Genomic DNA, 1,153,433 nt, shown 5'->3' on the forward strand with positions numbered 1-1,153,433 from the left:
AATTATGTACCATAATTCATTTAATCCCTTCCTGCTGTACATTTAGATTGATTTCAAATTTTACAACTGTAAACAATGCTATGATGGGCCTCTTTGCATAGTCTTCTTCATGGACTTGGTTTCTAGAGGTGTCTATGGTAATCCCCAGTGAATGTTCTGACACATTAACCAATGTCCTCATCTCTATTTATTCACACTCTTATCCACAATACCTAAGGCTGGCTGTTTCAGACAGGTGTAATTCTGAGATTGAAGGGAGGGATGGGGGCTGAGAAAGGGTGCTTCAGGAACAAAGCCCAATATTAATAAAGGCTTCTTAGGCCACACAGAAGTGAGGAAGGAAGGAGCATATGTGGAATCCGTTTCCATGAGGTATGCGTACTGTTGTGAAGGACTAGGAGATAAACAGGAAAAGGCGAGCTGGGGTCCTCTCACAGAAGGCTGTGAAGGCCAGGTGGCAGAGCCTACAACTGGAGATCACTCAACAGTTATCTATTGATATTTGGCACCTATTTTAAGCCCAGATCTTTTCAGGGGCCATGGGGTGATAAAGATGTTCCACTTCGGAGAGTTTATTGTCTAATTTTTTTTATGCCTTAAATTGCTTTTTGTGCTTCAGTCACCTGCCTCCTCTCAACCTATCTCTTGTAGCAGTTGAGCTCCTATTGATACTCTAAGGCCCAAATCAAATATTACAGAATTTTTATTGTTTGGCAGAGAGAGCCAACATTAAACCACACAAGTGGTATCACAAGACATTGGCAGATGTCACACCAACCCCGGAGCCAGAAGACAGGGATAAGCTGTTCTAGTGCATTTCTAACTCTGAGCTCAGGCCTGCCTCTTCCCCAGTGTGGAGCTGAGAATCTTAGCCAGTGACTCTGAAGACAGGGTGTCCGGTTCAGTCATGTGGCAACTGCAGCAAAGGTGTGTCCTTCCTTGCTGCAGGAGGGATCACCATTCTCTTCCCCTTCCCCTCCTCCCAACCCCCAGGCTGCTGGAACTGGTGGGGAAAATCCCACCACCTTATGGCTTGCTGTCCCTCAGAATCCATGGTCTTCAATCCCATGTGGGCCCTAAGCACGCTCAGCAAAGGACACTCCTTCCATCACCATGTTCCCTCCTCAACCAGTTCCTGGCCCCATCTTTAGATTTCCATTATCTTCTCATGCTTTTAAGAATTTGAGCTGCACAGGCATTCTTTATTTTCTTTAGCGTTCTCAGCTACAGGTGCATTCACAATGAAAAGCATCTGGAAAGAGCTTAATGTTACAAATATCTACGTGTGACGCTTCCGATCATTTCTACTTCTTGCATTTGTTCTGTCACTGACTACTCATCCTCGTTGGGGTCCCTCCAGCTCTAAGCCCTCACCTTCAGGACTCCAGAGCCCAGAGATTCATGGGGGAAATAACCCAAGGGGAAGCAGGAGAAGTAAGACTCATCTCCACACCTCTTCTCTAAACCACTTGACTCAAAATAGGTAAAGTAGATATTCCTACCTGAGAACATTTTAATTCTTCCCCAGCCACACCCAGCAGCGAGGCCCCCTGCTCTGTGCATTTTTGCATTTACTCCCAGACAGGGCTGATGGCTAGTCCCTTTATCTCCTCTGAATTTTATTAACATGCTAGGTCTGACCCACCTTTCAATAAAACAAAGCCAGCTTTCACTCTGGATCTCCTGCACCTCTCAGCTCAGTCCTCCCTTCCCATTTAGAGGAGCCTCTGACACGGTCAGCACTTGCTGTCCCCACTGCTTTCCTGCCCATCTGCTCCAAACCCATTTGGCCTCCTGTATTACCTATGTCATGAAAGGCTTCACCGTCTACCCTGAAATCCAAGCCAGAAGCTGGCGGGTCATGCCAGCTACCACACTCTTCCTCGGGCCTCTCATCAGATCAGTGACCAGACCACAGTGGTTCTTCGCCACCTCCTCCACCTCTCTCTGAGCTCCAGCACCATTACTACGGCCCTCCTCAGCACTCTGGCAGGCTCTCCTTGCCTCCAGTCTCATACCTTCTGATATGTCTACATCACAAATGTGACCATGTTATTTCCTGCTTAAGTCCCTCCAGGAGCTCCCCACATTTGCAGGATAATGTTCAAAGTGCCCCACAGGTCACAGGTACTGTGTGATCCGGCTCTTGCTCGTCACTCTCCATGGGCCATCCACTAACTTAACTCTGCCCACATCGAACCACTTGCATTTCCCTACATGTGCCCACCTCCCACTACACGACACAGGGAGGCAGAATGGTCCCAGCAGAAGAAGCAAACACCTCTTCACCTTTAAGACAGCTCAAGCATCCCCTTCTCCAGTTTCTCTCTCCTGAGTCCCCAGGTGGAATGACTCCATCTTTGTGGCACTATCCCCCCCACTGCAATACAGCCCAGTACACTTAACCTGCTATTGGCCTTCTTAATTTCCATGTCTGCAAGCTCTGCACAGAAATGCACAGGCCCCAAAGACAGCTGGCCCTATCAGCCTCGGGATAGGAGGCCAAGGAGGAAGTTCTGAAACCACAAGGGAGCCCATCCCAAGGAAATAATAAAAACAGACTTAAATCAAGATGATCACTGGATGGAACATAACAAAGCAAGGAGAAAGTTTTAAAATTTAGTTTGGAGAAAGAGTTACAAATATGGAAAGGGAGAAGATAAGAATAAACTTTATGGGGCTAGACTGAAAAAATCAGTGTGGATTCATGATTTTTAATATCTAATTCTTTATATCATCTATCTCCATCTCTCTCAATATTTCCATATATTTTTATCTATAGCTATTTCCTTGCTCTGTCTGCCAAGAGCCTAGAAGCAATGACATTCCAGTAGCAATGGGCATACTCAGCACCCAGATCTTGGTTTCTAAATATCATTCTCCATTAAAAGGAATCAAGATTCCCTGGAGAAATGGCTGATTCCAGGGTTGGGGCAGGAAAGATACAAGATAAGCCTGAAACATCTTGTTAAGCCAGAAAGTAAGAGAGTGTTAAAAAAAAAAAAAAAATGAAGGGGATATGTTAAAAAGAAACAGGAGCCTGCTAGAAATCTGGGACAGTTTGAGAATCAAAACAAATTAAAGCAATGGCTTGCAACTTTGAGTAAACAGGAATCCATTGATCCGTACTTATAAACAAGTACATTAATAAATAGGGAGGAAAAATGCTGTTCTTTAGAAGTAGAATGCCAAACAATAAATGTAGAAGAAGCTATGGAGTTAGAAAATCACACTGGATGAGGAACAAAATATTTACATGATATCAAAGTATCTCCCCACAAATAACTTGTTAATTACAAAGGGGAAAAGAGTAAATTTAAAAAAGGAAACCTGGCTGACATCAGTTTAACCAAGCGATCAGAGTTAATGTCAGCATTAATGGGACCAACTAACATCACATGCCAACTTAAGATGCACTGAGGACATGTCACTTCTGTGATGTTCTTGCCCAACATACAAAAACCTAATCTAGTCATGTGGAACCATGAGACCAATCCAAGTTGAGGAACATTCTACAAAATACGTGACTGTATTCTTCAAAAATGCCAAGGTAATAAAAGGCAAGGAAAGGCTCAAGAAGTCTGGATTAAGAGAGACACATGTAATCATGTGTCACAACTAAATGTAACACATGATCCTGCACCAGGAATCACTATGAAGGACATTACTGGGACAGCTGACACAATTTAAATAGAGAGCATGTGTTAGATAACAGTATTTTATCAGTGTTATACTTCCCGTTTTTGATAAGTGGTTATGGTTACAAATTATGAGAGGACGTCCTTATTCTTAAGGAAAGGCATACTGAAGTTCTGGGGTAAAGGGGTACAATGCCTGCAACTTACTCTCAAATGATTCAGAAAATACAACATGTAAATGCAGATAAGGCAAATCATAAGTCATAAAGCAAATGGGGTAAGAATGTAAACACTTGGTAAATGTGAGTAAAGGATATATGGGAGTTCTTTGTGATATTCCTGTAACTTTTCTGTAAGTTTAAAACCATATTAAAATTTTAAAGGTTACCGAACCAACCAGGAATCCAACAGCAAGGGATGAGTCAGAATTATGGTACAGTCACTCTATGGAAGCCTTAAAATTACACAGCCTTACAAATAAAGTCTGTGAAGATAGATAACAAAATAGAAAAAATGCTTATAACTTATACAGTGTTGAATGATAAAACCAGGATACAAAATATTTTATGTGTATATTATTACAACTAAGCAGAGCAAGCACATAAGTAACACGGGAAGGATAAAAATCAAAGGTGGTAATAAGGATATTAGGGGAAGCTGATTCACTCTGTTATACAGCAGAAACACACACACCATCGTAAAGCAGTTATACTCCCCAATAAAGATGTTAAAAAAAAAAAAAAAGGATATTAGCAGGGAGAGAGAGATTGAGTGACTTTTTCTAAAAAAAAAAAAAAAAAAATCCACGTATTGAAAACGTACTTGCCGGCACTGGCACTCCCCGTCAGGCTGGAGGACTGGAGATGAGCGCTGCTTGCTGTTTACTGCCGGCTCCTGCCTCACGCTGCCCTCCCCTAAGGCTGACATTGCCCCCACAAGAACTGACAGAGCCGGGCATCTCTGCAGCTGGAAGGGCGGGAGTGGGGAGGTTCCCGCGTGCAGGCAGCCTGCCAGCCTGTCCCACAGGGCAGCTTCACAGTCTGCTCTGACCAGCAAGCTTAGCGGCTGCGGACAGCTGAGGGGAAGCCCGGCAAGGGTGCATCCAAGACCGGGCCTCCCTGGCCAGACCAGCACAGAGACCCCTTTGAACGCCCTCGGCTTGTGCTGACCACACTCGGGCCTCTTGCCGGCATGCTCCCTCCTGGGCACAGACAGTGAAGCTTCTCGGAACTCAGAAGGTGTAGGAACTCTGGGATGACTTTGTCTAGAGGCAGAGTGCCTGGTTCTGTTGTCAGTGGGATAAAGTGCTAAGTCCTTATCAGTCCTTCACATTTTTAACATGGACCAGTCTACTGAGGACATGCTTTGATGGGCGGCAAAAAGATGTTCAGAACGCAAGGCTTTGCGATCAGAAAGCAAGACTCTCAGAGAACCCTGGGCAGCTGAGGGAAACAGGGCAGGAATAAAAGTGAAAGCTGGCCTCCTCTGCAGGAGAACTGCTTTTGTCCCTCTTATTATAAGAGATGTGTTTAAAACTCCTTCCCTAAAGAAGTAGGAGTAAGAGTTAAATAGATTAAGAGACCCTCAGAACAGGTAGCTGAGGTAGACAGAGAAAAGGAAATTCCAGTTCCATAGGGAAGCAGGAGCAGAAGCTCGTGAACTCCTGCGGAGAGGAAGTAACTATACCTGGCTATACCTGGGCACTTCTTGGTTAGGAGTATTCCAGACCTGCTTCCCAACTGCTCCCCGGCCTAAAGCAAAAAGCACCACCATTCTGAGTCATGTGACCCGATTTTAAAGTATTTTATTACATAATCTTTTCATGGTACCATCAGGAGTAACAGAAAATGTTATTCCCAGTTCCTAACCACATCCTGAAAAATATACATTTGTATTTATATATTTATATCAATACTCCACCCCTATCCCATAATTCCACCACCTAGTATAGGTTTTTTGCTTAAAGCAAGAAACTATTCTCTCAGGTAAGAAAATATATACGGAAGCTAAATGAAGGACCGGTTAGAGTGACTGGGGACAGCTTGGCCATGGGGGCAGGGAGGAAGGGGTGAAGTCCAGGCTAGGCAGGATGCATCACTGGGGTCCAGCAGAGGTGGAGGAGGACAGTGTATAAAAAGGCAGCGTCAGGCAGGTGGGCTCTGGTGTCCTTGGTCCATTAGGAGATGGCCTTTGCCTCAGGAAGAAAGGCTTCCCAGTACTTTGCCAGCTGCAAAGAAGTGGGGTCAGTAAGCAAGTGCCCCCATTTAGTGGCAGAGCCTGAGCCTGGAAGGGGAACAAGCACAGTGCCAGGGCACTCTCCCAAGTGCCTCAGCCACCCACAGGGAGGCCTGGGCTAAGGCCAAACTGAGGAAATGGCTTCGCTGACAGTGGACCTTGGGACAGATTGGCCAGCCAGCCACACTGCCCTTACCTCTCTAGACTGAGGGAAGCATCAAGTGCAAGGGCAATATCTGAAGACAGTCCTGGTTCTACCCTGGAGGAAGTACCCCCTGGGGGCCACAGCTTGGCTCAGCTCAGTCAGCTCCTCACAGGGGGCCACTGTTTCACATATTGATCGGGGCCTCAGCCTCAAGAGGGTTAGGGGGTATCACGGGGTTACAGGGAGAGGAGAGTTGGGGTTTGTTCTTAAAAACTAACTCATTGTAGGATTAGGGCAATCCTGCCTAGCAAGAGACCCTACTGGATGCGCCACGTTAGAGAACCAGGACCTACTTTCAAGTATTGATTAAGCAGGGCCCAGCCCCTCTGAAGCAGGGCCAGATCATCCTGTCACCAAAGCCACAAGTAGGCAGCTGGCCTTCAGAGCAAGCAGGAGAGGATGAAAGCCATGCATAAGTTACATACCTGCTGCTGTGAATACAGGAGTGTCTCAAGGTACTTGATCACGTGGTTTTTGAAGTCCTTGGATTTCTCTTTCTAAAGGAGACAGGATTCTACACTGACCATCCAGACAGTTGCTCCTTCCCCTCTTGATAGGGTGCTGATGTTTTTTGCTGACCAAGGCTGAGCACAGCCTCAGAAAGTAGAGGCAGCAGCTGGATTGGCTATAATTTCCAGCCAAATAGCCTCTTGCAAGGTTTTCTTGAATGGTGGCAGGGTGGGGAAGGGGAGTAGAGGGTTTATGACAGCTGCAAGCTTTGTTTTGTGTCTAACTGCTCTGGTCCAGCAACAAGTGTTGGACAGCCACTTTGCCTCAGGAACAAACACACGAACATGAACACACACACACACACACACACACACACACACACACACACACAGAAGGCCACGCCTGTTCACAATAGCTGCCAAGTCACTGGCACCGCCATCTGTCTCCCTACCTAATAGAGACTTGGATAAAACCAACAATGTTACTAAACCAGGCACTGCACACTTGTGAGAAGTAGGATCTTCTATCTCACCTCAAACCGTATCACTTCTTTTCGGACCACAGTTGAAATCCTTTCAAAGTCCCTTTCGTACTGAGTCACCCGAGACTCCCACTGGGAAGAAAAGGAAAGAAAGGATCACTTAATACATTACGGTATTACTATTAAGTCTTTACCTTTGAATAGAAATTCCATATCTGAGACCTCAATTGGCATTTGTCTGTCCCTCTGGGTAAGATTAGATATGGAGATTCAGCACGTAAGCCAGAGTCCAGTAGAAGGCCATCTTTCGGGCTGGCTGGGAAAGAGATGCCGTGTGCCTCAGGCCAAGCCTGGTTCCTAAGAAACCTCTGGTACCCCAGAGGCTCTGGTTTAGGTACTCGCCAGCAAAGCTGGGAGCCCCAGAGAACTGAATTTAGTTCTCACCGGGGGGGCACATCTGAATCATCTTGGAGCTTTTCAAAGACCCAGCCAGGACTGCTCCTGCAGAGAGTCTAATTTGGCAAGTTTGAGTGGAACAGGAAAGGAGAAGGAGGGCCAGGTCTCAGGGTAAGCCTGGGTCATTCTCAGAGGCTTCCCCAGCAGCTGTCCTTTAGACTCAATCAGTTCTCTTGCCTGCTGTGGGGTTCTAAGCATCTGGGTGGGATGGGACCCAGGCTCATGCAGGAGCCAGCAGAACACCCCTGCTGGGCTGCCTCGGGGGCCTCACCTCTACGATCTCATCCTTGGCCTGTTGCAGCTTGTCAGGCTTGTTGGCCCACAGCAGCCGAGCCTCAGCCTCCCGCTTCTTCTGCAGTGTGGCTTGAGCATCCTGCCAGCGCTGCCACATCTTCATGCGCTGGTCAAAGGCGGCCTGTGAAGGTGGAGGTTGGGGAAGAGCACAACCAGCCCTTCAGGAGCTCTGCTGGCTCTGCCTCGGGGGGCTCTCCCAGCAGCTGTGCTAGGGAAGGACCGAGCAAGGGCAGGTTCTGCAGCCACGTGTTAGTGCCCAGCTGGAAGTTTAACATCCAAAAGCACAAGCTTGGGTAAGACTCCTCTGCAAGGATCCAGTGGGCCAGCGCCATGCTGCTTCATGCTACTCCCAAGGCTGGATGGCTGGGAGCACAGTAGGTGGCCTGATGCCGGTGCCCAGTCCTATGGCTTTTGAACTGCCTCTCTCAGATCAGTCAGTTCATGAGTCTACACACTTTCCCTGAGTGTCTGCCATGTGCCAGGAGCTAAGAGTACAATGGGGAATGAAACACAGGGGCCTGCTTTCATGGAGCTTGTAATCTAACAGGAAAGGCTGACACTGTATTACTAATTGCCAATAAGTAATTATAAGTATGCAGAGTACAGAGAAAACAAGCACAGTACTGTAATAAAACTGGGGACCTAGCTTAGCCTGGGAGATACATTAGGGAAGGCCAACCTAAGGAAGCAACCTTTAAACGATACCCAACCAATATACAGGGTTAGCTTAACAGATCTCCCCACCCCTGCCCAGCTTAACAGATCTTTAAATAAACACTTAAACCTACCACAGGGACACACTGCTTTCATCTCATCCATACATTCAACTGTTCTAGGCTATCAAGGCCCCCAAGAAGCTCTCCAAAGTCCACTTGCTGGTTTTCCATGTTTCTAGTTCCTTGACCACAATCAGCATTTCCAAAGGACAGCTGTTTGGCCTAACAAAACTATCCTGCACCACCACTGGCTTTGTAGGCTTCAAGAGGCCTGGACGAAAGACCTGTGTCTGGGGCAGCCTCCCAGCCCTGCTCCTTTTGCTCCCCTTCCCTACGAGTTCCCTGGATGTTTTCTAGGCCTCCTTAGTGCAGGCCTTTGCCAAGACTTGAGCCTTAGGGAGTGAAATGACACCAAAGTTACCTTCCCCTGCATTGTCACTGCTGCTCACCTCAATTTCTAAACAGCTGAATGTCAAAGGATTAGGTAAAGGGTGACCTCAAATCCAACCTAACCCCCTGGGCTAACTGTGGTACAGCTGCAGGTTCAGCAGAAAAGAAACATCTGTTCATCTCTCCAATCCCACGGCTAGCTCATGATTACGAGGAGGGCAGGTGAGGGGTCTCTGAAAAAAGACCAGCTTGCAGTTCTGTGCTCTAAGGCGAGCTGCCCCAGCTAGGCCTCCCTCACCCCTGTCCATACAGGCTCACCTGGCTTGAAGGTCATATCCAAGTGCTGAGCTCTCCAGAGACCCCAAACAATACTGCTCTCTGAAAGCTTCCCCAGAGAGAACCCTTCCCTGGGACGGCTCTCCAGTCTAAGTAGTCTGACCAGTTCCAAGAATTCCCAAGCAGGTTATTTTTTCAGCCTCTTATCACTCTGGAGTTAGCAGCAAACCAAAGAGCAAGGGGAGAGGACAATGAGCAATCTCACAGGCTATACTAAGCACCTCTACCGCGGAGGAAATGAGAGCCCTGGGTGCAGCCTGGCTCTTGACAATACAGGAGCTCCCTGGCGAGGGCGAGGTTGGGGACGGGGAGTGCGGGTGGCTCTGTTCCAACTCAGAGGCTCATACATTCTGGTCCCAACCTGGATCGGGCAGACTCAGGCCCTTTTAGGGCAGGCGCCAGGCTCCCTCTTGGCTCTTTCCTCTGTCTCAGGGAGGCCATGTGAGAGCAAATATCACTGCCCGGTGAAGCTTCCTTGGCCACTCTGAAAGGTCAGGGGAAACCAGAGTGCCCTGGTCACCAGAAGAGAAGGTGAGGTGCTCGACCTGAGGGGCAGGCTGCAGTGTTGCTACCGGTGTGGTCAGCAAAGCTCACAGAGGGCTCTGGTGACAAGCTCTCTCGGCGCCCTGGCCACACTCCTCCAGGCAGCGCCAAGCCAGTTCTGTGTAGTTACCTGACTGCCCACACTGGGGGGACAAGTGGAAGCCAGCAAGAGCTCTTACCGGGGCAAAGCCACCGCTCACTGTTAAGGAGGCCAAGACCACAGGACTGAGGAAGTCACTGCTCCAGGGGCCAAGACCACAGGTCTGCAATAAGCCTTGCTTGAAGAAAGGAGCACAGAGGATACTGTCCAGCTTCCACAATAAGGAGGGCCCTACTTGGAAATTCAAGAGTGGTCTTTTCTCCAAATTCATTTAAGAAACTGGCTGTGGGCCTCAACGTGACTCAGTGATAACTAAGAGTTTAATGGACTTTTTGGTTCACGAGACACCTTCTCTTTTGAGAGTAGAAAAAATTATTTCGAGCTATAATGGATGAAACCATCTTGGGCACGGGAAGAGCAAAGGAAAAGACAAATTAAATCAAGTGGAGGAGAAAGAGGAAAGGAATGAGAAGCTTACGCGGACGATGGCCAGGAGGCGAATATAGTCACTCAGGAGCTCAGCAAGGAGGAAGAAGTCATTGTTGGCCTGTTCCTGGTGGAGCTGCTCGATCTTTTCTTCCACCTCAGCCAGCTGGGAGAGTGCCCGTGACAATGCTGTGTTGTCTTCAGAGCTCCCGAGCATGGCGAGACTCTTTGCAAACTGCGATGTGTTCAGCGCTAGCTCTGGAAGGAGGAAGACAGCAGAGGCCTCTGATCTCCCAAGGAAAAGGGACAAGTCGGCCGGCACTGCAATGGATGCCTTGGCAATGCTGGCCCCCGCATGTCTGGCAACTGTGGGCTCTGCAACCTAGTCACTTACACCACAGCCAACTGTATTCAGAAAGTGAGGGCAATGCAGCTCGGTCATGTGAGCAGGGAGAGGTAACTGTTGTCCTTAGTTTCCCTAGGTTAGGCTTACTTGGAAGAAGCAGCTCCAATATTCCTGGAGAACCAGGGGCCAGTTAATAAAAACAGGCCAATGGCATGATTCTGATTTTTACGTTAGCGCTTGTGGTAAGCAGCCTTCTGCAAGAGTGAGTGTATGCACACTGCATAGTTTTGCATGCCCCAGAGCAGGACAACTTTCTGTTGTATTTTAAGCTTTGGTTCACTCTCCCCGCCCCCCTCCCCATCTCTTTAAAAATGTAAAAACCATTCCCAGCCCAGAGCAATAGGCCCATGGCCAGATACGGCCCATGGGCTGGGTCATATTCTGCCAACCCTTACATTGCCCTCATTCTAATGGTTTTCTGCCTGTTTAGAGTTCTGATTATCAGCATGTTTAAGGCAGAAAAGGAAAGCATTCAAACTTGGCAAATTTCACTAGCTCTTAAGTAAATCTCACCAAAGAAAGGTGAAGAAGGGTCAAGAGACATATATGGTTTCCCGCATTTACACATTGCTCGTTGGACCATGTAGCTAAGGCACGTAACATCATTTTGGATATAAGCCACCAACTCAAATGCCACCAACAGAAGCCTACATCCCAGGTCAAGCTGTAACTGGGACGGCTTCCCTGTACCTCTCCCAGGTAAAGAGTACAATGTCCTCAGTGGTGGAGTCATGTTTCTTGCCAGGAGATGCAGGGCATATCTTTTCGATAAGAACATCAAGGACCAGGTGGCCTGAGAATTTCAACTTGAATGGCTGAGAGGCTTGGGAACAGCATACCCTCCCATCTCCAGCTCACTGGAGACATCAGTTTCCCCCAGTTCCAAGTGCATTTCGGAGGTTTGTTACCTTTCCTGTGGTTGACTAGAGTTTCTACAACGGCATGCAGTTTCCGTAAGCGCTGTTCCTCACACTCTACCTCCTGGAGCTTCTCCTCAAACCACTGAAACACACAGGCCCAGAGCTTTAAAGGAGGCTACTCATACAGGTGTAGAGCAGTCTTTCCTTAGCAGTTTTTTGTTCGTTTGTTTTTTAAAGGGACTGAATTATCATAAAAAGAAAGTCTCTAATCTCAGAAATTTCAGGACTCCTCAAGGCTTCTGACCCATAAGCCTGAGGGGGTAGGGAAAGCTGAGAGGCACAGGGCTACTCACAATGTCTGATTCATTCATCTTGATGGTCATTTTGCTGACTGCATCTGTGGCTTTGTTGAACATCTTGAGGAGACCAGCACCACTGAATGTCTGGGTACCCACGGCACGTGGCAGCTACAAGACCAAGAAGGCAGGGTGGCAAGTTATCTGCTGCCCCTATTTTAGGTTCAGAAGAATTAGTATCCATCAGATGGCATGCCCAAAACTTGCCAAACAAATTATTTGAACTGTAGCTTGTTATTTTCAAAGGCAGTTAGACAAATCCATAACTAGCATGTAGAGAGAAAAAAAAAATCAAAGGACCACATTAAATAGAATCAGCAAAATTTTCAGCTTCTGATATTGTGTGTGGAAAGAAAGCAGAGTGTGTTACATGGCCAGGTGACCTCACGTCGAGACTGTCTGCCCACCTAGGCATGAACTGCTTAAATACCAAACACGCTTTTGTTAAAAGTCAGAAGTTCTTTTGGATGCATACTCTGCACACAGCTAGACTTAAAATCTTGAGACACTTTGAAGTCGTGCTGCAATTCCATTTGGATTTTCCTCAGTGAACAAAAGGTCCAAGGACAAGAACATAATTTATTCAGATTGAGGCTACTTTTAGGGACAATCTAGTTAAGTCAAGCATGTCGAATACTTAGAAACAATTTGACTAGTTCAGTCTTCCCACTCCTTTCCGAAGGCATGAAAGGGATGAAGAATCCATAGTGTATATAGTATACCACGCTGAACAATTAGATTTTAGTGCCCAGGACTCTTGAGGCACTGGTTCTCAACTCAGGGCCATTTTGCCCCCTAAGGGACATTTGGCCATGTCTGGGGATAATTTTGCTTATTAAAACTGGGGGCAGGGGGGACTTCCCTGGCAGCACAGTGGTTAAGAATCCACCTGCCAATGCAGGGGACACGGGTTCGATCCCTGGTCCGGGAAGATCCCAGATGCCGCGGAGCAACTGGGCCCGTGAGCCACAACTACTGAGCCTGTGCTCTAGAGCCCGCGCACCACAAGTACTGAGCCCGCGTGCCTAGAGCCCGCGCTCCGCAACGAGAGAAGCCACCGCAATGAGAAGTCCAGGCACCACAATGAAGAGTAGCCCCCGCTCGCTGCAACTGGAAAAAGTCAGCATGCAACAACGAAGACCCAACGCAGCCAAAAATAAATAAATAAAATAAATAAATAAAACTGGGGACAGGGAGGTGGAGGAGGGTACGGGCATCTAGTGGGTGAGGCCAGGGATGCTGCTAACCCTACAATGCGCAGGACAGCCTCCACAACAAAGGGTGATCCAGCCCAGACGTCAGCAGGGCCACTGGAGAGAAACCCTGCTCCAGGGCTGCCAAGCAGGGGTGAGGGCGTGAAAAGGAAAAGTGGATTTAGGAATCCCAGAGGAGACAAAAGACTTAGCGCATTAGACAGAGAATTTTTAATTAAAAAAGTTCATTTTGGGGGGGGGGGACCCATATACTTAGTACCATTTTCTTAATTAGAGTAATACATGTGATATGCAAATTAAAGAATAATGTAAAAATAAAAACAAAATGAAAAAAATAAATACAACAGTCCTACCCTGTCACTTATTTCCTTCTAGTTTTCTTTCCTATGAGATATAACATTTTTCTTTAACATCTTTATTGGAGTATAATTGCTTTACAATGGTGTGTTAGTTTCTGCTTTATAACAAAGTGAATCAGTCATACATATACATATATTCCCATATCTCTTTCCTCTTGCATCTCCCTCCCTATCCCACCCCTCTAGGTGGTCACAAAGCACGGAGCTGATCTCCCTGTGCTATGCGGTTGCTTCCCACTAGCTATCTATTTTACGTTTATAACATTGTTTTATTCCAGTGTTTCTTTTGATGCTTAATGACTAACATAACATATTTCTTCAGCTGTATTTATATGCTGTTTCATGTTTCACTTTTTATAATTCTTTTTTTAAATTGAAGTACAGTTGATTTACAGTATTGTGTTAGTTTCAGGTGTACAGCAAAGTGATTCAGTTATATTTTTTTTCCAGATTCTTTTCCATGATAGGTTATTACAAGATACTGAATATAGTTCCCTGTGTTATACAGTAAATCCTGTTGTTTATCTATTTTATATATAGTAGTGTATATCTGTTAATCTCATACACCTAATTTATTCCTCTCCCTCATAATTCTTTAAATGTATGCTTCCAATGAATTTCTGTATATTCTGTTTATGATGAGAATTAAGTATTTGTTGTATTGATATAGTTCACTTAATTCTCCAATTATTAGCAACTGAGCTGTCTCTAGTTTTTCACAATCATGAATAGCCTAAGCATAGCCTGTTAAAAAAGACTGTCCACTTGAATCAACACTTTTGCTATATGCTGGCAGTTCTGTGCTCTGTGGTAACTGGTTTTGAACTAAAACCCCTCAGCTCCTGGCACAAAATAAGCATCCAATTTGAGCCAAGTAGTAACCTATGAAAGACATTCCAAGGACCTGCCCAACAGATCACTGTGTTGATCTAATAAGACAAAGACAAAACTAGATTGCAGTTTGACCTCTACAACCAGTTACTTTTGACTGCAGGCAGAGCTTCTTTTATTTCAGAGGCTGAAGAATACTTGTCACTTTTGGGCGCTTACAAACTAGGATGTAGTCTGAGACTAGGCTATACATGGGTGCTCAAATATTTGTTGAATGAACTAGTTTCTTTTCACAGGGGCACATATGAATTGTGAAATTCAGTTTGTACAATACTAACCTCTTCTTTTTCCAAGAACTCCCTGACATCAGGGTCCTGTAACATGGTAGGATGATTCACAATCCTCTGAAGGTACCTACGGGGTAAGGAGTTATCTGGTTAGCTGACCTGGCCTCACAAGGTTTGGGGTATCATACAGTGCTGGCAGGGGTACAATGTCTCTCATTACTTTAAAATGTCCTCAGATAAGGCACTTAAGTACAAGCACATTCAAGTTCATATTCTTCACGTTTCCAAAAAGGGAAGAAAAATAACTGCTCAGAAAGAGACCTCAGAGCCATTCATGTTTGACTGTTGAAGAAGGAGAATTTGATTGCTCACTCAAGGTCAGGAAAGAAAAGAAGATGTTCTGTTCCTGAGGTGGGAAGGAAAGAGACTTAGGAAAGGTTAGAGATAATATGGAGGTGGGAATCTTTAATTCACTCAAGTTTCACCACTACTAACTCCAGCAAATATCTCATCGTAATTAAGTCTCAGTTTCAGCTTCTCATTTGTTCTCATGGTATTCAAGAAAATAGTTTTATGGTACTTACCTTTCTAGAGCAGCCCTCCGTTTTTCAAGAAATTCTGCAGAAGAAGAATCTTCCTTCCCAACTTTTACTTTTGTCATTCCTGGAACAGAATTTAAAAAGCAAAAAAAAACCCCATATATCATCATGAAAAGCATAAGGCTGTAAAAAAAAGCCCACAGGAGGAAGACAATGAGGACAGCTCTACAAAATACAACCAAAGTCCACGTCTATGTCACGAGCAGGCATAAACAAAAGGTTCTTTACATGACAGTCAATTTTTAAACTAGTCTTAAAGTGTTGAAGGTTCTACACTCTGGGATTTCCAGAGCATGTTTTCTAAAAGGGGGCCATGGGACTCTGAGTAAAGATTAACAGACATCAATTGATGGTAATGGGAAGATTCCTTGCCCCATCCCCTCACTCAGTTAGTACATTTCAATCTGGAAGGAACAGCAGTCATTGAAGACTCCAGGATACCAACACAAACACACACACACACAACTGTAGAAGCTAAAACCAGAGCCTCCTATTGCACTCAAAGACAGAGACCATGTCAAAACATGCTATTTCTCTAGACCACGTGTAATTTACAGGAAAATGCTGGAAGTACTTTTTATTTTAATTAATTAATTTTTGGCTGCATTGGGTCTTCATTGCTGCGCGCAGGCTTTCTCTAGTTGTGGTGAGCGGGGGCTACTCTTCGTTGCACTGCATGGGCTTCTCATTGTGGTGGTTTCTCTTGTTGCAGAGCACAGGCTCTAGGGCGTGTGGGCTTTAGTATTGTGGCTCGCGGGCTCTAGAGCGCAGGCTCAGTAGTTGTGGCACACAGGCTTAGCTGCTCCACGGCATGTGGGATCTTCCCAGACCAGGGATTGAACCAGTGTCCCCTGCATTGGCAGGCGGATTTTTAACCACTGTGCCACCAGGGAAGTCCCAGAAATACTTCTTTTCTAACTGCAAGAGTCTACACTGTTATTAAAAGTAGTCTCATATACTAAGTAGAAAGTATATTGCAGAAAGAATGCAAAGGAAAGAATCTAAGTAGAATTAAAGACTACAGGCTTACCTATTAGGCTCTTCTCCGGGGGAGGAGGGACGATAAAGCCATTCTGGGAGTGTTTCTCTGAAAGCTTCTCATAAAGACCCAGAAAGTCACTAAATCTTCTTTTCACTGCAAACTGTTTACTTCTGAACATTGGTAAGCTCGTCTTGGGGACAGAAAAAATACAAGGCGATCTCATTTTAAATAGGGTATGAATGAGTATCTTGAAAGTCATCCAGCTGACATCAAGGGACTCTTCTTCCCAGATCCCTGTCCTTTAGCCACTTGGTAAATAACTTTCTCTGAGATTCTTACTCTTGTTTGTTTGTTTGTTTTTTGAGCTATAATCCCCTCTGGCTGTCTGGGAATCTATGGAGCCCTTCTCAGAATAATGATTTTAAGTGCATAAAATAACATACATTGGATTACAAAGGCAACTAATTAAGTTCAAATGCGGTTTTATTTGCAGGTTAAGGGCTCTTGCTCTAAGGAAAGAGATGTTGCAATCTAGTTTAAAGCTAGAATTCTATGGTCATCTATTAACCCAGTCATCCTGCACTGACTTATTAAGGGTATTACCTGCTGGAATTAAAGCAGCCAAACGGAAGAAAAGACAGAGTAACCAATGCCCCTAAGGGGGAGGATCAGACAAAATGTCTACACTGTAGACACTTTAACCTCTAAAGTGTCACAGGATCTAGAACACAGGGGCAGGTCAACAAGTAGTAGAGAGATAATATAAAGAAAACTTCTAGTAAAAAAGACTAGGCCTACATCATATTGAGAGATCATTTAATACTCACCAGACAGGCAAAATTTAAGGAGGTGGGGCCTTGCCAACTGCTGGCAGAGAAGTGTGTCAATGGGAACTTTTACATATTGCTGATGGAAGTATAAACTGATACAAGGACTTTAAAAAGCAGTTTGTATTCCTTTTCTTCAACATTTGCATTACCTATGACCCAGGGGAACTATTCCTGAGTATATACCCAAAAGAAACTCTTCTTATGTGTACACCAGGAGACATGTGCAAGTATGTTCACAGCTCATAATTACAAAAACTGGAAACATGCCAAATATTCACAACAGGAACATGAATGTATTATGCTATAATCACAAAATGGACTAATTAACTACAGCTACACACAACATGGATGGGTCTGAGGAACAATGGTAGTAAAGAAAGCACTATTTTCAGCATGATACCATTTTAATGAAACTCAAAAAAAAAAAGCAAAACAGTACATTGTTTAGAGATACATATGGGAAGACTTTTAAATAAAGGAAATGAGAGACAACTCAGGAGAGTGGTCGCCTCTAAGGTGTGAGGCAGGGGATAGGAGAGGGAGAAACACGCAGGTAGATTCAATGGTACTCATCTTAAGACTGGTGGTAGGTTCGGGGCTTCATTTTTTATGCTTCATAACCTGCATACAACAACGTGTAAGTTTTGTATGCATTAATATTATATAAAAAAGGAAGACCAGACCCGAGGGGCAAAAGGTTAGGGAAAGCATTAAAAGAAGTTCCACATAGGAAACCTCAGAAGAACTGATGATTTTTAAACAGGTGATACAGTTTGCGGTGATCCGCCAAACTAGCTCTAAGCCACATAGCTCTTAAGAGGGATGGTACTATATCAGATACACCACATGTCTTAATAAAACTTACAAAGTTTCACACTGAAGTGTTAGCTCTCTGGAAGAAAAGTGGAAAGGCTCAGATGAGATTACCAAGGGGATGCAGACTTGTTCCATCTTGAGTAAACTTGAAGGAAGATGTTGACAAAGAAACTAAAGAAATACCCAGAAATAATCTGAATGATGACCTTTTGGGTATGAGCACCCAAGTCTATTAAGGTGGTCATCAGCAGGGTCACTTGGACTCACCTGTGTTGTAACTTTGTAGGCCACATAGGCATTCATACCGTCCCCTGTGGGGAGAACAAGAAAGCAGGAGAGGATTATTCTGTAAACCAAAGCAGAACTAATCTTGCTAACATTTAACCAGGAATCATAAGCCAGCCACAGGAGCTGTGTACAAGAAGGGATATCTGTTTCATCTCTAAGCTTTATATACTATCCTATAATCCAGTTCCTACTTTGTCTCAGGGCCTCTGTGGCGCATATCATGCCCCCATGGATGCTGGCTGGGCCCCAGTTTAAGTCAGACAAGAGAGTCAGCCTCCTGTTCCAAAGCCAGGCTCTATTTATACCCTCCACAAAGCAGCACTGGATACTGACAATCCATCGCTTGTTACCATGCCAATATTTGGGCTAGTTACACACATCTGTCTAAATCCAAACAATTCTCTTGCTGTATAAAGCAGGAGGAGGAGAAGGAAGCAAATGATGTAAAAGGAAACAAGAAGTTCTACCCTAAGCTAGCTCTGGGCTCCATTTGCTCTTTCAGAAGTACTGCGCCGGTCCCTCCACTGGTGCTGGGGGACACTGACCCCTCTCATCTAGCATGTTCACCCAGAGCAAAGGGCCTGGCAGGAAGACACTTCGACTGCCTGATGTCACACAAATCTCTCTTTCCTGGAGGAATTATTTTTCTGAAAAAGGCTTTGACTGTTAAATAATTTGGGATTCAAGCAATTGTTTTTCTCTGTGGTAGTGTCCTGACCTCAACCACTTGGGGACATAAAGGCACCATTGACTCCCTGAGCAGTGAAAAGACACACATTGGACTCGAGACAGACATAACTCCAGTGCTGGGCTCTGGCACGTTAGGCTGGTTTCATTCCCTTCCTCCCCACCCCCTGATTCTTCCCCACACCAACCAGGAAAACGTAGGTCAACAATTACTAGCTGCCAAAGCCTCTGAACTGGTCCTGGGGTAAGGGCCCAGGGTAGGAACGTGCAGTTCTAGACCCGCAGGGTCACGTATTACAACTTGGGTTCACTGAGATGGCTGGGAATAACTGCTTTTATAAATTACACAGAGAAGTTGGAGACTGTACAGGAAGAGAGGGCTTGCTTTCTCCATCTATCCAAGTCCTACCAAAAGAGCAATGTGACACAGACCTACTAGAGAATGGACATGAGAATATGGGGAGGGGGAAGGGTAAGCTGTGACAAAGTGAGAGAGTGGCATGGACACATATACACTACCAAATGTAAAATAGATAGCTAGTGGGAAGCAGCCGCATAGCACAGGGAGATCAGCTCGGTGCTCTGTGACCACCTAGAGGGGTGGGATAGGGAGGGTGGGAGGGAGGGAGACGCAAGAGGGAAGAGATATGGGAACATATGTATATATATAACTGATTCACTTTGTTATAAAGCAGAAACTAACACACCATTGTAAAGCAATTATACTGCAATAAAGATGTTAAAAAACAAACAAAAAAAACCAGAAACTATAAGTTAAGTTTTAGAAATTACTTTATATTGATTACCACTGTTACTTCTCTTCTAAACCACTTAAACTATATTGCCTAATACTACTAAGGATGCTTACCACTGATAAAAGGAGAAAAATCTAAATTTACTTTATAAACTTTCAAATTTTCATTCACAGTTGCATAGTCATGGTCAAATGTCCAAAAGGTCAATTCCATAATTTAGTGCCTGCAATTAGGAATGACTAAGTGCAAACATACATAAAAACACAGTAGCGAAGTAGGATCTTCAGACACTCTGCCTGCTTATCAGCTGTTTTTATTGAGGCAATGTGTAAGAAAAGAGACATACTTTCATGTCCAGAGCTTATTAAGATATGGAAATGTCCCAGAAATGCAGCAGTTTTAAATTTGTTAATTTCCTAAATAATTTCAGGAAGTTGAAAATGACATATGCAAATTACCAAGGCTCTAAAAAGCAATATCCTGGTAGTGAGATTCTAATTTATTTAGATGTGTGTGGGAATGAGAAGCTCATGTTGAGTAAACAGCCCACACAAACAGAAGGTGCTGTTATAAAGATCAATATGAATCTTGAAGCATGAAAATGCTTTAAGTAGCTGGTTTCTTGGCATCGACATGACTAAGAATCTACTATGGTGCAAGGGGATGAAGGTTTATCACCAAAAGTGATTTGTGTTTAAATAAATCTGATCCACGGGATGTTTAAATTACTGTTACGCGTTGAAATGTGTCCCCCTAAAAAAGATATGTTGAAAATCCTAACCCATGGTACCTCAGAATGTGACCTGATTTGAAAACAGGGTCTTTATAGAAGAAATCAAGTGAAAATGGGGTCAGTAGGGTGGGCCTTAATTCAATATGACTGGTGTCTACATAAAAAAGGGACCTTTGGACAGAGACAGACACACATAAAGGGAAGATGATGTGAAGACACCAGGGAGAATGCCATGCGACAATGAAGGCAGAGATTGGAGTGATTCATCTATAAGTCAAGGAATGCCTGAGGCTCCAAATGCTAGAGGAGAGGCACGGAACAGTCCTGCTCTAGTGCCTTCAGAGGAAACATGGCCTCACCAACACCATGACTTAAGACTTCTGGCCTTCAGAACTCTGAGAGAATAAATTTCTGTTGTTTTAAGCCACCCGTTTGTGGTACTTTGTTACAGAAGTCCTAGGAAACTAACACACTCCCTCCCTTCTCCTGGTACAAACATCATGACTTTTAAATGTTAAAACAATTAGTTTTATTTACTTATAATTTATTTTATTCTACCAAGGATTTAAAGGAGCTAATAACTAGCCTAAAATCAATGTGCATATAGAATATTCATAAATATTAGAGAGGCAAGAGAGAATCCTAAACATGTGATCCAAAGTTCTGGTCCAGGTTCTACCACAGGCCATACATTATGACCTGACAGGAAAGCTACATTTCATTTATTGGTTCTCAATTTCCTCTACTGGTGGATGAGGGAATTGTATAAGATGCTCATAAACATCCTACCAGTGCACCAGTCTGGGAAAAGTAAAACTCTACAGTTTAACGATAAACCATTTTGGCATAAAGTCTAATTAGATTTTAAAAATCCTTGTTCCTAGTTCAGAATAGACAAAGGATTGGAAATCACATTTTTCCTCTTAACCATACAAATATCACCCCTACTTAATAGGAGGAAAAAGCTCTGTGCAGCCTCTTCTCTTAGGGACTATACCTGGAACAAGGAAAGTCGAGGCCTGTTGCTCTCCGCTCACTAAAAGGTCTCACAAGCTTGGGACACAGGAAGGCTATCCTAAAAATCCACATTCTGGTCAAAGTTAAGTATTGTGCTTTTTGAAAATCTAATTTCAATTTGATCAAAATTCAACCTGGGTTCTTTAATCTTTACCTATGAAAGAGAGATGCAGATTTCCCCACTTTATTAGAATATCAAGAGTACATAGTAAAAAGATATGTAATAAGAAATCCAAATTTCTTGAGGGAAAAATAAATCCAGCATCCCAAGATTTTAAAACATGTGTTTTTAGGGTGCTTAAATGGAATTTATGATCTCAAGAGGGAATAAAATGGTGTCAACAACTCTGTGGGAGAAGCCAATTTTGGGTTTTTAAAAAGGGATTCGAATAATATTTGATTTTCTGATTTTTCTTTCTTAAGCCAGAAAAGGCCTAAATAAGTACTGGTAACTACTGTTTCTGGCCTTGGAAGCATAGCAAGGGGCATAGTTTCATAGGAAAGATAATGATGAAGTACTTCACACTAGCTAGTTCAGCTCTGGAGGTAACCATTAAGAAATTAGCTAACTGTGCTTTCCACAGCCATATCCTAACATCACAGGGAGTCCCAAGTACACTTACCTATCTTCTCAGGATCAGTTATACCAACTGTCAAGTCAAATTGGTCTTCCTGTTCTTCTTCCTCTAGCTTTTAAAGAGAAGACAAATCGTGAGATACCCCAAAAAAGGCTCTATTAATTTTACTCTGCATTAACATTACATCAATATAATAACATATATTAGATATAGATATATCCTTCTACACATCAATGTTCAGCTCTGTCCATTCCCAACAATCCTGATGAAGCAACTTCCACTACTTTAAGCTGGAGCTTGCGCGAAGGTCTTTGTTACATCTATTCTCTTAAAACATTATTTTGATCATAACGAATAATTACTAGGTTTTGGAAGACTTGCCTCTGTCAGGCTAAGGAGGGAATGAGGAGACACTATACTCTTGAATATGGGAGCTTCGGACACTAAATATCATTAATGACCATTGAAAGCCTCTGTGCCATCTTCTGGGTAACAGATACTCTGCCCAGGAAAGAGTCCTTTATTGGATTTTGGCTGTCCATTAACCATGAGTCTTCTTCAAGAGTCATAAATGTTATCTCAAGGTTCAAACTCAACTGAACTTCAGACTGGCAGCACAGTCCTAAACATCCAAAAGAAGACGAACAGCACAAATTCTCACCTCCTCATAGCTTGGCTGGGCCTTAGAAGAATTTGTGGCCTCCTGCGGAGGAAGAGAAATGAGTGTTTTGGCTGGCACCTTCTTCTGATTATTTTGTGTGCTGTCCAGGGATAGCTCCACTGTGGCATCTAAAAATAGTTGATATTTTATAATGAAAGAAGAGTCAGAAAAACTGTAAGCTAGAAAAAATGGACCTAAGATACAAATGCAGTAACACTGGGGAAAAAGTACTGTTTGCCACATCTGAGGATGACACTGTTGTTTTATCAGTTTAAGAATGTTCACAATTACAGTTTTCGATCATCTTGCAAAGATTAAGTTATGTTTAATATACGCTGTCCAAGGGGGATAAAAAGATATTGCAATATCTGAAAATCTTTCTAATCAAAAGTTAAAAAAAAAAGTGCTAAAGAGCTGTCTTTGTCTAGGAAAATCTCAGTTGAACAGAACAACTCATTCCCTAAGTGTTCTAGGGAGGGGACTTTTAAAAGAGCATTATGTACCATTTTTAGGCATTAAAATTTCTTAGGCAAATAATAAGAATGCACTCTCAACTTGGAGCAATGGAGCTAGAAGTTCAAAACATAATTAACTGAGATTTTTTTTTCTTTTTAATAAAGAAAAATATAAATATCCATTAGGGTTTGGCCTGATCAGTAAGTATTCAATTCTAGCCTTAGGGAATTCAAAGAGAACTGTTTCTTTTTCTTTTCTAGACTTTCATTTGGAGCTAAAATGAAACCAGAGAGAGGGGTCTATAAGGCATAACCAGGTCCTAGATCAATGTTATTATCATTAAAAGTTAATCATGTCTATAAACAAGGTTGCCAGACTGTCAGAATCCTATCAGGATTCTTTTCCTCATCAGGAAGAGAGAGGTGGTAATATAATCCAGCCCTACTGTAGGAGTACAAACCACACAAAAAGTATGCATAATGAACATGCTAGGGTGATAGGATTCTTTGAAGCAAGCAACCAGCTAAAGTATGTTTAAGATATTCATATCATGCAGGCACCACATAAATAATTAAGTTATCCGATCCAGTAAATGTGATTGAAAACAAAACAGGAATTTAGCTAACTGTTTAGCTAAACAGGAATTTAGCTAAACATTTAAAACCTTTGGCTTATTAGAGTGCTACTAAAAGCCTTTTGAAGAGCTGTGCAGTTTTTATTGAGAGTCCTGTGACAAATGTGACAAAACTTACATCAAAAATGCTTTTTTCTTTGTACTCTTGATAAGAGTAATGGAAGAGCCACTGGACTCCATCACAGAGATTCTGACCATCACTAAACTAATCATGTAGAAAGTATCAGAACATTTAAATGTCCACAGTCAATAACTGAAATATCTGAGAAACTACTCGAGTTCTAAACTAAATGTACCACTGTAGGCATTCCTTTCTATAGATATCTTATGTTCCTTTCTTAGTAATGAGGCAGGCATTGGCTGCTTATGAAAACAGTTGGGGAACGAAGTAAATCAGAACCTTCATCAGCAATAAATATGTCCCTAATAAAGATCTTCTACATGTTCATACGTAAAACCCAACCATGGGCGTAACTCAGTCACACCAAGATTTCAGGTCTTCTTAAAGGGCAAATCATATAAATGTTAAGTTCCCAAAGATAGAAAAAGCTTCTTTGCAGTCTGCCATATAACTAGATGATTCATTATTTGCATTTCTCCTCCAGAAATTTTACCCAAAATGTAAACATTAGCAGAATGAACAGTGGGCACTTAAGTTTCACAGAGGAAAGGAATTGGAAAATATTTGAAATCTTTATATTCCTTCTTCTAACCTCTTCTTCCCTTGTCATGTCTTAATTTTGCACTGAGTTCAAATGTGAGAGTCCTCCCAAGATCTTCCCTTCCCAAGTCCACCCTCTCATCTCTTCCCTTCCTTATCATTCTCTCCTTTGAGGGTCTCATTCACATGGCAGTTTCAATTACCATCTCTAGGAAGCTGATCCCCACATTTAAAATTTAAAATATCTAAAACCCAAACTCACTCTCCCCACCCTCCAACTCAAAGCTAGTTTCTTCTGTAGTATGTAGTTCTCAAAATGGTACCACTTTCTTCCTAATCCTTGGGCTTGAAACTTTTGACTGTCTTCTATCCTTATTTTTGGACACCTGTTATATCCAATCACCAACACCAGATTTTGTTGATTTCAGTTTTTGAAAAGTTTTCACCTTTCTTTTCCTATTTCCATTACCTGATTTTTGGTCTTTACCATTTCATTCTTGAACTAATTGTGATTGCCTTCTGACATCTCCAGTCTTTGTCCACTGCAATCCGTTTTATATAATAATTCTACCAGGTCAGTCTTTCCTCACTTTGCCCATATCACTTTCCTTACTCAGAAATACCAACGGCTCTTAATTGGCACTAGGATGAAAATTCAAATTCTAATTATTACTGATATCTAAAATCCTCCTAAACAACATTTCCAGACTTATCTTCCATGGCATCTCTAAGAAGCCCCTGTTTTGGCCCACTGAGTTTACTGACTGTCCCTCAAACACACCATATACTTCCTGCCTAACCATCTGCACCCTTTCTCTTTTTCCTACATAAATCCTGCTTCTTCCAAGAAGTCTTACAAGATCACTCTAGAGCAGAGCTTATCCATGAGGGCACTACTGACATTTTGGGCTGGATAATTCTTTTTGGTGAGGGGCTGTCTGTGTACTGTGGGGTGTTTAGCAGCATCCATGGCCTCTACTCAGTAGATACCGGCAGCACTGCCAGGTGTGACACACAAAAATGTCTCCAACCATTGCCAAATGTCTTTGAATGTCTTTGGGGGTGGTGCGGGGGAAGGACCACCTTTTGTTGAGTACAGAGCAGTCCCTCTCAACAAAAAATTATTGGGCCTAAAATGTTAATAGTGCCAAGACTGACAAACTCTGTTCTATACTAGTGTTTTTCAAACAGCAGGTTGTTGTTCACTGGGGAATTGTGACAGTGATTCAGTGTGTTACAAACAGCATTTTAAAAAAAGAGAAACAATAGAAAATTTCAGATTGTATGCAGGGTAGTAAGGGCAAGTCACTTAATAAAACTTTTAGTTTTATACAAGTACATAAATATTTTGCATTATGACACAAAATGTATTTCTTACTATGAGTCTTGGTCATAAAAGTCTAAAACCACTGCTTTAGTCTCACCTCAGACCCCTCTGAGCTCCTGTGACCTAATATTTCTATCAGTCCTCTGGCCACATTTATATTATTGTTTAACAATTTGTCTAACTCACATTCTTTTATTTATTTATTTATTTATTTATTTATTATTTTTATTTTTGGCTGTGTTGGGTCTTCGTTTCTGTGCGTGGGCTTTCTCAAGTTGTGGCAAGTGGGGGCCACTCTTCATCGCGGTGTGCGGGCCTCTCACTGTCATGGCCTCTCTTGCTGCGGAGCACAAGCTCCAGACGCGCAGGCTCAGTAGTTGTGGCTCACGGGCCTAGTTGCTCCGCGGCATGTGGGATCTTCCCAAACCAGGGCTCGAACCTGTGTCCCTGCATTGGCAGGCAGATTCTCAACCACTGCGCCACCAGGGAAGCCCTAACTCACATTCTTAAATAACTGTATATTTATGTCTTACTCCCTAAACCTGTAAGAATCGTGATGGCAGGTACTGCCTTTTATTATGTTTTGGAATCCTCCACAATAGTATCTTACGTAGAGTTGTGTTTCTCATATACATATAGCTTTTTACTTTAACTCAGCAACTTAGAAGATTCCTAGCTTAAGTTTTGAGTCCGTACTTGCCTGCAAAGAGATCCTGTGGCTCTTGGTCTTGTTCCTCATGGATCCCATTTTCTTTGGAGCCACTGTTGATGGGAAGAAGGGAAGCAATTCTCTTTGGAGACTGTGGCTTACTCTGAAAACAAAGAAATACTCTGAATACTCTGAATAAAATTGTACCATTAAAAACAAACCTAGAGGACTTCCCTGGCAGCCCAGTGGTTAAGACCCTGCACTTCCACTGCAGGGGACACGGGTTCGATCCCTGGTTAGGGAACTAAGATCCCCCATGCTGCTCCACACGGCCAAAAAAAATCACCAAAAAACAAACCAACCTAGAAAGTGACTTTGATGCACCCCTCAGTTGCTCCCCCAGGTGTTTAGGGGAAGACAGGATCACTAGTCAGCCAGTTTAATAAGCAGCAAATCATTATTAGTGATGTAAGTGTGGCCTGAGTGATCATGGAGCTAAAATAAACTCACCCATTTTAGGGTTAATTTCTAACACTATAACCCTGCTGAAATGCCCTACCCCAAAGCACATGATGCCAACATGGGTATGTGTATACAAAGATAATTTTCAAAAGAACCTGTCCAAATGCATTTCTCCTCAGTTAATGACCTTTATTCTTTCAAATGCTGACAGGGCACATTCTTGTGTCCAGGACACCACACTGGAGACCATAATTCAAGCTCTGATCCTGACTTATTTTGTGGCCTTGGCTGAACCATTCACTGAAGCCCAGTTGTGTGGATATTACCGACCCTCCTGATGGGCAAAGGAAGGTATGACACTTTAATGTTGTTTGTAAATATAACTTATCTTTTCATCCTTAACTTATAGAGACACAATTTTCAACCAGACTCGTGTCAGGCTAGCAGAAGAAAAAACAGCCATGCTTAGCCTATGGGCACATGGTGAAAATACAGTCAGTCCATGGCCTTTATCAAAAGAGCTCAGTGATCCTCCGCAAGCAAGGGTGGGGTGAGGCCCCAGACCGGTACCAGAGTGAACAAAGCTGAATTGTGTAGAAAACGAACAGAAAGCTGAGAATCTGGCTTCAAAAGCCATGGTGTCATATTAAAGGGTTTTGAAGTCAGACCCCAAGGCCAAATCAGTTAAAAGACCTGACTTAAGGAATCTTTTATGAAACATTTCCTTAACAAATCTGAGGGTGTTTGCTCTTTGGAAACAGGCCCTTTCTGACCCAACAGAACAAAGTGAAATGACAGATTTATTGGGTACTTTGAATCTGTCATGCAAACAGCTCCATCCAAGTACTGGTGCCACCCTCAGGGAAAGAAACTGTTACCAATATGTAGATTTATACTAGCAAACAACGAAATTTTCTATGCTAATAAAATTTAATGAGCTGCCCCCAAAAAAAAACAAAAATATAATGAGCTTTTAGTTGTATATGCTTAAATGTTACCAATTCTGTTAGAGACAGTGATCCTGTCTTCTAGTTGCTTCCACAATCTTAAAAAACAACCAAAAAAAAAAAAACCACTGCCGAGACACAGACGACAAATAATAGGGCAAAACCAAACCCTACACTTCCCTTTTGCCTCTTAAATTGCCAACTACTTTCTTACATACACACGTCCATCCTATACATGCTCTTGTGCTCTTGTACAGTATAGGGGATCTCATAAAAAGCCATCTGATGTCTTTTAATTCAGTTCCCACTAATATCAGTCGCCTCTAGATGGAGATCTAAGAGAGATTAAAACTCAGATACATTAAGAATATATGTATATAAATGTAATTTACTAGTAGCTCACCAGAGAGACTAAAGCAACAGGAAAAGAACAGGTTAGAATTTACCCATTTTTAACAACACCGGGAAGAACCCATTCTTGTGATACGAAGATGAATAAAGCCACTTTTCCATTTCTGTTTTATCACCTAAACTTGGAAGTTTAAAGATTAAGAAAATTTTCTGGAGCAATGCTAGAATAGCAGTCTGTCTGGGAGAAAATATTTGCAAACGATGAGACCGACAAGGGCTTAATTTCCAAAATATACAAACAGTTCATACAACTCAATAACAAAAAACCAAACAACCCAATCAAAGAATGGGCAGAAGACCTAAATAAACATTTCTCCAAAGAAGACATACAGATGATCAACAGGCACACGAAAAGATGCTCAACATCGCTAATTATTAGAGAAATGCAAGTCAAAACTACCATGAGGTATTGCCTCACACAGGTCAGAAGGGCCGTCATTAAAAAGCCTACAAATAACAAATGCTGTAGAGGCTGTGGAGAAAAGGGAACCCTCTTACACTGTTGGTGGGAATGTAAACTGGTGCAGCCACTATGGAAAACAGTATTGAGGTTCATTAAAAAACTGAAAGTAGAGTTGCCATATGATCCAGCAATCCCACTCCTGGGCATATACCCAGAGAAAACTCTAATTCGAAAAGATACACACACCCCAATGTTCACAGCAGCACTATTTACAATAGCCAAGACATGGAAGCAACCTAAATGTCCACTGATAGATGAATGGATAAAGCAGATGCGGTATATATATACAATGAATACTAAGCCATATTGCATGGACCTAGAGATTATCATACTAAGTGAAGCTAGACATAAAAAGACAAATATAATATCACTTATATGTGGAATCTAAAATATGATACAAATGAACTTATTTACAAAACAGAAACAGATTCACAGACACAGAAAACAAACTTAAGGTTACCAAAGGAGAAAGGGGATGGGGAAGGGATAAATTAGGAGTTTGGGATTAGCAGATACAAACTACTATATAAAATAGATAAACAACAAGGTCCTACTATATAGCACAGGGAACTATATTCAATATCTTGTAATAAACCATAATGGAAAAGAACATGAAAAAGAATATATACACATATATAACCAAACACACACACACACACACACATATAACTGAATCAAGTTGCTATACATGAGAAACGAACACAACATTGTAAATCAACTATACTTCAATCAAAAAAAAAAAAGAATAGCAGTCTGTCTTTCCCTATACTAATCAGAAAAGACAGACCCAGATGGATGGGATACTGTGGTGACAACTAGAGCACAACTACTTGTCATTCTTCCTCTACCAGATCCCCTTCAAGCCCAAACCATACGTTGCTTGACTAGAACTGTGATGAAAACAAAAGCTTGTGCACCCTTAGTAAGCTAGGTAACAACTACCTTTGAGAATAGAAAACTGCTCCTCAAATATACTCTGGGACTCCATTCCAAAAACCACTCAAGGCTGAGTTCTAGGAAAGCTGAACATAGTTAGACTGATTACTGTATTTACTATTCTAATTTTTCCTCAGTAGTTCTTTTATAAAATTAATCTATGTACATAAAACTTTGTATTCTGTTTTTGCCCCCTTTGCCATCTGAGCAGGTTTTTCATGTCATTAAGGTTGTACAAAAATCCCACTTTTAGTGACTTAACTCTCTATCATATGGGTATACTACAACATAGTCATTTCCCTAATGATGGGCATTTAGACAGTTTCCAGGTTTTTATTTTTATCATCACAAAAAATATGGTGATGTCTATCCCTATATATAAGTCTACATCTGATTATTTCCTTGGGATAGATTCTTAAGCAGAATTAGTCAACGAAATTTTCAAAGGCTCTACTAAGCTCCCTTCCAGAAAGATCACAATTTGCATCCACCCCCAGGTCCCCACCCCACACTCCCATAGCAACATTCAGCATTCTCTCTCTCTCTAAAAAATCTTTGTAGGTTAACTAGTTATAAGTTGTCTTGTTCCCACATGTTTACTGGCCATCTGAATCCCTGTGATGTGTTTTGATGTCCTTTGCCCATTTTTCTATGCTAAGTTAGCATTACTTAGATGTACACTTCTCTTACATAAGTATTTTAACTCTCTCTCTGGCATATTGTATAGTACCCACGCCCCCAATTTTATCTCTTTTCTCTTTGTTTTATTTTTGATCTTAGCAAATTTATTTTCAATTGACTGATTTGGATTGGCACTGGCCTATTTCTTTAGGCTGAAGAATACCCAGCACACAGTTGTCCTTTGAGGCATATTCTCAAGTTTTACTTAAAATCAAATGCAAGAGAAGCTGAGCAGAACTATTTTTAAGGATAAGAAGAAATGAACCCCTGTTCATGGTATCCAACATTTATACAGGACTGTTAATAGAAAACAAGTCTTTCATGAGACTAGAGTTTATAATAATAGCTTACTTCTCATCAAAATAAATAGCCACCTGGCATTAAAACATGACATATTTCATATGCCATGCCCAAGGTTAAAAGACTAATTTTCATCAATATTAAAGAATGATTTATATTAAAAAGCTAATTTTGAAGCAACAGTTTAAATTTTAGGAAGGACTCATTTTTGGGGGCAGAGGCACACTGATTACAGAGTGACAAAATCAATACTAAAAATAAGGCTTGCTTTATAATCCATATTTTAAAAATCTCTTAATAGTAAGTCACAAAACTCTGAAGGGGGCTAAATTTCTAGGCAATAGATAAAACTATTTTCTGTGATGAAATTTTTTAAATTTATTTTTTATTGAAGTATAGTTAATGTACAATATTGTATAAGTTATAGGTGTACAGAACAGTGATTAACAATTTTTAAAGGTTATACTCCATTTATAGTTATTATAAAATATTGGCTATATTCCCTGTGTTATACAATATATCCTTGTAATTTATTTTATACATAGTACTTTGTACCTCTTAATTCCCTATCCCTATATTACCCCTCTCCCTTCCCTCTCCCTACTGGTAACCACTAGTTTGTTCTCTATATCTGTGAGTCTGCTTCTTTTTTTGTTATATTCACTAGTTTGCTGTATTTTTCAGATTCCACATATAAGTGATATCATACAGTATTTGTCTTTCATCTTTCTCTGTCTGACATATTTCACTTAGTATAATACCCTCCAAGTCCATTCCTATTGTTGCAAATGACAAAATTTCATTTTTTTTATGACTGAGTAGTATTCCATTGTGTGTGTGTGTGTGTGTGTGTGTGTGTGTGTGTGTGTGTGTGTGTGTGTGTATTTTTTTTTTCACCACATCTTAATCCCTTCATCTGCTGATGGACACTTAGGGTGTTTGCATATCTTGGCAATGGTAAATAATGCTGCTACGAACATTGGGGTGCATTATCTTTTCAAATTAGTGTTTTATGGGTATACACCCAGGTAGAATTGCTGGGTCATATGGTAGTTCCATTTTTAGTTTCTTAAGAAACTTCCATACTGTTTTACAATTCATATATATTTTGTGTTGCAATTCATGGTCGTTATTATCATTACTTAAGCTCAAATCATTCCATCTTTGGCCAGTGGGAACCTCTTCAAGTTGGCTCTGAGTATTTTTGACGTGACCCTGTAGTCTTTGACAGCTTCCTTGTTACCTGTAATGACAAGATTGTCCAGGCTCTTTTTGTACGTTTCCTACCTCACACCTGAAATCAGCCTGTTCTACGAGAACAAGAAGCCCTGGTTTCTTGAAGTAGTATTTCAAGACCACGATCTGAGCACTAGGGGTATTCAGAGGTACCTGGGTTCATCAGTGTTTCTAGAGCTTTTCAGTAGATAGATACAGACACACACATTTGTTTTCTAAATGTTTCATGTGTTCATACTGACATTTTCCATTCAAATATCCAGACTACAAATCTCAAGTCTCCTTTCTTTCATATAAGAATTCTGATTCTCAAGAACACAGCGGATGATAGGATTAGACTGTCTCATAAGTATTCACTTGATTTATCCCACATTACAGTCTCAGGATAACAATGCTGATACTATCTCCAACTACTATGATTACTGAAAAGAGTTAAACATTTTTTTGCAAATGTTATCCCCATTCCCTTTCCTTTTTAAAAAATATAGTTGTTTTATATCTGTAGTGTCAGAGCGTACGACCATGACATATGATGCTCTCTCCTTCTTATTCCTCCTTAAGTCTGAATTCTATAGGCAACTGCATCTTCAGTGCTCACCACCGGTCCATATGTCGATGTGTCTTCAATCATTTTGGCTGTCTAAGGAAGGGCTCAGAGGAACAGTATTCTCTGGGTTCTTGTGCTTCTGTTTATAATTACAAGAGCACTCAGACAGCCTAATCCTAATTCTCAGAGAGTCACTAGAAAGATATGCCAGCAAGACAGCAATTGTGTTAAGAGCAAACAGGTATTCCTTGCCAATTACTGGCTTCAAACCATGAGGCTCAGGCTACTAATGACATTTTCTTAGCTCAGGGAAGGACAGATGTGGGCTTCCTGTCCCCCAGAGCTGACACAGCCATTCAGTACTGAAAAGTACTGCTGTGATTCTGGGTATCTTCCGTTTAGGTTAACCAGTTGTGATTCTTCCTCATGTTGCTCAATTGCTCTTTGCTCCAGACAGAATCTTTGCATTATGTTCAAGGGACCTCAGAAGGGTAGTACAATTGAAATTCTCAACTGCATTTAGAGGATGAATCCAAATAAAAAGCTCAAGTAACAGTGCTTCTGGAAAACTGGGTACATACTCATTTTCCGATGGGAAATTAGGATAATTTAGTTAAGGCAAGATGGAGCTACGGAATTGTGGGACAAGGAAAGGACAATTAGGAATAAGTCAACCCCAGAAGTTATACCCAGATGATAAAACGGCAGTCACGAAGTCTTTAAAAATTACCCTGGTAGGGCTTCCCTGGTGGCGCAGTGGTTAAGAATCTGCCTGCCAATGCAGGGGACACGAGTTTGAGCCCTGGTCTGGGAAGATCTCACATGCCGTGGAGCAACTAAGCCCGCGTGCCACAACTACTGAAGCCTGCGCGCCTAGAGCCCGTGCTCCACAACAAGAGAAGCCACCGCAATGAGAAGCCCACGCACCGCAACGGAGTAGCCCCTGCTCGCCGCAACTAGAGAAAGCCCGCGCACAGCAACAAAGACCCAACGCAGCCAAAAAAAAAAAAAAGAAAATAAAATTCACACTGGAAGGCCCTGGCATGAAATACTGCTCCTTTTGCCACCTTTACTTCTGGGGAGAAATGAGCTAAGTGGGGCAGTGTATTAGTTTTCTATCATGGCTGTGACAAATTATCACAAATTTAACAGATTAAACAATGGAAATTTATTAACTTATAGTTCTGTAGAAGTCAATACAGGTCTCACTGAGCTAAAATCGAGGTATCATCAGGGCTGCACTCCTTTCTGGAGGTTCTAGGGGAAAATCTGTTTCCTTGCTCTTTCTAGCTTCTAGAAGCTGCCTACATTCCTTGGCTCATGGCCCACTTCCTCCATCTTCAAAGCCAACAATGTTACATCTCTCTGTGCCTTTCTTCTGAAGGTAGTGACTCTCTGTCTCTTCCATTTTTAAAGGATCCTTGCGGTTACACTGGGCCTACTCAGATCATCCAGGATAATTTCCCTACTTTAAGGTCAGCTGATTAGCAACCTTAATCCCAACTTCAAGTTTACCCTTCGCTGTGTAACCTGAGACCTTCACAGGTTCCGGGAATAGGAGTGGATATGCTGGAGGGGAAGTCATTCTGCCTACCGCAGGCAGGGACTCCTCTCCCACACCATGTTTCAAAAACGGCACAGATGCACTAAAAGTTTCTGTGCTTAGGAGAATGGACATTAAGTGTCCACTGGATTTGGTACATCTTACTCTACAAACTGGGTGAATATCTAACTAACCCAAATGATTTCACAATATTACCCCCTCTCATAACTTAAGGAGTTAAAGTAGGGATTCTTATGTGGGGTCCATGAACCACAGAATTGAGAATTGGGCTTATGAATTTAAATGGGAATAAAATTACAATTTACTTTTCACTAACCTCTAACTGAAATTCAGCATTTTCTTCAATTATAAAGACAGGCAACAAACCATGAGTAGCAGCAGTACCTGAGACATAGCTAATAAAAATTAGATATTTTTATTTGATATTACAGTTATTACAGACCTTAAAATATCATTTATGCTCATCTCAATTTAAAAATCACGGTAGTTATTAGACCTATCCCTAGATATTATTTAAAGCATTTTTTTAAAAAGCATATAACATAAAATTGTTTTAATGTTTTGATAATTACATTTCAGAAATTGGTTTCCTTTTTAATATTATGTATTTTATACATTTAAGAATATTATTCTGAGAATGGGTCCACAGACTTCCCTGGACTGCTAATGGGTCCATGACACAAAAAAGGTAGAGAACCTCTGAGCTAGTTCCTCTAGGACTAATGAAAATGGAAAAGGGGGAGCTAGAAGGGTGGGGAAAATGAGCCTGAAACTGACCACTGAGCTAGTAAAGGAAAACCATGAGCAAGTGCAGTAGAGACCTCAAAGTGAAAGGTCATCCATGATCTACCAAAATTTAGCTACAGACATTCTACTGAATCCTCTGGTGTAACTTCCATACCAAATTTTTGGGGTCTCAAACTAATATAACTTGGAAGGGCCTGGAACTGAAGAAGGATCAGAGTACTAATGGTGCATTAGCTTCTAAATTGAAAAAGCAAAACAAACCCAGTTCAAATCTGCTCTGAAAGCAAAATGAAGCCCCAGCTGTCCATCTGACTAAGCAAAAGAATAAGCCAGACGAAGTTGAGCAACAGGCTTTTCCTGGAGATGAGATACTTATGGCTACTTGCTCTAGTAACTATCAACTACTCATGATTTATTTATGACAGCAGTTATTGAAGAGTGCTGAGAAGATCTGAGGACCGAGGGAGAGAAATTAGAGTGTTCTTTTTCCTCTGCCTTCTCCCAGCCAAACGAATCGCAAGTGGCCAAGTCATCAGAGTTACCCTGACATCTGAGTAAGTAAAGGGGCAGCAACTCCCTACAGAACCTAGAGGTCGGATCACAACCTTAGTTGCTTCTCTCATAAGCCCCAAACTCTAATTTTATTTCATTTTTATTTATTTATTATTTTGGCTGCGTTGGGTCTTCGTTGCTGCGTGCGGGTTTTCTCTAGTTGCGGTGAGCGGGGGCTACTCTTCATTGCGGTGCATGGGCTCTAGGCAAGCGGGTTTCAGTAGTTGTGGCGCGTGGGCTCAATAGTTGTGGCTTGAGGGCTCTAAAGCACAGGCTCAGTAGTTGTGGCGCACGGGCTTAGTTGCGCCGCAGCACGTGGGATCTTCCCAGACCAGGGCTCGAACCCGTGTCCCCTGCATTGGCAGGCAGATTCTTAACCACTGTGCCACAGGGAAGCCCCCCCAACTCTTTTTTTTTTTTTAATTTATTTTTTTTTATTTATGGCTGTGTTGGGTCTTCGTTTCTGTGCGAGGGCTTTTTGCTCTAGTTGCGGCAAGCGGGGGCCACTCTTCATTGCGGTGCGCGGGCCTCTCACTATCGTGGCCTCTCTTGTTGCGGAGCACAGGCTCCAGACGTGCAGGCTCAGTAATTGTGGCTCACGGGCCTAGCTGCTATGCGGCATGTGGGATCTTCCCAGACCAGGGCTTGAACCCGTGTCCCTGCACTGGCAGGCAGATTCTCAACCACTGCGCCACCAGGGAAGCCCCCCCAACTCTTATTTTAAATACATTTTAAGTTGGGTTCTTATGAGTCATCTTTTTTTTTTTTTAAATCAACTTTTCACTTTTTTTTTTTTAACGTGATGATCCGTTTGTATGTATGTATGTATGTATGTATGTATGTATGTATGTATGTATGTATGTATGTATGTATGTATTTATTTATTTATTTATTTATTTATTTATTTATTTATTTATTTATTTATTTATTTATTTATTTATTTATTTATTTATTTATTTATTTATTTATTTATTTATTTATTTATTTATTTATTTATTTATTGCTGTGTTGGGTCTTCGTTTCTGTGCGTGGGCTTTCTCCAGTTACGGCAAGTGGGGGCCACTCTTCATCGCGGCGCGCGGGCCTCTCACTATCGCGGCCTCTCTTGTTGTGAACACAAGCTCCAGACGCGCAGGCTTAGTAACTGCGGCTCACGGGCCTAGTTGCTCCGTGGCATGTGGGATCTTCCCGGACCAGGGCTCGAACCCGTGTCCCCTGCATCGGCAGGCAGACTCTCAACCACTGCGCCACCAGGGAAGCCCCTTATTAGTCATCTTTAAAAGTCTTCTCTCATGCCCCTTTCTCCAAAAGTGTTTTGTAACTACTTTTGTTAGCTCCTCCTTCATAACCTTGAAAGCTAGGTTAACTGCTAGTAAAAGTCTATGATCAAGAAACCAATGAGTCTATGTACTTCAGGAAAATCTAAACTTATTAGAAGTTTACAATTTGAGCTGAGCATTAAAATGAATCTTTAGACAAAACACCAGTTAATGACTTTTCCAAGAACATCTGTATCTGACCTGTGTGAAAAATGTGTAATTTCAACTTCTGATCTTTTGATCAGATCTGACCACCTGATGTGATGTTAGCTCCAAAAACAAGTGTTTGAGACAATATGCCTATAGAAAATACTACAAACTAGACAGACAGTTACCCATGACTATTTACTAATATTAGTTGTAAATGACTATACCATTAACTAAAGAAACTAAGTATTAAATCTGTTTAAAAATACTGTTGTATAGATTAACTTTAAGAAGTCTGATTAGGGGACTTCCCTGGTGGTGCAGTGGTTAAGAATCTGCCTGCCAATTCAGGGGACACGGGTTCAAGCCCTGGTCCAGGAAGATCCCACATGCCGCGGAGCAGCTAAGCCCGTGAGCCACAACTACTGAGCCCGTGCGCTTAGAGCCCGTGCTCCACTACAAGAGAAGCCACCGCAATGAAAAGCCTGCACACTGCAACAAAGGGTAGCCCCCGCTCGCCGCAACTAGAGAAAGCCCATGCGCAGCAACGAAGACCCAACACAGCCATAAATAAATAAATAAATAAATTTATTTTAAAAAAAAAAAGAAGTCTGATTAGGAACAGAGAAAGGACAGTATCAAGAAACTTACTGAGGACATGTTGTTATACCTTTGGGAATAGCAACCACACATTTTGCAGAACAGAGAATTAAAATCTTAGCCAGTTAAACTATCAATTTCCTTAGAGCTTTTAATGAAATTACCAACTAATATCCAGATATAAAAAAGTTATCCTACAAGCACTCAAAAGGAAATAAACTGGTCTTAAAAAAGAGCTGAGATAACATTGTAAAATGGTGCAACTGCTATGGAAAACAGTATGGAGGTTCCTCAAAAACTTAAAAATAGAACTACCTTATGATCCAGCAATCCCACTTCCGAGTATATATCCAAAAGAATTGAAAGCAGGGTCTCAAAGAGATATTTGCATACCCATAGCAGCACTACTCATAGAGCCAAAAGGTAGAAGTAACCCAAATGTCCACTGAAGGATGTATGGATAAACGAAATGTGGTATATACATCTGATGGAATATTATTCAGCCTTAAAAAGGAAGGAAATTATGATACATGCTACAACATGGCTGAATCTTGAGGATACTGTGCTAAGTGAAATAAACCAGTCACAAAAAAGACAAATACTGTATGAGTCCACTTTATGAGGTTATCTAAAGCAGTCAAATTCACAGAAAGAGAAAGTAGAACGGTGGTTACCAGGGGCCCAGGGGAGGGGGATAAGGGGAGTTGTTATTTAATGCAGGAGATCTGTTTCACACAAATGTGAGTATACTTACCACTACTGAACTGTACAATTTAAAATGGTTATGATGATAAATTTTGTTGTGTGTTTTATACCACAATTTAAAAAAAGCTGATTTGTTTCCCCCTCAGGATACATGTTATATTGATCATAGATGTAGGACTGGATTCTAAAAATACCATGTCCTTTTCTGTCTAAATGTTAATATATAACTTATGTTTATATAATTCCCTATAGTCCATAAAACATTGTCAATCAGAAGCCAATTGCTATCCTTGACTTTTGACTACCAATAAAGGCTAGTGATATTGTTCTTTAACACCAGTGGAAATATGTAAATAAGTCTTGATTAGCCAAAGACAATTTTTTCAACATATGACTGTTCATTTTCAAGTCCCCTGCTATTTTGTCTTTATCCTATTCTTTTTTTCTGGCCATTTCTCTAATTACGAGGGTTTCAATTTAAGAATAAGAGTGATGAGAAAAAAAAAATCTAATTGGTATAATATATCATCAAATGAAGAAGTTACCAAGTTTGGCCAAAACCTGAACCAAGATATCATTAGTCTATGTTTCCCTCCTTTTTCTCAGCATGAGAAAGGCCACCACAGTTCTCCTTTTATTCAGAGGGCAAATCTAACGGTGGTCCTGGCATACTGCTAAAAAGAGATGGGCATATAAGAGCTTCTGGGAAGGCAGATAAAGAACTTGCTTCAATTTTATCTTTCCGGTTTAGAAGTATGCAAATAAGACCAGTGAGCTCAAATGAGATGTAAAAACATGTATGCTATTTAGTCTTCTTAACATAACAATTTTAAGAATTAGAAGAACCAAAAAGGGGCTCCAATTTAGTCTCTCTTTTTACTAAGGGAAAAATTAATCCTATCCTAGAACTAAGAAAGTTTTAACTAAATAGATACATATCTGGATTCAGGTCCAGTCAAAGATTCAGATAATATATTTAAAATTTTAGACCTTTTTATTCATAGGTCCACAAAGTAAGAGGCATAAAGAAGATAAGGTCTTGAGTATTCTTAAGAACCAGACCTTCCACAAGCTGGTTTTCAGGCTTAAGGCAATGATTTCAGATTTGTTTTAATAATTCTTTTAACTCCAGTCTATCCCATTCAAATAATTGGTTTGTAGATCCTAAAATGCATATCAGGGGCTGCTCCTTCCATTAGAAATCAAATTATATTTTTATTACCATATTAACAAAGCCTCTTGGGCTCTAAAAGAGAGCAGATGGGATGATTAACAGCAGCAGCTGTTACATCAATGTCCAGGAAATTACATGCATACCAAAAATGAGTTTTAAACTTTATATGCCTCAGCTTCTCAATTCTTTAATGCTCCTCTCTTTGCCTCCAACATGCAACAAAACCCAGTATGAAGATAAACTTAAATCAGTAGGATGCTACTGAAGTCATTAAGTGCCTACTTTGATGGCTTTTAATCAAATCAATCTTATTACCAGTTTGATTTTGATAAATTATATTAACCATTTTTAGGATTAATTAAACTTTTCTAATTCATTATTAGATTGTGTGGGTTTTTTGATTCTTTGAGTAATTCTAGTTTACAAAATGCTCAACTGTTCTAAGTGTTTTACAGGTATTCTAATTTAATCCTCACAATAATGGTGGAGGTAAATACTACTACTATTCACATTTTACAGGTGAGGAAACTGTACAGAGTAAATAAGTACCCTGCCCAAGGTTAAGCCAGCAAGTAACAGAGCCTGGATTTAAACCAGGTTTCAAAGCCCACTTTCTTAATTACTTTATTCTTCAATCTTGTTCCTTAACATACAGAAGCACTGCAATCCATCTTCTCACACTGGCTCACAACTAAAGCATTTATTGTAATATAATTTGTATTAATGACTATTTAACAAAAAATTCACAGCCTAACTAGTGAGGAATGTTGGGGTCTTGGCTTTCTGAAGATTAACATCAGGACAGGCTGCTAAAAAATGGCTTACAGGTGGCATTTTAGTTCCCTCAGCAACTCAATTTTCCTGGATCAAATCTAAATAAAAATAATTTGGCTTTCTGTGGTAGAACAAGTTCATTCTGACCCCCTCCTCCTCCCTTTAGATGGAAATTAGGCAAAGTATTTTCACTATTTTAGGAGACAAGTATGGATGCCTCTGGGAAGTAATCTGGTGAGACCAATCAAATCACAGCCTCTTGAACTTACTTAGAGAACTTTAGAAAATAACAATTATCCTTCCAGGGTCCTTATTGAAAAATAAATCATCATTTACCTATGTGACCAATTGCTTTCAGAGCCAGAGTCTCTGTTTTCAGATGTTCAGTCTGACTATCTACCATCTCAGCAGTTATCAACAGTCGCTGTTCTGCATGGCTTATGAGGGAATTACTAAAGGAATAGACAAAATATTTGTTTTAAATGGGATACAGAACTAAATTAGCAGCAAGAGTTATTTCTCAGAATAACAGAGACTTCATTTGACAGTCTGAGCTGTTATATTAGCATCAGCAAATACTTTTTGAGCTGGGATTATGGACTTAATTCCTAAATACAGTACACGGAAAAATCTAATGATTATCACAGAAGACATTGCCAAGAAACTTAACCTTTTTCTGACTTAAATGAGAGAAGCCTCAAACTTTTTCAGACACATGCTTGCATAAAGAATTTAAAGCTGTTTTATTTAGTCACTCATATACTGAGTAGCTACTATGAAGCTAAGCATTAACCAAGATAGAAAAATACATAAATTCACTGCTAGCACTGAAGAAGTTTTCAACCTGGAACTAACTGTACCAAATGGTATGAGTCAGTATTCTTATAAAACAGCCCAAAACATCTCCATTGGTTCCAGAACTGATTATTGATTTCCACATTCCACATATAAAGATGAGTTTTTTTCAATACCTAACTCTTATAAGAAACCCGGATATTACTATGGGAAACACCATTTCCTCCTCTCATTTACAGATTTGCTCCCACTGAGGTACTTAGGCACAAAAAAAAGGGACAAAGCTTTCGATCTACGTAGTGGTTTATCTGGCAGGATTTTCCTAGAGATCAAAGGAGTCAACTTAACTCTCCTAGACTAAGATCCATAAAGGGCCTTTAGTAATCACCGGTAAGGATGGAGCTAACGAAAGGATTTGTGGGCAGGTCACTATCCTGAGCAACTCCAGATAACGTTATTCATCCTTGGAACAGTAAGGCGAGGTAAAGGAAAGTCTGCATCCCACCCCCTTATCTTGATCTATTAAATCAGCCCGGCAGGAAACCACCAGCAAACCTGCCCCGTGGGGCCGTGGGGCCGCAAGGCAGGGCCAAATGCCCGCCTCGGCGGCTCTTCGCTGTCAGGGATCTCAGCTGAGAAGCCACCACATCCCTCACTCCTCACCGTCCGCCCAGGGGCGGAGAAGCCGGGCCCTACGTCTCGGTGCTCATCTAGAACCCAAGCCACGACTACTGTCACCAACGTAAGGTCTCGCCGGGCCCACTCTGCCCAGCCTCCCCAACCCTCGCTTAGCCTCGCTTTCCTTTGGGGGCGCCCGCCCGCCTGCCCCGAAGGGTGCGAACTCACGGCCTCCGCGGCGCCGGTGAAAATATCCTCGCCCTCGGTGTCGCTGTCCCCGGCCTCTGGTTCTGACCCCCCGACCGCTCCCTCGGACTCCGGCTCCAGGACGGGGAAGGGCGGAGGAAGTCTTCCCGAAGCGCTACAGCCACCACCCCCCGACGCCATCTTCCTCCACCCACGGCGGAAGCCGCAACAACAACTTTATAAAGAGGTAGTGCCGCGAGCAAAGCGCTCCAGCGGCTCGGAGATGGATGGCCGCTACCAGTCCCGCGGGGCGTGCGGGGCGGGGCCTACGCGCTGGGGGCGGCGCGGGACGACCAGGGGCTCCTGCGCAGCCAATCCAAACCCTGGGTCTCGGGGCTGAGCTCTTAACTTACGGGGCAGAGGGACAGAAAAGGAGGCGCTAGGGGACGTGCATGTTGTTAACGGCTCTTTGTGCTCTAGATAGCTTTATCTACCGGGCTTCTTAAGGAGATGAAGAAGCGAGTCTGAAAACCTCTTCGTGCCACCAACCCATGCCAAGCACAGTGCTACATAGAGATTCAATAAATATTTTCAAAAAATTATTTATATATATATTTTTAATTTTATTTATTTATTTATTTATGGCTGTGTTGGGTCTTCGTTTCTGTGCGAGGGCTTTCTCTAGTTGCGGCGAGCGGGGGCCACTCTTCATCGCAGTGCGCGGGCCTCTCACTGTCGCGGCCTCTCTTGTTGAGCACAGGCTCCAGACGTGCAGGCTCAGCAATTGTGGCTCACGGGCCTAGTCGCTCCGTGGCATGTGGGATCTTCCCAGACCAGGGCTCGAACCCGTGTCCCCTGCATTGGCAGGCAGATTCTCAACCACTGCGCCACCAGGGAAACCCTATTTATATTTTTAATTGTTGGTTTCATTGGGTCTTCGTCGCTGTGCGCAGGCTTTCTCTAGTTGCCGCGAGCGAGGGGCTACCCTTTGTTGTGGTGCGTGGGCTTCTCAATGAGGTGGCTTCTCTTGAGGAGCACGGGCTCCAGGTGCATGGGCTTCAGTAGTTGTGGCGCGCGGTCTCAGTAGTTGTGGCTCGTGGGCTCTAGAGCGCAGGCTCAGTAGTTGTGGTGCACAGGATTAGTTCCTCCGCAGCATGTGGGATCTGAATGGGCCAGGGCTCAAAACCAAGTCCCCTGCATTGGCAGGCGGATTCTTAACCACTGCGCCACCAGGGAAGTCCTCAATAAATATTTTTGATTGAGGTCTCTGAACAGATACAGTAAAGTTTTGCTATTCATTCTTTCAACAACATTTAGTTAATTCATTCAAGAAATATATATTGAGCATCTACTGCGTGCCTGGCACCCTGCTATGCGTTTGAGATATAGAAATAAAGACGCTTCTGGCCCACTAAGCACTTGAGGGAGATGGGCATGTAAGTGAACAGTGCTATAATGTGCTGTGGGAGCATAGCAAAAGAGATCATCAATTCTGTTTGGAGAATTCGGGAGGCCTCAAAGAGGAGGTGAGACTTCAGTGTCCTAAATTTGATCACAAGGAAGTTAGAATTATCCTCTCAATTGCTGTGGAGTAAGTGGAGTGGAACAGATGGCAGGGGAATTATTAAACTCTGAACGAAATTTTCCTGGGACCTAAATTATTCACTGGTTGTCTGGTGGGCCTAAAATCTAAATCACCTAGACAAGAGTTTAAAGATAAATGGGAGGAATATTACTCAGCCATAAAAAGAAACAAAATTGAGTTATTTGTAGTGAGGTGGATGGACCTAGAGTCTGTCATACAGAGTGATGTAAGTCAGAAAGAGAAAAACAAATACCGTATGCTAACACATATATATGGAATCTAAAAAAAAAAAAAAAAAGGTACTGATGAACCTAGTTGCAGGGCAGGAATAAAGAGGTAGACATAGAGAATGGACTTGATGACATGGGGTGGGAGGGCGAAGCTGGGGCGAAGTGAGAGTAGCATTGACATATACACTACCGAATGTAAAACAGTTGGTTGCTGGGAAGCAGCAGCATAGCACCGGGAGATCGGCTTGGTGCTTTGCGATGACCTAGAGGGGTGGGATAAGAAGGATGGGAGGGAGGCTCAAGAGGGAGGGGATATGGGGACATGTGTATGCATATGGCTGATTCGCTTTGTTGTGCAACAGAAACTAACATGGTATTGTGAAGCGATTATACTCCAATAAAGATCTATTTAAAAAAAAGATAGGGCTTCCCTGGTGGCGCAGTGGTTGAGAGTCTGCCTGCCAATGCAGGGGACACGGGTTCGAGCCCTGGCCTGGGAAGATCCCACATGCCACGGAGCAACTGGGCCCGTGAGCCACAATTACTGAGCCTGCGCATATGGAGCCTGTGCTCCGCAACAAGAGAGGCTGCGATAGTGAGAGGCCCGCGCACCGCGATGAAGAGTGGTCCCCTCTTGCCACAACTAGAGAAAGCCCTCGCACAGCAACGAAGACCCAACACAGCCATAAATAAATAAATTAATTAATTAAAAAAAATAAAAAATAAATGGGATATATTATTATGGGATAATTCAGCAAGATAATCCTTACTTTCCTCTCAATAGACATGGTATGAGAGCTTCCCTGGTGGCACAGTGATTATGAATCCGCCTGCCAATGCAGGGTACACGGGTTCGAGCCCTGGTCCGGGAAGATCCCACATGCTGCAGAGTAACTAAGCCTGTGCACCACAACTACTGAGCCTGTGCTCTAGAGCCCGCGAGCCGCAACTACTCAGCCCGCATGCTACAACTACTGAAGCCCGCTGTGCCTAGAGCCCGTGCTCCGCAGGAAGAGAAGCCACCACGATGAGAAGCCTGTGCACCGCGACGAAGAGTAGCCTCCGCTCACCGCAACTAGAGAAAGCCTGCGCAGCAACAAAGACCCAATGCAGCCAAACACAAATAAAATTAATAAATTTATAAAAAAATAAAATAGAGATGGTACGAAACTTGTCATCAACTTTGACAAAAGGTTTCGTTTGTTTGTAACTGCAAATTCCTCAACATCAGGGGTTGGCTCCCTCACAGGTCTGTGAGCTGCTTGAGGGTAAGGGCCGTGTCCTATCTTCGTATCCTTGGCGTCTATAGACCAAGTCTGGCAAATTAAGTATCGAATAAAGGTTTGAGATTTGACTGTAGGGATGGATGGATAAAATTAAAATTAACATCATCAACCTTGTTACTGGCATCCATCACAGCCACCAAACCTTAGGGCTTAAGACATTCGTTTTAGGATGGCGATCTCCAATGTCACTATTGGACACACTGGACATACGGAAAGCTCTCTCGTTCTAAGTTATCTTGAAGGCGATTGGCAGAAATACTCAGCCCGTAGTGGGGAGCTGTGCTAGCCTGAGTCTCTATGAGATGAGAAAACAAAAAGGAACCCTCCTCCCGCCACGCCTAACCATCCTTACTAGGCTCCAAAGACATCCCGTTTAACCGCAACGGAAACTCACTTCCGGCCTGACTAGGACCTAAGAAAACTTTGGCTGGAAGCGGCCCCCTCGGAGGCATAATAGTAGGGAGTCACCGTGCAGACGCTCCTCCAGCACTATAAATCAAGATCTCCTTTCCCCTACCTCTTCAGGGTTTCATCTTTAGCTTATCCAGACGCTGAGTGAGGCAATTAACGGCGGTTAACAGACCGTTACCTGCCCCCGCCCACCATTGGAGACTACATGTCCCATATTGCAGCTCGCCGTCGTCCAAAGAAAACGCGCATACGTCCCAGCACGCAACGCTCCTCATGGGCCTCTAGGAATTTTTTTTCTCTTGTTCTGCCGAAACCGAGCAAAGCATGCTGGGGCTTGTAGTTCTCGCGGCTCCCTTAGCTAGGTCCTTCGCGATACTCCGTCCGGTCCCGCCTATTCTCTGCTGCCCTGGACCTTTAGGCTTGTCTTGGCCCGTTTGAAGACCAGGAAGTTGATAAGTCGCGAGGCTCGCTGCTGAGAGACGGTGGCTCGGGTGGGACAGTCGCCAGGGATGGCGGAGTGTAAGGATGGAGCGGGTGTCCGGACTGCTCTCCTGGACGCTGAGCAGAGTCCTGTGGCTGTCGGGCCTCTTTGAGCGGGGAGCTGCCCGGCAGCCCCGGATCATGGAAGAGAAAGCGCTAGAAGTTTATGGTAATTAATTTTACCCAGGGCAACATTTGGTGATATACGTGGAGGCGGGGGTAACGAGGGCCTCACCTGAGGGGTAGGAGTGGAGACTCGGGTTTCTGCCAGATCTCGTCCAGGAGCGTAGGAAGCTTTTTCTCCGGAGTCCTAAGTCCCGCGGGCTTGTGGGTCTTTCTAGGACCCAGGCTCTTGCTAAACCCGGGGCAAGCCGAGCCTGGAGGTCTCAAACGCTTCATTTCCCTTGTCTGCCCCCACGTTCTAGTGGCCATCTCAAGACTTATTGGCAGAGCAAGCGTCTAGGGTGCTTGGTTAGGAAGCAAAGCTGGCCTGATTGCCCTACTTGAGCCTCCTTCCTTCCTAGCCCCTGGACACACACTCCTTCCGCCGCCGAGGGTACTGCTGGGTGACTGCCGAGTTGGGGACTAGCCCAAGGTCACAGCCACCCTCTTCTGCTGCAGAGGCCATAGGCAGAGGTCCCCGAGAGCCCGGCCTTGAACTTATTGTTCTTTAACACACCCAAAGCCTGGAGTGCAAAAAAGAATACACACACATTGAGTTATATATATGTATAATGTATATTATATATATGCACACACACACACATATTCTCTATTCAACCCCTGGAACCATCTTCATTGTACAGATGAGGAAATGAAGGTTTAGAGTGGTTAAACAACTACCTGGAGGCCACTCTGCCAGTAAAGAAACAGCAAAAACCAAAACTGTTGTCTTCTGATTCCAAACTTAGTGCGCTTTTCATCACTTCATAATTGCTTTATGATTTGCCTTTTTTGGACTTATTAGTATTGTTTTTGAAAACTAAAACGACTGGATCTAACGAGCGTTCAAAGATTCCTGCTGACGGAGGGTAAAAGTATAACCACAAGAATACAGATAATGCAGGTAAGGATTATAGACCCGTAGAAAGAAGCCAGGGATGTTAAAGACCTTCAGAGTTAATCTGGTTTACCTCTTGCTAGGGGCAGGACTTAAACCCAGTCAGGTGACAAGTGTGAGTAGAATGATCTCCACAAAGCAGTAGGCAGAGGTCCCCAAGAGCCCGGCCTTGAACTTATAGTTCTTTAACACACCCAAGCCTGGAGTGCAAAAAAAAATACACACACAGTGAGTTATATATGTATAATATATATTATACATATATGCACACACACGTATATTCTCTATTCAACCCCTGGAACCATCTTCATTGTACAGGTAGGGTTTGTGGTTAAAGGTGGAGGGAGGTGTGGTCAAAAATTGTTTTACATACCAGGTTGGAATTGGATCCTGAAGGTTTAAATATAAATGAAGAATTTAATATCAGTGCAGAACCAGTAGAAGAATTTTAGTCAAGGGAGCAATGTGAGGAGAGCAACATTGCTTTCTTTCTAAAGAAATAAATGCAAATCACTAGAAAAGTAGAGAAGTCGAATAAGGCGTGAGATTTAATTTCAGAGTTATTTAACATATAAACAATATAATGCAGCTTGTATATATGAGCCTTACAGGGAAAAGGCCTAGGATGAAGGGGAAAAAATTCCTTTTCAAAAAAACCTGTTTCCCTGAGCCCCGTGTTTCACAGCTTTGTGAAGCCTCTTTTTCCTGCCTCCCTTTTCTAATCAAGTGATAAGCTCAGGAGTTGCTGGGGAGAAGATAGAGTTTGATTGATTTGTTTTTCCCAGCTGGATTTCTGATTACAGGGGTGCTGTGAGTAATAGAACAAAACCTCAGGCTTGAGAACATCAAGCCCATCCCATGTGAACTCCCTCTGCTTTTTTCTACCTCACTATTTCTCTTATCATTCTCCTTTTCCATCTTTTTCTACAACCTCAGGGTAAGAAGGAAATCTTTTCCTCTCCACTGCCAACCCAGCCTCCCACATCTTTGGTCTTATTCCTTTCTGCTTATTTTACCAGCCTCCTCCCCTCCCCTCCTTGAAATTTCAGTGTCTCTTCCTCTATTTTTTTTTTCCTTCCTCTATTTGATCCTTCCCCTTGGGCTACAAAACATACTCGTTTCCCTTATCCTTGGCATTGTTCTAGATTTTTCTAAACGCACTGTCCTCCTTTTGCTCTTCCCTCCTTCCCTGTCAAAGCCCTAGGATTACATTTGCAGTTCCTTCTCACTTCCCCTTTTGCAAGCTGGCCTCTGCCTTTACCTCTCTGCTGAAAGTGCTTTCTTACAGGTGACCTTCTGAGACCTGCTTTAGCTTTCGTTAACCTGCATTTTTCTGCAGCTTTTTTTTTTTTTAATTTATTTTTGGCTGTGTTGGGTCTTCGTTGCTGCACGCGGGCATTCTCTAGTTGTGGCGAGTGGGGGCAACTCTTCGTTGTGGTGCGCGGGCTTCTCACTGCGGTGGCTTCTCTTGTTGCGGAGCATAGGCTCTAGGTGAACGGGCTTCAGTAGTTGTGGCACATGGGCTGAGTAGTTGCGGCTCGTGGGCTCTAGAGCGCAGGCTCAATAGTTGTGGTTCACGGGCTTAGTTACTCCGCAGCATGTGGGATCTTCCCAGACTAGGGATCGAACCTGTGTCCCCTGCATCGGCAGGTGGATTCTTAACCACTGTGCCACCAGGGAAGGCCCTTTTCTGCAGCATTTGATTTTGTTAACCATCCCCTCTTCCCTTTTATGCTGCGTTTTGCTTTTCTTCCTCCTACTGATCCCCAAGTTAGGTGCTTCCTACAGATCTATACTTGGTTCTCTTTCCCTTTACATTTGTGATTCTCCAACTGGACTGTACATAAGAATAGCCTGAAGAATAAAGCAGAAACTAACACACCATTGTAAAGCAGTTATACTCCAATAAAGATGTTAAAAAAAAAAAAAAGAATAGCCTGAAGAATTTTTCTAAGTCTCAATGCCCAGGTCATACTGTGAATCAATTAAATCAGAATCCCTGGTAGGGCTCAGACACCAGCTTTTGTTTTTGTTTTGAAACATTCCTAGTGATTCCACTGTTCAGCCAAGGTTGAAAACTACGGTTCTACTCATTGTTCTTTGTGAATCCCATGAGTTCAACAGCCACTCTAGCCTTGGTTCTCTTAAACCTTATGCCACAGTTCAGTGTTTGCTGAAATGTTCCATTGGTTTGCCCCTTAAGCACCTCAGAATGATTATATATAAGATTTAACCTGTTTATCTCAGCCCCCACCCAAATTTCTTCCGTTGTTCTCTCTTCTTTTTTTTTTTCATTCTATCTTTGTTCTCACAGGCTCTTAGATTTACAATCTTAGTCATCTTCCTTTTCTTCCTTTCCTTGTCTTCTACATCCAAATAGTTGTCAGATTCTGTTGATTCTGCCTCTGAAATTACATCTTCGTCTTTCCCCTCCTCTCTATTGCTATGGTCATGTCCCTGTTTTAGGCCCAGATTTTTCAGCTGGTATCCCTGACTCTGCTCTTTAGTTCTGAGTCTACCAGCTGCCAGTGTAATGCTGTCCATGTCACTCCCTTGTTCAGAACCTCTTGAGGACGTCCTATTGCCTGTAGCTGACTCTAAAAGACCCTTAATGGGCTGGCCTAAACTTTAATAACTTCTTCCCTTATGCTGAGTTCCATGCAAACTAAACTTGTTCTTTACTTTCCTTCAGCTTAAATGGCAAATATTGAAATGTTACCCATTTTTTTGTTTTTGTTTTTTGTTTGTTGTGGGTTTTTTTTGGCCGCGCAGTGCGGCTTGCCGGATCTTAGTTCCCTGATCAAGGATCAAACCTGGGCCCCTGCAAAGGAAGCGTGGAGTCCTAACCACTGGACCGCCAGGAAATTCCCCAAAATGTTACCTATTTTTAAAGGCTTGATTCAGATTCCATTTCCATAAATCCCGATACTGCATTCTCCCAAACTAAGTTATTTTTTCCCTTGAACTTCTATGACACTTTCCCCATTCATGTATTCTATCTGCAAGGTTGGATCCAAGAAACTGGACATGAGGTAGTAATAATCCAAGAAAATGGTTTTCTCAAAAGGACTCTAGTAGTGGAAATTTCTGTCAGAAACCTGGGGAGTGGCTATAGTATTTGCTCAAACAAAAAGAAGTCAGTGTTTGGATTAGGACTGGCAAAATTGTTTGTATTTAGAATATTCATGTTTTAACATAAAACCTTTTCTCTGTTGTTTCTTTAGATTTGATTCGAACTATCCGGGACCCAGAGAAACCCAATACTTTAGAAGAACTGGAAGTGGTAACGGAAAGTTGTGTGGAGGTTCAGGAGATAAATGAAGAAGACTATTTGGTTATTATCAGGTTCACGCCAACAGTACCTCATTGCTCTTTGGCGACTCTTATTGGTAAGGTTTTAGATGAAGATATTTATATATTAATTCTGAATTATTCTAGCTGATACTGACCCACAGTAACAATTAGCATCATGTATCATACTTTATGGTTTACAGAATATTTTCTGTAGTTCTCACAATTAGCGTATGAGAGAGTCATTACTATCTTCATTTTACAGATGAGGAACCTGAGGCTCAGAGAGTTTAAGGGACTTGCTCAGCATCATGTAGGCAGGAAATGATGAAGCTGAGGCTCAATTCCAGGTCTCCTGACTTTAAGTGTGTTTCTCCTTTAGCTATACCATGCTGCTCCTCTACAATTAATGGAGCCTGAGTGTGGGCCAGCTCCTCTCCTCAGTTCTGGAGATCGGAATGGGTGTTGTCAGACTAGCACTGCTGCCCTCACCATCTTCTCCTTTTAGCTGCTCTCTTGGCTTCTATGTAGCATGGGCAGAAGTCCTGGTGGAAGGGTATTTTTTTCAGGTAGTTTTCTTTTTGAGAGGTTGCATTCCCAATATTTTAGATTAGTTAGCAGTGAGATATACAATAGATATCTTTGAATATATACTTTGTTAAAAAGAAGGCAAAGAAAGTTTATTTCAAACCAAATCTTGATCAGTAGGGAACCAATTAAATAATCAGTGATGGTGTATATTAACAATGGAATACTATGCAGCTATAAAAAAAGAATGAAGAAGCTCTCCATATACTAATATGGAAAGATCTCTATGACATACTGTTAGGAAATAAAAGCAAGTATAATATTGCTACATTTGTGTAAAGAAAAGCAAAAATATACATTTATATTTGATTGCATATCTATAAAGAAAATATAAGAAGTGAATAGCTAAGATGGGGGTGGGCATTAGTGATGGTGGGAACCGGTCAGGTGGGGGATAGGGTGGCAGGGAGACCTTATACCTTTTTATATTTTTAAGCTTTTGAACGTTGAGAATATATTACCTATTTAAAAATAGACAAATTTATAAAAAGGATTGGAAAGGTAAATATTTTATTATTGTTTCTACTATTGTTGTGAGTTGTCTTTCTCTTCTCGCTTGTTGGACCTAGGATCCCTCAAGTAGTGGTTTCCAGCATATGGAGCACATCTTGAGGGACTAGACCGTCTGTGAATCCATAGATACTATTGTGGTTATAAAATTCCAATACTAGAAAAAGCATTCTTGAATGCATATTTATTTTTCATCATTGGACAGTTTCTGAATCAACAGATATCAAAAACAGGTTTCAAAAAGTAATATTTATATTGTGTTTCTTAAATTATAAAAGTAACATGTTTGTTCGCAATAATTTTGAAATTCCACAAAAGTATAAAGAAGAAAATAAAAAAAAGTTGTCATTAGAATATGTGCTCTAGGCTAAAATTCCAGCTCTGTCAGCTCTGTCACTTTGTGGTCTTGGGCAAGTTACTTAACCTTTCTGAGCCTATTTCCTTATCTGTAAAATAGTGATAATAATGGTAACTACTGAGTTGTAAGGGTTAAGTATTAGAAAGCATGAAGTAGATGAGAAATGTTTTTTAGTTCTCCTTAAATATTATTCTTTAATTATATGGTCATATAATTATATGGTCATCATTTTTGTAACCATTTAGCCTACTTCTAGCCTCCTACAATTATAAATAATACTATGATGAACAACTTTATACATAAATATTTTTATTTATCTCTAGTTATTGCTTCAGGATAAATTTCTGTAAGTGGAATTATTGGGTCATATGGTAGAAATATTTTTAAGTCTCTGGGTAAATATTAGCAAGTCACTGGGAATTCCCTGGTGGTCCAGTGATTAGGACTCTGCACTTTCACTGCCAAGGGCACGGGTTCAATCCCTGGTCAGGGAACTAAGATCCTGCAAGCCGTGTGGTATAGCCAAAAAAAAAAAAAAAAGTAGCCCTCCCCCCCCCCCAAAAAAAAGTTCATACTCTTTGACCCAGGAATTAAGGAAATAATACCCTAGGAGAAAATAGTAGCATGTACAAAACATATATAGTAAATTTATGATAATAAATCCTGGAAGAAACTATAGTATCGATTAATACTGAAATGATATAAAAATAATGGCATTTCTTATTTCTATTGAAAATGATGAATATAATCAAGGAATCAAAGTATCTGTGTGAAAGTGGATGAAAAAGCTTGAATGATAAATTGAATTTGCATTATGATTGCACTTATTTTAAAAAATTGTGTTTACGTGGACAAAGATTGAGAGAGCACATGAAATAAAAATAACTGTAAAGGTGTCAAGATTAGATTATGGTTGATATTTCAGATCTGTACACCTCTTGACAGAGGTTTTGTCACTTTTTTGGCCCTTTTGATATGGGTTTCATTTAAGACCATTGGCTTTTTTTTAAATTAATTAATTTATTACTTATTTTTGGTTGCATTGGGTCTTTTTGTTGCTGTGCGCGGGCTTTCTCTAGTTGTGGTGAGCGGGGGCTACTCTTTGTTGCGGTGCATGGGCTTCTCATTGTGATGGCTTCTCTTGTTGTGGAGCACGGGCTCTAGGTGCGTGGGCTTCAGTAGTTGTGGCACGTGGGATCAGTAGTTGTGGCTTGTGGGTTCTAGAGCGCAGGCTCAGTAGTTGTGGCGCACGGGCTTAGTTGCTCCGTGGCGTGTGGAATCTTCCCGGACCAGGGCTCGAACCCATGTCCCCTGCATTGGCAGGTGAGTTCTTAACCACTGCGCCACCAGGGAAGCCCAAGACCATTGGCTTTTGAGAAGGTTGTATGGTAGTGTATCATAGTAATCGTGTTCAAGCAACATGACTGGAAAACTCGATGAAGGGAGTCCTCTTTCTGGCTGATGCATTAGGAGGCATTTCCTATGAGCAGGTAGTACTAAGCAGAGAAAGGCACCTGAGTCAGAGTTCCACCCTGACTGCTTAGGTTGTCACCTACTCACTTACCCTGGTATATAATTCCAAAGACAAGGAAGACTCAAAGCAGGTGAGTGGGTAGGGCAGAAGAACCACTTGATAATCTTTTCTGTTGACTTAAACAAGAATGGCTGAAGGCAGGATATGAAGGGCATAGGATTTGGAGTCTAGATTTAGCTTCTAGCTCTGCCACATGTTAGCTATGTGATGTGGAACAAATCACTTATCTTGGTTCCTGGCTGTAAACTGAAAATGATAAAATAGTAATAGCTAACATTTACTGGATACTTATTATGCGTCAACTACTGTTTTAAGCATAACTATGTTTACTCCTCATGCATAACAACCTTATATATAGTGGTACTCTTATAATACTTGTATAACAGATAAGGAAACTGAAGTTCAGAGAGGTTAAGTAACTTGCCTGGGGTCACACAGCTAGTGTGTAGTGGAGCCACTTTTGAACCCAAATTACCTATCTCAGTTATGCTATACTGCCTATCTTGAGGATACTGATATTCAAGAAAGTGCTTGTGAATTGTAAAACAATTATTATTATTTTTGTTAATAACAAAAACAATTATTGTTTTTATTTATGGGTAAAATACCTACCAACAGTGACTAGAACACATGAGGATGCTCAAGAAACAAATTAAGGAGACAGTGTGGGAGCAGAGGAAGCACAACCCTCCAGATAAGCTTTAAGGCAGTTAGATACTCTAAAGGGAGACCCTTCTTCTTTTTTTTTTTTTAAGGGAGACCCTTCTTAAGGAAATTATATATTTTCTTTAGAATTCCCTAATATTTATTATGGAATTACTGTGTTGTAGACTCTAAGGTAGGCCCAATCTCATTGTAGCTCATCTAATTCTTTTTCCTTCTCTGCAATTTTTCAGATGATTCTGTTAGAAAACCTAGTGGTACTTTAGAAAACCACAAGCAAATTAATTTCATACCTCCCCGAAAGATAGGTAGTCTAACAATTATGTTTTGCTGTGTTATGTTTGGGGTTTTGTTATTGTTGTTTATTTTTAATCAAACCAAAATACTAAGAAGATGTTCCTTATAACATAACAAGCCCTTATGTATTGATATTAGTTGGGAGAGGAAATAAATTGCTCTAAATAAAAACCTGCAAAGCCAGGAAACTAGAGATTCATTCTGACCCTATTTTTCAAAAACTCATTACTGAAACACTTTCTCTTCGTAATAAGAGCAGTTTGGTTTATCTTCTCTGTCTAGAGGTGTAGACTTAGTTAAAATTGTATGCCTTATTTTATGGTGGGGGAGAAGTGAAACATTGGCACTGAGGCTCTGTTCCAAGCTGACTTTTAATTTCTCTTGGAAGTCTCAACTGGAAAAAAAAATTATTGAACTGTGACTTGGTATTGGGGTGATAAACTGAACTTCAGAGGAGCTTGTTTTAGGGAAACAACTCTATTTGTACCCTACAGGCACAGAGGATTCCAAATTTGAGAGATTGCTTGTGGTCCTTTTTAAGTGGCTCTTACTTGGTTTTAAGTTTTTGTGTGGCCTGACCTGTTGCAGGCATTCAATAAAGTTTAATGAGTGAATTGGCCTTTGATGGAAGGCAAATTGATACAGCAGAAAGGACCTGCATTTTGCAGTGGTTTCGGGTTCCAGTCCCAACTCTGTCATTTTACTAGCTCTTTGATCTTGGGTAAGTTACATTGTGACCTTGGTTTCATAATTTGTAGAATGGGATTGACAATACCTAGCTCACTGGATTATCATGAGGAATTCGTAAGATGTATCAATATTAAAGTTGCTAGCTAAAGGTGCCAGGCTCAAAGGAGGCCTACAATGGATTGAGCCTAAGCTCTTTTCAGCTGCTGTTTTGTATAGAGACACCTAGACACAGCTGTATGCTTTTTCAAGAACCAATAAGAAGAGATAATTGGGGCTTTTTTTTTCCTCCACAGGGCTGTGCTTAAGAGTTAAACTTCAGCGGTGTTTACCGTTTAAACATAAGGTAAGGAATGTGTTTTTTGTTGTTGTTTTATAATAGCTTTGTTGAGATTTGATTCACATATCATACAACCACCTATTTAAAGTATAGAATTTAATAGTTTTTGGTATATTCACAAAATTGTGCAGCCATCACTACTATCAATTTTGGAACATTTGCATCATCCCAGTAAAAAACCCATACCATGTTTAAAAAAATAAAACAAACAAACAAACAAACAAAAAAAACAAAAAAAACAAACAAAAAAAACCCCATACCAATTAGCAGTCATTCCCCATTTCTCCTAAACCCTCTCCCATCCCTAGGCAACCACTAATGTACTTTTGTCTCTATAGATTTGCCTATTCTGGGTGTTTCATTTAAATGGAATCGTATAATTTGTGGTCTTTTAAGACTGGCTTCTTTCACTTAGAATAATATTTTCAGAATTCATTCATGTCGTAACATGTATCAGTATTTCATTCTTTGCCTTGCCTTGTACTGTTCTTTTGTGTAGATATCACATTGTATTTATTTGTTTTATAATTTGGTAGACATTTGGGTTGTTTCCATTTTTTGTCTTTGATGAATAATGCTGCTATAAACCTTTGTGTGCAAGTGTTTGTGTGGGCATGTGTTTTCATTTCTTTTCCACCGAGGGCATATGTTTTCCATTTCTTTTCTTCCTGGATTCTATGGTAACTCGATGTTTAACCTTTTGAGGAACTTCCAGACTGTTTTCCATAGCCACTTCACCCTTTTACATTCCCACCAGCAGCATATGGGGGTTCTGATTTCTCCACATCCTTGCCAACACTTATTATGATAATCTCTTTTTTTCATTATAGCCATCACTAGAATGTGTGAAGTGATATCTAACTGTGGTTTTGATTTGCATTTCCCTGATGGGTGACAATATTCATCCAAAAATTTAAAACCAATTAAGAACCCCCTAAAAAGGGCCACAAGAAACCTCTCAAATTTAGAATCTTCTGTGGACCAAACCAACTGTTTGGTTACCCTGAGGTATAGTTCGCATAGGAATAGCAGGGTAAATGCTTGACTCTTCCCCTTTATTTACCATTTTTCAGAATAATGAGTCGTGCATAATTTTAAGCCAAAGTAGATGAGTATAGAGTGATTTTATACCACTTCCTTTGTTGTTTAGAATAAGAGTTAGTGTTATGCCACTGGGGGAATGTATATGGTATTTTGTCTTTTAAAGAAGACTGGACTAAATGGTCTCTAGGGTCTCTTATAGCCATAATAGGTGATGATTTTTCCCCCTCATGAAAACATTTATCTCAGTAGTAAATAAGTATATGCGAATTAGATCACATGCTCCAATGTTCCCTGAAAAATAGACATATCTTTATCATATAGCATGATTTATTTACCACAAGATTTGCAATAATTTTGTGGGTTTGCCTCAAAAGCTCTGGTTCTTGGAGGTTAGCTAGTTTAAGGGAGTGAGTGCAGCAGGACCAGGAGAGATAGCTTAACCAGTATTGTACTTGAGAATAAATTTATCAAGATAATAGTAGATGAGAAAAGGAGGATACTGAAAACTATATTTTGTGATCCCATTTTTGTAAAGTACACAATAAAAAGAAACTTCCAGCCTTGGGGTGTGTGTGTGTGTGTGTGTGTGTGTGAAATCTGTTAAATTATGTGGGTATAGAGAAAAATATGGAAGAAAGTACACTAGATTATTAATGTGACTTTCTTGTAGGGTGGGGCAGGGAGAAAGTTTAGATACTGATTTGGGAGGAAGAGGTAGAGTGCAGGGGATAGATATTGTTGAGTAAAACATGTATGAGATCTCACTTGTATAAAATTGTAGGTTTGTATTCATAAAAAAATAATGAATGGGAATACCCACTGCGGGCCTTCCCCATATGACCAAAATAAAAAATCCTACTAACTTCAGCCTTCATTTTAGAGAAGAATGTGAAGATTTGTCCCAAGTCTTTGATGTTGGAAACAGGATTTGGGCTTTCATCCCTAGACTCTTGAGTCCATTGTACATTCCACCTCACTTATCTTAGAATGCTCTAAATGTTTTGCTTTTAATGTATTTTTTTCCTAGTTGGAAATCTACATTTCTGAAGGAACCCACTCAACAGAGGAAGATAGTAAGTGAATTTTGAACCATTATTAGAAAACAGCTTCATGTAGTACTTTATCTTGGGTATTATGTTATTCTGCCAGCCAAGTATCTATTGGGTCATTTTCAAAAAAGAACAAAATCAGCTCTTAGCTTTTCCTTGAGAAGAAAATAATTTTTTAGTGGGACTCTGGGTGAACTAGAGTGAAGCCCTGTGGATATTGACTGGTTTAGGCCAATGGCCACACATCTGTGAAGAATATCCAGCTCTAGGAACTTTGAATTATAAGCTCTAAAGAGAGCTTGATTCTTTTCTTTGGTGGCAGGATAGAGAGCTGTGTACTTGAAATTGAAATCAAAGGTCCAGCAAGTAAAGCTTTAGGGAATCTTGGGGTAGGTGTTGTCTTCCTGGGTTAATGTATTAAAATGGGAGTAGAGAAGCTTTTTTGTATAAAGGATCTCTAGCCTACAGAGAGAAATAAAGTGGCAGCCACTTAAAAATAACGGAGGTGGGATTTAGGAAAAGCAAAAGTGGGATTACAGGGGATTTTTTTCTCTTTAAGTCTCCCTTTCGAAACTTATGAATAATTAGCCAAAACCTGCGTTAAGTTCTCAAGGAGTTAAATTCTATTTTAACAAGCTAATAAAAATACTGTCTGTTGCTGTGTATTGACGTAGTCCTGCTAACTTTTGCCTGTGTGTCTTGCAGTCAACAAGCAGATAAATGACAAAGAGCGAGTGGCAGCTGCGATGGAGAACCCCAACTTACGGGAAATCGTGGAACAGTGTGTCCTTGAACCTGACTAATAGCTGTTTTAAGAGCCACTGAACTGGAATCATTTGATATATTTGTTTAAACTCTTTGTAAAATGTAAAAGACTCATGTTTAATACGTAGGTGATTTGTACCTCAGTGCATTTTTTTAAAGGATGATTTCCAAGCAAGATTTAATTATAAGGTAGTACCTAGTTTGTTCAGTGTTTAACATTCTCAGGATTTGTAACACTTAAATGATCAGACAGAAAAATATTTTCTAGTAATTATGTGTCAGATGAGTTGCTATTTTTCTGATGCCCATTCTGATACAACTGCTTTTCACATCAAATACTTACTGTGCCCAAATATATTCAGTTTAAATCATTACTCTGTAAATAAATAAAACAGAGGTGATTCTTGTACACACCTTAGAATGTTTTTATTTAATTGTAAATTTTAGTGTAAATGTTAACACTAAAAGATATTTCCAAAGCTTTATTTTCTGATTATCATGTAGAATCAGAGATAGGAGAACCAAAAAGAACCCTTAATATCAGGCCTGGGCCCCGACTTCCTTCAAGAAGAGTCCTGGACCCATTTATAGATAAGGAACAAATGTGAAGAGGGCCAGGTGACATATATAGTTTTGAAGATCAAGAAGTCCCCAAAGAAATTTTGATTAAACCATCTAAATTAATGGGTTCTTCTTTACTTGTACTTTGTTCAGTTTGTTTTAGGGGACAGTGGTCATTTGAAGTGTAACAGGGTATGTTAGGAAGCTTCCGAGGTGCCCCCCCCCCAATGATCCTGGATTCCTGATATTCGTGCCCTTGTAGTTTCCTTCCATATCGAACCAGAACTAGTTGCCATGACTAAAAAAGAATCAGAGGTGACAGTGTGTGATTTCTGAGGCTAGATCGTAAGAGTTGTTACTGCTTTCACCTTGTGATCACTTGAGTTGCTCGTTCTGCAGGAATCCAGCTGCCATGTCCTAAGAACACTCAGACAGCCCTGTGGACAATTCCACATGGAGAGGAATTGAGGCCTTCCACCAACAATGAGCACCAACTTGCATACCATGTGAGGGAACCACGTTGGAAGCCATTCTGCAGCCTCAGTCAGGCTGACATCTTGACTGGAACCTCACTAGACCCTGAGCCAGAAGCCACTCCCTAATTCCTGACGCAGAGAAGCTGTGAGTGATAATAAATGTTTATTGTTTACACCACTAAGTTTTGATGTAATTTGCCATGTAGCAGTAAGTAACTAATACACAAGTTGTTAGAATAGCACTCTTCTGCCTCAAATTTAATTGAGGATTCTAGGGGGAAAACATGAGAACTTGTTCCATGGCTCTTGAACCCCTTTATCCACTTCAAGAATATGAGTTTTGAGAGAACAGAGAGGATTTGGTAAGAAGATTGATGAAGAGATCTCTTTGGTTAAAACTGTTGCTATGCTGAGTTCCAACCCCCATCTTGGTGAAAGGGTGAGGAAATGACACCTCCTACCACTATCTGCTGAGGGGAATTTCAAGGGGACAACTCAGAGAGTTTGGAAATGTGTCCTCTGCAGTTGGGAGACCCAGAAAAGTGGTGCCTGACTCAGGCCTGAGAAAGCAAGCAGAAGTGGGCTGAAGGCTGGGGCCTGACTCCTGTCCAGGAAGTCTAGAGGGTGAGAGAAAGGCAAGGCTAACTACCTTGATGACAGAGCCCTGGGATGCACAAATGTTTCTCGTGGACCATGCTGTGGGATCATATTTGACATTGTTCAACAAACCATCAGCAGGGCCAAGGAGACCTCAGAGAAAGGGTCTGGAGGTGTACTGCCTGGTACCCAGGGACTGAGCAGAGAAGACAGCAAGTGAGCAGCCAGGATGGAGATGCTTCTCCCAGGGTCAAGGGGCACAGCGGGAACGCCTGGTAAGCGTAAGAAAGTGCCAACCTAAGAGAAAGAGCCAGCTCTAATCGTCAGGCAGAGAGAGCACAAAGCCAAGCAGCTAAGTAAGAACTGTCCCATCTCTGGTGCTCCTCCCTCCCTCAGCTCCCACAGTGGCGAAGTTGAAGAGGGGGAAAGAAGAGAGAGCAGAGGACCCCATCCCATGGCTCCGCTGGAGGTTTCAAGCCTGAAGCAAGCTCAAGTTAGGAAAGAGTTGATGCCAAGTTTGTAGTTCTAACTATTAGATGTGACTAGATAATTCAGTGCAATGAGATTGTATGGTTAAAAGTGACAAGATGACTTAATCTGACAGAAATCATGTGTCTGCCCAAGTCTTCACCCATGGGCAGAGGAAGATCATGCCTTCCCAACAAAGTTTCGAAGGATTAGTGGGGGACAAAAATAAAATCAATTCTTACACAACATGCTGGTTATAGAAGTCCTATTAAAACCATCTTGGGGGCTTCCCTGGTGGCGCAGTGGTTAAGAATCCTCCTGCCAATGCAGGGAACATGGGTTCAAGCCCTGGTCCAGGAAGATCCCACATGCCGCGGAGCAGCTGAGCCCGGGTGCCACAACTACTGAGCCTGCCCTCTAGAGCCCGCGTACCACAACTACTAAGCCGACGTGCCACAACTACTGAAGCCCACGCACCCAGAGCCCGTGCTCCACAACAAGAGAAGCCACCACAATGAGAAGCCTGCGCACCACAACGAAGAGAAGCCCCCGCTTGCTGCAACTAGAGAAAGCCCACGCGCAGCAACGAAGACCCAACACAGCCAAAAATAAATAAATTTAAAAAAACCCAAAACCATCTTGGCTTCTGCTGAGGCTCTGCACTGTGGGAATATCCCAGCAGAGCTTCATCCCCATGATCTTCCTCTCTTGAGAAAAACCACTAACATTGTGGCATCGGAGCATCAGCTTTGTGGCAGTGTCACTGTCGATTCTTAATCTTTTGCTGTGAAAGTTCTCATTGGCTCCTCTCTTTCTTCCCAGATCTTTAAAAATTGGTTATCTAGCATACATAAATAGATCCAGAAGTAATAAAATATTGCCGATTTTTAGTCATCATTGTAATCACTTCTTTCTAAATTACAAATCCACTGGAAAGGTCCTTAGGACCAGCCCTAAGTTTCCTGCTTCATGGAAGTCTGCCATCCAGGGCAAGAGCTAATAGTACCTGGTGAACACTCTGTCCCATATTCTCCCACCCAGTGCACACGTGCACACGCAAATGCTTTTTGACCAGCTGTCTGCCTCTAAAAGATATGACAAGCATCATCTGAGTGGGCTCTGAGGCTCACAGACCAGGGTCAAATACACATTGATCCCCAAGTACTGACCGTTTCTCATCCCTGGAGCCTTATCTAGGGCTTAAAGAGTAGGGCTGTCTTTATATCTTCTAATGAGACCCTGATACATGAAACTCTCATTGCCAGTTTCAGGTGGCTGGAGTTGACTGAAGTCAGAGGTCCCTAGTGTATGCTCTTACCAACTCAAGCACTTACTCACTGGCGCTCTCACCAACAGATATTTAGTGGGCACTTTTTTGTTTGTTTTGTTTTGTTTATTTATTTATTTATGGCTGTGTTGGGTCTTTGTTGCTGCACACGGGCTTCCTCTAGTTGCGGCGAGCAGGGGCTATTCTTCATTGTGGTGCACGGGCTTCTCATTGTGGTGGCTTCTCTTGTTGCAGGGCACGGGCTCTAGGCACACGGGCTTCAGTAGTTGCGGCACATGGGCTCAATAGTTGTGGCTCGTGGGCTCTAGAGAGCAGGCTCAGGAGTTGAAGCGCACGGGCTTAGTTGCTCCGTGGCATGTGGGATCTTTCCAGACCAGGGACTGAACCCGTGTCCCCTGCATTGGCAGGCGGATTCTTAACCACTGCACCAGGGAAGTCCTAGTGAGCACTTTTTAAGTATCAGGCACTTAGGTGCTAAGGATACAAAGATGGATCAGCCACTGTCTGTCCTCCTTCAGTTCACGCTTACCAGCCTCTGCCTTCAGCCCCCTCGTCCCTGCAGGCAGTGAGTGATGCAGGCTGTCCCATCTAGTGTCTGAGCTCGTCCTAGCCAGGCAGACGTGGAGGCTGGTCAACCAGAACCAAAGACAAAATCGTCCCTCAAGGGACTGTCTGGTGAGGAAAGCAGTGATGGTACAACCAGAAATGGGTCACTGCTGCAGGCACCCCCATCCTGCTGGCCCTGCTGCTCTTCGAAGTTAGCTGTAACTGCTGTACTCTCTGCTGCTGTCAGAATGATATCTCTTCTATCCCTGCTATTTTGTGTGACTCACTCCAGCTGCAGAGTCCTAGATGGGGTCTCTAATGGACTGATCCCAAGTCCCATGTCCATGTCCTGGCTGCCAGGGAGGCAGGAGAAAGGAGTATCTGGCCTGTATGAGGAGTCCGTCTATCTCCCAGCAAGACTTACATGGTAGGAATTGCTCAAATACATCAAGAGGGTTAATGTAGTCTGATGACTAATGTCCACTACATTAATATTATATTTAAATGAATTTGTACTTTATCAACCACAACAGCATCTACATACAAGTGAAAACTAGAGATCCATAAATTCACAAAATGTGTTTGCTGGCAGGGTCAGCAAATTTTTTCAGAGAAGGGCCAGATAGTAAAATTTCAAGCGTTGCATCTCTGTTGCAACTATTCAACCCTGCTTTTGTAGCACAAAAAGCAGCCATGACAATATGTAAATGAGTATAGCTGTGTTCCAATAAAACTTTATTTATGGACACAGAGTTGAATTTCTTATTATTTTTACGTCGTGAAATATTCTTCTTTTGATTTTTTTCAATCACTTAAAAATATAAAAACCTTCCTTAGCTTGTGGGTTGTACAAAAGCAAGCATTGGGCTGAATTTGGCCTGTGGGTCATTTGCCAGCTCCTGATCTGTAGGGATGATTCTTAACCTTTTTGGAAGGTCTCAGACCTCTTTAAAAATTTTATAAAAGACATGGAATGGACCCTTTCGCTAGAGGAAAAAGGCACTCACATGAAACTTTGCAAGTGATTCCAGCACTTTCATGGATTTGCTAAGGAGTAAGTAATCCTGGTCTCTAAATCATGCTAGCTGAACCCTTGGGCTCCCATTCCTTTAAGAACTCCTCAGAGCCCAGGGGTTCACAGCCTTGGTTGGGAGTCACTATGTACTTAAGCAATCAGAAGCTTTCTCAGCTCCACTGTGGAGCAACTGCTGTGTGACACAAACCGCAGATGTCTCCAGCAGGATACAGTTAACTGTAATTAGGGGAGGACTATCTATTAGGAAGGGGAAGGATTGGTGTAATAGTGGCCTTGCATTCATAGCCCAGTTGGTGTCTCTCATGTGTTGATACAACGACAGAAAACAAGCCAGTGAACCGTGAGGGATGAACCTCATCACTGACACAGCACTACTAGAAACACTATTTTTTAAGCTGCAGGTGGGTGCTGAATATCTGTTATTTTTTACATCTTTTTTAATATATAAAATATTTTATAATTAAAATGTTAAAAAACCCACTGGATCTCGCCTGGGCCAGTGGTTGTCTTTGACTCAGGTTAGGCTGCCTATAGGGCAGAGGTGAACTCAGTCCCTGTGTGAACTTGTTTGGGAGAGATGAGCTAGGGGAAGGGGGAGGATAGCAGTTGCTGTGTGGGCTATAAAGTTCTCTCTAAGGGCTATTAGTATCACACAGAGCTTTGACCCTCACAATGGAGGTGGTTCAGAGCACAGGCCCTGCTGCCAACATGCCACCTTGTTCTAATCGTGAACTTAGCCACTGTGTGACCTTGGCCCAGTTACCTAACCTCTCTGTACCTTAGTTACCTCATCTGTAAAATGAGGATGATATTTCATAGGACTGGTATGAGGATTAAGAGGGAATGCTTGTAAGTGCTGAGCACAATGCCTGGAACACAGTAAATGCTTTATTAGTGTTTGTTAAATAAAAATAGAGGAGAGAGAGAATTCCCTGGTGGTCCAGTGGTTAGGACTCGACACTTTCACTACTGTGGCCCGGGTTCAATTCCTGGTTGGGGAGCTAAGATCCCGCAGGCCACAGAAAAAGAAGAGAAAGCCCCTTGGTGCTAAGTTACTTGATGGAGGTGACAATTTTCCTCCCTGGCTGGGTACAGTTACTTGGGAAGCACTAGATGGCAGCAAAGCATGGGCTTCCAGGTTTCCAGTTGGTCGTTGAAGAGCAAGAATTCTTGAAGAGCCCTGATGTCAGCTGTCCTGGGTGTTCTCTGCCCCCACCAGGGATCTGCCTAGGGGCGCCCTCAGGGCACACTCACCACCACTGTGACTGAGCTGCATCACACTGGGGACATTGCAGTCTGCGCCTTTGTTCTGACAGGGGTGATTATCACAGAAGCCTTTCTCGGATGTGGAATTACTATGCCAAAGGTTATGGTAATTTTGACACTTTTGACACATATTGGTTGCTGAATTGCCTTCTGAAGAAATTGTACCAATTAATATCTCACCAAGAACGGGGGTTTGTGTCCTTGTCCTGCACTAATTAATATTGGGTATTATTATTATTATTTTTTGACCTATTATTTCAGCTTTATTGAGGTATAATTGACATAAAATTACAAGACGTTTAAAACATACATTGTGGTGATTTGATGTATGTGTACATTGTGAAAGGATCCCACCCATCTCGTTAATTAACACATCCATCACCTCACGTATTTATCCTTTTTGGGGGGAGGTAAGAACGTTTAAGTTCTACTCTTTCAGCAAATTTCAATTATACAATACAGTGTTATCACTACAGTCGCCATGTTTTTCGTTAGATCCTCAGATCTTATTCATCTTATAACTGAAACTTTGTACCCTGTTACCAACCTCTCCTTATTTCCCCCACCCCCTGCCCTGGCAACCACTTTTCTGCTCTGTTTCTAGCCTTCGACTTTTTTTTCTTTTTTCAGATTTCACGTATAAGTGATTCTATGCAGTATTTGTCTTCCTCTGCCTGGCTTATTTTAGATTAATTACATTTAAAAAGTATTCCAACCCATGTCCTCAAAAGCTGTATAATCTTCCTTTACAAATCAGAGTTTTTATTTAAATTGTATAAAAACCATATATGGTTTGCGTTTTTTTTTCATTAGTCATCCATTTTATACACATCAGTGAATACATGTCAATCCCAATCTCCCAATTCATCACACCACCATCCCCACCCCCCGCCACTTTCCCCCCTTGGTGTCCATACGTTTGTTCTCTACATCTGTGTCTCAGTTTCTGCCTAGTTGCTCCGCAGCATGTGGGATCTTCCCGGACCAGGGCTCGAACCCATGTCTCCTGCATTGGCAGGTGGATTCTTAACCACTGCGCACCAGGGAAGTCTGAAAAAATATATATATACATTAAGGTGGGAGATAAATAAAATAAAAATGTATTTTCCCCTTTGGGGAAGTTTCCTTTGATTTTATCCAAACTCCTGGGGGCTAGTTCTGTAGCACACTGTTCATATTCTTGGTTGTCATGAATGTGTTTTCTAATATTTTGTATCTTCTTTAGATGCTCCCTTTATCTCCCACAGTGTTTTCTTGTTGAATTATTTCAGGCTCACCTTGGTCATAATGAGGGGATTCAGCTTTACCAAGGGCCTCGGTCTTTGGCATTTCCTATGAGGAATGCCCACTGGCCTAGGGGTCAGGAGGCCTGAACTTTAATCCTGGCCCCGCCCCGAACAAGTGTAAACTTGGGTAAAAGTCACTTCCCCTCTTTTGGCCTCCTTCTTCCTTCTATTAAATGAGGTGTTAGATAATCTCTAAGGTACCTTCTGGTTTTAAATTTCCACCTACCACAATGGATGCTGGCTTTCTGGAGCTTCCAAGGATTCAGTTACATCATTAACGACCACAGGAGTGATTAATATTGAGCTTGGTCCACAGTCGCTAATCCGTTGATTCATGCAGAATTAAAAAATGATTATGACCCTTTAGGAAAGCTTATTAGTTGTTCTCTTTTTTTAAAGGAATGTTATGGTTCTTAGGTCTTTGTCATTGTTGTTCTGATTAAGCTAATTGAACTAAACTGCGTCACATCAGCTGAGTTTCCTTGTTGCTGGATTCCTGAAGCTGTCACATTGTGTTCCTTGGCTACATTAAGGTGAGGTCTGTTCAGATGAGTCAGAATATAAAATGAATACGTGTGCCAAGCTCAAGGTTGCCTCAAAGGGTGAATCTTACCAAGTTGCAGAGCTTTGCTGGACCTTCATTTCTCCAAGTGGAATACATGGCTACTATCAGGGATCATGGGGGCCAATTCCGTGTTAATCTAATCCTACTATACGATTTTATAGGTAAGAAAATGGAGGCCAGGAGATGTTGAGTGACCTGTCCACACTCACATAGCATGGGAGAATCAGAATCAAGACTATGTGGTTAGGATATATGAAAAGTGGCCTGGTTTCCAATTAAGGTTGACCAATAGTCAGCGTTTGATTCAGCCAAGTCATTTCTCCACACTGATTTAAATGAATTGAAAGATAGAATAGAATGTGAAACTTCCTAGGTTCCTTAAATATTTTGTAGACTAAAATAGGGGCTGGGTAGATTGACAAAGAACTGGTAAAAAAAAAAAATAGGACATAAAAATCAAGATATGATTCTATTCATTTTGTCATTTTCATCCTTTTCTGAAGGATATTTACATCTTCATATGTCTCCACATTAGTGATGTTTACTCTTAGCAAAATTTTTTCTTTTGTAAAATGTAGTTATTTTATTTTATATTGGAGTATAGTTGATTTACAATGTTGTGTTAGTTTCAGGTGTACGGCAAAGTGGTTCAGTTATACATACACATATATCCATTCTTTTTCAGATTCTTTTCCCATATAGGTTATTGCAGAATATTGAGTGGAGTTCCCTGTACTATACAGTTGGTCCTTGTTGATTACATATTTTATACATAGTAGTGTGTATATGTTAATCCTAAACTCCTAATTTATCCCTCCCCCTAACATTTCCCCTTTGGTAACCATAAGTTTGTTTTCAAAGTCTGTTTCTGTTTTGTAAATAAGTTCATTTGTATCGTTTTTTTTAAGGGTCCACATATAAGTGATATCATGTAATATTTGTCTTTCTCTGCCTGACTTACTTCACTTAGTATGATAATCTCTAAGTCCATCAATGTTGCTGCAAATGGTATTATTTCATTCTCTTTTATGGCTGAATAATATTCCATTGTATATATGTACCACATCTTTTTTTTTAATTAATTAATTTATTTATTTTTAAAATTAATTAATTAATTTATTTTTGGCTGTGTCGGGTCTTTGTTTCTGTGCGAGGGCTTTCTCTAGTTGCGGCAAGCGGGGGCCACTCTTCATCACGGTGCGCGGGCCTTTCACTATCGTGGCCTCTCTTGTTGCGGAGCACAAGTTCCAGACGCGCAGGCTCAGTAGTTGTGGCTCACGGGCCTAGTTGCTCTGCGGCATGTGGGATCTTCCCAGACCAGGGCTCAAACCCGCATCCCCTGCATTAGCAGGCAGATTCTCAACCACTGTGCCACCAGGGAAGCCCCCTGTACCACATCTTCTTTATCCATTCCTCTGTTGATGGACATTTAGGTTGCTTCCATGTCTTGGCTATTGTAAATAGTGCTGCAATGAACATTGGGGTGCATGCAACTTTTCGAATTATGGTTTTCTCTGGGTATATGCCCAGGAGTGGGATTGCTGGATCATACGGTAGTTCTATTTTAGGTTTCTGAGGATATTCCATATGGTTTTCCATAGTGGCTGCACCAACTTACTTTCCCACCAACAGTGTAAGAGGGTTCCCTTTTCTCCACACCCTCTCCAGCATTTGTTATTTGTAGACTTTTTAACAATGGCCATTCTGACCGGTGTGAGGTGGTACCTCATTGTAGTTTTGATTTGCATTTTCCTAATAATTAGCGATGTTGAGCATCTTGTCATGTGCTTTTTAGCCATCTGTATGTCTTCTTTGGAGAAATATCTATTTAGATCTTCTGCCCCTTTTTAAAAAAATTATTTATTTATTTATTTATTTATTTATTTATTTATTATTTATTTATTTATTTATTTAGGTTGCACCAGGTCTTAGTTACGGCATGCATTTGGGATCTAGTTCCCTGACCAGGGATCGAACCCGGGCCCCCTGCATTGGAAGCATGGAGTCTTACCCACTGGACCACCAGGGAAGTTCCCTGCCCATTTTTTGATTGGGTTGTTTGTTTTTTTGATATACAGCTGGATGAGTTGTTTGTATATTTTGGAGATTAATCTCTTGTTGGTCGCTTCATTTGCAAATATTTTCTCCCATTCTGTGGGTTGTCTTTCAATATTTTTTTCTTTTAGCAAGATTTAAGAAAAGAATACAATGCCCTTTAATAAATGCTATTGCTGAGTAGAAATGAGGCTGAGGAAGACTGACTGAGTTCTAAGAACCTCAGCACTCATTAGTAGGTCTAAAGGCTTAATGAGCATTAATGGGTACTAAACACAATATTTATTAATTCTTCTCTGGAATGAAGAGACCTCCACTGATACAAGCATGCTATTCTCAGAGCAACCTCTGTTGTACATATTTTATCGATTAACCTAGTTTTCTTTGATCATAGAAGCAATATAGAAACAGCAAAACCAAAAAAGAGTTCAAAAAATATAAAATGAAAACTAGAAGTCTCCCTTTCCACCCACTCCAGAGTTACTCCCCAATGACAACCACTCTGAACAATTTTTAGTTTTAGTTTTTCTGCTAATTACCATAATAAATATTATGTTTTACTTTCCCAAACTTTTGATTTTGAAAAATTTCAAACTTACAGAGAAGTTGCAAGAAGAATTCACCTAGATTTATCAACTGTTCAGCTTTCCCCCACTCTACACATATACATACTCTTTTTGCTGAACCATTTGAAGAACAGTTACAAACATAATGCTATTTCTCCCCAAAACACCTCAACATGCATGACCCAAGAGGAAGGACATTCTCCTGCATAACCACCATATAATCCTCCCACTCAGAAAACGTAACGCTGATATGATTATGTAATAAAACATCCATATTCAGATTTCCACAATTGTCCAATCATGTCCCTTTTAACGTTTTTAAAATCCAGGATCCAATCACTCATCACACATTGCCCTGAGTTGCTATGTCTCTTCAGCCCTCTTTAATGTAGAACAGTCCTGTTTTTCTTTCACGGCGCTGATATTTTTAAAGAGTCCAGGTGAGTTGTTTTGCAGAATGTCTCTCAGTCTGGATTTGTCTGATTGTTTCCTCATGATTAGTTTCAGCCTCTGCATTTTTGGCAGGAGTACCACATAGATGATGTTATATCTTTCTTGTTCCATTTTTACTGATGTTAAATGTGGACTTTTTATTAAGGTGCTATCTGCCAGATTCCTCTGTTGTCGAAGTACCCTTTCCTCTTTGTCATTAATGAATAAGTCTGTGAGGAGATACTTAGAGAACCTGTGAGCATCCTGTTCTCCAACAATGTTTCAATCAGTGCTTTTGTTTTCCTTTTTGTTTTTATTTTTGTTTTTGTTTTTTGGGGGGGTTTTGTTTGTTTGGTTTTTTTTTTTTGGCCATGCCATGTGGCTTTTGGGATTTTAGTTCCCTGACCAGGGGTCAAACCTGTGCCCCCTGCAGTGGAAGCACAGAGTCTTAACCACCGGGCCACCAGGGAAGTCCCACTCAATGGTTTTAATATCCAATGACGTGCCGCGGAGTAGGAAGGCCAGCTACACGGAGGTCAGGGATCCGCCAGACGTGTGGAAGGAGACACCCGCGACTGACCAGGTCTGGCTCTGAAGTTCCTCTTCAGAGGAAGGTGGGGAAGAAATGCTTTCCTCCCATTCTTCCCTCATGGATCTACCACAGGCCTCTGATGGGTCCGACCACATTACCAGCAAAGAGAAGGATGACAGGAGAAGGCTGTGGAGAAGGAGGGCAGGGCTTGTTAACAAACACGGGAAGTGAAATCCTAGCTTCAGCTCAGCTGATGTGACTGTGCCATCTAGGAAGAGTTCTTTCCTTAGAGATGCCTTTCTACCCTGCCCCCCAGGCACTCAGGCACTTCTGGGCTCCCTTGGGGCTCTGTCTGGCTTGCCCCAGAACATGGGATTCTGGCATTTATTCCCAGGCTATCTCCTCTGCTTGGCTTTGAGGCCCCTGGAGGGCAGGGCCTGTGCCTCATTTCTCTCAGGGCCTGGCCCAGGATGTGCACCAGGAAATGTTTGAAAAATGAATGATAGGGCACAGGTGACAGACTGTCTTAAGAGAGGGAACCATCTGTTTTGTTTTGTTTTGGCCACACTGCGCAGCATGTGGGATCTTAGTTTCCTGACCAGGGATAGAACCTGCGCCCCCTGCAGTGGAAGCGCGGAGTCTTAACCACTGGACCGCCAGGGAAGTCCTGGCAACCATCTGTTTTGGGAGGGAAGCTGCCATTTGTGCCAGTGCTTTCTCAAGTATTTTGTCTGGTCCTGAGAGAAAGGTGTAATTATTCCCATTTTACAGATGAGGCAACTGAGGCTCAGAGGGGGAAGTGACTTGCCCAGAAAGTGGCTGAACAGGAATATAAATAGGCCTGTCTTATTCCTGAGCCTAGAGAAGGAGATGGTGGAATTCATAGCCCTAAAGGTGGGCATTGTTTGGGGTCCCTGGCCAAGCACCCAGTGCCCGTGTCACCAACCTCTGCCTAAACAGAAGGAGACAGCATGTGCCTGGATCATGATCCCACCACGTGACCCCTGTGCTGGCTCAGGTGGGAGTTAAGGCAATAAATGGCAGGTGGTTTCATACCTTCAGCCCTTTGTACACACAGCTACTCCCACCTAATGTGCCGTCCTTCCCTCACCCCACCTCCTACTCTCCTGGTCCTCTTCTTTCACTTTTGAGTCAAGGCTCTCCTTCCCTTAGGCGCCTCATGATGCCTGCTGGAGTAGACCTGACACTTGACCAGTCATTAAGCCTATTCTCCCTCTACCAGCATCTAGCCCCAGGGGGTGCCCTTGAATGTTTGCAGAATCAATGGGTGCGCTTGTGCCCAGGAAATCCCCATTGTCCAGGGCTTCCAGGGAAAGGCAAGGCCTCCCATGCCGCAGCCCATTTCAATCTCTCCTCCCCTCCCCTGCCTTATCCTTATGGTGGGGTCAAGGCCTTGCTGAGTCCAGCCAGGCTAGAGGTGGAAGCAGCCACCTCTGTTTGCAAGAGCCAGCGGGCCTCCTGAGGGAGGAAGCAGGAAGGGCGGCCAAGTCTGCCCCACACCCTGACCCTGCCTGGCTGGGCGTGGGAGAGCAGAGGGCACAGGGCAGGGTGCATAGGGCTGGGAAGGACTGAGGAACCAGGCCACTGGCCACCATTGGGAGGAGGAGGCTTCCTGCCTGCCTTCTACCCAGGGGGCTAGCCAGCTGGGGAGGAACCGGCTGTGTCCTCTCCTGGTCTGTCCTGATAGCATAAGAAAGCTGTCAGCACTGGACCCACTGTCAAGCAGCCGGCAGTCCAGTCTTCATTCGACTTGTTTTGGACCTGCTCAGGGCCAGGCTGGGGATGGGTGGGGTGTAAAGACGAGTAAGATCCATTTCCTTCTCTAGGGGAGCTCACACCAGACATTTAAGGAACAATAAACATAGCAATACTCATTGAGCACTTATGGGCCAGACACTGATCCAAGTGCACACATATCCGTAACTAATGGAATGGTCACAACAACCCATGAGGATAATGAGGCACAGAGAGGTCAAGATGGTTCCCTGGGGGACTTCCCCGGCAGTCCAGTGGTTAAGACTCCGCACTTCCACTGCAGGGGGTGCCAGTTCAATCCCTGGTCAGGGAACTAAGATCCCACATGCCGCGTGGCGCTGCCATAAAAACCCAAAAACCGAAAAACAAAACAACGAAAACCCGAGAAGGTTGCCCGGGATCACACAGTAGGTTGCTCGTTGGGATCTACCGTAGGCATCCGGCATCGGAGTCCCTGCATTTAGTCCTTGCACCGTGCATCCGCTATGCCAACCCCAGTGGCGGTTGCCCCAGCCCACACAGGCAGCATCTCAGTCCTGGCCCTGTCTCCTCATCAGCAGGTTGGTAGGCTCTGTAAACTTGCCAGGCACCAAAGTGTGCCTTAGGATATCATCACTTTCATTGCCCTTTAGTGCCCCCCATGGTTACATCTTCCCCGTGGGCTTGTCTTCTCATCCCGTGGAAGCTTCAGGCTCCTGTGACTCACCAGTCTCACAGGCCGGGGGAGTGTCTTGCACAAAGCAGGTGCTCAGATGTATCTGTGGTTTGGTGGGTTGATGGAGGAGGCTTTCGTTTCCCCAGGTCTCTGGGACATGAACAAAGTGGTTCTCAGCCTATACATTGGAACCACCTGGGGAGTTTTAACCACTGCTGAAGCCCAGCTCCCACTCCCAGAGGCTCTGATGTAATTGGTGTGGGGTGCAGTCTGAGCATTAGGATTTTAAAACACTCCCAGTGTGATTCTGATGTGCATTCAGGGCTGAGAACTCCTGGAATGTAATATGTGGCAGTTATTAACTTTAATTATACATCTCTCCATCCGACATATGATTAAGTGCCAGGGACTTGGGTGCCCTTGGGGGACAATAGGAAACAAGACAGTTATGGTCCCTTACCTTGTGACACTTACATTCTAGTAATTCAATTTAACAGGCTTTACTGGGTTGGGGATGTCAGGCATTGTATGGGCACAAAGATGAACAAAGCGTTGTCCTTGCCCTTGAGGAAAAGAGAACTGGACACTAATTACAACTAAAATAGAGGAAGGGGAATGCCAATTAGGTACAAACCAAGAGTGGTAGGGTTCAGGGGAGAAAGGCATCCAGAGGGCAGATCGGGGAAATTTCCATGGAAGATATGTCACCTGAGAGGGCCCCTGAGGGATGGTTTGGATTTTGTAGGATGGGATGAGGGGGTGGTGATGGAATGGCTTAAACAAAAGTATGGAGGCAGGAACAGCCAATAATCCAAGCTGGCAAGAGAGCTGGATGTGCACACACAAGAGGGAAGAGGATGTGCGTACACAGCGGGGAAATGCAGGTCGGAGCCTTAAATGCCAGGTGAGGCATTTGGAACCACGCAGGAACTGAGGCTGAGATAATTCTTAGCTCTTAATACCTGGACCTCCTCCTGACTTCATTCTGGAGTAGGTGTCCTTGCTGCCACCACCCTCAGTGTTTTCCCTTCCCTGCCCACTGCCACCTTGGTCCCATGTTCAGTGCTCAGTAGCCTGTTACTACTCTCAGGTGAGGTTCTGATGAACTCACTCCACCCCAAGCATAAAATGCATTTCCAGATGGTACCTCCCTAGGCATTGCATTTGGCAAGTAGAGTGGAAAGAGCACCAAACTGCAAATGGGGAGGGGGCCTGGCTCTAATCCTAGCTCTGCCCCTCACCAGATGTGTGACCTTGAGCAAGTCACTTCTCTTCTTTGAGCCTCAGTTTCCTTATCTGAAAAATAACCAGGCTGGATGGGATGACTGACAGTACAACTTCCAGCTGAGACATTCTCTGACTAGTTTGCCATGTGTCAAATTCAAGAACGTCCTTTTTGCCTTGGGCAAGGGGACATTGCTGCTGCAAATTAGGTACTAAGCATGAGACTCAGAGGGGGAAGGGATGGAGAGGCTACATGTAGGTGCTCCGCAGTCTCGCCTGAGCCCAGCCTTGGATTCATCATAGCACAGGCACCGGCCGTGTGAAGGAAGAAGGCTTCAGATGATTCCAGCCCCCAGCCATTCAAGTCACTCCCACCCACTGAAGTCTCCCCATTTGAAGCCCCAGACATCGTGGAGCAGAGATAAGCCATACGCGCCGTGCACTGTCTGTGTTTCTGACCCTCAAGGCATGAGCCTAACAAAATTGTTTCATGCCGCAAGGCTGGGGTGGTTTGTTACACAGCAATAGATAACTAGAAATGGGGGAGGAGGTTTGAGGATGGTCTGAGGATGAAGGGCCTCCTTATGCTGGTGAAACCTCACCAGTGGTTGTCCTCCTGTGGCCACTGACTTGGAGAGCCACCTCTGGTCTTGGATATTACTCTACTCAAGGTAGCCTGGTGCTCTTGGGAGAGGTGGCTCAAAGCCTGCACTGCCCTGGAATGTTGTCAAGTTTATGAACAAGGAAGCACCGGGATCTTTCTAGAGGCTGTCACAGACTCTGAAGCACCAGTCAGCTGGGGAGTGGGAGAGGGCTGGTTGATCTGTACATCTCAGTACCCCAGTGTCGGGAAAGGCTAAAGAGGGGACGGGGGGTTGCTCACACAGGTAGAGGTCCTCCAGGTGCATCTTACACATTCTGTCTCATTTTAGTCCCACAATAGCTCCATTAGATGCTGTAAGGAGTGTTTACCTACTTTACTGATGAAGAATAAGGTCAGATGCCATGCGCAAGACTATACCCACACCGGGAACGGCAGAGCAGAGCTTTGAACCAAATGTAGGACTCTGAACCTATCACCCTTTCCTCTCGGACTGTCTTGAGGAGTGCCCTGGATGAATTAGGGATGGAGGCTCTGGGAAGGGGCCTTCATTTCTTCTCCCTAAACAGCCTCTTGTCTTGAAATAAGACCACTGAACTTGACTTACATTCTGTTTCCATGTCCTTCCACCACCCCCTCCACTCTCATTCCTTTTTCCTCCCGGGATTTTTGGCAGAAGGAAGAGAGGAGCGCTCCACTCCCAAGTCTTTCATTAGGGAAGCCTTGATGGTGATGTGAGGCTTCACCAACGTGCCAGGCAGGGCTGGGTGCACGCAAGCCAGGCTGCTCCCAAGTGCGGGTGGGGATATGGAGATGGGGTGGGGTGGTGAGGAGGGGAGTGTCCCTACCCCTCACAACAACCCATGGGGATAATGAGGCACAGAGAGATCAGGATGGTTCCCTGGGGGACTTCCCCGGAAGTCCAGTGGTTAAGACTCCGCACTTCCACTGCAGGGGGTGCCAATTCAATCCCTGGTCAGGGAACTAAGATCCCACATGCCGCGTGGCGCTGCCAAAAAAACCAAAAACCGAAAAACAAAACTGTGAACCGTGGATGGTGAAGTTTCCAGAAGAATCTGTCCGTTGTCGGAGCACTCTGACTGGGAGGGAGGAAGGGGCATATTCCCTGGTGGGACTTCCTCTTTCACGGTGGAAGCGGGGGACAAGGAGATACCACTTTCTGAGTGATCATGCCAGGCTATATCAAGCGTATCAGCTCATTTAAATCAGTTTCCAGATTAGGCTTGGAGAGGTTAGCTGACTTGTCCAAGGCCCCACATCATGTAAGCGGCAGAGCCCGTGAAGACGCCAGGTCTTGCCACTGGCTCTCGCCCCCTCTTCTGGGAACCTCAAGGCCCAGGAGGTGCCCGCTCCGACCTGGCAGTCTCGGCCCTCACCCGGGGGCTGTCCTGAGGGGACTCCCGGTAGGGGGCGCTCCGAGCGCCGTCTCGGGCCTCCGGGTGCGCCTCCAGCCGGCGCCTGGGACGGGACCGGCCGCCCCGCCCTCTCGGCTCCTCCGCGGCTCTGCGGGCAGGCGGGCGCCCACCGCGCAGGGAGCCGAGCCGAGCAGACAGCAGCGCGGCCGGCCGCGCTCCCCGTGCCTACCGCGCCTCCACGCCCGGCGCCGCGCAGCCTCCCGCCGTGAGTAGCGCCCGTCTGCGGGCTCGACGGGCGGGACAGGGCGCGCGGCTCGGGGCTGGGGCTAGCGGGGGCAAATTGCTCCGGGGCAAGTCAGCGGCCCGGTCCCTGACGCCGCCCCCGGGTATGGCCGGCCTTCGCCTTGGGTGCTCTGGCCGGCCCTGGACCTCAGGGACTGCCCGCTGGGCCCCTAGGGCTCGCTCCGAAGTCTGGCACTTTGACCCGAGGAACCGGCTGGGAGCGGCGGGCAGACCTGGCGCCTAGGGAGTATGGGAGACAGACTTCCCTCAAGTTAGGACCCCTTGACGCGGGGGAGGGCCCCAGATTTACGGGAGGAGAGGGCCCAGATCTTTTCAGCATCATCTGCTTCGCATACCTCCTTCTCGCCCTCGTGCGAAGAGGTGATGCGAGGAGAGGAGGCTGCTGCGTACCGAGTCAGCTTTCTCTGTGGCAGAATGAAGCTGTGGTCCCGGTCGCGAGCCTGGGCTGGGGCAGAGTTAGGGTGGGCAGCGGGGCAGCCAGTTGCTCTGCGGCAGGCTGGGGTTTCGACCCCAGCATAGGAGGGTGTTGTCAACGGTTTACCCGACTATGGTTCAGGCATTGTGGATGTTTCATGGCATGTGTGGGTCTGCCTGAGCCTCACTGTAACTCTGCAAGGTGGAAATTAGTCTTCTCACTTTGGGAGGGAGAGGAGGCCCAGAGCCGTAAGCGCTGAGGCCAGGCAGGTGGTAGGTTAGGAGTGTACACTGGAAGAGAGGACGCATAGCTGCTGCCTCACTGGCAGGTGGAAAGGTTGCTGGGGGCGGGTGGCCCCCGACACCTTGTACTCAAGAATCCGGTGGGGGGCAGCTGGGGGCCGCTGCTGTGGTTTCTGACATTGTATTTCTCAGCTGCCTCTGGGTAAGGTATTCCTGGGAGAGCCCTGGTGACTGAGGGGTACTGGTACGTTGGCCTCTTCACGATTTCCTCCGGAGTCCTGTTCTTCCCCAAACCACCCATCTCCCAAGATGTGTTTTTAGCACCTGAAGTGGCCCCATTCGGCAGCTTTGGGAGAGGCTTGGGCAGGGGTTGCAGGGGTGTGTGGATTTGAGTGGGTGTGTGCTGGCCTGGGACGAGTTTCCCACTGGCAGGAAGAAGACCTGAACTGACCCTGACCCTCTCCCTAGGGCCTCCCTAGTTGTTTGTTAGATGTGGGGGGTGACCAAGCAGGCTGCCCAGGGGAGCTGGTCCTTTACCAGGAAGACAGTTTTCTCATGTCAGCTTAGGCAGGTGGCTGATCTTCTCTGAGCCCCAGCTTCCTCATCAGAGATCAGGGTGGGTCAAAGCCTCCAATGCATGGAGGGACACTGTAATGCTGGATGTCCCTCCCTTCTGTTGGCAGCCTCCTCCTGAATGTGATGGGGGGGGTGGTGTAAGGGGGCAATCATGGTCCCATTTCACAGACTTGCACTGGGTGAGGATCTCTGAGAGTTCAGCAGGGTGAGCTGGGGCCCATGGGGGAGGGGCTTAGTAGGGTTGAAAGTTCCTTATGGGATGATCCTCCAGCCCTGGAGGCCTCCTCCCAGGTTGTCCCTCAGGAGGCCACCGACTTCGTAACCCTCGTGCCACCATTGGAGGGTTGAGGGTACTGTCAACAGAAGCTGGGGGAAGAGCAGCTGGAGTGGGCTAGCTGTGTGACTTTTAGCAAGTCCTTTCCCCCATCTGGACCTCAGTTTCCTCCTCTTGTAAAACAAGTGGGTTTGACCAGACAGCAGTGGTTTTCAAACTCCTCCCACCCATGAATTCTTACACAGAACCCCAACATATAGCATAGATAAAGTGGAACTTCTCTGGCTCCCCTTCCTCATGCTGGCGGCTCCTGAGCAGAGTCTAAAAATCCCCTAGATGTTCTTAGAGATCTCTTTTTGTGAGGTTTTAGGAAGTCTGTGTTAACCTTTCAGAAGTGTTGCCTAGTATTAGGGTTGGGGGCAGGAATGTGAATTCTAGAGATTCCATTAAGAGAAATGTACGCATTAAGATGGGCCTCAACCATGGAATGTCTGGAGCCGATGGCCTGTGCCCCTGGCCAAAAGTTGTAGCTGTGCCCTCCGCCATGTGGTTTCATCTTTTCAGGGCCAGAAAGGTGCCTGTATCTCTGGGTCCTTCTCTGGGTCCTAGTTGGTGACTGTAATTCCACCTCAGAATGTCTTCCCTTTAGTTTCATGTTTCTAAACTGGTAAAATGCAAATTCATCTTGGGGAGAGATGTTATGAAGGGGCTTTGAGTTGTTATCAGCTGCTTTTACCTGATGAGCTTTCTGAGCAGCAGCCTTGAGAAAGACAGCTGGGGCGCTAAATTTAAATCAGCCAACATTCATGGAGTGCCTGCTGTGTACCAGCTACCACAAGGGGACAGAGGTGAGAATGTCACAGCTCCTGCCCTCGTGAGGCTCCAAGACAATAGGCAGGAGGGAAGGAACTCACATTTGTTGGAACCATCCAAGGACTATTAAAAACACTTTACATATGTTATCTCATTTGTCCAGTAGATATTAGACTCATGGTTTAATTATGTAAAATTTTGATTGCATACAAAATAAGTGTACATACCATCAAGAAACAGCATTGCCAGCACCCAGAAACCTCCTTGTGTCCCCTTCCAGGTACAACCCCTGACCCAGGCGTAACCACTATTATGACTTCTAGCACCACAGATTTGTTTTACCTAAAGGGAATCACACAGTCTGTAGTCTTTTGTGTCTGGTTTTTTTCATTCAACATTATGTTTGTGAGTTTCATCCACATTGTTGCAGGGAGCAGTAGTTCACTTTTTCTCGTTGTATAATAATTTCATTGTATGGGTATAACTCAGTGTATTTATCCATTCTTCTGTTGATGGCCATTTGGTTGTTTCCAATTTTTAGTTATTACTGATAGTGCTGCTGTGAACGTTCTAACGTGGACCATTTTGGAAAACATCTGCATGCGTTTCTCTTAGGTATGTCCATAGAAACTGCCCAATAGTTTTCCAAAGTAGTCCCAGTGAATACTCTCCCTAGCAGTTTTGAGAGTTCTCCAAATATTCACTAACACTAGGCATTGTCTAGACTCATTTTCTATGTAAGTAATTTGAAGCTCAGAAAAGTTGTCTTGTGCTGTTTGCTAGTAAGTAGCAGAGCTGGGATATGAACCCAGGCCTGTGTGCCTGTGGAACCTGTACTCTCTCCCTCTGGGTTACACATTGACATAGATTATGAAATAAGGCAGAACGTGATAAGCTCTAACCCTAAAAATGTGTGAAGAGCCCTCTTTGGGAATTTAAAGAGGTAGAGAGTTTTAATCTGTTTTGGCAAGAAAAAGGATCATGGAGGCTCATAGAGATGGTAGCATTTGAGCCTGGCTTTGTGGGAAGGGAACAGTTTTGCTAGGAGGGCTCTCCACGTGCCCCCCTAACCCCCTGAAGAGGGCCCAACTTGAGCTGGGGTGTGGCAGGGGTGAAAGTTTTGGGGGAATGGGAAAGGTCTACTTTCGCCTGTAATATAGGATTTATGGGGGAGGGGGCTATGCTGAAATGGTGAGTTGGGGCCAAACTGGTGGGCCTAGTTTGAGCTTAGGGGGCTCCCCTGGCCCCCAAGTTCTGGTCACTCAGGATGTGGAGCACAAGGCAGGGGCTCATTGTTTTCTGGGGAGGTGGGGCTTCTTCAAATCCAGCTCAGCTCCTGATAGCGAATGCAGCTGGCCTCTTCCCGAGTGGAGGATCATAGCTGTTCCTGGGACCATTCTCAGGGTATCTGCCAACAGAATTTTTTTGGAGTTTTCTGCTTCCATCTAGCTGTGGGAAATTAGTAACTACTCCCACCTCCACCCCCAGAATCTGACCCAAATGGTTTATTTGGAAGTATTTTTTCAGCAAAAAGAAGATGATAGATAGCAGTCCTGCCCCCCTCAGTGCTAGTCTCGGGAGGTTTGCCAGGAATGGGGGGGTGGGGGCGAAGGGGGCCAAACTTCTGATTCTGATCAAGGCAAACTTGCCAGGAGGATCCCAGTACCTTTTCCTCAGAAGGGAACAGAATTGGTGTCTCAATGGCTGTGGGAAGCAGAAACACAAACAATGGCCTGGAATGAGTCAAATAACAATAATAATCATCGTTCTTATTTGCCCAGCAGTCTATGTCCTTATCACAATGGGTCCTCACATGGATGTGTGAAGTATGTGATATAGACGTGATCACCCCAGTTTACAGAGGAGGGGGATTGAATCCCAGAGAGGGTGCCAATGTGCTATGGGTCACATGGCTAATATACACCCAGATTAGCCTAGAACCGGGGACCCTGGAGCCTGCTTTTCTCAGGATTCCATGCTTGCCAGGCCCTGGCTGAGCATGGAGTGAAGACCAAGCAGGGAGGAGGATGTGTGTGATGCACAGGCAGGAGGTGGGCAAGTGGCCCTGAGAGTAAGGCCTGTGAGCCAGTCAGGCCAGCTCTGCCTGGAGGTCTTCAGGGATGTGTGTGACTCGATGGAAGGGAGGGAGGCAGGTAGCATGTTGCTACCAGAGCTCTGGTTTGTAGGGGGCAGAGGTGGAGGAAAGAGGGTGAAATGTATACATCACCTGAGAGTTAGAACAGCTTCAGCCACTTGGCACTGATGAGACGTGCCCTTATGTAATGGTGCCTCCACCCAGCCTGGTGAAAACAGTCTTTTGGGGCTCATGGGGCCCGGCCGTGGTTGGTATCTGATTGCCAGGCAGAAGAAAAGCTGCCAGCACTAGCCAAAATGAGCTCTGAGAGGCCTTTGCTAATGACTCTTGAAAGATGCATCCACAGGTAGCTGGTTTTATCTTTGTGATGTGCAGGCTGTGTCCTGGGCCCTGCCTTCGGGGTGCTGTCCAGGGTGGCATGTGGCTGTCCCAGGAATGGGTGAGCTCCTTAGGGCAGGAGGATCCCAAGGGAGGATGCAGACAGTCTCTTCTGGTGGAGTGGTGAGTGCTCTGCGTGGTTCAGAATAGTCCTGTGGTTCTCACTAAGGTGCCCTGGGTAGGCAGAGTTAGCTCCAGTTTACAGATGAGGAAACAGCCTCCTTCCTCTGACAAGAGATGAGGCCATAGAGCTAGTTGTGGGCAAAATTGCAACTAGAAGCTCAGGCTCCTAGCTCCTGGTGCCTACTGTAATTTGTCACACCACTCCCAGCCATCTTTCCCTTAGGGTGATGAGTGAGAGAGTTTGAAATCAGTTCAGACTCCAAATTGGGTGGCACAGCGCCTGTAGGAGCTGAGGTCATGCACATCCCTTACCTCTCTACTGCATTTTGTAGTTTATAAAATTAATATCCTGATTTGCAGTGGTGTTTACAGTACTAATCCCTTTTACAGATGAGGAAGTTAAGACTCTGCAGTTTAAATGACGTAGGCAACTGTGGGACTTGAACCTGGAACTTCTGACTCAAAAACGAGTTCTGTTTTTCCTGCATCACAGCTCCCTCTTTTCTCAGTAGACCTGAATTTCATGAGAACAAATTGCCGAAGTTGCCCATGGCCCTGTTTCTCTGAACTTGTTCAGAGCAGATCTGAAGAAGTGAGGAGGGCTATTTTTCTGTCTCCTTAACAAACGTGATTAATATAAATCAAATAAGAATCGTACATCATTGGTCACAGGTGAGGAAAGGCTTGATCAAGGCTGTTCTTGAGGAACGAGGGCTGTGGGTTATCCTTAAGTTATTAGCTCCCACGCAGCCAATTACTTTTGGGCCTAGATTCAGGCTGCTACCAATTGACACGTCTGTCCTAAGCTCAGGTTTTTTCATGTTTCAGGGCTGTATGCTCCAGGCCTCAATGAGGAGCCCAAACATGGAGACATTCAAGCAGCAGAAGGTGGAGGACTTCTATGACATCGGGGAGGAGCTGGGGAGGTAAGTGGCTGTGAGAGGTGTGCTGGTCAGTAGATCTTGTAGGTCATGGGCTTGTCACAGCACTCGTGGGAAGCTTTAAAAACAGTCCTGAGGTTTATTCATCTTCACGGGTGCCTCTGCAAGTAATCATCTCTCTGGAAATGAAGACTTGCCAGCAGAAGGGACTAGAATTGCTGAGTTCCGTGTTTTCAGTATAACCTGGCTGACAGTTAACGGCGAATCTCAATGATTCTTGTCGTATCTGTTCCTTTGCTCCCAAAATCCTCCCCAGGCTCTGGACTGAGATATGACCTGTTGGTTTTCTTCTCCGAATCCCACTTGGGATTCTCCGCGGCTCCCAGGTTTTTTTTTTTAATGTTTATTTATTTATTTAACTGTGCCAGGTCTTAGTTGCGGCACGTGGGCTCTTAGTTGCAGCATGTGGGATCTAGTTCCCTGACCAGGGATGGAACCCGGGCCCCCTGCATTGGGAGCATGGAGTCTTAACTACTGGACCACCAGGGAAGTCCCTCCACAGCTCTCAGGATTTTGTTCTGTAAGCTCAGAGCCTGAGTGGGAGGTGAAATCATCCTCCTGAAAATGGCTTTAGATTGAGTGACAAGCCACACGAGCCTAGTTGTGAAGGTTCCTCCGATCTGAGTTATTGGGTGCATTTTCAGGTTTGCTAAACCCACAACACAGACAGGAGTAAACTCAGATCTGAAAATAAGTTACTGTCTGGAGAGAAATGAAGATTTTCTGAAGCTCTCTTCTTGCTTCTCATTTGTAACAACTGCTAGTATCTAGGTGGTATTTTAATGATTACGGAACACCAGTCTTGGAGTTTGAGTCTCACAGCAATTCATGAAATGGGAATTATTTTTAGTCTTATTTTTCTTGAGGAAACTGTGGTCCAGAGAGTTTAAGCAAGTTGCCCCAAGTTGCTCAGCCAGCAAGTGACATGGCCAACGTCTGGCCAGTCCAGTCTGTACCTGCACACCTGTCATGCTCTCTCCGGTGCACACGGTTCTTGCACACTCACACATACTTGCAGTACACCCAGCCCAACCCCTCCACACACCCAGCAGAGTAAAAATCTGGGGGTTCAGGGCCTTCACTGTATCCATGATGCACAATGGGAGCCTTTCCCTTTAAAGAGCTCCTGTGTCCAGGACTAATTCTCTTACTTTCTTTTCTTCTCTTTTGTTTATTTTTTGCAAATATATGTATATATTTATTTCCTTTTATTTTAAGCACACTGAATTTATAGGTTAGTGTTTTAATACAGTTTTAAATATTACATCTTAATGTATCATACAGGTTTGCTCATGTCATTAAATATTTTAAATGCAATTTTATATTCCCTTGTATATGCATGCCTCAATTATTCAGCCATTTCCCCTACTGTTAAAAATATGCAGTTTCCATTTATTTTTTAAAATTTTCATTGCTAAAGCTATAGTGAACATCCCTTAACAGAAATTTCTGATCCTGTTTTTGATTGTTTCCTTAAGATAGATAACTAGAAGTTGGGTCACTGGGTACTTTTATTTTTAAAGAAAAACTAGAAAGAACTTCAAAGCCAGAGGAGCCTTACTCAGAGAAGAATGGCAAGTGCAGTTATGGGAATTCCCTGGTGGTCCAGTGGTTAGGACTCGGTGCTTTCACTGCTGGGCCGGGTTCAATCCCTGGTCAGGGAACTAAGAACTAAGATCCTGCAAGCCACGTGGTGAGGCCAGAAAAAAGAAAGTGCAGTTTCTTCAAGTTTGGGGAGTGCTTGTCCTGCTTGACTGGGTGGGTCAAGAAGCAAGTGTCTGCAGAGTCCCAGAGTGTCCCAGAGGGGGAGATTCCTCAGCCTTCTGTCTGGGCCATTGCCACTGGCAGTCCGGGGCCTGTGAAGGGCTGGGGAGAGGCTGGAGGGTGGTCGGCTGGACTCTGCCTCTGAGTGAGAAGCGAGGTTCTCTTCGCCTCCGGTGCTTCTCCTGAACTTGGTGATGCCGGGGGCAAAGTGGCACCCTTAGCCACAGACCCTGGCAGGCCCTGCCAGTGACTTTTAATTCGATGGGCCCATGTTGGCCATGTCCTGTGTGTAAGGGTCTGTGCTAAGTGCTCTGGGTACAGAGGTGAGCATGACACGGGGAGTCTTTGCCCTCCTGGAGCTCCAGCCTGGCTGTAGGGGCAGCTGTGCACATAACGAGGGCAGCGTTGGATGGGACTGTGTCGGGTGGGCTGAGAGCTGAGAAGTCAGGAATGGGGGGGGTTGGGCTCTGAAGAAGGACGTAGTCGTTTCCCGTGGAATTCATCTGTTATTCCTTCTTAGTCCTGTCTCTCCCCCATTCCATACCTCAGAGCTATTAGAACTGGCAGAGACCTCATGCTCTGGGGTCCTCCATCTACAACAGGGTGTGAAGGCCCCAGGTACCTCACAGCCTGGGGAGCCTTGGAGGAACCTCCCGCCCGCCCCCCGGCACCTGCAACTTTTCTAAGGTTCTAAGGTGCTGGCTGGACATAGGGTGAGTAAGAAGCAGCAAAGGCCTGAGGCCTTGGGAATGGCTTGTCGTCCTAGGATTTGTGGTCTAGAGCAGGGGTCCCCAACCCCTGGTACTGGTCCACAGCCTGTTAGGAACCGGGCCGCACAGCAGGAGGTGAGCAGCAGGCAAGTGAGCAAAGCTTCGTCTGCTGCCCCCCATCGCTCTCATTACCGCCTGAGCCATACCCCCTCCCCGTCCGTGGAAAAATCATCTTCCACGAAAACGGTCCCTGGTGCCAAAAAGGTTGGGGACCGCTGGTCTAGAGGTCTGGTGAGCTGGAAGGCCTTTAGAGGTCTTTCTTCCAAGACCCTCGTCGGACAGTTGAGGAAACTGAGGCTCAGAGAGGGGAAGGGTCTTGCCGGGGGCCATAAACAGGCTGGAACTAGAGCTGCCTTCAGATGACTGCTGGGGTTCAGAAGGGGCAGTGATATCTGTCTCTCCTCCTCTCTTCTTCACATAACACACTATTGCGGGTGTACCTCGTGCCAGGCGTTGTCCGAGGCAGCGACGAACAAAATCGACGTTCCTGTCCTCTTGCAGCTTGTGTTCCATTGGTGGAGAAAGACACAGAACAAGTGATTGAGCGATCACAAAAGGACAAGTCACTATAGAGTGCGTGATGGGCTGTGAAAGGAGAGAGCGGGATGCTCTGAGAGAGAATAGGGGATGTAGTTTGCCCTGGGTGGCTGGGGAGGGTGCTCCGAGGAAGAGGCTGAGGGTAAATGCGCAGGCAGGGGAAGCAGCATGGATGCGGGCCCCAAGGTGGGGAGAGCCTGGGACCTGAGCTGCTGGCAGGAGGCCAGTGTGGCCGTGGAACGTGAGCTGGGGGCAAGCAGTGCTAGATGAGGTGGGATATATAGCTAGAGGCCAGACCCAGCCTGCGAGATCTCTGCCAACACAGACTGGTGGAGAGATTTGGCCTTTGGGGACACACAGTTTGAGGTCTGGGTCCCTTTCCTAGCTGTGCAACCTTAGGACAACTTACTTGACCTCTCTGAGCCTGAGTTTTTTTTTTTTTACCTGTAAGATAGGAATAATAACAGTAGCTACCTCGTGGTTGTGGGGATTAAATGGGATGCTGAGTCTGCGGTGTCCCTCACAGAGCTGGGCGCAGGGCAAGTGTTCAGTGAACAAGAGCTTCTGGCCTTTGAAGTAAGTTTGGGTGTCAAGGCCCCGTCTCCCACTTCTAGAGCCTCCCAGGAGGACAGTGTGGGTCTCTGCAGGAGGAACAGCAGGAGGGGTTGTTCTTATGTCTGGGAGGAGCTTTACGTAAACCCGCTTCCTCGGCTCTCTGTGAGCACCCTCACCTAGACTCAGGGCTGTCTCATTGACTTTAGCTCCTCATTAAGTCCTTACTATGCAAAAATGAAAATGAGTGAGAGTCACTTTTCATTTTTTTACCTGTAATGACAGATGGAGCTCACGCAAACATCATGCTGAACGAAGGAAGCCAGATTCAAAAGAGCCCATACGGTATAATTCCATTTGTGTCAAATTCAAGACAGGCAAAATGAATCCCTGGTGCTAGAAATCAGAATAGTGGTTATTCTTGAGGGACTAGTGACTGAAAGGGGGCATGAGAGGGATTTCTGGGGGACAGGTATTGTTCTGTTTCTTGATCTGGGTGCCTGTTTCACTGATGTGTTCATTTCCTGAAAATACATTAAGCCATACTTGTATATGTACATTTTCTTGCAGGTATATTGTATCTGAACTAAAACTATACATTAACAAACAAGGAATCTTTAAGTCTACTCCCTGCCCTGGTCTGGTCCCTGAAGGGCATGTTCCTGATGCCTTTGGAGGCCTTGTATGTCCTTATCCTACAAATAAGAGAACATCTGTGAGAAAAGCTGCAGAATCCAGCTTTGCATGTGGACATCATGCCCTGGCCTGAGAGTCTTGGGCACGGCTGGGGCCCACCTGGGGCCCACCTGGCCCTGCGCATCTCACCTGATTTTCTGGCTCACATTTCGGCACCAGCCTGCTGGGGATGCTGGAGGTTGTCGGCTGTTTCTGGGAACAGTTGGAGAAATGCTGGCCTGCCGCTTCTGGCCTCTCCCAGCCTGGGTAGCCACTGTAGGGCAGAGCAAGGCTCATAAAGAGAAACCCATCTAACCCCTCATTTTATAGATGAGGCTAAGACCAGAGAGGGGAAGTGGCTTGTCCAAGGTCACACGGTGAACAGGTGCTAGACCAGGGTGGGCACTGGTGGTCTGACTCCTACTCTAGGGCTCTGGCCGCCACACCATAAGGACCCACAAAGCACAAACTTATTTTTCTCTTTAATTTGACTGCTTTTGGGGAGTGGGAGAGAATATACGGTAGGGTAGTCTTTTTTCTTTTGACCTTGAGGGTAGGGTAGCAGGGTCAGAGTCAGAAAGGTGAGCATTTGGGAAGGATTAATGTTCCCTGGGGAAGGGTGTTGGTGGATAGGCCCAATGATGACTACTGTGTGTCTAAGGGTACAAGGTAATTTAATGTAAGCAGCGTATAATGATCAGTGGTTTCTTCTTTCCTATGCTTATATTACTTCACTTAGATTTTTAAATTATTAGATGAACATAAAATCATAAAATGTTACTGTTGAACTGGATCTCAACAAGAATTTAGTCCAGATCTCCATTTTATAGACAAGAAAAGTGAGGCCCAGAGAGGGGAGGTGATTTGTCCAAAGTCACAGAGGCAGCAATACAGGAGCTGAAACTTAAAGAAGCTTTTCAACTACACTGTGCTGGTTTAAACAAACAGAGGAAAACCTCTCTATATGTAAATTCAACTTTTATCCACAGCCCTCACCTCTCTCAGGGAGCCTATCTCACCATTCATTACCCCACACATCCCATCATAACCTCCCCAGCTCCCCTGGTGAAGACAGCGGCCAGAAGCCCTGCTACGTACAGGAGGCTCTCATGTGCAAGGCACACTGCTAGGCACTTAACCTGCAGAATCCCCTTTTATAGGGACAGGAGCCTTGGGCCGTGGAAGGAGCCACTGCTCTCAAGCCTCACCCTTCCTAAACAGGCTGAGGAATTCCTTGGGACAGCTGCCTGCCAGACCTGAGCCTCCCAATGGGGTCCTCTGTGGTTAAGATCACCCACCACACATGCAGCTTAGCCAGGGCAACTTCTTTTGGGAGATAAACAAAAACCTCCAGGAAATGTGTAGAACTCAGGTATACCCAGGCTGGGTTCTATAGCCCAGTCTAGCCACAAAGCTCTATAGAAAACAATAATAATAGGTGTTTGGATTTACCTGTCTCTGTCCTTGGGAAAAAGCGTTTCCAAGATGAACTCGGAGGCGAAAGGGGTTTTATTATTTCTTTTTAAATTAAAAAAATTTTTTTTATTGTGGAAGTAATGCATGGCATATATCATAAACTTATGAAAAGTTAGAGTAGAACTCCCTCTGTCCTCCCTCTAAGTCTCACATCCACAGGTAGACTTTGATGATAATTGTCTTCTGTTGCCTTTCAGAACTTAGTCTAAGTAAAGCAAGTGTGAATGTAGACCCAGATGGGATCATATGACCAGAACAATCTACAACTTGATTTTCTCACTTAATGAAATACATTGAATATCTTTTTACAGTATATAGATCTATGAGACTTACTTTGGATGAAAGTTTTTTGTTTTTTTTTTTTTAAATAAAACATTTAAGAAGACAGTTTAAGCCAACAAAAGATTAACAGGGTTAACCCAGCAACTGTTTTTATTTCTGAGCCTTACCTTCTAATCTGTCCATGGCTGTTTCTCACGCCCACACATCCTCTCCTCTTTTGTGTCTGCTTGAGGCCTGCATGTGCTCAGAGTTAACATTCCCCCAAGTGCTAAGCTCCTGGGGGCAGGTTGCATAGACCAAGGGGAGCAGGAGCAATGCCCAGGCCCTGGGATGACCGGTGATGAGATTAGGCCTATCTCACATTGGTTTGTGCTGGGCTGTCAACTCTTTGAAGGCAGGTCCGCAACTGCTCTCCTATTTTGAGCATCACGGCAGCACTGGGACAGAGGCCAGAGGTCTCCAAATCTTCTGTGACTTCTCTTTGCTCTCTCTCTTCTCTCACTCTTGGAAAAATTAAACTTTTCCCTCAAGGTCAGGATCAAATGCCGTCTCTCCTGGCAAAGCCTGCCATGATCCACTCCTTCTACACCTACCCCCTCTACCACACCCCCTCTATGGACTGTATTACCTCTTATTCTGGACCCACACCTCTGTTAAGTGCTAATGTCATCATACCTCATGTTACACAGAAGGTTAACCTGGTCATCTTCCCTGCTGGACCCAGGGTCCTCCATGCTGGGCTCCTGCATACTTTATCTTTTATCCATTCATTTTCTGCCCCTATCCGCCTCCCCCCCACACCCTCCACCCTGCCACAACCCCTATAGCGTCCAGCCCAGGCCTTTTACGCTTGATAAGCGCTCAACTCCCACAGACACCACAGTTAACTGCAGAGCTGTTTGGAACCTGCCTTGGTTCCAAAAGCTCAGCCAAGCCCCCAGCTCCCATAGGCCTTGGAATGCACAAAGGTCCAGGATTCCCCAAACACAAAGTGAGAAACAAAACACACTCCATTTCCTGGACACACATTATTTTTTTCTTTTTACTCTTTTTTTTTTTTCTTTTTGGCTGCTCCATGCAGCATGCAGGATCTTAGTTCCCCAACCAGGGATCGAACCCAGGCTCCCTGCAGTGGAAGTGCGGAGTCTTAACCACTGGACCGCCAGGGAAGTCCCCATTACTCTTTTTTTTTTTTTTTTTTAATTGAAGTATAGTTGATTTATAATGTTGTGTTAGTTTCAGGTATACAGGAAAGTGATTTTAGTTATATATATATGTATATACTTTTTCAGATTCTTTTCCATTATAGGTTATTATAAGATATTGAATATAGTTCCCTGTGCTATACAGTAGGTCCTTGTTGTTTATTTTATATATAATAGTGGACACACATTATTGTATTTAATCCTGGTAGCACCTTGTGAAGCAGCTGCTATTCCCATTTTACACATGAAGAAATTCAGTCTCCAAAATGTTAGGTAACTGGCTCAAGAAATACAGACCACCTACCTTATCAAGGAGAAGGCAAGTGGGAAATTCCACTTCATGCAACACAGCAAATCTCAGAGAAAGTCAGAAATAAAAGCCAGAAACTTCTCTAGCCAGAGCCCTGTTTGCCTCCCTGGGCTGGGATTCTTGTGCTTGTCTGATCACACACATGCCTTATATTTCCTGCTGCTGGGAAAGTGAAAGTGACCGACCTAAGTTAAGAATCTTCCGCCCTCATGTCAGTATCTGTGCCGAGGACTTCCCATCTTCCAGAACAATATGAGCTGGATCACATTCCCACTTCACAGTTGTGAAAACTGAGGCTCAGAGAAGTTCTACAGTGGCGGCTGGTCACTCATGCCAAAAAAGCTTTCTTACCGCTAACACCGAGCTTGTCTGTGCCAGGCCCAGGAAGCCCTCAGCTTGGTGTTAGTGGCAAGGAAGTCTTTTGGGCCACAGCTGCGCCCCAGACAAGCCAGTGGTTTCCAAAATGTGAGTGAGCACGTGTGGATGTGTAAGTGCACATCTGTACTCATTGTCACATTCCAGAGACTCTTCCCAGGCACCCACTGTGTGCTGGGCACTGTGATGGATAGAGGAGACTTAGGGCTCAGGCCTTACCCTAGAAGAGATTAGGGCTCAGTTGTGGCACAGGGGTACTCTCCTCGAAAGCTAATGAAATGAGATGTTGGAACAGGCCACAAGCTAATAGGGGGACCCCCAAACATGTGCCAGTCGTTCAGCAGAGGAAGCTGTGTGGGGCAGCTCCTTGCGGTCTAATCCTGGAGATGGCACATTCCCACCTCAAGGTCAGGGCTCTGCCAAAGACTGAGAAGCAGCAGGCCCGGGCTCGGGCAAGAGGGAGTGTGGAGGGGGTTGAAGGGAGGGGGCTGCCAGCAGGACAGGCGACTGCAGGGGCCCTGGATGACAGAGGCCCTGGAGGAAGGAGGGAGGCGCCTTTATCACCCATTGTCAGGCAAACAAAGCACAAAGCCACTCAAACAAAGTGGCTTCATTGCACGTGCTTCAGTCAGAAGCTGGCACATGGTGCAAACCGCTTGCCCCGAGGTAGCGGTCTCATTGAGCTCAGTTTGCATTATGAAAATTGTAAGAGCGAGAGGGAGGTCCTATGTGAGGATAACTGAAACCGTTATATACCTGTATCTACGGGACACACTTTCCTTTCTACTTATATATCGCCAGCGTGTACATTTTGCGTTGTGTTGTTTTTTGACTCAACATTGTTTTATGTATACCTTTCCATGTATCCAGAGTCCGTATAACCTAAAAATATTTTTGTTTCAAAATAATTTCAAATTTAATAGAAACATTTTCAGAATAACAGAATTCCTGTATATCCTTTATCCACATACCAGGTTTTAACATTTTGTCACCTCCTCTCTTGCTCTCTCCCTCCTTCCCCGCTGTCTCCTTCTCCTCCTGCCTTTCTTCCCTCTTTTTCCTTCCTTCAGTTTCTCTTTTCCTTCCCTTCTTTCTTTTAGTCTGTCTATCTACCTATCTACCTACCTACTTGCCTATTATTGTTTCCGAGCCATTTGGGAGTTGGTTGCGGACATTATGGCTCTTTATCCTCAATGCTTCATTATGCATCTCCTAGGGACACGGGCGTTCTCTTTCATAACCACAGTACAACTTTCAAATTCAGGACGTTTCACTCTGATACAATATTTTTTTTTAAACATCTTTATTGAAGTATAATTGCTTTACAATGGTGTGTCAGTTTCTGCTCTATGACGAAGTGAATCAGTTATACATATGCATATGTTCCCATATCTCTTCCCTCTTGCATCTCCCTCCCTCCCACCCTCCCTATCCCACCCCTCTAGGTGGTCACAAAGCACCGAGCTGATCTCCCTGTGCTATGCGGCTGCTTCCCACTAGCTGTCTATTTTACATTTGGTAGTGTATATATGTCCATGACACTCTCTCACCCTGTCACATCTCACCCCTCCCCCTCCCCATATCCTCAAGTCCATTCTCTAGTAGGTCTGTGTCTTTATTCCTGTCTTGCCACTAGGTTCTTCATGACCTTTTTTTTTTTTTCCTTAGATTCCACATATATGTGTTAGCATACTGTATTTGTTTTTCTCTTTCTGACTTACTTCACTCTGTATGACAGACTCTAACTCCATCCACCTCATTACAAATACCTCCATTTCATTTCTTTTTATGGCTGAGTAGTATTCCATTGTATATATGTGCCACATCTTCTTTATCCATTCATCCGATGATGGACACTTAGGTTGCTTCCATGTCCTGGCTATTGTAAATAGAGCTGCAATGAACATTGTGGTACATGACTCTTTTTGTATTATGGTTTTCTCAGGGTATATGCCCAGTAGTGGGATTGCTGGGTCATATGGTAGTTCTATTTTTAGTTTTTTAAGGAACCTCTATACTGTTCTCCATAGTGGCTGTATCAATTTACATTCCCACCAACAGTGCAAGAGTGTTCCCTTTTCTCCACACCCTCTCCAGCATTTATTGTTTCTAGATTTTTTGATGATGGCCATTCTGACCGGTGTGAGATGATACCTCATTGTAATTTTGATTTGCATTGCTCTAATGATTAATGATGTTGAGCATTCTTTCATGTGTCTGTTGGCAATCTGTGATACAATATTTTTATCTAAGCTATCATTCTTGTTCCAATTTTGTCAATTTTCCCATTAGTGTTCTTTAAAAAAAATTTTTTTTAAATTTTATACAATTTTAAAAGGTTAAACTCCATTTACAGTTATTACAAAATATTGGATATGTTCCCCGTGTTGTATAATACATCGTTGTAGCCTATCTTACACCCAACTGTTTGTACCTCCCACTCCCCAGCTAGTGTTTTTTATTTATATATTTATTTAAAATATTTTATTTATTTATTTAGTTGTGCCGGGTCTTAGTTGCAGCAGGCAGGCTCCTTAGTTGCAGCACACGAACTCTTAGTTGCAGCATGCATGTGGGATCTACTTCCCTGACCAGGGATTGAACCTGGGCCCCCTGCATTGGGAGCTTGGAGTCTTAACCACTGTGCCACCAGGGAAGTCCCCCAACTAGCAGTTTTTCTCCCTGCTAAACAGGATCCAGTGAAGATCATATATTGCATCTCCTTGTCATATATCTTTAGTCTCCTTTAATCTGAAACAGTTCCTCAGCCTTTCTTTGACTTTCATGACAAGATATTTTTGAAGAATACTGGCCTTTTAAAACAAATAGATACACTCCGTATGTTTTCATTAACTTCATAATAATCTGCTATATAAACATCCCCAATTTACTAAACTTTCCCTATTGTTTCTCACTACTAAAAATAAGTGTTTCTGTGAACGTATTTGTTAATTTCCTCTCTCTGCATTATTTCTGCCAGTGTATTCCCAGAGGTGGAATACGAGGTCAGAGGTTATGGCTGATTTGTGTCATGGTTGAAACTGGAAATACTGAACCAGTTTACCAGGTCACCAGCATGTGCTTACTTCCTTATGGCTTTGCCAATACCCTTTCGTTATTTTTGTGTATTTTTGTGTAGTTTAAGAGTTTTGTAAAGATACCTTAATGTTTTCACTGTGGAGAAATTTAAAGTGGTTGAAGTCTTCTGTGCTTCTCCCTTAATTCCAAATCTTGTTCTCTGTGCTACTTTACCTTTTTTCATGGTGTTTCTATTTCATTTTCATAGATATTTTGAAGTTCTGATAGCAACACAAGGCAGGTAAGGCAAGTATAATCATTCCCATTTTATAAGTGATGAAAATGAGGCCCCGTCAGGACTAGAGGCAGAGGTCTTCCTGTAGACTGATGGTGTTGCCTTCCTCCCCCGAGAGGTAGAGGGGATTCAAGGTCTTTGGGGGACGCCAGAATTCCAGCAAAGGGTTCCACTTCTTTGTCTCTACTTTTAGAAGCTGGCTGGATTTTTTTTTTTTTTTTTTTTTTGGCCACACCACACGTGCTTGTGGGATTTTAGTTCCCAGACCAGGGATTGAACCTGGGCCCTCAGCAGTGAAAGCCCAGAGTCCTAACCACTGGACCACCAGGGAATTCCCTGGAATGGTTCTATAAGAAAGTTTTCTGTGAGGTGCTATTGGGAGAGGGGGTGCTTGGGGAGAAGTGTGTTTTGAGGGCGAAGGAGAGAGCTTGGTTTCCCTGTATTCTCCCTTGCTGGGGAGACCAAGGTGAGGGGTAAGAGCTGTGGCCAGTGGGAGGAGTTAGGGCCTTAGGTGCCCATCAGCTCAGCTGCAGTAAAGCACCAGGGCTGTGGCGGTGCAGGTGGGAGGTCATGTGAGGCCCTCCAGAGCCTCCCACAGAGCAGTTGCTGCAGCCTTCAGAGTCTCTCTCCTGGAGATTGCTCTAGCCCCCAGAGCAGCCTCCAACAGGCTTTAAAGCCCAAGAACTTTAACCTGCAAGGGCTCCGACGTTGTCTGGTCCAGGGGATGGGAAACTATAGCCCTACAGTCAAATCCAGCCTGCCACCTACTTTCAATGGCCCTGGAGCTAAGAATTTTTTTTTTTTTAACAAAGTGTGTGTGTGTGTGTGTGTGTGTGTGTGTGTGTTTTAACTTCATTGGAGTATAATTGCTTTACAATGTTGTGTTAGTTTCTGCTGTATAACAAAGTGAATCAGCTATACGTATACATATATCCCCATATCCCCTCCCTCTTGAGCCTCCCTCCCACCCTCCTTTTCCCACCCCTCTAGGTGGTCACAAACACCAAGAGAATGGGTTTTATAGATGACCAGTTGCAATAGATTTGATGGTTGGAACACTAACTTTGGACCCCAATTAAGCAAACTGTTACCTGTCCCTGCAATTTCATTCTTCTCATGGCAGACCTGTATCACAAAAAACAAACAAAACAGAATAAGACAAATGCAATTCTTATTATATTTTGAGCTTCATCAGTTAAAATTTTGTGGAAATTTAGTTTTCTCCTTTGTTATGTAAGTACCTACTCTGCGCTTCCGGTGCAGGAGGTTCGGGTTCGATCCTGGGTCGGGGAACTGGGATTCCACATGGTGCAGGGCCAAAAATAATAATAATAATAATAATAAATAATAATATCCTGGATTTTACTTCTTGGCTCTCAATGCCTAAAATATTTACCATCTGACTCTTTGTGGAAAAAGTGTGTCTACTCCTGATCTACTCCAGTATGGTTTACTAGTTAAGCAGCAAAACTTTAAAAAAGTGACTTATTCTGGGGTGGGGGATAGGATAGAAACAGATCAAAGTGAGGTGCAGTTATGGAAAAGGAGGAAGAAGAGGTGAGCAGCGGTCCAGCTGCGCTCCTTCCCTGCCCTCTGTCTCACAGCCTGTGAGGAACCTCCGAGAAGCCCAGTTTCAGAACCACTGTCCATGTCAGTCTGTCCTGTCCTGCAGGGAGTGCTGGGGTGGAAGACGGGAAGGGAGGTCTGGGTATTAGGGATTGTGCATCCTCTCTAAACCTGGCCCTGCATTGGTCATGGGCTGTTACCTAGTTTAGTCCTCTTGCAGCCCTACGGGGTGGCCGGTGTTTCTCCCACTTTGCAGATAAGGAAGCTGAAGCTTGGAGAACTTAACTAACTTGCCGAGGGAAGTGTCAGAGCCGGGATTTAAACCCATGACTTCTGACCCCTGGTCCAGTGCTCTTTGTGGGGGGTGGGGGGTACCAAGCTGCCCAAGATTTTTCTTTCTGCCTGTGACCCTGGGCTCCCCTCCAGAGAACAGGGGAGGAGATGGATACTATTGTTTAGTGGTTTATTGGGGAATCTGCTGAGAGCCGGCTTGTCCTTGTCTAATCCATTTCCACGGCTGACACTGCTCCCCTGCCCACGCCCACCCCCTGGCTGCCTGCATCTAAGCCTGAGACCTCAGAACCCTAATCTTGAATCCTGAGCTGCTGGTCTTTGGTGGCCTGGCCACAGGGCCTGGAGGGTGATGAATTATCTTTCCCTCCTGGGGGTGAGGTTTATTTGGCACCCTGGGCCCAGGGCCTACCAGCTAAAGAGGAGAACTTGGCTGCTCAGGGGCTGCAGTACGGTCCTGGGAGGCAAACGCTCCTACTGGTGTTTTGGAGGAGACAGGGAGACAGGGCAGAGGGGGAAAGGCAGCCGAGGGCCAGCTGAGGGCCCCAGCAGGAGGACGGGCTCGGGGCAGCAGGCTGATGAGCCCTAGCCTGGTGGTGACTGCTCTGGGTGCTGCAGCCACCAGGCCCAGGTGTGATCCTGGCTCTGCTACTGTGAGCCGCTGGACCTGGGGCAGCTTCACGCTCACAGGCTCTGTTTCTTTGTGCTAAGATGGTCCCATTTCTCACAGGGTTGTTTTCCAGCCTTCTGGGGTCCCCTCCTTTAATGTCCGAATAAGAATAATGTGCATTCCATTCCAGGGCAACAGGAAGTCCTGTTCCTGACTGAGCATTTCTGGGTCTCCCCAGGGAGTGCTCACATCCTCCTTGATGTCTTAGGTCCTTGGACTCAAGGACCTCTTTCTCCTTCGAGACAAGGCAGCACTCCCTCTTGTGACCCTGTCTCAGGCACGGACTCAGGCCCGTTTCTGAGTGCCTCCCTTGCCACTGAGGCTGCTTGCAGGATAAACTGAGTTTCGGGTAGTGAGAGGAATTTCTGCACAGAGAAGGAAACAACTTAAAGTGGGGTAATAGATACCTCCACTCCTCTGACTCCTGCCATCTGCCATGATGCTGGGGCCTTCCAGGACCCCTCCCCAGGCCCGAGATCTGCTACCATCCTTACACTTACCTCCCCAAAGAGACGTCCTATTCTTTCACATATAGGAAGTTTAGGTCCTTGTTACAGCCTCTCCCTGAAAGGACCCTGGGCCTCTCTTTTCCAGAACCAAAGGTCCTTTAAAGTTTTTCCCATGCAAAAAGCCGTCTCTGACCATTCCCCCACCCCACCTCCACCCCATTTCGGAGTCTTTTGCCTTCCTTATTACCAGTAACAGTTCTGAGCAGCTTTCAAAGTGATTCTTTTCCCATTCCTAGCACAGATGTAAGGGGCGTAGCCTGGCATGTGGGAAGTACCCAGCAAACGGTTGCAGATATGGACAAGGTGATGCTAAAAGCCCAGCGATCAGTTGTTTTGAAGAGCTCATAAGGAGGAGCTGGTTTGGGCTGCTTCTCCTCTGTTACCTCATTTGATCATGAGCCTCCACATTGGGGTAGGTGGGCAGGTAGGAAGTCACCGTCCCCATTTTACAGATACGGAAACAGAGGCACAATGACCCAGCCCTACTCTTGAGAGCAGGGCGGCCAGATGGAGTGGAGATAAGGCTGTGTGTCCACAGGGGTTTGTAAACACAGGTCCAAGTAGCAATCTTGAAAAGATTTCTTAGAGAAAGAGATTGTATAAGACACCTTTGGACCCAGCTAAGTCAGCAGTGTTTCCAGAGTTTGGAAATGTGAAATTCTTTCTGATGTTTCAGCTGAGCCCTGATGTAAGAGCCTTCCTGGGGTCCACACATGCCTCTGAGATTTCAGCTTTCTGCTGGCCAGGAAGCGCTGCCAGGCCCTGGCTAAGCCGGTTTGGCTCCACCAACCGCCACCCCAATTCCCCTGGTTCCCAGTGTTGTTACCATCCAGGAAGTTCTGCGGCTGGACCATCTCTGGGGCAGCTGATTCACCCCTCTCCAATACACAGTCAAGAATTTGTCTCTCAGGCTCAGGTATTAAACCTAGGTACGAATCCCAGTTTTACTACTCACTGCCTGTGTTACCTTGGGTAAGTTACTTCGCCTCTCTGAGCCTTGGTTTTCTCATCTGTGAAATTGAGAACATACCACCTACCTTATCAGGCCAAGATTTGAACCTCCATCTCTCCTGACTCTAGAGGATTGAGTGAGATTATGACCGAAACATGTAGCACAGTGATTGTCATCTTGGGTAGTACATATGAATCACAGAGGAGGTTTAAAACAAACACACATGTATACATGCCAGGGATTCAGATTTACAAGGTCTGGGGTGGGGCTCTGGCATCCATATTTTTTAAAGTGTCCCAGTTTGTGTAGACTGTACACCTGGATCCAAGATCACTTCTTCAAAATGGTACTTGAGACACAAAGTAAGCTCCCAGAGCTGTTGGTTTACTCCTTCCTTCCCTGATTGAGCAAATCTCTTTATTATCCTCTATCGCAGTGGGCCATGTTAATTTTACCTCTTTGTCTTCGCTCACAAAGACCCCTGCCGGAATTCCCACCTACCCCTCCACTTGTGCATGGTGTCTGTCATACCCAGTATTCCTTTCTTGCTAAAACTACCCTCTTTCCTCTTCCGCCCTGAGCCCCTCACAGCCCCCTGCCCCATAGAGTGGAGCTGGGCTGGCTCTTGTGCAGGGGTGGCCCCTGATTGGAACAGGGATGGTCACTTGACCCAAGAGTGACCCATTCATTGGCTATTTGGTATCCTATGAGATGGCTGGGCTGAAAAAGCTCTGCCCACTAGGACCAGTGATATATTAGCTAAAAGCCAATTAGATGGCCTCTCTCTGAGACTTGATGCACAGTGAGGAGGGAATGGGGCTGCCACAGAAGATGCAGTGATTCCACGAGCTAATTCCTTTGCGGCTTTCTCTTCCTGTGTGTATCCTTCCAGTGATCGCCTTTTCCCCAAAGAGCCTAGGTAGCATGCCTTCCCTGTGTTATCTGTGTCTCACCCATGCCTGGAGCCCTGCTCCAGTTCTACCCATGCCCAAGTTCTGCTTCCTTACAGAGGCCTGTCCTGACTACTGCAGGCATGTTGACTGCAGGCAGGGTTGGGTGCACCTGTTCTACATTCCTACAGCATGTTGTGGATTCCCTAGTCATCATTATTTGCCTTTGAGTCTGTTCCCGCCGTCTCTGGCATCGCCCCTGAACAAAAAGCTACCCTAAAGCAGCTTGCAGTCCAGTGAGCTTTCCGATCATAGGATCTGGAGGTCATTCTCTTTTATCTCCCAGTGCCTTACCCAGTGATAGGCACATAGTAGGTACACAATAAATGCTCGAATGAGTTCTGGTTTCAGTTGGCTCCCAGGGTCTCTATTCTGGCTTTGCACTGTGACCTTAATCAAGTTTCTCTTCCTCTCTGGTTCTCAGTCCCATTTCCCCCCTCAGCTCTAAAATGTCATGATTCTATGAAATACCCATCAAACATCTATTGGGTAGGAGATGCTTTGATGGGCATAGGGAGGGGTGGAGAGGGGAGTGAGTGCAGAGATATAGTTTATACCTTCTAGGAGCTTATAGAGAAGTTGCAGGGGCACATAAACAAACAAACAAATAACCAAAACAGCCCATTGAGAGTATCATGCTCGGCAGCAATTCAAGAGCTGTCAGAACATAGTGCAGCCAAAAGAACATTCCAGACAATCTATGTGATACTGGTTCAGAACGTGGCTACCGCCATGGACTGGCACAGTCAGAAAAGGTTTTGGGAGGTGAGAGCTAAGTGAGGCACTGAAGGATGGGTGGGATTTGAATAGGCTGAGCAGTGAGTGTGGGCATTCTAGGAATAGATGGACTTGAGCCTCCCAAATAGACAGGAAAATGGAAGGTGTGTTTGTGAGGGTGGGTCCCCCAGAAACTGGATGACGTGTTCTGATAGGGAAGCAGTGCGTGAGCCTGGAGTAGCAAGGAGGGGATGGACAAAAGTCTAAGCTGCCATTAAAGTTTTACTAGTGTTGGTATTGATCACAGTGAGGGGAGGTGGGAAGGATGAGGGGAAGTTAGGACTATGGTTGATTTAATTGTCTTTTACTTATACTCTCTGTATTTTCTAAAAAAAAACTTTAAACATGTATTTCTTATGTCATATAGAACAAATTGCTTTTTAAGTATTTCATGCTCAGGAGTTTGGACTTCATACTGGTTTTAAGCTGGAAGAAAGGTTAATGGGATTGAATGGGGAAAAGCTCATGGGGGACTTCCCTGGTGGCACAGTGGTTAAGAATCCGCCTGCCAATGCAGGGGACATGGGTTCGATCCCTGGTCCGGGAAGATCCCACATGCCATGGAGCAACTAAGCCTGTGTGCCACAACTACTGAGCCTGCGCTCTAGAGCCCACAAGCCACAACTACCGAGCCCACATGCCACAACTACTGAAGCCCGCATGCCTAGAGCCTATGCTCCGCAACAAGGGAAGCCACCGCAATGAGAAGCCCGTGCACCACAACGAAGAGTAGCCCCCGCTTGCCGCAACTAGAGAAAGCCCACGTGCAGCAACAAAAACCCAATGCAGCCAAAAAATAATTAATTAATTAATTTTTTAAAAAAAGGAAAGGGTCATGGGAGGTGGCCCAGTGAGGAGTGAATCGCTGTAAAGAATGTGAGGGGATGAGGACCTGGAAGCTTCTCAAGGGAGGGATGGAGGCTTCACTGACTTGTATCCCTCACACAGAAAGAAAGGTCTCAGTAAACCCCTGTAGAAAGATTAGCAAGTCAGGATGGCAGCCCCTAAGAGGGAAGGTAAACTGATGGTGAGGATTCACACTGGTTCCTGCAGTGAGTCTTCCATCTCTTTGCCAGAAAAATTCTGGCAGATACCCTGGGGGGTTTGGAAAGAGTCATTTGTCATGGTCATTGTCCTCACTGGGCCACCTCCCATGACCCTTTTCTTTTTTTTTAGATTACATTTATTAATTTATTGTTAATTAATTAATTTATTCATTTTTGGCTGCGTTGGGTCTTCGTTGCTTTCTCTAGTTGCAGCGAACGGGGGCTACTCTTCGGTGCGCGGGCTTCTCAAAACTTAAAACTATTCAAATGTTAATAACTGCAGGTGCTCATTTAACAATAACAGTGTTGTACATTTCTTTTCTCTCTGCGAGATTGCCCAAAAGCCTATAGCATTGCCAAGATTAGCTGACCCTTGCTGATGTTAACCAGCATTTGGATGGTGTACTCTAGGCCCATAGGAGTATGTCTCTAATGTGTTTACCTTCCCTTTTTGTTGCCACCTTAGTTTCCTCTTTGCAGGGTAGATGCTTCAAGGCTACTGTCTAAGCCACATCTTCCCTATAGTTTGTCTGATACAGAGTCAGGAATAAGTGGCTGGCAGATTAAACTGAAGAATGTGGCTAACTTAGCCCATTACTTTGCCCACTCTACCTGTCCAAACTTACCTCTCTATACTTCCTAACCTTTCTCACTCCAGCTGCACTGTCCAAGCCTTTTTAAAAAAATTTTTTATTGGAATATAGTTGATTTACAATGTTGTGTTAGTTTCAGGTGTACAGAAAAGTGAATCAGTTATACATATACATATATCCACTCTTTTTTAGATTCTTTTCCCATATAGGTCATTGCAGAGTATTGAGTAGAGTTCCCTGTGCTATACCACAGGTCCTTATTAGTTATCTCTTTTATGTTTAGTAGTGTGTTTATGTTAATCCCAACCTCCACCTTTCCCCTTTGGTAACCATAAGTTTGTTTTCTAAGTCTGTGAGTCTGTTTCTGTTTTGTAAATAAGTTCATTTGTGTCATTTTTTAGATTCCACATCCAAGCCTTTTAATGACATGTTCTTTTCTTCCTTCTGAGCACCTTCTCTCTCATCTTCCTTCCTTTCTTCTACTAGTTGTACTCAGCCCTCAAGTCCAGTGAAAATCCCTCCTATCCTCTGAAGCCTTCCCGTGGGTATTTCCCCCAGCTTCAGCCATCCAGCTTCCAGCATCCATAGCCCTTACAATCTCTGCCTCATACATAATTGTTCTGAAGCAGAAGGTTTCCTGGAGGTTCATTCTGTATTCTGAGTCAAACTGTGAGCCCCTTGTAGGCAGAGGCCAAGGTTTACCTTCTTAGTGTTCCCACCACCTCTAGCATAGAGCTGGATCCATAGTAGGTGCTCAACAAACACAGGGGCTGGTGTAACCATAAATTGTACTCAGCCAGCACTGAGCCCCTGAGGGCTTGAGTTTGTGTTTCTAAGACCAGGAGAAGGTAGAAATGCAGTGGCATTATTTTCATCACAGCCCTGTTCACACAACCTTCTTTGTTTTCTTGCCTGGAGGGGGTGGAGCAGGGGAACAGGCCAAGTGTGCAGAGCTGTTTGACATCCCAGCAGCTGTACAGAATGCTCACTTGTTCTCCCCTTCCATGTGCCAGAATTGCCGCACATCACAGCTTCTTCCTGCACTGGTGTTAGCCTAGTGGCCTCTGTCCTGCTCCTGCTTCTCCAGGAATTGGCTGAGCCTGGTTCTGCGAACCCCAACGGGGTATCTAGTCCCAGATAGAGAAGATGCCAGAGCTTCCCCTTGTGGGCAACGACCAATCTCAACTGAGGAGATGCCGTGGAAGTTCCAGGTCATGATTTTGGCTTTCTTGGGGCTGTCTGAGGATAAGAGAAATGCAAAGATTCATCTGTGGCATCTGAGCCATCAGCCATGGACTTAAAGAACTTGATTCAAGTCCCACTTTAGCTGTCAATATGCTTTGTGACTTTGGGCAAGACACTTTCCCTTTCTGGGTCATGGAGCATTTTGGTGGTGCAAGTGGAACCTGATTGCAGGTCTCCTCGCTCCTGGTGCTTCCTCTTTCTACTACTCCACAGAAACACTACAGGTATTTGATATCACACCAAGTCACCTACCCTTTCGCTTTTGACTTGTTCCTGTTAGTACCTGAGGTACTCTTAAGAGTAGCGACTTTCTTCAGAGGCCTGCTGTCAGAGATCTACCCCCAAAACGTGATTCTCCTACATTTCACTCCTTTAAGCCTCAGACTTCCTTGGGGCTATGTGATGGGTCTGTCTGTTTCTCTTCTTTTAAATTAAAGTATAGTTGATTTATAATGTTGTGTTAGTTTCTGATGTACAGGAAACTGATTCAGTTATACATATATATATAACATATTCTTTTTCTTATTCTTTTGCATTATGGTTTATTACAGGATATTGAATATAGTTCCCTATGCTATACAATAGGACCTGACCTTGTTATTTAGTGTCTGTCTCTTTTGACAGCTGCAGAGAGATCCTTCCAGAAAAGGTGGGCCAAGTGACACTGCTTTGTTGAAGCAAGTAAGGCCGTCCCATGACTGGGCTCCATAAAGCTTTGTCATACGAACAGATGAACGAGTGAATGAATGAATGAATTCTAGCAAGAGGCAAGAGAATCGATGAGGCCATGGGATCACCTGAATCATCACTGTAAGAGACCAGGGCAGTCTTGGGAAGACCCCTCCGTGAAACTGACCATCTTAGAGCAGCACTTGCCCAGTTTCCAGTCCTGATGAAATGGGTTCTGTCCCCCACTGCCACCCCAGCTCTTTCTCCATGTCGAAGCATTCAGCAAGACCGTGCAGCGAGAGCTGGTGTGGGAGTAAAGGCGTCCTGGCTTTGGTTCTGCAGCTGCATGTGCTTAGGCAAATCCTTTCCCTCCCCAGGGGATCTCGGTTTCCCATCTCTAATGTTTAAGTGGCTTCCAGCACTAGCCTCCTGTGACTTTATGATCATGTGAAGCATCCTTGCTGGGTCAGAGGCCACCTACTCCCCAGGGCAGGAGTCACCAAGGGCCGTGGCACAGTAAAGCCTCCGGTGCCACTGAGACTGCTGTTGCTGAGATTAGACAGGGATGCTTGGCATCGAGGCTGTGCCCAGGGCCTGTTTTAGCAACACGGCTAGTAAATATTGACTCCGTGGCACGAAAATGGAAAGCAGAGATGACTGTGTTAACTCACTCAAGGGGCAGAAGTTCACCAAGCCCTGATAAGACAAGACGTAGTTACGCAATCTGTGGGCGTATCATTGACAAATACGTTGTTTAGGGCTGGGGAGAGCTGAAAATAGGACAGGGGAACCTTCACGGCTGATCCACAGCTGCTGTCCCGTTGGCATAGGCTGGCCTGCTGGTTCATCGTTCATTTTTAAATGAATGGATACTTACATTCTTGAAGGATAGAGAAAAAAGACTGTAAGGAAATACACCAAAACATTCACTGTGACATTCTCTAGAGATGGTGAAATTGCCCGTAATTAAAACCTATTTTTCACACTGTCTGCAACAATCACATTACTTATAATCAGAAAAAGGTAATGTATTAGGAATAAAATACCCTTCTTTGAAGAGTCTGAAGGAACTTTTAGAATCTTCTAAGTACCTCAGATCTTTGCGTTTTGCCTACTGGACATTGTATGGTAACGTAGCTCTCAAAAAACGAGAAAAGTCCGTATGAGAGAAGGTACTCTTCAGAATAAACCCTGATCTAAGCGTGTTTATGTATTGATTTGTACCCATGAAAGCAGAATGTGGTGGGAAAAAATTCCAATCACTTGAGATAGCAGGATTTTTTTTTTTTTTCTATGTAAACAAACACTGCTTTGAGTGCTTTCTGTTTGCCAGCCCTGTATTGTACAATGACCAAGCCTGGCTTGGCCCAGAACTGGGCAGGTCTGAGCACAGGGCACTGTGGTAAGTGGTTCCAGTGGTTCTGGTAAGGTAGCAGGAGCCAGGTATGGAGGAGGGACTAGGCCTTAGAATTTGGAGGGCAGGGGTGGAAGTGCCATTATATTAATAATAATAATTATCACTGATTAAGCACCAACCATATGCCAGGAACCTTCCACATATTACTAATCCTTACAAAACTTTGTGTGATAGGCATTAGCTACCTTTTAGGGATGAAGAAAGCAAGGCTAGGAGAGTCACCTCCCAAAACTTCAGAGCCCATCAGCGGCAGGCTCTGGATTCAAACCCACATCTGCCTGACTGCAAAGCATTTGCTCGTCCCACCCTGCCAGGCTGCCTCTCGAGCAATTTAGGGTTTTACAGGAGAGCACAGACACCTGCAAAGGGAGCCTGAGCTAACAAGATGCATGCAGTCTCCATCCAGGACTGAGGGTCTTTGGAGGAAGACGCAGCCCCAAGCGTAAATCATCGGTGAGTAGCTACAGGTAGCATCCTTGTGTGCCAGCCCTGACCCCAGGACTGGGTCCATCTGCCCTCCTCGGCCCTGGGGCCACCCAGTGGGGCCGTTGGGGCCACAAGAACCATGGGACAGGTGAGCCTTCTTTGAGGTTCCTTCTGGCCAGTCCAAAGGGCCCTTCATCCTCATCATCGCTTGTGTGATGGGGGAGGTCATTTGTTGGGGGGCAGTTGGAGTTTGGGGCTGCACAGTCAGGGCCTGTGGAGGAGGAGAAATTGGTCTGTAGGCCTACTTTGTACTTGGTTAATTAAAACAACCAGTAAAAGAGTCTCATGGTGGTTTAGCTTTTTAGCTGGCTTGCTAGAGCTAATTTCTGAGTCTGACCAATCGCCTCTTTGGGCCCAAAGATCCTGTCCTCACAGCCCTTGGGACTGGCCAAGAGCCTCACTTCCTCGCCCAGCTCCTCTGGAAATCTTGCTACTGTAACCTACCTGGAGAATGCTTCGTCTGCCCCCTTCACCCGGGAAGGCTTGCCTTCTGAGAATGAATGCCTCAGAGTTGGAGTTCATGGGTTAAAGTTGGAGTTCATGGGTTAAAGTTGGTTTCCACTTATTTTGTTTTCTTAGGAGAAAGGATGTGAGTTTTGGGGGAGGGGCTGAATTGTGGTATGTGGTGTTTTTAAAAAACTATGTTTTTGGCCCAAGCAGCTGAGTTGATTGAAGCCCAGCAGCACCCGTTATGGAAATGGCTTATCTTGTGGTTCTCCAGAGTTGTGGCTAGAACATATTTGGTTTCCTGGCAAAACCATATAGGATTTTGAAATTTGATGGAGAAGGCTTCAAAGTTACCAAAATTGAAAAGAGCAGTGGCATCTGTATTCTCCTTCTGGCCCAGGAGTCTGGGTTTCTCTGAGGCTCACACCAATGTGAGTATCTGTTTTTTGACATAATAATGATAATTGTAATAATCACCTACATTTGTATAGAACTTTACAGTTTATGAAGAACATTCACATACATTATCTCATTCAATTCTTGTGGCTACATTTCTAGATAGGCAGGGACAATTAACTCTATTTTACAGAAGAGAAAATGAGGGCTCAGAGACGTTAAGTGACCTGGTCACACAGCTAGGAAGAGGCAGCATCAGAAGTTGAACCAAGGTTTTCTGACTCCAGACCAGGAAAGGCAGGGAGGTTTGCATCCAGTTTATGATGTGGACCTGCCATTGTGCTGGAATGCAGGCTCCCTGGGCACAGGGAGATGCAAGCAACCCAAGACTGTCCCGGGCCCAGCAGAGCCAGACTCTGTAGAAGATGAGACAACCTTCAAGGTGCAATTTGGGGCTTTGTGTAGGCTTTGCCCCTGTGGCCTTCTATGGCTGCTGTTTCTATTTGGTCTGTACAATTGCCCTGTGAGGCAGCAGGGTGCGTAGCTGCTGTTAGCCCCATTTTACAGATGAGAAAACTGACATTTCAAGAGGTTGGGTGACTCACTCAACACCATTTATTCTTTATTCACAAAACAAATATGTATTGCATCCCTATGGGAGGTACATAGGGGACTGAGGTCACAGCTAGTGACTGGTGAAGGAAGGATATGAAGGCGAGTAAGAAGAGGGAACACAGCAGGTACTCAGCAACTCTCTGCTGAGTGAGGGCCCTGGAGGACAGCCCCCAGGTTGTAGATCTCTTTGTATCCACCACAGCAATGAGGACAAGGCAGGCTCAGGCCAATGTTCCAGAAAAACTCTGTTAGTCGTGTAAATAATGGTGATGACAATTGCTATCATTTATTGTGCTCCTGTTGTGTAGCAGATCATAGGCATTTTACCTGCACTATTTCTAATTGTCCTAGTTACCCCACTTTACAGATGGGAAAACTGAGACTCAGAGAGGTCAATGACTTTATCCCAAGTCACCCTGGGATTAAAAGTCAGGTCTGTTTGACTCCAAAGCCAGCACACTTTCCCCTGAACTACTCTGCCTCTCTATGAAAATGAGCTGTGAGAAACTTGCTGGAGAAGGATGGTGCCTGTTACTTTTGGGAAACTCATGGATAAAGAGGGTAAGGTGTGGAGGGGCCTTGGGTGGGCAGACAGGACCACAGCCCTGGGTAGAGAATCTTTAAGAGGCTGTGAGCCCCGCTGGTGGCAGCTGTGCCTGATGGGAGAGCGGGACGGGGCAAGGTGGGGTAGGCATCCTCCTCATGGCTCCTCCATCCAGCTGGCTTGAAGTCCTCAGAAGCCAGAGGTTGTTTTGTCCCCCTCGGATACCCTGCTGGGAAGGTCCCACTGCCACAGGTCTTACGACCCTGTTACGCAAAGATGAGTGACATCTTTTCCCAGAACTCCTGAAACCCCCAGCCTGCTTCCCCATCCCTCTTCCCTACTGTATTAATTTCCTGGGGCTGCCATAATAAATTACCTCCAACCAGGTGATTTAAAACAACAGACATATATTCCCTCACAGATGTGGAGGCCAAAAGTCTGAAATCAAGGTGTTGATAGCGTCGGTTCCTTCTGGAGGCTGTGAGGGAGGATGGCTTCCTTGCCTTTCTCCTAGATTCTGGTGGCTTCTGCTCATCCTTGGCATTCCTCGGCTTGTAGATGCATCGCTCCAATCTCTCCCTCTGTCTTCACATCCCCTTCTCCCCCGTGTGCCTCTGTGCGTCCTCCTCTTCTGTCTGATCTCCCCCTGCCTCATTCTTTTTTTTTTTAATTTATTTAATTAATTTATTTATTTACTTTTGGCTGTGTTGGGTCTTCGTTGCTACACGCAGGCTTCTCATTGCAGTGGCTTCTCTTGTTGCAGAGCAAGGGCTCTAGGCGCATGGGCTTCGGTAGTTGTGGCTCACGGGCTCTAGAGCGCAGGCTCAGTCGTTGTGGCGCACGGGCCCAGCTGCTCCGCGGCATGTGGGATCTTCCCAGACCAGGGCTTGAACCCGTGTCCCCTGCATTGGCAGGCGGATTCTTAACCACTGCGCCACCAGGGAAGCCCCCTTTGCCTCATTCTTATAAGGACACCTGTTATTGGATTTAGGGCCCTCTCAGGTAATCCAGGGTGATCTCATCTCAAGATCCTAAGTACATGACATCCCCAAAGACCCCTTTTCCACAGAAGGTCACATTCACAGGTTCTGGGGATTAGGACATGGACATATCTTTTTTGAGGGGCCACTCTTTGACCTGTGACACCTGCCACCCCTTTTTCCTCCTGGAGCTGCCTGAGACCTCTGGGGTCAGTGCCATCACTGAAGGCTGGGCCCTGTGCCAATGCAGCTGCCATTCCTCCTCAAGCAGCCCCCTGAGCCTTATGGTCAAGTGGGTCTTGGTCCCCCGTGGACCAGCAGTGGGAGGACCCCGTATTAAGAGCTCATAGAGCCTTTCTGCCCATGGACGCCACTGAGTAAGCATTATTGACGTCTTCCTGCCTCCACTGCCGTCATGTCTAAGTCAGAGTCACCCAAAGAGCCCGAACAGCTGCGGAAGCTCTTCCTCGGAGGTTTGAGCTTTGAAACAACCGATGAGAGTCTGAGGAGCCATTCTGAGCAGTGGGGAGCGCTCACAGATTGTGTGGTAACGAGGGATCCGAACACCAAGCGCTCCAGAGGCTTCGGGTTTGTCACGTATGCCACTGTGGAGGAGGTGGATGTGGCCATGAATGCAGGGCCACACAAGGCGGATGGGAGAGTTGTAGAACCAAAGAGGGCCGTCTCAAGAGAAGATTCTCAAAGACCTGGTGCCCACTTAACTGTGAAAAAGATTTTTGTTGGTGGCATTAAAGGAGACACTGAAGAACATCACCTAAGAGATTATTTTGAACAGTACGGGAAAATTGAAGTGATTGAAATCATGACTGACCGAGGCAGTGGCAAAAAGAGAGGCTTTGCTTTTGTAACCTTTGATGACCATGACTCTGTAGACAAGATTGTCATTCCGAAATACCACACTGTGAATGGCCACAACTGTGAAGTAAGGAAAGCCCTATGGAAGCAAGAGATGGCTGGTGCTTCATCCAGCCAAAGAGGTCGAAGTGGTTCTGGAAACTTTGGTGGTGGTCACGGAGGTGGTTTTGGTGGGAGTGACAGCTTTGGTCGTGGAGGAGACTTCAGTGGTCGAGGTGGCTTTGGTGGCAGCCACGGTGGTGGTGGCTATGGTGGCAGTGGGGACGGCTATAATGGATTTGGTAATGATGGAAGCAATTTTGGAAGTGGTGGAAGCTACACTTGAAGTGGTGGCAGTTACAACAATCAATCTTCAAATTTTGGACCCATGAAAGGAGGAAACTTTGGAGGCAGAAGTTCTGGCCCCTATGGTGGTGGAGGCCCATACTTTGCCAAACCCCGAAACCAAGGTAGCGATGGTGGTTCCAGCAGCAGCAGTAGCTATGGCAGTGGCAGAAGGTTTTGATTACTGCCAGGGAGTAGTGTGCTACTACAGGCTTATCAACTCTTAAAAAACAAAATTCCAGTTCAAGCTCATGGCTAAAAGGAGCATCCTTATGAGGACCTTTATCTGAGCTACCATGCACTTCATTTTCACTGCCATGCAGTAGTCATTAGCTGCTGTGCAGCTTGAATTAATCATTCAATTTTGTGAATGGACTTTTTAAAGATAAAATGCATTTAACTTGGAAAAAAAAAAAAAAAAAAAGAGCTCATAGAGCCCTGGGGTTAGCTGCTTTTGAACTTCGGAGCGGTAATTCCCACCTGGGACGTGCTGTCCTTGTCCTGCGTGGCATAGGCAGGCGAGAGGGTGTCCTTGGCAGGGCAGGGCCCCATGGGTCAGCCAGGCTGTGGTCTCCTGCCAGACCGCAGCTGGCACAGGTCCCTGACCATGTGGTGCCCCCTCCTGCCGCCTCACCACCCTGCAGGGACCTGCTCTGCTCTTCTGCCCACATCGCCTCATCCTTTCCTGCCCACCTCCTCTTAGGACGCTTCCTTTCTCCATGCCTTTGCTTGTCTGGTAATTTCTCTCTCCTTCCTCAAAGGTGGCACATCTTGTTTTTATTTAATGGTATTGACTTTCTGAGGGATCAGATCTGTTTTTTCAGTTAGACGTCAGCTCCCCCGTGGTACCTTGCCTGTGGTCTTTGGTAAATATTCAGTACCTATTGGTAAATACCATTGGCTGCTCACCTGGCGTAGGAAAGTGTTTTGGGCTCCTGGCCTCGCCCAGGACCTGAAATCTCCTTCAGAGACCTGAGAGCTATTGGGACAATCACACAGTGTTCAACCTGAAAGGGACCTTCGAGAGTATTTAATAATCCAACACGGGTTTTCCAGAAGAAGAAATGAAAACCCAGGAGGGGATGATTTGTTCCTAAATTATCTGGTGGCTTTGAACAAGTCACTCACTTCCTGTGTTTTCATTTCTTCCTCTGGAAACCAGAGTGTTGGACTGTTAAGTACTCTCAAAGCTCCCTTTTAGGTTGAACATTGGATGATTGTCCCAACAGCCCTCAGGTCTCTGAAGGATGGTGTGTGATACGGCAGGAAGTTTTTCCCCATGCCTGAGGGAGGGTCGGAGATACTCACTCCTCCACCTCTGCCCGCAGCACGGCTGTCTCCTCAGGTAGTACTAGAACACCAGACTGCAGGATGGATCACACTTTTCTCTGTAAGCAGTCTTGGAGATAACCCCACTTCCCAAGGGTCAGGTGCTCTGGGATGCGGGAAGGCCATCTTGGAGCCCTTGGTTAGAGGAAAATGAAGTAAATGAACACGTGACCGGAGTCACTGCACCTCCAGGGAGGACTCAGGCAGCCAAGCCTCCGGCTCAGAACCCTGGCTGGAAGGTCTTTCTTTCTGGCAAAGCTGCCAGTCACACCCAAAGAAGGCTGGGATTTGTTAAGTGCAATGACTAATTAGTCCTGAGGCGGGAGATCTCTACCCGCTCACGATGGTATCATGATTTATTCATGTGAGGTTGGAACACTTACAGGGACTGGACCTTTGTTTCCTGTGGCTTCCATGTCATGTGCAGCCAACTGTATTTTTCCAGAATGGATTATTTCTCAAACCTAGCTTGCTTTCCCAGTTGCCGCCAGGAAACTTATAACTCTGGTCACTCAACAGCGCCCCCCTTCCTGGGTCTGCAGTCGTTTTGGAAGGAATGCATCCTTATCTGGGCCTCAGTTCCTTTCCTAGCAATGCAGGCGCTGGGCTAGCTGCTGTCTCAAGGCCTTCCAGCCCTTAGGTTCTTTACTTTTTCTTGCCCCTTTTCCCAGCGGACACTTCTGTTTTCGTAAGGGATATGCTTCCATAGAGCTGCTGCAAGGAAATCAGAGACATCTCAGCTGCTGGGAAGCCCTATGCCTGGTTTCACGTTTCTTCCCAATTACTAAGTCTTAAAGGCACCTAGTGTCCTTTAAGCTGCCAGTTTCTGCCTTTCAAGATCACACAGACTCACTTAATGGCTAAAATCTCAGTAAGGAAGAACAAGGAAGAACAAGGTCTCAGCCCTGAGGCAGAGTTAAGGCGGGCTCACTCCACTCTGTATTCCCTCAGAATGAAGGGTAGGACCTGTCTCACTCCGCAGGACGTTTGCAGTGTCACTGTGACTGCTTCCTGCACTCTGGCCGTGGAAGTGATTTGGCTCCTCAGTGATTTGGTTGCCACCTTGTGGATCGTCTGGGGGTAGGGGTGGCAGGGGCCTCAGGCCTTATAGGGTCTAAAAATGGTTTTGCTTCCGTGCTTTCTTTTTGTCTGTTTGCCATTATGATGACACCGGAGATATAATTTATATCCTGTTTTCCCCAATTACACTGCACTGTAAACACTGCCCTCTCATTTCCTTGGGGAATATATTTATCGGCCAGGTGACATGATCAGGTTAACTTTAATAGTTGAAAAAGAAAACTAGTGGATAAAAAAAAAAATCAAATAGTGCACTGAAAAGTTTCCTCCCCCATCCTCCTGAATCTTTCTAGCCCCAGGCCTCAGAAGGGACCATTATTAAGTTTCCATATATCCTTCCAGAAACTGTCTGTGCATACACAGCCATACATATGCACGCTCTGTATTTTTTTAAATGTAGATTGGATCAGACTGTACATGTAGATGGGATCAGGATGTTGTTCTGCAATTTGATTTTTTAATCTTGTGCATTTTCCCAGATCCGTGTGTGTGTGTGTGAGATGTTCCTTTTAACAGCTGCATAGACCAACTGTGGATGGACCATAATGAATTTAACCGGTGACACTGAGGTTGTTACTACAATGCGCATCCTTGTATATACATCTGCATACCTCATTTACTCACCTTCTATCTGCCAAGTATGGTTCTAGACACTGAGGATTCTGCAGTAAAAAAGACAAACTCCAGTGCCACACTCATACCAGTATAATTGTTAGATAAATTCTGGAAAGTGGAATTCACATTTAATGAATGCACGTAAGCCATGTAGAATATTTTGTCGAATGTTTGATGAGTGTTTGAATTTTTGGCTGCCTGAAACTTTCTCCCTTACACTTGCCCCCGACCACGGTATCAGTACCCTCTCCTCAGCCTCCCAGTGGTTAAAGGGCCATTTACTGAGGCTTCAGGAAGGTCACTACAGCAGTGCTGGGTGATGACAGTAACATGTGTTTGCTGACACTTTTCTTTCTTAACTGACGTATAGTTGATTTATAGTACTATATTAGTTTCAGGTGTATAACATAGTGATTCAATATTTTTTAGATTATACTCAATTTAAAGTTATTATAAATATTGGCTATATTCCCTGTGCTGTACAATATATTCTTGTAGCTTATTTCTTTTATACATAGTAGTTTGTACCTCTTAATCCCCTATTCCTATTTTATCCCTTCTCCCTTCCCTCTCCTCAGTGGTGACCACTAGTTTGTTCTCTATGTCTGTGAGTCTCTTTCTGTTTCGTTATATTCACTTGTTTGTTTTATTTTTTAGATTCCATATATAAGTGATAGCATACAATATTTGTCTTTCTCTGTCTGACTTATTTCACTAAGCATTAATACCCTCCAAGTCCATCCATGTTTTTGCAAATGGCAAAATTCCATTTTTTTTTGTATTTTATTTTATTTTATTGAAGTATAGTTGACTTACAATGTTGTGTTAGTTTCTGGTGTGCAGCAAAATGATTCAGTTATATATATGTGTGTGTGTATATATATATTCTTTTTCAAATTCTTTTCCATTATAGTTTATTACAGGATATTGAATATAGTTCCTTGTGCTATGCAGTAGAACCTTCTTGTTTATCTATTTTATATATAGTAGTTTGTATATCTGTTAATTCCAAACTCCTAATTTATCCCTCCCCACCTTCCCCTTTGGTAACCATAAATTTGTTTTCTATGTCTGTAAGTTTGTTTCTGTTTTGTAAATAAGTTCCTTTGTATCATTTTTTTAGATTCCACATATAAGTGATATCATATGATATTTGTATTTCTCTGTCTGACTTCAATTAATATGATAATCTCTAGGTCCATCCATGTTGCTGCAAATGGTATTATTTCATTCTTTTTTATGGCTGAGTAATATTCCATTGTATATATATACCACATCTTCTTTATCTGTTCATCTGTCAACGGACACATAGGTTGCTTCTATGTATTGGCTATTATAAATAACGCTGCTATGAACTTTGGGGTGCATGTAACTTTTCGAATTAGTGTTTCTGTTTTCATTGTATATATACCTAGGAGTAGAATTGCTGGATCTGTAGTTCTGTTTTTAGTTTTTTGAAGACCCTCCATACTGTTCTCCATAGTGGCCGCACCAGTTTACATTCCCACCAACAGTATATGAGCGTTCCCTTTTCTCCACATCCTCACCAACATTTGTTATTTATAGACTTTTTGATGCTAGTCATTCTGACAGGTGTGAGGTGATATCTCACTGTGGCTTTGATTTGCATTTCTTTGGTGATTAGCAGTGTTGAGCATCTTTTCATTTACCTGTTGGCCAACTGAAAAATGTCTATTCAGGCCTTTTGCCAATTTTTAATAGGTGTATATATATATATATAGAGAGAGAGAGAGAGAGAGAGTTGTATGAGCTTTTTATGTATTTTGGATGTTAACTCCTTATCAGTCAAATCATTTGCAAGTATTTTCTCCCATTCCGTAGGCTGTCTTTTTGTTTTGTTGATGGTTACCTTTGCTGTGAAAAAGGCTGGCACTTTTAAGTTCCTTGAGGTACAGCTTTGCCATGTGTCCTCACAATTGCGTGAGGAAGTCAGAGTGGCTGGTTTGCACTTTACAGAAGGAACTGGGGCACAGAGAGGTAAGACTGAGCTAAGGTTGATGAAGGGAGTCCTAGCTCCCAACAAAGCTGGCTGGTAGCAAGGCTGGGATGAGGACTCAGGAAGAGGGACTCTGCTTCCTGGGACTACTTCAAGGAGTGCTCAGAGTTCCTGCCATTTAAATGAAAGCATTTTACAAACAACCCAATCAAAAAATGGGCAGAAGACCTAAATAGACATTTCTCTAAGGAAGACATACAAATGACCAAGAGGCACATGAAAAGATGCTCAACATCACTAATTATTAGAGAAATGCAAATCAAGACTACAATGAGGTATCACCTGACACCAGTCAGAATATCCATCATCAAAAAATCTACAGACAACAAATGCTGGAGATGGTGTGGAGAAAAGGGAACCCTCTTGCACTGTTGGTGGGAATGTAAATTGATACAGCCACTATGGAGAACAGTATGGAGATGCTTTAAAAAACTAAAGATAGAATTACCATGTGACCCAGCAATCCCACTCCTGGGCATATACCCAGAGAAAACCATAATTCAAAGAGACACATGCACCCCAATGTTCATTGCAGCACTGTTTACAATAGCCAGGACATGGAAGCAACCTAAATGTCCATTGACAGACGAATGGATAAAGAAGATGTGGTACATATATACAATGGAATATTACTCAGCCATAAAAAGGAACGAAATTGGGTCATTTCTAGAGACGTGGATGGACCTAGAGATTGTCATACAACGTGAAGTAAGTCAGAAAGAGAAAAACAAATATCGTATATTAATGCATATATGTGGAATCTAGAAAAATGGTACAGATGAACCTGTTTGCAAGGTAGAAATAGAGACACAGATGTAGAGAACAAACGTATGGACACCAAGGGGGTAAAGCCGGGGGGTGGTGGGATGAATTGGGAGATTGGGATTGACATATATGCACTAATATGTATAAAATAGATAAATAATAAGAACCTGCTGTATTTAAAAAAATTAAATTTTAAAAAAATGCAAGCGTTTTAAAGCTGGAAGATGAAGTTAGTGTTTTTCTTTTCACTTCGTTCTAAAGGGCTTGCATTTCATGAATTCACTTAGAGCTGCTCTGTGCAATGCAGTAGCCAGCGGCCACGTGGGACTACTTAAGTTTAAATGTAAAGTAATTAAAATTAAATAAAGTTACAATAGGTTGCTCAGTCATGGTAGCCACCTTTCAAGTGCTCAGGATTCACATGTGGCTAGTGGCTACTGCATTGGACAGTGCTCACTGGATATTTCCATCATCCACAGCCCTGACTTCAAGTGTCCATAAGGCTGTAATGTTATTTTTCTCCTAAACACTTGAATGTTTGTAGGTGGAATTTTTGAGATCATCTTCACTCTCTAACTTTACAGGTAGGGAAAAGGGGGTGCACAGATGGGAGGTGACTAGCTGCCCATGGTCACACAGCTGAGGGTGCAAAGCTATAATTAGAACCAGACCTCCTCCTATGTTTCTTCCACTTCAACCTGCCTCATTTATCCTGAGGACACTTTCTTTTCTTTTTTTTTTTAACTGGGGTATAGTTGTTTTACAATGTTGTGTTAGTTTCTACGGTACAGCGAAATGGAGTTCCCTGTGCTATACAGCAGGTTTTCACTAGTTATCTATTTTATACATATTAGAGACCTCCTGTAGGAGATTAGAATGATTAAAGTACAAACTGAAAATAAAGATGATTGAGAAGGCAGGCAGGCGGAGCCTCTGCCTGAAGGTGGCCTCTGTGGTTAGGAGTGATGAGAAACCACTGGTTTAAGACTGAGAGCCAAGTGGGGAACATTGTCATACTGAAAGGGTCAAGAATGCCTGTACCCCATGACTCATAGATTTTATCCTCCACTCAACCTCTGGCTCCTGAAAACTGTAGTTAGGAAGATGAGCAGAGAGTACTAAGCAGTTGATAACTGTTGTTAGTACTAGTAGTAATACTAATAACACAACAGTTGTCAACTGCTTAGTACTCTGCCAATTTTCCTAACTACACTTTTTAATTTTGGTGGTGGTGGTAGTAGTAGTAGTAGTAGTAGTAGTAGTAGTAGTAGTAGTAGTAGTAGTAGTAGTAGTAGTAGTAGTAGTAGTAGTAGTAGTAGTAGTAGTAGTAAACAGGAAGACACGAGTTAAAAATTATGTCCATAGGCAGTCCTTAAAGGTGGAGGGAACTTTCTGGTATACCAAGATAATACTCTTGTGTGTTTATGCTAGTGATTCTCAAATGTTAGTGGATATTGGAGTTCCCCTAGAGGGCTTGTTAAACCATAGATGTTGGACCCCATCCCCAGCGTTTTGATTCAGGAAATCTGGGGTAGGGCCTGAGAATTTGCATTTCTAACAAGTTCCCAGATGATGCTTATGCTGCTGGTTTGGGGGGCATACTTTGAAAAGCACTGGTCTATACCTTTAGGTGCTAAAGAGAACTCAGCTTAATTTTCAGTGGCACAGATGTACATTTCTAACCCCCTTTTACAGACCCTCCTACCTATGCCCCAACCGTGCCCCACCTAGAACCAGCCTCTGTACCACTCGGAAAACAGTTTTGTCATTACTAACCATGTCTGTGTTTCAGATTTTCAGACCTAACCACCAGTAAGTCTTGAGCTTCTACAATGTGCCGGTTTTACAGTGGGTGTGGTGGGTCACACTGATGAAGTGTAAGATATTGCCCTGCCCTTAAGAAGATTAATCTAGTTTGAGGGTGAGAAAAGCACAAACACTGGAAAGAAAAGGGTACAAAGAGATAACTGTCTTTTTGTGTACTCAACTTTGTAAGCTGACACATTCAGAGGCGAGGATCCCTGGGGGTTGGCATGGTCAGGGAAGCTTCCAGGAGGAGTTAGAACTTGAACTTAAGCAGAGGTAGGATTTGAGTAGGCAGAAGGTATCTCAGAATAGGCAAACGGGCAAACAGGAGAAGCCCCGAGGTGGGAATGTGTGTGTTGGGTTGTCCCTGCTGGGAAGCCAGAGTACAAGGGCCCTGGGACCTGGCCAAGGCGCCCAGCCTTGACGGGAAGGGAAGACAGGTCTTGAGCAGAAGAGAATGTGATGATATAAGTGTTTCAGGAAGATGGACTCGGGGATGTGTGGGGTCGACTGGGAATGTAGGTGGAGGACTGTGGGTACGAATGCTGACCAGGAGGTTGTGCTAAGTGTGTTCATCTGTAAAAGCCTAGCTCTAGAGGGGGGGTGGGTATGAAGAGAGTCTAGTCAATTTCATTCACAAAATATGTACTGCAGCCCTACAGGGGGTCCAGCATTGTATTAGGTACCTGGGGGTACAAGGATGGGTGATTACAGGCTCTGCTGGAGGATCTCACAGTTTAGTGAGGAAGAGGAATATACAAAGAGAGAATTTCAGTAAAATGTGCTGAATGCTATGATGGAGGTGTGCACCAGAGGTGGAAACAGAGGAAAGCCTCATGTCCAGGACACAAAGAACATTTCTTTTTTTTTTTTGAATTTTATTTTACTTATTTTTATACAGCAGGTTCCTTTTTTAAAATTTTTTGTAATGTTTCATTTTATTTTATTCTATTTATTTATTTTTGGCTGCGTTGAGTTTTTGTTGCTGCGCACGGGCTTTCTTCTAGTTGCGGTGAGCAGGGGCTGCTCTTTGTTGTGGTGCGTGGACTTCTCACTGCGGTGGCTTCTCTTGTTGCGGAGCATGGGCTCTAGGTGTGCAGGCTTCAGTAGTTGTGGCACTTGGGCTCAGTAGTTGTGGCTCGCAGGCTTAGTTGCTCCGCGGCATGTGGGATCTTCCCGGACCAGGGCTCGAACCCATGTCCCCTGCATTGGCAGGTGGATTCTTAACCACTGTGCCACCAGGGATGCCCCAGCAGGTTCTCATTAGTTATCTATTTTATACATATTAGTGTATATATGTCAATTCCAATCTCCCAATTCATCCCACCACCACCACCTCTCACTGCTTTCCCCCCTTGGTGTCCATACGTTTGAAGAACATTTCTAAGGAAAGATCAGGAGTGACAATAAATTCTGGCCGACTTTCCTGTGCTCCTTTTGACAAAGAGGAGGTCTTACGTTTGCAGACTAAGAAGAGGTTCCTGCCCTTTCCTCGCCGTTGCCTGTCATGTTCTTGGTGACCCTGTAGCCCAGTGACGTGTGGTAGAAACTGCTGACCAACCCCCCTCCCAGTTCACCCCTGATTGGATAATTACAGTTGTTGATGAAAAAGTAATCAGTGGATCTAAGAAAGAAATGGAAAATTTTATTTGAGCCAGATTGAGGATTATAACCTGGGAAGAGCATCTCAGAAAGCTCTAAGAACTCTTGCACCCATTAGAAATCAAAATACAGTTACATAAGTTTTTTGAGACAGAGAGCTGTACATCAGTGACGTATTATTGACAGTTCACACAATCCAGATCTAAGTGTCAGTGTGGCCCCTTATAAGATCAAGAAGGAATGTTATCTTTTAAGGAGTTGTCTTGTTGCTGGGAGAATGTTGCTCTTTATGGTTGAGCAGGTATTCCTGTTGATGGGGGAGGTTTGGTCAATGCATAATGCGGATACACACTGCACACTAGAGGGGAGAGAGGGGCCAAAGGGCAGAGAAAATTTTTTATGCTTAAAGTTTTCTTGTCTTGCCATAAAATATGAATTTTATTTCACACAGTGTTCTGCTGCGCTGGTTGGGGGTGTCCATTCGAGTGTTTATTTTCTCTCTCTCTCTCTTCTACTGTTAAACAACACAGGAAGTTTTGAAAGGGAGGTTTTCACTTAACTATTCATCATCCTAGCACATTTTTGCCTCTGTGTTCTCTATTATTTTTTGGCCACACAAGTGTGTTTAAACAAAATGAAAACTGTAATCAAACTGTACGTATACCATCTGCGTATGTTCCCGTATCATTATTTTATAAACATGTCCCACCTGATTCTCCTGTTTATCATCTTAATGTTTGTGTCATCTTCCATTGCAACCGGAACAGCTAATTACCACCCAGTTCCTTAGTGGAAGATTTTTAGCTTGTTTCCAGCTTTTCCTTGTCTATGGAGCTGTGCTCTCTCTTTTGAAGTCTCTCCATTGGCTACATTCCCAAAGAACCCTGCACTTGGACTCAGAATAATCTGATTTTAAGTTCCAGATCTGTGGCTAGTTAGCTGTGTGGCTTCAACTCCCTGAGGCTCAACTTTCTGCTCTGTGATAATACTGACTGTGCAGGGTGTTGAGATATGACTCAGGGCCCATAAAGGACCTTTCATAAAGGAGCTACACAGTTAGGCACAGTTGATATGACCCAGTAGAAGCACGTGAGTGAGTATGTTTATGGTTCTCTTTTTACCTCTCTACGTAGAGATATAATTCACTGACCATGCAATTCATCCATTTATAGTGTACAATTCAATGGCTTTTACTCTGTTCCCAGAGTTGTTCATCATCACCACCGTCAATTTAAGAACATTTCATTACCGCCAAGAAGAAACCCCATGCCCACTAACAGTCATTCCCCGTTTCCCCCAACACCCCCCAACCCTAGGTAACCACTAGTTTGTGAATTTTGTCTCTATGGGTTTGCCTATTCTGGTCATTTTATATGAATGGAATTATATTTATGTGGTGTTTTACAACTGGCTTCTTTCATTTAGCATAATGTTTTCAAGGCTCTGTGTTGTAACATGTATCTACTTCATTCCTTTGAGTCGCCAAATAATATTCCATTGTATGGATATAGCACCTTTTATTTATCCATGTATCAGTTGATGGACATTTAGGTTGTGTGGTTCTTTAAACATTTTAAAAATTAATTTACTTATTTATTTATTTATTTTTGGCTGCGTTGAGTCTTCGTTGCTGTGCGCAGGCTTTCTCTAGTTGCGGCGAGCGGGGGATACTCTTCGTTGCGGTGCGTGGGATTCTCATTGCGGTGGCTTCTCTTGTTGCGGAGCATGGGCTCTAGGTGCGCAGGCTTCAGTAGTTGTGGTGCGCAGTCTCAGTAGTTGTGGTGCGCCGGCTCTAGAGCGCAGGCTCAGTAGTTGTGGCACACGGGCTTAGTTGCTCCATGGCATGTGGGATCTTCCCAGAGCAGGGATCGAACCCATGTCCCCTGCATTGGCAGGTGGATTCTTAACCACTGCGCCATCAGGGAAATCCCTTACGTTGTGTGGTTCTTGATATGCAGTGCTAACTGACATCTATCAAACACTGTTGCATGCCCCAAGTTGTTTGATGTGCCAAAATATAGGACTCTTGGTCCCTTTTTCATCGTAGCAGTCAAACCACAGAAATTAGGTAACTGCTGGGAGAACTGTCGGAGAGCTGCCCCCCTGAGTTATGAAGAAACCCCGTGCTGAGTAAGCCCACACCCTTTAGGAAGGTACCTTTGCCTTCCTTCCTGATGCTGACTTACTCCAGGGCTGGGAGATCAGAGGAGGCAGCCCCTTCAGGAGGCAGAGAAGGCTTCCTGGAGGAGGGGGCCTTCAAGGATGGAAAGCCTGGCTGGAGTAGGAGGAGATGGACATCTTGGGCAGGGGACAGGTTGCCGTGATAGGAGAGTGGAGGGAAGATTTAGGGGCACTGGAAACTGAGGGGGCCAGATTACAGGCTGAGAGGATCTTATACAGAAAGGGTTGTGTGGGGGCGAGCATGGTGAAGTGAGGTTGGGCCCACTACTGTCTTGTAACTTTCCCCCTTCTCTGTAGCTGGTGGAGGTTTTTCTGAGTGAGGTTCAAGCCTCCCTGCATATTCAGTGGCTTTCTGGAGCTGGGCTACCTGTGGGCGGGAGGGAAGAATAGTCGCCACTTCCTTCTTGGCTCCCTGCGAGATTGATGTAATCTGGACTTGGCTCTCTCCTCTCCCAGCTGCCATGTAGGCGCCAAGGCTGAGCTGTCTGAAACATGAGGTGGGGTGGAGGGGAGGGGAGAGAGAATAGGGATGCCTGTCAGGAAACCTGTCTGGCCCTGGCTCTGTCACTGCCCGGGAGAGTAGAGGACTCAGGCAGGTCCATTCCCTTGGCTGGACCTCGCCTTCCCCATCTGTAAAGTGAGGGTGATGGTGAGAAGTTCCCTTTATTTCCACAGTTCCACGAGCTTTGCCGAGTTTTATTGTGTGCTGGGGATCTCAGACAACTTTCTGTGGTTGGCTCTGTCATGCTCTGGGGGGCTTGTGGCTTCTCTTGAGGGTCCTGATACAGGTGCTGGAACTGTGCATCTTTAGTTGGGCGGGGGGGAGACAGGGGCTGACAGATATTGTAAAGTCCAGGATATAATAGGAGGAGAGATTATTTTGGTGTCTCCTGCTGCCTGACCAGTCAGCCTGGAGGGCTGTGTCCTCTGATGGCAAGGGCTGATTCTCTGACTCTGGCCTATTTTTTGGTAAACAGGCAAAAGCTACGTGTGTCAGATTCAAGTGGGGACAGACCTTGGTGGCAGGTGCCACTGTGGCAGCAGAGGGGTCAGGGCTGGCCTGGGGAAGCTGGGAGACCGGTGTGCTGGGGTGGGACCACTCGGTGCAGGTTGGTCCTGAAGCCCTCGTGGGCATGATGGGGTGCCAGGAGACGGCATGAGCAGAGCAGTGCTGGGCAGCCTGGTTCTGCCCGTGCGGCTGAGATTTACGTGTGTTGGGTCTTGTTCTACTCCTGCACCCAGTGCTTGTGTTCATTTCCCTCTTTTGTGGATTAGATGGTTTCTTATTTTTTTCCCCTCCCTCCCCCACCTTGGCCACCTGTCTCCCAGTGTTTTCTTTTGGCCTCGAGCATGAGATACTCTGGGCACGTTGGTTCACGCACGTTCCCATCTTGGGAGGGCACACGGCAGTCCTCCCACCTTCTGGGTTGTTCCAGGCTTCCCTTTCTCCATCTTCTCCAGCACCTGCACATCTTCCCTGAGCTGCACTTGTATTCCTGGGCCGGCAGCTGGGATTTAGGTCAAGGGAGGATAATGTTTCTGTTCTTGTTTCCAATATCTGTGGTGACTGTATTTACAAACCCCATGATCAAAACATACGGCCTCGGGCTTCCCTGGTGGCGCAGTGGTTGAGAATCTGCCTGCTAATGCAGGGGACACGGGTTCGAGCCCTGGTCTGGGAAGATCCCACATGCCGCGGAGCAACTAGGCCCGTGAGCCACAACTACTGAGCCTGCGCATCTGGAGCTTGTGCTCCGCAACAAGAGAGGCCGCGATAGTGAGAGGTCCGCGCACCGCGATGAAGAGTGGCCCCCGCTTGCCGCAACTAGAGAAAGCCCTCGCACAGAAACGAAGACCCAATAAAGCCAAAAATAAATTAATTAATTAATTAATTTAAAAAAACCAAACATATGGCCTCATACACTATAGCCTGAGAACAGAACAAAATGTTTGCAATTGCTGCTAAAATCTAGGCAGGATGATTTGCTATGATCTGGCTGGATACCTGCCTTGTTCAGAGCCTCCTGGCTTCTCTTGCACCACAGGTAGGAAGATCCCTCAGGGGTGGGTATTGGACTTAGAAGATGTGTCTGTCCCATGAAAGGCAAGATCTTGCACCCTTAAGTGCAGGCTTTGGGCCAGAGCAGGACAGCAGGTAGACCAGCCAAGCTCTCTGGGCTCAGTTTCCCAGCCTGGAGGGCAGGGCTCTGCTAGTCTCTCTCCTTACTCACCTAAGTGCTAGAGGATTAGGTAAGAGGGTTTTGAAGAGCTCATCTAAAAGGAGCTATGGGAGGAGATGGACTTAATGTTTCAAATGAGGAAGGAAAGAGAAGTCATCACTGATTTGGGCCCTGAAGCCAGGAATGTGAGGCTGAATAACAACCTGTGGCTGCTTGGAGGGTGGGAGGGAGGGTGCGGCTCTCAGAGTCAGGGATCCTTGGGTCATGTCCCTGGCTGACTCAGGAGGCGGTTCTGCACATGCTCAGTGCACTTGCGTGTGGGTCCCAGGGCCTGTGAGAAAGCCCACTGCCAAACCAGGCAGCAGATTCTAGTGAGGCCTAGCAGAGACCCCCCACCCCCCCACCCCATGCACATGCAGCAGTAACAGCTTGGAAAGTCTGTTTCCCACTAAGGAGATCAAAATCCTCAACACTCTACTGGTCTAAACAAAGCTGTCCCATCCAGGCAAAGGTATCAGCATGAGGCAAGTCATGTTTGATGATGATAATTTAAAAAAAAAAAAAGAACCCCCTATTGAATTAATGAATCTAGGCATTGATCATTAGAAGCTGCTAATATCACCAAGAGAGAGGCAGCCAGAGTGCGTGTACCTCCTGATGGAAGCACCACCTGCGGAGTTTTGCCAGAAACTCAAACTTGAATCTGATTAAGCCTCTCCATCCAACTATATATTTACAGGATATACAGGGCACAACAGAACATGTTAAACAACACTATGGGGGACGCAATCAGCAAACTCCACTCTGTGGGAAACTCTAGGTCAAAAGATCTCTTTATTATTTTCAATAAATGAATTGTGAGAAAAAGAGAGAGAGAGAGGGAGAGAAGGAGAGGAACCTATAGATTAAAACAGACTTAAGAAACATCATCAATCAATTGCAATTGGGCCTTATTTGGATTTTGATTTGGTGAAACAAACTGTAAACAACCTTTATGACACAATAGGGGAAATATTAGCACCAACTAGATGATGATATTAAAGAATTATTTTTATTTTTTTAAAGCACAATAAATACTATGGCTATAGTTTTTAAAAAAGAGTCCTTGTCTTTTATTTTTTTTAATTTAATATAATTTATTTTTTTTTTAATTTATTTTTGGCTGCATTGGGTGTTCGTTGCTGCATGTGGGCTTTCTCTAGTTGCAGAGAGCGGGGGCTACTCTTCGTTGTGGTGCGTGGGCTTCTCATTGCGGTGGCTTCTCTTGTTGCGGAGCACGGACTCTAGGCGCACGGGCTTCAGTAGTTGTGCCTTGTGGGCTCCAGAGCACAGGCTCGCTCAGTAGTTGTGGCGCGTGGGCTTAGTTGCTCCGCGGCATGTGGGATCTTCCTGGACCAGGGCTCGAACTGTGTCCCCTGCCTTGGCAGGCGGATTCTTAACCACTGCGCCACCAGGGAAACCCTTTAATTTTTTTTTTTAATTTATTTTTGACTGTGTTGGATCTTCGTTGCTGCACACGGGCTTTCTCTAGTTGTGGCCAGCAGGGGCTACTCTTCGTTGCGGTGCACGGGCTTCTCATTGCGGTGGCTTCTCTTGTTCCGGAGCACGGGCTCTAGGCGCATGGGCTTCAGTAGTTGTGGCATGTGGGTGCAGTAGTTGTGGGTCGCGGGCTCTAGAGCGCAGGCTCGGTAGTTGTGGCTCATGGGCTTAGTTGCTCCGTGGCATGTGGGGTCTTCCCGGAGCAGGGATCGAACCCATGTCCCCTGCATTGGCAGGTGGATTTTTAACCACTGTGCCAGCCGGGAAGTCCCAGGAATGACACTTTAGAGATATGACGTGGGAAGGGGCAAAGGTCCCCTCAACTCTTACTAAATAGCTGCCTCCTATGTATATGTGTGCGACCGATGGAGCTCATACCTAGTCCCTGTGTTTGTGTGGCTTTTTGCAGTTTACAAAGTGTGTTCACTTTCATCATCAACTTTGGGCCTCACAGTAGCCTCACATAGGCAGGGATTACCCTCATTTAACAGAGAGGAAGCTGAGGCTGGGAGAGTTTATGACTTATCCAAACATGACAGCTATTTTGAGGGAGTTGGTACTGATCCCAGGTCATCTGACTCCTGAGATCACACATCCTAGCAGTAGATGAGTGACTCCAGGGGCCCAGGATGGGGGCCCTGCCTGTGCAGGCCTATCTTAAAAGTCAACAACCACCTGTGACTGAGGGAGGAAGGAGCATCCAGGGGTCAGCTGATGACCTTGCTTTGGATGGAACAAATAGTAAGTAGAAACTCAGGTTGATTTCTCTCTCATGGCCAAGTTCCCAGCAAACTCTGGTGATGTTCAACGATGGGTCAAACTTGACCCTGCTTGACTTTATAAGTAAACAAGATCCTGACTTTCTATCTCATCATCTCTCCCCAGGCCCCTGAATCAGTCTCCCACCAGTTTCACTCCACTCTTGATGAGGCGGTCAAGGTTAAGAGTAAAGCTCTGGAGCCAGTCCCCTTGGGTTCAAATTCCAGCTTTGCCCCTTTCTGGCTGTGTGATTGGAAAATTGCTTCTCCTCTCTGTGTTCCAGTAGCTTCATCTGTAAACAGGGGGCAGTAATAATACCTCCCTTATAGGGTTGGTTAAGAGTACTGAGCACATTAATGCATCTTAGAATTGTGCCTAGAATATAGAAAGAAATTATTATTTTTTAAAATAGTGAAAAGTCTTAAAAAAATAAGAATAGAGTTACCATATGATCCTGCAATCCCACTCCTGGGTATATACCTGGAGAAAACTCTAATTTGAAAAGATACATGCACCCAAGTGTTCATAGCAGCACTATTTACAACAGCCAAGACATGGAAGCAACCTAAATGTCCATCGACAGATGAATGGATAAAGAAGATGTGGTACATATATATACAGTGGAATATTACTCAGCCATCAAAAAGAATGAAATAATGCCATTTGCAGCAACATGGATGGACCTAGAGATTATCATGCTAAGTGAAGTAAGCCAGACAGAGAAAGACAAATACCATATGATATCACTTCTATGTGGAATCTAAAAAATGATACAAATGAACTTATTTACAAAACAGAAATAGACTCACAGACATAGAAAACAAACTTATGGTTACCGAAGAGGATAGCGGAAGGGGGGGTTATAAATTAATAGTTTGGGATTAATATATATACACACTACTATATATAAAATAGGTAGGAAATTCCCTGGTGGTCCAGTGGTAAAGAATCCGCCTTACAATGCAGGGGATGCGGGTTTGATCCCTGGTCAGGGAACTAAGACCCCACGTGCCGCAGGGCAACTAAGCCCGTGCGCCACAACTACTGAGCTCACGTGCCTCAACTAGAGCCCGCGTGCTGCAAACCTACAGAGCCCACGCACCCTGGAGCCTGCGTGCCACAACTAGAGAAGAGAAAACCCACACGCTACAACTAGTGAGAAGCCTGCACACCACAACGAAGAGCCCACGTGCCGCAACGAAATATCCCGCATGCCTCAACGAAGATCCTACGTGCCGCAACTAAGACCCGACGCGGCCAAAAATAAATAAATAATATAATAAATTTTTTAAAACCCCAAAAAACATACTTTATAAAGAAATAAAAAATGAATAGGTAGGGACTTCCCTGGTGGTCCAGTGGGTAAGCCTCTGCACTGCCAATGCAGGGGGCCGGGGTTCGATCCCTGGTCGGGGAACTAGATCCCGCATGCATGCTGCAACTAAGACCTGGCTCGGCCAAAATAAATAAAATAATAAATAAATATTAAAAAAAAAAAATGAATAGGTAAACAACAAGGACCTACTATATAGCACAGGGAACTATACTCAATATCTTATAAAAGCCTATAATGGAAAAGAATCTGAAAAAGAGTATATATGTATATATATGTATAACTGAATCACTTTGCTGTACACTTGAAACTAACACAGCATTGTAAATTAATTATACTTTGATTAAAAAAATAGTGAAAACTCTTTGTAAGTAGACCAAGATATGACTACAAAATAATGAGTGATTTGTTGCTGTTCTTTTTAAATAACTTGGAGAATCTTCCAAGGATCCTGTCAATTCTGGAAAGAGCTCTGAAACTCCTTCCTTGGAATTGCCTTCTTTGCCAGACTGCGAACCATGTGAGACAATCACACAGATTGTGGTCTCACTCTATGAAACTTCGGTTAACTCTAATCCTCTGTTGAATGGAATTGTGTATGTGTGTATGTGTGACCTTTTCAGTAGGCAGATTAAAAGAAAACAAGATGACATCAGGAGTCTAGTTTGTATTTTAGATGTAGAACCCCAATTTCTCATACCCACAGCTCAGTTTCCAGGCCTCTCCAGTGAGAGAGAAGAAGATGTGTTCTGATAAATCTGCCAGTTGGTCATCTATCAGTTCATTCATTCAAAAACATTTGTTGACAGTTATGAACAAATTACTGTGGTAGATGCTCTGGAAGACACAGTGATAAATAAGAGAACTTTAAGACCTTTAAAGATCTGTTAATCTTCAAAAACATATTTGATCAAAGCACATATACAGGATATTGTTCACTTTTAGGGGAGGTAAAGCTGATTCATGTTTCCAATGAGAAGGCCCAAATCAAAAAGGGATTTCTGATGAACTCTGTTATTAAACATTTAAAAAATCAGATTATCCTTTTCTCCAAACACTGTGGTTAATCCATGTCGAGCTGCAACATGTCCCCCAGATGTGGACCCTAAGTGCCACGTTGGAGGCTGTTTGTGCCACTCTCTCCGAGGCCCCTGAGCTTGGCTTCTCCTCTGTAACAGGAGGTCAGTAATACCTGTCCCCAAGGGCCTCCTGGGGATTTGGTGAGCATGAAATAAGAGAACTCACATAAAACCACTTTGTAAGTCATAATGCTACTTCAAGCGTAACTTATTATTCACGGAAGGAGTCGTTCAACATATTTTTATTCATTTGTGTCTGCTCCTTATACTGCCTTTTCCAAGGTATGAAAACAGTCCCATAGGTCCAGACTTCCAGCAAGAAGGACCAGGACCAAAGAGGATTTGGAGGGAATTTTGGGGTACCCAGCGTTCCATTAAGTAGTGGTTTGCTGTAGTATTTTCTTAAACAGCACTTCTCAAACTAATGTGTACATGAATCACCAGGGAGTCATGTTCACAGGTAGATTCTGAATCAGTAGTGCTGGGGTGGGATCTGAGCTTCTGCTTTTCTGCCAAACTCCCAGGTGAAATCAATGCTGCTGGTCCAAGGCCCACACTTGGAGGGGCAATGTTCTCGGGGGTACAAGGTCCAGAGATGAAGAGAGGAGAGGAGGTGCAGCCCTGGGCCCCAGGAGGGAGAGTTCCAGGAAGGTTGTGTTGGGAGCTGTGGTTGCAACTCAGTGCCCCCACTTCCTTCCCATCCCCACCTGGAAGAGGCTATTATTTTCCTGGGCTGTGCATTTGCTCTGAATTTTGGAGGGAGGAAACGTGCATTGTGAGCGCTTGCAGGGAGGAAGAGGAAGGAAGGAGATTGCCCCATCATGTATAGTAACTGTCCTTTCTTGGTGGCAAGCTGCATTTCCCCGTGATCTAGAGACAGCAGAATGAGCCAGTTCCCACCTCCAGTGTCTGATGGGACAGCACAGCAGAATCCAGTGCAGACCAGAACTTTTTTTTTTTGCCAGTAGTGGAGGTGGTTGAAGAGTGTTGACTTAAGTGTTTCGAAGAAGGGAAGGACTGAGGAGTAAGCAGTCAGAGGGTGCTCCCACCCCCTTTTTTGCCAGCTTGCCAATGCTGGGTGCCCTCCTGCTGCCCTCTAGGACCCCAAAGACCTCCCCTGCAGGGCCCGTCTTGTTCTGCATCTAAGTACCTCAGTTCTCCTCACCCCAACATTATCTCTTCTTCTATTACATCAAAATTTTCTTTTTCCCCCCAGCATAGTTTTTTTGTTGGTTTATTTTTTGTTTTGGCTGTGCTGGGTCTTCGTTGCTGTGTGCAGGCTTTAGTTGCAACGTGTGGGCTGTCTAGTTGTGGCGCGCGGGCTTAGTTGCCCCGTGGCATGTGGGATCTTAGTTCCCCAGTCAGGGATCAAACCCATCTCCCCGGCATTGGAACGTGGATTCTTAACCACTGGGCCACCAGGGAAATCCCCCCACCACCCAGGCATAGTTGAATTCTGCCACTTGGTAGGAAAGCAGTCTAATCCGACTAATTCCTATTAAGGTATACATGACTGCTAATCCAACAATCCATAAGTTTTTTGAGTTTTTGTGAGCTGTGACACACATGGATTTCTCCCCACTTCTCCCTCTCCAGGCAGACAGAGCCTAAGCCCTAGGGAGACCTGAGGCTTTGTAGAGGTCTCTTTTGCTGTAGGTGGTGATACCTCAGGAATCTGGGTGTGGGAAGAGCTATGGGGACAAAATCTAGGTGTACCGGGTATAGGTGTGTCCGTTCAGGGGGAAAGCTTCCCTCTACCTCCACAGCAGGCTGCCAGTAAAAGCAGGAGGCTGTGACGTAAGGGGAAGTTTGTAGTGGTGTGGTTTTCACATCGAGTCCTGTGGTGCAGACTTAGGGGCTGTCACGCATGTCTGTGTATGTATATAGTAATCAAGCAGTGCTTTGCGTTGTTCCCCTTTGATCTGTTTTGTACTTTAAACTTCTGTGTAAGATTTATTTGAAAAACAGTGATCTTAAACATGAGAAGGCTTAAAAGCGATTGCCTCGGGTGAGCAGAGCTGGGGCACGAGAGGAATGGGGCAGGGGGCTCTTGATTCCACTCTACGGCCTTCTGTGCAACTTCATTTTTATTTATCCATGTTTGTGTGTAGTCCTTTGCTGAAGATTTTTAAAAATAAATAATGAGGGCTTCCCTGGTGGCGTGGTGGTTAAGAATCCACCTGCCAATTCAGGGGACACGGGTTCGAGCCCTGGTCCGGGGAAGATCCCATATGCCGCGGAGCAACTAAGCCCGTGGGCCACAACTACTGAAGCCTGCGCTCTACAGCCCGTGTGCCACAACTACTGAGCCTGAGTGCCACAACCACTGAAGCCCGTGCGCCTAGAGCCTGTGCTCCGCAACAAAGAGAAGCCACCGCAATGAGAAGCCCACGCACCACAACGAAGAGTAGCCCACGCTCGCCGCAACTAGAGAAAGCCTGCACGCAGCAACCAGGACCCAACGCAGCCAAAAATAAAATTAATTAATTAATTAATTAATTAATTAAAATAAATAAATAAATAATGAAAAGAAAAAGAGTTTTACTGCTAGAAAAAGTTTGGAACTCCTTGCCGTAGTAGAAAGACACAGAATAGGTGTTGAGAGACCTGGGGTCTCTGGCTGCTGTGCTGTAAGCTGCTCTGTGACCCTGGGCAAGCTCTGCGTGTTTCCTCAACTGTGAAAAGCGTCCTTCCTCTCCCCTGCGGTTTGACCCCACTGTTCTGTGAGAAGCAGCTGGTGGCAGCTGTGGGGCAGGACTGTCCCTCCCAGTCCCCGCTGTGCCCTAGAAAAGCTTGGGTCTGACACCCAGCCTGTGGGTTGTCCTAACTCCCAGCCCCAGCTTGGGCAGGTAATTTCTGGGCTCTAGGGGAAGGGGAACTGTGACCAAGTTACTCTGTGCCTTACTCGCCTCTGGGATCCAAGGGAAAATTCCTTACAGAACAGAGAGTGACTGGGCAGGTTTCCAGCAGAGTGGACGGGCAGCGCTCCCGAGCTGAGTTTAGTCTGTGTCAAAGTGCCTACTGTGTACTCTGTGACAGCTTGGGTGTCCTACGGGTAAAGAGAGGTTCCACAAAGCAGCTCTGCCTTCAAAGAGCACGGGAGAGAAGATATACCGAATGTTTAGTTTAGAAAAGAGGTTTCTGGGGGTGCCTTCTGCAAATACTTGCTGGTTCTTATGTGAATGAGGAACTGCATCTTGTTCGTCTTTGTGTTCCCAGCGCCTACACGCAAGACTCCTGTATTCAGCTCATACTGAGCGCTTCTAGGTGCCAAAAGCACAGCAGTGGGCAAGACAGAGCCATCCCTGCCTCTCAGGTGTTTACAGCCCTGGGGCGCTGAGGGTGGAGCGTGGGATTCAGGCGAGTAGACAGAATATCCCGGGCAGTAAGGGCTGTGACGGACACCGAGTCGTGCACATGGAGGACACCTTTTACAGTCAAGGCAACCTCAGTTGACACGGCTGGGCTTCCTCACACTTCCGCTGGGTCCGCTCCAGCAGTGGCCCACCCAGAAGAGACCCAGGGACCCAGGCAGAGAGCTCAGCGTATGTGGGGACCCTTCTCTGTGTGTATATGAGCCTTGCCATCCAGAGCCAGCCTCTGGCAGGGGACCCTGCAGTGTCCCTGCCCTGGAGGGCACGGTGGGGTGACGGGAGGGCCGAGGGACACAGTCCGTCCCCTGGCTGTCCTGGGCCCTGATGTGTTGAGACACTCTGCTCTGGAGGGAAGGCCGGGACCTGCCAGCTCTCGAGATGAGGCAGGAGTGTGCCTCTCTGGCCAGTCTGGGCCCCGGGTGGCCCCTGTTTTGTTGAGGGCGGAGGTGATTTCTGGGATACTGAAGGGCAAGAAGGGGCAGCCTGCAAGCCAGGGTGAAAACATCTGCTCTGAACCGTGATATTCACCATCTGATTTATTCCTCCTCCACCTTTCAGAAACCATTCAATGAGCACCAAGGATATCCTGGGCTTTGTGCTGTGTTCTCACCTTTCTCTAATTAAAATTTCTCAACAGTCCTGCAAGTTAAGTGTATTATTTTCATTTTACAGGTGAGGAAACTGAAGCCCGGGGAGCTAAAACTAAAATCATGTTTATCAGTGCAGTTAATGTGCATCACAACCTATGAGGTGGTTGTCATCCCCATGTGCTGATGAAGGAACAGAGGCACAGAAAAGTTAAGAAACTCACCCAAGTGTCCAGAGCCTGCTAGTAACAGAACTGGGTTGGTGTTATCCTGGCGTCTCTCCCAGATCCGAGCCCCCTGCACCTTCAGAGCTCTGCTGGTTAACCTCTGCCCCTCTGTGACTCCAGCATGGGCCATGTGGGCGAGGTCAAGGCCACCCTGAGGCAGCTGGTGAGGGAGGCCTGGCAGGTGGGCTTCTAGAGGGAAGAGGCCATGTTAGAGGCCGGGCTGTATTCTAGACTTGCAGTTTGGGTAGACAGAGGAAAAACAGATCATGTTGGATGTGACACATAACCTTCCCGGTGTCCTGACAGTTAGGCTTGAAAGAAACATGTCAGATCCTGTAATGACTTAGGGCAGAGTTAGAGGAACCTGGAAGGAGTGGCAGCCCCGAGGGCGCCTGGTAACTGCTAATTGGGGCTGGTGATGACAGCGGAGATGGCACGGCTGCAACTCAGAGCCGCCTGCCCAGCAGAGGCTCTGGCTTCTGCTGGGGAGACAGGGCTGGGTGGGGGGAGATTTTGAACAGAAAGCTGCTTCTAAGAGGACTTGGACCTGTTCCCTCTACCTTGCCCCACCCTCTAGGGTTGTGGGCATAGGGAGGATGGATGTGGATCTAAAGTCAGATCCCTTTTTTTTTTTTTTTAAATTTTTATTTATTTATTTATTTTTATTTTTGGCTGTGTTGGGTCTTCATTTCTGTGCGAGGGCTTTCTCCAGTCGTGGCAAGTGGGGGCCACTCTTCATCGCGGTGCATGGGCCTCTCACTATCACGGCCTCTCTTGTTGCGGAGCACAGGCTCCAGACGCGCAGGCTCAGTAGTTGTGGCTCACGGGCCCAGTTGCTCCGTGGCACGTGGGATCTTCCCAGACCAGGGCTCGAACCCGTGTCCCCTGCATTAGCAGGCAGATTCTCAACCACTGCGCCACCAGGGAAGCCCTAAAGTCAGATCCCTTTGAGGGTGGGGATGAGGGAATGGGCCGCCTGTGAGCATGGGGCCCGTGGGGGATGGGAGTGGCACCATTTTATTCCTATGGGAAATGCCTTCTGCTCTGCAGTCGATCAACTTGTCCATTGGGATGGACTGTAAATGGCTATGTGGGTGGTCCCGCCTTGGCCCTTTAACCGTTTGGGGCCTCCACTAGCCATCTGTGAAATGGACCAGGTTCTGCCTTTGCAGGCATGCTCTGCAGCTCCCTATCTTTCTCCATGCCACAGTGACGGCAACACAGAACAACTTACAGTTATTTCCTCCTGCCCGTGTATGGTAAGAACCTGAGGCAACGTACAGCGTGAGGCACACAGAATTTGAAAATAAAGGTGGAACATCAAAAGACACTTGACTTCCGAAAGATTGTGATTTATCAATTCTGTGGTAAGGCCTGAGTGCCTGCATTTTTTTTTTTTTTAAAAGCCATGTGCTTTTTTTTTTTTTTTTAATTAATTAATTAATTAATTAATTTATGGCTGTGTTGGGTCTTCGTTTCTGTGCGAGGGCTTTCTCCAGTTGCGGCAAGCGGGGGCCACTCTTCATCGCGGTGCGCGGGCCTCTCACTATCGCGTGAGTGCCTGCATTTTTACCAATCTCCCCAGCTGATTCTGTTACACCCTCAAATTTGAGAACCACTGGTGCGAAGGAAGGAGGAAGGAAATACACCCGAGATCTGGGCCACTATCGCTATTGTCACTGACCACCAAGACGACGAAAGGGAAATAAGATAGATTACATCATTTTCATTATCTGAAATGAACAAGGGTATCAGTTTTTCAGGGTAGACAGACATCTTCATGGTACTAATTTCTGAAAGAAAGCCATTTCCTGCTGCAGCCTGTTACAAAGGACACTAAACAACGTCATGAATAATTTGGGGGCAGGGGACATGTTCTGCATCCCTAAAGGGGGTTTGTTGTGCCAGTCACCCCAGCAGCTGTGGCCCACCTTGGGGACACCAGGCCCACTCTGTAGCAGGACCTGCTCACCCTCTGATGCCATCCTCTTCTGCAATCAACCAGTAGGAGGGGCATCGCCAGGAGGAAGAGTGGGCTAACTCTGAGGAAAGAGCCAGGTGTGGGGGATGAGAGGTTGCCTGTGCGGTGAGTTTGAAGGTATCGCTTGGATTGAGTGCCTAGGTGACCAACAAGGTTACAAGGCATAAGGCACTTCCCTTCAGTGTGCCCCGAAGTCACAGCTTAGTGACAGGCAGAAGGAGAGAGAGGTAAGAAAAAAACTGGTGAACACCATCGGATGCTACAGAAGACCTAAAGCTCCTTTGTGGACGATACAATTAGGGCAAATATTTGCAACATACACGGCAAAGGGTTCATGTCACAAATATGTAAAGAGCTTTTACAAGCAATAAGAAAAAGGCAAACATCCCAGTGGAAAAATAAGCGAGGCATATATAAGGCAGTTCAGCTTACCAACAAACACGGGAAAAGATGTTCATTATTACTTGTAATCGACTACAAGTTAATAAATTTAATTCAAGTGAAAACAATGAGATATCATCTTTCAAGTAGGAAAATGGTAAAGCTGAAAAACACAGTGAGCCAGTATTTGGTGAAATGTGTGTGGGGTGAGGAGCAGGGGATTTTGATATTTAGGGCTGTTGGGAGTATTACTGGGACAGTCTTTCCGGAAGATAATTTGTCAAGTATCAAAAACCTTAAAAATGTACATAACTTTTGACTAAGGGTTCTACTCCCTGGAATTTACCTTCAGAAAAGATAATCAGGGATGTACACAAAGATTTATATATAAGGGTATCTAAAACAGTCTTATTAATTATATTAACAATTAGAAGTAATATAAATGTCCAAAATTAAGGGTTTGCTCTAAAAACCATGCTTTATTTGTATGGTGGCACATGATTTAAAATCAGGTAGTAAAATAGTTTTTAATGATGTGAGCAAATGTTCATGATCTATTATTAAGTAGAAAGAAATTTTAAAGCAGTTTCCAAAATAGTACATATGGTATCATCCCAGTTCCATTAAAAAAATGAACAGTCTTTTTTAAAAAAGACCATAATATGTGCTGAAAAAAAGTCCAAGAGAGCAGCCACCAAAATGATAACAATGGTTATCTCAGGAAGCTTCCTCTTTGTGTTTTTTAAAAATAATGAACATGCTCCTTTTGTAATAAACAAATATCAAGAACGTGTTCTTTTCCCAGAGAGTCTGCCAGTGACGTGCTCCAGCTGCATGGAGAGCTGGCTGTGAGTGGCAGGTCCTGCACCTCACTTCCTGCTGCCTCAGTTTATTTTATTTTATTTATTTATTTTGGCTGCATTGGTTCTCTTAGTTGCGGCATGTGGGACCTTTCGTTGCGGTGCAGGCTCTTCGTTGTGGCGCATGGGCTTCTTTCTAGTTGTGGCGCTCGGGCACCAGAGCGCGTGGGCTCTGTAGTTTGCGGCACGTGGGCTTTCTCACTGAGGCGCACGAGCTCAGTAGTTGTGGCGTGTGGGCTTAGTTGCCCCGCGGCATGTGGGATCTTAGTTCCTGACCAGGGATCGAAACCGCATCCCCTGCACTGGAAGGCAGATTCTTTACCACTGGACCACCAGGGAAGTCCCCCTGCTGCCTCAGTTTAGCTCTTCCTTTCTACACTGACGGAATACCTGCTTTGTTCTCAGTGTTCAGCGGGCCCTGTGAGATGAGTAGGACAGTCCTTTCTCCCCAGGCTCTTACGGGCTGGTTGCTGGTTAAGGTGAATGCCTCGGTCATTTGTCATGGAGGTATCTCTGCCATTTGGTGTGTTCAGCATTTTGCTGGATGTGAAGATGGTACAGGGGTATCTTTCTGAGAGTGCCTGAGATCTTTTCTTCTTGCCCAAAGCCCTGATCCCACTCTCTCTTTGGAAATTTAGTTGGTTAAAATGGGACTGACAAATCTCAGTAGCTTGAACCTGTGGCTGGACCCTGTGCGGCGGGAAACCCAGAAATCACCCTGTGTCTCAGACTGATAGATGCATGTGACACACTGACCTGCATCAGGGAAGCCTAAGAGGGTGAGCTGGGATGGGGGTGGGGACCTGAGAGAGACATCTTGGTCCAACTCACCATTTTTCTGATGAGTAAACTGAGGCCATGAGAGAGAAGGAGACTTGGAAATTGGTGATAGAGCCGGGAGTCCAAACCCTGTGCTCTGCCCACAACGTGGTTTTCCCCATCCCCAGCCCTGAGTTTGGGAGAGGTTATCTGAGGCATTGTCAAGTAATGGTGAGGAAGCAAACCTGGGATCAAAAACTCACAGAAATCCCGAGGAACAGAGAGCATCCACCCTAGATGGCTAAGAGTTGTGTATATCAGTGAAGATGTTGCAGCAAGAATCCCTTGAACATTAAGATCCAGGTGGACAGAAGAGAATTGACAAGAAATAATTGGTTGCGATTTTTGCACATCCACATTCACATATGCAGATACCTGTAGTCAGTCCTCTTCAGGGCCACCATTCTGGCATGAATTTTAGGAAAGACTTTTTTTTTTTTAATAAATTTATTTATTTTGTTTATTTATTTTTGGCTGTGTTGGATCTTCGTTGCTGCGTGCGGGCTTTCTCTAGTTGCGATGAGCAGGGGCTACTCTTTGTTGCAGTGCGCAGGCTTCTCACTGGGGTGGCTCCTCTTGTTGCGGAGCATGGGCTCTAGGCGCGTGAGCTTCAGTAGTTGTGGCACACGGACTTCAGTAGTTGTGGTACGCAGGCTCAGTAGTTGTGGCTTGCGGGCTGTAGAGCACACAGGCTCAGTAGTTGGGGTGCACAGGCTCAGTTGCTCTGCGGCATGTGGGATCTTCCCGGACCAGGGCTTGAACCCGTGTCCCCTGCATTGGCAGGCAGATTCTTAACCACTGCGCCACCAGGGAAGCCCAGGAAAGACTTTTTTTAAAAAAAATTTATTTATTTATTTATTTATGGCTGTGTTGGGTCTTCGCTTCTGTGCGAGGGCTTTCTCCAGCTGCGGCAAGCGGGGACCACTCCTCACCGCGGTGCGCGGGCCTCCCACCATCACGGCCTCTCCCGTTGCGGAGCACAGGCTCCAGACGCGCAGGCTCAGCAATTGTGGCTCACGGGCCCAGCCGCTCCGCGGCACGCGGGATCCTCCCAGACCAGGGCTCGAACCCGTGTCCCCTGCACCAGCAGGCAGACCCTCAACCACTGCGCCACCAGGGAAGCCCCGGAAAGACCTTTTTATCTCCAGTTAGTTCCTTCACTTGCCCAACGTGTGCCTAAACATGCCACTGTTAAAGCCCCTCTTGGTCAAGGATGCTGCTAAAATGTGAATGTGTTACTTTGCACTGAGGGCAGGTTAACCCTTTGCATCCCATATCACTCAGTGTGAATTATGGGTAAATTATGGAAAGGATCCCAGGGGATGTGGACCATGGGGAGGTCCAGAGTTCACAGGAGAGAGGCTGGGTACAGAACTCTTGGCACTAGAGTGGTCTGGCAAGTTGGGAGGGAGGTTTTATAGAAGATAAACTGTTGACTTCACCATTTTATGAGGGAGGACTCTGTCCCCACACAGTAATAACAGAACCTCGACCAGCCTGGATTTTTCTGTCTTCCTGTTGTAGTCCCTTTCTTGCTCTGTAGCATGAGCTCATGCAAAAGGTCACATCTGTTATGGTCCAGCCTCCTGGGCTCCACCCAGGCTGTGAAGGCCAACTGGCTGGCATTTCTGGGATCAAGCAAGTTGACCTGTTCTGCTGAAGTTCTTTCATTAGTCAAAGGTACATCTGATTGTCAGGAGCTTGGGTGGTGAGAAGGGAGCCCTACAGGCGAACATCATTGGCTGCCGGCCACTTGTCTTCCTTTCCCTCCACCCGCACAAAGAGGAGAGGAAAGGGCAAGTTCAGCTTCTTGATGTACTTCCTCAAGAAAGTGGCCACTTGACGGGGAGGAAGTGAGGTAGAGAGGTGGTGAGTTGGGGCCTGCCCAGAATAAAGCATCTGTGTATCACTCCCTGCTTCTCCAGCTGTGGCTAGCTGACTCCCCTTTGCCTGTCTGCATCCAGCTTTTTCTGCCTGTTGGGCTATACCCCGCAGGCCTGCAGGCCCTGTACTTGCCCAGCCTCCAGACCGAAGAAAGAGCCCGGAGTCAGCAACAGAGACATCAGTGGTTTAATGGTTGGGGGGATCTTACGTGTCTGAAGCAAGGTCCTGGAGCGACACTTCACCATGTGCAGCAGATGGCGGGCAGGACAGGGCAGCAAGTCTTCACTCCTGGGTGGAGAGTGAGGTTACAGTTATAGAGGGAATTGACGTCAGGTTGGCTCATCGGTTACCAGGGAAACCAAGAGAGGCGCATGCCCCTCATTGCCCCTTTCATAAGCTATCTTGGTCAAGATGTTCTGATCTAAAGATTAGAACAATCACCAGCTGGGGCCGGGGGCAAGTATGTAGGCATTGATTGATTAGGCTCTATGATTAAGAGGGAAGGTCAGTTATGTGAGTAGGTGCAGTGAGGCAGGGACTGGTTGAGCAGGGGATGTCCAGAGAACAAGAGAACAGCCATCTTGAATGGCCTGATAGTACACTGTTGCACCTGGTTCAAATCCCACCTGCTCCTTAAGGCTTCCCCTGACTCCCCTTGGCTGATACTTTCTCCCTCTGTTGAACTGCTGCAGCACTTACTGTTTCCCATGCAGTTGACTCTGAGACAGCTATTTCTACACATCCATGTCATATTTCTTTTTCCATGAGTGTTTGATCTCCCCAGTTGACTGTGAGCCCTTCAAGTTGTGGGGTGCGTCTTGTTTGTAGCACTTAGGACACTGATCCATACATGAGGGATGGAGGAGTACATTAGTGAATGGATGGATTGGTGAATGGACAGTTAGGTGGATGGGTGGGTGGGTAGTTAGGGGACGAGATGACAGGTGGGTGGATGGTGAGTGGTGGCTAGTACCCTCCAAGGCTAACACTTCAAACCATAGTAACCTACCTCATGTCAGTGTTTAGAATCTAGACTCTAAACAAAGGGAAATACCAGAGGACACTGAGCTGTATTTTCAGTGAAAACCTTTTCTGAATAGTCAAGTCCAGCTTAAACTGAGCCTAATTTATTTCAGGCCTTGGACTTGTGGGCTCATGTTCATTTGACAACAACATCAAAGTGTGCTTAGACTTAAAAATAGATTCCAAAAGGTAATCATAGCTCAGCCTGACTTGGCTCTGCTCAACGAGTCCTCCCTTTTTGTGCTTTAGGAATTTTTTCTGCCCCCCCCCAAAAAAAGTGTCAGAGGAAGGAAGTTAGTCTGAGGGACAGGGAACTGAATGAGCTAAGATGTGAAAGCAGCTGCCACTGGCCAGCACAGGCAGACACCTGTGACTGCTTGGACAGGGGCCATTTGTAGGTCAGGGTTCAGCTCCCTGGAAACTTCTGGTTCCTGATGCTTATCCTACATGTATTGCTTACTGGTGACCCTGAGTTTGCCTTGGTCAGAGTAACTTCTTAAAAGACTAGATAATAATTTTGAGAATTATTTCATCAGTGTTTTCTATTTCTCCTTTTCTTTTTCTTTTTTCTTACAGTTTGAAATTGCTTTGGGATTATCAGTGAGCATGCTTCCATGCTGTAGAGTGTACTTCTCAAGTTGTGTTCCCTGGAGCCCTAGGGGTTCCATGAAGCCCCTTTAGGCATCATGTGGGTGGGCTCTGAGTAGGTGACCTCTGAGTGCCTCTCCCCCAAAAAGAAGTACTCCTTTTTTTTTTTTAAATTAATTAATTAATTAATTAATTAATTTATGGTTGTGTTGGATCTTCGTTTCTGTGCGAGGGCTTTCTCTAGTTGTGGCAAGTGGGGGCCACTCTTCATCGCGGTGCGCTGGCCTCTCATTATCGCGGCCTCTCTTGTTGCGGAGCACAGGCTCCAGACGCGCAGGCTCAGTAATTGTGGCTCACGGGCCTAGTTGCTCCGCGGCATGTGGGATCTTCCCAGACCAGGGCTCGAACCTGTGTCCTCTGCATTGGCGGGCAGATTCTCAACAACTGCGCCACCAGGGAAGCCCCCATTTTTTTAAAAAATAAACTTATTTATTTATTTTTTATATCTATTTTTGGCTGCGTTGGGTCTTTGTTGCTGTGTGCTGGCTTTACTCTAGTTGCGGTAAGCAGGAGCTACTCTTCATTGCGGTGCGTGGGCTTCTCATTGAGGTGGCTTCTCTTGTTGTGGAGCACGGGCTGTAGTCACGTGGGCTTCAGTAGTTGTGGCACACGGACTCAGTAGTTGTGGCTCATGGGCTCTAGGGAGCAGGCTCAGTAGTTGTGGCGCATGGCCTTAGTTGCTCCGCGGCATGTGGGATCTTCCCGGACCAGGGCTCAAACTCATGTCTCCTGCATTGGCAGGTGGATTCTTAACCACTGCACCACCAGGGAAGTCCCAGAAGTACTGCTTTTTATCTGTTTTGCATATTGGGCTTCTGTGCAAGATTTATTGGAGAGAAGGTTCCATACCTCAAATAAATTTTAAAATCATCATCAGGAGACTAGAAAGGTATGGGCAACACGGTCAGAGAGGAGAAGTGGGTTCGTTAGACAGTGGGTTTGGCTCACTAGCTGGGAGAAAAGGCCATGTGAACAGCTCTGGGCGCTCTTGTGTTTGCAGGTCTTGTGCTGATGTTTCTGTCTGCTCCAGTCTCCACGTGCCACCTGCTGATCCCACGTGCCTCTCACTCCTCGCTTGCCCACCTAGCTCCTGACGTACTGCCCACCTGGCTTTTGGTAAATTTTTGCTCCTTACCCTCATCTCTCTGGCCTGGAATCTTGACTTGCTACTTCCCACTTCTGGCACCCTTGTATTTCTTCACCCTTTTTTGGCTTCCTGGATGTCTGGTCCCTTGTTTGCCCTGACCTTGGGTGACTGCGTCCTGAAGTGTTTTCTGTCTTCCTGGATCCTGGCACCACCTGGGGACCCTGCCTTTCAGCGGCCCCAGTTCTCTCCAGCACTATCTGTTTTTAAGCTGGGATCTGTGGATGGGGTTCACAGGGGCTGAATCAGGTTCAAGGCTGGGACTGGAAAACGGAGACCAGGATCCAGATATGGCGATCCAGTGGATGGAAAGAAAGAATAATTCACATTCACAGAGAATTATAGTTTACTTAGTGCTTTTACGTACTTGTCTCATTTCTTTCTCATTATAACCTGGTAAGATTGGGATATTCTTATGTCTGTGTTACACACAAGGAAACTGAGGCTCAGAGTCACAGTGGCAGAGCTGGAGATAGAACCTGGGTCTTTTGACTCTAAATCCTGGACTTGGGTATAGGAGACCAGAAGCAAGTTGGTTACTAAGGCAGTGGGAGAAAGATCTTGTTCATGGGAATCAGGAGTGGCTGGCTAGATATGGGATGTGTTGGAAGGGGGAGGGGGTTAAGAGGCAGGGTCAGTCAAGCCTGACCAGGCAGAGGAGTGGGGAGGGGGCCAGTGACACCATCCTCAGACAGGCTATTGCCCTAGGATTGGGGTGTGGGTCCTCTGGGATCAGGCTGATGTGGTTCCTGCGGACTGTAGATTTGAGCTCCTCTTGCCCACACATTTGACACATGTTGGCTGAATGTCCCATTCCCCCGCCTGCTGGGCTGCACCTGGGGTGGCCATGACTGGAAGCGTTTAAGCATCGTCCCCGCCCAGTGGTCCTGCAAACTTGCAGGCTAATTCCAGAGGAATCGTGGCTCATTGTTCTGGAGTGTGGGAAGAGGAACTGCAGTGATTGCTTGGGGGAAGCGGGAGGAGGACCCTGGTCCCCACATCCCTCTGACTTGGAGCACTTCCCTTTTGTTACCTTTTCCCTCCCGTGGCATCTCCTCCCTGGGGGGATCTGCGTTCTGTACAGCTCTGCCTCATCTCAGCCTTGACCAGCTGGGGACTTTGGGGCAAGTTACTAAGTTCATGGACACCTCAGAGTTGACTGAGAATGAGAATGAGTTAGACCCACTCTATCCGTAACCCTTACAAAACACCTTTGGCAGTCAGCCCCTGGGAGTTGCCAGAACAAGTCTAGTTGGCCATAGCCAAGCTGGTGGGAGTGGGTGGGCAGTGGGAGTGGTCTTGCCTCAATGCCGGCCATGAGGGGTGCATTGTCTTTGGAGAATTCAAAACCAATGATAAAATTGAATAAAAATTAGTCTACTTTTTATTATCATCATGCACTGGCAATTCTCAATGCTGTCAGTGATAAAATGCTCCGCCATTCTGGGGTGGGCCCCCTCCTCACTGTTGGGTACATCACTGCTGGCTAGTTACCTTGAGAGTCTCACTGAAGCTAGAGTCAGCTGACCTGACTCTATGTTCTAACCCTGCTATCAGGGCCTGCTACCTGGCCCAACTACCTAGTCACTTAACCTCCCTAAGCCTCCATTTTCTGATCTGTAAAATGGAGCTAAGAATGGTACCTGCAAATATTAAAAGAGAGAATAAAAATACAGTTAGCTTGCAGAGAGAAAAGCTGGATGTAAATGCTGGGATGTCCACATTGCTATACCAAATCTATCTCAGGGTGTGAGATTTGGGTCACGCCCAGATTATTCTTCTTTGGCGGTGAAGAATTCAATGGTAATTGAGCCAGGCTCTTCCATGAAGCTTAGGAGCTGGTGTTGGAGACAGCAACACTATTTTTGAGTTCTGAGAAGCCGGTCTAGGTTTACTGCTCATCTGATTCCTGGGCAGACGACAGGAGACCCTCATGGGGTGCCACCCTGGGCCCTGCCGAGTTCTGTCTGTGACTGTGACGCTGATCTTCATGCAGCCTGCTCTGTTCTCCCGGGGCACTGAGTGAGTGAGGGGCTGGGCCCTCTGCCTGGGAAGAGGGGCGTGTTCCTGACATACTTGAAGGAGAGCAGCTGGCAGGATCAGGGAAGGTAGTTTCTGTGTCTTGCGGATTCACTGTCCTTCTTGGAAACTCTCCTACGTGACTTTTGCAAGCCAGCCTCGGGCACAGCATTCCACCCACCCCCGCCTCCTGCTTTTCTACTGTGCTGGATAGTTAAGTCCTTTGTCAGGTGTTATCTCATGATTTCCCCAACAGCCCTGTGAGGTGGACAGGCGGGGTTTTCTCATCCACATTTGACAAGGGAGGACCCTGAGGCCCAGGGAGTTGAACAGGCTGCCCAGGGTTATGACCAGTTAGTGGACGGGCCCTGACCAAAACCCAAGTCTCCAGACATCAGCCCAGAGATGGAACTTGGAGAGTGAAGGGAAAGCTTCATTTCTGTTCGGAGTTGTCATGGGCTCTTAGGAGCTTTCTGACAGGAAGCTTTCTGAGGTGAGACCTCCGGTGGCAGCTGGAGGGAAACAACTGAGAAGGCAGCTCCTTGTCCAAGCCCACGAAGCTTTGGTGGCAGGTCACGGGGACCAGGAATTGGACCTCCGGACTACCCTCCCTTTGCTGCATTCAGGTTAGGAACTGACTCTTGCTAGGGAGGCGGGAATAGGAACACGCGTGCTCTGCCTATGTACATCAGTGTTTCGGCATTCCCATAATTTTTGAATTAGTGTTGGCAGTCGCTTCCCTTATGGTCGGATGGCCCCTCTCTGCTCCCTCCCGGGATATACCCTGGTGGCTCCGTCCTAACCTAGAGGGGCTCTTGCTGTCCACCCCTTGCCCCGTAGCCTAGCTGAGCGACTTCTGCATCCCAGGGCCTGAATTTCTGGCTTCAGAGCCTTCCTGATGGGCAGACAAGGGCTCATCACCATCACCGCTTCCACCTGCCCTTGGGTCTTCTGGGGGGCGTGCCGAAGCCACCTCAGGTCTGGCTTTGGTGCATCTGCTGTGGGTACAGTGACCAGGGGGTGCCCAACTGCAAACTTCCATTCCTGTTATTTCCCAGAGCCCGGGGTGGTCTTCTGCCTTGATTTGCAAATCAAGCAAAAACTGTCCTGGTGGAAGAGATGATACTCCCCCCCCCGCTTACTTTTCTCCCCTCCCATCCTTTTCTCCCCTCCCATCCTCCTTCTAATGGTCAGATCAAAGAACTAAGGGAGAGGGTAATATATCAATACTGAAGAGGGCAAGGAATAATATGAGTAACAGTGGTGTACTTTTTTCATCTAGAAAATGGAGATAATCAGAAGACTGTTGTAAGTTGGTGTTTCTCAGCTTGGACTGCACATCACGGTCACCCGGAAAGCTTTTAAATATCTTGATTCCCAGGCTGCAACCCAGACCCTGGAGATCAGAATCTCTGGAGGTAGGACCCAGGCAGCAGTAATTTTAAAGTTCCCCGGGACTTCCCTGGTGGCCCAGTGGTTAAGACTCTGCGCTTCCACTTCCGGGGGCACGGGTTCGATCTCTGGTTGGGGAACTGAGATCCCGCATGCCGTGCAGTGTGGCCAAAAAAAAAAAATCCCCTGGTGATTCCAGTGTGCAACCAGGGTTGAGAACCACTGCTCTAAGGATGAAACGAGTTGGTTAATTGCTTAGAACAAAGATATCCCCATATCTGGTTGTGCACTGGAATCGTCAGGGGGTGGGGTGGGGATGTGTTAAAATCGCACTGATGCCCTGGCCACACATTGCAGACCATGTAGATCAGTGACTTCTGCCTTCATATGAGCAACTAACTAATAAGACGTAATAGTCACTGTTTACTGGAGCTGCCTGTGGGTCGGCATGACATATTTCCAGTCTTCACAATTCCCTGGTAGGGAATCACAGTTCCCATTTTACAGATGAGGAAACTGCTGCTCAGAGCAGATAGCCAGGCAGCGTAAGTTTCCTGAGGCCAGGCCTGTCTGACCCGGAAGGCTGCTCTCCCTGCCCAAGGCCTCCCTGCCCCAGGGCTGGCCTCGTGGAGCATATTCTGCACACTTCCCAGTACCAGCTCAAGGAGAGGGGAAAACCAGCAAGTGGCCTTGGCTCTCCTTGAGGCTCCCCAGGGCAGGTTGAGTAGAGGACCGCTGTCCCGTGAAGAGAGGGAAGATGAGTGACGTTACTTGGTGTTTGGCTCTGTGTTAGTCATGCACTCTCAGAATACTTCCTTTTGGCTGGAGGAAGACGCCTGCTTGTGTTAGGCCTGACCCCCCAGTCACCTCTCATCGCCGCAGCTGCTCTCACAGAGAGAACACTCAACCAGGAAGAGCAAACACTCATTTGCTTTTTGAGAGTTTGAGGAATTTTTCAGGCATGTGATGCAGAAAAATGCCTCCGTTTCCCTCACAGGAAAAGGGAAAGCTTTGTCAAGGTAACCTGAAATATTTAGCTCTGCCTTATATAAAATCCCTGTGCCTCCACCTCTGTGCTCTGTAAACTTAAACAAATCGCTTAAAATCCTTAAGCTTTGGTTTTCCCATCCCTCAGGGCTGCCAGTGCCAGGCCCCTTGAGGTGTCAGAGAGAGAAGAAAGGAGTGTGGCCATCCTGAACCAGAGACAGCTGCCTGGGACTGGAGGCTTTGTCCAGTGTTTGGTGGCACCCACTAAGCAACCTGATGTCCCAAGGCCCAAAGCAGCTCCCAGTGACCAGAGATCTCACTGAATGTGTTCCCTCTGACTTTGGGAGGCTTGGCTTCACTCCACCTGTGTCAACCCCTAGTGTGTAGACAGCCCAGAGCCAATATTTGGGGCATAAATAGCTGAGTTAACTCTAATAGTTTTGAGTTAGCAGACAGTGTGATAGACATTTGGCTCCACAAAGGCTTCCCAGCCCAGCCCAGCAGCCAGGGCCCTCTCCCTCCCCAGAGCTCCATCTGTATCTGATGTCTGTGCCTTTGGTCCCTGCCCCTTATTGTGCAGCTCAGAGCCTGGCACAGAGTAGATGCTCAGGTAGCACTGGGTGATTGGGGGATGAGGGGATGGAGAGATGCATGAACATGTGTTTGGCGACATCTCTAAGGTGGTTGCCATAGAATGCTATTTAAGTGTTGGCATATCTATTCCTTACTTGCTCTACTTGACTTTTTTTTTTTTAATCACTTGGGTTTATTTTGAAGGCTGTCTCACTAAGGATTATTCTAGTAATGGAGTGGTTCAGATGTGATGCTGTTTTCTGAGGTTGAGGCAAATATCCAGAGCACTTGTGTGTAACTTTTACCCCAGAGCCACTAAGAGAGTACCTCCCAAGTGTGGAGTCTCATGGCCCCTTGTTTAGCCATTAAGCTGAACCTTAAAATTTTCTGAGTTCTGTCTCAAGCAGTGGGTATTGTGGTTGGCAAGAAAACATGGGGCACTGGTGGAAGGGGAGTGGGAAGGCCCACAGGAGGGTGGCCACTGGGCAGTCACCAGGGACTTCGAGTGGCCCCCACCGATTGCCTGGACTGAGATGGTGAAACGGGAGGCCGCTGCCCTTCCCTGTGTGTGTGTGTGTGTGTGTGTGTGTGTGTGTGTGTGTGTGGTGGGGGGACTGCCCCTGGAGCACTCAGGGAGGCTGGCCTAGGGCCACCTGCCACTCTGGCAAGGACAGCATTTCATGATTGCTGTCTGGGTCCCTGGAGTGAAGGATTTTCAGGCCCAGCCCTGAAGGGCACTAAGCATCATCTTGACTCCTTTAACTATCTTAGCGGCTTTGTGAACAGTGGGCTGGGCACTCGGCCCTGGGGCCTGGCTTTGCCATTAACTGTGTGATGACCTCAGGTGAGTCACTTGATGTCTCCTGTGCCTCAGTTTCCTAACGTTTTACGATTCTGTGGTCCTATCAGTCTTCTCACCGTGACGAACACCCACTGTGCTTACTAACAACGTTAGGCTGCCTCCGCCCCACCCTCACCTCCACCAGGATCCCCCCGAACTTGGCTGGCATAGCCTCTGGCCTCGTCTTTAAGTGCATCGTCCTCATATTAGCTCTGTCCCCTGATTGTCTGACTACCTGGCTCATGTCAGGTAATTGAGATTTTTATTTGTCGGGAGGGGTTGGAAACAAAGGTACAAACATGAGACTATAGAGGTGCTTTGTCCCCTCGCAATTCCAAATAGATGAATTTGTACTTGCTTCCAGATAAGGGAGGCCCAAACAGATGATTGTTACTGTTAGTATTTTGACCATGCTGACCATTTTTGCTTTTTATTTTATTTATTATTTATTTATTTATGCCACACCTCACAGCATGTGGGATCTTAGTTCCCCGGCCAAACCTGTGCCCCCTGCAGTGGGAGCATGGAGTCTTAACCACTGGACCGCCAGGGAAGTCCTGCTTTTCCTTAAAAATCTTTTCATTAAGTAGTATAAACCTCTGGACACTGTGATTTCATCTGGTAGATACAAGACAGGGGTTCTAGCTGAGGCTTTGGAACGATGAGGCTGTGTCATCCAGATCAAACCAATAGCCTTTCAGGGCCTCAGTGTTCCCATCTGTACACTGGGAGTGACGATACCAACATTCCTTCCTAGTAAAAGGTAGAGGGTTCATATGAGCAGAAGGGAAGCCCAGTACTTACTCGTCTCAGTCACTGGTTGATGGCCAGGTGGGGATGCTGGCTGGTGGCATGATTTGTCCTGCCCTGGAAGAATGACTCTGAGTTACTGTGGCCTAGGGGTGACAAGCAGGTCACTTCCCCAGTAACCACAGTGATGCCCTCCTTGTGTGGGTCTGTGTCCCCACAGCGGCCAGTTCGCCATCGTGAAGAAGTGCCGAGAGAAGAGCACGGGGCTGGAGTACGCAGCCAAGTTCATCAAGAAGCGGCAGAGACAAGCCAGCCGGCGGGGTGTGTGCAGGGAGGAGATCGAGCGGGAGGTGAGCATCCTGCGGCAGGTGCTGCATCCCAACGTCATCACGCTGCACGACGTCTTCGAGAACCGCACCGACGTGGTGCTCATCCTCGAGCTGTGAGTGGGTGCCTGGGACTGGGGGGGGGCGGGGCAGCAGGGCGGGGGTGTGGGGCGGAGCTCCAGCCGCAGGCCCCAGAGGGAGCAACAACCTGACAGAAGACCGACCTGGAGGAGATGAAGTCAGTGGGAAGTGGTTTCCCTCATTTACCTCATCCACCTCCTGAACCCGGGCTTGCTGTGCAGCAGGGACTGAGGGCGAGGGTCTAGGTCTGACTTTCACTGGACCCTGGGGATCAGAGGGAAGAAGTGGGGAGCGCTGGGGTCCCTTCCTGGCTGGTGAGCACGTGAGAGGATGAGGGGGGCAGAGGATGGAAGGGGGAGCAGGGGGCTGTCAGGGAGAGTCTTTTCGACGAGGAAGGGAAGAACAAACATCCTCCAGGCTCTGCAAAGCCCTTCTCAGCCCTTTCCTGGGACAACCCCCCTGCCTTTGTGCTGTGTTTGATGCCTTTATTATTATCATAGTACCTATTACTTAGAGAGCTCTGCTGTAAGCCAAGCGTTTGCTAGGTCCTTCGTGTTTTCTTGTTCAGTCTTCACAGAAGCTGTGTTGAGGGTAGTGTCCCACTTCCGCCAAGAGGACTTTGTATTCACTTTGCTGAGAATGTCTGTTACCTCATTTAATCCTCTTAACAATCCTATCCCATGGAGACTCTTATTACCTCCATGTTACAGACAAGAACACTGAGAGGCCGGGTCATTTACAAGATCCTACAACCAGGAAGTGGCGGGGCCAGGACTGGGTCCACGCTGCTTGTGCAGATAGCTATGAGCTTGAGGTGGGATGGCCTTGGACTGGCCCTGCAGGGGAATCCTTCACAGTCTGGTGGAATTTGGATGGGTGACACCACGACTCCAGGGGTTGGTTGGCCAACTGGTGTCCCTCCTGGAGATGCCCCCCATGGATTGGGGAGGTGGAGGTGGGCCTCCGGCGGTTAGTAGAGTTTGAGTTGGGCTGTGGCACAAGTTGAAATGGCTGTGTCTAGTCAAGCAGCAAGACCGGGTGTCAAGAATGTTCTGAGCCTCAGAGGCGTGAGGCATCTGCCAGTTAGCAGAGGAGTGGCAGCATTTGTCTCAGCAATCCCTGACTTTGTGACTTGGGGCAAGTCACCTCACCCCTCTGAGCTTCAGCTCTCATCTACAAAGCAGGCAGCCATCCTTAACCTGCCTGTGGGTTGGGTGGACCACCTGACATTTGAGACCATTCTAATTTGAGAACTATGCTCTGGTGTTGTCAGCCTATAGATTTATGTAGCAGATGGGCATTTGCATACTTTTGCATTGGATTCTTAAATTATCCATCTCAATGTTTAAGTGCATAGAATTACCCATGCTCTCCCCTCCTCTAACTCCCTGTGTCCTCTGTGTTTCTCCCAGGGACTTCTTAGCCAGTTGGACCAGTCAGTGTATACACCTGCCTCACTCAGACAAGCCTGGTGGGTTCCCACAGATGTAGCCAGCCATGTGGATGGCCCGAGGTGTGGCAAGCCCCAAGGCTAAGGGTTAGCACTGGTTTCCAGCAGAGAGTGACAAGCCCACCTTTGCTGGGAAAGCCAGGCCAGCTCTTTAAAAGTCTGTTATCAAAACTTTACAGCAACTGAAAAGAAATTACATTCATATGCCTACCACCCAAACACAGCTATTTGTTTCCCTGTGGTTCCTCTCAGTCTTTATCTATTTGCATACAATCATTGTACTTGTACAATTTCCTGCTCTACTTTTCCCCCAGTTAACATAATGCCATGAATAGCTCTTTCCCTTTTAACTGACTATATCATGTTTCATTAAATTACATACCCGTATCTCCCTGTTGTTGGACATTTGGTGTTTTAATTTCCAGCTTTTAACCATTACATATTTTACTGCCATAAAACAACTTTCTTCCTGTGTTTTCCCCTTTTCTTTTGGATTAATTTTTTTAGACAGATCCTCAGGAATGGGGCAATCGGGCTGACATTTTTAGGGCTCTTGGTATCCTCACTTTCATAGGACAGGTTAACCAGTACCACCTGTAACATGGGAGCGTTTCTTTCTGCCTGCAGCCTTGCCAGCCCTGGGTCATTTGTTTTAAAGCAGGGTTCATTATTGTCTTTTACCGTTATGATACTTTTTTGTCATTTTAACTGGCATTTCTGTCATTGCTGGGGAAGTTGTCTGTTACTCCCTGTTTGTAGAACCCCAGGGGTTGGGGTCTGGGATGCTCTTGAGATGTTCCTGTTTCTCCCTGCAGGCTTCATGACTAACCAAGAGTTACATGCCCTCTTCTTGTGAGCTGTCACCGCCCGTGACATCAGTTGTCACACTGGTGCTCCTGTGAGCTGCTGTGTTTGTGAAGTTCTGTCTGTTCGTAGTTTCTCTGTCTCCTCCTTTACTTTCAAGCTGCCTCATTGTCTCAGGGTGCCTGGCTATGGAGCTAGGGGTTGCTAAGACAGTGCCTCAGTCTTGTGTGACCAGGGTCTGAGAGGAGGACCTTCCAGGAGAGAAGGGCTTTTCATGGGCTTTTATGTTTGGACTTGGTGACCTCTGTTGGGCTGCTTAGGAGCCTTTGGCCTCCTGGTCCTCACTGTGCCCTGCTAGGCTAGTGGGTTTGCCTGGTACTTAAACACGGGTGTCAGAGCCCACCTGCTCAGTTGATATTTGCAGGGTTTGTGGATGGATCTACCTCTCAGCACTGTTGTCTAGGGCAGGGCTTCCTCCTGCTTCAGCTGAAGTGGCCAGTGCTCAGAGGACATTCCCAACCCTGATTTAAGTCCCCTTCAGCTGTTACTACCCTGTCCATGATCGCCTATGCAGCAGCTGCCTCTCGTCAGGACTGGTGATGGCAGGGTTGGGAAGGATTGAGTTGTCCATGTAGTAAGTTGACTTCTGTAGGGGGTAAAGAATATTTTCAAACTCTCAATGGATTAACTCATGCCACATGTGGAGCTGGCTCTGAAAAATGTAGGTCTGCCCTGGGAGGGTTGGGCAGCCCTCCCATCCCAGGCCCCTGACCTCTCTGGGACCTCCCTGACTCCAAGCTGTGGAAAGCAATAAAGCGGCGGGAGCATACCAGAGCAGGGCCTGACAGAGCGCTCCAAGGTGGCGGCAGTGCTTCCCAGGCCTTGAATTGAGTCCAGCTTTCTGGGCCCCAACAGCTCTGGCAGCATCCTTCCCGAATCACTGCCTACACAGGTCATTTGAGCACTCAACTCCCAAAAATGGTTGGTTGCTTTTGAAAGAGTTCTGAAAAGCGTTTCTAGCAGCCAGATCAAACTGCCGGGAGGAAGGAGGCAAGGGTCAGATTAGCAGGAGGGCGACTGGTCCTGGGGACACTGGAGGAGAGCAGAGGCTGGCTGTTAGGTGTTGCTTTTCCTCTTTAAGTCAAATTGTTTAGGGGTGTGAGAGGAGAGAAGCTTGGGTGGAGTGGGGATGACTCCATGGCAGAGATCTTGGGGCTGAGAAGCCCTTGGGAGAAACTAGGTTTGGGGGTAGAAACAAAACCCAGGCTCCTTGATGGCCTTGAGAACAGGTGCCTGAGGATTGATGTGAGTGTCCCTGGCCTGAGTGTCCAGGGCTGGGACAGATACCCGGCAGGCTCATCAGCCTCCCACCTTTCCAAGTCTCTGGGGACGATTCTAAGGGTCACCATGGCTGTTCCCCTCTCCGTCCAAAGGAGATCATGTCTCACTCCGTCTCCTGCCCAGATCACACCTTCAAACAGAACAGCTGATTACTGTCTCCCAAAGTCCTCACCCTGCCTGGGCCTTTACATCAGTAATTTTGGGTGACAGAACACATCCACATTATCATGAAGTTCTTTTACATTTACTCAGCGTTCTGTTTAAGGTAGGAAGGGCAGGATATGCCCGAGGTCACAGCCTTGCACGACCCAGCAAGCCTGGAAGTATAAAAACAAGGACTGGGCTAGATCCTTGTGTTCCTGAGCGACACTGTGGATTTGAAAATTTGCAGAAGGCTCCCGACAGGTCTCTTGCAAATGCCAAGACTTCACTTCTGTATGATACAGAATATTCTGTGCCATGCTGATATTTTAAATGTCTTACTTCTTTCCTTTGTTTTTTTTTATTTGCCCACCTTCTCTTGAATGTCTTGCACAAGGTGCTGTGGAAGCAAAGGTAATCTAGCTGGGGAGAGAGCCAGCCAGACAGTGACAGCCCAGTGTGTGAGGGCACGGATGCAGCTGGACAGGGATGGCAGATGACAGCCTAGGGCTTGGGGTAGCTTTGGGTTTTCTTTTTTGCATCAGCAACTCGAGCTTTATAGTATGAGTAGAGTGTGGTGAGAGGAACACGTGGTGCACCGGGATTGAGAAGATCTGGATCTAAATCCTGGTTCTGCCACTTACTAGCTGTGTCACCTTGGGCAAGTCACTGCTCTCTTGGGGCCCCAGTTTCCTTGTTTGGGAAACCAGGACGGAAGTTCCATCTACCCCTCAGGGCGGATGTGAGTCTCAAGTGAGAGAATGCTTGGGGAAGCACATCACACAGGTGGCGAACTCTAAATAAACTCAAAACCAAGCCCTCTTCCAACACTACCACCCCCAACAGTGATATGGTGCATGGTATTGGACTGGGGTCTGGGACTTGGACATGGTCTTGACCATGCATTCTCTTGCTAGGAGACCTTGCATGGCCACTTCCCCTCCTGTGGGCTTGGTTTCCTCATCTGTTAGGGAAGAACTTCCAAGTGATGATGGTTTCTGTGCAGGGGTCACTGAGGGAGAGCGAGGAGTTTGCTTCCCTAGAAGTTTACTGTTAGCCTCTTATTATGGAGGATTTCAAACATATACAGAAGTAGAGAGAAGGATGTAAGAACCCTCATAGGCACATCCCCCAGCTTCACATTATCACCATTTTGCCAGTCTTGTTTTACATCAAATCCTACTTCCCCCACTCCATCTGTTTGTTTGCTGCAGTACTTTAAAGCAAACCTCAGACATCATGTCATTTTACATACAAACACTTTAGTATGCATCTCTCATTGACTGCAGTTTTTAAAATGCAGCCACCATGGATTTATCACACCTGACAGAATTATCCAGCCAGCCAGGCCCCAGACCACCGAGGCTGTCTACACTCCAGTCCATAGTGATATTCCTGATGGACCCAAAGATACCTTTTTACGGTTGTTTTATTTGAATTAGCATCCAAATGAGGGAAGTCCACATGCTGTGTCTGGTTCTTTTGTCTCCCATGTATCTTATTCTATGGCAGTTCTCCTTCCCTCCCTTTTAAAATTATTTATTTATTTATTTATTTATTTATTTATTTATTTATTTATTTTTGGCTGAGTTGTGTCTTTGTTGCTGCGCACGGGCTTTCTCTAGTTGTGGCGAGCGGGGGCTACTCTTCGTTACAGTGCACAGGCTTCTTATTGCGGTGGCTTCTCTTGTTGCGGAGCACGGGCTCTAGGCTTGCGGGTTTCAGTAGTTGTGGCTCGCGGGCTCTAGAGTGCAGGCTCAGTAGTTGTGGCGCATGGGCTTAGTTGCTCCGTGGCGTGTAGGATCTTCCCGGATCAGGGATCGAACCCATGTCCCCTGCATTGGCAGGCGGATTCTTAACCACTGTGCCACCAGGGAAGCCCTCCCTCCCTTTTTTGATGCCATTGATTTGTTGAGAGGACTAGGTCATTTGTCCTGTTGATTGTCTCATAGTCTGGTTTCTGTTGATTGTCTCACAGTCTGGTTATCCCTTCCTCACGGTGTTGGTTAACTTGTTCCTCTATGTCCTGTATTTCCTGAAACCTATAGTTAGACCTAAACAAGATACCCTTCCTATTGGTGATGTTCAGTAGAAATATAGTGCAAACCACATATGTAATGGAAATGCCAGATTTTCCAGCAGCCGTATTGAATAAGAAGTAAAAAGAACTAGGTAAATTAGTTTTAATAATATTTTTTATTTAACTCAATATATACGAAATATTATCATTTGAACATGTGATCACTGTAAAACTCATTAATGAGATAGTTTACATTCTTTTTCTCATCCTATGTCTTCAAAACCCAGTGTGTATCTTACACTTACAGCACATTTCAGTTCATTTGCAATGCAATGGTTAGAGTGCAGTCCTGCCAAAAAAATAAAGTTGTATTTAAAGGAGAATATTTTACACCACTTCAGTTTTTGAATTAAAATGAATTAAAATTTAAAAGTCAGTTCCTCAGTTGCACTAGCCGTATTTCAAATCCTCACTAACCATATGTGACTAGTGGCTGCTATATTGGACAGCATATAGAGAGAATATTTCCATCACTGCAGAGTTCTGTCAATAGCACTGAACAAGAGGCTTAAGCAGATTTAGATTCAGTTTTTTAAGTTGCAATACTTTGTAGGTGTTGCTGTGTACTTCCTATTGTATGACATTGTGTTCAGTTGTTCTGTTTTTCATGATGCTAAGATTGATGAGTGGGTCCATGTATGCTTCTGGACACTTTTAAAGAAAGGAAAAAAGATTTTGAGGCTCTTTATTTAGGATGGATTAGGTGGCAGGGAGTGAATGAGTCCCAAAACTGGGACAGAAGCCATTCTGGCCATATGAAAATCATCTGAGGACACTCTGTGATATAGTGGTTGAGAGTCATTCTGCCTGGGTTTGAATCCTGATTCTACCACTTACAGGCTGTTTGACCTTGGGCAAGTGACTTAACCTCTCTGAGCCTCTGTCTCTTCAACTGTGAAATAGGAAACTAATAGTATTGTACTTTAGCTCATAGGGTATTGTGATGATTAAATGAGATAATGTACAAAAAGTATACATTATGCACAGAGTAAGTATTCAGTGAATATTAATTACCATTACTATGTTGCTGTTATTACAAAAATACAGGTTCTGAGGCCTTGCTGCTAGAGAATCTAATTTGGTAGGGTCTGTGGTAGGACCCGGAAATCTGCATTTTAAACAAGTTTTCTGGGTGGTCCTGAGTTCCTGGACTCTCTGGCCCAGATCCCTTCCTGAGATCTTTTCCTGGGATGACCCTTGGCTATGTTGCAGCTCCAGAGAAGCACGTGTCGGCTGGATACTCCAGCATCTGTCAGAGGCCAAACAAGCCCAGTAGGACTGCCAGATTTAGCAGACAAAAATCTCCCATTTTATCTGGCAACCATAAATCCCCAATTCAGATAAAACTGGAAACTAGTCTTTTTGCTCCATGGGTCTCTCTATTCCTGCCACATCAACCGTAGGGTGCAGGAGCGTAGAATGTGAGGACAAAAGCAGTATTTTAGAGTTTTTAGAGATGAATGTAATTAATGGGTCTTGATGTTTAAGTTAGGGACATGTCTTTGAGAGGTCATCTTTTATAAGATGAAAGAAAGGGGCTTTGGGAGCCATCTTGATCAGTCTGCTCATTTTGCAGATGAGGAAACTGAGGCCTGCCTGGAGGGGGCAGGGGAGTGAGCTGTCCAAAGCCAGTAGCAGGGCCGGACTGGAACCTAAGTCTCCAGCTTCTGGCCCAGCATATGTTCCTCTTTGTCATCCCACAGCACTTGTTTCTGTCCTCTGTCACTTGAGTCATGTGTTGGGGAGGGGTAGCACCTAGGGTAACAAGGGACCTGGGCCTAGAGTGTGAGCAGAGACCCTTCTGGTGACACCCTAAGGGTGGTTCCTGCCCTTGTGATCCAAAGGGAGGAACACAGCAAGTAGAAATAAAAGGAAAGTCAGTCCCTGTGCTGGCTGGATAGAGCCCCAGAGATGAGTGAGGGGATTCTGCTAAGCACGGTGCCTGGGGACAGGGTCAGGGGTTGCACGCATGGGCTTGGGCTCAGGACACACAGGGCTGACTGGGCCTGGGCCCTCCTTACCGGTGTCTTGCAGAGTGTCCGGAGGAGAGCTCTTCGACTTCCTGGCCCAGAAGGAGTCCCTGAGTGAGGAGGAGGCCACCAGCTTCATTAAGCAGATCCTGGAAGGGGTGAACTACCTTCATGCCAAGAAAATTGCTCACTTTGATCTCAAGGTCAGTGGGGTGGGGGGGAAAGGGAAAAGAATCAGGTTAGGAAGAATGGGCCCAGTCTCTCCCAATGTCATTGCCAGGAGGGGTCAGCGCCCACTAGGCCTTCCTCCCTCATCTTACAGTTGAAAACTCTGAGCTCCTGGGAAGGAAATGATGCCACGGGAGTGTCCCCCTCCTGAGTTTCATTTCTCAGATAAGGTTTTCTTCACATAGGGGCTGATGGCAAGAAGCTTCTGAATCAGACCACTGACACCTTACCTCTTTCAGGGAATACATAGGGTGTAGTTTTTAAATAAGTAAGCCAATGACAGGAAACTTGAAACCAAACCCATTTCACAAGACTGAACTTTTCAGTAACCAAGAGCTAACTCCTGAGCGGGCAGAGCTAGACGCATTCAGATGAATACTGCTGAGGTTGCCTGGCTCTCTGGACCCAGCACAGCGTCCAGCATCCTTTGACCAGAGGTTATAAATCTTAGAGCCCAGTGACCACTGGCTGCACTCCCCCACCCCGCCCCTTACTGTGGCCATAAAACTGATTCCAGGGGCCATTGATCGTTTGTGGTAACTGGTATTCAGGGTCGAGAAAGTTCACTGTGACCACACAGGACTGCACACAGGAAGAGTGTGGTCAGAGTAGAAGGATCAGTTCCCATAGTAGCTGAGCTCAGCTGCGTAGGCTGATGAGCCTTTACAGTCACCTGAAGCATCAAGATCCCCCAACCTGTAATCAGAGGGACCCGTTTATTGAGGAGGAGACCCACTGATTTTTTTTTTTCTTTCTTTTTTTGGCTGCATTGGGTCTTTGTTGCTGCTTGTGGGCTTTCTCTAGTCGCAGTGAGCGGGGGCTACTCTTCGTTGTGGTGCGCGGGCTTCTCATTGCGGTGGCTTTTCTTGTTGCAGAGCACAGGCTCTAGGTGCGCAGGCTTCAGTAGTTGTGGCTCGCGGGCTCTAGAGCGCAGGCTCAGTAGTTGTGGCGCACGGGCTTAGTTGCTCCGCGGCATGTGGGATCTTCCCAGAACAGGGATCGAACCCGTGTCCCCTGCATTGGCAGGCGCATTCCTAACCACTGCGCCACCAGGGAAGTCCGACCCACTGATTTTTCTATCCAGAAATTTCTGTTGTGTTTCAAGCATTGTGCTGGGTGCCTGCGTGTTGCTACAGGTACAAAATCAACTGAGGCCTTGTTTGAGCTTAGTTCCTCTTTTCCAGGAACTTGTGCAGGAATCATAAAAGAGAGATCAACAACTCTAAGTGCTGTGATAGAGGGAAGTACTGCGGGGCTGGGAGTCTAAATGAGAAGCCATCTAAGCCAGACTGGGGTATCCGAGAGGGGGCTTCCTGGAAGAGGTGGTATTTGGATTGAGTTTTGAAGGACTGCCAGGAGTTATCAGAGGGGAAGGGCCTTCTAAGGAAGTGAGGCCAGCAGGTACATGGTCCTGAAATAGCACAGTGCGTTCAGGATAGTACAGGCAAAGGGTGAATGTGCTGAATGGAGAAGCCAGGAGGAGAGAAGGAGGCAGACACAGGCCATGGGAGCTAAGCCAAGGCGGTTGAACTTTACACTGAGAGATATGGGCCAGATGAGCAGGGAGGTGAGGCGAGCAGATGTGTCTTTCAGAAAGAGCCCTCCGGCTGGGAGCACGGATAGCATGGGGACGGTAATCTGGGTGGGATGTGGCAAGTGCCAAACTAATTTGAGGAGGGGGTGGAGTCAAGACCTTCTATAGAGGTTGCTCTGAGGATTGATCAGGTGCCTAATTAGATGGGGGAGATGGGGGGAGGGCAGAGTCCAGGACGATACCCAAGCTCTGGCTGGCAGGGCTGGCCCAGAGAGGGTATGGTGTCTTGTGGTCTCAGAGGCTGCATCAGGGTGTGGGCTCACGTCCCGTACAGGGATCCCACCCCAGCTCTTACTGTGCCCCGTGGGGCGACCTGCTGTGAGCCTCCCCTCCTTAGGCCAGATTGTCACAGTATTTTGAATTCCTCCAATAGGAGACATCTTGCAGAGTCTCGCTCAGGTGTCACGGGGTGAAAGTCAGGGTCACTGAGGAGTGTGTGGCCTGGGCAGGGCTTTGGACCTCAGGGTATTAATACACCAAGCAGGAAACGGGCTACCTGGATCGCACGTGTGTCTCCTTCCTGATAATGCTCTGGGTAGTTGACTTATTTTCCATGTCTTTGCTGGCTCCAGGAGGCTGGCCTCAGAATGGCCTCCTTTGTCTTTTCTCTCATGGGGCTGGTAGAGGCAGGCGTGTGGCGTCCACAGGCCCCGATGACTAGAGCACGTTCATGCTGTACGGTTGGCTTCTCCGGCAGCTTGCTGAGGTGGGAGGAGTTATAGCCCGGTCAGGGTTTCACCCTCACTCTACCGTGTACCAGGAAACAACTGAACCTCCATTTTTGAGCTTTAACACAAATGGTAATGCTTACCTGTCAGAGTTGTAAAAATGAGAGAGAAGCAGCATTAAGTTCTGGGTACCAGATAGGTCCTCTGTAATAGTAGCTGGTATTGTTATTTCCCTTCCCAGAACAGAGGAAAAGAAAACACACCTCCTGTTACAGTGTTTTGGGCCCTGATAGACTAGGAAAACGAAGCCTGCTAGTGCAATTCTAAATTGCCCAGCAGAGAACTGAGATTGGTTGCTAGGTGGGGCTGCTGGTGGGCGATCTTGTCTGGCTCCTGGGCTCAATCTGGACATTTTGCACAACCTGGAGACAGTCTGGGTTTCCCCTGGATGCAGGTAGGTTGAGGATACTGCTGACCCCTGCCCTGCCTTGTATCCTTAGAGGGGCATGGGCAAGAAGCCTGCTGACTCCCCTACCCGTGGGTCCCTTGGCCCAGGCCCAGCTGGGCAACTTCAGAAGTGATGAGTAGCTGGAACTCAGTTGGATTACCTCATGATTGACTAGACGCTTCCTGGAGCCAGAATGTGGGTATGTGTTCCCCTTGGCTGGAACTTCCTGCCAGCTGGAGGGATCATGCAGAAGGTCCAGCTGGTAGCTTAGAGGGGACTTCTTGGTTCCATGTTGTTTCCCACCATATAAAATTCATTTTATATGAATACATTACTCTTCCTGCCAGCTGGAGGGATCATGCAGAAGGTCCAGCTGGTAGCTTAGAGGGGACTTCTTGGTTCCATGTTGTTTCCCACCATATAAAATTCATTTTATATGAATACATTTCTCTTCCTGATTTTCCTTCTCCACAAGGGACCTCTGCTTTCCCCTCCTCTTGTATTCTGTTACTCCTTGCCAAGTGAGTCAGGCTCGCTTGGCTGCCCCATGAGCACAGCCACCATTGTTATCTCCACGCCCCTGCTCATGACCTGTTCTCCACGCTCACCTTCCAGCTGGAAGGAGCAGGTGTTGGAGGAGGATCAGCTCTCTGGCCTGCCTTTGGAATAGGAATGACCTCTCCTCCTGTGTCAGCCATTGTGCTGGAATGGTAAGGCTCTATCCCTGCTTATGACACACTCCCAACCTTGTGGCAGAGAGCAGATGAATGGAAAAATTAATGTACAATAAGCAGCCTTGGTTAAAACAGATCACGGCATGCTGTTGCCCAGAAATCTGTGACAGATCCTTGTCACCCATAGGATAAAAGAACCCCATCTCAGCATGGCATTCAGGTCTTTCTTAAACTGCCTGAGCCCTGATTCTGGCCTCATCTACCTTTCCCCACTCCAAAACACTAGCCCCAGGCACCAGGATGAGAGATACATGTCCTGGCCCCTCTTCTCTGTTCATGCTGTTCAAATCCAGGAAGCTGCTAGTCTTCCTTTTCTCTGCCTATGGACTTCCTGCTCATCCTCCAGGCCCAGCAGAAATGCTATTTCCTCGGGTAAGCAAGCCTCTCCCATGCCTGCCAAAGCATAACTGAGAACCAACCTGCTTCCCTGCTTATCTTGCCCCTTGTATAGACTTCCACTGACAGCATTTATCACCGGGCATCACTTTCTGCTCTTGTCTCTAGCGCAGTGCCTGACACATGAGTTACTCGTTGTTGAATGAATGAGTGAAGGAAGGAATGAATGGTTTAGTAAGACAAATGCATGCATGGATATCATCTGGAAAATGCAAAAGAGGTAGCAGGCAGATTTCAATTCAGTGATGTGGCATTTACTGAGGGACTATTGTACACCAGGGGGTAGAGTGACAAGCATCAATAAGGTATGGTACCTGCCTTCCAAGGGTCCACCATCTATGGGGAGATGGCTGCAGTGAGACTGGTGCCGAGGCCATCTAAAATAAAATCTACCCATGACTCTCACTAAGAAACACTCACTTCCAAGGGGTAACCTCTCTGCTTCAGCAGAATGAATACCATCCTAGTGTGTGGTGTAAATTCACCACAGACAGGCCCGCTGGTGTGGGTAGGTAGAGGGGGTGCAGGTAGATGATGTTGCCCTGTGTTTACATAAATGGACGTGACACTGCGACTGACTGCCCCTCATCCTGGGTATCATTCAGTGTGCCATCTGGAGGATGGATACCAGGAAATGGGGCTCAGCACCACCCAGGGACCTCACCCTAGTGCGTGATCCCACACAAAGGCCTTGTAGAGGGTGTTTTTTTGTGGTTTTCCGTTTGTTTTGGATTTGGGAATTTCCCCTCTGAGTATGGGTGTGTCTCCCCTACCTTCCCCAAATCCAACCTGAGAATTCAGAAATGGAAGGTGACCCTCAGGTCTGACTGGTATTTTAAGCAAAAAGAACACACCATGAGAATTGAATGAAATTGTATGCAAGCCAGGAACCCGGAACTCTGAAGGGACTTTTTGATTTATGTAAACAGTGTTAAGAAGAGTGAATTCCTGAGCAAGATACTCCAAAACTCCAAATTCCTCTGTGTCCTGATCATCCTTTGAGTTGTTTGTACGTTCATGATGCGATGGGGTCTGCTCATCAAGCTTTCATAAGAATGATACTAATAATACTTTAAATGTACATTGTACTTTCTAGAATACAGCATGCTTATACATCTCTTCTCTCATTTGATCCTCACAGCCACCCACTGAGGTACAAGGTATTGTCACTTTTTTACACATAAAGCAATTGAGATTCAGAGAGGTTAAATTACTTGTCCAAGACCACACAGGTACTAAATGATAGGGCTGGTACTTGAACTTAGCCAGTGAGGAGACACTAAGCACAGCTGAGTATCACCAGCTTTTATTTCACCAGATTCTAACAGTATGGATTTCTTACTTGCTTGCATCATGCCTTTTAGGCATAGTTAATCCGAAGGTTTATACTGTGCCATAAATTTATCCTTTGCACAGTTAATTTCTCATCTGGTTACCTTAGTTTTTCTTTCTAATAGGTTATTCCTCATACTTAAAAAATTAATTTGTATTCTATTAATTGCTATAAAATGTGCATGCATTTGAAAGTAGATCTTACAAGAATGAGATGATTTCCATACTAAAACCTTGGAGCATGTAATAGAGGTGAGACTTGGTAGTTTTGACTGTCAAGATAGGTTCGGGTGAGATTGTAAAAGTTTAGGGCAGAAGTTTGTATAGGCAGTCACAGCCATAGAAGACTTTTACCCCTCAACATTTTTTATTATGAAAACATTTCAAAATGTCTGAAAAAATTAGGAGAACAATACAATGAACACCATTATGCCCTCCTCCTGCATTCAACATTTGGCCACATTTTCTTTACCTCTTTCTGTCTTTAAAAAAGAAAAAAAAAATTTACATTTATATAAAAAGCATTTTATATATATATATACACACACACACACATACATGTGCATATGTGTGATTTTTAAAATTAAAAATAGTATCTAATAAAAATTTAAAAATAAGTATTAAAGTGTATGTATTTATTAAAATTATGGTATAATTGGAAAGAAAATTGTAGCTATCGTGACACTTCACTCTAAACACTTCAATAAGCATCTCTCAAGATTAAGTTCAGTCTCCTACCAACCCACAGTACCATTATCACACTTAAGAAAATTAACAGTAATTTGTGGAAGACCTTTAACTGGTAGAGAAACATTATTCTATTTCTTATTTAGAAAGAAAATTCTCCTGGCAGTGGAGAGAGAATGGATGGGAGAGAGTAGGCCAGTTGGAGGTAATGATAAGACTGTGGGAAAGAGATGAACCGAAGGTACCCCTTAAACTTTTCTTAAAAAATGAAGTCAATGGTCTTTTATGCTATTATAAAAAGTAACAAAATACAGAAACATACAAAGAAGTTATGTACAGACTCTCTACTGCAAAATAATCATTATTAACATTTGTTATATTTTCTCCAGCTTTTTATAAACAGGGTGTGTGTGTATGTGTGCGCATGCGTGCGTGTGTGTGTGTTAAGGTGTTATAACTATACTACTTCTACAGTTTTCTTTCCTGCTTTTTTCACTCTACATTCTAACCCAAGCAGGCCACATGGGCTCTGTAGTGATTTACTTTGCTGTTGAGGCTTTTATACAAGTCTTTCTGATTTCCTTACCCTCTTGGCATGTTCTGAGGGTGGACCCTGTTTCCTGTTCCTCATACCCAAAGCTTAGCTTGTGCCCCAGCCTCAGTATGTGCCCCGTGGGCTCTTCATCTCAGCCCCGTGCATCAGCGTGGGGGCCCAGAGCCCTAGGGATGCATCCTGGCTGCTTCATCAACTACTGCAGGGCCACCCTAGGGTGACCCGAGGAGAAGTGAAATGAGGACACAGAGCTCCTAAATGGTTGAGGGAAGGAACAAAATGTGGCAAAAATTAAACTATGGAGAGCCATAATTGAAAGAGTTGAAATATAACAGTAAATGTGTAAATGGGGAGCATTAAACCAACAAGCTGCTTTTTATGAGATACAGCAGGAGGCCACATGGGAAGTGGAAAGAGGAGAAGATTGTGGGTCAAGCCTGCATTGAAGTCTCACCTCTGCTAGGTAAGGTTGGGGAGGTCATGGCTCTGACCTTTCCTGGCCTTGAAAGTGGAGATAATATTGCTCCTCACTTCCTCACCCAGGAATGGAGTGAGGGGCCAGGGAGAGATCAGTGTTTCTGAAAGGTCCCTGTAAACTCTAAGACTCCTTACAAGTGCTGGCTGTGAATTTTAACTAGCCTCCCTATGAGGCCATATTTCTCCCTATTCCTCTCTTTCCTCCAAAGGGATTCAGAAAGGTAGGTGGGCATGGAAGCACCCAAAGGGGTAATGAATAAGGTGGTGCTTTCCTACCAGCAGGCTGGGCAGATTCCCAACGTGGCAGGACGCTGTGTGAGGTTGATATGGCTTGGAGTAAATATCATGATCCCTATTTTACAGATGAGGAAACACAGACAAAAAAGCAGTGCCCTCCTCCTCTTTTGTCCTTATTACCTTTGCCATCACCATTAGGTGCTCAGAGTCTCTTTGCTACTTCCAGCTGCCCACGGTCCTCCTCTCTGGACCCCTGCCCAGGCCTGGCCTCCACTGAAGTATCATGTGTTCAAATAGTACCTTTTAGGTTCCATTCACATCTCTACCATTAGCCCTCCCCATGCAGCTGATCTCAGTAGAAGTGAAAGAACCTGATTCTGGAAGTGGTAAAGGGTGGTGGAAAGGTATCTTGGCATGAAAAAACCTGGGTGAAAACCTAGCTGCACCACTTCTTAGTCATGTGGCCTTGAATAAGTTACTTAACTTCTCTGATCCTCAGTTTCCTCATCTGGGAAGCACAGACAGTAACTTAGTCTACTCAGATTCTGTGCAGTGGTGTTCTGGTAGTAGCTGGATCTCCAATAAACAAATATATGTACACACACACTAAATTATTATAAAGCCTACTGATATTAAGGTTTATAATGTAATTTACAAGTAATAAAATATATAATACTTTTATTTTGTAAATTTCACAAAATAAATTGATTCTCGTAGAACACTTTCCTTGGTTTTTGCTGACCTCTTGTATCAATAGCCAACCTATGGATGCAATAGACAAATGAGTGTAGTTCCAATAGGATTGTTCGTTGATATTTTTGTTTATGTTAACAAGTAAGGTGAAAATGAAGCAATGAAGATGTGTGTTGGAACTTTACTTGTTTGCCAATGACATGAGTGACTTCTTTGCTGAACTGGATAATGGTTTCTGAATATTGAAAAATATTTCTTCAATTTTCTCTGCTAGCACAAAATAATGCCTGTAGACACGACACCCTTATAAGTTTAATCTCTGTTATTAAGTGATTTTCTGTAGAACTTCCTAAGTCTAGGATCAAGAAATCAAGTCCTGATTTGTAGTGTCTGCCGATTTCTGTGGTGTAAATACACCCACTGTGGCCAATTTCAAGGCACCAACTTGATGACACTGACTAGAGCTAGGAAGAGGGGTGCAGTAACATACCATGATGAAGTATTTCCCCCATTCAGAGATAAAAGGCATTAAGTAACCTCAAGAACATAGAAGATAATAAAATATAATAGAAATAAAGAAATAAAATATAATAGAAATAAAAATTTATACTTCCTAATAAAAATTAGGAAGTAATAAGTTTTTTAAAAATTATTTATTTATTTGGTTGCGTGGGGTCTTAGTTGCGGCAGGCGGGCTCCTTAGTTGTGGCGTACATGTGGGATCTAGTTCCCTGACCAGGGATCGAACCCCAGGCCTCCTGCATTGGGAGCGTGGAGTCTTATCCACTGTGCCACCAAGGAAGTCCTGGAAGTAGTAAGTTTTAAGTATTTTAAATATAATTTAATTGAATATAAGTTTCTATAATTTAATTTTTAATATTAAAATAATATTCTTACATAGCTCAGTTTAACAACTGGCTTACAACATTCCTGCAAGTTTAACAGCAGGCTCTCATGAGCCGGTAGACATCAACGTTAGCCCACCCCCGGCTCTCTGAGACTCTGTTGGTGAAAGCATTTCAGGACAGTGCTACCTGCAGGCCGGCTGTGGTGGTGGCAGCAGTGGTGTAACAATAATAATGGCAGCCAACATTTATTGAGGGCTGTAGTAAATGTGCAGGCTCTTCTCTGAGTGCTCTGCATGTGTTTACTCCTTTTATCCACATGACGACCCTATGAGGGAGGTTCCATGGTCATGGCCATTTTATAGAAAGGGGAGGTTGCTCAAAGGCTCCTAGGTTTTCTTGTGCCTCCTCAGACCCTTTGCCATGTTAACATTCCCGTTTTGTAGATGAGGGGCCAAGGATCAGAGAGGTGAATGACTTGCCGAGGTCACACAGCTAGCCTGGGGCAGAAGTAGGGTTCAACCCAAGTCTGGGGACTTCCCTGGTGGCGCAGTGGTTAAGAATCCACCTGCCAATGCAGGGAACACAGGTTCGAGCCCTGGTCCAGGAAGATCCCACATGCTGCGGAGCAACTAATCCCGTGTGCCACAACTACTGAGCCCACATGCCACAACTACTGAGCCCACACGCCACAACTACTGAATCCCGCACGCCTAGAGCCCGTGCTCCACAACAAGAGAAGCCACCGCAATGAGAAGCCTGAGCACCACAACGAAGAGTAGCCCCCGCTCACTGCAACTAGAGAAAGCCTGCACGCAGCAAGGAAGACCCAACTCAGCCAAAAGTAAATAAATAAACAAATAAATAAGTTAATTAATTTATTAAAAAACTCAAGTCTGTCCAATGAGAGGGCCCTCTTTAGTGCTGGTTCCCCAAACACTGGGCACTGTATGATTTTGACTTTCTTGCAGAGCTTGCTTTAGAAAACCAATTCTGGAGCCTCACTCCTGGTGGGTTGATTTAATTGCTTTGGTATTTTTAACACAGTCCCCAGGGGATTCCAATGGGTAACTAGCTCCGATGGGCCCCAAAGCGCAGCTTGGGGCTCAGAATGCCTGGATTCAGGCCCAGGTTCCTCACTGGTTAAATGGAGGCTCCGGCCATCCACAGCTTGGCGGCTGTGAAGAATAAGGTGATGTGTGGGGAGAGCGCAAGGCAAATGCTGGTTGTCGTGTGGCACAGACCAGAGAGCCAGCATTGCTGATTGGCCCAAGGCTGAAATCCAGTGGTCCTAGAATGGCCTTGTAAGTGAATTTTTATTTCCCTCCCTCTACCCAATAAGAGCACAGAGACAGTAGGTAGTGGTTTTCTCTGACTTTACCAGGCAGGGCTTCTAGAACCATGCAGCAGCCTCCCATAGAGGAGCAGGCCGTGAGTGAATGTCCAGAAGCTGTGGTTTAACAAATTCAGCGCAACTGGGTTGGGGCCCTTCCCTAAGATGTGCGTTTTCTAGGAAAAACATGGAGCTGGAGGGACTTCCCTGGTGGTCCAGTGGTTAAGAATCCACCTTCCAATGCAGGTTACAAGGGTTCGATCCCTGGTCGGGGAACTAAGATCCCACATGCCGCGGGGCAACTGAGCCTGCGCGCCTCAACTAGAGAGCCTGCATGCCGCAAACTACAGAGCCCACGTGCTGTGGAGCTGGTGCGCCACAACTACAGAGCACTGAAACTAGAGAGAAACCCACGCCGCAACGAAGAGCCCAAGCATTCTGGAGCTTGCGCACTGCAATGAAGATCCCATGTGCCACAACTAAGACCTGATGCGGCCAAAAAAAAAAAAAAGAGGAACGCATCAGTTAAAAAAAGAAAGAAAAACATGGAGCTGGACCAGCAAGCTGGTGAGTTACCAGAGCCGAGATGGAAATGCCAACTTTGCCAGCCGGCAGGGGTGATCTAAGTGGGCACCCTTACATCAGCTGGAGGAAGCGAGGCAACATGGGAGAGGGGAGAGCACACAGGCATCTTGGGCAAGCGTTTAGGCATCTTGGGCAAGCGTTTAACCTCTCTGAGCCTCGACTTCTTCATCTGTAAAATGGGGTGATGACGGTACCTGCCTCAGAGCGTGAGAATCAAGTAAGAGGTGTGTAAACGCTTCGTAAACTAAGTGCCGTAGGTTTTGCTATGCGTGAAACTTCAGATTGGGTGCCTTTGGGAACACAGGAAGAGCAGGCCCTGCCCTCAGCAAGTGTGCAGTCTAGTGGGGGAGGCAAGACTAACACATAAAGGTCTTGGCAGTGCTTGGTGCTGCAGGTCAAGATTGCTGCACGAGTGTGGAGCTGGGAGAAGGAAGGAGGGCTGGGCTGGGTATTCAGATGATGCTTCCTGGAGAAGATAGCATTTTGACTGGGCCTGGAAAGATGGGTAAGAGTTCAATACACAGATGATAAAGACCTCTGGAAAGGAGCGGCAAGATCAGGAAAATAAGCACGGAGATGATGACAACGGCTACAGGCCACTTTATATGCCTTGTTTGATCCTCTTAGTAACGCTCTTGAGGTAGGTTTTATTGTTACTCCTAATTTACAAGTGAGAAGCCTGTGGCTGAGAGAGGTTAAGTAACTTGCCTGGTGTCAGACTGCTGGTAAATGGCAAAACTGGGATTCGAACCCAGGTTCTAAGGCTCTTAGTCATTATCTATGTTGACTCCCTAAAAGCAGGTTGTGCAAGAGACGCACATATGACTGCGCCGATTCTTTCATTCCTTTACCTGGTAAACCATTCCTGAGCACCTACTACATTGCAGCCCCTCTTGGGTGCGAGGGATGGAAAAGAGAGGCAAAGCCCCTGTCCTCCTCTGGGGCCTCAGCTTAGTGGGGAGAGGACATGTAAGGGAGTAGTTGTAGTGCAGCTGATTCTCTGCCAGAGGTATGTCCGTGTACCTTGCAGGCCCTTGGGTAGAAACAACTAGCTGTGTGTATTGGCAGGGAGGGGGTCACAGAAGATGTTCCAGTGGGGAAGTGTTGGAGCTGGGTGGTGAGAGGGGAGGAAGCTTGTCAGGAAGGCATTCCAGCAGAGTGAACTGCAGGTTGGGGTGGGGGTGATGAAGGTCCGCTGGCATGTAGCAGAGGGTGTGCTGTCCAGAGGTGGGAGGGCCTTGAATGTCGATGAAGCTGGATGTTGGGCCCGGGCCACACTGGAGCCTGGTGGGGAAGGGCTGCCTGTGGTCTCATCTACAGTGTGCTGGGGGGTGGCGGGGGGGAATTTGCTGCAGCACCATGGAAACCTGCCCACAGAGGCCTGGCAGCATGCGGCCCTGCTTTCTCAGGTTGCCCAGCACTTGCTGAATAACCTGGGACTGTGCTTGACATTTCCAGGGAAGGTTCTTAGACAGCTTCCTTGTCCCCATAGCACAGACCTGGCTGGGCACCAGCTCTGCTGAGCTGAGCAGCCTCACCCGGTGATGGGCAGGCCATGCAGGCACCTGGAGAGGGCACTGGGCCGAGGGTCAGCAGACTTGGGCTCTGCTCTTTGCTTGGTATCCTTGGCAGTTTCTTGAGTTCTCTGGGCAGCTCTGCAGCATGAAGGGACTAAACGGTCTCTGAGGTCCCTTGCAGCCCCAACATTGTCAGTCTGAGGGTGAAACGGGATGGGGGGAGGGAAGCAGAAGATGAGTGGGGGAGGAGGCAGGTCTGCGAAGGGCATGTTCTTCAGATTCAGCAGGGATTCAGTAAAGTTCCCAGGGGTGACTGTTGTCACTGCTGCATCCCTGAAAGGAGAGAGCAAACATAGCCACCCTGCTCTGAAATCTCCTTGGGCACCGCTCCTTACATGGACCATCTCCCTGAATTCTCAGAACACTGTATGCCTTGGTAGGTGTTCCCATTTTGCAGATGGGGAAACCAAGCCTCCAAGAGGTCCAATGACTTTGCTCAGGTTTCACTGTGAGAGGTAGAGGTAGAATTTGAACCCAGGCCTGACTCTAAGCTCTGGTCTTTGGCACCTTACTTGATAGATCCCCTGAGGCTGCTTTCATCCTGCAGGGACTCTTAGACATGCTGTACCAGGCCAGTAGGGATCACCCGACAAGGGTCCCCCCTGGAGGATCAGCTTCCAGATGGCACCATAGTACGTGCCTCAGGCCAGATCCACTGGGCTGCTAAAGGGCACATTGGCCCACAGCTGTCTGCCTGATGGGCTGAGCTGGTGGCTTTATTTTAACAGGTGGGGAAAATTTCACCTCCTGGTGGCTACGCCCTGGGCCCTGGGCTCGGCAGTGGCAGCATCTATGGAAACGTGATCCCCTCCTCCAGCCGTGCTTTGGAGGTGACGTCAGGTGTGTGGGTGAAGTATTTGGTTGAAGTAAGTAAAGCTGGAGGAGAATGACAGGAGTGAGGGAGTGTGGATGGGCTTGCACTATCCCAAGGGCAGTCTGGCTTGGCAGTCTGCTTTTCCTTCCTGCCCTGGAACCAGGAGACCTGAGGCTTTGCGGGTCCTGCCTTGGGGCCCAGAGGAGAGGGACTTGGCCCAGCCAGCTTGGAGGATGTGCCACCTGGCAGCTACAGGGCCTAGAGCTTGAAGAGGCTTTGGCTATCATCCAGGGTCTATTTTGGAGTTGGGAGACAGAGGCCCAGAGAGAGGAAGTAGCCTACTTAAGCTCACACAGCCTTGGGTGGTGGAGTTGAAATTGGAATCTCCCAATACCCAGGCCTGGGCTCTTTTCCACCACCCTACCCTGTCTGGGGAGCGGGAAAGCAAAGAAGCTTAGACCAGACCCCTGGGGGAACTGCCTCTTTGCTGCCCTCAGACCACCCTTCAGACCCTCCCTGAGTCCCTTTTCCCTCCTGATGCAGCCTTATACCAGCGCTGTGGGGAGGCGTGCTCTCGGGCGCCCCTAGTGGTCGAGGGCCTCCATGGTGCAGAAACGGAAGAGCCACTAGCCCCCAATTCCTTCAGTTCACATCAGCAAATTGTTATGAAACATGCAGGATGCAAGATACCATAGGGGATGCCAGGAACCTTAAAACTGATTGAAATTTTCCCAAGGAGGCTACCACCCCGGAAAGCTGCATCACGATACGAGAGACAGCCTGCAACTAGGGCCACTCGCTCGTAAGCATGTTCGGTGCTGAGGGGGTTAGAGCACAAGGTCAGGGGCTGCTTCATTGAAAAGCAAGGGAATAAAAGGAGGCAGAGATAGGGGATAGGCTCTGAAAGTGTGAGAAAGAGTAGGAAGGGCGTTCTAGGCAAGAGGAAGAGCCAGAGTAAAGGATGGAATAGAGATGTCGTCCTGGGCCTGGTAATGCTCACCCTGAGGTGATATAGGACAGGTGCAGGCAAGTGATGGGCAGTGAGGCTGGAAAGTGCAGAGGCTCAAATGCCTCAAATATCAGGCAGGGCATTTGGACTTTCTCTGGTGGTCAGTAGGACCACTGAAGATATTTAACCAAATAGGGTGCTGTGGTGGAGAGGGCAGGAGCTGGACTTCCCGGGAAGCTCATCCTGACTCTGCCATTATGAGCCATTGGACCTTGGGTACATGCTTTATCATTCTAGGCCTCTGTTTTCTCATCTGTGGAATGGGGTTGATAATAGTACCTACCACTCAGGGTGGCTGCAAGGATGACGTAGAGCACTAGCGCAATGCCTGCCTTGGTAGATGTACAGTAAATGTCAGTCCCTGCCTTGCTTCCTTGCCTCATCAGATTATTACTGGAGGTTGGGATAGCAAGAAGGAAGCCTTGCTGAAAGTCGGAGAAGCTGCAGATATGGGGTCCAGATCCCCTGGCCAGCCTAGAATCTCCTTGGTAGCCTGGGCAGGGAGTAGGAAGCATTGGTGGCAGGGAGCCTGTGACCTCTGTGTACTCCCAGTCAGGGCTGGTCTGAGCTGAAGGTGCATCTGGTCCAAATGATCCAACTTGCGAGTAGTGAGTGAGGTGGGGACAAGGACCCAGGTCTCCGCCACCTAGCAGAGCATTCCTGCTGTACTGGGGCCACCTCCCAGCCTGAAACCCCTAGACCCCCATCACCTTATGCAGACCTATCTTGGGACTCTCTTTGACAGGACCTCTGTTTCCTCACTGAAAGGAGGTTCAGCCCAGGAGGTCCTGACGCTTCTTTCTGAGTCTCTGGACACAGCACAAGGGCCAGGCCAAGGGCGGGGCTTGGGCTGCTCACCAGGGTGAAAGCATCACAGGAAGAAAGGCATCCTGGGATGGGAAACAGGTGTCGGGGCAAGAAAATAGCTGTGCCTGAGCCAGGGTGCGAATTTGCCCCAGGCTGCTAGGCCCAAGCTGCATTCCCACTTCTTCCTGGGATAGATTCCCAGGACCCTTGAGAAGCAGGGAAGGGGGACCATTTAGTCTAGTGGTTAGGAGCACAGGCTTTGGAGTCGGACAAGTAGAGGTTAAACTCCCTGGTCCATGAGTCAGTATTTTCTCAGTTTTGGTTTCTTTTCCTAAGAAAGAGGAATGATAAACACCCACCGTATAAAGTAGTGAGAGGGTCAGTGAGGTATAAAGTATGTCATGTGCCTGGTTAGCACTGGACCTGCACATTGTAGGGATTTACTAAATGGCGCCTGCCTTCACTCGGGGAACATTTACTGAGCACCTGGTGGATGTCAGGCTCTATGCTAACCTTTGGGTAGTTGATAGGAGTTAAACCCTCGGGAAGCTCTTAGCCCAGTGGGGCAGACAGGTCAGTAAACTGACAAGCTCGAGGCAGTGGGAAAAGCACTGAAACAGGGGAAGTGCAGGGTTTGATGGGAACTGGGGAAGTGGCGGGTGTGGGGAGCAGGGGTGGCTTTCTGGAGGAGGTACTATTTTTGCTGAAATGTGAATAGGAATTAGCCAGGTTGGGGGTAGGGACAGTGCAGGGAGAGTGGCCCACGCAGGGGAGCAGTCACCTGCTGTGTGATAGGTTCTTGGGGTGGGGCAGGGGACAGATGGGACTCAGGTGAGAAAACGTGGCCTTGCACGGAGGTTCTCACAAGCCAGTGGAGAGGCTGTTTCCCCTGGACTGCGGGCCACCGAGGTGAGAGGATGCGAGGCAAGGACGCTTCTCACTTCTTAGGGAGAATCTCCTGGGATTCTCCCAGGGATTCTCCAGGAATGCCTGGGAGAATCCTGCCTCCAATTGTTCCTCCTTCCTTCCTGTGGGGTCCCTGCCCCCCGTCCCTACTGCTCCCCAGTCCTGGGGCCCACCAGGGCTAGTGTGTCTGCCTCTGTCCACTGCGGCTCCCAGCCCTGTTCAGCAGGTTTTGGGTGGTGGTCAGGAGGACCCGGGCCGGGCCCCTCAGCCCCAGGGAGAAGCCTCAGGGCCGTTCCCAGGAAGAGAGAAGTTCCCAAAAGGTGGCTGAGGAACGTGGTGGAATGGAGGGAGGAGAAGCCCCCTGCTCAGGAGATGGTGGGCAGCGGGGAGGGTGCAGCTCACCACATGGGGTGCCAGCATGCTTGGGGTCCCTGGGCAGCCACCGGAGGGCCGGGTCAGGGCACTGGAGGGGGCCCCCAGCCTGCATCCTGTGTCCTGACCTCCCCCTGCCCTCACTCTCCTTTCTGCAGAGTGTAAGGAGTTGCCCTGCCTTGGGAAAGGACTTTGACACATTTTCAAAATAAGCTGAGAGAAATCTCCAGAGGGGGAAAAGAATAAACACACTTTTAAAATGCAAAAGGAAACATATTATATTGTTTTTTTAAAAAAGGAAAAAAAAAGGAGGGATTCCTCATCCAACTCACTTGAGTGAAAGTTTCCAGCCACTGTGAAGTGAGGTCACAGAGACCAGGGAGCCGGGAAGTTCAGGATGGGGACACCTGGGGTGTCTTCAACGCAGATTCAGAATCAGTTCAGCCAACTTTTAGGGCCACCCTCCACCTGCCCGCCTCTGAGCTCTGCGCTGCGGGGGCGGAGATGCAAAGACCCGAATCCTCCCTCCAGCTGAGGGTCCAGTAGGGCATCGAGGACAGACATCGAGGACTGTCGGACAAGAGAGAGTGTGACAACTGTCATAGCAGAAAGGTTCCAATGAGCATGAAGGGGCCCCGGGGGAGGGAGGGTTCACGTCTGTGGGTGGGGGGAGAAGACTCAGTGCTGCTGAGGAAAGGTTTCAAGGAAGAGGTGGACTGAGTTAGCCTTTGAAGCCTGGCTAGGATTTCAGTGGGCAGAGATTGAGCAGAGGCTTTCCAGGTAGAGCAGATGATGAGAGCAAAAGTGCAAGGTGGGAAATTCTCCAGTACTTTGAGAAACAGGGACATTCAGTTTTCTTAAACACTTATTTATTTACTTATCTATTGATTTAAAACCGCTTTATTGAGATTTATATGTCACCTAGCATGTAATTCACCCATTTAAAGTCTACAATTTACAAAGTTGTACAACTAACACTGCAATCAATTTTAAAACATTTTCATCACCCCCAAAAGAAACCCCGTACCTATTAGCAGTCACTCCCCAATCCCCTAGTCCTACGCAACTCCTTATCTACTCTGTTTCTGTGGATTTGCCTATTCTGAATATCTTATATAAATGCAATCGTATAATCTGCGGTTTTTGGTGACTGATCTTTCACTTAGCACCATGTTTTCAAGGTTCATCCACGGTGTAGCATGTATCAGTACGTCATTCCTTTTTATTTTTTTCTCCGCCTTCATTCCTTCTTATGGCTGAATAGTATTCCACTGTATGGATGTACCACGTTTTGTTTACCTACTCATCAGTTGATGGATATTTACGTTGCTTCCACTTTGGGACTATTATGAATATGCTGCTGTGAACATTTGTGTACCAGTTTTTGTGTAGATGTGTGTTTTCAAGGCATTCCATTTCGAATGGGATCTAGGATGGTCCTGGTGAGGAGCAAGAGGAAAGAAGATGAATCAGAGGGACTGCTCACCCACTGAGTGCCCTGAGTGGTTGGGTGGGAGTGAGAAGGCTGGGCTCAGGATCCTGTTCTAGCCTCACTGGGAGCCTGGGCTGAGTGAGGCCAGGGCAGGGCTGTCCCCCCACCTACACACACCCCCATTATTGTGTTAGATCTGGCAGCTGTTTTACTGGGCTGGGAATAGTCTGGGCAGCTGGTATTTTCCCTGGAAATTAGGTGTTTTTTTCCTGTGTCCCACCGAGGGCCAATGTTAGTTAAACGTAGAGAAGTGTGAGCCACACCGTTAGTCTAGAGGAGGGGGGTGTTGTCCACAGGAAGCTGACCGGCCGGGGGAAAGAGGTGGTCAGGAAGATGGAGGTCAGTAAGCCATATGTAAAGTGAGGCTACGTTGCAGTGCCCCTCCCCACCCACATACACCCAGAGAGGCAGTGGTTTTGTTTACAGGAAACACTGCAAGTATCTCCCTGGCCCCATTTGACAGATGGGGAAACAGAGGCACTGCATTAAAGGGATCTGCCGTTCAGAGACAGAAACAGGATTAAAGCCAGAGTCTGGTTCTGCTGTCAGCAGCAGGTTTGGTAAAACCCAGGCCTTGCCCTTGGCGTTGTGGCTGTTTTTGAGTTCACAGGAGAAGACTGAGGACACAAAAACAAGAAAGTGTTTATGCAGTTTTGGTGTCCCAAAAAAGAACACCAAACCCCACCCCAAAACCAAAGCAAAAACATAAAATAGGGCTTTAATTACCATCTTTTCTTTTATCCCTTTTCTTCTCTTTTTTTGTTCTCCAGCCAGAAAACATTATGTTGTTGGACAAGAATATTCCCATTCCACACATCAAGCTGATTGACTTTGGCCTGGCTCATGAAATAGAAGATGGAGTTGAATTTAAGAACATTTTTGGGACGCCAGAATTTGTTGGTGAGTTTTAGGCCTGTTTCTCTCCCAACTGAGAATCTGGGATCAAGAGGTAGAGAAATCCCAGTAGCAAACCCTGCGTCTGGGGCTGTGGCCTGTGGGCTGAGAGATGATGCCTTGGAGACCCCCTAGAAATCTAATGGGTGGGGAAGGAAATGTCTCATTGGCCTCTGGATGAGGGTCCAGGCGCTGGCTTTGAGCGCCCAGTGGGGCAGTGAGAGGCCAGGTGGGGCTAGAGGCCTTTGCAGAGTTAAATCCTCCCAGAGCTGGCTCCACTGCCTGCTCTTAGAAGAGATTATGAACATTTAAAATTACCTCGCCCTCTTGCATTCCCACAAACTCAACCTTTTCTGGAGTAGCTTTTGATTTCCTGAAAAAGAGAAGGGAAATCATCTGCCAGATGCCAGATTCACCTGCTTGCCTCTCCTGTGTGCCTGGCCTTCATTCACGCACAGGAGGCCCAGCTCCAGCAGAGCCCTGGCGGCTCTGTCTTCCCTCTGTGGCTCTCAGCCTTGGCCCAGGCCTGGTGGGACTTGCACCACAGGTTGGGGGGAGGGGGGATGGTCATAAAGAAACAGCTTTGCAGAGGGGAAAGGAATGAGAGTTCAGAACCAACATCTCTCTGCTTTGGGAGTTGGAGTGGTCTTAGAGATGGAGGGAGGGAATGGTCTCCTCAAAGCCTGGGGGCTCAAACTTCTGACCACAGTCTAATCAAAAAGGAAGACGGGATGCATCAGAACATCAACCCTGATAGATTTTCAGGCCACACATACCAGCTCTGCAGCCACTGTGGAATGAAACTGCAGAGGCCCCACAGACCCCCTGACAGGGAAACCTTGCTGTGTGCCAGGCACTATGCCTGGTGCTCTACAGACATTGTCTAAATTAATCCTTATAGGATCTAATGAATCAGACTTAAAATGTCTTCTCCATCAAGTGCCTTGTTTAAGGCAAAACAACTGGTAGGTGGTAGAGCAGAGATTCAAAAACAGATACATCCAACATCAAAGCCTGTGCTCTTTCCATTAGACCACGTTGTCTCTATAAGAAGACCTTGCCCTCAAGGAGCGTACAATTTAGTTTTGGAAACAAGACATCAAACCATCAAATAAGAGTGCTGAAAGGATGTTTTCAGATCACCTGATCTAGTTTAAATGTGGACTCGGAGAGCTAGGGGATTTGACTTAAGGTCAACCAATGGTTATTCTCCACTTACTAAATGACAGATATTAGGTACTGGGGACACAGTGACGGTAAGAAGCCACACTCAGACTGGCACACCCAGTGAGTTGGTGGCAGGGCCAACTTGAACCTGGGGTGCAGGTGTCTAGTCTCAAACTTCATCCAAGATAGCAGTTGCTGCCCGCCATTCACATATGTGGTAAAAATGCATGTTTATTTAAGTTCATAGCAAGTGTTGAATGATAATAAATGGTTCAACTAGAAATTCAGGGCAGTCCTGGAAAAGGTGACACGAGACAGGATGTGGTTAAGTGTAAAGGGAGTGATATAGACAGCTCTGAAAGACTGTTCAGACAAGATATCCACTCTCACAAGGTCAGTGGGATCAGTCCTGGCCTTGAGTCAGTGAGGGACAAAGTGCTGGCGCTGTGGGTGTGGGAGGATCTAAGGGGGGTCGGGAAGGAGCCAGGGTAGAGGAGGTGCACGTCCTGGGTTCAGAGGTACCACAGCAGGGGTGAAGGGCCAGAATGAGTGCATTTATCAGGGACCATTCACTGCCCACTCTAGATGGATCAGAGGGTTTACACGGGCTGGCAGTGTCAGTGGGATATTGATGGGCGGAGCCAGACTGTGGAGGGTTTTTCCCAGTGGTATACTGGTAAATGTCTAACAACCAGGTCTCAACACAAAACAGAATACAACTCTAATTAGGTTGAATAGCATCTGCCAATTTCAACCTACCAACATGTTGTCACTGAATTCAGAGTTGGGCAAAGATGCACACAGTTGACTCTTGTGAGCCAGTGTGATACAGCTCCAGCCCAGAACTGGTCTTATTTGCACCTTACAGATATATAGGGTGGTTTCTCTAAGCCCCTGACCAAATTATGATGACTTCCTTTTCCCAAGATCTCTGAACACAGGTTACAACCACTCTTCCCTATTCCCACCATTCTTTGAAATTTTAACCTGAGACCAGGGTTAAGAAGTGTCAGCTTCTGGGAGTGTGGTGGACCAGGTCTTCCAAAAGGTCCTCTCACTACAAAACTGGATGCTTGAGAAAAATATTATTTTTCATGCAATTCTGGACTCATAGGAAGTAAGATAAATCTTTAAATGTAGTAAGTCCTTCAGCATCACTTGTCCTACCTTGAAAATCGAGTGAAATGAACATAGAACTGGAGCTGTGAGCAACAAGAATATTCAATAGGAGGACCTCTCCTAAAGGCAAGTATACATATCAGCATTTATCAGAGACTAGCAAGATTTAGATGTTCAAGGATGTAGGATATTAAAATTATCAGATGTTGACTATAAAATAAATGGAATGTATATAGAAATAACAGGTAGACTCATAAGAATGAGCAGGCAACAAGAGACTCAAAAATGACCAGGCAAATTTTTAAAAGAACCAGATAGAACTTTAAGAAATTCAGTATATACTCATTGAAATTTAAAACTCAGTGGATGGGGCAAACAGCAGATTATACACAGCTGAGGAGAGAATTAAAGAATTGGAAGACTGAGCTGGAAAAAATCAGCTAGAATACCACAGAGTGACAAAGATATAGAAATATTAAAGAGAGGATAAGTGAAATAAGTTTAAAACAAGAAGCCTAACATAGGTCTATTTGGATTCCTGGGTGAGGGAATAAAGACAATACAGGAGCAATATCTGAATAGAACGGCTGAGAATTTTCAGAACTAATGTAAAAACATGCATCCCCAGATACAGAAAGGACGATGTATATCAATCAGAAAAAAACTCTATACCTAGACACATTATAGTTAAAGTACAGGGCACCAGATACAAAGAGACGATCTTAAAAATCAGCCAGAGAGAAAAGACAGGTTACCTACAAAAAACAAAAATAAACAAACAAAAACCAATAACTGGACTGACAGCATACTTCTCAAAACAACAATGGAAACCAATGTCCAATAGAATATAATCTCCAAAGAGCTGAGGAAAAATAAAAACCCCATAACTGTGGAGAAACTATATTTCAAGAATGAAGGTAAGAGATTCAGAAAAAAAGCAAAAACAAAAAAGAACAACAACAAAAAAGACAAAACAATAAAAACAGTTAACCTCCAGTAGACCTTCATTAGTGGAACTGCTAAAAGATGTATTTCTGAATTAAGGAAAATGACTCTGAAGGGAGTTCTCAATGCAAGCAGTAATAGGAGCAAAGAAATCAGTAAAACATTAGGCAAATATAATTATTTTCTTTCCTAAATAATGATAACGATGATGGTGATGATGAAGCTTTAATTGTAGGATTGAAAAAAAGAACTAGAAACTGAAGAAAATAATGTTAGCTAGGACAGAGTACTTGTAATTAGTGTTCTAAGTTTCTTGTATTGTTAGAGGAGGGTCAAAATATTGATTTATGCTAGAATTTATTTGATATTCATAGTAAAGTCTCAGGGGTAGCCATTACAAAAATAGAAGTTGGGGAAAAAAACAATAAGAAAACTAACAAAAAGCGATTTAAAAAAAAAAGACAAGAAAAGATGAAAAACACAGATGAAAATGGACAAACAAAAGCACTTGAAGGACAGAAATGAGTGTGTATGTATATCGAGCAGATGAGCACTAGAAAGTGAGTTGTGGGCTTCCCTGGTGACGCAGTGGTTGAGAATCTGCCTGCCAATGCAGGAGACACGGGTTCGAGCCCTGGTCTGGGAAGATCCCACATGCTGCGGAGCAACTGGGCCCGTGAGCCACAATTACTGAGCCTGCGCATCTGGAGCTTGTGCTCCACAACAAGAGAGGCTGCGATAGTGAGAGGCCCGCGCACCTTGATGAAGAGTGGCCCCCACTTGCTGCAACTAGAGAAAGCCCTCGCACAGAAACGAAGACCCAACACAGCCATAAATAAATAAATAAATAAATAAAATTAAAAAAAAAAAAAGAAAGAAATCTCAAGCACAAAACTTCACAAACCATTAAAAAAAAAAAAAAAAAAAAAAAAAAGAAAGTGAGTTGTGCTCCTCAAACTCTCTATGGTGAACCACTTGAAAAAAAAAGTCTATCCTGGACTGCTTGTTCAGTAAGATACAATAAAAATAAATTCCTAGAAAAGTGATCACAGTTTGAGTGTCCCAGCAATGTCAAATTGCTATGCAAGTCTCTAAATGCTTACTGTCAATTTCTGTACATATCTTGTCAGGACCAGTGACAGTCTGCAGACTGTTTGCCTGCAGACTGCACTTTGAATATCACTGTCCTAGAGAAAGTCTTTCATGTGGGTCTCAGGAGACAGGTACAAAAAATTTCATAGCAATGTTTTTCCAATAAAAGATAATAATATAATAAAAGAATAAAAGAAGTGGAAACCATCCAAATGATCACCAAGAGAATGACTAGAAGATGATCTATAGTCACACAATGGACTATTATATAGCAGTGAAGATGAAAAACCATGGATGAACATTCAGTGAATGCTAGAAGCATCATGTTGAGTGGGGAAAAAAAGTCAAGTGACAGTAGATCACATGCAGTATGGCATCATTTTTAGGAAGCTGAAAAGTAAGCCAGGAGAGTGGTTCCCTGAATCTGGGAGGGTGGGATGGGGGGCACATCCTATAGATGCAGAGGTTTTGATATTATTCTAGATGAACAAACTTAGCCTTTCCCACTCCCCACCTTTTTCTTTCTTTCTTTTTTTAAAATTATTATTTATTTATTTTTGGCTGTGTTGGGTCTTCGTTTCTGTGCAAGGGCTTTCTCCAGTTGCAGCAAGCGGGGGCCACTCTTCATCACGGTGCGCGGACCTCTCACTATCGCGGCCTCTCCCGTTGTGGAGCACAGGCTCCAGACACGCAGGCTCAGTAGTTGTGGCTCACGGGCCCAGTTGCTCCGCAGCATGTGGGATCCTCCCAGACCAGGGCTCGAACCCGTGTCCCCCGCATTAGCGGGCAGACTCTCAACCACTGCGCCACCAGGGAAGCCCCTCCCCACCTTTTTCCAAGGTGGAAAAAGGTGGGGAGGGGCTAAAAAGTCTCAATCCCTCTCCCTTCTCTAGTTATCATCCTCTCTTTCTTCTCTATTTCATCACCAAGCTTTTTTAAAGAGACGTCTGCACCCTTATCTCCAGTGCCCACACTCAGCACTCTCTGGGCACTGCAGTGAGTGTGAAATTCAACACTTGCTTTCCGGGGCTTATGGACTTGATCACCAGGCACCATTTGGTCCTCTTCTGTCCCGGGTAGAGTCTTCTTTCCTAGACTCTGCACCTTCCCCTGGTCATGGCAGCATTCGCACGGCTCCTGTTTCCGCCTATGTGATGGCTCTGGTCCACCCCACCCCCACCTGCAATTCCCAGCCTGTTCCTGGACATCTTCCTCTGGATGCCCCTTGGGCACCCCAGGCTCATCACCTCAGTGGCCACCAGAATGTCCTCCTGCTCCTCAGGTGGGAGTTGCCCTCTTTCAGACAGACTCAGAGGAGTGTGGATTCCCTCTCTGCCTCCTTTTCTCCTCCATCACCTTCCAGCGCTGACCTGACTGGTTTCCAGCAGAGAGTTCTAAAGCAGGCTTTGTTCTAGGCCCCATTGTCCCCTCCCGCATCTTCCTCTCCCCACCCTCCTCTTCCTTTTCCAGGAGTCCCTTTGTCCCGTCTTCCTCACTATCAGGATAAAAGGCAACTCCCTTCCTCAAAATCCTTAGACCCAGATTAACCCCATCTGCCTCTCTGATTTTCCTTAGTGAGGATTCAGGATGGAGACATTTGGCACCCAATTCCCTAAAATGCCTTACGATCATCTCTTCTCATTTTCATACCCCTGCTGACTCTTCAACATGGTTTCTTTCAGCTCCAGAAATTGTGAACTATGAGCCCCTGGGCCTGGAGGCTGACATGTGGTAAGTTGTACAGGCCGCCCAGGTGGCCCAGACCCCGGCTCTGGCTGACATCCCCCTTGACCGTGAAAACCTCTTCCTTCACACTGACCTTTCAGAGCCTCTGGCTGCTCTGGGTGTGCTGGACCTGCGGCCAGTTAGCACACGGCCGAGGCAGAGAACAAGGGGAGAGGCGAGGCTGGAGGTGCAGGCTCACCCGAGGCCTGCTGCAGCCACGATAAAGATGGTAGTGACAGTAGCTCATTCCATCAGTCAAGCAAGTGATCACCGGGAGCCTCTTATGTTCTAGGTGCTGTGCTGGGCCGGGGGGATAACTGCCGTGATGGATTCTCTGCACAGATGGGGCTCATTTCATGTGAACCATGCTTTACAGTTGGCTAAGCAGCTTGATCACGTGGTTTCCTAAAATCCTCCCAGTGGTCCTGTGAGGTAGTTACCATTATCCTCATTTTAAGAGGAGAAAGAGGCTCAGAGGTGATCATCGCAGCCTGCATGTGCAGGGGTCTGATCTTGAACCTGGGTCCTTGGGCTCAACGTCCAGAGCTTGATGACTCCAAACAAGGCCCAGGCTGCTGCTGAAGAGCGGAGTGGGGAGGGGCGTGGGACTTGAGACGGCATCCGGGGGCTCCCTGCAAGGGCCCTCAGAACCGTGCGGGGAGTCCCTCGCTGGTCTGGGCCGACAGCCACGCAGCCCTGACCTGACTGTTCTTTGTTTTACAGGAGCATCGGCGTCATCACCTACATCCTGTGAGTATTACTGATCCCAGGGCTCTGACCCGGCTCAGATCCAGGGGGAGCGGGAGGGATGAGAGGGGGCAGGCAGACAGACAGACTGACATTTCCTGAGTGCCCACCGTGACCAGATGTGTTAGAGCCACACAGCAAACCTGAGGCTAAGTGCTCTCAGCTCCATTTCATACAGTTGACCCTGGGCTTGGGGTTGGGCAGGAACCCAGGAGAGCAGCCTGCAGCCCTCCATCCTGTGTCTGCATCCCTCCTGTGGTCGGGGATCCACCGCTCAGCCTCTCCCAGACCCAGGTTTCCTGTGAAAATGTCAGTTTTCACTCCGAAGCCTTGGGGACAGCCCTCAAGCTGCCATGCCCTTCCCGACCCTGCCTCTTCTTTCTCTGCCTTTTCCCCTGCCTCTCTCGAGATCCCTTTTGCTCTCACATTCTCTCTCTTCCCTTTTCCCCAGAGTCTCTCTTTCCTGTCTCTGAAGTATTAAGTGCTTCAGCAGAGATTTCCTGCATCCGGTAGTGGACCTGTCACTTTCCATCTCTGTGGCCTGGGGCAGAGACTTAATCTCTGGGCCTGTTTTTCTCATCAGAAAAGTAGGAATCACAAACTTCCTGCCACGGGTGTGCTGTGAGGGTTAAATAAGCCGACGTGCAAACTTCCCGGCACTGCTCAGACACAGACACGGCTGATCAGTTGGTGTTCATTTCATCAGTACTTCCCAACTGTTTCCTCTCACAGCACTCCTGGCAAATGGTATTTTTATGGCACTCTGGGTAAGAGGCAGCCCACAGCCAGAGGGGATGAAGGATGGGGCACCAGCACTCAACTCTCTCAACATCCCTGTAAAGCATCCCTCTGACTCCCCTTGGACTGGGAGCTCTGTGCGATGTGGTAGACAACCCGCCCCCCGCCCCGCCCATCCTGTCCCCCGAGCTGCAGCAGAGGGTCTCAACCCTGGCTGCACATCAGACCTTTCAATATCTACTGTGGCCCAGGCCCCCCTCCAGATCTATGAAATCAGAATCGCTAGGAGTGGGGTCTGGGCATCAGTATTTTTTAAAAGCCCTGGAGGAATCTGAAGGAGGAATTTGCAGAGAGAGAGAATTTGCTGCATTGCTGTATGGTTCCAGATTAGAGCCAGAATATTCAGATGTTGACTCTTGACACCTTGATATCTTCAGAACTCTGGTTTCCATATTAAAAGAGTATGGAATTCCAGTGTCTCCAGGGCACACAATCTTCTTGTAGCTCATTGAATTCCGTACAGGTTATTGACTGCCTGCTCCATGGCGGGCACTGTGCCAGGCACTCAGGATACTACGTGAAGGAGAATCTGTCCCACTTGCCTGGAGCTCCCTGTGTGTGTGGGAGACACCGGATGGCGAACTCTTACCCAGTGGGACCAAGGTTATCCTTTAGGTATGAACATGGCTTTGTGAGACACAGATGGAAGAGCCACTGGTTTGCTGGGCCTGCAGAAGGTTTAATGGGAGAGGGGGAGGGGGAGACAGAGAAGTGAGAGAGATTGATTTGAACTGGGCTAGAAGGAATGAGGTGAATTCTCCTGGTGGAAAGGGAAGGAAGGGCTGTCCCAGCCGAGGAAGGGAGCAGTGAGCTTGGTAAGTGTGGTGAAATATATGGAGCGTGTGGACCAACTTCTGATGCCTTGCTCAGCAGTTTAGATGTGATTCTATAGAAAACAGGGAGTCATAGAGGGTTCTTTGTGTGCTAACAATGACAATAATAATGGCCATCAATTCCAGAGTTCTTAGTATGGGCCAGGATTGCACGGAACAGTCTATATATATTTATTCTTCAACATTTTATATATATTTATTCACAACAGTCATGTGAGGTGGAGACTTTTATTTTCTTCAGTTTACAGATGAGGAAACTGCAGCTCAGAGAGGTTGAGTAACTTTCCTAGGTTCATACATGAGTGGCAGAGCTGGGATTCAAATCCAGGATTGAAATATCAGATTTTTTTCCAGGGTACCTTGCTTTCACTATCCCAAGGAAGTGTCAGTGGAGGTAGGGATGACCTTTAAGAGGTATTTAGGAAATGGAACCAATAGAAATGGTGAGGGAATGGGAGGAAGAGTCAAAGATGACTGCTGTGTTTCTAGCTTGGGTACGTTCATGAAGTGACATCATTAATCAAGGCAGGGAGCGCGTGGAGGGTTAGGGTAGGGCACAGGGACCTCTGGGACAATGGCACATCTGGAATATGAGTCAGGAGACAGTAGATTCAGGAGTCACTATTTGAACAACACATTCCCCACAAACCCTGCAGGGGAACATCACTCACCCTTCCGGTCCCTAACGGCCCATCTATTGCCACACCTCTCAGGCTTTGCTCAAGCTGCTCCCTTAGCCTAGAAGACCCTCCAACTCCTTCTGTGACTGCTGACAAACTCTTCATTCTTCAGGACACAACTGATGCAAATGTCAGCTCTCCCATGAAGCCTGCTCTGGACCTCCCCTCTGTCCTGTGCTCCCCCAGCCCTTTGTCTGGCCTTCTATTTTATTCTGTGCTCTGCTGGGGATTATGAAGAGCCAGGGCTCTCTGTTTGTCTCCCCTCCTCTTTCGAGTCCCTTGAAGACACGGTTTCTCTGTATCACAGGTACTTCCCTCTGTCACAGGGGCTCCATAAAGTGTATTGAACTGGACTCATTTGAAAAGTTGCTGACTGGCCCCCCCAGAGGGGGCAGCAGGGTTGCGGGGAGCCTCCCATGCCCACGCAGCAGTACGAGTCAGGGTTCCCTGAGTCCGTCACCCCCGCTTTCATCTACTTTCCCACAGTCACGTGTTTCCTCTCTGTGCGCCCAGCCTCAGTGGAGCATCCCCTTTTCTGGGAGACACGAAGCAGGACACACTGGCAAATATCACAGCAGTGAGTTACAACTTTGATGAGGAGTTCTTCAGCCAGACCAGCGAGCTGGCCAAGGACTTCATTCGGAAGCTTCTGGTTAAAGAGACCCGGTAAGAGGACAGAGAAGGGCACTGGCTTCTCAGGTACTGACCCTCTCCTGCCACCTCTCCCAAAGACATGTCCGTCTGTCCCTGCTTTGCCATGGGCTATCATTGACCGTTGTGGTCTAATCTGGGCAGGTGCTGAGGAGTGTGGACTGGTCAAGACTTGGCATTCATCTTGTTTCCTCAAGTCGTTCTGGTTTCTTCTCCTGCTGAAATGCAAATAACTCTGTGTATGTGTGTGTGTGTGTGTGTGTGTGTGTGTGTGTGTATAAGTCAGCCTGGGTTTCTCGAGGGCTCATTATCTTTTGCAGTCTGTCCCAAAGGCACCTGGAACTAGGATTCAAAAAGGAAAGTGGCAGGGTTTTCAAGTCAGTTCAGGGTGGGAGTGGGTAGAAGTGGGCCCAGAGGGGTCAGAACAGTGGGAGAATAGGAGACCTGCTAATCCCACACCTTCTGCAGGGCCCAGCGTGAGCCCCGTGGCTGTGCGATCAAAGAAGGAGATGGGCAAGGACTTGTAGGGTGCTGGGTGCCCAGAGCACGGCCTAGATGAGGCAGGGGTAAGGTCCACAGACTTTAGAAGACCACGTCCTCTTGGTCCCACAGATTTTAGAGAGAGGCAGAGCGGGGTCCTCTAAAGTGCAGGGGCCCGATTTCCCTATTGAAGATCAGTGCTAGGTGGGATCACCCTACGTGGGTACAGAGCAGGGAAGGGCAGAGAGTGGATCTGGGAGGCAAACAGAAAAACAGAGACCAAAGGTTTTGCAGTGGAGAGCATTTGTGACTCTTCCATTGTGTGGTGTTGGCCCCTTCAACTCTGGGACCAAAGATGAGGGTTTATGTGATGTCATTTTATTGAGGTGTCTTCCTGGACCACTTGCTCTGGAATGCAGAGAATGCAGCCACCTCTGCATCCCTTATTATTCTAGTTTGATGGCAGTGGTTGAAGAATGCCAAAAAGGAGGTCTAGGAAGAGTGAGAATGGAGACTGTTGCCCTCAGCTTCTCATGAATCGTCACTGTTTTCTGATCCTCGTTGCAGGAAACGGCTCACGATCCAAGAGGCTCTCAGACACCCCTGGATCACGGTAAGGGCACAGTGATGAGTTCCAGTGAGCAGGTCCCTGCTCTGTCGCCAGGGCTGCCTGGGGCGGCCGGATGCAGGGGACCTATGGAAAGGCCTTTGCTTGAAACACTGACCCTCAAGCACGGACGAAAGCTAGTTGGGGGCTTCCAAGGGTCTGGGCTTGTTCAAATAGGTCTACAAGTTTAAGTTTCTATTTCACGTGTTCAGGTGACTTATGAAATGAAACCTTCACAAATGTCAGTTGAACTCCTTGTTCTTTGGACCCATCTTATGAAGGGTTCTTTGTCAGAGGACATGTCACTGTCATTCTCAAAGCAGAAATCAGGACTCCTCAGTTGTAGAGAGAGATCAATGACAGTTAAAAAACCTCAACTTTGTAACCAGGGGTCCTTGTTTCTGACTTTTGAAGTTCTGAGTAAAGGGTGACACTCAGACAGGTCACTGGCTTCCGCAGGCCCCTGGAGACTTCAGGGAGTGGGGCTCTGAGGGGGAGGCCTGCTGGGAGAGAGAGGTAGCCACTCCTCAGGGCGGTTCCATTCTCTCTGGGGAGGGTGGGGACACAAAGGTGACTCCCTGCCTAACCCGCCTTGTAACTGGGCTTCCAGCTGCTGGGCTTTCAGAGGGCCTTGCAGTCTAGGCACAGTAAAGTGCCAGTGAAAAGCACTTTGGCAGGATAGGAATCAGGAGAGTGGGATTCTGGCCCTAGTTCTGCTGACTGATGAGATGTGTGCTCCCAGGGATGTCACCAGACTTCCCATTCACTGAAATTGTTAAATGGGAGAGCTGGCGAGGATGATCTGAGGGTGCAGATGAGAAGGGGCAGAGGCTCACGGGAGATGGAGGGCAGGGAGGGCTGGAGTGCTCTGGAGAAGGCCAGGTTCATCTGCTTGTTGAAGGATGGGGAAGGCCAGGGGCCCTCCAGGTTTGGGCCCAGACCACAGAGCTAGGGAGTCTGGTGGGCTGCCTCCTAGCTCAGCTTGCCGAGTGTTGCCAAGGCCCAGGGAGCCCACTGGCCATGAGGGAGAGAAGCCCCCAGCTTCCCCCCATCAGCCATGGCCTCGTATGCTTCCGCCCTTGAGTGGATGCCTGCAGGATCCTGGCTCTAGCCTGCTTGTCTGTGCGAGCACCCTTAAATGCTATGCGTGTGGAGACCCTCTCTAATGGCCGTGGACCACCCTGCCCTGAAATGAGCGTGCAGGCAGCACCCGTCCTCCTCGACCTGACCTTTCTTATGGTCTGTGTGGGTGATTGTTCCGCCCTGGTCCGCCCGTAGCCTGGCGCATGCAGTGAATGCAAAGAGGCTGCTCGTGTGCCGTCTGCCTGCGCCTTGGACTGCCCTTGGAGCAGACGTCCAAGTAACTCTGGCCCTTCTGTCTAAACACCCCCTAGTCCAAAGGAGTGATCAGAACCCCTGAACAGCGCAAGGCAGAGCCCGCCCAGCTGAAGACTGAGCGCCTGAGAGAGTACACCCTCAAATGCCACTCAAGCATGCCCCCCGACAACACCTATGTCAACTTCGAGCGTTTTGCCTGTGTGGTTGAGGACGTGGCTCGGATGGACCAGGGATGCCGGGCCCTGGCGGGGGCCCGTGACACCATCCAGGACGATGTGGAGACCTTGGTCTCCATCTACAATGAGAAGGAGGCTTGGTACCGGGAGGAGAGTGAGAGAGCCCAGCACGACCTGTCCCAGCTCAGGTACGAGTTCCGCAAAGTACAGTCCTCGAAGAAGCTCCTGCGAGAGGACATCCGGGCCACGGGGTCCCGCCTCAGGAGCACAGCCAGGAAACTGGACCATCTGCAAGCACAGTTTGAAGCCCTGGGGCAGGAGCTCTTGGCAGACTTACAGTGGCTCCAGGAACTGGTGGGCGGCTTCCAGCTGGAGAGTGGGAGCGTGGACAGCCCCAGCTCCGTGTGTTGCCAGGACTCCAGTGAGTGCCTAGGGGAGCTGCTCAACAGATCATGCAGTGAGGAAGTCTAGGCCAGCTTGAAGCTCTGAGCACCAGAATCGAGTCAGTAATGCATCCTGGATGGTTTGCTGAAGCCTGTTCCCAACTGCCCTGCCGGGGCATCGACTAGAATTCTCCTGCAGGGGTGTGTGTCTGTAGCATAGCCTTCCACCCCCTTCCCACAATCCAGAATCACGGAGGGGCTAGCTAGTTATCCGTTCTGTACCTCCTCTCACCAGCCTGGTTTTCTGGGATGGTGGCTGGCAGGGCAGCTAAGCTGTTAAAACGATTGAGGATGAACACCCCTCAGTGTACCCTCCTACAGAGGGAGGACGGCTGGCCCTGGAGAGATACTTGATAACTGATTCGTGATAATGGATTTGTTCACATCTCACTTCCCGCCTTATAGATTGCAGGTCTTGGGCAATATTCTAGTTAACTAGGGATAACAGTCAGTTGGCTTGGTGCTTTCCTGCTGCTGAAGGAGGGATTCTGAATGCACAGAGAAAAGATTACTTTTCATTTATACTGACTTTTCACTTACCAAGCATTTATGGCTTTGATCCTTAAAGGAACCTGTGAGACAGGAAGGTAGGTGGTATTATGATTGTTGTTACTGTCATTTCCATGTAACTGAAGAGGAAATTGACCTCGAGAGGGAAAATGACTTAGGTTCATTCATAGCTAGTTGGTACAGATGAAACAGAAACCCAGGATGCCCGACTCTAAGATGAAGTATATGGGAAGAAATAGGCTTTACTGTAAAAATCCACGTTAATATTAAAGTTCAGATCCCAGCGGTAAAGTAAGCATTTTCATGTATTTTGCCAAGTCAGGTGGAAGCCTTATACCTTCAGGCAATTGTCCTAAGAAGTGTGTCCTAGAAGGCGCGCAGTTTATCGTTCCCATCCAGCTGTGTCCCTGTCTGAAGATCACCTGTAGAATAGGAGGGAAGGGGCAGCATCTCGCCCTTCTCCACTTCCCGCCTCTGGCTAAGGGCTCCAATCTCGTGTTGGGAATGAAGGCCAGAAAGGACTCAACAAGCAGGTTCCTTTTCTCATGTCCCTAAGGTCTGAAGATGGTGGACATTAAGATTGGGGAGCCCAAGGCTCAGTGCTCCCTTCCTGACCTCAAGCCATGCGCACCCCTCCCTGAGGACTGGATCATCTTGTCTCCCTTTTCCCGGAGGAGGGGCCAGCCAACTAGTCACAGAGAAAGAGTGTGGAGTGTGGGCCCAGTGCTGTGCTAGAAGCTTGGGGGTGAGGGAACAGATCGTATCATTTCAAAGTGCCTTCACAGACTCACAAAACCCTCCTGTCAGATAGGTGGGGTAGGTGTTATTCCCAATTTGGAGCTGAGGAAACAGAGAGGATGTGATTTGCCCAAGGTCACAATAGTGGCCAAAGTGGAGACCTTCTGATGATGTCTGTTGCTCCTTCTGCTTCCCCTAACTGCCCTAGTCTCCAAGAGTTTACTCTCTGCTGTGGGGCAGGTTACACCTAGACGCTTCCATCTATGCACTCACAAAGAATTTTTAAGCACCTATCTACTGCCAGGCATTCAGCCTGGCCCCAGGGATACAATGTTGAGTGAAAACAGGCATGTTTCCTGCCTTCACGAAGTTTGCAGTCCAGTAACGGATTCGAACATTCATCAAGAACATTCTACAAAGGTAGAGCTGCAGCTGGGACCTATGCAATGAAAGAGAAGGATGGAGCACTGCAGGAGCCTGCAGTGGGGGATGATCTAGGCAGGGAAGGCATCCCTGAGGTGGTGATGCTGGAGCTGAGATCAGCTAAGCAAACCAGGGAGAAGGTAGTGCTCCCACAGAGCTGTCATGCCAGGGCTCTGTGCTGGGAGGGGGCCTGGGAGCTGAAATTGCTCAGACAGAAAGAAAGCTGGAGGGGAGAGAACAGAGTATGGTGTGGATGTGGCTGGAACTAAGACAGGACCAGCAGGGCTTTGCCGTATTAAAGAGCTCTCTGCCTTCATCCCAAGAGTCATGGGGAGCCATGATGGGTGCCAGGCAATCAACGGCCCGACGTGCTGGCGGGGGCAGGGATGCCCAGTGAGCAGCACAGATGGGGAGTGGTTTAGGATGAGGCATGAGACTGTGATCCCATTTCTTTAAAATCCTACCTCTAATTCTATTTGCATGCTGGATCACTTCAAATATCATATATAATATTTGTAACAGAAACTTTTTTCATCAACTATAAGAAAGCATATTTTCATCAAATGTAAATGCATCATTATTTTATGACCCCAAAATAAAGAAAAAAAAAAGCCCAAGATGGGAAGTCCAATAGGAGACTCCACATACAAAGCTGGGACACCCTCACTGAAAGGGTAGATGGGAAATAAAGCCACCAGGCAGGAAGGGGAGGCAAGGGAACGTGTGTGTCTCAACCTTGACACTGGGTAGAGGGATGGAAAAATCCTCCACTGAGAATAGGAGTCCCAGGTCCGTGGTACTCGTGCAGGTTTGCTTTCTGCATTTGCACAATCAGTGGGATCCAAAAGAACCTCAAAACAGGTGAATTAACAAAACAACAACAACAACAAAGAAAAAGAACCTCGAGCAGAGAATCTAACGTCAAACGGTTTGAGGCTGGGTGGCCCCAATGGCTGGCAGAATCAGTGTGGTCATCTTCCGGAACACCTGCCTTCACTTCAGACCGACAGTAAGGATATGATGCCATTGTTTGGGAGTTAAGTCCTGATTTCAGAGATCCAAAAATGTGCATCTTGGAATCCATGGAAGATGGCAAAGCCCTGTTCCCTAAACCCTGTCTGGAAGAACTGATACAAAAGACCCATCTACGAGCTCTCCAAGAACTTTCCTGCCCTGTTACAGGACATGATGTACCCATTTGGCATAAGGCACTGCAAAGATTAAAGGTCCCTTTGGCCAAGTCAACAGGTTTCCTAAGGAAAGGAAGCCCCTGGTTGAGCAACTCAGGGCAAACTTTCTTGTGAAGGTCGAAATAAAATGCAATAAAGTAGTAAGATGTGGATGATGATTTGAATTAGGGAGACTGGGAAAAGGGAGAGAGAAGTGGTTATTTTAGAATCCTGGCATCAGCTTCACACCGTCCATACTGGGGGGCCCTCAGACGTGAGCTACCTGACACCCTCTTTTTACAGGATTTTACAGGACAGGATTTGTCTAGAGTCCCCCAGCTAGTCAGCCCCAGAGCTGGGGTCAAAACCCTAAGTGGTTTTCCTCACAGTAGTGGAATCGTCTTCTCTGTGTTCATGTCCAGTCGTGGGTAACAACTTGTCATTTAGATGTTTTATGAACAGACTCTTTTATGTACTGAGTTTCCAAAGACGAAGTGAAGTGAAGTGAAAAATGCCCCCCAAGTCTTTCAGGGAAATCAGAGGAGATTGTGACCTTCCTCTGTCACCTGGCTGGTCCAACTCCCATCACCCGTTGGCAGCAGAACCTGATGCGAAGGGGAGCCCAAGGAAGCCTGTGGAATGCCCAGCCAGAGGACCTGCTGGATTCCTCCCCACACGCCCACAGCTGGCATTTTAACAGAGACATCAAGGACAGGGCAGGGCAGGGCCGATGGTGACGGGATGGGGTGTTTCGTTGGTACCTAGACGGACGAAGACCTGGGGGGCGCCGCTCTGTGGGCCGGCCCATCTGCCGTCACAGAGGATCCTTTCATTCACCAGGCTGTGAATGAAAGGTCAGCCTCTGTGCTCTGGGCAAATGCCATCCTGGGGAGGGCAGGGTGAGCGTGTGACATCTTCCTGAATAGCGATTCCCAAGGAGGCTGGAGAGTCGGCGCCTGGAGAAGGCAGCAGTCTGTCCCTGCTCTGAGGCAGAGGCATGCTGCACACGATTACCCTTTTGCGTGGGGAAGGATGGAGATGGCGTGATAACGTGGTAACCGGTGATTCTGCAGATGCAGGATGCTGGCAGTCAAGGGATGGAGCAGAGTAATAATGGTAGGAGAAGCTGGAGTCTCCTCTGTGAACCCCTTCCCCGTACCACCCACCCACCTCTCCAGGTGATCTTGAAGGTGGCGACTTCCCACCTCACTCCATCAGGCGGTGCTGTGGGCCCTGGTGGGAGGGGGCTGGGTGCTCAGCTCCCACCCCCACAGGCAGCCTCTGTACATGTCTGTGGAACTGAATGGCCTTTTCTGCTTTGTCTGTGAAACTCTTGGCCGGTGGAGAAGATTCTTTGCCCTGGAGAGGAGACCCAGCAGAGGGCATATTCGAGGGGCAGAAGAGGCCAGTTCATTGAACAAACGTTGACTGTGCTCTGGCTCTGGAGGGAGGTGACAGATAAGGACAAGACAACCCCTGAATAAAAGACTCAGTGTCTGGGACAGATGGGGCCCCAACCAACTGGGAGGCGAGGAAGGCCATGGTGAGTGAGAAAACAGGGGTACCTAATATTCCAGAAAACAGGAGGGAGACGAACTCTGACTGAGGAAGGGTAAGAGGGGTGGCAGAAGGCAGAAACATTCTCGGGGGGCAGGGGTCTTGCCCCCAACACTCCCCTCCAAGCTGTAGCCTTGTGGGGAAGGTACCAGGCAGAATTTGGAGGGCTGGGGATGAGCCCAGCTTGGTGTCAGGAACCTGGAGCTGTCAAATGGAGATTAAAGGGAAGGAGATTACAGAGATTTAAAAGAGGGAGACTTTCTGTTTTTAACTTTTTGTTATAGGGGATTTTCAAAACTTGCACAAAAGTATTGAGAATGGCGGAGTGAATTCCACGTACCTATTACCCAGCTTTGAAGTAATTTAAAGCAAACTTCAGACTGACTTACCTCATAAATTCTTCAGCAGGAATCTCTGATAGGGAGTTTCTTTTTACTATGACCACTGTGCCATTATCACACCTGACAAAATCAAGAATAATTACTTATTATCATCTGGATACACATTCTGGAGTCACATGCCCCTGCTTTTCTTAAGGGTGTCCTGTTATACTCGGTTTGTTCAAATCAGGATCCAAACGCAGACCGCACGTGGCAGTGGGATGTTATGTCTCTCAAGTCTCTTCAGTACAGGAGGGAGAGCTTTTGAAGCTTTTCCTGGGGATGAAAACTTGCTCAGAAAACTGAAGGTCCCGGAGAGAAGATTAAAAGTGAGAGTGTATCCATGCTGAGACCTAACTCAGAAAAGTAAGGCCAGGTCAGGCAAGGAAAGGGACATTCTTACCTCTTTCCATTGGCTTGTTCAATGTAGGGACAACCTGCAGGAACACAGCCTCTCTGCAGCTCTCCCCACCCATGCATAAGGAGGTGGAGACTCAGGCCCCTATAAGCCTCATGTGCTCCTTTCCTGGTTAAACAGGGAGGTAAGGCCAGCAGGGCCCAGGCTCTAGCCAGCAAAACAGCCAGCAAAAGGAAGAGGTGGAGATGCCACCTACAGAGAGATGCCACTAAGGGAGATGAAGGAGCGAGGCTCAGAGAGACACTCCTGGGCAGGAGAGGAAAGTGGGTGCTCAGGTGTCCATGGCGTTCAGTGGAGGATGGGGCTGGAGTAGTGACTCAGATGGAGGTTCGAAAAGTTGCAAACTGTTGGCAGTTTGTAGAGGAGGCCTGGTATTTATTTATTTATGATTTTATTTTATTTTTTTAAATAGATCTTTATTGGAGTATAGTTGCTTCACAATACTGTGTTAGTTTCTGTTGCACAACAAAGTGAATCAGCCGTATGCATACACATGTCCCCATACCCCCTCCCTCTTGCGTCTCCCTCCCATCCTCCCTATCCCACCCCTCTGGGTCACCGCATAGCACCGAGCCCATCTCCCTGTGCTGTGCTGCTGCTTCCCACCAGCCAACTATTTTACATTCGGTAGTGTATATATGTCGATGCTACTCTCACTTCACCCCAGCTTCGCCCTCCCACCCCATGTCCTCAAGTCCATTCTCTATGTCTGCCTCTTTATTCCTGCCCTGCAACTAGGTTCATCAGTACCTTTTTCTTTTTTTAGATTCCATATATATGCGTTAGCCTACGGTATTTGTTTCTCTCTTTCTGACTGACTTCGCTCTGTATGACAGACTCTAGGTCCATCCACCTCACTACAAACAACTCAATTTCGTTTCTTGTTATGGAGGCCTGGTGTCTAGACAAAGTCTTTGGAGTGCCTCTTCTGGAAAGCCAGGGTCTGTCTTTATGCCTGGGAGAATGGCTGCTGCCTCATCTCCCTGCTCTGTGGGTGTCGGTGCTGCCTAGCTCTCCCCGATGGACTTTTTCAGAGACACTTGCATCTGCGTGAACAAAACCTGACTTGAGCCACAGCGTTCTGTCTTCTTTTCTCCCTTCCCAACATTTTTCTGAGACACCAAACATGCTCCTAGGAGCCTGGTCAAAATCGCCCACAGTCTCTGGTATCGCTGAAGGACCACAAGGCTGGAAGGTGGGCATTGTTTGTTTGCAGAAAGGGGAGGGTCAGGAGAAGGCGGAACAAACTCTGTTGCCCCTCACACCCTGAATTTAATCCAAAGTGTTGGTGCCACATTCCTTCTGGGAACTGATTTCACTGCAGAATTTATGTCTCTCTGCCTTCATGCCTAGATGACAGTGTCAGCGCTTGGTGAGCCTCTTAGCAACCAACAAGGCCCATTGATTGGGAAAGGCCAGCCTGACAGGTTTATGGCCTCTTCCTCAGAGTCCATGCTGTTTTGTGTAGCATATAGACAGGGCCCTAGAAGTGACTGCATCACCTCCCATGAACGGCCTCTGGGAATGGTCCGATGTGATATTTTAGTTGGGCATCTCTGCTCAGTGGCTGGCACTGCTGGACCAGTTGGAAGATGGGATTCTCACAGGATTCCCCTAGCCTGCCTGTCAACCTTCCATACGTGGGGTTTAGCCATCTCTCTCCTCTCAAGGGTGCCAATCAGTAAGTAGACAAAAAGAGGTCCCTTCACTCCCAGAGTCTACTAATTCCAGCTCATCAAACTCTCCAAGTGAAGTGCAAGAGTGTCCCTTGCAAGGGTTCGACTCGAAGGTGAATAGCAGACATTTGTGAAGTTAGAGATAGAAATGTTCTGTGGGCTGGGAAGGCAGGATGCCAGTCACCTTGGGAAGGAGAAACTAGTTGCTGAGAGGTATGGGGAAGTGGAATTAACAACAAATGAATAAATATGGAATAAAATGTCAGGTAGTGACAGGTGCTATGAAGAACTGGGGCAGAGGCACAGTGAGTTGCATGGGGCAGCTGGGTGCTATTTTATATAGGGTGGTCAAGGAAGGCCTCCTGAGGAGGTGACATTTGAGCGAAGACCTGAACAAAATGGCAAAGTAAATACAGTAAGACCCAGAGACCTTGGGTTCCTGGAGCAGCAAGCAGACCCATGCAATGAAAGCCACAGGGACAGGAAGGAGATGGGGAGAAAGTCAGGTTACAGAAGGACCCAGGTGATACAGGCCTTGGGGTTCTTGGTGAGCTTGTTGGGTTCTATTGAGAGTGCCCAGAAGCTGCTGGAAGGTTTTATTTTTTTATTTTATTTTTTTTTCTAAATTACATTATATTTTATCAAATCCTGCTTTTCAATTTATTTATTTATTTATTTATTTATTTTTGGCTGTGTTGGGTCTTCGTTTCTGTGCGAGGGCTTTCTCTGGTTGAGGCGAGCAGGGGCCACTCTTCATCGCGGTGCACGGGCCTCTCACTATCGTGGCCTCTCTTGTTGCGGAGCACAGGCTCCAGACGCGCAGGCTCAGTAATTGTGGCGCACGGGCCCAGTTGCTCCGTGGCATGCGGGATCCTCCCAGACCAGGGCTCGAACCTGTGTCCCCTGCATTAGCAGGCAGATTCTCAACCACTGCGCCACCAGGGAAGCCCTGCTGGAAGGTTTTGATGCCAGGAAAAGGCTGGCTCAGCACAGATCAGTTGCCCTCTGCCCTCTTTGGCATCTCTCTTCCAGGTGGGACCTAAACCCAGGGCTGGGCTTGCGGAGGAGATGAGTGGTGGTTAAGGAAAGAGCTGGGAGAGCAGGGCATGGCCTGATGGTCCCCTCAGAGCCCCCATCCTTTTCTCTTCTCTCTCCTCTGTGCCTTCCTCCTTTTCCTCCTCTCTCCCCTCCTGCACTCTTTGGCCCAAACCACCGTGTCCCATTTTGGGGGAGTGAATAACCCCTGGCTCTCTCGTCTCCCCTCTGTGTCAAGGTTGCGTGCACTCTCCTCCCTGCTCCCTGACCTCCCCAGGACTCTGCCTCTCACCTTGCTGATTCCCAGGCAGAGCTGTGGGGAGTCATGGGGTCATGACACCCTTCCGTGGTCTCATGGCTGGGCTGATCCTGGTGCCTGGGCCTCTCACCGGTGGGAATGAGTAGGTCCTGGGACTTCGTTCTGGTTTGATTCTGCAGCAGCTCAGGGGAACAGTTTATCCATACAGCTCTTCAGCGCCCACTGTCTTGTGCTCTGGATCAGGAGTGGGTAGTGAGGAAACATTGACAAAAACATGAAGGAAATTCTTCCTGTTGTTGTTCACTAGTGGGCTGACTCCACTGCAGAGCTGACCGAGAGAGGTGCTAAGTGTAATAAAGGAGCACACATGTTTTGGTCATGTTGGGAGGGAGAGACAGTGTTTCTTGGAAGTTATCTTGGAAGAGGTCATGTTTGAATTGGGCTTTGAAACACACAGAGGCTGTCCTGGAGGAGGGAGTTTGGGTAAACAGGGAAGGGGCCTCCTGCCAGAAGATGTCAGGTCCAGAGCAGTGTGGGCTGGCCATATGCACTGGCTTCCACTGGCACCTGGCGCCATGATGAAAAATAAACAGGCATGGATGGAGGTGTGCTTGCAGTGTGGTTAGGAGACAGGGCCAGCATCAGGAATCAATGAGTGACCTCACTCAGCAGTCACTGAGGTGCCAGAGGAAGCACTGCTGTGAGGAGGCTGTCAGAGCAGAGAGAAAAATAGAGCTGGGTGGGGATCGCCCCGGGCAGTTCATTTCCTTGAGGTCACGGAGTCCTTTAAGAATCGTTGGAAGCTATTGACTCTTCTCAGAGGAAATGTATGTACCTATACACTAAGTTTTTTTTTTTATTGAGCTATAATTCACATACTATAAAATTCACCATTTGAAAATGTACAATTCAGTGCTTTTCAGTATATTCACAAGGTTATACAACCATCATTACTATCTAATTCCAGGACATTTTCATCACCCCAGAAAGAAACTTCACACCTTTTCATAGATAGTCATTCCCCATTCTCCCCTCTTTCCAGCCCTGGCAACTACTAATCTTTCTGTCTCTGTGGATTTGCCTATTCTGGACATTTTATGTAATTAGAATCATACAATATGTGGCCTCTTGTGTCTGGCATCTTTCACTTATTATACTGTTTTCAAGGTTTATCCATGTTGTACTATGTATCAGTACTTCATTCTTTCCGTGAATGGATTTTCCATTCAGTTCTTCCATTGAATGGATATACCACATTTTGTTTGTCCATTCATCAGTTGATGCGCATTTAGGTCCTGTCCACTTTTTGTCTATTATGAATAATGCTGCTATGAACATTCATGTACAAGTTTATGCACTAAAATTTGCAGACCATTTCAGGAGGTTCACAGAACCCCTGAAACCCATCTCTTGATTTCTCAATCTAGGAAAACCTTGTTTTATGAAGAGGCAGGAATTCATGAGGGAATGGACTCCTCACATTGGAGTCCATTAAATACGTCCAGTTTTTTTTGTATATCAATTACATCACAATAAAGCTATTATAAAAATAAAATAATTTATAAAAAGATGGAATGGAGAAGACAGGAAGGCTATCAATAATATATTACTATTTATTGAGCAGCTCTAAGCTAAGCACTTTACATCCCACATTTACTTAATCCTAAACAACCCTGTGACACAATGTTATTTATTATCCCCATATTACAGATGAGAAAACTGAGGCTCAGAGAAGCCATGCCAGGTTTCTTGGAGAAGTTAGGGTTTAAGCTAAGCCTTGACTGCCAAGCAGTGAAAGGCAACTACACATCCCATCTCCTCTCGACCCCCATCAAAGCCCCTATTTCCTTACATTTATTTTTGAATGGAGTACTAATGCCCCGTCTGAGGCATCCATTTTGCTAGGCCCAGAACTGGCCCAGTGCACAGTGGGCATCCTGGGCTGCTGTATGATAACCCTTCCCCAGAGTGACCCATGGTTGAAGGACCTGCCTCCTGCTCTTCCCCTTCGGAGAGGTAGGGGCTGAGCCTCCAGCCCAGCCAGCGTGCACATCTGCCTGTGGTAATAATAGGGCAGGGGTGCCGGGGGCATCTCCGGAACAGCTGAGGCTTCTGGAGCCGTTGCCCTCAGCGTGAGGTTCCTCTGCATGCCCTGCCCAGCAGGGAGGTCCCGGGGTCAGGCTAAGGATGGCGTGTGGTCAGGGGTCCTGCTGCCGTCCGAAGCCCAGCGTCAGCCGCCATGCTCTGCTTTGTCTCCCAGCCTGTGGACAACCAGCAAGCCCTGGTGCGCAGGGAGTCCCTGGTCAACCTGGAGAACTTCAAGAAGCAGTATGTCCGCAGGCGGTGGAAGGTGGGTCAGGGCTTAGGGGTGGGGGCGGGGGGCCCAGGTGGGCTCCTGGTTCCCTCCAGGGTCTCGGTGCACATTCTCACCTGGCGGTTCCTCTCCTCTCCCTCCCTCAGCTCTCCTTCAGCATCGTCTCCTTCTGTAACCACCTCACCCGCTCCCTGATGAAGAAGGTGCAGATGAGGCAGAATGAGGACCTGGTGGGTAAATGCAGTGCCCTGATTGGGTGGAATTCTGGGTGTGGCCTGGAGCTGGGGGGAGGGGGGCGGGGAGAGGAGGTGGGGCTTAACTGTTTCTGGCAGGCTCTGCACTGTGATCTGTGTTAGGGGGGACCACTGGGGTAGTGCTGGGAGGGGGCGCTCCAAGGGGGCAGCATGAGCCTCTGGAGGACCTCGAATCCTTTCCTGGTGGGCTTTCAAAGGGACTACTGTTGCCACTCCACAGCCCCAGCCTTCCCCTGAGGACCTGTAGCCTGCCAGGGACCGTGGGAACACTGGACAATGAGACTACCGGGGGCAATCCAAAATCAATTCCTGACAACCCAAGGATCTGCTTTAGAATGAAAGCTTTACATTCATTCGCCGATTTTTCCGTTTCTGTTTTGCTTTAGATTGCCAATAATAATAAAAACAATAATATTTAGATGATATCTTATATTTGATTAGCTTGTTGCAGTTTTACGTACATCTAAAATGAGAGACTTACAATGTAATATAGTAGTCAAGAGCATGGCCTCTGGAGGCAGACTGCTAGGATTCAAATCTTCCACTTACTGTGTGACCTTGAGGAAATTACTTAACCTCTCTGTGCCAAAATGTCATCATTTGTAAAATGGGGTTAACAATAGTTCCTACCTCACAAGGTAGTCATGAGGATTAAATGATGACATATTCTTAGAGCCTGGCATTTTAAGTGCTCAATATTTATTAGCAGCTATTATTGTTGTTTAAAATCCTCTTGTAGACTGTAAAATGCAGTGCTGGTGCTACGAAATGCAGTGTTAGTATTGCAGCTGGTCGAGGTTCCCTGACAGACCCTCCGCACTGCTCACTGAGTGTGGTGAGGGCCCCAGGAGTGTCTAGGATGGCACAGGTCAGGACAGAAGGTGACTGCCTGCTCAGGAAGAGGCTGGAAGGTGGCAGCCTGAGGTGAATGGGCTGTCAGCCCTGGGCAGCCTCGGGGCGCACAGCACTTAGGCTGCATCGCAGGACCTGGCACAGCCCCTGTGCTCCCTCCACCAGCCTGAGTTCTTCTTGATTCTCACTCTTGTCCGGAACTTGAGGATTTATGGCTCCAGAGACCCAAAACAACTGTGTGGCTTTGGCCAAGCCATGTCCCTTCTCTGGCTGCCTTCCTCATCTGCTGTAAAAGGGGACTGGACTTGCTCCCTCTGAAAATCCCTGTTAATCACAAGCAGACTGTTCTCCAGCTTTGTTTTGTATTGTATGGCTCTGACTCATGCTAAAAAGTTTCTATTCAGCAGAGCTTGAGTTATTTTTATTGTTATAGCTGGGCTTGGTCCAGGATGTATTTGGCTAAAGTTGATCTTGACCTTGGATTTCCAGCTGGGTCAGGCCAGAGGAAGGACAGAGGGCCCTGGATAGGCACATGGCTGACAGCGGGCATGCCTTTCAGGCCGAGTTGCCCTGATACAGTGCTGGCCATTGGGAAAGAGGAACAGAGAGTAATTAAAAAGCGTATAAAACTCTTTCCTAATTTTTGTCCTTGTGCAAACATTTAAAATAGTCCTCTTTTTACTCAAACAGTCAGCACCTGATATCAGCTCAATGGCTCACCCTACATGTGGAAAAGGAATGAGTCCCAGGGGACTTCCCTGGTGGTCCCGTGGTTAGGACTCTGCGCTTCCACTGCAGGGGGCCCGGGTTCGATCCCTGGTCAGGGAATTAAGATCCCTGCATGCCCCATGGCGTGGCCAAAGAATTAAAAAAAAAAAAAAAGGAATGGGTTCCAGACATCTATTATTCAGTTTTCCAAAAGGCATTTTCCTTAAAAAAAAAAAAGAAAAGAAAAGAAAAGGAAAGAAGATACGTCCTTTTGTTTAGGAAGCATTAAAATTGAACATCTGACAATAGATTTTTTTTTTATGACTTGCATTAAGTCTTTCTGAATTAGGACTTTGTTTAATAGTTTTAATAATTTAATTAGATGCATGTGGCGTGAATGAAAAAGGCACGGTGACCACCAGGGTAGCTGCTCCACTCTGGCTTAACCATGTAGGAGCTGATGGACTGCACTTTACTCTTTTTCTCTTTCATAAAAATAGAGCACGGAAGCCATTTCCCTGGAAAGACTACATGGCAGGGCTGGCTAAAGGTGCAGCTTAAGCCAGTCAAAGAAGAGGGGGTGAAGTGGCCGTCAGAGTTTGGGGAGATCCCTGTGGCTATCCCTCCCCCATTCTCTCTAGGCTGAGTTCAGGAGACCCACCAGCCCACAGACCAGCTATCCAAGTTGTCTTGACTATGTGGCGGCCACAAAGGACACCAGATACAATTTTCATTATTATTATAATTTGGCCTCTTCTGGTACCCGATTTTCCCTAGATGCTCTGCTCTGCCTGTATTCCTTCCTCCTGGGAAGGCGGCCTCAAGGCAGTTGGTCTGGCCCCATTTCAGGTCCCTCCCCACCCCCATCCCACCCACCCCTGGTCTCCGGACAGAGCAACAGGCTTCCCCTCAATGTCCGTCTCCCTGGTTTACAGGCCCGTGACCCAGGTGTATCAGCTCAGGTTGCCCAGCACGACCCCATTCCTGGCACCTTCTGACCCTCTTGCCCTGGGTCTCTCTTTTTTTCTCTCTTCCAGAGGAATTGTGAGAGTGACACAGAGGAGGACATCGCCAAAAGGAAAGCCCTCCACCCCCGGAGGAGGAGCAGTACCTCCTAACCGGCCAGGCTCAAGGTGGCCACCAGGGAGGCCTGGGCCCCGCAGGGCTCCTTTCTGTGCAGACTCTTGGACCCCGCTTGTCGCCAGCACCCAGGCATTCTGCATCCCTGAGCACTTTGCAAGAGAGATGGGCATGCAGGATTCAGAAGCATTTGCGGCGGAGCCAAGAGACCCTGGGAGCTGTGGCTGTCACCTCCTGGGCATGCAGGGGACGCCAGCATTCCCAAAGCTCTTAATCCTCCACAAAATGGGCTTTCACCTGCTGCCAACCTCAGAACCTGGGACGGGGATGTGGACCTAAGAAAATGATGCAGATGACCATCATCATCATGGGTGAAGATCAGATTCAGGCAGCTTTCCTCACAGGACGAGGGAGTTCAGAACCAGCCTGGTCAAAACTTACACCAGGAAGACAGAGGCCTCGCCCGTGGGAACAAGATAAGGAGTGAAGTGAATCTTGGGGTGTGAGGGACCAATCCTGTGACCTCCCAGAACCCACATGGAGTCCACGTGTCATGCTGGCCAACATATCAAACCTTCCAAAGCAGCCCATTTTCAGCCCACTGTGTTGTAATTTTTTTCACTTTTATTAAACTTCTGGTTTACCTGATGCTAGGCTTCTTTTAGGACTCTCCCGATCTGATTTTCTTTAGCTCAGGTGCCTGTGACTGTCGGGGAGCACCTGGGGTGCTGAGTGGATAGCACCTCCGAGGGTCATACTGAACCACCCCCTCTGGACTGCAGGGTGCCTACCTTCCACATCCTTCCCTAAAGGAGTGCAGCCCAAGAAAATCAGCCCAGATACCAGCATATAATGCCTGTGCTCCCTCCGCTACGACGACAGTCACCCCTGCTGGTGTGGACTGAGTTGTGTCTCCCAACCTCTGGTACCACTGAGTACTTGGAGACAGGTCTTTAAAGAGGTAATTAAGGTAAAATGAGGTCACTGAGGTGGACCCTAATCCAGTATGACTGGTGTCCTTATAAGAAGAGAGATCGGGACACACAGGACCATATGAAGAGACAGTGAGAAAGCGACCATCTACAAGCTAAAGAGAGAGGCCTCAGAAGAAGCCAACCCTGCCAAGACTCAATCTCAGACTTCTGGCCTCCAGAACTATGAGAAAATAAGTCTCTGTTGTTTAAGCCACCCAGACTGTGCTTCTTTGTTGAGGCAGCTCTAGAGAACTAATACACCTGCCAACGATGGCCAAGATAGGGGCAGGGGGCTTTATGAAAATGTGGTTGGAGAAGGTCAAAGAGGGACCTACAGGGAGAAAGGAGAGGAAAAAAAAGATGGATTACCTGGACCCTTGAGTGAAGATGGCAAGAGAACTTTGACAACATAGAAATCTGGGCCCTGCTTTCCAGGCCAAAAGAATGGTGGTGCTGATCAGAAACCCAAGAGAAGACCCTTGGAAGCCAGAAGTAAAAAGGGTCAGGGTGAGGCACCAAGGCTGAGAAAGTACATGGGAAGAGGTGGGAAGAAAGGGAGAGCAGTTTTGGAAGGTGAGTGAGGGAAAGTGTGCCAGGAAGGAGAGAGGGGAAGAAAGTAAGGGTGGAAAGGAAAGGGTACGGGGAGAAGGGGAGGCATTCTTTCCCTTTGTCAGCAGCAAGTTTTAAGCACATTGTGTGAGCGAGTGGGCCCAGCGGCCCTCATCCAGTGAATGATCCAGGGCAAAATGGCCCCACAGAAACAGAAAGACAGTCCAGTGTCAGAAAAGCTTCCAGCCAGAAATGGAGCGGCCTGCAAGCTTGTTGAAGAAAGCTCTGCCGTTGCCTTGTAGTTCTTGGACGTCCCAGTTCTCAGGAGGATCCAGCTCCGTGCCACCCTCCAGCCTCTGGAGGATAGCCGAGGCTGAGAACTGCTAACTGCGTTCAGGGCCCCTGGGTCATGGCTGTGGCTGGTCACATAGATCAGCAGGGAATGTTCTAGAACAAGGGCTCCTGGGCGCTCCTAGGAAGTAAAATGTGGTAGCGAGTAAGCGGCTGCCCTCCTGCTAGGAAAGAGGGCAGTGAATGGCTTTGACAAACCCAGTCTTGCGTTTCCAATCATGACCAAAGGGTAAGCCTTTTGGAACTTGTCTGGCCCAACCACTGCATTGTACTGAAGAGGAAATTGAAGCCGAGAGAGAGGAAGTGACTAGTTCTGCTTCACACAGCAAATTTGCGAAAATGTCTGATGAAAGCCCAGACTTCCTGACTCCTAGTACTGTGCTCATTTCTTCAGCTTGATAACTGTGGGAGACCTTTCAGGAAATGGATGGACACTTTGCTTTGCGTCATTTTAAACATGCTCTCATCTGTCCTGTACTGTTGCCTGCCTTGTCCTTCATTTCTGGAAATGTAAGAAATGGTCACACTTGCTTCTTTCCATCTTTGCAAAGGGCACTGCCCCTGAGTGGGGATAGCTCGGCAGCCAACCTCCATGGGCTGCAAGTCGGTCAGTGAACCGATATTTATTGGGCTCCCACTATATGCCTAGGACTGTTCTAGATGCCAGGGTTAGAACAATGAACAGGACAGACATGATACTTCCCCTACAGGGGTCTACGTTCTGTAAAGTCCTGGGAATCCAGGACTCCATCCTACTTATAGGCTGCTCCTCCCCCCTCCTTCTCATCCAGATTATATAAAGCCCTGTTGACTGGGTCCCCCTTCAGCCCATCTCTCTGGGGTTTGAAGGCACCTGCTGGGGTTCCCAGATCCCTCAGGAAGCACAGGGCCAGGCAGTGGGCAGAGAGGAGCCTTTGAATATGTTCATCCTTTGAGGATGACTTTGACATCTAGCAGCCCGAAGCCAAGCATCTGTGCCAATCCCATACAGGGCCCCAGTCCCTGTGGCCTCTCGGCTGGCAGATGGCTGGTGCCCTCCAGGTGTGAGGAGGGGTGGAACAGCTGGCCCAGGGGAACTAGGTGTTCTGGGTTAGTTCTGAAGAAGGCTGTGTTGACCAGCTGACACTTCAAGAGACCACAGTGTGCCCTGAGGCGAATGGAACATTTCCAGTGACTGAAAGCTGTGCTCAGTTAAAAGGCAGTCTTCAGGGCTTCCCTGGTGGCGCAGTGGTTGAGAATCTGCCTGCCAATGCAGGGGACACGGGTTCGAGCCCTGGTCTGGGAAGATCCCACATGCCGCGGAGCAACTGGGCCCGTGAGCCACAACTACTGAGCCTGCGCGTCTGGAGCCTGTGCTCGGCAACGAGAGGCCGCGATGGTGAGAGGCCCGCGCACCGCGATGAAGAGTGGCCCCCGCTTGCCACAACTAGAGAAAGCCCTCGCACAGAAACGAAGACCCAACACAGCCATACATACATACATAAATAAAAAGAATGTAAGCAGACAAGAATAGCATTAAAAATAATAATTAAAAACAAAAAAAATTAAAAAAAAAAAAAAAAAAAAAAAAAAAAGGCAGTCTTCAAAGAGTCTGAGGGTGCCCTGCCCCCGAGTGTTTGCCTGTATGTTTGCAGGATGCTGCATTAATATTTCACAAAGGCACATATAAATATTTCAGTGCTCTGCATTTTAATGTCAATCTCACTGGTTTTCCTGACTCCAGATCTTAGATTTCATTTGCCTTTTCCACTAGCCTATTTATTTGCCGAAAACCTTATTTTGGAAGCAGACGAAGGCCATACCATAAGAGGTGAACCACAAAATCTATATGAAAGGAAAGTAGGTACGTGTGAAAAGAGCTTAATTGAGGACTGGGATATCAAGGAATTTCATCTGGCACAGGCTTATCGAACTTTATATCTGGTTCACAGCTTGATGTCATCCTGACATTGTTCTGTTCACCGTTGCTGCACCCCAAAGAATAATTGTTCCTCGGTGGGCTGCTGAGAGAATCCCATTCTAAGCAGACCTTAATAGGCTTAGGGATTGGAGCCATTGAAGAGCTGTAAACAATGGTTAATTCACATTTCAAAAAGCAGAAACACAGTTGCTGACCTCTCATTAATAGTTTCTATTTTTCCCTTTCTCCCACTAGTTCCTTTTCTCTCCCCCGCTATCCATTAGCAAGTCATAATATACAGCTGAAGTACATATTTTAGTAATGTCTTTACTTATTGAATAAAATTTGTGTTCCCAGTTCTTAATCAAAAAATAGTTGGTTATATTATCTAGAGAGGAATAATTCTGTAAGTATTTCCCCCCTGTGGATCAGTGATCCTCCCCCCTTGAGCTAGAAAAAAATGAAAGAAAAAAAAAAATAAGCTCGCAATACTTTTTTTAAAAACCTGTTCTGCAATAGGACCATTTATATACGCTTTATTTAATCCTCTTTGTAACCTTGTAGGGGAAAGGAGAGCCCCATTTCTATAGATGAAGAAGCTGTGACTCAATGGAGTTAAAAAATTTGCATGCAGGGACTTCCCTGGTGGCGCAGTGGTTAAGAATCCACCTGCCAATGCAGAGGACAGGGGTTTGAGCCCTGGTCCGGGAAGATCCCACATTCCGCGGAGCAACTAAGCCCGTGCACCACAACTACTGAGCCTGCACGCTAGAGCCCGCGAGCCGCAAATACTGAGCCCGCGTGCCACAACTACTGAAGCCTGCGTGCCTGGAGCCCGTGCTCCCCAACAAGAGAAGCCACCGCAATGAGAAGCCCGTGCACTGCAACGAAGAGTAGCCCCCTCTCGCCGCAACTAGAGAAAGCCCACGCACAGCAACAAAGACCCAACGCAGCCAAAAATAAAATTAATTAATTAATTAATTTAAAAAATTTTGCATGCAATCACACAGCTGGAGTATTTAGAATCTGGATTCCAGCCCAGTTTTGCCCACCCTGAAATCCACATTCTTCTCTACTTTTCCTGGAGAAACAATGTTGCGTGAACAAAGCATCCCAGAGAACTAGAGAGAGCATGATACTGTTTTTATAAAGCTCAAAAACTATACTATGCTTTGTTTGGAAATGCATGTCAATGTGATAAAACAGTGTTTTAAAAGCAAGGCAATAATTATGCTCAAAATTCAGGGTGACATTTACCTCTGGTGGCTGAGATGGGGAAGAGGACAAGCGTGGGCACCAGGCTGTTGGCAGTGTTCTGGACAACACTAAGTTCATGATGGGCTCACAGGAGTTCATTTTATTATTATGCTTTCTCACTTACATATGAGTTATCTATGGTTGTCATCTATCAAATATTAAAATAATACAGGGAGAAAGTGAGGTGAAAAAAATCAACCCTAATGGTCATGAGATGCCACAGTGGACAGGACTTGGAGGCTGTGGTGACGATCCCTGAGTGTGCCTTTCCCCTCATGAGTTGAGGCTGGCTTTGCTCTGTGTTTTTTTACCTTAATCAGAGGTCATCATGCCACTCAGTGAGAATGCCTCTGCTGGATTATTATTCCCATTTTAAAGAGAAGGGGTAGAAAATCCCCCCTGCTTTGCAGCTCACCTCCCCAGTCACCACCTCCCCTTGGAATTTGCCTAAGGATGCTGGTCTGAGGACATCTTCCGAGTCCAACTACGCTGAGTTTGCCAACTCCCTCTCTGGTGCCTTCCTGTCTCTCTGAGCTTAATCCCAGAGGCTGGACAGGGTTTGAAAAGCCATTTGGGGACTTCCTTGGTGGTCCAGTGGTTAAGGTTCCAGCTTCACCGCAGGGGGCATGGGTTCAATTCCTGGTCGGGGAAGTTCCACATGCCGCATGATGCGACCAAAAAAAAAAAAAAAAGCCATCTGGGCCATTCCCCTGCTCATTCTGAGTGGAGAGGGGGCGGTCCTGTGTCTTCCCTCAATTCCCTTTTCTAGTTCTTAGCAGTCCTTGATATATTTCACTACTTCACCAAAAGGCCTGGGCTAATTCCTGGCACTTTTCAGCTGTTGAATCTTGGCCTTGTCATTCATCCTTTCTGGGCCTCGATTTTCTCATCTGTGCAATGGTGATAATAACATCAGTGTTACCTGTCATGAGTGCCTCGTTGAGACCCATTTTGTAAGGGAGGTTTGTCAACTTTGAAGAACTTGGCAAACATAAGGGATCTGTTATTTACATACCTTAGTTGTACTCTGAGACCACAGGCATAAAGAGCAACTCTGAGAAACGTAAAAGGAGAACAACCATGGCGACAGTGGCACTCAACGCTGGTGCCCTGAACTCTGGGTAGAGGGCCCCTGGGGCCCGGGCACACCTCCTACTCACCATTTCTGCCCCAACACACCTCTGTGATGCCTGATTCTGCACAGAGCCTCAGCAATGGTTTACTAAACAGAAGAGAAAGCAGGAAGGGCCTTCTTCCCACATGGGTGCCAGAGGCTCTCACTTGGCCATCTCCTTCCCACCCCTCCAGAGGGTGCTTGCGGGGGAGGCCGGAACAGAGCCCTGCTGGGGGCAGGGTGCTGAGACGGAGGCTTACTGCTGCTTTGCCTTTTCGTTCAGAGCTTGTGTAGCTCACCTCAAGAGGCGTAACAACTCTCTAAACAAGTAGATGCAGGGACCTCCCTGGTGGTCCAATGGCTAAGACTCCACGCTCCCAACGCAGGGGGCCCGGGTCCGATCCCCGGTCGGGGAACTAGAGCCCACATGCCGCAACTAAAAAGATCTTGCATGCCGCAACTAAAGCCCGGTGCAGCCAAATAAATAGATAAATATTAAAAAAAAAAAAAAAAGAAGTAAATGCAGGACTCAGACTATTTGGCCCCTACCTTGTTTCCTTGTTTTGTTGTTTTTGATGCTGTTTTAGTTTGCTAGGATGGCCATAACAAAATACCACAGACTGGGTGGCTTAAACAACAGAAATTAATTTTCTCACAGCTCTAGAGGCTGGAGGTCCAAGATCAAGGTGCCAGTAGGGTTGGTTTCCTCTGGGACCTCCCTCCTCGGCTTGCAGACAGACACCCTCTTGCTGCCTCTTCACGTGGTTGTTCCTCTGGTCACAAGCATCCCTGGTATCTCTTTGTGTGTCTGCATTTCCTCTTCTTATAAGGACACCAGTCATACTGGATTAGGGCCCACCCTCCTGGCCTCCTGTTAACTTAATCACCTCTTTAAAGGCCATATCTCCTAATAGTCCCATTCTGAGGTACTGAGGGTTAGGACTTAAACATATGAGTTTGCAGGGGAGGTACAAGATGCAGTTCAGCCCATAACAAATATTTCCTTTAAGAATTATGAGTTTTTCATGTCTGCCTCCTCTTGTGGGCCATAAGCTCTGTGAGAGCGGGACTGGGTCTGTTTGCTGTTTTGTGTGCAGTGTCTGTGGGTGTTCAGTAAGTATTTATGGACTGAATTAATGAATGGCGTATTTTTCCTTGTGGATCCAAAACGGCAAGGAAAGCTGCAGACCTCACACTGGCAAGAGGCCAAAACAGAGCCTTCAGAATCAGGCGACCACCCTCTCCCAGCATTCCTGTCCTGCAGGGCGCACTCAGTTTAATACACGCTGGTACCGAATAGGCCTACCGTGGGTCAGACTTTCTTCTGGCCTTAAAGGATGAATGAGTAAACTTCTGGTAAGAGAAGGGGAAAGAAAATATGGGTTAGTGTTCTGTTTGCTTGTCCTTATGCCTTCCCATGGCTGAACTTTGGAAAGTCGCCAAATGAAAGAGTAAAACGTCTCCTCTGGGTGTTGAAGTAGTAGTGTGATGAATTAAGGACTTTACCGTTTTTCCCCACCTGTAGCCATTGTGACCCTGATTCTAGGTCAGAGACCCAGAGGGCCCTGCCAGAGAGCCAGCGGCCACCTGTTGGGCTTGGAAGAGGTGTCCAAGGTCAGGCATAGATGACAGGTCAGGCTCTGGCTGAGTCCTTTGGAGGAGTGTACGTGTGTGTGTGTGTGTGTGTGTGTGTGTGTGTGTGTGTGTGTGTTTCAAGGTACCTGCATGTGTGCATCTGTCTCTGTGGGTATATTTGGGTGTCTGTGTGTGTGCATCCCTGGGTGTATCTGAGTTTTCTCTCTGTTTCTGTGTATGTGCATCTGACTGTGTGTCTGGGGGTTCTGGGTGTGTGCATCTGTCTCTGTGGGTGTATCTGGGTGTCTGGGTGTTGTCCAAAAGGACTCATGGGGAAAGTGCCTCTACCCCAGGCTCTGTAGCATCTGTTCTAACGCTGTCAGACCTCTGAGGCCAGTCAGGGGACAGAGTCTAGGAGAGCCACATCTGCTGAGTCATAAGGATGTGGGCTCTGTGTGTTCACAGTTGGACATATCTCCTTTCACACACCCGGAGGGGAAATTTCAGACGGGCTGGCTGAGCCTGCATTCTTTCAGAAGGTTATGACCTCTGCCAGCCCCAGGAAGGAGCAGCAATGAGAATGCTCAGGAGACCTGGAGGTTGGCGGGAGGCGAGCTGAGACATCGGTGTTCCCCAGCTGGGGACCGGGGGTCAGGGCTTTCTCAGGCCGTTCCAATAACCAAGCTGCTGGCTTTGAAACTGATTGATGGACGCTCCCTGGTGGAGGAGGGAGCCAGGGCAGATGGTCTCGAGTGATACGAAGTGCAGACCTCACCAAACTCTTAGTGCTGACCCTAAGAGGCCCTACCAGGCCATGAGTCTGGACTCTGGAAAATCCTTCTCTTCCCTCCCCAATTCAACCAACCAACAAGTAAAAAAAAACCACCTCAATAGTGTGCCTAGCCACAATGCAGTCAAGTGAGTCTCTCAAGTTTGTCTGATACAAACAGTAAAAATTTCCCCAGGGTTAGCGGGGGCAGGAAGCCTCAGTCATGGGCTCCTTGATTGGAACGGATTTCATAGGTTCTTTTCCAAGAGCAGATAAAGAAGGGCAAGAGGGCATTTGTGGTGTGTACCTGGCAGGGCATGGGAAGGAAACGCCCCTTCTGAGAACTTACATGTGCCTGGCGTGGAAATGGGCACTGTTCCCAAGGAGCCCAGGCTGGGGGCGAACCCACAGATACTCAGCTTACCCAGAGATGAACTGCTTCCTGTAGCCCATGAGGCTGGGGGCACAGGCGTGGATGAGGTGAGGGAAGGGGGTAGGGGTGCATCCAGGAGGGGTTGGTCCTTCTGAGAAGGCAGCATTCAAAGGAGGGAGGGGGCTGGCCCGGAGCAGGGGCCTCACCACTGGTCACTTCTTGCATTCAGGCAGTGAAGGCCACTGACAAAAATTCATGCCGCTCTACCATCACTCGCCTTTGGCAAGGTCCAGCCAGCCCGTGGGGCTCTGTGGGTCTGGACAGAAGGGCAGTGGGTTTGGTGGGGATCAGGTTCTCCTGGGGAGAGAGGGGCCTGAGAAGGAGGTTGGGTGGTCGGTGCCTGCCTAACCAGGGGCTTCAGCGACTTTGTAGATGCCCACCCAACCCCACTGGAGATACCCAGAGGTGACAGGGAGTTCATGATCTCCTGGCAGGACCCTCAAGAGTTGGTGTCAAACTGTTCACGTTGTTGCCAGTTTTTCTCAGGTTGAGTTCAAATCTGCCTCCCTGAAGATCCAGCTGTTGTCCTGGTTCTGTCTTCTGGGGTCACATCCATTTAACAAATATGTAGACAAAGATGAAAAAGACAGTGTCCTCAAGGAATCCACAGACTAGTGACAAGGACAGCTGTTACACAGGGCAGGATGAAGTAGGGGCTAAGCTGCGAGCTGAGGGAGGGGTTCTTCATCCTGACTGATGGGGGCCCCAGGAAGCATCCAGAGGAGGTGCCATTTGAAACAGGCTTAAAGGATAAGGGGATTGGTGTATGTGGAGGAGCTGTGGAGTCCAGGCCAGGAAAAGCTTGAGCGAAGACACAGAGGCAGGAGAGAGCAGAGCAGTTCCTGAGGATGCGGAGTTGCCTGGCAGGGTGGGGACCTGGTGTGGAGGGGGGCCGTGGGGGGAGCTGGGGCCTGAATCACAGAGGAGCTTGAACCCAGGCCTGGGCCTTTATTCAGTGGGCCATAGGGAGGCTCAGGGTTTCGTGAGACTTTATCAGAGCTGTGGTTTACATCACACAAAGTGTGTTCCCCGGCCACCAGTGTCAGCGTCCCCTAGGACCTGTTAGCAATGCAGCTTCTCAAGCCCCACCCGAGACCTGCTGATTCAGAAACTCTGGGGGAGGGGCCTAACTAACTGCTCGAACAAGGCCTCCAGGTGATTCCGATGCACTGCTTTAGAAAAACAACCCTGACAGCCTAGGGAGAGACAGGTGAGGTGGGCGGAGTCTGGAGGTGGGAGAGCAATTTGGGGCTATTAGTATCACCTGGGGGAGGCAGGAAGCCGCCCGCCCTGGGGAGGGGGCAGGAAGAGTTAGACAGATTTGGGTTCCAGTGCCAGCCCCTCACCTTCTAGCTTCGTGAACCTGGGCAAGGGACTTCCCTTTCCTGGGCCTCAGTTTCTGCATCTTCAGAGAGGAGTCACGGCTGGAGAAGGTAGGAGATGGTCGACGACCATTTCAGCTTGCCCAGGACTGAGGGGTTTCACGGGACTCAGGATTTTCAGTGCTAAAACTGGAGCGACCAGGACAAACGGGGATGGTTGGTCACTCGAGCCCCCGAATGGTACCCAGAAAGAAGCACTGCTCAGGATGTCTACAGAGTGAACGCTGAGAGTAGGGCTGCTGAGGGGCCCAAAGCCCATTCTTGAGCACTTTTGGTGACAGCTAAAGTTGCCAGTCCCTCTTGCTGCTGTTTCTGGTGCCCGTTTGGCAGGAGCCCGTCCCCCAGGCCTCTGCTCCTCTCTGGCTCTGAAGACCAGCAGAAAGGGAGACGGGGCCCAGGCCAGGCAAGGGCACGAGGCCGGCACCCCCATGGCCGTGTTGCTGGCCTGGTGCCGGGGTCACATGGAATACAATACGGCTGAGCCCTCCCAGCCCCTGCTGATGCTGCTGGAGGCTGAAAATACCCAGTGTCCTGGCCTGGGCGCCTGGCTGACTCTTCTGGGTCAGGAGTCAGGGGAGCGACTGTGGTGTCTGTTACTCCACTAGTCTGGCCTCAGCTGGGTTCTCACCTCTTCGGCCAGGGGCCTCTGGGTAGGGGTGGGGACTTGCAAGCCCTGTGGCCTTCTAACTTTCCTACAGTTGGGTTTTTTTTTTAATTGAAGAATAGTTGATTTACAATGTTGTGTTCATTTCTCTTGTACAGCAAAGTGATTCAGTTATACATATATACGTTCTTTTTTAATATTCTTTTCCATTATGGCTTATCATAGGATATTGAATATAGTTCCCTGTGCTATACAGTAGGACCTGTTGTTTATCCATTCTCTATATAATAGTTTGCATCTGCTAATCCCAAACTCTCGCAATCCTTCCCTCCCCCATTCCCCCTTCCCCTTGGCAATCACAAGTTTGTTCTCTATGTCTGTGAGTCTGTTTCTGTTTTATAGATAAGCTCATTTGTGTCATATTTTAGATTCCACACATAAGTGATATCATATGGTATTTGTCTTTCCCTTTCTGACTTACTGCACTTAGTTTAATAATCTCTAAGGCCATCCATGTTGCTGCAAATGGCATTATTTCATTCTTTTTTATGGCTGAGTAATATTCCATTGTATATATGTACCACATTCATTATCCATTCCTCTGTCGATGCACATTGAAGTTGCTTCTACGTCTTGGCTATTGTAAGTAGTGCTGCAATGAATATTGGGGTGCATGCATCTTTTTGAATTATGGTTTTCTCCGGATATATGCCCAGGAGTGGGATTGCTGGATCATATGGTAGTTCTTTTTTTTTTTTTTTTAAGTTTTTAAAAAAATATTTTAATTTTATTGGAGTATAGTTGATGTACAATGTTGTGTTAGTTTCAGGTGTACAGCAAAGTGACTCAGTTATACATATACATATATTCATTCTTTTTTTAGATTCTTTTCTCATATAGGTTATCACAGAATATTGGGTAGAGTTCCCTGTGCTATACAGTAGGTTCCTGTTGGTCATCTATCTTATATATAGTAGTGTGTGTGTGTTCATCCCAAGCTCCTGATTTATCCCTCCCCCCAGTGTTTCCCCTTTGGTACCCATAAGTTTGTTTTTGATAGCTATAAGTCTGCTTCTGTTTTGTAAATAAGTTCTTTTGTATCTTTGTTATACATTTATTTATTTATTTATGGCTGCATTGGGTCTTCGTTGCTGCATGTGGGCTTTCTCTAGTTGCGGCGAGCAGGGGCTACTCTTCATTGCGGTGCGTGGGCTTCTCATTGCGGTAGTTCTATTTTTAGTTTTCTGAGGATACTCCATACTGTTTCCCATAGTGGCTTCACCAATTTACATTCCCACCAACAGTGCAAGAGAGTTCCCTTTTCTCCACACCCTCTCCAGCATTTGTTATTTGTAGACTTTTTAATGATGGCTATTCCGAACAGTGTGAGGCAGTACTTCACTGTAGTTTTGATTTGCATTTCCCTAATAATTAGTGATGTTGAGCATCTTTTCATGTGTCTCTTGGCCATCTGTATGCCTTTCTTTGAAGAAATGTCTGTTTGGGTCTTCTGCCCATTTTTTAATTGGGTTGTTTGTTTTTTTGTTGTTGAGTTGTATGAGCTGTTTGCATTTTTTGAAAATTAAGCCCTTGTCAGTGGCATCATTTGCAAATATTTTCTCCCAGCCCATAGGTTGGCTTTTCGTTTTGTTTATGGTTTCCTTTGCTATGCAAAAGCTTGTAAATTTGATTAGGTTCCATTTGTTTATTTTTGCTTTTATTTCTATTGCCTTGGGAGATTGACCTAAGAAAAACTTTGTATGATTTATGTCAGAGAATGTTTTACCTATGTTCTCTTCTAGGAGTTTTATGGTGTCACATCTTATTTTTAAGTCTTTAAGCCATTTTGAGTTTATTTTTGTGTATGGTATGAGGATGTGTTCCAACTTCACTGATTTACATGCAGCTGTCCAGCTTTCCCAACATCACTTGCTGAAGAGACTTTTTCCCATTGTATATTCTTCCCTCCTTTGTCGAAGGTTAATTGATGGTAGGTGTGTGGGTTTATTTCTGGGCTCTCTATTCTGTTCCATTGATCCATATGTTCGTTTTTGTGCCAATACAATGCTGTTTTGATTACTATAGCTTTGTTGTATTGTCCGAAGTCTAGGAGGGTTATGCCTCCTGCTTTGTTCTTTTTCCTCAGGATTGCTTTGGCAATTCTGGGTCTTTTATGGCTCCATATAAATTTTAGCATTATTTCCTCTATTTCTCTGAAAAATGTGATGGGTAATTTGATAAGGGATTGCATTAAATCCCTACAGTTGAGTTTTTAAAAACAGGGACCTGAGGTGGAAACACCAGATAAAAAGGTTACCCATGGAAGCTTGCTCAGAAAAGTGGGGCAGTTTCTTTCTAAAGATCCCAAGGAATCTCTCCAAATGTCTTGCTGGTCCATGTGCTTATCCATGGACCAATAATGGGGACTGGGAAGGATTAGGGGATTTGTTTAGGCCTGAGAACCAGGGCCTCAAAGCTTGGGGCAGAGACAGCTTCCTTCAAAACTGGTTGGGGGAACTGAGGCCAAGAGAAGGAAAACAGATATTGGGAGGGACCAAATGTCTCCCTCATTCTCTTCCCCTTTGCTGCTGGGTGGTGCTCTTCACCTGGTTCTGCTGCCGGGATGCCCTCTGTGAATTCAGGGTTGCCTCATGAGCAAGCTCTCTGGGGTTTGAATGGGGCTTCCACTCCCAACATGCACCCACACCTGCCCAGGAGCCAGGCCTGCTGCAGCCTCCAAAATCTGCAGGCCCTACTCATATCTACCCCTCTTGCTTGGAAAGAACTTCAAGCCCAGGCAGGAGGTACTAGTCTCAGGTGTGGAGATACTGGATTTGAAGTCAGGCAAGGTCTCTGGGTTTGAATCCCTGTTCTGGCACCTTCTTGGCCAAGTGACTTCCAGCAAGAAATTGAGCCTCAGTTTTGCCTCTTGTAAAACGGGGATAACGTCATGTTCCATGCAGCGCTGTTATGAGGATGAAATTGAATGAACTATGCATTTAAGCTAATAGGATAGAGCCCAGGACATCACGCTCAGAAAGTGTTGTTGACGTCATACAATAAAAGAATAAGAACAAATACATAAATGAGGAAACTGGAGCAAAAGGGAGAGAAAGAGAGAGACTTTTTGTAGTATATCTGTCCAAGGTGCCTGCTCTGGTGACTGCAAAGCACGTGGCTGGCAGGTGCCTTAATGTGAATGAGGGACCACACCTCTTATTACTAAGAGGCCATGCCTCCTGGGCCTCTCTCCACGCTGTGAGCTAGGGGTGGCCCCCGGGGCCTGCACCCTCCGCAAGCCAGGGTTAGTTAGAAAACCTCTCTGCCCCGCCACGGGGCACGTTCTACTTTCCATGCATCTGGCCCCACCAACGGGAACTTAACGCCCTCATATAACCATCACCAAGCACAGAGAAATCTTCTGCTGCAGCCAGCCCTCTTCCTACCTGTCCGTGCCAGGGGCAGTTTGGGTGGGAGAAGTAATGACAGTGGTGGTCCTGATTGTCATATGCCTGCTATGTGCCAGGTGATTTGCATATATTATCTTCGGTTTTCACAACAATCCTGAAAAAGGGCTATTGTCTCCATTTTACAGATGAGGAAAACCGAGGCTCAGAGAGGCGAATGACTTTTCTAAGCCCACATAGCTAGCCATAAACTAAAGGGAGAGTTTAGGTTCAAATCAAGTTCTATCTGGCTCCAAAGTCCGAGGGCTTTCCACCACACAGTGGAGAAGAAGACGGCTCAAGCTCCAGGTCATTAACTCCCGTGGGATGGGGCCAACCCCCTCCCCTTGCTGGTCCTCAGTTTCCTCACCTGTGAATCAGGTGATTCCTAAGGTCAGGATTCTGTTCTCCTGGCATCTGACTCCTTGGAGGCCCTCTGCTGCCATGTACAGAGCACAGCCTGGGCAGAACTGTGACACAGGTGACCTCAGTATTTCCCCGTTTCCCTTGTGAGGCTCTTCCTCTGGCCAGGCTAGTGTTTTTCCACTGCCAGACAGCTCTGAACCCAGGAGTCACCCCTCCAGACTTCTTTGCCCTGTTCTCTGGACATTGCTGCCCACAGCCTCAAACAGGACATTTTCAGTCTAGTGTCTCCTCTCCGCTGGGTTCTGCCATCTTTGAGAAGACAAGCAGGGAAGCTAAGATGCGTATCTGAATTACAGGGTGAGGGGTTAATGGGCTCTTCAGTTGCCTTTTACCAGGAGCTACTGGAAAGTGTCATAACCCAAAAGAGCAAGTGGCCAACTTACTAACTTCATCAGTGCCTGCCTGAGTCCCCTCAACGCCCTGCACATTCACTGTGGCTTTTGCTGTGTTTAGCTCTCCTCCTAGCCTATGCACTCCCTGAGGGCAGGGGCTGGGCCTTGCTCCCTGGCTAGAGGAAGTGCTTGATGGAGCACCCAGGCCAACATACCCCCGGGGGTGACTGGACCTGGATCTGACCCTGCCTGTGGAAACAGTAGCCACTTCCTGAGCTCCCTCCCCACCTCAGCCAGGCCTGGAATTTATTCCTTAGTAGCTAAAGAAGAAGCAAGAAGGTCAAAGGAGGGAGGGAGAATGTTTAGAAATACTAGAAGCACACAGATTTCTCAGTCATTCCAGTGCTGCGCCCTCCTAGCCCTGTGGCCACAGAAAGTTCCCAGGAGCCAGGCTACTCTCTTTTGGGCAGGGGAGTAAAGTTATCAAGAAGTAACTGAAGGGGGACTTCCCTGGTGGCACAGTGGTTAAGAATCCGCCTGCCAATGCAGGGGACACGGGTTCGAGCCCTGGTCCGGGAAGATCCCACATGCCGCGGAGCAACTAAGCCTGTGCACTACAACTACTGAGCCTGTGCTCTAGAGCCCATGAGCCACAACTACTGAGCCCACGTGCCACAACTACTGAAGCCTGTGCGCCTAGACCCCATGGTCCGCAACAAGAGAAGCCACCGCAATGAGAAGACCATGCACCGCAACGAAGGGTAACCCCACTCGCTGCAACTAGAGAAAGTCCGTGTGCAACAACGAAGACCCAACACAGCCAAAAATAAATAATAAATAAATTAATTAATTAAAAAAAAAGTAACTGAGGGGAAGAGAATTAACATTTATCAAGTTCCTGCTATGCACAGGCATTGTTCTAGATTTATGTGCAGACTTTATCTGACTTCTGCCTGTACCCATTTGGTAGATGAGAACACTGAGGACCTGAGAGGTTAAGCCATATGAGATAACAAGGCTAGTGGAACTCCCTGGCGGTCCAGTGGTTATGACTCTGTGCTTCCACTGCAGGGGGCATGGGTTCCATCCCTGTTCAGGAAACTGAGATCCTGCATACCACACTTCATGACTAAAAGAAAAAAAAGAGAGAGAGAGATAACAAGGCTAGTAGATGGTGGAGCCAGCGTTTGAACCCAGGTCTAACTTTAAAGTCCATGTGCTCTGTGCTCCTGCAGGCTGCCTCTGGGTGGCTCCCTGGGAACCGGAGGCTGTGGAGCTCTGGAAGCTGTGCCTCGTTCCAGTCAGGACCCAGACAAGCAGCCCTGGAGGCAGACTGTGTGCCCACTGGGGCCACCCCCACCCAGCCTGTGGGCACAGGGCCCTGTTACCCTGCATCCTCCTCTGCTATCTGCTGGGCATCCCCACAGATTTTTCCGAGGGATGCTCGGAATCGTGTCTGACTAAGACCACCAGGTGGCGCAGTGTAGGCCATGGGACCTTGACTCCTGGATCTAAAGCTCAGTCGGTTCTTGGGGATCTCCTGTAACAGACCAGAGTTTCCCTAAGAGGTTCCTAGGGAACTCTAAAAATACAGGCCCAATCCCTGAGAGTATGGTTTGGTATTCTGGATTGGGTTTCTGGAATCTGCCATTACTTTAAAATTGTGTTTTTTTGATTTTCTGAATTGGTAAATTTGAATTCTCATGGTTCAAAAATTTTTTTAAGTATAAAAAGATGTACAGAGAAAAATTCTCTACTCCCCAGCAAGTATTCACTATTATTAGTTACCTGTGAATCCATCTAGAGAGTATACATTTGTATATAATATTATGTATGTAATCATCTATATATAAGATTATATGTGAGAGCACACATAGATCATAAGAAATAAGGATATACATTCTTTCCTCTTTTTACACAGTGGTTGTATATCTTTTTACTAAATGATTTTTATTTTGTCATATTCAATTTCAGAATTATATGTGTAATTATAAATTTTGTAAAAAAAAAGATATATTGTGGTCTTCTTTAAATAAGACTAGTTGCCATTTAAAGCAATAAAGTGACTGATCTGAGCCATATTTTATTTGATCACCTACAGATAATGTATACAGATGCCATATATACATCAACAAAAGAAGCAGAATGAATAGATTTTAATTACAGTAACAAACTAAACCATATATTCTTTTGCTGTCTAGCAAAACATAGTAACCACATAGTAACAATATTAACAAGCAATAGCTGTTGATTTGATCAGAATATGAGTATTTCAACCATGAGCCTTATTGTAAAAATTCACTTGATTTTTGATCGCCAATCTCCAATTGTGTTTTCATGACTGTTTCGTAGTCTGGGTCAGCGGGTTTGTGAGCGTTACTTATTTTGTCTTTCTTTAGTGTTAATGAAGGATGCATGGCATCCTTAGTTCTTGTTTGCACAAGTCTGTTGAAAAACTTTGGGTCGTTATTGCCAGTCTCACTCAACTTTCAAGTGATTTTGCTCATTTGACTTAACGGAAGCTAAAATAACATGATGCTTCTGACGGCTGTGTTGGATTCCTTCCAGATGTTGCTCAGCCTCTTGGCTTTGGGGAGCCTCATAATCTCTGTTTTGGGAGTTGGGTCCTTAACCTCCCGCCGTATGATGGTGCCAAACCACTGGCTGTACATTTTCAAGTACCCTTGGGGTGGGGTGGCACGTGCCCAGTTGCCCAGCCACAGCAACCTGTGGGATACGCTTCCGTCACGTGGAGCTTTGGTTGCCTCTTGGGGTGAGAGTGTTGCTTATTACATATGCTGTCCTGCACCTTGCTTTTCTCACATAACAGTATAGAGATGTTTTCCCATATCAGTTCATAAAAAGCTTTCGTATTCTTTGTTGCAGGTGTATAGTAGTCTACTGTATGAATGAAATATATTTTTATCAGTTCCCTAATGATGGATATTTAGGTTGTTCCTTTGCTGTTGCAAACAAGGCTATAATGAATAATCTTGTGCGTATGTCATTTCATACATGTGTAATATCTGAGGGTAAAATTCTAGAAGTAGAATCGTGAGATCAAATGGTATGCACATTTAAAATTTTCACAAATACTGCAAAATTGCCCTCGATAAGGATTGTACCAAGTTATACTTCTCCCAGGAAAGTAAAAGAGTACTTTTTCCTCATCAGCTTCCCTAATGCAATGTGTTATCAAGCTTTAGGATTTTCGCTAATCTGATAATGTAAAAAATGGCATCTCAGCATTTCTTTTATTCTGAGAGAATTTGTGGGATTTTTTTCCTATTTTAAGATCTATTCATATTTCCTTTTCTGTGATTTGTCTGGGGAATCTGTCATTTATGAAATGTTTCTCGCTTATAACCTTAGGCAAAACCCCAAATCACAAAACCTTAGAGGAAAAGATGGACATATTTAACTACATTCAAATTACAAACTTCTATATAATAAACAAGATCATAAAAAAGTTAGAAGATATAAGAGGTAAAAAATATTTGCAACATGTATTCCCAATATAACTTGCAGAGGAAAACCACGACTCTTCAAAAAAAAAAAAAAAAAACAAACAAACCCACCGAAGTGGGTATTATCATTTCAGAGATGAAGACTCTAGGCTCAGAGAGGTTAAGTGACCCGCCCAAGGTCACTCAGCTGGTGAGGAGATGAGGTATTGTTTCTCTACCACTCACAGCTGCCTGGACCACAAGGACACCTGAGCTCTGCTTTGGCTTGGCCACTATACCTAGGCGACCCCGAGCAGGTCTCTCTTCTCTCCACCTTAGTCTTCCTGTCTGTAAAATGGCTGGATTTTTAAGGTCCTTGCTAGCTCTAGACTTGTGTGTGTGGTGGGGATGGTGGAGGAGGGTAGGAGTAAGTGTGGGGATGCACCGTGGAAGTGGGGGAGGAGAGAGAGAAAGAGAGGGAGGAAGCAGGAGTGGGGGAGGGAGGAAAAGGGAGAGAGAGAGGAAGAGAAGGAAAACAGCAATGGCTTAACAGACTTTCGAAGTGAAAATCTAAAACAAACATGATAACAAATTCAGATGATGTCTATAAATACAACATAACATTCCAGAGTTTTAAGCAGGCTTAGAAGGTCTCTGCTGTTGGCATCAGTCCCGGGTTCTGTGCGTGTATGTGTGTTGGGGGAGGGCTCTATCTCCTGGGGCCTCATGTGGACCGGGGAAGGGTCAGAGCAAGGCCTGCGGAGACCTGCCCCAGATTCGGATTCATTTCTGGATGACAAGAGCTGACCCTAGAACAGGACCTGACACTGCATCTGCCCGGAGGCCTTATCCCCTCAACCCTGTGCTCAAACCACCCTCAAAGCGGAACGCACAGGCTGGCCCCAGAGTCATGGAAAACAGCTGGGGGCAGCTTTCCCAGGCCCCCTGCCCAGGGCCTGGCCCTCAGAGGAGGTGCTCACAGAGGGTCAACAAGGCCTGGCCCGAAGGGGAGTAAGTCCTCCAAAGGAAGGCAGTGGAGCAGGGGTCAAAAAGAGAGAGCAAAGCGGGAATGCATCCTTTGGGAAACCACAGTGGCTGGGGTAGGTGGGATAGGGGCTGCCATACCATTGAATAAAGACTTGTTTTTCTCAGCATGGGGTTGGGGCCCAGAAAAAATCACCGACCATCTTGGACCTCCTGCCTTCTCTGTCCACCTAATCTTAGGAGTGGCACTGAGAATGAAAAGGGAATTAAGGTTCCCCCCCTGCCTCTGGGAGCCCACAGGACAGACTGTGTCACACATCAAACAGAGGCTTAGAAACGTGTTCTGGGAGCTGGAGATGGGGGAGGCTCCTGAAAAGTGAGGGTAACTTGGTGTAAGAGCACATTTCTGTAAAGCAGACAAACCTCATCTGTGGTGTCAGGACAGAGGAAAGGGAGGAGGTGGTGGTGACCGGAAGGAACATGAGGGGACTTTGGGGGCTTGATCTGGGGCTGGTTACACAGATGTGTTCTGGTTTTGAAAATGAAGTCAAACCATATACTTATGATTTGGGTGCCTTTATGCATGTAAATTTCAATAAAAGGATTTTTTTTTTTTAAATAAGGGCAGCTTAGATGTGTGCTCAGAGAAGCTCACATTTGACAGGGGAAGAAGTGAAACCACTGAATACCTACCAGTCTGAGCACTTTGCATATGTCAGCTCCAATGCTTTGTGCAACCCCTGTGAAGTAGCTACTGGTAGCTCCACTTAACAGATGAGGCTGCTGAGATGCAGAGAAAACTTGAAAACTTAAAAACTTCTCTGAGGTTTCAGCCACGAAACGACCGAGTCAGGAATCAGACCTAGGCCTTCACACTTTCTGCTGGGCCAAGCTTCCTCCCCGTCTGGTAGGTCTCCAATAAGCCACAGGGAGAGAGAGGGAAGGGCACTTCAGGCAGAGGAGCAGTCTGAGAAAAGGCTCCTTGAACAAAGGGGAAAAGCTCCCGTGACTGAAAGGTGGTGTTAGCCCTGATACAAAGCTAGGACTGACTGAGGACTCCCTCCCTCCCGGAAAGTTTTAAAGGCAGGCCAAGAATTGGAGGTCAATCCTGCAGTCAACAATGAGCCATTAAAGGTCGTGGGGCAGGAGGTGACTAGCATCTTGGACACTGAAGACCCTATTCCTGTCAAATCCTGTGCGGATTTGAACTGTCCCCCTGCCCGTTCGCTGTCATGGCCCACAGAGGACAACAAAAGCGAATCTCTATAGCAATTCCCCCAAAGTCCCAGAGGAGAAACAATGCGGGTTTGAGGCTTAGCACTGTCCTGGGCACCTGGCTGGGGGCGGGAGAAAAGCAACACGCAAGGTGGCCCTGACCTCAAGGTGTTGATAGCACAGCCGGAGAAAGAAGACACGTTCACATGCATAAAAGAGATTCTCACAACACGGGTGAACTTGGAAACAAGATGCTAAGTGAAAAAAGCCAGACACAAAAGACCACATACTATATGATTCCATTTACGTGAAATGTCCAGAATATATAAATCTATAGAGACAGAAAAGTGATTGCTTAGGGTCTGTGGGGAGTGGGGGGATGGGGGAGTGATAGCTAAAGTGTGCAGTGTTTCTCTTTGTGGTGGCAAAAATGTTGTAAAATTGACTGTGGTGATGGTTACATATATCACTAAATATACTAAAACCCATTGAATTGCGCACGTTAAATGAATGAGTTGTGGGGTATGTAAATTGCATTTCATAAAGCTGTTATAGAAAGGGAGATTTCTGTGGAGAGTAAGGGTCATCAGGAGCAGCTGGTACAAGGCCTATCGGGGGGATGGGGGAGAGGTAGAGAAAGTCTAGCAGGGGCAGGGAAGGCTGAAGAAAGGAAGGGGACTCGAATTGGGTCTAGAGGAGGGCAGGATGTCCAATGCCTTCCCAAGAGGAAGCAGAAGCCTCATTCTTTCCCCTACTCCCCCCAGGCAATGGGTACACTGCCAGAAGAGCCATAAATTCAGATCTTAGAGAAGAGTCCAGGAGCCCATGTCAGAGGATGACTCTGGCAAGGGAGGGAATCTGGATGTGATTGGCAGCTCTCTAGCTGGTGGCTCATAGGCACGTCCTCATGAGCCCAAGTGGTTGACAACAGACTCTCATCCAATGTTCACATGTAACACTTCTGCAAGTATTGGGAGTTTGCCACCATCCTCTGCCTGTGAGACACGAGATACAGGAAGACACAGGCCATAGCCACAAGGAACTTCAATGTCGCGAGGCCCAAAATTTACCGCAAAGCACTTCTTTTTGGAGAGGTCAAGGCTGCTGATAGAATCATAGAATCTTAGGTGTCGAGTACAATCTCTACTTTTTTATATATATATAAATTTATTTATTTTATTTATTTATTTTTGGCTGCGTTGGGTCTTCGTTGCTGTGCGCTGGCTTTACCCTAGTTGCAGTGAGCAGGGGCTACTCTTCGTTGTGGTGCGCGGGCTTCTCATCGCGGTGGCTTCTTGTTGTGGAGCACGGGCTCTAGGCACGTGGGCTTCTGTAGTTGTGGCTTGCGGGCTCTAGAGCGCAGGCTCCGTAGTTGTGGCACATGGGCTTAGTTGCTCTGCGGCATGTGGGATCTTCCCGGACCAGGGCTCGAACCCGTGTCCCCTGCACTGGCAGGGGGATTCCGGGAAGTCCCTAGCCTCTATTATTATTATTATTTTTTAAAATATTTATTTATTTATTTTTGGCTGTGTTGGGTCTTCGTTTCTGTGCTAGGGCCTTCTCTAGTTGCGGTGAGCGGGGGCCACTCTTCATCGCGGTGTGCGGGCCTCTCACTATCACGGCCTCTCTTGTTGCGGAGCACAGGCTCCAGACGCGCAGGCTCAGTAGTTGTGGCTCACGGGCCCAGTTGCTCCATGGCATGTGGGATCTTCCCAGATGAGGGCTCGAACCCGTGTCCCCTGCATTGGCAGGCAGATTCTCAACCACTGCGCCACCAGGGAAGCCCCAATTTTTTTTTTTTTAAACTATGAAACTCTTTTTTTTTTTTTTTTAATTTTTATTTATTTATTTATTTAATTTATTTATGGCTGTGTTGGGTCTTCGTTTCTGTGCCAGGGCTCTCTCCAGTTGCGGCAAGCGGGGGCCACTCTTCATCGCGGTGCGCGGGCCTCTCACTATCGCGGCCTCTCTTGTTGCGGAGCACAGGCTCCAGACGCGCAGGCTCAGCAATTGTGGCTCACGGGCCTAGTTGCTCCACGGCATGTGGGATCTTCCCAGACCAGGGCTCGAACCCGTGTCCCCTGCATTGGCAGGCAGATTCTCAACCACTGCGCCACCAGGGAAGCCCCCCAATTTTTATATGAGAATTAAATTCAAGTTCTACCAGCTGACTGTGAGCCAGTCATGTGACCTGTCTGACCCTCAGTAAAATGTGATGAGGAAATCTACTCTGCCTTCATCAAATTATCTCATGTAAGTAAATATGCTTTGTAAATTGGAAAGTGCTATGCACACATTGGTTATAAAACTAATGACTACACAGCCTTATTCACAATAGCCAAAGTGTGGAACAGCCCAAATGTCTATCAACGAATGAATGGATAAACAAAATGTGATATATACATACAATGGAATATGATTCAGCCTAAAAATGGAATGGAATTCTGATGCATGAATGAACCTTGAAGATGTTATGCTAATAAGTGAAATAAGCCAGACACCAAAAGACAAATGTATGAGTCCACCTATTTGAGGTTCCTAGAATAGTCAATTCATAGAGACAAAGTGAAATAGTGGTTACCAGGGGGAATGGGAGTACTGTTTAACGGGTACAGAGTTTCAGACAGGGGACCTTGGCACTGCTTGACCATTCCACCCCCCTCCGCCGACCACTGGGGGCAAAACAGCAGCCTAGTAGCCCTTCGTTTCCATTTTCCATTTCAATTAGGAAAAGTCGTGGAGATGGATAGTGGTGATGGTTGCACAACAATATGAATGTACTTAATGCCACTGAACTGTACACTCAAAAATGGTTAAAATGGTACATTTTATGTATATTTTACCACAATTTAAAAAAGATAATGAGCTAAGACCTCAAAGAGATTAGGATGATATATCCTAGTTTGTGGCCTGGGTAGGATCAGAGGAATAATAGCAAATGTTTATTTATCCCTACTGTGTGCTACGCATTTTGCATTATGTTATTTCATTTAATCCCAACAAACCTACAAAGTAGGCTTCATTATTATTTCCACTTTACAAATGATCAAACTGAGGCTCAATGAGTTTAGATGTCTATATCCTTTAGGCCTTGCTTTGGGCAGCAAGTAAGAGAAGATTTAATTCAAAAGATCTGAAACAATAAGAGGACTTGTTATCTGTCTTAAGAAGTTAAGTTAAAATGGGGCATGGAATTCCCTGGTGGTCCAGGGGTTAGGACTCGGGGCTTTCACTGCCGAGGGCCCGGGTTCAGTCTCTGGTCAGGGAACTAAGATCCCGCAAGCTGTGTGGCACAGTTCATGGTGGGTTAATTCTGCATCTCTCAATGAGGACTCAGTTTCTTCCTTTTTATAAATTAAATTAATTTTTTTATTATTAAATATGCTTAATACTCACATAAGAAAGGGAAATAGAACAGAGTTATATACTCACCACCCGATTCAATCACATCTTAATATTATCGTATTTGCTCCAGATGCTTTCCTTCTCCATTAAAAAAAAAAATTACAGGGAATTCCCTGGCAGTCCAGTGATTCAGATTCCACGCTTTCACTGCCAAGGGCCCAGGTTCAATCCCTGGTCGGGGAACTAAGATCCCACAAGCCATGCAGCACGGCCAAAAAATGAATGAATGAATGAATGAATAATTACAGATACAGTAAGGCCTCCTGTGGACCCTACCACAAACCCCTCCTCACCCTCCCACCTTCCCCGTAGGAACCACTGTCATGAATATAGTGTATATCAACCCATACATAGTTGTATGCTTTTGCCAACATATTTATGTATCCATAAAGGTTATATAATATTGTTTTGCGGATTTCTAAACTTTTCAGTCACTATCATATTGTACATTTCCTTTTGCAATTTTTTTTTTAAATTCAATCTTATATTTGGGGTTAATTCCTTTGGATATATGTGGCTCTAGTTCATTGATACTAATTGCTATATAGTGTTCCATTACCTGAACTTAACCACAATTCGGCCCTTCTCCTGTTGATGGATGTTTTTTATTATTACAAACACTGTCACACTGTACGTTCTGGGCCATGTCTCCCTGTGCCCATGTATGAATATGTCTCTAGTGTGTATTCTCAGACGTGGAATTTGTAGGCCCAAGGATATGAACATCTTCAACTTCCTAGACATTGCTACATTGCTCTCCCAACCAGTTCTGTCACTGTAAGCTCGTAGCCAGCAGTCCTGAACATGTCATTAACATCCTAGTGTGAATTAGTGCATCCAATCACTCTCCTTCGGTCGGTCAGCTGGGAGCTGAGCAATTTTATTTGCCTCTAAAATACTTTTCTCCTGTAGCATTTTGTGGGACCAAAGTTCTGAGCAATGCACTGGGGACCTTGGCACTGCTCCCTATCACATCAAGAGCAAAACAGCAGCACAGTAGCCCTTCATTCCCAGTTTCCATTTTTTTTTTTTTAAAGTGTTGAGCTTTTTTTTTTTTAAATTAATTAATTTATTTTTTTATTTTTTTATTTTTGGCTGTGTTGGGTCTTCGTTTCTGTGCGAGGGCTTTCTCTAGTTGCGGCAAGCGGGGGCCACTCTTCATCGTGGTGCGCGGGCCTCTCACTCACTATCGCGGCCTCTCTCGTTGCGGAGCACAGGCTCCAGACGCGCAGGCTCAGTAGTTGTGGCTCACGGGCCGAGCTGCTCCGCGGCGTGTGGGATCTTCCCAGACCAGGGCTCGAACCCGTGTCCCCTGCATCGGCAGGCAGACTCTCAACCACTGCACCACCAGGGAAGCCCCCAGTTTCCATTTTAATTCAACAAACATTTACTGCTGTTTATTACACCTGCTGTGAGCAAGCACTGGGAAAACTCAATGCCAAACAAGACTCACTTCTGATTCTCTAGTGAGCAAGAGGGATCCAAGTATGTAAACCATTATCCAAACCACATGCAATTGACCACGGGTTACACACAAGGCTCTGTGGGTGCTTCACAGCAGAAGTGAGTACTTTCTTGTAAATGAAAATTTTTGTTTTGATCCTAAAAGTAAAGAGTCTTTTGAAAATAGAGAAAACTGGCCATCTTAACACCCAGAGGCAATAGATACATTTGGTGTCAATGCTGGTGTGACTTGTCGTAAAGGAGGTGGCACACGGCTGTGAGGAGGAGAAAGGCTGGGCCCCATCGCCTAAATCTGGGATAACAGATTCCATTCCATTCCTGGAGTGGAAACTACAGTGCATGGCGTGCGGAGACACCTGTGGTTAAGCCCTGGTCCAGCAAGTCGAGTCAGTCCTGCCACCTCTGCGGGCCTCAGTTTCTCCATCTTTAGGATGAGAACCTCAAGGGTTTATTTTTATTTTTTATTTTTTTAAATTAATGAATTTATTTATTTATTTATTTATTTATTTTTGGCTGTGTTGGTTCTTCGTTTCTGTGTGAGGGCTTTCTCTAGTTGCGGCAAGCGGGGGCCACTCTTCATCGCGGTGCGTGGGCCTCTCACTGTCGCGGCCTCTCTTGTTGCAGAGCACAGGCTCCAGACGCGCAGGCTCAGTAGTTGTGGCTCACAGGCCTAGTTGCTCCGCGGCATGTGGGATCTTCCCAGACCAGGGCTCAAACCCGTGTCCCCTGCATTAGCAGGCAGATTCTCAACCACTGCACCACCAGGGAAGCCCAAGGGTTTATTTTTGATTCCCCATTTGGACGGTCTGGCCTACAGCTGGCACACTGCATTTGTTTGTTCAAAGTCAGATTATTCTGTGATGTTTTCTTTAATAACAAATGGAGGGAAACAAAACCCAACCCCCATCTCTCTCTGACAACAACCCCTATTCTCCCCACCCTCAGGCTCTGGGGCCGCTCTGAGTGGTGGGGAGTTCCGCCCTGAAATTTTCTCCCACAATCCTGGTCCTGATGACTCTGAAACCGGAGGTGCATCTGCCTCTGGGGACCCACAGAACATGCTGGGAAGTGGGAAGTGCTGAGCAAGGCTGGCACACAATAGGGTTCAGTAGAGGGTAGGAGTTATTGTGATCGCCCTACCAACCCTCCTGGTCCTGGTGGGAAATTCCTGAATGCCAGGCTGCCTTCTGGAGGCCTGGCGGCTCTGGTCACTACTGTCCTTTTCTCATTCCCAGGGACCCCAGAAGGGTATGTAGTAGCCCCAGAGGAGAGTAACTTATCCAAGGGCAGCAAAGCTGGAGCAGAATCCCCAGATCTCTAGATCCCTGGCTGTCCCTTCAGCCCACCCTGCCCTGCCTTCTCCTCTCCTTGGCCAGAGTACAGGCCTCACACCTCAGGATTCACTCCATGGTCAAGACCGTTGTCTTGACCCCTCAGGGCTGAGTGCTGTGAGGAAGTCTGTGCAGGGTGATTTCAGGGGTACCTCTGTACTCTAACCAGCCCCTGGCCTGCTTATGGACACCCACCATCCAGACTTAGAAATTCTTCTCTTTGATACTTCCCTGTACGGAAAAACTTTGTTTTCTCAGTCACAGGGGCTAAGATGGGAATGAATTCAGGAAGGCCCTTTCCCAAGAGCAAGCTTCTGGTGGGGGGAAAGGAAGAAGGGCCTGTACTGGGAAGTGCCTAGAGCAGGTAGGCAGGGGGCTTGGAGGGAACAAAAGGCACAGGAAGGGCTTCCCAGGCCCCTTCTGCCTCACAGAGTGTGCTCTTTAGATTTCGAGAGAGAAAGATAGCTTACACTTTGATGTTTCTCCTTTGTCAATTGAAAGAATGAACAGCGTGCCACAGGAAGATGCCTCAGCATGGACTTTGTGATGAGACAGACTTGTGTCTGACCCTAGTTCTGTCACCAACTCAATATGTGACTCTGGGCAAGTGACTTCCTCTAAGCCTCAGTTTCCCCCTCTGTTAGAATGGGCCTGATAACACCCACCTTCAAAGGCTGTCATCAGAGTAAAATGAAAGAATGTGTCGGAGCCCAGTGCCTGCACATAGTAGGCCTGCACTAAAAGCAGACTTCCGTTCTTCCTTCCCTCTTCCCTCTTCCCCAATCTGTTTGGATGGTAAACCAGATGGTTCTCTGGCTGAAAGCAACAGAAGCTGACTGGGGATAACTTAAAGGGGAAAATGCATTGGGAGTTTATTGGGTAATTAACTAAAGTAAAAGAAAATGATGAAATCAGGGACTTCCCTGGTGGCGCAGTGGTTAAGAATCCACCTGCCCATGCAGGGGACACGGGTTTGAGCCCTGGTCTGGGAAGATCCCACATGCCACGGAGCAACTAAGCCCTTGCGCCACAACTACTGAGCCTGCGCTCTAGAGCCTGCAAGCCACAACTACTGAAGCCCACATGCCTAGAGCCCGTGCTCCACAACAAGAGAAGCCACCACAATGAGAAGCCCGTGCACCGCAATGAAGAGTAGCCCCCGCTCGCCGCAACTAGAGAAAGCCTGCGCGCAGCAACGAAGACCCAAGGCAGCCAAAAAATTAATTAATTAATTAATTAGTCAAAAAAGAAAAGAAAAAAGAAAATGATGAAATCAGCCTCAAGAAGGATAGGAACCAGAGAGCCCGGGGATGAGTCTGAAGCTTAGTGGTTTGGGGTGCTGCCATTGAAATGGTCATCGGCTTCCCATTAGTTGGTCACTCTGCACAAGATTCCCAGGAGAGAGCATGTGATTGGCCAAGCTTGGGTCAGACGCCCATCCTTGGCCGTGAGGCACTGAGATAGACAGTTTCTCCTGGATGCGTGGAATGGGGAAGAAACAGTTCCCCAAAGGAAAGCAGAGAGAAGAGAGGCTGGCTGGGAAAATAGCAGGTATAACACTCTATAGATGGAATTTCTGACACAGATGAAGACCAACTGTAGAATGTTCTTTGAATTTAAAGCGGAGGCAGGACTTCAACATTGGAAAGGCCAAGAGAAAGTCAGAGCTTACATTTGCTATAGTTGTGTATCCCAAGGCATGGGTGGAGTAGGGAGAGAGCAAAGCAACTAGAGGGGTGCTGAATGTGGAGTCAGGAAGTTTAGGTTCAAATCCCAGCTCTGTTACTTACTAAATGAGGATTGGGCAGGTCAGTTTACCTCTTTGGACCTCACTTTTTTCATCTGTAAAATGGGACTGGTCCTCACCGGGATGAGGCTTAAATGAAAATGTGTGTAAAGTGTGCTTTTGAAAATGTATCCAGCACAATAGGTGTAGTGGTAAAGGTTTATTATATGTTAAAAAAAAAACAAAAACAAAAACTCTGACTATGAAACCTGGAACCTGACCTGCATTTGCAGCCTCTTGAATTACATCCTTATTGCTGACTTTACTTGCTGGTGAGAATCTGGGAAGTAGGGATACTCACCTTCAGTCTGGGCTATTTGGGAAAGTATTTTATTAGGGGTTCAAGAAGAATCAGTAGCAGATCACAGTGTTCTTTTGGAACTATTAGAAGCCCGGCTGCCCTTGTGAGACAGTGCGGGGAGCAGGAAGAATCAGTCTAACTAAAAAAGTCTCCCTTCCCTCTGTCTCAAAGCCCTGGGCTTATAGCAGGGGTTCCTCACGTTTTTTGTGGCATGGCCCCTTTGGGAGTCTAGTGAAGATTATGGTCCCTTCTCAGAATGATGTTTTTAAATAGGTAAAACAGAGGATCATAAAGGAAATCAATTATACCAAGATTTGGTTGTAAAAATATTTTTTAATGAGTGTGTAATATAATCAATGTGTTTCCTTATTCACATTTTCAGTAACAAAGTCTAGCATATTAACTGCCAGAATTTTGAAATGATGATGAGTATAAATCATATTTTGAGATACTTTCAAGGAATTGTGATGTGCTAAGAAAATATCTATGATCTGTGTTAATGACCAAGTCACAGATACTGCTAATATTGCTGAGGTTTATTGCCTGAGCTCATAATCAAAGGAAATGCTAGATTTCACACAGAGGTTAGTGATAATAAAGATGTAATTTTTAAAAACCTCATTCAAATTCAAACCCTAATTTCCACCCACACATCCAGTTAAAGAACTCCTGGGCTTAGAGAGACTTGAGATGAGTCAGAAACTAGCCCCTCACCTGCCAGCAGGTTCTGGTCACGGGGCTGGTTCTTATTCAGGGTGTACAGTGGGGCGGGTGCCTGCTCTTCCCGAAGGCTTGTCTTCTCCAGCTCTCCAAGCTCTTGCTTTGTCCCCAAGAGCCTGGGCTCTGAAGACCGTCTGGGATGAGGAGGGCCTTGACCAGTCTTGGGCTGACCCCAGTTTCCAGCCCAGGACTCTGACCACTGTTGAGTAACATGTGCTAATTCATCCTGAAGGGTATGAGTATGAGAGGCTGGCAAGAGGACTTTTTCTTAAAATTGTTCTTTTAATTTTTTTGGCTGCATTGGGACTTCATTGCTGCGCACGGGCTTTCTCTAGCTGCGGCAAGCGGGGGCTACTCTTCGTTGCGGTGCACGGGCTTCTCATTGCAGTGGCTTCTCTTGTTGCGGAGCATGGCCTCTAGGCCACACGGACTTCAGTAGTTGCAGCACGCAGGCTCAGTAGTTGTGGCTCGCAGGCTCTAGAGCGCAGGCTCCGTAGTTGTGGCACATGGGCTTAGTTGCTCCGCGGCATGTGGGATCTTCCGGGACCAGGGCTCGAACCCCTGTCCCCTGCACTGGCAGGCGGATTCTTAACCACTGTGCCACCAGGGAAGTCCCTAATTATTTTTTATTTGGAGGATTTTTCTCATTTTAAAAGCCAGAATACTAAATTTAAAAAATTTTGGAAAACAGAAAAACAAAAAAAATCCCCCCAAGTCCTCATAATAACTCTACTCAGATCTAGGAATATTTTAGAATTTTCAAAAAATACAAAAATGAGCTCATACTGTCATAATGTTTTATTATCTTTTTTAAATTATCTTTTTCTTAATTCAATAATATACATGTTTTTCCACGTCAACAAATACTCTTTGCTCACATAACTTTTAATGCCTGTAAAACACTTCATTGTTTGGAAGTACCATAATGTTATTTATCATACTCTATTCAACATTTAGTGTTAAATTAAAATTAAAACGTCCAAGATTTTACAATGATAAGTGGCACCATTGTGAAAATTCTTAGACATCTTGGATTTCTTTTTCAATTGCTTCCCAGGATAAATTCTTGAATAGAATTTCTGAGTCCAAGTGTAGAAAGAATTTTGCAATAAACTGCCCAACTGCTCTTCTAAAGTTTATTCCAATTTATATTCCCATCCAGGAGTGTTTACATGTCATTTCTGCACATCCACACCCACCCTGGGCATTTAAAAACTATTTCATCTTAGCCAATATGAGAATTTTAAAAAGAGTATCTCACCTTAGTTTTAATTGTTTTGATTGTTAGTGAAATTGAGTATATGCATATGTTTATTGGTAATTTGTAACTTCTTGTGTGAATTGCCTATTCAAACTTTGTCTCTTATCTACTTGGATATTTACCTTCTAATTGGTTTGAAAAAACTTTCTCATTAAAAAGGCTATTACTTCCTCATCTGTTACATGCACTGCAAATACCTTTCCCTAATATCTCAATTGCCTTTTAGTTTGGTTGTGGTGCATTTTTCCCCCAGTATGAATAGCTTGAGGTTTGTGTAGTCGGATGTGTTGATCTGTAACGTGGATGGGTAGCCCTGCCCACTTTGCCTTGGTGCCTGACAAGTTTGCATTTGTATAATATGAACCTCTCGTATTTTTTCCCAGTACCAGTTGAGATCTCTCTGCCTCCCCTGGGTAGGGGGTGTTCCCAGAGCTACTGGGCAGGGCCCAGAGTATAGTCTGACTGTCCATCCCTGGTGCATAGCCAGGTGCAGAACTCTTTCCCAACCCCACCTCAGGTTCACCAACCTCAAGTTCAAACCCCACTGGGTGAAGATAATTCTGCTGACGATGTCAATGTTCAAGTCAGCCCCAGGTGTTCAGAGCATGTCCACACACAGGTCACTCTGCAGCAAGTGTGGTCAAGGCCAGTCCCAGATAACCCACTTGGAGCCCAGCTCCAGGCCCTGCCTTTAGTATTAGCCAGGACACTCAGAACTTTGCCTGAGGCTCTCAGTGCACTGGCTTTGCCCTGGAGCAGCTATGTTATGGGCAGCCTTCCCCTGCCTGAGGCCCTATGAGCAAGGCAAGCAGGCAGGTAAACACAATGACTGAGCATCTACTGCATGCCAGGCATCGCCACTCAGGTGTCTCTACCCGTGGTCTCAACAACCTTGGATTTATTAACCCTCCCCCACACCCAGTTTTGGGATGAGGAAACTGAGACTCTGAGAGATGGGTTATTATCCCCAATTTATTCAGCTTAGCAAGTTGAAGAACCTGGATTTAAACCTACATTCTGTTTGAGTCTCCCAGATTGGTACCAACTCACCCTAAGACCTTAAGGCTTAAGCTCTCTCCTTAGCTTCTCGGGAAATGAATAGGGGGGACTCATTTATACCAGAGTGTAAAGGACTAATACAGGTTAGCAATATCCTCTTTCCCAGTGGGCTCCAAGATCTGGGTCTAAGTCTGATCACTCTTTGTCTCACACATAGCTGGTCATGGCCTGGGATGGCCTGGGCCAGAGAAGGTTGGGTTTAGTTGAACTCTTTCTTTGGGAAATTCCCCCTAAAGCTGAGGCATTTCCCTCTAGGTATCACTGGAAAGTTCCCGAGAGCCTCCTTCCCTACCCTCTCTGCCTAACTGGCCCCAGGCCAGGCAAGAGTGCAAGATAAAGATATGGCAGCTCTGGGGCTAGGTCTGCCCCTCCCATCCCCAGCTTGTCTGTGGTCCCTGCACAGCTTCCTGATCCTTCAGGGTAAGGGAAGGGCGGACGGTGGGGGTGGGCGCTGGGGGGACTCCTCGGCAGCCTCACTGTGAGGAGCATGACTTAAAGGTGCCTGACTCCCCAGGGTCAGGCCTGGTGTTAATTGAGGGATATAGGAATGGAAAGAAGGGGGTCTTGCCAAAGCACCATGGAGATCCCAGGGGTCGCTGCAATGGAAATTGTCCCTCTGGACGTCTCCAGGCTCAAGGGGACATGGGGGGGATTCCAGCTTGGATTCTGACAGACTGGATTTGAATCTTGGCTCTGCACTTTTACCACTGAGTGCTTCGGGGGAAGTGACTTAATCACTCTGAGCCTTGATTTCCTCATGGTAAAATGGGAACACCACTTTATTTATTTGTTTTTAAAATACATTTATTTATTTTTGGCTGCATTAGGTCTTCGTTGCTGCGCACGGGCTTTCTCTAGTTGCAGTGAGCGGGCTTCTCATTGTGGTGGCTTCTCTTGTTGCGGAGCACGGGCTCTAGGCATGCGGGCTTCAGTAGTTGTGGTGCATGGGCTCAGTAGTTGTGGCTTGAGGGCTCTAGAGCGCAGGCTCAGTAGTTGTGGCGCACGGGCTTAGTTGCTCTGCAGCATGTGGGATCTTCCCGGACCAGCTCGAACCCGTGTCCCCTGCATTGGCAGGCAGATTCTTAATCACTGCGCCACCAGGGAAGTCCCTGGAGCACCACTGTAATAATGGGCTGTTGTGAGCACTGAAAGAGGCAATACATTGAAAAAGTCTAGCAACTGAGGTGGCAACTTCAATAGCTGGCAGTGTCTGATCAGAGCGTTGTGTTGACAGCGTCAGTTAGAAAGAGTGCTGGGACCAACCAGTCGCGTCTGCATAAGGTGAGATGAGAGGGACGGGCATGGCTGGGGGTGAGGTTCGTTCATGGTCGGTGTTAAATAAATAACTAGGAACTCTCTTTCCCCCTTTCTGGGAGGTCACCTTCCCCACGTGTCGCTCCCTTACCTATAAGTGCCGGGATGTCCCCCGTCTTTCTCTGCCCCCAGCCACAAACCCATGGAGCCGCGATAAGTCTGAGGTTCACATCCCAAAGGAGGCTGGATTCCTAACTGCAGAAACCTCCCTCCTGTTTGTGCCTCAGAAGGCACATCACTAAGAGCCTCCGGTGGCTGACAGAGAACTGGCTTCAGATTGGGGAATGTGTCTAAATGTATAGATTTGGAAAAAAAAAACCAAAACACCAAACTCTCTAATGACTGCAAGTCTACATGCTGAAATATTAACAGTGGCATTGTATGCATATTATGCCTAAATAAAAGTTGTCTCCATACATTATATACATACTATATATATGTAGAACTTCATTTCCTTTTTATACACTAATATATTTTCCATTGAACATGTATTATATTTATAATGAGAAACAAAATCCTGTTGAACAATACATTTTCCCTTGAATAATTGTATCAATGTTGCTTTTTCTTTGAAGTACTGAAATCTATATTGGCAGGTGGATCAAAGTACAGATTGAACAGCTCAAATGTCTCGCAAACTCTCCTTACTCATTTTGGTCCTTACACATTTGGGCGCCTTTGAGAACCGCCAAAGAATCCAACTCAGTATCTCTCCCCTCAACTCAATACCCATTTTCTGAACTCCATGCATCCCAGCTCTGTGCCAGGAGCTGGGGATTATGCTGAAGACGGGTGATCTCCATCCTCAAGAGGTTGGGCAAATGAAGGAAGGAAATAAATATCTTTCAGTGGCTGGCGTTTAGAGATGAAAGAATTAAATACAGGAGGCAGAGGTAGAAGGAAGCTTCCCAGCTGGGCAGTGGGTCACCCCAGCTGTAACCTGGGCCCCCCAGTGTCCTCTCAAGCTTTGCTGAGGCTTGGGGTCCCCAGGTGTGCTGCAGAGCGCTCTGAAAAGGGCCCCTCTTCCCTGCTGATTCTGAGGGCAGAGCCGTGGAGAGCCGGGTCCCTGGGGCGGGTGCTGTGAGGAGCAGCCACTAGGCCAGGCTTCTGTTGGCATATTGCCCACAGCTTTCCTGGGGCCAAGTGGGAGTGCTGCCCCCGGGAGCCCTCCCCTGCCTGTAGAGAGCTGCTACTGGCCCAGAGGAAGAGTGAAGCCACTGTCTTCAGGTCTCAGAGAGAGACAGGCTTGGTGACCTGACTCCCGAGGGTGGGACAGTGTGCCTGGCAGTTCCCCTGTGGACTCAAGCTGCTGCTGTCCTCGCTGCCAGGGCCGAGGGCACCAGCTGCTCCCGGCTACCGCCGAGAAGATCAGAGAAGCAAGGCCAAGGCGCGGAGTGGGTTCAGAGACCTGGGCCCTAGTCCTGACTCTGCCACCGATTCTCTGGGCAAGCCTGGTACTACTTGTTACCTAGTACATGCCAGACACGGTGTGAGATATTGTACACATTTTTAAAAAAAAAGTATTTTCTTTCTTTTACTGGTGAGGAAACTGAGGCCCGGAGAGGCTCCATAAATTGCACAGAGTCACACAGCTGGAATTTCGATCCAGTTCTCTTTGGTTCCAAAGCTGGTGCTCTTTTCCCTGCCCTGCCTCTGTCTCTGGACCCCCCATCTCTTCCTCATCCTATAAAGAGGCTGGACTTGATGAAAGGAAGGGGCAGGAAGGAAGCCCTTCGCTAAACAAACCTATCTGTGCCCCTCACCTACCTGGGGCTTACTGTCATTGCCATCAGAGCCACTGGGCCCGAGGGTTCCCCACCATGGTTGGGTTTGCACCAAGGCTTCTGATCCCTGGGGGTTGGGTCCAGAGTAGTGCCATCTGGTGACCTCAGACACCCCCTCCCACCCCCCCGCAGTGGCCCCAGTGCCCCCAGTGAGGGCTGTTTTTCTTCTTTTTTCTTTTCGTTTCCTTTCCTTCTTTCTTTCTCTTTGGCCAGCTGGGGCCAGAAAATCAACTGAAGAAAGAAAATACAAATAGTCAGGAGAAGCTGTGACTGGGGCCTACTTTCTGCAAACTTTCAGGGACTCTGTAGGGTCTACCTTTCTCTATCTGAAGCTCCAAAAATCCAGTCTCCTTCTCTCCCTGCCACCCTTTGCAGAGTGAAGACCCACGTGCCCTATCACCTCTGCTTGGCTGGAGGACACTGCCCCTTAGGATTCTGAGCACTAACTCCCATCTGCGGTTCCACAGCCCTTTCCCATTCGTTACTTCACCCACAGCCCTGCTTCGTTGGGGGCAGGAGAAAGGGGTCAGTAGGCATATAGTTCCAGGGCCATTTGACAGATGAGAAAACTGAGGCCATACAAGTAGTAGGAGGTAGGCCCTTCCATCTCTAAGTCCTGGCTCTTCGCTTAGTTGAGTGACTGTGGCTTCTGACCTGGTCATTCTGCATTCCTTTCTCCACCCTCTATGGAGTTTTCTTGCTGAAGCTGCCCAGAGTCTGGAATGCAGCCTCTCTCCCTGAGTTTCCTAGGTTTGTGCCAGCAGCTTCCAGCCTGGCTCTTCTACAGGAATTGAGCTACCCTTTGCTCCATTCCTGCTGACAGGAACATCCGAGAGCTTTGTCTCTCCCCCAGAAGAAATTGGAAACCTGATGGCCTGCTGAGAGCTCCATCAGAAAATACTTCCCGACCACCTGCCCTGGTCTCCCTTCACCCCAAAGCGGAAACGACAACCCCCCAGGATTAGTGCAACGGGAGGTTGGCAGCAGGGCTCTGCGGCAGCCCTGGGGATCATGTGAATCAGGGGAACCGAACACTTATGTTCTCCTTCCAGATAAGATAAAGGTTTCCTTTTGTTCTTATTGGGAAAGGAGCTGACCCTGCCAGGTGCCAAAAATGCTAATGAGGCCCCAAGAGAGAACCTGCCTGGTGGAAAGAGCACTGAACTTGGAGTCACACAGGGCTCTGCTGATTCCCAGAGGTGTGACTTTGGGCAAATCAGGTTGCCTCTCTGAGCTTGCCATAGAGGGTTGTTTGGAAGGAGTGATGGGGCACACTGCAGCACTTATGGCCTTATAAAGATGCTCATGACATATCGGTATGAAAAAGCAGGTTACGAAAAGATGTGTACAATAGGCCCCCATTACTGTGAAATACAGAAAAATAGCTAAGAGCCATATACCGCAGTGCTATTAGTGTTTGTTCTGAGTGATGGGATCATGGATGTCTTATGTTTTTCCCTTATGTATATTTTCTAAGTCTTTTTCTAGAGTGGGCATGTGTTATACATTTATCAGCTATTGCCACAATAATGCTGCATAACAGACCAGCCCCCAAACTCAGTGACTTATATCACAAGGATTCATTCTCATGCTCACGGGTCTGCGGGTCAACTGCAAGTTGATTGATGGAGGTTGGGCTTGGCAAGGCTGCTCTGTCTCAGGCTGCAGGTCACCTGGGCCTGCTTCTCACTGCAGGTTGGGCTCAGGGCTGCTCCACCTGTCCTTACTTTGGGACTCTGGCTCAAGGGACAGCAGTTATCCAGGACTTGCGTCTCCTTCCGGATCACCAGAGCCTAAGACACAAGCCAAACCATAAAAACATATAAAGCCTCTGCTTACATAATTTCAACAACATATTGGCTAAAGGAAGTCATGTGGCCAAGCCCAACATCAGTGGAGCAGGAAAGTATATGCCACCACAGTAGAAATGGGAGGGGAGTGAACATATGCTGAATAATAACCCAGATGTATTACTTACTACTTATATAATAAAACAAGAAAGATGTGCTTTGTGAAGTGTATTCATATTATCCACTAGAGAAAATCCTAAAGGGCTCTTCAAGAATAAGACAAGGGAGCCATTTTATAATCTTATTGTTAGAGGATAGAACAAATGTTAGAGGAAAAGGCTGACTTTCTCTACCTTTATCCTCTCTGTTCTTTTAAGATAAGTGGCCACTACCATTTCTGGCTCCTACAGTGCCCCACAGGGAGGTGGCAAGTACCAACACAGATTCATGGGCAATTATAGCCAAAGGCCAGATCTTCCTTCGAGAGTTCCCACCCAGATCTGTCTGAATTCACTTCCTATTGACTTCCTTTCTTTTGGCTTCTCTCAGTTCATTTAGCCATTCATTCAGAATATATTTATTAAGCACCTACTATGTGTTGGCATTCTTCTAGCCATGGGGTTATGTTGGTGAACAAGGCAACATTGTTTCCTTTCGATAAACAAGGAAATCTCTCTAGGGTTTACTTTCTAGTGGGGAGGTGGAATGGGTACCAGGCGTGGAGGGAGAGGCTAGTGACATTGATAATGCCAAGTAGTGTGAATGCTAAGAAGTAAATAAAATAGGATAGTGCACCAGAGATGGATAGGGCAGGGGATGGCTGTTTTGGATGGTGAGGTCAGGGAAGGCTTCCTTGAGGAGGTGTTGTTGGGAATTATTGGAAGGTGACTCTTGGGACCTGACCTTTTTATCTGGGCTCTTCAGTCCTTGACTCTAAGTCTCACCTGGCTTGGCTTCTTCCTCGCTTTGGCCTACCTTGAGGAGTTCTCTTGTCGTAGCTGAATTTCAAAACTCAGCCCAGCTTCCCACTGCCTGGCTGGTGCCCCAGTCAGCTTAACTAGTCCTCAACAAAGAGGAGACCCACAAAATCCTATTAGAGCAAGCAAACCACTATTAAACTCCTATTGTATACCAAACTAGTAGTGCATTTATTGGCATCTTCTGTAAACCAAACCAATAGGCATTAATGGAGCACCTGTTGTATGCCAAATCAACAGTCATTTACTGAGTGCTTATTGCATATCCAAGCCAACAAGTATTTATTTACTGTGTGCCTGGAACTGAGGAGAACACAAAAGTTCTAGCTATTACTAAGAACTTGCAATTGAGTTGTAGAGGCAAACGTTACACGAATGTAGCTATAACAGGCAGGGCTTAATAGAATAAGTACTATGTTGCACAGAACATGCTGTAAGTACTTTGAGATTCTAGAGGTGAGCCTAGAGATCAGCATGGAATGGGGTAGTCACCGAAGGCTTCATGGAGGAGGTGGGCTTTAAAGAACAGATAGGACTGAGATAGCAAAGAAAGACAGGGACTGGGGAAGCATGGCTGGTCCTAGGGAGTACGTGCTTGGGAACCCTGGGATATGATTCTGGGCATTCGTTATGTGGGCCTGGTGCCCTCTCCTTTCTGGTTTGTTGGCATTCTCATAACAGCCAACTCCCCCATGACCTCTGTTTCTTCTGGGCCACAGCTGGATTCCTTGGCATCTATAATAATTTGCCTGGGTGATCAAAGGCTGATGTCATCTGGCTAATGTCAGAATGGGAAGCGCTGCAAAAAAGTGTTTGTGATATTTTCAGTAGATAAGAGCATAAGCCCATAAAGTTTGGGCTCAGGATGTCCAAGTACAGTGTATTTCTAGTCCAGATGTCCTCCCACCTCCTAACACAGACATCTTTAAAAATGATCATGTTTCTCTCCTCGACCTGGAGCCTTGAGACAGCAGCCAGGGCTATCTAGAATTGATTAGATTTGAGGGATGGGCTCAACGGTCTTTTACCAGATTTTTGGAAGCAGGAAGAATGACCTACTATCTTTTTATTACTCTGATGGCTAATAATATAGTCTACTTTCCAGAAACCAGTCAGGAGAAAATCTGAAGTTATAAAACGACTCCATTAAGGATAATCATTATTTTCACACTAAAAATATTTTCCTGGCACCCACTCCGAATAGACTGGGATTGGGTAAAAAGAGAGAATAAGCCACAGGTTCCGGATCCCTGTGGATAAGGAGCCCCTCCACCCCTTGAATATAAGACTTAACTCAATTTATAGAAAGAGTCTGTTTATACAGCTTCTCAGGAGACTTGCTCTTTTTCGTACGTAGTGGTGATTACTCCATCTGTAGAATTACTTTATTTCATTTATTTGCAGGTTACAATGACTGTGGAAAGCTCAAGAGCCTTTGAATATTGTCATTGTAGAGGGAAATGTTTAGACCTTGGGCAAAATAAAAACTGAAACTGAGAGGCAGGTGTAAAACAGGCTGCAAGATTCATTCTGAGGAGGAAATAAACCCACACAGGCTTTCTTCCCCACTGGAGTCCCTGGGAAAACTGAGAAGCAGCAGGCAGGCTCTCCGAGTTCCCTGCAATCGCAGAGGCATCCACTGTGGAAGGAAGTGAGCTGCAGAGGGAGCAGGGCTAAGGAGCCCTGTCACGTACGTGTTTCAAGAACACCAGGCAGCCGGCTCCAGGTTCATCCCGGACACTTGTAAGTGTGTCATAGCAGGTGGCAGAGGAACGAGTATGAGTTGACCTAAATCCATCCAGCCACTCACCAGCTCACCAGCTGTGGGGCTGTGTGGCTATGTCAGCCCAGCTCCTTTGAGGCTTTTTTATATGTGTAGAGGTTTATTAAGCAAATGCCTGTGTGCAAAATGGGGAGCAGCTAGGGAGGCTGGGGGAGCCATCAGACCTCAAGGCGGATCTGACCCCTGAGGGAAGGAAGGCAGGCCTGGTGGGAGAGTTGAGACTGCGGTGCAGGTCTAAAGAAGGTCAGCAAGGCTGATGGGGGTCCTCGAGTCAAAGCCCCCCTTCAGAGGAGTCCCCTGATTTCCAGGTCTGCCTTGGTATCCCCACAGAGAGTGGCTTGTGGGAAGCATGGCCTCAGAGCAAACGCCTTGAGCAGTTGCCTTACCTCTCCGAACCTCGGATTCCTCAACTGCAAAAAGAAAGTTGCTGAGAGATTTAAATAAAACAGCATATTTAAAGTGTTTGGGGGACTTCCCTGGTGGTGCAGTGGTTAAGAATCCGCCTGCCAATGCAGGGGACACAGGTTCGAGCCCTGGTCTGGGAAGATCCCACATGCCGCGGAGCAACGAAGCCCGTGTGCCACAACTACTGAGCCTGTGCTCTAGAGCCCATGAGCCACAACTACTGAGCATGCATGTCACAACTACTGAAGCCCATGTGCCTAGAGCCCGTGCTCTGCAACAAGAGAAGCCACCTCAATGAGAAGCCCGCGCACCGCAACCAAGAGTAGCCCCCGCTCGCCGCAACTAGAGAAAGCCCGCGCAGCAATGGAGACCCAACGCAGCGCCCCCAAAAATTAAAAAACTTAATAAAAAATAAAATAAAATAAAGTGTTTGGGATGGAATCAGGTGCCCAGTAAATGTTCAGTGGACATCAACTCCCTCCATTCCCTTGTCTTACCCCCCCCCAGAGGCAAGTTCAGCACAGCAACAAGACCTCTCTCCCTGCATGAGCCGTGCTTCCCCCACCTCCCCCCAGCCGTACACACAAGAAGACAGGTGTGTGTGCCCCAAGGCCGGGCCTGAGGGCTTGTGTTTGAGCAGCCAGGCCCTCGAGCCTTTATCATAGCTGACATGGGGCTACAGCCCTGATCAGGCCCTGGGGTGGGGAGGAGGGAGACCCCAACGTACAGATGGCACTCTTACTTAGGGGAACTCACATCGGAGTCGGAGCCATGAGCCACACCGCCTCAGGAACGTCCTCAGGGAAGACTCCCAGGCAAGCTCTGCTACCAAGAAGGCTGCGCTGAGGTCCACACCATCTGCTGCCCCAGGACTACTGGGTATCTTCCCTCAGAGGGAGACTTTGGGGATGGCTGTAAGGCAGTCCCTGACCCCCGCCTTGCTCGCAGCTGCGACGTCACCCCTATGATCCTGCTGTGTTAGTCTCTGTTTCTGTCTCTGTCTGCCTCCCCAACACCCTGCCGTGAAAAAAGCTAGGCCTTTGTTCCTGCTGGTCCCTCTACCTACGGGGTCCTTCCCCTTGCCTCACCCTCCTAGAGAAAGCCTTCTCCCAGTTCAGCTCAGCTGTCTCCTCTCCTGGGCAGCCTTTCCTGACCCACTCCTCTCGCTACCGACTCCAGTCCGCTTGGCATGTCTCTGTGCCTCGGTTTCTGTATCTGGAAAATAGGGGTGATGATGATGGCAACACTATAGCGAATTACAGCGTGGCAGTAAAAATTAAATGAGGTAATGATAAACACACCTTATAAAGGCCCGTATAAGTGAGCCTCATTGCTAACGGTAGGTGCGTGTCCAACAGACACTGGTCTGTGAACCTATAATACGGGAGAGTGGGGGTGGGGTGAGAGCCCACAGTGCGGCAACGTGGAGGGAGCGCTGGACTCAGAGGCGAAAGGCCTGCTTCTGTCTTTGCCGCTGGGCTACATGTCCCTGAGCCAACCCTTGTCCCCTCTGAGTCTCAATTTCCTCCTTTGTACGTGGGTGTGGCCTCCAAGGGTGCCCTCCTGGCTCCCCTAGCTTGGCTCAGAATCTCCTGTGCTCTTCAGGTGTAGCCTGAGCTCTGAGATGCTGTCCGGCTCCCAGGCTGGACAGCTCCCATGGTATTTTGGGAGGCAGCAGAGGCTCCCAACTCTCAGCATCTGGACAGCACCTCAGGCTGGGAAGATGAAGGCCCTGGCGGACCTCAGGCCCTGGCCCAAGGGGTGCGGTGTGGGAGAACGGGAGCCCCCTTCCAGGAGGGGAGGGTAGGCACCCGCAGAAGGGAGGAGCTCCAAGGCCTTAGAGGACAGGTGGGAGGGGTCTGCACAGACTCTAGCCCCTTGGTGCAGGAACTAAGAGACTGAAGATCTGGGGGATTTGCCTACAATCTTTAAGGTCCAAGATCACCAAAATCAGAGTGTCATGTCTTGATTGGCCCTAATCCAGATATAAGATATAAGAATCTCATTTGATGCTATGGAAAAGAACATTTTTTCCACTCTGATTGTTCAGAATCTAATTAGCAATCAAGGGCTCTGTACCACACACAGCAACTCTGGCATATCCTAAATGATGGGAATTTTTTTTAAAGTCCTTTGGTGTGTCTTTGATGCTAGATCCAATAATTGGCTGTTAGGTTTTAAAGGCTTGCCATTTCCATTGTGAGTCATAATTGCTCACTGACATACCTCATTTATTGCTTAATGTCATTTATAAACCCAAAAGATAAAAGGCATTGCATGCAATTTTTTAAAACTGCACTCCTTTAAACAGATTCTATAGTGTATACTTTCCCCCAGGTCTTTCAGCCATTTGTTTTTCAAACGTTCATCTAGTGTCTCCTGCATGCTGGCTGGTGCTCTCTCTTTCACGCCCATGGATTTACTTAATCCTCACGATCACCTCATGAGGCAGGGATTGCTATTCTTTTTCCACAAATGAGGAAAATGCAACTCAGAGAGGTTAAGTGATTTGCCCAAGGCCACAGAGTAAGTGACTGAACGAGGATTTCAACTTAGACTTTGAACTTCTAATTATATCTTATTGGCCTCCTCTTACTCCTTAGCTCCTTCCCTGCCAAGAGTCCCCATTCCCTGCCCCCCACTATTTTGAAGTAGAGAACAATGAGGAGAGTTATGGTTTGGTAGAGGAGACACAGAAGGATATTGTCCAGTGTCAACATTATTTTCCATGCATCTATTCATTCTTTCAACACAGATCAGTGAGAACTAGCTAAAAAGGGACACTTGATCTTAGCCCAGAATCCTAAAGTTCTTGGTCGCCTATTACATGCCAGGACATGTTCAATAGCAGGGGTTCAATAGCACCCCATTCCTACCCTGAATAAGAAGGGGGAATACGCTCACCACAACTAGAGAGAAAGCCCGCGCACAGCAACGATGACCCAGTGCAGCTAAAAATAAATAAAATTTTTAAAAAAATGTTAAAAAAAAAAAAAAAAAAAAAAGAAGGGGGAATAAAAATGGGCACAAATAACCAGGATTCAGACAGGGGTGGCTGGTCCTGTAGAAGAGGGCCTAAGGGAATGAGAAGGAGAAAATTCTACCAGTTAGAAATCAAGTCTGAACTTGAGGCAGGAAAAGAGAAAAAAAAGTCATTAATTTAAAAAACCCTCTGTTTCCACTAATCTCATGAACTTTAGATTAAGATGTTTTATATAATGACAAGATAGGGTATAAAACTACATCCTTGGGAAGGAGGTGGGTGGGTGGGGAAACAGAGGCACTGGTGTTGGCACCCATCAAGTCCTGGGCATTCTCTCAGGCAAATAGCTTGATGTCTTCTGGCCTTTGTTTCCTTATCTGGAAAAGGGAAATGTTTCCCATCTCTCAGGATATTATAAGTAGAGGACATGAGATAGTATGTGCAAAGCCCTCAGGGCAGTTCCTGGCATATGGCAGCTGCTTGAAAATTGTTATTTCAATTCCATGAGTTATGTTGGAGCAGTTGGTCCAGAATAGAGGGGGCCCAAAATTTGGATCAGAAGAGGGCCCCCTGGGACTTGAGGGTTAATATAGCATAGACATGAATCTTTGCAAAGACACACTCTTTTTTCTAATGTGCTGATGAGACGCCCACCTCCCATCATAAAGTTGGTGTAAATGGAAGTGAGGTGAGCTCTAATTTGAGAACGGTAATAGACCGTTCATGTGCCAATGGCAAATGCTAATGATGATTGCAAAAAGAGAGTGTCAGCCTGCATAAATGAAGGGTCTTCTACATGTTCTGGAGGAAAACAAACATTTATATGAGACTCCTGGTTGGGTGTTTTAGGCTGAGGAAGGCCAATACCATATGGGAGACAGTATGGTGGAGAGAAGCCTAGACTTAGGGCAAGAGGACCCAGGTTCAAATCCCAGTTCTACCCTCCAACAAGCTTTGAGACCTGGGCAAGTCACGAAGTGTCCTGTCTTGTTTATGGGGACAGTTGTCTTAGTACCTGCTCTTTTCATAGAATTGTTATCAGAACAAAGAGGTAGGCTCTTCAGAAAATTAAACAGAGAATTACCATATGATCCAGCGATTCCACTTCTAGGTATATACCCAGAAGAACTGAAAGCAGGGACTTGAACAGACATTTGTACACCCATGTTCATAGCATCATTATTCACAATAGCCCAAAGGTGGAAACAACCCAAATGTCTATCGACAGATGAATGGTTAAGCAAATTTTGTACATACATACAATGGAATATTATCCAGCCTAAAAAATGAATGGAATTCTGGTACATGCTATAACATTGATGAGCCTTGAAAACAGTATGCTAAGTGAAATAAGCCAGGCACAAAAGGACAAATATTGTATGATTCCACTTATATGAGGTCAAATTCATAAAGAAAAAAAGTAGAATAGTGGTTACCAGGGGCTGGGGGGAGGGGAATTGGGAATTATTGTTTAATGGGTACAGAGTTTCAGTGTAGGATGAAGGAAAAGTTTTGGAGAAGGATGGCGGTGATGGTTGTACAACAACATGAATGTCCTTAATGCCACTGAACTGTACACTCAGAAGTGGCTAAGATGATAAATTTTATGTTATATATATTTTACCACAATTTAAAAAAAGGACTTTTTAATTTTTTTTTTAAAGAAAGAGGCAGTATAATGTCGAGGAAAGTGCTATGCAGTCTGTAGAGCAGTATGAACCAATGAGCTGTGGTGAGGTGGTTAGGTTGCAGTATTTTCACTTGTGTTAGAGCAAGCATCAAAATTGGGTCCTCCACCTAGGACTTCTCCATCTGTTTTCTAAACTGTAAACTCTCAGGAAGAGGAAGATACAAAGAAGAAATGGCATCCACTAAAAGAGTTGAAAGTGGTACCTCTGGGAAGTGAAAAACAGGAAAGGTGGGGACTGCTGTATTTCCTGACACGCTTTGTAGAACAATGGAACTCTTTAAATGATGCGCATATACATGTTTCACAAAAACAAACATAACTTTGGCCTTATCAGAGGTCAAATTAGAGAAAAGAAAAACTATCAAGTGTTTCCAATTCATTATTTTCATGTTGCTCATTTACTGTCTGTGCTGAGCCATTGACTCTCACTCCATAATAAAATGAACCAGGCCAAGGAAGGAGGCGGGTGTTATTGTCAGGAGGAGGGAGCTGCAGAACACTGAGCCCCCTGTGATCTTCCTCTCTGCTGGCCAGGCCCCCAGCGAGGGAGGGCCCTGCCCCAGAATTCTTGGTGGGTCCCCAGTAAACGAATCAATTGGCCTTCCTGTTTATTAATCAGTCTCTCAAGAGTCTGGAGCCAGGGCCTGGATTCTCCAGAGCTTGGTTCCCACAAGTGAGCTTTGCAGATGGAGTTTGACAACCTCTAAAACTAGGACCAGACCCAGGATCCAAGGGTCCCCAAAAGGTGTTCTTTGAAGCTCTTCCTAAAGCAGCCCAGAGGTATCGGCCCCTTTAATTACAATGCTTAGCGTGAAAATTAAATGATAAACTGTGTGCATAGAGGTTCATATATACCAGCAAGGAAAATTTCACTTTAGCACCAAGTTGGCACAATTTCTAAACCACATTTCACAGGCAATAACTCAATATGCCATTAATTTTTTAAACAGCCTTATTGAGATGTAATTCACATACCACACAATACAGCCATTTAAAGTGTACAGGGACTTCCCTGGTGGCGCAGTGGTTAAGAATCCGCCTGCCAATGCAGGGGACATGGATTTGAGCGCTGGTCCAGATCCCACATGCCACAGAGCTGCTAAGCCTGTGCGCCACAACTACTGAGCTTGCATGCCACAACTACTGAAGCCTGCACGCCTAGAGCCCATGCTCTGCAACAAGAGAAGCCACCACAATGAGAAGCCCGTGCACTGCAACAAAGAGTAGCCCCTGCTTGCCGCAACTAGAGAAAGCCCGCGTGCAGCAACAAAGACCCAACACAGCCAAAAATAAATATATTAATTAATTAATTAAAATAAATAAATAAGCTCCCGCCCTAGCGACAACCCTTGGCAGAGGACCATTTTCCCACCAGTCGGAACTACGACTGCCCCAGCTACAAAGTCTCATCATCTACCTTTGAAATTGCCATACAGGTCTGTTTACTAGCCAAAGGAAGACAGCAAGGAAAGGATCTCTGAGTGGCAAGTAGGTATGTGACTGCATCCTTGTCAGCATCCCAAAAGTGCACTGCAGTCTAAGCCAGCTCCCTGGGCACTTGCTGTGTGGCTGACAGGGTCTTGGTGCTCCGGCCAGGTGTTGGGCCTGAGCCTCTGAGGTGGGAGAGCCGAGTACAGGACACTGGACCACCAGAGACCTCCTGGCCCCACGTAATATCAATCAGCGAGAGCTCTCCCAAAGATCTCTGTCTCAGTGCTAAGACCCAGCTCACTCAACGACCAGCAAGCTCCAGTGCTGGACACCTCATGCCAAACAACTAGCAAGACAGGAACACAACCCCACCCATTAGCAGAGAGGCTGCCTAAAATCATACTAAGTTCACAGACACCCCAAAACACACCAACAGACGTAGTTATGCCCACCAGAAAGACAAGAACCAGCCTCATCCACCAGAACACAGGCACCAGTCCCCTCCACCAGGAAGCCTAGACAATCCACTGAACCAACCTTACCCACTGGGGGCAGACACCGAAAACAATGGGAACTATGAACATGCAGCCTGCGAAAAGGAGACCTCAAACACAGCAAGTTAAGCAAAATGAGAAGACAGAGAAATATGCAGCAGATGAAGGAGCAAGGTAAAAACCCACCAGACCAAAGAAATGAAGAGGAAATAGGCAGTCTACCTGAAAAAGAATTCAGAGTAATGATAGTAAAGATGATCCCAAATCTTGGAAATAGAATGGAGAAAATACAAGAAACGTTTAACAAGAACCTAGAAGAACTAAAAAGCAAGCAAACAATGATGAACAACACAATAAATGGAATTAAAAATTCTCTGGAAGGAATCAATAGCAGAATAACTGAGGCAGAAGAAGGGATAAGTGACCTGGAAGATAAAATAGTGGAAATAACTACCGCAGAGCAGAATAAAGAAAAAAGAATGGAAAGAATTGAGGACAGTCTCAGAGACCTCTGGGACAACATTAAACGCACCAACATTCGAATTCTAGGGGTCCCAGAAGAAGAAGAGAAAAAGAAAGGGTCTGAGAAAAAATTTGAAGAGATTATAGTTGAAAACTTCCCTAGAAAGGAAATAGTCATTCAAGTCCAGGAAGCTCAGAGAGTCCCATACAGGATAAATCCAAGGAGAAACATGCCGAGACACATATTAATCAAACTATCAAAAATTAAATACAAAGAAAAAATATTAAAAGCAGCAAGTGAAAAGCAACAAATAACATACAAGGGAATCCCCATAAGGTTAACAGCTGAACTTTCAGCAGAAACTCTGCAAGCCAGAAGGGAGTGGCAGGACATATTTAAAGTGAGGAAAGGGGAAAACCTACAACCAAGATTACTCTACCCAGCAAGGATCTCTTTCAGATTTGACGGACAAATTAAAACCGTTATAGACAAGCAAAAGCTAAGAGAATTCAGCACCACCAAACCAGCTTTACAACAAATGCTAAAAGAACTTCTCTAGGAAGGAAACACAAGAGAAGGAAAAGACCTACAATAACAAACCCAAAACAATTAAGAAAATGATAACAGGAACATACATATCAATAATTACCTTGAATGTAAATGGATTAAATGCTCCAACCAAAAGACATAGACTGGCTGAATGGATACAAAAACAAGACCCGTATATATGCTGTCTACAAGAGACCCACTTCAGACCTAGGGACACATACAGACTGAAAGGGAGGGGATGGAAAAAGATATTCCATGCAAATGGAAATCAAAAGAAAGCTGGAGTAGCTATACTCATATCAGACAAAATAGATTTTAAAATGAAGGCTATTGAAAGAGATAAAGAAGGACACTACATAATGATCAAGGGATCAATCCAAGAAGAAGATATAACAATTGTAAATATTTATGCACCCAACATAGGAGCACCTCAATACATAAGGCATATGCTAACAGCCATAAAAGGAGAAATCAACAGTAGCACAATAATAGTAGGGGACTTTAACACCCCATTTTCACCAATGGACAGATCAAAATGAAAATAAATAAGGAAACACAGCTTTAAATGGTACATTAAACAAGATGGACTTAATTGATATTTATAGGACATTCCAGCCAAAAAAAATAGAATACACTTTCTTCTCAAGTGCTCATGGAACACTCTCCAGGATAGATCATATCTTGGGTCACAAACCAAGCCTTGGTAAATTTAAGAAAATTGAAACCATATCAAGTATCTTTTCCAACCACAATATGAGACTAGATATCAATTATAGGAAAAAAAACTGTAAAAAATACAAACACATGGAGGCTAAACAACACACTACTAAATAACCAAGAGATCACTGAAGAAATCAAAGAGGAAATCAAAGAATATCTAGAAACAAATGACAATGAAAACACGACGACCCAAAACCTATGGGATGCAGCAAAAGCAGTTCTAAGAGGTAAGTTTATAGCAATACAATCCTCCCTCAAAAAACAAGAAAAATCTCAAATAAACAACCTAACCTTACACCTAAAGCAATTAGAGTAAGAAGAACAAAAAAACCCCAAAGTTAGCAGAAGGAAAGAAATCATAAAGATCAGATCAGAAATAAATGAAAAAGAAATGAAGGAAAGGATAGCAAAGATCAATAAAACTAAAAGCTGGTTCTTTGAGAAGATAAACAAAATTGATAAACCTTTAGCCAGACTCATCAAGAAAAAAAGGGAGAAGACTCAAATCAACAGAATTAGAAATGAAAAAGGAGACGTAACAACTGACACTGCAGAAATACAAAGGATCATGAGAGATTACTACAAGCAACTCTATGCCAATAAAATGGACAACCTGGAAGAAATGGACAATTTCTTAGAAAAGCACAACCTTCTGAGGCTGAACCAGGAAGAAATAGAAAATATAAACAGACCAATCACAAGCACTGAAATTGAAACTGTGATTAAAAATCTTCCAACAAACAAAAGCTCAGGACCAGATGGCTTCACAGGCGAAATCTATCAGACATTTAGAGAAGAGCTAACACCTACCCTTCTCAAACTCTTCCAGAATATAGCAGAGGGAGGAACACTCCCAAACTCTGCTGTGAGGCCACTATCACCTTGATACCAAAACCAGACAAAGATGTTACAGAAAGAGAAAACTACAGTCCAATATCACTGATGAACATAGATGCAAAAATCCTCAACAGAATGCTAGCAAACAGAATCCAATAGCACATTAAAAGGATCATACACCATGATCAAGTGGGGTTTATCCTAAGAATGCAAGAATTCTTCAATATATGCAAATCAATCAATGTGTTACACCATATTAACAAATTGAAGGATAAAAACCATATGATCATCTCAATAGATGCAGAAAAAGCTTTTGACAAAATTTAACACCCATTTATAATAAAAACTCTCCAGAACGTAGGCATAGAGGGAACTTACCTCAACATAATAAAGGCCATATATGACAAACCCATAGCCAACATTGTTCTCAATGGTGAAAAACTGAAACCATTTCCACTAAGATCAGGAACAAGACAAGGTTGCCCACTCTCACCACTATTATTCAACATAGTTTTAGAAGTTTTAGCCACAGCAATCAGAGACAAAAAAGAAATAAAAGGAATCCAAATCGGAAAAGAAGAAGTAAAACTGTCACTGTTTGCAGATGACATGATACTATACATAGAGAATCCTAAAGATGCCACCAGAAAACTCCTAGAGCTAATCAATGAATTTGGTAAAGTAGCAGGATACAAAATTAATGCACAGAAATCTCTTGCATTCCTATACACTAATGATGAAAAATCAGAACAAAAATTAAGGAAACACTCCCATTTACCACTGCAACAAAAAGAATAAAATACCTAGGAATAAACCTACCTAAGGAGACAAAAATCTGTATACAGAAAACTATAAGATACTGATGAAAGAAATTAAAGATGATACAAACAGATGGAGAGATATACCATGTTCTTGGATTGGAAGAATCAACATTGTGAAAATGACTATACTACCCAAAGCAATCTACAGATTCAGTGCAATCCCTATCAAACTACCAATGGCATTTTTCACAGAACTAGAATAGAAAATTTCACAATTTGTATGGAAACACAAAAGACCCTAAATAGCCAAAGCAATCTTGAGAAAGAAAAACGGAGCTGGAGGAATCAGGCTCTGTGACTTCAGACTATACTACAAAGCTACAGTAATCAAGACAGTATGGTACTGGCACAAAAACAGAAATATAGATCAATGGAACAGGATAGAAAACCCAGAGATAAATCCAGGCATATATGGTCACCTTATCTTTGATAAAGGAGGCAAGCATATACAGTGGAGAAAAGACAACCTCTTCAATAAGTGGTGCTGGGAAAACTGGACATGTAAAAGAATGAAATTAGAACACTCCCTAACACCATATACAAACATAAAGTCAAAATGGATTAAAGACCTAAATGTAAGGCCAGACACTATAAAACTCTTAGAGGAAAACATAGGCAGAACACTCTATGACATAAATCACAGCAAGATCCTTTTTGACCCACCTCCTACAGAAATGGAAATAAAAACAAAATAAACAAATGGGACCTAATGAAACTTAAAAGCTTTTGCCCAGCAAAGGAAACCACAAACAAGACGAAAAGACAACCCTCAGAATGGGAGAAAATATTTGCCAACAAAGCAACTGACAAAGGATTAATCTCCCAAATGTACAAGCAGCTCATGCAGCTCAATAACAAAAAAACAAACAACCCAATCCAAAAATGGGCAGAAGACCTAAGTAGACATTTCTCCAACGAAGCTATACCAATTGCCAACAAACACATGAAAGGATGCTCAACATCACTAATCATTAGAGAAATGCAAATCAAAACTACAATGAGGTATCACCTCATACCGGTCAGAATGGCCATCATCAAAAAATCTACAAACAACAAATGCTGGAGAGGGTGTGGAGAAAAGGGAACCCTCTTGGACTGTTGGTGGGAATGTAAATTGATACAGCCACTATGGAGAACAGTATGGAGTTTCCTTAAAAAACTAAAAATAGAACTTCCATAAGACCCAGCAATCCCACTACTGGGCACATACTGTGAGAAAACCATAATTCAAAAAGAGTCATGTACCACAATGTTCATTGCAGCACTCTTTACAATAGCTGGGACATGGAAGCAACCTAAGTGTCCATCGACAGATGAATGGATAAAGAAGATGTGGCACATATATACAATGGAATATTACTCAGCCATAAAAACAAACGAAACTGAGTTATTTGTAGTGAGGTGGATGGACCTAGAGTCTGTCATACAGAGTGAAGTAAGTCAGAAAAAGAAAAACAAATACCGTATGCTAACACATATATATGGAATCTAAAAAAACCGAAAAAGTTTATGAAGAACCTAGGGGCAGGACAGTAATAAAGATGCAGACGTAAAGAATGGACTTGAGGACATGGGGAGGGGGAAGGGTAAGCTGAGACGAAGTGAGAGAGTGGCATTGACATATATACACTACCAAATGTAAAATAGATAGCTAGTGGGAAGCAGCCGCATAGCACAGGGAGATCAGCTTGTGCTTTGTGACCACCTAGAGGGGTGGGATAGGGAGGGTAGGAGGGAGACGCAAGAGGGAGGGGATATGAGGATATATGTATACGTATAGCTGATTTACTCTGTTATACAGCAGCAACTAACACAACAATGTAAAACAATTATACTCCAATAAAGATGTTAAATAAATAAATAAAGTACGATTTCATGGTTTTTGATATATTCCATTATTAATCTTTAAAGATTGTTGTAAAATGTATATAACACACAATTTAACCGTTTTTATTTATTTATCTTTATTTTTTATTTTTTGCTGCATCAGATCTTAGTTGCGGCATGCAGTATCTTCGTTGAGGCATGCAGGATCTTTCATTGCGGTGTGGGCTCTTGGTTGTGGCATGCACTTCTCTCTAGTTGTGGTGTGCGGGTTTTCTCTTCTCCAGTTGTGGCACGCAGGCTCCGGGTGCATGGGCTCAGTAGTTGTGGCACGCGGGCTTAGTTGCCTCACGGCATGTGGGATCTTAGTTCCCTGACCAGGGATCGAACCCGCGTCCCCTGCATTGGAAGGCGGATTCTTTACCACTGGACCACCAGGGTAGTCCCGACTTTAACCATTTTTAAATGTACAGTTCAGTGCATTAATTACATTCACAGTGTTGTTTCATTTAATCCCTGCAAGGACACCATTTTATAGGTGAGAAAACTGAGGCTGAGCAAGGTTAACATGTTTACCCAGTTGCTCGGTGAGGAAGTGGCCAGGTAGAGCTTCAAACCTAAAGCTGCCAACTCTAAAAGCTGAGGGTTTCCCAGCTTGTCGTGTCGCCTTCTACTGAGGCAGAGACGTTCCTCGAAGGTAAACAGCCCAGAGCAGCTGGAAGGTGGGCTTGTCTGTATCTAAACAAGACAGGGGAAACTACAGAAACGACCCCTTGTGGCTCCTCGTTTGTCCTCCCTACTCGACTTTGGAACATGGTTGGTTGCTTGTGCTCTCCTTGGTGCCCTGTCATTGCTTTCTTTTGAGGACAAATAGGCCACTGTCCTAGCCAAACTTTGTGAAAGGACCCACAGCTCTCTCTCTGCTTCCTCAGAGAGGCAGCCCTGTCACTCCTCTGATACTACCCCTTCCCCCATCGGTGTCACTAGGTGGTCTCTGTGACCAGATCCAGTGGCTCCCTCTCTTGCGTCTGTGCTGGCTTTCACTGTGACTCCCATGGCATCCCACTCTCGTGGTTCTCCCAAGTCTGACCACTCCTCTACCTCCCTCACTCTGCCCTTCCCTTAAACGCTGGCTTTCCTCAGAGGTCAGTCCCAAGCCCTCTTCCACTGCTCCTGCTTGCCCTGGACAGCCTCATGTGCGACCACGTCCTGGGAGTAGGACACAGAGGAATCCAGGCTGCAAGAAACTTCTTCTGGAATGCTTTGAACTCAGGCTGAAGGAACCCTTGAGAAATGCTCAGAACCCAGGCTCTGAGGACATCCTAGTGAAGTAACTGAACTGAGGCTGTGGGACATTTGGAAAAATGCACTAGATTCAGGCTGCAAAGGCTCCTCAGGGACTCACAAATTCAGGCCGGGGACTTCTTAGGAGATGTACTGAGTCTGACTGTGAGGATGTCCAGGGGAGGCTACTAGACTCAGGTCTAAGAGGACGTTCTTGAACTCAAGTTATGGGGCCTTCTTGGAGGAGTTCTTGCTTCTTGTGGAGTTCACTGAACTCACGCTGCAAACCTGGAATTCTGCCTGCAGATTCCAAGTCCATGTGGCTTCCCTCTGCCACACAAACCCACAGTTATAGGATCTTCAGACAGGCATGGGCACAGACTGCAGTTGCCCACAAGGTCATGGTCATTCTCTCTCTCTCATTCTTTTTCTCTCTCTCTGTCTCTCTCTCTCTGTCTCTCTCTGTCTCTCTCTCACGCACACACACACACACAGACACACACACACACACACACACTGCCTTCTCAGCCCCCTCACCTGGCTCTTCCACACTTTCCTGACCTCCTGACCTCTAAATGAGGGATTGCATAGGGCTCAGTCCTCAGATCTCTCCTCCTCTTGTTTGCATTGACTTGCTAGGTGATCCCATCCAGTCTGATGACATTAAATACCATCTGTTCTCTGACAACTCTCAACTTCACATCTTCAACTCAGAACTTTCCCATCAATTCCAGACTCACTCATATCCAGTCGCCTACTTGACATATCCACCTGGTTGGCTGACAGGCATCTCATGTCCAAAACCAGACTTCTGATCTTCCCTCCCAAACTCCTTCCTCCCACTTTCTTCCCTATCTTAACAAATGACAACTGCATTCTCTGTTTCCCATGTCAAAAAATAGTCATCTGTGATCCCTTCTTTTACATTGTATATCAGCAAGTCCTGTTGACTCTACCTGTAAGATATATACAGAATCTAACTTTATATGACCATGTCCACCACTTCCACCCTGGGCCAAGCCATCATCAACTCTCCCTTGGTTATTGTTCTAGGCTCTTGGTTAACTAAATAGTCACCTTGCTTCAGTTCTTGCCCACCCCTAGTCTAGTCACAATGCTGCAGCCAGAGTGGTTTTTCAAAAACTGTAAGTCAGATCAGGGCACTCATTTGTTCAAAACCCACCAGCATAAAAGCAAAGTTCTTACCTTGACTTCCAGTGCTCCAGGTGATTCTTTCTCTCCACTCCTTTCTCTCTTTCTTCACTTCCTGTCGCCCTCTCCCATGTTCACTCCACTCCAACCATCCTTGTCTCCTTGCTGTTATTTGAACATGTTATGGCCACTCCATCTTGGGATCTACTTATGTATTTGCTCTTTCCTTTACCTGTGATACACCTCCTACCTGTCAGATATCCACCAGCCTCACCCCCTCAATGCAGCCAGATCTCTGCTCAAATGTTACCCCACCACAGTAAGGGACCCTCCTATTCCCCTATATAAAAGGGCAATGTCCTCCTAGGCACCCCCACTACTTTACCCAGGTTTGTATTTTCTCTGTAGCTCTTCTCACCATCTGACATACTATAGATTTATTTGCTTATTTGTTCACTGTTTCTCCACCACTAGAATGCAGATTCCACAAGGGCAAAGACTTTGTCTTGTTCACTGCAACATACCCAGGTCCTACAACAGTTCCTGGAAAATAATGGGTGCTTAATGGCTATTTGGTGAATGAATGAATGAATGTTGGGAACTGAAGAAAAATTTGTTGAATTGAGTGGCACTGGATCCCACTCTTGCCCACTGTGGACCTCATGGACCTATATCTTCCTTTTCAGAGATTTTAGGAAGCAAAAAGGAATTTTCTAACTCAGTTTTCAAGGCTTTTAGATGGGAATATCAATACTTAGTCTGAGGGAGAGAGTTTAGGACTTCTAGAACAGTATAGGATGCTTGAAACATGACAGCTGAAAGGGTAACAGGACTTTAATTGGTTATGTCTGGTCTGGAAACAAATACTTTTGAGTAGTTAAAACAGAGAGTTATTAACAAGGAGAACTGGCTACAAAAGTAAAGGAGGAACCGAGAAACCACTGGGGAATGTGATGCAACTCAGAAATTAGCAAAAGCAGGAAGTCATTTCTACCCCTAGGTCAGAAGGTCAGTGGGAGGAGCTTGCCAGGGCACAGGCAACAGGGACACAGAAGCTGGAACCACAGAGAGAAAGCAGAGATGCAGTCAGAGGTGTTTGTGTGCGTGTTGGGGAGAAGTAGCCTGAGTTTTTCCATCCCCCTCCAGTGCCTCCCATTGGCTGAATATGCCAGAAGCCAGCTGACCCAGGAGCCTGGGAAAAGCAGTCTCCAGGGGTCACCTATAATACAGACCAGAGCAGGGGAAAAAAGAAGGAATGGTATGGAGGGCAAACAGCACAGGGCCAGGACAGGCACTGAAGCCCTCAGTGGCTTCCACAGTTAGAAGATGAGGAGAGACCTAGGGGAGCGGCAGAGGCAGCAGCGGAGCCTACGAATCTGAGCAGGAAGAAAAAAATCAGACCCAAATTGTACTTTCAGTTCGGGCTAAAGCTGGAGGAGGAGCCTCCCACCCCCTATAGGATTGTTGTCACTTGTTTCCAGTCTCTCAATTCTGGCAGCTACTTTAAAGGGAGGAGCCTAGGGCTCATGGCTGGGCTTCCAAAGCTGCTTCTGCTCTTCTCTTTCAAGGTGGAACCAGCTCTGCTGTTTGACACCAGTACAGGGCACTGCCTTTAGAGACCTTTATTATGTGGCAGACACCAGACTGGTATTATCCATGGGCACATGGGACTCTGACGGCACCCAGAGTAGCCACTGATATTGTAAAGACGCCACAGGTGCCACTGGTGCCTTTGATGTAGCAGAAGCACCCTTCAAAGTCTTCACTGCACTTGAAGTCCTCACCTCTAGAAGAGGAAGAGGGCTTGTTCAGCCTCAGTAGAGCCAGGGCCAATGGGGACATTTCTGAGGAGGAAGGCTTAAGTTAAGGAAGAAGTTTTAATAACTAGAGCTGCCAGCAGTGGAACTGGCTGTCTTGTAAAGGTGTGAGGTTTCTGTTCCAGGGAGGTATTCTAGCAAGGGTCCGTCGTAAGTGTTGTGGAGCGGAAGCCTGCAATGGCAAAATGGGTTGAATGCCTTCTTTTTTGCCTCTAACTCTGCCCAACTCTGTATTATTCTGAGGGTGACCGACTAGCTTCTTTATTCTGACCTCTGTTCTGGACACATCCTTTTGCAGACCAGGCCCCCAGCCAAGTTCCCTGACCCTGGCAAGGGAGCATCTGAGGGGAGGTTAGGCATGTGCCACCCACTCAATGGGCTATTCTCTTCTTGCCTGGATTTGAGTTGAGGAAATTGGCTCTTGGTGGGTGTGGTAGACAGAATAATGGTGCCCTAAAGACGTTCATGTCCTAATCTCTAAACCTATGAATTTGTTACCTTACATGGCAAGAGGCACCTTATAGATATAATTAAGTTAAGGATCCTGAAATGGGAAAATAATCCTGGATTATCCAGGTGAGCACAAAGTAATCAAGGGTCAGAGGAAAAGGAGATGTGACAGCAAAAGCAGAGATTAGAGTGATGTGCTTTGAATATGGAGGAGGGTGCCATGAGCCAAAGAATGCAGCTTCTAGGGGCCTCTAGAAGCTGGAAAGGCAAGGAAATGGATTCTCCCCAAAGCCTCCAGAAAGAATGCAGCCCTGCTGACACCCTTAATTTTAGCTCCATAAGACCCGTTTCAGGCTCCTGACGTCTAGAACTTTAAGATAATAAATTGCTGTTTTAAGCCACCAAATTGTGGTAATTAGTTATCAAAGTAGGAAACTAATACTGAGGACTTAGGACCAAGTCCAAAGACAACTAGCACAGTCTGGTAGTCAGGAGAAAAACCATATCCCATAAGGAGGGAGTGAACGAGGCAGTTAAGAGCGTGGACCTTGCAGACAAACAGACCTGGATTCAAAGTCCAGCTCTGCTACATTTCACAATATCTCAGAGGCTCATTTCCTTATCCATAAAATGGGAGTATTAATACCCACCTTGCCCAAGGTGATTGTGAAGATGAAATAAGATAATGTGGGAGCACAGCAGAATGCCTGGAACATAGCAAGGGCTCAATAAATAGTAGCAGTAGTTATTCTTATTCCATCCACCATCACTTCTATTACTACTACTACCACTGCCGTTACGGCTACTGCTGCCACTGCTACTAATACTGCCAACAACAACAAGAGCACTCTCTATGGCTGAAGAGCAGAGCAGGTGCTGCAGAAGAATTAATAGAGACAGCAGCTGCAAGGAGGGAGGATGGGATTAGAAAGGGTCAGAGAGTGGAAGTCACAACTTCAAACGGCTGTTTGAGATTGATTTCGGAATCTGAAGCCTGGCCTGAGGGCTCTGGAGGCGGAAGAGGTTAACATCTGCCTCTGCCCATCCCAGAATTGTGCTGGATTATCTGTGCCTGGGCTCAGAGACCTGGACTCAGAATCATCAGCCAAGGCCTCCCCTCTGAGCTTCTGTCTGGCATGGTGCCCCCAGCCCAGACCTTGAGCTAGGGAAATGCTGGAGGAATGCCAAGACATGACAGAGTCCGGAATTTCAGGCACTGGTCCTCTGCTCTGGGAGACAAACCAGGACCCTGAACCCAAGTACACATCCATTTCTTCTTGTTATTTTCCAGTTGAGAAAAGTCAGACAGCAAATGAATGTGTGAGCAAGGTACAAATGCCTCCTCATTTTCTCTGTGATTGTCTCCCAAGGCCCTGCTATTGTTCAGGGGCTCTCCCTGCTTCTTCTCTTTGATTACAGAAAGGCACCAGGTGGCTTTTCCCTAAGACACTGGGTTTTGATGAGTAACACACTAAGACAATGTATTGTGGATATTTTTAGGACGTAACACCACCTAATAGGGTGGTTGAGAATCTTCCTCTGGAGTCTGATAAAATCTGGCTTCACACCCTGGCTTTGTCACTTTATAGCTGTGTGGCCTGGGACAAGTTCCTTAACTTCTCTGAGCCTCAGTTGAGGTTGTAGGGAATTCCCTGGCGGTCCAGTGGTTAGGAGTCCGAGCTTTCACTGCCGAGGGAGCATGTTCAATCCCTGGTCAGGGAACTAAGATCCTGCAAGCTGTGCGGCTTGGCCAAATAAAATAAAATGGCTGTAATAGCAGATACCTTTTAGGGTTCTTGTAAGGAGAAATGAGATGATCCATATACGGTACTCAGCACACTGCCTGGACTTCAGCAATTACTGAGGAGATACTGATTACTGTTGTTAGTATCATTGCCATGTTAATATCATTTTCAGAAAAAGCTTTAACTTGGGACCAGAAGCAGCCACAAGCCCAGGTACCAATTTGGCTTTCCCTCTCTGCATTTTCGCAGCCGCCTGAGACTGCATGCTTGGCAGGGTCTGGGAGGTCAGGCCCCTTTGTCCTGCAGGGTTCAGGAGGGTAGGCAGCCTGAGACTCTCCCAGGTGGGTTCAGCCAGGCACAGCTATAAGAGACAAGGAAGAGATGTTGACGTGTTCCAGATGTGCTCCACAGCTGTTGTGTTGGGGATTGGTGCTGTCTCTCCTATCAAAACTTTTTTAAAAATTTGTTACTGAGAAGCTGGTTTCTAACTTCATGTGTCTTCAGACAAAAGGGGTGAATTAGTTGACAGGCTGATTTGGTTATAACTGATGAAAACATACCTGAGAAATCATGACACTTCAGGTTTATCTCAAACATGGTGACTTGGAGCAGATTTCCCCAGAGGGCAAACTGGATATAGAGATTGAGTCAAATGACATTTGTCAGCGGCTTGGAATTCAAGCCCCTGGAGCAATAGCAATTGATAGGATGCAGTGGAACAAGCATTCGCCTTCACTGCTGGTGGCGGTGAAATCACTATAACCTTTGGGAATGTAATTTTGTTGTCAAACCCAGGTTCATGTGCCCGATGCACAGTGAGGCCAAACAATCCAAAATGTTGGAGTTTGGAACGGAGAAAAGTTTGTTGCAGGGCATCAAGCAAGGAGAACAGGCAGCTCATGCTCAAAAGACCCAAACTCCTTGATGGTTTTGGGGGAAGAGATTTTTTGTTTGTTTTGATTTTTTTGATGTGGACCATTTTTAAAGCTTTTATTGAATTTGCTACAATACTGCTTCTGTTTTATGTTTTGGTTTATTGGCTGCGAGGCATGTGGGATCTTAGCTCCCTGATCAGAGGTTGGACACGCACCCCCTGCATTGGAAGGCGAAGTCTTAACCACTGGACCACCAGGGAAGTCCCCTGGGGTAAGAGTTTTTAAATGCAAAATTTGGGGTGAGGACTGCAGAGTGTGACTTTTTTCTGATTGGTTGGGGATGATGTGACACAGTGATATCTTGGGAATCTCAACCTTCTGGTTCCAACCAGTCTGGGGTCTGTGTGCTTCTGATCAGGTTGTAGTCACCATCCTCCACCTGGGTGCAGGTCTTAGTTTCTGTATAAGAACTAAGGGATATGTATCAGATTGTTATCTATATCCTTTCAAGAGGAACTAGGAGGGCTGTGACTCTACTGTCCTATTAGCTGCTTGAACCTGCTCTTTGGAATTTGGGGAAGGCCTAGGAGATTAAAGCCTTTTCTTTTTCTTTTTTTTCCTACAAACAAAAAACAGGGGACACGGAGGGGCTTTTGTACCCAGGAGGGCTGTTCAGGGTCCTACTCAGTTTCAGTCCCCCCTTTTCTCTGATACTCCTCAATCTTGAGAGGAACAGGTTCAGCACAAGAAAGGAAATAAAGTTTTGGATAGACATATTAATCGTAAACTCAGGAGAGGAACTCAGTTTTACAGGGACTTGGTTTCAATTTGGCTGTTGGTGTCAAAGTGTGTATTTCCTTAAGCTTGGTAATTCCGTCTCTGAGAGTCTATCCAAAAGAAATAATTCACAAATTTAGAAAGAGCTGTACGCATATGTTTGTTCATCACCTCATTGTGTATAAGAGTGAAAAGATGGAAACATTCTAAATGTCAAACTAAGGGTCTAACAATAGGGGGTTGGTTAAGTAAACAGCAGCATGTCCATTTGGTAGAATGTTATGCAGCCATTGTTAATGGGTATCACAAAGACCACACAGCAGCCCAGGAAAAGGCTTGTGGTATATATCAAGTGAAAAAGGCAAACACAACATGGTATAATTATAACTATGTGAAAGACCAGATAGAATAATAGCTTGGAAAGAGTTACAGAAAAATATTATTAGGGATTGTGTCAGGATAATGGAGGAATTGTGGGTAACTTTTTTGGAACATGGTCCAAGTTTTTAATTTTGTAGTTATATAAATTTGTGGTGGGCAGAATAATGACGCCTTCAAAGATCTCCACGTCCTAACCCCTGGGACCTGGGCATATGTTATCTTACATGGCAAAAGTGAATTTGCAAATATGAATGTAAAATGAAGGATTTTGAAATGGGGAGGGTATCCTGAATTATCCAGATGGGCCCACTGTAACCACAGAGGTCCTTAAAAAAGGGAGGCAGGAATATCAGGGTCAGAGAAATATTAGAACATGCTACACTGCTGGCTTTGAAGAGGGAGGAAGGCGCCATGAGCTAAGAAATTCATGTGACCTCTGGAAACTGGAAAAGGCAAAGGAACAGATTGTTTCCCAGAGCCTCCAGAAGGAGCACAGCCCTGCCAACACCTTGATTTTAGCCCAGAGAGACCCATTTCAGACTTCTGACCTCCAGGATTATGAAATAATAAGTGTGGGGTTTTTAAAAATTTTTTTATTGAGGTATAGTTTATTTACAATGTTATATAAGTTTTAGGGGTACAATACAGTGATTCACAATTTTTAAAGATCATACTCCATTTATAGTTATAATAAAATATTGGCTATATTCCCTGTGCTGTATAATGCATCCTTGTAGCTTATTTATTTTATATATAGTAGTTTGTAACTCTTAATTCCCTACCTCAATCTTGCCCCTCTCCTCTTTCCTCTCCCCACTGATAACCACTAGTTTGTTTTCTATGTCTGTGAGTCTGTTTCTTTTTTGTTCTATTCATTAGTCTTTTATTTTTTAGATTCCACATATAAGTGATAACATACAGGATTTGTCTTTCTCTGTCAATAAGTGTGTTGTTTCAAGGAGGCAGACTAGGAGGGTGTGGAATTCGTGTCTCTGCAGAACTAGGGCACCTACCATTCACTGGTGGGGGACCACGGACACCTAAAGGGATGGGAGGAAGCCCCAGTGACCAATACTGCTCCTTTTTCTCTTTTCTTTTTTTTTTTTGTCATGCCATGCGGCTTGTGGGATCCAGCAGGTTCCCAGGCCGGAGGTTGGGCCCGAGCTCCTGTGGTGGGAGTGCCAAGTCCAAACTGCTGGACTAACAGAGAACCTCAGACTCCAGGGAATATTAAGTGGAGTGAGGCCTCCCGGCAGTCCTCATCTCAGCACCAAGACCTGGCTCTACCTAACTGCCTGCAAACTCCAGTGCTGGACGCCTCAGGCCAAACAACCAGTAAGACAGGAATACAGCCCCATCCATCAAAAAAAAAAAAAAAAAAAAAAGAAACGACAAAAAAAGGTGTTACAGATGAAGGAGCAAGGTAAAAACTTACAAGACCAAATAAATAAAGACGAAATAGGCAACGTACCTGAAAAAGAATTCAGAGTAATGATAGTAAAGATGATCCAAAATCTTGGAAACAGAATGGAGAAAATATAAGAAACGTTTAACAAGGATCTAGAAGAATGAAAGACCAAACAAACAGTGATGAACACACAATAACTGAAATTAAAAATACTCTAAAAGGAATCAATAGCAGAATAACTGAGGCAGAAGAACGGATAAGTGAGCTGGAAAATAAAATGGTTTAAATAACTGCCAGGGAGCAGAATAAAGAAAAAAGAATGAAAAGAATTGAGGACAGTCTCAGAAACCTCTGGGACAACATTAAATGCAGCAACATTCAAATTATAGGGGTCCCAGATGAAGAAGAGAAAAAGAAAGTGTCTGGGAAAATATTTGAAGAGATTATAGTCGAAAATTTCCCTAACTTGGGAAAGGAAATAGTCAATCAAGTCCAGGAAGCACAGAGAGTCCCATACAGGGTAAACCCAAAGAGAAACACACTGAGACACATATTAATCAAACTATCAGAAATTAAATAAAAAGAAAAAATATTAAAAGCAGCAAGGGAAAAGCAACAAATAACATACAAGGGAATCCCCATAAGGTTAACAGCTGATCTTTCAGCAGAAACTCTACAAGCCAGAAGGAAGTGGCAGGACATATTTAAAGTGAGGAAAGAGAAAAACCTACAACCAAGATTACTCTACCCAGCAAGGATCTCATTCAGATTTGAAGGAGAAATCAAAAGGTTTACAGACAAGCAAAAGCTAAGAGAATTCAGCACCACCAAACCAGCTTTACAACAAATGCTAAAGGAACTTCTCTAAGCAGGAAACACAAGAGAAGAAAAAGACCCACAAAAACAAACCCAAATCAATTAAGAAAATGGCAATAAGAACATACATATCGATAATCACTTTGAATGTAAATGGATTAAATGCTCCAACCAAAACACACAGACTGGCTGAATGGAAACAAAAACAAGACCCTTATATACACTGTCTACAAGAAACCCACTTCAGGCCTAGGGACACATACAGACTGAAAGGGAGGGGATGGAAAAAGATATTCCATGCAAATGGAAATCACAAGAAAGCTGGAGCAGCAATACTCATATCAGATAAAATAGACTTTAAAATAAAGACTATTACAAGAGATAAGGAAGGACACTAATAATGATCAAGGGATCAATCCAAGAAGAAAACTTAACAATTATAAATGTTTATGCACCCAACATAGGAGCACCTCAATACATGAGGCAAATGCTAACAGCCATAAAAGGAGAAATCGACAGTAACACAATAATAGTGGGGGACTTTAACACCCCACTTACACCAATAGACAGATCATCCAGACAGAAAATAAATAAGGAAACACAAGCTTTAAGTGACACGATAGACCAAATAGACTTAACTGATATTTTTAGGACATTCCACCCAAAAGTGGAAGAATACACTTTCTTCTTAAGTGCACACAGAACATTCTCCAGAATAGATCACATCTTGGGTCACAAATCAAGCCTCGGTAAATTTAAGAAAATTGAAATTGTATCAAGCATCTTTTCCAACCACAATGCTATGAGACTAGATATCAATTACAGGAAAAAAACTGTAAAAAATACAAACACATGGAGGCTAAACAGTGCACTGCTAAATAACCAAGAGATCACTAAAGAAATCAAAGAAGAAATTAAAAATTTACTAGAAACAAATGACAACGAAAACACAATGATCCAAAACCTATGGGATGCAGCAGAGGCAGTTCTAAGAAGGAAGTTCATAGCAATTCAAGCTCACCTCAAGAAACAAGAAAAATCTCAAATAAGCAATCCAAACTTACACCTAAAGCAACTAGGAAAAGAGGAACAAAAGAAAACTCAAAGTTAGTAGAAGGAAAGAAATCATAAAGATGAGGGCAGAGATAAATGAAATAGAAATGAAGAAAACAATAGCAAAGATCAATAAAACTAAACATTGGTTCTTTGAGAAGATAAAAAAAATTGATAATCCTTTAGCCAGACTCATCAAGAAAAAAAGGGAGAGGACTCAAATCAATAAAATTAGAAATGAAAAACAAGAAGTTACAATGGACACCACAGAAATACAAAAGATCGTAGGAGACTACTACAAGCAACTGTATGCCAATAAATGGACAACCTAGAAGAAATGGACAAATTCTTGGAAAAGTACAAGATTGAACCAGGAAGAATTAGAAAATATAAACAGACCAATCACAGGTAATGAAATTGGAACTGTAATTAAAAATCTTCCAACAAACAAAAGTCCAGGACCAGATGGCTTCACAGGCAAATTCTATCAAACATTTAGAGAAGAATTAACACCTATCCTTCTCAAATCTTCCAAAAAATTGCAGAGGGAGGAATACTCTCAAACTTGTTCTACGAGGCCACCATCACCCTGATACCAAAACCAGACAAAGATACTACAAAAAAAGAAAATTACAGACCAATATCACTGATGAATATAGATGCAAAAATCCTCAACAAAACTCTAGCAAACAGAATCCAACAACACATTAAAAGGATCATACACCATGATCAAGTGGGATTTATCCCAGGGATGCAATGATTCTTCAATATACGCAAATTAATCAATGTGATACACCATATTAACAAACTGAAGAAGAAAAACCATATGATCATCTCAATAGATGCAGAATAAGCTTTTGACAAAATTCAACACCCATTTATGATAAAAAGTCTCCAGAAAGTGGGCCTAGAGAGAACCAACCTCAACATAATAAAAGCCATATATGACAAACCCACAGGAAACATCATTCTCAATGCTGAAAAACTGAAAGCATTTCCTCTAAAATCAGGAACGAGACAAAGATGTCCACTCTCACCACTATTATTCAACATAGTATTGGCAGTCCTAGCCATAGCAAGCAGAGAAGAAAAAGAAATAAAAGGAATACGAACTGGAAAAGAAGCAGTAACACTGTCACTGTTTGCCAATGACATGATACTATACAGAGAAAATCCTAAAGATGCCACCAGAAAACTATTAGAACTAATCAATGAATTTGGTAAGTTTGCAGGATACAAAATTAATGCACAGAAATCTCTTGCTTTCCTATACACTAACAGTGAAAGATCAGAAAGAGAAATTAAGTAAACAATCCCATTTACCATCACAACAAAAAGAATAAAATACCTAGGAACAAACCTACCTAAGGAGGCAAAAGACCTCTACTCAGAAAACTATAAAACACTAACTAATGAAAGAAATCAAAGATAACATAAACAGATGGAGAGATATACCATGCTCCTGGATTGGAAGAATCAATATTGTAAAAATGACTGTACTACCCAAAGCAATCTGCAGATTCAGTGCAATCCCTATCAATTTACCAATGGAATTTTTCACAGACTAGAGCAAGAAATTTTACAATTTGTATGGAAACACAAAAGACACCAAATAGCCAAAGTAATCTTGAGAAAGAAAAACGGAGCTGGAGGAATCAGGCTCCATGACTTCAGACTATACTGCAAAGCTACAGTAATCAAGACAGTATGGTACTGGCACAAAAACAGAAATATAGATCAATGGAACAGGATAGAAAGCCCAGAGATGAACCCACGCACATATGTTCACCTTATCTTTGATAAAGGAGGCAAGAATATACAATGGAGAAAAGACAGCCTCTTCAATAAGTGGTGCTGTGAAACACGCATAGATACATGTAAAAGAATGACATTAGAACATACCCTAACACCATACACAAAAATAAAGTCAAGATGGATTAAAGACCTAAATGTAAGGCCAGACACTATAAAACTCTTAGAGGAAAACATAGGCAGAAAACTCTATGACATAAATCACAGCAAGATCCTTTTTGACCCATCTCCTACAGAAATGGAAATAAAAACAAAATAAACAAATGGGACCTAATGAAACTTAAAAGCTTTTGCCCAGCAAAGGAAACCACAAACAAGACGAAAAGACAACCCTCAGAATGGGAGAAAATATTTGCCAACAAAGCAACTGACAAAGGATTAATCTCCCAAATGTACAAGCAGCTCATGCAGCTCAATATCAAAAAAACAAACAACCCAATCCAAAAATGGGCAGAAGACCTAAATAGACATTTTTCCAACGAAGATATACAGATTGCCAACAAACACATGAAAGGATGCTCAACATCACTAATCATTAGAGAAATGCAAATCAAAACTACAATGAGGTATCACCTGACATGACTCAGAATGACCATCATGAAAAAGTCTACAAACAATAAATGCTGGAGAGGGTGTGGAGAAAAGGGAACCCTCTTGCACTGTTGGTGGGAATGTAAATTGATACAGCCACTATGGAGAACAGTATGGAGTTTCCTTAAAAAACTAAAAATAGAACTTCCATATGACCCAGCAATCCCACTACTGGGCATATACTGTGAGAAAACCATAATTCAAAAAGAGTCATGTACCACAATGTTCATTGCAGCTCTATTTACAATATCCAGGACATGGAAGCAACCTAAGTGTCCATTGACAGATGAATAGATAAAGAAGATGTGGCACATATATACAATAGAATATTACTTAGCCATAAAAACAAACGAAATTGAGTTATTTGTAGTGAGGTGGATGGACCTAAAGTCTGTCATACAGAGCGAAGTAAGTCAGAAAGAGAAAAACAAATCCCATATGCTAACACATATATATGGAATCTCAAAAAAAAAAAAAAAGGTTATGAAGAACGTAGTGGCAGGACAGGAATAAAGATGCAGATGTAGAGAATGGACTTGAGGACACGAGGAGGGGGAACGGTAAGCTGGGACGAAGTGAGAGAGTGGCATGGACATATATACACTACCAAATGTAAAATAGATAGCTGGTGGGAAGCAGCCACATAGCACAGGGAGATCAGCTCGGTGTTTTGTGACCACCTGGATGGGTGGCATAGGGAGGGTGGGAGGGAGATGCAAGAGGGAGGAGATATGGGGATATGTGTATACGTATAGCTGATCCACTTTGTTATAAAGCAGAAACTAACACACCATTGTAAAGCATTTATACTCCAATAAAGCTGTTAAAAAAAAATCTAGAAACAATAAATGCCGGAGGTGGTGTGGAGAAAAGGGAACCCTCCTGCACTTTTGGTGGGAACGTAAATTGATACAGCCTCTATAGAGAACAGTACCGAGGTTCCTTAAAAATCTAAAAATGAACTACCATATGACCCAGCAATCCCACTACTGGGCATATACCCTGAGAAAACCATAATTCAAAAAGATACATGTTCCACAGTGTTCATTGCAGCACTATTTACAATAGCCAGGACATGGAAGCAACCTAAGTGTCCATCGACAGATGAATGGATAAAGAAGATGTGGCACATATATACAATAGGATATTACTCAGCCATTAAAAGGAACAAAATTGAGTTATTTGTAGTGAGGTGAATGGACCTGAAGTCTGTCATACAGAGTGAAGTAAGTCAGAAAGAGAAAAACAAATACCATATGCTAACTCATATATATGGAATTACATAAACAATAATAAAAAATAAATATAAATATAAAAAAGCGGTACTGATGAATCTAGGGGCAGGACAGGAGTAAAGACTCAGATGTGGAGAACGGACTTGAGGGCACGGGGCGGGAAGGGGAAGCTGGGCTGAAGTGAGAGAGTAATGTTGACGTATATACACCACCAAATGTAAAATGGATGACTAGTGGGAAGCTACTGCATAGCACAAGGAGACCAGCTCGATGCTTTGTGATGTCCTAGAGGGATGGGATAGGGCGGGTGGGAGGGGGGAGGCGCAAGAGGGAGGGCATACGGGGATATATGTATACATATAGCTGATTCACTTTGTTGTACAACAGAAACTAACACAACTTTGTAAAGCATTTATACTCCAATAAAGATGTGGAAAAAAAAAGTGTGTTGTTTCAAGCCACTAAATTTGTGGTAATTTGTTATAGCAGCAATAGGAAATGAATATAATATGATAAAACTGAAATGAATACTATATAATAAAAATTAATTTTCTAAAGTGTCAGCTATTACAAGAGTGTTACCAAATACAGTGGAATAATTATATATTTTCTTTACACTTATGCCCATGACATTTTCCCTTTGAATAAGGAAGAGGTTTGATTTTTAGCATTGGCTTTGGAGGAGGCAGATCTGAGTTTGCATCTCAGCCCCTCAGCTGTGTGACCTTGGGCAAGTTTGTAAAAAGACTTCTCTGATCTCCTAATCTACATATATGTGGACCATGAAATATGATCATTTTCAGCTGCAGTGGGCCCCAAGAAGGTAGACTGCTTTTTTTTTTCTTAAATAATTTTTTTGAAATTTTAAAAATAATGTAACATTACAAACAGTATAGAAAGTGTAGAGGAAAACTCCCATAATTCCTTCACCCTAACACAATAATTCTTTTGTGCATTTCCTTCCAGTCTTTTTTTCATATACCCATTTTGTTAGTCAAGATTCTTGGTTGGAAGTAACCAAAACCCAACTCAAAGTAGCTTAGGTTAAAAAAAAAAAGGAAATTTGTTGGTTCAGTAACTGGGAAGGGTACTGGCTATTGGAATAGCTAGATTCATGTGTTCAAGTGATGTTGTTAGGGTCCTGTGTATCTCCATGCCCTTGCTCTGCTTTCTTCTGTGTGGCTTCAATATCCAGGGAGCTCTCTTTATGTTGTGGGAAGAATGGCCAACAGCATGGTGACGCTTCTGTGGTCCTTAACAGCTCTTGATCGGAGAGGAAGACAAAGTATCCATGTACCAAATGTCATGCTGAGACTCTGATTGGCCTTCCATGGGCCACATGCATTTCCCCTGGACAAACCATGGTGGGTAGGGGAAAGGGGTATCATGATTGTCTGGGCTGGTGTCACTTGCCCACTCCTACAGGAAGGGATTGGAAGAAACAGTGTGATTGCTATACAACCAGAGGGAGGGGCAGTTCCTTTAACAAACATGAGGTGTTGGGCATGCAAAATCAGGAACCATCCTCTATCCATACCTTATATCATGAGTAATTTGTACATCATTTCATAGTCTTCATAATGATCATTTAAATAGATTTAGGATTTCAGCATACTATGGTTTGCCTAACCCTTGTCAACTACTGTTGGCTACTTAGATTGCTATTAAAATTCCTCATTATAAATAATGCTGAAATGAACATTTTTTTGTGCAAATAGTGTTCTCTATAGGTTAGATTATTTCTATAAGACAGATTCCCAGAAGAGGGGTTGCTGGGTTAAAGGTGAGAACAACTCATTTTGGCAAATTGTTTTCCAGGAGGGCTGCACAAATGTACAGGGAGCAGTGCAGCTGCTGAGCCTGAGAGGTAGAATTGCGCTCAGTCTCAGGCCTTGCAAACTGAGGTGGGTTAAAAGGACTCCACAAACCGCTGTGCTTTGAGGTCATGGCCAAAGCAACAAACAGGAAATATACTTACCCTGCCTCAAACTGAGATGAAATGCAAACCCACTTCTAGTTAGGGAGATGTGTATTAGAACAGTGAGATACCGTCTTTCATCCATTTGATTGGTAAAACTTGAAAACACTGATCACATGCAGTGCTTGTTAGATGGGGGAACGAGGCACCCTCATAATCAGCTGATAGAAATGGGAATTATTACGACATTTTGGGAAAATAATCTAGCAATATGGATTAAAATTGATCTGAGAACACCTTCATTGCATCACATAATTACCATTTCTTTTGTGGCGGGAACGTTTTTAAAAATTGAAATGTAGTTGATTTACTATATGTGTTAGTTTGTGTTAGTTTCTAGTGTGCAGCAAAGTGATTCAGTTATATATGTATATTATGTATACATGTATATATATACATATATATATTCTTTTTCTTTTTTTTTTTTTGGCTGCGCTGGGTCTTTGTTGCTGTGCTTGGGCTTTTCTCTAGTTGCAGCGAGCGGGGGCTACTCTTCGTTGCGGTGTGTGGGCTTCTCATTGAGGTGGCTTCTCTTGTTGCGGAGCATGGGCTCTAGGTGCATGGGCTTCAGTAGTTGTGGCACTTGGGCTCAGTAGTTGTGGCTCACGGGCTCTAGAGCGCAGGCTCAGTAGTTGTGGCACACGGGCTTAGTTGCTCCGCGGCATGTGGGATCTTCCCAGACCAGGGCTCGAACCCATGTCCCCTGCATTGGCAGGCAGATTCTTAACTACTGCGCCACCAAAGCCCCAATATTCTTTTTCATTGTGGTTTATCACAGGATATTGAATATAGTTCCCTGTGCTATACAGTAGGACCTTGTTGTTTATCTATTTTATAAAAAGTAATTTGTATCTGCTAATCCCAAACTCCTAATTTATCACTCCCCTACACAATTTCCCCTTTGATAACCGTAAGTTTGTTTTCTGTCTGTAAGTCTGTTTCTGTTTCATAAATAAGTTCATTTGTGTCATGTTTTAGATTCCATATAGAAGTGATATCATATGGTATTTGTCTTTCTCTTTCTGACTTACTTCACTTAGTATGATAATCTCTTGGTCCATCCATGTTGCTGCAAATGGCATTATTTCATTCTTTTTTATGGCTGAGTACTATTCCATTGTATATATGTACCACATCTTCTTTATCCATTCATCTGTCAATGGACATTTAGGTTGTTTTGGTATCTTGGCTATTGTGAATAGTGCAGCTATGAATATAGAGGTGCATGTATCTTTTTGAATTATAGTTTTGTTTGGATATATGCCCAGGAGTGGGATTGCTGGATCATATGGTAACTCTAGTTTTACTTTTCTAAGGAACCTTCATACTGTTCTCCATAGTGGCTCCACCAATTTACATTCCCACCAACAGTGTAGGAAGGTTCCTTTTTCTCCACATTCTCTCCTGCATTTGTTATTTGCAGGCTTTTTTTTTTTTTTAATAGATTGAGAAACTGATTGGAAATTGAATGCAAACTAAGACCACTTGACTGTTACTGAAATGAATAGCCCAGTTTGCTTTTTTTTTTTTTTTTAAAGAAATTCACGTTCTTTTATTTATTTATTTATCTATTTATGACTGTGTTGAGCCTTCGTTTCTGTGTGAGGGCCTTCTCTAGTTGCGGCAAGTGGGGACCACTCTTCATCGCGGTGCGCGGGCCTCTCACCATCGCGGCCTCTCTTGTTGCGGAGCACAGGCTCCAGACGCGCAGGCTCAGTAATTGTGGCTCACGGGCCCAGTTGCTCTGTGGCATGTGGGATCTTCCCAGACCAGGGCTCGAACCCGTGTCCCCTGCATTGGCAGGCAGATTCTCAACCACTGTGCCACCAGGGAAGCCCTGCAGGCTTTTTAATGATGGCCATTCTGACCAATGTGAGGTGGTACTTTCTTGTAGCTTTGATTTACATTTCTCTAATAATTAGCGATGTTGAGCATGTTTTCATGTGCCTGTTGCCCATCTGTATGTCTTCTTTGGAGAAATGTCTATTTAGGTCTTCTGCCCATTTTTTGATTTTTGTTGTTGTTGTTATCAAGTATATGAGCTGTTTGTATATTTTGGAAATTAAGCCCTTGTTGGTCGCATCATTTGCAAATATCTTCTCCTAATCTTTTAGTTTTGTTTATGGTTTCCTTTGCTGTACAAAAGCTTAAGTTTGATTAGGTCCCATTTGTTTATGTTTTTAAAATTTCTATTGCCTTGGGAGACTGACATAAGAAAACACTGGTACAATTTATGTCAGAGAATATTTTGCCTATGTTCTCTTCTAGGAGTTTTATGGTATCATGTCTTATATTTAAGTCTTTAAGCCATTTTGAGTTTATTTTTGTTTATGGTGTGAGGGTGTGTTCTAACTTCATTGATTTACATGTGGCCGTACAGCTTTCCCAACACCACTTGCTGAAGAGACTGCCTTTTCTCCATTTTACATTCTTGCCTCCTTTGTTGAAGATTAATTGACAGTAGGTGTGTGGGTTTATTTCTGGGCTCTCTATTCTGTTCCATTGATCCATTAAAATACCATGCTGTTTTAATTACTGTAGCTTTGCAGTATTTCCTGAAGCCTGGAAGCGTTATGCCTCTGCTTTGTTCTTTTTCCTCAGGATTGCTTTGGCAATTCTGCATCCCCAGAATTTATTCATCTTCTAACTGGAAGTTTGTACCCTTTGACAGACATCACCGCTTTCCCCTCACCCTCCCACCCCCATCCCCTGGTAGACAACATTCTATGCTCTGTTTCTGTAAGTTAGGCTTTTTTAGATTCTTTCCAATCTAAAATCTAATGTGAAAAAAAAGCACATCCTAATAGTTGAGAATTATGTTTTATTTGGGGCTTTACTGAGGACTATAGCCCAGGAAACAGCCTCTCAGATAGCTCTGAGGAACTGTTCTAAAGAGGTAAGGGAGAAGCCAGGATATATAGGAGTTTTCACTGGAAAAAACAAAAAAGTCAAAAAAACCCAAAAAATAAAACATGTAGTTGAACATTAAAAGATTACTGCTAGTAACAAAAACTGACATCTCAAGTTAAAGATTTTAGTGCTTTTCTTTGTATGGGAAGATGAAAGAGTCTGGACTTATTGAAATTATTCCTTTGATATGCACCTTAACTATCTAGAGCCAGTATCCTGTTTTTCTCCATCCTGAATTCCCCTCAGAGTGCACCAACAGGGGCGAATGCAGCGGGCTGATGGCTTTATGGTTGCAACATCCTTTGTTTACTGAAACAGCAGGTGACATTCTTTGTCCACAGTTCCACATAGGAGATCACACAGTATTTGTCTTTCTTTGTCTGATTAATTTCACTTAGTATAACATCCTCAAGGTCCATCCATGTGTTGCAAATGGCAGGATTTCCTTCTTTCTTATGGCTGAATAATATTGTAGTATATGAGTGTATCAAATCAATACATTGTACACCTTAAACTTACACAATGTTATATGTCAATTATATCTCAATAAAGCTGTTTAAAAAATTGATGTGAGAATCCCATTTTTGTGAATCTGTCCTACAAAAAGAAGGTATCAGGTCTGTTTCCTGTTGGCATCAGTTTCTCTTTCTTTACAGGTTATAGCTCCCTGCATGGGCTAGATCTATCATTTTCTTTGGCCTTATCTCCAGGAGGTGCCACACCCATCTTTGACTTAAACAGCTAAGCATTTGATATGGACTATGTGGCAGAGGCAGCTAACTATCTCTAGTAGCTATTTTTCCCTTCTTCCTTTTAGTAATAGATCCCACAGAGCCTATGACCACTCAGTTAGAGACCACATAACCCAGCCTCCCTTACAGCTAGGTGTGGTCATGTGAATAAGTTTTGGCCAATAGGAGATAAGTGGAAGGAATGTCTGCAAACTCCAGAGGTGAAGCCAGCGGATTTGTTCATCTAGAAATTTTGGCCTTTGAGAGATACAAATGAATATCTGCTGGCCTCTTGAACTGAGAAGAGATAGAATTGGGAGCCACAGGATGCTGCTTTCTGCCATGGGGACAAGAAACAAGAAGAGGTGGTTTGCAAAGAAAGGAGAACGGAGCAAATGCAAAACAAGAGGCAGGGTGGGGATACTGTGAGGTCTGACAGGTGCTCAGAGCAGCTGTCCCAGTCGTGGCTCTCATTCCGCATGAGCGGGGCCATGCTACTCCTGCCCTTGGGTCCTTTTAATAGAGTCCCCATTTTCTCGGCAAATTTGAATGATTTTTCCATTATTTGCAAGAAAAGGGGATTCATAAAGATATGGAATAACCAGATAACCCTTTCTTTTGTATATAGTAGCAAAGAAGTTATGGCAGGAAAATTTATTGAGTTGTTGTATTTTGCTTTGGCTGTTGTGGAAGAATTAGAAAGAATAACAGCCATTTGTTTGTTTATTCTTGGGACTCTCCCTCCCTCTTCTAAGCAGGTAGACAGGCTTTGGGTTTCCTGCCTCAGAGCAAGTTTGAGCTATGGGGCTGCAAGAAGTTACCTAAGACAGCCTGCTGTCCTAGGTTTGAAGACATCTATTTTTTGTTTTGTTTTGTTTTGTTTTAAATATTTATTTATTTATTTATTTGGTTGTGCTGGGTTTTAGTTGCAGCAGGTGGGCTCCTCAGTTGTGGCTTGCAGGCTCCTTAGTTGTGGCATGTGAACTCTTAGTTGCAGCATGCATGTGGGATCTAGTTCCCTGACCAGGGATTGAACCCGGGCCCCCTGCATTGGGAGCACAGAGTCTTATCCACTGCGCCACTAGGGAAGTCCCTGTCCTAGGTTTGGTTTCCAAAAGTTTGAGTTCCTTGGAGGGGATTCTAGAAGAAGGGAGAGAGGCTAAGTATTCTAGTGTGGGATAGCTGGAAGCAGAGAGAGTGAAGGGAGAGTCCTTGATATCTCAAGGAGAAGGATGAAAGTCTGTATATTCTGTGACTTTTGGCAACCTGTACCCTAATCTGGTCCCAGGGAGATTCCAGGACCTCAGAGGGGACTGCAAGTCTGCTTCATACAAAGAGATGGAATTTGGCTTTCCAGGCCTGACTGTCACTTCCTGACAATAAAACTTTATTTATAAAAACATGGGAAGTTTGACAGATTTGTCCTATAGGCCATAGTTTGGTAATTCTTGGATTAGAACATCATCATTTAGCAACCCTCAGTGAATTAGTAGATATGGACATTAGGAATCAGTAGATGTTAAGATCTTAAAAAGGCATTGTGTGCTTCCTGTGGTCTTGCCAAAGGGACCAAACTTGAGTCTAATCCAGTCTCTGGATGCAGCTACATATTTGCAGGAAATTTAAGGGACAGAGAAACATGTCGAACTGCACCAAGAATATGCAATCAGTAAAATCTAGACTGGGCAGTTGTACAAGTCAAAAGCATTCTTCAACAGATTGGGTAAAGTAAAGGGATAGAGGGAGAGATATGGGTTGAAAGAGATTGGGAATGTATTAACTTGGAGAATGGGCAAGACTAAAGTCCAGGTTAGGGATGTACATTTGGGTGATTATTATAAAAATCAGGATCTGGGGAGGGTTGTGATTGGGAAGGGGACCATGGATGGGGCTTCTGGAGTAGATGGCAAGACTCTATCTCTTGATCTGATGGTGGTGACATGAATGTTCACCTTAGTTTGTGCTTTGCATTTTTGGGTTTCATTTGTTTGTTTTTGTTTTTTAATTTGGTGTTTTATTTTGCAGTTTTTGTTTGTTTGTTTTGTTTTAAACAGTTCTAAGAACAACATATAAGTCTGGAGCTGCTAGGTGCCATGATTCTTTCTATGTGCAGAGAGCTACTTTGGGAATGAAGCCATCCCAGAAGAATGCAGGGTCTAGAGACAGAATGTGAGACATAATGTCCAAGATGATCTTGTTTGACTACCTGAATCTAGCCATTTCTGAAGATTGGTATATCCATGAAATTTTCAGTTATATGAACCAATAAAGTACCTTTTTATTTCTACTGCTTTGGTTTGTAACCAGGAGTCCATCCACATATCTGTAGATCCCAAAAGTATCTTGACTACTCTTTGTTGAATATTTCTCGAGAAACTGATGGTTTTGTTGGATTTTTGGTGATTGCTTCGACTGTCTGCAGTAACTCACATTCACTGCCACACACAGGCAAACCTGTTCTTCATTCTCTCCGTGCTCTCAAAAGCTTTATTCCATATTTCATAACGGTGGGGTCCATTGTCATCCACTAAGACACGGTCCATTGTGACCTTGTTTGAGGGTTGGCAGAGCTCATCGAGGGAGGGTTTGGGAAGGAATGTTCTGCCAAGGGAGGATAAAGATCCTGTCACCTGGAACAGCTGGCACATTCGATGGGTTGGTCTGAAGTAAGGGGCAGTCATGTGTTTCAGGGATCTTTCATTTATTCATTCATTATGTATTTATTGATTTCCAGGCACTGCACATGACAGCCCCAGGCTCAGCTTTCAGGGAACTCACAGCTGGGGTGTGGGGTGGGATGAAGAGCTATGTGGTACAACCTGGGGAGCTCTCAGAGGCCTACTTGTCTCTGGTCTGACCCATCCCCCTCTTCATGGTTCTGAAATTTCTGTCATTCGATGTATTTCTTGATATTGGTGCGATACTCCCAGGAAGTCCAATTTAGAATGCAAATGTGTTAACTAGAGGGATGAGCTCACTTGAGGACACAATATCGATATGGTAAAGAGTAGGAGAAGACAACACAATACATTTTGAGAAGAGAGTCTTTGGGAAGAGCTTGCAGCCTGCAGTCTGGAGCCCAGGTGTTGTCAAAGGTAAGCGAGAGGGATGGCCATGGGAGAAAGGGTAGAGGAAAGAGAAGTTGAGAAGTGCCTATTATTTCACCAGTTTTCTCAGGTTTCGGTAGTACCCATGCCTTGAGTATCTCTCCCTGGTAAGGAAGTGGGACTTACTATTTTGTATTCTTGGCTTTGAAGTCAGACAGAACAGTGTCTGAATTCGAGCCTTGCTACTTACTAGCTGGTGACCTGTACCAGGTCACTTCCAAACTCTCAGCCTCAGTTTTCTTATCTGTATAATGCAGAGAAAATATTCACCTTACTGGATGGCAGTGGAAGTAAAAGATATTAATGTTATCTAAAGAGCTCAGCAGAGGGCCCAAGCACATTGGGTTTTCTCAGTGAATGTTATTTCCTTCCCTTGGTTGAATAATCCCAGTCGTTTGATAGCATTCAGGTCATTCAGATGAAACTTTGGGGGGTAGTTTTATCCTTTTAAAAAGAAAGAAAGGGAAACTTAGCCCAATCTCATTCAGTTGGCATTCCGCAACCACATTTCTCAATATCCTACTTTCTAGTATTTTGTAGTATTTCTCTTCCTGGCCTATTTTAGTCCCTATTAAGTCAAGCCTAACTAACCCCCTCTATGTCAGAGACAAGGGGTCATAGAGTTCTTCCCTTCCATTTGTTTTTGTTTTCTCAAAGTATCAGCTTTTGGTGCCCAAGGCAATCAGGAAATGAGGGGAGTTTCCTTTTCTGGGAAACAGATAATTAAAAATAACGATGTATTGAGTGCTGGCTGTGCACCAGGCAAATGGGCTCTGCATCTTACGTGGTTTCTTTAATCTTTACAATAATCCTGTGAGTGGGGATTACTATCGCAGATTTATAGAGCCCTGTAGGGTTGATTTGAAGATTAAATGAAATCGTGTTTGAAATGTGCTTAGAACATCTAGATTCAATAGATGTTAGCTGTCATTATACTATTATTTTTCAGTGAAGAAATTCAGGCTCAGTTGGGTTAAGATATCCACCTAAAGTCACCCAGCTAGAAGGCTGAAGAAGGATTCTAGGTCTTGCTGTGCAATGTCAATGTGAGAGACCCGCTATGTTTTACATCTTGATTGAAATGACAAAACACTAATCACTTTGAACAATGACAAAAGTTTCAACCCTGTTTTAACCTGATAATCCAGTGAATGTTCACCATAATTTTGGGCCAAAACATTTCCTCCCCTTCCTGATCACCTGATCTGCCCCTTGTACAGATGCCAACTTCAGTCCTTCCAACTCCCAGAGCACAGCCTTACAAGACTCAACTGCTTTTCCAGACCCATCTCCCACTTCTTCTCAAACCATCAGCAAATACAGTGGTGCACATTTATGGTGTGCCCTTGGGCCCCTGGGATTGTTCTAGGGATGAGCACTGATCCCAGCCTGGCCAATTAGCACTTTTTTTCCCCTTAATTTCAAGCTTGAATTAAAAGTGGTAGCCCCTTTCTAATGGTGGAAATAGTAAGATGTAAAACTTGGGGGTGCTGTATTTCCTAATATATAAAGAAAGCCAGTCTTGAAAGAAACTGAAGCCAATGCAACAAGGGAAGCAAAGACGAAGCAAGAGAATTCTGGTGGTGCTGAAGTTCCTGGTTCTACAAGTTCCTGAAGCCTCTGTTTACTGCCCTCACCACTTTACGTTGACTGTTCAACAATTTTTTGGATTCCTTAAGCTAATTCTTCTCCTTTACTTTGCCAGGCAAGTTCAGGTGGGAAGTTTCTGTCACTTGCAACCAGGAGTTCTGGATAACATAAATGCCACATGGCCACAACTAAACTGGACTGACTGCCTGCTCATTTTGAGCACACTTTTGCTTATGTTGTTCTTTGTGCCTAGAATGTTCCCCATTCCCACATGTCCAAAAGTAACCACTCAGTCTTCAAGGCCCCGTTTCTCATGAACTTTCCCTGGTCCAACATGTTGCAATTCAAGTATCCCTCTTCTAAGCTCCCCAGTCCTTTAAAAAGGGGAAAAAAGTTCTTTTCGATACAGAGAAGATTAGCATGGCCCCTGTGGAAGGATGACACGCACATTTGTGAAGCGTTCCATATTTTTCGAATCTGTCTCAAGAGAATTATAATGTGTCTATGTTCTTTAGGCCCAGAGCCAATTAAATAAATTCTAACATTCCTTTAAAAAAAAAAAGTTCTTTTATGGTACTTAGAACTTCCTAACTTGTGTTACAATTATTTGTATATACACCTCCTCTACTAGTTTCCTTCCAGAACAAAGATTTGCCTTGTTCATCTTGTTCCCACTGTGCTACCACAGTATCTGGCATGGACAGCACTACATACATGTTAGTTCCCTTCTTCTTCCCTCCTCCTCACTGGAGGCACACTTTTTCCCCTACAGTTTCGTTTTCTTTCCTCAGTATCAATGTTCCATTCCTTGCTGCTGAGTGAGAAAATGTTCATATGTGTGTGCCTCAGGCAGTTGTGTTTTAATGAAACAGCACTCACAAACTGTTGTAAAAAGAAGCTAATTTACCTAAAAATGGTAATTGCATTGCAGCCTTAAGGAACTACGAGGGAAATGAATACTGGTGAGATAGTGGGTTGTCCTGGTATGTGTGATATTTCATTTAGAATATGGATTTCAAGTGCGAACTCTATAAGGTTTGCATTCAGCAAGAACGGACTGCATTTCCGAAAGAACTATCTGTCAATCTTGTGGTCCTATTTTTAGTATCCCTGCTTCATTTCAAACCTCTTTGGCAGATCAATTATATGTTAGGGAGAAAAGCGGTACCAAGTGTGTTCTCATATGTAGATACCCTTAAAAATTCTAGGCAACTTTTGTGGCCTGGAGGTTGGTGTTTTGAGAATACATTATTACCAGAATATGTAACTTTTTCTATTTAGCTGTCAGCTCCCCTCTCAAATTCTACCACCTGGGTGAAGTTCTCTCTGTCTAGAAATCGTTTCTCTTTTCTGAGTTCTGAGAATATTTATTTTCTGTACCATCTTTTAGCTCATATCATACTGCTTTTTATTGCTGGCTGGTTTTGTTTGTTTTGTGCAAGTCTTTGTCTTCCAGAATAATTTTAATTGGTCCTTGGGTTTGGTCAGTTTCAAATTTTACTGGTACTCAGAGAAAACTGCAATAGTTACACTCTGTTTAAAGGATGTATTCCAGAGGACCTACTAAAATACCTATCATACATCTATAAATATCAAGTTACAATAAACATCTTGCCCTTCCTTTGTATCCTCCTTCTCTGGTGGAGCAGTAGGGTAAACACGTTTCAGAAGTTGGGTGCCTAACTTTACAATTTTGCTCATTCAACCAACAAAAGAATACAGGGCAATGGAATCCACATTGTTGGTTATTTAGCTATCTTTTCATGGACATTTATCCCCACCTTCTGTTTTCAGGACCCGAGAGGGCATGGACCTACTTTGTACAGCCTACAGTTCCAGCATGATGTCTTACACAGAGTAGGCACCAATGAATGTGAGAAATAATTGAATAATATATACACTCTCTTGGAGTTTCTTTGTGGGGAACATGATTAAGAATAAAGTGCTAATATCTATCTCAAAGTCTTTTTGTAAAAAAGTGGAGTATAAAGAAACACATAAAAATACGGTATTGTTTTCACATTTTGGAAAAGCTTCTTGGCCTCTGATAGGCAGTGTTACCTGTATCGGAAGGACTGGCTGAAGGGAACTCCTGGAGACCAAGTATGTGAGGGGGAATGCATTCTCTCTTTCTACGGTGTTTAAACAGAAGCTGTAAGAACAAAATGTTTCTAATTAAAGATACCACTGATCTTTCCCTCCATTAATTCCATCGTTCTTCAAAGCTAATGGGTATATACAATGACTTCACATCAAAGACTCTTGTCTAAGGGTTTAGGAGAGGTGCGTTTTATTAGAACAAAGCAGAACTCACAACCCACAACAGAGCAATTTGTTGAAGTTATTTTGGAGTTGATTTATGGATCACTCTTTAGGAAAGGGACTGGATCCTCATTATGTGTGCTATCCTTCTAAACCTCCTTCTCCAAGAAGTGTTTCAGCTGTCCTTCCTCTCACTCAATCCTTCCCCCATACACTTATCACTTGCAGTCTCCTCACACGGCATTATACTTACCTATTTTCTTCCCTTCCTCCTCCCATTACACCATAAGCTCCTTGAAGGCAGGTATTAAAGCTTGCTCAACTTAGTATATTCAGTGTCTTGCACAAGTGCCTGGTTTATGATAGGCATTCAACAAAGATCTGTTAAATGAATGGATGAATGAAAATAATGTGTCACATTTATAGAGAGTTTTAGGCTTGCAAGTACTTTCCTATGTTGACTCCCATGATACTCCGAGACAGGCAAGATACCCATAATTAGCCCTATTTATGGGTGTTAGAAAGGCTGTGTAACCTGAGGGCAAATAAGCTGCAATTTCAGGAGACACCAGGACTCCTGACTGTGGATTCCTGCTCTGGAGCCCTTTTCTGAATATTGAAAGCTGTTTGTTTCCTGAGCCAAGTGCCAAAGGCAAAACAAACTTACCCCCTGAATCCTTTTAACTTTCTCCCTGTTCTGCCTCCAACACTTCACTCCTCTGTTGGTTCCTTTCACCTGTGACTTAGCCCCACTTTTTATTTAGGAGCCACATATTCCCTATATGCAGATGAAAGATGAAAAAAATGTATTTTTCTGTTGATTTTCCACTTCCTCTGCCTGGGACCTCCTGGCTGAGCTGTAGGATTGTGGAATATGTGGTATCCGATGGGGATGATGTGTATGTGTGCGCGAAGATGTAGCTGACTGGTGTGGCCAGAGAGTGTAGCTCAGAGGACTATCAGGGCCAGAGCCTTCAATGATGAGGCCTTGGCCTTGAGTTCCCCTTATTCCCCCCCACGCCGCCCTCCCCCATCTCAAACATTTTTCCCCAGGGGAAATCTGAATAAAATGAACTGGTAGAGTTTGGAGAAAGATGTTGATAATGAACTCCAGCAGATGGTGATTTAAATATTAAAGAGCGGTCAGGGAAGGGGTGAAGTGGTGAAGGTGAGGATGCAAAGTATTCAGGGCTTACTTGCTGACATTATTTGTATTTGATAATTGTATGCAATTGGACTCAACAGTATTCATTCCTCCTTTCCACACCGCCCTGAGGGTGGAAGCTAAGGAGAGGGCAAAGGAGGGAATGTCTCAGTTGGCCTCTAAAATAAGCAGAGTCCTAGTAAAGTTTTAGAAATCCAAGAAAAATGGAATGTCATGGGATGCTTTGAGTGACACAGATGCCTACATCATCAACAAGTTAAAATGAGGACGGCAAGGGAGCTTGTTAACCTTGTCTCAGCTTCACACACAATAACCAGATGATAAAGCACTGGCAACAATGACATCACTTCACATATACCCACCCCCTCACATCTAGTTTACCAGAAATAGACACACATTTCACATGTAGAAACTTAAAAGTTACACATATAATAAGGCCTAGCATTTAATGAGTAATTAATATGTGTCAGGAGCTTTACATATATTTTACTCCTCACAGGAGCCCTGTGATAATAAGAACTAACATTATGAGTTGACAGATAAGGACCTGAGGTTCGGAGAGGTCAAGCAACTTGTCCAAAGTCACACACCTGGTAAGTGGGACTCCAGAATTCTCACCTATGTGACAGTGAAACAAATTATTTGACAGTGAGTCAAAAAACTCTTAGGCTAAACTGCCTCGCATATATCCAACTTATCTCCGCATATATCCATGGGGCAAGCACTCCCTCTTCTGCCTATATCACAATTTTTTACATTAGTGACACGTACATGGCCTGTATGCTGCATATTCCTCGTATGTCCCCAATTAGATTGTGAACTTCTGGAGGGAAGCGATCGGCTCCATGACCTCAGTCAGTTACACATAACTGCTGCTCGTTAGAAAATTTTCAACGAAGGATATCAGGATGGTGGCTATAAATGCGGAGTCTTGGAGTAAGAACAGGTACAGAAGGAAGACGGGGACAGGTGTATTCATTCGACAATTTAATGAGCACCTGGGCTGGTGTTAGGTGCTGGAGACACAGTGATGACTAGGCCAGTCAGGGTCCCTCCACTCATGAGACTTCACTGTAGAGGTCGAGGTCAAGGTCAAGATCAAAGTCATAATTTACCTCTGCGTTCCTCAGCAGAAAAAACAGAGGAGTCGCAGGCCCCAGCATCTGCAGGGTTTTGGCAGTCCTGCTGCACAAATTCATGAATAATAAGCTAGAAGTAACTCAAGTGAACCGCTTTCATGTGATTGAACTTGACCGGCCAGAAGTCTTGGGCTGGCTGGTGTGGGAGATAAAGAGCGCAGAGCGCGTGGCGAGAGTCAGAGATAAAGGGGTGTGGCCGCCTAGCCTCGGCAGCCAGTTTTTCCACGCGTCGCTCCATCAGGCAGCAACAGGACGCGGGGCAGTAGGGTCTTCCACGCCCACCACGAGGAAAAGGGGGCGCGCTGGCTGGCCCCCGTACTCCTCACCGCCGTTTATGAAACGCCCCCCAATTGTGCCTCATGCGGAGTCCGGTCCTCGCGGACGCACCGAGCTGCCTGGACTCTGCGAGGGCTGAAAGGTGAGGGCTGCGCGGTAACTGGGTGTTCCTAGAATCTAGGCTTCCCACCCCCATCCATTATTAAATCCTAGTCTCTTTTCCCGTTCTCATGCCGCCTGGCCCGAGCACTCCTCCCCCAGAGGCTCTCGCCTCCCGCGCTAGGCCTGGGGGGCGGGGCGAGGACTCCAGGCTGCGCGAGAGTTCCGCCCAAGTCCTGCGAGACTCGCCTGCCGCCGCTGCTGCCGCCGCCGCCTCCTACGTCTTTCCCTTTGACAAGTCGCCGCTGCTGCAGCAAAAATAAAGGACGCGGCCACCGCAGCCGCTGCCGAGCCGGGCTCGGGTCGCCGGAGCCGCGCCCCACCCCCGCCAGCTCTGGAGCCGCGTATGGTAACGCCTTCTCTTCTGTCCTCCTGGCCGCCTGTGCGTGCGCCCCGCTGGCCCGGCAAGGCCGGCCGGAGCCGTTCGGGGGCCGCCGCCGAAGGGGGCCGCCGGGGTCCCGGGTGGGAGGCAGGCAGAGGCCTGAGGAAGCCCTCCCGGCGCGGTGCGGCTCCCCGGCCCCTGAGGCCTCTCGCTGCCCGGGCGGCTACAGAGCCGCGTTAGAAGCCGAGCCGCTGGCCCGAGAGGGCGAAGGAACCCGCCCCTCTGGCGGCTTGCTGTACCAGTCCACGGGCCTCGGGGGTCGCGTCTCTGACTTCCCCACTTCTTTATCCGCTAACGAGAGTCCCGCCCCCGGCCGGGGCTCGGACCGGGGGGTGGGGTGGCGGCCCGACCCTATTTCGGGATCCGAGGAGAGCCGCGACCCGGGTGCCCCCCGTCACCCTCCACCTTTTGAGGGGTGGAGGTTGGGACGACGTGTCTTTCCCTTTTGCTCTGCTTTTTGGGTGGGGGCAGCTCATGATCTGGTAAACCTTTCTTCAAATCTTATGCCTCTATAAAATAACAATTTATAAAGCTTTTGCTGCTGGGAGGGGAGACGAGATGCATTGTGAAGTCTCTGGGGTGAGATGAGGATGATGATGACGGGAGCTGTCTCAGGGAACATAGTGAATGAAACCTTTCCTGTGATGGGTGGCAGGTTCACGGGAGACACAGGAGGACCGGAGCTGGTACCATCTCTCCCAGGAGGTTATGTAAAAGACATGCTGTGTATCCTAGAGAGCTGTGAAACACAGGGACAGAATTTTGCTTTAATTTAACAATGATTTCTATAATGCAGTAGAAAATATGGATACTCAGAATAATAGGAATACCAAATCTGAACACACTGACCCATCCTCGTAATTCCATTTCCAGAGGTAGCATTTCATGGTTAACATTTTGGTGTATTTCCTAACAGACACTTAATTTTTTCAAATAGTTTTTGGCTCATCCTTGACTGGGACTTCCCCATTCTATACATGTTGGAAAAATGATTTGTTTTATTTGAGTCACTTCTTTGACCTGCTTGATTAAAACTGGCTACTTGTTCATTAGCACTGACTGTACTGTCATCACTATCTCTTTCTTTGGGCCCTCTTCCAAAATGATTATTAGCTAAATGCTTTTAAAAAAAGAAAACATTAAAAATTATTATTTACTTGGATCTAGGACATATGTGTTTTTACAGTTCTGCCTGTGGTGGGTGCTGTAAAGGAGTAGTATTTGTGGAAAGCAAACTTTGATTATTATGGTGGGAAGAAACCTGTTTACTTCAAGGCTTTATAAAATTGGCTCCCATTGGTTATTTTTAGACCCGAATCATTATGTGACATTGTTTGTTTCATAGTGCTTTTGTGATTGGGATGGGATGGACATGTGCCTTTGATTATGTAGATTTCTATAGTGTGTGTTTATACAAGCAAAATTGAGTGTCCTTGGTACCTGTGTGCATATATGTGCATATATATGTACACACGTGTATTAAGCACCTGTGCGCATTCGTAAATCTTGGAAGTGAGTTAAAATGTATTATTATATTATTTGAAGAAAGAAAGCATTAGGTAGGGCAAAGAATAGTCTTGCAATATTTCCCCCAAATCACATGACAGTTTTATATGGCAGAATGAGACATCTAGGGAGGTTGAAAATCTGGAGGCTTTTAAAAATAGGATAGATTGTCATCTGTCTGGGGTTGTCATTGGAATGGCCTATTAAGGCCTCTTGTAATTCTAAACTTTTATGAATTTTGCTTTCCCTAAGGTTCTTATCACTTTGCTTCTTAAATTTCTAGTCATGCTGTTTGCTCGTGACACTTACCCATTCATTTGCTGGTCATGTATTCCACTCCCAATGCAGGCATCGTGGTGGTTCGTGGAGGAGAAAGCAAATGTAAACATGTCACTTAATCTGTTTATTAATATAAACATCTGAAAATCCTATTTGATAAAAGGAATTTCAGAAGACTTGTTGATTAGGCTGGGTTGGTTAGTAGAGGATGCAAATAATAAATAAAGTACAATTCTAATGTCCCAAGCATTTTTCCCCAAAAAAGACTAAATTACTCAATATTTGAAATTTAAAAAAAAAGACTGCATACATTGAACAGCTGATTTTTTAAAATTCAGATTTTCAGAACTTAAAATAACAATGATGATGACTTTGTAGTTTAGGGTGTGGAGAGAAGTTTGTATTAGGATAAAAGCAAATTGACTTGAGAAAAAACCTTGAATTTTGTGGTTGGACGACTATGTGATAATAAGTAACAAACACTATAATCTATTGACAGTTTTTTATGTAAATAAAACTTTGGCGTAACAGACAAATGAAATATGTTATTTTGGGCACATACTACGGATTATCACGATATTGAAAACATAAAAAAAAATTGGTCGTTTTAAAAGAAGTTTGCAAAGCCAGTAAAGTTGCAACAGCAGCAAATTTTTTTTTGACTAAAAAAGGCAGAAGGTATAAAAAACATAAAGTAGGTAATTTACTTTTTAGATGCCCGATCTGGTTTTTATGATTTCAGTTTGTTCTGCTGTCACTTACTAGACCCTCTAAATTAATGGGAATATTAAATTCCAGATGAGATCCCTGAGCAAGGGAATAAGACATTCGCATAAGATGATCGATTGATGGATTTTATTTATTTTTAACTTTATTTTGAAATAATGTTAGACTTACAGAAGCGTTGCAAAGATAGTACAGAGAGTTCCTATATACCCTTCACATAGCATCCTCTACTGTTGAAGACTTACATAACAATGATCAAACACAGGAAATTCGCATTGGTGAAATATTATCAACTAAACTACAGACTTTATATGAATGTCACCAGTTTTTCCCCAATGTATTTTTTTTTTCTCCCAGGATCTAATCCAGGATCCCACATTGCATTTAGTTGTTATATCTTCCTAGTCTTGTCTACAATCTGTGACAGTTCCTCTGTTTTTCCTTGTCTTTCATGAGCTTGACACTTTTGATGAGTACTAGTTAGTTATTTTGTATAATATTTCTCATTTTGGGTTTGTCTGATGTTTTTCTCATGATTAGATTGAGGTTCTGTATGTTTGCAAGAAAACTACAAAAGGGATGTGTCCGCAGTGCATCATACTAGAGGTACATGGTGTTGATATGTCTTATTGTTAGTGATATTTTAACTTCGATTGCTTTATTAAGGTGAACTTTGCTGTATTCTCCACTATAAAGTTACTATTTTTCTTTTTGTAATTGATACATATCTTAAGGGAGATACTTTGAGACTATGCAGATACACTGTTTCTCCTCAAACTTTCTCCCACTGATTTTAGCAACCATTGGTGGATCTTGTCTGCAGCAGTTATTACTGTGGTATTTGCCTACTGGTGATTTTGTTATTTCCCTCGTTCCTTTTACATTTATTATTGGAATTCTTCTGTAAGAAAGAGGTTTCCCTTCCTCATTTATTTGTTAAATTATTTATTTTTATAAGTATGACTTCATGGATATTTATTTTATTCTACAGATTCTACTTCAATAGTATCATTATCTTATTGCTCAGATTCTTCCAGTTTTGGCCATTAGGAGCTCTTTCGGGTTGTCCTCCACCCTTTTTTGAGCAGTTCCTTATATTCTGGCACCACAGGCTATTTTCCATGCTGATCTTGTATTTTTCCTTGTACCTGTCCTAAAATCAACTACTTCTCTAAGGAGATCTAGTTCCTTTTATTGGAGAACAGAATTTAAATCAAGATCTGAATGCTAGGTATGCTCACTGGGGTGTCATTGCTCCTAGGCCCTCAGAGGACAGAGCTAGGAAATATATGTATATATACTAACCTGCTCACGCATGCAAGCAGACACACACACACGCACACACACTTATTTCTGTATTTGTCTTTCTCTATATTTTAAAAACCATATTTGAGTTCATATTAATATCTTGTATTCCAGTCCAACACCACAAGGTTCATTCCAACCTTTTTTTAAAATTTATTTATTTAATTAATTTCTATTGGCGTATAGTTGCTTTACAATGTTGTGTGTTGTGTAGTTTCTGCTGTACCGACCGTTTCTTATTTGTGACTTTTTTTTCTGACAGTGAGAAACCTGCCTCTCCTTATCTATAATACTGTATACTAATTTATTTGTTCAATTTTAGAATGCACATCAAGTAGTGACCTGTTGCTAACCCTTATGAGAAACATATTTACCAATGAGTGCAGTATTTGTATACATGTTTTTTTTCTTGTCTTTAGCCTTACAGTATCTAGTCAACATACTGTTTTTCAAAGTTACTTAGGTTAATTCTTTTGTTCCTCACTTCCTTTAGTGTGGTTATATTATTCATCTGTAATGCAGTTAGGTCTCATTCTTTGTATCCTATTTTGGGTTCCTCCAATTCTGGTTGATTTTATTTATTTTGGTATATGAAACATTACTGCTACTAAACATTACATTAAAAAAAATATACTCAGATAATTGTCACTCCTTATTCCTACTACCCTATTCCCATTCCCTCCCCTCCCCCTTTTCCCCACCTGTTTTCCATGCCCTTAGGTAACCAGCTTCTTTAGTTTCTGGTTTATCCTTCCATTATCTCTTTTACACGGATGAACAGATTGTGTTTTTTTTGTATTCCTTTTTTTCTTGCATACAGTTTTTTAAATTGAGGTACAATTCACAAAACACAAAGCTCACCCTTTTGAAGTGTACAAATCATTGTTTTTTAGTCTATTCATAAGGTTGTGCAGCCATCACCACTACCTAATTTTAGAACATTTTCATTATCTGGAAATGAAACCCTGTATTCATTAGTAGTACTAAGTATACTTAGTACTAAGTATAGGAAGTATTCACTTCCTATTCCCCCTTCTCCAGCCACTAGTAACCATACTTTCTGTTTGTATGAATTTGTCTATTCTGGACATTTCGTGTAAATGGAATCATATGATATGTGAACTATTGTGCCTGGCTTCTTTCACTTAACGTAATCTTTTCTAGGTTCATCTATGTTATAGCATGTGTCAGTACTTCATTCTTATTATGGCTGAATAATATTCCATTGTATGAATATACCACACTTTGTTCATCCATGTATCAGTTGATGGACATTTGGTTTTTCTTTTCTTTTCTTTTTCTTTTTTTTGGCTATTATGAACATTCAGGTACAAGTTTTTATGTGGACGTATGTTTTCAATTCCCTTGGGTATATACCTAGGCGTGGAATTACTGGGTCATATGATAACTTTTTGCGGAACTGCCAAACTGGTTTTCCCATTCCCTTCTTTCTTATATGAAGAGTGGCATGTTATAGATACTTTTTTGCACCTTTTTTTCAACTTAATAGTGTGTCCTGGAAATCACCCCAACAGTTCATTCTTTTGAAGAGATAGTCTTTTGATATTCTCCGTTTTTTTTTTTTAATTTTTAAATTTTTGATTTATTTATTTTTTGGCAGCGCCATGTGGCTTATGGGATTTTAGTTCCCTGGCCAGGGATCTAATCTGGGGTCCCAGCAGTTAGAGTGCTGAGTCCTAACCACTGGATCACCAGGGAATTCCCAGATATTCTCCATTCTTTTTTACAGCTGTATAGTACTCTACTGTGTAGATGTATCCTAAGTTATTCAGTCATTCTTCTATATGTGAGCACTTAGGTTGTTTCCTGTATTTTGCAGTTATAAACAATTTTGCAGTAAGTGACCTGTGAATATATATTTTTGTAGTGTAAGAGATGTATCTTCAGGGTAGATTCCTGTAAGTGAGATTGCTGGGTCAAAAGTTCTGTGCATATGTAGTTTTGTTAGGTATTGCCAAATTTTCCTCCAGAAGTGTTGTACTAATTTGCGTTCCCACCAGTAATATATGAGAGCACCTGTTTTCACCACAGCCTTACCAACAGAATGTGTTGTTGTGCTTTTTAATATATATATTTTTTTTTGCCAGAGATGACTGATTTTAAAAAATGCCCTGCAGTCATTTCAGTGACCGGAACCCATCGTGGAAGGGCACTTAATGCCTGCCGTTGGCAGGTTCTTTTTTTTTTTTTTTTTTGGCTGCGTTGGGTCTTCATTGCTGCGTGCGGGGGCTACTCTTCGTTGTGGAGCACGGGCTCTAGGCGTGCGGGCTTCAGTAGTTGTGGCTCTAGAGCGCAGGCTTAGTAGTTGTGGCTCACAGGCTTAGTTGCTTCGCGGCATGTGGGATCTTCCTGGACCAGGGCTCGAACCTGTGTCCTCTGCATTGGCAGGCGGATTCTTAACCACTGCGCCACCAGGGAAGTCCTGTTGGCAGGTTCTTATAGCTTGAAAATGAAATATATTGTCCACTAATACTGTACTGATAACATGTAGGTTATTTTGTGCAGGGGAAATTGACTAGAAGGCAATTTCCGATCTACCCAGGATTGCTCATTTGAAACTTTTTGCATTTAATGGAGTTGCTGCATTGATTCATAATACCCGTGCTCTGAAATACTTGTGGAGTTTAACAAAGGATAACTGAAATTGTAAGGAGAATATTTTTTCCTGTAGAGTATGTATGAGATAGTAATCATTGGTTCACATTGTATGCTAGTTATTTTGAACAGGAGATACAGTACATATTGGCACTATGGTATGGTAGTTATTTGAACAGGAATGGCTTTATCTGGAATCTGTTTTATTTCCATAAGAAAGAAGGCCAATCTTAAGGAAGAAGAAATCGAGAGTTTAAAGTTCTGGATTAGGATAATCCTATCAGATTTTAGTGGTGCCAAGAAACTAAGACAACATGAAAAACATCTGCATCTTACAAGGTAACAAGTTCTGCTCAGGGGGACTGGAAATTTAGGTTCTTTCACCAAAAAGGACATTGTTCCAGGTGCTTGGAACACATTAATGAAAAAACAAGTATTCTTGCACCAGAGGAGCTTACATTCTAGTGGTTTTCTGATGCATTGATGTTTTCAGGAAGACAGATGATGAGTGCTGATTGTGAGTAGAATCAGTAGAGGTTTGGTGTATTCTTACAATCACCTTTGGTGGTATAAAAACCTCAAATAACACTTTATTTTACTGGTTACAAAGCAAAGCCATGAAAAGGTTTCCACAGGATGGTAACTTATGTTGTTCACCAATCTTTTTTTCTCTCATTTTAAGTGATTCCTACCACTAGTAGTAGTAGTAGTAGTAGTAGAATAATAGTTACAATAGAATAATAGTATAGTATAGTTTTTTTCTCATCTGGGGTTCCATGAGAGAACTAAACCCTAATGTTCTAGGACATTTGAGCATTAATTGTATGTGAAGAATTAACTTCTCTCCAGTGCACCTAGAATAGCACTAGTTATCTACTGTCCTTGGGAGAGTTGAGAAAAGATTCACTGCAATATTCATTTCAAGTTCTATGGTTCAGATGATGAACCCGGTTGAGAAAGGTCATAGTCATCATAGTTAATTAGATATTTTGTTTGTGTGTTTTTCTAACTTATTACCACTTATTAGTAGAGTGATGTTGGATAAATTTTTATCTCTTAGCCTATTTTCTGATCTATAAAATGGGAATGATGATAGTTACTACCTCATAGGGCTCATGTGAAGATTAAACAAAAAAGTTTTTCCCATCTACATTTATCCATTTCTGCGGCTTTAAGAACTATCTAAATGTTGATTGACTTCCACATTTATATCTTCAGCCCTGACCCCTTTCCTGAGGTACAGTGTCATAGTTCGTCTGCTTATTCCACATCTCATTTGGCTGTCTAAAAGGCTTCTCAAACTAAGTTTGCACAGCACAGAAGTTGTGATTCCTGTCCTCACCATTTCCTCTCAATGTGCCCTTAGTAAATGGCAGGACCATTTACCTAGTCACTCAGGCCAAAAGCCTAAGTGTCACGTGTGATTCTTTTCTTTTCTTTATACCCTATAATCAGCCCATCAGCAAATCTTCTTGGTTCTATCTTTTGAATATATTTCTAATCTGATCAGATATCATCATCTCTACCTTATTACTCTGGTCTAAACCACCATCATGTCCTGGTAGATAATTACAAGAGTCTCTTAACTGTTTTTCCCTGTTTTCTCACTTGACCTCCTACAGTCTATTCTGCGTTTCACAGCTAGAATGATCTTTTTAAACTGTTCATCAGATAAGGCCAACTCCTCTATTAATACTTTATAATGACTTCCTTTTATAATTAAAATAACAGCCAGATTCCTGGCCATGGCCTGTGAAGTCCTCCATGATGTAGTCCCTGTCTCCTTCTCTCTTTTCACTCCACTTCTGCTACACTGAACTTCGCTATGTTCTTTGATCATGCCAGGTGCATTCCCAGGGCTTAATACTTGTTCTTGCTCTGTTCCTCCCTCAGGTCTTTGTAGTGCTTGCTCCCTCACGTCATTCAAGTGTCTGCTTAAAAAGGGTTCAGAGAGTCTACCTCTTTAGAAATCTCCATGAGCACACTATACAAACTAGTGATCACCTGGACCCTAATTTCTCCTTGTCTCTCTGCTTTATTTTTTTATAGTACGCTTTCTGAATTTAATGATTTATTTGTCTGCTCGTTTATTACTGTCTTCCTCACTGGAATGTAAACTCTGTGAGAGCAGGAACTTTATAACCTGTTCATTCCAGTGCCTAGAAAAGTCCCTGACACATAGTAAGCCAGAGATGCAGCTCTCGGTAGTTGTCTGTGGAGTGAAATTAACTCTAAATTAGATTAAGTGATTCTGCCTTTTTAAGATTTTAAGCCAAAGAAGAACTATTAAATCAGTTAAGCAATGCTGTGAATTTTTTGAATTAGATACTCATATGTGAAATGTTAAGATTTAGAATTTATAACATTATCAGGAGCATATAATTGTTCAAATATGTGCTAAGTAATATTTAAAAAATAAGCTTGGAGTGTAGCTCTTGTGTTTGTTGCAGTGTTTAACATACTTTGGTTGTCCTCTAATTATAATGTTATTGATGTTAATGTAATAATAATATTTCCTCTTGCTCTGGCAAGCTGTTTTTCCTCACTCTAAACTCTTGATTTAAAGTCTCTGTTGATATTGATTTTTTGGGGGGGGGGAATACGTTATTATCCAAGCTTTTTTTTTTTTAAACTTAATATAGTAGCATTTATAGAAGCCCTTTTAAATTTTGCCATTTTAGAAGACCTTTCCTGTTAGTCACTATACAAAACTGTTCATGGGAAGTTTTATGTGATACAATTCAAATAAGCAGCTTTGCTAACTGATAGTATTAGAAATCTAGGATAACCTAGGGATATTATATTATCTATGTGTTAATATAATTTAAAAGCATGTGGGGGCCAGTATCTTTTATATAACGTATCATTGAACTTTCTTATACAACTGAACATCCAGTGATGTATTGATACATTGAAATTTTATCAGTAATATGGTCATAGTTTGACTTCTTAAACTTGCTCATTCTTTTGAAAAGAAGGAATGACGACGAATGATGGAGAGATTTATGTAATTTAGTGACGGTGGTGTGGTGGAGTAGCCAGATGCACAAATAAAGTAACAATACTGGGTGACACTTACTGAGCATTTATTGTGCACCAGGCACTATTCTAAGAACTTTGTTGTATAAATAATATTAAATCTGGTTGAACTGTTTATTATTTAAGCCACGTTTATTTTGTAGATAGGAAATCGAAGTACAGAAAGGTTAAGTAACTTGCCCAGGATCACATAGCTAGTAAGTGGTGGAGCCTGGATTAGAATTCAGAAACAAAGGCAGGTGTTGGTGGAAACTGTGGGAGGCAGAGCATGGAAACGGCCAGCCTCAGTGTGATGGTTTTGTCTGATCTAAAATCCCATCCAAATAATGTCGTTTGGGCAGGACCATTCTACATAAGTGTTCAGAAACTCAGGTTGACAATGAGACAGACTTTTAGGTGTCGCATGTTGCTTTGACTTCTTAAAGAATGTTTCTAGTTTTCTTCTGCCAAAGAAGGGTAATAGATGTTAGAAGAGAACAACAATTGGAATAAGGATTGAACTTTGCTATAGAAAGGTGAATATTAGTGAATCTTTATACCCTGAAATAAGTTTTTCTTGGTAGACCTTGAAACAATGATATTAAGTAGCAAGTTTAGTCTGCAAACTGTCTAGAGTGCAAACAAGTAATGAAATAATAATGCCTTACATTTGTATATAGCTTTTCAGTTTTCAAAGTAGTTTGGTAAACATTTTCTCAATTTATCTTCATAACACCTCTGTGGGATAGACACGGTAGATATTCTGCCATTTGATAAGCTTCCACAGAGGAGAGAGGTAGCTGCCTAAGAAACAAGCCCTTGAATAACCTCTAGTTGCTAGACCCTCTCTTATGAAGGTTCTATTCATAAAGGAAGTTGCTATTCCTTTGCAAAACTGCCAGAGTTTAAGTGGTGGACTTCTGCATTGTATGGTGTTATGGGCTTGATCTCTTAAATTAATGATTGGAAAGTTGCTTAATCTGGAGGCAGAAGGTACTTGGCATGATGAAAGGGCAAAGATGGCCTGTTGTAATTGGCATGTTCTTAGTGTTTGTTATTCTTAAAGCCTAGGCATTTTTGAGAAATATAATTTAGATTAAAAATATAAAATTTAGGATTAAAATATAAATTAACAATATAATTACAATACTGTTGTGATCTTTTTTAAACCAATATTTTTCACTAAGACCTTTTACAGTTAGGCTGTAGTAATATTGATGCTGTTTTGATTGCATTGTAGATTAGCATAGGGGTGGGGCACTTTGCTTTTTTAAAGTCAAAAAGAGAGTTTGGTAGCTTCTGAAAAGACTCATGTAATGTGTGGCAGTAGGGAAATGCTGATAAAAGTTTAGTATGTCACCTGTTTCCCCTGTTCATTTTGAAACTATTCTGAATTGCTTTGGTTAATTTAAATTAGTCTGAGATATGAAGAGGAATTTTTCAAAACTCTTTAAAGATATGCTGTATAAGGAAATAAAGTCAGATGCAAATTTACAGAATCATTTCACTTTAAAGTAATTGATGATTGACAAAATGTGACATTGTTTTGCAAAAATCTAAAGAATTGCTGAATGTTTTGTATTTTTAAGTTGTAGCTTTCAGTTCTCAGTGATATTCTCCCTTTCCATGGTGCTCTCTTGTAACTGCCTCCTTATAACCACCCCCTCCCTCTTGGTCTGCCTTCTGTTGGTTTGGCTCTTTATTTCAGAGTAGGAAGGCAGGAAAGAGTTCTTGTACACAAGATAAAAACTAGTCCTGTTTGGAGCTCAGTGAGCTGGAGCACTTACGCAATATGTCTGCTGACGATAAACTCCAGAAGTACCATAAGCCCACAGGAGTAGAAAGATAGCGATGACTCTGCAATATTGTCTGCAACTTAAATAGAAATTTAAAAAAATCATAATTAAACTATATTTTTTAATGGAAAGCCATAAATTGGCTAGATATTGTTAACAGACTTGTAAATAAGAGTTAATTACATAGGAGAGTTTAGCATGTTGAGTGTTAGTGAAATTCTTGTCAAATGATTTCTTTTAGTACTTTATAAACATGATTTGTTCATAGTAAACTTAAATTCACTTATGCTTGACTGTGCATTAATCTATTATGGGAATATGTAGAGGCTATTTGCAGTCCTAGGTAGGTAATTCAATTCCCAGTGTTTTTTAAAAAATCTTTTTATTACAAAGTATTTTAAACATATATTAATATAAAAGTAGAAAGAATAGTTTAAACAGCTCCTATGTACCCATCATTGAGCCTCCAGAATTATTATAGACAGTATTATTTTCTCTATATTTCTGTCCACCACTACCCCACTCCCAACTCTGGACTTTTGAACCACATCCCAGACATATTTAATTTGTAAATTTCAGATATTTAATTTGTAAATTTCAGGTATTTCAGTATGGATCTTTAAAAGATAGAGTCGCTCTCTCTTTTTTATAAAATAAGCATAATACCATTATCTTACCAAAAAAATTTACAGCAAGTTCTTAATATCAAATATGTAATCAGGTTTCATATTTTTCTGATTGTTTTATACACACACAGTTTGCTTGAAGTGGGATCCAAATAAGGTCCATACTTTACAATTGTTTGTCTTGTATATTAAATCATTTTTAATCTTTAGACTCTCCTTCCATCTTTCTTTTTTTTTCTTTCTTAAAATTTTTTGCTGAAAGAAACCAGGTTTTTGAGAAGTTTCCCATAGTCTCATTTTGCTGATTGCATCTCTGTACTGTAATGTCATTTAACATGTTCTGTCTCCTGAATTTCCTGTAGTAAATTGATAGATTCGTCAGATTTTTTTTTTTTTCTTTTGGTAAGAGTACTTCAGAGGAGGAATTTTTGTTTCCATAAGGAGGTATGTAAGGTCTTGTCATCTCTCTTTGTGATGTTTGCAGCTATTGATGATCATTGCTTTGATTTACTAATTCATCAGGGATTGCAAAATAGTGAAATCCTATTGTTCATGTATTAGATGGTGTTTTTTAGGATAGTTCTTCAACAGTGTAAATTGTATATTTAGGGCCTTGTATTTATATCAGAACTGGTTCTGGGATGATTTGACAATATTCTGTAGTGAATTCCTTTAAAAAGGGAAGAGCACAAGTTTTTATTATTGAAAATTCAGAAAAAACTTGGGAATATTGAATAACTAGAGTTTGTTTAAAGGACATTTGGCCAATAAATAGCTGAACATCTCATCATGAGATAACAGCTTGTCACCTAGCATGTGTAGCTGGTCATTGGTGTTTGTTCTTTTACGGTCAGTGTTCATATTAAGAAATTTCAAAAAGTAATTTGTGCAAGGCAGCAGTTATTAGTTTTTTGAGTCGGATTTCTCAGCGTGAATTTGAGAACAGGCTTTGTGTGTGAATCAGATTTAAGAAATATTAATTTATGTAACATAGCATATTTTGTATTAAAAGTTGTCAAAGAACTAGAGCAGCAGCATTTCCCAATGTAGCGCCTTGACAAAAGCGTTTTAGGATCAAATAAACTTGGTAAACAATGTGCACTTTTTTCTCTCTTGGAACGTAATATAGTACATATTAGCATGTAAAAGACCTACAGTAAAGGAACCTGTTTAACATTAACTCAGCATTTTCCAAATTTATTTGATCACTGAACCTTCGTCCTCTTCCCCCATAACATCTTGAAGAACTAGTGGAACAAATTTTCTAGGGAAACACAGTTTGGGAAATGTTGGATAAGAGGGTTTGAACAGAGAATAAAGGAGAATGTCCAATGATGGTGAGTGTGTATGACTTCACTACAATGATGTGGAGAAATTTTTGATAAGCAAATAATAAGAAGACATTTTTTTCACTGAGAAAAAAAGTAAGAGGCAAATGTTGGTTGTTTGTTTTATCTTAGCCTGTAAGCATTATACTTTTAGAGAAGCAATGTTAGAAAAAGACTTCAGTCACATATAACATTAACTGTATGCCAGGCACTGTTTTCAGTCCTTTATATATAATTTGTAATTTGTTTAATCTTTACAACAAACTTATCCAGTAGGTGCACTGTTGTTATCCCAATTTTGCAGATAAGGAAATTGAGGCACAGAGAGATTAAGTAAATAGTTCAAGGTTACACTGCAGTGTTGGTGATACAGCAGAGCCAGAATCTGGACTTAGGCACCTGGCTCGAGTCCTGTGCATAGCTACTACTCTACACTGCAAGATGTGGCAGATGGAGATCATGAAATATAAATTAGATTAAGAGGGGATATAAAGTCTGTTTGGAAGGACCATACATATTTTCTTTAACTTTCAGGCAGTCAGGGCCTACAAGAAGAATGTGGAGAGCTGACTGTATCCCAGTGAAGATAGAAAACATGGAGACATGGGAAGTGTTATCAGTAAAAAAGGTATACCTCTCGAAGACATAACTTAGATGTGAGTAGAAGGCTGAGTTAAGAGGACACTGTTAATACTAGAATTTCAGATGTAGAAGGGAATTGGAGCTTACTTTATAAGACCCCCTCATTTTATATATGAGATCTGAGGTTACATAGTTTGTTCATGTGCTTGTAGTAGTAATCATAGCTCACATGAGTATATTTCATTAAAGCACTTTCATGTAGATTCTTGTTTGATCCTCTAAACAATCCTGGAAGGTAGGTAGGTTCTGTATTTTCCACAACAAAGCTGGTTCTTGAATTTAGATATTCTGCATCCTAAAGGCTAAAATTTCCTATACTATTTCACATTGCCTCAGTTCTTAATGAATAACATATATTAAAGAAAACTAGTGCATGCTTTTCAAATGAGATGAGGACTTGGGTCAGAAAGAAAAGCTGCATTTTAACAAATGGAAATGACTCCCTCCTAAGTGTAAAAAGTAATATATGCTGTTGTAAAATGTAATTTTTAGATGGTATAGGGAAATATAAAGAAAAAAGTGAAAACTATCTCACCACACAGAGTAACTGCCGTTAATTCTCATGTGTAGTTCTCCACATTTTTTCTAGATCTTTTATATATTCAGAGAATTGTTTCAAAATTATATATGTATTGTTTTATAACCTAAAATACTGTATTCTTAGAATATTCATAGACATTTGGTCTTTTGCCTCTACCATAGTAAAAAGGTACATGTGGGGACAACAGGCATAAAATGGTAACATCCTGGGCCAACTGAGGTGTATAGTCCCCTCCCCAGTACACACACTTTAATAGCTGACCTGTTAGTAAGAGTTAGGGTGAATAGATTAAAAAAACCTGTTTGGGGTTAGGTTAATTTAAGGAGGCAGTGAGTACAGTAGTCACCTCTTATCCATGGTTTCGCTTTTTTTTTTTTAAATGGGGTATAGTTGTTTTACAATGTTGTGCTAGTTTCTACCATACAACGAAGTGAATCAGCCATATGTATACCTATATCCCCTCTTTTTTGGATTTCCTTCCCATTTAGGTCACCACAGAGCAGTAAGTAGAGTTTCCTGTGCTATACAGCAGGTTCTCATTAGTTATCTATTTTATACATATTAGTGTATATATGTCAATCCCAATCGCCCAATTCATCCCACTCCCCCTTTCCCCCTTGGTGTCCATATGTTTGTTCTCTACATCTGTGTCTCTATTTCTGCCTTTCAAACAGGTTCATCTGTACCATTTTTTCTAGATTCCACATATATGCATTAAAATACGATATTTATTTTTCTCTTTCTGACTTGCTTCACTCTGTATGACAGTCTCTAGGTCCATCCAAATCTACCCACTGTCAACCATGGTCTGAAAATATTAAATGGAAAATTCCAGCAATAAACAATTCATAATTTTAAAATTGCTCGCCATTCTGAATAACCTGATTAAATTTCCTGTGGTGCTGCTCCATCCCGTCTGGGATGTGAATCATCCCTTTGTACAGTGCTTGTGTTCAAGTAACCCTTGTTTTTACTCAGTAATGACCCCAAAGTGCAAGAGTAGTGATGCTGGCAATTTGGATATGCCAAAGAAGCAGTTAAGTGCTTCCTTTAAGTGAAAAAGTTAAAGTTCTCAACTTCATAAGGAAAGACAAAAATCTATGCTGAGGTTCCTAAACTCTATGATAAGAGTGAATCTTCTATCTGTGAAATTGTGAAGAAGGAAATAGGAGTTTGTACTAGTTTTGCTGATGCACTTCAGACTGCAAAAGTTATGGCCATAGTGCAGAAGTGCTTAGTTAAGATGGGAAAGGCATTAAACTTGTACTGTAAGATATTTTGAGAGAGAGAAGGACCATATTCACATAACTTTTATTACAGTATATTGTTATGTATACTGTTTTATTACAGTGTATTGTTACATTGTTCTATTTTATTATTATTGTTAATCTTTTACTATGCCTAATTTATACATTAAACTTTATAATAGGTATGTATGTATAGGAAAAAACATAATATATTTGTATTTGGTACTATCCCCAGTTTCAGGTATCCACTGGGGGTCTTGGAGCATATTCCCTGTGGATAAGGGGGGACTACTGTAGTGTAAAGCTTTATTTTATTGTTTTTTTCTGTAGAATTTGGGATTGTTGATTGTTTTGTAGTTTGATAGGGGAAAAAACTCTTTTCACACTATACTGGATTAAAAGATAAGTAACTCAGATCTCTTTAAGTAAACATTAAGAAGAATAAAGTATGGGACTTCCCTGGTGGCACAGTGGTTAAGAATCCGCCTGCCAGTGCAGGGGACACGAGTTCGAGCCCTGGTCCGGGAGGATCCCATATGCCATGGAGCAACTAAGCTCACGCGCCACAACTACTGAGCCTGCGCTCTAGAGCCCGCAAGCCACAACTGCTGAGCCCGTGTGCCACAACCACTGAAGCCCGCGTGCCTACAGCCCGTGCTCCACAACAAGAGAAGCCACTGCGACGAGAAGCCCGCATACCACAAGGAAGAGTAGCCTCCGCTCGCTGCAACTAGAGAAGCCTGCGTGCAGCCACACAGCCAAAAATAAATAAATAAATAAAATAAATTAAAAAAAAAAGAATAAAGTGTGGTTCTTTTGAACAGTCTATGTATGGGCTTTTTTAGTGAGTTTGTGTGCGTGCATGCGTGTGTCTGTATGTAACCATCTCTGATTATCAATACAGTTGCAGTGGTGGGAGGGGAAAGGAGCCTGTTGTGTTGGGTTGTGGAAGGGCTTTTTGTACTTGAAGTTGGTTCTTTAGCTAATCTTGCTTTCTCTTTTCTTGACTACATCTAGTAATTTGCTTTGTTAATCATTCTCTTTGCCCAAGCAGATTTTTGGCATGGTCTTATTTTCAAAATGTTTTTCTTTTTGAGGATTGGATTATATTTTATTTATGTCTCTCAATATTTCCTTGTTGGTTTTAAATTGATGGTAAGGCTTATGATTTTAGCTATGCTAGTTTGTTTGCTTTTCCATATAAATTTTAAAGTAAGTTCATCTGTAGCTGCAAAAAATCTTGCTGTGATTTTGATAGTTATTGTATTAAATCTGTAGATCATTTTGGGGGAGAAATGACAATTTTATATTTAGTCTTCCAATCTAGGAACATGGCATATCTCTTATTTAGAGCTCCTTTGATTTCTTTCGTCTGTGATTTGCAATTTTTAGCATATAGATCCTGTACATGTTTTGTTAGTCTTGTATCTATGTATTTTATTTAAAAAATGTTTAAAAACCTTTTAATCAAAGTATCATATATCTTCATAGAAGTGTACATATAGTAAATGTAGAGATGAAATTATTTTCAAATTCTGCTGTTTTCTGTTAAGAGATATTCAGAGGGAGGTAGGATTCAAGATGAGGGAATAAGAAAAGCTTTCCATTTCCTCCTTTGTCAGGTCTTCGTAGTGTGACTTCACTATTTTGTTTAAAGGTGAATTCTCAAAGAACATAGTCAAAGATAGTTAAGCTCATTTCCAAATCAGTTTTGCCATTTAGGTTTTTTCTGCTATAATTTACCTCCAGTCATGTTACAATAGAGATTAGCTTAGATATTTTCTTATATTTTCTGATATAGAAATTCATAACTATTTTGAAACAATGAAGAATGTGGGTTGAAGATTTAAGAGATGAAGGGGTCTGCCTTCTCATTTTTGTTGAACTCAGCTATTCTCTGCCCATTAGCTTCCTTCTGTGTAGTTTGTACAGAGCACAAGCTTAAGTAAACTTGTCATCCTGCTGTCTGGGTTTTATCTTCCTTCTAAGAAGGGTAGGCAGCTTAGGGTCTTTGTTTACGGGAGCAATAATCCATCCCCTGCCCTGGTCCTTTTTGAGTAAGATTCATAATTCTAACTCTGAGTTTATAGAGATGATATCACTATAATTACTTAAAATAATTATGTTGCAAGGAAATTAAAAGTGATATTTGATTAACACAGATACTGCTAGGAATAAATGAACCTATTACATATGCTCCATCAGGAAGGACGTGGTTAATAATAGAAAAACCATACTTACCATTTAACGCCTCTGTATATTTTTATTGTAAAAGATAATCTTTTTTTCTTTCCTCATTTTTACCACTGGAGCTCAGCTGTGCCTGATTCAGCTGTTTCTGCACACTTCTCCACACTTTTATTTTGAAAATTTCTCAAATCTATAGAAAAGTTGAAGAACAGTACAATAAGCACCCATGTACTTTTCACTTAGTTTCACAGATTGTAACATTTTGCTGCAGTTGCTTTTTTTTCTTTTCTCTAAACACACATGCATACACGTTTTAAGTGAGAGTAAGTTGTAGTCACCAAGGTACTCCCTCACCCCCTCAAAAAAAAAAAATTTCAGGTGTGCATCTCCTATAAATGACATTCTCCAATGTAACCACAATACCTGTATCAGAGCTAAGGAAGATAACTTGAATTCATTATCTAGTATGCGGTGTCTGTATTTAAATTGTTCTGTTTGTCTCCCACATATCTTTTATAACTTTTTTGTTTTTTTCTGATCCACAATCCAGTCATATTCACATATTGCTTTTGGCTTTTAAGTCACTTTAGTCTCTTTTAATCTAGAACAATCCCCTGCCTACATCCCCTCTTTTTCAATGATACTAATTTTGTTGAAGAATCTAGGCTGTTTGTCTTACATAATGTACTACAATCTGAATTTGCTGATTGTTTCTTTAAGATTATATATTCAAGTTAAACATGAATTGGATGAACACTGTTTAGGTGGTGTGTGCTTTTTTTTTTAATAAATTTATTTATTTATTTATTTTTGGCTGTGTTGGGTCTTCGTTTCTGTGTGAGGGCTTTCTCCAGTTCTGGCGAGCAGGGGCCACTCTTCATCGCGGTGCGCGGGCCTCTCACTGCCGCGGCCTCTCCCATTGCGGAGCACAGGCTCCAGACGCGCAGGCTCAGTGGTTGTGGCTCACGGGCCCAGCCGCTCTGCGGCATGTGGGATCTTCCCAGACGAGGGCTCGAACCCATGTCCCCGGCATTGGCAGGCAGATTCTCAACCACTGCGCCACTAGGGAAGACCCCTGGTGTGTGCTTTTTGCATCACCTCATGAGGCACCTAATGCCATTTTTTTCCATTATAGGTAATGCTAAGTTTGATCACTGATTTAAAGTGGTGGCTGTTACCAGATCACTTTATAAATGCACATTTTTCCCCCTTTGTAACTAATAATTAATCTAGGGAGTGTGATATTTTGAGATTGTGTGAAAATCCTCTCTCCCACAACCTTTTCGCAATGGTTTTAGCATCCATGGGAAGATTATCCTTGCCGGGATAATTCTTTTCCTTTCTTTAATAAAAAAATATTCTTAAGCAATATATGCACATGGATAGAAACCCACATGGTATAAAAGGGGGTTACAGCAAAATGTATATCTCCCTTTCATTCTATTCTCTCCACTTTCCTAGTTTTTCCCCAGAGTTAACAGTTTCTTGTGTATCCTTTCCAAGATTCTAAACCTCTCTAATCATGCATTCATATATATTCTCTCTCTTTTTCCTTTTTATGCAAATGTTAGCATACTGCAGACTTTTCTGCATCTAATTTTTTTTATTGTGGTAAAATATAGATAGCATATTTAACATTTAAATCATTTGTAAAGTGTACAATTCAGTGACATTGAATGCATTCACAATGTTGTATAACCATCATTACTGTCGATATCCAAAGCTTTTCCGTCATCCCCAACAAAAACTCTGTACCCATTCAAGAATAATTCCCTCTTCCCCTCTTCCTCCAGTTCCTGGTAATCTCTAGTCTACTTTCTCTATGAATTTGCCTATTTTTGGTTCCTCATATAAGGGGAATCGTACAATATTTGTCCTTCCTTGTCTCGCTTATTTCGCTAAATTTAATACTTTCAAGGTCCATCCAAGTTGGAACATATACCAAAATTTCATTCCCTTTTATGGCTGAGTAATATTCGATTGTATGTATGTACCACATTTTGTTTACCTATTCATCTCTTGATAGACACGAGTTGTTTCTGCCTTTGGGCTATTGTGAATAATGATGCTATGAACATCGATGTGTACAAGTATCTGTTCGAGTTCCTGCTTTCAATTCCTTTGGATGTATAACCAGGAGTAGAATTGCTTGGTCTATATCTTAATGTATTATTAACTTAATAAATCATGGTTATCATTTCAGTTCAACACATTCCAGATAGTTATAGATCTTCCTTGTTCATTTTAATGATTGCCTTGAATCTCAGTGTATGTGTATTATTTATTTAACCAGTTTCTTATTGGTGAATTTCAGATTGTTTCCCCTTTTTGTTTTTTCTTTTTGCTATTCTAAAAAAGGCTGCGATGAATAAGATATTTCTTAGTTTAAGCAGTACCTTATTCTTGATTAAAATTGCAATGTGAAAATGTTGATTGAGCCTAGTCTCACTGAGCATATCTTCTGAATATCCTTAAAATTCATCTCCTCACAAACCCAGTACATTATAGCTTTTATTTTAGGTCCTCATATCTTAACTTTTGGGGTATTTCTTGTGTCCTGGGCATTCTGTTCTTCTCTTCATTCCCTTAGTATTATCCATAGCTCCTGCTGGGTAACTTTGTTATGCAGTGTTATCATACTGTATTGCAATTGCTTACACATCCTTCTCCTCATCTGGGTTCTGAGTCCTTTAGGCACACTGTGCTTTGTGTGTGATAGACTTTCCTACTATGGATACATTTTGCACATTCTTGTCAAGTTTCTAGTAGTAATAAATTAGAATACCTTTATTAAAATTAACATATAGTTACAGAAGAAAAATTTTTTTAAATGTGCAAATAAGACTGACCTTAGTTCATTAGTGAATGTGCTAGGGGTACAGCCCTTTGTTTTTTGGTTTTGTTTGTGTTTTGGGGTTTTTGTTTTGTTTTGTTTTGTTTTAATCAGTCATCAATTTTATACACATCAGTGTATACATGTCAATCCCAATCGCCCAATTCAGCACACCACCATCCCCACCCCACTGTGGTTTTCCCCCCTTGGTGTCCATACATTTGTTCTCTATATCTGTGTCTCAACTTCTGCCCTGCAAACCGGTTTATCTGTACCATTTTTCTAGGTACCACATACATGCGTTAATATATGATATTTGTTTTTCTTTTTCTGACTTACTTCACTCTGTATGACAGTCTCTAGATCCATCCACGTCTCAACAAATGATTCAATTTCGTTCCTTTTTATGGCTGAGTAATATTCCATTGTATATATGTACCACAACTTCTTTATCCATTCGTCTGTCGATGGGCATTTAGGTGGCTTCCATGACCTGGCTATTGTAAATAGTGCTGCAATGAACATTGGGGTGCATGTGTCTTTTTGAATTACAGTTTCCTCTGGGTATATGCCCAGTAGTGGGATTGCTGGATCATATGGTAATTCTATTTTTAGTTTTTTAAGGAACCTCCGTATTGTTCTCCATAGTGACTGTATCAATTTCCATTCCCACCAACAGTGCAAGAGGGTTCCCTTTTCTCCACACCCTCTCCAGCATTTGTTGTTTGTAGATTTTCTGATGATGCCCATTCTAACTGGTATGAGGTGATACCTCATTGTAGTTTTGATTTGCATTTCTCTAATAATTAGTGATGTTGAGCATCTTTTCATGTGCTTCTTGGCCATCTGTAAGTCTTCTTTGGAGAAATGTCTATTTAGGTCTTCTGCCCATTTTTGGATTGGGTTTGTTTCTTTAATATTGAGCTTCACGAGCTGTTTATATATTTTGGAGATTAATCCTTTGTCCATTGATTCGTTTGCAAATATTCTCTCCCATTCTGAGGGTTGTCTTTTCGTCTTGTTTATGGTTTCCTTTGCTGTGCAAAAGCTTTGAAGTTTCATTAGGTCCCATTTGTTTATTTTTGTTTTTATTTCCATTACTCTAGGAGGTGGATCAAAAAAGATCTTGCTGTGATTTATGTCAAAGAGTGTTCTTCCTATGTTTTCCTCTAAGAGTTTTATAGTGTCCAGTCTTACATTTAGGTCTCGAATCCATTTTGAGTTTATTTTTGTGTATGGTGTTAGGGAGTATTCTAATTTCATTCTTTTACGTGTAGCTGTCCAGTTTTCCCAGCACCACTTATTGAAGAGACTGTCTTTTCTCCATTGTATATCTTTGCCTCCTTTGTCATAGATTAGTTGACCATAGGTGCGTGGGTTTATCTCTGGGCTTTCTATCTTGTTCCATTGATCTATGTTTCTGTTTTTGTGCCAGTACCATATTGTCTTGATTACTGTAGCTTTGTAGTATAGTCTGAAGTCAGGGAATCTGATTCCTCCAGCTCCGTTTTTTTCCCTCAAGACTGCTTTGGCTATTCGGGGTCTTTTGTGTCTCCATACAAATTTTAAGATGATTTGTTCTAGTTCCGTAAAAAATGCCATTGGTAATTTGATAGGGATTGCCTTGAATCTGTAGATTGCTTTGGGTAGTATAGTCATTTTCACAATATTGTTTCTTCCAATCCAAGAACATGGTATATCTCTCCATCTGTTGGTATCATCTTTAATTTCTTTCATCAGTGTCTTATAGTTTTCTGCATACAGGTCTTTTGTCTCCCTAGGTAGGTTTATTCCTAGGTATTTTATTCTTTTCGTTGCAATGGTAAATGGGAGTGTTTCCATAATTTCTCTTTCAGATTTTTCATCATTAGCGTATAGGAATGCAAGAGATTTCTGTGCATTAATTTTGTATCCTGCAACTTTACCAAATTCATTGATTAGCTCTAGTAGTTTTCTGGTGGCATTTTTAGGATTCTCTGTGTATAGTATCATGTCATCTGCAAACAGTGACAGTTTTACTTCTTCTTTTCCAATTTGTATTCCTTTTATTTCTTTTTCTTCTCTGATTGCCGTGGCTAGGACTTCCAAAACTATGTTGAATAATAGTGGTGAGAGTGGACATCCTTGTCTCGTTCCTGATCTTAGAGGAAATGCTTTCAGTTTTTCACCATTGAGAATGATGTTTGCTGTGGGTTTGTCGTATATGGTCTTTATTATGTTGAGGTAGGTTCCCTCTATGCCCACTTTCTGGAGAGTTTTTATCATGAATGGGTGTTGAATTTTGTCAAAAGCTTTTTCTGCATCTATTGAGATGATCATATGGTTTTTATTCTTCAATTTGTTAATATGGTGTATCACATTGATTGATTTGCGTATATTGAAGAATCCTTGCATCCCTGGGATAAATCCCACTTGATCGTGGTGTATGATCCTTTTAATGTGTTGTTGGATTCTGTTTGCTAGTATTTTGTTGAGGTTTTTTGCATCTATATTCATCAGTGATATTGGTCTGTGATTTTCTTTTTTTGTAGTATCTTTGTCTGGTTTTGGTATCAGGGTGATGGTGGCCTCATAGAATGAGTTTGGGAGTGTTCCTTCCTCTGCAATTTTCTGGCAGAGTTTGAGAAGGATGGGTGTTAGCTCTTCTCTTAATGTTTGATAGAATTCACCTGTGAAGCCATCTGGTCCTGGACTTTTGTTTGTTGGAAGATTTTTAATCACAGTTTCAATTTCATTACTTGTGATTGGTCTGTTCATATTTTCTGTTTCTTCCTGGTTCAGTCTTGGAAGGTTATACCTTTCTAAGAATTTGTCCATTTCTTCCAGGTTGTCCATTTTATTGGCATAGAGTTGCTTGTGGTAGTCTCTTAGGATGCTTTGTATTTCTGCAGTGTCTGTTTTAACTTCTCCTTTTGCATTTCTAACTTTATTGATTTGAGTCCTCTCCCTCTTTTTCTTAATGAGTCTGGCTAATGGCTTATCAATTTTGTTTATCTTCTCAAAGAACCAGATTTTAGTTTTATTGATCTTTGCTATTGTTTTCTTTGTTTCTTTGTTTCTATTTCATTTATTTCCGCTCTGATCTTTATGATTTCTTTCCTTCTGCTAACTTTGGGTTTTGTTTGTTCTTCTTTCTCTAGTTCCTTTAGGTGTAAGGTTAGATTGTTTACTGAGATTTTTATTGTTTCTTTAGGTAGACTTGTATAGCTATAAACTTCCCTCTTAGAACTGCTTTTGCTGCATCCCATACGTTTTGGATCGTCGTGTTTTCACTGTCATTTGTCTCTAGGTATTTTTTGATTTCCTCTTTGATTTCTTCAGTGATCTCTTGGTTATTTAGTAATGTATTGTTTAGCCTCCATGTGTTTATGCTTTTCACGTTTTTTCTCTTGTAATTCATTTCTAATCTCATAGCGTTGTGGTCAGAAAAGATGCTTGATATGATTTCAATTTTCTTAAATTTACTGAGGCTTGATTTGTGACCCAAGATGTGATCTATCCTGGAGAATGTTCTGTGCACACTTGAGAAGAGAGTGTAATCTGCTGTTTTTGGATGGAATGTCCTATAAATATCAATTAAATCTATCTGGTGTGTTGTGTCATTTAATTCTTCTGTTTCCTTATTTATTTTCATTTTGGATGATCTGTCCATTGGTGTAAGTGAGGTGTTAAAGTCTCCCACTATTATTGTGTTACTGTCAATTTCCTCTTTTATAGCTGTTAGCAGTTGCCTTATGTATTGAGGTGCTCCTATGTTGGGTGCATATATATTTGTAATTGTTATATCTTCTTCTTGGATTGATCCCTTGATCATTATGTAGTGTCCTTCCTTGTCTCTTGTAACATTCTTTATTTTAAAGTCTGTTTTATCTGATATGAGTATAGCTACTCCAGCTTCCTTTTGATTTCCATTCGCATGGAATATCTTTTACCATCCCCTCACTTTCAGTCTGTATGTGTCCCTAGGTCTGAAGTGGGTCTCTTGTAGACAGCATATATATGGGTCTTGTTTTTGTATCCATTCAGCAAGCCTGTGTCTTTTGGTTGGAGCATTTAATCCATTCACGTGTAAGGTAATTATCGATATGTATGTTCCTATGACCATTTTCTTAATTGTTTTGGGTTTGTTTTTGTAGGTCCTTTTCTTCTCTTGTGTTTCCCACTTAGAGAAGTTCCTTTAGCATTTGTTGTAGAGCTGGTTTGGTGGTGCTGAATTGTCTTAGCTTTTGCTTGTCTGTAAAGCTTTTGATTTCTCCATCAAATCTAAATGAGATCCTTGCAGGGTAGAGTAATCTTGGTTGTAGTTTCTTCCCTTTCATCACTTTAAGTATATCATGCCAGTCCCTTCTGGCTTGTAGAGTTTCTGCTGAGAAATCAGCTGTTAACCTTATGGGAGTTCCCTTGTGTGTTATTTGTCGTTTTTCCCTTGCTGCTTTCAATAATTTTTCTTTGTCTTTAATTTTTGCCAATTTGATTACTATGTGTCTCGGCGTGTTTCTCCTTGGGTTTATCCTGTATGGGACTCTCTGCGCTTCCTGGACTTCGGTGGCTATTTCCTTTCCCATGTTGGGGAAGTTTTCAACTATAATCTCTTCAAATATTTTCTCTGGTTCTTTCTCTCTCTCTTCTCCTTCTGGGACCCCTATAATGCGAATGTTGTTGCGTTTAATGTTGTCCCAGATGTCTCTTAAGCTGTCTTCATTTCTTTTCATTCTTTTTTCTTTAGTCTGTTCCGCAGCTGTGAATTCCACCATTCTGTCTTCCAGGTCACCTATCCGTTCTTCTGCCTCAGTTATTCTGCTATTGATTCCTTCTAGTGTAGTTTTCATTTCAGTTATCGTATTGTTCATCTCTGTTTGTTTGTTCTTTAATTCTTCTAGGTCTTTGTTAAACATTTCTTGCATCTTCTCGATCTTTGCCTCCATTCTTATTCCGAGGTCTTGGATCATCTTCACTATCATTATTCTGAATTCTTTTTCTGGAAGGTTGCCTATCTCCACTTCATTTAGTTGTTTTTCTGGGGTTTTACCTTGTTCCTTCATCTGGTATATAGCCCTCTGCCTTTTCATCTTGCCTGTTTTTCTGTGAATGTGGTTTTTGTTCCACAGGCTGCAGGACTGTAGTTTTTCTTGCTTCTGCTGTCTGCCCTCTGGTGTTTGAGGCTCTCTAAGAGGCTTGATGGGAGGCTCTGGTGGTGGGTAGAGCTCTTGTTTTGTTTTATTAATGAAAAGATAAAAAGGTTACTTTGAAGCCAGTTAGTATTTGGTACTGTTATGTCTCTCCCTGCCTGCCCCCTGTTTCATTTGACACCATTAGATCTTTCTAATAGTTGCTTAAGTTTTATTTTTTTCTCCTCAAAATCATATTCACGTACTGATATTCTGAGATTGTGTGAGGAGCTAGCCATAGTACCTGCTTCCTACATTTTTGCTATTTCTCCATTCTTTATTTTAGGGAGCCTCATAAGAATGAGTTCTTGAAGTGTAAATTGGATGTATCATTGGGAGTTCAGTGAGGATAATTTTACCAAAAATGTTATGATTGCCATGACTTAGGCTTTAGAGGCTAGTAAATAGGTGGTTCTAAAGGGGGAGGAGATTTTCTCTACAAACAATATATGATGAGGGCCACTGGCCTCTTCATGCCTCTAGAAAATCTACTTTTGTTGAAGTCTATTGTCTGGTTCACGGCCACTGGTCAGCTACAAATTAAGGTATCCTGCATGTGCTGACATTACTGTTTGCATTTCTGGAATAATTGCATCTATTTGCATAACAGGTTGGTGAACTTGACAAATTGATAATTTGTTTTACTCTTTTGTTCCCAAGGGTTCTTTCATTAAAAAGTGTGTTTATGTTCTAAAAACCCCAAGGTTGATAGCAGCCATTGTTACACCTATTACACTGGAAACAGTGATTAAAAGCGTAGTAAATTTGCTCATAGCTAGTTATTATAAACTTTTTTGTACTAGAACATTGTATTGGTGTATTTTTATCACTCTTTGTCAACAAGAATGACTGTATTTCTAATGTTAGTGTATATTCTTAACAGAATGTAAAAGAAGGAACTTAAAATAGTTCAAATTACTTCCCTTTAGGAGATATGTGGTGAACAATTAGAGACCATACAATGCAATACCTAACATTTAGTTTCATAGTTTTCAAAGTACTTCTGTGTAAGAGAAATGGAAGTTCCAAGATAAGAAATGTAATTGTGGGTTAAGGTTATTAGAACAGGTTTAATGGAGTGGGGGGGGGCAGGATGTAGGATCTGAATTTGTTCTGAAGGAAGTATAGGATTTGTTAGGTAGAGAGGAAGGGGTGGGCATTCTGGGGGGGCAGCAGCATGAGTAAAGGTGCAGAGTAGGAGTGAACACATCCCAGCTGAGTGATGCTAAGGATTGGTAGGGATGCCTGCCTGACCAAAGCAGAGGGCTGCTGAGGAGCATGGAGTGGTTAAGATTTGATGGGTTAGAGGGAACAGGTGGTTGTGAGCCTTGGGAAGCAGAGTGAGGAATTCTAAGCCTAGGGAGCTGTATTACTGAGGGTCCTGGCAGGAAATAAGTGAACTAGTTATAGAGATTTGGGTAGGGTTAAGGAAAGCAACAAGGGGTTGTGAAGTTCCCAAGGCCTAGCAGTGTCTGGAAGCCATTGGTACTTTTTAGCCATGGGACAAGAAGAGGATTACTGAAGCCTGATGAGAGTGGGAGCGGTGGAAACCAAGGACCTGTGGCCATAGGGGAAAGGGTTCCAGGTGGGGAAAGAGCCAGGGGAATAAGGACCCTGATTTCTTTTTCTTCTCATCCTCTGATTTCCTGCTAGTGCCTCTCATTGGCATGACCCAAATGGAAACTAGGGGAGTATGGACAGTGTAGTCCTCAAGGTCAGCCTTAAAGGGCACTAAACAGAGCATAGAGAGGTAGAGATTAAGTTTGTTTGGGAGACGGGAGTCAAATAGAGAATGCCTAGCCCAGGACCCATTTTAAATGATTGTAAATTTATAAGCAGAGGAATATTATACTGAAAATGCGCTTGTAGGAAGATTTGGTTTAGTGGATTTTGAGGGTTGTTTTAAGAAGACTCTCTCTTCAGGCAGAATTCCAACTTGTAACACAAAAGTCAGAATGCAATCTATTATCTGATTTATCCTTATAGACCCCATGGGCAATATAACTTTTTAAATTTCTCTTGTCAACTTCTTAGACCAGAATTAATTCATCTACTGCAGCGAGTTCCTGAGCCCCTGCAGCAAAAAAGGTAGGATGCCAGTGACTTAAAGGGGCAAAAGAGGGAGCAGTACAGAGCACCAGCATTGAAAAGCTTGCCTGGTTGTAGAGTACATGGGGCAGTGGTGATGAAGACAAGTACCCAAATAATAACAAATCAGGCAGAGTATGACAGATGTTACAATATGTGTAAACAAAAGTGTTATCAGAGTTTAGAGGAGGAAGTGATCAAATATGTATTGGTGAGTGTAGAGTGATTAAAACCTGAAAGGCTTCATGGAGGAAATGACCTTTGAGATAGGCCTTTGAAGGAGAAATACCGATTTTGACAGGTAAAGATTAGATAGGTGAGGGCCATCAGTTATAGGGACTAGCATGAACAAAGACACCGAGGTCAGAGTGTTTGGTTTGTTAAAATTAGGATGCATTTAGGGGGATTTTGGAAGATGAAATTGGAAGGCAAACTTGGCTCCCTCTGAATGGATTTAAACCCACAACAATGTCTTGTTTTCTGTTTCATAGGAAGTGGAGAGCCATTGACTTCTTTATGAATGGGTAATGAAATAATTGGTTAGAACTGAGCTTTCAGAAGATTAATCTAGCAGAAGTAGGTAGAATGCAGGGGAATGGGGAGACTCTTTGGGAGCCCGTTGCAGTTTCCCAGGGTAGGTTATAATGGTTGAAACAGGATGGAGCCAGTGGAAATGTTAAAAGAGGCTGGGGTGTAAAGGAAAGGCCTGAGTCAAAGACCGTTCTATGGTTTTGATTCAGGGTACTTGAGTGATGTATCAGAAGGAGCTGGTTTTATAAGAATGTAGGAGGGGAGGGTAGGAGAACATTAGGAGGTAGGGAAGCTGGAAGAGATTGAAGTTAATTTTGGACGTGGTGAATTGAGAGTAGGCAGCACTGACATGGTGATATCCATGAGGCTTTTGGAAACAAGACCAGTGTTCTGCAGGGGTGCTGTCCAGAGATGTGGATTTGGGAGGTATCTATGTAGTGATGGGTTGAGCTTTAGCAATGAAGATATACAGTTGATGTAAAAACAAAGGAAAATATTGAGAAGAAGAAAAGGAGGTCCCAGAACCTTTGGGCATTAAGTGGACAAGAGGAGGCAAGAGGTCTCCGAGTTATTGGGTTTTTTATTTGTTTTTGTTCAGCTTTAATGAAGTATAATTAACATACAACAAAATTTACCATTTCAAATGAGCAATTTGACAAATTTTGACCAATATGTGATCATGAAGCTACCACCACAATCATGATGTAGTCCATTTTCATCATCCCCAGAAAGTTCTGCTATACCTCTTTGCAGCAGTTAATCCACTCTACCTATTCCCTAGCCACTGGGAACCACTGATCTGCTTTCTGTCATTATAGTGTTGCTTCCTCTAGAATTGTATAGATATGGAAGCATAGTTGTATACTTTTTTGTGTCTGGCTTCTTTAATTTAGTGTAATTCTTTTGAGATTCATTTGCGTTGTTGCTTGTACCAGTAATTCATTCCTTTTTATTACTGAGTGGTATGCCATTGTATTAATATACTATAATTTGTCAGTCCATTCATCAGTTGATGGACATTTGAGATTCCAATTTTAAGCTATTATGAATAAAGCTGCTATGAACATTCACGTACAGGTTTTTATGTGGTCATGTGTTTTCCTTTTTCTGGATAAATACCTAAGGAGTGGAATTGCTGCATATATAGTAAATACAGTATATGTTTAGTTTTATAATAAACTGCCACTTTCCACTTTACATTCCCACTAGCAGTTTATGAGAGTTTTAGTTGCTCCACATCCTCACGAATACTTTGTATTGTCTGTTTCTTTGAATTTAGCCATTTTAGTGGGTTTGTAATAGTATTTCATTTGTAGTTTTAATTTGCATTTCTCTAATGACTAATGTCGTTGGGCATCATTTTATACGCTTGTTTGGCCATTTATATATCTTTGGTGAAATGTCTGTTCAAATATTTTGTCCATTTAAAAAAATTGTGTTTTCTTACTACTGAGTTGAAAGGGTTCTTCTTACATATTTTTGATACTAGTCCTTTGTTGGATATGTATTTTGCAAATAGTTTAAATTTGAGGCTTGCCTTTTCATTTCCTTAGCAGTGCTTTTTGAACAGCAGAAGTTTTTAATTTTGATGAAGTCTAATGTGTCAATTTTTTGAGTCCTATTTAAGAAGTCTTTGCTTAATCCAGGGTTGCTAAGATTTTTTCCTATGTTTTCTTCTAGAGATTTTTGTAGTTTTAGCTCTTACATTTAGGTCTGTGAGCCAATTTGAGTTGATTTTTGTATATGGTATGAAATTAGGGTTGAGGTTCATTTTTTTCCATGTGCATATTCAGTTGTTCCAGCACCCTTTGTTGAAGATTATCCTTTCCCCATTAAACTTTCTTGGCACCTTAGTTAAAAATCAATTGCCCATGTATCTGTGGGCGTATTTCTGGACTTTCAGTTCTGTTCTGCTTATCTTTATGCTAGTAGATGTCTTGATTACTGTAGCCTTATAATAAGCCTAAAAGTCAGATAATGGAAATTCTATGACTTTTTTTCTCTATCAAAATTATTTTGCTCTTCTCAGTCCTTTGCATTTCTGTCCTGCACATTTATGATGAGGACTATGAAAAGTATCTTGTTGTTGTAACCTGTTTCGGATCATTTAAGGATCTTGAGAGAGTGGCTAGGAGAAACAGATTTTATCTTAGCAATAAAGAAATAACTGAATTGGCAATTGATTCATTGAAATCTTTTGAGATTTTTATTTTTAGAAATTTAGTGATACAGAACATGTGAAACCATCATGATAGTGATAAGCAGCACGATTTAGTGGTTGAGGCTGGATGTCAGAATGCTCTGGTTTGAATCCTTACTCTATCAATTACTGGCAGTGTGACCTTGGGTAACTACTTAGCCTCACTGTGCCTCCATTTCCTTTCCTTGCAAATGGGAATAATAAGAGTACCTATTTCTTCTTAGAGTTGTTCTGAGATTATATAAGATAATACATTGAAAGGGTTTAGCACAGTGCCTGCTACATAGAACATGCTCATTGAATGTTAGAGGCTATTATTGTTCTGTTCACCTAGAGAATGTTAGAAAGCTTCAGAATTTGATAAATTCACTTGTAGGCACCATTAAGTCTACCTCTGTGCTCAAAACCGTCAGCTTCCCTCACTTATTTATGTTTTAGAAAGATAGGTAGTGCTATTTGGTTTCTTTTTCAGTCCTTTGGTAGTTTTTCGAACTCCACTTTTCATTGGTGACTTTAGTAGTTTGTGTATATAATTAAATTTGGATTTGTTCGTTGGACCATGAGTGGAAAAAAGAACAGTTGGCCTTTTTTTTTGAACAAAGTATTTTATTTAAAAAAATTTTTTATTACCTATTTTATACATATTAGTGTATATATGTCAATCCCACTCTCCCAATTCATCCCACACCCGCTACCCCTGCTTCCCCCCCTTGGTGTACCTACGTTTGTTCTCTACATCTGTGTCTCTATTTTTGCCTTGCAAACCAGTTCATCTGTACCATTTTTCTGGATTCCACATATATGTGTTAACATACAATATTTGTTTTACTCTTTCTGACTTACTTCACTCTGTATGACAGTCTCTAGGTCCATCCGTGACTCTACAAATAACCCAATTTTGTTCCTTTTTATGGCTGAGTAATATTCTATTGTATATATGTAGCACATCTTTATCCACTCGTCTGTTAATGGACACTTAGGTTGCTTCCATGGCCTGGCTATTGTAAATAGTGCTGCAGTGAACGTTAGGATGCATGTATCTTTTTGAATTATGGTTTTCTCAGGGTATATGCCCAGTAGTGGGATTGCTGGGTCATATAGTAATTCTATTTTTAGTTTTTTCAGGAACCTCTATACTGTTCTCCATAGTGGCTGTATCAATTACATTCCCACCAAAGGTGCAAGACAGTTCCATTTTCTCCACACCCTCTCCAGCATTTATTGTTTGCAGATTTTCTGCTCATGCCCATTCTAATCGGTGTGAGGTGATATCTCATTGTAGTTTTGATTTGCATTTCTCTAATAATTAGTGAGGTTGAGCAGCTTTTCATGTGCCTCTTGGCCATCTGTATGTCTTCTTTGGAGAAATGTGTATTTAGGTCTTATGCCCATTTTTTGATTGAGTTGTTTGGTTTTTTGGTATTGAGCTGCATGAGCTGTTTATATATTTTGGAGATTAATCCTTTGTCCGTTGATTCGTTTGCAAATATTTTCTCCCATTCTGAGGGTTGTCTTTTCATCTTGTTTATGGTTTCCTTTGCCATGCAAAAACTTTTAAGTTTCATTGGGTCCCATTTGTTTATTTTTGTTTTTATTTCCATTACTCTAGGAGGTGGGTCAAAAAAGATCTTGCTGTGATTTATGTCAAAGAGTGTTCTTCCTATGTTTTCCTCTAAGAGTTTTATAGTGTCAGGTCTTACATTTAGGTCTTTAATCCATTTTGAGTTGATTTTTGTGTATGGTGTTACGGAGTTTTATAATTTCATTCTTTTACATGCAGCTGTCCAGTTTTCCCAGCACCACTTATGGAAGAGACTATCTTTTCTCCAGTGTATATCCTTGCCTCCTTTGTCATAGATTAGTTGACCATAGGTGCATGGGTTTATCTCTGGGCTTTCTGTCCTCTTCCATTGATCTATATTTCTGTTTTTGTGCCAGTACCATATTGTCTTGATGACTGTAGCTTTGTAGTATAGTCTGAAGTCATGGAGTCTGATTCCTCCAGCTCCGTTTTTTTTTTTTCCTCAGGATGGCTTTGGCTGTTCGGAGTCTTTTGTGTCTGCATACAAATTTTAAGATTTTTTTGTTCTAGTTCCGTAAAAAATGCCATTGGTAATTTGATAGGGATTGCCTTGACTCTGTAGATTGCTTTGGGTAGTATAGTCATTTTCGCAATATTGATTCTTGCAATCCAAGAACATGGTATATTTCTCCATCTGTTTGTGTCATCTTTGATTTCTTTCATCAGTGCCTTATAGTTTTCTGAGTACAGGTCTTTTACCCCCTTAGGTAGGTTTATTCCTAGGTATTTTATTCTTTTTGTTGCAGTGGTGAATGGGATTGTTTCCTTAATTTCTCTTTCTAATCTTTCGTTGTTTGTGTATAGGAAAGCAAGAGATTTCTGTGCATTAATTTTGTATCCTGCAACTTTACCAAATTCACTGATTAGCTCTAGTAGTTTTCTGGTAGTATCTTTAGGATTTTCTGTGTATAGTATCATGTCATTTGCAAACAGTGACAGTTTTACTTCTTCTTTTCCAATTTGTATTCCTTTTATTTCTTTTTTTTCTCTGATTGCCGTGACTAGGACTTCCAAAACTATGTTGAATAATAGTGGCGAGAGTGGACACATCCTTGTCTTGTTCCTGATCTTAGAGGAAATGGTTTCAGTTTTTCACCACTGAGAATGATGTTTGCTGTGGGTTTGTCATATATGGCCTTTATTATGTTGAGGTAGGTTCCCTCTATGCCCACTTTCTGGAGACTTTTTATCATAAATGGGTGTTGAATTTTGTCAGAAGCTTATTCTGCATTTATTGAGATGATCATATGGTTTTTATTCTTCAGTTTGTTAATATGGTGTATCAAATTGATTGATTTGCATATATTTGCAAATATATTGGGATAAATCTCACTTGATCATGGTGTATAACCCTTTTAACGTGTTGTTAGATTCTGTTTGCTAGTGTTTTGTTGAGGATTTTTGCATCTATATTCATCAGTGATATTGGTCTGTAATTTTCTTTTTTTGTAGTATCTTTGTCTGGTTTTGGTATCAGGGTGATGGTGGCCTTGTAGAATGAATCTGGGAGTGTTCCTTCCTCTGCAATTTTTTGGAAGAGTTTGAGAAGGATGGGTGTTAGCTCTTCTCTAAATGTTTGATAGAATTCACCTGTGAAGCCATCTGGTCCTGGACTTTTGTTTGTTGGAAGATTTTTAATCACAGTTTCAATTTCATTACTTGTGATTGGTCTGTTCATATTTTCTATTTTTTCCTGGTTCAGTCTTGGAAGTTTATACCTTTCTAAGAATTTGTCTATTCTTCCAGGTTGTCCATTTTATTGGCATATAGTTGCTTGTAGTAGTCTCTTATGATGCTTTGTATTTCTTTGGTGTCCATTGTAAATTCTCCTTTTTCATTTCTGTTTATATTGATTTGAGTCCTCTCCCTCCTTTTTTCTTGATGAGTCTGGCTAAAGGTTTGTCACTTTTGTTTATCTTCTCAAAGAACCAGATTTTAGTTTTATTGATCTTTGCTGTTGTTTTCTTTGTTTTTGTTTCATTTATTTCTGCTCTGATCTTTATGATCTCTTTCCTTCTACTGACTTTGGGTTTTGTTTGTTCTTCTTTCTCTAGTTCCTTTAGGTGTAAGGTTAGATTGTTTATTTGAGGTTTTTTCTGTTTCTTGAGGTAGGATTGTATTGCTATAAACTTCCCTCTTAGAACTACTTTTGCTGCATCCCATAGGTTTTGGATTGTCATGTTTTTGTTGTCATTTTTCTCTAGGTATTTTTTGATTTCTTCTTTGATTTCTTCAGTGATCTCTTGGTTATTTAGTAGCATATTGTTTAGCCTCCATGTGTTTGTGGTTTTTACGGTTTTTTTCCTGTAATTTATTTCTAATCTCATAACGTTGTGGTCGGAAAAGACGCTTGATATGATTTCAATTTTCTTATATTTACTGAGGCTTGATTTGTGACCCAAGATGTGATCTATCCTGGAGAATGTTCCGTGTGCACTTCAGAAGAAATGTAATATGTTGTTTTCGAATGGAATGTCCTATAAATATCAATTAAATCTATCTGGTCTATTGTGTCATTTAAAGCTTGTGTTTCCTTATTAATTTTCTGTTTGGATGATCTGTCCATTGGCGTAAGTGAGGAGTTAAAATCCCCCACTCTTATTGTGTTACTGTCAATTTCCTCTTTTATAGCTGTTAGCAGTTGCCTTATGTATTGTGGTGCTCCTATGTTGGGTGCATATATATTTATAATTGTTATATCTTCTTCTTGGGTTGATCCCTTGATCATTATGTAGTGTCCTTCTTTGTCTCTTGTAACATTCTTTATTTTAAAGTCTATTTTATCTGATATGAGTATTGCTACTCCAGCTTTCTTCTGATTTCCATTTGTATGGAATATCTTTTTCCATCCCCTCACTTTCAGTCTGTATGTGTCCCTAGGTCTGAAGTGGGTCTCTTGTAGACAGCATATATATGGGTCTTGTTTTTGTATCCATTCAGCCAGTCTGTGTCTTTTGGTTGGAGTGTTTAATCCATTCACATTTAAGGTAATTATTGATATGTATGTTCTTATTGCCATTTTCTTAATTATTTTGGGTTTGTTTTTGGAGGTCCTTTTCTTCTCTTGTGTTTCCCACTTAGAGAAGTTCCTTTAGCATTTGTTGTAGAGCTGGTTTGGTGGTGCTGAATTGTCTTAGCTTTTGCTTGTTTGTAAAGCCTTTGATTTCTCCATCGTATCCGAATGAGATCCTTGCTGGGTAGAGTATTCTTGGTTGTAGGTTCTTCCCTTTTATCAGTTTAAATATATTGTGCCACTCCCTTATGGCTTGCAGAGTTTCTGCTGAGAAATCAGCTGTTAACCTTATGGGAGTTCCCTTGTATGTTGTCATTTTTCTTTTGTTGCTTTTAATAATTTTTCTTTGTTTTTAATTTTTGTCAGTTTGATTACTGTGTGTCTTGGTGTGTTTCTCCTTGGGTTTATCCTGCATGGTACTCTCTGTGCTTCCTGGACTTGGGTGGCTATCTCCTTTCCCATGTTAGGGAAGTTTTCCACTATAATCTCTTCAGATATTTTCTTGGGTCCTTTCTCTGTCTTTTCTCCTTCTAGGAACCCTATAATGCAAATGTTGGTGTGTTTAATGGTGTCCCAGAGGTCTCTTAGGCTGTCTTCGTTTCTTTTCATTCTTTTCTTTTTATTCTGTTCCACGGCAGTGATTTCCACCATTCTATCTTCCAGGTCACTTATCCGTTCTTCTGCCTCAGTTATTCTGCTATTGATTCCGTCTAGTGTATTTTTCATTTCAGTGATTGTATTGTTCATCTCTGTTTGTTTGTTCTTTAATTCTTCTAGGTCTTTGATAAACATTTCTTGCATCTTTTTAATCTTTGCCTTCATTCTTTTTCCGAGGTCCTGGATCATCTTCACTATCGTTATTCTGAATTCTTTTTCTGGAAGGTTGTGTATCTCCACTTCATTTAGTTGTTTTTCTGGGGTTTTATCTTGTTCCTTCATCTGGGACATAGCCTTTTCATTTTGTCTGTCTTTCTATGATTGTGGTTTTCATTCCGCAGGCTGCAGGATTGTAGTTCTTCTTGCTTCTGCTATCTGCCCTCTGGTGGATGAGGCTATCTAAGAGGCTTGTGCAAGGTTCTTGATGGGAGGAAGTGGTGTTGGGTAGAGCTGGGTGTTGCTCTGGTGGGCAGAGCTCAGTAAAACTTTAATCTGCTTGTCTGCTGAGGGGTGGGGTGAGTTCCCTCCCTGTTAGTTGTTTGGCCTGAGGCAACCCAGCACTGGAGTCTGCGGGCTCTTTGGTGGGGCTCATGGTGGTCTCTGGGAGGGCTCATGCCAATGATTACTTCTGAGAACTTCTGCTGCCAGTCTCCTTGTGCCTGCAGTGAGCCACAGCCGCCCCCGCCCACCTCTGCAGGAGACCCTCCAACACTAGCAGGTAGGTCTGGTTCAGTCTCCTATGGGGTCACTGCTCCTTCCTCCTGGGTCCTGGTGTGCACACTACTTTGTGTGTGCCCTCCAGGAGTGCAGTCTCTGGTTCCCCCAGTTCTGTTGAAGTCCTGCAATCAAATCCCGCTGGCCTTCAGAGTCTGATTCCCTGGGGATTCCTCCTCCTGTTGCTGGACCCCCCATGTTGGGAAGCCTGAAGTGGGGCTCAGAACCTTCATTCCAGTGGGTGGACTTCTGTGGTATAATTGTTCTCCTGTGGTATAATTGTTCTCCATTTATGAGTCACCTACCCAGCTGTTATGGGACTTGATTTTATCGTGATTGCGCCCCTCCTACCATCCATTGCAGCTTCTCCTTTGTCTTTGAATGTGGGGTATCTTTTTTGGTGAGTTCCAGTGTCTTCCTTTCGATGATTGTTCAGCAGTTAGTTGTGATTAACAATTGGCTTTTAGTGGTGTAAATCATCACTGTAAATTAAAACAAAACAAAACAAGACGACAGCAGTTTTTTTTTTTTCCTTCTGTGCCAGTGTTTAGCTGGTTCATCAGGATTGTGAATTGGTTGTTCTTGAATACAAGTAAAAACCCATTAGTTTGATTCAGTTTTGTCTATAGTTCTTTACTTGCTTAATAAGCATGTCTGCTTCCTGGTTTATTTGACTAGTTCTGATTATTGATGTAGTAAAACAATTTGTCAGCAAACTCAGCAAGTCCTTTCGTTTTCTAAGTGTACTTACTTTCTAAATAGGGATAATAACAAAAAAAGCTTTTTCCTTTTTAATCAGCTGTTTATTTTTGTGCAGCTAATAAACATTGATAATTTGTGTGGTTTAATGAGTTAGAGTGGGAAAATCAGTGTCAGTGTAATGAAGCCCTGGAGAAAGGAAGTACTTGGGGCAGGGGTGGGGAGAGCTGGATCACAGTGTGTGCACTTCATTTTCAGTTGCAGAACTTTGCAAATGGGCTGTCCCTCCTGCATTTCCGGAAATGCTCTTGATAAGTATCTTTATTGATGTCTTTCTTACGTGAATCTCTAAATTCATAAATTTAGAGCTTCATAAATTTATTTTTAGCTGTGCATGTGGCAGAGGGGTGGTGGGGAACAACAAGTTCAGTTTTATTTATTTATTTATTTATTTAGGCTGCGCCACGCGGCTTGTGGGATCTTAGTTCCTGGACCAGGGATCAAACCCAGGCCCTCAGCAGTGAAAGTGTGGAGTCCTAAACAGTGGACCACCAGGGAGTTCCTGACAAGTTCAGTTTTAAACATACTGAGTTTAAGATTCCTTCCTTTAAAATTCCTTTCAATTTAAGATTTAAGATCTGAATGGTTATATCATTTTAGCAGTGGATGTTCAGGTCTGGAGTTCAGGAGGGAGACATTTGGACTGAATCATTAGTATATGAGAGGTAGGTGAAAGCCTTGGGAGTAGCTGGAACTACTCCAGAAATGTATGTACGGTGAGAGGAGGAGACAGAAATGGATGGAAGACAGAATCCATGGTGTCTGTCCCCTGTGGTTCCACCCCACTTGGAATCAGTTCTTTTAAAGTGCTTCCATTATATCAGTTCAGAGTAAGATAATATCTGGGTTTAAATTAGATTCTTTGTAAATAATGAACCACAGACCCAGATTGCTTAGCTCAATTCAGCAAATGTTTCTTGAGATCCCTTTATGTGCTTTACCTTTATGTGCTAAACATTAGGAATATAAGCAAAATCGACACTGTCTTTGCCTTCATGGACCTTATAGACTAATATGAGAGGACACTAAGCAAATTATCACATAAATAGTACATAATTGCAAACTGTGCAGAATACTGTGAAGGTAAGGTACTGGGTGTTGTGTGAGCATTTTAAAAGAGGGACCTGATCTCATATGGGTACATTCAGGGATAGCTTCCCTTGGAAGTGACATTTAATTCAGTTAGCAATTATTGAGTACCTAATGTGTCCCTGATACTGGGCTGTTTAAATTGAGATTTTTGTGACTAGACGTTAACTGGGTGAAAGAGGGTGGGATGGAGAAGGCAGGCTCTAAGTAGAGGGAGCTGCATATGCAAAGGTCTTGCAATAGAAAGAAGCATGATACCTTCCAGGAATTGAACAGCTCTGGTGTGGCTAGAGAAGGGAGAGCAAAGGTGAGAGGTCAATTCAAATTGCTTCTGAAAAAATTTTAACTTTAAAAATAGACTTTATTGGGACTTCCCTGGTGGTCCAGTGGTTAAGACTCCATACTTCCACTCTAGGGGGCGTGAGTTCCATCCCTAGTCGGGGAACTAAATTCCTACATGCCACACAGCGTGGCCAAAAAATTAAAAAAAAATAAAAAAGAAGACTTTATTAACTTTTTACTATAGAAAAATATTAAACACATACATAAATAGAGAGAATATTTCCCAACGTTCATTTCAACTGTTATCAGTTCGTGGCCACTTTATTTCATTTCTACCCTCTGACTGTTTTCACTCATTAACACTTCTGACACCAGATGTGTGGATTTTTTCCTCACACTAACCAATCCTCTAACTCTCTAGACACTGCATGTCCTCCAATTTAACTCAATTCTGATACTAACTATCTGGAATTAGCACAGACCCCATAGATTAAGGGCTCAGTCCCACAGATCTGTCCCCGCTTCAGATGCCTGTTGCAAGTCCCAGGTTGCCAGCTGTACTTCTGATCAACTGGCTATAAATTGGGTGTTCCCAATACCTCCTCGTCAGGTTTGATAATTTGCTAGAATGGCTCACAAAACTCAAGAAAACACTTTACTTGCGTTTACTGACTTATAAAGGATACAACTCAGGAGCAACCAAATGGAAGAGATGATTAGGGCAAGGTATTTGTAGGGGGCAGGGGGTGGAGGTGGCTGGAGGGTGGTGTGAAGAGCTTCCATGCCTTCCTTGAGCATGTTGGAAGCTCTCCAAACTCTGTCATTCAAGGGTTTTTTATGGAGGTTTCATTAATTCAGCATCATTGATTAAAGCATTGGCCCATTGTTGATTTAACTCAATCTCCACCCCCTCTCCCCTCCTGGGAGGTGGGGGTTGGGGGCTGAAAGTTCCAACTCTAATGATGGCTTTGATTTCTGAGGACCTGCCCCGATCCTGAAACTATCTAGGGGCCCCCAGTCACCAGTCATCTAGTAAGTATGCAAAAGATACTTATCACTCCAGTGATTCCAAGGGTTTTAGGAGCTATGTGCCTGAACTGGACAAAGATCAAATATCTGTTTCCTATCATACTACATGCTCCGATCCACTTTCCTTGCCTCTTGTATTATTTTGAAGCAAATCTCAGATGACATATTCCAAAGGATTTTAAAGCAGGGGAGGGACACAATCAGGTTTGTTTTTTAAAGCACTACTCTGGCTAGGGAGGCAAGGGAGGATTAAGAGATTGTTTTGGTGGTCCAGATGAGAGATGATTGTAACTTAGATGAGGGTTGTGGCAGTGAAAATGGAGATATCTGGATAGATTTGAGAGCTTTTAAGGGGGTGATACACAAGTGCAAAAGTATGCATGCTAGGATATGTGAAAATTCCAAGATAAAAAAGGGTAAATCTTGCCTACAATAGGAGAAACAAACCAACCATGAAATAGCATGAATTAGCTGGTGTTGTGGGAAAAGGTAGGGCATTCTTAATGTTTTTCTTTGATGAGTTTTGTTCAACCCAACACACACTTTATTGGCTGTAGTACTGCATTACTAGTTATCCTTGATACATTCTGGTTTCCTAAACTGTGGATGGCCAATTCCTCCTGGAACCTCCTGCTTCTTTGTATTACTTGCATAGCTTTACTCTGAAGGTCTACTCCCAGACCAAGGATGACCAATTTCCTTGTTTTCTTAATTACGGTGAAGCAGACTTTTTACCTTTCTGAGCTATTGGTCTGGGCCTTGGTTTCACAGCATCCTTCCCCCCACCCACCTACCATGCAATGTGCCTTTTACTTTTTTCAAAAAAAAAAAAAAATTGTGTATTTGGTAAGATACATATAACATCATATTTACCATCTTAACCATTTTTAAGTGTACAGTTCAGTGGTATTAAATACATTCATGATGTACAGCTATCATTGTTGTCCATCTCCATAACTATTCTTATCTTGTAAAAACTGAAACTATTCTCATTAAGCAATAACTAATTATCCCCCTTCCTCCAAGCCCCTGGCAACCACCATTCTATTTTCTGTCTCTATGATTTTGGCTATATACTCTTAAGTACATCATATGAGTGGAATCATGTAGTATTTGTCATTTTGTGACTGGATTATTTCACTTAGCCTAACATCTTCAAGGTTCATTCATGTTGTAGTATGTGTCAGAATTTCCTTCCTTTTTAAGGCTGAATAATATCCCATTGTATGGTTAATACCATGTTTTATTTATCCATTCATCTGTCGATGGACACTTGGGTTGCTTCTGTCTTTTAGCTTTTGTGAATAATGATGCTATGAACATGTGTTTACAAGTATCTCTTAAGACCCTGCTTTCAATTCTTTTGGGTATAAACCCAGAAATGGAATTGCTGAATCATATGGTAATTTTATTTGTAATTTTTTGAGGAATGACATACTGTTTTCCACAGCCCCTGTACCATTTTACACTCCTGCCAACAGTGCACAAGGGTGCCAGTTTCCTCCACATCTTTGCCAACATTTTTTTTCTGGTTTTTTTTCTGGGTTTTTTTTTTTTTTTTTGGTAAGCTATCCTAATGGATGTGAGGGGTGGTATCTCATTGTAGTTTTGATTTGCCTTTCTCTAATGATTAGTGATGTTGACCTTCTTTTCATTTGCTTATTGTCCGTTTGTATATCTTCTTTGGAGGAATGTCTATTCAAGTCCTTTGCCCATTTTGAATTGGGTTGGTTTTTTTGTTTTGTTTTGTTTTTGCTTTTAAGAAGTTCTCTGTATATCTTGGCTGTTAATCCCTTATCAGATATATGATTTGCAGATATTTTCTTCTATTCTGTGGGTTGCCTTTTTACTCCATTACTCTGTCTTTTGATGCACAAAATTTAAAAATTTTCATGAAATCAACTTTGTCTATTTTTTTGTTGTTGTTGCCTGTGCTTCTGGTGTCATATCTAAGAAATCAGTGCTAAATCCAATGTCCTGAAGCTTTGCCCTATGTTTTCTTCTAAGAGTTTTCAGTCTTATATTAGGTCTTTGATCCATTTTGATTTAATTTTTATATATGGTGTGAGGAAAGGGTTCAATTTCATTCTTTTGCATGTGGATATTCAGTTTTCTGAGCACCATTTGTTGAAAAGACTGTCCTTTTCCCATTGAATGTCTTGGAGCCCTTGTCAAAAATCATTTGACCATGTATGTGAGGGTTTATTTCTGGGCTCCCTATTCCATTGTTCTATATGCCAGTACCACACTGTTTTGATTATTGTAGCTTTGTAGCAGTTTTTTAAAAAAAATTATTTATTTATTTATTTATTTTTGGCTGTGTTGGGTCTTCATTGCTGCGTGCGGGCTTTCTCTAGTTGCAGCGAGTGGGGGCTACTTTTTGTTGTGGTGCGCGGGCTTCTCACTGCAGTGGCTTCTTTTGTTGTGGAGCACAGGCTCTAGGCGCGCGGGCTTCAGTAGTTGTGGCTCGTGGGCTCTAGAGTGCAGGCTCAGTAGTTGCGTTGCACGGGCTTAGTTGCTCCGCGGCATGTGGGATCTTCCCAGAACAGGGATCGAACCTGTGTCCCCTGCATTGGCAGGTGGATTCCCAACCACTGCGCCACCAGGGAAGCCCTGTCTTTGGTTTTAATAGATGAGTTTTGCTGATAGTGATGAGTAGATATGCTTAGTCTTATTGCTGACCTTTTTTTCTGTTTTATCTTTAATACTTCTTTGCTTTCTTCATTTTCTGACCCTTTGTTATATGGTTTATGTTTCTTTGATTCATCTCTATCCTTGCATAATTTGGAAAAGTGTACGAATGTACCCAGATGGCTGGACAGCAGTAATTATCCAGGAAAGGAAATTGGGAAATTCCATTCATAGTAGCCACAAAATCAAAAATACTCAAGAAACAGTTTATCAAGAAAGGCATAGGACTTATATGAAGAAGATCTAAAATAAGATTGGATCAAAATAGAAAGGCATACTGTGTTCTTAGGTGGACAAATTATCATAAAAATATCTATTTTCTGAAAATTAATACATATATTTAATGAAGTTCAAATTAGAACATGCTACCTTGGGAGAGGTAGCATGTAATTGAATGAAATAATCTTAAAGGTTAGGGACTTGCCTTACCAGCCATCAGAATATTTATAAAGCCACTGTAATCAAGTCACTGTTGGCATATGAATGGACAAGTGGGCCAAAATAGAGAATTCAGAAATAGATCCTGGTAATGGAAAAAGAGTAAATTATTTTGTTGTTTAGGTCTTCTGTTTCCTTACATATTTTTGTCCTCTTGATCTGTCTTGTACTGGGAATGGTATATTAAAGCCTCCCATTATTTGTGTGTTTCTGTCTATGTTTCCTTGCACCCCCTGTATTTTTTTGCTTTATAAAAGCTGTTGCTGTGTTATTTATTTGATTGGTTTTAAAATGTCCAATGCCAGTCTAATTCTTTTACCTTTTTAAGTTATTTGATCTTTTTGCCTGGAGGTCTTGAGGGTTTTATCTAAATCCTTGAATTTACAAGGCCAATGTCTTAGAGTTGGTTGTTCTTGCTTAATTTCCCAGGTACCTTGTGAACCCTTATTGTATTGATTCAATTTTTTTTTTTCTATTTCTGGCAAGTTTTCTTGGCTGGTAGCTCTAAAATCAGCTCTTTGTTGCTTTTTTGTTTTACTTTTTCAGGTAATCCAGTAGTACAAATACTTGCCCTTCTTCACTTGTCTTCTCTTTCTACTACTTTCACTGATTAGTGTGTGTGTGTGTGTGTGTGATTTTAATTCTCATAGTTGTTTCCCTGCTCCAGCCTTTAATTGCCCTTTGCTAACTTTTTATTTGAGTCTACCCTTCCTTGGACAGTTTATAATTCATTCTTCATTTCTGAGAATTTTGTCTTTTTCTTCCATTTCTTTCTTGAGTTCAGTCAACTCTTTTCCTTTTTTTCCCCTTTCTTCCTTCCCTGTCTCTTCCCTTTTCAAAAACTTTAAAAACTTTATTCATTTAATTATTTATGTGGTCTTTTTCTGCTTTTAGTTTTTGAATTTCTGATTCAAGGTTTTTTTTATATCCTCAAATGTTTGTGTGTTTAATTTTGCTTGGATTGTTAACTTTTATTTTCTTATGCTTTCTTGTTATCAGGAAGATTTCCATCAGTTGATGTATGTGAACTTTACTGATTTTCTGCAGTAGTTCTCTGTGGACTATTTTCTTGTTCATTTTTATGGTATTGGGTTTTTTAAAAATAATATTCCTAATTTAATGGCACCCTCTTCTGTCTATATAGCGAAGTCCAAGTACTTCAAAGGATTTTTGTTGTTGTTGTTGCTTTGTTTCTTTTGCTTGAGAGAAGCTTTGTTATATCTCCAATTTTATGGTTTTCTTTTGTCTTGCAGAACCCTAAGCATTCCCCCCCTCCTTTTTTTCTTTTACCCTTTGCCACTCAGTTGCCAAAGAATGCTTCTCTCTTCTATTTCGTCTTTTTTCTCCTCTCTGCATTTCAAGGAATGCTCATATAAATCATACCTATCTTTTTAAATTATATCTGCTTCTTTAAATCATGCCTGACTCTTTAAATTAAATGTACTTTGAAATCTCTTCCTTGTAGTCTGTGCTCTGACCTGCCTGGACATTTGTTCAGTATTTAGATTTAGTGTGGATTTAATCTTTCTGGCAGTCATTCCAAATCACCTTTAGGCTCCTTCACTATCCTTCCTCTTCTCTCTTTTCTACAGATTTTCTTAGTCTGCTTCTGCTTGCACAAAACCTTGTGGCTCTTGGAGGTGAGAATGTGTGCACTGGGATTGATTATATTTCTTTTTTTATAGTTAACTTGCAGTTTTGTCATTCTATATCTTCAAATTATGCTGTGAGTGTGGTTTTATGTAGAATTTATTTTTCCTTACTGTTTGGGAAGAAATTTGGGGAGATAATTATGCAGCTGCCATTGTCCTCAGCTGTCTTGGAAGTCTTGGATCACTTAATAAATGGTGGTGGCATAATTAGCCATCCACCTGGAAACAATAAAATTGGAATCCAATTTTACACCATGCAGAACTTAATTAAAATTTCAGATGAATATAAAATTCATTTAAAGACTCATGTGTAAAAAAATCAAAAATACCTCAAGAAAATCTAGGTGAATACCTACCTATATAATCTAGAGTTCATGTGTAAGGGCATGGGGATGTTGGGGTCCTCTTTTAACCAAGAATGGAAAGCAGGAGCCATAAAGAAAGGATGTGTATGTATGCAAAAGATAGATTTAGAAGAAATATTTGCAGTGCTGAGGACAACGATGAAATACAAAAACTTTTTACAAATTGACAAGAAAAATAACCCAGTAGAAAAATATGTGACTAGAAGGACATGAATAAGCATTTCCCAGAAGAGTGCATCCAAATGACCAATATCCATGTGCTGTTCTGGTGTTAGTAATCAGGGAGATTCAAATTAGAATAACAACATATTCCTTTATAGCAATCAAACTAGCAAAAATAAAAAGAGCAGAATTACTTCTGGCTTGCAGGGATGGAGGTAAATAAGGTACTTTTATATCCTCTGCACAGTGTTTAGTAAATACTTAGCCGAATGAAGTGGGAGGAGGCTTGTGGTTTTATTTTCCCTCTCCCAAGTACATACTTTCCAAGTATCTAGTGAAGTTAAATTAAGCATAGTAATCATAAGCTTGAAAAGGGAAGAAGTGCCATTAGATTTTATATTTAGAATTTAACAGGGCATGTTTAGAAGTAGGAAACTCCTTTTAATTAGCCTGCAGTCTCTATCACTGGAGCTCTTTTTTTAAGAGCTACCTATATCATGAAAATAAAATGCCCTTCATTATGTGAGGATCTTTCTCTACCACCAACTGCTATGACTACCATTTTGGGGACTTGCTTGAAAAGCAGGAGTTAGTCCCAACTCCCCTGCAATATTTTATGATGAAAATTTTCAAACATACAGCAAAGTTGAAAGATTTAAAAATGAACAGGCATATATACTCACCACTGAGATTCTGCCATTAATATTTTATTATACTTGTTTTATCACATCTCTATCCATATGTATGTGTGTATGTATATGCATATATATATCTTTACACACACACACATCAATGCATCTTATTATTTGATGTATTTCAAAGTAAATTACAAATGTCAGTATACTTCCCCCTGAATATACTTCAATATATGTATGAACTGGAATTCAGTATTTATTTAGGTAAAATTTACATGCAGTGACATGTAAAAATCTTAAATGTATATTCACTGAGTTTTGACAAATGTATAAGGCTTGGTTATCCAGCATTACCATCACCTCAGGAAGTTCCCTCATGCCCTTCCCAGTCTATTCATGCCCTCACCTTCTAAAGGCAACTACTATTTAGCGTTAAGTCTTTCTGTGGAGATATGTTTTCTTCTGGGCGAATCTGTAGGAGAGGAATTGTTGGGTCATTGAGTAGGTATATATTTAGTTTTATAAGAAGCTACCAGATGTCTTTCTAAGGTGGCTGTTCAATTTTACATTTCCACAAATGGTTTGTGAGAGTTCTGGTTGCCCTGCATCCTTGCTTAACATTTGGTATTGTCAGCCTTACTAATTTTAATCCTTCTGGGTGTGTATTAGTATCTCTTTGTGTTTTTAATTGGCATTTTTCTGATGAATAATGATGTTGAGAACTTTTCTTGTGCTTATTGGCCATTCACATATCTTTGGTAAAGTTTTGTTTGCAACTTCTTTGACCATTTAAAAAATTAGGTTGTCTTTTTATTATTGAGTTGTAGGAGTTCTTAATGTATCTTGGATGATAGTCCTTTGCACGGTATATGTCCTGTGAATATTTTATCCCAGCAAACTTAGTTTTTAAGTACTTTTTGTCAACAAATACTTACTGAGCACTTACTGTGTGCCAGAATACAGCAGTAAACAAAATATACAAAAACATCCCTGCCCTTTTGGAGTCACTGCAGCTCCTCAGTACAGTCAGGGAGACCAGTAAGAAAGCTTCTTCAGTGATCCAAGAGATGATGGCTTAGACCATGGTTTCAGCAATGGAGGGGTGTGAGAACTGTTTGGATTCTGGCTATATTTTGAGAGTAAAGTTGACTAATTGAATTTGGAGTGTAAGAGAGGGAGGAGTCAATGATGACTCCCAAGGTTTTTAGCCAAAGGAAGTAGAAGGATACAGTTGCCATTTATTGAAATGAGGAGTTCTGCAGGAGGAACAGGTTTGGGTGGGTGTGGTGGAAATGTTGGATTAGGAATTCAATTTTGAATATAAGCTTGAGATGCCTATGAGGTGTCTATATATGGAGACGTCAAGTGGACAATTACATATATGAGTTTGGAATTCAGAGGAGAAGCCTGGAGATACAAATTTGGGGTCCATCATTATGTAGAACCCACTGTTAATACTGACAGTGGGACCAGAACCTGAAGAGAAAAGTTACACAAATCACTAATTTTTAAAATAAACTTTTTATTTTGGGATAATTTTAGACTCATGTAAAAGTTGCAAAGATAGTACAGAGTTCCCGTATGCCCCGCACCCGTTGCTCCCTAATATTAACGTCTTAAATAACCATGGTACATTTATTGAAGCTAAAATACTAACATTGGTACGTTACTGTTAACTAAAGTCCAGACTTTGTGTTTCACCAGTTTGAAATCACTAATTGTAATCTATGATGGAAGTTCAGAAACTTGACTCCTTTTTCTTTTCCTTTTATAGAACTAATGGCTGAAGAGTAAATCAAAATGGCAACTATGGTTCCACCAGTGAAACTGAAATGGCTTGAACACCTCAACAGCTCCTGGATTACAGAGGACAGTGAATCTATTGCTACAAGAGAGGGGGTTGCTGTTCTGTATTCTAAACTGGTCAGCAATAAGGAAGTAGTACCTTTGCCCCAACAAGTTTTGTGCCTCAAAGGACCACAGTTGCCAGACTTTGAACGTGAGTCTCTTTCAAGTGATGAACAGGACCACTATTTGGATGCCCTTCTTAGCAGTCAGCTAGCACTAGCGAAGATGGTATGTTCAGATTCCCCATTTGCTGGGGCACTTCGAAAAAGATTGCTTGTACTCCAGCGTGTCTTCTATGCACTTTCTAATAAATACCATGATAAAGGCAAAGTGAAACAGCAGCAGCATTCTCCGGAGAGCAGCTCTGGTTCGGCAGATGTCCATTCTGTTAGTGAACGTCCCCGGTCAAGCACTGATGCACTTATAGAAATGGGTGTTCGAACTGGTCTAAGTTTATTATTTGCACTTCTGAGACAAAGTTGGATGATGCCTGTGTCGGGACCTGGTCTCAGTCTTTGCAATGACGTTATTCATACTGCAATTGAAGTTGTGAGCTCTTTGCCACCATTATCTTTAGCAAATGAAAGCAAGATTCCACCTATGGGCTTGGATTGCTTATCACAAGTAACAACATTTCTTAAAGGAGTAACTATTCCCAATTCTGGAGCAGACACTTTAGGTCGTAGATTAGCTTCTGAGTTGCTGCTTGGTTTAGCAGCTCAGCGAGGTTCTTTGCGGTATCTCCTTGAATGGATAGAAATGGCCTTAGGGGCTTCAGCAGTTGTAAATTCCATGGAGAAAAGCAAACTACTATCAAGCCAGGAAGGGATGATCAGCTTTGACTGCTTTATGACTATATTAATGCAGATGAGACGTTCTTTGGTACGTATGATAAATCTCAACTTTAAAATTCTTATCTAACAATTTTGGGAAATGTCAACCCAGCTTTTAATGAATTGATGGTAATAGCAAATGATTTGAGAATTCTACTGGTGATTGTTAGGTTAGTTAAATATTGTATATACTTTGAGTAAAGAAACTTTTATACGTGTTGATGTGAATATGTAATTCAAGGACAGGCTAGTTGTATAGTGTTAAGACCACTGGATCAGGAGTTAGGATTGTAGTTTAAGTTTTATGGCTTCCTGTGTGAATTTGGGAAATTCCTCTAACTTCTCTGTGTTTTAGTAAACTCATATGTAAAATGAGGGGCCTTGGCTAGTAAGTGTGGAGATCTTTTGAAAAAAATCTCTAATTTCGTCCTTCTCAATTTTTATTAAACATTTACTCTGTACTAAGTATTATTCTAGGCCCTAAGGATACAGCAGAGAAAAACAGAGTTTCTTGGAGCTAACAACCTAGTAGGGGAAGCAGACAATAAATATAAATTTTAGGTAGTGTTAAGTTCTAAGAATTAAAATAAGGGAGGGAAAGGGAATACAAAATGATGGGTTCAAGCAGAGACTGGGGAGGGAAAAGGTATGGTATTTTAGTTAATGTGGTCAGGGGAGTCTCTGAATTGGGACATTTGAGCAGAGACCTGAATGGAGGGGAGTAATGAACTGATGTACTAGATCTGTAATGAATGTCTTGTTCATGAAGGAACTTAATTGCTTGACTATCATAAAGGAACTAACTTTAGATACCATATTAAAGAATAAACAGTAAAATATAGTGCAGTATGATCAATTTCAAGAATTTCTGAGATTGAAATTTAATGCTTTTGTGAAAACCAAGAATAAAAGTTTGAAATAAGAGATGAACCAGTTTGCAGGGCAGAAATAGAGACACAGATGTAGAGAACAAACGTATGGACACCAAGGGGGGAAAGTGGGGGGTTGGTGGTGGTTCGATGAACTGGGAGATTGGGATTGACATATGTATAAAATGGATAACTTATAAGAACCTACTGTATAAAAAAATAAATTAAATTAAATTAAAAATAAAACAAATTTGGAATATAAAGATTGAAACACTTATAAGTTGATTTAATTTCAATTGAGTTACATTGATCAGCGTTTTTGGTATCCTTTATTACCAAATATCAATTAACAAATTTATTAAATTTAAATAATTAAAAATGCCACTTGTAAATTATGTATGTATGTTTCACGACCCCCCCCCCCAAAAAAAAAGTGGATAGCTCTTGGATTGACAGGAATGTTTCATAAAAAACAATTATGTTAAATTCATTTTCAAACCAGGGCATTTAAATTTTCACCTGGCTTACATTTTGTACTTGTGAACTGAATGGTAAATATTGGGTCATTTTATTACAAATAATTTTATTGTAAGCAAGTACTTGGAGATTTTAGATCATGAGATCTATGAAAATTTGAATTCCTTAATGTTAAATAAAATTTAGACTAGAAAAGCATGTGGTGCTTTGTTCAGAATCTGGAATGTTGACAAGGGCCCTCCAAGAAGTAGAAATCTAGAGCCAGAGATGCAATGATCTAAGTAAGAAAGGTTTGAGGTAACAGCTATGAAAGGCAATTAGGCCTCTTGTGGTTTCTTATTCAATATTTAAACTTATTCACTTGCATATCTGTTTTTCTCATTTTATTTTCCAATTCTTAATACTTTCTGGTAACATTCTCTAAATTTATACCGTTTTCAAATATGCGATGCCATTTGATGACCTAAAATAGTGTATCTATTCATGGTCACATGTTAATATTTCTTTGAGGAGTATACTTAATTCTTCATTTTACAGTCTATTTATTTTGCATTGCCTTTGTTACAAAGAAAAGATGTTAATTATTATGCAGTTTACTTATATGATCGTACGCTTGCCCATGGTATGTTTCCTTTTAACCAAAATGCTAAATACCCTGAGTCAGAGACCCCTTCCCCACCTTACCCTCAAAGGCCTTATCCTGCAATATTGCTCCTTAGTGGGAAGAGGGTACCCCAAGGAACTAAATTACTTTTCTCAGTATCTGTTTAGCCCATTGTCTTTTAGCATGTTGGAAATTGGTTTGTATGCATATTTGGCTGTAAGTTTAAAGTGGCTCTATAACCTTGAGAAATCTTTACAGTAAATATATTTACTACCTATATAATGTGTTTTAATATTCACTTAATTAACCTATAGTAAACCATCCCATTCATTTTTTGGATTCTACTTACTGCTTCCCAGTACCTGGAATAAGGGAGGAAGAGCTCTAACCTTCATTGAGTGCCTACTACCTACCAGGTGCTTTTTATAAGCAGTGTCTTATTCAATTATCATGTTAATCTGTAAGGTAGATATTATTTATCCTTAAAGATGAAGAAACTGTGGCAATTATCCTAAATTTACACATCTATTTGGCAAAAAAACTGAAAGTATTATGTATACTCCTGATTAAGCACTGATGGGCCAGGCACTGTGTTAACGAATTCTTACAACCCATAGTCTGTCTGCAAAGCCCACATTTTTTCTGACAGCTATATGCAGCTTTTACCCTGTTTATGTTAAATTGACTTATTTTTTTTTCCCATGAAGGCCTACCTTAAAGTAGATATAAAATATAATAAACTTATTTTATTGCTGGATTTCCAGTTTTCTCTCCACTTGGCCTCTTTCATTTCTGGACAAAATGTCAAATACACCTAGGCAGAAGGGCCCTCCGTCTCCCTCCTTACCCTCCTAGGCTATACCCTACATTGTAACTTTCTGTTGGGATGAGGGTACCCCGGATAGCTTTCCTCAGAATTCTGGATATATTCTGGGGAAGAATCCCGTCCTGACCTGATCTTCCCTGTCTTAAGATTCTCTACTCATGAACAGCTGGGACAAAACGTATCCCCAAGCTAGAAGTTAGAGGGAGAGACGCATAACCATCAATTGAGTACCTGGTAGAAGGCCTAACAAAAATGAGTTCAATCCTTAAATTGTATTTACATGTGTGATTCTGAACCTCCTCTACCCATGCACATAGTAATTCTGTTTGAGTGCAAGCATGCAAGGTACTCATTAACTTACATTTAAATAAAGAGTAGGGAAATACTGTCACTGTACATCCCTGAATTCTAAAAAAATAAACACCAATAAAAACACCTTTGGCCTTTGATGCCACTAGGTGTTTACTGTGTGCCAGATACTGTTAGACTATGGGTTAAAATGATAAATGAGCTTTGTAGCGTGCATGCCGTTAGCCAGCTCACAGTTTAAGGAAAGAGAGGTGCACAGACATTTCATATTAATGATGCTGGGCTGTAGTAGAGGTCTGCACAGGGAGGTGGTGATGAGATAGAAGAGGAGGGCTAGAAGGGAAGGGGCAGAAAATGAAGGATGCCTAAGCTTAGTTGAAGAGTAAGAAGAGTTTGCTTGCAAACATGAGGTGTGTGAGTGAGGGAGCTGAAGAAGTTTTCAGGTGAGAGGATTGGTATTCTCAAAGTGACTGAGGTGTTTGAGAGCAGGCTCCTGGGTGCTGGGGCTGGAATGGGATGAGCTGAGGCTGCCAAGCTGGGCGGGGCCAGGTATCCCATATGCTATGGGGTTTTGAGCTTGATTCTGTAGGCAGTGGGGAGTCACTGAAGCAATTTTAAGCAGAGTAAAATCAGATAGCAAGAATGTAAGGAAATGTACACCATCAAGTCTTAATGTTCTTGTCTGATTTTCTTAAAAAGACAGATGTGAAAAAAACAAAAAGGTATTACATTATTTTCGGTGGTAGGTAAATAAGAGAAAGGTAATTCAATGAAGACCTGTGAAACCACACATTTATGTTATTTTAATTTCCCTTTTATCTTTGGACCTTTGAACTTCCTGTGGTATGTTAGCAGTGTATGAAGTTACACATTTCTAAAATGTAATTTCTTTAAAAATGCCTAGGTATAGCCCTCTTTTTCTATTGTGCAGTATATTTACAAAACACATTAAGAATTCTATACAGAATGGGTTTTTAAGATAGGTTTAATCCTGATTTACTGGGGCTGGATTAGTCTCACCCTTAACTATTGACTTTTTGGGGAGAACAGAAGTCAGTGACAGTCACTGCAGACAGTGTTTGAAGGATTTTTTAAAAAATTGGTTTGGTATTTTTAAATTTAGCAGGAGTTTATTAAAGACTCCCTGTGTTTTCTCTACTTTCTCCACGTACATCATACAAAATAATAATTACTAATGCCACTTTTGAGTTCTTACTATGTATTAAGAACTATGCTAAGCATGTTCTATGCATAATTTCAGTTATTCTTCCCAACAGCCCTAAATAATAGAGGAATTATTCCTGTCTAAGGATAAGCAAACTTACCCTTAAGTCACATTGCCAGTAAGTGATGGAACATGGAATTAAACTCAGGTCTGTCACTGAAAACCTTATGCTATTTTCAGCATTTTCCTTCATACTGTAGAAAGGCATAAAAAAGGAATTATTACCAGCCTGGTGCCAGCTCCTAGAAAGGTATGGCAAGCTGCTGTTGTTTCTCATCTGCTTTTGGTTTGGTGATCAGTAGAGGTGGCCTTTAAATAACGGAGCCACAGATTACAATTGTGTTTTTCCCAGAAGTGCTATGCAGCTAATTACGGAATTTGGATAGGCTGTGCCTCAAAGTATTTGCTGGTATAGCCACACCTTGTGTGTCTAGGAACTAGATAATTTTGAGCACTCAGCTTCTGATATGACTCCAAGACCTGCAAGTGGCTCTCGAAAGCCTTACTGCTTGAAGTGTGAGCCTCAGACAGCAGCATTGCCATCACCTGGGAACTTATTAGAAATGCAGAATCTCAGGCCCCCACCTATATTTACTGAATTGGAATCTGCATTTTAACAAAATTTCCAGATAACTTAATGTCCACATTAAAATTCGAGAAGCACCACCTAAGCAATAAAAAAGAAAAATTGATTTGGTAGCAGTAGCTTAGCACCTGATGACCCAGCAATAAATTAAATAGCCAACATACTCATTTCTTTCATTACTTAGGAATCACGTTAATTAAAATAGTCTGAATTGATAAAATCATATAATCTTAGAGTTGGATGGGATCTTACAGAGCATCTAGGCCAAGCTCCGTTCCACAGTAGAGGATATACTTTTCTATGGTATGTTTGCCTGGTGATCATCTAGAATCTAAATATTTTTACAATATAATAGTCATTGAAATAAAGCCACAGATGAAAATTTTACAATTAGACGATGGATAAATCGGAGAAAGAACTTGACATTTGTGATGTAAAGATTTAAGGATATGGGAATTTGAGGGAACAGTGGAGGTCAAGTTCACTCTTTGATTTATCAGTTTTCAATGAAAGAATGATTTCTGGTCATAGCCATTGGGCCCTATTGTGGAGAGTAGGCAGTTAGTCACAGAGAGGAGCTATGATTCCTCAGTTGTGCTAGGAAAAAGATATTTTGTTGCTAATATAGTCAGGTAGCTACATGAACTGACTTGTGGGACCTTTGTTGTGCTGAAACTAAGAAGGGAGGAACAGACTTACTGCTGCTCTGGTCAGGATCATCACTTAAGCTGGCTGCATTCTACTGTATTCTTGGAGCAAGTGGACAAGGCAGCCCCAGGGGAGTAGAATATTTGCTGGGACCCCATTTATTAGATATTGGCCCCCCAAAGAGTGTGTAGTTGGCAAAGTTCTGCCTCCTTGAGGGTTTTTAGGTCAAACCTTGTGACACTTAGAACAAATCACTAATAAGGTAATAAGTGAGGGATTGGTACTTAATTTACTGCTTCACTCTATAGCCATGTCTTTTATAACACTTACACATAAAATTGGTTTCATGACCTAATGTTAGGATTTGATCTTAATGCACATAATTATGTAAACAGTTTCTCAGATGTTTTTGTGGACTATTTAAGCGATTTTAATACATGTCTCTCTCCTTCGCTAACTGTATCCCACAATGTCTTAATTATAGAGTTCATCTGCTGATCGGAGTCAGTGGAGGGAACCACCCAGAACATCTGATGGCTTGTGCTCACTCTATGAGGCAGCTTTATGTCTCTTTGAAGAGGTACGTAATAATCATGGCTTTTATGTGAAAAATTACTTTGTCAAGGGATAAACTGGAAGATTGTGATTGACATATACATACTACTAGATATAAAATAGATAACTAATAAGGATGTACTGTATAGCAAAAGGAACTCTACTCAGTACTCTGTAATGGCCTATATGGGAAAAGAATCTCAAAATGAGTGGATATATGTATATGTATGACAGATTCACTTTGCTGTACACCTGAAACTAACACAACATTGTAAATCAACTATATTCCAATAAAAATTTAAAAATCCGTCAATAAATAAAAATTACTTTGTCTTAAAATGCTATAGCATGTATTTATCCCTTAAAAATAATCCATTCAATCTCTGGAAAGGATGCAAAAGAAAGTGGCATCCGTGATTGGTTGCCTCTAGAAAGTGGAGCCGGGGTGTCTCGCATCAGGTGTGGGAAGGAGACATAGTTTTCAATGCATACCCTTTTATTCATTTTAGACTTTGTATCATGTGCATTTTTTTTTAACATCTTTATTGGAGTATAATTGCTTTACATTGTTGTGTTAGTTTCTGCTGTAAAACAAAGTGAATCAGCTATATGTATACATATATTCCCATATCCCCTCCCTCTTGTGTCTCCCTCCCACGCACCCTCCCTATCCCACCCCTCTAGGTGGTCACAAAGCACCGAGCTGATCTCCCTGTGCTATGTGGCTGCTTCCCACTAGCTATCTATTTTACATTTGGTAGTGTATATATGTCCATGCTACTCTCTGACTTTGTCCCCGCTTACCCTTCCCCCTCCCCCATGTGCATTTTTTAATTTAAAAATTTATTATTAAAACAGATACAGAAAGACATACAAATGTGTGCCTTAATGAATTATTATAAAACAAATGTCCTTTTAATCTGTGCCCAGGAAAGAAATAAAACTTTGCTAGCAACCCGAGAAACCCATTCATGTCCTGGTTATTATCCCTTTCCTCCTTCCGTGAGTAACCACTATCCTGACTTCAAGAGTAGTCACTTTGTTGCATTTCTTTATAGTTGTGTGCATCCCTAGACACTATAGTTCAGTCTTCCCTATTAAAACAATCTATATATCTATATATATCTTTTTAGTATATATATATTTTTAATTAAAACATTTTTTTTTTGGCTGCGTTGGGTCTTCGTTGTGGCGTGCATGCTTTCTCTAGTTGCGGTGAGCGGGGGCTACTCTTTGTTGTGGTGCGCGGGCTCTCATTGTGGTGGCTTCTCTTGTTGTGGAGCACGGGCTCTAGGCGCATGGGCTTCAGTACTTGTGGCACATGGGCTCAATAGTTGTGGCTTGCAGGCTCTAGAGTGCAGGCTCAGTAGTTGCAGCGCCCGGGCTTAGTTGCTCTGCGGCATGTGGGATCTTCCCGGACCAGGGCTTGAACCCGTGTCCCCTGCATTGACTGGCGGATTCTTAACCACTGCGCCACCAGGGAAATCCTATATATATCTTTTATATCTCTTAATCCATAAGTTCCCCCTCCATTGTTTTTCTTTTCCTTTAGTGTATTTGTTCAGGAACTTGGACTTTTTAGGCTGTATAATTTCCTACCATCTGGATTTTCCTGATTGATTACTCATAACGCAGTTCCTATATATCTCCTGCATATTGACAGGTGAATCTAGAGACTTGATCAGTTTCAGGTTTGATCCCTTTGGCAAGGCTAAACATGGTGTTGTGATCTTCCATGTGGTTGTCTGTCTTTCTGTAGTATTAGCAGCCCTTGATTCTTAATGATCAGATCTATTAATTCATTGGTGCTTGGTTGCAAAATGGTGATATTCTAATTATATCATTCCTCTTTCATTTATTAATTGGAATGTTTTCATAAAGGAGATGATTCCCTTATTGACAATTTGGTTACCCTGCCACAGTTCAGACAGGAAAAGCAGAATAATGCTTGATTCTCTCCACTTGATTTAAAAAAAAATTTTTAACACCGATTTTTATTTACTAGTTTTCAGTTTAATGAATTGATCTCCTGTCATGTTCCAAACTTGACCAATTGGTTTCACTTGAAAAGTATTGTTATGAACTTGTAGATTTAAACCGATTCAAATTTTACTTCGTTGAATTATTATCTGTAGTGAAGCTCATGTTGTTTTATCTTTGGCCAACAGTCTTTCAGGGTAGTAGTCTCTTTCAGGGTGGTTCCCAAGTTCTTTTGACATAGGCCTAATAATCTTTGATAGCTTCCTTGCTATCTGACCCGTCAAATTGTTTCTGGACTCATATATTTCTTGATATGGATCTGCAACCAGCTAGCTCTTTCTCCATAAACCCTGTTTTTTTTTAAGTGGAAAATAGTATTTCAGGACCACAATCAGGGTGCTCATCACTACTAAGTCGGTATTATTTTTCTAGGCTCTTACAGTAGCCAGAGCTAGGAAATGTGTGTGTGTGCACGCACGCATGCGTATTTAAAGCTAATATACCTCATGAGTTGATACTGATACTTTCAAAATCAGGGCTATAGAATTTCTGCTTTTCTGTATTACATTTATATATCCTTTCTTCCAACTAAGAATGCTGATTCTGAAGGATACAGGGATATAGAATTAGAATATCCCATAATTATTTACTTTAATCACACAGTACACACACACACACAAAAACAACAATCCTAAAATAAGACAAACACTGCCACTGTATGATTGCTAAAAATATTAACTTTTTACATATGCTTTCCCCATTTTTTGTAGTTGTATTATATCTACATACTCAGAACATATATACTCTCTGCCTTTTAACCCTCGTTTAGTATGAGTTGTACAAGTAACTACATATTTAATGCTCACTGCCAGTTTCTGTCAGTGGCTCTATATTCTTTTTGGTTGTCTGAAGCTTATTCTCTAGTAGAGTCCTCAATAAATACTCATGAAAAAGATTCTCTTAGTTCTTACATTTTAATTGCTGTGCACTTTATACTTGAAAGTCAGTTTTGAGAAGATAAAATCTTTGGCTCACATTTTCTTCTACTTCTTAAGTATATTCATCCATTTTCTTCTGGCAGTAATTTTACTAGAATACATCTTGATGTTACCTATTCTGAGTTGATGTTCTCAGAGATGTGAGGATTTCAATATGTAGTTTCAAATCTTTTTTATTTCAGGGAAGTTTCCCTAAATTATTGTTTTTAGTATCATTTTTACTCTTTGTATTTGGTTCTCATCTAGGACCCCTATTGTTTTTATGTTGGATTTTTTTTTTAAACATCTTTATTGGAGTATAATTGCTTTACAATGGTATGTTAGTTTCTGCTTTATAACAAAGTGAATCAGCTATACATATACATATATCCCCATATCTCCTCCCTCTTGCATCTCCCTCCCACCCTCCCTATCCCACCCCTCTAGGTGGTCACAAAGCACTGAGCTGATCTCCCTGTGCTATGCGGCTGCTTCCCATTAGCTATCTATTTTATATTTGGTAGGATATATAAGTCCATGCCACTCTCTCACTTCGTCCCAGCTTACCCTTTCCCCTCCCTGTGTCCTCAAGTCCATCCTCTACGTCTGCGTCTTTATTCCTGTCCTGCCCCTAGGTTCTTCAAAACAATTTTTTTTTTTAGATTCCATATATGTAAGCATATGGGATTTGTTTTTCTCTTTCTGACTTACTTCACTCTGTATGACAGACTCTAGGTCCATCCACCCCACTACAGATAACTCAATTTTGTTTGTTTTTATGGCTGAGTAATATTCCATTGTATATATGTGCCACATCTTCTTTATCCATTCATCTGTCGATGGACACTTAGGTTGCTTCCATGTCCCAGCTATTGTGAAGAGTGCTGCAATGAACATTGTGGTACATGACTCTTTTTGAATTATGGTTTTCTCAGGGTATATGCCCAGTAGTGGGATTGCTGGGGTGTATGGTAGTTCTATTTTTAGTTTTTTAAGGAACCTCCATACTGTTCTCCATAGTGGCTGTATCAATTTACATTCCCACCAACAGTGCAAGAGGGTTCCCTTTTCTCCACACCCTCTCCAGCATTTATTTTTTGTAGACTTTTTCATGATGGCCATTCTGAGTGGTGCGAGGTGATACCTCATTGTAGTTTTGATTTGCATTTCTCTAATGATTAGTGATGTTGAGCATCCTTTCATGTGTTTGTTGGCAATCTGTATATCTTCTTTGGAGAAATGTCTATTTAGGTCTTCTGCCCATTTTTGGATTGGGTTGTTTGTTTTTTTGATATTGAGCTGCTTGTAAATTTTGGAGATTAATCCTTTGTCAGTTGCTTCATTTGCAAATGTTTTCTCCCATTCTGAGGGTTGTCTTTTCATCTTGTTTATGGTTTCCTTTGCTGTGCAAAAGCTTTGAAGTTTCATTAGGTCCCATTTGTTTAGTTTTGTTTTTATTTCCATTTCTTTAGGAGGTGGGTCAAAAAAGATCTTGCTGTGATTTATGTCATAGAGTGTTCTGCCTATGTTTTCCTCTAAGAGTTTTGTAGTGTCTGACCTTACATTTAGGTCTTTAATCCATTTTGAGTTTATTTTTATTTTCTAATTTCATTCTTTTACATGTAGCTGTCCAGTTTTCCCAGCACCACTTACTGAAGAGGCTGTCTTTTCTCCATTGTATATTCTTGCCTCCTTTATCAAAGATAAGGTGACCATATGTGCGTGGATTTATCTCTAGGCTTTCTATCCTGTTCCATTGATCTATATTTCTCTTTTTGTGCCAGTACCATACTGTTTTGATTACTGTAGCTTTGTAGTATAGTCTGAAGTCACAGAGCCTGATTCCTCCAACTCCGTTTTTCTTTCTCAAGATTGCTTTGGCTATTCGGGGTCTTTTGTGTTTCCATACAAATTGTGCAATTTTTTGTTCTAGTTCTGAGAAAAATGTCATTGGTAGTTTGATAGGCATTGCATTGAATCTGTAGATTGCTTTGGGTAGTATAGTCATTTTCACAATGTTGATTCTTCCAATCCAAGAACATGGTATATCTCTCCATCTGTTTGTATCATCTTTTTTTTTTTAAAATTTATTTATTTATTTATTTATGGCTGTGTTGGGTCTTCGTTTCTGTGCAACGGCTCTCTCTAGTTGTGGCAAGCGGGGGCCACTCTTCATCGCGGTGCGCGGGCCTCTCACTATCGCGGCCTCTCTTGTTGCAGAGCACAGGCTCCAGACGCGCAGGCTCAGTAATTGTGGCTCACGGGCCCAGTTGCTCCGCGGCATGTGGGATCTTCCCAGACCAGGGCTCGAACCCGTGTCCCCTGCATTGGCAGGCAGACTCTCAACCACTGCGCCACCAGGGAAGCCCTGTATCATCTTTAATTTCTTTCATCAGTGTCTTATAGGTCTTTTGTCTCCTTAGGTAGGTTTTATTCCTAGGTATTTTATTCTTTTTGTTGCAGTGGTAAATGGGAGTGTTTCCTTAATTTCACTTTCAGATTTTTCATCATTAGTGTATAGGAATGCAAGAGATTTCTGTGTATTACTTTTGTATCCTGCTACTTTACCAAATTCATTGATTACCTCTAGTATTTTTCTGGTAGCATCTTTAGGATTCTCTATGTATAGTATCATGTCATCTGCAAACAGTGACAGCTTTACTTCTTTTCCGATTTGGATTCCTTTTGTTTCTTTTTTTCTCTGACTGCTGTGGCTAAAAATTCCAAAACTATGTTGAATAATAGTGGTGAGAGTGGGCAGCCTTGTCTTTTTCCTGATTTTAGTAGAAATGGTTTCAGTTTTTCACCATTGAGAACGATGTTGGCTGTGGGTTTGTCATATATGGCCTTTATTATGTTGAGGGAAATTCCCTCTATGCCTACTTTCTGGAGGGTTTTTGTCATAAATGGGTGTTGAATTTTGTCTAAAGCTTTTTCTGCATCTATTGAGATGATCATATGGTTTTTCTCCTTCAGTTTGTTAATATGGTGTATCACTTTGATTGATTTCCATATATTGAAGAAACCTTGCATTCCTGGGATAAACCTTACTTGATCATGGTGTATGATCCTTTTCACGTGCTGTTGGATTCTGTTTGCTAGTATTTTGTTGAGGATTTTTGCATCTATGTTCATCAGTGATATTGGCCTGTAGTTTTCTTTCTTTGTGGCATCTTTGTCTGTTTTTGGTATCAGGGTGATGGTGGCCTCATAGAATGAGTTTGGGAGTGTTCCTCCCTCTGCTGTATTTTGGAAGAGTTTGGGAAGGATAAGTGTTAGCTCTTCTCTAAATGTTTGATAGAATTCGCCTGTGAAGCCATCTGGTCCTGGGCTTTTATTTGTCGGAAGATTTTTAGTCACAGTTTCAATTTCAGTGCTTGTGATCGGTCTCTTTATATTTTCTATTTCTTCCTGGTTCAGTCTTGGATGTATGTTGGATTTTTAACAATTAACAATTAACTTAGTAATTGTCACTTTTTCTTGAATACTTTTTATATCATTTTCATTTCTTTTTTTATTTCTAAACAGTTTTTTCCTTTTTATCTTTTGTTGCTCATAAGGTATTATCTTTTGTATTTATTTACTCTTGGATTTCTTATAGTTTACTCCTCATTTCTGAAATGATTTTTTCTCTTATTTCTAATTCTTTTTTTGAGTCTGTCACCTCATTTTTGAACGCTTCTCTTTCAGTTTTGTGTTTTTCTTTCAAGTCTTGTTTCATTTTCTTAATCCCTTTACCTTGCTTTGAAATAGGTTACAGTTTGATCTGTTTTGTGGGTAGTTCCTGTCTGTCATGCTTTTATTGTACAGATGTTATTCTGCCTCTTTTCCTTTTTTTCCCCTAATAACAAGTTCATATGGAATTTGATCTTCATACTTTTCTGTTGCTTATTTTTATGAAAAACTTGTTTTCCTGAATTTTTAGAATGGGATGGGATTCAAGATAGCTTTTCTAAATCCATAGACTCCCTTTCTCTACTGTTTTGTGTAACGTTAGAAAAAATAAGGTGGTTTCAAGCATATTCCCCTCCCCACCTTTTATCTTAACTTTTTCTCTTTCCTTTCTGTTGTCCTCATTCTGCTCAACTTTTATTCCGCTCCCAGTAGTTTCTGCTCAGTATGAGGGCTCTGTCCTGGAAGGGAGTACTGCTTTTCAGTTTCAAGAATTCACAAGAGCTAGACGGCTCTAGCTTTTTTCAAACTTCTCATCATGGAACCTTTGTACTTACCTGCTATCAGAGAGGGCAAACTCTTCCCAGTTGCAGCTGCTGTTCTTAGATTGGCTCACTGTTCTTTCTGGTGAGTACCTGATTGGTTGTTTTGGGTTTTTCTTATTCTGAGGTCTGTCAGACACTCTTTGGCTTCCTCCTGCACAGATATTATTCCCATGCAGATTCTGTGTTTGGTAGTGGTTTGTCTGCACCTGCTTATATTTTGGAGTTACTGGAGCTATGTTTGTCTAGTTTTATTATGAATATTAAGCACAAATTTGGAGTTTAGCCTTCTATTTGTTCTGTGTAGTGATCCCATGTTTAGAAAACTACATTGCTGCTGCTATTGTCATCTTTTCCAGAATTCTACGCGCCCCCCCAGTTGTTTTTTGTTGTTGTTTGTTTGTTTTGTTTAGTTTGTTTATTTGGTTTTTTTTGGCTGCATTGGGTCTCTGTTGCTGCACATGGGCTTTCTTTAGTTGCGGCGAGCGTGGGCTACTCTTTGTTGTGGTGCGCGTGCTTCTCATTACGATGGCTTCTCTTGTTGTGGAGCACGGGCTATAGGTGTGCGGGCTTCAGTAGTTGTGGCATGCGGGCTCTAGAGCACAGGCTCAGTAGTTGTGACATGTGGGCTTAGTTGCTCCACAGCATGTGGAATCTTCCTGGACCAGGGCTTGAACCTGTGTCCCCTGCATTGGTAGGCGGATTCTTAACTACTGCACCATCAGGGAAGCCCCTCCCCCAGTTGTTTTTAAAAAACACATTTCTAAGTCTTGTGAACAGATTTTTTTTACCCCTCCCCTCCCCCTCCCCTTTGCTTCCCCCTCCCCCTCCCCTTTGCTTCCCCCTCTCCTTTCCTCCCCTCCTCTCCCCTTCCCCTTCCCTTCCCCTCCCCTTCTCCTCTCTTCTCCTCTCTTCTCTCTTTTTCATGGGGGTCAGGGAAGGAGGGCTATGATTTTTTTTAAGCCTTATTATAGAACAGTAGTCCCTTCTTATATATGGGGAATACATTCCAAGACCCCCAGTGGATGCCTGAAACCATGAATAGTACCAAACCCTATATATACCATGTTATTTCCTATACATACATACCTATGATAAAACTTAATTTATAAATTAGGTACAGTAAGAGAATATCCAAATTGCCAGCATCACAACTCTTGCACTTAGGGGCCATGTTTAAGTAAAATAAGGATTACTTGAACACGAGCACTGAGATACTGTGGCAGATGAGCTGATAACCAGATGGCTACTAAGTGACTTAACGGGTGGCTAGCTTATATAGTGTGGCTATGCTGGACAAAGGGATGATACTCAGAACAGTATGCAGTTTAAAACTTATGAATTGTTTATTTCTGGAATTTTCCATTTAATATTTTCCGATAACGGTTGACTGCCAGTAACTGAAACCACAGAAAGTGAAACCGTGAATAAAGGGGGACTACTGTAATAGATCTTTAGATAAAAAATTCTAACCTACTTGGGCCCATCATCCTCCTTTTGTCAGCAGCAGAATTTCAGATCTCTTATTAGGGACTGTCAGCCTTTACTTATGCATATTTTGTATGTCCTCAAAACTCTTCTCATGTTCACTGAAAATTATTCGTCTGACACACATATTCTGTTGTTTTGTGTACTATTTAAAGATTCTGACTGAAATTACTCTATCCCTTCCCATTTCATGGTCTGGCAATATAATATATTGACTTTTGAAGATTCTTCTTTTATTGTTTTACTTGATTCAGAGAAAAACAAAAACAAAACCAAAAAAACCCCTAAAAGGCAGACAACAAATTGACAACAGCTGTAGTCAGAGATAATATCTTTATTGTATGGGATTCATACAAAGTGAGTAAAAAATCCATTAAACCCTAATGAATAAATGGGCAGAAGTTAGTTGTAAGCAAATACATGGAAAAACTTTAGTTCTGTTGATAATAAGGAAGTGTGAAGTTAAAAGAATACATCCTCTTTTTTCTCACTTTACTTTTCAAAAAAAATTTAAAGCATAATACTTATTGGTGTGGGTGCAGTGAGACTGGTGCTCTCACATACACGTATTCATTGGTTAGGGCAACTGTGATGACAACCCTGGGTCCTGTGCTTTTGGCAGGGTTTTGAGGAGAGGGGAGGCGGAGAGGAGAAGCCTGGATTTTTATAAAGCATTATGCATGGCAATAGGCTTTACCATCATATTCAACACAAATGATAAATAAGCCATGATTTTTTATATAGCTATAGCTATATCTATATACATATACAGATATGTATAGATATGTGTGTGAGTGTTGAATTGCTCTGGACCTTTATCGTTTTTAGGACCGCCCTCATTTTATACATTGCTGGTGATGAAATAATATTGTAACACCAGTTTTGAAAGCAATTTGGTATAGTATGCTTCAGGAATCAGAAGATTGTTGTCATTTCTTGCATATAGTAGTCCCATGTCCGAGGTTCTCTACTAAGTGAAGTAATTAAAAATGTAGCAACAGGAGGAGGAGGAGGAGGAGGCCGCCTAGGCGGCAGGGAGTGAGCCAGTGCCCAGGGTGAATCAATGGAAACCCCCCGACGAAGCCAGCCGGGAACACACTTCAGTGCAGCCAAATAGCATTGATTATTTTCCTTCCAAAAAAACAAAACAAAACAATGAAGTAGCCACAACTATATTCTTAAAAATGGCTCATATAACAAATAAGTAGAAAGAATCTCAAGTGTCCTCTTAAAGGAAAATGCTTAAGTAAATTGTGATTTTTACATTAGATGGAATATTATTGGTTCAATTACGAAGATTAAGTAGACATAGAGAAAATTCTGCATGGCCCTTTTGTATCGTCACGTATATATCCACTGTGATAACTATGTTAAAGAGCGTGTATATGCAAAACTCTGGAAGGACATATATAAAAAAAGATAGCATATATTGTATTAAGGTGATGGGATTATCAAAGGTAGGTTTTTTTCTACTTTGTTCTTCTATAATGCTATTATATGCATTAATAAAATATTTAGTTAATAAAGGCTTGATTGTGTGTCTCCCCCTTCCCATTTTTGCCACCTTTGTTGGTATCTTTTAGTGCTTTATTCTGCAGGAGTAAATAGTCTAGCCATCTGTGTTTAAGATTGGATGTGTTATTTGAGCAGTTTAGATAGTTTTCGAAGAAGGAAAGTCAACAATAATTTCAGAGAATATTTATAAAAATATCTGCACTAAGAATGTCTTGACTATTTATTGCATGTTTCTTATTTTACTAGGTTTGCAGAATGGCGTCTGATTACTCAAGAACGTGTGCTAGCCCAGATAGCATTCAGACTGGTGATGCTCCCATTGTTTCAGAAACCTGTGAGGTTTATGTTTGGGGGAGCAATAGCAGCCATCAGTTGGTAGAAGGCACACAGGAGAAAATATTACAGCCCAAACTGGCTCCTAGTTTCTCTGACGCGCAGACTGTGAGTTCTCTGCATACCTTACAAATTGGTACATGACAGGGTTTGCTTTAAATAATGTTAAGAGTGTTTTTTTTTGTTTTTTGTTTTAATGAGTGAATGTTCTTGCTTGTTTCTTATCTATATTGTTTCTATACTATACTGCATCAGCTTTTTCATTTTCATAGAAAAAATATTTTAAGTTCCTCATTTCCCTAATAGTGTTTCCAAGTTTTAAAAAGTTAAATTTGCATCTGGAGTTTTAAAAAGAATTATGAATGGCAGCATACTTACCCTTATATTCAACACAAATGGTAAATAAGACTAAGTAAAAGTTAGAATTTTCCCTTTGCAATATTGGCATTTCATTTTCTTATTATGATCACTTCTTTTTACATTTGTAGCTAACTTTTAGGCAAAATGGAACTTTCTGTTTTATTATTTTTATTAAAACATATGTTTTTCTCAAATGAATTTAGAATATATATTACATGGTTCTTGTTATAATGGACCCTAAGGAATTACAGGAAAATTTTCCTTCTTGCCCTTCACCAATTATATAAGAGGAGGCTAAACATTTTTCTTTGTTGTTTCATTGAACCATGACTGGATAGATAACCTGAAAAGATAAAATACACATTAATTTGAGTTCAACAATAAAGTCAACATGAATAGGCCATTAATAGTTTTCTTAATTTTCTGTTTACTTCTTAATCTCTATGGAGATTCATATTCTGCTTTAAAAGATATCCTTTGAGCCTCTTTGGTAAAATCAACTTAAATATTATACTTTGATTCTCACAGAAGCATTTTATGTCTATGATTCTGTTTGTTTGCTTATAGATTGAAGCTGGACAATACTGCACTTTTGTCATTTCTACGGATGGCTCTGTCAGAGCTTGTGGTAAAGGCAGCTATGGGAGACTGGGCCTTGGAGATTCTAATAATCAGTCTACTTTAAAAAAGTTAACATTTGAGCCTCACAGGTCCATTAAAAAGGTCTCATCTTCTAAAGGATCTGATGGTCATACTTTAGCTTTCACTACAGAAGGAGAAGTCTTCAGCTGGGGAGATGGTGATTATGGGAAGCTGGGACATGGAAATAGTTCAACACAGAAATATCCCAAGCTTATTCAGGGCCCTCTGCAGGGAAAGGTATGTGCCTTCTTTTTGGATTTAAGAATAATTAGATGCACTGGTACTGTGATTGCTATAATTGACGATGTCTTTCAGATTTTGATGTATTCTTTCTGAAGTAGACCACCCTCCCAACCCTTTGGCTTATCTTTTGTATATCTGCTTGATGGTTTGCAACACACTTTCACATACATTATTTAATTTTAATTCTTATAACAGCCTTGTTAAAGTAGTTATTATTTTCATTTCACAGATAGGAAACTGAGAATCATCCATTTAACAAATATTTATTTAGTACCTTCCAAATGCCAGGCAGTGTTTTAGGCATTAGACATATAACAGTGAACAAAACAGACAAGATTCTTACTCTCATGGAGCTTTAATCTGTGGGCTAGAGATGATAAATAAGTAAGCAAACACATAAAATAATTTCAAATAATAGTAAAGAAAAAATTGAGTAATGCAATAGATACTAACTTTGGCTGGGTGTGATGTTAGATAATGAGGTCAGAGGGTTCTCTTGGAGTAGGTGGCATTTTAACAAAAACTTAAATAAGACATTTAAAGTGGTTAAGTAACTTGGCCAAGGTCACACACAAATAAATGGCACCATTAGAAACTGAACCTAGGTCTCCTCTTTTTATTTCTATTTTACCTTTTCTTAAATGAAGCCATTTTCCTAACTTAAAATTATATGCAATTTTGTGAGTTCCTCCATTTTAAGATTACTTTCTTTCTATGAATGTTTTCTTATATAAAAGTCTTTAAAGTTAAAATTTTATTTTATACCAAAATTAAAAGTGGGACACTTCTTTCATGGGAGTTTGTCTGACAAAGTTGGCTCTCAAATGAATTTTAGTTTATTATAACTTTCAATGTTTAACTTAGACATCAGCCTCAAAGCAGTGAGCCTTGGAACATTCCACTTAACATCAGGGGGTCCTTGATAAGATGTTGAATATGGGATTCATATTCTGCTTTAAAAGATATCCTTCAGATAAATACTCTTTAAAGTTATATTTTTTAAGTTTTTCTAGCACCTTTTTTCTTAATTCCCATTGTTTTAAATTTTCTTTACATATATATATATATATATATACACACATATATACGTGTGTGTGTGTGTATGTGTGTATATATATATATACATATGTATATATATATATATTTTTTTTTTTTTTTGGCCGCACCGCACAGCTTGCACGATCATAGCAGTGGCCCAGTGAACTCGGGCCACCGCTATGAAAGCGCTGAGTCCTAACCGCTGAACCTCCAGGGAATTCCTTATTTATATTCTTTTAATGTTCCATTTTATAATGGAAACATTGCCAGTTAAAAATAACTTAGTATGAATATCATGAAGGAAAAATTCCCAAAAAGTAAAATAATTTACAGATAAAAATTTCAGAGGTTCTTAGCATATTATCTAAAATGTAGTAGGTGCTCAGTATTTTTAATTGAATCTAAATTTTGAATTTTCTAAAGTGAGTTCTAATTTTTGGAGATTAAAAAATGTGGAGTTATTAGTATGGATATTTTTTCTGTTTATCTTTTTTTCAGCAGTTAGTGATTTTTTTTTTTAAAGGAATTCCTTTATTTTTATTATTTATTTATTTTTAGCCGTGTTGGGTCTTCGTTTCTATGCAAGGGCTTTCTCTAGTTGCAGCAAGCGGGGGCCGCTCTTCATCGCGGTGCGCGGGCCTCTCTCTATCGCGGCCTCTGTTGTTGCGGAGCACAGGCTCCAGACGCGCAGAGCTCAGTAGTTGTGGCTCACAGATCTAGTTGCTCCGCGGCATGTGGGATCTTCCCAGAGCAGGGCTCGAACCCGCGTGCCCTGCATTGGCAAGCTGACGCTCAACCACTGCACCACCAGGGAAGCCCGCAGTTAGTGATTTTGATCAGTGTTAAAAAGGTATAAGTGATCCCCAAATTATGCTGCCATATACCCTTATTTCCCTGATTCTGCCCATAAACTGTGTAGCTATTTGAGGGTAAAGAGATACTATTAGGAGTTTAATTGATATAAGCTTATATCTTAGATCTTTCTTCATTGGTAATAGCCAATGTGTTTTTGAGAGTTAATCCTATTATGTAATGAATTTTTCTTGATTAGCCAGGACTGGAGGTTTTGTGTTAATGTTATATTTAAAATTTTTTCATTGTTCCATGAGTGTTCAGACCCATCCAACTCTTTGAGTAAAGAGTTGATTGGTGATACAGTATTGTTGCAGGTGATTAGATTGATGTATTTGGGGCAGGGAGGAGTGGGCGGGAGAGTGCTGCTAGCCTTTCCAGTCTCTCTGTGTGAATTAAGAAAAGTCATCCTCTCTAGGTAGAAGTCAGAGTTTGTGGCTTGGCCAACAGAGCTTAGGCTGTATTTCAGCAATTTCTTGATCCTTTATGCAGGCAGCCTTGTCCTGGGCAAAACCTCCACAACTGTACATGGCACTTCTGGATGAGTTGTGAATATCAGTATCTCTGAAGTCTCTGTGTATAGGATCAAATGTGAACTCTATGTTTTAGTATCTGGTGTTCATCAAATTCACTTTGTGTACAATACAGGTAGTTGTTTGTGTGTCAGCTGGATACAGACATAGTGCTGCTGTCACAGAGGATGGTGAATTATACACATGGGGTGAAGGAGACTTTGGAAGATTAGGTAAGATTTTTTAAAAATTGAAGTTAGTCCCACAGAAAAATAGAAGTGATGATGGTTACTGAGAAGTGGTGAGACTAAATTTAATAGGCCAAAGACTGTCATTTATTTTTGTTAGCTTTAAGCTCAGAGGAAGATAATTTTATATAGAGAGTACCTAGATTCTGGTGCTGAAATTTAAGATGTAATTAAATCTAGTAAGTATTTACTACTTTGTGCAGGCACTATAGGATTTCAGGGATAAGAAAGATATCATCCTAAAGTGATCCTGAAATGTGTTATCTAGGAGGTAGTGAAAACAAGTCATCGTTAACGATACTAGACAGCATTAGATAAGTGCTGTGAGAGGAGCATAATAGAATGTTCTACTGATTCAGTGAAGGGACTGGGTATCTCATGTTGGGAGCAGCCTAGAAGATTAGATGAGAAGATATTAGAAATGATTCTGTTTTTCATATTTAATTGCACTTTAAAAATTCCTCATTTCTGTTAATAACTTGTAATGTTTATTCTACCTGTGAAGTAATGGCCTAAAGAAAAAGAGCTAACATTATTTCTTTGTTGTTTTGTGTGTTTTATCCAAGGTCACGGTGACAGTAATAGCCGTAACATTCCAACGTTAGTAAAAGACATTAGCAATGTAGGAGAGGTTTCTTGTGGCAGTTCACATACTATTGCTTTATCTAAAGATGGGAGAACTGTATGGTCTTTTGGAGGAGGAGACAATGGTATGTAAAAAATTATTTATTGATAGCTTTGGCCTTTTTTCCGTGACTTTTAAAAAAATTTTTCAGTTATACAAGGCTATTGTAGAAAAACTCAAATGTATATAGGTGAGCAGAAATTTTTTAAATTTAAATAAATTTTTCTTAAAAAAATTTAAGAAAAATTTGCTCTAAGCATTGTTAAAATTTTGGGAGATAAATATATATGCATTTATATAAATATGTACCTATATTTCTACATAGATGTTTTAAAAAACCAAAGCAGACCTATATATACCATAGTTACTGTCTTACAACTTGTTTGTTTTTAATCTAACAGTATCTTATGAATATCTTTCTATGTCAAAAAACATGACTCTACATTTTTCTTTTCAGTGGCACAAAGTATTCTTTCATATGATTGTAGCAAAACTTACAAAACAATTTATTATTGTTGAATATCTAGATGGTTTCCAATTTTTTTCAATATTAAAAACAATACAGTGAATGACTAAATCTTTTTCTACTTTAGTCACTCCTACCAGTGATACGAGAATGCTCATTTCCCCATATCCCTCAACAACACTGGCTATTAAAATTAAGATAATTAAAAAAATAGTTTCATTAGTGAAAATGGTATTTAATCTGTATTTCGTCCTTAGTGAGGTTGTTGGCCATTTGTTTTTCTTCTTTGGTGATTTGCCAAGTTCTCTATTTGGTGAATTATTGAGTCTTTTAAAAAAAATTTAAAATAATTATATGCATACACATTCTTGTATAAGGACCTGTTTATTATATCAGCAAATTTGAAGTTAGAAGTATGACCATTAAAGGGGAGAAAGACAGCAAATTAATTTTCCATATCTCTCTTAAAGTGGTTTTAATTGCTTGAAATTAAAATTCAGGAAACTATTGTTTATTGGTTTCTTTCTTGTAATAAAACCATTCATTTGTTAACATCCTCTGCTATCAGAAACTTAGAGCTTTCTAAAATGTGGACAATCTGTCAGGTTAGTGATGGAAAGATTAGTGATATTTATCAACATTAATACTAAGAAAAAGAATAGCGTTTCTTTGAAACAAGTAAATTGTTTAACTTGAATGTGTTTGTTTTTATAGGCAAACTTGGCCATGGTGATACCAACAGAGTGTATAAACCTAAAGTTATTGAAGCTTTACAAGGAATGTTCATTCGCAAAGTTTGTGCTGGAAGTCAGTCTTCACTTGCTTTGACATCAACAGGGCAGGTAGGACTAAGGGATGAGCATAAAAGGTTTAGAGTATTTCAGAGGACCAGATGACTAAAAAGTGATAATTGTATTTAAATTTTGAAGTTAAAAAATACATTTTAAAGTTAATCTACTGAAATGAAATATTTTCTCCTGTTTGAAGAAGTTGAATATCTGAGAAGGAGCCAGGTTTTCTGACCTGGCCTGTGTGAGCCAGATAAACTTACTGTTAACCCCATGTTCTTTGTATTAAGATGGTTTGAAAAAAGCTTTTAGCACTAAACACCCCTTAAACCTTTTCCTAAAAATCATGAATAGTGGGGGAAAGTGAGAATAGATCTTGCTGGAACCAGTGATATGAACTAAGAAGGCAAGAAGGTGATCAAAAGAGAGAGCAAGGAGAACATTTCCAGATGGAAAATAATTTGAGAGGGTTAGGTGGTTAGGTGTTTCTGAAAGAGGGTTACTCAGGCTTAGGATACTTAGAATTGTATAATCCCTTTATAAACTTGTGATTTTCTACATGCATATTTTGACTTCCCTCTGTTTGTTTGTTGGTGATGGAGAGGGTCCAGGTATGGTGATAGACTGACAATAATTTTGCTCCTTACATCCATCAGCAATGACAGTGAAAAAGTGAGCTGATCACTCATTGTTTCACATGTAGCAATCTATTATGTGCCAGGCAGTGGTATAAAAATGTTTCTGACATTCACATGGCAGATGAGGAGCAAAGCTGAAATTACCATATTATTTAATTATTTTTGAAAGACTGGAATGCCTTGCTGTAAAAGATCTAACGCAAAACTATTTATCATTTTGTATTTAATTATGTTAGTCATTTGTTACAATGCTGGTTGCTGTCTTAAAATTTAAAACTTCTCTTTTACATTTTTCTCACTGTGAGTTTTGTGGCAGGAATCCATGAATTGAAGCCAAAAGATGCTCACTTATTTGATGTATAGCCACTGGCAAATCACAAACCTTCCTTGAAAATCACGTGCTTCTTTTTTATGAGAGGGGTAATAACTTCTGGTTTGAATGATTATATAAGATAGATTCAACTTTGAATGATTATATAAGATAGATTCAAAGATTTCAACTTTGAATTGTAAGTTTCTATAACAACAAAAAGTTATTATTTAGTATCAAACCACACTCTTATTTAATAGATTATATTTATTTCTAAACAATGTAAGTTGTTAACCTACCATCTCAGGATATTATGTGTAGTGTATTTCTCTTTGTTTCAGGTCTATGCTTGGGGCTGTGGCGCTTGTCTAGGTTGTGGTTCTTCAGAAGCTACTGCACTGAGACCCAAGCTTATTGAAGAACTGGCTGCCACAAGAGTAGTTGATATTTCTATTGGAGACAGTCATTGTTTGGCTCTTTCTCATGGTAAGATCATTTGTTTTTAAAGAAATAGTATTAGGTTTTAAAGGCACTTTCAAGTTCATACCATCCTTTTTCTCCCCCCATCTTTAACATACCAAGTTGGCTATGATTTAAAAATTTTTTAATTTATATTGGACGGTGGTTGACTTGCAGTGTTGTGTTAGTTTCAGGTATACAGCAAAGTGATTCAGTTATACATATACATGTATCTATTCCTTTTCAAGTTCTTTCAAAACAACACAGTGAAGTAGGCAGAGGAGTACTTACCAACCAGTGGAAAGACCTAAGGTGTTCTGGGCTGGGTGGAACTGGGGAAGGAGATGGGAAAGGAGTGCATATCATAAAGGATACCATAGTGTTGCTCTTCTGGGGAAACCAGGAATCAAATTTGGTGGTTGTCATCATGGTAGGGCACAGAGCACAGTCCTTGAGAGGAGGGGGAGTGAGAGATTATGCGATGGGTGGGTCAACTCACAGAAGCATGTCCTCCCTTGTCATTCATCCACAGAGTGTGTTTGCTTCCTCCTGCTCAGTCATTCTCAGCCTTCCAAGTTCAGTTCAAATAGAATTACCACATGATCTGGCAATTCCACTCTGGGTATATACCGAAAAGAACCGAAAACAGAGGCTCAAACAGATAATTGTACCCCAATGTTCATAGCAGTGTTATTCACCAGAGGGTGGAAACAACTTAAGTTTCCACCAAAAGACGAATGGATAAATAAAATGGGGGTATATCCATAGAGTGGAATATTATTCAGCCTTATAAAGGAATGAAATACTGATCTACGCTACAACGTGCGTGAATCTTGAAGACATTGCGCTGAGTGAAATGAAACAACAAATATCATGTGATTCCACTTATATGAGGTATCTAGAGTAGGCAAGTTCATAGAGACAGAGCAGAGTAGAGGTTAACAGGCACTGGGAGGAAGGGGGGATGGGGAGATATTGCTTAATGGGCACAGGGTTTCTGTTTGGGATGATGAGAGGTTTCTGGAGATGGATAGTAGTGATGCTTGCACAGCACTGAATGGATTTAATGTCTCTGAATTGTGCACTTAAAAATGATTAAAATGTGAGTTTTATGTTATACGTATTTTACTGCAATTAAAAATAAGTGAATGAATGATTGGATGGATGGATGAGCAGATGGATGGATGAATAAATGAATGAATAAGAAAACTAATTCAGTTCAGGGCTCATGGCCTACAGAAAGCTTTCCTGGATCCAGCCTGATTGGAACAGCCTGGGATGTACTGTACTCTGATTATTAGTGCACTTGACTGTCTCCACACTAAGCTGTGAGCTCCTGGAGAATATGGACCATGCCCTGTTCCACTTCATATCCCTGACTCTAACCAAAGGCCTAGCACATTGTGACAATTTGATAATTCTGTTTTAAATTAATGGATCTGAAAACATGGCATGTTTGAAACGCTTATTTTAGGTTTTAAATAAATGAAACAGGTGTCACCTACAAAAAAAAAATAGTATTAAATATTACCTTCCATAAATATTTTACATTGAAATTTGGCTTTTCTTTTGTTCTTTATGTTTTGTTTTTAGATAATGAAGTTTATGCCTGGGGCAATAACTCAATGGGGCAGTGTGGGCAAGGAAATTCCACGGGTCCTATTACTAAACCAAAGAAAGTGAGTGGCTTAGATGGCATAGCTATTCAACAGATCTCCGCTGGAACATCACATAGTCTGGCATGGACTGCTCTTCCTAGGGACAGGTAAATGTGCTCACGTTTAAAATTTCTTGTGTTTTAGGGCTTCCCTGGTGGCGCAGTGGTTAAGAATCCGCCTGCCAATGCAGGGGACACGGGTTCAAGCCCTGGTCCGGGAAGATCCCACATGCCGCGGAGCAACTAAGCCCGTGCGCCACAACTACTGAGCCTGGGCTCTAGAGCCCACGTGCCACAACTACTGAAGCCCGCGTGCCTAGAGCCCGTGCTCCGCAACAAGAGAAGCCACTGCAATGAGAAGCCCGTGCGCTGCAACTAGAGAAAGCCTGCGTGCAGCAACGAAGACCCAAAGCAGCCAAAAATAAATAAATAAAATAAATAAATTTATTTAAAAAAATTTCCTGTGTTTTATTAACAGCAGAAACACTAATAAAAGCAGAAATAATTGTACTTTGTTCATAAAATACCCTTCTATTTCTAGTATTGATTTTTTTACTGTCCTAGACATGCCATCTCGATTTCTTTCATTTTAATTGTTGAGGTTAGATATGTTTCATAAGCAAGAAGTTATACCGTACATTAAGATATTGTCTTAATTCAAGTGTCTTGTAAACATTTTGAATTCCTTCCCTGTCTCCAGATACTGATCTTAAATATTGTGGCCACATATCAAGAGGAAGTTAAATTAAAATAATCAAAATCAGAACTAGGTTTTATTGCTTTTTAACAGTTAATTAGCTTCCATGCCCTTTATCTGGTTGTTTTTTTGAAAAGAAGCAGTGGCCATACTTTTAAATAAAGGAAGTTAGTTTTTGCAGAAATTTAGCTTTTTCCTAATGTGATAACCATATCTTTTTTAGATAATCAGGTAGGTAATTTTTAGCCAATATTTGAAGATTGAATTTTAAGAAATTTTGAGGTTATTTCAGCTATTTTCAGATGTATATGGGCTAATTAATAACTTAGAATGTATTATATTTGTATTCTAGACCTTCGGTTCAGATGGGGTTTATTATATCATTCTAACCAATTTAAAACATTTATAGGTAATTACCTTCCAAAACAAAACCGAAAATATAATAAATTGAATACAAATAATTTGCTGTTAGTATTAAATCTGCAACTTCTCACCTTATATGTAGAAAATTGGTTTCCAAGATCTTGAAAATTTTCACAAGAGTTTTCAAGAGGTTTTCTTTTAGTAGATTTCAGTATATCACTTTACAGAGTCAGACTATTTTTCTTAATATGAACTATACATCTTATAGGCCCTAAGAACCAGAAGGGTCTATAGTAGATCATGTGGCTCAGCCCTCTGACTTCAGGTGAATGAATAGCCAGACCTTGCAAAATAAGTAGTGGTTATGTATTTTCTTCTTGAAGAATTCTAGAGATAGCCAATTCTTGGTTTTCCTCAGTTGCTAAAATGAAGGGTTTTATCACCTTTATAATCAGAAAGGTCTTCTGTATATCTTGTTAACATCTTTCAACTTTAATAATGGTTTAATTTTTGCTTTTGATCGTGTGAAAGTTTCATGTTAAGGCTTTTTCATGATTTTCTTATGCTTCCTTCTAGACAAGTTGTTGCCTGGCACCGACCTTATTGTGTAGACCTTGAAGAGAGTACCTTCTCACACCTTCGTTCATTTCTTGAGAGATACTGTGATAAAATAAACAGTGAGATTCCCCCGCTCCCTTTCCCTTCATCAAGGTATGTTATATATTTGTGTATTTGTGTGTGTGCGCACATGTGCACACACATCTATTACTCATTTTGAATTTTGAGTTATTCTTTCTTATTCAATTTATCCCTCAATTATATGAAACTTCTTTATAATCTAAAAAATGAGCTAAACTTAGGTACTTACTGATAATAACCTTTAGAAAAATTTATCCATAATGTCATGAATCATGTTTTTAAAATTACTGTTAGTCATAATTTGAGAAAAATTTTAAAGAGAAAAAAATGTTATCCAAACTGGATAGCATGTGCTCTTTTATATTCCAGAAGTTCATAGCAGTTTATTTGGTTTCAGGGAACACCACAATTTCCTCAAGCTGTGCCTGAAGCTGCTTTCAAATCACCTTGCTCTTGCGCTTGCGGGAGGGGTAGCTACCAGCATTCTTGGGAGACAGGCAGGTCCGCTTCGAAATTTACTCTTCAGACTGATGGACTCAACTGTCCCAGATGAAATCCAAGAGGTAAGAGTATAGGACTTGTAAATCTGTAGCTCAGCCACATCTCTCCCTGAGGTTGTAGCTCACAAATTCAGCTATGTATTGGAAAACTTCAATTGGATGTTCTTTCCATTACTCCTGTTTTCTTGGTGGGAGTAAATTTTTTGGTGAACTTGTCCTTTAAGACAAAGGTCAGACGTTGCCTCTGAGAAACCTTTCATTCCCTGCTGTCCTGCCAGGTTTGGTTTCTCTCATGTATGTTCCCATCACATCACATTGTTTTATAATTGTCTACTTACAACTATGTCTGTCTTTTCTACCAGAAGATGAATTTCTGAGCACAAAGACCCAATTTTATTTTTAATTTTATTTTTATTGTGGTAAAATTTGCATAACATAAGATTTGCCATCTTAACCATTTTTAAGTGTGTAGTTCAGTGGTATTAAATACATTTATACTGTTGTACAACCATTACCACCATTTATCTCCATAACTCTTTTCATCATACAAAATTGAAATTCTGTACCCATTAAATAATAACTCCCTATTCTCCCCTCCCTTCAGCCCCTAGCAACAGCCATTCTTTCTTTCTCTATGATTTTGATACTCTAAGTATGTCGTAAAAGTGGAATCATACACTGTCTTTTTGTCACTGGCTTATTTCACTTAGCATAATGTTGTCAACGTTTATCCATGTTAAGTAGCATATGTCAGAATTTCCTTCCTTTTTAAGGCTGAATAATCTTTTGATATCGTATATATTAAATTTTTCCTCATCTGTCATTTTTATGACCTTGGATTAAGCAATGATTTCTTAGATATGGTACCCAAAGCACAAGCAACCAAAGAAAAAAGAGATAAATTAGACTTCATCAAAATTAAAAACATTTTTATGGTGGTGCTGGAGAGGGGGTGCTGAGCTGTTGGGTATGAAGAGTAACAGAACAGACTGTATTTGCACTTGAAACTGCTTCTCAAGTTCAGATCAGGCAAGGAACAAACCTTGAAACAACCAACAAGACCAAAGAAGAGTACACTTAAGTTGAAGACACAACACTTGATCTGAAACAAGAAGTTTGTGCCTACTTAGCAGCTTTGAAAGAGCACTTCCCAATGCTGCTAGTAGTCTTTGTTTAAAAAAAAAAATTAAAAACATTTTTGCTTCAAAGGACATTATCAAGAAAATGAAAATACAGCTCACAGAATGGGAGAAATATTTATAAATCATATGTCTCATAAGATTCTAGTTTACAGAATATATAAAGGATCCTTACAACTCAACAATAAAAAAGACAAATAATCAGAAAATGAGTCAAGAATCTGAGTAGACATGTCTCCAAAGAAGATAGACATAGGCCACTAAGCACATGAAAAAATGTTCATCGTTGGGCATAAAGGAAATGCAAATTAAAATCACAGTGAGATACTGCTTCACGCCCACTAAATGGCTATAATCAAAAAGACTGGTAATAGCAAGCATTGGTGAAGATGTAGAGAAATTGGAACCCTCATACATTGCTAATGGGAATGTAAAATTGTACAGCCACTTTGGAAAACAGGTAGTTCTGTAAATAGTTAAACATAGAGTTACCACATACTGCAGCAATTCCACACCTAGGTCTATATCCAAGAGAATATAAAACATGTCCACACAAAAACTTATACATGAATGTTCATAACAGTATTATTCATTGTAGCCAAAAAGTGGAAACAAACAAATGTCTGTCAACTGGTGAAGGGATGAACAAAATGTGGTATGTCCATGCAATCTAATATTATTCAGCCCTAAGAGGGAATGAAGTACTGTTGTACAAGCTACAACATGAGTGAACCTTGTAAACATGCTAAGTGAAAGAAGCCAGGCACAAAAGGTCACATACTGTATGATTCCATATATATGAAATGTGCAGAGTAGGTAAATCCATAGAGACACAAAGTAGATTAATTGGCTGTCAGGGGTTTTGGGGGAGGGAGAGATGGGAAATGACTGCTAATGGGCACAGGTTTCTTTTTGGGGTGATGAAAATGTCCCAAAATTAGATAGTGGTGATGGTTGCACAACTCTGTGAATATACTAAAACCCACTGAATTTTATACTTTCAAAAGGTAAATTTTATGATGTGAATTATATGTCAATTAAAAAAAAAAACCAAAAAAGATACAGTGATTTTCCAACTAGAGGGACATATCCCTGGGATGTAGGTAGAAGGAATATTAACCTGGTGGTGAATGGGAACTTTGAGGATTAAATTTTACCAGGAACGAGGTAGTACAATATTTTTAAAAGGTTGAAAAGTATTGGAATAAAATCACGAAAGTAAACTTAAAAAAATCTATTTTTATAATTGTTTATTCATTCCTTGAGTCTTCTTTGTAGCTACTCCTTAGGAGAATCCTTTGGAGGTGGATTCTCTCAGGATGTGTACAGGGCTGTTTCTGTTCCTCTTTCTTTATCCCTGAAACTTCCGGTAATTTATCTGTTTGCAGCAGTCAGTGCTGCTGCTGTTTTTTTGTGTTTCTTCCTCTTTTGACACTTTATTTTGGAGCAGTTGTAGACTTAAGGAAAAGTTGCATAAGTAATAGAGTTTTCACGTATGTCTCAACCAGCTTCCCCTAATGCTAATGTCTTGTATAACTACAGTACAATTATCAAAACCAAGAAATCAACATTGGTTTAATACTATCAATTAAACTAAACACCTTATTAGAAATTTTATCAGTTTTTTGCTAATGTCCTTGTTCTTTTGCAAGATCCTATTCAGGATCCCATATAACGTTTAATTGGACACTTTATGAATACTGGTCAGTTATTTTATTGAATATCTCTCTGTTATTTTTCATGATTGGACTGAGGTTATGTGCTTTTGGCAAGAATACCACAGAAATGATGTGCCCTCAGTACATCATATCATGTGGTTCATGATATTGATGTGTCTTATTACTGGAGATTTTGACCTTGATCACTTGGTTAAGGTGGTGTCTGCTGGATTTCTACATACATCAGTAACTTCTGAGAGAGGGCAGGTAGAAAATATATTCTTTGAGAATATACTCACACTTATATAGTTTGCGAATTGAATATCTTCATGAATAGTTGAGGCATAGTATTCTAAATTGTAAATCATTTTCTCATAAGAATTGTGAAGTCATCTTCTAGCTTTCAGGTTGTTACTCAGAAAATCAACACTATTCAAATTTTTGATCCTTTTATGGAAATCTTTTTCTCTCTGGATTCTGTAGCAAGTTCTACTTGTCCTCTCTGTTTTCATATTTTAAAATGATATGAACTGATGTGGGTCTGATTTTATCCATTTTTGTGTATATTTGGGTAGACTCTTAATTTGGAAACTCAGAGCCTTCAGTGTTAAGAGATTAGCTTGAAGTGTATTGTTGATTTTCTCTTTATTGTCTTCTGTGTTTTCTCTCTGTCTCTGGAACTCATTATTGGGATAATAGACCTGGACCAGTCCTCTGTGTCTGATTTTTTTTAATGTCTAATTTTTTTTAAATTAATTAATTTATTTTTGGCTGCGTTGGGTCTTCGTTGCTGCGTGTGGGCTTTCTCTAGTTGCGGCGAGTGGGGGCTACTCTTCGTTGCGGTGCGCAGGCTTCTCATCGCAGTGGGTTCTCTTGTTGCGAAGCACTGGGCTGTAGGCACGCGGGCTTCAGTAGCTGTGGCTCGCAGTCTCTAGAGTGCAGGCTTCAGTAGTTGTTGCTCATGGGCTTCGTTGCTCCGCGGCATGTGGGATCTTCCTGGACCAGGGCTTGAACCCATGTCCCCTGCATTGACAGGCGGATTCTTAAGCACTGCGCCATCAGAAAAGCCCCAGTCCTCTTACTTTTCTTATGTTTTCTTTCCTGTTTTCCATCTTTTCTCCCCTCTACTTTATGAGAAATTCAATTTTTATATTCTAACCCTCCTATTGAGGTTTTTATTTTTTATGTCATATTTTTAATTTATAAGAGCTCTTTTCTTAATCATTGAGTGTTTCTTTTTTTCTAATTCAGCATCCTTATTTTAGTGGTAAAGAAGCTATGATCCAGAGAAGTTTTAGGGCCTAAGATAATACAGCTATTTTTTATGCTGTTCCTGATACCTGGACCTTTGTTTGGCCAAGGCGTGCTCATTTTTCAATTTTTAACCTAAATGCCCAATCCTCAGGGAGACCCTCCATGATGAACCCATAGACCATGTTAATTGCCTTTATGTATGGGTGCTCACTCAGGTTTGCATTTCTTTTTACTTTGTCCATATGACTCCTTTCACACTTAAAATTACTTACTCAGAATCTCTTTTTCCTACTAGACTGTATGCTTATGAAAGCAGGGCTTTTATCTGTCTTGTTCATTTCTACAGCCCCAGCACTTTGTAAAGCGCTTTACCAGGCTCAGCACTATAGACTCAACGGTAAATATTTATTGCATAATGACTAGTTACTTAGTGGGAAATCCAAAATATATATTCTTTTTTATTTTTTTAAGTCTTTATTGAATTTGTTGCAGTATTGCTTCTGTTTTATGTTTTGGTTTTTTGGCTTCGAGGCATTGGGATCTTAGCTCCCCGACCAGGGATCAAACCCGCACCCCCTGCATTGGAAGGCAAAGTCTTAACCACTGGACCGCCAGGGAAATCCCCAAGATATATATTCTAAGTCTTCTTTTTAAAAAATTTTTTTTATGCATAAATTCTTTTTTAAACATTTATTATTTATTTATTTATTTATTTATTTTATTTATTTTTGTCTGTGTCGGGTCTTAGTTGTGGCACGCAGAATCTTTGTTGAGGTATGCGGGATCTTTCACTGTGGCGCATGGGCTCCTCGTTGCAGCACACAGGCTTCTCCCTAGTTGTGGTGTGCAGGCTTCAGGGCACATGGGCTCTGTAGTTGTGGCGTGCGGGTTCCAGAGCGTGTAGGCTCTGTAGTTTGCAGCACACAGGCTCTCTAGTTGAGGCACGTGAGCTCAGTAGTTGTGGCACGTGGGCTTAGTTGCCCTGCGGCATGTGGGATCTTAGTTCCCCGACCAGGGATCAAACCACGTCCCCTGCATTGTAAGGCAGATTCTTTACAACTTAGAAGGGAAGTCCTTCTAAGTCTTCTTAAAGACATCTAAAGAAGGACTTGGCATGCTTTCTTTTATTCACATGCCTCCTTCTTTAGACTTCCATGATCCACCTTCTTTAGACTTCTTTGCTCTTAATAGTCAGTGGATTTATTTTTTATGTTTTTCTGTTAAAAAGATAAGAACCAGGCCAAATAAATCTGCTTTTCTTTTTTATATTAGGTGGTAATTGAAACTCTGTCAGTGGGAGCAACCATGCTGTTACCTCCATTACGAGAACGTATGGAATTACTTCATTCTCTTTTACCCCAAGGACCTGATAGATGGGAAAGCTTATCTAAAGGACAGGTGAGCCTTTACATGGTATCTAAGTAAACCAGTACTATATTACAAAAAAAAAAAAAAAATAGACTGAGAGGGAAATAAAGCTAATCGATTGCCATGTGTTCAGGGAGTAATACTTAACTTGATGAGTCTGGTAAATCCTAGTATTTAATGTTTTCTGCTGGAAGAGTTCCCAGATTTCTAATGAAAGTGAAGCAAGTGATAACTTATTAAATGATTTGGGGCTAATTATTAAAATTATGTCTAATTTTTCCAATGTTGCTCACACTGTCAAACCAGAGGTCTTTTAGTTTATTTGTAGTATTCTGAGTTGAAATCAAGGGCATGTGCTGCTGTTGGTTCCATGCCCAGAACTTTGAAATAGCTTACATAAAAAGTAAAAGAAGATGACTGTTGTGAAAAAGTACTTGATGATATGAGTATGCTTCTTCTTTCCATTTTTATTATCTTATGTACGTTAAAATAAGTCCATTTTGCTCAACCAAGTAGAACAATCAGTTGTCGAGTTACAGATTTGAGGGAGAAAGTGGTATACTGGCAGTATAATAGCCACAGATGCTTTCCAATGAGTATTTTGTATTAGTTTAGATTTCAAATGATTTATTTTAAACATTAGAATAAATAGTTTCATTGGTAATTCTGTAGAAGAATGTATAGTGTAATTTATCTGTTGACATTGCCTACTCCTCTTACTTATAGTGCTAAAATCATTATGTAGAGTGTGCCATTTTAGCTTAAGAGTTTCAGGTAGTAAAGGATGTAATAAAACACTGTAAATTGCAGTTTCTCAAAAGGTATTAGTGGAATAGCTTTTTAAAAAATTACAGACTTCCTAAAAGATTATTGTTCATTAGGATATTAAGTGGATTAGTTAGCATCATTAGTATATATTTCCCCCCCCCTCCCCGGGATCCTTTTTTTACTTTTCTAGTGCATTTTAAGCTAATTATTATTTGTTCCTATTTCATCGGTGGAAATATTTTTCTTTAGAGAATGCAACTGGATATTATTCTAACAAGTTTGCAAGATCATACCCATGTAGCCTCCTTACTTGGCTATAGCTCACCCTCCGATGCTGCTGACCTCTCTTCTGTATGTACTGGCTATGGAAACCTGTCGGATCAACCTTATGGCACGCAGAGCTGCCATCCAGACACCCATCTGGCTGAAATTTTAATGAAGACTCTCTTAAGAAATTTAGGATTTTATACAGTAAGTTGCTCTTATTTTGTAGTTAAAAGAAAAAAAAAAAGAATAAAGCTTGGGTTGGTTTTTTTTTTTTTTTTTTGGAGGGGGTAGGGATCACTTCAGGTCAAGGTATTTTGACATTTAAACGCTTATGAAATAAGTAAAACTAAACTCCACTCCCCGAAACGGGGGAAATATGTCAGATCTTCTGAAATATTGTGGGTGCCAAATGACTTGTAGTTGAGAGTTCCAAAGAGATTTGTTTTGGAATTTTACCAATTTTTTTCTGATATTAATGTACAAGAATAAACAGATAAAAATACTCAACAACATTTTGCAAGAGAAGAAGAATGAGGAAAGGATTAACCTTACCAGATATAATCTTATAATTAAATAATGTGGTTTAAATTGTTTAAAAATAGGCTGGTCAATTAATTAAAATTATTATTTTATTAAATTATTAAAAATAGGCTGGTCAATAGGAGAGAAGACAATGGACAGTATAGCTTTCTCTGTATTAGGATGCCCTTAGTTCTTACTCCCTGGTGTTTCTTAGATCCGTCACTTTTTTTCTTTCCATTTCTGTGGGTTCTAATCCATGCCATCACAACCTAATGGTAATAGCAATGTTATAGCTGTTGTCACTGTTGGTGGTCTCCTCTCAGCATCCTACTGCTAGAATAACCTTGTTGTATTCAATAACCTCATTTTATTAAATCAGAACTTTTTCAGACCCTTCATCATTTGGCTTACACACCACACTCATCTGAACTCAATGCGTGGCACACCTATTTCCTCTTTTCTCTTCTTATCTACCAATCTATGACTTCTTTAACACTTGACTGTTCTTGGAAGCCTTGCTCAAATAACCTTTTCTAACCATGTAATTATAACTGCATACCTCTCATCAGTTTTTAGAGTCAAAGTGTACTATGTGACTTAACTTTGAATAGTTTGTGTATCATTTCATATTGTCTCCTACTCCTATTCAGGGTCAGGTCTGTATATTCTTTTTCTTCTGTACAAGTCTTAGTGTTCTGTTCTGCCCAACTTAAAAGGTTGTTGACTAAGTCAGAGTGACAGTTGTTCCTGTAGAATTATTTTCTTTCAGATTTAAGGATGTAAATTTGAGCTGATGTTTGGCTGCAAATGGAATGGGAACAATGTTACAGTGTATCCATTTGGTATTAACTGAAACTTTTCCCCAAAGTTGTATTAAAGTAGTGCCTTTTTTATGCCAATAAGGCTGAGGTAGATGTGTATATTATATGGAAATGGAAATAAAATACTAACTGCTTTTAGGCTGAAAATCATAAATTTTTGTTTCTTTCTGATGTAATTTAACCAAATTTGTCATGTTCTAAGATTTTAAAATAATGGTGCTGGTCTTAGTCTGTTTGGGCTGCTGTAATAGAATACCACAGAGTGGGCCGGCTTATCTACAACACAAATTTATTTCTCACAGTTATGGAGACGGAAAGTCCAAGATCAAGGAAACAGCAGATTTGGTGGTGCCTGCTTCTTGATTCATAGGCAGCTGTCTTCTTGCTGTGTCCTCACACAAGGGGTCTCTTTTGTAAGGTCACTAATCCCATTCACGAGGGTTCTGCCCTCATGACTTAATCACCTCCCAGAGGCCCCACCTCCAAATACCACCACATTGGGGATTAGGTTCAACATAAGAATTTTGAAGGGACATAAACATTCATTCAGTCTCTAGCAGTGCTAATTTGGCTGCTTATAATAAGGTGCTTATATAGGAAGGGCCTTAAAATGTTCTGTGACTCTCTCTTGCATATTTATAAACAAAGACCATACTTTATGCATAAAGATGTTCATCACATCATTATTATAAGAAAGAAAAGTTGGAAACAACTGAAATATCTAAAAGTTGGGGAATGGTTTAAGTACATTATGATATATATACTCAGTGGAATAGTATGTCTCAAATTTTATGTACATATGGCTTATGAAAACATGTAAAATATTTGTGGATCTGTTAGAAAAGAGAAGACTAAAAATAGAATATGCAGTATTATGAAAAAAATGAAAAGTCACAAAAAAATCAGGAAAGAAATACACACAAAATATTAGATATGGTGGTTGACTAAATGGTGATTTAAAGTTTTTTAAAATACAGTTTTGGTATTTTCTAAATTTGTTACACTATTTCTGTTTAAAAAAAATATTTTTAACTTGAAATAACTTAAAACTCCCACAAGAATTACAAGAAACTTTCAAAGAACTCTCCTGTACGCTTCAGCCAAATTTGCCTTTCCTTGTTTCCTTTCTTCCATCCATCATTTGAGAGTAAACTGCAGATGTCATGCTGGCTATTCCTAAGCACTTATATTTTTTAAGAATAAGGACATTCTCTTACATAACAACAGAACAATTATTGAATTCAGGAAATTTAACATTGACACAGAACTGTTGTATAATACATAGTCCATACTCAAATTTCTAGAGTTATCCCAGTAATGTCCTTTATGGCACCCTCCCTCTGCCCCCCAAATCCAGGATCATACATTGTATTTAGTTGTCATGTTTCTTTAGGCCACTTACTTCTTTTATAATCAGAAATAAATTTAATTTCTAAGAATTGTGTTCTTAGAAATTCAAATATGTGAAAACAAAACCTTTACATAGGAGGTCAGGAAAGCAATAGCATTAAAATGTTGAAATGTGTTGTCTTTGGGTATTGTTTTCCTTTTTCTTGTTTTCTGCATTTTCAAAGTTTTTGTGGTGAAACCACAGAAGGTTTTGTGGTGAAACTTTTTTTAATGGAAAAACAAATGGAAATGGCTTGATAAATCTTACCACCTTATAGCTAATGACAACATAGCAAAGATTTAAAGATTAATAATGGGAGAAAGGAGACAATGGCTTCTTAAATCAGAATCATTTATGGTAGGACATTAATTTCACTTTCAAACACTTCAAATATAATCTTAATTTATGTATCATTTTAGGATCAAGCATTTGGGGAGCTAGAAAAGAATAGTGATAAATTTCTACTTGGAACATCGTCTTCAGAGAACAGTCAGCCTGCTCATCTTCATGAACTGCTGTGTTCACTGCAGAAACAGCTGCTGGCATTTTGCCATATCAATAACATTAGTGAGGTACGTGATTCTTTGCCTTTTATGGTCTTTTCTCAGGGACCTTGAAACTCAGATATTTGGGTAAGCCACGATATTTTTCTACCTTGAATCTTCCAAAGTAGTAATTTAGGAACTTTTTTCCTCAGAACTCAAGCAGTGTGGCATTGCTTCATAAACATCTTCAGCTCTTGTTGCCTCATGCCACAGATATTTATTCACGTTCTGCAAATTTGCTCAAAGAAAGTCCTTGGAATGGCAGCGTTGGAGAAAAATTAAGAGGTGTGTTTGGTACTGGGTTTCATATTTAATCAGTGGTTGTAAAGCAAGAGTTCTGGCCTCTCCAGAGCTTTAAGAGGGCCGGAAACCTCTGAGTGGAATAGGAATGACGTTGAATCTCCTTTGTTATCGAAGATCCCTTTGATCTTGGTTTTGGGGTGATGGCAACAGTGATTGATCTGATTAATCTTAAAAGATGCTAATTGGTGTGACAGAGGTCTAATTTAAAGGAATTAGATGATATATACTTAAAAAGATTAATATTAAATGGCATAAAGTGAGATTTTCATCTCTTTCTTTACCTTTCTTTAGCATTTACCATCTCTTTCTGTCTTGAAATGCTTTCTTTTCTCTGGTCTTCTGTGTAGTCACAATCCTGTATTTACACATATCTCTTTGACCACTCTTTTTGAGTCTGTTCCTGTAAGCTCCTCTTTTTTGGGCATGCCCTTTAATGTTTAGGATCTTCTGAATTTTGCCCTCAACCCTCTTTTCTCTGAGAATGATCTTATCTGGTCCTGTTGTCTTTAACCGCCATGTGTATGTTGACTCCCATATATGCATCTAGCTGAGAACTCCTTTTTTACACAAGAGCCTTTCTCTAGTTACCTACTAGGTGCCTTTTCTTGATTATCCCAAAGATAGGTAAAATTTGGTAAGTCTGTCCAAAAGCAACTTATTTCTGAAGTTTCCTCGCTGAACAAAGAAATAAATAAACTGAGAAACTAAAACCATTGTTTACTAGACACTTGCATTTTGTTGTTCCACAGGCGTCTAAAATTTAATTTGTTCAAATTGAGTTCATCTCTGAATGGTCTTCTTGCCCCCAAATACAATAAAATATTGACACAGAATTGATTAAAAACCAATACAGATAATTTTAAAAAAACAGATGTTTTGAGGTGATTTTAATTTTAAAAAAAGTGAATTTGGTTTAAAAAACATAAAAGACTTCCTACAGTAGAATGTAAGCACCATGAGGGCAGGAATTTTTAGTTCTTTGTTCACAGCTGTACACCTTTCACCTATAATAGTGCCTGATATGTTGTATGTGTTCAATAAATATTTCTTGAGTAAATCTGAAAATGAGAATAAATTTGTGAATGAGAAATTCATAATGCATTTTAAGGGAAGCAGCTATAATCCTTTGAATTTGTTGGCATAAGGATATTTGTGCTTTCCCATAAAGTGTCTGTTGGTGACACTTTCTGAAAGTGAGTAAATACTAACCCAACCCTAGCTACCAGGGAGTTATATAATAATTCAACAAAGAGTTCTAGGCAGAAATAGTATTTATTAGTTTTTTTGTTTTAAGTTTGTTTGAAACAATTGATGCCTGTTAAATTTCTTACCCTTCATAGATGTGATATACGTCTCAGCTGCAGGCAGTATGCTCTGCCAGATTGTTAACTCCCTACTGTTACTCCCAGTGTCGGTGGCTCGGCCTTTATTGAGTTACCTCCTCGACTTGTTGCCACCTCTTGACTGCCTTAATAGACTCCTGCCAGCGGCCACTCTTTTAGAAGACCAGGAGTTACAGTGGCCTCTTCATGGTAAGTAAAGATAATAAAGGAGCAAATAATGCTGTTGAGAAAAGTTGTTTCTCTTGCATGCATCAGGTAAATCATATCTGACACTTGGTTATTTAATGTAATCAAAAGATAAAGTTGTTACTGTCTAAAAGCTTATAGTGTGAAGTGGGCAGCTGAGATGGGAAAATTTAAGAAAGTTGCTTATATATAAGTGTCACAAATAGAGTCTTTATCTGATCATCAGGCTTGAATAGTATATTTCATTGATTCCAAGACATGCTTTTCTTCAAATTTTGACATGGCTTAATTTGGATACATCTTACAGTGGATGATAGGAGGCATTGTTTCATAAATCAGTCAACAGCATAATGACACATTTTACAATCAATGAATTGATTTGTTTTATTTCTTAAATGCAAACGTTTTTAGTTTTAAATCTCTATTCGACAGTAAAATATTTTGTATTTTGGTTGGATATGTAGATAACTGATTGAATGTAAAAGATGGAAATTGGAAACCTATCTTTCTGTGTTTTTCTTTTTAGGTACTTTATAGGAAATAGCATTTTGATTTTAGATGTAATATGTGAATTCACTCTTAATTTATAAAATGTTGATGATTTTATTCCATTGAATATAGCTTAAAATATCATGTCTAGAAAACATCAATGTATTTTTCCATTGAAGTCTGTCTATCCTAAGGCTGTCAAAGGAGTTTCATTACTGAAATCTTAAAAACCTTTCAAGTTTAAATGAGGTCACATGTTTTATGGAAAGAATCCTGGTCTAAGGCATAAAAAGATTTAGATTTTAGTATTGGCTCTGTTTGAACTTGGCTGTATGATCTTGGGCAAGTCACTTATAACTTCTTGAAGCCTTGGTTTCTTCTCCTGGAGAGATTGGGATTGGACAGAATAGTTTGAGGGCCCGTCTTATATCCCATTGTTCTGTGACAACTGGGTTTAGATGAAGTCAAGTGTTAAGGTTACAGCTGTATCAGGATATTGATTAGGCTTTATATGGAGCCATTCCAGGTTTGCTCTTGTTTTTCTAAAGCATCTCAGAATTTGCTAAGACTTACTCTATTTGTATTAGGCGAGGAAGGTGTCATTTTATTTTGGATTTTTGCATCTGTGTTCATAACTGATTTCTTCCCATGATCTTCCTTTTTCATGCTATCCTTGTGTCATTTTTATGACCACAATTATACTAACCTCATAACATCAGTTTGGAATCTTCCTTTTTTTCCCTTTTCTCTGAAATAATTTGTGTAATTTAGGAGTTATCTCTTCTTGAAGGTTTAAAAGAGTTTATAAAAACTATCTGGCCCTAGTGTTTTTTTATAGGTAGGTTTTTGGCTATTAATTTTCCTTTTTTAGTGGTTATTGTTCTCTTACAGCTTTTTGTTTCTTCTCAAATCCATTTCAGAAATTGATATTTTTTCAGAAAACGTCATTTTGTTGGTTTTCAAATTTATTGACACAGAGTTGTTCATAATATTCACACATAGTTTTTAAAAATCTCTAGTGTATCTGTGGTTATATCCTCTTTTTGTATTTTTAATTTTAAAATTTATGCCATCTTTTTTTTCTGGATTAATTTTATTAGAGGTTTGTCCATTTTATTAGTGTTTTCAAATACCCAGTTTTTGAATTTGTTGATTTCTTGTGTTTTTCTTTTATGATTTCATTGATGTCTCTTCTTATCTTTATGGCTAACTGTAGTATTTTTTTTTTTTAAGTGAAGAACTTTTAAAAACAAATGTACAATAAGAAAGCATGGGTCTTGATCTTAGTATAGGACAGATCTGAATTCAGGCCTTAAAAGCATTGAACAATACTAAGTGTCATTTTACTAGATCAGCTCTTGTTTTATTTTGGAGGGATGAGCTACCTCAGTTACTTACTCTTAAGGTTGAAATTTGATGTGGACAGCGAAAAGTAGGAATAGAGTCAGTGGGGGGGTAATTCTGCCATGTACTGTTTCAATGTTTATCTCAAAATCAGTAACTTTACAGAGCAGATTTTTATTTGATGGCAAACTTATCTGAATATATTTTAAATTAGCCTACTAAAGAGAGTATATACAGAAAGTGTTGTAATCTGTGTTTTCATTATAAAATTATTTTGCTTCAGTGTCTTGTTGCAGTGCAATATAAATGAAAAAGCTTGAGAATCTTCAACACCAGATAAATTACTAATGATTTTGTTTTCAGGAGGGCCAGAACTGATTGATCCTGCTGGTGTGCCATTACCTCAGCCAGCCCAGTCCTGGGTGTGGCTTGTTGATCTGGAAAGAACAATTGCTCTTCTTATTGGACGATGTCTTGGTGGCATGCTTCAGGGTTCGCCTGTGTCTCCAGAGGAACAGGACACTGCATATTGGATGAAAACACCACTTTTTAGTGATGGTGTAGAAATGGATACCCCTCAGTTAGGTAATGTGTTTCTCTGCAGCATTTAGAATACATGCTTCTGTTTGTACCTCCTTTGGAGACTTCTCTTATTCTGGGTTTGCTGAATAGAGAACTGATAGAAAACAAATGCAACATTTGCAGGATAGGGGATCCAAGACTGTAACTTGGAGCCCTCAGAAAAGTTAAGTCCTGCAGCATCGTATAGTGAAAAGAGCCCCTGAACTAGGGAAATGTAGGTCTGGTTCTGCTCTGTTTTTATTTATCACTCATTTTGAGCAAGTCATCTAACTCATAAAAATGGGAAAATGCTTAATTACTTGTGTTCTGGGGCTTGGAGGTTATGAAACTGCTTCATAGAAGGTTACTGACCATGACTTACCAGGGCTCAGGTCATAAACACCTCTCAGTTGTGAGGGCCAGTCCCTTCTCCTCCCAGCCTGTCCTACTTTCAAGCTGATGTTACCTTGTGTGATTCCTTATTTTTTTCCTCCCCATTTATGGTACCTTTGGTGTTTCCTTTCCTGCCTCATCTTCCATTTGTCTACTTTGATGGTAGGCTAGCTCTCAGACTGTCTGAACATGTGGATTTCTCCAGTTCCTGAAAGATGATGTAGTTGTTTTGTCTAGGATTGGTCCTTTAATCTCTCTGAACCTCTAATTTCAATCCTTAAAATAATGAGTTAGATTAGATAGCCCATATGGTCTTACTAGATTTTATTTTATTTATTTATTTTTAAGAAATGTTTATTTATTTTGGCTGTGCCAGGTTTTAGTTGCAGCACGTGGGATCTTTGTTGTGGCATGTGGACTTCTTAGTTGCGGCACGTGGGATCTAGTTCCCTGACCAGGGATCGAACCCGGGCCCCCTGCATTGGGAGCGCAGAGTCTTACCCACTGGACCACCAGGGAAGTCCCTAGATTTTAAATTTATTATTTCTCTGATAAGAGAAAGAGACTCAGAGAGTGTCCAAGAAGCAAAATCTAAGAAAAATCTCAATCTAAGAGAATCTCAAGAGGAGAAACAAAAAGTAGAAACCATGACAAAAATCATGGAGATTTCTGCTTTGGGGTTGGAGGGTTGGAGGGTGGGAGTGAGAGATGTTGAAGATTTTCTTCCTTTTCCAAATAAGAGTGTATATTCATTGTTTCATTTATGAACCAGAAAGTGGTTCCAGCCATGGCTGATGAATGCTAGACTGGTACTTAGGAACGTTTGTATCAAAAAAAGTAAAATCATGTTTTTTTTCAAGGCGTATTTAACATCATAAAGATAGTTCCAGTGCTATCAGTGTTTAACTCTGTGATAGTCCCAAATGTCCTCCTGAGGACAAAAGTATCTTTATCTCTACCTTCCTCATATTTCTGTTATGTGTACTTTACTCAACTGGCCTTTGGTATGAATATAATCAATTTCAGTTTTAATGTTATTTTTCACGTTTTAAATTATAAAATTATGAAACTATTAAAATGTTACGTTTTATGTTTAAATACTTGGCATATATTGGACTTCCCACAGTGGTTAAGAATCTGCCTGCCAATGCAGGGGACACGGGTTTGAGCCCTGGTCCAGGAAGATCCCACATGCCACGGAGCAACTAAGCCCGTGTGCCACAACTACTGAGCCTGCGCTCTAGAGCCCGTGAGCCACAACTACTGGGCCTGCATGCCACAACTACTGAAGCCCACGCATCTAGAGCCCATGCTCTGCAACAAGCCACCACAACGAGAAGCCTGTGCACCGCAACGAAGAGTAGCCCCCGCTCACTGCAACTAGAGAAAGCCTGTGCGCAGCATCGAAGACCCAACACAGCTAAAAATAAATAATAATAATAAAAAACAAAGATAAGCAGTAGCTTCTAAAAAAAATACTTGCATATATTAGGAAGAGGCTCTTGTCTGTAAAATTGTAAATAAATGATAATTTAGTTATATTGTGGGTTAAATTGACTTTGGGTATTAGCCCAGGAACCTGTCATTTAGAGGAGTGTTTTGTTTTTTAAATGGAAAATGAATTCTTAATGCCAAATGTCCCATTGGAAAGTTAGGAACCACCTGAACAAATGTAAATATCAGTTGAGAAATTGTTCAAGTATCAATATCTTTGATCTTCCTTAAATCATACTGAAGTGATTATTTTCCCTTAAGTCTACAAAAAGAAAAGAAAAATCTTGGCTAGTCTCTTTCCCAGTGGTCCCATGTTTCTCAACAAGGATATCAATCTGTTTTGAGCAAGAAAGTTCTTTGTTACACAAGACTGTGCTGCACATGTAGGGCCCTGCCTACCAAAATGCCAGCACTCCTCCCTGGAATGTTACATTTAGTCACATAAAGAAAGGGGTGATACTATGCCCAATTGAGAAGCATTAAAGGACTTTACCTTTGTAGCATCTACTTAAAATGGTTTGAAATGTATCATTTCATATGCATTAAGTAAATATGGTAAGATTTTATTTGTAGCATCAAAATTTACAAAGCTTGAAATCGATAACTTGTGTAATTTTTTTTTTAGATAAATGTATGAGTTGCCTATTAGAAGTAGCTCTTTCGGGAAATGAAGAACAGAAGCCTTTTGATTACAAATTGCGGCCTGAAATTGCTGTCTATGTAGACTTGGCATTGGGTTGTTCAAAAGAGCCTGCTCGAAGCCTTTGGATCAGCATGCAGGATTATGCTATTAGTAAAGGTAAGATGAAGAGGCTAAAGGGGGTAAATATGTAGATAGCTCATAATACCAACTAATACAAGTATAGTATAATATATGTAAATAGAAAATCACAGGGATTACCCTATTACTTTTTATAGAAAAAAGGATTTTACAATTAACATTTTTTTAAAATAAATTTATTTGTTTTATTTATTTTTATTTTTGGCTGTGTTGGGTCTTTGTTGCTGCGCACGGGCTTTCTCTAGTTGCGGCAAGTGGGGGCCACTCCTCGTTGTGGTGTGCGGGCCTCTCACCACGGTGGCTTCTCTTGTCATAGAGCGTGGGCTTCAGCAGTTGTGGCATGCCGGCTCAGTAGCTGTGGCTCGCGGGCTCCAGAGCACAGGCTCAGCAGTGGTGTCACACGGGCCCAGTTGTTCCACGGCATGTGGGATCTTCCCGGACCAGGGTTCGAACCCATGTTGCCTTCATTGTCCGGTGGATTCTCAACCACTGCACCACCAGGGAAGTCCCTACAATTAACATTTTAAAAACAGTTTCTTATTCCTGTTTGTGGAACATTTTGAAGTGCTTGGTAAACCCCGTGTATTCTTTTATATACATATATCCCACTTGAAGAAAATCCACTGTGGGAAAATTGAGATTTGTGTGAAAAATAAATCCAGAGGCAGCATTTTACTGAAGGATTCCATGCAGCATAAATGGATCTAGTATAAGAGTTGTTTAATGAATCTCTTCCCTTTGTGAGCCCTGGTGAAGAACTGAAATGATGTGTATGTAGAAGTCTGAGCTCTGGGCCTTGGTCATTTTCCTCCTGTGTAAAACACTTGCCCATTTTAGAGTGCTAGTGAAGATACCAGTTTGAAATGAGGTATATTATTAAGTACAGCAGTAAAGTACTATGCAAGTGTGTAGTGGTATTTCAGTTTCTAATATTACTTGATTAATAAAATTAATTTTATGTACAAGTTTTCAAAGGTTATACCTGATTTCTTTTTAGCTCCCATCCCCTTTTAACAATGACTTGGATTGTTCAGAATCATATACTCCTAGTTGTCTTTCTCCACGTTGCTCTTTCTTTAGTCCCTGCTCCCCTGTGTCTTTGGATTTTCTTCCTTCTGTGATAAAAATGGTAAAAGTAAATACATTTTCACCTTTACTTCATATAATAAAAATGAGATACATATCATTCAGATCTTTAAAACACCAGTGAGATGATACCTTTGAAAGTTTAATCTCATCCAGTTTGTCATTCATTTATTCATTCTATTGTGTTGACTTTCACCAGTGGTAGAAAAGTATGATAGTGGAGGAGAAAAAAAGCTTACTTTCTAAGTTGTATTTTCTGATATCCTCTTATCTGCATCATTTTCTTGGAATGTGCGGTTAGGTTTTTTTTTTTATAAATTTATTTTTATTTATTTTTGGCTGCGTTGGGTCTTTGTTGCTGCACGTGGGCTTTCTCTAGTTGCAGCGAGCGGGGGCTACTCTTCATTGCGCGGGCTTCTCATTGCGGTGGCTTCTCTTGTTGCAGAGCACGGGCTCTAGGCACGCGGGCTTCAGTAGTTGTGGCACGTGGGCTCAGTAGTTGTGGCTCGTGGGCTCTAGAGTGCAGGCTCAGTAGTTGTGGCACACAGGCTTAGTTGCTCCGCGGCATGTAGGATCTTCCTGGACCAGGGCACGAACCTGTGTCCCCTGCATTGGCAGGTGGATTCTTAACCACTGCGGCACCAGGGAAGCCCAGGTTTTCTTTTATAACACATTATCACTTGTTACTTTTCAGTGAGCACTTTAAAAAACTGGATATAAACATAAAGTGAATAAAAACTCGTATGGCTCCATTTGTTCAATTGCTTGTACGCTATAGCCTAGACTTTATACCTGAGTAGTGGAAACATTTTGTAGTGCTTGGTATGAAATGACTATAACTTTAGCGAAGGTGTTTTAAAAGAACCTATTACTATAAACATTGCACAGGAGGATAATCCCTGATAAATTTGACATACTGCAAAGGATGTTACTTCAGTTTGCTTTTAAATTGAATATTAGCCTTCTTGAAATGGGGTCGTTTTATTTTAAGTCATAGCAGTTTTCAGAATAGCAAGCGATCCCTTGGAACAGATGATCTCTCAAGAACCTAGTGTGGAAAATTCTGTGTGTAATACAGACTATCATTTTAAGATTCTCTATTGGCTGTAAGATTTTCTTAAAATCTTACATGCTTATATTCACTTTTTCACCTGTAAAATAGGTAAGTCTGAACTTAATTTTTTACCTAAGCATCCAGAAATGATGAAAACCAAGCTGTAAAATTTTTGTCTTAAGATAGGAGTTTTAAAAAGGAATTAAGAACAAATAAAGTTAACTTGGGGCTTAATATTTTCCAAGGGTGCTTTTTGTTTGTTTGGTTTTGTTTTTAAGTAGCATGGTAAATCTGTCAAATTAACGGAGTCTAGCAGACATTCTGGGAGTAGACAGTAAATCTCCCATCCCCATTTGGAATCTACTGAATATTTCATTTTTAAAGTATAGAACTGGTGTGCTAACATGGAATTAAAGAAAGCAGCTGACTAGTGTTCATCATCTAATGCTGTGATTTGGGTTTTCGATTGCACATACTCATCTCTGTCCAAATGTTGTTTCATTTCTTACCCACCTAAATGTACATGTATTCACAGTATCTAATGGCTTCAAATACCACATATATACATACTTGACTAGTTTACTCAGTATCTCTACTAGGATGTCTAATACATAGTATTCAGAACCAGACTCCTGATTACAGATACCTATCCTCCCAAAGGGCTGTCCTTGTGATCTTCTCTCAGTAAAAGCCAACTACATTGTAAATACATTATAGTCATCCTTGTCTGCTCTCATGTTCACATCTGATCCATCAACAAATTTCCTCAACTCTTCCTTCAGAATACATCTGGAGTCTGACCACTTCTTACTAACCCCACTGCTACTACTTTGGTCTGAGCCACCATCATTTCTTACCTGAATTACTGTAATAATTACTTCTGCTGTTGCTGTTCCTATAGTAAATTCTGCACTCAGCAGTTAGAGTGAGCCTTTTAAAACACAGATCACATCATCCCATATCTCTGTTCACAGTTTCTAATGGTCCTTCTCATTTCCCTCAGTGTAAAACCTAGAGGACTTGCAATGGCCTGCAAGGCCCTATGTGATCTGGACCCCAGACAGCTTTCTGATGTCTCCTACCACTCTCGTGCGTGCACATTTTGCTCTAGCTGCACTGGCCTCCTTGAACTCAGGCAGGGCCTCTACATAGTTTTTTTGAAAGGACACTGTTTGTGTGGCTTCTTCCCCTACGTCATCTAGATCTCTCTGCTCGATTGTAGCCTTACCAGTGACCTTCCCAAACCAGGCTGTAAAAAATAGTAAACCCACACAGTTCGGTATTCCCTGGTCTCCTCACCCTGCTTTATTTTTCTCCATAGCACTTATCTGTCATATTAATGTTTTTATTTATTGTCTCCTCATACCCCTCCCCCACCGCAACTAGAATATAAGCTCTGTGAGATCTGGGCCTTAGTTTTGTTCACTGCTGTATTCCTAGTATGCGGGATCTAGTAGGTGCATTTGTTAAATAACTGCTTAGGAAAATGATAAAATTCAGGTGTTAGATTACTAAAGCCGTTAAAATTACCTCTGAACTGTTTTCTGTGAAATGTCAGTGTATCATTTTTATTTTCAGATTGGGACAGTGCAACTTTAAGTAATGAGTCACTCTTGGACACTGTGTCTAGATTTGTTCTTGCAGCTCTTCTGAAACACACAAATTTACTCAGTCAAGCATGTGGAGAAAGCCGGCAAGTAACTTAAAACTATCCTCAGACAAATATTTGCTCTCATGATGTTTGAAATTAGGTAACTTTTCTATTTTGGTTCTTTATTTAGATATCAACCTGGTAAAAGCTTATCAGAAGTGTACCGTTGTGTGTACAAAGTTCGAAGTCGTTTACTTGCTTGCAAGAACCTTGAACTTATTCAGACCAGGTCATCATCAAGAGACAGATGGGTAAAGTTGGAAATCAGTTACTCTGTGTTTTTCTGCAAGCTATGAGAGATAGCTCCATATTGGTGTATGTGAGGGGAAAAAAAATGTGGCTTAATTATTGCAGATGTTCAATAAATATTGAGTAGTTCTTTTTCTAGTGAAAAAAATTGGATGAGTAGAAGATTGGGGGTTTATTTAACCACCCATTTATCAAGTGTGATATGGCTGCTAAGGAAGTTTATATATTCTTAGGCCATATAGGTAATAACAACAAATTGAATTGTCCAAATCATATGAAATATTATTCCTTTGTTTTACGCTCATCAGACCATGTTTGAATTATCCTATTTGATTTGGGGTGCCATAACTTAATGAGGGATATTAGCAAACTTAGATTGGTTAAAGGTCTGAAAATCATCTTATACAAGAACTGGAAAGTGTCAAACATGTTTAGCTTAGAGAATGAAAGCAAAGAGGAGTCACATGATAGGTGCCTTAAAGATATTTAAAGGGCTTCCATGTAGGAGAGGAAGTAAACGTGTTCCCTGTTGTTCCAGAGGGCACAGGTAGGACCAAAGGGTAACAACTGAGTGGAGAATCATTGTTAGCTGAATGTAAGGAAAAAAGCCTTCTAATTATTAGAGTTGCCCACCGCTGGAGGTAAAGATTGAAAACTTTTATTAAGGATGTTCCAGAGGTAATTCTTGCAACAAAAATGAGATGATTTCTAAAGTGCTTGGTAATCCTGATAGCACGATCCTATAATTATGAGTATAGCCTGATACCTCACCTTCAAAAGTGCTTACTTTGAAACGTCATATGTTAGATGCTTTGCACTCCATTATTTAGATCTTAGATTTTAAAAACCAAACTTTATCTCTACATTTGTATTATAGTATTCTTTTGGCATACACTGATTTAATATTTGTGGATCCGACTATTTGTTAGTGACCTTGAAAGCCCATGAAATGTACTAATTAGCCATTTTGTTGAGTCTCAAATTTGAAACTTACATATTGTGGAGATACATGACTTATGTATTTTGTGAGTCTAACTGACTGCTCAGTATCCCCATCCAATCATGAATCACAAAATAACTTTTATTGTACATGTGAGGATATCATTAAAAATTTTTACTTGTGCTTTATACTGAAATATATGGGGTTTTTGTGACTCTCTTCACCCCTGTTGTAAGGACTCTTCAGATGACTGCTAGGGAGCATAACCACCATGGGAAATAAAATTAACATTGTCCTTATCAGATTTCTAATTTTCGGTTTCCTCAGGGACAAACAAAGTAAAGAAAATAATTAAAAACAATACTGTTTATACAATTGAAATTTGCTAAGAGAGTAGAACTTAAAGTTTTTCACCAAAAAAAGGTTAAAAAATACTGTTTTGTTTTAAATTAGCATTATTAAACATTTATACAGAGTAACAATAACATACACAGCTTGAGGGAGACTGAATGGAATCACATTTCATGTTCTTTACCTTTTATGCTTGGTGTCATACTTGACTCATGTTAAGTTAGCAGTTTACAGCAGAACAGCAATATATATGAGTCAATTTACAGCATGACATTTTAATCAAAATATTGAGGAAGAGAGCATAGTTAGATGTTTCTGTATATTTTGCGTACATACATTTTTTTCTAATCTTTTCAGATTTATCCAGTATATCTTTTGTTTTTGTGGTAAAATTCATGTGTTATTACTGCTATTAGCATTATTTCCCATGATAAAAAAGTCAAGGTTTTAATGATATTTTTCAAAATTAAAAAAGTATATATTCAGTGTAGCTCTGATCATTTCTTTAAGATCTCAGAAAACCAAGACTCTGCAGATGTTGATCCTCAGGAGCATTCATTCACCCGGACCATTGATGAAGAAGCTGAAATGGAAGAACAGGCTGAGCGAGACAGGGAAGAGGGGCATCCAGAGCCGGAGGATGAGGAGGAAGAACGGGAACACGAAGTGATGACAGCTGGCAGTGAGTATATCCGTCTTGCTTGTGTTACAGATACACACTGTGGCATTCTTTTTGGTAGGGAAACTGACTGTAGAAGAGAGAGGCAAAAACATTTCCTTACTGTTTTTCTGAAGAGATGTGATATTCTCCTGATGATCTGATTAGCTACATTTCAGTTCTTACAACTGCTAGTTCCGTTCTGAAACTGTTGGATTGCATGTTTTGGGCTGAAAAGCTCTGGAAGCAGGCTTTTGGAAACACTACCTGTTCCACTGAGTCTCATTCATGAAGTGATGCCCATGAGTCATTGGATAGGGACATTCAAAGCATGTTCTCTGGAGGGTACCAAGTTGTCCATTCGCCTGGCTGGCCTCTGGGTGGTGAGGAAGAGAGCCCTTTTCTAAGCCTATTAGGAGAGCCCAATTATTTTCCATATGTAGAACTTTTTAAATTATAAACTTCACCCACTGACTGCACTGCAGTTTTCAATAGAGAGTAAGAATATACATGAGAATATTATTGGCTGGTGAATGACATTTTTCATACTTTTTTATTACAAGGCTACAGATAGTTTTAAAATGTAATCATTTAGATGTTTAAAGAGAAATATCGAAGCTTTGAAACATTTGTTATCTTTTGAGTGATTTGGCTGTTTCAAGTTAAAGTGTATATTTACTTTTGTAGCCTAAAACATTTTGGCCATCTATGCATTTGGTATTGAGATTGTATATATATTTCAATCAATTTGACACTACTTTATTATCAATTTATCTGTGTTGTGCATACTTCTAAAAATGATTTTGAGGTGACTCAAAACAAGGCCAAAACCCCTTAAAACAAGAGGAGAAATATAAGGTCCAAATGGAGAAGAGGGGATTGGAGATGAGGAGGTGGAGAATAATTTTATATATATATTAAAAAAAAATATATATATATATATATGTAACGTGTGTGTGTGTGTGTGTGTGTGTGTGTGTGTGCTGCGTGGCTTGCAGGATCTTAGCTCCCCAACCAGGGATTGAAGCTGGGCTCTGGCAGTGAGAGCGCTGAGTCCTAACCATGGGACCGCCAGGGAATTCCCAGAGAATAATTATATTTTAAAACCTAGGCTGAGGGAACATTTACAGATGAACTTAAGACTTAGTTTAGAAATTCCTAAAAGCAAAGACCAAAGGGGAAAACACAGTAACAAAAGATAACCCTCAATTATATTAAAAGAAAGCATAATAGTTACCCAGGGAGTAATAATTTTTAAACTAGCTGCCATTTTTGAGCATCAGTTATATGCTGGGCACTGGGTCAAATGCTTCACATAGATTAACTCATAATCCTCTCTGTCTTAGATGATTTCTAATATTACCCTGTTCTAAAGATGGACAAACTGAGGTTTAAGGAGGCAAAATTATGTGCCTAGGGCCACTGTTCGTAGCAGCTGGAATTAGAACCAGGTCTGCCCCAAATTCCAGTAACCATTCTCTTAATTACTTTAACTGATTTCCGGCTCTAGACTGTTAGTTTGTTGCTTTGATTTTCTTAGAAATAAGGGACTTTCAACAACATAATTAATATATTGTCATAATAATACTTTGAAATATACAAATGCATTTTTAAAGTTTGTACTTCAATATTAACAGACAAATCTAGTATTTTACTAACTTTTTTGCCTGGGTTCCCCATTAAAAATACCATCTTCACTCAAATTTGAGTAAAATATTCTTTTCCTATTGTGAAATACCTACCACTGCATCAGAACCTTGTTAAACCCACTTGTTACACTTGTGAATTGGGAAGAGCTGGCATAAGATGGACATTCCTGGTGATACTATTTGACTCTGGGGGCAGTCTTGGCCATATTATTATAACCAGATTCTATTTCAGCGAAGACCTTTAATGGCTGTGCTTATTTAATATGTTTAAAATACAACAAAGTGTAGGTATTAGGAATTATATGGACTTTGGAAGGGGAAAGGGGGCTCTTCATTATAACTAATGCAACTTAACTTTTGTCTGTTTCTTTTGTAACCTGACAATTTCAAACCAAGGTTGTGAACATTTCAGAAATAGGCAGTTATTTTTATCTAACCCAGTGATTCTCAAACTTTAATGGCCTTCAAAATCAGCTTGAGGGCTTGTTAAAACTACATTGCTGGCTCCATGCCTAGAGCTTCTGATTAGAAAGTCTGGGATGGGCCCAGTATTTTTCATTTCTAAGGAGTGCCAGATGATGTTGATGCTGCTCTTCTGGAACCACACTTTGCAAACCACTGATCAAACTCATAAGAGTAGAAATAGAATCAACCAAATCTAAATTCTGTAAAGGCATAAGTATTTCCTATTGTAATTTTTATAAAAAGTTTAATATTATACATGTATTTTTGATAAAATTTAACTTAGTTACTTAGTATTTAATGTCTAAAAAATGATTTTCCCTCTTTCAGTAAGTTTTTGGTCCAAACTTTTTGACTGTTTTTATTGTTATTTTCTTTGCTCTTCTCTCCCCATGTGTTAAGACCTTGTTTTTGTGTTACATGTTCCAGAAATCTTTCAGTGTTTCCTCTCAGCCCGTGAAGTAGCTCGTAGCCGAGATCGAGATAGAATGAACAGTGGGGCAGGGTCTGGGGCTCGAGCTGATGATCCACCTCCTCAGTCTCAGCAAGAGCGAAGGGTCAGCACAGACCTTCCTGAGGGTCAGGATGTGTACACTGCTGCCTGCAACTCCGTGATCCATCGATGTGCCCTGTTAATATTAGGAGTCAGTCCTGTGATTGATGAGCTTCAGAAGCGAAGGGAAGAAGGACAGTTGCAGCAGCCTTCCACAAGTGCCTCTGAAGTGGGTGGACTTATGACCAGGTGGGACTGACTAGAAACTTAAAACATTTCTCTCCTCTCTTTGTTTCTTTATGCATTGAAATGGTTTATTCTCACTTATTGTATTCTGAAATTAACACAGACATGGAGGAGGAAATAGCAATTGACAAGGATGAATTTAATGTAAAGAGTGATACTAATTCAGCCTGGAGTATAAATTTCTGATTAAATGAGGAGGCACAATTTTTCACACATATAAACAACAGTAGTTGATTGGCATAATTCTGTAATTTAGTGGCATGGAAGTTATTCTGATGTAATTGAGAAGGACTTTGTGCTTAGACCTGACTGAGAGCCAGGGTTTTCCATTGACAGACATAATTACTCCTCACTGTGTGTGTGTTTTATCTCTATGCTGCTAGTTCCATTCAGTTTTATGTTCACTAACAGTCCCAAATCGAAAAACTTTTCTTTGTGCATGTGAGACAGGAGTGAAAGTCTTACTGCAGAGAGCCGGCTAATCCACGCAAGTCCAAATTATAGACTGATCAAATCGAGGAGTGAATCTGATTTGTCTCAGCCTGAATCAGATGAAGAGGGTTACGCACTGGTAGGTATACCTAGATTTAGTAAAGAAGGAATTTTGTATAGCTATGTAAGACTTCGGTTAGAGTAAGTAATATACGTTTGTTTTAGACATACAAAAACTCTTTTAAAAGAACTTTTAAGAGAAATGAGATAACTATATTGCATAGGTATTTATCATCTATATGTTAGTGACTCAGATATCTCTCTTTAGCTCTGACTTGTTCCTAAACTCCAAATTCACGTATTTGACTCCTTGATGGACGTTCTACCTGAACATCTCAGGTGACCACAGTCTTAACCTATCCAAAAATAAACTCATTTTTCTCCTAAACCTCTTCTCTCACATTCCCTATCTTAGTAAGTGTTACTATTAACTATCCAGGCTGGAAACCTGGGTTCATCCTTGACTCTACTTTTTCTTAATTCCTGGTCCCTGCAACCTCCTCACTCCCCACAGTCCAATTAGTCAAACCTTGAAAATTTTACTCTTAATATCTTTGTACTATGTCCTGTCCATCCCTCTTGCTACTGCTCTGTCTCAAACTTTCCTTCTCTTTTGCCTGGCCTGGTACAAAAACCTCCAAACTGGTTGCCCCATCTCTTGTATTATGCCCATCTTCAACATTTCGCTAGAATAATATACCTGAAATACAAATCTGTTTATATCTCCTCTACTTAAAATCTTTCAGTAGCTCTCAGTTCCCTATCAAAAAAGCCTCAGGACCTGAACTGCAGGCATTTAAGGTAAAAATCAAAGAAGTGAGATGCTGATTTATATAAGAAGTAGAAAGTAATACGTGCTATAGTGTGACGGGTAAAATAAATTACAGAATGAAAACTGTCTAATAGATAGCTTCTATTTGAATAGCTTTGGACTTAGAGTTGATAGCTGGATTTTCATTTTGGCTGATCCTCTGCCTTATACGTGAATCTGTATGTGCTACTTGACCTCTCTGGGCCTTAGTGTCCCATTGTATGATATGAGGATAGTAGTACCTGTTGTGTAGGTGGTAATGTGTTAGACTTGGCTTCTGAACCTGATCCTACTGATGGATAGCTTTGAGACCTTGGTCATGTCACATGATAGCTCAAACGGAAACTCTGGGTTTTTTGGACTGAGTGACTTGATAAGATTCATTTTTAGCTCTGAAATTCTTCTCTTATGAATTGAGAAACTGGATGTGAAAATATTTTTGAGAAGTATAGAGTGCTAAATAAACATGAAGCTGTTGTTTAAAAGAAACTTCTAAGCATGAAAGATTCCTCCTCTGAGGAAAGTTGAACAGTGTCTTCAAGCAAGTTTCATTGTATGTTTTTGTTTGTTCTTCCTCCATTTATTCTTCATTCCCGTTATCATCTCTGTGCTCCCAGTTCACGTTCCCAGTCTTGCCGTCTACTGAGATTCCTCTCTGTCCATTTATTTTTCCAAGTTGATCAGTCTCATTATCTAGTCTCCTAGCCCTGTGACAATTTTATAACAGATCATGTCACTTCTCTCCTCAAAACCTCCAATGACTCTAGTATTTCTCAGAGTAGAAGCCTAGGTCCCTGCAGGGGCCTATAAGACTCTACCTATCCTGGCCTCACTCCTCTCTGATCTCCTCTGCTGCTACTCTCCTTCTTGATGACTCTCCTTCTGCCACACTGACCTCTTGGCTTTTCCATGAACATACCACACAACTTCCCCATAGGGCCTTTACATGGCTGTTTCTTCTGATTGGAATACTGTTGTCTGTAGGCAAATCCCCTCGCTTCAAGTCTTCGTTCTGATATTACTTTTTCAGTTACACCTGCCCTGACCACTCTATTTGAAATTCCAGTTTGCTCTCCTTTCCAGATATTCACTCCCTGTCCGCTTTGCCTTGCTCTGTCCCCCTCACCCCCCGGCACCTAACATTATTTATTTGCTATATTTATCAGTTTCTCTTAGCCTACACTAGAATATAAGCTCCCTGAGGATAGAAGTTTTTGCTGTTTTATTCACTACTGTATCCCAAGTACCTATAGTGCCTGGCACACAGTAAGCAGTCATTAAATATTTTTTAACGAATGAATGTCTGTCTAATCTATTTTGGTAAAATTTCTGTGCCTGTTTGTTCTTTCCAGTCTTCAATTTAGGCCCTTGTTACTTTTGCCTGAACTGGTAGTTTTCAAACTGATCTCCCTACTTTTTCCAGTTCCTCTCCTTTGATACTGCTCCCAGAGGTAGAGCTCTTAAAAATGTACACAGTGGACTTCCCTGGTGGTGCACTGGTTAAGAATCCACCTGCCAATGCAGGGGACACGGGTTTGAGCCCTGGTCCAGGAAGATCCCACGTGCCATGGAGCAACTAAGCCCGTGAGCCACAACTACTGAGCCCGCGTGCCATAACTACTGAAGCCCATGAGCCTAGAGCCCATGCTCTGCAACAGGAGAAGCCACCGCAGTGAGAAGCCTGCGCACCGCAATGAAGAGTAGCCCCCCACTCGCTGCAACTAGAGAAAGCCCGCGCGCAGCAACGAACACCCAACACAGCCAAAAATAAAAACAAATAAATTAATTAATTAAAAAAAAAAACACAAAACACAGACACACACATAAACACAACAAGAACAACAACAGAACACCTGCTGGTCATGCTACCTTCTTATTAAAAAAAAAACCTCAGTGACTCTGCACTGCCTACCCAGAAATCAAAGATTCTGGAACATGTTGCTTGCCTGCTTTTGAAGCCAGTTTTCCCCTGCGGTAATCTGCATTTTTGCCATAGCCTAGTAGTCCATCTGCCAGACTCCAAACATACCTCTTGAGCCTCTGCTCAAGCATTGTTTGCCTTAAATGTCCTTCTCCTGGGTTTTGTTGATGAAGTCCTGCCTCTCTCTTAAGGCCTGGTTAAAATGTCATCTCTTCCAGAAAACTTTCCTAAGATTACTCACAGTGACTCTGTCTGTTATTTACATGGCAGTTTGTTAGTATCTATAATAAACCACTAATGGTTTGTCTCATGTTGGACTTACTTATGTATTATTAGTATTTCTTTCCAGTAGACCTCTTAGAAGGTCTAGAGTTTTTTTAATGTCCCTCATGTCTCCTACATTGTGCTTTGCATATTGTAAATGATTGATAATTCATTTCAACTGAAATGAAAGATAAAAGATGAGGATAAATGTAGTTAAAGTGGCATACATTTTGGAAGCAAACAATGAAATCTGACTTAGTCACAATAGACTCTATTGATTTTGACCTGGGGCAAGACACTTAACCTTTCTGAGCTCCAGCATTTTTATCTTTGAAATGGGGAATACCGCTACCTGTTATACTTGCCTCAGCTGGGTTGTTGTGAAGAACAAGTTTAGTAATACAATTTAAAACATGTTGAAAGTTATGTTTTCAAAACATAATGGGAAGACAGATAAATGGAGGTGGGTTGAACCTAGATATAATTGCCATGTCTAGGTTCTACAGAATTTTAAAAAGATTAAGAAACACATTTTTGGGAAAGATGGACTCTTAATCATCTTTTCTTATGGAATATTTAGAAAGATAGTGTCATAAAAGGTGGAAAAGTAAAGAACTAGAGAGAGCAGATTCTGTTGTGGGTAAGGAGACTTGAGCTGAGCCTTCAGGCTGAGCCTCCTATAGACGAAGAGGAGCAAGCAGTGGGGGCAGTGTGGGATTTTCCAGCTGAAATATGTTACCCATCTGTCTGAGGTTATTTAGGATTATCATTGATGTCTTTGATATCTAGTAGTACTTGTTTATCTTGAATTGTCAGTGAATGAAATGCTTTCTTAAAATAACTGAAGTTAACCAGGTTAATGCTAAATCTGAGTTTTAACCTTCTTTCATAAAGAGTATTATGTGATATATTATCTACTCTGTCTTAGTGACCAGAGAAACCTAAGTCAACAGTTGCACAGTTAAACCCAAGTTTAACTGTTTGATTGACACATGTCATACTTAATCAGCATTTCTTACTACGCTGTCCTAATCTACCTCCCTCATTTCCTTACCGCCCTCTTTCACAAAGGATTTGATTTAGCATACAAAAATAAATACTATTTATAAAAGTATAAGAGAATGAATTAGGGCTAAAAGAAACAGAGAGGAAAATAAAGCCCTGAGTAAGATTTGTACATCTCTACACATATCCTGTGATGTTCTGCTAGAGATGGGCCAGCAAATAGGAAAAACATGAGTCGCATGATTCACAGTGTGTAAAAGATAAAAACAAACCAGGTTTTCAAGAAAAACTCAGATATTTCTGGTTCTGAGACCTGAGATAAATTTCTTCCATGAGCCCTCATGGCAACGGTACTGTGTAATAAAAATGTTGTATTGCATGAGATGGCATTGTCTTCAGGAACTGTTGTGACAACTGTTTGGTGTTTTCTCCAGCATCAAATGGCCTGGGAACATACTTATTTCTGGTGTGTGTGTGTGTATATGTAAAACAAAATGTATTTATCCACAGTGTGGGTACATATGTCTATATGTATTACCAGGAAAAAAATTTCTAAATGACATTTCCTAAATGGGTCTGTTTTGTCACTTCTGCAGCCTTTCTTCTTTGCCACCAACTTTTTTATTGTGTGATAAAGTGCAATTGAAATTGCTGAGACCGTAATGTCAAATCTGTGCATAAATCTAAGTCATGGGTTTGTATATGGTTATCTGTACATAGAGTAGATAGTTGTCACCAGTGCCTCCCCACCACACACACACACACACACACACACACACACACACACACACACACACACACACACACACACACACACACACACACACACACAAATATACTTCCTTTCTTCCTGAAAGCCTTCACTGTTTTATTAAGCTGACTGCAGTTTAACCATTTGAGATTTCTTTATTTTAAGGGGTTTTAAAAAACATTTTAAAGTCTTTTAAAATACTACCAGAAAGCTTAGGACTGTGTTATTCTTCTGTTAGTGTGGATTCATCAGATTCTCTTTTTCTGTACACCTAGCCAAGGTTGATAGTTTTGAAAATAATGGAAAGTGAGGATAGAACAAGTAGTGATTTTGGAAAATGGGACTTTGCTACAGGGGCTTTAGGCATCTAGAGGGTATTAATAAGAGATCATACTGTGTTAGGAAGATAAAAGACAAAGATTTCGAAGAAGAAAAAGGTGACAACAAAGAACAAGTTCTGCTACTTTACACTGTTAATTAATGTGCATATTGACTTGTGTTTTAGTATCTCAGAGTCATGTGCCTGAGCTGTTTTCAGTGGGTTTTTAAAGACTTTGTTCTTAGCCTGGCTTGACTGGTAAATAAGTAGCACATTGCTATAATTATACAGATTACTTTTTATTTTAGTACTCTATTAAATCTTAATCTTAAATAATTTTCACAATTAAATTTTATTATTTATTTTTAACTTAACAGAGTGGAAGACGAAATGTTGATTTGGACTTGGCATCATCTCATAGAAAGAGAGGTAAGTATTAAATATCTGGTTAAGTAGCTCTTTTTATATCTGATATATTTAGATCTAATTGTCATTGAAACAATATTGCAAAAAAGTTAGAAACATTTTATCAGAAAAGTTAAAAGGAAGATCATTTTCTTGAAAATATACACCCTTAAAAAAAGATCTGGGAATGTCTAGGAGTTAATAATCAGTTCTCTTTCTCATTTGTCCTGTTTTGACTTTTTAAAAGTCCCATGGAACTCTGGAAGCAGTGCTTTACGTTGTGGGGGGTTATGGACATAATTTGCCATGCTTTAGCTCAATGGTATAGTTGAGCTATACCATTGAGCTAAAGTATAGTTAGTTAATGGTATAGTTGCTATAGTTTAAATGGTGTTACAGGGAGAACTCTTTACCCCATTCACCTTTCATACACACATACACACTTTCAAACTGAAAGTTTCTAGTTTTTTTCCTCTTTGCCTCTCAAGATATAAAGCATATAAGAGATGAACAGATGATTTCTAAAAATAAAATTTTCCCATGAGGAGCAATTTTAGAGTTCATCGAGAGTTAAGCTCATTTGTTAAAAGCTGTATCTTAATGAATAATATAGTTAACACTTGTTTATATGTACAAATAGATGGAAAGAACAGCAGTTTTAGATAATACAAATCCAAGGTAACTAAAAACTCTCCAAGTATTATTCTCTATTAATTGGCACTTTTATTAACCCATTTTTTCTGTGGTTGTGAAAACTTGGAATGTTAAAAGTTGCCACTAGTGGAAGTTTTCTAAAAGCCTGTAGGAAAACCGTTTTTTCCCATTATATTGTCTTTTATATTTCAGAATTGAACCCTTCTCTTGATAACTTCCTTGGCAGGATGTTAGGTTCTCTACAGGAAAAAAAGTGAGAAATAAGGGAAGATTGAGGAATGAGAGGAAGAAATGCACCCACAATTTTTTCGTTTTTGTGTTTATAACTTAGAGGAAATGTTGGTATTTATAACTTAGAAGAAATGTTGGTACTTAGAATACTAAGAATGAATTTTTTTTTGAACTATTAGGAATTATAGGGACTAGAGCTGGTGCTTTCTTTATTGAAAAGTCTTTTAGTATTATAGTGTATCAAGGTTCCAAAAAAAATTACAGGGTATTTGTGATATCAGAGAAATTAAATGATGTTTAGTATAACGTGCAATATGTATGTTATCGTTTTCTAAGTCTTTGAAAATTGGCAATTCATGTGTCATAATTAGCCAGAGTATCCTTTTCCTTAACCACTTGAGTTAGGAATTAAATTTTTGGAATGATTTTCCCTTCCTAATGTTGGTTAGCTCAGGCAAAGATTGTTGCTATAATTTCTATGTTATATTAATGAAAAGATGGCTCCAAACTTATTGAGTAGCATAAGGGATCCAGCCTGTCGTTTTAAGAGCTTCCTACTATACTAATTATGTTTATAAGTGATAGTCTGTTGACTAAAATTACTCTTTTCTCTAAGATCTTTATCATGCTTATGGAAATATAAATTTGCGATTCAGTCTATGATAACTGTGTCAGCATGTGACAAAGTAATCTTTGGAATAAAACAAAAAGTGGTATTTTTAGCTTTGAATTAAGAATAACCTAGAATTCAAGTGTAAATTACTTAGGAGGAATTAATATGACACTTTAAAATAACTATTCTAGAGTTGCTGCCTGTTCACAATTTTAAACAATTGCCCTATAAGTAGGTGTTGATTTCCTGTAGTTTTAGAGCTAAGTAGATACAACTGAATTAAGCCATTAATCCAAATTTGTTTATGGGTAAACCAACTTCTTCAAAAGCTCAAAGTAGTACCAAGACCTATTAACTTCTTGGAATCTAACTTTATTTTGTTGGAAACAGAAAGGCAAACAAACAGGACCTCATGGGAAAAGTTTGTTTGTTTAAATTACCCATTTAGGAAGTTATAATAGGGAGGCAAACTAGTTATGCAAATTATCATGATATCACCTAATGTGGTACCAATTTATTCTAGTAATCATTGCATCTAAATGTTCTCAGGCAAAAATTTTGCTGATAGCTTTGTTCCTAGGAATAGGTGACTAGAAAGTAGAAGGAGTACTGTTCTAGGAAGAGCAGCAAAAACAGTTTTCAATCTCATGAATCCTAATGTTTGTGGATTAAACAATGAAAATGTATACTTAATATCATGTATTTAATTATAATGGATTTCTTTCTTTAAAAGAAATTAACACTGAAAATACATTTGGGATGTTATATTTTGAAAGAAATTTTTAAAAATCATGTATATTTAGAGACTGCCCTCTGACCACAGTGGAATTTTTTGTTTTGTTTTGCTCTTAAATGATGATTAAAGTAAACCACCCTATTTTTTCCTTATTTATTGTCAATATGGACCAGATGTCATAAGCCATAACATGCCTATCTTCAGTTGGTCAGATGCACCTACCAAGTCTGAGAACTTTTTGGAGCCATTCAGGTGTTCTGATTCTGACTTGAGCTATGAAGGACAAGCAGATGTCCAGCCAAGTGAGAATTCTTCTATGTGCTTATTTACCCCTTTCCAATATTTTGAAGAGGAAATGTAAACTTTTTTCCTCTCACTTTCCTTTTTCATTTATTAGTCTAGTGGTCCTGAGTTATTAAAAGTTTAGTAAGAGAAATTAGAGATAACAGTGTTTAATTACATCTCGTTTACTGAAACTAAATGGATGTATCAATGACAGTTAATGGTTGTATACACATTGCAGCTGCCCTTAATATGCCTCCAAAGACTCCTCCTTGAGAGGGCCTAGTGCCTATAATTTCAGTATTTGACATTGGGGATACTGGAATTCATGCTGTTGAACCATGATTGCTTCTCTTCCCCTCACTCCAGTTAATGTGTCACAGTTGGTCCAAGCTCTTGGTCCAAGCAGGTGAGTATGGTAGGAAGGATTAGAGCAAAGTGAGCAAATAAATTGAGCTCAGCCAACTTGCTCGGCTCTTTAGAGGCATCAGAGCTAAATTCTAAATCCAAAAATGTCATCAATTACTTTAAAAAGAGATGACAGGTGGTACATATTTCTGCTTAGCACCTCAGAAGTAATATGAAATTTATATTCATTAAACACTTAAAAACTGCTTACTATATGCCAGGTATTGGTCTAATCACTTCAAACATATTAACTTATTTAATTCTCATAATAGCCTGTCAAAATTCTTGGCAAAACCTGTTAAACATGTTGGTATTTCGGTACTTTGATAAATACTTAAAAGATTTGCTGTAGTTGTGCAGAACTGAGCTCGTTCTTCACTGAAAGACAGTATGTTTTTGCAGATACTTAACTTTAGTTTTTGTATTTAAGCTGAAGCTGATATAGTGAAAAATGGTGGGGATACCAAAGCAAAATTTTAAGAAGGAACGTCATGGTTTGACTTCACTACCCTGCCCCAGGTCTTTAAATATAGTGTTAGGGTTTTATTGCTAAATAATATTGGAAACATTTATCAACATGTCTGTTTCATGGTATAACTTGTATGGGTGAAATGCTATTTTATCTGTGCATTTCGAATTAGATTATATAAAGAAGAACAAATGTGAATGTTGTCTCCTGTATCAAATTTCTCCTTTTGTCTTCTGATTCTTGTTGTGGTAGTGTATTTACTCCTTTTTGGCCAGTTGAGCCCCAGAAAAAAGAAGAGCTTCAAGCAAGTACATGATGGCATGTTTAATTTTTTTCCCCTTTTAGCTTGCCTACATATTTTATGGTTTATAAAGTATGTATTGCAGCTCTGCCATGTTCATTTTGAAAATTCCATTTAAGAACCAAAGTTGTAAGGACAAGTAAACAATCTCAAATTTCTTGTTGGACTTTATATTTTCTTTTTATAGTAGGAGACTCTGAATTAATATTAAGTAAGAATTGGGCTCAGTCACAATTACTCTGTAGAGGCTTTTGATATGCTTTTCAGATACAATATTTCCTATATTCAGATAAAACAACACAGAACAAATCAGTTATTAGGTTGTTATAATTTTTTTTTAAGAATTAGAGGTTTTTCATCTCTCATTTACATATTGTGAGATTTTGTGTTTCAAAGTATTTTTGATATCAACCTAAACATTTTGGTTATAATTATTTAATTTATTTATTTATCCTATTGCTTTCAGATAGTGTCTTATTCTTCCTTATATTTTATTCATACAAAGTTTTGTTTGGCTTATATACTTAATAAGTTACATGTTTTAAATTAGGGGTCAACAAACTGACTAGTGGGCCAAAGCTGGAATGCCACCTTTGTTTGAAAGTATAGTTTTGTTGGAACCCAGCCACACTCATGTATTACCTATGGCTGCTTTCACACTACAACAGCAGAGTTGAGTAGTTACATGAATAGTGAATGACCCACAAAACCTGAAATTATTTACTGTCTGGCTCTTCATAGATAAAGTTTGCTGACCCCTGCTTTAAATTGCAGAGAGGATTTAATTTGGGGATTGGCCACCTATTCCATAGAATATTTTGGAGTATTTTAAGGCAATTCACTACTTGCAGTTTCTTCACGTATTGAGCCTTTGCATAGGCAGGCAGTTGAAATTCCCATGGATCAGTGATTTGTGAGTTGATTAACAACAGGAATATGTAGGACCACCTCCCATAAACTTAAGGAATTAGTGTTATTAATTTAGAAAAGATCATTTTCTTTGAGCCTCTGTTTCCTCAACTGAGGCAATTGGACTAGATAATCTTTAAGGTCGCTTTTACTTCTGTGGTTCTAGCATTAACTCTCTGCACATTTTATTTTCATTTTGAAAAGTAATTTGTAAGTATTGGAAGATTGAAGAACTTTTTATTCTGAAGTTTTATTATTGAACCAACAAGCTCAATGCTGAGAGACAAAAAATATCATTTGTAAGTTAAGGTTAAATCCAGAGTCTGAATTTGGGATGCTTAAGGAAGTGGAAAATGATTATTTCTTTTTTTTCTTTTTTTCCACATTAGCCCCTCCTTTATTCTTTAAATATCATTTTAATTTAATACATTATGCATCCATGACATTTTTCTTTGGATTTTTACCTTTTCTGTTTTACATGGGAAAATATTCAGCTATACAGTTTGGGGAAATTTTCAGATTGGTTATTTTTTATGTTCAGTAGAACTGAAAATCCAACATTTTTTAATCTTAAGAATTCTTGCTAAAATATAGAAGGCAGATAAACCATATATTCTTTGCCATTCTAAATTATTTTAGTAGAATGCATATAAATTATTTCATAGCTACTTTATAATATTAACTGCCTATTGTGGATTTCTGTGTCTCATTTTGAAGTCCTGGGGTTTTCCTGACAGTGTAATAATTCAAAAATAATTTATACAGTCAATACTGTATTAGTTCATTTTCTCTGTGGGCATTAGTGTTTAAGTAGTCCTCTTCCCAAATCTTTTCCATCTAGTATGTAACAAATATAATTTTTGTAATGCATATTTTATTAAGTACCTCAAGATTCATTCCTAATAGAAAAATTTGGTATATTCACAGAATGAGATATTATACAGCACTCAAACAAATGAACCATGGCTACATGGAATAATGTGAATGAGTATTAGCAATATTATACTGAAAGCAAAGTAATGTCCAAAAAGACTACATAAAATGATACTTTTTTATAAAGTCACAAACAACTAACACTAAACATTATTTGTCTTGGGAATACATATAAGATAAAACAATATTTAACAACAATAAAAGCAAAGGAGTGATAATGAAATCCTTAGGTGGGAGGACACAGGGGAGAGATGGGTTGGGGGAAAGAACAGATAGGTAGTATTCTGCCAGTTTTCTAGTTCTTGTGTTCACATTTATTATAAATAAATATAAATACAAAAGCAGGCCATGCATGGACCAGTGATGAGAGTATATCATGAGCCAAGGAGTATGATTAATTTAACTCATGTACCTGAGATCAATTAAATCAAAAAAGACAAAACGTGTAAGAATTAGACATTTATATATTTTTTTAAAGCCACTATTGGCACATGCCTTGGACAGTTGTTGTGATAAAACATATTAACATTTTTGCTGTCCAATGTAAAGATTTTAGCCTAGAAAATGCCCACTGGCAAAACTAATGGTATTATATTTAGCCACTATTGTTAACACCACTTGGTAATTTTATGTAGCTATCACTTTATAGTTAATCTTATATATTCTTGTCTGTGAAACTTTGCTTCCTTTATATAGGAGTTTCACAACCTGAAATAAATGTGCATATTACACAGTGAAAATGTTCCTTATATTAGTGAAACCAAGGGTGATATTTATGTCTCCTTTTTGTGTAAGTTTACTTGCCCTTCTGTATTCATTTTTTGGTAATATTTCATTGCAGATATGTACACATTTTGCACAGTCTTAACTCACTCTTTGCAATGATAATGTTAAATCAGATGAAATCCTATTACTATTAGGTCTTACCAGCAGTGTCCTAAGTGCCGAGTTCCATTCTGGTCATAAATGATGGTCTGGTTTAATACTGCAGAGCATTTTAAGCTAAGCATTTTGACAGCAGCTTCTGCCTTTCTTTTTCTTGTGGCAACGTGTTGCTAAAGCGCTTACAGAGACACTGGTACATTAAACAGGGCTTTCCCTTTGTTTTCTTACATTGCTGTAATTTTTGTTTGTTTGTTGTTTTTTACCAAAGCATTTTGCTCAGATTCACTTAATGCATGCATGTATTCAAACAGTAGTATCCATTTCTCACCAGTCGGTATGATAGCAACACTCAGCCCTCATCTAGTTTCAGAATATATGCTCTACTTGGTCATCACTGATGCGTTTTTGTTCTGTTTGTATGTAGGTCCTATGCATAATCATTTGGAAACCCTGAGCGACTCTTGGGCGCGCCTGAAACATAACAGAGACTGGTTGTGCAACTCCTCTAACTCCTTTGAGTCTGATTTTGATCTTACCAAGTCTTTGGGAGTTCACACTTTGATTGAAAATGTTGTAAGCTTTGTGAGTGGAGATGTGGGGAATGCCCCAGGTTTTAAAGAGCCAGAGGAAAGTATGTCTACAAGTCCCCAGGCCTCCATCATTGCAATGGAACAGCAACAGTTAAGGGCAGAAGTAAGTCTTTGATATTTACTACTTGTGAGGGACTATGGAAACTTAAACTGAACCACTGAATGTACAATTGTAGGAAAAACTTTTCCTTTTCTTCTATTCCTTGCCTCCCCCTTTCCTTCACTTGAGCTTTTTGATGTTGCTATCTTAACCAAAGCAACCTGATAGTTTGTTTGAAGTGAACAATAGTACACAAGATACTCTAATCACTAAGTCTTTGCTTGTCTCCTAGAAACTAGAGTGAAATTTGTTGGTGACCATGCAGATCTGCTCTTAGAGTCCCCATTTTTGACCCATTTGTCTCCATTTAAAAAGGGCTAGATTAGAACACCATGCTAATAATGATAAATGCTAAAATTAGTGAGCATTGCCTCCAAATATCTCCCTCAAAATATTTATTAATGATTGTGGTTTCAACATGTCCTCAAATTCTTTGATACTCTTCCCTCCAGGAGGTGGAGCTTAATTTTCCTCCTCTTGAGAGTAAGCTGGAATTAGTGACTTAGAGCTAATAGAGTATGAAAAGGGGAAAAAATACAGTAATTTTACATTGCAGAAACCTGGCAGACATCACCTTAACCAAGTGATCAAGATTAATATCACCAATAATAAGTTACGGTGATATCATGTACCCTGATAATAATGTGATGAGAGGGAGACTTTATAGTATTCGTCCCCAAATCCATACCTGTAGTCCAAACATGAGAAAACATCAGGCAAACCCAAATTGAGGGACATTCTATAAAATACACAAACAGCCCTTCATAGACGTCAAGGTCATGAAAAACAAAGAAACTGTCACAAACTAAAGGAGACAAGACAACTAAATGCAACGTGATATCCTGATTTGGATCCTGGAACATAAAAGGGACATTATGGGAACTCTGGTGAAATCCAAATAAATTCTGTGGTTTAGTCAGTAGTGTTGTACCAATGTTAATTTGTTTTCATAAATATGCCATAGTTTTGTAAGATACTAACATTAGGAGAAGCTTGGGGAAAGGTATACAGGAACTATCTGTACCATCTTTACAATTCTTCTATAGATATAAAATTATTTCAAAATAAAAAGTTTATTTTTTTTTAAAAAAAGGAGGGGGGTAGGCCAATGGACTGCTGTGGTGGATATTTGTCTTCCTAGGGAAGATAGAGCCAGAAGTTCAAGAGAACCACAGAGAAACCTTTTGGAAATACTTCTAATTCTTGAACTAAAGAGTATTCATTCTATATAATGTTGTAAGGAAAGGAAGCAGTATCCATACTACTTGATGCTTTTGAAATCACGTGTATCTCCTCATGAGCATCACAATAGCTCTGTGAGTAGATTAAAGTACTATTAGCCTCATTTTATACACGAAGAAACTGAGACTCAGGAAATTGAGTTTCCCAAGGCTACACAGTCGTTGGAATACTCTGGCCTTGAAACTAGATCTCCTACATCCAAATTTACTACTTTTCCCATTGTACTGTGTAGCCTCTTGTATACTGAAGTATGCTTATAGAGATCTTAGAGATATTTTAATTTTTAAAGTCATAATAGTAAAATAAATGTTTATGTTAATAGAATAGATTCCTAAGAAATATCAGAATTTTCTGTGTGCTAAGAAATATATTGTCTGTGACGTACAGAGTTATTTGTGTCTCAGTTCAGTGAAGAATTCTAAAATATGTTTATTTTACTTTTTCTCAAGCTTCGTTTAGAGGCACTTCATCAGATCCTTGTACTGTTGTCTGGAATGGAAGAAAAAGGTAACATCTCTCTGACAGGAAGCAGATCAAGCTCAGGTTTCCAGTCATCCACTCTGCTCACATCTGTGAGGCTGCAGTTTCTGGCAGGGTGTTTCGGTTTAGGCACTGATGGACACGCAGGAGCCAAAGGAGAGAGTGGCCGATTGCATCACTATCAGGTAGATGACAGAACTGTCATGCGAGGATGACACCTTTCAGTATATTCAGATTTTAACTGTATTTTTACAACACCAGTTTAATAATGCTAAACTTTTTGGTGTTTAGAATTGAGGTTTAAAAATATAAAGACCTAAGTGACTTAAAGATACCTCATTGATTTAGTTTCCTGAGTATAGCTGGGGTTAGATAAGCCATTAGGTAAGCCATGGTACTATTGTACTTTTAGATTCTTTGCTGGCTCAGTTTTATTAACCCTTAGCCAAATTGCATAGAGGTAGATCTAAGTTGGGATAGGGATTGGTGTTTGGGAGGATGGGTTTCAAGAATTTACATTTTAGACTTGATCATTTTACCTAGTTTCTCTGATTGCTTGAACTGTTTTTTTGAAGTGTTGTCTTTATATCTTCCATGTTTAGAGAGGAAAAATGCTTTGTGGGAAAGGAGAGAGATTATATAGGATCAAGAATTTTCAAGCATTGAAAAATAAATTTATTATAAAACTTTTATATACTGAAATATACTAAATAATTAAAAACCACCATAGGGCTCTAGCATAGGCTAGGAATAAAATGCTTTTACTTTCCTTTGGGTAGAAAGTGTTGTTGTTAATAGAAAAGGTAAATCTTTGTGTGTAATTTAGGATGGGATCAGAGCAGCTAAGAGAAATATTCAGATTGAAATCCAGATGGCTGTGCATAAGATTTATCAACAATTGTCTGCTACTCTGGAGAGAGCCCTGCAAGCAAACAAGCATCACATTGGTGAGTAACTGCACATGCAAATAAATATAAGGTGCAAGTAACATTTTGGCCTGAGGTTATGCTAGGTAGCTAATGTTCTGTGTTTAACATTAGGTCAGCTTATAGGTAAAGATAAATACTTGAAAGTGTAATAGTGTTCCATACTACTATTTATATTTTGGAATATGATTTATTTTAGTAAATGCTTTGTTAACTTCAAAGAAGATTCTCAACTGCCTTTCTTTCTTTCTTCTTTTTAGAAGCCCAGCAGCGTCTCCTTTTGGTTACAGTTTTTGCCCTGAGTGTTCACTATCAACCAGTAGATGTTTCTTTGGCGATTTCCACGGGTCTGCTAAATGTATTGTCGCAGTTATGTGGCACAAACACCATGCTAGGACAACCTCTTCAGTTGTTGCCAAAAACGGGTGTTTCCCAACTAAGCACAGCTTTAAAAGTGGCTAGTACAAGATTGCTCCAGATTCTAGCCATCACTACAGGGTGAGCATTGTAGATGTCTTGGTAGAACTGTGTGGGGCCTGGTCTTTCACATTTTAGTGATTTCCATTTCACCGTAATCTCCTTCATTTGTTTAAGCACATTTGCCCTTCTGTGTAATTACCATTTATTTTTTTCCTGTTATTTCATGTAGGACCTATGCTGATAAACTGAGCCCCAAGGTAGTTCAATCTTTGTTGGATCTACTCTGTAGTCAGTTGAAAAATTTGTTGTCCCAGGCCGGTGTACTACTTATGGCCTCTTTTGGAGAAGGAGAAGAGGATGAAGAAGAAAAGAAAATTGACTCTAGTGGAGAAACTGAGAAGAGAGACTTCAGAGGTATCTTAAATCTTTTTTCTCTGTCATTATTTACAAGCATTTATTGAATCCACATTGTGTGAATATCATTAGAATGTAAAGTTCTTTCTGTTGTGAGGCATGAGAGGATTTTTATTTGTTCATTTAGAAACCCCTTTTTTCTCCAAATATGTATGGTTTAGAGGTGCCTCTGACTGAACTTCCTCTCCTTAGAGTTGGTTAACCCTGATGTAGCAACTGTACCACTCAGTGTCTAAGTTCAGCCTCTCCTTGGCTGTTGTGGCTCTAGAACTTAGAGGTTCTAGGTAACTGATTTCCCCAGATTCTGTTCTTGTAGCATTTGATCCTGACAGCCCATCTCTTGGGTTGCATTCTTGTTTTAAGTGTTCCCCCAGGACCAAGGGTTTTAATATTTGGGAATTGGATTAGAATTAGGGGAGCTGAACTTCTTGCTAGGCTGTTCTGTTCTCTAGTCACTAAAAAATTCTTCATTATACTTAGCTGTAATAATTTTTGCTTGCTGTAATATGGTCATCTCCTTATAGCTTTTAAAAACTATAGTGAACATTGTGGGAATTCCCTCGTGGTCCAGTGGGTAGAACTCTGTGCTTTTGCTGCTGAGGGTGCGGGTTCAAGCCCTGGTTGGGAAACTAAGATCCTGCAAGCCGCATGGCGCAGCCAAAAAAAAAAAAAAAAAAAAAAACTGTAGTGAACATTGTATTTCAGTAGAACGTAAACCCTGAACAGGAGAACTACTATACATGTCTGTTATATATTAAGGGAATAAAGGTCTAAAACGGGTCATTTATTCGATGTCTTATTACCATAATAAGCTCTGGGAGCCATTAAATCCTTTCTGGATCAGATAGATAGATACATAGATAGATAGATAGATAGATAAAAATAAGAGTAATAGACCCAACCTTCCAAGACTGTTGTGAGAATTAAATAATTTAATACTTGTAAAGGACTTAGAGCAGTGTCTAGCACATAGTAAGAGCTCAAGGAATGTTAATGTTAATATTGGAATATTATAATAAATAATATTTAAATAAATAAAGTAGTATTTAATATTAATACTGTATGGATAGGTGGGTGGATAAAGGAATATGCTGGGGATACAAAAATGGCAAAACATTATCTCTGCCCTCAAGGACCTTCTAGGGAAATGAGGAAGGTAGATGTTTAAACAGATAATTACAGTGTAATACAATAAGCTCAGAAGAAATAGCTAAATCTCTTAGGTCAGAATCTAGGAGGATGTATGAGTCTAATTTAGGGCTAGCTTTTGGTTTCAGAGGCTGAACCTCTGGCAAGTTACTTCTTCTTTATATAGCAAGTATGTTGCTTATACAAAGAGCATGGGCAGACTCAGAAGGTATGATAAAATAAAAACAGGCTTTTAATGCCACCTCCCTTTTTCCTGAGATCCAGTTTGGGGATACAGGGTTGTTTCAGGTAGTAGTTTCTTACCACTCTGTTGAGTACTGCACATATGGACGGCAGGGAAGACACAGTAGAGTTACTTCTCAGCCTGTAGCTCCCCAAGAAAACTGGATCCTTCCATATCCAGTAAAAAAAGAAACTGTGGGGCTTCCCTGGTGGCGCAGTGGTTGAGAATCTGCCTGCTAATGCAGGGGACACGGGTTCGAGCCCTGGTCTGGGAAGATCCCGCATGCCGCGGAGTGACTGGGCCCATGAGCCACAACTACTGAGCCTGCGCGTCTGGAGCCTGTGCTCCGCAGCAAGAGAGGCCGCAGTGGTGAGAGGCCCGCGCACCGCGATGAAGAGTGGCCCCCGCTCGCCGCAGCTGGAGGAAGCCCTCGCACAGAAACGAAGACCCAACACAGCCAAAAATAAATAAATAAATAAATAATTATTAAAAAAAAAAAAAAAGAAACTGTGATGAATCTCAGCAGGTGTAACAGCAGACTGAGTCCACATCCATTCCCCTCAGGTTGCACCCATTCTATTTATGGGGATGGCTGGGAGTGAGACAGATTCTAGTCAGTGGTGGCCAGGCATTCAGAGACAGGTGGACCAGGTATTAATAACTCCACATACTCTCTAAAATACTTAACTGAAAGTAAGGTGTACTCTTCATTTCAAACGTAGTACTGTTACTGAAACACAAACTGTATCATCAAGTTGTATTAACCAGCTTTATATTTAAGGTCTCCAGGCTTTAATTAATTTAGTGTCGTGTTACAGAAATACTTACTGGGAGTGAGAGTGGGGTAGGATGGAGGCCTCCTAAAAGAGATTTTCCCAGGGATCTCTACCAAGAGAGAAAGTTTCATGGAAGAGGTAGCTTTGAACTGGATTTTGAAGGAATGTGTAGGAACAAGGTTGGAGTGAGATGTAGGTACCTGGGGCAGACTAATAATTTTATATTCTTCAAACTAATATAATAAATGTTTGTATATTAGCAAAGACTAAAGAAGTAAAGAAGAGGTAGAGTACTGTGAAGAGGAAATGTAGAGAAGGAGCTCTTAGCTTTTTCTCTAATTATCCCTAGCAGGTAGGTTAGTTCTATCATAGACCTGCACACCCATCTCAGCAAAACAAAAGCCCTCTAGTTAAAGAGATGTCTATGAAGATAGATTAATGGCTATTCAGACATGCCATTTGGCAGGGGGTGGTCTCCCCTCTATCACAAGTGATTTGTCTGTGTATTTCTTAATTTGATGTGCCAGGATCTCCCTGAAAGGAGTGCCTGTCCAAATTGTTATGATTTTCCATGTTTTAATGCCCCTTAGGGATTGACATTCTGGGAATCTACCCCACTGGCAAACTTCTTCACCCAGGCTTTGAGTGGGTCTTAGCCAGGCTAGGGAGGTATGAAAGTTGTTGGACAATATGAGAACATGGCATGTTAGAGGAAGAGCAGAAAGTTCTTTGGCTTCAAAATGTACAGGGGGGAGGGAAGCTATTAGAGAGAAACTATTAGAGAGGTGGTAAGAGTGTTGATACTGGTGGGAAAATTGGGATGATTGTTTAGAGCAAGTTTGTGGAAAGATCCTTTACATAGAGTTTAAGGTCAGGCAAACCAGACCCAGGCCTAGAAATTTGTTTCTTTGTAGAATATGAAAACACAAAGTCTTTTTTAGAGATTAATTCTTTTTTTTTTTTTAAATATTTATTCATCTATTTTTGGCTGCGTCGGGTCTTAGTTGCAGCACGCAGGATCTTTTGTTGCGGTGCGCAGGCTTCTCTCTAGTTGTGGCGTGCGGGCTCCAGAGCACATGGACCCTGTAGTTTGCTGCACGTGGGCTTAGTTGCCCTGCAGCATGTGGGATCTTAGTTCCCTGACCAGCGATCGAACCCATGTCCCCTGCTTTGGAAGGCAGATTCTTAACCACTGGACCACCAGGGAAGTCCTGAGATGTAATTCTTAATTTGACTGGGGCAGAGGGTAGGGGAGGTGGTGGACAGATGATGGACTTTTTGAAAATGTGATCAAAGTTGTCAACTTTCTTACTAGGCAAATGCACACACAGACACAGTTTTGTTTGTTTTTTTTTTTTGTTTGTTTGTTTTGTTTTTTTTGTTTTTTTTTTTAAAGAATATTTTTCAGTTTGAGGCATTTATTTTATTTTACTTTATTTTTGGCCATGCAGCGTGGCTCGTGGGATCTTAGTTCCCCAACAAGGGATTGAACCCAGGCCCTCAGCAGTGAAAGTGCCGAGTCCTAACCACTGGAGTGCCATGGACTTCCCCAGACAGTTTTTCATACAATTTTAGGGGGTTTACAGACCATCTCCCTCAAATTCTATCTAGTAGAACTCTAGACTTGGATAGAGAACTGTTACTTTTTAGAATAGCAGTAAAAAAAGAAAAATGCACAAAACCAAGTACACATACTTTATTCTAGCAAGCTCATTGTTACTGTACACAGTTGTAAAAGATGTTATGTTTGACTTTATATTCTGACCTTTCTCCTGTTTTTTAAGTTTTAAAAATTCAGCAGCTAACTGACAACCTAGGTTTTGAATTAGGTGTGTGCTTACTGCACTCTAAGTGTAAGTTATTTGATATAAGACTGTTTCCTGTTGGATTTTGGTTGTAATGTAGACTTGTCTGTTCACTCTTTAGCTGCTCTTAGGAAACAACGTGCAGCCGAACTGCATCTGGGGGATTTTCTAGTTTTTCTTCGCAGAGTTGTATCTTCAAAAGCAATTCAGTCAAAAATGGCTTCCCCAAAGTGGACAGAGGTGCTTTTAAATATAGCATCTCAGAAATGTTCTTCAGGTATGTGACCTTTGTCTTATTTTACAGTATTTTGTACATCACGTGTGTTTTATTCAGATAACAACATTGGATACTTGACCTTGATTTTAAGGCTTTTCTTTCTTGTTTTATGAGTACTTATTTGATTGAAAGAAGAGTAATCTCAGGAGTAAAAATTGAGAGGAATTAATAATAGAAGGTAGCACTGGAGAAGATCATGGATTTAATGCAGAGAACTTGGCTCTAGTTCAGATTACAATAATAAAAATAAGCAGAGAACATCCTGTTTAATATGATAATTTGACACAGATTTTGAGTTTACTTCTTGGATTATCAAAATGCAGATCGGAGTTTGTCTGTTCTTTCTTATCATGATATGATTTCTGTTGCCTTGATTTGTAACTTCTGATTGTATGCTATCTATGAGAGTTCTATATAATAAGCTTAATTCCTGGTTCTTAGCCTAAAAGTCTGGTCTGCTTGCATAGATTACTATCAGTCCTTTCCTAATCTGTTTTTTTTATTGTGATAAATATGCATAAAATAAAATTTACCATTTTAACCACTTAAGTGTACAATTCAGTGACATTAAGTACATTCACAATTTTGCTCAACCATCACTACTCTCCATTTCCAGAACTTTCTCATCATCCCTAGTCTTTCTTAAATGTGCTGAAACATAATATAGTCTTCTATGGTACATGCTGTTTTATATGTATACACTCTCAATATAGTTTATTGGTGTTTCTTTTCACTTTTTTTAATGTGTGTTCAATTTTTAAAAAATTCAGATCCTGTATCTTTGTTTTAAGATTGGCATAAACAAAAAAAGAATACAGACAACTTATTATTAACATAACAGCTACAGTTATTAACTGCAAAAATACAGTAAAATGGAGTCATACTAAATATTAATGTTCTTACAGCAGAATTATCCCAGTCATTTTGTGGTAGCAAATTCTGGCAAGAAATTCATTTGTTGTTAAAAGTATTTAAAGAATTTCCAAAACTGATCAGCTGTGCTGCAAATAAAACAGCAGTTTATTCAAAAGAGCCCTTACCTTTCTCTTATTTTCTTAAAAGATCTGCCATTTACAGGTAGCTACTATTTTCAGATCAGTTGTTCAAACCAGGGTTCTTCTGTCAATACACATCTTAGCTTTATATCTAGTAAGTTTATACTCATTTTCCCAACAGTTTTTCTTAACTAGTATAACTTACAGTAGCTTTTTTTCTCCTTTAATAAGGTAAGCCTTCTGTAATATTGATTAAGTTCTTAGAGTATGAAGAAAAATCAGATATTCATTTATTTCTACTGGTTGTGTTGTAGTAATAATGGATAGAAAAAAGAGCATCAGTATCCTGTCTGTATCTTTGCTTACTTTAGAAAAGTACAAACTGCTTACTCCCCATTAACCCTGTGAGGCCGTCAGGGCATAGATGCAGTCAGAAGCAATTAAAGGTGATGATAAGTCTGAGCTTTAGAGATTAACAGACCTGTCATTTACAATTCTACTTCTGTCTCTACTGAGCTGTGTGGCTTTGGTCAAGTTACTTAACTTCTCTGAGCCTCAGTTTCCTCATCAGTAAAATAGGGATATAATGTAGGATTTGTGAGGATCAACAGAGTTATTAATGTGTAGGAAATGCATAGCACAGTACTTGGCACAGGTAATTATTATAGTGCTGTTCCCTTACATACATAAAAACTGAAACACAAACATGGATATTCATATACATTAATGGATATGGGATGAATCCAGAATTCTTGTGATAATATGCTGAAGTGAAGTCTGTTCCATCCTAAATACTTAGCAGCCTCAGAGATTTTTTTCAAGAGGTTTATTTAAACTTTGAATTTAAGTCACATTTATAATAAGAAAATGTCTTTTTCCCCCTCCAGGAATTCCTCTAGTTGGTAACTTAAGAACGAGGCTCCTTGCACTTCACGTCCTTGAGGCTGTGCTACCAGCTTGTGAATCTGGTGTAGAAGATGATCAAATGGCCCAGGTTTCTATTTTTAAAGTTATTAGAAGATGTTCTTTACATGTGCAACATGATGCACCGAAAATCTAAACTCATGGTCTCTTCAGTTGTAAATGTGTCATTTATTCAATAGCACGACTTCCACTTCTGAGATTGCTTTTTAAATTTTTTCATCTCTAAGCAAGGAGAAAGAGAAATTAAGTGAGTTTTGGGATGTGAGGAGTAGTGGTATAGTGAATACTTTCAAGGTCAGAAAGAAAGGAAAATTTGTGGAATTTCTTCCTAGGTTTGGGCATCTAGAGAGAAAGATGTGAGGCTGCATGGCCTCATCAGAGGTCCATATAGTGGGGCAACATGAGGACAGTCAAACCCACTTTGTAGTGGGTTAATGGTCTTTCTAAAAAATGATATTTAACTTGCATCCACCCAAAGTAGCTGTCAGACATTGGTATAGTTAAATCTCACATGTGACTTAATGTTATAGTTACATGATTTATCTTTTCTAAAAATAGTTAAAATGATCCTTTACAAATTTGATCATTCTTTTTCCTTCAATAAATAGGTTGTTGAACGTCTGTTTTCCCTCCTGTCGGATTGTATGTGGGAGACACCCATTGCTCAGGCCAAATATGCTATTCAGATAAAGGAAAAAGAACAAGAAATAAAATTACAGGTACTTGATTCTTCCAAAAAGGTATTTTTAGACAGACATGTGAATATCTTGTCACCTGTCTCTGGATCCTTTCTCCTTTGAGAGACTTTGTTCTATCAGTTATTCAGTCTCTTCTTTGTACTGTGTCTCCTTCTCCACTGGTTCTTTCCCCTCAGTTTATAAACATCTCTTATTCCCACCCTTCTAAATTTCTTTTTTATCCATGAAGCCTTCCCTATATTCTCTCATCCTTCATTGCTAAGCTTCTGGGAAGAGTAACCTTGTATATGTTTAAGTCACTTCCTTACTTCTCATTATCTTTTCAGCCCAATTGTTTATCTTCCATCAAAGCACTGAAATTAAATGACAGAGGTAGGTGTTATTGGTAATACAGTGTATGGCTTTTTATCCACAGCTTACTTGACCTCTGGAAACTCTAGCCTTCTGTTGTTTTCAAAACACTACTTTCTCCTAGATCCCCTCTGCCAATCCTTGATTCCCTCTGGAGGCATCTCTTCTTTGGTGTGACTTTCTCCTTGCCTCCATCCCAAATTCCAGTGTTCCTCAAAGTTCTGTCTTTAGCTTTTCCAGCAGTCTCAGTCATACCCACGACCATTTTCACTACATGCACTGCCTTCCAAACTTGAATGATAGCCCAGGTGTCTCTCCTTCAAACCTTTCTCCTTTTCTTCCTATCCCATTTTTATTGGTGGCACTAACACTCAACTAGCTTTTCAAACCTGAATTCCTGGGAATTCTCCTAATGTCCCCACCCATGTGATCCCTAGAACTCATTGATTTTTACCTCCTAAATAGTTCTTGAATCCATCCATCTAGCTACCTTAATCTTTCTATTAGTTTTCATGATTCCACACTTTTTCTGGTTTTCCTTCTGTCCCAGTACAATGGCCTCTTCTTTTCATCCTCTTTTATTTATACTTCCTCTTCTGTTTAATCTAACTGCTGGAGTATCCCAAGGCTTGGTCCCAAGACCCCTTTTTTTCTTCAACTGTCACTTCCATTCCATTTCCTGTAGCCAGCAAAACCTTTTTCAGATCCGTATGCCATTGATTTTTAATTCCTTTTTTGACATTTTTCCTGAATTCCAGACATGTACCCATCTTCTGCTTGCCTTACGACTTGAATAATAGTGTCATAGGTCTCTCATTACTTAGTAGCATCCTTAGTTCTGTTACATCTTGTTCCTGCCCCAGGCTTTCCCAGTAAGTGACTCAACCAAAAAACCAAGGAGTCATCCTTGATTCCTCTCTTTCTATCACACACACCCACATTTTCTCTGTCCGTACAATCTCCAAGTCCTGTTGACTTCTCTGTTAAGACTTAACTTGAATTTTCCACCTCCTCATTCCTCTGCCATCACCCTACTCCAAGCCACTACCATCTCTGGCCTGGATTATGCAATATTCTCCTAACTGGTCTTTCTGCTTCCATTGTTAACTCCCTATAGTCCGTTCTCTACACAGGATCCAGTGTGATCTTTTAACATTGTAAATCAGAGCATGTTCGTCCTCTGCTTAAAAAACCCACCAGTGGTTTTTAATCATTCTTGGGATAAATTCTAGAACTCCTTGTTCTCTCCTCTTTGCTCGCTACACTGTGAACAACTTGCCTTCTTCCTGTGTCTTGAACACACTAAGCTTGTTCCTTCCTTTGGGCTTTGTGCCAGCTATTCTCTCTGCCTAGAATACTTCTCTCAGATATGTTTCTCAGAAGTCAACTTATTATTCATGTCTCAACTTAATTATCACTTCTTCATTGTCCTTTCCTGATCCTCAATCTAGAGTCAGTTGCCACACAGTCTTTATCACATCACCTTTTTTGATTTCATCATAGCACTTATTACCTGCTATTTCCTTGTTTATTTTCTATCTGCACCTTCTAAAATATAAGTTCTATGAGAGCAGAGACCTTATCTGTCTAGTATACTGCTGAGTATATAGGACCTGGTATAGTGCCTGGTACATAGTAGATGCTTATTAAATACCCATTGAGCAAATGAATGAATTTAAGTCCTCAGTATTTCTTACCTGAACTCTTGCAGTAAACTCCTGATTGTTCTCTCTGCTTTCATCCTGTATATTTCTGGTAAAACAATGTTTATAAAACATAGATCTGATAGTAGTTCCTCTGTATAAATCATTCTGTGTAGGCACTCCCTATTGTCTAGAGTAAAGAATAAACTTAGAATGGCATTGAAGGCCTTCCATGATTTTGTTCCTTCTTCTCTTTCTAGTTCCTTGTCCTCTTTCAGTCTCATCCTCCAGATATTCCATACTGCTTGCAAGTCTTTAAATCAGTGAACTCTGTTTCACCTCCATGACTTGGCACATGCTGTACATACTGTCTTAAATTTCTTTCTGTACTTTGATCGGCTGCTTAATGCCTTCTCATCATTCAGGATTCAGCTCAGAAGTCATCCTCTTTTGAATGCTTACCTTATCCTTCCCAAGCCTGGTTAGAAACTTAACACTTATATGTTTCTGCTATACCTGTCATGTAACTTCTTTTATTCTCTCACTACAATGCTGGTGTTATTTATTTGTCTCTCTGTCCCCTGACTGAGCTGTAAGCTCTTCATGGGCAGGGACCATGCTGTATGTATGATTGTATTCCATGGTCTGCACAGTAACTGGTACATAGTAGATAATAAATATTTGTGGAATCAACCCAAGGAGATCTCAGGAACTGAACCTGAGTTAGTTCAAAATACTGACCCAGTTTCCTTTCTGGTAGAAGCAGGGAGAGTTGGAGGAGGAAGATGAGAATCTTCCTATACAAGAAGTGTCCTTTGACCCAGAGAAAGCTCAGTGTTGCATAGTGGAGAACGGACAGATTTTAACTCATGGCAGTGGAGGAAAAGGATATGGATTGGCATCAACTGGAGTAACTTCTGGGTGCTATCAGTGGAAGGTACGTAGAATTCCAAGTAGTTTTCAAAAGCATTTTATTTTTTAGTACTTTCCTCCTAGGTTATTATAAAAAACGTATGGAAAGACTATTAAAAATATCATCTTATGTAAATGTTCTATTACTATGTAAGATTTTAACATAAATGGAAACTCAGTGAAGAATATACAGAAACCCTGTATTATTTTTGTAACTCTCCTGTAATTGTAAAATTACCTCAAAAATTTTTTTAAGTGTAAGGTTGAAAAATCATAATCATCCCTTCCATGAGGGGTCACACAGTGCACACCCAGCAATGAAAATGCAGTAACGTATGTGTGATGTTTCTTCCTGGGAGAGCATATTAGAGACTGAGTGCCCAACATTTTTATTGAGTGCTGGTCACATACTCTCTGCCTGGCCTTTTTTAGATTCCCAGAAAGAAAGCGGGTTTTTAGCATAAACCATATTGTCATACAGTCTAAGCACAATAAGCCACCAATATCAGTCAGGGAGATTTTTTATCAGTGTAGGGAACTATTTACCAGACAAGTTCCCAGGTGCCAGCCGAGGACCAACATTGCAAGCAGACATTTCTAAGGATAGCAGTCTCTGCTGTGTTACTTCTTTTTTTGCACAGTCCACCTCCTTGGCTGGCTCTTGGCCACAGTGTTTTTACAATAAAATTAATATTATTAGCTGGTAGGACCCCAGAAAGCAGGGTGAGACTGACCTCCAGTACTGACTTCAGGAGTCTTAGACTTAGCCAGTTAAAACAAATCTCATTAATTGTAAAGGTCTATCTTAAAAAGTCAAGTGACTTTGTCCTTAAATTTAGCACAGCACAACTCTGGCCAGTCCAGGGTTCAGAATAGGGTGCATATACAAAAAGTACAATTCCAGAGGTCATACGTGGTATCCCTGGAAATGAGTTTATAATTGTTAAGATATCCCTAATCAGGATATACAGTAGTCAGGCATAACAAATTAACAGGACCCCAGTGTGATCTCCCATCAGGGAGCCTCCCACCTTCTGTTCCCACTGCAGTCTAAGTAATTTAATTGAGTGCCTGGTTTCAGAGGGACTGCCTCTGAAGGACAGTTTGTTAAATGGTTTTGTTTGTCTGTGACATCATTTTATCTGCCTTAAGAGTGTGGATGACATCTGGAGGTGTTCTGTGGAAATTCCAGGACCTGGGGTCACCCCCTGCTTCTTATAGCCTGTCAGGTATAAGACTCAGAAGTTAGTTTGAATTTAAAGTGCTCTATGCATGTGGCTGATTCACTTTGTTGTGCAACAGAAACTAACATAGTATTGTGAAGTAATTATACTCCAATAAAGATCTATTTAAAAAAAAAAAAAAGAAAAAACAGCCTTCTTGACAGCATGGCTTTTTTTCCCCCTGGGAGGAGGAGCAATTCCGAAAAAACAGTGATCATTTATGCCCTCCCTCTTCTTCCACACTTCCCCAGGGCCTGGGTTGGGTTTTTTTTCCTCCCCCTCCCCACCCCCACCATTATTCTAAAATCAGTGTTTCCCATTTAGTTATTATAACTTCAGATTTTTTCAGTCACTTTTTATCTTTGTCTAGACCTTTTGTCCAGAAGGGTTAGGTGCAAGAGGGACAAAAGAATTTCCACATGAAAACTTTTTTTTTTTTTTAACAAAAATGTTTTTATATTGATACAACTTAACCAGAAAGGTTAGCAGTTGGTCAGGACAAAATCCCAATTAAAAAAATTGTTTTCCAGAATAGGTTTACAAAACGTTCTACGCCTTTTATCCTAATCATTTATCCAGTGAGCAGCCTAGGAAAGATCAGTCTTTTTCTGGGGAGAGCTTCATTTAATAAACTGTCTTACTAGGTGTGTGTATCAGATATTGAATCAAGCTATCAGTCTGTTGTTGCAAACTACTACTAGTCCAAAAAGCTGAACATAATAAGTCAACAGCAGTGAGACCTCCCGAAGAAGAGGTCAAGAGTCCAGTCTGTTATAAGAGTGGACATAGAGATCATGCACCCTGGGTATGCCCTCCTCCAACTTTCAGCTTTTGGTAAGAATCAAAGTTAGGAATGTAGTCAGTTTCTATGTCAGAAATAAAAAGCCAATCAGCAGCTCAAATTAGATGGCTATCAAAAGAACAGGCCCTTTCCCAGGGGCATATATAAGAGACCTGGACAGTCCAGCTAGAATCCATGTAGTTTTCATCTTATGGCTGCACCAACTAAATCTTCACCAGTCCCCACGTCTGATTTTTGTTCATTAGACTGGTGCCTGCTTTTAGTTGAACACAGCTCATGTTGGGTTGAAACAGCCCGTAGCAGACAGTATGAGGTTTTAACTTAGAGGCAGGGCCAGGCAGTTGGAAGCTGTGAATTGAGGATTCTATAAAATTGGCAACTTTTTGGGGCAGCAATAAAGCCTAAATGCTGTAGGATCAGACAGCTGCATTTTAAGTCTACGTGACGAGCAAGGCTTTCCTAAGCTCTTTTTGCCTTCTCAATCTTAGAGTACAAATTTACCCACTCAAAAATATGCATTTCAGGCTAGAAAATCATCAGCCTCTAAGGGTCAGACATCTGATTTTATAAGAGCTAATTGGCAACTAACAACTGCTTTTTAAAACTCTCAAAGTATATTTCTATGTGGAGATTGCCACTCTTTTTATTTTGTCTCCCTTTTTTCTAGCAGTTCTAATAGGCAAAAATCATAACAAAAAATCATCAGTTATGGAGGCTTGTTTTGTTTCCAGTACTCAAAGAATTTAAGTTCCAATCTACTCACCTGGGGCAAAAAGCAAGGAAGTTGTGTCCCACTGACATTCTTCCTTTGCAGCTTTTACTTATCAGGATGATCTCTTAGTATTTATGAAGTTACAAGCATATAACATTTTACATCATTTTTTGTCATACATCCAGATGCAGTAGCCACAAAACGAAGCTGTTTTATAAAATTTACTTTTCCCTTTTCCCTCAGATCTCAAGTTTACTCAGACCCCTAGCAGTAAATTTAGCATTTATAGGGTTAATTGGTTGGGCCAGGGCACTGGTACAGCAGTGGCAGCATCTAGGCTAAAGAAAATTGCTGGAGTATTTTCTTTTCTTCTTTTCTCTCTCTCCCTTTCTCCATTTCTCCTTTTCTTCCTTTCTTTCATCTATTTAAAGTTTTACTCCAGCCCTGGGAACTGATTTAAATAACCTTATCTCCTCTCACTCGGAGGAAAGAGCAACACATACTTCTAATAGTTTTGGTCTACCCCACACTCACCTTCAGGAATTTTTGAACTTTTCCCCCTCCCACCTGGACAAGAGAGCAGCTGCAAGCTAATTTTCATTCTTTGGCCCGTCCAAAGCCCATGTGTGGGAGTGCTTGGGCTCTCTTTCTCTTCCCACCTAGAGGAGAGAACAACACAAATTTTCTTCTGGCTGCTCTTTTCCCCTCACTTTAGCTTACAGGGCCAAAAGCAGCCAGGGGACCCAGTGAGCCAACCCTCCTGGGGTTGGATCTATTATTTTTGAATTCCATAGGTAACTTTTACCTCTCACAACAGATAGCCACTCACCTGCTGCTTCATAACACGTGTAACCCCATAGCCACTAGAGTTTTGTCTTTCCCCAGTTCTCTCTCTCTCTTTTTCTCAAATATATAATTATATTTTAATGACTTAGAGTTGTTCTAGTGAAGCTCATGTTGCCACCGTTGTGTCAGAGGTCCTGAAGATGACCCCTATGTTCAAAGATTTGATAGAAGGGCTCATAGGACTCAGTATTATCATTGTACTCGTGATGACTGGGGTTTATTATAACAAGGTAGTAAGGATACATAACTGGATAATAAGGAGAAAAGACACAGGTGACGTCTGGAGGAATCCACGTGGAGGCTTCCTTATGTTCTCTCCCTCCCATGAAGGGTCACATGGACTGCACTCTTGTCCCAGCAACAAAATGCAGCAACATGTGTGTGATGTTTTAGGGAACCCCCTTAGAGACTTAGTTCCCAAGATTTTTACTGGAGACTGATCATGAAGGTACCCTCTGCCTGGCATGTACCAAAACTCCAGCTCCCAAAAGGAAAGTTCGTGTTCAGTGCAAACCACATTGTTTGTTCAAACATTCTTGTCCTGGTGAGCCACCCGAATCATTCAGGGAAAGTTTTCTAACAGTGTAGGAAACTGTATACTAAAGTCGAATTCCCAGATACTAGCCAAGGGCCAGTGTTACAAGCATGCCTTTTTAAAGGCAGCAGTCTCAGGCCTGCTCTATTAACTCTTTTCTGCACAGAAGTATACACAAGAGTGCAGTTAGAAAATTTGTATAAAGAATGAAAGCTTTCCATTAATAATTTTCTGGACTGGACGTACCTCCTCAGCTTCATAATTAAGATGTACGTTAAAATTGTTTATTTTAAATAAATACTCAAAGGTTATTCTAAATGTTCTACAAGGTAAAGATTAAATTTGTCTTAAGATCTTTACAAAACCATGAAATTATTTCATTTGTATGTTATTTTCACTTAAGCTGAAAATATGTTTATCTATAGTCTCATAAATGCATAAATATTATTTACAAACATACTCCCCAGTATGGCTTTATACAGTTAATCGTATACAAACAAGTTTTTTGACTATTAGTGAACATTACCACTTTCATTTTAGTTCTACATTGTGAAGGAAAACAGAGGTAATGAAGGCACCTGTGTTGGGGTTTCTCGCTGGCCCGTGCATGACTTTAACCACCGTACCACCTCGGATATGTGGCTCTACCGGGCCTACAGTGGTAACCTCTATCACAATGGAGAACAGGCTCTGACGTTGTCCAGCTTTACTCAAGGAGATTTCATTACCTGTGTGTTAGACATGGAAGCCAGGACCATCTCCTTTGGGAAAAATGGAGAGGTACTGAAACTCACTCAGAAGCATTGCATGTTTTCCTGTCTTTATTTATCCTCAACTCAGTTATTCAGGTACTAGCTATTCAGTTTATAGATTATTTGCTCTTCTCTGCTTTTTCTCTAATACCTTTCGGTTCTTATAATATTTATCAGCACCAAAAAAAAAAAAAAAAAAAAAAATAGAAAGATAATAAAATCCCAGGAAGATTGTTGAAACAGAGGAACAAATGAAGATCATTTATTGTATGTGGAATTTCCTTAGCAAGGTTAGCAAGGTTAATTGAGATTTGGCTCTAGTAACTTATCCTGTCTCATAAGAGCTTTGAATCTTAATGTGTATTGGATATTGTCAATTAAAAAAAATTTTTGTTTCCTTTTTTTCCCGTCACCTCTGCCACACTATAGGAACCCAAATTAGCTTTTGAAGATGTGGATGCAGCAGAGTTGTACCCATGCATAATGTTCTATAGTAGCAACCCAGGGGAAAAGGTAATGAAACCTCAAACCTTTATAATTAAGCATAAAGGATATTTGTTATTTTTTATTAATATTTGTTAACATCAGAGTTCACAGAAATAATAAGCTATTTCTGCTATTAAAAGTACTTGCTCAGATAATTTACTCTTCCAGATGAAGGTTAGATTACTTTTAGAAGTTGCCTTTTCTCTTTATTAAGGCACTATTTGATATTCTGGTAATTTGAATATAGTGAGTCAACTTTCAAACATGTGTGCAATTATAGGAATTATAGGAAATAGTTTAGGGATAATCTAGTTTATTGGCAGTTGTGCATATGAGAGAAAAATCTAAAAATAATCTTCAGTGTAATCAGATACCATTAGGTGAATAATGGAGGTTTCAGTTATGATGGGGAAGCTGCCTTTCATTCATTCAGCTGAGAGGGTTCTCAGACCTTGTCGATGGTGTAAATTTGAACCTTAAACCTTCAGGAGGACAGTATTAAAGAGATACCCTCTCACTAAAAACTTTTTTTTCTCCTCATGTAAAACCCAGTTAGAGAGAAACTTCTTTGTGGTCTCCCTGTGGGTTGATTTGTTTTCTACCCCATCCTTTTACTTGAGGATATAACGTCAAGTAAAAGTAGCCTAGGTCTGGTCTCTGGAATTTCCAGTTATTTTTTAGTAGAAAGTTTTCAAGCCATCTCATATATAATGTGTCTATAATGGAAGTGCTAGATTTGGTAAATTCTAACCATGAAAGTTACCATTTATTCTGGGCTTTTAATATATTTTTAAAATTTTCAAGGAGGTATAATTTCAAGCTAGCCATTCATGAGAGAGGGGAACTGCTTCTTGAACCAGGTAGTCAACAAAACTGAACTGGAAATGAAATAAAGAGGCAACCCAGTACCTGCTTTTATCCCTTTCCCTGATGATATTCTTGCAGCCCAGAATAGGTTCTGGTATGTTCTGGTTAGAATGATGGCCTGTTGCTCCCTAACATTTGTGAACCTTGAAGGAATTAATTTAACCATAGGCTTTGTATCAATCACTTTATTCTACCCAGAAGCCTTTTCTGACTTCAGAATCTGATAAAAAACAATACTAATAATAGTTAACATTTTTTGAACATTTACTGTGTGTCTGGCACTGTACTGATAAGCACTTTATGTGCATAGTCTAATTTAATCTTTAATATAATAAGAGATAGATACTGTTATTAGTGCCAGTTTTTTTTTTCAGATGAAAAAGCTGAGGTTAGTGAGATTAAATAATTTCCAAAAATTACACAGAGTTAAGATTTGAACCCAAGTCTTGCTCTTCTTTCAGCCTCTGTGTCTTATTTGAAATGCATGTCCAGATTGGGAATATACCAACTTTCTAGCCTTGTGATTTTATCTTTGTGCCCCTGGAACAATACAAGATGGTCCCAGGACTCATTATTATTCTGGTGTCTTGAGGACTAGAGTGGATAGATCCTCAAGACTTTTCTGGGGGGTGGGGGGTTGGTGCTAAATGGAGTCAGTCACATACACCTTGGTCTGTATCTATCTTTTGGGTGGCCACAACAGCACTCCTGCTCACAGACTGCACGCAGTTTAAATGACAGGGTAGCTTATTTCACAGGACCATACTGCTACTAACTTCAGTAGAACTGTAATATTTGTTCACTCCTTATTGGGGGCCAATAGTATAATACATATGTATCAGGAGACCAAATACTAGTTCCACATGGGATACATGTGCTAGAATTTATAGTTTTATAATTTACAGAATTACTAGTTTAGGAGAACTATTAATAATCACACATTTGGGGCTTCTCTGGTGGCGCAGTGGTTGAGAATCTGCCTGCCAATGCAGGGGACACGGGTTCGAGCCCTGGTCTGGGAAGATCCCACATGCCGCGGAGCGACTAGGCCCGTGAGCCACAATTGCTGAGCCTGCGTGTCTGGAGCCTGTGCTCCGCAACAAGAGAGGCTGCGATAGTGAGAGGCCCACGCACCGCGATGAAGAGTGGTCCCCACTTGCTGCAACTAGAGAAAGCCCTCGCACAGAAACGAAGACCCAACACAGCCATAAATAAATAAATAAATAGCGAATTAAAAAAAAAAAAAAAAAAAAAAAAAAAAAAAAAAATAATCACACATTTGCTACCCTCTTTTCTTTTATAGGTGAAAATTTGTGATATGCAGATGCGTGGCACACCACGAGACTTACTTCCAGGAGACCCCATTTGTAGTCCAGTAGCAGCAGTGCTGGCAGAGGCCACTATTCAGCTTATTCGTATCCTTCATCGAACAGACCGTTGGACTTACTGCATTAACAAAAAAATGATGGAAAGGCTGCACAAAATTAAGATATGTATTAAAGATTCAGGTCAGAAGCTAAAGAAAAGCCGCTCGGTTCAAAGCCGAGAGGAAAATGAAATGAGAGAGGAGAAGGAGAGCAAAGAGGAAGAGAAAGGTAAACACAATAGACATGGCCTTGCTGACCTGTCAGAGCCGCAGCTGAGGACCCTTTGCATAGAGGTATGGCCTGTGCTGGCAGTGATAGGAGGAGTTGATGCTGGTCTTAGAGTTGGAGGTCGGTGTGTTCACAAGCAAACTGGGCGCCATGCCACGCTGCTGGGAATGGTCAAGGAGGGCAGCACGTCTGCCAAAGTCCAATGGGATGAAGCAGAAATTACCATCAGGTATGATTTGTTGAGTTACACTTTTAGCAAATGAGTATTTATTGGTGAAATGGACCATTGCCTATGGACAGTGAGTAATTATGTATTTTAGGTGAGCTGCCAATTAACTTTTTAAAATAATTTGTTTCATACATCTGGGTACGAGTACTATGATTTCATAAAGGAATATTTCCCAAACTTGTGTTCCTTGGAATACTAGTGGCTTGTAAAATATATAGTTTTTGTGAAGAAATGGTGAGCTCACTAGTTTAGGTGTAACTGGGATCCTTCTTTCTATTTTTCGTTTGGCTTCCTCCTTTTTAATCATTTCCATTACACATTGGGACAGAAAAAAGCCAGTCAGCAGATCTGTCAGTTACATTTTATGTAGGAGAGCTTTGAATGTAGGATGGGAACATTTGAGTGACTAAAATTAGGTTTTGGATTATCTGTGATTTTTAAGTATTCTTGCCTTTTTTTTTTTTTAAGCATATATTTTTGTACCCTTAGTGTGCAACATGTTGGATGGATATGAAAATTACATTTATTTGGCACAAACTGTGTGCTTAAAAGCATTTAGATGTGTTTGCAATCAGATAAGATTTGTGTGAAATAGAAACTTTATATGTTTAAAAGGAAGTATGTCAAGTATCTCAGTCGATAAGGGGAACTCATCTGATGACTGTACAGAATTATATCATTTGAAAACATGGATTTATTGATGATACTATGTAACTGTTCATTATACTGCTTAAAGTGATTCCATTGTTAATATGACATGGGACAGTATCAAAAACAGTGGTTCTTCAGTATTTTTTGGAGGTGGTACTGTTTTAGAATCTAATGTTAGCTATGGACCCTCTCAGCTGAAAAATAACCATACGTGAGGTTTACACACAATTTCAGGATTTAATGGACTTCAAGCTAAGAAAGCAATGAAAATTTTACTTGTGAAAGTATCTGCCTTTTCTTTTATTCTTTGCCTTGTTTCGGAAAGGACTTATGATGCCTTACTAAGATGTATATGATATAGCAAAGTAATTAAATTAAATTAAAACCAACAAGAAAAATGACACAAAGGGAAAACAAGATTTGAAAGGTTAAGCTAGAACCAAGATTTCGGTTAATAGAACAAATGTATGCCACCAAACTTTGTATACTTGCTAAAGCTTTCTGTTCCAATTTGTTTAATTACAACATGTTTAAACTTATGGAAATTCTTGATGAATATCAGGAAATACGTGACCATATTTTTGCTTAAACTAAATTAGAAGCATTTATTGAAGACTACAAAGTAATTTTTTTGAATGAAACAAAGTCTTATCTGGAACAGGTTATAAATGGCCATTACCCATATAATAAACTAGATTTATTATGCAAACTTTCCAAATAGCTTACATCAGGGATCGGCATACTACACCTGGCCCAGCTCCTCTTTTTGTAAATAAAGTTACATAGCCACACACATTCATTCAGGTATATCAGTGGCTGCTCTCACACTATGATGGCAGGGTTGAAAGGTTGCAACAGAGACCATGTGGCCTCCAAGTCCTAAAATATTTACTGTTTGGCTCTTTACAGAAATTTTGCCAGTTCCTGGCTTATATTATATAATAATGAATATTCTTATTTGAAAGCACATGAACATCTCATTGCTTTTGCGTTTAACATCACATCTCCCCATTTTCTCATAATAGATTTCATTTTTCTGTTGTAATGAGTTCTCTAGTTTGTGCAAATTATTCTCTGTACTGTGTACATGATACATCTTATTTTGTCTACATTATTTTCTGTACCTTCCTCTTGTCTATCCCTCACTTGCTTCTTCCTGTGTCATTCTGATCTTTATTAAAGCTTCCCAACTTTTTGGTCGCCTAGTGATACTCCATTGTATAATCTGGAACCCTGTGAACCGCTTCCTTTTGACGTGGCACGATTTCGAGGCCTGACGGCTTCTGTGTTGCTGGACCTCACATATCTGACTGGCATTCACGAAGACATGGGCAAACAGAGCACCAAGCGACATGAAAAGAAACACCGACATGAGTCTGAGGAGAAAGGGGATGTTGAGCAGAAAATTGAGAGTGAATCTGCTTTAGATACACGAACAGGCTTAACATCTGATGATGTTAAAAGTCAGGGTACCACAAGCTCCAAATCAGAAAACGAAATAGCTTCATTTTCTTTAGATTCAACAGTGCCAGGTGTGGAATCCCAACATCAAATAACAGAAGGAAAAAGAAAAAATCACGAACACATATCCAAAAACCATGACATAGCCCAGTCAGAAATCAGAGCAGTCCAGCTGTCCTATCTCTACCTCGGTGCTATGAAATCACTTAGTGCTCTTCTTGGCTGTAGTAAATATGCTGAACTGTTGCTGATACCAAAAGTTCTGGCTGAAAATGGCCACAACTCAGACTGTGCGAGCTCTCCAGTTGTTCATGAAGACGTGGAGATGCGTGCAGCCCTTCAGTTCTTGATGCGCCACATGGTGAAACGAGCAGTCATGCGGTCACCCATAAAGAGAGCACTGGGATTAGCAGATCTGGAACGAGCTCAAGCCATGATCTATAAGTTAGTGGTCCATGGGCTTTTGGAAGACCAGTTTGGGGGCAAAATTAAGCAAGGTGAGTTATCTGATTTTTTAAATTTTTGCTCCGTGCTGTTGAAATTATTCATAATTGTCAGAAGTGATATATTCTATTAAAGACTTATAAGTTTTTGTTTTTTTTTTTTGGCCAAAGCAATTTTCATATTTCCTTTGTAAGGAAAACAGTTCCTTTCTGTTTCTTTATATTAATAATCATCTGTCTACAGGCATACCTCATTTTATTGCGCTTCGCAGATACTGCATTTTTTACAAATTGAAGGTTTGTGGCAACCCTGGGTTAGGCACGTCTTTCAGTGCCATTTTTCCAACAGCATTTGCTTGCTTTGTGTCTCTGTCACATTTTGGTAATTCTCACAGTATTTCAAACTTTTTCATCATTATTATGTTTCTTATGGTGATCTGTGATCAGTGATCTTTGATGTTGCTACTGTGACTTGCTGAAGGCTTAGATGATGGTTAGCATTCTTTAGCAATAAAGTATTTTTTAATTAAGATATGTACTTTTTTTTTTTTTTTTTTTAGACATAATGCTATGGCATACTTAACAGACTACAGTATAGTGTAAACATAACTTTTAGATGTACTGGGAAACCAAAAAGTCACTTTATTGCAATATTTGCTTTATTGCAGTGATCTGGAACCAAACCCGCAATATCTCCGAGGTGTGCCTGTACCTATAATTTTCTATTTTAAACCTATGCAAGTATTAGAACTTAATAATTATTACATTTCGTAAAACTGAAATTTAACTCATGCCACAGAAGGTACTCATGTATTTACTGATCTGATTCAATATATATATTATTCTGATAACTTCTCAGAGACGTTTTAAAGGACTTTTTAAAGTACTACTTTCATAGACTATATATTGTGTGTAAAAAACCTTGTTTTATCTTTTATCCTCACCTTTGGGGATAATACAAATTCTGAGATAAAAATGAGGTTCATTCAGTAAACGTTTACTGAGTGCTTACAGTGTGCCAGGTACTATTCTAGATTTTGGGGAGTCAGCGGTGAACAAAACAAAGTCACCTGCCTTCATGGTGCTTCCATTCTTTTTTTCTTCCTTCCCTTCCTCTTCCTCTTCCTCTTCTTTTACCTTTTCCCTTACTCCCCTTCTTCCTTTTTTAGCTTACATAGTAAGTAGGAAGAGAGAGGTGTGTGGTGCATATAAATAGGAGTGTTAAGATCATGATTATGAAAAGTACTTCATCATTTAGCAAGCCAAATAGAATTAGCTCTCTATTTGTAACAACTGCTGTCTTGATTATGTTTATTTGTAGGCTCCCTTGCCAGATAAGAAAAATTACAAATATTTGTAAGCCCTTAGACCTTTTAACTTTTTTTTAACTCTTGGGAGTAGTTTATTTTGTGAAGCACTGTCCTTTTCAGAACATGGAGTTTCTGTTTAGGTTTTTATTATTCTTGTATTTACATATCTTCATCTTTGCTTGTTTAAAGACTAAAGATAGGCATCAAAATCAAAGTGCTAAGGAAACACAGTTTTAATGATCTTTAGAGAACCTCTGGTTAAATCTTACAAACAAAAGTGAAACTTTGTTTTTAAGAGCACCTTCTCTAAAATAAGAAATGAGTAATTACAAGGGCTTGTCACATTATTGTCTGTAGAGTCTATAACAATGAGTACAATAGTGAATACAGGATGTATATATATAAGAACATTTTTTTCTGTAAATCTTTTGCAGAAATTGATACTTATGAAATATATTTAGAAGCTTTCCAAATTAAAAGTTTCCCATTCCCTTGTCACTTTTGAAAAAACAAATCCTTACTACTTTCTTAACCTTAATCTTGGTTTATAGAGATTGATCAACAAGCTGAAGAAAGTGACCAAGCCCAACAGGCACAGACGCCAGTTACCACTAGCCCATCAGCCTCGAGTACAACATCCTTTATGAGCAGCTCACTGGAGGACACCACAACTGCCACCACTCCAGTCACTGACACAGAAACGGTGCCTGCATCTGAGTCCCCAGGAGTGATGCCACTTAGTCTTCTCAGGTAGGGAAGTTGACCTTTAATGTCTGCCATATTGATGCCTGTGGTTCTAAACACACAATTGTTCTCTTGTGAAGAATGTGTCCAACTAAGTCAAGGCATTCTAGAGCTAGAGGGAACCCAAGAGATCATATAGTCAAACTCATTTTACTGAAGTTGGAAGTGTCCCTCAGAAGTTTAATAACTTGCCCAAAGTCTCACAACCAGTTAGTGGTGGTCCCAGATCTAATCAGCAGTACCACTGACAATCAGGTACTGTAGTACTCTATCTTCTTAAAATGATCTTTTTTTTTTTTTTTTTTTGGCTAAGCTTTTGAATATTTTTTTTCCTCCAAAGGTAAATACTTGTATTTTGAATATTAGAGCCTCAAGAAAGAGCTTACCTCCAGGAAAACGATTTTCTCTTCTTGGTGTTTTCCTTTTAAGCATAATTCTTTAACTATACTTTTATTCTTTCTATAAGGTCAAACAAGTCTACTTTTCAAATGAAAGAGCATGTCTTATGATCTTCTTCAGCCAACCCTATTTTAGTAGACTTATAAATTCCAAAGACTGTTTAAGTTTCTTTTTGCTTCAGTTTGCCAGATGTATACATAAAATAAAAACCTTTGAGTGAAAATCTTTAGGGAGAGACTTTTGTGAGCTCTCTTAATGAGGGCTTAAGTGAAATGAAGGGAAGCAGAATAGTTAGTCTCCCTTTTTCTTATTTCTTTCCCCCCTTCCCTTATTTGATAGGTCATTATTGTTTCCAGTGTGTAAACACATCTTAGAGAATAGGAGAGAGAGTGGCTATTATTGTAATGGGTCTAAAATTTTGGTGTGCACAAGAGCCACCTGGGAAGCTTTTTAAATCTCTGGGGCTGTATTCCCCAGCAAGTCGCATTCAGTAGGTCTGGTGTGGCACCTAGTTTGCATTTGAATTAAGTTTCTCCAGTGATTCTGATGCAGTGAGCTTCAGCTCACACATTAAGAATTATTGCTCTGGTCTTAGACAGAAGGAGCGCTAATCCTAGTAGCTACCAGTGGCTGGTCCCCACACATCTGACTCTTAGCTCTCTCACTTAAGTAACACAGTTCCAGGAAGTGCTTCTGTTCAAGAAAGGAGGAAGAGAAGAGCGATAGGATATTCTAATATGGTTTTTAATCCTTCTGGCAATTACAGAATTCAAGGCATCCACAGAGAATCAGTAGCACTGTGACTCTTTGTTGCCTTTCAAACTCCATAGGCATGGAATTCAGTGGTAAAATAATGCTCCCTTGCTCCCAGAGACATTCACCAGGCCTGTGACTCCTTCTTTCCTCTTAGTCTGCATTTTCCTGCTATTGGTTAGGACTGTAGTAGAGCTGCAGTTGTCTCTGCCTGGCTCAACATCATTTAATACAAGAAAAATCAGGGAACAACTGCCCCCTATGTGGATACCATCATATCACAGTTGCTTGACTGGGTTGGCAGTGCTTTTTTGATGCTTAAAAAGTTATTAGTTCTGTTGGACAAATATAAAGAGCAGTCACTCAGTGAGGATCTTCCTGGACTTATTTTTTAGCCAGTGTCTGCCTTTTCAGCATGAGAGGGGCTGCTTCTCCTGTACCTTTACTCCTCTACACAGCTGACATATCATTCATATGCTGTTTTTCATTTGTGTTGGGTGGCTGGGCACTTATCTTTTCTTTCCGTAACTTACCTATAGATTCTCACTTTGAATCCATGTGAATAATTTCATGGCTATAGCGAATGTATGTATCTGAAGTAACTATAAGTTATCTATCTTTTAGAAGCCTTCTTTATTCTCTAACTACTATATGCCTACCAAAATACCCCTGTCACCTTGGTATTATAGTAGAAGGAAAGCTGAATGAAGGCAGGGATTTTTTTAAAATCTATTTTGTTAATTGCTGTATTCCCCCCACCTGCTATGTTGCTTTCATTTTGCTGAACACATGAAAAGGTATTACTTTTATAGTAAAAGCATCCTAGGAGGTAACGATTTTTAAAACTGGAGTCTCTCTTCCCTCTCCCCAATCAAACTATAGCTAACTTGTATAGTTTTCCAGGTCTCATATTCTTCTGTAAGAAGATTGTGATGTATATATTATTTTCTAATTGGATTTCTATGCTAACCATTGTTGTTTTCTTAAAGGCAAATGTTCTCTAGTTACCCAACTACCACTGTACTTCCCACACGTCGTGCACAGACTCCTCCAATATCATCATTACCCACCTCTCCTTCTGATGAAGTAGGAAGGAGGCAAAGCTTAACTTCTCCTGATTCCCAGTCAGCAAGGCCAGCTAACCGCACAGGTGCGTGTGCTGTCATGCACTATGACACCCAGACGTTGACGTTCCATATGTGTGAGACTTTATTATGTGGGCATTGTGTTTTGTCTTCACTGAAGGTAAAACAGTGATTTTAATTAAGGGGGATCTGCCCCATCAAACTGAGCTGTCTTCTCTCTTTTGAAGCTGTAGATTGAATTATGGCTATTTAAGAGAGGAGTAATGTACTGTACATCAGTCATATTAGACCTTTCTTCTTTTCTAAAATAGGCATTTTTAATGCTGTGAATTTCCCTCTAAGCACTGATGTGGCTGCAATCCAGACATTTTGAAATGCTATATTTTCATTTTCATTCAGTTTAAAGTACTTTCTAGTTTACCATTGATATCTTCTTTGACATATGGGTTATTTGGAAGTATGTTATTTCGCTTCCTAATACTAGAGGATTTTCCAGGTATCTTTCTATTGTTGATTTCTAATTTAATTTCATTGTCATCAAAGAACATATCTTGTATAATTTGAATTATTTTATTTTATTTTTATTTATTTATTTTTTGGTGGTAGATATTTAACTTTATTGGAAACTGCCTATAGTTTCCCATAGTGGTTGTACCATTTTCTAATTGCTTCTTAGACTCTCAATCAGTCCTATTTTTTTGCATCACTTTCGTTTCCAGAAGTATCTGCTGCCACCCATTTCTGAACATTTTGAGATTCTGAGGAATAAGTTCTGTTGTTTTGACTTTTCCTCATTGCTATTGTAGGATTCAGTTTTCTCAGGACCACTGAGGCAATTTGTGTTTGCCCATTGGCTTTCTAACTTCTAAAATTTTATTGCAGTTTTCCTGTTCTCTCTGTCCTTATGGATTTCTGCATTTAAAATATTTCCTTTACTGCCATTTTATTGGGTTTTCAGGAATTAGTAGAACTAAATGCTTATGTTCAATTCACTATTTTAAGCTTATTCATTAAAAAAAAATGTTTATTGGAGTATAGTTGATTTACAATGTTGTGTTAGTTTCAGATGTACAGCAAAGCGAATCAGTTATACATATATATATATCCACTCTTTGTTAGATTCTTTTCCCATATAGGTCATTACAGAGTATTGAGTAGAGTTCCCTGTGCTATACAGTAGGTTCTTATTAGTTATCTGTTTTACATATAGTAGTGTTTATATGTCAATCCCAATCTCTCACTTTATCCCTTTTCCCCTTTTTCCCCCGGTAACCATAAGTTTGTTTTCTACATCTGTGACTCTATTTCTGAAACTTGTTTTATGGCCTAGAATATGGTCTGTTTTTATAACTATTCCATTTACACTTGGAAAAAATGTGTATGTGCTCCTGTTGAGTGGTATGTTCTAGAAATTGTTGGTTAGGTCAAGTTGATTGATAGTGTTGTCCAAGTCTTCTTTATCCTTACTTATTTTTCATTTACCTATTCTATCAATTACTGTGGGAGTGGTGTTGAAATCTCTGTAATTGTGGATTTGTCTATTTCCCCTTTCATTTATTAGTTTTTGTTTCATGTACTTTAAAGCTCTGTTTTTAGGTCCATAAACATTTAGGATTCTTATATCTTCTTAATGAATTGACCTCTTTATTGTTATGAAATGACTCTCTTTATCCGTGTTAATACTATTTGCCCTTAAATCTGCTTTATCTGGTATAAATATAGCCACTTCTGATTTTTTTATTTGTTTTATAATTGTATATCTTCTCCCATCATTTAACCTTTAACTTATTTGGGTCTTTGTATTTAAAGTGGATTTCTTAAAGGTAGCCTATAGTTGGGTCCAGCTTTTAAAATTCAGCCTTACATTCTCTACCTTTTAATTGGGATGTTTAGACCATTTACCTTTATTGTGATTATTGTTATAGCTGGGTTTAAATCTACCATCTTTTTTTTCATCTCATCAGTTCTTTGTTTCCTTTTTCCTCTTTTTCTATCTCCTTTGAATTAAGTGAGTATTTTTAAAATTCCATTTTATCTCCTTTGTTGGCTTATTAGCTATACTTGCTATTGTGTTTTTAGAGATTACTTTCAGGTTTATAGTATACATTCTTAATTATCACAGTCTACTTTCAAGTAATGTTATACCACTTCATGTATAATAAAAGAATCTAATAATAGTATGCTTTCATTTCCCCTTTCGCAGCCTTTGTACTTTTGTTATTATAAATTTAACTTCTATGAATCTTATAAAGCCCCATAATACATTATTATTTTTGCTGTATACAGTCAATTATCTTTTAAAGATATTTTAAAAAACTAAAGTATGTATTTTTTATTTACTCACATATTTTCTAGTTCTGAGATTCTTTATTCTTTTATGTATATCCATATTTGCATCTGGTATCATTTCCTTCTGCTTTAAAGACTTCCTTTAACATTTCTTGTAGTGATCTGCTAGTGATGAATTCTTTTGGCTCTTATATGTCCAAAAGAGTCTATTTCACCTTAATTTTTTGAACAAATATTTTCACTGGGAATAGAATTCTATATTGACAGTTGTTTTTTCTTTTTCTTCAGTACTTTAAGGTGTTGCTCTACTGTCTTCTGATTTGCATTGTTTCCAGTGATAAGTCTTCTGTCTTTCTAATGTTGATGTAATATGCCTTTCTCTCTGGCTGCTTTTAAGATTTTTCTTTTTATCACTGGGCTTAAGCAATTTGATTGTGATCTGCCCTGGTGTAGTTTTTTTCATGTTTCTTGTGCTTGGGGTTTATTGAGGTTTTTGGATCTGTGGGTTTAAAGTTGTCATTAAATTTGGAAATTTTTCATTCATTATTTTTTTCAGATTTTTTTCTGTTCCACTACTCCTCCATTTCAGTGTCTCCAGTTACATGTATATTAAGCCACTTGCAGTTATCCCACAGATCACGATCACTGACGCTCTGCTCTTTTTTTGTTTTTGTTTTAAATTCTTTTTCCTGTCTGTGTTTGATTTTGGATAATTTTTGTTGTGTCTTCTGGTCACTAATATTTTCTTCTGCAGTGTCTAATCTGCTCTTAATCCCATCCAGTGTATGTTTCCCTTCAGATATTGTAGTTTTCTAGAAGTTCTGTGTATGTCTTTATTTTTTTAATCTCCCATGTCTTTTTTAACATACTCAGTCTTTCCTCTACCTTACAGAATACATGGAATAACAGTTCTCATTATTAAAACAGTTATATTCTGTGAACACAGAATTAGTGAAAACTGAGCCATTGTTCCCTAGGGAAAATACAGGGCTAGGTTTCTGTGAGCTTCTGGTCACACTTTGTCAACTGATCAATATATAACCTTATTTTATGTGTGTTTCAATTTAAAGACACCATATTTAATATGTATTGTTGATTCATTAGCATTGAACTTATGGCCAGCAACACTATTATTAACTCATGCCTGCGTGAAGCTTAACACTTATATTTTCTCCATAAGGCAAATTTTAGCCTTCTTGGACTTAGGAACACTAGACAGCATTTCAACACTATACTTGGGGGCCATTTTAAACAATGAAATCACCAACAAAAAGTGCAAAAAATGCAAAAGAAGTAACACTAAATAGCATGAAAGGACACTTGTTATAGTCTGAGAGCTGAAACAAGAATACAGAGCATCACCTTGTTTGACCTCAGCTGGGAACAACTGCATCAGAAGACTGAATTTTTTGGTCACCCTGTGCGTGTGAATGACTGTGAAAGTGCCATGAGTATTGATTTTGGAGTTACAAATTAACTTAAAGGAGTAGATTAATTGACAGATAGGGAATCCACAAATAAGGAGAATCAAGTGTATTTATAGTATCTGTTTTAATGTCTCTGGTACTTAATTTATCAATTATTTCTAGATCTGTTTCTATTAATTAATTTTTCTCCTCATTTTGAATTGTGTTTTCTTGTTTCTTTGCATGTTTGGTAATTTTTTATTGGATACCAGACATTGTGAATTTTACCTAGTTGGGTGCTGGATATTTTGTATTTCGTTAATTGTATTATACTTAAACTTTGTTCTAGAATTCAGTTAAGTAACTTGAAAACAATTTGATTCTTTCAAGGCTTCCTTTTAAGCTTTGTTAGGTGGGACCAGAACAGCCTTTAGTTTGTTTAGTATTCAATCTAATACCTTATGCACTACAAAGTTTTTTCATTCTGGCTTGTTGTAACACAAGCTTCCCAACCCTATGTGAGCTCTAAGGATTGTTTTGCCTGCTGCTTCTTGGTGATTCTTTCCCTAGCTTTGGATAGTTGCTGTATTAGCATCAGCTGAGGACTTGAGGGGAAGAGGACCTTCTGCACATTTCTGGAGTTCTCTATCTGTGTAGCTCTCCTCTTTCCATACAGATCTCCCCTTTCTGGATTCTGCCCTGTGAATTCTAGCCACTTTTGAACTCTCTACTCTGTCTCCGCCATTCAGAGAGACCACTGAGTTTGGCTTGAATTTACCCTCCCTGACCTGCAGTTTGGGAAATTCTTTCCAGGCAATAAGCTAAGGCAGTTGTACACCTTGCCTCATTTGATTCCCTTCTCTCAGGGATCACCGTCCTGCACTACCTATTGTCCAATATCTGCAGACTGTTGTTTGATAATTTTTGTCTGTTTTTTTAGTTGTTTAAGGTGAGGGTAGATCTAGTCTCTGTTACTCTACCATGGCAAGAAGGAGAAGTCCATCAGATATATCAGGGCTATCACCACTGTAGCAGTAATGACATTTTTTTAAGCAAAAATGAGCGTTATAGTCTTCCCTCCCTCCATCCTTCCCTCTTTCCTTATTAATTCAATTTGAAAGCCATTAAGTGGGGCCAAGCTAGGGAGGCATTCATGCCAGCAGAGTATGGGAGGTGCGTGGCATGGTAGTCCAGAGTGGGTTGTCAGAGCCAGATTGGGGTGAAAAAAAACACCTCGTGTGTGTGGGGAGTGGCCTTGTATAAGGTTTTGGAGTCCAAGTGGGGCAAAGAAGTGTCCGTATGGCCTGGCACTAGGTGTCAGAACCATACAGGGTGAAGAGGGCCTCCACTAGCAGCTGTCCACTGAGAGGGCCTTGGGGCAGTGATGCTTCAGTAGCAATACACACACCTAGTACCAAGATCCTATCTTTTAAATACCATTCTCTACTAGAAGGAACCTTGATCTTCTGAGAGAGAAATGGCTGATTTCAGGTCTCAGTATGAGATGAGCCTAGAATAGCTTGTGCCATAAAGTGACAGAGTACTCAGAGAATGATGGGCACAGGCTTGAAGGATATAGAAATCAGAGTGAAGGGGCATCCACTGGCCAAATCTGGGAGATTTGGGGCATAAAAATAAATAATAATTACAGTAACAGATAATAACTCATGAATGCAATGAGAATCCGTAACCCTACACTGATGGAGAAAGGAGAAGCTTTGCTTTAGAGTGGAATACCAACTGATGAATCTGAAAGCAATGATAGACTTAAAAAAACCCATCATTTGTCAACCATCGTAATGATAATTAATTCAGCCAATAAGCATAAATGGATGCAGAATGAAACTGATGAAGAATGAGATATTTACCTATTTTCATAGTGTTTTCCCACAAATACTTATTAATTACAAAGAAAAGAAAAAAGAGTACCTTTACAGTGGAGAAACCTGGCAGATACCAGCTTAACTCAAGTGATCAAAGTTAACATCATCAGTAATGGGACAACATGAAATCATGAACCATCTAATAGAATGCAGTAAGAAGAAGGCAACATCAGTTTTGTGCTACTCCTGCCAAAATGCACAACCTGAATCTAATCATGAGGAAACGGCAGACATCAGATTGAGGGACTTTCTACCCTATAACTGGCCTGGAATCTTCAAAGTATCAAAGTGAAGGAGACTGAAGAGAGATGAAAACTAAATGTAAAGATGATCCTGGATTGGATCCTTTGCTGTAAAGAACATTATCAGGACTTTCCTTGAAACTAGAATGGAATCTGGATTAGATGATAACTGTTGATTTCCTGACTTTGCTAGTTGCGTTGTGGTTATACAGGAGAACGTTGTTATTTGTAAGAGTAATATATTAGTGTATTCAGGGAGGATGGAGCATTATGTCTGCTACTTACTCTCCAGTGGTTCGGGGGTAAAAGAATTTTTTGTACTATTCTTACAAATTTTTGTAAAGCTTGAAATTTTTTGTAAGTAGGAAACTATTTTTAAAAAGGAAAACATTAAACATTTTTTTCAGCAGGTTTGTTTCATAATAGCGAGTTTATCTTTAAGAAAAGCCTTAAAAAGCTATATCAAATTTAATCACATTTAGTTATTAGAGAATTCTTAGTAGAGTAACATTTCATTATATTTGGATACTATTAAGAAAATTGGGAATTATGGTTACTGTAAGAATACTTTTTACTCATGGCATATAGTGATATTTAGGACTTCTCTTTCTTTTGTCTCAGCCTTGTCAGACCCAAGCAGTAGACTTTCAACTTCTCCTCCTCCTCCAGCAATTGCAGTACCCTTGCTGGAAATGGGGTTCTCTCTCCGGCAGATTGCGAAAGCCATGGAAGCCACAGGTAGTATAATTTTTTTTTAATGTTTTTTTAATTGGAGTATAATTGCTTTACAATGTTGTGTTAGTTTCTGCTGTACAGTGAAGTGAATCAGCTATATGTATACATATATCCCCTCCCTGCTGGACCTCCCCCCTCTCCCCATCCCACCCATCTAGGTCATCACGGAGCACCGAGCTGAGCTCCCTGTGCTGTACAGCAGGTTCTCACTAGCTATCTATTTTACACATGGTAGTGTATTTATGTCAAACCTAATCTCCCAGTTCATCTCACCCTCCTCTTACCCCTGTGTCCACATGTCCGTTCTCTACGTCTGTGTTTCTATTCCTGCCCTGCAAACAGGTTCATCTGTACCATTTTTCTAGATTCCACATATATGCATTAATATTTGATATTTGTTTTTCTCTTTTTGACTTACTTCACTCTGTATGACAGACTCTAGGTCCATCCACATCTCTACCAGTGACCTTTTTTTTTTAACATCTTTATTGGAGTATAATTGCTTTACAATGGTGTGTTATTTTCTGCTTTATAACCAAGTGAATCAGTTATACATATACATATGTTCCCATATCTCTTCCCTCTTGCATCTCCCTCCCTCCCACCGTCCCTATCCCACCCTCATTTCTTTTCATGGCTGAGTAATATTCCTTTATATATATGTACCACATCTTCTTATCCATTCCTCTGTCAGTGGACATTTAGGTTGCTTCCATGTCCTGGCTATTGTAAATAGTGCTGCAGTGAACATTGGGATACATGTGTCTTTTTTTTTTTTTTTTTAAAACTAGGACTCTGATTTTATTTTATTTTTTTATTTTTATTTTTTTTTAAATTCACCAGTTTGTTGTTTTTTTTTAATTAATTTATTTATTTATGGCTGTGTTGGGTCTTCGTTTCTGTGCGAGAGCTTTCTCTAGTTGCAGCAAGCGGGGGCCACTCTTCATCGCGGTGCGCGGGCCTCTCACTATCGCGGCCTCTCCCGCTGCGGAGTACAGGCTCCAGACGCGCAGGCTCAGTAGTTGTGGCTCACGGGCCTAGTTGCTCCGCGGCATGTGGGATCTTCCCGGACCAGGGCTCGAACCCGTGTCCCCTGCATTGGCAGGCAGATTCTCAACCACTGCGCCACCAGGGAAGCCCCATGTGTCTTTTTGAATTATGGTTTTCTCAGGGTATATGCCCAGTAGTGGGATTGCTGGATCATATGGTAATTCTATTTTTAGTTTTTTAAGGAACCTCCATACTGTTCTCCATAGTGGCTGTATCAATTTACATTCCCACCAACAGTGCAGGAGGGTTCCCTTTTCTCCACACCCTCTCCAGCATTTATTGTTTGTAGACTTTTTGATGATGGCCATTCTGACTGGTGTGAGGTGATACCTCACTGTAGTTTTGATTTGCATTTCTCTAATGATTAGTGATGTTGAGCATCTTTTCATGTGCCTCTTGGCCATCTGTATGTCTTCTTTGGTGAAATGTCTACTTAGGTCTTCCACCCTCTTTTTGATTGGGTTGTTTGTTTTTTTGATGTTGAGCTGCACGAGCTGTTTGTATACTTTGGAGATTAATCCTTTGTCCGTTGCTTTATTTGCAAATATTTTCTCCCAGTGTGTGGGCTGTCTTTTCATCTTGTTTATGGTTTCCTTTGCTGTGCAAAAGCTTTTAAGGTTCATTAGGTCCCATTTGCTTACTTTTGTTTTCATTTTCATTACTCTAGGAGGTGGGTCATAAAAGATCTTGATGTGATTTATGTCAAAGAATGTTTTTCCTATGTTTTCCTCTAAGAGTTTTATCGTGTCCGGTCCTACATTTAGGTCTTTAATCCATTTTGAGTTTATTTTTGTGTGTGGTGTTAGGGAGTGTTCTAATTTCATTCTTTTACAGGTAGTTGTCCAGTTTTCCCAGCACCATTTACTGAAGAGGCTGTCTTTTCTCCAATATTTATTCTTGCCTCCTTTATCATAGATTAGGTGACCACAGGTGCATGGGTTTATCTCTGGGCTTTCTATCCTGTACCGTTGATCTACATTTCTGTTTTTGTGCCAGTACCTTGCTGTCTTGATTACTGTAGCTTTGTAGTTGGGGAGCCTGATTCCTCCAGCTCCGTTTTCTTTCTCAAGATTGCTTTGGCTATTCGGGGTATTTTGTGTTTCCATACAAGTTGTAAAATTTTTTGTTCTAGTTGTGTGAAAAATGCCATTGGTAATTTGATAGGGATTGCATTGAACCTGTAGATTGCTTCGGGTAGAATAGTCATTTTCACAATACTGATTCTTGCAATCCAGGAGCATGGTATATCTCTCCATCTGTTTGTGTCATCTTTGATTTCTTTCATCAGTGTTTTATAGTTTTCTGAGTACAAGTCTTTTGCCTCCTTAGGTAGGTTTATTCCTAGTTATTTTATTCTTTTTGCTGTGATGGTAAATGGGATTGTTTCCTTAATTTCTCTTTCTGATCTTTCATTGTTAGTGTATAGGAATGCAAGAGATTTCTGTGCATTAATTTTGTGTCTTGCAACCTTACCAAATTCATTGATTAGTTCTAGTAGTTTTCTGGTGGCGTCTTTAGGATTTTCTATGTATAGTATCATGTCATCTGCAAACAGTGACAGTTTTACTTCTTTTCCAATTTGTATTCCTTTTATTTCTTTTTCTTACTATAACTTTTTATGTATCATTATATGCGGTTATGAGAAGCACCATCTTTATTAAAGGCAGTATGTTTTTTAAGAGGCCATAAAGGTTGGTAAGATTTTTAACACAAGATTCAATTACAGTGGCAACATAGCAGGCAGTCTTAAACTGATAGCATGAATAACTAATTATTTTGCCCAAAGTCAGTATTAGACCTTTTTTTCCCCCTGTTCAGGTGCTCGAGGAGAGGCTGATGCCCAGAACATCACTGTCCTTGCCATGTGGATGATAGAGCACCCTGGGCATGAGGATGAGGAGGAGCCCCAGTCAGGCAGCACAGCCGACTCAAGGCACGGAGCCGCAGTTGTAGGCAGTGGTGGGAAGTCAAATGATCCCTGCTATTTGCAGTCACCTGGAGACATACCATCAGCTGATGCTGCTGAAATGGAGGAAGGCTTTAGTGAAAGGTGAAATTCCAATTTCCATATTTCTGTTCCATGTGTTATAAATGGTACCCCAAGAACCCCGTTATATCCCTTCATAGAGGCTTCTAACGGTAGATAAGGTTGATAACTAGAGAGAGATGAAAAGGTGGACATTTCAGTTACAAGCTTATGTTTCTGTGAAGCACCCTTAACAGAATGACATGACACGTTTTTTTTTGTTTTTTGTTTTTTTTTAAACATCTTTATTGAAGTATAATTGCCTTACAATGGTGTGTTAGCTTCTGCTTTATAACAAAGTGAATCAGTTATACATATACAGTATGTTCCCATTTCTCTTCCCTCTTGCATCTCCCTCCCTCCCACCCTCCCCATCCCACCCATCTAGGTGGTCACAAAGCACCGAGCTGATCTCCCTGTGCTATGCGGCTGCTTCCCACTAGCTATCTATTTTACATTTGGTAGTGTATATATGTCCATGACACTCTCTTACCCTGGACATGACACGTTTTGACTTGAATGATGTTTTTATGAAAATAAGGAAATAATTTTAATATAAAGTTGCTGAAAAGAAGAAACTAAAAATTAAAATAAGTTTATTCTGAAATAAACATGTTGATAAAATAATTTTATCTTATATAAGAGATATAAACTAGAATGTTCACTTTAATATAAATTGATTTAAAGTAATGCATTCAATAGAAAGGGACTTTTAAATCTTTTCTGTCTCTTAATATGGGTTTATATTTTCATTTCTTCTTTAGTTTTTAATATCCAGTACAATACACCCCTTTTTAAAGTTGTGAAATGAATTCTCTGATAATGCCTAGCCTAAAAAGAAATGTAATAAAATATTCTATAATTCTTTCTAAAATCCTCCCTCTTCAGCACTTCTTATGACTTTAAATCTTCGTTTCATTTTAGCTCATGAAGTTATATGGGGGGCTTGTGTCTTATATTAATATGCAGACTTTTTCTGACAAGCTCAGTGAATATTTTCATAACTTATTTTGAAATATCTGTTTTTCCAAGGCAAGGATTCCCAATTGTTTCAATTTTTAAGTATTTAATCCTTTAGGATTTAGTTAAGGCCATTGACCTCATTTGAATTTAAACTTGCATTAAGCGTAATTTCATTGTTGGTGTATTTCAAAACCAGATAAAATTATTGCTCAGGGCAGTATGACATATTTATAAGCCAGACACAAAAGATATGTTTCAAACCATATTTTGTTCTCGATAATATTTGGAGGAAAAAGTACTACAAGCAAGCTTGCACCTGTGCTTTCTGTTCATGATTATTTTTAAAAATGTGTGTTGCTTTCAAACTTGCTCTTTTAGCCCTGATAATCTGGATCATGTAGAGAATGCAGCTTCTGGAAGTGGACCACCCGCTAGGGGTCGCTCAGCAGTTACAAGAAGGCACAAGTTTGATTTAGCTGCTCGAACATTGCTAGCAAGAGCAGGTAAGTATATGTTTCACATCCTTCTCTTGGTGAAAGTATTATATAGTTTGTTTATATTTTAAAGTAAATGTAAAAGCAACATTAAAGAAGATGTAAACTAATGATACTAAGTATTCAGTACCTCCACATTAAAAGAGCAACTATTTGCATATTACTTTCTATGCATTTATATAATTTTACATAATTTAAATCACAGCATACATTCATAGATTTATTTTTAAGTTCCCTCTGGGTGCAGAAGGCTATACTGGTCACTTGTAAATATTGAGAAATTTCATAAATGCTCTCTCTGCCCTCAAAATACTTATAATTTAAGAAGTGAAGATGCATGTTTAAGACATCACTGGTGAGAAGGAGCTAGAAAGAGCACTGTTCCAAAGTAGGCACTGGCTTTTCTGATGTACTTTGTGAATTTTAGGGCTTCACTACTAGGTAAGGCCCAGATAAGCAGAAATATATTTTTTCATTACCTTAGTAAATATTTTTAAGATTATGTTCTGGGCATGTAAAATTTAAATTATAGGGAATATATTTTCCAAACTAAAATCTAGAATATGTCATTTGTCAAAACAGAGTTTAATCTTTGAACTATTCAAACGTAAATAATGATTCAGTAATTTATGGGAACAGAAAAATTGAGACTGTCCTAGAACATATAGGATGTGTATTTAACATATAATGAAAGCGACTGACAAAAAAAAAGAAAACTAAAAGGATAATAACAGCCCATATTTATTGAATGTTCTATATAACAGACATTATGAAATATTTTACACAGATTATCTTATTTAAACCTGTCAGCAGCTCTGCAAGGTATGAATACTATTATCCCCATTTCACGGAAGAGGAAACACATATGTTAGGTAAAGTTTTATGTTTATGGTTTGGAATCCAATAAGTCAGCTGAGGTAGGCTCTCACCTGCATTGTATGGCAGTCAAGAACTGGCAAAATATTCAGAATTATTTTATACGTGCAAATAAAATGCCTTTCTTGTTTTGTTCTGAGCGGGGTTATACCGCTCTGTGCAGGCCCATAGGAATCAAAGTCGGAGAGAAGGAATATCTTTGCAACAAGACCCAGGGGCATTGTATGACTTTAATTTAGATGAGGAATTGGAAATTGATCTTGATGATGAAGCGATGGAAGCTATGTTTGGACAAGACCTGACCAGTGACAACGATATTCTGGGAATGTGGATCCCAGAGGTACTGGATTGGCCTACCTGGGTGTGTGTGACTGCAGCGGGGGCTGCTCTGACTTACTTTCCTGCCCTCCTGTTCATACAGCTTACTAATAACAGCATTTCCTAGAGTTGTAACACTCTGAAAAGTCTGACATCTCATCCTAAAGTTTGGGGCTTTAACACTTGAGGTTACTTTGATACCTACAAACTAGTAAGAAAAAGTCTCTCTTGTTGCTTTCTCTGTGCGATTTTATTGCTTCTCTCCCCAGACTAGATGAATAGAGCCATGCTGTGATAATCTGATTTCTGATATCAAAGGTAGATAACAAAATAGGCATCAGGTCCCAGTCAGCTCTGCTGGGTGTTTAACATGGCTACTGTGCTTACCTTGCTATCTGAATGCATGCTCTTCTTCTTTATAGGTTCTATTTAATCACTGTAATGCCTCACTCTAGGAACCAGTGCCACCTAGATCTTGTAAATGCCTCCATCCAAGGGCAGGGTACATGATGGGTTTGTATGTTTACATTGTTTAGCATTACACTTTTTGTAGCAGGGAAACTGAGAAGTTCACAGGTATAAGTTCTGTAGGAAAGAGCATATACCATATTATGTTAATAAGATAAATAAATCCAAATGACTTCTCAGAAATTCAGAAAATAGATATGCATGTTATGATCAGATGAAAGTAGTTTTCATTGGAGGGATTTTAAATCATTTGAGATGGGGCAGATTGTCATTTTTATTAATAACTTTTTTCTCAGTAGGATAGTCAGTTACTTTTATTGTCACTTATTAGTGTGAGGAAGGGGCAAAGAACACCTTCAGACTGTGTGATCTGGATTTTGATTTGAAAGAACTTTGTTATATAGCCTTGATGAACATCTTGCAAATATTCCAGCATATGTAAACAAAGTTGTTAATTTTAACATAATAAATGATCTGTTTACCTCTTCTTAATTTTATGTTAACTTGACTAATAATTTGATATGAAATTATTTTGTGCAGCATGTTTGTGAGTCTGAAGACAGGGAAGAAGTGGTGGTATGTGAACTGTGTGAGTGCAGTGTCGTCAGCTTCAATCAGCACATGAAGAGAAATCACCCAGGCTGTGGGCGCAGTGCAAACCGCCAGGGCTATCGCAGCAACGGCTCCTATGTGGATGGCTGGTTCGGTGGTGAATGTGGGAGTGGAAATCCATACTACCTGCTATGTGGCAGCTGCAGGGAAAAGTACTTAGCCCTGAAGACCAAATCCAAGGCAACAAGTTCTGAAAGGTACCTTGAAATTGGATAGATATCCGTACCCTCTGATTGAAGTATATAAAGTATCTCTCTTTAAGACATGGGAATTGTAGCTTTTTTAATGTGAGGAGTAACCTTTAACCTTTCCTTTATAAAGTCCTATGATTGCTGAACTGGGGACAAGGATGAGGGAGGTGGAAGAATTCAAGTTCCTGCCAGAGGTGGGAGCCTGTAGTCTGGGAACAGTGGTATGGCCTCAGGTCCTTCACTGGAGTTTGACTGGGTTAACCTTTAATTTGTTGTCATGTTGTGAGTGGGACCCTTGCTTTAACCTTCAGGAGGCTAATGTTCAATTTTTTTCTTTGGTGTTTCTCACCATATTTTTGACATCTTAAGGTCTTTTTTCTTGATGAAAAATATAGACTGTTTAGATTAAATGAGCTTCCATGAAAATATTACTTCTTTATACCCTTGAATAGCAACTATTTGCTATTGAGTAGGGTTTTTGCCCTTATTGTCAACTATTAAAGTCTTTAAGGCGTTCTGGAATAGGTTTTGATTAAAAGACTTATGTAGGTAACCTAGAAACCTCCCCAGTATTTTGGTAAAATAGTCATTGATTTTGTAAACACTTATTACATACCAATAGTTTTTATTACATTAGCCCATAACATGAAACACACTTTTTAATTTTGTGTTGCTTTATTAATGACTTTTTTAAATGTCCTAATGACATAATTTGCACTTTGGGGCACTAACTGTTTTATATAAAAACACAATGTTCTTCGTGTTTGGTGCAGGTACAAGGGACAAGCTCCAGATCTAATTGGCAAGCAGGACAGTGTGTATGAAGGTAGTTGTTTTGAGAGCTTCTTTATTTCACATGTATTTTTGTATGTACCTTCTGCTTAACATCTGTTACTAAAACTTACCTTCATGTGTTTGTTTGTATTTACATACATGTTAACTTAAACTTCCCCCCAAAAGTTCAAGATAGTTTGGTAGCAACAGCCCTAGTTTTAAAAGCCAAAGTCAAAAAAGACCTGGGTCCTAATACTAGTTTTGCCACAGAATGTTAATTTCTGGTGGCATACATATTTTTGCAAAGTAGGGAAAGTATGTAGTACATTTTGAATTTCCATCCTAATTGAGGAAAGTAAAAGATAAGAAATTGAGCATCAGTTTATCTGGAGCATTCATTTATTTGAAGTAACTCATTTCCTAATGATTATGGACAGGATCAAGAACTTTTTGTTGGCCCCATAACAATATTTTTTATTAGTTGAAACCTACATTACCAACTGTAACATGTGCTTTTGGTTTAAATGGATTTGACTGCTCTGCCTCCCTTTCCCTTAGTCTCACTATAACTCGGGAGTGCAGTTTGGTTGGGTCACCAGGAGATGGTGCTGTAGTTCATTTTGTAGGCGCTCGGCTTTCAGTTCATCTGCATTTTAGACATATCTCACCATAACCATTGCCAGCAGAGTTATTTCATGTTTATATTCACATACCATACACTTCTTTATTTAAATTCCAGAAGACTGGGACATGTTGGACGTTGATGAAGAGGAAAAGCTAACAGGTGAAGAAGAGTTTGAATTACTCGCTGGACCACTTGGTTTAAACGACCGCCGCATTGTACCAGAACCAGTTCAGTTCCCTGACAGTGATCCATTGGGAGCATCAGTAGCAATGGTAACAGCAACCAACAGTATGGAAGAGACTCTGATGCAAATAGGTAAACTTGAAATGCTGACTGGCATGGATTTTATAGAGTCTATATTAATTTGCTTCTTAGAAAGGTAAATAATAATAATAATAAGGTAAAGGTTAATAATAATAAGGGTTCAACATTTCCTATCCCATCAAGTATCTTTAGCCAGTTATTCTAATGTTTTGAAGGTATAGTATAATATTAAGTTTTTGATATTTTCTTTTTATAAAATATTGAAGTGATAAAAAGAAAATTTATAAAATATAGGGGTTTTTTTTGTTTGTTTGTTTTAAACTTTGTGTTAAGACAAACCTGGAAATGAATAAAAACTATTTTGCGGTATTTTTTGTTTGTTTGTTTTTGTTTTTTGTTTTTTGTTTTTTTTTTTGCGGTATTTTTAAATTTTGGTGCGAGGGTATGGTAACTTTTTGCTGTATGGAATACTAAATAAAGAATTGGGGCAGTACTGGTGACTCAGTCCTTTATGTGTACTCAAAGCATATTTTAAAAACTATATCTTTCCTATATTTGTTAATATCAGTAGAAGTGATACATGAGCAAAAATAAATAAAACCAAAAAAATTTAAGAATCATGTTTTTCCTATAATAGATTATTGACTTAGAAATGTCCATTTCTCCCAAGCAATTTTCTGTATAACAAAGTTCCAGATGAGCAAAACACATTGATTTGCTTTATTTCCTGGTAGCCTAGAACCTAGGTAGAATGGAAAATTTTTCAGTAGTCTGGCTATTTTTTTTCTTACCTTCTTATAAACTAAGCAAAATGTTATTTTTTTCAGGTTGCCATGGCTCTGTAGAAAAGAGTTCCTCCGGGAGAATAACATTAGGTGAACAGGCAGCTGCCTTAGCAAACCCTCATGACCGGGTGGTGGCTTTAAGGAGAGTGACTGCTGCTGCTCAGGTTCTTCTGGCCAGAACCATGGTCATGAGAGCTCTGTCTCTTCTCTCAGTCAGGTAAGTGTTATTCTGTATCAAAAGATGTTAAGTTAGCTTCTAGTATGTATTAGACGGGAGTCTGGTATGGTTTGGGAGGATAGAAGTTTTAGAAACTTGATAGCTGTTGAATGAAAGAAGTTAGACATAGTCATCATTATTATTCATTCATTCAGTCAGTCAGTCAGTCATTCAGTTAATGCTTAGCTCTTTTTAGGTAGAAAATATTGCCGTTATAGTAACTGAGTAAACTGAAAATTTTATTTTTTTATCTGAAATGGGAAACCAAGGCTGTTGATCCATTTGGTGTAGGGTAAAAATAAAAGGTCGAGTGAGTTTTTCTGCAGAGTTTACCAACTGTGTAGCTAAGTCAGCCTGTATATTCCATCGTGGAGACTCTTGCTATGCTCATACTGTGGAGCATAATGTTAAAAAAGGGAAGAGAGCCAAGAATACCTAAAAGACATTCATTTAGGAAATGATTAAGTAGGGGTATTTAACAGTAAATCAATGAAGACAGAAGGACCCTGAAAGAAAAACTCAAAGTTTAGATGAGGACTTCCCTGGTGGCGCAGTGGTTAAGAATCCTCCTGCCAATGCAGGGGACACGGGTTCGAGGCCTGGTCTGGGAAGATCCCACATGCCGCGGAGCAACTAAGCCTGTGAGCCACAACTACTGAGCCTGCATGCCGCAACTGCTGAAGCCCATGCACCTAGAGCCCGTGCTCCGCAACACGAGAAGCCACCGCAATGAGAAGCCCGTGCACCACAACGAAGAGTAGCCCCCACTTGCTGCAACTAGAGAAAGCCTGAGCGCCACAACGAAGACCCAACACAGCCAAAAATAAACAAACAAATTTTAAAAAAAAAAAGGATATTTAAAAAAAAATTTAGATGAGACTGTATGGGGTTGGCTCAAGAATAGACAGTTCGGACTGTGGAAAATGAAGTTCAGAAATTGACTCACACGTGTAGATAAACATTTGATTTAATGACAGTGCTTACATTACAGAGCAATAAGGAAAGGGTGGTCTTTTCCGTAACTTGGGCTAGGTCAGATGGTTTATTCACTTAAGGGGAAAAAAATGAGTCTTGGCCCCAACCTCAAACTATATAAAGCAAGTATTTCCAAGTGGCTCTTAGGTCTGAATGTGAAACGTAAATGAATAAAGTTTCTATAACAGAGGAAGATTTTATTCTTGATCTTGGAACAACCAGAGATTTCTTAAGCAAGTCACAAAAGACATTCACTTTAAGGAAAACAATTGATAAATTGGACTACATTAAAAAAGAACTTTTGTTTAGCAAGTCATTTAGGAAGTAAAAAGGCAAAAAGTTAAAGAAAAAAAAACCACTGAATGGGAGATGATCTTAGCAATGCATATAACCAACAAAATATGTAAAGAATTCTTATAAACCAGTAAGAGAAAGACAGACAACCCAAAAGATAAATGGACATAATAACAAAAGAGGCTCTCAAAATGGCCAATAAACATGAACAATGAGATGTTCAGTCATGTTAGTCTTCAGAGAAATGAAAATGAAAACCCCATGAGATACTACTACACACCCATCAGAATGGCTAAAATTTAAAAGATTGGGGAGAAAAAAGTGATCATGATGGTGTGGAACACCTAGAACTCTCATACACTGTTGGTGAGAAAATAAATTGGGACAGTTACTTTGGAAGACTCTTTGATAGTACCAACTAAAGGTGAATATTAGCATACTCTATGACCCAGAAAAACACTTCTGGGTATATATCCAACAGAAATGCTTACATACGTGCACCCAAAGACATAAGCAAGAACATTTATAGCAGTACTATTCATAATAGCCCCATGCTCTCATCTGTATGGATAAATGAATTGTGCTTAACTTCATTTATATGGACATATCTTTTTTTATTGTGCTTCACTTTATTGTGCTTTGCAGATATTACATTTTTTTTTTTTACGAATTGAAGGTTTGTGGCAACCCTGTGTTGAGCAAGTCTATTGGCACCATTTTTCCAACATTTGCTCACTTCATGTCTCTATGTCACATTTTAGTAATTCTTGCAATATTTCAAGCTTTTCCATTATTATTATATTTGTCATGGTGATCTGTGATCAGTGATCTTTGATGTTACTATTACAAAAAGATTTCTGAAGGCTCAGATGATGGTTAACATTATTTTTAAATTAAGGTATGTACATTGTTCTTTTTTTTGAAATAAGTTAATTAATTAATTTATTTTTGGCTGCGTTGGGTCTTCATTGGCTGCGTGCGGGCTTTCTCTAGTTGCGACGAGCTGGGGCTACTCTTCGTTGCGGTGCGCGAGCTTCTCCTTGCGGTGGCTTCTCGTTGCGGAGCATGGACTATAGGCTTGCGAGCTTCGGTAGTTGTGGCACGTGGGCTCAGTAGTTGTGACTCGCGGGCTCTAGAGCACAAGCTCAGTAGTTGTGGCGCAGGGGCTTAGTTGCTCCACGGCTTGTGGGATCTTCCCGGACCAGAGCTCAAATCCGTGTCCCCTGCATTGGCAGGTGGATTCTTAACCACTGCACCACCAGGGAAGTCCCTGTACATTGTTCTTTTAGGCTTAATGCTGTTGCACACTTAACAGATTACAGTGTAGTGTAAACATGACTTTTTTATGCACTGGGAAACCAAAAATATTTGTGTGACTTTCCTTATTGCCATATTCATTTTACTGTGTTGGTCTGGAACTGAACCCGAACATCTCCACAGTATGCCTCTGTGTCAATGAAAATGAATAACTGCTGCTGTAATACAACAACATGGATGAATCTTACAAGCATAATGCTGAGTAAATGCAGCCAGACAGAAGAGAATACATACTTTATTATTTATATGAAGTTCAGATACAGGCATAACTGGTTTATGGCCTTAAAAAGTTGGAATAACAGTTACTTTTGAGGGCCTAGAGACTGAGAAGGGCCCAAGCAGTCTTCTGGGGTATTGGTAATGTTCTGTTCCTTGATCTGGAAGATGGTTACATAGGTTTGTTCAGTTTGTGAAAATTCATGATTTGTGAACATTTCTGTAAGTTATACTTTGATAATTCAGGTATACTTAAGTATGTCAATATTTATTAAAATAAAGTTTCAATAACAGTTTCCAGCTTACATAATATTTTTGGACATCTCTAAGGACATGTATGACTAGTGATAGTGCAGCTTGCCTTTTATTTTGGTTGTTGGTGCTATGGATGATATGTGGGGCTCGAGATGGTCCCTTAAATTTATTTTCTTTATGCATCTAAAGTGTTTTCCTTTCCTGGCAGTGGTTCCAGTTGTAGCCTGGCTGCTGGTCTTGAATCTCTGGGGCTTACAGATATCCGAACGTTGGTTCGATTAATGTGCTTGGCTGCAGCAGGGAGAGCTGGCCTCTCCACCAGCCCTTCCGCCATGGCAAGCACTTCAGAACGCTCACGAGGTGGGCACAGCAAGGCCAACAAGCCCATTTCTTGCCTGGCCTATCTGAGCACAGCAGTGGGATGTCTAGCATCAAACACTCCTAGTGCTGCAAAACTCCTGGTGCAGTTGTGTACACAGGTAGGATAGTTTTCAGTGCTTTTCTAATTGCATTGCTTATTTCCAGCCAATTCTTAAAGAACCTTTTGAGATAAAATCTTCTTTTTGTTCCAAAATTATATGTAAAAATTAAACCTGTTTGTTCTGATTGCCTCTTCAGAACTTGATTTCTGCTGCAACAGGGGTAAATCTAACCACGGTCGATGATCCAATTCAGCGAAAGTTTCTACCTAGCTTTCTCCGAGGAATTGCTGAAGAGAATAAGCTTGTAACCTCCCCAAATTTTGTTGTAACTCAGGCCCTTGTGGCATTACTAGCAGACAAAGGGGCCAAACTAAGACCTAATTATGATAAGTCAGAAGTTGAAAAGAAAGGTAAGTTTCATACGATTTAAATATACAGTCTTCTAATCAATTTGATGTGTTTTTAAAAATATGTTTTTGCATTGTTGTATGTGATGAATTACATAACATCATGTATACTTATTAAGTTAGATCATAGGAAAAGGGCATGGATACTTTTTCATTGTGCTTGGAAACAAATATTAGAAAATGTACCAAATTAGTCTTGGTTTGATTAGATTATTTTATTAGATTATGGTTTGGGTCACCATAGATAATAATCCTGGTAGGCTTCCTGAATATAATTTATATAAAGTAGTGCTATTTTTTTCTTTGTCTTAAGATGATACAATTTGAAGGGACTACTTAAACATAGTATTTACCCTTCTCTTCATCAGGACCATTTGGCCAAGAGAGATGGGCTTTTGGATCTATCAATGCATTCCCTTGACTGGCTATTAAGATCACTTCTTTTTTTTAAATTTACTTATTTTTCATTTATTTATTTTTGGCTGGACCAGATCTTTGTTGCTACGCAGACTTTCTCTAGTTGCTGCGCAGACTTTCTCTAGTTGCTGCACGCGGGGGCTACTCTTCGTTGCGGTGCACGGGCTTCTCATTGCGGTGGCTTCTCTTGTTGTGGAGCACGGGCTCTAGGTGCACGGCCTTCAGTAGCTGTGGCTCGCAGGCTCTAGAGCGCAAGCTCAGTAGTTGTGGCACATGGACTTAGTTGCTCCATGGCATGTGGGATCTTCCCGGACCAGGGCTTGAACCCATGTCCCCTGCATTGGCAGGCGGATTCTTAACCACTGCGCCACCAGGGAAGTCCCTAAGATCACTTTTGAGCAGCAAAAGCCAAACTCTTATTCTTCAGGGCATGCTCCCTCTGCCCTGGCCTTAAAATGATTTCTGCTGCATTCTCAGTCGGTGTATCCTTAGAGCAAAGACTATTGATTAGTGTATATAAATGTACATTTGCAGTGAATCAGATTTAATATAGAATTTGATGTGAGATAAATGCTTTATACCTTGTATGCATATCTTAGTGAAATGATTGCTTGAAAAAGTGCTAATTCTTAAAAGATAGTTTAACCCATTTTTGTTTGTTCACCACCACCAGCTCTCACCTGGGCATCATTTCATTGTTTTGTTTAAGCAGGTTTAACTGCCCAATTGTATGCCCATCCTTCCTATGATCCTTCTGCTGTAGGCCCTCTGGAGCTGGCTAACGCCCTGGCAGCCTGCTGCCTCTCCTCCAGGCTATCCTCACAGCATAGGCAATGGGCTGCGCAACAGCTTGTGCGCACTCTTGCTGCACATGACCGTGACAACCAAACTACTCCACAAACACTCGCTGATATGGGAGGAGATCTCAGAAAATGCTCCTTTATCAAGTTGGAGGCTCATCAAAACAGAGTATGTATTTTGACCCCCAAGTGTGTCGATCACCTTACGTAAGATAAAATAGTTTCTCCTCTTCTCCAAGAGCTTGAAGTTCAGATCATGGGTGTGTGTATGTGTGTCTCTCTCTTTCTCTCTCTCTCTCTTACATACACACACACACACACACACACACACACACAAGCTAAATTATCAGTCATTTGTCTGGTAGTTACCAACTCTCCTTTCTCTACATGTGTATGTTGTATACTATATGACATAATATTATACAAATGGGAAAGTCAGATGGGGGATGAGAAGAAAACCAAAGGAATAGCCTCACAAAAGATGAGGGTTTATACATGCAAGAAAAGAAGCAATTGGTCTCCCTGTTTTAATGTAACCCACTGGGCTCCTGAGCAGTGACAAGGGCAGTTTAGGAAATGAAGACTGACCTCTATTTTACCAATTTAAAAATCATTTCTTAGTCTGTGTAATTAGTTTTATAGAACATGCTGAATATTTCTATTTTATTGAATTAAATAAATGTTTTTTAATTAAATAAGCATGTTTAGTAAAGATTGTGAACAGGTCTAAGATAACTCAAATGAGTTTGGGCATAGTACTTTAAAGCTATACTTCAAATAGTTGTATATTTACAAGCCAGTTAGAAAAGAATGAGACCATGCATTTTGTTTTATAACATGGATACTTTTCTTTTACAATTTCATGGTAGATTTTTCTTTTAATTTGATAGAACTCTTTCAAATTATAGAATCATTTGAATTAAAACTTGCTCAAATATTGCTGGACTTTTTATCTTTTCTAGGTAATGACTTGTGTTTGGTGTAATAAAAAAGGACTCTTGGCTACAAGTGGCAATGATGGCACCATCCGGGTGTGGAATGTCACCAAGAAGCAGTATTCACTGCAACAGACCTGTGTGTTCAACAGATTGTGAGTACTGACATTAGTTCTCTTGGGTAACATTTAAAAATAAGAGAATCCTGAACATGCTTCATCTTGGTTGTGTTAGTGTACTCAAATTGTCACTAAAATTTTTTACAAGTTTTTCTTTTAGAACAGTCTCCAGTGTTTTTTTTTTCTAATTTGCAAGATAGTAATTTAGAAAATAAAAATACTAACTGTCAATATCTGTCAACTTACTTAAAATTAAATCAAGGTCTACTATGCCAGCATTATAAGTGTTCAATTCTATAAAACAGTAGGCTAATTTTCTATCATTCTTCAAGGATTATTTAGGAATTAGGGTAATGATATTTTTTCTGTAGCACAGTGTAGCATCTTTTATATTTTTATAGCTAACTATAAAACTTCCCTAGCTATTAGGCAAACAAGAGTCAGTGTGCTCTGAGTAATAACCATGTGTATAACCCATATGGAATCAGAATATTTTTGTTGACAAATTATGTACTACATTAAATGATGAATTGTCTAAGTATTACTCTTTTGTAATTCTACATTTTTCACATTATGACAAACACTAGCAATTATGTGATTGTCAAATACTGCTAGCCAGGCTTTTGAAATGTAAAAGCTTTTGATCTGCCTTTATGTACTATAGTCTATATAAAACCCTTATTTTAAGGTTTAGGATTTAGTTTACTTTGTGATGATGGGGATTAGAATTCCATACATATCTGTTATATTCTAGGGAAGGTGATGCTGAGGAAAGCCTGGGATCACCTAGTGATCCAAGTTTCTCACCTGTTTCCTGGAGTATCAGTGGCAAATATCTAGCTGGGGCTTTGGAAAAGATGGTGAATATCTGGCAAGTTAATGGTAAGAGTCACATAAATACTAGTAAACTACTGAAGCTACTTTTTTAAAAAAAGCCTTTCTCTTAGCCTTCTAAGTCCAAACATTGGCTTCCCTTCACCTTGAATCTCACAATCTATTCATCAACTGTGAAAATCTATGCATAGTATGCTTTAAATTAAAGAGAAAGTGTTCATTTCCTGACTCTTCCTTCTAGGAGTTTCAATTAACCTGGTAGTTGTAAACTAAAAATTCTTTCTATGTACCACTCAGCATTCAGAGTAGGATTTGAAGAGAAGTAGCAATCACTGCATTTTTAGCTATGTATTCTTTTGAATCACCTGAAATATTTCTATTAATTTTATCTGTTTCACAGGGACAAACTCTTGTTGATTTTTAATAATACCTCTCTGGAAAGTAAAAATTATTATTGTAATCTTGGGCTTACCAGCATTTTTGTTTGCTTTTGCATGTTTGGGTAATAGCTGTTCTATTTCATATATTTGAAGGAACAGCTAGCCTTAACTATAGGTAAATTTTGTATGTTAATTTGGTTTTCAGTAATTATTAGGAAAGGACTTAAGTGTTTGACATTTGTATATTGATTATTTTCCTTTATTCTTTCTCCTATAAAGCTATCATTTTTGTCCTATTAATAGTTACAGAAAAGCTATGAATTTGATAATCATATGTAGTATATAAATGAAGGATCTTGCCTTGCAGTCTTATTCATTAGTAGGCTATTATGAAATTGGGGACTGCTTTGAGTATATTAAATTAAATAGTACGTATTTTTGTTCTTGCTATTGTTTTTAAGAATTAAGTGACAACTAGTTAACATTTTCTCCCTCTTTAGGAGGAAAAGGGTTAGTAGATATTCAGCCTCACTGGGTCTCTGCCCTGGCTTGGCCAGAAGAGGGTCCATCCTCAGCCTGGTCAGGAGAATCTCCAGAATTATTGTTGGTGGGACGGATGGATGGTTCTCTAGGACTGATTGAAGTTGTTGATGTATCCACCATGCACCGTCGAGAATTGGAGCATTGCTATCGAAAGGATGGTAAGTGACTGGAATTGTGTCTGGTTGAGAAAGTGTTCCCCGCAATCAAATAGATTTACTTTTTTGGCACATGCTGAGTAAATATTACTTTTGGTTTTGTTTTCTAAATTGTTCAGTTGGTATTTCATTTTAGTTAGTTACTAAGTTGAAAGATATTTCTTTGTCAACCCCTACCACACATCACTGCCAAAATAAGATCTAAATTAGTCATTTATCCTTTGTGCAAGTGTCTGAACACTTCTAGTGGGCTCTAGGTCTCTCTAGAAAGTTAAGAATGTCCAAGAGGAAAAAAGATAATAATCATTGATAGAGATGAAATTGTTTAACAAATGAGTAAAATTAAGGAAATGGGGGAAGGAGGAGAAGGGGAGGGAAGTTCCTGATTTAAGAAGTCATAGTAGGAAGCGTACTTTTACTTATTTTCTCACTATCTTCCTTTTGGATGGCTAGGCATCTTACTAGATAGTTTTTGTTAGATGTTTTGGGGGAGTAGGATGTCTTGAAGATCCCAGCCACAGCTTATATGGTGTGCTTTTAACAGACTAGAACAGGTTTTTGTTTTTTAGGTTTTTTAAATTTATTTTTATTTTGTTGTTGTTGTTGTTGAGAATTGTTCATTTATTTTTTTCATTGATGAGCTTCAGAACCATGTTGTCCAGTGAGGTTTCACAGCCATGCAGTTTTGAGGCCTGGAGGACAGCACGCTTGCTTCTCAGATGTCTGAGTGGAAAGCTCGCCCTCTCTTCTCTTCTCTCTCAGCATGAAGGGTGCACCGCCCAGTTAGCAATCCCTGTCCTCCCTTGACAGCCCGCAGCTCCTTTTTATTCACAGAGTAATGCTAATGTCATTACTCTCAGTTTCTGTCTTCTTCGAATACTGGGGATCCTCCAGAAACATGTCATCTCCATCACTACAAGTCAATATTCATTTGCTTTCTTCAAGGTCCATAGCCCCGGTCTGATAGTATTGTAGGGTCTCCTGCAGAGGCAGGGGGTGGCTGTGGCTCATTGTGGGGACAAAGACACGGGTGGCAGCAGCTCTGGGGAGTATGCACTGGCCTGAGCCCTCCTGGTGGCTGCCATTTTCTTACCCAGTTTTTTTTTAAATAGATAATACCATCATAGGGTTCAAAAAATTTTAAGCTTAAAAAGGTATACAGTAGGGAATTCCCTGGCGGTCCAGTGGTTAGGACTCTGCGCTTCCACTGCAAGGTGCACGGGTTTGATCCCTCGTCAGGGAACTAAGATCCCACATGCCGCATGGTGCAGCAAAAAAATAAATAAATAAAAAGGCATACAGTAAAAAGTCTTTCTCACATCTGCTCAGCTCCCATGTCCCCATTCTCCTCCCACAGATACTTTTTTTTACTTCTTTTGTAGCCTTCCGGTGTTACATATACTTAAAGAAACAAGTATGAATGTAGATTGTTAGAATATAACATGTTTGATAGAATATGGAAACACACTGAATAGGCAATATTAAGCAAAAGAAGGGACAGGAAATTTTTCTTCTAAGAGTTGGATTATTTCATTTCTCAGTTTCATGGTAGATTCTGGTCTAAAAGGAAAGAACCTTATACAATGACTTAAAATCAGCAAGGGAATTCAGTTTTTGTCTCTGTTTTTCAATAACCACTTCAGAAGAATGAAAGATTAAAAATGAGGTACTCCTCGTCACTTACAAATAACACTTTTAAAGTGGGTTACATGGAATCCCTGCTGTAAGCTTACATTTTGTCTAAATGTGTTAAAGAGATGTTTGTAAACTTACTTGCAGTGGTTGTAGAGGTATATATTTGTTGCAAAGTCTCTGTCTTTTAAGGGAGACAATGACAAGTAAGTCTCTCTTATTTTCTTTTTAAAATTTTTATTTTGTTTTATCATGTTAGTGTCTGTAACTTGCATTGCTTGGTTCAGTGAAGACAGACCATTTGCAGTGGGATATTTTGACGGAAAATTGTTATTGGGAACAAAGGAACCGCTTGAGAAAGGAGGCATTGTTCTAATTGATGCACATAAGGTAAAGCATCTTTACCTGATGGTTGCTTTTTCTTGTTTTATACTTTAGTATTGCTTGATACTAGTTTCTCAAAGAACTTTTTTTTATCAGTCACTTATGATTTAATATTCTGTTGTTATACAAAGTCTTTGGACCATGTATATAAATGGAAAAGTCTATGTAAGAAAGCCATTGAGCTAAGAAAGAGGTAAAACCAAAACAGTGAAATAGGAATACCCTTGGAACACCCCCTGTCAGAGTACCTCCCACTAATGCTAGACATTCCATCTATGAAGAATGATTCCTTTACCTTAAACAGAGGTTGCCAGTTCAGATGCTTATGGGGCCATCTAGGCAAGTAACATAAATGCATGAAGCCAGGAGCTGGAAGGTGTGAAGGAGGGTAAAAAAAACGAAGTCAGAAGAACCCAATGATGACAACCATATAAACACAAGACATGTCCCAGATTCTCATAGTATTAGCTATTTTTGGTGTAAGAGATGCTTTCTTTTAAAAGTCTCTTCTTTTTCATATTTTAATGATCAGTAGTCCATAAAAATAACTTTAAAAATGGTGATGAAAAATAACATATCCCTTCTGAATCAGAATTTCATAATTCATTCATCCAGCTAACATTTATTAAGCTTTGACTGCAGCAAATATATATAGTGCAGACTATATTAAAGGGTGAATTGGTCTAGTGATTGGAAATAATATGCCAGTATCTGATTTGCATAAAATGTTGATTTCAAAATAATTGAGTGATAGAAGTATAGGTCATAAATTATTAAGTTTAAAGTATTTGTGAAGGAAGCATTACTATGATTTTTTTTCTACCTCTACCATTTTAAGGACACCCTTACTAGTATGAAGTGGGACCCAACAGGTCATATTCTTATGACATGTGCCAAAGAAGAAAATGTGAAACTCTGGGGGCCTATTGCAGGATGCTGGCGCTGTCTACATTCACTCTGCCATCCATCTATTGTAAATGGCATTGCTTGGTGCAGCCTTCCAGGGAAAGGATCCAAGTTGCATTTACTGATGGCCAGGTATGTTGTAAATTTGTGTGTGTGTGTCTCTTAATTTTTATATTAGTATAGACTGTTACTTGCATTAAGTGTGGCTTCTCAATCATCTTAAACAGTTTACTGCCAGTTACTATTCTTATAATGTGTAATACCATAAGATCACCTTAGAGAAATAAAGAAGTTTTCCAATGTGAAGCTTGGGATATGTAATCCAAAGATAATGCCATCTCCTTAACCGTGTGTGATACTGTTAGAATATAGATCCTACTTGTATTTCTTGTGAAAGATTATAGCATAACTACTACAAATAAATTTTAAAAATATACTGTAGTAGTTCTATCAGGTCTTAATTGATTGCTCTTTGAAAATATTTTTACTTCTGCTTATTGACATGTTTTGGTTTTATGTGATCACATTTTTTAAGTGGCTGTCAGAGTGGCTTAGTATGTGTTTGGCGTATTCCACAAGATACCACACAGACCAGTGTGACTAGTTCAGAAGGATGGTGGGACCAGGAATCAAATTGCCAGGTAAATATTCTGGTGTTTTTCAAGACTTTATTTGAAACCACAGATAGTATATGTTATCAAGTAATACTCCTACTTGGTATCTCAAATGTCAAGAGCCATTAGGGAAATGTGAATAATTGTCATACTTTGTGTGCTCTCTGAATTAGCCTAATTTTTTATAAGTCAGAGATACCATAATTGCTTGTTAAGGTGAGATGTTCAATAAATATGGAGTGGTGATCGTTTATGGTATATAATCAACACTACCAATAGGTGAGTCCTAAGTTAAAGTTTTTGGTACAGTGAAGCAGGAACACCATGGGAGCACTCCTATTCAAAGTATCTCTTACTGATACCAGAATTCCACCTATGAAGAACCATTCCTTTACCTTAAACAGAGGTTAAAAATTTACAGTAGACAGGGAATTCCCTGGCAGTCCAGTGGTTAGGACTCAGTGCTTTCACTGCCATGGCCCTGGGTTCAATCCCTGGTCGAGGAACTAAGATCCTGCAAGATGTGTGGCATGGCCAAAAAAAAAATTATGGTAGACACTCACAGAGCCATCTAGGTAAGGAACATAAGTTCATTCACAAGGCTGTGGAGAAGGTAAAACACACACACACACACACACACACACACACACACACAAAGGAGTGCACATGCTTCATACAAAGGGCCTAGCTGCCCCAGAGGACATTGCCACCCTCCAGAAATGAGAGCCTATTGCTACCAGATTGTCAAATTTTTTTTTTGGTGGAAACCAAAAATTCAGTGTTTTAAGTAAAATCTCCCAATATTAAACATTGGCATCTGACTTGAAATTCTTTAAAACCCTGGTTGGCCAGTTGAATTGTATCCCTGAGTTGCCAATTTGCAACCTCTGTTGCTTTCTCTTTTGTTCATGATACAAATACATTATGTCATTTTTGGGTAAATGAGTATATCTGGTATTATGCTCTCTCATAACTAAAAGGAAGAGGGAGCTTAAAGGCAGGGAGAAAGGGGTGAGGAGGGAGGAGTAGATAGCTCACTAATGGGAGGAAAATATCACAGAAGCAGAGGTAGGAGCACTAGAGATAAATCTGATTTGCTCTCTGTGCTAAAGAGTAGCCCTTTGGACAGGCCTACCTATCTCATTCCTAAAACCTGCAGAGCAAACATGAGATTAGGTACCATGGGACAGACAGACCCATAAGCCAACAGAAAGAGGAACTTGTTTGTATAGCACCAGCATGTGCAATTCACAAATGTTAGAGGCTAGAAGTGAAAATTACATGAAGTGAAATTTAAAAATTAAAACACTCATTAAAAAGTAGAAGTTAGAATTTTCCTATCTCTGAGGGATAATTGGAACTTAAATGTAGTCATTTCTTCCAGTTTGAAGAGTAGAGAACTAGCTTAGAAGTGTATCAAAAAAGATGAAACAGCATTAGCAAAGGAGAACCAGGTTGATATCTTATTTTCTCTGTCAGGCTAGTCCTTATGAGAGAGTTGTCCTTCCCTCCTCCCCAATTTTATACTGAAATATAAAATTTCCAAGAATGAATTGTAAATCTTGAATCTATAAATTGTTTTATTTTTCAATGTTTGTTAAAAATAAAAATGAATTACAGGATGGATATAGGAAATCAGTCGGAGCCAAGTGTGTTTATCAATTGCGAGGACACATCACCCCTGTCCGGACCGTTGCCTTTAGTTCTGATGGGTTGGCCCTGGTGTCTGGTGGTTTAGGTGGCCTCATGAACATTTGGTCTTTAAGGGTAAGAGTATAGATGTTATTTTTATCTTAAGAAATGTTTTTATATTAACTTGTATGTGATAAAAGTTAACCCAACCGATCCTAGGAATATTTTGTGTAATAATATCTTGAATATTGAAGAAACCCCTTTCAGAATTCTCTGCCCTTTAATTTTTTTCTTTTTTTAATATCTTTATTGGAGTATAATTGCTTTACAATGGTGTGTTAGTTTCTGCTGTATAACAAAGTGAATCAGCTATACATACACTTGTATCCCCATATCCCCTCCCTCTTGCATCTCCCTCCCTCCCACCCTCCCTATCCCACCCTTCTAGCTGGTCACAAAGCACCGAGCTGAGCTCCCTGTGCTATGCAACTGCTTCACACTAGCTATCTATTTTACATTTTACACACTCTCACTTTGTCCCAGCTTACCCTTCCCCCTCCCCACGTCCTGAAGTACATTCTCTAGTAGGTCTGCGTCTTTATTCCTGTCCTGCCCGTAGGTTCTTCATGACCATTTTTTTTTTTAAGATTCCATATATATGTGTTAGCATACAGTATTTGTTTTTCTTTTTCTGACTTATTTCACTCTGTATGACAGACTCTAGGTCTATCCACCTCACTACAAATAACTCAATTTTGTTTCTTTTTATGGCTGAGTAATATTCCATTGTATATACGTGCCACATCTTCTTTATCCATTCATCTGTCGATGGACACTTAGGTTGCGTCCATGTCCTGGCTATTGTAAATAGAGCTGCAATGAACATTGTGGTACATGACTCCTTTTGAATTATGGTTTTCTCACGGTATACGCCCAGTAGTGGGATTGCTGGGTCGTATGGTAGTTCTATTTTTAGTTTTTTAAGGAACCTCCATACTGTTCTCTATAGTGGCTGTATCAATTTACATTCCCACCAACAGTGCAAGAGGGTTCTGTTTTCTCCACACCCTCTCCAGCATTTATTGTTTGTAGATTTTTTGATGATGGCCATTCTGACCAGTGTGAGGTGGTACCTCATTGTAGTTTTGATTTGCATTTCTCTAATGATTAGTGATGTTGAGCATCCTTTCATGTGTTTGTTGGCAATCTGTGTATATCTTTGGAGAAATGTCTATTTAGGTCTTCTGCCCATTTTTGGATTAGGTTGTTTGTTTTTTTTGATATTGAGCTGCATGAGCTGCTTGTATATTTTGGAGATTAATCCTTTGTGAGTTGCTTCATTTGCAAATATTTTCTCCCATTTTGAGAGTTGTCTTTTCGTCTTGTTCATGGTTTTGTTTGCTGTGCAAAAGCTTTGAAGTTTCATTAGGTCCCATTTGTTTATTTTTGTTTTGATTTCCATTTCTCTAGGAGGTGGGTGAAAAAGGATCTTGCTGTGATTTATGTCATGCAGTGTTCTGCCTATGTTTTCCTCTTAAGAGTTTTATAGTGTCTGGCCTGACATTTAGGTCTTTAATCCATTTTGAGTTTATTTTTGTGTATGGTGTTAGGGAGTGTTCTAATTTCATTCTTTTACATGTAGCTGTCCAGTTTTCCCAGCACCACTTATTGAAGAGGCTGTCTTTTCTCCGTTGTATATTCTTGCCTCCTTTATGAAAAATAAGGTGACCATATGTGCGTGGGTTTATCTCTGGGCTCTCTATCCTATTCCATTGATCTATATTTCTGTTTTTGTGCCAGTACCATACTGTCTTGATTACTGTAGCTTTGTAGTATAATCTGAAGTCAGAGAGCCTAATTCCTCCAGCTCTGTTTTTCGTTCTCAAGATTGCTTTGGCTATCCGGGGTCTTTTGTGTTTCCATACAAATTGTGAAATTTTTTGTTCTAGTTCTGTGAAAAATGCCTGTGGTAGTTTGATAGGGATTGCATTGAATCTGTAGATTGCTTTGGGTAGTAGAGTCATTTTCACAATGTTGATTCTTCCAATCCAAGAACATGGTATATCTCTCCATCTATTTGTATCATCTTTAATTTCTTTCATCAGTGTCCTATAATTTTCTGCATACAGGTCTTTTTTCTCCTTAAGTAGGTTTATTCCTAGATATTTTATTCTTTTTGTTGCAATGGTAAACGGGAGTGTTTTCTTAATTTCACTTTCAGATTTTTCATCGTTAGTATATAGGAATGCAAGAGATTTCTGTGCATTAATTTTGTATCCTGCTACTTTACCAAATTTATTGATTAGCTCTAGTAGTTTTCTGGTGGCAGTTTTAGGATTCTGTATGTATAGTATCATGTCATCTGCAAACAGAGACAGCTTTACTTCTTCTTTTCCGATTTGGATTCCTTTTATTTCTTTTTCTTCTCTGATTGCTGTGGCTAACACTTCCAAAACTATGTTGAATAATAGTGGTGAGAGTGGGCAACCTTGTCTTGTTCCTGATCTTAGTGGAAATGGTTTCAGTTTTTCACCATTGAGGACAATGTTGACTGTGGGTTTGTCATATATGGCTTTTATTATGTTGAGGCAAGTTCCCTCTATGCCTACTTTCTGCAGGGCTTTTATCATAAATGGGTGTTGAATTTTGTCGAAAGCTTTCTCTGCATCTATTGCGATGATCATATGGTTTTTCTCCTTCACTTTGTTAATATGGTGTATCACGTTGACTGATTTGCATATATTGAAGAATCCTTGCATTCCTGGAATAAACCCCACTTGATCATGGTGTATAATCCTTTTAATGTGCTGTTGGATTCTGTTTGCTAGTATTTTGTTGAGGATTTTTGCATCTATGTTCATCAGTGATATTGGCCTGTAGTTTTCTTTCTTTGTGGCATCTTTGTCTGGTTTTGGTATCAGGGTGATGGTGGCCTCGTAGAATGAGTTGGGGAGTGTTCCTTCCTCTGCAATATTTTGGAAGAGTTTGAGAAGGATAGGTGTTAGCTCTTCTCTAAATGTTTGATAGAATTTGCCAGTGAAGCCATCTGGTTCTGGGCTTTTGTTTGTTGGAAGATTTTTAATCACAGTTTCAATTTCAGTGCTTGTGATTGGTCTGTTCATATTTTCTATTTCTTCCTGGTTCAGTCTCGGTAGGTTGTGCATTTCTAAGAATCTGTCCATTTCTTCCAAGTTGTTCATTTTATTGGCATAGAGTTGCTTGTAGTAATCTCTCATGATCGTTTGTATTTCTGCAGTGTCAGTGGTTACTTCTCCTTTTTCATTTCTAATCCTATTGATTTGAGTCTTCTCCCTTTTTCTCTTGACGAGTCTGGCTAATGGTTTATCAATTTTTTTTATCTTCTCGAAGAACCAGCTTTTAGTTTCATTGATTTTTGCTATTGTTTCCTTCATTTCTTTTTCATTTATTTCTGATCTGATCTTTATGATTTCTTTCCTTCTGCTAAGTTTGGGGTTTTTTTGCTCTTCTTTCTCTAATTGCTTTAAGTGCAAGGTTAGGTTGTTTATTCGAGATGTTTCCTGTTTCTTGATGTAGGCTTGTATTGCTATAAACTTCCCTCTTAGAACTGCTTTTGCTGCATCCCATAGGTTTTGGGTCGTCGTGTCTCCATTTTCATTTGTTTCTAGGTATTTTTTGAGTTCCCCTTTGATTTTTCAGTGATCACTTCGTTATTAAGTAGTGTATTGTGTAGCCTCCATGTGTTTGTATTTTTTACAGATCTTTTCCTGTAATTGATATCTAGTCTCATAGCGTTGTGGTTGGAAAAGATACTTGATACGATTTCAATTTTCTTAAATTTACCAAGGCTTGATTTTGACCCAAGATATGATCTATCCTGGAGAATGTTCCATGAGCACTTGAGAAAAATGTGTATTCTGTTGTTTTCGGGTGGAATGTCCTATAAATATCAATTAAGTCCATCTTGTTTAATGTATCATTTAAAGCTTGTGTTTCCTTATTTATTTTCATTTTGGATGATCTGTCCATTGGTGAAAGTGGGGTGTTAAAAGTCCCCTAGTATGATTGTGTTACTGTCGATTTCCCCTTTTGTGGCTGTTAGTATTTGCCTTATGTATTGAGGTGCTCCTATGTTGGGTGCATAAATATTTACAATTGTTATACCTTCCTCTTGGATCGATCCCTTGATCATTATATAGTGTCCTTCTTTGTCTCTTGTAATAGTCTTTATTTTAAAGTCTGTTTTGTCTGATATGAGAATTGCTACTCCAGCTTTCTTTTGATTTCCATTTGCATGGAATATCTTTTTCCATCCCCTCACTTTCAGTCCGTATGTGTCTCTAGGTCTGAAGTGGGTCTCTTGTAGACAGCATATATATGGGTCTTGTTTTTGTATCCATTCAGCCAGTCTATGTCTTTTGGTGGCAGCATTTATTCCATTTACATTTAAGGTAATTATTGATATGTATGTTCCTATTCCCATTTTCTTAAATGTTTTGGGTTTGTTATTGTAGGTGTTTTCCTTCTCTTGTGTTTCTTGCCTAGAGAAGTTCCTTTAGCATTTGTTGTAAAGCTGGTTTGGTGGTGCTGAACTCTCTCAGCTTTTGCTTGTCTGTAAAGGTTTTAATTTCTCCATCAAATCTGAATGAGATCCTTGCTGGGTAGAGTAATCTTGGCTGTAGGTGTTTCCCTTTCCTCACTTTAAATATGTCCTGCCACTCCCTTCTGGCTTGCAGAGTTTCTGCTGAAAGATCAGCTGTTAACCTTATGGGTATTCCCTTGTATGTTAATTGTTGCTTTTCCCTTGCTGCTTTTAATATTTTTTCTTTGAACTTAATTTTTGATAGTTTGATTAATATGTGTCTTGGCATGTTTCTCCTTGGATTTTTCCTGTATGGGACTCTCTGCACTTCCTGGTCTTGGTTGACTATTTCCTTCCTCATATTAGGGACGTTTTCAACTATAATCTCTTCAAATATTTTTTCAGTCCATTTTTTTTCCCCTTCTTCTTGTGGGACCCCTAGAATTCGAATGTTGGTGCATTGAATGTTGTCCCAGAGGTCTCTGAGGCTGTCCTCAATTCTTTTCATTCTTTGTTCTGTATTCTGCTCTGCGGTAGTTATTTCCACTATTTTATCTTGCAGGTCACTTATCCATTCTTCTGCCTCAGTTATTCTACTATTGATTCCTTCTAGAGAATTTTTAATTTCATTTATTGTGTTGTTCATTGTTGTGTGTTTGCTCTTTAGTCCTTCTAGGTTCTTGTTAAACGTTTCTTGTATTTTCTCCATTCTGTTTGCAAGATTTTGCATCATCTTTACTATCATTACTCCGAATTCTTTTTCAGGGAGACTGCCTATTTTCTCTTCATTTCTTTGGTCTGGTGGGTTTTTACCTTGCTCCTTCATCTGCTGCATATTTCTCTGTCTGCTCATTTTGCTTAACTTACTGTGTTTGGAGTCTCCTTTTCGCAGGCTGCAGGTTTGTATTTCCCATTGTTTTTTGGTGTCTTCCCCCAGTGGGTAAGTTTGGTTCAGTGGGTTGTGTAGGCTTCCTGTTGGAGGGGACTGGTGCCTGGTGGGTGGGGCTGGATCTTGTCTTCTGGTGGGCAGGACCATGTCCAGTGTTGTGCTTTGGGGTGTCTGTGAACTTAGTATGATTTTAAGCAGCGTCTCTGCTAATGGGTGGGGTTGTGTTCCTGTCTTGCTAGTTGTTTGGTATAGGGTGTCCAGCACTGGAGCTTGCTGGTCGTTGAGTGGAGCTGGGTCTTAGCGTTGAGATGGAGATCTCTGGGAGAGGTTTCACCATTTGATATTACATGGGGCTGGGAGGTCTCTGGTGGTCCAATGTCCTGAACTCGGCTGTCCCACCTGAGAGTGTCAGGCCTGACACTAGGCCAGAGCACCAAGACCCTGTCAGCCACACGGCTGAGAAGAAAAGGGAGAAAAAAAAAAAGAAAGAAAGAAGGAAAGAAAGAAAGAAATAAATAAAATAAAGTAAAGTTATTAAAATAGAAAAAAATTATTAAAAATAAAAAAGTAATAAAAAAATAGAAAGAAAGAACTACCAAACCAAAAAAGAAATTCACCAATGATAACAATCACTAAAAACTATACTAAAAAAACCCACAAAAAACAATCAGTCAGTACCCCATGACAAATGGCAAAAGCAAAGCTATGCAGACAAAATTACACTAAGAAGCATACGCATACACACTCACAAAAAGAAAAAGGAAAAAAAAAATTATATATATACATAAGGAAGAGAGCAACCAAATCAGTAAACAAATCTACCAATGATAATAAGTTCTAAATACTAAAGTAAAATAAACATAAAACTGGAAACGAATTAGATGCAGAAAGCAAACCCCAAGTCTACAGTTGCTCCCAAAGTGCACCACAATTTTGGGATGATTCGTTGTTTATTCAGGTATTCCACAGATGCAAGGTACATCAAGTTGATTGTGGAGATTTAATCCGCTGCTCCTGAGGCTGCTGGGAGAGATTTCCCTTTCTCCTCTTTGTTCCCACAGCTCCTGGGGTTCAGCTTTGGAATTGACCCCACCTCTGCGTGTAGGTCGCCTGAGGGCGTCTGTTCCCCGCCCAGACAGAACGGGGTTAAAGGAGCGGCTGATTAGGGGGCTCTGGCTCACTCAGGCCTGGGGGAGGGAAGAGTACGGAATGCCGCCTGCTGTGGCAGAGGCTGGTGTGACGTTGCAACAGGCTGAGGCACAACGTGTGTTCTCCTGGGGAAGTTGTCCCTGGATCACGGGACCCTGGCAGTGGCGGGCTGCACAGGCTCCCGGGTGGGGAGGTGTGGATAGTGACCTGTGCTTGCACACAGGCTTCTTGGTGGCTGCAGCAGCAGCCTTAGCGTCTCACACCCGTGCCTGGTGTCCGTGCTGATAGCCGCGGCTCGCGCCCGTCTCTGGAGCTCATCTAGGCAGTGCTCTGAATCCCTTCTCCTTGCGCACCCGAAACAATGGTCTTTTGCCTCTTAGACAGGTCCAGACTTTTCCCTGGACTCCTTCCCGGGTAGCTGTGACGCACTAGCCCCCTTCAGGCTGTGTTCACGCAGCCAACCCCAGTCCTCTCCCTGGGGTCTGACCTCCGAAGCCCGAGCCTCAGCTCCCAGCCCCCACTTGCTCTGGCAGGTGAGCAGATGAGCCTTTCAGGCTGGTGAGTGCTGGTTGACACTGATCCTCTGTGCTGGAGTCTCTCCACTTTGCTTTCTGCACCCTGTTGCTGTGCTCTTCTCCGTGGCTCCGAAGCTTCCCCCCGCCCATCCCGTCTCCGCCAGTGAAGGGGCTTCCTAGTGTGTGGAAACCTTTCCTCCTTCGCAGCTCCCTCCCTGAGGTGCAGGTCCTGTCCGTCCCTATTCTTTTGTCTCTGTTTTTCCTTTTTTCTTTTGCCCTACCCAGGCACGTGGGGAGTTTCTTGGGTTTTGGGAAGTCTGAGGTCTTCTGCCAGCATTCAGTAGGTGTTCTGTAGGAGTTGTTCCACATGTAGATGTATTTTTGATGTATTTGTGGGGAGGAAGGTGATCTCCACGTCTTACTCCTCTGCCATCTTGAAGGCTCCCCTGCCCTTCAGTTTTTCTTAATGATGTATTTTTAAAATCATTTAGAAAAGGCTCTAGAAAATTGGATAGTAGTATGCAGTTGGGCATTGCCAAATTTAGCTAAAGTGTAGGTTTTACAATAAGTTTTTGTGAACGTGAAGTATAAATTTAAAATGTAAATAATGGCTAACTAGTTAAGTAGTGTGTATTGATAAATACATCTCATTTTAGGATGGCTCTGTCTTGCAAACTGTTGTGATTGGCTCTGGAGCTATTCAGACCACAGTATGGATTCCAGATGTTGGGGTAGCTGCTTGCTCAAATAGATCAAAGGTAATTTTACAATCATATCAAGTTGTAAGTTGTTAGCCTGTAAGGTATCTTAAAAATCGTAGTCCAAGCATCCCACTTTACCGAGGCAAAAAATGATATCCAGAGGGATTATTACTTGCCCAAGATAATGCACCTATTTAGTGGCAGAAGGAAAACTAGAACCTGGTACTCTCCTATACCCTATACTTTGGGAAAAATGCTTAATTATTGAATGACTTTCCACTGGAAGTTATAAAGAGAATTTATTACTTTCTGCCATGATTTTTGCGACAGCACTAAATTATCTAAAGAATTTTCCCTGAAAAGAAGGACTACCTCAAAAACCTTTAACTCAACTATACAGAATATATCTTGGCTTTCAAATTTAATGTTCTACTAAAAAATACTAGCCCTCTACTGTGAAATAATTCTATGATATGACATTATCTCTTACAATATTGCTTTTCATACCCTTAATGAATAGTGCCAATGTGCTGCTTTGGTTTACATTTATGTAGTTAATATGTGGTAATATTAAAATAGAGCTGAAAACCTGCATGAACAGTCCTACTACAAGTAAAATATAGAATCAGACCATAGGCAGTAGTAGCCTGCATAGAATAAACCATAGAGCCACAGAGCAGTGCTGCTTCTCTTGTAGATGTGTGTCCCTCAGCAGAGTACTACTTCCTCTAGTATCCTTGTGGTCATGTCAGACTTTTAAAATATACTAGATACCTTGTCCTACAAGTCCTATGAGATAGCAAATAATTAAGTCTCTTTAAGAAGAATCAGCTAATGCAAGGTAGTTCACAAATTTTACAGTTATTCACTTGTTTTTACCTTAGACAAAATTTAGGATGTTTTGAAGTTCATAGGCATTAAAAGTATAGCATAAAATGTCCAAAAAGCAAAAGTGTTTAATGTATTACTGGAAGGAATTTCTCATATATGAATGGTGATGGAAAGTCTCTCTTTTATTTAAACAAATATCATGTGGCATGGTTTACTTTTCATCAGGATGTTTTGGTCGTGAATTGTACAGCAGAATGGGCTGCTGCCAATCATGTTTTAGCAACCTGTAGGACAGCACTGAAACAACAGGGTGTTCTGGGATTAAACATGGCTCCCTGCATGAGAGCATTTCTGGAGCGGCTGCCCGTGATGCTTCAGGAGCAGTATGCCTATGAAAAGGTAACTGATTACACTCGTTCTTGCAGATCTACAGATGACTGGTGCTTTGGAATTGGAATTATAGCTTTGAATTTATCCCTTAAGAGTATGAGGTCTGAGTAAAATAAGTGGGGCTGTTTGGGTGGAATCAAATGAAGACAATTCATGTCTAAAACAGTTGTTTAGTAATCCTAAGCCTGCTTTTACTTTATTTTAGTGGGAGTAAAATTTTTAAATAACCCTCAAATTTGTATAGTGTTTCTATTATTCATTTCAGATTATTTATTCATTCCAAAACTTTAAATCCCTGTACCTCAGAGTATATCATCTTCCCTTTTCTGACCCATATATCTATTTTTGTGTGGCTTTGCCATCGCACAGTTGGGAGGGGGAATGGATATGGGCGTCAGAGTGAACATCCTGTCCACTTTATCAGGTGAATCCTTGTGGAAAGTTTAGTAGAAGAGGTAAGGTTGAATTAAGTAGGGTCATTAAATACTAGAATGGGAAATTATGGAATTTGGACTTGTTGCCCAGGCCATGATCCTGTTGTATAGCCTGTCTTCCAGCCCTCAGTAGTCACAGTATGCTGCTCCTAGGCAGAGCTCTTCTGGGGTTTTTCCTTTTTCCTTTTTTTTTTTTGCCATGCTATGTTAATCTAATCAGCTGTTACCACACCCAGTTAATTTCACTGAGGTTTACCCAGGTTTTCTTTTCTGAATCACTCAGTCTCTCACAGAGTTGCTCTAGTACATCTAGGGAGGGCCAGGGAAGAAGGCTGTCTTTGATGGCTACCAGGGTTCTTTTGGTAAAGGAGGAAATGTGAGAGGGAGCAGGTCTCCATGGTTCAGTTATCTGCCTTTTTTTTTTTAATTCAAGAAAAACTGTAATGAAAATATGCTAAATGCAGTGTGGTGTCCTGGGTTGAATCTTGGAGCAGAAGAGGAGCATTAGGTACTTCCCTGGTGGTCCAGTGGTTAAGAATTCGCCTTCCAGTGCAGGGGACGCGGGTTCGATCCCTGTTTGGGGAACTAAGATCCCACATGCCGAGGGGCAACTAAGTCTGGTCCCTCTAGAGCCCGCGCACTGCAACTAAGTCCCGACACAGCCAATAAATAAATAAATATTTTTAAAAAAGAAAAGAAAAGAGAAGGAGCATTAGTGGGAAACCCTATAAAGTTCTGTGGTTTAGTTATTATTGTAACCAATGTTACTTTCTTAGCTTTGATTATCGCACCATGGTTATATAAGATGTGAACATTACAGAAGGTTGGGTGAAGGGTTTATAGGAATTCTCTGTACTATCTCTGCAACTCTCTATGTATCTAAAATTATTTCAAAGTAAAAAGCTTAAAAAAAACAGTAAAGTTAAAATATGACTACAGGCTTTCAGAATGCAGGAGGCTAATTTATATTATTTGGCAGAGGCTCTTCAGCATAATATCCTTGCATTTTCTCTTAGCCTCATGTGGTTTGTGGTGACCAGCTTGTTCACAGCCCCTATATGCAATGTCTGGCTTCCCTTGCTGTGGGACTTCATCTGGATCAGCTGCTGTGTGATCCTCCAGTGCCACCACACCACCAGAACTGCCTCCCTGACCCTGCATCGTGGAATCCAAATGAGTGGGCCTGGTTAGAATGTTTCTCAACCACCATAAAAGCTGCTGAAGCCCTGACCAATGGAGCACAGTTTCCAGAATCTTTTACTGTTCCTGATCTAGAGCCTGTTCCAGAGGATGAACTTGTACTCCTAATGGTAAGTGTAGTATGAGCTACTGTTGTATGTAACTGAGATTGTATTATGGATGTTTAGTAAGTAGCAGACCCTCAATAAGTATTTGCTAGCTTGAATAGAGCAAGAAGCACACCCTTAGATAAACTTAAAATATTTTGCTTTCAGATACTCACTTTAAATCTGATGGAAGTCTTCTTTGGTGACAGGGATTGATTATGAGAATTGTGGAGCTCTTATAAACGTGCTGGTTTTCAATGACATAGTCACATATTTTCTCATTTTCTTGTCTATAGGTACCTTGTTAGTGTGTGTGCATATATATATATATTTTTTTCCTCTGTTAGAACTTATCTATATTTCTTCTCTTTCCAATAACATTGTAAAAGGTACCTTCATTTTATTTTATTGTATTTTTTTAACATCTTTATTGGAGTATAATTGCTTTACAATGTTGTGTTAGTTTCTGCTGTATAACAAAGTAAATCAGCTGTATGTATACATATATCCCCATATCACCTCCCTCTTGCATATCCCTCCCACCCTCCCTATCCCACCCCTCTAGGTGGTCACAAAGCACCGAGCTGATCTCCCTGTGCAATGCAGCTGCTTCCCACTAGCTATCTATTTTACATTTTGTAGTGTATATATGTCAGTGCTACTCTCTTACTTCGTCCCAGCTTACCCTTCCCCCTCCCTGTGTCCTCAAGTGCATTCTCTACGTCTGCATCTTTATTCCTATCCTGCCCCTAGGTTTGTCAGAACTTTTTTTTTTTTTTTTAGATTCCATATATATGTGTTAGCATATGGTATTTGTTTTTCTCTTTCTGACTTATTTCACTCTGTATGACAGATTCTAGGTCTATCCACCTCACTACAAATAACTCAATTTTGTTTCTTTTTATGGCTGAGTAATATTCCATTGTATATATGTGCCACATCTTCTTTATCCATTCATCTGTCAGTGGACACTTAGGTTGCTTCCATGTCCTGGCTATTGTAAATAGAGCTGCAGTGAACATTGTGGTACATGACTCCTTTTGGATTATGGTTTTCTCAGGGTATATGTGCAGTAGTGGGATTGCTGGGTCATATGGTAGTTCTATTTTTAGTTTTTTAAGGAACCTCCATACTGTTCTCCATAGTGGCTGTATCAATTTACATTCCCACCAACAGTGCAAGAGTGTTCCGTTTTCTCCACACCCTCTCCAGCATTTATTGTTTGTAGATTTTTGATGATGGCCATTCTGACCAGTGTGAGGTGGTACCTCATTGTAGTTTTGATTTGCATTTCTCTGATGATTAGTTATGTTGAGCATCCTTTCATGTGTTTGTTGGCAATCTGTATATCTTCTTTGGAGAAATGTCTATTTAGGTCTTCTGCCCATTTTTGGATTGGGTTGATTGATTTTTTCATACTGAGTTGCACGAGCTGCTTGTAAATTTTGGAGATTAATCCTTTGTCAGTTGCTTCATTTGCAAATATTGTCTCCCATTTTGAGGGTTGTCTTTTCATCTTGTTTATGGTTTCCTTTGCTGTGCAAAAGCTTTGAAGTTTCATTAGGTCCCATTTGTTTATTTTTGTTTTGATTTCCATTTCTCTAGGAGGTGGGTGAAAAAGGATCTTGCTGTGATGTATGTCATGCAGTGTTTTACCTATGTTTTCCTCTTAAGAGTTTTATAGTGTCTGGCCTTACATTTAGGTCTTTAATCCATTTTGAGTTTATTTTTGTGTATGGTGTTAAGGAGTGTTCTAATTTCATTCTTTTACATGTAGCTGTCCAGTTTTCCCAGCACCACTTATTGAAGAGGCTGTTTTTTCTCTGTTGTATATTCTTACCTCCTTTATCAAAGACAAGGTGACCATATGTGCCTGGGTTTATCTCTGGGCTTTCTATCCTGTTCCATTGATCTATATTTCTGTTTTTGTGCCAGTACCGTACTGTCTTGATTACTGTAGTTTTGTAGTATAGTCTGAAGTCAGGGAGCCTGATTTTAGCTCTGTTTTTCTTTCTCAAGATTGCTATGGCTATTTGGGGTCTTTCGTGTTTCCATACAAATTGTGAAATTTTTTGTTCTAGTTCTGTGAAAAATGCCGTTGGTAGTTTGATAGGGATTGCATTGAATCTGTAGATTGCTTTGGGTAGTATAGTCATTTTCACAATGCTGATTCTTCCAATCCAAGAACATGGTATATCTCTCCATCAGTTTGTATCATCTTTAATTTCTTTCATCAGTGTCTTATAGTTTTCTGCATACAGGTCTTTTTTCTCCTTAGGTAGGTTTATTCCTAGGTATTTTATTCTTTTTGTTGCAGTGGTAAATGGGAGTGTTTCCTTAATTTCTCTTTCAGATTTTTCATCATTAGTGTATAGGAATGCAAGAGATTTCTGTGCATTACTTTTGTATCCTGCTACTTTACCAAATTCATTGATTAGCGCTGGTAGTTTTCTGGTCGCATCTGTAGGATCCTCTATGTATAGTATCATGTCATCTGCAAACAGTGACAGTTTTACTTTTCCTATTTGAATTCCTTTTATTTCTTTTTCTTCTCTGATTGCTGTGGCTAAAACTTCCAAAACTATGTTGAATAATAGTGGTGAGAGTGGGCAACCTTGTCTTGTTCCTGATCTTAGAGGAAAGGTTTCAGTTTTTCACCATTGAGAATGATGTTGGCTTTGGGTTTGTCATATATGGCCTTTATTATGTTGAGGTAGGTTCCCTCTATGCCTGCTTTCTGGAGAGTTTTTATCATAAATGGGTGTTAAGTTTTGTCAAAAGCTTTTTCTGCATCTGTTGAGATTATCATATGGTTTTTATCCTTCAGTTTGTTACTATGGTGTATCATATTGATTTGCGTATATTGAAGAATCCTTGCATTCCTGGGATGAACCCCACTTGATCATGGTGTATGATCCTTTTAACGTGCTATTGGATTCTGTTTGCTAGTAGTTTGTTGAGGATTTTTGCATCTATGTTCATCTGTGATATTGGCCTATAGTTTTCTTTTTTTGTGTCATCTTTGTCTTTTTTTGGTATCAGGGTGATGGTGGCCTTGTAGAATGAGTTCGGGAGTGTTCCTCCCTCTGCTGTATTTTGGAAGAGTTTGAGAAGGATAGGTGTTAGCTCTTCTCTAAATGTTTGATAGAATTCGCCTGTGAAGCCGTCTGGTCCTGGGCTTTTGTTTGTTGGAAGATTTTTAATCACAGTTTCAATTTCAGCGCTTGTGATTGGTCTGTTTATATTTTCTGTTTCTTCCCGGTTCAGTCTCGGAAGGTTGTGCTTTTCTAAGAGTTTGTCCATTTCTTCCAGGTTGTCCATTTTATTGGCATGTAGTTGCTCATAGTAATCTCTCATGGTCCTTTGTATTTTTGCAGAAGTTGTTACTTCTCCTTTTTCATTTCTAATTCTATTGATTTCAGTCTTCTCCCTTTTTTTCTTGATGAGTCTGGCTAATGTTTTGTCAGTTTTGTTTATCTTCTCAAAGAACCAGCTTTTAGTTTTATTGATCTTTGCTGTCATTTCCTTCATATCTTTTTCATTTATTTCTGATCTGATCTTTATGATTTCTTTCCTTCTGCTAACTTTGGCAGGTTTTTTGTCCTTCTTTCTCTAATTGCTTTAGGTGTAAGGTTAGGGTTTTTTTTGTTTTTTGGTTTTTTGGGTTCTTTTGTTTGTTTTTAACATCTTATTGGAGTATAATTGCTTTACAATCGTGTGTTAGTTTCTGCTTCATAACAAAGTGAATCAGGTGTACATAGGTTAGGTTGTTTGAGATTTTTCTTGTTTCTTGAGGTAGGATTGTATTGCTGTAAACTTCCCTCTTAGAACTGCTTTTGCTGCATCCCATAGGTGTTGGGCCGTCGTGTTTTCATTGTCACTTGTTTCTAGGTATTTTTTGATTTCCTCTTTGATTGCTTCAGTTATCTCTTGGTTATTTAGCAGCATATTGTTTATCCTCCATGTGCTTGTATTTCTTTACAGTTATTTTCCTGTAATTGATACCTAGTCTCATAGTGTTGTGGTTGGAAAAGACACTTGATGTGATTTCATTTTTCCTTCAATTTACCAAGGCTTGATTTGTGACCCAAGGTATGATCTACCCTGGAGAATGTTCCATGCGCACTTTAGAAGAACAGTATTCTGTTGTTTTTGCATGGAATGTCCTATAAATATCAAATAAGTCCATCTTGTTTAATGTGTCATTTAAAGCTTGTGTTTCCTTATTTATTTTCATTTTGGATGATCTGTCCATTGGTGAAATGGGGTGTTAATGTCCCCTACTATTATTGTGTTACACTCGATTTCCCCTTTTATGGCTGTTAGCATTTGCCTTATGTATTGAGCTGCTCCTATATTGGGTGCATAAATACTTACAATTGTTATATCTTCTTCTTGGATTGATCCCTTGATCATTATGTAGTGTCCTTCTTTGTCTCTTGTAATAGTCTTTATTTTAAAGTCTATTTTGTCTGATATGAGAATTGCTACTCCAGCTTTCATTTGATTTCCATTTGCATGGAATATCTTTTTCCATCCCCTCCCTTTCAGTCTGTATGTGTCCCTAGGTCTGAAGTGGGTCTCTTGTAGACAGCATATATACGGCTCTTGTTTTTGTATCCATTCAGCCAGTCTGTGTCTTTTGGTTGGAGCATTTAATCCATTTACATTTAAGGTAGTTATTGATATGTATGTTCCTATTCCCATTTTCTTAATTGTTTTGGGTTTGTTATTGTAAGTCTTTTCCTTCTCTTGTGTTTCCTGCCTAGAGAAGTTCCTTTAGCATTTGGTGTAGAGCTGGTTTGGTGGTGCTGAATTCTCTTAGCCTTTGCTTGTCTGTAACGGTTTTAATTTCTCTGTCAAATCTGAATGAGATCCTTGCTGGGTAGAGGAATCTTGGTTGTAGGTGTTTCCCTTTCCTCACTTTAAATATGTCCTGCCACTCCCTTCTGGCTTGCAGAGTTTCTGCTGAAAGATCAGCTGTTAACCTTATGGGTATTCCCTTGTATGTTATTTGTTGCTTTTCCCTTGCTGCTTTTAATATTTTTTCTTTGAATTTAATTTTTGTTGGTTTGATTAATATGTGTCTTGGCATGTTTCTCCTTGGATTTATCCTGTATGGGACTCACTGCGCTTCCTGGATTTGATTGACTATTTCCTTTCCCATGTTGGGGAAGTTTTCAACTATAATCTGTTCAGATATTTTCTCAGACCCTTTCTTTTTCTCTTCTTCTTTTGGGACCCGTATAATTCAAATGTTGGTGCGTTTAATGTTGTCCCAGAGGTCTCTGAGGCTGTCCTCAATTCTTTTCATTCTTTTTTCTTTATTCTGCTCTGTGGTAGTTATTTCCACTATTTTATCTTCCAGGTCACTTATACGTTCTTTTGCCTCAGTTATTCTGCTATTGATTCCTTCTAGAGAATTTTTAATTTCATTTATTGTGTTGTTCATCATTGTTTGTTTGCTGTTCAGTTCTTCTAGGCTTCCTTGTTAAACGTTTCTTGTATTTTCTCCATTCTATTTCCAAGATTTGGGATCATCTTTACTATCATTACTCTGAATTCTTTTTCAGGTAGACTGCCTATTTCCTCTTCATTTCTTTGGTCTGGTGGGTTTTTACCTTGCTCCTTCATCTGCTGCATATTTCTCTGTCTTCTGTTTTAGTTTAACTTACTGTGTTTGGGGTCTCCTTTTTGCCAGCTGCAGGGTCGTATTTCCCGTTGTTTTTGGTGTCTGCCCCCAGTGGCTAAGGTTGGTTCAGTGGGTTGTGCAGGCTTCCTGGTGGAGGGACCTGGTGCCTGTGTTCTGGTGGGTGGGGCTGGATCTTGTCTTTCTGTTGGGCAGGGCCATGTCCGGTGGTATGTTTTGGTTTGTCTGTGAACTCAGTATGATTTTAGTCAGCCTCTCTGCTAATGGGTAGCATTGTGTTCCTGTCTTGCTAGTTGTTTGGCATGGGGAGTCCAGCACTGGAACTTGCTGGCCGTTGGGTGGAGCTGGGTCTTAGCTTTGAGCTGGAGATCTCTGGGAGAGCTCTCGCTGATTGATATTACGTGGGGCCGGGAGATCTCTGGTGGTCCAGTGTCCTGAACTCAGCTCTCCCACCTCAGAGGCTCAGGCCTGACACCAGGCCAGAGCACCAAGACCCTGTCAGCCACACGGCTCAAAAGCAAAGGGAGAAAAAGAAAAAATAATAATAATAATATTTTTTTTAATTATTAAAATAAAAAATAATAATAATTAAAAAAAGAAGAGAGCAACCAAACCAATAAGCAAATCCACCAATAATAACAAGCACTGAAAACTATACTGAGATAAACATAAAAATCAGAAACCAATCAGTTGCAGACCGCAAACCCCAAGTCTACAGTTGCTCCCAAAGTCCACTGCCTCAATTTTGAGATGATTTGTTGTCTATTCAGATATTACCTAGATGCAGGGTACATCAAGTTGACTGTGGAGATTTAATCCGCTGCTCCTGAGGCTGCTGGGAGAAATTTCCCTTTCTCCTCTTTGTTCCCACAGCTCCTGGGGTTCAGTTTTGGTTTTGGCCCTGCCTCTGCGTGTAGGTTGCCTGAGGGCATCTGTTCCCAGCCAGACAGGAGGGGTTTAAAGCAGCGGCTGATTAGGCCGCTCTTCCTCATGCAGGCTGGGGGGAGGGAGCGGTACAGTAGTTATAATTGGAATGTGGGACGAGCCTGCCGTGGCAGAGGCCAGCATGATATCGCAACAGCCTGAAGTACGCCATGTGTTCTCCCAGGGAAGTTGTCCATGGATCACGGGGCCCTGGCAGTGGCAGGCTGCCCAGGTTCCCGGCATGGGAGGTGTGGATAGTGACCTGTGCTTGCACACAGGCTTCTTGGTGGCTGCAGCAGCAGCGTTAGCGGTTCATGCCCATCTCTGGGGTCCGAGCTGATAGCCGCGGCTCACATCCATCTCTGGAGCTCGTTTAGGCGGTGCTTCTGTGGGCAGACAGGAAAGGAATCCCCTCTCCTCGTGCACCCTGAAACAATGGTCTCTTGCCTCTTCAGCAGCTCCAGACTTTTTCCTGGACTCCCTCCCAGCTAGCTGTGGCACACTAGCCCCCTTCAGGCTGTGTTCACGCAGCCAACCCCAGTCCTCTCCCTGGGGTCTGACCTCCAAAGCCCGAGCCTCAGCTCCCAGCCCCCACCTGCCCTGGTGGGTGAGCAGATGAGCCTCTCAGGCTGGTGAGTGCTGGTCGGCACTGATCGTCTGTGCGGGAATCTCTCCACTTTGATTTCTGCACCCTGTTGCTGCGCTCTCCTCCGTGGCTCTGAAGCTTCCCCCTCACCCACCCCCCGTCTCTGCTAGTAAAGGGCCTTCCTAGTGTGTGGAAACTTTTCCTCCTTCACAGCTCCCTCCCCGAGCTGCAGGTCCCATCCCTATTCTTTTGTCTCTTTTTTCTTTTTCCTTTTGCCGTACCCAGGTATGTGGGGAGTTTCTTGCCTTTTGGGAAGTCTGAGGTCTTCTGCCAGCGTTCAGTAGGTGTTCTGTAGGAGTTGTTCCACATATAGATGTATTTTTGATGTATTTGCGGGGAGGAAGGTGATCTCCACGTCTTACTCCTCTGCCATCTTGAAGGTCCCCCAGTATATATATATATTTATAAATATATTTTAGCATCTTTTTCCTGGTCATCTTTTTAGATTTATTCCAGTTATAGATTCTAAACTATTTGGCACTTCAGTCATGTTTAAGAGAACATTTTAGTTGTCATTTCTTTCTGATTGTATTTGAGAGTGTCTAGATACAGAAACTGTGATGGAGATAAAATGCCGGGGTAGATAGTGCAGGCCAGCACTTGATCTGACAACCCCTTTACCTAGTTAAGATTTATATAAACAAACATTTGAATATATAAATATAGATACAGTATAAAACAGACATATGAATTGAAGGAAATTATCTAAATATAGAATATTTTAATTAGGAAGTATCCTTCTGGGCCCATTTGCCTCAAATATGTCATTTGTAGGTGAGGAAGCTGAAGCCTAGAAAGATGACCTGCCCACAGCTATACAACGAGTTCACGGGGGTGGTGGCTCCTGCAGATGACCTTGTACCTGTGGGTGCTCAGAAATGGTTAGCTTTGAATCTCCAATATGTTAGTGATAGTTGATAGTGCAAGTGTTTATAGTAAAGGGAAATACTAAAAATCAAGTTTGGCATGGTTGTGAAACTGCTCTTAAATTCTCATAATATTACCAAATTCTTTAAGACTCAGTTGTTAGTTAAGAACAGATAAATCATTCACAAAAAGATTTTCTCAAAAAATGGCCTGGGAGAAGGGAGGGCTGCATTCGTCTTTGCGCTGCTTGTAACTGACCATGTGATCTTGGGCTTCTCCTTTCCTATTTAAAAATAATTGATCATTTTTAAGACCTCCTAAAAAAAACCCATAAATTTTGATTAAGCAAAATTGATCCTGATGTTTGCCCTGTCTTTCAGGATAACAGTAAATGGATTAATGGCATGGATGAACAAATTATGTCTTGGGCAACTTCCAGACCTGAGGTCAGTAAAGATAAAGATAACTATATGGTGGTTCTTAGTAAATCTTCTGGTTCTAAATGCTTGTGTGTTCGTGCCCTGGTGTCCCCCATAGAGGCTGGTACACACTTAGTACCCAGTACATGCCTGCTTGAATGAATTAATGAATCAAATTTTGACTTGATTGTGGTTTTCTAGGACTGGCACCTGGGAGGTAAATGTGATGTCTACCTGTGGGGTGCTGGCAGGCATGGACAGCTGGCAGAAGCTGGAAGAAATGTAATGGTACCTGCAGCAGCTCCCTCATTCTCACAGGCCCAACAGGTGACTAGCAGGGTAAAGAAATGGAGAAGAAACTTGGGAACCGACAGTTCTGATTCCCTTGCTGTCAGTAACTTACTGTGGGATAAAGTTTGTCCATTGCATAGTCTATTGTGAGGAATCACCAAAGAAAGTCATGATATATAGCTTCTATATACTGCTAAATAAAAGTTTTTTAGAGTTTTTATCAGACTTAGGTTTTGTTAATAAGTTTCTAAATTTTTCTTGTTTTCACGTATCATGAATTAACATCATGATGCATTATGCCTGCCCAGTACATACTTATAGAAGTTAAGATATTGGTAATGATTAATTCTCTCTTTGGGGGCCATAAACTTACTGGGATCTTTAACCAGATTTCATTGACACTCCTCCCCTCTTCTAATAATCATGGTACTATATTTCTAAACCCTTCTTGAGGCCACTGCTTTCTCTTCCATTCTTCTCTACCTCAGTAAGCCCCAGGATACACTCTTCTTTCATGTGTATATCCCCTGTAATTTCTGCTTCTTGCTGGCCTCCAGCCAGTCTTTACTATTTTCCCATCAGCCTCTCCTTTTTCTTCTTTTATCTGTTTTGTTGTTAATGTTATTATTTAAACTCTGCACAGTTGGCTGAAAGCCCTGTAGATAACATGTTTCTAAAGTATCTTAAATAATCAGATGAGCCTCATACATCTCTTGGTTAAGTAAGAGGTTTTATAATAATCAAGGGCTCATAGGAACCCCATTGTTATGTCCACCCTTTCCCTTTAATGAAAGGATAAAAGAACTGATAAAGGTATCCTAGGTATACATGGAATCATTTTAAATGTTTGCATGTTAAAGCTATATAATAAAAGATAATATATTTAATTATGTGTTTTTATACTAGGTTATATGTGGTCAGAATTGTACCTTTGTCATACAGGCCAATGGCACAGTGTTGGCTTGTGGGGAAGGAAGTTATGGCAGATTAGGACAAGGAAATTCAGATGACCTTCATGTGCTGACAGTTATTTCAGCCTTACAAGGTAAAATTATCCTCAGTTAAAAGCTGATCAGAAACTATGGCCTATCTGTAGGAATGTTTGCTTATTATATTAGAACTCATCTCAAACCTTTGCTAGATAAAGTCATGTAGGGTTTTCACTTATATTTAGATTCTCGTTTAGGCATGTACAACCTTAATTTTCCATATTTTGAGCTGTATTATTTTGCAGGTTACTTATCATAGCCATGCTACAATTGCTGTGTTAATACACACTGAAGACTGTAAACAAATTATTTAAAATTGCAAAACTGTAATTAGGCAACTTTTTTTTATATATATAGAAGTTTCTCTTTTGGAGAGTTTTATTTTTTTTAACATCTTTATTGGAGTATAATTGCTTTACAATGGTGTGTTAGTTTCTGCTTTATAACAAAGTGAATCAGTTATACATATACATATGTTCCCATATCTCTTCCCTCTCGCGTCTCCCTGCCACCCTCCCTGTCCCACCCTCCCTATCCCACCCCTCTAGGTCGTCACAAAGCACCGAGCTGATCTCCCTGTGCTATGCAGTTGCTTCCCACTAGCTATCTCTTTTACGTTTGGTAGTGTATATATGTCCATGCCACTCTCTCACTTTGTCACAGCTTATCCTTCCCCCTCCCCATATCCTCAAGTCCATTCTCTAATAGGTCTGTGTCTTTATTCCCGTCTTACCACTAGGTTCTTCATGACCTTTTTTTCTTTTTTTCTTTTTTCCTTAGATTCCATATATATGTGTTAGCATACTGTATTTGTTTTTCTCTTTCTGACTTACTTCACTCTGTATGACAGACTCTAACTCCATCCACCTCACTACACATAACTCCATTTCGTTTCTTTTTATGGCTGAGTAATATTCCATGGTATACATGTGCCACATCTTCTTTATCCATTCATCCAATGATGGACACTTAGGTTGCTTCCATGTCCTGGCTATTGTAAATAGAGCTGCAATGAACATTTTGGTACATGACTCTTTTTGAATTATGGTTTTCTCACGGTATATGCCCAGTAGTGGGATTGCTGGGTCGTATGGTAGTTCTATTTTTAGTTTTTTAAGGAACCTCCATACTGTTCTCCATAGTGGCTGTATCAATTTACATTCCCACCAACAGTGCACGAGTGTTCCCTTTTCTCCACACCCTCTGCAGCATTTATTGTTTGCAGATTTTCTGATGATGGCCATTCTGACCGGTGTGAGGTGATACCTCATTGTAGTTTTGATTTGCATTTCTCTAATGATTAATGACGTTGAGCATTCTTTCATGTGTTTGTTGGCAATCTGTATATCTTCTTTGGAGAAATGTCTGTTTAGGTCTTCTGCCCATTTTTGGATTGCATTGTTTGTTTTTTTGTTATTGAGCTGCATGCGCTGCTTGTAAATTTTGGAGATTAATCCTTTGTCAGTTGCTTCATTTGCAAATATTTTCTCCCATTCTGAGGGTTGTCTTTTGGTCTTGTTTATGGTTTCCTTTGCTGTGCAAAAGCTTTTAAGTTTCATTACGCCCCATTTGTTTGTTTTTGTTTTTATTTCTATTTCTCTAGGATCTGGGCAGTAGTAATCATGCATGTGCTTCATTAACATTAAAAATCAATTTATACGGAAATGTGCGTATGTACTAAAGACTTTAAAGGGCATCCCCATCAGAGTTCTCTGTGACTTGGAGAAAGAAAACCTCTGGAAAAACCACTGCAGGGACCCCTGGCTTGTTCCTAAGGTTAACTTTTACTGACTCTGAAGCCTACAAAGAGAGCAAATTGAGTTTTTTAAGTAAAAGCATACAAGTAACATGAGTTCAGAACAAATTCTTGAGTAGCTCTAAGTTCTCTTCCTTCAGATCTGTGTGTGAAGAGCACAGCACTGGGGATGGGAGGGCTTGGTTCCTGTTCGGTTCTATTACATCCTGCCTCTGGGACTTTGCACAAGCTACTAAACCTCTTTGTGACTCAGTTTCCCCAATTGTAAAAGTGGTGATGATAATATCTGCCTCATAGGATCTGTGTGAAAATAGAAAATGAGCGATCCATGTAAAGCATTTATAGGAGTGGCTAGAACATAATCTTTAGTGACTATAACTGCTCTTATCACCCTTCTCCTCTTCCTTGTCATCATCATTTTATGTGACTGCTCCCAGTTTTCTAGGTTATGGCTGCAAATCTGATTTAAAATTAAAGACATTGTTTATATTTCTGAAGTACTGTTGTGGTATTTTTTGATTCTGTGAGACTACTCTGTAGCAGCTTCAGGTAAAGTGGGGACTTTTAACATTCAGTGACTCGTGTTGGGTTTCTGCTCTGTTCCAGGCTTTGTGGTGACCCAGCTGGTGACTTCCTGTGGTTCTGATGGACACTCCATGGCCCTGACTGAAAGTGGTGAGGTCTTTAGCTGGGGAGATGGTGATTATGGCAAACTCGGCCATGGGAACAGCGACAGGCAGCGGCGGCCCAGGCAGATCGAGGCCTTACAGGGAGAGGAAGTGGTGCAGGTCAGGCAGAATGTGGATAAGTTTATCTTTTTTTTAATATTTATTTATTTATTTGGCTGCGCCGGGTTTTAGTTGTGGCACGCGGGACATAGTTGCGCCTGGATAAGTTTATCTTTGAATGTAAACATACTAGGTGTTGAGTTCTCAAGTTTATGTAATGAAAAACAGTAGTAAAAATATATTATCCCATCATAAAAGATCCAGTGTTTTTGGTGGTTCGGAGTCATTCTTGAGCGTCTCAGGAGTTTGAATGGGCTTTGGTGTTAGAATGGACTCCTTTTTCTTGAGCCAGCTGGTTGACCCAGGGCAGGGTGCTTCAGGTCCTTGGAAGAAGTGGGGTTTAACTCCTGCCCCACAGTTCTTGATATAGTGATAAATGGAAAGCTTTGCTTTCAACCTATCATTATCGTTACAAAGGTTGAATTCATATACATTTTCTGGAAAATCAATTTGTGATCTAAAATAATATTGTAAAGTTACATAGCACCTTAGAGTTTACAAAGAATTTCCCTATTCATTAACTCATATAGTCTAGGTCATCTCTGCGTAGCTGAAGAGTAGCAACACTTCCAAGGTATGCTGTTTAGCTTGGTCTTCCTGAGAATTTTGAGGTAGATCAGACTTGGGGGAGCAGGAGGGCCACTTGGGTGGATAGGACATACTGGTCTTTAAGATCCTGAGTTTTCAGTGAAGTTTACTTAAAGATTATTACTGTATTAATAACCAAAAAGGACTGATTTCTTTCTTAGTATGCCCTCTTGTTAAAATTTTTGTTCTTGTTTGTTCTGTTCGTAGATGTCTTGTGGCTTCAAACATTCAGCAGTGGTAACATCAGATGGCAAACTGTTTACCTTTGGGAATGGTGACTACGGTCGTCTGGGTCTTGGAAACACTTCTAACAAAAAACTTCCAGAGAGAGTGACTGTACTGGAGGGGTATCAGATTGGACAGGCATGGAATAAATCAATAATACGTTCTCTATGATCATAGTTTCTTGTTTCCCCTATGTGCACTTAGACATTGTCCTTTCAGGAAAACTAGAATCACCAGTTGTACTTAACCTGATGTACATTTTGTTTGGCCTAATTGATAAACAAATGGAAGTCTTAATTCAGGATGTGAATATTTTAAAATCCTCTTCATAATACCACTTGATGTGAAAGCTTTAAGCAGTATAGTAACTCCTCTTCAGTATCTTGGAAGTAGATGGCTGAACTGCAGCATCATTGGTAGCTGCTGCTCTTAAGTAATAATTGTTCCTGACGTGTACATTTTGAGACTCTCTGTTAACAAGAAGATGAGATGAAATATTTTAATCTTTTACTATTTTTATCTTTTATCATTCCTTAGACTGTTTCCGGTGTGAATGAGTATTTTTTAATCATATGTACTTTTTCCTATCTTTTGTGCTCTCTGATTCAGAGTTAGCCACAGATATTTGAAGGATTTTACTTTGAAAAAGGTGGTTTTTTGTTTGTGGACGTTAGGAATTTTTTTCTTCATGACACATTTTGGTTAACATATGTAAGGCCCTGAAACCAATAAAAATTTTTGGAAACACAGCCAAGTGTTTCACTGAAGTCGAGACAGAGGGTCCCAGAAATGGGTGTTTTAGGTATTGTGATTTGCCTTACTGACCACCCTGTTATTTCTCCAGGTGGCTTGTGGCTTAAACCATACTTTGGCAGTGTCAGCAGATGGCTCCATGGTGTGGGCTTTTGGAGATGGGGACTATGGAAAACTAGGCTTAGGAAATTCCACTGCAAAATCTTCACCTCAGGTCAGTGTTGGCTTTAATCTAGAGATTCAGACAACATGGTTTTCTTCTATGTCAGTACCTCTATTTAGCTGGAAGTAATTTACCTTTAACATTTTTGGTAATTCATAATGAAATTTAGAAGCTTGTTTTGCTTATTCTTAAATTTCCAGCATTCCAGATCTTATCTTAAATAAGTAATTTAAAATAAATTAATTAAAATAAGTAGTTAATAAGCATTAATTACTAAACTGGATATAAAAATTCTGCAAGGACAAGCATCTGTCTTTGTCATGGGCTGAGTAATGTAGGACTACCTCCCATGTAGAGAAGAAATAAGTATAAACATATCTCCAGGGTGTCTTATGGAGGGAACCATGAACAATCTTTTGTAACTCTCTGCTTGTAACTGCCATTTCAGCTTATTATTACCACTGAATTATACAGGTATGTGCATTTAAAAAGTAATAGGAAATCCGAGTCCATAAACAAATGATTAAGAGGCTTTATTCACATTATAGAAGGTTTCTTGGCTCTTCAGAAGACCTCCTGTGAAATCCTTTTTATGTGGATTTTTCTAACACGTTTAACAAGCAGCATGATTTACAAGTATTCAATTTATATTCAACTCCAGATTCACTATCGTATATAGTCTGTGACATCTTGATAGCTAGACTGGTGAATATTCAGCTAGGGATACAAAAAGGAAAGAAATCCTCTCTGGAGAACATATAAAGCAGTTATTGTCACCTCTGAAAGCAGAAAAAATCTAACTGGGAGCAGCCCATGGCTTTACATGGTCTTACAGTGTTCTTTAAACAGCCATAGGATTCTCTTTGGTTTCTGTTGCCCAGAGGAATGTTTCCACTTCACATGGGGTCCTGGGGATTTTAGTTAAACATCCCCTACCCCCTACAATACTCCCCCAAATTCAGGTAGTTTGCAGAGCAGTATGAGAAAATAACATTTAGGAGTGTGGATATGGCTGAAAACAAGTAAGTGACTATTAGTATTTTTATTGGAAGATAATCCTTGAGTTTATACATGCCAGTAGGCAAATTCGAGTGTTTTTATTTTCCTTTTTAAAGTATGTGCCTTACGCTTTTATTTTGCAGAAAGTTGATGTCCTTTGTGGAATTGGAATAAAAAAGGTTGCGTGTGGAACTCAGTTTTCTGTTGCATTGACCAAAGATGGTCACGTGTATACCTTTGGTCAAGGTAGGGCATTTTCCAGGCATTAATTACATTGCTTATTTTGTGCACACATGTATTACAGAAACATTTGCCTTCCAGCTGTATAGAAAGTGCTTAAACTGAGTCATTTTTCATTCTGGGTGATGATTGGCCACACAACCTTCATTCACTAGCTACTTTTCTGCTCCACTTTCATGATATTTGTTGTAAGGACAAACTCTCCTCCCCATTGATGGCCCCTCGTGCCAGAGCCTTCATTCTTGCCAGAAGAATTCCTGCCAAAGCCCTTCCCTTCCTCCTCTCTGCTACCTCTGCCATGCTACCACAAACACTGCCTTGACCACCAGAGCTCCTCTGGATCCTGCCTCACTTCCCAGCCCTTGCAGGGACTGGGGGTCCAGGTCTTAGGAATTCACAGGCATTCGGGATTCAAATCTTGAGTAAGTTCAAAATCTAAGCATCCACAGTGGGATTCCCTGGCAATATATTCAGCTTTGTAAATGGAAATTCTTTGCAAGTTGTAGTGACTGAAGAGTGTGTGAGGAAGAGGGAGGAAGAAGTGAGCTGTGATTGAAGTTTCTAGTCTTGGAAGAACATTGACACTGCTAAGGACAGGGAGTTGGTTCTGGTGAAGGAGATAAGGAGCTTAGTTTTAGTCGTACTGAATTGGGGCCGTATACTCTAGACTACATGTATAGAGAAGTCTAGCAAGTTACTGGGAATTTGGATCTGGAACTCCAGAGAGAGATTGCTTATGGACATGTAGGTTTGCATAATTCCTAATGGTGTAGTTAAAGCCATATTAATAGGCTCTAATAAACCCAGGGAGAGAATATGGCATGAAAAAAGTAGAGGGTAAAAACTCTAGGGAATGTGAGTAAAGGGCAGGTGAACACGGGAGAGCTGGCTTTGAAAGGAGTGGAGAGAGAGGTAGTTGGGGAGCCAGGATAGTGCAGAGTCTGCGAGGGGCAGAAGGAGCTGAGGCCACATTATCAGAAGGTAAAGTGGAGCTCCATGGGCTAGAGCTGGAGAAGAGGCTGCTGCAGTATAGGCAGTTAGGAGCTATTCATGGCTTTTGAGAGTACAGTTTCAGTGCAGTGGTGAGAGTGCAAGTTAGGCTGCAGAAGGTGGCCAAGCCAAACAGGCCTACAGCGTGTGGAGCAACAGGGACTGGCCTGCAGTTTGTATAAGTTTGGCAGCAAAGATAAGGGGAGAAGTTGGCTGGAAATTTGAGGACAGGACAGGTTGCATGATGTCTTTTCTTAGAATGCAAGAACTTTAGGGCCTCTGTGAATTACGTGCCAGTCCTCTCAAGTATGAGGATGCTAGAGGTGCCTCTTGGCTTGAAATAAGCTGCTAATTTTAAATTAAATTTTATTTATTTTTATGAATAAGGAGATTGTGACATTTTGCAAAGAAACAGTTTTAAACTTTATTCACTCAGAATCCGGTATACCTTACTGGCAAAGCAGCTTTTGCCCCAATGAGTTATGTATGTCATTGCCATACCACCATAGACATTAAATGACTCATCAGGAAATATAAAAGGACTGTGGTGTGCTATCCATAAATGTCCTCTTGCTATTTTTTCAGATCGCTTGATAGGCTTGCCAGAAGGGCGTGCTCGCAATCACAATCGACCACAGCAAATCCCTGTCCTGGCTGGAGTGGTCATTGAAGATGTGGCAGTTGGAGCTGAACACACACTTGCTTTGGCATCAACTGGAGATGTGTATGCCTGGGGGAGCAATTCAGAGGGGCAGGTAAATATTTATCTCGCTTGCTGCTCTGTCATGTTCTAGAAATCTGACAACATTCTTCATTTGGCAAAGGGATAAGCTAGAAACTCGGAATATCTATGCAAGACCTCAAGCACATCACTTTGCTATGGGGCTGATTATTTGGAGTCCAGTTGTGCATCTCTGTCTCTTGATTATGGTCTAGTAAGTGTTATATCATGGTTTAAAAAAAATCTGGCAGTACAGTAAAGTGGTTAAGGGGATTAGCTGAATATATATGTGTGTCTGCACACACTGAGAAGTGCCTGGCACATAGTAAACAGCACTTTATAAGTATTCAGTATTTGCTACTATCACGATTAATCATCATCATTTTCACTACAGTAATAAAAGAGGTTAGGTACTAGGAGCATCAGTTGATCTGGAAAATGGAAAGGATGAAACAACAATACTTTTATATTTTATAATATGACAGGGTACAAAGCATGTTTGTGTTTGTTCAGGAAGTCTTGTCACTCCCATTATGTAGAGTAGTAAACTGAGCCTCTAAGAGGTTGAGAAAAGACTCAAGAGGTTGATGTGTTCAGCCTATCCTGTATGTGGAGAAGGGACACACTTTGGTGGGGCAGGTCTGAGATGCCTGCTACTACAGTGGCTTTCAGCTCCACATGTGAACGACATCTCCTTCCTCTCTAAATCCTCTCTACATCTAGCTGCCCCTAGAGCCAACGACCCTCAAGTTCAAGGCCCAGTATTATTCACAGTAGCTCTGTGGTGTCCTCATCACTATATTAACAGATGGGGAAGCTGCTCAACACTGTGGTTGCACATTGTCTCAATGAGAAGAGAGTTGATGTTGAGACACCTTTGGAGGGTCCCTGGCAGGGCCTTGACATGATCCTCCCTGATGATGTTGAGGTGCTCAGCCACTGAAACACTGGGTGTCCTAGTCGGACCCTAAGAACAGAGATCCAGAGTTGAGAATCTGCTTCTATGTATGTTTTTATAATTGTTTATTTACTGTTACACAGGCAGTCCATGTTAAAAGTCAAGAAATCAGTGTGTTCTAAGTAAAAGCTCTATAGATCATTCTGTTGTTTTTTTTTTTAACTTGCCAAGAATTTATGTCCTCTCTAGAAGTGGAGTTCAAAGATGTTTTCAGTCATTAAGACTCATCTGCTAGATTTGGAATGGCCTTGTTACAGCTTAGTGTTTAGGAGACAGTATAAGCTATGAGGATCATTCTGATAGAGAAAATCAGAATTAATTTCATTATTTTGATGCCGTTGCTTGGTACAGATAGTAACTTATTTATATCTGCTACCATCCAAGACAAATTTTATCATCTTGACTTCCTCTCTTCCTCTTTCTAATTGAATCTCTGTGTATTTGTAATTTATTTCCAGCTTGGCTTAGGCCACACCAACCACGTTCGAGAACCAACCCTGGTAACAGTTCTGCAAGGGAAAAACGTTCGGCAGATCTCGGCCGGTCGCTGCCACAGTGCTGCGTGGACAGCGCCACCTGTCCCACCAAGAGCACCAGGTGAGGGATGAAATATCCATGCTCCTGCAGCCTCTCTTTCAGCAGTCCCCAGCTGCACTGTTTGCTTGCCAGTTTCACACTGCATCCAGGCACCATTCTGAAACCATCGAACCTTCCCCCACACAACCAAAGCACTCTTTGTACTACAGTACTGCAAATACTTTCAGAGCAGATGATTCTCCTGCAGACTTCATTACATAGCAGTCCTTCTCTGCTCCCCAAAAGAAAAAAATGTATCACTTAGGCAAGCAAAATTTATAATTTTGGAATAGCAATAAAGTATTTTTTATATATAGTAGTGATGAACTGTAGCTTTCTAAGCCATGCTGTTAAGGAATAAAGATGAAAAGCCCGGAGACCACTTGTCAAATTCTTCACCCTAGTCAGCCATTTGAAACATGATGTTGTCTATACATTGGCACAGCAGAAAAACAAAAAAAAATTGTTGCCATTTTACTCCAGTGTATATATCAGGACTGATGGGCTGTTTCTACCTTTTGTATGTTTTGCTTTTAATTTATTATGAAATCCTCATAGGTCTACAAAAAGATAAAAAGATAATAAAATGCATATTTGTGTACCTAACACCCTACTGTGTACTCTCCCTGATTGGATCCATCTTCTGTTCCCCACAAATGTAACCATTGCCTTAAGTATGATGCTTATCCTTATGCATTCCTTCATATTTGGTCTGTTTCTTTCCCAGGCCCTCTAGTCCTTTCTAAAACCATCCTCTGGTATCTGAGGCAGTAGAACTTCCCTGAAGTGACTTTGTGCCTGAGAGCTCCGTATTCTCATCCCTTTTTGTGAAGCCCTCTACTTTTAGCCACAGGTCCTTGGGAAAGACTCCCCATAGAGATTGTTTTCTCTTATATACCCTGAGAGAGCAAGGTAGGACTGCCAAGTAGATTCCAAACAAGCAGGAGATGGTTTCTGGTTAACAGAGCCCAGAATGAGCAGTGCTGCCGGCCCACTGACAATTTCAGGTACTCAGGGGCCTCTTTAGCTTCCAGTGGGATTTCCCTTCCACTTCAGGACAGAGACCATACAGCATGGTGGCTGAAGGTTCAGACTCAGGAACCACATTTCCCGGGTTCAGTCCTGGCTCCTCCACTTAGGAGCTGAGTGATCCTGAGGCTCAGTTTCCTTGTCTGCAAAGCGAGGGTAATAATAGCACCTATTGTAAAGAACCGTAGGGGTAAATGAATCAATTCATGTGAAGCTCTTAGAACAGTGCCAGGCACATAAAAGTACTCAATAAATGTTAGCTTTAACTAATAGTAGGAAAATACCTCTGAGAATTGAGCTGTACAAATCTTTATTTGCAGGAAACTCAAGTAAGTTGAGTGTCTTGTTCTTAGTCTTTTGTGTGTTTCTATAAGATGATAACCATGGATACAGTCCTTGTAGTTTTTGCTTCTGCGGAGCTCTTATTCTTGCAGTATAAAGCCTTCCTGAATCATCTACTCATACCTTTCATTCTGTCATGGTCACTTTCTGTCAGATCCCTAGTAAGTGTGGGAGGTGACTCTGCTGAGTTGCCCATTTCCATTTTCCAGAACTGCCTACCTGGTCCTGGCCCACACCTTGTGTTATTATGAAGATGACAATTGTTGAATATGAAAGAATGAATTTGGGTTTCTTTGTTTTTGGAGTTTTTTTGTGAAGGAACTGTTTAAGTCCCATAGTTAAATGGGTAACTAAATTAAAGGAGAAAAAAAACAAGTTTCCATAATGATAAATTAAAAAGATGTTTTACAAACCAACACAAGTGCATCAAAAAATTAAGATGAATGGATGGTGAATAGAGGAATTGATAAATAAGTGATAAAGCATATAGCAAAATATTAATTGTAGGATTTAAGTGGCGGGAATGGGTGTTCATTATATACTTGCCACTTCTGTGTGTGTTTGAAATTTTTCAAAACACTAAACATGATGAAAACAACGCATTTTCCTTTACAAGTGTGCATTTGTGTTCTGGGCAGGTGTGTCAGTGCCTCTGCAGCTGGGCCTGCCCGATGCAGTGCCCCCCCAGTACGGGGCGCTGAGGGAGGTGAGCATTCACACCGCGAGGGCCAGGCTCCGGCTGCTTTACCACTTCTCCGACCTCATGTACTCATCCTGGAGGCTACTGAACCTGAGCCCCAACAATCAGGTAAAATGGTGGCTTGGAAAGCAGTGCCTGTGATGTGCTTACCTGGTCCCAGGGCCTCTTTCTCAGCCTTCAGAAAATTCTTCCGTGGCTAATGCTTTTTACTCTCAGCACCCAAGAGATGTAGAAAAGGCACCAATTCTGTTCCCATTTTATTGCTGGATTAAGGACAGTCCAGATATAGATTATCATGCTGTTGAACACACAGTGGTCTTCCTTGTGTTTCGGTTTGTCCAAAGTTCGAGGAAGTATGAATGGCTAATGGCTAAGCATGTATTTTCTACGAACTCCAGAATATGATTTTAAAACTTAAGCACACAAAGGTGTTAGCCCCACAGTCAAGGTGGTTATGTAAGTGAGTCTGAGAAATTTTGGAGACTTGCTCTCCTTACAAATGAGCATACCCTGTGGAGGGATAGGTGGGGGAGATAAAGTAAATTTGGCTGATTTGATTGTCTTTGTAGAACAGTCTAATAATTTAGGAAGAAAGCAAGCTGGCTGTGTTTGTTTGTTTGTTTAATGTATAGGCATGCCTGCCAAAATGTGTGTTAGTTTGTAAAACTGTTAGTCAAAAATCCTTTGGGTAACGGTCACGGCATATGAGAGATTTGAGAAATCATTGTTAGAAATAGATAATCAACCAGGTGACAGAATACCGTGCAGCACTAAACAAGAGTGTTAGCAACCTGTTTGTAATTAGTGAGAGAAATGTTTATGATATAAAGTGAGGTGAGAAAAGCAGTGGAAAATTGTATAAATAGTATGATCTCGAAAATGTGAAAAGGAAGGAAACTGGAAGGAAATAGATGAAAGTGTTAATGGGGCCATCTCCATATGATAGGATTATGGATGATTTTATTTGTGTGCTTGTGTGTGTGTCCTTTTCTGTATTTTCTAAGTTTTTAAAAATAATAATCATACTTTACCAGAAAAAATATTTTGAAAAAGTTGCTAATAATGGCTAATACCCAGATTTATGCTTTTAGAGTGCATTTGTAAAAGTGAGATGTGTTATTTCTTTTAAGCCTTAGATTGTACCATTTCTGCTAAGCTTACTTTCTGTTACAGAATAGTACGTCTCATTATAATGCTGGAACATGGGGCATTGTGCAGGGACAGCTCCGACCTTTGTTAGCCCCAAGAGTCTACACCCTCCCGATGGTGCGCTCTATAGGAAAAACCATGGTTCAAGGCAAAAACTATGGACCTCAAATTACTGTAAAGAGGATATCAACCAGGTTAGCATATTATGTATATGTGTATATGTTTCATTAACTAGCATTTTTTGAGATGGACTTATTACTGACTGATCTCTGTGAGCCTTAGCTTCCTCATTTGTAAAAGTAGGATAGTAATAGTATTTTACATCAGTACCCAGTGTGGTTACAGTGGGCCTAGCACAGTGTTTGGCTGTTGTTAAGCTGGCCTGTTCATTCACTGATGGGAAAATAGATTCAAGTGACTTTTGTGGTGATCTGAGAGCATTGTATTTCATTCTGTTTTCCCTTTATTTTTAAAGAGGAAGGAAGTGTAAACCCATCTTTGTTCAAATAGCAAGACAAGTAGTTAAACTGAATGCATCAGACCTCCGTCTGCCATCCCGAGCCTGGAAGGTTAAGCTGGTCGGAGAAGGGGCTGATGATGCTGGAGGAGTGTTCGATGACACGATCACAGAGATGTGCCAGGTATATTCATGCAGTGTCCCCTGCTGAGTTGTCCGCTCAGGTGGTGGCTGTTTTACTGTTTCCAGTGGTTACTCTGGCATGTTTTTATAAATGTAAGCAAGGATGCATTTGTAATCCTTACATAAAGTTACGCTGTTAATGATGTATAGGCGAATTATCGCAAAGGTTTGTGAAATGCTTTGTGAAGATACCTTACTGAGTAAGTGCCAGTGCTTCGCCATCTACCAGTGACTCACCATCTGTTGTGCTGTGTAACACTGGCAGAGGAAACAATGACACACATTTACACTTATGTAACAGACAAATCCAGGACCACCCATGTGCTCCCTTTATCTTGGTGCTTTTAGAACAAAGTAGAACTGCCAGGCTACTGGCAGAAATTAGAAAAACAAGTCTTAAGAGTTTGAACTGGGGCATCCCTGGTGGTGCAGTGGTTAAGAATCTGCCTGCCAATGCAGAGGACATGGGTTCGAGCCCTGGTCCGGGAAGATCCCACATGCCACGGAGCACCTAAGCCCGTGCACCACAACTACTGAGCCTGCACTCTAGAGCCCGTGCGCTGAAACTACTGAGCCCACGTGCCGCAACTGCTGAAGCCTGTGCTCTCTAGGGCCTGCGTGCCGCAACTACTGAGCCCGCGTGCTGCAACTACTGACGCCTGCACGCCTAGAGCCCGTGCTCCGCAACAAGAGAAGCCACACAATGAGAAGCCCGTGCACCGCAACGGAGAGTAGCTGCTGCTTGCCACAACTAGAGAAAGCCCATGTGCAGCAACAAAGGCCTGTCACAGCCAAAAATTAATTAATTAATTAATTAAAAAGAGTTTGAACCAGTTCATATTTTAAGATCTACAGTGGCAGCTTTGCTTCCAGATCAGCTCTGACCCTTCCAGCTTTGCCTAGTATCAGGATTTTTCTGATAAATCCTGTAACTAAAATAATACTTGGCTATCATTTATTAAGTTTATTTGAATATCACTGTACCCTGCTCACAGATACCCCAACTCGTGCCCTGGATTGACTTTTTCATCTTAGTTCTGCATACTGCAGGACATTTTCTACATGGGGGAGTCTCCTAAATTCATTTTAAATTACAACCACAGAAATAATTATAGAGATGACTGGTTGTCATATAGCATTGTAAACTCCTCAATGTTCTCTTTTCAGTATGACTTTTAATGTTAATTGTTTTGTTTTCTTGATGCATTTGATTGTCATTTCTAAGAAATTGTTTTTCTTTCTTCTACAGGAACTTGAAACTGGTATTGTTGACCTTCTTATACCCTCTCCCAATGCTACCGCAGAAGTGGGTTACAATAGGGACAGGTAAGGGCAGTCAGCAAGTGTTATTGAATGTCTATAATAATAGCTCACATTTATTGAGTGCTTACTATATGCCAGGCACTGTACTAAGTGTTTTACATGGAGTATCCCATTTTGAATCCTCATGATAGCTCTAAGGAGCAGGAACTGTTACTGTTCTCTTTTCACACGTAGGAAACTGAGACACTTACATCATGACTTGTTATTTATTTATTATGAGACCAACTCAATGATAATATAGAGGGTTAGAGGAAATGCAGACTTAATATTGAAACCAGACTTCTTTTGTGTTTCTGAAGGCCTATGTGGCCTTCCCTCAATGAATTAAAATTCATTAAAAACCTTTGATATGCTATCCAATCACAGCAGTTAGTATTTGCAATTATGTATCATTCCTTTACTTGTCAAATTTTGAATTCTGGATCCTGCTTCATGGACTTGTAAATGATAAATGAAATGATTTTAGGAAATAGAGCACCCTTGAGCAGGAGGCTTAAGGACTAATAGATCATTCACTTACCCTCTTACGGTTCTTCTAAAAATAATTCAAAATATGGTCCCTGTGCTGTCCAGAACAATAGCGATAGGCCGTATGTGGCTATTGAGCACCTGAAACGTGGTTATAGGAGCTGAAGAACTGAATTTTAGATTTTATTTAATTAATTTAAGTAGCCACATGTGGCTAATGACTGCCATATTGGACAGCACAGGTCTAGACTAATGCTATAGCTGTTTGATAACTTATTTCTAATAAAAATGAGGACAACCTTGTTTGAAATAGTTCCTTTAATTCTGCAGGTTCCTTTTTAACCCTTCTGCCTGCCTCGATGAACACTTAATGCAGTTTAAGTTCTTGGGAATTTTAATGGGGGTTGCCATTCGCACAAAGAAGCCTCTGGACCTCCACTTAGCCCCTCTGGTGTGGAAGCAGCTGTGCTGCGTCCCACTCACCCTGGAAGACCTGGAGGAGGTGGATCTGCTCTATGTGCAGACTCTCAACAGCATTCTTCACATTGAAGACAGTGGGATTACCGAGGAGAGTTTCCATGAGGTGAATCCTGGCTGGTTCATGTTTCTGTTGGTGTTGACTAGAATTTTTCTGTGTACAACTCAGGTATGGCCTTCCATTTGCTGTCTGGCTGACCCATGCCATAAGCCATTGCTGTGCTTAGCAGCTCAGCCCAGCAGTTTAAATAACTGTGAGGAGAGTCAGCTCCAGCACCCAGCTTCTGCTCCTTCCCCTTTGATCCATTCTCTGCCTGTTAGAGTGAAGGACAGAGAGAACCAGGTGGAGAGGGAGGCCTGGGATGACCAGAGTTCATCAATCCTGATTTGGAGGCAGAGAGATTCAACCTCATTTTTAATTACAACCAGATGAGTCAGCACTCTCTGCTGATCAAGTAGCCTGATCAGTTATCTCAGTTGCCTTGTTTTCATCCTTAAAATTTTTGATATTGTTAAATGTTTTTCTGTATTTGTGTGTAACATACTTTTTGTGGTCATTTCTACCATGGAGTAAAAATTCTTTTTTCTTCTATTCTCAGATGATTCCTCTTGATTCTTTTGTTGGCCAGAGCGCTGATGGCAAAATGGTTCCTATAATCCCTGGTGGAAATAGTATCCCACTCACGTTTTCTAATAGGAAGGAGTATGTGGAGAGGGCCATTGAATATCGACTTCATGAAATGGACCGACAGGTGAGATGAAACATTTTGGGAGGTGCATATGAATGTTTGCATTTGTCTCCAAACAGGAGCTGTCTGGTTTTTACTGAATTTTGGCATATGAATTCACTGTGTTGATTAATCAGTATCTATTGGGTTGGCCAAAAAGTTCGTTCGGGTTTTTCCATAAGATGTTATGGAAGACTTTTTGGTCAACCCAATATATTTCAGTCCCTTTTCAGAGACTTTTCAAGCGTAATCTCAGGGCCTGCTATCTCCTCACTCAAGGCCTTAGGTGAGCCCTGAATTGGTCACTGGTTGGATTGAGGCCAAGCCCTCCCCCAGGCCTTCAGAACCTGCCTTCTCACTCTCACTCTTCCTCTGTCCTGTTTATCTTCATTTCTTAACTGCCCCCCAACCCAGTGCCCCACTCCAGCTTGGTCAGTCAGGGTCCATGTGAATGAACCCATAAACACTGGCCTTGCAATCCCATGTGAGTGCTTCTTTCCCCCTCCTGCTGCAGTCCTTCAAGCCCCAGCTGAGAATGCATCTCCTCTCTGGACAAACTTTCCTCCAGGCCTGTACATATCTTTTTTGTTACCTAGAAATTCCTCAAGATATCACATACTTCTATGTTGTGGTCTAAGAATTAGGCTGCAGAGTTTGGGTCTTCTTTCTTCAATTAGTGTGTGAGACATTGAATGAAAAATGTACTTCATATATATAACATATAGCCTTGTTCTATGCTGATATGTAGTAAGCATTTAATAAATGATGGGAGTATGGTAAGTGACCATAGAAATGAATATTGTGTCCAAAAGTGGTGGTTTTGGTTATACAAGCCTTCATAGCCACTTCAGTAATACCTTATTTGCAGAATATGTTGGGTTCTTCTCAGGAGCTGGATGCAGGCTCTGAGGCTGTGTAGTAATTTGAAGTGTATATATTTTACACCCTTCACTCCTGGTTCCTTCTTTGACTCTGACTTTGGGCCAAGTCTAGTCAGAAAACTATACCCTTTAGCTTAGTAAGGGTGGATCGTGTCAGCAATGTTGTTTACACAGCCAGGGCTTACGGTTTGTCTCTAGTTCTTGAATATGTTTACTCCTTACAGACTGAATAACTGACCCAAAATTTCCTGATCACTTTCTGCATGCCAGATGTGGTACCAGGCACCCGCATGTGCGGTTTTTCATATAGTTACTCTGAGAGATAGAAATTACTATCACCATTTCACAAATGAATGCATGGAGTCCAGAGAAGTGAAGGGATGTGCCCAAGGCAAAACCAGGATCACAAACCAGGTTTAACTGTGGTGTCCAGGCTCTTGTGCTGGCGTTTCCTACGAAGGTCAGATTGACCTGCTCTCCATCAGCTGTGCTCTGCCCTGGCTTTGTTGCTTTCTTGGTAACAAGGCCATCTTCCTCTTTCACTTCCTCCTTGTCTCTTAGAACCCCGTGTTCTTCCCGTAGCTGTCCCCAGTTGTCCCCAGCCCAAGCAGTCATCCCTGTACCTCAGCCTTTTTTTTTCCAGACAGCTTTTGGTTTGTATCCTACCAGGCAAACAGCTTGTTTTTTGGCAGACTTTGGCTGGGGTATCCGTTTACTCTCAGTAGAGACTGCCCTCACTGCCACTCCGTTCCTTAGCCCTGGGCATGACAACCTTGTACAATCATAACTCCAGGGCCTTCCTCAAGGTGTGGCTCCTGTTCACGTTCTCTGGTTTGGTCTTGTTTGTGGTAGATGGTTTTGAATTGGCCAAGAGTGGAGAAGTTATTTATGAAACAAACCTGGAACAGTGATGGGTCTGTGTGTAGAGTATGCACTACTGCACAACCTTGGAGGGGTTTTGCCAAACAGAGTGTGTGGCAGCCTCTGGCAGCACCCCTTCGGCATTCCCTGACTGACCTGTTCTCTGCACTGTGCTAACAGGGGCTAACTGCCCAGTCACACAGGCTCATTTAAAATACCTGTCAGGGCTTCCCTGGTGGCGCAGTGGTTGAGAATCTGCCGGCCAATGCAGGGGACACGGGTTCGAGCCCTGATCCTGGAAGATCCCACATGCCGCGGAGCGACTAGGCCCATGAGCCACAATTACTGAGCCTGCGCGTCTGGAGCCTGTGCTCCGCAACAAGAGAGGCCTCGATAGTGAGAGGCCCGCGCACCGCGATGAAGAGTGGCCCCCGCTTGCCACAACTAGAGAAAGCCCTCACACAGAAACGAAGACCCAACACAGCCAAAAAATAAATAAAAAATAAATAAATTAAAAAAAAATAAAAAATAAAAAAATAAAATACCTGTCATAATCATGGGAGCAGCAATTATTTACCTTATTTTTCAGATCAGAAAATTCAAGTAAAAGAAGTGGTGGAGCTGGGATACAGAACCCATCTCCTGATCAAATTTTCTGTCCTTTTTGCAGCCTTCCTACAAAAGGATGTCTCAGTTTTACTTTCTTCTTTGTACTTTTCTTTTTCTTTTACAATCAGCACAAATGATTTTTACAAAAAGGATATAACTGTTTTCAAAAGAAAATATAAATTACAAAAACAGTAGGAGCTCTAGACACATCCTCCAAGAGCTTCTTACCCTGATGAGAAGACGAAGTATCCCACATAGCACAGTGTAACAGCCCATGGCTGTGTGTGATCAGGAGTGTGGTGGGCATTAGGGAAGGCCCCAGTGGGCTGGGATTTTGTGGGGCAGGGAAGGTGGGCTCCTGAATTGACCTGAACTGGGACAGGAAGGAGTGTATGAGTCCTCCAGGCAGGGAGAAGTTCTAACACAGGGTCAGAGGCAAGGTGGTTGGGCCGTGTGCAGTCATGCCAGTTCTGAGCGACAAGTAGAGGGCCTGGGAGCAGATGAGCAGGCACGAGGTGCCGGCCCAGCTGGGTCCACCGTGGGTGCCCAGTCTGTGCGCACACATTGAATGAACAACCTCTCCTGGGAGCAGGTGGCTGCGGTCCGAGAAGGGATGTCCTGGATCGTCCCCGTGCCACTGCTGTCCCTCCTCACGGCAAAGCAGCTGGAGCAGATGGTGTGCGGGATGCCCGAGATCTCTGTAGAAGTCTTGAAGAAAGTGGTGCGGTACCGGGAGGTGGATGAGCAGCACCAGCTGGTGCAGTGGTTCTGGCACACGCTGGAGGAGTTCTCCAACGAGGAGCGGGTGCTTTTCATGAGGTTTGTGTCTGGAAGGTCTCGACTACCAGCCAACACTGCTGATATCTCTCAGAGATTTCAGATCATGAAGGTTGATAGGGTAAGTAAGATATTTTTTCTTCCTTGGTAATGTGTGCCTTTATTGCTTCCTTGATGCTTGCATGTTGGGCTTCAAAAGTAGGCCTGCCAATTCAGGATTAATGCTTGGAATTTCCAGATTTTTTAAAAAAATCAAGCACAGAAACTTGTTTAGAAACATCACATAACTTCAATTTTAAAAAGTCCTAAATGGATGTAGAAAGCACACTACAACCAACAACCTTCGCTGAATCTTCCAGTAGCTTCCTGAATGAAAGCTAAGCTTGGCAGAAGCGTCATCATGTTGCCTCTGCCTCATATTTCCTATGCCTGCTCATTGTGTGACTTCTGCACTGCGACACGGTCTTGTTTATTTGTTTTCATGAAGATACTAACCATTAATGGTGCACATGCTCCGGAAGGAACGTGAAGACACAGGGAGCAGCAATAACGTGCTCTGTGGCTACGTGCGTGGTGTGCATCACGGAGCAGGCAGTGCAGCTTCTCTGCAGCCTGATGAAAGGTCCCTGCTGCAGAGCTCCAGCCCAGCTGCTGTTTTGACAGATGGCTTAGGAATAAAAGGGCTTAGAGCCTTAAATGCACACTGCTGCCAGAGTCATCTTTCTCAAGCACCCCTCTGACCACGTCACTCTTTTCCTTTCACACCGTTCAGCGGCCCCTTGTGTTGACTCCAGGTTAAACGTCAACCACCTTAGCAGTCTTCTTCACCTCCACCGTCTGGCCTCTGCCCCGCCTTCTGATATCACCTCTTGATGCTTATTATGTTCTGGCCATCATGGGCTGCTTGCCTTTCTCCTGATGGACCACACTGTTTTTTATTTTGGGGGGTTTTTTGTTTGTTTTGGGAGGTTTTTTTTGGCCGCACCGCATGGCTTGCGGGATCTCAGTTCCCCAACCAGGGATTGAACCCAGGCCACGGCAGTGAAAGCCTGGGATCTTAATCACTAAGCCACCAGGGAACTCCCAAGGTCACACCGTTTTTAAATGTCCATGCCTTTGTGCAGGCTTTTCCCACTGCTTTAGTAAGTTCTCCTCCCATCCCTTTCCATCTATGCCTGGCAAGCAATTACTCATCCTTTAAGCCCAATACCAATGTCATCTCCTCCAGAAAGCCCTCCTGGATGCTTTCCTATGCCTCCTGACTATTCCTCCAGGCAGACGTAGATCTTCTTATATCCATCTCCTGGACACTTGGTACACTCCTCAAACCCAACATTAAGTTAGACGTGTCTGTGTTCCCTCTTTCTCCTCCTCCACCCGCCATGAGCTGGGCAGTCCCCTGAGCAGGGCCCATGGTGTTTATTCCAGAAACAGGAAGGTGGGACCTCCTCACTCAAGGGCCCATCCTACCAGTTTCATCAGGTTTCATTATCTGCCTTTCTGGTGTTTTTCCTGTAACTACCCCTTGAAAGTGGCTGTAGTCGAAGCCGTCCCTCCCCTGCTGCCTCCTGAGGCCGCCTGCCTGCGCTCCACTCCTGGGCTTGCTGGAGAGGCCGTGCACAGGAAAGGCTGTGAAGAGAGCCTTTCTGTAAATTTTCGATGTGACTTGCCAGAAACTATAAGTTGTAAATCTGTTTTGTTGCTTCAGAGAAAGATGGGGAGGAGGAAATGGTTTGCTTCTATTCAGCTCTGGAAAAAAACCTTGCCTTGTATCTGTCCTGGGCTACCGTGCCATCCCAGGAGTTAATCCACTATTAATCCCCTGCCTGGGGGGTTTTAGCCTCAGAAAACTGACCACTATGGGTCTCTCCTTTGTGACTTTTAAACCATTTCTCTAGTTTCCAAATCAGAGCCACCTGTTGACATTCCCCTTTAATGTCTTTGTGGGTTGTGGTTTTTCTGCATTCATCACTGGATCTGGCACAGCTAAGCTTCTGGGCCCTCCATCTCCCACCTCTTAGAAATGCACTCACCTGATGTCGAGTTCCGAGGAGGAGGAGGGCTGGTTTCAAGGAGTTCAACAAGAAAGAGAGGGCAGGTTCTTAGAACCCCGTGTTCTTCCCGTAGCTGTCCCCAGTTGTCCCCAGCCCAAGCAGTCATCCCTGTACCTCAGCCTTTTTTTTTCTGTGCTAACAGGGGCTAACTGCCCAGTTAAAAAAAAAACTCATTTTTTAAAAAGTTATAAAAAGTTATAAAAACAATGTAAATCATTACTATCATTACAAATAGTTTGGAAAATAGTTGTGTTTGCAAGGCAGGACAGTGTTTGCAGGGAGGGACAGGAATCCTGTCCCTCCTAGTGGTAGCCATTGTCACCTTTCACCTTTGTGTAATTCCTCAAGCATATACATTTTTGCATGACGCATTTAGAATTTTGTATTCTGCTTTTTCCACCTAACAGTCTATCTCCAGCACTTTTCTGTTTTGCTGCTTATCTTCATAATTATCATTTTAAACGACTGCATCACCATCGGTTAAAGGGCTGGGCTGGGATTTCATTAACTGCTCCTTCCTCATCTGAGCGGTGTGCTGGTGGCCATGGCAGGTGAAGGATGGCAGAATGCTCACTAGGAGGACGGTGAGAGGAGGAGGAGTGTGGTGACTCCCTTACAGTTGTTCCTTCCACTTCACCGGCTCTGTTGGGGGAATCCCTGCAGCAGCTTCAAGTTTGCACCCTCTTGGTGAAAGGGAACGAAGTCTGTTGCACTCCTACTCTGTGGCAGGCACTGTGCGAAGTGTGTTCTACCAGGTAACCCTGCCAGTCAGGGCTCATTCTCATTTCACACGTGAGGGCTTTGGAGGAGTGAGGAGAGGAAAGAAGCATCTTCGCCAAAAGCTAGATGGCCACAGGACACCAGAGCCTGCACTCTTCCTACCACTGCCAAGTCTCTGCTTGCTCTCCACGTGGCCGTGCAGTCAGTCATGTCCGTGGAGCCCACCTGAAGGCAGGGAGAAGTGCTTTCCTGACTTTGGGGGTGGTGGTGATGAGCAGCCCTGCTCCCCGCATGATACCCCAGTGCTGCAGTCACGGCTCTGGGTCTCTCTCTCCACAGCCTTACGACAGTCTGCCTACCTCACAGACCTGCTTCTTCCAGCTGAGACTGCCGCCCTACTCCAGCCAGCTGGTCATGGCTGAGCGCCTGCGCTACGCCATCAACAACTGCCGCTCAATCGACATGGACAACTACATGCTCTCGCGAAACGTGGACAACGCTGAGGGCTCCGACACTGACTACTGACCACCCAGGGTGCCGTCGCCCCTCCTTCTTCTCAGTAATGCTCACTTCCAACTTAATGCTGATACACTTTTATGGTAACTAATAGATGTTTTAGGAACATAAACCGACATTATAAACAGTGGCCACATTTAGTTACTCTAAATGTAACAAAGAAATTAGATGTTTTTATTTTTCTGTGATTGTACAAAAAAAAGACAAAGTGCTCTAAGTCAGGTTTTTCCCTCCATATTTGTGGTCACTTTTGATAAGTTTGCATGGAACCATTTCGGTGCATTTTTAGTTGGGAATGGTACATTTTTGTAAACCCACCCAGTGAACATGAAATTGTACATTGTGTATAATTGTTCATTAGAAAGGACAGTTTTACATGAATATTCATATATTTATTTTGTTTTAATTTGAATTGCCTGTGCAGGGTTCCTTATGCAGAGAAATAAAGCCAATTCAGGAATCAGTGCATGGGCTGCTTTTGTTACTGGAGCTTTGATGAAGAGAGAATGAGCTTTCAGACTAGTTTCACTCTGACAGCTTTTTGACTCATCAGAAACATTCCTTCACACTGAGCTTTGCTTGGAAATGACAGAGCAGAGGGCCGCATGGGTATAGCAGCCCCCTGAGGTGAAAGCTCCTGTTTTCATTGGTTCTGTCATCCTTGGTCTCTCACTGTGTTCCCTCACTACAGGGTCCCTGTGTCCATCCTTTAGCACTATGCTTCCTCCTTCTCCGTAGCTGGCTTAAAGTGTAACACGCTAATAGGAGCCTTTCTTGAACAGCCCCAGGATACCTGGTACGGGATGCAGCTCTACTAGGCAAGGAGGAAACTAACTAAAGTGGTACAGTTCTGACTGCCCACCCCCACCGCCCTTTGAGGAGCCAGCAGATCCAGTGATGGAATTAAAGAGCGGGGCAGTTTACAATAACATGTCATCTACCCTGGAAGGGCAGCCACGTGGGCACTTAGCATACATGAATGAGTGACCATGTGAATGTGTGAATTAATTTGAGAACTAATGCGTGGCTTTTATGTCCTTGAATGATGGTGGGGAATTGTGCAGGGGACTGGGGAAGGGGTTACACCCTTGGTTCTTAAACCCAGATCTTGAAGGCCCTGGGCGATGTGTTCATTTGCTCAGGCGTGTCAGAATGAGCATGTGGTCCTGGGAGAAAGGGCTATCTGGAGAGCAGCTGTGAAGGCTCTGGGAGTGGGAACAGGGAGAGGGCACAGCCTTTGGGTGGCGTCTCTCTTTCATCCACTCCAAGTTCATGCCACACGCTACTTCCAGTGTACTTCATGGACAAGGCCAAGGCTGACAGCCTGCTCAAATGAGGTGCCAGAGAGCCTTACAGGCGTTTGTTTTCCACAAGGAAGGTAAAAGGTGTGTGTTTGCGAAGAGAAATTGGAAGGAAGATGTGGTTTTGTCGGCTAAGATGATGTGGTGCATGGATATTTCCCAGTGAGTATATCTAATAATATTTAGAATGATGACATTTCAGTTTTATAGAAAAGAGGCTTCAATTGGCATTGTGTCTCAGAAGACCACAGCTTCTGGGGACCCCCAGGGGGTTCTGAGCCTTTAATACTTGATCTGAGAGCTCAGTCAGAAGCAGCGGTGAAGGTCTTTGCGCTTGAAGCACTCACTTGGGGGGTGGGAAGGCACTGTCCGGGCCTCTGGGCCAGGAGGGAGCTTCCCTCAGCGAAGAAAGGCCTCTGTGTGCTGCTGAGATCCTGGACAATGCCAAAAGGGGTCTCTTCGGGCCTTCTGGGCTGGCTCCCGGTGACAAGTAGCTCTTCCCTCTTGGTGGGCTGGGCTGAGAGTGTGCCGAGCTGAAGCCTACGTCTGCAGTCTCAGACTATTTTAAATCACAAGGCCTTGACCTTCATGAGGCTCTGGGCTCTGCTGCCCCAGCTCCCTCTGGACTCAGGGGAGGGGGCACCCGCAGCAGGCTGACGCTCAGGCCCCACCTGTCGGGCCTAACGGATGGCTTCTCAGGAGGCCTAACTCTGCGAGGAAAACCTGCACAGACACCTTGATTTTATAGCAGATGCCATTTCTTTGCTGGAAACCTGTCATTTTTCTTCATTCTCTCAACTTTTGAAGCTCTGGGAGAGAGGAGGAAGTGTGAGTCCCTGATGTGAGGAGCTGCAATGAGCCTAGTGCAGCTATTTTTTCCCCCGTAGTTCACTTTCAACCCCCATAGAGGCTTAGGCCTTTTTTTTTTTTTTTCTTTGCTAGACTCATTCAGTTAACAAATCCTTGCAGTTTTTATCACCCTTAAACAGTCTCAAGAGAACTTTGACCCCCTAGCCTTTAAAATTTAAGATTTCCTTGGGCTTCCCTGGTGGCGCAGTGGTTGAGAATCCGCCTGCCAATGCAGGGGACACGGGTTCGAGCCCTGGCCTGGGAGGATCCCACATGCCACGGAGCGACTAGGCCCGTGAGCCACAACTACTGAGCCTGCGCGTCTGGAGCCTGTGCTCCGCAACAAGAGAGGCCGCAACAGTGAGAGAGGCCCGTGCACCGCGATGAAGAGTGGTCCCCGCTTGCCGCAACTAGAGAAAGCCCTCGCACAGAAACGAAGACCCAATACAGCCATAAATAAATTAAAAATAAATAAATAAAGTGAATGATTAAAAAAAAAAAGATTTCCTCAAAGGCCCTTGCAAGGTGCAGCTTTTTTCTGGGCCTCCCAGCTTCGTGGCCTTTGCCCAGCACTGCCAGTGAGATGAAACCTATATATGGTGAGCTCGGTTTTTAGCAAAAAGCAAGTCTTGGGCATTGAATCCCAGAGCTGGAGGAATCCTAGAACTAAGGCGTCAGATGATCTCTCCCTTTACAGACCAAGAATTCGAGGTCAGGAGAGGGAAAGTGCTGGATCACAGGTACTTAAAGACGAGAGCTGCGAGTCCTGGCTTCCTGTCAGCACGCCAGTGGTGGAGTTGAGGGGGCTCAGTCAGCCCCCTGCAAACATTCAGCCTGTGCCAAAACAGGCCAGTGTGTCCCTGTAAGACAAGCCTTGAGCACAATGTACCCCCCAGCAGGCTCTGTTTCCTAGGGAGCAATCTGGAGCCCCTGACCTCTGAGCATGTGGCCCCAGTCTCTGCTGGCATTGAGGATCAGCCGACTAGCCAGTATGATGTGGTGACTGCGGCCAGCCTCCCACTAGGGGGCACTGTCCTGCCCCAGTGCTGAGGTTCTGCACCCTCCCGCTAGCTTTCACTTTGGCTGCCTTGGCCAAAACTGAGAGTGAAAAGAGTTAGCATTCAGGAGTGGGGCAAAGTCTGTGTGGTGTGTTCTAATGGAGGCTGTGAGGGCACAGATAATCCCCAAGCCATTTCCAAGTGGCTCTGGGTCAGGCTCCCATCTCCCCCAGCTCAGCCTTCTCTGGACATGTATTGGGCTTCCTGACTCTGTCTTTCCTGAGCTGTGCCTGCTGCTGATACCAACCTTATGGGAGCTGGGGTCAGTCTTCCAGTCTCGGCTCAAAGGCTGTGTCCTCCATCAAGTGTTGCTTCTTGTGGGTTCTGCTGGGCACTTGGCTTTTCTAGCCCCCTGTGGATGTGAGGATGCCTTTCCCTACCCTCTGCCTTCCAGGCAGTACACAATGAGACAAAATCTCAGCACAGTGTCACAGAGAGCGTACTAGTCCTATTTTACAAATAGAGAAATGGAGTCTCCGAGAAGTCATAACTTGTCAGAAGTTATGGCTGGCAGAGCTGGGAGAGCACTCAAAACCCCCCTCAACCCCAGCTGCGTGTCTTCTGACTAGAGTGACTCCCTTGAGGTAAGGCCTGGCCCAGCCCATGCCCAACACCCAGTAAATGTTTGTGAGATGAATGAGTTGGTAGATTAATTAAGCATGCAGTGCCCCTTGCTCTATGCAAATCTGAGAGAAGACCTTGAAAGCTGTTTTTAGATTAAGCAGGGCGCTGTGTTCTGTCCAGTGCCTTTGCTCAGTGCCTGGTGATGTGAATGAACGGGGACTGTTAGAAGGCAGGGTGGAGAGTAGTGCCTGCCTTCCAGGAGTACCACAGATGGGCCTGGGCTCGGGGACCCAAAGGTCCTGTGCAGGGGGCAGGGCCTAATTGGAGCCCTAGAAACAACGCTGGACACAACTGTCAGCACAGCTTTCGTTCTGTGATCACTAGTCTTGGTACGTGAGGGTTTACTAGGCATCAAGGGGAACTTAACCCTCATTTATAAAAGAGCTTCTGTGGGAAAAGGAACCTCAGGGGAATGTAGGTTACCCACTTTCCAGCTGAATATACAGTAACCTTTGTTTGCTTTACAAACACAGTCTCATAACCCTTAAGAGAACTTTGCAAGCAAGATTCTCTAGCTATCCCAATATACAGGTAAGAAAGCTGAGGTTTGAAGAGGGCTGACCTGCCCTTGGTCAGAGGAGAGCTAGAAACCAGGGTCCTGTTTTTCCCCAGTATAAACCACCAACTTAGGGCAAACAAGACCTCTGGGAATTGGGGCTTATCAGAGACGATGAAAGCAAAGCCATGGGGTTTAAGTGGCTCTGTTTTAAACAAACATTTAAGTCCCTGGGAGCCTGAGCTTTCTTTCAACATTGTTTGCAGTAGTGGCTGAAAAATTGATTTCCTGCAAAGCCTCTCTCCAGAGTTCAGAGCAAGGGTGGGTAAACTAGAAAATCACCCAGAGGACACCTGCGTCTCACAGGCTAGTAGTAGGCCCTCATGTTCCACTGCAGCTGGTGGCCTGGCAGGGCTGGCTTTCCCCACACAGGGATGAGGAAGGATTATGCCGGTCCAGGGTCAGTGCGGTTACCGGTTTCTGGGCTCAGGGATGGGTCTAACCAGGGGCCCAGGGGCAGCAACTGAGGCCTTCGGCAGTCCCTGGAGGGGTTTGGGCGAGGTAGGGTGCTGTTTGCCTGCCCACAGGCTCTGCCTAGAGAAATTTCAGCCCCTCTGGGCCTTCACCATCATCTTCGTGGGGCCCTGGCACCTGCTGGAGGTGGCCTGAGTGGGGGATCTCCAGCTCTCGTTTCATCCTCATAATAACCTCTGAGGCCTGGGTGAGGCCCCTCTTATCCCTTATTCTTCTCATCACCTCTCCTGCTTACCTTTCCTTCTCACTCACTCTGTTCCAGCCATAACACACCAGCCATGCTCCTAGTCTGGGGCCTTTGCGCTGGAGGCTGTTCCCTCTTGTCTGGAATATTTTCCTCCAGACGCTGCACCGTTCTCTCCCCCACTTCCGTTCTCAAATGCCTCCTTCTCAATGGGGCTTACATTGGTCGACCTCTTTTAAGTTGCTTTTTCCTTTCCAGCAATTCCCAAATACCCTCTTACCCTGTATTTTCCCTCTTCCCCAGTACTTATCCTCTTATACACCAATTACTTACTGTCTCTTCCCCCACTAAAACATAAGCTCCATGAGAATGTCTTTTTTTCCTTGCTGTTTCCCCAATATTGGGGCAACGAATTAAGGAACCCATGTTGTATGGTCAGGTCTAAAGATGGCTGTTCTCTTGCTCTCTGTACATCCCCTGCCTGACCAGTGCCTGTTTCACCTAAACCTTACACACATGACTGATCTTCCTTTGTACTTGTCCCAGGCCCCAGCTGGGGCTGTTCTTATCAAAGGGGTGGTGAGGGGCGTGCCATTCCATTGGTTTCACTCGTAACTAATGAACCCACCTGACATCAATTCCCCTATAACTGGTAATCTCCCCTCCCCCACCACCAAGCGAAGACTGCCACCATGTCCTGCCCACCATCAGCTGCACACAGTGGGGCGTCACTCCAGGACCTTGCTTCAGACATGTAAGATTCCTCCATCCATTAAACCATTGATGTCTCTGCTGCTGACTCTGGGCTCTTTCTTCAGTCTTAAAGCTGGACAAGTGCAGGCCTTGTAGGCCTGTGGCGTGCAGCCCAACAATGTGAGTAGGCATCAAGAGCCCCTTTCACAAAGAAGAAACACCTGGCCTCAGGTGGTTAAAGGGCCTTGATCTCAGCTGGTGATGGGAGGAGCCAGGGTGTGAGTATCACCCACCACGCCACCATTCTCCCTCCTTTCCGCACTTACCCAAAGTTTCCCCCGTGTACCTAGAACCAGGAGGCTGCAGGATGGCTGAGAGCCCTTCCTTTGGTGGCTAAAGGTGGGGCACCAGTGACTAAAGCCCTGAAGTTGACCTCCAGGCGTGCGCCCACGTTCAGCAAATATAGCAGGTAAAAATTTAACTTTGCATTGCCTTTTAATGGCTTCGTTAAGCAAGGATTTAACCAGGTCTGCTGCTTTTGTTTTTATGTCTTTACTTTGGGTTTTTCCAATGATTGTTTCCCTTTATGATGGGAGGATGGTAGAAAATAAGGATAACAATCCAGTTTATGAAAAAATCACAGCAACAAGCGAATTTTGTAGAATCGCGTTTGCAGTCACTGCTAGGAATGCATCTGACAGATGAAAGGCTAGCGGGCTGGGGTGGGCGCGGAGCAAAGCCTCTAGGTAACCCGTTCGATGGCTCTCTAGCGCCCTGTGCCCGGGGTGCCTCCCCTCCTCCCGCTGGTGCAGCACGGAGACGCGCCCCCGGGTAGCTCCGAGCGGCCACGCCTCCCCACGGCTGTTATTTAGACCCCCCCCCCCACAACTGCAACCTCAGCCGTGGAGTATGGGCTAAGGGCTCTCGCCCAGCGCCAGGCGGAGAACCGGGTGCTTAGGGGAGACAGGGAAGGGTGCTGGTGTTTAGTGAGAAACACCCGAGTGTTCTCCAAGCATCTGGCCATCAAATCTTGCACTCAGCCAATGTATAAAATCGTAGTGTGGGGGAGGCGCTCGTATCCCCGTCTTGGCTGAGAATGTGGCGGCTGTCTAGGGGCTGTTGTTCAATGCAGGCCACTCCTCCCGCTCGGAGGCCCAGGGCCGGTGTCCCAGCCACGGCCCGGCCGGCCTAGCGCAGAAGCTGCTTGCGGAGGGCAGCGCCGGGCGAACGCAGGCCGCCCGGGGACTGATCGGGGATCATGGCCGCGCTGTGCTCGGCGCGCAGCGTCAGGCGCGGGCACGCAGTGCGCAAGCGGCGCAGGCCGGCCGCGCTCACGTTGCGGCAGAAGTCCACGTGCAGCGTCTGCAGCGCCCGCCCGTGCGCCGCCACGGCCGTCAGCGTGCGGTTGGTGACGCGCGCGCAGTTCTCCAGGCGCAGCGCGCGCAGGCGCGGGCAGGAGCGCAGCAGTCGCGCCAGGCAGTCGTCGGTGACGTGGCCGCAGCCCGACAGCGTGACGGATGCCAGGTTGGGGCACCTGCGGAGAGAACGCGGTGACCGCGGGCCGGGGCCGAGGAGGGTGCGGTTAGCGTGCTAGCGTGCGGCCGCCCCCGGTCACGCCCCTTAGCTCCCTGGTTGGTCCCCGTGCCAACTCTGGGAGACCGGGCAGGCCCTCCCGCTTTTTATAGAGGAGGAACGGGCTCAGAGAGTTTCGGGCACTTGCCCGCGGTGACACGCCGGGATCTGAACTGGGGCTTCTGTCCCGTGTCCCCTGTTCTTTCTGCCACTCCACCCCACCTTACTTTAATCTGCCTGGGCTCTTAGCCCCAGGAGCCCAAGCCCCGGTCCTACTGTGGACATAGGCGATGCTGATTCCAAGGAGGGTCGGCTATAGTTTCTTTGATCCTTTCAGACTTGTTGCCTTGGGTGGGGGTGAGGAAAGCGGTGCGGAGTGACTGCTCCAGTCTAGCTTCAAGCTGAGGCCCTGATGCTCCTGGCAGGATGGTGCAGGGAGGAAAGGGTTTCCCGTGGGGTGGCTTAGAGTCAGGCCCATTCTAACCCGTGAGGCCATCGGGGCACGCCTCTTGAGTATTCGCTCTGAGTTCTAGAGACCTGGTTTCAGCTCAGTTGACTGAGGCAGTTACTGCATCTCCAGTGGGATGCCAGCCTGTCACAGGCCAGGATCCGGAGGTAGCTAGACCCAGGCCTGAGGTGGGTACAATCAGGGACACAGGTAGCTTGTCCAGAAAGCTTTGGTGGGGGGGGGTCTCTCTGCCCCAACCTTACCAGCACCTGCTGGGGGAAAAGATCTTGAGCAAAGTTGGACTTGGCTTATTTGCGCCATGACCTTGATTAAGTCACTCGCTGAGCCTTAGTTTACCTGGGGGTGTGTGTTGGGGGTGGGTGGCGGGGAGGGAATAATGCCTACCAGTGGGGTTGTTGTGATGATAAAGCGAGATTTGGTGTATCTGGAACCTGTACAGGACCTTCTGTAGGCTATCATAACCCATGTCTCCTGGGAGCAAGCAGGACCAGACAGCTTCCAGTCAAGAAGGACCTGTCTCAGGGGTGCAGGCCTTGGCTTCCTGTAGCCAGAGGGATCTGGAGTCGGGCCACAGGGGGTTTCCCTCTCCCCATCAGCCTCCCCCGTTGCCCCTTGACTGCACCTGCCTGGGCCAGCTCAGCTCCCTTGTCCTTGAGCAAGGAGGTGAGGACCTAAAACAGACTGGGCATGGCCACAGCCACACACCGAGTGCATCCTGTCTTCCCAAGTCCACACAACTTCCTAAGTCTTCATATCAACCTTCCACCCCCAATTTCATGAATGAGGAAACTGGCTCAGGGAGCTCAAGTGACTTGCCTGTGACATATTTGTTCTCTGACCCAGGACAAATGTCCGAACCTTGCTGGGCCACCTCCTCATCTGTCAGGCAGAGAAACTTACTTTCAGGGTGGTGGTAAGGATTAGGTAGGTGTTTAAGCCCCAGGGCTGTTAAATGATCCCTTCCTCTAAGAACCTTTAAAATAATCCTGATGCAGGAAGAAACCAGAGAAAGAAAAAGCCAGCTCCTTGCCTGCCCAGCTATCCTCAGCTTTCCTCTCACAACCCCTCTCCCCAGCTGATTGCCAGATCTAGATTTGGTGCATACTTACCAATACCTACTATGTGCTAGTGGTACTGTATCATTTAATCCTTTCAGCATGTGAGATAAGGTAGTTTATCCCATTTTACAGATAAAGAAATGAGGTTGAAAGTGTTTAAATATTTGGGCTGGGGTCACATGGTTGGGCAGTAGCAGAACTGGGGGACTCAGCCCCAAGCCCTTTGCTTTTTTGGTGACACTGGGGACCCTTGCTGTACCTCGACAGTGGCCTTGGAGGTCCAGTCCACACCTTGCTGGTATGGGGGATTAAACCTGGTTCCCCTACAGCAAGAATGCAGCAGATTCGGGGCAAGCTTTTCACCCCATACATATCGCCCTCCAGTCTGATTTCTGGGCCTTGTTAAACTCATCAAAATGGCATGGTCCCATCAGGGACCAGCCCCAAGTCCATCTTCTGTTTTCTTCTACTGCCTTAAAAAAAAAAAAAAGAAAGAAAGGTGGGGCCAGGCCACTACACTATTTCCTTCCACTCCTTGTTGGGCTGCTAGAATATAGCAGCTGTTAGACTTGGGTGGCAGCAAGCTGACTGAACCTAGTTTGTTAGTAAACAGGGGGGAGTCTTTCCTGAAAGGCAGGACAGGACTGGTAAAGCCTCAGTGAGAATCTGTTCTCGCATGGACCGCTCTGGGCAGGAGGCTGTGACTGTGAAGGGAGTCTCACCCATGGCTAAGCCTCTGTGGGGCTGACAGGTCAAATACAGGATGTATTTGGGACAGACACCAAAAAAATTATTCCGTCTATCTGAAATTCAGATTTAGCTGGGCCTTTTGAATTTTTATTTGCTAATATCCGGCAATCCTAGACTGGGGCAAGTCACACAACCTGTTAAGAGTTCTGGCTTGCTCATTTGAAACTTAGGCTAAAACACTCTCTCCTTCAGGTACCTTGAAGGTTAGTGCGTTTCTAATAAGGAAACCATTATCACCACCCCTACTTCTGGAGCCTGGCTTGGTCAGCTAACCCAGAGCTGAGCACCCTAACTCTCCTTCCTCAGCCGCATTTCACAGGTCTTGGGGTTTGCTTGCTAGGGGCAGATCGGAGGGGTGAGCTGATTGCTGAATCTAGAAACCTCTTCCTGGAGCCTGACCTTGAAAATGAAGGCCCAGCTGGACCCACCCAGCACTTAATGGCTGCCAGGGAGGACAGCCGCCTGAAACACAGGGACAGCTGAAGCCAAGTTCGTCCTCTTTGCCGAAGCAGCTCCAGGACCCGTGAGGCTAAGGGGAGGATTGGTGCCCGTTTCCCCCAGGATTTTATCCATCTTCTGGGGACTGCGCAGTGGGCAGGCTTGGAGGGTCTGCCTTGGGCCTAGTCTGAGGCTCCCTGAAGCAAAGCCGTCTTGCTCTTGTAATTTGCTCTTCCCTGACCCCCGGAAGCCTCCCAGAGCTCTGGATGCCAGCGCTGCTCAGAGGCGGCCTACCTGTCGCACACCTGGAGGAGGAAATCACTGACTAGGCTCTCGTGCCGGCTGCAGATGCTCCTCTGGAGGGCGCTCTTGAGCCAGTCCTCGATGCTGCACACCTGCACGCGGCTGGAGTGCCAGCAGATGGAGAGGCTCCTGAGCGCCGGGCTCAGGAGGAAGTTGTCCTTCTTGAGTTCTGTGAGGGACCGAAAGTGCAGCAGGGGCCAGAGTGCGGGGTCCTCAAACACGTCCTGGAGCTGGGGGCAGGTCCTGGCAAGGTTCTTCCTGCTGTCCTTGTCCAGAAAGGAGAAGAGGTGTAGCAGGCACTCGCGGTTGAGCTGGGTGATGTGCATGGTGCACAGCGGCCACAGAGTGTGGCTGGAGCCCGGGGACCTGACCTCTACCTCCTGCTGCTCCTCCCTAGCTCTGGGCTGGTGGACATATATGGTTGAGGAATGGTGTTTATTTTTGGCCAACAACTGGTGCTGCTGCTCTGACGAGGGGGGAAGCCCAGACCCAGACATACGTGCAGCAGTCTGTGGCTCGGCTTATGTTTCGAGGAATTGAAAATCCTGGCAGAAAAGCGGCGTATTGAAGTTAAATAGCTTCCTTAAAAGGGATTTCTTTCCTTTTAGCTGACCGTGGTGTTAGGCGGAGAGCTCTTTTGGCATTTTCACTTGTGCTGCTGGCTAGACCACCTCTGTCTGGGCTTGCAGTCTCTACTCACTGGGAGGGACTCTAATTGTAAATAGTATGTTTTTGTCTCCTAGGACATCAATATGAGTCTTTTGCTCTACTCTTAGTAGGAAGCAGCCTGCTGTCTATGAAGAGCTAAGGGTGACGGTTTTGTGCTCAGAGGTGTAAGCAGAAGGCATGGGTGACGCTTTTCTCTGTTATTTTGTTCAGTATTGACGGTTTCCAGGCTAGGCTGAACTACCTTCAAATTCTGCTGCTCTCCTCCAGGCAAAGGGATTTCTTTGGTCTCCCAGTTGGCTGTATTTTTACCCTGAGCTTTTTCATAAAAGATTTGTCTTAAGTAGCTTATCTCTCCAAGGTTCTTCTGTGTGTGTCACGTTTTAAACTTAAGTTTACTTGGCTTTACATTTTTCCAAATATGTGTCCCGCTGTATCTAGTCTGTATTTCCCAAAATGTCAGGATGGATGAGGTAGCTCTTAATACAAAACTGCTTGAAACAATTTTAAGTTGAAGTATTTTACTCTTTTGCCCTTTAAGCCAGCCACACACCATCCTCCTTGTGAGTGATGCTTTTAGTTCCTGGAATTAAGCTGCTCGGCAAGTTGCCTGGAGGTCATTCATTAAGTTCTCCCTTCCTAAAGTAACTGAGATTTCTCAGTCCATGGATCCATTTTCTAATACTGCTTCACTCCCAGTCGTTCACCAGACCCTACCGCATTTCCCCTCCTGTGAACTCCTGGCTCTGCGTACTGGTTGGTTGGTTTGTGGGCTACAGTAGTGAGACGAGGAACCATTTTTCCTCTGCTGGACCAGGGAACACCACCTCAGTGGTTACCTTTGTCCCTTTTCCCACATAATTAGAATGGGAAGGAATGGGAATACTTTGTTTCCACTTGTGTGGAGTAACACAGATGAGGCACATACGGCAGACCCTCTTCGGGAACTAAGGCTCGATCGGACCTGGTACAGCTTTGCCTGTAAAAGCAGAATGCAGCCTAGAGGAGAAAGAAGCCGTCCTAGCCAGCTCCCTTGCGCTGAGGAGCCAGTCTCAGTGGCCCCCTGTGCCTCAGGTACCCCGCCACTGCCGAGGCAAAGTGGAAGGGGTGACTTTTCTTAAAAACAACATGAACCAAGAAACAGCCAAAAGGAAGATGTGTTTCTCGAGGAAAGGTTAACTAGGAGCTGCTCATATTTCAAGCTAATCATTTTAATTGTTCAAATTACAGCTGACAGCCAGAGTCCCTCTTTGGGCTCTAGCTACACTCACCCACTAAAACGGTACTGCTGCACCAGAGGCGGATTTGCTAGAAAGCCTTATTATCCCCACTTTCCCTCCCAAATCCTTTCCAAACCAGTACTTTTTAGAGGGCCGATCCCTGGAAGTAGTTGGTTCTTTCACCTTCCTAAAAGGCAGAGCCGTGTTAAGTGTGCTGGCCACAGGGGAGAGTCATTGTGGTTCCTGGTGGCTTCCAAGCTGCACTCCCGCAGCTCTGCTCGAACAGCAAAAGGTGGGCAGGGTGAACGTTCGGAGCCTGGCCTCTTCGCTGCTTGTCCCGTGGGGTTGTAGGGAGCACCCCAGAATGCAGGGTGGGCCCCTGTGCATGCCTGCCTGCAGGGAGGGATCTGGCTTACGGCCTGGGTGGTGTGACAGCAGCTCCCCCCAGCTCCTCCCTTTCCACCTGTGGAGCTCAGCTCCGTGGCTGCAGCAGTATCTGCTATGGCCTCTGACCAGCACAGCTGCCAAAAGGAGACGTGTGACATGGGAACTGGAGGCAAAACCATTTGGGCTGCAGGCGCCTTTGTCTTCAGTTTAAGAAGACTGATAGAAACAGGCAAATAAGTAACACAGGAAAACGATGGGTGTGGACACAGGGTGGGTCTTGGGTTTTTTGCTTGTTTGCAGGGGACATAGGGGCAGAGAGGGGTGTAAAGCAGAAATATTTATTTTTTAACAATGGCACTTGTTTGCCTGTTTGGCTTTAAAAGGCGATCCTTTGCTCGGAGCCCCAAACCTAGTTCCTCTGGCTCCGAAGGAGTCAAGTGGACCTCATTTTTATAAAGTCAGTGTCACAAGGAAAGACAGGATGAAGTCACTCCGTGCGGGTGAGCTCCCTCAGGACCTGAATGCAGGCACTAGAGGATCTCTCCCACCACCCCCCTGCCCCTCCAGGTCACTCCATCTGGGCCCGTGTGCACCAGCAGCCTCAGATGGTGAGGGGTCTGTAAAAACCTACTACTACCGGTTGACTGACTCTAACGGCCTGTAGCTTGAGCTAAGTACATCATCACTTACTATGCTTCACTGAAAGGTGTTCAGAAATAATAGTCAAAAGGAAAGAGACCAGATCTTTAATGATACTTTCCATAAAACAGTTCAGGTTGGTGAAGCAGAAAAGGGATGTGATTACAACTTAAATGAAATCAGTCACTTGCACAGTTAAACCTCTCAGCATCATACAGACTAGGTTTTAGTGGAAATGATTACGTCACACACAACCAACACTCACAGAGGGCAGTCTGGAGTCCGTCACAGTCAGACCTGAGGGGGAAGGTACTGCACCCGTGAGGTGATGCACAGACCTTGGACCACAGCGTGACGCCACCCACGCCCACCCCTTCCTGTGCTATGGGCACCTTCCTGCGGCCATACGCTCATCCCTTGGGACCCATGCCCTGGATGCAGGAACGGACTTTGCTCAGGAGCTTCTCCAGGGCCTGTGTGAAGAGGCCACTTCAACAGGGGGGATGTGAGAAAGTTTAGGGGACGGTGGAGGTGGAAGTGGGATAAGTATATCTAAATAGACTTATGTACATACACTAAACCAATGAAGAAGAGGTTTGGCTTTAAGAAATAAATATGTCCCCAACCCCAGAAACCAAGCTGCTGAGCAGGTTCCACAGGTGAGATACACATTTAACACTTAACCAGGGCCCATATACTTTACTGGTTTTATTCTATTACATTTGTCATCACTAGACACTGAGTAGAATACAGTGGATAAGCAAAAGTTTCTCCACCATGGAGAGAGATTTGTGTTGCCACAAACTGTTTCTGTCACCCACCTGTGTGGGAGGACTTCTGAGAAAGTTTTCTTGTTCCGAGGAGCCCTGTGACTCGGCCTGAGGCCCTGCCTCAGCACTGCTCTCTGAGCGAGAAGCCACAAACATGCTAGAGACAACACGGCACAAGGGAAGAGCCCCGAAGAGCACGAAGTCAGCTTTTGAAATAGGCGTGATAAAGCTGCACAGTTAAATTTTCAAAATACAGATAGGCACATTTACATCACTGGTGTTCAAGTGCACAGTTCACATGGATCCAATCACTTTTCCAAAGAACCTTCATGATATCCTTCAAACCTGTCTGCTGAAGTAAAATCAAGAAATAAAAACACTACAGAATTCAGAGAGGAGATGTGTTCATTTCCTAAGCCAACAGTGTTGCCTGTGTGAGGACCACTTTCCCCAACAAAGTAGTCTAGTCTGTTGTAAGTTCCATTTGGTATAAAGGCCACTTTCCTCCATCAACACTGCCCGAGGCTTTCTTGCTGGAGTTATAACTGCTGCCTGTCCAGAGACTAATGATTTAAGTGCAAATGTTAGAAGTTACAGCTGTGTACCTTCTAAACAGAAGATCCTGGACTCATAGGAGCGAGATCAAAGGAGATGCACGTTTCAAGTTCAATGACATGTGGTGTTAATGTACTGATATAGTAGATCAAATTATGTGAAACTGTCATTTTTGTAGATCAAAAACAGTCAAATAGAATTTCACATGGCTCGACCTGTGTAATTTAACATTGTGAACTGTTTTAAATACATGTTTCCCTCTTAATTCTAGGCTCTCTGTTTCTAAGTTGTAAGACTTAAACACGATGGCAGAGCTTTTTTCTCTGGAGTGAAAGTGCAGACCAGTGCTGTCTGAGAGGGTTCTGCACACAGGTGGAACTGTCCCAGACCACAGGGCGGTCCTGTGCCACGTGTGGCTGCTGAGCATTTGAAATGTGGCCAGTGTGACTGGAGAACTGAGTTTTTAATTTATTTTTAATTAAAATTAACATTTAGCTAACCATATGTGGCCAGTGACTGCTGTATTGGACAGTGCAGTTTAGACATAATTGTAATTTGCTCCTAGTTAAAGTATATAGCAGATGTGTTCTGCTCTGAGAAAATGTGGGATTTATCCGGCCAATATTAAAGTGGAAATGGAGCACATCTGCTCCTGCAACTGCAAATATCCGACCTAGGAGGATAGCCACCCAACTTTCTTTTACATTCATACACTTAAATTATCTGGACTATTTTTTTCTTTTAACAGAAAAACAAGAATAGCAAAAAGTCCGGTTGGCTGGCTTAACATGAAATACATTCTGCCCCTTGTAACAACTTGTAGAGAATTGGGAAGGGAGGAAAATAATGATTGGGACAAGGAATGAACATGAAAATGTGCGTGCTGGCTTGGAGCACTTGCAGAAAGCACAGTTACCTTCATTAGATGGGATGCTGGTTCCAGATTTCAGTTTGAGTTAAATCTAAATAGTGCTGGTGCCTATTTTTCTTGAAAATTTAAAACAGACTACTAACCTCAAGAATAGAAACTCTACTTATTCAAAGTGAAAATATTTTCAGTTGCTCTGCTATGAGGATAGGCCAATAAGAGTTGTTAAAACTTAGACTAGTAAAGACTTTAGTTTCCTTCTGTGGAAGCAGACCCCACAGTATTACCCGATGTTTAGGTGATGGTCAGAATCAACTCTGGAGGGTAGCATCTCAACCTCAGGTGACCAACCAAGTAAGAAGTAAGACTACAGTGGACATGCAGTTAATCCCAGTGCTACAGCTAACGGGGAATTAGGTGCTGACTCAAAACGGCGAACAGAAGCTACGGTTTCACGGCAGTGGATAAATAACACCTGGATAACATGTAGCCGAGTCATGGAATTTTTTAAACACTTAAGTGTATTTGGCCTTACTGGGAGTTTTCAGTACCCCTATCTCTATGAAAATACCCCAAAACCAAAAAAAAAAAAAAAAGGTAATTCTTGAATTTGCAATATAGTTACAACTGAACCAACAAATTTAGTTAGTGCTGATAAACAGCAGCTTTGAGAGATACGAAGAGCAGCAATTACTGGTCTACTTAATGATGCCCTTTCAGTTATCTTTTACAAGGAAAAAGAATGATTACTGAGCAGTCACTGAAATCTCGTGGGCCACAAATTATGTGCACACAGGATCCTTGATTTTGAGCCAACCTGATCTCCGTTACAGCTGTGAGAAGGCAGCAGGTGGTTACGTTGCTCTTCATGATCAGGAACATACCTTTCTTTCAGCATGTGAGAGTAACAATGCATTGATGTAAATGTGCCTCAAAGTGAGAACTGAACATTAATATAAAAAAGTCAAATAGAACTAAGTTCTTGAAACTACATATAAAAACTGAATTATTACAACTAAAGCAGCAAATCAAAATATCTGCTGAGGTTTTCTGGTAGAACTAAAAAAAAAAATTAGTTGGTGCCCATGTTCAATAAGTCACTACCATTGACAAAATAAAACTAAACCCAAAATAGGAAACTGAAAAGTGCATAATGAAATTAAATCTTGGATCAAGTATTTATGGAAAATTGGAAATGTTTGTCCCGTATAGTTGACGAATAATGATTTGGAGGAGGTATTAAAGTTTATCCGACCCAGCTTTGGCCTGGCGTTCCACATAAAACAGGATGTAGGCCTTGGCCTTCACGACGGTGTCTTCGTCAGTCAGTGTTACAGTACTGTCATTGAAATGGAACCAGCGACCTTCGTGAGTTGCATATGCTGTGTAATGTCCAGAACCGACCCTGTAAGGAGAGGTCAAATGATCAAAGGAAAAGACTACAGAAATCACAAAAGAATCTACACAGCCATATAAATTATTAGGTAGACAATAAATTTTAATAAGTACTGTAATTGGAGAATAAATCCTAGAGGCTTGTAATTTAAGATGGTTGCTTGGGCTCATGTGTTTATCTTCTCAAAACTCATTGAAATGACAAGGAATATATTGACACTGGAAAACAGGGAAGAGTGCCATGGACTGACCAGAAATTGAGGATTTTTTAGGACACACAAAGCAGTGTTTACATGGTACTGGATTAACAGAGAAACCAAACAGTGAAGGAGCTCTCAACCTAACAAGCAGAGGTCAAAGCCTATGGAAACATGGAAAACTGAGGACCAGATTTCCTATCAAAGTCTTAGAAGAAACCTGAGCATAAGACAGAAATCTGCCGCCAGGGAAGCACTTTCCCTCCTACTTTGGCCATCAAAGGCTTTTCTCTCTCAGCATGACCCCCCCACTCACACATGGAGCCCCAGAGTCAGTCCTCCCGGGTAGGAGAAAGCCTATAGATAGAACAGAGACCTTCATAAACTGCTAGAAAAACCCTTACAACAACATTTCCATGAGCTGAAGACATCAGACTAAGAGTGCCCCTGTCAACTACCAAAGAGAAATGCATCTGATGTAATTTCTTAGGTCCAAAGAAAAAAACAAATGAGAATCAGACGCGTAGTGGACTTGTCACTTATAACTATGAATGGTGAAGTCAGTGGAGCAATGTCTACAAAGTTCAGAGGGAAAAGGATTTTCAACATGGATAGCGGTTTGCCAAGTCTGAAGGTAAAATTGCCATTCTCAAGCAGACCAGAAATAAGGTATATACCCCTAATACAGACTTTCAGGGGAAAAAAGTAATCGAGAATGTCATTTAACAAAATAAGAAATGCACCTTTAAAGTAGATGACGTGAAGTAAAGTTCTAAATAATCCCCCATTTCCCCCCATTTAAATATCAATTGGCCAAGGAAATCAACAGCTTTGGAGTAAAGACTACTCAGGATTTTGTGGACAATAGACTGGTTCCGAATGCTGGGCTCAAATGAACCCTTCTCCATTTTGCTTTCATGCACCTTCTCTTCATGCTTTGCAACATCCTCAGGAATATTCTTTCCCACCAAGATTGAAGGAAAGTTCTACTTCACCCACTTTAATGAATCTGAATCTACTGTATAGGGAGTCTGGGGAGGGTTATCGGGAGTGGTACAAAATTGTGGCTCTTCACTCTGTATTCCCAGCCCTGAGAAGCCTGCTGGCATACTCACCCGGAACCATGGTGCACCACCACAGCAGCAAGGTCGTAGAGGCAGTTCTCCGGGCCACTGTTCTCAGGCTACAGAACAAGGGAGAAGGTATACCAGGACTGAGTTAGGAGCAGTGGTCAGTGACATCAGCGTCTCCCTACCTCAGTGACCTCTACCCTCTCTGTGAAGACTTAATTTTACTGAAGAGCCATCTTTTCACCAGGCTAACAAAGGTAATTACCTTACCTCTAGTAAGTAGCATTTCATGTCTAGGCCTCGCAGGGGAAATTCTACATATGTATCAACTTTGTTTCTTAAATATGCTGTCCAATGAAATCTTTTCAAATGTAAGCATAGCACCTGGATGAGAGATAAAGACAAAAATTATAAACAATTTACCTTTCAATCAAAATTAGCTACTTGGTACTAATGTCTCTTAAATAATATTTTAGGTGGCCTACTACTTTTTCTTTTGATTCTTGATATTCGTTTCTTCCATGAATACCTTATTGTGGTAGTGTGATTTATAACAGTATTTTTTTAGTCTTTGTCTCCTTTCCTGGTACAGAGCTTCTAAAAGCCTTGAAATTTTCTAAGTGAGGAGAGCCATGAAGGTGTCTTTTTATGTTAATGAGGTATGGGCGCTTGTTGCCAAGAGAACCAATCAAGAGGTGAGAGAGTTGGAACTTTCAGTCCCACCCCCCCTACCCCCAAGAGGGGAGAGGGACTGGAGTTTGAATGATCAGCAGTGGCCGGTGATGTAATCAGTCGGCCTGTGTAATGAAGCCCAAAAGGACAGGGTTTGGAGAGCTTCTAGGTTGGGGAACCAGAGCTCTTCCACGTGCCACCATGCTGGGCCCCAAACTCCGTGAGGACAGAAGCTCGTTTGTTCAGGACTTTGCCCTTTGTATCTCTTCATCTGGTTGTTGATTTGTATCCTTTAACGTCCTTTGTCATAAATTGGTAATCTAGTGAGCAAACGGGTTTCCTGCGTTCTGTGAGCTGCTCTAGCAAATTAATAGAACCCAAGGAGGGGGTCATGGGAACCTCTGATTTATAACTAGTCGGTCACAAGTAGGGGTAACAATGTGAACTTGCGACTGGTGTCTGAAGTCCAGGGAAAGGGTCATAGGAACCCTCAATCTGTAGTTTGTCGTTGAGAAGCATAATGCACAAAGTAACAACCTGGGCTTGTGATTGGTGTCTGATGTGGAGGGTGGTCTTGTGGGACTGAGCCCTTACCCTGTGGAATCTGATGCTATCTCTGGGTAGATAGTGTCAGAATTGAGTTCAATTGTAGGACACCCATGGTGTCAGAGAAGTGCTTGTTAGTGGTGTGGTGGGAAAAAAAACCTCCACACATTGTAAATAGTGATTAGGACACATTTACTTATGAATTCTTAAAGGATGTATTTAGTTTTACTGAAAACCTTAGAGACCAATGCAGAACAGATTATATAAGTATAAAGTTAGAAAAATAATTTGTCTTCCAGTCAGTCATAAGCATTTTTTCCCTCAAAATTGCATTATAATTTGAAACTCAACACTTACCTTGGGTAGTTTCTGAATCCAAAACTTTTTAGTGGACTTTTGTTTCTTCTTGCACTTGTGGCACATATATAACTCTGTCTCATCAAGTTCTTCTAAGTCGGTAAAACTGCGAAGACAATCTAAAACCAAATTGATTTTGGCAGCATTAAAACAGGATGTCTTTTATAGAGGCAGTGTACTGTAGGAAGAAAAGACTATGAACTTCAAAGCTGAACAACTCATGTTCATATCTCAGCTTTATTAGCTATATGACCTTAGAAGAGTCAGCCTTTCTCAGTTGCAAAATGGAGACCAAAAAAAAAAGTCTACATTGAAGGACTGTTGTGAGGAAGAGAAATAACATGTATAATGTGCCTGGCATCATGTCTAATAATCTGATGATGATCAATTCATGACAGATGGTATTACCGTAGTTGGGTTTACTATTATTAGTAAAAGAATTAATCTGGATAATTCTGATAAAAATGGTTCCCTAATGAAATCAAGGTTCAAAGAGCAATTTTCTCTCAGTATCTTACATAACAAAGGACAAAGCCCCAAGTTCATAAAAATGTCAAGTTTAGCTCATTTTCACAGTCATAACTTAATAAACATACACTACAGAAGGCTGCATTATTGACCTTCCTATTGTATCTCCAGTGAATCCTTTGCTTCACACACTACTCAGGATCCCCTAGATCAACCACAGCTATATTTTTTTCTTTTAAAGATTTAACTGTGTAATCTGGGATTTGGTAAACTTTGGCCCCAAGCCAAATCCAGCCACCTGGTTTTGTAAATAAAATTTGGAACATAACCACACCCACTCATTTATATACTCTGTGGCCGCTTTTACACTCCAACAGCAGAACTGAGTAGCTGTGACGTAGACCTTATTTGCTGTAAAGCCTAAAAAAATTACCATCTGGCCCTTTATAGAAAAAGTTTGCCAAATCTTGGCAAAATTAGTAGTATATTCAGATGTATCAATAAAATGTGTGTATTGTTCTGTGAGAATAAATATTTTTTGAGAGAAGAATATGAATGCCTATGTACTCACCACTCCAGTAAGGAAATGGACTCTCTCGTACTCGAGGAGCCAGTTTATGTGCATGGCATCCCCTAGAGTTGTTCAGGGGGCAGCCTGTGCGGCAGCCCTGTTAAGAGCTTCCTGAGTGCCTCATCCCAATCAACCCTCCCCCAACCCCAGAAGTAGTCATTATCCTGACCTCCGTTTAATCATTTCTTGGCATGTCTTTATATTCCATATATATGCATTTATGCATCTTTAAACAGTATACTGTTTGGTTTGAGAAGTTGGGTCGCAAGCACAAACCTAGCGTTATAAGGAAAGGCAACACTCTCGCTGTACTCAGAGTCTCCAAGTCACAGTCAGCCTTGGCACTAGAGAGAGTGTAAGAAAGAGCCCTTCAGGGGAGTTAGTGGGACAAGGTCTAGCAGGGATTAGATGTGGGCCGGGTTCTACACAGGCCAGCATGTAGCCAGAGGCCCATGTCTCTTTTCTTTTTTTAAGCATACTTTTTAAAGCATAACATACTATATTAGCTTCAGGTGTATAATATAATGATTCAATATTTGTATATATTGTAAAATGATCACAATAAATCTAGTTACCTTTAGTCACCATATATGTTTCAAATTTTTTTCTTCTGATGAGAACTTTTAAGATTTACCCTCTTAGTGACTTCCAAATATGCAATACAGTATAACCTATAGTTAGCATGCTATACATTACATCCCTGTGACTTTATAAGTGCAAGTTTGTACCTTTTGACCCCCTTCACCCATTTTACCCACCCTCCACCCCGATTCTGGCACCCATCAATCTGTTCTCTTTATCTATGAGCTTGTTTTTTGTTTGTTTTTGTTTTTTAGATTCCATACATAAGTGAGATCATATGGTATTTGTCTTTCTCTGCCTGACTTATTTCACTTAGCACAATGCCCTCAAGATCCATCCATGTTGTCCCAAATGGCAAGATTTCATTCTTTTTCTTTTTGGCTGCGTTCGGTCTTCGTTGCTGCACGCGGGCTTTTCTCTAGTTGTGGTGAGCGGGGGCTACTCTTCGTTGTGGTGCACGGGTTTCTCATTGCGGCGGCTTCTCTTGTGGAGCACGGGCTCTAGGCGTGCAGGCTTCAGTAGTTGCAGCACGTGGGCTCAGTAGTTGTGGCTCTCAGGCTCTAGAGCACAGGCTCAGTAGTTGTGGTGCACGGGCTTAGGTGCTCTGCAGCATGTGGGATCTTCCTGGACCAGGGATCGAACCTGTGTCCCCTACGTTGGCAGGCGGATTCATAACCACTGCGCCACCAGGGAAGTCCAAAGATTTCATTCTTTCTCAGGGCTGAATTATATTCCATTGTGCATGTGAGTGAGTGAGAGAGTGTGTGTGTGTGTGTGTGTGTGTATGTATCACATTTTCTTTACCCATTCATCCATCAGTGGACACTTAGGTTGTTTCCATATCTTGGCTGTTGTAAATAATGCTGCAATGAACATGAGGGTGCATATATCTTTTGAAATTAGTGTTTTTGTTTTCTTTGGATAAATACCCAGAAGTGGAATTGCTGGATCATATGGTAGTTCTATTTTTAATTTTTTGAGGAACCTCCATACTGTTTTCCATAGTGGCTGCACCAATTTACAATCCCACTAACAGTGTATGAGGGTTCCCTTTTCTCTACATCCTCCTCAACACTTGTTATTTGTTGTCTTCTTGATGACAGCCATTCTTACAGGTGTGAGGTGGTATTTCATTGTGGTTTTGATTTTTATTTCCCTGATAATGATGTTGAGCATATTTTCATATACCTGTTGGCCCTCTGTATGTCTTCTTTGGAAAAATGTCTATTCAGATCTTCTGCCCATTCCTTCAGCTGACTCTTTTTTTTTTAAAATTTATTATTTTATTTATTTATTTTTGGCTGCGTTGGGTCTTCGTTGCTGTGTGCGGGCTTTCTCTAGTTGGCGGCAAGCGGGGGCTTCATTGCGGTGAACGGGCTTCTCATTGTGGTGTCTTCTCTTGTTGCAGTTGCAGAGCACGGGCTATAGGTGCACGGGCTTCAGTAGTTGTGGCATGTGGGCTCAGTAGTTGTGGCTCATGGGCTCTAGAGCACAGGCTCAGTAGTTGTGGCACACAGGCTTAGCTGCTTTGCGGCATGTGGGATCTTCCCGGACCAGGGCTCAAACCTGTGTCCCCTGCACTGGCAGGTGGATTCTTAACCACTCTGCCACCAGGGAAGCCCCCTTCAGCTGACTCAATGCAGGTTTAAACTATGCAGGTCCACTCATATACAGGTATTTTTAGTAGTAAATACTACAGTACTACATGGTCTGTGGTTGGTTGAATCCATGGATGCAGAAGAACTGTGGACATGAAGGGCTGACTATAAATTATACATGGACTAACCCCCTCATTGCTCTAGTGTCGACTGCAATCAGATTGTTTTCTCTGCTTTTGAGTTGTGCAAGTGTTTTATATATTTTGGATATTAACCCCTTATCAGATATATGATGCAAATTCAGTAGGTTGCTTTTTCATTTTGTTGATGATTTCCTTTGCTGTGCAGAAGCTTTTTAGTTTAATGTAGTCCCACTTGTTTGTTTTTGTTTTTGTTGCCTTTGCTTTTGGAGTCAGATCCAGAAAATCATCACCAAGACTGAGGTCAAGGAACTTACTGTGTATGTTTTCTTCTAGGGATTTTAGGGTTTCAGGTCTTACATTCAATTCTTTAATCCATTTTGAGTTAATCTGTGTGTAAGATAGTGGTCCAGTTTCATTCTTTTACATATGGCTGTCTGGTTTTCCAAACACCATTTATTGAAGAGATGGTCCTTTCCCCATTGCATATTCTTGGCTCCTTTGTCATAACTTAACTGACCATGTATGCATGGTTTATTTCTGGGTTCTCTATTCTGTTCCATTGATCTATGTGTCTGTGTTTGTGCCAATACCATACTGTTTTGATGACTGTAACTTTGTATATAGTTTGAAATCAAGGAGCATAATACCTCCAGCTTTGTTCTTTTTTTCTCTAGTTGCTTTGGCTATTCGGGGTCATTTGTGATTCCATACAAATTTTAGAATTATTTGTTCTAGTTCTGTGAATAATGCCATTGGTATTTTCGTAGGGATTGTACTGAATCTGTAGATTGTCTTGGGTATTATGGTCATTGTAACCATTGATTCTTCCAATCTGTGAGCACAGTATATCTATATCTTTCCATCTGTTTGTGTCATCTTCAATTTCTTTTATCACTGTCTTGTAATTTTCCAAGTACATGTCTTTTATTTTTATTTTATTTTTATTAATTTTTATTGGAGTATGGTTGCTTTACAATGTTGTGTTAGCCTCCACTGCACAACAAAATGAATCAGCCATACACATACAGATATCCCCTCCCTTTTGGACTTCCCTCCCATTTAGGTAGAGTTCTCTGTGCTATACAGTATGTTCCCATCAGTTGTCTCTTTTATACATAATATCAATGATGTATATGCAAGTACATGTCTTTTACATCCTTGGTTGGATTTATTTCTAAGTATTTTATTCTTTTTTGATGTGGTTGTAAATGGTATTGTTTTCTTAATTTCTCTTTCTGATAGTTCATTATTAACATATAGAAATGCAACAGGTTTTTGTATGTTGATTTTGTATCCTGCAACTTTACTGAATTTGTTTAATTCTAACAGTTTTTTGGTGGAGTCTTTGGCATTTTCTATATATAATATGTCATCTGCAAATAGTGACAGTTTCACATCTTCCTTTCTGATTTGAATGCCCTTATTTCTTTTTCTTGCCTAACTGCTCTGGCTAGGTCTTCCAATTCAACTATGTTGAATAAAAGTGACATAAGTGGGCATTCTTGTCTTGTTCCTGATATTAGAAGAAAAGATTTCAGCTTTTCACCATTAAGTATGATGTTAGCTGTGGACCTGACATATATGGCCTTTATTATGTTGAGGTGTATTCCCTCTATACCCACTTTGAGAGTTTTTATCATAAATGGATGTTGAATTTTCTCAAATCTTTTTCTGCATGTATAGAGATGATCATATGATTTTTATCCTTCATTTTTGTAAATGTGGTATATCACATTGATCAACTTTGCAGATGTTGAACCATCCTTGCATCCCTGAAATAAATCCTACTTGATCATTGGTATATGATCCTTTTGTACTGTTGAATTGGGTGTGCTAATATTTTTTTGAGGTTTTCTGTGTTTATGTTCATCAGCGATACCAGCCTGTAACTTTCTTTTTTTGTGGTGTCCTTGTCTGACTTTGGTATCAGGTAATGCTGGCCTTATGAGTTTGGAAGTGTTCCCTCCTCTTCTGTTTATTGGAAGAGTTTGAGAAGGATTGTATTCTTCTTTGAATGTTTGGTTGCATTCACCAGTGAAGCTGTCTGGTCCTGGACTACTGTTTGTTGGGAGGCTTTGATTACTGGTTCAATTTCCTTACTAGTAATCAGTCTGTTCACATTTCCTGTTTCTTCATGATTCAGTCTTGGTAGGTTGTATGTTTCTAGGAATTTATCCATTTCTTCTATATTGTCCAATTTGTTGGCATATAATTGTTCCGAGTGGTCTCTTATGATCCTTTGTATATCTGTGGTATCAGCTGTAATGTCTCCTCTTTCATTTCTGATTTTATCTATTTGAGTCCTTTTTTTTAATAGTTTTTAATATGTTTTTATTTATTTGACCACGCCATGTGGCATGTGGGATCTTAGTTCCCCAACCAGGGATTGAACCATGCCCCCTGCAGTGGAAGCACAAAATTCCAACCACTGGACTGCCAGGGAATTCCCAGTCCTCTCTCGTTTTTGCTTGGTAAATCATAGCAAAAGGTTTGGCAACTTAGTTTATCTTTTCAGAGAATAAGCTCTTAGATTTATTGATTTTTTCTGTTGTCTTTTTTGTCTCTAATTCATTTATTTCTGCTCTGATCTTTGTTATTTCCTTCCTTTTAGTAACTTTGGATGTCATTTGTTCTTTTCTAGTTCCTTGAGGTGTAGAGTTAGGTTATTTATTCGAGATTTTTCTTGTTTCTTGATGTAGGCATTTATTGCTGTGAACTTCCCTCTTAAAACTGCCTTTGCTGCGTTGCATAAGTTTGGTATGTTGTATTTCCCTTTACATTTGTCTGAAGGTACTGTTTGATTTCTCCTTTGACCTACCGGTTGTTCAGTAGCAAGTTGTTTTCATCTCCACATGTTTGTCATTTTTCTAATTTTCTTCTTGTAGTTGACTTCTACTTTCATACCATCATGGCTGGGAAAGATGTTTGATATGATTTCAGTCTTCTTAAATTTATTAAGACTTGTTTGGGAATTCCCTAGTGGTCCAGTGGTTAGGACTCCATGCTTTCACTGCTAAGGACCCAGGTTCAATCCCTGGTCTGGGAACTAAGATCCCATGAGCCACACGGTATGACCAAAAAAAAAAAAAAAGACTTGTTTTGTGGCCTTACATATGATCTACCTGGGGAATATTCCATGTGCACTTGAGAAGGATGTGTATTCTGTTACTTTTGTATGGAATGTTGTGTATATATCTGTTAAGTCTATCTGATCTAATGTGTCATTTAAGGCCAATGTTTCCTTATGGATTTTCTGTCTGGATGATCTATGCATTGATGTACTTGGGGCATTAAAGTCCCCACTATTTATTGTATTGCTGTCTATTTCTCACTTTAAGTTGGTTAATATTTGCTTTATATAGTTAGGTGCTCCTATATTGGGTGCTTAAATATTTACAAATGTTACATCCTCTTGTTGTATTGACCCCTTTAGCATTATATAATGCCCATCTTTGTCTCTTATTACAGTCTTTGTTTTAAAATCCATTTTGTCTGATATACCTATCCTAGGTTTGTTTTGGTTTCCATTTGCATGGAATATATTTTTCCATCCCTCTACTTTCACTCTGTGTGTCCTTATATCTGTAGTGAGTCTCTTGTAGGCAGCATATAGATGGGTCTTGTTTTTTTAACCCATTCAGCTGCTCTGTCTCTTGATTGGAGAATTTAGTCCATTTTAAGTAATTATTGATAGATATGTACCTACTGCCATTTTGTTAATTGTTTTCTGGCTGTTTTGTAGTTCCTCTCTGTTCCTTTCTTCTTCTCTTGCTCTCTTCCTCTGTGGTTTGATGACTTTTTTTAGTGGTATGCTTAAATTCCTTTCTCATTATCTTTTGTGTATTTACTGTAGGTTTTTACTTTGTGGTTACCATGAGGCTTACATATTATATTTTAGACTTACAACGTATAACAATCTATTTTAAGTTGATAACAAGTTCAAACGCATTCTAAAGCTCCATTTTCCTCCCGCCCACATTTTATGTTTTTGATGTCACATCTTTTTTTTTTAAAACGTCTTTATTAGAGTATAATTAATGTCACATCTTTTTATCTTGTCTATCTCTTAACTATTGTATAGTTATTTTACTACTTCTGTCTTTTAACCTTCATACTAGCTTTCTAAGTGATTAATCCACTACCTTTACTATATATATTTACCTTTAACAGTAAAATTTATACTTTCTGTTTTTGTTACTAATTAGTGCCCTTTATTTTCAGCTTAAAGAAGTCTCTCTAACACTTCTTGTAAGGTCAGTATAGTGGTGATGAACTCCTTTAGCTTTTGCCTGTCTGGAAAACTCTATCTCTTCTTCAATTCTGAATGATAAACTTGCCAGGCAGAATATTCTTGTTGGAAGTTCTTTTCTTTCAGCACTTTGAATATATTGTGCTACTCCCTTCTGCCTGCAAAGTTTCTGCTGATTCTCTCCTTGTTTTTAACTTTTGACACTTTAATTATGTGTCCTGATGTGAGTTTTCTATCTCTTTATTGAAGTTCTCACTGTTGTTCATCCATTCTTCTCCTGAGATGGTGAGCATCTTTATGACCATTATTTTGAACTCCTTATCAGGTAAATTACTTATCTCTGTTTAATTAAGGTTTTTTTCTGAGGTTTTATCTTGTTCTTTCATTTGGAACATAGTCCTCTGTTTCTTCATTTTGCTCGACCCTATGCATTGGATACAGCAGCCACCTCTCCCAGTCTTGAAGGAGTGGACTTTGTGTAGGAGATGAACCATATTGCTCAACCATGCCCTAGCTCTTGGTTGTCTCTCAAAGCTTTGTGGTTGTCTAAGCAGCCGCCTATTTTATTTTTAATAGTTCCCAGTAGTTGAAGGTGTGCCAAGACCTGTCAGTGTCCCAAAGGGAAGAATCTCAGGCAGCAGCTTTTAAAGTATGCAAATATATACAGGCCTATGGGACTGCAAGCATAAGTTTCACTAGCCACCAGAGCTGGAGGTGTCCCTCCCACCAGAGTCAGAAAATTGGGGTCCAGACGAGGGTATAAACTCCTTTCTGGGAGATACCAGTGAGCTGTGGCAAGGCAGAGGGAGAGTGCAAAGATGACCTCCCTGGCCTGTGTTGCCTGAGAGTACCTCTCTAAGCCCCTAGGTGTGTGCCAAACCAGAAGCCTGCCCCTCAGGCCAAAGCTCCAGGATAAGTAAATTGGCCTCTTTTACAGGAAGACTTGGGGTTTTAGTCTGCTGTCCATGCAGTGCCCTGGAGGTGGTAGCCTACCAAGCACTATCTTCAATGGTTAGAGTCCTGTGGGACCCAGGAACACAAGTCCCTCCCCCCTGGTCTCCAGAGACAGGCAATCAAGGGGCATCCCATGGGCTGCAGTCACAAAAAATGGGGCACCAGACATGTGTAAGAGCTCCCCTTCAGGAGATACTGCAACTGTGGAGCATGGCAGAGGAGAGGACAGCACCCATCCTCCAGGTTCTCTGGAAAGGATTATAGTCAGCCCTTAGGTGTGTGTCTAATTAGAAGCCTAGCCCTCAGGCTGCAACTATGATGATAAGCATATAGGCCTCTTTCAGAGCAAGGCGGAGCTCCTAGGTCTGTTGCTTCTTGCTGTGCCTGGAGAGTGACAGCTGTTTAACAGCTCTTTCTCCATTGCTTACAGTCCTCTGGGACCTGTGAGCATAAGCCCCGCTGGCCACCAGAGCCAGGTGACATACAGGTGTCCCCTGACAGCAGCTACAAAAATCCGAGTGCCAGACAAAGGGTATAAGCTCCTTTCTGGAAGATACTGGTGAGCTAGAGCAAGGCTCTACCCTTGCTGGAACACAAAGGTTGCATCTGCTGGCCTCCACTCCCTGAGAGCAACTCTGTAGGCCCCCAGAACTGTGCCAGACCACAAGCCTGCCCCTCAGGCCAAAGCTCCTGGACAAGCAAAGTCTCAGAAAGACTGGGTATGTTTCTCTGTTTTCTATGCAATGCTGTGGGGATGGCAGTCTGCCAAGAACTGTCTCTCCATTGTTACAGTCTCATGGGATGCAGGAATGAATGTAAGCCCCGCTGGCCTCCAGAGCCAGGTGATAAAGGGGCATCCCCTGATGGGAGCTGCCAAAACTGGGGCACCGGATGCATGTGAAAGTTCCCCTCCAAGAGATGTTGGTGCTCTGGAGTATGGCAGAGCAGAGCCTGAAGATGGTGCCTGCTGTCTGGAGCAAAACAAAAAAGGAGTGTAAAGATGGCACCAACCCAAAGCAGAACACACACACAAACAAAACGCGGCACCTGCAGGTTTTACCAAGGCAAAGGGAGAGCGTGAAGATGGCAACCACCAGCCTCCATCCCTGGAGGGCATCTCAGCAGGCCCCTGCCCCTCAGGCTGATGCTTTAAGGTTAGCAAATAAGCCTCACATAAAGTCTCGGTGCTTTTCAAAGGCCTGCTTCTGCATGGGACCCTAAAGTGAGTGAGTCTGTGCACAAGCCCTTTAAGAGCCATTTCTAAGTCTCGTGGGTCTGGTGGATGCAAGCCCTGCTGGTTTTCAAAGCTGTTTTGAGGCCTCACCTCTCAAGTTCAGGTCTTAAAAGTTGGGGTCCCTGGTGAAGGGAGAAGCTCTGGGTTTTGAGTTCCCTCCCTATGTGGGTTGCTGCCCTGGGTGTGGGCTTATGGTGAGATTGTCTCAGCCTCTCCTACCCACTACAATGTGGTTCCCTTCTTACTTGCCCAATGTGCAGGAGTCGCTGTTAGTTTTTAGGGTTTTTTCAGAGCAAACTGTTCCATGTGTAGCTGTAGATTTGGTGTGTCCATGGAAGGAGTTAAGCTCAGGATCTTCCTATGTCACCGTCCTGAGCTGGAATCCCCATGCATTCTTTTTTTCTTCTTCTTTTTTTTTAATTGAAGTATAGTCAATTTGCAATGTTGTGTTAATTTCTGCTGTACAGCAAAGTGATTCAGTCATATGTATACATACATTCTTTTTACATTCTCTTCCATTGTGGTTTATCACAGGATATTGAATATGGTTCCCTGTGCTATACAGTAGGACCTTGTTGTTTATCCATTCTATGTATAAAAGCTTACATCTGCTCACCCCAACCTCCCACTCCATCCCTCCCCCAACCCTCTCCCCCTTGGCAACCACAAGTCTGTTCTCTATGTCCGTGAGTGTTTCTGTTTTGTAGATAGGTTCATTTGTGTCATATTTTAGATTCCACATATAAGTGATATCATATGGTATTTGACGTTCTCTTTCTGACTTACTGCATTTAATATGATAATCTCTAGTTACATCCATGTTGCTGCAAATGGCATTATTTCATTCTTTTTATGGCTGAGTAATATTCCATTGTGTATATGTACCACATCTTTCTTATCCATTCATCTGTCGATGGACATTTAGGTTGTTTCCACATCTTGGCTATTGTGAACAGTGCTGCCATGAACATAGGGGTGCATGTATCTTTTTGGATTAGAGTTTTGTATGGATATACGCTCAGGAGTGGGATTGCTAGATCATATGGCAACTCTATTTTTAGTTTTTTAAGAAACCTTCATACTGTTCTCCATAGTGGCTGCACCAACTTACATTTCCCCCACCAGTGTGGGAGAGTTCCCTTTTCTCCACACCCTCTCCAGTATTTGTTATTTGTACAAAAGTTTTTAATGATGGCCATTCTGACGGGTGTGAGGTGGTACCTCATTGTAGTTTTGATTTGCATTTCTCTAATAATTAGTGATGTTGAGCATCTTTTCATGTGCCTATTGGTCATTTGTATTTCTTCTTTGGAGAAATGTCTATTTAGGTCTTCTGCCCATTTTTCAATTGGGTTGTTTTTTTGTTGTTGAGTTGTATGTACTGTCTGTACATTTTGGAAATTAATCCCTTGTCGGTTGCATTGTTTGCAAATATTTTCTTCCATTATGTAGATTGTCCTTTTGTTTATGGTTTATTTTGCTGTACAAATGCTTGTAAGTTTGATTAGGTCCCATTTGTTTATTTTTGTTTTTATTTCTATTGTCTTGGGAGACTGACCTAAAAAATCATTGGTATGATTCCCTGCAGGCATTCTTGACTATACCTTTGCTCCCTGATCCCAATACCTGGAATGTACATCCCACAACTGCCTCTCCTCAACTCAGCTCTTCACGTTTTGGTTTTTTTTTTTGAGCCTTTCCCAATCTCCAGGGGAAGTGACCCTTCCCTCTTAACCTTGTCCTAATAGATTTCTTTAATACTACATTGCCAACTTGCTATTTTATCTCAAGGATGGTTCCTAGGAAAGGGTGTATTGTTTTGACCTTTTATTTCCTGAAGCAAGTAACAAATATTAAACTTAGAGCGACGCTGCTCTTAGGGACCTCCGAAGTTACACATCTCTAGCTACAAAGAGCACTGACTATGCCACAGACTGGCTTGTACTATGAATCCCTTTAGATTGATCACTATGGTCTTGTAATCTCTGAAGCTAAAATTATGAGAACTTCCATCAGCAAGTATTTGTTGCATCGTGTGAAAAGCTGTAACCTTGCAGGGAAGGAGGGGGAGGTGGGGAATGGGATTAGACATAGGAAAGAAAAATATAATTTTCCACATTTAAAAATCAGCATGTAAACACTCAATAAACTAGGAAAAGAAGGCAACTTCTTTAACATGATAAAGGTCACATATGAAAAATTCAAAGCAAACATCATACTGAATGGTGAAAGACTGAGAGCTTTTCCCCTAAGATTAAGGAACAAGACAAGGATGCTTTTGCCACTTCTATTCAACATAGTATTGGCAATTTTAGCCAGAGCAGATAGGCAAGAAAAAGAAAAGGCATTAAAATTGAAAAAGTAAAATTATCTGTTTGCAGATAATATGATCTTTTATGTAGAAAACTCTAAAAATAAAAAAACTAACTTCTAGAGCTAATATACCAATTTGGTAAAGTTACAGGATACAGAATCAACACACAAAAATCAGTTGTTTTTGTACACTAACAATGAACAACCCAAAAAGAAAATTAAGACAATCTCATTTACAATAGCATTTTTTAAAGGAATAAAATACTTAGTAAAACATTTAACCAAGAAGACAAAAGATTTGTACTGAAAACTACAAAACACTCCTGAAAGAAATTTTATAAAGACCTAAATAAATGGAAAGACATCCCACGTTCATGGATTGGAAGACTTTATATTGTTAACATGACAGTACCACCAATAGAAGTACAAAGATTCAATGCAATTTCTGTAGAAATCCCAGTGGCATTTTTTGTAGAAATAGAAAAGCCCATTCTAAAATTCATATGGAATCTCAAAGAATCCCAAATAGCCAAAACAATCTGAAAAAGAACAAAGTTGCAGGACTCACACTTTTCTGATTTCAAAACTTACTACAAAGCCATAGTGTAGTACTGACATAAAGTTAGTTTTCAGGGTTTTTTCAGAGGAAATTGTTCCATACGTAGCTGTAGTAGTGACATAAAGTGAAAGAGAATAGAGTCCAGAAGTAAACCCTCAAATATATGGGCAATAGAATTTTGACAAGAGCAACAGGATCATTCAATGGGGAAATGACAGTCTTTTCAACAAATGGTGCTAGGGAAACTGGATATCCACATGCAAAAGAATGAAGTTAGACCCTTACCTAATACCATATACAAAAATTAATTCAAAACTCTTAGAAGAAAATATAAGGGAAAAGCTTCATGACTTTGGATTTGACAATGATTTCTTTGATATGATACCAAATGCAGGGGCAACAAAAGAAAAATTAGATAAACTGGACTTTGTCAAAATTAAAAACTTTTGTGTATCAAAGGACACTAACAACAGAGTGAAAAGGCTAACCACAGAATGGGAGAAAAATATTTGCAAATCATGTCTCCAGTAAGGGATTAATAGATAAAATATATAAAGAACTCCTACAACTCAACAACAACAAAAATAAACCACTTGATTCAAAAATAGGCAAAGGACTTAGACATTTCCCCAGAGAAGATATACAAATGGCCAAATAAGCACATCATTCAACATCATTAATGATTAGTAAAATGCAGTTCAAACCCACAATGAGATACCACTTCACACTCATTATGATGGCTATTATTTAAAAAAAAACTGAAAAATAACAGGTATTAGCTAGAATATGGAGAAATTAGAATCCTCATGCATTGCTGGTGGGAATGTAAAATGGTGCAGCCACTGTGGAAAACAGTTTGGCAGTACCTCAAAAAGTTAAAGAATTACCATATGATCTAGCAATTCCACTCCTAGGTATACACTCAGAAGAATTGAAAGCAGGGACTCAAACAGATATTTGTACACTTACGTTTGCAGCAACATTCTTCATAATAGCCAAAAGGTAAAAGCAACCCAAAGTTACATCAACAGATTAATGGATAAACAAAATGTGGTATATATGTACAATGGAATATTATTCAGTCTTAAAAAGGCAGGCAATTCTGATACATGCCATAATAGGATGAACCTTGAAAACGTTATGCTAAATGAAATATGCCAGTCACAGAAGGATAATAGTATGATTCATAGAATGTAGAATAGAGGTACCAGGTCTAGGGAAAGAGGAACAGGGAGTTACTGTTTAATTGGTACATTTTCTGTTTTGGATGATTTTTAAAGTTCTGGAAATAGTGGCGATGGTTGCATAATATTGTGAGTTTACTGAATGCTGCTGAATTGTACACTTAAATTATTAACATGGTAAATTTTACATATATTTTACCAGCATAAACAAACTTTTTTTAAAAAATAAGTGAAAATCAGTATCTGCCTGAAACTTTCATAAGCAAATAAACAGAGTAGGCAAGAATGATGACTCTGAGATGCTCGGTCACTCAGCTTCCCCGTCCCATTAACCAGGTGGTGGTATGATTTGCTAGCAAGACTTCCATCCCCCAAGTCTCCCCGGCCACATAACACTGAGAAGCAGAAACAACTTGATGGTGGGGAAGCATCTTTTTCCTATATTTAACCTGCATTGAACCCCTTTCCTGTGTATGGAAGCATGCAGTCATTCAGAGGGAGTTACTAATGAGTTAGTAGGTGGCATTGTGAAAGTCTCCGTTGGTAATTATTTAGACCCTCTAATTTCAGGAATATGATACCCTTACAAATGTTGAGATTATTGAAAGAATATATCAACATTTCACAGCGACTCAGTTGCATTTTTGAGACCAAAATGTAAAATGCACAGAAGTACTGGTGTGCTCTCTGGTTTCTTCTCCCTGCTAAGACGTGGGTGGGCGCCTCTGCAGCCGCCCTGCAGGACTCCCTCCGTGGGGAGGCCCCGCCCACTTTCCACACACAGGCCTACAGCCACAGCATCTGGCCTTGGCCCTGCATCATCCTGCTCCTTTTCTGAAAACAAAGCCCCTCCCTCTAGCAACCGTCCAGTCCTTTTCTTCTCCCCAACACAGTTTCACCTTCCTCCAGCATCTTTTTGCTTTCCAACATTTTCTTCCTTTGTATTTTTCATCCTCCCTGACTTTTTGAGAGGCTTAAACTTATGGGGTGACCACCAAGTAAGTGGTCCCACAACTGACTTATGTACAAGATAGTGCAGAGTTCCCTCCTTTTCATGTGAGGCCGTACATGATAAACCAAAATGGAATAGAAGCCATGAAAGGCCCATCAGACAATTCACACGCAAGCAATACAAGCTGAGACTAGTTTTTCCAACACTCAGTTTTAAAAATGGTGGCCCCAGCTGCCTCTTGGAGCCCTTTCTCTCTCTGTTCTCACACCTCTCCCTGGCGCTGCCACAGGCCCAGGAAGCCCACACCTGCGGCTGTCCCCAGACAATGACAGGCCAGAAAACTGCTGTGCCGGGGGTAGCCTCTAGGGAGTAGTTTCAGTGAAGAAACGACATTATAAATTCTTGCTGGATTTGTAGAGAACTACCCCCACTACCACAATCATCTCCCTATGGGTTTTAAAAAGCTTCTTTAGTTCTCCTGAAAAGTTAAGGCCTATTTGTAATGGTTTCTTGGGTTAAAAAAATAATAACAATTCTAAAGTTCCAACTGCTGCCTTTTTATAAAGCAGCTTTTAAAGGAGTTTTTAAATTAAAATATCCTTAACCATGGTATTTCTGGAAATAAGCTTATAAGGGATGTTTCTTTTCCTCTTTGTGCTCTTTTGAATTGTCCCCAAATTCTATAATAAACAAAGAATTTTGCTTCTTTGTTTGAAACATATGCACACAAACATTTCTTTAAAAGGGGGACTGCCTAGATACAGCATCTCCTTGACATTCACAGATTTGACAACTGCCATCTTAACTATTTGAAAAGTCTGAATGACCCCGAAATGTACTACAGTGTAATATTTTGCAGCAGCATGAACATGAATCTCACCTCAGAGCTCACATGTAGAAGTGAGTCACATGGCCGGTGACCAGTCTACTAGGCACCCATCACTCACACTGCAGCCAAGTTTTGTTGTTCTCTACTTACCTTCATTAAGGATCTGAGAAAACTGCTTAACGTTTTCATTTGTACTTTACTGCATTTCATGAGGGAAAAATATATGTGTGTGTGTTTGTGTGTGTGTGTGTATATATATATATATATATATATATGCCATATATATGTGTATGTATGTGTGTGTATATGTGTGGGTGTGTGTGTGTGTATACTCATGCCATGGTGGCTTCTGAAACTCCTAAGATTCTTAAAGGTTTCAGGGCATATATTTCATAAATGTCAGTCTAACGCATTACATAAACTGTTAAACAGTATTCTATAGAGAGCAGGGAATAACACTGATTTGTTGAAGTTACTAGATCACTTTGTACACTATATAAATTAAACAAAGCAGTAATTGGGAAGTATGCATAAATAATCCACATTTTGTTTTACTCCCCCAAAACAAATATATAAAGGTGATACAATAAGTTAAAAAACTCAAACAATATAAAAGAGATGAAAAATAGTCCCAGTTCCATTTCTTTCTGAATCCCACTACCCACTAAGATAGTCAATGTGAACAGGTGTACGCTGCTCAAGAATTTTAATGCACGTATTTTTTTAATATTATATAAATGGAAGAATTCATGGAATAATGCTATATATATACTTCCATGGATAGTGTTTGACTTTACAATATTTTGTAGCTTTCTGTGGCCTAGTTGTTGATCAGTTTTATCTTTCTTAAATGTTACATAGCACAGTGTATTAAACCAATGCCCTACTGGTGGACATATAAGTTATTTCTGATTTTTTGCAATAGCAATGTTTCCATGAATATCTTTTACATATGTTACTGTCCACGTTCACAAATGACATTACTATGTCTAAAAAAAAGCCCATTAAAAGTGGTGATCACTACCCTCTGAAAACAACTGTACTAATTTATACTCCTAACACCAATATATGAGAGTGCCCACCTTATGAAACTTTCATTAACAATGCATATTATCTGTCTTTATCATCTTGACTAATTTTGCTTTACTTACACTTTCTTGAATATAAATGAGACAGTATTTTTCCAGATGTTAAACTGACCATGTGCATTTCTTTCTTATTCATATATTTTGCCCAAGTACTTTTTTTCATATATGTTACAAATATTAGTTTCAAGTTTATCATCTTTTCTACTTTGTTTATGGCATCTTTTACCATTATACAGTTAAATTTATGAATTTCTAGCCTTCACGATATACTTACAAAGCTCTCTCCTACAACACGATCAAAAAGATGTTTTACTATAATGTCCTTGTGGTTTTATTTTTCACACTAAATCTTGAAGTCTCAAATTAATCTGGGAAAACATATGAGTTAGGAATGAAATTAATGATTCCCACATAAATTTTCATTTACACTAACACAACTCATAGACTAATTTCTTATTTTCTCCACTAATTTGAAGTGTCTCCTTTGCCACATAGTAAATTCCCATATACATAGTACTTCTAGGATACTACCTATGTCATCTCTGTCCTGCTCCATTATTTTTGTTTTAAAACTTTTTTAGTTCCTCTTAAGAATATCTGCTTATAAAAGAAATTCTGAACTAATTAGGATAAATTTAAGGAGTAATTTGGGGGAAAACTGCATCTCTATCATACTGGGTCTTCCCATCCAAGAATATGACACGGCTCTGTTAATTCTGGCTTTTCCTGTCCTTTTATAAAGTTTTATAAGTTCTTCATCTAGGTCTTGCATATTTCTCAATAAATTTATCCTCAAGTACTTTTGAGTTTTTAATACAACTGTGAATAGGATCGTTTGCTATGTATAAGAAAGCAGTTGTTTTTTGCCTATTTTCTACTTGGCCATCTTACTAAGCTTTTTAGCTCCACATTAAGCACTTATTTATCAAATCAATATCTGTGTTTATTTTTTGTTAACTGAGGGCTAGAAAGGCAGGTCTCCTGCGTTCCAGAGATAGCTAGGGCTAAACATTCTTTCATAATTTCCAACTGATTCTCTTGAAATGTTCTCGGTATGTAATAATTTAGTCTTTCCTCTTCACTACTTATTCTTATTTCCTTTCCTTGTCTACTGCCTTGTCCCACAGCAGCAGTCCTCCTGGCTGATTCCTGACTGTAATGGAAAGTCATTAGTGCTTCACTATTAACTGTGATGATCACTGACAGCTTCTGATAGATAATCCTCAACAAGTTAAGAAAACATGTCTATTCTTATTATAATAGGGCTTTTTTTTTTCTTCTTTTAATCAGTCATGAATTTGCAATTTTATCAAAACCTATTTGGGCATTTTGATTTTTCTTCTCCCAATAAATTATACTTTCTAATGTTAAATCAGTCTTGCATTATTGAAATAAATCCTACTTGATCTCTGTATATTACTGTTTTAGGACACTACTGGGTTCTATTTGCTAACATTTTATTTAAGATTCTTTAATTTATAGTATTAGTAAGATAAAGCTACATTTTTTTCCCGTTCGGATGGTATCTTTGTTAGGGTTTAGACATGGGATTATTTTAGCCTCTCATACACCCTCTTTCAGTTAAATGATTTCAAATGACAGTGGTCTTTCTCACCATCACCTCTCCTTTTTAAATGAAAACTAACCTTGACAATTACAGATCCAAAAAGCACATAAGTAATTCTAGCCAAGTAGATGTCTAAGCATGTTAAAAGCAAGACTTATCAGGTAATCACACATCTCCATCCCCATTTAATAAACAAATGTGTATTACTCAACTAAAATTCATCACACTATGGACTGTCCAAGAAAAACGACTGCCCTTAATTGATATTAGTGGTAAACAAAAAGAGAATGAAGCATTACCACACCCCATCATATACTTCTTAAAGCTGACGCAAGCTATTTATTTGTTTATTTTTCACTGAAGTGTATTTGATTTACAATACTGTCTGGGTTTCAGGTGCACAGCAAAGTGATTCAGCTATACATACGCATATATCGATTTTTTCAGATTCCTTTCCCTTATAGGTTATTACAAAATATTGAGTATAGTTCCCTGTGCTATACAATAGGACCTTGTTGGTTATCTACTTTATACATAGTAGTGTGTATATGTTAATCCCAAACTCCTATTATAATTTATCCCTTGCCCAGCTTTCCCCTTTGGTAACCTTAAGTTTGTTTTCTATGTCTGTGGGCCTATTTCTGTTTGGTATATAAATTCATTAGTATCTTTTTTTTTAGATTCCATATATAAGTGATATCATATGGTATTGGTCTTTCTCTGTTGGCTTACTTCACTTAGTATGATAATCTCTAAGTCCATCCATGTTACTGCAAATGGCATTATTTTATTTTTTATGGCTGAGTAATATTCTACTGTATATATGTACCACATCTTCTTTATCCATTCCTCTGTTGATGGACATTTAGGTTGCTTCCATGTCCTGGATATGGTAAATAGTGCTGCAGTGAACACTGGGGTGCATGTATCTTTTCAAATTATGGTCTTCTCCAGATATGTGCCCAGGAGTGGGATTGCTGGTCATATGGTAGTTTTAGTTTTACTTTTTTAAGGAACCTCCATACTGTTGTTCATAATGGTTGTAACCAATTTATATTCCTACCAACAGTGTAGGAGGTCTCCCTTTTCTCCACAACCTCTCTCCAGCATTTATTGTTTGTAGACTTTCTGATGATGGCCATTCTGACTGGTGTGAGGTGATACCTCATTGTAGTTTTGATTTGCATTTCTCTAATAATTAGTGATGTAAGCATCTTTTCATGTGCTTTTTGGCCATCTGTATGTCTTCTTTGGAGAAATGTCTGTTTAGATCTGCCCATTTTTTGATTGGGTTGTTTGGTTTTTTTGTTATTGAGCTGCATGAGCTGTTTGTATATTTTGAAGATTAATCCCTTGTCAGTTGTTTCATTTGCAAATATTTTCTCCCATTCTGAGGGTTGTCTTTTTGTTTTCTTTATGGTTTCCTTTGCTGCACCGAAGGTGTTAAGTTTAATTAGGTCCCATTCGTTTATTTTTGTTTTCATTACTGTAGGAGGTGGATCCAAAAAGATTTTGTTGTGATTTATGTCAAAGAGTGTCCTGCCTATGTTTTCCTCTAAGAGTTTTACAGTATCCAGTCTTACATTTAGGTCTTTAATCCATTTTATTTTTGTGTATGGTTTTAGAGAATATTCTAGTTTCATTCTTTTACACATAGCTGTCCAGTTTTCCCAGCACCACTTATTGAAGAGACTGTCTTTTTTCCATTGTATATTCTTGCCTCCTCTGTCATAGATTAGTTGAACATAGGTGCATGGGTTTATCTCTGGACTTTCTATCATGTTCCATTGATCTGTATTTGTTTTGGGGCCAGTACCATACTGTTTTGATTACTGTAGCTTTGTAGTATAGTCTGAAGTCAGGGAGCATGATTCCTCCAGTTGTTTTTCTCTCTCAGGATTGCTTTGGCTATTTGGGGTCATTTGTGATTCCATTAAGATTGTAAAATTTTTTGTTCTAGTTCTGTGAAAAATGCCATTGGTAATTTAATAGAGATGGCATTGAGTCTGTAGATTGCCTTGAGCAGTATAGTCATTTTGATAATACTGATTCTTCTAATCCCAGAATGTGGTATATCTTTCCATCTGTTTGTGTCATGTTCAGTTTCTTTCATCAGCGTCTTATAGTTTTTGGAGTATAGGCCTTTTGCCTCCTCAGGTAGGTTTATTCCTAGGTACTTTGTTCTTTTTGATGTGATGATAAATGGGATTGCTTCCTTAATTTCTCTTTCTGATCTTTGGTTGTTAGTGTATAGGAATGCAAGAGATTTCTGTGTATTAATTTTGTATCCTGCAACTTTACCAAATTCACAGATGAGCTTTAGTAGTTTTCTAGTAGCATCTTTAGTATTTACTATGTATAGTATGTCATCTGCAAACAGTGACAGTTTTACTTCTTTTCCAATTTGGATTCCTTTTATTCTTCTCTGATTGCTGTGGCTAAGACTTCCAAAACTATGTTGAATAAAAGTGGGGAGAGTGGACATCCTTGTCTTGTTCCTGATCTTAGAGGAAATGCTTTCAGCTTTTCACCATTGAGTGTGATGTTAGCTGTGGGTCTGTAATATATGGCTTTTATTATGTTGAGGTAGGTTCCCTCTAGGCCCACTTTCAAGAGTTTTTATCATAAATGGGTGTTGAATTTTGTCAAAAGCTTTTTCTGCATCTATTGAGATGATCATATGGTTTTTATTCTTCAATTTGTTAATGTGGTATATCACACTGATTGATTTGAGGATATTGAAAAATCCTTGCATCCCTGGGATAAATCCCACTTGATCATGGTGTATGACCCTTTTAATGTATTGTTGGATTTGGCTTGCTAGTATTCTGTTGAGGATTTTTTCATCTATGTTCATCAGTGATATTAGCCTGTAAGTTTCTTTTTTGTGGTACATTTGGTTTTGGTTATCAGGGTGATGGTGGCCTCATAGAATGAGTTTGGGAGTGTTCCTTTCTCTGCAGTATTTTGGAATAGTTTCAGAAGGATAGGTGTTAACTCTTCTCTAAAGGTTTGATAGACTTTGCCTGTGAAGCCATCTGGTCCTGGACTTCTGTTTGTTGGAAGTTTTAAAATCAGAGTTTCAATTTTGGTACTTATGATAGGTCTGTTCATATTTTCTGTTTCTTCCTGGTTCAATCTTGGAAGTTTGTACCTTTCTAAGAATTTGTCCATTTCTTCTAGGTTGTCCATTTTATTGGCATATAGTTGCTTCTCTCTTATGATCCTTTGTATTTCTATGGTGTCCACTGTAACTTCTTTTTCATTTCTAATTTTATTGATTTGAGCCCTCTCCCTTTTTTTCTTGATGAGTCTGGCTGAAGGTTTATCAATTTTGCTTATCTTCTCAAAGAACCGGCTTTTAGTTTCCTTGATCTTTTCTGTTATTTTCTTCATCTCTATTTCATTTATTTCTGCTCTGATCTTTATGATTTCTTCTACTAACTTTGGGTTTTGTTTGTTCTTCTTTCTCTAGTTGCTTTAGGTGTAAGGTTAGGTTGTTTACTTGAGATTTTTCTTGTTTCCTAAGGTAAGATTGTCTTGCTATAAACTTCCCTCTTAGAATTGCTTTTGCTGTGTCCCGTAAGTTTTGTATCATCTTGCTTTCATTTTCATTTGTCTCCAGGTACTTTTTGACTTCCTCTTTGATTTCTTCAGTGATCCATTGGTTGTTTGATAGCATACTGTTTAACCTCCACATGTTTGTTTTTTTAGTTTTTTCCTTGTAGTTGATTTCTAATCTTACAGCATTGTGGTCAGAAAAGAAGTATGATATGATTTCAGTTTTCTTAAAATTTACCAAGGCTTGCTTTGTTGCCCAACATGTGATCTATCCTGGAGAATGTTCCATGTGCACTTGAGAAGGTGTATTCTGCTGCTTTCAGATGGAATGTTCTATAAATGTCAATTACGTCCATTGGGTCTAATGTGTCATTTAAGGCCTGTGTTTCCTTATTTATTTTCTGTCTGGATGATCTGTCCATTGATGTAAGTGGGGTGTTAAGTCCCCCACTATTATTGTGTTACTGTCGATCTCTCCTTTTATGGCTATTAGCATTTGCCTTATATATTGAGGTGCTCCTATGTTAAGTGCATATATATATATTTACAGTTGTTTTATCTTCTTGGATTGATTCCTTGATAATTTTGTAGTGTCCTTCATTGTCTCTTGTAACAGTCTTTAAAGTCTATTTTGTCCGATATGAGTATTGCTACTCCAGCTTTCTTTTGATTTCCATTTGCATGGAATAGCTTTTTCCATGTCCTCACTTTGTCTGTATGTGTCCCTAGATTTGAAGTGGGTCTTTTGTGGACAGCATATATATGGGTCTTGTTTTTGTATCTATTCAGCCAATCTGTCTTTTGGTTCGAGCATTTAATCTGTTTATGTTTAAGGTAATTATCAGGATGTATGTTCTTTTTTTTTTTTAATTATTTACTTATTTTTGGCTGTGTTGGGTCTTAGTTTCTGTGCGAGGGCTTTCTCTAGTTGCGGCAAGGGGGGGCCACTCTTCATCGTGGTGCGCGGGCCTCTCATTGTCACGGCCTGTCTTGTTACGGAGCACAAGCTCCAGACGCGCAGGCTCAGTAGTTGTGGCTCACAGGCCCAGTCGCTCCGCGGCATGTGGGATCCTCCCAGACCAGGGCTCGAACCCGCGTCCCCTGCACTGGCAGGCAGACTCCCAACCACTGCGCCACCAGGGAAGCCCCAGGATGTATGTTCTTATTGCCATTTTGTTAATTGTTTTGGATTTGTTTTTGTAGGATTTTTTTCTTCCCTTCCTCTTTTGTTCTCTTCTCTTGTGATTTGATGACTATCTTTAGTGTTGTGTTTGGACTGCTTTTTCTTTTTCGTGTGTGTGTCTATTATAGATTATTGGTTTGCAGCTACACTGAGGTTTTGATATTGCAGTCTATATATATATATACAGGATTAAGTTGCTGGTCTCTTAATTTCAAATGCATTTGTACTCTCCTCTTCTCACAGTTGCTGATTTTGATATCTTATTTGTGGTTTGATGATTTCCTACCTTTACTGTATGTTTACCTTTATTGGTGAGCTTTCCCATTCGTAATTTTCTCATTTCTAGCTGTGGCCTTTTCCACCTAGAGAAGTTCCTTTTCATTTGTCATAAAACTGGTGTTGCTGAATTCTCTTAGCTTTTGCTTGTCTGTAAAGCTTTTGATTTCTCTGTTGAATATGAACGAGAGCCTTGCTGGGTTGAGTATTCTTGGTTGTAGGTTTTTCCCTTTCATCACTTTAAGTATATCGTGCCACTCCCTTCTGGCCTGCAGAGTTCCTGCTGAAAAATCAGCTGATAACCGTATGGGGATTCCCTTGTATGTTATTTGTTGCTTTTCATGTGTTGTTTTTAATATTTTCTTTTTGTCTTTAATTTTTGTCAATTTGATTAATATGTGTCTTGGTGTGTTCCTCCTTGGGTTTATCCTGTATGGGATTCTCTGCACTTCCTGGACTTGAGTGTGTGTTTCCCTTCCCACGTTAGGGAAGTTTTTGGCTATTATCTCTTCAAATATTTTCTCAGGCCCTTTCTCTCTTCTCCTTCTGGGACCCATATAATGTGAATGTTGGTACATTTAATGTTATCCTGGAGGTCTCTTAGACTGTCCTCATTTCTTTTCATTCTTCTTTCTTTATTCTGTTCCACAGAAGTGATTTCCACCAGTCTGTCTTCCAGCTCACTTGTTCGTTCTTTTGCCTCATTTATTCCACTATTGATTCCTTCTAGTGTATTTTTCATTTCGGTTATTGTATTGTTCATCTCTTATTGTTTGTTCTTTAAAGTTTCTAGCTCTTTATTAAACATTTCTTGTATTCTCTTGGTCTGTGCCTCCATTCTTTTTCCGAGATCTTGGATCAACTTTACTGTTATTACTCTGATTTTTTTTTCAAGTAGATTGCCTATCTCCACTTCATTTAGTTGTTCTTCTGGGTTTTTATCTTGTTCTTTCACCTGGAACATATTTCTCTGCAATCTCATTTTATCTAAATTTGTGTGTTTGAGGTCTTTGTTCCCCAGGCTGCAGGACTGTAATTCTTCTTGGTTTTGGTGTCTGCCCCCTGGTGGGTGAGGTTGGCCCAGGGGCTTGTGCAGGCTTCTTGGTGGGAGGGACTGGTGTCTGCCCCCTGGTGGGTGGAGCTGGGTCTTGTCCCTCTGGTGGGCAGGGCCAGCTCAAGAGGTGTATTTATAGGTGGCTGTTGGCTCTGGATGACTTTAGGCAGCCTGTCTGACGATGGGTGGGGCTGTGTTCCCACCCTGTTGGTTGTGTGGCCTGAAGCATCCCAGCACTGAAGCCTGTAGGCTGTTGGGGGGGTCAGGTCTCTTTGCCAAAATGGTGACCTCCAGGAGAGCTCACACCAATTGAGTATTCCCTGGGGCATCTGCCACCAGTGTCCTTGTCCCCACAGTCAACCCCCATGTCCCCAGGAGACCTTCCAAGACCCTCAGGTAGGTCTGACCCAGGCTCCTATGACTGCTTTGCCCTGGGTCCCAGTGCATGTGAAACCTTGTGTGCGCCCTCCAAGAGTGGAGTCTCTGTTTCCTCCAGTCCTATGGAGCTCCTGCACTCAAGCCACCCTGGCCTTCAAATCCAAATGCTCCGGGGACTCCTTCTCCTGATTCCAGACCTCAAGGCTGGGAAGCCTGATATTGGGCTCAGAACTCTCACTCCTGTGGCAATCTCTGTGATATAATTATTTTCCAGTTTGTAGGTCACCCACCCACTGGTTATGGGATTTGATTATATTGCAGAAGCGCCCCTCCTACCGTCTCATTGTGGCTTCTTCTTTGTCTTTGGGTATAGAATATCTTTTTGGTAGGTTCGAGTCTTTTTTGTTGATGGTTGTTCAGCAGTTAGTTGTGATTTGGTGTTTTTGTGAGAGGAGGTGAGCTCAAGTCCTTCTACTCCACCATCTTGTCACCAGCCTCTCCCTCATTCTTAAGCAGAAGTTGAGCCCTCACAGGCAAATGTCTTTGATGCTTCATCATGAAAGGTAATTGCCACTGCATGCTGCTTTGTCTCTCGAGACAGCCTGGTTATATTTTTGATGTTGTATAGTTCAGTTACCTTATGAAAGTTTCTGAAATGTGCTGCCTTTCATCTGGAAATTTTTCTAGCCCTCTGGGTCCTTTACTAGGCGCCTTCTTGAAAACCACGAGCATCATCTGAAATTCCCGTTTTGTTGCATTTCGCAGATACTGCATGGTTTAGAAATTCTAAAGCTGACAGTAAGCTCTTTAACAAAATGAAGTCTGAGAATTCAAAGGAAAGCCAGCTGAGAATACAGGAAACATGTTTCCAGCCAAACCCTCAACACCTCAGGATGGTCTGGGCCCCCTGATGCTAATACCAATCTTTATCAGATTTCAAGGAGTCTATGCCAAGAAAAATACTACTTGGGATGTGAGGCAAATTCCATTTGCCACTATTCTTGTTTATAGTACCAGTCAACCACCTAAGTAAGCTGTGTCATACACTCTCCTGGATGGTCTCAAGAAAGGAATATCTCTCAGTATTAGGGCATTAAGTTTAAGTGGAATGTTACAGAGGCAATAAGAACCATGTATGACCAATTCAGGAGGGGTGGGGGGAATCAGCACTGAAGGAAGGAGGAAAGAAACCTGAACAAATGAGTGTCTCTGGGTCTTCCAATCAGTCAAAAATCATCTGGACTAATGGTTTTGTTAAACATGAGAAATTATTATTCAAATATATACCCACATATATATATTGAGGAACAGTATTTTTTACTACATTAATATTATTAGTGTTCTTATTGATATTTTAAGATGAAGTCAATCTAATTTAGATTATATAATTTGAGGCTCTTTAAAAATTTAACTTTCACTGATTTCCTCTCTAAATGATCAAATAATATTTGTATTATGCTTGTTAGCCTGTATTCACATGCCATAAATATAAAGGGAAAATGATCTGACAGACACTTGCTATCAAGTATACTGTGATATTTTCTTAATCAATCTCAAATAGGCCAAAACAGTTTTAGAGAAACATACTATAGCCACATATTTTAGGGGGAGGTGGCGTGGATGGGGCTTCCTTAAATTTATTCTGTACTCCTGTTCAAAAGAGACAATCAATCAACACTGTTGTATAGGTGGTGAACAAACTAAAAGCATCTACAAAGTGTTTTCATATACATTTTACAGGATAATTTGATTCTACAGCAGCACCGTCTAATAGAACTTTCTGCAACAGTGGAAATGTTCTGCATCTGTGCTGACCACTACAGTAGCCACTGGCCACATGTGGCTACTGAGCACTCTAAATATGGCTAGTATAACTGAGCAATGGAATTTGAAATTTCACTTTGATTAATTTAAATTTTAATAGGCACATGTGACTTCATGGTTGCATCTTGGACAGTAAAGTTTTAGACCAACAGAATCTTCTGTTTTGTAAGAAAAGTTTACATTATATGTATATTAATCATTATGACAATACTCCCTAAAACTTTTAGTGAACATGTAATTCAGGGTAGAAACTTTTTATTTTCCTTCACTGTAGAGGTACTTAATAATAGAACACATACTAGATCCTCTTTCTTTTGTCTATCCTAGTTTCTTCTTTCTATGACTAAAAAGAACAATTAGTCATTTTAGTGGTTGGTCAAGGACAGGTCTTTTGCCTTGACTAAAGTAGTTAATACTCATCAAGGAAAAAATCTGTTCAGAAATCTCTCGAAGTAAATGTGAATTTTAATCTTGCAATTAAAAGCAAGGCCTCAGGCTTAGCCAACAGTTATGTCATCAAGAGAGCTCTCAAATTATTAGTCATACAAAAGAGCGAATGACACCATAATTTATAAAACTTTTCTGAGGTTCTTTCTTCCTCTGGTTACTAGTGGAATATCCATAGAATAAATTCTATTTCATTAGATCAGAAAAAGTTTTGTTACAAACTTTCAATTTTAAACTAGTTTTAAAAAGAGGAGAAAGGTGAGAAATATTTTATGTTTCACCTGGCAGGTCAGTATCTCTGGCAGGCATTCTTGCTAAACAGAATTTTTTTGTACAAGAAGAGACATTCAGGTTTGACGCTTGTTAAGTTATAACACAAATTCATTAAAACAGTCATTTGCTATTTCAAGGGGGAAAAATTCTAGAACATTAAAGTATCTTTACCTCGTAATGAACAAACTGGTCCATTTTCTTGATTCTTAGAGCGCTTATTTCTGAACTGACTTGGAATATCTAATGAAAGGTCTTAAAAGGAAATAGGAAAACAGAACTGTTAAAGGAATATAACCACACTCAAAAAATAATTTCAAAAATTGATGTATTTTTAAGGATTTATCTCTTTACTGTCTTAGTTTTCAAAGGAAACATTAGTTATTATTTTAATACAATATCATATCTCCATATGCCACATATGTCTTACCTAGGAATGGATCAAACTTTCTAGATTCTGTCCCACATATGAGGCAGTTAACCTCATTTTGGAGAATGCCTCCGAATATAGCCGTGACAACTGTAGATGCTCCATTTCTAAAGAAAATCACACAGGAAAACATCTCAGTAAAAAACTAAAATACATATGTGTAAAAGGTCCTATAGGTGGCTCTGTTTGGGGGGGTATATGTATATATATATATATATATATATATATATATATACACATATATCATTTATTAATTTAAATTATAAAATAACACAAAAATTTCGAAGCTACATATAGACGTATACCAAATAAAAGGTTTAAGCCACTGGCCTTCCCCCAGCTCCTCTCCCAATCCCACTACTTTGTACAAAAGTTACTAACAAACAAACACTGAACATTTGCCATTACTAACAGATCACGTACATGCCTGTACTCAGGGCAACAGGACCCCTTTCCCTCAATTATACCCCTCAGAAAAGAGGGAACTGCCTTAGATTGGACCGTTTGCAAGACTTCTCATATTAGGGGGAGCTCTCTCAATTACTTTACTTTGAACAACAACCTTGATCAAAGATAGTTTCAGATTTTTTTTAGATGGTCATATTTGGGGGAAATGAGGTAAACAAATTTAATACATACTTACTTAGTAATCACTGGTGGAGATATGACTTCACATTTGAAGTGCTGGATGTTACTATCAACAAGCCTTTTAAAAAGCTCACTTAAAACAATATAATAATTCCCTTGTGGAGATCAAAAAATATGTACAGCACTTTAAGAACAATAAAAAACCAACTGTCTTAATGTTACTTAACCTCTCTGTGCCTCAGCTTCATCAAATGTGAAACAGGCATAACATCTATCTACCTTCGAGGCCTGGTGACGATGAAATGGGACTATACGTACAGTGCTTTTAGACAAGTGCTTACCAAAAAGAAAGCCCTTGGAGTGTTGTAAGCATCTTTTATAACAATAATCAGGATCATACCTGCTTTTTGCTTTTCTTTCCTAAGTACATATCTTGGACATGTAACTCACTCTTTGACAGGTGCACAGCCTGCCACGATATGGACAGAGAATGCACAAGAACAGCTGAGGAAGTGCACCAGTGACAGCATGATTAGCAAGCACTTATATTATTTAGCACTTACATGCCAGGCTCCATTCTAAGTACTTTCCATGTAAATCAATTAATCCTCACAACAACTCTGAGGTAGATAAGATTATCCCCATTTTGCAGACCAGGAAGCTGAGGTTCACAGGTTAAATAACTTGGCCCAGGTTCACACAGCTGGCCTGACCTGAGCACCTGCTCTGGACACTATGCTCCTTCTCTTAATTTAACTAATATAATATTAATGGGTAAATCAGCTATACTTCAATAAAAAAATATTATTTTAAAAACCAAAATGGCTTTGGGTTTCACTGCAACAACAGGAACCCACATACAATTGTCAACAGAACAAATAAAGATGAATCAGAATAAAAATATTAATGGATACTGAGGTTCATTTGTGTGCTTTCATTAATAGTACTACAGTGAACACATATTAACTTTTGTGCACTTATGCAGTTACTTGAGCCAGTATATTGCTCTTTTTCGCTAATAGCAATTTGAGGTGGTTTCTGTCACTTGCATCAGATTAGTACTCCTAATACAATGAACCGTACTTCGAGTTGCTCCAAATTAGACCTACTGCAATGATGAGACAGACAAAACCTACCTGAGCAATTCTATTATTTTAAAAGTTTGCTTCCTTTTCTATGAAAGGGCTTCCTTCCTTACTGGCAAAAGAAACATACTGTAGCTTTTTTGTTTTTTTTTAAGTTGTTCATAGGATACACATGGCTTCAGTAAATTACAAAGGGAAGATACAATGGGAACTGTAGGATATAATGGCCATTTCAGGTTTTAGGTTTAATATCTGTATCACAAAGGATATACACCCCCCAAAAAAATCTACTGAAAAATAAAGGGACTATGACTGACCCTTTCATCCTGATGTTCACACACACTGCTGCCTTTAATTAAAATGGAAACTGCTTTATTAAAAAGCAGTACATTTAAACTCAATGTACTTCTTCCTTTATAATTTCTTCCTCTGAGAAAAAGATACTAATGAATTCTTGGCTATCTGATGTGTATGGCATTAAGCTTAGTCAGTCATTATACAATGACTTAAAACAAGATTCACGAATTATTTCAAAATCACTGTTCCATTTATCGTAACTACACAATGAGAGAGTTTAAATATTGGCTACTTGGACAGGCTATTATGCTGCAAAGTTCCTTTATATTGGCACTCGTGATTTTCTATGTATTAAAAAGAACACATCCGCCATTTATTTCTACCATCCTCACCCCCACCTTCAGTAGGGTTCAGTGTGTTTATACGAATAAATACAAATACAGGAGACCTTTTTTTTTGTAGTTTTAGCAAATATGATCCTTAGATCCTGAAATGCGTCCTCCAGTGAATGTAAGGAAATATAAAGGAGCCTGAGTTTTGAATACTTGATAATTTTTTTATGTTCCTAACTCACTAATGGAACTTAAAATTACTATTATTTAAAATATCATGAAAGGGTATGGATTAATACTGAAAACTCATTAGTTACTAAAAGAACATCTTGTATCACACAATGTGATTCCCTAAGGGTGCCCTGGGCATCAAATAAAATAATAAAGACATATATCCTCTCACTTCACACAGACTGTCCTTCATAGAGCCCAGTTCAATATCCTTTGTGTATGAATATATCATCCTAAAATACAAAACAGAATTTTTCATTTAAGACTATGTTTGATTTGGTGCTAGCAGCAAGAACATTTCTACCAAATCACAGGTCCTTCCCTTTCTGTACTGGATTCTAATTTGAACCATAGCTCCTAGGACCTAGGTTCAAACATTTAAAAAAGTATGGCAATTCATATTGATTGCCCATCTCTGATACAGTCAGATTAGCTGTGAGACTGCTCTGTCATTAAAAAGACCTTATCTTACACAAAATCCGATTTACGGACTGCCAGGCAATATACTACAGCAAACCCTATATAGAACTTATTCTTTTCTTCTTTCTTTGGGGAGTTTGTCTAATAAATCCCTTTCCTGCATAGGTCAATATGAAACTCTTCCCAAAATTTGAACAAAAGGAGACAACTAACCAAGATCCAAGCTGAAATAAAAGTCAATTATCTCTCCCTCAGCAAAATAAACATTCTGATCTCAATGTATATTTTGGGGGTATTAGTACGTGGGAAAGCAACCCAAAAGGTTTGTTTTGTTCATACTGAGAGGCAAAAAAAAATTCTGAAAAGTTACAAATGCCTCAATTTGATTAAAGAACAGACATATTTTTGGAAAATTTAAGTCCAAATGAGGCTTTAGGAAAATTCACATTCAAAATATTTTAAGCCTTTGTTATTAGTGAACAAATGTAATTGTTTTAGTATATGAAAATTGTCTCCCATCCATTATTCAGTACATTTGGAGGAAAATTTTTAAGTGCTAAATTGTACAAATATTTTCTATTTCTTCAAGTTTAAAAGTAATCTATAAAAAAAACAAGTAATCTATAGCAAAGAACAATCAGAACTACACCTAGATGCAAGTACAGGACGCCTTCGGTCTGGAAGCAGGAGGCATGTGCTAGTCCACTTGGTCACAAAGTTCAAGTGCACAAAAGTTTCAGCAAAGGTCCACAAAGCTTTCCACCTTCCATCGTAAATCTAATAAACAATAACACCAGTAGAAATCTGAGGTCTTCCCGGAAAACAAAAGGAAACTAAATCTTACATGCAACATTTGTTACTTGCAGACAGAGTAGAATTCTCTTGCAGAATTGATGAGCGGGAAATACCGTTGAAACCGCCCTGGAGTTCCAAGTGCAGGTGGTCTAACAGGTAGCGCATGAACTCATGAGCGTCCTGCTGCTGATAGCCCCTTGAAGCAAACAGAAACAGTTACTGTGGGGCTCCGCCTGCCCAGCCAAACACGCAGGGGGGCAAAGTGTCGAGAAGGGCCACAGCCCTGCGCTCAGAGCACGGGGAGGCGCCCTGATCCTTCCTCCTCACTTCCTCCTTGGTTTACACATAAAAGTACCTTCAAGACAGAATTCCACTACTGAAAAACAAGTTTGAAAACACAGAATAGTAGAGTTAATTGGAATTCTAGTGATCTCAACTGACCTCACTTAAGAGGAAAACTGAGGGGCCAAAAAGGGGTTGTGTGACCTGCCTGAAGTCCTGCAAAAGGAGAGTAACATGTCTCCCGCATGGACTGAATCTTCCCGTTTCCCACATGGCCTCTAGAAGATGCTCACATGTTAAAATTTCACATCTTAACCTGCACCAGAAAACTAGGTCTAAACCACCATTATAAGAAATAAGGAATTTAAAACTAAATTTTTACACTGAAAGATACTAATTTTTAAACAGTGGCTGAAAGGAAGAAAAACTTTATCTAAAGAGTTAAAGATGTGTAACATTCTATACTTGCATCCTAATCTCTGATTCAAGACATTTTTTAAATAAATAAAAACTTTAAAACGCATTGGCTCATAATTATGCTCTAGCCTAAAACTTTAATATATACAGCAACATATTCTGAGGTTACTTCTTACACTATATTCAGTCAGGAAATTCTATGGAATTCTTACACTAATACAGATCAATGACAAGTGAACAGTAATGAAATCTGACAGAAAATTAAGCTGGTACAGTTGGAAGGTAATAGAGGTTTATGTAGATAAATCCAGCAATGATATCTAAAGTACATTCATAAAATTATGGATAGGAAAGACTACTGCCTACATTTTTACAGGCATGGAAGGTTCTCTTTAATCTTTGCTCTAAGTGGCAAGTTTTCTGGCCTGGTCTTGAGTCAAAACTGCCACCACTCTTCCAGGCAGTGGTTCCATAAACAAAATTTCTTTTAACCAGAGTCCCCCCCCTTTTCCTAAAATTTCTCCTGGAAATAAATTATGGAAATGATCTGCCTAGTCAATGGAACTTAAATCGAAAGTAACTTTAGCATTTCACTGTAACTTTTTCTACACTATTTAGCAACCAAATATTAATATATAGGTTCAAGTATTTCTTCTAAGACTCTTACGAATAAAAATGTTAAAATTCACAGTCAAAAGTTTTCAAAGTTGGTAGTTCCTTTATATATCTAAGGAGGTGCTTTAAACTTTTTCAACATAACATACATTTTTTTCGTGACTCAAAGGTAAGATCAGTATTTCAGGTCATATTTGAAATTCTATCACATATAAAAAATGTTTTATTCTCTCACCAAAATAACCTAATATCTAATCATTATTTTCTAAAATGGATCATGAAAACCAGTACCTTGTAGTTATGTCAATTTGCATTTTCAGACACATCCGTCCCTTTTTTAAAACAAACAATCTGTCTAATGTACATTAATGAACATTTCTAAACATACCATGATTCTCTTCTCTTTCCTTATATCAAAATACATTATTTTCTAATGTTTCCTTTACCATTAGAAACACATTTGTTGACCTACGTGAGATCATGGAACACACTGTTTTATAAAGATAAGTTATGGGATCTGTTTCAATTTGTGATCTTCACCGGATAACAAAAAGTCTATGTTTCTTCTAGGACTGGGACATTTTTTTGATTCTGACTAAAGAGACATTTACAATTCCATTTCTAAACATTTAAATAAAACCTTTCATTGATTTATCTGAAAATCTTAATAATTATTATTTAGTATATTAAATTCACCAGACTTCAGTTATCTTTTCAATTATTTCTCAGTTATACAGTCTGGGCTTCAGAGTTTCCTCTGCAGTCAACTTAGGTTTCTTCTGTTTGGTAATCATGTTAAAGGAAACACCCCTCACATCTGGGTGCAGTGTTCATGTTCTGTATACAGATTATTTCAGTGATGTCACCCAAACAGGTGTTTGTGAGTTAGTGAAGAAAAGAATTTATGAAGAACCAACTGGTATCTCTGTGACAGATCAGAATTGAAAGAGAAAAGAAGACAGAGGGAAAGCATGGTGGCTCCAATTTTAACCCTGTACCTTATCTTCACTTGTTTGTGACCTTCGATAAGCATTACCTCTTTCTCCTTAATGTCTACAGAAAATCTGTGTCATAAAGATGCTGTGAGAAATCATCCTTGGAGAGCACACTGCAAATACAAAAAGCCTAGAGATCATGAGGCATCCCTTTTGAATGAGGGGGCAGAGAAGGACAGACACTGCTGAGGCACAACGTATAGGAACACAGAGCAACTGTCTCTTCACAACAAGTTTTGACACAACGAGGCAAGCCGTATTTATTCGGATCTTAAGAACAAAGAAATGTTCCAATAAAGAATGATCAAGGAAAATGTTACTCTGCACTTGCTTAAGTGAAAGGCAGACACTGCAAGTAATAAAACAGACACCACATAATACAGGCACACACAAGCACTTGTGTGATGCTCCAACACGCACAACTGTGACACATGCCTGTGCATTACTGACCATGCTCTCTGTTTTGGCAGGACCAGTACATTATGTGTAAAATGGCAAAGACCAATACGGAATAGGATATGCCTCTACAGAATCAAATTTTATCATACTAGAACAAACTTCTTGTAAAGTACCTAGGACACATTAGAATTTTAGGTTCTGTTCATATTTAAAATAAGTTATTGTTTTGTCCAAATTATCTGCAAAACCAATATCAGTTAAATTTAGCTATTCCTATCCAGTGTGAGGCACCAATCAAGGCTGAGTTTCTTCAAGACAAAAATACCAGAAAATGAAAATGACAAATGATGTTTTGTTTACAAACACACACAAAAGAATACGATAGCTAAATTCTTAGTTAGAACTAATACAGCATACCTGGTTTTATCACACTTTGCTTTGTTGTGTTTTGCAGATACTGCAGTTTTTACAAATTGAAAGTCTGTGGCAACCCTGCATCAAGCCAGTCTATTGGTGCCCTTTTCCAACATTTGTTCACTTTGTGTTTCTGTATCACATTTTGGTAATTCTCGCAATACTTTAAACTTTTCCATTATTGTTATTATTTGTTAATGTGATCTATGATCAGTGATCTTTGATGTTACTACTGCAATAGCTTTAGGGTGCCACAAACCACATAAGGCAGCAGACTTAATAAATGTTGTGTGTGTTCTGACTGCTCCACCGACAGGCTGGTCCTGCCTCTCTCGGGCCTCTCTATTTCCTGAGACACAACAATATTGAAATTAGTCCAATTAATAACCCTCAATGGCCTCTCAGTGTTTAAGTGACAGGAAGAGTCGCATGTCTCTCACTTTAAATCAAAAGCTAAAAGGATTAAGCTGGGACTTCCCTGGTGGTCCAGTGGTTAAGAATCTGCCTTCCAATGCAGGGGACACGGGTTTGGTCCCTGGTCGGGCAACTAAGATCCCACATGCCGCGGGGCAACTAAGCCTGCACGCTCTAGAGCCCGTGCACTACAACTAGAGAGCCCGTGTGCTGCAACTACTGAGCCCACCCACCACAACTAGAGAGAAGCCTGCACGCCACAATGAAGCTCCCATGTGCCGCAACTAAGACCCGATGCAGCCTAAATAAGCAAATATTTTTAAAAAAAAAAAAAAAAGCTAAAAGGATTAAGTTTAGTGAGGAAGGCATGTCAAATGCCGGGACAGGCCAAGAGTTAGGCCTCTTGCACCAAACAGCCAAGTTGTGAAAGCAAAGGAAAAGTTCTTGAAGGAAAGTAAAAGTGCTGCCCCAGTGAAGACACGACTGATAAAAAAATGAAACCCTATTGCTGATATGAAGAAAGTTTTATCAGTCTGGATAGAAGATCAAACCAGCCACAACATTCCCTTCAGCCCAAGCTTAATTTAGAGCAAGGCACTAACTCTCCTCAATTCCATGAAGGCTGAGAGAAGTGAGGAAGCTGCAGAAGAGAAGTCTGAAGCTAGCAGAGGTTGGTTAGTGAGGCTTAAGGAAAGAAGCCACCTCCGTAACAGAAAGGTGCAAGGTGAAGCAGCAAGTGCTGATGTAGAACCAGCAGCAAGATAACCAGATCTTGCTAAGATCAATAATGAAGGAAGCTACACCAAATAACAGATTTTCAATGTAGATAAAACAGCCTTATACTGAAAGAAGATGCCATCTAGGACTTTCCTAGCTAGAGAGGAGAAGTCGACATCTGGCTTCAAAGCTTCAAAGGACAGGCTGCCTCTCTTGTTAGGGGCTAATACAGCTGGTGACTTTAAATTGAAGCATGCTCATTTATTATTCTGAAAAAATCCTAGGACCCTTAAGAATAATGCTAAGTCTACTTTGCCTGTGCTCTATAAATGGAACAACAAAGCCTGGATGGCAGCATATCTGTTTACAACATGGTTTACTGAATATTTTAAGCCCACTGTTGAGACCTACTGCTCAGAAAAGATTTATTACTGCTCATGGACAACACACCTGGTCACCCAAGAGCTCTGATGGAGACAGACAGTGAGATTAATGCTGTTTCCATGCCTGCTAACACAACATCCATGCTGCAGCCCACGGATCAAGGAGTCATTTTGACTTTCAAGTCTTATTCTTTAAGAAATACATTTTCGGGGCTTTCCTGGTGGCGCAGTGGTTGAGAGTCTGCCTGCCAATGCAGGGGACACGGGTTCGAGCCCTGGTTTGGGAAGATCCCACATGCCGCGGAGCAACTAGGCCCGTGAGCCACAACTACTGAGCCTGCGCGTCTGGAGCCTGTGCTCCGCAACAAGAGAGGCCGCGACAGTGAGAGGCCCGCGCACTGCGATGAAGAGTGGCCCCCACTTGCCGCAACTGGAGAAAGCCCTAGCACAGAAACGAAGACCCAACACAGACAAAAATTAAATAAATAAAAACTTAAAAAAAAAAGAAATACATTTTGTAAGGCTGTAGCTGCCACAGATAGTGATTCCTCTGATGGATCTGAGCAAAGCAAACTGAAAACCTTCAGAAAGGATTCCCCATTCTAGATGCCATTAAGAACATCATTCGTGATTCATGGGAAAAGGTCAAAATATCAACATTAACAGGAGTTTGGATGAAACAGATTCCAAACCTCATAGATGACTCTGAAAAAAGTTCAGCACTATTTGGAACAGCTTTATTTCGATATTTGCTAATTTACTGCAGTGGTCTGGAACCAAACCCAAACATTACTGAAGTATGCCTACATTGTTTAAAAAAACACCAAGCTGTTTATATTTTATATTTAACGTCCTCTATTTACAAATACCCAAAAAAGATTATTATTAAATTAAATCGATCTTTTCAAGTGATATTTTATTATCTACACAGATCTTTTATATTTTCTACAAAGCCAAGTAGAATAGCTAGCAAATTCAAGAAAGATTTTTCAGTAATTTATTCATCCATCATTTTTAAACATTTAAGAAAACTAAAACAAACTGTTTTGGGAAGTCAATGAAGATATATTAAATCAAGTTTTACATGAAAGTAGAAATAGCCTGTAAGTGACACGATGAATCAAGGGAATAAATACTATGACCTGATATGAATTATCAAGAGACTTTCCTGGAGAGTGTTAGCATTAAGCTGGATTCTAAAGAAAGAGATGTGACCACAGGCAAATACCGTAGGCAGGAAGCAGATGACAGACAAATATATGGAGGCAACAAGACAAAATCATGTTAAGGAAAGCAAGGAGTAACAAAGGCTAGCAGAAAAGACTATCAAAATTACAAAAGCTAATTGTCTTTTGACCCAGCAATTCCTCTTTTAAATACCTGCGTTATATGTATGAGATTACCCACTTCAGCACTATTTGGAACAGCAAAGAATAAGAAATGTAACCTATGTAATCACTGGTAGGGGACTATTAAATAAATCATGATGCAACCATAAAGTGGACTATTATGCAGCCATAAAATGACTGAGAAAGCTATTTATATACTAACATGAATCATCTCAAAGTAGAAAAACAAGATATGTTACCATTTATGTTAAAAATTATGCACATGCTTGTATGTATATACACACAGACTATCACTGAAAGGATACACAAAAATCTGTTAACTATGGTTGCTCCCGGAAAGCAAAATGAAAGGCTGGGGAATAGAGTAAAAGAAAAAACTTTCATTGTATAACCTTTCTTTACCTTTCGAAATTTTGAACCATGTGTATTTTTGTCTATTTAAAAAAAAATACACATTAAGGTATTTTTATGAAAAAAGAAAGGACAGGAAAAGCTGGGCATACTAGGAAGCCATAAGAAGTGTGGTAAGTAGATATATGTATGGTGGGAAGTTCAAACTCAGGAACAGTTTCCCTGCTGAGTGACTGGCTTTTGGTTTGCGTAGGAAAAGAGAAAGAATAGCTCTGATGATCTCTATGTCCAAAGCTGTTGATTACATTTAGGGTACTTTTTTTTCTGCATTTATTTAATAAATGAAAGTTGTTCCTACTTCTACATGCATGATTGTATTTCAGGCTCCTCACATTTTTTTCCCCCTTGGCCATGCCGCGCAGCTTACGGGATCTCAGTTCCCCGACCAGGGATTGAACCCAGGCCACAGCAGTGAAAGCCTGGGATCCTAATTACTAGGCCACCAGGGAACTCTCCAGGCTCCTCTTATTTCATTCCAAGGTATCACACTCCCTAGATACTGTCATATGTTAATCAAGGAAAATGGGCTTTCTAAACTTTAAAAAATTTTACTTTGGGATTATAAATACAAACATAATTCAAGACTCATTGCATTTCCACGTCGGCATGTTATAAGAACTTTTACCCTGTACACATAATAGGAGTAACAATTACGAGAAGAAAACCCTACCTCACACCTGGGCATTGTGCAGTGACCCTGCACTAAAACTTTATTCATGATATAATCTCAAGATCTAGAGCTAACCAAGAGAAAATTATTCTCTGATTACATGAAAGTAAGGAACAATCTGAATTACTACAGAATGAAGAGAAAGTTCTGCTAAGAACACACAGACATCCTATTCTGATCAGTCATTAAGGAAATCTAAGAGTTCATATGTAATAGAAATCACTCCAGAAACACCATACAAATTTCTCAACCTGGTTACCTATTCCAAAAGTTCTTTCCCTTCATTGGTAGGAATAATAGAATGAGTAAAATTAAGCAGCTAAAAACTTAATCATGCTCACAGCTGGGCTAAAGAAACTAGAAAGAGCAGAGATACGGGCAGATTTAGATGAAAAGTAGAATTCTATTAAATGAAGAGGGAACTGAGTCACCATGGCAACCAAGTAGAAGAGTATAAAGGTGGTTGGTGGGCCTCACTGGGGCATGCGGACAAATTACTGTTAACACATCTATCGCTGACCAACACCACAAAGACCTGGGTTCTAATTCTGGTCCCAACACCTAATAGATGTATAAAACTGAACAAACTACTCTCCTCTGTCTCAGTTCTGTCTTCTTTCAGATGGGGCTAACACTTCTTACCCTGATGGGAATTTTGTTGTGTTTCTTAATGAAGATCAGATATAAAATACCTAAAGTGCTCGACACATAATAGACATTCAACAAATGGAAGCAATTTTTATATAATAACCAAACACAAAGATTAAATCCCTATCAAGAGTCTAAGTAGGTGATTGTTAGACATTTTATAGCAAGTCCAGACGTGATTAGCAGTAACTTAATCACTTCTACCTTTCCTATTTAGAGTCAGGAAATTCTAAAATTCTTACAAAATTATTCTCTCCTTCTCAGGAGAGATTTAAATAACATGAAATATAAAAGAAATTCCCTTCAAAACAAAGACCAGGGTTAACAATAGTCAATTATGTCTGATCCTCAAGGCTAGACTCTTTGGTAAGGCAACAAATTATAGTCCTTTGAAGCTGTTACCCTTTAGACATTTCTCCATACTACCAATATATCTAAACCACTCTGAGAGAGTAAAGCAAGATATATTGCTGAGTTTTACTAGAGCCTGCTGGTTTTTAAAAAGGAGAGGGCTGTACATAAGGTGCCCAAATCATGACTAGTAGGAACCATGACGTGCTTCAGAAAGATAAAATCAGCAGAAGGTGGCAAAGGCTGCCGTCAAGCACCCGTAGAGCTTCAGATCTGCTGTTACCTACGGGGGGGACTAGCTTAGGAGAAGAGGTAGGTTTCTCTGACAGCAGGGCTGTTTCCCCACTCAAGCGAGACCAGATAAAGAACACGGGAAACGCTGTGACTCTATAACCACATTAGGAGATGATGTGCTAATTGTGTTACCTTCTGGAAAGCGAATGAATCCCAATGGACTTAGCTACAGTCTTGTGAGGTCTTCAGAACCCAGACCAGAACAGTGGATACGATACCATGGTTTTCTACTGATTACATTTGGATTTTTTTTTTTTAGCTGAAATAACAGGACAGTATATGATGATAATTACTCTGTATAAGATTTTGAAAAAAATCAAGGAAATTTTGTCCAGTATGTTTTCCTAGAGCACGTAAGTTATTTATAAGGGCTTTGTTTTTATAACAACAAAATGCCCTGCCTTTTGTTAAAGATTTTTCTAAGGCCTATCTATTATTTAAACACATTCGTCTAGTAGGATATATCCAACTTCTGCTCTTCTCCTTAAAAAACAAAACACCGGTTTCATTATTGAGAATACCACCACTTTGTTGGAAATTGTTTCAGGAACAGTGTAAAGACTAATATTAATGTTTTAAATATCCTTCATTAAATAATACTTACCTAAAATTCGGCATAATCTTCCAAACAACATAAAATAAGGACTCTGGGCTAAATGCAGTCTGGCTACCTTGCCATAATGCACAGAGTGTCTTTCTAAACTCTTCCACCAAAGACCTAGAAAAGAGCAGGGGATGATGAGACCCTCAGCATCAGTGAGAGGCTGCTATTTCAATACACAATGACAAACTGTCTAAAATCCACAAATAAAAAATGAAAACATAAAAAGAGTTTGGTCTCTTCTGAACTAAACCTGACAGCTACGTACAGCATCTCAAAACCCATACAAATAGCAGTAATTACAGACAAGACTAGTTTTTTAACTATATGGTGAACTCTGAGTATGCCAAAGTACTGCCACACTTGTAAAATAAAGCAATGGATAAGTTACAAACCAATTACCTAAGAATGTAATGTTTCAAAAAAACCCGTAAAACAAGTAACAGAATCTCTTTCTCCATCTCTTGCCTTTCTCCTTCCCGCCCCTCTCTAGGAGCGCACTTCCCAGACCTCGGCGCGTGACTGTCTGCTCACCTCTGCCGCAGAGTTCATCTGGCCACAAAGCTTCAACACTCACCTCTATACCAATGACTCTCAAATCCAAATCTAAACTCCAGATTTTTCTCATGACCACTTTTATTCAGCTGTCTCCAGGTTCCAGCAGGAATTTTCTACTGGCTGCCCTCTTGTCTCTTCTAACTCACTGTGTCCTAAACCTGCTCTCCGTACCCTCCCTACTGCCCCTCAGTCTCCAATCGCCCCTTCTCTCACAGGAATACAACTTCCATTTTTTTCTTGGCACATGAGCTCCTGGAATAAAAAAAATTTGAGTGTGCCCAACTTTTGACAAATTCCCTTAAAGGGAAAGAGTGGTCCTTCTTATTCACCCCTTCCTTCTGCCTTCCAGCTAGAATGAGGACGAAACGGTGGTGCGCCAGCACCATTGCGGATGACGTGGATAAGAGTCTCACCCAGGGCTGGTGGGACAGAAAGCCAGAGGAGCCCAGTGATTGTGTGAAACAAACCTAGATGGATAACCTCCAACTTTTACGTGAGAAGATAAACCACGGACGTTTAAGTCACCGTTAGTTTTGGTCTTCCAGGCATGCAGGTAAACTTACACACCTCCTCAACTTCAGTGACTGTATGTGTAGATACAGCTACCATACTCGTGGATACCTGGTTGATATCACAGAGAATCTCACTATCTTCTTTCTCAACCCCTGTTATCCAGTAGGTCCCTGAGATACAAATCATATTTTTTACTTCCTAGTACCTGAACCCTCATCCTATGGTTGAGGAACCCCACCTTAAGAGTCAAAGCCTGCCTCCTACTGTGGAAGCTGAAAAGGCCAGGTACTTGCTCTCTCAGCCCCCGCCCGCTCCCCCTTGAAGCCAGGACTCAGATGCATGGCCTGGGTATGCCTAGCTGAAGCTGGAACAGTGCCAGATTGTTTGTGGTGGCAAAGGGCACAGTCAGGAGTGCAGGGGCAGCAGTAACGGCAGCACCCACCCAGCACCCAACTCCAGCAGTGCTGCCAATGGGAACTGCGGTGCAGCATGGACGGCGGTCCTAATGGGACACCCTCATGGATGCCTAGACTCCAGACCTGATTTTCCCCCCATCCAGTAATGGTAAGCTCACCAACAGACTTTCAATAAATTCCTTTTCTGCCTAAAATGGCCAGTGGCAATTTCTATAATTCGTAACTAAACCCTAAATGACACTGATGCGTCAAGTACTACTAATTCTTCCCTTAACTTTTGTGCACATGTATTTTTTCCTCTTCATTTCACGGCTGTTCCCTCTAACCAATTACTATAAAGTGAAGAGCCTCCTTGAATGCAGGCACGTTCCAGCTCATCCTAATGCTGCTACCAAAGTAAACTCTTAAAACACCACTTCTAGTGATATCATTCCATCCCTGCTCCAATGCCTGGCTTCACTGCGTACTCCACACTACACACTATTCTAACACGGCCTATCCTATTCTCCCTCAGGCATCTAGGCAGAACACTGTCAGATTATAAGACGGCTTTTCAGAATGTGTGGGGATGGGGTGTGTGGGAGCAGGGATGGGCAGGCAGGGAAAACACTACATTAAAATACATACAGATGATAAATCGTAGCCCTATTTCAGTAATGTTAAGATACCCCTTACGGTTATGATAATATGATACATCTTTCTGAACCCCAAAGAGAACATGGCTGCACTGAATTTGAATATATATTGGTTTGGCTATCAATAATCACTTCTCAATTTTTTTCCCCTTCCATATCAACTAAAAATTGACTGTATTGCTCCATAATTAATTTGATAACTACAAATTAATTTAATTATCCAAGACAGGTTTACCTAACCCTATCAGACAAATCAATTCACAAAGACTAATGATATTCATGCCGGTCTATACCTAGAACTGTATTTCCTTCATAGATGTCAATTTTAGAATGCCCAAATCCACAGACTCCACGAGCAGAGCGCTACATTTGTCCTGCCTACTAGGTAAATAGAAATAAAAGAATTCCAACAATTATTAAGATTGCTAGCTAGATACTTAAACACAATTGAGAGTTGTTTTGGTGGTTTTTTAATTTTTTTAATGCACGTGCCTATTAACTCAGATAATGCAATGGAAATCACCAGTAAGAGTCATTTGTTCTGTAGCTCAAAGCCAGAAAGGACATATTCTTAGACTCACACATTGTTGTCCCCCTGGCTCCTGGTGTGGTACATTCGCCTTCCTGCTGTCTTCCCATTCCTTAACTCCACAGCAGGCAGTTCTTTGAAATAACAGCAAAACTGCTCAATGTTACTATTTTAAAAGGAAGGGAAAAAAAATTATTAGTTTTTAAATGTACGGAGAAGTAAAGAAAGCACTATGAGACCTATACAGTATATGGATTTTGAAAATGTGATATTTCAATTTCTCATTAAAATGGTACTCAATGCAATCTCTTAACATTGCATTTCTTCATTAAGCTTCCTCATTTACTCCAAGAAAACAATATAAGGGGGACTTCCCTGGTGGCACAGTGAGTAAGACTCTGCACTCCCAATGCAGGGGGCCCGGGTTCAATCCCTGGTCAGGGAACTAGATCCCACATGCATGCTGCAACTAAGAGTTTGCATGCCACAACTTAGGAGCCCTGGAGCCACAACTAAGGAGCCCGCCTGCTGCAACTAAGACCCAGCACAACCAAATAAATAAATAAATAAATATTTTTTAAAAAGAGAATGTAAGTAGATGACTTTGCAAAAATAAACAAAGGCTTTAAAGCAAAATCTCTGTTCTAGAAATCCTCAATTCCCCCTTCCCATCTATAGACTGTCACCATTTCTTTCTTTTCAGGGTCTTTGTTCCCAAGTGTTCAATAATTTCCTCAAATAAAAGCAAACCATGAAACCAACCATATTGTTTAAATACACTATACAGAGTAACAAGGAGAATTCAGGAGTGACTAGAATTTCTTCTTTGAGCAAGACTAGATAAGCTGAAAGCCAGTACCTTTAAAGAGAGATCACACATGGCTTCTGTTCCTTATTAGCAAGGTGGCCTTGGGAAAATAATTTACTGTGGTCTTTGATACCACATTAAAATCTAAAAGTATGCAACTTTCTAAATAATTTCTTCTGTATAACTTAGGTCAGCCTTGTTGTCTATTTTATTTTTCCTGCTCATCTTACTCTTTTTTTTTTTGGCCACGCGGCATGTGGGATCTTAGTTCCCTGACCAGGAATCGAACCTGAGCCCCCTGCAGTGGAAGCACAGAGTCTTAACCGCTGTACCGCCAGGGAAGTCCCTGCTCATCTTACATTTTGAAGATCTTCTAAACATCTGATCTTATGACCATACTTAAGACTCAACTAATGATTGAACTAAGTTATCTGAACAAGTTTCCTTATAGCCCAGGGGTCTGCAAACTATGGCCCACAGGACAAATCTGACCCTGGGCCAGTGAACTTTTACATTTTTAAGGTGAGTTTTATATTTTTAAAGAGTTGTTTAAAAGGGAGAGGAGTGTTGAAGGGAGGAGAAGAATGTGTGAGAAGGCCTGGATGTGGCATGCAAAGATTAAAAATATTTATTTAATCTGGCCTTTTACAGAAGTTTGCTGGCCTGTGCTCAAGCCTATTCAAGAAGGAACAGGAACTAAATAATAACAGCTAACAGTTATTTACTGCTAGGCACTGTTCTAAGCACTTTATGTAAATTATATAATATCTTCCCGACTACCCCGTGAGGTAGACTATTATCCCCAATTTCACTGATGAGAAAACTAAGGCACAGGGAACTGAGGTAACTTGCCCCAAGTTACTAGGCTAGAGTTAGTGGCAGAGATAGGATCTGAACCCAGAGACTTTGCTCGTAACCATTCCACCAGAAACTAACGTCAGATACTTAAGCTCTGACTGTAACAGTACCTGAGTGACTGAAGGATGGCGTTCATGAAACACGTGTTCCCCAAATTCCGAAGGCCTGTGGCACAAATGGCAGTGGTGCTTCCCTGTAAAATGGAACAAGAGGTGGCCTTCAGTAATACCAAGAGAAGGCCAACTGTTTCAACATCAAAGAAGAACAAAGGCCTATATTTGAAACTCTAGCAACAAGCCAGTTCGGAATTGATACTTTTCAGTCCAACAAATATTTCAAATTCTCTTTCTACTCTCTGTAAACGTGTCTGGATATTTTTAGAAGGCTGTTTCGGATCCTAGGATTGTTCTAAATGGAAGCTTATGAGGAAGTCACCATTAATAAGTACTGTGAAAAAAAAAAAAAAAAAGTACTGTGGAGTACACAATGCAAAAACCAGGAAGATCCTTAAAAGAAATAAGTTTAAGACTTAATGCCATCATAAGACTCTATTAAAGCTACTACAAATTGGAAAAAATATAAACATACCAAGTATTTCTGTCCCCCAGCTTTTAACTCTAAGCCATGCAAATGACCAATACATGTTTTCCTAGCAATGGAATATCAATCTGAAAAAACTACCTGAACTTCCCTTAAAGACTAAGGCTTCGTTTTTTGATTAGCTGTACAAATGCACTGTGATGTCTGAATACTACACACGGTTAGTGAATCTACCCATCCAACCCAAAGTATCACTTTAGCTCTTTCTTCCACAAAATTGTAATACTTAATTGTGTGTCTAAACACAGCTAGCATGAGAGCAGAGAGGTAGATGCAGGACAAAATTACTGGTATATTTTACAATATTTAGTCATCTTTAAACTTTGTTACTCCATTAATGGCCATACATCTGGTAAGAGATGGGTATCAGAATGAGGAAGCATATTCTTTTATGGTGAAATTGTATTAATGAAGTCCTAAGGAATAAAACTTACCAAAACTTCAGACCCAAAGCTTTTTTTTTTTTTTTTTTTTATTTATTTATTTTTTGGCTGTGTTGGGTCTTTGTTGCTACGTGCGGGCCTTCTCTAGTTGAGGTGCACAGGCTTCTCATTGCGGTGGCTTCTCTTGTTGCAGAGCACGGGCTCTAGGCGCACGGGCTTCAGTAGTTGTGGCACACAGGCTCAGTAGTTGTGGCTCACGGGCTCTAGAGCACAGGCTCAGTAGTTGTGGCACACGGGCTTAGTTGCTCCGCCGCACGTGGGATCTTCCCGAACCAGGGCTCGAACCCGTGTCCCCTGCATTGGCAGGCGGATTCTTAACCACTGCACCACCAGGGAAGCCCCAGACCCACAGAATTTGCACTAGGGACCTTTAACAGAAGGAAGCAAGGATCTTTGGGATCCTGTAGAGATGGAGTAATAAGGTACATGAGCAGGCGTTAAGAACAAATGCCTGCTGAGGCGGAGGAGCACGGTAGTCACCCTGATGGAAGGAAGGCACTGACAGACTCGCTGGGGTGTTTAGTCACGTCAAGAATCGTTAGTACAAGTAGCAAACACTTTGTAAGATATTCCAAATCCAAGGCATACATTTATAAAAGTTTATAAAGGGCAACATTAATGTTAGAATTGTAATCAAACAGTGACTAGATCTCAACCAATTCTTATATTTGAATACATTTTAATTACTTACATTTACTTTTAGTAACTTGCTGTTCAGTGATGAGTTTTCCAAAAGTTTTCTTTTCCTATGCCTGTCAGCTGTGAAAGCTGAGCTATTAAAGCACAAACAGACAGTCAAAAAGACATTCATACACACACAGCACTGCACAGCCGGATAGAGTAAACATGGCTGTTCTAAGTATCTAGGGCATGGAGCCCCGCCTGGCGGCTTAGCCAGGCCAGGAAGTGACCCGTTAGGCCACTGTGGCCCACAAGCATTTCAAGTAACTGAGGAGTTCCACTTCCCTTGGAAATCCCCACTGCTCCTCCAGCAGGGTGGCACTGGAGGCTGCCACCCCCAGGCGCTGCCCAGAAAAGCTGGCCAAGTGGATGTGGTCTGTCGGACAGGCCCTCTCCTCCACCGCTCTATCTACCTAATCAATGGTGAAGCTTCAAACAGGAGAACACCCACTACTCATAAAAAAGAAAAACGCTGGTCTGACATGATTATTCTGAGATTTAACATTAAGTCTCAAATACTATGCCACTTCTTTCTTAATTTTGATAAAGGTATCATGTTTTGTTAATATGTTGTAATAGATGATGATATAATCTGAGTTTGCAGAATGATAAATAAGTTATAGGCACATAGGCATATATCAATTCATTTGATTCAGCTATGCTACAAAGCATATTCTAAAACAAATCCTAATTAGCACATAATTCAGAATTTAAATTATCTAATGTTTCTCATTGAAAGAGATATTAAGTTGAAATTTATTAGAAAATAATTCCTATCGTCAAGGGTCACTTTAAAATTATTATGTATCAGGGGAACTAATCTAAAGGAAGTGAAAGTTACTGTTAAACAACATAGACTTTTTAAGTCTACCAACTCTTTCCCATCTTCCAAAGTACCAGGCTAATCCAAAGAAATACGTAATTATTTTCTTTCCAGAATTTCCACATGAACTGTCTTTAGAGCATCAGATCTAGTGACAGTCAGCTGTTTCAAATCTAAAAATATTCTTAGGAAAAATGTCTTCAGAAATGTATGTCCCTCTCAGTGTACTGGTGACTACAAGGTAAGAAGAGAGAATCCCATATGTACTACGATGTTAAGTTATTCCTTCACAAATTCTGTAGGTAAAGAAGTTCAGTCACGAGCACAGTGTATATACTGTGACAATGCCTAATAGTTAACTTTTAGTTTTAACCTATACAAAAAAAGCATTTAGCTTTTTAAAAATATGTTATGAAATTTTACCATCAATGATTCTCAAAATGGCAGAATCCTTTAGATCCACGCTATTTAATATGGTAGCTGCTCACAACATGTGGCTAATAAATTTAAATTAATTAAACTTAAAAATGTAAAATTCAGTTCCTCGTCACACTAGCTAATTTTCAAGTGCTCAACAGTCACATGTGTCTAGTGGCAACCATACTGGACAGTGTAGATTAATACAACGTTTCTGGTGCGCAGTGCTTCTCCAGAGGATACGCTAACAGTCTAAAGTAAAACTCAAATGTAATCATAGTTCTTTCATTGTAGCTTCCATTACAGATTAAAGGCTATGTTTGAAAAAATAAAAATAAATTTAGGTAATGTTTATCGACATAGAAAAAGGATTGCAAGGTAGCTTTTTCAATGGGGCCAAGGAGAAGTGTAGACAAGGCAGTCTGTGTGACATCTTTTACCTGATGAAGAAATAAATGAAAATAAAAGATTCAATATCTGCATAAATGCATGCAGGTTCTTGAACGTCCGGTTTTCCCTTTGACTTAGTTCTGATGAATTTATTTGTCATTGAGATGATAGTCTTTTCTTAGAGAAAACTATAAATGGTAGGAAGAAATAATTTGGTAGCTACCTACTTCTATAACAAAGAATCACGTTAGTAAGATCTTTACAATGACATCACCACACCAAAGAGTGATATTTACATAAATTACTGCAGGAATCTCCTACTTCACAGTTAATTGTGATTATTTCAGACCAAATTCAATATTCTAGATCTGTGTGTCTATACCTGTGTCCCTAACCCTAGATATGCTCCTGCTGCTTTGTTCAAATTAAAAGGGAGGAGGCGCTTTGAAAAAGTGAGGAGCCCCAAGATGACAAGCCAAAGCGCACTTAAACCCAGATTGTTCTAATTAGCTTAGATTTCAAAGAAATCAATTCTTCCCTTATCAGCTTATAGTCTATTTAGACAGAGACATGCACAGAGACTTTGGTTAACCAAAGCTAGACAGTGTTTCACTCAAAGGACTTAGGTTATTCCCTCTCAGCACTCAAATTTAAAATACTCTGTTGGCTTCACATGTAAGTTTGCTAAAGGACTCCCACTTGTGGCATGTTCTCACAATACCATTTATACATCGACTGTCAAAATAAATAAGATGTTGTAAAGCAATTATACTCCAATAAAGATTTTTAAAACACAACAAAAAATAAATAAATTAGATGGCACCTGACGATTAGGGGTGATTTACACAAATTTCACCTGAGTCAGAGACCATTCCAGGGCCATGCTTCTATCCACTGCAGCTTCAAAGACACTGCTACTGGGGTTTCTATTTACTGCTTGAATTTTGGGTCTAGTGAGTTTTATCTGACTAACCTGTTTGGCTATAGCAAAAAATAATTCTATTCACTTAAGCAGTTTAATTTCTTTATGATGACAAAGTATTTCACAGCTTCCTATACTTTCAAGTGATAAATACCGTCCCGAACAAAAAAAGGAAAAGAAGAAACCAGGATCTTGGGCTATCACATAGATGCACGCTGAACAATAATATAATTAAACCTATTTTCCCTTGATGCATAAATTTCAGAGTTTCTAAGAAGACCTCATAATACATTTGGATAAGGATTTTCTAATATCGAAGGTAACTCTATAATGATTTTGTATCATTTTTTGCCCTTCCCTTGCACTACCAAAATTCCCCTTGCAAATAAACTGAGGAGCTTCTAGGTTGGTGGGATAATAACTAAAAAACAGGCTCTGGAGCCCTTGGATATGGTTTATGACAAATATTAAACAAAATAAATGCTGAGCTATGATCACTGACTATGGGCATTTTCAGATACCCAACTCCAAAGTTTATTTTGTTCCCATTTCAATCACACTAAAAACATGATGAAGTTATGGAACTCATAAACAAAAATCCCACTCAGAAATGCTGAAAGACCCCTCAACCCCACTCCATCCCTTCTTTCCCCAGGCCTATTACTTACTTTTCCAAGTTCTGTAAGTGTTCTCTGACTTTCTGTACCAGTCCCAGCTTGGTGTCATTAATCACAAAATCATCACAGCGATAACTGCAAGGAAAATATTAATCAATGTGTGTGAAGAGCTTGAGGAAACCACAGCAATGAAATCACTAAAAGGCCTGGCTACTGCCAAGATGATCACATGCCTCTGCAGGCAGTTACTGTCAGTGGTGAGTTTAAGGAGGACTTGGAGTCCACAATGGAATGCTTTTTAAGAGTCCTTTTAAAAAGCCACGTAGGCAATGAACACGTTTCTTGACACATTTTTATTCAAAAGCTCTTCAATTCCTCTTTCAAAAATGAAATACGCTACTACATGTGTTATATTCTTTTCAGTGGTGCATAGTACATGGAAAATGAAATACAAAGCACCAATTCTGTTCATGTAGTGCGAAGCCTAAATCTTTAATGTGATCCTTCCCAACTCAAATTAATGGGGAGTTTGCAGGGAGCAGAGATTTAAGAGAAAAGCAGGAAAAAAGTAATTAACCTGTAGGGATATTTGAATTAAAAAACTAAAAGCCATATATTTTACACATAATTTAATTTAAATAAACTGAATTCAGATGGTTGAGAAGAATGAATCTTTTCATTCCAAGGTGTTAGAAAACAAGTATAAAACAGTGGCTACATCTTTCAGGAAACCGATAACCGCTTTGAAGAAAGACATTTAAAGATGTTCCTTAAAACTGATATTGTGTGTGTGTGTGTTTTAGCAAGTCAATAAGCAAATAATATAAGGAATCACACATAATAAACTTTAACTTGTACATTAGCATTCAATTTTCTTCCTAGAATAAGGCCATTTTTAATAAAAACAATTTACAAGCTAGTACGAAAATATTCTTTTGAACTGCAGCTTTGTACAAAACCACTTATTATAGCTACCAAAGAATAATGACAATAACATTGCCATTCTGAGCAAACAAAACTTCGAATGCATAGCAATTAGTAAAAATTAGGTCATCTCTAGCAGAATCCAAAAAACATTTCTTACATACCTGAAACCAGTCTATAAAAAAATTGTGAATAGGATGGGGGAAAGTAATTTTTTTAAAAAGAGATTATTACACACAAAAGCATGGCTTGTGTCTCTTATTCACAGAATTCAAAATGTAAGCGAGTGCTTTTGAAAACTTTAAGTAAAATATATATGTAATTATTTAACACGCCCCTCCGCATTAATTGACTGCCTATGTTGTCAATCAAGAGTCTCTAACGTATTCTCCAAGCTCCCGTGGTCAATCCCTAACGTTTCTATAAATAGCAAAAGCTACCTTTTACATCCTAGACCGTTTCTCTATGATCAAAGTACCAGCAATGGCAGGAAAATAATTCCTTATCAGTTTTATGACAAAGACATAAAGGAATTAAATTAGTGAAAAGGTTTAATTCCTTGCTTCCTCTCAGCATAAATGTTAAGAGGGTAAGGTCTACTCTGCAAATTTGGGTTTAAGGCACTTGGTTCCTCCATGAACCTCAGGCATTCACTAAAGAATGAAATTGTATTGTTACTCTAATTCCTGCTTACATTTTCATTCTATGTTTGCATAAATATATGCATGTATTTTGGTTAAAAGAATACCCAGTGTTCAAAACAAAACAAAAATAACTCCAAATGCTAGTGTTCATCTGGGGAATGAAGTCTAAAAGTAAATTCAGATCATCTTTCATGTATTTACATGCTGCTAGAATATCTCATTGAAAAGTAAACCCCTTAGCTTCTACAAAAAAATGGTTGCTTTGTTTAAAGAAACATTGTTTCAGATTATATGAAATAACTGATTTTTTTCTTATTAAAGTAATTCTTTTTGGTGTGACATGAATTCAGCATTTAACATTTGTTAAAGGAACGTTTTCATATATTGAAATACAGATTCATTTACGGCCTTGCTCCATTCTGAACTAATCTGACTTAACTGGGTCTAGTTGCTTCATCTCTTGGAATGTTCATCATTAAAGTGAATAAGTTTCTCCAGACTCTACAGCTGTCCTAGTGTGACTAACGCAACTGGGGAAATGTATTTTAATCTTTTAAAATTTTAATTGACATAAAATTTTATTTAACTAAAGCAGTATAAAATATATTTCCATTAAATACTTTATGGTTTTGGTAAAACTATATTTCACTTTTATTATGACATCATATAAGATGTACTGCAGTGCACAGGGTGGGTGCACGTGTCATTTCCAGGATCACACATAAGCATATCACCAGTCTAGTTTATGTCAACAGAAGGTTTCAGTTATTTTTCTATGCAATAATGAAGCGCTTTAATGTGCTTATTTGAATAGTTTCTGCAGACAGCAGGAGTTACAGTGATACCTATGTAAATCATAATTGGTAGTTGAACTGAAATACTTATTTTAATAATTAATATAAATAAATAATTTTTCTGGGTTAAAAACTAACAATGAAAAAAAAATTTAACTTCCAAATGAAGTTTGGAACTTTTAAAAAAGATTACACACAAATGTGTAATTGACAACATAGGCACACTAATGAGGCAGAATCGAGTGGAAAAGGTGTATCACAAATTTTACAAATAATGGCAATTACGATTTAATACAGCAGAGCCAAATTAATAAGCTGTGTAAAAAAAGTTTTAAGATAATAAAGTAGACAATATTGAGTCATTTTCAGCAAATGCATAGTAATTTAATAAGAAGTTGCTTCTCTACAGTCAAAAAATAATCAATGAAATTTGTCACAATCAATGAAATCAGAATGAAATGTATAACAAAGAAGTTTCTTAGTGATTTTAAGGATTTGAGCTTGTAATTCTGGCAAGCTTTAAAATAGCTTTAATTCTTGCTCAAGAAAGAAAACCACTTTTAGATGGAGAGATGAAACATTAAATTATTATTTCAGTTAAGGGAGTTATGTTTTAGAATTTGAGATAAAGATCAAAAAGGATATTTTACAAAAAGTGAAAGATCTTCAGTTGATCCACCAAACAATTGTTAGTGAATAAAAGACCTTTCTAACATTATTAAAGATCAATTCATTCAACATTTGAAAATTGTAAGTACTTTTACTTTTAGCTTTAGATGAGTTTTACAAGACAAGAGACAATGGCCAATTAATACTTTGCGTACGTTTTGTTTCAAATGACTTCCAAATTGAAATGTCTTCATCTATTTGCAACCTTAAAAACAATCAACCGCATGTTGTAAATATTTTTTAATCTTTTACATGTCACTTTCGGCTAGACAGGAAAAAGTTTCTATCAAGACAGACAAGGACCTGCTACGTGGGATCAAAAACCCGGATTTAATGGAATTATTTCCCTTATTTGATCCACTGCATATTAACATATTGAAAATATCTGTGCTCTAAAGTAGACTGTATCATGGATGCAGTTATTAAAATTGTTCAGTATACATGTGCAAATGCTCTGACTCATCACCAGTTCATGGAACTGTTAAAAGAAACAGAAGATAATGAATATAATGACTACATGTTCTTTGCCAATGTTCACTGCTTGAGTCATGGAAGAATTTTACAAAGGTTTACTGTACTGTTAACTCTAATTCAAGATTTTCTTGAAACAAAAGGAACACCTGCCAATATTGAACAAAGAGAAAACATCACAGCATGATTTACATTTTTTCACCTATATCACAGTGCACATGAATGAGCTAAATTTAAAGATCCAAGGAGAGAGTAAAAGCTTGTTTGTGACCTAGCTAGACAGGTATGAGAATTTATGTTAAAATTTAAACTATTCCTAATACAAATCAATAATGATTTTACACATTTCAACACGAACAAATATACAGAAGATTTTAAATACAATAGCATTATGTAAGTTGTCTGCAAAATCTACAAGAAAAATTGAAGAATGCTTTGTTGATATGGACAAATTTGGAGTTGATTTTCAGTTTATATAATGATCCTTTGAATTTGATGTTGATAATACTGAGTGGTTACAAGAGTTAGTGGATTTACTTAAATTAGATAGTTTTGAGACTGATATGCTTTTGCTTCGGACTCAATTATTCTAAAAAAGATGAGTCAGTCTTGTCAAAACAGATGCCAAGTATTAAAGAAAATGGGTTTTTTTTGGTACTTTATTCATTTATTGGAAAATTTTTAATAGTGTTTGGAATCTACATTTTTAACTGCAATTTTTATGACTAAATACAGATCAAGCATTTCTGATGAAAAGTTAGCATCTGAATGGAGATGTGCTGTACGTGTAAAATATATACTGGATTTTGAAGGTTTCATATTAAAAAAAGATGCAAACTATGTCTAATAATTCTATATGGATTACCATGTTGACATGATAATATTTTGGATAACTGGGTTAAATAAAATATACAGTTAAAATTAATCAACCTGTTTGTATTTGCTTTTTTAATGTGGCTACTAGCAAATTTTAAATTACATATGTGATGAATTATTTCTCTTGCACAGCACTGCTAGCCTAGAAAATATCTAAGATACTAGCTGTTCTACTATAATACTACCCAATATTATAAAGAGGTAATAAATATAACTTTAATGAACTATAAGAAATCAATTTTATTTTGGCTGAATTTGTTCTCACTGGCTTAAAAAATTTTAAGTTTTCACAATTGTCCTTATTGCCAAGAGTCAATTTTAGATCTTCTTACAGTCACTATGAAGGACATTTACTTCTAAGATTCTAACTTTTGTCCTGTCTGAATTCACCACACTATACAAGCGTTATTAGATGACAATGATAAAAGGAAAGCATCTGCTTCCACAGGTCAAAACGTCCAGGGGCGCCTGGCACGTGGCAGAGGGTCAATAAATGTCAGCTTCCTTTTGCTGTGTAACCAGGGCTGCCTCACAGCACACCTGCCTCACAGCACACCCGTCTCTAGCTGCCCCCATCCCCTGTTCTGATTTCTTCTTCCTCCCTGGCCCAGAGGTCAAAAGAAAATAAGTAACAAAAGTAGGAAGTAAATAAGAATTTAAATGTTGTCTGGTTACCTTAGTCTTTAGCTGAGACGCTGGTTTCTGCTGGTTTCAAACCGGAAACTATCCCACTAATACTGATATTAAGAAGTCCCGAAAGCCCAGAGATAAACCCACACACATATGGTCACCTTATCTTTGATAAAGGAGGCAAGCATATACAGTGGAGAAAAGACAGTCTCTTCAATAAGTGGTGCTGGGAAAATTGGACAGGTACATGTAAAAGTATGAAACTAGAACACTCCCTGACACCATACACAAAAATAAACTCAAAATGGATTAAAGACCTAAGTGTAAAGCCAGACACTATCAAACTCTTAGAGGAAAACATAGGCAGAACACTCTATGACATAAATCGCAGCAAGATCCTTTTTGACCCAGCTCCTAGAGAAATGGAAATAAAAACACAAATAAACAAATGGGACCTAATGAAACTTAAAAGCTTTGCACAGCAAAGGAAAACATAAACAAGACCAAAAGACAACCCTCAGAATGGGAGAAAATATTTGCAAATGAAGCAACTGACAAAGGATTAATCTCCAAGATTTACAAGCAGCTCATGCAGCTCCATAACAAAAAAACAAACAACCCAATCCAAAAATGGGCAGAAGACCTAAACAGACATCTCTCCAAAGAAGATATACAGATGGCCAACAGACACATGAAAGAATGCTCAACATCCTTAATCATTAGAGAAATGCAAATCAAAACTACAATGAGGTATCATCTCACACTGGTCAGAATGGCCATCATCAAAAAATCTAGAAACAATAAATGTTGGAGAGGGTCTGGAGAAAAGGGAACACTCTTGCACTGTTGGTGGGAATGTAAATTGATACAGCCACTATGGAGAACAGTATGGAGGTTCCTTCAAAAACTAAAAATAGAACTACCATACGACCCAGCAATCCCACTCCTGGGCATATACCCTGAGAAAACCATAATTCAAAAAGAGTCATGTACCAAAATGTTCATTGCAGCTCTATTTACAATAGCCAGGACATGGAAGCAACCAAAGTGTCCATCATCGGATGAATGGATAAAGAAGATGTGGCACATATATACAATGGAATATTACTCAGCCATAAAAAGAAATGAAATGGAGGTATTTGTAATGAGGTGGATGGAGTTAGAGTCTGTCATACAGAGTGAAGTAAGTCAGAAAGAGAAAACAAATACAGTATGCTAACACATATATATGGAATCTAAGGAAAAAAAAAAAAAAAAAGGACATGAAGAACCAGTGGCAAGATGGGAAAAAAAACACAGACCTACTAAAGAATGGACTTGAGGATATGGGGAGGGGGAGGGGTGAGATGTGACAGGGTAAGAGAGTGTCATGGACATATATACACTACCAAATGTAAAATAGACAGCTAGTGGGAAGCAGCCGCATAGCACAGGGAGATCAGCTCGATGCTTTGTGACCACCTAGAGGGGTGGGATAGGGAGGGTGGGAGGGAGGGAGATGCAAGAGGGAAGAGATATGGGAACATATGTATATGTATAACTGATTCACTTTGTTTTAAAGCAGAAACTAACACACCATTGTAAAGCAATTATACTTCAAAAAAGATGTAAAAAAAAAAAAAAAAAAAGCAGTCCCAAGGCAATAAGAAGGATTTAAAGTAAACAAGTTGTAAAAATCTCTTTCTGGTTTACAATTGTGTTGAAGGTATTAGGTCAGTATTATGCTTACCTCTAACAACCTGAAAAAAATAAAATTTATCCACTATTCTTAGGTTCCCTTCAAGGAGATTAACACCAAGATAAGGACAAAAAAAGTGCAGAACTTGTAGGCTGTGTTTCAAAGCTTCTAGATTGCTCCTCTGAAACTTGGAATGCATTTCCCACTTTGAAATAAATATTGTTATAAAATATGGGTAAATGTGCAAGGTGAAAATACACCGGGTTGGGGTTTCCCAAACGTAACTGAAATAATATAAAAAGTTCTACTCCTCGTTTTTCTTCTTTCTACTGAGAAATTGGAGCTGAGGTCCAGGTTTTGGCATCTTTTCATATAAACAGGATTTCACATGTCTAGCAAACAAAAGTCCGTAACTACCTATATTACACAAACCAACTTTAGGCTATTATATTAACACTTAAGCAAGTTTAAATTCAGTGATTTTAGGTGATTCTTCAGTAAGATGAGCTCTACCTCTAACAGACTACTTTGTCAGACAAGGAAAAACGTTTACTTCTGTATTTACTAAAAGAAGAACTGTTTAAGGAAATTTAAGTAAACTGAAACACTAAAGACAAAAAATAATACTTAGAAGTCATATCAGGGCAACATATTAGAGATGTTAGATAAGGAAATCAGATATAAAAAGGCAGGGAAGGAGAAGGTACTGGTATCTTTCTCTACTTCTAACACCTTGAGACAAAGTATACTATCATCTTAGCTATGTAAAAATTAGTCTCAAACCAATTCCTTGAACCAAATATGACGCTAAAGTAGTTTTAAAGTACTTCAAGCCAAAAGTTAATACCTGATTAAATGTAGAGTAGGGTATTATATATATACTGCTGTTCAGAGCAGAAGATACACAATTATTTTACTACCTTGCACTGAAAGAACATGTAGCAGGTAGCAGGGCAAATTTCATAAGAAATACCAATTATTTATACTACTATATAATTTGGTAAAAAACGGATAATATCACAGCTCAAGTTATTTCAAATTCTGCTTATTCTAATAAATAGCAAAATTGTCCAATTTCTTCATTACATTGATTCCTTATGTGTACATTTTTAAGATTGTGATTTTTCTAATTTCTAGCATCTAATCATGCCTAATCCTTTCTAAATATTTTTCTCTCTATAATCTCCCCCAACCCATCTTTTTCCTCCTCTATCTCAACTAATATTTTATTCTAAACCTTGGTTATTTCCTTTGGTATGATATCCCCGTCCGCCCGACCCAAATACAGTGGCTTTCAAATGCATAGATATCTGTAGACGAATTAAGCTATAGTATTTGATGGTCCCTGCAATGTCGACCTTACCTAAATTTTCTTCTCTCTCATCTTTCCCTCCCAATCTTCCCTTTCACTTCAGTGTTACCTTCTTTACATTTAGAATTAGGCTTTCATTCCATACACCACCAACTCCCTTACCCTCCCTCAGTATTTTCCATGTAGCACCATTCACTTGTTTAACAGCAAAAAATATTCCTTACTTGGTCATCCCTATCTGTACTTTTTCCCCATTCTCCAAAAACTAAAACATGCAGCATGGCTCAATCATTTTCTCGTCCTAAAATTTAATGTGGGTTTACCTCCTTTTAAAAATTCTAATTTTAGAAACACTTGTTTCCTTCCTATTTCCACCCTGCGCCTCATGCCCTCTCTGATTATAAAAGGAAAAACACCAGTCCACTAAGACGAAATCTTCAAATTATTTTCAATGGCTCCTAATCAGATAAAAAATAAGCCACAAAATTGAGCATCCATCACCCCCAACACATTTACACGTTTGTACTAATTATATATGCAAGTAAATCTAAATTAATATGCATATAGTATAAAAAAAGAAAAATTTTAGAAGAGTGAGCTAGAAATGAAATAAACTTTTTAAATGTCTTCATACCATTATTAAACTAGTATCTCAGAGTATAATATATACATAGGGTGAGGTTTGACATTAATGATAATGGATATAAATTCATACTTCACACAGTCTCAAACTTTCTGTCCAACTTATCAGATCTGATTAGTCTGTGTTTTTATTAGATAGCCAATATTTTTACTTTGTAACATATTTGATGAGCTCAGAGTAGGAGTGTATGTCAGCTTACCTTTTCCTTGTTCACCAGTATTTGTGTTACTATTGTTACTGTTATTATCTTGGAGGATTTTTTCTCATAAAAAATCTTTTAAAATGTGTATCCATTTGAAGAGGATTGATTCTTGGTAAAATTAAATAAATCCATGTAACTAGGCAGACAAACACCGTAACATACTGCACAATGCTAAAAGTGAACAAGGGTGAGGACGCCACATGTGAAGCTGATTCAGGACACTCCGTGTGTGGTTCATGACCCATAACCACCTAGTCTACAGACCACTGGCAGTAGGTATTTTAAATATTTGCCAATGCTTTTTTTTTTTGCCAGATAAAAAGTTTTAATAAAAGTTCTGCTATTTTCCTCCCATACCTTCAAGTGCATTATTTTAGAGACCACTGCACTAAAGACTAGGTCCCTAACATACAGCTGGTTCTCAATGAATATTTATGTATTGAATAAAAGCAACATATCTGCTATTTTGATTTTTTTGGATGTCGTGCACATTATGTTCGAGGACCATCATGTTCATCAGACCCTGTCTCCAGGAAAACTTTTGAAGGTAAAAATTTGAGGGGGAAAGGAATTGTTTACAATGTCAAGTTTTCTTCACAAAGGATCCATATCTTTGCTTTGTGTCTTTCTGTAATACTTATTCCTAGATTTAGTTTATAATTTTTGTCATTATGTTGAATGTTTGTTTTTTTGTTTGGTCATTTCCATTTTTAACTAATGACTGCTAATGAAGAGAAAGCTATTAGTTTTTGTATATTTATTATGTATCACCATCTCAAAATTAATTATTAATTCTACTTGCTGTTTTCTACTAAAGTCCCCCTGAGTTTTCTCAGCATTATATAATTTGAAAGCAGAAATAATTTGTTCTTTTCTAATATTTATACCAACAATTTACCTATTCTGTCTTATTTCAATGGCTAGAACTGCCAAAGCAATGTTTAATAATAGTGACGATGATGTAAATGATGATAGGAAGTATTTGTCTTGTTTCTCATGTTAATGGAAATAGCTTTAGTGTTTCATCAATTTGCATATGATGTTTGCTTTCTTTGGGGGGGACTATCATATTTTAATAGTTTCCTTTTATTTCAATGTTATTAGTTTTTTAAAAATCAGAAATGGCTTATTTATAAATGTATTTTTGCTTCTAATGATACAATAATCTGGGATTCCCTTTAAAATGAATATGTTGGCAGACTAGTGAAATTAACTCAGTAATTACATAATTTTTCTTTTTGACACATTTTATTGGGTTAGATTTGCTTTAAGTTATACTTATTTACAACTATTTTAGTTAGTGAAATTGACTTATTTTCTTTTTGGAGTTTCTATCAGATTTTTGTCTTAAGGTTTTTAAAGTTTCATAATATTAATATACTCAATGTTAAATTTTAATAGTGTGAGGCTACACTGTCTGCTATAGTAGCTACCAGTACATGTGGCAATTTAAACATAATCATTAAAATAAAATAAAACATTCAATTCCTCAGTCCTACTAGCCACTTTTAATTGCTCAACTGCTACCATATTATATGGCGCAGATGTCACACTCAAAACAAAGAAAATCTCTCTCTCTTTCTCAGCTTTAAAATTCTAAAGCTTTTTCCATTCCTGTTGTAAGTGCTATTGAAGCTACCCAAGTCATAAGTCTCCACATCATATTCTTGAAGCACTAAGAAAATATTCCCAGACCAAATCATTCTTCACCCACGTGAAACAAGAAGCAATCAACATACAAATGAACCTGATTTTTTTACGCAACAGTAAAGGAACAAGTCCTTTAATCTACTGGCTGTAAGGCAATCTTTATACAGTAAGTCATGTATAATACTAATATCAAAGAAACAAAATGAAAAAACTTTAATGCAAAAAGTACCCCTCAAGAAAGGGCAATGGCAAATCGATCATTAAGTTTTAAATTCCTTTTCATTCCCTTGTATAATAGATAACATGATAATATGACACCTAGAGTAAACTTTGACCTCCAGTTTTATTATAAATGACAGATATAGTTACAGAAAACAAAAAACAAAACCAAACCAAAAAAGCTGATATTCCAGTGACTTCATCTATTTCAAACCAAGAAAAGTTAAATCCAAAGAACTCTTTTAGAAAACAAGCTTATTTTTAAATTCTCTTTTATTCAATTCTAATGCACAGCCATCAACTAAGCCAATTTTGGAAAATTAGAATACTTGCAGAGAAAACTCATTTCCTTTGTTAAAAGCAGACAAGTACCAGCTTATTAAGAAAGAGCCTTTTGTTTTCAGACCACGTGCTAAAAAGTTTCTTTTTAATAAAACTTCAAAATACTGTTTTTAAATAAACAAAATTCTTCCTGTTCTCTAATCTTTGTAACACTGAAAATTTGTGCCCAAAAAGTTTATAAGGATAGTCAACAAAAGATCTTCCCCTTTTAAATTTTTAATCACAACTGCCTTTGAAAATGATTCAGCATCCATTTAAACCCACAAATAAAAGCTTTATTTTTATTAGTTTTAATTAAAACTGCTATTTATTATAGGTGTTTAAAATCTAAAATACAAGTCTTTTTTCTAGACAAATGAATTGACTCACATTTCATAATATTTCTTTGTTTGAAGGAGTGCTTTAAAACATTACCCTGCCAGGAAGGAAAAATTCTAGTAATTTAGTTTTAATACTCCTTTCATACTTTTGAATACTCAGAAATTCAGCTGTTGTTAAGTTGACAAGACTATGTCAGATGTCAAAAATTATCTGTTCAGTATTTTAAATCTATTAACTCCAAATGTCTATCTACATAAGAAGTCAAATAAAAGTTCCTAATTTTAATCTTTGTTTTTCTCAATCAATTTTAATCCTTTTTTTTTTGATACAATAATGTATACCACATACAATTCCATTTGTATTAACTGGGGGAGGGAATTTGCGGTAGGAGGAAAGGAAATATTACTGAACACACAATAATCTGAACACTTGCCCTTGTGTGAAAATCTTAAGATTTTCATTTTTATTAAAATCTTCATTTGTCTCCTAAAGGAGTGGGTTTGTGTCCAAGCAAAATGATTCTCTCCCTCTTTTGAAATAATGACCCGTTTTATGTTCTGCTTGGTTAATATGTGCTTCTCCTGGACGCCCAGTTTATATCAGAAGTGAAAGGACCTGCTCTACAAGGGTGTCCCTCTCGGGAGGTAAATGGAATAGCTCACATATGCTGTGATTTGAGTCTTCTTCAGGAAAAAGGTTCTGCAGCTCTTCAGTCCTCCAAAAGGATCAGGAGGGCACAATAGTATAGATTTGGTATAACCTTCCCCATTTTTGGAAAATAGTTAACAAAATTCAGCCTTTCAAACATCTACTGCCTACTCGGCACCAGACACTGAGTACTGTGGACGATACAAAGATCTGACATATGGTTCCTGCGGTCCCCAAGGACATTTACAAATAACTAACATGCAGCAGGAAATTATAAGTATCCCAAGGACTCTGAGTTTAGGGGACATTACATCCAGCTACAACTGGAGCTAGTTGGGGGAGGGGGGAGTGCTCAATGATAACCTCATAAAGGATATGCAAAGACAGGACAAGGCAGGGACTCTTGGAAAAGGGAAAATAAGGATAGAAAAACTGTAAGCCTCAGAGCATGTTTCAACTTCTTCAGAGGACAGAGCACATGGAAAAGGAGCCTTAACATTAGCTACAGTCAAAATATTTTGACTACAAGCATAATAATTAATAATCAAATAGGTTAAACCTAATACACCTCTAAAGTAAACCAATTAGTCTAACCACAAGAAATTTATATACAAGGAAAATTTACAAACTGAAGTGAAATTACTAAGGTGCACTGGAAAATCACACACACACACACACACACCCGCATACAGAAGAAGAAATCCTGTTTTGTTTCTTAATCACAGTGAGGTGTGGGGAAAATGTTAATTTAAACTACAGCTTCATCAGCTTACTACTATCACAGTTTCCTTTTAGGCTGTCAGTATAATGCTACAGGATGATTCCCTGGCATTTTGTTCTAAACCCACAAATGAGATGGTTATGTGACCAGCTGCAGCTCCCTTCCTGCATTTCAGAAGCTCTCGGAGTCCACACACTTGCGGCTCTGTATAACTTCACACAAAAGACTGGCAACTGGCCAAGAAACCCCTGCCGTGGTGTATATTCCCCCAAGGTCCAAGATCTGCCATTTAATTCCAATTCAGCCGTGAAATGACTTGTACTTTAGCATACTGTACCAATATAAAGCAAATTAAATTCCGGTCCTAGTTAATAAAGGTATTCCTCTAAAATGCAATATACAAAGACATTAAAGTATACAGTCTATATTTTTAAAGAGACCTACGAATATAAATCCACTCCATTAAGAAAATTCCAAGAGAATTCTTTAAATTTCCTCAAAGAGTTACTATTTCCTCATAATCTTACCAACAGCAAGAAAACCCACTGCATACAGAGATTTAATTGTATTTCCAAATTTCCCCATTAAACATTTCATGCACATTGCTAACTAAAAATCAAGAAGGATGAACGTTTTCAGCATCTGGTGCATACAGGCTGACATGACCTGCAATGATGACTGTGAGACAGATACCTCAAGAATGACCTTAATTCCTGCTGTTTAAAGAGAAATACTTACAACCTTAACAGAAACACAGGGTTCTGTCAATTAGATAGCTGTGTCATTCTAGTATATAAGTGTCCTGAGGGAAAGGGGGGGAAACTAATGAAGACACTTTAACAGCTTGGCTAATGCTTGATTTTTGGAGGAAGCAGTGTTTTATGAGAGCAAATAATAATAAACTGGGCACTAGGCTCAGAATATCTTCCCACGATTTTCACTTTTACTGATGTGTCTTCATCTACCTCCAGCTTGTCTCTCTTCCACGTCCGGACATCTTCCACACAAAGGATCACTGAAATACTAGTGATCTACAGGACTAAACCTTACAATGTTTTATTCAATAGCCACAGTGAAATAATGTTAAACCTGTGAAAACGTAAACTTGGTAAGCCACTGACCTTTTTTCTTCCTTTTGATGGGACACCTTTCTACAATACCATAAGCAGCTAAGGATAATGTAGAAAGGATTAGTACACAACTTCAGTAGAAAGTGTGAATCAACAGCAATATTTGGACTTTAAATCCCCATCCCTGCCCAGTATTGCCTTCACGTAACATCTGAGGGCTATATGGCAAAAACAAAAATAAGAGGGCTCCTTTAAATGGCTTTTTTTTTTCCTTTCAATGTCAAAAACCTTTCGAATTCAGTAAAATGATTAAAACCATAAAGAACTATTCATAATTTTTGCTTCACGCCAAAGTTAAAACTGTAAAATACACTGACTCTTTGAGCATACTGAATGGATATGGATTGTTAAACATCACTTGCGACCTGAATAACCTGTTCAAAGTAGTCAGAAGAATTCTTACTTTATTGTCATTTATATGAAACAGACATGTATAGTATATTACAAAGAGAGAACAGGGCCTCCAATATCCTTTTAAAGGATGTGACACTTAAAAAAAAATTAGCCTGAAAGGCAACACACAAAATTCTTGATGTTTATCTACAGAGTAGAAGAGGAGAGTGGAACTGTGTTGGGACAAGTGAGACTGTCAAAATAATGTTTTAAACAAAAAAGTTAAAAATTTAAGATTATATAACAAAACGTTAACTGGCCAGTAGGAATGTGGGTTTTTATCATATTATAATAATATTATATTATCATATTATTCTTCAATTAAAAACAAAACAAGAAAAAGAAAAGGAATTATAATGAACAACAACAAATACTTTTCACTTCCCTGAAGCTTAGTGGGATGGGAAAGAAGAGGAGACCTAGAGGTGGAAAGGGCAATGCAAATTTACATCCGAATGAATAAGGACAGGCCTTCCCGACAGCCCCAGTCCTCTGTGAATGCCAACAGGACTAACAGGCAGTAATGGCAGCCCCCACTGGCTTAGAGACTGCGGGGCGGGGAAAGAGCGAGGAAGACGAGAAAACGCCTGCGCACACATAGTAAAGGAGTATCATTTTCAGATAATATTAATACTTACCAGTATGTACTGTAGCTACTGCAATCCATACACACTGTGTGCTGAGCTTTTTCTTGCTTTTCTGATTTCTTATGGTTGGTTAAGGGTATTTGTGCATCTTCATAATGTTTTTTTGCATGGCCATTCACATACCTTACAAAAATCAAATGAAAATATATTTTAATCTAAATATTGCTTTGGAAGTTAAAGTAGCAGGAGATGATAATAAAATTAGATGGTTATCAAATCAGAATAAGAAAGAATTCCTTCTAATAAAGAGCATTCAATCCTGTAAGAGCATTCATCACTTAGTGATTTATTAAGCTGAGTACTTAAAATATGCTCCTTTTTTGCAATCAAATACAGTCAGCTTATTATTATACACAAGCCTAGGACCAGGCAAGGAAAGGCGTTATCTATGCAAATCAGTTTCAATACCATTGATGTTATCACTTATCAACTCCTTTGCTGATACTTTTGCTATAGCCTTTTTCTTTTTTTAAGTTTTCTTAGGCTGCTAACTCCCAACGCAGCTATTATCAAAGACAAGCTTTGCAAACTAAATTACTCAATCACTGCCCACAGGGCCGTAGGCTCTGCTTAGGTTGCTGCTTAATATAAAACATGAGAGTCAGATATGGAAACAGGATAATCTCCCATCTCTTTCTCATCAATATGGCTTCAGATCTTTCATTTGAATGCCTGAATAATCACTCCACTAATATGGAAATAGGTATGTTTAAAAGAAATCCAAACAAAACAGAAATTATCTTAAGCTTATATAAACTGTTATTTCTTACTACATGGGCAAAGATAATCAAAGGTTGACTACAGTCAGAAAAATTTTCCAACACTTTCCAACTCAGATTTAATAAATCATTTTATCACAAAAAGCAAAATGAAACTGAAATAAAGGTTCATCTACACCTTCACCTAAATACTGTACAATGCCATAACTGACCACTACTTGAAGACCGTCATAAAACAAAAACTTCCCAGTTCCTAGAAAGCTGCCAATTTATAAAAGGTAAGGCCTAATTGTAAACTCAGAACAGTCAAAACAAATGTCGGTTAAATAGTGCCAAAGTAAACCTGCTCAGAGAGTTAAGGTGACATTTTTGTCATGAGGTGCCTTAACTGTACAAGGAGCAACACTTACCTTGGGGAAAGTAGGATAGTTTGTGGTAAGTAAGGAGGATCAACTCCAAGCCTGGCCGCTCTACCCCAGGAAACCTGGAAGCATCAGAGGCACTACTAACCTCAACTCAGAGTTTGATCACATTTTCCCCCCTTTTTTTCACTGTAATAAACATAACCAAGACTTGTGTGTAGGGTCTTCTGTTCACAAAAGTGGACCAAAATGAATTTTTAATCCTATTGTATATATGGCTGAGTTAAAATAAAAATAATGATTAAGAGTATAAACTCAAAAATTAGACAGCCTGGGTTTTAGCAGGCATTATCACATGCTGGCCTGGTGAGCCTGGGTGAGTTACTTAACCTCTCTACTTCTGTTTTCTCATCTATCAAACAGAGATAATAGTACTTATATCTCATGGGTTGTTAGGTGATTAAATAATCCGTGGTTCAGAATGCATGAATGAATGAATAGTACATATAGTTCCTTTAGCCACCATACTGTAGCCTCCAAATGTACTAGATATTTCCGTGGTTACTGTAATAAATGTCAGTGATAAAGTAAGAAGTGTATTACTGCTAACATTAAGATTAGCAATGTTTTGGCTAACATTCAAATACATGTCAGAAGTTAACAGACATGTATAAGCTACCACATAAAAATAAATATTTCCCTCATCTAGTTTTAGATTTTAACCAACTTGGTCTAAAAAGTAAAAGCGTCAATATACATGTCACAGATTTTTTAACAACAATCACAAAAAATTGGAAAAATAACTTAAAAGGGATGGTGTCATGAAGACCAATACAATATATAACTCAAATATACTCCTGATAAAGTACATTTCCTAGTTGAAAGAATATTCAGTTTAAGACTCCCCTAAAGACAAGTGGTCTAAATTACCAAAAAAAAAAAAATCGTCATTCTTGGCAATCAACACCCAGGATTACATGGCAAAAGAAAATTAGCCAATCAGCTATGTAAAATGAAGATCCAAATGCAGGTTACTCTCATTATCTGTGTAATCTACTTAATTATATTTCTCTGAAACCATGTCAGATTTCCAAATTTAAGATTGCTTACAATTGGAAACATACTACCTACAGAGCCTAGAAATTTTTCAATTTATTTTTCCAGTACCTACTTAGAGAACTGTTTGTTGCTTGCTGTTAAGAACACTAATGTCTCCACTTTTTGAGAGTATGTCAGGTCTTTTTGTTGACATATGACCTTCCAGATTTAGGCTGTAAAGCACTATGAGACAACTGGAGGATAGAACTATATAAATTTTATTGCATTATAATTCTCACCTCTCAAAATCTAGGAGAGGAATCTGTCTCTTCAAGTGCAGAATTTAAGTGCTTCTACTTTTCTTCTTTTTTTAAAAAAATGTTATCTGTACATAGTATTTTCAGGTTCCCCAAATCCTAGAGATTTCAAAACCACAATAACCACAATTAAGATATGCAGTTAACATTTTCCAAAAGTACTCTTAAGTGTACATGGAAAAATAGACTCAATTCCAGGGCTGAAAATGTGAAAAATCAAAAGTTAACTGAACAAAGATGCTCTCTTCATGCAATGAGGGTTTACGAATAACGATGGGGAAACCGTCCAAATAAATACAATATAGATTTCAGCCTGTGTGACTCAGTATGATTTCCCACCTCCTTGCTGCTAAACTACTAACTTCTGAAGTAAATTCAAAGCAGATTTTCTAAGCTAAAAGAGCCATAGAAATAAATGTGCTACTACCAGACACACAAAGTTTGATATTTATTTGAGTTTGTGCTAGAAGAAAGAGTTACTTAAGTATGATATCTGGGATTTGATTCAAAAGTTAGTAAAGGTAGGGAAGGGTAGGTAACAGGTGAAACAAAATTGGCCACATGTCAATCAAATATTACTAGTAGATTGTCTTGATCATCAAATTAAGTCTTCTGAGTATCAATATAAAGGCGTTTCCCACCCCAGATTTTCCTCAGTTCCATCATGGAACAAAGGGATTCTATTAGGAGAGGGAAGCCCTACAGAGAATTACATACACGCTATGATTAAACAATGGTGCTAAATAAATCCAAATCAATAAAACTTTGACATAAAGCTTAAAGGTAAACTGAAAAAAGCAAGTTGGGTAGTGAAGTAATAAGCATGTCACCTACCTTCCACAGTGGACACTTGAACAAGTCAAACAGACCCAGGGGCTTTTGTTGGACCGGCACACTAATAAAAAGAAAAATACACAATATGCCAATTGTATCACGTTATTTCCCAGTTTCTCCCCTAATCTGTAATACCACATCCTGTAACACAAGTTATAAATTCCATGGCTGCTTAGGCGTACTGAAATCACAAATCCTTGCTTTGTGAGTGCATTTACACAAAACGGTTGCCTAATTAATGTTATACTGAAAGAATCTAAGTGCATGTCCACAACAACTGCTCATATTAATTGCGAACTCAACTCAAATAGTCTAACCACAGGTTAAACACTTTTCTCCTTTATTACTTATTCCTTTTTTTTTTTTTTAACAGTCTCTGACGAGTTAAGGACAGTCTATTTTCTCATCAAAAGCATTTTTAAGGGAATTCCCTGGCAGTCCAGTGGTTAAGACTCCGCGTTCCCAATGCAGGGGGCATGGGTTCCATCCCTGGTTGGGGAACTAAGATCCCGCATGTCGCATGGCGCAGCCAAAAAATAAATAAAAAGAGAAAACATTAAAAAAAAAAGATTTAAAAGAAACCATTTTTAAGTCTAATTTTTTAATCACATGTCTTTACCATACAGATCATATACTACTATAAATGACAACTCTTTCAGTTTATTTAGTGAGAGGCATAACCTAAGGATACAATTCGGAAGACTAAGCCCAGTTCTTCCTAAATTAATGTCTCAAATGCATTAAATATAATTCTAAATATGATAACTGCATGTAATTCTTGCTGAGGGTATAATCAGGACATTAATTACTCTAGTTTGAGTATTATAGGGACGCGGCAGGCAAAAAGGGGTATGAAAACTTTTAAAATACTGATTACAATTTTGCTTGCTGTTTACTTATTCAATTTTAAGCCCAATAAACATAACAATGACTTTAAAAGGGAAGGGATACAAAAATCACCTGGAACAAGCTTTTTCAAAACACATATGTTCTACTCAGGCAGAGACACCTACATTGGGGTGGGTACAGAAGAACAAAAGAACATGTAACATGTCTATTTTGAGAAAAGCAACTTCCCAGGTGATTCCCTAATACAACCACTTGAGAACCGCTAGTCAGCCTCCTAGGGGCCATGAGAAGGGCACCACAGCACATCCACACACTCAGGATTATAATAAATCCACTGCCTGGCACACAGTATATGCTCAATGAACAGTTGTTGAAACAAAGTTTTAAATTTCTTAGTTTAAGATACCAAGCTCTTCCAAGATCTGACCCCTACTATATTATACTGGTCCTGTCTAATCATACATCACAATCGGCCTTTCTCATTGTTAAGAAAAATTAGCCAAAACTGGAAATAAAGTGAATCAAGAACTATAAGCCCTTTCAATGTATAATAAAACACATTATACCATGAATATCCCAAAGACATTTAATTATAATACCATTGTTTGACCTGCTGTTTACTATTGATTAGGACCCAAATTCTATGAAGTTACAGGTAAACTTGTAGATTTTTATTTGGTAGAGATAATATCTGTCTGGCAGACTCCAAGGGCTATGGTTTTACTGCCCTGCAGGACATTAATGGGTTTTATATCTAGCCTAGCAATTTACTTCAACATTCATTCTTCAGTGTCTGCATTCACTCAATTCCTCAAATGCTCTTGGAATCAGCTTTACCATCCTGCTGGTTCCCTTATTAATGAGTTAAATAAATCTTTGACATACATTCATTCTACATTTGGGAGGGGAGGAGATGGCAAGGAAGAATAGGAGAGTACAGTGATATACTGCCCAAGGGCCTCTGCCTTTCTGCCCAGCACAGGGCTCTAACTATTTTTGAATGAGAAAGCTTTCAGTGGTAAAAATCCCCTTCCAGTTAGCCAAGGGCCTTACCTTTCCTTAGTGCATTACATTAACTGCTAGGGCCACCCTGAAGGCATTTTAGTTTTTTACTCAGTTGGGTCCAATTTTGTTATATGTGCATGTAAGTCACATGACAAAGGCTAATAAGACGAACGCCAGACTGCTAACAGCAATTATTTTAGGCAAGTACATGAGAAGACTATTGTGAGGGGAGACTGTTGGCTTTTTATTTGTACACCCTTGTGGTATTTGATTTGTATCAACAAAAATATGACATTTTTATAGTTTGAAAAGAAAGTCCTATAAAGTATATTTTTAAAGGGAAAAATAAATTAGAACACAGTTTACTTGAAACAGATATTCCTGGTCTGCGATATAACTTGAAGGATTAAAAAACTGCAAATATTATATAGTTTTATTCCTCCAGCAAACCTTATTCTTTTAGTAAATACTAAGAAACACTGTACTCAATCTGGAAGAAGTTTAATATTATCCTGAAATAAGTAATTATGTTATAATAGTAAGTTTAGGCCCAAGTTTTTAGTCATTTACAGGTTTTTGTTTTTTGTGTAATTATGGGAAGATTTTTCCCCCCTCCTCTGAATGAGAAAAAAAAAGAAAAATCTAGAACAAAATCACTGTTACTTTGGTGTGTTTCCTACCAAGTGTTCACTTTTCCCCCATGGCTGTAAAGTGTGTGTATGGACAAAAAGTACATACAATTTTGTGATCTAATTTTTCCACTATCAGTATATTAAATGCATTTCTTCATGTTACTGAATCAGAACAGTGAACTCTAAAATCTAGTCTTATAAAATCTCAATTAACTCATAAAGTTTTATCAGTTTTTTAATTTCTTAATTTCAAATTTTCAAAAATATACCCTAAGCCTGAGGGGAAGAAATGGGGAATAACTGCCTAATAGGTACAGGGTTTATTTTGGGGTGATGAAATGTCTTGGAACAAGACAGAGGTTGTAGTTGTAGATGTACTAAATGCACTGAATTGAATTGTTCACTTTAAAATGGTTAATTTTGGGAATTCCCTGGCAGTCCAGTGGTTGGGACTCGGTGCTTTCACTGCCGAGAGCCCAGGTTCGATCCCTGGTTGGGGAACTAAGATCCCACAAGGTGCATGGCATGGCCATAAATAAATAAATAAGTAAATAATATTATGTTATGTGAATTATACCTTGATTAAATAAATAGGTGCTTAAGACAGGGATGAGGAGAAAGAATAAAAGGAAATAAAATAGTACTGACTTTCAAAAACATCGGAAAGAAGTGACTGTGCCTTTTACTAAATCTCAAAAAAGACCTCACTTTCTAAGTTAAGGAATCAAATTTCTTTTATCATGAATATTTACAATAAGAAAGTTAAGACTTAATGTGTGATAAGACAGTTGGTCTTGGCTATTTAAATGACAGTACTCTCTGAGGGCTTAATAGTTTCACACCAGAAGAACATTTGAAGGCTAGGAAACTACAGAGAAAAGGGTATTATGGGGCATTCTGAAGCCATTTATTACACTGCTTTGGGGAATATTCACTCTGTGTATATATACCTTATCCAAATTATAAAACCTTTAAAGTACCCAAGACAATTAGAAAATAGAAGGAAAAATACTGGCTTTAAATTAAACTCTCAATTATTGCTACAAATAGAACAGGTCATAGCATGAGTAAATGAATACCTGCAATAATCTTAAATTCATTTATTTTAATCACCTTAAGGGGACATACTTTATTATAAAAGGTAGTCTCAATTTATAGACAGATGGGTTTCAAGTTTATCTGTAGGATGAACACATTTCCCATGGAAATTGCATTAGAGGTTTGCAGGCTATTTTATAAAACTCTACAAGAACCATAACAAAACTGAAATACTATATTGTGTGTGTGTGTGTGTGTGTGTGTGTGTGTATAAAATAAAACCATACACAGTCAATAAAAAATGTTTTTAAGCTATAAATATACTATCTATTCAGCAGAACATAAAAACATTAAACTGAAGGGGTTTTATTTTTTAAATCTTAAATGCTGGTACTTGAGAGAAAGAGGTTAATAAGGTTGGAAACTTGTAGAAGTTCAAAAAGATAAGTCTGAAAACTTATAAGGGCTCTTTTTATTATGCCTAATTACACTTCAAGGTGACGTCATGGCCGGGAAGCCATGCAGTATATTTCTCACACTGTTACACGTGGCCGCAGCAGGGTCACTGGAGCTCATAAACAGAAGTCTGGTCCTCTTTCACTCAGATTATGAAATTTCCTCAAAGTTACTCTCCTCCAGCAATCTGTCCCGTACGCTCAGATTCTTCCAACCCCGAGCTCGGGTTTCCGCTCTCAGCTCCTAGGCATCTCAGCCTGGGGGGCTGGTACCATCCAGCTCCCTTCACTCTCCTCCTGCTGCTATAGCCTCAGAACTCTCCTCTGGCCCTGTCCTCACCCTCAGCCACGAGCTCTGCAAGTTTCGGGGAGTGGAGAACGTCGATCCTCTCCTAAGCTAGGGCCATTTCCCACAAGGTAGAAGCTCTGACACAGGTTGGGCAGGGGAGACAGGTGAAGGAGGCCCAGCCTCTAAAACATGCTCGCATTCATGGCTTCTTCCTAAAGCCCCCAAAAGCCTTAACCCTCCTGGAAACTAGGAAGGGACAACTGATGGAGCGCAAAGGCAGAGGGAAGGCATCCAAGTGATCTACAAACCAAAGTGGTTTCACTCCCTGCTACTCCCATGCAGGGAAGAACAGTCTGCTCCTTTACCAAGAGACAAAGTAGGGCAGAAAACCAGGGAGTTCTAGGGGACTTCCCTGGTGGCGCAGTGGTTAAGAATCCACCTGCCAATGCACGGGACACAGGTTCGAGCCCTGGTCCGGGAAGATCCCACATGCTGCGGAGCAACTAAGCCCGTGTGCCACAACTACTGAGCCTGTGCTCTAGAGCCGTGAGCCACAACTACTGAGCCCTCATGCCACAACTACTGAAGCCCACATGCCTAGAGCCCGTGCTCCGCAACAAGACAAGCCACCGCAATGAGAAGCTCGTGCACCGCAACGAAGAGTAGCCCCCGCTCGCCACAACTAGAGAAAGCCCGTGTGCAGCAACAAAGACCCAGTGCAGCCAAAAATAAATAAATAAATTAAAAAAAGAAAAAAGAAAACTAGGGAGTTCTGGGCTTAAAGGGTCCTATTTACACACGAATATCTTTAGGTTGTGTTCAGAAGGCAAAATGGCATCCACAGCGAATATAAATTTCTTCCCACTGATCTTCAATAGCCTTATTATTCACTACATAGAACCTAATAAGATAGAATACATTTGGTATTCAAGGCCCATCAACAATTCTCCTGGAATTCTAAATTTTTTTATAAAACATCATGCACTAGTGCTTACGATACAACTTAGTCACTGTCTCTACACGCAGAATAGTTCAAGCACTCAGCACTGACAGGCAAGCCATTTATAGTGCATCCATTATTCAATAGTTGCTTCAACTGGCAGAGAGGCTCTTGAGCTTCTTAAGAATTCAGAAAGGTGAGGCTCCAATGACTAGGATTCTAGTCCTGGCCCTATCATTACTAGCTACAGAACTGAGAACATCACTACTATTCTGGGTCTATTTCTTCACTGTAGAATAAAAGCTAGGTGATGACCATGTCCCCTCTAATTATAAAATTATTCAAAGAACACAAGCAAAAAACAGATTAAATAATCATATTATTCCCTATAGATAAAATTCTTCCAACTCCACTCTCCTAATTTTCTTCACAAAAAGATTAACTGCTAGTGTAGTGTAATTTTCTAAATCAACAGCCTTCAGCTTTTTTTCCTGCTCCCACAACCCTTGAGAGGCAAACACATTCCCAGCACATTGCCTGTCAGTAACAGCAGCTCACTGCAACAGCGAGGTCAGAAACTGTGTGGAATCGCTGTTCAAAACCATTGTACAGGGGCTTCCCTAATGGCAGGTTAAATGGTTAAGAATCCGCCTGCCAATGCAGGGGACACAGGTTCAAGCCCTGGTCCGGGAAGATCCCACATGCCGCGGAGCAACTAAGCCCGTGCGCCACAACTACTGAGCCTGCGCTCTACAGCCCGCGAGCCACAACTACTGAAGCCTGCATGGCTAGAGCCCGTGCTCCGCAACAAGAGAAGCCCGCGCACCGCAACGAAGAGTAACCCTGCTCACCGCAACTAGAGAAAGCCCATGTGCAGCAACGAAGACCCAATGCAGCCAAAAATAAAATAAATAAATTTATTTATTAAAAAAAAGAAAACTGTAGACAAACATGCTGCTCCAAGAGTAAAACTCAGAATACCACCCCCCTACCAACAACACACAGTTTTTAAAGTGCCACACTAAAAAACCAGCAACCCATAAGAAAATATTCATAACGTGTTTTTTCAAAGAGCAAGTTCTTTATTTAATATTTATCTAGTACATACTATGTGCCAAGCACTATTGCACTTTACTGTGCCACTTTATAAATATTACTTCATTTAATCCTCTACAGTCCAATGAGGTGTGTACTATTATTGGCCTGTTTTATAGATAAGGAAGCTGAGGCACAGAGAAGTTACATACCTTGCTAAGTTAGTAAGTGACAGAACTGGAACCCAAACTCAGTATTTGAAGGCATGGACTGTTGCAGAGCAGTAAGTCCAGAAGGTTGTCATTTTTGCTTTAGAAAGATTACGTACTATGTATTTCTGTGTATATGCTATATACCTGTATATAAACTGCTTGAAGTCTAGAAGGGTACGTAGTAACTGTTAACAGTCATGTAAAAAGAATGGGATGGGGGATTAGAGCCACGTGGACCTACTTTCAACTATACTGTTTGAATTTTTTCAGAAAGCATTACTTCTTTTATAACAAAAATAAAGTTTAAATGTCTTAAAGATACTGGTATTATAAAGTTGTCCTAATGAAATAAACTTACTCTAAATTATTAAGCATGAGTGGTAAGTGAAACCAAAATCCTAGATTACAACTCTACGGGTGTGTAAACATATGATCAATGAAAAATATTTGCAGCTGTTATTCAAAACACACACACACACACACACACACACACACACACACTCCATAGAAGTATCAATAGTAAAAGTGTTATTCCTCTCAAAATTGGAGGATAGGGCAGAATTATCATAAAAATTCTATAAATATTCCAGTACCTATACAAGTAGAAATATACTCCAGGGTTAACCCAGCTTACCCTCCAACTGATATATTTTTAGACGTTTAGAGCAAGGCGTATAATCTTCTTTATACCATAAATGCTCTTTGAACCACATACTCATGAGCCTATTCTATGCTAAAAGTTATGAAGTCTCTTCTATCTTCAACTTGAATCCTCTGAAATTACTGGGGGAAAGACTGGTAAAGTCACATAAAGAAAGCAGGAACTGGGCCTTCACGTAGTCCAGAAAAGAAGAAATCCAGCGATATTAAGCAACCGCCAGAGGTGCCAGAGCAGCTTGAGCGTAGCCAAAATCACTGCCTGTGTTCCCACCCCTACCGCCACCTCCCACCCCCGGCACTGCAGCTCATTCTGGGAGTGCACACTGGGTTCCCAGGGAGCAGGGAAACAGGAGAAGTCACTTACAAAGCAACAGGCAGCGCCCAGGGCTTAAGAAGTGAGCCCATGCAGAGCTCAGGAGACTAAGCGGAGGTCCAGATGCTGAAGGAGGAGGAGACCAAGCATGAGTACCAAATCCAAACTGCTCAGAAGTGGCAGGCTGGGGCTCACAGAAGATCACGGAACCAAGAGTTCAGGGCCAAGGCAGGGAAGGCAACTGTGAAGTAAAGCTTACCTCGGTTGCCTTTCCGCTTCGCCCCATGAGCATCTTTCCCACCTTCCTCCTCTGGCTTCAGTCCCATTCTTATTCAAGGCTGGCAATCAGTTAATCTCTCCTGAGTCATTAGATGAGTAAATGTCTGATCGTTTTTCTGATAAAGTCACAGTTCAGTTATTTCTCACAACCATTCTCTCCTTTCTGCTTAATGGCCCTATGATAGATTAAAGATGACCACTCCTCCCATTGAGAGGCAGGTCTATGTCCTCTTTCCTTGAATCTGGGCAGGCTCTGCAGTGCCCTGACTAACTGAATATGGCAGAAGTGACTGTGTGTCAATGTGCAGGTCTGAGTTTTAAGAAATTGACAGCTTCTTCTTTTTATTGCTTGCTCTTGGGGAAGCCAGCCACCATGTAAGTAAGAAGCCTAATCACCCTGAGACCAACACACTGTGAGAAACCCAAACGACACAGAGAGACCTTGCAGAATGTGACACCATGGGGGATGGGGGGGTGCGGGGGGACAGAAACAGAGAGCAGGAGCACAGAGGCACAAGACATGTGAGTTAAGAAGTCACCATGGAAGTGGGTGCTCCAGCTTCAGGTGCGCCAGCTGAGACAGCCCCAGCCAAGCTCCTCCTGAATTCCTGACCCACAAGATGATAAGAAAAATAAAATGGTTGTTCTAAGCCACTAAGATGTAAGACAGTTTGTTATGCAGCAATAGATGATCAGAACACTACCTGTACAAGGAGGGGTATCAGCGATACAGCATCTACCGTTCACCCCCGCCAAACCACTCATGGGAATGACTGACATTGTTGTTTAGTAGAAGTGAGGATGAGACCCTTTGAGAGGTTCTACTCCATAGGAATCAAAAACTATCCAAAGACTAGACTATCCCCTCTGCAACAGGGGTAGTAAGACAGTAAAAACACTGCAGTCTGTCATCAACTAAGCTGCAGTCATCCTTTGGACTGGCTCTTTCTGTATCGCATTAATATTTTAAATCCAGGTATGCTGTCATTACCATAAGACAACCTAATTCTTGAGCAAAACATCACTCCTAATGTTGTCCTATATTGTAAAAAACGACCTTCAAAAATCTCTAAACCACTATTCCTGTATTCTACTCTAAATAATTCAATTCTTCTTTATCCAAGATAAATAAGGATTACCTGGTTCTCTTTAAGCGGCACCATCCTTGGCTCTCAGAGGCTAATTTTGAGACTGCTCTAGCCAACTTTCCTAATCTTTTTCATGTCAGGACATGCATGGAAAATGATAACATCTGTATGGTGCATGCACATAAACTGAAGAGTCATCGCAGGGCCAGAAGTGATCTGTTTGGAGGCTCCAGTCACCCTTAGGCTGAGGGGATCGTTATCTCAACACATATGTAATCCTTTTATGGCCCTTCTGATGGAAAGCTATGTGGTCAATCTTTTTACCTGGTTATCTAGCAATGCAGGAGGAGGTCGCCCTTCTACTCCAATGCCCACTTGTTGGAACAAAAGACTGGAAGTCATCAACCAGCTGCATTATCTAGGAATCCAAGATGCTCCTCTGAGTTTATACTACTCACTAATGTGCTGAGACCTGTCGGAGAAAATGGATGCCCAAATCCTTATTTCTATCCTATGTATAACCGTCTTTTGATGCCCAAATCCTTATTTCTATCCTATGTATAACCGTCTTATCCTACTGCCATTCTATAACCCAAGGGAGCATCCAGTTAACAGTATGACACAGGAATCTAACATGAATTAAATTAAAAGAGAAAACTACTACAACAGCTGGGTCTGAGTACTTAGGTGGTAAAAGAGCATTGACGAGTATGTAAAAGGAAAAGTCAACTGCTTAAAATGAACCTGAACATAGACTAAAAATGTTTCCAAGGTCACTTTCAGCTTTCTGATTTCAAGGTTTCCCAGACAGAAATATAATTACAATAATGTATTTCACTTCCACAGCCTTGAATGTATTTGTAAGATCACGGTAGATGGGAAGATAGGAGCAGGCAGACAAATAGTTTGAAGTATTATTATAAAATCACTTACACATTATTGCTCACATGATTAAAAAGTTAAAACTTTTAATCTTCCCTGAAGATACCCAATAATACAAAAATATATTTGTACAAGGCTGTTAGCTGCAGCATTATCTGAAACTGCAAAATACTGGAAACAACCTAAATGCTCAAAGATAGGAGAATGTTTGAATTCACTGTGACACATCACAAATGGAGTACTATGAAGCTGTTAAAAAATAATAAGTAAAATTTCTACAAACATGGAGTGATATCCAGAACACACTATTAAATGAAAGAAGCAAATTCCAAAAGAGTATACTTAGTTTGCTACCTTTGGTGAGAGAAAATAAGAAAATACTCATGTACCTGCTTTTTTTTTTTTACAAAAAGAAACAGGAAGGATAGATAAAAATAATTGGTTGTCTACATGGGGTGGATAGGAGTGGGCAGAAGGGTTAGGTAGTAACATTTCTTGGTATGGCTTTAACTTTTGGAACCATACTCATGTTTTATATACTCAAAAAGTAAAATAAAATCAGCAAGGATGAGGTGGAAAAAAATCTAAAATGGAAATCAAACAGAAACAAACAAAGCTAACTGTAAATCAAATAAATCAGTGTATTAAAAGATGGAAGGAAAGGGAAGAAAACAACCCAAACAACTTTTGAACATAACACTTCATATTTTATGAGTATACAGACAAAAAGAAACTGTAAACAAATAGTGAACTCGTTATAAGGAGTTTTCTTTGCAATGGTATGGGTTAGCAGTTTAGAACTACTTTCTCTGATTATGGCATGGGGCAAACAAGTACATACGCTGAGATAATAGGAACCAGATTCTCTCTGTTAGAGAAGGGCATTACAAATACAGAAAGGGCAAGACTAGATCTGTAGTGCTGAATTGGAATTAAAGGTATCAAAATGAACTCATGGTTACACACACACACAAATATAGACATGTTTATTTATTTATATATATTTATATTTCTTAGCTCCTATTTGCTGAGAGATCTTAGTTTATAAACCTTATTCCCCACTGAAAGGAATGATGGCTACTTGGAGAAATGGCTGATTCCAGGACTGGGGCAGGCTGAGTACAAGATGAGCCTGGAGCACCTTGCCATGCCAGAAAGTAAGAAAGGGCTCCAAGAACAATAGGGGCATGTCAAAATTATGACCTAAGGAGGCTCCCACTAGCCAAATCTAAGACAATTTGAGCTTCAAAATAAATAACAGAATGTCACAAAATAAAATAAAAATCTATGAGTCCATGTTAATAAAATAAATGAATAAACAAGTGGGTGAGAAAGGAAAGCTCTTCCCTGTATATACTTAGAAGAAATAAGTTAGAAAATCAACATCTTGCAACCATCCTAGTAATAACTGATTCAGTCAACAATCATCAATGGATGCTAAATTACTAGATGAACGTTTGATGAGGAATAAGACATCTATACATAAGATCTCAAAGCATCTCCTACAAATTACCTATTAATAACAAAGGGAAAATACTAACTTTACAGTAAATAACCTTGCAACTATCACCTTAATTATCAAAGTTAACATCACCAAAATGAGACAAACCAACCTCATATACCTCTTGATATGATGCCCTGAGAATACACATTGCTTCTGCAGTATTCCTACAAAAACAGTGCACAGCCTGAATCTAATCATAAGGAAACAACAGAAAAATTCAAACTGAAGTACACTCTATAATTAGCCTGTTTTCCTCAAAAATACCAAGATGTGAAAGACAAAGACAGGATAAGGAACTGTTCCAGACTGAAGGAGACTATAGAGTTTCACAGCTAAGTGAAATGCATGATCCTGGATTAGATGTGGGGGGCAGAAAAGGGAAATAGCTACATCATACGAAGGACATTATTGGGACAACTGGAGAAATCTAAGAATGGAATGTGCATTCGATAATACTATTATCTCAGTTATTAAATGTCCTGATTTTGACCAATACCCTGTGCTTAGTGAAAAGAAAGTCCTTGTGCTTGGGGAAAAAAAAAAAAAAAGTATTTATGGATGAAGGAGCATTAGGTCTGCAAATTACTTGGTGGCAGTGGTGGGGAGGTGGTGCATAAAAAGAAGGTGCAAACGTGTAACACAAATGTGGCAAAATGTCAACAACTGATGAATCTAGGCAAAGAGTACATGGGAGTTTCTGTACTATTCTTAGCAATGTTTCTTTAAGTGTGAAATTATATCAAAATAAAAAGGCTTTCTGAGATTAAAAAAATTTTACTCTTTACTTCCAATTAAGAACATTTTTTTTTAATTACTAAAACACAAGGGAAAAGGTTAAATTACCATTGTGCAGAGCCAAACAGTACTATAAACCTGGCAGTAACTTCCCTTTATTGATGGATGATAAATTAATCCAGTAAAAGTATTACAAGATATTAATTGCAGTGGTCCAAGTGACCTTACAACTTTTTCTTTCAATGTTTCTTTTATATATCCAAACTCCGTCTTATATTTGGCTTCCCAGGCAGAGTCAAACCCCCAGGCTTATCTGCTCTCTCTGCTGACTCAGGTAATAGCGACAATATTTTGCTCTGTTCATCAGGGAAGGTAAATCTGAGTTTGAACTTTTACTCAAAATCAGTACTGCAAAATTTCAGTTTTAGTGATTTAACTCTCTGGATGATGACTAATAAGATCCATTTCTGATACGGCAAAGCATTTTTTTTGCCCTAAAAACTGGATTTTAAATATCTCATTTAAAAATAAACACCAAATTAAGCATGGCAGACCAATTTCTCTCTTACCTCCTCTCCATCCTAACATCTCACTAAAATGACAATAAAGAAATTAAATCGACATTAACTCACAAAGATCACGTGAGACAAGCACATTTCAACACATTTTTGGGAGTCAGAAAGAAGCTGGAGGAGCAGTACTGATCTTAGTGGCATGAAGGAAGCTAGAGCCTAAGCACCAGCAGAGAAGAGTGCAGACAGGAGGCAGCTCTGGGCTCAGGGACACTGGGCACAGCAGACAGCAAAGGTAAGGGTGGCACTGAAAACAAGGGGCCAAGGGCTGCAAGGAACAAGAGACTCATGGAACTTACTACATCCTGATGTCAGAACATCAGTGGCCAGGTGTGCAGCTCCCAGGCGGAAGACTGAAAAACTAAATGGTGCTAAAAAAAAATATTAGCCATACAGACGTCTTGAGTGTCTTCCTCTAATGAAGAAGGCGGCCTGCCCCCAACCTTACGGTGAAGCCCACTATAGACAAGCCTCACTCACTTACAGAGCTTTTTAGTGCTTCACTCTTACATGAAAAAATAGACAAGGATAAAACAAGATCCTTGAAGAAAACCTCTAGTCTGAGAGAATCATTTTGAAAAGAAAAAGATGAACTCAGAGGAAACAGAAACAATGCAGTGAGCACAGAAAAACCTCAAAACAAACAAACTCTAAAATCCAGGAGTCATGAGAGAAGATACTATAAAACAACAGCAACAGGATGTATGAAAAAGCAATGGTCAGAAAAATGAGAAAAAGCTCTTGAAAATTAAAAATATTATTATTAAAATTCAACAGAAGGGTGGAAGGGAAAAAAAAAATAAACACCTAGGAAATATCTCAGGAACTAGAACCAAAATGCAAAGAAATAAAAAGATAAGAAAATTGCAGGTTCTACCCACAGTGCTCAACATTCAATTAACAGGAGTTGTACAGAAAAAAAAGTACAAACTAGGAGATTTAAGTACGGGAGGATGAGTGTACTCTCAAATGTTTAGATTGAAAAGTCCCCTGAGTACCAATTGCAATCATTGCTGCTTTTGTTGTGGTCATCCATTTACAATGCTTGGTGTCAGTTTATTTATCTCTTGTAAAAATAAAATACAGTGTGTGTGTGTGGAAAAAAAAAAAAGTCCCCTGAGTACCCATCACAAGGAAAAAAAAAAAAAAAAAACAACTAACCATGCCAAGACACATCATTCTGAAATTCCAGAACACCAAGGATAAAAGGAATATCCTAAAAGCTTCCAGGAGAAAGAATAAAAAGATATATATGAAGGAACAGTAATCAAAAAGGCATCAGGTTTCTCAACAACACTGGAAGCCTAAAAACAAAGGAACACTGCTTTCAAAATTCTAAGAGAAAAATCTTTTCTAACAGTCTATAGTCACCCAAGCAGTCAAGTATAAACGTAGGATAAAAGTGTCTGACTTGCATGGGATCAAAAATTTGCCTCTCCTGAGACGGGAGCTAGATGAGGTACCCCAGCAAAATGGTCTAATAAACCAAGGAAGAGAAAGACCTGGGATCCAGGAAATGAGAGATCTAATACAAAAGAATAGCAAGGGAATCACAGGATAAAAACTGTCGAGTAGGCCTAGAGAACAGTCAGTTCAGATGGGAGCGAGAGAGCTCTGGGAAGGAAAGCTTCAGGAAAAAATAATACTAAGACATTATGTGTTTAACTGCTTGGAAAATAATATTCATAGACATTTAACAGATTTATAGGTTACATTTGGGAGAAAATGTACAGAAGGCAAAGTAAGCAAGTTTTTTAAAAAAAGGCAATTATTAACTCAAAGAAAAATAAAATGCCAGACAAGAAAAAAAGTAATCACCATATTAATCAAAATTTGTAGTCTAGTTATATTGAGAAATGGAGAGAGAGGCAGAGGGGAGGGTAATGCAAACACTAATGTCCTCATTTACCATAGCAAGATGTCAAGAGATGATACCTAAAATGGATAAATTAAGAAATAACAGCGTATTACTTAGAAGTATGTAGGTAAACGTGACAGAGAAAGCTAAATAGAGCTGAAAGTGGTGGTCTGTGGACAGAAGGGCTGAGAGGAGAGGGGAGGGGGGCTGCTGCTCTACTTTAACCCTTTTGATACTACACTGTACGACTTAACTGTACACGTATTACTTTTGATACTACACTGTACGACTTAACTGTACACGTATTACTTTTTGAAAACATGAATTAATCTTTAAAAGGTAAATTGATATAACAGTCATATCAATTCATGAAGTTGCCTAAACCATTTTTTTATCTTTAAAAAAAAATGCCTATAATCTATTAGATGAAATAAAAATTACAATAGCACTTTATCATTTGGGGCCAGGCACCTACTGAATTCCCTGTATACTACAAGGCTAATTTGCAGAGCTAATGGTATGTGTTCTCTACTAGAGAATGTAATTTCAAAGCTGGCCAAAATTTATCATATATATGTTAACAGATTCAGATACCTACAGAGCCAGAAAAGAGAGGGCATCTGGTCCTGCTGGTTTCCTACATAGAGGCAAATTCTGATCCATAAAACTGGTCCCCTCACTGGCTCAAGCATTTCACTGTATTTTGAAATGCATTTCTGAAATCAGTTTTCAATGTCAAATGAAAACAACATATGGAAATAATGTATGTGAAACTACATATTCTCTAAAACTGTAATGTACTAAACACATTTTTTTATTATTCATTCTATCACAAACTCAGACTTGTTCAGCCCTACTGTGGTGAAAAACACCTAACGAAGCTATTATGCTCTATCCATTCTGCAGTCTTCAGCTAAATACTGGAACTGTGCCCTACCTCCAAATGAGAGGAAAGGGTAGAGTGGGCAGAAGGGTTAGAGCTCCTGAAGTCAAAGCAGATTACTAAATCGGAGTCAAAATGGGCCACTTTTGCCTCTGGAAGACCAGACACAAATAACTACAGAAAAAGTATCAGGGGTTTATATTGTTTCAAAAATAACTTTCCTTACGAAGTTGATTATACACAGGATGAACACAAAAGTCATGAATCACTTAAGAAAAATTCTGGCATCCAATATTCCATTTATTTAATATAGCAAGGTCTGATGCAATTCCACGCCTTTGCCAGCAACCTGAGTAAGCAAATCCATGGTTAAACAGTAGAGGGATTTTCAAAAGAAATGAATCAAGTCATAAATGTAAACACCACACAACTATTATTTCAAAACAAAAGCAAGTGTATGCAAGATAAGATGCATATATATATTTTATAGGAAGCACTCCCTCCCATAAATAAATGAAACAATTAAGAGGTTAAGCGACCTCTTATTATCAAAGACTTTACTCAGAGTGGAGGTTTATATCTGCACTGTGTAATTCTTTTCCTAGTTTTTGTGGTATATAATATAGGTTAGCACTAAAGCACAAAGTTGGGGATGGGGGTGTGTGAAATTACAACAGTTGTATTTACTGGTGTGCTGGGAAACTATTCTTTTAAAATCAACAGGACTTTTTAGGAAGAAATGGAAAGAAAAAGCAAACTGGGCACATACTTACACTCTGCTTAAAGGGCTAGATACCCAAGATTACAGAAAATAGGAATCTGTAAACTCCGATAGCTGCTCTAATTATTTAACACAAACCAAGAGTTGGAAATTTTTTACAACCAATAGGTATAATTTTAAAATCTGACCCCCATTTTCCCAAAAATCTCTATTAATTATTCAAAGAAAAAAAGCCTGAAAAATATTTTTAAAATGAAGTTCTAAAAAGACTATACACAAACAAAACACTTGAAATAACTGAAATGAAACCGATGCAGCTAAATTAAATTAGAATTAAATTCTCACAGCATGAACGTTGAGCTCTGGCAGCTACTTCATACACATAAGGTGAAGCTTGAGCCAGTTGTTGCAAATGATTTCTCCAATGTTAATACAGCTCACAATTAACATTCAAAATAATTCAAATGAAAACTAGAGTTAATCTCAATTTTACTGTGTGACACTAAAATTTAAAAATCACTCAACCAATAATATGTGTCGGCCCCAGAGTGTCTAAGTTATATAGAAGTTCTTTTTCAAAAATATTATATTAGAATATTTCTCTAACATGTTTTCTACCAATTATCCCAAGGAAACATTCCATCACCAAAAAAAAATTTGCCCCCTAGAAATTTCAGCACATCTTCACAAACTTGGACCAAAATCCTACCATCCCAATATTGTACAAAAAATGTTCAAGACAAAGGAATGGACAATAATCTATTATCTAAAAAGGAAAACCTGAGTGTGGTCAGTAAGGACAAAGATTTAAAGAAGCTAAATCAACAAGTGTACTATCCTACAATCAGTTAAATTAAACCTGCAAGAACATGACAGTTAATCACGAGCCTGCTGTTCCTGGTGATGAGATAGTATAAGAACAGTCCATAAAATTAAGAGTCTTCAGGGCAGGTCAAGGATAAACAGGCAAGCAGATTTCTACAAGGCTGCCTTAAACCCAGCTAGAACAAAGAAAAAATATCAGGAAAGAACATCTACTCAAAATGGAAAACAGCCCACTGATAGAGCTATTCAATCCTAAAGTACAAAGTCTCCAGAAAAAATCCAGTTGGTTATAATATCTTTTCAAAGACACAAGCTGGTTCATATTCAAAATAAACTCTCAATTCCCTCCTCAAAAGAGTCTTATAAAATTTAATTAGCTAGCATTGATTAATGGTGAAGTATTTAGATAAACACAAAGACAACTACAAACTTCATTTTCCAATGTCCAAGTTTAATTTCAACAATAGTTTTCAAAATCTGAAACTGCTGTCTTAAGCTTATCTGCATTTTATATATCTGTAAATAGCACACATATATACCTAATTTTCAGTATGTCTTAAGAAGGGGGGGGCGGAAGAAGGGAGGGAAATCTGTTTTAAGCCCTGCAGTCTAAAGACTATAATTAACTTTTACAAGAAATATAATTGGAAAATCTTAGAATATAATAGATGGAATCAACGAAGTACCCTGCCTAAAAGCAAAGATTCAAATAACCTCTGAGCTACCAGAGGCAAAAGCAAAATTCCCTTTCTTAAGAATTCTCTCCCTCTCCCACCCCACAACAAACCCACCTCCAAAAAGAATCTCCTCCAGCAGAAACAAAATGAAAAAATGGGAGGGGGCAACTTCAAGAAGCGAAGCACATTTATAAAATAACCAAAAGCTAACTGCATTTTATCCATAGCTATGGTGAGAAGGCTGACTCATGATATCTGAACTAAAGTAATGTGAATTTCAGCCTACAAAAAAATTAGACCTGAACCGAAATTCAGACATTCAAAAACAGTGTTCTTCCAACTGTACTAACAATCTAGTTCCAACTTGGTGGCACTTTAATCAATAAACAGGGGGAGGAAGGGCTAATCAAATACAGAAATCTAAAATTATTTTCAAAAGGTAGAATTTAAAATGTACTTTCACATCAAAAATCTTCAAAGGAATTATTCAGAGTATGTTTCCAAACACTTATAATCCTTTAACTTATCAAGCATTAAGCGACTAGATGACAAAATAAAGACCCTGCTTTTACAAAGGCAAGCCAGAAGTATCGTTTGAATGGTATTTGAATTTAAACTTTGGGCTATCTCTAATGCCCCCAAGCATCTTGAGCAACTCTGTTAATCTTTGTCTCAGTTTCACAATCTATGAAACAGGAAAAACTACAAGGATGGGTAGTTAATTAAATTAGTCAGGATTAAATGCTAGCCAACTGCTTTGAAGTTACTTTATGTTGTTCTCAGTTCTCCTCCTACTGAGTAAAACTAATAGATGAGAAAACATCTGGAATTACTATATATACTAACATCTGCAGACTTACAGCAGTTAAAAGATGATCTCTGTTTACAAATTTCTAAGCCAAAGATCATTCAACAATCGGAAAGATTTCAGGATACAATTGCAATGAACAATTTTTAGGTAAATTTCCTTTCATTATGAAAGATACCTACTCTTACCTACATTCTCAAAACAGACTGTTATAAATCACAGAGCATCTTGAGAGGTCTTGGCACAAAACAATTCTAGGTAAGATGAACAAGCTGTTCCTGTTGTTAATGGTATTCTCAGCATTCTAAGCTGTCAATCAAGGTAAGCTTCATCACAAGTAAACCCTCCAAAAAGTACTAGCCCCTGCTGAGAATCTAAGTACTTCCTCCTAAGCCATCTGTCCAGGAAAGCTCTATTAAAACACCTAGAATGCAGTTGCTCTCATGTTTAAAGGAGCTATGAGTAAACATAAAACACTAAAATACATTGAACAGTATATATTTTCCACTTCAAACATTAATAAACTACTACCCAAGTCTATATGGATGCCTAGGTTGAACACAAAACCCATAGGTTGGACACTAATTTATTTTTTCAAAGAAGGAAAATGTATAATACAGCTCAAGAAGGGGGAAATAGCTCAAAAAGAAAAAAACAAAGCAGGTTGGGGGAAATGTACTGATATTTGTAAATTATTCCCTGATGGAAGAGGGACTCAATTAAATTTTAAAACAGGAATTTAAATTACTCAATGAGCTACAAACTAAATTACTCACTGTTCTGCTTACTGAGCTACAAACACTAGAAAAACATAAGTATTTCCAAATTGAGTTTAAAGGATCCAAAATTAATCTATTATATTCCAGTAAAGAAGGAAATTGCATAAATTTCAAAGAGGAAAAAGTAGGATGGTATAAGAGCCTAAGGCTAATGCTGTAAAAGCAAAGAATGATGAGAATGAGTTATTTTGAGGATAAATGAATAACAAGAAACAGAAACAAAGAGTTCAAATTCTCCCATCAATCCCATCCTTTCTCCTGCTTAGGCCAAGAAGGATATTCTTTGTATACTACTAAGAATACCATCAGAAAATAACTTTTGATCCATGTGTCAAAACTTCTTCACAACAGCAAAATGTTAGGCTTAATCCCTAGACTGCAGCCTCTTCAAACAAACACATGGAGCACATTCTAAATTCCAGGTCCTTCACATGTACTACCAATTATTCAGAGACTTTGGAAATATGCTTAGGCTGCTTTAAGGTTCTGGGGGCTGGGACTGGGGGTGGATACTGCCAGAAAAACCAGAAAGACAATTACATTTGACTTAAGCGTACAAATATTATTTTTTAAAAAGTTTAAATTCTTCAGAAAAGCATATAAAAATCAAATGTTAATCTTCAAAATTAATGTGAAAAAAGTAACACCTGTCCATTGATTTTTAACTGCCCCATCCACATTTACTACTAAAAATGGCTACCTGCCCACCTATAAACACAGAATGTCAAACGAATACAAATTCGTCGTGGTAACAACATTGCAGATGGTCAGTTGCTCACAATCCAGTCAAAGTTTACTTTACAGACTAAAAACTGGAAGTGAGGACTGGTGAAAGCATTCTGGGGAGAAGCTCACTTACTTTCCATTTATTTTACACATAAAGTTTAAGGCCATTCCAGCCACCATCCAGGTGGAAGAAAGTTCCTTCATTCATTAAGCAAATATTTACTGAGTGTCTTATTACACGCTAGGCACTTAATAAATATTTCATACAGGGTTATTACTAAAAAGCAGTAAATGCATTTGACCTTATGATGAACAAATGACTGGTCCTACCTAGAAATTTTAGTCTACTGGGCATACAAGAGTCTTCTTTAGATTTAGGTTGTGAGAGAAATACGATACAAAATAACCCATCATCCCATCAAGGTGATTTCTCACCTTTATCACAAGCTTTATCACAAACTACAGATTTATTACCAATGACAAGGAATCAATAATCAGAACACCATCCTACTAAATGGATCTTCAAAAAAGGTTTTATCTCCAATATCCACCCCAAACTGCAAAACATTTACTTAATCTACTTACTTTTTTTTTTTTTTAATAAGTTTATTTATTTATTTATTTATTTTTGGCTGCGTTGGGTCTTCGTTGCTGCACGCGGGCTTTCTCTAGTTGCTTGGAGCGGGAGCTACTCTTTGTTGCATTGCGCGGGCTTCTTATTGCAGTGGCTTCTCGTTGGGGAGCACAGGCTCTTGGCGCGTGGGCTTCAGTAGTTGTGGCTCGCGGGCTCTAGACTGCAGGCTCAGTAGTTGTGGCGCACGGACTTAGTTGCTCCGCGGCATGTAGGATCTTCCCGGACCAGGGCTCGAACCCGTGTCCCCTGCATTGGCAGGTGGATTCTTAACCACTGCGCCACCAGGGAAGTCCCTACACTTACTTTCCTTAGGTAATGTGAGGGCAAGCATGTACTAGAAACTTTAAGAAGACTTCTCGGACTTCCCTGGTGGTGCAGCAGTTAAGAATCTGCCCACTGAGCCTGCACTCTAGAGCCTGAGAGCCACAACTACTGAAGCCCCTGCGCCTAGACCCCGTGCTCCGCAACAAAGAGAAGCCACTGCAATGAGAAACCCGCGGGCCGCAACGAAGAGTAGCGCCCGCTCGCGGCAACTAGAGAAAGCCCATGTGCAGCAATGAAGACCCAATGCAGCCACAAATTAATTAATTAATTTTTAAAAAAAGAGAGGCCTTCTCAATTCTTTGAAGAATTAATCACGGAAAAATTCTCATGCCTACGCTATTAAAATATCTCCAATTTAACTGGTTACTTAACCCAAACGCTTGAAGTCTTTGGCTTTCCTTAGTTATTAAAACAGTTGTGTTTAGGGCATCCTTTTAAACAATTTGGGTTTCCCCCCAGTATTTTGCCACTGGTTTAACTCTTTTACCCACAAAAATATGAAATGCCCAAGACTCCAGCTTCTGAAAATAACCTCTGATATGTGCACTTAACAAAAACCTTGAGAGAATGTCCTAGTTTTTATTTAAAACTTTTTCATTTAAAATGAGAATGCCTAGGGACTTTACTGGTGGCACAGTGGTTAAGAATCCACCTGCCAATGCAGGGGACGCGGGTTCAATCCCTGGTCTGGGAGGATCCCACATGCCGCGGAGCAACTAAGCCCGTGTGCCACAACTACTGAGCCTGCGCTCTAGAGCCTACGAGTCACAACTACTGAGCCCACGCACCACAACTACTGAAGCCCATGCGCCTAGAGCCCGTGCTCCGCAACAAGAGAAGCCCCCGCTCGCTGCAACTAGAGAAAGCCCGCGCACAGCAACGAAGACCCAACGTAGCCAAAAATAAATAAATAAATAAATAAAAATGAGAATGCCTGTAGCAAAATTAGACATAAATCAACTTTTACCTCATCAGAAGATTGCTATTTTCAACATTTACCTTAAACCACAACATGGATTAATCTTCTAACCAGTTAGTTTCCTATCTCTCCCCAACTAGATTAGACTGTGACTTTTTTGAGAGCAAGGGACTGACTACTGGACCCCATGGTCCCAGCTAATACATTTTGTAAACTCTGTAAGTCTCCACACAGACATAAATGTTGCTAGTTTTAAGGCCTTAAGGAATTCTTTAATATTTTAAAGCTATTTTGATCAGAGCAGGTGTCCTTAACTGTTACTATCGTTGTATACAAGTGGGTTCTCAAAGTGTGATCCTGAGGCCCTGAGAGTTTCCAAAACCCCTGCATGGGGTACATGAGCTCAAACTATTTTCATAAATAACATTGATGTTACTTTTATTCTTTACCCTCATTCTCTCACCAGCACGCAGTGGAGTTCTCCAGAAGCTACATGATGTGTGGTATCTCAAGAGACTGAATGCAAAAGCAGATATGAAAATCCAGCTGTCTTCTATTAAGCCAGACAACAGAGTTGCAAAAATTAAAATAATTCCAATCTTCTCACCAATTTTTTTGTTTTGAAAGTATAGTTATTTTATACAAACTATTATGTTAACAGGTAATGGATTTATTATTGCTAATTGTAAATGATTTAATAAATATATATTAAAATTGTTTTCTGTTTTAATTCCTTGTACATCAAATATCAATAAATATAAGCTGTACAAACAAAGGCTCTTTGGGTTCTTAATAATTTTAAGAGGGTAAAGGGGTCCTGAAGACAAAAAGCTTGAGAATCACTGTGGTACACAATTATAAAACATATACAATAATATGTACCAAGGGCTTCTCATAGATAAGAAGCTCAAGTTAACTGTGAAGTATAATTACTTCTTACACCTCCTAATCTTGTTGAATAATATATCTCCTTGCAAAGCATAATTCAGCATAAAGCCAGTCCATCCTAGGCCCTATCTAAGGGGCTTTAGATATTTATTGAGAGTCCTCTTTATAAAGATGTTCTGACCTATAATACCACCTATTACTTGAATAGTGTTTGGAGTTTCTCAAAGTTTTCACAAAAATTACCTTGTTCATCCTAACAACAACCGGTGAAGTAAATGTGAAGTATTATTCCCACCCTCCCTTCTTTTTTAACAGATGACATAATGAAACCGATGCTCCAAGGAAATAGAACTACCTTCCAAGGATGTATTGCTACCTAGGAGAGCCTAGGATGTTGGTCTTTTGCAATTTGCTTGGCTGCCTTAAGGCTGTTTCACTGTGGTGTAACTGGAAGCTCCCAAAGAAAACAAGGCAAGGGCATTAATTTTATTGTTCCAGTGCCAAAACAGAGATTTTTCCCTCCCTAATAAGAATGTAATCAGACTCAATACTTGGTCACCGCATTATTCCACACATTGGCTACCCAAAAAGAAAGAAAAAGAAAGAAAGAAATGAAGGAAGAAATTCGAGAGTGCTGGAGAATAAACACCAGAATACATAACCCTCCAAGATGATGAATTCGTCAAGGACTCACAGTTTTAATAATCATTTAATCACTGAAACAACAGGCAGGCAAGAACAAGATCAAGCTCAATACAAAAAACATGAGACTATATCAATGAATGGGTGCCAAGAAAAAGTGGAAGGCCCACATGAAATGGGTTCAACTCATAGAACATGAGCAGAAGCAAAAAACCCACATAAAGTTGCAAAACTAGCTTTATTGGTTCTACAAATCCACGCACATGACTAAAATCACCCTCTCAAAGCAATGTCAGAGACAAACTTCGTTGCAAGATGCAAAGATGACATCCTAGCCCTTGGATAGAAATCACCCCTCCCTTAGGACTACACATACTAGTTTGTTCTTTTTTATCAGCACAAGCCTCTTAGTTATGCTCCAATTTAACTTAAGTTCCTCAAGAGATGCTCAATTTTCTGCATCTCTTTTCCACACTCAAGTGGACGCCCTGACTGACAAAGGCAAGACTGACTCACAACAGGATATCTGCCACTTGCATAAACTCTTTTCCTTTTTTTAGATGCATGTGACCAATGAGGCCATTTTAAAACTTGATGTGATTTTACCTAGAAACAGCCAGAAGTGTGCTGTCTGCTTTGTATCTATCCCTGTAGTTTACCACAGATGAGCAGAAGTAGTTTCATCATTCCTCATGAGGTATGCTTTTCCTAGTGTTTACTTTGGTCTTTTTTTTTTTTTTCAATCCCTGGGGCAGGGGTTACAGTTACAGCACCACAGCTCTAGCTACAATTATAGATAATGCAACACCAACTAATTTGTAAAGCAATTTAACACACCTTATTTGTTGTTTCATACTCAACATTCACTGTAGAAGAAACATTCGTAGGTAAGTTTCTACACCCTCATAAAAGAACTGCAATACTGCACTGTAAAACCAATTAACCGGTTAATCTTTATGGGCTTCATGCAGAAAAAGATAATCTGACTTTACAAAGGCAAGCAAAGCATCAAACCTCTGAGAGCTCAAGGAAACCGCAGTTATTTCCATTCCTTATCCCAGGGTACATTTTTCTTTGTGGCCTTAGCTGTGTTTTTCTCCAAGGACATAATCACCATTTAAGAAGTAACCTGTCAAAAGTGTCAAGGCATTCTCTGAACTATCCTCCCAGCTCCGGCCCACAATGAGAAATGTCACACAGCTAAATCGTACCATTGCTGTTTTCTTCCCTTTATTTCTTCAAATGAACTTAAGATTTTTGAAATGCACAATTCAAATTTTACACTACAACCCAAGCTACCACTGATCATCTCAAAGCTGATAAACAAAGACTCTATCGGCGGCACCAGGGCCCTACCAGGAAGTAATCAAAGCAGTGTGGCCGGTGCGATCTTAAGTCGCTAGAGCAGACAATAAGAGGGTACTGGGGCTTCCGAGGGGCCCGGCAGAAGGAGATAAGATGCTTAAGCAATGCAAAAGCATTACATAAACCTAATAACTGTCCTACAGCACATGGACTCGGAAATCCCAAAGCAATTTCAAACAAACAAAAATATCTGAAAGGCAACGCGAGCCGCCCCTCCAAAACAGCTGCTCAATCAGCCTTCTGAGCTTTTTCAGCCCGCAGCCTGTTTTCAAACTTCACCTTCCCGGGCTGATGAAAGACTCCGACCTCGGCCGCCCGAGTTCTAAGCACCTCTCGAGGTCCCGGCTCCCGCTCGCCCGGCGTGGATCTGGTCGCCGGAGCATGGGGGGAAGCGAAAGGAAGCGGGTCCGGGGCAGGTAGCGAAGGGCCCCAGCGCGCCCCGCAGCCGAGACAAAGCTGCGCCCCTGAGCGGCGCTTTTCCCGTCCGGTCTAGGAGGGGACGCAACTCGGGCCCCGCCACACGTGCGGCCGCCTTGTGGGGGCCGGACACCCACCCCCCGCGGCCCCCGACCCGGCGACACAGGCCAGCACAACCCCCGGGCACTGCAGGGCGGCGCGGGGGCGCGAGCCGCAGGCCAGGGTCCCCGCTCGCCGCCGTCCCCACGAGCTCGTGGCCCCCGCGGTCTCTATCCCTCGCGGGCCTCTCCTTCGCCGGACGGACCGTCGGGCCGCGGGAAACAAAGGAGCCGCCGCCGCCGCTCCGCCCGCCTCGCCGCGTACCCCTCCCCAGCCGCCGGGCCCGGCTTGCCCGCACCGCTCCCCGAGTCCGCGCGCCGACTGCCCGCGGCCCCTAGACGGCAGGCCCGGCAGAGCCGGGGCCTCGGGTGCGCTGCAGGGCCGCCTGGGGCCGCACTCACCGCTGCAGCACCAGGACGACGGGGAGCCGTTGGGGAACTTGGCTGAGTCCGGGGCGATGCAGACGCTGGAGCTCAGGTGCGGACACTCCATGGCCACGAGGAGGGCGGCGAGGAGGACTGAGGCTCCGAGACCAGGCGGGGGGGAGGGGGGAGGGGCGGAGGAGGGACTCCGAAGGCTCTGCCTGGGGTCGTTCCTCGCCGGGCGCTCGGCCGACGGCGGCTGCGTCCCGAGCCCTTGCGTCAAAGAAAGCAAAAGCTTCCGGGCGCCGGGTTTTCCCGCCCGCCGTCTCCCGAAGCCCGGCTCCGGAAAACGTGGTGCTCCGGCATCCGGGTTCTGCCGCCACCCCTCGGCTGGGGGCTTCCGTCTTCCCAGGCCGGCCCCTCCCCTCCCCTGGGCAGGCCCCGCCTACAGGCCCGGCCCCGCCCCCGTCCTCTCCCGCGGGGTGAGGTCCCCGCGCTCGCAGGCTGGTGGCCCAGAGTCGGACTGCGCTCGGAAGTGACTGTCCCAACTCCGCTCCCCCGGGCAGCCGCGGTTTCCCCCGGCCCCGGGTAGGGTGGAGCGCCAAGCCAGGGCACGCCGGGCCGGTCCGCTGCTTTTACCCCGGCCCGGCGAGCGCTCGCAGTCAGAGAAGACTGACCCTGCGTAGTGTGTAGTGGCCTGACTACACTGCGGTAGAAAATCTGGCCACACAAGAAAGTGTGAAGAAGAAAATAAAAACCACCCGGGCAGACAGACAGCCCCCATTTTACACACGAATGCACAAGCTCAGAGAGGTTAAGGGCCTGGCCCCCGGTGGCCCAGCGGGCTGCATAGGTCCCAGAGCAGTACTGGTTTAGTGGTCTGCTCCCTGCGGCAGCTACGATAGTGACCGGGTTCTAGGTTCTGAACACGTGGCCTTTTCCAGCCACCTGGGTGCTGAGTGCGGGGGCGATCGTGAACCTGGGTTCAAACCCCGTCACTGTGACTCACCATCTGCATTGCCTCGAGCACGTGGTCGGACATTCATACCTCACCCTCCGGTGTAAGTTTAAATGAGGTAACTGTAACCTGGGTGTGCTGAGGGGGGCGGTCCCGGTTACCAGGTGGTAAAAAGGGAAGGGATCTAACATTTGTTAAACACCTGCTGCTGTCTCCTAGCCAGGCACTTAACATACAGTACCTCATTTAAACCTCGCACCACACCGCCAGCTGCTGTAACCATCCTCTTTTTTACCGCAGGGGAAACCGAGTCTGTAATTGGTTAATCCGTGCCGGGATTGGATCCCCGCCTCTCTGACCCCTTCGTAGAAAAGAGGATAGGACAAGCCTCCAGCGGCCGCTAGGGCAAGCGTTACACCCTAGCGAGCCTGCTATCTCTCCGGGGCACGGCCTTGAGGACGTCCCGGGCTATTACGAACATTGCCTCAAAGTTGGGGCTCCTTGTAAAACCCGGCGAAGGAGCAACAGGGCCAGGAGGCGAGCAGGGGGAGGGGGAGGCTGATGTGGCAATCCTGCGGGCTGGGCGAGAGGAGGAAGGAAGGTCAGGAAATGATTAACCGGGCCGGGCGGGGTAGTGGTTAGAGCATGGCACCTCCCCGCAGTGCAGTCCTGGAGCAGTCCAGGGATGCCCTCTCAGTCACTTAGGACGCCTCGCCATCCTCCCCACCACCCGCCACCTCTCGGTTTCGGCCGCGCACTCCTCTGCCTAACGGTGTCCACTCACCTGCGGCCTCTCTGCCGACACTTTCCTCCCCCCGCCCCGCCCCCCCCCCCCCCGCCAACTCCCGGAGCATTTCCAGTTCCTCTGTCAACGCTCTTTGATTGCTCCCCAAGTTTTACTTGACTGCTTTAGAGCAAGCCATCTTGAGGTTTTATGGCAGTGACGAGTTGTGGAAAGTGCAGCTGCTCAAATCCCTAGCTCTGCTGCCTACTTGATGACCAACTTTAGCAAGTGTCTCTAGTCCTCCCAAGACTTTTTTATCCGTAAAACTGGGAAAATAATACTTATCTCTCAAGGAAGATGTGAGAATTGCCACCCCGTAGTAGATAGTCAATAATTTATAGCTTTTTTCTTTTTTCTTTTTAATGACAGCAGGTGAGGGAATAATTCCTAGGAAGGGGGAGGATAAACAATAAATGTGACCTCTGCCCAGGCTGTCCCAACTCTCTCCTCCTATCAACCGATTCTTTTTCAAGGCCTGGCTGTATCAACCTCTGTTTCCTTCCGGAAACCTACCCCCCATTTACGATCCATGCCCCCTCATTTAGCCATGAAACATGCCCTGAACTCACGCCGGTCTTTTATGCTAGCATGTAACGGTTCCTTTTTCACCTTCGCAAAGACTCAGTTTCCTTATCGTCTAGACCTCAGCTTAAACATCACTTCCTCAGGGAGGCCTTTCCTGACCCTGCCCCAACTCCAGGTTACCTCCAGGTGTGTGATGCCCTTGTCTGCCCCCATATTCTGCCTTTTTAAAACACTCTTCAGGCACGTAATTATTTGTTTAATGTCTGTCTTCCCCTTGGAGGTCCATAAGGGTAGCAAAAAAGTCTGTCTGGTTTCCTGCTTTATTCCTAACATAACATGTGGAACATGGAGGGCATCCAATAAATGTGTTCAATCATGACTGAGTGAGTGATCGATTAGCAATGTCTACCATGGGCAGGCGGTTAGGAAGTGGCCCAATATATGCCAGGTAGTCACCCCCTTCTCCCCCACTTGATCTGTAAATTTCCCTTCAGCTCTGAGTTTATGATTTTAACGGCATCAGGAATGTGAAAACACCTTGTGAGGTGTAATCTGCCGGCGGGGGGGGGGGGGGAAGAAAGGAAAAATAGTTTTTATTAGAGTCTTCTCTCCCTAACTAGAATAAAAACCCCTCCGAGCAGGGGCCCTAACTTAGTCCCCCCTGACTGGTATAGACCGCAGAGGGCAAACTATGACTATCAGGCAGTTCAGAGAAGCTGGGCAAAATCAGAAGTCCCTCCTGGGACTTTTGCTAGGTTTACCTAAAACTTTCCTGTGTCTCTGAAAGTTTTCTTAACTAAAAAAATTTTTTTCTTTGGGAAAAAAAACCTCGTGGTGAGTAAATGTGTCAAACGGGGGAAGACCACGGGGCACACTGGGAAATCTGCTTTTTTAGTCCCTCGTTTCTTCGGCTACATTTATTACTACGTTTTCTTTTTGGTTCTTGGCCCACATCCCTTTGGCGCGGAGGAGCTCGGACTGACACAAGGGTGAGCCCTGGCGGTGCTGAGCCAGCCTCCAGCACGGGTGCCGGGTGCCGGGAACGCGCCGCCTCCGAGAGTGCCCGCCCAGCCCTCGGGAGTGCCAGGGGGTAGGGATGGGGGAGGAGGGCGGCTCTTGCCAGCAGAGGAGGGCGAGTTTTAAAAGTTTGCCTTTTTTCAGAGGAGAGAAATGCACAACTTCAACCACACTATCAAGTGTTTTTCTTCTAAAGGGTATATCTATATAAAGGGAGGAGGGAGGGTTGAGCCAGGAGCCGGGGGTGGCGAAGTGGGTGGTTATAGGTTGCGGAGGGAACCATGATCAGGACCGGTCTCAAGGTTGTTACGACCGTCCCCTAACTTTTAGACTTGAGACTTCTGGCAGAATTGGTGGTCCCGAAGCAAGGATTGCAAGCTGACCAGGCCCAGGGGAAGAAGCCTTATTGGAAGCGCCGAGAGAGCTAGGTTAATTATTTACCTTAGAGATTTTTCTAGGAGCAAAACCTGCTTGGAAAACTCAAGAGGAGGCTTGGTGAGTATTCGGAAGGAGCAGCCGCTCAGGGACTCTTTTATCACCTTGTTTAATTTTCCAAGAGGCACTTATCTGATACTTCCTTGCTTGTTTACTTGTTTATCTATTGTCAGTCTCCTCCATGAGAACAGAGACCTTGCTAGTCCTGTTCATTGCCTGATTTCCAGCTCCTGGAATTCAGCCTGGTGCATGGCAGGTCCTCAGGAACTATTTGTTGAATGATTAAATGAATGATGGGGCTGGGTGTGGGCTTCAGCCAGCCAGCCCTCACTGGCTGTCATTCTCCCAGTTCTTTTCATTCACCGCTTTTGCATTATCTCCCTGCCCCAAATTCTCCAGTGGCTCCCTATGTGTGGCAAGATAAAATTGGAAACCCACTGCCATCACAGTCACCTGTCCCTTCTCTTTTGTTAAAGCTTTAAAAAAAAAAAACTGTTCTAGCAATATCTAAAATAGCTCCCTCATTATAGAAAATGTGCTTCCTCACACCTGTGTCCTCCCCTCCATTCCCTTTTACCTGCCCAGCTGTAACTCCTCCCCCATGAAGCATACAGCCTCCTTAGGGAAGCCCTCCCTCACTCACCCAAGCAGACTTCTAAGCCCTCCCCTCACACCATCACTCTTTCCGTTCCTGCATGTTGTCACATGGTGCTGGGCTTTTCTGTTTACATTTCAGTCTCCTTTGGGAGCAGATGCTTTTCTTTTCAATTGTGGGTCCTAGGCAATGAGTTCAGCAGTTGAAGATATTGGGAAAAGATTATATTTATTGATTAAATGTTGTTGGAAGTGCCCCTTTCAAGAGCGATTACATCAATCATTGTGTGTAATGTTCCCCTAGGTATTCACAGAAAGGACCTCAACTCTGCAAGAACAGAAATTTACATTAAGTGGGTCCCAGCTGGGTGCAAGATACTATATCAAGTGGTTTTCATTTCTTCTTTAATCCCCACAACAAATTTTAGTTGGAGGTATTATCATTTCCTTTTTACTGATGAAAGAACTAAAGCTCAAAGAAGGTATAAATAATTGCATAAATTTACATAATTAGTAATTGCTCTTTTATCAAAGGTGGTTTTCACCCCTCACACACATGGCCAGCTAAATAATTTTGCCATATTTTATGGGGGTAGCTGAAGTTCCTAACAAGGAAGAAGACTCTTAAGGACCACAGGACACAGAAGAGCCTTTTAAGTAACTAAAGAAAGGATCATTTATGTTCAGTACCATTGTAACAATCATTGTATCATCAACATCTTAATTTGTATTGCTTTCTTCTATTGCTTTTAATGCTTTCTTCTTTATCATTGAAATGTGAACTTCACAGCACTTTTATGAAGGAGATGAGAAGGTTTTCTTGTTTAAAGACCCACTTTGCAGCTAAAGCACTGACCAATTAAGCAAAACCAAATGGCTCTAGCACCAAACAACTCTTTGACGAGTCAAGGAGTCACTTTTCTCTCTGGGCCCCAGTCTCCCATTTGTAAAATCAGGGAGTTGAATCTGGATGATCCCCAAGGGCCGTTCTAGAGTGAACATCCATTTATCCTGTGATAGCTCAGGGCCACCCAGTGACGCTGGCAGAGGCAAGACCGTCCTTGTATCCCGCAGCAGAGACTGCTAACTGTTCACCCCAAATCTGTTTTCTTTTCCTCCTGGTTTCAGAAAAGAAAGTTCTCAGCTCCCTTTATAGCTGGGTGCAGTCATTTTTAGTCAATAGAGTGAGCAGAAATCACAAGGATCAGCCTTGGCTGGCACTGTGGACAGCTGCCCATGACAAAAATACTTCAGTGTCTAGTTCTGTTTATCAACACGTGGGGGAAATATATTAGGTCAGAAAGAAATGTTGGGTCTTCTAGGCTTCCAGTCTGCTCTTTCTTTCTGTGCTTCCTCTACAACCATTTGTTCATTGACCCAACAAATTACAGGGACTTAGAGCTCTGCACTACATGGGGGCCTCCTCTGTTGACATCTCTTTGCCACCGTCAAGATGGAAAGTGTAATATCACTCCTTTCCCCTTTGTTCATTGACTGACTGGACATCAGAGCCTCTGAATTTCAAAGTGCTGTCTAGACATGGAGTCTTAAGCCTTTAAATTGTGAAAATGACTTCACACAAAAAGGGCCTGGCTTGGTGCTTGGTATACAGTAGACACTCAATAAATGTCCATTTCCTTGAGACCTTATCAAATAGGAGGGTTGATGTGGGGGATGAAGGATGATGGCCTGAAATCATTGATTCTAGGATAGCTGGCCAGAAGGGCAGATTTTTATCCTTTTTAAAGGCATCCAGGCCAGATTGCTCATTCAACAAATATTACTGATGCCCAAGGCTCATGGGATATAAAAGTGAAACAACACGAAGTCTCATCCTCAAAGGGATGAGGAAGGGAGCAAGAGAAACAGACCGGCAGAGAGGCAATTGCAACCCAGTGTGATAAGTGTTATGAAGGGAAGTACAGGATGTTGCTTAGCCACAAACAAGGGGCAACTAACCCAGGCTGGTGGGTGAGGGTGGGGGAAGCATCAGGCAAGACTTCCTGGAGGAAGTGACATATGATCTGAGACTTGAATGGTATATAGAAGTTAACCAAGTACCTGTTACAGTGGAGGATTACTGGACTGAATGTCAATATTATGACACAGTATGAGTGTGTTTCATGTTTAGTAATTGCAATCATTGTTGCTTTTGTTGTGGTCATCCATTTACAATGCTTGGTGTCAGTTTATTTATCTCTTGGAAAAATAAAATACAGTGTGTGTGTGTGAAAAAAAAAAAAAAGTTAATGCAAAGTGTATCTGGGAACCAGCGCTGGTTTGCACATTATTTCCTACAGGTCTTCGTCAAGATGTAGTTTAAGTTTTTGTAATCTTTTTTTTACCCCTATGTTATGTTTGTTCTGGTTAAATTTATTGAAATATAAACAAAAATTTTTAAAAATTAAAAAATTAAAAAAAAGAAGTTAACCAGGTAGAGTGGGGGAGGGGGTCATAGCATCCCAGGCAGAGGGAACTGTACCTGCAAATGCTCAGAGACTCAGAGAGGGTCTGAGACTGCCAGTCTGGCTGGAGAGTCATGTGCAAGGAGGTAGAAAGCTGAGAGGTGAGGCTGGCAAGGAGGGCAGAAAGACATTAAAGGGCAGCTGATTCTCTGGAGCAGAGAACTGCCATCATAGAGAAATCTGGGTTCCCAGGACTCGGGACTCTTTCAGGGTTGCACTTTGCCAGGTCCTGGGAGAGGGGATAAGGGTGCAAAGATGCAGAAAGATGAGAGATAAGACAGAGGAAAGAAAGGTACCACTAACAATTATTAACATCTATAAGATGTTCGACTGCATTAGTCATCTGGGAAATGCAAATGAAAACCACAGCACACACCTAGGTGGAACCAAATAGGAGAGGGACTTCCCTGGTGGTCCAGTGGTTAAGACTCCATGCTCCCAATGCAGGGGGCTGGGTTTGATCCCTGGTTGGGGAACTAGATCCTGCATGCCACAACTAAGAGCCCACAGGCTGCAACGAAGATCCCGCCGGCCGCAACTAAAACCCAGTGCAGCCAAATAAATAAATAAATATTTTTAAAAAAAAGAAGAACCAAATAGGAGAGATTCGAATGCAGATGTGACTGCCCCACACCATAATCATGACCAGACCTCTGAGACTGTGTCCATGAGGAGCTTGCAAACCACTGAGAGGGAGAGGCTCATACACTTTAAGAAGTAGGATTTTGGTGGGGAAAAGAATCGTAGGCTTAGAGAACCTCCATCTCTGCCTTCCCCACTCCTCCTAACCTAACCTAACCTGACAATTCAGCTCTCAGGAATATCCAGCTAACCAGAAAATGAATTTCTCACACAACCAGAACGTAAATTTTCATAGTCCCAGACCCTTCCATGAGGTGTCTGATGCACTGTAAAGAAGCAAGTCTTTGGGTCCAATCCGGCTGGGGTCCTGCTTCTGCCACTGGCCTGCTGTGTGACCTTGGGCCAGCAGCCTGACCTCTCTGGAGCCTGTGTCTATGAAATAGGAATAATAATAGCTGCTTCCAGGGCTTCCCTGGGGGCGCAGTGGTTGAGAGTCTGCCTGCCAATGCAGGGGACACGGGTTCGAGCCCTGGTCTGGGAAGATCCCACGTGCCGCGGAGCAGCTGGGCCCGTGAACCACAACTACTGAGCCTGCGCGTCTGGAGCCTGTGCTCCGCAACAAGAGAGGCCGCGATAGTGAGAGGCCCGCGCACCGCGATGAAGAGTGGCCCCCGCTTGCCACAACTAGAGAAAGCCCTCGCGTAGAAACGAAGACCCAACACATCCATAAATAAATAAATAAACAAACAAATACTTTAATAATAGCTGCTTCCAAAATGGAGATTCCCCTGCTCTGTCTCCCTTAGCCAAATACTTAATGTTTGGAAAGGGAGAACAGGGATCCACATGTCATGATCAGAGCCATTTTCTGAAGTTGCCAACACCCATAATTTACGCATTTATGTAATCACACCAAAGGTTATAAGCATATTTTATAATTCCATCATCTAGAAAGCTCTGCTGTGGTTGACCCAGTTATAAATTGGCAGCAGCAGGAGAAAAAAGGTATTTCACATTATTACCATCTGAAGAACAATAGTGGAAAAGTAAGGAAAGGGCTTTAGAGCCCTTTTGGCCTTTCTCAGTTTCCTGTGGAGCGGCTGGTGCTTTCAGGCTGGAAATGGAGCTCAGAATCAGCAAGGCTTCGTGGAAGATTACCCTGAGAGCCCTTAGGGCAGAATGATGAGAGAACTGGAAGGGCCAGAAGTTTCACAGAGGAGGAAACTGGTCCTAGAGAGGTGACACATTTGTCCAGCAACACAGAGTCCTCTGGGCAGCTCCTGACATCAGCGTGCTCGTCGCTTGCCAGAGTCTGTGCAAAGCCAAGCTGCAAAAGGATTTTTTCATGCTTCTCGTTCGGCCCTTCCTGTGTGCAGGATGCATGAGCTGGTTCTCCTGGAGAAGGATGGCTACAGAGGCAGGCTTGCCTCCCCCATTCCCCTCGAATGGGTCCTAGACTGTCACCTTCTGCGTGCACCGCTGATTCTGCCTGTGGTCATCCACAGTGGGTAGTTCTGTGGTTGACATCCTGATTTTTTTTTTTTTAAAGCACTTTTTTGAGTTGTGAGCTAAACCAGCTGCTTTTTTTTTTTTTTTTTTTTTAATTTATTTTTGGCTGCACTGGGTCTTCATTGCTGCGCTTGGGCTTTTTCTAGTTGCAGCAAGCGGGGGCTACTCTTCGTTAATCTTGTAGAAAATGCATCCTGATTTTTTTTTAATCTTTTATTTTATATTGGAGTATAGTTGATTTACAACGTTGTGTTAGTTTCAGGTGTACAGCACAGTGATTCAGTTATACATACAAAGGTATCTATTCTTTTTCAAATTCTTTTCCCATTTTGGTTATTACTGCCTCCTGATTTTTTTAAATTAATTAATTAATTAATTAATTTTTGGCTGCACTGGGTCTTTGTTGCTGCGCGAGCAGGCTTTCTCTAGTTGCTGCGAGCGGGGGCTACTCTTCATCACAGTGCGCGGGCCTCTCATTGCGGTGGCTTCTCTTGTTGCGGAGCATGGGCTCTAGGCACGTGGGCTTCAGTAACTGTGGCTCGTGGGCTCTAGAGCGCAGGCTCAGTAGTTGTGGCGCACGGGCTCAGTTGCTCCGTGGCATGTGGGATCTTCCCGGACCAGGGCTCGAACCCGTATCCCCTGCCCTGGCAGGCGGGTTGTTAACCACTGCGCCACCAGGGAAGCCCAACATCCTGATATTAACTTGGCTATAGTCATTTACCACTTTTTCTTATAACTGAATCAAAAAAATAATTCTGGTGAATTGAATGGCCTGGCAACTGGTTTCTGGATTTCATTGAGTTTTTACAGCACTTGAAAGACAAATTCATCTGTACTTCCTTAAAAAAGATTTTCAAAGTCAGAAATTAGCCTGAATTTGTAAGGGGTGAGGGCACTTATTCTGCTTTGGCTGAGTTGAAAAGACTTCTTCACCGTGTCTCAGAATACATTTCCTTTCCATTTCCCCTGCCCATGCCCGCCATCTCCTCCTACCCCAGGACCCTCAATGTTTCCTACTGGACCACACCTTCCCCGACAGCCAAAAAAAAATCAGGACACTCCCTTCTCTGAACCCCTCCCACAGGCCTTGAAGGGGCCTTGCGCTCAGCCTGTGCTGATACTGGGAGCTTGCAAGGCTGGAACCAGTTCTCTTCGTGTCCCCGCTGAGTGGCCAGCCTGGCAGTGGGTGTTGGCCAAAGAAGGGAGGAACCACGCAAAGGCCACATCCCCACCTCCCACTGCCAGATCTCACTGCAAACTTGCATCATCACTTCCTGCCTGTGCTCTATTAGAAGCTGTCAGCAGCTGCCCAATGCTCCCAGAAGCAAGCCTAGACCCTTCCGTGGCATCAAGTTTCCCCTAATTTGTTCCTGACTGACCTGCCAGCCTTGCTTCTCCACCTACTACACGGGCCTGACTGCTGAGCAGATTCTCAGTGCTCTCGCCCTGGCTTCTCGCTCAAGCTCTTTGTTCGGCCTCTTCCACTCCAGCCTGTGGAAGCCGTCCAACCCACGAGGCACAACACAAAGCCCATGTTTAGAAAAATTCTGCCCAGCACCCATCTCATTCATATTTTCTCTCTCTCTCCCACTCCCTCCTTCTCCTCTTCCTCTCTTCTTTCCTCCTCTCTCTCTCTCCCTCTCTCACACACACACAGCATGGATTAATCTCCCTCCTTTATCCACGTTCCCATGGGACTCTGCTTGTCCTTAGAGACAGCACTTATTGCAATCTGCTTTGGAACAGAATTCCTCACATTTATACTACCTCCCAGTTAGAAACTGTCTCCCTGGAATGCAAGAGCTACCCATCCTCATTCATCTGGATATTTATCATAGTACTGGCCCCAGGGTTTTACACATAGTAGGTTCTCAACAAATGTTTGGCCTTTGAAGACAGTGACTTGATGGACAGAGCCTTGGCTTTGGCAATGGACAGAACTGAGTTCGAGCGCCCCCTCCACCTCTTACTAACTGTGTGATCTTGGATAAGCGGTGTACTCTCTCTGAACCGCTTAGGTCCAAAACCTGTAAAATGGGGGTTACCATAGTGCCCACCCCATAGAGTGGTAAAGAATGGTTGAGATAATATGTGTAGAACATGTAACTCTTACCATTCATAAAGAAGGTTCCTATAAACATGGGTCACCAACTTTATCCTATACACATTTTTGAAGCTCTTACTTTTGCCTTGGACACCCTAGAGTGGATATCTGGGGAGACGCCTACTAGAATATTCCCATTGGAAGACAAAAATGACCTCCTTGCAACCTGGGCCTGGTTGCAAGGAGGTCAGAGGGGTTGGCAAAGACTGAAAGGATTCTGAGGAAAGAGTGGTGGGGAGGGGTGGCAAAAGGGGGCAGCCCCAGGCCCTGTAGGAGGTGGGCCACACCCTTCCCAACTAATGAAGTCAGACACTTCCCAGGAAATCAGCTCCTCTAACCTCATTTATGCTAAATTAGCATCTACTAGAGAACTTCCCCAAAGCCATCCCCACACTTTAATGGGAACCTGAGTAATCAGAAATAGGAAAAGCAGCCAGGAGCACGGAGACAGGGCATTTCCAAAGGAACTTGGCCAGTGTGTCTCTGGCACTGAGGGTGGGGGGGACAGAGGCCTAGGAGGGCAGGCCTCTAGAGGACCAGGGAGCCCCGCCTGTCACAGAGACACTCACACTTGCCGAACAGCCTTCTGATTGTACCTTGGTTTCCAGGGGCAGCCATCCTGGAAACGGGTGAAGGGGACAGGATTTAGAGTGGGGTGGAGAAGGGTGGGATGGGAACAGCAATGTCCTCCACATGGCACCTGTGGTTCTCGGTACACATTACTAAATGGGAGTTTTGATTCGTTTCAGCCTCCTGAGACTTTGGGCAGGGCCATCAGCTCTTCTCAGGGCTGAGTTCCCTTGAATAAGCTGATCTACTACTTCCTTCTGTGCACCAGCAGCCTGTCCAAAACTGAGTTCCCTGTGATAGGACAGTGTTGTGTGTCTGTGGGTGAGGGTGATACTAGTCTGCACAGTTGTCGTGGTGGGAAGATTTGAATGCCAGGTGGCAGTCTTTCCCTTGGAGACAGGATCCTGGATTAGGATCTTGGCACTTGAATGACTTTTGGAGATCCTGTAGTCCAGTCATCCTATTACCGATGAGGAAACTGACACCTAGAGAGGCCAAACCAGTTCACAATGTATACACATATCAAATCACCACCATGGGCACTTTAAATGTCTTATATCTTTGTCAATTATACCTTAATAAAGCTGAAAAAATAAACTAAAATTAATAAAAAAGAAGCCAAGCCAGGAAGAGAACCAGGTCTCCTCATCCCCAGCCCAGGGTTTCTATCCTGTTTCTCTATGATAGCCCCATAAAGACGTTTTGGTGTGGTGTGAAACAGGCATCACCACATGGTTGAAAATGATAAATCTGGATTTTTTTTTTTATAAATATGGATTTGACTAGAACATGTGAATCTTATGTGTTCTAATCTTAAATTAGAGCCCTTACTCCTTGCCTGCCTTCTTGTAGCTTCTTGTTCCCATGGGGAACTCATGTAAATGGCTTCTAGATTCACACTCTGATAGACTCTTGGGGTGGAGTTGGGGAAAGTCCAAGGCATGAGAGTTTGGGCTTACTCTTCTGAGTGCTGGGTGGTAGGCAGGCAGGCAGGCAGACATTCTCTCTTCCCTTCCCTAAAAGATCTCCATCCTCTTTAAGTCCAAAAGAGGCTGGTATGCAAGGAGACACCCCTGGGAGGTAGCACGTGGCCCCTCTCCTGGGGAAAGGAACAGACTGAGTGAAAAACAGATAGTAACTCACATGAGTTCAAAAAAAGTACAAGTAGATCAATGGAACAGGATAGAAAGCCCGGAGATAAACCCACACACCTATGGTCACCTAATCTATGACAAAGGAGGCAAGAATATACAATGGAGAAAAGGCAGTCTCTTCAATAAGTGGTGCTGGGAAAACTGGACAGCTACATGTAAAAGAATGAAATCAGAACACTCCCTAACACCATACACAAAAATAAACTCAAAATGGATTAAAGACCTAAATGTAAGGCTGGACGCTATAAAACTCTTAGAGGAAAACATAGGCAGAACATTCTTTGACATAAATCGAAGCAAGATCTTTTTTGACCCACCTCCTAGAGCAATGAAAATAAAAACAAAAATAAACAAATGGGACCTAATTAAACTTAAACGCTTTTGCACAGGAAAGGAAACCATAAACAAAACAAAAAGACAATCCTCAGAATCAGAGAAATTATTTGCAGATGAGCAACCGACAAGGGATTAATCTCCAACATATACAAACAGCTCATGCAGCTCATTATCAAAAAACAAACAACCCAATCAAAAAATGAGCAGATGACCTAAATAGACATTTCTCCAAAGAAGACATACAGATGGCCAAGAAGCACATGAAAAGCTGCTCAACATCACTAATTATTAGAGAGTGCAAATCAAAACTACAATGAGGTATCACCTCACACTGATTAGAATGGCCATCATCAGAAAATCTACAAACAGTAAATGCTGGAGAGGGTGTGGAGAAAAGGGAACCCTCTTGGACTGTTGGTGGGAATGTAAATTGATACAGCCACTATGGAGAACAGTATGGAGGTTCCTTAAAAAAACTAAAAATAGAACTACCATATGACACAGCAATCCCACTCCTGGGCATATACCCTGAGAAAACCATAATTCAAAAAGAGTCATATACCACAATGTTTATTGCTGCCCTATTTGCAATAGCCAGGACATGGAAGCATCTGTCCATCTACAGATGAATGGATAAAGAAGATGTGGCACATATATACAATGGAATATTACTCAGCCATAAAAAGAAACAAAATTGAGTTATTTGTAGTGAGGTGGATGAACCTAGAGTCTGTCATACAGAGTGAAGTAAGTCAGAAAGAGAAAAACAAATACCGTATGCTAACACATATATATGGAATCTAAAAAAATAAAAAATAAAATGGTCATGAAGAACCTAGGGGCAGGACAGGAATAAAGAGGCAGACTTACTAGAGAATAGACTTGAGGACACGGGGAGGGGGAAGGGTAAGCTGGGACAAAGTGAGAGAGTGGCATGGACTTATATACACTACCAAATGTAAAATAGATAGCTAGTGGGAAGCAGCTGCATAGCACAGGGAGATCAGCTCGGTGCTTTGTGACCACCTAGAGGGTTGGGATAGGGAGGGTGGGAGGGAGGGAGACGCAAGAGGGAAGAGATATGGGGATATATGTAAAAGTATAGTTGATTCACTTTGTTATAAAGCAGAAACTAACACACCATTGTAAATCAATTATACTCCAATAACGATGATAAAAAAAAAGATGTGGTACATATATAAAATGGAATATTACTCAGCCATAAAAAGGAACAAAATTGGGTCATTTGTAGAGACATGATAGACCTAGAGACTGTCATACAGAGTGAAGTAAGTCAGAAAGAGAAAAACAAATATCATATAATATCACTTATATGGGGAATCTAGAAAAACGGTACAGATGAACCTAGAAAAATGGTACAGATGAACTTATTTGCAAAGCAGCAATAGAGACACAGATGTAGAGAACAAACTTACGGATACCAAGAGGGGAAGGGGGGTGGGATGAACTGGGAAATTGGGATTGACATAGATACACTACTATGTATGAAATAGGTAACTAATGAGAACCTACTGTATAGCACAGGGAATTCTACTCATTTCTCTGTGGTGATCTAAATGGGAAGGAAATCCAAAAAAAGAGGGGATATATGTATACGTATAACTGATTCACTTTGCTGTACAGCAGAAACTAACACAACATCGTAAAGCAACTATACTCAAATAAAAATTAATAATAAAAAAAAGCACAAGTAAATTAAGCCTAAAGAAAGAGGGATGGCAAAAGGATTGATGAAACTCACAAGGGTAAATGCATTGACTCATTCAAGAAATCTTTAACTGATCACTCAATTTAACAGGTATAGTTCTATGCACTGGGCACATTAGACCAAGAAGGATACAGAGACCCAAGCAAGTGACCCAGAAGAGGAAAACTCAAAGTCAGGGACAAATTCTCAGTTAAATGGAAAGTGAGGTTAGAGGAGGATAGTGGGAGGAATGAGATCTTAAAAAGTTGGCCAGAGATTTCAAGAGGATAACCTCTGCACAGATAACATTTTTGAAAACCTGAAAGAAAGGAGGCAGAGAGAGATACAATTTGAGAGCTACTGTGGCACCCTAAGGACTAAACCAAAGTGTTTGCACTGCATGCTGGGATAATTCATTCACTCAGCAAGTACTCACTGAGCACTTCCTATTTTTCTGGCTATGCCAGGCTCTTTGCTGTTCCCTGCCCTCACCAGACACACTCCCCTACCCTGCCTTTAATACATCAGTGTCCTCTTCTTTTGAGGGCTTCCCCCCAATGAATAGCACCATTTAGCAGATACATAAACAAACTGAAGAAGCTGTGACAGGAGAAGGAACAATATCCTAGCAAGGACCCTGTCTAATTCATCTTTGCACCCCAGTGCTGGGCACATAGTAGGCATTTAGGAGATGTTTGATGAATGAATGGGAAGGAACTGAGGCATTGCGAGGCACTGAGGAAGCCAAATTTTTCTAATGAGAAATGTTAGCCTGGGGAATTCCCTGGCAGTCCAGTGGTTAGGACTCTGCACTTTCACTGCCAAGGGAAAGAAATGTTAGCCTGGTTACAACTCTGTAAAAAGTGCATTTAAAAAAAAAAAAAAAAAGTGCATTTAAAAAATCTTTTAAAAATCTACTGAAAAACACTAACAGTGGTTGAATGATGGAATTATGGGAGACTTTCTTTTCTCTATTTCCCCCATTTTGTATATTACAGCAACATTTTTTATAATGAAAAAATATATTTTAGCCCATCCCCCCGTTCCCTCCCCCCGACCCAAACTGTGAGACTTACAACTTATTACCTAATTGAAAAAAATTGTTTGTACCATATAAATTATGAAGACTGAGAAAACATGACCTGAATTTTATAATGCAACCAACTAAAATTTATCACCACATTATTCTGATGTGTTTGCTGATATGCATGATCATTTATAGCCAGGCATAAACAACAGCTCCCATAAAACAGTTTGATTAGTATTACTTGAAATAGCCAAATTGGGTCTTTTGTCTGAGCACTGGGGAAGGGGAGGCAGACACTGGGCCGAGGGGGATTTGACTCTGTTGCCCTCACTAGGGACCCCACTTCTCCGGCAGAGTCTGTCAGGACCTGGGAGCTCTGGGGACCTCTGGCTGACAGATGTGCAGGCGTCCAAGTGCTGGCAGCAGAGCAGGGCAGTAACTGGGGCTGCTCAGGCTTCACGAAGGAGCTTTTCACCCCAACAGGAGCGGCGCTACCACCCCAAACTCTCCTTTCCTTTCCCTCCCAAGGTCAGCTTTCTAGATGTGAGAAAGTCCGTAAGGATACTGCCTAAAATGTCATCAATAAAAATTTATTTGGGCAGCGGAAGCATTGCCTCTAGAGGGCTAGAGGAGGGACATGCTCATTCACATGACAAATATTTATCGAGAACCAATAGGCACCAAGAGTAAGCAAGGTCCTATACATACATGATATCATTTTCCCCTTCCTTCATCATTTCTTTCTTCATGCTATTATCCCCATTATACAGATAATGAAGCAGGCTCAGAAAAGTTAACTGGCCCTAGGTCACACATTTAAGTTAAGTGGTGGGAGTTGGGTGGACTGGGGAGTAGAGAGAGGGAAGGAGGAGGGATCCAAACTTAGCTCTATCAGACCTGGCAACCCACTCTCCCCGCACTTCACAAAGCAACATAGCAGAAGTTTCCAGACTTGGTGTTTAAAGTCTGTGTGACTATCAGCAGCCACTCTGGGTCTCAGCCTCCTTGTTTAAAAATAAAGGGCTTGAGAAGTATGTTTTCCAAGTGTCCTTCCAGCGCTGGTTCTTTGTCACAGTGTTCCCTCTCCTAGTCTTTGTGAAAGCTCTGCGGGATGAACACTCCCCTGTCACCAGCGCAGAGCAACGCCAGGAACTCCAGTCTCTCCGGGGATCGCCCCCTAGAGGACATCGGTGGTGTTGCAGGAGCCAAGGCTCCCACTGAGAGTCCAGGCAGCAAACAATCACAGGGTTGAAGCCAACTTTAATTACCGCTTTACCTTTTCTTAAATGGATTTAGAAAACATTCTCACAGCCCTTTCCATGCTCACCAGGGCAATGCTGCTGGAACATTTAATGATGGGGAACATTTGTAGCCTGAAGACCTACTGGTTCTATGAGTCATATTTTAAAATTAGATTATATTTTAACTTTCTACACCTCAGTTTCTTTTAGGACTGTGAGGCCATTAACTGATCCAATGCTGATTTTGCAGAGCTGCCGAAATGTGATTATAAAACAATAGATTTGTCTCTACTTAGTTATTTTTATTACAATAGTCAAGTTTTGATTAGGTAATATATGCATGTGGTACAACATTCAAAAGTCACTACAGGGACTTCCCTGGTGGCGCAGTGGTTAAGAATCTGCCTGCCAGTGTAGTTCAAGCCCTGGTCCGGGAAGATCCCACATGCCGCGGAGCAACTAAGCCCATGCGCCACAACTACTGAGCCTGCGCTCTACAGCCCGCGAGCCACAACTACTGAAGCCCGCGCGCCTAGAGCCTGTGCTCCGCAACAAGACAAGCCACTGCAATGAGAAGCCCGCGCACTGCAACGAAGAGTAGCCCCCGCTTGCTGCAACTAGAGAAAGCCTGCCAGCAGCAATGAAGACCCAACTCAGCCAAAATATAAATAAATTAATTAATTAATTAAAAAAAATAAAGTCACTACAGAGTTTTCAGTAATTATCATATGACCCAGAAATTCCACTCCTGGGTCTATACCCCCGCAAACTGAAAACAGGTGTTCAAATAAAAACTTATACACGAATGTTCATAGCACCACTATTCACAATAGCCAAAAAGTGGAAACAACCCAAATGTCATCAACTGACACTAGATAAACAAAATGTGGTATATTCATACAGTGGAACATTATTCAGCCATAAAAAGGAATGAAGTACTGATACATGATACTATTTGGATGGACCTTGAAACGTTATGCTAACTGAAAGAAGCCAGACACAAAAGGCCACATATTATATTATTCCATTTATATGAAATATCCAGAAGAGGCAAATCCATAGAGATTTTCTTATCTGCAGGTTAGTGGTTGCCAGGGTCTGGGGGAAAGGGCGGGTGGGAAGTGACTGCTAATGAGTATGGGGTCTCCTGTTGGGGTGATGAAAATGTTCTGTAACTAGATAGTGGCGATGCCTGCACAACATTGTGAATGTACTAAATGTTGCTGAATTGTACACTCTAAAATATTTAAAATGGTAAATTTTATGTTACATGTATTTGACCACAATACAAATAAATAAACAAAGGGTATTCTGTAAAAAGTAAGTTCCCCTTTCTCCAGGTCCCCTTCCTGCAGACAAAAACAACAATTAGCACTTTTCCTTCTCTACTCTTCCAGAGATTATTATTGTATGTATGTATGTGTGTGTGTGTGCATATATAGTGTGTGCATATATAGTGTTTATTATATATGTGCTTGTATGTATTGTAAATATATATTCTTATTCTCCCTTTTTTGGGACACAAATTGTCACACCATTCTGCAACTTGCTTTTTCCACTTCAATTATTTTGGATGGTTCTGAGTCAGTACTTGTTGTTTTTAATGGCTTTTGATCTTTCCAAAATGGTAAATGAAGAATATCATCTCATTATAGTTTTAATTTTTATTTATTTTCTTTTGAATGAGGTTGAGCATCTTTTCATGTGTTAAAACCCATTTGTATTTTCTTTTTAAAGTAATTAATTAATTAATTAATTAAACAAAAATACACGGGAACAAATCCACACTTTTATTTATTTACTTTTCAGTAAGTTTAAATCCTTGAAGGGTACAGCATCACATGGATTCCGTGTCCAATGCCCTTAGCAGGAAGGTTGCTTCGGAATTTGGCACAAACCATGTCACTGTTTCCATGAGCATGAGTTATCTTTCCCCAGATTACTCTGGTTTTGTTAGGTTTTCCACCAGGAGTTACTCTGTTGTTCTTTGCTTTGTACACATAAGCACATCTCTTGCCTAGAGAGAATTCAGTTTCATCTCGAGCATATACACCTTCAATTTTCAGGAGAGCTGTGTGCTCCCTCTGGTTCCGTAGACCCCGCTTATAGCCAGCAAAAATGGCCTTGGACCACAGCCTTCCAGACATATTTGTCGTTTTAGAAGTCCTGTTCCCAGCAGGCCCCACTTATTTGCCCCCAAAGTTCAGCTGAGGGAGTGCCACACACCTCCCTAATTAATTAATTAATTTGGCTGCATCAGGTCTTAGTTGAGGCACACAGGATCTTTCGCTGAGGCGTGTGGGCTTCTCTCTAGGTGTGGCGCGTGGGCTCTAGAGCACATGGGCTCAGTAGTTGTGGCACGCAGGCTTAGTTTCCCCGCGGCATGTGGGATCTTAGTTCCCCGACCAGGGATCAAACTCGAGTCCCTTGCATTGGAAGGCAGATTCTTAACCACTGGACTACCAAGGAAGTCCCCCATTTGTATTTTCTTAACTATGACTTTTCGTATACTTTGCCCATTTTCATGTGAAGTTGTTGGTCTTTTTCCTTTTGATTTGTAGGTGCTCTTTATAAATTAACATTATTAGCTCTCTATGGTATTAATTTTGAATCTATTACCCAATTGTCTTTTGGCCCTCCAACATCCGTGTAACCAGATGCATTAATTTTCCCTGTTTGAATTACCTAGCATATGGTTTCTGTTTTTCTGACTGGATCCTGACTGATACATTTGGGTGGGTTTTTTTTTTTCTTATTCATTTGTGAGAACACTTTGTACATTAAGGAAATTAACCAATTATCTATCATACATGTTGAAATTATTTTTATTAGTTTATTTTGCCTTTTAAATATGTTTATTCTTTTATAGAAATTTAAAAATTTTATGTACGCAAATTTATCAGTATTTGCCTTCACAGTTTCTATATTTCATGGCATGCTTAGACAAGCCTTCCTCATTCTAAGATGATAAACATATTCACCTATATTTTCTTTCTATACTTTTATGGTTTCATGTTTTATATTGAGTTTTTTATTCATCTGGAACTTATTTTGGAGTAAGGAGTGAGGTAGCAGTATAATTTAAATGGCTTTCCCAAATGGAAGATGGTGTTTAGTCAATTGTCTCAGTACCATTTACTGAATAGCCCTTCCTTTCTCCTTTGATTTGAAATGCTAATTTTATCAAGAATTACATTCAAATATATACTTGGGTCTGTTTCTGGACTTTTTTATTGGTTTACCTATTTCTTAGTCAGTTACACTTTCCTTATTAGCCAGAAACCTTCATTTGACTTTACGGACTCATCCATAAACATACCTCTACACTTGAAGTAAGTAACTCTTGGAAGTCAAAACACAAGAAAGGGAGGGTGGAGTCTCTTCATGTCTGAGAAGCCAGAGATGTTGATTGAGGAGGAAATACTGAAAAATTGATCTCCTAAAGCAAGGCTTCCTAAATAATTTTTGATCCATAAAGTAAGTGCATTTAAATGCCAGATTTCAACCAAAAGTTATGGGGGGTTTTGTTTGTTTACTTTCTGAGAGAGTTCCTAAATTTTATCTTCTAACTCTTTTACTGAGCTGTCATATTTTTAATCCCAAGGGTTCTTTATTGTTTTACAAATGCTCCTTTTTTTTTTTTTTTTTTAGCATCCTGTTCTCTTTTCATGGATACATTATTTTCTCTTCCTGAGGATTAACCATAGAATATACCTTTGTTTTCTCCTCTTTTCTGTATTTCTCTATTTTCTTTGAGTTCATTGTTTTGTGTGTATTAGCTGCTATCTTTTAGAGACTTTTCCTCAATTATTTGAATTTTGCTTTATTTAATATTATTTTAATATTAGCCTTATTTAAGAGTGAAGCATGAAAAAGCTAATTGGAAAATCTGTGTGTGTGTGTGTGTGAGTGAGAGAGAGAGAAGAGGATTATTGATTAAAAGGCTTCAGGCAGGATAACTAGGCAGAGACCCCACTGTTTATTTAGGTGACCTTCAACTGTCGATCTCTTAAGCCATTTCCCTTGGGCAAGTTTCACCTGAGAAGAAATCTCCAGTCTCCTGCCTGGTGGGTCCATATCTGGCTGCCCGCTCCCTGGGAGTTAAGCTAGGGAAAAAACTGGTGGGCAATACAGGGACACTACAAAATGGGAAAATCTTTTTGGGGAAAAAAACCCCTATGTTCAAGACCCATAAGTTTGGGGGACTTCCCTGGTGGTCCAGTGGTTAAGAGTCCGCCTTCCAGTGCAGAAGACGCGGGTTCGATCCCTGGTCAGGGAACTAAGATCCCACGTGCCATGGGGCAACTAAGCCCACGCCACAACTACTGAGCCCACGTGCCACAACTAGAGAACCCACGTGCCCCTGTGCTCTCAAACTTCCGAAAAGAAGGTCTTTTATAAATTTGCTGAATTCTCTGTGAGCTTGTGTTTATTAAGTCCCACTGTTTGCAAACTATTTTGCCATGACATACACATCATTTTAAAACAGGAAGTTAGCTTTTAATCATTAGGCTGAAGTCAAGTGCTTCAGAAAATAAAAAGGCTTCAAGCCTGAGAATTTAACATGACAAAAATCACAACAGGAAGGTAGGTGACTCTGGCTTTGCCTCTTCATTCAGTCTTTGGGTTTGTTCATTGTTTGCCCACTTCTTACATACCTAATTGTGCATGGCCTCATTTATACTCTGGTCTACACCAATCAAATGAGCTACTCAGTCAAAATGCAAGAACTCTGTTAATACATAGACTTCCTATGTACAAAGATAGGAAAAGAGGCCTTATTTTCACTGCTGTAAAATACACCATTGTGTGAATGAACCGTAATTCATTTACTGATTCTCTTGCTGATGAATGATGTTTGGGTTGTTTCCAGATTTTTCTATTACAAGCAATGCTGCAGTGAACAACCTAGCACATCCCTCCCTCCTAGCACATCCCTTGCACACATGTGCAAGTTTCACTCAGGCAACAGTTCTCAAAGTGTGATCCAAGGACCCACAGGGGTCCCTGAAGTCCTTTTAGGGGGTCCGTGAGGTCAAAACTATTTTCGTAATCATTTTCACTTTCATTCTGTCAGGCATAGGCAGAGGAGTTTTCCGGAGGCTGCATGATATGTACATAATTATCAGAAAAGGCCATTAAAATACTCCTACCATTTCCAATTATGTATCTACATAAGGCTGTCCTCTGTTAAAGCCAGACAGTAAAGAGATTCGCAAAATGTAAACAATGCCACTCATCTCCCTAAATTTTCAAGTATATATAATTCTTTTTCATAAAATATGTTGTGTTAACATGTACTGGGTTTCAATCAAAAAATGGGCAAAAGACCTAAATCGACCTTTCTCCAAAGAAGAAATACAAACAGCCAATAGGCACATGCAAAGATGCTCAACATTGCTAATTATTAGAGAAATGCAAATCAAAACTACCATGAGGTACCACCTCACACCAGTCAGAATGGCCATGATTGAAAACTCTGCAAATAACAAATGCTGGAGAGGGTGTGGAGAAAAGGGAACCCTCCTGCACTGTTGGTGGGAATGTAAGTTGGTACAGCCACTATGGAGAACAGCATGGCAGTTCCTCAGAAAACTAAAAATAGAACTACCATATGATCCAGCAATCCCACTCCTGCGCATATATCCAGACAAAGCTCTAATCCAAAAAGATACATGCACCCTTATGTTCATAGCAGCACTGTTCACAAGAGCCAAGACATGGAAACAACCTAAATTTCCAACAACAGATGAATGGATAAAGAAGATATACAATGGAATACTACTCAGCCATAAAAAAGAACGAAATAATGCCATTTGCAGCAACATGAATGCAACTAGAGATTATCACACTAAGTGAAGTTAGTCAGAAAGAGAAAGACAAATACCATATGATATCATTCATATGTGGAATCTAAAAAAATGACACAAATGAACCTATCTACGAAACAGAAACAGACTCATGGACATAGAGAACAGACTTGGGGTTGCCAAGGGGGAGAGGGTTGGGGGAGGGATGGAGTGAGAGGTTGGGGTTAGCAGATGTAAGCTATTATATGTAGAATGGATAAATAATAAGGTCCTACTGTATAGCACAGAGAACTATATTCAGTATCCTATGGTAAACTATAATGAAAAACTATTAAAAAAATGTATATATATGTATAACTGAATCACTTTGCTGTACAGCAGAATTTAACACAACGTTGTAAATCAACTATACTTCAATTTAAAAAAAACTTGTACTGGGTTTATTTTAAAATTAATTAATAAATATTTTTAAATGTTTCAATTTCTACTATAGTAAATATCAATAGATGTAACCCACATAAACAAAAGCTCTTTGGTATGGGATCTCCAATAATTTTTAAGAGGATAAAAGAGTCCTGAAACCAAAAAGTTTGAGAACCACTGCCCTAGGGTATAGACCTGGGAGTGGAATGGATGAGTTGCGGGGTAGGTGCATATCCAGCTTTAAACGATAAATCTCATAATCAGTAAACATTAAATTTTATTTGATATTATTTATATAGAAGCACCCCAAAACCCAGCAAAATTAAAGTATATATAGCTCAGAAATGCATACATATTTGCTAAAACTGAAAACAAAAAATAGAGGCCAATGTTATGCTCAAAATACAGGCTAGTGGTTACCTTTTGTGAGAAGGCAGGGGGATAGGTAGGCAGAGCAGATTGGATTAGTTCTTTTTTAAAATTCTTTTCCATTATGGTTTATTACAAGATATTGTATATAGCTCCGTGTGCTATACAGCAGGACTTTGTTGTTTATCTATTTTACATATAGTAATTTGTATCTGCTAATCCCAAACTCCTAATTTACACCCATCCGCAGCATGGATTCTTAGGTCCAGTGTTTATTATTGTGCTTTATAACTTACAGATATGCTGCATTTGTCTTTTACATATATTCTTTTATATATATTAAGTATTATATAATTTTTCTATTCACTAAAAATAAGAAACAGTTTCTGCCCTCAAGGGGCTTCCAATCTGCTACTGAGGTCCTACTCTTCTCCCCTGTGGGGTTTCAACCAGGTGAGAATTTGACCTGGGGCTGAAAGCATCAGCTCTATTGTTGGCAAAGCTGGATCTGAGAAAGTGGAAGCCAAATGGTTTCTCCTCCTTTCTCACCTGATCCAGGTGGTCAGATGCAAACTGGAGATACTCTGATGAGCCCTTCCTGAGTGGCAGGGCCACGCCAGTGGAGAAGGTGGCAGGAGAGAAACCACTGAAGGGAAAAGGAGAGAGAGGGCCTCCCTTCCTGGGGAGCAGAGTGGAAGTCTCCTGGACAAGGCACACCCAAACCACTGGCATTTGTCACCGAGCAGGAGGTGACAAATGCTGTAAGAGGGCCAAGAGCAGGTGAGCAGTGCAAGGGCAGAGTTTTTTGCAGCCAACAGTTTTTTGAAGCTTTGTGATGGAAAGCTTCCCAGAGAAGGCCACAGACATTTTGCCTCCACATGAAATGGGGTGGAATCTGGGCCAGTAAGGGGGAAATGGTGAATATTAACACAGAGGCTGAAATGGCAAGACTGGTCAGTGGGCTGAGGTCTGAGCTGGGGCTTCTTTGATCGTAATAGGACAGAACTGGCCCTTCTCTGGACACTAAGGGTGTGTCACCTGAAGGTGAGCTTAGCAGAGGGGGATCGCCAGGCTGGGCGAGTAGGCAGGTTTGGGGGATGGGGGGGGACTCCCCCTGTCTCCTCCCCAGGTGTGGGAGAATCCTTCCAGCTGCTGATTCCTGGGCTGGCACAGGGGTCCTGCCCTAAAGCAGAGTCCCCACTTCACCCCCCAGGGAGACAGGTGACCTTGGGTTTGTGATCTGGTAGCCTGCCAGTTGCTTGACTTTGGGCAAGGAGCAAGAGGAGTCGCACCCAGTGAAAACCTCCCTCCTGTGTATCATGGTTTCGTTTTCTGTGCACCATTTTCTTTGTGTTTAATCCTCACAACAACTCTGTGAGGCGGGCACTAATATCTCCCATTCACAGATGAGGAGTTTGAGGGGCAGGGAGGGTAAGGGGTTACCCAAAGTCATGCAGGTGGTAGGGGATGGTGCCTGGTATGCTAGAGCCCAATTCTGTCTGTCTCTCAAGGTGATATCCTTTCCATTATACTGCATCACCCTTCTGGGCCTCAGTTTCCCCTTCTATAAAATGGGAATAACATCTATGTCCCAGATTCGTCATGAAGACTAATTGCATAACCTAGCACAGTGGCTGACTCTCCTCCTTCCCTGTCCTTCAAGCCCCAGTTGCAGGGTCAGGCCACACCCTGAGATTGCTCATCTACACCTCTCTGGGTTTGGCCACTCTCAGCTACTTTCAGGACAGGGACCTATCCAGAGAGGGCTGGGCCATGAGTTACACGGCTCATTTCATATCATTAATGCTCGCATGTTTCTGACAGTTACCGTGTTTGCCTCACTGACCTTAGGGAGCGCCCACCTTCCTCTCTCCCTCCCACCCTCCCTCCTCTATTCATGCTGATTCACACCCAGGCCCAGCTCACACCATGGCTCTCAACAGAGACTCTCACTTTTGACTTGATTCAAAGCCAGTTATTCACCACAGGCAGTGACTATGAGAAACCACAGAGGACTCAGAGAGCAATGAGCTAAGAGAACCCCTGCCCCCCCAAACTATCGAAGGGGCCCTAGCACTGCGCTTGCCTCCTCTTAGACACTGTGGCTTCAACTGAGCTGCATTTAAAGGGCCAGTGGCTCTTATGTGAAAGGCTGGTTACTCATCTACCTGTTCCTTTTGGTTTGATTCTATTTAATTAGATTTCATTCCTTTCAACAGTTAAGTGCCAGATGCTGGGCAAGGCTAGTGTGTTCAGCCTGCAGAAGCTCGGCTCCCCAGAAAACAACTTTGTTAGGGACTTAATTCCAGAAATGGAGTCTAATTCACAGATAGTTTAACTAGGACAAGAGGTGGAATGAGAGGGAATTGGAGGCTATGTGAGTTTTATTATTGAGGAGTCTAGTTCTCTGCCTTGTCATACTGAGACTGAGTCCCCCTGACACCGAGTTCCCCTGTCGAGTTTATGATTAACATCTCTCCCCAAAACCTTATTCCCTTTCTTGTCCCACTTTTGTTCCTCTCAGGATTGAGGAGTATCAATGAAAAGGGGACTGAAACCAAGTAGGACCCTATGGGACCTTCCTGGGTACAAAAACCCCTTAATGCCCCCATTTATTGTTTGGAGAAAAAGACTTTAATTTCCTAGGCCTTCCCTGAGTTCCAAAGAGCAGACTCAAGTTACTAATTAGGGAAGAGAAGGAATGCAGAAACAAAGGAAAAGCAGTTAAACAAGAAAAAGTAATGATAATAGTTCAGCAATAAAACTATTATCTTAGTTCCTTGTCCCAGTTCTTCCACAAGGGGTATAGATAACAATCTGATACATATCTTTGAGTTGTTCTGCAGGAACTAAGACCCCTCGTCCCCCCAGTCACCAACCCAAGTGGATGGCAACTACTACACACTGAACACAAGCACGTAGACCCTAGACTGGTTGGAACCAGAAGGCTGATGATTGAGATTCCTGAAACATCGCCCTGCTACCTCACCACCAACCAATCAGAAGAAAGTCATGCACCCTGCAGCCCTCACCCCAAATGTTGCCTTTAAAAACCCTTCCCTGAAAGCTATCAGGGAGTTTGGGTCTTTTGAGTACGAGCTGCCTGTATGCCTTGCCTTGACCTAAGTTCAGTTCAGTAATAAGACCTCTGAGCCTCACCAGGGAGAGGAATAATTCATTCACGTCTCACCCCAAATAGGCCGTGCTGCTATAGAATGAACTTGGGTCCGCTCACCCCTCACACAGCAAAGCCAAGTTACTGACACCAGGTTGTCGTGAAGGAAAGTACAGTGTTTATTGCAGGCACCAAGCAAAGAGCATGGGCAGCTCATGCTCAAAAGACCCAAACTCCCCAACGGCTTTCAGGGAAGGGTACTTAAAGGTGATATTTGGGGTGAGGGCTGCAGGGTGCATGATTTTCTTCTGATTGGTTGGTGGTGAGAAGGTAACAGGGTTATATTTCAGGAATCTCAATCATCAGCCTTCTGGTTCTAACCAGTCTGGGGTCTACATGCTTGTGCTCAGTGTGTAGTCGCCACCCTCCACGTGGGTTGGGGTGAAGGGTGTCTTAGCTCCTACAGAACAACTTAAAGACGTGTATCAGATTACGTATAGCCCTTGAGGAGGAACTAGGACTCTTTTATTGCTGAACTATTATCATTACTTTTCTTGCTTAACTGCTTTTCTTTTCTTTCTGCATTCCCTCTCTTCCCTAATTGGTAACTACTTGAGTCTGCTCTTTGAAACTCAGGGAAGGCCTAGGAGACTAAAGCCTTTTCTTACAAGCAAGAAACGGGGGACATGGAGGGGCTTTTGTACCCGGGAGGGCCCTGCAAGGTCCTGCTCAGCTTCAATGCCACAGAGAGTTGTTCCTACAGTGTAGTTGAGAAACGTGTATTTGTGCCGCTATGGAGCTGGAAAAGGAAAACCAAGGGAAAAAATGCAAATCAAGGGGGAAAAACAAACATAGTTAAAGCTGTTCCCGCCAACATTCTCTCAACTGGAAAGGTCCAATTCTCACATTCTGGTTCACACCTTGAAAATACATATTCATCTATTTTTTTTTTTTTTTAATCTGCGTTGGGTCTTCTTTGCTGTGTGCAGGCTTTCTGTAGCTGCGGCAAGCGGGGTCTACTCTTTGTTGCAGTGTGCGGGCTTCTCATTGCGGTGGCTTCTCTTGTTGCGGAGCACAGGCTCTAGGCATGCAGGCTTCAGTAGTTGTGGCACGCGGGCTCAGTAGTTGTGGCGCACGGGCTTAGTTGCTCCACGGCACATGGGATCTTCCTGGACCAAGGATCGAACCCATGTCCCCTGCATTTTCAGGCGGATTCCTAACCACTGTGCCACCAGGGAGGTCCCCATACTCATCTATTTTGACTGAACAATATTGATCACAAGACAGTATGGGAAGAGTGAAAGATATCAAGGTTAGTTGGTAAAATGCAAGAGAAACTATACATGTCAGCCATTCCTTAGGAAGAGAGACAAAGCAAGATGAAGGAAAAACCCCAACAGAACTGAAGAATGTTTACATTCTTGCAACCACAAATGTGAAATGAGCTCAGAAGCCAGCGGGAGTTTAACAAAATAGAGTTAAGGTGGAGGTGGAGGCTTCTCTGTGCAGACCCCCCTCCTGGTCGCCCTGGCAATGAGACATCGCCTTACAGTAATGAAATCACATTGAGAAGAAACCCACAAGCACAGGAGAATTTCTGGGTCTACAGACTTGCTGTTTCTCCCTCTGACTTTGGCCTAGTGAAGGTAGGAAACAGGTGAGGTAGCTGTGTGTATGTCTTTTACTCACTGGCACCACTGCCTAGGAGGAAACTTCAGGAACCCAGGACCGCAAGTATCAGGAGGGTAACCTCCTGGAGGGTGCCTGAGGGGCTTAGATCAGAGACTTACACCAGCCCTATCATTCAGGAGGGGTTAGAGAGAGAAGGGGCTGAGTCCACTCATTAGCTGGCTAATAACTCTTGAGTTTGTCATGGAGATGTCCATGGAGAAGACAAATGAACGAGATGACCATCCATGTCCCCCAAGGTGAGGGGGAAAGCAAGAGGCATACTACACAATTAGTTGTAATATAAGTCACATTCAGGTGTGTGAACAAAGCACTACAGGAACCCTTTTCTCCTCTTTGGTATTCTTTCCTTCTACAGGCCATGTTTTTACAGAAAAATAAACTTAGCAAATACTAAGCAAAAGGAAAAAAATTAGAGTCATTCTATATTATACCGCCCAGAAAGGACTATCATTAACATTTTGGAGTATACCTTTTCAGACCTTTTTTCTTATGCAAATATATGCATGGGTTCAAAACCATATATATGTTCTCTCTGTATATAGATATGATATTTTTTCTGATGACAGAATTATACACCATATATAGGATTTTACCTTTTGGCATCTCACAATACACCGTGAATATCTTTTCAACTAACATGTATATATTGGCATCAACATGTTTAATATCTGCATCGCATCCACTATTTGACTTTAAAATAATTTAGCTAATAATAATAAGGTGGAGAGATGGGGGTTCCTGTCCTTCCCCTTGAGTCAAGTGAGGGGGCTCCAATGGCAACATTCAGAGAACCTGATACGTGTTTCTTACAGTTTTGGGAGCCAGCGTTGGTGTCAGATCCTGCCTAAGAGTCTAAAGGGCAAATGTAGGGTGGCTACATAGACAAGCTGGCAGCTGACAGACAAGATAAAGGAGAGGGGCTGTGCTGGGATCAGCCTCTAATCCCAGAGTTGCCAGGTGAGGATGCAAGAGCGTTTCCCATGGACCACACACTGGAAAGAAACAAGTTGCTTGGTGACTGCATCAACATAAAGTTTGCAGTGGATAAAGGAGCCCAGACTTTATTTCGGTGCTAATGAGGACCCACTGGGAGGCTGAGATGGGGAATGATGCTGTCAGAGCCTGGCTGTAGGAGATGAATCTACTAATTATGTTTAAGGCAACTGGAGGCAGGGGAGACTAGAGGACAGGAAGTCAGTTCAGAGGCTGTTACTGAAGTCTGAAGACAATGTTCCCTCCTTCCAGGGGAGTTAGTGGATCGGGTTCAAGCCTGGTTTCTACCATGGATGAACTTGGATCACTCACTTAACCTTCCTGGGCCTCAATATTCCACCCATAACAAGGGCATAAAAACACCCCAAGGAGTGATGAAAATGCTTTGGAACTTGCTAAAGGCGATGGTTGCACAATCTTGTGAATGTACTAAATGCCTCTGAAGTTTACACAATTATAATACTTAATTCCATGTTATGTGCATTTCACCTCAATTAAAAGGCAACAAAGAAAATAACCCCAAGAGTTGTTGTGAAGATTGAGTCTGGTGGGTTAGTTTTTATAGTCACCCTTATGTGGGCCAACATGAAACTAGCTTTCTTCCCATAATTGCATTAACTCTTCTTGGCCCAGATCCCTCCATAGTCTCAGAGCCAGCAACTTATTTGGGCTCCCTTAAGGTTTTCCAGGCTTGTAGTTCAACCTGGTTATTAAAATCTCAGTCACGGTGCAGTTTATAATTTCAGTGTCATTCCTTCTCCACACAGAGGGTGTCTGTGCCAGCCTAGGCAGCGTGAGGGCTTGGCAGGAGACAAACGGTGGTTGATTGCTGTGGGAGGTTGCATAACTGGTTCGCAGTAACTTTGCCGGGGCTCCCCTAGCCCGAGCCATCACCATCTGGCTCCTGGCCACGGCCTCATCTGGCTGCTGTTGGGAGTGGGAGGGCAAGGTTCTCCACCTGCTTCTGTCAGCGCAGCACTCAAGAGCTGGTCGCCCTGCAGGCGCTGTATGAGGTTTCCTTGGGCAGCATTCAGCTCGGCCGCACCACGGAGGACCCCAGAGGGCAGCCAGGTCTGTTGGGGGTGGAGGATTGGTTGTCGCTCATTCCAAAGCTCTTCTCAGTGCTAGCTCGGCCGGGTGGCCATGTGGCAGCCTGAGGCTTTCCCCTCCCCCCCCCCAACCACCCAACTAATGCCCAGCATCCTCTTGAGGGTCCTTCCCTGTGTCCTTCTAGCTCCTGGCCCCACCAGCTACCCAGGGTGAAGCCACTCTACCGAATTCCAATCCAGAACTTGTTTTCTCACTCGTCACTAGTTAAGAGACACGTTTAAATCTCCTTCCTGCTGGCTTCGTGCTCGATTTTTCATTGATTCACAGCTAACATTGTCTTTCGGGGACTTAACAAGGACAGATGACAGGCATGGTTGGTGGCTCCTCCCTCATTTGTCCCTGGTCCTGTCACAGTCATTACATGACAGACTCTAGGAAGAAGTCATTGAAGAAAAATGGATGGCAGAGAGAGAGAGAGAGAGAAAAGTCAGTCTTAACTTTTGTCCCCCCAGCCCTCTCCACCCCACACCAGCCTCTGAGATGCTTGCTGGCCAGCACCTTAGACCTTCTGGCTCTTCTGAAGGGAGCTGCCACAGGAAGACGGATAAAAGAGTTAGGGCTTTTCAGATCGGAATGGAAGAGGCTGAGAGGCCCATCTCAAGCCCTGCTCCTGGCAGCTAAGGCGAAAGGTGCCTACGACACCAAAATCATAGTGTAAGAAATGGCAGTGCAGTAACCTCCTTTTTCTCTTTTCTGCATAAAGAACTCCTATCTACCCCTCCAAGCCCAGCTGAATACTATCGTTCTGGGGAGCCTCACCCCCGCACCAAGGGGCAGTCAGGACTCCCCCTTCTGCGGGCCCCATGGGGTGTGCCGAGGGTCCATGAAGCATCGGATGTGGAAGGGCCGAACGACTAGCACAGTGCCCTTCCTCTCTCCCCCGCGGCAGTGTCCCTGTGAGGGTCCCTGGACATCATATGTGTATGCGAACAGGTGTTCTAAGCTACAAAGCACCATATTAAAAACCATATTTATCTGGCTGGGTCTTATTAGTTGCCTGCACCTATTCCCAAACTGTGAGCTCTCTGATGACAAGGATGCTTTATTTATTTATTTTTTTTACGTGTAGCCTCAATACCTCACAATGCTGGGCACAAAAGTAGGCACTTGACAGATGTGCCGGGCAGAAGCTGCCTTTACACAGGCCCACAGCCTGGCCAGGAAGGCTGGCACCTGGCTCTTCAGCTTCTTTCTTTTCTTTTTCTTCCTTCCTTCCTTCCTTCCTTCCTTCCTTCCTTCCTTCCTTCCTCCCTTCCTCCCTTCCTCCCTCCCTCCCTCTCTCTCTCTTTCTTTCTCTCCCTCTCTCTCTCTCTCCCTCTCTCCCTCTCTCTCTCCCCCCCCCCCCTCTTTCTTTCTTTCTGGCTGCATTGGGTCTTTGCTGCTGCACGCGGGCTCTCTCTAGTTGCGGCGAGCGGGGGCTTCTCTTCGTTGTGGTGCGCGGGCTTCTCATTGTGGTGGCTTCCCTTGTTGCGGAGCACAGGCTCTAGGTGCGCGGGCTTCAGTACCTGTGGCTCGCGGGCTCTAGAGCGCAGGCTCAGTAGTTGTGGTGCACGGGCTTAGTTGCTCCACGGCATGTGGGATCTTCCCGGACCAGGGCTCAAACCCGTGTCCCCTGCATTGGCAGGTGGACTCCCAACCACTGTGCCACCAGGCAAGCCCCTGCTGCTTCTTCTTTGGAAACTCCTGCAATCCTGTTTGCCTTCGCCTGCTCCCAGGCGAAGAGTTGCTACCAACTCTTCCAGACTCCTGGCAGCTTCCCCCTGCTCACCCAGCACTTGATCATGGCCTCTCTCCTCAGGCCCTCCTCCCAGCCCCTGGCAGCATCCCCAGCACTGACCACTGCATGACTGACCCAGGGTTTGTCTCAGAAGGCCAGCCTTTGGGCCTCATGTGTGGCTCAAAGCCCAGTAAATTTATCTCAGAGTTAGAGAGAACACCAGTGCTGTGAACTGATGGGTCAGTGGTGGTGGAAAGCGCAGGGGCAGACCTGGGGTCGCATCCTGGCTCAGCTGCTAACTAGCTGTGTGATCATGACCAGCTGCTGAACTCAGTTTTCTCTACTGTTCATGGAGATTAAAACACACACACACACACACACACACACGCACGCACGCACACACCAGAACTCATAGGATCACTGTGAAGAGTAAATACTGTGACACACACTAAGCCTCTGGCCTTGTGCTGACACATGGCAGATTCTCAGTACGTGTTCGTTTCCTTCCTTTCCTCCTTTCAGCTAAGGCTTTTCCAAGTCTAAAAGTGCATGAGCCTTTGAAACACATGTTCCCATGTTAAACTATAACTTGGGAAGTTTACCAAGCTGCTAGAAAGTGTATCTTCCCAGAGGAACAAGGATCTCAGGTGACAGAGACAACCTCTGCGTCCCACGTTCCCTGCAGATCAGGAGAGGGTGCTGTAGGAGATCAGAGCTCACACACCACACCTGACCGAGGAGGGGACAGCAGGGTCGGTTCGCAGAGAATCAACAAGTGAGTGAAAGCTCGGGAAGCCTGGGAATGACGGTGGGGCTCAGAGAGAGAGGGCAGTGACCCGAGAGCAGATAAGTCTGTGCGCAACTGGGAGCAAAGGGCTCCAGCCGGGGACGCTCTGCGCTCATTGCCACCCAACACAGGCTCCCAGGGAGACAGAGGGCAGACGGGAGGCAGCACTAGCCTCGGCCTCCTCTTCAGACCGGGAAAATGGCGAGATTTTGCAGACGCCGAACTGAAGAGAGCGGTGGGGCCAGGGTGGGGGGCCAGTAGAGTCAACTGACTGCTCTCCCTGGGGCAGTGGTTCTGAGAGCGATCCCAGCACCAGCGAAGTGGGTATCACCTGCGTTTGTTAGCGATACAGATAGCAGGCCCCACCTCAGACACCTCAACACGGACTCAGCCATCTGTGTTCTAATAAGCCCTCTGGGTGTTGCTGATTCTTGCTAAGGTTTGAGAACCGTCGCCTTGGGGGATGCTTTTAGTCATTTCCCTGAAACTGCCTTCCCATTTCGAAGCGGTGGGAAGTGGCACAACACTGGAATGGTCGTAACCTTTAGAGACAAGAAGGTCTGAGTTCGGATCCAGACTCTGCCCCTAAGTGGCTGTGTGACCTTGGACAAGTCCATCAATCTCTCTGAACCAGTTTCCTCAAGCATAAAATATCTACATCTCAGGCTTAAGTGGTTAGGTTCGGAGAGAACGTGCAGAAAGCATTTAGCAGAGTGCCTGGCGCCTAGGAGCTGCTCATCTTCAACATCATCACCGTCGTCAGAACCACCCTGACTACCAAGAGGCCCTGGCATGAGTAAGAAGTGGAGATGCATTAAGAGTCATCATCAGGCCACACGGGGATCATCTTGCTCTGTGAGTGTTTGCTCTGCTGCTCAGAATGCCCCTTGGTGCCACTTGTTGCTGGGCTGCACCCTCATTAAGCTAGGAATGACTTAAAGATAACAATTCCTTTCAAATTTGATGAGAAACAAATATCTAATTCAGATATACCAAATGAAACACCAACGGGAAAAACCATTCTCGTTACAATATAACCCAGCCATGTTCCCGCCCTACCTACTTCCCCTTTCCACTTAGATAAGTCCCTTAAGCACACAGTAGCACCCGGCAAATATTTGTTGAATGTTGAATGACTGGATTGGCTCAATTTGATTTGAAAATGCCCAACTGTTGTGCAATAAAAGGAACCCAATTTGTGGCCAGGCCTTTAGCCTCCTGGGGTGGAAACATGGCAGAACCGGCCATAACAGTCACTTGGGTAGCCCACTGGAATCTTGGCAAATCAGGCACTGAAGGGACGGGAAGAGACCACGCTGGCCAGGACAGGGAGTGGAGGTGGTTTTCTGAATTTAGCGAAGGCCTTTCACTATGAGATGGCTAGTGGCCCCTCCACCCCCTGCTGTACGCGTCAGCGTCTGGTCCACCCACTAAGCCTGCTGGGGGCTTGCCCATGCTGGAGAGTCAAATGTCCTGTGGCCTCTGCAGTGCAGAGCAAACAGGAATCAGAGCACCAAAACTGGTGTGCCAGTTTGCTTCCCCATGGGTTGGGGGGTGGGGGGAATGTACATATCGCCCTTCTCGTTTTGGCCAAAGGGCTATCACTTGGGCCTTTGGCATCTTCTTTCACTCCCCAGACACTGCACAAGTCACCTGTGGCCTGGCTGCCGTCCTGCTCTTCTCCATTTATCCTCCCCTCTGTCTCCAACATAGATCTTATCTTCCACTCCCTGCTTGCAGAATAAAGTCCCAACGCCTTGGCAGGGCATTCATCCTTTGCAATTGGTCCCCAACCTGAATGTCCAGCTTTACTGCCCTCGGCCACACCTAACTTCTGCCTGGTAGTGCCCTGCTCTCTCATACGTCTGACCACTGACTGAAAGGCCTTTCCTCCTGTCGTCTGCTTGGAGGACTCTGACACCTCTTTCCAGAACCTGCTTAAATGCAGCTTTCTATGAAATGGACCCGCCAGCACCTAGCGGCTTCCTGAATACTTTCCTAAGTCTTTACTTAGCCTGGAAGTCTCCTTTTCCAACTCACAAATTCCTAGTGTCCTTCAGGACATGGCTCTAGTACTGCTTTAAAAATTTTTTTTAATGTTTTTTTTTTTTTGGACACAGTTTCAAACTTAAAGCAAAGTTGCAAGCATAGGACAAAGAATTCTTGTACACCTTTCACCCAGATTCCCTAAACATTAATGTTCTCCCACATTTGCTTTAACCTTCTCCTCATTCTCTCTCTCTCTCTCTCCCACCCGGGTGTATAATTTTATTTTTTTCTGAACAGTTTATGAGTTATTTTCAGACATTATACTCCTCTACTGCTTCAATGTGTATGTTTTCTAAAACCAAGGAAATTCTCTTACGTAATTAGAGAATAATTATCAAAGTTAGGAAATTAACTTTGATACTAATTATTATCTAATATACAGATCTTATTCAGATTTCACAAATTATCCCAATAATGTCCTTAATAGTAAAGAAAATTCCCAGATCATCATTGCATTTAGTTGTTATGTCTCTTTAGTATTCTTTAACCTACAACAGTTCCCTGTTGTTTTTTTTTTTTGGTCTTTCTTGACAATTGACATTTTTGAAGTATCTAGGCCAGTTATTTTGTGGAAAGTACCTCATTTTAGGTTTGTCTGATATTTCCTTACGTTGGGTTCATGCTGTACAGACTTGGCCAGGGTAGCCAGAGGTGATGCTGGGTTCATCTCAGGGTATCATATCAGGAGCTGTATGATGTCACTTTGTCCCATTTCTGGCGATGTTAACATCGGTCAGTTGGTTGATTTGTTGATATGTCTGACTCCTCCCCTGGCCCATGAGGCCCTTCTCAAGGTCAAGGAGGAACTCAGCCTTCCTGGCACCTGGTACCAGAGGATATGGAGATATAGGGAAGTGAGCAGCACACACCAACTGATCCCCTCCCATGTGCCCAGCTCTGTGGCCACTTCTCATCTAAGCCTCACAGCAACCCTATAATTTAGTAGTTGCTGTGCTCATTTTACAATTGTGCTCAGAGAAGATGAAGAATTTGCCTGAGGACACTTGACTGGTAAGTAGCAGATCCAGATTCAAATCCAGGTCTTCCTCTTCCCATAACATTTAGGCACTGGAGACAATAGATGGTCAACAACATGACTGGATTTTTTTTTAAACTTAAACAGAAAAATCTAACACCAAGACCATTGGAAAACTGAATACCCCTCCTACATCAATGAGGATGTTTTTATTCATTTATCCCTTCAACAATATTTATGGTGGGTCTGCTATGTACCAGGCAGTGTCATAGATCATATAGATATAGTAGTAAACCAAATAGCCTACATTCTAGTGGGACTCTGCCAAATACCAGCAAATCCAGCTAAAGTGCTTGAACAATAACAAGAAGGCTAGTAGTAGAGCAGCTCCAGGGTTGATTCATTTAGCAGTTCAAAGATGTCATGGCTAAGATTTTTCTTCTCGGAAATTCCCTTAGCTTTCCCTTTGGGATGCAAGTTGTTTGCCTTTAGTTTTAAGCAAGATATCCTCAAAGGAAACAAAGGGATGTTCCTGTCATGGTCCCTTTAGATGGGAAAAGAAAGCCTTGCTATAATCTTCCCAGCCAACTTCCCTTCCCCCACACTTCCCTGGCCAGAACTACATCGCCAGCTGATGCAAATCCACCCCTTGGCCAGAGGAATGAGCTGCCATGCCTGGCCTCAGGGAATCTAGATTTGCACTGCTACCATCCAGATCACCTCCAGGTTCAGCCTTCCCCAAACTACTTCGTTGTCAGAAGAGTAGGAGGAGAGTGAAAAAAAATAGCAATTTTCTTTAAAGAAGCCAAAGAGGGGGAAAGGGTGTTTCCCTTAATTTACAGAATATTTACAGACTCTTGTCTTGTTTATGCAAATACAAGTTTGTGTCATTGCTACTTCCTTATAGAATCCTCCTTCATGGAGCACAGGTTATTGGTTCCAGGATCCCCCATGGATATCCAAAATTCGAGGATGCTCAAGTCTCTTTGGAACCACAGACAGGGAGGGCCAACTGTATTCATTTATATCCAAGTTCTACTTCATTTCCTTACTAAGTCATATAATGTCTCTCTCTCTTATCTATCCCTGTATCTCTTGTCTCATTCCAAAATAAGGTCCCTTTTTGTAAAGGTACAGAATCTAGCCAGGGGAGGTTTAAAATATTTAATAACTGGTTCTAGAATGTGTACTGACCACTGCACAGTGTAGGGTCCTGGAGGGTCCTTCTGGACCAGGCAATCACATTTAGTTGATGGATGGGGAGATCTAGGAAGATCCTAGCAGAGGGGTCAGGGAGGTTGGGGGGACACTCAGTCCCTACTATTTGCCAACTGATATGGAATTATTTAAGAATTTTTTAAAATTTATTTTTTATTGAGGTATAATTGATCTATAACATTAGTTTTATGTGTACAATATAATGATTCGATATTTGTATACATTGTGAAATGATCACCACAATAAGTTTAGTTAACATATGTTACCTTACTTAGTTACTAGTTTTTTCTTTTTTTTTGTCTTGTGATGAGAACTTTTAAGATCTACTCTCTTAGCAACTTTCAAGTATGCAAGACAGTGTTAGCAACTACAGTCACCATGCCGTGTGTTACATCCTGGTGACTTATTTTATAGTTGAAAGTTTGTACCTTTTGACCCCCTGCACTCATTTTGCCCACCGCCCCCAACTCCCACCTCTGGCAACCACCAATCTGTTCTCTGTGTCTATGAGCTTGGGTTTTTTGTTTTTGTTCTTTAGATTCCACATATGAGATCATGTGGTATTTATCTTTCTCTGTCTGATTTATTTCACTTAGCATAATGTCCCCAAGGTCCATCCATGTTGTCCTACATCCATGTTGTCCTAAATGCCAAGATTTCATTTTCTATGGCTGAATAACAGTCCATTATATATATATATATATATATTGCATCTTCTTTATTCATTCATCCATCAATGCATATTTGGTTTATTTCCATGTCCTGACTACTATAAGTAATGCAATAAACATGGAGGTGTAAATATCTATTCAACTTAGTGTTTTCATTTTCTTTGGATATATACCCAGAAGTGGAATTGTTGGATCATATGGTAGTTCTATTTTTAGCTTTTTAAGGAACCTCCATACTGTTCTCCATAGAGGCTGTATCAATTTACATTCCCACCAACAGTGCACAAGAGCTCTCTTTTTTCCACATCCTCACCAATACTTATTTCTTGTCTTTTTAATAACAGCCATTCTGATAGGTGTGGGGTGATATCTCATTTTGATTTTGATTTTCATTTCCCCAATGATTAGTGATGTGAAGCATCTTTTCATTGGCCACCCGTATGTCTTCTTTGGAAAAATGTCTACTCAGATCTGCCCATTTTAAAATCAGATTGTTTGCATTTTTCTATTAAGTTGTATGAGTTCTTTAAATATTCTGGATTACTAACCCCTTATCAGATATGTGATTGCAAATATTGTCTGCCATTCAGTAGGTTGCCTTTTTCATTTTGTTGATTGTTTCCTTTGCTGTGCAGAAGCATTTTAGTTTGATACAGTCCCACTTGTTTATTTTTGCTTTTATTGCTTTTGCTATTTTAATATTTTAATGTCCAGGATGATAGTCCCCGTGTGATGTGCTGGACATCGGCTCCAATCTTCACAATGACCATTCTCAGTGTCAGTGTAATGACTACAGCAAGATCCTCCCAGCTTCTGCCCATGGTCAAGCATTTGGGCCACTTCCAGTTTTAAATGCAATATGAAGCTCAGATCTAAACATCTCTGTATGCACCTTTGTTTTATTTTTTTATATTTCACAATACATAAAATGTATATATTTATAAATATATATCGCATATTTTTGTTTCCTTGGAACACATTTCCCAAAGTGGTATTTCAAGGTCAAAGGGTAGGATCAATTTGATAATTTGCATGGTGATTTGAAAAGCATTTAAGGGACTTCCCTGGTGGCACAGTGGTTAAGAATCCGCCTGCCAATGCAGGGGACACGGGTTTGAGCCCTGGTCCGGGAAGATCTCACATGCCGCAGAGCAACTAAGCCCGTGCGCCACAACTACTGAGCTCGTGTGTCACAACTACTGAAGCCCGCGTGCCTAGAGCCCGTGCTCCGCAACAAAAGAAGCCATCAAAATGAGAAGCCCGCGCACCGCAACGAAGAGTAGCCCCTGCTTGCTGCAACTAGAGAAACCCCGTGTGCAGCAACGAAGACCCAACGCAGCCCAAAATAAATAAATAAATAAATTTTAAAATAAATAAATAAACAAAAAGCATTTAACTTAGCAGAAATTACACTGTAGACTTGTTCACAAAACTTCAAAAAATGAAAGCCTATTTGTTGATTACTCCTGACAAGTATAAATGGTGGAAATTAATAATCATTAGGCATCATTATGCAGAAATTCACTTCCTTAGTGCAGGAACTATGTTTCTGGTTAAGAAGTTCTTGCAATTGATTAAAATTAAAATTGGGAAATAAGCAGACTTTCAACAACAACAATAAATGAATGGATGAATAAATAGCATTTAACCAAAGATTTAGAAACATCCTTGCACACTTTTTCACAGACTACTGATGCCAGGGAACCGGAAGGCACATGGTGTAGTGGAAAGAGGGTGGGCACTGGAGTAAGGAGAGCTGGGCTCAGCTCTGGGCAATGTTACTCTACCAGGGGTTGGGGACTTGGCAGTCTCTTAGCTTGTCTGGACCTTGGTTTCCCCAAGTGTAAAATGGGGGAGATGCCATCTCTCACAGCACTGGGCACAGCAGGCACTGATTGCCTCCATCTGTTCCTGACTTTGGCCTGAGGCCTGGCCACCCTTGTCACACCCTCACTGTGGGCCACCTCTGAATGATGAACTGTCAAAGGGCCCTTCGCCGTAAGGAAGCGCGTAGGCTGCCACCTCCTGGTGTAAAGAGTTAGTGTCCGGATGACTTTGGGGATCAAGCTGCTCCCCCTTGCGTCCCTGTGAGGATCTGCCCCAAGGGTGAAGCTGCCAAAGAAAAGGAAGGTTCTTCCCACCTAGACCGGCCCTGGTGTCGGCGGTGGCTTTAAAGTGATGTCCTCCTTCTGCCAGTGCAACTCTGGGGGAGAGATGGTGCGGGGTTTTGAAAAGCTGCCTGTAAAGGAAGCTGTTTTTGCTTTTGGAGACTGTGAAGGTGCTGGTAAAGGCATCTTGGCAAAAGCAGGAGGCCTTTATCAGTGATTTGTTAAACCCTCTTTAGAAAGGCTGACAGCAGTGGTCAATCAGCCCACAAATATTTACAGAGCACCTACCACGTGCCAGACATGTGCTTTGATAAACAACCTTGAACAAGACAGGCAGGGTCCCTGCTCTCCTTGTCTAGTGGGGAAGTTTAGGAATAAGATTCTTTTTTAACTGATATACTTTCTTCTATCTATTTAATTGAAGACAAAATGACATCTAAGCTGAAAAACTTAAAACACAGTATTTCACCTTCCAAACACTGTAGCTATTTTTATTTCAACACCTTCCAGCCCTTGTGTGCACATTTTTAAGAGCTATAATCATAACACCTGGTATTCTTTAGATACATTTCACTCCCAATAAACACTTCTCTATGTTGCTACTTAATCTTCATAATTATCCTTATAGCTCTATAAGAGACAAGTGTGTGCCTGTATCATAATCTATGTAGCAAGTCCCCTACGCTTAGACTCATAATTTGTTTTCTTTCTTTTCTTGCTATGATAGATATTGCTGATGTTAACTTCTTCATGCAGATTTTTATTGCATTCCTTCTCAATGATCATGAATATGGTTCATCCTATGTGTTGCCATATTGCTTCCCAAAAGAGCTGTTACTAATTTACAATACAATGCCACCAATATTATAACCGTGAGTCACTTTTGCTGCAACATCAGGTACATTGAATATTGTTGCTTTTATACACTTTTGAGAATTACATTTTTAAATGGGGTCCCAAATTTCCTTTCATCTGCATTTCTCTGGATACCAGTAGGCAGGTTCTTTTTTGCACGTGACTATTTATAATTGCTCATGTGAAATGTCTGTTCATACTGTGGTTAAAATTTTGAATGAGTATCTTGTTTGATGTCTTTTCCTAGACAAGAGAACAGCAATAGAAGATTGCAGTACTGCAGCCCAGGATGTGAAAAAGGTACTTATTGTTTTAATAATTGGGTTAATAACTCCTAATGGAATCTTCCTAAGAAAGCTCAGCTGTTTCAGAATCTAAAGTGCAAGTCTCTTCCACTGCCCAGAGCTACTAAGTGAGAAAAGAGATTCTGTAACCCTTGGCTGTGCTTGACTCGGTAGTGGAAATGACATAATTTCCCACTGTTTATGAAAAAGAGTTGGACATCAGCCTAGGTTACAATAATACAAATGAAAATTATGTGACTGGAGACTTAATTTATTTCTTAGTGACTCTGAAGAAATACAGAGTGTCCTTGAGTGTTGGAAGGGTCCATGGTCCAAACCCCTGGCCCAGAGAAGTGAAGTGACTTGCCTAAACTCACACAGCAAACTAGACCCCCAGCTACTGACTCCCCTTGCATCTTTCCTGTGTCCTGAATGTCAATGTAAATGAACCTGTGATTCCCTCCTTCCTGACCCTGCCCCTACCCCCTGCATGGAGATTGGCCACCTCCCAGCCTGGATGATTTCTGGAACACAGCTCTGGGAATGCTTTCTGTGCTGGGAGTTAGTTTCCTTTTTCTACATAGCTTCCAACAAGAGCTCTGGGCCTTTCCTCTCTGGGAACTCAAAGTATTGCACCATGCAGGGTTCTGAGCAGTAGCTAAAATACTTTTCCAGAGCACAAGTCCTTCTTCTGAAAGAAGACAGCAAACGTTAGAAATGGGACCTGTGTGAGGGTGAGCTATTCTGACTCTGTCGGTAAGGCTTTTTGGTTTACTATCTCACTACTTTTTTCTGGGATGATTAGATGACGGGAAATAACACTGGATTAACACATACCCTGTAGTAGGCACTACCTTATTTAATTTCTTAAAAACACTTATGGAGTAACAGATTTGGAAAGGAGGCTCAGAGAGGTTAAGTAACTAACTCGACCAGCTCCCAAAGCGAAGATGTCACTGTCTCACTGATTCTCAATGAGGAATGGAATGGCCAATCAGAATCACCTGGGAGCTTTTTCAAACTACTCATATATGTTTCCCATTGAGAACAACTGTACCCTATAGGGCCATCTGTAGGATCTGTGTGCCCAGGGTGCCATCCCACAGATGTTCGAACCTGGACAGGTGTCAACAAACTGGTGAAGTACTGTAGTCAGAACTCTGCCTCTGTGGGTCCTGCATCCGCCAATACAGGGGGCTGACTGTACTTTGCAATTTTATATGAGGGACTTGAGGATCCGCAGATTTTGGTATTCTGGGGGGGATGGGGGTTCTAGAACCAATCCCCTGCAGATACTGAGGTTCAACTGTAGTAGGCGGGAGATAGAAATCCATGTAGAGGGGCTGTAACAAAGACAAGGAAAATGAGTGTCTGGAACAATTCCTTAGAGAAGAAGAAATAGAGGACTCCTAATGATTGGGACACAGGGGAATATAACTCAGGACCAGAGAAGAGAGTAGTCTTGGAAGGAAGGTGCAAGGGGGCAGGGCCCAGGGCAGGCTGACCCATTCCCAGGAAAGATGTGGTGGGAGGGAGGTGTGGTGCAGGACTTGGGGCAGAATCTCTGTCTACCACACTCAACAGAGAGGCAGCAGCTGAGGTAAGAGGAGCACTTGACCAGGAATTCTTAGACACAGTCCTGGCTGTGTGACTTCAGGCAAGTCACGTTACCTCTCTGTGATACGGTTTCTTTCTCTTCACAATGGGCATAAAAATAACCTTCTCTGGCTACCTCTCAGGGGCATTATGGGAAATGACAGAGTTAACTTATATCAAAGTTTTTAATGCAGAATTTCAGCCCCTCAGTTTGTTCTTGGCTATATTTTATTGGCAGCATTTGTGCAGTAAAGCCTGGCATGGGGAAAGCCCCCTGTGTTAGTGTCCCCTGATCTTGTTGTACCTGCAGCCCAGCTAGTATGAATTTCAGCTACATAGAAAATACCTTCTGATAGTGGTCTGATTGCCCTTTAAAAAACCAAGGTCTTGTTCTTAAAAAAGAGGATTTTTTTTTTTTGGTGAAAAGTTCACTCATACAAATATATATATAACATGTAAGTACAATTTAACAAATAATAAAACAAATCACATGCTAAGCTTAAGGAAAAATGTCACCTGCAATGCTCCCACTTATCCTTTGCTGCTGCAATCTCTTCACTCTACTGTCCTCATTTTGTGTTCATTGTTCTCTTGCTTTTAAGAAATAGCTTTACTGCAATCTACAGATTCAATGCAATCCCTATCAAACTACCAATGGCATTTTTCACAGAACTAGAACAAAAAATTTCACAATTTGTATGGAAACACAAAACACCCCGAATAGCCAAAGCAATCTTGAGAACGAAAAAAGGAGCTGGAGGAATCAGGCTCCCTGACTTCAGACTATACTACAAAGCTACAGTAATCAAGACAGTATGGTACTGGCACAAAAACAGAAATATAGATCAATGGAACAGGATAGAAAGCCCAGAGATAAACCCATGCACATATGGTCATCTTATTTTTGATAAAGGAGGCAAGAATATACAATGGAGAAAAGACAGCCTCTTCAATAAGTGGTGCTGGGAAAACTGGACAGCTACATGTAAAAGAATGAAATTAGAACATTCCCTAACACCATACACAAAAATAAACTCAAAATGGATTAAAGACCTAAATGTAAGGCCAGACACTATAAAACCCTTAGAGGAAAACACAGGCAGAACACCCCGTGACATAAATCACAGCAAGATCCTTTGTGACCCACCTCCTAGAGAAATGGAAATAAAAACAAAAATAAACAAATGGGACCTAATGAAACTTAAAGCTTTTGCACAGCAAAGGAAGCCATAAACAAGATGAAAAGACAACCCTCAGAATGGGAGAAAATACTTGAAAATGAAGCAACTAACAAAGGATTAATCTCCAAAATTTACAAGCACCTCATGCAGCTCAATATCAAAAAAACAAACAACCCAATACAGACAGACTGGGTCAAGATGGTGGAGTAGAAGTTTGTGTGCTCACTCCCTCTTGCGAGAGCACCAGAATCACAACTAACTGCTGAACAATCATCAACAAGAAGACACTGGAACGCACCAAAAAGATACCCCACATACAAAGACAAAGAAGAAGCCAAAATGAGATGGTAGGAGGGGCGCAATCACAATAAAATCAAATCCCGTAACTGCTGGGTGGGTGACTCACAAACTGGAGAATGCTTATACCACAGAAGTCCACCCACTGGAGTGAAGGTTCTGAGCCCCACGTCAGGCTTCCCAACCTGGGGGTCCAGCAACGGGAGGAGGAATTTCTAGAGAATCAGACTTTGAAGGCTAGCGGGATTTGATTGCAGGACTTTGACAGGACTGGGGGAAACAGAGACTTCACTCTTGGAGGGCACACACAAAGTAGTGTGCACATCGGGACCCAGGGGAAGGAGCAGTGACCCCAGGGGAGACTGAACCAGACCTACCTGCTAGTGTTGGAGGGTCTCCTGCAGAGGCAGGGGGTGGCTGTGCCTCACTGTGAGGACAAGGACACTGGCAGCAGAAGTTCTGGGAAGTACTCCTTGGCGTGAGCCCTCCCAGAGTCCACCGTTAACCCCATCAGTGAGCCTGGGTAGGCTCCAATGTTGGGTCGCCTCAGGCCAAACAACCAACAGGGAGGGCACCCAGCCCCATCCATCAGCAGACAAGCGGATTAAAGTTTTACTGAGCTCTGCCCACCAGAGCAATAGCCAGCTCTACCCACCACCAGTCCCTCCCATCCGGAAACTTGCACAAGCCTCTTAGATAGCTTCATCCACCAGAGGGCAGACAGCAGAAGCAAGAATAGCTACAATCCTGCAACCTGTGGAACAAAAACCACATTCACAGAAAGATAGACAAGACAAAAAGGCAGAGGGCTATGTACCAGTTGAAGGAACAAGATAAAACCCCAGAAAAACAACTAAATGAAGTGGAGATAGGAAACCTTCCAGAAAAAGAATTCAGAATAATGATAGTGAAGATGATCCAGGACCTCAGAAAAAGAATGGAGGCAAAGATCGAGAAGATGCAAGAAATGTTTAACAAAGACCTAGAAGAATTAAAGAACAACACCTAGAAGAATTAAAGAACAAACAAACAGTGATGAACAATACAATAAGTGAAATGAAAAATACACTAGAAGGAATCGATAGCAGAATAACTGAGGCAGAAGAACGGATAAATGACCTGAAAGACAGAATGGTGGAATTCACTGCCATGGGACAGAATAAAGAAAAAAGAATGAAAAGAAATGAAGACAGCCTAAGAGACCTCTGGGACAACATTAAATGCAACAACATTTGCATTATAGGGGTCCCAGGAGGAGAAGAGAGAGAGAGAAAAGACCCGAGAAAATATTTGAAGAGACTATAGTTGAAAACTTCCCTAACATGGGAAAGGAAATAGCCACCCAAGTCCAGGAAGCGCAGAGAGTCCCAGGCAGGATAAACCCAAGGAGAAACATGCCAAGACACATAGTAATCAAACTGACAAAAACTAAAGACAAAGAAAAATTACTGAAAGCAACAAGGGAAAAATGACAAATAACATACAAGGGAACTCCCATAAGGTTAACAGATGATTTCTCAACAGAAACTCTACAAGCCAGAAGGGAGTGGCATGATATATTTAAAGTGAAGAAAGGGAAGAACCTACCACCAAGATTACTCTACCCAGCAAGGATCTCACTCAGATTTGACAGAGAAATCAAAAGCTTTCCAGACAAGCAAAAGCTAAGAGAATTCAGCACCACCAAACCAGCTCTAAAACAAATGCTAAAGGAACTTCTCTAAGTGTGAAACACAAGAGAAGAAAAGGACCTACAAAAACAAACCCATAACAATTAAGAAAATGGTCATAGGAACACACATATCAATAATTACCTTAAACGTGAATGGATTAAATGCTCCAACCAAAAGACACAGGCTTGCTGAATGGATACAAAAACAAGACCCATATATATGCTGTCTACAAGAGACCCACTTCAGACCTAGGGACACATACAGACTGAAAGTGAGGGGATAGAAAAAGATATTCCATGCAAATGGAAATCAAAAGAAAGCTGGAGTAGCAATACTCATATCAGATAAAATAGACTTTAAAATAAAGAATGTTACAAGAGACAAGGAAGGACACTACATAATGATCAAGGGATCAATCCAAGAAGAAGATATAACAATTATAAATATATATGCACCCAACATAGGAGCACCTCAATACATAAGGCAACTGCTAACAGCTATAAAAGAGGAAATCGACAGTAACACAATAAGAGTGGGGGACTTTAACACCTCACTTACACCAATGGACAGATCATCGAAACAGAAAATAAATAAGGAAACACAAGCTTTAAATGACACAATAGACTAGATAGATTTAATTGATATTTATAGGCCATGCCATCCAAAAACAGCAGATTACACTTTCTCCTCACGTGTGCTCGGAACATTCTCCAGGATAGATCACATCTTGGGTCACAAATCAAGCCTCAGTCAATTTAAGAAAATTGAAATCATATCAAGCATCTTTTCTGACCACAACGCTATGAGATTAGAAATCAACTACAGGGAAAAAAACGTAAAAAACACAAACACATGGAGGCTAAACAATACGTTACTAAATAACCAAGAGATCACTGAAGAAATCAAAGAGGAAATCAAAAAATACCTAGAGAAAAATGACAGTGAAAACACGACAATCCAAAACCTATGGGATGAAGCAAAAGCAGTTCTAAGAGGGAAGTTTATAGCTACACAAGCCTACCTCAAGAAACAAGAAAAATCTCAAATAAACAATCTAACCTTATACCTAAAGGAACTAGAGAAAGAAAAACAAACAAAACCCAAAGTTAGGGCTTCCCTGGTGGCGCAGTGACTGAGAATCTGCCTGCCAATGCAGGGGACACAGGTTCAAGCCCTGGTCTGGGAAGATCTCACATGCCGTGGAGCAACTAGGCCCATGAGCCACAACCACTGAGCCTGCGCCTGGAGCTTGTGTTCCGCAATAAGAGAGGCCACGACAGTGAGAGGCCCGCGCACCGCGATTAAGAGTGGCCCCCGCTCGCCGCAACTAGAGAAAGCCCTCGCACAGAAACGAAGACCCAACACAGCCAAAAATAAATAAATAAAATTGTGTAAAAAAAAAACAAAAAAACAGAAAAAACCCCTAAAGTTAGCAGAAGGAAAGAAATCATAAAGCTCAGAGCAGAAATACATGAAATAGAAACAAAGAAAACAATAGCAAAGATCAATAAAACTAAAAGCTGGTTCTTTGAGAAGATAAAATTGATAGACCATTAGCCAGACTCATCAAGAAAAAGAGGGAGAGGACTCAAATCAATAAAATTAGAAATGAAAAAGGAAAAGTTACAACAGATACCACAGAAATACAAAGCATCCTAACAGACTACTACAAGCAACTCTTTGCCAATAAAATGGACAACCTGGAAGAAACGGACAAATTCTTAGAAAGGTATAACCTTCCAAGACTGAACCAGGAAGAAATAGAAAATATGAACAGACCAATCACAAGTAATGAAGTTGAAACTGTGATTAAAAATCTTCCAACAAACAAAAGTCCAGGAGCAGAAGGCTTCACAGGTGAATTCTATCAAACATTTAGAGAAGAGCTAACACCCATCCTTCTCAAACTCTTCCAAAAACTTGCAGAGAAAGGAACACTCCCAAACTCATTCTATGAGGCCACCATCACCCTGATACCAAAACCAGACTAACATACTATAAAAAAAGAAAATTAAAGACCAATATCACTGATGAATATAGATACAAAAATCCTCAACAAAATACTAGCAAACAGAATCCAACAACATATTAAAAGGATCATACACCATGATCAAGTGGGATTTATCCCAGGGATGCAAGGATTCCTCAATATATGTAAATCAATCAATGTGATACACCACATTAACAAATTGAAGAATAAAAACCATATGATCATCTCAATAGATGCAGAAAAAGCTTTTGACAAAATTCAACACCCATTTATGATAAAAACTCTCTATAAAGTGGGCATAGAGGGAACCTACCTCAACATAATAAAGGCCATATACGACAAACCCACAGCAAACATCATTCTCAATGGTGAAAAACTGAAAGCATTTCCTCTAAGACCAGGAACAAGACAAGGAGGTCCACTCTCACCACTATTATTCAACATAGTTTTGGAAGTCCTAGCCACGTCAATCAGAGAAGAAAAAGAAATAAAAGGAATACAAATTGGAAAAGAAGAAGTAAAACTGTCACTGTTTGCAGATGACATGATACTATACATAGAGAATCCTAAAGATGCCACCAGAAAACTACTAGAGCTAATCAATGAATTTGGTAAAGTTGCTGGATACAAAATTAATGCAGAGAAATCTTTTGCATTCCTATACACTAATGATGAAAAATCTGAAAGAGAAATTAAGGAAACACTCCCATTTACCACTGCAACAAAAAGAATAAAATACCTAGGAATAAACCTACCTAGGGAGTCAAAAGACCTGTATGCGAAAACTATAAGACACTGATGAAAGAAATTAAAGATGATACCAACAGATGGAGAGATATACCATGTTCTTGGATTGGAAGAATCAATATTGTGAAAATGACTATACTACCCAAAGCAATCTACAGATTCAATGCAATCCCTATCCAATTACCAATGGCATTTTTTACGGAACTAGAACAAAAAATCTTAAAATTTGTATGGAGACACAAAGGATCCCGAATAGCCAAAGCAGCCCTGAGGGAAAATAACGGAGCTGGAGGAATCAGACTCCCTGACTTCAGACTATACTACAAAGCTACAGTAATCAAGACAATATGGTACTGGCACAAAAACAGAAACATAGATCAATGGAAGAGGATAGAAAGCCCAGAGATAAACCCATGCACCTATGGTCAACTAATCTATGACAAAGGAGGCAAAGATATACAATGGAGAAAAGATAGTCTCTTCAATAAGTGGTGCTGGGAAAACTGGACAGCTACATGTAAAAGAATGAAATTAGAACACTCCCTAACACCATACACAAAAATAAACTCAAAATGGATTAGAGACCTAAATGTAAGACTGGACACTATAAAACTCTTAGAGGAAAACACAGGAAGAACACTCTTTGACATAAATCACAGCAAGATCTTTTTTGATCCACCTCCTAGAGTAATGGAAATAAAAACAAAAATAAACAAATGGGACCTAATGAAACTTCAAAGCTTTTGCACAGCAAAGGAAACCATAAACAAGATGAAAAGACAACCCTCAGAATGGGAGAAAATATTTGCAAACAAATCAACAGACAAAGGATTAATCTCCAAAATATATAAACAGCTCATGCAGCTCAATATTAAAAAAACAAACAACCCAGTCCAAAAATGGGCAGAAGACCTAAATGGACATTTCTCCAAAGAAGACATACAGATGGCCAAGAAGCACATGAAAAACTGCTCAACATCACTAATTATTACAGAAATGCAAATCAAAACTACAATGAGGTATCACCTCACACCAGTAAGAATGGGCATCATCATAAAATCTACAAACAACAAATGCTGGAGAGGGTGTGGAGAAAAGGGAACCCTCTTGCACTGTTGGTGGGAATGTAAATTGATACAGCCACTATGGAGAACAGTATGGAGGTTCCTTAAAAAACTAAAAATAGAGTTACCATATGATCCAGCAATCCCACTACTGGCATACACCCAGAGAAAACCATAATTCAAAAAGACACATGCACCCCAGTTTTCACTGCAACACTATTTACAATAGTCAGGTGATGGAAGCAACCTAAACGCCCATCGACAGACGAATGGATAAAGAAGATGTTGCACATATATACAATGGAATATTACTCAGCCATAAAAAGGAATGAAACTGGGTCATTTGTAGAGACGTGGATGGATCTAGAGACTGTCATACAGAGTGAAGTAAGCCAGAAAGAGAAAAACAAATATCATATATTAACGCATATATGTGGAATCTAGAAAAATGGTACAGATGAACCGGTTTGCAGGGCAGAAGTTGAGACACAGATGTAGAGAACAAACGTATGGACACCAAGGGGGGAAAGCGGCGGTGGGGGGGGTGGTGTGATGAATTCGGCGATTGGGATTGACATGTATATACTGATGTGTATAAAATTGATGACTAATAAGAACCTGCTGTATAAAAAATAAAATAAAATAAAATTCAAAAAAACAAAACAAAAAAACAAAAAAACAACAAAAAAAGAAATTCCACGGCAAATGCTGTGTCAATAGTATTCTGAAGGCAGAAATAATTATAACATAACAAAGCAAGACTGGAAGAATTCATAGGACCAAGAGATCACACTGAGCAGGAGTTGCTGGATAAATTTTCATGGAGAAGGTGGGACTTGAATTAGGTTTTGAAGGATTGGCAAGATTTCAAGGAATGAGAACTGTTTTCTAGGTGGAGGAAGCAGTGTAAACAAAGGGCCACCTGGAGAAGGTGTGAAAGTCCAGAGTTAACACTGGTAAAGACCAGGCACTAACCAGTCCTAATGATTACTGGCCAAGTAGTCTCAGTTGTTGGGTTTGAGGGGAGGTCCCTACGGAGGGACTGGGGTGGAGGTGGGACGCTGAGGTGGTGGTGGGGTGCTCAGGACAGCAGTCAGAGATGGCTTCCTAGCAATTTAACCCTCTGCTGAAGTATTTTAGTATTTTTACAAATAGGACAGCTCCATCCGTGCTCACAGGCTAAACATCTGCCCTGCATTGGAGACTTAGGCATCTGAGGATGGAAAGACAGGGTGGAGGTAAATTGTGAAGGGCTTTGAATGCCAGGGGGTCTGGGATTCCCAAAACAAACATGACCGTCATTTATTTTTAGGGACAAACCTTAGGGAACCCCTCCCTCTATAAATATCTAGTAATAAATGAGTAGTTAAATAAACAATAGTATATCTACATAATGGAATAGTCTGTAATTATTAATATCAAGGTTCTGAAGACTCGTTAATGACACGGCATAAGTGGGAACAAAACGTGTATAGAGTATAATACCAATTTAGTAACTACAAATATGAAGATAAGAAGAGAAGAACCAACATCAAACTGTAAACTGTGGTTATTTTTGGATGGTAGTATTATACTTGATTTTTATTTTCATCATTACTTTTTTCTATGTTCTAACTTTTTCTATAATGAGCACATATTACTTTTATAATGAATACGTAATAAACGTTATTTTTCAAAAGCAAAGCTTAAAAGTGGAGTTTGGTGCGGTGGTTGCCATTGCTACCATCTTATTCTTTCTAAGCAGGTGAACTCCATTCTCACTTGCACAGTATCCAGGAACTGGGTGCCCACGTGATTCAGTTTACAGTGGCTGAGCAACCTCTGTCCCTGTGGTGTCAGGACTGCCTGTCACTGAGCACATGACTGGGAAAGCCTCTCACTTGTCTTCATTCCCGAAAGGTCCTCGGGTGCACCTGTAATTCCAGCAATTCCCCGAGGTTTTTGGGGCCCCAGAAAAGGCACAGGACCTCCCTGAGCACACGCAAGGACTGACACGGAACTGTGGGCAGCTAGAGCACATTCAGATGCAAATTCTCATTTTATAGTTGAGAAAACAGGCCAGAAAGAAGGCTCTCGCCCAAGGTCACACAGTGAATTAGTGGCAAGGAGGGACTTGGGCCCAGGCCTCTGTCATCAACAGTCACAGGCTCTTAGACAACTGTCTTTCCCAGGTTCTGTTCAAATTTGTTTTCTGTCTACTCTTCAGTAACTACACAGTCAGATGTAGTTTGGGTTAAAGTTCACAGAATGACTTCTACTCTTGTCTGTTTAGTTTCACGGCTCCCTGGGTTTCTTCGACTAAATTCTGATCTCTTTTAAATCTCATACTGTATCAGAATGGTGAAAATATTCTTTGAAAACAGTCAGGCAGTTCCTCAAAAAGTTACACATAGCATTACCCAGCAAATTCCACTCCTAGGCATGAACCCAAGAGAACTGAAAGCCTGTGTCCACACAAAACTTGTATACCAATGTTTACAGTAGCATTATCCATAATAACCAAAAAGTAGAAACAACCTAAATGTCCATCAACTGGTGAGTGGATAAACAAAATGTGCTACAGATATTGAGAACAAACCAGTGGTTACCAGTGAGGAGGGGCAAGATAGGGGTAGGGGAGTAAGAGGTGCAAACTATTAGGATAAAATCAGCTACAAGGATATATCATACAACATGGGGAACATAGCCAACCTTTCATAATAACTATACATGGAATATAACCTTTAAAAATTGTGGGGACTTCCCTGGCGGTCCAGAGGTTAAGAATCTGCACTTCCACTGCAGGGGGCATGGGTTCGATCCCTGGTCAGGGAACTAAGATCCCACATGCCGTGCAGCGCAGCCAAAAAAAAAAAAAAAATTGTGAATCACTATATTGTACAACTGTAACTTATATAATATTGTACAGCAACTATACCTCAATAAAATTTTTTTAAATGTGCTATATCCATACAGTGGCATGTTACATGGTAATAAAAAGGAATGAAGTACTGTTAAATGCTAAACATGGATGAACCTTTAAAATATATGCTGTGAGAGAAGCCAGCCACCAAAGACCACATGTTATATGATTCCATTTACATGAGATGTCCAGAATAGGTAAATCCTCAGAGACAGACAGTAGATTAATGGTTTCAAGAGGCTTTCGGGTGAGGAGAATGGGAAGTGACTGCTAATGGATATGGGTTTCTTTACTGAGAAATGAAAATGTACTGGAATTAGATATTGGAGGAAAGCCACAATGAAAACAGTATTGTGATATAAAGACCTACATTTAAGCTACATGACTGAGCCTAAAGGAGTATTTAGAAGCAGGTCTTCTACTCTGAAAGGTAGAGTAGAGTGGTGGAATAGGTCATGACATAAATTAGCTACTCAGATACTAATTAGACTCCCAGGGACTCCACTAACTAGATGCAAGACCTTAGTCAAGTTACTCATCCTTAATTAACCTCAGTTTCTTCATCTGTAAAATGGGATAATAGCCTGTGTTGCAGGTAATTGCACACACAATGCCTCACACTCAACCCTTTAGTTGCCCCTGGTTTCCCCCTCCCATCTCTAATATCAGGAGTCACTCTTGAAATACTGGGGGGCACTGGTACCCCCCAGGAGATTCAAGAAGACCTCTTAACACAAGGGTCTGGGAGCTTTTCTGAGTGGGTGCTTCTCAAACTGTAACAGGCATAGGACTTATTTCTTTCCCACTGATTTTCTCAAACCCTACACGTTAGTGACTAGGACAAGGCTTTCACATCAGATCACTTGGGGATCTTGTAAAATGTAGATTCTGAGTCTTTGAGTCGTAGGTCTGGGGTGGAGCTTGAGATTCTACATTTCTAAATCTCCCATGCTGTTGTTTCTGGTCCTTGAAAATACCTTCATAGTGGTACAAAGTCACTGGAAATGTTAAACTAGAATGATTTCTAGAAACTTCCTCAAGTAGCAAACTTTGAATATCTAAGGTAGATAGAGATAAAATAAATGAATATGGGTTTCGTAACAAAAATGCTGACAGAGTCTGAAATATTATCAAAGATTTTCAAAAGGCCTTTCAGGTCTTCACAGAAATATTTACAGCTTTCCATGAGGGTCCAGAGTTGACATATGAAATTCTCATTTGAACCATAAAAGTTACAAGTTGCATCGAGTGTCAACATTGTCTAAGCAGGGCTTGCATCTAGTATCTCCTTTAATCTGCCTAGACCAAGCCTAGGAGGGAGGCAGAGCAGGAATGATTGTCCTCTGTTGGTAGATGACAAAACTGAGGCTCAGGCAGTTTAAGCGATCTGTTAAGGCCACTTGGATTGTCCCCGGCTGAGCCTGGCCCAAGGGAAACGGCTCCTCTCTGCATCTGGTTTCTGTGCCCTCCTGCTTATCATGGCATGACAGAGGATTCTCTGCAACTTCAGATCTTCCCTCTGGTCCTGGGTGTATAAACAAGGCAGCTTCAGGGACAAGGAAGCAAGCGAGAGAACCCCTAGCAAAGGGTGTCCTCAGAGGTGCAAGCTAACAGAGCTAGTCATATCTCTACCCTTCTCTTTGGTATCACCCCACAATTCAGGACTAAAAAATGTCACAGTCTTGCCTACACTAAAACAAGCATGTTTGGGATCCAAACACCCGTCTTGCTATCTTCTTGCCCCTGTTGTTTACAGGACAGCAGGAAGGCTGCAGGTTGCCAGTCTTCAGCACGTCACCAGGCTCCCTTCACCCAACATCTCTCGGCCTGATTTGTCCCCTGAAAACTCTCAGGTCTTTGGAGGAGTGGGGGGTGGGGCATGGTGGGAAGGCAGAAACCATCTCTTTGTATTTGGAGCGTATGTCCTTTAATTCATCACTTAGGCGTTCAAGAATATAAGGGTGTGTGTGATTTTTAACCTTGAAGGTTTCAAGTTGGGGAAGTTTAAAAATATCGATGCTGGGCCCCACCCCTAGAGATCTGTGGTGGGCTAGGATTTTTTAAGTATTCCAGGCATTCTCATGAATAGCCATGAATAGTTGCAAACTGCCACATTAAGGTCAAGGATTTGAATAGATCCCCCTACCCTACCTCCACAGGTGAGTTCTATCCACTCTGTCCTAGAGGTTTCGCTCACCCTGAATTTAAAATGTTGTGTGAATGCCATTCCACACAAATCAAGTCGTGTGTATGACATGTGGTCTGGAAGGAGGCTGGTGAATTTCTTGTCTCTACCACTTGCTGTCAGAGAGGCAGTACGTGAAGGAAGGTTATGGGCACAGATCTTCTGGCCTTGCATCCCGGCTCCACTGCTAACTAATTTAGCAAATCAGAACATATTGCTAAGCTGTCCTAAGCCTCAGTTTCCTTATCTGTGAAATGGGGCTATGGGTTGTTGAAGGGATGCAGGGCTGGGAAGAGGACACACTTCCATGACCCTGAACACTAGTGTCTCTTTAAGTTTTGCATCCTGGGCACCTCGCTTGCCTCACCTTAGCCCTTGCTCTGAGGGGGTGCAAGGAGATAATGCATGCCCAGTGCTTCACCCAGTGCCTGGCACGCTTTAGGTACTCAATAAATGTTCATTAGGAGCAGGAGTTGGGTCTATAACCCAACTCTTAACTCAGCCAACCCCACTGTATTTTATTCCCCCCAACCAATTAAACTCCATTCCTTTCTGATAGAGAACAGACTTGCCAAGGGGCAGGGGGCGTCGAGGTGGGGGGAGAGGGAGGGGGAGGGAATGATTGGGAGTTTGGGATTAGCAGATGCAAACTATTATGTATAGGATGGATAAACAACAAGGTCCTACTGTATAGCACAGGGAACTATATTCAATATCCTGTGATAAACCATAATGGAAAATATATATGTATGACTGAATCACTTTACTGTACAGCAGAAATTAACACAACATTGTAAATCAATTATACTTCAATAAAATTTTTAAAAATCAAAAAAAAATTCCACTCCTTTCTATTTAAGTTAACCCAATTCAATACCCCCCCCCCACTCCACCCTCCCCCAAATCCCTGCGGCTTTCCAGACTGGTCCAAGCAAGTTAGTTTGATACAGTTCAATTCTTCTAACATCTCTTTACTCATAGAGTTGACATTTAATAACAACAAAAATTCAGGATGCCCAGTTAAATTTGAATTTTAGATCATTGAGCAATCATTTTAGTATATGTCCCATGCTATATTCAAATTTAAATTTGAAATAAGTTTGAAATATTTTAAAGTAAAAATTTCAAATTTAAGTACTCTGTATTTTATCTGGCAACCTTACTCACTTGTTACTGCTCAGGCACAGTTGGGCACTGTGCCCTCTGGTGTTTTTTCTTTCCCACCTTATAGTGCTTATGTTGTAAGACAAATTCTAAGTGCTCCCCAGCAGACTGGGAGCAACTAGGAGATGCATGCTTTATTTCAATTAGTTAGCATAGTTCCCGGTACTGTTTGTGGAAGGTGGGAAGGAAGCGAGAGAGGGAAGGAAGGAGAGAGGAAGGAAAGAAGGAAGAAGGGAAGAGGGGGAAGGGAGAAAGGAAAGTTCTGCTTCTCAGCTAATAATCTGATTTAGTGCATGAAAACAGATAAGCAAAAATTACACCCTCTCGTGTGCTTAATGCTTTGTCTTTTCAGTAATTAACATATGTCCAATGTTTTAATGTTTACAAATGGTTTACGCATATATTATTTAATCTTTGCCTCGAGACTTTAGGGGAGGTGTTTTTTTTTTTTTTTAATTATTTATTTATTTTTGGTTGCATTGGGTCTTCGCTGCTGCGCGCAGGCTTTCTCTAGTTGCGGCGAGCAGGGGCTACTCTTCATTGTGGTGCGCAGTCTTCTCATCGCAGTGGCTTCTCTTGTTGTGGAGCATGGGCTCTAGGCACGCGGCCTTCAGTAGTTGTGGCACACGGGCTTAGTTGCTCCGCGGCATGTGGGATCTTCCCAGACCAGGGAATCGAACCCATGTCCCCTGCATTGGCAGGCAGATTCTTAACCACTGCACCACCAAGGAAGTCCCGAGAGGTGTTATTTTTAACCCCAGGCAGCAGACACAGTTGGATGCCCACTCACCAGTTACTCCAGTAGTTTCCCATCCGCCTCCTCTTGCTGGTAATGATTGCAGCGCTGCTCTGCTCCTCTCCGCCTTTCCCGAGACTCAGAGAAGGCGGCCCCATTCCCAGCTCCAGGAGTGAATCATGGTTGGTCCAAGCCCACCATGGTGGGCCTCTGTCTTTGCTAATCGCCACTTTAGGCCCTTGGCATGATTCTAACTGATGCAATGCAGGAGCGGTGCTGTTGAGGGACTTTGAGGTATGCTCTCCCTTGCTCTTCGTAGAGCTGCTGTCCTGCTCTTTTGATGCTGGACTGTGCCGTGCCTGAGTACAAGGTCTGGAGGTGGAGCAGAGACAGGCAGAGCACAAAGACGGAAGGAACCTGGGACCTTGACAACAGCATTGAGCCAATAAAGCCAAGCCTGACCGTCTTCCCTCCCCCTTCTCATTATGTTATAATGAGACTCATTGTTTCAGCTGCTTCCAGTTGGGTTTTCTGTTCTTTGAAGCTGAAGCATCCTCACTGACACACTCCGTGTTATAGGTAAGAGTAAATTGAGGCCTAAGGAGGCAAATGACTTGCCCTGGATTGCACAGCTGGTAAACTCCAGAGAAGGGTCCCAGGCCCAGTTGCATCCGGGTTCAGGTCTGAAGTTATCTGTGCTTCAGGTCTCCTTGTTAACCACTGTCCTCCTTCAGGTCTGCCACAGTAACTCAGATTCCCACTGCTTAGCTGTCTCTTTGGGTTAAGATATTAAGGACCTGTATAAAAATGCAACTACATTTGTATTTTACTTCTGAATGTGTATGTGTATGCAGTGTGGTGGACTGATCTTTTTTTTTTCCCTGAGAGATAAAAATTAATCCATTTATACTGTATCAGCATGTTACTACGTGGACAAACCTGCTCACACAGCTGACTTTTCTTATAGCAAAAGAGGGATTATTCTCCTTTCGTTTTCTCTGGAGGGATGAAACATTTTAAAAGTACATATTTTCATATTAAGTAGAAACTATAAATAATTGATTTTCTAAAAATGTCACAAGGCATAGGGCTGGTGAGCAAGAGATCTGAGTGCTTATAAATTTGCTTTCAGGCCTCTCCTCATCCTTTTGGTCCTCATCTTTCACATAAACTCTACATCTATCAAAACACAAACATTCCATTCCCTCTGCTGAGAATTAAAAGCACTTAACTTGAAAAATCAACTTTTTTCTAATAAGAAAAATAGAGTGATGTCAGGGATTGTGAATGTAATCAATGCCACTGAACTGTACACTTAAAATGGTTAAAATGGCAAATTTTATGTTACATATATTTTACCACAATTTTAAAAGTTAATATATGAAAAGCCTTCAGTTACACACTTTAAATGGGTAAATTGTATTGTATGTGAATTATATCTCAATAAAGCTATTAAAAATAGAACCAGCTACTATTTCCATTAACAAAGTGTCTTTTCCATTTCCATTTAAGTTTCTGAAAAGGTGATCTGATTGCTAAATAATTTCAAATGCATTAATAAAAGGGACCCATGTATGATCAGCCATTTCCAAACATTAATGATAGTTACCACGGCCTTTATAATGACTTTTTGGGGGCAATGTTTGATTTTTACATAATTCAAACTTACAGAAAAGTTGTGAGCATCTTACGTATTGTTTAAATAACATGTGACAACACAGACACACGAAGAGGGGAAATTCAGACAATCTAAAGTGAGTATTATGGGCTTCCCTGGTGGCGCAGTGGTTGAGGGTCTGCCTGCCAATGCAGGGGACACGGGTTCGAGCCCTGGTCTGGGAAGATCCCACGTGCCGCGGAGCAACTAGGCCCGTGAGCCACAGCTGCTGAGCCTGCGCGTCTGGAGCCTGTGCTCCGCAACAAGAGAGGCCGCGATAGTGAGAGGCCCGCGCACCGCGATGAAGAGTGGCCCCCACTTGCCACAACTGGAGAAGGCCCTCGCACAGAAATGAAGACCCAACACAGCTAAAATAAATAAATAAATAAATTTATAAAAAAATAAAAAAATAAAAAAATAAAGTGAGTATTATGACATCAGGAGAAAATCCACTGTATAAAATAAACACAACTTTGAAATAACTATAACCACTTTAATACAACTGCAGTTCAGCATATAGCTGTTTCATGACCAATCATAAAAGAGAAGTTCCCATAAAAATGCATGGGCACCTTACAGGTAAAGAATTTGTGCATTAATTATTACAGAAATGCAAATCAAAACGCAAATCAAAACTACAATGAGGGGGCTTCCCTGGTGGCACAGTGGTTAAGAATCCACCTGCTAATGCAGGGAACACGGGCTTGAGCCCTGGTCCGGGAAGATACCACATGTCACAGAGCAACTAAGCCCGTGTGCCACAACTACTGAGCCTGCGCTCTAGAGCCCACAAGCCACAACTACTGAAGCTCGCGTGCCACAACTACTGAGCCCTCACACCACAACTACAGAAGCCCACACGCCTAGAGCCCATGCTCTGCAACAAGAAGCCACCGCAATGAGAAGCCTGCGCACCGCAACGAAGAGTAGCCCCCGCTCGCCACAACTAGAGAAAGCCTGTGTGCAGCAACAAAGACCCAACGCAGCCAAAAATAATAAATAAATAAATTTTTTAAAAAAGAATAGATACCTAAAATACCTAAAATTAAAAAAAAAAACTGCAGTGAGGTACCACCTCACACTGGTCAGAATGGCCATCATTAAAAAGTCTACAAATAACAAATGCTGGAGAGGGTATGGAGAAAAGGTAACCCTCCTACACTGTTGGTAAATGGGAATGTAAATTGGTGCAGTCATTATGGAGAACAATGTGGAGGTTCCTTAAAAAACTAAAAATAGAGTTGCCATATGATCCAGCAATCCCACTCCTGTGCATATATCTGGACAAATCTATAATTCAAAAAATACATGCACCCCCATGTTCATAGCAGCACTATTCACAATAGCCAAGATGTGGTAACAAGCTAAATGTCCATTAACAGTTGAATGGATAAAGAAGATGTGGTACATATATACAATGGAATACTACTCAGCCATAAGAAAGAATAAAATAATGCCATTTGCAGCAACATGGATGGACCTAGAGATTATCATACTAAGTGAAGTCAGAAAGAGAAAGACAAATATTATATGATATCACTTATACGTGGAATCTAAACTATGACACAAATGAACTTATCTACAAAACAGAAACAGACTCACAGACACAGAGAACAGACTTGTGGTTGCCAAGTGGGGTGGAGGGATGGAGTGGGAGTTTGGGATTAGCAGATGCAAACTATTATATATAGAATGGATAAACAACAAGGTCCTACTGTATAGCACAGGGAACTATATTCAATATCCTGTGATAAACCATAATGGAAAAGAATGTGAAAAAGACTATATATATATATATATGAATCACTTTGCTATACAGCAGAAATTAACACAACATTGTAAATCAACTACACTTGAATAAAATAAATTTTTAAAAATTAAAATAAGTTTAGATACCTTCTGGAGGAGAGGAGCCCTTCAAAAAAAAAAAAAAGAATTTGTGCCTTGCAGTGATGTGTTTCACACAATAAAGCCAATCAAAATATATGCAGGCTACCTTAAAACTGGAAATGCATGGGCTTTAAATTGTTTTTAAAATATTCCATATAAACATCTACAAATGTGCAATTTTGCAGTAAACTCACATTTCTCTCTCATAGGCTCCAGTCACCCTCCCCCAGCTCCACAGTGCCTGCGGTTGATTCCCGGGGGTGTGCCCGTTCCTGGCCTCTCTACACTTCCTCTTCTGCTCTTCTGGGCTTGGAGATGTGAGAGGGAAGTGGTCTTGTCCCACGACTGACTGTGGCAGGTCCTCCTCGTTGCTCTAGTTGCTGATCTCCAGGGTGACCCGGGGACCGTCGCCCCTGAGCTATCTCATTGTCAGAAGGTTCTGAATGGATGGGTCGAGGCCCCGTCAGGCCCCAGAGGGGCAGGACTCGAGCATTTCCCTTGACGTTGGCTGGCCCATGAGGGATCTGACCCCATCTTTTCAGCTGCGTTATTCCATCCCCAATGGGCAGCACCCCACTCCCCCCATGCTATACCAGTCTCTTTACTTTTGAGGTCCCCAGCTCTGGAGCCCTCAGCCCAGCTGTACTTTTCAAGGACTATGACAAAAGGAGGTGGCCTTGACCATTCTCATCCTAAGGCCCAAGCCTCCCCTCTCCTTCCTCCCAGCTCTGGTCAGGCCAGCAAGCTTTGCGGCTCTACAAGAGATTGTCTTGTGGTTCTCCCGCTGTTGGCTTTAAGGCGTGTGACCCATCTAGTGACCCCTCGCAATGGGAGGAGATGGCAAAAAATGATCTCACTTTACATAAAGGGCACCCTCCCAAAGTTCATCATCAACCCCACCCCAATGCATCTTGCAGAGACTGGGGATGGAGTGATGGGGTTCAGGTGGGAGAAATGGGGTGCTGGTGCTGCAGAAATGACGTTTTGCCTTTCAGAAAGTTTTTACAGGGGTGAGGTGGGCCCACAGGTGGAGTTGCTCTAAAAATGTGAGAAGTTTCCAGCTGTGGACTCTCAGAGGGAATTCTGGAAAAAAGGAAAGATACCCCTATCATGATACATTGTTAAAATATAGTGCGGCAGGTGCTATACCAGGGACATTTACAGCAGGAAGGGGGCAGGGCCACCTCTCCTTGGCAGGGGTGGCAGTGGGATGGGGCTGAGGTTGGGCTGGGCCTTGAAGAAGGAAGGTACCTGCTAGAGAGAAGGGAGGAGATTTCCAATCGGGGAAGAATGTGAGCGAAGAGTCTGGCCGGAAAGGCAGGGCCTGTTCAGGAAAGAGTCAGGAGTGCCCGCCTGGCTGATCTGTGGAGTGTCTGGGTCTGGGGAAGGAGATGATTCTGGAAAGTGGGTTGCGGCCAGTTGTGAGGGCATAAGCGCCTAGGTAAGGAGCATGGGCTTCTGTTGGCTTACTGGGTCTTTAAGTAGGAGAATAACATCACAGGATGTGTTTAACATTTTTGTATATTGTCTCATTATGATAAAGACTGTTACAATGAATTATATATTTTTAAAGTTTCCACTTCTAAAATGTTTTTAAAGTCATAGGGTGCACATCAACATCCCAGAACGAAAATTCCCATGGGGTTTTATTTATATACCCAATAATTAAAAGCAGATACATTCTGGGCTTTCCTGGTGGCGCAGTGGTTGAGAATCTGCCTGCCAATGCAGGGGACACAGGTTCGAGCCCTGGTCTGGGAAGATCCCACATGCCGCGGAGCAACTAGGCCCGTGAGCCACAATTACTGAGCCTGTGCGTCTGGAGCCTGTGCTCCGCAACAAGAGAGGCCGCGACAGTGAGAGGCCCGCCCGTGCACCGCGATGAAGAGTGGCCCCCACTCGCTGCAACTAGAGAAAGCCCTCGCAAAGAAACGAAGACCCACCACAGCCAAAAATAAATAAATAAATAAAATTTTTTAAAAAATAGATACATTCTATGGGTAGCTATTTTAATATAGTATATTAAATATAGTATATTTTACTATAGTAACATATGCTTGAATTATAAGCCCTGCTAAATAATTGTGCAGTCTGAGCAAATCTGCCAAGTCTATAGAATAATGCTTACTATTTTTATTTTCATTTTTTTCCCCCTTTTCCTTCCTTTTAATTTTCATTTTCAATTAAAAAAATAACTTGGGAGAGGGGAAGAGCTTCACCCAGTAACTACTGACATGCACCTGTGCTTCCTGGGCACACAGTATTTTCCCACCTCTGCAGCAATACAGGCAAATAATTCAGTAACTTACATGCTTTTAGAAACAGTAGCTGAGTTTCAGAATAAAAGTATTTTCCCTGATCCTTCACAGCTCACCTTGAATGCTGTTTGGCTATTTCTATAACTACCTATACTTTCTCCCCTTCCTTCTTTTTACTTTTTATTTAAAAAATTCGAATCTAAAAAAAAAAGGAAGAGAAAAAAAAATCAAATCTATAGGAAAGTTGCAAAGATATTACAACAAATGCTTGTATACCTTTCAATGCAATTCACCTACTGTTAACATTTTACCACTCTTTCTCTTTCTATATTCGTATGCACACACACATATATACATACACACACATACAATCCAGTCTCACTGGTATTTCCCTTTTTGCTTCTGAACCATATGAGAGTAAGTTGCAGATATCATAACTCTTCATCCCTAAATACTTCAGCATGTAACTTATAAGTACAAGGATATTCTTTTATATAATCACAATACAATTATCAAATTCAGGAAATTTAACACTAATATAATACAGTAATGCACATTCTTTAATCAAACTGCAATTATTCCAATAATACCTTTAAAGTATGTTTTTATCCCCTCAATCCAGTATCCAATTCAAGATCACACATATTATGTACTTTTCATTCACTTTAATTCCCTTTAATCCAGAAGTGTTCCTTATTCTTGTTTTTCATGGTATTAACACTTTTTAAGTTTATGGAGCCAGATGTTTTGTAGCATGTCCCTCAATATGGACTTGTCTGACTGTCCTCTCATTATTAGACCCAGCTGATGACTTTAGGGCGGAAATACTACAGAAACAGTGTGTCCTTTGCACTACATCATACCAGGAGGCGCCTGATGTCGGCCGTCTCATTATTGGTGATGTTAACTTTGGTCATTTGGTTAAGGTTGTGTTTCCAGATCTCTCAACTGTCAAAGGACCCTTTTCCCTTTGTAATTAATAAATAATTTATGGGGAAAGACTTGAGACTGTGTAAATATCGGGCTGCCCAACAAATTATCACCCGATGATTTTAGCATCCATTGGGGATTTTTTTTTGCCCAAATCCTTTATTATAGTAGTTTCAAAATAGTGATCTTCTTACCTATCATTTCTTCTACACTTACCTGATATGAAGATGAGCTTTCCTTCCCCATACTAGTTCCTATTCCGTAATTACTTATCTATTTGTCTACACGTTTGTATTTATATTTATAAGTATCAGTATGGGCTAATAGATTCTTTGAATAGGATATGTTATAATCTTTTACAGTTATTATTTACATTGATGCCCAAATCGTCCCCAGTTTTTCCAGTAATAACCCTTTCACAGTGGCTCCTGTGGGTTTGTTTTTTTTTTTAATTGACTGAGGTATTTTCCATAAAATAAAAAACGTTAAAACTTCCTCATTTTCCGGCCCCACAAGACATTCCAGCCTCACCTGGTATTTTCTTGCCCTAGACCTGGAATCAACCGTTTCTCCAAGGAGTGCTTGTTCCTTGTAGTGGAGAATGGTTTTTCGAAACCAAGATTTGGGTGCTGGGTGTGGTAGAGAATGTATTTTAGAAAAATCAAATGAAACTCAGTAGGTTGTGTGGCGGCAGTCACACAGGGACAAAACGCCTTCTCCCTTCCTTCTTGTCTTTACTGGGTAGGGCCTCCGGCGTTAATACCTTTCAGTCACCATGCTTGCTTCCCTGAGAGGGGCTGGATGAGAGACGCCCAACCACAGAAACGATGGAGCATTCTTTGTGGCCTCCTGCCCTCTTTTACTGCCTCCTGGTTTCCCACCTTTGGTGAACCTGTGAGCTTGTCCTGCTCTGAACATTTCCAACCTTCCCTATATCCAAAAAATTCATCCCACCCCCACCATTTTCCAACGTGCTCCATTCTTTGGAAAGAGAAGAGGAGGATTTGGACTCAAACTCTGGTTCCTCCACCTGTGTGCCCATGAGCAAGTTAATGTCTCTGGGCCTCAGTTTCCTCATCCTTAAAATGCAGGAATCATCTTTAATATAATAAATTAAAATGAAAGTGCTTTGATCCTAAGAGACTACTACAAGCAACTCTATGCCAATAAAATGGACAACCTGGGAGAAATGGACAAATTCTTAGAAAGGTATAACCTTCCAAGACTGAACCAGGAAGAAATAGAAAACATGAACAGACCAATCACAAGTAATGAAGTTGAAACTGTGATTAAAAATTTTCCAACAAACAAAAGTCCAGGACCAGATGGCTTCACAGGTGAATTCTATCAAAGATTTAGAGAAGAGCTAACACCCATATTTCTCAAACTCTTCCAAAAAATTGCAGAGGAAGGAACACTCCCAAACTCATTCTATGAGGCCACCATCACCCTGACACCAAAACCAGACAAAGATACTACAAAAAAAGAAAATTACAGACCAATATCACTAATGAATATAGATGCAAAAATCCTCAAGAAAATACTAGCAAACAGAATCCAACAACACATTAAAAGGATCATACACCATGATCAAGTGGGATTTATGCCAGGGATGCAGGATTCTTCAATATACGTAAATCAATCAATGTGATACACCATATTAACAAACTGAAGAATAAAAACCATATGATCATTTCAATAGATGAGGAAAAAGCTTTTGACAAAATTCAACACCAATTTATGATAAAAACTCTCTAGAAAGTGGGCATAGAGGGAACCTACCTCAACATAATAAAGGCCATATATGACAAACCCACAGCAAACATCATTCTCAATGGTGAAAAACAGAAAGCATTTCCTCTAAGATCAGAAACAAGACAAGGATGTCCACTCTCACCACTATTATTCAACATAGTTTTGGAAGTCCTAGCCACGTCAATCAGAGAAGAAAAAGAAATAAAAGGAATACAAATAGGAAAAGAAGAAGTAAAACTGTCACTGTTTGCAGATGACATGATATTATACATAGAGAATCCTAAAGATGCCACCAGAAAACTACTAGAGCTAATCAATGAATTTGGTAAAGTAGCAGGATACAAAATTAATGCACAGAAATCTCTTGCATTCCTATACGCTAATGATGAAAAATTTGAAAGTGAAATTAAGAAAACACTCCCATTTACCATTGCAACAAAAAGAATAAAATACTTAGGAATAAACCTACCTAAGGAGACAAAAGACCTGTATGCAGAAAATTATAAGACACTGATGAAAGAAATGAAAGATGATACAAACAGATGGAGAGATATACCATGTTCCTGGATTGGAAGAATCAACATTGTGAAAATGACTCTACTACCCAAAGCAATCTACAGATTCAATGCAATCCCTATCAAACTACCAATGGCATTTTTCACAGAACTAGAACAAAAAATTTCACAATTTGTATGGAAACACAAAAGACCTCGAATACCCAAAGCAATCTTGAGAAAGAAAAATGGAGCTGGAGGAATCAGGCTCCCTGACTTCAGACTATACTACAAAGCTACAGTAATCAAGACAGTTTGGTACTGGCACAAAAACAGAAACATAGATCAGTGGAACAGGATAGAAAGCCCAGAGATAAACCCACGCACATATGGTCACCTTATCTTTGATAAAGGAGGCAAGGATATACAGTGGAGAAAAGACAGCCTCTTCAATAAGTGGTGCTGGGAAAACTGGACAGGTACATGTAAAAGTATGAAATTAGAACACTCCCTAACACCACACACAAAAATAAACTCAAAATGGATTAAAGACCTAAATGTAAGGCCAGACACTATCAAACTCTTAGAGGAAAACATAGGAAGAACACTCTATGACATAAATCACAGCAAGATCCTTTGTGACCCACCTCCTAGAGAAATGGAAATAAAAACAAAAATAAACAAATGGGACCTAATGAAACATCAAAGCTTTTGCACAGCAAAGGAAACCATAAACAGGATGAGAAGACAACCCTCAGAATGGGAGAAAATATTTGCAAACGAATCAATGGACAAAGGATTAATCTCCAAAATATATAAACAGCTCATTCAGCTCAATATTAAAAAAACAAACAACCCAATCCAAAAATGGGCAGAAGACCTAAATAGACATTTCTCCAAAGAAGACATACAGATGGCCAAAAGCACATGAAAAGCTGCCCAACATCACTGATTATTAGAGAAATGCAAATCAAAACTACAATGAGGTATCACCTCACTCCGGTTAGAATGGGCATCATCAGAAAATCTACAAACAACAAATGCTGGAGAGGGTGTGGAGAAAAAGGAAACCTCTTGCACTTTTGGTGGGAATGTAAATTGATACAGCCACTATGGAGAACAGTATGGAGGTTCCTTAAAAAACTAAAAATAGAATTACCATATGATCCAGCAATCCCACTACTGGGCATACACCCAGAGAAAACCATAATTCAAAAAGACACATGCACCCCAATGTTCACTGCAGCACTATTTACAATAGCCAGGTCATGGAAGCAACCTAAATGCCCATCAACAGACGAATGGATAAAGAAGATGTGGTACATATATACAATGGAATATTACTCAGCCATAAAAAGGAATGAAATTGGGCCATTTGTAGAGATGTGGATGGATCTAGAGACTGTCATACAGAGTGAAGTAAGTCAGAAAGAGAAAAACAAATATCGTATATTAACGCATATATGTGGAACCTAGAAAAATGCTACAGATGAACTGGTTTGCAGGGCAGAAGTTGAGACACAGATGTAGAGAACAAACATATGGACACCAAGGGGGGAAAGCGGCCGGGGGTTGGGGTGGTGGTGTGATGAATTGGGAGACTGGGATTGACATGTATACACTGATGTGTATAAAATGGATAACTAATAAGAACCTGCTGTATAAAAAAATAAATAAAATAAAATTCCAAAAAAAAAAATTAAAGTGCTTTGTGATCCATAAGATCTCCATAAAAATGTCAGGGGCTGTTATTAATATAAACGAAATCCTCTGATGTATTAATAGCTTCATGAATTAATGCTCCCAGGTTATCAAGGCAGCCTGAAGAACTGGGAACCCCTTTGAAGCAAGAGAGATCCAGTCTGCCATTAATTAGTTGTATGGCCTTGTGGAAAACTTAGCCTCTCTGGGTCTCGATTTCTTCATCTGTAAAATGGGAATAACAATACCTACCTTGTAGTTTGTTGCTGGGTGTCTGCTGAGCCACAGGGCTTGCTGTACTGACCAGGGCTGGAGTAGGAGGTGGGAGGGAGTGAGGGTGGAGTGTTGGGGTGAGAGGGCGTGAGAGAGTGATTCTCAATCATGGCTGTACATTAGAATAACGTGGGGAGCTTTTAAAAATTCCCAGTGCCCAGGATGAACCCCAGGCCAATTATATCAGAATCTCTGGGCGCTGAGACCAGGCATCACTAATTTTTAAAGCTCCCCACGTGATTCCAATGTTAAGTGAGCTAATAAACCTAACTCCTGTTGTCCCTTCTCTTCTCTTCCTTTGGGACTATGACCCAAAAGGGTAGCTAACGGTGGCAACACTAGGTCTGGGGCAAGGTGGTGAGGAAGGCACTTCAGAATGGGCAAGCTTTTCAGATCCCCTCGGACACAAGCAGCCGTGCATTGGGGCTGTTTCCTGAGTGTATTTCGGTGGAACTTGTTAAGTGACATCATTTGAAAAGCTAAAAAGGTCTGCTTGCAGCACAATGTTGATGCCTTCCTCCCTCACCACCCCTCCCCAAGTACAAAGGATCTTATTTTTAAAAGCTCTCCTTAACGATAGTGATATACCGAAATGATGCTGAAGCTGCCTGTTCAAAACATCAACAATATACTTAAATGTATAATAAGCACATTATGCGTGCAACCTGGGGTTAGCCAGAGACTTGTCATCTTGATCGCATGCTGTGCTGTCAGGCAGAGGCTTCCAGGAGACCACATGGGTGCCCCCCGGTCACACCCCCCCATGCTGGGCTGGTCCCTGGCCTACATTTGAATAATTTGGGTTTGGGGATTACAATGAAGCTCTGTGTTTATGTTATGTTCTTGCTAGCACGTTTTTTGGAGCGGCTATCATTTAGTGTCTCTACCCCCAAAGATGGGGGGTAGTGTCTCTTTGTTTTGTCAGAGGGGTGGCAGGAAGGGCCAGAGAAAGATCCAGGGGTCTTAGCTACTAGGGTCCCTCTCTCCTCCCTTGAGCATCTGTCTTTGCTTTCTGGAGATCTTTCCATTCCTCAGGTAAATGCCTGGTTCCACCTGCAGTGAGGCCAGCTGGGTAGATCATGCAGTAAATAGTGCAGGTGGTTCCTGAACTGTCGAGATGACAGAACACCTGGAGGTCGTGGTGCTCTTTTAGCTGCTGTGCACTGATCACCTACCAGGTGCCCGGTGCTTTGTGTGCATTGTTTGTTGTATCCCAACGGCCCTACACCCTGCAGGGTGGATATTATCCCTACTTATTCTCCAATGATAAAACCAAGGCCCTGAGAGGTGAAATAAGTTGCCCAAAGTTACACAGCTAGTAAATGGAAAGAACAAGATTGGAAACCAGGGCTGACTGACGGACTCCACTCTCAACATTAAACTACACTATTCCATGAGGTCCAAGTTATCGGCTCCACCACCTCCTCTGGCCTACAGAAATGTGAGGATTCACGAGCAAGTCTTGCCTCTCCACAAAAGCATCAAGCTGAGAGGTAGTACTTGTAGAAGTCCTGCCCTTCTTCCAGAATGATTTCCTCTTACCTCTATGACCACCACCAGCAGACATGACAATTACATAACAGACAGCAAGGAAAGCATTTCTTTCACACTGGCCTCAGGGCACTGTTCCCAGCCTTCTCTGGAAACTCATTGTGTGGACACATCTAGAACACACCACAGGCCGTCAAGGCTCGTCTCTGGCTTTCATGCTCTATATAGACATTCTGCTTTTGTGTCCATCCATTTTTGGTCCCCCTCGTCAGCAGAGGCCAGACTTGTAATGAGTTTAACTTAAAATCTAGTCTTGATTTTAAAAATTCAGGCTCATAGGATCTTACATGCACAGAATTTTAAAGCTGGAAAGGATGCTAAAGATTACCCATTTAGATGGAATAGAGAGCCAGAAATAAACCCACACACCTACAGTCAATTAATCTTTGACAAAGGAGGCAAGAATATACAGTGGAGAAAAGACAGTCTCTTCAGCAAGTGGTACTCAGAAAGCTGGACAGCTGCATTTGCTCAGTGAAGTTAGAACACACCTTCACACTACACAGAAAAATAAACTCCAAATAGCTTAAAGACTTAAATATAAGACATGACACCATAAAACTCCTGGAAGAGAACATAGGCAAAACATTTTCTGACATAAATTGCGGCAATACTTTCTTAGATCAGTCTCCCAAGGCAAAATAAATAAAAGCAAAAATAAACAAATGGGACCTAATCAAACTTACAAGCTTTTGCACAGCAAAGGAAACCATAAACAAAATGAAAAGACAACCTACAGAATGGGAGAAAACATTTGTAAATGACATGACCAACAAGGGCGTAATTCCCAAAATATACAGACAGCTCATATAGCTCAATGATAAAAAAAAAAAAACCCAAACAACCCAATCAAAAAATGAGCAGAAGACCTAGACATTTCTCCAAAGAAGACATACAGATGGCCAACAGGCACATGAAAGGATGCTCCATATCACTAATCATTAGAGAAATGCAAATCAAAACTACAACAAGGTATCATCACCTCACACCAGTCAGAATGGCCATCATCAAAAAGTCTGCAAATAATAAATGCTGCAGAGAGTGTGGAGAAAAGGGAACCCTCTTACACTGTTGGTGGGAATGTAAATTGGTGCAGCCACTATGGAGAACAGTGTGGAGGTTCCTTAAAAAACTAAAAATAGAATTACTGTATGATCCTGCAATCCCACTCCTGCGCACGTATCCAGAAAATACGAAAACTCTAATTAGAAAAGATTCATGCACCCCAATGTTCACAGCAGCATTATTTACAATAGCCAAGACATGGAAGCAACCTAAATGTCCATTGATAGATGAATGGATAAAGAGGATGTGGTATATCTATACAATGGAATATTACTCAGCCATAAAAAGAATGAAATAATGCCATTTGCAGCAACATGGATGTACCTGGAGATTATCACACGAAGTGAAGTAAGAAGTCAGACAAAGACAAATATCATATGATATTGCTTCTATGTGGAATGTAAAAAAATGATGCAAGTGAATTTATTTACAAAACAGAAACAGACTCACAGACGTGGAAAACAAACTTACGGTTACCTACGGGGAAAGGGAAGGGGAAGGGATAAGTTAGGAGTTTGGGATTAACATATACACACTACTATGTATAAAATAGATAACCAACAAGGGCCTACTGTATAGCACAGGGAACTACATTCAGTATCTTATAATAACCTACAATAGAAAAGAATCTGAAAAAGAATATATATATATGTATATGTACAACAATCACTTTGTTGTATACCTGAAACTAACACAACATTATAAATCAGCTATACTTCAAAAAAAAAAAACAGAACAAAGACAAAACAAAAAAAGAAAAAAAAAGGTTATCCATTTATGTTTCCTTTATTTAGTCAGGGAAACTGAGGTCTAGAACTATTTAGACACCTGCTAAGGTTACAATGTGAAATCAGTGGTCAGAACACAGTACTACCATGAAAAATTAAGTCACATGATCCCTTTCCCCTTGTCAGTCTATCCCAGAGTTCCGTTCCTCTCTGACACTTTGATTGCTTTTCTAGAACTTACTTCTGGGACCTCCTCCACCAAGAGATGAGGCAAAGTAGGCAGGACCTGTGGGCGGGCAAGACAAAGGGGGCAGGAGGTCACTCACCTTCAACCCCAGGCCACAGCTTGGGATCAAATGCAGCCTGGAGAGATGCTGGTCACAGAACACTTTTGCCTCAGAAACCAGGAACATTTTGAGGGCACAACTCCACGTGGCAGGAGGGGGACAGGGCATTTAGCAAAGCCCCTCAAATAGATGCCACTGTGAGGCAGCTCCAGTGGCAGGGGAATCCAAGACCTGGGTCCTGGTCCCCACTTGCCTGGAGAACCAGCTCTGATCTCCTTGAGAGCTCTGGCCCCAGCACAGCCCCTGGTGTGTGCTCAGTGAATTATACCTTCGAAACCACCTGGGGAGCCACATGAGGAACCCAGGTGCGTTTCTGAGGTTTCTCCTCCAGTTGGGGACAGAGAGAAGTATTTCACTCTTACTCCACAGATTCAGTTCTGAACGACTTTAGCAGTTTTTAAAAAAATCCAGTCTATCAGGGCTTCCCTGGTGGCACAGTGGTTAAGAATCCACCTGCCAATGCAGGGGACATAGGTGCGAGCCCTGGTCCAGGAAGATCCCACATGCCGCGGAGCAACTAAGCCCGTGCGCCACAACTACTGAGCCTGTGCTCTAGAGCCAGCGAGCCACAACTACTGAAGCCCTCACGCCACAACTACTGAAGCCCACACGCCTAGAGCCCGTGATCCGCAACAAGAGAAGCCACCACAATGAGAAGCCCGCGCACCGCAATGAAGAGTAGCCCCCGCTCGCCACAACTAAAAAGAAAGCCCATGCGCAGCAACGAAGACCCGGTGCAGCCAAAAATAAATAAAGAAATAAATTTATATTAAAAAAAAATCCAGTCTATCTTTAGAGTAAGAAGATTGGTTACTGTTGACAAGATTCAAGGGAAGTGCCATAGACTTTGAAGGCATTTCTACAGGAAGAGCTCCCAAAAGCCTTGGAGCAGTGATTCTCAACCCCCTGCTTGTTACAACCACCTGGCAAATTTGAAAACCTCCCCCCTTCCCTGGCCCTGCCTGCATAATTCCTGCCCTGGTGCAGGAAGATCCCACATGCCGCAGAGCAACTACTGAGCCTGCGCTCTACAGCCCATGAGCCACAACTACTGAGCACGGCGTGCTGCAACTAATGAAGTCTAGAGCCCGTGCTCCACAACAAGAGAAGCCACCACAATGAGCAGCCCGCGCACCGCAACAAAGAGTAGCCCCCGCTCGCTGCAACTAGAGAAAGCCCGCGCGCAGCAACGAAGACCCAACGCAGCCAAAAATAAAAATAAATTAATAAGAAAAAAACAAACAACAACAACAACAAAAACAATTTTCCCAAGATTACCAGCAGACAAGTGGGTATTATTCTTATCTGTAAAATGGGAATAATACTGACCTCATAGCATTGAAGAAAGGAGTAAATGAAATTATGTTGGTCAAACTCCTGGCCCAGTGACCGCCCCTGGAAAAGGCACTCACTGAATAGCTAATGTTTGTATTCACTGATTGGCCAGATCCTTCATTATAATACAAAAGACTCAAAAGGTTTGTTTTTAAAGAGAATACTTTACGGGTCAGTTCTATTTTAATGTGCATAGGAAAGGTGAAGAATTCCCACGTCTTCACTCAACTGCTCAGATGTGAGTACCCAGCTCACAGTCAGCCACTTATGATGCTAATGTTCCTCTGGTGGTTGCTGATTCAACATTACACTCGCAGAGACGGCCACATTTCAGTACCCTAACAGAAAGCGGAAAGCGTAAAAATCTATTAAGATAACATCTTTCACATGTACCTGTCCAATTTTCCCAGCACCACTTATTGAAGAGGCTGTCTTTTCTCCACTGTATATGCTTGCCTCCTTTATCAAAGATAAGGTGACCATATGTGTGTGGGTTTATCTCTGGGCTTTCTATCCTGTTCCATTGATCTATATTTCTGTTTTTGTGCCAGTACCAAACTGTCTTGATTACTGAAGCTTTGTAATATAGTCTGAAGTCAGGGAGCCTGATTCCCCCAGCTCCATTTTTCGTTCTCAAGATTGCTTTGGCTATTCGGGGTCTTTTGTGTTTCCATACAAATTGTGAAATTTTTTGTTCTAGTTCTGTGAAAACTGCCAGTGGTAGTTTGATAGGGATTGCATTGAATCTGTAGATTGCTTTGGGTAGTAGAGTCATTTTCACAATGTTGATTCTTCCAATCCAGGAACATGGTATATCTCTCCATCTGTTTGTATCATCTTTAATTTCTTTCATCAGTGTCATAATTTTCTGCAAGTATGAAATTAGAACACTCCCTGACACCATGCACAAAAATAAACTCAAAATGGATTAAAGACCTAAGTGTAAGGGCAGACACTATCAAACTCTTAGAGGAAAACATAGGCAGAACACTCTATGACATACATCACAGCAAGATTCTTTTTGACCCAGCTCCCAGAGAAATGGAAATAAGAACACAAATAAACAAATGGGACCTAATGAAACTTAAAAGCTTTTGCACAGCAAAGGAAACCATAAACAAGACCAAAAGACAACCATCAGAATGGGAGAAAATATTTGCAAATGAAGCAACTGACAAAGGATTAATCTCCAAGATTTACAAGCAGCTCATGCAGCTCAATAACAAAAAAACGAACAACCCAATCCAAAAATGGGCAGAAGACCTAAATAGACATTTCTCCAAAGAAGATATACAGATGGCCTACAGACACATGAAAGAATGCTCAACATCATTAATCATTAGAGAAATGCAAATCAAAACTACAATGAGATATCATCTCACACCGATCAGAATGGCCATCATCAAAAAATCTAGAAACAATAAATGCTGGAGAGGGTGTGGAGGAAAGGGAACACTCTTGCACTGTTGGTGGGAATGTAAATTGATACAGCCACTATGGAGAACAGTATGGAGGTTCCTTAAAAAACTACAAATTGAACTACCATACGACCCAGCAATCCCACTACTGGGCATATACCCTGAGAAAACCATAGGTCAAAAAGTGTCATGTACCACAATGTTCATTGTAGCTCTATTTACAATAGCCAGGACATGGAAGCAACCTAAATGTCCATCGACAGATGAATGGATAAAGAAGATGTGGCACATATATACAATGGAATATTACTCAGCCATAAAAAGAAATGAAATGGAGGTATTTGTAATGAGGTGGATGGAGTTAGAGTCTGTCATACAGAGTGAAGTAAGTCAGAAAGAGAAAAACAAATACAGTATGCTAACACATATATACGGAATCTAAGGAAAAAAAAAAAAAGGCCATGAAGAACCTAGTGGCAAGACGGGAATAAAGACACAGACCTACTAGAGAATGGACTTGAGGATATGGGGAGGGGGTGGGGTGAGATGTGACAGGGTAAGAGAGTGTCATGGACATATATACACTACCAAATGTAAATAGATAGCTAGTGGGAAGCAGCCGCATAGCACAGGAAGATCAGCTCGGTGCTTTGTGACCACCTAGAGGGGTGGGATGGGGAGGGTGGGAGGGAGGGAGATGCAAGAGGGAAGAGAAATGGGAACATATTGTATATGTATAACTGATTCACTTTGTTATAAAGCAGAAGCTAACACACCACTGTAAGGCAATTATACTTCAATAAAGATGTTTAAAAAAAAAAAAAAAAAGATAACATCTTTCATGATCCAAAGAAACTCACATCTTTTTTTTTTTAAGGGAACTTTATTTTTTTTAATTCATTCATTCATTCATTCATTCATTTATTTATTTATGGCTGTGTTGGGTCTTCGTTGCTACACAGGCTTTCTTTACTTGCAGCAAGCGGGGGCTACTCTTCATTGCAGTGCGTGGGTTCCTCATTGCGGTGGCTTCTCTTGTTGCAGAGCACGGGCTCTAGGCACACGGGCTTCAGTAGTTGTGGCACGAGGGCTCAGTAGTTGTGGCTTGCGGGCTCAAGAGCGCAGGCTCAGTAGTTGTGGCACATGGGCTTAGTTGCTCCGTGGCATGTGGGATCTTCCCGGACGAGGGCTCGAACCCGTGTCCCCTGCATTGGCAGGTGGATTCTTAACCACTGCGCCACCAGGAAAGCCCGAAACTCACATCTTTGACATACTTTCAGGTTCTGACTGCTTTCAAAGTCGGGCACAATAGAGCTCAGGGGAAGAGATCCCCCATCAACAATAGTTATAATCTCTAACCTGTATAAGATGCTTTAGTTTTCTGTACCTTTTTTTCTTTAATTTTGGCCGTGCTGTGTGACATGTGGGATCTTAGTTCCCCGACCAGCGATCCAACCCATGCCCCCTGCAGCAGAAGCGTGGAGTCTTAACCACTGGACCGCCGGGGAAGTCCCTGCTTTAGTTTTCAAAGCACTTGCCGTATTCAATGCAGTAACCTTGGAAGAAAGGCAGGGGAGCCTTATACTCATTTTACAGATAAAGAAACTGTGGACTAAAGGTATTCAACAGAGCTGGGTCTGAAATGTCTGATATTTCCAAGAAAGCACACTGATTCCAGTAGCTACAAGAGGAGAGACTGAGTCCACTCAGTGACTATTTACAGCTTCTATTTACTATTTACTACTATGGGCCGGGCACTGAGTGTTGGGGAGGACAGTGAACGGGGTAGATGTGGCTCTGTCCTCATGGGGCCCACAGTTTAATGGAGTTTGATGAGTACAGTCACTGCCCGTCTGCAATTTGTTCCTCTCCTCAGGGCGGCTGCTCTCTCCAACCTGACATTAGCAATGCGCGTCTCATGTACATCTCTGCTGCGCACACGCTCCAGAAAAGGCAGCTTCTTTTGCTCATCAGCCAGACACAGCCCGCGGCTGATGGCACGTCATTCCGTTTGGTCAGCTGGTGCCCTCGTAGGGGGTGATCAGAGCCCTACACATGCTGTCTTTCACGTCTCAGACGTTTGGATCTGAAGGCCAAGCAAGGCCCAGCGGTCCAAGGCCCGTCCTCTCTTGTGGATCCAGAGCTAACAGGGGAGCCTCCTTGGAGGGTATCCCCTTCACCACGGTTTGGATTATGGAGCCCTGGCTGCGGGCCCGGTGACTTCTGTGTCAGGTGTCGGAGGTGGAAAAGTGAGGGAGACGGAGGCTGGGGAGCTATTTTCATCTTGTTCCAATGGCTTAAAACACCAGCTTTTCTTGTGCCTTATTTAGATGAACAGTCTTGACCTAAAAAAAAAACAGTCTTGACCACAGTCAAAGCTGTGACTCAGTTGAGCTCCTGAGTTGCTCAAAACGCCCCGGGCTCCTGTCTGGGGCTATTCTGAACAACATCTTTGGATGGTCTGAGGTGGACATCACGTTTAGGCAACCGAAAGAGCCTTTGGCAATCATCCCCCTGGATTTTGGGGCCAGGATGAAAAACACTGGTGTTTGGGAGCCCAGCTTGCTGTTTTTGCCCACTCTTATTTTTAAATAGTGTGGGTGGGACTTGCCCATTCAAAGAAAAGTGTGTTTCTAGCTTTCTAAAGCAGAGAAGATGGAACCTGCAGACATACCAAGGTGAGCCCAGAGACCAGATCCCACCTGAGGCACGACTTGTGCTACGTGTACCAGGGACACACTCCCTTGGGGAGAGGAGCCACGTGGCAGGGCCATGGTGGGGTAAATGCATTCATTTCAAACCTCTTCGCAACACCAGGCTGGCCTGAGGGAAGCCTGCAGAAGAGGGCAGGTTTGCCTCTGGTGTTCTGTGCTGCCCTCTGATCACTGCACAGCCCCCTACCCTGACCCCACTGTTGAGTCCTGTCCCTGCCTTCCTTTCCCAGACAGTACCCCGTGCTCCAAAATGAGCTCTTTGCCTCACCACACCCATCTCATTAAACTATTGCTTTCTATTCATGTAGAACCCCGGTAACAGGAGAAAAGTGCGTCCCTCACTTTGTCCCAGTGTCCAGCCTGCCTGAGCTCAGGATCTAAGTGGGAATGCACAGACAAGAAGAGGTGGCCTGATGTGAGGGCAGAGGCAGGGGTTCTGGGGACTTGGTTGGAATCCCACAAGTGCTGTTCCCTGGCCGGGTGACCATGGTCTAAGGCTCTTCACCTCTTTGAACCTCAGTTTCCTTTTCTCTGACAACCTCATGGGCCACCAACCTACAGAAACATCTCTATCGATGGTTTCAGCAAATACAAATACAAGCAATAAGGGTGGGCTTTGTACAAGTTTTGAAATCAGCCTTTGGTGGTGATGTCAGCGTTAATGCCACCCAGCTACCCCCTCCAATACCAACAGGCTTGACTAAGTTACAGTCAGACAGTAATGGCGGTGATACTCATAAGCATGTGTATAATACGTGCAGGGCAGGCTCTGCAGCCAGACTATCTGGCTTGTATCTGAAGGCTTCCACTTCCTGGGTGAGTGGCCTTGGGCTGGCATCCCGGTTCCCTTATCTAGAAATTAGGGTAGTGACAATGCCCCACCCCTTCACAGTGATGTTACGAAGACGAAATGAGTTGATTCATGTAAAGCTCTCAGAACAGTGCCTGGCATCTAGAAGGCATTCAATAAGTATTATTATAACTAGTAGTCAACATTTGAAGAGAATGCTCAGGTGCGTTAACTGTTTAGAGAATCATATCATTTTACAAATAAGGAAACTCAGGTTCAAATGGATGAAATGTCTCACCTGGGAACAGAGCCCAGGTTTTCTGACTCCAAGACCAGTACTCTTCTTCTGCCACATGGACAAAAGTACTCTTCAAACTAAACAACAAAGGCCCATGACACCCAAGTCAGAGGTCAATATTTTTGTAACTTCTTGTCAAGGGCTAGATAAAATCAAACAAAGGTTTAGATGTGGCTTTTTTTGTTTTTTAGATGTGGCTTTTGAGTGGTGGGTTCCCCACCCTAATGTCTGTAGCTTTTCAGAGCTGCCAAGGCAGGTATGACCTGCCAGGTGACTGAGGTTCTGTAAATATGACCTCAGAGGGAGGATAAATTTTCCCCGAAGAGGACTCATGAGAACAGTCTGGACTCTTTCTGGGCTGCTGGGGGATAGGAGGGTTTGGAGAGAGATTAGAGGTCAGATGACTTCATTCACCCAGCTGTACTGAGGGAGTTTCTTCACTGGATTTCAGCTGCTCTTATTTAATTCCCACTTCAATTTAAAAATAAAAATTAAAAAATTTGGTTAAAGGCAGAATCCAATATCCCAACCTGAAAAAGCAGTTCCAGAGATACAGATGAGCAAGTGCAGCCAGATCCCTCTGCCTGTGGAAACACTGATGGCAAAGCACTGACCCTTCATTCCGGTCCCTCCCGCCATCCGTCAGACCACCCAGCAGTTATTCTCCCACCCGACACGCATTTATTAAGCTCTGACTCTTTTAAGGCCTCCTCTTGAGTTACTTGTGGCTCAGCCAGCAGGCACAGTTAGCTGCAGCTAAGAACAGTGGCCTGGTGCCTCTCTTCAGGGGCAATCCTGGCTCAAAGCAGTAGCTTGGCCTCCTTGGTTTGCCCCTTCCCTCCCTCTTTTCCTTTTAATCTGGGCCAGTGTCTTCAGACATGGCGAGGATGGTGATTTCCTAAAGCATGGCTACTATTTTGTTTCCATATTCAGCCCACCTGGATGTCATGTGTTTAATTTCAAAGCACCATTGGACCCGTTTTTTCTCTGCTTCTTGGAAACGGGTCCTCCCAGAGCTGCCTCTTAGGTCCTCCCCTGCCACATACAGACGGTTACACTCACACCCCCTCATCAGAAGAGCCCAGAATGATGTCTCCCTGTTGTCACTGTTGGGCATCCACACCCAAGGCATGTGGCTGTCGGATACCCTGAGCTCTTCTCCACTGACAGCAGGAGGGGAAGGGGGAGGATGGGGAGGGAGGGTGTCAGGCAAAGGGGCGAGCCCACAGCACCAGGAGGCAGAGACCTGGGAGCTTCCTGGTTCCTGTCCTGGCTCTGCCAGTAACTAACTTGCTCTCAGATCCCAGGCAAGCAGCTTCACTGTTCTCTTCTTCAGTTTCTTATCTGTATCTCAAGGATGGGCAATTGCCCTTGGCTATAGGGCTATAGGGAGGACCAATAGAGAGAGTATGATGTCACGTGTTAAAAAGTTCAAGTCCAGGGACTTCCCTGGTGGCGCAGTGGTTAAGAATCCGCCTGCCAATGCAGGGGACACAGGTTCGAGCCCTGGTCCAGGAAGATCCCACATGCCGCAGAGCAACTAAGTCCGTGCGCCACAACTACTGAGCCTGCGCTCTACAGCCCGCGAGCCACAACTACTGAGCCCTCGTGCCACAACTACTGAAGCCCGTGTGCCTATCGCCCATGCTCCGCAACGAGAAGACACCGCGATGAGAAGCCCATGCACCACAACGAAGAGTAGCCCCCGCTCGCCACAACTAGGGAAAGCCCGTGCGCAGCAACGAAGACCCAATGCAGCCAAAAATAAATAAATAAATAAACTTATTTTAAAAAAAAAAAGTTCCAGTCCTATCTAAAAATTAGTTACTATGGATGACAGATTGTTATAGGGGCAAAAGAGAGTCCTGCTGATTTAGATGCCTAACTCCTATCAGCTGCTTAATGCTTTTATGTGACTATGAAATAAGATGAACCACCTCCATGATGTGGGGCTAGAGGTTCATGCCCAGACAGTTCTAGAAAGGGTTGAGAAACCAGAAACCTGTCACACAAGTTCATACAACTCACAGGGCAAGTACTTAGAGATGAGGGATGATGTGGCTATTGGTGCCTCTGGTTGTAAAAATGCAACATGGTTTTAAAATCTTTAGCAACAGTGTCTTAAAAGGCACCAGTGTAAGAATACTCATTTGTGTATATAGGTCTTTTGTGCTTCTTTTTCTCACAGTCTATGCATACATCTCTGTTTCTTCCTATATTTATCCCACTTCACGTATTTTTTCAAAATTACTTTAACTTTTTATTCCCATTTCCCTTGGTATTTCTCCCTTGAACTGGTCATAATTTAAAAACAAGGTTAACATCAATGCCAAAATAGACTCACAGACATAGAAAACAAACTTATGCTTACCAAAGGGGTAAGGGCGGGGAGGCATAAATTAGGAATCTGGGGTTACACACTACTACAGATACACACTACTACATATAAAATAGATAAACAACAAGGACCTACTGTATAGCATAGGGAACTATATTCAATATCCTGTAATAAACCATAATGAAAAAGAATATATATATATATATATATATATATATATATATATATAACTGAATCACTTTGCTGTACACCTGAAACTTTGTAAATCAATAATATGCCAATTAAAAAAAAGATTAACGACAACAATTCGAGGTTCATTGTTCTTGCCTGTGTTTATTGAAAGAGTTTTAAATACCCTGCTCTGATTTTTAAATTGGATGGATAGAATATTTTATGAAAGGTGAAATCATCAAGCAACAAAACTTATTTTTCACCAACATACCAGAATTTTTACAACAGAATGTTCTGAATCTATTAGGTTGGCCCAAAAGTTTGTTTGTGTTTTTCTTTTCTTTTTTTTTTTTTTAAACATTTTTATTGGAGTATAATTGCTTTACAATGGTGTGGTTAGTTTCTGCTGTGTAACAAAGTGAATCAGCTATACATATACATACATCCCGTTTGGGTTTTTCTGTAAGAACTTTTTGGCCAATCCAATATTTGCAGGGGATTCTTTTTTAGATCCTCAATGAGAGCAAAATCTTTAAGGGCAGGTTTTCGGAAACAGCCAAAAATGAGCTGGATTTGCCTCTGAAGCTTTAGCAGCTCTGTCCCTAGCACCCTCTGAACAGATTTTCACGTCCCTTTCCCTGCGCGGGGCAAGCTCTCTAGGCTCCATTCTCCAGTACCCTCCCAGGTCTTCCTGCTCAGCTGTGGGCTCAGGGACGGACTGCCCTTAGACCTGGGGAAGAGGGCACTCATCCTGGGCCTTACACTTTATGGGACTGCTCTGGTCCTTCCCCTTCCCGTGGGCTGAGAAGTTCATGGGGCCAAGTGGCTATGCCCCCCGGGAACCTGCGCCTCCCTGCTAGACCATCCTCAGGGTACCAGGAACTCCCAAATTCCCTGCCCAAGGGTCTCCAAGTGCAACTGCAGGGGCTGCATGACCTGTTTTTCAGATTGCACAGCTGCTATGCTTACCTCTGGCTGGGAGGGGGCTGAGGGCAGCGGCTTGCGTTGGCGGGGGCGAGGGTGCTGTGTGAGTGCAGGGCGGGGTGTGGAGGTGCACTCACCTAAGGCCCCGCATGGTGGGAGACAGAGCTGGGAGTGGAAGGAGAACAGGGCAGGGGGACCTACAGGTTGGGGGTTGGGGGCTGTGCTGCCCTATGTGGACTTCAAACTTTGAGGAGGGTAAACATCCTAAATCTGAGCCTGGCTTGCCTTCTTGTTATGAAGGTATATTTGTCAAGGTAGGAGGACAGAACATATTTTAATTCACGTTTTGTTAGCTTGATTTATCACTTTCAAATGCTGAGGTATATGGTCTGTGGCCTCTGTCGGTACTATCACCTTTTTATGTTAAGGTGGTCTGAGCTGGGGCAGGCCTGTTGTTTGGCCTAGTATCTACCCCTCAGCCCGGCCCTGTTTGAAGACGCCCAGCTTCACCCCAGATCCTGATCTATGACTCCACACGGCCCAGGGCCAGCCCCACCCAACCACTCCATACAGCCCTGGTTCCTGAGAGCCCTGGAAAGGAAATTTCAACAACTGGGAACTGAAACTGGTGAATCAGGCTGGGACTTGGGCTAGATCATTGCCTTTATTTGCTTCAAGATGTAGGAGGCCATTAAAGGGGAGGGCTGGTTTCTCCTGGGGCCGACAGTCTGGCCCTTCAGGCGGCTCCCTAGGGGACCTGGGCACAGGCAGCACGACGGGTGGGGGGAGTTGGAGGTGGTCAGGGCTCTGCAGAGACCTAAAGTTGAGAGATCAGGTGAGTCAAACCCGGAGAGAACAAGGCCCAGAACCGGGCCAAGACCAGAACGGCCTTCCAAGCCCATTCCAGAGTCAGTTACGGGAGGAGAAGCAGAACACTGCTGCTTACGGGCAGTAGCACCTGCGATGGTCTGAATGTTTACGTCTCCCTAAAATTCACATGTTGATGTTCCAACCCCTAAGATGATGGTATTAGGGGGTGGGGCCTTCGGGAGGTCATTAGGTCATGAGGGTAGAGCCCTCACGGTTGAGCTTATGCCCTAGAGATCTTGCTTGCCCCTTCCTCCATGCAAGGACACGTGAGAAATTGCCGGCCATGAACAGGAGGGCCCTCACCAGATCACGACCATGCTGGCACCTTGATCTTGGACTTCCAGCCTCCAGAACTTTTGAGAAATAAGATTCTGTTGTTTAGAAACCCCCCAGGCTGTGGTATCCTGTTATAGCAGCCCAAATGGACTAAGCTAGTACCCTTCTGGAAAGGTGTTTCCCAACACGCCTCTCATGGGGAGCACCGTGGGCCGTGGGAGGGGGCCCTCAGTCTGGGGTGGGAGCTGAGCCCCGGGAGTGTGCTGTGAGAGCAGATTCGTTGATGCCTTCCAAGGAGGTGGGCTCGGCACCCACAGGCCTTCCTCCGGCCCGGTGCCCTGTTCTTGTAGAAGAGAGACAGCCAGGGCCTGGATCACGTAGGGCCCACGCTGGCTGTGGTGAGAACTTCGGGTTTTATTTTTGGTGACAGGACATTGTCGGAGTGTTTGAAGCTGGGCAGTGATCTAATATGACACACAGGGAGGGGATCCCTGGGACTGCTGTGTAGACTGCGGTGGACAGAGGGTGGCCAGGTTGGAGCCTGAAGGCTCCTGCAAAACTCCGAGTCAGAGACGCTGGCAGTGTAGACTTGATCAGATGTTCCCATCCGGAATTCAGGGAGTGCATGCACTTAGATGGGAGTGGGGAAGAGGGGGGATATATGTATATATATATGTATATACATATACATATATGTATATATATATCTTTATTTTCATTACCCTCTAACTAAATTTATCCTTTCCTTCAATGATCAATGTAGGCAACAAATCACATTAATATGAGCATTGCCTGTGACTTTGACACCACTAGAAATCACAGATGTTTTTATATCACATTATATACAGTTACTGCAGGTCTAGAAACATTGTCTATATTCAACACTACCTTGGAATTATAATAGTTATTAGACTTGCCACTAGATCTTTTCATTTCATGTGGTAATAATAAAGCACATCTATTAATATATCACAAGTTTATTGTTTACAATATTTTGATAACTGTATTTCAATATGATTGGTTTCCTTTGTAATCCTCACTATTTTATTTTAGGTATTTAAAAACATTATTTGGATACAGGGATTCATAGGTTCTGGCAAAAAAGATGCCGGGACAAGGTGGAAATAGTAGATGTGGTGAGAAATGGTCAGGTTCTACATGTATTTTGCAGGGAAAGCTGGCAGAATTAGCTGATGGATTAAGTGTGGAACGGAAAGGAAGAGAAGTCAGCACTCCTGGGTCTTTGGCCTGAGCAGGTGGGTGAAAACTGATGGTGTTACAGAGAAGAGGCAGATGGGGTGGGCGGGGGGAGCAGGCTTGGAGGGGCGGGGAATGGAAAGTTCTGCTTGAAGTCTGTTGATTATTGGACGTCCAAGAGCAGAGGTCCTGGAGACAGTCATATAAACGAATCTAGAGCTCAGGGGAGAAGCTGGGGTTGGAGATTCAACTTTGGGAGGCATCAGCCTAGAGACTGTATAAAAGCCATAGGACTGGATGTAAATATTACTACACCCATCTTCTAGATCAGGTACCTACTATGGGCAGAGCCAGTTCTTTAAGCCTTGACTTCCTCTCCTAAGCAGTCCCTACTCTGGTCCAACAGGCTAAAAAAAAAACCTAGTATGATGAATCAAGCCCCTTACATGGGGACCACTGCAAAGAGGAGTTATTTGACCCTGTATTGAGTCTGGTACCAGAAAGATGAAATACATTAAATTCCCTTGCATCTTGACAAGTGGCGCATCTTTCCCCTAATTCAGACCTCTGCACGCCTGTGGAGCCCATGGGCATTTCACGTGCAATGGACTGCTCCAGCCACAATGTAGTCCAGGCAAGGATTACTTTAGAAAGGTGGTAATTTAACTTCACGACCAAGAGACATTCTCATATACAATCGCTCATATTGATGCTAAACCTTAAACACTGTTACCAGAAACCCAAGGGTGGTTAGTAATTTTGTTTCAGACACGAAAGCATGTCACGAAAGCAGTCACCAACGTGACTGACTGGGCCTCAGTTTCCTTATCTATTAGCCAAACAGGTTCAACAAGGTGTAGTGAACATCCCCAAGGCTCTAAAATGAGGTTTCCCTTTTCTCTCAACTTGCTTCCCCTCTTGTGAATGTCTCGTAATTCCAGGAAGAGGCGGGGAGAATTCCAGGTGACTGCATTTCTGTTCCTGGCTGGCTGCTCTGATCTCAAGGAAGTCTTCCTACATTTTGGGGACTCCATCCTTTTTAAGCTCTTGTATAAGAAAGGAAACTTTCAGAAGAGACTGGAGAGATGAATTTCATGATTACAGAACACTCTGAACAGAATACAAAAAGCCCAGAAGAATCCTTTATTTGAATCACCGTAAAAGTATTTCTTGAGTATTTTGTATCACACAGACCATAGTATTTGCAAAGAGATAAAATGTGATGTGGTGACAGACTGTGGGCTTTGGAGGCAGGAGACCCGGCCCCAATGTCAGCACTGCCACTTTCTAGCTGTGCGACCAGGGGCAAGTTTCCGATTATAGCTACCACTGCGTGCCTATGTGCCAGGCGCTTTACAGAAATGGTGTCTTCCCATCATGATAGTCACCCCCATTTTACACATTAGGAAACATTACGTATAGTTCAGTGCTGTTCCCCAGCTCGTGGGTCAGGGCTAGGATCAAGCCCAGGTCACCTAGAAGACTCTAAGTTCTCCTCATCACTGCAGGGAGACCTGGGGGAGAAAGTGCATATAAAACACCTGGGACGTAATAGTTGCTCAATGCACACCGCTTTCTTCTCATTTTGGGCTAAAACAGATAATACAGACTTACAAGTCCAGAGAAGATTCTTTGCATTCTACCCCTGCCCGCTGGCTTCCTTCAATCACTTAATTTTCACCAGCATCAGAGCCATTGAAAATATCAGCCCCTCATCCAGGAATCTACTTTGCTACCAGGAAGATTTGTGGGTCCAGCTTCGGCAGCCTTTGCCTCATCAGGGCTGGGCTCTGTGTCCTTGAGGTGCAGTCTTGGGAGGAACATTTTTTGCTGATCTTAAAATCAGCTCATATCCTCAGAGCACTCACTATGGGCCAAGGACTACGTCCAGCACTGGGGTGCATTTTCTCACCTCATCCTCAGAGCAGACCTGAGAGGTAGATACAGTTGATATCTCTATTTCAGAGAAGAAACTGAGTCTTACAGAGGGCCAGCCACTTTGCTAAGGTCACACACCTTGCCACTAGCAGTCAAGATTAGAAATGAGGTCTGTCTCAGGGACTTCCCTGGTGGCGCAGTGGATAAGAGGCCGCGCTCCTAATGTAGGGGGCCCAGGTTCAATACCTGGTCAGGGAACTAGATACCCTATGCATGTCACAACTAAAAGTTCTCATGCCACAACTAAGAAGCCCACGTGCTGCAACTACGGAGCCTGCCTGCCGAAACTAAGGAGCCCGCCTGCTAACACCCAGCGCAACCAAATAAATAAATAAATATTTTTTTAAGAAAAAAAAAAGAAAGAAAGAAATGAGTTGTCTGTCTTACTCCTAAATTCTTCGTGCCACTTAGAAAATAGACATTTCTTTGGGCAAACTGCTGTTGGCTCATCTCCTCCCAGCTGTCTTCTTTAGCCTCCCCACAACCCAGTAAAACAAACACAAGCCCAAAATAGATTATTTCTAAAATGAAGATTCCTAGGCGTTTGGGAGGACCCAGGGCTTTAAGTAAATAGCTATTGACAAAGGGAAAGCTCTATGGGTTACATTGCAAAGGCCACGCGGACGGTCACGCCCCCTGACTTAGTAATTGCACCCCTGGGATTCTGCTAAGGTTATATTTAACATAAACAAAAACCTCCACGAGTATATTTATCATGAAGTTATTTCAATATCTAAAATTTAGAAGCAACATCAATGTCCAAAATAAGGAACTGCTGTGGACCACTATGCATCAACACAACTGAACATTATGCAGCCGTTAAAATGATGACTAGTCTATATAGAAATGGAGAAACATTTACGGATATTATCACACATGATTAAGTGAAAATAGTAGACTATAAAATATATGTGCAGGGCTTCCCTGGTGGCGCAGTGGTTGAGAATCAGCCTGCTAATGCAGGGGACATGGGTTCGAGCCCTGGTCTGGGAAGATCCCACATGCCGCGGAGCAACTAGGCCCGTGAGCCACAACTACTGAGCCTGTGCATCTGGAGCCTGTGCTCCGCAACAAGAGAGGCCGCGATAGTGAGAGGCCCGCGCACCGCGATGAAGAGTGGCCCCCGCTTGCCACAACTAGAGAAAGCCCTCGCACAGAAACAAAGACCCAACACGCCAAAAATAAAAAAAATAAATAAATAAACAAATGTGGGGTTAAAAAATATATATATATATATGTGCAATATGATTGCGACTAAGCACAGTATATATGTGTATGGGCAAAGTCTGAAAAGGAATTAATGAAAATGAAAATAGTGCTGTTAGACTGGTAGAGTCATAGGTCCTTTTATTTTTTTTTAAAGCAATTTCTGCTCATGTTTTAAAAAAAAGTTCAAGCAATAAAGAAGGTGTGAAGTTGAAGTATTTCTATTCTCCAAAGGTAGTTCTTATTACATTTTCTTTTTTTAAATTAATTAATTAATTAATTTTATTTATATATTTGGCTGCACTGGGTCTTCGTTGCTGTGTGCGGGCTTCTCATTGCGGTGGCTTCTCTTGTTGCGGAGTATGGGCTCTAGGTGCATGGGCTTCACTAGTTGTGGCATGCAGGCTCAGTAGCTGTGGTTCATGGGCTCTAGAGCTCAGGCTTCAGTAGTTGTGGCGCATGGGCTTAGTTGCTCCGTGGCATGTGGGATCTTCCCGGACCAGGGCTTGAACCTGTGTCCCCTACATTGGCAGGTGGATTCTTAACCACTGCGCCACCAGGGAAGTCCCACCTATTACATTTTCATGTGCTCATTTCACAGATGCATTTTTGAATTTAAAAAGATGCTTAATGCTATTTTTAGTTATAAACCAAGCAAAAAAAGTCCTTTCCTTCACAATAGCTAGTACCTCTTTCTTTCAGATCATTTGGATTCTTTTAATTAAACTTAACTTTGGTTATTAACATTTTTTAATTTGAAAATTCTTCAGACACACAAAAAATTTAGAATATAACGTAATGGTCCTATGTGTACCTACTACCCAGTATAAAAACAAGACACTTAAAATACAGCTTTATTTTAAGACGTCCCGTGTACACCTCCCTAATCCCATCTCTCCTTCCCTCCCTGTCGGTGGTCATGACTCTCCTGAATTGACCGTTCATCATCTTTTTCAACTTTTACCATGTATATATAGCTCTCAAAAAAAATATTTGCTATTGTTTTGTACGTTTTAAACTTTTCTATAAATTTCTGTAACTTGCTTGTTTTGCTCAATTTTTGTGAGAATTATCCATATTGATACAAATAGTTCATTCATTTTTCACTGCTGTTTAATATTCCTGTGTGTGAATGTAGCATGCCTGTCGGTGTCTCAACCTCCTACATCCTCTCCATGCTCTCCATCTCCCTGCCCACAGGCCTGGCTCTCTGTGGCCATCACCCCACATCATCACCTGAGGGCTTTCTCGGGCTGCTGCCACTTGGGGAGGCCCAGAGGGCTTGGATTTAACAGCCCCCAGGAGCAGCCCTCACCCGTGTCTGAGGGGCGTTGGTAGATAAATTCCCGCGCTCCCTCACTCCTCAGGCAGGACCGCTCTGAGGCACGTGCTCTGCACTGTCTCCTGGAGTTTCCACGTGCGATTCAGCTCTGGGTAGTTGCCCACAGCAGTGACTACTTTGATAATTGTCTCAGGCCATCTTCTCCAGAAGCTGATGCTGAACCAGAACTTGGGGCACAAGGTGTTTATTAGGAACACCTGCAAAAGGAAGGGGGGAGGAAGCAGGATCGGGCAGAGGGAGAAACAGAAGTGCGATGAAGGCCCGATGAAGCCTCAGCCAACCTGCAGGGGACCCCAGAGGGAGTGGTGGCCTGCAGAGTGTCCCATGGAACACCCAAAGGGCTGGTTCTCAATACCTCTGCCTCACTCAGTCCCTGGCTGTGGGCTGCCCTGGGGAGAGTGTGACCTTGGGCAGCTGAGGCAGACCCTGAAGCAGCTGACAGCTGGAGGCCCCGACCCCAGCAGCTGGACAGCAAGGCCTCCCTTGAAGGGGGCTCTGGGCAGCGTGCCCATGTACACCACAAGAACACACCTCTGTTCCTCTGTTACACATTTGGGATCACCTCCCACATAACTACTTGTACTTGTATCCTGTCTCAGGGTCTGCTTTTGGGGGAACCCAAACTAAGACAATGAATGTATCTCAGTGCATGTATCCATTCTCCTGTTAACGGACACCCAAGTTGTTTGCAATCTTTTGTTACTGCAAACTAGGTTGCAATGGACCTTCTTATACCAGTCTCCTTTTGTACATGCTGTGGGAATTTTAAGATAAATACCTAGAGGCAGAGTTCTTAGGTTACAGTTCTTGGAAGACAGGGCTACACGTCTTCAAGTTTACCAGGGGTTGGACCAGGGCCCTGTAGCTGAGGTCAAGATTGAGGGTAAGGATGTACTGGGGAGGCAGCCTCATATTGAAAAGGTTTTGTACCAGATGGACTTCATCACAGACAGACCCTCAGAATCCTTCCTCTAGAGCAGAGTGTCTCAGACTTTAATGTGCATACGAATCCCCTGGGGATCTTGTTATATTGTAGATTCTGATGTGGTAAGTCTAGGTTGGGGCCTGAAATTCTGTATTTGTAAGCTTTTAGGTGCTGCTGCTACGCCATGGTCCTCACACTGAGTATCACATTAAGATACTACAGTGTGGGATATTATTCTACTAAGGGTCTAGGGATTCACCACTGACAGCTTTTTGGGGTACTGTCAATTCCAGGTTACACCTCACTTTTGTCTTGGGGAAAGATATAGACCAGTATGGTCTTACAGGAGTAGGTCTGTCTTGTTAAATATCAACTGATTTTCACCGCTTTTTTTGTTGTTGTTCCAGGCACAATGTTTGGCTGTCAATTTGAGGGTGCTATATAACATTCGCCTCTAAAAAGTGCCCAGATCAGGTGGGTTTGCACTTGAGTCCCCAGAGGGATAGACCTGCTGGGCCGCTTTGAGGATTCACAGCCATGGACCACTATATGGGAAGGTCCTCTGTTCATTCCCATCAGTGCAAAGGGATGTTTAACATCAGTTAAACAGGACTTCTGTTTCTATTCACGATGGTGTAACAAGGATTGAATTTATCCTCCCATGCAAAACAACTAAAAAATTGGATAAAATATTTGAAACAATGGCAACACGTGAGGTGAGCCCTACAATTACCTAGCTCATTGCCTGAAGAAAGTTTTTTCATCTGTGACATATGGAGGGGAACCCAGGCAGAGCCTGGGAGTCTCCCTGTGTTTAGTGAACAGAGATGGGGTGCAGGGCAGCTATGGCAGCTAGACCTCACAGGGCAGAGTAGCAGAGAAGAGAGCTGCACACAGAGAGAACTATGAAGATATGCAGAGGGTCCCCCTTGAGTATTCATTTGAGTACTGGCCAGCCAAGGCATGTGAAGACTCTTGCTGAAACCAGGGAAAGAACCACCCAAAAGGATTTGAGGGAACAGTGCTCAGAGCGCATAGGGCCAAGAACAATGCCTGCTCCCAGCAGCCAGAGTGGAAAATCTCATAATTCAGGAAGTACTTATTAGAGTACCAAGGAGGGTCTTGCCTTGGGGAAGAAAACTAACTCTAAATTAAATGCAGGGACTTCCCCCGTGGTTCAGTGGTTAAGACTCCACGCTCCCAATGCAGGCACCCAGGTGCAATCTCTGGTCAGGGAACTCGATCCCACATGCATGCTGCAACTAAGAGTTCACATGCCACAACTAAGGAGCTGGTGAGCCACAACTAAGAAGCCTGTGAGCTGCAACTAGCAACTAAGACCCAGTGCAACTAATATACAAAAATAAAAGTAAATTAAATGCAGCTCTGACCTGGCCTAACAAAAGTGAAAAATAAGACATGAAATTATCAAACTGTTGGGGAGGAAGAAATCTTCCTCTACCCTTCTAGTTCTTCTGGCTGGTCTAAGAATTAAATTGACATGAGACAGATTAAGAGGAGAAAAATTAAGAAGTTTAATAACATGTATACATGGGAGAGACCCAGGAAAACTGAGCAACTCACCAAAATGGCCTAAGCCCTCACCTTAAATACCATCTTCAGCTAAAGACAAAAGAGGATGTTGGGAGTAGTGGTTTGGGACTTCAAAGGCAAGGAAAGCAATCGACATGAAGACGGAAAAGCAACTGTCTGGAAAAGCCATGCGGAGACAATGGAACTCTGATCTTTAGGCCCTGCCTAGAGTTTCCCCCACCATCCTAGCCCATATCTTTGCAGAGATCTCTGGTGATAGCTCTATTCCAGAAGCAGACCCTTTATCTAAAATTTTTTAGGGAGCTCAGGGAGGGGTCAAAATCTCTTCCTGAGTCTTTTGGGTCTCGATTGTTTTTGTTCAAAACAGTCCGCATGCCAAAGAGACATTTTGGGGTGGCAAGTTTTGCTCCCCTACAGTACTGTTTCCAAGTAACCTAACTGCATTCCAGAACAAAGCTCAAGAATATTTACATGAATACAAAAATATTCAACATCCAACAAGGTAAAATTCACAATGTTTGGCATCCCAACAAAAAGTACCAGGCATGCAAAAATGCAGGAAAATATAATCCAGAATGAAGAGAAAAATCAATCCATCAAAGCTGACTCAGAAAGAATACAAATGATAGAATTCATATACAATATTATTTTTTAAAGTTATTATGACTATACTCCATATTTCAAGAAGCTAGAGGAAAGACTGAATATGATAAGTAGAGACATGAAAGATATAAAATAAACCCAAACTGAACTTTTAGAGATGAAAACTGTGATGTCCAAGACGAAAAATGCACTTGCTAATATTAATAGCAGATTATACATTGCAGAAAAAAAGAACAGTGAATGTGAAGATATAGCAATAGAGACGATTCAAGGGCTTCCCTGGTGGCGCAGTGGTTGAGAATCTGCCTGCCAATGCAGGGGACATGGGTTCGAGCCCTGGTCTGGGAAGATCCCACATGCCGCGGAGCAACTAGGCCCGTGAGCCACAACTACTGAGCCTGCGCGTCTGGAGCTTGCGCTCCGCAACAAGAGAGGCCGCGATAGTGAGAGGCCCGTGCACCACGACGAAGAGTGGCCCCCACTTGCCGCAACTAGAGAAAGCCCTCGCACAGAAACAAAGACCCAACACAGCCATAAATAAATAAATAAATAAAATAAACCCAAAGTTAAAAAAAAAAACAACCTGTCATTTAAAAAAAAAAAAAAAAAGGAACGATTCAAGATTAAACTTACAAAAAAGACTAAAAAAAAAAAAATTGGGGCATCAGTGAACTGTGGGATAACTTTAAGTGCCCTAACAGACATGTAATTTAGAGACTGGAGTCCCTGAAATGGGGCGTGGGATGGGCAGGGGGCCAAAAATATTCGAGGAAGTAAGGCCAAAAATGTTCTAAATTTGATGAAAACTATAAACTGACAGACCCAAAGAAGCTCAATAAACCCCAAGCACAAAAACATGAAGAAAACTTCACTAAGGCATATCATAATCAAATTGCTTAAAGCCAGCGATAAAGAGAAAATCAAAGGCAGCTGAGAAAAAAGACATATTATTCCAGAGAAACAAAAATAAAGATGACTGGGGGCTTCCCTGGTGGCACAGTGGTTGGGAATCTGCCTGCCAATGCAGGGGACACGGGTTCGAGCCCTGGTCCGGGAAGATCCCACATGCCACGGAGCAACTAAGCCCATGTGCCACGATTACTGAGCCTGCGCACTACAACTACTGAGCCCAATGAAGAACAGCCCCCCTTCGCCACAGCTAGAGAGAGCCCACGTGCAGCAACGAAGACCCAACGCAGCCAAAGATAGATAGATAGATAGATAGATAGATAGATAGATAGATAGATAGATAGATAAATAAATAAATAAAGACGACAGACTTCTTGTTAGAAACAAAGTAAGCTAGAAGACAGTAGAATGACATCTTTAAAGTACTAAAAAGAAAAAAAACCAACAACTGTCAAACTAGACTTCCATACCCAATGAAAATATCTTTCAAAAATGAAGATGGGGGCTTCCCTGGTGGTGCAGTAGTTGAGAATCTGCCTGCCAATGCGGGGGACATGGGTTCGAGCCCTGGTCTGGGAAGATCCCACATGCCGCGGAGCAACTGGGCCCGTGAGCCACAACTACTGAGCCTGCGCGTCTGGAGTTTGTGCTCCGCAACAACAGAGGCCGCGATAGTGAGAGGCCCGCGCACCGTGATGAAGAGTGGCCCCCGCTCGCCACAACTAGAGAAAGCCCTCGCACAGAAACGAAGACCCAACACAGCAAAAATAAATAAATAAATAAACTTATTAAAAAAAAAAATGAAGATGGTCAGGAAAATAAGAAGACAAGCCACAGACAGGGAGAAAATATTTGCAAAAGACAAAACTGATAAAAGACTGTTATCCAAAATACACACACACACACACACAAAAACCCCTTAAAACTGAACAATATGAAAACAAACAACCCAATTTAAAAAGTGGGCCAAAGATCTTAACACACACCTCACCAAAGAAGATATACAGATGGCAAATAAGCATTTGAAAAGATGCTCCACATTACATGCCAACAGGGAAATGCAAATTAAAACAATGAGATACCTCTATGTACCTATTCCTATGGCCAAAATCTGAAACGCTGATGACACCAAATGTTAGTGAGGATGTGGAGCGGCAGGAACTCTCATTCCAGTGGGAACGTAAAAATGGTGCAGGCACTTTGGAAGACAGTGTGATGGTTTCTTACAAAACTGAACATAGTCTTACCATATGATCCAGCAACCATTATTTCTTGGTATTTACCCAAAGGAGTTGAAAATTTATGTCCAGAAAATCTTGCACATGGATGTTTATAGCAGCTTTATTCATAATTGTCAGAACTTGGAAGCAATCAAGACGCCCTTCAAAAGGTAAATGAATAAACTGTGGTACATGCAGACAATGTTCTATTATTCAGTGCTAAAAAGAATGAGCTATTGAGCCATAAAAGAAACCCATGAATATTACTGAGTGAAAGAAGCCAGTCTGAAGAGGCTATGTACTGTATGATTCCAACCATGACATCCTGGAAAAGGCAAAACTATGGAGATGGTAAAGAGATCAGTGGTTGCCAGAGGTTGGGGAAGGGGGAAAAGGATGAATAGGCAGAGCATAGAGGGTTTTTAGAATAGTGAAAATACTTTGTATGATACTATAATGGTGGTTACATGTCATCATGCATTTATCCAAAACCAATGGACAACTCCATGAGTGAACCCTAAGGTAAACTGTGGGCTTTGGGTGATTATGATGTGTCAGTGTAGGTTCATCAATTGCAACAAATGTACCATTTGATCAGGGGTGCTGATAATGGGGGAGGCTATGCATGTGTGGAGGCAAGGAGTATATGGGAAATCTCTGTACTTTCCTCTCAATTTTGATGTGAACATAAAACAGCTCCAAAAAACCAATATCTTTTTTTTTTTTTTTTTTTTTTTTTTTTTTTTTTTTTAAACCAATATCTTTTTAAAAAAAGAATTATAAGAGGAAAAAAGAGGGACTTCCCTGGTGGCGCAGTGGATAAGACTCCGAGCTCCTAATTCAGGGGGCCTGGGTTCGATCCCTGGTCAGGGAACTGGATCCCACATGCACGCCGCAACTAAGAGTTCACATGCCACAACTAAGGAGCCCGCCTGCCGCAGCTAAGACCCAGTGCAGCCAAATAAATAAATAGATATTAAAAAAAAAAAAGAGGAAAAAAGAAAGTTAGGAGAAATATTTTTTCATATATACAAAAACTGAAAGAATTCACCACCAGCAGACTTATTCTATAAGGAATATTATTGGAAGTCTGATAAGCAGACGGAAAAGGATAGCAGAGGGGAATCTGGATCTACATAAAGGAATAAAGAACATCACAAATGACACTACACAGGTAATTTTTTTTTTTTTTTTTTTTTTTGGCAGCTTGCAGTATCTTAGTTCCCTGACCAGTGATCGAACCTGTGCCCCCTGCAATGGAAGCACTGAGTCCTAACCACTGGGCTGCCAGGGAATTCCCTGCATAGGTAATTTAAAGACCTTTTTCTTCTTAGTTAAATCTCTTTAAAAGATAATTGACTATTCAAAACAAAAATAATAACAATGCCATTATGTAGAAGTAAATGTATGATGACAATAACACAAAGGCTGGGAGGGGAGAAATAGAAATAGCTGTTATAAGTTCTCATATTTTACATGAAGTGGTATAATATCTCTTGAAGGCAAACCAGAGAAGTTAAAGATGTATACTATAAACCTTAAAGCAACCACTAAAGTAGCACAACAAAGAGTTATAGCTAATAAGTCAGCAACGGAGATAAAAATGGAATCATGAAAAATATCCAATTAATCCAAAAACAGTCAGAACAAGATGGAAAAATGAACAAAAAAATAGATGGGAAAGATAGAAAACAAACAGCAAGGCGGTAGAATTAAAGCTAACCATATAAAAATCACAACAAATTTAAATGGGCTGAACATCCAAATTAAAATAGAGATAGTCATATTGGATAAAAAAGCCAAGACCCAACTATATGCTGTCTATAAGAAATCCACTTTAAATACAAAAACACAAGTAGGTTAAAGGTAAAAGGATAGAAAATAATATACCATGCTAACACTAGTCAAAAGAAAACTGGAGTGGTTATATTAACACCAGACAAAGTAGATTTCAGAGAAACAATATTAGCACGGATAAACAGGGTAATTTCGTAATGACAAAGGGGTCAATTCATCAAGATGACATAATAATCTTAACCATTTGTATACCTCATAATAGAGCTTCAAAATACATGAAGCAAAAACTGATAGAACTGCAAGGAGTTATGGAAAACTCCACAACTATTGTTTGAAATTTTAAAACCTGTCTTTCATAGAAGAAGTAGAAAAATCAGACCCAAGTGGTTTAGTTCAGCCAGAATGGAAGGTGCAGGAAAGGAGTGAGGGGGAAATTAGTTAACTACCCTGGAGGGAAGATAACAGGAAAAAACATGAAAACAGGGAAGACGGACTCAGTAACTCTGGCACCAAGGGAAAAGAAGTGTTGGGTAAACATGAAGCTCTCCTATTACTAATCATAATTAGGTCAGAAGACCTCCAGTTTCCATAGTCTCAGTCATCCTTTTTATTTTTGTAGAAACAATCTATAAGTTTTTGCCGCAGGGAATATTGTTGCTCTTTCCAGTCTGGAGTAGAATCCTTTGAATTTTATGAAGTCAAACAGAGAGAACAGTCTATGACAGAGTGGAGACCTGCTTTTTAAACCAGTCCTAGATGCATCTCTGAGTGAACCCAAGCGTAGAAGGAAGTGATGGAAGCCACCATATCTAGAGGATAGTGAAGAATGGGCAGAGCTCCTGAGAACAATCCATCATCTTGTCCATCCATCCATCCATCTATCTATCAATCCATCATCCTTCTATTTTTCCACTCATCTACCATTCCTCCTTCATCCATCTATCCATCCACCCACTCACTCACTCACTCATACAATAAGTAGTCACATCCTGGGTTGGGTGGCAGCTTCACCTGTGGTTCCTTGGTCCTATTCAGAAGTAACTGAGACCTCATAACTCATTTGCCTTCAGGGGAAATTACCACCAAGGCACACCCAGATCATCACTGTCCCTTGGGAGGACACTGTGGCAATAACAGACATCCTGTTGCATGAAACCATGGCCCATCCTGTCAACTCAAGCCTTCCCAAATCAGGTTCCCAAACACTGGTTTGCCAGGAATTAGGGTAGAGTGGGAGACACACCTGGATTGAGTTATGTTGAAGGGAGAGGGAACCAGTCAGACAAGAGGCCCTTCTCCAAGAAGGGAAAGAGAGATGGGTGGGAGTGGGGGGTACACATTTTTCCCTTTATTTTCTCCGATTCATCCCCTGTTTCTGTCTCTCCTACCCTCAACCCAAGAGCATAATTTGGTCCTTAAAAGCCAACCACCCTCTTAGTTGGCAGATGTGTGAACCTCTCTTAGAAGTGCTGAGACAAACCCCACTTAAAAGGGAATTTGGAGTCCTGAAGAGGCATCAACTTTGGACTCTAGGTTCAAATCCCAGCTCTAACCCTGAGAAGTTGTATAATCTTGATTAAGTCATTTAACTTCTCTAATGCTTGGTTTTTCCCTCTGTAAAATGGGAATGATACTAACCTTGCAGAGGTGGTTGAGAGGACTAAACCAGATAACACGTGTGGGTATTATATTTCCCAGGTTACAACCTTGGGTATCTAAACAAGAAAGTTTAATTTTCTTTTTCTGTAATTTAACTCTAAACACTATCTTGAGCTTCCATTTTGCCTCCTGGTTAAACACAAACAAATAACAATAACAACTTTATTGTTATTACCAGTTTTTTATGTGTTCTTTCAAAATTAAATTATGCATTTACAAGCATATTTATAGGAGCATATAGAAGATGATCATATAATATATATATAATCATTTATCTCTCACTGATCTAAGTATACCTCATATATACACACACACAAATATACATATATCATATATACATATACGCAAATATATCTATACCTCATACATACACACAAAAGATCTCATATATATACATACATACAAATATATATATATATTTGTATATACACAATATGCGTGTATATACACTCTGTTGTCTAAGATAGATTGAAAAGATTTTGTATATACAGGTTGGAAAAGTACTAGGAGCAAGTTGGGAGGAGGAGGTTGAGACCAGGTTAAGGAGTTTGAAACATCCTGTAGGCAAGTAGTTGTTAACCTTGACTGTGCCTCTGAACTATCTGTAAGTTTTTAAAAACACATAGCCTGGGTCCAAGGTCAGTTCTACAGAATCAGATTCTATGCGGGTTGGAGATGTGCCTTTGAATTAAAACTGCAGGTCATTCAGATGCCTCAGAGGGTTGAAATTCTTGCTGTAGGCAGTGAGCAGGCGTGGAAGGAAGGGAGCGATAGCATCATGTTAGGAACATTAATTTGGCAATTGTGGGAGGGAAAGGAAGAAGATTGGAGGCAAGGGAACTAGTTTGAGGGCTGTGGAAATGGTCCAGGGATGAGCGTGCCAAGGCCTGAGCTGGCTGGTGAAGTGGAACAGAATGAACGGGGTGGATGTGGAAGACGTCTCAAGGCTTTGTAACATTTGGGTGGGGGGAGGGGCCGGGAGTGAGAGGGAAAAGACTGGAAGTTAATGGTTTCTAGCAAAACCCACTACAGCAAACACTTTCCTTTACTCTTTCTCTAGTCATCAGTCCTTTATTCGAGAGAGGGAGTCCTCACAGGAAACATTCAGTGTTTCTGTTATTGACTCTGAGATTCAATGATAGATTCCCAGCTTTCCAAACGGGGCTAGTTAATTTTTAAAGGTACTCAGCAGTGAGCCAACAGGTGAGCAAAAGCCACAGGAAACACATGGCATCTCTCTCTAGAGCAGGGTTCAGCCAACATTTTCTGTAAAAGACCAGATAGTAAATAGGCTTTGCGGGCTATGTGGTTTCTGTAGCAACCACTCAACTTTGCTGTTGGAACATGAAAGCAGCCTGACAATCTCTAACTGAATGAGCATGGCTGTATTCCAATAAAAATTTATTTACAGGGCTTCCCTGGTGGCGCAGTGGTTAAGAATCCACCTGCCAATGCAGGGGACACGGGTTTGAGCCCTGGTCCGGGAAGATCCCACATGCCGCGGAGCAACTAAGCCTGTGCACCACAACTACTGAGCCTGCGCTCTAGAGCCGCGAGCCACAACTACTGAGCCCGCGTGCCGCAACTACTGAGCCCGCGTGCCGCAACTACTGAAGCCCACGCGCCTAGAGCCCGTGCTCCGCAACAAGAGAAGCCACTGCAATGAGAAGCCCGCGTACCACAAGGAAGAGTAGCCCCCGCTTGCCACAACTAGAGAAAGCCCGCGTGCAGCAATGAAGACCCAACGCAGCCAAAAATAAAATAAATTAAATAAATTAAAAAAAAAATTTATTTACAAAAGCAGGCGTGAAGCTAGTCCGCGGCCCATGGCTTGCTGACTCCAAATCTAGAGCACCAGTTTTGCTGGAAGATTTGGGGGAAATATTATTTTTGCTACCCAGGTGTTTATACGGTCCCCTATTTCTAGGGTCACCTTCTCTTTAACATCCAGCCAGTGCCATTCTCTAAGTGCAGGCTGTGTAATGCACAAAGGCACCTAAGCAAGATGACAAGTGGGGTTGGTACCAGCCTTTTTGTAATTCATTGCTCAGAGGGGCCCTTGGTTTGCAGTTTGCATGAAGGTACCATACATGCTCATGACAGCCTTGATACACTCTCACTCCCTTCTAATCTGGCCCCAGTAGCTGTCTTCCTTTCCAGTACTTCTCAGGGTCCTGGGGACAGTTTTTGCTTGCCAGGTGATGTTTAGCTTGTTTGCCAGGTGATGGCTTGCCGTCTCTCCATTGGTCACCACTGGCTGCCTTGGAACTCCTTCTCTGGGATGCTCCCCTGGTCCACAAGGGTGGAGTCAGGCCTCTCTCTTGATGCCAAGGTACCACTCAGACAAGGCCAGCAGGTGTCCTAGACCTGGCTGAGGCTTGAGGCCAACAAGAGAAACACAGCTCAGAAACAGAAAGCTTACATCAGCCATCAGCCATCACTGGTCCTGTGTGCCTTGGCTGAAGTCAGCCTTTTCAGCTATTAATCAGTCTCAACATTAGGTCAGAAACACTTGGATTTGGATCACTTGCCTGTTTCTGACCTCCTTTCAGAAGTAGAAGCCTCGCACCTGCAGCCCCGAAGAACTTAAAACCCTTAGCGCTTTCCATTAAATGAATCAGGATTTTAATGGAAGTGAATGTACCATTTTAACACATTTCAAAAGCATAAAGCTTGGAAGAAAACTTGCATTTGCCCCGAGTAGCTTTGGGCCATGGTCTCAGGTTCCTGGGTACAAGGTCACTGGCTTCTGTCATTAGAGAAAATATTCTGTCAGAAGAAAACATAGAGAAGCCCTGAATTGAGTTCTTTTTTCTGATTTAGCATGGATGCCCAGACTTCTTAGAAACTGCATATCTAGTGTCAAACGTGGTTGCCTGTGGCCAATTTAAATGAGTTCTCACCCTCTTTTTGAAACCCCATTCTCATTTTCCCCAACTGATGTGAAGCTTGAGGCTTCTCCACTTGGAAAACTCTAGCTTGCTGCCATGTCCACACACTGGTTCTCCTTAAAAGAGTAAGGGCTTATTTTCTCTTGGAAATTCCGGTCCTTATACACCCCAGATCTGCTTTGTTCATTCAGGTCTTAGGTATTCCAGACACAGAGCTCACCATGCACCTACACACCGAAATTATTGTTCAATCTTTCCCAGGGAGTGAGGCCTCATCATCAGAGGCTGAAAAGAGGGACATCTAGCCTCACGGCCACTTGTCCCTCTCCCCAACTTCTGAACTTGGAGAGCCTCTCTTGTAACTGATTTGTCTGTTTATGAAATTGTTCCTAGTTGCTTTGAGATTTTCCAACTTAATTGCCTTGTGAATGCAAAGCAAGAGCTATGGAATTTCAGACATAAAAAATCATTTTGAAAGGGAACCCTCCTACACTGTGGGTGGGAATGTAAGTTGGTGCAGCCACTGTGGAAAACAGTATGGTGGCTCCTCAGAAAACTAAAAATAGAATTACCACATGATCCAGCAATCCCACTCTTGGGCGTACATCCAAACAAAACTATAATTCAAAAAGATACACGCACCCCTATGTCCGTAGCAGAACTATTCACAATAGCCAAGACATGGAAACAACCTAAATGTTCATCAACAGATGAATGGATAAAGATGATGTGGTACATGTATACAATGGAGTATTACTCAGCCATAAAAAAGAATGAAATAAACACTTCGCTGTACAGCAGAAACTGACACAGCAGTACAAATCAACTATACTCCAATTTAAAAAAAAAGAGGAAGAAGACAGAGAGATGTCTCTCTTTCCACATGCACACAAAGAAGAAGTTGTGTAAGCATACAGTGAGATGGTGGTTGCCTGCAAGCAAGGAAGTAGTCGTCCATCACCAAGAACAGAATCTGTTGCACCTTGATCTTAGAATTCCAATCTCCAGAACTGTGAGAAGTAAAGGTTAAGCCACGCCCCCCCAAAAAAAGAATGAAATAATGTCATTTGCAGCAACATGAATGCAACTACAGATTACCATATCAATACTAAGTGAAGTAAGTCAGAAAGAGAAAGACAAATACCATATGATATCACTTATATGCGGAATCTAAACTATGACACAAATGAACTTATCTACGAAACAGAAACAGACCCATAGACACAGAGAACAGACTTGGGGTTGCCGAGGGGGAGGGGTTGGGGGAGGGATGGAGTGGGAGGTTGGGGTTAGCAGATGTAAGCTTTTATATATAGAATGCATAAACAACAAGGTCCTACCGTATAGCACAGGGAACCATAGTCAATATCCTATGATAAACCATAGTAGAAAAGAATACAGAAAAAAAGAATGTTTATATATATATATATATATATATATATGTATGTATAACTGAATCACTTTGCTATACAGCAGAAATTGACACAACATTGTAAATAAATCAACTATACTTCAATAAAAACTTATTTTGGCAAAAAAAAATCATTTTGAAAACAAAACATAGAACAACGTTTTGGCAACAGAGGAAGAATTTTTAGGTGGAGAGGGCATCCGGTCCCTCTGAGTTCCACTTTGAGGCCTGTCATTGGGTCCAGGGATATGCTTTTTGGTCCTCTGGGCCCAGGGCAGCCGCAGCTTCTTGGCTTCCCAGTTGACATGGCTGGCACTGGCACCCAGCACTAAATACAAAGGCAGTATTACCCCGAGATCTGGGCAGTCAGGGTGCCTGTCCTATAGCTTCTGCTTTTAGGACCATCTGCTCAGGCCTTCCTGTGGCTGGGCCCCTCCCCACGGAGTGAGAACAGGGAGCCAGGGGGAGCCAAGGACAAGGAGGACCTTCCAGATCAGGCTCTGGATACCTGGGCCCTGGAATTCGCTGCTGAAATGACCCCAAGCCCTCTTCTAGGGCCATTAAGGAACTCTTCCCCAGACCCATCCTTCCAAAGGTGGGCCCAACAGATGGCCAAGGGGGCTCTGGTGGGAGCATGCCAGTGAAGTTTGGACAGGGTTATTTGCACCCATGTCCGCAAGGCCCTCTGTCGTGAGGAACAGAACCAGAGGTGTGGAGAGAAGCACTATGAACTGTGGGCCAGGGAGCCCTCATTTAAGTTCTTGCCTTGGTCTCTGCAAATGTTAGTAGTGGGCCTGCCCAAAGAAGAACGGATGGGAAACAACCAGAGAAAGTACAAGAATCATGAAACCAACACATTTACTAGAACTCCTGCTTTGGGGTAGGGAGAAAAGCGTCCCCCAACTCACTGCATTGATAAACCTGGACTTAAAGCTTAATTTATTTTTCATGTTAAAAGTCAGAAAAGGGACTTCCCTGGTGGCACAGTTGTTAAGAATCCGCCTGCCAATGCAGGGGACACGGGTTTGAGCCCTGGTCCAGGAAGATCCCACATGCCGTGAGCCACAACTACCGAGCCCACGTGCCACAGCTTCTGAAGCCTGTGCGCCTAGAGCCCGTGCTCTGCAACAAGAGAAGCCACCGCAATAAGCCCACGCACTGCAACGAAGAGTAGCCCCCGCTCGCCGCAACTAGAGAAAGCCCGCGTGCAGCAACGAAGACCCAGCACAGCCAAAAATAAATAAATAAATAAATAGAAGACATTTAAAAAAAAAGTATAAAAAAAAAGTCAGAAAAAAATAAATTATTCCAATAACTGAGATTCATTTGTTGAAAAAAAATGGCAAAAATAGGTCCCTATGTTAGTGTGAGGATAAGATGAGAAGGCAGGCAGTATCTAGTGGCGGGAAGCACTTAGTACATGCTGATATGATTGTTCTGTTTCTATTTTCCTCCAGCTAGCCCCTAAGATAATGTTCAAAGCTTTACCTTTTCCTTCATTTGGCTTATACTGTCTGGCCAAATAGAGTTAATAAAAAACAGACACTAAGGTGTTTTTAAACATCAAGTTGGCCAAGTTAGCAATTGCTTGCCCACAATATGAGAGCAAACTGTATTCCAGGATCAAAAGCAATTGATTTTCTACTTTTCAGAGCGGCCAGAATTCCTGAGAACTCACTCTACCAGGTGAGCGTGGGGACAACCTTAGAATCTGAATGATCTCATCACAGCTCATGCCAGGCACCAGCTGGGGGCATCTATCCAGCTTGACGAGGGTGTGATTTAACTTGTCTTGTCTGAAAAGAAAGGAAGAGCTGAAAACCCATGCTGAGGAGCCACGCAATCCGCTAAAATATCAAACCACGCTACCCGTGGATAGTCTTCAAAAGCTGGTGTGGTTTAGGGGATGTGACTCACGCCAGAAATCACAGTTATCACGCCTTACACTCGTGTAGCATTTCGTGGTTTCCACAGGGTTGTGGTAGACAGGATTTCCCATCATCCTTGTATGGAGACAGAGTGGTTCTCGCCACACAGAGCACCCAGGGATGGAACCCTCGGCACTCCCCAAACTCCCGCTGGGAGAGCATTTGGAGACAAAGACGCCGGCTACCGGGGCTGGACAGAGGACAGTACTCAGTAAGTGCCCATCAGATGCTGCTGGGATTCAGCTGTGCCATTCTCTGCAAGACCCCTAACCAGTGGGGAAGTCACGATGCCTTCAGGGAAACCCTGGACCCCTGAGTGCAGCCCCTCCCATCAAGGCCTAGGTAATGGGGAAGCTATTGTGCTTGTGCCCACAGACATGGGGTTTTGTCTCTCCTCTGCCTGCCCTGGAGGAACAGACGTTCCTAACACACGTGGGCATCTGGAGACCCACGTTTTGAGCCACAGATGTCTGAAAGGGAGCGCTGGGCTGCAGATCTAGTAGGAGGAAATGGTCCCGGACATGTGGTACCTCTCAGGGCTTGGGGCCAGATGCTCAACAACCTCACGGGTGTTCAGGCTGATGCACTCAGAAGAGGTGCAAAGGCAGGCAGCTGGCCAAAGTAATCCAAAAGATCACACTACCATTTATGGAGGGCCTCCACGCACTAATCACTCCATATACATTATCTCATTTAATCCTCAGAACATCTTGCATTGGGTTCATTATTCCCATTTCACAGACAAGGAATATGAGGCTTAGTGGGGTGAAGAAATCTCCCACAGGTATGCAGCTGGAAGTGGTGGAACCAAGAGCTTTCTGTCAGAAAGTCTGCTTAGAGAAAGTCAGAAGTGCAGCACTTGGGTCGAGGGAGCTCCCAGGGCATTGCCTAGGGAAACTTCTTTTCCCATCGGAGATTTTCATTCTTCCAAGCAATATCACTTGAGATTCCACCAAACTCACTTTGAGGCAACTGTCCTGCATCACAGCCCAACCTGGCATGGCTTACTTCCAGTCTGGGGCTCCTGGTCCAGGGCCTTCTCCACATCTTCTGGAAGCCTCCCTGTGGTTACCAAGACTGAGCCTGGGGAAGGGCCCGGTGCTATTTGTCAGCTTTTGCCTCTTTCAGCAGCACATGGGACTCCAGCTGGGGATGTCCCAGGAGAAATATGATTCTTGGAAAGGCCTGGCTATCAGCTCTGTGGGGCAGAAACACTCCCCTGGGACTTAGCAGCTCTCAGGAAGCAAGGTCTAGGGGTTTTCCCAAAGGACCACATCCGTCTCCTCTACAGTTCTATTGTAGGCTGCCTCGCTTTTTCCTGGTAGAGGAGGAAAGACATTGTGGATGCCTCCCTCCCAGTCCTGTGGTTTTTAACCCTCTGGGAACACAGAGAGAACACATCCCCGAGGGGGCCAAGGTGGGGAGTGCAGAACCGGGGGTCCAGTGCCCGGGGCTGATGCTGGGTCCTGGGCTGGTTCAGAAGAACAGAGGGCAAATCGGAAGTAGGCTGAGCCGTGCCGCGTGCCGACAGTGAGGGTCAGATGGCACCTGAGGAGGGGAGGGGCCCCGGTTCCAGGAGTGTGAAACAGAAGGTGGAGGAGGGGAGGCAGGTGGGCAGGAGCCATGGAACCAGCAGGCCCCAGGTGGAAAAGAAGCGAGGGGGCAAGAGTCAGAGGTGACAGGGGCACGTGGAGCTGGTAGTTCTGGTTGCTGGGCCCGTGGATTCATCAGAGGTAAAGGAGAGAGACAGCCTGTCCCAATTGTTCGCTCCTATGAGGCACATTGTCCAAGTTAAACTAAAAATCCTATAGGACTCAAAACAAGCTTTTGCACACACTGGCCTCCACTTTCCTTTCTGGCCTCACCTCCACCAGTTCTCTTTTTTGTCCACCCTGTGCCTCAGTCAAAAGGTCTGTGTTCCTTAGCATGAGGCTCTCTCCTACCTCAACACCTGAGTAAGCCGTTTGCTCTCCTCAAAGTGCCTGCTCACCAGCTCTCTGCCTGTGGATCTCCTGCTCATCTCACCTGAACAGGCAAGTCATGTAAGAGTTACAGCCAGGAAGGATGGGGAAACATAGTTATCAGAGAAATGAGAATTAAAATTTATTACGAGGCATCATGGCATAGCTATGACATTAGCAGATTACAAAAACAAAAACAAAACAAAATGAGAAATCACCCAACGTTGTCACGCTTTTGATGAAACAAGTACATCTACTGCTGGTGACAGTGTAAATGGGTCCAACCTTTTTGCGGGGGGAACAATGGAGCAATATATTTCAAAGGAGATAGAAATGTTCATGCCCGTTGACCCCCATCAATCCTACCTTGCAGAGCTAAACTAAAGAAAATGATACCAAAAAAGAAAAAAAGTTACATGCATAATAAAGATTCCCCTTACACCATAACTGTTAACTGTGAAGAAACTGGAGAAATAGCGCAACTATCCCACACCAGGGGACTGTAAAGGAAATTACATTCACCACCAGATGGAAAGTATGATGAAAACTATTAGCAAAAGGAAATGCTTATCACATAATGCTTATGAGAGCACAAAACTGTACTGTGAAGATACTATAAAAATCACATAAAGGTATGAATAAGGATGTGTAATGGAACACAGAGAAAGGAAAATCACTACTCATTAGGGTATTATTTTTATTGGAATGTTGTTGATGTAATAAAAATCTCCTATAGAAAATGCCGGGACTTTCCTGGTGGCACAGTGGTTAAGAATCCACCTGCCAATGCAGGGGACACAGGTTCGAGCCCTGGTCCGGGTAGATCCCACATGCCGCAGAGCAACTAAGCCCATGCACCACAACTACTGAGCCTGCGCTCTAGAGCCCACGAGCCACAACTACTGAGCCCAGGTGCCACAACTACTGAAGCCCACACACCTAGAGCCCATGCTCCACAACAAGAGAAGCCACCGCAATGAGAAGCCCGCACACCGCAAGGAAGAGTAGCCCCCGCTCGCCACAACTAGAGGAAGCCCGTGCACAGCAACAAAGACCCAACGCAGCCAAAAATAAATTTAAAAAAATAAATTTATGGAAAAAAAAGAGTGTGATGTTTGAAAAAAAAAAGAGAAAGAAAATGCTACCCTTCCTTCAAAATCCCTGATTCACCTTGTCCCTACCTGGTTTGTGATCCTTATTACTTTATACCCTGAATGTAATTATTACAGTGTAGTAGTTTTAGTCCCCTTTGGACCATGAACTCTTAAGGGGCAAGGACTATGATTTACTTTTTTGTCTCACCTGAGCACTTGTATCTGCTTGGCACGTACTAAACGTTCAATAAATATTAAGTGAATTCAACCACTGCTAAAGATTATATTTGTTTAAAAATAAAATGCAGCAGATCATTCCTCCACTCTCTTGTCTCCTGGCAAAAAACACTCAGATGAATAGATATCTATATTATTTTTATTAAAGGCTTCCTGGGAAGGAAAATGCACATTTGAAAAGTTAGCATTTTATATTTGCAGTGAAACATAGATGCAGCAATAGAGGCAACACTTGGAAATCTACTGAGGCTCTTAAGGCAACAAGATGTTTAAAAATTGAAGCCATACTGAGGTTTGTCACTTGGGGCCAGGTGGATCCTGGCCAGAAGGAGAACGATTCACCACTCCCGCTGGGAGCCCCAAAGTTGCTGTGCTTAAATCAGGTCCAGTCTCATATGAGCTTAAATGTTAGGACTGGCCAGGAGACAGGAAATGGGACAAACTAGCTGGAGCTTATCCCTCCCAAAGAGAATAACAGGAATTTACTGAGGAACTATTTTTATAAGTACCCAGGCTTTATTGAGTGCCAGGCATGCTGTGTGCAATACCTTAGGCTCCCATTTTACAGATAAAAACTTGAAGTTCAGAGACACTATATGACTCACCCAAGGTCAAGTAGCTAGTGAGGGCAAGACCCAAGGCAGCCACAGGCTCTTAACCTTCCCTACCCAGCATGCCTTGCAACTCACTCTGAACAGCCCCATTTTTGTGTGTGGGTGTTTAATTTTTTTTAACATCTTTATTGGAGTATAATTGCTTTACAATGGTGTGTTAGTTTCTGCTTTATAACAAAGTGAATCAGCTATATATATACATATATCCCCATATCTCTTCCCTCTTGTGTCTCCCTCCCACCCTCCCTATCCCACCCCTCTAGGTGGTCACAAAGCACGGAGCTGATCTCCCCATATGATGCAGCTGCTTCCCACTAGCTATCTATTTTACATTTGGTAGTGTATATATGTCCATGCCACTCTCTCTCTTTGTCCCAGCTTACCCTTCCCCCTCCCCGCATCCTCAAGTCCATTCTCTACATCTGCGTCTTTATTCCCATCCTGCCCCTAGGTTCTTCAGAACCATTTTTTTTTAGATTCCATATATATGTGTTAGCATACGGTATTTGTTTTTCTCTTTCTGACCTACTTCACTCTGTATGACAGACTCTAGGTCCATCCACCTCACTACAAATAACTCAATTTCGTTCCTTTTTATGGCTGAGTAATATTCCATTGTATATATGTGCCACATCTTCTTTAGCCATTCATCTGTCAATGGACACTTAGGTTGCTTCCATGTCCTGGCTATTGTAAACAGAGCTGCAATGAACATTTTGGTACATGACTCTTTTTGAATTATGGTTTTCTCAGGGTATATGCCCAGTAGTGGGATTGCTAGATCATATGGTAATTCTATTTTTAGTTTTTTAAGGAACCTCCATACTGTTCTCCATAGTGGCTGTATCAATTTACATTCCCACCAACAGTGCAAGAGGATTCCCTTTTCTCCACACCCTCTCCAGCATTTATTGTTTGTAGATTTTTTGATGATGGACATTCTGACTGGTGTGAGGTGATACCTCATTGTAGTTTGATTTGCATTTCTCTAATGATTAGTGATGTTGAGCATTCTTTCATGTGTTTGTTGGCTATCTGTGTATCTTCTTTGGAGAAATGTCTATTTAGGTCTTCTGCCCATTTTTGGATTGGGTTGTTTGCTTTTTTTGATATTGAGCTGCATGAGTTGCTTGTAAATTTTGGAGATTAATCCTTTGTCAGTTGCTTCATTTGCAAATATTTTCTCCCATTCTGAGGGTTGTCTTTTCATCTTTTTTATGGTTTCCTTTGTGAACAGCCCCATTTTGGCTGTTTGTCTAGGTCAGTGAAGTCTCAGGGTTTTCCTTTTTCTTTTCCTTTTTTTCTCATTTTTAGAAGGCCAGTTAACATTTTTCCAGGATTGTGGTGAGGAGGGAGTGGGTAGATTCTTGCACAGTGGGTAGATATCTTACAGATATCTCCCTTTCTTGCAGCCTGCAAATCAGACTATTTTTACCTCACTTACGTTTTTTCTCTTGTTTTCAGCCTGGCTCACTGAGCCCTTGACTCTACCCCATGCTCTTTGAATCGCGGTGGTCATCAGTCATTTTCTCCTTAAGAAAATCACATACTACCTGTTATCAGTGACTTTCCTGATGCCTGAGTGTATAAATCGTTTCTGGGACATGTTTCTTTAGCTGACTGCGGTCTCACATATTGAGGACAGGGTTTGGGGATTAAAACAGCAGTTGTTCCAGGACAGTTTCTTCCAAAATTATATGAATATTCTTTTTTCTTGGAAGTAAAGCTTTTTCACAAATTGCACTTCTTAGCATTTACTATCCTCCTACTCTCACTGTGTTCCCTTTCCTCTTTTTCTTCCATGCATTTTGTTTGTGGTGCAAAACTGCCATTTTTCTTCAGTCTCTCTTAATGCGAGTAACAGTAACATCTGATGTAATATCCAGCTACACTCAGGCAGAGGCAGAACCCCTGCCACCTGCTTTCCTGTGAGAACTGCCTCCTGTTTTGCTCACTTCTATTCTTCTTAGCTTTATTTTGTGCCCTTCAAATTGTCTTCCTAAAACACAAAATTCCACATCAACTAAAAATTAATTGAGAAACAGATGGTACTCAGTAAGTCCCAAACTACAGAATCTGACCCATTCTCATCGTCTGGGGCTTATACAGTTAAACATTAAGTGGTAACAGATGTTCCCTGCTGGAGACTCAATTTCCAGGACTGTGTTTTATCATTCCCTCTCAAAGAGTCAGTTTTTCCCCTTTTATTCTTGCATTTAAAAAAGAGCATTATCTAGGTTTAAAAAGAGTGAAAATGTCTGCATTTGGAAGAATAGTTTAGTGATAGATGATTTTCTTTCAACCAGTTAAGGGAAATTGTGGAAATTTAGGTTATGTTTTCTAGGTTTGCTGTATATTATGTATATTTCAATATTAAATGAATATTTTAATATATGTGTGTGGTGGATGAAATCTGGCCACAGATTCTTTGCAGTTCCTCCAACCAAGAAGCGGAATCTATTTTCCTACCCTCTGAATCTAGGCTGGACTTATAACTTGTTTTGACCAGTAACAGGTGGCTGAACTGGCATCCTGTGAGTTCAGGGGCAAGGAACTTAAGAGGACTTGCAGCTTCTGCCTTTGTCACTTGGAATGCTGTCCTGAGACTGTCATATAAAGAAGCCAGTCAACCCTGCTGCAGGGTGAGAAGGAGAACCCAACACCAACTTTGTCTTCCCAACATAGAGCACCAGAGAGCCTTTCATCAGAAACTGACTCCTGCATGCCCCACGGAGCTAAAGTGTAAACTTTTTTTCTTTTAGGGGAACCATGATTCCGCCCGAGGTCAGGCTGGCACCATAGAAGTCCACAGTGGGAAAGAACCACAAACCAACTCCCCTGGGTGGCATGGTCCAGGTGGCGCTTTATTTAGATGAATGCACACAGAGATGCTACAGTTGGGTCTGGGCATATGATTATATGGTTTGGATGCCATGTGGTCTTACGGGAAGTCAAGAACGCTGTGAATCCCAGCTCGCACCAATGTGCCCTGCCTCAATTTCCCTTTTTCTCAAATTGGCAGCACAGCTGTCACTTATCTTGTAGGTATGATGGTTCTATCCTCGTCCGCAAATCCCTTTTTAAAGAACCCCGAGTCTCTACTGTAAATGCTACATAAATCCAAGTTTTGAAGTGCCTTTGGGCTGAAACCAATTTTGAAGTCAGGCAAGATCTCAGGCTCCACCCTCTTTTCTTCCTTGAAGATCCAGTGGTACGAAGGAGGTCGTGTGACCATGATTAGCCCGGGAGAGCCGAGGAAAAGGAAGAGAAAGGGTAACTTTCATTTTGTTCATCAAGACCTCATTGAAGAGAGGTGGGTGAGTGGACCCTGGAAAGGAGGCTCAAAGGCTGTTAGCATTTTCCATCCCTTTGGAGGTGGGCACCAAAGGGACAGGCTCTCAGTGATGGGTGGGAAGGAAAAGGATGGCTCTCTTTCTAATATAAATCTCTATCAATGGTCAGGAGGGGACACTTGTCAGGGCATTCTGATTCTTGGCAAATTATCACTGGACATCAATCTAAATTTAACACAGGGCTATGCCCCCTGCATTATCTCTTTAAAGAGACACATCACCACCCAAACTGTGCAGGCTCATTCAGAAACTACCTTCTCTGAGATCTCATTTTCCTGGACTATTTTGGTTTGATCCTCTTGGTGTCATGACATTTTCAGATATTATTTTTAATTTCAAAAGTAATTTAGAATTCAATTTAATAAGTTCTGAACACACACTTAAAAATCTGGTAAAAAATCAAATACTATCAAAGGGCATTCAACAAAAAGTAAATGTCCATTCTATCCCAGCCAAACACCAATCTGTAACTAGATTCCTGTGTATTTCAAAGCCATTTTATACTTAAAATGTATATTTTTTCAGGCATTAAAAAATTGTACTTTTTACTTTTAAACCTACTTGAACTCAAGACAAGGCAGAAAGGTAGACACCTGTGGATTAAAAAAGGAGCAAAAAAGGTCTGAGGTATAATTGTTTTAAATACTGTGTTGATGTGTTGAGTTTAAAAATATTTTGATGTGTCCCAACGCATGGAAAACAAGATGCTGTGAATCACTCACTACCCCAAATAAACTGTCCAATATGATTATATATTTTTGTGTTTACTTGGCAAGGTCACCTCGACAAGTTTATATAATATACAGAAAACAGAAAGTCACCTAATAAAGTGGAGTTAGCAGGAAGGTAGGGAGAGGAGCAGAACGCAGACTGTTCTTCTCCTTAGAGAAGAGGTGCTGAGAAGGAGAAGAGACGAGAGACTGGAAAGGTAGGTCAGCCAAGCCCTGGGCCAGTGCTTTCCTAGAGGATTTTCTGCAATGCTGGACATGATCACGTTCTGCAATGTCCAACAGGGCAGCCGCTGGTGCTACTGAGCACTTGAAATGTGACTAGCGTGACTGAGAGATTGGATTTTTCATTTCATTTAGTTCATTTGAATTTAAATAGCCACATGGGTTAGTGGTCACCAGAGTAGACAGTGCAACATCCTTCGGAGGCATCAATGAACGCAGAGAAAAGAGAATGAAAAAGAGGTAGAGAATAAAGGAGGGGAAAGTAAAAGCAGATGAGAAAACAGGGAAGGGAAAGAGAGAGGAGCAAGAAGAAAGAAGCCAATGGGTCTTGCCAGAGGAGAAGGAGAAGGGAAGAGAATAAAAGGGCAAGTAGAAGAAGCAGGGGAAGATGGAAAAAAGAGTAATATGTCCTGGAAAGGTAAACAGCTCGGAACAACTGTCTTAAGTGACAATAAGTAACACTGTACTACTGGAAGGACCCCCTGCTACCACCACTTCTGGCATTTATTCTGAGGTCTCTGCAACAGCACCACTGGAACGGCCTCTGGAGAATTAAATTCTGGAGCAACATCCTACCCGCACTGACCTTGGGAGGCCTGGGGGCCTCAACTACCTGATCTGTGAAGGGAGCAGGGGTCCAAGGGCTCCTTTACCCTAACTTGTAAAATAAAACACTTTACTCCAAGGAAGACCCACAGTTTTGATACACCACTAGGTGCCACCATTAACCAAAATGAGTTTTTATTTTATTTTTTTGCCCTGCAAAATCTGGTGAAAGTTTCTTCTTTGAATCTATATCTGATCTACACAATTTATTTGGCTATTTTCTCACTCTGTCACACCAAAAGCAAAATGGTTTGTGCTCTGGGAGCCCACTAAAGAGGGATACTCATTCTAATTTGTTATATATATATTTTTTCTTTCCAGCTAAAATCTGCTAAATGCCACAAACATGATGTGTATGCACACATGCATGCTCAGTTGCTTGCTTGCTCATTCATTCATTAAACATTTACTATGTGCCAAGTAGGGGGTCTCATGTACAGCTGCATAAGTTGTATACTGCACAACTCCGGTGGGGCACTGCTCACATAGATGTCAATGTGATTGCCTGAAGAGTTCAGCCCAGAGGCTCTGCAAGATTTTGGTCTGGGTTCGGGGACAAAAGGATGGTCCATGCTGTTCCCTTCCTCTCTGTTTTCTCTCTTAGGAAAGAATGTTAGTCTAAAATCTTCTTTGTAACTAAAAATATCTGTGCCCCATATACATTTTGAGAGTTAAACATACCACATATAGCTTTATCTTCCAGCCTCATAAAAACTAAACTTTCATTCCTTTTCAGAAAAGTTATACCCCTCACAGAGCATATTTTACGACTAAAGCAATGTACTGGGAAAATCAAGACATGGCCTTTGCCCTTGAGAAATTCAAGAAGAGGCTTGATCACACCTAAGATACAAAATAATATCCTTAAGATCTGTATATCTCAACCTGACCTTTGACTAGAAGAGGGGTAGCAGCAATTGAACATGAATCTAGGGACTAGGACCTCAAGATCTAGCCTGATTAGGCGTTCTTGGGAAATAGGCCTCTTACGTTTTGCTGTGTCACAAACCACCTGGAACCTAAGTGGCTTAAAATAGCAAACACTTATTATTTCTCATGATTCCATAAGCCATTTGGACAGTTAATCTGATCTACGTTGGTGTGGTGGATCTCTGAGGTCTGTAGGTGGCTTATCTGGAGTTGGCTGTCCTCACTCACATATCAGGAGATTGATAGGCTGGTTGGTCAAGGGGGGGTCATCTGGGATGACCCAACTCTGCTCTATATGATCTCTCATCCTCCAGCAGGCTAACCCAGGCTTCACATAGTGGTCTCACCACAGTGGTCTCAGGGTACCAAAGGGCAGTAAGAGAGGGCAAACTCCAATATGCAAGCACTTAAAATTTTCTGCTTGTGTCATATTTGCTCTTGTTTCATTTGCCAAAGCAAGTTACATGGCCAAGCCTGAGTCAGTAGGAAAGCTGTGACTCAAGAGGGTGGATCCAGGGAGGTATGAACAAATTGAGGGCCAGTGCTGCAAAAATCTACTGAAGAAAATTAATTTAATTTCTCTTTATCTCAGTTTTCACCAAAATGATAATAATACCTCCTTTACCCATTGTCCAGGGATGCAAAAGGAATAAACACACAAAAGAAACTGCTATATATCATTCAAAGAAAAGGAACAATATAAACATTATTAATTTTACTTCAGTTTCTTCATTTACCTTTCTCATGTCTCCTCCATAACATGACTAATCTATCCCACTTATTGGAAATTCCTATTGAAAATAAAGGTACTATTTTCAAAATAAATTTCCATTTGTGTCATAACCTTCACCTGTAAATAGGTACATTTCAAGGGCTGTGTGTAAGGATACCTACCTAACAGTGTAAGTAGGAGTATTATTCAGGAACAGAGACCCAGGAACGTCTGTCCTCATGCTAACTTCCACAATTGCCCCTATATGTTAGACTTTGCAGGTACATTTCGTTCTAAATAGTCACTCAGCGCTACACAGGTTGAACACCTGTTAGTATAACACTCAAATGATTTATTAGGTAATAAAGAGAATGACTAAGAGTTTATAGTGTCTGTTCTCATTCCTATTTGCATGTTGCTGAGTATTACTGAAGGTAACAACACCTCTGCAAATTCACATTGAATCCTACTGGTGCCAAGATTGGGCAAGAGCATTACTTCACCCTTACAAATGACTTCTTTTTCCTATGATTTGTGACCTCTGTAACTTAATTTGATGAATAAAAATTTATTGAGCATCTACTACGTGTGAAGAACTGCTGCAGAGATAGAGATGAATAAAACACAGTCCTTGCCCTCCTGGAGGTCACTATCTAATGGGACAGATAACTAACAACAAACTATAAGGCAAGTCTGACACCGAAGTGCTATGGAGGGGCGCTAGGGAAGAAATGATGCACCCCCATGGGATGAACTTGAGAAGACTTCATAAGAATGATGAGTTGTTCTGAGCCTTGATCAATGAGTAGGATTTCTCAACGTGGAGAAAGGATAAGAGAACTCTATGTATGGTAAACAGATTAGGTTTAAAGTACACCTGTTCGGACTTCCCTGGTGGCACAGTGGTTAAGAATCCGCCTACCAATGCAGGGGACACGGTTTCAAGCCCTGGTCCAGGAAGATCCCACATGCCGCGGAGCAACTAAGCCCCGTGCATCACAACTACTGAGCCTGTGCTCTAGAGCCCGTGAGCCACAACTACTGAGCCCACGTGCCACAACTACTGAAGCCCGCACGCCTAGAGCCTGTGCTCCGCAACAAGAGAAGCCACCGCAATGAGAAGCCCGCGCACCACAAAGAAGAGTAGCCCCCGCTCGCCGGAACTAGAGAAAGTCCGCATGCAGCAACCAAGACCCAACACAGTCAAAATAATAATAATAATAATAAAGTACACCTGTTCAGGAAAAGGAGATCACCCAGAGTGGTTTGAATGTGGTATAAGCTGTGTAAGTGGAAAAGGAGGTAAGGCCAGCTTGTCAATACCTTTGAATGCTCTTATTAAAGAGCTTACAATGAGGGTCTTCAACGGCTTCTGATTAAAGCATTCTCATAATCATAGTTATTTTAGAAGTATCACTCTGGCTTCTGGATCCTGACAAAATGGCAACCCATTTTAGGCTACTGGCTATTTCCTTCAACCCAGCTATGGGAGTGCCTCAGAAATGGGGCAGTTGTTGGATCTGAGTATCTAATGCAATAACTGTGAGAAGCCTCTAGAAGGACAGCAAATAGTTGGGTTCCAATATGTGTGTCTGTGACAGCACTTTACAGAGGAAGAGGAAAGATGCCACAGGTGGGGAAGCTTTTACCTTGGGATCTTTTTCTCCCTCATATTTTCATGGACAGATTGTTGTCTATCCCAACTCCACTACAAGACAAAACAGAATGATTAGTCCTGCGCGCCAACAGAAGATGGAGCTTGTGGCTACCTTAGGGCAGGCTTAACCCATGGGGATAGGGAGGAGATAATAGTGCAGACATCCCCATGTTCCCTCTAAGAACAGGAGCTGCTACAACTCAACAGAGTACTGGAGGTCTTGGCCAATGTGATAAGACATGAAGAAGAAGCGATATGTGTAAGGATTTGAAAGGAAGTGACGAAACTGTCATTATTTATAGCTTATCTGATTACCTATGTGGAAAACCTTACAGAATTAATAGAAAAACTTTTAGAACTACTACTTATTGTCTGCAAGGATGTCAGGAACAAGATCTCCTTACAAAAATCAGTAGCATTCTTCTACATCAGCAATACTCAACCAGAAAATATAATAGAAAATAAGACACCTTTCACAAGAGCAATGAACCTATAAAGTACCTAAAAATTAACTTACTATATCTGAAGAAAAACATACTTCAAAAAGACACATGTGCCCCTATGTTCATTGCAGCACTCTGTACAATAGCCAAGACACGGAAGCAACCTAAATGCCCATCAACAGATGAATGGATAAAGAAGATGTGGTACATATATACAATGGAATATTACTCAGCCATAAAAAAGAATTTAATAATGCCATTTGCAGCAACATGGATGGATCTAGAGATTATCATACTAAGTGAAGTAAATCAGAGAAAGACAAATATCATATGATATCACTTACATGTGCAATCTAAAAAATGATACAAATGAACTTATTTATAAAACAGAAACAGACACACAGACTTAGAAAACAAACTTCTGGTTACCAAAGGGGAAAGGTGGTGGGGGAAGGGATAAATTAGAAGGTTGGGATTAGCAAATACACACTACTATATGTAAAATAAACAACAAGGACCTACTGTATAGCACAGGGAACTCTACTCAATACTCTGTAGTAACCTATATGGGAAAAGAATCTGAAAAAGAATATGTATATGTATAACTAAATCACTTTGCTGTATACCTGAAACTAACACAACATTGTAAATCAACTATACTCCAATATAAAATAAAAACTAAAAAAAAACTACAAAGTACCTAAAAATTAACTTAAAAGGCTCAAAATACATTTTTAGAGAGAAATATAAAACTATTAAAGGACATAATATAAGACTTGAATAAGCAAAGAGGTATGCCATGGTGGTGGGCAAGACCCCTTAACACGTAAAGATATCAATTTTCCCAGTTAATCTAAAAATTCAAGGCAATTTCAATACACTTCAAACAAATATTTTGAGGGAATGAAAAAGCATATTCCAAAATTTATGTGGAAGAATAAAACCAAAGTCCACAATTAGTTGAGTCTATTTTGAGAAAAGAGCAAAGAGAAAGGACTTGCCCCACTCTGCTCCAATGCCATATAACAAAACGCTACGGTCCTGGTGCAGAAACATGCAAATAGACCAAGGACCAGAAAGTGCTCAGAAATGTATATGTGTGTGTTTATGCATTTGGGTGTGAGTGTACCTGATGTATGGAAAAGAACACACCACAAATCAGTGGGGTCAGGATACGTAGCTTAGTAGATAGTGCAGGGAAAAGTGGTTCACTAGATGGAGAAGAATTAAGCTGAATCCCTAACACCATAAACAAAGGTGAATTTCAGAGGCATTAAAGATATGAATGTGAAAGGCAACCCTACAAAACAAATAAATAGAAATATTTATAGAATATATTTATGATCTTTAAAGTGGGGAAGGATTTTTTTTTTAAAAAACAAGACCTAAAAAGTGCAATATAGGCCAAAGAAAAAATTGAGGGATTCGACTATTTTAAAATTAATGATAGCATATATGTGAAACCTAGAAAAATGGTACAGAAGAACCGGTTTGCAGGGCAGAAAGTGAGACACAGATGTAGAGAACAAACGTATGGACACCAAGGGGGGAAAGCAGCGGTGGGTGAGGTTGGTGGTGTGATGAATTGGGAGATTGGGATTGACATGTATACACTGATGTGTATAAAATGGATGACTAATAAGAGCCTGCTGTATAAAAAAATAAATAAAATTCAAGAGAAAAAAAAAACCAAACTTATAGCTTTTTCTCCTTTCATAGATTTACTATCTATAGCTAGCTAACATAATTTATTTTTGTATTTAGTATGTTCAGATATCATATACCATAGTATCTTTATTAAATTCTTCCTAATATTTTCTAAATTTTCATGTGAAATAATATTGATATGTGGGATAGTATATAGATTACAGTATCTTTGCATATGTATACACATTATTATTTATAAAAATAAAAGCATGTGTACATGTAAAAAAAAATTAATGATAATGATAAGGATGGGTATCATTATCAAAATCAACTGGTGGGTGAAAAACTGGTGGGTGAAAAACTGGGAAAAAAAATTGACACTTCTAAAACCAGCAAGGGATTCTTACCTAGAACATATAAGAAAGTTCTACAATCAATCAGAAAAAGACAGAGAACCCAGTAGAAAAATGGGCAAAGGCTATGAATACGTGACTCACACGAGAAAATCCACTAGCTTTGCTCAACCCACTAGTTATTAGATAAATGCTCAACCCCGCTAGTTATTAGATAAATGCTCAACCTCACTAGCTAACAGATGAATGAAAATTAAAACAATAGAAAGAGGACTTCCCTGATGGCGCAGTGGTTAAGAATCCGCATGCCAATGCAGGGAACATGGATTCAAGCCCTGCTCTGGTAAGATCCCACATGCCACGGAGCAACTAAGCCCATGCGCCACAACTACCGAGCCTGCGCTCTAGAGCCCACGAGCCACAACTACTGAGCCCACGTGCCACAACTACTGAAGCCCACACACCTAGAGCCCATGCTCCACAACAAGAGAAGCCACCGCAATGAGAAGCCCGCGCACCGCAAGGAAGAGTAGCCCCCGCTGGCCACAACTAGAGAAAGCCCGCGCGCAGCAAAAAAGACCCAATGCAGCCAAAAATAAATAAATAAATATTTAAAATAATAATAATAATTGGTGTTTTCAGAACAACAAAAAATGTGAGTGCTTATTGCATATTGGATACTATGCTTAAGATGTTTATATCCATTAGCTCATTCACAACTCTATAAAAGAGACTATTATTAGCTCCATTTTATTGATTAGGAAACTGAAGCTTAGAGAAGTTAAGTTCTTGCCCAAGGTCACAAAGCTTCTACAAACCCACATCTTCTGATTCCGTAGCCCTACTATGTATTAGATACCATGCCACAGGCTTCATTTTCATATAATTCTCACAAGTTTTCTCCATGAGATAGGCTTATTATCTTCTTACAAATGTGGAAAGTGAGGCTCAGAGCACTTAGATGACAAGTCCAACCGCTCTTAGCTAGTAAGTGGTAGAGTGCGATGTAGACCCAAAGTCTGTGCTCTTTTCACAATACACACCTGCACATCTCTCTGGGCTACTGCTCAAATGATTCTTCAGGCTACCAATTCAAATTATACCTATAGATCAAAAGAATCTCAAGAGATGTCTTAACCTATTGCAGTGTATGGACCTTGTTTGGAGCCCATTTCAAACAAATGGATAGTAAAACCACCAAGAAGACAATAAGAAAAATGTGATACTGAGAAACTATTATTGATTTTTGTGAGTGATGGTAACATCATGATTACCTTTTAAAGAAGGGGTTCCTGGGGAGGGGGTGGGAACTATGTATGCACACACCACATGGATAAATCTCAAGAGGATTAGGCTAAGTAAAAGCCACCACACATAAAAGATACACATTGTATGACCCCATAGATAAAATCCTAAAAAAATTTAAATAATCTATAGTGACCGAAAACAGCTCACTGGTTCTTGGGGTGTTTGGGGTGGGTCGGTACTACAGCCTGAGGGATTAGAAAGGGGCACAAGAAATCTTTGGGGCTATTAGAAATGTTCTTTATCTTGATTGTGATGATGGTTTCATGGATATACACATATGTCAAAACTTCAAATTAAGACACTTTAAATATGTACTGTTTACTGTATGTCAAGTATATCTCAATAAAGCTGCTGAAAATTTTAAAAATTATTTTAAAAAAGGAAGTCCTTTTTAAAAGCGAAGTACGTACAGGTAAAATAATACCATGGTTCTCAAAGTGTGGTCCCTGGATCTGCAGCATCAGTATCACCTGGAAACTTGTTAGAAATACAAATTCTCAACCCCACCCTAAAACTGCTGAATCAGAAACTCTGGGCGTGGGGCTCAGCAATCTGGTTTTTTTTTTTTTTTTAGATATACTTTTTGTTGCTGTTGTTGGTGGTGGTTTTTTGGTTTTGTTTTTTGTTTTTTAATTAATTAATTTATTTATTTATTTTGGCTGTGTTGGGTCTTCGTTTCTGTGCGAGGTCTTTCCCTAGTTGCGGCGAGCGGGGGCCCCTCTTCATCGCGGTGCGCGTGCCTCTCACTGTCGCAGCCTCTCTTGTTGCGGAGCACAGGCTCCAGACGCGCAGGCTCAGTAGTTGTGGCTCACGGGCCTAGTTGCTCCGTGGCATGTGGGATCTTCCCAGACCAGGGCTCGAACCCGTGTCCCCTGCATTGGCAGGCAGATTCTCAACCACTGCGCCACAGGGAAGCCCAGCAATCTGTTTTAACAAGTCCCCCAGGGGACTCTGATGCTCGCTCAAGTTTGACAACCACTGAAATAATGTGATGTCTTGAATTTGTTTCAAAGTAACCCGGGGAAGGAGTGATGGGTTGGTGGGGGTAGAGATGAAACAAAGTGGGTCATGAGTTGATCATTGTTGGAGCTGGGTGATAGCTACGTGGGGACTCATTATAACTACACTCTCTACCTTTTTTTTTAAAACTCTTTTTCAAAAAAAAATTTATCTATTTATTTGGTTGCACTGGGTCTTTAGTTGCGGCTCGAGGGCTCCTTAGTTGCGGCATGCATGTGGGACCTAGTTCCCTGATCAGGGATTGAACCCCGGCCCCCTGCATGGGGAGTGTGGAGTCTTAACCACTGCACCATCAGGGAAGTCCCTCTCTACTTTTATATATATTTGTAAGTTTCCCATAATAAAAAGTTTTCAAAAATCCAAGGTGTTTTCCACAGTGCCTCTTCACTGCTCTCCCCTTGCTCCTCTTGGTCCCTTCTTTTCCAGCTCTCGTCCATCTGGAACATTCCCTCCTCCTGGCCTCCTTGTTCTCCTCATGAGCCTCAAGGTGTTGTTGATGTTAAAAAATTTTTTAAGACTATGCAGGAATGTGGAAAAATCCTTACGACCCACTGTTAGTTTCCAAAAAAGTAGTATACAAAATACAGTATATTTACTTGGTAGTAGTAACTTGGTAAATATTTTTTGTTGACACGGACAAGAACAAAAATGGAACGTACAAGAATGAAGTTATTGTCAGGTCGGATGGAGTAGTGGGCAATTCTTTTCCTTTACGAATTCCCCCTAAATAGCTTTGCATATAAAAATCACTTGGCTGAGATGTTTCCCTGTTCTAGTTCAATGTTTAAAGTTCTGTTTCCAGGAACTTTAAAGGGAAGTGGGGAGGGGCAAGATAGGGGTAGGGAATTAAGAGGCACAAATGTAGTAATGTATGAAATAAATAAGCTACAAGGATATATTGTACAGCACAAGGAATACAGCCAGTATTTTATAACAAATTTAAATGGAGTACTGAATTACTCTGTTATACACCTGAAACTAATATAATATTGTAACTCAATACTTCAATTAAAAAAAAATGTTCCACTTCCAGTCTGGGCTGGCATGCTTTGTGCAGCATCAGACTCTGTATTGAGTCTTCACAAGACCACCCTGTTGCTCAGACCCCGGTGGAAGCCCATGGCGCCTTCTTTCACTTCCCTGCATCTCCCCTTTTGTCTGGACAACGGCTACGAGTTAGAACTCTTCCTTCTCTAACTTTTCTCTGCCCTCGTCCCCACTTCTTACCACTTCTCTTCTGCTGACAGCTAGTTACATGAGACCTATTATGACGGGATTTCTTATTCACGATCTCTGAATTGATTTCTTTCCTATGAAGTGGGCCTGTGTCAACTTGTTTGTTATCTCAGAGGTAGAATAAGCCCAGGGATCCTTCTTACAACAGACACGTCTGTTGCCTGCACTAAAAACAAACAGCCAACTCAACAGTTCCAGGCAAAGTACACTTTATAATTTTGGAGTTTAGTGTCCTTCTTAAACATCTCAAAAGAATTTTACAAATTCTCATTGGAATTAAGTGCCACTTAATTTTATCATCAAGTCTCTATGATAAAAACGGAGTGACTGAGGTATTGGAGGGATTTCCCCTTCCCATGCCCCCCAGAGGAAACCAAATTTGAAGAGCCCAAGTTTCTGAGTTTTCATTTTCTGATTCTTTGAACACCCTTTAAGGACTCTCTCTGTATCCTGTCATCATTTCTAACCCCCACAAAACCCTGTCGAGACGAGAAAACAGATATGTAATATCAAAGAGAAGTTTTGCATACCTGTGTTAAAAAACTAGGATGCAGACAGAAGTAACCTAGTTATAATTTATTCCACTGCAAAGTGAGCCCCAAACTCTTATTTCAAGGATAAGAGACCAGGGGAGACCAATGCAAACTGAAATGCAAGCACCTGGGGGTTGTTTGCCAGTTTTTTTTTGAAAGGAACTGAAAGGAGGGATAAGCTCATACATTCCTGCAATTGCACGGAACTAGAGCATCCAAGCAAGAGGAAATTGCCAGCTTATTCCAATAGTACGTGGCATCTCTGAGCTCAGGAATACCTCCCAGCCCCAAGAGTCTAGTGATTGGGCATTTCCTGTGGTAAAGTGGTTCTGAGTCTACTGATTTAGAAAGCATCACTGCTTCAGTAGGGAGATTGGCTTGTTATGACAAAAACTACATTCTTTGAGAGGCCAATGTGTAGAATTGCGGGGGACAGTGTTACTTGGAAATCACTCATTCTTTTCTTAGGGTTCACGGAATTTGGTGTGATTGCTCAAACCAGGGAGGCTGGCGGGGTTGCCCAAACTAGGAACTATGGGGTGAAATAGTCCCGCTTCAGGCAATCAAGACCTTTCTACAGCAGAGAACTACATTTACATAGTGCTTATTATGAGCCACTGCGCTAAGTTCTTCACATGCCTAGCTCATTATATTTAATCCTCCCCTCTCCTCTTTGCAGTATACTTACTCTATGGCTTTCATCTGTTTAAAAAGTAGGAAACTGAGCCTCAGAGAGGGTAAGTGACTTGCTCAAGGTCACACAGGAAGTGAGTGATGGAGCTGAGTTTCGAAGTCCAGTTTCATATGATGCCAAAGCTCTTTCCCCTCTACCATTTGGCCTCCCTAACCATTGGTGGAAGTTGTCAGAATCGATATGAAGACTATTTGCTTTAGGTTGGCACCTGTGAGCTTGCTGGAATGTGGTCTGTGACCGCACTATGATTTAAAACACAGGGTTGAGAGAGGACAGTGCTTCAGACTGAGAACAAGGAGAACAGGATCTGGACCAAACCTCTGAGGTTAGAGGAGAGTGGATCCAACTAGCAGGTGTGAAAGGATAGATGGATGTGAGAAACCTTAAGCTATTATAGTCTAATGATATCTCCTAAGCAGTCTTGGTATCAGCTAACCACGGTTTTCAGAATAATTTACCTGGAAAGAGATAACACATATTGCACCAAGGTTTATTTTCACTTAAAATGCTAACTTTCCCTGTGCATAGGATTTTGATTTATTGTCATTTTTAATCAATCATGAAGAGTGCTTTATAAAAGTCCCGGTGACAAGCCATCATTCCCTACTCGACGGAAGCAGTTGGAGTCCGTGGACAAATAATTAGACCAGAGTCACAAGTTACCATGGAAACTGGTAGCAGGGGCTGGGTAAGAACTTACGGTCCCTGGTTGGAATCCAGATTTCATTTTCTTAAGTTAGTAAACCAAGACTGAGATCAAGACAACTTTCTTTTGTTTCAAGCCCACTCTCAGGAACATCTTATGTATGTCAAGTGCTTTTGTTTGCCAAAGTACTTTCCCATATATGGTCTCATCCTAGACTCACAACCCCGGGTGGGGTTAGACATTCTTATTTCAACGTACAGATCAGAAAACTGAGGCATACACCGGGCCAGAGACTTGCTAAGGGCCCAGAGCTGGTTCCTGGCAGAGCCACAAGTCTGGCCTTCTTTCCTGTGGGTCACATTGCCCTCCACCTGATCCTGCCTGAAATTGAGCACGGTAGCTAGGGTTCACACAGAGGTTATGACTCTAAGCCACAGCTGCAGAAGTGAAGAAGCAGAAGTGAAGAAGCAGATGTGAAGAAAGAGACAAAAGTGACTGTATTTTTTCAAAGACCTAGACATTCACACCGGGATCAAGGGGTCCATGCATGTCTTGGCCTAGGGGTTCCCTCAGTCACGGCCCAGGCAAAGGAAACCCCTTGGCCTTTTCCTTCCTTCTTCCTTCCCTCTCCCTCACCTTCCCTCCATACGCCACCCTCCACCCCACACCGGTCAAAGCAGAGCTCATTAATATAACAAAGAACTCCGTGGTTGGGCTCATGTTCTCCTTTGCTGGAGAACATATCAAATCAAAGCTCCGTGGTGTCAGGTTCTTCGTATCCCATTTGGGCAGATGCTCTGGGCAGGGAGCGGAGTGTAGGGGCCCTCAGCGCCCCTCCCCATGGCGCTCCGGGAGAAGGACGCAGCCATGTCCCATGTGGAGCATTATGTGATCGCCAGAAGTGGTACACTGTGCCCCGGATCAACAAAAACAATCACAGCATCTAGAAAACTGGAGAATCCACATCTCAGAGGGCTCCGGAAACACAATGACCCTGTTTGCAGCATTTGTTAGGGCGGCCATGGAAAGAGCTTGCCTGGGCCTTGGAGACAGAGAATTATCCAGTTGACAATTCAGTCTCTGCTACTCAAGCCTCGTGAACCTGTGCAAGGAAGGGATTTCTCTTTTCCCAGCCTCAGGTGCCTCATCCGTAAAGTGGCAAATGTAACACTCATCCCCACAGGTTGTTGTAAGAATAAAGTGCCAAGTTCAGTGTCTGGCAAATAGTAGGCACTCAATACATGTTAGTTCTCTTCCCACCAGCCCTTTCTTTTGCCCCATCAAAAGCTGCATTCCCAACTGAGTGATACTATCCGAAGAGTTAATTCTTACCTTAAGAAATAAAAATCTCTATACGCTAACCCTTATGCCTGAAAGGCCAACGATTAGCTTGTGTAAAGGGCAAATACTGCCAGACGGTACCAGCTTTGAGAAAGAAGAGCCTGGTATTAGCTGTGCATTTCAAAGGTTTTAGGAAGTCATAAAATATAATCCTTACACTGATGATGTCTTCCCTCACAGCCCCAGGACAGCGTGGGCCCCTTCTGGTTATACGTCAACCTTCCATCAAGCTTATAACAATCATAATTACATGGTTATTTATGAGATTATTTGTTTTATGTTTACACACTCTCCAAGAGCAAGGACTATGCCTAGCACAGTTCCTGGCACATAGAGGGTGAATGAATGAATGAATGAATGAAAAGTTTCCACCCACCTTATCTCGTTCCAGCCATATATCAATTCTCTCAATGCCCCAGCGGCCGGGATGACAATCTGCACTTTAGAGACGACCAGGATACTGAAGTTCAGGGAGGTTGCATCACTGTCAAGGCCATCCAGTAAGTGGTGGGGCAGGCCCTTCAGTCTAGACTTCCTGACACCAAATCCGGTGTTCCTTTCCTCCACACTCCTCTGCCCTTTGACTCAGCAGCCTCGCCCTCCTGTTGATCCAGATGGCAACATTTTAGAGAAGCTCTGCTCCCTGGGGCCTTCCATCTGGGCGTGTCATTTGTTGGTCTGGTGCCATCTTTTGAGCGCTGAAGGTCCACTTTCTACCTTAATCCACTGAGTAATGAGCTATTTATTAGCTGACAGCAGCCTCATCTGCTGATGGCAAGGCAAATCCAAACATGTTCAGTTACACAGGCCTCAGGAAGCCTCTGGCAGGGAGGGATCCCAGAGTTGGGGTCTTAAGCTGGTTAGGTATGTGCTGCTTGCTGGGGAGTGGGATGGGGAGGCTTGATATTCAGCTTCAGTGTTTTAGGAGTTTGGTCATTCCGTTCATTTCTGTGTGAGTTTTCCCCCCTCTGACACCCTAGGATTAAAAAAAAAAAAAAAAAAATCACACCTGTAGGTCATTTATACTTCAAACAGGCAAACTCACAGAAAAAAGGGATCAGATTTCTGGTTATCAGAGGTAGGGGCAGTGAGGGAACTGGATGCAGGCAGTCAAAAGGTACAAACTTCTGGGCTTCCCTGGTGGCGCAGTGGTTGAGAATCTGCCTGCCAATGCAGGGCACACGGGTTCGAGCCCTGGTCTGGGAAGATCTCACATGCCACGGAGCAACTAGGCCCGTGAGCCACAACTACTGAGCCTGCGCGTCTAGAGCCTGTGCTCCGCAACAAGAGAGGCGGTGACAGTGAGAGGCCCACGCACCGCGATGAAGAGTGGCCCCCACTTGCCGCAACTAGAGAAAGCCCTCGCACAGAAACGAAGACCCAACACAGCCAAAAATTAATTAATCAATTAAAAAAAAAGGTAAAAACTTCCACTTATAAGACAAATAAATACTAGGGATGTAATGTACAACGTGATAAATACGATTAACACCGCTGGACATTATATAGGAAAATGTGGGGTGAGTGATTTCACCTCCATGGTGTGCATTTCTGAACCTGCAGTGGCTCCTCCCCAACCTCTGTGTTACTCCAGTACATTTCATCTTTTAAAGACCTTGATGACAAATCAGAGACGTGAATGTTTCAAGAACCGCAGTGAAATGCTCACTCACCACCCGGAGGTGTGGCTCTTGATCAAGAGTTACAGGCAGAAAAGGTCATCCTTAAGTCTACCATCCTCTGAAAGTGCTTGTAACAAGATTGTCTTTGTAACTACTTCCCTAAAAAGACTTCAAAGCCCTTTATTAACCCAAACGATAGCTGAGAGGATAGGGACAGAACAGTAGCACCCCTTGAAATGCGGGTGGCATGTGCTTCCTGGAGGCTTTCAGCAGACAAGCTGCTCTATCCCTCCAAAACTACCATGGACAAGCAGCTTCTCTGGTCACTGAGGCCAGCCTGAGAGTCCACTTAGGCTGAGGGTCAGCAGAGACCAGAGAGGTGCGGGCTGGTCAGGCCGCTGTGGCCAAGAGAAGTAGGCAGGATGGTCCAGGTAATAAAACCAAAGGTCATATACCAGGGCTGGGGGTGGGCACCCTTCAGCAGACCATGTGATCTGAGCAATACCTGTAGGCAGCAGGGAGCCAAGAGAATAGGCAGGGTCACAGAGCAGGAAGGAGACAGAGCCCAGCATGGGGAGCAGGGCAGACACGTTCGGAGGACCCAGGGAAGCCAGAAGCACAAATGACAAGGGTAGTGGTGGGAACGGCAAGCGGCAGTAACAGCAGCAGGAAGATTTAGTGAGCATTGGGGACAGCAAGTTAGTAAGACCTTTGACTTAACAACTGAACATGGACTAAACACGAAGAGGATCAGAACCGCCAAGTATATGACTAGATGTATGCACATATTTAAAAGAATATGGATACGTGAGGACAGTGGGCAGAAACGAGTAACAGGTGATGATAATCTGCACTGAAAACAGAACTCAGACACCGATCTAAGCCAAGATGCAAAACACCTGGTACAGAGCCTTACACTGAGTAGGTCCTCAATGAATAACGTTAAGTCCCCTTCTTTCACCACTACCCCAGAGAAAGGACGTCCCCCTCCCAGCTTCCTAAAGAACTATTGATATTAGGAACTAGTATGAGCCTTGCCTACTTACCTGTTATGAGAGGAGAGTCTAATTGCTTAGTAAAGCTGTTTATTTTATTTATTTAGTCTATTTATCTGTATATCTATTTCTATGTCACAGTGTATCCCCACTGTGCTATATACCTGTTAATTTCTTGGCGTCTAAATTTCAAAGGTAAGACCTTATCAGGACCCACTGTACCGTCCACAGAAGTTCGTAATTTGAATGCAGCCCTCGCCAAACCCCACCTGTGTCGTCCAGTCCCCGAAGTGTGCCCAGTCCAGGGGCCCAGGAGGCTCCTGCCCAGATGGCATTGTCCTAAGGGGGCTTCTCAGTAAGGGCAATGACAGACCAAGGCCGTGGCCACTGAAGCGAGTCCCTAGATGCACCCCCTCCCGACGGGGCCAAGGCAGGCGGATCTCTCCCACGCCTGCCCGCGGCTCCCACGGAGAAGTGGGTTCCCAGGTCAGCCCCGGCTCCGGGGAGCGCCCGAGCCGCCGTCCCGCGGAGAGCTGCTGAAGTCAGGGTTACAACTCACCTTGGAACTGGGGCTCCAGACCTCCCGTAGGCAGGGCGTTCTCCCGCCACCCTCCACCCGGTGACATCATGTGTTTAGGACTGAGTCTCTCCATAAAAGCAGCCCGCGGGGAGCCAGGAGCCCAAAGAACAGACGTGCTCGCCCTGGCGCCCCGGCTTCGCGCACGAAGTCCCGGTGCGCGCCCCCCGCCGACCCCAGCGCCGGAGCCAGAGAGAGAGAAGGAGCCCAGCTGCCGGCAGCCCGCGCCCGCCTCCTGCCCGGAGGAGCCGCCCGAAGATGCCCCTCCGCAGCGTGCACGCGGCTGCCGTCCTCCTGCTCGTGGTCTTAAAGGAACAGCCTTCTAACCCAACCCCACTCAACGGTAAAGTTTCTTCTTTCCTAACAATCCCGAGCGCTCAGCCACACCTGGGCAGAAGGATTTCCACGGGGCTCGTTAATGATAAAAATCATTTGGGGGGAGCGGGGAAGGACCTGCATGGTCTCAAAATCGCACATTTTTACAAAGGATGCTTCGTTTTCCTGTGGAATGCAGGATCTGCTCCGGTTGCCAGGGCGCACGTCGTCTTCGCATTCAAATATGTTTGTGTGTTCTCGGAGCATTCCCAGCTCTGGAGAGGTGGCTTGGGAATTTGCTAACCGGGGAGGAGAAACAGAGCCGGGATTTCAAATAATGCGCCCCGATCCACGCGCACGTGGTGGAGTGACCGGGGCGTGCTGAGCAGCCTCTACCAGGGAGGGTTTGCACAGTGGTGGGTGCTTTTCTTTGGAGGAGAGGCTCTTTACCTCTGTTTCACCTCCAAATCAATGGAATGATGCATCCCATCCTTAATCGTTATTTTTCTCCAGAAGGGCTCTACTTCTGGTACACGTGTGTGTGTGCGCGTGCCCTGAGACGAGCATACACAGCTTATTTCTGAGTGTAATGAGGGCTTTGAACCCTGAAGGGCTGGAGGCTGGTGGTGCCCGGCCAGTAGCAGGAGGAGGTGGAGGGGCCTTATCTGTAGGCTCAGGTCTGGGCAGTGAGTTGCAGAGAGCAGCCAAGGTCAAGGCTTTTGCCTGCCTCTCCACAGCTGGGTGAGCGCTTTTCTGGGGCAGTAGATGGTGACTTATGGAAACCTCCCGAGTAACGCATCGTGGCTCCTGCCCTTGACAGTTTGTCCCAAGTTGTATGGACATGTGTAGGTGCGACCATTCCTGGACCCAGGCTTGGTTGAAACACTTATAGAAGGGCCCAAAGTGACTAGAATGGCTGACAGTCCGTCCTCCCGGGCTGGGTGGTGGCAGTGGGAAATTGGTCCTGCTCAGCAGCATGAAAGCTGGAGCCCCCTCCCCTCAGAGGTCATGGCGCCCATGGCGCAGGGCAAGGGGAGGCAGGAGGAGCCTGGCTGTCAGCAGCTTTGCCATTCTTCTTGATTCAGTTCGAGACCACTAGCTGGCATGAAATGCTTGGTAGTGTCTTCCTCATCTGGTGGGGCAGAAGGTGGGTGGAAGAAAGTAGTTACATAAAAGTGGAAATTAATTTATAAAAGTGCATACTTTGACACAGATTCCCCTCTGAAGAAAGCTGCCCTGAGACCCAAAGTTTGACTTGAAAGAGCTCCAAGCTGCTCCAGGACGAGAGAGAAGCCCTTTTACTGGCCCTCGTTCCTGAAAGCCTGTTACTCCCCTCACTCTGGGGGCAGCTCTCCCTCCCCCCTCTGCCTCTCTGACCTTCCGTACCCTCCTCTCCCCCTCGCTCTTCTCCCTTCCCCCTTCTCCCAGTTGGGCTGGGGAAAGTTTTCAGTAAAAAATCTACTTTCACCCCACATTGAGGAGCCAGCCTGCTTACCCCTTGATTCTAAGAACACAGCTTTTATTCTGTTATGCCTCAGGCAGGTTTCTTGGCTTTTTAATTGCCTCCAGGGACAAGGTCAAAGCAAAACTCACTGAGGTGTAAAGTGTCAGTATTAAACCCAAGGTTTCGGGGTGGAGGGGGTTAAGCTGGGCAATAGGGTGAGAGTGTGGTCCGCCCTCCGCCTGGGGCACTTAAACTCCCAGCTGTTGGCACTGGGGAACATCAGGGTTAGGGAGGGAAGGGGCATAATAAGGTGAAGGCTTGCATCTTCCAGACATAACCTAGGAATTCTCAGTTGCTGCAGGGGAACATTTCAATGAACTCTGCAGAGCCCGCTTTGCCTGAGCCTGGTGTGGAGAGCTGGGCAGCCCTGGGCTGCATGGATGTGGGTTCTAGCACCCAGGACAGGAAGCAGGCAGGGCCCTGAACCCCTGACCCGAATCTCTGTAAACATCATTTCCTCCGAAGGCACCCAGGACATTCTCCTTGCCCAGTATAAGCTGGGTCTGCAGGTTCTAACAGGCATCCAGCTGGGCCTCCCAAGGCTCCGGATAGAACAGATGACCTTCTTGGAAAGGGAACAGTGCTCCCAGGAAGCTACTGAGGTGTAACCGCAGGGGCCTTTGCCTGGCCTGCCTGTGGGGTCAGTTTAATTCTGTGAAGACCCTTGCCCCTAAAGCTAAAGGTGGGAAACCAGGAGAGGACATTTCCAAAAAGCAAAGGGGCACACTTCCTTTATAAAGTCTTCCTGCCTTCAGTTCTGGCTGAACTGAATGAACCAGGCTGGGCCCTGACCTTCATCCAATAAGACCCCCTGACTCAGCCCACCCTCCCCTTCATTTTACCGTGCTTCTCCTCCCCAGACTCCAGCTTCTGAGCCCCTCCAGGCACGGCCCTTTACACCCAAAGCACCAAGTCCTGAGGGCCAAGCAGGTTCGCTCAGAGAAAGGAGGGCAGGAAAGATTGCTCTGATGCTGCTGCTTTCTAAGAACAACTCCCCAGTCCTGTGTCACCACCTGAGCCCTTACAGTCCCTGATGCACTCGATCACACTGGGCCCTGAGCTTACCAGAGTATTATGCTGATTCCTCATCTGAGGATGAGAGCTGCAACAACACGGAAACCACAGCTTAGCAAGCTTTGGGGAAAGTAGCAGAAGATGTAGGTTATTAAGGCCATGATTTGATTTTGGTGCAGGTGCAATTAAAATTTCTGGCCAAGGCAGGACTGCTCAGAGGTAGCAGATGTTTTTCCCGGTGGCCTCCAGGATCACCGAGTGGCCTATGTCTCTCAGGGAAGCAGTGAGGACAAACTTCCCTGTTCTTTGTGAGATTTTACAACCTGGGCCTCCAAGTGCTCTGCCTGGCTAAGTGGCAATCACCTGGCTTCCTTTGCCTCTGAAATCCATGATTCTATTTTAATAGAAGCCCTCAAACAGAACGCTGAGGGAAAATGTTCAGAAAAGAGGTTTGAAGTCTTCTGTAGCTTGGTTCCAAAGCCAAGCTGTTTTGTTCCTTTTCACTACTGTTTCAGTAAAAGGCTAGCAGTGAACTTGGGGGTCACGTACAAGTTTGGGTTCCCCACAGTTCTGGATGTCGTCAACCAATTGCTAATTCAGAGGAGGTTAATTTGGGGACTATTAACTCCCATCCGGTCCATAGTAAGTTTCAGGGGGTCTGTGGGGCCCTGTGTACTTTCGCCGTAAGCATCTTTGCTGCAAGCACTTTCGCTGCGTAACTAATTGACCCATAAGGCAATTTTGCTGTAGAAAATAAAATAATAAAAAGTAAAAGAGGGATATCAAGAGGGACATAATGAACAGAAATACAGTCAGAGATGTAGAAAACAAACTTATGGTTACCGGGGGGAAAGGAGAGGGGAGGGATAAATTGGGAGATTGGGATTAACATAATACACACTACTATATATAAAATAGATAACTAATAAGGACCTGCTGTATAGCACAGGGAACTCTACTCAATACTCTGTAATGACCTATATGGGAAAAGAATCTAAAAAAGAGTGCATATATGTATGTATAACTGATTCATTTTGCTGTACACCTGAAACTAACACACTGTAAATCAACTAAACTCCAATAAAAAATTTTTTAAAAAAGGACATAATGAAACATAAGAAATAAATAACAATTTAAAAGACTTTATTGCAAAATACAAAATATTTGAATACATTTAAAATGTGTGTAGATTCATGGCAATACTGTGCAAATAACTGATTTTATTTTGTGGCTTGTACCTAAGTATTCGTCTTCCAAGTCTGTCATTCATAGTATTTATACCTTTTTCTTTCTTTTGGTTTGTTGATTCATCTCCTCGTTCGGCAGTGCACTTTTTCGTTCTCGCTAACATTTCTTCCTTCATTAAGAGAGGTATCAGTTTCCAAATACAAGGGTGCATGTTTGTACCTGAGCTTTGTGTTGCACTGTGAAAGCCTCTACCCTGTGGTGTATTCTTGGCATCTTGTCACATCTCTAGTGACAGATGTTTCAAAGTTCTGTGGGAGATGTTGGCTCAACTCTGCACCTTCGAGGCCCTCAGCCTCTTTCTCCTCCAATGTAGTGTGTTTCAAAATAAGAAACCAACTCTTGGGGCAAATGATTGTCATCGGTCAGCTGGATAAAGCCATCAGTAACATCACTAACTGGAAGAAATGCGAATGCATTTCAACCAGTGGAAACCAAACTGTCAATCCAAAACTGTCAACTAGTTATTTGATCTTTCACAGAAAAATTGTCTTAATGCCAATTAATTATGCAGCAGCGAAGATGTTTATGGCAAAGAAGCTTACAGTAAAACAAAACAAAACAAACAAACAAACACCTAACATGGTTCTATTGACCTCCTGAAGTTAACTGTACATGAAATTTTCTGTGTCCAAGCTTATGGGCATTTTTAAAATTAATTTTTATTGGCGTATGGTTGCTTTACAATGTTGTGTTAGTGGGCATTTTTAACGAGGAAAGGTCCATAGTACTGATCAAATACTCTAAGGGGTCTGGACTCCCCCCCTACCCCAAAGATTGGGAAGGAGACTCGAAGATTCTCTAAGTTCGTGGGAAGTGATGGGAAATGTGGAGATACGCTTCTTAGCAGGCACTGATCTTCCGCTTCGCCTTGTGGACTTTCATTTTCTCATCTATAAAACGAGGTGTCGGGTTGCAGGTATGTGAAAGAGCCCTCAATCCGTCTCTTCCCAAGTGGGATGTCAACAAATAATGCCTAAACCAAAGCAAATCATGAAGGCACAACATGGGCATGTTTTATAGAGATGAGATAACGCCAAAAGAAACACTTTAAAAGAATTCACAGTGGTTGCCATAGGGAGCAGGAAAGTGACTAGGGAGTGTCAGGGGACCAATATTTTTATTAAAAGCCTTATAGAGCCATTTGACTCTTTAAACCATGTACAAGTGTAATTTGAAAAAACTGCCAATTGAATTTGAAAATTAAAAAGACCGAGGCAAAGAATTGAAACAGAACAACAAAAAAAAATAGGACATTAAACCAGCTTACAAAGAAAAAACAAACAAAATCCTCTTTTCGCTTTTTAAAACCACCACTGGCTTGAGTAGGAAATGCCCAGTGGTGATAAGTGACTACCAGATGGTTGGTCAGGTAAGTTTTACTGCAAATCATTCCCAAGAGAGAAAGGAGATGTGAGTCTTCCTCTTGCATCAGTACCCTGGTGGGCCGAGAATCTCAGAGGCACTGGGAGAAGCTGGGAGGGAGGGACATAGGAGTTGAACAGCCCCCTCATTGTGATGTGTCCCGAGACACCCTGAGTCTCAGTTTGGGGTCTCGGGCTCCTCCTGGAGATGAAGAGGGAGGTGTGCCAACAGGGTAATGAGAGCGCAGCTCTGCAATGACTTTTTAAAAACTGAAGTATAGTTAATGTACAATACTGTCAGTTTCAGGTGTACAGCAAAGTGATTCAGTTATACATATACCTATATATTCTTTTTCAGATTCTTTTCCCTTATAGGTTATTACAAGATAGTTCCCTGCGTATAGTTCCCTGTGCTATACAGTAGGTCCTTGTTGGTTATCTATGCAACGACTTCTAAAAAAATTTTTATTTTATATTGGAGCAGAGTTGATTAAACAATGTTGTGTTAGTTTCAGGTGTACTATGCAATGACTTTTTAAAACTATGTTTTGTTGTCGGCACAAAGGGCTTTTATGAGTGAAGGGTGTGGAGTGGGAAGTGACAGGTGACTTTCGTTATATTCCTGGCAGGACCTCTCCTCCACATTGCCACTGCCCCTGGAATTCTAACTCAGATGAGGGTGGCAGCTTCCTCAAAGAAAAACTTTCCTTTGGGGATTAGTTTTCTCCTCTTTATGTACTGAGGTGAACTCTTCTCCAGGCTGTGTTGTTAAGTGGGAAAAAGCAAGATGCAAAACAGGGTTTCCCGTATGTCAACATTTGTGTGCAAAAAAGGCGGGGGGGACAGAATACAGAGACCTGTGCGTGCAGTCACACTGTGCAAGTGTTCCCATCAGCTGGTGAAACTGACTAAGTCTAATGAAGCAGGGAGTTCGGGTGGCAGGAATCGCTTTCACTGTGTACCTTTTGGTGGCTTTTGAGTTTTGAGCCTTGTGACTTTATTACCCATTCAGGTGATGACATTTGGCTTCTCTAAGATATATGGGAGGCTTCTGATCAAGAAGCCCCCTCCCTAACCCCTGGGCCCTGCACAAAATCACTGCCTTGTGCTTTGTCTCCCCTGGGAGCACAGTTGCTCTGAGAAGCAGTTGTTCTGACACAGACTCTGAAAAAGCTTTTTGGGTTTTTTTTTCTAACTAAAAAAATTTTTTTCTTACAGTTTCATTGAGATATACTTGACACACAGCACTGTATAAATTTAATATGTACGGTATAATGATGTGACTTATATGCATCATGAAATGATGATCACAGTAAGTTTAGTGAGCACCCATCATCTCATATAGGTACAAAATTAAATAGAAAAAAATTTTTTCCTTCTGATGAGAACTCTTAGGACTCTCTTAACAATTTTCATATGTAACGTCCAGCCGTGTTAATTATATTTAGCATGTTGTACATCACATCCCTAGTACTTATTTATCTTATAACTGGAAGTTAGTACCTTTTGGTCATCGTCATCCAACTCCCCCTGCCCTCACCCACTGCCTCTGGTAGCCACCAATAAGACCTCTTTTTCTATGAGTAAGTTTGTTTGTTTTTGAAGTATATTGACCTACAACACTATGTTAGTTCCTATTATACAACATAGTGATTTTTTTCTATACATTTAAAATATGTCACCATCCAAGGATATCAGTTACTGACTATATTCCCCACACTGTACATTTCATATCAGTGACTCATTTATTTTGCAACTGGAAGCTTGTACCTCTTCATTTCCATCACCTATTTCTATCCTCCCTCCATGCACCCCTCCTCTGGAAACCACCTATTCTCTGTATCTGTTTCTTGTGTTACGTTTGTTCATTTGTTTGGATTTTTAGATTCCACATATACGTGAAATCATACGGTATTTGTCTTTCTCTGACTTATTTCACTTAGCATGATACTCTCTAGGTCCATCCATGTTGTCACAAATGGCAAGATTTAATTTTTTTTTATGGTTGGGTAATATTCCATATATATATCTATGGAATATATATATATATATATATATATATCTCACATGTTCTTTATCCATTCACCTATTAATGGCCACTTGGGTTGCTTCCATATCTTGACTATTGTAAATAATGCTGCAATGAACATAGGGGTGCATATATCTTTCCTAATTAGTGTTTTTGTTTTCTTTGGATAAATATCCAGGAGTGGAATTGCTGGATCATATGGCAGTTCTGTTCTTGATTTTTTTGAGCAACCTATATATCAATACTGTTTTCCATAGTGGCTGCACCAATTTACATTCCCACCAACAGTGCATAAGGGTTCCCTTTTCTCCACGTTGAGAAAGTTTGAAGTTCTGGGCATCCACCTCCTTTTAATTTCACCCATTTAAAAATAAAATCTGTCATGTTTTCTCTAACTTGTTCAAGCTCAGTTGTGCTTACTTGCTTTTTTTTTTTTTTCTTCTTTGCAGGATCCACGTGGACCTATATAGGTAAGTAGAGATCTTAAATACTTTTTTGATGAGATGAATGTATTTAATGAGAAAGTCAGAAACTTCTTGACCTGTAGAGATTATTTTGGGGGGTTGGGGAGAGCAGTTCTGGTATTGTTAAAAGAGGGCACAACGTCCTCTCTAAAGACTTGCTCCACACAGGTCTCAGACAGCTCTTTCTCCAAGGAGCTGAGCCTGCTTTGTGCATTTGAACTGTGAGTCAGAGTAAGGCTTTCAGATTCCTGCAAACCACCCAGGTGAGGGTGCCCAGGTTACCTTCAGACTGCAAGGGCCCTAGGCAGGAGAGTGCCCTTCTGCTCTGTAGGACATTTATTCTACAGTAAACAAAGAATAAAGGGCTCCTTTCTGAAAGTTAGGCTCAGGCCCGAGAACTTAAGCTGCCAGTGGGTCTAGAATTAACTTCTCGTTGCCGTGTTTGTAAGCAAGCAGTGGGCCAAGCAGTGATGGTCAGTCCTTAGTGAAAGAGGAATGCTTGTCTTAAATGGAGAGACAGGGACATCAAGTCTGCAAAAAGGTTTCGAGATAAGCAGGTTGAAATCGGCTTAGCTCATGTATTGCAATGAATGGGAAATTTGGTCATCAGCTGGAGTGGGGATGGGGGTCAAGCTCTAGGGTCCACTGGCGAGCGCAGGAATGTTAATAATGTCTTGTTTGGGACTGAGTGACGAGGGATATGCAAGAGAGATTGTTATGGGGAGCAGGAGGGTGGAACTGGCCTCGTTGGCACAGGAGGGGTGATGACAGGCAGGGAAGTTGATTACTACAGAGGAAGCAGAATCCAGAGAAAGATCTGACTTGGATTTGCTAGTTAGCCTTTGGATGTTTGTTAGCCCAAGAGGCATAGAAAAGTCCCTAAGCTAATCAACCAGCTACCTCCAGGCCAAGGTCTCCTTGGCTCTAGCATTGCATGGCTCCACTGCTACTAACATCCCTTACGTACTTATTATGGGCAAGGCATGTTGCTAAGTGGGTAGGTAATTAGAAGCATAGGCTGTGGTCTGTAGATGGGAATTACTTAAAGCTCACAATTCAAAGCAGAATATAATAGGTAATAATAGCAGATAACAAGTAAACGATTCAGTGCTCTGATGGTTCAGAGGAGGACAAGAGTGCTAGGGCTAGATGGTCAAGGAAGGCTTCCTGGAGGAAGAGGGTTTTCAACCGGACCTTGGAGGATGGGGAGGATTCAGTACGATGGGAAGGAAGTGCTATTGGCCAAGTTGATGATGGTATCACGTGAATGGAGGCAAGAAAGAGCAAGATGGCATTTGAGGGAAAACATGTAGAGAAGTCGTTACAGGGGAGGGATGGACTCTAAGGTCAGAAAGATAGGTTGGGTCATGTATTAAAAGACTGCAGCAGGTCTATAAGTAAGGATGCTGGCCCATCTCCCATCTGCAAGCTATGTTGTTAAATGGAAAAAGCCAGGTATAGTATGTATATGTGGCACCATGTGTGTACAATGTAACTGTGTGTTTGCACAGAATTTTTCTGGAAGGATTCAGGAGAAACTGAAACAGTAATGGCCCCTAGAAAGGAGTACTGAGGGACTAGGGGTCAGCTCTGGGAGGGAAGAGTTACTTTTCACTGTTTGTAAAGTTTGAATGTTTATCCTATGCTTGCCTTACCAAAAAATGCAAAATAAAACAAAATATTAAAAAAATTTTTTTCAAGAATATTTAGCTAATACTTTAAATTATCCCAAAATACAGAGAGAAAAACATGAGACACAACAGGCCTTTTTTCCCCCCAAAACACTAACATTGTGCAACAGGAAGGCATTGTTGCTGTTCTAAAGGCCTATATTAGACTTTCTACTGATGGCACCAACCACAGGGTCACTGTGAGGATCAAATGGTGAGATCCATGTGAAACGGGCTAGCATAGTATTGATACTTGTTCTATAGTAAGCACCCAATAAAAGTAGACTATGACTATTATTATCAAGATACATTGTTTTCTTGGAATAGATTTTTACTCCTCTCAAAAATAATAATAGTTTTGTGTCTACACGTTTTATTAATATGAGAAGGCAATTTGACGCCTGTGTATCTCATCATCATTTTTTGGAGTTGAATGTTATTTCCCTCACTACCACAAATAAAAGCTTCATGTATGTCCACCTTTTGGTAACATGTTGTTAAAGCTATAATGATTGCATTGTGTCAGCAGTATTCTATTATATTGAGAGTGTTGTATGGACTTCTCTAAGGTGAATATATTTCATTAATAAATATTGTTCTAAATTAAAAGAAAAAAAACAGGGGCAGCATGGAGGGGGAGGCCAGGCTCTTCCCACTTTGTCCCACAGATGGAGGGGCAGGGCAGGGGTAATTTGCATTTTAAGGAGAGTAGGGGGTGGTAGGTGGTGGAAGAGGAAGGATGGGAGGGAGGCCGGAAGGTGTTCGGCCTTTGAAGAAACCCCATTCTGTGTCTTAACGTCCAGTTTACAGTGGCAGCAGTAAGAGGGAAGGGTAGGGCAAGAGACCTGACAAAGGAGGAATCGGTGGAGTCTGGGCATCAGGGCCCCTTGGGCAGGTTCAGTGTGTGGGAGGAGACAGGAGCAGTGTAGGCACGGAAAGAAGGCGGGACTCAAGTTCTGGACCTTATCCCATATGGTCTGGAGGAAGCACGTGGGCCCTCGGGGTCTTGCTTTCTCCCCATCTGTGACCTGGGGAAGGGGTTGTCCAGATCAGTGTTCCTCAAGCTATGGCTTGGGCTCACCTGCATCAGAATCACCTGGAATGCCTTCCAGATATACAGATTTCTGAGCCGCAGCCTGGACCTGGGGGAGGGAGGGAACCTGAAAAACTTGTCTATTTCAGGTGATTCTTATGCACTCTGTTAGAGAACCTCTGACCAGATGGTTCCCAAGGCCTTTCTAGCCTGAGTCAGAGGTAACTTGCCCCACACCTCTTCTACTGGCTTCCCAGGTGGAGTGGAGACACAAGTCACGTCTCCCCAGGGCTCCCTTCGTCTGCGGGACAGCCCCCCCTGGGCAGGGCAAGGAAGTTACAGAGAACAGAGAGACATGGTGTCAAGAAGGTATTGGAGGAAAATCTTACTGCCACTTAGGCATGACACAGTGCTCCCCAAGAGAGGGCCTTTCTGTCCAGCCATACCGACCAATCCAGAAGCATTTCTTCCTGACCGTTAGCGCTGGCCAGCCCTCTGTCCCTCCTGCGTACAGTTAGAGCAGCTCTTTGCTGAGGAAGCAGAGGGCAGAGTCTAAAGATGCATGGCATGCATGGGGGTGAGCACAGAGGCAAACCTGGGTTTTTATTAGTGAAATGAGCACACGTGATGTGGAGTCAGGTCAGTGGGGGCCAGTGAAGGAGGCAAACAGGTCCAGGCTGGCAGCTGGCACTTGTGCTTGGAGTCACACAAGTAAACAGAGAGCCTGGCATAGGAGAGGGGAGAATGGTTTCCAAACAATACAGGCTGCATCGAATGGGGCAAGTCCAACCCAAGGCCACGTGCTGGTTTTCCCAGGGCGCAGACCTCAGCTACTTTTCACATAGATGCCTCTGAGTCATCCTGCTCCGTGGGCCTCTCGCTTCCAGGAACACATGATAGGACTTCTAGAAGCACACGGAAAGAGAACTCGAGCCCCATCCCCCCTCCACACTGAGTCACCAGGCTAACCTCCCGGATGGCCCCCTGCAGACAGGAGGACCACCTGGCAGCCAGGATGGAGCCAACCCTGCCCCTGAGTGCTCCTCCTGGGGGGCTGGAGCAGCAGCTGGGCACGTGTTGGCAAGTGCTGGGTCAGCGCCCTACCCCCTGCAATCAGCCCCAATTCAGTCCTGCTGAGCCACCAACTCTGAAATAGAGGGCAACTGCAAGTCAGGCTGACACGTGAGAGAAGGCTGAACTCCAGTCTGCTCAAGTGCATCTATGCTGTTAGAAGGCAGGATAGCGGGTGCCCTTGGGGTGCAGAGGTGACTGGAAGGAGGGGATACTGGTCACGTTTCGTTCCTTGACATGGCTGCTGTGTTGAGTTTGTGAAAATCCATCAAGCTATTCACTTACAATACGGGCACTTTTCTGTATGTATATTATATTCAATAAAAGAGTTAAAAAATTCCAGCTGGCTGGGAGAGTCATCCTTACCCCAATAGATTTTTCAGCCCTCCCACAAGAAACAACCAAAAAACCCTCAGCGTGTTCAAAATAACAGAGCAACCAAAAGGAATGACTGTATTGAAACTAACGACCCAAGAACGCATCATGTGAGCAGAGAACAGAGGTGGGGCTCCATCCCAGAGGATGCCAGACACTGCTCTGGTGCTCCTCCAATGTGAGCTAGTTCAGAAACAGACAAATACCACTGTTCATTATTCGGGAGAAATAAGACAAACCTTCATGGGAGATGAGATGTAAGGGGAAGAGCAAGCCAAGCCCCCGCTCCTGGCAGGTGAACGAGTCCCACTTCTCCCCAAGTCAGGGCCCCGCAAGGCATCCACCAGATCAGCCCCTCCATCCCAGATCGGGGACTCTGGAAAGATGGCAGCTTAGCCTGGGGGTGCCGGGCGCCGGGCTCGTAGGCCCTCCTGCCCAGCTTCTCAGTCCCGGGCTCTGGCAGGACTCCCTGTGACCACTGCCACCGCATTCCTTAACTACTCTCCTTTCTCCCAGACAATAGAGGCTCTGTCTTAAAGAATTTCCTTTGGGAATTAGGAAGGGATCCTCCACTGGGGCGAACCTCATTGGTTCTCCAGGCTCCCACCTCCACCCCCCTTCTGTCCTGAATCTGCTGGAATATTAAGTTACTATAAACAAACTATCTCTGGGGTTCGGGACATCCTTCCCAAGCTAGAACAAGACGTGGAACACATGCAAGGAAGCTAGGAAGCTTTACTTTGTTAGTAGGCAAAGGCACCGTGTGACCTTCACACTCAAAGGCAGTATAAAAAACAGATTAAGTTAGAGCTAAAGGGAGAACTTAAAACAGCAGTTAGGGAGCATGTGCAATTAATAGGCTGATTTTATTAAGGAGAACTGTCGTCTTTACCAAAGGTAGAGGCCTGGCCAACTCACAATACCCCAGTGACTTCTCCCCCGCTCCCACTGCCATCCTGAGGATGAAGGACAAGAGGCACAAAGCACTCTTCCGGGAAAGAGGGAGAGAGAACAAAAAAGGCCAGAACATGTTTTTCATACCAGGGAACTGAATCCCTAACCCCTGTGTCTTGGGGATTTCCCTTGAGGCTTAGCAATCCAACCCGCTGTGATTTATTAAATCTGTGCTATAGTTCCAGTTACTTCTAATTGAAGTTGTAACATCCAGGGTCCGCCTGGATGTGGTGTGGTCTACCCACTCGTCATGATTTCTCATCTTTCCTGAGTTGCAGAATTGAGGTTTGTGTGTTCTGGAGGATCTTGGCCTGTAGCTGCCCAAATGCCTGCATTTTCGTGTTCACAGCTGGCCTTACCAGCTGGGTGAAAAGATAGGGAAGCTAGCATTTGTTCCTAAAGGTGGGTGTAGTGTCATGGGGGGCGAGGGACGGGTGAGACAGAAAACCAGGAGGAAGAAGTGGAAAGTGTACAAAGCCCAGAAGCAGGCAGACCTCCTGGAAATAGCAGCTAGGCCACTTTCTGGATGAATGGTCTTAGGAAAGTAACAACCTCTCTGGACCTCGGTTTTCTCAACTACAAAATGGGAGCAGGAATAGCATCTACCTCAGTGGCACCTGGATGGGCAGCACCAACATCACCTGGGGCTCGGGATGCCCTTCCCAAACACTCAGAACTACAAGCGAAACTCATGGGGGGAGCCTGGGAGGAAAAACGCAAACCCTTCACCTCCTGTTCTTTTAGCAGCAAGAAAAGCACCATATATGACTGTGTTAGAAACGCAAATTCTCGGCCCATCCCAGATTTACCTCCAAATCAAAAACTCTGGGGCTGGGCCCAGCAGTCTGCTTTAACAAGCCCATCAGGTGATTCTTTTTTTTTTTTTTTTTTTAAACATCTTTATTGAAGTATAATTGCCTTACAATGGTGTGTTAGCTTCTGCTTTATAACAAAGTTAATCAGTTATACATATACAATATATTCCCATATCTCTTCCCTCTTGCATCTCCCTCCCTCCCACCCTCCCTATCCCACCTCTCTAGGTGGTCACAAAGCACCGAGCTGATCTCCCTGTGCTATGCGGCTGCTTCCCACTAGCTATCTGTTTTACATTTGGTAGTGTATATATGTCCATGACACTCTCTCACCCTGTCACGTCTCACCCCACCCGCTCCCCATATCCTCAAGTCCATTCTCTAGTAGGTCTGTGTCTTTATTCCCGTCTTGCCACTAGGTTCTTCATGGCTTTTTTTTTTCCTTAGATTCCGTATATATGTGTTAGCATACTGTATTTGTTTTTCTCTTTCTGACTTACTTCACTCTGTATGACAGACTCTAACATCAGGTGATTCTGATACACACTCAAGTTTGAGAACCTCTGCTTTGCTTCAGAGTCATGGCGAGGATTAAATAAGATAATACACAGAAACAGGCTCGCAGTGCCTGGCGAATAGTGAGCACGTGTAGCTAATCATCTTCTTTCCCTTCACTTTACAGAGTGATGGTGGAATTCTATTAGCTAATAGATGGGAAAATGCCTGGTAAACTCCACAATACCAAACAAACCTGAGTTTTGTTAGAAAGGATCTACTTCTTCGTGCTTTTCTGAATTGCCTGAGTTTTTAACAGTGAGGAGGTATTCTTTTTATATTCTGATCAAACAAAAGGAGTTTCCCTTGTAAGAAAAAAAGTGATTGAGCAAAAAACCCCAAGGGCACCAAGCCCTTGTCCCACGGGCCTCACAGGCCAGAAAGTTCTTCCCAGCCTTGTCCTTCAGACCAGGGGTCGAGTTGGAGCTCATCACCCTGGCACTTCCCTGGCATCTAGGGACCAGATATCTGGTTCCACAGCCGTGGCCACCTCAGCCATGCAGCTGAAGTCACTGGAGCATCCCCTGCCTCCCTGCCCAGCCCACGGGGGCAGGGTGCTACTCCCCCCTGAGCCTCTGGGCTGAGCCTTGATTTAGGGTTCAGGAGTGGAGCCGGGAAGAAATCTGGGCCTGGGCTACTAGGGCTCTGAGCTACATAAGTCCAGCCCCGTGCAGGGACTGTCACCCACCTGGGGCAGAGACAAGCCTTGGAACTGCGGGCTGAGAGTTGGCTGGCGAGAGCTGGGAGCGGGTCCTGCCAGGGGCTCCGTCAGGCCTCTGGCTGTGCTCAAACTTGCCCTCTCTGCTTCATGCTGGTCTCAAGCCCCAGGCATTCAGGTGAGGGCAGGGCACAGCCCTCCAGAAGCCAGTTAAAGCCCTTGGCAGCCCATCCCCAGCAGAGGGAGAGAGAGGAGACCGTGGGGTAAACTAGCTTAGAAGAAAGATTGAAAGCAAAAAGGCTGAATTCAGAGCAGGTGTGTGAAGGTGCCCCGGGCAGAGACTAGAAGGTCTGGTTTTCCATGAAGAAGAGAATGGACCAGAGACTGTCTCAGCAGGCTCCACGTCTCCTTGAAGGGAGCAGGGGCCCTCTCTCCCGGTCTGTTACTGTCTTCCTCTGCAGGGGCGGCCACAGGGGTGAAGGGTGCAGGCACGACTGCGGAGCCCAAGAGCATAGCCAGACTCTTCCCAGGGCCACACCTCATGGCCAAGAAAGATAGCCAGGACCTGCTGTGGACAAAGACTGTATTTCATTGATTCTCAGATGCAACTTTTTTATTTTAGCATCTCTGTAAGTGGGATATATCTTATAATCCATGGCATCTAGAAGCAATGAAATATGGTAGCTGTTCCACAAATACTCACCAAGAAGCACCCTGTTAGATGCTAAGAGCACAGAGAAAGGAGCTGAAATGATTTAATTGATCAACAATTAAATAGTGAAACAGCAAGAAAATGTAAAAATAATCGCTAGTATGCATGCTGTTCAACATAGCATATAGGAATGATGGGGAAACATACTAGATTTTGAACTGTAACTTCTTTCAATTTTCAGTCAAGCCACAGTTCACTTACACTTTTTAGTGGTGTTGGACCAGTATTACAAGTATTTGTAAACAAAATAAATTAGGTGCTTTTTTTTTTTTTTGGCTGAGCCACATGGCTTGTGGGACCTTAGTTCCCTGACCAGGGATTGAACTGGGCCATGGCAGTGAGAGCACCGAGTCCTAACCACTGGACCGCCAGGGAATTCCCATAGATGGGCTCTTTTTCTTCTTTTTTTTATTAATTCACAAAAGTATTCCTTTAAGGAACAAGCTTTCCAATGACCTGGCAAGCATTTAATTTTTGCCAACCAGGAAGGAAGAAATACGAGCTGCCACCTCCTCATGTCAATAAAGGTTGACTCAGAACTGACGTAACTGTCCTATGTGACAGTTTTGTCATTGTTAGAGATTTCAGTAATTAAAATGGGAAACAGAAGCTTAGGTTATTTTCCTTATCAAAACTATGTTCCTTGGAGCCACAGTATTATGATGGTTTTCGTGCTCCTGTACATTGGATGTCTTAAGCTGAGTGCAGTTTAAGGGATCCTTTCTAATTACAGGAAGGTACTTCTTTCCTTCAACACTGTGATCTGACCTGTGACAAATCTGTACTATACACTGTGTAAATGGCTAACAAGTCAATTGCAAACCAACTGAATGTACAAATCTTAGTGCTGGTGCTGAAATCTCTTCAGAATAGTCATCATGATCTCAAAGTTTGTTTCAAAATTTCCAAGCATCGAGTGTCAATCAAAACTGAAGATGAAACACTAATGAATGTTGAATTCTCATGCTTTAGGTGGACTTATTAGAGGTTTTGGTTCTCTGCTATTTTTACCATACTGTTTCATTTAAATTTCCTACATGCTAACTTAATTTGCGCGATTGAAATAAAATTGCAATATAAAAAAAAAAAAAAGAACTGGCGTGACTCTAAATAAAATGGCTCATTTAGCTCATCTTAACTTTTTAAATGATTTTGTAATCATTAACTTGTGACTAGATCAGCTGTATGACTTCTGGGTGAATAGGAGACCCATGTAGATCTCGTAAGGATGCCCGTGGTTAGCTTCAGGGCAAATGGTCATGCCGCCCCCACCTTTTGGGACAGTTGGCTCAGAAAGGGCTCCTTGGTTATGATGAGGGTGAGATTTGCTTATAGCAGGGAATGGTGACACTGGCAAATGGTGCCTGGTGCTTTTGTAGGGAGGCCCCTCCTTGGTACTCCATCTTCTGGAAACTGCATGAGAAGTGGAGAAAGGAGAAAAGGTGACTGTGAAGGTTGTGGAACAAAGAGGTTTTGTAGCAGGTCTGAGGCAGTCGTGCAAATGACTGTTTCCCCTTTTGGCTTTGGCCACCAGGAAGCCCAGAGGCAAACTGGTGATTCCAACTTGAGTAACTGTCTATTCGCCTATGACCTGCAAATCTAAAGGTTCTTCATTGATAGTGCCCTTCTAGTTTATAGGTATTTTTCATGATCCTGAGCCAAAACGTTATACAAATAAATTTCTGGAATTATTACCTAGAAGGGACCTGAGAGTAATGGTACCCTACACATGCATCACTCTTTTATTCTGCCCTCCTCCATGGATACCACTGTTTAAAAGGTTTAACAAATTAATCTATTAATGAAATAGTTTTCCCATTTGTTATTAATCAAAGACAGATCTGAAAACCAATCAAAGTTTTTAGTTAGCCCAAGATAAGGATTCATATTTATTCCACAAACATTTATAGAGTAAATACAAAGTGCCAAGTATTAGGCTAGGTGCTGAGGAAATGATGAATAAGGCATGAATAAGACTGAGAATCTGGGAGGAGACAGTGAATTAGGCCTTACAAAGCAGAGAGATGAAGCACAGAAAAGAGTGCCCTCACCTAGTGTCTTGGGAAAGGATTAGAGAAGGCTTCCTGGAGGAGGTGATGTCTAAGCTGAGACCTGGAGGACATGTAAGAGCTAGCCAGGCAAAGGGCAGGGGTTGAAAGAGCCTTTGGGGTTAAGGGACAGATTGTGCCATGATCACCTAGGCTGGTAGGTTCTGGGCACTACCAAGGACCTCAGTGAGGAGGGAAGGGGCTGGGGAGATGGACCAGGGCCAGTGTGAGGGGCTCATGAGCTGGCTGAGGAGTTGGGACCTCATTCTGGAGATAGCAGGGGGACAGCTGGAGCGTTCTAGGTGGAAAGCTGAGATAAGCGTTTTAGAAGGATCATTGTGGCTACAAAGTAAAGAGTGAATTGAGTGTGAAACACGGAAGGAAGGGGGCCAGAGGGATGCAGGAGAGGGGGATAGGGGTCTGAACCACGGGAGGGGCAATGGGGGTCCTGACCTGTTGATATAACTCAGCCAGAAACGTAAGACATCTAATGTTGTAACTGGCAGAAGCAGCCTGATTGTAGATGAGTGCCCATCTCTGTTGGGCTTCGTGAAGTATTCACATCAGCATCCAGACTGCCACTGCTGCCTCGGTGGGACCCCAGTGGGGGGCACTGATGTAGCCAAGCCCCACACTCATTTACAGATGAGGCGAGGAAAACTCAGAGTTGTCAAGTGGCCCAAGCATGAGAAGCTGAGCCAAGACTGGAATTTGTGTCTCCTGATTTCCGTCTCGTGTATTTTCCCAGTCATTTGGTGGATGCTTATTTTATGCCAGGCATTGTGTACCCTACACGACACATCACAACACTGTGCAAAAGCCATTGAGGAAATGCAGTGATTTTTTTGAAAAAGTAAATAATACAGACTTGCCAGAAACAAATTATGCCAAATTAACTTGCTTTTCTTCCCTACATCAGAGTAAAAGGCTTAGTGGTTAAAGAAAACACAATAGACTTAATACCTGTTGACATAAATAAACATTTGATATGGTTCCTTGCGACACACTCAAGGGAAATGTAGATCAAAGACCAGTGTGATTGCCAGGGAAAAAAATCAATACAGTCAAGTCATCATTACTGTAGGCAGCGCATGGCTGGGAGAGATGTCAGGGGTCCTACAGGGACAGTCATGAATCAATACCGTTTTCGGATTCTTGGGAGTAGGATGGACAGCTGAAGGAGTGTGGTGGTTGGAATCGGAAAGACGAGAGTTGGAGGGAAGAACAGGGAATGGATGACACACGTAAGTGAAGAAGAAAAGCAGATCAAAGAAAGTGGGTGGACCTGGGGGTGGGGAGAGGGGCAGGAAGCAGCTCCTGGTGAGGAACACCGTGCGGGCGCAGCAAGACAGGAGCCCCGGCAGAGACTGAATGAGGAGAGCCGCCTGCCCCGTGCTCGGTCCTGGTGATTCAGGAAAGAGGTGTATGCACGCATTTACACACGCACACATATGTGTGCACGCATGCATCCATGTTCACGTGTATCTACATTCTTAGGTGTGTCCACACCCCCGACACTCACACCTCCATCTCCTACACCATGAACTTGGAGTGAGCCTCTCCGCTGGCTTCTGAGCTACGGGAATGTGTGTTGACATCTCACTGCTTGGAGCGGTGCTTGGGTGAGAACTTACAGCCGCCCCTCAGTCCCTCGGTGCTTCCTTTTGGCAGTTTCCCAAGAGCCCTCCCAGCTCTTGATGAACCTTTTGGTGTAATGCTTAAACGTCTCTATCAGCAAGGATGGAGCAGGGAATGGTCCAGCACTGAGTAAAACTGAGCATGGAAGGTCTGCAGGGAAGACTGGGTGTGCAAAGATATCTGGTCAGAAACCTTGTTACGCCGTGGGGAAAAAAGTGGAGGAACTGCAGGACTTTAATGCTCTTCCTTCACGTAATTGCCTTGAGAAGCATAGGTACCTCCGGGGTTAATAACGAAGTGCTCGCTCTCCAGCTAAGGCTAATGTGCTAAATTATCACTGGAGGATGATTTCCTCCCTGGTGGTTTTTGAGCACGAGCCTGCTGCAAGCAAGGCAGTATTTGAGGGGTACGGGTTTGAGCAGGAGCCCTTTCTAGCCTCAAGGGGCGTTATCTAGAAGGAGAACATCATGCACACCGTGTGGGGAGTGACACCCTCCCCAAAGGGGCTGCTCGGGCAGAGGCAGAGAGCCCAGTCCGGGAGAGGTGCTGAGGAAACATTTGTTGAGTGAACGAGGAAAGAATGGTTTGTCTCTCTATTTACTTTTGGCTCTGGGAGTGAGGGAAGGCACCAGGGAGAAGGTGACACTTGATCTGAGATGGCAGGATTTCAAAGGTGAAACCAGTCTGAAACGAAATGCCACATCACCATGCATATCTCATTAGAAGTAAAAGGAGCCACGCAGGGAGCCCTAGATTTGTTTTCCGGTGAGGTGAAAGGGAGAACTTGCTCTAAAAGGTTGGAAAAAGGGGGCGGGGGAAGGAGGAATTGAGACTATTCCATTCAGAAGGGCCTGGGAACCAGCATGTCTTGTAAGTCCATCACAAATAGACACTACACTACCACGTTTATTCCTCCCAACAGCCCTGGGGTCCTGCCGGGTGGGTACTGCCACTTTCATTTTGTAAGCGAAGCTCAGGAAATCTAAGAGATATGTTCAAGGTCACACAGCCAGTAGGTGGTGGAGCTGTGATTGGCAGCTTGGTCAATGGCTCCAAAGCCCTTGACCTTCCCAACTGCACTTCACACCCCTCTGGAAGGGAGACGGAAGTAGCCTGGATGGGGACTTCCCTGGTGGCGCAGTGGTTAAGAATCCACCTGCCAATACAGGGCACACGGGTTCGAGCCCTGGTCCAGGAAGATCCCACATGCCGTGGAGCAACTAAGCCCGTGCGTCACAACTACTGAGCCCGTGCTCTAGAGTCCACGAGACACAACTACTGAGCCCGTGTGCCACAGCTACTGAAGCCCGCATGCCTAGAGCCCGTGCTCCGCAACAAGAGAAGCCACCGCAATGCGAAGCCCGCGCACCGCAACAAAGAGTAGCCCCCGCTCGCCACAACTAGAGAAAGCCCGCGCGCAGCAACGAAGACCCAATGCAGCCAAAAATAAATAAATTAATTTAAAAAAAAGAAGTAGCCTGGATGAAGGCTTTCAGGTGTGAGAAGAACCATCGAACAGCAAATTTTCTCCCTAAAAGGGAAAACTGAGGGAGCAGCTTTAAATAACAGCAAAAGCACTATAGGTTAGATATCAGAAAGGACTTCCTCTTTGTGAAAGCGGGTAAGTGAAGAACGGGCTCAACAGCAGGTCAATGTTTAGAGACCAGTCAGCCATCACTTAGGTCATGTTCCCCCGTGGGTAGCTGGAGAAAGCTCACGTCTTTTACCAGATCCCCTCTTTTTGTTATTTCCAGACCCCCCAGGTATGTTTACAAGGTCACAAATCTCTCCATTGCTGCTTCTCCCCTCTAGCTCTGGACCATCGCCAGGGCTTGTCTGCTGGTCCCCTCTCACCACCTCATAACCGCTGCTGCCGCCCAGGCTCTAGACCCTCCAAAGGCTGCTGCTGGGGAGAACGTGAGGGTCAGGGTCAGTGGCACCCTGGCTGCTTACTGGCACTGTGACTTTGGGCACATTACTCAACCTCTGTGCCTCAGTCACCTCATCTGCTAAATGAGAACATAGTGCCTCTGTCGTAGGGTTGTAATGCAGATTAATTAATACCTGTTAAGCATATAGAATGGGGGTTGGTGAACTAAGGCCCATGGGCCAAATCCAGTCCACCACCTGTTTTTGTGAATAAAATCTTCTTGGAACATGGCTACACTCACCTGTTCGCATATTCTCTATGGCTGCTTTTTTTTTTTTTTTTTTTAACAAAAGCAGAGTTGGGTAGTAGTGACAGAGATCATACAGCTCACAAAGCCTAAAATATCTGCTATCTGGCCTTTTGTAGAAAATGTTAGCCAACCTTTGATATAGAATGATGCCTGGCACGTAGTAAGTGCTCATTAAATGGTAGCTTTAAGAAAAACAACAACTCACTAGGCTTTGGAGTTTAACAAAATTTGACTGAGGTCCTGGGGTGACACAGGCAACTACAGCCTAAGAGGAAAGCCAGATGTCTCTGTCATCAGTACTCCACGAAGGCAATGATCATCCCTGTCTCTGGGGATTTCCTACCATCAGGTCGTAGGCGCCAGTCTTGCTCTCCTGGCCTGGAGCCCTGACTGTGTTTCCCCTCCCCTGAGGTTAGGCCTCCATTCCTCTTTCCTGCCCCAGGATGACTGACAGCGAGAGCACCTCATTCTTTCTAGAAAAACATCCTCTGCAATGTGTGATCTGCTCTTTCCTTCTGCGTGGCCCAGCCGAGACGATCACAATAGTCCAGGGCTTCTCAGCCTCTGCGTTGTTGACATTTGGGGCGGGATAATTCTTTGTCTGGGGGCTGTCCTGTGCACTGTACGACGTTTAGCAGCACCCCGGGCCAGCCCATCTACCCACTGAATGTCAGCAGCATTCCCCCTCGTGACACCAAAAATGTCTCCAGACGTTGCCAAACATCCCGAGGGGACAAAAATCACTCCTGAGAACCACTGGCTGCGTCTGAGATAACATCACAGGTGAGGCAACAACCTTCCAGTCCAGGACAGCTAAATCCATTATTTTAGAAAAACAGTGCTCTTTGCAAGGGCACAGACCAGTTAAAGATGCACCCAATTTGTATCACTGGATCACTAGACAGAACGCTTGGCACCTCAGCCTGAAACGCCAGCATTTGGACTGTTACAGCTGGGGCTGAGCTTTCACAGAAACGCTGGGTAGTTACCTGCCTCAAGTCCGGGTCACTAAGAGGGCTTATCCAAGCGATCTGTCCCGCAACAGGGGGAGTGGGACAAATTTTTGGCCCCTCCCCCAGAATGTAGAAAATGCTTATGAACCGCTCCAGCTGTCCTGCCCCTTCCCACATGAAGATTTTCCATCCTCATCCGTTTTTGACATTCTACTCCCCCTCAAGTGATAGGAAGAAACTGCTAGCAGCTTTAAAATAACAGTCTATTCACTGATCCACTTATTCTTTTGACCAATCCTTAATGATTCCCTTTGTGGGCTGGTCACTGGGGATCAGAGACAAGCAGGACACAGCCCCTGCCTTCCATGCACTGAGAGTTGAGGGGCAAGCAGACGTGTAAACAGGTAATGACAACGGAGCAGATTAAGTCCTGTGATAATGTACACTGACCCCGGGGACACAAAGGTGGGGCAGAATTCCTATATTTGGGGGTGACGGTGGCTGTCAGGCTTCCCTGAGGATCTGATTCTTGAAAGATAAAGGAGTTAGCAGGGCAAGGAGAGTGCGTGCATGTTTACGTGCATGGTGGTGTGCGTTTTAGGGATGAAAATGGCATTCCACTGCAGGCAGCAGAGCTCCGAAACCAGACGAGAGTGTGGGGTGCCATCAGAGAATCAGGATGGCAGCAGCCCAGTGTCGGAGAAGTGGTGGGGAAAAGATTGTCCCTGCGTCTGAGAGCAGAGGCTCTGACAGCTTTCGTTCCAGACTACCTTTTCAAAGATGTTTATGTAGCAAGTCATCTTGCATAGATAAAGGCAGTGTCTCCTTCCAGGGCAGAGAGCAGATCTGTTTGCTGTCCAGTAAAATAATGTCTCTTTTGGAGGTAAAGGTTGGGCAAGTTTGCTAACCACCCCCCTTTACACACTGGGGTTTCCTAAGCTGAGAGGGATGTTCATTGTGCGGAGCAGCTTGCAAGTGGAGGCGTTACAAGGCCCTGGTTACATCACCCTATGGAACTGGGGCTTGAGAAACAGCTGCAAATGTCACTCTGCTACCCCTGTGAGTATTAAACTGTCCTTCGTCTCTGACTCAGGAGTCTCGTGTCTTTACCAGCATCCGTGAAACTGTGGCAGGCTAACTTGTTAGTCGGGGTGAAGTCTTAAGACTCCCAGCCCCGCTTTGTGACACATGGTAGTAGTGGAAGCAAAGCCTAGAGAGGGGTTGGGATCATGACGGGCTTGTGGGCTGCACTCCAGACCTTGGGATTAAGCCTGAAGGCTTGAGGAGCCACTGAAGAACTTTCAGCAGAGAAACGTCTGGATCTGGATCTAGCGTAGGGAGTGGAGGGCTGGAGAAACAAGGCCAGTGAGGCCTACAGATACGGAGCTATGCATCTGAACAGGGATATGCCAGCAGGGGCAGATGAAGGCCAAGTTTAAAAGAAACTTAATTTGGTCCTTGATAGCTTTTTTTCCTGAACTGGGAGTCAATCCGGATAATCCACTGCATTTATTTGTGGCATCTCTTTAGACCTTTCATGCTCTTGACATTTCTGAAGCATACAGACCAGATATCACATAGCATGTCCTTCCATTTGGGTTTGTCTGAGGGTTTCTCATGAGATTCAGGTTGTCCATTTTGGCGCTAAGAGTACAGTATATACAGAAGTATATACTGTTATTATATATTATATATGTATACACACACATATCTATATACACACATATATTCACAATGGAATATTACTCAGCCATAAAAAAGAATGAAATAATGCCATCTGCAGCAACATGGATGGACCTAGAGATTATCATACTAAATGAAGTAAGTCAGACAGACATGTATCATATGATATCACTTATATGTGGAATCTTCAAAAAAATGATACAAATGAACTTATTTACAAAACAGAAATGGACTCAGAGACATAGAAAACAAACTTATGGTTACCAAAGGGGAAAGGGAGGGAGGGAGGGATAAATTAGGAATTTGGGATTAACAGATACACACTACTATATATAAAATAAACAACAAGGTCCTACTGTATAGCACAGGGAACTATATTCAATATCTTGTAATAACCTATAATGGGAAAGAATCTGAAAAAGAATATATATGTATATGTATATATATATACACACACACGTATACATACACACACACGTATACATATACACACACGTATACATACACACACCCACATATACACATACACAGCCACGTATACGTATACACACACACACGTCTACGTACACACGTCTCCGTACACACCCACGTCTACGTACACACACACACATCTATGTATACACACACACGTCTACGTATACACACACACGTATACATATATACACACACACATATATAACTGAATCACTTTGCTGTACACCTGACTCTCACACAACACTGTAAATCAACTATACTTCAATTTTTAAAAAAAGATTAAAAATAAAGAAAAATATTGTCCTAAAAAAAAGACACCTAAAAGAGTAAAATTGTTACATCTCTGTGCCTAAAAATGGGGCCAAAGGAAAGGAAGGAGCGGACTGTAATTCCCAGCTTTTGGGGGGGTGGGCGGTACTATCAGCTGCGATAGAGAACCTCGAAGGAGGTGGAGGAGGGTGAAAGAGGAAAGGATGGTAGGCTTGGTTATTTTTCAAATTATTTGTTTGCCTGTCTGCCTCCCCCTCCAGCCACGTCTGATTTCAGGAACCCATGGAGCGTCCAATGGGGGTGGCCAGTAGGCAATGGGTCTGGAGCTCAGGAGGAAACCCCGACAGGGCAGAGGTGGTGCTGAAGCCATGGGAGGGGATAAGATAACCCCAGGGGAGTGTGAGAGAAAGAAAAGAGCCAAGGACAAAACCACAGGGAGAGCTGACATTAAGGGCAGGTAGCTACAGAGAGCTGAGAAGGGGCAGGAGAAATGGGAAGATAACTCAGACAAAGCAGTATCCCCCAGAAACCCAGAGAGGACAGGTTCAGAAATGGGGTGGGGTAGGGGGGGAGGCACCGGGGCCAAGGGCCACAAGAGAAATGAGGGCTGAAGAGTCTATTTGAATCCAGTGGGATGCGGGCCTGGAAGCCAGAGTCCTGGAGCAGGGAGATCTGAGCAGGAAGTGGAGATGCAGAAGTGGCCAGACGATGTTCGGTTGCAAAGAGGGGGTGAGGAATCAGAGCAGGAGGGCAGGGGAGGTTCTCGTCCTAGTAAACAGATATCAAAGTCCACAACTAAATAGCTTGTTCAGGGCCGCATTCAACTTAGATATGCAGGATGGCCCCTGACCTGCTGTCTAGCCGCCCCATCCAGTCTCGGCTCCTCACTCACAGCCTCACACGTTTCACAAAGATGAGTGCTGAGAAGGTGGATGGGGCAGCAAGGGAGAGAAGAGCAGCTTTTCGGCAGCAGAGGCAGCTATACTGACGATTAAAAGCACCTGTTACATTTTCCACTCTCTCTCTCTCTCTCTCTCTCTCTCTGCCAGGGAAGGAGCGGGTCACTAAGGCAGCCTCTGCTCACATTATTTGCTCTCCCATCAGTTTCCTTTTGCTGCCAGGGAACATTGCTTCATCACCTTGCATAGAACACGCCTTTATTATCAGGATTATTTGAAGTTTTCTCTCTTCATTCAGAAGCTTGTTACAAATAATAGCCTTACTGGCCCCCAGACCCTCGTCTCCAGGAAACCAGGCTGTATTATCTGTAGCTTCCTTTCCTGCCAGCTCTGTTCAGTTTACTTTCTAAAACCCACACAAGAGGAACATGAATGCTTTACTTCAGTCAACAGCTATTTTATAGCAGAGAATAGCAAGTTAAACACAGTCAAATATTTAAACTACAAAAGCAACCCTATGAAATGAGAAACACGTGTGATACATCCATACAATGGGATACTCTTCAGCCATAAAAAAGGAATGAAGTACTGATACATGCTACATCATGGATGAACCTTGAAAACATTATACTGTGTGAAAGAAGCCAGACACAAATTGTATGATTCTATTTATAAGAAATATCCAGAAGAGACAAACCTATAGAGACAGCAAGTAGATTAGTGGTTGCCAAGGGCTGGGGGGAGGAAGGGAAATGACTGCTTAGTGAGTATGGCGTTTCCTTTGGGATGATGAAAATGTCCCGGAACTAAACAGTGGTGACAGTTGTACAACACTGTGAATATACTAAATGTAATTAATGGTAAATTTACGTTATATATATTCTGCCACAATAAAAAATTAATTACTTTGGAAAAAAGAAACCTTACCTTGACACCAGAGAACAAAAAGCCCTGGCTCCAGCCCCAACGTTGTCGATGTAATGAAGGCTTTCTACCAGCTCTTCTTAACTTCGGCTGCACATTAGAATCACCTGAGCAGCTCCTTAAAGCCTCCTGTATCTGGACACCACCCAAGACCCATTAAACCTGATCTCTGGGGCGGGGGCCAGGGGCAGACCTAGGAGCTCTAGGAAGCTCCAATATGCAGTTAGGGTTGAGAAATACTGAGCTAGACCAGTGGTCCTCAGAGTGTGGTCCCCAGACCAGCAGCACCAGCAGCACCTGGGAATTTGGTTAGAAAGGCACATTCTGGGACTGCACCCCAAACCTTCTGAATTAGAAATCCTGAGAGTGTTTTAACAATCTGTGTCTTAACAAGAAATTTGTGTTTTAACAAGTCCTCCAGGGGATTCTGGTACACACCAAAGTCTGACACCAACTGTTCTGCGTCTAGACCAAGTAAGATACAGAGAGTTTTCCTCAACCAATGAGTGTTTACTGAGCATCTACTGTAAGTTTGCTTCTGTGATAGATGTGAAAATACAGAAAGTCACCTCAGGTCTCCTCAAACATCTAGTTGGTTAGATTCTTGGAAAAGAAGTTGTATGTTAAAATGAGCTGAGCTTTTTAATGGCTGAACAGTATTCCATTGTAGGTGTACACCACATTTTATTTATCCCTTCATGTCTTGATGGGCACATGAGTTATTTCCACCTTTTGGCTATTACGAATAATTCTGCTATGAACATTGGTGTACAAGTATCTGTTTGAGTCTCTGCTTTCAATTCCTTCGAGTATATACCTCAAAATTCTACTCTAGGAGTAGAATTGTCAGGTCATATGACAATGCTATGTTTAACTTTTTAAGGAATCACCAAAGTGTTTTCCACAGCGGCTGCACCACCAGGAATGTATGTTTGGGATGATGGAAAAAGTTCTGGAAGGGGCTAGTGATGATGTTTGCACAACAGTGTGACTGTAGTTACCACCACTGAATTCACTTTAAAATGGTTAAAAATGGTAAATTTTATGTTATGTATATTTTACCACACATACACACACAACATTAAAGACATGAAATGAGCCATGAAAACAGATTTAGAAAAGGAAGTTATGTTCCTAATGGTCAACACTGAATAAAGATGACCTCAAACACCATAATTATGTTTCCATAATTACACATATAACAGTGCATTAAAAAGATGGTGTCTGCAGTTCTTACTATTCAGAGGTGGTCTTTGCCTGAGGATGGAGAAAGAATATTTTTAATATTCTTTTTTTAGGAGGGTAGGGCAGGATGTCGGGTTCTTCTGGGGACTTCGTGTGTTTACATTGACCAAAATTCCTTTGTGAACAAGTCAAACAAGAATAACATGTACTGAGCACTGACAGGTGATGGGCCTGGCTTGGTTTCCCTGCTGGGGTTAGGCCGTTACCACCTTAGCAACTTGTCTAACGTATTAGTGGCCTGTTGTTGTTCAGGAACCCTTTGCTGAGCACTTTGATGTGCAGGCTCAGTGGGAGGAGCCAGGGATACAGGAATGAATGGGACGAGCTCAGAGCCCAGTGCGGTGGTTCCCAACCTCCAGCGAGCACTGAGTCTCCCACTGGGCTCGTTCAATGACAGATGCCGGGCACCACCCCCAGAGTGTCTGGGTCAGGATGTCGAGCGGGGAGGCGGGGAGGCCCAAGAATCTGCATTTCTAACAGGTTCCTAGGTGATGATGGTGGTGGTGCCTGTCCAGGGACCACGCTTTGAGAACCACTGGTCTACTGGGGTAGGAAAGTATAAAATGTTATTTTGATAAGTGTAGGTGCCTCTAGGAAGGAGAAGTGTAAAGGGCTCCACAGGAGCATGGAGGATGCGGAAACACTTGGTCCTGCCTTTTGGGGGGTACGAGGGGCAGGGAGAGGGTGTTTCTGGGGGCTGGGATGCAGCTTGGTGTGTCTCAGCATCGCTGCAATAAAAAGGGGAGGGGAGAGCAGGCTCAGAGGAGTCCAAAGAGGTGGACAGAGCTTTGCCACAACGAACGCGCTCTAAGGCAACAGGACCTAAGAGGGTGCCAGAGATGCAGGAGCAAAAGCAAACAGTTGTCACCATTTATCTTTGGCATCCTGGAAACCTCACCCTCCTCCCTATAAAAGCCTTCCCTCCAGAAAGGACCTGACAAATGCCTGGAAGCCAAAGGGTAAATGACTGCCAAGCCTTTTCTTCTAGCTACACTCATACCTCCCCTCTCCTCTCCATCCCAGCAATATTGGAAGGGGATTACTGGAGAGGGAGGGGCCCTCTAAGTAAGGCAAGATGCAGGGGAAGGACTTCGAAAGGTTTAGCAGAGAGCTGAGCTGGCGGCCCCAGTCCTGCAGCTCACCTCTTCTTGCTCCCCAGCCTGCAGTACTGGCCCCACTGCCATGGCTAAACCAGAAAGGATGCCGAAGAGTGGCTTGGGAGGAATTTACCCTTTCCCAGTCTCCTCCCTCTCAAGCCGACCCAAACAAAAATTGAAGTAATAAAGAGAAAAGTTCGATATAAAGTATGGCTTAACAGCATCTTTAGAAAACACTCCTATTTTTATTGATCTATAACAGTAAAAACCAAGGAAGCAGAACGGGCCTGCTATGGCAGTCCAGCTTTAAGCTTTGTAAATAATAAGTAACACTGACTCTCCAGCCCTTGCTCTGCCCTGTCTCTGATTCACTTGTAACATTAACAAAGAAAAGGCTTCAATGCCAGTTTCGTTCCTTGACCTCTGTTTGTTTATAATAAAATCATAAGACATCACCAGTCAATCATTAACCCACCCCTCTGCTAGCCTCCTCTCCTTTTGGGCAGGATCTTGGACTTTATGGCCATGCCTCTCCACTTGACTGGCGGGGAAACAGGGAGAGTCAGCACAGTGTGGCTTTGGGCTCAGGGGGCAAGAATCCAGCCAAGGCAGATGCTGTGGGAACCCCACACTACTGACCAGCTGAACCCGCTGGACTTTTATGGGAAGCCATGTATCTTTTAATCAACTTCAGAAGTGAACTGCAGGAGCTGTAAATATATATATAAAACATATTTTACAAATGTGACTTCTGCATCCTAACAACATCCTGAGAATGTGTGGTATTGAGATGGATTTAGAGAGGATACAGAGGCTGCCTTCCCTTCTGAATGGGGGTCCTGTGGCTTAGCTGTGTTCTCTATGGCTCCAGCCACAGGACCACGAAGGATGGGTGACCCCCAGAGAGAGCTGGGTCCCAGCCCCCTGAAAGGAGGACCTTTCTAACAGACGGAGGAGTGTACCTGAGCGGGTGCTGAATGACTCCCACGCAGCCTTGTCGTAGGGCAGCACCCAGCCTGGCCAGGGGGAAGCCAGATGAACCCTAGGTTCATTCTGAGTCTTTACATCACATACACATAAAATATACAAGCTCTCTGTTGCAGCAGGGTCTCTGAGTGCTCTGTGCACTCCCTTTGGAATGCCATTCCCCAGGTTTGACTCATGGTGGGCTCAGTCCCATCCTTTAAGTCTCAACTTTAATGGTGCCTCCTCTGAGAAGCCTGCCTGCATCACCTGGTCCATAGTGGTCACTCCATTTTTTCTCCATCATAGCCCTTGCTTATTTCCTTCATAGCATTGACTGCAGACTGGAATTATTTTACTTATGTATTGGTTTGCTTATCTGTAATTTATTATCAGTCTTTTCCACTGGAACGTAAGTTCCATGAGGACAGAGACCAGATCTCTTGTGTTCTCCATTGTATCTTCAATACTAAATACAGGAGGCACATCTGTTGAAGAAATGAATGAATTAACTTCAAAATTAAATAGCACTCCAAGGAGGGTATTTAGCAATTTTCTCTTTTATTCAACATTTGAATACTCATTTTTAAATTGCAAATATAATCTATTTAATTGTCTATTCAAATTTGATACACAATCTGTGATCATTTTCATATAAATATACATGCCCAGACTGGGGGCATTTTTACTAGAGTCAGATCCCCTTACAAAACAAACCTTGGCGACTGACCAAAAGCTTTTATTATACGAAAATTTTGACTGTTGGTTAAAAAAAGGTGTGTCAACATCTAGAATGTGTAAAACCTTGCCACTGTAGTTTTATCCATTGGGGCAAGTTTTGATCTGACTGCGTTTTGGTAGCCAGTCCAAAGAGACAGGCCCTGGGGATGGTGGCCCAGGACGGGCTGCCCAGGTGTTCACACAGACACTGAGGGCTCTACCCCAAGAGTGTGGCTACCACAAATGTCAGGGGCGCCAGGTAGGTCTGAGGGACAGACTTAGAAAGGCCCAAAAAGGTAAACGTCGTAATAGGATAATAATGAATACTTTTTTTTTTTTGTCCAGACTCATCAGATATAGTCAAGTTACAAACAATATTTATTTTCACTAGAATTTTTGTTATTCTTAAGCACATAGGATGCAGTCAGTGAGAAAGAGTAATCAGTGAGAAACAACAATTAAACTGTACCAGTAATTACATAGTTCTGATCTTCTAAGGAGCCCTATATGCTTTTATTATTACAATACATGCTGTAAAGTATATGTAGTAAATGTATAAATATAAGAAACTACTCAACCCATAAAGTGTTTTACTTACCCCATACCACGTCTGCAAACAGACTATAAAATAATAAAATTATCCTCATTTACTTGCATGAATTGTTATTTGCCCAAGGCAGTAGTGAGTCTCTACATACATACGTACAGAGCAAATACACCCATGTTGGAGAGAAATAAAAAGAGGACCTATAGATTAAAAGAAACTCAAGGGACATATTAACCAGTCATGATACATGGACCTTATTTGGACCCAGATCCAAACAAACTATTTCATAAATATATGAGACTATAGCACAGGGAACTACATTCAATATCTTATAATAACCTACCATAGAAAAGAATATGAAAAAGATATATATATATATCTATATATAGATATATATATAGATATATAGATATATATATAACTGAATCACTTTGCTATATACCTGACACATTGTAAATCAACTATACTTCAATTAAAAAATAGGAAAAAAAAAACCAAAAAAGATTTATGAGACAATTGGGAAAATTTGAATTTGCACTGGATATTTGATGACATTAAGAAATCATTGGGAGACGCAAGAGGGAGGAGATATGGGGATATATGTATATGTATAGCTGATTCACTTTGTTATAAAGCAGAAATTAACACACCATTGTAAAGCAATTATACTCCAATAAAGATGTTAAAAAAGTTTAAAAAAAAAAGAAAGAAATCACTGTTAATAGTTTTTAGATGTGAAGATGATATTGTGGTTATTTTTACAGAGTTCATACCTATAGTTATATATAAGCATCCATAGATTTTCTTCAAAGGAATCCAGTGGAGGGGGAACGGATAGGTCGGGGGTATGGATGAAACTAAATTAGTCATGAAGAGATGGGTACACGGGGCCATGCTACTATGCTCTTTACTGTTGTACCTGCTTTGAAATTGTATTAAATTTTAAAACAAGACATAAGGTGTAGTAAGAAAATAGCCAAATATAGGTTCACTTTAAAAATCACATTGACTCTTTTAGGCTCACGGGTGTACTTGGGCTGCGTGCATCTCAGAATGTGAGAAACTGAGACTGTCTGTCATCCCACGGCCCATCCTCTTCTCTGATCACCTCTGCAGGTCTGCTGAGTTCTAGGATTTCTGACTGGGTTTTTACTCTATGGGCTTCCTTTCCAGGAAGGCTTCGGTGTTCTGGTCTGATCCATTCAGCAAACACTTACTGAGTGCCTCCTTCAGCCCAGAGGTAATTTCTACCTCTGCTGGCTGTGTCCACCCCTCCCCCACTGTCTTCTAAGGGCCACACTCCATGAATCAGCCCTTCCTTCTCCTGGAACCATGCTTCCTTCTCTATTCCCCTTTCCTTCTGCGTGGAAGTGTGCTCAAGTCTCTTCATTAAAAAATAAAAAATGCTTCTCGTCACCCTCATCTTCCTATAAACACCACACACACCCACACACACACACCCTTCTCCCATCCCTTTATGGCTAGATTTCTGAAATGAGCTTAAGAAACCCTCCAAATCAATTCATTAAGTGTCCAGGAAATGCCACTATATGCTCAGACACGGGGGAGGGACGTGACAGAGTTCTAGGCTTCCAAAGGTCTTCAAAACTTATAGACAGAGTTCTAGTCTGGAATGGGTTTAGAGTAACAGTCACAGGTGAGATGGCTAAATGACAATTCAAGGCACTGTACCATCGTAGGAAGCCGGGTAATCTGGCCTAGGAGTTCAAGGCAGGAAGAAAGTGCTGGAGTAGCTTGCCCAGGACTTGAGCTGGATTTTGGAGATGGACAAGATTTGGAAAGGTAGAGAGGAAAGAAGGCAGCATTTTAAGCAGATTTTTAGCATAAGAACATTTGTGAAGGTTGGTCTGAGGATGGGGGAGCTGGCCTGACCATGGGGGCGAACTGGGGTGGGTGTGAGCGCTTTTGGAAGGCCTTGAGAGGCCGAAGCTGTGAAAGATGGCTGTGGTTCTGCTTTGTTTTATTGGAGGCGGGGGCAGGGCAGGGCGTGCTATGGAGAAAGGGAGCGGACGGACGGGTGGTACCACAGGAACAGGGTTACACCTGGTTCTGGCTGCAACAGCAAAGGCTGGGGTGGGGACCCCGCGTGGAGCCTCTGCAGTGTGACCTGGTAAGGGCCTAACCGGGGTGGTGGAGGTGGCGGTGGTGACGGTGGAAACTTGGGACCCCATGACCCACCCCGAGGGCAAAGGATGGGCTGAGCCAGCCTGGCTGAGATTTTGAGCCTTGGAAGAGCGGGGCCAGTTGTCGTCTGACAAGGCTTAGCGCCATCACATTGAGATCTAGGCCATAACACATCAACCAGCTTCACTATGTGGACCTTCTCCGAATCCTGAATTTTACAAACAACCATTAAAAAGATATGAAAACAACAAGGTCCTACTGTAAAGCACAGGGAACTATATTCAATATCCTGCGATAAACCATAACAGAAAAGAATATGAAAAAGAATGTATAGATATGTGTATAACTGAATCACTTTGCTGTACAGCAGAAATTAATGCAACACTGTAAATCAACTATACTTCAATAAATGTTTTTTTTAACTCTGAAATTCCTATTTTATTTTATTTTTTAACATCTTTATTGGAGTATAATTGCTTTACAATGGTGTGTTAGTTTCTGCTTTATAACAAAGTGAATCAGTCATACATATACATATGCCCCATATCTCTTCCCTCTTGCATCTCCCTCCCTCCCACCCTCCCTCTCCCACCCCTCTAGGTGGTCACAAAGCACCGAGCTGATCTCCCTGTGCAGTGGGGCTGCTTCCCACTAGCTATCTATTTTACGTTTGGTAGTGTATATGTGTCCATGCCACTCTCTCACTTTGTCCCAGCTTACCCTTCCCCCTCCCTGTATCCTCAAGTCCATTCTCTAGTAGGTCTGCATCTTTATTCCCGTCTTGCCCCTAGGTTCTTCTGACCATTTTTTTTTTCTTTTTTTTTAGATTCCATATATATGTGTTAGCATACGGTATTTGTTTTTCTCTTTCTGACTTACTTCACTCTGTATGACAGTCTCTAGGTCCATCCACCTCACTACAAATAACTCAGTTTCGTTCCATTGTATATATGTGCCACATCTTCTTTATCCATTCATCTGTCGATGGACACTTAGGTTGCTTCCATGTCCTGGCTATTGTAAATAGAGCTGCAATGAACATTGTGGTACATGACTCTTTTTGAATTATGGTTTTCTCAGGGTATATGCCCAGTAGTGCGATTGCTGGGTCATATGGTAGTTCTATTTTTAGTTTTTTAAGGAACCTCCATACTGTTCTCCATAGTGGCTGTATCAATTTACATTCCCATCAACAGTGCAAGAGGGTTCCCTTTTCTCCACACCCTCTCCAGCATTTATTGTTTGTAAAAAGAAATGTTTTAAAAAGATATGAGATAATTGGAAAATTTTGAATTCTGACTGGATTTAATAATATTAAGGAATTGTTAACTTTTTAACTGTGGTAATGGTATTGTGCTTTCGTTCTAAGAGCCCTTATGTTTTAGAGACATACTGAAATATGCGCAGATGAAATACATTTGGATTTGTTTCAAAATTATCCAGGGATAGGGGAGAGCGGGTGTGGTAGAGATGAAGGCGGATAGGCTGTGGATTGTTAGTTGTTGAAGCTCGGGGATGTGGGGTTCATTTTGCTCCTCTCTCTACCGTTGCACACATTTGACATTTTTCCCTGAAGGAAATCCTGGTCCTGGGGTAATGCAAGTCTTGTACTCTGGGCCTCAATAATGCCCAGCTGGAAAGCATGCGAGGCATTTTGAGCCGTGCCACGTTAATCTCTTGTTACAATTCAAAACAGAAATTTGGTCCACTTCTGTTTTGCCTCAAACAGAAAAATTCATGAACTGGAAAGAAATAATGCCTTGATTTTAGTTGGAAAAACAAACTGGGAGATACACATGATCTCCTTTATCATGATCATGGGAGGAATCTAATCCACGGAAGAGGCAAAGTCACAACCCGAGAGAAAAGTCACATTTTGACGGTAGCTGGAAATAAATGCTTCTTTTGGAAGAGTCAGTCCCAGGAGAGGTTTTCTGGCAGCAGAGCGCTTGGCATGAGTGTGAAAGCTGAGACCAAGCTGAAAAATTACAGCCTGGGCCGCAGCTGCCAGCGAAAGAAAGGGCAGTGTTAGAGCACAGTGAGTCACACGCTGCTCACACGGAGGCTGCAGGGCAGAAGGGAGCCTGCTGCCTACGTGCCTGATACTGGGTGTCCTGGTGCCCAGCCACATGGCACCTCTCTCTCTCACTCACAAGCCACAGAGATCAGAGGCTGCTCTGACAACGTCTCTAGCCATGTAAGAAGGGGACACAGCCATCACACGCTGGAGGAGGGTCCCGTGAACTGCAATGAAACCCCATACTCAGCAGATCGTCTCCCAAGCTACCGGCCAGCAACCGGATTTCTTTTTCAATGAGTGGCCCCAACCAGAACAAAACCTCATGCAGGTACACTAGAAAGCTAGGAGGGTAAATTTTGAACCTGAGCAAGTAACATCCTTTTTCTTTACTTTTTATAGGAAAAAGAAAATTATGTGGGGGAATAGAGAGAAACTAGGAGGTTTAATATAGGTGCATGCTTCCCTGGAGAGGAACAAGCACAAAATTAGCAGGAGAATCCAGCTCAGTAAACATGTGAGGGCCTGCTCTATGCCAGGCATTGTGGACAAGGCACGGGTGAATGAGACATGGTCCTTGCCTTCAAGGAGATCATGGGAGAAGGAGGATACGAGCGTGCACGAAATCTCCTGGATAAATAATGAAATAGAAGGCATGGAGGTCCTGTGACCCAGGCAAGGTAACTCTGTTACTAAGCCAAAGTCTGTCTGTGGGCAAGTCACTTCATCTCAGTTTTTCATCTACAGAATGGGGCAATTCTTGCCTTGTTGACCCCAGAGTTGTAGAGGTGTAAGGACCAAAACTACTAACATCATCATCATCATCGTCATCACCATCATCATCATGAGGAGGAGGAAGAGGAGGAATAGAAAAGGCTTCCTAGATCCTGCTGCCCAAAGGGCCTGTGATGGGCACTCAGGACGGGTGCTCCCAGTGGTCAGCAGCCCAAACTGGCGGCACTGCCCACTCTCCCGCCAGCCCCAGGAGCAGCAGCGCCGTGTGCCCTCGTTCCCACAGCTGCTTCCCACTGGGCACCTCGTCACATGCCCAGGAGCTGCCTTTGGATAAGCAATTCTCTCCAACCCATTCCAACCGGCCTGATACAGAGGTGAAGGTGCTTAGTCCTAGTAATCCTAATAAATCTCAGAGCTTGAGAGTCAGAAGGGACCTTCCAGAACATAGTGTCCACCCCTTCCATTTGTACAAAGGGCAAAGGAGACTAAGGCAGGGAATGTGACCGGCTTGAGGTCACTCACGGAGGTGGAGGCGGGGGATGGCTGGTGCCGGAATCTGGTACTCTGGAGTCTCCGGGTCCAATACAGCTGCTTCTCTTTCCTAGGAAGGTTTTGCCACCACTGACTCTGTTGCCTTTTATATCCTTAGTCTTTTCTGCTCCCAAATACCTAATTTGGCCAACTTCCAAGAAAGTATTTAGGGCAAAAGAAAAATTCGTCCTCATAACCTTTCCCCAAGCTCTCTGTTCTTTGGGGGTCTTTCTTTCTTTGGGGAAGATGTTTACTCAGTGCCTGTTATGCATGTGATCCTAAGCACGACGTGGGTTCACAGAGATGAAATGGGATGGCCCAGTCCCCTCTTCATGAAACCTTCAGGGGGGTTCTGGGAAAAGAAAGTTCTTCTTACTCCGTTCCCTTTAGCTATGTGTTCAAGGGGAGATCTCTTTGCCACGCCTCTTCACTTCCTGAGTGTTTCCATTCATGCCTGTCTGGCAGCTTCTGCCACCCTGGCTGTGGGCCCAGATGCTGTTGTGAGCAGAGAAAAGGCCGGCAGCCTCACTCTGGAAGGGTTGCCACCTGGGAGCTGCGCTGCTTCCTGACCCTCAGGGTTGGCATGATACCTCTTGACTGCTTCATCTCTGAACCCTGTGGTCTCTAAGGAATTCGGTTTTGCCCTCAGCTGAGTAACTGCCCTAATCCAGTCTGCGCCCTGGAGTGACTGCCTTGGTGTCCTCCAGCCTGCCTCTCCGCCAGTCGCCATCTTGGTGTAGTTTAGTTGCCTTGAGTCCAGGGCTTTGAGGCCGTGGAAAGAAAAACAATACAGTTCAGTGGAAACTCTTGACATGTGAGAGTTGGGAAAACTGGTGTCCAGTGAGGGGTTGGGCTGGAGAGTCTGAAATCCCTTCCAGCTGCAACATTTCTGAAAAGGTATACCCGAAGGTTGACAGCCTGAAATATTAGAGGGTTCGCCTGTGTGTATCCAGACCTAGGACCAACTCCTCATAGCATTTCAAATGAATGTGGGCACCAAGTTTTGCTTCCGACTCTCCCTACTCTCAGGTGAGGTCCCCTAGTTAGAGAACAAGGTGTAGGGGATGGGGATTCTGTGAGGCTGGTGTACACACACGCATTCCTGTGAAATGGTGCTGTGGTCTATGGCAAGGGTGCCCAGAAGACGTGGTGTTCCTTCCCCTTCTGCTCTAGGTGACACCCTTCCGTGTGCTGAAATACTGATGAATGAACTCCGGGTGGCAAACCTTGGTTCCCAACTCCTAGAGAGCCCACAGGGTACCATGGTTCTACTCTAACGAGCCGTGACCTGCCAATTATTTGCTTTTCCGGAGAAACCTCAGCTTGAAAATCCACTTAATTACCATGGGAGATAATCTTTTAAACACAGCCTTACATCCTTGAAAGACTTTTCCCTGTGGGAGTAAGAAAGTGTACCTGAACATGGGATTGGATTGTTTATTTTCATTTCCAGGGGAAGGACTATTACCTGGTAGTTAGCAAGAAGCCTGAGCCCTGGAGGGTTTATTTGATAAGTCTGCTCCTCCTCACTGCTAGTTTGTCAATTATATTGTAATAATTAGTTTGTAATATTGTCATACTTTTCCCCAGCGTAAACACTGCATTTAGCTCCGTGATTCCGGGCTTATAATTACTTGATATTTTCCAAGCTTCCCTATCAGGTTGGGGGTTTTTACTTGCTCTAGATGTGGGTATTCAGAGTCAATGTCCTCAAGGGTTTTCTATCAGGAAGATCATACCTGTAAATCACCAACCTCAAAGACCTACCTGCAGTTGGAGACAGACTCCAATTTTTCCAATGTGGGACATCCCAGTGGATTAAATAAATTCTTCCCCACTAGGAGAGGGAAGGGTGGAGGGGCAATATAGGTGTAGGGGAGTAAGAGGTACAAACTATTAGGTATAAAATAAGCTACAAGGATATATTGTACAACATGAGGAATATATTCCATATTTTAAAACAACTCTATGTGGAGTATAACCTTTAAAAATTGTGAATCACTATATTGTACACCTGTAACATATAATATTGTACAGCAACTATACTTCAATTTTTAAAAAGTACCAAAGGAAAGAGAGCCATAGGTTTTAAACTGAACTTGAACAACAACAACAACAAAATGTCCTTAGCTTCTAAAAACACAAAAAAATTATAAAATTAAAAAAAAAATTCTTCCCCACTAGAATGTAAGCTTGGGCAGCCCCAAGACCCAGAGCAATTCCTGCTCATAGTAGGTGTTCAATACACAGACGTTAAATTGCTGAGAGTCACAAGGTCTTCACGTGGAATGGATGTGCATCGGGTCGAAATATGAACAATGGACAGAAGAATGCAGAGTCCCTGCCATGGGACTGCTCTGGTCCCTCTTTTCCCACATCACTTCAAAAGCAAATGGTCTGGAGGCATTTGCATGACCTGATTCTGTAGGCTGGGGTCTCTGGGCCTTAAGAGTATACCTCTGGGGATTAAGAAAAGAATAGAAAAGGAGTAATTGTATTGCACATAGAATTAGAAGGTGAGGAAAAACTTTAGTGGAAAACGGATCAAGTCATGGACCTGAATCTCTCCTTCCAGGTCCCGACGGGGAGAAGAGCTGGTCCAAGAGCTACCCATCATGTGGGGGCCTGATGCAGTCCCCAATAGACCTGCACAATGACATCCTCCAGTACAACGCCAGCCTTGTGCCCCTCGGCTTCCAAGGCTACAGTGAGTCTGCCGACCAGCAATTTGTCCTGACCAACAATGGCCATTCAGGTGAGGGAGCGACCTCCGAGACCTGAAGGGGTGTCTGAGCTTTCCTCAGCTCCCTGGCCTCTTCTGTCTGCCGGGGCAGGGGGTAGGGTGGGTTCTACTGAGGCACCCAGGAAGGAGGGCAAAGGGGAGCCTTGAGGGATGCTTGGACCACTCTCTCCAGGGGATGCTGCAGGTCCTGGGCTCGGGTGGTTCTGCCGGGGTGGTACCTCTCAGAAGCGGCACATCTCGTGGGATGGGAGAGGGGACAGGCCTGAGCCCCTTGGCCTATTGGATATGGTGCGGGAGTGAATTCTGGGGCACCATGAACAACTCAAGGGGCCACGCAGTTTACTGGGGGGCTTGCCCAGTCTTTGGAGTCAGACCAACCCGAATTTGAATCGTGACTTGACTACTTATGAGTCATGAGACTCTGGATAAGAATTTTAAACTCCTTGAGGTTTCATCTGGAGAATGGGCATATTGATGGGTACTGTAAAGACTAGAGATTATGTATGTTAATATCCAGAATAGAGAGGTGCTTAATAAATAGCGATTATTATTGTTGTTGTTGTTATATAATTCTACAGCTTGGCAGATACTTCATGACAGGTTCTATCTTCATAGCCAAGTGTGTAATACACGGATATATAAACAAACGTTCATCCATTGGTCTCAATTAGTTCCTGCCATCATTTTCCAAGGGGAACCAAGAAGGTGCTTGTGCCACTGGAATAGCTTTAGTGAAAGGGGGACATTCTCAGAGAAAGAGCCCAGGTTTCTGACCTACAGGCTGCATCTCTCTGGTCCCCATCTCGCTGTATCCACCTGCCCCTGTCTGGGCCCCAGGCAGGTGATGCCTACCTGCTCGCAGGCAGCACTCAGCTGGCCAGGGCTCTGAAGACTGCCCCTCCTTTCCCTGCAGTGAAGCTGAAACTGCCCAAGGACATGCACATCCAGGGCCTTGGGGCCCGCTACAATGCCTCGCAGCTGCACCTGCACTGGGGAGACCAGAATGAACCTCACGGCTCGGAGCACACTGTCGGTGGGAAGCACTTTGCTGCCGAGGTGAGTGGGGCGGCCCGGCTGGCAAAGGATTCCCGGCGGTGGGTGTTCTGGCACCCTTCCACTTGGCTGGTGTGCAGATAAGATCAGAGCATAGGGGGTGAGGTGGAGGGTGCCGTCCCGCTCTACACACCCACCCCAGCCCTGCTGACAGCACAGGGAGGTATAGCCACTCCGGCCACGCTGCAGCTCACCTGTGGTGTCCCGCTTCCCTTCCTCTCCTGAACTTGCTGAGTTTGTTTCCATGTCTTTTACTGAGTGATGCTGCTCAGAGGCAGTGAGTGCTCCCAGGGGGGCACAGTGGGACACACATGCCCCTGTTCTACACGTCGCCCTTCTGTTTGCACAGATTAAGATCCCAGCAGCTTGTGTGGCTGGTCCATCCCACTGCCAAATCATACTAGGCAAAATGCTCCCCCAACTTTTCAGTTTTCTTCATATGCCATGCTGCTTGCATAAGTTTTTCCCATCCCATCTTTCCTTTCCCTGGACATGGGTTGTGCTTGGAGCTTGGGGACCCGGGTCCAGGGTCACTCTTCTATCTGGCCACAAATCAAGGGATGACTGGCATTATAACCTGTAGGGCATTGTGGCAATCAGAGACTCACTGAGGATAGCTTGGGACATCATCACAGTGTTGCGTTACGTTGCTCTGAGGTGCTACCCCAAATACCAAAGAAAACAGGAAGAGGAGCAGAGCTTTTTTCCTGCACTGCAAGTGTTCAGTGGAGGCTGGGGGATTGAGGTGCTCCATTTCAGAGCTCCCGTGGGATTGCACTTGGGGATGTGGTTCTGAATGTCTAAAGGGCAGTAAATACAAAGGGATAAATGCTACTGATCAGCTAATAGAGCCCATGGTAAACAATGACACGACCATTCTCCTCTGTTCTTAAATGCCAAACTGCTTAATGTCTTAGGCTAATTAGAGGTCAAGTTACAAGAGGTGGAGGAGCTATAATTCTGGCCCAATGGATGGCCCTACTGGAGGTGCACATATTTCAGACCAGGCCCCTCTCTGAACCTCCAGGACTGCAATTTCTTTCAGCCTAACTGCAAAAGGAGGCTTCTATTTTCCCACGGGGAGTAAAGGAGTTAGGGTGTAGGCTGAGAGGGTTTGGGCATTTAAAAATAGTTATTGTATTTTCTGCTATTAAGCCACATCATCAGACCAAGAGCCTGGTGAAGATGGACCATAAATGTCAATAATAGAGAAAAAACATCAAGGTGACCCTAAAGTGGCAGATTCTCTATGGAGGGTCCTTGAAAGTGTAGCAGTTCTTCTGGCTTGAGTCTATATAAGAAGACTCTCTTAATCCTCTCAGCAGGGAATTCCCTTCTGTTTGTATTAGTCTTCACCTCCTCTTGGTTTCATCTGAACAACTGAGAAAAGTGCTAAAACAGAACACAAGCTCAAAGGTCAGCTGTAAAAAGAAATAAGGATCGGGACTTCCCTGGTGGCACACTGGTTAAGAATCTGCCTGCCAATGCAGGGGACACCGGTTTGATCCCTGGTCTGGGAAGATCCCATATGCCACAGAGCAGCTAAGCCCGTGAGCCACAACTACTGAGCCCGTGTGCCACAACTACTGAAGCCCACACGCCTAGAGCCCGTGTTCTGCAACAAGAGAAGCCACCGCAATGAGAAGCCCGCACACCTCAACAAAGAGTAGCCCCCGCTCTCTGCAACTAGAGAAAGCCTGTGAGCAGCAATGAAGACCCAACGCAGCCAAAAATAGACAATCAATCAATCAATCAATCAATCAATCAATCAATCAATAAAAAGAAATAAGGATCTAGGACCTTCAGGGTTTTAGCCACATAGAGTTCTGCACTATTTCCCAAAGCAATGCCAGGACAAGATGGTGTGGGGCAGTGTGGAGGCTACATCCTTTGGGGGGGAAAGATGGTAAAGTAGGAGCCCCTAAGAAATCCTTAATAGAGGACCATTAAAAAGAAGAAATAATTTGATATAATTTTCTTTTAATTAGAAAGGGCCAATTGAAAAGTGGGGAACATTGAGCTGTATTCATTAACATATGCTTGAATTCTATTTATAATCACATAAGACGGGAAAAGAGATTAACAAAGAAAAAGAAGAGAGGTAAAATCTCAGTGTGTCATAGTCTCAAGAGGCAAAGAATCAACTAAAATACATGTGATCATATATAATATAGTTTTTTGGAGGACAGGTGATACCACCTTTAGGATTAAAAATCAGGTTAAACAAAGTAGGAGGATGAGACTCCTGCATGTCTAAGGGGCTTTATCAGAATGAAGTCATGTCTATAAGCTCTTAATGTCCAGAAGGAGAATGTAGAATAGACATAATATATTTAAACTACCCAAAAATTACAGGAATTTTTCTGTGAAGAATGACAAAGATTTCCAACAACATGCTTTATTGTTTAAAGCTTTAATACCTGAAGAAAATATAACATTGATCATATAAAAATCAATCCAAGGCATGACATAAGGGAGTTTGTGATACAAATATTACCTTAAATATGAGGTATTCAAAGGTGATGGAAAAAAACAGATATGTTCTTAGGAGCCTTGAGTGAATCAGTGTGAGAAGGAGTTATTTAGGAGTAAGTGAAGATGTGAAGATGCCCAGATAGCGGTTCAACCAAGGAAAGTGTGTTAGGTATCTATTGCTACATAACAAATTACCCTAAAAATTAACAGTTTAAGACAACAAACATTTATTATCTTGCAGTTTCTGTGGGTAAAAAACTTGGGAGCAACTTAGGGGACTGGCTCTGGTTTAGAGTCTCTCATGAGACTGCAGTCATGGTATTGGCTGGGCTACAGTCATCTGAAAGCTTGACTGGGGCTGAAGGATCTGCTTCCAAAATGGCTCATATGGTGGACAAGTTGATGCTGGCTACTGGCAGGAGGCCTCAGTCCCTTACTACGTGGACCTGTTCATAGAGTTGCTTGGGTGCCCTTATGACATGACAGCTGGCTTTCTCCACAGTGAGTGATCCAAGTGTGAGCAAGGGGAAAGCCACAATGCCTTTTATGATGTGGTCTCAGAAGTCATATATTATCACTTCCACCTTACATGATTTATTAGAAGCAAGACATTTAGTCAATGCCACACCTGAGGGGAGAGGAATTAGGCTCTACTTTCTGAAGAACGAGGCAAAGAATTTGTGGATATATTTTAACACATCACATAAGGCAAGAGAGAATAGACAAAGACCAGAGCAGGCTTGCTGGTAGACCTAAGACAAACTTCATTTCCTGTATAAAGCTGATGACAAGCAATACAAACTATTCCCCTTTTGCCAACTGCCAAGAGGTCTAGCTATAACCCTTTAGAACGGGCTAGAGCAGCCTCTGGCAGGAAACAAGGGATTATCTGAGATTTTTAGGAACACTTTCACTCTACAAATATCTATCCACCTGTTTCCTGAAGGCTGGAATTGTTTTAATATTGAGGCAAAAGCCACATCTGGAGAGAAGAGACAACAAAGAAAATGACAATTGAAACAAACACCAATGCAGCTGAAAATGGAAATGTTTACTAATCAATTGGTGGGGAGTCTCAGATCACAGACTTAACCTTGTCATGTAGGGGGAGGATGACAGATTCCAAGAGAATTAGGAGAAAGGACTGTGAAATAAAATGGAGTCACTTACGTCAAGGGGTTTTAAAATGGAGCTGGGAGGCCATTAAGGAGGTGAACCTTATGCACGTCCTCACCAGCGGGAACCATGAACTTCTGAACTGGGCCAAACCACAAATACTCCAAGGACTCTGCAAGAACACCTGCAACTTGTCACGTTAACGAATTTTTCCCTCCCTCTAGTAACAGCCTTAGTATTCAACCATGTTTAGCCAAGACTAGCTTCTGCCTCCAACTTGAAAATTACAAAATTCTTTGTAATGCAAACCTCCCTTCTTTGCCTTTAAAAGCCCCTTTTACTCCCTAGCAGGACACTGTTTGGGAAGCTACCCAAATCTGTGTGCCCCAAATCGCATTCTTTGATCCAAATAAACATTTTTTTTTGCTTGATTAAGAAAAAAAAAAATCAGGTTAAACATTGTCAGGGCTTGTCATAACAATGTCTTAATGCTTACCTAGACTGTTTTTTTTTTAAATTTTTTAAGACTTTTTTTTTTTTTTTAGAGCATTTTAGGTTCACAGCAAAATGCAGAGGAAGATACAGAGATTTCCCATATACCCTTTGCCCTCACACGTGCATAGCCTCCCTCATTATCAACATCACTCATCAGAGTTTACCTAGACTTTTTAAACCCAAGATTTCTCAAAAACTTCTCTTTTCCTCACTTTAATAATGACAAGTAATTTCTGCTTTGAAAAAAAACGAGTTTAGAATGGTATTTTGGAGTCTACATCCATGGAGTAGCATTTTTGTTTCATGGTCTCTTAAAATATAGTTGATAAAACCTTTATAAAAGTCATGTTGTGATTGTCTCCACCTGAGAGATAAATGCATGTCCTGCTCTGGGTACAAGTATGATTAAGTTACAGTTGGAGGTTTACTGCCCCGACCCCCAGATCAAATGCAGAGTGGCCGGGTTGAGGCTGGGCAAGCCACATGGGACCATTTTGCCCCAGGCCCCAGAATAAGTAGGAAAAATCAGAAGGGAGAAGTGCTCCAAAGTATCCAAGCTTTTTCAATGCTAGTATAAAAACCAATTTGTTCATTCATTCATTCAATATCTATTGTGTACCTGGTACTTTTCAAGCACCATGTCAGACACTGGGACACCATGAGTGAATAAGACGGACAGACTGGCCTGGTGGAGTTTGCAGTCTAGATGACTGAAAGAAAGGGGAACACTGGGGTGGCCATGAGGCAAGGGTCTGAGAGGCCAAATCTAGCTGGGGATGGGGGTGGTCTGTCCCTCCCACTGGATTCCAGTCTCCTGCAAAAGTGAAAGCTTCCCATGGGTCCCTATCCCCTGATGGATAGCAACTCATCTCCCCTCTCCCACTGCAGCTGCATATGGTCTATTATAACTCGGACCTGTACCCCAATGCCAGCATCGCCAGTGACAAGCCAGAAGGCCTCGCGGTCCTAGCTGTTCTCATAGAGGTAAGAGATGTTGAGAGGCATTTTACGTGAAATTTGAAGTCAGGATGACATCAGACCTGGCATGTGGTTCCATGCACACCTGTCTGTTCCGTTTCGGCTGTGTCTTGACTCTAGAACAGGGGGTATTTCCCCATAGGGTTCCTGCTCTCTTGGCCTGGAGGCAGCACTTTCTGTGGCTGGACAGCAGAAATGGGCATGTCCTAGGTGACACTGGAAAAATTAGTCCTAGTCCCCAGCCCTATTGCATAATCAAGGCATTGCCAAGTTGGATAGGACCTGTCGTGGGTGGGGGAATCATTCACTGCTGCCCCATCAGATGCCTGATACAATTTCCAGTATCCAAGCTCCATCCTTTATAAGAACCCCAGCATAAGTTCTTTCCTTAATCCCAGAAAATGGGAACATCTCCTGATTTGCTTGCATTGTTCCCCCTAAGGAGACAGCACGTATGTCGGTTCTCAACATGCTTACTTGCCTGATTTGGCTTGCATGAACTCAAGCTCCCTTAAGTTCTGGTTAGAGAACATGCTATTTGTGGCCTTCAAGCTCACAGCCAGATAATCAGGAGCACAAGCTATACCTATTGCTCTGGGACACCCCAGCCCCAGTGCCTTGAGCTGGAAATAGGATGTCCTGAGATGCAAGAGGGCAGGACCATTCCGCCAACACCCAACAGCCTAGTGATGCATCATAACTGTCCTAGAAAAGTGCATCCTTTGGGGAGGATCTCAGCAGTGGTGATTACACACCCTCAGCAGAGCCCTTCCATTCACAATTGTCAAGCCAAGCTCAGCCTATTGAATTCTGTCCCTGTTCAACCTGCCCCATCTCTATTGCAGATGGGCTCCTTCAATCCATCATATGACAAGATCTTCAGTCACCTTAAAGATGTAAAGTACAAAGGTGAGAGGTCCTTGGATGCTTAATCACCCTCTGTTGGAGAAGAGTGCATTCACCCTTGTGTGATCTGAAGAAGAACACATGCAGGGGGCCGGGTACTGTCTGTGACCAAGTCCTAGGATCAGATGGCTCAGAATGGAGCTAGTTCACCTTCTTAGTCTGTCATATGCTCAGCTGCACCTCTGCCTTGGGGAGCAAGGTGACATCATCCCCCAACATGTCTCTCCAGGCCAAGAAGTGTCCATTCCGGGTTTCAGCATTGAAGAGCTGCTGCCGAAGAGGCCTGAGGAGTACTACCGCTACCGAGGGTCCCTGACCACACCTCCTTGCTACCCGACCGTGCTCTGGACGGTTTTCCGGAACCCTGTGCAAATTTCCCAGCAGCAGGTAACTGTCGTGCTCTTCCTTGTCAGAGAGCACGTGGCATCTCGGACCCTACCACCACCCATATCATAATCAACGGCTTGATTTCCTCACTTAGAGTTTCATGGGCAGCTATTCAAAACCTCTCCAAATATCACAGGGGCTTGGAAGCACTTCAGAAATTACAGGCTGAGCTTCAAAAGTGGAGCTATCAAGTCAAGTGGGGAAAATGAATCTGTCTCCACAGTGCTTTAAATAAGAGCTGTTAAGCTGCGTTTCCTAATATATCCCTCAGTGGATAGTGTCTACCTCCCAGGCAGGAAAGAGCATGGCTCCTTTACAGGGGCAGAATAAAGATAGGATCAGGTTAGACTGTTTAACAAGCCCGGGGGGATGGGGATTACAGCAATGAGGAAGTGAGGATCTCTGCCCTCAAGAAGCTCACAGTCTAGTGTAAAACTGGGGGGGACAGAGTCCTTAGGAATCATCTCTAACCCTCTCATTTCTTAGGTGATGAAAGCAAGGGTTAGAGAGTTGAGGAAACTTGGGGATCACCAGCTGGTTAGTGACAGAGCTAAGACCCAAAGATAGAGCTGAGTTCCAGGTCACTGCCGGTCTCTCTAGTCTGCAGCTGAATTTCATCAGGAGGAAGCATGGCTGCCCAGGAGACGGGGCCAGCGGGCCGCTGCACACTGGCTCATGGCCCCCCCACACTGGCTCATGGCCCCCCCCACACTGGCTCATGGCCCCCCCACACTGGCTCATGGCCCCCCCACACTGGCTCATGGCCCCCACACACTGGCTCATGGCCCCCACACACTGGCTCATGGCCCCCCCACACTGGCTCATGGCCCCCACACACTGGCTCATGGCCCCCCCACACTGGCTCATGGCCCCCACACACTGGCTCATGGCCCCCACACACTGGCTCATGGCCCCCCCACACTGGCTCATGGCCCCCACCCGCTTCATGAGCCAGCACAGCTCTCACTGCTGCTCCTTCCTTTCTACTATGAGCTACTGATCTGAGTAGCCTCGATAAATGGCAGCAAGTAAGCTGACAGGAATAAAGACATGATGAATCAAGAGATAAAATGATCAGAAAGGCAGTAATATGTCCTAACCCAGAAACCGCCTTGGAAACAGTTACAAGATCTATGTGGGTGTATGAAAATACCATGGAACTAGAAGTCAGATGACCTGTGAGACTCTTGCCTCCCTCTTTTTGTTCCTTTTGACGGGACCATCAGACTAAGCCCCAGGCCCCTCTGATTCAGAGCTGGGCTCTGAATGAGGCTCAGGAGAGGAATGCAGTCTCCGTGGGAGACTGAGGAGCCCCTCACCACCCCAGGTTTCCCTCCCTGCAGGGCAGATTTCAGGCTCAATCAGGAGCTGACAGCACGAACCCTTCCGGCAGCCCCGGGAGGTGGGAAGACAGTGGGAAGACACACGGGCTCGCCCGAGCCCCATCACTCAGACACCCGCAGGGGAGGGGCAGCTTCTGGCTTCCCCACTGCTTTCTCAAGGGTCTCCCGCCAGGCCTCGGAGGTGAGATCCGGTGGTCCTCTCCCTCGAGGTCAGGCAAGGGGGCGTCACTCTGCCCGTGGCGGGTGTTTCTGCTCTTCCCCCGCAGCTGGTGGATTTGGAGACAGCCCTGTACTGCACACGGGTGGATGACCCGTCCCCTAGAGAGATGATCAACAACTTCCGGCAGGTCCAGAAATTTGATGAGAGGCTGGTGTACGTCTCCTTCCGACAAGGTGAGGAGATGCAGCGTGTGGCGAGTGTGGTGCCGAGATGCCTGTTTTGTATGAAATCGGGTGCCCTGCTCTTGGGCACTGTCACTGATACCCTTAGGAGATGGGTTATGAGCACTCTGGCTGCCAAGGGAACCAGATGCATGAGGAGCCACTGTGTGTGGGTTTACTGAGGTCTCCCTCCACTGACCTTGACTTCCCTGAGCCTTGGTAGAGAAGCACGAGCCAGGGCCTCCAGGCGCATGGACCAGAACCCTCATTAAGTCTGGGAGTCTCCCACAGATGGGGAGGAGAGGATGGTCTGGGGGCCTCTCTGCCCTGAAGAACTACCTACGCCTTCTCCTAAGATACATGATGGGGCCCTTTTCATGAGATCAAACCTTCTAACTTCTTACAGGCTTTCTTGGCATCAAGGCCCATCTTTGGCCTTGCCAGGTGATTCCTGGCACCACTAGCACCACCAAGGTCCAGGGATGCTCCTTTGTAAGGTTTTAGAAAGTGGGCATAACCCACATCCGAGCCAAAAGCAGCTCAGGGTCTAATGTAGCAGGGCCCGTTAGACAAGAAAGTATCTTCAGAACTGCCTTTTGTCTCATCTCCTTGAAGCTTGCACAGGCATCCGAGATCTATATGGAATGAAGCTTAATAGTTTGGTTTCTTCCTGAGCTATGGAAGCTCAGTTCTTCCTTTTAAATCCGTAACCATTAACTCCCCAGATGGACAGTTAACATCTTGACTTGCTCGGTATCTACATCAAGACAGCCGGAAGCTGGGGGTCCGGGGAAAGGGGTGAGGGGCCCACACTCTTCAAATCGCTAAGTTCACTTTCTCAAATCACTTGTGGCCAAGCTGGGCCAAGGGTTCATATTTAAGGATGACCATTAACCCACTTGTCAGAGAATCAGCTCTCCTCGTCTCACATGGGGCACTTTGTTCTGTTGTTGTTCCTTTCATAGCGTGTGAGATTATAACTATCACCTGCTAAGCTTAGTGGACCACATGAAGACTGAATTTCAAGGCCCTTGCCAGAAAGCTTTAGAAACATGCCCTTCTGAACTGACCCACACATATGAATTAGAATTATGTCCTTCTCTGTCAGTTACTTAATCAAGAACCGTCCAAGAATTTATCTTTTGGGTTCTCCTCTCCAGATGTCACTAGTTAAGGTCATTTTCCTCTTTTCACCTGTTTCTTGGTCTGAAAACTGAATCTATAAACAATGGCCCCTCCTAAAAATTGAGGATGTACATGAGGATAACTATAGCAGCTTCTTTTCCAGGAAATACCTCAAATGCATAGAATTATCCCCTGGTGCTCTATTCTGGATATAACATTCTCTTTTCCTATTTTTCTAAATGAAGTATGTAGTAGTCAAGGGTTAAACGGAAATACTTCAACTCTTAAATAAAATAAAATTCCTCCTGGAGATAAGGGACACTGCCCACATAGATCAGGTAGAATTTTACTTGTGATTCAAGGATAACAGTCAGCTCTGTTCTCTGGGCTAAGTCTCTACAAGTCACCAGGGATAGTGTGACAGATACTCCCCAACAGTCAGGAGACCCGGGTTCAAGGCCTCACCTTGTTTCCTCCTGGCTATATGACGCAGGCAAATCATGTCCCTTCTTTGGCCTTGGTTTCCTCAGCCATAAAATGATGGGTTGGACGAGGTGAGTTAAGGTCCTTTCGGTGCTAACATGTTCTGATTCTAAGTGGACATTAACAACCGCCCATCCCGACTTCACGTGGCAGGGACAGCGTGTGAGGGCAGTTACAGAGGAGCAGAAGAAAGCACGCAGGAACTTGACACCCGGAAGTAACCCCCACGCGTACAGTGAACTGCAGCCTCGGGGATAACTGGCCATCCTCGCAGACCAGTGCAGGTGTGAGCTGGCGCCTGCACGGCAGGCAGTGCGGTCAGGCTGGTAACAGAGCGCTTCAGCAGACCCTCCCAGTCTGGCTGGGGGAGCTTGAGGGGCCTCTAAGCAGAAGCCCCCGGACCGGCTCCAGCTCAGGACGTGGAGATCACAGCCCAAATGCAGCTTTGCCGCTGCCCCTCCTGCACGGCTTACCCAGAGCTGCTGCTTCCAAAGGCTGGGCTGGGCTGGGCTGGGCTTTCTCCCTGGAGTAAGAATCTGTGGCAGTCCAAGGCAAACCTGTTCATTTGGAGGCTGATTATAGAAACTTGGCCAGAATTCTCCTCTTCCCCTCATTTCCCAAAGACTCGGGCAGCAAATGGGGCTGTCCCCTAAGAAACAAGGATGAGGCAGCCCCAAAGGAGTGAAGCCCCAAACCTCATCCCCCCCCAGGCGTGCCTGCAAGTCACAAGGGCCTTCTCACACCAACGTGGAGCGGGTCTCAGACTGTAACACGCCCTTTCAGGTCGATGGGGTAAGCTTGTTTGTCAGTGGGAACCTTGAGCAATTTGGACTCAATTGTTTGCACGCTCTTCCACTGAGGCATGTCTGTAATTAGGGGCTGGTTTAATTCAGGGTCTTCTCTGAAAGTTAACAGGAACTATGGGGTTGGAAAATGAAAACTCTGGAGTTTTCTGCCAGGAAAAAAGTAATGTTAAGGAAATCCTTTATGAAAGAAAGTGCACGGACCTTGAGAGGGGGATCTGAGGTTTAACCAAACTGGAACAACTGAGACTGAATCACTTAACTGGACCCTGTATTTTCTTCAACTAGAAAAGGAACACAGAGCTTGGTTTCTGTCCTTAAGAGGTGTAGAGTCTATGACGGCCCTAGGGCAGGGTTTCTCAGCCTTGGCATCAGCACGTCAATGCTGACACTTGGAGCGGGATAATTCTCACTGTGAGGGCTGCCCTTTGTACTGCAGGATGTTTAGCAGCGTCCTTGAACTCTACCCTCTAGATGCCGGCAGCATCCCCCCCTTGTGACAGCCAAAACATCTCTAGACATTGTCAAGTGTCTCTGGGGGAGGAGGGGCAAAGTTGCCCCTGACTGAGAACCGATGCCCTACGGATTGTACAGTGACTTTCCTAGGCCCAGAACTTTTTTTTCCCACTCCTATCACAGGATTCTAGGGTTTTATATCACATGCCCTGGTCTTTATTCTATTCTATCCCTGTTTCCCATCTTCCTTTAGGATTTGAGTAGGTACTCTTCTTGTATAATTGGGGAGGGCCAAGGCTAAGAGAAGTAGATGAGAGAGAACTATTCACCCTTCAAAGAAGCATACCAATTCCTTCACCACTGAGGTAGCAACTTTCTTCAGAATCCCCTCATCATTCTGTTCCTTCCCTTTTGTATGATTTTTTTTTTCTCTTGTGTATGTTGTTTCCTGTTGCCTTTGGTTAAAATGCCCTCTCCTTGTGGAGAGATGAAAGTCAGGCCGGGCACTTTTTTTCAGCTCTTAAAAAGTGCCTCTTCCAAGTGGCACAAATGGAAGTCTTGAGCTGAAGAGAGGAAACAAGACTCACGTCCTCCAGGTGGGGTCTTGGAGAGGAGGAACACATCCTGGGAGTAGTCCAGATCTTGTAGGAGTCAGCTGCCCGATGTGAGGAAGGAGAAAGACAGTAGAGGCACATCTATATAGTTCAGGGGCCCGATTCTTGGTTCCCCAAAGTTGACCTCTTCCCAGCCAAAGACACCAACACTGGGTCCAGATGGCAAAGGGTAATAAAGCCAGACCAATAAAACCCAAATGCTAATGTTATCAAGTTCTATTTTCAACATGTCAGGGCCAGAAAAACTTGAAGGACAAGAGGAAGCCAAAAAGTTTCTATAATCGTGTCTTCAGTGCGCTTGCTCTGAGCAAGTGCATGTCACATGCCTCAGAGCCTGGAGCCAGCTGAGGCGACACTTAGACAAGAACGCTGGGCAGTCGAGGGGTAGGGCTTTCCCCCTCAGCAGAGCTGTGGAGTAGCCTGATAGAATCTGCTTGACCCTGAGGGACCTGGGTAGTTTCATAAAATGTTTAAAAAAGAGAGAGAAAAAAACCTTACAAAGCTAAGATGGCTAATTATCTAATTTTTTGAGACTAGAATGTATGCTTTGTGGTTATTGACCTTGTCAACTTTCTAAAAGTCCCTATTTATAAATAAACTCTATTAGATGGAAAAAGATTAATTCTTCCAAAGGATCCAAATGAAAGACCAGACGCGTTCCCCTTAAAATCCCCTACCCCGGATACAGGGTCTGAATAGTCAGGAATGATCGTCAAATGTGCTAAGAAGCGGAGTCCTAGTCACACCTAATGCAGCTCAACACACCGCGTGTTACTGAGCACGCCCCACGTTAGCCACTGCGGGGAACAGAAAGCCCCACCAGGGATGTTCTCTTGCTCCCAGCAATAAGCCTCTGGCCCAGACAGCGGGAGAAGGGGTCAGGCGGAAACCTGGGACCACCCTTCGTGGTTCTGCTCGTCAGCACCAGCTGATCCTTCCAGCATGTCTCCCCTGCTCCCATCCTGCCCTGTGGGGCCTCCTTCAACATGGCAGGTGCTTTCATGTGTGCATGCTATTGACTTTTGCACACACGAGTCCCTTTGTCTGGGATGCCCCTCGCCTCTTCCACCAGGAAAAATTTTCAAGACCCAACTCCAACCATATCCTGCCAAAGTCTTCCCCATCCCCCCGAGGGTGACTTACAGTCTCCTGCTTCAGTGCAGCTGAACTTGTTCATCTGTGTTATAGTTTTTAGCACACCACAGGGTAATGATGCATTACCACGCAGAAAAAGAAAAAGAAAAAATATGCCTCTATTACCCACACACCACGAGCCCCTTAAAAGCAGGGACTGTGGGCGTCTTACTAGCCTTTTGTGCCTGGCACCGTGCCTGGTGCTCATTACAAGTCTGAAGGAATGGAGCCGACCCGTCTCCCTTCCCCTCTCCCCACCAGTGTCTTCTCTGCAGAACGATCTAAACAGAGGCCTGACCAGTTGTCAAGTTTTAGTTTTATCAAGTCTTATTTTGCGTAAAGATCAGAACGTAGCTGTCAAGTGTTGAAGGTCTGGGAGGGGGTTGCTGAGGGATGCCGTCAGGCCTTCTGTCATGTGGCCTGACAGGGGTAAGAGCCCCGGTCCCACCACCTGTCATTCCTGCAGCACAAGCAGCCTGACCCCCAAAGGGAACTGAGAGCATGAAGCACCCCGTGCTGCATAATAACCCTCGCCCACTGTCCCAGGGCTTAGGCCCCCTCAGAGCAGCACAGCTCTCTCTCTGGGCCTGCATTCCTGCAATCTGGAAGGCAAAGCCCTCAGGCCCTAGCACGGTCATAGAAAACCAGTTCCCACGTGTAATCTGGCGGCATCTTTTGGGCAGACTTATTTGTAGAAATTATTTCTTCAACGGGTTCCACAGTGTTAAGAAAAACTCCAGTAAAATATGTCCTCTTAAGATAGTTATGCTCTGTGGTTACGGAGGGCGTCTTCCTTGCTTTTCTTACCAAAGCATCATCCAAAGAGAGGACCAGCATTTCAGTTACTTGAGTCTATGACTTGTATTAAGCATAATAACTAGAGTTTTACCATCTGAAACTGGATTTTATATATTTAAACTCTCAAATCCCTGCTAAACCAAAACTCTCCCTGCCTCTTTTATAAGACTGGAGACTGCTAAAGACATACACCTATATGTATACGTATCTAATCACTGTGGAACATGTCACCTACTAAAACAGTCCATACTTTAAAATAATACACTGAAAGGAAAAGGATTGTATTCCTTTTATTCAAAACTCTGTTTGAATAAACAGAATGGCAAATAGACCTAGAAAATGCTAGACTTGTTTCAGGAACGGCAAGCTGTGTAAATGAGCTGCTTGTTCCTCCCGCTGGACTTTTCTGTGTGTGCACCTGAGGCTTCAGAAGACCTCAGACGCAGTTAACCAGCATCCCTCGGTCCAGCAAGATGCCCGTGGAAGGCGCAGCACCTGAGCCAGCCAGACAGGTAGCAGTGCCCCGTGGCGAGCGGCTTGCTGATCTTCTCGGGGGTCTGTACCTTCCCGGGTGAGGCATGTGGTACTGGAGTTCTTCTCTATCTGTGTGATTTCCTTCTGTGTGGCGTACCGTCCTACTTCTGCTCACCCTGACTCGTACCGGAGCCTCCTATGGAGAGCAGGCAGCTGTCCCACATCTGTAATGGCACGTACCCTCGTACCTGCCAGCTCAGGAGCCCCTTCGTTGCATTCTCACCCCGTGCCTCTCATGGGCCGTCTCTGTCAACCAACCTGTCTCGTTTCTCCTGTCTGTCCCACTGTTCTTCAGTGGGAACTCCTTGTCTCATTTGCCATTCAGAAACCATTTCTGTGTTTAATCTGCAAGTGAATCTTTGCCCCTCCCTGCACCATCTTTGATGCCTGTTCTCTGCAACATCCCAGAGGCGCTGCGGGGATGCAGGCTTCGGCTTCTCTCTCTGGGCACTAGTTCTCTAGTCGCCCCAACAGTTCTCCTGATGCCTTCTGTGACCTCCCCTCTCCCTTTAGTTAGCAGATGCTCTGGCATCTGCCTCCAGTGGGACCCAAGCCCTGCACTTTATCCAGCTCAGCAGAGGAGCTCTGCTCCTTGATGCTTGGCGCTGTCTCACCTGGCAGGAGATAGCATCCCAACGTCATCTTTCTGCCCCGGGCTTCCTGGCAGGTAGAATTCCCACGAGGCGCCGCCCTCGCTGCCATTCCTCTTCCCAAGGGGCTTATGCTCTTCGCTTTCTCAGTCAAGCTGCTTTGTTTTTTGCTGCATCAAACACTTGGCTGTAAAGCATCTGTCCCAGTCTCTGGGGACTTCCTTGTCTTCATACCTGCTTGGTCTTGTTTCATTGTTTCCAAGGAGAGGCAACTTAGGCCCTAAGAAGTCGTCATGCAGGAGCAAGGAACCCACATTAGCGCCCTGGATTAAATTAGGCTGTTGTTTATAGGGCCTAATACAGCCAAGGACACTGCTCAGTGACACAGGAAAGCCAGACTCTCCCTCCAGATCAGCCACCCAGCTGCGCCACGTGTGCATGAGAAATGTCTCACCCCACTAACTCACCCCATCCATCTCCAACAATAACTTGCTGAAGAAGCCACGCTCCTCTGTTTCCATGTAGCAGGGAAAAGAGGCTGGTATGGTGGAGGGGCTTCTCCAGTTTGTCCAGTGGGGCCACAGCAAAAAAAGAAAGAAAGAAAGAAAGGAAGGGAGGAAGGAAGGAAGGAAAGGAAAGGAAGGAAAGGAAGGGAGGGAGGGAGGGAGGGAGAGAGGGAGAGGGGGAAGGGGGAGGGGGGGAGAGAGAGAGAGAGAGAGGGAGGGAGGGAGGGAGACAGGGAGGGAGACAGGGAGAGAGGGGGAGAGGGGGAGAGGGGGAGGGGGGGAGAGAGAGAGAGAGAGAGAGGGAGGGAGGGAGAGAGAAAGAGAGAAAGAGAGAGAGAAAGAGAGAAAGAAAGAAAGAATGAATGAATAAATAAATAAATAAATAAATATAAATAGAACCAAACCATGACAACATTACTGGATGGGGATGGGTGTAGAAGGCTGGTGACAGGTTCCAACCAAGTTCTGCTGGCCCCAGCCAGCTAGAACCTGGCAGCTTCCTTGCTGAGGAAGAGAGATAGGTGCCAGAGAAGCAGATGACAGCTCACCAAGGTAGACTCTGATTCTCACCCTTCCTCACCTTCCAAGTTGGCCATATTGTATCAAAACCTGAAGTCTTAGCCGCGCAAAGAGACTGCTGTGATTAAAGGAGCATCAGAGGGAGGGATCACGGTGTGAATTCCCTGGGTGGGCAATTCCCTCTACCCCATCAGGCACCTGAGCCAAGAGTGAACGTCCCCAAAAGGGCTGCGTCAGCCCTGTACCTCCACCCAAACAAAAGGTAGAGCTTTGCTCAACACACTGGTCAAATCTGCCAGCGTTTGACTCGGTTAATTTCCAGTCTTCTCCTCTCCCCTTTGAAGGGCCAGACCCTACGTACACAGGACTGAGTCTGGGTACGTGGCCAACCGGCCGTGCATGCTGCAGCTGGGTGATCACTGTGATTCTCGGTGTGATCTGGGCCTGTGATTCTTCAAGCCCATCCTCTCTGCTTCTCCGTGCTATCACTCTGACTCCTGACCCCCTCCTCACTGTGTGTCTTACCCTCAAGTCACTCTCTGATTTAAAGATGAGCGGCCAATCAAATGCTCCCCTGATGAACGACCTAATCACTTTATAGCATGTGTACATTCAAAGAGCCTATCCAAGACCTTCTGTTTGCCAGGATGGGAAGCCATTGCCTAAAAACTAGGCCTAAGCCCAGTATGGAGGTTGGGTGACCAGCCAGTTGACCTTGACAATGGACCCTGGTTGTTTTGGACTGCTTAGGACTGTGTAATGGAACTTGGGGCCAAAGCTGATAAAGAGGCATCTCAAGGGGCCTTAAATCCAGCAAGCAAAAATGGAATAAGTTCTTATTCTGTAGCCCAGGGTTTCTCAAAGTGTGGTTCATGGACCACATATATCAGCATCAGCTAGAGGTGTTTGGTTAAAATGCAGATTCCTGGGCCTAACTCCAGATTGAATCAGAGTCTCTGAGGGTTGGGCTCAAAAAAAGTCTACATTAGACACAAGCTCTTCAGATGATGCTGGTGCAAGTTTGAGAACCCCTGCTGGAGAATCGCTACAATTTGCGAATGGCCCCCTGTGAGTACTCCAGCCAATCCTACTAGGCCAAAGACCAGAACCTGAGAACAGAGATGGGGAAATTACACCTTTCTGTGGATGATTCTGCAGCTGTCACTTGACTGTGCACACATGTGCTATGGGGATGAGATGAAGGGGAAGGGAGGATTGTAATGAGTGTGCACTACCCCTCAACAGGCATCGCCCTTTCTGTGGCCCTGGCTGGCGTTCTGGGCATCAGTATGGTCCTGGCAGTATCCATTTGGCTTTTCAGAAGGAAGAAGAGGTGAGTTGGTTTGGGCCCAAGATGGGAGTGGGTGGCTTTGTGTCCATGAGGATTGATCTGTTTGGGAAGGCAGCCTGCAGAACGAAGAGCCCTGTCACCTGTACCAACACTTATCCTAGGAGTGCCATTTCCCAAACACCACTGATCCAGTGAGACACTGGGTGCTGGTGGTTCAAGAGTCAGTGCGCTCAGAGTTGGAGGTGCGTCTGCCAGCTTTGCTGCCACTGCTGAGACCTTGGACGAGCCTCTCGATTTGGAAGGGAGGCCCCATTTACCTACACACAAGCGCCAAGGCTGTCTTCTTTCTAAGATCTTGACATCCGGTTTTTCTTCTCTGAACCCAGAAGAAAACTGAGGGAAATTTTTTGATTTCTTACTCACATTGATGCCCTTTGCTTGTGTTTTTATTGTCATGTTTAGTTTTTCCTAAAACCTAATTTATTTTTCCTGGTATGAAAAAAAGAGGTTGTCAGAAACCCTGTAGGAATCAGAGATTTGAAGCAGGGTGGTAATGAGACCTTCGTCAAAATGCAGGTCTAGTATCGTCAAGCGTTAAAAGAGAACAGTTGAAAAATGAACAGGTTCCCTTTTGCTTAATGCTTTATTGGGGGGGCGTTTCCTCCCAAGACCAACAGAACTGGAGAAAGGTCTCCAAGAGAGGAATCTGACTTGCCTCATTCCATAGCTGAGTTGGGCTGCTCTTGCCTCTCTTTCCAGTTTGACTAACAACACTCATGTGTCCTTGCTGTTCCAGCAGCAAACAAGTTGCCAACAAAGGAGTCATCTACAAACCGGCCATCAAGCAGGAGACTAAGGCCCACGCCTGAGGCCCTGGCATGCCCAGGCGTGTCCAAGGAAGGACTTGGCTTTGGACACAACCTGCTGTGGCTCCCTGCACACTTGAAATACCTGACGGTTCTCTGGAGTTCCACCCACAAGCACCCCAGACCCTTGGGGGACCCCGCCATCCTGATGCCATGCCACCCCCAGTGGGAGCGTGGATGGGGAGAGCTCGCCTCGGAGGTAGGAGGTCTGAGCTGTCTGCTTCGCGAGCGTGAGACCATGAAGTGGTCCGGATTCCGGGAGCACAAACCACGTCGCTCGCTGCGGGCTGTTACTGGTTAGAACACACTCTTATCCAGGGCTTCACCTGAACGTGGTTTCAAGTGTCCCGGGAATTCTGTTTCTCGTCCATGCCTTCAGACCAGCACACGGACTCTCTCTGCGCTCAGACTTAGGCTCCGCTCTTGAGACTCAGTTTCCTTCCCCAGGGAAGGGCTTGTTGTCTGCTTTCCTTCTGCTATGACAACACCTTTAGTCTGACCTTACAGCCGGGGGGACGGGGGTAACGGGAAGGGTCAAGGTGTCCGAGACAAAAAGAAAACAAGAGATATTCTTTGTAATATAGTAGAGGCATTTTCCAAGTCCTGCCCTTTGTTTGTTTGTTTTGTTTGTTTGTCTGTTTAACTTCTTTATTGGAGTATAATTGCTTTACAATTGAATCAGACGCACTGAATGGACCTCAGAGAGAGAGAAGACACGTAAGATCTGGAAGAGTCTCACTTTGGAATGACAACTGGAATCAGAAGTTGCTTGTCAAGTGTGAGGACAGAATATTAAGCCCGACCCAACCTCCTGTCAGGGGTGTCGTTATGTTTCATACTTTACGGATTTTATAAATAATTTGGCTATTCCTTGAAAATGTGTTGTTGCCTTCTCTCTCCTCGAGGAGACGTGAATTCTGAGATGACCTAAGCTGCTTTTGTGTCTAAAGGAAACAGAAGCAAAATGGTTGAAGAGTTTTGTCTCTCCTGCCCAAATTTTATCTCTGCCACCTTTGCGGTCTGTGTCCCTACTGTCAACCTGGAATTGGGACTTACCAACTTCTCTGACTTGGAAGAAGATATGGAGCCATGGCTGAGTTAAAGTATATTTTCAAACTATGAAAGCAGCAAGTTATCTGTGCAGGGGCTGGCATCATGGCATTCAGGGACCAGAAATAATGGAATGTTGCAAAGATCCTTCATGGTCTTCCCTCCAAGTGACAAAGACAGTTTCTGAGATGACGTAACTCCTTTATTCTCCGCCCACCGATGTAAGAGACCAGCAGAGACCAGTTAGTTCCATGACTGAGAAGGAGGCCCCCACCACCAACCTCTCCTGGCTGGCACCTTGCAGTTCACAGAGAACCTTCTGATTCCCACTCTCATTTTGACAGCATCAGATATCCTCCTGAAGCATAGGTTTCTTTAGATCGTCTTTTTCCCTCTCCTCCTCCCTTGACTTTGAGAAGTCTTCTCTCTTCTCTACTGTCTTAACTTTTTGTAGTGATGGCGAGCCTTATGTCTTTGTAGCTTGTTTGCTAGGCGGAGTTACAGATGGAGACTCGGGGGTGTGTGTGTGTGTGTGTGTGCGCGCGTGCGCGTGCATGAGACCTCTGACCGCCCTGGAGCCAGGGGTGGCATCCGGCCTTGCCATTAGCACACCAGCCTGATGCTGATCAAATGACAGCAGCGACAGCCCTCAGGACTGAGCAGTGGGAATTAGACGATGCTTTCTCGGCCTCGTCCCAAAGTTGCCCATCAGAAACCAACAAAAACCACTCCAGAGCTGTGAGGCTGTCTTTCAAAGAGTTCTCTACAGCTTTTAGGGACGGATTTTGTGAGAGCACAGAGAGAGCATTGTACCTGGCACAATGGCTGTTCATAAAAAGGGAGAGTTATGGGGGAGGTGAAAACAGTGACAGTTTTCCTGCCCTCTCCCTCCTCAGCACAGCCTGGGCTCTCAGCCCTCCTGGCTCAGACAAAACAAAGCCAGGGAGAGGGCTCCAGGGATCAACAATGTCACCCTCCTTGCTACTCCGTGTGGGACTCCTGAGGATCCAGCCCTGCAGCTGGGAAAGCTTTCCTCAGGTTCTCACTCATTCCCTGCCACTGGCTGCCTCTACAGGAAAGCGCTGCTGAAGCTCCTCTGCCTCCCACTGACCACTGGGAGGGCCCAGGTGCTGAGCTGGGCGCACGGCAGGCGAAGGTAACAAAGACGAGGCCCCGGCCGGGGCAGGGACACAGGGAAGGCCCTGGCTTCTTTGCCTCTCACGAAGGGGAGGTCTTCAGTCTCTTTGCTTTGTTTGGTTACTGTCAAATGGTAAAAACCTATACTTATTTCCTTAATAAACATTCTAGGACTTTGCTGCATTGATTATTAACCCCATTTTAGGTTCCACCTTAAATTCTTTTCCCCTTCACTCAACTCTAAATTTTCATTGAAAATATCTGATCTATATTTAGATTTCATAAAAATTTACCTTTGAAAAAGCATATTCACGTACCCAAGTTGCTCCAAACACAAAGTTTTCCAAATAACTGAATCAATTATCAGCTTTTAAATTTAAATTTATTAAAATAAAATAAAATAAATGGAGTTTCTCAGTTTCAGTAGCCACATTCAAAGTACTCAGTAGCCACGCATGGCCAGTGGCCAGTATAGCCACCGTGCAGATATGGAACCCTAACCTCCTTTGACATATCCTTTGGAAGGGTTAAACCTAGATGACTTGCACACAAAATAAACCCTGGAAGAAAGCTCTGGAAGGTGAGGATGGGGGACAGGATACAGAGATGGGGGAATCCAGAGAGGGTGGATATGGAGGATGGGAGAAAAGAGGGCATACGGAAAATCAGGCCCAAGGGAAGCAGGCCAGCAGCCCTTAGGCGTGGCTCCCCTTGTCCTTGCACCCCTTCCCCTCACTCCTTCCGGGGGTCCCCAGCCCTCCCTGCCCTGGCCACACCCTTCAGCCACGCTCTGGGGTCCAGGTGCTCAGCAGTGACCTGGCCTAGGGCGTCCTTGCCTTTGCGGGAGCTCCCGCTGCGGGCATAAGGGCGCCTGGTTAACTTCCGGGGACCTTGCTGCAGGACCCTGGCCAGGTGCCAGGTGCTACCTGCCCCCTGTGCCCCCAACACCCCCTCCTGATCTCCTCGGAGTCTGAACATTCCTGCGCCGCACAATGCGGTGCGAAAGCATTCTCTACTGGAACCTGCCATCCTGAAGGGGGCGAACGCCTGAAACCCGAGTCTCTTGACTTGTTAGCTGTGCCCTGTCCCTCACGTTAGAAGGAGTCACCTTCCTTCGAGATGTGGGTAGAAGCTCGAGACCCACTTACAGGAGGAAATGAGACCTCCGGGGCCACCTGCTGGGCAGCAGAGGTGCCTCCTGGGCAGTGGGTACCATTTTGGCGTCACCATGCATATCCGCATTGGACATGGCGGGCAGGCAAGCCTGGCCCTACGTGGTCCTCTGGCTGGGATTCAACTGCCGCAGGGTGTAAGGGAAAGGTGCGAGGCCGAGACAACACTGCAGAGGAGGGTCCCTCTGCCCCACTCATATGCCCTTTCACTATAGAATGACGGGCAGAAACAAGGGCCAAAGTGCTCTGTGGTATGGAATTATTCACCAAAAAAAATTATTGCAGGTCAGCATATCATCATGACTGCAGGTCAACCGGGGATTCAGTAATGCCTCCCACTTGTATACCCTTGACTGTTTCGACGCACCTTCATGCCTTTATGCAACAACCCAGGGAAAGAGGGAGCGCTGCCCCTATATCTTATAAGTGGAAAATGAAACAAGGGCTGGAGCTCTGGGCTGAGCCAAGGCCACGCAGCTCCCGCAGTGCTCTGATCTCCAGCGGCAGTGCAGGGTCCACCCTCCACAGCTCTGGTGCCACGGAAACACCTTCTCGTAATAGAATTTGCCATATGCTTATCATAATCATGCCACGTCATAAAACCCCACAGGATAAAGGCCCTAAAGGCATTTGTGCCAACAATTTCTGGAAAATCAACGACAACCTCCCGCCTCCAATCTGCTTCATAACATTAAACTCTGCCATCTGCTCCGGAAAAGTCTGAGCAAGTTCTGCCAACTGCCAGCAGACAAAGGAGTCAGCTTAACTCCTGGGATGTTACCCTCACCTCTAATTCAGTGAACCAAATTCCCAGGGACACGTGCACTGAACTTTCTCTCTTCCTGAAGCTGAACTGGAGACAAGGAATAAATACACACACAAATATAAACAAATACACACATATAAAAATTCCATTTGTATAAAATTCTTAAAAATGCAAACTAAACTATAGTGACAGAAAGCAGATCAGCGGTTGCCTGGGGATGAGGTGGTGGCTGAAGGGATTACGAAGGGGTATGGAAAATTGTTGAGGTGATGGATATGTACGTTATCTTGATTGTCGTGATGGTTTCTCTACATATGTCAAAACGGCTCAAATTTCATACTTTAAATAGGTGTCATTTATCTTACATTAATTATACCTCAATAAAGCCATAAAAGAAGAAGAAGAAGAAGAAGAAGAAAAACCACACAGCCAAATAACATCCTGCCCCATCCTGGCATTTCCATTCAGAGCTTATCCCCTTGGTCCATCAAGAAGGAGAAGCCTGGGGAGGGGGAAGGGTAAGCTGTGAGAAAGTGAGAGAGTGTCATGGACATATATACACTACCAAATGTAAAATAGATAGCTAGTGGGAAGCAGCCACATAGCACAGGGAGATCAGCTCGGTGCTTTGTGACCACCTAGAGGGGTGGGATAGGGAGGGTGGGAGGGAGGGAGATGCAAGAGGGAAGAGATATGGGAACATATGTATAACTGATTCACTTTGTTATAAAGCAGAAACTAACTACCATTGCAAAGTAATTATACTCCAATAAAGATGTCAAAAAAAAAAAAAAAAAGAAGCCTGGCCAGGCCTGGCACACTTCTCTGGGACTTGTCCTGTGGGTGGGAGCCCAAGAAGGAGCGTGATCTCTACTCACAGGGCCACTATGACCTCTCCACACTGTAAGTCAAAGTCATTATTTCTGCTCGAGTTCACTTGTTTCAAATATTAACTTTTAATCACCCGCTATGAAGACAATAAACACAGGGCCTACGGGTTCAAGGGCACACTGAGACCTCTATAGCAACTCTGTGCTGGTGATAACAGAGTTGACCAGCTTCTCTGAAAGCAGCAAAGACTCTTCTGGTGAGGCAGGTAACATAACCAGTTAGTTCATCTGCTGAAACTAGTTTCCCAAGCTACCTAGACATCCAACAGGTCTCATGCATCTTAGTTTCTCTCCTTCCCAACCACTCGACACATAACCATTTGAAAAGTTTTCCTGAATATGGTACATCCTTTTCATGGAGAACAAGCATGGTCAGGAGCTCATCACTCCCTCTTAGCCACTGGGTGAAATCTGGATTAATCTCCTGTGATACTGGGATATAATACGAAATATGTACTTGGTCTTTGTCTTTGGTTCCTGGCACAAAGCTCCTAAATGTTATTCATAAGAAGCCCTTTTAAGCCACACCTCAGCTGATGCTAAAGAGGTGTTGAAGCTTGGAGGATGGGGGCTGGTTTCCAGAGGAACCAACCATGTGACTAGAGGGTTAGAACTTTCAGCCCCACCCCCAGCCTCCAGGGAGGGGAGAGAGGCTGGGAATTGAGCTCAATCACCAGTGTGTGTGGGGGGGTGGGACTTCCCTGGTGGCGCAGTGGTTAAGAATCTGCCTGCCAATGCAGGGGACACGGGTTCGAGCCCTGGTCTGGGAAGATCCCACATGCCACGGAGCAACTAAGCCCGTGCGCCACAACTACGGAGCCTGCGCTCTAGAGCCTGCAAGCCACAACTACTGAGCCCACGTGCCACAACTACTGAAGCCCGCGTGCCTAGAGCCTGTGCTCCGTAACAAAGAAAAGCCACCACAATGAGAAGCCCGCGCACCACGACAAAAAGTAGCCCCCGCTCACCGCAACTAGAGAAAGCCCACACGCAGCAACGAAGACCCAACACAGCCAAAAAATAAATAAATCTATAAAAAAAAAAATCACCAATGGGGAATGATTTAATCAATCACATCTGCATAATGGGACCTCCATAAAAACCCTAAACAATGGGATTCAGAATGCTCCCAACACAGAGGTGCTGGGATAGTGGTGCTCCCAGAGAGGGCATGGAAGTCCTGTGCCCTTTCTTCATACCTTGACCTATGGACCTCTTTATCTGGCTGTTAATATCCTTTGTTAATATCCTTTATAATAATCCCTTGTTAATATCCTTTATAATAAACTGGCAAATGTAGGTAAATGTTTACCTGAGTTTTCTAGCAAATTATCAGACCTGAGGAGGGAGTCATGGGAACCTGTAATTTACAGTCAGAAGTACAAGTGACAACCTGGGACTTGCACTTGATGTCTAAAGTGGGGGCAAGCTTGTGGGATTGAGTCCTTAACCTGTGGGGTCTGCAATATTTCTGGACAGTTAGTGTCAGAATTGAGTTAAATGGTAGAACAGCCAGCTGGTGTCCACCGAGGACTGGAGAATTGCTTGGTGTGGAGAAACCCACACTTCTGGTGTCAAAAGTGTTATAAGGAAACAGCATTTTCCTTTATCTCTCTTCTATCATTCAAAGTAATTTCCAATTGACTTTCTTTCTCATACCTCCTTATTCAAAAGCAAAGATTTAATGAGCAACCACTGTTTGCTAAGCACAAATTAAGTGCAACCACGATTTAGATAGATAATTGGTATCACAATCTCATTTAGGGAGACAGACAGAAAACATTAACCATAATATATAGAAGAGTAGTATGAAAAGATGCTATGTGTCTATTAACAGAAGAAGGACTAAACAACTGTACTTCCATAAGATGGAATACCATTCAGCAAAAAGTTACAACTTATTGATATACCCCAAGACATGAATCTCAGAAAATTATGCTGAGGAAAGAAGTCAGATACAAAAGAGTACACTTTGTGTTATTCCGTTTTTATGAAGTTCAAAGGTGAAACTAATCCACGGTGATAGAAGTTGGAACCAGCAGCTGCCTCTGTGGAAGGTACGTGGATTGACTAGGAAGGAAGCAAGGGAACCACCTGGGGAACAGGAAACGTTCTATAGCTTGCTGGGGTGGTGGTTACACAGGCGTACACATTTGTCAAGACTCATCCAACTGTATGCTTCAGATCGGTGCATTTTACTGTATGTAAATTATTCCTTGATTTAAAAATATATATGTGTTAAGGAATCACAGTGGAAAAAGCCACTTGTTTTTCTAAGTCTAATCAGGAAAGACTTCACAAAGACTGACACTTGAGCAGGACCTTGCAGGAGGAATACGATGTTTTCTACCTGGAGCGAAAAACAAGAACAAAGATGTGGAGGTTTGAGAGCTCACGGTGCATCGCAAACAGAGGCCTCGGGGATGTGTTTGAAAATGTCTGGGAAGGGAGGACAGGGAATGGTGAGGGGCAGGAAAGTGGTTGGGATCAGAGTGTGAAAGGCCTTTTATGATATACACTTTCTAAAAAGGACAACAAGAAATCATAGAAGTGCTTAGATTATGGTTTTGTCTGACTACATAAATAATATATGCTCTGCATGTGGAACCTAGAAAAATGGTACAGATGAACCGGTTTGCAGGGAAGAAGGTGAGACACAGACGTAGAGAACAAACGTATGGACACCAAGGGGGGAAAACCGCGGTGGGGTGGGGATGGTGGTGTGCTGAATTGGGCGATTGGGATTGACATGCATACACTGATGTGTATAAAACTGATGACTAATAAGAACCTGCAGTATAAAAAAACAAACAAACCAACAAAACAACTAATACTAAACTTTCTTTGGGTTATTTGTATGGAAATATGTTAATATAAATGTTTCAGACATTACATGAAATTTCTAAAAATCTTATATGTTCTGGTATAATGTTATGTCATAATTCTAGTTATTACTTTAAAATGTATATCTCAGAAATAACTAAATTTCCTTGTCAATTGCATTATTATGAACTTTCATCAAATCTTTAACCGTGGTCATTTTTAAGTCTTTTGTCATTTACAGACAGTTCTGGGTGTACTCTGATGCTTTTGCAAAAATGTTCCTATAAAAGGGTTTCATCTTCAAGGAATTCATGGAAAAGACTCTGACAAGTACAGGTTTCTGGTAACAGACTATACTGCTGAACTGAATGAATAAGCCTTTTCAGAACTCTAATGGAAAACTGATGAATTCATAAAAGTGCAAAACAAAAGATCAAGATAAAAAAAATTAATTACATGGGACTGAGTGAACTGATGAGGATGATTATAATTTTTGTGACTTTCTGTTTGAATATTAAAAAAAAAAATCCCACAAGGACTCAGAGGCAAAAAATATACAAATCAATTTTCACTGCAAAGTAAAGATGCTGTTACAGTGGAGGATTACTGGACTGAATGTCAATATTATGACAGTATGAGTGTGTTTCGTGTTCGGTAATTGCAATCATTGTTGCTTTTGTTGTGGTCATCCATTTACAATGCTTGGTGTCAGTCTATTTATCTCTTGTAAAAATAAAATACAGTGTGTGTGTGTGAAAAAAAAAAAAAGGAAACTTGGAAATGCAGAGAAATGGAAAGTGTATTTAAAGTCACCTCTTCTCTAATGCAGATGCTACTAATGTTTTTGTGTTTTTCTGATATTTTTTCTATGTATTGATACTTTTAAAAAGTCTTTAAGTAACTAACATGATAGCATATTGTTATTTAATATTTATAAACCTAATTTTTATTAGCTGGATAATGTTTCTTTGGATGGATTTGTTGGTCTAACCTTTTCCTTAGTGTTAAACATTAATATTTTTCTTCTAGCTTTTTGCTACTATAAATAATGCTGTGACCAATATTTTTTTTAAATAAGAGGTTTTCCATATTTAAAAAAAATAATAATAATATATGCTCATTAAAAAATACAAATATTTAATTATGAATAAAGCCAAAAGTCCCCCATAATCCTAACTCCCAAAATAGTCATAGTTATGTATGTTTGTGTGTTAACATTCACTTTTAAATATTTAATAAACGGATCTTACCTACTTTCACTATTGTATTCTTGGTATCTACCACAATGTCTGGCATAAAAAATATTTACTGAATGGAAGAATGGTCTATACCTTGCTTTTGTTTTCTAACATATTCCAAATATCCTCATTCTTTCTAATGGCTGTAAAGCGTTCTGCAATTGGAGGCCAAGCTCTGTTGAAAGACGTTCATTGCAAATTCCTTACAGTTACAAGACTATTACAAGATCCTATGTATTCAGATGTATTTCTGCAAGATAAATTCCTAGAAAAGGAACTGCTGGCTCAAAAAACGCACATCTCAAAATCTTATAGATATTTTATAAATTTTGCTAAATTACCACCCAAAAGGATTGTACTGATTTGTCTGCTTACAACATGCTAAACATGACAAACAGCAACATGCTGTTTCTACCATATGCTAAACAATTCTTTTTTTTTTTCATTTTATTGAGATTAATTGACACACAGCACTGTATAAATTTAAGGTGTACGGTATAATGATGTGACTTACATACATCACGAAGTGATTATCACAGTAAGTTTAGTGAACGCCCATCATCTCATATAGACACAAAATTACAGAAACAGAAAAAAATTTGTGTGTGTGATGAGAACTCTTAGGATTTACTCTCTTAACTTTCATATATAACGTACAGCAACGTTAATTATATTTATCATGTTGTACATTATATCCCTAGCACTTATTTATCTTAAAACTGCAAGTCTGTAGTACTTTTTGACTGCTTTCATCCAATTCCCCCTCCCCCCACTGCTCACCTCTGATAACCATATAGCTGATCTTTTTCCGTTTGTTTGTGTTTGTTTGCTTGTTTTTGAAGTATAGCTGACCTATAACACTATGTTAGTTCCTGTTACACAATGTAGTGATTTATTTCTATACACTTCAAAATAATCACCACAATAAATCTAGTTACAATGTGTCACCACCCAAAGGTATTACAGTTATTGACTATATTCCTCACACTGTACATTTCATATCCATGACTCATTTATTTTGCAACTCCAAGTTTATACCTCTTACTCTCCCTCACCTATTTCCTTCCTCTCCCCACCCCCCTCTCCTCTCACCACCTGTTTTGTTCTCTGTATCTATAACTCTGTTATGGCAAGATTTCATTCTTTTTATGGCTGAGTAATATTCCATGGTGTGTGTGTGTGTGTGTGTGTGCATGTGTGTGTGTGTATGTATGTATCACATCTTCTTCACCCATTCATCTACTGATAGGCACTTGGGTTGCTTCCATATCTTGGCTATTGCAAATGCTGCAATGAACACAGGGGTGCATATATCTTTTCTAATTAGTGTTTTTGTTTTCTTTGGATAACTACCAAGGAGTAGAACTGCTGGATCATATGGTAGTTCTATTTTTAATTTTTTGAGGAACCTCCATCCTGTTTTCCATAGTGGCTGCACCAATTTATACTCACCAACCGTGCAGAAGGGTTCCCTTTTCTCCCCATCCCTGCCAACACTAGTTACTTGAGGTCTTTTTGACCACAGCCATTCTGACAGGTGTGAGGTGATATATCACTGTGGTTTTGATTTGCATTTCCCTGGTGATTACTGATGTTGAGCATCTTTTCATGTGCCTGTTGGCCAGCTGAATGCCTTCTTTGGAAAAATGTCTTTTCAGATCCTCTGCCTGTTTTTTAATTGGATTGTTTGTGGGGGTTTTTTCTTTTTTCTTTTTTCATTGCAGCATTTATAATAGCCCAGATATGGAAGAAACCCAAGTGCCTATCAGTAGATGAATGGGCAAAGAAGATGTGATACATACATACATACACACACACACACACACACACACACACACATACATATGTTGATGTTGAGTTTTATGAGTTTTTTTATATATTTTGGATATTAACCCTTTATCAGATATATTATTTGCAAATATCTTCTTCCATTCAGTAAGCGGCCTTTTCATTTTGTTGATAGTTTCCTTTGCTGTGCAAAAGCTTTTTAGTTTGATGTGGTCCTGTTTATTTTTGCTTTTGTTTCCCTTGAGACATATCCAAAAATATACAACTAAAACTGATGTCAAAGAGAGTACTGCCTATGTTTTCTTCTAGAAGTTTTATGGTTCTATGTGTCTGTTTTTATGCCAATATCATACTGTTTTGATTACTACAGTTTTATAACATATCTCCTTTTTGTTTGTTTGTTTTATTAAAGTTTGGTAGAATTCTTCAGTGAAGCCTTCTAGGAATTTCTTTACGTAAACTGCAAATTCGATGCCTTTAATAGATTTTGGGGATTTCTGGTTAGCTCCAACATGTAAAGAGCTTGAAAGCTGTCACTCTCACACTTACGATAAGAAAACACTAAACACATTGTAAAGCAATTATACTCCAATAAAGATGTTAAAAAAAAAAAAAAGAAAAGGAAAACACTAAACAAACTGAAAATCAGTAATGTTTCTCACCCCCATTAGAGAACTGAGGTCTCAAGACAAGCCATCATCCTGAAATCTGGAGAGACAGATGAATCCAGGGAGCCACAGCTGAGATTTGCTTACCTAGAGCAGAAGTTGGTGGAGCCATAAACAGGTAGGGACACTTAAATGCTAATTTTGACAAATTGCTAGAGCCTAAGTATGGAATAGCTTAAAAGTGAGAAATTCCTAAGTCTAGAACAGAGTCTTAAGAGTCCCACACTTTTGAGGGTTTTACCTCCAGGAGACCTGCCAAATTCTCAGTGAAGAGCCCTCTGTGGCTCTGGCAGGGAGAGGGTAAGGATAATCATTGTAAAATATGCCCAGAGGGACTTCCCTGATGGCGCAGTGGTTAAGAATCCTCCTGCCAATGCAGGGGACACGGGTTCGATCCCTGGTCTGGGAAGATCCCACATGCCGTGGAGCAAATAAGCCCGTGTGCCACAACTACTGAGCCTGTGCTCTAGAGCCCATGAGCCACAACTACTGAGCCCGCGTGCCACAACTACTGAAGCCTGCATGCTTAGAGCCCGTGCTCCACAACAAGAGAAGCCACCGCAATGAGAAGCCCACGCACCGCAACAAAGAGTAGCCCCTGCTCGCCGCAACTAGAGAAAGCCTGCATGTAGCAACGAAGACCCAACACAGCCAAAATTAAATAAGTAAATTTATTTTTAAAAAAAGAAAAAAAAAGTAAAATATGCCCGGGCATTTCTCCCATTCCAGCCCCCTTTAGCCTTCCTGTCTCACCTAAGGGGAGGAAAAGAACTAAGAGACACTTAGTTAAGGGATGTAGCCCCACCAAAAAACTGAGATTTAGTCTTAAGATTATAGGACATGGCCCCTCTCCCACACCAACCTTACTGCCACCTCAGTAGGGCTCCAATAAAAACAGTGGGTTACAGTTCAAAGATACGCAAGACATAGACTTTCTTTGAGAAGGAGCACAGGGGAAGCCCAAAGTCAAGAGGGGAGACAACAACAAGGACACGAGAGGAACTTGAAGCCTCTGGTACTTAGAGCTGCAGCAGATATTAAATACAGTCCAGCTCTTGCCCAGGCTGACATAAAACTTACACTAAAGGCCTATTTACTTCAGTTCCTATTACCTAATACATGATGTACAGCTTTCAATAAATAATCACAAGGCACATTACAAGGCAAGAAAAAACACTCTGAAGCGATATAGGGATAGTCAGATTTTCTAGTTCTTCTTGAGTGAGCTTTTTTTAAAAAGGAATTTGTCTACTTCATTTAAGTTTTTAATTTACTGCCTTTAAGCTATTCATAATATTCCCTTTTTACTTAATAACGTAGAGGCTGTATTGATGTCTCCACTTATTCCTGATACTCATAATTTGTGCCCTCTTTTTTTCCTTATCAATCTGGACACAGCTTTACCAATTGTATTGATTTTCTCAAAGAACCAGAGTTTCCTTTTATTGATTGCTCCATTGTTTTTTCTGCCTTCTATCTGACTTCTGCTATTCTCTTCACTACTTCCTTTCTTCGGCTTATTCTAGCTTTAGTTTGCTCCTCTGTTTCTAGTTTCTTAAGTAGAAGTTTAAGTTCTTGTTTTTAAACATTTTAACTTATCTAATGTAAGCATTTAATGCTAAAAAGCTTCCCACTCTATTCTCTCCTTAGGGACTTTGCTTTGGCAACTATTGCCTCTCCTGCATCAATGTTTCCCTTTCCACTGAATCATCCCCATCTTCATATAAACATGCTGTTACAGTACAACGTTAGAGAGAAAAAAGAAAAGGAAAGAAGAATGCCGTCTCTTGCCCTCACATCCTCCTCAGGCTATCATCCCATTCCCCTACTATAATTATATGGTTATCTGTATTCTACATGCTGTGGCTACTTCCTTATCTCCCAATCTCTATAATCCACTCCATTTAGACATTCACCCCTACACTAAAATTGCTTTTATCAAAGTCACCAGAAAATTCCATCTCTCCACGTGCAGCAATCAGTTCCTACTCCTCATCTTACTCATTGCTCAGCAGCGGTTGACATACTTCCCCCTGGCTCTCAGGCCACCACACTCTCCTGGTTTTCCTTCTTTCCTCAGTGATGACCCCACCTGCCCTTTCCTGTCAAGTGGAGCGCCTCAGAGTTCAGCCCTCCGTCCCCACCTTTTCTTTTTGACATACCTCCATGACCCACCTGCCCTTCATCCACTCCAAAAATTTTAAGTATCATCCTATGTATTCAAGCTATTCTATATTATTTCCTAATTTGTAGTGCATTTGTAGCTGCCTTATATATTTCCTTAAAAACAAAGATCTCCACCATCTTGTTCTTTTCCATCCTTTTAAAGTATCTCTCTCTCTCTCTCTCTCTCACACACACACACACACACACAAGATAAAGTATCTAACACAACGTTCTGTGCATGGTAAGCCCTGACTAAATGCTGTAGACTCTACCTCTGATTTTGCTCAAGCACAGAAAATATGTATGGATTTACTATTAGGTATAAGCAGGATTTACAGTGACCCACACTTGAGCAAAAAGTACCACCTACTAATTATTGAACCTTAAAGCCAGGACCCACTCAGAGCTCATAATCTACTGTCGTCCCCTTAGAATGTGTCAAATCCCCAATTCTTTTACTAAGGCTGAGACCATAAGCCAGGGAGTGGTTCCTTCTATTCAGCATTTTCAATAAGGCGAAGGTAAAATATGTAGTTCTTTCCATTGGGGGTTTCTCATACGTTGAGGCTGGTCACAGGGAAATCCCTGTTCCAACTAAATATCAAACAAATAACAATTAAACTAGAGCCACGATTTCAGTGTGGAACGGCCAAAGAAATTGTACATGAATCTGGGCTGTTACCTGAGGAATGTACACCTTTTCCATTACAAGTTAGACCAAAGAGTCCTTGACTCCTGAGGATATTTCATCTAATAATACAATTAACATAAACCTGGAGCAGCAAAAAAAAAAAAAAAAAACCCTGGAGCAGCCTCATTTCAAACCAGAGTGAAAAGGCATCACATGGTTTTGCGTTTCAGGCCCTAACAATTCTCTGTGTAGCGTGTCTGATGGTGAAGGCCAAGCTCAGCCCCTTAGCTGCACTGACTCCTCACCAAGGGAAGAAAAAACAAAACGACGCTATAGGCTGCTCGGGGTCACTGGGTAGAAACTAAATTGTACTCTCCTAGTCAACCAATTCCCATCTTTAGCCAGTATTCCATGATGTTTTATACATTCACTATTTTACAGTTACTTAGGAGACTTTTCACGGGCTTTCAGGACCTTTGAGGATTCTCCTCCATTTGGTTTATGACACCTCAGGCAACTTCTCTGCACCAAACTGCTTCTGAACACACAGAAACAAAACAGGCCTTATAAATTTTAAATCAGATAACAAAGATTTCTCTTTGAAAAGAGTCTCCGAGTTGACCGGTGACAAATAACATAATGTACAGCCAAGTTTTATAAGAGACAAAAATTATAAAACAAATACTGCAGGATACACTATTCCAAAGAAGAGGAAACATGAGAAACAAGTAGTGACAACAATCTTTTTATTGTTTACTGAAAAATACAGCTCTGGAAAGAGTCTATTGCATTGTGTATTGAACACAAGGTCTGACATTGCAAGTATACATGACATAACAGTATAACTTATATAAAACGATACGTATTGTACATGGAGACGGTGCCCACCCCTCTAAACACTAAAATTTAACGGAATGAAGTAAAGTCTTTTATTAAATGAGAAATGTAAACATCGCAATCATAAACAAAGTGCTCTAAGCAAAGAACTTTGAGATTGTTTTGTTGTGACATCTATCTACCTGGAGTTAGGAATGGTGCGGCCTAGGAAAAACTTAGCCAAATAGAAAGCTAGCACCCTCAAGGAGCCCGTCCCAGGGAGTGGACTGCTGATGCCTGAGACAGGCTCCCCCCGGCTTCCGCGGAGCCCTCAGGCCCACTCTGACCATTAATCCATGTCTTGGGGCTAGTTTGAGGCGAGCGGGAAGAGGACCAGGTAAGAGGAAGCTTCTGTCACGACTCCTTATCCTGTACCAACTCTACAGGATAAGAACACCTAGCATTTTTGATGCATACCTGCCACTCTCAGCAAACAATGAAATGTGCTTGAGAAGAAAAATATTAACATTGGGAACAAAAGCCATCTTCTATACAGTCTTCAGATAGCATTTATTCCTTTCAGCCATGTTTTCACTAAGCTGCTCGAAAAGAGGCTGCTACTATATTGCCAGTCACAGAGGCTAGGATCAAGGGTAACAAAACTCCTCCCACTACAACTGCTAATTCAGATGAGTTAAAAATAAACACAAATTTATTAGAGAACCAAAATCGATCTCAATTATTCACATGGCAACAGAGTCAGGTGCTGCAATAGCATTCACATTCCAAGGTCAGCTTTAACTATAGCCACACTTCCCTCCAAACTGAGAAAGCCTCGTGTGGAGGAGAACATACAAGATTGCCACCACCAACTCCTCTCCAAGTACTATCAGGGCTCAGAAAGCTCATTAGAGATAACAAACGCAAAAAATAAAAATTAAAAAAATAAAGCACATCTCAATATATACACACAACAGAGGAAGACTACTCTCCCCCGGGCTTCCTTGGCATTAGGCAAACAAGGCTACTTGCAATCACAGTGCCTAAGCTGACTATGGCAATGCTCACAAGAGAAATAAGGAATTACAAAGTTCCTTTATTCACAGGTAATCAAGGATTATTAAATGAACTATTAAATAAAACTAAGACAACAGTCTCACCATAAAAGAAAATTTTCTTCCTGCCCGAGATGCTTTTATAAATGAGATGTCACAATATCCCAGATTCCTTACCTAATATTAAACTATTAATGCACACAGGACATCCTCAGAGCTCAAGCATGAGTAATATTAATATTCTCAGATATTTCTATACTTTACAGATCAGCAAATATTTAACCAGACTATCCGTTAAAGAGATGTGTATGTCAACAGTAATAGCCAACTCTATATTTTTCTTATCCTGTTCATCAAAGAACACCATGCTCCAATAGGAATGAAGCCCAGTTCAGTGGGTATCTTGTTCCCCTCAACTCTGCACAATAGATTTCACTATTCAGTCTCTATGTCCTTGACTCTTCTATGACTCACCTAGTTTAAAGAAAATTTTGTAAAAAGGTGGAAAATTGTAAACCCCAGCAAAAACATTGGTATTAGTGGTGAAGTAAGCTTTAGCGGAATAACTATAATTGCTTATGGGACTGTTTACAGCCTTGCGAGAAACCCTATTGCTCCTGAATCCCTAGATTGAAAAATTCAAATAATTTAAACATGAGAGGGGATTTCTCTGATAAAGGTCTAGTTCACGCGTAAGGTTCTGGTCCCTGGAATGATGTGTGGCTAACCCAAAACACTGGCTGCGTTTCCATTTTAAACATGTCTGTTATTCTTCCCCACCACAGTATTGTCAAATTCTCCCATCGGTCACGTCACTGGTGAGCCCTCTCATTTGCTGCTTCTATTTCTTTTGGCTGTTCTACTGCACATACGGGATTCACTGAGCTTCTCATTTAAATGTGTAGGGAATTTACATTTCACACCATCAGCTTCCTAAAAGCCATCAACTGGGAACAATTACTCTTTACAAAGGAAACCAAAAGCGTTGTTTGGAAGCTGAACAAACATCTTAGATATTCCTATAAAGGGAATGCTGTATCTGTCAGCAAAACCCAGAAACATTTACAAGATCTAAAGATTATATGGGCTATGTTAAAAGCGGGAATTTGGCAGTTTAAGTCATATTTCCAATTTTTCACTACACCATTTGGGGAGAAGTACTAGTTAATATCACAGGAGCAAATTATAAGTGTCAACACCACCCTACTGGTTTGTTTTCCTCCTGCTTTTCGTAAACTTCTGCCAGCTCCAGGGAAGCCTGTTCCAGGGTACATCACTCAGCAACTTGCAGAGCTGCTCAGAGACAGAACGTGGGCTTCAACTCAACTAGTCCGGCAGCAAGTGCTCAGCTGGTAAACACTGCCTTGGGGCAGAGCCCATGGAAAGCCTTGAGCTCAGGGAAGACTTACAGAAGTTGCACAAAAATTCTTGGTTTTATATCATCTTCCCAGGAAGTTGGAAAATAATTGGTTTTTAGTTAAAGAAACATAATCTATGCTCAAAAATGTAATGTAATGTAATGCTTCAAACAAGCAAAATCGAGAATGAAAAAACTAGAGGAAAATACAGTCTATTAATCAATAGCTTACTTTGGTTAAATGATCATAGTTAGTCAGTGCAATGTATTATTATAGTTAGAAGCACGGCCTACCATGTTCTCATAAAACAGGGTACCAGTGAAGGACGTGAAAACAGTTCACGGAGATGACAGCCCTTTAGCCTTCTGTGACTTCAAAACTTGAAAAGACAAAGGCTAACCAGGATTTGACCTTCAGACGCTTACTTGCCCAATGCAGGCTGAGTTAAGAGACAGCTAAACATCTGATTCTTATTCACTTACGGTGTTCTCAGGAAGTTCCTGTTTGGACACCGATGGTTCTCAACCTGGCTGCACATCGGAGTCATCTGGGAAACTTTAAAAAATCACCAAATGCCCAGACCAATTAAATCTGGAGGGTGGAGTCCAGAAATCAGTATTCTTTATGCTTCCCCAGGTAGTTCTTTCTAACGTGCAGCCTGGCTGCACACCACTGATGAATCCCTTTCAGAAAGCTGTTGCATGAAAGCCATGCTGTATCTAGATAGTTTGGTTTTTTCTAATTCCACCAGGAAAAGGGATTTTTAGAAAAAGGCACCGTTGCGCTTCCTCTAAAGAGGCAGCTTACTGTTTGAGAAGCGCTGGTCCTTGGAGGTTATCTGGAGCGCTGGTTGAAGAGGAGGGAGTCCTTGTCTTGGCAAAGCAGGCAGAGTTTCAGGCTTCGGCAGCTGCCTCCAGAAACAAAGAAGGCCCAGATGCCCGTGAGCACCAGGATGATGTATGCCAACACCAGATTTAATCCAGAATAAGGACTTATGAAGGTCTGCAAGGGGAAAATAACAGCAAGCTTATTAAACATGTGGAGTAACCAAAGAAAAAGGAAAATATGAAATACTTTCAATAGCTGAGGTGTGTTTCACCAAACATGCGATGTGTGTCACGCACCCACAAAGACACATAGGACTAACCTAGTCAACAGACACTAGCCCGTAAGTCTGTTTCTGTGTAAGTGAAATGGGACTGAGGTGAAGCTAAAATAACACCAGTAAGGCGCTTATGACAGGTTCTGGCACAGGGTATCTGAGAATAGTCCTGATAACAATCATTGCCACACGGGGCAGAGTCAGTGTTGTCCCAGCTTCCCCAAGTCTTCCGTGTTGGTCTCCATGGCACACGCGGCACGTTGAGGGCAGCAGCAGGAAGGGTCATCGAGAGTGCCCGAGGTGCTGTGCTGTGTACTTATCACCTGGGTCACACATTCCAGTCCCACGATGATAACCTGCGAGCTAAGGGCCCATTTCATAGAAGAACAATCTCAGATTTCAGGACTTGACAGGCTAGGCAGCTAGGAAAAGTGAAGCCAGATCTGGCTCCCAAAGTGAAAAGATGCTGCGTGTAGGAGAGCTTTTGACTAGAGTGAGGCAGGGGGCATCTCTGTCTAGCTGAGGATGGGCAGGGAAGTGCCCAGGGCTGGTGAAGATGCAGGAAGGCCAAGATGCAGAGAGTTTATTTGCCTTGAGAAAAAGGACAGCTTTTTAGAGGTGGGAAATGTAACCTGGCTGCCAAGCTTCTCTTTGGGTCTGTGGAGAGAAAATATTGGGTTGGCCAAAGGTTCATTCGTTTTTTTCCCGTAAGATGGCTCTAGTAGCACTTAGTTGTCTTTAACTTCATTCAAAACAATTTTGTTAGATTGTATGTGACAGCTGTCGTATCAGCGTGCATTTAAAAAAAGACTTTTCAAAATTGGTGACTTTTTGTGTAGCCATTTTAATATTGAAGATGGAAGGAAAAAGCAATATTTTCAGCATATTATGCTTTATTATTTCAAGAAAGGTAAAAACGCAACCGAAATGCAAAGAAGATTTGTGCAGTGTATGGAAAAGGTGCTGGGACTGATCGAACGTGTCAAAAGTGGTTTGCGAAGTTTCATACTGGAGATTTCTCGCTGGACGATGCTCCACGGTCGGGTAGAGCAGTTGAAGTCGATAGCAATCAAATCGAGACATTAATTGAGAACAATCAACGTTATACCACGCAGGAGATAGCTGACATACTCAAAGTATCCAAATCAAGCACTGAAAATCATTTGCAACAGCTTGGTTATGTGAATCGCTTTGATATTTGGGTTCCACATAAGTTAAGTGAAAAAAACCTTCTTGACTGTATTTCCACATGCGATTCTCTACTGAAACAGAATGAAAACGTTCTGTTTTTAAAACAAATTGTGACGGGCAATGAAAAGTGGATACTGTACAATAATGTGGAACGGAAGAGACCGTGGGGCAAGCAAAATGGACCACCACCAACCACACCAAAGGCCGGTCTTCATCCAAAGATGGTGATGTTGTGTAGATGGTGGTTTTGGAAGGGAGTCCTCTATTACGAGCTCATTCCGGAAAGCCAAATGATTAATTCCAACAAGTACTGCTCCCAATTAGACCAACTGAAAGCAGCACTCGACGAAAAGCGTCCAGAATTAGTCAACAGAAAAAGCATAATCTTCCATCAGGATAATGCAAGACAACATGTTTCTTTGATGACCAGGCAAAAAACTGTTACAGCTTGGCTGGGAAGTTCTGATTCTTCTGCTGTATTCACCACACATTGCACCTTCGGATTTCCATTTATTTCAGTCTTCACAAAATTCTCTTAATGGAAAAAATTTCAATTCCCTGGAAGACTAAAAGGAACCTGGGACAGTTTTTTGCTCAAAAAGATAATCAGTTTTAGGAAGACAGAATTATGAAGTTGTCTGAAAAATAGCAAAAGGTAGTGGAACAAAACAGTGAATACGCTGTTCAATAAAGTTCTTGGTGAAAATGAAATATGTGTCTTTTATTTTGACTTAAAAACTGAAGGAACTTTTTGGCCAACCCAATATATTCAAATGGCAACCCTAGAAGGTAATCAGAAGCCAGACCTAATGAAATACCCAACAGAAGATAGATGTTACATAACCAGGGCCCAGTTTTTAACCATTTCTGTGTTAACTGGCTCTTAGAGTTAGCAAGAAAGTGAGACAAGTCCAGGTTACTTTAGTAAAAATCCTTAGTATTAAGGGAACGTGAGGGAACAGCATCTTTTTCAGCTGCACAATTGCTGAGGGTTCCAAAAGTTCATTTAAAAACTGCTGATAAGATGCTGCGAGGTATTAGTGAAGACCACAGTGCCTATCCTGATGGAGCTTATATACCAGTAAGGGAGACAAGTAATGAATGAAGAAACAAATAAATAACTCCAAATTGTGGTGAATGCTAGGACAGAATAACTACAACTGAGATGGTGCTAGCATAGGTAAGAACAAGGCGATCTACCTGGGGGGGGGGGCTCAAGGAAGGTGCTGAGGAAGCAGCATTTAATCTGAGACTTACAGGAGGACGAGGGAGCCAGCCTGGTGTAGACCAAGGGAGGGCACCAAAGGAGGGCAAGGAGTTCACTGCAGCTGAGAACCTGAGAGGTGATACAAATGATGTGTAGGGATGGAAGGGCAAGCACTGAGATAGGAGAGGAAGGCAGGGGCCAGCTACCCAGCAGGTTGGTGAGGAGTGTGAATTTCATCCTCAGTGCAATGGAGGTGCACAGAAGGGTTTTAGGTCGGGGAGCTGAATGATTTTAGATTATTTATTTATTTATTTTTTGGCCGCCCTGCACTTGTGGGATCTTAGTTCCCCGACCAGGGATTGAACCCGGGCCATGGGAGTGAAAGCGCCGAGTCCTAACCACTGGACCACCAAGGAATTCCCATGATTTTAGATTTTTTAAACTGCAGATAATGGATTCAAGGAGGCTATGGTGAAAGTAGGGAGACTAGTTAGGAAGACTCTGCACTGCATGAGGAGAGTACAGGTTGGTGACTTAGTCCAGGGTGATGGTGGTAGAGATGGAGAGAGCAGATGATAGGAAACAATGGGAGTTGCTGGTGGATGGAATGTGAGGGAAAGGGAGAGGCCAGGAGTGACTTCCATGTTTCTGGCTTTAGGTAAATGGTGGTGCTATTTAATGAGATACAAAAGACTTGAGGAAGACCAAGCTTAAAAGACTTGGAGTTAATAAGAACCTGCTGTATAAAAAAATGAAGCAGTCTTAGAAGGGTGGTTGAACAGAAGGCAAAATGCACTAGAAGCATGAGAGAAGAAGCGGAGACAGAGTTTGTGGAGATAACTCTTTGAGAAATTTTGCTGCAATGGGAACCAGAAAAAAAAAAGTCATAGCTAGAAAGAGAACAGGCAATAATGAAGAGTTTTATTTAAGATATGTCTATATGCTGGTGAAGAGAGGGATAGGCTGGTGAGACAGGAGAGAGGGCACAGTCAAAGCAGTAAAGTCCTTAAGTAGGAAGGAATTAGGTCTGGAGCCCAAGTGGAGGGACTGGCCTTTGATAGAAGAAAGGATACTTCCAGTTCTGGGTCCGGGTAAGGTGGGGAGATGGGTTCTTCTTAACAAAGAAGAGGCTCTGATTGGGTCAGTTTGTCACCTCTGCCCAGCAGGGGTAGCGGGGGAGTGCCTCCAAGGCACCTCACTGTCCTCACCCTCACCCTGCCTGCACATGCCCTTGGATTCAGGATACAAAGAGTGACAAGATAAGGTCCCATCACTGATGATCAAACTCTAATTTGAGAGGTAGATGTAAAAACTGTATCAAATAAAATAATGCTGGCCGGGGAGAGGGGTTATAACACAGCTATAAATAAGGGCTAGTGATAGTGCTGAGTCAGAAATGGGCACCTTTTCCAGGGAGGCCTCACATGAAATGCTCAGGAGTTTTCCAAACTGACCTAGGTTAGGAGCCATTGCAGATAAAACAGCATGAACAAAGGCACTCCCTGCTGGGGAGCCACACTGGATCAATTTAGATGGAGTGTATGATGTGAACAATGGAGAGCAGCAAGAGGTAAGTTCTGCACCAGTAAAACCAGTAAGAGGCTTATGTCAAACAAAGAAGTCTGGGTTTTATTCCACTGGCCTCTACTACAGCCCATCCCTCTCTCCTCCTCAGCACACTTGGCTTCAGGACACCTGGCTCCTGGTGCTCTTCTACTTCACTAAGTTGCTCCTCCTCAGTCTCCTTGGCTGGCTCCTCTTCTTGCCCCAATCTCGAGGCTGGAATGCCCCAGGCCTTAGTCCTTGGGCCTCTTCTCTTCTCTGCTTATGTTCACTTCTTGTAATCATCTCTTCGAGCCTGGATTTCTCTCCCAAACTCCAGACTTTTTCATCCAACTGCCTAACTGACTTCTCCACTTGAATGTCCAAGAGGCGCCCCCAAGGTAACGTGCCCAAAGAGAACTCCTGATCTCCCTCACAAGCTTCTCCATCCCAGCTGGTGGCAACTCCATCCTTCTAGTTATCCAGGCCAAAAACTGTGACGACATCCTTGGCTCCTCTTCTTTCTCTCCCTTGCCTTATCCAGTCTGTCAGGAAATACTGTTGGCTCTACTTTCAAAAATATGTCCTGAATCTGAACATTTCTCATTATTTCCACTGCTCTCTCACCCAAGTTGTCACCATCCTTCTCCTGATGACTGTAATCCCTTCCCCCATTACAGTCTACTCTGAACACAGCAGTCAAAATGATCCTTTTAAAATGTGATTCAAGTCATGTCCCTGTATTCAACACCCTACAATGACTCCCATTTCATTGACAGTAAAAAGCTCAAGTCTTGCATTATCTAGATGTGGTTCTCATTTCCAACCTCTACTTCCGTCCCCAACTTCAAATCTGTGACAGTATCTGCTACTAACTTCCCCAGGCTCACAGGTTCTGGCCACCCTCACTTCCATAAACATCCCAAGCATGTTCTTTAGTCTTAGGACTTTGCCACTGGCTGTTTTAGTCTTGGATGCTCTTTCTCCAGACAGCCACATGGCCAACTTCACTTCTTTGTTCAAATGTCACCTTCACAATGAAGCCTACTTTTGACTATATAGTTCAAAAATTCAACATCCCCAGCCCACACAATCTGGAACCCTTTTAACCTGCTCTACTTTCCCTTTTTTCCCACAGCACCTATCAATTTCTAAAATACTATAAAACTTCTTTTTATTATGTCTATTGCTTACTGCCTCTCTCTCCACTAGATGGTAAAGGCAGGGTCTTTCTTTTTTTCACTAAATTGTTTTGTTCGCCTAGAACAGTGCCTGGAACATAGAAGGCTATTTGTTGAATGAATGAATGGCCAATTGGATCCATAAGAAGAATACTTCCTTTTCCCTGCAACTTCCTTTCTGTTTATTGAAGTGTACACAGTAGAAAATTTGGAACATGCCAAAAACCGTAAAGAATAAAAGAATCTACCCAAAGATGAAAGCTGTTAATATTTTAACGCACTCTCTCGCCAGTGTTTTATCCATTAAGATTTGACTTTACGGCCCTGAACCAAGATGGCGGAGTAGAAGGACGTGCTCTCACTCCCTCTTGCGAGAACACCAAAATCACAACTAGCTGCTGGACAATCATCGACAGGAGGACACTGGAACTCACCAAAAAAGATACCCCACATCCAAAGACGAAGGAGAAGCCACAATGAGATGGCAGGAGGGGCGCAATCACAGTAAAATCAAATCCCATAACTGCTGCGTGGGTGACTCACAGACTGGAGAACACTTATACCACAGAAGTCCACCCAATGGAGTGAAGATTCTGAGCCCCACATCAGACTTCCCAACCTGGGGGTGCAGCAATGGGAGAAGGAATTCCTAGAGAATGAGACTTTGAAGCCTAGTGGGATTTGATTGCAGGACTTTGACAGGACTGGGGGAAACAGAGACTCCACTCTTGGAGGGCACACACAAAGTAGTGTGCACATCGGGACCCAGGGGAAGGAGCAGTGACCCCAGGGGAGACTGAACCAGACCTACCTGCTAGTGTTGGAGGGTCTGCTGCAGAGGCGGGGGGGCGGGGGGGGGGCTGTGGCTCACCGTGGGGACAAGGACACTGGCAGCAGAAGTTCTGGCAAGTACTCCTTGGTGTGAGCTCTCCCAGAGTCTGCCATTAGTCCCACCAAAGAGCCCAGGTAGGCTCCAGTGTTGGGTTGCCTCGGGCCAAACAACCAAGAGCAGGGAACCCAGCCCCACCCTTAAGCAGATTAAAGTTTTACTGAGCTCTGCCCACCAGAGCAACAGTCAGCTCTACCCACCACCAGTCCCTCCCACCAGGAAACTTGCACAAGCCTCTTAGATAGCCACATCCACCAGAGGGCAGACAGCAGAAACAAGAACTACAATCCTGCAGCCTGTGGAACAAAATCCACATTCACAGAAAGATAGACAAGATGAAAAGGCAGAGGGCTATGTACCAGATGAAGGAACAAGATAAAACCCCAGAAAAACAACTAAATGAAGTAGAGATAGGCAACCTTCCAGAAAAAGAATTCAGAATAATGATAGTGAAGATGATCCAGGACCTTGGAAAAAGAATGGAGGCAAAGATTGAGGAGATGCAAGAAATGTTTAACAAAGACCTAGAAGAATTAAAGAACAAACAAGCAGAGATGAACAATACAATAACTGAAATAAAAACTACACTAGAAGGAATCAATAGCAGAATAACTGAGGCAGAAGAACGGATAAGTGACCTGGAAGACAGAATGGTGGAATTCACTGCTGCAGAACAGAATAAAGAAAAAAGAATGAAAAGAAATGAAGACAGCCTAAGAGACCTCTGGGACAACATTAAACACAACAACATTCGCATTATAGGGGTCCCAGAAGGAGAAGAGAGAGAGAAAGGACCAGAGAAAATATTTGAAGAGATTATAGTCGGAAACTTCCCTAACATGGGAAAGGAAATAGCCACCCAAGTCCAGGAGGCGCAGAAAGTCCCATACAGGATAAACCCAAGGAGACACACACCGAGACACACAGTAATCAAATTGGCAAAAATTAAAGACAAAGAAAAATTATTGAAAGCAACAAGGGAAAAATGACAAATAACATACAAGGGAACTCCCATAAGGTTAACAGCTGATTTCTCAGCAGAAACTCCACAAATCAGAAGGGAGTGGCATGATATACTTAAAGTGAAGAAAGGGAAGAACCTAAAACCAAGATTACTCTACCTGGCAAGGATCTCATTCAGATTCGATGGAGAAATCAAAAGCTTTACAGACAAGCAAAAGCTAAGAGAATTCAGCACCACCAAACCAGCTCTAAAACAAATGCTAAAGGAACTTCTCTAAGTGGGAAACACAAGAGAAGAAAAGGATCTACAAAAACAAACCCAAAACAATTAAGAAAATGGTCATAGGAACATACATATTGATAATTACCTTAAACGTGAATGGATTAAATGGTCCAACCAAAAGACACAGGCTTGCTGAATGGATACAAAAACAAGACCCATCTATATGCTATCTATAAGAGACCCACTTCAGACCTAGGGACACATACAGACTGAAAGTGAGGGGATGTAAAAAGATATTCCATGCAAACGGAAATCAAAAGAAAGCTGGAGTAGCAATATTCATATCAGATAAAAGAGACTTTAAAATAAAGAATGTTACAAGACACAAGCAAGGACTCTACATAATGATCAAGGGATCAATCCAAGAACAAGATATAACAATTATAAATATATACACACCCAACATAGGAGCACCTCAATACATAAGGCAACTGCTAACAGCTATAAAAGAGGAAATCGACAGTAACACAATAATAGTGGGGGACTTTAACACCTCACTTACACCAATGGACATATCATCCAAAATGAAAATAAATAAGGAAACAGAAGCTTTAAATGACATAATAGACCAGATAGATTTAACTGATATTTATAGGACATTCCATCCAAAAACAGCAGATTACACTTTCTTCTCAAGTGCGCACAGAACATTCTCCAGGATAGATCACATCTTGGGTCACAAATCAAGCCTCAGTAAATATAAGAAAATTGAAATCATATCAAGCATCCTTTCTGATCATAATGCTATGAGATTAGAAATCAATTACAGGGAAAATAACGTAAAAAACACAAACACATGGAGGCTAAACAATATGTTACTAAATAACCGAGAGATCACTGAAGAAATCAAAGAGGAAATCAAAAAATACCTAGAGACAAATGACAATGAAAACACGACAATCCAAAACCTATGGGATGCAGCAAAAGCAGTTCTAAGAGGGAGGTTTATAGCTATACAAGCCCACCTCAGGAAACAAGAAAAATCTCAACTAAACAATCTAACCTTACACCTGAAGGAACTAGAGAAAGAAGCACAAACAAAACCCAAAGTTAGCAGAAGGAAAGAAATCATACAGATCAGAGCAGAAATAAATGAAACAGAAACAAAGAAAACAATAGCAAAGATCAATAAAACTAAAAGCTGGTTCTTTGAGAAGATAAACAAAATTGATAAACGATTAGCCAGAATCATCAAGAAAAAGAGGGAGAGGACTCAAATCAATAAAATTAGAAATGAAAAAGGAGAAGTTACAACAGATACCACAGAAATACAAAGCATACTAAGAGACTACTACAAGCAACTCTATGCCAATAAAATGGACAACCTGGAAGAAATGGACAAATCCTTAGAAAGGTATAACCTTCCAAGACTGAACCAGGAAGAAATAGAAAATATGAACAGACCAATCACAAGTAATGAAATTGAAACTGTGATTAAAAATCTTCCAACAAACAAAAGTCCAGGACCAGATGGCTTCATAGGTGAATTCTATCAAACATTTAGAGAAGAGCTAACACCCATCGTTCTCAAACTCTTCCAAAAACTTGCAGAGGAAAGAACACTCCCAAACTCATTCTATGAGGCCACCATCACCCTGATACCAAAACCAAACATACTACAAAAAAAGAAAATTCCAGACCAATATCACTGATGAATATAGATGCAAAAATCCTCAACAAAATACTAGCAAACAGAATCCAACAACACATTAAAAGTATCATACACTACGATCAAGTGGGATTTATCCCAGGGATGCAAGGATTCTTCAATATACGCAAATCAATCAATGTGATACACCACATTAACAAAATGAAGAAAAACCATATGATCATCTCAATAGATGCAGAAAAAGCTTTTGACAAAATTCAACACCCATTTATGATAAAAACTCTCCAGAAAGTGGGCATAGAGGGAACCTACCTCAACATAATAAAGGCCATATATGACAAACCCACAGCAAACATCATTCTCAATGGTGAAAAACTGAAAGCATTTCCTCTAAGATCAGGAATGAGACAAGGATGTCCACTCTCACCACTATTATTCAACATAGTTTTGGAAGTCCTAGCCATGGCAATCAGAGAAGAAAGAGAAATAAAAGGAATACAAACTGGAAAAGAAGAAGTAAAACTGTCACTGTTTGCACATGACATGATACTATACATAGAGAATTCTAAAGATGCCACCAGAAAACTACTAGAGCTAATCAATGAATTTGGTAAAGTTGCAGGATACAAAATTAATGCACAGAAATCTCTTGCATTCCTATACACTAATGATGAAAAATCTGAAAGAGAAATTATGGAAACACTCCCATTTACCATTGCAACAAAAAGAATAAAATACCTAGGAATAAACCTACCTAGGGAGACAAAAGACCTGTATGCAGAAAACTATAAGACACTGATGAAAGAAATTAAAGATGATACCAACAGATGGAGAGATATACCATGTTCTTAGATTGGAAGACTCAATACTGTGAAAATGACTATACTACACAAAGCAATCGACAGATTCAATGCAATCCCTATCCAATTACCAATGGCATTTTTTACGGAACTAGAACAAATCATCTTAAAATTTGTATGGAGACACAAAAGACCCCGAATAGCCAAAGCAGTCTTGAGGGAAAAAAACGGAGCTGGAGGAATCAGACTCCCTGACTTCAGACTATACTACAAAGCTACAGTAATCAAGACAATATGGTACTGGCACAAAAACAGAAACATAGATCAATGGAACAAGATAGAAAGCCCAGAGATAAACCCACGCACATGTGGTCAACTAATCTATGACAAAGGAGGCAAGGATACACAACGGAGAAAAGACAGTCTCTTCAATAAGTGGTGCTGGGAAAACTGGACAGCTACATGTAAAAGAATGAAATTAGAACACTCCCTAACACCATACACAAAAATAAACTCAAAATGGATTAGAGACCTAAATGTAAGACCGGACAACACTATAAAGCTCTTAGAGGAAAACAGAGGAAGGACACTCTTTGACATAAATCACAGCAAGATCTTTTTTGATCTACCTCCTAGAGTAATGGAAATAAAAACAAAAATAAACAAATGGGACCTAATGAAACTTCAAAGCTTTTGCACAGCAAAGGAAACCATAAACAAGACGAAAAGACAACCCTCAGAATGGGAGAAAATATTTGCAAATGAATCAACGGACAAAGGGTTAATCTCCAAAATATATAAACAGCTCATGCAGCTCAATATTAAAGAAACAAACAACCCAATCCAAAAATGGGCAGAAGACCTAAATAGACATTTCTCCAAAGAAGACATACAGATGGCCAAGAAGCACATGAAAAGATGCTCAACATCACTAATTATTAGAGAAATGCAAATCAAAACTACAATGAGGTACCACCTCACACCAGTTAGAATGGGCGTCATCAGAAAATCTACAAACAACAAATGCTGGAGAGGGTGTGGAGAAAAGGGAACCCTCTTGCACTGCTGGTGGGAATGTAAATTGATACAGCCACTATGGAGAACAGTATGGAGGTTCCTTAAAAAACCAAAAACAGAATTACCATATGATCCAGCAATCCCACTACTGGGCATATACCCTGAGAAAACCATAATTCAAAAAGACACATGTACCCCAATGTTCACTGCAGCACTATTTACAATAGCCAGGTCATGGAAGCAACCTAAATGCCCATCGACAGACGAATGGATGAAGAAGATACGGTACATATATACAATGGAATATTATTCAGCCATAAAAGGGAACAAAACTGGGTCATTTGTTGAGACATGGATGGATCTAGAGACTGTCATTTAGAGTGAAGTAAGTCAGAAAGAGAAAAACAAATATAGTATATTAACACATATATGTTGAACTTAGAAAAATGGTACAGATGAACCAGTTTGCAGGGCAGAAATTGAGACACAGATGTAGAGAACAAACATATGGACACCAAGGGGGGAAAGCGGCGGGGGGTTGGGGTGGTGGTGTGATGAATTGGGCGATTGCGATTGACATGTATACACTGATGTGTATAAAATGTATGATTAATAAGAACCTGCTCTATAAAAAAATAAATAAAATTAAAAAATTAAAAAACAAAAAAAGATTTGACTTTATGTAGCTGCCATCATATTAAGGGTAACTTTAGCATCCTGTATGACTGAAAGGTTTTAGGTAAGAAAGGCAATAAGATTGTTTTTTAGATGGAACAGCGAACAAGAAGCCCAGTATAAGAAAACCGGATATGAACTCTAAATGGATGGAGAGGAGAGAAACATGAGGCAGGACACCATCAAAAGGAAGCTTTTCAATACTGTAGGTGAGAAATGATAAAGGTCTGGACAAAGCAGTGGCTGGGATAATTCTGTTGCAAGTACATGACATGTTACAATTAAACTAAGACCAAAGCATTAAACAGTGCTTAAACAATACATCTAGTCAAGTATTCGTTTTAAATTACTTTTGAAAACTGGCATTATAATGTCAGTGAGGAGAGAGTAAGATGGGCACTCTTGACATTCATCAGAATGCGTAAAAATAGTACAACCCTTGTAGAGAGTATTTTAGCAATTTGCATCAAGGGCTTTAAAAATACTCACACCATTTGACTTCAAAAATCCATTCCTTGGACTCTAAACAATGTATTGAAAAAGTTTCACATACAAAGTTGTTCCAGACAGCATTATAATAACCAAAAGTAGAAAAACAAGTTATCAATCAGTTAAGCAAACTATAACTTTATGTAATGATCTAAAGCCACTAAAACTTAAATATTAAAAGGATTTATAATAACATGGAAATTGTTTAAGATGTGTTACATAACATAAGCATAATGCAAGCCTATTTCAGTTTGACTCTACCCATTAAAAGAAAGACACATACGAAAAAAAAAACCAAAAAACTTTTATGAGATCAACAAATTAATAGTTATCTTTCTATGGTAAGAAATAGATGATTTATCTATCATTCATTCACTCATTCTTTTAAATGACTTTTCTGAATTTCCTCATTTTCCTATGAGCATGTATTTCATTCAGAGTGGAATCTACCACTTTAGATATGCAGACTTGAGCTCCGAAAACCAGTTTGAGCACGGTAGCAATACTCACCAGGGCTGACACCAGCAGATGCGTCAGAAGCACTGCAAGCAGGGTGTACCACTTTTTCTTCTCACAGCCATCAAAAAACACAATGCCCCAGAACATGTGCAGCAATATGATCACCAGCGTCATGAAAGCTGAAAGACAGGCAACCATTACTGTCCAGTCACAGGACAACAAACCCCAAAGCCCACTGAACACCTAGACCTGGGACAACGCTCTTGGGGTACATCGCACTACTGGGAGGGTTCAACCCTATCTGACAGAAGCGGGACCCTGACACATATTTGCTCGAATAGTAACTCTGACAGCAACATTCCTGAACCAGGGGGCCAACTCTGAAGCAGCTTCTCATCTAGAACGTGAACTTGTGAAACAAAAAGTCAGCTTGGATCTGGCTTTCAAGGAGTTTCTCTTAGGAATGCAATAAAACTACTGTGATATCTAATCAGCTTTTCTCCAGATTACCCTTCTGCACTAATTGCGAAACTCCCACCCTCCCCCAACACCACGCCACACAGCACGTGGGATCTTAGTTCCCCGACCAGGGATCAAACCAGCACACCCCCAACCCCACATTGGAAACTCGAAGTCTTAACCAATGGACTGCCAGGGAGGTCCCTGAGAAACTGTTCTCCATTAAAAGAGGTGTCTTCAATTTAAACAAGTCTTCTCATTAAAGTGGAATTTCTCCTTGGATTTTTTTTTCTAAGGCCAATGGAAGATAAAAATATTAGAAATTGCAGTAATTATCCAAGATTCTTTCTTTTTTTCACATCTTTATTGGACTATAAGTGCTTTACAATCGTGTGTTAGTTTCTGCTTTATAACAAAGCGAATCAGGTATACATATACATATGTCCCCATATGTCTTCCCTCTTGTGTCTCCCTCCCACCCTCCCTATCCCACCCCTCTAGGTGGACACAAAGCATGAGCTGATCTCCCTGTGCTATGCGGCCGCTTCCCACTAGCTATCTATTTTACGTTTGGTAGTGTATATATGTCCATGCCACTCTCTCACTTCATCCCAGCTTACCCTTCCCCCTCCCCGTGTCCTCAAGTCCATTCTTTACATCTGCGTCTTTATTCCTGTCCTGCCCCTAGGTTCTTCAGAACCATTTTTTTTTTTAACTCACTACAAATAACTCAATTTCGTTTATTTTTATGGCTGAGTAATATTCCATTGTATATATGTGCCACATCTTTATCCATTCATCTGTTGATGGACACTTAGGTTGCTTCCATGTCCTGGCTATTGTAAAGAGTGCTGCAATGAACACTGTGGTACATGACTCTTTTTGAATTATGGTTTTCTCAGGGTATATGCCCAGTAGTGGGACTGCTGGGTCGTATGGTAGTTCTATTTTTAGTTTTTTAAGGAACCTCCATACTGTTCCCCATAGTGGCTGTATAAATTTACACTCCCACCAAAAGTGCAGGAGGATTCCCTTTTCTCCACACCCTCTCCAGCATTTATTGTTTGTAGGTTTTTTGATGATGACCATTCTGACTGGTGTGAGGTGATACCTCATTGTAGTTTTGATTTGCATTTCTCTAATGATTAGTGATGTTGAGCATCCTTTCATGTGTTTGTTGGCAATCTGTATATCTTCTTTCAAGAAACGTCTGTTTAGGTCTTCTGCCCATTTTTTATCCAAGATTCTTAAGCAACTGAAACTGAACTTGATCGGCACACACAGGTTTTTCTATGGAATACTGTGTGTGTGCATGCGTGTGCGTGTGTGTCCTGCATCCTGGACAACATTCCTTACTTAAAATGAGCAAGTTTCAGAATTCCCTGGCAGTCCAGTAGTTAGGACTCCGCGCTCTCACTGCTGAGGGCCCAGCTTCGATCCCTGGTCGGGGAACTAAAATCCCACAAGCCACAAGGTGTGGCCAAAAAAAAAAGAGAAAGATCAAGTTCCACATATTCTGAAAGTTTCAACATGAAAAAAGGCACACAGATTTCCCTTTTCCACCATTAACACCCACCAATCTGGCAAAAAGTCAAGTCTGACCATTCTCTTTCACACTGCTGGTAGGCAAACAATCTAGCATTACCTAGCAAAGTTGAAAATGTGCATTCTCTATCGCACTCCAGCAATTCCACAGCTAGACCTATACAATTCTCCCTTAGTATTCGTGGAGGATTGGGTCCAGGACCCCCCCATGGATACCAAAACCTGCAGATGCTCAAGTCCCTTATATAAAATGGCATAATATTTGCATATAACCTATGCACAGCACATCCTCCACCGTATACCTTAAATCATCTCTAGATTACTTATAATACCTAATATAATGTAAATGTTAGGAAAATAGTTGTAAACATAGTATAAATTCTACGTAAATAGTTGCTGGAGCCAGGCAAGTACAAGTTTTGCTTTGGGGAATTTTCTCTTCCTGAATTATTTTTGATCCATGGTAGGCTGAATCTGTGAATGCAAAACCCACAGATATGGAGGGCTGACTGTATGGACTCTGAAGCAGTTAGTTTTTGAATCAATAGATCACTAGCACTTGAGCACTTGTTAGAAATGCAAATTCTTGGGACCCACCTCAGACCTCCTGAATCTGACACAGTACACCCAGCAATCTATGTTTAAATAGCCCTCCAGGTGATTCTAATGCATGGTCAAGTTTGAGAACCACTGCTGTAGAGAAACTTTAGTATATTTGTACAAGGAGATATATACAAGAATATTAATAGCAGCACTGTTTGTAATGACCAAAAATGTTCATCATTACCAGAATGGATAAACTGTGGTGTATTCACACAATGGAATACTTATATGTTCTATAATATAAATGGTCTTAAGAATATAATGTTGAGTGAGGGAAAAGCATATTGTGGGAAAATGACCATTATTTCAGTTATACAAAGTCAAAAGCAAACTATTAAAAAGACATAACTGTTGAGGCTGGAGGAAAGCAAGTTGTTACATCTAGTGATAGTGTTTCAGCAAATGATGGTAAATACTTTAAAGTAGAGGAGGAATTTTAAAAAAGAAAAAACTTCGGGACAATGGTAGACGAAACTAAAATGATGCATTTTAATTCCATCGATGATCCCTCAGAGGTCAGTTTCCCTGAAGACAGATGCCTGTTTATGTGATGGTGTAGAGCTGAGACGACTGAAAACACCCAGGAGTTAATTTTATGTCACAAAAGACCAGAGTAGAAATTGTGATCTATAGACACAGATGTTCACACTCTAAGGTTTTTCTAAAGCCTACACGTCAATTACATGTCAAGAGAAAGAAATGACATCATTAATGAGTCATCTGTTCGTGAGCTATGTGAAAGAAAGATCAAAACGGAGTCAGTATTGCTAAGAGAATTCTCCACATGGAGCCGGGTGGCCATTAAGGAAGTGTAACTTAGGCATGGCTCAGCCGAGATGGAATCTGACATGTTGACCTGATGAAGTCATCCAGGACACCTGCCAGAAACTCAAAACACTTATTGAACCTTCACCCTAAAATAACTCATGACAGTCTATCCACTTATTGGACCCCTACTCTAAAACAACTTGTGATTCCTTAAGGACAAATATTTTCCGACTTATGTCAATCACAATTCTCACCAGGCAACTTTTAACAACCTCATCGTCTTTTGTCTTTATAAGCCCGAGTCTATTTCTTCCTTGGAACACTCTTTCAAGATTACACGAATCTGTCTCCTGACTTGCAATTCTTTTTTTTTAAATTAATTAATTAATTATAATTGGCTGCATTGGGTCTTCATTGCTGTGCGTGGGTTTTCTCTAGTTGCAGTGAGTGGGGGCTACTCTTCCTCGTGGTATGCGGGCTTCTCACTGCAGTGGCTTCTCTTGCTGTGAAGCACAGGCTCTAGGCACGGGCTTCAGTAGTTGTGGCTCATGGGCTCTAGAGCTCAGCCTCAGTAGTTGTGGTGCACGGGTTTAGTTGCTCTGTGGCATGTGGAATCTTCCCAGACCAGGGCTCGAACCCGTGTGCCCTGCATTGGCAGGCAGATTCTTAACCACTGAGCCACCAGGGAAGTCCCTGACTTGCAATTCTTAAGACCCCAAATAAACTCTTTTCTTATTTGCAGCCTCCTGCATTATCTTTTGTTTGACAGCTATATTTGCCCTTTCTTCTATGCATTACCACATATACTGAAGCCAGCCAATTATCCTCCTGTGATCAAGTCCTAGAGTTCAGCTACTTGGAAAATGCTCTTACTTATGGACTTTTCAGTTCATTCTCATCCAAAAGAGCATTACTCTGTTTCAGACAAACATTCTCAAGATATCATTAGCCCTCAACTTTCTTTCAAATTCTAGGTAGGATATTTCTGTTTGCAAGGCTCTTTCCTGCCAAAAATTATCTCTGATGGATTGACCCTGTCTCCAAAGTAAAGTCCAAGCATCTCAGGTTAGCATCAAAGGCCCTCTACAACCTAGACCCAAATTACTATCCTTTACTAATCTTCAAACATATCCTACATGGAAGAAAAACAGAACTCTTACTTATACTCTGTCTATGCCTCTATGTTTTCACTTTTTGTTTTTTAACTGATTACCCCTTTTGCCTGAATGCTCTACCCCTCACCACCAGCCTACCCATTTCACTCCATCCAAATCTTACTTTTATTTAACATCTAGCTCAGTGCCATCTCCTTGGTAAGCTCATCCTGATACCTACTCTTTTTTTTTAAACACTCCACACACATTTATTGAGCACCTAGAGAGTCTGGCCTGAAGATGATGCCTATGGGCTCTGGAGTCACACACTCCTGAGCTGGAATCCTAGCTCCACGGTGTGGCTTTGGGCAAGCTCTTCCAACCCCTCTGAGCTTCTGTTTCCTTTATTTCTAAAATGCAAATAATGCCTCTGGGTTGCTGTGCAGGGAAGAACAGTGCTTTGCCAACCACAGTTTTTCAATAAATGGCAACTACTATGTGCTACGGTCTCCAGATTCAAAGATGAACATAAGCCAGGACCTTTAATTTAGTGAGTTTGTACTAACAGGCGGGAAAGTAAAGCAAAGCAGCAAGCAATTACCACATTCATCCAAGCTTCCTGGGCACTTGACTATGTTTTAAAATGCACTCTTGTTCACTCTTGTAGATTATTTCTTCCTCTGACATTGTATTACTCGCACATTTACTTTCTTCCTCCCCTCTTTTATTAATCCATACAAAGATTTATTAGCACCCACTATGGGCCAGGCAATAGGGCTATCACGGTGAACAAAATACAGTCCCGTGGAACTTCCTTTTCAGAAAAGAAGCGCATCGTTTCAGTTTACTGTTTTATTAACACAATATCTAAAAAGGATCTCTCAGACATTTACTAAAACATTGTATATTCCTACTTGACTGCTTATTTATTCAGCTAGCACTACTTTCTGGCTAGCTTCTATAGTCATAAGCCTTTACTATTACAATGTGCTATTTAGATTACTGGGATTTATTGTTTGTTTCCTCTGCAACTGGTTAGAGGTCCAACAGAAACTGAGCCCTGGATATCTAAACTATTCTGTCACATTCATGTAGCTAGAGCTACACACATACTATTTTGATACTTCTCTCTAATAAATGGAATTAACTGCAGCTAGAAATGAAGATTTGTTAATAGTATCTCTAGGGTACTATCTTTTAATTACTAAACCTTTCTCATGTCATGTTCCTAAATATATAAAATTCTAAAAGTCCTTCAGTGAGTCTAACCCTAAAATATGCTTTGTTCTTTTTTTTTTTTTTTTTTGGCCACGCTGTGCGGCATGCTGGATCTCAGTTTCCCAACGAGGGATCGAACCCATGTGCCCTGCAGTGGAAGCGCGGAGTGCTAACCACTGGACCACCAGGGAATTCCCATTGCTTTGTTCTAATATTCTTAAAAGTAGAAAAAACAAAAACACTTTTCTAAGTTAACCATGAGAATATCAAAATTATATCCTTTTATAATCCAGATTAATAAAAAGAGCTCCCATAATTTTAATGTTTTAGAACATTAATCAGAAAGCTGAAGAGTTCTAACAAGTATTTTACATCTGTTTGTGAAATTGTATTTCAATACTTTGCTAATGCACTTCCTTTTCTAATAATCTTTTACACATTCTCTTGGTAGAGAATGTTTCAATCTAACCTACTTCTAAGCAAAATGTTTCAGTGTTATCTTTAAGATGCTACATTTACTATTTGGTTCTTTAATCCTTCCTGAACATAGCCCAAACACTCTAGCACATGGATTCATAAATATCTTCATTTTCACGCTTGTCCCTCTCTCCCTCATTCTTGATATCTACTTTTCTGTCCTTGCAAAGGCAACGGCCTAATATAGCTATAGATCCTAATACAGCTATAGCCCCTAATACTGGATCCAGCCAGCACGGAAACTGCTATCATCCGGCTTCCCCTGACAACTTCAGAGCATCTCTATAGCCAGGCCAGAGAGCTCCAAGGCCTGCTGCTGGATGGTGGCAACAACAGACAGAGGAGGACTTCCCAAAGCCAAGGCTCAGCCTCAGCTGCCCAGAGATAGGATGTGATTACCAAAGGGCTTCTGGATGCTTTTTCCAAGGAAGAGAAGGGTCTGGGACTTCAAGGTTCTGTGAAGTGACAGACTCTCCTCCATCCCTCTTGGCTGCAGAAACTCACCAGATCCTGGAGAGATCTCCAATGACCTAGCCCAAGTCAGGACCCAGAACTAAACCAGTGTTTTTGAAAATGCCTTTCCTGCAATAAGGATTTAACTTTACATTTTTGCTTTAAAAAATGTAACAGAATTCTGTGACCTAGTTTATTGTAATGTAGATGTACATATATTACTAAACAAGTAACATTCTCCCAGATAAAAATAAGACATTTTGAAAACCATCTCATATGACACAGCCATAAGAAAGGCGTAGTACTGTCCCTTAATACCAACCAGATCAAAAAGAAAATGTCCTGAAAGCAATCTGAATATAAACAAATATAATGATACAAAATATCATTTCAGATTTATGAAAATGCTCCTGAAGGATGTTCATGAGCTGAACAGACTGCCAAGGAAACGATGTTACATTTACAGTCCCCCTAGCAGATGGTGAAGAATGATGAAATTCCCTCCCCCAATTAGCCCATCAGTGTGGAGAGTCAGTGTTGGGAAGCCCCTTAGAAGTTGCTGATCTAGTCCCCTGTGCAATGAAAAAGCAGATCCCACAGGGTCCACTTCAAATACTTCCAGTTTAGGAGCTTATTTCATCAAAACAGTCACTGTGGGAAAGTTCCCTCTAAAAGCGAACCCAAATCTGGCCTTTCAACTCGGTGATTCTCAAGTGGGGGGATTTTGCCCCCAGAGGTCACTTGTCAATGTCTGTAGACATTTTTGGTTGCCACGCTGGGGGTGGGCTGCTTCTGGCACCTGGTGGACAGAAGCCAGGGACGCTGCTGAACACCCTACAGTACACAAGACAACGCCCCCCCGGAAAAAGAACCCCAAAAGTCAATAGTAACGAGGTTGAGAAACCCTGCTCCAGCTCCTGCTTATTAAGCCTAGGAAGGCCCTTTGAAGAAGCAAAAGTCAACTCTTTTTTTCCATATGTGGCACATTAAAAAATACTTGAAACTCTCTCTATAGGTCAATTATTATCACAAAAATGCTGCATAACAAACCAAGCCAAACTCACTGGCCAGAGCTGCCATTGGGAGCATGGGGTCTAAGGCAGTGCTCACAGGAACCTAGGGTGCAATTCCTTAATTCAGTGAGTGTAGGCTCTCAGGATTCTATTACTTTGTATTAATGCTTCACAGACTTCATGAAATTAACTAGGACCTTCTCATGTCTGTCTCTGCCCTGGAGTAGTTTCAGCACCATCAGGTTTATCTTTTCTTTAAATGTTTGCTCCAAAGCATCTCTCAAACATCCATTCCTGATTCCATATATAAAGCAAAAGCTAGCGCTTAAGAACTTGGATGGAGATTTAAATGGAAGTGGGAGGTAAGATTTGCAGTTGGATTAGATGTGAGTAACGAGAAAAACAGAAGAATCAGGAATTACTCCAAGGTTTTGGGCCTGAGCAACAGGAAGGATGGAAGTGCTTCAACTGAGATGAGGGAGACCGCAGAGATACCCCGCTTTAAAGATGCCATCCGTGCCTTCTGTCCTCCAGAAATGCTGGTAAATCAGCAGTACTGCAAATCACTGTTCCACTGAATATAAGGAGAAAGTCTCCTGAGAGATGGAAAAGCAGCCTACCATCTGAAACAAGGCAATTCATTCTCAAGATGGAAATATCCACGTAGATCTTTGTAAATGAAAATATTCAAGTAACTGTTTGGTGAAGTATTTTAGAATGAAAAAGATGAGAAAATCTAACAGATCTATCCCTTAAAACAGGGGTCCCCAACCCCCGGGCCACGGACCGGTACTGGTCCACGGCCTGTTAGAAATCCGGCCGCACGGCAGGAGGTGAGTGGTGGGCGAGCGAGCCAAGCTTCATCTGCCGCTCCCCATCGCTCCCCATCGCTCGCATTCCCGCCTGAACCATCATCCCCCCACCCCCGGCTCCAGGAAAAAACTGTCTTCCATGAAACCGGTCCCTGGTGCCAAAAAAGGTTGGGGACCGCTGCCTTAAAATAAACCTCAAGCTTGATTAATCCCTTCATAGAACCATGAAGATTTCCAAACTTCTATGCATGTAAGAAAAGTGGTTTGGGGAAATTTAGTTAAAACCTGTTCCATGAATAGTGTTGGAAAACCTCAGAGCACACCAGTGAAAGCTGTTACAATGTGAATGATTCCTCCAGAAACTGTGCACAGCAGCAGCTGTGTTCACTGACGTGAACATTGTGATTCTCTTTAGCAGAGCTGAGGGGAGGTAGAAGAGTGACCTGGTACAAGCGGTCCCAGTAGTGACGAGCGTCCTTGGTGAGAAGTGCGCGTGGAGCAGCTCAGTAAATGCCAGGACTCCAGCACATCCTCCCAGCACAGCCATGGAGCTGCAGAGGATCAAGCTGAGGTTGCTGAGCAAGGCTAGGCTCATCAATAAAGCTGAAGACAGGATTTTTTTTTTCTCCTTTCAAATTATAAATATTGGGTATAGTGGGTAAACATATATTCCTATGGGGCTAAATGAAGGAAGATACTATGTTGAATGGTATTCAAAAAATATTACCTTTTCCCAATGCAAATCATCTTTACAGGGTACTATCCTGCTCATCACACTACGAAAAAAATCTCTGTAAGATTCATTGAAGAAAAAGAAACTAAACACACACACACACAAAAGAAACCACCAAAAATTAAAGGCAGCAGTGGATGAAGAAAATAAGGACCAATTCACATGTGAAGATGACACAAGGCCTGAAGAGAGAGAGAAGCACAAGGCATTAGGCTGCCTGAACTGCAAAGGGGTCAGCACGGGCTCTCCACCCAGCCATGTGGGCAAAGAGATGTCAGTGTCACAGAAGGTGACCTAGAACACATGTGGAAGAGCCACAGCCTGTGTCATTCTTTCAGTCACTCTGCGAAGCAATTCACTGAGCTGCCTGTTTGCACTCTGCCTAAAGATGGCTACCTGGGCTCTGCATACTTGATAATGTATCATAGGCTACTAGAGCCTATAACAGGCCAAGGTTTGGGGAAAAGATATTCCGAAAGTATAATTTTCCATTCTCAGTTATTTGAGAAGCTTGAAGGAAAGACTATTACACTACTGATGTAATGAAAACATATAATGAAAATATATATTTGGTGACAAAACCAATGACACGTTACAGTATATGGAGCATCCTTGTGTCATAAGCGGTGACAGTTGTGATAATTTATTATAAGAAATTAAGATTCTAACAAATTCAGAAAAGGATAAGAATTGCAGATTAAGCTCTATTGCAGATCATTTTCTCTGTATCATTAACAATGCTATAGTTTCTCTACCTCTCTGGAATTGGTAGCTATTTGAGACAGTCTTGCATGAAAAGTGCTTTCACTTAAAAGTTTAAACATTTAACAAACTGCCACATTGTATTATAGAAATTATATCAATACTTAAAATACTACAGGAAAAAAGTGAATGAATGAAAAAAACTCACTGGGTTACAACAACAAGGATTTATTCTCATGCTCACTGGTCTAGAGGTTGACTGTGCTTTGGCTGATTAAGTGAGGCTGGGGTCAGCTGGACAGCTCTGCTGCAGCCTGCTGGTACAGCTGGGTTTGCCTTGTCATTTCAGGTTGGGCCCAGGTCTGCTCTATACTTGTTCATTCTGTGGTCCAGGCTAAGGGGGCATTAACTATGGGGGCATGTTCTCTGGCACATGATCAGAGCCCAAGAGGGCAGAACCAACCATGCAAGTGCTTTTTATGTCTCTGACTTACATCCACTTACATCCAATTAGTGACTTACGTTCACTATTTGGCCAATTCGTGTCACAGGGCTGAGCTCAAAGTCAGGGGTAGGCAAGTACGTCTAGTCACCATGAGGTCAATGCAAGGGTGTGGATGTATATTTCTATTACAGCAGAATGGCAAATTTGGACACAAATGAAATCTCCCACATTCCCCTTACTTTTATTTTTCTTCAAGCTCAATATTCCTCTTCCCTTCAATAATACAGCTTCTAGATCTTTCACCATACTAACGATGTTCTTCTATACCAACTTTAGTTCTTCAGTATTCCTATTAAATCACAATGCTCAGAATTGAACACGATACTCTACATGTGATCTGACCCATACTGATTTCTCCTAGTAAAAGGTTTAGCGGCTGAAAAGTTGAAAACCTTACCTAGATAAGAGCACTGCTAAGAAAATAAAATACTGGGTTAGCCAAAAAGTTCGTTCAGTTTCAAGTAAAAATAAAAGACACATTTTTCATTTTCACCAAGAACTTCATTGGACAATGTATTCGTTAACCGAGTGAACTTTTTGGCCAACCCAATACAAATGAAATGGTTTGGGGAAGTTCTAAAAATAAAATATCAGCTATCCTTACTGAGTACTAAAGACATTTTTCTTCTAAAGCATAAGGGAGGCAATTCAGAGTGATAAATCCAGATACCACATAAATTAGAGAAATTATCCTTTCTCTAAATTCTATTCTTCATTTCGAGAACCAAATTCTCTACCCTTGGGCTATTTTACAGTTTATAGAGCACTTAAATATATACTCTCTAATTTCATTTCATTCTCTACGACCTTGAGCTAGGTATTATTTTTGCCTCTGCTGAAAGATGAGGAAATTGAGGGGTTAGATGGAAGTCCAGTATTTCCTGTGCCCCGTGAACAATGTCTTTCTAACCTCCAGGACTACAAGGAAGACTGCTTCCCTCCACCTGGAACATTCTTCCCTGACAACCACCTTGCTTTGCCTGCCACCTACCATTCATCCTTTAAATCTCTACTCAGATAGCCCTTCCTCCATAAGCATTGTCTTTCATTTTTTTTCAATAAATATTTATGAGTTCATCTAGAAACAAAGAACTCCACAAGGTGCTGGGGATACTGCAGTGAACAAGACAGACAGTCCTTGCACTTATATGGCTGAGCATCCAGCTGGGGAGAAAGACATAAACAAATAACTACACAGTTGATCAATTAATTACAAATGCGGTAAGTACTACAAAGGAGAAGTACAATACCACCCGAGTGGGTTACAGCTTTTTCGCGCACTCATGGCTCTTCCTCATCATGGTATCTATCACACTTTGCTGTAATCAGCTGTTTGTCTTTATTCCCTGCTATGAGTGGAACATGTAAACATTAACTGGGCTGTTAAATAAAAATACTTAATTATTTGTGGAATGAGTGATTAAATGATCAAATGGACTTGCCCAAAATACTAAATTAATGAGCCAGGGTAAGACTTGAACTTACAACTCCAATTCCTATACCTTGCCTCTATACAGAATAACGGTAATGATTCTAATAAAGTTAATGTTAGCCTACTATACAACTACAACCAAAAATAATTAACTTATAATACATTTAATTTGTAAACTATGCTGACTTGTCACATGAAAACCTATGTACATACAGGTATCATATAGTGTACATCTTGTACTAACATAGACATACTAATTATACCCCATATTCCTGATTATTACTTAGGCATTTATAATGGAGTATGTTAAACTATTTAACTGAAAAATTAAAAAGGAGCTCATGCCTAAATACATGGAAACAGCAGCAGTTACAAATAATATATGCAATAAACACAAATACATGCAAATTTGGGGTTATTATTTTTAAATGCAATAAGTAGTTTCTTAAATGTTTAATTCAAAGGTTATGCTCCAAAGAATGATGTTATAACAAATAAACTCTAGCACATGATAAAAGTTAACAGCTATTCTTGACTCTATAGGTACACATCCACAGCATGGTCAGCCTGCCGTCCTAACTTAGCTAAAGATATTACAACACTTTATTCTCTTTGAATTTATAGAAATCACAAATACAATCCCCAAATTGCTAGCACATGTTTTACTTTCTTCCAAAACAATCATTTTAAACCAATCTTATGAAAACAGCCTAGTTCACAAAAGGGAATTAGCGCAATCTAGTGAGAGAATCTGGTAGAAAAATAAGTTCCATTAGGAGACTGCTACTTGAGAACCAAAAAAAAAAAATGCGTACGTTGCAGTTTAATAGACTGATTTAAGAAAATATAGAAAACTGCAGCAGTAACACCCCCTCCTGATTATGTTTTATTAACTTATATTGGACGCTAACAGATTTTAGCATTAATATTACAGTTGTTCTAAAAATCTAATACTCATTATTATGTTCATTTTTTAAGACTGTCAGAAATATTCTAATTATGGAATGTTTAAAAGGAAGATAATTTGCTATGTTGGGGGCGCAACTAAATAAGTAGGACCCATTCCACTGACATACTTTCCTGTCCTCTAACTTGTAGCCGGACGTGAAGGGCCCTGAATAACTTGTAGGCCTTGAAAAGCCCTTATACATTTTTGTGCAGGGACGAGTCATTTGGGGGGCTGTATACAGGATGGATTCCCATGGAAAATGTGTTGAGGAAAGACTAACCGGGTGGGAGTTAATGGTAGTAATCTAGACAGGAGATACCAAGGTCTGAACTGAAATGATGAACAAGGGTCCACTGGGTTTGGGGATCACTATAACGTGCAGCATGTCTCTCAATTTTTTACTGCAGCAATTTGTTTGTTTAATTTGGTCATACCTCCTTATATCTTTTCTATTATTATGTTAAACTGCATTGAAACGCTTAATCACTTTTTTGGTCTTATTCCCTCTACAAGATGATAAGCTCCTTGAAGACAGAAATTACTTTAGTACAGATGATAAATTAATAATGATTTAATTAAAAGAATCTGTGCATAGGGTCACTTATTTCAACGATAACAACTTGTGAAGACAAAAAAATACAGTGGGGTTTTTAAAAACTATTTTTTAAAAGATTCTTCTTGTGTAATTTAGGAGAGATCTTATATTAATTATGTATATTACCAACTCTCAAATGTGTGACCACTGCATCATGGGGACAATTTTCATCTGGTGGATGAAAAGCGGTTTGAAATGGGTTGGTCCTTTTACCTGCATCTTTGGATAAAGGTCAACTCATCTATTATTTTTTTCCTCTCAATTTCTTTTTTTAAAAGAATATATAGTACAATTTATTTTTAAATGTTCAAAAGCAAGAAAACTAAACTTTTTTTTTTTTTTCAGATACACACATGAAGGTAAAACTTTCAGGTTTTACCTTCAAAGTAAAACATCGATACATGTTAAAAACCTAACTTTCAGACCTGGCTAACCCAGGGACTTAATAACACAAAATCAGGGCAACAGTTACCTGTCGGGGAGGAGTGAGGAGGAACAAGGGACTCTAAGTTCCTGCTGGTGTCCCAGTTCTTAATGAACAGGGAAGATGGAATGTTACAGTTAAAATTAAATATATATATGTTTAAATATACGTTTTTAGATATATGACATTACCTCACATTAAATAAGAACTATTTTCTCTCCTCTCAATTTCAAGATTAAATTATACTTCCCATTCCAAAAAGCGGCCAAGATGACAAATGAATTAAGATTAGGGCTACAGTGAAGAGAAATATAAACTAATAAAAACAAAAACAAAAAAAGCATATAGCCTATAAAAGTTCACTTACAATATATCAGCTATACAGCAACACTGTTAGTATAGTAACAGAAAAATTTTATGCAAGCTTAGTTCCACTCTAAAATTCTACAATACTCTAAATGTAATTTGTATTTTCCTAGGTCCTTTCCATCACAGTGTCTAACAGTATCTTGCCTTTAGAAGGTATAACATAAATTTCTATTCACTTCATTTCCTAAGCCAGGGAACTCCACTAAGGATGATCATTTAGATCATAAATCTGAACATTCACAGCTACCAGACACATACCTGAATTCAGGAAGAACTGGGGAGGGTCTCCATGAATGCCCACCGTGCCCGGTCCCAAGGAGTCAGACAGGGTATTTACAAAGGAAAATACTCCACTCATGATTCCAAAGCCCAAGCCAGAAACTAAAGAGGAAGGAAAACACTGTTAAACCTTACTCATGCTGTGATTTCTCTTCAAATCAAATTCCCAAGGACTAAGGAACACTATTTTGTTGAAGGAAAAAGGGTGCACATGCTGTTGGAGGAGCAGTGGAAAGCTGGCTCAGAAAAGGCAAGCGCTTGGCTAAATGATGAACCGAGAGAGAAGTGGGGAGAAAAGAGGAAAGGAAATGGTCAGTGAAATGTAGCAGAGAAATGAAAAGGGAGAGAAAGAGATCCAGAAAGGCTCCGAAGGGATAGGCGAGACAGAAGGATACGATACTGAAGCTCTGACTTTAACTCATGACAACAGAATCTGCAGAATTAAGTTTGATGGAACTGAGCTTGAGGGGTGACTGTATTGTAAAGAGGGATCCCTGGGTCAAGCTGGGTGACTCAATTTAGGGACCCGGATCCAACCTTTAAACCATAATTCTGAGAGAAAAATACAAAGAGGTATTAACTGTATTAATATGAAGAGTCCTCTCAGTACAGACAAAGTCATGGAAACAACCCAGAGAAGGTAACAATAACATCACTTAGAAATTGTTAACTAGAGTGTATACGTGTTAAAAAACGTAACTGTCAAATCTGGTTAATATTTAATGAACACACAGATAATGGTCACCTGCAATCACTTTCCTTTACATAAGGGCCCTGGAAAGCTAGAAAAATAAACAATGTACACCAATAGGCCAATGCGGTAGTAAAATACTACTTGAAACCTACAAAGATTTAAAAGATAAAAATGGGGCTTCCCTGGTGGCGCAGTGGTTGAGGGTCTGCCTGCCAATGCAGGGGACACAGGTTCGAGCCCTGGTCTGGGAGGATCCCACGTGCCGCGGAGCAACTGGGCCCGTGGACCACAATTACTGAGCCTGCGCGTCTGGAGCCTGTGCTCCGCAACAAGAGAGGCTGCGATAGTGAGGGGCCCGCGCACCGCGATGAGGAGTGGCCCCCGCTTGCCACAACTAGAGAAGGCCCTCGCACAGAAACGAAGACCCAACACAGCCATAAATAAATAAAAATAAATAAATTAAAAAAAAAAAAAAGATAAAAATGGCTTTTATGTCAAGTCTGATCTCTTATCTTTAGGACGCTATGCAGTTCTAACTTACCATAAGCCAGCAATCGCATAGAGGGTGCTTTCTCACCTGGGTTTATACTCTTCAAACCCTCACTGGATTTTCTAAAATAAAACCACACAGATAATTTTTTTTAAGTAGTATATCAGAAAAATACATACGATATTTTGAAATCCAGATACTTAATGAGGTTTTTGATCACATCATACTCTAAATCTAAAATCCATTTAAACGAACACAGCAAGTTTTCAATTAACTAAAGTCAACCAAAATTTCCAACCAACTTTTGCCTTTTGTCTGACATTCACAAAGAGGAGGAAAAATAACAAGAATATAAGTAAATAAGCCATCAGGGATTGAGTTTAATAATACAAAAAAAAGTAATACTTATGACTAAGCTTAGGAAGTATTTAATTCAATATCTTATGGCATCTACCACTCTGAATTTTTCCTCCTCCCAAAGTACTGTATCTTCTATTCCACTTCTTTGGTACTTTGTTGTATTTCCGCCTGGGTTAGACTTATTCTGTCACTCTCCCTTCTACCCTCCACTCCGTAGAACGTAAGTGGTACTCACTCTTCAAAGTCTAGTTCATGCAACAATTGCTCAAAGAAGCCATCTTTACCAATGATTGATAATTATTCATCCCATCTCTCCTTACTCTTAAATCCTACAACACTGACAGTGTGAACTCTCATATGGATACCTAATCAAATGGTCTTCTGATTCGAAAACATTATTTGTTTCATAACGCCAGTCAGGCCTCAGGGGAGAAGTAATCAGGGGAGAATAAAATGCTACCCTCAGAAAAGAAGATAAATGAATACCTGAATGAAACATTAGACTACTGCTCAATAAGAAATGATCTTCAGAGTGATCATATCCATGCTTCTGTCGTGGACAATTTGCAAACTGACCATGAGCCCCTGCACCCCATACAAATGTGTGAGGACTGCGGCAGGTCGGCTCCACTCTTGTCACTATTGCTACCCCTTGTTGGCTAGAAAGTCTGCAACAACAATCCTGACGCAAAGGATATTTAAATTATATTTAAAGTATACTTATTAAAGCAATAAAGGAACCAAACATTTTACAACAATTTTTCAACAAGTGCTGAAACAAAAAGGAGTTCAGTTAACTGTAAGAGTAGAAAACTAACTAGAACATGGAAATTATATTCTGGGTATTGTGTTAATTAAATTTTAAGGTATGTATATTCACTACAGTGAGCCTATCTCATGACATAAATATATTGACTACATTAAGGCAACACAGAATTCAACCAAAATTGTAATAAGCATAAAGAAGGTCTTTGGGACTTCCCTGGCGGTCCAGTGGTTAAGACTCCACGCTTCCAATGCAGGGGGCACAGATTCAATCCCTGGTCGGGGAACTAAGATCCCAGATGCGGCCAAAAAAAAAAAAGGCCTTTTTCTTTTCTAGATTCAAAAGAAACAATTTGCCATTTCAGTGCTCTCCATTTGGAAGCATCACTTGGTAGCAGGGACATGAGCCAAAATTTAGTGACTGTCATCTTCTTTCTCTGGAGCAGTAACCACCTGAAATGTGCAATTTTCCTAAATAAACGTACCTGTCACAGGAATGTTGTTAAAGGCTACTGAATGCTTAGAGACCTATACAATAGCAATAACTTCCATCAACAAACAGATATAATGGTATAATAGAATCAATAAATTTTGGAGGATTTCTGTTTTATGTAAATTGCTCAGCAATGAATAAAAGATTTTTGCTATTTAGTAAAACAAAGTACTGCTATCACAAATATATTAAAGATATAAATTTAAAAGTTTAGTAAACGTCCTTGTTCAATGAGGAAGGAAAGGTCTAGGGCCAACATCAGGAAGTGAAAAAGTACAAAACACCATCAGTTTCCGTGTTCCTGCCGGATACATCACACAACTGAACTGATGATGTAAGTGACGGTGATTTTAATTTGACCATTTTACTGAAGTGGAAAATTCTTTGTTTGCGTTTATTATTGTTTCCAAGAACAAAAAAGAAAAAGCTCAATTTTTTAAATATAAACTTTGAAAAACAAATGATAAATCATACCAGCTTTCTTGTTTCTTCTGATTCACTTTATACGTGTGTGTAAGAGAGGGAAAGTACCAAGGAATATGCATATAAATACACCATTTTAGAAAATTTTTTAAATAGACTTATGCCTTTTAAGACATTATAGCAATGATTATCTTATTATTTTGTCTATAAATGATTTTCTCAAATTACCAAATATTTATGGTATCAGCATTATAAGACAATTGAACTAAATTACAAAAGCTTCAATCCAAGCCAAAAAATTCTAAGGTATGTTTTAGGCAATGTGCAGGACCATAACTTGGGTTTTTCTTTTTCCTTCTGATTAAGGTAGAAAGGGCTATCACATGTGGCCACATGTCAATTTCTCAGAGTGCAACTCTTTGCTAGGCTGAAAGTGTCAATTCATTCATTCAAGATGAAGTACTGGTCCTAAGACCTAAGCCACGAAATAAATTTATATTGGACTACAATGATAAATACTTTGATTCAATTCCATATATGTAAAAAAAAAAACTGGTGCAAGCTCTCCACATTTTAATCTTGGCACCAAATTCAGATAGAGAAAATTTGATTGAGGCAGTACTTTAAACTTAAAAGTTCAAAACCTACTTTGGCAGTGGAGATAGTTAGAATACTGATTAAACTGAAGTTCCTATATTTGAATGTAGTAAAGCCTAAGAGAGCAACTTAAATGCATCTATATAAATGTTAGTCATGAATAAAGTATCATAATAATTCTCAAACTTGTTTTAACACGTAACTACATAACATCCAACATTTCTAAAATGTGCTAGGAAAATACTGTACCATATTCCAAAGGTTTGTAGCAGATGCCTTTTGTAAAGGCAAACAAAGGCACCTGTTAATACAGGTTTGTCCTATTATTTGTTTGCAAATCTCCAAAGGTCCTTTCAGAGGAGCAAACACGGTTTCCCCAGAAGGCCAAAGAGGCTTCTGTGAATTTCCTGGCATGAGAGCCTGCAGACTGACAGCCATAATTCCTTCTGCACGTGGCCCTCGTTAAAAATGGCAACTCTGGGACTTCCCTGGCCGTCCAGTGGTTAAGACTCCAAGAGGCACAGGTTCGATCCCTGGTCGGGGAACTAAGATCCCACATGCCTCCCGGCGCAGCCAAAAAAAAAAAGGCAACCCGTGGGGAATTCCCAGGTGGTCCAGTGGTTAGGACTCTGCGCTTTCACTGCCGAAGGCGTGGGTTCAATCCCTGGTGGAGGAACTAAGATCCCACAAGCCACACAGCCATGGCCAAAAAAAAAAGGCAACCCATGTTCAGCTTGTAGTCCTTTGGAACCTTAGGTTAGTGCCAATAAACGGTTGCTTTTCAGGTGGAAACCGTGAAGAAACACAATAGTGAAGAACAGCAGATACCCATTTAGCCACTCCAGGTAAGTGAGGTTTTAGAACCTCAAGTCCTAAGGGGTTATTAAAGCCATGTCCTGATCTATGAAAATCTACTGAAATTAGTAAATGCAAAACCAACATGAGCCAGTGATGTTGGAGACAGGAAAATCCAGTGCAACCCGAGGCTGAGTTAAGAGAACAGTGCCCTGTCAAGGGTGGGAAGGACCCTGCTCTCTGCACTGCTTCGACCACAGCAGGGTACTGTGCTGGGTTCCGGGCACAGGTAAATCCCAGGCACCGACAAAAAGGGGTGTGTCCACTGACATAAAAGAACAGAGATGGGAAAAGGTTTGGAAGCCACATCCATGTCTCCTGAGGGCCAGCTGAAGAAATGAGGAATGTTTAGCCTTGAAAGAGACAAGATGATAACCTCGTGACAGAGACTGCATCTGCCTGTGTAAGGTAGAGGTCAGAAAGAAGGAGATTTTTATTACCTTAATATATTCTACAGTTAAATTTTGGAATAGTAGTAACTGCTGCATACCAGAAACATTCAACCACAGCTGAATGTCCATCTGTTAAGGCTACTGTATTCCCATGGAATCTGAAATGTTATGTTTGATTTTTATTGGTTGTTCTTTAATATTTCCAGGAACTAATGGAAATTTCATTTTTAAACTTTTTCTCAGATATGACTTTTGCTTCTAAGCAATGGCTTCCTGGTTTTCTACTTGTGATTTAAATTGCTTCGTTATTAAATTTCAATATCTGTTATTAAAAGCAACAAGTAAAAAATACAAAAGGACTGGCATATTGGCAAGAACAAATTATCAGAAGCCTATTATAAGAGATGTTATTGAGGTTCTGTCTTGGTTGCATCCATAAAATTCATAAAGTGCTTTAATTATCTCATTTGCAGAGATGAGAAGACATAGCACATTTATCACTCTACTAACTAAGCCTTACTACATAATCAAAGCCAACCTCATGACTACCTGAAAGAAAATATGGTTCCAAGTTCAAGCTGTGTTTAAAAACAGTGGTTTCATGTGAGATCCTCATGGATCCTACAGATGACCTATTTTCTGGCCTAAAAAGGGAACTCATGCCCATGGCTTTTTTTTTTTTTAATGTATTTTTCTATTCTGAACATGAAATCAAATGACATATCACAAAATGAACCCGTTCCTCCCTAATACGGTCAAAATAATGGCAGGCATAATCACCATAAGAAATTACCTATTTTAGGTGATGTCAAAGAGAAGTGCGTATAAATTCTGATCTGGTACAGTTTTTGTTCTTCTTGTTTCAATGACTATTTCTCTAGCTTATTTTTCTCCATGGCACTTATTATCTTTTATTTATTTATTTTTTTTTAACTTTGGGTTTGTTTGTTTGTTTGTTTGTTTGTTTATTTATTTATTGCTGTGTTGGGCCTTCGTTTCTGTGCGAGGGCTTTCTCTAGTTGCGGCAAGCGGGGGCCACTCTTCATCGCGGCGCGCGGGCCTCTCATTATCGCGGCCTCTCTTGTTGCGGAGCACAGGCTCCAGACGCGCAGGCTCAGTAATTGTGGCTCACGGGCCCAGTTGCTCCGCGGCATGTGGGATCTTCCCAGACCAGGGCTTGAACCCATGTACCCTGCACTGGCAGGCAGATTCTCAACCACTGCGCCACCAGGGAAGCCCTTATCTTTTAATATACAATGTCTTTTCTTGTTTATTCATTTGTTGTCTATCTCTTCCCACTATAATATTACCACCATGAGACTGTCTTTTAATCATGATGTATCCCCAGTACCTAGGGTATGCACGGCATTGAGCAAATTCTCAAGACATATTTTTTGAATGAGTGAAGGAAGGAATGAATGTCCACGAGTTAAAATACTCAATATTTTCAGACTGGAAATGTACAATCCCTTGGCTTGGAACTATGTAGGAAGACATGGACCTTCAAATACAACAATACATTAATGTTTCAAACTACTAAATCATAATTCAAATAAAACTGGGAAAAAAGGTAAAGCATTTAACTTACTTTAAAAGTTTATAATATGCAAACCGGAACATTTCTTGGATAAGGACTGAGATTAACACTCCAAAGATCAGCAGATCTCTCTGTCTTGGTTCATGTTTGTTATCAGTAAGGGTTGCTGCCATGAACCAAATGAAGGAAGAAAGCAGCAGAGACACCAGCCAGAAGAAAGCTCTGAAAATTAGGGGTGGGGGGGAGTTACAAGTGAACAGGGCTAATAATGATTTAAAAGCAGAAAAACCCCTGCTTGAGAAGGAAGAGATTTCCTGACAAAAAAAGTGTTCATGCAGTGATGCTCTTAACCAACTGGTCCTAATCAATGGGGCAGTTTCCCCGGTGAAATAAACATGCAGGCCAAGAGGAATTTGAGATTTTTCCTAAAAATCACTTTTTTCAGTGACCCTGCTATTTGTAAGTAAATTTGCAGACTAACTGCCAAGGACTGTCTGTCTGGAAACTTGGTTATTTGCTAAGCTTCCTAATTAAAGCTTTGCCCATTGATGTGCAAATGTCTTTTCCAGGAAAATGTCTACATCTCTATTAACAGAGCGATTGGTTTAAAATCCAGAGGTTGAAAGCCTGTGCTCTGATCTACATCAGTCTTCCAGGCCTGGTTTTTACAACATTCCTGTGGATTTTAATGATTATAACAAGCTTTACAGACCTCTTGCCCAAATCTCTATTGTTTTTTAAATGACACGTGTGATGCAGCATTTTCAATACAGTTTTGAGAGGTGAGAAAGCTCAGAAAAGGTGGGATTCACTGGCCTCGCCTGGCTGTTTCTCTTGGTACCAAGTGAGACTCAGTGGCGGAGAGGGTCGTAGGGGAGCTCCAGTAAGAGCTGCCAGACAGGTGAAAACTGGGATGATGATTACATTCGCCACCAGAGTTCGGTATTGACCAAGCTCCTGCAAGGAGACGTACTACAGGTGCTGCGGAGTTTTCACAGGTTTCTACCCTTTGGCCGCACACCTGAATCACCTGGGACGCTTTTAAAAAGTCCGAATTCCACCCCCTAGACATTCCTATTCAGTTGATTCAGGGAGGGATAGGTGTTGTGCATCCGTATGTTTTAAAGCACCCGATCCCCAGGTGCTTAAGGGCTCTTAACTCGCTTGGGATTACAGATGCCTGTCAGAATCTGAGGGAAATTAGGGACCTCCAAAAAAAAATGCATATTTGAAGTTATCCACAATTTTTTAAATACAGTTTTAATGTATGACTCACTAACGCCCACCCACGGACCCTAGGCAAAAAGTCGGGAGCCAAGCGTCAGGGTTTTCTGAGACCCAAGGTGTGATCTCCTTCCCTAGAGCTCGCCCTCTGGGGTCGCGGGGCTCTTGTTCTTTTCTCGCCGACCCTCGGAGGAGGGCGAGGAGTCCCAGGAGTGGGGTCTCCGCTCTCCCCCCTCCTAACCCTTCTCCCCTCCAAAGCCCAACGAGGACGAGCCGTTTGGTGGGGACGCCAGGGATCGCCGATACCCCCGGCGGGGGAGGGGAGCCCCAGGTCCGGGTTTCCCGGCGCAACCGCCTTACCCGATGATGAGGAAGATGATGCGCAACGGCTCGGTGGCTATGGTGAAGATGTAGAGGGCGAGCGCAGGCCCGAAGGCAACGAAGGCGCAGCCGAAGAACACGGCCGCCGTCATGGCGACCGCAGAAGCCGGCCCGGGGGCCTAGCGGGGACGCGGGGGCGCAGAACGCCAACGGTCAAGAGCGAGCGGCGAGGGCGGGGCAGGCCGAGGGCCTGGAGGCGGGGCGCGGCGGCGGAGGCGGGGCGCGGCGCGGCGGCGGAGGCGGGGCGCGGCGCGGCGGCGGAGGCGGGGCGCGGCGCGGCGGCGGAGGCGGGGCGCGGCGCGGCGGGGGAGGCGCGGCGCGGCGCGGCGGGGGAGGCGCGGCGCGGCGGGGGAGGCGGGGCGCGGCGGGGGAGGCGGGGCGCGGCGGGGGAGGCGGGGCGCGGCGGAGGAGGCGGGGCGGGGCGCGGCGGAGGAGGCGGGGCGGGGCTCACCTCCGGCTTTCAGCCCGGGAGACTTAGCAGCTTCTGATGCAGAGGCGGCGGTATCTGGAGACTTTAGCGTAGGAGCTTTGGCGCCGCCCCCCGCCACCACCACTGGTACGCATCCATCAGGCCAACGACACCGCCCACGACGTGGCTAAGAGAAGGGGAGGTCCCCAACCCGCTCTGGAGCCAGAACTGGGAAAGAGTCCAGATCAGCTAACGAAAAACTCCGCGCAGGACATAGGCAGGATTCCATTTCTAAACAAAGGAGTCTTTTTTTGAAGCACATTATGCCATTTGTATAGTTGCGGGAACTTCGTGAAACTACGTACAAAACTCTAGCTGGGAGGGCAGTGACCCAGGCGATAACTCACAGTAGAAGCTGTCCATCTCGGGGTTGTTTTGGCGAGCTGGTTTTATTTGTACCCCACTCCCGGCAAGTCTTAAAAAAGTTGTTTTTGAAGGCATTCTTTGACCACCCCGTAATAACAGTAACATCTCCCTGCTCAGTTTTTACTTGCTCATTTGTCTCCCCGATTAAAATGTAAACTTCTGGAGGGCAGGGTCTTTGTTTTGTTCTTTGTTGGTTTTGCAGCAGCAAGAAGGCGCTGAACTAAATATCTGTTCAATGAGTGAAATAATTTAAAAAGTGGAACTTAAAAACATTTGCTATTTTGTATTAATTAAACAATTTCTGAGAGGTTTACAAATTAAAACCAGAAGGTTAATTTCCGTAATCATTCACATCTAAGATTTACCTCCATGCCTAATGGGGATAATAATACGTCATGGGTTATTTTGAGGATTGTGCCTGCACAGTAAGTGCCATGTAAGTGTTAGCCATTCCTACTCATTCTTTAATGTCTATCGTGAATAAAGCTCTTGGAAATCAACACTGAAAAGACAAAAGTTGGGACCTGGCTGAAGATGTTTTCGCAGCTCACCTCTGAAAAATGGGCCTTCAAATAATACAAGTATTTAATTTTTGTGGTAAAATGTCACCTTTGTCCATTTAAAACAGACATACATATTTTCCTATTACTCCACAGAATTTTTCATTTTGAAATGTCTTGTCCAGCACCTGTTAAAACTCAGGTTGAGACAACAGTTGAAACTGATAGAGTGACTCACCATTAGATAGATTCTTTTGGTTCTATCCTGAATCAAATTTGTCAAATACAATTACATTACTTCAGCTTCATGCAGAAATGCCATCACAGAGGCATATCCTACTCACGTCCTTGGTGTAAATTAAGCTTTTTTAATACAAGAAATTGTAAGCAGATAGGATAGGGGGTCCCCGGAGACAGAGAACCAGGCATGGCTTCATTGACATAAGAAAATCTGTTTTTGGCCTAAGCTATTTTGTCATCTAAGCCTAGACACAATGCTTGTCCTTGAACAGGCCTTAGTAATTAATAGTCTTAAGGGAACAAAAGAATGTAGGACTGTTATTGGGCAAGAGAAGTAACAATAGCAAAGATAAGATATCAGTAATAAAGACTCCCAGCTCTGTTTCAATGGTAAAGATTAGCCTGAAGCCTCAACCACCAGATCAACTGGAACCTAAGGGGTGATGATGTTGACCTTTTCTGACCCTTGTGACTTCAATCAACTAAAGCTTGGACTCTGTCAACCTTTGCCTCAATTCTATGCTGAATTCTCCTCTGCTCAAGCGTCTACATAAATATGCATGTACCCTTAGCTTAAAACTTCCCCAGTTTTGCCATTTGGGGAGACACTTGTTTGGGAAAGATCCCCAGTGTGCTCCTTACTTGCTGCAAGTAATAAATCCTTCCTTCTCCTGATCTTTGGCTTGGTTGTGTCTTTTGGCTCGACACCCACCAAGAGGCGAACCCCATTTTTTGGGTAGCAAAATGGCCATCTACATTTTTTCTTGCATATTTCATAAACTATTTCATTATCATTATTCAATATCTCTAATTTACTGTTTGAGTTCAGGGCTAGAAAAAAGTTTTGTTTCTCCTGACAAATGCATATGCTCAGCTTGAGAGCTAACTCATCATATTCAGGCTTTATCTTAATTCCCAGGAACCTTGGAGCTAAATTTAATAGTCAACTGTAGCAACTCTTCTTCTTTTTTTAAATTACAATTACTGCCATGACTTCAGAATATGGCTTATTCTTTTATCCCTATTTTGATTTGACTATCCTGATTTTAACCAAGATCTGTGTCTCCATTAAAGGTGCCTCAAATACTTTGGAAGTAGGCAACTCAACATGCAGAGCTATAAACTGGGGGAATTTGCACTTACGTTACCTTGACCATATCTCAGTTCAATTTTAGTCCCCAAGTCCAGTTAAAAAATGGGAAGGCAATGCAAAATGTAATGACTCTGCCCCCCTATCTATGAAGACATCTTTAACTGATGTCTGTTGGAATAAAATAGAAAAGGAAGTAACTAGATCAAACTGTCAAAATCACCAATAAGATAGACTTCTTCAGCATTCATGGTTATTTACTAGAAACACTTATTTCAAGTTTTCTCTGAATTACATTTACATGATGCATGGCTGTTTAAAAAGCACTTTTACACTGATTTCCACAATTCTTTTACAAGTGAGGAATGTGAGGCTAAGAAGCAGTGCTATTGACTCCTTAAGTTTTTACGAACTTACTATGAGTTTTCTCCAAAGACTTGAAAACATACTAAGTGATGCTGGGAGTTAAATCTCTAAAAGGTGCCTGGGGGAAAGAGGCTGACACACACTATGGATAAGGATATCCACTGCTGGGTATGCGCCTGGAGGAGTGGGAGGGTGCAAAAAGCAATACCACATTTTAGCAATTTATCCAATAAGGCTTGGACATACCCACCAGTAATTCACAATATACTAATGAATTCACTTGCGCTTTATTTTCTGATAGTGCTGATAGATTTATACTCAACCATTTATTCATTCATTCAAAATGCATGCTGCGTGAGCATGAAGTATCAGGCAAAACGCTAGGGATTGGGAGGACACCAATGAAACAGTTGTGCTCCTGTCTCCACTGAGCTCACAGTCTAGTGGAGAAGCCAGACAGGCAAGTAGAGGGGTTGTGAGGATATACAGGAAGGGGGAAGGACAGCCAGTCCAAACTTGGGAGCTGTTGCTAAAGAAGATGACACCCACTCATTCAGGTCTCAGCTTTGGAGTCAGCAAAGCTAGGAAGTAGGGGAGAAATGGAAGGACAAGTGGAAAGGCCTCAAAGTGAAAGAAAGCAGGGCATTTCTGAGGGACAGAAAGTAGTTCAGGATGTCCTCTCAGTGTGAGGAGAGATAAGACAGAAAAGGCCAGCAGGTTAGAGTTTACCTCAAGTCCGGAGTTTATCCAAGCTTGGGAGTGACAGGCTCAGATCTCCTTTGTAAAGATAATGGAAAATGGGATTTCAGATAAGAGGTCTTTGGCATCTGCAGATGAATCAGGGAAACAGCAGGAGTCTGGAGAGAAGCAGAAAGACTGAAGAGATTTAGGAACTGTGCGAACACAATTTAATGACCTGATGAGCTACATGGAGTGAAGGAGGGGAAAAAATCAAGGGTGATGGCTTCTGGAAAGGTATATATATTTTTAAATTAATTAATATTAATTAATTTTACTTGTACTGACTGAAAAAAAAATGCACAACCTAAAAGTTGAGAATTATGTTTTATTCGGCCGACTTGCTGAGGGCTCGGGACTGCTCTAAATAAAGAGCCAAAGGGAGGAGCCAGATATATAGGAGTTTTGAAAACAAAAACAAAACCTGGTGGTTAGAGCAGCTGATGATTACTGTTAAAGAAAAACCAGACATCTCAAGTTAATGAATTTAGCACTTTTCTATGTGTAGGAAGACGAAAGAGTCTTGGCTCATTGAAAACATTCCTTTGATATGCACCTTAGCTATCTAGGGTCAGTATCCTGCTTTTCTTCATCCTGATTCCCCTCTGGGTGCAGTTTTGGGGGGCAGCTGCAGTGGCTGAGGGCTTGATGGTCGCAGCATCCTTTGTTTACTGATATGGCATGCGACATTTTTCATCCACACTTGCTATGGGGGCATTCTCATATATCCCTGGAACTAATATTGGAAAACCTAAATTTTGAGAGTAGAAAACATGAAGAAAGGGGAAGAGAGGGTTTACTCAATTTATCAATACATAGAGAGCATTCTGGGTGATTTATCTCATTAAAAGAAAATTCTTCTATATTTAATAAAGGATAAAAGAGTGTAAGATATTTAACAAAGATTAAAATAGTGTAAGATGAGGGCCAGAATAAAAACCAGATAATGAAGCTTCTCTTTTTATTGCCAAACTTATTGAGGCACTGATGAATTTACTTCCATTCCTTCAAATCAAAAGTAAATGGAGGGGGCTTCCCTGGTGGCGCAGTGGTTGAGAGTCTGCCTGCCAATGCAGGGGACACGGGTTCGAGCCCTGGTCCGGGAAGATCCCACATGCCACGGAGCAACTAGGCCCGTGAGCCACAACTACTGAGCCTGCACGTCTGGAGTTTGTGCTCCACAACAAGAGAGGCCGTGATAGTGAGAGGCCCGCGCACCGCGATGAAGAGTGGCCCCCGCTCGCCGCAACTAGGGAAAGCCCTCGCACAGAAACGAAGACCCAACACAGCCAAAAGTAAATAAATAAATAAATTAAAAAAAAAAAAAAAAAAAGTAAATGGAGAACCAAACAGCTCCTAAATTACACTTAGCTTTCTTCAGCAACGTGTTGATTGTGATGACTACTGAAGTTCACTGATTCTTTCAACATTTATTAAACACATACTATGTGCCAGGCTCTTTGCCTGATACTGTGATTACAAAAACCAAAGACTCGGTCCCCACCTTACAAGAGCTTAGAGTCTAGTGGGGAAGGAAAGTAAACAGATGATTCGAATCCAGGGTAGTGAGTGACACTTTGGGCAGACACAGGAGGGAGTTCCTAACCAGGGATGGGTTGTGGCTGAAGTCTTCCCAGAGAAACCCTTACTGAATGAAAATAAGTAGAAGTTACTGAACGATAAGGAGGAGTTAGACAAGGGGCAGGGAGTCAGCAGAAGGAAGAGCGTAAGGAAAGGAATGACAAAGCATGTTATGTTCGGGGAAATGCAATTACTGATGCGGTTCAAAAGGTACATATGAGTTAAAGAGTGACAAAATCTAAGGCGGGAAAGAAAGATGCGGGGATCGCAAAGGACTTTGTTTGCCAGGCTACAGAGTTTAGTTTTTTTTTTTTCCCAAGGTTATGAGGATTAAATTTGGCAGGGATGTAAGACTTGTTTTAAAAACCTGTCAGCACTGTGAAAACTGGATTGGAGGAAAATAAGATTAGAGACTGGAAGACTGGTTAGGAGAGGTTGCAGAAATCTAGGCAAAAGATAAGGAGGCCTGAACGAAGAGGCAAAAATAATGGGCAAGGAGATAGATTAGAGAGTAAGGAGTTAGTACATGTAAGGCTCGGAGGTTGATTAACTGTTTGGGGATCTGGGCAGATGATGGTGCCATCAAGATGGAGAGAAGAGGAGAAAGAATAGGTTTCTCCTCTTGGGATTTAGAGTTGTTGGTGGGAATTGCTGGAGAAGGAGGAAAGATGGAGAGTTGAGTTGGAATTTCAGACATGTTGTTTGATGTACCTGTAGCAGATTCAAGGGGAGGTGTCCAGTAGGCGGATCAACTTTGAAGTCTGGCCCTCTGGAAAGAGGCTGGAGCTAGAGATACAAATGTGAAAACTGTATTAGTTTCCTATCGTTGCTGTAAACAAATTACCACAAATTTAATGGCTTAATGCAACACAAATTTACTCTCTTATAGTTCTGGAGGTCAGAATTATGAAATGAGTCTTACCAGGCTAAAATCAAGGTGTCAGGGCCAGGATAGTTTCCTTCTAGAGGCTTTAGGGGAAAATCTCTAACCTCACCTTTTCAAGATCCTAGAGGCTGGACTTCCCTGGCCGTGCAGTGGTTAAGAATCTGCCTGCCAATGCAGGGGACACGGGTTCGAGCCCTGGTCCAGGAGGATCCCACATGCCGCGGAGCAACTAAGCCCGTGCGCCACAACTACTGAGCCTGTGCTCTAGAGCCCGCGAGCCACAACTACTGAGCCCACGTGCCACAACTACTGAAGCCCGCGCGCCTAGAGCCTGTGCTCCGCAACGAGAAGCCACCGCAATGAGAAGCCCGCGCACCGCAACAAAGAGTAGCCTCCGCTCACAGCAACTAGAGGAAGCCCATGCACAGCAACAAAGACCCAACGCAGCCAAAAATAAATAAATAAAAGACTTGACCTTTAAGAAAAAAAAAAAGAGTGAAAGGAAAATAAGCTTGAGAGGAATAGTGAAGGTTCAAAATGGTTCTGGGGATGAACGGCAAAAGCTACCAGGAACATGCACCAGCCCAGGGGTAGAACATTGGCAGAACATCGACATCCAATTGTGCTGTTTGAAAGTGAAAACAACAGAAACTAAACTGGCAAGGACTAAGAAGGGAAGCACGATCAATTTAAGGCTGCAGTTCTATAACAGAATAACCTCAATGTATGCTGAATTAAGAATAAGCAGGAGCTCTGGCCATTTTTCTCAGTCTTTAAGGAACTCTAGGGCAGGGGGGAGGGATAAATTAGGAGGTTGGCATTAACACATACACACTAAAATATATAAAATAGATAACCAACAAGGACCTACTGTACAGCACAGGAGACTATACTCAACATCTTGTAATAACCTGTAAGGGAAAAGAATCTGAAAAAAATATATATATATCACTGAATCACTGGGCTGTATACCTGAAACTAACATGACATTGTAAATCAACTACACTTCAGTTTAAAAATAAATAAATAAATAAAATTTCCCTCCAAAAAAACAAAAAGAACTCGAAGTAAGATGTAAAGTTTGCTAAAATATCTCAAGTCTACCATGGTTTGAGACACACACCTAGCAAATTAGAAGAAACATTTAAAAAATGTGCAATCCATTTCAGAGAGACATAAGTATTTTCATTATGTAGTTTTTATTTTAGACGAACATTATTGTAAAAAAAAGTTCACCTGGAATAAAATCCATTTTTTCATAAAAAAAACACAGCATCATTATCAGTACACAGTTAATGAATTGGCTTAAACAAGATTAACAACATGACAGGTCCACTTTATCTGCAGGAGCTTTTTCACATTAAGCCATTGGAGCAAAAGTAAAATATGCTGAAACTTACAGTAGGATGATTCTATGGAAAAAACGGGTATTTCCCTTTAGGGGCATGATTTTAGTCAAATAGTTTACAGTATTTTGCTTTAAAGGGACAGTGTCAGCTGCAAATAAACAAAACCCATCTGTAAGGCCATAGGAATGAATTATAATTAAATTCACATTTTAAAAAAAGGTAAGAAATAAAACAAGAAGTTCTATTAGTTCTTGGCAATAAGAAATGCAATTGCGTATGGCACAAGCATTTCAAAAAATGAAGTAAAATTTGAAAATATCCCTAAAATAATTGTTTGCTAATTTTCATTTCTGTAAATTTCATTTAGATTTTTTTCATAGTGAACATGACATCCATTAATTTTATTAGTCTGAAAAAAGACCAATTCTACTGTAAAACTGTGCTAGCATTTGAAATTTTATTAGTATATTCTGTCCATCTAGGTCCCTCTAGGACAAGGAATTTCATTTTTAGACATTCCCCCACCCCCTTCTTTGGATATAACAAGAAGGAAAAAGGAATGTCCTTTCTGTTAAAAGAAAAATGATAAAAAATCTGAGAGCAGAAATGAGTGCTTAAAATCAGAGAAAAGTAAACCAACATAATGAAATGCTATTTTAAAATTTTAAGCTTAGAAGCTCATCTTTAAAGATTAAGAACTAAATTTATAAAGAAATCTAAGTCATGAACTAGGAAAGGAAGTCTGCTTACACGTATCACTTACTGTTCACAGGAAAAACTATAAGCCTTAATACAGATTCTCAGCATTCAGAACCTGTAAAATGGAGTTATAATCTCTTATTTAGAAATTTCTGCAAACATTTATCTATATTGCACAGCTAAATTTATTAATGGAGACAGGAAGATAATACTTTTTTTGCGCTACTGGATATGACATGTATGTTCTATCCTAAACTACCTGCTACTTTTTCCAATGATGCCTTTAGTTCAAAACAAAACATATAGTCTAAATTGTGTTGGATACTTAAAGACTGGCTCACTGTTTTTCTACTAGGTATTAGAATACTAGTTAGCTAAATGAGGTATAATTAAAAAATAGTCCTTCAAAGTAAAGAGTATAGTCTTCTGAAAATTTATAACAAAGACTGCACAAAATGTTCATGTAAATAGTAAGAAACCCTGCAGCACCTCCTAACTGATGCACAGGTGGATTATTTTCTCATAATCTGTCTGAAGTAAAATATAGCTAAAATAAGTTCCCAGTGAAACGCTTTACAATCAACTGATTTACATGCTACTTAGTTACAGCACGTTTTCATTGTCTGATACCCTCAGACTCTATTTGAAAAGGTCTAGCCCAATCATTGTCAAAAATTAGCACACTGATAATAAAATGCAGCCACTGAACCACTAATACTGCTGCAATAAACCTTCATGTACCTTTATCCATAAAACCACAAAAATGTTCACACAAAACTAGATTTCAGCAGGGAACAGACAATTATCTGTCACTAAATTCATCTACAAATAGAAAAAAATAATGCACTATATGTACATTATTAAGCAAAGTGGAGTATTTATTGGGGCATTTTACCATGCAGAAAGTGAATCTCCTATGGTCTTAGCTCAAATTATATACAATTTAGCAAAGCTAAATGTAAGAAAATAGCAAGGACAATTTATTTCTATATAACAGAGTATATACCCCCAGTTTGCTGCTACTTCAAAGAACACTTTTAGACTCATCTAACTTTCATAGGCTCTTTCAAAGGGAAGTTCATGGAGACTAGTTATTAACCCATATGAGACAACAGAAGAGAGAAGGAAAAAAAAACAAAAGCAAAGCATTCTGTTTAAAAAAAAAAGGCTAACCACAGAATATGTCAGTTTTGGTTTGCAGACAACCCCTGAGATATAAACCAAAGTGTTAAGACACCAAAGAGTTGGAGGTAAATTACTAAGAGAGTTACATTCATACATGGTGTCATAGCACTTGCCTTTTAGAAATTACCTTGTTACCATCCAGAAAGCTTAACTGCTGGGATCTTTTTCTGAAAATCAGTGAATACAAAATGTTTCTAAGAAATTATCTTTTTTTGTTCCAGAAACCTATCTAATTTTCAGATGGTAGATTTACAGTCAACTTTTGATCAAGGAACTACTGATTTTACTGGGACACCAACTGGTGCCTTTAAGCCTATAAGTAAGTACAAAAAAAAAAAAAAAAGAAAAAATCAAGGAGACTGAAATTTGTGAACAATAAATTTAGTGAACCCATCAAAAATAGCTCTGGTATATATTTCCTGCCACTAAATTGTGCATAAGTTTTCAAACAAGTAGTAAAGGTTGACTGGTCCAAGTATTCTAATGATACATCTTAATTTGAAGCAGAATTCTCTGAGGTAACAAGCAATCCATTCCCGCTTTCAACTCCCGGACTTAACTATAAAGCATGATGGTAACCTTTGTGAAACAAAACCAGGCCTAACAGGAAGAATAATTATTATTTCCTAATCACCTCTTTATTACTCCCTTCTGTGTTATGACACTGAAGGCTAGAATAACAACAGTGAATTTGGCACATTAAGTTAACACTAAATACCTTTTTTTCTCATGTGACGGTTTCATCTACAAAAGGCATACCAGTACCAGTGTTTGGTGAGAAAGGCAGCTAAGTTTTTTGGTTGGCTTTGGCCCAAATGGCTGGACCAAGTTCTATAACAATGCACCTGAACAGATGGAACTGGGTTCTACACATTCAACAACAGCTGTTGTAAAACTGAAACCATGTTCATATTTGCTCTAATGAAAAGGCAAGACTTTTCCTAGAGGCTGCACTAGGTCTAATTAATTTTATTAAAAAAAAAAAAAAAGCCCAAATTTAAAAAAAAATCATTATTTTCACCATTACCAAGAGCTATCTCTATGAAATTTATATCCACAAATTAATCTCTATCCCTATAGGTAAGCATTCTGTGAACTAAGTCTAAATCTAACTCTTGTTAATTCTTGCAGACAGGGATTATGATAAGAATTGGGCATTACTACTAAACCAACAGCTAAGGAGTGAATCTAAGCAAAAATATATTATGTTTGCTGATGTGACAGAACAACAATTAGATGCTGAAATAAAACCCTAAGTAGTGTGTCTGTCTATGTAAAATTTCAGTTTAAGAAGCTTACACTTAGAAACAGACAACAATGTTCAAATATGTTATGTTTTAGGTGAGTGATTATAATAGGTCAAACATAGGAAAGAAGAGCAAATACAAAACTCAAGAAAAGCGACATTAAAGTGATTTCCAAATGCAGTGTCAATAGATTAGGCAGAGGTAATCAATAAATCACCTGAAAAAGTGATTTATTCAGCTACCCAGACTCTGGCAAAAAAGTCAGGAATGAAGCAAAACTCTAAACAATCTGAAGAAATAAAGAAACTGTGGCCTTTGATGAACAGATGGGCATTTTTATGAATTTTTAAGATAAATTTTATCAGAATTTAATGACTCTTTTATTTAAGAAAATCAGAGTCCTTAAATAAATGCTATCAATGCAATAACATTTGCCCATATGAATCTGACCAGATATGCTGTAATTTTTGTACATTAACCTCTGCTTTAAATGTTCTACTCTTTTTTTAAACATTCCCGAATGCAAATTTGTCTAGAACCTCATCAGACAGAAGTGTGCAGATATGAATCTCAGATTGTGCTGTAACAAGGAAAGGCTAACAACTGATGTGCAAAGTGAAAAAGAAAAAGATAGCAGCTTCTGCAACACGCAATAAAACAGAGGAAAAACAAGTTAAGTCCTGCATGTGTCTCCACTTCATTGCTTCCACGTTTGAAAGAAGAAGCGTGTTATCTTGATGGGCCATGAGGCTGGAATCCACTGCACATTCTGTGTGCAGAATCTAGGTCTAGGTTCAGCGGTGCTCTCAGTAGCAGCCAGGCAGGATGATTCTGAGGCTGGGTGACCTGTGCTTTCAGAGAAGCAGGAAAGGGTCCTCTAGGTGAGCTGCAGTCTCTCAGAAAGAGTTCATCAAAGTAGCGAACAACGGAAGAAACTGGTCTTCTTTGATCGGTTTTCTGTTATTTTCACTGGTCCACCTGCCCCTGATGAATTGCTGTCATTCTAAAAAAACAGAAGATGGAGTTAGCAAGGAAATAAAAGTTTCATGGTTTGAGCCCAATTATCTAAGAAATAAAAAAATATCTAACCATGCCATAAATGTGTCCTCAGTAGTGTGGTTAATTAGGAAGGGAACTAGTTAAGCTCTGATGTTGTCTGTTTCTTTGGAAACGGTGGGTTAATATAGGAAAAATATTTTAAGGCTAGCACCTAATATATTAACCACATATTAGGAAGTTCCTAAGTCCAGTTCAAAAAAATTATAACCAAAAGAGTGTAAAGTTTCAAGGGTAATAATGTAAACAATGTTAAGATACTGGTACAGGCAACCCCTTTGTTGGAGGTAAGAAGAGTTGGTAACATAAGGTATACAATTATATGCAAGATTCAGGTTAAACCAAACTTTCCGGGATGTTGGGATGTCGTAATGATTCATCACTGAGATTGTTTCAAATTTAAGCAAACTTCAGCGACTTTGAGATCATAATTATATACTGATACAGAGAAAGATAAAAAATTTAATTTTGCCATTATTACTTTAATTATTCTGATCAAAATTCAATTAAAGACCACTTAATGGGGATATATGTATATGTATAGCTGATTCGCTTTGTTATAAAGCAGAAACTAACACACCATTGTAAAGCAATTATACTCCAGTAAAGATGTTAAAAAAAAAATAAAAATAAAGACCACTTAAAGAGCCAGAGGAAAGAACTGAAACAGCTGCAGCTCAGAAATAAGAAATTTGAAGAAACAGAAATAAGAATCAAAGTTTAAGCAGGTGAAAATGTAAGTCAGGGAAAAAAAATGGGTTAATCTGAATATATTATAATCAGGCCTATCCCTTTAATTAAATAAATAAACAACACAAATAAGAGAACAAATTTAAAAACAGCATAAGGAAAATAAAAATTATATGTCATACAAACCATTTTTCTGTTGAGTTTTGTCATTATATCCCGTGCAAGTGTAAAAAATGCCTAAAGGTAAACCAAAGATTTCATTATTATATGTTTATATTATCTTTTAAAATAGAAATGTAGCCTTTTTTATTATTTCATTATAAAATATAAATATATTACTTTGAGGTTTTTAATTGAGAAAAGAACATAATTGCAATCACAGTAGACACATGACTATTGTAACTTATTTTTCATTTATCATATCATAAAGGTTTTCCAGTGTAATCAAACTGTCATTCATCGAATATTTTCTGCACATAACATCTGGCACAAGTTCCTAGTATGACACTTGTTGAGTTATGGGTATAATAAGATCACTTGGGAGGCGGAGGCTCTAAAGCTCCTGGGCATCCCCAGAGTGGGGCACAGTTTCTGGTCTAGGAGATGCTGAATATCCGTTTAATAACTGAAGGAATAATTATGAATTACCCTATAGCTCTAAAATTTGTTTTCACAAAAATCTCCACCTTTTATTCCCAACCTCCTCTCTTTCAAATTGCTTTCCCTCTTATACCTGAGAATATATAACCTCCCGTGTCACAACACTCCAAAATCCCAACAGTTCCTACAGCTCAGCTAAATTCCCCACCGTGGAAATCAGTGAAATAGAAGCAGGACAAATCTCAGTGGCATTTTATGCCTAGTGCCTCTTGACCCAAACCCAAGCCAAACGTTTTTAAAACCTATCATCCCTGGGACTTCCCTGGTGGTCCAGTGGTTAAGAATCCGCCTTCCAGAGACTTCCCTGATGGCGCAGTGGTTAAGAATCTGCCTGCCAATGCAGGGGACACGGGTTTGAGGCCTGGTTCCCAGTCTGGGAAGATCCCACATGCCACGGAGCAACTAAGCCCGTGCGCCACAACTACTGAGCCTGAGCTCTAGAGCCCACAAGCCACAACTACTGAAGCCCGAGCACCTAGAGCCCATGCTCTGCAACGAGAAGCCACCGCAGTGAGAAGCCCGCGCACCGCAACGAAGAGTAACCCCCACTCACAGCAACTAGAGAAAGCCCACGCTCAGCAACGAGGACCCAATGCAGCCAAAAATAAATAAATTTATTAAAAAAAAAAAAAGAATCCACCTTCCAATGCAGAGGACAGGGGTTCGATCCCTGGTCGGGGAACTAAGATCCCATATGCCGCAGGGCAACTAAGCCCATGTGCCACAACTAGAGAGCCCAAGTGCCACAACTACAGAGCCCATGAGCCACAACTATTGAGCCCGTGCACTCTAGAGCCCGTGTGCCACAACTAGAGAGAAGCCCAACTGCCGCACTGAAGAGCCTGCCCGCTGCAATGAAAGATCCCCTGTGCTGCAACTAAGACCCAACGCAGCCAAAAATAAATAAATAAATTAATAATTAAAAAAAAACTATCATCCCTACTTTGTTTCTACGTGACTCTTAAGGCTTCCTCAGTTGTCTCCATGCTAAACCACTGGTATGTCAGTCTGTTTCCAATCACTCCTAATGCCCAAAAATGTTCAGCAAAAGGATTATTATTAAACCAGTCAAAAAGAAGCAATATGATAACTACTATTATCACTCATTGTCAGTGTCTCACTGTCACACTGGTCACCTGTGAGTCAAAGTTTCTAAGTAAGCCCATCTCAGTTTTTGAGGCTAAGTTAAAGCTCTGGGAAAACTGCTAACTTCTGCAGAATACCTGGCCAGAATAAGCAGCTCGGGCAATCCCCAGGTCTATATTTCCAAAGCTCAATGCTCTCTTCTCTTTTTTTTTTTTTGGCCACACCGAGCGGGTTGCGGGATTTTAGTTCCCTGACCAGGGAATTCCCAGCTCAATACTCTCTCTAAATCACAGGTATGATCAGGGCACAGGACTAACAGAGACCGAAGCCTGCTCCATTAAGCCAGGGTACAGAGCTCACTCCATGGCAGCAATCCTACGTGGGCCATCTCAGTGAGCAAGCTTTTCTCCTGTCTCCACCATTAAACCTGACTGAAGAGGCTCCCCTCTTTCTGATGAAAGGAAATCCTTTTGTAGCAAGCAGAAGGAAGCATTCTTCTGCGTATCTATGCTTGAGTAAATAAATCAGTAGAGGCTTCCTGTTTCCTAACACCCATTAGCCAACCTGAAGAAATGACTGTTAGTTATTTAAAAGAAAGAAAAAGTTCTGATCAGCGTCCACTAGTTGAGTCACTTAAGTCTCAATTTTTAGCCATATGTCATGGTGAAGAGTGAACAGCTTGAGAAATTAAATGTTTATGAAACCATCAGTTTTATTGTTAAATAAATTACATGTATTAACACATAGTACATGTATTATTTTTATGATCAGTTTTAAAAATGTTTTTAAAAAAGAAAATATTATCAACAACTCTGCGCTTGGCAAAGAAAATCTATTCTTAGAAGACCTTAGATAATTTGGTCTTAACAGTTAACTTACTGAAAACTTATTAAAACTACTCTCTGATAAACACACTTTCTTATTTCTACTTAATGCCATAGTGTTAAAATGTATCATGCTTAATCGACTTCAAACATGGACACTAAGGGAATCTGTTCAATAAGCTAACAGTTTAATTCTCTCTTGAGAGAGTGCAGACATGAAAGTAATTAAGACTGTGCTACACGCTACTGTAGGATGACATGGACGATGATAAATGAGCAGAGGACACTGTGCTTGGTCGGCCAGAGCAGGATTTCCAGCTTCCCAAACAAAGGGCAAAACTGAACTTAACCTGAACTTCCATCTTCTGTTCAGTGACCCTTTTTTGGTTTTTTTTGGCTGTGTTGGGTCGTCGTTGCTGTACGCGGGCTTTCTCTAGTTGCAGCGAGCGGGGGTTACTCTTTGCAGGCTTCTCATTGCAGTGGCTTCTCCTGTTGAGGAGCATGGGCTCTAGGCGTGCGGGCTTCAGTAATTGTGGCCCGCGGGCTCAGTAGCTGTGGCCCAAGGGCTCAGTAGTTACTCCACAGCACGTGGGATCTTCCCAGACCAGGGCTCGAACCCATGTTCCCTGCACTGGCAGGCAGATTCTTAACCACTGTGCCACCAGGGAAGCCCTGTTCAGTGACTCTTAATTGAGCAATCTAATATATCCCATGTGGAGGACGGGTGTTAGAAATCCAACAACCAGGATCCACATAAAAGTCAGAAGCATAAACATTTACAGAATGGAAGTGGAGTTCCCACAAGGCATTCACTAAGTCAGAAAATATCAAGGCTTGGAGAGTTGCTTGAACACAGGCACCTAAAACACTAATGCTACTACATAACAAGTCACCAAACAATTCCTTCTCACCTCTTCTACATTCGTACTGGATTTTGCGCTTGTCTCCAAGAATTTAATCCCATAGTCAATTGCTAACTGAAAGACAAGAGAAACATTTAAATTCAGTGCAAGTTTCTTGAACGTATAGAGCATTTATATTTTTTTAGGTTTTTCAGAGTCCTAAAGGGAGAGTACCTAGTTCAGAACTCCTGTGGTTCTCAAATTTCTTTGCTTTCTTCTACTGTATCATGTTTGAAATTTAGATATCTAACTTCATCACCACAAGTAAGTAAAATGGCACCACTTCCACTCAAAACATAACTTAAGTACTTCCCTTTTTTTTTTATTATACCTGTAGTTCTCTAATAAAATCACTAGCAAACCTATGAGACATTCACCCCTATCATTAATTTGGGATACATTTACCCCTTTTATCTGCTCCCAAAGTACAAACCTCCAACAGTTACTATTGTAACTTTTCATTATTTTTTAATAAATTGGTGCATAAAAGAACAAATGCTTAAAATACTAAGTACTCACTGCTTGGGTTTCTATTGATTGTGGCAAATTGTGAACTCTTCTACATTTCCATCTACTTCCAAAGAGTTCCCAGTTCATGTGCAACACCAAGATTAAGTGAATGTTTTTAGGGGAAAAAAGTTCGCAGTCAGATTGAAAAACAAAATGCATTTTGCGCGTATCACTAAAAAAAAGTCTAAAGCAAAATTCCAAGACTTAAAAAATTGAAGCCTCTAAAGTCAATTTGGAAAATGTCATAGAAATGAATACGTACATGTAATAAACTCTTGTTTTGCAGGACATAAAATAGAGAAATGCCTATAAATGATATCCGTAGCTTAATGAAGAGTCTAAAACTCCATAATGACCTAAATCTAATGTGTAGTAAAATATTCCTGAAAAAAAAAATGAATTGAATAATGATTACTGTTGAAACTTCACCTATCCTGCTACTTTTTTTCAAAGAGAATGAACTGGTTTAACTTCAAAACTGGGTATTTACACACAGATACGGAAGAAAAAGCCTGAACTCTAAGCTGCAGGAATCTGAAAAAGGACCAATTTGTATCTCCCAGAAAACAGCAAATTCTTTAGGAATGAGTCATGACTACACAGTATATGGAGTTGGAGCTCGAATACTAATTCATACCATTCAAGTATGGATTACAACCCTTTTGTTGTTTTTTTAACAGATTAAAATATAGATGTTTTAAAAACTTAAATCAATAATTAAATAATAGTAAGAAAATGAATGCTTAATGTGAGTAGATTCCAATCTTTATGCATTCAGTTCAAATTTACCTTCTCCCCTCTTTCTTTTGACACTTGTCTTTTGTCATTCATATCACATTTGTTGCCCAGGATCATTCTTTCAACATCTGAAGAGGCATGCTGCAGGGAGAAAACAGTATGTTAGACTAACAACCTGAGAAAAACAGTTACTCAACAGGCAAATCTTAACCTGTCAGAAACAGATCCAGAAATTTAATTATAAGACAAATAATCTTTCACTCAACACAAGGCCTGATTCACAGAAAAATTTTAAAGGTGAGAGGAGGGGAAAGCTACAGCATAAGAGTCCATGCGAACTTTTTTCCCAAAGGCTTGCAGTCATTCTCATGTCTTTTTTGGTACATGAACAAACAAAAATAAAAGTTAAAGTTATCTAACAAAAAAACTTCCAAATGTTAGTTTGGGTCAAAGAAGGGAGAAAACCTCAGTACTAAGTGAGCCAATGCGGAAGGTATTCTGGATTCTGAACTACTTAAACAATAAATTCACGTAGGTTAATATAAATGTGTATGAAATTATTTCAGAGTCAGATTTCTTTCTGAAATGTCAAAGACATTTAAAAAAATCTTCATACCAATCAAACTGGAACTAAACCAAATTTTAAATATCTAAGATGAAGAAAATGTTAGAAGGGCAAAATGATAAACTGCCGGAATAAATATATATTTTTGCCCGTCAAACAGCCTGGTGGGACAGACAGAACCTGAGAACCAAGGTTTTAATCCTCGCTCTCCTTTTTAAAGGCTCTATGAGCACATGCAAGTCACCTCTTCCTGGCCTCAGTCTTCTCATGTGTAAAATGGGGGCTTGGATTAAATTATTTTCAAGATCAGGGCCAAGTTTAAAATTCTGTGAAACTGCTCCTCTGTCTGCACCCCCCAAGTCCAGCAGAGAAGTCAGACTGGCGGTACCAGAGATGTCACCCTCCCTGGCACTCCTCAGAGCAGAGGGCCTGACCTGCCCGCGCCCTACTTCCTAGCAGCTCAGCTGAGTGATAGGGAGACAGAGGAGCCCTTTATAAGCACCCAGCAGGACTCTTCTCTAGTATCCATTCTCTTTCCATACATACCTCTTCAATGTTTCTTATCCAATTTTTAATATTGTCAAAGGACTTTTCATTTGTGATGTCATAGACCAGCATAATTCCCTATAAGAGGAAAAAAGACCGTTATTTAGTACTTTATACATTTAAAGTTAAAGAATATAATGTCAATGTACTCTTCTCCTCCAGAAACCTTGTGTTTGTCCTTTTTCTGTCTTTATAAAAGGAATTTATAATAAAAATTTGAAGTACAGAGAAACAGAAATAAATAAAATCTTCCATTGTCTCACCATGTAAATAAATACTCTGTTAACATTTTTTTCACTTTTAACCTTTAATGAATTAGTAATTATGGTAAAGGTGATACACCCTTTCTACCTGACCTCATATAATAAAACTGGCACCAACTGAAGCTAAAAGGATGTTTAAGTTAAAATAGAGGTAACATTGAGAGTAAGAGGTAATCGCTTCTGTTGTGCACTTCTTTATTCTAAGTAGAAATTATCTTGTTTCTGATTCTTATACTAAGATTGTAACCATATGGCTTTAGATTTATTTCTTTTTATATGAACTGATTGAAATGTTACTAAACTAAAAAAAGTTACTATTTGTCTAAGTAAATCACAGACACTTAAAATATAATGCATTTGTTACACAGTTTGATGAAAAGCATCGTCATCATATTTTAGAAGACCCCATGTCTGGTATTTTTAAACGGTTTATCTTCTAAATGTTTCAACTGACACCTGTACGTTACCTATTCCAAAATCTGTATCACAAGACCACACTTGTGTACTAAGTGCTAGATCCACCCCCCGTCCATCCATTTCAACAAATATTTAGTGAGCACCTACTATGTGCCTGATAGTATACCAAATGCTACTAGTAGTGAATAAGATAGACAAGGCCCCTTCTTCTCATGGATGGCTAGCAAAGAAAACAATGAACCAATAATTATATAATTAATTATAATTTAGACAATCGCTATGAAGAAGCATGAGGAGCTCTGAGTAAAAATGCTCACCTAATCTGGCTGAGGGGCTGGGGTGGCCCACGGAAGGTTTCCATGAGAAAATGACATTAAAGCCAAGGCCTGAGGACTGAGTAGACTTGAACTGGGCAAAGGGGTAGAGGCTGGAGTGAAGAGGGGAAGCCCTCAGTGCCTGGGACATAGCAGAAATGTGATGAATATCTTGCTCACCAGGAAGGCCCAGAACCTACTAGGTTGAGTAAAAGACTGTCAGCTTGGCAAGAGTGCCCAGATCCACCGGGAGAAGGGCACAAGATGAGGCCGAAGACATAGACAGGGGTCAGGTGTGCCTTGGAGAACACTGACAGGGCATTGGCTCCCAGATGGCCCCTGTGGTCACCGAAAACTCAACTAAGTGAAATAGGAAGTTGTCTTTGTCCCCTTCAAATCTTCTCTTCCTCCTTGTACTCTCGTTTTGAAGGGCAATACATCCCTGCCAGCCAGCCCAAGCAGACCCCTGGGAGTAATCTGCTCCACCACTAGTCAGTCACTAAGTCCTGTAGAGTCAACAACCTCCACATTTCCACAGTCTGATACCCCACATGCAAGGCCTTACTCACATTCTCATCAATTAGCCTTTACATGGATGACTTACGTCTCCCTGCTTTCATTCTTAACCTCCTCTAATCCACTCTCCATAAGGGTACCAGAGTTATCACTTCATTGCTTAAAATCCTTTGGCATCTCGCCATTGTACTCATAATTAAAATTCCTTAAATAGCAGGCAAAATCTTTCAGGGTCTGGCTTCCAACTTTGTAAATAAATACAAAATATAAATGTAAATAAATATAAATCAAATAAAATACACATAGATAAAAGAATCCAGGAAACATAGCAAAATGTTAACAGAAGCTATCTCTTATGGTGGTGGGATTTTAGATGATTTCTTAGGATTTTCAAAGCTTTCTATACTACATGTAACCTTCTGACAACCAGAAAAATATACATTATGATTTAAATTTAAATGACAAACAACATTCTTCTCTATCCTCCCTCCTCCTAGCCTCAAATGCAAATGTTTAACTTTGGCTACACTGTAAAGCAGATTTTACAATTACCAAGGTAATAAAAAAAAAAAAAATCAAAGTGGAGAACTGTACACTTAAATGTTAAATTTTATGTTACATATATTTTATCATAATTTTTAAAAGCCTCAAAATGCAATCTGAATAATTCCTGATTCAAACAGCTTAGCTACCTACAATAGTAAAATTAAGCAAAAAATTGCCAGAGCTTTACTTCCCTTTGGGCTATGTGGACAACCTTGATCTTTACTGCTGTCTGTCAAGTAGCACTCTGGGTGGTTAGCACAGGAAGTGTGAACACAGTGTAGTGGTTAAAGGCACAGATTCTGGAGTCAGAGGCATCAAGTCTGGGCTCCACCACATGCTACCTGGGAGATCCTGGAGAAGTTATTTTATCCCTCGCAGTCTGCGTTTGGGAAATGAGGACAGCACATCTTCCACACTGGATTTTTGAGGATCTACTGAGATATTATCTGTAAAGTACTTTACCTAGAATCCAGGACACAGCTTGGACTCAATAATTGGCAACAATTATTAATTTATATCTTTGGTTTCAGTAGCAGAAACCCTTTGACTATTCCCTATGTTTGTAAGCTAATTGATATTATGAATCAGCTGGAAATACAAGTTCCGGTATACCAGGTAAAAACTTCATATATCTAGTATACATACCTTTAACAACAACGGCCTCCTAAGAGTTCACAAGACAGTACTGAGAAATGGCGATAATGCAATAATACAGTCCCTTTTCCCCCCAAAGCCCGATTGTCCATCAGGGTTACTGCTATGCCTACAAATGTTGCTGAATAGTTTGAAATAGACCAAAGGATGCTGCCACGGTGTCAGACTCAGTACTGTGCTTACCAAAACGCTGCATATCTGAGCCAACCAAACTAAACCTGCCAGAACCACCACCTGTTGAAATGGGAACACAACGGCCCCACATCCCACTGGAACAGATGACATGCAGGATCCAAGACTCAAGTAGAGGGCTTCCCTGGTGGCGCAGTGGTTGAGAGTCTGCCTGCCAAGGCAGGGCCGACGCGGGTTCGAGCCCTGGTCCGGGAAGATCCCACATGCCGCGGAGCAACTGGGCCCGTGAGCCACAACTACTGAGCCTGCGCGTCTGGAGCCTGTGCTCCGCAACAAGAGAGGCCGCGATAGTGAGAGGCCCGCGCACCGCGATGAAGAGTGGCCCCCCGCTTGCCGCAACTAGAGAAAGCCCTCGCACAGAAACGAAGACCCAACACAGCCATAAATAAATAAATAAATAAATAAATTTATAAAAAAAAAAAAAAAAAAAAAAAAAAAAAAAAAAAAAAAAAAAAAAAGACTCAAGTAGAGCAGGATTTCCTGAACACGTATCTAAGATTGTTTCTAGATCTGAAATTGTTCACTGATTCACTCCTTCAGCAAGTACTTATTGAGCATCTACTATGTGTAAGGCACTGGCATTCATAGCAAAACAAGAGACAAAAATCCCTACCTTCAAAATGAAAAGGACAAGATATCTTAGAAGAGCAACAATTTCTAATTATTTGCAGTAATGTGAAAAAAGGCTAGGCAGTAGATAAATGAAATCTAAATTAAAGAACACATTTCAATGATCTCTTTCCTTATACCATGAACTAGAGCTACACAGCCAAGGAAGACACTTGCTCCACATTCTAAGTGTTCTTGCCCACTCTGTAGTGAAAACAAGCTTGCAAGTGGTATCAGTACATCATTCCTAGAAAATAAAAAAATTGGTCAATATAAAGGCCTGTGTTTATAAGATGCCTCTAATCAAAATTACCTATAAACTATTCTAAATCATCCCTGTTAAGATGTTCTTATTTACCCCCAAAATCCTTTCTGGAGGAAATAAGCAACAAACAAACTTCTCCACACAAGGTAAGTCCCTTCCCTTTGATTCCAATCTAAGCAAAGTAGAGAGTAGCTGACAACTGCCCTTCTTAAAAGGATGACCTTTTACAATCTTCAAAGTATTATAGGGTGGAGAACACATACATATAAAATGGTTAGTGGTATAGAGTCCCAAGGTGGTAGAGCTTCGAAAAGGAATTCGCAAAAGGAATCCCCAACTTCTGTGTGGGGATGCCATTGGCACTCAAATACTGGAGGGTGAGTGGCAGTGGAGGAGGAAGGGAGAGCAGCATATTAATAGAGGGATCTGTGGATTCAGATCGCACCTTCCTGCGGCAAAGGGACAGCTAAGACCCCTACAGCTCCGTCACGTCCACACCACTCTCAGGAGCACAATGGTCTTTCATGCAATGAGCTGGGTAAGTTGGCAGCTGGCACCCCAGAGTCTACTAGGCTGGGCTTACATGATCTCAACTGTTCAACCTTCCAAGACTCTCTGAGCATACTGGGTTTCATCATCATTTAAAGCTCCAAGTTATACCTGGCTTAGACCTAAAAGCCAGAGATAAAGCCCTGTTCTGGGTCAGACGTTTTAGGCTTGGTTCAGTAGAGCTCAGCTTCTAAGTCGCCTTATTCACCACTGTACTCACAGCACCACACAGAATCTACCCTGAGCCAACAATATAATGGGTTGTATAGATGAAGCATCTTAGGACGGAAATGAGCCAAGTGATGAGGTTATGATAACAAGGATAAGGCTAGGATATAGCACAGAAGGACCTGGTAGTCAAGATTCACCAGATTCTAAGCCTCAGAGAGTCACAGATCATTTGGCTACTTCCTGGCCAGCTGGCAGAATGCTGGTGGAGGAGACTCCAGAGAGATGAGCCAATAGGAGTGGATGTTGTGGACCTGGTGAGAGATAAGGGATGATGGTGGCAGGGCTGAATGGGGAGAGGGTGCAAGAAATGAGTATTTAGTCACAGAGCTTGTGGTCTGCTAAGATTTGGCAAAGGTATTAATAAAAGGACAAAGCACAAAAATATACGATCACTCAGAATGTGTGGAGGAGTTCTAAGACATCTCCAAGCTAATTACGTGATTAATATAATGAAGACCAATGGCAGAGTACACAGCTACTAAACACAAAACGTAAAATCCCCTTTAAATGTCTTGTTTGCACATCAAAAAATCTATTTTCTCCAATGTACTAGACTCTAGCTTGAATCCTACAAACTTGACGAATGAACATTCATGTTTTACTTCCACAAAAGCCTAAAACACACTCACCATAGCTCCTCTATAGTATGCTGTCGTGATGGTTCGAAATCTTTCCTGACCCGCCGTGTCCCTAAAATGTGAAACAAAGGAGAGAGTGGTTTGCAAAGTCATCACCAGTATCGCTGAGGAGACACTCGAAGCTGTAGGAGATATAATTGTGGTCTGCTCACAAATGCAGTGGTTTCAGGGAGATGGGGAACGAGACACAAAGGGAGCCTGTTGTGCCTCTGGAAGCCTGTCAGGAGCTCACAATGACTTGGGTGAAAAACTTGGACCTTGATGACAAAAGCAGCCACAGGAAAATGCATGGTCCTGCTAGGAACTGGCAATGTTGTGTTCGCCAGTCAGATGAGGAACAGAATAGAGAATAGTTCTAACTTCTTGGACTACTAGAGGCAGTTCTAATCCTTTTTATAAATGCCCAATGATTCAGGCATTTTGCTCTCTTGACTGAAAGTCTGATTTCTGTACAAAGCAAGCAGTTGGACTGGACTTACTACCATGTAAATTCTGCTCAGCAGAGCACACTAAAATGGGTCTCCTCAAGAACTTTTTCAGCCCTAGAGCCTGTGATTAAATGAGACCGTGGAGCTCAACACACAATTGTTGACAAAGACTTCAAAATATGAACAATACCTCAAAATTACATCAACTTGCATTTATTCTTGCTTTTTTGGAGGATGACGTACCATCTAAATACATTCTGAAAAATGCCAACATTTCGAATTACATTACCAAAGCAACCCCTATAAAGGAAGTCAAATTTCCTTGATATCTGGGAAAAATAAATATTCCTAAAAGAAAAAAAAAGCATTTGTGGAAATACACTAAAAAAGAAGCATTTGTGGAAATATACTAAAAATCTAACACATACCAAACCCAAATGAGATAAAGGCCTAAGGGAAATATAGTAAATTTAAAACATTAATAAATACCTTACCATTTATGTATACCTTACATAAAATGTATACCTTACATAAAATACTTTCACATGGTGCTCAAATGATGCCCACCACAGCCCAGTGTGGTGGTATTACCATCATCCTTGTTCTACAGAAGAGGAAACAGGCTCAGGTGGGCTGTGGTCCCAGTTCTGCCACTAAATAGCTCATACCCTTGAATGAGACTCAAGCATTCTAGGCCTTGGCTGTTTAGTGCAGGCCCTGGCCTCACACTACCATCATCTTATCCTGCCATCCTCTCACTGATCAGGATTAGATACACAGGCACTTGTTTAGGACTCAGCAAACAAATCATGAGGAAAACAGGAGCCAAACACCGTTGAGCAGACTAACCATATTTTATTTATCTATTTATTTATTTTTGGCTGCGTTGGGTCTTCGTTGCTGCGCGCGGGCTTCTCTAGCTGCGGCGAGCGGGAGCTACTCTTCGCACTCTACAACAAGAGAAGCCACCCCAACGAGAAGCCCGCGCACCGCAGCGAAAAATAAATTTTTTAATTAATTAATTAATTAATTTTATTTTTGGCTGTGTTGGGTCTTCGTTTCTGTGCTAGGACTTTCTCTAGTTGTGGCAAGCGGGGGCCACTCTTCATCGCGGTGCGCGGGCCTCTCACTGGCGCGGCCTCTCTTGTTGCGGAGCACAGGCTCCAGACGCGCAGGCTCAGTAGCTGTGGCTCACGGGCCTAGTTGCTCCGCGGCATGTGGGATCTTCCCAGACCAGGGCTCGAACCCGTGTCCCCTGCATTGGCAGGCAGATTCTCAATCACTGCGCCACCAGGGAAGCCCAGAATAACCATATTTTGATTCTAACATGCTACTTGATTTAGAACCAGCTCTGCAGCAAGGATGGAGGAGAAACCCTACCATCCTAAATGCAGGCCATGAAGATTGAATGGAGACTACTTTGCTGCCAAGAGGACTAATAAATAGTGCCATGGGGTTCTAATTAGCTGATTACCCACAGGCTCCTAGAAAGATTCCTTATTGCTATGATCAGGACTGTACAGCACAGAGTCAGAGATTCTCTTTGCTTCCCCCTTAAAAAAAATTTTTTTTTCTTTAAAATATTTGACTCTTATTAAATACCAATAGATGAGAAGAGTAGCTTGTGGTGACCTACACAATGTTTTCCAGTGAAGTATACGGAGAACCTCTATACAAGGCTAATACATGAAGCTGACACAAGGTTCCAGGAGATTTGGGTAGTTGTCCCAGCTCCATCACTATCCCAGACATATACCTTCAGATGAATTTAACCACTCTAAGTCCCAGTTTCCTATCAAAGAAAGGCTGGCGGATTTCAATATAAGGTTCTAGTTCTATCCCGGTTCTGAAATTCAAAGAAGAAAAACAGCCTATGGAAAAAGCTGATATATATGTATTACTTTATAATTTTGCCCTGCTTCCTTCTTAAGTCTATGATGCTCTAAATTTCTAAGCTTTGTTTCCTGCTGTTATTGTCACACATTAGGTCAGTAAACATCATCAAAAACCTTCCTCAAGGCTCCAAATCTATGTGGCTCCATGGAAGGCCCTACACTGAAAGCAATTAAGGAGGTTAAAAAAAAAAATCTAAGAGTTTGAGTTCAAGCCAAAAATATTCAACCAGGCAATCTGCAGGAACCCTGTTTATTCATTGTAGTGTGACAAATTTTTGAGGAATTAACCAGTCGGAGTTGGCTGATCGTAAAGAGATCTTTGCCTTGCATATTATAACATGAGAGATGACAGGCATGCCCTTTCCCTTCCTTATTCCCCAGTGCAGTGCTCCCCATTTTTTATTTAAGGAGAAGAAATATGCAAATAAATGAGAAAATATCAGAGCTGAAAGGGAACTCAGATGTCATCAGTCTGACCAATGAATTTACAAATGAGGACAAGTAGTCCCTAAGGAGGAAAGCAAATAACTCCAAGTCTTTAATTTAGAGGCTGGACTCCAGATCAGCACTTTGGGGTAGGAACTTTGGGGTTCCTACCACTTGACTACTTTGCCTTATCTGATTTCACAGCTGCAACAACTACAATGGAAAAATAACTGACACGCTTTAGAATTTAGTTTCCTCCCCTATAAAATTAGCATTTTGGAAGAATGAGCTCTCAAATTTCTCCTGGCTGTGAGACTTAGTGATATTATGCTCACCATCCCACTCCTGGTGAAGATACCTTTGAATACCTACCCATTTACCCTTGGTTCTGATAAAGAAGTTTTAGCTACCGAACGATATCTCTAATTTACCACAATTCACCTTTTAATTCCCACTTTCAATTCCTGATTAAGGTAGAAATGCTGTGTGCATATATTTTTTTTTTACTTACCATATCTGAAGCTTGATTTTCTTTCCATCTAGTTCTATCGTTCTGATTTTAAAATCAATTCCTGCCAGAAAAAGAAAGAAAGACATGCTAAATTTCTTCAAATATAATCCAAGTCTTATTAGGAAAAGGACAAAGATTTCTTTTGAAAAAAAGCTCTCCAACGCACTGGAAAATGTGAACACAGAGAGGGTGTGAATGGTATGTTTCCTCTGAATACAGCCTGAAGAAAGGAATGCTAATTACTCTGCAAAGAATTCCCACACATGTTAAATGAAATGTATTATATGCCTCATTATTTTGACACAAATGGAACACATCCCTCAAAGGTACATAATTTAGATAGATGGAGAACATGCCATATTTTCCACTTCCTGAAATACAGATAAACAAAGCTTCCTACCCACCCCTCGTGCCCCGTCCTTCCCTAAAGAAGGCCATGAGGCCTCTTTTTGTTTTATTTCCACCTCCTTCCATTTGCTTCTTTAGAATCTGCAACTGGCTAAAAGAAAGAAAAAACAAAACAAAACCCACCTATCGGAAGGCAGGGATGAGAAAGCCTGCATGTTTATTTTATACAGTTAGCAAGTACTTTACATACGTGTTAATAAATGTTCCCTGCATCTTTCTGGCTAGTGCTAAAATAGCTAAAAGGGCTTTTAGCCCTGGCTGCACTTTAGAATTACCTCAAGAACTTAAAAGAAAAATAAAAATACTCATGACTAGGCCTGCTCCCTTCCCCAAATTCTGAGATTCTGACTGAATTGGTCAAGGATGGGATCTGCGCACTAGTAATTTCAAAAGCTCCCCAAGTGATTCCAACCTGAAGCCAAAGCTAAGAAGCACTCAACCAGCCTGACAGGTAGCATGTGAAAGTCATTTGTGGCTCCAGCACTCAACAGTTCAACCCCTCCCTCACCTATTTCCCCCCACTATGGTAGCTCAAAACTTACTCAGCAATTTCAGCTCCAAAGAACCACAAAGTCCCTGACAAATATCGGCATCCTCTACCATTTAACAGGAACAGGCTGCTGCTCTTTGTGAAGGGACCAGTTAGTGAATACAGCTCGGTTGCAATTTGCTAAATCCTCATCATCTGGCTACTCAGCTTTGTTTCAGATGTTTCTACTCCTTCACATTCTCTACAGAACCCCTTAAAGTGGTTTCTAAGACATTTCAAGAAAACGTCTATTATGCATCCTCTAAAGTGACTGAAACATTAACTGCAGCTATTTCGAGGGAGAATAGCCTTCAACGGCTACATTATTACAGTATTTCTACATATTAACATTGACAACGCCCAAAAAGGCTGCTTGCCGGCTCCAGCTTCATATATGGCAAAGGCATAAACCAAGTGGATTTGCCCCTTCTTCTCTGCGTGGCACTTTTCCCCCAGGGAACCTTTTCACGTATGCTTGTGAATCTTGAAATACGCAACAATCACACCCAAGCTAATCCAGCAGAACAGCTTCTTATTCTTTCCCTTCACTAATAACCATGTAATGTTAACAAATACAGTCTCATACCCAATACCCCCAGGTTATCTGGCTCACATTTCCTCCTCTAAGGTACCTCAGTATTGCAGGGTCTGCAGTCACTGAAGCAAAACTGAGCAACACAGCACAAATATTATTGTCAGCATCACACAGAATTCACTGTGGCCATCATTCATTTAAGATTTAACACACATTGATTTTTATTGTGATTTATCTTTTTATATATCTCCAAATCCAGTGTAACAAAGACCCTCTAGGGATTCTCTCTAGCCTTTATCTCTTTTTGGTCTTCACATCAAGAACAATGCCCAACACGTGGTAAGCAAGAAATAAATGTTTCTTGATGTTAACATTTTTTAAAAATTCACAATTTTCCAAATTCATAGAAACAGAAAATAGAATGGTGGTTATGAAGGGCTGAAGGGAGGGGGCGGGGAAGGAGAGCTGTTGTTTAATGGGCATAAAGTTTCAGATTTGCAAGATGAAAAAGTTCTGGAGATCTATTTCACAACAATGTGAATATACTTAATACTACTGCACTGATCACTGAAAAACCGGTTAAGATGGTAAACTTTATTTTATGTGTGTGTATGGGTTTTTTTTAGCACAGTAAAAAAGAAGAAAAATTCATGACTTTCAAAATACTTACTGTATCTCCAGAAAATAACTTTCTTAACTGGAAGACTAAAGTCATCCAACATTCCATCTTTTAATAGTTCATTCACATTTTAAGTAAAAGATGATGTCTATCAAAATGCCTGCCAAATGAATACTTTTCCTTATTCTATTTTATTAAGATGTAACTCCGGTTCTTTCAAGGTTGTTTTTACCTGTAGTCAGGAGTCATGGGCAACTTTTCCACCTTCATTCAACAAAGCCATTTTGAGGCGCCCTTAAGTCTCAGTTACTCTCCATTCATGTGAAACATTGAGGAAACTTTCTACTGACCCAGCCTTTTGTTTTTTGTATTTGTTAGAAGGATTACCTTTCTGTTATTGGAGGAGGTTCTACCATTATCTGTGATACTTAACCGTCTGTTCACTATTCAGAGGTTTTCAACATTTTATAAGAGCTGTGAACTGGTATTTAGCTTTGATTGATGCTGCTATCCGAAGCCAGCTGACAGACAAATGCTGTAGAGCACAGTCAAATTAGCACAACTTGAATTTCACTAAAAATGGGCAATATCACTTATGTTATTATTGAAAAGCCCTGGCCCTGGAAGTCAAAAGACCTAGATTGCAGGTTGGGTTCTGTCATTAACAACTTTTAGGAGGTTGCCTATCTGTTCTGAACCTCCACATTCCCATCCATAGAAAAGGTTGAGAGAATCTCATTAGATAAATTAAATAATGTGCTTGATTGTGCTGTGGGAACTCTGAAATTCCACACAGATGTAAGATATTACACATTCAGATGTTGTTATCCGGCAGATCTCGTCACCTCATGCATGGATTATGGTAATAGCCTCCCAGGGCGCTGTGCCAACATCTCTTGCTGGTCTAATTCCCCTGCATGCAACTGTGAGAACAGCTTTCAACAATCCCTGTGGTAATGTCACCTCCCTATTCAAGAAGCCATGGATCCAACCTCCTCGGCCTGGCAATCCAGCCTTCCCCACAGGTGCACCGCTCTCCCGACGCCGCCACCCTCCCAGCCTCTCTCCAACTTCGGCCTCTGTTTCTCTCACTGGGCCCCGCACCTCCTCCCCTCTGCCCGTGCATGGCTACCTCAATCGGCAGCCTTCTCTGAGGGTGCCGCCCTACCCCATGGTCCTCTCCACTCAGGCCTGTCCATCCCTACCTCCAGGCCTGGCTTTTGCACAGCAATTCAATACTGTGTTACTGGGTTTATTAACATACTGTCCTGAATTGCTCTCACATCAAGCAAGGGTTCCATCCTCTCTTTGCCAGTTAGGTTGCACACAGAAACATGTATGCAGTAGATCCTAAATGAAAGGTTAAATACCCCTGTGTAATTAAGTAAAGGTTAAATTCTACTAAGTGTGGAGAGAGCTAAGAAAACCTTGGAAGTTCAAAGTTTTGTCAGCATACTCTAGTGAGAATAGTAGGGATGCTGAGAAATCTTATGACACTAAGAAAATGAAGATCTCTACATTACAATTAGTTTTGACAATAATATCAGTAGAATATATAGTGCATTAATACTTACTATAAAGGAAAGACAACTTTCTGAGGCTACTCCAGGATTAAAAGAATAACCAGTCATAAGAATGATAATATAGGACTTCCCTGGCCATGCAGTGGTTAAGAATCCTCCTGCCAATGCAGGGGACACAGGTTCGAGACCTGGTCCGGGAGGATCCCACGTGCCGCGGAGCAACTAAGCCCGTGCGCCACAACTACTGAGCCTGTGCTCTAGAGCCCGCGAGCCACAACTACTGAGCCCACGTGCCACAACTACTGAAGCCCGCGCACCTACAGCCCGTGCTCCACAAGAGAAGCCACAGCGATGAGAAGCCCGCGCACCACAATGAAGAGTAGCCCCCACTCGCGGCAACTAGAGAAAGCCCGCGCGTAGCAACGAAGACCCAACACAGCCATAAATAAATAAATAAATAAATATTTATTTAAAAAAAGAATGATAATATAATTATATCAATTAGGATGCTTTCTGCTGCAAATAACAGAAACTCCAAATCAAACTAGCTTAAGGTAATTTGTTGACTCATATGACAAGCCCAGTGGTGAGCTGGGGTTCAGAGATGGCTCAGTCCAGGAGTTCTGGCTCATTTCTCTGCACCTCCTTTGGCTCTGCCGTCATGGGAGTATCAATTTCATCCTCTGACTGATAGCAGCTCCTGACTACAACAGCAATACTGAGAAGAAAAGAGATCATCTTCCTATGCCTCTCTCTTAAAAGTGAGGAAATGTTTCCCCAAAGCCTCCAGCAACCTTTCCTTCATGTCTCATTTCTGGATTTATAACCAAGGGAATGTCATGTTCTGGGGGCCAAGACTGAGCTCCTGAACTAATCACTGCCCCGGGCAGTTACCAAGATTGGATGAATCTAAACCCATCCCTAAATTCAGATTAATCAAGGCCCATCCCTGGAGCTGGGTCACTCCCCCGATCCTGGTAAAAATAGGAGAGAGGGGAAAGCTGTTGGATCAATCATAATATCTGTTAGAATAATACAAGTTTATTTAATAAAATTTTATATTCATAGCTACATGAAACAGAGAGATGCTAACAGCTATCACTACTACTCTGGCATGAATGTTATTAAATTTCACAATAACTACAGTACTTCTCTGAAGGTAATTTCTCCTCATGTTCAGCCATGAACAAGAAAGAAAACATGAAGGAAAAAAAGGACAACGAGCAACCCAAGTAGCTGCCACAACATCTCTGGGTTAAACCATGATCTTCACTGTTAGGAGAGTTCCCAAGCCCACAGCTCCAAAGACCTGGCTTGTGCTCTAGCCCCAGATGATTAGAGACTGCAAAGGAGGAGGCAGTCATCGGCAGCAGCAAGAACCAAAGCTCATCCTAGCAGTAAGGGACCAATTTTTTTTTTTCCTCCCTTTAAAAGGACTATGCAATCTCAAAAAACATAGCTCCCGAAGAGGATTACATTTAGGGTCACAAAAAGCCCCGTGTATTTCTTTTTTCTTAATAAATTTATTTATTTATCTTTGGCTGCGTTGGGTCTTCATTGCTACGCACGGGCTTTCTCTAGTTGCGGCGAGCGGGGGCTACTCTTCGTTGTGGTGCAAGGGCTTCTCATTGCAGTGGCTTCTCTTGTTGCAGAGCAGGGCTCTAGGTACATGGGCTTCAGTAGTTGTGGCATGTGGGCTCAGTAGTTGTGGCTCGCGGGCTCTAGAGCGCAGGCTCAGTAGTTGTGGCGCACGGGCTTAGTTGTTCTGCGGCATGTGGGATCTTCCCGGACCAGGGCTCGAACCTGTGTCCCCTGCGTTGGCAGGCGGATTCTTAACCACTGCGCCACCAGGGAAGTCCAAAGCCCCCTGTATTTCAATAGTCTTTTAGAAAGCATCATTTTTTGGCAGCACATAATACAATAATTCATGTTCAAAATGACAACCCTGAGTCATCCCACCTCATGAGCAATCCATGAGCCACCAGGCTGCATGCAGCCTACCTGGCTGGCAGCACAGCCAACATCTATGCTCAAGAGAAGACTCCATCATTGCTTCCATGTTGCTTGAATATGCCCTGACATTAATTTTTTGATGGCTTTAAAGAAGCGCCAGTTTTCTCAATATTTATCTAGTCAATAAAACAGGAAATCTAAATTTCTAAGAAAACATTTGCAAGGGACACAAAACCATTTTTCATTCTGAATTTAAATACATACATACACGCACACACACAACACACACACACACACACACACACACACACACACACTAATAGATTTTTATTTTTTCTGAATTGATTCTCATGCTAAACGGTTGCTCATCACTGATACATATTATGCAGCATAAGGAGGCACCGAGGGAAAGATGAAAGGAACCACAGAATTCTAGTGACCATTTAGTCCAGTCCTCCCCCTGTGCTGAAGAAAACTGAGGCTCAGGGAGACGCAGCAACTTACCCAGATTCACAAAGGCCAATTCAAAACGGGGTTAAAGTCAAATTTTGGCATTTAAAGATCAGGCCTTCCTGAAGAGATGCATACAAGAATGTCCACATCTCCCTGAGGAGGCCTCCTCTTTACGGGTCGTAGCAAAGCACTAGCAACAACAGGAATGCCCTGGTATACAAGGCCAAGAATACCTTGGTATATAAGGAAATACTAGAGAGCAGTGAACAAGAGTCACGTGTATCAACATGAATGAAGCTCAAAACAACGTCCAGGGAAAAGAGCAACTGCAGACATGCACACAGAGTCAAACCATTTCTGTAAAATTTCAATACCAAAAACAACAGTATGGATCATTTATACATCCATCCACGTGTAATTAAAATATTAAAAAACACGCAAGAATGGTTATCAACAAAATCCGGATAGCTGTTACCTCTGGAGAGAAACGGAAGAGGAGGGATTAGACAGGGGTTCACAGGGACTTCAACTCTACTTGTTATTTATTATTTCTAAAAGTGAGGGGTGGTACATGAACGTGGGAGTGTTTTCTATTAGGTATACTTTTGTATGCCTAAATCTGTTCATCATTTTTTAAAAGCAATGGCTAATTACTGGAAAAATGACATAGGGAGGCACACATTTATTCATGGCAGGAGAAAAATCAAACCAAATTTGAGAGATGAAAGGCACCCGAGAAGATTCAGGCCAGGGAAAAACAGGCACCACCCCCTCCCCAACTTGTTCAATACCAAGAGGGCCTTGGTGCTCAGTTCAATAGACTGAGCCCTTGGTGACCAGTTACGGGGTGACAGAAAGACGGGATCAAGCTCAGAAAGTGAGGGGGCAGATGAGTGGCTTGGGGCTGCAAGGAGTGCTGACCACTCAGATTTCCAGTAAGGGTATCAAGGACATTTCCTTCCCCAACTGGAGGAAAAGGAGCTTCCATGTGGGCCAAGGACAAGGGAGGAATACACATGTGGTCACCGTTGGGAATGGTACCGTGGGAGAGGAACAAAGGAGCTCTGATTTTCCATCTCTAATGCGACAGGGAAGAGGCTTCGGCTGCGGGGAGCAGGGGTCTGCCCTACACCTCTGAAGAGAAGGTGGAGTATACTTGAGGCTTCTGCATTGTTCAGGGCGACCCACAGGAACAAGACCTGGCAGAGGCTGGCAGTGAGGCTCTAGCGAGGGATATGAACCAAGCACATGCCCAAAGCACTGCTTATCAATCACAGTTCACAGAAACCAGTGGTGGACCTGGAGGGAGGGCTTGACCAGCAAAAGAAAGGGACAGAAACTTTGAACTTGGCCCAAGTCCACAGTTAACAGACCTTAGAGGGAAAAGGAGTTTGGAATGAGCAGTCTTGGGCCTCCTTTCATTCCGCAAGTTAGATACGATTTAACATGGAGAGCGAACAGATGGACAAAATTCTTTTACACCAAAGTCACATTAGTCAGCCAACAGATATAATAACAAAACCTTTTCTGTTTCAAGAGAACAGGGAGGTTGCCCAGGTTTGTGAATGGGTAAAAGGATACCATTGCTGAAGTGTGGGAAAAGAGTACGAAGAAGGACTTTTCCTGGCCTTCAGAACTAACTCTGGGGGGCCAGGGAGTTGTCTCGGCCTTCAGCCTAAGCTGTGACTTGATTTATTTTTGCTCTGTGGGTGCTGGAGGTTAGAACACACACACACACAGCTCTCTCTTCTATCTTGGGTCACATGGTCACTTTTCCTTGCCTGGCCCAGGAAAATCAGGGGTGGAGAAACAGTAGGGACCTTCCTTCAACTGAAGTTTTAGACATGTGGTTCCCACTGATGTTCTTCTAAAAGTCCAATTTGGCTGAAGTCAAGAGAGCCATAAAAAAAAAAAAAAATCACGATTTCTGGGATATTGAGCCTTTCAATGAATGATAGCAATGTAAGATTCCAATGCTGGGTTTACCCCAGTGCTGCACAAGGAGGGGAAAAAAAACGGGTCATCTATCCCCTTTGACCCACTTTAAGAAGTATAAGTTTAACACTGCACTTTTACAATTAAAAAGAAAAAAATGTACTTTGTTTCAAAAGTACATTTGGGAACAAAAAACATCTGTGATTTTAGGCTATCTGAATATGAGTTTTATGGTTTCTCTATTTACATTTCAGAGATACTCCAGGAATAGAAAAAAAGTTTCTCAAATATTGAAATCCACTTTAAAGAAATGGTACATTCACTTCCTTACTCAAGACTTTTATTATTAATAATGAAGATACAGTATAGATGGATCCTGTCAGTTTTGAAACTTTGACAACCATATTTTGCTTGTTTTTTCTGTGGACTTTTAAACATGGAGAATAATAAAATTTTAGAGTAGCTGACTTCAGGATAATTAGCTAAAAGCTCTAATTAGAAAAACAGATTAATGAAATAGGATAAAATATGAGTCATAGATTGAAGCTTTAAACTTTCTTTTTTCCAAAATAAAGAAGGGACTTGGAAAAAATGTGTAAAAGTAGAAATAAAGTTAAGAATGTTACTTAGATTGAAAGAGAGGCATTCAAGGCATTCTTCTTTTTTAAAAACACACTCTATAAGTTCATAAAAGCACATTTCCACCAAGTGCCAACTTTACTGCATATATTTAGAACTATTTTTTATTTTATTCACTTATATTCAAATTTACTATCTGTTTTCTTATTTGAGAACTAGAAAATCTAAAGTTCAAAAGGAGGGGACTTCCCTGGTGGCGCCAGTGGTTGAGAATCTGCCTGCTAATGCAGGAAACACGGGTTCGAGCCCTGGTCTGGGAAGATCCCACATGCCGCGGAGCGGCTAGGCCCGTGTGCCACAACTACTGAGCCGGCGCGTCTGGAGCCTGTGCTCCGCAACAAGAGAGGCCGCGATAGTGAGAGGCCCACGCACCGCAACGAAGAGTGGCCCCCGCTTGCCACAACTAGAGAAAGCCCTCGCACAGAAACGAAGACCCAACACAGCCAAAAATAAATAAATAAATAAATAAACATTAAAAATGCTAAAGATAAAACATTATAAAGTTCAAAAGGAAAAACACATTAAAAGTAAACTTAAAAAAAAAAAAAAGGTAAATTTAGAAGACGTTTTGACAACAGTGTGAAATGAGCACTGGCAGCCAAATATGTTAATTTTGTTAAATCCAATATTAGAAAAGGGGGACTTTTTATTTTTAAAGGTGGACTAACAAGTGGTCTGCAAATATTATTTGCCCTTAAAGGAAAGGACACCTGATATACTAAAAAGAAGACAGACTAGAAGTTTTCAGATTTCTTTGGTTCTTCTACTCTGTGAATAGGAAGTGGTAAATGAAACCCCATTTATGGTGTAAATCAACAGTGACACATCACCACTTCCTGCTGAAAAAGCTGCACATCTTTACACTGTTTTGGAATTTCCTACTTGTTACTGAATTAAATTCAATTCTTGGCATTCTTCATTAGACAGCTGAACCCATAAAATCTAATCATGACAACAAAAGATAACAAATTCATCAACTAATTCTAGAAATTATGAAGGATTTACTAATTTTTCTTTGAGCCATAAACATATGCCTGACAGATACAAAAACAGTGCATTTAAGAACAGCTTCTGAGGGACTTCCTTGGTGGTTCAGTGGTAAAGACTCCATCCACCTTCCAATGCAGGGGACGTGGGTTCAATCCCTGGTCAGGGAACTAAGATCCCACATGCCGCGGGGCAACAAAGCCCGCTCACCACAACTACTGAGCTCACGCACCTCAACGAGTTGCAACTACAGAGCCCACGTGCTCTGGACACCGCGCGCCACAACTAGAGAGAGAAAACCTGCACATCACAACTAGAGAGAAAGCCCGTGCGCCACAACTTGAGAGAAGCCTGCGCGCCTCAACGAAAGATCCTGCATGCCTCAACGAAGACCCTGCGTGCCACAACTAAGACCCGACGCAGCCAAAAAAATAAATAAATAAAATAAATATTTTAAAAAATTCTTAAAACAGGGCTTCCCTGGTGGCACAGTGGTTGAGAGTCTGCCTGCCAATGCAGGGGACACGGGTTCGAGCCCTGGTCTGGGAAGATCCCACATGCCGCGGAGCAACTGGGCCCGTGAGCCACAATTACTGAGCCTGCGCGTCTGGAGCCTGTGCTCCGCAACAAGAGGGGCCGCGATAATGAGAGGCCCGCGCACCGCGATGAGGAGTGGCCCCCACTTGCCGCAACTAGGGAAAGCCCTCACACAGAAACGAAGACCCAACACAGCCATAAATAAATAAATAAATAAATAAATAAATAAATAAATAAATTTAAAAAAAAAATTCTTAAAACAAAAAAAAGAATAGCTTTAGGGACTTCCCTGGTGACGCAGTGGTTGAGAATCCACCTGCCAACGCAGGGGACACAGGTTCAAGCCCTGGTCTGGGAAGATCCCACATGCGGCGGAGCAACTAAGCCCGTGCACCACAACTACTGAGCCTGCGCTCTAGAGCCCGCGAGCCACAACTACTGAAGCCCGCACGCCTAGAACCCGTGCTCCACAACAAGACAAGCCACCGCAATGAGAAGCCCGCACACTGCAACAAAGAGTAGCCCCCGCTCACCGCAACTAGAGAAAGCCCGCATTGCAGCAATGAAGACCCAATACAGTCAAAAATAAATAAATAAATTTATTTAAAAAAAAAAAAAGAATAGCTTTAAGGAATCTCTATATTGGAGAGTCTCAAAGGGCTTTATAGATTAAAATATAAAGATTTAATTAACCCTTAAAATGTCTTTGGGCAATGAAAGGGCAAAATAACTAATCACTATAATACCATCACTTTCATACCAGTGTAAAGAAAAACAAAACAAAACAAAACAAATCACTATAATACCAAATGATAACTACTAAAATATAACTGAATTACAAATGAAAGGGTTTTAATGCTAGAGCTGCCAAAATGTCAAGAGAGAAAAACAGAACTGGCAAATAAGGTGTAATAACACAGCTACAACAACTCAGATAAAGTATGCAGAAACACCTAGGAAGGATTGAGAATTTTAAATCTGATTAAGGAGCCAGCAGCGATTACCCAGCATTCAACTCACAATTTGAGAATGGCCAAAGAATGCACAAGTCTCTTTTGCAAATCTTGCACTTTCAAAAGGAAATGTGTTTTAAGTGTTACTCAAGCTGGAAGTAGCAATGTGCTTGAAGTTGTCAAAATGTGGATTTTAAAGGCTTTCAATGAACAGATGTTTTCCCTTCAATAAAATCTCTTTTCATAAAAAGCCTAATTTATGAACTAGACTTCCTTGAAGAGTAAAAGTTCAGAATGCCTCTGAGATTGCCATCTCTTTTCCCGTTATTAATTCATGACCACTCCAAGAACCAAACTGCTCCCCAGTGAAACCAGCTGCATCTCCTCTGCTCTATCCACTGTTTCTGAAAAACTGTACCTTTGTAACAGGCAAAGCCCTCCAGTACAAGTCCTAAACCTGGAATTTCTTTGTTTGTACTTTGACAACTCAGGGTCAGGTCTGTTTCATTTAAGGGTGAAGGGAATACTGTGGTTATTCAAAAGATGAAGATAAAAAAGCAAATCCCAGATTTCACATATTATTGCCATGGGAAAACCATACTGCCAAATCACTGGAATTACCACTGGAAAAAATTACAACTACATTCCAATGATGTTGCATCAAAAATGCAGCAAAACTGATCCTTTAAATCTTTCCAAGTACTGACTATGTATCATATTTTCCATTCGTTTGGAGGTAAATGAAAGCTAAAAAGAAAAAAATAACTAAGCAACAATATTACATGGTACAACTAACTAAAAACAAATGATATATATTTTCCCTTTGAGAATGAGTTCTTAAAAGAGGAAAACCAAAAAAGATTGTTATCAATGTAATATACCAGTTAGCAACTAGGGCTGAAATAAACTTTAGCTATAATTTTATTATTTTCCTGGAAAATATCCAAATCACTTGTTTAAGATTTCAGCTTATATTGGTGCACAATGTAAAAATTCAGTAATTTTCCTCAGCCAGTTAATACAGATCAGCTTATAATGGGGGAGGAGGTAAGGGTCTGAACCAAATTACTGGAGGTTGGAAGAGAAGAATCATCTAAAGTCATACAGTACCCACCTCACCCCTTCCATCCCCTTCTCCCACTGACTTTTCTCTAGATAAAAGGAAGATGATCAGAGATTATAAAATAAACAAACATAACTGCAAACTCACACTGCTCTGAATCTAGTTAGCAAAAAAGGCTTTTCTTGATCAAAACCAACATCAATGCCACAAAAAGTACAGTAAAATTAAGAAGCACTTACAGCTCATTGGAGCCAGGGTAGCAGATGGATAATTATAATAAGCTATTGCTAATGAGTAAGATTTAAAAAGACAGATGGGGTATATGCAAGCAAAAGGATGAGACAAAAATCAACAAAAATGGCACAAACAGGATACAGTTTTCCCAATCAAAAATGAAAACCTTTTTCAGGTGATTATATCATTCTGATTTGTAAACACACTTCCCTACAAGACAAAAGTTTAAAGTTGACAACACCCTATAACCTTCATGCATGTAATAAACACTTCTACCAGCCTATTATGCATATCTCATAGACATACAACCAGACACCTCTAAATACTTGAGACATTTTTGTAACTTTACAGGGTGATAAAGGATTATGCCGCCTACTACTTCCTTGGCTTGACTTTTAAAACAGAATACAATGTTACAACTGGGCTGGTAAATCCAAGATCTTCTCTGACCTATAGTCTGGACCAGTGAAGCAGCTAGAACATGTCATATTTTTTTTTCTCCCTTGTCCCCCGGGCTAATTGCCACTTTAAACTTCAAATATGCAAAGAATGAGTAATAACTATATTTAAAGCATAAAATGAGTGGGTTGTCAAGATACGCTACAGTGGATTCACATTCAGTCATTATTCTCCCTACTTCCAAAGCCCTGTGTTTTGGTGAGGCGGGGAGTGGGGAGAAGTGGTAGAGGGGCCTGGGGAGAAGGAAACCTAGACAATATTGACAAGAGACCGTTTTTTAGAAGCCATCCTGATACTTTAATGGCTGGGAGATTCATTTAGTGCCACATAAAATAACTTTTCTAAAATTGACAAAAAATCTATTTCAAATTATATTTTTATCGGCATGTTTTTATAAAACCAACTTCAAAGTGGAATATCCCATTCAAGATACCCCACCCCCATCCCCAATAACTAAGGCCTTGAGCGTTCTAGCAAGAAACTACCTGCACAGTTTCCTCTGACTGGTCCTCAATCTTGGATAAGAGAATTATTTACCTTATGCTTCTTTTTACCCATTTCTTTCAAAATAGACAGCTCTTTCCAAATCCTGGAGAAGCATGTTAAGGATCAAAGAATGTCTGTTAGCACCTGTCTTTCTCAGGCAAGTGTTTCAAAGTTACAAATCCAAGAATGTTCTTTAAACAGGTCATAAACAGGCAGTTGCCCCAACCAACAGACATGTAAGATACAAACGACTCATCGGAAGTCTCCTTGGGTCCTGGAGGGCAATGCCCCTTATTTCCCACAACAGAACATCAGGAGTCAGTGACCAGGAGTAGTGAGGGACCAAGAGCTACATCTTCTCTTAGACAGGTACAAACACAGACACACTTCCTTGAAAACAGCATCTGCCTGCTGCCCATCTCCCCACCGACAGTTCCTCCCCTATTTCCTATGCTAGAGTAGCCACTGAAGTCTTTGCATCTTTTTCACCAAGAGGGAGTATTTTAAGTCTATTAAAAGTAATCCTTGATCATTATCAAGATTACACAGAAACTTGGACAGTATTTATGTTATAATTTGATAAAAGTAGCAAAATATAAAAGGCACTATGTCTATAACTATGAAGAAAATATATATGGAAAGGAACATATAAAGCAATAAAGCAGTTATGTTAGGGTATGTTACCGTGAGATGATTTTCACATTTATGAACTTAAAATGTTCACATACTCCTGTATTACCTTTGTATTAAGCAATTTTGAAGAAAATGTTACTTATGGTATAGATGAAATAGTACTCACTAAAACTATACTTCAAATTCTGGATTAAAGAAGCTTTGAGAGACTGCTCTTACAAAATCTTACCAATGAATATAATACTGTTTCTATGGGGGGAAAAAAAGCATAAAAAGGCACACCAAATAAGTAATTCATACGCTCCTGAAAGAGTCTTTAACTGAAGCACTGCAACCATTATCTACCAAACAGCCTGGACAAATGTGTCCCTTGTCCCCTAATTCCTTCAGTTGCAGTTTATTTGCTGTCACCTGCAAGAGAATGTGTGGCAAGACAAAGAAAGGGATACAGAAATGTGAGCTTGCTTTCACATGATGCTTCTTAGTGGCATCGGCAGAACAAAACCAGGAGGAAAGGCATCACCGGCAGATTTCATTTTCCCATGCTATCCCTGTCCCTAATTAACAAGATAATTCTGAGTGTGCCATACTATAATTTATTAATTTTATTCAATTAATCTAAGCAGCTGTAAAACAGGAGAAGGCAACAGTGCAAGCTATTTTTAAAAAATAAATTTATTTATTTATTTATTTATGGCTGTGTTGGCTCTTCATTGCTGCGCATGGGCTTTTTCTAGTTGCGGCGACTGGGGGCTACTCTTTGTTGTGGTGCGCGGGCTTCTCATTGCGGTGGCTTCTCCTGTTGTGGAGCACGGGCTCTAGGCACTCGGCTTCAGTAGTTGTGGCTCGCGGGCTCTAGAGCGCAGGCTCAGTAGTTGTGACGCACGGGCTTAGTTGCTCCGCGGCACGTGGGATCTTCCCGGACCAGGGCTCAAACCCGTGTCCCCTGCACTGGCAGGCAGATTCTTAACCACTGGGCCACCAGGGAAGTCCAACAGTGCAAGCTTTAATAAAGGGAGCGCCTTTAAAACCTGCTCAGCTGAGGCTCACAGTGAATTCCCTCCCACACACAAAGGGCAGGAGTGGCCTTGGTGAATAATCTGCTTTGTATATTTTTAACTCATCTTTCTACTTAAGGCTCCATATTACAATGTGGTTTAGAAAAAAGAAACAGCAGGTATATACAGATTATTTTAAAAGTAAACTCAGGGGTAAAGAGGGTAGATAATTCCAGGTTCTTGGGTGTGTAGGGGTGGATCAAGCCAGAGTGTTGCTACATATAAACGGTTGAGAAAAAACTAAACAAAACAAACTTGATCATCAAGCTGAAAATTTTACTTCTGCAATTGAAAAGGTGGTATTGTACAATGTTAAATTCATCTACCCAGTTTCTGAGTGATCCAAAAGTACACTGGCAACACCCTAACTGTAACCCTCAGTTACTAAAGTGGAAAACAAAAACAGAACTCTCCACGCATGTGATCATTTTATAGACACACTGTCATTTCAATGATGTCCTCTGGCAAGCCTGGGGCAGGATTTCCACATCTGGTGGTCACAACGTCAGTGCTCCCAGTTTGGACAGTGTAGTCATTAAGTCAGGAAATGCATACGACAGTGATGCAAAGAAGTTAAGAAACATGATACACAATGACTGTGTATTTTTAACACCAAATGGTCTGTCAGCAGAATTGAGGAGGGTGAAGAATAATGTCACTGGCCAGTCTGGGAACAGAAGAGATCACACCCATTGGACTGCAGTTCTTTGAATGAATTTCTGAAAGTGACAGAAGAAACCAGAAAAAAGTCATGCATTCAGAAAAACTGATATTTCATCCACTTCAGATAAGTCTTTGTGGACCTCAAGGTTGCAGTCTATGTGTGGAAATTATGATACTGAGGCAAAGAAGTGGCAGACATGGCCCCCTTTTTGACTGTGAAACCAGTTCCTCAGCCTGTCTGTAAGTATAATCCACGACGCAAATTATAAAACAGAAAACTGACTGAGACTGCTTCATTTTGGCTACATAAAAGACATGGCTAAAGACTGCTCAACCACATATGATAGATACAATGACGTTTAGCTTAGTCAGACGTTAAGTCACACTAAATGAAAATCAAGTTGACTAATGAAAGGGCAAATTTCAATATTGAATTTGACAAGAAGTCCTGAGCCTGACATGACGCTACGTGCTGAGGAATACAAAGATGAAAATTTATGGGTCTCAGGGAGCTCACAGGCCAGTAGGCACTAAAATCTCCTAACGTGAAAATCCCACGTCATACTTACATCTTTTGTTAAAGATAATATTATAAGGTTTGCTCTTCGGGAGCAGGAACTAACAACAGATGATAAACCAACAGAAAACATGATTTCCTAAGACATGAAACTGCCTGCTTTAATTCGTCTTTTCTACAAGCAAGCATACAATTATCTCCCAAAGGCTGAGAGTAAACAAGTGGCATTTGTCTATCACAAATGGCAAAAATGGTAACAGCAATTTTTCACTGTTGTTTAGAAGCCAATTTGGCTTAGGATTTAAAACAGTCTAAAAAAAAAAGGACTCATTCTACCATCACCTTCACATTCCCTCCCAGCACTCCAATATATAAACGATAGTCTTGGTCAAGTTTGACATTTTCTCTGAACTCTAAGAGCTTTGATGACCAGCTAGAAGTCAAAATGAGCAAACATCACATTTACGAAGAATGGTAATATTAAAAACTGTCAGTTTTTGCTAGACAGCAGAAACTAACACAACATTGTAAATCAACTATACTCCAATTTAAAAAATTAATTTAAAATTTAAAAATTTTTTTAAAATAAAAACTGTCAGTTTTTAAGTTATATTAGCAAAGGCTAGGGGGCTCAGCTACCCTCTGTAGCTCAGTTGTAGTCTTGAGCCCCTGACTCAAAAGTCTTTTATCTGATTAAGTATGATGATATGATATTAAAGAGCTACCATTTACTGTTTACCTACTATGTGCCAGGTATAACCATAAGAAATAGCCACGATTATCCCCCATTTCACCACCAAAGAGCCTGAGGCTCAAAGAAGTAACTTGCCCAAGATGACAAGCTAGTAAGAGCAGAGCTGGGATATTTATCTGTGCCTGCCTAGCTCCCTTCACTGGGCTATACGCTATGAGAATTCTGGGACTCAAGCGGCACTAATAGGGGAATCACCCTTCAGAGTTAGCCTTGAAGGTACCAACTCAGATTACAAAGGATTTGGGAGGAACCAGTTTCCAACAGAGCACTGAAAGTTGAACCTAGCTCTAGGTCATCTCTAGATCACAAAAGGAGAATGGGTCCACTCTGGGTGGACCTGAATACTAGGTATTAGTTCTTTGAGCTCTCTCAGTATGTTTAGTATAGCCATTCCATAAAGAATTCTTATTCTATCGATAGATTAATACAAAATAGATCTGATCATCCTGGCATCTTTCAAACTGGAAAAGACTCCATCACAGCAAGTCTGTTTCGAATCAAAGCAAACCTCTCCCCTCGAGCAAGTCCCCAAATAGGGGATGTTAAGGAGAAGGGGCAAGAGGCAACTTTTGCTCCTGAGATGGAAATCCATCTCAAGTCGGCCTGCAAGACAGGGATTGTGACACTCATGCTGCCCCAGGAAACATGCTTTTGGTTCCACAGGAAAGCTAGGAAGAACCAAAAAATTTGGAATACCTAGGGTATCATCAGTGGCCAAATGTATTTCCTGGCCATTTAGAGAATATCCTTTAAATGCACATAAATTTCTTCCAATATGACATGAATGCTTTAAATAACTTTATAATTGTAGGTGCATCTTCCAATTCTGAATTTATAATGAGAAAGAAACTGTGCTGGAAATAACTACAAATGATCACAAAAAATTAAAATGTGACCAGCTGATAGACTGTTCTGTGACATCAGTTAGGCTCCAAACCCAGTGCTCTTTTTGCATTACACTGCTTTATTAGGAGGTGTTTTATGGGATAATAAAATGGGTTGTTTGATACCTATTTCTGAGGCTGCACTATAGAAAAAAAAACATAAAAGACAAAAGAAATACTCCTTTTTTTGAAAAATGTATCAGTCAGGATCTAATCAGAAAAAAGAAACCACTTCAAGTATCTACACAGGAGGAATTTAATATAGGGAATTGGTTACACAAGCCATGAAGTTGCAAAGCACCAAAGAAGGGATGGTAAAAGGTTTAGCAACAGCAGGGAGCCACTACCACCCCCAAGCCAGACAGACAAAAGAAGGAGATAATGTTACTGGAGCTGAAGGCCTATAATAACAAGAGGGTGGAACCATGGTGGCCCTGTCCAGTGGGAGTTGGAGCCCCAGAGAAACAGTCTCTGCTGAAGAAGCCATCTGAGGCAGAAGGGAGGAGAAGTACCCTGATTGCTCCCCTTCTCTTCCCGTCCAACCTCCCTCCAGTGTCTCTAGTTGGCTGAACTCAGTCTAAAGCCAGTTGACTCATGAGCCTGGGCAGGGGAAGAGGGAGGAAATGGATTTGATGGAAAACTGACCAAGGATATGATCAGCCTTTAGCTACAAGAATTAAATGTGTGTTACTGTTCTAAGCCACTGAGATTTGGGGGCTGTGTAACAGCAAAAGTTGATTGATGGATACCTCCACAAACAACACCAGGTAGGTAAATAAATAAGCAGACAGAAACGTCAGATAAATGGAGACTCAAACGTGGAATCATATGAATAATTATTTTCAATAATTGCTTTAAGGAAAACATCTCCACCATTAATGTGTGAGCCTGAGGCAGAGGGCAAGCACCTGTACAGATCCCCAGCCACGCCCTGGTCCTGAAAGAAAAGTACATTCGGGATCTCCAGCTGGAAGTAGAAAGCAGCCCTGGCTATTACTACCTGGCTATTACTATCTTGCAGCTTCACAGTCAACTGGGCAGTTCGGGACAGGAAGACCTGGTGAACTTACAGTGTCATATGCTGGCAAGTCAGGAGCCAGGCTTCCAAAAAGGAAGTTTGTCACTGAGTCAGCAACGCTGTTAAGCCCCAAGCCAGAGCAGTACCAATATAGCTCAAGGGTAGCCACCGACATGGTGGCTCCAAGTTTTTTCCTTATACTGTTTCCATCAAGGTACCAGCCTCCATCACAGTACTCACAGGACATCCTGGTTAGTTATTTATAATCCCTTCTCCCAAAGTAGACTGTACACACCCACAGTATGTGGAGTGCCTTTTGAGCTTATGAATCTCTACAATTACCCACATTAAAGTACACAGCCTCACCCAACATATCCAACCCTAGTTTTCACAGTGCCTCAGTACACACCCTCAGAAACGTCTCCCTCATGTTCCACTCTGATATTCCCTGCCTCGAAGCATTTTCCAGGATTCCCCCACTGTCTGGAACATTCTCCATCCTTCCCACTGGAATCCTGACAGTGACTTAAGACTCAGTAACTCCACTTCCTCTGTCCTCCAGATATCCCAGCCAGCCCTGCTTACTCTCTACCTTAAATTCCTACTGAATTTAGAATACCACTAGCAGTGGCATTTAATTTTTCTTGTTTCATATGATGTTTTGCCTTCCCGATTAGTTTTAGGCACAGCATCTAGCACAGTATGCAGCTGATTAAGTAGGTGCTCAATACATGTTTAAAGAGATGAATGAAAGTTAAGCTTCGTCTTTTACAAGCTATTCTCTTTGTAAACTTCCCTCCCACGCCAAGCACATCACAGGCACTCAATAAATACTTCTTGACATTGATTAATCACTTCTGAAAAGAATTAGGGTCACATATCTCCAAACTGATCCTATTGGAATGCATCTTAATGGGTAACAATTAAGTTACATATTTGGAAAACTTTAGGTGATAAAGAAAGAGAGAGAGAAGGAGGGAGGGAGGGAGAGGGGGAGAGAGAGAGAGGGGGAAAGAGAGAAAGACAGAGAGGGGGAGGGAGGGAGGGAAGAAGAAAGGAGAGAGACACACAAACACTAAATTATTTAGAAAATAACAAATCAAAAACACAGTACTGAGCTTCCCTGGTGGTGCAGTGGTTGAGAATCTGCCTGCTAATGCAGGGGACACGGATTCAAGCCCTGGTCTGGGAAGATGCCACATGCCGCGGAGCAACTGGGCCCGTGAGCCACAACTACTGAGCCTGCGCGTCTGGAGCTTGTGCTCCGCAACAAGAGAGGCCGCGACAGTGAGAGGCCCGCGCACCGCGATGAAGAGTGGCCCCCGCTCACCGCAACTAGAGAAAGCCCTCGCATAGAAACGAAGACCCAACACAGCCATAAATAAATAAATAAATAAATAAATAAATAAATAATAAAAACCAAAAAAAAACCACAGTACTAAGCACACATAAAACAGATGTCTTTTCTTTTTAGAATGAAGAAGAGACAGCAATGCAGTCTTTTCTAGAGAAGCAGAATTGAATTAAAGGTTCTGTTACCATGCACAATGGTTAAGAGCCCGCCTGCCAATGTAGGGTACATGGGTTTGAGCCCTGGTCCGGGAAGACCCCACATGCCGCAGAGCAACTAAGCCCGTGCACCACAACTACTGAGCCTGCGCTCTAGAGCCCGCGAGCCACAACTACTGAGCCCACGTGCCACAACTACTGAAGCCCACGCGCCTAGAGCCCGTGCTCCGCAACAAGAGAAGCCACTGCAATGAGAAGCCCGCAGACCGCAACGAAGAGTTGCCCCCGCTCGCCGCAACTAGAGAAAGCCCACGTGCAGCAACGAAGACCCAATGCAGCCAAAAATAAATAAATGAATAAATAAACTTATTTAAAAAAAAAAAGGTTCTCTTACCATGGTCTCAATTCTAACCCTTAAAATCACATGTCACTTTAGATAGGCTTAGGAATCTAGGTGATTTTTAAAAATACACACACAGTGAAATAAATACCAATTCTGCAGTTATATTAGGAGGACCAATATACCACCCAGTGGGGGTGTGGGGGGAAGGGGGAAGAACTGGATATTTCATGTTGGTTAGAGAGTTTTACTTTCTTCAGAAACCATAATTTTCTTAAAACTTTGGCAACAACCACAAAACCATATGTCACAGCCGTCTCTGCTGTGTGGGAACTTCCGCCACTGCTCCAACAATTAGAATGGCTTCCACAGTCCACTTAGAGAGAGAAAAAGCAGAAAGCCAAGAAAAGGAGAGAGACAATAGGTTGATTACCCAAAAGACCCTAACAGAGACACAGCAGGTCAAACCATCAGTGGAAGCCCTCCATCAATAAAAGCTTGACAGTTAAAAGGCCCAATTTTCTTTCACGGGGAAAAAAAAGGATTTATCCAATTAAATACAGCCTCCATAGAGTTGGCTTAAATTTTTTTTTAAAAGTCTTCAGTGGCAAAAGCAGCCACACCACTGGCTTTCTAGCTTTTCTGACCCACAGTTTAGAAATACTTTTTATATCACAGTACATTACACATCTGTACATACTTACATAACTGAAACAAAAGTTTCATAAAATTGGGACTTCCCTGGTGGCACAGTGGTTAAGACTCTGCGCTCACAATGCAGGGAGCCTGGGTTCGATCCCAGGTCAGGGAACTAGATCCCACATGCATGCTGCAACTAAGAGTTTGCATGCTGCAACTAAGGAGCCCACCTGCCGCAACTAAGACCCAGCGCAACCAAATAAAAATAAATAAATATTTTTAAAAAATATTTAAAAGAAAAGGTTTCATAAAATCACATTTGACCCTTACCCCTGCTTACTCTTTTTTTTTTTTTTTTTTTTTTTTAATTTATGTCATACATTTATAGCTACTTTATTTATTTATTTATTTATTTTTTTGGCTGTGTTGGGTCTTCGGTTCGTGCGAGGGCTTTCTCTAGTTGCGGCAAGCGGGGGCCACTCTTCATCGCGGGGCGGGAACCGCTCTTCATCGCGGTGCGCGGGCCTTTCACTATCGCGGCCCCTCCCGTTGCGGGGCACAGGCTCCAGACGCGCAGGCTCAGTAGTTGTGGCTCACGGGCCCAGCTGCTCCGTGGCATGTGGGATCCTCCCAGACCAGGGCTCGAGCCCGTGTCCCCTGCATTAGCAGGCAGACTCTCAACCACTGCGCCACCAGGGAAGCCCCCCTGCTTACTCTTGTATATGCAGTGGACTCTGTACTTTCTTTTCCTTCCTTTCTTTCTCTTTCTTTTAAATTTTATTGAAGTATAGTTGATTTACCATATTGTGTTAATTTCTTCTGAACAGTAAAGTTACTCAGTTTTGTATATATGTGTGTGTGTGTATATATATATATATATTCTTTTTCATATTCTTTTCCATTATCGTTTGTCACATGATACTGAATAGAGTTCCCTGTGCTATGCAGTTGGACCTTGTTGTTTATCCATCCTATATATAATAGTTTGCCTCTGCTAGGCCCAAACTCCCATTTCTTCCCTCCTCTACCACCCAACCCCTGCCGGCAACCACAAGTCTGTTCTCTATATCTGTGAGTCTGTTTCTGTTCTGTAGATATGTTGATATGTATCATATTTAGTTTCCACATATAAGTGATATCATATGGTATTTGTCTTTCTCTTTCTGACTTACTTCACTTAGTATGATAATATCTAGGTCTATCCATGTTGCTCAATGGCATTATTTCATTCTTTTTGATGGCTGAATAATATTCCATTGTGTATATATACCACATCATCTTTATCCATTCATCTGTCAGTGGACATTTAGGTTCTTTCCATGTCTTGGCTATTGTAAATAGTGCTGCTGTGAACATAGGGGTGCATGTATCTTTTCGAATTATAGTTTTGTCTGGGTATAGGCCCAGGAGTGGGATTGCTGGATCATATAGTAACTCTATTTTTAATTTTTTGAGGAACCTCCATACTGTTTTCCATAGTGGCTGCACCAATTTACATTCCCACCAACAGTGTAAGACGGTTCCCTTTTCTCTACACCCTCTCCAGCATTTGTTATTTGTAGACTTTTTAATGACGGCCATTCTGACTGGTGTGAGGTGATACCTCATTGTAGTTTTGATCTGTAGTTCTCTAATAATAAGTGATGTTGAGCATCTTTTCATGTGCCTATTGGCCATCTGTACGTCTTCTTTGGAGAAATGTCTATTTAGGTCTTCTGCCCATTGTTTGATTGGGTTGTTTGTTTTTTTTGTTGTTGTTGAGTTGTATGAGCTGTTTGTATATTTTGGAAACTATCTTTCCTTTCTATTCTTTTGTACTTTCTTTTCTATGTACTTTCTTTTCTATGTACTTTCTTTTCTATTCTTATGTTATGATCTATTCTTTTCCCTTCCATCAAAAAAAAAAAAAAAAAAAGTAGGTCTGGACACACTCAACAGACTCCATGACCCAATACTGGGTTGCAATCCACACTGAAAAACACTGGCCTAAAGAAGATTCTGGAAGTCGACCAAAGGTCACATGCCATTTCTTTCCTTTTAAAAAATCCTTTGCTGATAAGGAAAAGCCACTCCAGCTTCACTTTTTAATGAGAGAGAGAGGAGGGAAAAATATGACAACTTCAGGACTGTGCTAAGTCCTTAATATACCTTATCACTAGTCTCAAAACAAGCCTGCATGGGGGCTGTTATTCCCATTTTACACAAGAGGGAACTAAGGTCCAGACGGAGGAAGGCAGAAGTCTAAATCAGAGAGTGGAAGAGGGATGGGTATGAGAGAGGAAGGGCCCTGGGACTGAATTATGCAGACATCAGTCTTCAACTTCCAGACTCCCTGAGCCCCAGTTGGTGGTTTGGGACCAACATGGTATTTGGTCACAAACAGGAACAGTAGGTATGTGGCCCGTCTGGAATGGGGAAGCAGCTCAGAATCCTATAGAGACTGCTGACACCTGACTCTACACTAATGAGGTGGAAGGTATGAGGACATAAGAGTTCTTCAATTTTAAAGACCTTAGTAAACAAGAAAAATAAATACTATATGTATTCCACAGAAAATATATTTTTCTTTAGAAATAAAAAAATGCAGTTTTTAAGTTAGGAGGGAAAAAAAGGAAATGTGAACTCTCAAAAGCAGAAACTCGAATCTTGATGGTTACGTAAGAAAAGAGAAATGACATGCTGCTGAAATTGGAGGCGGGAAATGCCCGCCCTGGTCACATCCATTGTCAAATGCACAAGCTTTGGAAAGTGTTAGCAGCTGAGCACACCCATTTCCAAGGAATTCAACACCATCGCAGAATTCTTTTCCAAACTGGAATTAAGCTCTCAGATGACTACATTAAACAGACCCTTTACGCCCACACTGTAATGCTTTGAAAGGAATGACTACTTTGACTTTTTAAGCACTGGAAATTTCTACATTATACAAAACTGGTGGAGAGAAGGAAGCCACATTTTTTTTGTTCTTGAGAACAGATATGAGAGATAGGAATAAATGGAAAATGCAGAATGTTATTTGGAAGACAATTTACTCATTTTAAGTTTCAGTACTCATAAACAAAAGTGGTTGGAAAGAGACCTCGTGTAAGAATTCCCCTTAATCAGAGGAAGATTGTTTTGTTTCCTCGTGTTTTTTTTTAAGTGTCCTTATTACAACGTAAGCTGTTATCATCATTTTTTAAATGAAGGTTGCTTTATCGGTAGTCATAAATGCACAGCCTACTGAATTTAAAAGAGGCACACATTAATTTTAAGTGTAAGTACGAGTTACTAAGTGAACAAGACATTCTTCAGGCGGTACAGTGGCTTTTCTGGGCATGTGGCACTATTTGGAGGAAAAAGATTTACCACACACTGATCCACTGACCTAAGTCATATTATGATTGCTTCCCTAACCTAACCTGTGCCTCCCTTCCCAAGCCCACCTCCCTACGTATCCACCTGTCTGGGGCAGCGAAATAGTGTCTAGCAGACATTTATCCTTCAGATTTTATTTGAAGAAAGACGTCAGAGTGCAATTATCTAGTATAACTCAGCTACAATTTCAGGTACTAGTTAGGAAACAGAGAAATGAAAATTAATTTAATCTGTGTACAGGTTGGAATTGTCCCTAGTTTTGAAAAGAGATTAGTCAGAACCTACGAGAGTTTCCTTTTGATTCCAAAGCGGAGGAAAGGAAGAAGGAAGGAAGGGAGGGAGGAAGGGAGGGAAGGAGAGAGGGGAGAGGGAAGACTCTGATACTAAAACATGCTTTAGGTTTCTGACAAAGTCTTATAAAAACTTAACGTGAAAAAAAAAAAAAACGCAAACCTCACAGTTAACTACTGACAGTGGCATGTGCTTTCAATCATATTCTGAAAATGTGCAAGAAAGCGAGGCAAAATTTTATCATGGTTCTCATTTACATTTATCATTCCCTCACTACAGGAATATATAATCACACACAGACATCTGTGGATGATTATATATGAAGATGGGCCTTTCAAGATCAAGTGTGAGAAAAATTAATGCACAGAAATCTCTTGCATTCCTATACACTAATGATGAAAAATCTGAAAGTGAAATTAAGAAAACACTCCCATTTACCATTGCAACAAAAAGAATAAAATATCTAGGAATAAACCTACCTAAGGAGACAAAACACCTGTATGCAGAAAACTATAAGACACTGATGAAAGAAATTAAAGACGATACAAACAGATGGAGAGATATACCATGTTCTTGGATTGGAAGAATCAACATTGTGAAAATGACTATACTACCCAAAGCAATCTACAGATTCAATGCAATCCCTATCAAACTACCAATGACATTTTTCATATAACTAGAACAAAAAATTTCACAATTTGTATGGAAACACAAAAGACCCCAAATAGCCAAAGCAATCTTGAGAAAGAAAAACGGAGCTGGAGGAATCAGGCTCCCGGACTTCAGACTATACTACAAAGCTACAGTAATCAACACAGTATGGTACTGGCACAAAAACAGAAATATAGATCAATGGAACAGGATAGAAAGCCCAGAGATAAACCCACGCACATGTGGTCACCTTATTTTTGATAAAGGAGGCAAGAATATACAGTGGAGAAAAGACAGCCTCTTCAATAAGTGGTGATGGGAAAACTGGACAGCTACATGTAAAAGAATGAAATCAGAACACTCCCTAACACCACACACAAAAATAAACTCAAAATGGATTAAAGACCTAAATGTAAGGCCAGAAACTATCAAACTCTTAGAGGAAAACATAGGCAGAACACTCTATGACATAAATCACAGCAAGATCCTTTTTGACCCACCTCCTAGAGCAATGGAAATAAAAACAAAAATAAACAAATGGGACCTAATGAAACTTCAAAGCTTTTGCACAGCAAAGGAAACCATAAGACGAAAAGACAACCCTCAGAATGGGAGAAAATATTTGCAAATGAAGCAACTGACAAAGGATTAATCTCCAAAATTTACAAGCAGCTCATGCAGCTCAATATCAAAAAAACAAACAACCCAATCCAAAAATGGGCAGAAGACCTAAATAGACATTTGTCCAAAGAAGACATACAGATTGCCAACAAACACATGAAAGAATTCTCAACATCATTAATCATTAGAGAAATGCAAATCAAAACTACAATGAGGGCTTCCCTGGTGGCGCAGTGGTTGAGAATCTGCCTGTCAATGCAGGGGACACGGGTTCGTGCACTGGTCTGGGAAGATCCCACATGCCGCGGAGCAACTAGGCCCGTGAGCCACAACTGCTGAGCCTGTGCGTCTGGAACCTGTGCTTTGCAACAAGAGAGGCTGCGATAGTGAGAGGCCTGCGCACCGCGATGAAGAGTGGCTCCCACTTGCCGCAATTAGAGAAAGCCCTCGCACAGAAACGAAGACCCAACACAGCCAAAAATAAATTTAAAAAAAAAAAAAAAAAAACTACAATGAGATATCATCTCACACCAGTCAGAATGGCCATCATCAAAAAATCTACAAACAATAATTGCTGGAGAGGGTGTGGAGAAAAGGGAACCCTCTTGCACTGTTGGTGGGAATGTAAATTGATACAGCCACTATGTAGAACAGTATGGAGGTTCCTTAAAAAACTAAAAATAGAACTACCATACGACCCAGCAATCCCACTACTGGGCATATACCCTGAGAAAACCATAATTCAAAAAGAGTCATGTACCACAATGTTCACTGCAGCTCTATTTACAATAGCCAGGACATGGAAGCAACCTAAGTGTCCATCAACAGATGAATGGATAAAGAAGATGTGGCACATATATACAATGGAATATTACTCAGCCATAAAAAGAAATGAAACTGAGTTATTTGTAGTGAGGTGGATGGACCTAGAGTCTGTCATACAGAGTGAAGTAAGTCAGAAAGAGAAAAACAAATACAGTATGCTAACACATATATATGGAATCTAAAAAAAAAAAAAAAAAAAAAAATGGTCATGAAGAACCTAAGGGCAAGATGGGAATAAAGACACAGACCTACTGGAGAATGGACTTGAGGACACGGGGAGGGGGAAGGGTAAGCTGGGACAAAGTAAGAGAGTGGCATGGACATATATACACTACCAAACGTAAAATAGATAGCTAGTGGGAAGCAGCCGTATAGCACAGGGAGATCAGCTCGGTGCTTTGTGACCACCTAGAGGGGTGGGATAGGGAAGGTGGGAGGGAGGGAGATGCAAGAGGGAAGAGATATGGGAACATATGTATAACTGATTCACTTTGTTATAAAGCAGAAACTAACACACCATTGTAAAGCAATTATACTCCAATAAAGACGTTTACCAAAAAAAAAAAAAAAGATCAAGTGTGAGAGTTCCAGTGTCTTTCTCTATATTCATACACCAATCGTGAGGCAATTCACTAGAGCTGGCTTAGTGAACGGGGCAACACGCGGGGAAGTCCAAAGGCTCTTTCCCCGCCACATATAAAAATTCTATAGTAATTTCCCTGACCCGCACCCCCGCTCCTTCCCACAGTAAAGCTCAGAGGTGACTTTCCTTTCCCCTATCTGTTTATAAGAATCACTGTGTACTTTTCAACACTCTCTTTTGTAAGGGTTCTCTATTTTTTCCTCAAGTCAAAAGTGATGCCAGGGTTTCCCTGGTGGCGCAGTGGTTGAGAATCTGCCTGCCAATGCAGGGGACACAGGTTCAAGCCCTGGTCTTGGAAGATCCCACATGCCGCGGAGGAACTGGGCCCGTGAGCCACAACTACTGAGCCTGCGCATCTGGAGCCTGTGCTCCACAACAAGAGAGGCCGCGACAGTGAGAGGCCCGCGCACCACGATGAAGAGTGGCCCTCGCTTGCCACAACTAGAGAAAGCCCTCACACAGAAACGAAGACCCAACACAGCCAAAAACAAAAATAAATAAATAAATAAATAATTTAAAAAACAAAACAAAACAGTGATGCCAAATTATCACTACAGTATCTTGGCTCTTCTGATCCCCAATCAGAATTTCCCCTCCCCTGGTTGAAAGTGACATTTTCTACTACAAAAAAATTTCCAAGCAAAAATTGGGTTAGACTAGAATAAATATGAGTCACAGCTGAACATGAACTGAAACAGCAAATGTGCTGGTGAAATCCCTCCCTTAAAAACTATTCTTAAAAATGATAAACATGGTGACCTATGCAACAACCTGGATATCAACTTTTTGTTGCGTTTGCTTTTTGCTGTGAACTAGTTCAGCAGGCTCTGCTTGTCCTGCACCAAGGATGCTTCCACGACAACTTCGAAGGCAGGACCACAATGCATTGTCCTAGGAAGACAGGGCTCCGAATGACGTAGAACAATCAACTAGGGGCATTTCATCTTCAGATCTGGTACGTATGAGATGCACTGGTCAGTCGATATGTGGTGAGACTAAGGAAAATGTAGGTGCCTGGCAAAAAATCCACCAAAGCCATAATTGGATTAAAGTGGAAGTTAATTTTGAACTCTACCAGACTCACTTTTACTTTTAACAAGATATATTTAAAGGAAGTATTTGCTAAGTACAATATCAAGAAGCTTTATAAGGAAATTTTCAAACTATGACTCTAAAGTCTTACACATTCTTTCCTGTTCAAAAGGCCATCAACTGTTAAGGTATGACGGGGTTACGTAAGCCTGTCAATGAGAGACAGTGAGTGAATGCAGCCTGGAGCAGAGCACAGTTATAATAGCCCAGTAAGTGAGACAGTACTCTCCAAGCTCCCAACACGTAAAGGGGCAAGAATTCACTCAATTTGGCTGTAGTTTCAGGAACATCTGTAAAACATTTCCCCCTAATCCCAGTAATTTCTATACTTGTGATCTACCAATAATATTCTATTCATTTCTTCCCCTGTCAGAAAAGTTAGGCCAAAAAAGCCAAAAGAGATTTAAATGTAAAACACTTAAGCCAATGAGAGCAGAGTTGATCATTCACTTTTATCTGGGCTTTTGCAGATAAGACACACATCTCAAACAAAGCACAGAACGCTCCCCAATCTCTACTCCTGCTTTTATCTTTTGATGTTGCAAGAACTCCAATGGGTCACTATGCAGTGGTATCTTTCGGAATAAAAAAAAATTCCTTGGGAGGAGTTAAGTCCCGGCTCTTCAAAGCTAATTAGAACCACACCACATAGCACTGTTTAGCACGCTGCTAGAACAGGCCTGTCGTATGATGTTAAGCTTTCATCCTCTTCAAGAGACAATTCAATTTATCATCTTCTATTTACACACCAGTCACTCAGAACACAAATCCAGCCGCCAGTTTAGAAAAAGAAGGCCAAGAACTACCCATCGCTGCAGTCACCACCATTACCATCACTATTCACCACCCGCTCCGGCCCTTTTTCAGTAGAAAAGACAAGATAGAAGAGGCAGTGGCTTCCTCTTCCTTCTCCTTTCAGGGTCTTCCATGTTAGAAACCCTGCCATTTTCCCCAACTCCAAAATAATCTCAGTGCTTCTGTGGAAAAAGTTGAAAAATGGCTCCAGCACAGGAGGTCAAGGTAGAAGGTACTCTGCACAGAAGGTTGTCTCGGGCGTGTATACTAGGAGGTCCAGCTGTGGTGCTACCTATCTATCTCCCAGCCAGGTTTACTTTCCACAATCCAAATTCAGTAACAAAAGATTTGGTGGGAGAGTGTAGACGTAGACAAAGTGGGAAGAAAAACGAAGTTCCTTACAAAAAAATTTTTTTTAAAGAAGAATGAAAGTGACAGGCCTGTATATAGTTCAAAGATGGCTTTCGCACAGACACAGAGAAAGCCTCATTGTCTAGATCAGGCCAATTGCTGACAGCTCTAGAGAAAGCCAGAGGCAAACAAATTGCAGCCTATCACCTGGGAGAAAGAAGATTTTCAGGGCCTCCTCTGTCAAAATGAAATCAAAATCAAGGTTCCAAAACAAGTTTCACAGAAAAGGCCAAATGAAATGTGTAATTTCTCAACTCAACCACAGCAAACCTTCACTCCACACTGAGATATCTAGAGTTGCAGTCTAAGATTATTTTATCTTTAAAAGATAAACAGACAATCATTCTTAACGTGTTTTAGTTAAGTGACTGTAATTCTAATTTCGGAATTATCAAGAAAAAACTTCTGAACTAGTACCTTTAGGGGACCCCTATCCCCAAAGATGAGAGCTTTACTTAATCACTTCATCAGTATCATCCTGAAATTTAAGTTTGATGACAATTTTTCCAAGCACCAAATATGTGCCAAGTACAATGTCTGGCAATGCAGAGAACACCAAGATAAAACAAGCTTCTGCCCCAAACAAGGTTATCATGGGAGTGGGGAGTTGGGAAAGTGGAGAAGGAAGCCAGCTCTACTTTTAACACAGGAAGAACACGGGAAGTGCCACGTAAAAGTCCAAAGTACTACAGGGCATAAAGTACCACCGAGGAAAGAGAAAGCATCTTCCAGTGCAGGGAGGGGGCAGGGAGAAGGCTCTGACATGGCAGCATAAAGAAAGTAACACCTGAGGAGCATCAGGAAGGAAAGGTAGGATGTCAACAGGCAGAACGGGGTGTGTTCGTGGAACCACCCATTCTGGTAGAGCGGTGATTCTTAGACTCTTTAATTTTGTGAATTAGTAAAATCTCCAGGAAAAAAAAAAAAAGGGTAGTGGTGGGGAGAATGAAAGAAATTAAAAGACGGAACATACTAAGCTAGGAACTGTGTATTCCATAAAATTTGCTTGGGGAGGGCTTCCCTGGTGGCGCAGTGGTTGAGAATCTGCCTGCCAATGCAGGGGACACGGGTTCGAGCCCTGGTCTGGGAAGATCCCACATGCCACGGAGCAACTCGGCCCGTGAGCCACAACTACTGAGCCTGCGCATCTGGAGCCTGTGCTCCGCAACAAGAGAGGCCACGATAGTGAGAGGCCCGCACATCACGATGAAGAGTGGCTCCCGCTTGCCACAACTAGAGAAAGCCCTCGCACAGAAACGAAGACCCAACACAGCCATAAATAAATAAAATAAAAATTAAAAAAAAAATTAAAAAGAATGTAAGCAGACAAGAATAGCATTAAAAAAATAAAAAAATAATAAAAAAGTTTGCTTGGGGAGAAAACTGGACTGGAAAGATTTTTCCCCCTCAGAGAAACAAAACAGCAAGAATTCTATTGCATTTTTTATTTTGCAAATGATAATGAAATAAATAATGGCTATCTATTAGCCTCGTCATTTTATAAGTAAAGGAGCATTTTCATTCCAAAAATGTAGGAAGCACGTCATCTCAGAAACTTAAAAATGGCATTCCTTCTCATGCAAGGGCAGCTAGTAAACCTTACACTGGTCAGGTGAAAACTTGGTCACTGCCCACCGGGTACCTCTGTTTAGTAGGAGTCTGTGGGTTAGAGTCTAGGACTCCTGTAAGGAGCTGAAGGAAATACAGGTGAAGCCACATGGTAGGGATTTGGAATGGTAGACTGAGGAAGATATATTCAATTCGGCAAAGTGAAGAATAAGACTTTTTCAGGGAGGGGTAAGGGATTAACATGATGTATAATCAGGGCTATGCTCCACAATTAATTTGATCAAAATGTGTGGGATGGAATGGGAGGGGTAGGGGGGCGCTGCTGCCCAAGTGAGACTGGAAGTGCTCAGGCCACCTAGGAGAATATTGCAAAGTCCAGGTGAGAGGCGTTGAGGGCCTAAAGCAGGGTGCTGGAAGAATGGAAAGGACTTAGCAACAGATTACATATATCGAATAGGACTTGAGGAAAAGGACAGAGTCAAAGAGATTTCCAGATTCTGAACCTACATACAAGAAAAAAAAAAAATGACAGTAGTGTCAACAGATATATGAAAATTCATGAAAAGGGACTAGATCTAGGGGACTAGATAAGAGGAGGAAATGAATTCATGCTGGGGTGGGACATGCCGGGCAGGAGTTTGGGAAAGGGTGGGGACATGAGACAGGACGCTGGAGAGTCAGACATGGAAGTCTTGGAAGGGGGCAAGCTTACCTCCTTCATCACTTGGGCATGTCTGAACCCTCACTACATGCTAGGCACTGTACTAGGTGCTACAGATATGCTGAAGACCAGCAGACCTGGGACCTGCACTCATGGACCTCCAATCTGGCAGGAAAGACAGACGTTCATGCAGTAATCACACAGGCAGTTGTCATTACAACTTGCATTAGAATGTCTAATTTCCAAAAGAGGAAAAAGGAAAAAAAAAATAGAGAACAGATACTTGGAAAATGACTTCAATTAAAAGGCAAAATGAGACTGCCACTGGAACCAGAAGGCAGTTAGTAGGAAACAAATTGAGCAGACAATTCCTGGAAGCTGGTGGAGGAAGCGTTTCAAGGAACAAGTGACAAATGGTGCCAAGTGCTGCTGAGAGGCCAAGAGGGATGAGGAAAGAGCAAAGGCCACTGGCCTGTTCACTGAGGACAGGACAACCTGAGCGCAGCGTGGAAGCAGGCGGGGCCGGATTTCAAGGCGTTAATGAGTGAGGAGATGGTAGAAAAGTGCAAGTGACAAGACTTCTCTTTCAAGAAGTTAAATGACAAAAGGAAAGGAGATGGGGAGAAAGGTGACTTGAGGAAGGGGTGAGTTTAAGCGATCTCCTTATCAAAATGGGGATGATTTCAACAGGATTGAAAGCAGAGCAGAAAGGGCCAGCAGAGAAAGAGAAAGAGGAGAGAGAAGATGTAAGAGAGGAGGAGGACGACTGCCAGGGCCCGGCCCCAGGAGTAGGAGGGTATTACATCAAGAACATCAACCAACAGGTCAGCACCGGCTCCTTGGAGAGAAGGGGAAAGGAAACAAGGGGAAGATGAAAATACGCAGAAATTATAATGGCAAGAAAGGACGTTGAGGAAGCTCTTGTTATGGGGTCATGGGGTCCTTGCTGGAAAACAGGGGAAAGGGGGAGACATTTGCTGTGATTTGAGTGAGACATGAACAGCTGGAAAGTGCCATTGGCCACCAACTGTACATTCATGCTACAAGCATTTACGGAGGGCCTTCCAGGCACCAAAAACTGTGCATTTACACATGGGCATAAGTGAAGTCAGCAGGCATTTATTACTATAGGCAAATACTCTGGGTAAAAGAGAAACAGGTTGATTTTATCATTCTCACATCTAGAAAAAGACCATAAGCAGTAACAGGTGATAATTACACATCCTTTGAAGCTTATGTATGTGCTAATGGATGAGATTCTCACTATTACAGGAGCCCAAATCCATTCCTCAGAAGGAAATATATGGTGTTAGTTCATTTATTCCACAGATACTGCATGCCTGAACATCAGACAAATGAGCTCTGAAGAGGCAAGCCATGGTTCCTGTCCTCCAGAAGGTCACCATCAGATGGGATGTCCTGAAAGCTTCCGCTCATTCCAACATTTTGGCACATTTGAGTGCTCAGAACATTAACTGAACCAACCCTCACAATCTCTATGCTTCATTAGGAGGTAAGACTGGCTATCTGAACATTTTTAACAAATACTTTTCTGGATGCAACATGATTTTAGGGAATGGACTGGACCAGAAAGTTCCATGGCATGGTTTTTCAGTGCCATTAAACCCCAAGATGAACTCTCTTCACCGCAGCTTTTCAAATTATAAATTAAATGTGTCACTTCCCTGCACATAATGCTACATATGTATTTTCAACTACAGTCACAATAAGAGCTATCCTCCTTACCCCTTCATGACTTGTTCCCTGTCACCTCTTGTACCATCCTTGTGTGTGGGGGGGTGTAATTTTTTTTTTAATGTTTAAAAACATTTTTATGGGCTTCCCTGGTGGCGCAGTGGTTGAGAATCTGCCTGCCGATGCAGGGGACACGGGTTCGAGCCCTGGTCTGGGAAGATCCCACATGCCGCGGAGCAGCTGGGCCCGTGAGCCACAATTACTGAGCCTGCGCGTCTGGAGCCTGTGCTCCGCAACAAGAGAGGCCGCAATAATGAGAGGCCCGCGCACCGCGATGAAGAGTGGCCCCCACTTGCCGCAACTAGAGAAAGCCCTCGCACAGAAACGAAAACCCAACACAGCCATAAATTAAATAAAGAAATAAAATAAATAAACCCAAAAGTTAAAAAAAAAACATTTTTATGCTAGTAAAGAGCATCTCACTTCACCTTCCTGGTCCAAGCAAGCACTGTACAAAACCAAACCCAGTTCTGGCTTTATTCCTACCATGTACATTTAACCATTCAGTATGTACTAAATATCACAGGGGGGAAAAGGGTTAAAAGGGGGGAAGATCATGCTTTACACTCACACTGACACATTTATTTCCCTAATTCTCTTGATGAGACACTTTAATGATTAAAAAGAAATTAATAGCATGTATCAATATTGCAAAAATATGATTAATGACTTTTTTGAGATGAAAGTATCATCATCCTGATTATTAGGTAAAGAAAAGCCTATTAACTAACTTTCAAGTAGGGTAATTTACTCCATTAAAATCAGCTACGATGTTTCAAGATTTAATGTATTGTTCAAATTCATGTATGCAAACAAACTCATTAAAATTCAGGTGACCTCACTCAGAAACTCACTGCACTTAAAATTCAGGGCCCTAACAGAGGACATTGAGCTGGAATATTTAAATTGAAACATTTGTCCTTTCTAGACAGGGCATTCGACACTGATTTTGTTTTTGTTTTTGTTTTCACCAGAAGGAGGAATTCAAGATGCCTGAGAGTTTGCAGCAGCTAAAAGGTTCTGAAGAACTTGCTGCTTATATCATACCGACATCCTGCACCCAAGGTCAAGGGCTGTGTTGGACACCTCCTTACACCAGCTGAGGCCAAGGACAATCACCTTCACTTTGGAAATGGGTTTAAAGAAATACTTCTCACTCTAGCTTAGTAAAACGCATGTAGTCCTAAACTTTAAGGATTAATTTTCTAGAAAACTAAAGCACACCCCATTAAGCAACCAAAATGTCCCCGTTCATATTTTTTATGGAACTTGTGCTAGCAGGTGTTTCTCAAGTTACCTGGAGAAAAACCAAACCCTCACCACCTACTGACCCTGGCTGCGTGCGAGGCCCTATGCTAAATGCTTCCCTACAGGACTTCATTAAACTGCCTCACGCCAATTCTCTGCAGAAGAAGGGACAGGGACCAAGGAGGTTTAAAGGATGTGATGATGTCACCCAGCTGGTAAGGAGTAGCGCCCACAGTGCACCTTGCGCCACATCACCTCCTTAAAGATAGCTAATCTTTTTTTTGTTTCTTTTTTAACATTTCTGAGTCACTGTTGGGGCAGAAAGGCATAGTGGTTAAAAACATAGACTCTGGAACCAGACTGCCTGGATTCAGATCGGGGCTGGTTCCACCGCTTACCAGCTGTGTGACACTAAGATGTTATTCAACCACTCTGTGCATCAATTACCTCATCTGGAAAAAGTGGAAATAATAACAGAATGTACCTGAGAGGTTGCTGTGAGAATTAAATGGGTCAATCCATGAAAAATGTTAATTCATGTAAAATGCCTAGAACTGTACCTGATATATAGTAAACACTAGGTAAATGTTAGCTCTTATCATTAAAAGCAAGTGTTAGAACAATGAAACCCCACGGATCACCAAGGTTCTCATAGCGAACCCACCCTCAGGGAACCAAGACTGAGTTCACCCACACACAGTCACACACACACACACCTTTTTGTGTATCTCCCATGTGCCAAAGACATTATGCACACAACAATGCATTTCAGTCTCGAAATAAAACATAACAAAATTCCTGCAAGAGAGTCAGTACCCTTCCTTTATCAATAAGGAAAATGGTTAAATAATTCGCCCAAGGCTCTCAAGTAGGAAGTAGCAGAATCAGGATTGGAATTTGAGAGTTTCTGTCTCAAAAGCCCAAGTTCTTTTATCTACACAATGTTATCTTCAGTTCTTATGTCTACTTTTCCCATTGTGTTGGTGAGTCCACTGCTATCACTTAGGATCGGAGTTTTGGAAGGGACTTTTGAGTGTATCTAGCACAACATTCCCTGTTTGCTTATGAAGAAAAATGGAAGCCTGAGAGGCTCGCTACTGGCTTGCCCGAAGTCACATAATGAATGCCACTGCCACGGTGCCACGCTGCCGCTTTTTCCTCTTGGATGCTGGTGGCCTGTCTCTAGGAGGCCCCCAGCCCTGCTCCAACGACCACTGTATAAATCAAGAATGCAAAGGCTAAGTTTGGACCCAGGGGCTCCCCAGTGAGGCAAGTTCATTAGCAAATGGACTTGGTTATATGCAGTTTCGCTGCTTGGACCTTTCCGCTTTCTGGCTCACAGCAGCGTTCTGGAGACTCAGGGTTAGCAAACAAATCAGGTGTCGGTCTGGTCTACAATGTCACTGTGAATCTGAGGAAAACTGCCGAACGAGGCTTTACAAACAAAACCCAGAGTAGAGACAATTTCACCCTGGAAGAAAGGAAAGCACAGGCTAACGAGAAGTTTAATTTGTCAAAGGAAGGAAGCTCACAATTAAAGCAGCTGTTCCTAGCACACTACAGTCTATCTGAGGCCAACAACGCACGTACAAGCACAACAAACCATCGGCCCCATGTGGAGAAGCAATGCTGAGATTCCTGACATAATTAGTTTCCTTTCCACAAAAGAGCTGGATCCATAATTAAACTCTGTCTCCTCCTGCCCCCGTTCTGCTGTGTATATATTTGATTGCTTCCTAAGGGACTGGGTTAGAGAGCAGGAGACAACCCGAAACCACAGTTCACTGACGTCCCAGGGCCAACAGGCGATACGATGCATGTTTGTAGTAGCTGTTACTGGGCCTTATCCAGGGAGAGGCTGATTTCATCCGTCCACTCAACACACTTCTCAAGGGTTTGCTGGTCAGTTTACACAGTTCTTACAGACCACTGGAAGTGACCGCTAAGACAGGCTAAGTGCCAGGGCACTGAGTCCCACGGAAAACTGCAGGGCCCATTCTGAGAGGAACAGGTTTTGTGGACAGACTATAGTCCAGAACTGAACTGAAGTTCAAGACTCAAGCCTTGGCTCCTCCACCTACCTGCTTGATTGATCAAGAGTCTGTCCCCTTCTCAGAACCTTAGCTTCCTTGCCTAGAACATGAAGACAATCTCTGTCCATGGACATGATTACTGAAGAGTTTAAACAGGGACGTAAGTGAAAGTACTCTGTAAACAGTAAAGGTCCAAGGGAAGTGAAGGGGCAGCCGAGGAAGTCTGCTTATCTCCTAACTGGTCTCTGTGTGGAAAATCCCCAGTGACTCCCCACTGCTCTCAGGATAAAAGTCCAGACTCCTGAACAGGTGTAAAGTCCCTTCACAATCTGCCCTCTAATTATCCTTCAACTTGACCTCTTGTCACATGCCCATCACTTGAGGAGTTCCTCCAGGGGCTGTAACTCCCACACCTGCAGGGGACAGCCCTCCCTCCTGACACTCCACATTCTACCCAACTAGCCCGTCCTGGGGGCCTGATTTTAACTTCCATGTCATTCCCCCCTAGACGTCCTCCTCTACCTCTCCTCCATGCTTTCTTAACATCTTACATTAATCCCTTTGAAGCCCTTTTAATCATTGTGTTCAAACTGCCTGGATACTCACTACTCTTTTCTCCTCTCAATATTTCGTGGACTAAAGAACATTGTTCACTGAATGAGTGAATTTAGTGAAAATAACTTAGTGTCTGACACTAGTAGCCTACTAACAAATCACTACAGTTCCCAACCCCAGCCTCTCCTTTTTACTGATAAGAAAAGAAAGGCCAAAAAAAAAAAAAAAAGACAAAAGAAAACAAAGGCCACGAGAAGCTAAAAGACTTGCCCAAAAGCAAATGACTAATCACCCTACGTCTCCTAGTTCAATCTCTGACTTTTCTCCCACAAAATACTATGTCCAGGTTTTATGCTATACCATCAATGTCCTTCCATAGCAAGAGAACTGAAGGTAGAGGAGTTGTAAGAGAAAAGAGACTTGAAATCAGAAAACTACTGCTCAAGGCCAGGCTCTGTGTGACCCTGAACAATCTCCATGCCTCTGGGTCTCAGGCCCCCCAACTGTCAAACAGAAATTTAGCATCAGCATACCTAAGAAGCAAAAGGCTTCCTATTGTTTGTTTATTTTTCACCTACTTCGCCATGTTTTATGTGACAAAAATGAGGTAATCTGAAAATACTTTATACATCTCAAAGAAGTATTTTTACAGCTTTCAAGTACAGTTATCCCTGGGTACCTGTGGGGGACTGGTTCTAGGACACCCCTGCCCCAAAGAGTATGCATATCAAAATCTGCAGATGCTCAAGTCCCTTATATAAAATGGCACAGTATTTGGCATATAACCTATGCACATCCTCCCATATACTTTAAATCATCTCTGTATTACTTACAATACCTAACACAATGTAAATGCTATGTAAATAGATGCTGGCACGTGGCAAATGCAAGTTTTGCTTTTAAGAACTTCCTGGAGTTTTTTTTCCTGAGTATTTTCAATCCAAGTTTGGTTCAATCCTCAGATGTAGAATCTGTGGATGTGGAACCCATGGATACAAAGGGCTGACTATAGTTATTTTTCTGGTGACATTTAGCTTTATTGTTTAAACCAAGACATTTTTAAGGACAGGATTCAAAAACATTAAGCAGTCTCTTTGGTACTATAAAAAGTTTAATCAAATTACAAGATCAACACAGGCTCAGCTTGGATTAACTAATGCTACTTCTTCTTCCTTCTGTCTTCATGTCATCAAAACCCTAGTGTCAAAAAAAAAAACAAAAAAAACAAAAAAAACAAAAAAAACCCTAGTGTCTACCTGCAAAAAGAAACCTCCCCACAATCATTAACTGAAAAAGGACAAACCCTTTTTTTCTTTACAGACACTACTTGATTTCATAGACTCACAGAATGCTGCAGCCAGAAGAGACTGAAGACCATCGAAGCCTGAACTTGCCTTTCACAATGAGAAAACAGGCCTGGTCTAATGTCCTTAGGAAGGACTTGTGCCATCACTGATTGGAAACGTGCAACAATTGTTTTTCAGAGTACTATATACTTTATTTTGCAATAACAAGGAGACGACCTGACCAAAAAAATGTGGTAAATCATATAATGAGATTCCAACAGAAAATAAAATACAATGGTGTTTATCGAAGCTGAAGGCTGAAGGGCCAAGACAGAGACACACCTCTGATGATATTTATATATACATGTTTTTAAATGTAATTGTTATGGAATTTTGTGGATGTGAAAGAAATTATTTTGCTTGTTTCGTTAATTTTTCATGCTTCTATAAGACTGGAAATTTTCAAAACAATAGTAAGTAGACAAAATAGGAAATGCACTCACTCAAATTATTTTGTTTATGGACAACATCCTAATCTGTTCATTGCTGGTTATGACTGAGACATGGTTATGACGATTTTTTATTATTTAGTTTTAAACAATGTAAGAAAGCAATGCAGTCAAAAGTCACCATATCTTAGGCAGAAGTTTCTAACTCCTCACCCAACAGTTTATTCCAACTGTTAACAAAAGCAAAAGAGACTGAAAAGTAGTCAAAGAAACTGATACAGGAGAAGGGTGGAATGCTGTTTTCATTCTTCTCTTCCTAATCCAATCCCCTCTCCCCAAACCCTGATAGGGGTGAGGTGTTAATGGAGAGTGAAATGAGAAAGTGGTCTGATTCATTCCAAAAATGGAATAGTTAACTCTCAATAAAGAATTGTTTTCCATGCCATCTCAAGATTTTATTCAGAGACCTTAAGAAAAGAAAAAATAAAAAAATTCCTTGTTGAAAAACATAAACAGCTATCCCATCCAAATTCATAAGCAACAAATTACAGTAGGGTTAGTCATTGACATCTCACAATGCAAACTTTCTTTTTTTTTCGTAATGGATTTCGTGTATGAGATTTGCATGAGATTAAACTATTTTGCGATACCTATTCCAGCTAAACAAATATTGCATAGGGTCATAAGAAATGAACTCTTATAATTCAACTTTTAAGTAGATCACCCTATATTTCAGGTCAAAAGTTGATCATACATTTTAGAGACTGCCCTTCTACTTTATACATCAGGAAAATATCTATGAATTATTAAAAGAATTACTGCCAAGTTCTTCCCTCAAATATGCAAAATTACGACATGATGTGGGTAAGTCACGCCAGTCCCAACTTTGCCAGCAGGAAGCTGTGAAACACGACATACTGCTTAACGACTTTGTGGTTGGTTTTTATCATGATGAGGTGGGATTCCATACCTAACCGAGCTTCTGCTAAGCGCTTTGAAACCCTGCAATGCCGTCATGGGACTGCAAGCAGCACTGTCACCCAGCCTGTCTTAGTGACAGCAAGCCTAATCTAATGAACATGAGGACATGCAGAGCTTTCGCATTTTCTCCTGGGAGCCAAGAATTAAAATTCTGGGCTGAGGAAGATGAGAGCTCCGTAGAAAACGTCCAAAGTTTCAGCAACAGGTAAATACCAAAGTGCCTAATTAAACTGATGCTGGATGCTACAGGCAAGACAGCAAGAAAATACTTTGTCACAGTCAAGAAACAGGGCTGCTGCAAGAACTGTTTCCAAGTTGTTTCCATCACTTTATGTGGCTTCCCTAAGGAAGTCCTAAGTAACTACGTAACTTAAAAAAAAAAAGCAGTGCATACATTTCTTTCTCTAAGGACAATCAGGCACCTACTTCCTTTAAGGTTCTTAATAATTCAACGCAAAATAAGGAAAATCCCAAAAGTCAAAACTGAACACAGGAAAAGGACACATCTCCAGACACAATGTATCCAATAGGGACTTCCCTGGTGGCTCAGTGGTTAAGAATACACCTGCCAGTGCAGGGGACACTGGTCCGGGAAGATCCCACATGCCGCAGAGCAACTAAGCCCGTGCGCCACAACTACTGAGCCTGTGCTCTACAGCCCATGCTCTAGAGCCCACGAGCCACAACTACTGAGCCCGTGTGCCACAGCTACTGAAGCCTGCATGCCTAGAGCCAGTGCTCCGCAACAAGAGAAGCCACCGCAATGAGAAGCCCGTGCACCACAACAAAGACCCAATGCAGCCAAAAATAAATAAATTTATTTAAAAAAAATATATATATAGGGCTTCCCTGGTGGCGCAGTGGTTGAGAATCTGCCTGCTAATGGCAGGGGACACGGGTTCGAGCCCTGGTCTGGGAAGATCCCACATGCCGCGGAGCAACTAGGCCCGTGAGCCACAACTACTGAGCCTGCACGTCTGGAGCTTGTGCTCCGCAACAAGAGAGGCCGCGATAGTGAGAGGCCCGTGCACCGCGATGAAGAGTGGCCCCCGCTTGCTGCAACTAGAGAAAGCCCTCGCACAGAAACGAAGACCCAACACAGCCAAAAATTAATTAATTAATTAATTAAAAAAAAAAATATATATATATATATATGCAATAGTCATTGACAGATAATGTTTTAATACTGAAATTTAACCATGACACACTGCACAGCAGACACTACATATTCACTTTAGAAAATAGATAGCAGGGACTTCCCTGGTGGTCCAGTGGTAAAAAATCTGCCTTCCAACACAGGGGACATGGGTTCGATCCCTGGTCAGGGAACTAAGATCCCACATGTTGCAGGGCAACTAAGCCCGTGCACAACTAGAGAGAAGCCAGAGCACTGCAACAAAAGATCCCGCATGCCTCAACGAAGATCCCGTGTGCCGCGACTAAGACCGACACAGCCAAAAAAAAAAAGAAAATACATAAAGAAAAGAAAAAGAAAATAGATAGCAAAGGTGTAGGATGTTGCCATCCACTCTCTCCGTCCATTGCCCATGGCCCACATCAGGGATCTATCCCAGCCCTCGGTCTTGCTGAGCTCAGACAGGACCTCAGAACTCTATACAACACAGCATGCTGGGAGGCAGCTACCAACCCATCAGCATCGACATTCATGCTGAAGCCCATTTCGTCCCAGCTTTGCATAGTCCTCAACCCACTATACCAAAATACTGAAACAGATCTTCAGAGAAAGCCACTACATGACAGTTTCAAGACTACCCAAAAACCATCATTTAAGCCATAAAAAGGTATTTTTCCATATTATGTAATTTCTAAAGGATAATAAGAGCAGAAAACATAACTGCAAACATTAGTTTTACTCTAGACACTATGCTGTTCCACTGAGATACACAAGCGGTTCTATATAATAAATGTTTATATCCATCTTTTTAAAAATAGAATTTGGCTTTATTCAACCCAAACACCCAGCCCAATTCCAAACCACTCACTACCCTGTCACTCAAACAGTGCTGGGCAGAACACAGACACAAACATAGCTCCATCTGCTAATTAAAACCGGGCATGAAACTGTTAATAGGCATCTGTTGCATTGTTTGAAGCTAATGAGCAAAGACAAAGCTGAAATGGCTCTTCTAAAGCAAACCCAGTGATTTCACTCATTTTCTATTTGGTATTTATGTTAGTGGGGGGTTGGAAGCAGGGTGTTAAACAGCTTATTATGGAGACTGAAAGACAAGTGAAATATCTTTCAGAGTCTAAAATATCCCTTTAAAACTGATTATAGAAAGACAGCATTTTATAGTGGGGGAAATACCATTCTTGTATTAAGAATTCAAATTAAGCACTATTAATCTTGCCTCAGACATCGTCTAATTATCTAGAATATTATGAAAGATAATAACTAAAATTTAAGCAATGCTTTTATAGCTCATATAGTGCTTTCATAATTCATTCATCCAATTGATTAGTCATTTAATAGAGGCCTTGGAGACTTAAAAGGTGAATAAGATTTGATTCCTGCCCTAGGGAACTCACATCAACCCTGAAAAGTTGGTATAGTATTAGTATACTCTAGTACAGATAAAGGAACTAAGGCCCTAGAAGGACGACTGACTCACTAAAGGCCAGAAATGTAGGAACGGCAGATGTCAGGACATGAACCCTGATCTGACCCCAGACCTATTGCTCTTAATTGACCACGCAATCTCCCTAACAGCAAACATGAACCAAGCCGCTACATCGGCTACTTAAATTTCAGAAGATCCATATTATGTTATGTTCCATGATATTACTCACCATCTAACAGCTACTTCCCCATTCCCCACTCCCACCCTCTTCTCATCCTGCTATGAAAACTCTTTCCTGCAGAATTTTCCCACGTACTCATTCTAACACACACCAGAGAGCGGGTCTCCAGAATGGTCCTGTGTGCAGGCAGGCAGATCTGACCTACAGCCAGCCTCAGGCCATGCCGGCAGCTCCCTGGTCTCCCGCTTCTGGTTCCATGGTTCCTTCTAGATTCAGTTATCAGATTCCACTAAAATATCAACTGCTAAATTTTTCCTTGTCTTCAAAGACAATATCCAAACCTATCTCCCTGCAGCTTTTCTTAGAGGATCCAAACAATCTTGGTGCTGTTGCCAAGAGAACCTCCTCCCTGGTTTGCTGCCATGCGGAACAGCTGGTGAAGCTCTTTGTGAAAGTACGCTTATTCTTAAGACACATCCAGGTCTGTCTCCAAGACTCAGTTTCCCACTCCCATCCTTGATTTGTTGAATGGCTTTTTGCATTCGCTAGAACACAAACTGAGGAGATGAGTTTAACCCTTTATGATCAAGCATTAAAATCCTGAAACAGTGTTCTTTTCAAAGCTATCACCTAGATGGGAAGTCTATCGACAGCTTTGAAAGAAAGGGCCATGGGGCTCTCTCCCTTTCTCCTCTTAGCAGAAGTCCAGGTTCCCAAGCAGACTTTCTGCTGACCCCTCTGTCACCCACCACCAGTCAGGGCAGTTCTTCATTCTGCGTTGGGAGTCTGGAGGAAGACTCTCCCTTCCCTTCCTTTGCCCAGATGCTGAGAAGTGGGAAAGCAAAAGCAGATGTGTGGCCCAAAACTGCTCCAAAGAAAGATGAAAAGAGCTCAGGTCCTCCTGCCCCTGTGGACACCGATGGGGAGAGTGATAACGCAGACGGTGTTCCTGTGCCCAGTTTCCAGAATTCCTTCAGCCAAGCTATTGAAGCAGCCTTCACGAAACTGGACACGCCAGCTACTTCAGATCCCCTCTCTGAAGAGAAAGGAGGAAGAAAAGAAAAAACAAACAGAAGCTCCTGTTCAGCACCTCCGTCGTCCACACCAAGTGACACTACTGGCCTGGCTACCTTCTCCATCCGGTTTTCTTTTTTCAGTGCTTTTGTTTTGCTGCTGTAATTTTTAAGTATTTGAGTTTGAACAGATTAGCTCTGGGGGGAGGGGGTTTCCACAATGTGAGGGGGAACCAAGAAAATTTTAAATACAGTGTATTTTCCAGCTTCCCGTCTTCACGCCAAAATAAAGTACTGACACTCACAAGAGGGAAAAAAAAAAAAAAGACAGTGACATTAAAATAAGGCTTCATGTACAAAATGTTCAATTTGAAGTTGCCTGTCCCTTACATATTTTTGTTTGAGAGGTTGAAACCACGGAAGACAACTATGAAAATTAAAATTGACTTGCACTACATATCTGGATTATGCTCAGCCAAATGTTGATATCATCTTGGATAAAAATGTAAATATGACAAAGTTTGTTTTTCAGTCAATCAGTCTTGATAAAAACTTTGAATTGCTACCAACCAAAAACAGTTTTTCATTTTAAGCTGGGGTCAGCGAACTCTTTCTGTAAAGGAACAGTTAGTAAATATTTTTAAGCTTTGTGGGACCCATATGGTGTCTGTTGCATATTCTTTGTTTTGTGTTACTTTTTAATAACCCTTTAAAAATGTAAAAACCATTCTTTGCTTGTGGACTGCACAAAAACAGGCTGCAGGCCGCAGGCCACATTTGGCCTGTGGGCCATAGTTTGCCAACCCCTAAACGAAAGTAACTGAATCCAAGAAAAAAATGTTAGGGAATAAAAATGTTAGGCACTAGGCTGCAACGATTATCAGCACACATTAATATGACATCATTAGTTATTTTGCACATGGAAGGAATTTTCATGGCAGGATACACTTTGATCTCCTAACGTGAAACTACAGACATAGAAAGGGCAAAGGACAGTTAGAACATGCTGAGTTAGACCATATAAACTCCTATAGGACTCTGAGTTGTATTGGCATTTACTGTTTTCCCTGAAGTGATACAGCTAATCCAAATGGGAACACCTTAACTTTCCTCACATAAAAGCAAACGTGCAAAATTGAATTCCTCCCTGGAAGAGATGGTGACTTGAATCTATGGTGGTGATCATACTGATCAGAAATAGCAGCAGCTCAGCTGTGAAAAGTGATCCAGACTTGAATCTGGGGTTTCACTAGAGGCTCTTCTACAACCAGCTGTGTGATCTTGACAGTATCAACCTAAGCTCAGTTTTCTTACTTATAAAACTGGGCCATGGGCATAAGGTAGATAATTTCTAAGACTCTGCTGTCAAACTATGACTATACTAAATAATAAAACCACTCAGGAAATACCCTAACAGGAAGAAGGGGGCAGGGCAGGGGAGAGACAGTTAAGGGAGGAAGCTTAGACTGTCCTGTTAGAGGACAGGGCTGGGTTTTCTCTTTCTGTTCTCCCAGCACCTTGTTCGGTACAGGCCATTCCAAGACATCGATACGACCCTCGCATCAATATTAAAATGCACCCACATCCCATAAGAAATATAATTCAGAGCTACTGTATTACCGTTTCCTAGTTGTCTTAATGCTACATTTTACATACATTTAATTAATCATTATTAATGATCATGTAAGGGGCTTGGGGAGTCAAGCAAAAAACTTTTTTTTTTCAGTTCTTAAATGTTTGAACTGAAACGCTAGTTGGTTGTTGGTCCTAGACACTGGGCCTACAACTTCAAATGGATAAAACATCCCTACTCAAAAGTTAAATATTATCTGACTGATATACGAAAAGAGTCCCAACAAGTCAGTTGAAAAACTGCACCCTCTACCACCCCCAAGAGCAGAAAGGAAATGAGGGGAGCTGGGACATCAGAGAAGATACCAGAACCTTAGATACATGAAAGAAGAAAGCATCTGTGAGACAACTGTTTCTGTAATCAAAATGACTAATTGTCTCCTTCCTTTCATGAATGCAGAACCCCTATCAAAACAGTGTCTAGAGGTGGCAGATGTCCTTTTTTTAAAACTACTTAAATTTTAACAAAGCAAAATTAAGACTGTAAATGTATCTCCATGGGAAGAAAGAGGCATCCATACATATCTCCCAGAACACACACACACACACACAAACCCCATGTATTAAGAAATGCCCATTAAGGAATGGACAATTCCTGGGACGCAGACCTTATCAAGTTTTGTCAGCAATGATGTGGCAGTCAGAAAAGCCCTGGAAACTTCCACACTGAGGTGCTTCAAGAAATAATTATGACTGGGAGATGGACCACCAACTCTCCCCTCAGCAACCTCAGATCACCTGGAAAAAGGGGTGACGGTTGGAGGGGCGTAGATATTGCTGCCAGAGATGTGGACACTCCAAGCCTATGTTTGTGATCAGTGTGTGTGGAACTTTTCACTAGAATGATGTTAACATTCACCTTATTTTCCTAGCTTAACTTCAACTCCAAAGCATTAGGTTGCAGGTATGTACAGTTTTTGTGCTGTTTGAAGGCAGTGGGCCACCACTTCCTGTCAGAGCTCTGGGGATAAATAAGAGGCATGGGATTTCCCCTCCTCCATGTCAACTGAAGACACAGCTCAGAGCCTCTCTTTACCACATCCACCCTACGGAAAATACAAAGGCCAGCATCACACATGAGATTCACCCCATTTAATGTCTACCTCCAGTTCTAAGCTCTTTCAGGACACTTGTTTTCCTGCCTTAATAACTGCAACCCTCCACAAAACCAAATTTCAATCATTAAAAAAAAAAATTTAAAAATCCACGGAAGAAAGACTGTACTCCTTCAGAATGAAAGGTAACTTTTCAAAGCTACTATTGTAAAAGGAAGCAGGCACCCTCACAGAAAAGGTCGGACAAAAATTAAGACCAAAAAAGAGGAAACTAATAAAACTATTACAAACAAGCAAAAGTCATTTAAGGAGCTTAATGGAAACAGCATCAGTGAGATTCAGTCACTTTCGATGCAGGGGAATACTTCTGGGAGGGTCACTCGTAGAACGGACGAAAGGTGACCCACTCGACTTGTTAGAAACCGTCCTTTACCATCTGGAGTGCAGTGTGCATTCAACAATGAAAAAGGGTTATGGGGTTTTGAAATGAGTACCAGCATCAAAAATTAACGCCTTTTGGTTGCTGCAACAGCTCCCATCAAATCTCTTAGGAATATACTTGAGACATGACATTTAAAATCTGCTTCCTCCGAAGAGAAAAAGTCCCACTCAAGAATGACTGCCAAGAACTTGCAACTCAAACTTCCCTAACCCCAGACATCATAACACCCGGGAGGTTTCAGACCACTCAATCCATATGAAAGACGCCAGAACAAACAAACCATAGCCCTTCCTAGTGCTTGGCTGAAGAGTGCTCTATACCCCAATATTCTTCTTTTATAAATGATAAATTATCCTTAAAACATAATTCATGGGGCTTCCCTGGTGGCGCAGTGGTTGAGAATCTGCCTGCTAATGCAGGGGACACGGGTTCGAGCCCTGGTCTGGGAAGATCCCACATGCCGCGGAGCAACTGGGCCCGTGAGCCACGATTACTGAGCCTGCGCGTCTGGAGCCTGTGCTCCGCAACAAGAGAGGCCGCGATGGTGAGAGGCCCGCGCACCGCGATGAAGAGTGGCCCCCGCTTGCCACAACTAGAGAAAGCCCTCGCACAGAAACGAAGACCCAACACAGCCATAAATAAATAAAAATAAATAAATTAAAAAAAAAACTCATTACCATAGCACTAGCCCCCTAATAATCCCAGCAATTCTTGGCGAAATATGCTGTAAGAACCATTTGAAAGATGCTTAAGTGAGCCGCTATGAGAAGCCATGACATTATCCAGACAACCAAGAGCTAAGATTCTTAAGGTACTTAATTAACCGCAGCTATTTAACAAGGGAAATGATGTTAAGGTCACTTGTACAGGCAGCTTAAAACCAGCTCTGATTTGCTCTTCTTCAGGTTTACGTTAAGTTAGAGATCTTGTTACCTGACCAGAGTCTTCCAAAAGTAGGAAGGACAGCTCCCAGCCAAGACCAGAAAAATCAGAATCAATTGAAAGTAACTGAGGGGTATATTGCATGTTGTGATTCGTTTAGCAAGTAATAATTAAAACCAAAGGAAAATATACAGGGAGGCAGGCAGAATGTAAGATCAATTCCCCAGCTGAGAATTATTAAACCTTCAAGGCTAAGAACTTTAAAAATTGAGAAGTGCTGTGGCACAGGAGATAGTAAAGGAATGAACCACATTTTCCTGACCACACCATTCCCAAAGTCACCCATCCTCTTAACACCCTTAACACTCACAGAACAATTTAATGCTCCATAGACAGCATCTCATTATCAGTCACTTTTTGCTCTTTCTCCTGCACTTGATCCAAAGGGAGTAAAGAGAGAGAAAATGGTAACCAGTGCTCCCAGTTACTGGAGGAAGTCCTACTTTCCATTTCCTCTCCCTTTCCCATCTTCTCTCTTCTCTGCTCAACCTCTCTACTGTATATTCTGCTTCCCTTTTTCCTTTCTATTTCACAGCCAGCTCTCCTTTACTTTCTCCACCAAGTATCCTCATTCCATCCTCTGGCCCCCTGAACTCATCTTCTACCTGCAGTTTTCTTCTGCCCCCTCCCATGATATCTATGACCAGACTTCTTGTAGCCAGTGCCCCTCATCCCTTACCTCCTGATCACTCATTCCTCCGAACTCCTTCCGGATTCCCGGGTTCTCACCTCTCTTGTCCCTTGTGTCCTCTGTCCTTTACTTCACGGACCTCCCATTCCCATTCCCCCAACCCTTCATTTCCCCCTTCACATTTCCTTCCTCTTTCCTGTCTTTTAATCCATTTCACACCCACTATTCCCTTCTCTCTCTCCATGAGATTTACTGTGTCCCCCCCACTCTGTCCCTCTAAGACCCCTCCCTGTCACACCCCCTACCCTCTCATTTCTCTCAACACCCCTAGTCCTTGTTCTTCTGGTTCCTCCTCCCCCTCCTTTGCCCCCAAGTTCCTCCTTTCAACCGCCCGCCCCCCCAACCTCACGTCCCCACCGGCCCCCCTCCCTCATGCCTTCACCCTCTCCCACTGTCCTCGCAGCCCTGCTGTCCCCGGGGTCCCTTCCCTGGGGCTCCCAAGCCCTCCCACCGCTCTCTCCCGGCCCCCTCGCACCCGCTCCCCATTTCTCACTCCCCGTCCCCGGCCGCGGCCCCTCCCTCACCGATGGTGGAGATGAAGGTGGTGTTGAAGGCGTCCTCGGAAAAGCGGAATAGGAGGCAGGTCTTGCCCACCCCCGAGTCGCCGATCAGCAGCAGCTTGAACAGATAATCATACGTCTTCGCCATCTTCTCGCTCCGGCCCTCTGACCGCGGAGCGAGAGGAGCGGCGGAGAGAGGCGGGGAGGGGGCCGCGGGCGAGGGGGCGTGCCCGCTGAGCCGCCGCCGCTCGCCCCGCCCAGCGCCCCGCCCCTTTCCTCGGAGAAGTCCTGCGCGCCCCGCCCCGCATGGCCAATCCGCAGAGGCTTCGTCATCACCGCCCGCGCCCCAGTGTTTGGTGGGGCTTGTAGTTCCTTTGAGGAGCTTCGGGCGTGCCCGGGGCGGCCTGTCCCCGCGGCCCCAAAGGATAAAAGAAGAGCCGCTCTGGGCTGGGTGATCGGGGATTAGGCGTTTCCACTCGAGGTAGGCAGGGAGGGCCGGTTTCCAACTCTGCGTGTCCTACCACCGGAACTTAACTTCGTCGTTTCTTTGTGTGCTGGTGCCTTTCAAATCCAGGACCTCGGAATCTGTGTCCAGCCGATCCCGCATCTCTTCCACCGCGACCCGCAGCTGAGATGCTTTCTTTCCTTCCCGCTGCCTTGGCAAAGGCTGTGGATTATCTGCAGAGTGCCTTATCTGGCTTCTCCTCCAGCTGCTGCCCAGAACCACGTCTGAGCCCCCTCCCGCAGTCCGTCAGTTACGGAGCTCGAAAAGAATGATTGCGGTTCTCACTTGAACCCCACTCCTGTTCTCTTCTTCACGCCTCCAGAGCAGAGCGAAGTACAGTGGATATTTTAGAGGATCTGCTATGCAGACCGCTTACCTCCTCCCGCAGGAAGATGGACAAAAAATCTGGGAATTGAAATTTTCAAGGCTTGTGCTGCAGGCCTGTGCCCTATAAAACTGCAATCATTCACGCGAGGCAGGAACTATGACCGTGGGAATCTGGAGGATAAGATTTGGATTTTGTCTTGGCTCAGCTGCTTAACAGCACAGAGGCTTTCTGCACCTCAGTTTTCTCATCTGTAAAATGGGTATAAAACAAGCTGTTTCATAGGGTTGTAGGAAAAATTAAGTGAAATACTGAATGTGAAAGCACTTTGAAATCCTTAAGGCAATGTAGAAATGTTAGTGGTGATGGTTACCTTCTTCAACCCTCTGTAGGCTCTCACTTTTACGGATAACAAATGGGGGGAAAGCAGCATTCTGTTATACTCAATTTAATCCTTTATTTCTTGTCTTAGACTATTCTTTGTGGACATATGATTCAGGCCTCTTTCAGTCGCTAGGGGCAGAAACCCAACCAGATCACGCTCTCATGAAAGGGGGATTTAATGGCTCAGGTAAAGCAGAAGGGCAAGCGAATAGCTAAGGAGGTCTGGGACCAGAAGCTCTATCCATTCAGGGCTCTCTGTCTCTCATCTCTTCTCCCTTCTAATTTCTAACATGTCAAATACCAACAAAAACTTTTTAGAGTCCTCAATAATTTTTAAGAGGATAAAGGGTTCCTGAGGCCAAAATATATGAGAACCACAGTCTATGATTCTTAGGTCTAAGGAAACACCTTTTGGAAAGTTAGAGAAGGTTATTAAGGGAACCAGTGGACTCAACCATTAGTAGACTAAGGAGAAAACTTGGACAGTTAGTTGAACAAGACAGCAGGCTTTTCTAAAACACATCTTGTGTGCCTTGTGACTTTATGTTCAATGCCAGTGATATTCCATTCTTCGTCTTGTTGCGAGACAAGAAAGACGAGAAAATTCAGTTGGGCCTAGTAGCTGCTTTCACCTTCTATGTGAAAAAAGAAAAAAAAGATAAAATGTGTCATTAACTCACACATCTTAATCATACACTACCCAGAGGGTTGCTGCTAATCTAATGTGTAATTTCTAGAGTCCACTTGATGGGAACAGATCTCTAAGAAGGTGAAAGTCACAGTTTCTATCCCCTAATGAGGAGGGATTCTGTCCTCTGGCACAGGCTGAGCCTCCTTGTCCCAGCCAGTTCCTGGGCAAGTCTGTGAACTTGGCCTCAGCCAGGGCTGAACAAATGTGGACAGCACTTTCCTCTTCATTTGGAAAAGAAGTGAAAAAAATCTTCAAAGACCACTGGAATCCTCTTTCTTCTGTAAAACGTGTACTGATTAAAATAACTTTTACTTCCACTACCTGCATGCAACTATTGGCATTCTCTCTCTGTATGAATAAGAACACACTGATGTGGCAAAGAACTTAAGTTCATAAGAGAAGCTAGGGTTAGGAATTTTAAAGTCCCTAAGTTTCCTTAGGGGAATTTTGTTAATTGATGGGAATTTAAAATTTTTTTGTCTTGTTTTCACTTCCCTGGCTTTTCTCTATTAGCAAGTGTGTATAACATTTGGGACTTTCTAGCTGATAAGTCTGTATACCACTGTTGAACCATTCAAGCATTTTGATATACTGACACTACTTCAAGAAGAATCCAATTTTTTTCCTTTTGTGAATTATGAATTTTCATATTTTGTATAACAACATGTTACTTAGAGATCAGATTTGGGTGGTAGTAACTATTATTGAATCAAGGCACTTTACTCAAAAGACTGGACAATAAGTGTATTTGTAGACCTAAGGGTCCCACAGATAACAGGTTGCTGGCTGCCACTTTCTTTTCTTTCTACAAGTGGCACGTTACTATGTTCTGAGAAAACCACATCAATACTTTTTTGCCAGTTGCCCAAACCCACCCTTAAAATGCTATGTCACTGCAGATACTAGGCAGACCAGCACTTTCAATTTGATTCTGTAAATGTTTATTGAAGCCTTTGATAAGTTTAACATGTACATGGCAGCTTGACTTAACAGGAATCTAGCTGTCCAAGGAGTTTACCCTCTGTGGTTTTTGTCAGGCCAGTACTCTTTTCCTCCTGCTTTTGGGCAGCCGCTCCTCCCCCTCTGGTGGCTGTGAATCATGGTACTTTATTCCTTCAGCCACAGAGGTGGGCATATGGCCAGGCTAGGTCAAACTGAGTTCTTACCCGTGAATTTTCTAGGAAGGTGGGGTGATGATGATGAAAGGAGGTCTCGCTGATGTGAGGTCTTCGTGAGCTTCAGGCTGGTTGATCAGAATGTAGTTCATTTTCCTGTATTCTCTTGTTGCTGCCCTCCTCTATATGGTTACTTTGTCCTCAGTCTGGCTTTCCTCATGGTAGCAAGCAGGACTGCCATGTTGCACAATTCCAAGAGCCATTATTCACTTCTTACAGTAGTTTATTCATCCTGGGGGTCTTTAACCCCCAAGAATCTACAAACACATTCTTGAGGGTCTGTGTGTTCTCTAGGCAAATTTTCAAATTAATTCAAGCATTCCTTAACTGGTTTAAATTGTTCCATGACACTTGAATGCGAGAAATGTCACCTTTCTTAATTGCTTAAGTGAAATTAAACTTGGCTGAGACCCCTACTCATGAAGGGCTGGCAAAACTGGTACCAAACATTATTGGGACTTTTCCTTCCCTTAACTGTATCCTACAAGAATCCAGGTGCTTACATGGTCCTGAAAAATGAGGGACAAAGCAACCTCTGGTTGTCAGTCTGTACCCATCAGTGCTGATGCTTCTGTCCAACCACCCTTGGGTTCTGGTCCTCTGCCATCTGTTGAGCACAGCTGTCCTGGTGGGCTACAGAGATGTCCTTCATGGTGGTTATTTTCAATGACAGATGACTCAGTCATCGAATAAGTTCTCTCTCTGTTTTCTAAAGTCTGTGTACTTCTGTGTCTTCTCCCTTAGAACTTGAGCCTTTTGAGGGAAGGGACATTGCTGATTTCTCACTGTGTCGCCAGCATGCCTAGAATGATGCCTTACACATAGTAGGTACTCAGTTAAGTTGCTGAATGAATGAATGAACATCTGACTATCATGCCAGAAGTCTAGGTTTTTGTTTTTTTTTTTTGCCACACCACATGGCATGCGGGATCTTAGTTCCCTGACCAGGGATAGAACCTGTGCCCCCTGCAATGGAAGCACGGAGTCTTAACCACTGGACCACCAGGGAAGTCCCCAGTCTAGGTATTTATAAAACATCTGGGACACCTTCAGTTTTTTATTTGCTATAAGACCTAAGTATTTTTAGCCTCACCAATACCTTTCTGGTTGTACTTTACCTTGTATATATATGTTATTCATTTTGAAAGTATACTATTTATTGTTGTGTTTAAAAAATCAGTGTGATTATATATTATTTCTCTAGTTTGTCAAGATCATATTGAATGATAACTCCTCAAAAATACCAATTTCTCTTATCAACTGTCTGTCATCCCAAACCATGCTATTTGTTTAGTGATAATCCAGTGGGATAATTCTACAATTTTCTTCATCAGAGAGGGACACACTGTACTCTTTCCACCCACTGATGTTTCCTGAGCAATCACTGGTTGAATAATGTCTACTCAAACAAGCTCACCCTGTGAAACCAGCTCAGCAAGGCCTACCTGGAGGATACAAAGGTATCTATCTTGTGGTCCCTGCCCTCAGTTTGCTTCCCAGGTAATTAAGGGGAGATCCCACAAGCGAAAAGTTCAGTGATAAATGGGAGGCAGATATCTGGCAGACACACACTTCATCTATTCTGATGGGTCAGGTGTCTGTTCTGATTGATTGGCTTTTAATTCGGATTGGTCAGACCTCCAATCTGATTGGTCAAGTGCTTATGTCAAACTGATTGTTAAATATTTTGCATATCTCCACTGAATGTAAAAATTAAATAAAAATGACACGATAATACCAAAAAATGGCTACATGAAATTTACTCTACTATAGGGTGGATTGGAAGGAATCTATTCTAATACACTTGTATTATTTCTTTCTCTAATAATAAAGTTTTTGACAATAAAATATGTTAGTGAAATTCATTCCTTTCATTAGCCTGGGCATTGCTATGTAGGATTTTGTGTCAAATAAGGCACATACACAGTAAGTACTATGTGTTTTGGGTAGAGTTTCTTGTTAGAATGAGTGATTAAAGAAAGCCTTTTGGAACCAACTTTAAAATGGACTTTGATCCAATGGCAAAGTCAAGATGTTATGAAACTCACAATCAGCATCATAAGAGGTATTGAGATACGTGTGGCAGTAAAAAATAGAATAATAAATGGTTTAAATAATAAAAATATTTACTTAATCATATACTAAAATAATCAGATCTAGAACTAGCGACAGGTGAGTGATCCAGCAGCTCAAATGACATGCCCAGGACCTGGTTTCTCTCTCTTGGTTTCTTAGCAATGCTTCCTCAAAGTAACACTGATTTCAACAGACCAGCCTCATGTGGTTGCAAAATGTCTTGCTGAAACTCCTGGGACACCTAGATTCAAAGAGAGCAGAATGTAAAGAATCCTCTTTCTCAGGAGTTCAAATTAATACCCTAGAATTCAGTTCCATGGGCCCTGACTGCCCTTCCGTGAACAAATCCTAGGGTCCAAGAGAACGGCGTAAGCCAACTGGCTTAAGTCATTCAAGCTGCATATGGGGTCAAACTCACCCTAAATCACAGGGTCCTGTTAGAAATAGAGAAGACAGGAGGCAACAAGGCTGTAGAAGCAACCATTGAAAACTACTACCTGGGGCTTCCCTGGTGGCGCAGTGGTTGAGAATCTGCCTGCCAATGCAGGGCACACGGGTTCGAGCCCTGGTCTGCAAAGATCCCACATGCCGCTTAGCAACTGGGCCCGTGAGCCCCGATTACTGAGCCTGCGCGTCTGGAGCCTGTGCTCTGCAACAAGAGAGGCCACGACAGTGAGAGGCCCGTGCATCGCGATGAAGAGTGGCCCCCGCTTGCCACAACTAGAGAAAGCCCTCGCACAGAAACGAGACCCAACGCAGCCAAAAATAAATTAATTAATTAATTTAAAAAAAAAAAAACTTCTCAAAAGAAAAACAAAAACTACTACCTGTTTCAGTGTCAAATGCATATAGATATTCATATCGTGTTCAGTTATGTTGGAATTTCTGGAGAGGTCATGGGGCTGAATCCAGGAAAATTCTGACTTGTCTTTCTCTTAAACAGATGGATTGATGTTGAACTGGAAAGAAGAGGCAAGAGAGAAATACTGTTTCCTTGAGGAGGGGATGGGTGGTCCAAAGCTAGAATTAACACAGGCACTTAGACACCTGGTCCCTTTTCTACCCCCACTTCAGCAACCAGCTAAGGTTAAACACTTTGATAGCCTTGAACTTTCTAAATTCTCTATCAGGCCCTGACAAGCCTGTCCTGGGATTTTGTAATGGAAGGAAGATTGGACAAAGCATCAGGTGACCTGGGTTCCGTTCCTAGCTCTGCCCCTAACTAGCTCTGTGACCTAAAAGAAGGACAACAACCCTTCTGTGCCTCAGTTTCCTCATTTGTAAAATGAAAGAGGCTGGACTAGAGAATCCATTTCTGTCTATAAAATCCTTTGGCTCTTGAACCCAAGCTCCTAACAGATGTCCTGAGATCTGCCTTAGGGGTTCTGGTCTTACAGACTTTGGTCTCCAAGGCCAACTAAACACCCTAGTGAATTGAGGAGATTCATCAACAGGCCTAGGAGGCCTTGGAGGCCAGGCAGAGTGTGGGGCTGGAAAGGAGCCCAAGACACCTAGTTCCTTATTTTAAAAAGCATTCAGTTCACCCTATGACTCAGTTATCAGTACTTCTCTCTTTCCAAGGAGTGCAAAGTTTCAGTCCTTTCTGTGACGAGAAAAAGTTACTGGGTTGCCAACAACTTATTGGATTGCCAATCTACAGGATGAAGAGAAAAATGAAATTCTCCTTTGTATTTTGAGCCATATTCAATCAGATTCCTGCCTCCAATTCCTACTTAATATGGATAATCATTTCCTGAATAACCTTAAACATAGATTTCGCCCCCACCACCAATGTAACAGCAGCAAAAGGGCTTATAAAACGGAGTTTATCAGGGAGCACGTTGAATGCTCCCAAACCTGTGATAAAACACCCTATCTCTCTTGAAATTTTTGCTGTTGCTGTTCAGGCAGAACTGAAGAGTTAACATGAAATCAAGCAGATCTCTTTGATTACTCATTTTTAAGATTTACAATGATAAATTATGGTACAATCTAATAGCATGCTGAAGAAATAAGGCTGAATAGGTAATTCTTTGGGGCCAGGATGAATATTCAGATTAAGAAGAACTGTTAATGAAATCCCAATCACATAGTAATTTCCCTCCTATTACTTTCTGAAACTCAAGTAGCTGTATGGCCTAATTAGGCCTGTTTGGGGGATTATCACAACATTTTATTTCTGCAGTGAGTGACATCACTCGGCGTTTAATATTCATTGAGGCTTTTACGAAACAGAGAGGTTTCCATATGTCTCTAGAGCAAATCATTTGTGTTTGCCATCTGCTACTCAAGAGTAGTTTTATAGAAAAAGAATGCAAATCGCTTGGTTCTTTAATTACTTTGGGGTTAGGCTATACTACAGTTGGGATTGTGGGACAGCCAATTCACTGCTAGGAGAATACTGTTGTTTACTTAGCCACCAACTTAAAGAATTCTTTTCAAGCAAATGGCATGAAAAGAAATTGAAGCCTAAAATTATCTTCGTCCTTTTAAGTAGAGGCAAAGACCATTGTGAAGTGACGTGTGAGGGTTTTTCGAGTTGGCATTAAGGAGACACTATCCAGAGCACAGGACATTGAGGTCAGTGTAGCAAGCATTGGTTCTCTTTTCTTAGTTCTGACGCCAAAGGAATATATGACTCAGTACTTAAAAAAAAAAAAAAAAGCCAAGGATCTCCTTGAGCTCAGTATCAAAAAAAAAAGGTAATTTACTCTTAGTCACCCAGGAGCTAATTACCCTGGCTTTGGACTCAGTGCCATTTGTTTCTCCTTCCCCCATTCTCATTAGCTTCTTGAATTCTGGAAAATTCTCTGCTCAGTAGCATCTCCACCAGCCTGTGGACACACACCATTAGTTTTGCTTCATCAGGAGTAACTTCAAACAACAGAGTTTTACCAAAAGTGGAAACCCTGGAGCTTTAAGATTATCTGTAGATTTCAATTACTGACGCTTTTTCTAAACTTCCTCACAGTAAAATTTCATTCACTGCGATTGTTAGCGCATAGAATGTGAAAAATTGGCAACTGAAAGGGACCTAGTTTGGCCATTGACTAGCTATGAGATCTTAACCTCACGGCCCTCTGATTTCTAAGACTATTTTCCGCTTTAAGATGCTATAAAATCAATGCGTTTAAGAGATCGTTTATTCTAATGTTTCCAAAGTTTGTACCTCAGAATACTAAGTGAATCAGCAGATGTTAGTAGGTGAAACTAGAAAAGAGGGTTTCATGGTCAAACTCGTTTGAGAAATGCTGCTATCAAAGTGTTTTGAAGGTACAGCTTCTCAGAACCCTTCATATGCTGCTGTGCCTTGTGATTCTCCACCACTGGGTGTGGTGGGCAGCTTTTCCTACACTGCTGCCCCAGGCTGCTTTTTGAAGAAATGTCTTAAAAAAGGACCTGTGTTTTGCAGAATATAATTTGGGGAACTCTGATGTAACCTAAACCCTTAGTTTTAGACATGAAGATCTAAGCTGTAAAGTCCTCCTGTCACGATGAGAATCAGCATGTTTACAAGAAGCTGTCCAGAAGCAAGGCAGCATCCGTTAGCAGAGTGCCTGACACACTGGACTCAGAGCACCTGTCTCTGCCTCCTGGTTTCTCCTGACTCCCAGGGCAGGGCTCCCTCATGCTGCCTCGGTCACCATCACACCCACAGAAAGGCCAGCCAAGGGGTGGGGGCAATGTGATGGCTGTTCCCTTCCCGCCTGGGGCTTTACCGTCAAGTCCTGGGGGACTGGCAGATATTGTACTAACTGAAATGAAAATCATTTTATGTGCAGAAGCAAATTCACCCAGAATTCTGAAAGTGCAAAGACTAGATCCTTAAAGGAACATTCTGGATGCTGTGTTTTTCAGAAAAAAAGGCGAATGTTAAGTAATTAAGCTAACATTCGCGTTCTTTCTTTTCTATTATTCTATATTTTGAGTGAGTTATAGGATGTGTTAGACAGTCCCATCACGCCCAGGCTAATTTCTTACGGTGACATCTAAAGTTCTGTAAAATGAACTGCACAATAAAATGGTTTTAAAGGTGAATTACTTAAATTTCTTGAGGGCATGAATTATATTTACATTGTATCCCTAATGACTAACACAGGGCTTGGCATATATCAGGCACATAATGATAAATACGTTTGCATTAATTAGTAGATTATAATCTGATGATTAGGCTTTAATAAAATAATGTTAATAACATATTTTTTGTTTGTTTCAAACTAGTATATTTTGAGGTTCCATTTTCACTCCTCAATAGATTTTATGTATTTCTCATATGCTTCTTCACTCATTAGTTCATCTAGTTCTGAAGGGGTACTGAGTGTCATCTTGATCAGCCAACCATCTTCATAACAAGATCTGTTGACAAGTCCTGGATTTTCTGCTAGAGCTTCATTAATTTTAGTTACTTCTCCTGATACGAGAATAGAGTCCACTAGCAGCTTTCACAATTTCCAAAGCACCAAATTCCTCGTTTGTTCAATTTTGTCCCAAATTCAGGCAGCCTACAGTAAACAACATCTCCCAAAGCTTCCTGTGCAAAATTGCTGATTCGCACTATTCCAACACTGTTTTCTGTTGTTACCCATTCATGTTTGTGAATTTACGCACCGACAGCAGATTGGGGCCGGTGCGCAGCGCCCAAAGGGCGCCAGCCCGCAGTACCCAAGGCAGCGGCGAGCAGGGCAAGTTGGGTACAGAGATGGCGCACAGGCTGCAGACCACGGCCCGCATGCTCGCAGCGCCATGTCCATGTTCGCAGGGGCGCAGGGGCTCTCCACGCAGCATCTAGAGCACCCCGGCCGACGGGGGCGGAGGCGGTCCCTGGTAATAACATATTAATGGTACTAATTAATGATAGCCTACCTTTTCAAAAATCTCTAAGATACATTCCTTGCCCTGGTTAAGGTTTATAATCAGAAGCTGGTTAACACTCCTTATTTGTAACCTGTTTTCATAAACAATTGCACTGTGATGTGGTGCTTCTTTTAGGTAGTAATAAATGGGATCACTTGTATATTTGACTTTGAGACACATGCACATAGACTTAGAATTGGAATGAGTCAGTGGACATCAAGTTCTGTCTTCCAGTCATTACAGAATTCTGCTTTCGTCACTTGGCCTATATTAAACATCCCCAGAGATAAAACACATAATAATAAGCCTGAAGAAATGTGTGATCCTGGAGGGCCTTCTGAGTCATCAAAGAAGGATTAAATCATGTTGGTAAATTATAGTATGTGTTCTATACAGTTGACCCTTGAACAACATGGGCTTGAACTGCATGGGTCCACTTACGTGCAGATTTTTTTTTCAATAAATATCCAAAAATATACATATAGAACATCCTGTGCAAGACTTGAAGTAGATAGCCTATCCTTACGTAAGCATGAGGTGAGTGATATTTAATACGAAATTAATATGTTAGTTTTCTTACTGTTTTATAGCTTTGCTTTCAAAGAATTACATGACCATATAGTATGCCTCTCTCTCCCTCCCTCTCTCTCTGTCTCTCTGTCTCTCTCTCGTAACTGGAGAAACTGCATATATGCCTATCATCACAGGTACGTGGTTTTTGAAAAAAATATAACAATGTTTCTAATACTGTAGTATGAATATGACTGTAATACTGTATGCCATAAAAATGGTATAACCATTCATGTGGGTATATGCTAAGTTACAGTGAAGTAATAGTATCAATTACACTAGGCTACCATAAAGAAATCATATTGCTCCTTTGTTATTAATGCATGAATCATTTTATCTGTAAATAAATATGAATTTCTTTTTCACATTATCTTTTCATTTTTGATGCCTAGTGTTGTAAGAAGATAGGGTAGGGGGTCCCTGGAGAAAGACAGCCAAGCATGGCTCCTCTTGACATAAGAGAAGCCATTTTTGGCCTAAGCCATTTTGTGATCTAAGCCTGGACACAATGCTTATCCTTGAACTGGTCTCAGTAATTAATGATCTTAAGGGAACAAAAGAATGCAGGAGCAAATGACTGTTATCAGGCAAGAGAAGTAACAATAGCAAAGGTAATATGTCAGTTGTAAAGACTCCCATTTCTGCTTCAATGGTAAAGATTAGCCTGAAGCACTTTCTTGGGCTGTTTTGTAGAATTTAAAGCCCCCTAGAGCACTCAACCACCAGATCAACTGGAACCTAAGGGATGATGCTGTTGACAATTTTCTGACCCTGGTGACTTCAATCAACTAAAGCTTGGACTCTGTCAACCCCCAATTGTATGCTGAATTCTCCTCTGCTCAAGCCCCTTCATGAATGAATATGCATGTACCCTCAGCTTAAAATGTCACCAATTTTGGGACTTTCCTGGTGGTCCAGTGGTTAAGAATCTGCCTTCCAATGCAGGGGATGTGGGTTTGATCCTTGGTCAGGGAACTAAGATTCCCATATGCTGCAGGGCAACTAAGCCTGCGTGCTCTAGAACCCGCACGCCACAACTGGAGAGAAGCCCACATGACTCAAAGAGGAGCCTGCGCGCTGCAACGAAAGATCCTGCATGCCACAACAAAGATCCCGCATGCTGCAACTAAGACCCGATACAGCCAAAATAAATAAATATTAAAACAAACAAACAAACAACACCAACAACAAAAACTTTGCCAATTTTGCTGTTCAGGGAGACACTGCTTTGGGAAAGATCCCCAGTGTTCTCCTTACTTGCTGCAAGTAACAAATCCTTCCTTCTCCTGATCTTTGACTTGGTTGTATCTGTTGGCTTGACCCCCACCAAGAGGTCAACAGTTTTTTGGTAAAAATTTTTGGCGACCACGAAGGGACATCTCGCCTAGCCCCTTTGGGTTCTCCCTATGTTGCTGGGGACCTGCAGGCAAGGGCATAGGAGAATCCCTCTTGGTGCCTGAGTTGTCAGGTCCATGCACCTCAACTCACTTATCAGACTCAGAGGCTACTCCAGACATCTTGATCTGGAGGGTCCCTTTGAAGAAGTGAGTGGCATTCACCCAACAAATCAGCTTCTGTCCCCATCTCAACAGGGGAGGAGGAATGACTCAAGAACTGTGCAGTTAATCTTGTCCAGTAAGCAGATAGGGTAGGGGATCCCTGGAGAAAGAGAACCAGGCATGGCTTTCTTGACATAAGAGAAGCCATTTTTGGCCTAAGGCATTTTGTTATCTGAGCCTGGCAACAGTACTTGTCCTTGAACAGGTCTCAGTAATAATGATCTTAAGAGAACAAAAGGACAAACTTAGGCAAGAGAAGTAACAATAGCAAAGATAACAAATTGTAAAGACTCCCAGTTCTATTTCAATGGTAAAGACTAGCCTGAAGCACCATCTTGAGCTATTTTGCAAAATTTAAATCTGCTCCGAGGGCAGGGCATTAGGCCTGGGAGCCCGTGGTGCCTAAGTGGACAGGGAAAGCACTGGCTGAGTTCCCTTCCGGCCCTTTGCACTCCTCCCCCATTATCTCCCACAGGGTCTCCCCCGACGCCGCTGGGCCCCTAACCGTGGGTGGGTCCCGCTGGCTGTAGGAATTCCTTCCCTCCCCCAGCTAACCCTCAGGGATGCTGGTCCCGAAGTCCGGCCTTTACTTTTGTTCCCCCTTCCCTCCCTCCCACTCCCTCAGGACCCGCAGCTGGAGGGGGCCTCGGCGGGCAGAGGATCAGGCCCCAGATCTCAGCAGGCTCCTGGGGGCCCAAGTGGGCAGGGGAAGTGTGGCCACGCTCCCTTTTGATCCTCTGCCCTCCCAGTGGTCCCCCAATTTCCCCCTTTGGGTGTGGGATCCCTTCCCCTCCCCCAGCCGCCCCTCAGGGGCGCCAGTCCCATCCCACCTCCCTTTCTCCCCCACTTCACTCCCCTCACGCCCCACGTACTACCCGGTTGCTGGGGGCTCCTCCTGTCCCCTTAGGTGTCTGTGGTCCCCCACCGGTGCCTGGTAGGTGACCTAGTTGTGAGGAGAAGGAGACGCGAATTCTGCATTCTCCTAGTATGCCATCTTGACTCCACCCCCTCCTTTTGATATTTTTGACAAAATTCCCAAATATCATATTCTTTTTAAAAAAATTTTTTGGCCATGCCACACGGTTTGTGGGATCTTAGTTCCCCAACCAGGGACTGAACCTGTGCCCCCTGCAGTGGAAGTGCAGAGTCTTAACCAGTGGACCACCAGGGAAGTCCCCCAAATATCAAATTCTAACTGAAGTTCTTTTGACCTCCAGCTAACTGTGATGCTTCAGAGGACCCCTGAAGCACCTCAGAGACAGATATTAAATTAACTAGGATTATTTGGTATGTTAAATTACATGGGAAGCATTGTCAAATGAGTGATAAGCTTTCTCAGGTTATACTATAGGGATAAATGTTATTATTAATATAGATACTCTAGAATTATATGAAATTTCTAAAATTTGGATATGTCCTGGTATATAATGTTATCTGTCATAATTCTAGGTATTATCTTAAAATGTTGTATGTCACAGCAGTAACCAACATTCTTTGTCAATTACATTGTAATCAGGTGTTAATCACGCCTTTTTAAGTCTTTTGTCATTTACAGACAGTTATTGTTATACTCTGATGTTTTGCAAAAGTGCTTCATCTTCAAGAAGATTCTTAGGAAGGATGTTTTGGTAAGTACAGGTCTCTGATAAATTTCTGATCATACCACTGAACTGGGTAAGAAATTAAAGAATCTTAATGAAAACCTGATGGCTTCATAAAACTGTTAACAAAAAGGATTAGCTATTGAGTGAACTAATGAATATGGTTATAATTTTTATGGTTTTTGTCTAAAATGTTACTGGCTTTAATCTGTGTTTTCCAGATATAAAGAAACCCTTCTGCTCAAGCTAATTATGACTAACAGCAATTTGGTAAATTATACATTTGGAAGTAAAACAGGAACATTTGTCTTTTTTTTTCTACCTGATCCCTCCAAAAATTAGAAATTCTTAAGTTCCCAGCAGCTTTATCAGGTAAATAAAGAAGGCCACCATCTAAAAGGTACAGGAACCTCAAGATATTTTAGGGACCTTGAAAAGGGCGGAATTCACTCAAATCTATAGATATTTCAGGTGAAATCTGTGACAGGCCCATGGCATGGCTTTCCTGGCTTTAAGATACCTTTCAAAAGTTCAATTGAGATTCATTATGAAAAGCTCTAGCGGAGCCAACTTAAAAGAGCCTAAGTAATCAATTAATCAGACTTATTTTGCAAATAAATTAGTCTTAATTTGGCTATATTTGCTAAAAATGAGGGTAATTTTAGAGAAAAATTATGTTTCAGTGGATACTAAAATCAAGTTTTGTTAATTGAGGTCTGTATTTACTGCCTGAGACTCACCTCCCAGATAGCTACGTATTGTTACATAATTGTAAATTTTAAATGAATTGCTAAAAAGACACTCTAAATTTGTTTCTGAAGCTTATCACAACAATGTGTCTTTAGAAGAATATCAGATGCCCCATGTCAAGGCCTTATCAAAATTGAATGTTATCGTGTTAGCCATATGTTTGCCCTGATGTTCAGGAGGAAAAGAAAATTATCTAGTGAAGTTATCACAGAGTGTAACTACTCATGACATGTATCACTGCTTGCTTTAAGTCTACTGCTATAAGCACATGAACAATGTTTGTGTTACAATTTGGTATAATGGATAAATGTATATATAACCTACAAAATGTTTCCCCATTAACATACCTCTGAGCCTGTTCACAATATTGATTAACTTCCCCCAATGTGGATAACTAGAAGAATATCTATATATTAACAAAAAGTAGGCTTAGCACCAAGAGACATGATGAACCCAGGGCAGGCGGCAACCACCCTGGCATCAAGGGAAAAATATTTTTGTCTGTTGAAAGACTTTCAATCAAGAGGGGAAATGATGAAAAAAAATCTTCATATTGAGATATGGGGAAGTCATGCTGGCTTATACATGGTTTAACTTAAACTTTACTGACCAGAATGGCCTGTTTTGTGGCCTATAGAACATGCATTGTACATCTGCTTTGGCCATTGAGGAGAGGAATGCTTTTAGAAATCAAACATAGAGGGGAATTCCCTGGTGGTCCAGTGGTTAGGACTTGGTGCTTTCAGCTTTCACTGCAGTGGGCCTGGGGTTCAACCCCTGGTCAGGGAACTAATATCCTGCAAGCTGCATGGTGTTGCCAAAAAAAAAAAAAAATAGAAGGAAAGAAATCAAACAGAGAGGACGTCATCATCACTCACATAGAGGCTTTAACAAAATTTATCCAGCAAGCCTTAACAACAGTAATCAGGCTGTCAATCTAATGAACTCAGAAGTTTCTATGATGAAAAAGCAGTCCTACAAAACTGCATGGCCCTTGATATTTTAACAGCCTCTCAAGGAGGAACTTATGCTATAATATATACCAAATGCTGTTTTTAATACCTGGTGAGTCTTCTAATATAACTCACCTTATGATGCACATGAAAAATCAAATCTCCTCTCTGAATGATCCCCTCCCAGTTTAGGGAAAATATTAGAAAAATGGTTTGGTTTAGGCGGCTCTTGGCTCAAGTCTGTGCTAATGATGTTGCACAGTTGCTGTTAACTGTCTCTCCCACTGTGCCTCTTCTACACCTGCTAGAATAATGCTATTCAAGCAAGGTTCAGACACTACTTTGGTGGACCCCAAAACTTACCTAGCTCTAGCAGCAAGAGAGTTTCACTCCTCTAACTAGGGAGACTAAAACATCCATTCTCAGCAGGAAGCAAATACAGAAGACTTACCTTCAGTCCAGTACCCCTCAGGATTGAAGAGTGAAATATCTCAAGGGGGGATTTTGTAAGCAGATTGGGTAGAGGGTCCCCAGAGAAAGAGAACCAGGCATGGCTTTCTTGACAAAGAGAAGCCACTTTTGGCCTAAGTCATTTTGTGATCTAAGCCTGGCCACAGTGCTTGTCCTTGAACAGATCTCAGTAATTAATAATCTTAAGGGAACAAAAGAAGCAGGAATAAATGACTGTTACCAGGCAAGAGAAGTAACAATAGCAAAGATAGCAAATCAGCTGTAAAGACTCTCAGTTCTATTTCAGTGGTAAAGATGAGCCTGAAGCACTCAATCACCAGATCAACCAGAACCTAAAGGATGATGATGTTGACCTTTTCTGACTCTTGTGACTTCAATCAACTAAAGCTTGGACTCTGTCGACCTTTGCCCAATTCTATGCTGAATTCTCCTCTGCTCAAGCCCCTACATAAATATGCATGTACCTTTAGCTCAAACGGAGACACCTTTTTGGGAAAGATCCCCCAGTGTTCTACTTACTTGCTTAAGTCCTTCCTTCTCCTGCTCTTTAGCTTGGTTGTGTCTTTTGGCTCAACACCCACCAAGAGGTGAACCCAGTTTTTGGGTAATAGTGTTAGTTATTTGGATAACATCTACAGTGTTTTGTATCATATAAGACAATATTGATGTAGGTACTGACAGAAGATTCATCTTGTAAACAGACAACATAAACTTACAGTATCAATAAGTACAGTATAGTACTATAAATTTTTTTCTACTTTATGATTTTCTTAATAAAATTTTCTCTTCTGTAGCTTACTTCATTATAAGAATAGAGTATACATTACATATAGCATACAAAATATATATTAATGGACTGTTTATGTCATCAGTAAGGCTTCCAGTCAACAGTAGGCTTTTAGCAGTATGTTTCGGGGGAGTGAAAAGTTATATGCAGATTTTTGACCGTGTGGGGTAGGCACCCCAAGCCCCAACATTGTTCAAGGGTCAACTATATTTTTATTTAATAAAAAAAATTTTTTAGCACCTACAATATATAAAGCAACTCTCCAGGTACTATAAGGGTAATAAAGATGAAACTGATCCAGACCATCTCTTCAGAAGCCAATGGTGGTCGACAGATGAATGGATAAAGAAGATGTGGCACATATATACAATGGAATATTACTCAGCCATAAAAAGAAATGAAATTGAGTTATTTGTAGTGAGGTGGATGGACCTAGAGTCTGTCATACAAAGTGAAGTGAGTCAGAAAGAGAAAAACAAATACAGTATGCTAACACATATATATGGAATCTAAAAAAAAAAAAAAATGGTCATGAAGAACCTAGGGGCAAGACGGGAATAAAGACACAGACCTACTAGAAAATGGACTTGAGGATACAGGCAGGGGTAAGGGTAAGCTGGGACAAAGTGAGAGAGTGGTATGGACATATATACACTACCAAACGTAAAATAGATAGCTAGTGGGAAGCAGCCGTATAGCACAGGGAGATCAGCTCGGTGCTTTGTGACCACCTAGAGGGGTGGGATAGGGAGGGTGGGAGGGAAAGAGATGCAACAGGGAAGAGATATGGGGACATATGTATATGTATAACTGATTCACTTTGTTACAAAGCAGAAACTGACACACCATTGTAAAGCAATTATACTCTAATAAAGATGTTAAAAAAGAAAAAAAAAAGAAGATGTGACACATATATACAATGGAATATTACTCAGCCATAAAAAGAAATGAAATTGAGTTATCTGTAGTGAGGTGGATGGACCTAGAGTCTGTCATACAAAGTGAAGTAAGTCAGAAAGAGAAAAACAAATACCGTATGTTAACACATATATATGGAATCTAAAAAAAAAAAAGGTTCTGATGAACCTATGGGCAGAACAGGAATAAAGACACAGACGTAGAGAATGGACTTGAGGACACGGGGAGGGGGAAGGGTAAGCTGGGACGAAGTGAGAGAGTAGCATGGACATATATACACTACCAAATGTAAAATACATAGCTAGTGGGAAGCAGCTGCACCACATGGGGAGATCAGCTCGGTGCTTTGTAACCACCTAGAGGGGTGGGATAGGGAGGGTGGGAGGGAAGTGCAAGAGGGAGGGGGTATGGGGATATATGTATGCATATAGCTGATTCACTTTGTTATATAGCAGAAACTAACACAACATTGTAAAGCAATTATACTCCAATAAAGATGGTAAAAAAAAAAAAAAAAAGAAGCCAAAGGTGGGACTTCCCTGGTGGTCCAGTGGTTAAGACTCTGCACTCCCAATGCAGGTGGTGCAGGTTCGATCCCTGGTTGGGGAACTAAAATCCTGCATGCCACACAGTGGGGCCAAAAAAAAAAAAAAAAGAAGCTGATGGCCTTGCAGGGGAGGTGGAGCACACTCGTAAATAATTACAATGCCAGGTAAAATTATGATCTGCCAGTAATGTGCTGTTGTGTTATTTATAGTTCTTTCCAAATTAGTTTATTTTTCTTTCAAAACTGGTAGTCTATAGTTAAGCGGATTATCCAGTATATTAGAACTCCCTGTTCCCTAACTATTCTGGATAAATGAAATGTTACATTCCTCGATATCAGTGACATCAGGTGTTACTAGCAGCCATCAACATTGTCTGAGAGTCATTCTTCTCATTCAATGACAGGACTGTACCGTTCCAGCAAGGTCTTATTGACAGCACCACATCACCTTCTTTGGACATACAATTCACCTGAACTGGATGGGCAAGGAGGATGGATCGGATAATGTGGGAACTTGAACTGTGGTGGGGAGGCTGAGGGCATGCCTTCAGGAAGTTGGATACTTGTTTGGGTGGCAACACAAAAGTAGATGGGCCATGTTATCAAGTGACAACCAGAGATGGGGTCAGTATAGGCACGCAGATTGTCCCTGGCTCTACAGAATGGGTGTCTGAACAGATAGTGGATCTGTGGGGGCGAAGGCTGTAGGGGCAGGAAGAGGACCTGTCTGTTCACGCCACAGATGTGACCACTATGTGATGGTGTGAATTGACTCTTTTATTCTGATTTGGGCTCTGTTTTTATCTCCATTTTAAAAGCAAAAAAAAAAAAAAAATTTTAATGTATTAATTTATATAACCACCATTGAAAGATCATTAAGGAAATATGTCCTTCATATATTAGGAACAATGCTGTCAGAGTAGGTTGGACTAAAGCCTTTGAATCAAGAATCCAGAATTCAATGTTGTTACCATTGACATACAGCACAGTCACAAATTAGCATCAGAATATACATCTTACACATTTCCTTACTTACATCTTTGGCCTTGAGAATTTGATGATAAAAATACTTTTTAGATGTGGACATGGTTCCCTTAAAATTAAATGTTGTGGGACTTTCCTGGTGGCGTAGTGGTTAAGAATCTGCCTGCCAATGCAGGGGACACAGGTTCGAGCCCTGGTCCAGGAAGATCCCACATGCCATGGAGCAACTAAGCCCGTGCGCCACAACTACTGAGCCTGCGCTCTAGAGCCCGCGAGCCACAACTACTGAAGCCCACACGCCACAACTACTGAAGGCCATGCGCCTACAGCCCGTGCTCCACAGCAAGAAAAACCACCACAATGAGAAGTCCGCACACCGCAATGAAGAGTAGCCCCCGCTCGCCGCGGCTAGAGAGAGCCCGCGCGCAGCAACGAAGACCCAATGCAGACAAAAATAAATAAGTAAAATAAATAAATTTATTAAAAAAAAAAAATTAAATGTTGTAAATCATTAATTTAAACAAAGTTGATCTGTGAGTTAATACGGGAGCTGGTAATGTTAACCTCTTTGCATCTCAAGCCCCAGGACTGGGAGCATGACTCTGACTCTAAGGGAAACGATGTGGACAGAGGGATCTGTTTTGTCCCACGGCTCCTCAAAACCTCGGCTGACCCAAGGACCCCTCCACAAAGAGCAAGGCGGCGCACGCCCAGGGGCCCGGGGAATCTCTCCTTCTACCCACTTGGTCCATTTTGGGGAGGCAATAGTAGGGGTACCCAACCTAGGGTCACCACCTAGAGCTTTGGTATCTGTTTTTTTATGGGAGCTCAGCCTCTTGAGTAAAATATTTAATTACAGAGCTTATTCATTAGGTTTCTGGCCTTGACACCTACTGGAGACCATGCCTACTGCCCAGAGTAAGTAAGTTATTTGTGGGAGGCAGCAGACATAATACTTGAAACAGCTCATGCCTCTGTGCCTTGTAGCTGAAGTGAAATTATTTATGGTATCCAGATTTGTGCCGTCTCCAGTATTAACTCACACTTTTGGCTGATTTATTATTTGGCCAGAGAGCATTTGCTCTTAGGTCTTGGCAAGAGGCCCCTCCCTGGGGCCCACTCTTTAGAGAGCCCTACTCTTGCTCTCTTCTGCTCATTCCTCTTCACTGGGTGAGGAATCCACAGGCCAAGTGATTTATTCACTCAGAGCCTTGCCCTGCTTTTAGGTCCAGAATTCCCTGCCAAAGTCCCTGCTTCCAGGATTGGTATGAACCTCTTTTCCCGATCTACCCTTCCAAAGGGAGACCGTGCCATTGGTGTGGTACCACAGGCCCAAAGCGGTGGCTGTGAGGGGGTGCCGATGTGGCAGGAGCTTGAACGTATGTGGGGTGGGATCATCGTCGTGTGTATATAAGGCCCTTTATGATATGGGCCAGGGCGGCGGGTGGGAAATGACATCAGGCCAGAACTGCTTTCTTGGAACCACCACATTCTGGTGTGGAGCTCTGAGGAGTTTTGCATCAATCAAACTGATTTTATAGGTCATTATAAACATCTATCAAGGTAGGAAAGGCGAACTGGCCTGTCAAGGCTAACTTGTTAGCTTCAGCTATAATTTTTTAATATTTAGACACATGATAGGTGGGCCTCCATTTTTCCTGTTCCCCACATCCCACAAATATGGGACTAGGTCTGCTCTTGGAATAGGTTCAATTCTGAGTTCATTTAAAATTTTAATATAAAGGATCTGGTAAGAGACGGGTGAAGTGTGGGTAGTGGGTAGGCGGCTTTCCACCAGGTCAAATGTGACATTGCTACAATTGCCCACATTTCCTGGCCTGCTCTCTGGCCTGGCAGGAGAAACCTTATGTGCATGTGTGTTTAACATCCACTGAGAGCCAGAAAAATATGACTTGGCTGTTTTCAAAGAATTCAAGCCCCACACTGTGCTCTGGTTGTGACAGCTGCCGTTCCCCTGCCAAGCAGCTCTTCCCAGCTGACTTCCTTAAGCTGTTTGGAGTTAAGAGCTGGGCACTTTGAAGGCCTCTTCCAGGCCAAAAAGAATGAACTAGAAAGGGAATTGGGGCAGGCTTCCTTGGTTGCACACCACTTCACTTCAGCAAACCCCTAAGCCTTGCTATCTGTTTTGTCAGCTGTAAAATGAGCAGACTATTTCAGCCCTGCCTCAGAGGGCACCAAGCGGCGGGTTTAATTAATGATGATTGTGATGGGCTTTGTCATGTAAAGTCATATATAAATGAAAAGGAGCATTGGAGCTATTTTATCCAAAATCTGGAGTGCATCCTGCTTTCCACTGCCATCGATAAGACTTTACGTCCTGATCACAGACCGCTGCAGACTTCAGGAAAACAGAGAAACAGAGAAACTTCAGAAAAACACAGCTGGGCTCGCCTTACCTGAACAGAAAGCAGGGTTCGGTCATGGAAGTGGAGCACAGAGCAAGCAATGGGTGCATGGTTCAGATTTCTGATGGCAAGCAGCACTGAGATCCACTGGGTCCAGCTGGCGGCAGATGATGGACTGGTTTCTGCAATCAAAGTACAAAGAACAGGTGTACCCATTTATTCCTGGGACTGCTCTGGAAAGATCCTTGAGATTGAAAGTGTCACGTTGAGGGGACAGCTCTTTCCAAAGATCTCCCCTGCCCTTCTCCCTGTTGTCCCTGCCTCAGTTTGCTGGCTGACAGCTCACAGCAGAGGTGTTTTCTTCAGGGACAGTGTTTACTGAGAACAGGCCACAAGGATCAATCCTGTCTAGGATCCATTTCTTCCTTTAGTCTTGTGTCTTATTCATAAGGGTCACAACCCACAGTTCACTTAAAGACACGGGTACATGATTAACCAGAAGTTGTACTGGTCCTGCTGAGAATCACACCTGAGAATTGTTGATTACTTTGGCTAACAGGGGATTTCTGTCTCTCTGACATGATTCAGCTAACAGCAGCAAATTGTAACTTTTATATACTTAGTAGACATGATCATTCCTTCCCTTCATCTCCTAGAGCTAGGATGTTACTGGGATGAGATACCATATTCAGCGTTCTAACTATTTTGTACAGCCTCTTGTTAAGTATTAGATGACCTTGAGCTCCTTGAGAAACCCAAGAGGGTCTTAATCATTTTTGCTTTACCCTTGACATCAGTGCCTTCCTTATAGGAGACGAAAACAAAAAACAAAAACAAAACCCCCAACAACTTGTTTAGATGCATTGAAAATGAAAACTCCTCATGAGATAAAAAATGATAGGAACTCCCACTGTCCATTAGGGAGCTTCGTTTTCAATTTTTTACAAAAATTTCTTGTTGGACGATCTAAGTATTTTATATTGGTTAAGGTCTTCAGCTTCAGCCAGACTTGGGCTTATATGCTTGTTCTGCAAATTACCATTCATGGGACCTTAACTAGCATGCTGCCTTAGTTTCTTCATCCGTAAAGTGGGGAAAATAATACTATCTCTCCCAGCGGTCCCCAACCTTTTTGGCACCAGGGACCGGTTTCGTGGAAGACAATTTTTCCACAGAGTGGGGTGTGGGGCGGAGGGCGGGGGGGGAAGGTTTCGGGATGATTCAACCACATTCCATTTATTATGTACTTTATTTCTATTATTATTACATTGTAACATATAATGAAATAATTATACAACTCAGCATAATGCAGAATCAGTGGGAGCCCTCAGCGTGTTTTCACTTGCCACTCACTGATAGGGCTTTGATATGAGTCTGCAAGCAGTTGGTTTATTATGGTCTCTGTGCAGTCAAACCCTCTGCTAATGATGATCTGTATTTGCAGCCGCTCCCCAGCGCTAGCATCACTGCCTCAGCTCCACCTCAGATCATCGGGCATTAGATTCTCATAAGGAACGCGCAACCTAGATCCCTCGCATGCACAGTTCACAGTAGGGCTCATGCTCCTATGAGAATGCAATGCTGCCGCTGATCTGACAGGAGGCGGAGCTCAGGCGGTAATGCGAGCGATGCGGAGCGGCTGTAAATACAGATGAAGCTTCGCTCACTCGCCCCGCCGCTCACCTCCTGCTGTGAGGCCCGGTTCCTAACAGGGTTGGGGACCCCTAATCTATCTCATAGAGAAGTTATAAAGATTAAATGTGATAATCTATGCAAAGTGCTTAGCACAGTGGCTGGCACAAAATCAGCGCTCAGATAATACCATCATCATCATCACCATCGTTAGAGATTATAGGGGAAGGAGTCTTTTTTTTTTTTTTTATAGCTACTTTATTTATTTATTTATTTATTTTTTTGGCTGTGTTGGGTCTTCGGTTCGTGTGAGGGCTTTCTCCAGTTGCGGCAAGCGGGGGCCACTCTTCATCGCGGTGCGGGGACCGCTCTTCATCGCGGTGCGCGGGCCTCTCACTATCGCGGCCCCTCCCGTTGCGGGGCACAGGCTCCAGACGCGCAGGCTCAGCAGTTGTGGCTCACGGGCCCAGCTACTCCGCGGCATGTGGGATCTTCCCAGACCAGGGCTCGAACCCGTGTCCCCTGCATTAGCAGGCAGATTCTCAACCACTGCGCCACCAGGGAAGCCCAGGGGAAGGAGTCTTGGTTGCTCTCAGAGCCTAAGAGTACAGCCTTCAGATTTAGTAACCTGCCCCATGGTTCCATTAACGTTACCTTATTAATCTGAAGCAGGAAGCCATGTAAGTCAGAACCTCCAGATTTTCTGCTTCTAGTCTCTGATTTCAGGTTTTATTCTTTGGATACCTAGAGAAGTATGAATCAGATAGTTTTCATTCAGACATAATTTGAGGGCTGTTTAAAAAGGCACTTTGCAAATTAACTACTTGTACATATGCCTAAGTAATTCTGTTGGTTGTAAAATATATTGTTAGGCAATGTAGATCCTTGTAAACAGGCTCATTTCCAATGTACTTGGTGGGTCTTTTGCTTAAACTGGTTTCTCCCCTTAATGTGTGGTCCCTAGATTTGATTATTCTACATGAAAAAAAAAAAAAAAGTTTTTGTTGCAGACATTCATCATCAATGAAGTTCATGATGAAGGCCTTTTCAGTTAACAAACTATGTTTAGGTATTGTTCAGTGTTTCAGGGAGAAGGCAGAGCTACAGTGAGGCAGCATGAACGGGAGAACTTAGAGCCACTGGCTGCCTTGACAACAGTTTGGAGAGAGTAGGCACCTTAGGGGGTCTTAGTTCAGTCTGTGCCTCCTTTTTAAAGAGCTTCTGTGTATCCGCTTCCACAGGGGTGGGCCCCAGGAGTCACTACCACCCCAAGCGCTTACAGCTGATTGGAGGAGACGCTCCTGACCCAAGCTGAGACTCTGTCTGCAGGACATCTGGAATGCAGACACAGCCCTTCTGGTCAGTCACTATTGGCCCTAGATTTAGGACAGCATACAATAAGGGGCTGGCATGGCCATTTTCACGATGTACTCTGGGAGGCAGAAAAAACTGGAATGTAGCAAAAGATGACTAAAAACGTCAGGGAGAAGTAGAGATGAGAAACCAGGTCGCCCCTGGGAGAAAAGGGGAGGTGGCAAGAGAATAGCTGTCTGCGTTCCCATGGGCCTCTCAGGGCTTTGTTCTAACCCCCTTGAGGCCCAGCTGCCCTTCTGGCTCTGGCCCATGTCCAGTCCACTCTCTGTTTTAGCTCAGGCAAGCTTGACCTGTATCTGTTACGTGAAACCCAAGGAGCCTTGGCTGAGTGAGGGAGCTGGCACAGAAAGAGAGGCCACGCCAGGCGGGGTCCACATGGGGATGCCCACCCAGGGGGGTCCCATCACACAGGCCTGCCAAAATCAGACATGCATACAAGTAATTTTTGCTGATGATAAAACTGAATAGAACAGATTCATAGTTATTCCAAAACAGTGCTCTCTCCTAGTCACTTCCTGAAACGCTTTTTTGTGTAGTAGGAAGCAGCTGGCATTATAGATGGCACACCCAGAATTGTGTCTAACCCTGAATATTTTTAAAGGGGTACGTGTACCTACAGCTGTCATTGGTCATGCGTGTTGCAGGAAACAAAGCAAAACACAATGCGATAGGCACTGGTCTCTCCTAAGGAGCTATCAGTCCCCATCACCGTGCCACTTGACACTCATCTATAGCTTTGGCCCTCCCCCAGATTCAGGGCCCAATCCTGTCTCTAGCTGAAGGCTTTAAGGAGCCCTGCTTCAGTAGTTCAGGGGACAAAGTTAGGTTATCCTGTGACTTGTCCTGCTCTGATCAAATGCCCTGGTTCTGGCCTCTGGGCTTTTGCCTTCAACCAGGCATCGAGTCCCTGTTCTAATTCCTTGTTGTAAAGCATGAGTCCTTGATTCCTCAGGCTTTAGCTCCTGCCTCCATAACCTGACCAGGACCCTGGTCTCTTCAAAATCAGGACCCTAACTTGCTTACGTCTATTTTCTCCAGGTAACACCCCTGAAAGGCAGACCAGGCTGGGAGCTTGCTAACTGCCACCTGTCCTGTCTGTCCCACACTGCCAGTCTGGGTCACTCCCACTGTTTCTCCTATTCCCCCACCCCCACTTTCACCACTGCCAATAATCTTATTTGCTCCACGTATGGGACACCTACCTTTTGCTACCTTCTAGGTCTTTCTAACACTGAATCTCTCTCAATTATCATGTCACCTGTTACTACTCTCAGGACCCATGTGGTCCTGCAGCTCTGCCTGCCTGGCAGACCTCCTCCACTGACTTCAGTTGGGCACCAATCACAAAGCCTTGCACACAGCAAGGTGACAGGGAGGCGGGATGGCATGGTGGAATGAGCATGACATGAACGTGGGCATCCCGAGCAGACCTGGGTTCAAATCCTTGCTCCTCCACTTGCACCTGTTCCTTAATGTCTGTAGGACTCAAGGGTATAAGGTATTGTTGAAAGAATTATGAGATAATGTGCCTGTCAAAATATAGTAGTTAGTTAATAAAACACCAAATTTAGCTTTTTTTTTTTTTTTTTTTTTGGGCGGGGGCTGCACCACGCAGCATGTGGGATCTTAGTTCCCCGACCAGGGATCAAACCTGCATCTCCTGCATTGGAGGTGTGTAGTCTTCACCACTGGACTGCCAGGGAAGTCCCCACCAAATTTAGCATTTAATAAAACACATCTGTCTTTCTTTCTTGAACTTATATTTCTAACAGCTTTATTGAGATATCCACATATCATTCAACCCACTGATTTAAAGGGTACAATTCAATGGTTTTTAGTATATTCATTGGACTTAGATTTCTTAAAATGTAACTATAGCATAAGGGATATGAGGATTAATAACAGTTAAAAAGATGTAGGATTGGCTTACCTGGTGGCGCAGTGGTTGAGAATCTGCCTGCTAGTGCAGGGGACATGGGTTCGAGCCCTGGTCCGGGAAGATCCCACATGTCGCAGAGCAGCTGGGCCCGTGAGCCACAACTACTGAGCCTGTGCGTCTGGAGCTTGTGCTCCACAACAAGAGAGCCCGCGGTAGTGAGAGGCCAGCGCACCGCGATGAAGAGTGGCCCCCGCTTGCCACAACTAGAGAAAGCCCTCGCACAGAAACGAAGACCCAACACAGCCAAAAATAAATAAATAAATAAACTAATTAAAAAAAAAAAAGACGTAGGATTTTAGTCAGCTATAATTTTATATAAATCAAGAGTGTGATGCCATTGCATTGCCAAAAAAGCTTATGCGATTTGGGGCTGTACAGATACACATGTGATGATAAGAACAAGATGGAGAGTGGTTCCCTGTCATTCTGAGCTGGACATGTGTTCAGACCTTGGGCCTAGTTTAAGAGGGATATGGGCAAATTGGAGCATGTCCAGAGAAACATGAAAAGGGTGACGAGAAACAGCAAATACTGTTTGTAGGAGCCTGTGATATTCACCCTGGAGAAGTAAACCCAAAGAGGAAATGAAACCCCATCCTCAAGTAGCTCTGGGCTGTCATTTGGAAAATGAGTGACATGTATTTCCTATGTTCTTTCGCTAGGCCAGAACTCAATAAGTGAATTTACGTTAAAAGCAAGCAGATTTTTGCTTTTTAACATCTTTATTGGAGTATAATTGCTTTACAATGTTGTGTTAGTTTCTGCTGTATAACAAAGTGAATCAGCTCTAAGTATACATCTATCTCCATATCCTCTCCCTCTTGTGCCTCCCTGACACCTTCCTTATCCCACCCCTCTAGGTGGTCACAAAGCACCTAGCTGATCTCCCTGTGCTATGCAGCTGCTTCCCACTAGCTATCTATTTTACATTTGGTAGTGTATATATGTCCATGCCACTCTCTCACTTCGTCCCAGCTTACCCTTCCCCCACTGTGTCCTCAAGTCCATTCTCTATGTCTGCGTCTTTATTCCTGTTCTGCCCATAGGTTCAGCAGAACCATTTTTTTTAAATTCCATATATATATGTTAGCATACAGTATCTGTTTTTCTCTTTCCGACTTACTTCACTCTGTATGACAGACTCTAGGTCCATCCACCTCACTACAGATAACTCAGTTTCATTTCTCTTTATGGCTGAGTAATATTCCATTGTATATATGTGCCACATCTTCTTTAGCCATTCATCTGTCGATGGACACTTAGGTTGCTTCCGTGTCCTGGCTATTGTAAATAGAAGCAAGCAGATTTTGACATGATATAAAGGAACAATCAGAGCTGTCTAAAATTGGAGTGGATTGTCCCTTCCTAACCTGAAATTCTGTATTTAATATATTACCTCTTTAATAGCAAGTCAGAGAGCTACGCCTTATAGAGCTTTGACTCTGTTATGTGTCGAGCTCAGGTGGGTGAAACAATCAAGTAGGTCACCCCTTCTTTACTTAAGGCCAATCATTCAGTTTGGGTGAGTCTAGTAGTCCATTCTTCCTCCCATTTTTCATTCCCACTCTCTGCTTTTTGATCAGATGACAGAGAAAAGGAAGCCCCAAATCGTCAACATGGGTATTTTAGTAGCACTTCTGATGATAATGGAAATATTTCTAAAATAAGACTTCGGCATTACCTGATCAGGATATTGTGCTCATCTCTTCCCTACTCTGTGTAAGGGAGTTCATCTTAGCACTTGAAACTGGCCATGGTGGAAACATCTACAGAAATTAGCAAATATGGCAGACCATCTTCCCCCACTCCCCCAGCTCATCGACCAGTGCCCACTGCTTTAGCATCCACACCACCCAGTGATGACAGAGCTGGCACTGTTAATAATGATGACAGACCTTCTACTAGATTTTTGGACCATGTGTCTCTATAAGAAATACATTTACAGACAACGGTATTTAACTTTCATATAAGGGCAATTTCGAATTTAAGTAGTTTAGTGCAATTAACTAGTTTCAGATGAGTGGAATATTTAGGGGAAAGTATTTGGGAAAAACTGGACTCATTCTCAACTGCTTTCTAGACTACATCTCTTTTTTCTTTAAGGAAAACCCATAATAACCATGGTCTGTATATTTGAAGAGTCTATTATGCACAGCTACTTATGGAGTGACCATGTGACAGACTAGGAAGACATGTCCAAGATGAAGGCCCTCTGGAAGTGGGAAGATAAAGCTCTCTGCTGGCCAGTACTCCTTGTGCCACCTATTGGATTTTGAAAGAACAATCTCTCAGCTTTTGATTCAAAGGTTAAGACTCCAGCAAGTATTTTCTGCAGATGGAATATATTCGTAATCTTCCTTAAGGCAGAACTATTGTAAAAACTTTGCACTGTATGCGTTGTTATGAGGGAAATCACCATCAGCCCAAGATTCCCAGGGCCAACTGGTTTCTTTATCATCAACAAGCTCCAGGAATTACAGTCGGCATTTATTGAGCACTCGCAGTATACTATGTACCTTACAAGCATTGTCTCATTTTATCTTGGTATAACCTTATGTAATAGGTATAAATATTTTCATTTTACAGATGGGGAAACAACTTCAAGTGGTTAAGTGGCTATTAGAGTTAAAAAGTTTCTGTGCTCCTAGGAAACAGGGTTTACATTGCCTACTGCTTTGTATATAGCAGACATTCCATAAATAGTTGAATCAGTTTTTTAATGTGAATAAATAGAGCACCATTCTTCTTAATACTTTGAGCCCTTTGACCTATTAGCCTTTTAAGTAGCTTTTATCTAATGGAAAATCTGAATGATTTTCATTTATTTTGCTTCTACATACATTCCAAGGGCAGAGCTCCCTGTAATATCTCATTAACCCTACAATGACATAGAATTACTTTCCCAATTTTAGCAACAAGTTAATGGAGTCTTAGCTGGAATTAGGTTGTCTTTTGATGTTTTCATCACACCAAGTCAAGGCAGAGGAAAGACCAAAGGCATGCATTAAGAAGAACCTAGTTCCTACTGTATAACACAGGCAACTATATTCAGTATTCTGTGATAAGCCATAATGGAAAAAAATAGGAAAAAAATGGATATATATGTATAACTGAATCGCTTTGCTATACAGTAGAAATTAACACAACATTGTAAATCAACTATACTTCAATAAAAAAAAAAAAAAAATGAGCTTGAACATAAAGGGAAAAAAAAAAAGAACCTAGTAAAGTTATGACAAGAAAAAAGGGTTCTAGATAAACCCGGAGGGAAACAGTCTTCAAAGAGTGACCACAAGTCAGTTCTGCTGAGTATGTCACTCAATGGACAGGGTTCTGTGCTTACTAAGCACTGGAGTGGGCATGGGGGAGATAAGACCAAAACCTGATTTTGAGAAGCCTATGGGCTTTTAGGGAAGAGAAGACATAGACACATACACATAGGGAAAGTGAATTTGCAGTACGAGAGTGTAAAAATGAAAAGCAGACAAGACAGTGGTGGTTATTGAGAAATGATTAACGCAGACAAAAAGCATTGCAGGAGTTCAGAAAAGGGAGCGATTATATTTGCATAAATTTATGCTGACCTCAGCATCTTCACTATGAGCTGTGGGAAGACAATGACGTTTGAGAGAGCACCTGGCTTCCAAGGAGCTCACTTTCTTCCCTGGAGACTTGAGCAGATCATGAGGGGGTTTGCAGGAAGTAATAGAGAGATGAGGAGAAGACCAGAGACCTGATCATCAAGACCAGCAAGATGGTGCTGGGACAGCTCATGTGGCTACTGAGCCTGGATGTTCTGAATTATTAATTAATGATGTTTCTCTCTCTGTATTTTTCCCTCTTTCTACCTTTAAGCAAAAGTAGCCTGGAGTTCTTCCTGAACTTTGCTTTTTTTTTTTTTTTTAATTAATTTATTTTATTTATTTGTATTTGGCTGCGTTGGGTCTTCGTTGCTGCGCGCGGGCTTTCTCTAGTTGCGGCGAGCGGGGGCTATTCTTCTTTGCGGTGCACGGGCTTCTCATTGCGGTGGCTTCTCTTGTTGAGGTGCACAGGCTCTAGGCGGGCGGGCTTCAGTGGTTGTGGCACGTGGGCTTTAGAGCGCAGGCTCAGTAATTGTGGCTCACGGGCCCAGTTGCTAAGCGGCATGTGGGATCTTCCCGGACCAGGGCTCGAACCCGTGTCCCCTGCATTGGCAGGCGGATTCTTAACCACTACGCCACCAGGGAAGTCCTGGACTTTGCTTTTGAAATTTTTAAGCCCTCCAGAGAACTCTCAACCTTGGCTCCTCTTGGAATCACCTGGGGAGTTTTTAAAACACTGCCACCTGGGTCCCACGCCCAACTACTCTAATTGACCTAGGGTGCTCCTTTGGTGATTCTAATGAGCAATCAAGTTTGAGTATCATTGACTTAAAGGGTTCCTTGACATCATAAGAGAGAATGAAATTTGCTAGAATGAACAAAGTATCTTGGAGAAACAGGAGAGGTGGGGAACTTCCCTGCTGCAATCTAGAGAAATAGCCTTGATTGGCTACCCTGGAGTAGTAGGAATCTGGGTCTGGCTTCCGCACAGCCCCATGGGGGAGGTAGGAAGACTCCAGAGAGAATGGCTGTGTGGTGGCCAGGGCTTCTCACACTGGGATATACACACAGATCACAGGGGATCTTGTTAAAATGTAGATTCTGACTCAGTAGGTCTGGATGGGGCCTGAGAGTCTGCATTTCCAAAAAGTTCCTAGGTGATCCCGATGCTGCTGGTCCACAAACTGGCAAAGATCTGCATAGCCAAGGCCTAGGCCGTCTCCCTTAAGATTCTCCTATCCATCTAAAGCAACGAATAGGAGGAGCCATGACCTGTCAAACCTGAAGGGTTCCACAGACAGGGACAGTAGACATCTGTGCAGTGACCTGGTTAGACTGACAACTGAAAAGCCGATGGACCCCATCTGCAAAGCCTTCTAGACTAAAAGGGGAGCATATCCTGTCAGGGGATACTGGCAGATCACAGACGACCCACTCAAAAGGGGTCTAGAAACCAGAGGGCAAGAGAAGCCAGCTGATACGGCCCATCAAAGTCAGCCTCCCGGGCACAGAGCAGGGTGAAGGATGGGCACGGAGCTGGTGGGGGACACATACAGGAAACTTAGCACAATCCTCAAGAATGAGGTGAAGTGTTCGCCAGGCCAGCTATCTTAGTCTGTTTGGGCTGCTATAACAAAATACTATGGACTGGGTAGTTTAAACACTAGACATTTATTTCTTACAGTTCTGGAGGCTGGAAAGTCCAAGATCCAGGCATCAACAGACTTGGTGTCTAGTGAGAGCCTGCTTCTTGGTTTATAGATGGCATATTTCTGTGTCCTTACACGACAGAAGGAGTGAGGGAGTTCTCTGGGGCCTCTTTTAATGGCACGAATTCTATAATGGAGTAGGACCCTATGGGGCCTTCCCAGAACAGACCGCCCCCCCCCCCCCGCCGCAATGTCCTCCCCCTGCCTCTTGTTTGTAGAAAAGCTGTAGTCTCCCAGGCCTCCCCTGAGTCACAAAAGCCTGCCTCAAGAATTAATGATTGAAAGGATGTGAACATGTAATGACAAAAATAGCAGTTGGGCCAGGGGAACTGCTAAGAATTTAAACAGTCAAACAGCTATATGGCAGTCACAGGATTTTTAGTTCCTCCCTGAAGTACCTGGATAACAATATCTGATGTACATTTCCTGAGTTGTTTTACAGATGCTAAAACCGCCACCAAATGGAAGAAGTTAACTACTTGATGACCATGAGCACTTAGCCCCCAGACCTACTGGAGCCTAAGGATTGATAATGTTGATCCCTGTGATCCCACCCTGTTACCTCACCATCAACCACAATTCTTCGATTCACACACCCTGTGACTCCCCTCCCTCACCTTGTCTTTAAAAATGTTTCCTTGAAACCCATTGGGGAGTTCAGGTCTTTTGAGCACAAGCTGCCTGTTCTTGCTCAGCCCTGCAATAAACCTTTCTTTGCTCCCAACTCCAACATTTCAGTTTGTTTGGCCTCACTGCGTGTCAGGCACACGAACTTGGGTTTGACAACAATTCCAACATGAGGGCTCCATCCTAATGACCTAATCACCTCCCAAAGGCCCCACCCTCCAATACCATCACATTGGGGGTTAGGATTCAACATATGAATTTTGCGGGGGACACAAACATTTGGTCTATAGTACCAGTCCAACGGGGGCTCAGCCTCAGTCAGAAATTAAGTTGGTATGGAAAATAAAGAAAACGACACCAGCGTTTGTATCTGAGACTCTTACCCCTTAAGATTGGAGCTTACCTGAAGTGTCAAGGATCCTCATGCGCGGCAGATGAATCGCAACCCGAACAGCAGAGCTTTGGGGATAATGTTTGTGACCCTGTTGGAGAACTGATGTGCAGAGAAGAGGTCGGTTTCAGAAGTTGCTGCTGCTTTCAGGAATGTGTTGAGAATAAGCCACACGTGCTTTGCAACCTGCCAACAGGTGGACAATAGAAGGAAGAGAAAAAGAATGCTGCCTTGTTAAAGTTTTGCTGACAACGTGGATTTCTTTGAGCTTCTCGGAAAAATACTTAGAAAGGCAGGGGTAAGAAAAGTTAACTTTAGGGCCCCACCTCACACCCTGAATTTCTTAAAGTCAAGACTAAACTAAACCTCTGACCATCTTTCTGGGAAAAGAAGGGCACAAGCCTGAGGAACTCCAACCCAGGGGAAAGTGGGTAACTGACCTATTTAGAACTGGTTTTGGCCGGCTTGAAGTTTAGCATCAGTGGGTTCCTGGCTTACCCTGAACACCTGTGAGTTTTCCCAGCATCTGAAGTTTGGCAAAGGAGGAAGGGGGTGGAAATGGCCGCACACTTCTAAGGTGAAGGGGGCCGGGTGCTGAAAAGGAGGGTTCAGCAGCACCTTCTCAGACCTGGCCAGATAGAACAGCTGGAAAGTTTTCAGGCAGCACACAGAATTTCTTTCTTTTTAATTAACTAATTTATTTATTTATTTATTTATTTATTTTTGGCTGTGTTGGGTCTTCGTTGCTGTGCACAGGCTTTCTCTAGTTGCAGAGAGTGGGGGCTACTCTTCGTTAAGGTGCGTGGGCTTCTCATTGCGGTGGCTTCTCTTGTTGCTGAGCATGGGCTCCAGGTGCATGGGCTTCAGTAGTTGTGGCACATGGGCTCAGTAGTTGTGGCTCGAGGGCTGTAGAGCACAGGCTCAATAGCTGTGGTGCACGGGCTTAGTTGCTCTTTGGCATGTGCGAGCTTCCCAGACCAGGGCTCGAACCCATGTCCCCTGCATTGGCAGGCGGATTCTTAACCACTGCACCACCAGGGAAGTCCCCAGCACACAGAATTTCAACTGGCACTTCTCAGTCCTTTGGGAAGCCAGGCAGGAGCTCCTTGTGCAGGCCCTGAGTGTAGGCTGCCAAGGCAAAGGGACTCTATGTCCCTGCACCTGCCTGCATGTCCCTTTATCTGCCATCAGTGCAAGGGCGTGGGGACATGTTAGGAGAAACTGAGCTTTGGACGAGGAGGCAGAGTTATAAATAGAGTCCAGGTCTTCTTGACCTTGAATTTTATTTCTCACACTATTACAGTGTCTCAGAAGTTGAAGGCTTTTGACAATGTGACTGTACTGGGCATTGGTTAAGTAACTGAAGCAATAACTAGGCCTGATGATTAGAAATTGTTCTGAGACCTACTACACATCAAGTGCCAAAATAAATTCCAGGTTAGGGAGTTCCCTGGTGGGCTGGTGGTTAGGATTCTGGGCTTTCACTTCCATGGCCCGGGTTCTATCCCTAACCAGGGGTTCAATCCCTGGTTGGGGAACTGAAATCCTGCAAGCTGAGCTGCACAGCAAGAAAAAAAAAATTCCAGGTTAATTAAAAAGTTAAAGAATAAATGCTACAACAAAAGAATTAAAAGAAAGCATAGGCAAATATTTAGCTGATCCTAAGGGGGCCAAGGCCTGTCTAAACACAATAGCAAAAAGGAAAAAAATTATAGATTTGAAATATATATAAATTCCTCTATGATTAAAAAATTGCCAAAATATTAATAGGAAAAAAGTTGAGAAAAATATTTGCAGTATCTATGATCAGTGGTTAATATCCTTAATCTAAAAGGATACATAGAGAAGAAATAGATGATCATCTCACTTTGTAAGTGCTAATGGCCAATAAGCATTTGAAAAATATTAATGAAGACAACAGTGAAATATGATAAAAAATGTTTTGCGATGGTTAATTTTACATGTATTTTACTACAATAAAAAATGGGAGGGAAAAGGATATAAGTTATGTGCAAAGAATTGAAATCTTAGGTAGGAAGAAGAGATTAAAGAGCTTACAGGAAAATGAATTTCCTTTAATACTCAGTCTTATCCCTGCATGTGTTTGGAGACTTTCCAGAGAGTAGTTCCCAAACTCTAGTAGATGGTGAAGTTTTTTTTGCTAGTCTATGGGGAAATGAGAGGAGAGCATAGTCAGCTTTTCCAAGAGTTAAACATTTTCAGTGTTTACCACGAGCTTAGTCTTTCACACCTGTTTGTTATTACAGGTTTTTGGGGTTTTTTTTGTAATTTGTAGTGATAGTGGAAGATAATTTTTTGAGAAAGAGAATGTGCATGGGTCTCTAAAATGTCTGCATCTGGCTCACAAGAGAGCTGACAACACAACGTTCTCCTTCAAATTAGGGGAAGACAGTGACAAGTCCAGACACTTGCAAACAACTGCTCTCAATTTTCATGGAAGACTTACAGCAAAGTTTCATTTACTATTCCATAATACATGATATTATGACAAAATACCATTTACTTCTCTTGGATTGACTGAGATAGGGAAAAACATAATATCCAGTATTCTCAACGTTGCAAAGAAAGGGGCATTCTCAGACATTTACATCTGGATTGTAAATTGGTTTGACTTTTCTGGAGGGTAATTTGGCAGTTTATATTATAAATCTTAAAATGTGCATAACTTTTGACTCAGCAGTTCCTTTTTAGGAATATCCTAAGGAAATGATCAAGGATGGACACCCAGACTTATCTACAAGAATGTTTACTACAGCGTTATTTTAATACTGAAAAATTGGGGGGATGGAGTATTGAGTGTTAGATTTGACAGAGCTGGGCGGTGGGTAGAGGGGTCTTCATTACTGTATTCATTTTCTATTGTTGCTGTAACAAATTACTATATAAAGTTAGTGGCTTAAAACAACACAAATTTATTTGCAACATCATGGATGGACCTTGAGCACCTTATGCTAAGTGAGATAAGCCAGACAGAGAAAGACAAGTACTGTATATTATATGTGGAATCTAAAAAAATCAAACTTGTAAAAAATACCCCAAGAAACAGAGTAAAATGGTGGTTACCAAGGAATGGGGAGTGGGGGGATAAGATTCATGGTGTTTAAGGGTACAAACTTGTAACAAGTACTAAAATAGCCATAAAGATTTTTTTAACATCTTTATTGGAATATAATTGCTTTACAATGTTGTGTTAGTTTCTGCTGTATAACAAAGTGAATCAGCTATATGTATACATATATCCCCATATCCCCTCCCTCTTGGGCTTCCCTCCCACCCTCCCTATCCCACCCCTCTAGGTGGTCACAAAGCACCGAGCTGATCTCCCCGTATGAAGCAGCTGCTTCCCACTAGCTACCTATTTTACATTTGGTAGTATATATAAGTCCATGCCACTCTCTCACTTCATCCCAGCTTATCCTTACCCCTCCCCGTGTCCTCAAGTCCATTCTCTATGTCTGTGTCTTTATTCCTGTCCTGCCCCTAGGTTCATCAGAACCGTTTTTTTTTAGATTCAATATATATGAGTTAGCATATAGTATTTGTTTGTCTCTTTCTGACTTACTTCACTGTGTATGACAGACTCTAGGTCCATCCACCTCACTACAAATAACTCAATTTCATTTCTTTTTATGGCTGAGTAATATTCCATTGTATATATGTGCCACATCTTTTTTCCATTCATCTGTCGATGGACACTTAGGTTGCTTCCATGTCCTGGCTATTGTAAATGGAGCTGCAATGAACATTGTGGTACATGACTCTTTTTTTTTTTTTTTTTTTTTTTTCATGACTCTTTTTGAATTATGGTTTTCTCAGGGTATATGCCCAGTAGTGGGATTGCTGGGTCATACGGTAGTTCTAGTCTTAGTTTTTTAAGGAACCTCCATACTGTTCTCCATAGAGGCTGTATCAGTTTACATTCCCACCAACAGTGCCAGAGGGTTCCCTTTTCTCCACACCCTCTCCAGAATTTATTGTTTGTAGGTTTTTTGGTGATGGCCATTCTGACTGGTGTGAGGTGATACCTCATTGTAGTTTTGATTTGCATTTCTCTAATGATTAGTGATGTTGAGCATCTTTTCATGTGTTTGTTGGCAATCTGTGTATCTTCTTTGGAGAAATGTCTATTTAGGTCTTCTGCCCATTTTTGGATTGGGTTGTTTGTTTTCTTGATATTGAGCTGCATGAGCTGCTTGTATATTTTGGAGATTAATCCTTTGTCAGTTGCTTCATTTGCAAATATTTTCTCCCATTCTGAGGGTTGTCTTTTGGTCTTGTTTATGGTTTCCTTTGCTGTGCAAAAGCTTTTAAGTTTCATTAGGTCCTATTTGTTTATTTTTGTTTTTACTTCCATTTCTCTAGGAGGTGGGTCAAAAAGGATTTTGCTGTGATTTATGTCATAGAGTGCTCTGCCTATGTTTTACTCTAATAGCTTTATAGTGCCTGGCCTTACATTTAGGTTTTTAATCCATTTTGAGTTTATTTTTGTGTGTGGTATTAGGGAATGTTCTAATTTCATTCTTTTACATGTAGCTGTCCAGTTTTCCCAGCACCACTTATGGAAGAGGCTGTCTTTTCTCCATTGTATATTCTTGCCTCCTTTATCAAAAATAAGGTGACCATATGTGCGTGGGTTTATCTCTGGGCTTTCTATCCTGTTCCATTGATCTATATTTCTGTTTTTGTGCCAATACCATACTTACTATACTGTCTTGATTACTGTAGCTTTGTAGTATATATAGTCTGAAGTCCGGGAGCCTGATTCCTCCAGCTCCATTTTTCTTTCTCAAGATTGCTTTGGCTATTTGGGGTCTTTTGTATTTCCATACAAATTGTGCAAATTTTTGTTCTAGTTCTGTGAAAAATGCCATTGGTAGTTTGATAGGGATTGCCTTGAATCTGTAGATTCCTTTGGGTAGTATAGTCATTTTCACAATGTTCATTCTTCCAATCCAAGAACATGGTATATCTCCCCATCTGTTTGTATCATCTTTAATTTCTTTCATCAGTGTCTTATAGTTTTCTGCATACAGGTCTTTTGTCTCCTTAGGTAGGTTTATTCCTAGGTATTTTTTTTTTTGTTGTTGCAGTGGTAAATGGGAGTGTTTCCTTAATTTCTCTTTCAGATTTTTCATCATTAGTGTATAAAGAGTTAATGTACAGTTTATTGAACATAGAATATTGTAAGAATGTAATGTGATAATTATTGTTACAATGGCAACCATATTACATAAATATATCAGAGTAACACATGTATACCTTAAATTTATACAATGTGACATGTCAACTGTATCCAAAAAAATAAATAAATAAATGATAAAAATAGATAAAACAACACAAATTTGTTATCTTACAGTTCTGTAGTTCAAAGTCTGACCTGGGTCTCACTGGGAGAAAAATTGAGGCCTGGCAGGGCTGTGTTCCTTCTGGAGGTTCTAGGGGAGAGTCCATTTCCTTGTCTTTTCCAGCTTCTAAGAGGCTGCCTGCAATCCTTGGCTCACCACCCCCTTCTTCCATCTTCAAAGCCAACAACATGGCATCTCTCAGGCTCTTCTTTCATCACCACATCTCTCTCTCTTTCTTTCTCTTCCACTTTTAAGGATAATCCAGGATAATTTTCCTAGTTTAAAGCCAGCTAATTAGCAATCTTATTCCCACCTGCCGTATAACTACAGGTCCTGGGGATTAAGAAGTCTTTGGGGGCCATGATTCTGCATACACAATTGTATTATTCCATATACTTATCTGTCTGAAAGTATTTAATATTAATTAATATTTTAAATATTAAGTATTTAAAACCCAGCCCTAATGTCTATTTTACTTTATTTTTTTTCCAGACAGAATTTTAATTTTATTTATTTATTATTTTTGTGGCATGGGGGCTCAGTAGTTTTGGCTCGCAGGCTCTAGAGCTCAGGCTCAGTAATTGTGGCACACGGGCTTAGTTGCTCCACGGCAGGTGGGATCTTCCAGGACCGGGGCTCGAACCTGTGTCCCCTGCATTGGCAGGTAGGTTCTTAACCACTGCACCACCAGGGAAGTCCCCCTAATGTCTATTTTAGTGTATGGATGAAATAAGTATATATATTCACAGGATGAATGCTATGTGCCCATTAAAAGTCATAATGTAGGAGAACATGTAGTAACATCGAGTAATGTTCATTATACAGTAAGTTGTGGGGGGAGGGGATCAAGTCTATAAAAGAATATATACAAGATGATACCAATTATGTAATACCAAAACCCAAAACAAACCTACATGCAAGTGAATAAAAAAATGTCTGGAATGATAAAGGAAAAAATATGAACAATGCTTATCTCTGGATGGTGATTTAAATTTTCTTCTGTTTTTCTGCATTTTCCAAAATGTACATTACACATGTACTATCTTTTCGAAGAGAAATAAAAGTTGATCGAGAACGTCTATCTAGGACAATTTTCTGATGAAGCGTCTCCCTGGTTTCTTAGCTTTTGACCACACGCGCTCACAGGATGGTCCTCTTCATCAAAAATATTTCAAGTCTGGCCATCGGTGACACTCGCTGTTTTTTTCAGGCTCCAGCTGTCTGCTCTGGAAAGTGTGACCCACGGAGGACAGGAAGGAGCCACACGGTGAACTAAGCACGGCAGCGAATCGGTCCTTCTTAAAAACTTTTTTCAAGGCCAAGCAAACCCAAGGCACAGCTACATCCCGCAAAGAACTTAATAACCGGTACCGGTACCTTGGAAGCAGGATGCGCAAGTAAACGAGCCTCTTTCATAATCTCGCTGGGACGTGTTAACGGTTTTAATTAATAATATTGTTTTTAATACATAAAAGAACAGAACAGAGGCACCGCCCGTGTGCTCGCCCGCAGGGCAGCCGAGGGCGGAAGGCTTGGCGGCGGGACCTATGACAAGTGACCCAGCGTGCCCAGCCGGGTCCGCTCTGCAGCGGTGCCGGCGCTCCCGAAGCTCGAGGGGGCTTCCCATTCGGGCGTGCACCGCCTGAGCCTGGCCCCAGGTACCATTTGCCCAGGGCGAAGCCCTGAGGCCGTCGGCCTTAGCCCAGGAGCCCGTTAGTATCGCGGGCTCTGGGATCTCGAATGGGCGAGCGCCTCAGCACCTCCCCTCGCCCGCCGCCCGCGGATCCCGGCCGGAGCCAGCCCTCACCACCGAGAGGAGCGCCTAGAGTCGACGGGGCCGCCGCTCCGCTCCTCCCAGTCTCCTCTATCGCGGAAGTTGACGCCGCGCTCCCGGTCGCGTGCTGCTCGCTAGGGGTGTCGCCTTAGAGATCTGCACGGGCTGGGCTTGCGAAAGGATCGACATGCCTGTGAGTTGTTTACTTTCGGGCTTCGCGTTCGTGTCTGCCTTCTCGGTCGGCCGAGGGGCCCCAGGGGCGGGCTAGCTCGATGGCCCGCGGGCCCCCGGGGCTCCCTGCCGAACACGGCTCGGCGGCTCGGATCCCGCGGCTCTTTCGCGCGTGGCGGACTTGTTGGGACTTGCCCGGCGGCGCGGCGAGTCGGGCCCTGCCTGGGCGTGGAGCTGGGAGGACCCGGCGCCGCCCTGGGTGCAGTCTGGAGTCGATGGCTGGGAGGGGACAGCTCCCCGGCTACCCTACTCAGCCCTCCTGGGTTTCGGTGGGAACCCGCGAGGCTGTGATCGTTGAAGTCTTCTTGCTCTCCTTTTGCTTCGTGGGTCTTGCCCCCCGTGCCTTCTCTCGGAAGCGATTTCCTACTTGTTTCCTTTTTAAAAACTGTCTTCGCAGTTGCCTTACAAATTAACTCTATCAAGGACCGTCTCGCGTCAGCCACTTAAGAGTTCTTATCAGATGTTGAACCCTGGGGGCAGAAATCACCTCGGCGTTGGTATTCGCTGGGTCTACCTCAGCTACTTCTACTCTCAGCGGGTCCAGGGTCCAGATCACGTTCTTACTTAGCACCACAGTTTTATTTTCACTGGCGACTGTTATTAGTTAAAAAGAACGGAGCTAACCTTACCACATGTTTCCTGATCGTTCCCCTTAACCGGGACTTGGAGAACACAAGCATTATAAAAAGTGTTGATGAAAGTTAACAGGCTTTAAAATAAGTAACATCTAAAGTGTTGTCTCTGCTGAATATGACCGTTATTCCTGTTTTTTGCATGTATATTTCACATATGGTTAAATCGGCCAGAGTTGTGGTGTCATTCTAGCAGTAATAATATGCTTTTTTATTCAGTTGGCTAGAGATTTACTGCATCCTTCCTTGGAAGAGGAGAAGAAAAAACATAAGAAGAAACGGCTGGTTCAAAGTCCAAATTCTTATTTTATGGATGTAAAATGTCCAGGTAAAATTTCAAACTTTAACTCCTTTCCTAAAGAAAATTTCTGTAAGGATTACTTACAGAATTTCTATAAGGGTTGCTCATAGTGTGTTGTGTATGTTTTGATATTAGGACCCGAAGTGGGATTACAGAATTGGAATGTCATAAGGGTTATTTCCATAATAAACCACTTTAGAAACATTTCGGGGGGGGGGTGTGAAGATGGGACTCCACAGGGGACATGACACTGAACTTAAGTCTTTAAGCTGTTCAGATGATAAGTTTTCTTTTTCACGATGCAATGAAAAGTATATTGATTCTTCAGTGTAAAGCTGCGGAGTCCGGTATGGTGGCCATTAGCCATATGTGGCTACTGAGCACTTGAAATGTGGCTAGTCAAAATGGAAAAATTCTTTCTCATTCTTTTTTTCTTGAGGTATAATTGACATAAACCATTATATTAGTTTCAGGTGTGTGACCTCATGATTCCGTATTTGTATATATTGGTAAATGATCACCACAATAAGTCTAGTTAATATCTGTCACCATACATAGTTACAGAATTTTTTTTTCTTGTGATAAGAACTTTTAAGATATACTCTCTTAGCAACTTTCAAATATTCAGTAGGGTATTATTAACTATGGTCACCATACTGTATCTTGTTTTTTTTTTCATGCTGTATCTTTAAGTGTGAAATATACACCAGATTTTGAAGATGTAGCATTGAAAAAAAAAAGGCTTTGATTATATGGTGAAATGATAATATTTTGGAAATACTGAGTTCAATAGAATATATTATTAATTTCACCTTTAAAAAAAACTTGTTTTTGGGCTTCCCTGGTGGTGCAGTGGTTGAGAATCTGCCTGCTAATGCAGGGGACACGGGTTCGAGCCCTGGTCTGGGAAGATCCCACATGCCGCGGAGCAACTAGGCCCGTGTGCCTGGAGCCTGTGCTCCGCAACAAGAGAGGCCACGACAGTGAGAGGCCCGCGCACCGCGACGAAGAGTGGCCCCCGCTTGCTGCAACTAGAGAAAGCCCTCGCACAGAAACGAAGACCCAACACAGCCAAAAATAAATAAATAAATAAATAAATTTAAAAAAAAAAAAAAACTTGTTTTTAATGTGGCTACTAGAAAAGTTTGTTACATATGTGGCTTGCTACTGCACAGCACTGAAGTTGCTAATCTTTTACAAGTCTTTACTAGAAATATGTTGAACAGGTACTGTGTTTTTTTCTGCTTTTCACTTTTAACACTTCCCTTTTTCAGGCTGCTACAAGATTACCACGGTTTTCAGCCATGCTCAGACAGTGGTGCTTTGTGTAGGTTGTTCAACCGTGTTGTGCCAGCCGACAGGAGGAAAGGCCAGACTCACAGAAGGTAAATCATTTGGCATTTTCTAACCCAGTGATCAGATTTTATGATTTTAAAATCTCTCTCTTTACTAAAAATCAGTTTTAAAGAAATCTTAAATTCATAATTACCAAAATAATTTTTATCTTTCATTGCTCTTTTAGTAAAGAGTGCCCTGTTCAATGAGATAAGTTTGTACTCTTGACCTTGCAAAGAATTGCTTTATTATTTTTCTTAGTTTAGAGCACCTGATTCTGTTGTATTTAGTCAGTTTGCTTAACTTGGAATGTTAGACATAAATCAGAATGGAGCAAAAGAATAAATACATAAGATACCTAAAAACATAGGATTTAAAAATTTCTCCTGTAAATATTTTGTTTCAAATGTATTTGGTACATATGATTTAAGATAGTTTTAATCATTGCTAGCTGAGCAACAGATAATTAAAATGTCAGAGGTTTGATTTCTCTGAGCAACTACTTATGATTAATATAGTCTAATTTTAATTCTTTCACTTTTGTGAAGAAAAAATAATACATATGTATATAATTTTCCATAGTAGTACTTAGAGATTTACAGCTCAATAGTGATATTTGAAGTTTGCTTGTGGTATTTTGGGGAGCTGTGAATTCCATGTTATTCTCATTGGAAGAGTTATAAGTGGATTGGCAATAAATCCAAGATCTATTTGGTGTGACTTCATGAGATCTAACTGTGAAATTAGCACAGTATTTAAATGCAGTATTGCTCTTAAAAAATGTACTTGCAAGATTGCCAAAACCTTTATATCATGCCATGATTTTAGAATTTTGTGTCCATGTGCTGACAGATGATTAAAAGGGTGCATCTGTACCAGAATTTTCCTAAAAGACCTGAAATGAACTCTAATCAAAATTATTTTCTTGAACTCCATTATAACATTTGAGAACAGGGAGTGACAGTCACATCAGAGTAAATTCAAATATAAAAGATATCTTTTAGCAAATTTCTGGTATAAAAAAATAAATAACCTGTATATGAATATTACTCTAGTATTTCTAAAACTTAAGCTTTTACGTAAAAAGTATTTTTTGTCATTAAAACTCTGTACCAAAGATAGAGCAGACTTGTGTTTAGTATGCTCTTGTGATTCCTTTGCAGGGTGTTCGTTTAGAAGAAAGCAACACTAATGATCCACACACCTTCCTGAATTTGTGTTCTATCGCAGAAAGCCTTATCAGTTCAGTAATTCCAGCTAATCTACCAAGATAATGTAATTATGTTTAATTTTGTAAGGTATACAACAGCGCTCTCCTATTTTGGTGTCAGTTTTTCAATAAAGTTTTGATTACGGTCAAACTACTCCTTTTCTTTTTTTCAAGTATGTGTTAATGTGCTATACGTTTATATATGCTGTGTATATGAATTTGGTTTAAACATTTTTAAAAGGGTATTCTGATTAGTTTGTGTCTCGCTTCAGGAGTAGAAACTTTAAATATTTGATTTTCAGTCCTTTTCCAAATTTCTGTGAGGGGGCTAAATGATTACAAATGGAAAGAAGTTCATTATTTATTAATTCTAAATATAGTTTTGGTATTGTAACTATGGAAACATATTTATAGAAGTACATACTTAATGCAGTAACAATCACAGTGTAATGCCTTGGATTTATATGCCCATAACATACTGTATACTTTAGTACAGTAACTGCAGCTGGGGTCTGAGTTTTAGAAAGCTCTTTTTGGGGTAGAAAATTTGAGAGGACGAATCAGGAGTAGCATGATTTACTCAGGATGTTCTGGCAGGGGGCAGTAGATGGTATTGAATTCTCTGGTCCAGACAGGTGAGCACTCCTGACTGAAAAATGTGTTGAGTGGTTCTGTTGTCTCATTGTCACTTTTATGGTTTATGAAGTGACCCTTGGGAGTTAGGAGGTAGAGTGTATCTTTCCCTCTCTAGCACCTATATGACTGCTCGTTAGACTGGGAAGATAACTGCTTCTCTTCTACCTGTTACCTTTAAGGCAGGCACTGAAGACAATCATTTCCTATCAAGAGGTGTTCCTACATATACACCCCCAATCCTAGAGACTGATCCTTTAACATACTGATTGGTATATCAGAGGAATGTTGCATGAGAACTGAAGAACTATGGAAAGTTTGGAGCGTATTTAATGATATGGAGAAATAAATAACTCAGAGCTTCCCAAACTTTCTTGGTTTATGGCATCTTTAGTCTCAGTAATTTTTTCATGGAGTCCCCTGGCCAAAAGAAATACCTAACAGTTAAATTTATTAAGTAGTTAGGTTGTAGCAACTGTAGTAGCCATTTGAAAAAAAAGAACACATAAATTAAAAGCAAAGTGATAATTTTTATCTCATTCCTAAATCACCTACTAATGGAATGAGTGTGCCTTTTGGGCACTGCAGTTTCTTAAAATTGGGATCACGTTGGACACTGCCATCCTCATTTTTTTCACGTTGATTTTTGCATAGTACTAGCTTTTTATCACAGCAATGGCCCAAAACCCAGCTTCACAAAGATACATCATCAAAGGAAATGTGGTGCTATCTAATGTAACAGTTACCTGGAACTAGAAGTTTGCATGGTATCCAAAAGATGTCAAGTATCAATGTTTCTCCCATGATGCTCCAAGCCACCTCAGCTTGCACAGTTTAGGAACCTTGGAAAAATCTGTGGTAAATAAGGAGCAAATTCCTGAAAATTTTCTTGGAAATAGTATTGGAAGAAAGTATTGTACTTTAAAGAATCTATCTAAGGATTAATTTAAAGAGATACTTGGCACTGGGAACTGAATGGTATATTAAGTTTTACTTCATGATTAAACATATTACTGGGTTTGAAAAATGCTCAGTAGAGAACACTCAGACTTTTCCAAACTTCAAGGTTTGCCACATACATTTTTACTGAAATTTTTTCTTTAATACTATTATTTATATTGTCTTCATTTTTAAACATAAGTGTATTTTTAAAGGAAACCTTATATCTCTTCCATAAATTAAAAAAAAAGTTACATAAAGATAATTAAAAATAAAATGAAATTCTTGGCTTCTGACCTGGTCGGGTGACAAATGGTTTCTTATCTGGTTGCCCCTGTAAGTCATCTGATAAAGGTCAGTGTTTTTGGTTTGAGATATAATGTAGATACCATAAAATTCAACACTTTACAATGTAAATTTCAATGGTTTTTAGTATATTCACAACGTTGTACAACCACTACTACTATCTAATCTCAGACAATTTTCATCTCTCCAGAAAGAAACTCCATACTCATTAGCATTCACTCCCCATTTCTTCCTCCTCCCAGCTCCTGGCAACCACTACAGACTTTCTATCTCCTTGGATTTGCCTGCTCTGGACATTTTATATAAATGGGATCATACAATACGTGGCCTATTGTGTCTGGCTTCCTTCACTAGCATAATGTATATCATGGCCATTCATGCATGTATCAGTATTTCATTCCCTTTTTGACTGAATAATATTCTGTTGTAAGAATATACATTTTGGACTTCCCTGGTAGCACAGTGGTTAAGAATCTGCCTGCCAATGCAAGGGACATGGGTTCAAGCCCTGGTCTGGGAAGATCCCACATGCTGCGGAGCAACTAAGCCCGTGCGCCACAACTACTGAGCCTGCGCTCTACAGCCCGCGCACCTAGAGCCTGTGCTCTGCAACAAGAGAAGCCACTGCAAGGAGAAGCCCGCGCACCGCAACAAGAGTAGCCTCTGCTCGCCGCCACTAGAGAAAGCCCACGTGCAGCAATGAAGACCCAACGCAGCCAAAAACAAAAAACAAAAAAACTATTTAGAAAAAATATATATATATGTGTAAATTTTATCTATTAATCAGTTGATGGACATTTGGGTTGTCTTCACTTTTTGGCTACTATAAATAATGCTGCTGTGAAGTTCTGTGTACACATTTTTGTGTAGACATGTTTTAAACTCTCTTGGGTATAGACTTAGGAGTGGAATTGCTAGGTCATACAGTAACTCTGTATTTAGCTTTTTGAGGAACTGCCTGTTTTCCAAAGCAGCTGCACTATTTTACATTCCTACTAGCAATGCACAAGCATTCCAATTTCCTACATCCTTGCCAATACTTGCTATTGTCTATTTTTTTGATTGTAGCCATCTTAGTGTGTGTGAAGAGTTATCTCATTAGGGTTTGATGTGTATTTTCCCTGATGACTAATGATGTTGACCATATTTTTTTTTTAAACATCTTTATTGAAGTATAATTGCTTCACAATGGTGTGTTAGTTTCTGCTTTATAACAAAGTGAATCAGCTACACGTATACACACGTTCCCATATCTCCTCCCTCCCGCATCTCCCTCCCTCCCACCCTCCCCATGTTGACCATATTTAAATGTGCTTATTGGCTATTTGTATATCTTCTTTGGAGAAATGTCTATTCAGATCCTTTGCCCATTGTTAACTGGGTTGCCTTTTTATTTTTGAGTTGTAAGAGTTCTTATGTATTTTAGATACAAATCCCTCATATATACGGTTTGCAAATATTTTCTCCCATTCTGTAGGTTGTCTTTTCACCTTTTGTCCTTAGAAACACAAACATTTTAAATTTTTATGAAGTCTGATTTATCTAATTAGATATGGAAAACAGTATGGAGTTTCCTTAAAAAGCTAAAAATAGAGTTACCATTTGACCCAACAATCCCACTCCTGGGCATATATTGATTATCTGGAGAAAACCATAATTCGAAAGGATACGTGTACCCCAATATTCATAGCAGACCTATACCAGGTTGACTGTTATTTTCTTACCTAGCAAAACCTCACCTTAGAAAAAAATTCGGGAGACTAGTCCTGTCAGATTTAGTTAAAAGCCTACATTTTAAATTTTTCTTAGGGAAGCAGGTTTAGTTTCAATTATTCTACAGGAACAGAATATTGGAGCTGCCACTGCCTTCTGGACCCAGAGCTCAGGAGACACCAGCTTCAGCCCGGGTCGATATTTTGTGTTTGTATTCTTAAGTCCATGAGTGTCTTTTTCATTTTTTCATTTCACATTTTTTTTTAAACAGTATTTTTTTTCTTTAATCCTCTTGGGCTTTGCTTTTTTTTTTAAATATAAATTTATTTATTTATTTATTTATTTTTGGCTGTGCTGGGTCTTCGTTTCTGTGCGAGGGCTTTCTCCAGTTGCGGTGAGCGGGGGCCACTCTTCATCGCGGTGCGCGGGCCTCTCACTACTGCGGCCTCTCCCGTTGCGGAGCACAGGCTCCAGACGCGCAGGCTCAGTAGTTGTGGCTCACGGGCCTGCGGAATGTGGGATCTTCCCAGACCAGGGCTCGAACCCGTGTCCCCTGCATTGGCAGGCAGATTCTCAACCACTGCGCCACCAGGGAAGCCCCTCATTTCACATTTTATATATCATGCCATGTATATAAGAGAGGGGGTGTGTGAAAGCATGACTCTACTGTGCCATCTTTGTTTTGTCTTTAATTTGCATATTAATAACAAAAGTTGTGTATTTTTCTTTATTTGCAGCCAGATTTACTAATTAAAATCCCAATACATGTTTTTTTTAATTCATTTTATGTGACTTAACCTTTTTTTTTTTTGCTAAGCACTCCATCTTATAAAATTGCATGCCACTAACTGTCCTTTTATTGGGTCTGTAAATTTTTAGAGATGCTTTTTTTATGGGAAGACAAGATAGTTTTAGAACAGGCTTTTGAGTCAGATATGCCTGGATTTGAAATGAGTTCTAATGGTTAATGCTTGTGTGACTTTGGGCAAAATAAGTACAATAATTTCTACTTAATCGGGTTGTTTTGAAGATAACATATATAAAGTGCTTAGCACAATGCCTGACACATAGTAAGTACTATGTTAATAGTATTCTTTTAAATAAAAAAGGATCCTGTGTATTCAAAATCAAGCACTTTCAAGTTCTGTTTTTTTCTTCCAAATTATTTACCCACTTCATTACCACACTGGAGCATAGCTGTGTTAACTATTGCTGCAAAGGAAGTCACCCCAAAATTTAGTGGCTTAAAATACTGATGACATTCTTTTTCATGATTCTGTGGGTTGGTCTTACCTGGGCTCACTCATGCTTGGAGGCTCAACTGGACTGGAAGGACCAAGATGGCTTCAGTCACATGTCTTGTACTGGCCGTAGGCTGGGTAATCCAGTAAGGTAGTCTGGTTTCCTTATGTGGCTGTCTTGGGGGCAGTGTTCTTGGAGGGTGAAGATGGAAGTTTGATGGTCTCTTGAAGCCTAAGCGTTGGAACTTGTGCAACATCATTTCCACCACATTCCCTGGGTCAAAGCAAGTCACAAGGCCACCTCAGGTTCAAGGGAGTGGAGAAACAGACACCACCTTTGGTTGAGAAGAGAGGCAAAATCACATTGCAAAGGAGCATGCACAATGGAATGGGAGGAATTTGTGGCTATTAAAATTTTTACCACATGTTGGGAGAACTCCAATATTTATCAAGGTTATTCATTCTCCAACCCATGAACATGTCCACAATCAATTCTTAAAGAAATGCTTTATTCATTTCCCTATTCTGGATGAGCACAGACTATAAGTGGGAAATTTACATTAGAGGAAATCCAGATGGCCAATGAATGTATGAAAATAGGTCTAACTTCACTAACAATAGGTAAATGCAAGTAAAAACAACCAGATACCATCTCCCATCCATTGCATAGTCAAATATTGAAAGTCAGTGTTGTCATATAAACAACAGAATTAGGTTCAACCATATAAAATTGTTTATATTCATGCATTTTTGACGTAGAAAAACTGCAATTTCATATGGTCAAAGGATGTTCCTTATAGCACCGCATATAATAGTAAAAAAAAAAATCCATCAATAAGAAAATGGATAGTATAATGTGATATAGTCATACAGTGTAATATTTCATAGCAGTTAAAATAAACTGAATTTATATTTCCCAACTTGACCAGATCACAAAACAATGTTAAATTTAAAAGGAGAGTGTAGAAAACATCTATACTATGGTGCTATTTGTGTAAATGTAAATAATACAATTTAATACTATATCAGATATGAATATATATACTTGGCTGTGAAAGTATTAAATAAGGGACTGGAAGGATATACCCCAACTCCTGACAGCAGATTCCTGCAGGGCAAAAGGAGTGGGACTCTGGGTGGTGGTTCTAGGGCTCTTCAGCTTTATCTATTATGTTTTATCTATTAGTATTTTTTAAAATATTTATTTGGTTGCACCGGGTCTTAGTTGCAGCACGTGGGCTCCTTAGCTGTGGCATGCGAACTCTTAGTTGTGGCATGCATGTGGGATCTAGCTCCTGGACCAGGACGCGGAGTCTTAACCACTGCGCCACCAGGGAAGTCCCTAGTATTTTTTAAATGAAGAAAATTTGACTAAATGTTAACATTTTAAATTCTGGGTATTGGGATTATATGGGTATTTGCCATGTGAACCTTTTGTGCTTTCTAGTATTTTTTTTTTCCACAAAATAAAAGATCAATTAGCTATTCTGGTATCCTCTAAGAAACAGAACTCAGACTATTTGAACCTGAATCAATAGCAAATATCTTAACAATATAATTCTTTAAGCCTATAGTTGTGAAAATGTAGCTGTAAAATCCTAAAAGGTTACAAGGTTATTATTCTATAAAAGTAATCTTTTTTCTTTATAAAATGCAACAATGAACTCTAACCCATCTACCTTTTTTCTATTAAAAACTACAAAGGCATATTTCCAGAATCTCAGCTTTTACATCTGGGGTAGAATTTTAAAATTTTGTATTCTGTGATAGGAAGGTAAAGCAAATCATTTGTTGCCAATAACCACCTTGACAAGTTGTAAATTTCAGAAAAAAAAAAAAAGAACAAAAACACAAGAAAGTTGTGTCAAGTTCTCTTGCGTTCTTTTCCCTAATATTAAGGATCAGCCGCACCGGAATTACCACCTTGGAAGATGTGGAAATGTATCAATGCTGTTTCTAACAATATTAAGTAAGAAAATAAGTTATCATAGCAAATAGGAATTCCATCTGGGGTCTGTGAACCCCTGGATGTTTGTACATTGGTTCATTTTCTGAGAAGATTCCCAGCTCTTCTCCGAGCTTCAACAAGAATTCTAAAAAGTGAAAAACCAGTCTAAAGCAAGTACCCTGCTCGTAATGCACATTCACTAACTTCACAGGGCTCTTCACACTTTGTGGCTCTTCCCGCACAAACAGTTCAGTCACGCTGCACTTCTCCCGGACACCCAGACAATGCTCTTTCCTCCTCTCCCAATGTAAATGTCACCTCCTTGGCAGCTCCAAGCAGTTCACTCTGTGGTCTGTGCTAAGGTTCAAAGCTCACATTGATATCACATGATCAAACTAAAAACATGTATCTGCCAATATCAGAAATATTTTTTAAAATTGCCATTAATTTGATTTGCTTTTAGTCACAGTATTTAATGTTTAAAATTTAGAAGAACACTAAAGGAAGGCATTTTATATTTATCAAAGACAGCATGGATTGAAAAATTTGACAAATATGAATAGAAGACCTAGAGGTCAGGAGAAGCCTGAAAGAAATAAGGAGATGAAATGCATCTGTTGTAGGGAGCTGCTTTCTCTGTACTTTGACCCCTCAGAAATATCCATCTACTTACCTTCACAGATCAAAGTGGAGTGAAGAAACAGGCTGAGAGCTCAGAACTGTAGAAGAGCCCTCTTTTATTACACTGTATTAAAACTTTGATTTCTTTTTGAATGTTCCTGAATTCAGTCTCCAATATTCGTCATCTATGGCTGTTACACAATATTTCCCAGTACATCAACACTACAATAAGCCTCCATGGAGCCAGTCTCCGAGATAGTTCCCAATGAACCCTATCTTCTGGTTATTTAGCCTTTGTGTAGCCTTCTCCCACACTGAATCAGGGTGGGTCTGTGTGACCCGTAGAATTTGGCATAGGTGAGAGTGTATGACCTCCAAGGGTAGATTATGAAAGAGACTGTGGCTTTTGCCTTGTTTCTCTCTTTAATCACTCAATCTGAGGGAAGCCATAGGACAGTCAAGCAGACCTATGGAGAAGTCCATGAAGTGAGACCTGTTCCCCAAAGCCAGCAAGTAACAGAAGCCTCTTGCCTATAGCCACATGGGTGAACTATCTTGGAATGAGATCCTCTAGCCTCGGTCAAACCTTCAGGTGACTGAAACTCCTGCTGACATCTTGCCTGCAGCCACAGGAGAGACCCTGAGCTAGAACTACTCAGCTAAACTGCTCCCAGAACTTAAGAAACAGAGAATTTGTGAGATGGGGTAGTTTGTTATGCAGCAATAGATAATTAATGCACATTACGCTAAATAAAAGAAGCCAGACATAGAAGGCCACATATTATATGATTCCACTTACATGAAACATCCATAATAGGCAAATCCAAAGAGACAGAGAGTAGACTGGTGGTTGCCAGGGCCCGGGAGTAGAGAGGAATGCAGAGCAAATGTTAATGGGTATAAGATTTCTTTTTTGGGTGAAGATGTTCTGGAATTGAATGGGTACACAATCTTGTGATTATACTAAAACCACTAAATTGTACACTTTAAAGGTTGAATTTTAAGGTATGTGAATTGTGAATTCTATCTGAAATACCTATTTTTTTACATTACAGACTTTGATACCTGGAAGAGGAGTGCAGCTGTAACAAACACCTGAAACGTGGGGGTGAATTTGGAAGAGAACAGTGAACAGAAGTTGAAAGGACTTTGAAAAGAGCGTCAGTGAAAGCCTGAGGAACCCTGAAGAAACTGTTTAGAAGTATGGTGGCCTTTGAGGAGGCTGCAGGCGTGGACTTAAAGGAAAGTAAGGAAAAATGTTACTGGAAATTGGAGGAAAGAGGATTATTGTTCTCCAGTGGCAGAAAGTTTAGCAACACTGTTGCCTGCAAGACCACAGAAAGTAGAAAATATGCCTCATGAACTGGGTGAATTTAGCTGAGATTTCCAGACACAGTGTTGACTCTTGGCTTCTTCTTGTTGCTTATACTAAAAAGCAGAAGAGAGATAAGCTAAAGGAAGGACTACTAAACAAAAATGAATCAATAATTGATGGTTTGGAAAGTTCCCAGACTCCCCAGATGACAAAAGATGCTAAAATTAAGAAACAATTTCAAAGCAAAGATAAAATTTACGGCACTTCCAGGAAAAAAACAGTCTAAAGACGAAGTTGAGGGTATGACTATAAAACCCTTTATGACTGTGGAAAGAACCAAGATGGTGCCTCGAAAGCTATTTAAACAATAGGCCTTAATAGAAACTTAACAGTGTTTTCTCCAATTGTCTCAGCAGAATTCCAAGTTAGAGAGGGATATATTTTGAAGAGATTTTTGGGTATGGCTTTTGTTTATTAGCATGAACCTCAATGAGATTAGCAAGAACCTCAATGGGACTCACAAAGTTTTTAAAAATTATATTAGCAGGAGGACTGTTAACTTAGACTGAAAGGAGAGTACAAAAGAGCCCTCTGGACCCTCAAACTTGTATAAGCAGAAAGCAGGCTGAGAAAGCCACTCAGATGCAAACACATATTGCCTTTCATGAAAAAAACAGTAACTCAGAGGGCAGAACTAAGAGCTCTGAGAACACAGCCAGGAGCCAAGAATTATTCTCAAGCCTTGAGTACTAATCAAGCAGCTGCCAACCTGTGTCTGGTTGGATGTGGGGAACAAAGAACATCTTCAGTTCACAGGTCTTAGGATCTGTGAGTGAATGAGCCATTTGGGAAGGATTTCCTCCAGGACCAGAGAAGCCTTTAGAAGACTACAACATCTTATCTGCAACCTCATTACAGGCCCTGGTGCCAGACCCACCCAGCCAATCTACTCCTGAATTCCTGAGCCTCAGAAACCATAGGATAATAAATGTGTGTTCTTTTAAGCTGCAATAGATAACTAATATACCATTTCTCATAATCTTGTTTCTGCTCTCATATTAAAAGAACAATATTATGAGGTTCCTGTGGAATGAGATTTTCTCTATGTTACACATTTAAAAAGTACATTTTTATCAGAATATTTTATTTCAAGAATTAACACTTTTTTCAAAAAGTAAAAATATAGTTACTTCCCTGAGTATAAAGAATTCATCTTACAATAAAAGACAATTACAAAATTAAGCAATTAGAGGTACACAATTCTCTGCATTCAATTATACTCTATTACAAATTTATTCTTTAAAATCTCATGTATTTGGGGACTTTAATGTTTCAAAAAAACAAACAAATAAAAACAAAACCATAACGGCTCGTTTTGCACCTGTGATGTTAAGGCATGTCTGATCTGTCTTTATCAAATTCCAGAGCAATCTTTAAAGCAGTGTTGTTGAGGCCAACAGATTGCATGTTACATATGATAGAAACAACTATTCCTCTTGGGGGAAACTTGTTATTTATAGTTGCTGCATCCAGTTCTTCAGGAAGGACCAGTAGGACACTACTGGCACCCACTGCACCTCCAGTATGTGAGGCATAATGCCGTTGCTTCCTACAAGAACCATATGTTTGCTTCTTTTCCACAACACCCCATGCCATTGCATATTTACCCTCTCTATCCCAAGACATCTCTGTGTTAGGCACTGGTGTCCAAATCATAAGCATTGTTTCTGGTTTGAGATATCCAGGTAAAAGATTTTCATTTGAGTTCTTAAACAGCCCGACTTGGTAACCATACAGCATTGCATTCCCAAATTTCAGAAGGTCACCTACTGTAGACAGAAATCCACCACCAGCCCATTTATAGGAGTTATCCACGTAAGGTGTGTTGACAAGACGTCTCTTTTTATTGTAAACATAAAATCTAAAATGAAATAAGAATAGTCATTAAAAATTTGATAGTCTTTTATTGACTTTATACATGAAGATGAATAGGAAAACGTATACATGAGACAGATTGTATTTCACTGTAGTGAACATACTTTCTCAGAAACTAACCACTAATTTTCAGTATGATTCAAATCAAATGAAACACAGATAACTAATTAAAGTGTAGAAAGTGGGTTGTTTTTTCTATTGGCAAGGCTTGCCCATGCTAAGTGTATCAAACTTCTAATACCTGTAAAAACTGTACTGATTAGTACTACACATGATATATATTTTCCCCGTGCACATGCAGAAACACCTAATGTTTGGTAGACATTTTCAGTCCCTGGGCTCAATGAATCATGTGCCACATGTAAATTTTATAACTGAAAATGTACATATGGGGATGTTCAGAAATAAGGTTAATATTTGTAAGGAGACTATATCTCCTGGTTAAAAATACATAGATATACTGTGCATAATGATGTGATATGGTACTTTCTTGGTGTAGTAGAAGAAGCAGGAGTTAGCAAATCTCAGTTTGAATCCCAACTCTCACCCTTACTGGCTACGCTTATTTGATTTGATTAACAAACACTTATACCAGCGGTCCCCAACCTTTTTGGCACCAGGGACCGGTTTCACGGAAGACAATTTTTCCACAGACCAGGGCGGAGGGGGGATGGTTTCGGGATGATTCAAGCACATTACATTTATTGTGCAATTTATTTCTATTATGATTCCATTGTAATATATAATGAAATAATTATATGACTCACCATAATGCAGAATCAGTGGGAGCCCTGAGCATGTTTTCACTTGCCACTCACTGATAGGGTTTTGACATGAGTCTGCAAGCAGTTGGTTTATTATGGTCTCTGTGCAGTCAAACCCTCTGCTAAAGATAATCTGTATTTGCAGCTGCTCCCCAGCACTAGCATCACTGCCTCAGCTCCACCTCAGATCATCAGGCATTGGATTCTCATAAGGAGCACACAACCTAGGTCCCTCGCATGTGCAGTTCACAGTAGGGTTTGCGCTGCTATGAGAATCTAATGCCGCTGCTGATCTGACAGGAGGCGGAGCTCAGGCGGTAATGCGAGCGATGGGGAGTGGCTGTAAATACAGATGAAGCTTCACTCGCTTGTCCACCGCTCACCTCCTGCTGTGCGGCCCAGTTTCTAATAGGCCACAGACCGTTACCGGTCTGTGGCCCGGGGGTTGGGGACCCCTGACTTATACAGTTCTTACTATGTTCCAGGCATTGTTCTAAGAACTATATAAGTATGAACTAATTTATTCTTGTAACAATGTTAGGAGGTAGGTAATATTATAATTCCTATTTTACAGATGAGGAAACTGAGGCACAGAGAATATAAATAACTTGTCCAAAGCCACAGAGTTTTTAAGAGGCAGAGCTGGATTAAAATCCAGGCAGTCTGTTGCCTCTCTGCTTCCATCCTAATTTGTAAAATGGGGACAAAAACAGCTACTTTGCAGAGTTAGAAATAAATGTATAAAGCACTTTGCATATTTCTGATAGGTACTTAATAAATGGTAGCTGTTATTCATTCAAGCATTCAACAGTTATTGATGGAACACTCACTATGTGCCAGGCACTGTTTGGATGTTGGGATAAAGTGTAAACAAAAGAGAATAACCTCATGGGGTTTCCATTCTAATATGAGGAGACGGTACCATAAACATTAGGTACATGAAATGAAATCACAACATAAACAAAAAAAGGACACTTGGCTCATGAGCCTCCTTCCTTTCAAGTTTCATAATAAAATGGTGTTTTAGGGCTTCCCTGGTGGCACAGTGGTTAAGAATCCACCTGCCAACGCAGGGAACATGGGTTCGAGCCCTGGTCTGGGAAGATCCCACATGCCGTGGAGCAAATAAGCCTGTGAGCCACAACTACTGAGCCTGTGCTCTAGGGCCCAGGAGCCACAACTACTGAGTCTGCGTGCCACAACTACTGAAGCCCGCGTGCCTAGAGCCTGTGCTCCACAACGAGAAGCCACTGCAATGAGAAGCCCGTGCACCGCAACGAAGAGTAGCCCTCACTCGCCACAACTAGAGAAAGCTGCGCGTAGCAATGAAGACTCAATGCAACCAAAAATAAATAATAAAATAAATAAATTTTTTAAAAAAATGGTGTTCTTAGGTTTTCAGTTTGCTGACAGTCTCACCTGTAATGACCTTCATCTTCATCCTAACTTGGCTATTCATAAGCACTGTCAGACCTGAATCTCATCATCACTTTAAACTGTTTTATCACTAAGGTCTCAAACTCAGACATTTCTTCCTAGGACTATGACTTCCAACCCTTCCCGCTCTCCAGATGAACCTGCTTTCTGCCCTCAATGGGACCTTCATCCATTCCCCTTGAGTCGTCCCAATTTTCCCAGGTCTTTTAGTTCCCAGTGGTTTCCCCTGATTTTCTCTTCTAGGCTGAACTATATCAGCCGTTTCAACTATTTCAGCTGTGGTCTCATTAGCACGTTTTTGAACTAACACTACACCAATCCATCAATCCTAAATAAATCTAGGTACCCCTTATCTATCAAGAAAGGCTCCAGAAATTCATATAACAAAGCTGACTGGTATAAATTCATACTCTTGCTAAGGGTCTTCACTGCTGTTCTCAAATCCTTTTATTCTTTTCCTGGGTACTCCTTGGTATACTCTTCATAATAGGTATTCCCAACCTCTTCCACCCTCAGTCCTCTACCCTATCTCAGGTCCAGTCATTTTACTGAGAAGATTGAGGCCATCCAAAGTGAGCCAGAAACTCCCATCTTTATTTTAAAATGCATTTACATCATCATCCAATCTTTAAAAATTTTCCTATTGTTTTTAAGAGGCATTTTTTTAGTTGTCAAAATTATCAGAGGGCTCTTACTGACATTTAGTGGATAGGGGCCCAAGGGTCCTAATGTCCCGTGGTGTATGGGAAAGTCCCACACAGTGGTGCACTCTCCTATATCCTGTGAGATCAACTATCCTACAAGATACCCATGTAAGTAAAGAATCTGTTTATAACTAGCTGAGCCTAGAACCCTCTCCATTTTATATGTAAATACGAAGTACTTTGTACTCTACAATGTATTTTTCTTGAATGTAACCACTGTGAAAACTGAAGATCAAACTCTATTTTGCTCAAAACTTTAGCCAGAGTTAGCCACCAAGGACATGAGTTGAAGCACCAATGCAATAAACCTGTATTGGTCTGCATTTTGTTGACACATTTAAAGTAATTTTATGTATTAAGTTGCAGTTGACTTTATTATGTCTTCTCATGTTGTTTTGAGTAAACATTATCATATTGAGATATCTATTATTTATTATAAATTATAAATATTCCTTTTATTTCTTCTTTATATTTTAGAGTATTGAGTGTAGGTTATATGATCTCTTTCATTTCGGATATTACAGGAGGTGTTATAACATATTTGTTAAATTAAGGGGCAGTGGGTTTAAAGGCATTGATACTCATTGTCCAGTATAATTTAGCCCTTGCTTACCTATTTGACCTCATCACATACAACATCTTGCCTTACTTCTTTCATGCCAGACTTCTTTCTGTATTTGCAATAAGGCAAACTAGCTTTCCTTATTATTCGTGTTTCAACTCAACAAACATGGCCTAAAACCAATATATTTTAAATAGATCTCCCCACTAACATCCTCTCCCTCTATATCCCATCACCCTGTTCTATTTTCTTCTCATATCTGAGATTCTTAGTTTACGTACTTGTCTGTCTCTTCCCATAGAATGTAAGTTTCATAAAGGCACGAATCTTATCTACCTGGTTCATTGATGCTTCCCTTACCTAGAACAGTACTGGCCATCCACTAAGTACTTGTTAAATATGTTGAACACGTGAAAGCATCATTTGTTGGCTAGTATTTAATGGAGACCCCTTGCAAGGCACTGGAGAGAAAAGAAAAACCATACACCCGTGGCTGCTCTCAAAGGGCTAACTGTCCAATAATCTTGTGGGACAGTTCTTAAATTTCAGAGCACCATATGAATCACCTGGAGATTTTGTTACAATGCAGATTCTGCTTCAGTACATCTGGGGAGGGCCCCAAATTCTGCAGTTCTAACAGGCTCCCACGTGATTCCAATACCGCTTTGAGTAACAGGTTGTGGGATGACTAGCAAGATGGACGTGAGGAATCCTGAGCACTAGTGAGAGCTAGCCTTGTTGAAATGGTTCCTCATTTTGCTGGGGAGCAAAATAGTTCAGTCTGACTGAAGCAGAGAGCTTTAAAAGGTGATGCCGGAGGAGTAGATATGGGACAGGGCACAGCTCACAAGGGACTTTCTGTGCCATGCTAGGAATTTTGACTCCTTCACCTTAGTTCACAAAATGCTCTAGTTTTCTATATCCTAAGGAAAAAAAAAACTTTTCTTTTTTTTTTTTTACCCTTGTTACAGCTTCCAGCTACCAGTCCTTCCACTCTCATTCATTGCCAAACTACATGAGACAGTCCGCACCTGCTGTTTCCATGCATTCACCCTCTCCATTCATTCAATTCCGTAAAATCTGGTTTCTGTTCCCCCATCTCCACTAAACAGCTCTCTTGCGGGTTATCAAGATCTTCTAATTCCCTTTTTATGGTCCTCATCCTAACTGCCCCTGTAGCACTGTGACCCAGCACTTCGCTGACACTCCCTGCAGGCCACTTTGCTCTGCGCTCTCTCTTCTCACTCTCAATCCTATGATTCCCCATATCCCTCCAATCACCAGTGGTTCCAGTGTCCCAGCTCTTCTCTTATACAGAGATAACTACAAAACTGCAGCTGTACCACAAACTCTGTCCCCAATGTACCATCGGATTTTCTACTAGCATTAATAATTCTCAGATTTGTTTTCTTCTCAATGTTGTTTATCAGAATCAGCAGTGGGCCTCCTCCCTCCCTTCAAAATTCGTAACTCTGAAGGGATAGTGGGCATATATAATTTGAAAAGGGACTCCTCTTTCTTCTGTCAAGATTCTTATATGTCCCCCAAAAGTCCAAGTCATAATATTGGGTGAAGCAGGAGTGACCACAGGTATGTGCTCTGAAGGTTAAAAAAAAGAAAAAAGTCTACAGAGGATCTTAATATGCTCTCCTGAGAACCAATGATTTGATATGTGGTCTCCTCAGTTCTCAAAATGAACATGTCCAAAACTACTCTCTGCTGAACCTTCGTATATGTCTCCTCTCCATTAATACCTTTCTTGCCTCTCTTGCCCTCAAATCTCTCATATCCAATAATGATAAATCCACATTCAACCTCAGCTTTCTGTCCGACCTTTCTCCCTCCTTCCATTCCTATGGCTACTCCTGTATTTTAGGTCCCCATTACTTTCTGCCTCAACTGATTACACTTGTATTCCCAGCCAATCAAATCTCAAAGAAGCCACATAACAGAATAACAAAAATACGTTTTCTCACTGAGAAATATATTTATTACAGTGAACTCCAAGTTTGTAAAGTAGGAGAGAACTACCAATCTATTTTGGTTAATAATCAGCTTTGTGCAACTTTTAATAAAGCATTTCAAAGCACCTACATCAAGGCTGGAAATTAGGATGACTCAGTCACTCCTTTTTTCAAGTATAAATATATGGAGAATTTTAGACTTTAATATAGAATTCTAAACTTTAAAAAGGTAAATTCAAGACTTTAATTCCTTTTCACAGAGGACAAATTAATGACTTCTCATGAAAATAATTTTGTTCAGCTGAAAGATAACTTTACTATTTCAAATTCTTAAGGAATTTCTGCACTAAAAAGAATGGAATTATAGACACAAGTTCTTAAGTTACTGGGACATCTTTGTAACTGAATAATTGATGGAATGATGCCAGATGACAAACAGCCTCTTCCTACTTATTTAAGAATCCCTAGTTTCTGCACAAGATTATATTATCAAAGAAATATACATCTACAAACTTATAAATTCAAAATAAATTTTTAAAAGCTTCTTAAATGCCTTTACAAACAATTATGCATCACTTTGTATTTTATTGCTATGAGAAGTTAAAAAAACCACAGAATTTAAAATGCATATTATAAACACCAATCCCACTCTAACATTTAGCATTAACATGGACTGAACCTACTACTAGAGTCCATCAGCTAAAGGCATAAAAAAGAGCTTCATAAGGAACAATGCTTAATTTTAGAAGATACTCTAGAAAATAAAGATAATAAATAATAATTAAGATAATAAGAGAAGGTAAAGACCATATCTGTACTGTCAAAATACAGCAAACCCTTCAGAAAACATTCATTTTATTTGATTTTGGTCCTATCCAATTATGAAAGAGATTTTTGTTGCAAGTATTGTGCCAAACACAGAGAAAATACGAACAGAGTCTAATAATAAGCTAATGCATTGACTAAGGATTCCCCCATCAACAAACTGAGTGTCTTTCAGTGGCAAGAACATTCACTCCATTCCCCTGTGGTCTTTGCTTAAAGGGTTATTTATTTTACTTGCCTATACAGAGTATACTTGAAATACAGAATCAATGTATTTATTTGCATATACAGAATCAATGTTCCTATTCTTCCATTTAAGAAACCCCAGTTTTATTCAGGACAACAGTGCACCCAGCTAAAAACTAATTTCTCTGCATTCCTTACAGCTGAATGTGGCCTGTTGCTAAAATTCTGGCCAAAGAAATGTAAGTAGTATTTTGGAGTGAGATTCTGGGGGAATACCTTAAACAGGTGACAGACACTGGGAGGCACTATTTTAAACACACACACATACACACAGAGAAATGATAAAGATGATAAATATTTACTCTTGGGATACAGTAACTCTAAAAAGCCTAAGTCAAGATAATGTAAACATATTTATGGTTATAACAAGGGGTCAGTAGACTAGATAACAAAGCTGCAAACTTTTGCTGGGAATTTTATTTCTTGTACAATGGTACCATAAAACAAATGAATAGAAACACATGCATTTACTAAATTTTACTTTAAGGTTTTTTTTTTTAAACACACATCTATGAAAACATTTCTTTTACTCCCTGAACTTTTCCCCAAAGCTGGTGAAATAATTACTAAGCTCTTTTGAAATAATTACTACAAAAATAAAAAAAGAATCATAGAGTTGAGCTTTAGAGGCCCAAACAGATACTGTATCAAGTAAAATAAAAACAAAGCAAATGGACAGAACATTTTCCTTGGTAACATATTTCCTTCTTCTTTTAGTGTCCTATTTTATTTCTGCAGCCCATTTAATCTACCTAAAATGAATCACTTACCCCTTTAGCATTATCGGGCACAACTAAAACCTAAAGAAAAAACCCAGAGTTGACAGGAACCTTTAACAGTAGAAACAGAAACCCACTGCCTTTTTCAAAGAATGGGAGATAAAATGAAATTAACTCACCATCATATGCCATATTTTGATTTCTGTGCATCATAAATTAATCACTCATTAACAAAACAGCAAATGATAGCTGCCTTGCAGTCTGCAGATTCATGGAGCCTTAATTTTCAGCTGAGAAAAGAGGCTCAATGATTCTCCCTTATATCTAAGTGTAGGCATTTGTTATCAAATGCCTAGATTTGAATCAAAATAAGGTCATGCGTCTATGCCATTTTTATTAGAGAATCTTTTCTAGATTCAACTGACAACTTCAGGTATTTGTCATTTTTCTTATGCTTTCCAGTAGAATATAATGTTGGACCTAAAAATAATAAACACTGTCTGAAGTGGTTGAAAACTACAGGCCATTGCCATCATTACAAAGTCTACAAATAACAAATGCTGGAGAGGGTGTGGAGAATAGGGAACCCTCCTCACTGTTGCTTGGGAATGTAACTTGGTGCAGCCACTATGGAAAACAGTATGGAGGTTCCTCAAAAAACTAAAAATAGAGTTAGCATGTGACCCAGCAATCCCACTCCTGGGCATATACCTGGATAAAACTGTAATTCAAAAAGATACATGCACACCTATGTTCATAGCAGCACTATTCACAATAGCCAAGACACGGAAACAATCTAAATGTCCATCAACAAATGAATAAAGAAGATGTGGTACATATATACAATGAAATACTACTCAGCCATAAAAAAAGAATGAAATAATGCCATTTGCAGCAACATGGATGCAACTAGAGATTATCATACTAAGTGAAGTAAGTCAGAAAGAGAAAGACAAATACCATACGATATCACTTATATGTGGAATCTAAAATATGGCACAAATGAACCTATCTACAAAACAGAAACAGACTCACAGACATAGAGAACAGACTTGTGGTTGCCAAGAGTGGTGAGGAAGGGAGAGGGATAGACTGGGAGTTTGGGGTTACTTGATGCAAACTATTACATTTAGAATGGATAAACAACAAGGTCTTACTGTATAGCACAAGGGACTGTATCCATAATCTCCTGGGATAAAACATAATGGAAAAGAATATAAAAAAAGAGTGTATATATGTGTATAACTGAGTCTCTTTGCTATACAGCAGAAATTAGCACAACATTGTAAATCAACTACACTTCAATAAAAAAAAAAAGAGAGAATAAAAAAGAAAAAAACTACAGGGACTTTCCTGGCGGAGCAGTGGTTAAGACTCCGTGCTGCCAATGCAGGGGGCTCGGGTTTGATCCCTGGTCAGGGAACTAGATCCCACATGCACGCTGCAACTAAGAGTTCGCATGCCACAACTAAGGAGCCTGTGAGCCACAAGTAAGGAGCCCCCAAGCTGCAACTAAGGAGCCCGCCTGCCACAACTAAGATGCAGCTCAACCAAATAAATAAATAAATATTAAAAAAAAACCCAAAACAAAAAAACTACAGGCCATTTAAAAATTAAAATTCATTGCTTGCTGCTAACCTAATTTCTTTTAGGTTCAAAAAAACTTTCAGGCTGATTTGCAATGCATATTTGATCCTTTTGAATAAGCTGGTAATTTAAAAATGGTAATTTAACTAAATACAACAGAAAATTGAACAAAACTAGTATGGGGATAGGAAGATAAAGCTAAAAGATCTACCATTTCATCTAGTCAAGTACCATTAAGCCATTTGTAAAGCATGTTCTCTAATGGAAACATAAAAAGTAAAAGTAACAGCTGATTTAAACACAGTTAAATATGTTGTTACCTTTCTAACAAACCAAATAATAAGAGTAAAATGGAAAAGAAAACACCATAATCGTAAAACTCATGTTAGTCTTTAGTCCCCAAATTCTCTTCCTATGCCTTTTTTACAAATTACTTGTAAAAATTATGATAAAATTTTAGTTTGATATATTTCAATAAAATGATTTTCAAACTTTTACAGTGGAGAAACCTGGTATATACCACCTCAACAAAGTGATTAAAATTACCATCACCAGTAATGGAACAAATTGAACTCATGTGACTTCTGAGAGACTTGACGACTAAACGTAATGTGTGAGCTTATATTAGACCCTGCACCAGAAAAAAATTTTTTTCCTTTTGTTATAAAGGACATTATTGGGACAACTGGCAAAATTTGAATAAGGTTTGTAGATTTGATATGAACCTTGTGTTGATATTAATTTCCTGGATGTCCTTATTTTTAGAAAATACACATTTAAGTATTTATGGGTACCATTTAAGTATAAGGGGTACCATGTCTGCAACTGATTTCCAAATGGCTGAGAAAAAAATAACATAGAGACTGACAGATAAAGCAATGTGGTAAAATGATTAACATGTGGGGAATCTGGTTGAAGCATATATGAAAATTCTTTGTACTAGTTCGTGTAACTTTTCTGTAAGTATGAGATAATTTCAAAATTAAAAAAACAGTTAAAAAAATAAAAGGTAAATAAAGCATTAACGAAAACATAAAAAAAGGGATGATGGAAGAGCAAATTATAGATGCCCATGATGGGTGCAATTTTGGTTTAATTATTCATGTGCTTAAATTATTATTGCTATCTTTCACCTAAGGATCTTGGGGTACTTCAAATATATGTGTATTTGAAAAATAAAATATATTTTATTTTCCCTACATTATTGGTGGAAAAACAGACATGTAGAAAAGCTCCCAAAATGTGGCAAGTTGATTTTGGAATGGAGACAAGGAAAATGTGACTTTAAATTGATAACAGTGTAAAGATGCAATACAGCTAGACACACCAGAAGGTATTCATTTACCTTGCTCTATTGTAAATCACTGGCTCATTTTCTTCCTGCACAGTTGTCAGCATATCCAAGTCATGGAATATTTTCTGCATATAGTCCAAATATTTATATCCTGAAGCTCTTTCTACTATGGCTGCCAATAGGGTATAGCCAAAAGTTGAATACAAAAACTGACTACCTTGAGACATCATTTTAAGGGGGAAAAAAAAGAAAATGCTTCATTATTATTTAAAAACATGTAAAATATTTTCCCACTGAAAATTGGCATATCTTTAAAACTGGAATATTTTACTTTAGCATTTAGGTAAAGATCACGGATGATATATTAACAAATTTAGTCAACTTTGCAATGGCCCTGCTTATTCCATGTCTCTAACACAAGAATAAAATGATGATCCATACACTTATCAGTTTTTTTGTTTGTTTTTTGGTTTTTTTTGGCTGCACTGCGCGGCCTGTGGGATCTTAGTTCCCCAACCAGGGACGAACCCTGTGCCCCCTGCCATGGAAGCACAGAGCCCTAACCACTGGACCACCAGGGAATTCCCACAATCAAGTTTTAAAATGAAAATGGAATACAAGTACATAAACCTGCAATAAATTTAAAGATAAAGTGGTTTCAGTAGGTATCATATCAAAAAATATACAGAAAAAGTTATTTTTATAGATCAGCTTTTTGGGAAATAAAATTTAGTTGATGCATACTAATTTCTTTAAGAAATGAAAGCACAAAAGTAGTTGAACAATTTAAATACTAAGTTAAATACTAATGAAATACTAAAATATTAGCAATACTTTATCATGCCAACTTCAGTTTAGATTTTATTTGGAGAATTATTCCAATATTTAATTTTTTCCATGAATATCTTGATACTGAGAATCCTCTAAATGTCTAGGTAGCCTCCAATGAAGCTAAATCAAACAACTAACTGCCTGGATGCTAGGCTTTGTTAAGAACTACAGACAAAAAAGCAAACATCTGACAACAAAACCCATGCCATAATCATCAACCACACTGAATGCACTCAGGATGGTATCACTTTGCATTTTCTGAAAATTAATACTTCAGTAATGATGACTTTGTAAAAAGAAGAAATTAACACTCACCAGGTTTAAAGAACAAAGGGTCATTTTTAAATAATCTTAGGGATTCAATTGAATTTTCAAATTTTTCTTTCAAATATAATTCGCCTTGTTCAAAATCATTCTTTCTCTTGCAAGGTTTTGAATTGCGGCCTTTGGCTTCATTATCTTGCTCTATCTTAGCTTTAGCAAAGTCATTCTTTTCATTACTTTTGCCTCCTTTTTCTTTTAACTCTTTTTCTTGGTCAGATTCCATAGTCCCTTTCATCATCTTCAAGGCTTTATAAGCTTTCTCTTCTTTCACCTTTTTCATGTCCTTTTCATAATGACGAATTCCACTTAAGTGGGAAATCAATAATCTTGTTGTGACAGAAACCTAATTGTAAAAACATGAAAATTTAATTACAATATGAAACTGCGTAATAAAAAGTTAGTAGCCCTGGAATAATGTTTCAGCAATATTTTCCATTTTAAAATGCTGCTAGAATAATGTGTCCTGTACACACCTTTAGCCTCAAATTTCAGAAAAATACCCACTCGGTTATTATCTGGATAAAACAAAACTTTAATCCATTAACAATAATTAAAAACAAACTAAAGAATCCTATGAAAGCTTTTAAACCACTTAAATGTCATTAGAAAAATGAACTGCGAGATTTATTACCTTTTCACCTTCATATTCTTTTTCTGGGAATTCAGGAACATAATGTTGTACTGGAATATCAAGATCCAGTTTCCCTGCTTCCCACAGTTTGGCAATAGCAACCATGGTGAGGCTTTTGCTGATACTGGCAATTCTCATAACTGTCTCTGGCTTGCATGGTACACGATTCTCAACATCAGCATAACCTAAACCTTTGGGAAAAAAAGCAAAAAGTCACTATTAATAGGCTTCATGGTCAAAGGAGTCTTCAAAAACTGTAATAATACTACCTTAAAACATTCTATGTGTTTATCTAAAGGAAAAGATATTCCACTTGTATAAATTAATTAAAACTCAATATATAAGGGATGAGTCTTAGCAATACTGACAACAGTAAGCCTAACAATTTAACCTTATAACTAAACTGAAATTGTACCCTGTACACAACAGTAATTTTCTGATTCAGTTACTAATGTTTCTTAGCTTATCTAAACAATTTGGTTATTCCACATTTTAAATAAGTTACTCTACATTCTTTAAAGAAAATATTGTTCTTCAGATTACATTTATTCTTGATTTTTCAGTGAGTTTCTACTAAATTCCTTAAAATAACCAATAAAAACAAATGTGAAAAGATGCCCTGCAAACCCAATCTAGTTAATCATCAATTTAATTCAGCGCAAGTCAGAAGAAAAACAATGTACTACTAATTTAAAGCTCCTTCCAGAAAATATTTTAAGTTTGGTTTCATCTTCTACAGGATAAAGATGTGGAAATCTGAGACATACAATGAACTGAGATCTGAAAAGAACGAAAAGGCATACAATAATTATTTTCACCTGTAAATGCAGATTATGCTGAAAAATATCTGCATAAAAACAAAGCCCTCACCTATAGAGCTGACTTTTATATAATTTTGGATTACAATATCTGTCATAAATGTTGATCGGGGTACACTTAAACTTGAAGGAAGAATCATTTTTCTTTAAATTCAAAACCTTACTGCTCCTATCAACTTCTAAAGGTACTACCTAAAAACCTGCTGTGATGAGTTGGACCAATTTGTGTGCAATGAAAAAGTAAATCAAATTATAAAATGCTTTGATAAAAGTATCATAAAATGATTAGAAGTCTCTCTTCCAAAACTGCTAGCTTTTCGTTTGAAAAAATAGCTGACACCTCTGCATAGGTAAAAACAAAAAAAAAACTAATAGATTGTAAGCTCATTAAGGACAAGGAACAATGTGTATCCCCTGTTCTTAGTACAGTGCATTTTACAGAATGGGGGACTCAGTAAATTGTTGACTGAACTAAAAAAGAAAAACATTAAATTCTGACGTTTTATCTAATCATAAGGGTTATCAACAAATGTGCAGTTAACAGACCGTTCTATACACCACTTTGAGAATACAACAAACCATCTTTAAGACTTCAGTTTACTCATCAGAGTCACACTTTAAACCCTGCTGTTTATAGAAAGTCCAATTCTTTAGTCTGTTAGTTTTCTCTACAGTATGTATGGTTTTATGAAAACTGAACAGCACTTCATGGGATTCACGCCAAACAGTAACACATCAAGATTTCATTCACCGACTGGCACAAAACAAGCCAATAAATAAAACTATTCTGAGCCCACCTTCTGACCAGACTTCTTTTCCATCTACAGAGACTCCAACCACAATGCCCGGTGCGCCCACCTCATCCTAAGAGCCAAGGGGAAAGAACAGTTCAAAGACAGGCCGAAATCCCTCGCACGTCCGCCAGCGCCTTCCTCTGGTGGGGCTTCCCTCGGCCCGAGCCCCGCCCACCTCGGCTCGGGCCCCGCCTACCTCGGCTCGGCCGGCCCGGAGTTAACCGTGAGGGGTGTGCCCACTGGGAGCACTCAGGGGAAGGGGCGGTCCCTGAGGCGGGCCGTGACCTCCGCCCCGACTTGGGCAACCCCTCGAGAGCATCTGACCGTGGCCGGGAGGTCGGGAAACGGGAAGTCTTTCTCGGAAGCCGACCGCGGGCATCCAGCCGCCCGGGGTGGCGTCCGCTCGCCCCGAGAGATGACCACCAAACGGCCTCATGCTGGGGTGACGCCGGGGGTGGGGCGCCGGGTTCCCGGCCGCCTACGCCCCCCGTAGCCGCACCTTGATCCTGTGCAGGAGATCGCGGCTGCGGTCGATGGCTCTGGCAAAGCGCCTGGAGTGCGGCGGCGTCGGGGTCTGCGGAGACCACTGGGCGAGGGGCTGCTCCTGAGGCGGCAGCGGCTCGGCCTGAGGCGGCGTCTCGGGGTCTGGGGCCGCGGTGGGCGGCGCGGGGGACGCACCCCTCAGCCCGCCGGCCAGCTTCACCCCGAGCGCCAGTCCCAGACCCAGCCCGAGGCCCCCGACCCAGACGGGGCCGAGCGGCGGCAGCCTGGCACGCTGGTGAGCTGCGCGCCGCCCGCAGCCCCAGGCGCAGCTCCCGTGGGTCGCGGCCCGGGTTGTCACGGCTGACAGGAGCCGGTACATGGCGTCTCTGGCGAGCCGGCAGCTTCAGAGCTCGCGCAGGCCGGGCGGGCGGCAGAGGTGCGGGGAAGGGAAGGGAGGAGGGGAGGGGGCGGTGACTGCGCTCAGGCCCTAGCAGTCGAGGCCCGATGGCTGGAGCGCCAATCGCATCGAGTCCTTCCTCTTTTACTTTTTTTCTTTGCCTCGTCTCTTTCTTGATATTTCTTCATCTTTCTCCCCCGCCCCCCACTTTTCCTTCTCTGCCTCCCCTTAGATCAAGTGTCACCTCCTCAGAGAAGCCTTCCTAGTCCCCGTCCCCATGGGAGCTCTCGCCACACCTAGACCCCCAGTGCGCACGCCTCCTTAATAACACTTAACACTTACGTTTCACTGAACTAATCTGATTTCTTACCAGACTGTGACCCTTTGCAGAGCCTTGACTTTTACTTTTGGATCTTCATCTCCTGCAACAGCGCTTGGCACACAGCAGCCGCTCAGCAGGCGTCTCCTTTTCCCCCAGGACCCGCTTTTCTCTCTCTTAACTGTCTCCATTCTTTGTCTCTTTTGGGCTCCTTCCATTTCTCTGAGGCCCTTTAAAACCTTACTTCTCAAAGTCTAGCTCCACACCACATCAAACATATTGTTATATCTACGCCTCATGTTTTTAAAAAACTTTGTTGTTGTTGTAAAAAAAGAAAGTTGTAAATAAAATCTGCAGACTTCCCTGGCGGCGCACTGGTTAAGCATCCGCCTGCCAACGCAGGGGACACGGGTTCGAGCCCTGGTCCGGGAAGATCCCACATGCCGCAGAGCAACTAAGCCCGTGCGCCACAACTACTGAGCCTGCGCTCTAGAGCCTGCAAGCCACAGCTGCTGAGCCCACGTGCTACAACTACTGAGCCTGAGCACCTAGAACCCGTGCTCCACAACAAAGAGAAGCCTCCGCGGTGAGAAGCCCGCGCACCGCAAGGAAGAGCGGCCCCCGCTCGCAGCAACTAGAGAAAGCCCTCGCGCAGCAACGAAGATGCAATGCAGCCAAAAAAAAAAAAGAAAAAAAGAATAAAAAAAAATAAAATTTGCACTTAAAACTTTTAATCCAAAAGTAAATCATATAATTCAGTTAGCTATGATTTCTGACAGCTGTAGATGATCAGAGGTTCTTACGAAATAAGAAACCTAACCTCAAATTATCAATGCTACAAAATGTAAAATGTGTATAATCCTAATTGAACCGTTAATTATGTTAATTTTGAAGATAAACATCCATTCCAATTTTTACAATTTTCTCTTTATACTTTGGGATATATAATTATTTTTTATATATTACATATAATATTATATATACTATCTACTTTAAATGTTTTATTATTTTTTAAGTTAAAAATATTTTAAATATTAAATAAAATTATTTAAATAAATAATAAATATATATTTCCCAAAGATTTTTGAAAGCCTGTAAGCCTTAGTACTGGGACAATATACCCAATGTATAAAATGAGTCTGTCTTTCCTTACAGGTGGAATTTGTAGAGAGAGAATTCTCATACTTGAATTGACAAGCTATTGTCAAGAGAAAAAGGCATAAACATCTTGAGCTACTGTTTAAGGAAAACGCAATAACAGTAACCACATCTAGTCAGAAGATACTGGGGCTAAATAATTATAAAGTGGTGGGCTGTTCATAAAGCCTACAACCCTGAAGAGATCAGTGTATCTTAGGACCCAGAGGGTTTGGCAGTGAAACTCACTGAGGTTCCTGGAGCACCACCTGCTGTTAGAGTGGACAGGTGCACCCTGTCAAGATGGTATTGGAGGTTCCCATCATAGGGGCCCCCACTATTCCAAGCACATGTCAGTGAGAGAAAAAAATATAAAGAGAAGAATGTAAAAGACATAGCCAGTGGTGGTTACAATGAATTCTCACTTTATCATTCTTTTAAAAACTATACATATATGTTTTATGCACTCTTCTGTACCTCTCCTTGGATCAGAAATGGAACAGAAGCAGAGAGCCATAGAGCAAAAGCCAAAGTCCTGATGGACTTCTTCCAGTTTAGAAGCAGGTAGAGACCACCCAAAGTATGGCTTCTGTGAAGGTAGTGAAGAATAGATGTTCTCCGTGAAAGCCAGGTGCCTAGGAGGCAACTTAACCAAGCAGCTGGCAGACATGTTGGCAGGATTTTTACTATCACTGTGAGGCAGAAGCCCAGAGCTCCGATATGTCAGCTGGCTCTGGACTGGGAGCCACAGAAACCAGGTAGAAGAAAAGTAAACCACAAGACAGGGAGAGGAGTGCGATGACAGAAAAAGAAAGGAAAAGGAGAGGAAGGCAAAGGAAGAAGGAAAGAAATTTTCCACTGAAAATAAACCTACCAACCAAATTTCTGAAACATATAAGGAAAATATTTCTAAAAAGACTGGCACCAAAATCAATAATCAAGAAGTGAAATCAGCTCAGACAAATGAACGCAGTAGAACAATCTACAGAAAAGAAAAGAAAAAGAAAAAAAAGGAAGGAAGAAAGGAAGAGAAAAATGGCCATTCCCTGGCTAAAAAAAGATGGATTAATAGAAAACAAAATAAACATGTTTTTTTCAAAGAATTCTCAAAGAGAGAAATGAATCATAATATTCACAAAACAAACAAGGAATTATGAAATAAGAATAAATGAAACAAGAACATAAGGATGCAAAAGAACTTATCGGAAATCATGTAAATAAAAAATCATGAGAGCTTCAGAAAGAGTATCTCTTCCTAAGTTGGAAGTACAAATTTGGTGAGCTGTCTCTATACGAGGTCAGTTTTTGTTTTCCTTTAGTGTTTACTTTTGCAGGCGAAATGTCTCCAGCTGCTCTAACTATTCTTCATTTCTCAAGGTTTCCAGGCCTCAAACTGGCTCTAAGAACTAGACACAGTACTCGAGAATCTACCAGTAAAGTGAGACCATCAGTTCCCATCCTCTGGACAGTTACCATTTTTTACCAGTTGTATCATGGCATTTGTTCATAATGAATTTGTTGTCAGCAATCAAGTCTTTTTTTACATAAACCATGTAGTCAAACCCAGCTTCTCTTCTGTATCAGGTACTTGCAAGATTGATTTAACATAGACAGTGTCTCTATTGACCTTTATCTTATTGGTTTTGGCTTTGTATTTCCATGGTATTATTTTTAATCTAAATTCTGTCAAAATAAACCTTTTGACTTTCATCTTATCTGCAAACAAGATAGGCAAGCTTTCTGTCTTGTTCAAAATACTGAATAGGGCTGGACCTTAAATAGAACCCACTAGTACACCAGTAGAAACTTCTCTCCAGGAGATCAGAGGTCCAGTATCCAATACTCTTTTGATATGGTTGTTCAAACAGACAGGAGCTCATCATTGCTATTCTGTGACCCTCTAGTGTGATAGACCCTCTAGTACTATTATGAAGATAGTACTTCTGTTTCCTCTTCTTTTTTCCTCTTCTGAATGTTTCCCATTGCAATCTTGACCTCAGGTTCATTGAAAGCTTTTGCAAAACCCTACTTTATTCATCCAACACATATTTATGGGTATCTGCTCTTTGCCAGACAAAGTGTTGAGGTTACAATGGTCACTCAAAAGAGACACACTCTCAGCCCTTCTGGGAGGGTAAGATAGTCATGAATCACATAAACACACAAATAAAGGTAAAATCCCAACTGTATTAAGTGCTGTGTAGGAGAAATGCAGTGTGTTGAGAGTTTATAATAGCGAAATTTGACCTAGTCTGGGAGATTAGGCTTTCCTGATTAAGTGAAATTAGATCTAAAACCTTAAGGTTAAATGGGAATTAACTTGGTTGAATATGGGCAGAAAGAAAGAGGAAGTGTTCCATGCAGAGGAATCAGTAAGTGCAAAGGCCCTGTGGTGGGAGAGAGGAGGTTTCATTCAAGGAAGTAAAAGATAACCATGGCAGCTGGCATGGAGAACTAAGGGAAGTGAGGTGAGGGATGAGGGTGGGGACTGACCATTTAGGACCTTATCTCTCTCTCCCCTGTTATTTCTTTAGAAGAAGGAATACTCTTCTAGAGCACCTTCTCCTTATACGTCCAGCTCTAGTATATACTGTAATATGTAATATTATGAAATACTATTTATTTTCTTGGCTTAACATTTCAGGTTTACTTCATCATTCATACTCTGTGCTTTGGTCATAAATATTACTGTTAATCAGCTTCCTGCTCCATCTTCCAACCCCAAGAATTAGTGAGTTACTTCCCCCTTCATGCTGATACTTTCTTTATTCACACTTGTTCCTCATACTATCCGGTTTAAAAGTTTTGTTTCAGTGACTTATTCTTTTATCCCTTAAAATTTCAATAAGGATATATTTACTTTGGATGCTAGCTTGGGAGTATCGATTAGCTATTAAATATGCTTATAATTCATGACCCAGCAATACCATTTTTAGGTTATATATTCTACAGCAGTGATTTTCAAAGTATGGCCCTTGGACCGGCGTCATTAGCATCACCTGAGAACTTGTTAGAAATGCAAATGCTCAAGTCCCACCCAGATCTACTAAATCAGTGGTGCCCAGCAATCTGATTTTAAAACCCCACCAGCTGATACTGATACATACTAAAGTTTGAAAAAAATCTACTCTAAAGAAATATCTGCACACATTGTATCAGATAACTTTTGCTGTTAGAACAAGTATTTATTTAGCTCACAGGTCTCCAGGTTGGCAACTTTGGCTGGACCCGGCTAGGCGGTTCTGATTTCCTCTGGCTCAGTCATTGTCAGCAGTCCGCTGCTGGGATAGCTGGGGGCTGGCTGGTGTAGGATGCCCTCAGCTGACACAGCTCAACTCTGTTCGGTGTGGTCTCTCTTTCCCCAACAGTCTGGCCTGGGTTTGTTCGCCTGGTGGCTGGACAAAACTCCAAGGGATAGAAAGCAGAAGCATTCAAGGCCTCTTGAGGCCTAGGCTTGAAATTGGCACACTGACGTGTCTGCTGCATTCTATTGGCTGAATTAAGTCCAAGGTTGTCCTAGATTCAGGGGGAGGAAAAAGGACTTTACCTGTTGGTGGGAAGAGCTGCAAAATCAAATTGCAAAGTGCGTGGATACAGGGAGGGTGGAGATTGTGACTTTTTTTTTTTTTTTTGCCATCTTCTACACACGTGCATATAGAAACAATACAAGGTTGTTTACTGCACCATTTTTGATGATAACAAAACAATGAAAACAACTTAAATACCCTTCAGTAAGGGAATGGGCAGATTGTGGCACATACATACCAAGGAATACTATGTATCCATTGAAACGAATGAGCTAGGTCTCTTTCTAGGTCAACTAGAAATAAAAAACTTTTTTTTTTTAATGAAAAAAAGGAAACTGAAGAGCAATTTGAAAGAATACCGTTTATATATATATATATATATATATATATATATATTTTTTTTTTTTTTATAAGCACCTCTATTTATTTATTTATTTAGGCTGCACCAGGTCTTTGTTGTGGCATGCGGGATCTTTTAATAGTTGCAGCATGCGGGCTTCTTAGTTATGGCATGCGGGTTTCTTAGTTGCGGCATGCATGCATAATCTAGTTCCCCGACCAGGGATTGAACTCGGGTCCCCTGCATTGGGAGCGCGGAGTCTTACCCACTGGACCACCAGGCAAGTCCCTACCATTCATATATTCTTAAGACCTACACAATATTATATATTTCTGATGGGTACATATAACACATTTATGAAAGTATTACAGAAAGTCTAGAAGTATATACATCTAACTTATACCAGGGATTACTCTTGGAGAGTGGGAAAGGAGGCAAGAATTCGAAGTGGTAGTCAGAGGATATTAGCTTTATCTGTTAGGTTCTCATTTTAAAAACACATTTATATGTGTTCTGTGAAATTAAAAATTTAAAGATAAAACACAAATTTAGTAGGAAGCTCATTTCAGGATAAGTCTCTTCTTTGGCGTGTTCTTCCAGGTCGTTATGAGATTCTGTCATTCACTCAGTCACATTTAGTGAAGACTGCTGTGTTCTATGCACTGTACTAGTTGCCAGGAGCACTCAATCTTTTGCCAAGTTCCCATCATTTTAGTCTCTAAGTCCTTCATTTTCTGACCCTTATCTTCAAGTCGTTAGCAAGAAATTCTAGGTTTTTTCTTACTGCATCATGGAGTTCCATGTTTATCAGAGAAAAGAGCTGTGAATGGTGGGGCTTAACCAAATCTGGATCTGGGAAGATGCATACCTCCCAGTGAACCTTGTCATGATTAAATAGATAGATGTCATCTCTTAGCAGGGATCACATACTGTGTTAGCATTGTCATTTTCTTTTTTTAAAAATTAATTAATTTATTTATTTATTTTTGGCTGCGTTGGGTCTTCATTGCTGCGCGCTGGCTCTCTAGTTGCAGCAAGCGGGGGCTACTCTTCGTTGTGGTGCGCGGGCTCCTCTCGCTATGGAGCATGGGCTCTAGGCATGCTGGCTTCAGTAGTTGTGGCACTCAGGCTCAGTAGCTGTGGCTCACAGGCTCTAGAGTGCAGGCTCAGCAGTTGTGGCACATGGGCTTAGTTGCTCTGTGGCATGTGGGATCTTCCCGGACCAGGGCTCGAACCCATGTCCCCTGCACTGGCAGGCGGATTCTTAACCACTGCACCACCAGGGGAGTCCCAGCATTGTAATTCATTTTCATCCCATCCCTATACCCTCTTGCAAAACCTACTCTGAGAGCTTGCTCCAAAGCTTTTATTGAGCAGAGGACATAAGTTCATGTGCCTGTACATACTTGTCACAAATGACTGGATGACAGGTAGACCCTTACTCAAGGTAGGCCAAATCAGGTTCTCTGTCCCAGAACTTTGTAACTGTGGTACAGAAATTCTGGTCAGTCTTTCTTGAGTGGTTGTGCTGGTGGTATGTACCTCCATCCTCATCACTCTTATTCAACACAGTGCTAGAAATTCTAACCAGTACAATAAGGTAGGAAAGAAAGTAAAAGGTATACAGATTAGAAAGGAAGAGGTAAAACCATCCCTATATGCAGAGGACATGATTATCTAGGTAGAAAAATCCCAAAGGAATCGTAAAAACAAATAAAACCTCATAGAATTAATAAGTCCAACAAGGTCATAGGCTATAAGAAAAGCATACAAATACTAACTGGATTTCTATGTAATAGCAATTTGGACCCCAAAATTTTAAATGCAATACCATGTTTTATCACTCAAAAAAATCCCCAAAGTTTTAGGTGTAAATCTAACAAAGTATGTATAGGACTTGTATCCTGAAAACTACATAACAGTGATGAAAGAAATCAAATAAGATCTAAATAAATGGAGAGACCTACCATATTCAAGGATTGGAAGATTCAACATAGTACAGATGCCAATTCTCCCTAAATTGATAGATAAGTTTAATACAATTACTATAAAAAAAAAAGCAAGATGTTTTTTTTGTAGATACAGGCAAGAATATATTAAAATTTATATGGAAAGACAAAGAAACCAGAATAGCCAAAACAATTTTGAAAAAGAAGAATAAAGTGGAAGAAATTAGTCTACCTGATTTCAAGGCATATTACATAGCATAGTAATCAAGACTGTGTGGTACTGACAGAGAAATAGACATATAGATCAATGGAATAGAATAGAGAACATAAAAAGAGACCAATACAAATATGTCCAACTGATTTTTGAAATTATGCAAAAGTAATTCAATGGAAAAAAATAGTCTTTTTAACAAATCATGTTGGAACAATAGGACACTCGTAGGCAAAAAAAAGTCTCAATCTAAGTCTCACGCATTATACAAAAGTTTACTCAAAATGGATTATACATTTAAATGTAAATGTAAAACTATAAAACTTTTAGGAAAAAACTTAGGAGAAAATCATTAGGGTCTGGGGCTACTGAAAGAGTCCATAGACTTGACACCAAAAGCATGATCCATAAAAGGAAAAATGAATAAATTGGGCTCAATCAAAATTAAAAACTTGCTCTGAGAAAGACTCTGTTAAGAGGATAAAAAGACAAGCTACAAAGTGGGAGAAAATATTTGCAAACCACATATCCAACAAAGGACTAGTATCTAGAATATTTAAAGAACTCTCAAACCTCGACAGTATAAAAACCAAACAACACAATTAGCACATGGCCAGAAGACATAAAGAGACATTTCACCGAAGAGAATATACAGATGGCAAATAAGCACATGAAAAGATATTCAACATCATTTCACTACAGAAACAAAAACTAAAACTACAATGGAACATTAATACACATCTATTGAAATGGCAAAAATAGAAAACAGTGACAACACCAAATGCTGGCAAGGACGCAGAGAAACTGAATTACTCATACATTGCTGGCAGAAATGTAAAATGGTTCAGCCACTCTGAAAAACAGTTTGGCAGTTTCTTTAAAAAAAAATAAAACGTGCAACTACCATATGACCCAGTACTTGCAATTCTGAGCACTTAGCCCAGAGAAATGAGGACTTATGTTCATACAAAAGCCTGTACACGAATATTTATACTAGATTTATTCATAATAGTCCAAACTGGAAGCAACTCAGATGTCCTTCAACGGGTGAGTAGTTAAAAAAAATTGTGGTACATCCATACTATGGAATACTACTCAGCAAAAAACGGGAATAAACTGTTGATACACACAACAACCTGGATGGATCTCTAGAGTATTATGGTGAGTGATAAAAGCAATTCCCAAAGGCATGTATGTGTATGATTCCATTCATTTAACATTCTTGAAATGACAAAATTATAGAAATGGAGAACAGATTAGTGTTTGCCAAGAGTTAAGGAGGCGGTAGGAGTGAGAGGGAAGTAGATGTTGCTTTAAAAAGGCAACATGAGGGATCCTTATGGTGATGGAACTTTTCTGTTTCTTGACTGTATCAATCGTCAGTATCCTGGTTGTGATTAATGTACCATGGTTTTGTAAGATGTTACCATGGGGACTGGGAAAGGAATACACAGGATCTTTCTGTCTTATTTCTTAGAACTGCATGTGAATCTACAATTACTTAAAATAAAAAAGCTTATTTAAAAGTAAAAGAAAAAAATTTTAAAAATTAAAGAAAAAGTAAAAGATGTGGTAGGAACCAGGGTGAGTATTCTGAAACTCAGATACAATCATATCTATCCCCTACTTGAAATGCTTTAAAGTTCCCTTTACCAATAGGAGAAAGTCCAGATGCCTGTGGTTAGGCATGTTGATATCCTACTGAGAAAAACTATTTTTCCCCAGGGGAAAAAAAAATTCCACAAAGGAGTGAACCACATTATCTCCCCTGCCAAGAGGGTAGCCAGACCTCTGGGTCCTGAAGGTCTGGGCTTTCCTTACCCCCCAGGGGGGTAGTTAGCAACTGTAACTCGTCGTTTGAGAGGTCTCAAACCCAATGAAGCATATAAACAGAGACGGTTTTGTCTTTCCTAGCTATCTAATTTGCTTGGCCAAATCCCTTTCCAACTGGGTAGAGGGGAACTTCTGTGACATCTCTTTCTGGTCCAAAACCTTTTCAGCCATATCTAGCTATTAAAATAGTGTATTTTCAAGGGCATATTCAGTTGCTTTAGGTACTATTTCCTTGGCCAAGTTCATTTCAATGCCCCCTCTCCTAGAGCTGGGCAGGTGCCTCCCCCATGGAGGCCTTGGCAGGGCTTGAGTGGAAGTTGTGCAGGGAGGGGCGTCTGCTCGCTTTCTTTCATCTCCTGGTTGCCTTCCTTCCAGTCGCTCACACCCACACCCACTGTCAGGAGCAGGTGTGGGGAAAGGAAGCAGACTGGAGAATGGTGGTTGGTGCAGGTTCCGAGAGTACGGCCTTGAGTCTGGGCCACGCAGCTGGCAGAGCCTTGGAGAACCTGCCTCAGAAGGCGTGGCTGTGCGTGCACCTTGAGCAGGACCCACGAAAGATCATGGCTTTGCAAAGCTCAGTGAGGCCAGGAGAGGCTAAATTGCTCATGGAAATAAAGTTAAATGGCATAATCAGAATTTGAATTGGGGTTCACTCCACAGTCTGCCCACTTCCTTGCCTGGTTTTCCTGGGAATTTGTGCAAAGTAATTCAGGCAACAGAGTGTGCATTCCACATGAAAATTTGCAGAGGAAGGAAGGTCATAACCTCCTACAGCCTCCATCCCCCTGCCCAGAACTTCTGTGTACTGTCTTTTCAGCCCATTTCTTTACCTCTATCTTCAAATAGAGACAAAATAGCCAGGGACAGTACTGTAGGATTTCAAAGCTGATAGGCACATTAGATGTTACCTAGCGTGGTTTCTGTGAGATAGGTCATTTGGAAATGCACAGAGCTATTTTTTTTTTTTTTTTTTTTTTGCTTATCATAATGTGGTGGTAGGAGGATGATTTTGAAAGTCCTCAATCTGTGAGACAGTTATGCTGACAAAGATTCTCTCCTTGACCAAACTCTAGCCAGCCTCTACTGAGCCCTCTTCTTGACGAGGCCTCAACTTTGACTGTAAAGACTTGAACTAACAGTTTCTAACCGTTCAAGGGCCCCCTAAAGTGTCTGTCTGAGAAAACCCAAGGCTGCCAAAATCATGCACTGTTTGCTTCAGCAACACCCGATGATAGGGCCCCTACCTCCCAGTCTCTATGCGAGGGCAGGAGCCTAACTTCAATGAATAATTAATAAGCCGGGCTTCCCTGGTGGCGCAGTGGTTGAGAATCTGCCTGCCAATGCAGGGGACACGGGTTCGAGCCCTGGTCTGGGAAGATCCCACATGCTGCGGAGCAACTAGGCCCGTGAGCCACAACTACTGAGCCTGCGCGTCTGGAGCCTGTGCTCCGCAACAAGAGAGGCCGTGATAGTGAGAGGCCCGCGCACCGCGATGAAGAGTGGCCCCCGCTTGCCGCAACTAGAGAAAGCCCTTGCACAGAAACGAAGACCCAACACAGCCAAAAATAAAAAAATAATAATAATAAATAAATAATAAATAAAAAATTAAAAAAAAAAAAAAAGCCTAACTTCAATCAATAAGCCAGTTAGCAAATCGAGATGGCTTTCATGTGGACTAACACCCTTGTCCAGCTTTTTGTAATTTTTACTTCCCTGACAGCTCCTTCCTACTTCCTACTTCAGTTCCTTCCTACTCCCCCATTCCCTCTGCACGAATAGAACTGGTGCTCAGCTCTCGCCCTACTGTCAGTGGTTTCTGAATAAATCTGTTTTCACCACTTTAACTAATGTCCAGCTGTGTTTATCTCTGACAGTTCACAAAAAATTGTTCTGCCCAAAATACCACCCTTGAGAAACAGGGATCTCGTTTCCACAACAAGGTCTCATGGGTGTGTTCACTTTGTGATAATTCGTACACTTATGATTTGTGCACTATTCTGTCTATATCTTATCTTTTTATACTTTAATGTAAAAGTTCATATATAACAAAATAAAAACATGAAAAAATTGATAACAAAGGGTAAGTTAAGAAATAATCCCCAGGGCTTCCCTGGTGGCGCAGTGGTTGAGAATCTGCCTGCCAATGCAGGGGACATAGGTTCAAGCCCTGGTTTGGGAAGATCCCACATGCCGCGGAGCAACTAGACCCGTGCGCCACAACTACTGAGCCTGCGCGCCTGGAGCCTGTGCTCCGCAACAAGAGAGGCCACGATAGTGAGAGGCCCGCGCACCGCGATGAAGAGTGGCCCCCACTTGCCGCAACCAGAGAAAGCCCTCGCACAGAAACAAAGACCCAACAGAGCCAAAAATAAATCAATAAATAAATAAAATTTAAAAAAAAAAAAAAAAAAAAAAAAAAAGAAATAATCCCCAGCAACCACTGACACGTTTTCTGTCACTATGGATTCGTTTGCATTTTTTAGAATTACATATTTATATATGAAATCATATAGTATGTATGTACTCTTTTTTTTCTTTTTGACCTGGCTTCTTTCACTCAGCATAAGTATTTTGAAATTAACACATGCTAGTTCATATATAATAGTTCATTCCTTTTTACTGATGAGTAACATTGCATTGTATAGGTATACCACATTTTGTTTATATACTTACCTGTTGATGGACATTTGGGTTATTTCCAGGTTTTGACTATTACAAATAGAGCTGCTACGAACATTCATATACAAGTTTTTGTGTGAACATAAGTTTTCATTTTTCTTGGATATACACCAAGCACCTGGAATTGCTGGGTCATATGATAACTCTGTTTAATCTTTTGAGTATCTGCCAGATTGTTTTCAAAGCAGCTACATCATTTTAATTTTCTACCAGCACAGTATGAGAGCTTCAATTTTTCCACATCCTTGCTAACACTGACTTTTTGATAATAGCCATACTTGCAGGTGTGAAGCGGTATCTCATGTGGTTTTGCTTTGCATTTCCCTGATGGCGAATAATGTTGAGCTTATTGGCCATTTCTACGTCTTCTTTGGAGAAATGTCTATTCAGTTCCTTTGCCCATTTATATAACATTCTTGAAATGACAAAATTATGGAAATGGAGAACAGATTAGTGGTTACAAGGCATTAGGGACTGGGGTGGGAGGAGGAGAAAAGAGAGGGGTGGTGTTTTATAAAAAGTCAACATTAAGGAAATTGATGGTGATGGAGTTTGTTCTTTATCTTGACTGTGGTGGTGAATACATGAACTTACACATGTGACTAAATTACATGTAATTAAGTACACACACATTCAAATGAGTACAAATAAAACTGGGGAAACCTGATTCTTATTGGTGGATTGATTTTATATCAATATCCTGGTTGTGATATTATACTATAGTTTTGTAAGATGTTACCGTTGGGGAAAACTGGATAAAGGATATATGGGATTTCTCTGTACTATTTACCAGTACATGGGAATCTACAATTACCTCAAAAAATAAAAAGTTTAATTAAAAACTGCAATTTAAAAAACCCTTATGATCAATTCTTTAACGAGATGTAACATCCCTTTCTGTAACAACAGAAAGTCAAACTATGCGAGGCAAAAACTGATAGAACTGCAAGGAGAAATAGATGAATCTACTATCATAGTTAGAGACTTCAACAACTCTTCATCAGAAATAGATCCAGCAGGAAGGACCTAGCTGAACTCAATAACACCATCAATCTACTGGATATAATGGACAACTCTAGACAACATCATCCAATCACAGCAGAATACATATTCTTCTCAAGCTCACAGGGAACATTCACCAAGATAGACTACATTCTGGACCATAAAATACAAAACAAACCTCAACAAATTTATAAGAATAGAATTCCTACAATGTCTGTGTTCAGACCCCAGTAGATTTAAACTAGAAATTAATAACAGACAGAGCGCTGGAAAAACTCCCAACTACTTGGAGACTTAATAATACACTTCTAAATAACACATAGATCAAATAAGAAATCTCAAGGGAGATTTAAAAAATTATTGAACTAAATGAAAATGGAAACACAGAACATCAAAATTTGTGGGATGCAGTGAAAGCACTGATTATAGGGAAATTTATAGCACTGAATGCATATATTAGATAAAAAGAAAGATGTAAAATCAATCTTGTAAACTTCCATCTTAGGAAACTAGAAAAAGAGCAAATTAAATCCAAAGTAAGCAGAAAAAATTTAAAAAATTCAAGCAAAAATCAATGAAATTGAAAACAAAATTAATAGGGAAAAAAAATCAATGGAACCAAAAGCTTGTTCTTTGAAAAGGAAAATAAAATTATCCTCTAACCAGGATAACTAAGAAAAAAAGGGAGAAGATGCAAATTACTAATATCAGAAATGAAGAAAGGGACTTCACCACAGACCCCATGGACATTAAAAGGATAATCAAGGAATACTATGAACAACTCTATGCCCACAAATTTGATAACCTAGATGAAATGGACAAATTACTTGAAGGACACAATCTGCCAAAACTCACACAAGAAGAAACAGACAGTCTGAGTAGGCCTATATATATATTAAAGAAATTGAATCAATAATTAATAACCTTCCAAAACAGAAAGCCAGGCTCAGATGGGTTCACTGGTGAATCTTAGCAAACATTTCAGGAAGAAATTATATCAATTCTCTAGAATCTCTCTCAGAGGTTAGAAGCAGAGGGAATACTTCCTTATTCCATGAGGCTAGCATTACCCTAATATCAAAACCAAAGATATTACAAGAAAAGAAAACTGTGAACCAATATCTTTCACGAACAAATAAGCAAAAATCCTCAACAAAATATTAGCAAATTGAATCCAGCAATGTATAAAAAGAATAGTACACCATGGGCAAGTGGGATTTATCCCAGGTAAAGAAGGCTGCTTCAATGTTCAATTTAATGTAGTCTATCACATCAACAGGATAAAGAAGAAAAATCACATGATCGTATCAATAGATATAGAAGAAGCATTTGACAAAATTCAACACCCATTCATGATCAAAAACTCTCAGTTAACTAGCAATAGAGGAGAATTTCCTCAACTTGATAAAGAATATCTACAAAAATGCTACAACTAACATCTACTTGATGGTGAGAAACTCGAAGCTTTCCTGCTAAGATCAGGAACAAGGCAAAGATGTCCCCTCTCACTGCTTTTTCACATTGTACTGGAAGTCCTAGCTAATGTAATAAAGCAAGAAAAAGAAATAAATTGTATACAGATTGGAAAGTAAGAAATAAAACTATGTCTGTAAATTACATGATCATCTATATAGAAAATCTGAAGGAATAAACAACAACAACAAACTCCTGAATAAGCCATTATAGCAAAGTCACAAGATACAAGGTTAATATATAAAAGTTAATTGCTTTCCTACATACCAACAATGAATAAGTGAATTTGAAATTTAAAATATAATACCATTTGGATTCCATTAGTGTGTGTGTGTGTGTGTGTGTGTGTGTGTGTTTATATCTATTATAGATTTTTGCTTTGTGGTTACCATGAAGTTTTTGTATAGTAGTCTATATATATGTGATTGTTTTAAGTTACTGATCTCTTAATTTCAAATGCATTTTAAAAACCCTGCATTTGTGCTGTTGATTAGTGTTTTTGATATCATATTTTATATTTAACTGTTTTGTGTATCCCTTAACTGCTTATTGTGGATATAGATGATTTTACTACTTTTGTCTTTTAACCTCCCTACTAGCTTTGTGTTTGGATGATTTCCTACCTTTTCTGTATGCTTGCCTTTACCAGCGAGTTTTTCATTTTCTAATTTTATTTATAGTTACGGAAGCAACCTAAGTGTCCATCAACAGATGAATGGATAAAGAAGATGTGGTATATATATATATATATATATATATATATATATATATATATATATATACACATATATATATATATATATATATATACACACATACATACATACACACACACACACACACACACACATATATATAATGGAATACTACTCAGCCATAAAAAGGAACAAAATTTTGCCATTTGTAGCAACATAGATGGACTTGGAGGGCATTATGCTAAGTGAAATAAGTCAGACAGAGAAAGACAAATCATGATATCACTTATATATGGAATATAAAAAATACAACAAACTAGTGAATATAACATAAAACAAGCAGACTCACAGATATAGAGAACAAACTAGTGGCTACCAGTGGGGAGAGGGAAGGCGGAGGGATAATATAGGGGTAGGGAAGTAAGAGGTACAAACTATTAGTTATAAAAGAAGCTACAAGGATATACTGAGCAACATGGGGGATATAGCCAATATTTTATAATAACTATAAATGGAGTATAACCTTTAAAAATTGTGAATTACTATATTCTACACCTATTAACTTACATGATATTGTACAGCAACTATACTTCAATTTAAAAAAAAGTTAATCTAAAAAAAGTAATACCATTTACATTAGCACCCCCCAAAATGAAATACTTAGGTATAAATCTAACAAAATATGAACAAGATTTTTATGAGGAAAACTACAAAACTCTGATGAATGAAATTAAAGAACTAAATAAGTGGAGAGCTATTTCATGTTCATATATAGGAAGGTTCAATATTGTCAAGATGTCAGTTCTTTGAAACTTGATCTATAGATGCAATACAATCTCAATTAAAATCCTAGCAAGTTACTTTGTGGATATTAACAAACTGATTCTAAAGTTTATATGGAAAAACAAAAGACTCAGAATAGCTAACACAATAATTAAGGAGAAGAAAAAAGTTGGAGGATTGACACTAACTGGCTTCAAGAGTTGTTTTAAAGCTAATATCAAGTACTGGTGGAAAAAACAGACAGCTAGATCAATGGAACAGAATAAAGAGCCTAGAATTTTTTGCAGATCTAGAATTAAAAAAAACCCTTAAAATTCATGTGGAAACACAAAGACCCTGAATAGCCAAAGCAATCTTGACAAAGAAAAATGGAGCTGGAGGAATCAGTCTCCCTGACTTCAGACTATAATACAAGGCTACAGTAATCAAAACAGTATGGTACTGGCACAAAGACAGACTTATAGATCAATGGAACAGGATAGAAAGTCCAGAAATACACCCACACACCTGTGGTCAGTTAATCTTTGACAAAGGAGGCAAGAATATACAATGGGGAAAGGACAGTCTCTTCAATAAGTGGTGCTGGGAAAACTGGACAGCCACATATAAAAGAATGAAATTAGAGCATTCTCTAACACCATACAGAAAAATAAACTAAAAATGGATTAAAGACCTAAATGTAAGACTGGATACTATAAAACCCTTAGAGGAAAACATAGGCAAAACACTCTTTGACATAAATCACAGCAAGATCTTTTTTGATCCACCTCCTAGAGTAATAAAAATAAAAACAAAAATAAACACATGGGACCTAATTAAACTTCAAAGCTTTTGCACAGCAAAGGAAACGAAAAGACAACACACAGAATGGGAGAAAATATTTGCAAATGATGCGACTGACAAAGGATTAATCTCCAAAATACACAAACAACTTATGCAGCTCAATATCAGAAAACCAAAAAACCCAATCAAAAAATGGGCAGAAAATCTAAATAGACATTTCTCCAAGGAAGATATACAGATGGCCAAAAAGCACATGAAAAGATGCTCAATATCGCTAATTATTAGACAAATGCAAATCAAAACTACAATGAGGTATCACCTCACACTGGTCAGAATGGCCATCATCAAAAAGTCTACAAACAATAAATGCTGGAGCAGGTGTGGAGAGAAGGGAACCCTCCTACACTGTTGGTGGGAATGTAAATTGGTACAGCCACTATGGAGAACAGTATCGAGGTTCCTTATAAAACTAAAAACAGAGCTACCACATGATCCAGCAGTCCCACTCCTGGTTATATATCTGGAGAAAACCATAATTCGAAAAGATACACGCACCCTAGTGTTCATAGCAGCACTATTTACAATAGCCAAGACATGGAAGCAACCTAAATAAATGTCCATTGACAGATGAATGGATAAAGAAGATGTGGTATATATGTATCATGGAATATTACTCAGCCACAACAAAGAATGAAATAATGCCATTTGCAGCAACATGGATGGACCTAAAGATTATCATACTAAGTGAAGTAAGTCAAACAGAGAAAGACAAATATCATATGATATCACTTATATGTGGAATCTAAAAAAAAATGATATAAATGAACTTATTTAGAAAACAGAAACAGACTCACAGACTTAGAAAACAAACTTATGGTTACCAAAGGGGAAAGTTGGGGGAGGAGGGATAAATTAGGAGGTTGGGATTAACACATACACTCTACTATATATAAAATAGATAACCAGGGACTTCCCTGGTGGTCCAGTGGTTAAGAATCTGCCTTCCAATGCAGGAGACACGGGTTCAATTCCTGGTTGGGGAACTAAGATCCTACATGCTGGGGGGCAACTAAACCCATGCACTGCAACTAGAGAGAAGCCCTTGGGCTGCAACTACTGAGCCTGCACACTCTGGAGCCCACATGCCACAACTACTGAGCCCAAGCACTCTGGAGCCCGTGAGCCACAACTACAGAAGCCCATGTGCCACAACTACTGAGCTCTTGCGCTCTAGAGCCCATGTGCCACAACTAGAGAAACCTGTGTGCTGCAACTAGAGAGAAGCATGCAACAAAGAGCCCCGCATGCCACAACAAAGACCAAGTGCAGCCAATAAATAAATAAATAAACTAAAAAAAAAAGTAATATACATAAGGACATCTAATAACCTAAAAAAAAAGTACCACATAGAAAAATATATATATAATAGATAACCAACAGGACCTACTGTATAGCACAAGGAACTCTACTCAATACTCTGTAATAACCTATATGGGAAAAGAATCTGAAAAAGAATAGATATATGTATATATGTATAACTGAATCACCTTGCTGTACATCTGAAACTAACACAACATTGTAAATCAACTATACTCCAATAAAAAATAAAAATTTAAAAAAAAAGAATAAAGAGCCCAGAAATAGACCCACATAAATATAGTCAACTGCTCTTTGACAAAGAAGAAAGGCAGTACAATGGAGCAAAGATAGTCTCTTCAATAAAGAGTGCTGGAACAACTGAACATTCACATACATACATACATAAACAGACCTTACACCCTTTACAAACATTAACTCAAAATTACCTAAATGTAAAACTATAAACTCCTAGAAGATAACATAGAAGAAAACCTAGATGATCTTGGGTATGGCAATGTCTTTTTAGGAACAATACCAAGGACATGATTACATGAAAGAGTATATTGATATGCTAGACTTCATAAAAATTAAAACTGCTCTGTGAAAGACAGTATCAAGAGAATGAGGAGACAAGCCACAGACTGGGAGAAAAAACTTGTGTAAGACACGTCTGATAAAGGACTATTATCCAAAATATATAAAGAACTTTTAAAACTCAACAATAATAAAACAAACAACCCAGTTATAAATGGGCCAAAGGCCTTAATAGACACCTCACCAAAGAATATATACAGATGGCAAACAAGCATATGAAAAGATGATTCACATCATATGCCGTCAGGGAAATGCAAGTTAAAACAACGAGATCCCACTATACACCTATTAGAATGGTCAAAATCCTGACTACTGACAACACTAAATGCTGGCAAGGATATGGAGCAACAGGAACTCTCATCCTTTGCTGGTGGGAATGCAAAATGGCACAGCCACTTTGGAAGACAGTTTAGGAATTTATTATAAAACTAAACATACTTTTACCATATAATCCAGCAATCACTCTCCTTGGTATTTACACAAAGGAGGTGAAAACTTATACCCACACAAAAACCTGCACATGGATGTTTACAGAAGCTTTATTCATAGTTGCCAAAACTTGGAAGCAACCAAGATGTCCTTCAGTGGGTGAAAGGATAAACTGTGGTACATCCAGACAATAGAAGATTATTCAGCAGTAAAATAAAAAATAAGCTATCAAGCCATGAAAAGACAAGGAGGAAACTTAAATGCATATTACTAAGTGAAAGAAGCCAGTTTGAAAAGGCTACATACAGTGTGATTTCAACTACAAGACATTCTGGAAAAGGAAAAACTAGATACAGTTAAAAGATCAGTGGTCACCAGAGGTTAGGGGTGAAGGAGGGATAAATAGGTGGAGAACTGAGGATTTTTAGGGCAGCGAAACTATTCTATATGATTATAAATTTGTCCAAACACATAGAATGACCCTAAAGTGAACCCTAACGTAAAGTGTGGACTCTGGGTGGTAATGATGTGTCAGTGTAGGTTCATCACTTGTAACAAATGTACCACTCTGGTAGGGAATGTTGATAATGGGGGAGGCTATGCATGTGTGGGGCAGGGGGTATAAGAGAAATCTCTGTACCTTTGGCTCACTATCGCTGGTAACTTTAAACTGCCCTAAAAATATAGTGTATTTTAAAAGGTTTAGGGTGCAAATGAAATTGTGATGAGCACTGAAGTGAGTTCAAATCCCTGCTCTGGTACTAACTGTATAAAAACAACAACAGGGACTTCCCTGGTGGCACAGTGGTTAAGAATCCACCTGCCAATGCAGGGGACACAGGTTCGAGCCCTGGTCTGGGAAGATCCCACATGCCACGGAGCAACTAAGCCCGTGCGCTACAGCTACTGAGCCTGTACTCTAGAGCCCACGAGCCACAACTACTGAAGCCTGTGCACCATAACTACTGAAGCCTGTGCTCCACAACAAGAGAAGCTACTGCAATGAGAAGCCCGTGCACCGCAACGAAGAGTAGCCCTCGCTCACCGCAACTAGAGAAAGCCCGTGTGCAGCAATGAAGATCCAAGGCTGCCCAAAAAATAAATAAATAAATAAATAAATAAATTTATTTTAAAACCCAGCAACAACAAAAAACACCTTATCACCCTCAAAATATTTTCATGTCTTGTCTTGAATGTGGTTATCGCACAACTTCCAAAGCCCAACTCAATTCCTGTCTCCTGCACGTAGACTTCTTTGATCAATATAAGACCTAAATGCTCTCTCTTCTACCTCAATCTTTTGTTTTCTAATTGTTGTTTATGTTGTTTATTCTGATTTAGATTGCAAACCATTGAAGGCATAACTTTGTCTTACACATGTTGATGTCCCTCACATGCAAAGCTCAGGATTTGTTTTGTGGTCTGATGGGTCTGAATTTGGGTGATGAGTTCCGAACCTCAGTTTCTTTGTCTATAAGTTAGGGTTAATAACAATGACATTGAAGGTTTGTTGTGAAAGATTAAATGTGCTTCAACCTGTAAAACGATAAAATATAAGCCTTAGAAAGTGGACTGAGTAGGAGGAAAGATTAGAACTGTTTATTCCCCTCTAATATCATTTTTGGTGAAAGTAGAAAACAAGCTGTCAACTACTAAAGTCCCTAGTTCTTTTCCTGCTACATATGAACTAATCTTTCAGCTTATGTTTGTATGGTTATTTTCCTCCTGCATCTCCTTCCCTCAACTCGTCAACTTAATTGTTTAGTCACTGCCTCAGTGATTAAAGACAAAATAGGAATTCAATTTCAATCATCTGAAGAGCCAGTCTATGCCTCTCCTGGATTGGGATTGATGGAAGTTTAGCAAATAGCCCTGTCTTGAAATGTCATAATGACTTTTGTAAAGAAAGTAATCAAGTCATACATGAATACATTCTCACTGTAGTAATGGGAATCTTAAAGTCTTGGGAACTGGGACCAACCCTAAGCCATTCCATGTCCCTTCTCTACAGGTCAACAGGAAGTCAGAAACATGGCTCAGGAGCTCTGTTGTTGCAGCTGACTGTGTCCCCAAGGGCCTGATGGGTGTCCCTACTTCACTGCTGAGCAAGTTGTGCAGAAGGGATCCAACGGAGGGCTTCTCAGTCACGTGATTTCTCCAGTGGCCTTAGTAACAACCAGTCTCAGACAGATTTACCTCCTGGGGAAGTAGACAAGGGTTTTTTTTTTTGTAGGTCCACAGAGTGAAGGATGAGATCCCGGACTGCTGTAGGTATCTATTTTAGTCTCACAGCTCTAAACAATTTCCAGTTGCAGATGTTAAAATATCCAGAATCCACGGAGAACAGAACAGATGACATTACTCATCATGCCTCTGCTGCTCTGAGGGCTTTCTGCAATTCACAGGGTTTGACGACGCCTGTGTGGAGCAAGCCTGCCTGTGCTTACAGGCTGCGTTCAGTTCACAGCAGCTTATAAAACCTTTTATGGAGAGTCGTTACAGGGCCAGACTTTAATGCTGGGGATGCACAAACATGAACAAGCACCAGGGACTCTCAGGAGCTCGCCATTGGTAGAGGCAACAGGCGCAGAGCCTCTGCACATGGTCGACAGGCTCTGTCCTGCACTCGGGTGCCTGCGGAAGGGCGAGTGAGCTGAGATCCAGCCTGTTCTCCTATTGCCGAGCTGTGTGTCTAGCTCTGGAAGAAGAGGTGCCTTTTTCTAATATGCGCAAGTGAACAATGTGTGCTCCCCACAGCCCTGGTCTGAGGTACAGCCTTAGAACTCATTAATACAATAAGAAAAGTGCCGTGATGGAGGCAGCTATCAATAGCTATGAGAAGGAAGGAGAGAGTAGGTGAGTCTTCGTAGGGAAGGAGTTAAGGGGAGTGACAGAGATTCAGGGACATTTCATGAGGGCCTTGGAAGAGGAACAGGAATTTGCTTGTTAGAATTAGTGAAAGAAAAGCAAACAGGCAGGGGAAATAGAGTGAGCAAAGATGCAGGGCTTGACATTGCAACATCTGTTTCTAGAACAGGGAGTAGCTCAATCTGGCTGAGGGAGGTAGGTCAGAAGGTAGGCAGAGCCAGATGGTGCCAGGCTTCTAAGCTACCCTGAGGATGCTGGGCTGCAGCCCATAGGCTGATGGTTCTCAAACTCTGGTGTGGTCTGAAACACGTGGAAAGCTTGTTACAAGTGTAGCTCCCTTGGCCCGAGTCCCAGGGATGGGTTCTGATTCAGTAGGTCTGGGGAGGGGCCCAAGAATAAACATTTAAAATGATTTTCCTATAGGATTTTGATATAGTGGTCAGAGGAGAAACAGTGCTTAGATAAAAGGGTGTTCAGAGGAGTTTAGGCAGCAGAGGGTTTGCCGGGCTCACTGGAGCAAAGATTGCCAGCTGCCAAGTGGAGAGTGGGACAGCTGGGGAAGTCTCCTTTGCCAGTATGTGCTCTTAGAAAGCTATCTCAGAGCCCAGCTCTTAATTAATCTGCACCCCCCAAGCGCAAAGGTCAGGTAACAGCTTAAAATGTGAAGAAAGCAGACATTAGGGACAAAGGCAAAGATTTCAGGCCCAGCTCTACCACCTGTGGGTTGGGTCACTTCAGGCTAATAATTATTTCCCCTCTGAGTCTCTGTACACCAACAGGACCTTGGAGGCCCCTGTCAGCCATTTGGTATGAGGCTTTGATCCCTCCTAGTGAGAAGTTCATTGTATAAGAGGATGCTGGATAAGGCTGGAAAAAAAAAAAAGACTCTAGTAGTGGAAGTTGGAACAGAGTCAGAGTTGCTTTGGGGAAGGAAAGTTCTTTTTTCCTGAAACCTTCTCAAGCCTCTCTGTGCCTCACGGCACCCAGCACAGTGCCCTGCACCTTGCAGGCACTCGACACATATGGCTTAATGATGAATAGCATCAGGGTGTCAGAGTGGGCTCTTCAGGGCTGGGCACATCTGAAATGCCTCCTCTGTGCTTTATCCAGTCAATGATCAGCAGGCATTTCATATGGTGACCCTCCTATTATCCAAACTTATTAATTAGGGCTCTCAATTATCTGGGTGCTTTAAAATATTCTCAGGTAATGATAACAAAAACCCTGAGAGGCTGTAACATTTAGGTGATTGGATGGGGGAAAGAAGTAAAGATTTTTTAAAAAAATATATTCCTTTTTTTAAAAATTAAAAAGAAAATTTATGTATTTGGCTGCACCGTGTCTTAGTTGCGGCACACAGGATCTTCGTTGCCGCATGTGGGATCTTTGTTGCAGCATGCGGGCTCTTTTCATTGTGGCATGTGGGATCTAGTTCCCTGACCAGGGATCAAACCCAGGCCCCCTGCATTGGGAGTGCAGAGTCTTAGCCCCTGGACCACCAGGGAAGTCCCAGAAGTAAAGGTTTTAAAAGGTGATGAAAACTTTTTCTTGGGCTTAAACAGCCATTACTAATGCAGATTTTGGCTTTAAACTTTGCCAAATGGAGGTAGGTATGTAGGTTATTTGAAAGTATAATACAAAGCATATACCAGAAAAAGCAGCCTTTGGTTTGCTGCAGAAATGGTGTTCCTTCCCATCCCAAATCCAAAGACAATTATAAATTTCCTCTGTTTATCAGTTTGCGAATTGGGAGAGCCTGCACCTAGGAGGCCATTAGTCCAGAACACTGCAATAGGTATGTTAAGCTCACTAGTGGTCAAGGAAAGGTTAAGACCAGAGTGGGAGCTGTGACCAGGAAGCCCATGCATTTAGAAGATGCTCCTCAGGTCAGGCAGAACTGTTGGTGTTCTACCCACAGTTCCTGCCACCCCTGCCAGCCGTTAGTACCTGCATCCCTGTGCCTGAGGATTCTTTGGTGCCAGAGACTGTTCTGCCCATGAGTGCAGCAGTCAGGAGGTACTGGAGAATTAACTGCTGCCCACACCCCCAAAAAAAGAAAGATTAGGTATATGCCCCAACTGCCTTGCCCCTTGGGTGGGATAACCATCTCCCAGAGTTTCCCAGGGGGTTAAGCCCCAGATGAACCCAGTGGCAACTTACATGATCACATATCCTTCCTCCCCCTACATCACCTCTCCACTGGTATTTCCTGGGACCATCTCCCAGGCAAACCACCCGTGCTGCAATCCTTGTCTCAGATACCATTTCTGGGGAAATCCCAACTAGACATCAGGTCACTGGGAGGGTGACACTGAGGTCATTGATTGGTAGTCAGGGTGCTAACAAAAGACAGGGCCACCATAGGGCTTGCAAAGCTACAGAGGAAGTAGCTGAAGAGTCCCACATAAAAAAAGCTGAGCACGGGGAAGGCTCACGGTGGAGGTGGGACGTGGGAGGAAGAAGGGGTGACCTTGTTTGGATGCCTACTCTGGTCCTGATCCTGTGTTTGGTGTTAGACATACATTACCTCTATCAATCCGTATAGCCATACTATAAAGCAGGAAGATGTCACCTCTGTTTTACAGGTTAGGAAACCATGATTGAAGGAAGTTAAGTAACTTGTTGACAATCTGTGACTGTCAAGTGGCATGGAGAAGGGATTTGAACTCAGGCCTTTCTGGTGGCAAAGTCTGTGCTCTATTCCCAAGAGCTCACCTAATAGCCCACACATAATGAGTAATTATCAGTGACCAGCGTGATCTCTACAAAGAAGAGCAAGTGGTGTCTCAGGTCAGGCCAGGCTTCCCACGGTGGAAGGAAGGAACTTAGGGAAGTTGAGGTCAGCCATACTGGTTCTCAGCAGATCCAGAAATTTGGTCTATGCCTCTAACAGTGGTCTGGCCCAGGGGAACTGAATGAAAACCACTAAAGTCTCCAGAGACTCATGCATGATCCAGGTATTAAACTGTTGACCAGATACTCATATTACCTACTGTATTAGTTTCCTACGGCTGCTGTAACAAATTTCCACAAACTTAGTGGCTTCAAACAACACAGATTTGGACCTAGAGATTATCTTACTAAATGAAGTAAGCCAGACAGAGAAAGACAAATACTGTTGTCTTATATGTGGAATCTAAAAAAAAAAGTGATACAAATGAACTTATATACAGAACAGAAAAAGACCCACAGACATAGAAAACAAACTTACAGTTACCAAAGGGGAAAGGGTGGGGGGAGGGATAAATTAGGAATTTGGGATTAACATATACACACTACTGTATATAAATAGATAACCAACAAGGACCTGCTGTATAGCACAGGCAACTATACTCAATATTTTGTAATAACCTATAAGGGAAAAGAATCTGAAGAAAAAGACATATACGTATATGTATAACTGAATCACTTTGCTGTACACCTGAAACTAACACAGCATTGTAAATTAACTATACTTCAATAAAAAGAAAATAAAAACAACAACAAAACCCCCCATAGATTTATTATCTTGCAGTTCTGGAGTTCAGAAGCCTGAAGTCAGTTTCACTGGTCTAAAATCAAGGTGAGGGTATGCGTGCATTCCTTCTGGAGGCTCTAGAGGAGAATGTTTCCTTGACTTTTCCAGCTTCTAGAGACGTCCCTCATTCTTTGCCTTTCATCTATTTTCAAAGCCAGCAGCATTGCATCTTCCCATCTCTCTCTGACCCTGTGCTCCTGCCTCCCCCTTGAGATTACATTTGGTTTATCTAGATAATCCAGCATAATCTCCCCATCTCAAAATCCTTATTAATCACATCTGCAAAGTCCCTTTTGCCACATAAGGTAACATATTGACAAGTTCCAGGGATTTAAACATGAACATCTGTGGGGGCCATTATTCAACCTACCACAGTGGGCCAGTTTTTCTCTCCACTGTAGCAGGAAAGGCTCCACGTTAAGCCTAGTCTATGATCAGGGGCTGTTTGGGGAACCTGAGACAAAGCCTCGTGGTGTGGATGGTCTCCACGGTCAGAGTCATCAGTCAGCCATGAGCCAGCTGGGCACCACTCCTCCATCCAAAAAACAGGGAGTGGGAACTTCTGGTACTCAGGCCTCCCTTCTCATAGATGCCATGCACTTTCATCAGGTAGACCACACGCTGATGGTCGGTTACTGATCTCTACTTATAGATTTCGCTGGCTCCCAACTCCCCGACTGGGCCCGTCTACAAATCATTTTTTACGGTTGCTTGATGGCACCTGTCTCACCCTGGGTCCCCATTAATTGTACCCATTAACGTGGTCTGACAGACCATGTTACCAACCAGTCTCCAGAGCCAGCGTTTAACCGAGGTATGCCCAGGGCCTCACTGCTCCCTGCCCTCTCTCCCTATGTCTCTGACTTGACCATATACTCCAGACTCCAAAATCCTCTCCGCCCTTCCTCTGTGGTTTTGACAAGCTGTTAGGATTTCTTTTCTCCCTGGGTTCTGTGCACAGATAATCTCATCCATTATGTGTTGATTTTTATGAGTAACCCTGTCTTGAAGTTTTGAGAATAATTTACTTTACCTTCAAACGTACTGACCTTTTTAAAAAACAACAACTCCAATTCATAGTTGTATGTGTTCTCCACTCAGTGTCTACCTCTCTGAAATTCATCCAAAGAATGTTCCATGAGAACCTCTTTATGTGCCAGGCACTGGGTTAAGGGTCCCGGGATACGACAGTGAGCAGTTGTGCCCCTCCTCTCACGGAGCCTAGAGACCAGTAGGGAAGATGGATCTTAATCAAATAATCACACACATGAATATGTAATTTTAAATGGAGGTAATTACTCTTAAGAAGCATGGTTAATGAAAACTTAAAGAGACCTGCCCAAGACAGGGCGGTTTCATGGGAAACTTCCCTAGGAAATGCCATTTGAACTGTGATCATTGGGTGAGTGGAGCGGAAAGGTTGGGGGAAGCCGGGAGGTTAATGCAGCTGCGGGCAGAGAGGGACGGACCGGGGAGAAGGGTCAAGATGAGGCAGAGGCAGGCAGGGGCCAAGGGAAGGGTTTTGAGTTTTAGCCTAATAAGAGCAAAAGGTTTTTAGCAAGGGGAGGGTGACACAGTCAGGCTGGGGTGCTGCCATTGTTCTGGTTAGCGCATGGAGAATGGAGATTTTGTGGGGAGCGGAGGGCAGAACTGGAGCAGAGAGAGCAGTGAGGAGGCTCTCAGGGTAACAGGGGCGAGACATGAAGGTGACTTGGCTAGCGTGGTGGCAGTGGAGGAGAGAAGGGGCTGGTTCCTTGGAGGTAAAACCCATCAGGGCATGGTGAATGTTTAACAGGGGCAGCAAAAGAGTGGAAGATTTCAGTGATGAAACCAAGCTTAGAGGCTTACATAAACTCCTATTAACTGAATTCGTGTTTACATTCAATTGCAATCAAACACTTTTAAAAAGACCGAAATGCTCGCTCTGGTGTATTTTATGACAGGCCTAACGAGAACAGCTGCATTCAGTGTGAGAGGGTTGCCCATCCTTATGAACCCCAGAAATGACCACAGTGGTGGCTTCTGGAAGAAGATGACCTACCCAAGTTCAGGTCCTTGGGAGGACAACATGGTTGACGATCTTACCATCAGAATCCCTCTAACAGGCTTCGTAGTAGGGGGAGAGGCTGTCTCTAAAACCAAACCACCAGCCAGAGTGGGCTGACCTTAGACTGAGAGACTTACAGTAAATGAGAGGATTCTGGGAATTCAACCCCAAGAATGTTGGCCTCCTTCCCCACTTGTGACTGTCTTTTGAACTTTAGGGTTTGGCAGTCATTCAAACCAAATAACTCTGGGGTGCAAAAGCAACGGAGTCCAAAACAATCTCTGGCTCATTGTTTCAGCTTAGATGTCTTTATTGGGCAGGTCTCTGAATCCTTGCCCTTTTCTCTTCTCAGTTACAACAGATTCTCTGGTCTAATGAGAATCTCCATGAACATATTTTTCTCGATATGCTTTTCTATAACAAGGCATTTGGTTGCTTCACTGGGACAGAATTTCTAAGATTTCAAACTTGAGTCTCTGGTCCTAAGTATCCTGGTGGCACCACTTGGATGTTCCTAATTAAAATCACTTGTTAAAGTGAGTGGGCTTTTTTGGAACATCCTGTCAGATTCTGCTACTCAAGGGTCAGAGACCTGGCCTCCCAGCTCAGCAGAGGGGCAGTGAGGAGAGAAGTGTGTATCCTGGGACGATCCCTGAAGGCTCCCAAGCAGGAAGCATGGCCAGTGAACTCCGAACTGGGCCATTACATTCAATTACACATTACGAAAGGGGAAGGAATGAGGAAAACAAATGAATGCTTAATAACGATTGCATCCAACGCACATCTAACTCCGAAATCTCATAGTTGAGATCTATGTACACCTGAGCCCTGACCGTCATCAAACCCCTACTTCATTATTAACATCTGTGATTCTCAACCTGCCCTTTACATCATGGAGGTAGAGGTGTGGGAGATGAGGGTTTCAACAAACAAATGTCTTTGGTAATGATCTCAATCATTGCCGCATGATAGGTGAGTCACCCAGCTCACTCCATTTGTACCTTACCTGATCCTGTAAGGCAAGCTATGGCCACTTCAGTTCTGTTCTGTCATCTGTTCTACCTGTCCAGCACATTCTTCCCCCCAACAAGGCACTCACCTGTGTTTCCTGTTGGAACCCAGTCCCTATTCCCTGTCAATGACCTGCTTGGTCAGTGCCTACACCTCCCACTGGGGATTGTGGGCAGCTACTTAGATCCTCATAGGCAATCTATGAAGTAGGAACTAATGTGTTCCCCATTTTACACTTGGAGAAATTAATGCCCAGAAAGGTTAAGTGCTCCGTATAAGACCACCCAGCTCTGGATTTTACTGCTTTTGATTCCATCATCCAAAGAGTCCATTATTCTAATTTCAGCTGTTAAAAGAGCAAAAATTATTACCCACTTACTTGGATGGTGAGGATTAAAGAGATACAGATGCAAATTTAGTGAGACTAGTATAAATAAGACGAGTCATTGGGAGCCACTGAATAAATTGTGGGTATATTACCCCCAAGTGTTTTGTATTAATTCTGGCTGCTATGACAACATACTGTAGTGACTTAAACAATAGAAATTTATTTACTCACAGTTTTGGAAGTTGGAAGTCTGAGATCACGGTGCCAGCAAGGTCGGGTTCAGGTGAGACCCTCTTCTTGGCTAGATCACACGGTGGACCTCATGTTTCTCTTATAACTATACCAATCCTATAGTATCAGGGCCCCACCCTATGACCTCAGGTAACCTTAATTAACTCCTAATGGGTTCTATCTCCAAATACAGTCACATTAGGGATTAGAGCTTCACTTTAGAAATTTGGGGGGGACACAAGTCAGTCTATAACATGTTTCTAGAGAAATCACTAAATCTTGAAAAGAACACAAGTGTCATCTTTTTATTTGCACATTCCTTCCCAATAAATCATTTCTCTGCTCAGTCTCCTTTCCTGAGGTAGGGAGGAGGGAGGGGCACCTTTTACCCTCAGGCTCCAGGAAAGCTTATGCAAACAGACTTTAATTGTTCCTTTCAAAGGTTTTTCCTGCCCTTGGGTTGGTTATTCACACAAATGTCTCAGGAATTCACAGAGAAAGCTCCCCCAATTCTAAGAATCTGGCTTCTACCTTGGATTCAACTGCTCTGTTGAATCCGGCCAATTTTCCATCTTAAGGAAAGGGAAACACTAACGGGGGAGCTTTTCTTATCCCCAGAGCCATTTTACACTGGAAGTAAAGAGGATGCTGGAAAACAATCCCAAGTGCAGGCCTGAAGGCTCATCCCAGTGACCGCAATGGCCTCCAGAAGCATACTCCACTGTGTGAGTTCAAAGGGTTAGCTTCTCTCAGGAGAGATCAGAACTTCCCAGCTTTGGCCTAAGAGGCTTTTCTTATCAAGTTGTTAGAAGTTGTTAGAATCTGGGCTCACTGAGAAAAAAATCTTAAGAGGCCCTTAATCTAATACTTTCTAGAAGCTTAAAGTGCAGCTATGTCAGCAGGGCCCTCCTGTGAAAGGAAAGTTAGAACATTTTAGATCGTCAGGGACTTGAGTCACAGTTAGGTCAATCACAGTTAGGAATTTTCTAGAACGAGCTGGGCAGTTTCTCAGAGATCTGCACCATCAGGATGGGGTGAAGGGTGAGAACCTGTAGCAAGGAAGCCCCGTGGTCCGTCCACTTCAGGGCATCCACTTTGGCTTCAGTTGGCAGAGCAGAGGGTAAATTTCATCTCTGTTGCTCACCACTCTGTTACCAAGCTACCCTGTTTGACCCTCATTTTTCTCAGCACAACCCTGAGTGGGAGTGCTTCCTGAAATTTTTTTGAGGGGCCTCCTTAATTTTGGACCCTAGGTGCCTCACTCCCCTCACCCTCGTTCTGCTCTGGATACTAATATCTGAATCACAGGGATTTGTGAAGATGAAATTACATGTGTGCAAAGTGCCTGGCACAGGTGTGCATTCAGTAAATGTTATGTTTTCTTTCTTGTCCTCCTTCTTAAAATATCATTTTAGGAGGGACCATCCCCTTACCTATCACTTTACATCTGAATAATGATAACCAACATTTATTTAGCTCTTAGGTGCTGAGCATTGCGTTAACAATAATGATCATCTATTGTGTTTTTTCTATATGTCAGGTGCTTTACGTGCATTATTCTCAATAATACACTCAATAAGCTTATGAGGTAGAGGTTATTATCACCTCCAGTTTACAGATGAGGAATCTGAAGTGAGAGATTAAATAATTTGTTTAAGGTCTATCGCTAGTGAAGGATAGAACTTTGGCTCCGGGACCAGGCCCAAGAACAAAATTAGACACTAAGACTGTTCTTGAAAGGGGAGAGAGAAGAATGAAAGAGTGAAATGCTTTCTTAACCTTCTTTGGCAAAAACAGTTGCACCTTTACCTCCCAAGTGAATCCCTGTATTATGCTGTGGGATAGGTAGACATACTCTTATTTTACAGAGGAGCTCAGAGGGGTGAAATTTCTAGTGTAGGGGCACCTAAAATTTCTCAGCAGGTGGCTACGTGTCCATGTGTGTTTTCCACTGATGACAATGGTATTTTCAGGTCTGTGAGTTCATGAATATTGTACCAGTCTCAACCACAGTCAAGTGCTGATTTTCTGCTCATACTTATCTTTCTTGGGTCAGGAATTCCTCATGGTGGCACAGATTCAGGTATGTATTATTCTGGATTTGTGGCTCTGTATGTATTTAATATGTTTTGTTTTTACAGCTGTGTAACAGTTATAAGCATAAGCAGTTTATACATAATTCCATGTTAGTGTATATTTAAGTAGCATTCAAATAAAATTAATTTTAGTAAGTCTAGAGGGCTACAAGATATTTCCCTTTAAATGTTCAAAACCACAAACCCCAAATAATTAAGAATGACATTATTTAAAGATGTTTTGCTAAACAAGTGATTTGCCACTAGTAACGTGATAATGATGCTGATGGTGAAACTTGAGGTTGCCAAAGGATAATTTTGAAAGAAGTTAAAATTGTGACTCATGCAAATATAAAATGAATGTGTGTCAAAGATTTTACTGAATTCATCAATTAATGAGGGAAACAGGAAGATATAAAGACCAGTGTAGAAAGTGTTTGAGAAATTACGTACTTCTCAGTAATTTAGTAAAGGAATATTAGGATACAATTGCTGGGTTACATTCAAAACTGGTTAATGTCCTATAAGGCAATAGATTAAAACCTTTGGAGTTACCTTTTCTACTGAGCAAAAATAATTTCTACTAGGCAAAAATCTATAAGCTAACAAATAATTTCTCTAAGTCTGGGAACTTTAATAAACAATGACTCCAATTAAGTACTTACCCTAGTTCAGTGGTTCTAAATTTGGTCCATGAGACCCCTCAGTAATCCTGGAGAAGCTTTCAGGGGTTCTGCGTTCAAAAATATTTTCTTCTTCTTCTCTTCTTCTTTCTCCTCCTCCTCCTTCTTCTTCTTCTTCTTCATCATCATCATCATCATCATAATACTAAGACATTATCTTTTTCACTGGGTTAACACTTGTATTGATGGTGCAAAAGAAATGGTGGGTAGAACTGCTGTCACTTTCACACAAATCAAGGCAGTGGCACCAAATAGAATTAGTAGCCCCTGTATTCTTCATCACCATGCACTCATGGGGAAAAAAAAAAAAAACTTGTTTCACTTAAGAATGTCCTTGATGAAGCTGTAAAAATTACTTCCATTAAATCTTGACCGTTGAGTATAAATCTTTTTAATATTCGGTGTGATAAAATGGAAAATATACATGAGACATTCAAAATGCATCATGAATTCCTGAATTTTAATGTAACCAAATTTTGAAAAGTTCATCAATGTGGTTCTAGATTCTACCTTGCAATTGATGTTTAAGAAACTACCATTTGTCAAATTTTAGTGCAATATCCAAGAAGAACACCCATAGTTATCTGAAACGTCTATTAAAATACTCTTCCTTTTTTCCAACAACGTGTATGTGTGAGGTCACATTTTCTTCAAATGTGTCAATGTCCGGGAGGGGGAAATTTCCGCCCCTGCCCCTCTTGATTTTTGTGGCTGGACTAATAATAAAGTCGACACAAATTAAGAGGAACTTCCCTGGTGGTGCAGTGATTAAGAATCCACCTGCCAATGCAGCGGACATGGGTTCGCGCCCTGGTCCGGGAAGATCCCACATACCGCAGAGCAACTAAGCCCGTGTGCCACAACTACTGAGCCTGCGCTCTAGAGCCCGCCAGACACAACTACTGAGCCCAAGTGCCACAACTACTGAAGCCCGCGCGCCTAGAGCCCGTGCTCCGCAACAAGAGAAGCCACCGCAATGAGAAGCCCGCACACCGCAATGAAGAGTAGCCCCTGCTCGCCGCAACTAGAGAAAGCCCGTGCGCAGCAATGAAGACCCAACGTGGCCATAAATAAATAAATAAATTTATTTTTTAAAAAAAGATTAAGAGGAGAAAAAGAAACAAATTTTAATTCATGCGCACAGAGGTCTCATAAAATGGGAACAAAGAGGTGGTCAAAGCAGGCAGCTTTTATACTTTTTAGACAAAGAGACAATATATTTGTGAGGAATTGACAGGACAAAGAAACTTAGCTTTTGGGTGCTCAATTAGTAAAGAATCTCAACAGAATTTGGGCTTGGGGTAGTAAATTAAAGAAACAACAAGGTTTGTTTATACAGGCTTCTCAGCCCCAATTCCCTGTCTGGTGATAAGGGTGTCCTTCTACCTCCAGATGAAGGGAATACACCTTTCACAGGAGAGATTTATTTCCTGCTTTCAGGGAAGCAGAAAAGAGTGTCCCTCTTGCACTGGCCATTTCCTAATTCAAAATAATCAATATGCCATTGTGGCATAATTTGGGGCGGCCCGCCCTGATCCCAACATAAACCAAAACAATATATCAAAATGGGTTGAATACATAAGCAGACACAAGAATTTAGTTTTTATTTAGCCAGACATCAAATGGATTTGCAAAAGTGTAAAATAATGCTACTCTTCTCACTAAAGTTTTGTTTTGCAAAATATATTTTCATTAAAAATGTTAGCTATGTTAATATATAATGGGTTTATTATTGTCATTTAAAAATGAATTAGTAAATAAATGTCTCAGTTTTAGTTTCTAATACATAAATATTGATAGATACAACCCACACAAACAAAAGCTCCTTGGGATTCTCGATAATTTTAAAGATGTAAATAGATCCTGAAACCAAAAAGATCATCTTTGGGCGGGCTGTCATCCCTGTATGACACCTTTGTTGTATATCTTTTCTTGACAGGGTTCTTCTGTATTTGGCATGCCTATACCCCAGGGGCTGGGTGATAACTCTGTGTACCCACCAGTTTTCTGGCTGAATGACTGGGTGGGTGATCGTCATACAGTGTTTTGTGATGTCCTTTGGTCTCTACTTGTTTACATATTAAATCTATATCTATTCTTTTTTCCTCTAGTTCTGACAATTCAAATAGCATTACTTGGTCCCAATCCTATCTAGACACAGTGCCCATGTAGAAGCTGAAACTGTGTTATGGTACTCAGTGGCTATACAGATGACCCAGAATCTGCAAACATTAATCTTATTTCAAATAGGCATCAAGTGAAAAGATAAAATGTGGAAGTACTTACAGAGCACTCACGGATGCCTGAGGGTGAGTCTGCAGGTCCCAGGTGGAGAAGCCCGACAGCGGCCCAGAGTCACTGGAAATCCTGCTGTTCTTACCACCTATTGTGTGGTTACTGAGGAGCTTCTTAAGAGCGGTACCTAAATACCGTCTTAAGAGTTATTCTTCTTATTTCTGTGTTTCAGGGGCTCAGTCTGAAATGTCTTCTTCTCAGCTTCCTTCATCACTGAAAAACCAAAGACCTAAGTCCAGGTCCACCATTAGTTCTTCCTCTCAAAGTCTCCATCAGGCCCTTCGTAAGCCTTGTCTCCCTCTCACAGACGTCTCCTTGCTCTGCGTGCAGAGGTCCTGAGTCTTCTGCCTTCAGCTGTCCCACACTCTGCCTTAACCACCTTGCCATTAGGTTCTCCAACAGGGCGCTGTGTGCTTCTCCCAGGTTCTGGAAACACTCGTGTCTCACAAGACAAATCCAGGCAGCAGATAGTATCTTCATTTAGTACTCTGTCCAAAAACCAAGAAGGTGAGAGAGCGAGTTGGTACCCAACCTCCCTTTTACAGGATGAGAACAGCCAGACCTGCCCCTGGAACCCACATCACAGCCAGGCCTGTAATGTGCAGTAGAGTGGATAGTCCTGAAATCGTTTACAGGTGCTTACCGGAACTCAGCCATCGAGAGTTTCAGGTTTTGTTTTGTTTTGTTTTTTCTTTATTATTTTTATTTATTTTTGGCTATGTTGTGTCTTCGTTCCTGTGTGAGGGCTTTCTCTAGTTGCGGCGAGCGGGGGCCACTCTTCATCGCGGTGCGCGGGCCTCTCACTATCGCGGCCTCTCTTGTTGCGGAGCACAGGCTCCAGACGCGCAGGCGCAGTAGTTGTGGCTCACGGGCCCAGTCGCTCCGCGGCATGTGGGATCTTCCCAGACCAGGGCTCGAACCCGTGGCCCCTGCATTGGCAGGCAGACTCTCAACCACTGCGCCACCAGGGAAGCCCGAGAGTTTCAGTTTTGCTGAACTTTTAAGCCAGCAATACAAATTGCAAATATTCTAGAAGGACTATTAGACTGGCAACATGAAAGTTAATTGGGATCCAGCTGCTAGCGTCTAGAACTAGTCAGAAGGAAGGTTCAGGCAAACAGAATCTGCTGTGATGCTTTTAGCTGCTGAGAGGGAGCCAGGCCTCTTAGCTTTGCTCTTTGGGTCAGTTCCCAAGGGAACTTGAGTGGAAAAAGCTCCCTCTAGCTTTCTCAGTTTTATGTTGCCCATTTGCTAGACGCCTTGCCTGAAAGAAGTGATGTGAAACTTGTGAACCAGAATCTTGGAAATGACTCTGGCAGTCTCAGATGGGAGAGACACTTTCAATTATGAAAGCTTTTTCTCCTAAAAAAAAAAAAAAAAAAAAAATCAGATATCCTTTTCAGTATTTCACATTCTGGTTCAGATACTCAATAAAATGCACAAAAAATGACTTGAGACTTAATTTTGATAATTTCAAAATCAGTAGCAAAATATAAAGGGAAATGCTTTACTATGTAAAAAATTTTTTAATTGTTAAAAATGTTAATGTAAGCAGAGGTTGATTTTAGACATTTGGGGATGCTTAATTGTTCCCCATCCTGGCTTGTCCTTTACATAGCTAACTTTTTTTCTGGTAAGAAGGTAGACTGGGGGCTTCCCTGGTGGTGCAGTGGTTAAGAATCCGCCTGCCAATGCAGGGGACACGGGTTCGAGCCCTGGTCCGGGAAGATCCCACATGCCGCGGAGCAACTAAGCCCGTGTGCCACAACTACAGAGCCTCCGCTCTAGAGCCCATGAGCCACAACTACTGAAGCCCGTGAGCCTAGAGCCCATGCTCAGCAATGAGAAGCCCGCGCACCGCAACGAAGAGTAGCCCCCGCTCGCCACAACTAGAGAAAGTCCGTGCGCAGCAACGAAGACCCAACGCAGCCAAAAATAAATAAATACATAAATTTTAAAAACTTTGTAAAAAGAAAAAAAAAAGAAGGTAGACTGTGGGACTTTCCTGGTGGTCCAGTGGTTAAGAATCCGCCCCACAATGCAGGGATGTGGGTTCAATCACTTGTGGGGGAACTAAGATCCCATATGCCACGGGGCAACTAAGCCCACGTGCTCTAGATCCTGCATGTCACAACTAGAGAGCCCGTGCGCCGCAACTACTGAGCCCACACAACACAACTAGAGAGAAGCCTGCGGGCCGCAATGAAAGATCCTGCATGCTGCAATGAAGATCCCGTGTGCTGCAACTAAGACCCAATGCAGCCAAATAAATAAATAAATATATATATATATAAAAAAAGAAGGTAGATTGTAGAGGGAAAAAATCTTATTTAATCTTAAAAGTAATTGTATGAAGCAGATATTATGGTTGTCTTTGTTTTACAGATGAAGACACAGATTCAAAGAAGCAAGGTCTTGCCCCCAGGTTGCATGGCTCAGAAGCATCTCTGCACTCTCTTATTGGAGCCCTTCTACTTCTGCTAAGGGCTTACCTTTCCTGCATTTGAAATTGAGCAAAGGTTGAAATTCTCTTACCCAGGCCACAGAAGGGGTCTGGGGAAGACAGTGGTGAAGATCTTGATGTTGGGGAGAAGCCCTTGGTTGGAAAATGTGTGAACAGCAGGTGGCAGCAGTGTCCTTGGAGTTTGTGGTTGTCCCCTACAGTCCTTGGAAAGCAAGGTCAACAGGCACCAATTAAGGTGCTGATCCTAATGCCTGACCTCTGATCTCTGACCTGCCTCCCACCCCTCATCTACCTCCTGCTGAGCCAGGTGGACTGTCTGATGTCTAGCAGGGTGCTTCCCTTTCTCTCCCTGAGTAACTCAAAGGGGAGATCAGGAAAGATGACCCAGAAGTCATTTACAATGGAAACGCTCCCACTGAGATCATCAATATCATGTACAGTTGTGTGAGCTTGGCATGTTACCCTCTCTGTTCCTTGATATGCTTTTCTGTAAAATGAGGATTATAATGGCCACCTGCCTTGAAGGCTCATTGAGCTGATGGAAGGAACATAATTTACACAGAGCCTTAGGACAGCACAGTGAATACAACACATGCTCCTCATTCATATTATTCTTTATAGAGGGCTGTATCATTGCAGTGGGCTTTCATACATCAACATCTCACTCCATCCTTCCTCCATATTTTGAGATGCAGATATCACACATTTAACAGAGAAGGACTCTTAGGCTGAGCCAGAGGAAGTAATATTAGCATGAGATGAGGAAGCCAGGTTCCTCGGGGGTGTGGGACCACATGCAAGTTACTTAATGCTTTGGAGCCTCAGTTTCTTTTTCTGTAAAATGGTGATAATATTACCTATCTTGGGTGTTGGTTGTGAGGACTAAATAAAACAACATATACGAAGCCCTCTGGTATAGTTCCTCTTATGTAGTTACACTTAAAATCATGAAAAGGATGTCTTAAAACATACAGAAAAGTGTTGCAATAAAATTCACATTTTAAGGCAAGACAAGAAAAATTTAAACATAAAACTTTTTCTCTGCCCTTTGGCTTCCTCTCTCCCCTCTAGTGTGCATTGTGCACCTGCATTATGTGTTAACCAGACTTCCCCAACAGCGGAAATACCTGCTCAACCATAAAGATCAATTTTTCTCCTTCTGGTGCCAGCTATGTAACTCCTTATAAGATAACATTCCTTTCTCAATCCTGTAAGGGGTCACAATCACCCACCACTCACCTTGTGTGTGCAGACATCTTTGGTGAACTTTATGTACCACGTCAGTATATCATCCCTTAATGCAGAACAGACTGGTTAGACTACCTGGGGAGATACTGGGCCACAGCTAATGGAAGTTCTCAGCTTAAATACTTACTTATGATCTTATTAATGTTACCAGCTATATTACTTGTATTTTGTCTATTTTACAAGATTATTTCTTGCATTATCAAATATGTGACTGAGCCTCAGATAAAATTAATGATGATTAGGTGACTTGAAATGATTGGCCAAATATATAGTTCTATATGATCAAGGATTGTAATGGTGTATCTCTATATGGGAAGAAGCAACAAGAGGGGACCATTTCCTGGACCATAACAGACTTTGGGCTACTGTTCACAGGGCCTGGTCCAGTAATAGCACATTGAGTGGCCTATCAATGAAATCCTCACCTAACCTGGGAATGAGCATTTCTAGCACCGTGGGACAAATTGGTCACCAAATGCCTCCCAAACCTTGGTTGAAATTAAGACCAAAAGGGAAGTGATTGTAAAATAAAGAATGTTGCCCACCATCTAGTTCTACAAGAATCAAGTCATTAGCTACTGCAGTTGCTGACGTACAGTACACCCGAGAAAGGAGTTCAGAGTGAAGATCTGGAATGAGGCACTCTGTACTCTGGGAAATCTGGCAGAACAGGCCTTTAGATAGTTAGATATTTTAAGGAAAAATTTTTTATGACCTGGATTCTTGCATCTTCCCATACTTAGAAAAGTACTACAATCATCAACTAAGCTGTCTGTTTCTTGTGACTAGCAGCAACCTTCTACTGAGATGTGTGCTTGATTGCACATACCCTCTTCCCCAAAATCACATTACTGACCTCTCCCCTTACCTCTTCAGAGCAGTTTCTCAGAGTAGCTGGCTGTCTCCTGGGCTATAGTCCTCAGCTTGGCTCGAATAAAATTTTCCCTTTCTTTCTTAGATTGACCATTGATTAATTCTTTTTATTGACAAAAGTTATAAGGAAGGCAAGTAAAGTTACTCACGATCCCACCACCCAGAAATAACCCCGTTATTATCATGATGTGTTTTTTCTTCCCCCAGTGTTTGTATATAAAATGGCTGAGATCACATCACATATGTACAAGTAAGCTGTCCCTAAGTAAGTGGCAGAGCTGGGCTGACACCCCGGGCAGGCTGGGTCCAGGTCCAGGCCTTCCTACGTAGCCATTTCCCTGCACTGCCCCTATAAAGTTCAAGCTTATATCATTTCAAGAAACTGACAAAAAAATATTTAAATGTTTCAAGTTTGAAAATAAAGCACGTAAAGAAACCAGAGGTAGACAAAATAATCCTATCGTATAGTTAAAGGCTGGAATTTTGCCTGGAAAAGTAGTATTTCATGTGGAAAAAATGTTAATTTCTACTATGTCTGTGTAGCCAATATTTTAATTGTTAAAACATTACTATTCAACTAGAGAAAGCCCTCGCACAGAAACGAAGACCCAACACAGCCAAAAAAAAAAAAAAAAAAACCCAAAGGAAAGGGAACTCTCCTTTAAAAAAAAAACAAAACATTACTGTTCAAGCTCATGAAATGAGTAAATTTGGTAAAACTAGTAAACTAGTCAGTTAACAAAGTGATTAAATTGACAAATGGAGTGAGTTGATTATGTTGCAGATGGGGTTTTAGGGGGGTGCTGACTTTTGGCAAATTGGCTTGCATTTATTGGAGATGGAGTATTGCTTAATATATATACTTGTTGAGTGAATAAATACATGAATAAATGAATGAATGAATTTTGCCATAAAAGAAATAATCTTCCCCTCTAAAATTCAACGGCTGTACGTGACGTCTGCATTTTAAGAGCCTTGAGGGTTGCCTGAGACAGAAATTCTGGTTCTGGGATCGCATGTACTCACTGCGTGCATACTCCTACTCCAAATACTCACTCATGGCCTAACGGGCGGCTTAGTGGGAGCCGGCGCTTCCTGTGGGCTCGGAGCTCAAGCCCACACACTGTGAGGTTGGAGTCAGAAGAATGAGGTTCCGATCTCGATCAGCTCATCCATTACTAGCCCCAGATCACTGGCCAGTCAGTTCACTCCCAAACTGTTTCCTCACCTGTAAAATGGGCATAATTCTGACACCTGCCCCACCTTGTTCCCGGCATCACAGGGCGCAGGGAAGTACTAGATGAATGTTAGTTCATGGCTGTGAAAACGATTAGACTTCAGGGTCTGAAGTGACCCTGGTGTGATGGAGGTAGCCCTGGGAAGGGGCGGGGTCTCCTTGGGGAAGGAGGGCCACTGCTCCCCTTTGCTCTTTGGCTGCTCCTTTCTGATCACTGACACCCATGATAGAGAGACACACAGACCCATTAAGCTGCCTTCCCCAGGTCACCTGCCATTAGGAGCAAACACCAGGGGCCTTACAGCCAGCGCCTCCTCACTGCTACTTCAGGGCTGAGGTCCTCTGCCCAGAACCACTGGTGGTGGGGTGATGGGGGGCCTGGGTTCTCCCATCGTTACCCCTGGGGCTCCTCAGGCTGGCCTCCCCCCTCTCTACCACTCACAGCTCTGCACCCAGCCTGCGAGGCTTCCAGTGGGGTATCTACTGGTCCCACCTTTGTGGCGTCACTGAAAGAAACATGCAGGCAAAGAAACCTGGCTGCGGAGGGCTGGGGCAGGGAGAGAACACAGCTGGGTGTGATGAGAAAGGGCAATGGCACAACAGGAGCCCGGGAAAAAGACCAAGACAAAAAATGAGGGGGGAGAGAGAAGTCTGGAGAGCACTTTTAATTTCTCCTCCCTTTTCTCAAGTGTCAGAGTAAAATCATTAAGGGGGGAAAAAAGGGGAAGATGGCAATCAGTGTCGGCTTTTAGTGCTTGAGTGGGTGACAGTACATTCCAGCTGCCACCAGGGCACCTACCACCGCTAAGCGATGCTACACGTCAGCCAGTGCAGGCCAGAGGCCCCCCAGTGGCTCCTTGCCTCATACCCAGGTCTCCTGACATGTGTAGGCTCCCTGCCACCAGCCAAGTAGTAATTTATCACCTGCTCATTCTGGGTCACTTTCTCCTCCATGAGTTACTTTAGCCCTAGTGGAGACTTAATATAACAGTTCACTACACTTGTAAGGTGCTTCTTCCTTCCAGAGAGCTTTACGCTCCCTATATCTAAAAGCTCATCTATCTGGATAAAGAAGAGGTGATACACACACACACACACACACACACACACACACACACAGAGGAATACTACTCAGCCATAAAAAAGAATGAAATGTTGCCATGTGCAGCAACATAGATGGACTTGGAGGGCATTATGCTCAGTGTCAGACAAAGAAAGACAAATACTGTATGATATCACTTATATGTGGAATCTAAAAAATACAATAAACGAATGAATATGACAGAAAAGAAGCAGATTCACAGATACAGATAACAAGCTACTGGTTACCAGTGTGGAGGAGGGGCATTAAAGGGATCGGGGAGTGAGAGGTACAAACTACTGGGTGTTAAGACAGGCTACAAGGATGTATTGTACAACATGGGGAATATGGCCAATATTTTGTAAATGGAGGGTAACCTTTCAAAATTGTATAAAAAATAAAAAATTTTAAAAATGATTAAAAAATGCATAACACATTGTATATAAAAGATAAAAAATACAAATACAAATAAAAGCTTATACATCTGACTAGCCCTTCAGGGTTGAAAGGACTTGTGTACAGATGGACTCTGAATTGGAAGGCTCTGAGTTCACCTGATGCAGTTATTATCTGACATCAGCTGAGGCTCCCATCTCACTCCTCATAGATCTGGTTCAACTTGGCCTACACCCCAATTCCAGGGCCTATGACCAGGGCTGGTTTCAGACCATAACAAGCCCCAGGGCCTTTTAATTATGGAGTCCACATTCCACATCATATCAAACACATTAGCATATACCCACATTTCACATGAAATATAACATTTTTTGCTGTGGAAGAAATCAAAAGGGTTTTCTTAATTTTGCTTTTGAAATTATTTAGCTACCAGTTATTCACTGACTATATGACTGACTATGATTTGTGGGCTGTCATCACACACACACACAGGAAATTTTACAGAGTGAGAGAATCAAACCGTAGCTTTCTTTGCAAATGTAAATAATTTATAAACACTAAATTGAAAAATGAATGAAGGTGACATAATTTTATGTCTTATGGATGCTTCATTAAAATGTATTACTTTCAATTTTATACTTTTTGTGTTTTAGATCCATTAATTTTTTTTCTCATCTCACATGTTTTCACAGGCTTTTGAAAAAGCTGGTCTGCAAGAGGCCCTGTGCCAGCGGGGCCTGCTGGCCAGACGGCCCTGATTGCTGTTGCTAAAAGCCCTTCCCAAGACTCTGACCCGTCCCTCACCTCACTTCTGGCATCTTCTGATTCTTTGCTCTTGCGTATCTGCTCATGTTTCGGTTTCAGCTGGTATCGAAACTGGTCACAGAGCTCAGCTCCTTCGTTGTTTCCTACAAAATATCCAACCACACTGAACATTTCATGAAGTGGGAGATGTGACAAATTCTGAGGGCCGTGGAGAGAGGTCACTCAAGTCCCTCGCAGCTTCCTGCCATCTGGTCGGCGCTACCCTTTCCGCCCCGTGCCCACTCTCTCTCACCCCACATCCTCCAAGCTGCCTGTGCCAGCAGTGTGGCCACCCTGCCCAGGGCTGCTCTCCAGGGAGCCTAGGTCACACTGTCCCCTTCCCTTGTCTGCCTGCTTCTCTCTCAAACAGCAGACTTGCCAGGAATGCCTGCACTCTCCAGGTCCCTTGAATTTTCTGTGTCCTTTCACAAGCATTATCTGGTGCATCCAGACCCTGAGAGCACCTGGGCAGGAGCCCCTGCTGGCCACTTCCGGGATGGGGACCCCCCCCCCCATCTCTCAGGTCAAGGCTTCTGCTTGCCTTTTTCACCATTAGAAAGTAATTAGATCAATCTGAGCTCTGGCTTCATTGAAACTTTACTCCCGCTCATGGTCCTGCCTCTGGGTCCTCTGACCTTCAACACACCCCTGAAACAACATATCCCTGTCTCCACAGGACAACTGAGGAGTCAGGTGGCAAAGTCCCAACTGAGACCAAGGCCTCTCGACTCCCAGTCCTGGACTTTCTCAGGGTCTCTTTCCCTTCGACTGCCTTTTATTACTCGGCTTTCTTCCGGGAAGAAATGCAGTGTACCGTCAATTTCCTTCAGCAAATACAGACTCTTTGCTTGTTTGAGCAAACAGGGCCACGGAGGTGGGATGGAGCAGAGGGTGAAGGGGTGGGCAGCAGGGCCGGCTTCTCTGTTAAATCATGAGAGGTGCAGTGCCCAGGGCACATGACACTTCAGGAGGCCCATGAATGTGTTTTAATTTCTTTTAAAATCAGCAGAAAAAAAAGAATTTTTAGGTTGAAGAAAATGTTTTAATATATAATATTAATATATTTGTCTTCATACCAATGCAGACATAAAATAAAATTTAAACATTTTTTATGGAGGAAGGAGTCCATAAAAGTCAGAGTACCCAGGGTCCACAGCAGTTATAATGTGGTACTGGTGGGCAGGGGTCTCCTCACTGAACTTTACAAGTGAAGTCCCTTTAAAGGGGATGGTTGTGTTACTCGGGGGATGGAAAATTGGCACCTCCTGAGCTATGAGTGACTGTCACTTCCACTAGGTGAACCAGATGAACTAATTAAAAAGGCTGATTCTGTCATCTGGGTCAACATGGATTGGGTCCAACTGCCCAATCCTCTTGTAAAGCCATGGCCCACACTGTGGGGGAAGGCGGCTCAGCTTTCTCTGCCTGGGGGACATCTGTCTTCTCCCTTGGAGCCTTGCCTGGCCCGTCCTCAAACCAGCCACTCCCACTGGGCCCCTCCTCTCCTCCCTGAAGCTCATTAGCATTCTCAGCAGAAAAGTAGCAGAAAATGGTAAAAAAAAAAGAACTTGAACTTTGCACGTGCCAGTCCTGTGTTCCAATCCCAGCTCTACCACTTCCCAGCTCTGTGTGCTTTCTGAGCCTCAATTTTGTTTTCATTTAAAAAGGGGATAATATTACCTGTTCATATAGTTATTGCAAGCGCTGAATAAGAGAACCTGTGCAAAGTCCAAGGAACCAGTGGGAGCTTATGGTTGGCAGTCTGAGAGCAGAGTCTAGGGCACGTGTCTTGAAGCTGTATTTTTATACTTTCTGTAATATAAAGAAATACTGATAGCTGCATCAAAGATGGTGCTTCCTCTGTCTGGCATATAGTAGTTCCTCTCACTCCTTTTTAATGACTTAGTCCCATCCATTAATAATCTGCCTTCATGGTTCTACCTGCCACCCACCTCCAAGCTAGGATGGTGGTATGTCCCAACTCCATGGGCACAGAAACTCCTGCACTCGGGACCCTACGGAACCTTGCCCTGCATCTCTTCATCTGGCTATTCATTCAAATCTTTTTTATTTTATTTTTTTGCCGTGCTACGCCATGCGGCTTGTGGGATCTTAGTTCCCCCACCAGGGATCGAACCCAGGACCCCCGGTTGGGAAAGCTCCGAGTCCTAACCACTGGACCACCAGGGAATTCCCTCATATCATTATTATATCCTTTATAGTAAACTGGTAAACATAAGTAAATATTTTCCTGAGTTCTGTGAGCCATCCTAGCAAATTTTTTAACCCAAGGAGGGGGTCAAGGAACTTCGATTTATAGCCAGTGGATAGTCAGAAGTAGGGGTGACAGCCTGGGACTTGGGCTTGGCACCTGGAGTGGGAACAGTCTTGTGGGACGGAGCCCTTAACCTGTGGGATCTAATGCTAACTCTAAGTACATAGTGCAGAACTGAACTGAATGGTAGGACACCCAGCTGGTGTCAGAGAATTGCTTGATGTGTGGAAAACCCGTACATCTGGTGACAGAAGTGTTGTGTGGTATTACTGGGATTTTATGACTCTTGGCAAAGGCAAAGTCTCTTCACCTCAGGAAAAGATTGGGGATTCTTGGTTTAAAGGTATTTCTTGACATATACCACATTACACTACGAAAACGGGAGATGGAAAAATTCACCGGGGGAGGCAGAGTGAAAGCCTGTAGCCTTCCATTAACTCTCCTCCATCCTGAAGGTGGACTTGACTTTGAAATTGCTCACCTGCAATCCGGAGGCTGGCTAGAAGGCTCCCATCCTGCCAGTGGCCTGTGAATTCTCATGCGGCAGTAAGGTGAGAAGGGAAAATGGAGCTCCAAGACTCACACTGCTGAGAGCAACAGAATATCTCCGGCAAATCCAGGAACACCCAGAATTCCAGAGAGCCAGGGGAAATCACAACTTTCAGGCTGGGATCAGACTTCATCAGCTTTCCCGACTGGGAGGTGATGTCACACTTGAAAATCTCTGTGCTGCCAACTCAGCCTAAGTTCACATTCCTTCAAGCCGACCAGCTGCAAAACCAAAAGTTTGCGGAGAGAGTCCATGTGGGGATACGGGGGCCAGAAGGACAACCTCACACTTACTGCTAACCGTGAGGGTGGTGTGGGGGACAAGGGGAGAAATACCAATTCTGGAATTCCTATCCTTGCCTGTTGCTGCCTACCCCTACTCCTTGCAGTATGGAAACCATTTAGCTGCAGACAGATGATTTCCCAGGCATATTGTTGGGAGTACCTGGAATAAATCACTTCCTCCTCCAGCCCTGAGATAACTGTCCCTCTCTTGTAGGAGCATAATTCAAGCAGTCTGCCTCCAGGGAGCCGAGACTGAGATTAAGCATGGAGTGCACCAGCGCCGACGGCCTGAGCCCCAACAATTATGAGCAGTGAAAAGACAAGATAAAGAGGAGGTGCCTCTGCGGTAACACAGTGCCTGCTTCAAACAAACCTGACTCCAGAACTCAGAGAGAGAATATTAACATCTCTCTACACCTAAATAATTATTTTAAGTAGAAATATAAAAAATATTTAAACCATGATTTCATTCATAAGATTTCTACTTACACATAACTTTCTGGGAATCCAGGTAGCTTCTAAAATGAGTGTCGCTTCCTCACTAAAATTAGGTTATATGTAGTGATTTTGTAAAAAATACTGGAACAAGCCAATAGGATAAGTGCTGGAGTACAAACAGCCTCTTCTGAGAGTAAGGAGTCAACAAACTTTTTCTGTAAAGGAGCCAAATAGTAAATATTTTAGACTTTGTGGACCCTAAGTTTCTGTCATAGCCACTCAGCTCCACTATTGTAGCACAAAACAGCCACAGACATCACAGAACTGAATGCATGTGACTGTGTCCCAGTAAAACTTTACTTATAAACACTGACTTTGGAATTTTATATAGTTTTCATATATCATGAACTATTATTCTTCTTTTGAGCTTTTTTCAACCATTAAAAAATTTAAAAGCCATTCTTAGCGCTCAGGTTGTACAAAAACAGGCAGTGGCTTGAATAGGGCCCACAAGAGACAGCCTGCCTGGTTTACAAAATCCCCAAGGAAAAAATGCAATGAAGGCAAAGTTTTGTTTTTGGTTAATGTAATCCTTTCCCTATGGGCCTGTTATTTTAAAGTAAGACAGTGGGGGGAGGGTGTAAATTAGAAGTTTGAGATTAACAGATACAAACTACTATGTATAAAATAGGTAAACAACAAGGTCCTACTGTATAGCACAGGGAACTATATTCAATATCCTGTGATAAACCATAATGGAAAAGAATATGAAAAAAGAATATATATATGTATAACTGAATTACTTTGCCATACAGCAGATACTAACACAACATTGTACAGCAGATACTAACACAACATTGTAAATCAACTATATCTCAATTAAAAAAAAAATTCCACTCCGGGGAAAAAAAGAACCACTCAGGGCTTCCTCTGGTGGTAAAGGTACCCCTGCATCCCCACCCTGAACAAGACCAAACCTTCCCGCCTCCTCCATGAGAGCTGAAATCCCTTTAACCGGGGGCACGGTCTGGAAGACGGCATATCAAATTAAAAGCCACAATAAGGCTAAAAACAATGAAAATAAAAATAAAGTAAGATAAGTGGGTAAGGAAAAGGAAAGTCAAAGGAACAAATTATCAACGCAGGAATTTCAAGAAGAACAAGGGAAATAGTTTGAAGAAGGCCCCTCATTTGCCGCCTTGTAAACAACTACTGACTTTATTACCTTCAGGGAGAATGAGTTTCACTTCTAGTAAATTCAACAGACTTCTATTGGTCTCTATTATATTCCAGGAGCACACTAAGTACAGAGATGATGAAAAACAGCCCCCGCCCTCTGATAGGGGAGAACGGCAATTAGATAAGGAAAGGTCCTTTCCATTGAGTGATAAGATTCAATCATTCATTGAACAAAACATTTACTGAGCACCTACTACTACATTCCAGGTCCTGGGTTAGGTGCCAGACATTCCAAGATAAATAGATTCTGAAGATGTTTATGGTAAGCACTGTCTTCCTCGCTTTCACTTTGTTATCTCTATTTTCTTGAGGGACAAACAGGGGCACAGAGGGTCAAGCTGGCTGTCCCAGATGGAACATCAAAGAGGGAAACCGAAGAGTGACTGGTGTCTGCCTTAGCAGGGCTGGACTAGGCAGAGGTGAGTGAGGCCTCCAGGGTGCAAAAGCCAAGGAGGCCGGGCTTCCCTGGTGGCGCAGTGGTTAAGAATCCGCCTGCCAATGCAGGGGACACAGGTTCGAGCCCTGGTCCGGGAAGATCCCACATGCCGCAGAGCAACTAAGCCCGTGCGCTACAACTACTGAGCCTGCACTCTAGACCCTGTGAGCCACAACTACTGAGCCCACGTGCTGCAACTAGTGAAGCCCGTGCGCCTAGAGCCCATGCTCTGCAACAAGAAAAGCCACTGCAATGAGAAGCCCACTCGCCGCAACTAGAGAAAGCCCGCTTGCAGCAACGAAGACCCAACACAGCCGAAAGAGAGAAAGGAAGGAAGGAAGGAAGAAAGAAAGAAAGAAAATAATAAATTTAAAAGAAAAGAAAAAAAAAGCCAAGGAGGCCTTCACACGCAAGTACTTGCATGACCTCAAGAGTGGGCACCTCCTTGAATTTTGCACCCTAGCACTTGCCTCCCTGTAGCCCTGACTGGTGCCTTAGCTCCCTCAGTCCCTGCTGTGAGCCTGGGAGGGCTGGAGTCGGCACTTGTGAGTTTAGGTTACCTGAGACGCCCCAATTCCCTGGTGAGGAATTACTTCTTTCTCACTGTATCCGGTCTTGTGGAACTTCCCCAGGGCCTCCTCCCCCCCGAGTCCAGGCTGGTGTGGGCATCACATGCTCCCTTCTGGCCTGCGACTCCTGGGCTGAATGAGTTGGTTCCTGTTTCTTCCCACCACCTACAGTCTGAGTAATGCCAACATTCCAGTCCAAGTGACACCTCAGAGCCCTGCTACTCCAAGTGTGGTCCACGGACCAGCAGCACTGGCATTGCCCGGTGCTGGTGAGAAATGTAGAGCCTCAGGCCTGCCCCAGACCATAGTCAGAATCTGCATTTTGACAAGGTCCCCAGGTGATTCTCGTGTGCCTGCAAGTGTGGGGAGCATTAACCCACACCTTGCATCCCCCCGCCCCTCCCATCACGTATGGCCCTTGCTGCTGGCCTTGAGCTTCACAACACAGGGGCCTGGGAAAGGGAAATGCACCACTTGCTGAAACGCAAGGAGGCTCAGGGCTGGCCCTGCCCTTCCCAGATGGGCCTCCCTCCCTGAGGAGTCCTCAGACACACGCATCTGGTGTTTTGTTAATGGTTGACTCTAAAACGAAAGAAAAAAATTAGGCATTAATTTCAGAGAATGATGCCAGCACCACCCTTTGAACAAGCCTCTCTCCAGAGATGCCCCTTCCCTTTAAAAGTTTGGGGCAGTGGAGGCGGGAGACTCAGGAGGCTACTTCAAAGGGTAAAAGCACCCTACGAGACCCCTTGGTCTTGGGCTAGTATGGGATGGCGGTGGTTCTTTTTTAGACACAGACAGCTGTTCTCCCTTCCTTTCAGAATGGGCCAGGAGTGGGGAAAGGGCATCAACAACCCCAATATTTACTGATAGCCTGCCACGCACCAGACCCGGGACATATTTTCTGTTTTATTCTTTCATGCAACCATAAAGGACAGGCTTAGACAGAGGAGGAAACAAATTCAGAGAGGCCAAAACAACTTGCCTCAAATCATCCATTTGTTACCTGGGAAGAACCAGGGACTGAACCCAGGTTTTGTCCATGTTGCAGACTCACCAAAACACGTGAAATGTTAACACATAACCATGGTCGGCCTTTGCCCCGTATGAGAGAAGTGGTGGAGGTGATGATGGCTCTAGGCATGCACGTGCGTGAACGTGTGTTGGGGGACAGTGGGCTGGGGTCCTCAGGAGAGTCAAGGGCAAGTGTACAAGTGAGAAGCTTGCAGAGGGGCCTAGCTCTTCGTGGTGGTGGGCCATGGCATCAATGACATATACAGTCAGCTTAAGACTTCACACTTTTGTAATTTAAAATAAAATAAGTGGAACAACAAGGACCTGCTGTATAGCATAGGGAACTATTGTTTGTAATAACGTATATGGGAAAAGAATCTGAAAAAAATATATATGTATGTATAACTGAATCACTTTGCTGTACACTTGAAACACAAAATCAACTATACTTCATTAAAAAAAAAAGAATGAAAAAAATAAGTGGAAGTAAGGATATTCAGATTTTTCCAATGATGATTTCATCAGTGCTTTTTTGGGGGGAAATATAAAATACTAAATTCTATCTTTTTTTCTCATTCTTTTGGCTCCTCTACTTTTGCTGATGTGCTCAGTACACAGCCCTGTAGGACCCAACTTAACACCAGTTCTGAGGCTAAGGGACCCTCGCCCAGCTGTGTGGAGGTGGTGGTGACACCCTCCACCTGCAAGACCAGTGGCATGCAGAGTGGTTAGGGAGGAAGGGAGACTGCAAACTCTAGTGAGTCACTGCTCTAAGAATTTCTGGAGTGCCTGCTATCCCCATTCCTGGGCTCTGAGTCAAGAATGTAATTGAAGCCACAGGACAATGGAGTGTGAAAGGAAAGATGTTCCCTGGTGTCAGATACCCTGGCTAACCAGACCCAGAAGCACAGAGCAGGTGCTTGGCTTTTGTTCCTGGGTCCCTGTGCCTGGCCCCACAGTCCAAAGCCTCTCTAGACAAAAGCCACAGCTCCTGCCTCCTCTGCATATCCAGGATCTGCGCCCGACTGAGAAGAGTCTGCTTCCTCCTCCCGACCCCTTGTTTCAAGGCTAGAGATAACAGAGACAGGAGCCACATCTCAACAGAGGAAACCAGGAAGCAGGACCTCCGATGCTAAGGATTTCACCAGAGGAGGATGAGGATTTTGTCATTGTCTGAAGAAAACCTTCAAGTGCCCTAAGTAACCTTCTGGTGTCTGGGAATAGGATCAACAACCAGGTGAACTGGGTTTTCATAGGGTCACTGAGAAGTCCCCAGGAAACCGAACCCCAGAGGCAAGCCCCATCATGCCCTGGTGGAGACACAGGACATGTGCGCTGTCTTCTGGATGGCATGGGGGAGGTGGCTCCCAGAAAGCTGGTGATGGCTGGTCTTTCTGTCTTGCAGGGTTTACTTAAGCCCATCCCTCCCCACTGGAGAGGGGCTGTTCTTACTGTTTATCAACATTGGATTTTAGTGGGGTTTTTTGGCTACACTGTGCAGCTTGCAGGATCTTAGTTCCCTGACCAGGGATTGAACCCACCTCCTCGGCAGTGAAAGCGTGGAGCCCTAACCACTGGACCACCACAGAATTCCCTGGATTTTAGTTCTGAAGGGCGATGAAGCCTTGTCCCCTTGTGATTTCAGGGGGAAGATCTAAATCGGCTATCTGGCTCTGAACCATCCTGATGAAGCATCCTGATGAACGTCAGAGGCAGCCTTGAAGGAGCAAAGACAGCACCATATGGCAGCCTCCCAGGTGAGTATGGAAGACACAAGGGGCAGCCTTTTCTTTGAAGCCAGGGAAGGGTGGCTATAATGGCTGATTGCAAAGACACAAGACTAAGATATGTTTAAATAACAACTCAAAAAAGAAGCTATCCATCATTGAGAGTTTGCTGTGTCAGGCACTGTACTAAAAACTTTACAGGTAGAATCTTAATCATGCCCCGGATGCAGGTACTATTATTACCTCCATTTTGCAGACAGAGAAGTTTAAGAGCTTACTCAAAGTCACACAACCAGTAAGTAGTAGAGTGACTTCCAAATTCTGGTCTTACTTCAAAACTTTGTTTTTTGTTTTGGTAGTTGTATTTGTTTTTATTTTTGTAATGCAAAGAGGGACAGAGGAGGCGAAGGGGCAGGGCCCAGCAATGTCCCTGGAACAGCTTCTGAGGCATACATTTGTTCTGAGGCATATATTCCTCCAGATTTGTTTTGAAAAGGCAACTTCAGTCCATGTTTCTGGAAACTCTCCAGGTTGTCAACCTCAGTGCAAACAACTTAAAATAAAAAACTCCCATCTGTTCACCACACGGGGATCCAACACAAAATGCAAAGCAAACCTGTTTGGAAAATGCCTGCTCTTAAAACAAGAGTGAGCAAAGCCTGGGATTTTGACCTCTATCCTAGACTGCATCCTTTGCAGTGCAGTTTAAGTTTCTTTTATCGCTGCTTCTTCCCTCTATCACTGTTCATTACCAGTAGTTAAGGGTCTTCCCCAAATGGAGGCAAGAGTGACCCTGGGCAGTGCTTCTGAGCCCTCATAGCCATTATTCACTTTTATCAATTGGGTCTAGACACGGGGTACAAGAAAGAGTGGCTGCCGTGAAAGCATCTTTTAAAGTTCAAGATTGTGTGTTTCTGTTGGTGGGAGGAGGAGGGGGGAGAAATGTGTGGAGCTAGATTTCTTAAAGGCCTCTATCTCAACCAGTTTGGGGAAACTGTCTTGTTTTGTTTCTTTTTAAGAACCCAAAGGCTGGAAATCAAATGGCTATCCAGTCCAGGCTGGAGCAGGAATCACTACATAGTTAAACAGCTTAACACTATATTTAGGGTATGCCTGCACTTAAAATAAATAGCTTTTTTTTTTTTTAAGTGTATGTTTTCATTTCCTATGAGTCAGAAAATATCCAAATTACAAAGAATTTCATATCAGTCCTACTTATGAGAGCAAAAAAATCTAGAAAGATTCAAAAATAGGAGAATAACAAATTACGGCACGTTAACCAGTTGGAGTATCATACAATGATACCATGAAGACTAGGTTAGGAACATAGGAAGGTGCTTATGCAAATTTTTTTGAATAAAATTAAGGTTTTAAATACAAAGTCCTATATATACCCACAGGCAAAAGACATGGAAAATAATTTTTTAAAGTGGTGGTGAGATTATAAGTGACCTTTTTCCTTATAGATTTTCTCTTATTTTTATAATCTTTTGTGACAAACTGGAAATGTATACAATTATATGTTGCCTTGTACCTTATGTGTACATTTGGCTTATTTACCTTGCAGTCCTATATCCAAATATGGCAAATAGATTTTCATTTGAACTTGCAAATTGCTGCATGAAATTTGCATATTCCTTTAAATACATAAATATGTATCTATTGCTGTTACACAAACTGGAATTAATTCTTCGGGTTAGAGTCTTTTTAATCCAAATTTCATTATGCTATGTTTATCAGTAATACTTTATCTATCTTGGGTAGGAATCCAAACTAGAAAAGTGAAAGGGAGCTGCCACCCCTCAGCAGTTCCTATCAATACAGCAGTGAAACCCCATTCTCTCAGCACACCACCTCGCTTTCCATCTTTCATGGAAGTCTGGAAGAAGGATTATCTGGAGACCCCCAGGGCTCCTAACCCATTAAGAAGGCTGAAGTCTGGCAACCCCAGCAGGTCAAGTGGCTCTTCTCTAAGGTCCACAGGAAAGAGCACTAGGGAGTCTTCCTGTGGAAGAAATGAGTGTTCGTGGTGATTCTCATCCATCTGCTTTCCTAGGAAGCAAAGACTCCCTGCAGACCTCCCTTGTGGAGTAGGAAGCTGATTTTGTAGTCTCGAAGAGGCCGTGTAATTATTTATTTATACTCTACTCCTTGCTCTGAAGATTGGGAGATGCTCTAGGATAAAAGCAAAGGTCTAGTAGGGCCAAAACATTTTTTAAAAAGTTAAATGGCATAAGACAAGAAATGGGAGGCGGGTACGAGGGAAGAATTTGTAAATTAAGTTCAGCAAAAGAAACCTACAATAAAAAAACAAAAAACTTGGTGGCCAGAGTAAAAAGTACAACCAAAGCATTTATAAACTAACAGAGCTCTTGTTTCTAAGGTTTGAGAGGTAAGGGTGAGTCATGCATGCCTATGGCTGGAGTTCTCAAGAAAATTGCACAGCATGCCTGAGACTTTCCCATTGGTTTTAGGTGGTTAAAAATCTTCCAGGAAGGGGGGTACAATGCCTGTTTTCAATGCACTCCTGTATCATTTACTCTCATTTTGCCAGGCAATCATACCCTATTATTATTATTTCTTAATGTGTGTGCATTGCCTCCTCTAGATTATAGACTCCTTGAGGGCAAGAATTCTATTTTATACTTTTTCTATATTGTCCTCCAACCTCTAGCTCCTAAAATAATATAAATTCTTCTTAAATGGAAATGGAAATTCTTAGTCCTGTAGGCCAAATTACTTATAATCTTAATCTCCACATATTCTCTAGTTACTAGAAGACAACAGGGAAGCCCTTTCTCTGTTTGAGTGAGCAGAATAAGAGATTAGAGTAATGAAAAACTATAGCTGGAGGAGAAACAGAAAACATAAGCTGGAAATGAGAGACATTCCAGATAGGAGTTTTCAAGTAGAGGGTTAGGGGTGGAAGAGATGAACAGTTCTGCAAGGATTTGAGACCAGAAACACTTCGTGGAGTCACATTTTCTTTACACTGATTACATTCCTATTCCTAGGCAGATTATCTGCCTTGTTCCTTTTTAATTTCTTGGGAAGGCGCTAAGGCAGACAGTCCTGGAGTATCCTAGAAAAGAGTACTAGGTGAGAACAGAGCAGGAAGACACATCATGGGAATGGTGGTGATCAAGCTCAAGTAAGCCAGCAATGAATCACTTCCCCGCTGGGTCTTGAGATGCAGATATGCCAGCCATCCCTATGAAGCCATCACTCACCTTAAAAACAAAAATGAAAAACCCTACTGCCTGGGCTTCCCTGGTGGCGCAGTGGTTGAGAATCTGCCTGCCAATGCAGGGGACACGGGTTCGAGCCCTGGTCTGGGAAGATTCCACATGCTGCGGAGCAGCTGGGCCCGTGAGCCACAACTACTGAGCCTGCGCGTCTGGAGCCTGTGCTCCGCCACAAGAGAGGCAGCGATAGTGAGAAGCCCGCGCACTGCGATGAAGAGTGGCCCCCGCTCGCCGCAACTAGAGAAAGCCCTCGCACAGAAACGAAGACCCAACACAGCCATAAATAAATAAATAAATTAATTAATTAATTAGGGCTTCCCTGGTGGCGCAGTGGTTGGGAGTCTGCCTGCCAATGCAGGGGACACGGGTTCCAGCCCTGGTCTGGGAAGATCCCACATGCCACGGAGCAACTGGGCCCGTGAGCCACAATTACTGAGCCTGCGCGTCTGGAGCCTGTGCTCCGCAACAAGAGAGGCCGCGATGGTGAGAGGCCCGCGCACCGCGATGAGGAGTGGTCCCCACTTGCCGCAACTAGGGAAAGCCCTCGCACAGAAACGAAGACTCAACACAGTCATAAATAAATAAATAAATAAATAAAAGAACGTGAATTTCTAAAAAAAAAAAATAAATAAATAAATTAATTTAAAAAAAACACAAAAAACCCTACTGCCTGGGTGCTGGGTCACATTTCTAACAGGCTGATCACTGGGCTTTTAGCAACAATATTTAACCCTTTTGGGATAGTGACAGGGCTCACTTTGCATAGCAGTGTCCTTGATCACAGCATGACTCAAGGAGTTACTTGGCAAACTGTTACATTGTGAAACAGGTTTTCACAGAGGAAGTGGGCTTGGGATGGGGTGGGGGGTTAGTTTGGATGCAGGATGTGGTCAGCACACCAAAACCTAGCTCATCAGAAGGCCAGAGGACTACATTATTCCACAGCATGTACCTGGGAATTTAATTTTCGATTTATGAGTCTAAGCAACAAGAGTTCCACTGGAAAGGCAGCATTTCAAATTCCGAGTATCTCCTGAGTTGACAACAGATCAGGACTCACCATCATCAAGTGTACTCACCTCTCACCCCCATCCCCACGCAGCATCCACCCAGCGGAGCTGACTCCTTCACGCCTCAGGTCCAGCCATGTCCAGTTGGCCCCTCGGGAGACAGAACAGAGTTCTGTGTGTTCCTGGGCCACACACATGAAGGGCTTTTACCTTTCCCGTCATTAGCTTTCCTCTGGAGACAGGGGATTCCGCGCGGCTCCTCAAGAATGAATGAATGAGGGCTGACCTGCCTTCACTTACATCTGCTGCAAGGCTACCAGCAGGATCCCTTGTTCTGTTAGCTTCCACTCAGCAACGCATCCAAGTGCAAGAAACGGAGCAACGGAAACTTATTTTCAAGGGCCAGTGTTTTGCTTAAATATGAAATGTGAATCTATTACTTTGAAACATTCTTCTCCCCTGTGCACAGGTGATTAACCATGTGGCAATTGTCACTTGAGCATTTGTGTCTGGGCCAATCAACAAACGTATTGAGAATGCATTTTATGTGTGGGATACCACTGCAAAGCCATGAATGGTCTCCGGGGGGATCGGTGCTGGGGATTTTCATTTCAAAAGGAAAAAGGTTACCTTCAGTTTCCCTAAGGACCCAACGCAGGGAGAAAAAAAGGCTCAGGGCTAAGGAGCAGAAGAGGGGCTGGAGGCAGAGGCAGAGGCAGGGCGGAGGTGGGGAGACTACACACATCATCACCTCGTTTAGTTCTCGGCCTTAGAGGAAGTGCACAGGCAAACCATCTGCTTGAAGGATGGAGAAATTGCTGCACAAATGGTAAAATTAAGCTGGGGTCACACAGTGAGTGGCGGAGGGCCTGAACCTGGCCCCTCTGGTTTCCAAGCCCCACACTGCACTGCCTGCCCTGAAGGGGACCCGGGGTTGAACTCAAGCAGATGGTGACCTTGAGCAAGCCACCCAACTCTCCAGCCTTGATGATGATAAGCCTCCTTCCGGCTCCGAATCAGCACTTCAGTTAAGGCTCCAGCCTTGGCAGGCCCTGATAAGGCCCTGACTCGCCTCTTTGTTCTCCACGGCCTTGGTAACAGGCGGAAAGAAAGCTCACAGGCAGCAGCGACCAGTCTTATCCTCAGGTCGATGCCTATTTGTCAAGAATTTGGCAAAAGTTGCGTTCACATTAGTGAGCCTTCAACATAGCTTCATTCATTGTTTGACACACAAAATTTATGAATTCTTTTGGAGAAATGTAGCTCTGAAAACCCGTAATGTCAAACAGTGTATAAAATGGAAGGAACGCTTCTTGTACTGCCTGCCATTTCTAACAATTTCTTTCCAAACCCCTGTCTCCAATTTTGGAAATGATAGCTCCCCGAGTACCCCAGTGTTTTGATTGGAGAATTCAGATTTCTTTTCTATATGTACATGTGACAACAGATACTTTTAAAAATCACATTTACAAATAGCGTTGACAAGGTGAAAAAATGGTTAACCTCGACTCAAATATTTGTTCAAGTGAAAAAGACACTTTTTTCCTGAAGAAGAAAAATAAAAATCAGGCCCAAAGTATTATACTCTCGAGGATACATAGCAGCATACACAAAAATTAGATTTTGTTCTTGCCAGTGATAGCTCTAGGAGCAGTAAGAACTGTTCTCTTCAATGCCAGCGTCAGAAAGTTCAGAACGTATCCACAAAGTGCTTTTCTTTTTTCCTTAATAAGAGATCATAAAACTCTCATCACAAAATTAAATATTTTTGGAAGATGCTTATATTCTTAACCTGTACCCTTTCTCTGTGGAGTTCTACAATGTTTTACACTGAACAAGGCAACATCTCCAGCTGTTCATTCTGAAATCTGGGCCTGCTAAGTCTTGGCAACGAATTTAGGGTATGAATCTTGCTTTGTCTGTACTACACGGTTTTCTAAATGGTGACCGTATCAGCATCCAGCCTCGGTGTCTGCACACTGAAGGGCCTTTACTGCTCTCCCCTGTGTTTGGAGATGATCACACTGGGTCTGACCCAAGCTGTGCGCCCCATGGGGACAGGGCGTTCTCCCTCTTCTATGTATCAGAACGATCAGGTAATAACAATTCTCCGAATTGGCATGATGCTGTAGTAATCCATTGATTTCATCTGGTCCCTGGAACCCAGGGAGGAAGTCAGGCCTTAAACCACCCACTGGGGTCATGGCAGCTGCAAGCTGACTCAACCTCCAGCCTCCCAGGCTCCTCCTCTTCCAGCTGTACCCGTTGCCTCACCTGGCTCTACTCATGCCCAGGAGCTGCTTTCCTTCTGCTGTAAAACGTCTGAAACAAGTGGAAGAAGAATCCAAACAGGGCTTTGGAGTCACACAGGCCCGACTTTGACGCCAGCCCACACTACTCAGGAGCTCTGGACCTGTGAGCAGGTTCCCTCAGCCTCCCTGAGCCTGTTTCTGTGTAAGTGAAATGGGACTGAGGTGAAGCTAAAATAACACCAGTAAGGCGCTTATGACAGGTTCTGGCACAGGGTATCTGAGAATAGTCCTGATAACAATCATTGCCACACGGGGCAGAGTCAGTCAGTGTTGTCCCAGCTTCCCCAAGTCTTCCGTGTTGGTCTCCATGGCACACGCGGCACGTTGAGGGCAGCAGCAGGAAGGGTCATCGAGAGTGCCCGAGGTGCTGTGCTGTGTACTTATCACCTGGGTCACACATTCCAGTCCCACGATGATAACCTGCGAGCTAAGGGCCCATTTCACAGAAGAACAATCTCAGATTTCAGGACTTGACAGGCTAGGCAGCTAGGAAAAGTGAAGCCAGATCTGGCTCCCAAAGTGAAAAGATGCTGCGTGTAGGAGAGCTTTTTGACTAGAGTGAGGCAGGGGGCATCTCTGTCTAGCTGAGGATGGGCAGGGAAGTGCCCAGGGCTGGTGAAGACGCAGGAAGGCTGAGATGCAGAGAGTTTATTTGCCTTGAGAAAAAGGACAGCTTTTTAGAGGTGGGAAATGTAACCTGGCTGCCAAGCTTCTCTTTGGGTCTGTGGAGAGAAAATATTGGGTTGGCCAAAGGTTCATTCGTTTTTTTCCCGTAAGATGGCTCTAGTAGCACTTAGTTGTCTTTAACTTCATTCAAAACAATTTTGTTAGATTGTATGTGACAGCTGTCATATCAGCGTGCATTTAAAAAAAGACTTATCAAAATTGGCGACTTTTTGTGTAGCCATCTTAATATTGAAGATGGAAGAAAAAAAGCAACATTTTCAGCATATTATGCTTTATTATTTCAAGAAAGGTAAAAACGCAACCGAAATGCAAAAAAAGATTTGTGCAGTGTATGGAAAAGGTGCTGGGACTGATCGAACGTGTCAAAAGTGGTTTGCGAAGTTTCGTGCTGGAGATTTCTCGCTGGGCGATGCTCCACGGTTGGGTAGACCAGGTGAAGTTGACAGCAATCAAATCGAGACATTAATTGAGAACAATCAACGTTATACCATGCAGGAGATAGCCGACATACTCAAAATATCCAAATCAAGCACTGAAAATCATTTGCAACAGCTTGGTTATGTGAATCGCTTTGATGTTTGGGTTCCACGTAAGTTAAGGACAAAAAACCTCCTTGACCTTATTTCCACATCCGATTCTCTACTGAAACAGAATGAAAACGTTCTGTTTTTAAAACAAATTGTGATGGGCAATGAAAAGTGGATACTGTACAACAATGTGGAATGGAACAGATAGTGAGGCAAGCGAGATGAACCACCACCAACCACACCAAAGGCCGGTCTTCATCCAAAGAAGGTGATGTTGTGTAGATGGTGGGGCTGGAAGGGAGTCCTCTATTACGAGCTCCTTCCGGAAAACCAAATGATTAATTCCAACAAGTACTGCTCCCAATTAGACCAACTGAAAGCAGCACTCGACGAAAAGCGTCCAGAATTAGTCAACAGAAAAAGCATAATCTTCCATCAGGATAATGCAAGACAACATGTTTCTTTGATGACCAGGCAAAAAACTGTTACAGCTTGGCTGGGAAGTTCTGATTCTTCCGCTGTATTCACCACACATTGCACCTTCGGATTTCCATTTATTTCAGTCTTCACAAAATTCTCTTAATGGAAAAAATTTCAATTCCCTGGAAGACTGTAAAAGGAACCTGGAACAGTTCTTTGCTCAAAAAGATAAAAAGTTGTGGGAAGATGGAATTATGAAGTTGCCTGAAAAATGGCAGAAGGCAGTGGAACAAAAGGGTGCATACATTGTTCAGTAAAGTTCTTGGTGAAAATGAAAAATGCCTTTTAATTTTAGTTAAAAACCGAAGGCGTTTTCTGGCCAACCTAATACCTGATCGAAGGGTGTGGAAGAACAGCTACAGAGATACTGAATCCTTTTCAATGAAAATATCCGTGCATCCAAATGAACTTATTTCCATTCTACTGTGTTCGCTTTTCATGGGAACGTCTTTTTTTCCTCTGTAGCACAAGTTTATCCAACTAATACTGTAATCTGTTTTTGTAATGTTGTACAACTAACAACATACAATATTGTACTAATATTGTAATGTTTTTGTTTGTCTAACATCTTCAAGACTGACCTGTGATGTTTTCAGTTTCCAAGTCCAATAAAAAGATGTATTGGAATTTAGAACTCAACATGAGTTAGAAAGCAGAAAATCACCAAGACCCTTTACTTCTACTTTGAAGTAGAATCACACTGCTAGGGGACAACACATTTGGTGCATTAACCCACAATTTGTTGATGTGTATGACTGCCACTACTAGAGACTTAGCTAAGAATTGAGGAAAAATCCCCAAACCAGTAGAATCATGGCAAAAGGTCTACATGAATGTACATGCAGATATAACCCATAACCTGGAGAAAGGCCTGGACTTCGAAAGTGTCCTTTGCTGCTTGGCTGTAACTTTAACAGACCAAAGGGATGTTGGCTTGAGTGCTTCTGGGAGGATGACACATGAAACCCAGTTTCCTCCTGGACATTGGGATATTAATTTGCTTTAAGAAACATGTGTGAGGGAAGCTAGGTCGATCACACGATCTAAAGTTCACAAAGTAAAAACGTACAAATGACAGGACCACCCCATTTAGAAAATGTCCTACAATGTGCATTTATTCCATATCATTATACAAGGTTTCCATACAGTTATAACTCTTAAGACAATGTTTTTTCTTCACCATTGTACGTGGTGCCTAAATCTTTCACTTGAACATGGTGGAAATCCACATCGCATGCTATCCCACGAGCTGTAACGAACTGCAAATGTGCCAACTAAAAGAAAACAGAAGCCTCAGAAGAGCATGTTGGCTTACAAACCCTTGGCTTTAGTGAATTCTGCCAGCCAGGATCCGTAGTCTCACCTCATCGTTAAACCCAAGACAAAATAAATTAGTGTTGGACAGAATTCTAAATTGTACAATACTGAACAAAAGACCACAGTGGGACCTTTTGTTTAAAGTAGCACCAATCCACACCTGACTGTGTTTCCAACATTAATCTTCCCGTTCATGTATCATTGGCACTTTGAGTGGAAATCTTTCTGCTTCAGCAAGGATTCCTGGACTAAGCATACTGTGTTGCTAAACTCTCTACGAAGTGTGGCAACGTCAACTTGGGAAATGGCACATTTAAATCATTGTCGCCTTGACACGGGCTTGCCTGTGTGTGTGTGTCTTTCCCACCCCTGATCTAGCTGGTACTTTGTGGATGTATCTGTGACAGTGGTAAAAGTAAATAAAAATGCATTTAAGGGGTTTCATGGTGAGCATGGTGTTTAAAAACAAAACAAAACAAAAAACAAAAACAACATGAAAGAATGTGGTCGCAGCTAAGGAGGTTTTCACATGTTGTTTAACTCCAGTAAAGTCTGATCCAGCATCTGGTGCATACTAAGGTTTTCTTCTTTGGCATGAGCCACTTTCTCTGTGGTGGGATTAGAAAATTAAGTCATGAATAGCTGCGCTTTGGACACAGTGGTGGTTTGTACATTTAGGCAGGCAAACATCAATCACAAACACAGGATGAGATGATTAGGACCAGGCATGCTCGTAAGACATTACTCATTTCCAGACAAGGACCTACGAAGGGGAAGCTGTCTTGGACCCGAAGGAACTACAGGCACAGCAGGTTCTCACAGAGTGGCCAGGTGAACCTCCACCAACAATCCACTGAGGACAAAATGCAGGTGGGGCTGGTGAAGGTTCACTGGTCATGTGCCGCGGGAACAGGGAGAGGTGCTTGCAGCACTGAAGTTAACAAAAGCAGACGGTTCTGAGTTACAGGCAGTTAAGGTCTGAGAGTTGTGTTGTAACACAGTCTCACAGAAAACAAAGATGACGTAAATAGGCTTTCTGACAACTTTTTCAACGATTTATTTCTGTTACTCATTAAAAAAAAATTACCAACACGTTTCATGCACACTCCAGTAGGACATTCTCTTATTATTATTTTCACAGTGTTCTATTTATTATTAGCATGACATTCTCACCAGATTCCAACAACACTGTTAGACTGAATAAAAGCATACCTTTCAGATAATCAGGGACTTCTGACATGAACTCCTGTTTTCAAAAGCTATTTTGCCCAAGCATGGTTAATCATATTTCAAACACTATACCAGATACTTAGAAGTTAGAAATATGAATATGTAATAGGAATATATATTATATATATCATATCCTATATATAATATATATATACTTATACACATACACACCCCTCTGCTTTGGCTTTCTAACTTAAAGCAAGACTCAGTTCTCTGTAGGAAATAGAAAACATTTTTTTGGTCCTCATTATGTATCAGCTCAAACAAGAGGACCTGCTCTTGCAAAGATGAGTGCTGAATTGATTATAAACATTGATCCATATACACAGATGTAATTTTACCATAAAAGTGGTTTGGGGATTAAAGAGAACTTAATTATTCCAGATATGAGAGGAAAATGCAGGCAAGGTCAGCCTTTCAACTGATTCATGTTCCATTCTGCAGAAAGGAATCGTTTTCAACCCTATTAGGTGAAGGTATGACAGTCTTAGATTTCCTGCCCATGGGCTGCGTTCTTAGAATTCAGCCCAGGTTCTTTCCCACTTAAGTTTAATCCTCATTCAGGGCCAGCTTTAGTTGGTTAGTTAGGCGGCGGTTTTGCTCAAGTTGCTGGTAGAGTTCATCTGTACAGGTCAGCAAGCAGGTTAGCAGAAGAGAAGAGGCAGAAGGAAGAGAGGTTAGCTGGAGTTGGTGAGAGGGAGTTCGCAGACAGAACACAGAGGTACCTCGGGCGCCAGTCACTTGCTGAGCAGGTTACCCTTACCCTGTGGTCAGCTGTCCTGTGCCCAGGAAGGGCGGATGGAAAAGGCCTGGCAGACTTAGGAAGAGCCAGGACTCCTCTCTTGGCAGGACGGGAGGGAAAGAGAACAGCAGGATCCGAGGAGGAGGACAGAGAGAGGGTATGTTCCTCGTGCATCTCAGTAAAACCACTGTGTAAACTGGGCTGAATGCAGCTTCTGGAAACAGCCTCAGGAACAGGGGCAGGGCTGGAGGCGAGCCCACTCCTTGCTAGGGTTCAGCTGAGAGCTTCCTGCGAAACCTCAACCTGCCCATTTCTGCTCACCTCTTCCTGGAACCCCTTTCATCTCCACTCCCAGGGCTGGCTTTCCTTTCAGGTAGCACCAAGAGGGGCTACCGCCGCTGCATTAACAGCAGAAGTGAGCTCCCTGTCCCTCCCCTAGTTGCTGGGATAGAGGGTGCAAATTCTGAGCTCTCGTCCAGCCTAGATACAGGGTGTGTTACCCTACTCAAACAGCAAAAGAACAAGCATTTATTTCCACTCAAAACTGACTTAAAATTTAACTGCTGACCTTCTGAAGAGGATGGCATTCTCTGGTGCTAGATGGACGTGTATAAAATGAATAAAATCTCAAACAGCCACATGGAGACCAGCGTGAAATGCATTTTACACTCAGGCATGTAATCTGCTCACTTGGCAAGGAAGGCAGCCACTAGAGTCAGTCTGTATCTGGTGGTCCAGGGGATGCCCCAACAAGGACAAGAACCTGGCACTTACCATGAAAAGCTGGAGAATACATGATTGTTTCGAATGACGGTGACGACCTAGACCCACAAAACTCTAACTTAATGATCTTGAAAAGCGATAATCCTATACCCCAGGGAAAAGAAAAATGTTTGGTCTCTAGCCCCCAGGTCTGTGGGGAAATTGATCAATTCTTATTTTAATTTTCTCTCATGTATGGTAGGAGATGGGGAATACGCTATATTCATTGTGCTTTCTAGTTTGGACTATCTGCTGTGTTGTCTTCTTTGTTGATGCAAATTCTCTGAATATTCGAAACCCCAGTCAAATGTCACCTCCTCCAGGTAGCGCCCAGTCAGAATTACTGTCTCTATTCCTTGTTGACTCTAAATGCACACCATCTGTTAGTTCAGACTTGCTTCCCTCATCTATCTTCCCACAAGATAGCCAGCTCATCGAGGGCAAAGAACATTTATGGTTCATCTCTTTACCGCATCCTTCCTACCTTTCATGGTATCTTGCATGTTTGGGGGGTGCAAAATCTATACCCCACTAGCACATTCACACTATCGTGTGGGAAATACCACCACAGGCAGGTAGGATGTCCTAGTTTGCTGAGCCAATGCACAGCCAAGCTGGGAAGGAAGAACTCTGGAGAAATCCCAGAGAATCCAGAGGGTCAATGTGAATGCAGCTTAAATGACAGCTGTCCCTACCACATCCTCCTTTGGACCTGCTCCACTTCAGCTGCCATGGAACTGGTGTGCCTGGGGGCGCCTGGAACGCTTATATGTTTGCAAGTATTCTTCCCTCCTGTTCTACCTCCCCAATGTCTGGGATGTCTAGTGCCAAGCAAGGATTTTGGGGTTTGGTCCAACCAAGGCTCTTGCAGCAGCTGCCTCTACATATGGCCTGACCCTTTGAGCTAGAAGCCTGGGCCCCAACAATTGCTTGATAAAATCAAAAAGCTATTTATCCTCCTGTGCACCCATACCTTCTTGGGCTATTCCAAATTTGCCTTCCAATCCATCAGTTTCCCATTTCCCCTTGCAGAATATACTTATAGGAAGTGTGAAAATCCCCAGAAGGGCTTTCAAAAAACAGATGTGCCTCCAAAATTAACTGAACATCTGCTCAGCAGAACTTTCAGACTTGTCATTTTATCTATGGCAGGAAGCAGGGTTACTCAGATAAGGGCCCACTTCTATTACTCTGAATTTTAAAAGAACAAGGCAGGAATCATAGTCAAAAGCAGGCCCAAGAAGCCTTAGGAAAAGATAAACAAGAAATTACTGAAGACTTTACACTCTCAAGGGAGAGACACTGTCTAAATTATAAATTTTTAAAAGTCCACTACACCACTACTAAATTCACTTACCTCTTAAAAAGAGTATTTTTACTCTCTTCTGAGGTTTTGTAGAGTGACTGACATTTTCAATTTGTCCAAATTTACTTGAATACAGGGGTATATAAACACTCTTAGGCTAAGAAAAACTATACACAAACAGATGAAGGTCACCCACATTTAAAACACAGGAGAAATATAGCCAGACTGCTGAGGATGGAGAAATGTTGGGAATTAAGAAATAAAAGTCCACATCATTTTTAAGTTCTAATTTTGCGATGTGTTATAAAAAAAATCACTTAATTGCTGTTTTTGAATTTATAAATATAACTGATAAACTATAACTGAACAATTTCTACTATTTTTAAGGGGTTAAAAAAAAAAAGAACCAACTTTAATGGCTATGCTTTAAAGATGTTCTCAAATAAAAAAAAAAAAGTTAATTATCACAAAGATTTACTGTAAGTACAACCCCTCCTAAAGAATACATGATGAGTTTAAGAGCACAAAAATAAATCTTGACTTGAACATAATCGTATGTTCCTAAAACCTAAGAATGTCATTTCATGATCAAAACGAAGGTGGCTGAGGAATGAATATACTTTTAAAAAGCTTTAACTGTTCTTTGTGCTGTAAAAGGATGATCAACAATAACCTCAGCTTACACTGTTTGAATCCACATTCCTTTTCACCTTTTCTGATATGTAAGTTCCTAGCAATGTGGGGTGGCAGCCACACCCTCCCAAGCAGGGCTATCTGAACACCAACACAGAGGGCTCACCACATCCCAACTAAACATCTGGCAGAGGAAGGCACTGCTCAAGGCAGATCTTCTGGCTCCAACAAGCAACATCCCCTGTGCGGAGGTTCTCAACCCGTACTACATACCAGAGCCATCTCAATCCCTAAAAAAGACACACACGCCCAGGCCTCACTCTAACCTTTGCAAACCAAAACTCTGAGAGGGACCCAGGCATGGGTATTTTTTAAAAAGTTCCACAAGGAACTACTGCTTTAGAGTCTCTTGATATTAATGTATGATGTTCAGAATGGGGGGAGAAAAAAAAAAAAAAGAGCAAAGCAACAGCCAAAAATTAACCCTCATATGTGTGATGAAGATTTGGAGTTTTATTCAGTGTTGAAACTAAAATGTCAATAAATAAGAAGTAAAAAGAATAGCAAACAGAAATAGCTTACACAGTGTTTATTTTACACTGCAATGAGGAGCTTCTGTACAATAGGAAGCACAGTGTGTGCCTGGCCCTAAGGCAGGATGTGGAAAGAAAGAACCAGGGTCAGCTGGAGAACAAACTGCAGAACTCAGAGAGGAGGGACATCCAGCTTGATGAAGGGGTCGTGCGAGAAGTGAAGCAAAGAGACTTATCTTCATGAAGAGAAAAGGTGGGAGAAAAAGGAAAAAAGTGGCACAATGGAAAACGGGGAAGCTAAACTAACAGATGAGAGCAGCATTTGAAACACAGGTAAGAAGCAGACATGCAAAACCTGCTGCCAGCCGCACCTATGGGAGGATGTCAATCCTTGCCCACCAGTGTCTGGACCCGAGGCCAGCACAAGCCCCTTCTGGGGGAGTTTCATCGCAAAAGACCCATGAACAGAACTTAAAAACAGATTTTAAGCTAAACCCACCTTTCAGAATATTTAACCATACTTAATGCTAAAAGTTTTTCTCATAGAATCACCACATTTTAGCACTGAGAGACAGATGATCTGATCCATCCCCTCATTTACAAATGAGGGAAGAGGGGATGGAATTCTCTCTAGTTTCCATGGTGACAGTCGTGTCTCAAAGGGTAGTGTGGCGATTCTATAATCTATAAGGCAGCAGGCACTTGCCAACACTCTTCAAGCTACCATTTTTCTGCACGGGTAAAGGAATGACAGGTGGGCCAGGAAACTGTAATTTCCAGCTTACATGGAATTCAGTGCCATCTTATGAGATTAAAAGGAAGCCTCTGTGAAACATTCCAGGTTAGAATTTAGAGGGGCAGAGAAAGCTTAACATTCAGGTTTGGTTAGTAATATGTACCTTAGCCGTGTATGCTCCAGGTTCTCGTGAGATTAAGACTATCTACTCCACTCTTACTGCCCAGCAGCAGTAAAAGCTGGGCCATTAACTCCCAAACTCATATAACACCATCTGTGTTTTATGGCCCATTTCTTTGACACAGGTTGTGGTGTTTGTATGTTAATTCTTTTTATCTAAACAGAAAATTAAAGGCTTGGCTACCCGGCAGAGGGTTCATTTCTGTCTAGAATTCTTAAAGGGAAGATGTGACTTTTTACAGCAACATTCTTTATGCTGTTCTGGATCAATTTCCCTTCTCTAAGAGCCTCAGTCATCTGACAGTGTTGGGTTCCTTAAATTTATTATTTCTTTTACGAAAAATGTTCACATTGTATTTAATTGAATCTCAGGAAACCGACTTTTGATATTTCTTGGGAAATGCCTGCACAATTGCGTGGCCTACCAATTCTACTTGAGCCTAGTTTAATTTCCTAAAAGGACAGTGCCCAAGTCACACATATTCCAGTTCACTGCTTCATGGGAACGATCTAGCTGAGACAATGTGAAATGAATGGATTCTGAAAGGAAAATGGTTTGTACAGACAGACAACCCAGTTGGCCTTTATGTTAGTAGAACGTGAAAAAACAATGACTATCCTAGATTATGCAAAGACAGTGAGCATAAAGGTGTAAAGATGGAGATTCTGGAGACACAGAAGGGAGTGGTGGCGAATTTATCATATTAGCAGGAGGGCACGGGTGTGATCAGGCAGGGTGGATGAACATTTACATGGAAGTCATATCGTTGAGAGCGTGGTCCAGCTCCTCGCTGATGGCTTTGTACTTCAGTTTCTGAGCGTACAGCTCGTCTATGACCAGGAAGTGGAAGGCAGAGGTGCAAGGACATGGAGAGTGATCAAGAGATGGAGGGTGAGTGAGGGTGGCATGGATGCCATCCCGACACAGCAGCAAGAAAAGGGCAATGCATGAAGGAATTGGTGCCGCAGCAGGTGGCCAATGCAGGAGGCGTGCGTTTTGTTTTTAATAAAATTGAAACAAAAACAAAAAGAACAAAACCCATTAGAAAATAAAACAAGAAACTCAATACGAAAATCATAACAAATATGGCAGGTATATCAGTAAACCACGTTAAATCCTAAACAAAACCACAGAAGGCTGTCTCCTGGTTGGGAGAGGGGTAAGAGAACATCTTTCTTTCAGAGAGCTGTAATTTAATTACACTGGAGTAGTCAGCCACCTGCCACTATAAACAGTGGAAAAAATATCCAAGGGCATTGTTTTGAAGAAACAATTTGTGACTACAGTCTGTAATCCTTATCTGGCTCCACCCTGAAACCACTGACTTCCGGACCAAACTAGACCACCGGGGTATGGATTTCTTGGTGCCATCCAGACTACTCCTGTGGTCTGCCCACTCAAGCTGCCCTCGCTGGTCCAGGAGGCTTGAAAAGCGAGGAGAGCCACGCTTTTTATGGTGTTGCTGTGCCAAGTCTGCAATTCAGTTCTTCTAATGACGAAGGTTTCATACTCTGCTGCAATTTGGCAGATTGTTTTGCAACCATTTGTCATTTTCTCTTTTCCACCAGCTTGGTTATCATCTGCACCAACCTCCAGTCCCTTCTCTAGCCACTTCTGCCTTTGATGTATATATTTTGTATATTTTTTTCCTTCTTTTTCACAGCCTCAGAGCTCAACATTTAGGGTTTCTGAGAGACAGAGAGGGCGTGACTAAAATAAAACCTGAATATCTTAGTGGAGAAGTGCTGAAGTATAATGTCAAAGTGTAGTGCCCTATCACCCTCCACCCCCCTGTCAGGATACGCAGCACATGCCAAGATGACTAGTAACTTAAAAAAAAAAAAAATCTAAACCCTTACACTGAATTCACACTTGGGGGAAGTTGTGCCTAAAAACAAATCTATACCATTCTGGCCATAAGGAGATATCACTAAAGACAGAAAACACACCAGTCATTCTTACCTATAACCACCTCACTCACAGTGAGAAATAAACCTGCCACACTTCCGAAGAGTGTGCAGTAGAGCCGTTTGGCATCTGCTGTTACAAAAAGAGATGGGCCCCGTCTGGTGGCTAACGGTCATCTGGTGAACAGAGAGTTTAAGAGCCACGGAATGAAAACCCCAAAGGGCAGACAGGAAGAATGTGCAAGAGCAAAGAAGTGTATCAAGGAGGACGCAATGATTGGAAAATGACTTCGCCAGGTCACTACTCAGCCATAAGGATTAAGTTAAAAAAACTTAAGATCTTACCTTCTAAGTCATCAATGCTTTTCTCCAATTTAGTTACTGACCTCTCCGCAAACTCGGCCCGAGTCTCAGCCTGCAATAATTCAATTTATTTCAATCAGAATTGGGAAGTTTTAGATTTCTGGTAGCTGCAAATATAGAGAAACTAGAGAATGAAAATCAAGCCTGGCACCCATGAATGGGGTCTGAGACCACCTGCCAGTCAATTACCACAGTGAGAGGTGGCCAGCACAGCTCACTCTCCAAGACCACCCCTGAAAAGCCCTGGATCGTTCTAACTTTAAAATGAAAAAGCCCCGAACAGTTCCGTAAAAACAAACTCAATCCAGCTGGCTTTGTCCAAAACACCCTTAATATTACCTCCTTCAACTTGTCAGAAAGGACCTTGATCTCTTCCTCATATTTGTCTTCCTTCTGCGAGTACTGTAATTAGAAAGAATGTTCCAGATGTCAGGCCATAGCTCACCCTACACTGAGGTCTTCTAATACAACGAAAGTGTCAGCCCAGCCAACAGATGTTGAGGATCTCTTAGGAGGTAATGGAGCCTCTGATATCAAATGGCATACAACAATGCATTCTCTGTTTTCCTGCCTATTGTTTTACATGGGATAAGAACAAGATAACTTATCCATTTGGCACTTGGTTTAAATTAAATTGTTACAGATGACTCACATACTCAAAATAAAATAGATTCTCCATTAAAAAAAAAAAAAAAGAATCTGTTATTGATAATCATCAGGAAATTGCCTCAAAATGATGCCATTTGCTAACGTGTCTAATGGATTATTCCTTTCCTCGGCAGGGCCCCAGAAGAGAAAAAGTGGGTGTCTCTAGAGCAGCTCTTAAAGATGCCTTTCCCCCACGCCGTGCTCCTGGCCTACCTTCTCAGCCTGAGCCTCCAGTGACTTCAAGTTGTTCGTCACAGTTTTCAACTCTTCTTCAAGCTCGGCACATTTGCTAACGTTTTCGATCAGAGGTAGAAAGGGTGGGAGACAAGCCAAAGGAAGGAGGAGAGAAAAAGGAGAGGGATGGGAAAAAATGAAAACCGAGTCCTAGAGAACAAAGGGCTGCCTTAAAGTAGCCAAATCATCAAGGTACTAAAACGCTCAATTTTGCCATGGACACTGCTCCCAACCTTCCAACAGCAGAAAGGCAGGGTGACAAAATCCAACAACCTCGAAGTGTGATAATTTGGCTTCTTTTTTGGCTGCACCAAAGAGCATTTATGAAGGAAAAACAAAGGAGTATAAAGGACCCAAAGAAAGCACTTAAAGCAAGGTATAAGATAGCAGAGGGTGTAGCGAAGGTGCAGTCGTTATAAAAATGAACCAGTAGGCATTGGAAGCTGAAAGACGCCTGGGTTGCAGTTAAACCTAAAACCCATACATGAGCCATCAGTACCTTATCCTCTGCAGCCATTAATGCTTTCAAGGTCTGATCCATTATTCTTAATTGTTCTTCCAGCTGTCGAACTTGGCTGTTAGTGGACACAGGAAATGCACAAGGCCATTCTCAAAATCAGTGTGCAGGTAAGGCATGCAGTGACACACGCATTCATACACAGACACCCCACGCAAGTCCTCCGTGTTCCATACTCGTGGCTCATCCACGTCAAATGAGCACTTAAGGAGCCCGGAGCTGAAACAGGTAAATGTGCAGCTGCCAGAAGGTCATGCTGTTTAGTCACTGCTCCGCAGCACCCCACACACAGCCTCCTGGCGCCGGGCCCGCTTACCCTTCTGAGAGCTCAGCCCGCTCCTCTGCACGCTCCAGGTCACTCTCAATGATGACCAGCTTACGGGCCACCTGCAGCAGAAGAAACACAAAACACACACACCATGGGGCTTCCAAGCTCTGAGGAGGGGTGTGGGGTGAGGCCTGGATCCGTCAGCCCCTAGGAGTTCTTGCCTCCAAACAAGATGATCCTCTTTCCCGTGCGCTGGAGAGAAGCGACTCTCCACCAGGCGTGCCCATGGAGAGGAGACCAGAGGCTTCTGCTCACCAAGACCCAGCATGGTTAGTTATGGGTGGGCTGGCTCATCTTTAGTCCTACCTAGGTGAAGCCTGTATAATTACATAGCAGCCAGACCAAGTGTGGAAGGAGGGAGAGAGATGAAGTTCACAATCTCGAAACTAGCAGTGTGATGAGACATGACGCCTTTTATGCTGAAAAGGCGGGGCTGCAAGACAAGACTGAAAATAATCCTGAGAACTCCATCCATCTAGAGCTCTGCACCTCGACTCCCTCTGTGTGCCGCAGGCTACAAATGCCAACAGAAACGGCAAGAGAGGCTGACATGAGAAGCTGCTGAGGTGACTAACGAGGTCAGTGGAAGAAAGGACCAGAGAGAAGGGATCCTAGGAAGCATTTCAAAATTAGTGGGCATAGTGTAACCTGGAGATGGGAGATGATGATGAAGAAGAGTCAGTGGTGTTTCAGGATAGCCATAGTACATTAAGGGAAAAACTAAAACCTTAAACACAGTCACGTGGGCTCTGTTATCACAGGAGGTTGCTTTCATGGGGCACGAACCAGGAGGTGATTCACCTGTGAACCTTGAGGAGCGAGGAGGACAGAGAGAAAGGCCTCCACGAATCTAGGGGGCAAGTGCACGGTCTGTGCCTCTGCACTGACTGAACTGGGCCGCGCCAGGTGAATCACACTAGGGAGCACGGCTTGCGTGGTGACAGCATGAGGGGGCCCTTCCACAGAACACAAGAGGCCCAGCTCTCCCTTCTCCTGACCAGAGAACTTTTGTCCTGGTCTTTGTGTGTTTGGGGTGGGGCGGGGAGGCATGGGGGCACAAAGAAAGCTTTGGTCTTTCCCAGTGCAACTGATCCCCTAGCAGGATCAAAACTGAGAACCGTTTTCTGGGGACAAAGGAACTCTGCTTCTCAAAACCACCCATTCCTGCTAAGGAAGCAGATGGTTTCACTGAAGAACGCAAGGCTGCACACTGCTCCCCCGCTCCTGGGTCGCGGCTGGGAGTCCACAAGGCCTTGGGCCCCAGGATCTGACCTCTTCGTACTTGCGGTCGGCATCCTCAGCGATGTGCTTGGCCTCTTTCAGTTGGATCTCCTGAATTTCCATTTTCTCCTCATCCTTTTGGGCTCGGCTTTCAATGACTTTCATGCCTCTGAAAAGGAAGACATGCAGGAAGACCCAAGATTTAGAGGCGACCTCCACGAACTCACCCTGCACCACGGTGGTTTGTGAGGCTGTGTAACTGACAGACCGAAACAGAGCACAGAGCTACTTTTATCTTCCAAACCATGAAACAAGACTTTCTAGAGCTGAAGGCAGAAAAAGACACACACTTCCCTCTCTCTGTTTACTGTGAATGAAAGCTTACACTTTTGGTACTGTTGACACTGCCCAGGCAGCTAATGTGAAATGAAAGGTATCACGTGAGGATCCTGTCTGAATGTGGGAGGCATGGAATCAAGGAAGGTCAACAAGCTTTACCTGCTATATAAATAATGGGACTTCTTCCCTTTTCTGGTGGGAAGCTTCAGCTTGAAAATGGACCAAAGTCAGAACGAAAGCCAACTTATCTTCATGTACTTCCTTCCCACAAAGAAAGTAGCTGTTCTTACCCCTTTAGCCACAAATGTAAATATTAGATTGAACCAAATGAAATTCTGGTATTTGACCACATTGGACCTGCAAAAATGGCAATTTCATGTGGGTTGACCTATACTTTAGAGAAGAAACTGAGTTTTGCCTAATAATAAAACTCATAATAGAGGTGTTGAGAGGCAGGACCAACACCATCTTCTATGCTGATGTGTACGTTTGGATCCTTCAGCATGGTGTTAAGTTTTAGAAAATGTTAATTGACCTATGATACATTACAGATTTATGCAATAACAAATTATGTTAAAACGGGATTCATTTACCAAAATCTAAGTACGCAGTAAGATAAATAAATCACTTTTTTTTTAAATGAAGCACTACAATGTATTTTGGGAGACCTGCATCTTGGCTCGGCTATAAATTCTCTTTGAGAGTTCGGGCAGGCCACACCAGTCTCTGAACCCTAGTCTTCTCATCTGTAAAACCAGGGGACTGGAGTAAATGATCTCTAAATACCTTTTTACTCCGAAGTCTAACACTGCCAGATTGCCTTCCTTTCAGGTTCACTAACAAGTGTATTTCAGGAAGAAGCCAGCCACAAAACCGTTGGTTATATGTACACTGTTAAGAGATGATGAGTCATCTTTAAGAATTCCAAAACTCTTGATTAGAAAAGAATCAATAAGCAACAGTGAATAATGAGCTGAAAACTTCAGCTAAAGAGCTTCTTTAATCCTAAAGTCTGCAATCATTCTTTATCCATGGTGGCAGGGGGCAAAAAGGCACCTCAACGACGGAGAAACGGACAAAATGATTGGCTGCGTGCACCTGCCCAGGTCACAGCGCAGAAACACACTGCCAGTGTCTGAGACACCACAATACTTTGTCATCCCTCGAAGGGCAGAACTCTCTCTAGTCTTGTGGAGTCTTTCTTGGAGTGCTTCCAAGTAATATGAGTACAATAACTTGAACAGTTGAACATGAGAGAAAATGCCTTGTGGAATACACGATGGCTGATATGGCCTGGTTTTCCTTTACCACCACAAGGCTGAATCTTGGGGTAGTAAGTCAGGTAGAGCCAGGTCATAGTGGGAGCATGCTCAGGAGACATGCAGATCTGACTGCACTTACCTATGCGTGTGTGTCTTATCGGCTTTACTAAGTCCAAAACAATTTACTTCTGTGGATCATATTTCTGTTTTATCTGTGCTTTCTCTTCCTCTCATTTGTTGGGCTATTTGACAACTGACAGCCCATACTGTATTTACCTCGGCTTAAGCCTCCTTGGTATATTTTATTTTATTTTTTTTAACATCTTTATTGGAGTATAATTGCTTTACAATGGTGTGTTAGTTTCTGCTTTATAACAAAGTGAATCAGCTATACATATACATCTATTCCCATATCTCCTCCCTCTTGCGTCTCCCTCCCACCCTCCCTATCCCACCCCCTAGGTGGTCACAAAGCACCGAGCTGATCTCCCTGTGCTATGCGGCTTCCTTGGTATATTTTAAAATAAAGTTATCTTTTTTTAAAAAAATGCATAATTGCTCCATGGTCAGCAGGAATGAAAGAACCAAAACACATCCCTAGAACCTCCCATTTACACGTCCATCTCCCTCTCTGGGTGGTGAGCTCTAAGAGAGCAGGAATGGGGTCTTTTTCTTATTTGTAACGTTGGGGTTTAAAACAGTGCTTTGCACAAAGGTGTCCCACTAATGCTAAATGAACAAAAAACCATTAGTTGCACCTGGATCAAGTCAGGAAATAGTGCCACCAAGGTACTGTAAAATTCTTAGATGCCCAAGATCAGAGAAGCCCTCCCGTTCCACCAGGAGGAAAGGCTCTGCTAACAGGTGGGCTGGACGAGGGGTCCTCACCTCTCACTCTCATCTGCTGCCTTCTCGGCCTCCTCCAGCTTCTGCAGAGCTGTTGCCAGACGCTCTTGGGCACGATCCAACTCTTCCTCAACCAGCTGGATGCGCCTGTTCAGAGAAGCTACGTCGGCTTCAGCCTGGGTAGAGAGTGAAAGGCGTTTCAGTGTCGGAGAGAAAGTGAGGGTAGTGCCTTCAGGAGGGGCTGAGACTGAAAGGCTGGTTCCAGACGGGAAGCCTGGGCCCTGTGGTGAACCACCCTAAAGTGCGTTACAAGCCCCGGTCAACTCTGGAGTTGTCGGATACGTTCATCCATTGATCTACCCAGGGAATGTCCACCTTGGGGTATATGCAGATCCACACACACCATCCTCATCGGACAAAGGGACCATCAGCGACACTCTCTCACTTGGTTCTCCTCCTCCACAGATTTCAACACGCTGGCTTCACCTGCCTGTTAAGGGGGAGCTTCATCACAGCCCCCGCACGCGGCGGGGCCTGAGGTGGGGACAGAGGCGATGGGACTTACCCAGGCTCAGTCACACAAGGCGAGAGCGGCCCAGCGAGGACTCGGACTCAGGAGTCTCAAGTCTCCTTTCTGCTGACTGTGTTCTCAAAGGGGCTTTATTAAATATTTTAGGAACTAAAATAGTTTTAAATTCAGTGGTTCTAAAATATACACCATACAGAGGCACAGCAAAACCCAGCAAGCCCCCTGCCCTTCAGCACCCCTTTAGAATAACTGGTCACGCTGGAAGAGAGCCAAGACAAATTTCCCAAGCGCTTGTGACATACGCCTACAGGAATTTCTCACAAGTCAAGGTTGCTACAAGAAGAGCTTCAAACTCCTTAGAAGAAAAGCAGTACAGATACTGTTTTTACTTGCTATCTATCTCTGAAATAAGATGTTTCTTTTTGGGGAATGCAACGGTTACCTACAGTTATGAGCATTTGTTACTATAAGCCTCAGAACACTTGCAAGCCTGGACCGGTCCATTACATATACTTGCATTGATGGCTGTTTAAACATTATGCACGTAAGTGAAAGATGGAATTTGTTAATCTGGTACTGTTTCCTCATCCACTCTGAATGTGTGCTTATCCTGGGGTGATGGGGTTTTTAGGACACTTGGGAGTTTTCTAAACACTACAACATGCACTTTGGGACTATGCTAGCTCTCTACCTACAGTCCTGTCTTCCTTACTCAACTGTAAGCTTCTTATGTGCAAGGAATCACAATTCACTGCACAGAGTATGGGCTCAGTAAATGTCTACTGAATAAAATGAGTAAAACCAACCTAATTTAAACAAAAGCAACTTTCTTTGTTCCTGGACCCATGAGACACAGTTTGAAAGGCACGTGTAGTTAGAGTCTGCGATTATGGCCTTGAAGTAAAGGAGCACAAGAACATTCTCCTTTTTGCTCATCTAGATTTGTAAAATTTTAAAAGCCAAGTTCTCTCTGGGAAAGAGAGGTGATTAGGGCATCTACAATCATGGTGAAGGACTTTTTATAAAAACATGCAAATACACTTTTATCTCTTCAAAAGTTAACTATGTAGTAATAATTGGCTGATGGAGGCAGGGAGCAGGGAGAAATGTGAAATGAATCCAAGGTCAGTTAACAATTGCACTGGCCCACAAAGTAGATCACTGCAGGTGCACAGCTAGTAATGGGCTCCACCAGGTCTGCAAGGTGAATGTTGGGATTTTTTTTGGAGGAGGGATGAGGGTAATAGGGATAACACATTTCTTAAGTATAGGAACTTTAAAAAGTTTTTAGCCCCATGTTAAAAAACAAAAAACAAAAAAAAAAAAACTGGAAGGAGGTATACATTACGGGTATACTTTTGGGTCAGGTCAGATTTCTTTTCTATATTTTCCATTTCTAGTAAAATTCTATTCCTTTCATGAACGGGGGAAAACAAGCAAGCAACCCTGAAAGCTGAAAACTAAAATGAAGAGCAAAACAAAAACCACCCTCCAAAACACCACCAACAAAAAAACCTCAGTAGAGTGTCTGGGTCATGTACTCAGAAGTATTTTTCCCCCTTTTCTTAAATATCCTTGTTATAGGTGCTGCAGCCAGAGAAATGTCAACAAGATTTTCAAAACAATTTCTGTAGTCACCACACTCTAAGCTTCCTGTTCTGTTTCCGATCTGGGCCCCAACCTCAAGGACTTTGCACTCACAGAGGGGAGACTGTTTATGCATGCTCCAGGGAAGGAACCCTCCAGGTGCCGGGCCTCCCACACACCTGGGGCATCAGAGAGTAAGGAGACGGCACCCCACGCTCGTTCCTGCCTCTGCACAAAAGATCTCCCTACCCGAGAGGAACGCCCATCAATCCGAATCTTCCCTCTTCCTTCTTATTGCCTCCACTCTAACCGTTCTTTCCCTTAGCTCTGGATACTGTTTTATAAACGTCATTAACTCCTTTTCCCCAGGAGCATTTGTAGAACCTACAATAGAGGTTGTGTCCTACGGGAATACCAGTCAATAGGCCTCGTATATACGGCACCAGAACAACAACTGGGAATGGAGACCTGTTCTAGGAGCCAGGACAGGGGCAACACAGAGAACAGACCTGTGGGTGGTCCACAAAACGGGGTCTCAGATGTTTAGCTGGAAAGGTCCCTAGGCATTGTCCAGCAGTTCCCACAACTGGCTGGGTGTCCAAATTCACCAGGAGATGCATATTAAAAATACAAATTTCCGGGCTTCCCTGGGGGTTCAGTGGTTAAGAATCCACATGCCAATGCAGGGGACATGGGTTCGAGCCCTGGTCTGGGAAGATCCCACATGCTGCGGAGCAACTAAGCCCATGGGCCACAACTACTGAGCCTGTGCTCTAGAGCCCAGGTGCCACAACTACTGAAGCCCGTGTGCCTAGAGTCCGTGCTCCACAACAAGAGAAGTCACCGCAATGAGAAGTCCGTGCACCGCAACGAAGAGTAGCCCCTGCTGGCTGCAACTAGAGAAAGCCCACGTGCAGCAACAAAGACCCAATGCAGCCAAAAATTTAAAAAAACAAACAAAAACAAAACAAATTTCCAGGCCCCATCCCTAGAGATTCTGATTCAAGAGGTCAGAAAGGAAGACAGGAATCTGCACTATAAAAAAGCAACCACCCCTCTACCCCACCCACCATCCAAAGAAGCTGGCAAATCCTGTGGGAACCACTCATCTAGCTCTTTGTAGAAGAGAAAATAGGAAGAGGGAGGGATCTTTGACCCCAAGGGCTGAAGCATGCTCAGGTCACAGCCATCAGCGGGAGGTAAGACTAGCATCAAAATCCCCTGGTCCTCACCTGCTGGCGTGCCTGCCTCCCTTCTCAAGGCCTCCTGGAGCCTCGTGGAAGCCCTGGAACTGGTGGTTCTCACCTATGGAGTCTTTCTGCTTTCTGACGTCAGAGCAGCAGGTTCTCTACAGCCACCTCGACTCCAACCCCCTCCCTGAAAGAAGGCCTTCAGCGAGAGAACCTAACCAGGTCTAGAAGAACGGTTACTGTACTGAATATCATCCGCTAAACAAGTCCTCTCCATCCATTTTGAAAAAAGGTGTGGTATAAAATTGAAAACATCATCAAGTAACACCAGGGGGGTACCAGCTCACACAAGGACACAGAGCATTTGTTCTCAACACCAGAAACCAACGCCTGCTGCCCCAGAGGTTTCAGAGCAGGATGGGCAAAGGTGCTTGTAGGTAACAGCCCAGATCTGAAAGCAGTGTCTGGGGTGTATCGATCTCTACGTAAGCTTCCCCCGGGAAAAACCTGGGCTCTCACTGGCTTCTCAGGCCTCACCATACTGGTCTGATCGCAATTTAGTTTGGTTCTCTAGAATTCAAGATACACTCAATTCCATAAATTAATTAAGGACACCCTTATTTTCACTTTTTTTTTTTGGTGGGGGGATTATGCTCTATGTTCAAAAGGCCCACATCTCTCACCTGCACTAGCTTTTATTTCCGGTATGTATTCTCTGAGTTCTGAGGCTTATTTAGATATTTTCTAAGGTTCTTTCCACCACAGCACCTGGGCAGTTTACTTAAGACTTAACTGGCTGTTGCCTCTGCCAGTACAAACCCTACAGACACATGACCATCTGTTATTTAAAAAGCAGATATAAATAACAAGGCATTTGGGAAGGGTCAAGACCCCAGACACAAATTATTTCCAGGCATGGAAATCACCCATAGTGTACTGGGTTAGCTTCTAACGACAGCTCATGTGTTGACACTGCTGGTGAAGTCTTTGGGATGCTAGTTTCTTCCATTTCAAAAGTGCTATTGTGTCCCAACATGTAATGAACTACTCAGAAAAGAGACTGCTATATTAGTAAAGGCTACCAACTGTCTTCCTGCAGATCTGTTGTTAAACCACCAGGCGCTCTACACGTGTGAGGTGCCTTAGAGCTGCATGTGCCCCCCCAATCCCTTCCACAAGGTACCAGGTACCTAAGAAACTACACAGGTGTCAAGGGCATGCCCACACAATATAGCAGAATGTTACTCCAAGTCTGACTTGAAAGAGAACTTTTACAGGGCCTAGATTTTCATGAAATCCAGATGTTCTAGCCAATATAACTAAAGACAATTTAAAAATAGCAATGATTTTTACTTTAAGAACAAGTATTTCCGTTAGGACAATTAAGAAGAAATAATTGTAGGAGAATAATATTATATCCTAAAAATAAATCCTCTGGAATGTATGTTCAAAGTCCTACCTGAACTGGAGTACTGCATGGGATGATCAAAGGTCAGGCCTTTTTATTTCATGCGAACTGTAGTTGTACAGAGAAAGTTTCACCCAGTTTACTGTGTAAGACCCAAGTCACTACAGCCAAGTTAAACTTCTGCCCGTATATGGTAAGGAAAGGGGAAAAAACCACGGATGACATTAAGGGGCACTCCCATGGATAAGAGTTAAAAACAACCTCTCTATCTGCACCAAAGCCTATCATTCACGAGGCATATTTGTGTAATGAGTGAGAAGGGACGTGAACAGGGCATTGTAATGCCTTCGCCTTGCCTATACATGAAAGCAGAAAGCCAGAGTATATATACACTCCAGCTACTGCCACCCTGGGGGGGCCAATGGGGGCACAAAATGCACTTTTAGATTCCTGTTCTCAGAAATATTTACCAACTCTAAAGAGGGGAAGGGCTGGGAATTTTTGTAAATTGGTTTTTCCTGTGATTTAATAAAGTTACCAATTAAGAACCTACAGGCTGCAACTGTTAAGTCCCCTTGTCTGCTGTGTACCATCCAGAAAGAAGGAAGGCAGACTGGCTTCTTCTTGCTCCCTCTTTTCCTTTGATAAGGACAAAAGACAAACAAAACCCTAGTGGGTCACAAGACCTGGAGTCAACCATTACATCAAGCAAAGTAGCCTCATTCCAAAATTTTGAAGGGCCCACACACCTTGGAAAAACAAACCATTAGAAAAAAAAGGGATGGCTGCTTTTTCCAAAGTTAAGTGCTGGTTGTAATAGGGCCAATTAACTACAGCCTGTCTGAATCTTTGAGAATGTGAATTAGGGCCAACTCTCCAAATATTTTTTGCAGTGGCTCATGACTCTGTCACTAAATTTTTATCTTTGCTGCCAAGAGAAACTGTGACTGCTAGCTTAACTCACAGCTATGCCTGACAACTACCAAGAAACCACCTTCAATTAGCTACCTTTAAGTTCCAGTTTCATAAGTTAGGAACACCTCTCAATCTGAAATTCTCTCTTCAGTGGTCTGACCCAGTCCTCAAGTTGCTGTCATAAAAAGTTCTGCGCCCATTCAATCATCCAGATAGACTATTTTCAAATATCACTTAAAAAATTCTGAAGCTAAACCACTTTTAATATAAAGCTTTGAAAAGAATGAAAGCATTATCTTTACCCAACTGGCCCAGCAAGAGTACTGTCATAAAAACTAAGCCCGAAAGAGGTGAGTAAAATAGTAACAATGTGCCCTTCATAAAATTTATCTTCTGTGTCTAATATCAATCACCAGGCCAACAGTCCATGAGAGGCTCTCCTATACAGGACCACATATTCCCTTTCTTAGCAGGGGGAGGGGAGTTCTACCGACTTCCACCACTAACACCACTTCGACCCACCAAACATTCCTTCCAGCCTGCCTGTGTCCTCTCTCCATTCAAGTTGAAAAAAGAAAAAAAAAAAAAAATTGATTAGAAGCATTGAAATGGAGTGTTTTAAGATGTAGTGAAATGAGCTGCCCATCTTTAAGACCCTTTGATAGCTGGTGAATTGCCAGCAAAGGAGCAATGAGGGATGCCGAGTGTGGAGCAGTTCTAATACCAGCTGACGCAAGGCACTTACTCTAGTGTGCTAAGCACCATTGCAACTTCTTTACACACACTCTTTTCATCCTCACAACAGGCAGGCACTACCATTACCAACATTTTACAGTCGAGGAACTGAGGGACTGAGAAGTTAAATGACTCAAATCCTAGCAGCCTGGGCCCAGAGTTCTTGTTCTTATCCATCATCATGTTCTATTGGTTCTAATGGTTCAAGGACAGCTGCGAGCCAGAGAGGGAGTCGGAATTCATTCATTGCCTGGCCAAATTCAGAGACATCCATGTGACCTCTGCTATCTTGTCCTCTACAGAAAATGATCTTTTGCCTATTGATTTCCTGGTTCCTGCCTATTTTATCTGAAACTTCATCTAGTTAGGCCTTCCTTTCAAGAGGACCCATTTGCTTCTAGGTATTTTATGCAAAACATGTCTCGTAGCTTCTGCAGCCAGCCATAATGCCATTACATACACCTCTCAACTCAGAATAAGCCTCTATTAAGCACAGAAGGACCCCACATGAGCGCTTGTCATAAAATTCCCAAGGTGTCTGAGTATCCTGATTTAAAACACTCACACACACACTCAAAAATCAACAAACAGCAAACGCCTTAACTACCTCTGAAATCCTGTTCCTGTGTGCTGGATGCATTTGCCTTAGTGGAAAGGAAGGAAGCCAGGTATTACACTCAACGTGGGGGAGGGGAAGCCGGCGGGAGAAAACACCCAATAATGGTAGCTATTTAGCCAACTTCTTCAAGACTCGGTAACAAAGGAACATCTACCTGTACAAGAGAACTTGGGAGGAGGTATGGTTAAGAAAGGGAAGGGCAAAGGGCCGCATACTAAGTCAGAACACGCTCTGTCAGTGTCTCAACCACCCCAGAGAAACAGGCTTTCAAGAAACCAAGGCTAAACAGGGATGGGGGAGTTTAGCATCCCCGGGCCCCAAAGCCAGACAATGCCTCAGACATGACCTGTTAGCGCCCTTCCTAAAAGAACGGATTTCCAAAAGGAGGGACCTCTTCCGTCCCCACTCTCCGAGTAAATAATGCCAGCAGCGCAACGGGCACATGCCGGGGGACCCGAGACGCCGGGCCGAACGCAAACACCCCAGACACAGAGTCCCTTCTGGGAAAGAGCTGCTTCCAGAACCTTCTCAACACCACTCCTAATTCTCCCTCGGTTCTTTAGACCAGCGAGATGAAAAGGGCTGAAGTGAACGGGCAGCGTCCCTCCCCAGAGCCCGACACCTGCGGGCCCAGGTGCGCCCCGAGGCGGGGGGAGGGGTGGCGGGGGAAGGTGGGCTCCGGGGGGCCCTGCGGGGCGTGGTGGGGCCGACTGGGGAGAAGGCGCCTCCGGGGGTGGGTGATGGGTGGGTCCCTTACGGTCTCCCTCAGCTTCCTCTCGTAGTCCAGCTCGCGCTGCAGGCTGCCCGCGCGCTCCTCCGCGGCGTCCGCCTGCTCCTGCAGGCTCCGAATCTTCCTCCGCACCGCCTCCAGCGAGCTGCTCCCCGCCATTGCGCCGGGCGGCGGCGGGCCGGCAGGCTGGCGGACTGCGGCGGGAGAGGCCGGCTGCTGCGCTCCTGCCGCCGCTGCTGCTGCCGCACTCCAACCACCGGCCACCCCGCCCAGGCCGCGGCGCGCGACGGCAGCGCCCCCTGCGGCCCAGGCACAGCCCGGAAGTCGCGACCTCCTAGGCTGCGCAGGCGAACCGCAGGCGGGTGCGCGAGCGCCGGGGGCGGGCCCAGCGGGCGGGGCGGGGCGCGCGCCGCGGACCCCGGGAATTCGCCAACCGCGGGAGGCATCGCGCATGCTCGCGGCCGCGGGGCTGACAGGCGCGGTGCGCGGGCTGACGGGGCACCTGGTGAGCCGGAGAGTGGCCAACGCGCCGAGGGTGTTACTTCGACTCCCAGCGCCCCTCCCCTGCGCCGTGGGGAACCCAGAGTAACGGATTTGTCTGCAAAGGGCTACGGTGCCGCCTGTTGGCGGCGGGAGCGCTCCGCTCCGGACTGCCAGATTCCCGTGCCCAGGAAGGAGAGAAGCCGAGCGAGGGGTTTGGGGCTTGAATGTACCCCCAAAGGGATTGTTCCTCGATGTAAAGAACCCCCAGAACACAAGATCCTAACCACAACAACTCTCCTTCCCTCCAAACTCATGAAGGGAAAACCACTAACATATTGCATAGAGGTTAAACCTCCTAAATGCCGTCTCCCTAGGTTAGAATCTGGCTTTTGGTTCTCTCCTGCTTGTGTGACGGAAAATAACCTGACTTCATCTGTAAAAGCACGGTTCATAGCAGTACGTTTCTCATAGGGCTGCTGTGAGGATTATGAAATGACAGAAAGCGCTAAGCACAATACCTTGTACGTAGTTAACTCAAATGATAGCTTTAGTTAATAAACACACAGGCACTGTCTTAAGAGTCAGGCTACGGCCTATAACCAGCTGTGGGACCTCAAGCCCGCCAGCCTGTCTGGGACTTCCTTTCCTTTCCACAAAAACAATCATCTCAAGCATCTTTTAGTTACATCCTTCTCTGGTTTTAGATCAGCCTCTGAGATCTTCTGGAATCTGACCAATTCTGGGCCGGACTGAGATGTCTTAAAAGGCACACCAACGAAAGCTACAGAACCCTATGAGAGCGTCTGGCTACAGCTGGATGAAAACCAAAGTGGACACAATCTTTGGGAACCACCCTCTGCCAATTCTCCCCTTGGGCTACGTTTTTAAATGTCTTCTAAGTCTCACAGCTTTCTTTCCTCACCTTTCTCACAGAAGGCCCTTCAAGTCAGTTCCTATGTGTTTAAGTGTGAGAATAATGAAGAAAAAGAAAACACACTTGACAACCCCCTCCTACGCCAAAGCCCTAATGAGGAAGCTCCTTGCTTTTCTGACTCATTTGCTATGGACTGTCTCACAGCCTCCCTCTGCTGAGGCTCTCACAAAGCCCAGCATGGGCCCTCACATCCTGTAGGTGGAGCCTCTAGCTTTGTTTCCACACAGTTCATCTAGTCAGGAGGGAGGTCACAACTGCTTCCCTAAGAGTACAGACTGGGGGCCTCCAACTTTGAGGGTGGGAGAAGGGGGCATCTGGGAGCCTCCAGGAGACACAGAAACTGCTGGACAGGTGCAAATGCTCTAAGCAGCCAACTAGTGACTTAATGTCCTGCTTTTCAAACATCTGGGAAAGTCAGTTTCAGGTGAGTTCATTTTCACGCTGATGTCATTATACAAGAGTTTAGGACAGTTGTTCTCGGCCTTGGCTGCACATTGGAATCACCTGGGTATTTAACAAATACTAATGCCTGCGTTCCACTCCCGGAGATTCTAATTGGCCTGGGGTACAGCTTGGAGTTTAAGTTTTAAAACCATCCTAGGTGATTGTTTAGGCAAGGTTGAGAATCACTCATTTAGAAAGCAAAGACCTACAGGGAATAAAGACTCACATACTGCAGATGTCAGAGACATCACAGTTACTGGGGAAGGGGTTGGGCCAGAGAGAAAATGGAGCGCTTGATCCCCTTCAGCCTCACTTATGCAGAGGGACGACAAAAAATTCAAAACAAAACCATCAGAGATCCGACCTCGCAAATTACAACCTTTCAAGCTAGGAAGAGCCCATTTCTGAATAGGATTTGTAAAGTATGTTGGTAAATTAGTAGAAAAATGTTTTTAGTAGTAGAAAAATGTGAAAATGTTTTACATTGGTGAGTAATAGTGCAATGTCCTAATCCCAAATGTAATACAATTCTACCTCAGGAAGTTGACCTCTCTCCTACCTTTCTCTAGTGACATCTGTCTCTTCCTCCTCAAGTCTTGACTATTTTACTAGCTAGGAATCACTCTAAATATAGCATTTCTTCACAAACGTCTTGCATATCCCTACAGATTCCAAACAACCTAAAATGTCTTAAAGGGGAAGATGATCAATATACTACCAAAAAAAAAAAAAAAAAGTACCATATTAGGGATAGTTTTCCACTGGAAAGAAAAGAACACAGCTTCAAAAACCTCACCCTCGGCTTCCCTGGTGGCGCAGTGGTTGAGAATCTGCCTGCTAATGCAGGGGACACGGGTTCGAGCCCTGGTCTGGGAAGATCCCACATGCCGCGGAGCAGCTAGGTCCGTGAGCCACAACTACTGAGCCTGCGCGTCTGTGCTCCACAACAAGAGAGGCCGCGACAGTGAGAGGCCCGCGCAGCACGATGAAGAGTGGCCCCCGCTCGCCACAACTAGAGAAAGTCCTCTCAGAGAAACGAAGACCCAACACAGCCAAAAATAAATAAATAAATTAATTAATTAAAAAAAAACACAAAAAAACCCCTCCTCCTTCTCCTGGCTCCGCCCTCCCCCACTGAGCTGGCTTTAAATATCCTCTTTGCCACTTCTGCCTCACCTCATTCCAATGCACCATTAAACAAGACTTTTCAATAAAGACATGATAGAACCACATAGTTACAATAATTATGATTTTTTTCCCTTAAGAATCGTAGTAGCTTTTTTCTCCTTCTCTTGCTTTCAGTCTTACTGGGCTATTTTCAAATTCTCTGCATTCTTTTCCTTATAAGGAATATCTCTCCTTGATCTATCAGCGGCTCTTTTGAAAAAGCTAAATAAACGTCCTGCTGGAGAATTTCGGGGAGACAGACATCCTCCATTTAACCATATACGGAGCAGACATCTGATCTACATTACACAAAACTGGTGCAGAGTTATATGTGTTTTTTGGCTCTTTTTCTAAAGCCAGGTAGTTTGTAACTTAAATATTTTACCTAAATCAGTGTTTCCCTGAACCCCCTTTCCAGGGAACTTGCTTTTCACTGAAACTTTCTTTTTGTCAGATTCTAAATGTCCTGTGTCTGGATCTCTCATTTACAAAGCACACTCGGAGATTACATTTCGTGCCTTTCATGTCACAGAAAGCCTTTACTGATTTCAAGACCCAGACCCTCCAGCAATTTACACTTGACTCTCATACAAAAAATTCTGCTGTTGCATTTGGTAGTTCAGCTTTCTGGGCATAGCTTTCCCTGGTGCTCATACATTCTTGAAATTGTTACCAACTTCCCAACGAATTCTTTCCTAATTGGGCCTCTAGGCTTAATTAGCTTCTAGAATGGTGTGAAAAGAAGTCGGTCCTTTGGAAATCTAATGCTTGTCTTGACTTATGCAGCAGAAGAGGCAAGCTCTTCGGCTAAAAGGATTCCAGAGGGCAGTGGACAAAATGCTGGCAGAGCTTTTGTGGTGCGTGCATCATCCTTGAAACTATGTGGTGGTTGTCAGAGGCTGACAGGTTGGGGTGGGGTGAGCAGGAGAGTCGGGGGCAGCTAGCTCACTATACCATATAAAGCACTGAGCTATATATAACTCCCAGCTTACTTTCTGGATCTAGTGCCCTCAGACTGCAGACCCAAGCAAGTATCGTCTTCCCAGGCAGATCTTAAGGGCTGGATTAAGCTTCCCTAGTGAGTAAGGAGGCCTCAAGTGTTTCTGTGGCCCACCATCCAGCTTAGCCTTCTAAGTAGCACCATGCCATTTTTTCAATGCCATCTCTAGTGTGTGTCCTGACTAGACCCACCACCGAAAACCAGGCCTTGCCACCCACCAGAGATGGCAAAAGGAAAGAAAGTGGAGAAAACTAGGCATTCTGTTTGCACAAACCTCGGTGACGACACCTCGGAGGTTTTCTGCCACCATGGAGCAGGGTTCACCTCCAGAGTCCAATTTCTGTTACTGTATTCTTCCAGCTTCTCACCCACCCCCCTCCACCCCCAGGGGTGGGGGAAAGAAGGAGAAAAAGAAAGAGGAATGGATGGAATAAAAATGAATGTGTGCAGTAGCAGTCGGAGGCAGCATCCAGTGCTCTGGGCCATGGCAGGCTGTGTGCGGGTTTCCAGCAAGAGGAGGTGACCCTCCTCCAGTGCTCTCTGGCCCCTGTGGTGACCCCAGAGCGGCCACCAGGGCAGGAGGTGAGGGAGGCAGTGTGTGCGTGCACTTACGTCGGTGGCCTTTTTCTCCGCCAGCTCCAGCTTCTCCTGGGCATCTTTGAGAGCCTCGGAGTATTTGTCCAGTTCATCTTCGGTGCCCTTGAGTTTCTTTTGCAGCGACAGCAGCTCATCTTCCAGCTGGGAGTTGGCCGTGGGGGACGGGGACGGGAGGGGGGTGCAGCAGGCAGCGTGATCCCGCAGGGGAGGGGTGTGGGTGCACAGAGCCAGAAGGACAGGGACAGCGGGAGAGAGAAAGGGAAAGACAGGGAGGGAGAGAGAGAGAGAGACAGAGTTAGCCATTCGTGCGCCGCGCTGCGCGCCCGGGTACCTTGGCGGCGGCCTCATCGGCGGCCAGGAGGCTGTCCTCTGCCTTGTGCAGCTCCTCCAGCACCCGGTCCCGCTCGTCCTCCGACGCCCGCAGCAGCTTCTCCTTGGCCGCTATGTCCTCCTCGAGCTGGGGGGCGGCGGCGGGCGGGCGCGGGCGGCCGGCACGGACCGGGTGTTAGACACACACACACACACACAACACACGGGCACCGGGTTGGCTGGGGCCCTTCGGGTGTGAGGCGCCGCCGAGTTGGGGTTCAAGGGTCCCTAGGTAACCTCCTCTCGCCCGGAGCCCACTCCGCACCCCACCCCAGCCCCCGGGGCGAGACTCCTGCGGAGGTCTCAGCGGGCTCAAGCCCACAACTTGGGGGTGCAGAAAAACGCCCCCGTCTCCCCGGCCCACCGTACTCTCTAGTCTGTCCATCTTTGTTTTTAGGAACAAACTGTGTGACTGTCCCTCCCCCCTCCCTCGCGCCCCCCCCCTTCCCAGTTGAATGTTTTATACTCCCCAGTCAAAAAGTCCAGAAGAACTTCTAACACTTTCTGGACTTGATTCCCTTCAACCCTCCTCCCCTCCCCCGCCCCCGAATCCAAAACTGATTTCTCATCCTGAGAATCAAGTGCCTCTAGGACTTGAAGGGACTTCGCGGGCTCTGGGAACCAGAAAAGGGAAATAAGCGTCCCCAGACGAGAGGAAAAGTTAGAATAAGCCGGAGTCTCGCTCTTCCCTTCCCCCTTCTCAGACGCCCTGGAGTGGGGTGGCTCCCCGAATCCTCGGAGTGAGGGGCCGGGAAGGGGTGCGAGGCCCCGGTCCCGGGGCTCGGGGTCCCCGGCGGGCGGAGCGCGGGCGACTGGCCGGCGCAGGGCCGTAAAGGCAGACCTGCTTGCTCCTGTCCTCTGCCGCCTTCTTATCGGCCTCCGCCTGCTCCGCTCGATCCAAGGCGTTCTCCTTGTCGAGCTTGAGCATCTGCATCTTCTTCTTGATGGCGTCCATGGTGGCGGCGGCGAGGGGCCCTGGGGCTGCGGCGGCGGGAGCGGGGAGGCAAGAGCGCGGTGGGGAGGCCGATCCGGAGTGCGAGCGCACAGCCGCCTGCTGATCCCAGATATGTACTTTCCCAAGGGGGCGACCGCATTCCTCAAGACAGCCAATACTTTTTTGGAAAAGCTTTTTTCTCCTGCCCCCTTTCCCCCTCTCCTCCCTCCGCCCCCTGCGCCCTCCCCGCTGCTCCCGCGGGGGCCGCTCGCCCATTCGCTGCTGCCTGCCGGCCTCCCAGTTGACGGTGGATATGACTATATATGGGGACCCGAGCAGCCGAGGCGGCGGCCGGGCGAGGCCTCCCGCCTTCCAAACCTGCACGCCAGGGAGAGGGCACCGGGGCCTCGCGGGGGCCGAGCCGGGGCCGAGGCGCTAAGCTCTGCCCTCCGCCCTCCGCACCTCCTCCTCCCAAGGTCCATGCCCCGCCTTTAGGGTCTCCCGCCGAGCCGTCCTGAGTCACAGGAGGCCGGAGGAGAGGGGCAGGTAGTGGATGCTCGTCGCCCCCTTGAGCCGCCAGACCCGGGCGCGCTAAGCATCAGACCCCGTACCCGGCGCCCGAGCCCGTGCGCTCCGGACACCCGCCCCGCGCTTCTCCCGGCAGCTCCCGGACTGCCGGGTATCGGCCTGGGCTCTCACGTTCTGGAAACTCAATTGGAGCAGAGAAAGGAAGAGTTGGGAGGAAGGCCTGGGGTGCTGCTCTTGAGACTTTCTCTGCTAGTACACGGGTCAGAATGTCTGAGAATCTGTCTTATGCGGTACCCTGTCCCCCAGAGGACGGACAGTCGTATACTTTAGGGATATAGGACCCAGTTGACTCAGTTCTGCGTGTGCCTGTGTACCATACTTCCGCAAAGGGTGGGGTGAGTTTGTTGGTGTGTAGGCGGGTGCATTAGAGTTTAAGGGGAAAGACCCTTGAGTTTAGACTCAGGCAACCTGGTCTTTGGTCTCTATCACCAGCAGCTCTGTGACCTTGACAAGTGACTTAAGCCTTGGCGCTGCAGTTCCCTCATCTTTAAATCCAGGGGTGTAGATGATCCCTGAGGTACTTCCATATCTAACTTTTAATCATTTTTCTTACACTGATTTTAGGGAGTTGGTCTCTTTCCATGTTAGGCATTCAGGTACTAGGTTGCCAAAATGTGGGATAAATGTTACCCCTGCCAAGTCCTTGTATCCACAGCTATAACTCTGAGGAGGGAACAGGCCCAGTTCTGTAGAGTCAGCTCTGCTTAGAGGCAGGAGGATCTCCCTGTACCTCTTGCTCCTCCCAGCCCCCATTGGGGAAAAGCCTGCTCTTCTCAGAGCTTTGGTGGGAGGGGAAGAAAGGGGCTGCCCCAAAGCCCTGCTTGAGACTGGCTGAGGCAGAGCTGGTGAGGGTCTTGCTAACAGTCCCCGCAGAATAATTCACAACCTGTACTACATGGATACCGAATATTCCCCGGACGGTATCTGAGCAGTTTAGGCAGGCCAAACAACTTGTAAGTCCTTCAGAGAACGATCAAGTTCCTCTCCAGGATTTTATCAGGTTTCTTTCACTAACCCAACTGCCCAGGAGGGGAAAAAAAATACCCTGACCTGATGGTCAGAACATTAGATTTGTGTGCATAGGCACTGCATGGCACAGAAATTCACCAGGACCCTTTCATCACCAGATGTGAACCCAGCCACTGGAGCACTGACAAAGTTCAAGGCCTATGGGTGATATACAGATGCGTTGACCACAGGGAGCTGACTCCCCAGCTTGGAGCTCAGGATAGGGGGCATGAATAGAGACCCCAGAGTTAGACCCTGGGATCCAAACCTGGCCTGGCCACCTCCTTGCAGTGTGGCCTTAACCATGTTATAACCTCTTTAAGCCTCAGTTTTCTCTTCTGTAAAGTAGGTGTACAAATTCTTCCCTCGTAGGATTGTTACAAGGATGAAAATGAGATAAAGAATGAAAAGCGTTTTGTCTAGCACATAGCAAATTGCTCAGTAAATTGTGGCTGCTTGGGTGGCAGAGGGCAAGTCATTTCTCCTCTCTGGGCCTCAGTTTTCTCATCTATAAAATGAGGCAACTGAACTAGAAAAACTCCTAGAGGGACCATATATTACTGACTTTTCTCCATTGTGCCAAACATCGCAGAGGAACGCGCTAAAGTTTCCTTAAGTGAACTGGTGTTACAGACAATCCATTCAGACATACCACTGGTGAGCACCTGCTGTACGCCAGGCAGGCACTAGGCTCCAGGATCCCCAGATAAGTAAGACATATCCATGCCATCCAGGTGTTCCAGCATGAGCAAGGTTATAAAAATTCAGAGGAAGAAATAGAAATGACTAGGTCAGAGTAGACAGATAAAAACTTCTCTGAACCGTGGTGGTTTTTAAACTGATTTTAGAGGAAGGATAGCAGTTAGAGTGGAGGGTATTGTATGAGCCAAGGGAAGAAAAGAGAATGTTTGATGGTGGTCCGACAGTAGGTTCACTTGGGGGTGAACTGGGACGTGAGACTGGAAAGATAGATGGTGGGGGGGTGGTATATGGTGAAGGGGCTTGAATTCCAGGTTCAGACGTTCAGGTCTTATTATGGAAACTGAAGCCATCCATTTCTCTTCCCCTCACTGCCCCTCTCACCTAGGGCTATGTTCAGAGGTCAAAGACTGTGGTGTCCAGCGTGGAAATGGAGCTGAACAAAGCTAATTTTTAAAATCCCTTGGTACCATATCCCTAGACTGGTGGGTTAACATAGCAGGTTAACTGGACTCAGTCATTTCCATTTCACTACTGTTGAGATTCTGCCCCATGAATCTCAATCAGCCAGACTCAACCCAGCTTCATGGACTGCACCATCCATGACCTTTCTATTATTAAGGGCTAGGACCAGCAAAATATCATGACTTAAACAACAATTTCTTCTGTACTGGACAGATCTCCTGGTCCCTGGATAGCATCAAGAGGGGTGGGCTAGCCAGCCATGGGATACAGTGTATATCCCTGTTCCCCACCTGATTGGCTGTGACTTAAGGACAGATCCATAGGCTAACCAGGGACCTAGTGTTGTGGCCTGTCAGGCAGAGATGGACTGCATCCCTCAGCTTCTCTTTCACTGTAGTTTGAACTAAGGAGCATGAAAAATATGAATCAATAGCTGAGGCTGCTGAAAAAAAAGGGGTTGCAATCTTGGGCCAGAGATGCCTTGTATGAGGGTGATTAAGGCTATTCACAGATATTTGGGCTTTCTTCCCAGTCAGGTCTTGGTAGGATTTCACATCCCCACCCAATTAAGTTAGCTGTGGTCATTTGACTTTTTTTTTTTCATTTGACTTGCTTTGGCCAAAGAAATGTGAGCCAAAGTGACTTATGGTGGCCACCATAAGAGTTAGTATATGCCTTACCATGTTCTTTTTCAAGGTTGTTGCTGTTCTGTCAGTCTGGGTTCCCAAGTGGCTGTGATAAGTAGAGCTCTCCCTCTCTCCCCAACTAACCCTTGGTGGACAGGTAGTACGAGTGAGATAAAAACTTTGCTATTTTAGGCCACCGAGATCTGGGGGCTATTTGTTACCGAAGCATAACTAGCTTCTCCTGACTAATATACCACAATAGGCCATGTATCGTTTAAGTTATGAGGAAGCAGAGAAGTCTGGTTGTAGAGAAAGAGAATGGAGTAGACATATCAAGATAAACAGAAGCACCACTGAAAGAAAAAGACTGGGAGACGATGACCAAATCTCAGTTCCAGGGGTCCTTATAATCACCCCCTTTCTTTCCTGAGGTTACATGACAGAGTCTGTGTTCCTTGAAAGTTAAAAAACTGACCAAATCGTGGTGGTGTGGGAGCCTGCACAGGATCCTTGGTCCAGAGGTTCTGGGTGAACACCAAGAACGTCCTTGGTATTTCCAGGAGATTTCTCCTGTGCTTGGTATTCAGTCATCTCCCCATAAATGTTTATTGAATGACTGTTTCTTGGCTATTAACCATACAAGTGGGGCTTCCCTGGTGGCGCAGTGGTTGAGAATCTGCCTGCCAATGCAGGGGACACGGGTTCGAGCCCTGGTCTGGGAAGATCCCACATGCCACGGAGCAACTAGGCCCGTGAGCCACAATTACTGAGCCCGTGCGTCTGGAACCTGTGCCCCGCAACAAGAGAGGCCGCGACAATGAAAGGCCCGCGCACTGCGATGAAGAGTGGCCCCCGCTTGCCGCAACTAGAGAAAGCCCTCGCACAGAAACGAAGACCCAACATAGCCATAAATAAATAAATTAATTAATTAATAAAAAAAAAGTTAAAAAAAAAAAAAACCATACAAGTAAGCAGGAGAAACAGTATCTGGGAAGGAACCATAACAAAACTAGGCTCAAAAGACTTATTTCCACTCAAAATAGGGACTCTATGTTTTACTTTCTGAAGAATGAATATAAGTATTGTGATAGGATAGGACAAAGGTTCCACAGATATTTATTGAACACCTTTTGTGTGCAAGGCATTTAACTAGAGTTTATGGGATCAGGGAAGGTGGGTAAGGACATGTATCTTTTCCTCCAGGAAAAGCATCTATGTATATTGTAGGGTAAAACCCTCTTTTTGGGGGTCATTTAATATGTTTTTCCAACTATGTTACCATGGTCCCAAATGCTGCCTGGGCCCCCCTATAGCTGTGAGGAACATATCGCAGGTTTTCTAGGAGAGCTTTAATGTTACACTGTCCCTTTCCTCCCATTAGAGCACCCATACTTACCAGACTACATTTCCCAATATTTGGTTAGAAAAGAGTCAACATGAGCACAGCTTACTAATGCGGCACCTTTAACAGAAACACTCACTTGAATATGTACGTCAGGGTCTGTTTGTTTAAAACAACAAAACAAAAACCTAATTACCTGATAGTCCCACATTGCTTAGCAGCAATGCCTCTCTACCTGTGTACCATGACTCCTCCAGAGTCCACAGTGCTGACTCAAGCAGTTAAGGGAAAGTGAAGAATCTGTAATTAAGCTGATAGACAGTTGCTTCTTGCACTGGGTTTTGGAATGCCGCGTGTCATGTCCCATGGGACAAGATACAGCATGTTCTTCTCATACACAAGAGTGTTTTCTTTCTTGAGGGTTTGTGGTACTACAATCAAGAACCCGAGGAAAATATGCCCTGTTTCCAGGGAGGGTTTGGAGCTCTGAGAAAGGTCTTTAGGCCATTGTGAATGTCTTCCTTCATCGTTTAGTGACACACAGCTGGTCCTGATGCTGCAGCGAGGCCCCTGAGTACTCTTGCTACCTGGAGGGTTTGCACAGGCAAAATGGTTCTCCCAGTACAAAAAAAGGCCGTAAGCTTTCCTGCCTTACATCTCATCTCCTTTAAACAGCAGCAACTATGTATAGGTTTAATCGAGTCGACATGTGAAATTTAGCTGTCTCAAGAATGGCACTATTCCCTATGGATGTAAAGTTTAGAAGGCACCTTCAAGTTCATTCTCTCTTCCTCACAACCTCTTATGACAGCATCAGGTTGAGTGCTATTATCCTCACTCTATAGATGAGAAAACCAAAGGTGGTGATGACTCAAGATCATGCAGCTGGGAGGTGTCTGTGCAGGAACAAGGACGTGGATGCCCCAGCTCCCAGCAAGGGTGCTCTTTTCATTAACCATTCCCATTCCAATTCGTTTTTATACGAATATTTGATTCCATATTTAAAAGCAACACATTATAAGCTGAAGAGGAGAGGAGAGGGGACCACCAGAGGCCTTTTCTACATATGAACATGGTTAAAAGGTGATAGTCATGAGACTGGGACTGAAGGAGTGTCTCACCCTTCGTGGGCCAGCTCAGGACTGCAGCCCAGGCTCCTAAAGGCACCTTCCTTCTCGGCTGATGGGAGAACCTGGTGAAAAAGGACGGTTGGGCCAACGCAACTTTGCCTACTCTCATGTTTATGGCCCAAGATTGGACAAGAAGGACATCTTCACAGAGATAGGCAAGTACATTCATTTTGTTCGAAGGGAGAGTTTGAAGTAATTGTGAGAGACCTACATCTCCTTCTTTCAAAACTTTTGGGTCAGCAAAGGAATGAGTCACCAGTCAATCCAGGCCGTATGTTTGGGGGAAAATGAAGACAAAATATGTGGTCAGGACAGCATCTAGTGCTTCCTCAAGCCATAGCCTGGGCAGACATGAAAGCATCTACAGGCTTCCAGAGACTTGAGCCAGCCTCAGGAGCCATATCGAAGCTTTGGAATGGTTTTAATCATTGCTTCCTGGCAATGCCTACATTCTTTTCTATTGGATGCCACCTATTCATTTTTATATTTTTATACTTGGTTCTCAAGTTTCCACTGATGTCCTTAACAGGAACATATGTGAAAGTGATCTCTGCAGCCTCCCAAGTGGTGAGCAGAGCTCCACGCTTACTCTGCACACCGTGAAACCTGATGAAAAATACCCTGGATGTGGACAACCCCGGTGCCTCCTGCTGGAACTGAGGTCTGCCTCCCACCCATCCAGGCTCTAGGAGGGCCGCTGAATTAGGTCAAGTCGAAACCGGGATTTCTAAAATTTTGTTCCTGTGCCTATGTCCACCCACTGCCAACAACTTCGTTTTCAGTTGAGATGATTTGGTTTGGAGGCCTAGGGGTGGATCTAGGATACTGAAAGTAGGCAGTGAACTTGCTTGTTTTTGTAAAGACCCTTTCTTGCCTGACTAGCAAAATCCTTCTCTCCAAGTGCTTTCTACTGGGACCCTGGCTTCTCCTTAAGAGAGCCTGTTCTCTTGATTTAGTAGAAATTGCTATTTCTCAGTAGAAATGCATCTTTGAGTATGTTTTCTCCAGAGGACTATTTCCACCTCAGTAACTTCAACGGAGGAGGGAGCCAGACCTTTCTTGCTGCTTGAGGTGAAGGAAACTCTCTGTTCTTTTTCTAAGGTCCTGGCACTGGAGGAGGGAGCTCCGGCTGCCAGTCGAGTTCCAGAAGAGGCTGGGTATTTTTAGCATGGCCTTCTTTACTTCCCAGCACCTGCCATGATCTGTAACCCAAGGGGCTACTTAAATGCCAGTGAGATGACTGAGGACAAGACAGCCTGAGCTAATGTCCTAAAATACCACCCAAGGGAGGCTTTTCTTGCGGGAGACATGGCATTACCAGCTCTGTTCCTTTTCTTGTTTCTCCCCAAACTGTGGAGCTGCTACAGAACCTGGCTGAGGTGTGTGACATCTGCCGTGGGAAGAGGTTGGAGAAAATCACTGGATCCGTGTACCTCCATGCCAGCCAGTTTAGTTCTGATGCTTTTACTCTTGGCTCCCAACTTTAATCCTTCCCTCTACTGTTCATGCCAAATGGAAGCAACAAGAGAATGTCTACACACATTTCCCTGAAGCAAAATCCTCTTTTGATATCTATGAAAATATGTGAAGATAAGAGACAAAACCCAGCTAATGTTCTAGATCAGATGGTGACAATGCGGGTGCAAATGTCTTTCTCACAGCAGATATAACTCATTGAATTCATTATCCCCTAAAGATGAAGCAAGTTGGAAATAGAAATAGGTTCTTAAGAAGCCTGATACATTTGTGGAGGACAGTTGCAGCATGGGGCATGAAGGATAATGGGAATGTTTTAGGATGTCTCTAATCCTGGAGTTTGATCTCAGCCCATACTACCCACCGCATTCCTTGGTGCCACTGTCAGACACACAATAATGAGCTGATAAATTCTAGGGCTAGCTCAGTGTGGAAGTTCTTATGTGCCTCTGCTGACTTCTCTGACTATTCTAAATTTTCCCAATGCCTGTTCATAAAGTTAAGAGCTTATTTCAAAAGGAAGTGAACCAGAACTTAAATATTTAAATGAGTTTTGTCCCCGTTAAAGTGGTCAGTTTTCATTTAGTTGAGTGAAAAATGCAAGCAGTGAATCACACATAGCATGATACAATTTAGTAAAAAATGATATGTTTGATATATATAATACATATGCATAATGTATATGTATACACACAAACATAAAAAATTTTGGAAATTTGCACATCAATCTGATAATTGAATTCACTTCCTCTGGGGAGAGAGGAGGGGGTTTAGGATTGGATATGGTGGTCAAAAAGGAGTGTAGCCATATCTTTAAGGTTTACTTTGTATAAGTAGAATATTTTTATGAGTTATACAATTAAAGTGTTAATAATTTTTTTATTTTTCTTACTGTTGTTTTAAAATATATTCCTGAGTGGATCACAGAAAATTCCAGAAGTCTTATCACTGCCCAAGTCTTTCAGAAGAAGGAAAATCCACTTTGGCATGTACACAAGCCAAAGCCACACAGAAATTAAAAATCAATTAAAAAATGGGGAATTCCCTGGTGGTCCAGGGGTTAGGACTTTGCGCTCCCACTGCAGAGGGCGTGGGTTCCATCCTTGGTCAGGGAACTAAGATCCTACATGCCATTCACTGCGGCAAAAAAAAAAAAAAAAAATCAATTAAAAAATAAAGTGGTCCAGCCCAGCATTCTGGCCTTCCATGAGATCCTTTATTTCTAAGCCGCTGCTTGTGGCAAACTCAATTTCAAGCTACCCACTGGAACGGTTGTTAGTGCTATTTTACAAGCCACCTAATAAAACGAGTTTCATTTCTTTACCATTCTGTGTTTGGACCGAAAGCAACATGCCTTCAGTTCGATCACTAACCAAATTTGCCAAACCTGGTTCCTGGCAACTTAAGAATGTTCCAAAACAGCAACTTACCTTCAAAGGATAAAGATTTGCCTCGTGAGGCAAAGTCAAAAGAATGTGCTACCGAGTCTAAGGGAATAGAGGCTCCAAATGTGGAGCTCAAAAATACTTTTGGAAAAAATGCAAATAAAAGGATATATAGCAAAATATTGACTATGGTTTCTTCGATGATGGAATTATAAGAAATTTCTGAAATGCTTTCTGTACTTTTCAAAGTTTCAAAAATGAACATGTTTTATTTTTATAATAATAATTAAAAAATCAATGAATGTTCAGAGACTCCTTTAACAAAGGACTCCGGCAACGATGCTTTATATGTAAATATGAGACCCTCCAAAGGAACAATGTGAAAGGAACAGGGCTTATAACTCTGAATTACCTGTTAGGTTCCTTGCCATATTCTGCATGTGTCCTATTTCACAATCACAGGCTATTTGTGTGCTTGTCTTAATGCCTCTTCTAGCAGGAACACTCCTTGAGTACTATCTCTCTTCCCCTAGCACCCAGCTTAGGACTTCCACTGAGTCCCAAGTAATAATAGCACAAGTAATAATAGCAGCAGACTCTTACTAGACTAGGTTGAACAAGGGTAGGACTTGAACCCAATTCAGACAGGCACCAGAGTTCACCTTCTTAACCACTAGACTATATCACCCCTGCAAATGCTTGATGACAGTAGACCCACAACACGTTTATCTTTTTTAATTTTTATCCATTTTTTTATACATCTTCATTGGAGTATAATTGCCTCACAACGCTGTGTTAGTTTCTGTTGTATAACAAAGTGAATCAGCCATATGCATACATATGTCCCCAAATCCCCTCCCTCTTGAGCCTCCCTCCCACCCCTCTAGGTCGTCGCAAAGCACCGAGCTGATCTCCCTGTGCTATGAGGCTGCTTCCCACTAGCTAACACATGTTTATTGAGTGAACAAATGTTGCACGGCTGCATTAGAAAAGTGCAGTCGCAATAATTTGTACTTACACGTCATTAACAGCAATAGGAAAGCCGGCAGTCAGCATCTTCGCAGCTAAGAGAAAAGAGAAGACAAAGATCACTCTAGCCTGTTTTCACCTCTGCTCGCTCTCCGTCAGCCTTGCCGTCTGCACAAGGATGGTGAACACATGGCTGCAAATGATGTGCTTCCCCCAGGTGTGTGGGCAGTGGGGGAGCCATTACTCATGCCCTTCTGTCCTCTGAGGAAGCTGGCATGGCTTGTGACTTCTCAGTCATCAGCCAAATTCCTCCAAGGCACAAATGCTCTCTGGATTCCTGTGGACTCAATGTGACTGTTTCTCGGTACTTGCTGAGCTGCTGGGCCTGGGAGCCCTGGAATTGCCAGAGACAAACAGAAGCCCCAAGAAGTCACAACTCACTCAATGAGCACCCCTGATCCGGGGCAAGGCCAGGCCACACACGAGCTCTCTTGTTCAACCCAACAGCCAAATGGGTCGCGTTTCAGAACTCAACACTGAGAGACAGACTGCCTTGTTTGGGGGTAAAAATGCCTTCTTGGGCTTTGGCATCACCTAGGCTAGAATCTGAATAGGGATGAAGGCCCTTTAATCTCTCCTACCCTCAGTTTCTCCTTCTGCAAACTACAGACAAGAATACCCACCTCATAAAATTTTTAGGAGGGTTAAGTTTCATAATAGAACCATTGTGTCTGTTGCTTCCCATTCAACAGTCATGTGTGGGAAAATGATCAGCAAGTCCTGTTTACTCCTCAAAACAAACAAGCTCACTTGTCTTTCTACCAGATATGTCATTAGTATAAACCACTGATGAAAGAGGACATTTCTTGTCTTGTATTTCACACAGAGGAATCAAGGGTACAAACTTCTACTTGTACGTTTTTTACGGAGTTGGAAAGTATTATTTGAAAAACATAGGCTTTGGAATTAGCCCAACCTGATTTTGTCATTTATTAGCTGTGTGACATTAGCCAAGTCACTAAACCTCTCTGTGCATCAGTTTCTTCAACTGAAAAATGAGGATAAATTATAGTACCCACTTCATCAGGTTGTTGTGATAATTGAGCTGATTAATGAATGTAAACCACAGTGCCTGTCATGTAGAAAGTTTCAATAAATATTACTCCCATAATTATTATGAATTTATCAAAAGGTCCAAGGCACGTGAACATGTACACATATGCGTCTTTGTGGGTCTGTGTCTAAAACATTAACCCAAACACATTATTATCACACCATTTGGGCTTGTCTTCTAGGCAATGAGCTCTTTTCTCTACCCCAAACTCTTCTCAGAACGAGGCTGCTCTTCTGTGACTTGGCCCTCAGATTCCTGTTCTCTTCCAGGCCACTTTGGTTATTTAACCAGATATCTCTTGCATGAAAATGCTGGGGAGGTGGGACCTTGAACCCCTACCAGAACCGTATCAGGTGGGGTCTGGGGGCAAGTCAAGACCTAATCCCTTTCTGTTTTATTTTTAAACTTCTTATTGACATACATACAGAGATGTACATATATCATATACATACGCTTCAACCCAATTTTCACAGACTCAGCAGTGCCTATATTGGGAATCAGAACATTCCAGAAGCCCTTTTTTCCACCTTCCACATATTATCTCCCTAAGGGTAACCACCATCCTGTTTTTGAACTATATATAAATCTGGTCCCTCATTTTGAGCAGCTCAGTGCCTATTTGTTTCTCCCTCAGATTTATACTATGATTACGCTCCACCTGTTTTTGATTATTCATTCAAGCATCCAATAAACTTTTCAGCGGCGGCTATGTGCAAGGCACTGTTAATTGTTAATTAACTAAAGCAAGGAGGCAAAAGAAGTTTTGTATCTTGGTGGGTGTTTTTTGCCATCTTCTTCACATGGGCCACCTCCTTGAGCTGTTTCTCTCTGGAATGAGATCCAAGTTTCCCATAGTCTTCTCTCTAATCTGGCTTCCACTCTGTATGCTATCCAGGAAAGTGAGTCTTCCTGGGTCAAGATCCCAACAGAAACTGACCAGTGTATCAGATTTCCAATTCCAGAATTCCAGGAGAGAGTATCTGACTGGCCTGGCTGGGTCCATGCTTGGTCATGTCGACTGTGGCTGGACGGTTAGGGACACATGATGCTAAAGGTTGTGGATCCACCCCTGAAAAGAGGGAGCGCTCCTGAGGAAGGGGGAGGGGCACGGCTTGAGGTTCTCAGGAGGGACTGTGGTCCACACTGGCCCCTTCCAGCTCTGATAGTCTATGATTTCTTTTTCTTCTCAGATGCAGATCCTTGGACCCAACGTCTAAACGGACTTAGTCACCCCCTGCACCCAAGGTGAACTGAAGCAATTAGATGACATGGCTCGCGGAAGACTAGGGCCAACGCTCCCCAAACTGCCCTCTGAGGGGCATTTCTGACTGCCCCTCAGCGTCCAGCTACTCGGCATGGCGGCTCTTTCATCTGGCTCTGAGAATCAGCTGTGGTTTTATAGACTCCCATGTTCTTCAGTCTCTCCCCCTGAGGAGGGGTGTCCCATCACAGCACAGACCTGGCCCCGAAAAACGAATTTCCTGGGTGCAGGGGCCGCCAACTGTTTATGATGATAATTATTATTGCAGAGCACTGGAGTTCCCGCCCAGATTCCAGAAGTCACCCACGTGCAGGAGCGTTTGCAACGGCACCCTGAATCCTGCATAACCTCATGGTCAGAGTAAAAGAGCATAAAGCTGGATGTATGGTCCCAACTCTGCTTGTATCATGTGTGGGGGGCAGAGACAGAGGCAGGGAACTGTGCTAAGTTTGCTTTACATACACGAGCCCACTTAATCCTTGCTGCAAGTCCAAGAGAGAGACGCTATTACTCCCATTTTTATGGATGTGCAAACTGAGGCAGAGAGTGGTGAAGTATAACACAAGCAAAGCCCAATATCATTTATAAAGTGCTTTCCTCCTTATTATCTCACTGCATCCTCAAGAAACCCCATTTTAGGGGCTTCCCTGGTGGCACCGTGGTTAAGAATCCGCCTGCCAATCCAGGGGACATGGGTTCGAGCCCTGGTCCGGGAAGATCCCACATGCCGCGGAGCAACTAAGCCTGTGCGCCACAACTACTGAGCGTGCGCTCTAGAGCCCGTGAGCCACAACTGCTGAGCCCACATGCCACAACTACTGAAGCCCGCACGCCTAGAGCCCGTGCTCCACAGAGAAGCCACCGCAATGAGAAGCCCGCACGCAGCAATGAAGACCCAACACAGCCAAAAAAAAAAAAAAAAAAAGAAACCCCATTTTACAGATGAGTTGCTTATGGCTCAGTTTCCCAATTCTGCACAAGTCATAAGTGGAGAAGGTTGGACACAGACTCAGAACACTGACTCCCATCCCTTAAGGCAAATCCCCAAATAACTGTAATAAGAAGCAGATGGAGAAGAATGCCTTTAGATGATCCAGGTGAAATTCTGTGGCGTTACCGCGACTGGTGAGCTCATATACAGATGGAAGAAATTGAGGAAAGATTGAAGGAGGAGGCGATATTTTGACCTAGTTCTTAAGAGTAGGCGGGCAGTATTAGACAAGCGTAATTGCAGGGAAGAACACTCCAGGAGAGCCCTACGTGAGCCAAAGCCTGGGGAGGAGTGTTCAGGAAATAGTGGGAAGTCTTTTGATGTACTGGGGAGACTGGCGGGCAGAGTGGGGGATGAGACAGGAATACCAGGGTGCCTCTCACCTGGGCCATGGTAATTGTCTCTGACAGGCTGGGGCAGATGGGATGGTGGGTCGACAACCCACGGGTAGAGCCTGTGACCTCAGAATCCCCTGAGTTTCCTTGGCTTCATTGGGTTCCTATGGTTAGGGACAAGGTGGGGGCAGCAGTTGGAGTGCCATGTTATTTACAAGTGCTGGGGAGATTCAGCAACTTTCTAAAAGCAAGAACAATAAAACTTTTATAGACTGTTACAGAGTCAGTTGCCCTGTAAGGTAGAGTAAGATTGCGGGTGTGTGTGGGAAGTGTGCAGGTCAAGGAGGGTAGGGAGCAAGCTAGCGAGAGGTAACAGCTAAACGTGGCTTCTTCTGGTCCCGTGTAGGTTGCCACCTCCAGAGGCACAGCTTGTGGAAAGACAGCATCTCTTCACTGAGCCTCAGATTCCTCATCTACAAAATGGGAGATCATAATACCTACCACTCAGGGTTGCTGCAGGAATCCAGTGAGATGTACTGATGTGTCTTGGGACATTACTTTCACTGTTATTTTATACTATTATTAACCCTTCTCATGGGTGCACGGCTTTTCAACTAGAGAATAAAAGTCTTCAGGAGTAGGGGCCACGTAATCTATTTCTTTTCATCTTTGACAGTGCCAAACAAACATGCAACAAATTGTTTCAACAAGCAAAAGAGACAAATGTTTAGTGTAGTTTTTGGAAGTCTTACCTTAGTTCCTCAAATCGTACTGAGCCAGATCTCAGGGAGCTGCAAGAAGCAAGGCGGGTTTCACACAATTCTTCGATACTCGCAAACCAAGCTGCGTTGAGCCCGTTGTGTGAGTTCTATTCCGTGGACCTTCTGCTCTAAAGGTGTAGATTATTTTAGAATCAAGAACATGGAAAGGTGATTACCAATTATCGATAATGTTATGAAAAATGAGGGTCTTGATGCTGTGGGCTCATCAGCAGAAGAATAGAGTTAATTCTCCCTTGAGCCTCACTGGGTAGGACAGCCAGCCTTCCTGTCGTTGAGCCCTGCACATCTTCCCCTGGGGGATGGGGATGGGGTGGAGGGTTGATAATGAACTGCTTCACTGTGTGTGTGTGATTCCAGGAGCAAGAGGAAAAGCATCTGGGCTGTTTTGGAAGATCCAGCTAAGAGGAAGGCTTGGTTGTCCTAGAGGAGAAGGGGACAGGGGCTTGGGGTTGGGGCGGGGAGAGGATGGGAGAGCTTCATTTCTTTTTTAAAAAAATAAATTTATTTATTTTTGGCTGCGTTGGGTCTTCGTTGCTGCGTGCGGGCTTTCTCTAGTTGTGGCAAGCGGGGGCTGCTTTTCATTGCGGTGGTTTCTCTTGTTGCGGAGCACGGGCTCTAGGTGCGTGGGCTTCAGTAGTTGTGGTGTGCGGGCTCAGTAGTTGTGGCTCGTGGGCTCTAGAGCGCAGGCTCAGTAGTTGTGGCGCACGGGCTTAGTTGCTCCGCGGCATGTGGGATCTTCCCAGACCAGGGCTCGAACCCGTGTCCCCTGCATTGGCAGGCGGATTCTTAACCACTGCACCACCAGGGAAGTCTGAGACCTTCATTTCTGAGGGTGGGATGCTTGCTTGGATGCTTAAGGACCTTGGTCCAAACACCATACTTATGGAACTTTGGCTTCTGTCCCATGCCTGAGCTTGGCATGGTGATCATGGATATGTTTGTAGAGCAGCCCACCTTTGAATGGATCCCACAAGCTTGGACCAGGGACCCCAACAGTGACCACAACTACTTACTCATGGGTCATGAAAGCTCCAGGGAGAGGGCATAGGAACCACCAAAAAATGACCAAAATGGGACTTTACACTGAGCTTGGTTTGTGAGGAATCAGAGCCCAATTTGATTTAGCTCAGAAACACTTCTAGTAATGACAATTCTTACAGCTCAAACAAGGCACAAAGACTTGTGCCAGTTAACAGCAATGAACATTGTGTAGAGAAATTGCTATAGAAAAACACTCTTGGGACCTGAACATTGTGTATTAAGAGTGGGAAAGAGAGTGCAAAGGTTGGCATGAAGAACTCAGGGACAATCTACCTAATATTTGGGTGATTTTTTGTAGGGGAGAGTTTACTTTCGGGAATAATGCCTGGAAAATTTGTGTCTGATAAATTTGAAAAAGAGGTGCTACAAAACCACAAGCAGTCTCTAGAGTGGTAGGGGGGAGTCTGGATTGGAGCATGTCATTTCACATGGTGTTATCCTTTTTGTGGTTAGAGTATCAAGCTTTAGAAGGCAAAGATACTTTGGGAAGTGAGAGCTTTATTTTGGTTACTCTGTGTTTTGTTTCCATTTGATTATGGGATGAGCTCCTGGGCTAAGTACTTCTCTTGTCAATGAGTTTCTTGCCTTGACTCCTCATTGGAGTCTCGCAAGCTGGTGTCATCACTGAATTTTCATTGTCATCTGTTTTGGGGACATTGTCTATTGCCCCAGAAGCCCACAGGCCACAAGAGGGAAACAACTGTGAAGGTATGGTTAAGGAGAGACAGCTTCCCTTGAGATTTTGACATGGAAGGACTGTGTAAAAGGCCCCCTCATGGCAAATCAAGGTAAATTCAGACTTAGGAACCAGAAAACTTTGAGGTGAGTGTGGTGGGCTCTCTACCAGTGGGACGGGTGCCTGGCTAAGAAGGTCTAACTTCTGGGTGAGCGGAGAAGGGTGTTACGTAGGGAAGCAGCTCAAGGATGCTTCGCTAAGTTGAGGATGAAGAAGCATAGTGCGGGGGGAGGTCAAAAACACCAAGGGGACCATAACAGGTGCCAAATCCAAAATATAGCTGAGGTGGAAGAGGAGAGGAAGCAGAAAGGTGAGGGTGGAGTTGGGAAAAGAGACTGGGCTGAAGAGTCAGGACATTCTGTGAAGGAAATCATGTTCTAAGGCACCCTTGACACCCAGTGGCTGGTTCGCTAGAGGAGAGTGTTGATCCTAAACATTCACCCCAGAGTCCCTTGAGAATCTGTAGAAGTCATCTTCATGCCTGTCTGCTTTTCTTAACCATCCCGCTGCTTTGACTCTATTCTCTGACTGTCTGAATCCATCTATCTACTCGACCCTCAATCCCAAAGTGGCCAGGGAGAAGGAAGCACAGAGAAACCGCAAGAGTCCACTTGGCCACCAACCAATAACAATAACAAAAGAACAGTTCTGACGAAGGATCAGAGGTTGAAATAAGCAAACATTTCAACGCATGGTTTTGTTTATGTCTCCTTGCCTCTCTCTACTTTGAGGAAAGAGATGTAACAGTTCATACCAGTTGGATCCCTCTCCCAAATTGCACATGGGTCTGATTTCTGCCCATTCCTCCCTCTACTTCACCAGACAGGGGCCTCTTTTTAACTGTCTCCTCTGCACATTGTACTCCGTTTTGGGCTCCTGGATCAAGCAAGATCTCAGACAGGGGGAATGGCAGGATCTGGAGCTGCAGTTCTGTAGACATGTGCTGAGTCAACTGGGCAGCTGGTCCTTCTATGGCCTTGCTCCACTCCTCAGCAACACCTAGCCTGGGCTCCAGGTGTGGGCTTCTGATTCACTCACCATTTCTACCTTGATTCCCTAAGCCTCCGAGACTGGCTTTCTTTATCTTGTCCCTCCTGCTCCATCTTGAAGCCATGTCTTAGTCTGAAGTCTTGCCCTTGAATCCCAGTACCTGTCCTCTGTCATTCCCTCAAATTATACCTAATACTTCCCTCCCTCCAATACAGACCTTCTAGCCTGGATCTGCCTGACTAGCATGGGGATGTCCACTGGTTACCCCCAAACTTCCCCTAGGCCAGCCCATCTCTCTGGACTTCTAGGATCACCTATTGCTGAGACCACCCTCCACCACCTGCCTTGCCTTGGCGGGTCTCTCTGTGTCTTGGCCAACCTTGTGTGACCTACTCCCTGCCTTCTAAGCCATTATTATTCTCAGTGGTTCTAAAATCATTAATCCAACAGCCAACAAGTACTTATTTATGGAACACCATCTACATGATTGGTGCTGTAGGAGCAACGCCCCTCAGCCAAATGACAATTGAGAGGCAACGAACTTCAGTTTGTAGTGATATGAGACCAAATGTGAAGTTATCTTCATTTACCCTTTTGGAAGAATTATTTGACCAAGTGTATTAGGTATCTATTGCTGCATAACAAATTACCTCAAAATTTAGTGGCTTAAAATAAGAAAAAATAATCTCTCACAGTTTCTATGGGTCAGGTATTAAGAAGTAGTTTAGCTGGGCAACTATGGCTCGGGGCGTCTCATGAGGCTGTAGGCAAGATGTCAGCTGAACTGCAGTTATCTGAAGGCTCGTCTGGTGCTGAAGGACTTACTTCCAAAGTATTGGATGCAATTTGGTGCTGAGTGCTAACACCATAGTTCTCCCCACAAGCCTTTATATGGCTTCGTAAGTGTCCCCATGACATGGTGGCTGGCTTCCTCCAGAGCAAGTAATCCAAGAGACCAAGGATGGAGCAGCAATGTCTTTTATGACCTAACCTTGGAAGCCACAGATATAACTTCTACCATATTCGGTTGGTCACACAGGTCAGATTCAATGTGGTAGGGGCAACATAAGGAAACAGATAATAGGAGTTGAGGATCATTGGGGACCATCTTGGAGACTGACCACCATGCCAAAGAACAATTCAGCTTAGGGGCCAGGAAGATTTTTATCTATTAAGAAGATAATATTTGTTTAAGGCTTTATCTCCAGTGCTGGAACAGTGCCTAGCATATAGTAAGGACTCAATAAACATTGAGTGAATGCATGATTGAGTGAACAGTATACATTACTTTCAGGAAGTACTCTGTAGTTTATAAAGTACTTTTCCAGATCTTATACAATTTGATTATCACCTCTGTGAGATAGATCAGGCTAGTATTATGAATCCTACTTATAGAAGTATTCATATGTAGTGTTATTAATACTATTTTACTTCAGATATGTAAAGCATCACCTAAAGTCACACAGCCTGAATCTGATGCCCTTTCTCCCTGGTCTAGTCATACCACAGGATCATGTTGTAACCCCAGTTCACTGGGCTTTGTCCATCTCATTGGCTATGAGGTGGGTTCTTTGAAGTACAGGTGAAATGACCCTTGGGAGGCTGAGCCAGCGCCGTTTTATGGTTTACTGGGTGGATTTACTGCAAAGCTAGTGACACTTAAGGCTCTTTACTTGCATTGGCCCTTCCAGGGCAATTCCAAACATTTTGGCAAGTAAGAACCACTTATCTGTGACTTCATGCAACAAACTGAAACAATTCCAGAAGACGGTAACCTGATATTTAACAACATTTACAGTCACTCATGACAATGCAGCTGCAAGCATTTGTGAAAACATCAGTGGGTTCCCAGAATAGGTGTCAAGTCCAGCTGATTTCCTTAATCTCATGGGAGAAATCTCTCTTCCATGATACCTGAAGTTGCTGACGTTTTCAGTGTTTCCAACAGTTACATTTTTTCTTTTCAGGTTTGTCTCCTAGGTGGAATATTTTAAATATAGATACTAACTGAGGTCTTTCCTTATAGAAACTCGTTTTTTCTTTAGCTAAATAACTGAGAATATTCAGATAAAAATGAACTATGAAATCACTGAAAGGGACATAAATTATTCTGATATCAAGAAACAAATTGTAACAAGAGAAATTTCAATGCCAAAAGCAGTAAGTAATTCATTAGGAAGAAGTACATTTTGAAGATAAGTAATAAATAGTGTCTCGAACTGCTGATAATTCCATCTCTAGGGAGGGGCTCATCTGGGTGGGTGGAGGTTCCCCCCAGAAGAAACATCCCATTCTCAGCCCAGGGTCTGTGGGCTGCAGTTCCTAACAGCTGTGGACAGGCAGGGGACCCCAGTGAGCTTGGGCTTCTCCTGCAGGCTCATGACTGCCCAGCTCTTCCTATCAGCTATGCAACCCAGCCTCTCTCTAACGAGCCAGTTAGGAGTTCTTAGGCATTACCAAATAAAAAGAAACCCAGAAGAAACATTCAGTATTTATATAAAGTAAATATTTTCTTCCCCTGACTACTCTATCCTCCTTCAGTTTCAGAAGAACCTTTGTCTCTAGATTAGTCCAGCTGAAGTTATTTTTCTTACCATCTGTAAGGGGGATTTTCCATTTTTCCAACAAGAAAATAACCCTTGGGCTAAAGGAACTGTGAAAATGTTTAGTCTCCAGAAAGGCATGAAGACTCTCAGGGTGGCAGAATCCCTGCAACTCAGTTTTGGAGAGGGCCATTTTGTCATTGATGAAATAGCCTCTCTTGCTGTTCCTCTGCACACTCGGCATCAAATTTCTGGCCCACAAATCACAAATAACTGTTCTTCAGGATGTCATGGAGAGATTTATCAGGGTGGGTTGCTGCTGGAATGCACAATTATGCAACTAGGTGGTGTGGAGCAAGAGAAGAGATACTGGGCTTGGAGCCTTGAGAGATGGCTCTAGTCTCAGTTTTCTTGTTGCGTGATCATGTGCAAGTCATTTCCTCTCCATGTGTCTCAGTTTCCCCAATTGTAAAAAGAGTGTGATGAACTGGCCTATCTCTCCTTTCTAGGCTTAATGATTTATGAGTTACCCTGAAAGGGACCTCGTGAGGCCAGGATCAGGGTAGTTTGTACAATAACTTACATGAAATGAGTGATGAAGCAGGCCATTCTCTGTGTATTCTTGAGGAGAAAAGCGCAGTTTTAAAGCATATATTTGTATTAGTGAACTGTGTTACACCAGGCCAATGGATGTGAGGGGATACTTGTTGGGGAGGAAGCAGGGATGGTGATGATCAAAGCAAAGTTGACAAAGACCTGGTTCAGGAGGACAGTGCTAAAACTATCAGTCAAGGTAATCAGGAAGCCGGGTGAATAGTCAGAAGGCCAAGGCCAAAGCAAGACAAAGTGAGGAACTGAACAGTATACACAGCAGCAGCTGAAATAGCTTGTGAGTGAGGCCCCTCCTGCCCCAGTCAGGGAGCCTTTTACATGCTTCCTGCTGAGCCAGGTGCTGAGGATGAGGTTCCACACTTGGACAACCCACTGTTTCCCAGCTCAAGAAGGGTTGTGGGGAGAAAAGTGAGTGTGGCTGGAGTGGGGAGTGAACCCATCCAACGTTTTTATGTGACCGAATACTTATGCAAATAAATATGCAAAACAATCTATTGAAATGAAAGATAAAATACAAATTATAACAAATTCCTATCAACTTTGAAAATCAACATTACTAAGGTAAAATTGCTATTTAATCCCTTGAAAGTGCAATTAAATCTTTAAAAATATTTTTATGAAAATAAAAGTTTGGTACCTGAAATAAAATGTGCAGGCTGAAAAATAAATAAACAAAATGATTCTAGCTTCCAATGTCTATCTGTGGTCAACATAAAGAATTAGTCTGATGCCTCTGGTATGTTATGGATAGGCCTGCAAATAAATTAAAAGTATTATGAGGGCTTCCCTGGTGACGCAGTGGTTAAAAATCCGCCTGCCAATGCAGGGGACACGGGTTCGAGCCCTGGTCCGGGAAGATCCCACATGCTGTGGAGCAGCTAAGCCCATGCACCACAACTACTAAACCTGCGCTCTAGAGCCCGTGAGCCACAACTACTGAAACCCGTGCGCCTAGAGACCCTGCTCCGCAACGAGAAGCCACCACAATGAGAAGCCCGCTCACCACAACGAGAAAGCCCGCGCGCAGCAGCGAAGACCCAACGCAGCCAAAAATAAATAAATTAAATAAATAAATGTATTTAAAAAAAAAATTTTTTTTAAGTATTGATTTGTTTACTACAGCAAAATATTCCCTGTATAACTGTTGTAAATACTGCATTGATATTTGAAATTGAAGTATAATTGACATATTATATTACTTTCAAGTGTACAGTGAAGTGATTGAATATTTGTGTATGCATTTTTAAAAAAATTTATTTATTTAGTTTATTTATTGGCTGCATTGGGTCTTTGCTGCTGACTGCGGGCTTTCTCTAGCTGTGGCGAGTGGGGGCTACTCTTCGCTGCGGTGCACGGGCTCCTCATTGTGGTGGCTTCTCTTGCTGTGGAGCATGGTCTCTAGGCGCAGGGGCTTCAGTAGTTGTGGCTCACGGGCTCTAGAGCGCAGGCTCAGTAGTTGTGGCGCATGGGCTTAGTTGCTCCACGGCATGTGGGATCTTCCCCGCCCAGGGCTTGAACCCGTGTCCCCTGCGTTGGCAGGCGGATTCTTAACCACTGTGCCACCAGGGAAGTCCCGTGTATGCATTAATTTTTGAGCGCCTCCAGAACCACCCACTGGAACAGAGAGAGAAGCAAGAAACAGACATTCAGCAAGACAAGGAGAGGCTACCTCACTCTGTATGAATCTGCTGCATTCATATCTAAGAGGAAGAATATAATAATGACTTTGCCTTGACTCTTAACTAAGTGTATCTGCTGCTCAAATCCTGCCCACCCTCTGAAGGGAGGGGTTCGTCTCCAATACTGGCAGCAGCACAGCCCACAAACCTTCGTGACTTGTGGACACAGTTTTCTTTTGATTCATAGACACAGGGCAAGAGATGTGAAGTATTTCCCTGGGGCTTGAGTGGTGTTACTCATGAGAGTGGACGTTTAGGATTACCGGCTGTGCTGTGCCAATGCCGAGCTCTGGATCCCTAGTGACAGAAGCACTCTCGTGTTCTTTAATACATTCGTTTACCTAGTATATGAGACCTGGTAAAGCAAGGACTCAGAGAGTCCTTTTGCCTGGGTCTTCCCCAGGTGATGGATGACTTAGCCAAGAGATGCCAATGTGGATGGATGATGGCTAAAGATTACACATTCAAAATAGAAAAGAAACTGAATCATAGGTAAAGAAAGTTCCTTTGTGCAGCTTTCCCTACTCTCTCTTCCTCTCTTATATACAGAATGAATCACCATCCTTTGACTACTCCTATACATATTTTTTAGTATTACAAATATCACCTTGTAATATATAATTTAAAAAATATGTTAATATTTGTTTCCCTGGCTGGGTTGAAAACTTGAGAGTCAAGCTGGTATCTTAAGTGCCCCTGTGTTTCCTGCATGTAGCACAGTGACTGGTGTAGCACAGGCACGTGGGTAGAAGAGGACGGTGAGAGGTAAGAGCTTGTGCTTTGGAGCCAGACGCTCCTGAATTTGAATCCTGGTCTCACCGCTTCCCAGTTGGGTAACTCTGGAAGTTTCTTAACACCCCTAAGCCTCTGTTTATTTATCTGAAAATGGGGATAGTGACGTTCCCATCTCCTATTGTTGTTCTGAGGCTTCCTTATGAGAGTATATGTGAAATGTTTAGCACAGCGTTCGTTGTCGTAGTTATTCCATTATTTATCTGAATGGAACCATCTCCTTGCTCTGCCTCATGGCGTTGCCATGCAGACTCACCAGGCGGTGGGCACTGGGGCACTTGCAAGGCTATTGCCAGGACGTGTTGTTGTTTGGTCAATTTCTAAACTTAAACGGACACAGCATGTGCAATGCCTGCAGGTCTCTGAGCCGCCTGGGAGGGAGGAAGGATTAAGGAACCCATCTAAGCTAAAAGAGTCCTGGGACACATAGAAACGTAGATCTTTGGTTGTCATTCTCCTCCTGGAGGGTGACACTCTCTGGCAAATATTTTCTGCACTCATTGGGTGGTGGTGACGGCCCTGTCCTGAAGCAGCTCCCATCAAAGGCTGAAGAGCCAGAGGGGAGGGTGTAACTTGAGACTTCGCTCCAGAAGGCCTGGAATCTCAGTGGAGATAGCACCAGCCTTCAGAGCAGCAGACGTTCTGGAGCTCGGCTCCTCCTCTGGGGTGGCTTACAGGACAGGTCCTGCCTCTGCAGCCTGGAGAAAATGCATGGGCTCTCATGGGCTGGGGTGTTCCTATCTGTCAGCTGACTCTTAAATCATCTGCAATGGCCCTGAGAGGCATCTCGGCTTTCCACTGCCCCACCGACCACAATATTTGCTATTTTGGGCCCTGGGAGGCAGGGTCTGCAGAGCCTGTGTTCTATGCCATCAGTGGAACAGCCACTGGACAAACATTTGTAAGCTCTGATTCATCTCTGGGCACTGGGCCAGGTGTGCAGAGGACAGGAAGAGTGTAAGAAGGTTCTTCATTCCACAGCTTACACTCTAGTAGGGAAAAGATATGGCTGCTATTCAGCTGTTAATGTAACAAATATACATCCTAAGTGTCAAATTACTGTTTTGGAGGGCAGGGGAAGGGCCATAGAGTTGATTGGGGTGGTCAACGAGGGAGTCTCAGAACAAGTAAGGTTTCCTTCCACGTTAAGCTGACTCCTTGGCCTTGCAGTTGCCCATCTATCTGCAGGGCCCACACAATCAGTATAGGTGCCACCCCCGCAGTTGCCAGGATTTGGGGGAGGAGATGGAGGGGAGTCAGCGTCTTAACCAGACTAGTTTGAGTGTGTCATTCTTCTAGCAGCCTGGGATGAGGTTTGCAGATCACTTCTCATGAACCCCTAGGTTCAGGGACAACACTTAGAAAAGGCAAAACACCATGGGGCAGCTCAAAGAAGAGAGTTCCTGCTGGGGTGGAAGCCACCTGTCAACACCCAACAGTGACTTGGCAGCCATGTGAAGGAGCCACCTTGAAATCACATCTTCCAGCCCCAGTCAAGCCTTCAGGTGACAGCAGCCCCAGCCAACATCTTGATGTCATCAAAGACCCAAACCAGAACCACCAGCCTAAGCCACCCATAGATTCCTCACACACAGAAACTGTGAGAGATAAGGATTGTTTATTGTTTTAAGACACCAAGTTTTGGGGTAATTTGCTACACAGCAATAGATAACTAATGCAGGAGGGTAGACATCTATTGGGCTCATGTGTCAGGATTGGTGAGATTCCCCTTGACATTTCTACTCTCCATCCTCTTGGAAAGTCCTTCATCGTGAGAGAGAGAAAGAGAGAAGCCACGGTGCCCCTCTGTCCTCTGCAGAGCTGGGAACAGAGAATAGACAACCCAGGCTGCCTCTTTGGCTCTCAGCTGTGCTAGCCAGCAATGCTTTGACCATTTCTACCAGGAGTCAGCAAATTTTTCCTTAGAAAGCCAGATAGTCAGTATTTTAGACTTTGCAAGCCATATACAATATCTCTGTTACAACTACTCAATTCTGCCCTTGTAGCACAAAAACAGCATTAGACAATATACAAATGAATGGGCATGGCTGAGTTCTAATACAGCTTTACTTAGAAAAACAGGTGAGTGATTCATGGGCTGTAGTGTTCTAATTCCAGGTTTATACAAAGGAAAAACACAGTACAGGAAGGTCTGTGGCCAGACAGGCTCAGAGGGCCAGAAGGACACTTCCCATAGAGGAGAAGCTGTTTGTGAACTGCCTTACCCTGGGCCCCACTATTGCCTTACCCTTGCTGCAGGAAGCCAAGATATTTATCATCTCTTGCAAAGAAAACTACACATGAAGAATATGTAAGGGAGCTCCAGGTTTACTGACAGTCTGGGCATCTGTCAGGTATGTTACTGAGTAAATGGTCACATCTGCTGGAAAATCTCTTTTAGCCCCTGGAAGAACTGTGGGCCAGGCACTGCTCCAGTGGTTACTGTTTTCACACATATTATCTCCCTTTTTTCTCATCTCCAATTATTGTTTTATAGCAAATTACCCCCAGACTCAATGGCTCACTCACATGGCTGGCAAGTTGGTTCCTCTCCACAAGGCTGCTTGAATGTCCTCACAACATGGTGACTGGCTTCCCCAATAGCTATGTGTCGAGAAGACCAAGGAAGGAGTTGTAATGCCTCTGTGACCTGCTCTGGAAGTCACACATCGCCATGTCCTTTGCATTCTATTGTTTACCTAGGTCAGCCCTGATTCAATGTGAAAGAGACCATACCAGAGTAAGTATACCAGGAGGTAAGGATCACTGGGAGCCATATTGGAGGCTGGGTAGAATGAGTGGGTTCTGAGATTAGTGTCATACTGACAGTAGCCACTACAAAAGCTTGCCCACTTAAGTCTGGTGGTTGTGTGAGGAGGGGCAAATGGAAGAGACTCATCACCTGTTTGCTCAAATCTGTATAGGTGACTTGTTTTTCCAGGCCCCCAATATTGAGGGCATCAAGGCTTAGGTACCAATGGCTGTGGTTTTTAGCTACATTTGACCATAAGTTTTCATTATTGGGGTTCTAATACTACCATCCTTGATGCTCTGACATTCCTAAGAGTCTGCAGTAAATGTTTTGTCTTTCTGTTTTGGATTCCCAGCATCTGAATACCTTCCTAGAGGAATTTTCCATTGTGTGAGTCTTGGTAGGGGCAGGTTCCTGTCTGGTTTTTCAGCCTGTCAGTCTTTGATTTACCCTATGTCTCTCCCAAATCCCTTTGCTATTTAAATTAGCTATTCAGTTTCTGTTGCTTGCAACTGGGAATCCTGGCTGGTCCTGCATCTCCAGAAGTTACACTCAGAGGAAGGTCATTTGGTGCCAGAGTCACTACATCTCTGCTGTTATTGTAGTAACAGTTGGCAGAGTAGAACATAGACCTCAGAGTCAGACAGACCTAGGTTTGAATTCCAGTCCTGCCACTTTAATGCAACAAGTTAACTTTCAACAAGTTATTTAACATCTCTCAACTTGAGTTCCTTCACTCTTAAAATGAGGAAACATTTAGCTTGCAAGATTGCTATGAGGATTAGCACATAGCATTGTGCCTGACACATAGTAGGTGCTTAATGACTGTTCTTATATAGCAAATGATAATGGTGATATAACAAATGATAACTGCTCTTATATAACAATGGCAGCAATGATGGACACGTGCTGTGCTTCCTCCTTATGTAAATCCCTTTCAGGGTTTCTTGAAGAGGCAAAGTTACTACCACCTGATGACAGGTCTTTGGAACTTGAACTTCCCCGTCTCTCAATAATAATTTTCTTTAGAATTCTCAAGGGTGGCCCTACCTGTGGTGTTGAATAGATTCTTCCAATAAAGAACTTGCTACACGTCCTCCAGGAACTAATCCAGAGCATGACTGAGAGATACCTCCAGTCCCATCTGCAGTGCTTTGCAAATGGAACTCTTTGTGGCCTGCCCTGAGACCCCAGAGCATCCAAGATGGGCATGCTACTTCAAGCCCTGTTGTGGTCCTTGCAATGTGGTCCCAGGTCATCCAGACTTTTGGCCTGGGCCCCCAGATAGCCTTGAGGCTACTAGAGACACACTAGATGGAAAGGCACACTCTGAGATGCTCTGCTCTAGCAGGAGCTCTGTTTTCTCCCGTGCCTTCTTTGAGCTGTGGAAGCTGTTCTACGGGGTTTCCCCATTTCTATCACGGCTGCTGAGTCAGTGCTGGTTGTTGACACATGGCTTCAGTCCCACCCCATGTGGGCCTCTCCACAGGTTGCTTGAGTGTTGCTGCAATGCGGTGCTGACTTCCCCAAGAGAAAGCACACAGTCATTTTTGCCCTCTTGGCTACCTATTGGCGAGGAAGGACTACACACAGTGTGAATACCTAGAGGCAAGAGTCATATGGGCCTTTTTGGAGGCTGGATACCACACATCTCACCCCAAATAAGGGTGCTCATGGGTGGTAGAAAGTGTCCTGTATACAGAGAACGAGATGGATGCTCTTACTGGTCTCTGCATGGTGGGATGGAGAAAACTATGGGTTGGTAGTCAGGACCTGGGTGTCAGTGCTGGCTCTGCCCCTGGCCTCCTATAGGTCCTTGAATGAGTCATGTCCTCTAGTGGACCTGTAGTTTTCTTAACCACAGGTAAGAAAGGCTTTTGAACTTGGGTTGGTTGAACTTGGTGTGGCATAGGGGTCCAATCCCTACCACTTAGCTAGTTCCTTCATCTCTGTGGACTTCAATTTCCTCATCTGTAAAAGTGAGGATAAGAATACCACCTCCTTCCTAAGGTTGTTGTGAGGAATAAATGAGCTGGGCTGTGTATTATGCTCACCACATAGAAGGTGCTCAGTAAATGTTTGCTGCCATTATTAGCAGCAGAAATAGCAACATCACCTCTGGCTTTGAGGTCTCTGATTCCACAATCTGTTCTTAGCCCTGAGAACAAGGGGCTTCTGTACCCTCCCTCCTCCTCCATCAGTTCAGACTCTTGATGCCCTCTGGGGCTGGCTTTGGGCAGCTGCACTCAGGCCTCTGGGGTAGACTAGAGGTGTCTGTTTCCTTTCTCAGCATCTGGTGGTCAAGGCACTTGCAAACCTGTTACAGCTGAAATCAGGAACCAAGCAACCAGAACAGCCTCATGCTGAGAGCTGGGGCCAGTCCTTGGGACAACTGTGAATTATGTAATCACAGGGTAGCAGAGATGGAGTGGGTCTCAGACCTCATCTGGTCCCTGACCTGACCACCCCCTCCCCGCCCCAGCCTGTGGGGCCACCATCCCTCCTCACAAGCCCTGTGTGAACAGCTGTCTGAGGACCCACCATTCATGCTTGAGGTCCATGGCAGCAGCCATCAGATGACTGCCGGCTTGAGCCCTGCCTGCCCAAACCCACTCTGTGGCAAAGCCGTTGTGTGAAGGCTTCAGCTCCAAGTCCTCACCCCACTACTAGAGACCACATGGATGACACCATCCTATCCAAACCCATTCTATTCATGCTCAGCCAGGAGCCAAGGCCTCTTCAGGTACCCTTTGGCTCCCAGACTCCATCCCCACACTGCTCTGTTCATTTGCTCAGCTGGCCTGCCCCGCCTCCCCCATCTCCCTCATCCCCTCCTCTCCATGACCGCAAACTCCTCTGTATCCTCACCCTTTTCCTGGGACACTCCCTTCTGTCTGCTGTCCTCTCAGGTGGGGGTTGCCATTCTCACATGCTCTCCTCAGGGTCGGAGGATAAGTCTGCAATCCTCCTGGCTCCCCAGGCCACACCTATACTCCCCTTCATCTTGTAAAACCCCCTGCTCCTTCAGACTCACACCATTCATCCTCCTCTCCATCCCTGATGCTTCCCTGGGCCTTCTGGTCAACCACTCGCTCACTGACCACCTTGGCTCCTGGGCTCCTGGAGTCCTTTCCACCCCAACTCTTTCTTGATTCCTGGGCCCTAAATCATGCATGAGGATAACTTTTCCAGGATCTCAATTTTGACCTCACTGCCAGGAACACTTTTGTACCTTAGCTACCCATTCTTTTCCCATCACCAAAAGGGCATAACCTCCCAAATTCCAAACCCAAATATCTCACTTTCTGGTCATCATTGCCTGTCCTTCCAGCTTACTTCCTCAAGCCCCCTGTAACAATTCTTTGACCTCATGCTGAACCTATGCCTACTGGGCCCAGTTGTTCCCCACTACCCATCAGTGGCTTCACTTCCCTTTCTTTCTGTCTCAGATTCCATGGTCCTTCATTGGACTCACTCCCTTGAACACACCTCCAACTCCCTTGCTCCTCTTGGCCTCCTCTGCCCTTTACCCTCCTTGCAAAAGTGCCTGGCCTTAGTACAGGGCTCTTATGTTTGTAGAGCTTCTGAAGACACATGATTGTCTTTGGACATTTGGGTGGTCACATACGATGCAGGGCAGGGATTCATATTTCTGTCTTATGTACAAGGTACTAAGGCTCAAAGAGGTGAAGTGCCTTTTCCAGATTTGTCCAAAGCTGAGCCTCAAACCCATGTCTCCTGGCCCAAGTCCACCTCACCTCTCGAAGCCAGCCTTTCTAGAATAGGTTGGGATTTGGAGACTTGGTGATGAGGGTGTGAGTGGGAGCAGGGCACCTCAACAGAGGGGAAAGTGTTCCCTAGTGATGATGGGGGCAGGGACGGCGGTGGTCCAGAGGGAGTGGGACTGTGGTGGTCCTCCCAGGCCCTGTAGAGGCTGAGAAATTCTCTCAGAGGCTGTCTTGCAGAGGTGCATTGGCCGTGAAATGCAAAACCAGATGCCACTGGTAAAGCACACTGTCTGAAACAGCATTCCTCCACCTTCCCAGCCTTCTGCAAATCCCATTTCTTTCCTTGTCAGGCCTCAGAGGCTGAGGGCCCTGCACTGTTCTGCACATCAAAGACACCACCAGCTTTCCTGGCACAGCACTCAGAGGCTTTTAACCAGCCTCTGACAATAAAATCACTTTTAAATAAAAACCAAGACTCAATATTCGACAGAAAATGGATTAACAGGATCAGTAGGGGGATGACATCATGCTATTTTTGTTGGCACTTCCCCAGCTCAAATGTACGGAGTCTGGGTGTGGAGGGCGGATATATATACTTTTTCTTTTCAACTGATTTGGCTGCTCTGAGTCTAGGTCTGGAAAATATGGGGAGCTAGAGGGAGCTAGCAGGGCTCGGGGTGACTCTCCAGCAGGTCAGGGCATCCGCCCGCTCAAGGGGGTGAGAACACTGGGCCTGCAGAGACTGAAGTGGGCCTTCTGCTGTGTCATTTTTCTGGGGCCTCAGGCAATGGAAAAGGAAAGGCCCTATTTGGTGATCAGGCTCTGAACTTAGAGAAAGGTGCCCTTCAAAGTGGGCAAATGTCCTGGTACAACCAGTGGTGGAGACAGATTGACCTAGAGAACCAGGGCCTGGCCCATTCACGCACAGCCCTCTGGGTGATGCCACTGGGCCACGCCCAGAATGACAGAGCACCCAGGGCCTTAGGGGACACCTGCTCCACTGGTTGCCAAACTCAATCTTTTTTTTTTTTTTTTTTTTTTAGTTAAGAACTTGGACTTCAAGTGAGATGCTAAAAGTAGCCCATTGCATACCAAAGACTGGAAGAAGATGAGCTGCAAGGCTTGGAGCCTCCTGGCCATGCCTCCCTGGCTCCTGAGCTGCCTTGGAATCTAACACCAAACATACAAACTGAAAATTTCTGATCATTCGTTCAGTGAACGCTTACTAAGTGCTGGCCCAATTTCTGATCATTCATTCAGTAAACACTCACTAAGTCCCTGGCACCTCTCCAGGTGGAGGGGGTACACTGGCGAGCAAAACCAGGCGCATTCCCCGCATTCCCTCACGGGGCTGATGTTTTGGTGTTGATTAATACACATTAAATAAACAGTGACACAAATGAATGTTAACTCCCTCCTACACCAACATGTATGAAGAAACTGATCTGTGAAAGTGCCAGATGCTTAGCACTCCAGCCTCTGGACTACCAAACCTTTCCAACTTGGGACCGTGATCCCTCCCACCTAACCCCCAGCACCATCCAGACCTCAATGCATTTTTCCAGGTTTAACTTGCGTTTTTCCACCTCCAGGGATGCCTCCTCTCCTCTCTCCTCCTTTCTCTCCACCTGGCATCTCCAGTACCCCCGGAGAGCCCTGGAACAGCCTCACGTGTCTGAAGTCTCCTCCTTTGGAGGTGACCTGCCAGCCCTCCTCAGCACCACTGCTGGGTCCGGGAAAGAGGGGAGCAGCCGGCATTGGCTGAGGAGCAAGAAACCCGGGCAGGCTCCTCATCCTGCCGCCGAGACCTCAGATGAGTCACCCCACGTCACAGAGGAGCCCATGAACTCACCTCAAGTCCAGATTTGTTTGCTCCTCTCAGGTGTGCGCAGCTCCTTACCTTGGGAAAGTCCCTGAAGGCCAGGGTCCATTCTCTCCTTCTCTGTCTTCTCCCAGGGCCTCAAGCTGGTTTGGAGCCAAACATGACATTTGTCCATCGACTGCACATCTTGTTGGGTGCTCCTGGGCCAGCGTCCCTCACTTGCTCACTGCTGCCCCCAGCTGCTCGGAGCTTTCTTCTCCTGGGAAGACTGAACGTGCTCCTTCTGGGGTCTCATTCATACTCCCAAACGTTTGTTGATCACCTTTTGCTCACCAGATCCTGTGCTAGGGATGGCACCTTCTCTTCCCTTCAAAGAGTATAGGATCTAGGGGAGGAAGCAGGCAACTGAAGCAACCACGACAGTATTATGTGCAAGGTGGGGTCAGGGATGCCACCCAGACGTGGGGTCCCTCCCCTCTCCTTCCAGAAGGCAGCATCCCCGAATCTACAGGGGTGACCAGAAGGGTGGGTTATCTGCCGGTCCTCTCAGGGCCTCCCATAGTATTGGCGGGTTTGCCTCCTGGAACCCTGAGTCACTGGGTGCTTGAGAGGCTACAGGTCCCTCTCCTCTGAGGCCAGTGAATAGATGAGCGTTCCTTTGCCACCCCATCTTTTGGGCTTCCTAAAACAGCCACGTCAGGCTGAACAAGGCATAAGCTGAGTTCTCTACTGAAGAGGTGGCGGCCACTTTGGAATTACAACATGGGAGAAGAACAGTCCTATTTCTTATTAATTTGGACTTGCTCCTGAATTTTAAAGGAAAGGCATTTAAAGTCTATCACAAGCGGAGGTCCCAGTGACATTTGACCTGGTTCACCAAACCCTGAGCTTCTCCCACAGTTTAGCAAGGGTCCAGGTCTTCCCATCTCCACCCAGCTCCTTTGGAAACCTCTCCCCCTCGCCACTAGAAGTTTCTAACTCTCTGGATCCATCCTTTCCAGCCCCTCCTTCTGATACCCCTGCCCTGGGACATTCATTCTGGAGTATCGCCCGTTCAGCCATTTGCTCAGCCGTCCTCTCCTCTCCAGTCCTTCTCATGGCCCCTCAGATCCTAGGGACCAGCAGGGACCAAGGAAGGAGAAGTTCCATGTCCCGCAGTCTATGGTCACCAATGGATATGGATTCCTCTCTTTGGATTTCTTCTCAACACTTCCATCAGTGTGAGCTGCCTGCATGTGGGTTCTACGATCTAATAGTGCTACTAGATTATGAATATACTCTTCTCCCCAAAACAGTAATTAATTTGGGGAGATAGTACTGTTTAAGCCACAGAAGAGAAATTTAGCTGTTCAGGGGTGCTGGAGATAGCCCATACTGGCTTGCAAGAAATGATTGTTGGGGCTTCCCTGGTGGCACAGTGGTTGAGAATCTGCCTTCCAATGCAGGGGACACGGGTTCGAGCCCTGGTCTGGGAAGATCCCACATGCCGCGGAGCAACTGGGCCCGTGAGCCACAACTACTGCGCCTGCGCGTCTGGAGCCTGTGCTCCGCAACAAGAGAGGCCGCGATAGTGAGAGGCCCGCACACTGCGATGAAGAGTGGCCCCCGCTTGCCGCAACTAGAGAAAGCCCTCGCACAGAAACGAAGACCCAACACAGCCAAAAATAAATAATAAATAAATAAATAAATTAAAAAAAAAAAAAAAAAAAAAAAGAAATGATTGTTAAGTTTCCAGGAACTTTGCAAGTCAGTTGTTAAACATTGCCATTATTAAAGAGTAAATTATATAAGCTTATAATTAAATACATCCTATTAAAAACAAAATTTAATAAATACTAAAAATTTGTTACTTCTTAATTGTTTTACGACACTTGACTATCATCTGTGTTCTTGAAGTTACTCACATCTACGGCATCTAGCTGGTGCTAACTTCATGGCAAATTATGGTCTAATTAATATATGAGAACAGAACTCTATAGTCTGTGGAGTCAGAGAGATTTGGGTTCAAATCCTGGCCCATCGATGACCAGAAATGGTTTCTTTTTTTCACTTGAGTTTCCTCATCTCTGAAACAGGCTGGTAGCAATAGCACTTACCTCACAGGGTTATTGTGAAAATTAACGGATATAATTATAAGCCAGCTGACACCTGAGAGGAGAGGCAAGCTTCCCTTTGCCCCTCTGGATCCCATACAGGACGAGGAGGCTGAAGCTGGCTCCTTCCCTGCTGGATGCCACCCACAGGCGTGGCCCTCGACCCCATGTCACAGCTCCTGTCCTCACAGCTCTCGCCTCTCCCACCTCTTATCCCTTTAGCCCAGGGTGGCGATGGCTCCACACCACCCACCCTGGGGTGCTGCACTCTCCTCCACACCCTGCCCACACTTTTGTAAATAGCCCCTTTCTTCAACTCTCCTCAAATTAAGTGACATGAGTGTTCAACCTGCTTCCGGCGGGGCCTGATGGAGAAACTTAGCACAGTACCTGGCTCCTAGGACGTTCCCCGACAAATGGAAGCAATTATTCACATGAGAACAGAAAACTCTGTGCCCTGTTAAAGGGACACCTGGGCATATTAATGCAGCAACACTCACTGGTGCAACGGGTACTTACCATGTTATTTAAGTTTATTTTTCGTTTATTATGAAGCACCCACCATGTGTCAGTCAGCAAGGTCTCTGGGGATTAACTTCTCAGCAGGGGGAGGGGGCTTGCTGGCATTTCCTCTCTCATGACAGCTACAAGCAAACTCGGCAGTCTCAAGATGATGCACCAGTCAGAGCTCTCACCCAGAACTGAGGAGTAAGTCATTATCGGGAAAAGTGGGTTCCACTCACTGAGTGCTCTCTGGGGAGGACATACACAGGGATATGTGGCCCTGTCAAAATAGGCCTTTCTCTGGTCCAAACTGAGGTATGAGATCGTATGCCAAAGACTTGGGGCATTCCCTAAGGGGAGAGCCCTGGATGGGGGTCGAGGGCTGGGTTCTAGCCCCTGTTTAGCTGCTACCTTTCTGTGGGTGAACAGTGATGACATTGGTTTCTCTTCAGGACTTGGTTTCTTCCTCTGCAAACTGAGATGATTGGTGGATTAGTTTCCTCAGGCTGCTGCAACAAAGTACTGCAAACTGGGGTGGTTTAAAACAACAGGAATTTATTCTCCCACAGTTCTAGGGGCCAGAAGTCCCAAGTCAAGTTGTCAGCAGGGCTGTGCTCTCTCTGAAGTTTCTACAGGGAATCCTTCCTTGCTCTTCCAGCTCCTGGTGATTCCGGGTGTTCCCTGGCTTATGGTAGCATCACTCCAATCTCTGCATCTGTCTTCACATGGTCTTCTTCCCTCTGTGTATCCTCTTTCCTTCTTCTAAGGACACCAGTCATTGGATTTAGGGCCCATCCTAATCCAGTATGATCTCATCTTGATCTTTAACCAGTTACATTGCAAAGACTTTATTTCCAAATAAGGTAACATTCTGAGGTTCACCGTGGACATGAGTTTTGGGGGGACACCACTTAACCCACTATAGTTGTATCATAGGTTCTCAACAGTTCTTACCAGTTTTGGCCCTTTGCAAGTTGGTAGGTATGTAGGATTCCCTAGTCAGGCACCTCTCCTTTGCTGGGACTCCTTTGAAAAAGACTGGGTGAGGCAGGATGTCGTCTGAGTTCTGCGGAGGAGAATCAAGAATTATTGGGGGTGTGTGTGTAATTACCACCAGCAGCACTACTGCTATTCAACACCATATCACGTCCCCCTTCTTCTTCCCTCCCCCACTGTCACTACTTGTCACTACTACCCACTCCTCCTCCCCTTCTCCTTCCCCAGCTCTTACTACTGGCCTCTATTGAAGCCCGTCTCTGTGCAAGGCACTGGGCTGGGCACATCCATCATTTCTCGTCCTCCCAGTGGTGCAATGAAATTAGTAGCACTACCATCCCCACTCAAAGTTATAAAACTGAGCCTTCGTACAGCTAGGAAGTGGCAGAACCAGGTTTGGCTGATCTGAAGCTCATGCTCTTGCCACACACCAGGATATTTTATTTTTAAAATTTATTTATTAAAATTTTTTTTATTGGAGTATAGTTGATTTACAATGTTGTATCACCTGGATATTTCAGCACCAGGGAAACAGGACTCAGCTCTGGCTTTACTTGGATGATACTTGTTTTCAAGGTGACGTTGTGAAACTGGCAAATTAGTGTACAAAATTTCCCTCTGAGTTGCCTGTTCTCATCTTTTCCCTTCTCCCCATACCCTCATCCCCCATGGTGGAGTCTAGGACCCTAAGGTCTGTTCCGGCCCCTTCACTTTCTTAGATCCCTCCCTCCCGCTCAGGTAACAGTGTCTGATAACAGCATAAAATGCTGCCCTCACCTTACCCCCAACCCCCCAAGGGTCTCTGAATTTTCTTTAGCATGTGGTCCTATGTGTGTGGAAAGACATTTTCTTCGCTCATTTTTCCTGCCCTTGTCCCTAATTCCTTCGAAGGGCATGGCTGGGCTCCGCCTATTTGACCAGGATGGACATTGCTGCTGCACTTTTACAGCTTTTATCATAATAGTGTGTGGTCTGAACTTTTATTACATAGTAGTTCTTCTTTTTACAAAACTTAAATACATACTTTAGCCAAATCCTAAACAATAATACTTATGGAAACAGGGATTTTGTGTGTTTCATAGTTTTTCTAATACTTTAAGAAGTTTGTTTCTTTGAACCCTAACGTCATCTCTGGTACTCAGTGGTACTCAGTGGTACACAGCCATATAACCTTTAACCTTATATTTCTGGAAAATAATTCCTGAGATAATAACTCCCAAAGCAGAAAAAAACTTGATTTCATAATTCCATTTATAATAGCAAACATTTGGACAGCACTCTAAGATTCCAACGACTGGGACAAATAAATCGTGGTGTATCCTTCTTTACAGAATATTATGCAACTATTAAAATGATGCTTACTCTATAAAATTAAGTGAAAGAGGGCTTCCCTGGTGGCGCAGTGGTTGGGAGTCTGCCTGCCAATGCAGGGGACACGGGTTCGAGCCCTGGTCTGGGAAGATCCCACATGCCGCAGAGCAACTGGGCCCGTGAGCCACAATTGCTGAGCCTGCACGTCTGGAGCCTGTGCTCCGCAACAGGAGAGGCCGTGATGGTGAGAGGCCTGCGCACCGCGATGAAGAGTGGTCCCCACTTGCCACAACTGGAGAAAGCCCTCGCACAGAAACGAAGACCCAACACAGCCATAAATAAATAAATAAATAAATAAATAAATAAAAATTAAAAAAAAAAAATTAAGTGAAAGAAGCAGGGCATACACACAGATATTAAATACATAGGATAATCATTACGATGTAAAATAAAATATGCATAAAGACTTGCAAGAGATATTGCTAGGTGTTAGCAAAGGTTTGTGGAGAGTGGGACTATAGATATTTCCCCTCTATTTTCTACCTTTTTATTATTTCCAAGTTTTAAAAAGTAAGCTTAAGGATGGGGGATTAAACCACTGATAAGATTATTTATGTATCTTTTATGTCCATGCTCTGAACAGGGGTACTGCCATTGCAGTGATGGCCCAAGACATTCAGTTCAAACCGAAGTCTCCAAAAAGAAGATGAGGCATAATGCTGTGTATGAGTGTATGTCTATGTGTGTGTGTGTGTGTGTGTGTGTGTGTGTGTGTGTGTGTGTGTGTGAATGTACGTCTGTGTACGTGTGTACAAGTGTGTGTATGAGTGTGTGCACGTGAGTGCCTCCCAAGGAACACTACAGATCAACAGGGAGTCCCCAGGGAAGGGAGACCCAAACCCAGTCCCTGAGCAGACGGTCCCATCCCAGCCTGCACACCATGGCCCTAGCAGTGCTTGTAAACACATTGTCCTCTAAGAGCAATGCCCAGCCGGACATCTCAAATTACTTCCCAGGGCCAGGGGAGAGAGTGGAGAGATTCCCAGAGGTGGGGTGCATCTTCCTGGGTGTCTTCAGGACAGTCCTTTTGGCTATCGAGGTTCTGAATGGCCCTGGTCAACAAGTACCATGGGAGCCCTGAGGTAGGCACTGGGCTAGAAAATAAGCATTGAGATGACATGAACTAATGAGAACAGAATAACTGTAACGATCAAGTAGCTGCTCTTTAGTGAGTGCCTCCAGTGCATGTGCAAAGAGTAAATGTGATATAAATTTTATCCCTTTTAATCTTCATAAACTCCCTAAGAGAGAGGGTTATAGCCACTATTGTGTGGATGAGAAGACAGATTCAGAGAGGTTAAGTAATCTCTGCAGGGTCACACAGCTAGGACTCACATTCAGGTCTGGCTGACTCCAACACTCCAACTTTTTCAATGATGCTGCCCTGACTCCATGGAAGGGATCTAATGCTATTCGCCCCCTCCCCTGCTTTACAGGTCTGCTGAAGTGTTGGGTAATTGTAGACGTGCTAATAAATCAAGTAGTGGCCTCTGGGGGATACACACCACAAGTGCTGCTTCCACTTGCTTAAGTCAAGTTCACTTTAGCCTCCTATGGGCTGCCACAGTGCTCAGACATGGAGAATGCCAGGATCCATGGGAGGTGCTGAGATGCTGATGTGTACACACGTGATCTATTGTGGCCTCGTAGGCCAGCTTACGCGTACTTTATTAAACAGTCATGTTGATTACCTTCATGTTAATAAGTATGGTTAGGAGCCCCCCCTTTCTTCCTGGCTCCCCCTCACTCATCAGGTTTCAGCCTGCAGCACATACTTGTGGTTAAATATTTAACCCCTAAAACAGAATAGAAATGATGATGACAGCTGTAATCCCAAACACAGACACACACACACACACACACACACACTCCTTCATGCCATGACAATTTGCTGAAAATGCTGACTTAACCATATTGACTTAATTGCTAGGTTGAAACAATGATAATGATAGTAATAATAACAGAATTGTTTTCAAATTGTTCTGAGCAATGTTGCAACATCAGCTGCCATACTCACTCCCCAAGAAAGAATTTGCATTTTAGGATTCAGTTCACATCAGGCAAATGGCCCCCCCAGGAAGGTAAATGCAGTCTTTGTTGAGGTTTTTCCTTGCCTAGAGTGAAATCTTACTTCTTTCTGTAAAAGCAGGTGAATGCCAATTTCTAGGCAGGGTTTGGGCCCAAAGTCCCAATTTGCAGACTTCTGGGGGCAGATTGTGAAATGAAATCTGCTCAAAATACTGGGCTCTGACTTAAAGCGTCCTCCTTCAGGGTGGCATTGCATTTTAACTGTGGTTTCAGTGGGGGCCATGACCTGGTAGGAATGTGGCTCTCTGGCTCTCCCTGGCACAGAATTGGTGGGAACTTCCGTGGTACAGCTCTGGAAACCAGAGTGGAGGGCTTCCCTCCAGCCACGGTAGGCAGGCCACAGTCTGAAACGCTCCAGGTAATTAAAGACGTAGGGTGGAGATGAAAATCCCAATGGTCTTTCAACAAAAACTTACTGAGTGCCTACTGTGTGTGGCTCTAGGTAGGTGAAGAAGACTAGGATGTAGCCCCTACTGTTTAGAGTTTATAGCTATTGAAAAGAAGAAACATGTACACCGTACAGCACTTGTGATCAAAAAGTGCTCCTGAAAAGAGATGCTGTGGGAGCCAAGGGTAAGCTGAGTCAATGACGATTGAACTGGTTCTTAACGTATGAAAAGAAGTTCACCAGATGAGGGTCAGGGTGCATAGGCAGTTGGAGGGTATGCAGGGGCGGAAGGCGTTCCAGACAGAGGCAACAGTGTAAGAGAAAGCAGGGAGGAATAAAAGGTATGTGAGAGTAACATGTACACACTGCTATATATAAAATAGATAACCAACAAGATCTACTGTATAGCACAGGGGACTCCACTCAATATTTTGTAATAACCTATAAGGGAAAAGAATCTGAAAAAGAATAGAAATATATACGTATGTATAACTAAATCATTGCGCTATACACCTGAAACTAACACAATATTGTAAATCAACTATACTTCAACTTAAAAAAAAAAGGTATTTGAGAAATAATCTTCTCTAGCACTACTGTAACTCCACCTGCTCTAGTTTTCAAGGCTTCCATCTGCTGTCTGAGCCCCAAGCTCTTGGCATATCGCTGTGCTATGGAGATGCCCGTGGGGTGGTAATTGAATTTATGTTGCTCTTTGCCATGTAATACTTCGTTGTTATTCAGTTACAAAATATTTTAAAATTTCCATGATTATTCTTTCTTTGACCCATTAATTATTTAGAAATCTACTTAGAAATTTTCTTAACACATGGGTTCTGTGTGGAAAGGTTTTGGTTACTGACTCATAATTTTATTGCACTGCACAGAGAATTAATTGTATGTTATCAATTCTTTAGTGCCTTTGTGGCATACGGTACATGATTAATTCCTACAAGTTTTACTTGAAAAGCTATTTGTTCTTTATTTACGAGATGCAAGGGTCATAAATTTAACCTGTAGTTCAAATCTTCTATATCCTTCCTAATTTTTGTTTGTTGGAACACTTTCTGAGAGAAGGGATTAAAATCTATTACTATGATGTGGATTGTCAGTATTTCCTTACAATGTTGTCAGTTTTTGCTTTATGTATTTTGAGGCTATGTTATGAGTATAGGTTCAAGGTAGTTATATTTTTTGGGTGAACTGTTCCCTTTATCAAGACCTTCTTTATTGCCAAGTTTCTGTCTTAAGGTCTATTTTGTTTTGAATTAATATTGCTAAATCAACTTTCTTTTAGTTAATACTAACCTGGTATATTTTTTCCTAATCTTTTGCTTTCAACTTTCTTCTTTCTTTGTCTTTACATGTATATTCTGTGAATAGCTTTTAGCTAGATTCCAGGGCCTTAACCAGTGCCTAGAACATAGTAGATAATTATTTCCTGAATGAGTGAATGGAAAAAAAGTAAATCCAACCTGAAAATTTGTCCTTTAGCAGATGAGTTTAATCTGTTCATATTTGTTTTGTTTACTGATGTATTTTTAACTAACTTCTACCACTTTTTGTTTTCTAGTTACTTGTGTCTTTCCTTCTCTCTCTCTCTTTTTTTTTTTTTTTGCTTTATTGCCTTCTACTGGATGGGTTAAATATGCTTTATTTCATTTCCCTTTCTTCTAGCTTCAGAATGATTCCTTTTCTCTTTAGTTGAACAATGGCACAATCACAATCACTGTTACCAAGAAGAAAATAGGGAAGAAAAGAATAACAACTATATATTGGCTGTCTTGTGATGGGCATCATGCTAGACATTCACTGTGTCCTTTGATCAGCACAAAAGCCCTATAAGTTCAATATAAATATCCACATTTTACAGACAGGAAAATGGAGACTCAGAATTAAGTAACCCGTCCAAGGCCCCACAACCAGAGACCAGCAGATCTGGGACTAGAACCCATTCTGGGTGATCCTGAAGGTTATGCACTTGCCCCCGCAGGCCACACTGCTGAGAAAGGCCAACCTCAGATTGCTGCAGGACGGTTATTATGGTCTTTCTTAGTCCTCACAGCTGTATTCTGATCAGCAGACCTTGTTATCTCTGTGCCCCAGTGATAACTCAGAAATGGAAATAAATGAACACAGGCCCGGGTACAAGTTCTGAGCAAGAGAAAGTCAAAAGCTGAGAAGAAACAGCTCTTAAAACCCTCCAAAATGAAATCTTCCATAAGCTGGATGACTCCTGTCAACATTTTAAAAAATATCTCAGAATTGAGCACTTAGTTTGGGAATGCTTTCTCTTTTCCTAGCGGATAGTTGTCCACAGCCAGAGTCCCTTAATAAGCAGATATAAAGAACTGTCCTTCTTGCCACTATCTCAAAACACTGCTCTTTGAGTATCTGTTCTTTCTTCGAGTATTTGATTTCCTCCCTCTGGTAAGAGGGGCCACACAGTCAGTGTTGTAGGAAAGTTAGGACGGAAGCTTCTGAGGCAGTATTGCATGCAGTGAGCCTTTGATGAGGTCACCCATGGAGGAGGGAGGTGCCATGAATCAGATTACCCACAATCCCCCTCGCCCCCAACGTTCTGATTGCAGTAAACAATGCTCAGTGGAATGATAATCTTGGTGTTGAATGCCCCGCTGATTTTGCAGGGGTACAGGTGCATCTTTGTCTGAAGGACTGGCAGTTCCTTTTCAGGATGAGAGTGTGAAAGAATGTGACCAAATTCCTGAAATACCTCTGAGGGACCACAGGCACGCCTAGTAACTGCACTAGCGCAGCCTGGGGCTGGCCAGAGGGCCTTACTGGGCCCTGCTTGGGATTTCATCTCCAGTGGCAGCACATGAGGGAAACTGGCCTTTGAGAGGCATTTTTCAAAGTGCAGACCAGCTGAATCAGAATTGCCTGATTGGGGGAAGGGAAGAAGGTGTGCTTTTTAAAATGCTAATCTGGGGCCCCATCCTAGACTTACTGGATCAGAATCCAATAGGGGACCCCAGGAATCTGCATTTTCAATAAGTGGCCCAGGTGATGGTGGCGCTAAGTCTAAATTGTTCTTCAAGGGCTCTCTGCAGTGCCCGAAGCTTCCTGTGGGGTCACCGGGCTGGTGCGAGCAAGCTCGTGGGAAGTGGCCATGAGTCTGAAGCACCAGCTTTCCTTTTGGCTTTCTGTGCGACCCTGAGCAAGTCGCTTCATCACCCTGGGCTTCATTTCTTTGCCTGTTATATAAGAGCCTCTAGAGCTTTTTAATGGAGGGACCAGGCCAGAACTAAGAACTCAGGTCTCCATTTCGACATACGAGTTTGAAGTGAGAGCAGGACTTCTGAAAGGAGATAATACTTACAGCTAATCTTTATTGTGTGCTTACCATGTGCCAGGCACTGTTGGAGAAATTTATGTATATGAGCTCATTTTCTTTTCCCCACAGCCCAAGGAGGTAGGTACTTTCCTATTCCCATTTTATAGATAAAAGAATTGAGGCAAAGAAAAGTTAAGGTCACATAGGAGGTGGAACTGGTTCCAAACTCAGACGGACTCCAGAGTCCCTGTCCTTAACAACAAAGATATACTGCTCTCAGCCATAAATGTCCTGCTGGCAATCGAAAATACCAGACACAGCTAATAGGCCTGATCATCAGGCAAATGTGGCAGTTGTCTAAACAGAGGTGACAGGTGCAAAGACAGAGAAGTGTGGAAGGAGCACCAATAAACACCTGTGACTTACCAACCCAAGGTGACACAGACTTACCCACTTCTACAGAATTGTAAATGTGACTCAGATGGTAAGAATTTATAGCATCACGACAGGTGGGAGGGGGCATCTGGGCAGGAGCAAGGGCCCATCCTAAAGCCCCCCACCACCGCCGCCACCTCTTGCCCAGCACACTCTGGGGATAACGGCTCTAACTATACCCTCTCCTTCATAGAGATATGAGGGCACTGATAGGTCCTGGCTTGGTCCAAAGCTTCAAAGACGCATTCGGGAAGTTACAAAATGACCACGAAGCCACACCCCCTTCACCAGAGGAGACTTGGCTAGCACATAACACCAGGGCCTAATTTGGCCTGAGGCAGGGACAGGGCCAGGATTTGATTGTGGGTAAAGCAAGTCCCGGCAGAAGGTTCAGTTACAGTGAGTGCTGCTTCCTGTTCCTAGATGAGTGAGGGGCTGGATTTTCCATGGAAGTGAAGAACATTGCTGGGGATGGACATCATCCTGGGGCTTTCTCGTCTCTGCTGCCCTCCCCATGGGGAGGGAGGGATGCCTTGCATGGAACGCAGGGATCTTTGGGAGCCAGACCAACCTACTTTCCCATCCCCATGCTCAGCCTTTGCATTCCAGCCACATCTGTGCCGTTTTACACCTTGGTGTCTTTCTTCTAATTTTTTAAAAAATTAGAATACCTCTTCTGGGACTTCCCTGGTGGCACAGTGGTTAAGAATCCGCCTGCCTGTTCAGGGGACACAGGTTCGTGTCCTGGTCCGGGAAGATCCCACATGCCGTGGAGCAACTAAGCCCGTGTGCCACAACTACTGAGCCTGCGCTCTAGAGCCTGCGAGCCACAACTACGGAGCCCGCGTGCCACAGCTACTGAAGCCCGCATGCCTAGAGCCTGTGCTCCACAACAAGAGAAGCCACCGCAATGAGAAGCCTGTGCACTGCAACGAAGAGTAGCCCCTGCTCGCTGCAACTAGAGAAAGCCAGCGTGCAGCAACGAAGACCCAACACAGCCAAAAATAGATGGATAAATAAATTTATTAAAAAAAAAAGAATACCTCTTACTCTGGCAGTCTGATTGCACTTTCTCATCCTTCAAGAACTGGCTCAACTCCTCTGAGGAGCCTTCCAAGATTGCAACACTCCCCTCCCCAGAAGAGTTCCCCTCTCCTCAGAGCTCCCATGGCAGCGGTGGTGGACCACTAGCAGACACCTGTCACTTGGCATTGCTAATAGCTTCTCACATGTCCTTCCCACGGGACACCAAGTTTCCGAGCTTCTCCATGGAGAGAGGTCTGAATCACACTCGGAGAGAAGCTCTTGGTCATAGACTCACACAATTTTGTGTTCCCAACGCCTGGTGAATGCTCAGGAGATGTGGTTCAATCAATGAACACCTGATTCAAGAACAGGGTCTAAACTTCTGGGAAAATGGGCCTGTAGTTTACAGGGACCTCAGGATTTTATTCTGGGTGTAGGGAAGAACAGATGCCTGGAGAGACTGGCCAGATGCCGTGAAGCTCAGGACTCTAAACATGTGCAATTCTCAGAGAAGTGCCAAACTCGGGTGCCTCTAGGCAACCCCGGCCCACCCTGCCATGGCCACTTCTTCTCCTGCGTCCCCAGTCTTGCAATAACTCACCGTCGTCTTGTCTGTGAGCCAAGGTCTCTCCCTTTGTTCCAGTCCTGGAAATTCCTCCACCTCTTCTAGGAAGCCTCTCTTGCTGAAATGGGATGGGGGAGACAATGTGAGCTTTCCCAAAGCTCCAAAGTGAAAGAGCCTTCCCCTCCCTGGCGTTTCAGATTAACTGGCAGAGGGAGTGCAGGGAAACCCAGAAGAGGCCAGGTTTTGCCTCTTAGCCCCATTACAGCAGCTGATTCCCTTAACTCTTCATTAGGATCACCTGGGCCATTTGTTAAATATACTGCTTCTCGGATCCCTTCTGGACCTGCTGAATCAGAATCTTCAGGGCAGTGGCCTGGAACCTCTATTTTTCACAAGTACCTTGGGTATTTTTGTTTTTTAAACATCAGACAAGTTAGAAAAACACTGTGTTAGAGTTTAGGTGCCAAACAGATAAATAAGCTTCTGTGAACTCATTATGTGAAAGTGCTATGTATTAATCATCTTCGCAGTGAAAATTTGTTGAGCACTTATTATGTGCTTGGCACGATTTTAAGCCATTTACATATATTAACACATTTATTCTCTATAACAACCCGGTGAGGTAAGTACTATTATTATCCTCACTTAACAGATGAGGAAACTGAAGCACAGAGAAGTGAAGTAACTTACCCAGGGTCACCCAGCTGGGAAGTAGAGAGCCGGGATTAAAATCTAAGCAGACTGGATCCCGAGTTTATGCTCTTAACCTATGACACACAGAAGATTAGCATAACTAGAGCAGTGGCATGCTGCTACATGCTGCAGACGATGAGCAAACATTCACTGAAAGGAGAAATTGGAAACAGACATAATGGAATGTTTGATTTATTACCCTTTCCACTCAGAGACTGCCAGTTCCCTGCCATCAATAACTTGTTCACTTTTACAACATCCCAGGGGAGCAGCCCTGGAGTCAGCAGTGCTCTTTTGATTCTGCAGTTGAAGAAATCAGGCCAAGGAGGACCAATAGGCAGACTTCCACGGGGACACCCACCTCCACCCAGCTGATGGCTGGGGAGTCTACCATCTAACACCCTGCATCCACAGGCAGGGTTTCATCTGTGGGTCCTTTTTCCCATTACACCATCGACTTAAGGCCACAGGGATCTAGTGCAATAAATACTTATGGAAATATGTAAATCAGATAACAGTAGTGACAACCAACCAATAGGATGACAGTCCTAAAGCTGGCTTCTGTCACCGTAACATCTCACTCTCTGGCATCAGGTAAGCTGGACTGTATCGCTTTGGGACCTTTGGTCAGTGTCCCCATCCACCTCCTCTCATGGCCCCTGGTAATCCAGATGAATTCCAGAACATGTTCCAGTTGCTGCAGGCTGGGGGAATCACCCCCGCCCTAGGAAAGCATCAAGGTCTTGGGGCAGGGCAGGCTCAGCTTCACAAAGGCCCATAATACCACGTGTCTGGGCAGAGACTGCAGGACTTCTGTTCCTTCTCTGGGTCACTGAGAAAATGCCCGAGGGGAGGTGAGAAGTGGGGAGGGCGGGGGGGAATGAGCTCCCCAGCTGGGTTGGCACCTGCTCTGCTCCAGGCCCCGGACTCTGTTGGGCTGTGTACCTGGAGCCATTCTGGCCATGAGCAAGCAGCAGGATATGAGTCTCTTCTAACTCCCCTGAGATATCTGAGGCAGGGGTGGGGAGAGAGAAGGCAGTCTCACCAGTGAGAGCTGACCTACCTTTGTACACCAGGCCCAGCCCTATAATTCAACCCAGCAGATGGCTGCCTCTGTGGTGCGATTGAACAGAAACCCGAAGGCCCACTGCACCTTGGCTCTCTCTGTGTCTTATTTGTCACCGTTATGACCATTAAGTCCTCCCTGAGAAGGCCCCTTTCAAATGCATCTTTAGGATCCGAGAGTGAAGCCTTTGGTGGTGATGAACCCAGGAACACATCTCAGCCCCCATGTTAGGTAGCTGGGATGGAGCAGATGTGGGTGCTCAGAATGGGACCAGCAGAAAGGAGCTGCAGGGATACCGGAGGAAGGCAGGGGAAAGAGAAGTAAAGAAGCAGAATTAGAACTTCACAACTGTGTCCCTATACTGCCCCAATCTTTCTATCAGAACACTGGTTTATAACTCTGGTTGCACATTAGAATCAAGTGGGACACTTAAACGTACCCATGACTACCCCCTCCCACCAAAACCCAGCTTCTGACTTCAGTGGTCCAGGGCACACCTGGCACCAGTATTTTTTATGGCTCCCCAGGAGGTTCAGATGTAAGCCAGGGGTGCCCCCCGCACCCCCCCCCCCACCTGGAGGGTGTCTGCCGGCCTCACACTCTGGCTGCTGCACCATTTACTCCTAGGCTAAATGTGGGCCCAGCTTCAGTCTGCGGAAAAAAGCAATTTCTTCAGCTCTCTCACTAATTGCTGAGCTAAAGACCTCCACATGGGGAGAATCTGCAGCCCTAAAGTTCTGTGAATCTAGCCTATGAGCTCCATGACGGCAGGGACCACACCTGCCTTGTTTTTCTGGGACCTCAACACCTCTTAAGAATGGCTGTTTGTTATCAGAGTGCTAGGACAACTACTCATGTATTCCTGAAATCTTTTGATTTGGGAAAGCTCATTGCTGCAAGTGATCCTTAACCTCCTCAATAGAAAAATGGGTTTAGCAACAATGAAGTTTACCTCACAGTGTCGTGAAGATCGAGTTGGGTTGGTATGTGAAAGAGCTTTGGAAAGTCTGATTCAGCTGCAAATTGTTTCATTGCCTCCTTGCTCTACCACATGAGCTCCTATTCATCCTTTAAAACCCCTTTCAAATGTCACTGCTCTGTGAATTCTTCAGAAGATTAACCACACACCATACACATAACTCTATAAGGCACTTATCACTTTCACTGATCTATTCAGTGTGATGTTAGTCAATGGCTACTGAGCTCTTCCTATGCCAGGCGCTGGGCAAAAGGTTCGCTGCAATGATTTGATACTTGTTCATCCCCAGCACAAGAATCAGAGCTGCCGAAGGGTGGAGGCCATACGGTAAATCTATCTATCTCCCGCAACATTTAGAAGGGTTTTGCTTCTGGGAACTTTTTAGCAACTAAGATTATGTGTTTCTCAGTCTTGAGTATCTCTTGGGTATTTATAGAAAAAGTGGGATTTTGGAGTTGGGAGGAGAAGAGAGAGCAAAGGGGATGGTGAGTGGGAACAGACGGTTTCAGGATGCAGGGCAAGGGATGGAGGAAAAGTCACCTGGGCCACATAAGGTCACTTGAGTTGAAGAGTCAGGCTGCTTTGGAGTGAAGACATCACTGGCGGAGGGCCAAGGCCATGTAGTCCCATGAACTGAGGAGAAGATCAAGGAAGAGCCAGTCAAGCTTGGAGGGAAGGTTAAATAAAGACAACCCTGAACTGGATCCATCTGAAGGTTGAGTTTTTCTGCATCCTTGAGATCCCAAAGGGACCCAGTGGAGTGAGACAATGTCTCAGAATCATGAAACTGAAAGGCATCAACTTTAATTGGAAGAAACAATAAGTATCTTATCGTGTAGGGTAGCAGCAACAGAGTTTAATTGATTATAAGCCTTTGATTAGAACTTTTGATGGAAGAGGTTTCCAGCGAAACCAGTGTCAACACTGACAAAGACAGTTTCCAAGTGCATGCCTCAGACATGAGCTCTGCAAGATGTTAATAGGAATTATGTCAGATAGGGACTCGTATGGTCAATCAGTTTGGGAAATGCTGGGTTATGCGAATTTAAACCCAAGTTTCTCTCTTTTTTCTCTTTTTAACCCCAGCTTGTCTCAGAATCTTAAAATGGGAATATACCTTGTGAATCTCTAAGAGGGATATGTAGTATTTTCTAAATTAGTTTTAACACAGGACTTCCCTTCTCTTCCTTTTTTCTGTAGCACAATTCATAGCAATAGTGTTCCATAGAACAGACTTTGGGACATGCTGCTGTAAACTAATCTCACTTGTGCATATGGCAGCTGTACAAATCCTAAATAGAACATCAATGAATCAAATTCAAGAGTACATTTAAAAATTTCTCCAGGAAAAAGTAGGTGTGATCCTAGAAATATAAAGATATTTTAGTACTAGGAACTTATAAAGGTAATTTCTAATATTAACAAGTAAAATAAGAAAAATATGATAATCTCAACAGATTATGAAAATATATCTGAGAAGTTTCAATATCCAATCTCGATTTAAAAGATTAAAAACTAAGATTAGAAAAATAGTTCCTTAATGGATTGAAATAATCCATAGTAAATTAAGAAAAATCACTGATTTTACTGATATTATTTAACATGGTTCTTAAAGTTGTACAGTGACTCACAAAATTATACATATGAAGGAGAAGATAAAATTATTATTTGCAGATGGTATAATTATCTTCCTGGGAAAAGGCAGGAATCAATTGATAAAGTATTAGAATTATTTAGAGAGTAAGAGTTAGATGCAGGATAAGTTTTCCAAGTCAATAATTCAAATCAGAAGCATGTAAAGAAAAAAGATCCCAATTTCCAACAAAAAATTAAAAATATTAAGAAACCTCAAAAAGAACACGTAGGACCCATCTGAAGGAAATCTTTGCACTTTATTGAAAGATATTAAAGAAGATCTAGGTCTGACATACAATATTTCTGGATGGAAAATTCGAATACTGTAAAAATGCCAATTTTACCCAATTAATTTATAAGTGCAATAAACTTGCAACCCAACAAGCAATGGCTTATTTATCACAGTGAATCTAAAATTCTCCAGGGGACTTCCCTGGTGGTACCGTGGTTAAGAATCCTCCTGTCAATGCAGGGGACATGGGTTCGAGCCCTGGTCCGGGAAGATCCCACATGCCGCGGAGCAACTAGGTCCGTGCACCACAACTACTGAGCCTGCACTCTAGAGCCCACGAGCCACAACAACCAAGCCTCTGTGCCACAACTACTGAAGCCCGCGTGCTTAGAGCCCGTGCTCCGCAACAAGAGAAGCCACCCAATGAGAAGCCCACGCGCCGCAACGAAGAGCAGCCCCCGCTCGCCGCAACTAGAGAAAAGCCCGCGTGCAGCAACAAAGACCCAATGCAGCCATAAATAAATAAATAAATAAATAAATTTAAAATTCACCAGGAAAAAGAAAGAGTTGAGAATAATTTTTAAAATGTTGAAAAAAAGTGATGATGGAGAATTCGAGCCATCAGGGATTAAAGTCGATTATAAAACAATAATAATGTCAGCACTGTGGTATTGAGGGAGAACTGGCAGTCACAGCAATGAAACAAGATAGCCTTGAAACAGACCCCAGAATGTATATATGTGTGATATATCCATGCATGCACATACGCATATACATTAAGACAAAGAACTGGAAGGAAATATATTAAAGAGTTAATGGAGGTTTGTCTGGGTGGTTGGATTACAGGTTTTGACTTTCTTCTTTATATTTTTTGTACTTTTCAAATTTTCTGTGATGTACATGTGTCAGTTATCTAATCATAAAACAATAAACCTTGTGTGTGTGTAGGGTGTGTGTGTGTGTGGGTGTGTGTGTGGTGTGTGTGTGTGTGTGTGTGTGTGTGTATGCGCACGCGTGCGCACAGGTGCATGCTTAAAGAATGCTCTCTTCAATATGGAAATCCCCTAGGACAGAGTCCCCTTTTTGCTGCCATGCCCAAATCTCTGTCTTTCTGGTGTGAGCAGCTTTGAGTGAGGAGGGGGTGGGAATAAGGGGCAGGGGTGAGGATGACAGGGCCTCTGAAGGGAGGAAAGGGTGCAGAGCAGAGAGCCAGCAGGGGTGGTGGGGATGAAAGCTGCCAGCTTCGCAGTTTTGCTCTAAGCCAAGAATTATGAAGTCAAGAAAACGACAGCAAGTAGAGACCTATTTCCCTTGGCAGAGGAGCTTTGCTCTGAGGTTGTAACAGTGCCCTGAGAGTTAAGTGATGGTGAGTGGAGAAAGAGATCTTGACTTGATCTGCAAAAATTGCGCCCCAGGATTTCAATAAAGGCCCCAACTGCCAAGATTTAGTGGGATATTTGTAGGAAAGTTGGCCCTAAACCTGGGTGGGTGCTAGAGTTGCTGGTAAGTACCCGGGGTCACCTGCGGCTTTCTGACTGAGGAATTGCTCCAAGAGCCATCAATGGGGATGGAGAGATACTATAGAGACCCTTCTTACTATGGCAGCTGCTCAAAGGACCACCCTCCATCTGCCCGGGAATGGCATGCTATGCTGAGGTGGGGCAGCTGTGGAAGCAGATGGACCTGCCTTCAAAAGTCCTGCCTTATCCACTTGCTGGGTGACCTCGTGCAAGTTCCTGAAACTTTGCTGGCTGCAATGTCTTCCTCTGTGGAATAGAGACAGTCACCCCTATTTCCCTTTACCTCCCAACTGGGACTTTCTGAAACACTAGTTAGGAATTCAAATTTGGGTCAGAGGGAAAGGAAGAAGAAAAATGAAAAGCCTAAGTAGCATTTGAGCAAAATTTCTCTCTGTGACCCCAAACAGACTTTGTTAAGTGCTGTAATTTCTGGAATGGCAGCCCTGGAGGTGGTGGCCAGGCAGTCATTTGAGGGTGGGAGTAGGTAAGAAGAGAACACTTGGGACACTGCTTCGGGATCACATGACACTGGGCTATGCTGCCCTTTGGTTAGAGAACCACGGGCTTTCAGAATTGGTGGGGGAGGTCTCAGTCTAACAGCAAGAGAGGAGGAGCTCAATAATTGGCAGCCAAGGTCATGCACTGAGTTAATGTAGATGCTCAGATGAGGCCCCAGCATCGGTCTCTTTCCTTGTCCACCCCGTGTGCCTTTGGTCTGGGAAAAATCATGTAAAGATGCTGTCATCACAGTGTGGCTTCCTGTTCCTTTCTCTTGGTTGCTTGGGACTATTATTTTAAGTGCCAAAGGAAACATTCATGAGAACTTTGAATCTTCCTTGATTTTAATGTTCTTTTGAAACACAGTTTCAGGGAAATGCCTAAGTCAAGATGGCTTTGTAGGACGATCCTTTCAGGATCTTCTGTTCTCAAATGCTGAGTAAAGACAGACTAGAAATAAGAGAAAACCAAAAAGGCACAGGAACACGTAGATGTAAAACATCCCAGTGTTCAATGAACAGCACAGGACACATATATACACATTACTATATATAAAATAGGTAACCAACAGGGACCTACTGTTACAGCACAGGGAACTGCATTCAGTATCTTGTAATAACCTATAATGGAAAAGAATCTGAAAAGGAATCTATCTATCTATCTATCTATATATCTGAATCAATTTGCCGTACACTTGAAAGTAACACCACAACATTGTAAATCAACTATACTTCAATAAGGAAAAATAAAAAAAAAAAAACAAAACCAGCACAGGACACAAACCTGCGAGTGGGGGTAGGTGAGGCTGGGGCACAGGTTTCTGGGTCTGGGAGCAGAAGAGGAAAACTGGCCATTTTGGCTCCTTTTGACATAATGGGGAGTAAAAGCACCCTAAGTCAGGTAGGGACAAAGCCAGGCCCCCTATGTGGGACCAAAGAGCACCCCCCTACCTGTGAAATGAGACTGAAGGGAAGCAGTGGCCATGGCCTGGGCAGCCACTTGCCAGAAGCTGCAGTCCAAGGATGGGAGAAGGAAGCAGACCTGGACAGGTGGGCAGGTCAAGGGCAATGCCAGCACCTTGCCAGAGTCTCTGCCCCCCGAGGGAAGCCAGAACCATCAGTAGTAGACTTGGTCATTAACTGGGGCCGCTGGGTCAGAGCAGAGGCAACACCACGGTGAGAGAGAGGGGGGAACAGAGAGGGAGGAATAACGCACAGTGAAACACAGCAAGCTCCAACTCCAGAGCCACCTGCAAACCTCAATTCCAAACCAGGAGGCAAGGGGATGCCAGGAAAGATGGTCACCAAAATCAGCAAACAGGAGAAGTGTTTCAAAGGGATATAAGGAGAAAGAAAGTTGAAAACCCAAGACATTTGTAAAACAAAAAGCAGGCAGATAGGAGGCAAGACCAGCTGGGTATGAAGAAAAACCAGCTACAAATTCTGCTAATGAAAATGTAGTTATTGATAAACTCAGTAATTACTGTCAAGTTTAGTTGGGTACAGTTGAAGAAAGAATAAGACAGAAGAGAGCACCGAGGACCTCTCCCAGGGTGCCACGAAATATTTTATTAAGATTTTATTTTTTTAATAAATTTATTTATTCTATTTATTTTTGGCTGCATTGGGTCTTCGTTGCTGCGCACGGGCTTTCTCTAGTTGCGGCAAGAGGGGGCTACTCTTTGTTGCGGTGCCCAGGCTTCTCATTGCTGTGTCTTCTCTTGTTGTGGAGCACGGGCTCTAGGTGTGTGGGCTTCAGTAGTTGTGGCACATGGGCTCAGTAGTTGTGGCACGCAGGCTTCAGTAGTTGTGGCTCGTGGGCTCTAGAGTGCAGGCTCAGTAGTTGTGGTGCACAGACTTAGTTGCTCTGTGGCATGTGGGATCTTCCCGGACCAGGGATTGTACCCGTGTCCCCTGCATTGGCAGGCAGATTCTTAACCACTGCGCCACCAGGGAAGTCCCCACAAAACATTTTTAAAATGGGAAAGAGAATGTTTGAGATGTGTAGGCTTAAATGAGAGATGCTAATATATATACAATTGGATAGGAGTTCCAGAAGATGAGAACGGAGGGAATGGAGAAGAATTATTTGAGGAGATCATGGCTGAGAGTTTTCCAGATTTCAAATAAACACATATTGAACAACACAACGCAGGGCTCCACCAGGTGGGCCTGCAGGGAAGCTCACCTCTTCCTTCAGTGGATGTTGTTACAAGCACTATCTCATCTAATGCTCACAGCCACCTTCTGGGACAGATGTGACAATTCCTGTTTTCAGATGAGGAACTTGGGAGACCCAAGGGTGGGCAGGCTTGCCTGATGTAATTTGGTCACAAGTGGTGGAGCTGATCTCAGGCAGAAATCTCCAAGTTGAGATAGGGTGACCAGCTTGTCTTGGTGTGCCCAGGACTGTCCTGGTTTTAGCACAGAAGGTGCCATGTGTAATGGAGCCCTTCAGTCCCAGGCAAACTGGGATAGTTGCTCACCTTAGGTTAAGTGCATGGACTTCGGAATTTGATAGACCTCAGTATGAGTTCCATTTCTACACTTCCTGACTGTGTGTCCCTGGGCAAATTATTTAACCACTCTAAACCTCAATGTATTATCTGTAAAATGGTAATAATAGAGCCAAAGTGCAGATTAAATGGTGATTCACTTACAGCTCTTAGTCCTATACCTGACACCTGGCAGGCACCCAATGAATGGTAGCTGCTGTTATGTATATCATTATGTGGACAAAAATGTTGCCTGCCATTCCAGTAAACAAGGAAAGTTGCCCGCCACCTGCCACTGCAACCAGCCCCGATGGTGCACCCTGAGGGGCATTCAGGATGGAGAAAAACAGGATACTGGCCCTAGATAGTTAGGACGCATATCAAAGGAATAACTTCACTGAGCCCAGACTCTTGCATCTTCCCACACATAGAAAAGCATTAAAATCATTAACTTGAGATATTTGTTTTTGTCATTAGAAGTAATCTTTGGTTGTTCGACTACATCAAAAACTCCTACGTATCCTGGTTCCTCCCTTACCTCTTTGGAACAGTTTCTCAGAGGTAACTGAGAGGCTGATTCCAAGGCTATAGTCCTCGGTAAGGTCTCCGAATAAAACAGAATTCTCAGCTTTCAGGTTGTGTGTTTTTCTTCAGTTGACAATTACTGCACAATTTGTATGTTTCCCACTATGATGCTCCACCTGTATAAAGCAGGCCCAGCTCCCAGAGGCCTTGGATGCCAGGATTAAGGGTATGGATGTCATGTTTTAGGCCAGCAGTCCTAAAATCTAACTGTACATCAGAATCAGCTGGGAGCTTTGTTTAAGACCTAGATACCTAGGACACATCGTCAAAAATTCTGATTCAGCATGTCGGGAGGAGGGCCTGCTGGTTCACAGTAAGAAATCTCTGAAAATTGTTTATATACCACTGAAACTTTAGAAAACATTATAATCAGTGTGTTGGCCAGTTTTGCTGTCTATGAATGCTTTGAGTTGTGACAGGCCTTAGCTGCGGTCAGATAGGCAAAGTTAACTCAAGGTTAAGCCCTCTCTTAGCCAGGACAGGAGAAAAGGCCATTGTTTTGTTTTGTTTTGTTTTTGTCTTTGTTTTGTTTTGTTTCTTGAGGCTTGAGCTTGCAGAGGGTGAAACTATGAAGCAGCTTGTTGAGGCCCCCAAAGATTTCTAATGAGCAGGGCAAATGCATGATTCTTGTTCCTCTGTCCCAGGGCTGTGCTTCCCAGACCACACTCCTGGCAGCTGTCCCAGGCTCCCACCTCTGCAGAGGAAGGCATTCCCTCCCCATGACCTCATCAGAATGCATCCCCCCCCTCAGGCCTCCTCACCACCAATTCTTCATCAACACAGGCCCCTCCTGCAAACAGAGTGGGCACGGTACAGTCTGTGTTCTTTAACCCTGAATCAAGATGGGGACCTGCTCTGGGGCGTGAATCATCCTCAGAAACAGTCTGGCTTAGAGCAGGTTTCTTAAATGTTTGGAGATTGCAAAACAGCAAACAATATACTTTTATGCAGAATATCTGTGAACATTTTCTTAAAGCAAATTAGCAGACCAAAAAGCAAAATAATTCCTATTTCCACCCCTTGCCCTTCAAACTGACATAAACAAAAAGGAAATCATTAAATCAGACCTCACGGCAATGAAGAGATAGTGCCTCATCTTGTTTTACCAAGAGGACTTACATAACTTTGAATAATTTCTTCTCTCATGGCACACCGGGCATTGTTCAGGGAATGAACATCCTGCTAAATGATAGTTTAGAAATGCTGTATAAGTGAGAAAACTCCAAACTGGGAGGTAGAGAGATGTGGGTTTGTCACCAATGGGTCCAATGACCTTTGGCAAAGGCCATCTCTCTCTGGGTCGAGGTTCCTCCTCCATGAGAGGGGGTGGGGTGGAGTGGGAGGTGACTAAGGTAGGTGTAGGTGGGATTAGTTTAGAGCTGCATTGTCCAGTGCAGTAGCCACTAGTCACAGGTGGTTATTTAAATGTAAATTAACTAAAATTAAATAGAACTAAAAATTCAAAATTTCAGTTGCACCAGCCAGCCACATTTCAAGTGTTCAAAAGCCATGTGAGGCTCGTGGTCACCATATTGGACAGTGCAGATAAAATATTTCCATCTTTGCACAAAGTTGTATTTGCAGCACTGGCCTAGATTGGAAAGTATGCAATTCCATTCTACCACTTTCTTCATGTGGTGCCCCTGACAGACATTGCTAATCCATCACAGTATTCTTTCCCTCTGCATCCTGATGTGTCTTCATTATCTTTCTCAGAGATCCTGGGATATGGTGTGAGACAAATTTTGTGCTTCCAGGGACTAGATCTGAGTTCTTAACCTTTTTTGTCCTGTGGCCCCTTTGGCAGTCTAATGAGATCTATGGATTCCCCTCTCAGTAGAATGTTGTTAAATGCATGAGACAAAATACCAAGGATTACAGAAGAAACCAATTATGTTGATATAGCTTTCAATATAATTGAAAAAAAAGAATAAATACTTGACCTAATAATAGATATGCTTCTTTACTAATGCATCAAATGAGATCTGGTGGCAAGTAATTTTTTACTTATAATGTTATCATTTTGCTGTAATTTTGAAGTAATGTTGAAAATAAAAGATTATTTTGAGATTTTTGCAATATCTATAATGACATATAAAAAATGAGTACGATTTCTTTGGTGAAAAAGTCATAGATAGTGCCAACACTATTGTGGGGTGTTACCTTTATTTGTAATTCAAGAAAATGCTAAATTTCAGTTAGTAATGAAAATAAAGATTTAAACCTTTTTCATCCAAATGTGTGGACTCAATGAATTCTATCCACAGATCCCTTAGAATTCCATGGACCCTGCTGAGGAGTCCCTGAACTAGGTGATCTGTGATGTCCCTTCCAGATTTGCCATTTTGTGGCCACATAAAATAAATTTCTCCAATTCGTTCATGCATTTATGGAGGGTCAGTGTGCCAAGACTGCAGTCCTTAATCATGATCCCCCTTCTTCGAGAACATTCCATGTAGTTGGGAAGATATGGTGTGGGGTGATGGGGAGGTAGGTCTGTTAGGAATGGGGAGGAGAGGGGAGCGGGGAATGAAGAAGGAGATAGGGGAATAATGGAGAAATCTCTGTCACCTCTGTCACTTCCTGTGGTGAAGATAGGAGGACAGGGGTTAATTGTCACTGCTGACTGCAGCTGACCACAAAGTCATTCCCTCCACGAAGAATGCAAAATTAATACCATGAACTCAACGTGTGAAGCTAGAAAACCAAATGGTTAGCATCTGGAGATGACACCCCCTCATCTTAGTGTCCTCCTCCCCAAAGGCCTTTTATGTCATGACCTTCAGTACTTTTTGGACAGTTTTATGTCTTTTTCAAAACAAATGGAATGACCATTAGTGAAAAAGGAGTTTCTACAAACACCAGTGACAGTGAGGGGATAACTATTTATAGCCTGGGCTCTGAAACCAACATATTCTCATTTCTTACAGTGCCCAGAGCCAGATCTATGCCAGTGAAAATTAATCTACACAAGAATTTCTTTTCAGTTTATAAGAAACATGTGCCTGCTACTTTCTTCTGGGAATTCTGACAGATCACAAATTCAGTCAAACTTACAAAAATTAGCTGGCTGCAGCAGAAATACCCAAATCAAACTTGATTTCCCATTAATCAACATTTCATGATCTTGGAGCCGAGCAGGAAATCTATCTACAGTCTCTCCTCTGGCAGAATATGCTCCCATACCAGCCAAGGAAAGTTCCTCTCTTTCTCTGACAGGGAATGCATTATTTCATTCCTTCAGCCTTTTGTCATTCATTTACTGATTCATTCATTCTTTCATTTTGCAAATAAGTACTTTTAGTTACTGTGTTTTCAGCCCAGGATTAGACATTTACAGGGATGAGAACTAACATTTATTGGGCACCTTCTGTGTGCCAGGCACAATAGGATACCTTTTCTCATCTGTTGCCATCTTCAATTCTCACAACCACCCTAAATTGTTGGAATTATTATCCAGTCCTGGATAGGAAGACCTCGAGGCTCAGAGAAGTAAAATAATTAACTAGTTAATTAATCAGCTATTAATAAGTAATTTCCTACTTAAGTAATTCCCTAGAAAGGAAAAAAAAAGTACGATTCTGATTCTCCTGGGGTTTAAATCCAGATGGGGAGACAGTATTGATACAGCTACAGTTAGAACTATTGATATGAGAAATAATAAAATAGCAATGCAAGATACATTGATTATGTTTTGAAATGAGAGAAGAGATAAGAAAGGTATAGGGATCACTGTGGTCTGGGATGGTCAGTGAAGGTAGGCTTACATCAAAGGATGGGAAAGACGAGGCTATCGGGGAGGGGATGAAAGAAGCCATTCCAGGTAGCGGGGTGGTGGTGAGCAAAGGTCCAGAATCAGAAATCAAATGTAGTTTGGAGGTGGGGTGGAGCACGCCATGAGGGTACAGACCTGTTACAGTGAGGATATTTCTTAGCACGGTGCCTTATGTGTACTAGATAAATACTTGATGAAGGAACAACCAGATGCATAAGAGAATGGAAGAGTGTGTGGCTGGGAACGAGGCTGGCTAGATGCGGTCAGCCTGGGTTACAGAGGGCTTTGTCAGGCTGAGGAATGGTGTGTCCACTCCTGGGAACACAATGAAATCCATTCCCCTGGAATCTAGACCACACAGGACTTTGGAGAGAGATTTGGTCTGGATAGAAGGGGATCAGATGCTTTTTCCTGATCCTTTATTTGTAAAGCATACCTTAGAGGCAAATATATTAACATCATGAAATCAAAACGCAATCTAACAAAGAGCTCAGGTAACCAAAAAAAAAATTTTTTTTAAGTATAATCATGTACAAGAAACCTAAACATCCCATGATAGAAGAGTGGTTAAGTAAATGATGAGGCAAGGCTGGAGACAGGATGACCAGTTAAGAGCTGCTGAGAGCTGACAGTAAGGGATGGAGAAAAGTGAATGGATTCTAGAGATATATTGGAGGTAGAATCCCCAGGATGTGGTGACCAATGAATGTGAGAGATGGAGAGAGTGGTGTCAGGGATAATTAATGCCTGTGTTTCTGGCTTGGGCAACTGAGTGGATAAAGGTGCTATTTACTGAGATGGGAGGACACTGGAGGAGCTGGTGGAAATGATAAATTCAGTTTTCAACACGTTGAGCTTGAGTCGTGACCATAGATACTCATCACACAGTTGGTTATATAGGTCTGAAGCTCAGGAGAGACGTCCGAGCTAGAGACATAGATTTAAAAAGCACTGGCTTATAGCTGGTAAATGAAGGTGCGGAGATGGACGGGGTTGCCCTGTCAACACGTGTAGAGTGAGAAGTGGTCTAGGACAGAGGCTTGAGGAACCCCAACATTTAAGGGGTGGATAGAAGGATAGGAGCCCAGAGTGGAGACTGATAAGGAGCAGTCAGGGAAGTAAGAGAAAAACCAGGGAAGGGAGATTTGTGGTCAACAGCATCAGATGGCGCTAAGAGGTCAGAAAAGAAAAGGACTTAGTGTCCACTGGATTTAGCAATGAGAAGGTCATGGGTGACTGTGGTAGGGACAATTCCCATGGAATAGTGGGGACTGAAGCCAGTTTAAGTGGCGTGAGGAGCAATTGGGAGGTGAGAAGTTTAGCCAAGCTGTTTAAGAAGCTAGACTGTGGAGGTGATAAGAGATATAAGGTAACAGTTGAAGGGAAACAGAGGATAAGGAAAGGTTGTGTTAGGATGGGACAGACATAAACACCTTTAAATGCTGTTAGGAGAAGAACCAGTGGAAAGGACATGGAAAAGACCTGGAAGGGGCTTCCCTGGTGGCGAAGTGGTTGAGAATCTGCCTGCCAATGCAGGGGACACGGGTTCGAGCCCTGGTCTGGGAAGATCCCACATGCCGCGGAGCAACTAGGCCCGTGAGCCACAACTGCTGAGCCTGCGCGTCTGGAGCTTGTGCTCCGCAACAAGAGAGGCTGCGATAGTGAGAGGCCCGCGCACCGCGATGAAGAGTGGCCCCCGCTCGCCGCAACTAGAGAAAGCCCTTGCACAGAAACGAAGACCCAACACAGCCAAAAATAAATAAATAAATAAATAAAAAATAAAAATAAAGGAATTCCTTTAAAAAAAAAAAAAAAAGACCTGGAAGGACATATGCTGAAATGTTAATAGTGATTATCTGTAGATTCTGGAATCAAGAGACCTCTGAATGTCCAAAAACAGTCCAAATAGTATTCAATGCTGTTTTGGTACTATCTATTTTCTTACTACAGAATTCTCTGAAATGCATCAATTTACACATAGCTTCACTCAAATATGCAGAGATTTGATGGATGGGAATATCCTGCTGCCTGACTATGCTGGAGAGCAGAGGAAGCATTTGCAACGATCAACACTGGTGGTAGCCAGCATCCAACATGGCCCCGGATGATCTACATCTCCTGGTAGTCAAGCCTTTGTATGAGCCCTTCCCACACTGAGTCAGGGCTGCCTGTGTGACTAATATATATTGTACAAATGACAATTAGGACCAAGGATAGGTCCTAAAAGGCACTACCACTTCAGCCCTGGTCTCTTATATTGCTCGCTCTGGATGAAGCCAGCTGCTATATCTTAAGGACACTCAGGATGCCCCATAGAAAGGCCCACATGGAGGGAAAAGGCCCCTGGCCAAGAGCTAGCATCAACTCACCGTCATAAGAGTGAGCCACTTTGGATGAGGATCCTCCAGTCCCAGTCAAGCCTTCAGGTACAGCTCCAGCTGACACTGGACGGCAACTTCAGGAGAGACCCTGAGCCGGAGCCTCCAGCTGAGGCTCCCAAATTCCTGACCCACAGAAACTGTGAGAAATGTGAAATGATTATTGCTGTTTTAAGCTGTTACATTTTGGGGTGATTTGTCATGCAGCAGTAAACGACTAATGCAGGCACCTTGCACACTTTATGGGGCCCATAGGAGGCTTTATCCACTAAACAACAGTCTGGATGCAACGGCATTTCAAAACAGATGTACTGATGTGTGTTAGGTTTGAATAATGGGCCACATGCTCAGACATCCTTCTGTGTGTGGAGCACCACCTCTCCTACCCCATCGCACATAAACAAATGGACAATACTGGTTGTTTTGCAAATAATATTTAATACTTAAGTGTTGTACATGACTCAAATATGAGTCAAGAGTGTGTGAAGGCTTTGTGATGCCGTAGTTTCAGGATGTAATTTTGGTGCAAGTGGACTTGAACAGTTTCAAATTGTATAGTTAATGATATTCCATTTCCATGACAACTACTAATTAATCCTGCCTGTTAGTGTGAACTTTTGGCCTGTGGGAGTTCAAGTCCTCCTAGCTGACATGGGAGAGCAAATTACCTTAGACTTTCATTTTTTAATAAAATGACTGGCAGTGGAAGGAAGGAAGGAAGGGGTCGGGTAGGCGGTGGGGTGCTGCTCCCTGGGAACCAGTGGACCACGAATTCAGCATCTGAGCTTATCAAATCCCCTAAGGTCAGGGGATAGCTCTTTCCCACCTGTTTTCCCATTGCTGGCACACTACCTGGCACATAATACTGGCTCCTTAAATATTTGTTGAACAAATAGCATTTGAATAAATCATAGTTCCATTCCTCCTCCCCCCTCCCTCTCTGCACTCTTAGAATTTAATAGAAACTCTTTAGAAGGTTTCAACCTGTTCCACCTCTGCAGAAGCTCATTGAGGGAAAGCGTTTCACATGGGAGTGGAAGCATTTTTCCGGGGCCAAAGACAGTAGCAATCTCCCTTCCCCCTCCCACCTCCTCATGACCCGGGAAGTGAAACTGGAGGGTGTGGAACTGGAATCCTTCCATAGACCCCTCTCTTCTCTGTGAGCACAGTGCCTGGCACACAATGGGCCAGGCACACATCACTGACTGATTGAATAAATGGAGCACCAGTGGGAAAGTCAGTCACCAATAGCCATGGTGGCAGTGTAACCAAGCAGGACCCTATGGAACCTTCCCAGAACAGCCTTCCTCACCCGTGTCCTCTGCCTGCCTCTTGTCTGTAGAAAAACTGTAGCCTCCTAGGCTTCCCTGAGTTCCAAAGAGTACATTTAATCAGAGAAGTTGAGAAAATGCAGAAGGAAAGGAGAACAGGCAAGGAAGGCAAAAATAAAAATAGTTTAGCCATTAAACAAAGTCAAGGACTTTTAGTTCCTCCTCAAGGGCTAGAGATAATATCCTGAGCCATGTCCTCTGAGCTGTTTTGAAGAGACTGAAACCCCCACCAGGTGGAAGAAGTTAACTGTCTGATGCCCACAAGCATGTAGACCCCAGACGGGTTGGAACCAGAAAGTTGATGATGCTGACCCCTGATTACCTCACCATCAACCAATCAGAAGACTGTTCATGAACTGATCACGTACCCCAAAACCCCCCTCCCTCACCCTGTCTTTAAAAACCTTTCCCTGAAAGCCTTCGGGGAGTTGCGGTCTTTTAAGCATTAGCTGCCCTGGACTCTTTGCTTGGTGCCTTCAATAAACGCTGCACTGTCCTTCACCACAACCCGGTCAGTAGGTTGGCTTTACTGCATAGGCAAGTGGACCCAAGTTTGGTTTGGTAACAGCAGAGGCTTGGGGGGTGTCTGAAAATCTAGTGAAGAGTCTCATTCTCATCCAGATAAGCCCCCCTGGTTTCATTTTGTGGCCCAGGGGTAGAATGTGGCACCTGGAGACACTTTGGTTTCCCAAACAAGCTTTCTCCTACTGTCCTTTGAAGGGATGCAAATCTCCCTCAGGGCAGTTAACGGATTTGTGCCTGGCCCTGGTCACTGTGGTCATTTCCAGAAGGAAACAAAAATAGTTCTCCACTCCCACATCCTGACCAGTGTACGGCAGGGAAGCCACTTGCCAAGCCAGACAAAGACATTCCTGGCTCCCTCTGGGGCATTCTTTGAGCTCATCACCTGGGCCTGATGACAAGAAGAGGAACTGTTGTTGTGGGACTTGAGGCCCAGGGAGCTTTGATGGGTGACAGGGAGGATCCAGGTCACCCTGCTGCGACCACCAGCAGCTCTTTAACTTCCATGATGATTTGTGGATCTGCCGGAGAGATGGATGGCTGGAGATTGGCAGGAACACTTGTCCTGGATTTCGGTAGACTGGGGACACTAGGCAGCCTGTTGCTGGAATATTTGTAGCAAGAACACTTGTTTTGAAATGAGATACCTTTTAATAACCAGCTCTTCTTGCCTCTCCGTTTATAAATGATGGAGGCAGCTGGTCCTGAGAGAGGACAGCATAACACAGGAGTTAGAACAACTGTGTGTCCAGACCAGCCTAAAGGCTATGGATCAGTTGGGCAAAGCGTGTTTCTGATGTTCTCAGGTGCCCCTCTGTGGAGCATATTTTGAGCCCACAGATGCTTCTGTGCTCACTCCCTCCTCTGCTCTATCAAAATCTTCTCTCTATAAAGGCTCTGCTATCAGTCATGGACACTGCAGTGAGAATTAAAGTCATGCAAGGCTTTTCTCTGAGTGTGCCTCTAATGAGTTAAAGTCTCATCTGTGAGTGGTGGTCTACTTTGGTGTATCAAAGGCCACAGTGCAAATCTTGATTAATTCAAAGAAATTCTGGTATTGATACTTCAGAAAAAAGAAGTTAAACAGTTTTTACTTTTTCGAAGAACTTTCAAAGTACACTGATAAACTTTTCCACCTTCTTGTAAATTTGGGAAGTAAGCTGGATAATTATTTTTATCTTCATGTTGCACAGAAGAAACTGAGGCAGAGAGCTTAAATGATGTGTACAAACTCCAGGGTGTGTCCATGGGCTGGCACTGGCATGAAAGGACTCAACTCAGGATGAACGTCTTTCCAGGGACTATACATTCCTATGTGGCCCAAAGAGAGCTCCCCATATTTGCTGTCTCTTCCATGTGCTAAACGCTTTATGACTATCACTTAATCCACACAACAGTCCTTGGAGGGGGGGATTTGGTCCCCCTTTCACAGATGTAGGCATGGGGGCTCAGAGAATTTAAGCAATGAATGCAATTTCTTACAGCCAGAACGTGGCAGCACTGAGATTTCAATCCAAGTCTCTCTAACTCCTAACTGTGCCTCCTGCTCTTAGCAGGGCATTTAGAGACTCCCCACGTCCCGCTTAGTTCCTGAGCAGAGGGGGATGGGAACTGCACTAGAGGCTGTTGCTCCAGCTCTGATGGGGGGAGGGCTCCTGGGGACCTTTTCAAGTCTCTGTGGAACAGCAAGTTCCCATGGATGTGAAGATCTGCTGAGCTGGATGTTAAAAAAAAATGCACCGTTAGCTTTTTGAAGCCACGTCACATTTTAGTGATTTATCATCCTACAAAGGCAGAGGAGGGCAAACACAAAATATGGGAACAAGTGGTTTCCTATGGAGAGAAGGGACTAGCCCCTGCCGTGTTGTTTGTTTATATAGGACGGCAGATGGAATTCCTCTCCTGAATGCCTCCGGCAAGGGTCTCCATCCTCTGAATTCCTCTCCTGTGCTGTCACAAGACAGGGAATCTCGTAAAATCAAGAAAGGGATTCAGTGTCTTCTGCTTCACAACCCTCTCCCCACCACCAGAAGCCTACTGATTAGAAAGGAAAGGTCACAGCCCCTCTAGCAAAGCTACCCAGCAATTCATTGAAATAGTCAGAGCTTCTCCCAGCCCATCTACTTTCATTTATAAAACACTTACCCAGTGTCCATTTGTATGAGGTGCCATTTATATATTCACACACATAAATATATACATATTATTTACAACTCATCACCATCATAACTAGCTAATACTTGGCGACACTTAACTATGCCCCCAAGCACTGCTCCAAGAAATTTACATGTAAGAACTCATCTCATCCTCATACTATCCCTATGAGATAGGTCATTTATGATGCCACATTTACAGATTTGGAAAATGAGGCACAGTGAAGTAAAATATCTTGGCCAGGGATACACATAGGTTTCAACCCAGTCCGCCCGAATGCAATGGATTGTTCTTACCCATCGTTAAAAAGCATCTCCAAGAAGATCGGAAAGCCTGACTAATGGAAGTGTGGACAAATGCCTGGGGAGAGCAGAGCAGGGAGGGACCATCTGCCCGGGAGAGGCCAGTGGTGAGAGCGGTTTTCATTGAGGAAGGAGTCTGTGAACGGAGAGCCTGTCTCAGCTGATAAATTCTTTCCTGCCCATATGGTCAATGGCTGCTCCTTATTCTCTCCATGGGAATGGAGTAACGACGAGGTTAGTATTAGCAGTAGTAGTAGCAGCAGCAGCAGCAGCAATGCAGGTGGCAATAATGATGCAATGCTTAATTTACCCAGCCTTGTGGCAGGGGTCCAGCGCTTTATTTTATTTATTTATTTTTTTAAAGGATTTATTTATTTATTTATTTATTTTTTGGCTGTGTTGGGTCTTCGTTTCTGTGCGAGGGCTTTCTCTAGTTGCGGCGAGCGGGGGCCACTCTTCATCGCGACGCGCGGGCCTCTCACTATCGCAGCCTCTCTTGTTGTGGGGCACAGGCTCTAGAGCGCAGGCTCAGCAGTTGTGGTTCATGGGCCCAGTTGCTCCACGGCATGTGGGATCCTCCCAGACCAGGGCTCGAACCCGTGCCCCCTGCATTGGCAGGCAGACTCTCAACCACTGCGCCACCAGGGAAGCCCGGGTCCAGCGCTTTAGATCTGCAAATTTCCTTGATCACTGAAACCTAATCTTTTAAGGGCAACCTGTGTGTTGGCTGCAGTCTATGTTATGTTATTGAAGCCCCTCAACAATTCTGGGAGGTGGCTCTTGCTATTCCCATCATGCCTATAAGGAAACTGAGGCTAAGAGGTGTTAAGTTGCACACTTCAGCGGCCTGGTTAGGATGGAGTTGCATTTGAATCCACGTCTGCATGAGTTTCCCACTTCCCCTTGCTACCATTTGAACAAAAATCTTTCTAAAATATGCTTCACCGGTACATAGTTTCCTTAGTAAACATGGAGCAACACAATCCAGCTTCTTCTTGGTGCCGCAAGGCCATCCCTGTGAACACAAGCCACTGTCTGCAGTATGTGCTCGAGCACTAAGGAGGGACCTAGTAATTGGCTTGAGCCATCACTGACTTGGCCAGAACTGCTCGGTTACCCACTACCTCCCCGGAGATACTGCTAGGGATTATTAAGTTTTATGGGGTGATGGAGCTTTATAGCCCTATAAATAGCTCAGTCTGTCTTGTTCTCAGAGTTGTTGTTTTTTCAGATTCCCACCTTGTGACCTTCTTTGTTCTCTGTCATCACTTCTTGAAGCCACTTGCCTGCACATCTATTTCCACGACTTCCACGCACTTCCCCACTTTCTGTTTGGAACTGAGTGTGGAGCAGAATCAAGATTGCCCATGGAAACCAAGGACTGTGTTTTTTTGTTTTTTTAAAAAATTTTTTATATCTTTACTGGAGTACAATTGTTTCACAATGTTGTGTTCGTTTCTGCTGTACAACACAGTGAATCAGCTATATGTATACCTATATCCCCATACCCCCTCCCTTTTGAGTCTCCCTCCCACCCTCCCTATCCCACCCCTCTAGGTTGTCACAAAGCACCAAGCTGATCTCCCTGTGCTATGCGGCTGCTTCCCACTAGCTATCTATTTTACATTTGGTAGTATATATATGTCAGTGCTACTCTCTCATTTTGTCCCAGCCTCCCCTCCCCTCCACCCCGTGTCCTCAAGTTCGTTCTCTATGTCTGCATCTTTATTCCTGTCCTGCCACTAGTTCATCAGTACCATTTTTTTAGATTCCATATATGTGCGTTAGCATACGGTATTTGTTTTTCTCTTACTTCACTCTGTATGATAGACTCTAGGTCCATCCACCTCATTACAAATAACTCAATTTGTTCCTTTTCATGGCTGAGTAATATTCCATTGTATACATGTGCCACATCTTCTTTATCCATTCATCTGTCGATGGACATTTAGGTTGTTTCCATGAAGGACTGTGTTTAAAATGAAGTAAAATACAATCCGCGCCCATGGCAGAACCAGCCCTTTGATTGGGCTTCCCAGAGAGCTTCCTGGCTTATACCTCAATAACACTGTGTCATTGGCACAGACAGTGACATTTCCACAGTTTGACAGGTCTGCAAACAGAAACTCAAGGATATGAACTGGCTTGCTTACACTCACATGAACTCATGAACTGGGGTTTGAAATCAGGTCATTTTAATGCCTAGCTTCCTGCTGTGCCCACTGGGTTGGTTGGCAGCATGTAACAACGGTCAGATGCTTCTAGCCACTCATCTTTGGCTTCACTGGGACAGTGACTTATCTAGCAAGGTAGGGTTAAAAAGGTCCTTGGAATCAGGGCTCATAAACTTAAAGAAGCCTCAGATAACTGTCTCAGCTCAAAAGCATCTCTCTCATGGACCCTGAAGCCACTCCATGAGACACTGATGGCCATTGGAAATGTTTTTATTGGGGGGAGGGGGAGGACAGTAAGCCACTAAGCTACTATAGCTCGTTAACACTTTAGCAATAATTAATTTATCATTCATTCATATGCCAGGTATCAAGTATCCTGGTCTTTAAGGTTCAAATGAAATACAGTAACCTCAACCTCATTCCATGTGTGGTGGGAACCTCCCTCGCCCTCCTAATTTTTCCATGGATTCTGGTGGGGAAGGGAGCTTGAGCTTTTCCTCATCACCGTGGGCTCTGAGTGCCAGGATCTGCTGAATTAATTCTGTGGATTCCCCATATCTATCCTCTCTGGCTTCACTCCAGATGTGCAACACCGCTCCATTTCTTTGATTTCCCACAGAAAAAAATGATTCATACAAGGTTTCTATAAGTGCAGCATGTGTCACTGAAGATTGAGGATGTGGTGAAACATGGTTCCACCACACCCTATAAACTCCAGATTCAAATATCAAATTCTTCTGCCCTTAAAAAAGTCCCTTGGCCATTTCTATTGACCTGGGTTCCTGCCATGTACACAGACTCTCTCCCTTCCTCTTTTCTCTCCTCTGTTCCCCTCAATTCTAGTTCATTTCTTACACTAAGCAAATAATTCTGTTCTCTCTAACCTCTGTCTCATCAGATAACATTTCCTCCTTCCATTGCACATTCATCCATTCATTGATTCAACAAGGATTAAGCAATATTCACTATGAGGCACCATGCCAGGCACAGCTGAAGATGCAAAGATGAATATGACATGGGTCCTGAGCCCAAGGAGCTGATAATCTAGTAGAGGAGATAAGATACACACCGGATAACCAGAACATAAGGTAGAATGTGCTAAGAAGTTGAAGCATGTGGGGAGAGAGGCCATGCTGTAGGTGCCAATGAACAGGGTACAGGTGGACTTAGATCCTTCCTGGAAGGGGGAGGAGGAGGTCTGAAGCCTGAGGCAGCACCACCTGGGTGAAGTGCAATAGCTGGGAACCAAGGGAGCTGAGGGGTTGGCAGGAAGGACTTGAGAACCTGGGATGCTGCACCCAAAGAAGGGATCAGGGCACAGGAAGCCCTTGGAATGATATTTCTCCCTCCTACCTCCAACTCCAAATCCTGACTGTCCTATCAGGCTGGGCTAGAGCAGGGTGAGAAGGTAAGTGGGCTCTCCCCAGGCAGCATGGGTTGGACGACTTGGACTCTCTGATAATAGCAATGGCCAAGGTCATCACTCACACTTCTGTCCGTGTAACTATTAGAGGAACCACCTGGCACACAGTAGGTGCCCAATGACTATTTGCTAAATGAATGAATGGAGGGTGAACAGGACTGAAAACGGCTGCTTGGGTTTGGTATAGGATATAATTTATCCTAGTGAAAAGATAGAAAGATATCAGAATTGGGGTCAGGGGTCATGAGATCTGGATTTTAGTTCTGGATTTAGTTCTCTTTTACTTTCTAGCTTGGGCAGGAGATCATTACCCACTCATTCATTCATTTGTTCAATGAGCAGTACAAGTATCTACTCCATGTCTAACTCTAGGCAACGAAAGCTGAATAAAGAGCTCAAGTGTTATGGTACAGACAGAAATATACCAAACGTTGAAATAATTGTATAAATTTTAGAAAAGAGAATTTTATAAATATTAGAAATTTTATAAATATGAGGGAATCTCTGAGGTTCCTCCCAGACTGTTGCAGGATTAGACAGGATGGAATGACTCTCTCAACCTCCCTTTGTCCAGCCTGTCTGGGCAGTCTAGTTTAAAACAATATCTTTGGAGTGCGTTTCAATTATTTATACCCTATGACGCTGGAAATAGTGAACTCTTGCTTCATTCTGACAAGTATCATTGCACTAAAGAGTAAGATGTGGAACACATGGGTCACACTGGAGGAAAAAACATCAACTAGGTTTCCTTTGATCCTGTTCTCCGATAACCCCCAGGTGAGTTTAGGAGGAGCTCACACCTTGAAGTGAGAGGCAGGCTCCAGTCTGACCGCCAAGGAGAAGAAGCATGCATGCTGTGTGTGGACTGAGGGTGTAGAAAGCAAGCCAACTCATGTGCTGGGGTGAAACAAGAGCATTCACTGCTTATTCTAGAAATGTACTGGGACCCAGCTTCCATTTTTACTACATAGGTGTATGGGTCTATATCGTGTAGATTTGCATAGAGGAAAAGACTGAATGGACATATAAAGTATGTTATTAATAATACCTGTCTCTTGAGTTCTTACTATGTATCAAGTGCTTTGTAAATATTATTTAAGTTGATCCTATAACAAACCTGTGTGGTCAAGTATTCTCTCTGTTTCACAGATGAGGAAAATGAGGATCAAGAGGTGGACTTGCTTGCCTGAGATCCCACTGGAGTGGCTAATGGAGCTTGTCTATTGATGCTGAGCCCGGGCTGCCATGAACCACCTACTCAACAGTGGTGTGTATTAGTGACATTTAATCTCTGGGTGTGTGTGTGGCGGGGGAGCGGTGGGTGGTTTTAAATGTTCTTCTTGATTATCCATATTTTCTAATTTTTTTCAATGAGTAAATACTGCCTTTGTAATAAGGAGAGAGCAAGAGCGTGATTGAAACATCTCTTCCCTTCTCCCATTCCTTCAGAACCATCCTAGGGGACAAATTCAACTTTTCCTGCATCCTTCCTCTCAACATTCCTGAAGGGCCAGCAGGGCCCAGGCCTCTGCCAGGAATCAGGAACCGAGAGTTCTCATCTGGAAAAAGCTCACAGTCTCATGGGGCCTCTTCTGTCACAGTGGGGGGGGTGTCACCTTTTCAGATGACAGAGTCAGGACCCCCAAGGAATTGTGTCAATCAAGGCGGGTCAAGATGGGACAGCGACCACATTACTTCACTTAGTAAAAACATGTATGTAAGATTTTAAAGAGCCAGATTTCAGTGTTAACCATCATTCCTATTTTTGAAAAGCCCAATGAAAATAGAAAAAATATGTGACCAAGGGGAAAAGAAAATGAGAGCAGAAGTACAGAAGACCAGCCCTGAGGAAGGGAGGTGTGATCATAGGTGTAGAAGGAATCAGAACAATTGTAGGCAAATGCAGGTGTAACTATAGCAACAAATTTGAAAACGAGAAGAAATGGTGAAGCAAAAAGAGATGCAATGAGATGAAAAACTTGAGTAGATCAATACTGTAAACTTATTTATAAAACCTGAAAAAGTACAAAAACAAAAACTAAATAATCTAACTTGTGAATAGAGATACCAACATATCCTTACATATTGATATTCGGGATAAACCCTTGGATCAAAGTATATTATTCTTTTGTTGCAATGCTAGTGTTTTATTTAGACTTCTACTTGAATATTCATCAACAGATTAAAGGAAGAAAATGTGATCAGATCAATGGAGGTTGACAAGACAATCAGTAAAATTCAGCAGCCTTTCCTACTAAAAATCCTAAGAAGAATAGAAGGAAATAGTTAATATAACTATCAAAAGACAGCAGTAAATATTACAAATGGTGATATGTTAAAACATTTCCATTTAAATCAGGAGCACTGTCCCCACTATTGTTAAACATTGTTTTGGAGGTTCTAATGGGTGCAATAAAACAAGAAAGTGAAATAATTTCTATAAAATTTTGGAAGAAGAGATAAAATTGCCCATTTTGCTGATGCTGTAATTACATCTTGTATTTTAGAGTTAGTAAAAAAAAAAACAACCCAAACCAAAACGCCCCCAGCACTAATAAGGAAATTTGTCACTTGGTACTGAGATAAATATTTTATTTTAAAGTGTAGGTTTTTTTCTAAACTAATAGTGGACTAGCCATAGGAAGAAATGGAAAATAACTCATTCATAACAGCATTAAAGTTATCATAAACTTAGGAATAAATTTGAAAAGACAGGTACAGGAATTTTATGAAGAAAACTTAAAGTCTTATTTAAAGTCTTAAGGGCTGAACAAATAGAAAGACATCCTACATTCTTGGATAGAAAACTTAATATAATAAGAATGTAATACAATTCTAATTGGGATCTCAATGGCTCATATGTCTTCTGGAAAGCAAGGTTAGGGGGCTTTACAGGGTATTAAAACATACCACAAAGCCTCTGCAATCAGAGCCAGAAGAGTACTGGCACAGGAGTAGATGGATAGAACACAAACAGAAAGCACCAGAATAGTCACAATGTTTGTGACTGTAATATGTGACAAGGGTGACATTTTATTCCAGTTGAGAATGAATATTTCTGTAATAAATGATGATAGCATCACTGGCCATCCATGTGAAAGAAAATAAAGTTGAATCCTTCTCTTATACTGTATTTACAAATAAATTCTAGATCAATTAAAGGCCTAAATGTAAAAAATAAAACAAAAAAAATATTGAAATCTAGGAAAACATGTATAATCTAGGGAATAGCAATACCTTTCAATCTAAGACAATAAACCTAAAAGCTATAAATGAAAAATAGATGAATTACTACATTAAATTGCTATATTAAATTTGAAATAAATGTACGATACTATAAATAAGATAAAAAAGCAAATAAAGTTGGGGTCAGGGAATAGATGTGCATCGCATATGACAGATAAAGGATGAAAATCTATAATAGAAAATTCTTATTAATTAAATAAAAAAGATAAGTAGCTCAATAGAAAAATTAAAGAGCAAATCCAAATTGATCGATAAACATATGAAAAGATGCTCAGCCTCATTACCAATCTAGAAAATGCAAAATAAAGGAACAATGAGATATTGTTGGAAATGGGAGATGATGGGAATTTTTGCTCATATATTGCCAATGGAAATATAAGTTATCAACTTTTTTTTTTTTTTGAGGAGAGGGAAGCAATATGGCAACACCTATTACAAGTAAAAACACACATATCTTCTGACCCAGCAATCTCACTGTTGGGTGTGCATCTCATAGGAATAAAAGTATCAGAATGGAAGACTAGTCACAGGATAATATTAATTGCAGGGTGGCACAGTTATGTGAATGCTGTCCTTGGAGGTGTGTATAGCATACTGGCATTGACAGAAACACATGTGCAGTAGCCAAACACGGGAAATCAGGCCACAGCCTCTTGGTGGACAAATGGCTGAGTGTATAGGGTCCACACATACCATGGAATATTGGGCAACAATTAAAGGGAATGAGTTGGATCTATAGCAACTGACTCAGAGGGATTTCCAGGAGGTATCAGGAAAAAGAAAGACAAGGTGTGGAGAGGTGTATACAGCAAAGTCTCAGTTTTTGTGAAATTAACTATGCTCCCAGTCCCCTCATGAAGAAAGGTACTTGAGGATACATGCCAAGGAGGGAACCGGGGAGGTAAGTTCAACCAAACCAAACCAGAGGAGACCAAATCAGACCAGATCAGATAAGAGTAAACGAAACCAAACCAAACTAGATCAGAACAAACCAGACCAGACCAAACCAGGCCAAATCAAGACAGACCAGACCAGACCAAACCAAACTAAATCCAACTAAAACCAATCAAACCAGATCAGCCCAGAACAAGCCAAACCACACCAAACTAAACCAGACCAGACTAAACCAGACTAAACCCGACTAAACCCAACCAAGTCAGTC

At 42.4% G+C, this 1,153,433-nt stretch overlaps 14 protein-coding genes, 2 long non-coding RNA genes, 1 other non-coding gene and 2 pseudogenes across 46 annotated transcripts; 8 read left to right on the forward strand and 11 right to left on the reverse strand.

The window, feature by feature from the left end:
- Positions 1 to 5,425: 5,425 nt before the first annotated feature.
- On the reverse strand, positions 5,426 to 41,679 carry SNX1 (sorting nexin 1). Its single transcript, XM_036842331.1, has 15 exons — positions 41,463 to 41,679; positions 26,308 to 26,419; positions 22,530 to 22,657; positions 21,914 to 21,980; positions 18,078 to 18,121; positions 16,213 to 16,354; positions 15,168 to 15,246; positions 14,635 to 14,710; positions 11,890 to 12,003; positions 11,585 to 11,678; positions 10,323 to 10,528; positions 7,737 to 7,880; positions 7,061 to 7,141; positions 6,504 to 6,575; positions 5,426 to 5,865 (listed from the first exon to the last, which is right to left on the reverse strand). The coding sequence occupies exons 1-15, from the start codon at positions 41,619 to 41,621 to the stop codon at positions 5,815 to 5,817; spliced, it is 1,569 nt and encodes a 522-aa protein (XP_036698226.1). The 5' UTR covers positions 41,622 to 41,679; the 3' UTR covers positions 5,426 to 5,814.
- Positions 41,680 to 45,306: 3,627 nt separating this feature from the next.
- Positions 45,307 to 60,592, forward strand: CIAO2A (cytosolic iron-sulfur assembly component 2A). Its single transcript, XM_036844763.1, has 5 exons — positions 45,307 to 45,581; positions 49,697 to 49,861; positions 54,697 to 54,746; positions 56,812 to 56,857; positions 57,539 to 60,592. The coding sequence occupies exons 1-5, from the start codon at positions 45,458 to 45,460 to the stop codon at positions 57,634 to 57,636; spliced, it is 483 nt and encodes a 160-aa protein (XP_036700658.1). The 5' UTR covers positions 45,307 to 45,457; the 3' UTR covers positions 57,637 to 60,592.
- A 7,051-nt stretch (positions 60,593 to 67,643) lies between these two features.
- On the reverse strand, positions 67,644 to 67,716 carry TRNAW-CCA. Its single transcript has one exon. It is a non-coding gene; the product is annotated as a tRNA-Trp (tRNA).
- A 7,304-nt stretch (positions 67,717 to 75,020) lies between these two features.
- DAPK2 (death associated protein kinase 2) lies at positions 75,021 to 200,850 on the forward strand. Of its 5 annotated transcripts, XM_036843247.1 has the most exons (12): positions 75,021 to 75,169; positions 80,952 to 81,049; positions 145,672 to 145,893; positions 153,709 to 153,847; positions 172,202 to 172,331; positions 178,331 to 178,379; positions 179,097 to 179,123; positions 181,945 to 182,097; positions 183,130 to 183,175; positions 195,552 to 195,641; positions 195,752 to 195,835; positions 198,457 to 200,850. In XM_036843247.1, exons 2-12 carry the CDS (start codon positions 80,958 to 80,960, stop codon positions 198,535 to 198,537), a joined length of 1,113 nt encoding a protein of 370 aa, XP_036699142.1. In that variant the 5' UTR covers positions 75,021 to 75,169; positions 80,952 to 80,957; the 3' UTR covers positions 198,538 to 200,850. The 5 variants fall into 5 exon arrangements, with proteins under 5 accessions (XP_036699142.1, XP_036699140.1, XP_036699141.1 ...); XM_036843245.1 differs by lacking the exons at positions 195,552 to 195,641; positions 195,752 to 195,835; positions 198,457 to 200,850 and adding an exon at positions 184,564 to 188,128; XM_036843246.1 differs by lacking the exons at positions 75,021 to 75,169; positions 195,552 to 195,641; positions 195,752 to 195,835; positions 198,457 to 200,850 and adding exons at positions 78,018 to 78,142; positions 184,564 to 188,128.
- On the forward strand, positions 106,872 to 107,918 carry LOC118890410 (heterogeneous nuclear ribonucleoprotein A1-like). Its single transcript, XM_036843250.1, is given in 1 exon segment — positions 106,872 to 107,918. A coding segment is annotated over 1 exon segment (966 nt). The 5' UTR covers positions 106,872 to 106,891; the 3' UTR covers positions 107,858 to 107,918.
- Positions 200,851 to 276,532: 75,682 nt separating the features above from the next.
- Positions 276,533 to 276,632, forward strand: LOC118891400 (annotated as a pseudogene).
- A 4,727-nt stretch (positions 276,633 to 281,359) lies between these two features.
- On the forward strand, positions 281,360 to 496,739 carry HERC1 (HECT and RLD domain containing E3 ubiquitin protein ligase family member 1). Of its 3 annotated transcripts, XM_036841279.1 has the most exons (80): positions 281,360 to 281,510; positions 329,026 to 329,981; positions 335,961 to 336,056; positions 346,452 to 346,646; positions 347,466 to 347,777; positions 350,322 to 350,418; positions 351,000 to 351,143; positions 352,239 to 352,366; positions 353,602 to 353,746; positions 355,313 to 355,484; positions 357,013 to 357,147; positions 357,473 to 357,638; positions 362,899 to 363,024; positions 364,012 to 364,233; positions 367,182 to 367,334; positions 367,460 to 367,592; positions 368,951 to 369,142; positions 371,336 to 371,557; positions 374,046 to 374,219; positions 377,920 to 378,034; positions 378,123 to 378,243; positions 380,043 to 380,214; positions 382,704 to 383,043; positions 383,491 to 383,611; positions 388,981 to 389,032; positions 391,416 to 391,544; positions 392,654 to 392,719; positions 395,854 to 396,122; positions 397,811 to 398,026; positions 398,668 to 398,788; positions 399,028 to 399,265; positions 399,417 to 399,601; positions 403,676 to 403,831; positions 405,714 to 405,820; positions 406,359 to 406,469; positions 409,203 to 409,379; positions 414,013 to 414,252; positions 414,654 to 414,737; positions 416,881 to 417,401; positions 419,235 to 420,010; positions 421,818 to 422,016; positions 424,152 to 424,312; positions 430,689 to 430,805; positions 433,671 to 433,902; positions 435,220 to 435,344; positions 436,352 to 436,572; positions 437,538 to 437,806; positions 438,574 to 438,626; positions 439,314 to 439,514; positions 440,291 to 440,465; positions 443,731 to 444,001; positions 444,141 to 444,354; positions 445,532 to 445,737; positions 446,531 to 446,658; positions 447,377 to 447,504; positions 448,337 to 448,537; positions 450,426 to 450,556; positions 451,389 to 451,588; positions 451,992 to 452,097; positions 453,691 to 453,837; positions 461,473 to 461,574; positions 462,574 to 462,747; positions 464,189 to 464,482; positions 472,926 to 472,991; positions 473,166 to 473,291; positions 474,162 to 474,300; positions 476,607 to 476,788; positions 477,584 to 477,739; positions 478,446 to 478,568; positions 479,660 to 479,762; positions 481,332 to 481,501; positions 482,884 to 483,022; positions 485,011 to 485,180; positions 486,246 to 486,415; positions 486,697 to 486,862; positions 488,111 to 488,187; positions 488,983 to 489,235; positions 489,729 to 489,881; positions 492,801 to 493,106; positions 496,099 to 496,739. In XM_036841279.1, exons 2-80 carry the CDS (start codon positions 329,052 to 329,054, stop codon positions 496,282 to 496,284), a joined length of 14,799 nt encoding a protein of 4,932 aa, XP_036697174.1. In that variant the 5' UTR covers positions 281,360 to 281,510; positions 329,026 to 329,051; the 3' UTR covers positions 496,285 to 496,739. The 3 variants fall into 3 exon arrangements, with proteins under 3 accessions (XP_036697174.1, XP_036697177.1, XP_036697178.1); XM_036841282.1 differs by lacking the exons at positions 391,416 to 391,544; positions 392,654 to 392,719 and having other exon boundaries at positions 382,731 to 383,043; XM_036841283.1 differs by lacking the exons at positions 391,416 to 391,544; positions 392,654 to 392,719 and having other exon boundaries at positions 281,383 to 281,510; positions 382,731 to 383,043; positions 419,259 to 420,010; positions 436,352 to 436,551.
- Positions 496,740 to 502,556: 5,817 nt separating this feature from the next.
- On the reverse strand, positions 502,557 to 506,964 carry FBXL22 (F-box and leucine rich repeat protein 22). The gene is made up of 2 exons (XM_036841477.1): positions 506,596 to 506,964; positions 502,557 to 503,548 (listed from the first exon to the last, which is right to left on the reverse strand). The coding sequence occupies exons 1-2, from the start codon at positions 506,928 to 506,930 to the stop codon at positions 503,203 to 503,205; spliced, it is 681 nt and encodes a 226-aa protein (XP_036697372.1). The 5' UTR covers positions 506,931 to 506,964; the 3' UTR covers positions 502,557 to 503,202.
- Positions 506,965 to 509,607: 2,643 nt separating this feature from the next.
- Positions 509,608 to 736,913, reverse strand: USP3 (ubiquitin specific peptidase 3). Of its 7 annotated transcripts, XM_036841465.1 has the most exons (17): positions 736,486 to 736,550; positions 733,976 to 734,575; positions 583,763 to 583,823; positions 582,911 to 583,027; positions 580,484 to 580,615; positions 565,630 to 565,713; positions 562,420 to 562,501; positions 560,796 to 560,878; positions 559,072 to 559,185; positions 556,372 to 556,485; positions 547,458 to 547,604; positions 543,661 to 543,767; positions 543,405 to 543,485; positions 515,947 to 516,065; positions 514,642 to 514,755; positions 514,417 to 514,484; positions 509,608 to 513,114 (listed from the first exon to the last, which is right to left on the reverse strand). In XM_036841465.1, the coding sequence occupies exons 5-17, from the start codon at positions 580,510 to 580,512 to the stop codon at positions 512,949 to 512,951; spliced, it is 1,308 nt and encodes a 435-aa protein (XP_036697360.1). In that variant the 5' UTR covers positions 580,513 to 580,615; positions 582,911 to 583,027; positions 583,763 to 583,823; positions 733,976 to 734,575; positions 736,486 to 736,550; the 3' UTR covers positions 509,608 to 512,948. The 7 variants fall into 7 exon arrangements, with proteins under 7 accessions (XP_036697360.1, XP_036697358.1, XP_036697357.1 ...); XM_036841463.1 differs by lacking the exons at positions 582,911 to 583,027; positions 736,486 to 736,550 and adding an exon at positions 736,776 to 736,913; XM_036841462.1 differs by lacking the exon at positions 582,911 to 583,027 and having other exon boundaries at positions 736,486 to 736,549.
- Positions 627,977 to 628,367, reverse strand: LOC118889604 (60S ribosomal protein L35a-like). Its single transcript, XM_036841478.1, has one exon. It carries the CDS (start codon positions 628,331 to 628,333, stop codon positions 628,001 to 628,003), a length of 333 nt encoding a protein of 110 aa, XP_036697373.1. The 5' UTR covers positions 628,334 to 628,367; the 3' UTR covers positions 627,977 to 628,000.
- Positions 736,873 to 797,622, forward strand: CA12 (carbonic anhydrase 12). Of its 3 annotated transcripts, XM_036841469.1 has the most exons (11): positions 736,897 to 737,136; positions 744,714 to 744,734; positions 776,216 to 776,395; positions 777,297 to 777,439; positions 782,411 to 782,506; positions 783,346 to 783,409; positions 783,636 to 783,793; positions 785,403 to 785,529; positions 793,424 to 793,456; positions 794,325 to 794,412; positions 795,167 to 795,386. In XM_036841469.1, exons 1-11 carry the CDS (start codon positions 737,052 to 737,054, stop codon positions 795,237 to 795,239), a joined length of 1,068 nt encoding a protein of 355 aa, XP_036697364.1. In that variant the 5' UTR covers positions 736,897 to 737,051; the 3' UTR covers positions 795,240 to 795,386. The 3 variants fall into 3 exon arrangements, with proteins under 3 accessions (XP_036697365.1, XP_036697364.1, XP_036697363.1); XM_036841470.1 differs by lacking the exon at positions 793,424 to 793,456 and having other exon boundaries at positions 736,873 to 737,136; positions 795,167 to 797,622; XM_036841468.1 differs by lacking the exons at positions 793,424 to 793,456; positions 794,325 to 794,412 and having other exon boundaries at positions 795,167 to 797,622.
- On the reverse strand, positions 753,795 to 849,045 carry APH1B (aph-1 homolog B, gamma-secretase subunit). 5 transcript variants are annotated; one of them, XM_036841474.1, is made up of 7 exons: positions 848,822 to 849,019; positions 847,289 to 847,459; positions 841,867 to 841,937; positions 840,611 to 840,733; positions 826,253 to 826,380; positions 813,602 to 813,796; positions 753,795 to 753,984 (listed from the first exon to the last, which is right to left on the reverse strand). In XM_036841474.1, exons 1-6 carry the CDS (start codon positions 848,932 to 848,934, stop codon positions 813,629 to 813,631), a joined length of 774 nt encoding a protein of 257 aa, XP_036697369.1. In that variant the 5' UTR covers positions 848,935 to 849,019; the 3' UTR covers positions 753,795 to 753,984; positions 813,602 to 813,628. The 5 variants fall into 5 exon arrangements, with proteins under 5 accessions (XP_036697369.1, XP_036697368.1, XP_036697367.1 ...); XM_036841473.1 differs by lacking the exon at positions 753,795 to 753,984 and adding an exon at positions 767,413 to 767,433; XM_036841472.1 differs by lacking the exon at positions 753,795 to 753,984 and adding an exon at positions 810,295 to 811,910.
- Positions 849,046 to 856,258: 7,213 nt separating this feature from the next.
- Positions 856,259 to 925,368, reverse strand: RAB8B (RAB8B, member RAS oncogene family). The gene is made up of 8 exons (XM_036844046.1): positions 925,203 to 925,368; positions 875,590 to 875,650; positions 872,321 to 872,381; positions 867,136 to 867,213; positions 866,076 to 866,165; positions 864,786 to 864,851; positions 861,491 to 861,541; positions 856,259 to 860,561 (listed from the first exon to the last, which is right to left on the reverse strand). Exons 1-8 carry the CDS (start codon positions 925,324 to 925,326, stop codon positions 860,469 to 860,471), a joined length of 624 nt encoding a protein of 207 aa, XP_036699941.1. The 5' UTR covers positions 925,327 to 925,368; the 3' UTR covers positions 856,259 to 860,468.
- Positions 908,392 to 911,803, forward strand: LOC118890778. The gene is made up of 3 exons (XR_005018826.1): positions 908,392 to 908,477; positions 909,163 to 909,346; positions 910,563 to 911,803. It is a non-coding gene; the product is annotated as an uncharacterized LOC118890778 (long non-coding RNA).
- A 9,207-nt stretch (positions 925,369 to 934,575) lies between the features above and the next one.
- Positions 934,576 to 935,065, reverse strand: LOC118889587 (annotated as a pseudogene).
- A 30,061-nt stretch (positions 935,066 to 965,126) lies between these two features.
- RPS27L (ribosomal protein S27 like) lies at positions 965,127 to 968,950 on the forward strand. Its single transcript, XM_036844940.1, has 4 exons — positions 965,127 to 965,280; positions 966,170 to 966,278; positions 967,526 to 967,636; positions 968,750 to 968,950. The coding sequence occupies exons 1-4, from the start codon at positions 965,275 to 965,277 to the stop codon at positions 968,776 to 968,778; spliced, it is 255 nt and encodes an 84-aa protein (XP_036700835.1). The 5' UTR covers positions 965,127 to 965,274; the 3' UTR covers positions 968,779 to 968,950.
- Positions 968,951 to 978,635: 9,685 nt separating this feature from the next.
- Positions 978,636 to 993,913, reverse strand: LACTB (lactamase beta). Of its 2 annotated transcripts, none has more exons than XM_036843263.1 (6): positions 993,447 to 993,903; positions 992,951 to 993,017; positions 991,336 to 991,526; positions 990,696 to 991,047; positions 989,601 to 989,766; positions 978,636 to 979,433 (listed from the first exon to the last, which is right to left on the reverse strand). In XM_036843263.1, the coding sequence occupies exons 1-6, from the start codon at positions 993,807 to 993,809 to the stop codon at positions 978,902 to 978,904; spliced, it is 1,671 nt and encodes a 556-aa protein (XP_036699158.1). In that variant the 5' UTR covers positions 993,810 to 993,903; the 3' UTR covers positions 978,636 to 978,901. The 2 variants fall into 2 exon arrangements, 1 of the variants encoding a protein (XP_036699158.1); XR_005018737.1 differs by having other exon boundaries at positions 979,299 to 979,433; positions 989,601 to 989,762; positions 993,447 to 993,913.
- A 31,776-nt stretch (positions 993,914 to 1,025,689) lies between these two features.
- Positions 1,025,690 to 1,039,240, reverse strand: LOC118891298. Its single transcript, XR_005018931.1, has 4 exons — positions 1,038,855 to 1,039,240; positions 1,036,099 to 1,036,202; positions 1,027,987 to 1,028,483; positions 1,025,690 to 1,025,989 (listed from the first exon to the last, which is right to left on the reverse strand). It is a non-coding gene; the product is annotated as an uncharacterized LOC118891298 (long non-coding RNA).
- A 14,739-nt stretch (positions 1,039,241 to 1,053,979) lies between these two features.
- Positions 1,053,980 to 1,081,836, reverse strand: TPM1 (tropomyosin 1). Of its 11 annotated transcripts, none has more exons than XM_036843638.1 (10): positions 1,081,545 to 1,081,836; positions 1,080,350 to 1,080,475; positions 1,068,039 to 1,068,172; positions 1,065,601 to 1,065,718; positions 1,064,317 to 1,064,387; positions 1,063,463 to 1,063,538; positions 1,062,941 to 1,063,003; positions 1,062,584 to 1,062,653; positions 1,061,083 to 1,061,161; positions 1,059,456 to 1,059,650 (listed from the first exon to the last, which is right to left on the reverse strand). In XM_036843638.1, exons 1-10 carry the CDS (start codon positions 1,081,656 to 1,081,658, stop codon positions 1,059,647 to 1,059,649), a joined length of 855 nt encoding a protein of 284 aa, XP_036699533.1. In that variant the 5' UTR covers positions 1,081,659 to 1,081,836; the 3' UTR covers positions 1,059,456 to 1,059,646. The 11 variants fall into 11 exon arrangements, with proteins under 11 accessions (XP_036699537.1, XP_036699542.1, XP_036699535.1 ...); XM_036843639.1 differs by lacking the exon at positions 1,080,350 to 1,080,475 and adding an exon at positions 1,080,666 to 1,080,791 and having other exon boundaries at positions 1,081,545 to 1,081,763; XM_036843646.1 differs by having other exon boundaries at positions 1,080,350 to 1,080,791; positions 1,081,545 to 1,081,761.
- Positions 1,081,837 to 1,153,433: the final 71,597 nt, after the last annotated feature.

This window comes from Balaenoptera musculus, chromosome 2 (genome assembly GCF_009873245.2).
Source record: "Balaenoptera musculus isolate JJ_BM4_2016_0621 chromosome 2, mBalMus1.pri.v3, whole genome shotgun sequence".
NCBI lineage: Eukaryota > Metazoa > Chordata > Mammalia > Artiodactyla > Balaenopteridae > Balaenoptera > Balaenoptera musculus.

What these genes read in the sequence shown, in the direction of transcription:
- SNX1 (XM_036842331.1), bottom strand. Translation starts at nt 41,621, where the DNA reads ATGGCGTCGGGGGGTGGTGGCTGTAGCGCTTCGGGAAGACTTCCTCCG. An exon ending in TCACCGGCGCCGCGGAGGCC is followed by an intron (nt 26,420 to 41,462) that starts GTGAGTTCGCAC and finishes CTTTGTTTTCAG; the next exon opens with AGTAAGCCACAGTCTCCAAA. An exon ending in AGATGAATGAATCAGACATT is followed by an intron (nt 11,679 to 11,889) that starts GTGAGTAGCCCT and finishes TGTGTGTTTCAG; the next exon opens with TGGTTTGAGGAGAAGCTCCA.
- CIAO2A (XM_036844763.1), top strand. Translation starts at nt 45,458, where the DNA reads ATGGAGCGGGTGTCCGGACTGCTCTCCTGGACGCTGAGCAGAGTCCTG. An exon ending in GTTTACCGTTTAAACATAAG is followed by an intron (nt 54,747 to 56,811) that starts GTAAGGAATGTG and finishes TTTTTTTCCTAG; the next exon opens with TTGGAAATCTACATTTCTGA. An exon ending in CCACTCAACAGAGGAAGATA is followed by an intron (nt 56,858 to 57,538) that starts GTAAGTGAATTT and finishes TGTGTCTTGCAG; the next exon opens with TCAACAAGCAGATAAATGAC.
- DAPK2 (XM_036843245.1), top strand. Translation starts at nt 80,958, where the DNA reads ATGCTCCAGGCCTCAATGAGGAGCCCAAACATGGAGACATTCAAGCAG. An exon ending in GTGGTGCTCATCCTCGAGCT is followed by an intron (nt 145,894 to 153,708) that starts GTGAGTGGGTGC and finishes GGTGTCTTGCAG; the next exon opens with AGTGTCCGGAGGAGAGCTCT. An exon ending in TTGCTCACTTTGATCTCAAG is followed by an intron (nt 153,848 to 172,201) that starts GTCAGTGGGGTG and finishes TTTGTTCTCCAG; the next exon opens with CCAGAAAACATTATGTTGTT.
- HERC1 (XM_036841279.1), top strand. Translation starts at nt 329,052, where the DNA reads ATGGCAACTATGGTTCCACCAGTGAAACTGAAATGGCTTGAACACCTC. An exon ending in GTGGGTTACAATAGGGACAG is followed by an intron (nt 488,188 to 488,982) that starts GTAAGGGCAGTC and finishes TTAATTCTGCAG; the next exon opens with GTTCCTTTTTAACCCTTCTG. An exon ending in AGATCATGAAGGTTGATAGG is followed by an intron (nt 493,107 to 496,098) that starts GTAAGTAAGATA and finishes CTCTCTCCACAG; the next exon opens with CCTTACGACAGTCTGCCTAC.
- FBXL22 (XM_036841477.1), bottom strand. Translation starts at nt 506,930, where the DNA reads ATGCACATCACCCAGCTCAACCGCGAGTGCCTGCTACACCTCTTCTCC. An exon ending in CTCCTCCAGGTGTGCGACAG is followed by an intron (nt 503,549 to 506,595) that starts GTAGGCCGCCTC and finishes TTCTCTCCGCAG; the next exon opens with GTGCCCCAACCTGGCATCCG.
- USP3 (XM_036841460.1), bottom strand. Translation starts at nt 609,307, where the DNA reads ATGGAGTGTCCGCACCTGAGCTCCAGCGTCTGCATCGCCCCGGACTCA. An exon ending in AAGATTATGCCGAATTTTAG is followed by an intron (nt 547,605 to 556,371) that starts GTAAGTATTATT and finishes GTTTGCTTCAAG; the next exon opens with GGGCTATCAGCAGCAGGACG. An exon ending in TGAAATGCTACTTACTAGAG is followed by an intron (nt 514,485 to 514,641) that starts GTAAGGTAATTA and finishes CTTGTTCTGTAG; the next exon opens with CCTGAGAACAGTGGCCCGGA.
- LOC118889604 (XM_036841478.1), bottom strand. Translation starts at nt 628,333, where the DNA reads ATGTCTGGAAGGCTGTGGTCCAAGGCCATTTTTGCTGGCTATAAGCGG.
- CA12 (XM_036841468.1), top strand. Translation starts at nt 737,052, where the DNA reads ATGCCCCTCCGCAGCGTGCACGCGGCTGCCGTCCTCCTGCTCGTGGTC. An exon ending in TAACCCAACCCCACTCAACG is followed by an intron (nt 737,137 to 744,713) that starts GTAAAGTTTCTT and finishes TCTTCTTTGCAG; the next exon opens with GATCCACGTGGACCTATATA. An exon ending in GTACGTCTCCTTCCGACAAG is followed by an intron (nt 785,530 to 795,166) that starts GTGAGGAGATGC and finishes TTGCTGTTCCAG; the next exon opens with CAGCAAACAAGTTGCCAACA.
- APH1B (XM_036841474.1), bottom strand. Translation starts at nt 848,934, where the DNA reads ATGACGGCGGCCGTGTTCTTCGGCTGCGCCTTCGTTGCCTTCGGGCCT. An exon ending in GCATATTATAAACTTTTAAA is followed by an intron (nt 841,938 to 847,288) that starts GTAAGTTAAATG and finishes GTTTTATTTTAG; the next exon opens with AAAATCCAGTGAGGGTTTGA. An exon ending in TATGCGATTGCTGGCTTATG is followed by an intron (nt 840,734 to 841,866) that starts GTAAGTTAGAAC and finishes CTTCCTCTTTAG; the next exon opens with TTTCTGGCTTGGGCTTTGGA.
- RAB8B (XM_036844046.1), bottom strand. Translation starts at nt 925,326, where the DNA reads ATGGCGAAGACGTATGATTATCTGTTCAAGCTGCTGCTGATCGGCGAC. An exon ending in CACCTTCATCTCCACCATCG is followed by an intron (nt 875,651 to 925,202) that starts GTGAGGGAGGGG and finishes TTTTTCTGGCAG; the next exon opens with GAATTGATTTTAAAATCAGA. An exon ending in CCAGTACGAATGTAGAAGAG is followed by an intron (nt 861,542 to 864,785) that starts GTGAGAAGGAAT and finishes GTTTACCTTTAG; the next exon opens with GCATTTTTTACACTTGCACG.
- RPS27L (XM_036844940.1), top strand. An exon ending in TATGGATGTAAAATGTCCAG is followed by an intron (nt 966,279 to 967,525) that starts GTAAAATTTCAA and finishes TCCCTTTTTCAG; the next exon opens with GCTGCTACAAGATTACCACG. An exon ending in AAAGGCCAGACTCACAGAAG is followed by an intron (nt 967,637 to 968,749) that starts GTAAATCATTTG and finishes ATTCCTTTGCAG; the next exon opens with GGTGTTCGTTTAGAAGAAAG.
- LACTB (XM_036843263.1), bottom strand. Translation starts at nt 993,809, where the DNA reads ATGTACCGGCTCCTGTCAGCCGTGACAACCCGGGCCGCGACCCACGGG. An exon ending in ATCTCCTGCACAGGATCAAG is followed by an intron (nt 993,018 to 993,446) that starts GTGCGGCTACGG and finishes CTTGGCTCTTAG; the next exon opens with GATGAGGTGGGCGCACCGGG. An exon ending in GTGATTTACAATAGAGCAAG is followed by an intron (nt 979,434 to 989,600) that starts GTAAATGAATAC and finishes ATTTCATTTTAG; the next exon opens with ATTTTATGTTTACAATAAAA.
- TPM1 (XM_036843647.1), bottom strand. Translation starts at nt 1,080,682, where the DNA reads ATGAGGCCGCCGCCAAGGTACCCGGGCGCGCAGCGCGGCGCACGAATG. An exon ending in GCAGCAGATGAGAGTGAGAG is followed by an intron (nt 1,065,719 to 1,068,038) that starts GTGAGGACCCCT and finishes CTTCCTTTTCAG; the next exon opens with AGGCATGAAAGTCATTGAAA. An exon ending in CGGGCTGAGCTCTCAGAAGG is followed by an intron (nt 1,063,539 to 1,064,316) that starts GTAAGCGGGCCC and finishes CGAAAACGTTAG; the next exon opens with CAAATGTGCCGAGCTTGAAG.